Genomic DNA, 1,148,218 nt, shown 5'->3' with positions numbered 1-1,148,218 from the left:
ACTTCTTTAGCGTAAAACTCACTCGCCTTTCTTTAATTCCCTGTCTTTTTCCCCACCTTGTTTTCATCCACTTTTGTTCCTTTATTTTTAGATCCAACTGAACTAGACTGAAAAGGGATACAGAAAACTCTAATGTCTAAAGTTTTGCAGTCATTCTGTTTCTTTTTTTGTTGTTTCGCCTTGTTTCCCCATTCCAAACCTAGATATCGCTACACAGGTAGTCCTCAACTTACAACAGTTCATTTAGTGACTGAGCAGCACTGAAAAAAGTGACTTGTGATCGTTTTTCACTCTTATGACTGTTGTAGCAGCCTCATGGTCCTTTTGATTTACACATGCTTGCCCATTGATCACGTGGCCCAGTTTCAAAGTGGCCGCTGCGCTCCAGTACTGGGACACAGTCTGGGGTTAGAGATCCCTGACTTCACTGTATTTTCTTAATAAGGTTGTAAAATCGGGTGTGGCTCACTCAACAACCGCCTTGCTTAGCGACAGAAATTCTGATCCCAATTGTGGGCATAAGTTGAGTATTACCATAAGTAACGAGGAGTTCTTCATTCAATTAATGATTTTTGGCGTGTGGCTTCAGGCAGGCACATATTTGCACACACACCAGTGTGACAAAGGCACATGTTCAGGGCTCGTTTATGAGCTGTTGTGGCGCAGCGGTTAGAATGCAGTATTCCGGGCTAATTCTGCTGACTGCCGGCTGTCAGCAGTTCGATCCTGACCGGCTTAAGGTTGACTCGGCCTTGCATCCTTCCGAGGTCAAGTAAAATGAGGACCCAGATTGTTGGAGGCAATTTGGTGACTGTAAAATGCTTAGAGGGGGCTGCAAACAGGGATGGGCTTCAAAATTTTTAGCAAAGGGTTCTCTGCCCATTTGCTGGGTGGCTGTGGCCATGGTGGGCGTGGCCTAGTCAGCCTCCTGCACCATGGTGGGGGGGGCATTTTTGCCCTCCAGGGCTCAGGAGGCTTTCCTCGAGCCTCTGGGAGGATGAAAATGGCCTCCTCAGGCTCTGGAGGTTTTCTTGAAGCCAGAAAGGGGCCCATTTCCAGACTTCCTGAGGCCCGTTTTTCACCCTCCCCAAGCCTCTGTGCACGCCCTGCACTTACCTGCATCCAAAACGGGCCATGTGGGGACTCCTGGGGAGGACAGGGTGGGTATGGCCAGCCGGGAGTGGGATTTAGGGGTTCTCCGAACTGCACACAATCTTAGCTGGGAGTTATCCTGAACCCCTGCGAACCCGTAGCAGCCCAACCCTGGCTGCAAAGCAGAGGTGGTATTCAGCAGGTTCTGACCAGTTCTGGGGAACCGGTAGTGGAAATGTTGAGTAGTTCGGAGAACCGGCCAATACCACCTCTGACTGGCCCTGCCCCCCCATCTATTCTTCGCCTCCTGAGTTCCAGCTGATTGGCTGGGTCTTCTTTCATTGCCCTGCACAGGAGAATGGAGCTGGAAAGCAGGTTAGTGGGGTGGGGAGGGAATGGGGATTTTGCAGTATCCTTCCCTTGCCATGCCCACCAAGCCACACCCACCAAACCAAGCCAAGCCAACCAAGCCACACCCACAGAAACGGTAGTAAAAATTTTTTGAATCCCACCACTGCTGCAAAGCACTATGAAGCGGTATATAAGTCTAAGTGCTATTGCTATTGTTTCAGCTGGGGTTGAACCCAACATTGATCAGGTGAGAAAACTGGGCATTGCACAGGAATTTTCCCAGCATTCTAAACGTGGGATGAGGTGTAATTATCATTTTAATTGCACACCATCACGAACCTCTTGAAGATAAAGGCTTTTTTCCCACCCACCTTTTACTCTCAAACATGCTATGTGGGAGGGTAGCCATGGAAACAGCCCATGGCTATCCAAGGATTAAGTTCTTGGCCGACTATATTTAAGTACTACGCTGAGCTACCGGCTAACTAACCCAGCTATGTTTTAGTCTAGCAGTCTGTACGGACCCAGTCCACAAAGTTAAGTTATAGTTCAATGTATCATGGGAATCTAGAAAATATAGGCAGCCCTCGATTTATAAACATTCATTTAGGGACCATTGGAAGTTCCAACGGCACTGAAAAAAGTGACTTATGACTGTTTTTCACACAACCATTGCAGCATTCCCCAGGGTCATGTGATCAAAATTCACACACTTGGCAACTGTCTTGTATTTATGACGATTGCACAGTCCTGGGGCCATGTGATCATCACCTTTTGTGAACTTCTGACCAAGCAAAGTCAATGGGGATTCGTCTAACAACCACGTTCCTAACTTAACAATTGCAGTGATTCACTTAAGCACTGTGGCAAGAAAGGTTGCAAAATTGGGCAAAACTCACTTAACAACCGTCTCGCTTTGCAACGGAAAATTTTGGCTCAATTGTGGTCATAAGTGGAGGATTACCTGTAGAGCTGGATTAAACCACAATTCACCTCTTCCCACAATTAAGTAAATGCCTTCTACAAATACAGGTCTGGGCGAAGTTTTGATATTTAGCCTCTTATATTCTAGCTATACACTTAACTGTTCTACTGGCTTTTCATAACGTTCTTGTTTGATTGGTAACACAGCGTTGTGTACACATCTAACTGTAATCCTTTCGTTAACTTTGTAAGGAACATAGAACATAGAATAATAGGGCTGGAAGGGGCCTTGGAGGTCTTCTAGTCCATCCTCCTGCCCGTAGGAGTAGGAGATCCTAAACCATACTGGACAAATAGCTGTCTCAGTGTTATTGGCCCCAGATTACAGGAGTGAGGAATAAATGTGAGGGGCATTATGGGAGTTCAGATTAACAGGGTTGGAAGGGACCTTGTAGGTCATCTAGTCCAACCCCCTGCCCAAGCAGGAGACCCTACATCATTTCTGACAAATGACAGTCCAATCTCTTCTTGAAAGCCTCCAGTGATGAAGGTCCCACAACTTCTGAAGGCAACTTCTGTTCCATGGGTTGATTGTTCTCATTGTGAGAAAATTCCTTCTTATTTCTAGGCTGAATCTCTCCTTGTTCAGTTTCCATCCATTATTTCTTGTCTGGCCTTCAGGTGCTTTAGAAAATAGCTTGACATCCCCCCTCCTCTCTGTGGCAGCCCCATAGATATTGGAAGACTGCTATCATGTTTCCCCTGGTCCTTCTCTTCACTAGACTAGCCATGCCCAGTTCCTGTAACTGTTCTTGATATGTTTTAGTCTCCAGTCCCCTAATCATCTTTGTTGCTCTTCTCTGCACATTGTCTAGAGTCTCATTCATTCTAGAGTTGGAAATTGGAGGTCATTGGCTACAGAAATCTGGTGTATTCATATCCGAGGCGATAACTGGTGTGTTGCTAATCTACACCTTTTTTTTTTAACTTTGGTAGGCTAAGGAATTTCAGGGTTAAATGCTAAATAAAGTAATACTCCAGTGATAAGACTCTTCCCTGACACTCTAGTCTTCTACACATAAGAATGTTAATATTATGGGTTTTACTTTGGCACAGTCAATATTTTAATTATCTTGTCTGTTGTTTGGATGGACAGTGTATAAATAATGTGTAGGCCAGTATTGTAAGACATTCAACATAGCCTGTAAGTTGACAAGAATTGAGCTGGACTGTTGTTTTTTCTACTTGTATTCTGAAGAAAGGAAAGTAGATAATGTGCTTTTTTAGTTTGTAAGCAGGAAAGAGAAACCATGTTTTGACATACGGATGCAAGTTTAAATTATCTGGGAAAACTGGCCGTGTGAGTTGTAGATCTTTCCTCAAAGAGAAAACTCAGAAGTTGGTTAACCTTTTTTGTACCAAACGATTATTCCCCGAACTGTAGTTTACACAAGAATAAAATTGCACAGAATGGAAAACCATAACAAACTAAGATGGCTAGGTCTGCATACACCCAAGTCAAATTGAATTATAATTTGTGTGAATCTCTGTCCTAAAAATGTATTTTTTTTGTCTGTATGAAGAATACAATTGCCTTTATGAAGAATACAAATTTCTCTATCTCTCTGCTGCCCTCAAGCGGTGGACTCGATTTAACAGCCTCCACCCAAAAGAAGACACACCCCAACTTGAGGCTCCCAGATATGCTGGAAGTCCCATGATCCTCCCCCTGCTAAAAGGCCCTAGATGGGATGATTAGCCACCTCCTCTGCCCTTCTAGCACTTAGCGTATCTATGATATCGAAGGCGAGGGTTACAGTACGCGACACTGTACAGTACTGTATAGCTAACAGCAAGTGTCGGGCATCCTTGAGCTGCGCAGGCGCGGTTGTTCCTTTGGCGCTCGGGCTCCACATTGGCGGAAAGAAGAGGAAGGTACCATAGAGACGGCGCGATGGGGACGCCGGCCAGAGAAGAATTAGGTACCGTACTTGGCAAAGGGATTCTCGCGAGTGGGGGCGGGTGGGGGGACGCTGGACGTGGAGGTGGGGAGCGGTCGGTGGGTCCAGAAGAAAAACGAGGAGAGCTTTATTTGTTTTTTTTTAATTTATTTTTCACTCCCTTATCGGGGGTTTGGGGGTTCCCCCGTGAGGTTATTGCAGCCCAGGGTTTGCAAAAAAAAAAAAAAAAAAAAAGCATCCTGGGGGACGAATCGGGCTTGCAAAGATGGTTTGCAGATCTATCTTTGCAAAGTGCGCCCGGTGCAAAACTTTGGGCACCGCTTTCAGACGAGGCTCTCCGTGCAATGGAGAAGAGCAACCAAGATGATGAGTGGACGGGAGCCTAAAACATATGAAGAACGGTTACAGGAACTGGCCTGGCTAGTCTAGTAAAGAGAAGGACTAATTTGAGGGGCTGCCACAGAGAGGAAGGGCTCAAGCTATTTTCTAAAGCACCCGAAGGCCAGACCAGGAATAATGGATGGAAACAAGATGGATGGAACAAGGAGAGATTTAACCTGGAAAAAAGGAGAAATTTTCTGACCGTGAGATCAATCAACCTATGGAACAGCTTGCCTTTGGAAGTTGTGAGAGCTTCATTCCGGAGGCTTTCAAGAAGGGACTGGACTGCTATCTGTCAGAAATAATAAGGTCTCCTGCTTGGGTGGTGGGGTTGGACTAGATGACTTACAAGGCCCTTTCCAACTCTGTTAGTCTGTTAAACTCTATCGATTCTCCTATCTTTTACAATCCCGGAAAAGATTGAAGGAAGTGACTTAATATTCCTCCCCCTTCCTTAGTTTTTTCTTCTTCTTGTAGCATATCCTAAATTAAGGGTATTTACACGGGCAAAATGTGATCTCTTGAAAAGGAGGGAGAGTGCCCCAATAAAGGTTTTTGTAGGACGGTGTACAGGCAAAATATTGTGTGAGTGGTGTCGTTAGAAACAAGTTTGCGGTACTCCTCTGCCCCTTCCCTCCCGCAACTGTGGCTTTTTTCCCTGGTTATTTATTTTATTGGCTCATGAAGGATTCAGTGGAAAAATACAAGCATTTAATGGAAAGATGTCATCACCCAGAGGTATGGAAAATTTTGTAAAAGAGGCAGCTGAAAAGTAAAAGTATTTTCCTTGGTAGCCAACCCACAAAGTCCAGCTATGTAGTGCTTTTTGATAGTGCTAAATCCCCTTTCTTTAGTAATCATTGTCTGGGTATGTATTTTAAAAAGCAAAGGCTGAGTTGAGCAGGATTCCTTGCAACTTCATGAACTGGGTTTTTTATTTTTTGGCATCAAGGCAAAAACTGTTTGCCATTGCTTCCTACTATTCACCATGTGTCTCCTTTCTTTTTCCATTTCAAAGTACAGTAGTCCTCGTCTTATGACCACTGTTGAGCCCAAAATTTCTGTTGTTAAATGAGACAATTTGTTTAAGTGAGTTTTGCTCCGTTTTATCTTGTCACCATTGTTAAGTGAATCACTGCAGTTGATAAGTTAGGAGTCTGGTTGTCCAGTGAACCTGACTTCCCCATTGACTTTGTTTGCCAGAAGGTCACGAAAAGAGATCACATAATCCTGGGACACTGCGACCGTCATAAATATGAATCAGTTGCCAAACCTCTGAATATCGGCCACATGATCATGTGGATGCTACAAAGGTGGTAACTGTGAAAACGGTCATAAGTCACATTTTTCAGGGCCATTGTGACTTTGAATGGTCACTAAATGAACTGTTGTAAGTTGAGGACTACTGTCCTTGTTTTCAATAGAGAATAGGGCCTCTCTGTCTTCCAAGTGGCCAAGTTTGGGAAACCCTGATCTAGAATAGGGAGTGGAAGAGATGCTTATCATAGTTATACCAGACTAGAGGAATTGGCTTTCACTGTAGAGATCAGGATTCAGAATGACCTCACATTGGGTCTATATCCAACAGGATAAAGTTCCGTGATGACAATGTGACAGTTCCTATACCTGAGTAAATAGAATTAAACATATAAGTAGTTTGAGAGCATTGGGATTGTGCATGTGAGAAGAATCTGGAAACATTAGCTGTCAGCTAACTCAGAAAGCCCAAGGAGCTGCTGATACAGTTCTATAGAGGAATTATTGAGTCTGTCATCTGCACCTCTATAACTGTCTGTTTGGCTCTGCAACCCAACAGGACAGACACAGACTTCAGAGGATAATTAGGACTGCAGAAAAAACAATTGCTACCTACCTGCCTTCAATCGAGGACCTGTATACTGCATGAGTCAAAAAGAGGGCTGTGAAAATATTTACAGACCCTTCACATCCCGGACATAAACAGTTTGAATTCCTTCCCTCAAAACGGCGCTATAGAGCACTGCACACCAGAACAACTAGACACAAGAACATTTTTCCCCCGAAAGCCATCACTCTGCTAAACAAATAATTCCCTCAACACTGTTCAACTATTTACTAAGTCTGCACTACTATTACTGTTAATCTTCTCATCACTCCTTATCACCCATCCCCTCCCACTTGTGATTGTAGGACTGTAACTTTGTCGCTTGTATACTTACGATTTATATTGACTGTTTCCTAGTATGATTTGATTGCTTATTGTATCCTATGACTATCGTTAAGTATTGTACATTATGATTTTTTATTCTTAACGAGTGTATCTTTTCTTTTATGTATACTGAGAGTATTTACACCAAGACAAATTCCTTGTGTGTCAATCACACTTGGCCAATAAAGAATTCTATTCTACTCCTTTGGTCTTTTTAGTTGCCAGAAAAAGGGAGTGGGGGAAAACAAGGCATTCTTGAAATGCCTAATCACTCCGGTAGCCCAAAATTGTCGGAGCATAAGAAGGTTATTGGAGAGCATGATGGATGACTCCTGGAGATGGATGTGTCCCATTGGAGAAATCACATCCAGGGGGTAGGGGAAAGACCAGGGTCAAGGGGGAAATGTATGATGTAATTTAGTATTGGCTGCATCCAGCTTAGGTCAACATGGCCACTCCTAATAAATCAATTTACTTTTCTCTGAGGTGCTGCTAGATTTGAATGAAGGTGGATTTGTTGAAGCCCTCACACTAGAGATCCAACCAACTGCAGGATCCCTTGATCCAGCATCTTAATGTGATCTTGGGCTGCACTCACAGAAGCCCAGTGCAAAATAATTGTTCCATTTTCTCTGTGCTGATTACTCCCGTTTTCACAGAGTACAGGGAGTCCTTGACATATGGCCACAGCTGAGCCCAAAATTTCTGTTACTAACGTGAGAAACAGACTCAACAGTCAGAAATTTGACAGAGTCATAAAGTGAAGCAGCAGGCAGCTTATTGCATGTAAAATACATTCTTGCAAGAGTGGGTGGCTGATAGGTGGACACACCGAGGAATACATTTCTCCAACTTTTTATTCCTTCCGCCCAAACCACAAATCCCTCCCTGCAGCCCCCTTTGACAAAAACCACAGGGTTGCAATCTTATCGGAACGCCTGTTTCTCCATGAATTTCCCCATTCTTAATCTGTTTCCCCACCTTTTGCACAGTTCCCCTTTTTTCATACTACCTTTTGTCCCTTTTTAAAAACAATTTCTTAACCTATATTTCTTGTTTCCTTACAATCCTTGCAGCATAAGCATCATAAGTCGAGGCAAGCGATTCATTCATATCTCCACTATATTATTAGACTGTGTGGTTAAAACTGTTAACTAATCTGCTTGACCAAACTGACTCACTTAACGGAATAACTGTTTTTTCCTGTTTTCCAGTCTTGAACTTTTTACTGTTAATATCCCAATGTCCTACTGAACTTTTATATACCCACAACTCTTAAAAATGGCTTTCTTTGCAAAAACAACATTATCTCCATCAGTTTCTTACACTAAGTGAGACCCTTTTTAAGGGAGTTTTGCCCCCATTTTTATGACCTTGTTAAATGAACAACTGCAGTTGTTAGTAACATGGTTGTGAAGTCAGTCTGGCTTTCCCATTGACTTGGCTTGTCAGTGTTGTGGTTCTCCGGCAGCCTGCGCAGATGGCAGCGGAATCGGACAGTGGGGAAGAACGAGGACCAGTCCGGGAGTCTGGAAAGGACTCAGATGAGGGTCCTGCGTCCGATGTAGAGATGGGGCCAGGACTATCTGCGAGTGGTGTGCTGACTCCGGAGCCTCCGGAGTCGGGCAGCAGTGAGGCAGATGAACAAGGGGAGCCTGTTCCCAGTGCGCGTGTGCGCAGAGCTGCTAGAAGGCAAGAGCAGCTGAGACAAAAAGGGCAACTCAGGAGTAAGGCTTGGAGGTGATTGCCCCTCCCATATGGTATAAAGGAGGTGCAAAGGTAGAGAAACCTTTGCAGGAAGTAGTCGTTCACTCTGTTTGGATTAAACCTTGAAGCTCTGTATGGACTTTGTACTTCATTTGGTTTTTTATAGTTCATTTGGCACTTTTGTTGTTGGTAGCAATTCAAAGGAGAGAAAGGTGGGTGCTTATCTCGAGGGACTGTTTGGAACTCATTGCAGGCTGGGAATGAACATAATTCCCAGCGTTGAAATAAAACAAGAGTTGTTTTAACTAAATGTGTGCTTAATTATGGGCTCAGGAAGCCTTGGTCAGAACAATCAGAAGGTTGCAAAAAATGATTGCATGATCCCAGGACACTGCAACCGTCATAAATATGAGTCAGTTGCCAAGCATCTGCAATGTGCTGACTCTGTAAACCGCTTAGAGAGGGCTGTAAAGCACTATAAAGCGGTATATAAGTCTAAGTGCTGTTGCCATTGTTATCTGACTTTTGTTTCATGTGACCATGGGGATGCTGCAACTGTCATAAGTGTGAAAAACGGTCATAAGTCACTTTTTTCAGTGCCATTGTAACGTTTGATAAATGAACTGTTGTAAGTCAAGGACTACCTACCTATATTGTGTTTAGTTCTTCAAATGAGATACGGAGAAGCTAGAGTGACAGCTGTAAAGTATCCGGAAGCCAGTTTCTTACATTGTTCAATGAAGTGGACATTTTTCACTTGCAAAAGAGAAGCCTTGAGGGCAAGGATCTTCAAACATGGCAAGTTTAAGACCTGTGGACTTCAACTCCCAGAATTCCTGAGCTAACATGACTGTTAACTTAAAGCTGTCAAGTTTGAAGACCCTTGCCTCAGGGGCAAAATGACAGCAGATTACCGATACCTCAAAAATTGGCAGGGGAATTCTGGGTATTGAAATCCACATGTCTTAAAGTTGCCAAGGCCAAGAAGCCCTACTCTAGGTCATCTATTAAGATGCAAAATGGCATTGGACTGAGGAAGGAATCAGGATAAATCCACTCAGTGTTTCCCTCCAGATTAATGCATAACCGTTTTATCAGCTCCTTTTGGCTGCAGTTCAGCGAATTCAAATCCAGGAGGCTTTAGCATCCTCAAACCCACAGTTATCTGTCTTGTCCACTATGGTATCATAGAAGGCCTTGTTAAATACGTTAATGAGATTAGATAACACATCCACAGAATTCCCTTGGTCTACTAAAATAGGCATTCTGTCATGGAAAGATAAGAAGTTAGTCTCACACGATTTATTTTTGGCAAACTCGTTCTACTTCCTTGTATTGGCTTGCTTCTGAACAATTACGTGGTTGAATTTTAATTACTAACAAATTAAGCATAAATTATTTACTTGAAAAGCACTGTAATAATAAACACCCCTGTAATTTAAAGGAGAAAAATAGCTGGAAAATTCTCAACGCTTTTTCAACAAATAATGAATATGCAGTTAGTAAAATCAATTTAATATAGGCCTTCAAGTCAGCATCAACCCTTAGAAACCACATAGATAGTTAACATAGATAACTCCAGAATGAAGTTAGTAAAGCAGCAATGGTTAATTCTTCCCAAACAAGCCAAGATCATAAGCTAGTTTTAAACTAAGGGTTATTAACATGCAGATCCTGATTTATAATCACGAGTGCAGATGCTTTATGAAAACTGCTGTTCTTAGTTTGCTACCTGCTGATGTGACCAAAGCAACAGAATAGAAATAAATCGGATATGCATGCCAATTGCTTCTTCACAAACATTGACCAACAGTGTTTCACTTCATTTTGTTCTCTCTCATCTAGTTCATCATATCATTTAGGCAACATTTGAGAATCCCGATAGCTGCTTTGGAGCTGGATGCTTTAAAAAAATCCAGAAGACCAGAAGATATTCAGCATAATGACAGCATCTCACTCAAAGCCTCCGAATGAAAATCCTCAAATATTTTACGTAGCTGCTGAACAGCATGGGAGAATAGTATGGTACAGGTAGTTCTTGGTTTATGACAATCGGGTCCAGAATTTCCTTTGCTAAGCAAGGATCTTGTTTCTCCTATTAGTTTCTCCTGCTCATTGTTAAGTGAGCCACACCCAATTTTACAACTTGTTTTGCCATTATCGTTAAGCAAATCACTGCCCTTATCAAATGAATCACAGAATACTGAAGCGAATCTAGGCCACAAGGGTTGATCCCACGACCCCAGGACACTGCAACTATTGTTAAACAGTAATAGCACTTAGACTTATATACCGCTTTACAGTGCATTATAGCCCTCTCAAAGTGGTTTACAGAGTCAGCCTATTGCCCCCAACAATTTTGGGTGCTCATTTTACCCACCTCGGAAGGATGGAAGGCTGAGTCATACTTGAGCCTAGTAGGATTCAATCTGCCAAATTGCAGTAGGTGTAGCTTGCAGTACTGCACTCTAACCACTGGGCCAGTTGCCAAGTGCCCAAATTTTTATCAGATCACTTGAGGATCCTGCAACAGTCATAAGTGCAAGGACCAGTTATAAATCACTGTTTTCAATGCCTTTGTAACTTCGAACAGTCATGAAATGAATATCTTATCTAGACAAGTCAGCATCCCAAGTCTTCAGTACCACCAGGAGTAATAGCAAACCGGGTAGAGGGCAGAACTGGAAATCACATATATTCGATCAAATAATTATCAGTGTTGATTTCTGCAATTATCAGGTGTTCCTTTCAGAACCTGTCTTTAGAAGTGTTTGGTTTCTGTTAAGTATGCGATGTTAAACGTACAGATTGTGATGACTAAGGATCAGTACCTGATCACTGGTTTAGTAACTGCATTTACTTGTTGAACCAGTTGGGGAATTTGTATAAATGACACGTATGTGTAATCTTCCGTCCTTCCAGATTTTTCCACTGCTATCTCTGTGGTCATCCTTCTCTACTGGAAATTTCATCTGTTTTGGTTTTTCATGCCTTTGTGTAATTGCTACCAATATACTCCTTTACAACCTCTGTGGAGATATCTGGTCCAGCTGGAGAGATAAGAAGGGTTCTTTTGTTTTTGTTTTTAATGACTCAGTTTTGGAGATTACCAGTTTTCAAGCTCTGCATTTCCTGAACAGTTTTATCCCTACTGGCCTATTTTCAAAACTTACAATTAAATTACTACTCTCAGGAGTAGCTTTCTGTCCTGACACCCAGGTTACATATTTTTGTTTTTATGTACCTTTTTTTAGGTTTTAAGTTGGAGCGCACTGTTTTATTATGTTGCCACAAGAACAACAAGAAATTGGTCAAATTGAAGTTTTCATGGAATACACACACACACACACAAACACACACACACTGCCACAAGACTTTTTTTTTTTTTTTAAACAGCCCAGGTAACTTTCCAGAGAACATGAGTAAGCTAAGGGTGCTTTTGAGTTCCTGAATCTTAGCAGCTTGCAATTGTGTTGACCAGAGAAGTCAATGTTCTTCCACAGTGTTAAGCCGTAGTTTGCTTGAATGTGATTTATTAAACCATAGTTGGCTACCTTTGCACAATACATTGAGCCACAAATCGTGATTTATATTCTAGGCCCCACAAAATTGGCTACGCCAGTGTTTTAAGATGTATAGACTTCGGTTGATAGAATTCCAGGGAATTCTGGGAGTTGAAGTCCATACATCTTTAAAAAATGCCGGGGTTGAGAAACACTGGTTTAAGCCATCCCAAAGATGCTTTTTCCAAAAGGCAATGTGAGTTTCTTAGTGTTTTCTTTTTCCTTTGAAAATGTTTCGCTCCTCATCCAAGAAGCTTCTTCAGAACTCAAGAACTGAAGAAGCTTCTTGGATGAGAAGTGAAACATTTTCAAAGGAAAAAAAAAAACCAAGAAACTTCAGTTGTATTTTGGAAAAAGTACCTTTAAGACAACCATGACCTGGATCAGGGGTCCACAACCCCCAGGCCGTGGCCCACTACTGGGCCGTGGCCCCGTGGCCCTTTCAGAACCAGGCCGCAGAAGCACTTCTGCACACAGCGAGTGGGCAAGCATGCATGTCACTTGTGCAAATAGCGCTGCATGCACATGTGTGCTTGCCTGCCACTCACTTGGAACCATTCCCTCTCTCCCCCACCGCCAGTCCGCAAAGCTGGAAAGTTTGGAAACCGCTGACCTGGATGATTGAGAATCTCCATAGAAACTGGTTTAAGCCAAACTGTCATGTCCCCCGTTGGAGCCTGAAACTGCAGGGGAAGATGAGCTGGAACAGGAGCCGACAGAGATCTAGGGGGCAGCAGCTCTCTTGGCTTTGGAGGAAACTGGGGAAGGGCAGGGCCAGTCCGGGCAAGACTTTTCAGGATTAGGAAGGCTTGCAGACAGGGAGGAGCAGGAGAGACAGAGCTCAGGCGATGAGCATGGACCACCCCCCTCCTGATCCCAGAGCACGGAGAGAAGAGAGGAGGTGAGAACAACGCAGACTGATCCTGCTCCCCTTCATAAGGCACACCTGGGGCCTGAGATGTAAGGAGTTGCCAGTGGGAGGGGCATTTGTCAGGAACAAGTGTTGAATCTGTGGAGCCTCATGTGCAACTTGCCATCGCCTGGAGATTACTGTGCTCTGTCTTGGGCTTGCCTGGTTTGCCTTCTTCGCTGAACCTCTTGCTCTGGTTACTGTTTTGCTCACCTTACTTACTGGACTTCTGGCCTTGGTTACTGCTTTGCTCACCTTGCTTACTGGACTACTCGCAGTCAGAGGCTGTTGAAGGGGCACGTGAGAGCTTTGCTCCAGGACTTGTAGTAAGCGTTGGGACATTTGGGGGGCAAAGTTGAAGCAATAAAGGGGAGTTAGATCTGTCCTTTGGCTGCGTTACTTTTGTGCCACGCCCCGGGTCCCCACATAAACACACAAGAAATTCTACATTATGGCTTAGCTTGTTGAATGAATCCAGGGATGTGGGATGAGTCTCCCTTCTACATACTCCATTGCTTGAGTATATCCGTTTTTTGTATTTTACAGGCTTGGTCTTCTGGAGCAGAGCAGCTCAGTTGCCAACCAATAAAAACTCTCCTTTCAGGATTGTGGCCAGTAAACAGAAGATTCCATCAAGCTCCACCCCCTTGTCTGCCATGTTCCATCAAGCCCCGCCCCCTGTCTAGAGTGGGTGAGGACTTTTTGCATTCAGAGCTGGTAACCATAGAAGCACCACTGTGTGACCAAGTCCTATTGTATGTAGGGGTCTGGCTTCTCCTTATGGCGAGGAGATGTCCACTCAACATGTGATGTTCACAGGTGCTGATGAGAAATACTCTACCGAGTTTATGTGTTTAAGTCTAGAACAAGGGTGTCAAACTGGATTTCCTTGAGGGCTGGATCAGCATTGTAGTTCTCCGTGGGTCGGCCGTGGGAGGGACGGGATAGATGCCTCCTGTAGCACCCTACTGGCCAAAATGGGCCACGGAGAGGTGCGTGAAGCCCCTCCACCCCATTTTCAACCTCAACGGTCTTCTGCAACACTTTGCTGGCCAAAACGGGGCATGGGGGGGGCGTATGTGGCAGCGCCGTGCCCCATTTTGGCTGGCAGAGTGCTTCAGGAGGCCACCCAGGCCGAATACAGGGCACCGCGGGCTGCTCCTTTGCTATTTCCAGGATGGCCCCACAGGCCTAGATTTAAAGCACCCCCTGGGCCGTATGTGGCCAACGGGCCTTGAGTTTGACACCCCTGGTCTAGAAGGAAATGAACTAGAAGGATGATGTGGGGTGAAGAAAACATAGGGTAAACTTATGTACGCTATATTAATTTAGTTTTGAGGGAAATAACTTGGGAAAATAACAGGGAGATCTGAAGGAGATGTTGGCACCATCATCCATAGGGGGCTTAAAAGAGACAAGGTGGTACTTTAGGTTGTTGTAATATTCAATGTATATAAAAGGAACAGGCCTTCCATTGCAATATAACAACTACCATTGTGTCCTTTTTTTTTTTTAACCCTCTCACAGATGCCTCTGAATATCGAGATGTATAAAGGGCAAAGGATAAGGAGTATATGGCTAGGAGTAGGATCTGAGAAACAGCTGGGGTTGAACTGTTTTGAATTCAAAATATCCTGCTTCTGGTGTGTGTGAAACTCTATTTCGGATGCAAAACGGTATTTTCAATGTAGATGCTTTGGTCTTGAAACCTGTTTCACACTCAAATGGTTCATACCCTCAAAACGAGATGTTTCAGAATCGAAATGCATGATCTTTTTCACCTTAATAATTAGGAGTTTTTTCTAATCTTTTCATTTAAGATCATTTTCTTTCTTAATTCCACACAATCAAATACCTGAAAGAATGCTAAATAAGGTTCTTATACAAAAATCCTAGTTTCCCGCAGGTTATATAGTCATGATTTTGTGAGGTAAAGAAATTGGGTAAGCTTTTTTTTTTTAATGAGATTTTTTAAAAAATCATGATTTTTGCAGAGCCAAAGAAAAAGAACTCAAAGCTAATAAACAATTAAAAGGGAAAGAATCAAGGCAAAACAAAAAGCTTTCTTTAAAAAGGTAAGCTAGTTGCAAACTGCGATATGCATGCACAAATGTGAACATTTTATGCATCTTTTTCCATAGTTCTGTCCAAAAGTAAGGGGGATTTGTTTTTTTTTAAAAAGCCACTTTCTTACGGTGTTAAGAAATTACATGGAAATGTCTATAAGTTATCAAGAATTGAATGTCACTTGAGGGAGACTTTCTTTTTTAAATGGGCATTATCTACAAAGAGGTTAATATATATAAAAGTATATACTACACTTCTCTCCCCAACAGATTCTACAAATGTTACAAGTGGCTTTTTTATTTTAGTGAACTGTTTTGAGGTAAATTCTTGACAATTACTGAAACAGATTCAGAGCAGATATCTGCCATGAAAGGTCCTAACTAGATCTATATTCTTTAAAACTGTGAAGAATATGGGAAAATATTTGTATTTTTTTTAAAAAAACTACAAATATATGTAGGTCATTGGCTCGTAGCAGTGGCTAAATCTTCCTAGGAAGAGCACTGCAGAGTTGGAGAACTATGAGGAAGAAAAGGCTTTCTTTTAGAAGGACATCTCCTGCATGTGTGTGGTAATTGATGCTGAAACCCTAAATACAGGTAGTCCTTGACTTACGACAGCTGAGCCCCAAGTTTTTGTCGCTAAGTGAGACAGTGAAGTGAATTTTGCCCCGTTTTACAACCTTCCTTGTCACAGCTGTTAAGTGAATCCGTGCAATTGTGAAGATAGCAACACGGTTGTTAAGTGAATCAGGACTCCCCATTGACTGCTCGTCAGAAGGTCACAAAGTGGGAATCGCATGACCCCTGGGGACACTGCAGCTGTCATAAATATGAGTCATTTGTCAAGGGTTTGACTATTAAATCAAGTGACCCTAGGGAGGCTGCAACGGTTGTAAACGGCCATGTTGCTTTTTTTCAGTGCCATTGTAACTTTGAACGGTCGCTAAATGAACCGTTGTAACTCGAGGACTACCTGTAGTCTCAGCTGATAGTGAATCAGCTGAGATTACAGGTATGCATTCCGTTTATCTAATTGGAGTTAATTTTTTTTAGAGTGCCACATTTGAAGATTCACAGAATGATGGGAGTCTTGTGTTGTCACAAAGTTTGGCGCTGGGACACGTATGTGGTATAGCAAAGCACATATTAGGAAAAGGGTGGGGCTTGCAACACATTAAAATGCTACTCTGAAGTTCCTTTGAACCTCCTTCTCCACCAGATGCTGCTGTTTCTAGGATTTTTTTAATCCCCTAAAAATACAGGTAGTCCTTGCTTAACGGCTGCTCTGCTTAGCAACGATTTGAAATTAGGACAGTGCCAGAAAGATAAAAGTTGTGGCCATTCCTTGCACTTAACGTCACATGATCATCATTTGGGTCCTTTGCATCTGGTGGGGGTTTTATGAAGACCTTGGCACCCCATGTTCACACAATCCCCATTTTTGAACTTCGCCGCTGGCTTCCAACAAGAGGAGTCAGTGGAGAAACTGGCAGTAAAATCACAAGCTGCAGTCACAGGATGCCTTGCTTAACGACTGCAGGTGACTTGTTTAATAACTGCAGCAGACATGAGGCCTTAAGTTCATCATCATCGTGTGATATCTCACTTTTTGACGACGTCGCTTAGTGATGGTCCCAATTTTGCTCGCTAGGCAAGGACTACCTATATGAATTAAAAGCATTTGTAATATTTTTGCTTGGGGGGGAAAAAGTGTTGTTTTTAACTGCTTCTGATGTTGATTATATTGCTTGCAATCATCGTATTTCTCCTGCATTAATAATTTATCTTCCATATCTGATTTTGGAGGGAATCTTTGATTTAAAAAAATACCCCTCATATATAATCCATGGATATTTCTCTTGTTTCTTCCCCTCTTTCCTATCTCATAAGTCAGGGGTGTCAAACTCAAGGCCCACAGGCCAGATACGGCCTGCAGGGTGCTTAAATTTGGCCCGCAGGGCCGGTCTGGAAATAGCAAAGGACCAGCCCATTGTGCCTCAAAAACGGGGGGAGGGAATGGTGCAGCCAAAATGGGGCGGGGGGCTGTGTGTGGTCCCCCACCCCATTTCTGGCCTCCTGCAGCACTTTGCCAGCCAAAGCAGGACACAGGGGCCCCTTGTGCTCTGTTTTGGCTGGCAAAGTGCTGCATGAGGGTGCCCTATTTTGGCCGGCAGGGTGCTGCAGGAGGCATCCATCCCATATTCCCCCCACCAGAAGTGGTATTCAGCAGGTTCTGACCAGTTCTGGAGAACCGGTAGCGGAAATTTTGAGTAGTTAAGAGAACCGGCAAATACCACTTCAGACTGGCCCCGCCCCCATCTATTCTCTTCCTCCCAAGTCCCAGCTGATCGGCTGGGTCTTCTTTTGTTGCCCTGCACAGGAGAACGGAGCTGGAAAGCAGGTTAGTGGGGTGGGGAGGGAATGGAGATTTTACAGTATCCTTCCCTTGCCACGCCCACCAAGCCACGCCACGCTCACAGAACTGGTACTAAATTTTTTTTGAATACCACCACTGCTCCCCACCCCACCCTGGCCGGCCGGTGGAGGAGAACTACAATGCTGATCTGGCCCCTCGAAGAAATCCAGTTTGACACCCCTGCCATAAGTGAAGATGCCTGAAGAGGTGGAGAAAGGCTCCATATAATGGATTTTCCACCCCTTCCCCCAAAACTGCATTTCTGTAAAGAATCACCATCACTTTGAACTGCAAAATAAAAGTTTTTTTAAAAAAATGAAGCAATTCTGCATTTTCATCAATTACGTGCTTCTTTTTTGATGGCAGCAGCTATGTTATGGAATAAACTTAATTGGAAATTAGAAAATGAGTTAATTTGGAGGGTTAAGGGGAATGAAGGATTGTTTATTGTGATTATTATTATTATTTTGGTATTACTGATTTTGCTAGTTTTACCTGCGACTGCTCCAATTCACACGCTTTGCTTCATGTTGCTCTTCTTATAAACTGCAAAGAATCTGTTTTGATTATAGTGGGTGTAAAATAATTAATACAGATAGTCCTTGATTTACGACCCTAATGGGGCCTGTTTGTTTTGGTCCTAAGTCGTGAAGTGGGTCACCCATGTGAATGACCCAATTTTACTAGCTTTGTTGCAGTGGTTGTTAAGAGCGGCGTGGTGGCCTAGCGATGAAGCTAATCGCCTCCCGTTCAGAAGGTTGAGAGTTCAATCTTAGGTAGCGGCAGATGTTTCTCTCTCCTCAAGCACAAATAAAAAAAATATCTGCTGTGAACTCCATGTGGTGTTAGGAAGGGCATTCGGCCAGTAAACGCTCAGCTCCATCCATTCGCCCCAACTCTACTCCGAATTACTGAAGGGTTGAAAGTCGTAAAAGGGGAGCTACATTGGTTGTTAAGTGAACACCACAGTTGTTTAATGAACCCCTTGTTCGCTTTGGGAAATTTTTGCTGAAAACTGGAAGTAAACGTTAGTTTGTAAGCTAAAATCTTGTAAATTGTGATCATGTGACCACAGGATGTGGCAAACAATTGTAAATGCGGACTGATTGCCTGAAATGTGATCATGTGACCAGGGGGAGGGGCTGGCTACCAGAACTTCCGAACCAAGTTGTAACTAGCCCTGGGAAGGTCCATCATAACTTTGAACCGTCGTTAAGCAACCAGTCATAAGTCAAGGACTACCTGGATGTGCAAATCTTGACAAATAATTCTGGCTAAACCTTTCCTTAATGTTAGTTTGGTGTAACAGTTAAAGGCACCAGAATAGAAAATGGAATAAGAAAACTGTGGGAGCCATCTTCCCACACTGCCCTGGAATCAAGGCTGGTTCAAAGGCATAACCAACCCCTCCCCAAACCCAAACTCTATTCCTCAATAAGGAATCATGTTACTATTCCTTAAGGAGTCCCCAAATTTGGCAACTTTAAGACTGGTGGACTTCAACTCCCAGAATTCTCCAGCCAGCTATGCTGTTTGGAGACCTCTGCCTTAAACTATCGTTTAACAGTTAGGGAATCTCAAATCAATTGGATTTATGTTGTAAATCCCGCAAACGATAGATGTTTCCCACTTCATCTGTTACTCTACGAACCAAAATCAACTGCTTCGTTGACTTTAGGGGAACATAAAAAAAGGAAAGCCCACAGCACTCATACAAAAGGAATTAAACTTGATTGGGAATCAGCACTTCAAAGCAGAATTAACCAGGGAAGTGATTTTATAATGATGACTTATATTAATGTTCTCATAAGAAAACTGAAGGTGAGCTGAAGATATTCTTAGGTACTATATTCAGTAATACAGAATGTTTTGTTTTAAAGTAGACCTGGAAGTAATGAAGCCTTTAATAGAAGACCAGAGTTCAGACGATGAATTTGAGAATGAAACAGATTTACTGCCGCCCGAGAAGAAATATCACCTTGATCAGGAGGGCATTACGTACGTACTCCATTCCCACGTATTTACAATAACCTCTTTGCCTTTTCAAGACTTCTTTAAGACTAGATGATTCACACACACACATATACACACACACACACACACACCCCTGATATTTTGTGTTTTTCTTTACATTTTCAGATTCGTTCAAACGCTCACTCACATCCTTAAAGGAAACATTGGGACAGGACTTCTGGGCCTTCCTCTTGCAATAAAACACGCAGGCATTCTGGTAAGTTTTAGTCATATCCCAGCTATGGAGGACAATAAGCTGTTAAGAGTTGACTGTTGAAGCCTGCCACAAAATGGCCGAGTTTGCATAACAAGTGAGGCAAATGGTGGGAGATTCAGCATATTAAGAGCTGTGGTGGTGCAGTGGTTAGAATGCAGTACTGCAGGCTACTTCTGCTGACTGCCGGCTGCTTAACAGGTCAGCAATTTGATTCCCACCGGCTCAAGGTTGACTCAGCCTTCCATTCCTTCCAAGGTTGGTAAAATGAGGACCCAGATTGTTGGGGGCAATAGGCTGACTCAAACCACTTAATGAGGGCTGTAAAGCACTATGAAGTGGTATATAAGTTTAAGTGCTATTGCTATATTGTAAGAACCCAGCTTTCTATATTCTGTGAACTGGGCCATTATATGAAATCAGAATATGGTTTTATTTATTTCATTGGGGGTAGATCATTAGGAAAAAAATATTTATTTATTAAATGAATATTTATTCATAAGTGAAACTCTGAATGGTGAAAACAGAGCACATACCATAATCCTAAGCAATTAAAAATCTAAGTTGAGCCTTGTAAAGATTCTCATTGTCACCATATCACCCACCCACACCCAATGGTGATTTGTAAGTTGAGGAGTACCTGTGTTGCAGGCTAATTCTGCCCACAGTCTGGAGTTCAATCTTGACAAGCTCGAGGTTGACTCAGCCTTCCATCCCCCCGAGGTCAGTAAAATGAGGATCCAGATTGTTGGAGCCAATATGCTGATATTGTAAACCACCTAGAGAGTGCTGTAAAGCATTATGAGACAATATGTAAGTCTAAATGCTAATTGCAAAATGCTAACATGCAAATGACATAAATCACTGTTGATCTGTTGTGTGCAAAGTCCTTTATATTGAGGTCCAGAACCTGTCATTTGAGATGCCACATCGCGGTCAAGCTTGAAACTTGTTTTCTTGAATGTATTTTACACTGGAACTGCAAAATACATCAAATGTTACAGTCACTCAGTAAGACAGTGGTAGAATTGGGGACAAGATTTATAGTTTTCCTATCCCATACTGAATTGGAACACCATGCAAACTGTCATGCCCCTGTTGGAGTCTGAATCTGAGGAGGAAGCCGGACAGCTGACAGGGAATAGGAGTGCGGCTTCTTTGGATGTAGAGGAGGCTGGAGAAGGGCAAAGTCCGGCTGGGCAGAGCAGGGGAGAGATAGAACAAGGGAGAGGGAGTTCAGAGGAAGACCCAGGCCCACCCCCCTCTTCATCCTAGGGCACGCAGGGAGGAACAGAGAAGAGAGCAATGTGGGTTGTATGGCTTATGGGGGAAGAAAGGGACCTGATTCCCTTCATTAGGCACAGCTGGGAAGACAGTTGATAAGAAAGGCAGGCTGCGTGCGGCAGGCTGCTGGGAGCAAACGTGACTTTATCCTGTGTTGTCGTGACTTATCTGTGTTCCTGGCGTCTTCCCAACCATGTGAGTTTTGCCGTGCCTTCAAGTCTGAAATTCTTGCTCCTGCCCTGCCAAACTAATTACTTCAGTTTGGCTTGTTTGGACTTTAAGTTACAGTTTGTGTTGCTCATGTTTTGGACTTACTTTTCTGCAGTCAAAGGCTGTTCCTGGGAGAGTTTTTCTCCAGCCAGAAGGTAACCTGAACATTGGGGGCAAAATTGGAGATAATAAAGGGACTCTTATTACTTAGCTGACTGTGTTGCCTTTGTGCCACGCCCCAAGTCTTCACACAAACATTTAAATCCAGAGCTTTTGTATTTTTAGGAGCCTACAAAGATGACAAAGGCATTGAGAGCTGGATACTTTGCAAATCTTCCAGATCTGTTTTCTCTCATCACTGCAGAAAGGGGACGCACATTAATTACCCTTTGTAAATTTGTTGCTAAATTTGTTGTAAATTTGTTCCTTCTCCCATGCAGCTTGGACCAATCAGTCTTCTCTTCATTGGAATTATATCAATTCACTGCATGCACATTTTGGTACGATGCAGCCAGTATCTATCTGTCAGGTTAGTATGTAGCTATCTTATTTTGTCGATGTCGCTTCTGCCGTGGAAATTAACCCGCCAAATATTACCGGCCTATATTTCTATGTGGGATATCAAGCTTTAGGGATAGACCTTTTCTTTGCAGCCTCTATGAAAAAATAAGCTACTGGCAGGTTGGATTTATGGGTTTGTTTTGTTTTATACTGTTTTGCTTTGCTCTGTATCGTGTGGATTAATGGACTCAAAGTGCCCGCCATATTTCTGTGCTGGCTTGTAGAAGAGGAAATATTTTTCCCTCTGGGATTTGCTCATACAGAAGCCAAGCAGGCTGGCAGAAGGAGTTCAGAAGTCTGTCCCCTTCCCTCCAGTTCACTTGTATGGAATTCCTGATTACCAGCTTGTTAAATTAGAGAATTACACCTGTTATGTTTTTCTGGACTTTGTTTTTTTCTTTTTCTATCAAGCTATGTCTACTCTTGGGAGGATACTTGCATTTTCTTGAGCGCTTTAGTAATGGCTTAACTTTGTCCAGCTTCCACCTCTCTCTTTCTCTTAATGGATTGGAAGAGGTCATCTGACAGCCTGGAGTGAGGTATCATCAATATGCTAATGATACCTGTTTATATAACTCCATCCATTGCATGGAGATCTGAATGGGGAGAAACAGGCTTAGGCCGAATTTTACCAGGTAATTATGGATTCAGAAGCTAGTTGCGCCCAAAGATAGGTACGTAAGTAGGTAGGTAGATATAGATAGATACATAGATACATAGGTAATTATATATATATATATATATATATATATATATATATATATATATATATATATAGCGTATATATATATATTGTGTATATATATATATTATTGTGTTCGTCTGTGAGTCAGTTCGTCCAGCTGTGAAAGTCTGACTCACAGACGAACACAATACAGAAGCCTGATGATGGCAGATGAGATTCTGCCTTAAGCAAACGTTGCAAGCTACAACTTATAGTTGTGGAAAATCAATCTAATCTATCACCTAGTGTGTTTTATAGGCATGTGTATCAATCCTATCTGTCATCTTTTGTTGCATCTATCTCTCTCGTGACCGATCTGCCAAGCTGAGTCAACATCGCGTCGCCTGCCAAAGATGCAAGGATCACCAAAGATGGCTAGCATCTCCTTATCTATCTATCTATCTATCTATCTATCTATCTACCTATCATCTATCTATCTATCTATCCATCCATCCATCCATCCATCCATCTACAGTATCTACCTACCTACCTACCCCATCCATCCATCGATCCACCCATCTATCTAATAATCTATGCTATCCAGAATAATAATCATTCCCTTTTTGAGGGAAATGAATAATTCAAAAATGTGCTCAATTATAGATTCTCTCTCTATTCCATCCATCCATCCATCCATCCATCCATCCATCCATCCATCCATCCATCCATCTATCTATCTATCTATCTATCTAACTATCTATCTATCTATCTCCTACCCAAACCTATCTGTCTGTCTCTCCTCTCTTCTCCTATTTTTGAATTGTCCATCTCCCTCAAAGAGGGAGGAGCAATTATCCTTCTGGATGGCATAGTTCTTCTCCACGTAGAGCTGACCTGCAACCTGGAGGTCCTTCTGCACTTAAGGCTCCTGCAAAACAGCAGATGGAAAGCCACAGCCAAGAGACCCTTCGTGTCCTTTCCACCTTGTGTGCCAGTACCAGACATCCTTGGATCAAGAGACTTTACTCATAGTTTGTAACCTTACATCTGGATGACTGAAACTTGGTAAACAAGGGGCAGCCCTTGAAAACTATCTGCAACCTATTTCTGGGACTATCTGCTCTGCCTTGAATAAAGTCTGGGAGGGATCTTGCTGGATAATATTCTGTTCAGAGATTTTCCCAATGATGTCTCTCCCCTATTGGTACTAGCCAGACTTCTCCCTCTTACTACGTACATTTTTGTTTTTAGTCTTTTTATATCAATCCTGTGAGCTGCTCAGAGTCTCTGAAAAATTGCAGCAGCAAACAAACAACTCAGTCTTTTCCCACCCACCCCAATTGGAAGAGAAATAATTCCTTTTCTTGTTCTTGATAGATCGAAAATACCTTTCTTAGGGTATAGTGACACCATTAGCCATGCGATGGAAACGTGTCCCTTTCACTTTTTACAGAAACGATCACCCTGGGGGAGGTAAGAATTGTTTTTGCATGAACTCAAGTTATTTTATTTTTTAAATTTTAATTATAAGAATACAACACGGCTCACCCATTCTACCATTACAATTGTTAATACATATATAAATTTTACTTCACCATTTACAATCCTCTTGTCTGATACATTGCTTACTAATTATTCTAATCATCATAGCTGCTTATGTTCCGACCTTGCCTTCTTCTATGCAACCACTGATTGAATTTATTCCACATTTCATAGTACTCGGATTCCCCCTTGTTTTTTAATTTTAGAGTTAACCTGTCCGATTCTGCACAGGCCATAATTTTCTTTATTATCTCTGTTGCTGGCGGTATGCTTTCCTTCTTCCAGTATTGCACATATATTATTCTAGCCCCTGTCAACACATATACTATTAGATAAATTAAATCCTTCCTGTATCCTTCGGGTATTATTCCTAGGAGAAAAAAATCCAGCTTAAATGGAATACACTCTCCCACCATTTGTTCCACCGATGTCTGGATCAGTCTCCAATACTTTTTTTTGCAGCATTGCAGGTCCACCACATGTGAAAAAGTGTGCCTGACACATCTTTGCACTTCCAACAATTTGGAGACAGACTTTCGAACATTTTGGAAAGCCTTGCTGGTGGAAGATGCCACCTGTAAAACATCTTGTAAAGGTTTTCCTTGTATGCTGTGGCCAAAGTTATTTTCTTATTGATGGTCCAAAGCTTTTGCCATTTAGCCAATTCAATATTATAACTGAATTTTTTTGCCCATGCCACCATTGTTTCTTTTACATGTTGTTCCTCAAGTTTGTATTCTAATAAATTGCCGCATACTAATATAACTCCCATTCAGGCAAGCCAAATCCTCCTTTTTCTCTAGTGTCTTGCAGAAACTCAAGTTATTTGTTTAATGCGGAGAATTCTGCAGCCTTCAGGTTCTGCAATATCAGAGCAGAATGGGTCGGCCTGGCCTGAAAAATCCCCCAGTCTCTGTCCGAAAAGAAAAATTCCTGCCAGGTTGCCACAATCAGAACGATCTCTCTCTCTCCACGCCCCCACCACATCCCCGGAGGCCTAAGAGCTGCAGTTCTTACACAACCGGACAATGTCATGTTGGGAAGTTAGACCATATATATCCTCCTTTCCCTACCCCTGTTCTGTAGCTTTCCTCTGTTACCAAACAACCTCTCTGCAGCCCTTGAGACTAGACATATACACACAAAATGCCACCTGAAGACAGTTGCTATGTTCTGGATGTGTAGTGGCTGGATAAACTTGATTTATTCAGCCAAGTATGTGTTGTGGTTCACCGGCAGCCTGTGCAAGACAGCAGTGGAATAGGACAGTGGGAAAGAACGGGGGCTAGTCTGGGAGTCTGGAGAGGACTCAGACAAGGGTCCTGCGTCCGATGCAGAAATGGGGCCAGGGCCATCTGGGAGTGGGGTGCTGCCTTCGGAGCCTTTGAAGTCTGGCAGCAGTGAGGCAGCAGAACAAAGGGAGCCTGTTCCCAGTGCGCACATGCGCAGAGCTGCTAGAAGGCAAGAGCAGCTGAGACAAAAGGGGCGACTCAGGAGTAAGGCTTGGAGGTGATTGCCCCTCCCCTAAGGTATAAAGCTGGTGCAAAGGTAGAGAAACCTTTGCAGGAAGCAAGGTCGTTCATTCTGTTTGGATTAAACCTTGAAGTTCTGTGTGGACTTTGTACTTTAGTTGGTTTTTTTATAGTTCATTTGGCACTTTTGTTGTTGGCAGCAATTCAAATGAGATAAAGGTGGGTGCTTATCTCGAGGGACTGTTTGAGACTCATTACGGGCTGGGAATGAACATAATTCTCAGCGTTGAAATAAAACAAGAGTTGTTTGGACTAAGCGTGTGCTTAATTACGGTCCCAGGAAGCCTTGATCAGAACAGTACGGCCTATGGCTGTATATAAACCCAATCAGTAAGTTATGAATTCAAACTGATTAAGAACCAGCAGAAGTGATGTGATCCTCAGAAGCATTGCCAGTTGGATATATTTAAGCTGCCTTAATCATTACATGGTGGAATGCAAGGGAAAGGGGAAACCAGACACTTTTTTTGGCTTAGTTTAATCCTTGGCTTTTTGTTTAAGTTTGTTGATTAAGGAAAGCACAAATCTCATCACTTCTGTACTCATAGTTCACAAATTTAAAATTACATATCATGGCGAGCCAAAGTTGATTATATGCATGATGGCTTAGCTTAGAGTTGGCAACCCACAAACCATGTTCAGCATCCCAGTGCCCCATTGCACCTCTCAAGAATTTTGCCAAGGATGCAGATCTGTTCTGCTACTTAAATCATCTCAACCCTGCAAAGTTTTGGCTCTTCCACCCTAGTGAAATTATGGTGGACAACCAATTAAATGTGAGCCAACAGTGTGCGGTGGCAGCAATGCAATTCTAAGTTGCATTAACAGAGGGATACAACCAAGATCAAGTGAGGTAGTAATACCACTCTGTAAAGCTTTAGTAAGACCACACCTAGAATACTGCTCCCAGTTTTGGTCTCTATATTATAAACAAGATATTGAGACTCTGGAAAAACGTGCAGAGAAGTGTAGAGTCTCCTGCTTGGGCAGGGGGTTGGACTAGAAGACCAACAAAGTCCCTTCCAATTCTGTTAATCTGTTAAATCTGTATGGTGCCATCCGCCAATCCCCTCCTCCATTCAACAGTTCTTGAGTAGGATTTTTTTTAAGTGTAATCCTCAGTCACAAGAAAGTGCTATTCTGGTTCAGGCAAGATGTGACCAAATAATTCTAGTTTTGATACCCTGTTGAATGCTATAAGTTCAAGATGGTTTATAACCTGCTTACCAAGAAAAGGAGATGCAGGTAGTCCTCACCTTACAACCACTCATAGTTAAGATAGACCTACTTGGGGGCTACTTAATGACCTGGATTTGAAGTTCATGTGACTGATACATTTTACGACCATGATGGGCAGGTTCCATTACATTTGTAAGTTGAGGACTATCAGTATATCATCATGTTCATTTAACGATCCCATAATCCTTTGCGGGGCGGAGTCTGGACAACTGAATTGAGCAAGCAGAATGTTTTAATGGCCAGATGCCCTTCCTGTCGCCAGTGCGGAGTTTTGTTCAGCAGATATATTCTCAGTGTTTCCCAAAGAGAGAAATATCTGCCTCTACCTAGGATCGAACTCACAGCCTCCTAATTGTGAGGTGAGAGCTCCACCTCTAGGCAACCACACCGCTCCCGAGGACTATCAGTATATCCCTATCTGGAAAAAATATTCAGAAGATGACTGCTAATAATTTTGAGAGAAGGTTAATCATAACCAGCATGTTACACTGAACATTCAACCAATCCTGGTTACTTGCTTGTCAAGATTTTAAAGGTCTTTGAAGAGCATATAGTTGGAAAATACAATTACCCCCATATTTCTCTTTATTTAATCTAGTAGGATATATCCAAAATCTGAGAAAAAAAAGCAATTGCATTCCTTCTACATAAAGGAATAGACAGGCTAAAAATGTTCTGAAAACACTCCAGTGCCATTAGCGGCAGAAAACCAAAATGCCAATTAAAATACTGCCTTCAAAATACAAACCATTTCAATTTGGGTAGAATAGCTTGCACGAATCTGCTAATCCAAGGCAGGGTGAAATGAGGCCATTTAAAAAAGAGCATTAGCTAATCCACTGGAGATAGAAACCAGTAGATGGCATTAAAGCAAATTAGTGAGCACTGTTTCACAGAATTATCTTTGCAGGGCACCCCTTTCTGATGCATCTGATGTATTTTCATGATTGTCGCCTTTCTGCATTGCCAAGGCCATAACTAACTTAAAAACTTATTTTTCCTCTCATTATGTTCCCTAGATATGTCGTTGACTTCTTCCTTGTGGTTACCCAGTTGGGCTTCTGTAGTGTTTATTTCGTATTCTTAGCTGAAAACATGAAACAAGTAAGTGCAACAACAAATATTGTTTGGATGTGTGTTGTGTTCTTGCTCATTTCCTCTTCATACTGCATTCCCCTTTAAATGTCCCTGCTTTGTTAGAAAGGAGTAGCCCAAATTTCTAAAAGATCCATCATGGTTCTAATTGGCTCCCTTAGTTAGAATAGAATAACAGAGTTGGAAGGGACCTTGGAGATCCTCTAGTCCAACCCCCTGCTTAGGAGGAAAACTTATACATTTCAGACAAATGATTATCCAGTTTTTTCTTTAAAACTTCCAGTATTGGAACTTCTGGAGGCAAATTGATTCACTGATTCATTGTTCTAACTGTCAGGCAGTTTCTCCTTAGTTCTAAGTTGCTTCTCTCCTTGATTATTTTCCACCCATTGCTTCTTGTCCTGCCTTCTGGTGCTTTGGAGAATAGCTTGACTCCCTCTTCTTTGTGGCAGCCCCTGAGATATTGGAACACTGCTATCATGTCCCTCCGAGTCCTTCTTTTCATCAAACTAGACCAGGGGTGGGCAAACTACGGCCCACGGGCCACATCCGGCCCGTTGGTCTGTCCAATCCGGCCCGCCCCTGAAAAAAAATCGCTGCGCGTGGCGTATTGCCCTGTGCCGTGTGGCCCCCAAAGCTGCAAAACAGTGCGGAGCGATCTAGGGGTAGGAAAGAAAAGAAATTTGCAAAGGCCTCGGCTGGGAGTTCGAAATCACCTTCGAGTGCGACCTCTCCCGCCGATCCCCCTTTTTTTTCCAGGGCTTCCAGGGCTTTGCAAAGGCAAAGTTTGCAGGCGGGAGCGTCTTCCCGCCGAGGAGCGGGAAGGGTTCCGCCCGCCGGGCGGGCGGGCTGCTTGGAGCAGGCTGCCGTGCGGCTCGGGCCAGACGCTCCAGCCTGCAAACTTTGCCTTTGCAAAGCCCTGAAGCCCGGAAACCTGAGCAACTTCCCAGCAATTTCGGCTTCCTTTTAACTCGCGGGCGCTCACGCCTGGCCCCGAGCCGTGCGGCAGAGGGAAACCCGGAGCACCGCCGGTCGCCTCCTCCAAGCAGCCCACCCGCCCACCGGGCGGAACCTTCCGCTCCTCGGCGGGAAGACGCTCCCGCCTGCAAACTTTGCCTATGCAAAGTTTAAGCCTGAAGCCCCGGAAACCCGAGCAACTTCCCAGCAACTTTCGGCTTCCTTTTAACTCGCGGGCGCCGCGCCTGTCCCCGAGCCGCGGCGGAGGGGAAGCCCGGCGGGCGGGAGGGCTGCTTGGAGGAGGCGACCCGGCAGTGCTCCGGCAGCAGCAACAGGCAGTTCCGCCCGGGCTCCGCTCAGGTGTCCGGCTGGGGCTGTCAGGAGTTGCTACCACCGGCGCAGCTCCGCGCGGCTCCAGTCCTGCGTTGCCTTGGGAAGGAAAAGGCAAAACCAGGAGCCACTGAGCCTGAGCCTCCGGTGCCGCTGCTGCCGTTGCAAAGCACCGCCGCGGCTCTTCCTTTTTGCCTTTCCCTTCCCGAGGCAACGCGGGACTGGAGCCGCGCGAGCGCGCCGGCGGTAGCAACTCCTGACTCAGGGGCCTCCGAGGGGGAGGAGGAGAAAAGGGGGAAAGGGTGGGGGGCGATTCCCAAAAAATCTTGTGCTGACCTGGCCCGTCTGTCAAATTTTAAAAGTCAATGCGGCCCCTGAGCCAAAAAGTTTGCCCACCCCTGAACTAGACAGATCCAATTCCAGCAACTGTTCTTTATATGTTTTAGTCTCGAGTCCCCTAATCATCTTTGTTAATTGGTTTCCTTACTTCAACCATACTTTATGTGTATTTCTGGGCATCCCATTTCCAGAAGGACACTTGACCGAAGCAGTTCAAAAGAGGTAACAAAGGCAATTCAGGGACTTGAGGACATGGCCTACGAAGGACCTGCTGGAAGAATTTTGGAATGTTTTAATTCGAAAGGAGCTACGGGCAGACATGGATAGTTGTGCTTAGGTAGATAAAGATAAGCTCTGGACAAGACAGCCAAGAACTGTTCTGCATGGCTACAGAAACTGGACCCAGAAATAATGAGCGCAGGCTGCAGCTGCCTATATTGTGTTTAAATATAAGGAAAAACTTTCTGGGGACATGAAGGTGAATATACGTGTCACAATAATATTTCAGGATCCAATCTAGATTGGTCACCGGGACTAGAGGTTGTCTTCCAAGCTTTCGGATTCGTGGTGGAGTCCATCCTCAGGGAACTTCTCTCTAGCAGAGTGTGTACTTTGGGCTATTCTCTGAGTGGCATTTATATGGTGCCTGGTTGCTTTTGTTCTGACCCACGCCCTTTCCCAACAAATCAAACACAATTCAAAAGGAACAGAAACCTTGTAGTGCTTTTACAAATAATTAGCTGTGATAAGCACAAGCCTTGCCAAACTGTGCGAGACTGCCAAAAGATAACAGACAAGAAATAATTTGCAATACAAGAATCTTCAAATACAAACTCAGGATACCGGAATGTCCACGAGGCTGGAGTTTTAAAACATCTTTGCCTTCTGCAAAGTACGTTCGTTTCACAGCTGGCTTTTATCTTCTTGAAGGAGGGGCCATTACCTTGCAGGCTTACTCCCAAGTCGCCCATGCTGTTGCAGCTGCTCTTTCCTACGAGCAATCCTGTGTACTTGGCATAGGCTCCTCGGGAACCACCTCATCGCTGCGGCCAGCCCCCACAATCTGTGAAGGCAGCAGTCCACTCCCTAATGGTCCTGGCCCCTCATCTGAGTCCTCGCTCTCCTCAGCCGTCCACACCTGCTGCTGGCTAACCACAACAACTTTTTAGTTGTTGATTGGGGTGTGATTAAGTTGTTACCTTAACAATTTTTGCGGGATGGTCAGGTTATGGAGGTTGTGGGTTCTTGATCTGTTGGAGTATTTTAGTAGAGTCTGAACAGCCACCTCTCATGGATGGTATAATTGGTTTCCTGTGCATTATAGAGTGTTGTACTACATCAGTGTTTCTCAATCTTGCAACTTTAAGATGCGTGGACTTCAACTCCCAGAATTCCCTAGCCAGAATGGGTTGCCAAAATTGAAAAACACTGGATTAGATGATACTTGTAGTTCCTCCAACTCTGGTTAGTCCTTCACTGTTTCCAGGGTGGCCCCATGGGCCAGATCTAAGCACCCCATGGGCTGGATCCAGCCCATGGGCCTTGAGTTTGACACCCCTAATCTATGTTCCCTCAAGTATAATTTCAATGGCTTTTATTGACAAGTTTTTTATTTTTATTTTTTTTAATTGTTCTCCTAACATGGAACCACAGAATAGAGTTTCATCCATAGCCTTTTATATTGGTATCCAGAAGGCACCACTTCTCCAGCAGCCTTTTTATACATCTAAGCTTTTGTCTCCTTTCTGTCTATTTTCCAGTTTGTAATCCGTCATGTTTGTTTGTTTTTTGCTTATTTACTTACTATTTACTAAATGTATACACCACCTGACTCTCGGTGATTCTGGGCAATTTGCAAATGGTTAAAAAGCATTAAAAATATCTTTGAAAAATCAGTCGGGTGGGGCCTGTTCAAATCTTGGTTTGGAAAACTTCAAACCCGGCCGAAACTTTTTTCCCCTCCCAATTACTGTTTCTCTTTTCCTGAGTTACTGGCCTGTCATAATGAAATAGTGCGCTGAGAGATTTATTTTTTTAACATTAAAAAAATCTACTTGGTGAAAAAGTAGATAGTCTGGAGTGTTTATAGCCATAGCAACTGTAGGTCCTTTAGTTTTTGTTTTTTTTAAAAAAAAAACTTTTGTCTCTTTATTTTGGTCGCTTAACTTTTACCATACAAGTGGTACTGCTACCTGGTCCGATGCATTAATCTTTGTTAATACATGCTTCTGATAAAAGTGGCAATATAAATTTTCTATATAAATAAAATAAAATAATAAAATAAAATAATAAAATACGGCTCTCCTTGCTGGTATGTTGGCTTTTACCCTGACCTTCTGTTTCAGTCTAATAATGCAAAATCCTGGCTAATAATGTTTACTATTCCATTGTAATGAAAAACAGTGGGACCTGCGAAGAGCATTGATAGCATACAGTGCCTGCCAAATGATACCAGATGTTTAGGCAATAAAATATTTCCCACGCTCAAACAGTTGTTCAGATTACCTCAGGTAATTATTAGGGAGACCCTGTGGAGCAACCCTATTATCCCTGTGGGGTTTAATAGAGAATAGATTGAATGGTCCAAAATGTTTTTTTTTCTTTTTTTTTTTGAGGGGTGATTAACATTGGACAAAACTGCAGGAGACTTTGAATTGGATGTCTTATTCCTAGCAATCATCTCTCTTCTTGTAGGCTAGTTAGTACCGTAGTATTCTTTTTTTTTTCTAGATTGGAGGGAGCTCTTAAAGGAAATTGCAATTCGAAGCCAACCCCACCTTCCTTTTTAAAAAAATGAAATGTACCGTATTTGCCGGTGTATAAGATGACTTTTTTGCCCTGAAAAACATGCCTCCAAGTGGGGGGGTCGTCTTATACGCCCAGTCATCTTATACGCCGGCAAATACGGTAAGACAGTTTAAACAGGGGTGTCAAACTCGTGTCGTGACGTTGGTGTCACGTGACGGTGGTGTCACGTGACGTATCAGGACTTTTCCCCCCTTCGCTAAACTGGGCGGGGGGGGGGGGAGCACGTTATACATTCGGCTCTCCTGGCCACAACAAGATGTCTCCCGCCAAGAAGAATGTAGGAAAATGGAGACTAGCTCTTTCCTTCTTGAGGTGCATTAGGAATAAGGAAAATGAAAACAGGATACGGGTAGTCCTTGACTTACAACCGTTTGTTTAGTGGCCATTCGAAGCTACAGCGGCACTGGAGGGGGAAAAAAAAGTGAGTTATGATTGTCCCAAAGGTGCTTTTTTCCAAGAGGCAAGTGGACTCTCTGGTTTTTCTTTGAAGACATTTCGCTTCTCATCCAAGAAGCTTCTTCAGCTCTTGCAGCCTCACTTCCTCTGTGGTCAAGTCACGTGACCATGACTTGCGATTTTACCTCGACCTTTTCTGTTCATCAGTTCTATTCATTCTTCTTGCTGCAAGCCAGTTGCGAAGCACACCAGCGGCGAGACAAGGATAAATGTAAACATGGCTGCAAAACTTTTTTTTTTTACACCATCATCACTCCATATGGTTGTTAAGCGAGTCAGTCATACGAGGAGGACTTCCTGTAATGCTTGCAATGCTAAAGGTGCTAATCTCTCTCTCTCTCTCTTTTTGCTTAATTTACGGCAGGTTTGTGAAGGATACGCTCAAACGAAATCATATGCCACAAATACTACGGGAACCACCAGCCCCTCAGACAGAAGGACCATGGATTTGAGATTATACATGCTGTGTTTCCTTCCAGTTGTAATCCTCATGGTTTTCATTCGAGATCTTAGACCTCTCTCTGTGTTCTCATTCCTGGCAAATGTAGCCATGGCTGTCAGCTTGATCATTATTTATCATTATGTTATAGAGGTGAGTAGCAACAGCACTGGGACTTATATACCGCTTCATAGTGCTTTACAACCTTGTCTAAGCGGTTTCCAGAGTCAGCCTTTTGCCCCCAACAATCTGGATCCCCATTTTACTGTCTTTGGCAGTGGTGGGATTCAAATGTTTTTACTACTAGTCCTATGGGTGTGACTTGGAGGGCGTGGCAGGGGAAGGATATTGCAAAATCCCCATTCCCTCCCCACTCCTGGGGGAAGGATACTCCAAAATCCCATTCCCTCCCCACCCCACTAACCTGCTTTCCAGCTCTGTTCTCCTGTGCAGGGCAACCAAAGGAGACCCAGCCGATCAGCTGGGACTCAGGAGGCAGAGAATAGATGGGGGTGGGGCCAGTCAGAGGTGGTATTTGCCGGTTCTCTGAACTACTCAAAATTTCCACTACCGGTTCTCCAGAAGTGGTCAGAACCTGCTGAACCAGAGGTCTTCTGAAGACCTCTGGTCTTCAGAAGGATGGAGTCAACCTTGAGCCGGTCAGAATCGAACTCCAGACTGATTTGTTTGTCCGTGTCACGTTTGGTTGTGTTCTTCCCTGATCCTTTATACTGTGAATTTGATCCTGTGTTTCTATGCCTTCCCGCAAGCGCTAAGGGTGGTTGAAACCAACTCACTGGAGAAGAAAGCAAGGACAAACAACTCCCATAAAGGTAGTCCTTGACCTACGACCACAGTTGAGCCCAAAATTTAAATTGCTAAGTGAGGCCTCTGTTAAGTGAATTACGCTTGTTCAGTGGATCACTGCAGGTGTTAAATTAGTACTTACTTTACTTTATTGTCATTGCACCTCGTACAACGAAATCAAACACCATCTTCAGTGCACATCATGACCATGAGCATGAAAATAAACACAAACACACATCCTTCACCCCCCACACATTAAACCAAAACCCCCCAACACCGCACCAATACTGCACTATACAGCAGAATTCAAAAGAGCTACTGCCCTGGGATAGAAGCTATTTTTCAGCCTGTTTGTCCTTGTTTTTATTATTCTGTACCGTCTGCCAGATGGTAATAATAATAACCCCGTTGTTAAGTGAATGCTGGCTTCCCCATGGTCTTTGCTGGTCAGGAGGTCGCAAAAGGAGATCACATGACCCCAGGACACTGCAGCGGTCACAAACGCGAGTCAGTTCCCAAGCGTTTGAATTTTGATCATATGACTAGGGGGGATGTTGCAATGGTTGTGAGTGTGAAAAGCGGTCATAAGTCACTTTGATCAGTGCTGTTGCAACTTCGAACAGCCACTAAAGGAACGGTTGTAAGTCAAGGACTACCTGTAGGGATTTTTTTTTTTTTTAAGGAAACTGATTTGAGCCTTTCTGATTTAGCAGCTGCATCAGCAGAATTTTTTTTCCCCAAAGAAAACAACTTGACTCTGATCTTGAAATCATGAGGAATTGAACTAGACTTGAGGCCTTAGGATCTTCTCTCACCCTACCTACTGATGATTGCGCAGAACGCAGAGGTGGTGTTCAGAAGGTTCTGACCAGTTCTGGAGAACCGGTAGTGGAAATTTTGAGTAGTTTGGAGAACCGGCCAATCCCACCTCTGACTGGCCCTGCCCCCATTTCTATTCTCTGCCTCCCATTGAGTCCCAGCTGATCGGCTGGGCCTGTGGTGACCCAGGGTGGGATACAAAAGCAACAAAGTCACAAAAATAGGTGGAGTCCCTTTAATTCCTTCAACTTGGCCTCCGAGGTCCAATTATCATTGACTGAAGAAAAAACTCCCCCACCACGAAAACAGTTGCGAAAGGGAAGAAATTCCATTCAAAGTCAAAATACATATAAATTATCAATAAAAAAAAACCACACAAACCACACTGAAGCAATTAATGAGACAAGGCAGGATAAGGGCTTGGAGACGTCCACAGACATCGAAAGACACACACTGGGAAGGATGCCAGACCTCAGATAAGAACTGTCAGACCAGAATTATTTCACGCTTTGCTTCCAGCATGTGGCCATGCGCAGTTTGTCCTTTTAAACAGCCCTCCCAACGGCAGCCCATGAAGGGGATCAGGCCCTTTCCTCCCTCGTAGACCACGCCATTCACGTTTCTCCCTTGTCCGCTCCTCCCTGTGTGCCCTAGGATGAAGAGGGGATGGCCTGGGTCTTCCTCTGAATGCCCAGCCGGCCTGCGCCCTTCCCCAGTTTCCTCCACAACCTCCTGAACCACCTCCCTCTCGGCTGTTCCTCCTCTCCCTCGGAGTCAGATTCTAACAGGGGCATGACAAGGTCTTCTTTGGTTGCCCTGCCTAGGAGAATGGAGCTGGAAAGCAGGTTAGCGGGGTGGGAAGGGAATGGAGATTTTACAGTAACCTTGCCCTGCCACGCTCACCAAGACACACCCATGAAGACATGCCACACCCACCAAGACACCGCCCACAGAATCGGTAGTAAAAAATTTTTGAATCCCACCATTGGTAGAATGCCACTTTGCTTTTGACAATTGTAAAAAAATGAGATATGCGACTAATATCATCAATCAATCAGAATAGAGATGGAAGGGACTTTTGAGGTCTTCTAGTCCAACCCCCTGCTCAAGCAGGAGACTATATCACTTCAGACAAGTGACTGTCCGGTCTCTTCTTAAAAAGCCTCAGTGGTGAAGCACCCACAAATTCTGAAGGCAAACCATACCACTGGTTAATTGTCCCGCACTGTCTGGAAATTTATAACCATCTCCTTTGGAACAACCCCATAATCCCTTGTGGGAGTGGAGTTTGGGCAACTGAACAGAGCTGAGTGTTTACTGGACGGATGCCCTTCCTGTTACCAATGCGGAGTTATCTTCCACAGATATATTCTCAACATGAATATATCTGTCTCTACCTAGGATCGAACTCACAGCCTCCCGATTGTGAGGCGAGAGCTCCACCTCTAGGCCATGGCAACCACTCATCACGAAGTTCACTCATCGTGAATGAAGAATATCCTTCATTGGGTATGATTTTGGTCATGTCAGTGGGCATTAGGTGGCCTACCTTTGCTTCTTTGGAAAAGAAAAAAAACTGCTGCTCTTGAAACTGTAGTAAAATTTGGTGTAGCTACAGATCCACTCTTTGATTGCTCTCCCCAGGGTTTATCTGAACCTCGAAAATTGAACCTGGTGGCTGATTGGAGTAGATATCCCCTTTTCTTCGGCACAGCTATTTTTGCATTTGAAGGAATAGGAGTGGTGAGTATTTATGTTGGAATTAAAGAATCTGCCGGAGTCCTCTCAAATTCAAACACGTTTTTCTCTTCCCTTTATTGCTCTACTCTGCAATAAAAATGCATTCTATAAACAGAATAGAATAGAATAGAATAGAATAGAATAGAATAGAATAGAATAGAATAGAATAGAATAGAATAGAATAGAATAGAAAACTTTATTGGCCAAGTGTGGTTGGACACGCAAGGAATTTGTCTTGGTGCAAATACTCTCATATATAAAAGAAAAGATACATTCTTCAAGAATCATAAGGTACAACACTTAATGAGAGTCATAGGGTACAATAAGCAATCAAATCATATTAGGAAACAGTCAATATAAATCGTAAGGATACAAGCGACAAAGTTACAGTCATACAGTCACAAGTGGGAGGGGATGGGTGTTAAGGAATGATGGGAAGATTAACAGTAATAGTGCAGACTATAAACATGCAATTCCCAGTTTTAGGGCTATCGTGAGGAAAGTGATTGGGCCATCATGTCTCTCTGTTGTGCCTGAAGGGCAGAGAAACGTTGAGCTGGGTGTGCTGTGCACAAAGATTGTTTTGTGTGTGAGAGAAAGAGAACAGAAGAAGGGGTATTAGTGTCCCTACTTGCTGTCTCAAAGGATGTCCATGAGAAATGGTTAAAAAAAAGTTTGAGATGGTAGCTGCCACAATAAGATCAAAGTTTTGCTTTTTTCGATATGTATCTTGAGAACGAGTGGATAGAAATCTCCGCAGCTTGCAGCTAAGAGTCAGCTTGCTTGTAGCTCTCCCTTTCCAAAGACTAGCAAAATCATCATGAGCTGTCTTAAGTAGTAGATGATGATCCAATCATTGCAAAAATTGCTGCTATTTATATGTAGGACTTTCATGGTTAGCTTGATTGCGTTTATTTTTAATTTCATTACTGTAAATTGCTAAAGTTGTTTGAGCTCGGCAACAGTAAATATTTGTGGAAGCAAATTGATGAAATAAAGAGAAGTTTTACCCACTTGTGTTTTTGCGTATAAATCACAGACAACATTTTTTTTTCTTTAGTTCAGGACATAACAGCCCGGCTTATGCAACAGTGACTACAAATTTTGCTGTGGGAACTTGTGGAAGGGCAAGTCAGATAGGTAATCTTTGACTTGGTCTGTCTGTGGAGATTCATCCAGATCGTCTTTGTCCCAAAGGTTCTGTTTTTCAAGAGGCAATTGGATTTTCTGGTTTTTCTTTGAAGACGTTTTGCTTTTCCTCCAAGAAGCTTCTTCAGCTCTGACTGGATGGTGGGGAATAGAAGGTTTTATACTCCTTGCAGACAGCTGGTCATTTGCATCCTTTTAGAGACTTGTTGAGGTCACCTGGAGGTTTATCTATGTCCCGAGGGTCACCTGAAGTAGACTGAAGATAGACAGTCCTACAACACAGTCCTTTCAACAGTTCCAAGAAGGGTCTACACCCATTTGTACTACTCTAGTGACCCTGACAACACAGATAAACCTCCAGGTGGCTTTCCAGTATGAGCTTTCCAGTATGAAGAACCATTTCCCTTCTCTGCTTTGGCAGTGACCACAGCAAAGAAAGCGGGGAAGTTTATTTATACAGGACTAGCCGATAATCTGGCGTTGCCCGGGTATTTATATATCCCAATCCTGTATTAGACAGGAAAATCCAGTAGTCGGGGCTCACACTGTTGTACTGTCTCTCGCGCAGCATCGCAAGTCTTGTATTCCTCTCCTTGGGAGTTTCTTGTCTGTGTTGATGTTTCATTTTTTTGACTGGACTTGGCCAATCAGCTGACGTTTCCTTGGAGGGCTGAGAGGGAGCCCCCTTGTGGAGTACTGTGAAGCCGTTACCATGGCAAGTGCACTGTGCTGTACAGTAGAAGCCATTTTAAGGCACACACAACCCTGAGGGGGTGTTATGGGTGTCTTATCCCCACAGTATTTGTTTCCAGAGAGTAAGTCATCTGTGTACCAGGTTTGGTTGAAATTGCTCGAGGCATTCCAGAGTTATGCTGGTATCTATCTATCTATCTATCTATCTATCTATCTATCTATCTATCTATCTATCTATCTATCTATCTATCTATCTATCCATCCATCCATCCATCCATCCATCCATCCATCTATCTATCTAGAGAAAGAGAGAGAAAGATAAATAGATAGATACCGTGTTTCTCATATAATAAGGCTGGGTCTTATTTTTTTTTGAGCCCCGAAAAAATGGCTAGGCCGCCTTTTCGGGTGACTTAATTCTCTCCCCCTTGCATCTTCGAGCGGGCAGCGACGGCTTGGATGTTGACCTCGGCGTTGGTGGGGCACTTCGCATCGAGGTCAACGCAGGCAGCACCATATCCGGTGTGCAACAAAAGTACTTCCTAATGGCAAGCCCCCTACCATTCCCCCCTTTCGCATGTTTTAATATAGGCCTTAATTTGGGGGAGGGGCTTAATTTCATTTCATGCCTACAAAACATGCTGGGACTTCCTATTGGGGGAGGCCGTATTGTTGGAGAAATAGGGTGGATATAGATATAGATACACACACACACACATTTTTATATATATAGAAAAAGAAGATTGATTGATAATCCAGCAAGCGCTTTCCCTGCAGCTTCTCTCTGTTGTCCTCTGGCATCTCCCTCAAGATTCTTCTCAAATCCCACCAAACCTGCTTTTTTCTTCAGAACTCCTTTAGACTTAGCAAGTACCGAGTCTGCGGGCAATTATGGAACCATGGTTTTTATTCACGGAGGCTTTTTCCTTCACCACAAATTCATTGGCAATTGAAGACCTGATGCTTGCGTGAGATTATCCTCGGCATTTGAAGTGGTTCGGAATTGTTAAACTGGTGCAATTACATGCGGGATTTGGCTGTAACAGTGCAATTTCACACGGCAGCTCTCCAAAAGCTAATATAATTTAATACGTTCAGTTCTTGAAGCGTTTGTTTATTTGGTAGGTTTTCCTCCTAGGGTTTGGACTCTGTTTAGAGAAAGTGCTAGCCTCAATTTAAAATTTGCCCTCATGAAACTGTCCTAGTTTTGGCACAGCAGTTTTGGTCAGCCTTTTTAGGCAGTGGTTAACACTGGCATCTTTTCAGTATCATTATACTGTAGATCAGGGGTGTCAAACTCAAGACCCGCGGGCTGGATACGGTCTATGAGGTGCTTAGATCTGGCCCACGGGGTCAGCCTGGAAATATCAAAGGACTGGCCTGCGGTGCAAATGCCGGCTGAAAACAGGCTGTGGGAGTCCTTTTGCAGACCATTTTCGGCCTCCATGGGCTCCTGCAGCAATCTGCTGGCCAGAAATGGGCCGTAGGGGGCCCCGTGAGGCATCTATCCTGTCCCGTCCCGTCCCCGATGTCCCATGGAGGAGAACTACAATGCTGAGCCCTCAAAGAAATCCAGTTTGACACCTCTGCTGTAGATAGTCCTTGACTTACGACCACAACAGCACAAATTTTCTGTTCTCAAGCAAAACAAAGTTTTACCCCATTTTGCAATTTTTTTGCCATAGTTGTTTAAGCGAATCACTGCAGTCGTTAAGTGAATCGTGCAATCTTTAAGCGAATCTGACTCCGCCCCATTGATTTTGCTTGTTGAAAGCTGTCGGTGTTCTTTTTCACAATCTCTTTGGCTGTGGGGGAGCAATCCATGGTTTAATCAGTTGCAATTAATCTATAGGTCCACGCCTTCAACATAGCACTGACTGTATCCCAGGGGTTCCTCAACCCCCGATCCACAGCATGCCAGAAACTGGGGTGTGCAAACAAGCAAAGCCCCATCCGTGGGATGCAGGCAGCATGCAAAACCATGCCTGCTTCGGTCTGCGGAAAAACCTCTATCCATGGAATTGGTCCCTGGTGCCCAAAAGGTTGTGAGCTACTTCTAGTCAATTGACTCTTGGATACTTTGTAAATAAAAGTAAAAGGTAAAGGTTTTCCTGTCCAAACTCCTTGGTCTGGTGCTCATCTCCATTTCTTGTTGAGGGAGCCAGCATTGTCAAAAGATGCTTCCATGGTCATTTGGGCAGCGTGGCTATATGATAAAGGCACACAGAAGGCTATTACCTTCCCACCAAAGTGGTACCTATTAACCTACTCATATTTGCATGCTTTCAGACTGCTAGATGGGCAGGAGCTGAGACAAGGAACGGGAGCTCACCCCATCACACGGCGCGCGGGTTTCAAACCTGGGCTGTCAGCTTTCCAACTGACCAGCTCGGCATCTTTAACCACTGAGCCATCATGCCCCTGTACTTTGGAAGTCGTTTACTGTTCTGACCCATGTCCTTTTCCAACAAATCAAACACAATCCAAAAGGAACAAAAACCTTGTAATGTTTTTACAAAATAATTAGCTGTGATAGGCACAAGTCTTGCCAAACTGTGCAAGACTTGCCCAAAGATAACAGACAGGAAATAATTTGCAATACAAGAATCTTCAAATACAAACTCAGGATACTGGAATGTCCACGAGGCTGGAGTTTCAAAACGTCTTTGCCTTTGGCAAAGTATGTTCGTTTCACAGCTGGCTTTTATCTTCTCGAAGGAGGGGCCATTACCTTGCAGCCTTACTCCCGAGTCGCCCATGCTGTTGTAGCTGCTCTTTCCTACGAGCAATCCTACGCGCATGCGCACTTGGCACAGGCTCCTCGGGAACGTCCTCATCACTGCTGCCAGCCCCCACAATCCCGAAGGCAGAAGTCTACTCCCTAATGGTCCTGGCCCCTCATCTGAGTCCTTGCTCTCTTCAGCTGGCCGCACCTGCTGCTGGCTAACTATAACACTTACATAATTCTCATACACTCAGGTTGTATTATGGCTGCAATTTTTCCAAAGCATGCAGCTGCGAAATGGGGAAAAATGTTGATTTTAATCATGCGGGAAACTTTCAGGAAGAAACTATTCAGACATGAAATTCTCCTTTGAGCATTTCAATAGGGAGGCAGGTGGCATATAAATTTAATCAATCAGTAAATTAAAATCTCTTATCATCATCTTGCATATCCGTGTCCTCTCTTTTTCAGGTGCTCCCCATCCAGAATAGGATGAAAGAAGTTGACCGCTTCCCATTGGCGCTCAATGTTGGCATGGCAATTGTGATGGCCTTGTATATTTCATTAGCCACCCTGGGATACATACGCTTCGGAGACGAAATCAAAGCCAGCATTACTCTCAACCTGCCACAAGATCGATGGTCAGTTGAAGCATGTTCAGATTGGATTGATTGATTTTATTTTTATTTTATTTGTTTGTCAAACATGTACAAGATAGCAAGTATAGGTATGAACATAAACAATGACTCTTATCTGTCAGAAGTTCACGAAGAGCGACCACGTGACCCTGGGACAGTGCAATTGTCATAAATACGAGTCAGTTGCTAAGCATCTGAATTTTTGGCCACTTGACCATGGGGATGCTGCAATGCTTCGAATAGTCACTAAACAAATGGTTTTAAGTTGAGTCCTACATAAGCCTTGCTTAGTTGCTCTTTATGACTTTTACCCATTTGTCTTGGTTGAAACCTCAGTCACCCTAAATTATCTGGGTTTGTCTCTAGAAGCCCGATTCACTTAACAACTGTGTCACTAACTTAACAATTGCAGTGATTCCCCTTAATAACAGTGGCAAGAAAAGTCGTAAAAATGGGGCAAAACTCACTGAACCTATTTCTCACTTTCCAACCTAAATGTTGGGCTCAGTTGTGGTTATAAGTCGAGGACTATCTGCACATCCCTATGGTGAACTGAAGGAGCAAATTATTTGACAGTAAAATAGCAATTTTAAAATTGTTATTTTAAAACTACGACGTTATTGGGCACTGCACACCAGAACAACAAGACACAAGGACAGTTTTTTTCCTGAATGCCATCACTCTGCTAAACAACTAATTCCCACAACACTGTCAACTTATTTATTAAGACTATATTACTATTATTCCTCTCATCCTTCCTAATACCTATTTCTTCCCACTTATGACTATAACCAGGTTGCTTGTATCTTTACAATTTATACTGTTTTATTTATTCCCTAGTATGATTTGATTGCTTATTGGTAACTTATGACTCACTAAGTGTTGTATCTTATGATTCTTGATGAATGTATTTTTTTAATGTACACTGAGAGCTTATGCACCAAAGACAAATTCCTTGCGTGTCCAATTACACTTGGCGAATAAAGGATTCTATTCTGTTCTGTTCTATTATATTCTATTCGCAACAGTTCCTTTTCTTCGTAGCAGACTGTCTTTGTGATTCATAGGTTTTGTTTAATTACAGGGTGTACCAAATGGTCAAGATCCTTTATTCCTTTGGGATTTTTGTGACCTATTCGATTCAGTTCTACGTTCCTGCGGAGATCCTCATTCCTATTGTAGCAACCAGAGTGCAGCAGAAGCTGAAGCTGATCTCTGAGTTGGTTGTGCGAATTCTTCTGGTCTGCTCAACCTGTAAGTACAAAGAGTTAATATGGGTTTTTTTTTTCCGGGTGTGATGAGCAAAAAGAAGAAAAAAATCTTATTAAATTTAGAGCTCACGTCTTCTCCCTTTCTCCATATGTGTGAATACACCTAACAAACCAGCCATGTGAACTTGGTTTTCTTGAGAAAGATTCATTAAAGTTTGTCCCAAAGGTGCTATTTTTCAAGAGGCAATTAGACTTTCTGGTTCTTCTTTGAAGACATTTCATTTCTCATTCTTTCTCTGACTGGATGGTGGGGAATGGAAGAATTTATACTTCTTGTGGACAGCTGGTCATTTGCATTCATTTAAGGAGTTGTTGAGGCCACTTGGAGGTTTATCTGTGTCCTCAGGGTCACTCTTCCATCAAAAAGCAAGCAAACAAACAAACAAAAACCCCTAGATCTGAGGTATGATCACTGTCATGTGTTGGATGATTTGGATTTTAAAAAGCCTTAGGAAATGCTGTTTTAGAAGTTTGATCCTCAAACCAGATCATTTATCACTTTGTTGTTTGTATCTTATGATTTTACGATTGTATCTTATGAATTATGATTTATCTCTTTGTTGTTTGTATGTATACTGAGTGTTTATGGACTGGAGACAAATTCCTTGTGTGTTCAATCACACTTGGCCAATAAAGAATTCTGTTCTATTCTATTCTATTCTATTCTATTCTATTCTATTCTATTCTATTCTATTCTATTCTATTCTATTCTATTCTATCCTATCCTATCCTATCCTATCCTATCCTATTCCATTCCATTCCATTCCACTCTATCCACATCCACATCCTTGCCAAGCAGTTAAGTGTGTTTACAACTTCTGAAACCACCTCAAGGTGTCCCAGAGTCAGACAGTCTAGGAATTCTATCAATAAGCAACATTTTCCAACATGCACGTATATGAGCATACATACAGTCCCTTTCCCTTACTTTCATTTTAACATTCTGAAGCATACACAGTTATTTAAAAATAGAACAACCATGTTAATGCTTGTTTAAGCTGATGGGTGTTTAAGAAATGGAAGTTTTGCAGATCAAAAAAAAATTTGGGGGGAAGGAATGCAAGTAGCAATAGCAATAGCGCTTAAACTTATATACCGCTTCATAGTGCTTTACAGCCCTTTCTAAGCGGTTTACAGAGTCAGCCTTTTGCCCCCAACAATCTGGGTCCTCATTTTACCCATCTCAGAAGGATGGAAGGCTGAGTCAACCTTCAGCCTGGTAGGATTTGAACTGCCAAATTGCAGGCAGCCAACAGTCAGCAGAAGTGGCTTGCAGTACTGCACTCTAATCACTACGCCACCGAGGCTCTTTTTAATATTTGAGAATTAGCTTTCATTCTATAACCTAAACCTGAATATTGTTCATGTTAAAAGACGTTTGTGAGATTTATTTTTAAAGGTGAAACCAGTATAAACAAATTGTATTGCACAAGATCACCTAAGGAAAGAGGAAACTGAAATAGTTTGCTTCTCTTGCAACTGTGTGACTTGTGCAGAATTACCCAGGTTGTGAAAGTCGTTCAATATTGCTTTTCTCTTGGCAAAATTTTTAATACTAAATTTATTTTTGGCATTCTTTCATTTCCAGTTAGCAAACTGCACAGTCGATGCTGCTAGGGGAAAATGATATTCAAATCCTGTTTAATAGGATTATGCAGTATCTACAGTATGTGTATGTAAACCAGCATGTACTAATTAAAGAAACAAAGGAGCCTTTTCCAGAGAATGGATAATAATTTGATTTACTAAAAATTGGAATAAGAAGAATAGATGGGGGGGGGGGGGTCATTTCTGGAATTCTTGGAAAAACACCATAGGTGTTAGTCACTCAACTGTTCTCCAAGTGGTAGTTCTGCAATAAAGGCCATCCTTGGTTTGGAGCATCCCAAAACCATGAAATTAAATGTTTTTTTAATGTTACGATCCATCACCTTTCTAAAGATTGAACTTTGTGCACAGTGAAAATCCAAAGGGGACCATAGAGAAACTCACACTCCAATGAAGCTATCCAACTTTGATTTGTATGTAATCCAAATGTTGTGATGTAACTGAAGAGCGTGCATTTGGAATGTGCAGTGAAAAATTCATATAGTTCTCACACTGGTAAGCATGTCTGCTTTTGCACAAAAGAGCATTCTTTGTGAGATCATAGTCAACTAACGTGGCAGATGATCTTGAATGACCTGGATTCTTGAGTTATACGGATTACAGTTTACATTAGGAAGATTTAGGAACTACATTACATTCGTTACTCATACCTCTTTTATGCTCCCAGAGCTTTATTATGCCTTTCCCCCATTCTAATGGCTTCTTTTGCTGCATAGTTCTATTTCGTAGTTCTGTTTCAGGTTATCTAAGGTCAGAAATTCTGGATGAGTTATTCATTCGGACGCAGATGGAACTATGTGACTCTGAATGTAGATTGTTTTTATTTGTGGTCAATGTGAAATAATACTGTATATAAGAAATATACTCGATTTGCATTCAACCTATAAACATGTACATTACATCCACAAGCAATTCTTGCCTTGTAATATGTGACTTCCTAGTTTATAATATCCCCCTCTGTTAGATTTGACTTAAACTATATTAACTTTTTCATCCCTTGGTAAAAGGTTTCTGACTTAGGAATAGATTGGTAAGAATTTACCCCATGTGCTATTATAAGCTTCTGGAATGGAAGCAAAATCCATTTTGGTAAATCAACCTTGCTAACTTATGTCCCTTCATGAAGTAAAGGAAGATCATGGATGATTCATACCTTTGTGCAGTTATTTAGTCTCTTTAGATCAACCACACAGAACCCTACCCAAGTCACAAATTCCACGTTCACACTAGATCTAGCCTAAAGTTACAATTCGTAGTTTGTGGTTCAGTATACTTTGATTTATTAGATTGATAGATAAAGGTAAAGATCTCCCTTGTCCAGTCATGTCCAACTTGAGAGGGTGGGGATTATCTCCGTTTCTTAGATGAGGGAGCCAGCATTGTCTGAAGACACTTCTGTGGTCATGTAACCAGCATGGCTATACACCGAGGTGCACGGAATGCTGTTATCTTCCCACCAAAGTGGTACCTATTTATCTACTCGCGTTTGCATGCTTTCAAAACTGCTAGGTGGGTAGGAGCTAGGGCAAGCAATGGGAGCTCAGCCCATCACATGGCACTCAGGTCTCGAACCTCGGCTGACAGATTTCTAGCTGACAAACTCAGCTTCTTAGCCAACTGAGCCATCAAGCTGCCATTAAATTTATATTCAGTCCTTTTTGGATGGGTCAGCTCACATGAGGCTCTATCTTCCTTGTCCTCCCTGGAACAGCGATCCTGTGAATTTGGTTGGATAGCCCAGGGTCACCCAGGAAACCCAGCCTTTGTCTTAAGTGTGGTTTTATAAACTGGGATATCCTGTTCTAGCTCTAATAATGTTTTGCTGAGCGTAGCCTATTATGGGCTTTCCACAGAAGCTTTGTGCATAGTTACTAATGCTGCATATCACAATCCACATTCAAAAGGGGTGAAGCTGCGAAAGGAAGGTGCAATAGAAGTACTCTTGTTGTGGATATTGGTAGGACACAATCTGTTATGTGACCACAGCAAACCATTTGTTAACTTGGGTTTAGTGATTAACCTGTTAACAAGGACTCCTAGTGGACAATCACTTAAATAGGAGCCAGCAGTGTGCTGCAGCTGCCAAAAAAGCCAGTAACAGTACGAGCTTGCATTAACAGAGGTATGGAATCAGGATCCCACAAAGTGTTAATACCACTATATAATGCCTTGGTAAAACCTCACACTTGGAATGTTGCATCCAGTTTTGGTCATTACAATATAAAAAAGATGTTGAGACTTGTGGTGGGATTCAAAATTTTTTACTACCGGTTCTGTGGCTTAGTGGGCGTGGCTTAGTGGGCGTGGCATGGTGGACGTTGCTTGATGGACGTGTCAGGGAAAAGATACTGCAAAATCCCCATTCCCTCCCCACCCAACTAACCTGCTTTCCAGTTCTGTTCTTCTGTGCAGGGCAACGAAAGAAGAGACCCAGCCGATCAGCTGGGATTCGGGAGGCAGATGGAGGGTGGGGCCAGTCAGAGGTGGTTTTGGCCGGTTCTTCAAACTACTCAAAATTTCTGCTACCGGTTCTCCAGAACGGGTCAGAACCTGCTGAAGACCACCTCTGGTTGAGACTCTAGAACAGGGCTTTCACACTCCCGGTCCACAGGCCGAATCGTCATGCACTGGCCACAGCCACACCTGGTTTAACAAAGGGGGGAAAAGTTCCGATATGTCACTTGACACTGCCGTGACGATGTGAGATTGACACCCCTGCTTTAGAAAAAGTGCAGAGAAAAGCAACAATTCTTAGGGGACTGGAGGCTAAAATTTGTGAAGAACAGTTGCAGGAATTGAGTATGTCTAGTTGAATGAAAAGGACTAGGGGTGACACGATAGCAGGATTCCAATAATTGAGGGTTTGTCCCAGAGAAGGAGCTGCTGTCAATCTATTCCCCAAAGCCACCTGAAGGCAGGATGAGAAGCAATGAATGGAAACTAATCCAGAAGAGAAGCAACCTCCCTGCGTGCCCCACGATGAAGAGGGGGTGAGCCTGGGTCTTCCTCTGAATTCCCTCTGCCTTGCTCTACCTCTCCCCTGCTCTGCCCAGCCGACTTTGCCCTTCCCCAGTCTCTTCCACAGCCAACCAAGCCACAGTCACACTCCCTGTCGGCTGTTTGGCTTCCTCCTCCGAGTCAGATTCCAACAGGGGCATGACAGATTCTCTCTCTCTTTTTCCAGGTGCTATAGCGATATCCATCCCCCGCCTGGACATTGTGATCTCGCTGGTCGGCGCCGTAAGCAGCAGCACGTTGGCTTTGATCCTGCCTCCGCTGATTGAAATCCTCACCTTTTACAAGGAGAAGCTAAGCGGATGGATGATCTTCAAGGATCTTTCCATAGCCTCCCTTGGCGTGATCGGTTTCATAGCTGGCACTTACGTGAGTGTGAAGGAGATTATCTGCCCCACAACGTTGCTATTTGAGAATGCCACAGTTGGTTCAACCTGCTTCAACACTTCCCACTTGGCCAGGGGAGCCAATTAATCTCAGAAGATTATGGGCCTCTTGCATTTCGTAATAGATGCGTGTTTGCAAACCAAAGAGATTCCAGATGGACAGGTTTTGAAAGAGAAAATGGTTGGAGGAGGGATTTTTTTTCTTCTTCCCCCTCCACCGAAATATGCTCCTGTGGAGGATACAACATATTCAAGGTTTTTTCCTCCCTTCCGTTCAAGCATCATGGACTGCTACGTATTTCTCTGCAAACGGGACCAGAAATCAAAGAACCCTTCTTGATATCATGTTTGGACATCTCACATTGAGAGAATAATCCCTGCCAACTTCTTTATTTAAAGTTAAGTCAGTCTTTTGAGAGCCTCTTCGCGTCACTTCAGAGATTAACAAGATTTATGCAAAAACGTGGATATTGTCTCTCTCTGGGTGTGTATTGTATAAATCCTCTTTTATGTTTTCAATTTTATGTATCTACTTGAAACACAAGTAGAAATGCTTTCTGGTGGATCTGCTGTCCAAGTGGCCAAGGACTTAAGCCTGTACCATCACTGCAGTTTTTTCCACTGTGAGATTAGACCTCATGTCCCTTAATTAACAGCCTCCATGGTTTATCTTGGAAGAGCAAGATAAAATCATGATATTAGTGTCTATGGAGATTCTCAGCTATCCAGGTCATGGTTTTCCCAAAGGTGGATTTTCAGGTGGACTTTCTGGTTTTTCTTAGAAGACGTTTCACTTCTCATCCAAGAAGTTTCTTCAGCTCTGATTGGATGGTGGGGAATGGAAGGATTTATAGTCCTTGCAGACAGCTGGTTATTTGCATTCTTTTAGAGAGTCGTTGAGGCCACTTGGAGGTATATTTGTGTTCTCAAAGTCACCTGAGTGGTGCAAATCAGTGTGGAGCTTTCTTGGAACTAATGAGAGAACGGTGTTGTAGACGGAAGATAGACAGTCCTTTCAACAGTTCCAATAAAGCTCCACCCCCATTTGCACTACTCAAGTCACCCTGAGCAGGGGTGGACACAGATAAACCTCCAAGTGCTTCAATGACCCTCTAAAAAGATGCAAATGACCAGCTGTCTGCAAGGACTACAAATCCTTTCATTCCCCACTATCCTAGTCAGAGCTGAAGAAGCTTCTTGGAGGAGAAGTGAAACATCTTCAAAGAAAAACAAGAAAGTCCAGTTGTCTCTTGAAAAAGCACCTTTGGATCATCATATTAGTAATTTCTCTTAAGGTCTGCAAAGAAATACGTCTTCAGACTTAGGTCTTGATCATGCAAATTCTTTACATAATGTGAAGGAACAAGGATGATGCAATTTTGGAGACGCAGTACCTTGCTTGGGTCTTGGTAACAGAGTTCGAGCCAGAACAGTGGGTTATCACAGACAGCTGTCCCCAGCACGCGTAAGAGTAATATTACAGTTTCACAGAAAGCTGTATTTTTCTATTTATTTCTAACTACATAGAGCACTTCTATATTTGTATGTTAGCACTGTTTGGTTGCAAATGAGATTTCTCTGCAGAATTTCATATTCTATGGAAACCATGCGTCCGTATCCTTTATGCTTTAATCTGTATTTTTTTTCTCCCCAAAGGAAAAGAGTTTTGATAATATGGGGATGCGTTAAACCTTGCGACTCAATCACGTTCAAACCAGTTAGACTTAATAATAGCCACAATTTGAACGTAGACATTTCTAAACTTGACAAAATCTGGTCTTAATCCAACAGTTTGAATCCACTAAAATCCATTGGACCTCACATATTAAGGGGTTCATGTCTTGGGGGTGACCTATTCTTCCTAAATCTTCCTCACTCAATTTTCTAGGGACCCGAATAAGAAGAAAGAGAATATATCTTCTGTTTTGCTTGCTTTTGGCCATAATAGTATACCCTGAAATTGTCACGGGCTGTTATTATCAGGTTCTCTTTGTTGCCATGAAATTTCACAATCCAAAGCATTCAGAGGGGCAGATCTACCCAATCTTATGATGTGATGGATTCCAGAAAATAGGAAATTTTCCTTGGCATTTTGTATTTATTTGCATTTTGAGAGTCTGTTACAGTGGTAGCATTCATCCGGTTTGCACCGGTTTGGGCGGATGGGTAGCAAGGATTTGGCGTAGGTCGCCAAACTGATACTAACTTCTGGCTGGCCATGCCCCAGACCAGTTGGCAGTCGCTCACTTGCCCCACCCACCTGATGCTCGCCCCGCCCAGTCACTCCTTAAGGTATTTCTTTTTTCCCCCTCTCCCGACAATCAGCTGTTCTGATGATCAGCTGTGCTGGGATTCCCTTCGCTTACTGACTGCTTCACCCAGAAGGCTTCCCTGAGGCCCAGGAAGACAGAAAATGGGTAAGGGGGCACACACCCACGCCCAGCCCTCACACACCCGATTTTTTCCTTGCTAAAGATCCTTCTTGAACCTCTTCTTTTTTTTTCCTTTGCCACCCGGGGGGCCCCCCCCCTACTTCTTCCAGTTGGAAGCGGCCGTTTCTTGGGAGCCAAACTATTTTTTCTTTGTCGAAAAGACCAAGCCCCCCATGAGCATCCCTGAGGCACAATGAGGCCCCCAAAATGGGGTACATGGGCTCATTTAAAACCGCAAAAATGAGCCAATCCCATCCAGTCACATGGACACGCCCATCAAGCCACGCCCACAAAACCGGTAGTAATTTTTTTTTTAAATTCCACCAGTGGTCTGTATTACTGTATTACAGAACTTTTGTGTTTTCGTTCATCTATATACAGGTAGTCCTTGACTTACCCCAATTCCTTTCCTGACCATTCGAAGTTACGACGGCACTGAAAAAAGTGACTTATGATTCATTTTTCAAATGGGATCCCCGTGGTCACGTGATTTACGTTTGGACCTTTGATAACTGGTTTCATATTTTATGACGGTTGCAGTGTCCTAGGTCACGTGGTCTAGGATGTACCTTTTGTGAGACAAATGGGAGGACTGTTTCCCCCAAAGTGGACACAGATTTTACACGTCATTGCCATTGGGGAGGGCATTGAAATCCTGTCCTCTGAAGAACATGTAACTTCCCTCAACCTTACTATCATGTTCAGCTACTCTTATCTGGCCTGCCTAGCAACCATCCATATTTGTTGCTATGCTTCCCCTGCGTACAAAGGCATATCTCCTTCCCCAATTGCTGTAATTGATGGGACTCGAAGCATTATAAAACCAGGTGTTTCCCATGTAGATTCCTTTTCCCCCTCCAGTCTTTTCCTACCATGTAGGAGCTTGTGACTTCAAAGTGGCTGATCCAGCACATTGTACCAATAGAATGCCTTCGCCTCCGTAGCACTTACTCAAGGAGTTGGAATAGAGTCGTGACACTACATATTTTTGTGTCTATTATGTAAAAAGTAATAATAATAATAATAACAAGGAAGAAAATTCCCTAGGACAAAAGCATACCTCTCAGGATCTGAATCAGAACAGATGCGCTGTAGGAAACCAAGTTCCAAAGAGTGCTTGCCAAAGGTCTTTAAAAAAGAATTTAAAAAGCACAATAATAAACACAACGGTTTGGAAGATAGAGAGAGCAATAAGATGGGAAGGCTCTGGTGAAGAACAGCTGGAGAAAGCGAAAGACTGCAGAGTTTAAAACAATGCCCGTTTAAAGAGGCAATCGACAGCGAATTGAAGGAAAGGAATTCCCGTGGATGTTTTTAAGTTTACAGAGCAAAAGTATTATGTTTGTGTTCATTACATGAATTTATGGTGGGCAGCTCTAATGCAAGGTATACATGAGCTGCATTAAAAAGTGTGCCACTTACTCATTACTAGCTTTCCGTAGGCACGGGCTCGTATAAAAATAAAATAAAATCCACTGTGTTCGTTCCCATGCGTTCAGTTTCCTATGGAGTTTTTAACTTAATAAAAAACATTGCAATCTAATTACTCCGCATTTTTCTTCTAACGTTCAACAACATGTTTTAATGGATTTTCAGGCCTGGTGGGGTGTGCAGTGGGCAGGTGTGATGGGGAGATATGGGCAGCTAGATTTATAAGCTGGTCTAAACTTCACTGTTTGTGCATGTATCTTTTTATCCTCTTCTCATCTAACTCTTGGGAAATAATTCCTGCTGCCACAAATTAATCACAGCAGCATATTTTCTGCCGTGAAAGTCGTGTGTGGCTTGCAGAGGGAAAAAAAACAGCAAGCTTTGTGCTTTTCTCCAAGTGTGTTTTTTTCCCCCCTCCTAAAACTATACAGAACCGAGTGCTGGATGGTGTTCTGACCCAGGCTTCGTCAAACTTAATAAAACACAAACTGAATTTAAAAGTAAAACCTTTTTTAATGCGACGCTAGCAGAGGTGGGTATTCAGCAGGTTCTGACCAGTTCTGGAGAACCGGTAGCGGAAATTTTGAGTAGTTCAGAGGACCGGCAAATACCACCTCTGACTGGAGATTTTACAGTATCCTTCCCCTGCCATGCCCACAGAACCGGTAGTAAAAAAAAAATTGAATCCCACCACTGGATTGCTAGGAATTACTTGCATTCCCAGCCAAAACTCATTAGACACAGTTCCTTCAGATAGGAGCACGCTTTTCAGTGCTGTCGAATGCTGCCAAGAAGCAGAAGTCCAATTAAGGCTAACATAAATCAACCCAAAAGCCTAGAAAAAAACGACCAGAGTACAGAGCTTCACGAAGTACTTGGAGATGACTAAACTGCTTTGGTTCCTGCAAGGCTCTTCGTCATTGAGGGCTGACTTTTATCCCTTATGGGAGGGGCAATCACCTCCCAGCCTTACTACCGAGTCGGCCCTTGTGCTTCAGCTGTTCTTGCCTTCGGGTCCTCTGCTTCGCTGCTGCCAGACTCCGAAAGCTCCGTAGATAGCACCCCACTCTCAGATGGTCCTGGCCCCCCATCTCTGCGTCGGACGCAGGGCCCTCATCCAAGTCCTCTCCAGACTCCCTGACTGGTTCCCTTTCGTCCTCACTGTCCGATGCCTCTGCCATCCGCACCGGCTGCCGGTGAACCGCAACAGATAGGCTAAGCGGAGGAAATATATGTAGATGGGATGAACTGCACTCCTGCTTAAAACAGGGATTCTTATTTTATACCATCTAAAATAATAAATGAACTGGGTTGATTCCTACAGTGACTAAAATCACTCTACAGATAGTCCTTGACTTATGATCATCGTTAAGCCCCAAATCTCTGTGGCCAAAGCGAGACACTTCTTAAATGAGTTTTGCCCCATTTTAACGACCTTTCTTGACACAGTTGTTAAGTAAAGCACTGCAGTTGTTAAATTAATCTGGCTTCCCCATTGACTTTGCTTGTTAGAAGGTCGCAAAAGATGATCATATGACCCCAGGCCACTGCAAACATCATAAATACATGCCAGTTGCCAAACATTGCCAAGATTATTACATAGAACATATAGTCGAATCATGTTGGAAGGGATTGTGGAGGTTTTCTAGTCTAACCCGGGGTGGGCTGCTGGGGGCTTGCAGGGGCCTAGCTAAGACTGCGGGGCTCGGAGAGCCCCCAATAACTTCAGAAAGACAAGCAGCAGGGGAAAGCTCTTAATAGGCTTAATTGAACTTCTGGGCATTCAGCCAAGAGCATTTCACACCTCATAATAGTGTTGCAAGCTAGATAAACAATCCACTCAGCTCTTGTGAGAGAGAGCCATTGAGAAAACCAGATAACATAGCCACTAGCTTCCGAGGGGATTATTTCCCAAATCATAAGAATCACGTAACTTACCAGAAACTCCACCAAGGCTCCAAGATCCCTCTCGCAGTCATTGCTATTAAGCCTCATTTCACCCAGTCTTTTTTTTTTTTTTTTTGAACAAATTTTATTAATTTTTAAAAACATACAAAACAAACACACAGAAACACAAAACATAAAAACATAAAAAACCTCTTTTCTGAAAGTTGCTTAGTCCTGGGTTAAAACTCTTGGTACAGACACAAATTCAAATTCATATTCATTTTGCATACCATTCCATATCTTATTAGCATTTTCAATTTTCTATATAGCTTCTCCTCTCTTTTAAATTTTCTTAATTTTATTTATCTCATCTCAATTCGAATCATAATATTTATTATTCTTTGTCTGTTCTATTTCCAGCTATCCATTTATCTTTCTTCTTTAAAGAAAACTTCTCCTGTACACTTATTGGAGTATGATGCCTTTATCTCTTTCCCCTATATTTATAATACTTAATATAGAATGCATAGCTTACATTGGGATTCTGTCTGGTACATTCTAAAATTATACAATATTATCAATACCAATACAAATCTATTCATTAATATTAATATTCATTTATATCTTAAACATTTAACACATTACTTTTCAGTTAAATCACATACTTCTATGGGAGCACCTATTTTCCATAATTATTCCCCCCCCACACATCACATATTATAAATCATTATTTCATTAAAATGTTCCCCCTTCTCCTACTTCAAATCTCTCATTTCACAAAAAATTTCACTAGGATAACATAGTCTGATCATTAATATTAACAATTATTTATATCTTAAGCATTTTACCCATTTCAATTAAATATCATGCCTTTATGGGAACACTTATGCTTTCCAAAATTATTCCCCCCCACATCACATATCTTAAATCATTGTTTCATTGAAGTGCTCCCCTTTTCTTAACAAAAATTTCACTAAATTATACTAAATATTTTATCACATTTTAAATTGCATATTATTTCCAATTTTCTAAGGTTATTTCTAAGTACAAATGTAAAAATACAATCTTATGTACCTTTCTAGAATCCTTTTTCAATAAAATTTACCCATTATCTCTAAAAAACTTGTTTCTTTGCATCTTGCTCCCCACCATTAAGGCTTCTCATCCCTTCCTTTCTCCCTTGCTTATTCTTCTCCTTGTCCTCTTTAATCCCTTGTCTCTCCACCTCCCTTTTATTCTGCTTTCCTCCTTTCTGTTGTTTTCTAACATAATATCCCCTTTTCACCTTATTCTTCTCTTTTTTGGTTGTTTTCCCAAGTCTTAAAGTCTTCTTTTCCGTTTTCTCTTTCTCCTTTCCTTCCCCGACCAAAGTCACTTGTTCATCAAAAATGGCTTCTTCTTTGTCCCAGTCATCCTGTTGCTCATTCAGCTTTACATAAGTGCAAACCGCCATTTCTAAAAATTGAAAAAGAGTGCCAAGAACACCCTTCCCTTCTTGCTTTTCTTTTTCATATTTTTGGTATACAAGTTTCAATCCATCCACAAGTGATGCCATTGTGTAGAGAAAAAGTTTTTCCAAACAACCACCCAAGTGCTTTTAATCAGAAATAATTCTCAGAAGTTCCAAAATCACCAAACAATCCAAACAAGCTGTTTCTTTTAAATACTTTCTCCTTCTTCACTTTCTCTTTCTGGGGTTAAAGTTTAGTCACAAAGTTCCCTTTAAAATATATCTTTTAGAAGTCTTATTGATGTTTAGTAACTCTTTAGAATTCTAGGCAATCTTTTCCTTATTTTCAAATTTTGCTCCAATTTTTTTTTCCTCTCCCTTCCCACTCACAGCCAAAAAGATTTTTTTTCCTTTAAATGTTCAGAAATCCTTATCCCTTCAGCATTCAATTACCTCCAATGCAGGTTTTCGGATTTCTCTTATGATTCCATCTGCTGTCACGTTAGGAAGGAGAGTGAAATGAAAAAAAAAAAAAACTTTCCCTTTTAGGATATTCGCCGCTTGTAACTCTCTCTGGAAACAATGTATCCTTAGCAGCCTTCAAGATTCCAGGGCACTCTCTCTTACTTTGTCCCGGTCAGAAACAACTCTCACAACTCTTCCCGCTTTCTTCCTCCTGCACGATCTTGTCCGGTTGCAGAATCGCGAATCCCTGCCACTGCCAAAACCTTGCAAACCGGAAGACCTCCCAGTCTTTAAGTATTACATTCACGAAATAATAAAACACATTTTTGGTATATATCTTTTTTTTAGGTAATTAGGGCAAAGAAGCGATGTCAAGTTGGCCACACCCACTGAGTCACATGATCACCCAGCCACACCCAGCCAGCCAGTCTTTAGGGCAGAGAGCTCCTTGCTAAAAAATTTGAAGGAGACCTTATACACTCCAGTCAAATGGTTGTCCAGTCTATTTTTGAAAGCCTCCAGTGATGGAGCACCCAAAACTCTAGGAGACAAGTTATTCCATTGGTTAATTATTGTCAATGTCAGAAAATTTGTCCTTCTAGGTTGGATCTCTCTTCAACAAGCTTCTACCCATTATTTCTTGTCCTGTCCTCTGGTGTTTTGGAGAATCAGTTGATCCCTTCTTCTCTGTGACATCCCCTCAAATAGAGGAAGTAGTAGGAAGACCGTTACCATGCCCCCCACTTCTTCTTTTCAATAGGCTAGAGCTATTGACCTAGCTCCTTCAACCCTTCATTGCACAGTTTAGCCTCCACCTCCTTGAACACCTTACCAATGAATGCAATCATGATGAAATGAGAATTGTTCTCCTATAAAGAACCAACTTAGATTAGTTTCTATGATTCATCCAGCTGAATCATGAAGTGATAATCGTGTTTATGGCACAGGGAAGAATTGCACTGAAAATGGAAATGTTGCTAAGTTCAAATATATACAAGTTCAATACTTGTCCTTTTCTAAACATATACTTTTGAGTTGGCCTTGCATAACACGATTTTTGCCTCCCCCATAAGAGGTAGTTGCAGGTGGGCTCCTTCCTTAGTGCAAAATCGAAATAAATCTGTGCTGTATCATAGTTTATTTACTTTGAAAGCATCCAACGTAACTAATGTTTTGAGGGTGGTACAGCAATTAAGGACTGACAAGGTGGTAGCTAATATGTTGTGCTACTATAATTTGCACATCATTGGTTTCACAGTTAAAAACAAAATGCTTAATGTTCCTTTTACCTTACTTGAATGCAGAAGTTCAGAAGTTCATCTTAAAAATGATTTGGAAGAGTTTCTGGTTTGTTTAAAATGTTTTTTTTTCCTGAGAAAAATAGGCAAATCCATTAGGGATGAGAAGGTTGGGTAAGAGTCTGAGAGGGGACCAGAGAAATCTCTCCATCATTTTTGAGCAGTTGGGACGTGAGCCTAGCCCCACACTGGGACAGATGCTGCAGTTTCATATTTGTGTCAGCTACCTGAGCAGTTTCAATGCAATGCTACTTCAGAGCTATTGTGGGAAATTAAAATGGTCCTGACCAGAACATTGTTGTGGGATAAGCCAAGAAGAGACCACTGATGAAGGTAGATGTCCACCCATGAGCCTTTTCCTTGGCTGGCTTAATAAGAGCCATGGTGGCACAGTGGCTCGAATGCAGCATTGCAGGCTAATTCTACTGACTGCCAGCAGTTGGATCCTGAACAGCTCAAGGTTGACTCAGCCTTCTATCCTTCTGAGGTTGGTAAAACGAGGACCCAGTTTGTTGAGAGCAATAGGCTGACTGTGTAAACTTAAACAGGGCTGTAAAGCACTATAAAGCAGTATATCAATCTAAGTGTCATTGCTAAATGCTGGCTAAACTTTAGGGTGTGTATGTATCTAGCTCAATGTTTCTCAACCTTGACCATTTTAAGATGGGTAGATTTCAATTCCTAGAATTCCCCAGTCAGCCTGGTTGGAGAAGTTGATAGAAACTGGACTGGCAACTTGTGGACCTGAATACGATAGCACTATACAGCGAGTCCCTGATCAACAATTTTGTATTACAGATAAACATTGAAGCTCTCAAGGTGTTAATCATGGGGGAAATAGTTATAAATAAAAGCAGCAATCAGATATGAGAGCCTAGTTTTGAAAATCTCAAAGAGAGAAATGAACAATGTGAAGAACAAGTAAAACATGAATTAGTACATGGGTATGGCAAAGAAGAAGGTGCAAGCAAAGAACACGTTGACATGATAACATCAAATCTGATAAAAAGTTGAACATACAACATACAAAGTTGCAGATACAACAGCTGAAAGAAGCTGTGCTTGACCAGGGTAGCATGGAGAGCACTTGACAATAAAATTACCAAGAGTCGGACACGACTAAGTGGTTAAAAACACACATATGAGTATGATAAAAGCAAGGAAGTTGTCAAGGCTAGAAAAGTATGGAGGGGTCTAATGAATGAATCTGGTATAAACTAGATTTAATAGGAGAAAATACAGTATATGTACTCAGGATTGAGTTGTGGAGTTCTCTGAGCTTCGATATTTGCTTGCAGATGTTTCCTTACCCAACTATGTAACGTAGAATCATAGGGATGGCAGGGATAGGTCATCTAGACCAACCCCCCCCCCCGCCCAAGCGGGAGACCATACACCATTTTTGACAGATGGGAGTCCAGTCTCTTCTTGAAAGCTTCCAGGGATGAAGCTCCCATAACTTCCGAAGGCAACTTCTGTTCCATTGGTTGATTGTTCTCACTGTCAGAAAATTTCTCCTTATTTCCAGAATGAATCTCTCCTTGTTCAGTTTCCACCCATTATTCCTTGTCTGGTCTTCGGGTGCTTTAGAAAATAGCTTGACCCCTTCCTCTCTGTGGCAGCCCCTCAAATACTGGAACACTGCTATCATGTCTCTTGGAGGTCTTCTAGTCCAAATGGTTGCCTAATCTCTTGAAAACCTCCAGCAGTGGTGCACCCACAACTCTAGGAGAGCATTTTCTCCCATCAGTGTCATACTGAATCCAGGAATCAAAGTCCATACATCTTAAAGTTGCTAAGATTCAGAAACACTGCCATAAGGGCAACATTGCCTTAGGACAGGGGTGTCAAAATCAATTTCATTGAGGGCCGCGTCAGGGCTGTGTTTGACCTTGGGGGACCATGGGGGCCATGGCCTGGGTAGTTGTGGCCAGGGTGGACATGGCCAGCTTGACGTCACTCATGTTGGGGGACACCTGTGGTGGCCAAGTGCTAAGGCAGGACTTCCCTCAGACCCTCCCTCCCTCCCTCTCATTATAATCTTCCTCCCTCCCTCCATCTCTCCCTCCCTTTTCTTCTTTTTCCTTCCTCTTCATTCTCCTATCTTCTTCCTTCCCCTCTTTCCTTCTCTTTCCTTCCTTGCTCTCATCCCATCTTTCCTTCTTTGTCCTTCCTCTTCCCCTTTCTTCTTTCCTGTCCCTTCTTGCATGCTCAAATGCAAAAGGGGAAACATTTCTCCTGTTGTTTTGTTTTTAGTTCGATTTGCTAGCTCTCTGTCACCGAAAACAGAGCCCGGTGGAGGCCCCTGTGCACATTCTCCACCAGGCCCCATTTTCCCTGGTGAAGGCACCACGGGCCGGTCCTTTGCTGTTTCCAGGGTGGCCCCATGGTCCAGATCTAAGCACCTCTTGGGTCACATGCAGCCCGCAGGCCTTAAGTTTAACACCCCTGCCTTAGGGCATTAGTTTGTCTTCATCTGGCTCTGTGAATTATTGCTTTATTCACCTATCTGTCTGGAGTTTTCAGTACCTCTTTGTATATGTTCAGAAGACTTGAAAGCGTCGTGCTGAATCTTTCAATGGCTACAGCTGCTACTTACCTTTGAGGGGTGATCATTTGCTCCTTTACAAAAGGCCTGATCTGTACAAGCTAACAAGCAATGGCTTCAAGTTAATTTGCAAAAATGACTGTGGCAACTGAGAAAGCAGGCTCAACAACTAGGAAACAGGACAACTGAGAAACTTCTGAGGGTGTCTCCTAGAGCAGTGATCCCCAACCTTTTTGATGCCGCGGCCCGGTACCGGCATCAGCTGGGCGCTGACCCGGTACCGGCATCAGCTGGCGCCGCCATCTTTTGATGAAAAGTGCTCGTGACCTCACGAAGCATGTTTCATCAAAAAGATGGCGGCGCCATGAGCTTTTGATGGTAGAAATGGCTTTACCCGGAAAGCTCATCGAGCACCCATCTTTTTGATGAAAAGCTTCGTCTCTACCCGGAAAAGCTCACCGGAAGCACTTTTTCATGAAAAAGATGGCGGCGCCCAGCAAGCCGCGCCTGGTAGGAGTTGTTCCGCGGACCGAGACCGGTCCGCGGACCGGTGGTTGGGGACCCCTGTCCTAGAGTTTGATCTAAAAAAACTAAGAAGGGTTGGATCAGGTTAATATGTAGATGGGAGTGTAGGCATCTCAGGAGCTTCTGTTCATACATACATCATGACAGCTTGTATAGCAACACTACTTCCATTGAGTGGTGGGATTCAAATTGTTTTACCACCAGTTCGATGGCCGTAGCTTGGTGGAAGTACTTTGTGCATGCATGGCAAATGCATGTTTCGCGCGCACACAGAGACTTTCCTATTAACCTACTCCTGCACTCCTGCCCTCTCCCTGTGTCTTCAACAGCTGACAAGCAGCAATTCGCTGTGCTGCGCGATGCAGCTGAGCTTCAAAAGCAGGAAATAAAGGCCAGTACAGAGACAGGGCGAGCCCAGCAGCTGATTGTCGGAGCAAACCAGTTCATTCCCAGATGATCTTCAGAGCTACTGGTACAGCTGAACCGGGCCGAGCCGGTAGAATACACCACTGCTTCCGTTGTTCTTCTCCCCTTGCTGCAGCTGATGGGAGGCTAGCTGGAAACATCAAGGCTAGGACATGGGAAAATACCCTGGAAGAAAGCAAGCCAATTCTGGTTCCATTTTTCAAGAAAAAACAAGTTTAACTTGGGGAGTCTTTATTATTTGTGCCGTCAACTGTATATAGATTTCATTCATAGTCTTGATAGGCGTTCTCTGCAGATCTCCTCTTTTAAGGAGGTACATCTAGGAGGACCCAAAAGAAGGGCTTTCTCCATGGTGGCTCTCTCTCTTTGGAACATTGTCCCCGTGGAGATTAGACTGGCTCCCATTTTGACACTTTTCACAAGGCCCTGAAGAGCTGGTTTTGCTAATGGGCCTAGGGAGCCCCTCAAACTCCTTGTTTGATTGCTTGTTGTTGCCAGGGGGTGGGGGGGTTATTATTTTTATTTATTTTATTTTTTTGTGAGACAGCTAAATTGACTGAAAGTGAGTAGACGGCCATATTAATTCTCAAACCGGGAATGCTGTGCCATCTCCCTAAGGCAGGCAAACCCATTTCAAACATCCATTCTGGGATCCTTCTGGGATGATTACAACACGACATTTTAATAACAGAAGGAAGAATAATTTTCAAGTAAATGGTTGTGAAATGCAATACGTTGAGGGCAAAAATCACAGCTGCATGCTGCGTCTGAAAATTATAGGCTGTGTTTGGAATATACAATCATTCTCTCCCTCCCACTCTCCCTCCTTCTCCCTCTTTCTCTCCCTCTCTCCTTCTCTCTCTACCTCTCCCTCTCTCCCCTCCTTCCCTCCCTCCCTCTCTCAGTATGAAACTGGTTAAAAAAAGACCACTTTTGCCTGGCCATTCACTTTCCTTCTTTAATCCTTTTGAAAAGCAATCCATGACCAGCCAACCTAAATGTAAAGAGAGGCATGATTAAGCTATTCATAATCTGCCTATCTAGTAATGGGCTTTCAGCTGGAATGATCAGGGTTGGTTTTCATTGCTAAATCAGCAGAAATTCGAATTCCTCCAAAAATGGATCACAGCAATTTCAGAACCAGACCCAATTTGGGCTGCATCACAAATTTCTTTGCATCTCGATCAACCAAGAATACAGGTCGTCCTCAACTTACAACCATTCATTTAGTTGCAACAGCATTGGAAGTTGCAACAGCATTGGAAAAAAAGGTGACTTACGACCGGAGGTGGTACTCAGCAGGTTCTGACCAATTCTGGAGAACTGGTAGTGGAAATTTTGAGTAGTTTGGAGAACCGGCAAATACCACCTCTGACTGGCCCTGCCCCCATCTATTCTCCGCCTCCCAAGTCCCAGCTGATTGGCTGGGTCTTCTTTTGTTGCCCTGCACAGGAGAACAGAGCTGGAAAGCAGGTTAGTGGGGTGGGGAGGGAATGGGATTCTGCAGTATCCTTCCCCTGCTGTGCCCATCAAGCCACGCCCATGGAACCTGTAGTAAAAAATTGAATCCCACCACTGCTTACAACTGTTTTTCACACTTAAACAACTGTTGCCGCATCCGTGTGGCCACCTGATCAAAATTCTAATTCTAATAAGCTACACTTATTAATACCTAGACAAATTACCATCTGCTTGCAAAACCTTTTGTGGGTAATAACAGCTGAATGTTCATACAAGCTCCATGGGGTTCTGATTGAAATTATGTTCAATGTTGGTATTGCAAACTAGATGATTCAGGGGCATCCCTAGATGTAGTGTAAAGAGCTGGCCTTTCTCCTATTAAGAGTCCAAAGTTAGGGTTTTAAGAGCCCAGAGAGGCATCATCCTAATGTTCAGCTATTTTATCATATTAATTATAATAGATATGATTCCCACATATTACAAAAAATGTATATTCATTTTAATCATTTTTATATTCATGGTTTTATACTGTCAAGGCAGGGGCCTCCAAGCCATGGACCACAGACTAGTACCAACCCATGGTCCATTGGGTAGCTCTCAATTTACAACAGTTTATTTAGTGACCGTTCAAAAGTTGTAACACCATTGGAAAAAGTGACTTATGACCAGGGGTGGTTTTCAAAAACCCCAACAACCAGTTGTCTGAGTGGGCATGGCCTACCAGAATTTCCAGGAGGTCTGTTTTTCACCTTCCCCAGAGTCTGGAGGCTTCCCTCGGGCCTCTGGGAGGGTGAAAATGGCCTCCCCCGGGCTCCAGAGGGCCCCCGGAAGCCGGAAACAGGCCCATTGAGGGCCTTCTGGACTTCTGGAACTTCGCATTTGGCCCATTTTTCACCCTCCCAGAGCTTCCGTGTGGAAGGTGTCCTTACCTGCGTCTAAAATGGGCTGCGTAGAGACTCCTGGGAGGGGAGGGGTGGGCCGGGCCAGACAGTCGGTTCAACTACTGGATCGGTGAATCAGATGTAAATTTAACATCCGGTTCGTCCGAACCAGTCCGAACAGGTAGAATTCCAGCCCTGCTTATGACCATTTTTCACACAATTGTTATAGCATCCCCACAGTCATGCAATCAAAGTTCAGATGCTTGGCCACTCTCGTATTTATGACCATTACAGTGTCCCATCTGATCACCTCTTTGGACTTTCTGACAAGCAAAGCCAATGATGAAGTCAATTAACGACCGCAATACTAATTTAAATAGGGCAGTGATTCACTTGACAACGATGGCAAGAAAGGACATAAAATGGAGCAAAATTCACTTAACAAATGTCTCACTTAACTCACTGATCGCATGTCCTGCTTAGCCATAGAAATCTGAGGCTCAATTTTGGTCTTAAGTCAAGGACGACCTTTGTACCTGTCTTCAAAGAAAAACCAGAAAGTCCAGTTGCCCCTTGAAAAAAAGCAAATCGTGACCTGGCTGAGGGAGACAAGGGAAGAGAAGTGACAAGTGGAATATTGTAATGTGACGCAAATCCCAAGCTTTTTTTGCTTGGCTTACAATGGACACAATTGGGGGAGCTTGTGCTGTCATGTCCCAGGGCCCATGTCACCATTTGGCTTGCTGTGGATGCCTCCGCTTTAAATATAGACTGTTTTGGAAAACTTGGAAGCTGCTGTAGTCAAGGAAAACAATAATTAGATGTTCCTGTAAAGCAGGGGGGTCAAACTAAGGCCCGGGGCCCAGATGCAGCCTGTGGGATGCTTAGATCTGGCCTGGGGACGCGCCCTGGAAATAATAAAGGACTGATCCACGGTGCCTTTGTCAGCAAAAACAGGCTCCCGGGCTCCATTTTTGGCTGCGATGACCTCCTGCACAACCCTCTGCCAGAGAAAACGGAGCTCGGGAGCCTGTTTTTACTGGCAGAGCACTTGGGCCACCACAGGCACCCCTGACACGAGTGACGTCAACCTGGCCATGCCCCTTGGCCACACACCACTGCCCCCCCCCGAGGTCAAACACAACCCTGATGTGGCCCTCAATGAAATTGAGTTTGACACCCCTGTGGTAAAGGAAGCAGCTTTGCAACACCCCCGTCTTCTCCTGCATTATCGAGAAGGTAAAACACGATTGCTACATGATTTCTTAAATGAAGCGATGCAAGAAAAAAGGGGTGGTTTTTAATGTGTTCTGTTGACAGTTGAGCCAAAACTATTTCTTGTGCAATGCTCTCTCTTCTGATGTACTGATTTAGATCCAGCCTATGCATCTGCCTACATTGTTCTGTACGTAGAATATGAAGTGTTTATTTATTTGAAATTAAGCCTTGGTGAATAGGTCAGGGGTGGGATTCAAATTATGGAACAACCAGTTCTGTGGGCGTGGCTAGGTGGGCGTGGCTAGGTGGGCGTGGCCATGTGACTGGGTGGGCGTGCCTTCTTCTTTTTTTTGCAGCAACACCCCTACCCCTGTTTTTTTGGGTCGTCTGGGCCTCAGGAAAGCCTCCTGGGGGAGCATTTTTGCTCACAGAAGGCTTCCCTGGGGCTCAGGAAGGAAAAAAAACCTGAACATTGGGGGCTTCTGGGCCTCAGGGAAGCCTCCTGAGGTGAAGCAGTAAGACAGCGAGGGGAATCCCGACACAGCCGATCATAGCAACGGCTGATCGTCGGGTGGGGGAAAAAAGAAATACCTTGGTGACTGGAGGGGAAGAACACAGCAGCAATGTCGTGCATGTGTGCAATGTTGCGCATGCGCGATAAGGATTGACTGGGCGGGGCAGGTAGTGGCAGGCGGAGAGCGGCTGGGCCAGCCGGGGGCACGATTTTCCGGTTCTCTGAACTGCGCAGAATCATAACAACCAGTTCTATAAAATTGGTCCAAACTGGTAGAATCCCACCTCTGGAATAGGTAGTTAAGAAATAAAAGTTTCACTCTGGGCTGGCAATACCCTAAGATATGCCAAGCTTTGTAGCAGCTACTACCTTCTGCATATAGTTGGTCCTCAATTTATGACAATTTCACTCATCTTCTGTATTTTTTTTCCTATCCACACTGCTGCTTTCTTATTCCCTTGTTCCTACTCAGATTTCTGGATTCTCATTGGCTATCGACTTGTCATCATTTTAATCCATATGGGTAGTGTTGTCAAATTCTTTCCCCCTCCCGAATATTTATATTTATGGCACTTTGCCCAGAACGAATGGAAAATAGTACAAATGAAATGCATCTGCCTTTTGTCTTTAGGTAGATCCATCTGTTTGGACAAACTTCTGGTGGTGCAAAAATTTGTCTTCATTTGAAATGCTTTCTGTCAACTGCCAAGAGCAACAATAAATCACAGACTTTGAGAAGGGGGGAAAAAAGGATGCCAATATGTTGTTTTACAGAAATGACTCTATAAACTTAACTATTGTGTTTGGAATCTCTGTTCTGTAAAATTGTGGAGTGGAACCATGAATAACAGAATAAAATAAATAGAAGGGACCATGGGGGACTTCTAGTTCAATTCCCTGTTCAGGCACAAAACCCTATACCAGTGGTGGCAAACCTTTTTCGGCTCCCATGCCGATAATTGCATGTGCACTTGCACGCTTGTGTTTGTGTGCCAGCACCCAGAAGGCAATGCGTGCTGCCCTCCGCACACCCCTTGCACATGTGCACGAGATTCCCCTTGCTGCGTGCCGCACATCTGCGCCTGCGTGCGAGATTCCCTTGCCATGCACTGTGTGCCTGCACCTGCGTGCGAGATTCCCCTTGTCGTGCGCTGCACATCTGTGCATATGCATGCGATTTTTCTTGCGCGCCATGCATTGTGCCCTTGCGCTGCGTGCGTGATTCCCCTTGCTGCGTGCTGTGCATCTGCACTTGCATGCATGATCATCCCCCCTGTGTGCCATCCATCTGTGCATGCATGTGCAATTCCTCCGTGCATTGCACTTCTCTACGCATGTACCCAAGACCCCTCAGCATGCGCTGCGCATCTCTGTGATTGCGCGCATGTCTCCTGTGTGCACCCCCCCGCATGCATGGCAGATACCCAACAATCAGCTGTCGGGTGGAGGCAGTGCACCCACATGTGCAGTAGGACTCTTCCTGGCGAGCTCTCACGTGCTGGGGGAAATCGCTCTTGCATGGCACTTCCGGCATGCGTGGCATAGGTTCGCCATCACGGCCCTATACCATTTCAGACAAATGGTTGTCCGATCTCTTTTTAAAAACCTTCAGTGTTTTTTAAACAGAGGAACAGAGTTAGAAGGGACCTTGGAGGTCATCTAGTCCAGCCGCCTGCCCAAGCAGGAGACCCTACACCATTTATGACAGATGGCAGTCCAGTCTCTTCTTGAAAGCTTCCAGGGATGAAGCTCCCACAACAAGGGTGGGATTCTACCTGTTCGCACCTATTCGCTAGAACAGGTTGTTAACATTCTAAGCAGTTCAGAGAACTGGTTGTTAGAAGAAATTACTGGCCTAATCCTGTAAAAAAGGGCAGGAAGGAAACATTCTGGTGTTGCTTACAGAAACTGCCTCTTGTTAACCCTTATTACATTCTTGGCAGGACCAGACTTCCTGTCTCAGGAACTTCTCTGGAGTTTTTTCCCCCTCCTTTGTTGGTACTTTGCTTGTGTGGAGTGACCATTCAAAGTTAAAATGGAACTGAAAAAAGTGACTTATGATCATTTTTCACACTTACGACTGTTGCAGCATCCCCACAGTCATGAGAGGCCAGGCGAGGAGATGCGTGCCTCGATGTGAGTGATAATGAGTTGGCCACGCCCAGCCAATAACATGACCACCAAGCCACAGCCACCAACTAAGCCACGCCTACAGAACCGGTTGTTAAAAAAAATTGAATCCTACCCCTGTCCCACAACTTCTGGAGGCAGGTTGTGAGGAGTCCAAAAAATTCTTTTTACAAGTAAAGGGGGGTGGGATAATAGGAAAAAATTTTTTACCAGCAGCCCTGGTCCCGAAAAACGGTTAGCTCGCTCGCCTTTTCGGGGGCGACCTAATTCCCCTATCGCTATTTTTCAAACGCCAAGTGGCAGCTCGCCAACACGCGGTGGGTTATCTAATTCTTCCTTGCTGCAGGTCTCACGGCCGGGCCAGCCAGCTCGTCTTCTGCCCCTTACGAAGTCACGCTTGAGATTGCAGGCCGTCACCATTTGGAGCCCAAACGTGGCGGAAGTCGCAGTCAACATGATACGGTGGCTTATCTCTTTTGGACCCAGAGCGAGGAGGAGATTGCGCACGGCCAGTGCGCCCACCATTTGCAGGGGATACAGAGGGTGACCCAGCGAGGAGAGGGAGAGCACAAGGTTTTTGGGCCGAGTAGACCACCGGGAGCAAGGGCACCCCCCGGAGCCGAAGCGGTAGCCCAGAGACGCGCCCGGAAGAGGCGCAGATGCTGCCTGTAGTCCCCAAGCCAACTGCGCAGTGCCGCTTTAGTTATGTGCGCTCCGCGCTTTGGACATCTCCCGTGTGATCGCGACCCTGTCCTTTCCACCTGGCGCCCTTGCTGCTTTCTGGCTCTTTAGCAAGGCATCGCGGTCTCCCTCTCATGCTCGCTCTGAACTTTGCGCAGACCAAAATAAAAAGATCGCCCACCGTCATGTTTGGAGCTTCCGCATTTGGAGCTTCCGCCACCGCTTGGAGCTCCAAACAGCGGCAGTGCTCCAAACACGAAGCCGGTTGCTAAAGAGCCAGAAAGCAGCAAGGGCGCCAGGTGGAAAGGACAGGGTCGCGATCACACAGAGATGTCCAAAGTGCAGAGCGCACATAACTAAAGGCGGCGCACGCAGTTGGCTTGGGGACTACAAGGCAGCATCTGCGCCTCTTCCCGGGCGCGTCTCTAGGCTGCTTCCGGAGCTACGGACGCTCTCCGTTGCCTACCAGCCCTTCTTCCTTGGGCTCCCTGCCGTGGGCACACCCACTTCCTCCTGCAAATTACGCCGCAACTCTTCTCTCCCTTTCCTCTCGCTCCAAAAAGATCGCCATCGTATCCCGCCGATTCGGGCTTCCAGCCACGTTGTGATCCACTAGTGAGGTTGCCATCTCGGATGGAGGCATCGCAGTCTCCTCTCTTGCTCGCTTTGAACTTCGCTACGACCAAAATAAAGATCGCCGTCGGCCATGTTTGAGCTGCCACTTCGCGCTTGGAGCTCCAAATGGCGACGGCACCCAAACACGGAAGCGGCAGCTCCAAACGTGGCGGCGTAATGGGCAGAAGGGAAAGCAACAGCGGCGGGTGCCAAAGGTGTCTGCAGCAAAGGTGGGAGTAAGGAGCTCTCTGTGCTTGGCCATGATCGCCTGTTAGGAGCGGCTGGTGGCGAGGAATTCGCCCGCCGGGCGCTCCTAACGGCAAGTCTCCCGCCTCTTCCCCTTATTTTGCATATTTTAAAATAGGCCTAAATTTGGGGAGGGGCTTAATTTGATTTTATGCCCAAAAAACATGCTGGGCCTTCCTATTGGTGGAGGCCGTATTGTTGGAGAAACACGGTAGTTTGAATCTCTCCTTGATTTTAGTTTCCATCCATTGCTTTTTGTCCTGCCTTCAGGTGCTTTGGAGGATAAGTTGGCTCCCTCTTCTTTGTGGCAGCTATTACCAGAATGTTAAATTTTCCTTTGTGATCAGTCTTTGTCAGTTCTGTATTTAAGGGGTAAAATAAATCACATCGTTTTGCTCATGCAGAGAAACTCTTAGGCTTGTGTCCAGTGACTTCTTCAGGGTCTCTTGAAACCCTAGGAAGGGTCTTCAAAAAGACTTGTGGACTGGCTAACATGGCTGGGGGAATTCTGCTGAAGTCCACAAGTCTTAAAGCTGTCCATTTGGGACTGCCCTCAGGGAGCCTCCTGAGGTGAAGCAGTGACAGCGAGGAATCGACACAGCTGATCATAGCAACAGCTGATCGTCGGGTGGGGAAAAAAAGAAATACCTTGGTGACTGGGAGGGGAAGAACGCAGTCAGCAATGTCGTGCATGTATGCAATGTTGCGCATGCACGATAAGGATTGACTGGGCGGGCGCGTAGTGGCAGGCGGAGAGGGGCTGGGACAGCTGGGGGCATGATTTTCCAGTTCTCTGAACTGCGCAGAATCATAACAACCAGTTCTATAAAATTGGTCCAAACTGGTAGAATCCCACCTCTGGAATAGGTAATTAAGAAAGAAAAGTTTCACTCTGGGCTGGCAATACCCTAAGATATGCCAAGCTTTGTAGCAGCTACTACCTTCTGCATATAGTTGGTCCTCAATTTATGACAATTTCACTCATCTTCTGTATTTTTTTTCCTATCCACACTGCTGCTTTCTTATTCCCTGGTTCCTACTCAGATTTCTGGATCCCCATTGGCTATCGACTTGTCATCATTTTAATCCATATGGGTAGTGTTGTCAAATTCTTTCCCCCTCCCGAATATTTATATTTATGGCACTTTGCCCAGAACGAATGGAAAATAGTACAAATGAAATGCATCTGCCTTTTGTCTTTAGGTAGATCCATCTGTTTGGACAAACTTCTGGTGGTGCAAAAATTTGTCTTCATTTGAAATGCTTTCTGTCAACTGCCAAGAGCAACAATAAATCACAGACTTTGAGAAGGGGGGGAAAAAAGGATGCCAATATGTTGTTTTACAGAAATGACTCTATAAACTTAACTATTGTGTTTGGAATCTCTGTTCTGTAAAATTGTGGAGTGGAACCATGAATAACAGAATAAAATAAATAGAAGGGACCACGGGGGACTTCTAGTTCAATTCCCTGTTCAGGCACAAAACCCTATACCAGTGGTATGGCAAACCTTTTTCGGCTCCCATGCCGATAATTGCATGTGCACTTGCACGCTTGTGTTTGTGTGCCAGCACCCAGAAGGCAATGCGTGCTGCCCTCCACACACCCTGCACATGTGCACGGGATTCCCCTTGCTGCGTGCCGCACATCTGCGCCTGCGTGCGAGATTCCCTTGCCATGCGCTGTGTGCCTGCACCTGCATGCGAGATTCCCCTTGTCGTGCGCTGCGCATCTGTGCATACGCATGCGATTTTTCTTGCGTGCCATGCATTGTGCCCTTGCGCTGCGTGCGTTATTCCCCTTGCTGCGTGCTGTGCATCTGCACTTGCATGCATGATCATCCCCCATGTGTGCCATCCATCTGTGCATGCATGCGCGATCCCTCCGTGCATTGCACTTCTCTACGCATGTACCCAAGACCCCTCAGCATGCACTGCGCATCTCTGTGATTGCGCGCATGTCTCCTGTGTGCACCCCCCCGCATGCATGGCAGATACCCAACAATCAGCTGTCGGGTGGAGGCAGTGCACACACATGTGCAGTAGGACTCTTCCCGGCGAGCTCTCACGTGCTGGGGGAAATCGCTCTTGCATGGCACTTCCGGCATGCGTGGCATAGGTTCGCCATCACGGCCCTATACCGTTTCAGACAAATCGTTGTCCGATCTCTTTTTAAAAACCTTCAGTGTTTTTTAAACAGAATAACAGAGTTAGAAGGGACCTTGGAGGTCATCTAGTCCAGCCGCCTGCCCAAGCAGGAGACCCTACACCATTTCTGACAGATGCCAGTCTAGTCTCTTCTTGAAAGCTTCCAGGGATGAAGCTCCCACAACAGGGGTGGGATTCTACCACTTCGCACCTATTCGCTAGAACCGGTTGTTAACATTCTAAGCAGTTCGGAGAACCGGTTATTAGAAGAAATTACTGGCCTAATCCTGTAAGGAAGGCAGGAAGGAAACATTCTGGTGTTGCTTACAGAAACGGCCTCTCCGTTAACCCTTATTACATTCTTGGCAGGACTAGACTTCCTGTCTCTGGAACTTCTCTGGAGTTTTTCCCCCCTCCTTTGTTGGTACTTTGCTTGTGTGGAGTGACCATTCAAAGTTAAAATGGCACTGAAAAAAGTGACTTATGATCTTTTTTTCACACTTACGACTGTTGCAGCATCCCCACAGTCATGAGAGGCCAGGCGAGGAGATGCGTGCCTTGATGTGAGTGATATTGAGTTGGCCACGCCCAGCCAATAACATGACCACCAAGCCACAGCCACCAACTAAGCCACGCCTACAGAACCGGTTGTTAAAAAAAATTGAATCCTACCCCTGTCCCACAACTTCTGGAGGCAGGTTGTTCGATTGTTCGATTGTTCTCCTTGTCAGGAAATTTCTCCTTATTTCTAGTTTGAATCTCTCCTTGATTTTAGTTTCCATCCATTGCTTTTTGTCCTGCCTTCAGGTGCTTTGGAGGATAAGTTGGCTCCCTCTTCTTTGTGGCAGCTATTACCAGAACATTAAATTTTCCTTTGTGATCAGTATTTGTCAGTTCTGTATTTAAGGGGTAAAATAAATCACATCCTCGATACAACTACAACTGATTCTGTCATGCATCCTGAGAAACTCTTAGCTTGAGTTTGGACCTCACTGTGTCAGGACAGTTACTTCTTCAGCTTCTGGTCTCTTGAAACCCTACAGCAAGGATCTTCAAACTTGGCAAGTTTAAGACTTGTGGACTTCCAGAATCCCCAAGCTAACATGGCTGAAGGAGGAATTCTGGGAGCTGAAGTCCAAGTCCACAGGTCTTAAAGCTGTCAAGTTTGAAGACCCTAACTGCCTTAGATTTCTGACAAACAGCCAACCAAACACGGCAGCTTTAAGGCTTGTGGACTTCAACCTCCAGAATTCCTGAGCTAACATGACTGGAGGAGGAATTCTGGGAGCTGAAGTCCACAAGTCTTAAAGCTGTCAAGTTTGAAGACTCCTGCCTTACAGCATGAAACCTCATTGCTTCACATATAGAGCTGTTGATTTACTGCTGGTTCCCCACTTTCTACAAAGCTCTTTTGTAGGCTCATTAAAACTCCTGGGGCTCTCTGAGACTGGATCAGCAGTCGGACTCTACCTGTCCCACTACTGGTTTGGTGATTGCGTGGGCGCATAAGGGCGCACACCTAACGCACACACACAGCTTTCCACACACTAGCTGAAAGGATCAAGAAGAGAAAAATGCAGGGGCTGGTGAGAGGGCCAGTCCTGCACTTTTCTCTTCTTTCTCCTCTCAGTTGATCATGGGAGGCTTTTTTTTTACTACCGGTTTGGCCAAACCGGGCCGAACCAATAGCATACCACCACTGGACTGGAAGTTTTCTTGCAGACGTTTCATTACCCAAACTAGATAACATCATCAGAGCTAGCATCGATGATGTTACTTAGCTTGGGTAATGAAACACTTGCAAGAAAACAACCAACTAGCACTGATGATGTTACCTAGTTTGGTAATGAAACGTCTGCAAGAAAACAACCAACCTCAGAGAGCACTGGGGACCCCACAGGACAAGCCCCCCCGAACTACAAATATTCTCCTTTATCGATAGCATCCTATCATCTTGACCAAATAATCATTTAGTGGTATCTTGTACAAAAATTTTGGGGGAGGTTTATTGATGCTATAAACTGAGGTGTATCTTCTATATATTTTAAGGCCATCTTTGATGTTTCATATTGATAATATTGAAATATAGCAGGGGTGTAATTGGTAAGATCTTCAATGAAGTCAAATAAATGCTCCATTTTTATTTTTATTTTGCCTTCTTGGGCCTCAGGGAAGCCACCTGGGTGAAGCAGTAAGACAGTGAGGGGAATCCCAGCATAGCTGATCGTCAGAACAGCTGATCCTTGGGAGGAAGGCAAAAAAAAGAAATACCGGTTTGGCCGAACAGTAGCATTTTTTACTACCGGTTTGCCTGAACCAGCCCGAACCGGTAGAATCCCACCGGGATTATCCCTGGGACAATGCAACCATCATAAATATGAATCAGTGTCAAGCACCTGAATTTTGATCACATGACCATGGGGATGCTGCAACGGTCGTAAGTGTGAAAAATGGTCACGGGTCATTTTTTCCAGTGCTGATGTAAGCTCAAACAAACTTGTAAGTCAAAGACTACATAGGATTAAGCCTCTTGAAGGACACTTGATCATTCCAGGAAGTCCTGCAAAGTAAAAGAGACCTCAGGAGAGATCCGTCCTGCTGGGATCGTGTGGGATTCTTGCTGTTTAGACAGAAGAACTAAGAGGCATAGCCACATCATATTTTGGATAATTGGCAAAACTCTTTGCCTCCATGAAAGAGACCAGCGTGTTTTATGTCTGAAATGACCATGTATCTGCAGGAAGATAAATCCCTAGACATAATTCTGGAGAGAAACCTGTGGGAGTGGAAATCTGCATTAGAAAACCTGAAAGTATAAGTAATGTGCATGTCTCTAATTTTGGATGGGACAAAGCTCCCCCTCCCCCTTGAGAGATAGAACCACAACAGAAAGATAAAGCTGTGGGTCTGTGCCTAGTTTGTCTTCATTTTGTACCCACTAAGGGTTTGATTTGGATTAATTTATCTCATCAGTGCAAAATAGCACATTTTTCCCACTGGGAAACCCTCCAGATGGTGTGAAGAGAGAGAGAAAAAAGGAACATTTTGTGTGGGAAGGTTTGGTGGAAATTTGACATCAGCCAGACGGCGCATCTGTGCGAGACAGAGCTAAAGCAGATTGAATTAGCAAGATTCCTAAAGAATCAAATAAAATTAAATTAAGAAGCAGTTTCTCGTATAATTAAGAATCTCAGACACTCCGTGCAGCATGGAGTTTAATCTGTCTCTATTATACTTCAATAAGCCAAGCTGCAACAGAATGATTAACGAAAACAAAGTGGCTGTATTTCTTGCATCTTAACAGGGAATGGCTGGGTAACTGGGTAAGATTGAAGAAAATCCAAAAGAATGTGGATAGGATCTCAATTGTTGAGATCCAGAACATCATTGCCTGCCTCTTTTATGGCAGGGTCATCTTCTGGATTCTGTATAATGTATTAATACCAGGGGTGGGATTCTCTAAGCAGTTTACAGAGTCAGCATCTTGCCCCCAACAATTTGGGTCCTCATTTTACCGACCTCAGAAGGATGGAAGGCTCAGTCAACCTTGAGCCTGGTGAGATTTGAACTGCCAAATTTCAGGCAGCCAGCAGTCAGCAGAAATAGCCTGCAATACTGCACTCTAACCACTGTGCCACCACAGATCATAATAGCTTATTGCCCTCCATATAGTGAAGAGCATTGCTCCATTGTTAAAATGGAATAAAGCATAATGGTTTTTAATGTATAAATATCTGAGCGGCATGGTAGCCTAGTGGTGAACATGCTTGCCTCCCACTCAGAAGGTTGAGAGTTCAATCCTAAGTAGCGGCAGATGTTTCTCTCCTCGGGTGCAAAGGGAAAAAAATATCTGCTGCGAACTCCATGTGGCATCAGGAAGGATATCCGGCCAGTAAACGCTCAGCTCCATCCAGTCACCCTAACTCTACCCATAATTAAAGGATTATAGGGCCGTTAAAAGGGAGTTTTATCAGGGGTGCGATTCTACCGGTTCACACCTATTCTCTAGAACCGGTTGTTAACATTCTAAGCAGTTTGGAGAACCGGTTGTTAGAAGAAATTACTGGCCTAATCCTGTAAGGAAGGCAGGAAGGAAACATTCTGGTGTTGCTTACAGAAACTGCCTCTCCGTTAACCCTTATTACATTCTTGGCAGGACTAGACTTTCTGTCTCAGGAACTTCTCTGGAGTTTTTTTTTTACCCTCCTTTGTTGGTACTTTGCTTGTGTGGAGTGACCATTCAAAGTTACAATGGCACTGAAAAAAGTGACTTATGACCATTTTTCACACTAACAACTGTTGCAGCATCCCCACAGTCTTGAGAGGCCAGGGAAAGAGATGCGTGCCTCAATGTGAGTGATATTGAGTTGGCCATGCCCAGCCAGTCACATGACCACCAAGCCACACCCACCAACTAAGCCACGCCCACAGAACCGGTTGTTAAAAAATTTGAATCCCACCCCTGAGTTTTATGTGTAAATACATGTGGAGTTTTGTCCTATTTCTCAGATGGTAGAACATCTTGAAGTTTTATATAATCAGCTTAACAAAGGGGTTCCGTTTAATTGAGCATTTGGGAGTTTCCTCAAATGAATCGATAGACTTGAGCTAAGTGTGCTTCTGGAATGAAACCAATCATTCCCCTGTTCCAATATTTTATTGATTTATTTATTTATTTATTTTAGTTTGTCAAGCATGTATAAGAAAACAAGTATAAGTATGAACATAACATATAAATATATAAATATAAACAGGTACAAGTATATTACATACTAAATGAGTATGAATAAATGGGAACAGTAGGACAGCAGAGGTGGTATTCAGCCAGTTCTGACAGGTTCTGGAGAACCAGTAGTGGAAATTTTGAGTAGTTCGGAGAACCGGTAAATGCCACCTCTGACTGGCCCTGCCCCATCTATTCTCTGCCTCCCGAGTCCCAGCTGATCGGTTGAGTCTTCTTTGGTTGCCCTGCACAGGAGAACAGAGCTAGAAAGCAGGTTAGTGGGGTGGGGTGGGAATGGAGATTTTACAGTATCCTTCCCCTGCCATGCCCACCAAGCCATACTATGCCCACCAAGCTACGCCCACAGAACCGGTAGTAAAAAAAATTTTTTAATACCACCAATGTAGGACAGGGACAGTAGGCACTCTGGTGCGCTTATGCACGCTCCCTTACAGGCCTCTTATGAATGGAGTGAGGTCCACGGTAGACAGTTTAAGGTTAAAGTTTTGGGGTTTTGAGGATGTAACAATAGAATCAGGTACTGAGTTCCAGGCATTGATCACTCTGTTTCTGAAGTCGTTTTTTTTCTGCAATTGAGTTTGGAGCGGTTTACTTTGACTTTGTATCTATTGTTTGCCTGTGTGTTATTGTGGTTGAAGCTGAAGTAGTCATTGACAGGTAGGACATTGTAAGAGACAATTTTGTGTAGTAAGCTTAGGTCAGATTGTAGGCAGCATAGTTCTAAGTTGTTTAGGTCCAAAATTCTAAGCCTGGTAGCATAAGGTATTCTATTGAGAGCTGAGGAGTGGCATACTGTTCTCGTGAAATTACCTCTGGACTTGTTCAATATTGATTTCAATATTGAAATAAATATTGATTTCAGGGGCTGAAGAGCTTCTTCCCACTTAGACAAAAATAAAGCTTTGAAAAGTCAAAAGTTTCCCCCCCCCCCCCATATGATGAATTGCATCTAATAAAGTAATCCATGCAACCTACGTATATATTATTTATTGGAAATAAATGGCTTTTCAAAAATATGTAGGATAAGAAGGAAGGAAATCACGTAGGATAAGAAGGAAGGAAATCATTTTCTTTGCTAGCATTTGAAATATTAAGGCATCAATATTTTAAATGCTTGTAATCAGTTTTATTTGAAACTGGCTTGCTAATTTCCTTGACGATACATATAGGATTCTACCACTGTTCACACCCTTTTTGAATTTGTTTGAAAGTTGCTAAAAACAGCTAACTAGTAAAGGCTAGTAAAATTGACTGCCTTTATTCTATCACAAATAATTGTCTCTTGCAATTATAATTTCTTCACAAAGGAAGATAAAGTAGAAATTTCCTGGTTTGAAAAGGGATGCTTGAAGAACACAATCTTTCTCGATTTTGATATGAATTGAACTTGCTATTTTACAGATCAGAATGCAGAATGGGTGAAATAATCCTTTTTATAAAAAAATAGTGTTGTTCTGGATGTCGTGATTTAGTTTTGTTTTAAAAATTTCAACCTGTGCATAAGCTAAAATATGTTTTGAAATATCTTCTTCCATTTTTTTTCTAAAAATGTATTAAAATAGGCCTATATATTTATCTATCTAGGATTGTTCTTTAAAAGGAACTCATCAATTAACGAGAAAACAAGATGACACTGATTCATTAATGAACACCTAACAAATGGCATAGACTAGAAATAAGCTGGGGTAGAAAGACAAATGATAGAAAGAACAAAGCGACCTAAGATTAAAAACTGAACAGATTCACTCTTCTGTAACCAAAGAGGAATGCCCAACTTTGGCTGTTCCTGTTCCCTCCCCAGTAGCCTTAAGATTAATGGTTTTGTTCCTTTTATTAGCTTACTAGCTCGGTACCTGTGCTTTGCTACGAAACTATGTGGTCGGGCTTAGTTTTTTGGGAGGAAAATAAGGCGGGTGGGTGGGTGGGTGGGAATTCTGCCTCTGCCCACCAGCATCCATTGGTATTCATCTGGCTAGCATCCTGTCAGTGTCTGAGAGAGTTGAGGGTTGTTTGGAAACTGAAATGGTATTTGCTGTGTGAACAAGGAGATAGCAAGGAGCCTGGGTGTGGCTTAGCTCAACTGTTCTGTACTAAAGCTGCTTGGTCTTCTGAAACTGAAACTCCTCTCCTCTGCTTGTGTTTTGCATTTGGAACAGATTTCAGGTGGGAATTGGCAGTAGTACTCCTTAGCATCAGAGTGTGTTGATAATAATATACGAAATACTAATGCTCTGATGGTCATTTCAAAAAACTTAGTAAGCACCTAGAAGCCAATGAAATTTGACATACGTGCCAAATTTCAAGTTTGCAGGCTTAGCTCAACTGTTCTGTACTAAAGCTGATTGCTGCTGTGAAACTAAAACCGAAACTGAACCTCCTCTCCTCTGCTTGTGTTTTGCATTTGGAACAGAGTTCTTTTCAGGTGGGGAGGGGGAGTAGAACTCCTTAGCATCAGAGCATGTTAATAATAATAATAAAGGAAATGCTAATGCTCTGGTGGTCATTTCGAAAAATCCTTTCTTAGTGAGCACCTAGAAACCAAGAGGAACATATGTGCCTATTTTCAAGTCTGTAGGCTTTACAGTTCTGGAAATTTTGTGATGAAGGATGTGGATCAAAGAAATATTATTTTGAATTCTTTTAAATAATTTATATTATGTATAACAAGGGGGGATTGGATTGGATGACCAGGAGAGTTCCTTCTTTGCTAAAATGCTTGCTCATAACAGTTATGTTTAAACACTTGCTTAAGCTGAAAAACATGTAACCACAAATATTTCCTACCTGGCTGCTTGCTGTAAGGTTTCTTGTTTCGATAGAATATTTGAACCGCAAGTTCAAAAGGACATGCACTATAAACTGTATTGAAAAAGGAAGTGCCTTGCTCTTCTGACTCCAACCGACCAGAGAGGGATTCAGAATTGCCTGCTTTTGCAAAAGTATAACAAAATTCTTGTTTGCTGACTTTATCTCGTTGTCCTGAAAATTTGTTCAGAATTTGGGGTCACCTAAACCTGACAGTGATATTTTGCTTTTATATATATGGATTTAATCTAATTCCCAGTATTGACTTGAACAATGATACAATGAGGACTGGAGAGGAGGTCATTGCTTGTTGTTGTTATCGTTATTATTGATCATCACATAGTCAGCCGAATGTTCAGACTGGGTTTGGCAATTTTGTCTACCTGTTGAGTCCTTACCAAGGATCTGGGATAGGCAAATCTGGATGTTTGACGGTGTTACAGATATTGTCGCAGGATGGAAGCCGTCCCAAGTAAAGCTGCCTTCTGCAATTGATTAATAGCGACTTTGTCAATGCCAATGGTGTTCAAGTGGTGCTCCAGTTGTTTTGGGTTTGCACCTGGCACCTATTACTATTGGTACTACCCTGGCTTGCCTTTGTCATGTTGTTGTTGTTATTTGGCATTGTTACAGTAGCCAGGTAGACCACAATGCTATTGCAGAGTAGTAGTGTGACTTGCCAAGTTACCAGTCCTCTTATAGGAGATGCTTGCACGCTTCCCAAGCATGCCACAGGAGGGCAATCTGGCTTCACATCGGAGGGAAAAATGAGCAGCTCTTCTTGCACCGTCCCCCAAGGCTCCGTCCCTTCCCAGAACTGCCTCGCAAGTGGGTGTCGTAACCAGGAAGGTTCAGAGCCATGAGGAATCTGACCACCTGCACAGAGCACAGCTCATCTTCCCTACAGAAGTGGTACCTATCCATCTACTTACATAAAACGTACTTTCGAACTGCAAAGTGGGCAGAAGCTGAGGCAAGTGACAGGGACACACCCTGCCAGGCAGTGCTAGGGTTCGAACGCTGGAGTTAAGACCATCTCCAGGGACATTAAGCCACTGAGTCACTACGTCTTTGGAGAGAGGGTGAAATGGGAATAGCAAAAGATGGTCAATTATGTTCTATATTCCTAGTAGTGACTCACCCCCTCAAAGAGCAATCACATTGACAAGCCCTCAAACAGGTAGTCCTAGAGTTACAGCCGTTCATTTAGTGACAGTTTAAAGTTATACCGGCACTGGAAAAAGTGACTCACAACCAGTTTTCACACTTATGTCGGTCCCAGCATCCCAATGGTCACATGATCAAATTTGAGATGCTTGGCAATTGACATGTACTTATGACTGTTGCAGTGTCCTGGAGTCATGTGATCACCTTTTGTGACCTACTGAGAACCAAAGTCATTGGGAAGCCAGGTTTGCTTAACAACTGTGTTACTAACTTAATGACTGCAGTGATTCACTTAATGACCATGACAAGAAAGGTCATAAAATGGGACAAATCTTATTTAAGCCTTGGTTAACAATGTAAGTTTGGGGCTCAATTGTGGTCGTATGTCGAGGACTACCTGAATAATGATTTCTTGCCTATTGATTCCAAGGGGAAATAGAATTAGATGGTGAAAATAATCCAGGAAGAAGAGCTGAAAGAAATTGGCAGAATGAAATACGTTGCAGCATTAAGTGCCTTGATAAAAAACATAACGCAGTCCACATTTCAGTTTCTGCTGATATTGTATGATTTATGGCTTATTTTAGTTACGCTTTTATCTATATATTTCAACTCTTTGCGTTAGCCATTTGGAGAACTGGCTTGGGTGGAAATGGAGAATATCAATAACAGTAATAATGGCATTGACTTTGATGCTTTATTTATCCTGAAAGAGATAATGCCAACAAGGGAAATATTCATTGTGGGAGGAAAAAACAATCCACCCAAACATATAGGCCCTTATAGAATTGTAAATGTCTTTATTAAAAAACAAAGAGCTCTCTGGCTATTGTCTTTAGAACTACAATAGTTAAATGCATTAACAAAAGCTACAATCTATCATATCCCATACAAAATCTAATTGAATTCAGTGGAGTTTATTGTTGAATAGGCATGAACAATAATGGTGTTTGAGCCAAGCTACACTGAATGAAGAAAAGAAAAGGGGTCCTATTTGAACTTTTAAAGTAGTACGGTGTTTCTCAACTACGGGGACTTCCAGGAATATGGACTTCAACTCCCAGAATTCTCATGGATGGCGATGTTGGCTGTGGAATTCTGGGATTTGAAGTTCCATACTCACACCTAGAAATTGCTAAAATTGGGAAATACTGATGTAGTAAGTCAGGGGTGTCAAACTGGCAGTCTGTGGGCTGGATGCGTCACACTCAGGCCATGCCCATCCCAGCTCCGTGACGGGAAAAACCATCGAGAAACGTCACGTGATGGCAGCGTCATGTGACCAGTTTGACGCCCGCATAGTAGGTGGTTTTTCTCTTCTTAGATAAGAAGAGATCTGTACAGGATCATTATACCTCCAATGGGTGTGAGACTGTTTTGACCAAGGCTTCCTAGACCTAGTTGTTACACATACACTTATTTTAAAAACAAGTCTTGTTTAATTGCAATGCTGGGAATTATTTTCATTCCCAGCTGGTAATGAATCTCAAACAGTCCCTCGAGATAAGCACCCACCTTTCTTTTCTGTGAAGTGCTGGCAATAACAGAAGTGTCAAATGAACAAAACAAAAAAACCAACCGTACAAAGAGCTTCAAGAATGAATCGGAACCAAACGAACTACTTTGCTTCCTGCAAAGGTTTCATCATCTTTGCCTGTCCTTTATACCTTATGGGAGGGGCAATCACCTCCCAGACTTACTCCTGAGTCACCCCTTTTGTTTCAGCTTCTCTGGCCTTCTAGCAGCTCTGTGCACATGCGCACTGGGAACAAGCTCCCCTTGTTCCTCTGCCTTGCTGCTGCCAGACTCTGGAGGCTCCGGAGTCAGCACCCCACTCCCAGATGGTCCTGGCTCCATCTCTGCATCGAATGCAGGACCCTCATCCGAGTCCTCTCCAGACTCTTGAACTGGTCCACGTTCTTCCCCACTGTCCGATTCAGCTGCTGTCTGCACAGGCTGCCAGCAAACCACAACAGAGACTTCTAAAAAATTTCCCCTTGAACAATATGGGAAAAAGACTATTTTCATCCTAATTCTTGTTGGAGCAAGGAGATACAAACTTCTTCTCATCCATTAAAGAAGAAAGTGAGGTAAATATGCACCCAATACATTAAGATATAGCATGTCCCCACATCCGGGTGTTACAGCTGAGCTGGAGAAAAAGGAACATGCTTAATACAGTGGATATTCATTACCTAACCTGAGCAAAAACACACTCTGATTTTGTTGTAAGAACAAGGACACATTTCATTTATGACATTTTAATCTTTCAGTTCTTTTATATCCTTTTAATGAGCACAGACATTACATTTGATTCCAACAGCTGGAAGGCACCGAGCCTCCTGATGCGGAAAAACACATTCTCATATATAAAATACACTAAAACTCCTTTTTACAGCCCTGTAATCCCTTAATCATGTATAAAAATATACTATCTACAGGTAAGTCCTTGACTTAACAAGCACAATTGAGCCCAAAATTTACTTATCCTGTTTTACGACTTTTCTTGCCATGTTCATTAACTGATTTGCTGCAGTTGTTAAATTAGTAACACGGTTGTTAAGTAAATCTTTAACTTTGCTTGTCAGAAGGTTGCAAAAGGTGATCACATGACTGCGGGACCTTGCAACCATCATAAATGTGAGTCAGTTGTCAAGCGTCTGAATATAAATCACATGATTATGGGGAGGCTGCAACGGTCATATGTGTGCAAAAGTCCATTTTTCAGTGCCGTTGTAATTTCAAATGGTTGTTCTGACCTAGGCTTCCCCCAAAAGCACCAAGCAGACTCTTTGTCCCGGCAAAACCTCTTTTATTAAATGAAGGTGAATTTCTGGCATTCACTTTCAGCCAAAGGCCCGGCAAACAGTCTTTCAAGGGTGTAATTAGGAGCATAGACCTTATCTAGCTTGGAGAGCTGCCAAGTAAATATTTTCAAACGCAGTGCTGACAAGGAAGGACTTGGCACAGAATCTCCGAAATGCACAGACAGATCTTCACACTGCTGCAATGAACTTCAAAAAAAAAAAACCCTTCCCTTTTGCTCCTCTTTTAATCCCTATTTCTTTTGGCAGCTGTGTACATGCGCAGGCTGGAAACCGGCTCCAGCTTCTCTCCGCCTCACTGCTGTCCAACTTCGAAGCTGACAACTGCCAGACTGCCCTGACCCCATCTCTGCCTCTAACGCAGAACCCTTGTCTGAGCCTTCCTTCCTCAGCCTCCAGCACTGGCCCATGTTCCTCCCAACCTCCTCACTGTCCGACACTGCTGTCAGCTCTGCTAGCTGGTGGCGGGGCACAACAATGGTCACTAAATGAACTTTTGTAAGTCTAGGATTACCTATATTTTAAATACAATATGTATTTTATTTTTAAGTCTTCCCTTTGTCTGCCATGATTACTGGTTTAAGATAACTTAAGATAACCATGGGAACATTTAAGCACATCCATTAGGAAGGGGGATAATGTTTCTATGGATATGTCTGTAGAAACTCGGCAAGTATTTTCAAGAGTGGTGCTTATCATTTCTTTAGAGTTCCCATCACAGCAAGATTATAATAATTCTGGAATGGGACTTGTTGGGATAGAGAGGAAATCCCTTGACTGATTTGTGAGAGGGCTGGGATTTTATAGGACACCAGGGAAGCCCACTGCTCAACTCATTTATTGGTGATTATGTACAGAGTAACCAGATTTTCCTAAAGGAAACCAACCCTGACTGTCCTTTGGAAGGACAGATGCCGAAGCCTAAGTTTAAATACTCTGACCACCAAATGAGAAGTGGGGACTCACTGGAAAAGACCCTGGTGTTGGGAAAGACGGAAGGCCAAAGGAGAAGGGGGTGGCAGAGGATGAGATGGCTAGACTGATTGGCATTGATGCAATGGCCATAGGTTTGGGCAAACTCAGGGAGACAATGGAGGACAGGGAAGCCTGGCATGCTATGGTCCATGGGGTTTCAAGAAGTTGGGCATGACTTAGCAATAGAACAACAACAATGAACCAGGTTTTGAGAAGAAGAGGTGTGAAAAGGTCTCTCTGAACTTGATTTCAGTGGAATCTTTCTTCATGGCTGGAGACCCACCACATGGATTATAATTCTGACAATATTCAAAACAACAATGAAGCTATCATGAGCTGACAATTTCATTAATTTAATTGGCTCCAGCCTTCTGGAATGTCAAGCTTCTTGAGTTGAGAGCCATCTTCCACCTTTTGGGCCTTCCGTAACACTGATGGGGGCATTCCATGTTGGAGGTGGTTAGTGGTCAAGGAGGAAGATCCCAACTCCACCCCCCCATGGTATTCTGGTTTTATTTTATTTCTGTTTATTGAAAACTTCATGGTTTAATGTGTGTAGCTCATCTTTTATGAAGTCTGGGTAAGCCACCCAGAGTCATTTGACAATGAGATGGGTGGAACATACATTTAATGAATAAATAATAAACAATAATTAAGTCAACTCTGAGGAATAGACATTGCTATTCCCATTTTACTCTTTTAATACTATATAAGACTGAACCAGCATTCAGCTGAAGGAGGTTTAAATAAACACCACAACCATCATTAAAGAAGAAGAAGAAAATAATGTCATTAAACTACATTCATTCCTCTTTCCTAAGAGACACATTCTGGTTTTTGAGAGTCATATTTTGGACAAACTCAACGAAGATCGTGATTGTTTCTGTCCATATAATCAAAATCCCACATAGGTTTTTGAACTTAAAGCAAGCAAACAAACAAAAAATTTGAGTTTACTTTCCAAATCCCAAAGCCATTTTAAAAATTGTTCCTAGTGAATAAAAATGTAAACAGAATCTTTTTTGTCAGGAACTCAATTCCATATGATCACGATGAAGTGGCAGAATAAGATTTAGGCATACAAATGTACAAACAACTCAGTTCAATTCCATGCGATGGGACACATTTATAATTCACATTCATCTATTGACAACGTACTGGTATGAATTTGGTCATTATTATTTAAAGCAGGAGAAAGTTTGCTCTTCCGTATTTCTGTCTCCCCCTTTGGAAGGGTTCTGATGAAACAGTGTGGGAATCCACAGGGACATTAGAATTCGTTTGTATTCCTTCCGAAAATTTTGGTTCAGCAACCCATAGATTATTGCATTAAGGCAACTGTTGAAGTAGGCCATGAAGTAACTCACAACAAACAACCACTCAGGAATTTTAGGTGCTACTTCTGAAGGATTAATGGCCACAGCCAGACCTATTAAGTTCAACGGAGCCCAGCAAAAGGCAAAGATCACAAAGACAACAAACATGGTGAGAAAGTTTCGGAAGTCACTTGGTTTGATCTTCAGCTTCAATTCTGATTTGACTTTCCTCCTTACCCGTATCACCAGAATCCAAATCCTCAAGTAGCAGAAGGTCACAATGGTGATCGGAAGAATGAAGTGGATGATGACAACGGCAATGGTGTAACAGGAGCTGGTTGTTTGGGCGAAGGTGCACGAATAGATCCTTTGATCGTACTTGAGAGAGCCAACGAAAAAGTTTGGCACAGTCGCAACCACGGTGAGAACCCAGACAAGGCAGACATAAAACATCGTGTTTGACCAACTGTACACTTTATTGTATACAAAACTGTGGCAAATGTAGCAGTACCTGTTGATGGCAATGGCGGTGATGTTGAAGATGGAACCTATCACGCTTAATCCCATCACAAAGCCACTTGCTTTGCAGTGTGTTTCTCCCAAGGACCAGCCGTTGTGAAAAAGGGCAACGAGGACTAAAGGATAAGGGTACAAGGCCACCACTAAGTCCGCCAAGGCCAAGCTAACCACAAACACATTGCCTGAAAAAGAAAAAGAGAGAGGAACAAAGTCAAAACTTTGGATCAATGTTGGGATTCAATTTTTTTTACTACCAGTTCTGTGGCTGTGGCTTGGTGGGCATTGTGTGGCTTGGTGGGCATGGCAGGGAAAGGTTACTGCAAAATCCCCATTCCCTCCCCACCCCACTAACCTGCTTTCCAGCTCCGTTCTCCTGTGCAGGGCAACAAAAGAAGACCCAGCCAATCAGCTGGGACTTGGGAGGTGGAGAATAGATGGGGGTGGGGCCAGTCAGAGTGGTGTTTGCTGGTTCTCCAAATTACTCAAAATTTCTGCTACCGGTTCTCCAGAACTGGTCAGAACCTTCTGAATACCACCTCTGCTTTGGATATCCAAAATGAAAAACTTTTTCAGATGTAAAGGACACATTTCAAGACTATATGCACCCTTCAATTTGAAAAAGAAATCATTCTAGAACTGGGCACCGGTTTTGGACTGGCATGTATACTTTTTGTTTCTCTTGATTTAAAACATGCGGTGGGTTCAAAGTTCTCAGTAAAGAACATTCATCTCAAGCTTTCCTGGTTTTATGTCAGTATTCTACTGAAAAATCCTTCAGGTGACTCTGAAGATAATTTAGGCCAGGGGTCGCCAGGTGATGGGATGAGCTCCCATTCCTGCCCCAGCCTCCTCCTACCCACCTAGCAGTTTGAAAGCATGCAAAAATGAGCGGATTAAAAGGTGCCACTTTCGTGGCAAGGTAACAGCCTTCCATGTACCTTGGCATATAGAGTCATACTGGCCACATGACCATGGAAGCATCTTTGGACAACGCTGGCTCCTTTGGCTATGAAACTGAGATGAGCAATGCCCCCTAGAGTTGGACATGACTGGACAGGGGAAACCTTTACCATTTTTTTCTCTGTTTTTGTTTTAAAAACAGGTTAAGACTAGCCTCTTCCACCAAACTTTGGAATGGAGAATATGAATTCTGCATTGCTATGTTTTTCGATTCTCTCTCTCTCTCTCTTCTATCTATCTATCTATCTATCTATCTATCTATCTATCTATCTATCTATCTATCTATCTATCTATCATCTAGCAATAGCAATAGCACTTAGACTTATATGCCACTTCATAGTGCTTTACAGCCCTCTCTAAGCGGCTTTACAGAGTCAGCCTTTTGCCCCCAACAATCTGGGTCCTCATTTTACCCACCTCAGAAGGATGAAAGGCTGAGTCAACCTTGATCCTGGTGAGATTCGAACTTTTGAATTGCAGGCAGCTGGCAGTCAGTAGAAGTAGCCTGCAGTAGTGCACTCTAACCACTGCACCACCGAGGCTCTTATCTATCTATCATCTAATGTCTGCATAATTTTACAGGATTGTTTACATATCCACTACTCCATACTTTGCAGGTCTCATCTGTAATCTACTCCATGCTTTGCAGGTCTCACTACTGCTCTTGAGTCAAAGGCCCTACAAATGCTATTTCCTTAACCTTCCAAACATTGTAACCTATGTCAAGCTATGGCAATGGTTCTTTTCAGTTAATAACTCACTTGGTAACTGTTGAGGTAATTCCCCGTTAGGAGAATGAGCGCATACAGGGAGACGTATAGAGAGTATTGTTGGAATAATACACACAGAGCACACAGATACACTGTACAGTAAATGTAGGTTTTTACTTCCAGAAAGGTTTAAGCAAAGTCCAAAATAAGCAGTCCAAAAGTCATTCACAGGTAAATCAGTCAGTTTTTCAATCCAGGGATAATCCAAATATCAAATTCCAGTGTCAAAAACAGTTCAGTATCAGACTTACACTAAATCCAGTAATATCAGTCAATTAGAAGAAATGGAGGAACGGCAATATTTTCCAACAGAAGGAAACAGAGACTCAGAAGCTGTGTCTTCTGAGACTCAGACTAAAACTAAACAACCCAGGTTTCTGGCTCCATCGTATGGCTGTTTGAGAAACCACACCCAATTGCATGCTCTTGCATTCCCTTAAAGATATAGTACTAAAATGTTTATCCTGGTTTATATATTTCTAACCCAAATACCTGTTAGGTGACTTATATTCCTAACAGTAACCATAGGCAACGTGGATCTCATAAGATCAATAAAGATGAGGCAGAGTATTCTGACCCCTTCCTGGGTTTTTTTGTGAGGTTGAGGTGGATGGCTCTGCCCATTTCAGGGGACATAAACGAAAATGAAACAGTGAAGGGACCATTTGTTTCTACCAACTTCCTGTTGGTATTGCTCCGAAGTCTATTGCTGTGGGGAATGATGGCTTTGTTTGTTTGTTTGTTCGTTCATTTATTTCCTACTTTTATTTTTATAAATAATTTAAGGTGGAGAACCTACCTTCCTACCTCCTCCTATTTTCCCCACAACAATCCCTCCGTGAGGTGAGGTGAGGTGAGCTGAAAGAGAGTGACTAGGCCAAAGTCACCTAGCTGGCTTTCGTGCCTAAGAAGGAACTAGAACTCGCAATCTCCTGGCGTCTAGTCTGGTGCCTTAACCATTAGATCAAACTTCCTTGCAATATGTTAAGTTCCATTTTGTACCAGGTCAGAGTGGAGACTAAACTATTCTTATTAGGCCCAGCCCAGGTAACCTGCTCAGTTTTAAAGTTAAATTGTAAAGATTAGATCCTGGTCTCAAGAAAAGATTTCTCTGCCCTATCTAACACAGGATCTGGATTACGAGACTCTCGGGAGGCTTTATAATGTCTGTTGGCTTATTTACAAGGCTGCAAAAGATTATTTTTATCTTATTCATTTTTAAATGAATTATATAGCTGTCCCTGTTGTAACCACAGCCTGGGCAGCTCACAAAACAATAAAAATTCCACCTCCAACAATCAAATAAAAGCTCAATAAAAACTCAATAAAAACCCCTCATGGATCCTTGGGGTAGCACTCTCTCTCACACACACACATACCATCTTGCTCAACATATCCAAAGAAACTCTATTTGTACAGAATAATTTTGAGATTGTTGAATCCAGCCAATACATTAATTTGGCCTTACCCAGTGTGGTACCCTTAGTTGTGCTGGATTGTGTGGTTGTGGTTCTAACTGTTCTGGAGGCTTGGGGCAGCCCCAGTGGTGGGATTAAAAATTTTTTAACTACCGGTTCTGTGGCCGTAGCTTGGTGGGCGTGGCAGGGAAGGTTACTGCAAAATCTCCATTCCCTCCCCACCCCACTAACCTGCTTTCCAGCTCTGTTCTCCTGTGCAGGGCAACAAAAGAAGACCCAGCCAATCAGCTGGGCCTTGGGAGACAGAGAATAGATGGGGGCGGGGCCAGTCAGAGGTGGTATTGGCCGGTTCTCCGAACTACTCACAATTTCTGCTATTGGTTCTCCAGAACTGGTCAGAATCTGCTGAGTAACACTTCTGGTCAGCCCTCTGTAATGATGACACTTCCCTATCCATAAATCCTTCAAATTTCCTGCAGATCAGAGAATGCTTTTTTTCTTCCTTCATTCTTCCCCTTCTCTTGATAGAGAAATATAATATTATGGCCTCCACACATAAAGTTCTCAGTTACTGTCTTCTTAGCAAGTCTTTCCATTCTGTATTATTAATACAGATTAAAATGACCCTCAGTTGCCATCTTGTGCTCATTGAAATAGAACAAACAGTAACACCAGGGGTTGTTTCATCCCTCTTTGTTAACTATCTGGATAACTTCCACAATCCTTTTTTGTTGTTGTTGTTGTTGAAAGTTTTATTTGGGTTTTCACAAAAACAAAATATAAATAAAACATCTTTTTTGAAAATAGCATGGTCCCAGGTTATCACTTCTTCATACAGACACCAAACTCAATTTCATGCTCATTTTTATATTCTATTCCATATCTTATTACCATTTTATATTTTCTACATAGTTTTTCCCCTCTTTTAATTTTCTCAACTTTATTTTAATTATCTCATCTCAATCAAATCATGATATTTATACTTTATATTTATATTTATACAGACATAGGAATTTGGGGGAAAAAAGATCTTAAAAGTCTGGATTTGACAGACTTAGATATGTTTAGACACACTTAAAGAAGGCTTACTCCCACCCATTAAACAATGCCTTATTATTAACTGTAAGGTGATAGTAGCACTCCAATATCTCAGGGGCTTCCACAAAGAAGAAGGAGTCAACCTCCAAGCTCCAGAAGACAGAATAAGAAGCAATAAGGTAAAGGTTCTCCTCGCACATACGTGCTAGTCGTTTCCGGCTCTAGGGGACGGTGCTCATCTCTGTTACAAAGCCAAAGAGCCAGCAATGTCTGAAGACGTCACCGTGGTCATGTGGCCAGCATGACTAAATGCCGAAGGCACATGGAACTCTGTTACCTTCCCACCAAAGTGGCCCCTATTTTTCTATTTGCATTTTTACATGCTTTTGAACCGCTAGGTTGGCAGAAGCTGGGACAAGTAACGGGAGCTCACTCCATTACACAGTGCTAGGGATTCGAACCGCCGGACTGCCGACCTTTCTGATCGACATGCTCAGCGTCTTAGCCACTGAGCCACCACGTTCCTTAAGAAGCAATGGATAGAACAGTGGTGGCTAACCTTTTTGGGCTCCTGTGCCAAAAATTGCGCACGCACTGGCGCATGCGCTCTCGCGTGCCAGCATCCAGAAGGCAATGTGCCCCACCCCCCTGAACATGTATGCACAACACCCCCATGCCTCTTTACTTGCACTGTGCATGCCCCAGCCAAACTTACCTGCACTGTGCATGTGCGTGCCTCCTAGCTGATTTTCGGCTCGTTTGAGACAGTTTTTGCCCTCCCGGAGGCTCAAGGGAAGCCTCTGCAGCTTTTGGAGGCTGAAATACTGCAAGTGCTGAAACAGGCCCATTTTTCAGCCTCCAAAGGTTGCAGAGGCTTTCCTCGAACTCCCGGGAGGGTGAAAACAGCCTCCAGAGGCCCTCCGGAGGCTGAAAATGGGCACTTCCTGCATTTCCGGAAGGCCCATTTTTCAGCCTCCTGAGGCTGCAGAGGCTTCCCTAGAGCCTCAGGGAGGCCAAAAAAGGCCTCAAACGGGCCCAAAATCAGTTGTGAGGCATGTGCATGCACAGTGCAGGCAAGTTTGGCTGGGGCTCGCATGCCCGCATAAATGACTCCACGTTCGCCATCATGGGGATAGAAGCTAATCAAGGAAAGAGTCAACCTAGAACTAAGGAGAAATTGCCTGACAGAACAATTAATCAGTGGAACGACTTGCCTCTGGAAGTTGTGAATGCTCCAACACTGGAGATTTTTAGGAAGAGACTGGACAGCCCTTTGACTGAAATGGTATAGGGTTTCTTGCTTGAGCAGGGGTTGGACTAGAAGATCTCCAAGGTCCCTTCTAACTCTGTTATTCTGTATAACATGCATGTGTCACACAGTTCTCATCATGCTATGAATTTAGAATTTGATCTGAGCAGACAGGATTACGTTCAGTTCATTTTTTTATTAAACTTAGCCAACATCTGAGACTGAATTTATAGAAAGTAAGTAATTTAGTTTCGTTGTCTAAAACATCTGACTTTGGAACAAAACAGAGCAAAAACTCCATAATTCATATTTTGTTCTGTAAGATATTCTCCATCTTTCCTCCTTTCTCCTCACTAATATGCTTCTATTTTATACAAAATATACTTTACAACTTGAATTTTATAAATCTATATTTAAAACTATATAGGGGGAAATATATTTACATGATAGATATAGATATAGATAGATGATAGACATAGGTGTGTGTGTGTGTGTGTGTGTGTGTGTGTGTGCGTGTATACGCTATACCCGTGCTTCACTACAAAACTATGTGATCGGGCTTAGTTTTTGAGGAGGAAAGTAAGGGGGAAAAATTGTGCCTCGGCCTACCACCATCCATCTGTATTCATATGGCTAGCATCCTGTCAGTATGTGAGAGAATTGAGGGCTGTTTGGAAACTGAAATACGGAAAGTGAAACAGTATTTGCTGTGTGAGCAAGGAGACAGCAAGGAGCCTGGGCATGGCTTAGCTCAACTGTTCTGTACTAAAGCTGCTTGGTGCTGTGAAACAAAAACTGAAATTGAAACTCCTCTTCTCTGCTTGTGTTTTGCATTTGGAACAGATTTTCTTTCAGGTGGGGAGGAGGAGTAGAACTCCTTAGCATCAGAGCGTGTTAATAATAATATATGAAATACAAATGCTCTGATGGTCATTTATATATATAAAGCTTTCGGCTTCGTGCTTGTGCGAGCCTGAAGATGGCGAGTGGGACCTTGTTGCCAAGATACTCTCAATCTTACATGGGAAAAGACCCGAACATATATATCAATACATACATAAGGATGCAAATACATATACATATACATATAAATGTACATATTCTCTCTCTCTCTCTCTCTCTCTCTCTCTCTGTGTGTGTGTGTTTTTTCGTGGGTATTTATATGTATGGTATTCAGCTTTGTTCAGGTATTTTCCCACATCTTTATGTTGTGCTTTTAAAGCTGAAGCGTTGCTACAACTTTAAAAGCACAACTATAAAGACGTGGGAAAATACCTGAACAAAGCTGAATACCACACACACACACACACACACACACACACATACATATGCAGAGAGAGAGAGAGAGAGAGAGAGAGAGAGAGAGAGAGAGAGAGAATATGTACATTATTTTGCAACCCTTTGCTTCAAAGAATGATATAGTCTTCCCTAGATTGGTCCTTCCAGCCTTGAGATATGTCAAATGTAGTACTTTCCAGGTGTGTTAATTATATTTCTCATAGTTTCCGGTAAAACAATAAAGTTGGCCAGGAATTATGGGAAATGGACTTCAACTCATCTGGAGAGCATTAGGCTGGGAAATGATAATGGACAATGGAGATAAGATAACTAACTTCTTTCTTTTCCATTTTTGCTCCTCTGAATCAGTCCTGATTCCTGGCAAGCGCTGGGAGGAGCCCCTGCAGTTGTCTTGGCAATGTTTACAAAAGTGGTTTGTCACTGTACTATTTCTAAAGCAGACAGAGAATGAATGGCCCAAGGTCCTAAAGCGAGCTTCCTGCCTAAGGCAGGACTAGGATTCACAGTCTCCCAATTTCTAGCCTGGTGCCTTAACTACTACACCAAACAGGTTTTCAAGATAGAAGACTGGAAAGAAATTCTGGAATGTGCAGAGATGGATAAGTTAACTCTAAAAATTAAAGGAAAAGAAGATTTGGACTATTTCATAACAGGGGAACTATTCTATAAATGGTTAAATGACAGATATTGAGATTAGAGGACTGGAATCAGGTGAAATATGGTTTATAGGAGAAATAAAAGAGAAGAGAAGAGCAACAAAGATGATCAGGGGGCTGAAAGCTAAAACATGTGAACAACGGTTGCAAGAATTGGGTATGGCTAGTCTAGTGAAAAGAAGGACTGGGGTGACACGATAGCAGTGTTCCAGTATCTGAGGGGCTGCCACAAAGAAGAGGGAATCAATCTATTTTTCAAAGAACCAGAAGGAAAGCAATGGATGTAAACTAATCAAGAGAAGCAACCTAGAACTAAGGAGAAATTTCCTGACAGCTAGAACAATAAGCAAGTGGAACAGCTTGCCTTCAGAAATTGTGGGTGCTCCATCACTGGAGGCTTTTAAAAAGAGACTGGACAACCATTTATATGAAACGGTACAGTCTCCTACTTGAGCAGGAAGTTGGACTAGAAGACCTCCAAGGTTCCTTCCAACTCTGTTGTTCTAATTTTAAGTTCTCTGAACTTTTGGCTTGCTGGAAAATAAAAATAAAAATAAGGGTTGAATGAAATTTAATAATGCATATAATTTTAGGAGTGTAAGATTCTCATTGGTAGTCAAGCCCAGTATTTTCCAACCTTGACAAATTCCAGATGGATGGATTTCAGCTCACAGAATTTCCCAGCCAAAATAGCCTCTACTGAATATTCTGGAGATTTGAAATCTACCCGTCCTTAACTTGCCAGAATTGGGAAGCATTGATCTGGTTCCTAGAAGAGATAGACTACTATGCATCATTGAATGGATGGTTTCTGAAAGCCTATGGCTTCTTGGTTGCATATTTCATTTCTCCTGCTTTGCTTCTCCCCGCTCTGGCTTATGGTACTGACTTGTGTTCCATCCCAGTGAAGTTTTCCAGACTCAGATTTCATTTCTGGATTGCCAGATGGGACCATAGCAACCAAAATGGAGCTTTGAAAGCTTTTGAAACTCTAGACCTTTCTCCAACTAGTAAATACAGGATGCATGGATTCAGCCACTATGTGCTTGTAGGGTCAAGTGTCTGTATAAGCCATTGCTGGTCTTCACCATCTGTTCCTATTACAAAGAGAAATTAGAGCCTGCTAGATTCATCAACGTTATCACAATACACGAAGGTTTTGTAGCCAGCAAGAAAACAGAGGGATTAATAGTATGGTGGGACAGCCTTTACCTAAAGCTCGGATGGATCTCTTGAATGAAGAAGTCTAGCAGAATGGTGGAATTCTAGACTCACCAGTCTAGATACCTACATTCCTTTGTGTCTTCATTACAGACAGCATGATCTTTCTCATGATATGCATAGGATCCGGTAATCCTATGGCTTACAATATTTTATACTTATACTGATTCATATCTTGTATGCTGCACCATTTCTGGATCTTCACAGAGGTGTGTAAGATATACAAAACAGAACAGCAAAAAGAATTAATCATCACCTGGGCTTAAATTGATTGTATTCAAAGATTTCCCCTCTCTTATCCCAATTCTTAAAACTAATCATGTATTTTGAGTTGAATTCATGTTCCATAGTCACTAGAATCATGTGCTCTGTAAGAAGCTGTGATGATGTCAACATGACACTTGCATTATAAGATGATCACTGCACACAGGGCGTGATTACATAAAGACATCCAAAACACATTGTAAGTCCCATTGCTTGCCTGATGATGTCATCACAGACATCTCCTCATTTCCTCCACCTCAGCTTGAAGGAGTTTTTACTGGATGTTAAACATGGAGGGCCAGGTTAAACCTTGACGTTAGGAGCAGATGGTGAAGACCAGCAATGGCTTATACCAGGGATGTCAAACTCAAGGCCTGCGGGTTGCATCTGGCCTACGGGGTGCTTAAATTTGGCCCATGGGGCTGGCCTGGAAATAGCAAAGGACCAGCCCATGGTGCCTCTGGCAGCCAAAATGGAGAGTGGGGGAGCCTCACAGAGTCCCCCTCCATGCCAGGATTTGGGGTTTCTCTGAACTGCACAGAATCTTAGCTAGAGGTTTTCCTGAACCCCTGCAAACCCCCAGCGGCCCACCCCTGCATTCAATATAGCACAATTTCTGACTAAAATCAAGGGAATATATGGGCCTTCATATATGGGCCTGCTTGGGGTAGATTGTAGGGGTGATACAGAAATAGAATTTTGATGTTATTTTATTCTATTTTACATATGTATGTATTACATTATTGTATTTTATCTAGAGGTGGTATTCAGCAGGTTCTGACCAGTTCTGGAGAACCAGTAGCGGATTTTTTTGTGAGTAGTTCGGAGAACCGGCAAATCCCACCTCTGACTGGAGATTTTACAGTATCCTTCCCCTGCCACGCCCACCAAGCTACGCCCACAGAACCGGTAGTAAAAAAATTGAATCCCACCACTGATTTTATCCCCTAATTATTGTATTTTAACCTATTCTTATTTTAAATTGTTTTAATAGGATTTTATTGGTAATTTTATTGTATTTTGATACAGTCTATAGGCTAATCAATAAAGCTAAACTAATCTAATCTATTTGCCTGAAGAGAAAACTCTCTGTGCAACCAATATCACCCCCACCCCTATTCAAAAAGCAGTTGGAGGAACCCCAATTCAGCTCAGGAGTGCATTGCATAACAAAAGATTAAAGACTCTTGAAAATTTCCGAATATTTCTGGCATCTGTTATTTCTCATTAAAATCCATTCATGCAACCACTAATTGATTTAATACTACCCTTTTGAGCTCTGGGCCTTTTTTCCCCCTCCTCTATGCTTAAAAGAAATGCACACAATTGCTAATTGCTAATCCATTTTGGCCCAGCCTTTTAGACTCATAGATGCTAGTAGAGGTAATCTCCCAAGTGCGATTTCCATTATGTGTTTTTAATTTCACAGAATTATTTCATCATTTTTGTAGGCTGATGGTCTATCTCCTTCATTGTGTTCACAGAACACACTGGCCCTGTTACAGGCTTAGCATCTGCATTTGCCCAATATCCTATGCTCATCCGAATGGTCTTCTTGGAATGCTTTCCATCACTTTCAGTGCAACCTAACATAAGTAGGGAGCAAGAATTACAGTCATCTGAAATCCTCCTAGAAAACCATCTCTTATTTCATCATTAAAAACCATGTATTACTTCTAGATGGTTGAGTTTACTTCCACCCCCCCGCCCCAACTGTCTTCTGCATCTTTGAAAGAGATGGTTCAGAAGATTATTCATTGCTCGTCCATTTCAGTCCAGGATTTCTGTCTTAGAGACTTCTAGCAGAGCTAATGCATCAATTGTAGTTTTCGTAATATGTTTGAATTGAATTAAGTATTCATATGTTCAAGCTTATCTCAGTTTCTCCTTTTTAGGTCTACAGCATCCTTCCCCTGGACTGGGGTGGAATGGGGATTTTACAGCATCCTTCCCCTGGACTGGGGTGGAATGGAGATTTTACAGCATCCTTCCCCTGGAGTGGGGTGGGAATGGAGATTTTACAGCATCCTTCCCCTGCCATGCCCACCAAGCCACGCCCACAGAACCAGTAGTAAAATTTTTTGAATCCTACCACTGGAATTAGCCCAGGGAATTTTGAACGTATGAATGTTCAGTCCATTCTAGTTACAGTAGTCAGATGGAGCACTGACACCGATGGAGCAGTGGTACAGTAACCAGGACACAGGAAGAAATACACCCAAGTGTTTCCTCTTCCCTCTGTTCCAAAGGAGCATTTGCAAGACTGAGAACTGCATTGGTTCAAGAAGACTTTTCAACATACATAATGCACCTCCTGCTTGTATTTCCTCCTGTCTATCATTTCCCCTGCATCAACCAATGATAACATCCATTCTTGGAAGAGACTTTCAGAATGATGTCAAAGTGATGGTCACAGAAGGAGATCCTTCCCAGGCAGGAATGGTGGAACGGAATAGAATATGGAATATGGACTACAGAATATAGAATAGAATAGCTTTATTGGCCAAGTGTAATTGGACAGACAAGGAATTTGTCTCCGGTGCAGAAGTTCTCAATGTACACGCAAAGCAACAGAGTAGTAATAATCATAATAATCATACTAATAAGAGCAGGTAGTAGGGAAGGTGAGAATAATAAGAGCAACATTACAGCCATACAACTTGGGTAAATAGACATAAGACAATACCGTGAGGATTAGATGTTCAGCAGAGTGATTGCACAGGGAAGAAGCTGCCCTGTGCCTAGTTATTGTGATATGCAGTGGACTATAGCACCATCCCAAGGGGAGGAATTGAAACAGTTTATGTTCAGAATGTGAGGGATCCGTAGATGTTTTCTTGTCCCTTCTTCTGACCCACACAATATACAGACCCTCAATGGAAAGCAAGCTGGTGGCAATTGTTTTTTTTTTCTTCCTGTAATTCTAACTATCCTTTGGAGTCCATGAAGATGTCAAGATGTCTCTGTGGAAGTAGAGCCAATTAATGCAGTGAAGAATGAAAAGCTGGTAATAAACCTCCAATACAGAAACGGGATGTTCATAATAATAATTGCACAACAGTGGAACTGTTCCCTACTGTTGCAGGATAATGCCTTTCCCTAGAGGTTCTCAAAAAAAAATCTAGTGAATCCACTTCTCACCTGAAAGCAGTGTCTAAAAAGTGCCGCATACCAGCCTTTTCAAAAACAAATTTCATTACAGAGAAATATAATGAAATGAAAACCAGCAGTGTAATCCACCAAGGCTGATTGCTGGGTGCAGGAGCTAATTCCGGAAAAGTCATTAAAGTAGAATTTAATTCTGTAGCAAAGAGTTCTGAAGTGTTCTTGCAAACCCTGATTTCATGCAGGAAACTTGGCAGCTCGCTTGCTTTTCAGTGCTCCTCACTTAAATGTTCAATTAGGTCTTATCTCGAAGAAAATTATTCCTTCTTCAAAATTAGACACAGTTCAGTGAGACACCAAATATCTTCTCAGTAACCATTATTTCTGAAGATCCGGTGTTACTCCATACATTAGATCAGGGGTGTCAAACTCAAGGCCCGAGGGCCAGATCCAGCCAATGGGGTGCATAGATCTGACCCATGGGGCCACCCTAAAAACAGTAAAGGACTGGCCTGCGGTGCCTCTGCCAGTGAAAATGGAACTCGGGAGGACCACCTGAGCTCCATTTTTGCTGGCAGAAGGTTGCAGGAGGCTGTTGCAGCAAAAAATGAAGCTTGGGAGGCCATTTTCTTTGGTAGAGCGCTCGGGCCACCACAGGTGGCCTCAACATGAGTGATGTCAAGCTGGCCCCACCCATCCTGGCTACACTCACTCCGGTCCCCCAAGGTCAAACACAACCCTGATGTGGCCCTCAATGAAATCGAGTTTGAAACACTTGCCTTAGATACACTTAAGGAACTAGGAATGCTGCCAATTCATAATAATTTTTGTCTGGAAAGCTGAGACTTAAAGCTTTAATTCTCTACTAGCTGGATACCTCCGCTCTGAGACGAAACTTTGTGATCGGACTATGCAGCTCCCACCACCTTGAGTCTGGAAGCAGTTCCATAGGTGGAAGGTGTAGACATTTTGGTGAGGTATCGACGTTTAGTACTATAAGGAGCCCCAGACCACTCCTGAGTGAAGGAGTGGAATGTCTGCCATCTTGAACTGAGGTAACAAACTGTGAAGCAACTGGCAGATGGAACAGAGTTCTTTTCAGGTAGGGAGGGGGAGTATAACTCCTTAGCATCAGAGGGTGTTAATTACTGTATAAGAAATAGTAATGAAATACTAATGATGATGGTCATTTCGAAAAGTTCTTTCTTAGCGAGCACCTAGCAGCCAAGTGGAACATGTTTTAAGTTTGTAGGCTTTATGGTTCTGGAGATTTCATGATGAGTGAGAGGTACTTGGCTTTTTTTATTTATATTTATATATATAATAATTCTATTATATATATATATATAATATATCCAATAAACAATTTGGTTTCAGAAAAAAACTATCCTGCAATCTGCAACTCTTACACTGCAAAAACATATGGACGACACAACTCGACCAGGGCAAAGCAATAGACGCAATCTACATAGACTTCTGTAAAGCCTTTGATTCAGTGGTACACGACAAACTACTCCTAAAAATAAAATCCTATGGTATCTCTGGACAACTGAATAACTGGATAGAAGCATTCCTGTCAAACAGACAACAAATGGTCAAAATCGGGAGCGTCCTATCAAATCCAGTACCTGTCAATAGTGGTGTCCTCCAAGGCAGTGTTCTAGGACCAACTCTCTTCATACTCTACATAAACGACCTCTGTGATCATATTAAGAGTAATAGCGTTCTCTTCGCTGATGATGTAAAGCTGTTCAATACCACAGACAATACTGCTACCCTACAAAAAGATCTTGACTATGTATCAGAATGGTCAAACAAATGGCAACTTCAAATCTCAACAAATAAATGCTCTGTCTTACATATTGGCAAAAAAAATCAGAAAATAAAATACAGGCTGAATAGTCAAGAACTTGTTGATGATCCAAACTCTGTAAAGGACCTTGGAATACTCACCTCTAATGATCTAAGTGCTAGAGCCCACTGCAACTACATAGCCAAAAAGGCATTAAGAGTTGTTAACCTAATCCTACGTAGCTTTTTCTCTGGTAATATCACACTACTAACCAGAGCATACAAAACATTTGCTAGACCAATACTCGAATACAGTTCATCAGTCTGGAACCCTCATTACGTATCTGATATTAGCACAATTGAGAAAGTCCAGAAATATTTCACAAGAAGAGTTCTCCACTCTTCTACTCGTTGTAGAATACCTTATGCCACCAGACTTGAAATTCTAGAACTAGAAAACCTTGAATTACGCCTCCTTCGGTCTGACTTAAGCATGGTATATAAAATCATACATTGCAATGTCCTACCTGTCAATGAATACTTCAGCTTCAACCATAACAACACAAGAGCACACAATAGATACAAACTCAAAGTAAACCGCACCAAACTTGATTGCAGGAAATACGACTTCAGCAATAGAGTGGTCAATGTCTGGAATACTCTACCCGACTCTGTAGTCTCTTCCCAAACCCCAAAAACTTTAACCTTAGACTGTCTACTATTGACCTCACCCCTTTCCTAAGAGGTCTGTAGGGGGCGTGCATAAGCGCACCAACGTGCCTACCGTCCCTGTCCTATTGTTTCTCTTATTCTTTTATTTTTCTTATATGTACCCATTTCATGTATTCACAACTATGTATACACTTATACTTATTATCTTGTAAACAATTGGCAAATCAAATAAATAAATAAATAAAATAAAGAGAGAGAGAGAGAGGAGGGAGGGAGGGAGAGAGAGAGATTAGTCTGAATCTAAACACTTTGCTTTCTTAACTCTCTTTCACAAACAGACTTCAATTGTGATGCACACGCAAGGCAAAAAAGTAAGGATTCTGGTATACTATACCGAATGCCACAAGCTACACATCTGACAAACATAAAAAAACCCCAGCTGAGCCCTGGATCACATGATATCCAACAGCTGTATTCTCAAGGACAATTCCTATGAAGCCACAAATATAATTTATTGCATAAACCGACACTGTTCCAACGTTATAATAGATTTGGCAGTATCTAGTTAAAGGCATTAACTGAATACCCCTTGTGTCCAGGTATGGCATTAGGCCCAAATCATTATGTTTTTTTTTCCCCCAAAAGCAACTTAGGTAGAAAATCCCAGAAAGAAAAATGTAATTTTTAGAGTATGGAACATCTCCAATGTGCCTTTGTGATACCAAGTTCTGATATCCCAACTTGGAATCCTTGCATCTACGAATGGATGAACAACGTACTGACAATGCCATTTTTAAAACAGTGCCACTGAACTCAGGAAGCGTTGCAGAAAAGAAATTCCCGGAAGTTCACAAGCATCAGAATTAAGCAAATAAGCAATCAGGTTCTCAAGCACACGTGTGCAAACTTAATTTGAAAGGCTTGGTGGGCAAATTTGTTTGATGCCTAAGGCCAGGAAAAAAATAGAATGGAATTGAATGGAATTTTGGTATCACTGTCTAGGAGAGCCTGACCACTGTGTTCACCCCATACCTTTGGCAATGGAGACACCCAAACGTCTGAAAGATATCATCCTTCTCTTTTTCTTACGGTGAAACTGTAGACCAATCTTTTTGAATCGGATACCCTTCATCGGGGGTGGAATTAAAAGATCCCAGCAACCGGTTCGCTGCCCAGTTGCTGGATGGGCGTGGCCTACCGGAACTTCCGGGAGGGCCATTTTTCGCCTTCCCAAGGGTCCAGAGGCTTCCCTCAGGCCTCTGGGAGGGTGAAAATGGCCTCCCCTGGGCTCTGGAGGCCCTCCGGAAGCAGGAAGCAGGCCCGTTTGCAGACTGCCAGTACTTCTGGGAGGGCTGGTTTCCCCTCTCGCCTGCCATTCATACATACTAGACAAAAACTTCTATCATTCCAAAGAAAAACAACAGCAGTTCCCATAATTCCCACTTTCTTTCCACTCTGCTGGGAAAAATAGAGTTTTCCTGAGATTGATCCCTTTTCCCTATCTTTTTCTCCAATGTGACCCACAGAAGATGGAATGGAAGAAAGAAAAATTCTTCTTTTATTTTTCTTATATGTACCCATTTCATGTATTCACAACTATGTATACACTTATATTTATTATCTTGTAAACAATTGGCAAATCAAATAAATAAATAAATAAAGCAACTTATGGGGATGCCCTTCCGCGTTGGAAAATTGGGTCTCTTGTGTGCCTCATTTTCCCATGGCTGCTCGCTTCTGGAGATACTTTTAGTATGTGCACTGGTTAAAATAGGCTGGGGAAATCTTGCATTCTAAACCAGAAATAATCTGGGAATAGAGTAGTTATCCAGGGTGAGTCAGGTTAAAAATAAAACCTCCTCAGATTTGTTTTTCCATTTATATTTTAACTTGAATTTCAAAAATCAAAGGTAATTAAAATGATTACTCTCTGACCAGGTATCCCAGGAAACAGAACCGGACAGTGTTCTTAATCCTTTCGGTCTTTTGAATATCCTTGTTCAGACAACTGCTGGACTATTGAAGGTTGACCATCTTATAACTTCCTACAATCATCATCCTTTTTTGAAAACCCCATAATCCCTTGTGGGGTGGAGTCTTGGCAACTGAATGGAGCTGAGTGTTTACTGGCCAGATGCTCTTCCTGTTGCCGATGAGGAGGTTTTTTTTTCCAGCAGATATATTCCCAATGTGCCCAGAGAGAGAAATATCTGCCTAGGATTGAACTCACAGCCTCCTGATTGTTAGGCATCTCTAGGCCACCCCATCACTCTTATAACTTCCTACAATAAGTTCTTCAAATTCCTAACCGTACATGGTTTTCGCTCCAACTCTGGGAAAATATTGGCTGGGGGAAACCCAGGAGTTGAAATCCATACATCTTCAAGGATGCCAAGATTGGGAAATACTGCCTTAAGGTATGATGAGGGAACAGGGCTCTTGCTCCAAAGATATGTTAACTGCTGAGCCAAAACCATTTTCCCACAACCCGCCATTTTCAGATTCCAGTTCCTAGTGTCAGTCTCAGGGACAAAGATAAAGATGATCTCGGTGCACCATCATCCATCATGTTCTTCAACAGCATAACTTTCGGAGTTGATGGATGCAGCCCTGGAATAGGACTTAAGGGCTGCCTTGTCTGGTATGATTAATTTAACAGACTTTTTTCAAAAGTTAATCAGATAGAAGACACAGAATGTGAAATGGAAACTTGCAACAGGAATCCCCTATGTACCATTTTCCTATCAGTTTCCCTTCATCATTTGTTGTTGTTGTTGTTGTTAGTTGCAAAGTCATGTCCGACCCATCGCAACACCATGAACAACATTCCTCCAGGCCTTCCTATCCTCTACCAACTTCTGGAGTTCATTTAAGCTCACGCCGACTGCTTCACTGACTCCATCCTTCTCTGTCATCCCCTTCTTCTTCTATTGCCCTCAATCTTTCCCAGCATTAATTAGGCTCTTCTCCAGGGAGTCCTTCCGTCTCATTAGGTGGCCAAAGTATGTATCCTACTATTATTATTTTTAAATAAAGACACATGGGAGCAGGGATGGTCTTCAAAAGTTTTAGCAACAGGTTCTCTGCCCGGTTGCTGGGTGGGCGTGGTCATGGTGTGCGTGGCCTAGTCAGTCTCCTGGCACCACGGCGGGGTGGGGGGCATTTTTGCCCTCCTGGGCTCCAGAGGCTTTCCTTGAGCCCTCTGGGAGGGGGAAACGGCCTCCCCGGGCTCCGGAGGCTCTCTGGAAGCCAGAAAGGGGCCCATTTCCAGCCTTCCCAAACTTCCAGGAGGCCCATTTTTTGCCCTTCCTGAGCCTGTGGGTGCGCCCTGCACTTACCTGCATCCAAAACAGGCCGGGTGGGGTGGGCAGGGCCAGACAGGAAGTGGGATTTGGGGGTTCTCTGAACTGTGCAGAATCTTAGCAAGAGGTTCTCCCGAACCCCTGTGAATCCCCAGCGGCCCACCCTTGCATGGGAGTTTTAGGAAAGAATGGATAGGGTGGGGAAATTAACTTATAAAAAAACAGCGCAAACATTTTTTTTTTTTGTACTGAGATTGTTGCTATGGGCATAGTTCTTTTATGTTCTAATCTTATTTACCTTCTCTTTATCTCATGAATTGCAGTCTCCGATACCATACTTACAACAATATTCACATGTGAGAGCATATGCACCATGGTGGGAATCATAATTTTTTACTACCCCTTCTGTGGGCATGGCTTGGTGGGCGTGGCAGGGGAAGGATACTGTAAAATCTCCATTCCTTCCCAACACCTGGGAGAAGGTTACTGCAAAATCTCCATTCCCTCCCCACCCCATTGACCTGCTTTCCAGTTCCGTTCTCCTGTGCAGGGCAACCAAAGGAGACCCAGCCAATCAGCTGGGACTCAATGGGAGGCAGACAATAGATGGGGGTGGGGCCAGTCAGAGGTAGTATTTGCTGGTTCTCCAAACTACTCAAAATTTCCGCTACTGGTTCTCCAGAACTGGTCAGAACTTGCTGAATACCATCTCTGATATGCACCAAAGACAAATTTCTTGTGTGTCCAATCACACTTGGCCAATAAAGAATTCTATTCTATTCTATTATTATGTGGTTCTTGTTTCCCAAGGGAAACTAACAGAATATATCACTCAGAGAGCCATGGGATGAAAATGGACAGGGTGTGTGCGCCGTGTGTGTCTATTTCCAGGCCTTTTGTTATAACGATGAAAGTAAAAATGAAGCAATATTTAAGGTTCTTCAAAGCTGCCTAAATGTGTTCCAGCTCAGTGAAGTTGCGACTGCATTACCCCCCACCCCGTTGAAGCAGATTTGTGAATCAAACAATAAAACTGCTCTGAATTCTTATATCAAAAGGCTTCGCTGGTTCAGTGGTTTGCCTGTAGCTTCTGGGGTTATATATTTGTATAAATAGCTGGCCAATGAGCTTCATGCCTATCAAAGTTCTGTAATCATGCTCTGGATGTCATTCCTTTTCACCAAGCTTTCAAGTAGTTCAGCAAACAGGGTTCAGAAGGATCCATTCTCATTTCAAGCCTCCGATTCAACAGCTGTGCCCTTGAAACCACTTAAGGCCTACACTCACCAATAACTTAACTTGGAGAAAGGAATGATATACATTCGCTGCCAACAGAAGGGAGAACTTCAGCTCAGTTTTCAGTACTCTGATCGCAGGATCAAAACTGATGAGTCCAGGATCTCCTCTTGGGCAGCGGTGGGCTTCAAATTTTTTTTAGCAAAGGGTTCTCTGCCCGGTTGCTGGGTGGTGGGCGTGGCCATGGTGGGCGTGGCCTAGTCGGCCTCCTGCACCAGGGCGTTGGGGGTGTTTTTGCCCTCCCCGGACTCCAGAGGCTTTCCTCGAGCCTTTGGAGGGGTGAAAAGAGCCTCCCCGGGCTCCAGAGGCCCATTTCCAGCCTTCCTGAACTTTTGCGCGGTTCGGAAAACTGGCAAATCATGCCCCTGGCTGGCCGCACCCCCCCTCCCCACCCAGTCAGTCATCGTGCATGCATGACATCGCGCACATGCCCGACATAGCTGACAGCATTCTCCCCAGCCCAGTCACTCCTGTTGGAAGTTACGATTCTCCTCTCTTCTAGGAAAACAGCCCGCATCCTTTGTCAAGTAGGGCTATTAAAAGAGCTGGCGCCAGCTTACTTTTCACAACAAAGGAAGGAGAAAATTACAGGCATGAGATACAGAGAGAAAAAACCCTACAAACTAGCTAAGATCCTTTCCCATACAAATCAAGTAGATGGCAAGCTATATAAAAAAAAAACTTGTGAAAAGCAAACCAAAAGGCACGGCAGGAAGGAACCATGATAGCAAACAAGCAACTACAAAGGATCGGGACCATAAAACCAAGATCCCAGGAAAAGATCCCAATCTCAAAGAGGCAGGAATTCAACACACACAAATCAAAGACTTCACTTCCAAATCAAAGGACCTGAAAAAGTATAAGAAAGGGGTTTTCTTATCCACTTATTAGATTAATCCTAGGAACGCTGTGAGATTTCTTTTTACCTGCCTTCCTATTAATAAACTGATTCTGACTTTCAATGCAGCTGACCAAATCATTTTGCATTTCTCCCAGCCGGGAAATTTCAATCTACAAAAGGAAAGAACTTGCCTATTCCTTAAAGGGCAAGGCTTCTTTTTTTCCTTTCCTCACTCCTTAAGGTATTTCTTTCCCCCCCACCTCCCGACTATCAGTTGTTCTGATGATCAGCTGTGCCGGGATCCCCCTTGCTGTCTTGCTGCTTCACCCAGGAGTCTTCCCTGAGGCCCAGGAGGCAAAAAGTGAGGGAGTGCAGGGGGGTGCATCCCCCTGCTCCATTTTTTGCCTTCCTGGGCCCCAGGGAAGCTTCCTGGCATCATAAATACACACCCAGGAGGCTTCCCTGAGGCCCAGAAGAACCCAAAAATGGGAGGGGTGCTGCAAAAGAAAAAGAAGAAGCCACACCCACCCGGTCACATGGCCAAGACCACCTAGCCATGCCCACAGAACCGGTTGTTAAAAAATTTGAATCCCGCCCCTGGCTGGATCCGATCACATCGCGGGCCAGATCTGGCCTGCGGGCCTTGTGTTTGACAGCCCTAGGTTAGGACATAAACAGTTCTTGATTATCTTAATGGATGGTGTACATCCAATAACTCAAAGGAGAATTGTGTCATTCTCTGTTCTCCTGGATCCCTTAACTGCTTTCAGTCCTGTCAATCATAGTACTGTATATTTCAGGCTCACTACCTAGGTAGAAGTGAGAGGCAGTAAAATAATAGAATAGAATAGAATAGAATAGAATAGAATAGAATAGGGAATAGAATAGAATAGAATAGAATAGAATAGAATAGAATAGAATAGAATAGGGAATAGGGAATAGGGAATAGGGAATAGGAATAGGGAATAGAATAGAATAGAATAGAATAGAATAGAATAGAATAGAATAGAATAGAATAGAATAGAATAGAATTCTTTATTGGCCAAGTGTGATTGGACACACAAGGAATTTGTCTTGGTGTAAATACGCTCATACAAAAGAAAAGATACATTCGTTAAGAATCAAGAATCATAACCTACAACACTTAATGATACTCATAGGGTACAATAAGCAATCAAATCATACTAGGAAACTAGTGGGATTCAAAAAATTTTACCACCGGTTTGGTGGGTGTGGCTTGGTGGGCATGGCTTGGTGGGCTTTGCATGCGTGCACACACTTTGCATGCGCGTGCACACTGAACATGCACTTTGTGCAGGCGCAGAGGTGTTCCAACTCACCTCCTGCAAGCCTGCACTCTCCCGGTCGCTTCAGCAGCTGCCGCTCGGCCCTCTTCTGTGCCGCGCAAAACAGCTGTGCTTCAAAAGCAGAGGATAAAGGTGAGTATGGGAGCCTGGGTGGGTTAAGACAAAAGGGGCAACTCGGGAGTAAGGCTTGGAGATGATTGGCCCCTCCCATAAGACATAAAGGAGGAGCAAAGGGATATGAGCCTTTGCAGGAAGCAACTTTGTTCGTTCTGGTTGGTTTAAACTCTGAAGCTCCGCATTGATTTTATACTCCGTTTGGCCTTGAACAGCTAATTGGCAATTTAGTCATTGGCAGCATTTCAAGGGAGATAAAGGTGGATGCTTATCAGCCTTATCCCGAATGACTGTGGCAAACTTCTGTTGGACTATTCAGAAACTGTTTGGGACTCATTATGGGCTGTGAATGCATATAATTCACAGCCGTTGAAATAAAAACAAGTTTTTGGGAACAGCATGTGATTGTTACTGTCTCAGGAAGCCTTGGTCAGAACATGGAGAATTCCCCCTCCCTGTAAGGAGGGGAGGGGAAATACCTTGATGCATTGGAAGAATTGACCTCCAATCCAATGTCCCTTTGCTCACAACCTTCCCAGCTAGCTTTCTCATTGATTTTCGAGGGAAGCCAACCAAAATAGATTGCAAATGGAGATTGCAGGGCCCTTGCCAACCAGTTGTAAATGTGAACAGATTGCTAAGTGTCTGCAATGCAGTCATGTGACTGGCATAAAGTTTTACAATGGGGTTTAAAGCTTTTATCGGCCATTAAAGAACCTGCTCCAAGAGATCACTGAGACTGCAAACAGTCATGACATGACCAGTCATAAGTCAAGGACGAGCATGCACACCCTTAAACCATTTACCAAATTTAAGACTAAAATATTGATCAGAGAAACAGCTTTGAGATTTTGAAAGTATTTTATTGAGTGTTATGGATGGACAGTGATCTCTTGTATATTTGCTTATGTACTTATCTAACTATAGAGAAGTAATTAGGATTGCTCCCAGATACTGTAAATGAAATAAAGAATTGCAGTCGAAAGTTTAAATTCACACAGGCTTTGTCAATTTTGATGCAATTCACTTATAATTAAATAAAAATGAAGCCAATGAAAAAAATAAAGCAAAATGATATGGTAGTAAAACATCAAGGAAGGAAGGAGGGAGGGAGGAAGGGAAGGAAGGAAGGAAGGAAGGAAGGAAGGAAGGAAGGAAGGAAGGAAGGAAGGAAGGAAGGGGGTCAAGAAGAAGGAAGATAAAAAGAAAGTCTCCATTATGTCTCAGTGTGTTTTTGTGGATGGAGACCTAGAAGATGAACAGACCTATGGAACAGCTGTCCTGTCCTACATAAGAGGTACTACAGACAAAATCAGTAAGATACTACACAGGCGTCACATCAAGACTGCCTTCAAAACAGACAGAAAAATAGCAGCCATCCTAAGAAACCCCAAAGATAAAATTGACCTGGAAAACCAAGGCATATATGAAGTCCAGGAGATTACAGCACAAGACCCAGGATGTCACAACAATAGAATTCAGAAGGTCATCACACAGCCCATTACCCAGGTCGTTACAACACAGGAGGCTGATAGACACACAGCCAATACCTCAGCCACACATGTTCTTACGAAAAAGCCAGCCAATCTGCAAACATCAACTCCATCAACCAATCAAGAAATGACAACACAGCCAACCTCCCCACCAGTATATATAGGGAGACGGCAGCTCTGATCACACTTTGCTCGCACAAGCACAAAGCTGAAAGCACCAGCCTGAAGATGGCGAGTGGGACCTCATCGAAACATTGCCAAGATGCTCTCAATCTTACATGGGAAAAGACCCTTCCCATGTTCACAGGCAAAATTTCAGCTACTAACCACAGCTGTCTTTGTGCACTAAGAGTCATCTGGTGGAGCTTTGCTTGCTATCACTGCTTCAATTCCCTGAATATACTGACAATCAGCAGATGGGATCCCTTTTCTCATCTCCTCTCTGTCTGATTGTATTTCCTGAAAGTTTGATGAAAGGCCACCCACTGCTCCAATTCTGTTTCCCTGGGCTCCCTAGAGCAGTGATCCCCAACCTTTCTTATGCCGCGGCCGGTATCCCCAACCTTTTTTATGGCGCCCGGTACGGCATTAGCTGGCGCCGCCATCTTTTGATGAAAAAGTGCTTCCAGTGACCTCACCGGAAGCACTTTTCATCAAAAAAGATGAGTGCACCAGCGCTTCGATTAGCTTTTCCGGTAGAAATGGCTTTCTGCCCGGAAAAGCTCACTGAAAGCTGGCGCCGCATTTTTTGATGAAAAGTGCTTCTGGTGAGCTTTCTACCCGGAAAAGCTCACTGGAAGCACTTTTCATCAAAAAGATGGCGGCGCCAGCAAACCAGAGGCCCGGTAGGACTTGTTCCACGGACCGGTCCCAGTCCGCGGACCGGTGGTTGGGGACCCCTGCCCTAGAGTGTTCAGCTAGATGGCTGAATGACAAAGCCATAAGATTTCCTTAGGAAAAGAGGAATGTGCTAATTAACCATTGTGGCACAATTCCCCCCAAGAAAAGGGAAGATAATTGCAATGTTCTTGAAGATAAGCCTGGTGCCAGCATTCCAAGGAACCTCCATTCCAATCAGTAAATCGGAGACAGGAATAATCTCAAAAGTACCTTTATTAGAATAGCACCTGACACATCTATGGAATCTCGAAACTAGAAGTTTCCCGGACTTCCCACAATGTCCCAAAGTACAAACCATCCCCTTTTCTCTCATCATCACATCACATGAACCAATCCCAAAGTAAGTTCCTTTTTGTTCCTGCGCCATGCTCTAGAACCTTGCACTAACAAAAGAATTCTATTTTGTCTACTAAGAGCTACTCAATTAAAATCACCCTCTCCCACTTTCTCAAGCTATGTGGCAGTGTTGAATAAGGTTTCCAAAGCTGACACTTGGATCTAGGAAAGCTGTCTATCTATCTATCTATCATCTATCTATCTATCATCTATCTATCTATCTATCTATCTATCTATCTATCTCTATCTATCTATCTATCTATCTATCTATCTATCTATCTATCTATCTATCTATCTATCTATCTATCCGATATCTATCTGTCTGTCTGTCTGTCTATCTATCAATGTATCTATCTATCTATGGGATGCGGTGGCTTAGTGGCTAAGGTACTACGCTTGTCGATCAGAAAGGTTGGCAGTTCGATGGTTCGAATCCCTAGCGCCACGTAACGGAGTGAGCTCCTGTTACTTGTTCCAGCTTCTGCTAACCTAGCAGTTCGAAAGCATGTAAAAATGCAAGTAGAAAAATAGGGATCACTTGACTCAGCCTTCCATCCTTCTGAGGTGGGTAAAATGAGGACTCAGATTGTTGGAGGCAATATGCTGAGTCTGTAAACCACTTAGAGAGGGCTGTAAAAGCACTGTGAAGCGGTATATAAGTCTTAGTGCTATTGCTATTGGGCAAGATGCAAATTCAGGGATGAGGATAACTGCTAAAAGTTAAAAAAATCTCCCCTTTCTTGAAGAAAATGCAATTGGTGGAGGTCCATCTGGATGTCTTCTGGAATGAGGTAGAAAGCTGGACAATCTAAAACAAGTAGACTCAATAGTTATCAAATGTACCATACAATTTGTTTGTGGTCGGTTGCCAGACAAAACCTTGGTAGAGGAGCCCCAGAGATTAATAACTTTCTGCAACCTTTTTTCCTTCCTTCCTTCCTTCCTTCCTTCCTTCCTTCCTTCCTTCCTTCCTTCCTTCCTTCCTTCCTTCCACCCATCCCCCTTCTTTCCTTCCATCCATCCTCCTTCCTTCCTTGCTCCCTCCCCCTCTCCTTCCTCCAGCCATTCATCCCCTTCTTTTCCTTCCATCCATCCATTCTTTCTTCCATCCATCCATCCCCTTCTTTCCTCCCTCCCTCCCTCCCTCCCTCCCTCCCTCCTCCTTCCTTCCTTCCTTCCTTCCTTCCTTCCTTCCTTCCTTCCTTCCTTCCTTCCTTCCTCCAGCCATCCGTCCCTTCTTTCTTTCCTCCCTCCCTCCCTCCTTCCCATTAATGAGGATTTGACCTACGAACGATGTCACAAGATCTCTGGAACAGGATCAAGTTTCATGCCTCTTCTTTCCCCCAAACATCATTGAAATCAGAGTATTTGGCAGGTACTGGGTGGGGAGGGATGAAGTGTCCTTCTGATCCACAAGGAGAACTGTCAGGTCGAGCCAGTATTTAATTTGACACCCTGAAAGTCAAAATGTAACGGCCTCTCCATTTTCATGGCTATGTGGATTGTGGACCTGAACACAGAACATCCTGAATATTACAGGGACAATTATTACCGATGAGAAGATAAACAGAATTCTGAGGCCTCTTGACCATCAGAAATTGTGAGATAAAGAGAAGGCTGTATGTTCAGGAATTGGCCTCACGTGGGAAATTCTGCCATCGGTCGTTTCCACTGTCACCAGTGTCAGCGTTCCAGCAAATCTCCACTCCAACCAATAACTCCGAGACAGACATCTTCTCAAAAGTTTATTCTGGATAGTAAACTGACACAATTGGGGAATCCCGAATCTGAAAGTTCTGGGTTTCCTTGCAATAAGTAAAAACTACAAATCCATCCCCTGCACCCACCATCACATCACATGCCCCAATCACCATCCGTCCCAACTTGAGATGTCCTCTCAACCAGGTGCAGAAATAACATGACCTTGAATTAGAAAAAGAATGTTATTGTATCTAACTACATACACTCCAATAAATTCCCCCCTCCCACTTTCCCAGGCTCAAATGGGAGCATCCTGTCTCAATATGGCTTCCAAAGCTGACAACTTAACAAACATGTTACTAGTTTAACTACTGCAGTGATTCAACTAACAACAGTGACAATCATGATCTTCATTTAATGACCCCATAATCCTTGTGGGGTGGAGTCTGGGCAACTGAATGGAGCTAGCAGAGTGCTTACTGGCCGGATGCTCTTCCTGTTGCCAATGCGGAGTTTTGTTCAGCAGATATATTCTCAGTGTACCCAGAGAGAGAAATATCTGCCTCAACCTAGGATCGAACTCACAGCCTCCTGATTGTGAAGCGAGAGCTTCACCTCTAGGCCACCGTACCTCAACTGGCTGAGCAGGCAAACCATACTGCATGCATGCAGCTGTAGATTTTCCAAAAACTGTTACTAGCTCAGAATCTGTCAGGGTCAGAAGGGGCATAACTGAACCAGTCTTGAGTGCAAAGGTTAATAGGAAAGATCAAATGCTGACCTGAACATCATCTGAAAGAGCTCTGTGTAATCACCAAATGCCTTCCTGTCTAAAACCCCTGAAGGGCTGAATCCCTTCCTCATAAACCAAACTTGGGAGCATTTAAGGCAACTGCTCTTCCGTAAATGTGTGCAGCACTTAGCTATTGACTCACTGTAAGAACCCCAGCAGGCAGCCTTGTGCAGAACTCCTTGACATCTCACAATATAAACAGAGATCATGTGAATGGCAGTGTTGCTTTTCTGCAGCAACCATGGCGCATTGCTTGCTGCAAATGGCATAGTGGCAAAGAACAGGCACAATGGCTTTGATAAACGAACCAGGAAAGACTTACGGAGGGTTGTTTTGCCCATGGTTAACTGCAGCAAGAATGTTGCATGCCCAAAGATGGAAAGACTCTGAGACAAAGATACACAACTCTGTCCCTTGATTGCAATGCATTGTCCCCTGTGTGGGACAATCCCCTATTTTAGGTCCCATGAGGTAATTCTTTCAAGCTGAGTTTCTTTTTTAAATTGTTTTACACCTATAGTTCTGCACACCAGAACAACTAGGCACAAGAACAGTTTTTTCCTGAATGCCATCACTCTGCTAAACAAATAATTCCCTCAACACTGTCCAACTATTTACTATGTCTGCATTATTATTACTATTAACCCTCCCAACCTTCCTTTCACCCATCTCCTCCCACTAATGACTGTATGACTGTAACTTTATTGCTTGTATCCTAATGGTTTTTATTGACTATTTCCTAGTATGATTTGATTGCTTATTGTACCCTATGACTATTATTAAGTGTTGTACTTTATGCTTCTTGACTCTTGACGAATGTATCTTTTCTTTTGTGTACACTGAGAGCTTATGCACCAAGACAAATTCCTTGTGTATATTATCACACTTGGCCAATAAAGATTCTCTTCTCTTCTCTTCTCTTCTCTTCTCTTCTCTTCTCTTCTCTTCTCTTCTATTCTATTCTATTCTATTCTATTCTATTCTATTCTATTCTATTCTATTCTATTCTATTCTATTGAAATGTGTGGCTGAAATTTATCACTCAGAGTATATGACTTTCCTAGAGCAGACCATGACCTTGTGCATAAAATTACTTTCAGATTTTGGCCTCAGCTACTTTAATTTCCAATGTACCTGCCAATAAAGAATTCTATTCTATTCTATTCTATTCTATTCTATTCTATTCTATTCTATTCTATTCTATTCTATTCTATTCTATTCTATTCTATATTCTATGTCTATTCTATAGACAATATCATGTCAGGGTAACCACCCTACTACCTGCATCTACAATATACTCTGTCAATTGTTAAGGAGGGACTGTCTTCACCCCCTTTCTCTCACATATGATATCTGGGTCAAGGTGCCTCTTACTCCTGCAGCCCCTCCCTCCTGGAGATCCACCTGTCAACCCTGAAGCTGACCTAGCTGTAGCCATTTTGGGGCACCAATGCGGCCACAACTGGAGCCGTGGGAAAGGGATGGGGAAGTAAAGATAGCTGGCATGCTGTAGCCAAAATAAAATACTTTCTCTTGGGAACCAAGGACATTCCCACCAGGTGTCCAGAAGGAGGGGACTGGAGTCATCGAGCAACTGGACTGTATCCTGATTGGATCATGTGATAGATTGTTTGGAGAAAGTGAAAGAATTTTTATTTTTAATTAGGTGAAAACTGCAGGAACATTTAGAGTCAGTTTTCAGTAGCTTGTGCCAATATGACATCTATATATATATATATAAAAGCGAAATACCACTCAAGTATCATCACAAAATCTCCAGAACTGTAAAGTCTGCAAACTTGAAATTTGGCATATATGCTCCTCTTGGCTTCTAGGTGCTCACTAAGAAAGGAGTTTTCAAAATGACCATCAGAGCATTAGTATTTTGTATATTGTTATTAACACGCTCTGATGCTAAGGAGTTCTACTCTCCCTCCCCACCTGAAAAGAAATCTGTTCCAAATGCAAAACACAAGCAGAGGAGAAGAGTTTCAGTTTCGGTTTTAGCTTCACAGCACCAAGCAGCTTTAGTGCTGAACAGTTGAGTTAAACCATGCCCAGGCTCCTTGCTGTCTCCTTCTTGCTCACACAGCAAATACTGTTTCACTTTCCAAACATTCCTCAACTCTCTCACACACTGACAGGATGCTAGCCAGATGAATATTGATGGATGCTGGTAGGCAGAGGCAGAATTTTCCTCTCTTATTTTCCTCCCCAAAAACTAAGCCCGACCACATAGTTTTGTAGTGAAGCACGGGTATCGAGCTAGTATCCAATAAATCTATTCTTGACATCTTTTAATGATTTTTTAAAATGGATTTTTAAGCCTTTGTTTTTAGAACTGCCTTGGAGTTTTGATTCTTATGGGTGTGTTACTTGCAATCCTGACACTATCCTCATTCCAGGTCCCACCTTCCATCACAGGTCTGTTGCAATGGGAAGAGTCTAGTTTGGCTTTAGCTCTTTCTAACTTTGCCAAAACTTTCAAATGCAGTTACTTTTCCTAAGAAATTATGGGAAGATAATTCATTTCAAAGTAAAAAAAAAAAAAAAGGGGGGGGTGGGGAGATCCAAATAAATCTTTATAGGATGAGATCGCAATCACTCTTCTCTTTTCTTGTCTGTCCTTTTCCGCCCCAATTCAATCAGTGCGCATGGGAAGACTAAGAAATAGAAGCTGTTCTTTTATGACTATTTTGAAAAGGGTTCCTCATAAATGTTTATTTATATCCATGCTTACACAAATCTAAAAATGCCCAGTTGCTGTTGTTGTTTTACTCAAACCAGTGATGAGAATCCATCAGTCTAATGCATTATAAATGAATGAAGATGGATGTGATTTAAAGACCACGTGTTTAGCAAACTGTTCCAACTTAGGAAAGTGCTGGACAAAGGGGACTTATGACAGGTCCTTCTACTTGTGGCCTTCGCAGTGTCCCCACAACGATGCGATCACAAGGAGTGCTTGGCAACAAGCTCACAATTATGACATTGCAGTTTCCTGCAGTAATGTGATTCCCATTTGTAGTCTTTGTTGCTACCTTCCAACAAGCAAAGTCAATGAAGAAGCTGGCAAGAGTTTCCAAATAGCTGCAGGATGCTGGGACTGCATGGGATTTGCCTAACAATGACAACTGGGACTGCCACAACTCTAAGTTGGCACAGTCATGTGATGTCACATTGTATGATTGTGTTGCATAGCAACAAAGTTGCTGGTCCCAATTACCATTCTTAAGTGAGGACTAACTGTACTAAGGCTTACTGTACGGACACTAAAATTGCAGATAGGCAAGAAGGAAAATCTTTAGGGGAGATTGTGAATGATGGGATATCAATCTCATTCGTCAGCAGGAAAACTTTTTGGGGGCCCACCTCAAATGCTCTTCATTTCAGAATCTATGTTGAGCCCTAGGTAGGGACCAGGCATGGTTTTATGCCCAAAACAAGAATTATCCCCAGGAAAATGTTTTCAGTTAACTGAGTGCCACAAAGACATACATTGAAGTGGTTTGGCTGTGTACAGAGAAGGAACGAGAAGCGAATTGCAAAATAAATATTTGAAGAAGAACAGATGAGTGAGAGAAAAGGAAAATCAAGGTAGCCACATATCAGCTTTGTGAGGTAGTCCAGACAAGAAGCTTCTCCAGAAGGAACTAGTTCTAACCTTATTGTAAGGTAACTTTAACCCAATGTTGCAAGTCCAATTAACTAGCAAGCGTCCCTTCTGAAATGATTGCCACATGCGCATTCCTTCTGTGAGCTAAATATGCTGCTTATCTGACCGTGGTTTAGTCTGAAGTTCTTCCACCTGTCTCCTCGCGGGAAAGATGCCCCGGAGTTTCCGTGCCCAACCTTAACCCCTCCAACTCTCTGAGCCTCCGTTTCCCCTTGGGTAGGGGACCGACCTCTTGCAACCAGTAGGCGAGCCACCCAGCCAAGGAAGAGACTTGGCATCTTCTTTTCCCACTCCCACTCCCCTCCTCCAGACACTTCTTGTCCCGGGGTGGGGGTGGGGGTGGGGGTGGGGGAACTCACGGACACATGATTCGTCCTCCGGGGTGGGAATGAGCGTGTGCCGGGCTGCCTCTCCCTTTACCTGCGTTCCTGAGCTTGGGGTTCTTGAAAACCGAGACGACGACCAGCAGGCTCCCCACCACGTCGACGACGGTGGTGAAGATCAGCACGCTGGACAGCACCGGCACCACCCAGCGCGGTCTCGGGTCTGCAGCCGCCTCGCCGTCGTCTCCCCAGCGCTGGGCCGAAGGGAAGGCGGAGGGGGCTCGTCCCGCCAGCCCGCTGCAGTTCCTCAGGGAGCCATTCTCCAGCATTTCGGAGCAGACCCTCTGCGCTTCCACAGCCGCCCTCCGCCTGCCGTCCAGCCGCCGCTGCCTCCTTTTCGCATTGGAAGGAGCGGCCAGCTCTCCCCCCCCGTTTCTCTTTTCCTTCGCTCTCTCCGCTCCAAAGCGCTACTCCGCCGCTATTCCGCCCCGCGAGGGTTTTTTTTTTTAATAGGCTGTTGCTTCTCCCCTTACCCAGCGCCGCCTTCCCTTCCCACCCCTCCAAACAAGGGGCGCGAAAGGAGGAGGAGGAGGAGGAAGAGGAGGAGGAAGAGGAGGAGGAGGACGATGGGGAAAAAGAAGGAGGAGCCTTCTCATACATTTCATTGCCCACGATATATAAGTCATTAAGAGTTAGCTGGGATATAGGATTAGATTAACAGAGTTGGAAGGGATCTTGTAGATCATCTAGTCCAACCCCCTGCACAAGCAGGAAACTCTACATTATTTCTGACAAATGGTAGTCCAGTCTCTTCTTGAAAGCTTCCAGTGAAAGCTCCCACAACTTCTGAAGGCAATTTTCGGGTTGAATCTCTCCGTGTTCAGATTCCATCCATTGTTCCTTGTCTGGACTTTGGATTCTTTGGAAAATAAGCTTGACACCCCCCTCCTCTCTGTGGCAGCCCCTTAAATATTGGAAGACTGCTATCATGTCTCCCTTAGTCCTTCTCTTCACTAGACTAGCCATGCCCAGTTCCTGCAACCATTCATCATATGTTTTAGCCTCTAGTCCCCTAATCATCTTTGTTGCTATTCTCTGTACTCTTTCTAGAGTCTCAACATCTTTTTTATAGTGTGGCGACCAAAACTGGATGCTGTATTCCAGGGGTGACCTTACTAAGAATTTATAGCAAGGGCCTTCAAACTTGGCAAGTTTAAGACTTGTGGACTTCAACTCTCAGAATTCCTGAGCTAACATGACTGGAGGAGGAATTCTGGGAGTTGAAGTCCACAAATCTCTGCTTTATAGAGTGGTATTAGTACCTCACTTGATCTTGTTTGTATCCCTCTGTTCATGCAACTTAGGATTGCGTTTGCTTTTCTGGCTACTGCCGTGCACTACTGGCTCATATTTAACTGGTTGTCCACTAAGACTCCAACATCCCTCTCACATCTCCGAAATTCCTCTAAGACTCTGAGATCCCTCTCACATAATTTATTAAAAATAAATTATTATTATTATTATTATTACTATTATTATCCTCCCCAAGTAGTTAATTCCGTTCACACATATCAAACGAAAAGAAAACCACACTGAAGTGAAAGACATGTTTTCGATTAGAGTAGATAATATTGAATTATGTAAGTGGTACCTAAACAAGAATGGACAGTTTTGGGAGGGTGTGTGTATTTAGGTGTGTGAATTAATGGGTACAACAGCCATCCTGCTGCATTTATTTATTTAGACTTAAGTTAGAAGGCCAAATGACTCTGGTGGAGGTGTCCTCAGGGTCACCTGAGTGGTACAAATGAGTGTGGAGCCTTCTTGGAACTGTTGAAAGGACAGTGTTGTAGGCTTGGATATTGTTGTGGTTCAGTGGCAGCAGGTGTGGATGGCTGAGGTCTCGGAAAGCGAGGACTCAGATGAGGGGCCTGCGGGCGATGCAGGGATGGGACCAGGACCATCAGGGAGTGGAATGCTGCCTTTGGAGACTGTGGAGGCTGGCAGCAATGATGATGAAGAGGTCCCCGAGGAGCCTGTGCCCAATGCGTGTGCGCGCAGGGCTGCTCAAAGGTAAGAGCAGCTGCAGCAGCAGGGGCGACTCGGGAGTAAGGTTGCAAAGTAATGGCCGCTCCCTCAAGAGATAAAAGCCAGCTGAGAAACCAGAGTTCTTTGCAGGAAGCAAATAAGTTTTTGCGCTCAAGCCTATGGACGTTCAGAGTATCTTGGTTGGTGTTTGGAGATTCTTTGTGTTTGAAATATTTCTTAGTAACTTTATCTAGTGTTCTTGGCAGCCTTGAACAACCTTGGCAAGGCTTGTTCTTATCAGAGACACTTAGTTTGAAACAGCCTTTTAACTGTGAAGGAATGGAATTTATAAAGAATCATTAAAAGGTTTTGCTGTTACCTCTGTTTCGTGTTTGTTTCCTTGGAACAAGGTTTGGGTCAGAACAGGTATGGATGATGTCGTATCACTTCCTTTCTGTTGAGAGAGGGCTGTTCAATTTTGACACAGTTGGCCTCTTTCACCCCTCTTACAAACCACCGGTCCTCTCTGTCCAAAATGCAGACTTGACTGACTTCAAAAGAGTGGCATTTTGTCTTTTAAATGCAGACGGACAGCTGAATCTTATCCTGATGGGTTTGTTCTCCTATGTTGTGCCATGCATTTATGAAGTGGTTGTTTTGTTTCCTCCAATGACCTGGATGACGGAGAATCTCCACAGACACCCTCTGATATGGCTGTGGTCAAAGCCCTTGGCTATCTGCTCCAGTGGCATTCATAGCACGTGGAAAAAGTAACCACTCTTCTCTCTTAAGGCAGGAAGTTAAAGCATCATTTTGGCTCAGAGTCAAAGGACGGGAATTTTCCAGCTTTTTCAGGCTGTGAAACAATGGTGGGATTCAAATTTTGTTACTACCGGTTCTGTGGACATGGCTTGATGGGCATGGTTTGGTGGGCATGGCAGGGGAAGGATACTGTAAAATCCAATCAGTAACTCCGAGACAAGCATAATCTTAAAAGTACCTTTAATTAGAATAGCACCTGGTACATCTGTGAAATCTCGAAACGAAAGTTTCCTCAACTTCCCACAATGTCCCAAACTACAATCCATCCCCTTTTCTCCCATCATTACTGTTAAGCCTGGATTCCCCAACGGGTGTTAAGGAAAACAAACTAAACAGAACGTGCAGCGAAGTCAGATAGGAAGACAGGTAAATGTGTGAGATAAGTTTTTGTTAACACGCAGTAAAAATACAGATACGCTTGTGCTATCAAAAATATAGTTTATTCCATTTAAGAATTATAGCATAGTCAAAATAAACGGTCCATTAGTCATATATCAATTTCAGTCAAGTCTTGTCAGGGATACTCTATTTGCAAAGTCCGTGTTGAATAGCCAATGTCAGTACACTTACAATAAATCTTTCCAATCTTTATTTTCTCTCCGTTGAGAAAATATCAACACTCCTTCTTCTCTCCCGTTTCAGCAAGAACGCAGTCATCAATCCATCAAGTAATTAGGGATCAGTAAGCCAGAGAGAGAGAGCTGCAATTGCCTCGCTTCTTATATAGTGCTTTTACAACCACTCCCTTAATTACATTCTTGCAGTTAAAGTTACACACACTTTAACTAACAAACCATGATACCATATTTATTATTTTTACCCAAACCAGTTAGGGTAAACAATGTTATCCCTAATAATTACATCACATGGACCAATCATGATCTTTCTCAGTGTAAGATCCTTTTCCTCTACTGCGCCACACTTAATAACCTTGAACTAAGAAAATAATTTTATTTTGTCTACTTAGAACCACTCAAATGAAATCATCCCTCTCCCAACTCCTCAGGCTATGTGGCAGCGTGGAATATGGTTTCCAAAGCTGACAGTTACTGCAAAATCCCCATTCCCTCCACACCCCACTAACCTGCTTTCCAGCTCCGTTCTCCTGTGCAGGGCAACACAAAAAAAGACCCAGCCGATCAGCTGGGACTCAATGGGAGGCAGAGAATAGATGGGGGCAGGGCCAGTCAGAGGTAGTATTTGCTGGTTCTCCGGACTACTCAAAATTTCTGCTACCAGTTCTCCAGAACTGGTCAGAACCTGCTGAAGACCACTTCTGCTGTGAAACCTCTTCGTTAAAAACAACAACAGAATCCATGAATAGCAGGCACAACTCTAATGGTAGAAAATTGTCTGCTTTCAAGTGAATTTTTGTTTTTCTCTCATCTCCCCCTTGAATTTCATCAAGTTCTTGCAGACCATACAGGTTTCTGTGGAGCACAGTTTGAAAAAGCTCTATAAAGATTCTTCATACTTATCCATTTCCCACATTTTTTTCAGGACAATCCAAGATGACATTACACGAGTTCCTTTAACAAATCTCCCATCCGGGCATTAGAAGCGATGCCTCTGATGGAGACCTGGCAATGTATACAGCTTACCAGAAACCCTTTACACAGTACGCAGTAATTTTGCATCGGGCACAAGTTTGCAAAAAAAGAAAAAGGGAGCCAAGGAGATACGGAAGCAATTCTTCTTTTCATGTATTGGCTTTTCCAAGGCTGAATCAAGCTTTTTTCATCATTGTTTGTTTCTCATCCACAACAGCTCGATGGAGGGAGGATGCAAAATGATGGGAGCTATTTTTGGATGTCACGTTCCTATTTTCATGCCAATATGCCCTAATGTACCCAGCAATCACTGAGATTATTTAAAACTGTTTCTCATAGTGCTTTCCAAGAGAATGCCAATATTGCTTCCGTGCACCAGTAGGCCCACCAAATAGGCCATTTCATTTATATCACTTAAGTCCAAATGTAAGACTTCCAGCAGAAACCACCTAAGGAAAGTTGCCCATCTGAACAACTGATATAAGCAATAGCAACAGCACTTAGACTTATATGTTACTTTACAACCTTCTCTCTAAGCCAGGGGTGTCAAATTCAATTGCACTGAAGGCTGCATCAGGGTTGTTGGAAGGGAGGTGGGCATGGTTGGGGTGAGCATGGCCAGCTCAATGTCACTCGTGTCAGGGGCGCCGGTGGTGGCCTGAGTGCTTGGCCAGTGAAAACAGGCTCCCAATCTCTGTTTTCAGCCACAACAGCCTCCTGTAGCCCTCTATAGCGAAAATGGAGCTCTGTTTTCACTGGCAGTGCAGAGCATCATGGCTGAAACGGGCCTGGGAGGGCTGCCCTCCTGAGCTCCATTTTCACTGGCAGAGGGCTGCAGGAAGCCATCATGGCTGAAAACAGGGCCTGGGAGGGCCGTGCACAGCCCTCCTGAGCTCCATTTTCGCTGGCAGATGCACTGCGGGCCAGTCCTTCACTGTTTCCAGGACAGCCCCACGGGCCAGTTCTAAGCACCCCATGGGGCAAATCTGGCTCCTGGGCCTTGAGTTTGACACCCCTGCTCTAGGCGATTTACAGAGTCAACATAACGCGCCCAAAATCTAGGTCCTCATTTTACCGACCTCAGAAGGATGGACGGCTGAGTCAACCTTGAGCCTGGTGAGATTCGAACTGCCAAATTGCAGTCAGCCGGCAGTCAGCAGAAGTCTCCTGCAGTACTGCACTCTAACCACTGCGCCATCGTGGCTCCATAAGTGGAGTTGTTTGCAAATGAAATCTCGGGGAGGGGAGCAGACACATGGATAACCTTTGCTCAACCAACATCTATGGAGATTCTCAATCCTCCAGGTTGTCCCAAAGGTGCGTTTCCAAAAGGCCATTGGATATTCTCGATAAGGCAGGTACATAGTCCAGCTGCAATTTCTATTTTCTTCCTCTCTCTCTCTCTCAAAAAAAGGCTCAGGATGGATTTCACTTTCACAGAACATCATCATCATCCAGAACCATTGGCTTGGTCTTGCCCTGTCATTCGTCTTTCTGGAAGAACACCATGTTTCTAGCCCTCGGGATTCCAAGAAACTGCTTGAGAACGTATAGTTGATGGCAAGCCGGAGGCTCAGAAGTCAGTGAGGGCTGCCAAAGCAGAGAACAAAGGCTTCCAGCTTGGACTGAAGATTATTCTTTCTCATTTTAAGGAGGCTTATATCCCGTCACAGTCATTAACCTTGAAAGGAGCGTGTATGATAGAAGGAATGAAAATTGCTCTCTGGACAGCTTGTTTTCCTTTTCCTCACCTTGGGTAGAATCAAAACCTTTGACTGCCATTTATCAGAGATGGTGTAGGGTTTCCTGCTTAGGCAGGGGGGGGTTGGGCTAGATGACCTACAAGGTCCCTTCCAACTCTGTTAATCTGTTAAATCTGAGGACAATTAACCAGTGGAACAGCATGCTTTGGGTTGCCGTGGGTGCTTCATCACTCAAGATTTTTAAGAAGAGACTGGATAGTCCCTTATCTGAATTAGTATAGGATCTCCTGCTTGAGCTAGGGGCTGGACTAGAAGACCTCCATGGTCCCTTTCAGCTCTATTCTGATTCTGATTCTGACTTTCAAGAGAGCAGAAAATCTACATTTGAACAAGAGAGCCTTCTGCCACTCCTGTCGTACGGTTGGTGATTGTGGAAGCAGAGAGAATTGAATTACTTCTTATATTGGAGGAGGGGGAAAACTAGGAAATTCCAGACCTTTTTAACTAGACATAGGCTGGGTGTGTTGCAAAATATTCAAATTAATGGTACAAAGCAGTGGTGGTATTCCACCGGTTCAGCCCAGTTCACATGAACCGGTAGTAAAAAATGTTACTGTTTTAAGAAAACAGCTACTAGCTGAACTAGTATTTCTTTTTTTTTTCCTCCCGATGATCAGCTGTTCCGATGATCAGCTGTGCCAGGATCCCCCTTGCTGTTTTATTGCTTTGCCCAGGAGGCTTCCCTGAGGCCCAGGGGGCAAAAAGGGGCATGTGGGTGTGCGTGGGAGTGTGTGCTGCGCAGGCCCCCTGCGCTCTTTTTTTCTTTGCCTCCTGGGCCTCAGGGAAGCCTCCTGGGAGCAAAAATGGCCTCCCTTGGAAGCTTCCCTGAGGCCCAGGAGTCAAGAAACAGGGGAGGTGTTGCAAAAATAGAAGAAACCATCCCACCCAGTCACATGGCCACACCCACCTAGCCTTGCCCACAGAACCAGTAGTAAAAATATTTGCGTCCCACTCCTGGTACAAAGAAGTTTCATTCCTGACAGTTACATTCCGGCAGCTGTTTTCATCATGAGAATGTATTACCTAAAAGCAAAATCCTGGATAACAGATCTCTTAAGAGGAATGAATTTTCCCACTCATCTATGGAGAGGGCTCTTCTATGGAAAATGAGGAAGTCATTTGATGAATGGGCTGCGTTTTTCCTTTGATTGCCTTAAGTAGCACATGCAAGCACTTCAAAGCTCCTTCATCCTTCGATTGTTCAACGAATAATAAAAAAGTGCAGCTCTGGATTGTTTATGTGAGGATGAAGTTGTGGTTTAAAGTGCAATGAAGTCGAGAGTCAGTTTAACATAGTAGTGGCATTAAAGATACTGCAAATATAGATAAGGAGATGTTGTTTTTGATTTGCCTCAGGCGCACATGCCAGCTGGGTGACTTTGGACCAGTCGCTCTCTCTCAGTCCTGGGAAGAAGAAAGGACAAACTGCTTCTGAAAATCTTGCCAAGAAAACTGCAGGGATTTGTCTAGGTAGCCCTCAGGCGTCAACACTGACTTGAAGGCCCCCCAAAAAACGAAAGATGGAGAAGGAAGAAGGGAGGGCTGGATCAATGACATGAAAAGATCTGTCCCAAGGGTGTCAAACTCAAAGCCTGTGGGCCGGATCCTGCAGGGTACTTAAATGTGGCTCGCAGGGCTGCCCTGGAAACAGTGAAGGACCAGCCCACAGTGCCTCTGCCAGCAAAAATACAGCTCATTGAAGACCACATCAGGGTTGTGTTTGACCTTGAGGTGGGGTGGAAGCAGGTGGGTGTGGCCAGGATGGGCACAGCCAGCTCAACGTCACTTGTGACGGAGGCGCCAGTGGCAGCCCGAGCACTCAGCCAGTGAAAACAGGCTCCCGATCTACGTTTTCAACCGCAACGGCCTCCTGCAGCTCTCTGTAGTGAAAACGGAGCTCTGTTTTTGCTGGCAGAGGGCAGCAGGAGGACATCTTGGCTGAAAACGGAGCTCGGGAGCCCATTTTCATTGGCAGAGTATTTGGGCCACCACAAGTGCCCCCCCCAACATGAATGACACCAAAATGGCCACGCCCACCATGGCCATACCCCCCCCCCAATGTCAAACATAACCCTGATGTAGGCCTCAATGACATTGAGTTTGACACCTCTGATCTATCTTATACTGATTTTAGCAGTTTATTTGTGCTTCATTCCCTACCCACATAGCAAACCACATAGCACTCGTTCTAATACTTGGTTTCCCCCCAATGTGGGCTGCCTAAGTTATAAACCATGATTTTTTTTAGGAGCATGGCCACCCAATAAACCAAACAGCAGGTCCACTGCTCTGTATCAGTGATGAGAACAAACCTTTCATACTTTTACAGCTAACATCTGGAATCCTCTGAAGCTCATGAGTTGAAACAAGTTGCAAAATATCATTTTCTGATTAAATCCCCCAGTCCATTAGTACTGTTATGTCAGCTTTAATGGCTGTATATTTTTCTCATTGTACATGCCTGTTAGTGTACTCATTTCTTGGGAAGTGATTCATCACTAGAAATTATAATGAAGTTCACTAACTTGACCCCACGTTGTGGACAAAGAGCCTCTCCCGACAGGCTTTGAGAACTTTGAAAGGTCTCTCTGCTTCTTCAGAGGCAGAGAAATTAAGATGTTTGGTGTCAAGAAGATGAGCCTAGAGGAAAGGCTTTTGCTGCAGTTGTGTTAGTCATACACTAACTCAAGATCATTTTGCCATCTTAACTCTTATGTAAGAGTCATCACAGAACTGAAGAAATAAGGAAATCGCTGGTCTGTCCTTAGTTATGCACTTAGGATGAACTGCTAAGCAAGACTTAAAAACCAAAACAAAATGAAACGGTGAAAGTTTTCCTGCCCAGTCATGGCCAGTTCTGGGGAGTGGTGCCAGGGACCACTGGTGGTCGATGAGAAAATTTTGGTGGTCCGCAGAGAAATGTCACCCCAAAGCACCCTCCAAAGCAATTAATCCAGGCTGTGCAGGAACACAAGGCTGCACCACCCACATGGCCCATGGGAACACAAGGCTTGCGTCGCTTGCATTGCGAACAACACAAGGTAGTGAGGGAAGAGGGGGAAAGGCAGAGGGGGGGGGACTTGCCCCACTCACCTCACGCGCCTGACCTGGCCTGGCCACCGGGCTGTTTCTTTCCACTTCTTTCTTCTTCTGCTTTTGGCTGCATGCTAGGAAAGCAGCAAAAGTCTTTCTTTCTCTCCCCAAACTCCTCCAGAAATGAGTCTTTGGGACCCTGCAAGGCCTCCTGCTCCAAGAGGCTGCACCGGCGCAATAGGTCTCACAAAGACTCATTTCTGGCGGAGTTTGGGGGAGAGAAAGAAAGACTTCTGCTGCTTCTGCTGCTTTCCTTGCATGAAGCCAAAAGTCTCTCTCTCTCTCCCTCTCCCCCTGAGAACAGAGCTGGAGACGGTATCCTGCGATCCCAAATAAAGAATGATCAATTGGTAGGAAAACGGGGTGGGGAATTTTCCTGCAGAGTTTTTTTGGGGGGGATTTTCCCAGGGTCTCTGGTCCACGGGATTTAAAATTATGAGTTTGGTGGTCCCTGAGGTCCAAAAGGTTGGCGACCCCTACTCTAGTACATAAATATTGTTTATGTGCCTTAGGAGATATGCATTAGGAGATCTCATGTTTGAGAACTTCATTCTTGATTCTGCCAGCTCAAGAATTCGGCATTTGGGGCTTTCTCAGGAATAATAGATAATAGATAAAGCCTAGATGTGTTTTGAAGAGGCCAGATCAACTCTTACAGTGAAGATTGCTTGATTACATGCACCAGAAGGCAAGAAAAGAAACAATGGATGGAGACTAATCAAGGAGAGAAGCAACCTAGAACTAAGGAGAAATTTCCTAATGGTGAGAGCAATCAACCAATGGAAGAGCTTGCTTTCAGAAGTTGAAGGTGCCCCTTATTCTAGGCTTTCTAGAAGAGACTGGACAGCCACTTGTCTAAAATAGTATAGGGTTTCCTGCTTGAGCAGGAGGTTGAACTAGAAGACCTCTAAGGTCCCTTCCAAGTCTGTTATTCTATGTCTGTATACCATTAAATCATGGTTGACTCTTAGAAGACCACATAGATGGATTTTCTCCATGATGATCTGTCTCTAACCTGGTCTTTCAGGTCTTCCAATGGTGTATCATCACAACTGTAACTGAATCAATCCATCTTGCTGCTTGGTCATCGTTTCTCCTTCCTTCCTTCCTTCCTTCCTTCCTTCCTTCCTTCCTTCCTTCCTTCCTTCCTTCCTTCCTTCCTTCCTTCCTTCCTTCCTCTTTTCCCAGCATTGGAGCCTTCTCCCAGGAGCTAAGACTTCACACAATGTGTCAGAAGTAGAATATGTTGATGAACTTTCAACATGTAAACTATTTCAAACCCTTCTGCCACAATTCCCATCTAGTCCTTAGCTAAGCCAAGCCTAACCTTGTATTTCTCCCAGCTAGGTTGTAGAATCTAGGCAAACCTATGGCGCGTGTGCCACAAGTGGCATGCACAGCCATTTGTGCTGGCACGCGAGCTGCAGGCAAACTTACCTCACTGCGCATGCGCGTACCTCACAGCTGATTTCCCCCCGGTTGGTTTGAGGTCTTTTTCAGGCCTCCCAGAGGCTTGGAAAAAGCCTCTGCAGGGCTTTTCAGGAAGAATTATAGGCCTGTTTCATCACTTCCTGTAATACCGGAAGTGACAAAATGGGCCTATAATTCGGCCTGAAAAGCCTTGCAGAGGCTTTTTCCAAGCCTCTGGGAGGCTAAAAAAGGCTTCAAACCAGCTGAAAAATCAGCTGTGAGGCGCAATGGAGGTAAGGGGGTGGTGGTGGTGGGATTGACTGTGCATGTGCAGGGGGCATGGGGGGGGTGCATTGCATTCTGGGTGCTGGCATGCAAGTGCGTGCATGCTGGAGCCCCAGAATGTTAGCCACCACTGATCTAGGCATTCTCCACATTTCATCTCACACGTCTTCACTTAAGTAACTTATTTCCCTGCCCTCCAGGACCTGACAACTAGTTATTCTAATGTCAGCCCTTTCCAAGCGGTAACTATTTTATCCATGTGTTGCGATTGCGATTTCATCGAATAAAAAAGAGACAGTCCTTTGTCGTTGTTAGTTGCAAAGTTGTGTCCAACCCATCGCGACCCCATGGACAACGTTCCTCCAGGCCCTCCTATCCTCTACCATCCTCCAGAGTCCATTTAAGCTCACGCCGACTGCTTGAGGAACTCCGTCATTCTCTGCCGTGCCCTTCTTGTTTTGCCCTCAATTGTTCCCAGCATTAGGCTCTTCTCATTATTCTTAACAAGAATGGCTGAAGTGGTTATTCATTGATTCCTGGTGGGTGGAAGAGCCTGCTGGCAGACAACAGCATCCTTAACCAACCACGGCAATATGAAAATGACAATACGCGTGTGGGATGATATCATTCCACAAGTGGCGCAATGGAGCCCTAAAAACAAGAATAGGAGTTTGCCAAACAACATAGAAAAGAGAGGCATTCCATTTATATTTCATAAATAATGAGCCAGCCGCTCCTTAAATAAAGTGGAGTTTAAAAGAAGAGGAACTCAAGTGGGGCTGTTTTAAGATACCTGCTAATAGAAGTGGAGCTAAACAGGGGTGGGCTTCAAAAATATCAGCAACCGGTTGTCTGCCTGGTTGCTGAGTGGGTGTGGTCATGGTGGGTGTGGCCTAGTTGGCCTCCTGAACAATGGCAGGGGGGATGACGTTTTCACCCTCCCCGGCCTCCCAGAGAGCTTGGAAAAAGCCTCTGCAGGGCTTCGGGCCGAATTATAGGCCTGTTTTGTCACTTCCTGTAATACCGGAAGTGACAAAACGGGCCTATAATTCGGCCTGAAAAGCCTTGCAGAGGCTTTTTCCAAGCCTCTGCAAGGCTTGGGAAAGGGTGAAAACAGCCTCCCTGGGCTCCAGAGGGCCTCCAGAGGTGGGAAACAGGCCCATTTCTGGCCTTCCAGAACTTCCAGAAGACCTGTTTTTCACCCTCCCCATGTCTCTACATGGGCCCTGCACTTACCTGGCATCCAAACGGGCCATGTGGGAACTCCTGGGAGGGGCAGGGTGGGGTGGGTGGCACCAGCCATGGGTGGAATTTGTCAGTTCACCAAACCAGCCATAAAACTAGCTACGGGTTTGGCTGAACTGGGGTGAACCGGTTGCAACCCACCCCTGGAGCTAAGTACAGGTAGTCCTTGTTGGAATAAAAATCCAGTCTGGTTCCAAGCCAGGAGAAGGATCCTGGAAATAAAATGGAGTCTGGCTGCAGGAAAGGAAGCCTCTGTTTATTTGGATGCCAGAAACTTCAGTGACAGCAGCATGTTTCTGGAGTGGCTGACAAAATGGGGTTGAGATAGGTGAGCTTTTTTATATTCTTTGGGGCTTTCTGATTAGAGATGCCTGTTGGTTGTGAAATATATTTTGATCTGTGCTTGAATGTGCCCTTTTAGTATTCTAATGATTGTTGCCTGACTCCCATTATGACTGGAAGGTCATGCCCTGTCCTTGGAGCTGGGTGGGGAATGTAGATTTTAGGAGTCTTTGTTTTTCTACTTTTTAATCCCATCAGCCCCAGCCTTCTGTGGGAGCTGTGGCCCAAGGCATTTTGTTTATGAATAGGGTCAGTGGTGGGATTCAAATTTTTTTACTACTAGTTCTGTGGGCGTGACTTGGTGGGCGTGGCAGGGGAAGGGTACTGTAAAATCTCCAGTCAGAGGTGGTATTTGCCTGTTCTCCGAACTACTCAAAATTTCTGCTACTGGTTCTCCAGGACTGGTCAGAATCTGCGGAATACCACCTCTGAATAGGGTGGCCTGGCTATCTTAATGGATACAAAATATCCATCTCTAAAGCATTCAGGCTTCCGCTTGAGGTTGTTTTGCTGTAGCAGGAAGACTGGGGTTGCTTTCTGCCTTTAAGAACATGTTTCTCCTATTGACCTTTAGGAGAATATTCTGGCTCTTTTAGTATTCCACAAAATATTTCATTCTGTAGGAGGGGAGGGGGGTTTCTCATATCCTCAACTTATAACAGTTCATATAGTGACCATTCCAAGTTACAATGACACTGAAAAAAAGTGACTTATGACCGTTTTTCACACAACCATTGTAGTATCCTCACAGTCACATCATCACAATTCAGATGCTTGGCAACTTACTGATATTCATGACGGTTGCAGTATCCTGAGCTCACGTAATCATCTTTTATGACCTTCTGACAAGCAACGGGAGGAAGCCAAAATCACTTAACCACTGTGTTACTAACTTAACTGTAGTGATTCACTTAACAACTGTGGTAAGCAAAGATTGTAAAATGGGGCAAAACTCACTGAACAATTGTCTCGCTTAGGAACAGAACATTTGGGCTCAATTGTGGTCATAAGTCAAGAACTACCTGTTTAAAATCAAACACAGCATTAATATACAATGGACACTCCAAACATCTGGCGCAACTCTATTTTTTTTTTACAGTAGATTTTCTTAACTCAGTGAATGTGATGATCTGGGGCATGGCAAAAAAGCAACACAGTCAGATAATCAGTAGGAGTCTCTTTATTAGCTCCAACTTTGCCCCCAATGTTCTGATTACCTTCTGGCCATGAGAAAAACTCTCCAGGAACAACTTTTGCCTGCAGAGAATCAAGTCTAAAACGTCGTCAACAAAAATTGTAACTATAAGTCCAATCAAAGCAAAATGAGATAATTAATTCGGGCAGGGCAGAACCAAGAATTTCAGACATGAAGGCACGGCAATAACTCAACATGGTTGGGAAGACATCAGGAACACAGACAACTACAGTCAACACAAGATAAACTCATGTTTGTTCCCAGTAGCTGCCACTCTCAACATGCATCTCTTTTAAAGTCTCATTCTTAGATGTGACCAATGAAGGGAATCAGGGCCCTTTCCTCCCCATAAGCCACGCAACCCACGTTGCTCTCTTCTCATTCCTCCCTGCATGCCCTAGAATGAAGAAGGGGTGCGCCTGAATTCCCTCTCCCTTGTTCTATCTCTTTCCTGCTCTGCCCAGCCGGACTTTGCTCTTCCCCAGTTTCCTTCACCGCTAACGGAGCTACACTCCCACTCCCTGTCAGCTGTTTATCTTCCTCCTCAGATTCAGACTCCGACAGAGGCATGACAGTAAACCTAGAATGATACATCAGGAGGGTGTTAATAGTTCAAATCTCTATGCATTTTTCCCTTTCACAAGCAGTATCTTGTCAACGGTAGTAAGACACAATCCTTTGTGTCTTAACTGAGGATTTCTTTCAGGGGTGCATTAAAAAGGAAAATCACAGGAATGGGCCACTCCTGTGCCCTTGGCAAAGGATGTGGTGAGATGATGGATTCAGGTAGATATACTACAGGTAATCCTCAACTTACGACCAGTTCCATTAGCAACAATTCCATCAGTTTTTAATTTTTTATTTATTGATTCAATTTATATTAATGGCTACATGTTGGTTCCTTTGTGTCCATCCATCATGCAGCAAACAAAATTGACACCAGTCGATAGCAAACAAATGAAGTTGAGAAAGAATTTTCTCTACATGGAGAAGGACTTCTGTTTCCTGCTTGCTATGAATCTGCTAATGATGAAAAACTCTAAAGGGAAAAGCGAACATGAGATATATCCCTACTTCTGTAATTTCCCTGGCCCCAAAGGTATATGTGGGTGTGGGTTTGGAAGATTGCATTGCCTAAAACATTTTATAATGGAAGTTTATTCACTTTTTTTTTTAACTTACAAGGAATATTTTTATTGAAATATAATTTGAGTAGAATAGCTTTTGCAAATCGCAGGTTGCTATAGTTCCCTCACCAGCTAATATCCTGTTTTGAATGACATGACTCACTCAGCCTCCAAATTGTGTATTAAAAAGACTGACATATGCCTGCTATTCCCTACCCGTATAGTAGAATCTGCTGAGCTGGAAGGCGGAGTTATATGTGTCATCAGTTTGGAGCCACTGTGTTGCCACAAGAGACCCAAATCCAGCTTCCCGTTAATTCCATTTCAACCAATCAGAGCTAGAAGGGACTTTCCAGGTCTTCTAGCCCAACCCTCTGCTCAAGCAGGAGACTTTATACCATTTCAGACAGGTGGCTGTCTAGTCTCTTCTTAAAAACCTCCAGTGACAAAGCACCTACAACGTCTGAAGGCAAGCTGTTCCACTGATTAGTTGTCCTCACTGTTAGGAAGTTTCTCCTTAATTCCAGGCTGTTTCTCTCCTGGATTAATTTCCATCCTTTGTTTCTTGTCCTTTGAGCCAATTTAACTTAGACTGTTAGTTGACTAGATTCTTGTATTAGAGCCAGCGGCAATATACTCTCCTGTGCTTTGAACTCAATAAATGCTTCTGGTTATTTGCGGCTGGGATTAATTCTTGCTCTGCTCCCACAGCTTCCACTTTCAATAATCAGCTTGGTAATTAGAAGGTAGTCAATTTATTAAGATAGTAAGATAGTCTGAAGAGGAAATTATAATAGAATAGAGTAGAATTCTTTATTGGCCAAGTGTGAGTGGACCCCCAAGGAATTTGTCTTGGTGTAAATACTCTCAGTATACATAAAAGAAAAGATACATTCGTCAGGAGTCGAGAATCATATGGTATGACACTTAATGATAGTCATAGGGTACAATAAGCAATCAATCATACTAGGAAACAATCAGTATAAATCATAAGGACATAAGCGACAAGGTTACAGTCATACAGTCACAAGTGGGAGGGGATGGGTGATAAGGAACGATGACAAGATTTAACAGTAACAGTAGTGCAGATTTTGTAATAGTTGAACAGGGTTGAGGGAATTATTTGTTTAGCAGAGTGATGGCTTTCAGGAAAAAAACTGTTCTTGTGCCTAGGTGTTCTGGTGTGCATGCTCTATAGCGTCGTTTTGAGGGAAGGAGTTGAAACAGTTTATGTCCGGGATGTGAGGGATCTGTTAATATTTTCACAGCCCTCTTTTTGACTCATGCAGTATACAAGTCCTCGATTGTATACAGGTACACGTTCCATATAGTCCAAATTATTTTTAAATAAACAAATAAATAAATAAAACCAGTTCAAGAACTAGAAAGTTTCTTTGAAATATTCCTAATTAGTTTCACCAGTAATAACTTCCCCTTAATAAAAAATAAAGGAACTTGGGAGATTTTAAAGAGTAATGATCTTATTTGTTCCTAAGCTTTCATGGATCACAATACATTTTTCATGGGATGAAGAGCTTATGACCCCTAAAGCCTCTGCAGCGATGAATACATAATTAGCTCATTATTTTTCTCATAATATATCAACAAACCTATTATTCTATCGATTTCTTTGTCTGCTTATTTTTTAGAGTACTCATAACATCTAGCTTGGATAGAAATCTGATAGGATACAATAAACGTTGAAAATTACCGTGTGGTGAAATGCACGCCACGCACCTATCACCTATATCGGGGTCTTCAAACTTGACAGCTTTAAAACTTGTGGATTTCAACTCCCAGAATTCCTCCTCCTGTCATGTTAGCTCAGGAATTCTGGCAGTTGAGGTCCACAAATCTGTTGTGGTTCACCAGGAGCAGGTGTGGATGGCTGAGGGCTCGGAGAACGAAGACTCAGATGAGGGGCCTGCGTGTGATGCATGGATGGAGCCAGGACCATCCAGGGCGTGGAATGCTGCCTTTGGAGATTGTGGAGGCTGGCAGCAGTGATGATGAAGAGGTCCCTGAGGAGCCCTTGCCCAGCACGTGTGCATGCAGGGCTGCTCGAAGGAAAGAGCAGCTGCAGCAGCACGGGCGACTTGGGAATAAGGCTGCAAGGTAATGGCCCCTCCCTGAGGAGATAAAAGCCAGCTGAGAAATCGCAGTTCTTTGCAGAAGGCAAAGAAGTTTTACTCGAGCCTGGTGGATGTTAGGAATATGTGAGTTGGTGTTTGGAGACTCTTTCTGTTTGAATTGTTGTTTAGTAACTTTATCTGGTGTTCTTGGCAGCCTTGCAAAACCTTGGCAAGGCTCTTTCTTATCGGAGCTAATTGGTTTGAAGCAGACTTTTATCCGTGAAGGAACAGGATTCATAAAGAAACATTGAAAGGTTGTGCTGTTACCTTTGTCTTGTGTTTGCTTCCTTGGAACCAGGTTTGGGTCAGAACAAAGTCTTAAAGCTGTCAAGTTTGAAGATCCACTGAATATCTTCAGTGGTTTGGTTAAAAGATGGTTTGATTATTTCCACTTGCTTCTAGAAAATTAATAGATGTGTTATTAATAACAGGACAAGTATTCCTCAGCTTATGACCCACGATTGAGCCCAAAATTTCTGTTGCTAAGGAAAACAATTCTTAAGTGACTTCTGTGCCATTGTATGACCTTTGTTACCCGAGCTGTTAAGTGAATCACTGGAGTTCTTAAGTTAGTAACATGGTTCTTAAGCGAATCTGGCTTCCTCATTGACTTTGCTTGTCAGAAGGTCTCAAAAGGGCATCACGTGATCCCCAGGACACTGCAACCGTCATAAATATGAGTCAGTTGCTAAGCGTCCGAATCCTGATCATGTGACCATGGGGATGTTGCAACGGTCGTACGTGTGATACATAGTCATAAGTCCCTTTTTTCATTGGTTGTGACTTCGAACGGTCACTAAATAAAGTGTTGTAAGTTGAGGACTACGTGCAGTTTTGGCTGCTGGAGAGGCTGACAACTGACAAGCCATGACAAGCAGGTTTATAACTATAAAAGAAAGGAGATATCTGGAAATACTTGCCGAGCAGAGGTGGGATTCATTTTTTTATTACTGGTTCTGTGGGTGTGGCTTAGTGGGCGTGGCTTTTGTGGGCATGGCAGGGGAAGGATACTGTAAAATCTCCATTCTCTCCCCACCCCACCAACCTGCTTTCCAGCTCCGTTCTCCTGTGCAGGGCAACAAAAGAAAATCCAGCCAATCAGCTGGGACTCGAGAGGCAGGGAATAGATGGGGGCAGGGCCAGTCAGAAGTGGCATTTGCCGGTTCTCTGAACTACTCAAAATTTCTGCTGCTGGTTCTCCAGAACTGGTCAGAACCTGCTGAATTCCACCTCTGGTGCTGAGGCCTTATATCTATGTACAATGACTGCATCCTACCAGAAGGCAAATCGCAGAGAAATGTAGGTAGGCCTTGGGGGAGAAAAGCAGACAGAAGTGAACCAATGTTAGCTCATAGAGGAAGAGGAGGCAGAATAACAAAGAGGAGACTCAGAGAAAATCCTCCATTTTCAACCTGCTCTTCACTGTCCCTTATGGTTGCTAGGTCATGCAGGATGAAAAGCCATCACCACTCAAGACCTGCTTCCAACAAGACGTTCTACATGCAATCACACACCGCATCATCGTCATGCTATATTCATTTCTCTCATCAATGTGTCCACTGTTAAACTATAGTTAAACTGTAAACTATAAAATCATTCGTAATCATCATTTCCTAGGGCAAACCTATTTTGTTATAATTTACATCAACTTTTGGGTGACTGGTGATCAGCCCTCAAAGGAAGTTCAATTTTATTTGACTTGGAGGCATTATTGGAAGGTTTTCCTGAAGGAACAGATGGTGTTATGCATTTATGACCAATAAATCGGAAGTCGGTGGCTCTGCTTTTTATAACCAATAAAGCAAACAATTAGAATCCTTTTAAACTGTTGACTTTGGGAGGTCCTGAAATTTAAAAAAGGCTCATAAAGTCCATTGAATAAAACAAATCAGTACGTCTTTTTTAAATTATCAACATCTTCCAGATACTATTCAAAGATATTGGCTACTTTTTTAATGGAAGCAAAAAATATTCCACTTAAGGTAAAGCTTAAGACCCAAAGTTGCTTTTTCAAAAGGCAACTGGATTTAGTTTTTACTTGAAGACATTTCGCTTCTCATCCAAGAAACTTCTTCAGTTTTAACTGAATGGTGGAGGATGGAAGGATTTATTTTCCTTACAATCATCTGATCATTAGCTCTCTTTCTGAGAGTCATTGAGGCCACTTGGAGGTTTGTCTGTTCCCTCGGAGTCACCTGAATAGTGAAAATGAGTGTGGAAGCTTCTTGGAACTGCTGAAAGGACTGTGTTATAAACAGGAGGTAGGTGGTGTCATACCCTTCTGTTGAGAGAGGGCTGTTCAATTTTAATATGGATGGCCTCTTTGACCCCTCTTTCAAACTGGCAGTCTTCTCTGAATAGATAAACCTCTGCACATATAAACAAATAAACCTCCAAGTGGCCTCAATGATTCTCAGAAAGAGTGCTAACAACCAGATGACTGCAAAGAATATAAATCCTTCCATCCTCCACCATTCAGTCAGAACTGAAGAAGCTTCTTGGATGGGAAGCAAAACATCTTCAAGGAAAACCATAAATCAGTTGCCTTTTGAAAAAGCACCTTTGGGATAATCATGATCTGGATGACTAAGAATCTCCATCAGTGATGGAATTCAATTATTTTTACTGGTTCTGTGGGCATGGCTTGGTGGGTATGATGGGTGTGGCTTGGTGGGCATGGCAGGGGAAGGATACTGTAAAATCTCCATTCCCTCCCCACTCCTGGGGGAAGGTTACTGCCAAATCCCATTCCCTCCCCACCCCACTAACCTGCTTTCCAGCTCCGTTCTCTGTTCTCCGTTCAGCCCTTGCTTATCAATGGAGACCGAGTAGAGCAAGTGGCCAGTTTTAAGTTTCTGGGTGTTACCCTAAAAGAGGACGTGACCCGGGGTCCTCACATTGCAGCACTGGCCAAAAGGGCCTAGCAGAGATTATACTATCTGAGACTTCTCAGAAAACAACAACTGAATGAAAAACTGCTGGTGACCTTCTATCACTGCACCATACAGAGTATTTTAACTTACTGCACCTCTGTATGGTTTGCCAATTGCACAGTGGCAGATAGGAAAGCACTCCAGAAGGTTAACGTCATTGCCCAGAAGATCATTGGTTGCCCTCTCCCCTCTTTGGAAGAGCTTTATAACTCCCGCTGCCTTAAGAAAGTTCAAAACATTCTCAAAGATCCATCTCATCCTGGGTACCCTTTTTCTGAACTATTATCATCTGGCAGATGGTACAGAATAATAAAAACAAGGACAAATAGGCTGAAAAACTGCTTCTATCCCAGGGCAGTAGCTCTTTTGAATTCTGCTGTATAGTGCAGTTTTGGTGCAGTGTCGGAGGTGTTCGGTTCTATGTGTGGAGGGTGAAGGATGTGTGTTTGTGTTTATTTCATGGTCATGATGTGCACAGAAGATGTTGTTTAATTTCGTTGTACAAGGTGCAATGACAATAAACTAAACTAAACTGAACTAAACTATGCAGGGCAAACTAAACTAAACTAAACTAAGAACTAAACTATGCAGGGCAACAAAAAGAACCAGCTGATCAGCTGGCACTCAGGAGGCAGAGAATAGATGGGGTCAGGGCCAGTCAGAGGTGATATTTGCTGGTTCTCTGAACTACTCAAAATTTCCGCTACTTGTTCTACAGAATTGGTCAAAACCTGCTGAACACCACCTCTGATCTCCATAGATATAAAGCTTGAGAATCCTTTGACTCAATTCCAGTTGGCAAAACTGCATTCCATTCCATTCTTAATTGATATGATTCAATTAATTCCAGGGAAACTCCATCTACTAATGATGTGAAACATCTTTTAGAAACTTCCAACCATTTCTGTGTCAACATAACACTAAGAAGATAATTATAACGGAGTAATATTATAAAATGCTATAAGGGACTAAGGGAGAAATTACCTCAGTCTAAATTCAGATAAAATGACTCACCAAGTTAAGCCACTGAGTACTTGGAGATCCCATTACCTCTGGATGGTATTATCAATAAAGAGTGTCCATTTCATTATTCATTTATATATTACTAAAATCGTGACAATTCATCCATTGTCTAAATATGCACATTATTCCCAAAAATGACATCTCAAAGAAGCCTGATCTATGATCTCGATAGCCATTGGATCAAATGCAGAAGGGTAGTTAATGCTCTATTTATACTTTTATGCATTTTAAAAAGCATGTAAAGGGTTTTTTTTTTGGCTGCAATCTAATATTTCTCTGGATTTTTGCAGCCCAGGCTTGGAAAATCTAGTTCTTTTTTTCTTTTCTTCGTTGAGTAAAACAAAATTAAAGAAAAAAAATCTGAGGTGCATAAAGATTTGATGGGCTTAGAAAGTCACGAAGTTGGGCATGGTTTAAGTTTTATAGTACTATAAATAGGATAGAAGATCTCATCTCTATAGGTTGAGAGTATATTTTTAATATCCCAATTTTCTCCCCCCCCCCACATTTGCTATTTTTGTATTATGTCTGACTATTTTTGTCCTGATCCCTTTTCCAGTTTTCACTACAATTTTGTGGCTTAAGGAAAATGTTTAGAATCTGGGAAAAATAATCCAGAACATAGGATGGGATCACTTCCATGAGCATATCACCCCATTCCCATAGAAACTTCAGATGGTAACCCCTGTGAGGGATCCTTGGGGCTCTTTGAGTTTGGTTGTTTTCTTTACCAAATTAGGTAATGTCATCAGTGCTGTGCAAGTGTTGTGCGGTGCACTGGTGATGTTACCTACTGTGGGAAGAGGTGGGTATTCAGCAGGTTCTGACCAGTTCTGGAGAACCAGTAGTGGAAATTTTGAATAGTTTGGAGAACTGGCAAATACCACCTCTGACTGGAGATTTTACAGTATTCTTCCCCTGCCACACCGACCAAGCCACGCCCACGGAACCAGTAGTAAAAAAAATTGAATCCCATCACTGACTGTGGGTAATAAAACGTCTGCAAGAAAACAACCAAACTCAGAGAGCACCCATTTCAATCCTGAGCTACAAATTCTCCTTTGTTGACAATCCCTGTGTTGGGTAAAAATCACTAGCTCTTGTTGTGTTTCTAGCCTCATTCAAGATGCTCACAGTGGTATATAATCTTTCCCTGATTTAAGATCAAGTTACATGTGAAACTGCTTATTCCTCCATAGTCTACTGTAGCTCATCCATGGATCATGCTTTGGAGGTCCTATCATAGATATATGTGATGTTTCCCTTGGATGACTCTTCAGATTCTTCCTTGGAGGTCAGCTCATACCTGGCATGTCAGGAACTGGGTTAATTGACGACTCTGAACAGCCAGCCGAAATAAATTTATGGGAGGCTTTGGTTGGGGGGGGAGGGATGGTCAGTGAAGAGGAGGAGGAGGAGCTGCCTTTCGGGGTGGATCCAAGAGCACGCAGGGCAGAGAAAAAACAAGAGCAACAGAGATCTGCCAGATGACTCGGGCAAAAGCCCCGCCTATCTTGATGAGCTGCACTGGAAAGCTATTTCTCACAGCAAGTAGAGGGAACATTGGGTTTCTGGCTGCGTGTTGTAGAACAAACTGAAGTGCTTTTCTTATAGCAACGGGGCCACTTGGAATGGACCTGTTTACTGTTAATCAAGTGAGAAGCATATATACATTCTAAGTTAATAAAATAAATAAATACTCCATTGGCCACAAAAGAAGTAAGCACATGAGACATTCACTCAAAGATTCCACTTTCGATTAATTATTGGGGAATTTTTCCCCCTGCCATCTGCAAGTCATAGCCACTGTATATTTGTCATCATAATTTGCTCGTCTCTTTACAAATTAAAGCATCTCATTAGTATTCCTTTCCCTTAGTTTCAGCATTAGATCTGAAGCTTTGTGTGCTTTTCTGCTTGATCCAACATGATATTCCTAAAATGCAATTATCTGTTCCTATAAAACATGCACAACCCATAAACTTCACACTTTAATTATCTTTGCCAACACTTGCTGTTCTGGTGTCACCCAAGCCAGTCAATTTTGGCATAAAACTGTCCCTTGTCCCCTTCATCAAGCATATGTTTTTTCTCTCTGCATTTTTACTTCTTCTAACCATGATATCTACATAAGGTATTTTTAGTCATCCAAAGATCTCTAATGAAAATATTTTGTTTGTATTGGTCACTTTTATTCTCGATCACATACTATACCTTGCGCAGTAAAACCTCAGGGTTACAGGCTTCCTATTTAAGGGACTTTGGATGCCACAGACAACATTTTAGCTTCATCTTGAGTCATCGACCAAGCAGTCCAGACTATTGGAGTGTGATTTACAATATTTGTGTCACTGTGTATCAATTGATATAAAGAAAAGTACATTATTTACATCCCAAAGGTGTTTTTGTTTTTCTTCTAGAGCCAACTGGACTTTCTAGTTTTTCTTCGAAGACATTTCGCTTCTCATCCAAGAAGCTTCTTCAGCTCTGACTGGATGGTGGGAAATTGAAGGACCATTCTGTCAGAGCTGAAGAAGCTTCTTGACTGAGAAGTGAAATGTCTTCAAAGTAAAACTAGAAAGTCCAGTTGCCTCCTGAAAAAGAACATTTGGGACAACCATGACCTGGATGACTGAGAATCTCCATAGACACTTACATTATTTATTGTTTATTTAATTGTTGTAATTTTAGTTTTCCCAATATTTATAGTTTATAATTGTTTTTATACAGGTAATCCCTGAGTTATGGAGATTCCCTTAGTGAATGTTCCAAGTTATGCAATAAGCTCCCCTTAGCGTTTACAAACAAGTCCCGAAATTACAAACGTTGTAGCACCACGGCAGTTGTTCGCCCTTACAAATGACCACAGAGGCACTGCAACAGTACTACAAGCATCATGTTAAACTGCTGAGCTGCCAAGCAATATCTCCTTACTCCTAGGTTGCTTCTCTCTTTGATTCAGAGGTGGTATTCAGCAGGTTCTGACCAATTTTGGAGAACCGGTAGTGGAAATTTTGAGTAGTTCAGAGAACTGGCAAATCCCACCTCTGACGGGCCCAGCTCCCATCTATTCTCTGCCTCCCGTTGAGTTCCAGCTGATCGGCTGGCTCTTCTTTGGTTGCCTTGCACAGGAGAAATGGATCTGGAAAGCAGGTTAGTGGGGTGGGGAGGGAATGGGAGTTTGCAGTAACCTTCCCCCAGGAGTGGGGAGGGAATGAAAATTTTACAGTATCCTTCCCCTGCCACGCCCACCAAGCAATGCCCACAGAACTGCTCGTAAATTTTTTTTAATCCCACCACTGCTTTGATTAGATTTTATCCATGTTTCTTATTGAGCTTTCAGGTGCTTTGGAGAATAGGTTGACTTCTCCTTTTTTTGTGTCAGCCCCTCAAATAATTGAAGATTACTATCATGTCACCCCTCGTCCTTCTTTTCATCAAGCCGTGATGGTGCAGTGGTTAGAGTGCAGTACTGCAGGCTACTTCTGCTGACTTCCGGCTGCCTGCAATTTGGCAGTTCGAATCTCAACAGGCTGAAGGTTGACTCAGCCTTCCCTCCTTCCGAGGTGGGTAAAATGAGGACCCAGATCGTTGGGGGCAATAGGCTGACTCTGTAATCCGCTTAGAGAGAGCTATAAAAGCACTGCAAAGTGGTATGTAAGTCTAAGTGCTATTGCTATTGCTATTAAACTAGGACATACCCAGTTCCTGCAACCGTTCTTCATATGTTTTAGCCTCCAGGCCCCTAATCATCTGTGTTGCCCTTCTCTGCACTCTTTCTAGATGAGACCCAAACAAATTCTATCCAGGATTATTAGCCTCAAGCTCTGTTCATTCACCCTTGGAAGATAAATCACACACGTTAATTATCAGCTTCTAAGGAACAACAGTAAGAGAGGGATGGTGTAGCAGCAAAGGTGTTGGGTTGGCACTGGCACAAGTTGTAGGTTAAACTCAGCCACAAAAGAAAACAGGAAGTGTGTACTGATTCATAAATAATTGGATTTCCCTGCCTGTTCAAATGTCCAGATGCTAAACCCTAATTATAGAACTTTCATTTATCCCACGTAACAAATTGGTCTTTAAGGATTGTACTGCACTGCTGCTAGTACCCCTGTAATTAATTGTTGATAAATAAAGTGTGGCTTAGTAATGCCGACTATTACAGATCATTATCCCAATGTGTTGTCTGAAATCGTGAGAATGTGCTAATTAAGATGTTAATTAGAATCCCAAGATTAAAAAGTTTGGTCTGGTGAATCGCAGCTCAGCCTCTTTTTAGTTTTCAACAATAGAGAGGAAAGAGATTTCAAGCGGTTACAATTTGGTGAAAAAGTATACCGTAGTCCAAATTTACAACCTCTTATTTAGTGACTATTCAAAATTACAACATCACTGAAAAAAGTGACTTATGACCATTTTTTTTTTACACTTACAATCCTTGCACGTCCGATGGTCATGCGGTCAAAATTCAGATTGTTGGCAACGGACTCATATTTATGTCCCAGGATCATGTGAACCCCTTTTGCGACCTTCTGACAAAGTCAACGGGGAAGCCAGATTCACTTAACAACCAAGCTACTAATTTAACAACTGCAGCGATTCACTTAACCATGGTGGCAAGAAAGGTAAAACGAAAGGGCAAAACTCACTTAACAAATCTTTCATTTAACAACATAAATTTTGGGCTCAATGGTGGTCGTTGTGATGCCCCTGTTGGAATCTGATTCCAAGGGAGAGGTGGAACAACTGACAGGGAGTGGGAGTGAGGCTCCGGTGGTTGTGGAGGAAACTGGGGAAGGGCACAGTCCGGCTGGGCATTCAGAGGAAGACCCAGGCCCACCCCCTCTTCATCCTAGGGCATGCAAGGAGGAACGGATAAGGGAGCAATATGAGTTGCGTGGTTGATGGGGGAGGAAAAGGCCCTGATCCCCTTCATTGGCTGCAGCTGGGACGACTGTTTAAAAGGACAAACTGTGCATGGCAAAGTTGCTGGAAGAAAAGCGTGAAATTATTCTGGTTTGTCAAGTCTAATCTGAGTTCTGGCATCTTTCCAAGTGTGTGTGGTTCATTATCTTTTGATGTCTTCAATCCCTTATCCTGCCCTGTCTCATAAATTGCTGCAGCATGGTTTGTGTTGGTTTTATTTATAGTTTATATGTACTTTGAGTTTGGACAGAATTTCTTCCCTTTAAAAACTGTATCATTTTCCCTTTAAAAACTGTATTATTGGCTGGAGAGTATTTTCTCCAGCCAATGATAACTGGACATTGGAGGCCAAGTTGGAGGAATTAAAGGGACTTTACCTATTTTTGTGACTTTGTTGCTTTTGTGCCATGCCCTGAGTCATCACAAGTCATAAGTCGAGGACTACCTGTATGTGGATTTTATGAATGTCTCCAGCTTTGCCATACAAGTTATCAAAACTTCACACGGTGAAACAGATGTATAAAGGTAATCAGAGTGAACAAATAACACCAGGTTTGGTGCTTGATCACATGTATCACAAGGACACTCATCATGTGATGTGTCTGTGTGAAAAAATATTCAGTTCATTAGTTGATAGTATGCACTTCATGCTTTACTAATGACATTTTTCTACTACCCAGAACCTCCAATGACATTTGAACTGATCCATAATTATTTTTCCTTCTGCTAACACTAGTTGGAACAGAACCTGAAGATATCATTCTGGATCAATTAGTGCTTCTTTCAACCTTTACCAAAATATTGGTGAGTTTCCTGATTTCCCTCATTGGTCATGGAATAAAAAACAAAGAGAGAGAAAGAAACAACTCACAATAACAGCAATCAATTAACAGAGTTGGAAGGGACCTTGTAGGTCATCTAGTCCAACCCCCCATGCAAGCAGGAGACCCTATACTCTTTCTGACAAATGGTAGTCCAGTCTCTTCTTGAAAGCTTCTAGTGATGAAACTCCCACAACCTCTGAAGGCAACTTCTGTTCCATTGGTTGATTGTGCTCACTGTCAGAAAATTTCTCCTTATTTCTAGGTTGAATCTCTCCGTGTTCAGTTTCCATCCATTATTCCTTGTCTGGCGTTCAGGTGATTGGAAAATAGCTTGACCTCCTTCCTCTCTGTGGCAGCCCCATAAGTATTGAAACACTGCTATCATGTCTCCCCTGGTCCTTTTCTTCACTAGATTAGCCATGTCCAGTTTATGCAATCGTTCTTCATATGTTTTAACCTCCAGTCCCCTAATCATCCTGGTTGCTCCTCTGCACTCTTTCTAGAGTCTCAACATCTTTCTTATAGTGTGGTGACCAAAACTGGATACAGTACTCTAGGTCTGGTCTTACTAAGGCTTTATAGAGTGGTATTAGTACCTCACTTGATTTTGATTGTAACCCTCTGTTAATGCAACTTAGGATTGCATTGGCTTTTTCGGCTGCTGCCACACACTGTTGGCTCAAACAGCTTGTCAGGTGTGAAGGCTCATGACCATGTTAAATTTGAGTTAAGCTAATTTATGGCTCATGCCTATACACAAGAGTCTAGTCAACTAACAGTCAGCACTGAACTGGTGCTAGATAAGAGTCAACAGAATTCAAGAGGGATTGGACTGTTTGTTGGGACGTAACAATTCTAGGCTGATTACTCGCTTGACTCTGCCTCCAAGCTCTGCCTTTCTTTCTGCTATACAACTCTCGCTACATTTAAAATGCCATTTTTAGTTACAATGAAATATTGGCTTTCAATATCATGAAATTTGGGACATGTGGTATAATTGGCTGAAATATAGGAAATAAAGAAGGTTGAGATAAGGAAACTGTAGATAAATGTACATAATTGTATAATATTGTATATTAATGTAAATATCTACAGGAGATGGATATATATGATAATAATGCTACAGTGCTGTTAATATCATGATCAATTTTGTTTCTTAAAATGTAAAAAAACAATAAAATTTATTTTAAAAAAAGAAATATTGGCTCTCTATCAACCAAGTAGGGTAGCAGCAAAAGCTGAGTACAGAATGTAGTAAAAAAATGGAAATTTTTATTCCTCCACAGTAACCAGAAAGAGACCACACCAGAGGTATTCAGCAGGTTCTGACCAGTTCTGGAGAACCGGTAGCAGAAATTTTGAGTAGTTCAGAGAACTGGCAAATCCCACCTCTGGCTGGCTCCTCCCCCATCTATTCTCTGTCTCCTGAGTCCCAGCTGATTGGCTGGGTCTCCTTTCGTTGCCCTGCACAGGAGAACAGAGTTGGAAAGCAGGTTAATGGGGTGGGAAGGGAATGGGGGATTTTGCAATAATCTTCCCCCAGGAGTGGGGAGAGAATGGGGATTTTGCAGTATCCTTCCTCTGGAGTGGGGTAGGAATGAGGATTTTGCAGTATCCTTCCCCTGCCATGCCCACCAAGCCATGCCATGCCCACCAAGCCACACCCACAGAACCGGTAGTAAAAAAAATTGAATCCCACCACTGGACCACACATCTGTTTTCTTTCCAGTAAGGAGTTTACCACCCTAGATAGGCCACTGGACAGCAGTCATCCAATGCTTGTTTAATAGGGAAAGTTGATATTTTCTCCACACTTAACCTAACTCATGAGTTGTTGTTTTTTGTCTGGAACTTATGCAGAGGTTTTGAAGCATTGGTGCTGGGCTATTCATTACTCGGTGATCCTCTGTGTTTGGTGGAAAGGACTAAATAGTTAGAAGTCTGTTTTAATATGAGGATTATATTGCGATTGACAAATGATGTGGAGATTTAAATCCAACCCTTTTTCTATTAAATCTTCCAGTAATGGCAGGATGTCAGGTGTCAATATATTTATTCCTCAGAGCTCAAACATACAAGAGCAGAGTTATTAAAGTAATTTGGACGAGGAGGCAAAGGAAATATTTATGTAATTTGGAGGTGGCACAAAATTGGATGGGATGGGTAATACCACAGGAGACAGAAACATATCCGTTCAAAATTATCTTGCTAGGTTAGAAAAAATTGAAATTTGAAAGCAACAGGACAAAAGCCCAAGACTTTCACTTAAGAAACTAATCAAATAAACAGGAATAAATACTGATTACCCGGTTTGGTAACAGTGCTTGTAAAATGTTCTTGGAATATTCCTTTTTTTGTGTGTGTGCTTCTTTCACCTTTTAAAACAGCAAACCTTGAAGACATCTCTGCCATTTTCATTTCTACAGAAGAAGGGAAGAGGAACATCACTGGTGAGGAGTGCAGACTTCTCTGAACTGTTGGCCCCTGCCCGTCTCTTCAAAAATATCTATATTTGAGTGAAAAGTGGACAAGTAGAGCTAGAAAGGATCGTATTCCATTTGAGCTCTCAGAATGACAGAATGACGAAGTCGGAAGGACCTTGGAGGTCTTCTAATCCAACCCTCTGTTAATGGTATAAGGCAGGGGTCTCCAACCTTGACAACTTGAAGACTTGTGGACTTCAATTCCCAGAATTCCTCAGCCAGCTTTGCTGGCTGAGGAACTCTGGGAGTTGAAGTCCACAAGTCTTCAAGTTGCCAAGGTTGGAGACCCCTGGTATAAGGAGTTTCCCTAAACAGGAGTAGGGAAACTTGGCTCTTTTATCACTTATGGACTTCAACTCCCAGAATTCCTGAGTGAGCCATAAAAGGTTCCCCATCCCCGGCCTACTGGTTTTTCAGTTGTGGGGGAAATCAATTTTTGACTTGAATGGGACTGTTCAATATACAAATGAGGGACATAAAGCCTCCAATGATGAGACTACCCACCCACAATGTCTGGAAGCAAGTCCTTCCACTGATTAATTGTTCTCACTGTCAGTTCTACAGCAGGTTGCTTCTCTCCTTGATTAGTTTCCATCCATTGCTTCTTGTCCTGCCCTCAAATGCTTTGGGAGAATAGCTTCTTGGTGGCAGCCCCTTAAGATATTAGAACATGGCTATCATGTCACCCTTCGTCCTTCTTTTCATGAAACTATGCTATGATATGGCCTATGGGCTAATCAAGAAACCAAACTAAACATTAAACTAGACATATCCAATCCCCACAACCATTCTTTGCATGTTTTAGCCTCCAGTCCCCTAATTGTTTTTATTCCTCTTCTCTGCACTCTTTTTTTAGAATCTCAACACCGTTTCTATAATATGGTGACCAAAACTGGATACAATATGCTAAGAGTGGTTGTACTAAGAGCCTTTATAAAGCAGTACTAATACTTCATATAATCTTGATTCTATGCCTTGGTCATGCTGTCCCTGATGAGTGTTCTGACAGTATCATGCATCAGCACCCCAAGGCTACCTGACCTGGTTCGTCAACTATCCATCTTTTGGTCCTCATCCATTTTCTGTTTGCAAAACTCTTTTCACGTCACTTGTGCTGAAAAGGCTAGGAGAAAGTTGTGCATGTCTCCAGTTTAATCTTTAATACGTTATTCCCTCCTACTCAACTCTGTCAAGATATGAAGAACATGAAGTACTCCAACCAATCTTGGTTTTACCCAATACTTTTATTCATCATTATGAGATAGACACTGTTTTAGCTGCAGTTGATCTAAGTACTATAAAAGTAGAACACCCAATTCTCTCTCCCACCTAAAAAATTTTTTTGGCTACACTCTTTTTGAAGGGCATCAAAAATGCATCTTTGGGGGTGGAAAAACACTTACTCTAAGGCATAACATTCAGAACATTTGGCTGTAATTTTTATATGGGTTATCCAATAAAAGTGAAATAAAGCTGATCATTATTTGGCACAGTTCTCTGACATAACAAAATTGTTTGGAGCAGCCCTATACTTTAATGTCTTTTCTAGTTTGGCTATAAAATCTCAGACCTACATGATATACACACATTTACAGTCTCAGAGAAATCACCTCAAATGACTTCTGTTGCTTCCCTTCCCTTCCCTTCTATTCCCTGCTTCCCTTTATCTCTCTCCTTCCTTCCTTCCTTCCTTCCTTCCTTCCTTCCTTCCTTCCTTCCTTCCTTCCTTCCTTCCTTCCTTCCTTCCTTCCTTCCCCACATTCTTTCTTTCTGCTAAAACCCAAAGCATCATCTTGATTTCCTAGAACGACTCTGGATTCCAGGAGTATTTTTAGAAATTGCTGGGAAGCAGAACACAATTCTACCCATCAGGAGACTCAACCCCATCTGCTTTTGAAATATGACACTCAAAACACATATTGTACCACTAAGCCAATGGAAGCTGCACATTCTCACCGTAAGAAAGAAGTGAGTCCAGAGAACATTGTTTTTGATCTAGAGTGTGCTAGAGGAGACTTCTTTCTGAATAGTTTTTCATTTAGTAGGACACAGAAGCCTGCAACTTATACAGAGATGTAATACAATGTCTTTCCTGTCAACGACTTTTTCAGGTTTAACCACAATAATACACTGGGTAAACAACATATACAAACTCAAGGTAAACTGCTCCAAACTCAATTGCAGAAAATACGACTTCAGCAACAGAGTGGTCAACGCCTGGAACGCCCTTCCCAACTCCGTTACAGCCTCAACCCCTCACAGCTTCAACCTCAAACTGTCTACCGTGGATCTCGCCCCATTCCTAAGAGGTCCTTAAAGGGGGCGTGCATAAGTGCACCAGCGTGCCTACCATCCCTGTCTTATTGCCCCCATTTATCTGTATTTACTCCCTTCATTCTTGTTTATGTTCATACTTACACTTGCTATCTTGTACATGCTTGACAAACAAACAAACAAACAAATATAAAACATCTTCATAAATAGGCCCATCAATAAGGAGTTTTATGTGATTTATGATTTATGAGGATTGTATTTTATGATTACAATCATGATTGATCACTTATTGCTTGTATGTTCACTGAGAGCTTATGCACCAGAGACAAATTCCTTGTGTATAATCACACTTGGAGAATAAAGAATACTATCTTCTCTTCTCTTCTCTTCTCTTCTCTTCTCTTCTCTTCTCTTCTCTTCTCTTCTCTTCTCTCTATTCTATTCTATTCTATTCTATTCTATTCTATTCTATTCTATTCTATTCTATTCTATTCTATTCTATTCTATTCTACCCTACCCTACCCTACCGTACCCTACCCTACCCTACCCTACCCTACCCTACCCTACTCTAATATACTCTACTCTATTCTGTTGAAATGGGTGGCTGATATTTATCACTCACAATGTATGACTTTCCTAGAGCAGACCATGACCTTGTGCATAAAATTACTTTCAGATTTTGGCCTCAGCTACTTTAATTTCCAATGTACCTGCCAGCCCATCTAATAAAATAGTTGTGGTAATATATCCCTGTCATGGTTTGTATGTTTGTGTATTTCAGTACTCTTGATTAAAGTAGAGAGTGCAACTACTGCAAAGATTACATTTTTCTAGCGGAGAAGGTCTCATTTTCTCCAACGAGAACGTCTGGAATATTTATTTGGAAGTGCCGGCTGAAGCATTATAAAAGAGTTTGGTGAATAATGTTTTTTTTTTTCCATCTTGAGGCAAGGGTGGGCAGACCTCAGGCTCGCAAAGACAACTTTGTTATCATGGTACAGTAGATTCCCAAGGGCCAACCAAGTCTAGATTCAAAATAATAGCTCAGACTGTCAAACACATCTGTAGGCAAAAAATGGGATTTCTCATCAGCCCAGGAATTTATAATTGGTATTAGACCTTAAAGCTTCTTATTTTGGTTCTCCCCACATCCCCAGTTATTTTCCAGCATCCCATTTAGAGGGGAAAGTATTTAGTCGTTGCTTTTCTTTGATCACGAGGAGTCAGCATATTAGAAAGGTTTTAATTAGACTTTTATTTAAACCGATGAAGCTATAAACCAAGAGAGAGAAAAAGGAGTTTTCTGGGAAAGGGGAAAAGAAAGAAAAAGCAAAGACAATAATCCCAGAAAGAAAATTCCAGACAAAATCAGTGCAATAAACCTTAGCTTAATTATTTATTTATTACCATTTGAATACACCTGAGCTTCCTGCATGGATGTTGTTCGGCAGATATAAAAAAAAGATGTTGGGACTCTAGAAAGAGTGCAGAGAAGAGCAACCAAGATGATCAGGGGACTGGAGGCTATGATGAATGGTTGCAGGAATTGGGTATGAGTTTAGTGAAAAGAAGGACTAGGGGTGACATGATAGCACTTTCCCAATATCTCAGGGGCTGCCACAAAGAAGAGGAAGTCAACAAAGCACCTGAAGGCAAGCAATGGAGGGAAACTAATCAAGGAAAGAAACAACCTAGAGCTAAGGAGAAATTTCTGAGTACGGATGACTCCCTGAGAGTAGAATCTAGGACAATATCAGATATAATGTCAATGGAAGTTCCCTCATCTGCTACCAGCTGCTTCTTTGGTGATTTCTGAGTCTAACGTCAGTCTAATCTCAGTTTAGGGACAAATTACAGCATCAATAAATCCATTATTAGCCTTCTGACCCTTACAGAGCAAGGCAAATAAAATACACATTTTAGAAATATGTCACCAGGGAACATTTGCAGACAAATCCTGTGCATTGAGGAAATTGTTTTTATTCTCAAACAATCAAATTACGTCATCCAGTTTTAAAATGGAGAGAGAGAGTGAGATGGAGGTTCGAACACAGAATCCAGAACTGTTGTAGTTTGTCAAAATCATAACTAAATTTCCTAACCACCTGGAGAAGAAAGGGCTGCTACGCCTTCTGATTAATAACCTACAGTATATGTAGAAGAGTTTAGAACAGTTTCAGTTTAGTAATATTCAAGCACTCCTAGTTATTTGCCCATGTGAATCACTCTAGCCTCAGGCTTGTGGTTTCCTTCTTGCTAAATCGTATTATTGAAGGTTAACCCAAAGGTGTTTTTGTGAAGAGGCCACTGGACTTTCTGGTTTTTCTTTGAAGATGATTTGCTTCTCATCAAGAAGCTTCTTCAGCTGAGGACGCAGATTCAGAAACAGATGAACAGAGTTAGAAAGGACCTTGTAGGTCAGGGGTGTCCAACCTTGGCAACTTTAAGACTTGTGGACTTCAACTCCCAGAATTCCTCAGCCAGCCAAGGTTGGACACCCCTGTTGTAGGTCATCTAGGAGTTGTCATCTAGTTGGGTATTTCCGCCACGAAAACCATTTAAGTACTACACTGGGAAAATATATCTGAGCAGATTCCAAAAATTTACTCTTAAAATTGTTCTGAAATGATGCAATTTCCTCATGATTTCAATTCATGATCTTAGAAATCCCTTTTGCAGTTTCCTCAAGAAGAGCCCAGGAATGCTATCATGTTCTCACTTTGCTGTTTAAAGGATATAAAATTAATCTCTGGTGTCTATGGAGATCCTCAGTCATCCAGGTCATGGTTCTTCCAAAGGTGCTTTTTCAAAAGGCAGCTGGGCTTTGTTTTTCCTTGAAGGTGTTTCACTTCTCCTCCAAGAAGCTTCCTCGGTTCTTTTTTTTTTTTAATAAAGTTTTTTATTTTTTTAAAGACAAACACTAACAAACACAAACATAAAACATCAACATAAAACCATCTTCCAAAATACAGCGTGTCATTTGGTACATTTCTTTTGTGCAATGTCATAATATCAACACTCTTACCCTTCCAAACATACATTCATATTACATAAGTCAACTAGACATATTATATTGTATTATTATTATAATATCATTCTTAGACTCAACTACAAATTCACATAACTCTTATCGAGCAAATCTCAGTTTTAGTAAATCTGAGAACATACAATTCATTTCATTATATTCAATTGTATAATATCATTACATTATATTATCTTGCATATTATGCCATTCCTTTTTTATAACACATTTTACTTCTCTATTTTCTTATCTAACCATTGAGAAAATAGATCCCAGAATTTGTAATATACTTTATCTTCTTGCTCTCTAATTGCTAATGTCAATTTACTCATTTCTGCACATTTCATCATTTTCTTAATCACTTCTTGGAATTTTTTCACTTTTCCAATTTCTAGCAAATACAATTCTAGCCGCTGTTAACACATTTATAATCAAATACATCGATTCTTTACTGTATCCTTCAGGCAAGATACCCAATAAAAATATCTCTGACTTCAAGTCTATATGCTGTTTTGTCATTTTTTCAAGCCACGTATGAATTTTAGTCCAGCATCTCTTGGCTTCCACACACATCCACCACATATGGTAATATGATTCAGGTATCTGATGACATTTCCAAGATTTCTTTGATTTATTCTTGAACATCCTTCTATTCGTGCTGGGGGTAAATGCCACCTGTGAGCTTCCTCAGTTCTGACTGTCAGAACTGAAGAAGCTTCTTCGACGAGAAGTGAAACATCTTCAAGGAAAAACAAAGTCCAGTTGCCTTTTGAAGAAGCACCTCCATCTCTGATGCTAAACTAGATGCCAGTAAGGTAAGAGCATAGGGAAAAATCAAATTAATTTGTGTAGTTAATATAATTGTGGAGAAATGCAAAAGCAACAGACCTTAAATTAAAGTAATAGACTCTTGTGGTGTTTGCATCCTCTGTCTTGTAATGTTAGCATCCGTCTCTCAGCATGAAAAATCTGTGCAATTGTGTTGTGCAATCAATGAAATAAACTTAAACTGTGCACCAAAAGATTGTCAGCATCAGTAGTTTGATAGCCCACTTAGCCACTGCATTACAGGTATTGGATTCGTTCTTTCATTTAATATGGCATAAAGCATAAATGAAATGTGGCAAGAACAACATGTACTCAAAGCGGTAATGCAAGTTACCCTTCAGTGTGACCCAAAGTGAGTTCATACCATTTCAGGCAATGCACCAGAAAGTATATTCAGTGGGGTAACTTCCAGCTGGGTCAGCCTAACCTATGTTTGTGATGGTTACTGCAGTGATGGAAGAAACCTACTTAGAAAACTGTCAGTGTGGATTCAACGTTGTATTATGGGCATTATAAAATAAGGGGTTTGACAGCAGTTCCTTCCAACCTGGTACCCCTCAGCATTATAGGTTAGAAAATATAGGTACCATGTTGGAAATAGTTATAGAGAATTTTGATAGAATGACTTCTACATAATGGTTAGGAAGCCAGAAGTTCTTAACTTTACATAAGGCCATTGTTGTTGTTGTTCAGCCACGAAGTTGTGTCCGACTCTTTGTGATCCCAAGGACCATAGCACCCCAAGCTGCCCTGACCTGCTCAGTCTCTCTGTGTCTATCCAAATTCATGTTCATTGCATCATTGGTATCTAATCATCTCCTCCTTTGCTGTCCACTTCTCCTTTTGCTTTCAGTCTTTCCTAACATCAGGATCCTTTCCATTAAGTCCTCTTTTCTCACTTGGTGGACAAAGTATTTGAACTTCAGCTTCAGTATCTGTACTTCCAAAGGACAATCAGGGTTGATTTTCTTTAGGATTGGCTGATTTGATCTCCTTGAAGTCCAAGGCACTCTCAAAAGTCTTCTCCAGCACCACAATTCGAAAGCATCAATTCTTCAGCGTTCAGCCTTCCTTATGCCCCAATTTTCACAGCCACACATAGAAATCTGGCAGATGAAACTAACACAACTTCCAGGTCAGGAAGAATAGAATAGAATAGCAGAGTTGGAAGGGACCTTGGAGGTCTTCTAGTCCAACCCCTTGCCTAGGCAGGAAACCCTACACCACTTCAGACAAATGGTTATCCAACATCTTTTTTAAAAATTCCAACTTCTGGAGGCAAGTTGTTCCACTGATTAATTGTTCACTCAGGAAATTTCTCCTTAGTTCTAAGTTGCTTCTCTCCTTGATTAGTTTCCACCCATTGCTTCTTGTCCTGCCTTCTGGTGCTTTGGAGAATAGCTTGACTCCCTCTTCTTTGGGGCAGCCCCTGAGATATTGGAACCCTGCTATCATGTCACCCCTAGTCCTTCTTTTCATTAAACTAGACATACACAGTTCCTGCAACTGTTCTTCATATGTTTTAGCCTCCAGTCCCCTAATCATCTTTGTTGCTCTTCTCTGCACTCTTTCTAGAGTCTCAACATCTTTTTTACATCGTGGCATCCAAAAGTGAATGCAGTATTCCAAGTGTGGCCTTACCAAGGCATTAAAAGTGATATTAACACTTCATGTGATCTTGATTCTATCGCTCTGTTTATGCACCCTAGAACTGTGTTGGCTTTTTTGGCTGCTGCTGCACACTGCTGGCTCATATTTAAATGGTTGTCCACTAGGATTCCGAGATTCCTCTCATAGTTACTACTATTGAGCAAGGAAGGTAGGAGATGAAGTTGGAGTTATTTTGTGTTCCTACTTAATCTCCCAGAAGAATTTAATTCCGACTGGACCATCTTCTACCAGCCATGCAGGACAGAAGACCATGCAGCAAAGTGAAGCAAAACTGCTATAGGTCAAATCCAAAATATGGGATAATAATATAACCTAGCAAATAACCTAGCAAATTATAGTGGGGAAAAAGGTATATAACTGATACAACTCCGGAAGCTTCTTTGATTTAATCATTGTTTAAACCAGATGTCAATAATATTATGCTCATAACATCACTAGGCAGTATGCTTTGTATTATCTATGAGATTTTGGCATTTTCATGAGATTCGGTGGTTCACAAAATTCCTGTCATGGAATTTTGTGAACCACAAAATCTTGTGAAAATGCTACAATCTTATGCACTCTCTCGCATTCCCTCATGAGATCTTGAGCTTGAAATCTCAAAGGGGAATTAGATTGTTGAAATCTCATGAGGCTCATTGCATGCTATATAATTAAGCACTTAAGGAGCCGTATGGCACAGTGGTTAGAAGGCAGTATTGCAGGCTAACGCTGCCCAGAGCCTGGAGTTCAATCCTGACTTAGGTTGACTTAGCCCTTCCATCCTTTTGAGGTTGGTAAAATGAGGATCTAAATTATTGGGGACAATAGGCTGACTCTGTAAACTGCTTAGAGAGGGCTGTAAAGCACTGTGAAGCAGTATATAAACCTAAGTGCTATTGCTAAACAGGACAATAATTTAATTTTTATCCCCATGTTTAAATAATTAACATCAAATATAATGGGTTTTATTTTAGGGGCAGAAGGCCATTTCAATGCAAAAGCAACTTTTTCTTGCCTTCATCCTCTCAGGAAAATAGTCCAAGGTGGAAGTAATTTGGGACTCTTCTGAGGTAGGACTGTAGCTAAAATGGAAATAATAGTAGTGAATTATCTGAACTGCCACACATCCTTTCCTTGTGATTTGATAAGGTCAAACCACAACTGAGCACCTATTTAGAGGCACACAAAAGAGTTCTGACAGGAATTATTGAAATAAAACAAGTTGATTTTTGCTTACCTGCTGACATCATCTTTTTTTCTGCTCCATGGAAGACTATTATATGATTTCAAGACAACGAAGAGAAACAGGCGCAGTGAATTAAAATTGATCTCCGAGCAGGTTAAATACCAATTAACCTCACTCTTGTGATTTAGAAAGCCTAATTTGATTGTGATTATATTTCAAGCTTTTGGGAACTGGGTGGGGGGGGGGTGAGTTAGAGTCTGTGAAATACCCAAGGGGATCACAATGCAAGTTCAGAATTACTAGCTTGGTATCTCCTTCAGCTTTACGCACTGGTGTATGGTAAAGGAATAGGAAACAGAATTTCCCCTCTCTTTCCTACTGCTGTTTCCATCACCAATTGCTTCTAAGACTCTCCTTGAGATGATTATTATGGAATGTGGACAGTAATGACATGATGTCATTGAAATGAGCATCGTTAAATTTGGGAAACTTTTTGGCATGATGGGTGCAATAAGGACCTTAAACCTTAATGTACCCTCTTTATCCCTTAAGATTGTCCACAGCAGAAAGAATCATCTTGATTTTGGTATTATTATTATTATACACAAAAATGTGTAATCACATCTGCCAGTTTTGTAGCTGGGGTTGGTCTTCACACTTATTGGATTCTTGTCAAGAACCTAGGATGTCATAATTTACCTGTGTAGCAGTGGTGGGATTCAATTTTTTTTTTCTATCGGTTTTGTGGGCGAGCTGGTGAGATTCGAACTGCCAAATTGCAGGCAGCTGCCAGTCAGCAGAAGTAGCCTGCAGTACTGCATTCTAACCACTGCACCATTGCAGCTCTTGATGGACATAAAGAGGCAGTATTCTGTCCTCTATAGTTGCTGACTGAATGCATAAAGGCAGATAGATAACTCCACAAAGCATCCATACAAAGTCTTTTTATTGGTTCATCAGGCATCTTCAAGATAACTCAAGTTTATGTCAAGATTCATCTCAATGTCCAACTCTTTGCATAGTTGACTTTCTGGTGTAAAAGGATAGTTCTTTCACTCCCAAAATGAAGGAGCAAGGGCTCGAAGCAGCGGCATGTTGCTGGGTTCCACGCAAGAGTGGAGAAACCTCCCCCAACCCACCAAGGGTCAATTCAGTGGCCAATCAGGATTACAGATGTGGCCACATGACATGGACTACATTTCCCAGGATACCTTAACTACATTTACCATGATGCATTCCCTTAAGGGGACAGCTCCCAATTCCTAACTAACTATCCCACTTCCATTAACTATAAACTGGCTGGACAGCACAGGCAGTGCTCTGATTGTATCATTGTGGCTGCCATTTGACTTTTTTTGGACATTCTCTCTGTGGACGTCTTCAATCTTTTCTGTGAAGCCAATACACAATGACCATATCTTTGCTTGGCACTTTTAAGTTTCAACTTTTGAGTTGAACTCAGACCCTATAGCTAGATGGACACATTTACTGGTAAGTCCCCCATCCAAGAAAAAACCAGGCCAAACCCTGCTTAGCCCCCCCCTTTTTTTCTTCTTCTTTTGATTAGTCAAACTTACCTCATACTCCCACGAGGCCAGGCCTTTAATTGTCATTCAAATCCCATGAAAGGTTTCATTTTAGGCAGGGAGCCCTTGAAGACAACCAATACATCCAGGCCTTGTATATGGAGAAACTGGCTTCTAATGGACTTAATTATAATTACAGAGTCTGAATGATGCTGACTTCAATTCCCCTTCCAGGCTACATTTCCTACCTGATTTGAATGCCTGCCACCTCATTACTGGCCTCTGTAGTGTGGATTCAGCAAATCGATGTTAATTACAAATAAAGATATCAAAGGTTTGGAGGCTGCGAATGAAATGTGCCAGCGGATATTCCGTAAGCTGAAGGTTATTTTTTTTACCTCATTAGAAATTCGACTGGCACCTAGAGTTTGCATGGGCAGCCTTGTCATCATCTAGCGTTCAAATAAAAAAAGAATTATTATTCAGGTAAGAAGTCAGGAAAAGTTACAGTAATGTTTCTCAATCTTAGCAACTTTAAGATGTGTAAACTTCACCAACTCCCAGAATTCCCCAGCCAGCATGCTGGGCATAAGGAGAAGGTGAAGGAGAAGGAGAAAAGGAGAAGGAGAAAAGGAGGAGAAAAGAAGGACTAAACCATTTCCTCGAGTTCTTTCTTTCTTTAACAGAATGTTACAGGCCCAGCTCTGCAGAAGACTACACAAGTTTACTTAGCCCTGAATCTAATCCACATTTTTGAACAGGAATCCAAGTTAAAATAACCTAGTGAGGCGGAGCCTGTTTGGTGTAGTGGTGAAAGCACCAGGCTAGAAACCAGGAGACTGTGAGTTCTAGTTCTGCCTTAGGCACAAAGGTAGCTGGGCAACCTTGGGCCAGTCTCTCTGTCTCAGAGGTGGGGGAGTGGGATGACTAAAATCAATCCCTATTCCTCTATACATTTGGAGCTGCAATTGTGCCACCTGATGTTCTATCGCCAGGACAAAGCAGACTTGAAGACCGGAGTTGAATTCAGCTCTTTATTAGCATTCAGTAACTTCAGCTGAAGTCGAACCGCGGCAGCCCTTTTTATAGTGGCTGCTCGCGGCTCGCAACCAATGGCATTTATTCAAACTTCCCGCCGCTCAGGCGGCCAATCCGAAACTGTCGTTATTAACCAATCGTTAAGCTATATTAACTAACCAATAGAAATGCGGTATTAGAAGTATGTATATGAGTACACTACACCTGACTTGATCCTTTTGGCTTCCCACTGTGGGAAGGGGATGTAGTTAAGTTGATAAAAAGTGACATGGATGGGAAGTAAGATGAATAAGTCTTTATTTTTGTGTTCAGTGCCTCTTTTGCTTCATTGCATAGCTTCTCCCAAATGGAACAATTTACTCTGAGTCACCGTCATAATAGATAGTTGAATGGTAATGAGGTGTGATTTACTCTAGTTACCACCGATTAAGAAAATGAGACTGTTAGGCAAGGAAATCTGACTTAGATCATCTTATCTATCCATCAGATTGCAGAAAGCTTTATGTTACTTTTCTCCCCTCCCCCGCTTTCCTCTTCCCATCAGCCATTCAATGTGTGGATTTAAGATTATTTATAATGACTAATAGCTTAAAAAGCTCTGTGTTCAGGAATGCAGCAGTGATATATATCTATATCTATACATCATCTATATCTATATATGGTAAAATCTGGGGAGACCAGAAAGTAGATTTCGCCAAAGCCCTGAGTAGAATTGGGTATGAATGATTGTCTGTTAATAACTGGGAATCTTAGTATAAAAATAAAAAAGTAGCAAAATAATGTCCATTCATAGAATAAAGGATTCCACTGAACAGAAGAGTAAAGTGTTTCTATTATGGAATATGATCTGCTAGCAGCTAGCCCATTCTTCTCTAATCTGTTGTGATCCAGGTGGGTTTATATTTAATAGAATAACAGAATTGGAAGAGACCTTGGAGGTCTTCTAGTCCAACCCCCTGCCCAAGCAGGAAACCCTATACCAGTTCAGATAAGTGGTTGTCCAATCTCTTCTTAAAAACTTCCAGTGTTGGAGCATTCATAACTACTGGAGGCAAATTGTTCCACTAATTAATTGTTCTAAGTCTTAGGAAATTTCTCCTTAGTTCTAAGTTGCTTCTCTCCTTGTTTAGTTTCCACCCATTGCTTCTTGTCCTGCCTTCAGGTTCTTTGGAGAATAGTTTGACCCCGCTCTTCTTTGAGGCAGTCATGTCATGTTATCTCTTTCTTTTCATTAAACTAGACATACCCAATTCCCACAACGTTCTTCAATTTGAAATATTCCTGTCAGCATATTTTGAAGTCTACCATCTGGAGGATGCTATAAATTGTGAAAGACTGAGCTCTTTGTTGTACACACAGGGAGTCTAACTCAAACATCATTAATCTACCCAGGTAATTAGATCTGAGTGGCCTCTTTCTAAAGGAGAAATTATGAATTTGAAATGGGAAGCTACTGTATATCAATTGAATGAATGAATGAATGCATGAATGAATGAATAAATAAAAGAAACCAACCAACCAACCAATCAAACAAACAAACAAACAATATTTCATAGCCCCTTTCTCATTTATTCCTTTCTTCCTAAGGTTAGGTTTTGTATTCTTTTTTTTTTCATTTACTCACCTATCATTCTTGTTTAAACAAAAGGTGAGCCTGTCAGGGATATCAAGCAGACCAGAAATGATAGAGCCCCTTCTCATCCACATTTCCTATTAATTAGATGCAGGCCTAATATCGAATTCTTCCAAAGAAATCCAATTTTTTCAAGGAAGTCAATGATCCTGTAAAGCTGGATCCCATATTTTGTTAACTGTGATTGATGGACCTGTTTTTATTCTGGCAGCTGTTTCGAATTGTGTTACTTTTTCGTTTTAGGCCTTTCCATTTTTTTTAACACTGTGAGCCACCCAGAGTCGTGAATATGAGTGAATGAACTAATTAACGAATGTTTCAGCATTCCTATTCCCTACTTTTCCCTCTCTTCTTACATTTAGGCTTCGTATTTCTGCAAATCTTGGTGTGCCTCCCACCCTTTTAATTTATCCTCCTTTAAAAAAATGGAATAAGCTTTGAGAGCATGAGATCACCCAAAGTATAAAGACAGATTTTTCACTACTGATAGAAAATACGCAGTACAAGAGGAATTATAGGGCCAAAAGAGAACATCAATCAATATTTCTTCTATCCCTCTTTTTCTTCCTCTGTTTAAAACTGTTGGAAGTTAGCACCCACCCCTCTCCTAGGAGAATGAAATATTTTAGGATATATTAAAAAGGCAGAATATTTCCCATAAAAAAGAAGTAGAAACTCAAGAGAGGCAGAAGCTCAGTGCCCCCTACCTTTGTTAATGGGTCATTAAAGTCTGGGCCGGTCTATTCTACATAACAAAGATCTACCTCCTTCAGGCAGAGCCATTCAATTGCCCTTCATTGCACCACCCACCAAGTTTCAACCAAACTTAGCACACAGATAACCCACAAAGCTAGCTATGACCTCTGACAGCAACCAATCGGGATACTCTTCCTGTGCCCCAGGAAGTTCAAAGCCAGAGAGGGTATAAAATCCAGGGACTCTCATAATCTCTTCCCCTTTTCTTCGCCCAAGAACAGCAAGGCATGTGGTTCTGTCCACCATTAAACCATCTTTACAAACAGCCTCCATGTTTCCAGTCTTTTTCCCCACTTGGAACTGAAGACAGAAGGATTTTTCTTCCAACAAAACAAAAATATTTTTTTTGGGGGGGGGAGAAGTTCCAGCGTTCCAGGGGTTTTAAAACTAAAAATCCAGAACTGTGAAAATTGGCAGTGATTTTTCTATCTGTCAGACACACACATTTATCTAAGAAATGACAAAGCATCTTTTTGGAGCTATAATTTTGAAAGCCCGCTTTTCAACTACCACTGCTTTGGGTGTACAATATCATGATGGCTCTATCTAGCCCATTTGGAGCTGCCTTCCAAATCCATCTCAGTAACTCTCTGCCAAGATTGCACCTGAAATTTTATTGCAGCATCGCATGGAATCATAGCGGAACCATTTTCTTTGTGTGATTTGTTTTGTCTACAGAAAAACGGCAAAGAGGTGCATTAAGTTGCCAATAAGTATAACAAGCACTGAATTCTTTCCCTCTGCTAAATGGCTGTTACCCTCTGCTAAATGGGGTTAGCTGTTAGCTTGGGTTATATTGTGAGCCAGAGAATACATCAGAAAGAAAATTACAGTTTCCAGCTCTAAAAGGATTGCTCACCTGTTATTTTAAGCAATAAGGATGTATGTGTGAAGAGAGACATTGTCTGGATGGGAAGTGAAGGGCTGGGATATCTTTATTAGAAGACAAAGGATATTCATTCATTTGTTCATTCATTTTTTCTTTCGTTCGTTCCATTTCTACAGCTGTCCATCTGAGATTGACTCTGGGTGGCCAAAAATCATAAACATCCATTTAAGCCAAGTACAAAACATAATACAAAAATGAAACATCTGAGAAGAATTATAACCTTAAATATCAATATAATCAAGAAACAGGGCCCCAATGTAACGTACTTGGGGCGCTAGGCCCAGGCACATAACCAGAACTTCAAGGGAGCCACTGGGGCAGTTGAAACACTTTGGAGTAAAGTCTGAGTGAATGCAAATCTTTTACAATATGTTCTGTTGCTGAAATGCTTTTGTAAATTGGAAGATTGTTTAAAATTGGTATATAAATATGTGATTTAATGGTAAGCCCTAAGACATTGTGCTGCTGTTGCCAGTTCAAGAATTTAGTAGGTAATATGCATACATTTGTGACCATCAATGTATGAACATTGCCATATCTTTAAAGAGGCAGAGATCACACACACACACACACACACCTGTTTATCAGTCTATTATCACACACACACACACTCTTTCAAACACACACACACCTATCATCTATCTATAGCTATCATCTATCATCTATTTCTATCTCTCTCTATTTGTCTATCATCCATCTAATCCCTTTTCTATCTATCCTCTTATCCCTATCCATATATCTATCTATCTGTGTCTATTATCTATCTATCATCTATCTATCTATCTATCTATCTATCTATCTATCTATCTATCTATCTATCTATCTATCTATCTATCTATCTATCTATCATCTCTCTATCATCTCTCTCTCATCTCTCTCATCTCTCTCTCTCTCTCTCTCTCTCTCTCTATCTATCTATCTATCATCTCTCTCTCTATCTCTCTCTCATCTCTCTCTATCTATCTATCTATCTATCTATCTATCTATCTATCTATCTATCTATATCTATCTATCTATCTATCATCTATCAATCATCTCTCTCTCTCATCTCTCACTATTTCTCTCTATATATATCTATCTCTCTATATCTATCTATCTATCTATCTATCTATCTATCTATCTATCTATCTATCTATATCTATCATCTCTCTCTCTCTCTCTCTCTCTCTCTCTCTCTCTCTCTCTCTCTCTCTCTCTCTCATCTCTCTCTATCTCTCTATCTATCTATCTATCTATCTATCTATCTATCTATCTATCTATCTATCTATCTATACCTACCAATCACCTATATCTATCTATCTATCTATCTATCTATCTATCTATCTATCTATCTATCTATCTATCATCTATCCATCTATTCATCTATCTATCTATCTATCTATCTATCTATCTATCTATCTATCTATCTATCTATCTATCTCTATCTATCATCTATTTATCTATCTATCTATCACTATCTATCATCTATTTATCTATCTATCTATCATCATCATCTCTATCTTCTATCATCAGAACAAGGTAAAGGCAATCACAGAGGTGCTAAGAGGTGAAAATATAGGAAGCAGCCCTGCATTATTAGGGCTCTTCCTCTTTTGTAAAGAAGTCACATGCACCTATGAAAAAGGTGGACCTAGTGCTGTTGCAATGTTGCTTTCATCGTGTGGATGAAAACATTGGCTCCTGCAGACAAGGGTGGACTTGCATCTGCTTGGCTTTCCCGCTTCCATTGACCAAGCAATACTGTTTCACAGGACCCAAGAAGCCGACCTTCTGAATTGTAACACCTCTGGAACAGCATCCCTTGGAGATTTGCATTAAAGTCATGATCCTTTCTCCAGATGTTGGATTTTTATGAACTGGGTGCATTTTTAACTGCCTTAGTCAGGTGGAGGGCAGAATTAGTTGTTCCCTCTAGGTGATGTTAACCTTTTTTATCTCTGGTTGTTGCCTTCCAATTCCTTGTGATCTTGATGGACTGTTACTCTATGTCCATGACAGTGAGGATCTTTGTAGCTCCTATCTAGACCTGGTCTAATGGCCCCCTTGTTTTTCATCCTCCTTTGCATATTCACATTTTTTTTCCTTGGGGGTCCTATTCTGTTCACCTCTCTCGCCCAATATCTTATTTTTGTTTGCAACAATGGACTATTGATTTCACTCTCCATCTAAGGCAGCATCTTCTGAAAAAATGTCAGTTCCAAGTAGGCATAACAATCATTTAGTGCACGGGTATCCAAACTTGGCAACTTTAAGACCGATGGACTTCAACTCCCAGAAATCCCCAGCCAGTCATGACTGGCTGGAGAATTCTAGGAGTTGAAGTCCATCGGTCTTAAAGTTGCTAAGGTTGGACGCCTCTGATTTAGTGGGTTTCTACAATACTCAAAAACGTTGTATCAAAACCAGCATTTTCTGACTTCTGTTGCTCCCCTGGAGAACGGTGGCCCACCAAGAACCAAGCTTCAGTCAAACTGGTGTTTTCATTTCTTCAGAAAGCTTCTCAACATTCTTACACAAGACTTTGTACAGGCCTTTTTGGGGGGGAACCCCCCCCCCCCACAGGATGATTAGAGCTATTAAAGCTTTGTGGTACAGTTTTGGGAAAGGAGGAAGAGGAGCAGTAGTGGACTGCAACCGGTTTAACAACTGGTTCTGTGAGTGCGAACTTTGCTCTACAGCTTACTTTCTAGGGCGGCCCCGGTAAGTAAACCAGCTGAGGCGCAGTAATCCACCGTGCCACGCGAATCAGTTGAGCTGAAAAAGATGGAAATATAGGACAGGATAGGGCAGGTGGGGCCAGCTGATTGTTGGAACAACCGGTTCATGAGAACCGGTCTGAACCAGCATCAGGAGGGAAGAGGAAAGCCTTCGCTCTGCTTTCCTTCTTCTCGACAGGCCCTTTTATTACAATACATAATTTGCTTTGGAAAAGTTGTCCTCCTAAACTGCTAAATAAATGTCAAGTATAGAACAAATGCTGTGAGAGAGGAAAGAAGGGAGAAAATAAAAGAGGCAGAAGACAATAGATTTTTTTTTGTTCGTAAAGTAGTAAAGAGTCTCCAGAGTTGAGGGGAAAAAATGAACATGCCTCAGGTAGAAACATCTACTTTCAATGTTTTCCATTCTTAAAGGTTTGGAGCGTCTAAGGTGGCATTTGTAGAGTTTACACGCTGACTCATTCATTCAAGTTATTCGTGTTTTGCTCTTAAAGTTCATCTTCTCCCCACAACATAGGCTCTCTGGAGAAGAAAAAATAAGAATCAAAGAGCATCTTAGTCATTGTTCTATTATTGACTGACAACATGGACAATTTTCTGTCAATGGAAATTTCTTTATGCAGTCGTTGCATGATATGGAATGCCTAAATAAAAAATATATCTAAAAACCCTGCAGTCAATTTCTAATAATAATATCAGACTTGGTCAAATCTATCTAGGTTGCAACATAAATATGGCTAAGAGAAGTAAACAAGAATAGCAATAGCACTTAAACTGTCATACCGCTTCACAATGCTTTACAGCCCTCTCTAAGCAGTTTACAGAGTCCCCAAACAATTACTACTACTACTACTACTACTACTACTACTACTACTACTACTACTATTATTATTATTATTATTATTATTATTATTATTATTATTATTATTATTATTATTATTATTATTATTATTTTCTTGGCTTTATTCTCGAGTTTTCCTATAGAATAAATTGAAATTGAAAGTAGAACCCGGAAAGGTGGTGAATCTCCTTTGTTGGATATTTTCAACTAGAGTTTGAATGGTCATTTGAGGGAGGAGATTGGATTTGGGTTCCTGCACTAAGCAGAAGGTTCGCCTTGAGAGGCCAACTCTCCTCTTCCAACTGTATGATTTTTGTTTTAAAAACAACTCCAATATTTTACTGCAAAATGTAAGCAATATAATTTAAAAATAAAAAAAGATTCTGTGGCTGATAGCTGTATATATTTTTTTTAAAAAGTCCTTTTCAGTGTCTGCTTCAGTTTAGTGGTTCTTAAATGCTTTGCTCTAAGGATCTATTTACATTCTTAAAAATGATAGAGGACCCAAAGAAACTTTGGATTTTGTGGGTCACAGTCAGAGGTGGTATTCAGCCAGTTCTGACAGGTTCTGGAGAACCGGTAGCGGAAATTTTGAGTAGTTCAGAGAACCAGCAAGTACCACCTCTGACTGGCCCTGCCCAAATCTATTCTCTGCCTCTGGAGTCCTGGCTGATTGGCTGGGTCTTCTTTGGTTGTCCTGCACAGGAGAACGGAGCTGGAAAGCAGGTTAGTGGGGTGGGGAGGGAATGGGATTTTTCAGTAACCTTCCATGCCCACCAAGTCATGCCCACCAAGCCACACCACAACCACCAAGCCACATCCCTAGAACTGGTAGTAAAAAAAATGTGAATACCATCACTGGTGACAGTATATTATAAGCTGGGAAATGTCAACATATTAATTTGACTTTGAGAACCCTCTGAAAGAGTCCCAGGGGTCCACAGATCACATTTACAGAACCACTGAGTTAAACCATTTGCTTCTGCACTCATGTCAGAAGCACCAAGGTGCTTCTGGGTTGAAAGGCTTAGACCAGAGGTGGTATTCAGCAGATTCTGACCAATTCTGGAGAACCAGTAGTGGAAATTTTGAGCAGTTCAGACAACCGGCAAATACCACCTCTGACTGGAGATTTTACAATATCGTTTCCTGCCACGCCCACCAAGCCACGCCCACAGAACCGGTAGTAAAAAAAGTTGAATCCCACCACTGGCTTAGACATTAACATCACTGTCGCCTTGGGGATGTCCAGCTGGGGGCTCCCTTTCATGTCCCCAGCAGGAGCTGGAGTGAAGGATGAGAACTCAGCCTTGCCCCACGGCAACTCTTGGGTCTCGAACGTGGGGGTGCTAACCTCTGCCTGGGGTTCCAACCACAGGAGCCATTGTTGCTCCTGACCATTTGCTTTACAGATTAGATAAAGATTTAATTTAAGTTTATCAACAAATGCTCCTTGATATCTTTTGGTGTCATTTCACACAGGATTACCTTTAGAAGTTTCCCTTTTTCATTCTTTTTAACCTAAGAAAATGTTGGAAAGTACATAAAGGTTTTTGTGACATTATCTTGTCCACAGCATAACATTCCGAAAAGTAAACAAAATGGCATCGTTTTTGGTATACGAAGACAAACTGTCAAAAGAAATATCAAGTGAAAAAATGGGTCAGATCTGGCTTGGGGCTGTTTAAATAAATTAAAAAACACCCCTGTCTCCTCCAGTCTGGCTCTCTTTCTCTTATTTATTTTATTTATTTTATTTATTTATTTGATTTGCCAATTGTTTACAAGATAATATAAGTGTATACATAGTTGTGAATACATGAAATGGGTACATATAAGAAAAATAAAAGAAGAATAAGAGAAACAATAGGACAGGGACGGTAGGCACGTTGGTGCGCTTTATGCACGCCCCCTACAGACCTCTTAGGAAAGGGGTGAGGTCAATAGTAGACAGTCTAAGGTTAAAGTTTTTGGGGTTTGGGAAGAAACTACAGAGTCGGGTAGAGTATTCCAGACATTGACCACTCTATTGCTGAAGTCGTATTTCCTGCAATCAAGTTTGGTGCGGTTAACTTTGAGTTTGTATCTATTGTATGCTCTTGTGTTGTTATGGTTGAAGCTGAAGTATTCATTGACAGGTAGGACATTGCAATGTATGATTTTATATACCATGCTTAAATCAGACCGAAGACGCAGCGTAATTCAAGGTTTTCTAGTTCTAGAATTTCAAGTCTGGTGGCATAAGGTATTCTACAACGAGTAGAGGAGTGGAGAACTCTTCTTGTGAAATATTTCTGGACTTTCTCAATTGTGCTAATATCAGATACGTAATGTGGGTTCCAGACTGATGAACTGTATTCGAGTATTGGTCTAGCAAATGTTTTGTATGCTCTGGTTAGTAGTGTGATATTACCAGAGAAAAAGCTACGTAGGATTAGGTTAACAACTCTTAATGCCTTTTTGGCTATGTAGTTGCAGTGGGCTCTAGCACTTAGATCATTAGAGGTGAGTATTCCAAGGTCCTTTACAGAGCTTGGGTCATCAACAAGATCTTGACTATTCAGCTTGTATTTTATTTTCTGATTTTTTTGCCAATATGTAAGACAGAGCATTTATTTGTTGAGATTTGAAGTTGCCATTTGTTTGACCATTCTGATACATAGTCAAGATCTTTTTGTAGGGTAACAGTATTGTGGTATTGAACAGCTTTACATCATCAGCGAAAAGAACGCAATTGCTCTTAATATGATCACAGAGGTCATTTATGTAGAGTATGAAGAGAGTTGGTCCTAGAACACTGCCTTGGGGACACCACTATTGACAGGTACAGAATTTGATAGAACGCTCCCAATTTTGACCATTTGTTGTCTGTTTGCCAGGAATGCTTCTATCCAGTTATTCAGTTGTCCAGAGATACCATAGGATTTTATTTTTAGGAGTAGTTTGTCGTGTACCACTGAATCAAAGGCTTTACAGAAGTCTATGTAGATTGCGTCTATTGCTTTGCCCTGGTCGAGTTGTGTCGTCCATATGTTTTTGCAGTGTAAGAGTTGCAGATTACAGGATAGTTTTTTTCTGAAACCAAATTGTTTATTGGAGAGTAGGTTGTTTGTCTCTAAGTGGAGGATGATGGATTGGTTAATAATTGATTCCATGACTTTACAGGTGACGCAGCATAAGGAGATTGGTCTGTAATTTTCAACTAGGCTTGGGTCTCCTTTTGAAGATGGGGATGACTGTGGCTTGTGACCATAGGTTAGGCAAGGAACTGGTCCTGAAAGATTTTTCAAAGATTATGCTTAGAGGTTTGGCTATGGCAATGGATAGCTTTTTAAGAAGTAGGCACATATTCCATCTGGTCCAATAGATAGAGATGGTTTTAGATTGCGTAATGCTTTTTCAACATTGTCTTCTGTAAATTCGATATGTATTAGATCATTGTTGTTATCTGTGGTACGGCTAGGAAATACTGGGCATGATCCATTGCTGTTTACAAATACTGAGCTGAAGAATGTGTTAAAGATGTTGGCTTTAATGGTGTCGTCATTGCAGTCTTTACCATCAGGTCCTATCAAGGGTGGGATAGACCTTGAGTCTTTTAGTTTGTTGTTTACAAAATTGTAAAAAGCACGGGTGGAATTGGTGCTTAGAAGGTTTTCCTCTTGTTTAATGTGATAATTGATGCATTCGGTCTTTATCTGGTGGCATAAATTTTTGTATCGGCTTTTGAAATTGGCAACGTGACCAGATTTGTTTGTCCGCCAGAGTGATCTCTTTTGGATTGAAGTTTCCTTATTGTTATGGGTAATCTGCTTTTTTGTTTTGTTTTGGGAGTTGTTGTTGGTACATATAGTTTGATGACTCTTTTGACTTCAAGTAAAAATATGTTGTAATGGTCTTCAACAGTATTGCATCCAGTGAATAGAGATTGCCAATCAAGGGATGAGAGATCGTTGTCTATAAGATCATAGTTGCCTTTTTGAAGTTACAATTGGGGATTACATCATTGTGGTGATTTTTGTGTGGGCGTATGTTGAGACAAAAGTCAATCATATTGTGGTCACTGCTGGAAAAGGGTTCTTTAGTTTGTATTCCGTAAATTAAATTCAAACTATTGCAGAAGATGAGATCGAGGCAGTTGTTTAGTCTAGTGTTGTTGGTTACTAGTTGTTCCAGTCCCAGATTTGTAATAGCATTGTAGAAGGTTGTGTGTATGATTTCAGTTGTACATTCATTTAGGGTCTCTTCTGAGCTACAATGTGATAGTTTATCACTGAGTTTACAAATTCTTTATATTTTCAACTATTTGGGTTGTATCATCAATGTAGTGCATGATATGTTTCTTCCTCTGGTTTTAAATCCACACTCATCTTCTTCCAATCCACTATCCTTGCTTATAGCCTCCTGATATCCAGATAGCTCTGTAAGGAGATTTGAAAATAATCAAAACTACAAGTAAAGAGTTCAGAGAGTTGGAAGGGACCTCTGGGGTTTTCTAGTCCACCTCTCTGGTTTTTCTATCAAAAACCCTCCCTAACCCTTTTCTGTGTCTACTTAGTTGGCTGGCTGCAGCTTATGTCCCAGAACTATGAGAGTCAAGAGCATTCAACACCCACTTGGGACTTCTAGGTGTATTTCAAGATATACAGATACAGATTAACAGAGTTGGAAGGGACCTTGTTGTAGGTCATCTAGTCCAACCCCCACCCAAGTAGGAGACCCTACACCATTTCTGACAGATGGGAGTCCAATCTCTTCTTGAAAGCCTCCAGTGATGAAGCTCTCATAACTTCCAAAGGCAAGCTGTTCCATTGGTTGTTCTCACTGTCAAAAAATTTATCCTTACTTCTAGGTTGAATCTCTCCTTGATTAGCTTCCATCCGTTATGCCTTGTCTGGCCTTTGGGTGCCTTGGAAAATAAGTTGACCACCCTCCTCTCTGTGACAGCCCCTCAAATACTGGAAGACTGCTATCATGTCTCCCCTGGTCCTTCTCTTCACTAGACTAGCCATGCCCAGTTCCTACACCCATTCTTCATGTGTTTTAACCTCCAGTCCCCTAATCATCCTGGTTGCTCTTCTCTGCACTTTTTCTAGAGTGTCAACATCTTTTTTATAGTGTGATGATCAAGACTGGATGCAGTATTCTAGGTGTGGTCTTACTAAGGCTTTATGGCATTAGTATCTCATTAGTCCCTGATCTTGATTGTATCCCTCTGGTAATGCAATTTAGGATTGCACTGCCTTTTTTGGCTGCTGCCCCGCATTGTTGGCTCATATTTAATTAGGTTGTCCACTAAGACTCCAAGATCCCTCTCTTTATATATTTTATATCCACCTTCATGTCACTAAAAGAGTAGTAAATTATCATCTGGTTTCGACCATCTGAAACTCCTAGGTTATACCGTATTAAGTTACCTTCTGAACTTGACTTCCAAAAAGCAGAACTATAATGTACAATAATGAATAAGCAAGAACTGATGGCTATTTCTGGGGACATAACATGCTTGGAGAAATAACACCATGAAGCAGCTAATAGTATTATGTCAGATGTAACTAGGTCAAAAATGAAGGCAAATAGATGCATCCCAGGATAATGTTGCAGGATCCAATGACTGAAGTGATTGAAAAACTGGGAAACTGGCCCCTTGTCAGTCAACAGAGTGCTGATTTACCACCAGCTTATCATGTACATAGGAGCTGAGGACTTGGCAGCAGAAGAAAACAACAGCCAACGACTTAGTGGTTGGCCATCAATACCCCAATCAACAGCTAGGGGGAGCCACAGAGAACCAGGCACCACATAAGTACTACACATGGAATAGCCCAAAGCACACTTTCCGATACAGAGAAATTCTCTGAGGATGGACTCCAGCACTAGTCTGAAAGCTCAGAAGACTAAAGCTCTGGTTTGGTGATGGCCCAGATTGGATTCTAGAACTAGGTCAGATCAATTGTAGGTGGATTCAGAAAAGCTGGAAGAAGATTGGCTGGCATTGTACCCAGGGGTGGGATTCAAATTTTTAACAACCAGTTATGTGGGCGTGGCTTAAGTGGTGGGCGTGGCTTGGTGGTCATGTGACTGGGTGGACATGGCTTAGTGGTCATGTTATTGGCTGGGTGTGGCCAACTCAATATCACTCACATCGAGGCACGCATCTCCTCACCTGGACTCTCATGACTGTGGGGATGATGCAACAGTTCGTAAGTGTGAAAAATGGTCATACCATATTTTTTTTCAGTGCCATTGTAACTTTGAATGGTCATTCCACACAAGCAAAGTACCAGCAAAGGAGGGGGAAAAAATCTCCAGAGAAGTTCCTGAGACAGGAAGTCTAGTCCTGCCAAGAATGTAATAAGGGTTATTGGAGAGGCAGTTTCTGTAAGCAACACCAGAATGTTTCCTTCCTGTCTTCCTTACAGGATTAGGCCAGTAATTTCTTCTAACAACCAGTTCTCGGAACTGCTTAAAATGTTAACAACCGGTTCTAGCGAATAAGTGCGAACAGGTAGAATCCCACCCTTGATTGTACCCATACATTGTACCCATTGTACCCAGCCCATGTACCCATACGAGGCATCCAATAGTATCTCAGAAGTCCAAATGATGTTTCATTATGGGTCAAGTGCATAATTCTTCTCGGTGTATTTGAGGCCAACCTCAGGACCTGAGGCTTTAAATAGCATTTCCTGTTGAGTCATTCGGCTGACAATCCACATCTGTGTTTTTGAACAAAGAAAATTTGGTGGTAAATAAAAATACTTCAAAGTAAAGGATATTCTGTTCCATCCTAGATGGAACCTATTATAGGCCTAGCCTCCGGACAATAAAAAGAGGGGAAGGATATCTTTTGTGTTTTGATCAAGTATATTGTAGTATGTGGCAAACAGACTGAGCCTCAGGGCTACCCCTGCCTCTGAATTATATTACGTTGCAGTTATTTCAGTTACTATTTATCACCAAAAAAAAAAAAAAAAAAAAAACCCCAAAAACCCAAGAGTTCTTTGATAGTGAACAGAGGAAATGGATATTGCCTTTCTGGAGGAGGAAATACTATTCTGTATCTTTTGTGAATGGGGCAGATCCTGAACCCCAGGCAAATCTTTGGTCTGAAATTGTAAGTCAGACATAACTGGAGTCAGGTGCAAAGGATCAAAGCAACACCATGAACTAATCAGAGTTGCTTCTTTACTGTTGCTTGCCTATTTACAAGAATTTTGCCAAATTGGCTGACTTGGAGGAACCCTCACATTATGGTAATCACCAGGATAAAGTCCAGGGGTGGGATTCTACCAGTTCACACCTATTTGCTAGAACAGGTTGTTAATATTCTAAGCAGTTTGGAGAACCAGTTGTTAGAAGAAATTACTGGCCTAATCCTGTAAGGAAGGCAGGAAGGAAACATTCTGGTGTTGCTTACAGAAACTGCCTCTCCGTTAACCCTTATTACATTCTTGGCAGGACTAGACTTCCTGTCTCAGGAACTTCTCTGGAGTTTTTTCCCCACTCCTTTGCTGATACTTTGCTTGTGTGGAATGACCATTCAAAGTTACAACGGCACTGAAAAAAGTGACTTATGACCATTTTTCACACTTACGACTGTTGCAGCATCCCCACAATCATGAGAAGCCAGGCGAGGAGATGCATGCCTCGATGTGAGTGATGTTGAGTTGGCCACGCCCACCCAATAACATGACCATTAAGCCATGTCCACCCAGTCACATGATGACCAAGCCACGCCCACCACCTAAGCCACGCCCACAGAACCGGTTGTTAAAAAATTTGAATCCCACTCCTGATAAAGTCTGCATTTAAAGCTTAACAGAATAATAGAGTTGGAAGGGACCTTGGAGGTCTTCTATTCCAACCTCCTGCTCAAGCAGGAAGCCATATACCATTTCAAACCAATGGTTATTTACCCTCAGATCACGTGAACAGTGGTGGTATGATGCCAGTTCGCACCGGTTCAGTGATCTGGTAGCATGGGTCAGCAGTTGGCCCCAGCCTCGCCCTTTCCTGTCCTATATTTCCTTTGTTTGTAGCTCAGCTGATAGGTGTGGCAGAGTGGATTCCCATGCCTCAGCTGTTTCACTCACCAGCAGTGATGGTAAGGAAAGTTTTCATGCTTAAAATTGCCTGTTTTAGAATGCTCCACACACACCCCCAGGACTGGTAGTAAAATATTTTGAACTCCACTACTGCATGTGAAGTACTAGTACCATTTTATACAACCCTAGTAAGACCACACCTGGAATACTGGAACCAATTTTGGTCACCATACTACAAAAAGGTGGTGAGACTTTTGAAAAAGTTCAGAGAAGAGCAACTAAGATGATCAAAGGCCTGGAGACTAAAACATATTTTTTTTTTTTTATTTATTTATTTGATTTGCCAATTGTTTACAAGATAATAAGTATAAGTGTATACATAGTTGTGAATACATGAAATGGGTACATATAAGAAAAATAAAAGAAGAATAAGAGAAACAATAGGACGGACGGTAGGCACGTTGGTGCGCTTATGCACGCCCCCTACAGACCTCTTAGGAAAGGGGTGAGGTCAACAGTAGACAGTCTAAGGTTAAAGTTTTTGGGGTTTGGGGAAGAAACTACAGAGTCGGGTAGAGTATTCCAGACATTGACCACTCTATTGCTGAAGTCGTATTTCCTGCAATCAAGTTTGGTGCGGTTAACTTTGAGTTTGTATCTATTGTGTGCTCTTGTGTTGTTATGGTTGAAGCTGAAGTATTCATTGAAGTATTCATTGAAGTATTCATTGACATATGAACAACGGCTGCAGGATTTGGGTATATCTAGTTTGATGAAAAGAAGGACTGGGGTGATATGATAGCAGTCTTCCACTATCTCAGGGGCTGCCCCAAAGAAGAGGGAGTCAAGCTCCCAAAGCACCTGAAGGCAGGACAAGGAGCAATGGGTGGAAACTAATCAAGGAAAGAAGCAACTCAGAACTAAGGAGAAATTTCCTGACAGTGAGAACAATCAATCAGTGGAACAACTTGCCTCCAGAAGTTGTGAATGCTCCAACACTGGAAGTTTTTAAAAAAGATGTTGGATAACCATTTGTCTGAAGTGGTGTAGGGTTTCCTGCCTAGACAGGGGGTTGGACTAGACGACCTCCAAGGTCCCTTCCAACTCTGTTTTTCTAATTCTATATTGTTGACGGGGGAAGATATTTGGATTGTGAGCATTGTCAAGATTTGTCTTTCCACCTACATTTCTCATATCCTTTCCCTCCAGTTCCTTCCTTCTCCTGCAATGAAACCTGGGAGGAGGAGCCTTGGATTACCACATTTTGATGGGCAGTTCCACCATCCAGTCGGAGCCACTTAATGTGTTTTGCCCGGAAGCCTACAGAATCAGAACTTCTGTCTCAAGTATTTCTAACACCTTCAATATATATTGAACCTTGGACACAGAGACAAGTACTTTCATCATCAGTGAAGAAAATAAAATCTTATTTTTTAATAAATTGGAGTATTCCATTCTGCCTTTTAAAATTATATTTTCCCTAAGTCTTATATTCTAAAACAGTGGGTCAACCTTCCGATATCTCTGACATATTTCTAATCTGACATTGCCATCCTGTGGTGTAAATTTTCTTTTCTTCATTTTTGCAGATCTTTATGTGTTTTTCCTCCCCAGTGTTCATTATTAGGATTTGGATGCTAATCAAGTTTGAAATTTTTTCAGTTATGTAGGGATAACTCCCCCATTTCTCTGGCTAGCTGCAGTGAAAAAGGGCTTATTGTTTACATTGAAATTAAAAGGCATTTGGCATTCCTATTGTTCCTATATTGCACATTTATTAGATGGTAGTATGAAATCAGTTCTGGACGTTCTTGAAAACACAAGCAAGTTGCTAGTTGTTAGTTGCCGGTTCCCCATTGTTGGAAGAAAAATCGATCTGGTTTAGTTCCAACCTGGGAGGAAGATGCTGGAAATAACATGGAGGCTGATTGGAAAGAAAGATTCTGTTTATTGAAGTAGAACCACCAGCAGCATGTGGTTCTGGGAAAAACTGACCAAATGGCTGAATAAGTGGATGGATCTTTATAGTTTCTGTTTGAAGTTTGGGATTTGCGCCATATGGGCTTTGTATTTCTAAAAGGGTGTTGGGCAATTCCTATCGTGGCTAATGGCTTTCGTCTTGTGTTGGATCTTAGGTGAGTGGCTGCTTGTTCTAATCCTACCACTCTGCTTTTGTTAGCTGTCAAATTTGGCTGCAAGGAGCTTCAAAATATCCTGTCTTGAATGGACTTCTGCCTGCAGTATTCGCTTTGCTTATGAATGGAGCCATCTAAATAGTTGGTATCCTCTTTCAATAAGCTCTTTATCTCCTTAAGTGCTGGCATCTGCTGTGGCCTATTAAGAAAGACTGGGGGCTGCTTTCTGCCTCTAAATGCGTGTTTCTCCATTTCTCCTTTGGGGAAATATAATATTCTGCCTTGTAATAGTCCCCCAAAATATTTCATTCTTCTAGGAGGGGAGGGCTTCCCACACCATGGACCTTTGCACACCAGTTTCCTCCACCCAGGTGCACTGGCCTGCCATGAACTGGAACAGCTGCTCCGGGATGACCAAAGGGCCAGTCCTGCGGCTACTGCAGCTCTGGAACATGGGACTGACTTTCCCACCAACGTCAGCAAGCGACTCCGGGGCAGATTTCCCTCCCCTGCTGTTGGTCTTACCTTCCAGTTCCAGCTCGCGTGGTTCTACTCAAGGTAAGGTTTGCGCTCGGCTGAAGGGTGGGGGCCAGCGGGTAGGCGAGCCATGTGGATAGCGAAGCCTTGTGTTCCCGTGCAGCCTGGATTAATTGCTTTGGGGGTGACATTTCTCTGTGGACCACCAAAATTTTCTCGCAGACCACCAATGGTGTCCGGCCCACTGGTGAGCAACCACTGATTTAAATCCAACCTAGCTGAGCTTTTCTGAAAGCAGCCAAAACGCAAAAATTGAGAAGTCACCGCAAGACTTGACGTTGCCGAACCATTCCATATTGTCACCAAGAAAGTAACATGGACGTTATTATCCATGCAGTTGAAACATGAAGGAATGCATATATGATGGCCGCAAGTTAGCTATACTTTGTTGATTTTGAAAGCAGACCTGGAGAAAGACTTGGAAAGAAAAGACGAATTTACCTTTTGTGTGGAAAAGAGAAGGCCGCCATTTTGTTTTCCTCTTCGGGCAGCCAAGCGGTTTGGCCTCACTAGGGTGCTAGATTAGACTTAAAAAAACATGTCCGCTAATTTTGAATACTTTGAATATTTCGCGAATACTTTAAAGCAGAGAGTAGGAAGCGGTGACTTGGGGCAGGGGGAGGCAATGACAGCAGGGTTGCCCCCATGAAATGCAAGCTGAGACTCTTGTATGTGCGTTGTGATGTTGCTCACGCTTACAAAAGGGACAGCAGGCTGATGTTGTGATGGCACGGTGTTGTTTTTGTCATGTTCAGCGGTGGGGATCAGCAATATTTGAAGTTTGCTGGGGGTTGTTTTATCTTAAATTCTACTGCTAGGCATGACACTACTGAAAAATCAGAATTTGCAAGGCCGATTCTTAACGGAAGCCTGGGAAATATTCTTTTATATATTTCGATATATAAATATGCTTCTCTATACATTTCGTACTTAAAAGAAGATTCAGCTCTTTTGCAAAATAGTTAAGGAGAAAATATCTGTGCCTCCGAGGAAGAGTTTAGTCCATATGCATTTTGTTTGGATTATGATACAGTGTGGATTTTCAAATTAGCAATGTTTACCATTTTTATTCTTTTGTTGGCAAGATGCTTTCATTCAAATACATTTTCATGGACGTAGGTCTATTCGGCCCCATGCACCATTGTTTGCAAAAGATATATTTTTTATTTGCTTTGGCCTGTTGAGCCTGAATAACAAAAAACCACATACATCCTAAATAACAAAACAACATCCTGAAAAACAACTACGCACACCAATAGTGCTATTTTATTGACGAAAATTATTCTGATTGATGGTAGTGTATTGACTGCATACATAGCCAGAAATAATAGAATGCCACTATTTTGCAACAGAAAGACTATTTAAATTGGGTATTAGCAACCTGTTTATGTAATACTAGCTCTATACCCGTTCTTCGCTATGAAACTGTGACCAGGCTTAAGTTTTGGGGAGGAAAATAAGGAAAAAATATTTTTGCCTCAGCCTACCAGCACCCATCAGTATTTCTCTGGATAGCATCCTATCAGTGTGTGAGAGAGCTGAGGGCTGTTTTGAAACTGAAACAGTATTTGCTATGTGAGCAAGAAGGAGCAAGGAGCCTGGGCATGGCTTAGGTCAACTGTTCTGTATTAAAGCTGATTGCTGCTGTGAAACTAAAAGTGAAACTGAAACTCCTCTGCTTGTGTTTTGCATTTGGAAGAGATTTCTTTTCAGGTGGGGAGGGGGAGTAGAACTTAGTATCAGAATGTGTTGATAATAATATAGGAAATACTAATGCTCTGATGGTCATTTCGAAAAACCCTTTCTTAGTGAGCACCTAAAAGCCAAGAGGAACATGTGTGCCAACTTTCAAATTTGTAGGCTTTACAGTTCTGGAGATTTTGTGATGATGTGTGAGTGGTATTTCACATATGTGTGTGTGTGTGTGTGCGCGCACGCATATGCATATGTATGTATGTAGGTAGATATAGTACAATCTTTTTTTGTGCCAATGAATTTAAAACGGGGTGTCAAACTCAAGGCCCGGGGGCCGGATCCAGCCTGGAGGGTGCTTAGATCTGGCACACAGGACTGCTCTGGAAACAGCAAACGGACGGCCCGTGGTGCCTCTGCCCACAAAAATTAAGTTTAGGAGGGCTGTGTGAGAACTTTCTGACCTCCATTTTTGCTGGCAGAGGGTTGCAGGAGGCCGTCCCAGCTAAAAACGAAGCTCGTGAGCCCGTTTTCGCTGGCAAAGCGCTTGGGCCACCACAGGCACCCACGACACAAGTGATGTCAAGCTGGCCACGCCCACTGTGCCTCCCCCCCCAAGGTCAAACACAACCCTGATGTGGCCCTCAATGAAATAGAGTTTGACACCCCTGGTTTAAATGGACTTATTTGCTATAAAAGGAGACAGAACTTAGAAGTGAGGAGTATAGAATCTGTAGTTCTCAAGATACAATCAAATTCTAAATATTTTTAAAAACTAAAAATGGGGCTGAAAATGAGAACAGGTAGTGCTCAATTTACAACAATTGGGACCAGAATGTCTGTTGCTCAGCAAGGATGGTTATTAGGTAAGTTGTGCCTAATTCTATGATGGTCTTTTTTGCTAACGTTGTTAAGTGAATCCGGCAGACGTTAAGTGAAGCAGGCTTGTTAAGCAAATCCAGCTTCTACCATTGACTTTGCTTCTTGGAAGCCAGCTGGGAAAATCTCCAATGGTGATCACATGACCCCAGGACACGCTAACCATCATATATGCTGGTTGCCAAGTGCTCAATTTTTGATCACATGACAGTGGAGATGTTGAAATAGTCGTAAATGCGAGGATTGATTGGAAGTCACTTTCTTCAATGCCGTTATAGCTTTAAACAGTCACTAAATGAATGCTTAGGACTAGCTGTAGGGTTTATATTACTGCTTCCTATTTTTCTTTATGCAGAATTCTGAAATAAATATTTCCTCATCAATCTTGGTTCCTGAAGATTGTTCCCTTGTATTTTTGCGTATAAGTGTTATTGAAATTGTTTCCTGCTAGCTTCTACCAAGATGTGAATTTCTGAGTTCTGCTAACAGCCTTGGGATTCAAAAGTAATTTCCCATCCAAGTACAGAACAGGATTGAACTTAATGAGTTTTCAACAAGCCTTGAAGCCTTTTCCACCAACATCCTTGTCCAAAACATTTTAGGATTACCATATAATTTGAGCTTACATTGCCCACATGGATTAAATGGTATCTTTAAATGAGATGTCATCATCACCATCTTCTTTTAATGACCTCATAATCCCTTGTGGGGTGGAGTCTGGGCAACTGAATGGAGCTAGCAGAGTATTTTAATGGTCGGATGCCCTTCCTGTCGCCAATGCGGAGTTTTGTTCAGCAGATAAATTCTCAGTGTGCCCAGAGAGAGAAATATCTGCCTCTACCTAGGATCGAACTCATAACCTCCTGATTGTGAGGCGAGAGCTCCACCTCTAGGCCATCACACCACTCCTTTAAATAAGGTGTGATGATCTCAAAATACCTTAAGATCGTCAAATCTCAAGAGCTCTATTTTTTTTCTTCCCATTCATCAACAGGAGCATGAGTGAAAAACTGAGAGCGCTGAAGAGACCCCCAGAAACGTGGAAACTAAAATGACAAGTAACAAACGTCAACTTTTCCACTCTTTTACAGGTAGTCCTTGACTTACAACCATTTGTCTGGTGACCGTTCAACGTTACAGCTGTTGAGTCATAAAATATGTCTATGGTCTTTTTAGAGTTACCAACAGAAAAGGAGGGAGCAGTGGGCAACTTGCATTCCATAAATGTTTTCAAAGATAGTAACTAGGTGACCGAAGTTTCTGCCGCGCAAAATTCTAACTGGGGAACATGATTGATGACTCTTGGCTATGGATGTGTCCCATTGGAGAATATGAATTACAATACATCCAGGGGGTGGGGGAAAACCAGGGTCAAGGGTGACAATGAATGATGTGTCTCAGAGTCGGCTACACCCAGGCAGCGCCGGCATGTTTACTCCTAATAAATCTTCTTTAAGTTTTGAAAATCTAGCTAGAGACTCATGATTTAAATGGGGGTAACTACGGGAGCCCTGACAGCAGCACTGAAAAACAGGACTTATGACCGCTTTTCACACTTATGACCGTTGCAGCATCCCCATGGTCAAAATTAGGATGCTTGGCAACTGGCATGTATTTATGACGGTTCACAAGTATCCTGGGGTCATATGATTTTCATTTGCGACTTTTTGACAAAGTCAACGGGGAAGCCAGATTCCCTGAACAACACTTACTAACTTAACTGTGGTGATTCGCTTAACAACTTTGCAAGAAAGGTCGTAAAATGGGGGCCAAACTCACTCAACTGTTTTGCTTAGCGATGGAAATGTTGGACTCAGTTGTAGTTGAGACCTCTACTATAAAAGTAGAAACGTATCTCCAAGAAAGAAAGGAAGGATGGATCAGCAAAAACCATGAGTTTTTAATTGAAAACTGGTTTTTAACGACCAACTTAGCAAATTTGGGCAGTTACAAACCTGTACACAATTTTTTTTCCTTTTTTTTTCTTTTTTAATAGCAAAATAACAAGACAATACTGCCAACAGGAAAATGAACAACTGATATGTTAGGCAACAGGGGACAAGATCCATTTCATTTCCGGAGATCATCTTCCCTTTTGCATAAGTTTGTTACAGGGTGAAATAATGAGAGAAACCTTTTTTTAATGCCAACAGAAATGTCATTAGAAAACGTGATTGCATTTGCACACACACACAAAAAAACCATTAAAAAAAACAACAACCAGGAAGCAGTTTCATAGAAACAGAAGTTAACAGATAACAGCTGATCCAAATGAAAATTGAAGTCTCCTTTAGCAACTAAGAAGTGTTTCATATCATTAACCTGATACGGATGACTTTACACAAATGAAAAGTAACAAAAATGAAAAGCGACCTGATTGGCATTGAATATCTACAAAAGCCCAGTAATTTCAAAATTATTATATACATTATTTTATAAACTTTTAAACACCAAAAACGTACATCTTTTACAAACCAGCCTGCTTGCAACAGGTAAAATTTACACACAATTATCTTTTCTTATACAGTGCTTCAAGGAGAACTTAAGATTTTTTCCCCCCCAAAAATAAACTTCCTGAAAAAGCAGTTATCCTGGGTTTGAAAAATTGTTCTGGCAAGAATTCAATGATATGCTTATGTTAAGTGAGGCCTTGAATTCCCATGATCCAGTTCAATTATTCTCTTAACACTGCCAATGGTGAAGTTTGGATATGGCCTGTAATACATTTGTAAATTATTGCTCTTTAAAAAAAAAGATGAAACAAAGGTACTTACATCCCACTACCTCTCCTTTTTTTCTCTAACTTAAAAAAAATCCATTGCTCTTCTGTTTGGTGCATAGCCTTGAAATAATGATCTTTCCTGGACAAACTAACTATGGATTTTACTACTGGAGAGATGCAATGAGCAAAGAAAGGAAATGCCAAAATCCAATTTTTGCATAATCGCAAACAAATCTTTTTCCACTCCCAATTATATGGAATGAATTTAGAAGATGCAGTTCAGCTAGAACGCCCCATCAAAATTTTGGGAAGATTTCTGTTCTCTGTGGCAATATTGAAATTATTTATCTTTAGCTTGTGAAAGACTCTCTAATAAAAGCAGTAAATTAATATTAAATCGCTTTGCTATCAACATTATAATGTGGAAGTCACAGTTTTCCTCATTTTGTATGCAACTGTGATGACAGGTCCAACCTGCGTACCAAGTATTTACATAACTAATAAATACTGCCTCTCGGCAGTACTACTTCAAGTGCGATATGGCTCACATGATATAGACATTCTTATACCATCTCGTAAATAGGAAACAAAGAGAAAATCCTGAATTTAGATTTTTTTGGCTCGAGATGCAGCTTTATCATGTGGGATTAATATTATTTTTAGGAAAACACTTATTCCTGTGAGCTTCAGGCTGCCATTTTGTGTAATAGGAGGAATAAGACTCTTGCATAGAACAAAACCTGAGTCATATCAAAAGCAATGGAGCTGCCCATGGCTGCTAGGGGACCAGGAGAGCATAAGGACATCAAGAAAATTCAAAATGGCGGACGCCATTTGAGACTTGAAGCTGCCATCTTTAATTTCCTGATCCTCCTCCCCCCACATCTGCTTAACTCACCAACGGCTATGCATTATTTGTAGTTAGATAGTTCTGAAATGTCCCATTTCTGCTTGTTGGTGGGGAGGAGATATTTTTCTTAAATCTCTTCCAAATTAAACCAAATATGTATTCCCCCCCAAAAAAATCCTACTGAAAAAAAATACATTGGCCGTACATCTCTTTTCAAACTGTCCCACTTTATGATATGCTGCGCTGGTTTATGTATAGGAGCAATCAGAAATACGAATTTCCCCATTTTTGAATCACTGAATTGGTTGTTAATTATCTATGCGTAGAGCGGCTGAGCAAAGACTGTCTGACGCCCCAGTTGGCTTCAATGCCATTTAATCATCTACGGCTTACTTACTACTAATCTTTTACCCCATGTCATCAACGCCAATTGACAGACGAGTTGCTGTTGGGATAAAGACAGGAAAAATCAGAGTGATTTACTGTAAAAGAAAGTAAGAGAGAGAGGGAAAAAATACCACGCCGGCAGAGAAAGTGTGTATGCCTATTAATTGTGCTGAACTGCAGGTGCTTACAAACATCTGGAGTCTGGCCAATGCATTTAGCTCGCTTGTCTAGGATGCTTTTACCTATGCGAAGCTAAAATTGAATAGCAAGATTACAAGAGGATCTGAAAGTAAACACAGTGGAATGTATAAATGGGCAATGCATTCTGGGATTAGCAATGCAGATTATGCTGTGGAATAAGTGGGACAACTATTGAGGGGGGCAGTGAGCAGCCAGCTGCTGGAAGAGAGGTGGGGAAAGGAAGGAGGAGGAAGTGCATAGGAATTGGTAAGACAAGAAGAGCTTAACATTTAGAGGGTTCTAGAATACGCATGCAAGTTATCCAGGAGAAGAGTGGAAAATGCCCCTTACTTTGAACTATCAAAGGTTTTCAGTTTATTCTTTTTTATGGAAGACTACTAGAAAGTAGGAGGAAAAAGGTATCTCACTTAATTTCAGGTATAGTAATAAATGTCCCCCCCCAAAAAAGCATTATTTGAAAATTCCTTTTAAAACTCAGGAAGAATTACTTCATAATAACTTTGCGTATGTGCGTGTGCCTGTGTGAGGACAAATAAGTGCAACCAAATAATAGTCCAGAATTCAAATGTGTAGCAACTTTGGTATCCATTCAAAACAACCCCAAGGTATATAATAGCTATGAACATAATCAATTGGAGATGCTGATTATGTCAACTCTTCTGTGGGTCTATGTATGTGTGTGTGCACAGATGCACACACACACACACATTCATGGTCATGAGAAGGTAGGTCAACCCACACATCAGCTAGTTCCTCTGTTGACTAAGCTTATTCAATTCCATACATTAGCATCCTTACCATACACAAAGTTCAAATACCATGTTTCCCTCATCCCCAAATATTTCGAAAGGGGTTCATAAAAAGCTCAGAAGGGTTAACAAAAACCATCATTTTATAGATGCATTATAAAAGAAGACTACCATATTTGGAAGCGAAGCCCAAGAGAGGGAAAAAAATCACTGGACAGGAAGCACTAATAGTTTGTACTATTTAGAATATTCATACCGGCAGTGTATTGTCTTGGCTTGAAAAATAATTTTTTACACACGTTTTTCCAACCAGACCATTTCTTATACATAACCCTTAGTTACAATATTCTTATAGCCTGAAACGGGAGTCATAATCAACAGATTCATTCAACTTCCAACATAAAATTTAGATAACCTTTGTAAAATAAAGCTGCTCCCTTGCTTATTGCATGGCACTTAATTGAACCACTTGGCTTGATATGATCTATTAACCGGTGTCCTCCGAGGCTGAAATAAGTGCCGATTAGTGTGAGGACACCAGAAATATTTAATTTATCAAGCCAAGTAAAAACAAAATTTGTCACTTGGTGTAGAGAATTTTTAGAAAACCTCTTTCTGTTGGGATGGAAGCACTCATTCAAAAAACAAAAAACAAGATACAATTGAGAAATGGGCATTTGCAAAGGGGACATGTGGTTTACGAAAGTCAAGAAGGCAACCTATTGTGTGGTGATCAAAGCTACATCTTCATGTGTCATATGTATGCAACACACACATGAAAAATGAATGAGCCTTAAGTTACATGGTTGCAGCCCCCATCTTGACTTTTTCTGACCGCCCCTGCAGATGAATCCCACAAAAGACCTGCGGGGACATCCGAAAACCATAATTCCCTTCCATCAGTAATCATTTATTTTTTTTCCTTTCAGTTGCTAGTAGGCTGGATTCTCCCGTTACCTTCTTCCATGCAAGATGGAAGTTTGAATTCCAGTGAGACAAGGAATGTGGCAACAGTGTTCAAAACATGTGGAAAAGATCATCTGGCTGGGGTTTCTTTTTTCTTTTTCCTCATCACTCCTAAAATACATGGTGGTAATGGAGTCAACAGCTACAATGGCACTCTTTTGAGGTAAAAGGATAAAGGACTCCCTGTGGATATTACTTGGCTAGTCATTACAGACTGTAGGGTAAATGGTATCTAAAGATGAATGAAAAGAAATGCTGTTGATGTATCCTAAGAATTGAGGCTCAGGAGAAGACAGGGAATCCAACAAATAAATAAATAAACAAACAAATAACCCATCCACCAGGGCCATTCCATTTTTCTACTCCTGACTGCAGGGTCAGCCCTGAATCAAGGTCAGGGTATATGGTATTTAAAGATGAATGAAATCTCTAGGTATTAAATTCCACGTTGACACACTGTTGTTTATATGAGCCAGGACTGATGGCTCAATTTTTGGACTAAGGGGGCCGTCTTAATACCCACCATTTGACTCATCAAGATGGCCAAATAATTCTGAATTCCCTGTTTCTTTTAGAGTTAGAGCAGTAGGCATGAGTTAGAACCACTCCTGATTGGACGTCCTCTTGGTGTCTTGGATTATAACTCCCATTATTCATAGACTGAATGACCAAGAAGCATGCTGATTAGCAATTATGGGAAGTGCAGCTTAACCCTCTGGGAAAGTATCAAGCTGAGGAAGATTGGCTTGTGTTGTGTTTATGAGTGAGTGCATTCAACGCAATCAGCCAACATATGGGGCAATGTAGAAATACTTCATTTAATGGACCAGCCGTTGTGAATGAACTGATTTAGAAAGGTTTTAGGGAGGGAAATGACCAGCTATCCTTTCCTTTATTGATTAACTGGTCTAGGGTTTAAAATGGTATAGAATGCAATGCTGCGAAGTGGAAGGGTCAGTCTGCCATCAAACCATTTTCCGCCAGGAAATCTTTCTTTTGGCAATAAGCAGGAAATGCTAACTCCAAAGACTAATCAATGGATGACCTTGGGTATGGATTTTCTGAGACAACCTGCAGTTTTCACCCTGTAATGTCCATGTGTAACATCAATCTCCTTGGCAGGCTGAAAATGGTTGGATTTCAACCCTGCACCAGATGTAGAACACTTATGAAGCAAAAGAGAAGAGCTATGGAGTTATGCTATGAACAGGACCAAATGACAGCAACGAAGTCCAGGAAGAGAGCTCCTTCACACTTGAGTCTGCTGATGGATCTCCACAAAAGGAATGTGAATCTGATGGTGATCCAGACAGAAGTCCTCAATGCTTTCATAGTCGCTCATGGCAATCTCAGAGTCATCGAAACCACAGCCCATCGAAACATCGGACGAGGATGCGTCTAGAGAATTGTGTAAAGACAAGGGTTTCTTGGCCACGCTGTTGCCTGTATTTGGTCCAGGGCCAACGCCAAAAGTACTAAATTCGTTCCCAGTCTGAGACCCACCGTTGTCCATCTCGTTGGGGAACTGGTGAGGAGGGAGGTATTGGCTCGGGTGAAACTGTGGCCGCCTCTGGCAATCTGGGCTCAGTGTGCCGGCCATGGAGATTGGCTGGGAGGGCGGGAGGGCTTCGTAGTGGTCTGGGTAATCCTCTGGGAGGGGAGGGGGCAATTGGTCTTGGTTTAAAAACTCCTCCTCATGCGGTGGAGGATAGTCACTATCAATATCATAACCACCAAGGTAGTAATCCGTCTCGAGCTCCCTGGTGCTCCCATGATGAGCTGAGCTGCCATCGGCGGCCTCGTAGTGGGGCACCTCCTCAATGTCAGATAAACGCGCACTCGGCATCCAGTCAGAAGTGTCCCAGTGATAAGCTATAGAGGGAAACAAAGACAACGTTGGAACAAAAAACCCACAACATAATCTCTAAGGGAAATGCAACAAGTCCCACATGCATAGAAGACCTTTTGCCAGGGGTGTCAAACTTGATTTCACTGAGGGGCGCATCAGGGTTGTGTTTGACCTTGGGGGGGGGAGTAGGGGGGCGTGGCCAGCTTGTGTCAGGGCCTGTGGTGGCCAGAGCGCTCTGCCAGCGAAAACATGCTCCCAAACTCTGTTTTTGGTTGTGATGGCCTCCTGAAACCCTCTGCCAGCGAAAACGGAGTTGGAAGGGCCGCAAGGTCTATTTTCCCTGGCAGAGGCACCGTGGACCAATCCTTCACTGTTTTCAGGATGGTCCTGCGGGCCAGATCTAAGTACCTCGTGGCTAGATCCGGCTAGCAGGCCTTGAGTTTGACACCCCTGCCTTATGCAATGAAGTTGCTTAAGCAAATAATCAGCATGCATTTTAATTTCTTTTTTCTTTTGTGGTTTCTGTGAGACAGCAGCCAAGCATGCTTTGGCCCAAGTGAAGAGAAGCAACCTCACAGCAGTAACCGACACCACGCCGCCATCTCTAAAGTAAAGAAAAAGTTTAAAAAACAAAATCAAAGCAAAGGAAGTAAGAAATCAAACTTGCTGAAAGTCTAAAACTGCTCACGGAAATGCAGGCAATTGGTGATTTAGGTAGAAAAGCGTATAAAAAAACCAGACATTAGAAAACTCAACATGCTCTTGCAGATGTGTTCATTTCCAAGTTGTTGGGAAAAGGGGGGAAAAATTATACAGGCAAACGAAGTAACAGGCAGAAATGTCAAATAATAATTTTAAAAAAGGGCTAGCAAAACCCTGAAATAAAAAGGAAAGGTTTTCTGCAGGACCAAATATATACCTCATAACATGCTATAACATGCACAATCTAGATTAAAAAAATAAAGCCCAAGTCACTGAGGCCACATAAAGTGGATTAGTAGCATTCTGAAGCTCCCATCAAAGCCACCCTTTTCCAACCATTATGGCAGGCAGATGCAAAATCACCTCTGTTGCAGTTCTGTCCTTCATCCATACCAGAGACTGTTAAATATAAAGTGAAGAAAAGAAAAGAAAAAACAATACTGGAAATTCTCAAGTCTGCAACCAGCAGTGTTAAAACAGAGCACCGCAAAACGCCTTAACACCATGCTATATGCTTCTTAAATGCGTCTGATGTAAAATATGATTAAAAAGTACTTTTAAGCCATGCGTCAATGAAAGGTTAAAACGTTATTCCGCTTTTTCGCTTAATCAAACCTACAGAGGCACAAATGGAAACAGCATTTTACACCAATGGATAGAATGGATGACTTTTAATTATCTGAAGCAGACATGCAAAACTGACTTTGGAATTTTAACACAAAAGTCAATACACTTTTCTTTTTTCTTTTTGTTTAAAAAAAAAAAAGACTATGATGCATTTCTTTCTTGCTCGCTGTGAAACAGAAAGAAAAAAAAAATTAAGAATCTACCATGTTCAGGGCCGGTTCAAACAAATCTGGGCCCAAGTACGTTCAGATACCACGGTGAGGGGCACGGTATAACAACCTGAACAGAACAGAATAAAAAAGCAGTCAATTGGGCCACTAAAACCACATAGCACAGAATCCGTCTCTATCTTTCCATCTGCGAAATGGGAAACTGGCTAAGAGGGGACAAGGAAAACTTCCTCGCTTCTTACTTTAGTTCCCCATTTCAAGTCATCTCCTTAATCCTTCCCACTTGGTACTGAGAACACCAAACTTAGGGAAATATTTGAGAGTTGGAAGCTGGTTCTTCAGGAGGCTAAAGGTTACCACCATGGGGCGGGGGGTGATGATGCAAAATTAATGGACAATCTCCTCTGTGTGGATGGATGCAGGATCTTCTGTTGCAACGATTTGGGACTGACACACCAATTTTCAGATGCCTTTTAAGGTCAAAACAATGGACAATTTGGTTGGTGAACCACAGGAGGGGCTGCAGGCGGCCACAAGTTGTGTGTTCCCTGGCTGATAGGAATATGTGGTCTCTAACACGGGTGGGATTCGGCTGGTTCGGACCAGTTCGGGAGAACCGGATGTTAATTTTGCATGTGGTTCAGCGAACCGGTAGTTCTGACGACCGGCTGGGCCCTACCCCACCCTGCCTCTCCCAGGAGTCCTCACGTGGCCCGTTTTGGATGCCAGGAAGTACAGGGCCCGCATGGAAGCTTGGGGATGGTGAAAAATGGGCCTCCTGGAGGCTCTGGATAGCAGGAAACAGGCCCATTTCCGGCCTCTGGAGCCTGGGGGGAGGCCATTTTTGTCCTCCCGGAGGCTCAGAGAAAGCTTTTGGAACTTGGGGAGGGGGAAAAAACGGGCTTCCCAGAAGTCCGGAAACGAGCTTGTTTCCGGCCTCCAGAGCCCGGGGGAGGCTGTTTTTGCCCTCTCAGAGGCTCGAGGAAAGCCTCCGGAGCCCAGGGAGGGCAAAAATTCCCTCCGGTTGTGGTGCAGGAGGCCAACTAGGCCATGCCCTCCGTGGCCACGCCCACCCAGCAGCTGGATAGAGAAGTGGTTGCTAACCTTTTTGAATCCCATCCCTGGTCTCTAAACTTTCAAGGTTGACCTATTCCAAGGCACAATAAGAAATGGTGAAATGTTCTATACTGTATGGATTATCTGATCTACAGCCTACCCTGCACACGTTTAGCAGCCTGTGTTGCAGGAATGTTAAGTGTATTCTACTACCCAGCTGTTAAGGTGCCATTAAAGGAACAGAAGAAGTGGCGGGTAATAACAGACACTGAAAATTCAAGCGAGGAAAATAATTTATCTAAAAGGGTCCTGGTTATTCTGATGAAAGAGGGCTTGCCTGCTTTTAAGTATAAGCATTAGAAACACGTTACAGATACATCAGGTTAACATTGAGAAAGAGTGCAGTCTTTCTCTCTGAAATGCAAATCGCGTCATTGCTGTGCCATGAGTTAGTGAAACACAAAATCTCGGTGGGCTTTTGCGAGACCTTGCGGTTTTTATGATGCATTTTGTAATGACTTTAATTAACAGACGAGCAAAACTGACTTTGGATTTAACACTAAAGTCTACACAAGTATGTTGTTATTGGGGTTTTGTTTTTTAATAGGGCTGCTATCAGGTTTTGCTTCAATCAAAAAAAAGCAGAACTTGAACATATGAAAACTGGTACCAGATAGGGCTTAGTCCCCTTCCAGATTCCGATACTATTCTCTATGTATAGGTAAATGTCATTTTCGATTCTAAAGGACGTGGTGCTGATCTTTGTTTCTTAGCCGAGGGAGCCAGTATTGTCCTTTGACATAGTTATTTGCACGATTATGTGGCCAGCATGGCTATACACCGAGACACAGAGAACGCTGTTACCACATCACTGAAGTGGAACCTATTTATCTACTCTCATTTGCATGCTTTCGAACTGCTGGTGAGCAGGAGCTGGAGCAAGTAATGGGAACTTGCCCTGTCGTGCAGCACTTGGGTCCTGAACCCAGTTTGTCAGCTTTCCAGCTGAAAATCTCAGAATCATATTGTCTATGGCCGTGCCTGAAATTGTGCAAGAATGTACTCAGTGTAGCAAGTTGGGTCGCTATAGTGGACGAGTTGCAAGTAGTATGGCAAGTGTTGAAAACTTGCAAGACCATAGCAGGACTTATTATTTTTTGAGCCTGCAGGATCTGGGTTGGATTGGATAAATGTGATTTTTCCGAGTGTTTCCTGAACACACTGTATGTTTTATGGGGATAAACAAACTAGGCTAGCAGAAGGAAGAGACTTTCTCTCCTACCAGTGGTTGCAGCTCAGGTAACACTGTCTGAACCGGCCCTGACTATACAAAAACAAAACAAAAGCACATATTCAAACGTTCTCTTGATCAGGTGCAAGGAGCTTTTGTGTGTCACTCGTTGCAGTGTGGTTCTCCCCAACCTGGTACTCTCTAGATGTGTAGGAAGACTAATTTTTCTTTAGTTTGAGGTCATGCCAACATGGACTTTGGAGGGTTTTAGAGGCTCACACCATCTGAAAGATGCCAGGTTGGGCAAGGCACAGTTATCTTTACACAACACAGCAGAACTCCACTAACCTCTTAACTTGCCTGCTCTGCAAGATACAACAACTCTTTCTCCCTTCCTAGGTTGAAGCAACAATGCCACAAGTAAGGTAATATACATTTCTGAATGTAAATATTTTTTGTTTGGTTACTTTGGCTGCTTCCAAGAATTGTAAAACTTTTCATATCGATGCCACTAAAGTGTAGTGGCCTGTCGGCCCCTCCAGCAGCCAAATGAGATAAGGTTGAGTTATGGGAGCCAGCATCAAGGCAACTTGAGAGCTCTGAGGGGGAAGAGGGAATGGAGCTGTCAGAGATAGAGACAGAGGTGGAGCCTGGGCCACCCGTCAGCCCTCAGATGGAGAGTCAACAGCACCCAGGTCTGGAGGTGGCTGATGAGGAACAGGAAGAACAGCTGGGTCCCATGCCTGATGGATGTGCAGGAGGCAGAGGAAAGGAGAGCAGTGGAAATCTATGGGCTGGTTCTTGGGATGGAGGAGCCACCACTACAAGTGAAGCCCCACCCTAGCTCTGGGGATAAAAAGCAGGGAAGGGAAATGAACAGGTGTGGCAGGCAACTATTCATCTCCCAGGCGGACAGACTTGTTAGCCTGCTGTGGCACTCCTAATAAAGGAATCCTTGATTTAACTACAGAGGGTTTGTCACGTTTGGGAGCCAAGTCACAACATAAAGTCATTCCAAACAATAGCCTTTTCTGGAAGCATCTGGGTAGAGATTTGCCAATTGTTTCTCAGGTTTACTAATATGAGAGATGTTTGGAATTACAGTTCTCTCATTCCCTGATTCTGGGGATGATGGTTAGGAATTGACAGTTTCCAAATATTAAGGAAGGCACCCGGCTGGAAAAGGCTTCTCTTCACTTCAGTTTTTTTTCTGACTTCTTATGTTCCCTGAACTAAAAACGGTGAAAGAGAAAATAAAAGTAGGCAGGTTCTATAGACAATAGGTTTTATAAATCTGATTAACTAGATCAACTCAGTGGGTTTTACAGATTTTATGTCTATAATTTTGTACTATCTTAAATCTACTATATTGATCCATTCATTCATACGTACATCAATATTTTGCTGATTTCTCTCTCCCTCCATTTTCTTGCCCTGATCACTCACTGTAATAAAGTTCTGTTCTGCTTTATTGTAATTCTTCCAGTTGGTATGATGGCAATTAGGAATCAAAGATGCAGAAAGAATAGGCAAAGTGGGATCCATAAAAATCAATGGGTCGGAAAAGATAATTTACGTCATCAAGGCAACCCTTGCTCAATGTGTAAACTTAAATCGAAGCATCCCCAAACCTATCTGGCTATAATTCTCTATTTTAACATAATCAATGATAAAGAGCAAACCTGGGTATTTTAGGGCTCTGGGGCCACATCCAGTTTTTTGGCTGCCCCTGTCAACTATAGGAGATGACAAAGTGGAGCCCGTTGGAGGAGGAGTCAAAGATGTCATTAGTCTTGAGTCCTTTTGTGCCCACAAGAGATCGAAGTCCCGCCCACCTTGAATTCCACTGACTCTTATCTACTGCCAATTTGTTTTGACTATGAGTAGTTCAGATTCTTATAGAGAGCTTTAGCGTACGATACCCTATATATTCATTTGAACTGCCTGGACTCCTGGTTTCCTGTACCGGTTCACATGAGGTCAATAGGAAATTAGAAATCAAATGTAAATAAGTGTACACCATGCAGGCAATACAACTGTCTTGCTTTTATGTTCAAGGCAGCTCCTAGTTTTCCATTTACATATGTTTGTCCATGCATGCCTATACGCCTCACAGTAATCTGAACCATAAATTTATTGCTTTTTATATAGCAATAAAATTAATATTGAGTAGAATTCAGTTTTGCCTATCAGTTCAGCCCTCCACAACAGTCCCCATGTGGCCCGTGGGAGAATTAATTGCTGATTCCAACATAGAGTCTATTATGCTCTCAATTGTCTACAACTGGGTCTCCAACCTTGTCAAGTTTAAGACTTGTAGACTTTGCTCAGTTAGCGCAAATCATTTTTAAGTTTCTTTCTCTGCCCATTATTCAGCTATGGGCTACTTCCGCTTTTATCAGATGGTTCTCTAGGCAGAACCTCTTCCCCTGTCTTACAAGGCCATTCTCACATTCCATTTAGAGGAGGGGAAGTTGAAGGGAAGAGGAATCAAAGGGAGTGTCAGCTTCGAAATTCAGGTGCCACATTTTATTGGAAGGGGGTTGGAGGAGTTTGAAAAGTTCAAGGTTATTCTGTATGTCGTATTAAGAAATTCCAGTTGCAGTTAATTGGTTCTCGTGATTTATGAAGTGTGAAAGTGGGAGGAGAGAAGGTGGATTCTGTGTAACGTGCGAAAATATTTTCACTTTGGGAAATTGCTTTAGACATACCAGATCTGTTTCTAAATAAATCAATTGGAGAGAAAATGTCTCGGAGTGATTGATATCATGGATACTTTCTGGATGCCTTACAGGGAGAAGCCTCTGAGTCAGGGGTAAAGATGTTCTAGCTTACGCTACAACACCCAGAACAAAAGAGAGCGTTGAACTGAAAGAATGAGAAGTGTGAAATTTAGAAGGGTGATTGCTTGTAAGAATTTAAAGAGATATTAGTGGTTCCTTTGCTAGTCCTCGGCTTACCATCACAATTGAGCCCAAATTTTCCATTGCTAAGCAAGATGGTTGTTAAGTTACTTGCACCCCATTTTATGACTTTTTGGCACAGATGTTAAGCGAATCACTGCAGTTGTGAAGGAAATCACGTTGTTAAGAGAATCTGGTTGCCTGCATTGACTTTGCTTGTTGGAAGGTTACAAACGGTGATTACAAGACCCCAGGACACTGCAACCATCATAAACACTTTCCGGTTGCTTAAATTCTGGTCATGTGACCACGAGGGATGCTGCAATGGTTGTAAGTGTGAAAAACAGTCATGTCACTTTTTTCAGTGCTATTGTAACTTCAAACCGTCACTAAATGAACAGTTGTAAGTCGAGGACTACCTGCACGAGAGTAAGATTTTCTTCTCCACCTTGTGGGAAGAGCCTGAGGATATTAAACCCCCAATTAGCAAAAGGAGAATAATACAGAATCCTTCTGTTTACAACATTTGGCAGCCACAGGAGCATGGGTAAAACAAAATGGACTCCCGTCAGCATTGGGCCTTACAGGAACAAAGTGAAGAAGATAATCTTACGGCGATACAATGGAACAAAATATACATGCAAGCAGACATTTAGGGAATGTAGCTCAGGAAAGAATCTAGAATTGTGGGCTTAACTAACAGACCTAGATAATACATGATTACGACTAGAGAAAAGAGTTAGGAGGAAATGGCAGTACGGGTTAAAAAGGTTCCCAAGACATCTGTATGTTCTGGTTAGAAAAGCATCATTCAGAAAGAAGCAATTGTGCAGTAGAATTATTTGAGGATTATTTAGCTACCTGCAGATAGATGATGCAAGTAAAAACTGGTTAGCTATTAGAAAAGGGCCAGGGAAAGGAGAAGCTAAGATGAAAAAGGAGATTGAGGAACATAAGAAGACTAAATTAGAAGGTCAATAAGATAAAAATAATAGCAAAAGGCCAAGATGGGGATATAAGTAGGAACAAGAGGTTATATATGCAATAAGTTTGGTTGCAGAGCCAAAACCTGCCCAAATGTGATCCAGAAAATTTTATTGTTCGTTAATCTCCCAAGTTCATTTAAGTTGAAAAGGAAAAAAAAACACACAAAAGCAAAACAAATAAGGGTCAATGGAAGAAATATGCTTGGTTTAATGATGCAACTGGTCTTAACTAGTGTTAAAAGCAATAAAAATAAATAATTAAATAGAACAAAACACCGATGTTCACCATTATTTTGTTAGAGGTTCTCCAAGAATGGGCATGCTAGAGTTCACACAGTTTTCGGGAAGACGCTTTCAGAAAAGACTCAGCAAAATATATTATTGGAGGATTTTAGCTCATCTACCTTGCAATGTGATGGTGGGCACCCATATCTCAGTATGTCATCATTTAATAATCAAAGGGGATTAGAAGGGACCTAGCAGGTATGGTTAAGAAAGCCAAATGAAAGGAATTAGGAGGGAGTAAGCCTAAATCCCAAGAAGTGAGATTGGGTGAGGAAGGGGAAAGGGTAAATAGTAACCAGAGGTTAAGGTACATCAGAAATGAGAAAGGGCTGTTGTAGCAGACTGAAGTTAGTTTGCAAACCATTCTATATTTGTTTGAGGGGAAAAGCTCAAGAAAAGAAAGATGTAGAGTTGAAATGAGGACACGGCTTTGGGAATGAGCGAGGAACCACAAAGGAGACAAGACAAAGAATACAACAAAGAGCATTTGAGACTCGAGTAAATCTCCCGGCCCTTATTTATAGAGGAATTTAGCTTTGGCCTTGAGAAAGAAGAGGAGAAATAGGAAACTATCTTCAATCTTGAGAAAGCGCTAGTCCTTAAAAAATGGGCACTGAAGGGGTTGAACACACTTTCCAGATTTTGTTAATATAACCTACAACAGGGGTGTCAAACACAAGGCCTGTGGGCCGGAACCGGCCCGCAATGTGGTCAGATCCAGCCCGTGGGGACGACCTGGAAAATGTAAGAGGTTGGCCTGCATCGCTTTGGCCCGATCTACCCAGTGTGAAGAGGAAACATGCCAGCAGTTTGGGGACTGGCGTCAAGCAGGCCAGGCCCATCAAGTTGGCTACACCCAGTGAATGGCGTCCAATTGGCCACGCCCACCCAGTTGGCCACATCCAACCAGTTGGCCACGCCTACCCGGACCCCCCCGAGGTCAACCCCAGCCCTGATGCGACCTCAATGCAATTGTGCCAGGGTTCCAACGGATGCCCTAATTAATTCATGAGTTTGAACACCCCTGACCTACAAGAATAAAGAAGCATTCCTGGAAATCCCAGTTTGGTCTAGTGCAGGAATGGACCATTAATTTTCCCAAGGGGCCACATGAGAAACTGGAACTGTGGTGGAGGGCTGAACCAATAAGGTTGTGAAGGTGGATAGGCATTTACGCAGGCACATATGTAAATTAAAAAAGAAAAGAAAAAGTTGTCTTCTAAATAAAAGCAATCCACACGAGGCATATAGGGATAGTCAAAGGGTCAGTTGTGGCTCGGGGAGGTCTTAAAATGCCCAGGTCTGGTCTAGTGTTTAAAGTACCCTGCTAGAAACCAGGAAGCTGTGAATTCTAGTCCTGCCTTAGGCAGCGAAACTGGCTGGGTGACTTTGGCTCAACCACTCTATCTCAGCCCAATTCACCCCAAGGGCTGTTATTGTAGAAATAGGAGGAGGAAGGAATATTAGGTTTCTCGGTTGCCTTGAGTTATTTATAACAGAAAGGTGAGATTAAAAAAAAAACAACCTTTAAAAATCCACGAGTGTCTGTTTCTTGACCTGGCCTACTTAGAAAAGCTGACATTATCTTAAGGAAGATAGGTGTATGGCAGAATGAATTTGCTCTGATGGATTTGGATTTCAAAGTTAAAGGGGTTTTTTCAATCTCCTCCATGGACCTGGGCTTTGTGCCATGGAGAGACCAAGAAGCTTTGTGCCTACCTAGTTAAATCACCTGCCTTCTAGCTCTAAATATATAAAAGGACAGAAGCGTTCAGCAATGGACGAGGAGGAGATTCTCGGACTTGTGTTTGTAAGCGTGGACCAACACTATTGTTATATCAAGGAGGAGAAATCTGCACTCGGAGCCCAAGTGCACCTGAGGGAAAGAATGACCTGCCTGGGGGCAAAGGACTACAGGGTTTGGATAGTGGGACAGATGTCAGTGAAGACAAAGATGCTGGAATCCAAAAATCCTAGAAGAGCATTTTTCTTTCTTTCTAGTCTCCCTAACATACAGGTAAGTCCTCGACTTAGGAGCGGTTGCTTAGTGACTGTTCAAAGTTATGATGGACTCCCCTCCTCAAAACGTACCTTGTTTCCCCCTGAAAATAAGACCCTGTTATATATATATATATTTGCCACCAAAAAAGGCACCAGGTCTTATTTTTTTGAGGGGGAAGTCATCTACTGACTACCCTCACTTGTACGCATCACTCCTGGCCTCCTTTTCACTGTCAGAGGCCTTCAGGAAGTTCTGAAGACCTCTGGAGCTGATAACAGAGCATGATCTGGAGCTTTGTTCTCAGCTACAGAGGCCTTCAGGAAAGTCTTGCCAGCCTTGCCGGCTGCAGAAGAAACGGGACAGCAAGGCAGATGTTGGGGTGTGAGAGGCCTGGCTACAACTGTCCAAAGATAAGTAGTAGGGCAGCTCCACCCCTCCTATCCCCACCTAGCTTAATGTTTACCCGTTTATTCTGGAATGGGCAGGATCTGAAATAGGACTTATTTTTTTGGGGGGGATAGGACTTATATTAGGTGCACGTGTAAAAATCAAGCTAGGGCTTACTTTCAGGGTAGGTTGTATTTTCAGGGAAACAGGGTATTTGCAACCTCATTCCAAAGTGATGGTGCCCCCTTGTGGTCATACGACTGCATTTTTGGTACTTTGCAATTGGCTAGCATTGACAGCCATTTGCAGCATCCCTTGGTCACGTGCCCATGATTTATGACATGTGTTTATTTCTGGTTTTCAGGGGGCCCCCAATAGTGAACAATGGGTTCACATAAGGACTGCCGTGTTTGCTTTACCACCACCGCAAAAAAAGTTGTAAAATCGGGTCTGGTCACATGACGATTTGCTTTATGACCATTGGAACTGTAATTGGCAGGCTCCATTATGGTCATAAGTCAGGGACCACCTGTAGGTGTGAGCCCAGTGCACGGAAGGAAGTTGAATGAGGGTTAACAGATAAGACACCGTAAAAATGGTTTATATGGACCTGTATATGGATACTGCAGTGTTTGTCTAATGATGGATTTAGTCCAGTATTTCTCAGCCCTGGGAACTCTAAGAGATATGGACTTCAACCCTCACAATTCCCCAGCTAACATGTCAGCCTGGGGAATTCTGGAGTTGAAATCCACATTATCTTAAAGTTCCCCAAATTGAGAAACACTGACACAGTGTGTTAAGCTAAGGACACTGTCCGGATACTGTTCTGTTAAATACCCTTATAAGCAGAGAATAACTGTAAATATATGTTTCCCTACCTTTGACACAGCTCCTTTGTATTCAGTTAGATGCATTTGGTTCAGTTTTGAAGGATATCACTTATTTGGGAACTCTCTTCCCGCCCCAGACAAATCTGATTAGAAACAAAGCCTTCAGTTCTCTAAGGTCTGCAATCCATAATAAGCAAAGTATGCTAATTTATTTTAGTTGCTATCTTTCAAAATCTTTGCAAAAGAATTGTTTGCGGAGTCCCGGCTAGTCAGTGTGAGTTAACAAAGTTCTGCTGTGATCTTTTTATATTATAGAGGAACAAAACCAGACAAAACAATTGACAAACAATAGACAACAGTGCGGGAGGAGGAGGTCGTATACATACATACACACATACATACATACATACATACATACATACATACATACAGCATATATATTTAAAATATTAAATACCTTCATTTTCTATTGTGTCAACTACATTGTTGACAAGCTGTATGACAGTCACAATGGAAGCTTGCGGGAGGAGGAAAGCAGAAATAAAGGAAGGACAGTCTCAAGTTAGTATTTATTTATTTCACACAAAGGTTACCAACGACACAATCTCAGATTAGCTGTGAGAGCAACTACAGAAGGGTAGATGGTTACGAATGAATTATGGAATGATTTGAGAACATTTTGACATCTGGTAACTCCATAGGCACATTTGGGTCTCCCCCGCCCCCCAACAGGGCAGCAAATGGGGGAAAAACACTCAAAAAAGCAATGAGATGACTACCACCAGTCCATCAATCCAACCTGGAAGATTCAATGAATCTGAAGATGTCCCCTAGTTGGATAACAAAACGTCTGCAAGAAAACAACCAAGTTCAGAGACCACCAAGGATTCCATCATTCAATGAATCTACCTGACACTCATATCTAAATGGCAATTGCTTAAAACCCCTTGAGATTAAGTGCTGCCTTTTAAGTGCCTCTTATCTTCCAGGCAGCCAGAATGATTCAAGGTGGTTTTAAAAGTCTTTGGCTAATTTTTTTTTGTCCCCATTAGGATTACTAATGAACACAAAGCCTTGGTGGGAAAATTACAAATTCTGCTTGGGAAATATTTAAAGGCAGGTAGAAGGGTAGATTAAACATTAAATAGCTTCCATTTAAAGGCTACTTATTCCTTAATTATTTTAAACATCCCTTTAAGCCACTTATTCAATGCTGGATTTATCAGCAGTGTCAAAATAGAGAATTTCACATTAACAACAGTCACAATACAGCCAGTAGACTAATGTTAGAAGAAGACTCCTTGTGGACCATTGGTTTAGCTAGATGAGAATTATTTATTTGGATGAGCATTTATTCCAGGATCACCAACAGGTTTCATTATCAAGTGTAGCTTGGACCTTTAACTCAAAAGCAACCGTTATTGGAATAAAGCCTTTTTAAAAAATTAATATGGGATTTAGACAAGAAGGGAGAGAAAAGCCAGGACAAAGAAGTCCTGTATGCAGGGGGCCAGGAGAAAAACAAAATAATTTAAATAAAACAAGTTTTAAATAATTTAAAGTCAACTTGTTATTTGCATATTTAATCGGTTTCCTCTTCCATTATTGTGTCATGATTTTAAAAAATGTTGTTTGGTGACATTGTTTGAAGGAGTTCTTAGGGGCACGCGCAAAGCTTTGATAGGTCCACAGATATCCTTGAATCTGTAGCTCTTCTACTCTGGAATTGGATATTGAACCCAACACCTTTGACATGCAGCAGAACTGCACATTGCTGAGATCCATGATTCTATCCCCTTCATGGTTCACCATCCCCCAACACCAGAGGTGGTATTCAGCAGGTTCTGACCAGTTCTGGAGAACCGGTAGCAGAAATTTTGAGGAGTTCGGAGAACCGGCAAATACCACCTCTGACTGGGGATTTTACAGTATCCTTCCCCTGCCACGCCCACCAAGCCACGCCCACAGAACCGGTAGGAAAAAAACTGAATCCCACCACTGCCCTACACCAGAAACGGGCTGCATCAGTATTGCATTCCCACGGTCATCACATTCTACGTCCTCTCTTCTTGGACAGCAGTTAAATTGGAGACTTTGTGAAAAGTGCCCCAAATTCTTATACATCCTGTTTTATTGCTTTTCCTAATTTCTGGGGACCCTTACAATCCCCAAAATTTCCACCTAATATGACCTCGAGTTGCTGTCCAACAAATCTAAAGGCTGAGATCCCTTCCGAGATCTGCTAGTGGGATTAATATCTCCACTCAGGCACAGCCCTTAAAAAAGTCTCTTCCATATCATTAAAATAAAGGTAAAGGCTTCCCGTGTCCAGTTGTGTCCAACTCTAGGGGTGGTGTTGGTCTCTGTTTCTTAACCGAGGGAGCTAGCATTGTCCAAAGACACTTCTGTGGTCATGTGGCCAGCATGACTACAGGCTAAAGTGCACAGAACGCTGTTACCTTCCTACTGAAGTGGTATCTATTTATCTACTTGCATTTGCATGCTTTTGAATGTTAGGTGGGCATGAGCCCGAGCAAGGAACGGGAGCTCACCCCGTTGTATAGAGCTTGAGTCTCAAACCCAGGCTGTCAGCTTTCTATCTGACAAAATCAGCATCATTAACCACTGACTCATCGCTTTCCCCCTACCATTAAAATAGGATCGGGAGTATATACGATGTAATGCTTATTCAATGAACAAATTGGATCTGATCATCTGACTTTAGAAATCACCTGTTTATCAATGCACTGGGATGAGGTTGCTTTTCAACCTTGCCCCAATAACTACAATCTCAGGAGGCATTTCCTGTTTCTGATCAAACACTCTACAAATATTACCAGGAACTGCATATTTGTTTTGTTAAATAGTTTTTGAAAAGCCAGTGGGTAGTGCTTTATAAAGCATTTGTGATGAATTTTTCTGAGCCATAAAAGGGTCCCAGTGAGTCTTAGAGAATTGGAGGACATTGCTTTCCTTTGAAGTATTTCCAACTCCCCAGGAAAAAAAAAAAGAAGAAGAAAGAAATGAAAAAAAATGGGGAAGAAATTTGTTGCCAATGAGTGCATGGAAAGATTTTGAGAGAAGAGCATGGTTGATGGATGTGACTGACCGAATGAGGAAAGAAAACAGTGGACAAACTCAAGAGGCTCTAACCCATAATAGAAGGATGAGAAACAAGGAAATAGGATCTGAGCAGGTATTGGCAAAAGGTCTGATAGAAACAGAAAAGCTGAAAGATGAGCCAGTGTGCTTAGGGTGTTGGTGTGAGAGAATATTTGGGGATGGGTTAATTCAGAATGAGAAAGAAAAACGACAGATGAGATGATCTGAAGTTTTGTGTGAGAACATGAGAAAGAGATGATGGAGACAGTCCTGGGTGTGAATGATCTACAATGAAAGAGAAGAGATTGTTTGAACAGGGCCCAAAACCCCGTCGCCCACCGACCACGGCAACCCCCCCCAAAAAATACCCCCCCCCCGGTTGGGAGGAGGCCCCCAAAATAAAAAAAAGAGAGGAGCTTTACAAACACCCCACAAAAAAAAACAAACACAAAAAAAAAAAAACCCACCCCCCCCCCACCCCCCCCCCACCACCAAAAAAAACCACCACACCCAAACCCCCACCCCCCCCCCCCCCCCCCCCCCCCCCCCCCCCCCCCCCCCCCCACACAACCCCCCCCCCCCCCCCCCCCCCCCCCACCCCCCCCCCCCCCCCCCCCCCCCCCCCCCCCCCCCCCCCTGGTTTGAAGGATAGATCCAATTCAGGTTTGGCAACAAATCTTGGGGATGTTTTTTTGTTTTTGTTTTTTAAAATAAATATTGGGTGAATGATTTCAAACTCCACTCAGCCGTTTTATGAATGAGTGCGCCTCCCACAGCAATCATTTTATGAATGGGAGCTTTAACGCAATCCTAAGTCCTAGCAACCTTGGCAATTTCTCAGCATTTCCAAATGTGTCCAATAAGCTCCATAGAAGTTTGGAAGTCCTAGCAGGGGGAGACCAAGAATGATGAAGTGGGTTGGAGCAATTATGACCATCTTCTTTGGATTAGCCTCGTGAACCACATGCATTACTAGAGCACGTGAAGAATGGATCAGAGAAGATGGACATCAAGATGAGTAAATGCCGTGGAACCCAATGCAACATTAACTAGATGACAAAAAGGAATAGTAATTTTATCATGCCTGAACCACTTTGTTGAGGTCATAGACACCAAGATTATGCCAAGATGTATTTCCTGCTGGAAGCAGCTTAATGAATGGTGTCCTTTCAGGACCAGTAAAGGTTCCCCTCGCACATACGTGCTAGTTGTTTCTGGCTCTAGGGGGCAGTGCTCATCTCTGTTCCAAAGCTGAAAAGCCAGCACTGTCCGAAGACGTCTCCCTGGTCATGGGACTGGCATGACTAAATGCCGAAGGTGCGTGCAATGCTGTTACCTTCCCACCAAAGTGGTCCCTATATTTCTACTTGCATTTTTTTTTTTGCATGCTTTCGAACTGCTAGGTTGGCAGAAGCTTGGACAAGTAACGGGAGCTCACTCTGGCGCTAGGGATTCGAACCGCCGACCTGCCGACCTTTCTGATCGACAAGCTCAGCGTCTTAACCACTGAGCCGTCACGCCCCCCCAGTCATGCTATCATTTTAAAAACCCTATTCAGTGATTTTGGCATCAGAGAAATAAAATTCCATAAGAAGTAAAAAATATGGGAGTCAATGAAGTAACTAAGAAGAAGTAAGTCCCAAAGGTGCTTTTTTCAAGAGGCAACTGGACTTTCTGTTTTTTTTTTCCTTTGAAGATGTTTTGCTTCTCATCCAAGAAACTTCTTCAGCTTTGAAGCCCCTTGGATGAGAAGCGAAACGTCTTCAAAAAAAAACAAAGATAAAAAAACAACAGAAAGTCAGTTGCCTCTTGAAAAAAGCACCTTTGGGACAACCATGACCTGGATGACTGACAATCTCCATAGACACTGAGTATGTAAGAAGTAACTTTTCTTGGTGTTGAAGGCAAAAGGAGAGGGGGACGGCAGAGGAAGAGATGGTTAAATAGTGTCGCTGACACAATAAACATGAATTTGGGTAAACTCTAAGAGACAGTGGAGGGCAGGTGGGCTTGGCATGCTCTGGTCCATGGGATTGTGAAGAGTTGGACACAATTTAGCAATTGAACACCACCACCAACTTTTTTGGCAGCACAGAATTTTTCCAACACATAATGATTGGGATGACTATGTCAGGCCCTAGATAGGTGCATGTCATGGCCCTGTCGGAATCTGAATCCGAGGAGAAAGACGAGCAGCTGACAGGGAGCACGACTGTGGCTCCACTGGCCGTGGAGGAAACTGGGGAAGGGCAAAGTCTCGCTGGGCAGAGCAGGGAAGAGGTAGAACAAGGGAGAGGAGTTCAGAGGAAGACCCAGGCCCACCCCCTTTTCATCCTAAGGCATGGAGAGAGGAACATGAGTTGCATGACTTACGGGGGGAGGAAAGGGCCCTGATTCCCTTCATTAGTTACAGCTGGGAAATGAGTTTAAAAGAGATGCAAGCTGAGAGCAGCGGCTGCTAGAACAAACGTGAATGTATGTTGTGTTGACTTCGGTTATCTGCGTTCCTGGCATCCTCCCAACTGGGTTGATTTACTGCCGTTCCTTCACATCTGGAATTCCTTCTCTTGCCCTGCCGGATTAATTACCTCCTCTTGCCTTGATTGGACTTATAGTTAAAGTTTTTGTTGACCACGTTTTGGACTTGAATCTCTGCAGCCAAAGGCTGTTCCTGGGAAAGTTTTTCTCCAGACCAGAAGGTAACCAGGACATTGGGGTCAAAGTTGGAGCGAATAAAGGGACTCGTATTTATTATTTGACTGTGTTGCCTTTGTGCCACACACAGGGTCATCATAATGCCACCCCGTGCGCCTCCAAGCAGAGGAGCAAATAAAATATGTCTAGCATACTTCTATTGACTTCTCCATACATGATATACTACGCATGCCAACATCTAAACTTTAATCATTTCCAAATCTCATGGAAGAAGCCTCACGTTGTATTTGGTTGAAGCTATCGACATTTTGCAACACTCATGATAGTTGGGCAATCTTGGCGTGAAGCATCTCCAGCTGATTCAAGAGTTAACTAAAACTCGCTTAACTGAGTTTAATGTGACGGTTTCTCAATTTTTTAGGTTAGGGTTGATGGGTTTATGCCCAAGCCATTGTGCTTGGCTCCAGAAATGATGATTCTGTTAGGCATCTTCCCTCCTATTCACAAATCCCTCTGTGGAGGTTATTCCTTATTTGGAAAACATTATTTTGCCAATACTCTATTAAGCTGTGTTTGGAAGAGGAAATATCTACCCCATCCTTGTCTGTATCATAGCAACGGCATGATTTATTCTTCGTTCAATGATCTTGTATATCTTTGGAGAATAGAAAGTTTTAGATTCTTTTCCTAGAAATTTTACCTGCCATGTCAAATGCATTATCACTCCGTAGGCGGGAATACTCTTTGCCTACCTTTAAGCTTAGCACAAAGCTGGTTACAAGTAGTCCTCGACTTACAACAGTTCATTTAGTGACCGTTCAAAGTTACAACGGTGCTGAAAAAAGTGACTTATGACCTGACACGTTCAGGACCGTTACAAATCCCCATGATCGTGTGATCAAAATTCAGACGCTTGGCAACTGGTTCATAATTATGACCGCTGCTGAGTCCCGGGGTCATGCAATCCCCTTTTGCGACCTTCTGACAAGCAAAGTCAATGAGGGAAGCCAGATTCGCTTAACAACCGGGTTGCTAACTTATCAACTGCAGCGATTCACTTAACAATTGGGGCAAAAAAAGTCGTAAAACGGGGCAAAGCTCACTTCACAAACGTCTCGCTTAGCACCAGAAATTTTGGGCTCGGTTGTGTCGTAAGTTGAGGACTACCCGTCACAGTTAACAGTTGATTTCCGTGTTCTGACTACCTGTAGAAATGAATGGTGTAGCATCAATATTATGTAGTAATCATCACACTATGCTATTGAACGTTTCACCCAGAAGAGAAAAGATTTGCTAGAATCCTAGTACCCAAGACCTTTTCGGCGATAACTTCAAAATTATTCCAAGCAGATGGGAGGAGAAAAACTAGCTATATTCTTACCGTTATCATCACCGGAATCCGACTGGTAGGAGCTGAGGGACTGGACTTCTGAATTGCTGCCTTTATTGCTTCCTGACAAACAGGTCACCTCTTCCATATCGTCAAGTTCTTTGCCTATACATGGAGAAACGAAGAGAACGGGTTGTGTGCAGTGGTGGCATTCAAATTTTTTTTACTACCGGTTCTGTGGGTGTGGCTTGGTGGGCATGGTGTAGCTTTGTGGGCAGGCAGGGGAAGGATACTGTAAAATCCCCATTCCCTCACCACTCCTGGGGGAAGGTTACTGCAAAATCCCATTCCCTCCCCATTCCACCAACCTGCTTTCCAGCTCCGTTCTCCTGTGCAGGGCAACAAAAGAAGACCCAGCCAATCAGCTGGGACTTGGGAGGCGGAGAATAGATGGGGGCGGGGCCAGTCAGAGGTGGTGTTTGCCAGTTCTCTGAATTACTCAAAGTTTCCGCTACTGGTTCTCCAGAAGCTGTCAGAACTGGCTGAATACCACCTCTGGTTGTGTGGATATCCAGACCTCGGCTTTAGAGCCCATGACATCCAAGGAGACTTGACATGGCTCATCATTAAGGGGAGTCCTCAACTTACGACCAACTGCCTAGCCAATGAGGAAGCCAGTGGGGCCTTAGCCACCGTGATACTAACTTTAACAACTGCAGCGATTCACTTAGCAAGCGTGGCAAGAAAGGTTGTAAAATGGGGCCAAACTCACTTAACCTACGTCTCACTTAGCAACAGAAATTTTGGGCTCCGTTGTGGTCATAAATGAGGACCACCTGTACTTTCTTATCCCTTTCCTTTCATTTCTGAGCATCAACTTCTAAGAAGACTTGTAAACGTAAGCTTTACATTTTTGCTCTCAGTAGCTCTGGCAAATTGAACGGAATTCTGCTAGTTTCCTATAAAAGACAAACAACTAGTGGTAGCATAGCGCTTAGATCGGTCACAGGGCTTTTACAGCCCGCTCTAAGCAATTTACAGAGTCAGCATATTCGCCCCAACAATCTGGCTCCTCATTTTACCGACCTTGGAAGGATGGAAGGCTGAGTCAACATTGAGCCTGGTGAGATTCGAACTGGCAGATTGTAGGCAGCCGGCAGTCAGCACAAGTAGGCTGCAGTACTGCACTCTAACCACTGCACCACCACATCTCTTTATACGTGCTATTTATCCAACCCCTTAAAGGCGGCTTTTTCAATGTGGTGTTTTCGAGATATCCTGAGACTTCGGGTCACAGAATGCCGGTTGGAGAAATCTGAAAGTCGACTGATGTATCATCGGAAGACGGTTCCAAAGGTGTGTCAGTGCGACACCTATTTATTTACATTGCTTTCATGATAAGGCAAGGCATGCTATTTGGAAGGACAATAAAATATTCCAAATGGCTAATTTTACCACGACTGAGAACCGTATAATTCAATACAATATCATTACTTGAATTAATAACTTTGTACATATGCTCGGTATCTCAGGGCTTGTCATATCATTATTCTGTTAATCTTGTGGCAGATAGTTTGCTGATTAAATGTCTACTTTTACAGCAGAAGTTGATACGGTTTGTGTACCAAAGAAGTAGTAGGTTTATTTTGGGTATGTGCCATTGCATGACATGTGATACAATGCCCATATATTTAGAGAAGCTTTGGCTGTTGGATTTTAAGCAGGAATATTTCCAAGCTTACCTGAAGAGGTTAAGAACTGAGCCTCGGATCTTCTAATCCAGGGGTGTCAAACTCGATTTCATTGAGGGCTGCATCGGGGTTGATGTTAGAGGGGGGGAAGTGGGCGTGGCTGGCTTGACGTCCTGCAGCCCTCTGCATAGAAAATGGAGCCCGGAAGAGCCACACGCGGCCCTCACGGGCTGTGCTTTCAGCTGCAATGGCCTCCTGCAGTCCTCTGCTAGTGAAAATGGAGCTTGGGAGGGCCGCATGTGAGCTCCATTTTTGCTGGCAGAGGCACCACGGGCCGGTCCTTCACTGTTTCCAGGGAGACCCTGCAGGCCGGATCTAAGCACCCAGCAGGCTGGATCCGGCCTGTGAGCCTTGAGTTTGACACCCCCCGTTCTACTCTATGGTAACTTGTACTTATAAGCAGATCAGTTAGAACCCTTGTTAAACAAGGTTGTTAGAAGGCCATTAAACGAGATTGTTAGAAGGCCAAAACGGCAACGAGGAAAGAAATGTGAACAATAATAATAATAATAAAAAATCTAGAAAGTTGAAGGGACGTTACTCACTTTCAGTGCCATTTTCCCAAGTCTTCCGGATGGAGTCACAATCAGAACGGCATGGAGATACTGTGGGCAAGTTGGGGGCCACACTGCACACTACAACACCCCTCCTTGCTGTCAAGATCCGGGGAGATTCCGGATGGAAGGTTGTCATCTCTTGATGTTCCACCCCATGTCCGTCAACTATCTTGTCCAAATTGTTCCTAGAATCACTCTGGAAGCAAGGGGTGTAGGCCATTGGCCTCACTGGGACCTGAGGAGGTCCTACTTCCTGATAGATATTGCGGCTGTCGCCACTGGTCCTCATGTTCTTGAACTGAATGCCGTTGCTTTTGTGGAGCAGAGCAGCCGTGGCTGGGTCTTGGACTAAAGTAATGTTGTTCCGAGAGTAATTCTTCCGGAAAACTTTCTTGCGGAAGACAATGAAGAGGACTACCAACAAAAAGATGATGAAAAGAACAATGGCAATGCCGATCAATTCTTCTTTACCCACGTAAGAATGGCCAGCTTGGATATTAGGAACCACCACGGGTCTTAGTCCACAATGCTGGCCCACGTACCCGGGAGTGCAGTTGCACAGAAAGGAGCCGAAGACATTGACGCAAGAGCCGCCATTCTCGCATTCCTCTCTTTCACATTCATTGATGTCTTCATCGCATCTGCAAGGAAGAGAATCGAAGTGGATGAGGGATTCCAGCACTTACATTCTTTGACTTTACTTTCCATACCTTTTATTCAGCTAAGTCTTAGATTTATACATTGCTTTTTCCTCTAAAAACTCAAGCGCTCGTTCTGCCATTTTCTTCACAACCATACCCTGTTGAATGAAGATGCTGAGGTTGGTCAGCTGGAAAGAGTCAGGCATGACAGGGCAAGGGGAATTTCCTGTTGAATAGGTTGGACTTCAAGAAAGTGGCAAGCCTGAATGTTATTCAACCAGCTTCCATAACTGAAGATGGACCTGAACTTGGGTCAGCTATTCTTGAGTCCAACCTCAGTCACTACTACATGCTTATCTTTGTTAAATGCAACCCGATCAATCAGAAATGTCAAACTTGTGTCATCACGGCATTGTCATGTGGCGTATCACAACTTCCCCCCCGCTTCGCTAAACTGGGTGTAGGCGTGGCCAGCATGTGACACATCCGGCCCGCAGGCCACGAGTTTGACAGCCCTGCAATAAATCAAGTGTAGGCTAAGAATGGAGGGATAACATTTAAACAGCTCCATATTGCATTAAGGAACAAAACACCCAGGAACTATGATCCTGTTCATTTACCGCCTATCTGCTGTGTGAAATTGCTAATACAGGATGGCCCGTCAATCATTGAAAGGTTACATATATAGATGAAAAATAATTAGAGGCATTGAATTATATCCGACGTCAGAAAGATCTTTCTTAAGCGAGGCGCAACTAGGGGGAAAAAATGCTCATCTAGTCTTGGTAGGACCAGCAGTCGATGGTTATCTAAGAGTATCTCATTAAAAGATATAATTCAGCAAAGAGCTGCAAGGTGTGGCTATCTCCATACACAAGGATGAAGAACTATCAGAATCGCTCAAGATGGTCTTCAGTTACATGTCCAAGAACTGAGTGCGAAGGTCACTGAAGAGATTTGTCTTATCGGGGATGGTTGACTGCCAATCCTAGGCTTGCTACCTTGATTTCGGCATGAAGAAAGTAAGAAGACAGGTGTAAAACATATGATGTTTCTCATCAATCATCTCCTCCTCCTTCTTTTAATGACCCCATAATCCCTTGCGGGGTGGAGTCTGGGCAACTGAATGGAGCTGAGTGTTTACTGGCTGGATGCCCTTCCTGTCACCAATGCGGAGTCCCGTCCCGCCCAGCAGATGTATTCTCATTATCCCCAGAGAAATATCTGTTTCTACCTAGAATCAAACTCACACCCTCCTGATTGTAAGGTGAGAGCTCTACCTCTAGGCCACCGCACCACTCAGATGTTTCTCATCAATGCTTTGAAAAAATAACCCATTTAACTTTGGTAGCGCTGTGTGTTGTCTGATTATTATTGTATAACCACATAAGGACCATCACTTTGTATCATCCATGGAATTAGCTTTCCAAAAGTATTTTTCTCGTGACATCATACTACAAATTTGTGATGCTAAAACCTTCCAGGAGCCCTTGCACCCTCTAGCTGCAACCATCTTCTCTGGGATGGCTTTACTTACGTCACGCCAGTTAATCCACTCTTGCAGGTGCAAATGAAGGCACTGCCTATGGGATCACAGGATCCTCCATTGTGGCAAGGATTTGGAAAGCAGGCGGTGACCTCCGATTCACAGTTTCGTCCAGTGAACTGGGAAAGGCAACTGCACTGGTAACCTAAGTCAGGGGGAAGTAGAGGAGCAGAAAGGGGAAGAAGGGTAAGTATACATTTCGGGCGATAAGTGAAACTCTTAATTCTCCAAATAGGGTATGTTGCCCTGGGAAAAGTTAACAGAAATAAAAGTGGTGTTTTATCCCCCTCTGGTGGTCACTTTGGAGATATTCCTCAATTAGAAACTACACCAGGAACAAAATCACACACGGATTGGGAGCGTACATTCCTTTGGTTGGTTTATCGAAAAGCCTGAAAGGGTATTTTACTTTAATGAAGAAGAAAAGCAAAGCTATAATAGCAGAGGAATTTAGATACATTGTGATATTTATGAATAAGGACCTTCAGGTTAGCTCAGTTGCAGTGTTCCAGGGCATATGATCCCCTTTTGAGAGCTTCGGACAAGCAAAATCCATGGGGAAGCCAGATTCGCTTAGTATTACTAACTTAAGTGCAGTGATTCGCTTAACAATTGGAGCAAGAAAGTGTGATAACCAAGTCACCAAAGTAGATAAATTTCCCTTTAATGCCTCCAACTTGGCCCCCCAATGTCCAGTTATCCTCGGCTGGAGGATCAAACTCTTCCAAAAACAGTCTACGAAGGAAAGAAATGCAGTCCAAACCCAAAGTAAAGATAATTAGAAATAAAAAAAAAACAACAACAAACCACGCTGAAGTAATTAACATGACAGGCCAGGATGATAAATTGCAGACTTTCAAAGGATAACGCAGCACCCATAGTTGGGAGAATGCCAAAACCCAGATAAGCCTCGACAAAGATAATGCACACTTTGTTTCCAGCAACTCTGCCCTTTTAAACAGTCTTCCCAGCTGCAGCCCATGAAGGGGATCAAGGCCCTTTCCTCTCCTGTAAGCCATGTTGCTCCCTTTTCCGTTCTTCCCTGTGTACCCTAGGATGAAGAGGGGATGGCCCTGGGTCTTCCTCTGAATACCCAGCCAGACTGTGCCCCTTCCCCGTTTCTTCCACCAGATCCACACTTCCACTCCCTGTCAGCTGCTCAATCTCCCCCTCCAATAAGGGCATGACAGAAAGGTTGTAAAATGGGGCAAAACTCATGTAACAACTGCCTTGCTCAGCCACATAATTTTGGGGCTCAATTGAGGTCGTAAGTTGAGGACTATCGAGTGAGGCACACTTTGAGGAAAAACTAGGTTTGGAAATGCGTACTGAAAGGCGCGTTTTCACATGGATTTTAGTTGTGAAGTGCAAACCTGGAAATAGCCTCTTGGGCCCGCAGTTATCTTTGTGCCTTGTCTAAAGCACTCTTCTTTACCTGTTGATCTACTCCAGGGGTGTCAAACTCAAGGCCTGCAGGCTGGATCTGGCCAGCAGGGTGCTTAGATCCAGCCTGCAGAGCCACCCTGGAAACAGCCAAGGACTGGCCCGTGGTGCCCACCAGTGAAAACGAAGCTGTTTTCAGCCACAATAGCCTCCTGCAGCCCTCTGTCAGCGAAAACGAATCTCAGTGGGGCGTATATGGTCCCACCGAGCTCAGTTTTTGTATGGTGGAGGTCACTGTGGCTGAAAGCGGGGTCCAGGGAGGCGGCGTGTGCCCCCTGCTCCATTTTTACTGGCAGAGGGCTAGCAAAACTAACTGAAAGCAAAACAAAAGGAGAAATGTTTCCTTTCCTCTTGTTTTGCTTTTAGTTAGTTAGAGAGGTAATAAAGAAAATACTGATTTGTGCAGAAATGGATAGATTGACGTTGGGGCTAAAGAGTAAAGGAAAGACAGAATATCATGATATATGGAATAAATTTTATCAGTGTTTGAAACTGAAAGGAGGGACCCAAAATAAAAAATAAGTAGGATTTGTAGAATGGAAACTTGAGGTGATGTATGTAAATATAACTGACTATAATAGATAAGACAAATGTATAAAATTAGTAATACAGAAGATGTTATGCTGTCTTTATAAATGTATATACAGGATAGGATAATTGTATAAAAGTAGCAATGTATATAAGTTATCTGTTCTATACCTTAGTATGTATGGCAAAGATAATGCTAGGATGATCGCACTGTGTTCAATATTTTAATGTGTAATTAATAAAAATTTCTAAATTAAAAAAAAAGAGAAATGTTTCCCCTTTTGCATTTGAGCCTCCAAGAAGGGACAGGAAAGGAGAAAGGGAAAGAAGGAAAGTTAGGAAGAGAGCAAGGAAGGAGAGGGGAAGGAGGAAGAAAGGAGAATGAAGCGAGAAGGAAAAAGAAGAAAAGGAAAGAAGGAAGAAAAAAAAGAAGGAAGACAATGGTTTCTCAGCATCGCCTGGGCCACCACAAGAGCTGGCCACACCCACCACGGCCACAAAAAACCCCGGTCAAACACAACCCTGATGTGGCCCTCAATGAAATCGAGTTTGACACCCCTGATCTGTTTGACAGTCACCAAAAGTGTGAAAAGACTTCTTCTAACCATGGCCCGTTCTTTTAGCCAACATGTCGACTGATGACCTGATAGAATAGGGGGCCTTCTGCTGAACTCAGTTTAATTATATGTACACTTTTTATGTACAGCGGATTGCTTGGGCTAATAAATTATTTTGCTTGGGAGGGAAGGAGGAACAGAAAGGAAGTTTCCTACTGGTGCAGCAGCTGACTGTCTTATAGACTGTCTGATATATCGCTAAAGGCTGCTGCTTTAGAATTATGGCACCATTACAGTCCTTTATTTACATACACTGCTGAGAGCGTGAAAGAAAAGCCCAAGGAAATAAATTTCTTCACAAGAGACAACGGAGAGAAACAGGGTGCAAGACAGAGAGGAGACTATGAGTAAGGAAGCTGAGCTACCCCCCTCAAGGCACTTGCTCTCCGACAGCAGCAGTAACGCATGGCGGCCTAACTAGTTTTAGAACATAAAACACAGCAGCAAAACACACCCGAATGTGAGTTGCTTGTCTATCTCGCCTAATAAAACATTTCTTCCTAATAAAATGGACCTTTCATTTGAAGACATTTTTCCCTTCCAGCCGCCGATGTAAATGCAAAGCATTCAATCCGCCGAGGGACGAAGCAGAAAGGGAATTATATTAAAATGATTTGGTATACAAAAGTTTAAGTTCGAACAGGAGGCTATTTTCTGAGTCCAGCAAATTCGATTGCCAAAGATGAGCCATCGTTGCTTATTTATGGGAGGGAGATACTTGATCTAATTTATAATATGCCGAGTGAAAGTTCGGCATGGGTTTTATCTTTATTGCTCAGAAACATAAATAAATGCATTTAGCTATTTTCCTTAAAAGCTTCTGCATCTTTGGAATGCTTTCCTTGCAAGAGGCACTCAGCTTCCCAGATTTCATATTTGCAAATGGAGAACTTTTTACCGGTACAACTTTGCATGAACACATGTCCTGATGTTTCATATTAAATGTGCTAATGTTTTCATGTTCAGGTCTCTGGACATTGCTGTTTCCGCCCCCCCCCCCCAAGCATTATCCTTGAGTTCGTTTCCCATAAGATTGAAGTAACTAACAGAATAACAGAGTTGGAAGAGACCTTGTAGCTCATCTAGTCCAACCCTCCTGCCAGTGGTGGGATTCAGCCGATTCGCACCGGTTCAATTGAACCGGTAGCTAACATCATTGCCTGTCCCTGCTCCCTCTCCTTCCAGCCACTTCTTGCGTGGCTGGCTCCTTGCCTAGGTTTGTCCAGCTGTCAGGGGGGAAAATGGATGGGGGCCTGGGGAGGAGGCACCTCGCCTGCCATGGCTGCCAGCACGCGGGGGGCGGCGGCTAGGGACCACAAGGCTGTACCACCTGTATCAGCAAGCTGTTCTAGGAGATGGCCAGTATTAATATGAAGCTATAAAGGTGTCGAGCCCGAAATTGACATATGCGTAGCCATTTTATTTAGCCTTATGATATATTCCTTTTCTTTCTTTCTCTTTGCTGGTTATGGGGGGGAAGGGTTTCGGGCTTGCCACATTCCTAAGGTGGGAAGAATGGAGATAGAGAGAGTTGTTTTGGCTAGGCGGTTCTTCTTCCTGTGGGAACAAAAGCTGACTCTGCTGAGACCTGGAGGTTGATGACACCAGGAAATGTTGATTTACTTCTACAGGGGAATGTGACTTTTGGGGGCTGTTTCTAACTTCCAATATTATGTGGTGTAATTCCGGGTTGTGTCAGATCTGGAATTACAACAGATTTTGCCAATTTGATGCTTTCCTAAATAAAAGAAATTGTTTTGGAAGATGAATTTTGCTCTTTTTTTAAAAAAATGGATTTCATCCCTTGGAAACCTGACAAAAGGCAGGACTGGACTGGTGCAGGATAGCCAAAGATATTGTATTTGTTGGTACAAGTAGTAGATCTTGACATACAACAGTTCATTTAGCGACCGTTCAGAGTTACAACGGCATTGAAAAAAGTGACCTTATGACCATTTTTCACACCTATGGCTGTTGCAGCATCTCCATGGCCATGTGATCAAAATTCAGGCGCTTGGCAACTGATTCATGATTATGACCAGTGTTGTGTACTGGGGTTATATGATGACCTTTTGTTGACAGCAAAGTCAATCACAGAAGCCAGATTCGCTCAACAACCGTGGTACTAACTTAACAACTGCACGGGTTCACTTAAAAGCGTGGCAAGAAAGGTTGTAAAATGGGGCAAAATTCACTTATTATGGTTGTTAAGTTGAGGACAACCTGTATTGAGTAGGAAAGAAATGGTAGAATATACAATATATTCACCGGTGTGATAGGCATGCTCACAAGTACATACATATTAGATTATCTGTGTGGAGAGCTCGTCAATATCATAGAAAATCATATTCCATGGAGAATTTATTTCTAGCAGGTGGGATTAGCCACAAAAGAAATGTATGCATTAGAAAAACATTTTCTTATTTCCCCAAGGAGAAAGTTGTTTCAGTAGGATTAGATGCAAAATTATTGCCATGGAGCTTCAAGTATAAGCAGAGACACACGCTTTCAGTAAAGACCCAGTTAAACATTGGGCTGTGCTTCTATGTTCCATGTTGGTATACTGATGGGGATGTGGTACAAATCCATATAAAAATTCCAGTACTAAGATGGCATGGAGTAAATAAATAATAGACTATAATGTACCCTACGAGGAATGGATGCCTCGAAAATCTGTCCTAATACAAATCAAATCCCTCCTCAAAGCTCATAAAAAGGATATGTGGGACTTTGAAAAACCATAAAACCATAAATCGGAAAAGGGCCATTCAAAGTCCTGCCTACTGTAATAAACCACATCCTTAAAGATGTCCCTCTAAATGTCCATCTCCACTTGAAGGAATCCAATGAAGAACTCAGCCACCAAAGTGGATAATTGTTTTTCCCGTTGAACTGTTTTCTAGGATTCAACTCCAACCTTTGCTGGTGGAGGACAGAATTAGTTGTTGTTCCCTCCAGGTAATGTTCACTTTCTTATATCTGGTTGTTGCCTTCCAATTCCTGTGTGGTCTTGATGGATTGTTACCCTTTGTCCTGCTCCACAGCAATCAGCATCTCTGTAGTTCCTATCTAGACCTGGTCTAGTGGTCCCCTTGTTTTTCATCCTCTTCTGCATGTTCACATTTTTTCTTGGGAGGTCCTATTTTGCTCACCTCTCTCTCCCAATATCTTAATTGTTTTGCAACAATAGGCTATTGATTTCACTCTCTATCTAAGGCAGCACGCCTTCTGAAAATGTCAGTTCCAAGTAGGCATAACAATCATTTAGTAGAGGGGTATCCAACCATGGCAACTTTAAGTCCTATGGACTACAACTCCTAGAATTCCCCAGTTGGCATGGGAAAGCTCCATTTGTGTGAGTGCCAGTTGTTTGCGGTTACATGGGAAGCTCCATTTGCATGTGCACCTGCCACTTGCGTAAATGCTACACACCTGAGCACCTGTTGCTTGTAGGGGATCACCCCTCTCCCCCACCCCCATCTGTCGGTCTGCAAAGCTGGAAAGGTCAGACCCCTACTCTATAGGATTGACTATATCAGCAGAAGAAGGACATGGTGGCTCAGTGGCTAAGAGGCTGAGCTTGTTGATCGAAAGGTCGGAAGTTCAGCGGTTCAAATCCCCAGCACCGGGTAATGGAGTGAGCTCCTGTTACTTGTCCCAACTTAGCCAACCTAGCAGTTCAAAAGCATGTAAAAATGCAAGTAAAAATATAGGGACCACTTTGGTGGGAAAGTAACAGCATTCCGTGCGCCTTCGGCATTTAGTCATGCCGGCCAGATGACCATGGAGACGTCTTCGGACAGCGCTGGCTCTTCGGCTTTGCAACGGAGATGAGCACTGCCCCCTAGAGTCGGGAACAACTAGTACATAAGTGCGAGGGGAACCTTTACCTTTACCTATATCAGCAGAATCTTGCTATAATCTCATAACCTAAGCAAAGTCTGATTATGTTATTCCTCCTCCTTATAACACTAGCAATAGCACTTAGACTTATATACCGCTTCACAGTGCTTTACAGCCCTTTCTAGCAATAGCACTTAGACTTATATACCGCTTCACAGTGCTTTACAGCCCTTTCTAGCAATAGCACTTAGACTTATATACCGCTTCACAGTGCTTTACAGCCCTTTCTAGCAATAGCACTTAGACTTATATATCGCTTCACAGTGCTTAACAGCCCTTTCTAGCAATAGCACTTAGACTTATATATCGCTTCACAGTGCTTTACAGCCCTTTCTAGCAATAGAACTTAGACTTATATACCGCTTCACAGTGCTTTACAGTCCTTTCTAGCAATAGAACTTACACTTATATACCGCTTCACAGTGCTTTACAACCCTTTTTAGCAATAGCACTTAAGACTTATATACCGCTTCACAGTGCTTTACAGCCCTTTCTAGCAATAGCCCTTAGACTTATATACCGCTTCACAGTGCTTTACAGCCCTTTCTAGCAATAGAACTTACACTTATATACCGCTTCACAGTGCTTTACAACCCTTTTTAGCAATGGCACTTAAGACTTATATACCGCTTCACAGTGCTTTACAGCCCTTTCTAGCAATAGCACTTAAGACTTATATACCGCTTCACAGTGCTTTACAGCCCTTTCTAGCAATAGAACTTAGACTTATATACCGCTTCACAGTGCTTTACAACCCTTTTAGCAATAGCACTTAAGACTTATATACCGCTTCACAGTGCTTTACAGCCCTTTCTAGCAATAGCACTTAGACTTATATATACGCTTCACAGTGCTTTACAGCCCTTTCTAGCAATAGAACTTACACTTATATACCGCTTCACAGTGCTTTACAGCCCTTTCTAGCAATAGAACTTACACTTATATACCGCTTCACAGTGCTTTACAACCCTTTTTAGCAATGGCATAAGACTTATATACCGCTTCACAGTGCTTTGCCCTTTCTAGCAATAGCACTTAAGACTTATATACCGCTTCACAGTGCTTTACAGCCCTTTCTAGCAATAGAACTTAGACTTATATACCGCTTCACAGTGCTTTACAACCCTTTTAGCAATAGCACTTAAGACTTATATACTGCTTCACAGTGCTTTACAGCCCTTTCTAGCAATAGAACTTAGACTTATATACCGCTTCACAGTGCTTTACAACCCTTTTAGCAATGGCACTTAAGACTTATATACCGCTTCACAGTGCTTTACAACCCTTTTAGCAATAGCACTTAAGACTTATATACTGCTTCACAGTGCTTTACAGCCCTTTCTAGCAATAGCACTTAAGACTTATATACCACTTCACAGTGCTTTACAGCCCTTTCTAGCAATAGCACTTAGACTTATATACCACTTCAGTGCTTTACAGCCCTTTCTAGCAATAGAACTTAGACTTATATACTGCTTCACAGTGCTTTACAGCCCTTTCTAGCAATAGCACTTAAGACTTATATACCGCTTCACAGTGCTTTACAGCCCTTTCTAAGCAGTTTACAGAGTCAGCATATTGTCCCCCCCAAAAATCTGGGTCCTCATTTTACCGACCTCGGAAGGATGGAAGGCTGAGTCAACCTTGAGCTGCTCAGAATCGAACTCCTGGAATGAGCAGTGAGTTAGCCCTGCAGTACCACATTCTAACTACTGCGCCACCACGGCTCTTATACTCCATTTAGTACAAGGAATCTGCCTGAATCCTTTCTGAACGCTATCTGCTCACTCTGGACTTAAAAAATATTTCAACTTTCCCTTAGGAAAACATTCTTTCATTTTTCCAGCAAGTAAAATTTTTATCTTCCTTACTCCCTGCAGTGCCATACTCGCCATCAAAGTTCTCTTCTTCAGGCTAAATATTTAATTTCTCTTCATGGCACGTTATTCATGATGGGGGTCTGAATGACAGCACAGGTTCAAAATAAAGGGAAATTATTATACTCAGGGTTCACAGAGGAACAGGAGACATAGCAATAGGAAGAGGGTTAGACTCTGTGATCAATAGATGCGTTGCCATGTCAAACAACAAATCATTATCACTGTGATGATCACCATTGCCAAAGTTGGATGGGTCCAGAGCCCAGCATCTTGGATGGGTTAGGAGATCATTGGAATGATTGATTGCAGCACAGAGCCCCAATCAATCATGTACAGAAAGAGTGAGTTAGGGACACTCAGACCAATTAAGAGTGCAAAGAATTATTATGAGTAGGGGGATGCTGCCCAACACACGGTAAGTCAATATGTCTGATCGAAGACAAATGGAATATATTATACCATTGACGGCGCTGTGAATTAATGCTACGCAGAAAGAAGTGTAGGATGTTTCCAATTTCTCTCCGCAGCTGAAAATCAATCGACAAATGGACGGAGGGTTGGCATGAAAAGCAGATGGCACAGTACCAATATCACTGAGAGTTACATCCCATCCCATAGTGCTTTACAGCACTCTCTGGGCAGTCAAAATCTAAGCATTATTTGCATATTGTTTCCCCCATACCCAAATCTGGCTCCTCATTTTATCAATCTTGGAAGGATGGATGGAAGCATGAATTAATAGCAATAGCACTTAGACTTATATTACCGCCCCATAGTGTTTACTGTACTCTCTAAGCAGTTTACAATATCAGCATGTTGCCCCCAACAATCTGGGTCCTCATTTTACTCACCTTGGATGGATAGAAGGGCTGAGTCAACCTTGAGCTGGTCAAGATCGAACCCTGGCAGGGAGCAGGGAGTTAGCCTGCATTATTGCATTCCAACTACTGCGCCACTTCTATGAGCCAGTCAGGATCGAACTCTAAACTGTGGGCAGAGTTTGCCTGCAATACTGCACTTATGCCACCAGGAGTCCACTAAGCTCACCCCTCCCTCTGAAAATTTCCAAGGACAAGGGGAGAATACTCACCCCCAGATGGCACACTGATACAGGTTCCTCCGTTCTGACAAGGGTTACGTTCACAGGGGTCAGGATACAGCACACAGCCGAGCTTCAGTTCGGTTAGTCCCACCACTTCCGCAAAGCTGCTGCGTTTGTTCTGGAGGGGCAACTCGTTGTTATTGAGGATGATGGAATCCAAACAGCCTTGGAAGCCGCTCAAGACCTGGGTGGACCTCTTGTCTGTTAAGCTTCGGATATTGTCCACCTGGACCTGGGCTCCGAAATAAACGGAGCTATCGGTGCTCAGGGTCTGGAAATAAAGGGGAGCTTTGCGCCTCTCCACGTAGCTATCGTCGAGCGAGAGGCTGGTGAAGTTCCGGTTCAACTCAAGGAACACAGAATGCCAACTCCCATCATTCACAGTCCTGCCTGAAATTCCCAGGATGCCCGGGCCACCACCACAGTCCAGCTGGAACCACAGTTTACCGTCCACAACCTGCAAATGGAAAGTGAAATGCAAGGAAAACAGAGCTTGTAACAGTGGAGATATCACTGTCCCATCATGGTTTTCTGAGCCAGCTAATTTAAGTTCTTATTTTGCCAAGCTGAAGTCACATACAACATATTGCAAAACAACTGACAATGTAAGCTTTCCTCCCTGGTTTACTTCTGAGCCAAAGGAGTGTTTTGTTTTCCAAGCACTAAATGAAGTGCTGCCTTTCACATGGTTTTCCGTGCTTCTCAGATCATGGATACATGGACTGTTTCCAGGGGTGGGATTCTACCAGTTTGCACCTATTCACTAGAACCAGTTGTTAACATTCTAAGCAGTTCGGAGAACCAGTTGTTAGAAGAAATGACTGGTCTAATCCTGTAAGGAAGGCAAGAAGGAAGCATTCTGGCGTTGCTTACAGAAACTGCCTCTCCATTAACCCTTATTAAATTCTTGGCAGGACTAGACTTCCTGTCTCAGGAACTTCTCTGGAATTTTTTCCCCTCCTTTGCTGGTACTTTGCTTGTGTTGAGTGACCATTCAAAGTTACAACGGCACTGAAAAAAGTGACTTATCACCATTTTTCACACTTACGACTCTTGCAGCATCCCCACAGTCATGAAAGACTAGGTGAGGAGATGCGTGCCTCGATGTGAGTGATATTGAGTTGGCCACGCGCAGCCACTAACATGACCACCAAGCCATGTCCACCCAGTCACATGACCACCAAGGCACGCCCACCAACTAAGCCATGCCCACAGAACTGGTTGTTAAAAAATTTGAATCCCACCCCTGACTACAAGGACTGACAGGCCACTGACAAGCCTATTGTAACAAAACCTCTCTGGATAAAGGAGGAGAGATTGACCACTTGTGCTTTAGAAAGCAGCTCCTTGCGAGGAGATTGCAGGACAACAATTTCCCACAGGTCTGAACATCAGGACATGATGGAAGTCGTAACGGCCATCAAGCTTTCAATTGTGATAAAGCCTCTTATGGATACTGAGTTGATTAAGCCTCACTTTCTAAACTTCTTTGAATTCTTTCAAACTTAAAAGAGATCTTCAATGCAACGAGGTTGAAAAACCACCCGGTGAGTTAATCTTTGTTCAAGTACAAAAGTACAAAATTAACTGATGGCCTAAAGAATTTAAAGAAATTGAAGTAAGTGGCAACATGCTGAACAAGTTAGTCTAAATGGACCTTCTCATAAATTAAGCACAGGCTTTCTAGAATATCAGAATAGACCACTGGGGGGAGGGGAGCTAAGATTGTCTGTTAAATATGAAAGGTCATTGAGAAAATGTATGTCATTTGAAGATGTTATGCAAATGATATCAATTACACGATTTGCCTGATCATTGTGCAAATGATGTAAATGGATACGAGGTTTACTTTGTATCACCAAGCGCAACACATTTTTTATGCAATGAAGTCATCTTGTACACTGCCTGAAAATTTAGTTCATTGCTTATGAAGACCCTTGCATTGAGATCAGATAAATTTGAGGTTTCATTTAATATTTTTAAAGCAGTTTTTAAAATGAAATATAATAACACAAATAGTGTGCCCTGCGACTTCGTTAAAAGAGGGAATATTTCCCTTCCCCATGTCCAAGAGACAAAAAATAGCTTTGAAGAAGAAACAGAGAGAACAATAAATTGTGGAATACAACGAGAGCAACAGAGATCAGGATTTTAGCATCAATATCACCTCCCAGGTATGCTTTAGACAGAAAATGTACAGAAAGTCGATTCTGTGCTGAAAGTTTCCCTTGAAATGAGCTTGATTCTTGATTACTGCATAGCCATATTGTTTTCTTGGCAACTACAACATCTTTGCATTGTTTTATTCCAAAATGTTCATTCAGCTTCTCAATCTAATACATAGCCAGAGGATTTCCTTCTGGCCTCCCCAACCAATTACAAACTAGGTATAATCTTTCCAAATCAGTCAATATTGACTAAGTGCATTGTGTATATCACTATACATTTCATACACTTTTAAATCTACTGAAATGAAATGCCAAGGATGCACGTACAAATATAGGTTATCTGTCACAGACATTTCTCCAATAATCCTTCTGTTTTGAGTGCAAAATAGGATACATATTTCTGATTTTTATGCTTAGGGACAGAGGGGGAGAGAGAGAAAGAGAAAACAAACACAAAGCTAGTGGTTTTCCCATGCTGATTCCTCTTTACATTTCCTTTTCCAGAATTTCTCTGATAATTCCATTAATTTTTTTCCATTAAATTTTTTACTATTGCAAAGTTAAAATGGTTACTGGATACGGCATTTTGTTATTTTGCTACATAATACACGGTGAATCTAGAGTTCCTTTGCAATGATGTAATATAACACCAGGTGGAGTCTGTCCTAAAATCGGCACAAGAAGTTGATTATTAATGATTGCTGAACAAAAAGGGGCTATTCCCCCAAATTAGATTTCCCCCCCTTAATTTCCACACTGACCCAGTACTCCTTAATTCGTTCTTAACTCTCGGGTGACAATGTCTACACACCATGCATTTTAAAATAGGGATTTCTTGTTGCGAAACTGATATTTTGGGGAGCCTGTGCTTGATTTATAAGAAGGCATTTTTCTCCAGCTTGAATTTGAATCTGAGTTGGAGAAGAGACGTCTACACTTGACAACGTTGGCTTCTTTGGGGACCGATACAAAAAGCCAGGTAGTGAAGGGACAACAAAACTGGATCAAAGTGGGTCACCCATTCCAGTTCATTCTCAACCATACAGGTTCATGCACTAAATCATGCACCCCCAATGAGCTCCTGAAGGAATGGAGATACAGAAGTGACAAGACAACAAACAAATAATCTGGAAATTTATCTGACTTGAACTGCAAAGACTGTCTTCAAATGCTCCTGTTCTAGCTACAGATAGTCCTCAACTTACAACAGTTTACTTTAGTGGCCGTTCGAAGTTACAACGGCACTTAAAAAAAAGTGACTTATGGCCATTTTTCAGCCTTATGACGATTGCAGCATCCCCACCAGAGGTGGTATTCAGCAGGTTTTGGCCAGTTCTGGAGAACCGGTAGCAGAAATTTTGAGTGGTTCGGAGAACCGGCAAATACCACCTCTGGCCAGCCCTGCCCCTATTTCTATTCTCTGCCTCCTGAGTCCCAACTGATGGGCTGGGTCTTGTTTTGTTGCCCTGCACAGGAGAACGGAGCTGGAAAGCAGGTTAATGGGGTGGAGAAGGAAATGGAGATTTTACAGTACCCTTCCCCTGCCACGCCCACCAAGTCACGCCCACAGAAGCAGTAGTAAAATGTTTTGAATCACACCACTGATCCCCACGGTTGCGTGATTTACATTCAAATGCTTGACAACGGACTCACATTTATGATGGTTGTAGCACTGGGACCACAGGATCAACTTTTGTGTCCTTCTGACAAGCAGGAGGAAGCCAGATTCGCTTAACCCTGTCGCTAATTTAACAACGGCAGAGATTCGCTTAAGAAACGTGGCAAGAAAAGTCGTAAAATGAGGCAAAACTCACTTAACAAATTTCTCACTTAGCAACATAAACTTGGAGCTCGTACATTGAGGACTACCTGCAGTATGGCAAAAAATCCCGAGCATGTTGAGATTACAAGAAGAAATCTCCTTCCTTCCTCTCCTCTCTTCCCTTCCTCCCTCCTTCCTCCCTCCCTTTTTCCTCCCTCCTCCTCCTCCTTCCTCTCTGTCCCTCCCTCCTTCCCCCCCTCCTTTCTTCCCCCTCCCTCCCTCTCTCCTCCTCCCCCTCCCTCCCTCCCCTTGATCACTATCTGTTAGCCAACTGCAAAGCAGGGATCTCCAACCTTGGGCCCTTGAAGCCTGGCGGACTTCGACTCCCAGAATTCCCCAGCCAGCTTCTGCAGGATCTCAACCTTGGCTGAAGCCTGGCGGATTGACTCCCAGAATTCCAGCCAGCAAGGCGGGATCTCAACCTGGGCGAAGCCTGGGGACTTGACTCCCAGAATTCCCCAGCCAGCAAGCTGTCTGTTAACGGATCTCACCTGGGCCGAAGCCTGGGACTTGCTCAGAGCCAGCAAGCTGGCTGGATTCTAAGTCCTGTTAAAGGGCTGGTGAATCAGATCCATCTTTTTAGATGTTCTAAAAAGGAAGAGAGTAGCAGGGTCCCTGGAGAGGGGAGTGCATCCAAAATGCCGAGATGTCAGTCATGACTGGGTGACTGGAGCTCCGTCACCTCTTTTATCTGCATCCCATTTGCATTTTACCTGCATATAAAAAAGGGTAAATAGGCTTTGACTGTGTGCCAACTTCTCACAATGGGAACATCTTTAGAAACCTGCAGGAGACAGTCTCTCAAAAATGAAATCCGGAACGAAATCATTTAGAACTTTAAAGGTTAAACAAACACTTGAAGTGCAGAAAACAGCTGGGAACCATTGTAGGATTGCCAGCAGAAGCAGCGTACAATCCTTCTATTTTGCGTGGGCCAAATTTCTACACCTTGTAGCAATTGCACTGTCCAATGGTCAGACTACTGAAAGATATTCTACATCAGGGGTGTCAAAACTCAAGCCACATACAAGCCCGCAGGGTGTTTAGCTCTGCCCTACGGGGCCACCCTGGAAACAGCGAATGATGGCCCACGGTGCTTCTGCCAGCAAAAACAGAGCCCGGAAGGGCCACATGTGCCCCTCCTCCATCTCCGCTTTCGCTGGCAGAGAGTTGCAGGAGGCTGTCACAGCCGAAACGGAGCTTGGGAGCCCGTTTTCACTGGCAGAGCTCTCGGGCCGCCACAGGTGCCCCAATACAAGTGACATTGAGCTGGCCACGCCCCTCTGGCCTCCCCGAGGTCAAACAGAACCCTGATGTGGCCCTCAATGAAATCGAGTTTGACACCCCTCTTTTACATCATGCGTGGAAGCTTCAACTGGTCCAGAATGCGGTGAGCATGCGTGATGGCATGCCTCGGTGTATCCATGTCACAACTCTGCTCTCCAAGGCTGGACTTGGTTACTATTATGCTTTTCAGATGCAATTCAAGGTATTGGTTATGACTTATATAGAGCCCTGCATGGTCTAGGGCCTGGCAACTTGAGGGACCTCCCATAGTTATCAACCCCTCGAACAAGGTTGGTGCACTCCAGGTTCCTTCAATTAAGCAGTGACTCAAGTGCTTCAAAAAGGATGCAAATGACCAGTTGTCTGCAAGGAATAATAAACCCTTCCATTCCCCACCACCCAGTCAGAGCTGAAGAAGCTTCTTGGATGATGAGAAGCAAAACATCTTCCAAGAAAAGCAAGAAAGTCCAGTTGCCTCCTGAAAAAGCACCAAACTGTTGGTGCTGCTGAAAAAGCAACAACAGCTGATCATTGGAGCGAACTGGTTCGCTCACAGCTGATCTTTGGAGATAGCGGTTCATCGGAACCAGGCTGAATTGGTAGAATCCACCCGTTTATCTGTATGTCCTCAAGGTCACCTGAGTGATGTTCCTGGTTCCTGTAGTCTGCAATTTCTCTCTAGAAATCCATTCAAAGGGCGTTCATCTCAAATTGTATAGCTAAAAGTCTATAGAGATTCTCAGCCATTCAGGTCCCAAAGGTGCTTTTTCAGGAGGCAACTGGACTGTCCTGTTTTTTCCTTTGAAGGTGTTTCGCTTCTCATGCAAGAAGCTTCTTCAGCTCTGGGCCGTTGTCCGAGGGACTGAGAGGGGAGGCGTGCTAGCGGGTGGGGAGGGCCATTTGTGTAACCATTCCCAAGAGAAATAAAGAACTCTTTGGAGGCCTACCTCACCGTGACCCCCTGAGTCATAACACAGTTTATAAACACAGAAGGAGTGGGATCATACTACAACTTTGTCTTCTGTCTTTTGCCTCAATGGACGTTTTCTGCTTCTGTGTTGCTTCTCCTTGAACCAAGTTCCATATCCCTGGATTTTAGCCTAAGGTTTTCAGAACGACATGTGCAGTAAATCCAAACCATAAATTTAAACCCCCGCAAATCAATAATTCATACAGATGTACATGCACCTACGCAGACCTACACAGGCAGTCATTAAATTGGAAGGCAGGAAGGAAGGAACTTTTAATACACAAATTGGTGCCCCTTTCATTGCCTCACCAAATAGGCGGAATGAGATGAATGGCCCTAATAAATCATTTTTTTTGGAATATTAGCCTAGCAAAGGTGGCTTGGATGTCAACCATATCTGCGTATCAGCATTAGTAATAAAACCATCAAATGATCCTTCGGGGATTTTTCCTAGACTTGCAGTCACAGTTCCTGAATGCAAATGACTTGCCTCACCCCATCCCATCCAGGGGGAACATTTAGTTAGCAGGATTACATTTCAGGATCATTTGAGCAAAAGGGTAGATTTATTAAAATATTACTTCCTACAGCTCCCGTCACACTGGGATCACTTCCAAGGGTTTTCGCTGTTTCAGAAATGAATGTTTCAGGCAAGGCTTGATCGGTCTTACAGATGACAACAACAAAGTCATCTGAATTGAATTCTACTCAGTGTATGTAAAAGTATTTATTATCTGACCAGATATACTTACATAGTGTATATGCTGATCAATATAGTTACTTTTAAATTAAACCTGATGAACAGAAACATCTTAGGTTGTTGTATATATGACAGATAACAGATAATTGGAGTTGGAAGGGACCTTGTAGGTCATCTAGTCCAACCCCCTGCCCAAGAAGGGGACCCTATGCCATTTCTGACAGATGGGAGTCCAATCTCTTCTTGAAAGTCTCAAGTGATGGTGCTCCCACAACTTCCGGAGGCAATTTCTGTTCCTTTGGTTGATTGTTCTCACTGTCAGAAAGTTTCTCCTTATTTCCAGGCTGAATCTCTCCTTGTTCAGTTTCCATCCATTATTCCTTGTCTGGCCTTCGGGTGCTTTAGAAAATAGCTTGACCCCTTCCTCCCTGTGGCAGCCCCTCAAATATTGGAAGACTGCTATCATGTCTCCCCTGGTCCTTCTCTTCCCTAGACTAGCCAAGCCCAGTTCCTGTAACCATTCTTCATATGTTTTAGCCTCTAGTCCCCTAATCATCCTGGTTGCTCTTCTCTGTACTTTTTCCAGAGTCTCAACATCTTTTTTATAATGTGGTGACCAAAACTGGATGCAGTACTCTAGGTGTAGTCTCACTAAGGCTTTATAGAGTAGTATTAGTATCTCCCTTGATCTCGATTGTATCTCTCTGTTAATGCAACTTAGGGTTGCATTGGCTTTTGTGGCTGCTGATATATTTTTTGGCTGCTAATATATTTATTACAGATAGTCCTTGACTTGCAACAGTTCATTCAAAGTTACGACGACCCTGGAAAAAGTGACCGATAACTGTTTTTCACACTTAACAACTGTTGCAGCCTCCCCATGGTGGCATGATCAATATTCAGATGCTTGGCAACTGGTTTCGCATGTATGACAGTCGCAGTGTCCTGGGAGGGGGGAGGTTTCATGAAATCCGCTTTGGCACCCTTCTGACAAGCAAAGTCAATGGGGAAGGCCAGATTCACTTAATAACCATGTTACTAACTGAATAAATGCAACGATTTACTTAACAGTTGTGGCAAGAAAGGTCGTAAAATGTTGGGCAACGTTCACTTAACAGCTGTCTTGCTCAACAGCCGAAATTTTGAGCTCAATTGTGGTCGTAAGCTGAGGACTATCTGTTCCACACTTAATACAGGAGGAGGAGGAGGAGAAGCAGAAGCAGAAGAAATTCAGTGTATTGCAATAGCTTGATTGTAAAAGTTAGAATACATGAGCAGAGACCTGAAAGGGCCATGACCCACATAATAAGAGGTTGCTGAAAATTACTCTTTGGGTGTATTGCTCCAAAGGCTTTTCTCTAGAAATGAGAGAAAGGAAGAAGAATGTCTGGAGCAAAGGGAGTGAGAATTAGGAGCCTGCTCTGTATTTTGCAATAGGTGCTCTTATGGTTTTGGCTTTGCTTACGGCTTCAGCAACTAGGTGTAAATTGAACTAAACCGTAAGCTGGAGGAACTCGGACCCCTTATGTGTTAGTAAATTAGCACTTCCCCCAGGTAAGACTCTACCATGTGGCTTGAAGAGTGTTTGAATCAGCTCCTGCCAAAACAGTTTCAAGAAAAGCTCTTAATTGGGGAAAGTTTTTAGCAGCCAGGAAATGTCAATACTTCTTTTCCAGGAATGTACATATTTTATATGCATGTATTTGGCCAAAATGTTTAATTAGCTTTGGTTATCATTGGTCCCTGATATACTGTTTTATAGTGCTTTTACAGCCCTCTCTAAGCGGTTTACAGAGTCAGCATATTGCTTCCAACAATCTGGGTCCTCATTTTACCCACCTCGGAAGGATGGAAGGCTGAGTCAACCTTGAGCCTGGTGAGATTCGAACTGCCAAATTGCAGGCAGCCGGCAGTCAGCAGAAGTAGCCTGCAGTACTGTACTCTAACCGCTGCACCACCTTGGCTCATACAGCTGACAGGATTAGCAATAAGACATTCAACTTCAGCACAGACTGACTCTGAATTAACCCAAACCAGGAATTTTAATTATGGGTTTGATCACAATTTATTATACAAGCCATACTAGTATAATTGACCCATCACACTAAGCCACAATGGTGGTTTCAAATATCATACCCAGGCATAAACAAATCAACCACATTAACATTGGTGGCATTTGCGAATTAGGACACATGATGTTATTGGGTTGCATATGCAAATTGTTATCCATATTGCATGATCCACAAATTGCTATTTTTTTAAATAAACCCTTGTAAATTTCTGCTTTCCAAAACCCTCAAAGGAGCTTAGCATCAGAGCATACCAAATTCCTTTACCGTAGTCCTCAACTTACAAAAATGACTCAGCCCAAAATTTCCTTGGCTAACAAACAAAACAGTTGGTCAGTGAGTTTTGCCCCATGTTATGACCTTCCTTGCCACAGGTCTTAAGTGAATTGTTAAGTGAATCTGGCTTCCCCTCTGCTTGTCAGAAAGTGATCACATGACCCTGGGATACAGCAACCGTCATAAATATGAACTGGTTGCTAAGCATCTGACTTTTGATCATGTGACCAGGGGTATCCTGCAATGGTCGTAAAACAGTTATAAGTCACTTTTTTTCAGTGCCGTTGTAACTTTGAACAGTCACTACATGAATTGTTGTAAGTCGAGAACTACCTATGTACCAAACTGTATATTGTCCCTTTAGCACAGTATAGGAAAACTGGGGAGTCCTATTAGTCTACCTCAATTGGTCTATACCAGGCTTGTCAAAATGGCGGCCTGTGGGCCGGATGCGCAGGCCACGCCCACCCTGGCTCCGCAAAGGCAAAAAAAAAAGTTGTGATATGTCACAAGATGCGATTGAGTTTCACACCCGTGACCTACACCTTTCACAGCGTATATATCTGCTCTTTATGAAACTGCACAGATCAAGGCCTTAAGCTCAGATTTTCTGCATAAGAGGCGCGTTCTCCACCGTAGTTTTAAAATACTTACTGCAATAGCTGTTACAAAGCTACTTTAGTTTACCTCACACAGAATACTCTACTCTCCACCCCATTTTAGACAGATTAACAGAGTTGGAAGGGACCTTGTAGGTCATCCAGTCCAACCCCCCCACCCCACCCAAGCAGGAGACCCTACACCATTTCTGACAAATGGCAGTCCAATCTATTCCTGAAAGCCTCCAGTGATGAAGCTCTCACAACTTCCGAAGGCAAATTCTGTTCCATTGGCTGATTTTTCTTACTGTCAAAAAAATCTTCCTTATTTCCAGGTTGAATCTCCTTGTTCAGTTACCATCCATTATTCCTTGTCTGGCCTTCAGGTTCCTTGGAAAATAGCTGGACCCTCTCCTTTCTGTGGCAGCCCCTCAAATATTGGAAGACTGCTCTCATGTCTCCCCTGGTCCTTCTCTTCACTAGACTAGCCATGCCCATTCATCGTATGTTTTAGTCTCCAGTCCCCTAATCATCCTGGTTGCTCTTCTCTGCACTTTTTCTAGAGTCTCAACCTTCGTCCTTTTGGGGTCTCCAATTCTTAAAAGTGGGGCTTAAGACAGTAGGGTCACTTTGACATATCTTGCATATCAAAAGGGACAAGATCCAAATTAGACACAGCTCTGGGTAACTTTCTATCTTTTTTTTTTGGGGGGGGGGGGGTAGAACCCCACCTTCTGCACCCTCCTAGCAATGCAGTATTTTCTAGAAGCTGTTTCTACACTGCAGCCATTCCTGAACTGACCTGGCCACTATACATGTTAAATAATTACATGATTATTACACAAATCTGCCTCCAATGAAATCCTAGTGTTGCTAGGGTATTTTGGTTACGAAAAGAAAGAAAAAGAAATCTGGCCATCTCATACTTCTCCTAAAGTAAGATGGATGTTTTTTTTCCTCTGGGAAATATAAAAGGCAACCTTCATTTTTGCTGTTACTCATTGGATCACAGGTCCATTAGAAGGAAAAGCCTAAATCTTATCCATAGCTAAATCTATTGTAAGAATTCTTTTCTAGCCTTAGTACAGGAGTGTCAAACTCAATTTCACTGAGGGCTACATCAAGGTGGTGTTTGACCTTGAAGGGCCGGGGTGGGGATGGCCTGTGACCGGGGTGGCCATGGCTAGCTCAACTTAATGTCGAGAGCGCCGGTGGTGGCCCGAGCATTCTGCCAGCAAAAATGGGCTCCTGAGCTCCGCTTTCAGCTGCAACTGCCTCCTGCAATCCACTGCCAGTGAAAATGGAGCTTCGGAGGGCTGCATGTGCCCCTCCCGAGCTCCGTTTTTACGGGCAGAGGCACTGCGGGCCGGTCCTTCGCTGTTTCCAGTGTGGCCCCATAGGCCAGGTCTAAGCACCCTGTGAGCCAGATTTGGCCCACGGGCCCTAAGTTTGACACTCCTGCCTTAGCAGATACCATAGTGAGGTAGAAAATAAGTTACTCTGTCTTACTGTTTCCCTTTTACTCATCCTGGAGTTTATTTTAATAAAAAAGCAGTTCATAGAAACAAGACATTTCCATTATGGTGGCTAAAACTGTGGTTTCTTTCTTTGCCACTCTCAAAATTGGAATGGTTGGATTTTTCTTGTTGACACAAGAACATTTCCAATTGAGCCTAAAAAGAGAGAAACCTATAATCCAGAAAAAGAAAGAAAGAAAAGAAACCCAACCTGGGGGAGAAGATAAAAACTGATTTTAATTACCTTCAGAATTATACAGGGATTTGCTCTGGTGTACATTATAATTCCGTTGCTTTGCAGAGTCCTCAGACGGAGACCCAATTTGAATTCTTCATTCTTGCTATTTTCAGAAACCCGGTATTTGATGTAACTATTCCCAGCAAAGCTCAGGGAAGTGTGTCCTGAAATAACCATTTAGAAAACAGATTACAGAGTTTTATTTTGTGCCTACTGAAATCAAACATTGGATATTATCCAATCCTTTACACCAAGGGGGAAAAGAAAGTTAATTAAGGAAGATGCTCGGTTATTAACAAGGCAGATAAGGAAGAATCTTAAAAAATAACAAACCACAGCTTTGACAGTTTAAAAAAAACTGCCCCTGTAGTATGCACACCCTATGCCAGGGGTGTCAAACTTGATTTCACTGAGGGCCACATCAGGGTTGTGTTTGACCTCAGGGGGGAGGGAGGGCATGACCAGAGGGAGGCGTGGCCAGATTGATGTCACTCATGTTGGGGCACCTGTGGTGGCCCGAGCACTCTGCCTGCGAAAATGGACTCCCAAGCTCTGTTTCTGGCTGCGATGGCCTCCTGCAACCTTCTGCCAGAGAAAATGGAACCCGCAAAGCCAATGTGCACCCCTTCTGAGTTGTGTTTTTGCTGGCAGAGGCCCTGTGGGCTGGTTCTTCACTGTTTCCAGGGCAGTCACACAGGCCATCCACGGGCCTTGAGTTTGATACCTCTGTCCTATGCTGATAAAGATTGATGCACTAATAAAGCAGGATCTGTTCTTTCTTAGTAAGAATGATTGCTGTGCATAAAACAATATTAATCTGCTGGTAGTGAATGAACAAGACCGTAAGTCAAATATTGTGGGGTAGGATAGGTTTTTTTTTTGTTATTTTTATTATAATGACAAAAGCAATGTTCGACCGCAAGCTCCACCCTTTTTGATGTGCTTGTGACGTTGTGATGCACGTCAAAATGGACAGGGCTTGCATCGCAACACATGAAATGGGACAACTCGCTACAGCCAACTCATTGCAGCCAACTTGCCATGGCCAATTCGTTGTGAGATTACTCGCTGCGTGACAATTCAACAAATAGGAAAGTTAAATTAATTTTGATGGAACCGTGGCCAATAATAATAATAATAAAATAAAGAAAGTCAATCCAGAAATACAAGAGTTATGATAATTTTGAAGAAAACATGGTTACCAATAATAAAAGTAGTTCAATAAAACAATTAATTCATGTTGAGTTGGCTGTGGCGAGTTGTCCTGTGGCGAGTTGGCCACGGTGAGCTGTCCTAGATCTGCAATACATTGTGATCCTGCTTCACCCCCACTCCTGGAGGATAACATTGTGGTAGTCTGGTAAACCTTGTGGCCTATTAAACCAGACACAGATTGTTGCCCACATGCTATGTCCTTCCAAAACTTCCCTAACACAACTGGGCTTTGCCATTCCAAACACTAAGGAAATTGGGATATTTTGGGAAGTCTTGTGTAAGAAATTGAAAGTCCTCACCCAAAGACTATGGAGTGATTTTAGAATTACTTTTGTTGACTTTGCTATAAATGGTCTAGGATTATTGTACACAATAGATGTCATATAAGTTTTATATATTGAGGTGTCCAAACTTGGCAGCCTTAAGGCTTGTGGACCTCAACTCCCAGAATTCCCCAGCCAGAATGGCTGACTGAGGAATTCTAAGAGTTGAAGTTCATAAGTCTTAAAATTGCCAAGTTTGGACATCCCATTTTAGAAAAATGGGTTATTGTGGTGGAATGTAGTCTGGATTCCCAATAGGGAGATGCTACATTCTGGAGGGCAAAGAGACAATGAAGTTTCAATAGTCTGGTTGGGGAAGAACAGTTAAAATTGCTTCTCTCTAGCAATTCTCAGAGTATATCTTTAATTACGAAAGTAGCTGCTTTAGTTTGGCAACACTGATGTAAAGCGCCAAGAATCAAGAAAGACATCTTGAGTTACTTCTAAGCAGTTTCAGTTTAAGTTAAGTGTAAGTTAAAGGGCATGCATAAGTGTACAATCGTGCCTACTGTCCCTGTCCTATTGTCCCCATTTATTCGTACCTATTTCCTGTATTCTTTCTCATGTTTATACTGATACCTATTATCTTGTAAGCAATTGACAAATCAAATAAATAAATAAAATAAATAAATAAAGTTTCCTCAACAAAAATCTTCCCAAATGAAAAAAACCCCTACTTGCATCATTAAAGATATACTCTCAGAACTGCTAGGGAGGAGCTGTCTTAACTCTCGTTCTCCCAACCAAACTATCTAAACTTCACTAAACTTCAACCAGGAGATTGTGTCTCTTGGTTCTTTGGAAGGCAGCCCTTCCTCCTGGGAATCCAGACTACATTCCACCACAGTCTTTCTGTCATGTTGAACTCAAGAGGGTTCAGAAGAAAAGACTGACAGGACTTAAAGGCTGTTCTTTGGAATGCAGCCCTTCCTCCTGGGAATCCAGACTACATTCCACCACAGTCTTTCTGTCATGTTGAACTCAAGAGGGTTCAGAAGAAAAGACTGACAGGACTTAAAGGCTGTTCTGTGGAATGCAGCCCTTCCTCCTGGGAATCCAGACTACATTCCACCACAGTCTTTCTGTCATGTTGAACTCAAGAGGGTTCAGAAGAAAAGACTGTCAGGACTTAAAGACTTAACCAAGAAGCAAACGGTGTACCTGAGCATTCTCCAAGTTTTCCAGGTGGACATTGACAGATGAATAGTCTCTGGTTGATTTCGTAGCCTACACACTGCATATCTCCTGGGCAAGGCTTTTCTGTGCAAGGATCATTAGAGCCTGGACACAATCCTCCTGTTATACACGTGAGAAGGTAAGAAACAGACTCACTTTATCCACATTCAAATTCATCATCCTCATCATCTTCTTTTAATGACTCCATAATCCCTTGCGAGGTGGAGTCTGGGCAACTGAATGGAGAGCTGAGTGTTTACTGGCTGGATGCCCTTCCTGTTGCCAATGCGGAGTTTTTTTAGAGCAGATATATTCTCATTTGTGCCCAGAGAGAAAAATATCTGCCTCTACCTAAGATCAAACTCACAGCATCCTGATTGTGAGACCAGAGCTCCACTTCTAGGCCACCGCACCACTCATCGCATTCCAAGGCAAGAAGTTCTTAATGTCCATTAACTTTTCACTTATATGATCCTCAGACCAAACAAAATTATAATTTGATTCCTCTGAAGACAGGAACATTTCTAAAGGCAGCAAAGGCTGAAAGAGTGGAAAAGCTGTAAAATGATTGCTTTTCTCCTGATCAACATTCCTCTCAGCTGACTCCGCATTATCAATATAAATCAAACCTGAAATCTAAGCTGCTTTGGAGATCAGGAAAACATACAGCAAAAAGTAACATGCAATCAAAATGCAATTAAAATAACAGAACCCGAATCTAAATAAAAGAACCAATACATAGTTAAATGAGCCTGAAAATGCAGCTAGAATCTGTAAGATTGAATGGAAGATGCCAGGTAAATAAATTAATGAAAAAAGGTTGAATGAATTGCAAATTACAACAGTACTGGGATAATAAGTCTGGTTTACTTTGGCCATGTCATGCATGCAAATTTATTGGAGAAGTCAACGATGCTAGGAATGAACAAGGAATGTGAGTATCTCAGAACAGAACAACAGAGCTGGAAAGGACCTTAAAGGTCATGTAGTCCAACCTTCTGTTCAAGCAGGAGACCCAATACCATTCCATACAAGTGGCTGTCCAGGCTCTTCTTAAAAGTCTCCATTGACCCACAACTTCTGAAGGCAACTTGTTGTTCCCATTGTTAGGAAATTTCTCCTTCGTTCTAGGTTGCTTCTGTTCCATTGGTGGATTAGTTTATTCCATTTGCCCATTTGGTTAGTGGAACAAGAAGAAGGGACACCAATATAGGGCTTGATAACATCAACACTAATACCAAGATGAATATCTAAACAACTGAAAGAAGCTGTGCTTGACAGTGTAGCATGGAGAGGACTTGCCTATAAAGTTGCCGAGAGTAGGACATGACTGAACGGTTAAAACAACAACACACAGCAACACAATACTGGGAACTATCTGCCTAATCTAAGAAGGTGGATTTGGCTAGAAAAAGGCCTCTGAAGGAAAATAAAACTAAAGTGATTGGCTGGTTTATGGCAGTTTTTCCGCACTTACATCCATTGTAGCATCTCCAATCATGGTCACGTGAATCAAAATCCAGACATTTGGCAACTGGTTCATTTATTGAGTTGCAATATCTCAAGGGTCATATCATCACCTTTTAAAACCCTCTGACAAGCGAAGTCAATTGGGAAGCCACTTAACAACCATGTTACTAACTTAACGAGTGCAGCGATTCACTTCACATCTGTGACAAGAAAAGTCACAAGATGGGGGCTAAACTCATTTAACAACTGTCTTGCTTAGCAACAGAAATTTTGGGCTCAACTGCAGTTGTAAGTCAAAGACTACTTGTATAGACCTGCCAAGGTCTTAAATGTGAGGATTGTTCATAAAATTGCTTTCCCATCATTGCTACAACTGTTGCTAAACAAGGCGGTCGCCAAATGAAAATTACCTCAAAACATTATAATTTCATAGAAGGCAAATAGTCTGCCACAACTATATGATGTAAAGGTTAATATTTTAGCCCAGATGAGCCTGACTTGATTATCAAATTTTTCTTTTCAGGGAAACTATATATATATAGTTTCCTTGAAAATAAGACTGGGTCTTACTGTATATTAAATTTTGCTCCAAAAGACGCATTAGAGCAGGGGTGTCCAACCTTGGCAAAGCTGGCTGGGGAATTCTGGGAGTTGAAGTCCTCCAGGCTTAAAGTTGCCAAGGTTGGACACCCCTGCATTAGAGCTTATTTTACGGTTAGTTCTTATTTTGGGGAGAATATGGTACTAAATGTGTCTGTCCGGCTGACGATCTTAACTGAGGCTTATTTTTGGAGTAGTGCTTATATTACGAACATCCTGAAAAATCATGCTAGGGCTTATTTTCTGATTGGATCTTATTTTTGGGGAAACACGGTACATAGGAATATCAAGTAAAGTCTCTGAATGAAAGTACTTTCCTGGACAATTTTATATTTATGGAATTAATTTGCCAGTGTATCATTTTTTTTGGGGGGGGGAGGATTTCCCAATTTAGACAATAAGCCTGATCTTTTCTAGTATCTTCCACCCAAGCACAAAACAAAATCAACCCTATTTGGCTTTTTGAGATCAGATCAGTTTGGTGCTACCATTTAATGGGTGTAGAAATCTAATAACCAGTCAATAAACAGATTTTAGCCTCATTATCAAGGTTGTTTTCTCCCTTGCAAATATTATCAAGAGGATAAACATTACGGAATCAGTCCTTATTTTCACCATGTGTTTCTGAAATAATCTCAGAGAATTAAATAGCAGGGTTATAACGTATTTGCTCCCCAAACCAACAATGAATACTTAAAACAGTCTCTTTAGAAATTTCTGATTATCCAGCTGATTATGCTGACATGTTTCATGTATCATGATATCACATCAATACTGCCTACAGATCTGTACACACAGGATATTTGTTTTCAGAACACAATTAAATTTTATGTCACGTCAGGCAATTAATTCTCAACAAGTTTCTTTGTGGCTGACAGAGAAACAAGTTAGGTAGACAAAAAAAAAAAAAAAAAAGCCACAAATATACAGTTGGCTTGTGGGAAGTCACCCCTGCTGAGATTTTGGAACAGAGCACCACATATTTTCACAATCTTTTAACCTTTGGTAAAATCTTGACACAAAGCAGTGAAGTCGAGATGCAGCCTTGTAATCAATCATTGTCATGTTTTAGTTGTTTCCTACTTGAGACATGAGTGAGTTCCTATGAGGCCAAGAGGTATATAGGAAGAAGCTAATAATTCAATATGACAGCTCTGTATGACACAACATTCCAAGACAACTATCACCATGCCCTGGCACCTCCCAAGTGTCTGATAATGCCAATCTTTCCATCATTTCAGGCAGAAGGCAGAAATGGAGATGGTGTGTGAAGAAAAATGCTGTCAAGACTTCTGTGGGCCTTGAATGGAAGAATTCATGGGCTCTGTTGAGGCAGAAATGTCCACAGATCTGAAGTACATTGGCCGCAGAGCAAAACAGTTGTTAGGCAAACGTCTCTATGATGGTAGAATCCCTTGGAACCCAAAGGTGCTTTTTCAGAAGGCAACTGGACTTTCTTGTTTCTTCTTTCACCAATCCTTTGGGACTCATAGCAACCAGATCCTATGTGAATTAAAAAAAAAAAACCACGCTAGCCCCAAATATATTAATATAAGAAGCTTCTTGGATGAGAAGCAAAACATCTTCAAGGGGAAAAAAAAACCCAAGAAAGTCCAGTTGTCTTTTGAGCACCACCCTTTGGGACAACCGTGGCCTGGAAGACTGACAACCTCCATAGACAGGTAAATAGTTTAGGTAAATAATTATTCCTTAAAGATTTAGTTCGACTTAATGATTATCAAAACACTCCTCTGGTTATTTCATGAAGGGCTGTGAAATGTGGTTGGTTAAAGTGTTGAAGGAAAAAAATCCAGCTGTTCCGACACCTCTGTGTTGCATGTGTTTAAGTTTTTTGAGTAAGTCACACCATTCTACCGAGTAGTAGTAGCAACTTTTTTGAGATGGACGCTTTTATGTGATTTTGAGCAATGGCGCATGAGGGAAAAGCTTCAATTTTTCAAAGACTCTGGTCCTATTGTAAGGATATCTTGGGGGAGTATGAAAGAGATCTGCTGGCCATGTTATAGATCATGGGTGTCAAAGCCCCATGGGGTATAAATGGGTCCCGAGGGGCCCCCCTGAAAAAGTCCCCCCTTTTTTCCTCCCAAAAACCCCCCTCCAACCAGGCCCCCCCCCCAAAAAACCCCCCCCCCCCCCCCCCCCCCCCCCCCCCCCCCCCCCACAAAATAAATTTCTTTTTTATAAAGTATCCAGATCACAATAAAGTGGATCCTCTGGTCACAAACTTGATTACAGCCAAATCAGGTTCTGACCAAAAAATCCACAACATTTTTGAATCAGGTCACAATTAAAAAATTGGGTGGTGATCAAACACAGCAGCGGTTGATTCCCTTTCCGCGCCGTTGTTTTTTCTAGGCGCATGCATAGTCAGTCTCACTTCCAGCCATGACCAAATTGGATTGCGACCGAAGTTACGGAATGAATTACGGTCGTGGCCGGAGCTTCCACTGTAGATGGATGTATGAAAAAAAAATAGCTTCCCTTGAATAAAATTGAATTTATTTTAGCTCAGGGTTCAAATGAATCAAAAAACACAGACTAACACCAAGATCAACAGCAGACCAACAATCAAGAAGTAAATAATATCCCACTCAAGGAACTGCCAAACAACCTAACAGTAAACAGCCCAATCACTCCCACCAACAATCATAGGGAAAAGCCACTAGAATATGAACTGAGAGCAAACCCTTCTGCCTATTAGCACTGATGATGTTACCTAGTACGGGTAATGGAACCTCTGCAAGAAAACAACCAACCTCAGACCTCTGAATTCATTTTGCTTACATGCACCTGAGTATGTTATGTTTTTATGGAAAAAAAAAACTAGAAATGATTTGCCACTGTTATAATTTGAGGCTTCTACATTCATGGGTTTCCCATTCAAGTGCTAACCAAGTCTGCCCCTGCTTAGCTTTTTTGAGATAGTCAAGATTGGTTCGGTTTGGCCATCTTTTCAACTCAGCCACCAATACTAAGTGGCTGATATAAGCTTAACATGACCTTTGTGGTAATAAAAGGAGGAGCAAGGAAGACCTTTCTATGTGTGATGGAATGTCAGGAGATTGTAGAACTGTCATGGAAAAGATTTCTTAGTCATGAGGAAGTAGGAAGTGTAAGAAAGAAACTCAAAATAACCATGCCTTGATTCTGTAAGTTGGAGTAGAGAGGAAGAACTTTGACAAGTTCTTAAGATTCTGTTGACAATGTCCTGACTGCAACCAAGCACATTAGGAACTCCCAATGACGCCTTGTTTCTTGATTTTTGCCTTGAAGGATCGTTTTGAGAGAAATGCACACAATTCGTTTTTCAAAAGAAGAAAGGTTTGTGCACGCCTTGCGGTTTTTGTTTGCCAATCTTAGTGATGCCACTAAGCTGACGTTAGGATGCAAAATTTAGAGTTAGAATCTCTGAAATTATTAGCAAGAATGCAGAATAGGCACGTTGAAGGAAAGAAGGCATGGAATCAAGTTTCCTTCTTTGAGCAATTAGAAAAGCTCGGGAGCTAAGATAATATAATTATGTGTCCCCTCTTCACTTCTGTCCTACTTCTAAAAACTCCCTTTTTTATGACCCTGTAATCCCTTAATTTGGATTAGAGTGGGGCGATTGAATGGAATGAGAGTTTGCCAGCTGGATGCCCTGCCTGATGCCTATGTGGAGTACACAGCAGATATATTTTTTTTCTTCGTGCCCTTGGAGAGAAGCATCTTCTGCTACCTAGGATCGAGCTCTCAATCTTCCCAGTGGTAGATGAGCGTCTTCACCACTCAGCCACCATGCTGCTGTCTTCTGTCCTACTTCTATATCCTCAAACGGGGTTCTTTGAGGCAACTGGAATTTTATCCGTAGATTTACCTCATTTGGCCCAAAATGTGATGTTGCTTTTGCTAACCAACTCATTCTTTGCACAAAGTCACTGTTCAGTACTCTTCTCAAGGTATGAAAAGTAGTCCAGACAGAGAATCAATGGAAGTATTTTTACTACTTCTTTTTTTTTTTACTCAGGCTCCTGTAGGTTGAATTTTACAGCTATCACAAAAAAACTTTTAAAATATTAAAGCTTCAGGAAGTGTATTTTATGTCTGTCTTTGTGGGCCTCAAGCTACAAATCTTATGCTACTGCACGGCTCCCTGCTAACCTGCATTTTCAGGATGATTTCACAGTGGCACCGACTAGAAAACCACTAAAGCACTCAGAAGGATGTTATCCATCTTTGGGGATTTATAGCCAAAGCTTGAGTACCTACTTTGAAGTTCAGTGGTTTTTTTTTTGCTGGTCTTTATTTCACTAAGCAAAGTTCATTATTGGAATGGAGGTAGGATTACTCTTGCTAGACCAGTCTGGACAAAAAAAAATAATTATGGCATTTCTCTGGGACCTGGGTAAAAGGAGTAGGAATCCAATCCAAGGATTCTTTACTTGGGAGTAAATCTTCCTAAAATGAAATGGATCATGACTAACTTGTAAGTTAAATGATGTTACACGAATGTGTCGTTATTTGGAACCAGAGCAAAAAGGCAGTGAAAATAAGCCAACAAATCAAACGTCCAAACATGGTAAAATTGATCCAGAACAAACAGGACAGGAAATTTCCTGACAAAAGAATTAATCAGTGGAAAGTCTTGCTTCCAGAAATTGGGGGTGCTCCAATACTGGAGGTTTTAAAGAAGAGATTGGACAACAATATGTCTAAAACGGTGTGGCCACGGATCCCCAAGACTTAATTCAAGATTAAATCATCACATTTCTTCAATCCTTCGTTGGGGGGGCTGTGATGACACTGTGTCCTCCCGGGGGTCCATAGACCACAGGTTGAAAACCACTGATACAGAGTTTCCTGCTTGAGCAGGGGGCTGGACTAGAAGACCTCCAAGGTCCCTTCCCACTCTGTTATTCTGTTCTGTTGTGGCAACACAGTACTATTCTTTGAGACTTCACTTAGTTGGGTTTATTATATGGATTGTGCTCTTACACCATGTTCTAATGACAATAAAAGAATACAATCCTGTTGGGTTAGTCGGGTTGGCCAAATAATATATCCACACTTTTCTTAATTTCACACACACACACACACACACACACACACACACATAAATAAAATGTCTATTTATATGCTTTACATTTAAAAAAAAATACAGTATTACTTCAGTGTTTCATGTTCTATTTTCAAAATTTTTTAAAAAAAACCCAACAGTTACTTGGAGAACATAAGAAAATAGAGGCATCCTATCTTGGCTAAAAGAGAAGAGCTGAGGAAAATACACGATCTCCTCGTGATGTAGGAGAAATGCATTAGGCAGGTATTAAGATGTATAAGAATGTTTGCTCTCCTCAGTAAAATAGGCAAAATCTGAAATGGCAGGTGTAGTGTATGTGCACTGCTGTGTTCCCACTTTTAAACATGTACAAAATGTGCACATAAATGTACAGGTGGACCGCAAGGCGATCCAACCAGTCAGTCCTAAAGGAGATCAACCCTGACTGCTCTTTAGAAGGCCAGATCCTGAAGATGAAACTCAAAGACTTTGGCCACCTCATGAGAAGGAAGGACTCACTGGAGAAGAGCCTCATGCTGGGAATGATTGAGGGCAAAAGAAGAAGGGAACAACAGAGAATGAGGTAGCTGAATAGAGTCACTGAATCAGTCGGTGTGAGCTTAAATGGACTCCAGAAGATGGTAGAGGACAGGAAGGCCTGGAGGAACATTGTCCATGGCGTTGCGATGGGTTGGACATGACTTCGCAACTAACAACAACAAAGTCCTTGATTTACGACCACAATTGTTAGGAATGATAGTCACCTAACAGTTGGGTTGGCAATATATAAACCAGGATAGTCATTTAAAACTGTTGTATCTTTAAGAGAATGCTGTAATTGTGATTGGCTGAGGTTCCTCCAACGGCCATAAGATGGAGCCAGAAACCTGGTTTGTTTCCCTTTTGCCTGATCGACATTTTGCTTGAACTGCTGTGAGTCTTGCAACTGTTAGCAAACTCTGTTTACTGAACTTTGTAAACATAAAAAGTTAAAATCAGACATTAAAACCAAGGATACATAGGGAGGGCGAGGGGCAGGGGAGTGTTGGGGAAGTAGACGGGTGGGAATATACCGGTTCAGGCAAATCCAGTGAGCATTTGGCCCCACCCACTTACACCTGCTCTTTCCTGTGCTTTATTTCCTGAGGGTTTTTTTTGCATAGCTGATTCGCGTGGCAGAGTGGTTTTGCTGCACCTCAGCTGTTTTATTCAGCGGGGCTGCAGTAGAAGGTAAATAATTGAGTTGAAAATTGGCTTTTTTTAATGTAGAGCATGCGCACGCACAAAGCGCGCACTCACCAAACCGGTTTTCACATCGGTTGAATTTCACCACAGGAGGTAGGATCTTTTTACTCAATCAACCACCTCCATTTTGCTGTTCCCCCACTGGCGCCAAGCTGAATGGCATAGTCACATCTTTAGGCCCTTACAAAAAGATAGGAGGGTTGTTAAGTTAGTAACACAGTTGTTAAGTGAATCTGGCTTCCCCTTTGACTTTGCTTGTCAGAAGGTCCCAATAGGGAATTATGGGATCCTGGGACATTGCAATCGTCATAAATATATTCCAGTTGCCAAGCATTCAAATTTTGATCATGAGACCATGAGGATGCCGCAACGGTCATAAGTGTGAAAAATGGACATAAGTCACTTTTAGTAGTGCTGTTGTAACTTTGAACTGTCATTAAATGAACTGTAAGTCGAGGATTACCTGTATCTGTGTTAAATTTAGTTATTTACTTCCTAGTTAGTATATTCACCTGAACATATGTACCTTTACACATAAAATTGCAATTTGCTATGGAAAAATGTTTGCACGCCGCTCATATGCACATGGGAACTCGTGCATGCAATCTGTGCATATGAAAAACACGTATGTGCAGGGATGTAGGGATATTTGTAATTACTTCGTGGGTTATTGTCATAAACTGTAGTCAAGTTATTTGGATTCGACTCGGGCTGCTAATAAATTGAAACAAATAAATTCAAACAAACAAATGAATAAAAGCAGTTGTAGATATTAAAATCAGTATTTTATCACATCCAAAATAAAGGTTTATACTGCTCATCCCTAATTTATTTTGGTCTAAAGATACCCAAGATCAGTTTAGCATTTAACAGCTGCAGTCACGTTTTTTTTTAAAGCCGTCATTTCCTCCCCTGTGGTGACACAATTATCAGCCCTGATTATTGAACTGTAAAACCCCTATCTATGCCATTCATCTTGGGCTGATTCTCTGTTGCCACTACAGGTAAGATCACATGCAGAACAAGAAAAAAGATGACATTAATTGCTTTCCAGAACGTGCCCTGGCTTCTGATAGGAATGATTTAGCATGACGAGAATGTGAAAAAAAGCTACATGCAAGAAGCATCATAAATGGCAGTAGAAAATCAATGTGCAAATGGATTGCTCCAGAGGTGGTATTCAGCAGTTTCTGACCAGTTCTGGAGAATCGGTAGCGGAAATTTTGAGTAGTTCAGAGAACCAACAAATCCCACCTCTGACTGGCCCTGCCCCCATCTATTCTCTGCCTCCCATTGAGTCCCAGCTGATTGGCTGGATCTTCTTTTGTTGCCCTGCACAGGAGAATGGAGCTGGAAAGCAGGTTAGTGGGGTGGGGGAGAGAATGGGAATTTTGTAGTAACCTTCTCCTGCCACGCTCACCAAGCCATGCCATGCCCACCAAGCCACGCCCACAGAACTGGTACTAAAAATTTGCATCCCACCACTGGATTGCTCCTTGCAATATTTCCAAGATATATAAAACACAAAAGCCCCAATAAATGCAACACTGAAGTAGAACTGGAGGGACTTCTGAAAATGTTTTCGAACTAAGGGTAGATTCCAAATGATCCTGGATGGATTACTTCCCTCAGATGAATCAAGAGAATTATTCTCCCCTGCCCCCAAAGCAAACGCTTAACATTTGTACCAAGAAGAGAATATGTGAAGCTCAGGGTTGTCTTGTGGAGTCCTTGGAACCTGGGTCATTTTCTTGCAGATGCTTCATTACTCAACAACCTAATATCATCAGTGCTAGAAGGGAAGGGTCTCCACTCCCTTCTAACACTGATGATGTTACCTAGTTGGGTAATGAGACATCTACAAATAAACAGCCAAGCTCAGAGAGCACCAAGAACCCCACATTTTAGATTTGTTTCGTTGGGAGCGTTGGAGACATTCAATAATCCTGTTCTCTGATATCTCAGCTGCAGAAATTAATAGACATTTCCACTCAACATTGAAATTCCTTCTTGTACAAACCCAAAGGCAACTGGACTTTCTGGTTTTTCTTTGAAGATGTTTCACTTCTTATCCAGGAAGCTTATTTAGCTCTGAAGAAGCTGCTTGGAATAAGAAGTGAAACGTCTTCAAAGAAAAACCAGAAAGTCCAGTTGCTTCTTGAAAAAGCACCTTTGGGATAACCATGACCTGGATGACTGACAATCTCCACAGACTTCTTGTACAATATTGCAAAATCACAATTATGGTTTTGGATTGAGATTGAGGAGATAAAGATTCAAATCTTCACTGAATGGTTGAACCTATGAAGTCATTCAGGGTCACCAGCTTTTTCAGTCTAACCTATCAAGCAGCTGAGTGGTTGAATTATTTTCATTTAATTATTTAATTGCGTTCCTCCTGGTCCACTCGCTTCTTTGTCCTAACTGACTTGGATGATAGGATAACTGACAGGTGGATTACTACTTCAGGAGGAGTTCAATATCTGAAAGGTTTATTTGTTATTAGGGAGATGATCTATCTCCCTAGTGGTGACTTTGAATGGCATGTGACGCTAAAAACGGTAGAAAACAATACAATAAAATAGAAAGAACAGTAAGGTCTGGATGGAGCAACGAAATATGCCACCTAACATGTCCTCCATGAATGTTCAGAATGAGCAAGGTTTAAATCACAATATTCCACTTCCTGATTTTGATACTATTTCATGGACACCACTAACCATGGACACGTCATTCCAAATTGTGACCACAACCTCAAAAAGCTACGATGATTCATATGGTCCCAGAAAGAACAGGCTGCATACATCACCCCAAAGGTTACTGCTTTGGTTCAAAAGATCCTTCACTGCTCTCTTGTTTTGCAGGACCATTACTACGTCTGTGCTCTATCAAACCCATATTCTATTTTAACTCAACTCTAAACACATTCTCCTAAAGGATATCAGCTCTGGCTGTTGTTTGGAAGGACAGGAGCTGAAGCTCAAATACTTTGGCCATCAAATGAGAAGAGAGGACTTACAGACCCTGATGTTGGGAAAGATGGGAGACAAAAGGAGAAGGGGGTGGCAGAGGGTGAGATAATTTAGATAATATTATTGATGCAATGAATATGAATTTGGGCAAACTCTAGGAGACAGTATCTATGGAGATTCTCAGTCAACCGGATCATGGTTGTCCCAAAGATGCTTTTTCAAAAGACGATGGACTTACTTTTTTCCTTGAAGACATTTTGCTTCTCATCCAAGAAACTTTTTTCAGTTCTGGAAAAGAAATGAAGAGAACTAAGGAAGTTTCTTCAATGAGAAGCAAAATGTCTTCAAAGAAAACAAACAAACAAACGAAAGTCCAGTTGTCTTTTGAAAAAGCACCTTTGGGACATCTGGGAGACAGTGGTCTCAAAAGTGGTTTTTCAAAAGGCAACTGGACTTTGTTTTTTCTTGAAAATGTTTTGCTTCTCATCCAAGAAGCTTCTTCAGCTCTCTTCAGTTCTTCTCCAGAGCTAAAGAAGCTTCTTGGATAAGAAGCGAAACGTCTTAAAAAAAACAAACCCAAGAAAGTCCAGTTGCCCTTTGAAAAAGCACTTTTGGAACAACCATGACCTGGATAGCTGAGAATCTCCATAGGCATCTGGGAAACAGGAGGCCCTGGGCATGACTCAGAGACTGAAGAACAATCAAACATATTTAGCTGGTTCCGAGCTGCTCATTTTCATTCTTGGTCCATGGTGGCACGCAGAGCCATTTGTGCTGTCACGCAAGCTGCAGCCAAACTTACCTCATTGCGCATGCGCACGCCTCACAGCTGATTTTCGGCCAGTTTGAGGCCTTTTTCGACTTCCCAGAGGCTTGAAAAAAGCCTCTGCAGGCCGAATAGGCCCGTTTCGTCACTTCCTGTAATAACCGGAAGTGATGAAACAGGTCTTTTATTCGTCCAGCAAAGCCTGCAGAAGCTTGTTTTCCAAGCCTCTGGGAGGCCAAAAAAGGCCTCATACTGGCCAAAAATCAGCTATGAGGCGCAGTGCAGGTAAGGGGGTGGCGGGGGGATTGCGCATGCATGCACAGGGGTATGGGGGGCGCATTGCCTTCTAGGTGGTGGCATGTGAGCATGCGCATGCCAGCACGCCCATAATTTTTGGCATAGGAGCCAAAAAAGGTTAGCCACCAGTGCACTAAACTATTTGTTTATACTGTGGGTGGACTATTCCAAGGAGCCGAGAGCTGTGCTTTTTTCCCCTCAGTTAATTGCAAAAAAAAAAAAAAAAAGCCAACTAGAGGAGAGAGAATTCTCAAAACATGATGCTTATTGCTGGATTACTGGTGTGGCGCTAAAGGCTTGAATTCAAGTCAGATCTTTTTTTAGACGTGTCATGCTAGAGAATGAGAGCAAAACCCCAAAGCACAGAGTCTGCTCTCTTCTCTCCTCAATTTCCCCACCCTACCAATTATATCTTCTGTTATTTTCCAGTAAAACCAACTGCTGTCATGCTAGAAAATGGTGCTCTGTCAGAGTTAGCGCTGACTTATGACAACCAGTATTTAAACTATATTGTATCCTATGCAGCGGTGTCAGCAAATTTCCTGAACAGTTAAATCACTGTCACATTCTGCCACTCCCAAATTCCCATTACCATGAAAATTCACCACAAACTGCGGTTCTCCGAAGTATCTCTAGGAGATGGAAATGGCCATAACCACAAGGCTCTTCATGTTCTTGCAGTGGTGTAGAAAATTACTAGAGAACGGTTTTAAAAAGCTTACCCAGCACTTTGTGGGAGTCATAATTCACGCTCACAGAAAATGTTAAGCTATGATGTGAGGACACTGAAGGATGAGGTGGGGATGAACTTGCAAAGAAGACACAACTGCTGTGTGCATATACGTATGGGAGCTACACATTTTTCCCTCTTACTCCTTTGGTATAAAAGTTGAAGAAGTTGAAGCTTCTCTTTGTCTTTAACGATGAATAAAGCCTATTATAAATATTATAATTCCAACATAACAGTTGTTTTGGTTTGAGTGGAACTTCTCATTTCTATGGACATCTATGGAAAGCAGTATTTAATTCATTTATTCAACTTTACGATTATTTAACCACTATGACAAATGAACCACAAACAAACCAAAAAGGAAAACAATTCATAACAAAACAGCAGGCAATTTTGCAATGGAAGATGCTAACCAAAATAGTTGCTTCCCAAAGGTGAACTCGCCCAAAAGTCTGATCCAGTGCCCAATAAAGTTTCTAAGAGCCTTAGAAAATACAACTTGGTTTGGCAGATGGGCTCATAAAACTCCTCCTGATAAGTCAAGACCCTGACATTTTGGGATAGACAATTCTGCAACTACAAAACTGCAGCTTTGGGATCACATGCACATCCGCATCCCACAAAGGATGAACTGGCTTGAGTCAAGATATGCCAACACCCAACACATCACATCATGGTTTAGCATTATGTGTGAACCAGAATTAACGGTGATTCTGGAAACCATCACTTGCAAATGGAGAGCCAATGCAGGAATCACATGACCACAATTCTCCCTTATTATCAGTTTCAGCCATATTTTATCAGTCATCTGTTCTCTCAGTTAAGTATATTTCATCCTTTGTTATTAAGCAATATTGTAAAATTAAATGGAAATGTGTCAGCTGAACCCATATTGGCCAGAGGTCTCTGTGTAGTCTATTTGTATATCCACCCAACTTGCAAAATATAACCTTACGGAGCTAGCATTGGATTTGAAATAAAGAAATAAACAATAAACCTAACAGCACTATGACAACATACTATAAAATACAAGTAAAGTAAAAGTAAATAAACAAGCAAAACAACAACACAGCATGCTCAAAATCTTAAACCAATTTCCCAGACGGGCTCATTCAATACCTTAACCCAGTACTCTTAAAAATTAAGTTTTTAAGCCTTACCGAAGGTCACAACTACCAATCTTCATAGCTAAACAGGATTAGACTCATATTCTCCATCACGTTGATCTTATCTGGCTTGGAAACTAGGTAGGTCAGTGCTTAGAAAAGAAATTTCTCCTTAATTCTAGCCTGGATCTTTCCTTGATAACCTTCCATCTGTTACTTCTTGTCCTGCCTTCAGGTGGTTTGGAAAATAGGTTGACCCCTTCTCTTCTCTACAAGCATCGGAATACTGCTATCATGTCCTTCTCTTCGTTAGACTAAACCCGTGATGGCATGGAACTGGTGGCATGCAGAGCCCTCTCCGTGGGCATGCGAGCTGTCGCCCCAGCTCAGCTCTGCTGCGCATGTGTGCGCGCGCCTCCCGCCAGCCAGCTGGTCTTTGGGTCTCTGCCATGGATGCACAGGGATGGGGCGCATGCACAGGGAATGGGACGCATGCACGGGGGGAACAGACGGACACACACGTGTATTGCATTTTGGGGATGTCCAGACCTATCCAGGTCCCAGCAACCAGGAAATTTGATTTAATTTAATTTCCTTAAAGTTTCTGAGATGAACTTAAGCATTTTGAAACTTAAACTTTACCGACTGAAGTAAAAGGAATCTGGACTGTTTCGTCTACTTTTCCTGACTACTATTCAAACCAACACAAAGGTTCAAAACCCTTGAGAGGACCAAGCCTTTTTTTTTTGCATCTTGCAACTTATTTTGTGTTTTGGTAACTATCCCAGCTAATCAAGGTAAACTAAGTGAAATTGCTCCACAGCTGGCATGCATAAACAATGAATGCCCACGACATCTGTCTGCGGGAATAAGCTGTGGAATAAGATGCATATTTTAAGAATGAACATCCCTCATTTGTTTCGGCCTTTGTTACGCCGTGTAAAATTTGGTTGGCATTCTCTTTGGTGGGTTTATTTCAGCTCCGAGGTATTTTTTCTGCCAATATTTCCTTCTTAAGGGCGCGAATTCTAGGAAAGGGGCATACCAAAAAATATAGCCTGTATTTAACAGACCACAGAGATGATTCTTTAGGCTAATTCAACAAGGCCCTTCAATTTTTTACAGCCCCTAATGTGGGTTAAAAAAAAAGCAAACGTCACAGTTGTGCCACCTTCAAAACAGTACAGAAGTTTCCGATCTTATTTTTTTTTTCACAGAATATTAAAACAACAAAAATATACGAGGGGGCCATATTATAAGGAGTATGCTCTGGGAAAGGTCAAGAACTTTCCCTTTAGTCTCAATTATTTAATGACATGCTTTGTTGGTTTTCATTACTCTGGCAAAATAGAAAATGAGTCAACGTCTTTTTAAACTTTATCGCTCAGGTCAGATGCCCCGATCGGTCTGAAAAACACTGCAGACCTTCTGGGATTGTTCTTACACAACCACTGCTTTCCAAGCCCCCAGTGTGCTCCCTCTCCTAACCCACAACCTTTTCCATGGCACAGCTGACCTCTTTCATTAGGCCATGTCCTGAAAGTTTGGCTGCCTTTGTCCCAAGAGGTCAAAGTTGGCTAGCTTTCTTTGACCTCGATCTAGATCAGATTTTCCCCATTTGAGCCTGAGAATTAAAAGTCTCAGCCTTCTGGGTTTACAAAGGTACCAGATCTTTTTTTAGGCATGTGACCTGAGCTCCCTATGAGCTCCCTATGTTGGCTGCGTCATCCCAGAAATAAAAAGTAGCTTTGAATGGGGAGGAGGAGGAGAATTAATACCACTTTATAATGCCTTGGTAAGGCCACACTTGGAATACTGCATTCAGTTTTGGTCGCCACGATGTAAAAAAGATGTTGAGACTCTAGAAAGAGTGCAGAGAAGAGCAACAAAGAGGATTAGGGGACCGGAGGCTAAAACATATGAAGAACGGTTGCAGGAACTGAGTATGTCTAGTCTAATGAAAAGAAGATATGATAGCAGTGTTCCAATATCTAAGGGGCTGCCGCAAAGAAGAGGGAATCAAGCTATTCTCCAGAGCACCTGAGGGCAGGACAAGAAGCAATGGGTAAAAAACTAATCAAGGAGAGAAGCAACTAGAACCTTAGAAATGTCTCCTTAGAGAAATTTCCTGACCGAACAATTAATCAGTGGAACAACTTGCCTCCAGAAGTTGTGAACGCTCCAACACTGGAAGTTTTTAAGAAGAGATTGGACAATCATTTGTCTGAAGTGGTGTAAGGGTTTCCTGCCTAGGCAGGGAGTTGGACTAGAAGACCTCCAAGGTCCCTTCCAACTCTGTTATACTATTCTATTCTAGAACAAGAGTGGTGGAGAGATGGGAAGTGGCACTCACCATTGCAAGAGCAGCGGACGTTTCGGTAGAACCGAGGGCACACGAAACTAATCCGGGCCGTGCTGTAAGTCATCAGGGAATGGGAATCGATGGAGAGGTTTTGCTCGCAATGCTGCTCCTGACAATCCAGCCCGGAGCAATTCTTCTCAAGGATGGCAGCGATGCGAATCACATTTTCCAAGTGTCGCCTTGCATTGGTAAGCTTCTGAATCAAGTAGGCTGGCTTGTAGAAGCCACCCGTGTGCATCTGAACCGCAAAGAGCATGTCAAGCTGATTGCTGCCAGCCACGGGCTGAATACTGATGATGTGCAGGCTGTCTTGATTTTGGGTGAGGACAGCATTGCGCAGGGTGCGCCGGAAGCCGTGCATGTGAAGGCCCACAAAATCCTCCGGGGAGATGTTCTCAAAACGGATGGTGACGGTGTTCTGCAACATCTCCTGGGCCAACTGCTCGACGTTGACTGTCACGTCCATGGGGACCTGGAACCGCCCATCGCTGACAGATACATTCAGGATATACTTCCCGCTGTCCAACCCTCCGAGGGCAATGATCTTTCCGTCGTGGTTGTTGACCTTGAACAAACTTTTCTGCTCCGGCTTCAGGCCGTAGGTGAGGACATCGTAGACATCTTGGTCTGTCGCATGGATCTTTCCGATGACACCTCCTGGGAAGTCGTCTTCCATGGTCACGATAAAAATCTCCAGGGGAATGGCTGTGGGCTTGTGGATGCTTTCTTCGATCACCCGGATCTGAATGAAGGTATGGGAAACCTGCTGAGGCTTCCCTGAATCCTTGGCCTAAGTCAAGAAAGGAGAAACTGAAAACCCAATGATGCAACACACACATATACACACACACAAAAAACAACAACCCTTTTAAAATGCTTCCCAGTATGGGTATCTGTGATGACCCAGGGTGGGAAACAAAATAAACACAGTCACAAAAAACAGGTGAAGCCCCTTTTATTCCTTCACTTTGCTTCCAAGCTCCAAATATCCTTGACTGGAGACAAAAAACTCCCACACAAATAGTTACAAGAAGGAGGAAATGCCGTTTAAATTATAAAGAGTAAAAAAACAACACAGACCAGGCAAGGTAAGGGCTGGAGGACGTCCACCGATAACAGAACACACACTGGGAAGGACGCCAAACTCAGAGAGGAACCATAAACTAGAGATATTTCCATGCTTTGTTTCCAGCACTCGCCAGTATGCATGTCTGTCCTCTTATCCAGTTGTCACAGCTGCAGCCCATGAAGAGGATCAAGGCCCTCTCCTCCCAAGTAGACCATGTCTCTCCCTTATCCTCTCCTCCCTGTGTGCCCTGGGATGGAGAGGGGATGGGCCTGGGTCCTCCTCTGACTGCCCAGCTGGCCTCTGCCCTTCCCCAGCCTCCTCCACAACCTCCAGAGCCACACTTCCACTCCCTGGCTGTTCCTCCTCTCCCTCAGAGTCAGTCTCCACCAGGAGCATGACAGTATCTAAAAATATCTGGGCAGCTCTTTCATCCTCTTTTAATGACCCCATAATCTTTTGCGGGGTGTAGTCTGGGCAACTGAATGGAGCTGAGTGTTTACTGGCCGGTTGCCTTTCCTGTCGCCAATGCGGAGTTTTCCCCCCAGCAGATATATTCCCAGTGCCCAGAGAGACAAACATCTGCCTCTACCTAGGATCGAACTCACCGCCTCCTGATTGTGAGGCGAGAGCTCCACCTCTAGGCTACCACACCACTTGTCTGGGCAGCTCTTTCTTCAGAGGGATTTCAGAGTCTCAAAAGCAAAAACTCCGATGCCAGATCTACAGCAGAACAAATAAATAAGCCCCTCAAGGCCTAGCGAAGCACATCTGCAAACTGCATGTTACCATTGCCTTATAATAGTCAATGGGCATTGAAAAGGAAAATTGAGATTGCAATTACATTCCAGGCCAATGTAACCAAAGACAAGGACTTCTGTGTTCAATGAACAGCCAAGTCCAGGGGTGTCAAACTCAAGGCCTGCGGCCCACAGGGTGCTTAGAACTGGCCCACAGTGCCACCCTGGGCACAGTAAAGGACGTGCCTCTGCCAGCGAAAATGGAGTCCAGTTGCCTCCTGAAAAAGCACCTTTGGGACACCGTGCTTTCAAGTTATTCTTTCCTCCCACATCCAACTTCTGGAATGAAGAATTGAGATTGGGTTTATAAACCTGAACATCACTCAAAGATGCCATTCATCATTTCCAAGGCTGTGCCTTAAGAATATAATAAAAATAATTGAAAAAATACTTTAAAAAAAAGCATTTTAGACTTTCAACGGTGTAAGAATTCAGCTGCAAGAATGCCAGCTTGCTTGTGTTGAATTGGAAAGAACATCACATTTCTAGTTATTTCTTAGTAAAAATGCAACACCCAGTTATAACAGGTGGCCTGCGCATAATTTGGAGGTACAGAACAGCTGGGGTAATCTTTTTCTTGCAAGAGAAAAATCTTCTCTTTGGGAGTGATTTCCCAAATGGAAAAAAGCTGCAGGCAGGGTTTGCAAGTTGAAATGTGTTTGAATATTTTGGAACTTGCAGAGTTTGGAGCGCTCCAAAATGGGATATAGTTTATGGATTTGATTGGCATCTATAATATTTTTTTATGTACGCAGATCATGGAATGCTCACAAAACTTAAATTTGGATTACAATCAGAATGTTGAGTTTTTGCTTATACGGTAAAATGATATTTTGTGTGCAGGGGTGGGATTCAAATTTTTTAACAACCGGTTCTGTGGGCATGGCTTAGTTGGTTGGCATGGCTTGGTGGTCATGTGACTGGTGGACGTGGCTTGGTGGTCATGTTATTGGCTGGGCATGGCCAACTCAATATCACTCACATTGAGGCACGCATCTCCTCGCCTGTCCTGTCATGACTGTGGGGATGCTGCAACAGTCGTAAGTATGAAAAATGGTATAAGTCACTTTTTTCAGTGCCATTGTAACTTTGAATGGCCACTCCACACAAGCAGGAGGGGAAAAAAACTCCAGGGAAGTTCCTGAGACAGGAAGTCTAGTCCTGCTAAGAATATAATAAGGGTTAATGGAGAGGCAGTTTCTGTAAGCAACACCAGAATGTTTCCTTCCTGCCTTCCTTACAGGATTAGGCCAGGAATTTCTTCTAACAACTGGTACTCCAAACTGCTTAGAATGTTAACAACCGGTTCTAGTGAATAGGTGTGAACTAGTAGAATCCCACCCCTGCGTGTGTGGGTTCTAAGAAAAACAATGAGAAAAAAAAATAGAAAAAAGGAGAAAAATATAAAAATCTAAACATATAAAGAAATAGCTTCTGACATTCTTCAAAGCAGTTATATGGACAATAGCATTTAATCTCTCTCCCTCAAGTTACATCAAGACTGCCTTCTTTCTATAAACTATTGCAGAGGGGGACAATTAATTTTTCCAAGGGGCATATGAGAAACTGGGACTGTTGTGGAGGGCAGCCCTCCCCACCCCCAAATCAGATCTATCCTGTTTAATCATCAAAATCATAAATCACACATTCATTTTCTTCATTTTTACACGAAAAGTCTTATTGCACTTTAGCTCTCTGACATTTTTCCTCTTTTTCATTTTCTAATTTAATTTGCATTTGCCTTGTATTATTTTTAGAGAACCAATCGCTCTTCCAACATGTTGTGGTGTTCTTCAAACTTTTAATAGATAGGTAGATAGAGATTTCTATATCACCCTCCCTCCCTCCATCTATCCTGCCTATCATCCATCCATCCATCCATCCATCCAGTCTATCTATCTGTCTGTTTTACTGTCTGTCTATCTATCCATCCATCTATCTAGTCTATCTCTCTCCCCTCCGTCTGCCTGCCTGCCTGCCTACCTCCCCCTCCTTCCTGTCTGTCTGTCTGTCTGTCTGTCTGTCTGTCTGTCTGTCTGTCTGTCTGTCTATCTATCTATCTATCTATCTATCTATCTATCTATCTATCTATCTATCATCTATCTATCTATCTATCTATCTATCTATCTATCTATCTATCTATCTATCTATCTATTCTATCGAAAAAAAGCAACGACAGCCTTAAAATGATCAACCGCAAAAATTTCATTTCGTGCAAAGTATTTTACTCCTGGGTTCCATAAAAATTTAAACATGTGCCGAAAGGTCTATTTCAAGGAAGTTTGCTAAAAACATCGTGTGTAGGTGATCACAGTTACATTGACAGGAAAACGCTCTGAAGGCCTTTTAAGAACGATGTTTGACCATTTTCTGTAGGGATGAACAAACGAACTTAGTACCTGAATACACAGCACGTATTCCGTGGCTACCATGCGTTTGAAGATGACAGCGGATCGCAAGATGCCTTGCTGGTCAAGCATGAATTCTTTCTCTGTGTTTCCAGCCAGGATGGCGAAGGTGAAAGGTGGGCCATTATGCAGGGAGTCTTTATCCGTTACCACCAGTTGCAGAATACTGGTTCCCACTGGCTTGTTTTCCTTTGCGCATCATCGTCGAATGTAGCGTTAAAAAGAGAGGCAGAGAAAACGAGAGACAGGATCTTTAATTACAGAGCTTGGCACACTGAGGAGCAAGGTGTGAGAATACGGCATTTTGATAGCACACATAGATGTTTCTTTCCTATCTGCCATCTGTTATAAAATGTGCATTTGACTCCCGCTTTGGTACTGCTAGGATAACCTATAGATTGGTTAGAGATGACAACTTAGAGCAAGGGTGTCAAACTCGATTTCATTGCGGATCACATCAGGGTTGGGTTTGACCACCTTGGTGGGCGTGGCCACGGTGGGCACAGCCAGCTTGATGTCACTCATGTCAGGGGCGCCAGAGTTTCTTTCTGCCAGCAAAAACGGGCTCTCGAGTTCCGTTTCCAGCTGCGATGGCCTCCTGCAAACTTCTGCCAGTGAAAACGGAGCTCGGGAGGAACAGACACAGCCCTCACAAGCTCTTCTGGCCCAGGGGCCTTGAGTTTGACACCCCTGACTTAGAGCAAGAATCATAGTCTTTAATTAGGGATGCATTTCCACTTTCGTCTCTAGTAAAAGGTAAAGGTTTCCTGACTCTACAGGCCAGTACTCATCTCCGTTTCCTGGCCGAGGGAGCCAGTGTTGTCCAAAGGTACTTCATGTGGTGTTCATTTGGCCAAGATGCTTGGAATGCTGTTACCTTCCCACCTGTGGTACCCATTTATCTATTTACATTGGCATGCTTTTGAATTTCTAGGTGGGCAGGAGCTGGAGCAAGGAACGGGAGCTCACCCTATCGCACGGTGCTTGGGTCTCGAACTGCCAATCTCCCAGTTGACAGCCTAGCACAAAGGTCTTCAAACTTGTAAAGTTTAAGACTTATGGACTTCAAACTCCCACAATTCCTGAGTTAACATGACTGGAGGAGGAATTCTGGGAGTTGAAGTCCACAAGTCTTAAAGCTGTCAAGATGGAAGACCCCTGGCCTAGCATCTTTAAATGCTAGGCCGCTGCACTCCTCCACCTCCAGTAGCCTGTTCTATTTAATAAACTCAACTCTAGGTTACTACATTTTATCCGCAAGAAACAGGAGGGGTATCCTGCCTTGGTTTCAATCATCTTTGCCAACTTTCTGAAATAGTGTATTCCATTTCCTTTCCTGCTATCAATATCAGTACTTTTCAACCTTACAACCATTATAAGAAGTATAAACTTCAACTTCCAGCCAGCTGGAATCCATACATCTGAAAATGGCTGAGGTTGAGAAACACTGACATAGATATGTTGTACACCATTAAAATGTGAGCAGTTGGTAGCACTGGCGAGTGGTGCAGTGGCGAGTGGTGGCCTAAAGTGGAGCTCTCGCCTCACCATCAAGAGGCTCTGGGAGTTCGATCCTAGGTAGAGACAGATATTTCTCTCTCTAGGCACATTGAGAATATACCTGCTGAATGTAACTCCGCATTGGCGACAGGAAGGGCAGCCGGCCAGTAAACACTCAGCTCCATTCAGTTGCCCAGTCTCCGCCCCGCAAAGGATTATGGAGTCATTAAAAGAGGATGATGATGATGAAGAGAGAAATGGTGTAGGGTTTCCCGCTTGGGCCGGGGTTGGACTAGATGACCTACAAGGTCCCTTCCAACTCTGATTATCTGTATGATGATGATGAGTTGGTAGCATAGGTAGGGCCAGTTTTATTACTATTTGAGGATGTAGGTGAGAATGTACGGTAGGTAAAGGAATGAGTATGAAAAGGCAGGCTTACACTAATTTCTCCTTCCCCACATCTTATTCTATGGCCAATAGATTAGAAAACTCAACTCTGCAATTCAATAAAACAACCCCATCCAAATTCTCCGAGACTTGGAATCCTTGCAGAGACCTCCTAAGCAAACAAGAACATTTGAGTCTCATTCCCATTGATGAACCAGCTTATGGCAACTGCAGCTTCCTTTCCTTGTAAAGAAAGGTATGATACCATGCCCTGCAAGCTGATAAATCAACAACTGGGATCGAAACTGCATGCGGACATCTTTGTATCTTAAAGGGCCCTTTGGGAATGGTTTGGATCAGCTTACCTGAATCACAGCTGTATAATTGGCAGGTGTAAACACAGGACTGTTATCGTTCACATCAGAAATGTCAACATTGACCGTCACTGTGGCTGTCAAAGGAGGGTTACCACTGTCTTGAGCCTGCACGACTAATGAATATCCTGAAACCTGCACAAACGTTAAAGAAAAACATTAGTCTAGAAAAGGGTCCACAGTTTTTCCTTCTTTCTCTCTCTCTCTCCCCCCCCTTTTTTTTTACAATCACTATAGAGAGCCAGTTTGGTCTAGTGGTTAAGGGAACAGGCTAGAAAGCAGGAGACCGTGAGTTCAAGTCCTGCCTTAGCCATGAAAACTTTGAGCCAGTAATCTTCTCTCAGCCCAACCCACCTCACAGGGTTGCTGTTGTGGGGACACTGCCTCGGGTTATTTGCAAAAGTAATAAAGGTGGGATTCAAATAAATAAATATATGAAAGTTGTAGAAATTCTCAAGTAGCAGAACGGATTTACCATTTTCAATTGTAAACAAAGGCTCAAGTGTTTTTTTAACTGGTGCAGCAAGAGTAAACAAACAAATAAATGCATGACCAAAAAAGAAGAGAAAAATAATCTCTCTCTATAAAAACGAAATACCACTCATGCATCATCACAAAATCTCCAGAACCGTAAAGCCTACAAACTTGAAATTTGACATGTATGTTCCTGTTGGCTTCTAGGTGCTCACTAAGAAAGGATTTTTCAAAATGACCATCAGAGCATTAGTATTTTGTATATTATTATTAACAGGCTCTGATGCTAAGGAGTTCTACTCCCCCTCCCCACCTGAAAAGAAATCTCTTCCAAATGCAAAACACAAGCAGAGGAGAGGAGTTTCAGTTTTACTTTCACAGCAGCAAGCAGCTTTAGTACAGAACAGTTGAGCTAAGCCACGCCCAGGTTCCTTGCTGTCTCCTTGCTCACACAGCAAATACTGTTTCAGTTTCCAAACAGCACTCAACTCTCTCACACACTGACAGGACGCTAGCCAGATGAATACCGATGGGTGCTGGTAGTCAGAGGCGCAATTCCCCCCCCCTTATTTTCCTCCCCCAAAACTAAGCCCAACCACAATGTTTCATAGCGAAGCACGGATATCGAGTTAGTAATAATAATAAAACTTCAGTCAGTTTGTAAAAGCACAGTCTTCTTCACTGCTGTTTTGGCAGCTGGGGGAGGGGTGGGGAGTTTCAAAACAGGGATGTAAGAATTCTGGCCCTGAATTAGTTCGTACATTTTTCCAATAGTGTCTAAGAGGCTCTTTTGTTGAGCTCATGTTTAATTCCACATTTCATGGAACATTTCTAAGAAGAGAAGGATGCAGGTGTATTTTTCAAATAACGACAAAGCACTGCTGAATAGAAAAGAATCAATCTTGTAACAGCTCACAAATAAGAGGAACTCGGAAGAAATCTGGAACAAGAATGGATTGTCGGAAACAGTTTTCCTATCAAGAGCTTCGGACATCTTAATTCATCCGGTCTTCAATCTCCATCCTTAGACTGGTCAAAACACTTGTTTAATAGTTGATGTTTGCTTTATTTTTCCTTCAGTTCCTTGTCTGTCTGTCTCTGTCTCTCCTTCAATTCCTTGTCTGTCTGTCTCTGTCTCTCTTTCAATTTCTTGTCTGTCTGCCTGCCTATCTGTCTGTCTCTCCCTCCCTCTTTCTTTTTTAACCAGAGGAAGCATTCTAGACATTCTGTTAAGATAAGAGTTGTCCCATTTTTGAAGTAGTTTACTGATATCTGTGGAGCCTTTTGGAGCCATGCAAACAGAAAGGACTGGCGATTAGTGGGATACCACAGCCCATAAATACTTGTGCATCTGCATAATTGCATGTACATCCGCTGCTCCATGCTGTTCTCATTCTCACACGGCAGATCGGTGGGTGGGAAGATTCAAATCTTCCAGAGTTCTGAGCAAAGACAGCTGTTTCCCCCAAAGAAATGACAACACTATTTGCTTGCATAGACAGGTCAGGTAGTCCTCAACTTACAACCTTTTGTTTAGTGACTGTTTGAAGTTGCATGAAAAAAGTTGACGTGACCGTTTTTCACACTTACGACCACTGAAGCATCCTGTGGTCATGTAATCGAAATTCAGTTGCCTGGCAACTGGCATGTAGTCAAGCCCGAAATTGACATATGTGTAGCTATTTTAGTTAGACTTAGTATATATTCTTTTTCTTACTTTCTCTGTGGCAGTCATGGGGGGAAGGGTTTCGGGCTTGCCACATTCCTAAGGGGGGAAGAGTGGAGATAGGGAGAGTTGTTTTGGCTAGGTGGTACTTCTTCCTGTGGGAAAACGAGCTGACCATGATCAGGCCCCTGGAGGTGGAGATTTATGACATCAAGCAATGTTGAATTACTTCTATTGGAGAATGTGACTTTTAGAGGTGGTTTCTAACTTCTGATATTGTGGGATAATTCCAGGTTGTGTCAGATCCGGAATTACCACGGACTTTGCCAATTTGATGCTTTCCTAAATAAAAGAAATTGTTTTGGAAGATGGACTTTGCTCTTTTCTTTTTAAATGGATCTCATCTCTTGTTAGGGATATACACCCTAGCAGAACCTGCACGGCAGTCAGGCAGGCAAGCAAATATGTGAGATAAACGTTGTTGTAGTTTACACTCAGTAAAACAGATACAATGTGCTAGTTAAATAGTTTATTCCAGTAAGATTTATAGCATAGTCAAACAGTCCATATATCATACACTAGTTCAGTCCGTCCGGGGATTAATCAGTTGCAAAGTCCAGTGTCGAAAAAGAGAGTTCAGTAAACTTACAATATCAGTCCAGTAATATATCTCTTCACAGTAGAGATATGAAGAAGTAAAACCTCTTTTCTTCCTTCAGCAACAGCAGGGAAACACGCAGTTATCAAACCATCAATCCATTATCGTCAGCAAGCAATCCAGTAAGCCAGCAATCAATCAGGTTCTCTTGCTCCCTCTTATGGCGATTTACAGCCGCACCCAAAATTACATGCTTTGCAGTTAAAGTGACACACACTTAAATTCACAATCATAGTCTATATATATTATTTTACCCAAACTACGTTAGGTAACCATGTTATTCCTAACAGAAACTGACACATGTATTTATGGCAGTTCCAGTGTCCTGGGTGGTCACTGTGATCCCCTTTTGTGCCCTTCTGACAAGCAAAGTCAATGGGGAAGCCAGATGGACTTAACAACCGTGTGACTAGTTTAACAACTACAGTGATTCACTTAACAACAGCGGCAAGAAAGATCATACAATTCACTTAGAAACTGTCTGGTTTAGCAATGGAAATTTGGGGCTCAATTGTAGTCGTAAGTTAAGGATTTACTTGTAGCCCTTGATTTATGACTGGAATGGAGCCCGTCCATCATAGTCGTAACTCGTGATGGTTGTAAGATGACCTGATGGGACCTACCTATTTTGTGTTGGTCGTTAAGGAAGTTCTCAGCAAAACTGTAGTAAAACGTGGTCACATATCCACAAGCACACTGTAAAAAGGTCATAAACGTGGCCTAAGTCCAGTCATGTGACCATGATAAAGGAGGAATTGTGAGCATGGTAACTGAAATCCAGGTTATAACTAGTCTCAAGGTAAGTCCATCATAAATTTGAACAGTTGATAAGCGACTGGTCGTAAGTTAAGGACCACCTGTATTTGTTTCTCATCTTCCCAGCCACACAGTTATGATGTTTGAAAGAACATGGTTTTGTCAACTAGATCAGGGGTGTCAAACTCAAGGCCCAGGGGTTGAATCTGGCCTGCAGGGTGCTTAGATCTGGCTCGCGGGGCTGCCCCGGAAACAATGAAGGACCAGTGAAAACGGAGCTTGGGAGGGCTGTTTTCGCTGGCAGAGGGTTGCAGGAGGCCGCCACAGCCAAAAATGGAGCCCAGGAGACCATTTTTGCTGGCAGAGAGCTCGGGCCACAACAGGCGCCCCTGACACGAGTGATGTCAAGCTGGCCACACCCACCATGCCACGCCCATCCAGACCCCCCCCCCAGGTCAAACACAACCCTGATGCAACCTTCAATGAAATTGAATTTGACACCCCTAAACTAGATAATCAGTGAGGTAATAGGAAAAACTGAAATATTTCAGAACATGTAGACCCTGACTCAGTGGTGGCATTCTACCGGTTCGGCCCAGTTGTGCCGAAGATCAGCTGGCAGAGAACCTTTTCGCTCCGAGTCTCTGCAGTTGGGCCCACCTGCCCCTGCTCCAAGGTCCTTTTTAACCTCTCAGCTGTTTGGCGCAGTAGAGCGGATTGCTGTGCTAAACAGCTGAGAGGCACAGTAGCTTAATTTTGACTGTTTTAACGTGTGCGCAAAGCGATCGCATGAGTCGCGCGATTCCCATCCCTTCAGCCACGCCCAACAAGCCACGCCCACAGAAGCAGTGGTGGGAACTTTCGAATCCAAACACTGCACTGACTGACTGACCGAAGGATACAATTCAGAGGACCCCTTCCATAGACTGAAGGAGCATAATCTGCTTTCTTCCTCTAGAATTCTATCAGATAAAAATTCATACAGTGAAAGAGAATTTGATGCCCTCAAAGTGTTTTGGGTTCAACTCCCACCATCCTCAATCGAAGTTGTGACATCCATTAGTGTTCAACAAGGACTACCAGGTGGTCTAATACAAGTGCCTGGACTAAACGATCTGGCAGTTTTGAGTATTGGCATTTCTGCATTTTCAGCTGCAATGTGACTCAAGTACTTTTTTTAGCAAAAACAATCCATAAACATAATGATTCTGGTCCATTAAAATTGTGCCTAGAGATGATGGAAACCACACATAATGGAGTACTTAAAAAAATAAATATCTAAGCATCTTACATAAGAAATTTAATATCAGCTATTATAGTTTTGAGAAGCGATCTGTCCACAAAAATGCTTTTAAACCCCCGCAGAGATCAAATATAAACTGAGGCAGGCCAATCAATCGTGTTACAAGAACGGATTCCAAAATTTATTTCTAAAAATCCACACCATGGCTACAGTGCTTCCTGTGATAGCTGGAGGCTTAAGCCAGCCCTGTGAATTACTGTGCCTAAGAACTATCTCATGCCAATAGAATACTTAGTTTCCTAGACTTAAAATATGTAAATATTCAGGGAAAATATTGCAGAAGTAAGATGTTGTGGGTGCTACTATGTTTCGCCAACAATACGGCCTCCCCCAATAGGAAGTCCCAGCATGTTTTATAGGCATAAAATCAAATTAAGCCCCTCCCCCCAAATTAAGGCCTATATTAAACACGTGAAATGGGGGGGAATGGCGGGGGGGGGCTTGCCGTTAGGAAATACTTTTGTTGCATACCCGGATATGGTGCTGCCTGTGGGGCACTTCCCGAGGCAGTGATAGCGCCCACCCGTCCACGGACAGGAAGGCGAGGTGATGGCAGCGCTGCTTCCCTGGCCAGCAGGTCTGGAGGAGAGCCCGAAGCTGCCTGTCCTTTCCACCCATTGCCCATCCAATCCCCATGCAGCTCCAAATGCGCCGGCAGCTCCAAACACTGCAGCGGCACGGGCATCGGCGCTCACTCGGCGGGACTCAGCCGTCGCCTTGCCTCCCTGTCCACGGATGGGTGGGCGCTATCACTGCCTCGGGCGGCCTCTCCCGGTGGCCCCTTCGGGTTCGGGCTGGAGGGACTTGGGAAGGAAGCCAAGGTCGGGTCAGCCTGGCTCTTTCGCTTGGCAGGCGGGCGCGCACCCGCGGCTCGCTTTCCTGGCTCTGCCCAGCCTGCATGGCTCTGGCACGGCCCTGGCGGGATGAGCGGAGGGCCTGGCGGGGAGGCGCTCGTTGCCTTGGCGAGAGCTCCGCTGCCGGGCAGGAGGGCCCGCCTGTCAGCTGCGCTGGGTGCCCCAGGCGAAGCTCTTCATGCTCTGCCCGGGGCCAGGCAGGGATGGCGGCTTGGTGCTTCTCCTGGGGTGGGCCGATCCTGCGCTGCGGCCCCGGGAGATTCGCCTCCCCACGTGGGGTTGGGCTGCCCTGTTGGGCAGAGGAGGCCTTGTCGTACCGGTAGTAGGGTGTCGTTTTTAAAAGAATTGGCTTTGCCTTCGAAGGTGAAGGGAAGGCGGCAACAGGAGTGCCTGAAGCCGAGTGTCTCCGCTGGGCTCCAATTGCAGGGAGGAGCCCTGGCTGGCCGCGTTTGGCTGTGCCAAATGCCGCGGCGTTGCTCTAAACGCCGTGGCAGCACAGGGAGAAGGGAAAGCAACAGTGGCGGAAGGTCTCCCGATACGAAGTGCCCCACCAACACCGAGGTCAACATCCAAGCCGTCGCTGCCTGCCTGCCTGAGGATGCAAGGGGGGAATTAAGTCACCCCGAAAAGACGGCCTAGCTGTTTTTTCAGGGGTCAAAAAAAAAAAAAGGCCCGGCCTTATTTTGTGAGAAACACGGTATTTTTTTTTTTTTTTTTTAAAAAACACACTTATATTTAATGATACTAATTAGATGTATAGAATGAAAGGTTGGTTGTAGCGGTTAGGGCATCAGGCTAGAAATCAGAAGACCGTGAATTCTAGTCCCATGAATTAGGCACAGCTGAGTGACTTTGGGCCAGCCACTCTCTCTCAAACCCAGGAAGGAGGCAATGGCAAATTACTTCTGAAAAATCTTGCCGAAAAATCTTGCCAAAAAATCTGACTTCTGTGCTGGAGGGGTTTTACTGACATCCCACCTAAAATTCCAATGCAACTGCCTAATTCCTCCTCAAGATTTTTCCCCACAGTCCGCAGATGGTAGCAGATCCACCCACCCATTCTGCTTTGCCTGCATTTTCTGCCGGCAAACTATTTATAATGGTGCTTCAAATATTGATAACTCCAGGTGGCTGTGCTACTAATATGGGAAGTATGTTTTTTTTACTCTTGCATTAAGCAGCCTTGAGGCAAATAGAGCATTTTTTCCCTCAAGTGGAGATATTTTTTTCCCCTTTTCCCAAGAAAACGAAGCCTCTGGCTAATCTTGGTGGAACTCCGAAATGTTAAATAGGGATGGCCTGGATTAGTACATGGACATGCCAGGAAATGCCAGGACTGCAGAGTAAATTGATAAATCACCACCATCACCGTGTGTGTGTGTGTGTGCGCGCTCTAACACACCACTAAGAGCAGTGGTGGGATTCCACATTTCCCCCCCTACCGGTTCTATAAGAGTGTGCTTTGTGTGCCTAATGCATGCAGCATTCAAAAATTGCCTTCTTTGTCAGTGCTAGTGAGTTGAGCTGTTTTTAAGCTCAGCTGAGGCATGGCAATGCGCTCTGCCGTGCGAATCAGCTGAGGTAAAAAGCAAGGGAATATAGAACAGGAAAGAGCAGGTGGGGCCAGCCAGAGGTGGTATTTGCAGGTTCTCCGAACTACTAAAAATTTCCACTACCGGTATGCCAGAACCGTTCTGAACGGGCTGAATACCACCTCTGACTAAGAGGTACTTTTTGGTCTTCTTAAATTTCCTACCTGTACGCAGACAAATTACAGTGTTACACTGATTTAGAGTGGAGCTTTAACTTATTGGTGGCTAGCACATTGTCTTGAATCATCTGACAGTTTGGCCAGCAGATGGGCAGTGAAGATATCTGATGGCAGGTGTTGGTTAGGTGTAAATCAAAATTATTCAGCCTTTCATCCTTCCTCCTGTTTCTCTGCTTTTGCCACATCGTTCTCTGGCTTGCTACTGAGTAGGCTGCCAAATTGAACAGACATCATACTTAAAAGTATGAACAGCTCACTTTTGGAGGCCAAAAAGGCATAGAACTTTGATTCCTGGTTTACAGTCCTGGGTTGTTTCCCTAAACGTAGAAACAAACCTTAATTTTGTAGTTAAAATTACACGCTTTAGAGATATGACTGGATGATTGAAGACTGCAGGGAATAGGAAAACAACATAATAGGCTCATATTTGTAATCGTTGTAGTGCTCTGGGGACACATGGTCCCTTTTTGCCACCTTCTGACAAGCAAAGTCAATGCGGTAGTCAGATTCACTTAATTTTGGAAATTTGGGCTTAATTACAGTTCTACAACGAGGACTACCTGCACATTCTGGAATTTAAGGGACTTAGAAGTCTTAGGGATCCTGTCTTCTCTAATGTCAACCCCTAACAAAAATACTACCCATGTTTTAACAAAAATACTACCCGTGTTTTCTGAAAAATAAGACCAGGTCTTTTGGGCCCAAAATAAGCACTAGGGCTTATTTTCAAGGGGTGTATTAGGTTTTTCCATGTATGGGAGGCCCGCTTATTCTACTTGCTCATGGCAGGACAGGAGGTCACACAATGCACCAGTGCTGCCACCGCAAAGTGTGGGGAGTGGATGGAGCTACCCCATACCGGCTTACCCAGGGCCCCCGCAGCCAGGCCATCCACACCCCGACACCTGCCTTGCCTTGCAGGCACAGCGCCAACATGCCACTCAGCCTCCTCTTTGAGCAAGCGGAAGTGGGCTGGCGGCCACATAGGCTCCTGCTGCACAGGGCTGCTGCCACTATGAGGCAGGTGTCAGGGTGTGGATGGCCCATGTTCTGACCCAACCTCACGAACCCCACTCAACAGCCTACTCGTAAGGAGAAACCCCTTTTTATTTAGAAAGGCAGGAATTCACAGCATTCACTGACAAAGCTCCAGGTCATACATCCGTAGGTCATTCACAAGCCGTAACAGTCCCTGAGTTCCCCACAGGGATCCTCAATTAGCACTTCAATCCCAACACGAAGAGACCACTGGAGGAAACTCTTCTGGAGCATGAATGATGTCTCCGACACCCATTCCCCCCCCCCGCCCTTATAACCCAGGCAGGGAGGGGCTTGTTAACGTTTCCTTTTTTTTCCTGGACAGGTGGCGCTCAGTCCTGCATTGCTCTCCTCTCTGAACTTCTCTGCACATACGCGCATCTGGGACAGGGCCCAGCTGTTCCCACCCCCTCATTAATCTCAGGCTCCGAAAACAGCTGTCCCTCTGCCTGAACATGAGTAGATGGGCCCTGCTCTGCATCTGGCTCTGAGACCTCCTGCTCCTCAGAGCCGTCCGCCGGCTACGATGGTAACCCAGGCACCCCCTCCATCTCTGACTCATCTGACTTGACTGTCATCTCTGCTGTCGGTCGATGAACCACAATAGCCTGGCTGCCAGGCCCCTGAAGTAAGCCAGTGCAAGAAGTAAGCCAGTGCAAGGCAGTCCCACCAGCCTCCCACACCTCACCTCGACCGGTTCTTAAGTAGGGCTTATTGGGGGGGGGGGGGTAGGGATTATCTTAGGTGCATGCATAAAAACATGTTAGGGCTTATTTTCAGGATAGGACTTATTTTGGGGGGGAACAGAATACTATGGACTACTGCTATGGTATCCATTACGATGATTTTACGGTTTGGATTTGTCTTCCAAAAATCTTGGTTTCAGGCCCTTCTATAGTTACTGCAATTTCCCAGCTATCCAGGTCTCAAATATCAGCTAATGAGCTCTTTCAATCTAAAACGAGCAGCACTTTGGATTGGAGCAGAGGAATTACTGGCTTTTTAGCTTTATTAAAGTCTTAGGAGGAGCTTAGCTGAGTGCTGGGAGGAAAGTCAGTTCGGGTTGAGTGGACAGTTAACCAAGCCGGCATTCCATGCACTGAGCTCTCCAAGGTCCTGATTATCTTTGCTGGCCTGCCTCATCCATTCGCTGTATTTATTATCCTCAGCAAATTTCCTTGACGTCCTAAGTACACATTTTATTTATTTTATTTTTATTTATTTATTTTTGTCAATTGCTTACAAGATAATAGGTATAAGTAAAAACATAGTTAGCAATATGTGGATACATATAAGAAAAATAAAAAAAATTAAAGAAACAATAGGACAGGGACGGTTGGCACGTTGGTGTGCTTAGGCACGTCCCCTACAGACCTCTTAGGAAAGGGGTGAGGTCAATAGTAGACAGTCTAAGGTTAAAGTTTTTGGGGTTTGGGGAAGAAACCACAGAGTCAGGATAGAGTATTCCAGACATTGACCATTCTGTTGCTGAAGTCGTATTTCCTGCAATCAAGTTTGGTGCGATTAACCTTGAGTTTGTATCTATTGTTTGCTCTTGTGTTGTTATGGTTGAAGCCACATGCAAAGCCATTCACAAAGCAAGCATGAAACATACAATAACTAAGGTTGCAGAAACTCAAATTATAGTGAAAATGGGTTATATTGATAGAACTTGCATTTCCAAAATATTTTAAATAATTTATTTATATCTTGTGATATGTTTATACCACACTTGTGATATTATATGACATTTTCCAATAAATAATATTCTATTCTATTCTATTCTATTCTATTCTATTCTATTCTATTCTATTCTATTCTATTCTATTCTACCCTATCTTACATCTATGTTCCACCTATTGCTCAGAAGTTCAAGATAGTTTACATATTCCTATATTTTATCCTCACAAAAATTGTGCAAGGTAGATTGAACTAGGATACATTGGCCTACAATCACAGTGAATTTTTGTAGTTAGCTTGAACCTGGAGCATCTCAGTTCTGGTTCAACACACCTTTACCCTATATCATATCAACTGTACTAATTCTCGAGGAAGCACTTCCCAGAAAGCTGCAAGTTTAATTTTGTCTGGTCTGTAGATATATCTTTTTCTTATTTAATTTGTATTTTTCCAGAAAAACAGGAACTCCAAGCTTCTACAATCAGGATGTCAGAAATGTAGCAAATACTACAAAATGGGATTGGGATACTGGGAAAGGAGGGTGTTTAAACAGAAAAGCAATGGGAAAATGCTAGAGAATCTTCTCCCTAACGTTATTCCCCCACTATGACAGGGTCCGCTTGGGAAAATGCCAACAAATAATTCCGTGAAATAAATTTTTACTTCTGTAACATAAATCTGTAAGTATTTATCAATTATTAACACTAGCTGCATGAAGAAAGCAATGGAGAAGCAATGAAATTGGTTGACCTTACCTGTTCTCGGTCCAATCTCTTTTTAACTTTAATCAGTCCCAAGCCAGGATCAATTGAAAATTCATTGTTTTGATCTCCGCTGATAATGGAGAAAGAAATCTGCCCATTGGGAGAACTGTCCACATCTTCGGCTATCAACTTTGGAAAAACGAGGAATTATAAATAAATGGGAGAATGATGACAGTGAATGGATAAATTCCACTGTATATGAAATCATCACAAATGTATATATGGTTAAATGCTATTATATGATACACTTAAAACACATCAAATTGGCATTTATGATTTATCGACGGAACCGTTTAAAACAGGCAGGATATAACTATGTACTTTTCCCTTGCAATGTACCAGGAGAACTACTTTGACCAATCAGTGTCTCACCCAAATAAAGTTCCATGATTAACTGCAGACTAGACCAGAAATGTCTAAATCGGAAGGAAACCCCCCCCGATTGGGGAGTTATTCTCAAGTTTGGGAAATTAATTCAACCATCGTCCTATAATATGAAAACGTGCTTCATACATCCATGCCTTGCTTTATCATGATTTATAATTGGCTTGATTATGTAAGCACAGCATGCTGCAGCAAACTAAACAAACTATATTATGGTTTAGCATAGTAATGAATTGGGTTGATGTAATCTGCATTTTAACAAAACTTTAAAAAATATATATTGTTCCTGTAAACATTTCCTGAATACACATTTAATTTTAAATTTGCCAGTCAAGAAATTTCTCTCCCAACTTATCCATCTACTCACCTACCTACCTAACCTTCTTTCTTTCTTTCTTTTCTTTCTTTCTTTTCTTTCTTTCTTTCTTTCTTTCTTTCTTTCTTTCTTTCTTTCTTTCTTTCTTTCTTTCTTTCTTTCTTTCTTTCTTTCTTTTTCTTTCTTTCTTTCTTTCTTTCTTTCTTTCCTTCTTTCTTTCTTTTTCTTTCTTTCTTTCTTTCCTTTCTTTCTCTACCTACTTACCTACCTACCTACCTACCTACCTACCATCTATCTCCATCCATCCATCCATCCATCTTTATCTAGTTAGCTAGCCAGATAGTTAGCTATCTTTCTAGCTCTGCATTAGGCTGTACTAGACCATAATGAAGCCCTAGATTTTGTTCACATTTCTGCTGTGTTATCTGCATAATCCTTTCCTAGACTTACAGCATTTTGAAAGGTATCAATATCTATTATCACTAAGAAAGTGCATCTTGTATTCACTTATAATTACCCATTTATTCTGGTGATATGGGCAGAAAAACTCAGAACTCACCATTACTAATGAGTCACCAACTGATGCGTCTTCACTGATGACTGCACTATAGACATCTTGGCTAAATCTTGGTGGGTTATCATTCACGTCTGTCACATTTATATTCACTGTTGTGACAGCGCTCAGAGCTGGGCTGCCCCCATCTTTAGCTTCAATGACCAGGAAGAAGTCCTTACACATTTCATAGTCCAAAGCTTCAATTACAGATATGGACCCTTGGAGACAGAAGACAAGAATAGGGACATCATATGCATTCCTAAAGTCATAAACTTTATAAGCAACCTCAGTGACTGTAGAAAAACACAAAGCAAGCAATGACAACCCAGATTATACAGTATAGTAAAGCCACTTCTGACATACTTTTCATGTTGGAAGGAGCCAAGCAGGTCAGAAGGTAAGAAAGGATCTGTATCAATGCAAAAGTCACTGCATTCCTTTTATTAAAGCAGAGAAATATTTGAATTGGAAATTCAATTATCACAGAAGCATAATTCAATAACATCCATATGGCATTTGATCCATATGTTTTCAATGTAAGATTAAACAAATAATTATGAAATTCTGTAGTGTTCTCAGAGTTTGGTTGTTTTCTTGCAGATGTTTCATTACCAAACTAGGCTAACATCATCAGTGTTAGTAGGATGTGGGGTTGGCTCTCGCTTTATAGACTAATGGTTTGTCCTGTCACTGTTGGTCGGAGTAGTCTTGATGGTTCCTTGATAGACTGTTGTTTACTCTTAGATTGCTTGTCTGAATTGGTAACTCCTTAATTGGGGTATTGTTTGTTTCTTGATAGTTGATCTAAAGTTGGTCTTGGTGTTAGACTCTATTCATCTGGGTGCTGATTGGCTTGATTTCAGACTGTTGGCCGAAAGTCTTATTTCTCTCCATTTGCCCTGGGAAACTTAGTTTATCTTTTTGTTTCCTTTTTGATTATCTCTTTGAATGCTATGTAGATGTTGTTTATCTCTGTGTGCCTATTGACGGCTGATCTGTCTGACTACCAAGCTTCCAGGAATTCTCATCATTTTTTTGACCTGGCTTGGACTACGATGCTCACAGTTTCCCAGTTGAAATTATGGATAAGTCTGTCCATATTTATTTTATTTATTTATGTATTTATTTTATTTATTTGATTTGCCAATTGTTTACAAGATAATAAGTATAAGTGTATACATAGTTGTGAATACATGAAATGGGTACATATAAGAAAAATAAAAGAATAAGAGAAACAATAGGACAGGGACGGTAGGCACGTTGGTGCGCTTATGCACGCCCCCTACAGACCTCTTAGGAAAGGGGTGAGGTCAATAGTAGACAGTCTAAGGTTAAAGTTTTTGGGGTTTGGGGAAGAGACTACAGAGTCGGGTAGAGTATTCCAGACATTGACCACTCTATTGCTGAAGTCGTATTTCCTGCAATCAAGTTTGGTGCGGTTTACTTTGAGTTTGTATCTATTGTGTGCTCTTGTGTTGTTATGGTTGAAGCTGAAGTATTCATTGACAGGTAGGACATTGCAATGTATGATTTTATATACCATGCTTAAGTCAGACCGAAGACGGCGTAATTCAAGGTTTTCTAGTTCTAGAATTTCAAGTCTGGTGGCATAAGGTATTCTACAACGAGTAGAAGAGTGGAGAACTCTTCTTGTGAAATATATTCTTCTTGTGAAACTCTTCTTGTGAAATATATGTTGTGAACACTCTCTCACCTGACATTTTTTTTTTTAAAAAAACAACAACATTATTTTAATTGAAAATTAAAAACTGGAAGTTGACATACGGCAAAGTACAAGTCTCTAGCTTCAACTTTACTTCCAAGATGTATACTTGTGCTGGAAGTTAAAACCCACCCCTCTCCTAGAAAAAATGAAATATTTTAGGATATATTAAAAAGGCAGAATATTTCCCCTAAAAGAGAAGAAGAAACTCAGAGAGGTAGAAACCAGGCCCCCATCTTTGTTAATGGGCCATTAAGGCCTGGGGCAGTCTATTCTACATAACAAAGATCTACCTCCTTCAGCAGAGCCATTCAATTGCCCTTCATTGCACCACCCACCAAGCTTCAACCAAACTTAGCACACAAACAACCTACAAAGCTAGCTATGACCTCTGACAGCAACCAATCAGAATACTCTTCCTGTGCCCTGGGAAGTTCGAAGCCAGAGAGGGTATAAAACCCAGGGACCCTCAGCATCTCTTCCCTTTTTCTTCACCCAAGAGCTCCAAGGCGTGTGATCCTGTCCACCATTAAACCATCTTTCCAAACAACCTCCATGTTTCCAGTGTCTTTTTCCCCACTTGGAACTGAACCAAGAAAGAGGGCATTTCTTCCAACACTTGAGAAATAAAAATGACTGCTTTCCAAAACTCTAATATATTTTTAGGAGAGGGCATTTTTTTTTAAAAAAAGACAAAGATAAGCTGAGCTGGCAGACAGTATCTTTGGGGAGCTAAGCGGTTTGGAATAGAATAATCTCAATACAGTAGTAGTGTATTTCTGGTGTGTGGTTAGTTTGCGAACCGGCTACTCCTTTCGAAGCAGACATTTGGTGAGAGCATCACCTTCCAAATATGTTCCCAAAAGTGATAGATTAATTTAAAAAATCAGAAAGGCCTCCAAAGCCTATCTAGTCCAGCCATCCACTATCTCCTATCTTCTTATCAACCACTGAAGGTTGGCCTTGATTTTAGACTGTTGAGCAAAATTCCTATTTTTCTCCAATCATTTTGCCCTGTGAAACTTAGGTGCCTTTCTTTTCAACTTCAGGGGAAGATATACTGTACATTTGCCGGCATGGACAAGCATTGGCATAAAACATCCATCACTACTAGGTTGGGGGATAAGATTTTTTTTTTTAAATAACAATAATAAATTCATCAGATATTCTACATAATTACAGGATTGCTTTGAGTGTTTAGTGCCTACTACTGATTTGTTGAGAGGGAAGCTGTTATTCATTAACACATAATAAATACCTCATTGGTAATTAAATGTCACTATTTTTAATTGATTTACCTTCTTGCCTTCCTTTGAAATAGAGCTTTAACTATTGCTTTTGTTCCAATACCAAGGAGACCTAATATGCTAACACCACTCCAGCTCTCTCAAATATTAAAACTTTAAAGTGCCCTTGAGTGGTATCTCTAAATCTCTATTGACTAAAAAAAAGAGAGAGAGAGAGATTTCAGGATCTGGCGGGGAAAAAAAGGGAGTAGGAAAACAAAACAAAGGAAGCAAACACACACAAAAATACTGCACAGAAGCTTGAATGAAGATTAACTCAATGAACCTATTTCTCCTTTTCATTGATAGCAATGGAAAAATTTAGAAGAGACTTTTTTGTGGTTATTGTTCAGTTGACTTGATGTCCGTGAGAAAAAGCCCTTGCAAAAATAGAAATGATGTATGAATCTAAAGGGAACGAAAGACCGAAATTATAGGTAGTCCTCGACTTACGATCACAGTTGGGCCCAAAATTTCTGTTGCAGTTTTTAAATGTCAGACCTCAAGGACGAATGTTTTGCAGGAAGCAAAGTAGTTCAATTAGATTCCGAGTCCTTCCTTTGCAGCTCTGGGAACTCTCGTCGGTTTTTTTATGGTACTTCGGGTTGGTTTCTGTTATCATTAATCATTGGATGCTTCTGTTTTTTTGGCAGCCTTCTACAGCACTGAAAGGTGTGCTCTTATCTTGAGGAACTGTTTATAATTAGTCTGGCTGGGAATGCAAGTAAGTCCCAGCGTTGCGTAAAAATAAGGTTTTACTTTTAAAATCAGTTTGTGTTTCATTAAGTTTGACGAAGCTTGGGTCAGAACAGTTTGCTTGTTTTCCAGCAAACATTACATAATCCTAACTAGGATGCTACCTAGTTAGGGTAACGAAATGTTTTCAAGAAAACAAGCAAGGTCAGGGAGCACCAAGGACCCCCTCATTTCAACCCTGAGCTACAAATTTATTGACAATGGAAGTTCTTCAGGATTTTTGTAACATTGTTCTGTTGCTCCTGGATTGAAGCATAAATTAGTAACAATGGAACCCAAGTTAAATATAAGCAGTGATGTGTGTGGGGCAAATAACAACAAAGACAACAACAACACACTCTGTTATTTCTTACCCAACTATAAAATGAAAGGATTATTTTTAAACCTGCTTGATAAGCCTTCTCCTTATTTTGGTTAACGTACCTGTTTTAGAATCGATGTGGAATTTTCCTTTTTCGTTACCCGATCTGATGAGGTAGGTGATCTCTGCATTTGTACCAATGTCTTTGCTGGTCGCAAACACGAAAAGTATCTCGGTGTCTGGGAAGGTGTCCTCGGGCACCTCAACCAGGTAATCTCTCCTCTCAAAGATAGGGGGGTTATCATTAATGTCCAGGACAGTAATTGTAACGGTGGCAAACGAGGACAGAGTCTGCACAATGCCCTGGTCAGACGCTTTAATGGTGACGTTATAGGAAGACTGAAGTTCCCGGTCCAGAGGATGCTCCAAAATGATGATGCCCGAGGACATGTCCACAGAGAAGAAACCTTCTGAAGAATCGGCCAGGGAATACACAATCTTTCTGTTCACCCCTGAAGAAAAGAGAAGAGGAAGAGAACAGCCACTCTTCTTAGTTATGTGAGGCAGAAAAGACCAAGATACCAACATAGCACAACCAGAGGTGGTATTCAGCAGGTTCTCACCGGTTCTGGAGAACCGGTAGCGGACATTTTGAGTAGTTTGGAGAACCGGCAAACACCACCTCTGACTGGCCCCACCTCCATCTATTCTCTGCCTCCCGAGTCCCAGCTGATTGGCTGGGTCTTCTTTTGTTGCCCTGCACAGGAGAACAGAACTGGAAAGCAGGTGTAGTGGGGTGGGGAGAGAGTGGGGATTTTGTAGTAACCTTCCCCCAGGAGTGGGGAGGGAATGGGATTTTGGAGTATCCTTCCTCTGCCCTGCCCACCAAGCCACACCACGCCCACCAAGCCATGCCCACAGAACTTGTAGTAAAATTTTTTGAATCCCACCACTGGGCCCAACACTTTAACTATGCATAGTTCAGTGTTATCAGCAGCGGAACCATGAGATACAGATAGTCCTCGACTTACGACCACAATTGAGCCCCAAATTTCTTTTGCCAAGGGAGACATTTGTTAAGTGAACTTTGCTTCCATTTTAACGACCTGTCTTGCCCCAGTTGTTAAGTGAATTGCTGCAGTTCTTAAGTTAGCAACACGCTTGTTAAGGGGATCTGCTTTCTCCCACTGACTTTTGTCAGCAAGTGGCAAAAGGGGATTGCAAGACTCTGGGACACTGTAAGCGTCATAAATAAGAGTCAGTCACCAGGCACCTGCATCTTGATCACGGGACAGTGGGGATGCTGTAATGCACGGCCATAAGTCACTTTTTTCAGTGCTGTTGTAACTTCGGACAGTCACTAAATGAACTATTGTAAGTCGGGGATCCCTTTTCCTTCCTTTGTCAGCATTCCAAGTACATCTAGCACATCTGGGGGAAAACCGAAATCTGAATTCCTGCATTTCCCTCCCCCCTCCACACTAAAACTCACACCCTGCCTCATTTAGGGACTCTCAATCACATTGCCTAATCAATCTCCTGTCTCAACTGTCACCAAATTCCAGTCACTCCCCACTTCCAGGTGCCAGCAGCTTCCTTGACCACAGGCGAAAGAATGTCGTTGTGGCTATACCCCCTTCACTACTCTCCCGTTCCCACAGCTTGCCCATCCCCCGCTGTGGCAGCCCGGAATCTGTCTCAAGATGGATCCAGGGCTGACATCCTTTTCCATTTGTCAACCCTGAAGTTGGCCTCACCGAGGCCATTTTTCAGGCTTCAGTGTTGCCACACTGGAGCTGACGGATAAGGAGGAGGGAATAGAGATAGCTGGGGTTTTGTAACCAAAACAAAATAGTTTCTCCTGGGAACCAAGGACATTCCAACAGCTGGCTGGAGAGAGGAGGAGGAGGAGGAGGAGAAGGAGGAGGAGGAGGAGAGATGTAACTAGGCAACCAACTAGCACCTAGATTGGACCATGTGACTTATTGTTTGGGGAAAAGGAAAACGTTTACTTTTTAATTAGGTGAAAACCGCGGGAACTCTCCGAATCGGTTTTCAACAGTCTGTGCCAATACGACATCTCCAAATAAAACTGTTCTTTGAGGAATCTACTTGTCTCGGAGTTCTGTTTGCTGTGGGTGTATTACTTGGAACACTGACACCATTTCTTTCTAGCTCAACCCAACCACCATTAGCTGCTCTTTGGAATTGCCATGGTTTCAAAGACAGTTGTCCCTGGTAATTGTCCTGAAAAACAGTCTGCGATCATCTGATCCAGGTCCAGTGTGTTGGAATTGCATCCAATTCTAACCCATAGCTGTGGGAATGGAAGTACCACAATGCCAGCAGACTGTCACGTTGGGAAAGGCTGGAGCAGAGCAGCAACAAGTAGACTCCGTAGGCAAATGCCTCTTACGTGGGTGAGACCGGGAATTTCTATTTCTTCTTATTTTGGGGAAGGGAGAGGAGCTCAGTTTGTCTCTCTTCCAAAAAAAGACAAGCATTATCACGACACTATTTTAAACCTTCTACAGCAGGGGTGTCAAACTCGCTTTCATTGAAGGCCACATCAGGGTTGTATTTGACCTCAGAGGTCCGGGGTGGGCATGGCCAGAGTGGGTATGGCCAGTTTGACATCCCTTGGGTCAGCCTGTGGTAGCCCAAGCGCTCCCGAGCTCTGTTTTCGGCTTTGATGGCCTCCTGCAACCTTCTGCCAACACAAATGGAGCTTGGGAGGGCCGTGCACGGCCCTCATGATCTCCATTTTTGGCTGGGATGGCATCCCGCAACCCTCTGCCAGCTAAAACAGAGCTCGGGAGGGTCGCACGCATCCTTCCCGAGCTCCATTTTCGCTGGCAGAGGCAATGTGGCAGTGGTGCATTTCAAACATTTTTACCACCGGTTTGGTGGGTGCACTTTGCAGCGCGCACACACACACTTTGCATGTGTGCGCCAAACATGCACTTTGCGCAGGTGCAGTGGCTTTCCGACTCACCTCCTGCAATCCTGCGCTCTCCCCTGTCGCTTCGGCAGCTGCTGCATGGCAATCTGCTGTGCCGCGCCAAGTGGTTGCACTTCAAAAGCGGGGAATAAAGGTTAGTATGGGAGGCCGGGCGGGCAGGCCCAACAGCAGAGCGTTGGCGAGAATCGGTTTGGTCTCTGCTGCTCATCGGTGCTACCGGCTCAGTAGAACTGGGCTGAACCGGTAGAATACCACCACTGCACCGTGGGCCAGTCCTTTGCTGTTTCCTGGGTGGCAGTGTGGGCCAGATCTAAGCATCCTGCAGACTAGGTCCTGCCCGTGGGCCTTGAGTTTGACACCCTTGTTCTACAGAATAATGGAGAGCACAATGGCTTAGAGGTAAAAATGCTGAGCTTATCAGCTGAAAGACAGGGTTAGAGACCCAAGCGCCGCATGACTGATGAGCTCCCGTTATTTGCTCCAGCTCCTGCCCACCTAGCAATTTGAAAGCATGCAAATGCAAGTAGATTAATAGGTGCCACTTAGGTGGGAAGGTAACAGCAGTCCGTGCACCTTGGCATATAGTCATGCTTAATTACATAAGCATCTACAGGTGAGGCTGGGTCCCTTGGCTAAGAAATGGACATGAGCCCCTAGAGTTGGACACAACTGGATAGGGGAAAGCTTTACCTTTACAGAACGATAAGGAACCTTTCCACTAATTTTCAGGAAAAGTAACTACAGAATATTTAAAAGGAGATAGATTCAGAGGTCATGTGTGAACTGCTGGGTTATTCATCCCCCCCAGGGAAATATCTGCTGACTAAGAGAGCCAACTTGAACCAACTTCAGAATGACAGAGATCTGTATGCTAAAAGTGAAATCAGGGCACCACTTTTTACGATGCAGCAAGGGATTGCTTTCAGCCTAATTGAACACAAATGCAAAAACTAAGTTCTGCACATTTCCATTTTGTTGTTGCCTTAACTTAACAACTTAGCAGGGAAACAAACAAAGAACACAACAGTTTTTCAAAGTCAGCATTCCCTTTCCTTTGAAGCCAACAGAAATAGGAAGACATTTGTTTTCGAGCCAGAATTATTTACCTGACATCAATCACTTACGAACACAAACTACACATCCTGCTTCTAGTTATACTTCATTGATTCAAGATTGGGTGACATTACTTTAGTGGTACTTGAAAGATAAAGCTTCCTTTAAGCTTCTGATGATTTCATGGCTGCCCATATATTTTAGCATCAGTACAAAAACGATTCCCCAATGCTTTCTTCTGGGAATTATTTTTAACTTTCCATTTCACCTTGGAATTTCCTGGGAGTCTTTCACTCACACGCTAATCGAGAAGGGTTACCACATAAAACATGCAACAATGCAGGCAGCCATTAGATGGCAACGAAGAGAATCACTATTATTTTTATACGTTTGCTGCCATCTAGTGGTCATACAGATTTTGCAGTGAAAACTCAGAAGATTAAACCTCTAAACCTAACCAACTTTACCAGCTCAGTCAAGATCAAATAGCTTCAGACATCAAACTGGGCAATTCTTTTTTTGTAATGACAGAAATGTTATTGTGTAAAACCAATTAACATGGATTGGAACGTAACATACATTTATTTTCCGCTCTACATGTCAAGAGCACAATTGCTTAGAAAGGCCTGGGGAAGGATGCCCTGTTGTCTAGGCATATTCATAAAATGCAATCATAAGAACAATATATGAACACTTGTTTAAATTATATTACCAAAGATTAGATGACACTCTACAAGGAACAGGGATATTTAAAAAAAATAACCATTTTTGATTTATCCAAAGGTGATGACATGAAACCTTGAAAAAGTCATTAGGAAGAAATGGTACTTCAATTATAATTTAAAATCTACATGTCGATACACACAGGATTTATCCCCTAACATTATACAGTTATTAAACGTAAGTAGTATTTAAATTATGATTTTATTATATGCCTACTTGATTCATTGGCATTTTAAAGTCTTTACAGATTCAAGCCATATCATGAATAGGTTGCTCATCCATCATTACTATTATTTATTCCTATTGCATGAATTACCCTGACCACAATGTCAGGTAAGTTATTGATGAATTACATAAAACAGAATAACAAATAGCTACAATTATTATTTATAAGTGAGCATTTATAAAATTTTATTTATTCTTCTAGTTTTACTCTAAGGAGAAAATGCTATTTTTATTCTTTTATGAAAATGAATAAACAAACTAGGACTTTTGTTTTTCATTAATTGCAAATTTCCATTTCTTGATTAAGAGAAGTGGAAGAAACCACAATTAAGAATCCTTACTGAAGTCAAAATTGATCCATAAGGATCCATATGAAATCAGCCTGTCTTAAATCCATCACCTTTATTTATAGTGTCCTAACACTTTAAATTCAGGTTAGGCCAGGACTAACCACATTCTCTCCCTAAATATGTGCACAGACAAAGGAGAGTTAGAAGAGATCTAGCTGGTATCTAAATGGCTTCAGGAATCATGAATTCTCCAGTTACTGATAGATGCCCAACTAATCTAACTGGCTAAATTCCTAATTTTATAAGGCTTGGTTATAATCGATCAAATTCAGCGCTCTAAAACTGAACCCAAAAACCTACTGTCAAACAAAGAAGAGGAAGGTCAACTTATTTTCCAAACCAGCAGAAGGCAAGACAAGAAACAATGGATGGAAACTAATCAAAGAGATATATTGGATTGATTGAAACGATTATATAAGTCTGAATGATTATCTTGAATATCTTGAACCAAGATGATTATGGGACTGGAGGCTAAAACCTACGACGAACGGTTGCAGGAACTGGGCATGGCTAGTCTAGTGAAGAGAAGGACCAGGGGAGACATGATAGCAGTGTTCCAGTATTTGAGGGGCTGTCACAGAGAGGAGGGTGGTCAACTTATTTTCCAACGCACCCAAAGGCCAGAGAAGGAATAATGGATGGAAGCTAATCAAGGAGAGATTCAACCTAGATAGAAGTAAGGATAAATTTTCTGACAGTGAGAACAATCAATGGAACAGCTTGCCTTTGGACGTTATGGGAGCTTCATCACTGGAGGCTTTCAAGAAGAGACCAGACTGCCACCTGTCAGAGATAGTGTAGTAGAGTCTGTTTGGGCGGTGGGTTAGACTAGATGACCTACAAAGTCCCTTCCAACTCTGTTAATCTGTATCTGAAGTCAAATGCATCAGTTTTGGACTTGTGTTAATAGTGAGACTAAAAAACCCCCATGATTTCTTCAATTAAAACCGAACTATAAACTGTTCATAGTATTCGGGGCTTGATAGGCTTGGAAACATCCTCGGAGCAAGCATAAAACAAAATTGTGCAGAGAGTAACTGCCCCCCTGCCCTCATTCTGGTCCCCTCCTATGGTCTTCCTGTGAAAATATACTTTTAAACCAGGTATCACTGTGCAAATGGCATGTTCTCAAAAGATGACCAAGCATGGAGAGAGGCTCGCATGTCTTCAGTACAGAAGGATTTAGAGCTGTATTAACAGACTGCTGAATCAAGAGATCTTTCTTTTCATATTCACATATCAATACTGTCATGTTTTATTACTGGCATCCTGTGTTTGCATTTGACCTTAATAGCTAACTACAAGTCAAAAGTTGGGAAATGAAATCTGCGCTATTCATCATTAACTATAAAATCTGCTGGCTCTTTTGTTTCTCTTTCTCCTTGCTCTGCTCTCTTATTTCTGACATTAAGTAGCGACAAAAAGGAAGAATGGCAAATTTATACAGCTCCTGTTTGCCTTCAAATTTTGATCTGCATTTTAAGATTCAAATGCATTATGCAGATTCCAACATTTTTTTAAAATAAATTTTATTGATTTTACAATTAAAACAAACCAACAACACATACATAAATGAAAGAGAGAAAGGGAGAAGAAAATAGATAGAAAAAAATAGAAAACAATTAAAAACATTCTCATCTTCAACAGTTTGTAAGACCTCTTTTTTATCCTTATTTTATGCCATATACACACACCTAATCCTTTCATATATCTGTGTATCACTACTATGGATTTATCCTATCCTCTTTTGCCTTTTAGTATGAAGTCTATCCATTTGTACCAGCAGTTCCAGCTGTTGTAGTATATTGAAGTGTCTTTATTTTTTAATGCCAAAGTTAATTTGTCCATTTCTGCACAACTTTAAATTTTTTGAATGATCATCTCCTCTGATGGAACATGAGGCTGCTTCCAACATTGTGCAAAAGCCAATCTGGCCGCTGTCAAAATGTGTTCCAACATTTTTAGCAGCACTTTCTTCCTAGTATGAGCAGTTAAGAGGTTCTAGAATTCCCACATTTTGTTTTCAAACATCCAAAGACAGATAAGATTCCAAGGTTGAATCCTATTTTTATTTAGGAAAGTTTGTGAATTATGTGGCAAATTTAATGGCAATGAACTTGGGACATCTGGTAATAACTAGACTTTGCAATGGGATGAACTTCTGCATTAATTCAATTCTGCCTAGAGTTTGTCTTTTGGTAACAAAAATCCTCTAGAGACAGGTGAACTGCATTTACCTTACAAAGTTTATAAGATGACCAAACTGCAATCGACTGATATTTTATCTGAGAGGGTACCAAAATCACAGCCAGAGCACACTAATAAAAACTTCCCCTGATGCCTGCCCTGCAACTTGTACAATCGTATTGTTAAGGAAATCAGGAGATTTAGGCAATTCCAATGACTATAAAGATTTATTGCAAGGTTAAGCTCTCTACAAGAATCTGACCAACTAACGGTCAAGGGAAACGAGCGGGAGATAAGAAAGGCATTCAAGGTGGGCTTGACCTAGATCTCTTGTGTCGCACGGACCCGTGACTTATGACACGTTTGACCCCTCCATCATGGCCAGCCTGGTCATCTCTTACCCATATAAGGATGCCAGAAAATGTTGGCAAAAATGTATCTCTTACAACATTTCTATGCCTGGTAAGTTTTGAGTGCAATCCATCTATGAGCTAATTTAGTCCCATGGACTTTCTTCGATTTTGATTCCCCCCCACCCTTCAGTTGTATCTAATTCTTAGAGGCCGCTTGGATGAGTCCTTGCAGCTTATTAGGCAAGATTTTTCGGAAGTGATTTGCCATTGGCTGCTTCCTAGAGCTGAGAGAAAGAGACTGGCCCACCATCACCCAACTGGCTTTGTGCCTAAGGTGAAATTGTAACTCACATTCTTCCAGTTTCTAGTCTGATGCTTCAACCACAAAACCAAATGAAACCTCATTTAAAAAAAAAATCTTTAATTTATTGATATCCCACCATTATTGTTTCTATAAATAACTCAAGGTTTGAACATACACAACATTCCTTCTTCCTATTTTCCTCACAATAATAAACCTGTGAGATGGGTAAGACAGAGAGATAATGACTGGCCCTAAACCATTCAACTTGCTTTCATGCTGAAGTAGGATTACAATGTCTCCTGGTCATTTGCGCAAAATCACCTGCCAGCTTTCATGCTTAAAGCAGAACTAGAACTCACCGTCTCCTGGTGATTGGCCCAAAGTCACCAAGCTGGTTTTCACATGCTCAAGGTGGCACTAGAACTCACAGACTTCTGGTTTCTAGCCTGGTGACTTCACCACTACACCTAACTGGGCTAAGACGCTATTTAACCGACAAACGTGAGCTTTGGATTTGGGGACCAAATCCAGATGTGAGAACTTTAATTTCTTGTGCTACTTATGAATTTAATAATTGTTGTTAAAAGATAATGCATAAATTACAAAGAAAGGCTACCCCTTCCCTTACCAAGTTCTACTTACGCGCTTCTAATCAAGTGTTCCTTTTAGCGTCCTATACTCACCTACGTCAGGGTCATTGGCTTGCACTCGTGTTAGCAAGGCTTTGGTGGCAGTGTTCTCATAGACACAGGCAGTGTAGTGGTCAGAAGAAAACAGTGGAGGATTATCATTGACATCTTCCAATATTAGATGGAGTTTTGATTGACAGAATTTCCCTCCCCCATCAGTTGCCCGGGCGATGAGATTGTAGACAGGGGTCTTTTCACGGTCTAACGGAGCTAACGTTTTGAGCTCCCCTAAAACAAATTCAAGGGCGGGTGGGGAAAAAAAGGAAAACAGGGAAAAATAAGTGGATTGTCATGACAACATCATTATTTTATTACCAACACTACTATTTCTTTTTACAAAGTAATGTGTAAATATGATAATACGCAGTGTACAATTGGAAGTGATGATCCTTTGAAAGCTTTATGCAATGAAATTTTAATTTTTAAAATATGCTGATTAGCGTACATTCAAAATGACAATAAAGCTATTCTATTCTATTCTGTTCTGTTCTATTCCTATTTTATTCCTATTCTATTCTATTCTTATTCTATTCTTATTCCTATTCTATTATCGTATCCTATTCCTATTCCATTCCATCCTATTCCTACTCCTATCCTATCCTATCCTATCCTATCCTATCCTATCCTATCCTATCCTATCCTATCCTATCCTATCCTATCCCTGTTCTATTCCTATTCTATTTCTATTCTTATTCCTATTCCATTAATTTATCTTAAAATTACAATCCAATCTTATCTTAAAATGGCTTGGATCCTCAGCCACTGTGTTGTGTGAACAGGACAGCTTGTTAAGCCAGTGTTTCTCATCTAGGGCAACTTGAAGAGGTGTGGATTCTTATAACCTCTCTGCTCGTCATTAACCAGGGACAAAAAAATAATTCTGCCTAATATTTTATGAGAGAGAATCTGGGAATGTGACTCTTTCTCAATGAATTTGCAGTGGACATACACCAGGGAAGTCTGACCTGCATTCAATACCTAGTCCACTCTCCGGGGGTGTCAAACTCAAGGCCGGGGCCCCAGATTCGGCTTGCAGGGTACTTAGATCTGGCCCACGGGGCTGCCCTGGGAACAGGGAAGGACTGGCCCACGATGCTTCTGCCAGCAAAAACGGGCTCCTGAGCTCCGTTTTCAGCTATCACGGACTCCGGCAACTCTCTGCCAGGGAAAATGGTGCTGAATTTTCAGTGGCAGAGGGTTGCAGGAGGTCGTGGCAGCTGAAAACAGAGCTCGGGAGCCCAGAGCACTCAGGCTCCCCCCAGGCGCCCTTGACACAAGTGAGCTGGCCACACCCTCCATCTCCCCCGAGGTCAAACACAACCCTGATGCGGCCCTCAATGAAATCGAGTCTGACACCCCTGATTTATGACATTATGATTTTTAAGGTCTTACTTTTTTTAAAAAAAAAATCAACGAGGTAAAATGTTCATCGATGCTTGATGTCCTTTAGCAAAATGATGTCTCCCTTACACCCCTCCCTGGATCTCTGAATGCCAAACGATGTGGAGCAACCTTTCCTAATCAGCACATTTCTATCACTGACATAAACCAATTGCTGTTGCTAAATTATTATAACCTCTTCCTTTTCACTGCAACCTCTCCCCCTATCTCCTCCCAAACTGTTAAAAAAAAATGCACAGCATTGATAAGCAGCTTGGAATGGAGGAAAAGTGTAGTGCAAGAGAGGGGCTGAAGTATCAGGAGGCGGAATAGTGGTAGCTGAAGAGATGATTGTGTAGTGGAAGATTAGACACTCAAGAGAACAGTTGGCCACTTCATCACTAAGTAAGTGCCAAGGCACTACGCTCCTGCGAGAAAAATGCTCTCTTCCTTTCAAAGCAACGTTGCAAGCTATATTTCTTCCATTAAACTGAAAGAGACCTCATAGGGAAAAAAAACACCGCATTTTTAATGCACGGCTCTAATGGTTAGGCATACAGACTGGCTCTAAGACTGGAAGTAACACACGGGCTTCACACGGGCAGAAGAATAATAGGAGATAGCGGTTAGTCATGCATTTGGCCACTCACACCAGCAAACAGGTGAGTAACAATGGCCGCTGGCTCATTTCTGGGTTAAGATCCTTAAAACAGATAAAGAAGCTTCATATAGGAAACAGAAGGGGAAGGTTCATCTTAAGAAGCATCTGAGAGCTTTTGCACCGGAGACAAATTCTTTGTGCGTCTAATCATATTTGGCCAAATGAAGTTAAGTGTTCTGATCCCTCCCCTGCCCTCCATTCCATTCCTAAATAGTTTGAGGGGCGTCACACTATTTTCCATAGCTCAAAGGCAAGACAAGAAGCAAGGGATGTAAACTAAACAAGGAGAGAAGCAACCTAGAACTAAGGAGAAATTTCCTAACAGTGGCAAACAATCAACCAGTGGGAATAGCTTGTCTTCAGATGTTTTGGGGGCTCCATCACTGGAGGCTTTCAAGAAGAGATTGGACAGCCATTTGTCTGAAATGGTATAGGGTCTGCTGCTTGAGCAAGGGGTTGGACTGGATGGCCTCCAAGTTCCCTTCCGTTATTTTCTGTTCTGTTCTGTTGGACAAATGCTGGTTTCCTCTGTAAGATCTATTTTTAGAACTACCAAGCAACTTCTAAATGAGTAAAACGTTGGAAGCAGCCAGCAAATTTTGGCAGCAATGTGAAGGAGGTACCTAGGGGCTGAGGGAGAGAAATCGGCAGTAGCTGTAATTTTAACATTAATCAAACAGAGAAATCATCCGTGTAAAAATTCATCATCGTCTTACCACTTTCAGGGTCCAAAAGAAACTTGCCGTTTCCTGAGCCATATAAAGAATAGTGAATTTCACCGTTGGATCCAATGTCTACATCTCGTGCACCCATTTTAAGGATAATTTTGTTGGGAGGGATGTCCTCAGGGAATATTGCCATGTATGTAACCTTGAGATGAAAAAAAAAGAAAAAAGAAAAAAAGAAGAGTTATTCCAATTTAGACTGACAAATGATGGTCAATTTAGAAATCCCAACGTTCTCGTTGGTTTGGAAGTACTGCTCAGCACTGGCGCTCCATTCGTTATCCATTTTTTAGATCATACTGACCCATCTCTAGAAACGTGATACATAATATGATAAAAAATTCTTCTATTAGACTAAAAAGTCTATCATCTGCGGCTCTATAACTGCCTGGTTTGCTTCTGAAACCCAACAGGACGGACACAGACTTCAGAGGATAATTAGGACTGCAGAAAAAACAATTGCTACCAACCTGCCTTCCATCAAGGACCTGTATATTGCACGAGTCAAAAAGAGGGCTGTGAAAATATTTACAGACCTCTCACATCCTGGACATAAACTGTTTCAACTCCTTCCCTCAAAACGACGCTATAGAGCACTGCACATCAGAACAACTAGACACAAGGACAGTTTTCCCCCGAATGCCATCACTCTGCTAAACAAATAACTCCCTCAACACTGTCCAACTATTTACAAAGTCTGCATTACTATCACTATTAACCTTCTCATCATTCCTTATCACCCATCCCCTCCCACTTGTGACTGTATGACTCTAACTTTGTCGCTTGTATCCTTACGATTTATATTGACTGTTTCCTAATATGATTTGATTGCTTTTTGTACCCTATGACTATTATTAAGTGTTGGCCAATAAAGAATTCTATTCTATTCTATTCTATTCTATTCTATTCTATTCTATTCTATTCTATTCTATTCTATTCTATTCTATTCTATTCTATTCTATTCTATTCTATTCTATTCTATTCTATTCTATTCTATTCCATTCCATTCCATTCCATTCCATTCTTCAGTTTTATCTATCTGTTTATCTTATCTAATCTTAATTTCCATCCTGTTGTGGCCTGTTGACCGCTGGCCCCTACAGCAGCTGAATCAGAGGAGGAGGAGATGTAGGAATCAGGGTCAGCATCAGGGCAACCTGGGAATTCTGAGGGGGAAGAGGGAATGGAGCTGGCAGAGAGAGAGAGAGAGAGAGGGAGACAGAGGCGGAGCCTGGGCCGTCTGTCAGCCCTCAGATGGAGAGTCAACAGCCCCCAGGTCTGGAGGTGGCTGATGAGGAAGAAGAGGAACACCTGAGTCCAGTGCCTGACACGCAGCTGTGCAGAAGGCAGAGGAGAGGAGAGCAGTGGAAATCCATGGGCCGGTCCGCGGGACAGAATAGCCACTGCTGCTAGTGAGGCCCCACCCTAGCTCTGGGGATAAAAGGCAGGGGATGGAGATGAATAAATGTGGCAGGCAGCTATTCATCTTCCGGCAGGATGGACTTGTTAGCCTGCGAGGGCTTCTGCCAGCATTCCTAATAAAGGAATCTTTTGAGTTCATGTCAGAGGGCTTGTCGTGTTTGGGGAGCTGGGTCAGAACACAACCATTGAAAAAGTTGCCAACCAACCTGATCACAGACAGGACTGTTGTCATTAACATCCATGACGGTCACTTCCACCGCACTCTGGGTTACGAACAGTCCATCCGTGGCTGTAATGTTCAGCAGGTAGACATCCTGCTCTTCTCGATCCAGAGGTCTCTTGACATACACCTTCCATTCATTCTGAACCAGGCCAAGAGCAAACTTCCCTTTGGGGTTTCCTCCTGTGGCAAAGAAGAAGAGAAAAAGAAAACATGGCTGCAGGCAGGATATGAAGAAGTCCTAAAGGTTTCTCACCAATGATCTCTGCTCGCACCAAAGAGTTAACACTGATCCTTGTTAGTTCTGTGATCTGTCAAGGAATCGAGGGAGCTGTAACAGAGAAATAGGGATGAAGAAAAGAGGAAGTAGTAGTAAAAAAGTATTTTGGGGAAAGGAAGAGTAGGAGAGAAGGTGGTTGAAAATTAAAAATCAGATTTGAAAAACAAAATCCAAGCATTTTAAAGGACGGTCATATTTAAAGCAGGAGGATGGGATGGCATAGCAATTAAAGACCCAGGTTCGAGACCCCAGCGCTGCATGATGGGGTGAGCCCCTGTTACTTGCCTCAGCTCCTGATGATGTTTCCTAGTTGGGTAATGAAATGCCTGCAAAAAAGCAACCAAGCTCAGAGAGCACCGAGGACTGCACAAATATTCTCTTCTATTGAAACTACTGAAGAAGTAAGAACATTGCCTTGGTGGTGCAATGGTTAGAGTCAGGGGTAAGATTCAAATTTTTAACAACCGGTTCTGTGGGCATGGCTTAGGTGGTGGGTGTGGCTTGGTGGTCATGTGACTGGGTGGACATGGCTTGGTGGCCATGTTATTGGCTGGGTGTGGCCAACTCAATATCACTCACATCGAGGCACGCATCTCCTCACATGGCCTCTCGTGACTGTGCGGATGCTGCAACAGTCATAAGTGTGAAAAATGGTCATAAGTCACTTTTTTCAGTGCCACTATAACTTTGAATGGTCACTCCACACAAGCAAAGTACCAGCAAAGGAGGGGAAAAAAACTCCAGAGACGTTCCTGAGACAGGAAGTCTAGTCCTGCCAAGAATGTAATAAGGGTTAACGGAGAGGCAGTTTCAGTAAGCAACACCATAATGTTTCCTTCCTGCCTTCCTTACAGGATTAGGCCAGTAATTTCTTCTAACAACCAGTTCTCCAAACTGCTTAGAATGTTAGCAACCGGCTCTAGCAAATAGGTGCAAACTGGTAGAATCCCACCCCTGGTTAGAGTTCAGTATGCAGTGGTTAGAGTGTAGTACTGCAGGCTACTTCTGCTGACTGCCGGCTGCCTGCAATTTGGCAGTTCAAATCTCACCAGGCTCAAGGTTGACTCAGCCTTCCATCCTGTGGATAAAATGAGGGTCCAAATTGTTCGAAGGCAATAGGCTGACTCTGTAAACCGCTTAGAGAGGGCTGTAAAGCACTGTCAAGCGGTATATAAGTCTTAAGTGCTAGTGCTATTGTTCTCTTCTTGCAGCTTATTTTCCCGATGCTTCTCAAGTTCCTTCAGAGTTTTGAAGAACATTTCTATGACCAGCAAAGACAACAGGCCACCCCATTGACAACCTTACCCTAACCCACTGAGAATAAGCTAGCTAATTATAGTCCGCATCCTCCTGACCTCATCTTGACAACATGTTGAGATGGCTTGCGTTTCTCACCGTGAATCCCAACGGCAACTTTCCATGCAAACGACAACCACGTGAGCCAAGTTGGGAGATGGCATCCTTGTTTTATTCCTCTTAGGGGTAATCAGATTCAAACAGTGAACAATCAATAGGCTTCATGTGGCACAATTCTCTTTCCACTTCAATCTCAAGGGGATGTGCTTCAACCCCCTCATTCCCGGTTACTAGGACAATTTCATTAGCTGTTGATTATGCAATCAAGGGAGTGCAGTGGGATGTGTTAATGGAGGTCTCTTCTCCCTCCCCCTCCTCCCTATACTGCTGGTGTTGTTTCTGTATTCGTTACAATGCTTGTTTGGGGGTGTGTACGTGTGTGAGTTGAGTGCTGATTTCCAGAGCCTGCCAAATGCACAAAGGCACATGATCTTTAAGTAGACCTAACAAGAGGTCGTTTAAAGAGCCATTTCAAGATAAGGCTGGCAATTAAAGTAAATTTATACAAGAGGAAAAAGCCAGCGAGGAAGAGAAAGGATGAAGCTAATCAGCTCGCTATTACCCTAGAAGTGGGACTCTGAACACAGGGACATTACTTTTTCCACATCATTAAATTGCATGGTACAAAATCAAGTCAGAACACTTGTCTTCACCATCTTCTACAAGGGAAATAGAGCTATTTCAAATATCGGTGTATACAAGGAATAAAAAGGAGGGGGTAATGATTTTGATCCATGTTCCTTAATATTCCCAGTGTTTCTTTATGCCTTGACGTTAAAATGCCAGCTTCAACCACAATAATACACGGGCAAACAATCGATACAAACTCAAGGTAAACCGCTTCAAACTCAATTGCAGAAAATATGACTTCAGCAACAGAGTGGTCAATGCTTGGAAGGACTCCGTTGTTACTCCCTCAAACCCTCACAGCTTCAACCTCAAACTGTCTACCGTAGACCTCACCCCATTCCTAAGACGTCCTTAAAGGGGACATGCATAAGTTCACAAGTGTGCCTACTGTCCCTGTCTTACTGTCCCCATTTCTCTGTATTTACTTCCTTTGTTCATGTTTATGTTCGTACCTATACTTGATATCTTGTACATGTTTGACAAGCATAAAATAAAATAAAAGTCTATAGAGATTCTCAATCACTCAGGTCATGATTGTCCAAAAGGTACTTTTTCCAAAAGGCAACTGGATTTTCTTGGGGTGGGGTGTCTATGTTAATTCCCCATGGTCAACTTGCCATGGCCAACTCATTGCGGAACCACCTGTCATGGCCAACTCATTGCGGAACCACTTGCCATGGCCAACTCATTGCGGAACCACTTGCCATGGCCAACTCACTATGGGACAATTTGTTGTGGGACAAGAGTTACACTAATATCAAAGCGATGGTGGAATAGAGTCGTTAGAAAAAGGGATGCAGGAGGAAGGGAAGAATGAAACGTGAAGGTCAAAAATTTGAATCATTTTTTTATTTATTTTAAATAACTGAATTGTTAAATTGTCCTGCGGCAAGTTGTCCCTTTTGGTTTCTTGTTTTTTTTTTCGCTTTTGAAAATGTTTTGCTTTTATAGAAGGAGAAGTTCTTCTTGGATGAGAAGCAAAATGTTTTCAAAGGAAAACAAAAAACAGAACCAAGAAAGTCCAGTTGCCTTTTGAAAAAAGCACCTTTGGGACCATGGGAAAAGTGACATTTCCCTATGAGCAGAGATTAATGCCAAGACACCAGATCAACAATCAAGTGAACAATACCCCAATCAAGGAACAACCAATGCAGACAAACAAGTTAAAAGTAAACAATAGCCTAATTAAGGAACCACCAAGAACACTCCTACCAACACTGACAGGACAAGCCAGTAGTATATAAAAATAAGGGCAAACCACCCCCCCCCCAAGAACTAAAGAAGTTACTAATTAAAAAATAAAACCCCAAAAAAAAACCCACCCCAAACAAAAACCCCCCACCCCCCCCCCCCCCCCCCAACCCCCCCTCTATAGATGGTGGGATTCAAATAATTTAACAACCGGCTCTCTGCCCTAATTATTTCTTACAACAACCAGTTCACCAAACTGCTCAGAAAATTAACAACCGGTTCTCCCAAACTGGCATGAACTGGTTGAATCCCACCACTGTGTGATGACCTGGGGCATGGCACAAAAGCAACAAAGTCTCAAAAGTAGGTAAAGTCCCTTTAATACCTCCAACTTGGCCCCCAATGTCCAGTTATCATTGGCTGGAGAAAAAACTCTCCCAAGAACAGTTTTTAAAAGGAAGAAATTCAGTCCGAACCCAAAGTACATATAAATTATAAATAAAAACCAACACAAACCACGTTGCAGCAGTTAACAAGACAGGGAAGGATAAGGAATTGCAGACTTCAAAAGATAACAAAACACACACAGTTGGGAGGACGCCAGAACCCAGATAAGACTCGACAAACCAAAATAATTCACGCTTTGCTTCCAGCAAGGTGCTCTGCGCAAACACCCTTTTTAAATCTTGTTTTCCTAGCTGCAGCTAATGAAGGGAATCAGGACCCTTTTCTCCCCTGTAACCCATGTTGCTCCCTTCTCCGTTCCTCCCTGCGTGCCTTAGGATGAAGAGGGAGTGGGCCTGGATCTTCCTCTAAATGCCCAGCCGGACTGTGCCCTTCCCCAGTTTCTTCCCCAGCCACCGGAGCCACACTCCCACTCCCTGTCAGCTGCTTGACCTCCCCCTTGGACTCAGATTCCAACAGGGGCATGACACACTGGATGTTTTGGTTTGACTTTACTATAGGCATCTCAAAGAAAGCTTGTTCAGCCTTCTACTTGGTCCTTTGGCCACAATGATGGCCTCAAATTTGGCTTTTGCATGCCATAACGTAAATAAACCATAAGCAGAATTCAAGATTTCTTATGTTATTTAGTTAGTTATGTGAGTTACTGGCTCAACACTTCTCAAATATAATGGTTTAGGAAATGTTGTTCTAAGTAATCACCTGTTTGGGCAATGTGCTTTAAATTTTTTAAGGTTAAAAGAAGTGTGTGTGATTGTGTTATGTATGTGTTGTGCATGTGCACAGCAATCTGTGACTCTGGTCTTTTATTTCCCCTATATATGCTTGCTTGCAAATCCAGTTCTCTGGTGATTAATTAACTTTTCTGCTAACATAATAAGCAGCACCGGTGTCTTAAGAGCGTTCTAATTAATCAAATTTTCTGTTCATTTTTAAAAATAGAAGAATCCTGACTGCAAACATGAACATATTTTATGTTAAAAAAAAATCTACTAGTGATTTTCTTCTTACATTCTGCTTACATTACAACATACAAGGACTATTTTTTTTAAAAAAAGTCTGCCTTTTTCAAAGGCTTTAAAGCTTAAACAATCAGCATTATACCCTCTCAAATCTCTCATTCTTGTTTACTTCAAGTCTGACTACCCCTTCACCCCAAATTAGTGCATCTTACAAAAGTTAGACATAAAAGGAACGTGCAAACCCCCAGAAAAATAAACTTTTCGAAACATGGGAATAAACCACACACAGAAAGTTTAGAAGGTCAAAATACTGCAGTTTTGAAAATCTGCTATAAAATGTTCTGAGAATTCCTACAGTTAATAGATGAACAAAGCGCTAGTCTTTTCCCCTTGGCATTATGAACGCCCGCTGCTATCTCTGCTGATCATCTGTACATCATACATTTTGGGGGATTTTTTTTTCTTGCATGGAAAGTTTTCATGATGTGAAGTGCTGGATTGACCTAGGATTCACACCTGGGTGCAAGAAACTATTACAACAATAACAATATTGAAATGGAAATTGGCCATCTAACCACAAATATCCGATAAGTACGTATAAACCGGGAAGACCCAGATTTAAATCTAGGTTCAGACATGAAATTAACTGAGGGAGGCTCTTTAGAAGCATCTTGTCTTCTTAGCCTAAGCAGTTCTAAATTTCCAGGTGAGTAAAGGACCCAAAATCAAAATAGCAGGAGGAAGGAATATTATGCATGTCACTTGCATCACTTATAAAGTAATAAAGATGGAATAAACATCTAATAAATGGATAATAAATAAAACACCTGCATTTGTACATACCTAACAGGGTTATTTTGTTTGAACTTTGCTTTGTTTCTTTGTGGCTTAGCACACTACCCATTGGCTAGTTTACAATTCAAGGGTGTTGTTTGCACCCAGAAATTGGGTTAAGAAATAACAGAGTTGGAAGAGGCCTTGGAGATCTCCTAGTCCAGGGGTGTCAAACTCGATTTAACTGAGGGCTGCATATTTAAGCTCAGGAGGTTGGGGTAGGCGTGGCCAAGGTGGGCATGGCCAGCTCAACATCACTTGTGTCAAGGGCACCTGTGGTGGCCCAAGTGCCTGTAGGCTCCCGAGCCCATTTTTGGCTGTGACTCCTGCAAGCCTCTGCCAGAGAAAATAGGGCCCTCCCAAGCTCCGTTTTCGCTGGCAGAGGCAATGCATAATGGTCCTTCTCTGTTTTAAGGGACCCCCCCTGGGCCAGATCTAAGCACCCTGCAGGCCGCTTCTGGCCCCCGGGCCTTGAGTTTGACACCCCTGTTCTAGTCCAATTCCCTGCTCAAACAGGACACCTTATACCATAGAGGAGAATATTTGTAGCTCAGGGTTGACATGAGGAGTCCATGGTGCTCTCTGAGCTTGCTTGATTTCTTGCAGACATTTCATGAGCCACGGTGGCACAATGATTAGAGTGCAGTACTGCAGGCTACGTCCGCTGACTGCTGGTTGCCTGCAATTTGGCAATTCAAATCTCACCAGGCTCAAGGTTGACTCAGCCTTCCCTCCTTCCGAGGTGGGTAAAATGAAAACTTGATTGCAGGAAATATGACTTCAGCAACAGATTGGTCAATGTCTGGAATACTCTACCTGACTCTGTGGTTTCTTCCCCAAACCCCAAAAACTTTAACCTTAGACTGTTTACTGTTGACCTCACCCCTTTCCCTAGAGGCCTGTAGGGGGCGTGCATAAGCACACCAATGTGCCTACCGTCCCTGTCCTATTGTTTCTTTTTTTATTTTTCTTATACATATCCATTTCATGTATTCATAACTACGTTTACACTTATACCAATTATTATCTTGTAAGCAATTGACAAACCAAATAAAATAAAATAAAAATAAATAAATAAAATGAGGACCCAAATTGTTGGGGACTATATGCTGACTCTGTAAACTGCTTAGAGAGGGCTGTAAAGCACTATAAAGCAGTATATAAGTCTAAGTGCTTAGTGCTATTGCTATTACCCAAACCAGGTAACATCATGGGTGCTAGTCAGTGCTAGCACTGATGATAGTTTGGGTAAAGAAACGTCTGCCAGAAAACAAGCAAACACAGAGAACACCAAGGACACCTTATGCCAGGGGTGTCCAACCTTGGCAACTTTAAGACTTGTGGACTTCAACTCCCAGAATTCCTCAGCCAGCTTTGCTGGCTGAGGAATTCTGGGAGTTGAAGTCCACAAGTCTTAAAGTTGCCAAGGTTGGACACCCCTGCCTTATACCATTTCAGACAAATGATTGTCCAGTCTCTTTTGAAAGCCTCCAGTGTTGGAGCCCGCCACCTCTAAAGGCAAGCCATTCCATCTATTGCTTGTTCTGTCTGGACCTTTCTCCTTAATGCTCGGCTGCTTCTCTCCTTGATGAGTTTCCACCGATTGCTTCTTGTCCTGCCTTCAGGTACTTTGGAATAACAGGCCGACACCCATTTATTTGTTGGCAGCCCCTGAGATATTGGAACACTGTTAGCAGGTCACCCCTATTGATTCAAATACCAGGTTCAGTTTCCCGAGCAAAATGAGAAAGTTGTTGAAAGAATCAGAAGGGGGCGGAAGCGGGAGAAGAGAATGAGGAAGGCTACATTATTGTTGGAATTGCTTTGGAGAATGGATGGATCATAAACGGAATTTACAACAGTATTAAATGTGGAGCCGGTCAAAGATCTCATGGTGAACGGAGGCTACGAATATGTAACAGAAAAGGCACTTCCTTCTTGCCAGAATCTGACCCGTTATTAATCCCAGTGATGGGAACATGCTGATTTACTGATTCATTAGCATTAAGGATTCCACGGATTTTAGGAACACCTGTGAAAAGAGGGAATCATTCTTTTGCTATGAAGGCAGAAGAGAATGGGAAACTTCTAATAAAACGCTGAGGAGAGTGAAAACATACTACCCCCATTCCACATTTAAGCTTTCCCAAGGGCCCAGTAAGCAGTTGTGTACGATTTTACGTCTCTTGTTCGAGATGGATTTTCCACATTTCGTGCAGGGCCACCACCTTTCCTTAGAGGTAAACCTAATAAGTGTTCGGAGTGCACTACGCACCATTCTCATTCATTATCCTCCCCCCCTTCCTTTTAATTCAGTGGTCTACTTACTCAACTCACAAGTTCATTAAGTAAATGGTTCATGCATGATTGTATTTACAGAGCAGGCTTTTGAGCCTTGAAAATGACAGAATGGCTTTGGCAATGAAAAACCAACACACACAAATGGATCCCAGTGGAATGTTGCAGCTTACACAATGTGCTCATTGTGGGGCAGGCTTAGGATCCCAACGCTCGGGCCAGTAGAAAAATTCATACTTTAGAAATCCTCAAGCTGCGAAAGGTTTTAAATAACGTAGGGCTTCTGATCTCGGAAGTCGATGTAGTAGTATGCCCACATAATAATTTACTAGAATTTCTATCTCAATAACCAAAATGAAAGCAGTAGGTCCGGGTTCAGGCTAAGCACATCTTAGCTTTCACCCTGGCGAGCTTTTTCTAAAACAAATGCCGCTTGGTAACATTTGATATTTTAATATTAATGTTGACTGCAGACCACGATGAACGTCAGCAACAGACGGCTATGTATATACAAAGGCTTGGCAATGTATAAATACTTGCTCTACGCTCTCCAAATAATTTACTCAAGAGACTTGTTTGCCAGACTCATATCAGAGAAGCCTTAAGTAGAAGCTATTCCATTTCAAACTGATAATATTATTTGCTGTTGTGAACCTCAGATTTATAAAAGATAAACAGAATCCCCAACTCCAACCACTGCTAAATGCTATGTAATTTCATGGGAAAAGAGATACAAACATATGAAGCTGTATTTTTTGGTCACCTTGGTTTGACTGCAAGAAGACCTCCAAGATCCCTTCCGACTCTTTGTTATTCTGCATCTGTTATTCTGTTATTCTGCATCTGACTGGCTACTGTCAGACTAAGGGTATTTTATTTATCATATTTCATTAAAACGAACTTGTTATGTTAATTCATACCCAATCTTTCTCATTCCGGGTCTAGATATTATTTCTCTGATCACAGCCACTCTCTGAAAATAACTCCTGCAAGCTACTTAAGATCACACGCATCCTTCAGCCCAAACACGCATGCCCAAATATTTCCTGCCAGTTTTCTCCATTTGAGCCACGGTGGTGCGGTGCGGTATTGCAGGCTACTTCTGCTGACTGCCTGCAATTTGGTAGTTGAAAACTCACCAGGCTCAAGGTTGACTCAGCCTTCCATCCTTCCGAGGTGGGTAAAATGAGGAGTCAGATTGTTGGGGACCATAGACTGACTCCGTAAAACCGCTTAGAGAGGGCTGTGAAGCACTGTAAAGCGGTATATGAATCTAAGTGCTATTGCTATTTTTCCTAAAGGGGGCAGAAAAATAACAACACCACATCTATGCCTGTAGAAAGAGGCAGAGTAAGCGGTGAGAGAGAATTCTTTTCCGGGCAAAAAGGCTTTAATGATGCTCCAAAGAAAGTTCTCCTTTCCCTGCCACCAGAAAATAAAGCATTTTTTTTTCCATACGTCGGTCTGAGTGGGTTGAAAAGCAGCAAGGCAATGAGGTGAATCCCTTATCAAGCTGAGCGCCAGATCTTAAATGGCAAGAAAAAGGTTAAGCCCCCTGCTTGTCTATGCTTGTACATGCAGATCTGTTCAGCAGAAACAACAGAGCCATACTGTGAGCTTTTTGGATAATGCGCTTCTTTCCCAAGGCATTCTTAATTCTGTGCATTTTGCTTGTGCCAGGGTCACATCAGCGGAGTAAGAAGTATACCTTTGGGATGAGCCCAAGACGATGGCCCTGTTTTTGCAAAAAGGAACTGTGCAGCTACACCGGAGAGCGAATTTGTTAAGCGTGACATTCTTTGTTTTTTGTTTCTCTCTCTCTCTCTCTCTCTCTCTCTCTCCCTCCCTCTCCCCCTCTCCCTCTCTCTCTTGCTTGCCGTTCAGTGACTGTCCTTACATCTAGGCTTAAAATAAATTGTTCCCTATGTGCAAACCACAGCAAGAACAGCAGACAGAGAGAGAGCAAACTTTGGAAGCCTGGAAAGATCTCACTTTCACATTGAGTAAGGTTCTCCTTTGCCGAGGAGAACAACAAAAATAGACCTGAATGAATCAATGCCCTTGAGGAAGGCAGTATCCTGAATGTGCGTTGTTGTTCGGAGTTCCTCCTCTAATCGCTTTAACAACTGTAACACCGTCAGTGTAAATCTGAATTAGCAGCAATGAAAGGAGTTAGACTAGAAGCCCTAACAAGCTGTTTAAATTAGATTTGTCCTCAAATTAAAACATATGAAGAACGGTTGCTGGAATTGGGTATGTCTAGTTTGATGAAAAGAAGGACTAAGGATGACATGATAATAATGTTCCAATACCTCAGGGGCTACCACAAAGAAGAGGGAATCAAGCTATTCTCCAAAGCACCTAAGGGCAAGACAAGAAGAGATGGATCGAAACTAATCAAGGAGAGAAGCAACTTAGAACTAAGGAGAAATTTCCTGACAGTTAGAACAGTTAACCAGTGGAACAACTTGCCTCCAGAAGTTGTAAATGCTCCAACACTGGAAGTTTTTAAGAAGAGATTAGACAACCATTTGTCTGAAATGGTGTAGGGTTTCCTGCCTAAGCAGGGGGTTGGACTAGAAGACCTCCAAGGTCCCTTTCCAACTCTGTTATTCTATTCTAATTCTCTGCCTCTTTACTCAGAAGGAAAATATCTTTAGACTCTATAGGACTTCTGAGAGCTCCAGATATTTAGAGCAGCCACTTTTTGGGCACCAGGGACCGGTTCTGTGGACAGAGGTTTTTCCATGGACAAGAGGGGGGGTGTAGTTTCGTGTGCTGCCTGCATCCCGCAGATGGGGCTTCGCTTGTTTGCATGGCCCAGTTTCTGGCATGCCGCAGACTGGTGCCAGTCCATGGAGTTGGGGACCCCTGATCTAGAGTACTGAGAAGCCCTACTTGTGTGCTTTCAAGAGTTGGTTTGTTCACAGAAGGGTACAGGCGGTCCTCAATTTACAACACTTCACTGATTGACCATCCGAAGTTACAACAGAACTGAAAAAGTGACTTATGACTGTTATTTCAGACTTCATGACTGTTCCAGAATCCCCATGGATTCACTTGGTCGAACTTTGGATGCTTGCCAATTGGTTCATATTTATGACGGTGGTAGAAACCTTCTGCGACCTTCTGACAAGCAAACTCAAGGGGGAAGCCAGATTTACTCAAGAACCGTATGTCAGGGTTCTGGCAGTTACTATAATTAAATCATGAGCCTTGAGCCATACTCCCAAAACTAAAGAGGATTTATTTGAAGGTAACATTCTCCGTCCAGCACTAACCTGGGCGTAGCCAACTCTGAGATACGTAATTCACTGCCACCCTTGACCCTGCTTTTCCACCCCACCCCTTTGGGTGTATCATCCAATGAAACACATCCATAGCCAAGAGTCATCAATCATGCTCTCCAATTAGATTTTTTTCACGGTAGAAGCTTCAGCCATCTAATCAGTCTTCGAAGAAAATATGAATGGAATGTACTTTCGATTTCACCCTGTTGCCTGCTATTTGAAACTCCCCCCCTTCTTTCTGTTGTCAACTATAAAACGGGTGTACAAAATGTTTTATGAGTTGACACCGTGTGAAACACGTCTGCAAGTGATTCACTTGATAACGGTGGCAAGACAGGTCATAAAATGGGGCAAAACTCACTGAACAACTGTCTCGCTTAACCAACAGGAATTTGAGGCTGCATTGTGGTCGTAAGCCGAGGATCACCTACCCACACATTTATTGCTTCATGCATTTGCTACGTGCGTGGAATGGAAATCAATGCACTTTTTAAAAATTGCAACTGGGAGTAAAGGAGGGCAGGCTTACTACTCCCTAGTAAGAAAAACATGTCATGAGGTTTGCATCTAAATGCACCGCATGGCTCAAGCTTGGCATGAAATGGTCCCTGTTTAATGAGGGCAAGCAGATGTTTCAGTGGGATAGGGATGTTTTCCATCCATCTTGGAAAAGCTGTATGACACAGCCTTTATTATCCTTTGCTCTGGGTGCACAAACACTGCTGAATTTTGGAAACAGCATCTTTAGAATAAACAGGAAACGCCAGTCTGACAACTCCTATTTATCTTCTTCCCGGCTGTGGAAGTGAAGCCATCCCATTCACTTCAATGGCCATCTGTAAGGGGAATCCTGTTCCACTGGAAAAGAGTTAGCTGAATGGCACCTGTCATTTTTTTTTCTTCCTTTCCCCCTTTCTATTAATTCAGTTGGACGGGCAAAGGCCAACGAATTCTCAAGGGATTTAGTAATAGCTGGCCCTCCTTTTTTTCCCCCTCTCCCCCCCCTTATAAATGTCATAAGGCAGGTGGTGGGTGGTGGGAAAGATAATACTGTATCTGGTGTTAAGAAGAAATTGGCTGAACGCAAAACAAAGAACTGGAAGGTGCCTGGTTATCTACAGGATTAAAAAGCGACAAGAAATGTTTAGGAAGCATGAGATAGGAAAATGGCTTGACTTTTGGGAACTGCTGATGAAGAAGATTATATTGTGCTTAGGAGGAAGAAAGCAGCAAGCTAAGGTCTTTGGTGTCCAATTTATTATTATTTTTTTGGAAGCCCACAGGTGAAGCTCCAACTGAATTTAATGAGCAGGAAATTTTTGGCAAGACATTTACTGATGGGGAGAAGGAGTGGTATGGTGGCCTAGAGGTGGAGATCTCACCTCACAGTCAAGAGGCTGTGAGTTTGATTCTAGGTAGAGACAGATATTTCTCTCTCTGGGTACAATGAGAATATATCTGTTGAACAAAACTCCACATTGGCAACAGGAAGGGCATCCAGCCATTAAACACTATGTAGCTCCGTTCAGTTGCCTAGACTCCACCCTGCAAGGGATTATGGGATCATTAAAAAAGATGATGATTTACTGATTGGGAGAAGGAAGATACATGAAAAGAAACAGGTCTTAATACAGATTTTTAACAAGGCAAGAAAATGCCTGGAAAAAAGTTTTGCCTTGATTCAACTGTCTGAAAAATATCATATGCCCGCTACTCCACATCATTTACCCCTGAAATATTTTGTTCAATCCTCAGCCATCAAAAGGTTGATGAAAAACCCTGGGTCACACAAATCAGAAGTTCATCACAGATTTCTAGTTTGAAGGGTTAATACTCAACTTTTCCAAAAACTGCAGGAAGAAACCTCGGTTGAAAGTCTGATGGAACAGGTCAGCTTTACTTACTCAAGGTCACACAGTGAGGTTGGGGCTGAGCAAGTAACAGCAATGGCACATAGACTTATATACCACTTCACAGCCCTCTCTAAGTAGTTTGCAGAATCAGCATATTGCTCCCAACAATTTGGCTTGTCATTTTACTGACTTCGGAAGGATGGAAAGCTGACTCAACCTTGAGCCAGTGAGAATCGAACTTCCAAACTGCTGGCAGCTGGCAGCCAGCATAAGTAGCCTGCAGTACTGCATTCTAACCACTGCGCCACCATGGCAAGCATGCACACACAGGTCTTCCAAAGCAGGAGGGTGCATAAGGGTGTCCAAAAACACCTGCATCAAAGACCTGGATGACAAAGCTAAACATAGATATATGTCTCTGGCTAAAGCTGCCACACTGACAAAATGATGCTGTGTGCCTGGGTGTGTAGTCTGCAAAATTTGCATGACAACATCATGATGCATCTGATATTACTTGCTGCCCTGTCATACTTCCCACAGACACACAGTAAAAATTCTTATCTAGGTTGCATGTCTTGGTTACAAAAGACTACCGACACCTGGAGGCCAGATAACACAAATTCTGGTTTGCAATCAACTTGGTATATCACGAAGTGTGTATATTAAATTACAAATAAGAGAAGCAATCCTGCGATAATTCTCCAGCAAAAGGAGAATGAAGGATGGGAGTGTCCACCATTTCTGTGTAGCCACAATCTTGATCAAAGTCAGCTTATTTTGCAGAGCAACTACCTCTATTATTGTCTACGGAGACTCTCAATCATCCAGGTCATGGTTGTCCCAAAGGTGCTTTTTGAAAAGGCAACTGGACTTTGTTTTTTCCTTGATGTCTTCAAGGAAAAAATAAAGCCCAGTTGCTTTTTGAAACAGCACCTTTGGGTCATCTGCAGGTAAAGATTAAGCTGCCCCATCATGCTCCCTTCTTACAACACTAGCTTTGAAAGGAACCTTACCTGTAATATGGTAGCTAATTTGATGGTTGATGTCAGACGTATCTTCATCCCAAGTGCTAAGGACAGCCACGACTTCTCCTGGAGGGTCACTCTCTTTCACAGACCCCCTGTACATCTCCTGCTGGAATACGGGAGCGTTGTCGTTGATGTCCGTCACGGTGACGGAGATTAAGGTGGTGGAGGAAAGGGAGAGGGCTTCTCCCAGGTCAGAAGAAACCACCGTGAAGGCAAAAGTGGGATCTGTCTCATGGTCTAAATCTTTCAAGGTGCTGATCCAGCCACTGTTGCTGTCAATGGTGAACACCTCCGAGATCCGGTCAATATCCAGTTCTGTTAAGAGAGAATAGGTGACTTGTCCATTGGCCCCCGAATCTGCATCGGTTGCTTTGACTTGTACAAGTTTAGTCCCTATTGGCATTCCCTCCATTACGATTGTGTCATACTTGGCTGCCTCAAAAATTGGCTTGTTGTCGTTAATGTCTAGAACTTTAACATCCACGTCCACGATTACCACAATGTCCACCTTTTCAAGCTGCAGGGTTGCAGCCACTTTAAAATGAAATGCAGGGTCTGCCTCATGGTCAAGCCTCTTGTCCAGTTTTATAATGCCCGTGTCTTGCTCTATAATGAAAACTCCATCCTTGTTGTTTCCGGTCAATTCGCCGTTGACTGTGCTATAGACGACGCCTTGGTTAGGCAACACATGAAGTGCATCGATTGTGCTCCCTATGAGGGCATCTTCTGATACTGTAAAGGAATACTGAGGTTGAGAAAACGAAGGCAAGATGGTTTCTGGAGGTAAAACATGTATGTACACAGGGATAAGGGAATGCCGCACAGGAATGCCACCGTCAACCGCTTTGACAAAAAAAGATAGCACCGTATTTTTCAGCTGGTTGAAGTTCCCCTTGGTTACCATCCACCCATTGTCTGGGTCAATTTCCAGGAGATCCGCAACAGAAACAGAGGCTTCGCTATACAGCGAGTAGACAATCCTAGCATTGGCACCATCATCAGGATCAAGAGCTTGGACCTGGGTGACTAAGTGACCTTTCCCAACATCTGCTTTGACACTTGCTCTATACTCCACAGTCATGAACTGTGGGGCGTTGTCATTCTCATCCACCACTATGACTCGGACCGTGCAGAACGTGCTCCTCCCTCCACCATCGAGAGCTCTTAAAAATATAGTGATGTCACCTTCTAAAGGGAGTTCCCTATCGAGTTTCTCTGTGGTGAGGATCTGACCTTTGTTGTCAATGACAAATCTGTCTTTGGCAAAATCATTGATGATGGAGTAACTGATCTGACCATAGATGCCCAAATCTCCATCGGTTGCTTTTATGTGGATCACCCTGGTTCCCGGGACAGCGTTTTCTCTGACTTCTGCCACATAAATACTTTGTGTGAATACGGGGCTGTACAAATTAGCTCCAAGAATCTGGATATGCACTTGAGCAGTGCTGGTAAACAAACCATCAGAAACAGAAACGTTCAAGCTGTACATTGACTCCATTCTCTGCTTCCGATGATTTGACAGTGTGATGACGCCACTCTTGGTATCCATCACGAAACTGGTACGGTCATTTCCAGACAAGATGCTGTACTCCAATCGGTCAAAATCGGAGCTGTCTGCATCAGAAGCCTGGACGCAGGTCACAAAATGGCCCCGAGGAGCTAATTCACTGACGTAGGATTCATATATCAACTGATTAAAAATAGGAGGGTTGTCATTCATATCGGTCACGTAGATGTTAACAAGAACTTCACTGCTTAGAGGTGGGAATCCATTATCGGTGGCCCGTACTTTTAAGCTGCACTGCTGCATCACTTCATGGTCCAACAAGCGGGCAGTTAGGATCAGTCCACTTGTCCCATCGATATGGAAATAATCTGTGCTATTGAAAGTGTCCTGGACTATCTGATACTGGATGATTTTGTTATTGTCGGAATCTGCATCAGTAGCAATGACCTGCAAGACTGGAGTCCCAATCAAGGAGGCTTCGGTTAAGGTGGCGTTATAAGCAAAGTGGTCAAACACTGGAGCATTGTCATTGACATCCTTGATAATTAAGTCCACTGTAACTTCAGCTCGGGCGCCGGTAAGAGCATCACTGGCTCTCACCGTCAACTTAAAAATGGGATTGAGTTCATAGTCTAATGGACTGATGACACTGAGGACTCCTGTGTCAAAGTCAATGTTGAACTGATTATAAGGATCCCCGTCTACTATTATGTAAATGATGCCTTGACCTTCTGGGCTGGTAGCATTGATACTCAGGATTGGCGTGTTCATTTCTATGTCTTCATTGACAGACGCTGTGTAGAAGGGCTTGTCAAAGATGGGCATGGCCTTATTAACAATGGTGATGGGCACTTCCACAGAAGCAGACAGCGATGGGTTACCTCCATCTTTAGCTATGACTATAATTAAATATTCTATATTGGATAAGTCGGAGTTAAAGGGTGCTTTCAAGGTGATACTCCCACTATGACTGTCGATTTCAAAGTGGCCATAGTCCTCCTTCAGTAGGTAAGATACATCTCCATTTGCACCCTTGTCTTTATCAATGGCCCTCACTCGGTATATCAGAGTACCAGGGTCAGCCTCAACCTGAACAGCAGCATAGTATGGAAGTCCAACAAATACTGGAGCATTGTCATTGATGTCTTCAATGAGAACTCGGACAACCACTCTGGCCACCCGCAGATGGTCCAACTCACGACTAGCCTCTACCACCAACTCATATAATTCCTGTTCTTCTCTGTCAAATGGGAGGCCAACAGTTTGAATAAGGCCTAAAGTAGGTTTGATCTTGAATTTGTTCCCTGGGTTTAATATGCTATACTTCAAGGGCTCGTTGAGACGGTTTCCAATCGCGTTGACCACTGCTACCTTGGTGACGTTGGTGCTGTTCTCCAAGATTGATGTGGAATAATGGCCTTGAGTGAAGTGGAGACCGCTATCCATGGCTTCCTTGACCATTATTGTCACTATAGCACTACTATAAAATTTCCCATCGGATACTTTAACGATCAGCATGTAATGGTCTTTGGAAAGGCTGTTGTTTTTTATGGTTAACACCCCAGAAATTGAATCAACGAGAAAATATTCTGTGTTCCCTTCAATCAGGCTGTAAGTCAGTTCAGATGGGACTTCTAAATCTGGGTCCATGGCCTTGACTTGAAGAACCTCCACTCCCACGTAAGTTGGTAAAAGCAAGATGGTTTCAAACATTGTCTGGCTGAACACTGGAGGATTATCATTGACATCTGTTACATCAATGGTAACTTCCACGGGATTTTCTGCAGTAAGCTGGGGATTGCCACTATCTCGAACGTGAACATGGAAGTAGAAATGCGCGATGGTTTCGTGATCCAAATCAGCAATTGTTCTAATTGCACCTGTACTGGAGTCTACTGTAAAATAATTCTTGGCAGTTGACTCAACAATCTGGTAGACGAGCAGTGCATTTTGATTGCTATCTGTATCTGTGGCTCGTATCACAAGTGGATTGTTTCCCACGCTCCGGACAATGCTATTTACAGGGGCGGCTTCACTGATGCTGCCTAAGTATTGAGAAAAAAGAAAAACAGGTGGGTTGTCATTTTCATCAACTATCTGGATGTTTACAGTGGCATTTGAGGCCATCCCTGCCATGTTTGTGGCTTGCACTGTGAGCTGGTAAGAGGAAGTGTGTTCATAATCAAGAGACTTCTGGCTCGTGATGACTCCAGAATAAGGGTTGATCACGAAGGCTCCATCTATATTGCCATCTTTGAGTTCGTACACTAATGTAGACTGACTGATTGCCGAGACTTGGATAACCGAAGTCCCAAAATCAACATTTTCATTTATTTCAGCTTGCCATTCCTTGTGTGTGAATTTGGGGTGGGAGTTGTCCGACATCGTCACAGATATGCGGACAATGGCAGTCGCTGACAATGGGGGAGAACCCTGGTCGGCCGCTTTAACCGATAGCACAAACTGGTTCATGGTGGTCAGGTCCGGTTCTTTCAGCACGGTGATGATGCCTAGAATTGGTTCAATTCTGAAGGTGTTTCCGGTATTCCCTGAAAGAATGAAATAGGAAAAATAAATGAAATGTGAAATTTAAACATGACAAAAATAATAATCAAACTATGATATTGGAGGCTGAAGAACATTCAATGGGCGCCTACTGACGTCACATTAGGAGAATAATATGTGTGATCCATAAAACCAAACCAAACCAAACCAATCCTTAAATTTATAAGCTACCAATTCACAACCCTATTTCTTTTCTTTGAATTTTCTGCACATCTTTTATATAATGGCCTTTGTTCTGAAAGCAACTGAGCTTTTGACGTTTATCAGAAGTTTATCAATCAGAGAACACACATACAAAGTTATTTTTTTAAAAAAAATAGGGAAGAGATGTAGAAAAAGTCCTACAAGTCCATTGCCGAATACAGGAATTAACTTATTTTTTAAATGAAAAGGATTTGGGGCAGGAAATAGAACAGTATGGGCCTCTACACTATTTTGTAGAGAACAGCTGATTTGGAGGAGTTTTACACAAGCCAATTAAAAAGCCAGTCATGCCTAACTAGGAGAGAGTGAGTTCTAGTCCTGCCTTAGGCATGTAATCCAGCTGGGTGACTTTGAGCTGGCCACTCTTTCTCAGCCCAACTTACATCACAGGGTTGTGGTGGAGAAAATAGGAGGAAGGAATATTGTTATAGGCATATTCACCATAAAATTCTAACAAATAAATAGATGGATGGATAAATGAATGTATGTATGCACCCACAATTTCTAGAGGCAAAGTGTTCCACTGATTAATTGTTCTAACTATCAGGAAATTTCTTCTGACTTCTAGGCTGCTTCTCTCCTTGATAAGTTTCCACCCATTACTTCTTGTCCTGCCCTCAAGTGCTTTGGAGAATAGCTTGACTCCCTCTTCTTTGGGGCAGCCCCTGAGATATTGGAACGCTGCTATCATGTCTCCCCTAGTCCTTCTTTTCATTAGACTAGACATACCCAATTCCAGCAACTCTTTATATGTTTTAGCCTCCAATTCCCTAATCATACTTATTGTTTTGTTGCTACTGAGATTCAGGATGCTTCCCATATGCACTGACCATGTCCATCTTCAAAGGCACTTTGAAAGCTTCTCAATCAATAGAACAAAGAATCCAGAGTCACAGTTAACTCAGCAACCCCTCATAAAAACACAGTACTATTATTGGCAGTTCTTTTCCCTTTCAAAGATTTTCTACTTGGCCTGTTCTGATTTGGGCTAGTTGTAGAGTTATTTATTTTGTTCATTCCTTTGGTTTGGTTTTTAGAATTATTTCCTTTATCTTGCATTCTCTGGACTACCTTATCTTGTCCCTTTTTTAAAAAAATGGAGACTTGAGTGTCATTTTGTCAAGTTGCTGGCTAGACCTGAACCTTGTGTTTTTTCTGTCTCTTTATCAAATTCAAGTATAGAAAGAAGCTTTGCTGAAAAAAGACATTTGATTCATTATAACTCTTTTGTTCTCTCTGATACTAAATATAAATACAATTCATATTTAGGATTTAGGATACAAGTACTGACATGTGAGCAGGGAGGGTTTTTCCTTCCTTCCTTCCTTCCTTCCTTCCTTCCTTCCTTCCTTCCTTCCTTCCTTCCTTCCTTCCTTCCTTCCTTCCTTCCTTCCTTCCTTCCTTCCTTCCCCTCTTGTCTCTCATTTTCACTCCTGAAAACTAGAGAGTCCCCTCCTTCTGGGAAACTTTTACCACCCATCCTCTTTTCAACTATTTTTTTTTAACTGAAATGAAATTCAATGTAGAGAAAAGTTAACATTTTAAACTTAGGCAAGAAAAATCGAATGTAAAGGTACAGATGAGGTGAAACCTGGCTCAACAGCAGTTAACTGTGAGAGGGATCTTGGAGTCCTAGTGGACAATCACTTAATTATGAGCCAGCAGTATGTGGCAGCAGCCAAAAAAAACCCAGCGTAGTCCTAGGGTGCTTTAACAGAGGGCCAGAATCAAGATCACACGAAGTGTTAATACTGCTTTATAAAGCCTTAATAAAATCACCCTTAGAATATTGCATCCAATTTTGATCACCATATTAAAAAAAATGTAGAGACTCTGTAAATAATGCAGAAAAGAGCCACAAAGACGACTAGGGGACTGGAGGCTAAAACATACGAAGAATGTTTTAGGAATTGGGCTTATCTGGTCTAGTAAAAAGAAGGACCTTGGCAGTTTTCCAATATTTGAGGGGCTGCCACAAAGAACAGAAGACCAACCTATTTTCCAAAGCACCAGAAAGCAAGACAAGAAACAATGGATGGAAACTAATCAAGGAGAGAGGCAACCTAGAACTAAGGAGAAATTCCCTAACAGTGGGAAGACTAACCCAGAGGAACAGCTTGCCTTCAGAAGCTGTGGGTGGTTCATCACAGAGGCTTTTAAGAGGAGACTGTAAGGCCACTTGCCCGGAATGGTATTAGGGTCTCCTGGGTGATCAAGGGGTTGGACTAGAAGACCTTCAAGGTCCCTTCCAACTCTGTAATTCTGAACTAACATATTATCAATACATTGTCTCTGCTGCAGCTCTTCCTCCTGTCCTCTACAACAGTGGCCCCCAACCTTTTTGTGCCACGGCCCGTACCGGCATCACAAAATGATCCGCGGCCCGGTACCGGCATCAGCACGCATGACAAGGCAAGGCGAGCCGAGCGACTGGCCAGCCAGCCGTCCCCGCTTCTCCCGCCACCTTCAACTCCTCCTTTCCTTTGTACCTTTTTGTGCTTTCTTAATCTCCTCTGTCATCGGGACGGCTCTTCGTTCAAGCCCCCCTTCGATGAAACTAAGGTGCGAGGATTCCTTCAGGACCCAAACGCCACTTTCCAACCGGAAAAGCTCACCTGGAAGCACTTTCTGTCGAAACAAGATGGCGGCGCCCAGCAAACCGGCATCCCGGTAGAAAATGATCCATGGACCGGTACCGGTCCGGGGCCCGGTGGTTGGGGACCCCTGCTCTACAATCATTCCCAGATGCCATTACAACAAATTAGTCCTCTATATTCCCCTCAAAGGCATTTACTTTTGGATTATAAATTAAAAAGCGTTAACAATGGACTCTGTTAAAAGGGAGAATGTACGATCCACCTAGTCAATGGGACTAGTGTGCCGAGTGTATAGTATTTCTCAGATAAGACGTTTGAGCTTCCCCACAGAATCTGGTGTTTATAAAAGATGGGGCCTCTCAGAGGTTATTAAGTGTGAAATTATTGGTTTCTATTATCCAGTGCAGTGTTCATGTTAACTGAATGCCCTGGGAAGTAAAAATAAAATATATATATATAAAAAGCCATGTCTATAGCCTGAACACATCTGTTAAAATTAACATCCCCTCTGCAGATTCTTTCATGGATCAGAGAAATGGCGGCCTGAAAAAGCTATATTACAGCGCATCCAGGAGCATCTGTGGATAATGAAACAGTGGGACTTCACATTTTTATCTGAAACAGAGGCTTGAAGCTTCAAATTGCTGGCAGAGAGAGGGATGAAAAAAAGAACCAGCGATAGTCATGGAGAGATAAAGTCTCATTAAAAGGTTTTCAAGCTTCGGCACAAATGTGCTGCAGGAAAGCTTCACACCATCCCACTTTCCTGGCTGCCGTCCTAGGCCTCCCCTCCTTCGTTATTAGAAGCGTTTTATTCTTTCTTTCTATCCTGCTGAACCGATGCTACGGCATCGCTCTGTCCATTCACCACGGAGACGAGCCAGTCGTTTGGCTACAAAGCGCTCAGCTGCCAAGCAGCAGGGTTGGGGTTAGGGTGGGGTGGGTGGGGAGACCCCTTTCAAGAGATAAGAGGGCAGAGGAATTGTGAGTTTAAATGTCTGTAATTCCAACCTCCTGGGAATTATGGAGCAAGGTAGGGGCTGCTCTAGTTCTTTGCTTCCTTTTGAAAGAAATGTCTAAACCATGCAAACATTCCTTAGAATAGAATAGAAAATAGAATAGAAAATAGAATAGAAAATAGAATAGAAAATAGAATAGAAAATAGAATAGAAAATAGAATAACAGAGTTGGAAGGGACCTTGGAGGTCTTCTAGTCCAAAACCCTGCCTGGGCAGGAAACCCTACACCACTTCAGACAAATGGTTATCCAACATCTTTTTAAAAACTTCCAGTGTTGGAGCATTCACAACTTCTGGAGGCAAATTGTTCCACTGCTTAATTGTTCTAACTATCAGGAAATTTCTCCTTAGTTCTAGGTTGCTTCTCTCCTTGATTAGTTTCCACCCGTTGCTTCTTGTCCTGCCTTCTGGTGCTTTGGAGAATAGCTTGACTCCCTCTTCTTTGTGGCAGCTCCTGAGATATTGGAACACTGCTATCATGTCTCCCCTAGTTCTTCTTTTCATTAGACTAGACATACCCAATTCCTGCAACCATTCTTCATATGTTTTAGCCTCCAGTCCCCTAATCATCTTTGTTGCTTTTCTCTGCACTCTTTCTAGGGCAGGCGTCTTCAAACTTGACAACTTTAAGAGTTGTGGACTTCAACTCCCCAAATTCCTCCTCCAGTCATGTTAGCTCAGGAATTCTGGGAGTTGAAGTCCATAAGTCTTAAACTTGCCAAGTTTGAAGACCCTTGTTCTAGAGTCTCAACATCTTTTTTACATCGTGGCGACCAAAACTGAATGCAGTATTCCAAGTGCCTTACCAAGGTATTATAAAATGGTATTAATACTTCACATGATCTTGATTTTATCCCTCTGTTTATGTAGCCAAGAACTGAATTCCTACAGAACAGGGAATTTTTCTATCAGATGCCTGCAATCAACCGGGAAAGCCTCTTCAATCTCACCAGCTCTTCCAACTCATGATTCTGCAGATCATGAACCATGATTCTGTAAATCGTGGTCCAATTATATTGGACACTTGGCCCTTCCTGGGAATTCTAGACCAGGAGTGTCCAACCTTGGCAACTTTAAGATTTGTAGACTTCAACTCCCAGAATTCCCCAGTCAACATGAAGTCTACAAGTCTTGAAGTTGCCAAGGTTGGACACACCTGATCTAGACAACGATATCTCAGCACTTCAAGTAACATGATAGCATTACAGGATTTGTTTTGGTTTTTTTAATTAAGAACAGAGTTCTCTCCATTTTGTACAATTGTACACTCTGTTTTTCAGCCTGTCTTTCCAATTCATCAAAACGGTGTTTTCATTTTTTTTTGTCTTTTGGAATTGTAGATACCCTATTCAAATCATCTCATCATCAAAGTCATTCATGAAGTTCTTTTAGCTGGATAAATCTTTGGTGAGTGCTGGTTTTGAAGCCAGCGATGGGTTTACTTAATAACTGTCCCATGAAGATTACTTAGCTACTTTTAGCTCATAAGAGCAAAGTCTTCACATGTTTGTTTCAAGAAATCCCCAGGAAACAAGTCTCTATTTTTCAGAGAGCCCAGAGTAATATCACTGTAGCACACCAAACTTTTAAAAAGTTAATAAAAACAAAATAGATCCCCTTGGACACCACATTTACCGAGAAAAGAAAACATAACCATTGCATTTTTTTTTTCCAAGTGAGAAAGTTAAGATACACTTAATTCATCACCATGGAACCACTAGCAAATACCCAAATCACCCCCAGGAGTATATTTAGGGAAATTCTCTTTCATCTGTTGTCCACCCATACTGATCCTTTTCTCCAAACTGCCTGGGAAATATATACAACACAGGACCAATTGCTTGGAGGAAGAAACTGAAAGATGGAAGTACCCAGGTAGGAAATGATAAAACAGCCCTTGCTAAGCTTAGCTCCCGTCTTCTATGCCTTGTAAACCGATCTTAAAAATGCCTTTAAATGAAATTCGGAATGTAATAGCAGCTCAACCTGGGATCATCTAATACAGGGGTCGCCCACCTTGGCAACTTTAAGCCTGGAGGACTTCAACTCCCAGAATGCCCCAGCCAGCAAAGCTGGCTGGGGCATTCTGGGAGTTGAAGTCCTCCAGGCTTAAAGTTGCCAAGGTTGGAGACCCCTGATCTAATACAGGGGGGTCAAACTGGATTTCTTTGAGGGCTGGATCAGCATTGTAGTTCTCCTTTGCAGGCTGGCCGGGGGTTGAGGGGGAGACGGGACGGACGCCTCCTGCAACACTTGCTGGTGAAAATGTGGGCCCTGTGTGTGATCATGTCATTTTGGCTGGCAAAGTGCTGCAGGGGGCTGTCCAGTTCAAAAACCGTCCGCAAGGGTGCCATGCACACCCCCCCACCCCATTTGGGCTGCCAGAGGCACCGTGGGCCAGTCCTTTGCTATTTCCAGGTCGGTCCCACGGGTCAGATTTAAGCACCCCGCGGGCCGGATGTGGCCCGTGGGCCTTGGGGTTTGACACCCCTGATCTAATATAAGCAGTCTTCGACTTACAACCAAAATTGAGCCCAAATTTTCTGTTGCTAACTGAGACAGTTGTTAAGTGAGTTTTGCCCCCCTCTCATTCTACGAACTTTGTTGCTGCAGTTTTTTAGTGACTCACTGCAGTGGTTAAGTCAGGAACACGGTCGTTAAGTGAATCTGGCTTCCTCATTGACTTTGCTTGTCAGAAGGTCACAAAAGGGGATCACTGCAATTGTCATAAAATATGAGTCAGATGCCGGGGGTCTGAATTTTAATCACATGAACATGGAAAAGCTGCAATGGTTGTAAGTGTGAAAAATGGTCATAAGTCACTTTTCAGTGCTGTTGTTAACTTTGAACGGTCACTAAATGAGCCGTTTTAAGTCAAGGACTCCCTGTAGTATCAAATAATAAGAATTCCATGCCACCTGATCATACCGTATTTCCCCGAAAATACAACTTACTCCGAAAGTAAGTCCTAGCTTGATTTTTACACGTGCACCCAATATAAGCCCTACCCCCCAAAATAAGCCCTAATTAAGACTCCATCCACTCCAGGGTACACAAGTAAAAATTAAGCTAAGGTGGGGCTGAGGAGGAGTGGAGCTGCCTTACTACTTACCTTCGGACAGCTGCAGCCAGGCCTTGCACACCTCAGCCCATTTCTTCTGCAGCCAGCAGGGCTTATCTGAAGGCCTCTGGAGCTGATAACAGAGCTCCGGATCGATTTGGAGCTCTGTTATCAGTTGCAGAGGCCTTCAGGAAAGGCCGAAGAAGTTCCTGAAGGCCTCTGACAGTGAAAAGAAGGCCAGGGGCAACACACGCAAGTGAGGTGAGTCAGTGGACAACTACTCCCCCCAAAAAAAAAATAAGACCAGGTGCCTTTTTTTGGTTGCAAAATAATGTAAGACAGGGTTTTATTTTCAGGGAAACACAGTAGTTCGAAGTCTATTCTCCTGTGACGATTCCCTCTAAGACCCCAAGTTACCAAAACAGCCATAAAATTTCCGAGGAATCACCACAGTCCTGCACAGTATATATGTCTGTCTGTCTGTCCATTCAATGTAGATGGGCTTAGGAATCAAAAGGGCCGAGAAGACTGTCCATTGGTTTCAAGATTTCAAAAATAAATAAAAGCCTTGAATCTATGCCGGCCATTTCTTTATCTGCTGCTTTTAGAAGCAAGTTGGGATCTATCACCTCTTAAGTGACTCGTAAAATAGTTTAATCTGAAATCCCATTGCATTCCAGATGGTGTCTTTCTTAGCAAATGAGCTTTAGAAAGGCAACCACATCCACAACAAAAATAACACGAACAATTTTTAGAAGGATAATATGCATCACAAGCCAAATAAAGGCAGCTGCTTAATAAAGCTTCCTGTCTTGAGGGCAAAATAGATAAAAGCCAATGAGCTCGTTATTAGGACTAATTAATTTTTATTGCAACCCATTGATTTCTATGGGAACTGACCACACCTACCTTCTTTTGAGGTTACATTTCTCCAAACTTTAAACTGCAGTTAAAACAATTGCATTGCATCACGTACATTGAACGTTTGAGCAGGGGTGTCAAACTCGATTTCATTGAGGGCCGCATCAAGGTTGTGATTGACCGTGAGGGTCCTTGGTGGTTGTGGCTAACTCGATGTCACTTGTGTCGGGGGTGCCTGTGGTGGCCCGATTGCTCTGCCAGCAAAAATGGGCTCCCGAGCTCTGTTTCTGGCTGCAACGGCCTCCTGAAACCCTCTGCCAGAAAAAATGGAGCTCATGATGGCCGCACACAGCCCTCCATTTTCGCCGCCAGAGGCACCATGGGGCACTTCTTCTCTGTTATCAGGGTGGCGCCACGGGTCAGATCTAAGCACCCTGTAGGCCTTGAGTTTGACACCCCTGCTATTGAGCATTAAAAAGTCTTAGAGGTTATTTAATTCTCGGCTTTGCTAACCTGCTTCTATGGTATACATCAACTCTGCGTTCTCTCCTTTATCTTTGTCCAGGGCAGTGACCTGCAAAACTGCAGATCCGATGGCAGCTGATTCGAACACAGAGGCTTCGTACAGAGGACTAGTGAAGTAAGGGCTGTGATCATTGGAATCCTCCACATTTACAATGATCCTCGCCAAGTTACGCCGATAGGGAAACTCCTGGTCTCGAACCTGGAAAAAAGAGGAAATAATCTCTTCAGCATGACAAGTGAGAAATATTTGTCACTCTTATGCCCAGTTGGAAGATGGGAGTAGTTTTTAAGTTTGCTTCTCTTGTTTTTCTTAAAAGTTCCTGATGCGCTCCAGGGCATTTGTAAATATAGGACTCTTGTGGTTAGAATGTAATACTGCAAGCTACTTCTGCTGACTGCCAGGTTCTAGCAATTTGGTAGTTCAAATCCCACCAAGCTCAAGGTTGACTCAGCCTTCCATCCTTCCACGGTCGGTAAAATGAGGACCCAGATTGTTGGGGGCAATAGGCTGACTCTGTAAACTGCTTAGAGAGGCCTGTAAAGCCCTGTGAAGTGGTATATAAGTCTAAGTGCTATTCCTATTTTATACTTTATAATGCCTTGGTATAAACACCACACTTGGAATACTGCATCTAGTAAACAATGTAAAAAAGATGTTGAGACTCCGGAAAGAGTGCAGAGAAGAGCAACAAAGATGATTAGGAGACTGGAGGCTAAAACATATAAAGAACCATTGCAGGAACTGGGTACATCCAGTCTAGTGGAAAGAAGGACTAGGGGTGACATGATAGCAGTGTTTCAATATCTGAGGGGCTGCCCCAAAGAAGAGGGAGTCAAGCTATTACCCAAAGCACCAGAAGGCAGGACAAGAAGCAATGGGTGGAAACCAATCAAGGAGAGAGCTAACTTAAAATTAAGGAGAAATTTCCTGATAGTTAGAACAATTAATCAGTGGAACACCTCTAGAAGTTGTGGGTGCTCCAACACTGGATGGTTTTGAGAAGAGATTGGACAACTTTTTGTCTGAAATGGTATAGGGTTTCCTGCCTGAGCAGGACTAGAAGATCTCCAAGATCCCCTCCAACTCTGTTATTCTGTTAAAGATGTCTGTTGCAGCCTGAAGAGCTCCTGTGATCTGGCCTCCTAGTTTGAGAAGTGTTGTATGATTGTGCCCAGAAAGACTATTATTACTCCTCATCCTACCAAGCAAGTCATGGTGGACAACAGTTGCAGCATCTAATAGTTACCCACTTCAAGGTGCTCAACTTGTTCAATTTCTGAGAATGACTTCTGTTCTGACTCACGCCCTTTTCCAACAAATCAAACACAATCCAAAAGAAACAGAAAACCTTGCAATGTTTTTACAAAATAATTAGCTGTGATAAGTGCAAGCCTGGCCAAACTGTGCGAGTCTTGCCAAAAGATAACAGACAAGAAAGAATTTGCAATACAAGAATCTTCAAATACAAACTCAGGATACTGGAATGTCCACGAGGCTGGAGTTTCAAAACGTCTGTGCCTTCTGCAAAGTACGTTCGTTTCACAGCTTTATCCTCTTGAGGGAGGGACCATTACCTTGCAGCCTTACTCCCGAGTTGCCCGAGCTGTTGTAGCTGCTCTTTCCTCCGAGCAATCCTGCGCGCACGCGCACTTGGCACAGGCTCCTCGGGAACTTCCTCATCACTGCTGCCAGCCCCCACAATCTCTGAAGGCAGCAGTCCACTCCCTAATGTTCCTGGCCTCTCATGAGTCCTCGCTCTCCTCAGCTGTCTGCACCTGCTGCCGGCTAACCACAACAATTTCACACTTCACCACCCCCGGATATTACAAGTAGTCCTTGACTACAATTGAGCCCAAAATTTCTATTGCTAAGGGAGACAGTTGCTGAGTGAGTTTTGCCCTATTTTAGCATCTTTCTTGCTTGTTCAGTGAATCACACTGCAGTTGTTAAGTGAATCTGGCTTCCCCAGACTTTGCTTGCCAGAAAAATCACAAAAGGTGATCCCATGACCCTGGGACACATCAACCATCATTAATATGAACCAGCTGCCAAGCATCCAAATCTTGATTATGTGACTTTGGGGATAGTCGTAAGTGTGAAAAATGGTCATAAGTCCCTTTTTTCAGGGCCACTGTTAACTTCAAACGATCACTAAGCCACTGGTTGTACGTTGAGGACTGTCTGTATGGGAAATTGTAATTGGCAGGTGTCTTTTAGTCACTACAGTGAATCCAGAGGTGGTCTTCAGCAGGTTCTAACCAGTTCTGGAAAACTGGTAGCGGAAATTTTGAGTAGTTTGGAGAATCGGCAAATACCAGCTCTGACTGGCCCCACCCCCATCTATTCTCTGCCTCCCATTGAGTCCCAGCTGATCGCTGGGTCTTCTTTTGTTGCCCTGCACAAGAGAACAGAGCTGGAAAGCAGGTTAATGCGGTGGGGAGGAAATGGGGATTTTGCAATAACCTTCCCCCAGGAGTGGGGAGAGAATGGAGATTTTTCAGTATCCTTCCTCTGCCATGCCCACCATGCCACACCCACCAAGGCAGAACCAGTAGTAAAAAAATTTGAATCCCACCACTGAGTGAATCCAATTTCAATAATGCTAATAACATTTCTTAGGGCTTTTGGCACCTGAGATGGAGTTCAACGTGAGTGTGGAAATTCTTAAAAACCATCTTTTGGGGTGGTGGTGGTGGAGGGGGAGAAAGGTTATTGTTCCATTAACACTCTGCACGCACTTCACAGTGGGACAATTTCTACCGTGTAATTTAGGCCCCTGCAAATCAGTTATCTTCTGCCTTTCGAAGACCCGGCAGAAATCTGCAACAAAGCGGACCGTCTGGCTTTTAAGAGCTGAGCACAGCAAGAAAAAGTGATAATCGCTTTGTTAACAGCTTCCCAAAGAAGGTTTAAGATTCTGAAGAAAACACTTTAAAAAAAAAAGTTACCTCTGATAAAAGGGCCCTGACACTGGGAGATGATGATGACGTTCCCACTATGTTCGGCTTCAAGATGGTACAAGCATTTTGCAAGATAAAAATCCTCCGTTTGTATTAAACCTCACAAAGCCTCCATGGCAAATAAATGCATTGCCATGGAAGGCAGGGGAAAAGAAAATAAACCCTAATTATTGCCTCCTTAACCAAATCTAAAGCCGTTTTGCTTATCGGAAAGACTATAGCACTGCGCCTATTAAAGCTGGCAATTGTGTTGGAGAGAGCGAGAGCGCACAGCTTAATATTCTCCGCTTACCATTATGTTCAGGATGTGCTTATCTTGGGCTTCGTGGTCTAAACGCTCAGCGGTATACAGCACGCCTGTGTTGGGATCCATCCTGAATTTTCTCATGCTGATCGAATCCAGGCTGCTGTGAATGATGTAGCTGAGCTTGTGCTTCTCATCTCTGTCCATGGCTTCTACTTGAAGGATCTCGGTGTCAGGCATGATGTCCTCAGAAATCATCACGTCGTAGTGTGGGTGGGAAAATTCTGGACCATTATCGTTGTTGTCCAAAACTTTGATTAATACCTTTAGTTAAGTATAAAATGGGGGGGAGGGGGGGGAGAGAAGAAAGAACAAGATTTATACATCCACCTTTTGCCAAAAAGGCGTATGATTATTTGGACATATAGGACATACATTAAATTTCGCAGCTACTCAAGATTGTTGGCCGGGCAAGTACAAAAATAGCCAGGGAAATGATTGCAGCCTGGGGAACGGGGCTCTTCCCAGTCAATAGGAATGCTGATTTACCACCACCTTATTGGGTACTTAGGTGCCGAGGGCTTGGCAGCACAAGGAAATAATAGCCCATTGACAGCCTTCAACACACCAATCAACCAATTGGAAGGCATCACATAAATACAACTCATAGAACAGCACAAAGCATGTATTCCAGTAGAGGGAAGTTCCCTGAAGATGGGCTGCAGCATGAGTCCAAAAGCTTGGAAGAAAAACCTTTGGTCCTTATAACCAACCCAGATGGGATCTTGGAGCTACGATTGCATAAGAATAGAAGATAATTATTAGATTTAATGCTTTGGATGCAGGTGTGAAACTCATTTCATACTTACCTAAAACCAAAACTGAACGTAACTGTCCACTCCCAAAGGTGCTTTTCCAAAAGGCAACTGGACTTTCTTTGTTTTTCCTTGAAGACGTTTTGGATGAGAAGCAAAATGTCTTCAAGCAAAACGAAGAAAGTCCAATTGCCTTTTGCAAAAGCACTTTTCGGACAACCATGACCTGGATGACTAAGAATCTCCATAGACCTAACTGTCCATTGAACCCCTCACTGTCCACATCTTCTATTTCTTCTTCCAAAGAAAAGTCTTGCATTGCTCGTATGGAAAGATGTGTATGTTTACAGCCCAAAGAAAAGACAACTGCTGATGGATGTGGTATGATTCTTCAAAATATCTGAAAGGGGATTAGTCAATCAGAAAAAGGGAAAGACTTGAGAGCAAGACTCAATTTTATAGTCTAACATTAGGTTAAGATTTATGTCAAATGTTAATCCTATTTGGAGGGTGTTTGGTTACCCTATGATTTTGTATCTAAAAATAGCAGGAAGACATGGAATTGTTTTAGACATGTCAAACGCACGGCGTCACATTGCCGTCACGTGACATATCGCAACTTTTTTTCTCTTCGTGGGGCGGGCGTGGGCGTGGCCTGTGCGTGACACATCCGGCCCGCGGGCTGCCAGTTTGACACCCCTGTTTTGGACCATGGTCGACAGTGCTTTAAAAGGTAGAAAATAAAAATTAAAGTACGCATGAACTTGAGAGGCATTTGCTGAGCCATTTCTGAGTCAACCCTGAAGCTGACTTGACCGAGGCCATTTTGAGGCTTCAGTGTTGCCACACTGGAGCTGAGGGATAAGGAGGAGGGAATGGAAATAGAGGGGTTTCGTAACCAAAACAAAATACTTTCTCCTGGGAACCAAGGACATTACCACAGGTGGCCGGGGAGAGGAGGAGCAATGTCGCCTGACAACTGGATGGGACCTTGGTTGGACCATATGACTGACTGTTTGGGAAAAGGGGGAAACTTTTACTTTTAATTAGGGCAAAACGGCAGGAATATTCAGAGTCCGTTATCACCAGCTTGTGCCAATATATGACAAATAAAACTATTCTTTGAGGAACCTACTTGCTTCGGAGCTCTGATTATTATGGATGCATTACTTGGGACCCTGACATTCTGACTTAGAGGGGTAGGGATTTCTCCTTTTTTTCCTGAGTGGAAACCTTCATAAAAAGGCTGAACAAGGATCTGTTGAAGATGCTGTAGTCTCATATTTCATTAATTAAACAGAATGGTTAAACCAAACAGACCATTTTTCAATCCTTTTGGCTCAATAAGTCATAGGTCAGATCATCATTTCGGACATTTTCTGGATAAAACCAGATTTTAAAAAGCCCACAAAGGCCTGGCTTTTAACATTCTCTATCTAACTGTGAACAAAGAAAGCAGATGGATGAATAAATTCCTATGAAGTAGAAATTCCCTCAACGATTCTGAGGAGTAGGACTTAATGGTGACTGGAGTATCTCCACGGGACCAGTTTTCTGCTAGTGTTTTCTGCTGGGATTTAACTTAAAGAATAAAAATCAAGAAGCAGACAGATAATTGGAAAAATCGATGTATAACACATGATAGGAGAGACATTCATACCCTTAAACTATACAATTGGAACAGCATCACAGTCAACCCACAAACATTTCTTCAATTTTCCCCACCCTCCCCGTCTTTTGAAAAGTTTCTAGGGCATTTTCTCTCTTATTGAATTATTATTAAGGAAACATGAAGAATTTCTCTAGTTTAGAACAAACTAGCTGATGGTCAGAGGTATGTAGTCAATTCCACACAAAATGGACATGTATAAAGAAAAGCAGGATTGCTATTTAAGAAACTACATACAGGTAGTTCTTGACTTAACAATTGCAATTGAGCCCAAAATTTCTGTTGCTGAACAAGAAAGTTGTTAAATGAGTTTTGACCCATTTTATGACCTTTCTTGCCCTAGTTGTTAAGTGAATCACTGCAGTTGTTAAGTTAGTAATTGTGACAGCCAGCTATGACCCCTACAACAGCCAATAGAATACATGTTCTCGCACAGGAACAGGAAGCTCAAGTTCAAAGCCCAAGAGAAGGTATAAATACCCCTCACTCTCAACTCCACGTGGTCAGTTGCCCAGGACTTCAAACCCATGCGGTTCTGCTTCATCATTAAACCATCTTTCCAAGATCAGCCTCCATGTTTCCAGTGTCTTCCTCCTGGCCTGGAACTGAGCCAGATGGATATTTCTCCCAACATAAGGTTGGGGGAATGTAGATCTGTTAAATCCTGCAAAATCTATAATGCTCAAACTGACCTTCTTTGCTTATGACTGCTTACGAAGTGAAATAATTGAAGTGTTGTTTTATACCCTGAAATTGAGAACCATGTTAAGATATTTCAGCTCGTGTTTCCACAATAAGTTATCTTCCCCTCTGCGTTTTCAAGGAGATAAAAATTCCCACCCACCCAAAGAAATCCGAAGCGGAGTAAGATGGAGTTAAACACTGAATTCAACCCCTTTCTGTATGTAGAGGGCTTTGCTTTTAGTTGGTACCTTGCCATGGACACACGTGTCACCAATATACCAGCAGCTGCAGACTATAAGTTGTTGAAGGATTTGTCAGCCCAAATATCATGGTTTATGCAAAAAAAGAAAGAAAGAATGAGTAGCAGCTGCTGAGGCTATGGCATAGACTACTTAAAATCACAGGGGAGTGGGAGAAAAACGCCTCCCTGAGAACAGAAAGTAACTTTCAGCAGAAAGAAAGAGGAAATATTTAATATTTACACGTGAAGCTTACAACAGAAATCATTGCAACCAAACTTTCATGTCTCTTTTGCCTTTTTTGAGTGGCGTTTCTCACATCCTTTTGGATTTTCTTCTTGTGTTTTACAAAACAAAACAAAACTCATTTACAATTATCAATGTAAAGGAAGAGAAAACCTCCAATGTATGTTTGGATTGTTTGTTGTCCAGATATTAGATAAAATTCCAGTGCTTGTCAACTGGCATGAATTTATGATGGTTACAACGTCCCAGAGGTCATGTGACTGCCATTTGTGACCTTCTCGGCCAAATACCAACCAGTAAAATCAATAGGGAAGCCAGATTTGTGTAACAACCACATGATTCAGTTAAGAACTGCAGAAAATTCATTTAATAGCTATAAAAATCAGGTACAATTCACTTAACAACTGTCTTTGGTTAGCAACTGAAATTCTCATGAAATGTGGTTGTAAATTGAGGATTACCAGTTTATAATGAAAGGAGGAGAAGTAGAAGGAAGAAAGAAGAAGTAAAAGAATTAGAGGAAGAAGGAGGAGGAAGAAGAGGAAGTAGAAGGAGAAGGAGGAGAAGAAGTAGAGGAAGAAGGAGGAGGAGGAGGAGGAAGAAGAAGTAGAAGAATTAGAGGAAGAAGAAGGAGGAGAAAGGAGAAGGAGGAGGAGTGGGGGAGGAGGAGGAGGAAAAGAGAACCTGGTTCCTCTTCCCTTATGTTAGGTCTTTTTTTTTTGCAAAAAATGTTGACACCAACCCATGTTTTAGGAGAGGAAAAGATGCGAACAAAACCCCTTTCCTGAAAATGTCTTTCCCTCCCATTCTCCTCACTGGAAAAAATAATAATTGTTTCTCCTTGGGTTTTTGAAATACGTAGGAGGAAAATGCTGAGAACACCATTTACACAAACCATATGCAGGAACAAATCCTCCTTTACCGCTGAATTTTGTTGCCCAAGGAAAACTAGGGGACAGGACAACCAAAGCTAATGACCTTGACAATTCAAGCCAACCACGTTTCCAGCAATTTTTTTCCATTGTTTTCTCCCCCGCCCTCTAGGTCCTAATAATATAACTTATCCTAAGGCTATTTTTCTGCAGAAGGGAATTGCTGTTCCTAGCAATAAAGTCTGTTATGTGTTCGTTAGGTTTATATAGGTACGCACTTGTTAGATGATCCTTTCGTTTGAATAACTGAAACTTTGGAAACCTTCTCTGTTTGGGTCAGGAGGTGGATTCAGACATAAAGTCAGCGACATCTCAGTTATGTTTTTAATCTGATGGCATATTGCTGTAAATGGCTCGACAATCTATAGGGGAAAGAGTAAGGGACTGCAAGTATATTTTTGCTGCTGCTTTTGTCCTACTTGTCACATCACACAAATCTTAAGGGAGGACTGCCCTGTAAACCTTCAGAGATAGGCCAGTAGCAGCAAAAGAGCCACAATGATCAATGAGACAGTTGGATCTGACTTTTAAGAAGCCTAGAAAAGAAATCCCAGCCAGGCAGCCTGGCTCTAGGCAAAGCCAATTTATTTTTGATAATACTTTTATAATTCTATTCATATTAACAAGTGCTCTGTGAATGTGAGACCCACGTCAAGTTTTCATGCTTGAGAAAAGCTGGTAATAAATCAAGTAATCAAAAATAACTGTATCTGGCACATCTATTTTATGGGAGAATTGCAAGGTGGTTAAGATCAGACTGTACTAAAATGGTAGCTCATAAGCAGTGAGTTGTTTAGATAATGAATTCATTTGCCTGCAGTTTAATATTTTGTGACTCTGAGGTTCTGCCATACGATTAGAAATGATACAAAAGGTACTTTTTTTAAAAAAATAAAAATAAAGAGGCAACTGGACTTTCTGGTTTTTCTTTGAAGACGTTTTGCTTCTCATCCAAGAAGCCTTTTCACTGTACATTCCAGTTAGATCAGGGGTGTCAAACTCAAGGCTGAGATCTGGCCTGTGGGGCCACGTTAGAAACAGCAAAGGAGCAGCCTACGGTGACTCTACCAGCGAAAACTGAGCTCGGGAAGGCCACGCATCCCCCAAGCTCCATTTTCACTGGTAGAGCGCTGCAGGAGGCCCTCACGACTGAAAATAGGGCCGGGGGGGGGATGAGCCCCCGAGCTCCGTTTTCACTGGCAGAGGGTTGCAGGAGGCCCTCACGACTGAAAATAGGGTCCAGGGGGCGCGCATGGGCAGCCAAGCTCTGTTTTCGCTGGCATAGGGCTAGCAAAACAAACTAAAACCAAAACAAAAGGAGAAACGTTTCTCCTTTTGCATTTGAGCATGCAAGAAGGGACAGGAAAGGAGAAAGGGAAAGAGGAAAGGCAAAGAAAAAAGAAGGAAAGATGGGAAGAGAGCAAGGAAGGAAAAATAAGGAAAGAGGGGAAGGAAGAAGGAAGGAGAAGGAAAAAAAGAAAAGGAAGGAGATTATAATGAGAATGAGGGAGGGTCTGAGGGAAGTCCTGCCTTAGCACTTGGCCACCACTGGTGCCCCCGACATGAGGGATGTTGAGCTGCCCAACCTTACCCGGGCCACCCCTACCCCAGCCATGCCCACGCTGGCTCCCTGGGGTCAAACACCCCTGAGCTAGATTATGTATGTTTATCACAGATATCTAATGAGCCCTGAAGTAAGCATATTTCTTTTTTCTCTCTTGCAAAAATGGCCGAAAAAAAACACCACACAAGCTTTTTACTGTTCGCTGTGATTTGTTCGCGAATTCAAACTGCAGAGTCTGATCAGTCAAAAATGGGCCAATTTCAAACAGCAGTTTGTAAAGACGGCCTGTATAAGCCGCGGTTTGTGTTAACCGCAGTTCAAGGCTGAGACACGTTATATAACAAGTGGCTTCTGAAGGAAGAAGGAGACTGTTATGAGGCTGGGAAGAGGCATCATTTAAATATCCGCCGTGTTCACAATCCGTGAGTTAATTTAAGTGGAAGAGCTGCTCCACTTCCCAAATTTTCAGATGGGGAAAAGATTAATACAAACAAATTGCAAACTGCCAGATGACTACAAGAAGGGAAGAATTAAGCAGAGGATGCAGGCAAAGCCTCTTCTTCTTGGCGTGGTCTCTCTCTCTCTTTGGCTCAACCTTTGTTGAGGTTAATCAACCTGACAGGTTCCTTCATCCTCATTCTCAAGACAATCAATTAATGTTCTCCCCATGACGGCCACTACCACTGTTCGGCTTCAAGTCTTTGCAAAGAGGCATTCAAAGGGAACTTGGCCAGCATGAAAGCCTGATTAGTAGCTTTCCGTTCTCCAAGAGATTGAGAGGCAATCAGGACAAATCATGCACACTGAGAATACTGCATCCAGTTTTAGTCACCACACTATAAAAACGTTGTTGAGACTCTGGATAAAATACATACAAGAGCAACCAAGATGATTAGGGGACTGGAGACTAAAACATAGGAAGAACAGCTACAGGAATTAGGCATGGCTAGTCTAGTGAACAGAAGGACCAGGGGAGACATGATAGCAGTCTTCCAATATTTGAGGGGCTGCCACAGAGAGGAAAGGGTCAAGCTATTTTCTAAAGCACCCAAAGGCCAGACAAGGAATAATGGATGGAAACGGAACAAGGAGAGATTCAACCTAGAAATAAGGAGAAATTTTCTGACAGGGAGAACAATCAGCCAATGGAACAAAAGTTGCCTTTGGAAGTTGTGGGAGCGCCATCAGTTGAGACTTTCAAGAAGAGATTGGACTGCCATTTGGTAGAAATGGTGTAGGGACTCCTGCTTGGGTGGGGGGTTGGACTAGATGACCTACAAGGTCCCTTCCAACTCTATTAATCTGTTAAAGCGGTTGCTTTGGGGGAGTCCACTTGGATCTGTGTTTTTAATCCCACATTTACCTAGCCCCAAATGACTGTGAATTTACCGAGCTCTGAACTGACGAAGCCCATTCAGATCCCTTAAGTTCTTTTGGTTAGCTGCCATCGAAGCTAATACACAAGTAACTTAACCCTTGTGTGAATTGTAAAGCACCATTATTGGGCTCCCTTTATACTACAGCTGTAATGGAGCATATGCAGAGGACTCAGGAGGGAAAAGGAGATTGGTTGCAGTTTTTAAGCAGGAAAGAAAACCCAAACCTGTAATTGAGTGGCAGCCATCTCATTACAGAAACTGAAACGGTTTCCCAGATCCACCTCATTGACCACATAACGGTAGGAAAACATTTCTGGCATTTTGACAAACATCTTTTGCCTCCTTTGACAGCAGAGCAAACACACTGCCAGGGCAGAAAAGAAAAGCACCAGCAAGTGCTATCCAATTATACATATATATGTAGTTTCAATTCTACAAATTGGAGCTCAGTGGCTCAGTGGCTCGTATTCAGAAGGGGAATTTATGACTTTACAAACCTACTGAATTATTGGATCTCTCTCTCTCTCTCTCTCTTTCTTAACTGCTACCCATTTCCCTCCCCCCAGATTTATCCTCCTTCCTCCTCCTCCTTCCATTTGGCAAGTATCACCAAAAACATAAAATAAAATAAAATTGCAGGTGCATTTGAGCATAAACGGCAAAAGACTACGTTGCTGGGATGGGAAAGGAGATAATTGTTCAGGGTCATCAGGAAATGACTAATCCCTTCACTGGCATGGTTTCTAATCCACTGGAGGGGAAAACCAACAAAACAATGTTTTCGGTCACAGCTACAAATTCTATGGAATTCACAGATGCTATGAGGATCATCTTCATAAAGTTAAATACAGGTCCACGATCAACTGGCCAAAAAGTAGGTATTTTTAACTGGATGTGAGTGGAGAAATACAGGATCGTGGGGTGCTTGGCGTTCCCTGAGCTTGGTTGTTTTCTTGGAGACGTTTCATTACCCAACTAGGTAACCTCATCAGTACCCTGATGCTACCTAGCTGGGTAATGAAACGTCTGTAAGAAAACAACCAAGCTCAGAGTGCACCAAGGACCCCACATTTGAATCCTGAGCTATAAATATACACCTTTATTGGTACAATCATCATCATCCTCTTTTAACAACCCCCATAATCCCTTGCAGGGTGGAATCTGGGCAACTGAATAGAGCGGAGTGTTTACTGGCCGGATGCCCTTCCTGTTGCCAATGCGGAGTTTTTCCCCCCCAGCAGATATATTCCCATTGGGTCCAGAGAGAGAAATATCTGCCTCTACTTAGGATTGAAATCACAGTCTCTTTGATTGTGAGGTGAGAGCTCCGCTCTAGGCCATCACCCCACTTGATCGCCCCACTTGAATATATACATGTAATAACTGCATGCAAGAAGCAAACACATGATTTAGCCAATTAAGAGATTCCCTTCACTAGAACAAGAGCAAAGTATTCATGAACGAGAGGTGCATTTTAATAACTTTTATGCGCGCATTGGGACAGACGTGATAATAGAAGCTACCTGAGTGCTGGCTACATTGGTTCCATCGGTGACTTCCACTGTCATGTTGTACATCGACCTCTGCTCCGCGTCCAAGGGTTTTGCGACGACAATCGTCCCCACACCTTTGTCCGCTTCAAAAGAGCTCTCGAAATTCCCCCCTAGTTGTCGTTACAACAGAAAGTACAATTACATTCCCAGAATGTTTTTGGTTCAAGACAATAAAACACCCAAAGCAACAGGCACAGACCAGGATGTGCTGATTGACAAAGAGGCACTGCATAAAACGTGCCCTTATCATCTTTGTTCCGTGCTAATTTTTCTCTTTTCAGGCATCATTTCTATATTTTGAAACAGATATTGCAACCAGGGACAGGAGGGGGGGGGGAGAAGAAAAATAACAACCAATATCATGGACAAAAGATTCAGCAATGCATCCATGCAGAGTGTAGATGTACACTTTTGTTATTACGAAAGCCCCGTCTTCGTTGTATATGCCTTTGGGATCAAGATTTGAGCATCGTTTTCATGTCACACGATCCGTCTAGCACCAGAAGGGCCACAGACATGTTTTTAACAAGAGTTGACTGCTTTAATTAACAGTCCTCTTTATGAAAGAAATATTTTCTCCTAGAAAGCTGCTTTAAACCAGGTTGGCTAATGATCCCAAATGTCTAGATTAACAGGACTGGCTACTCAGTCAAGAACTTTCACACTTCCACTTCCTCCCCGTTACATGTCAAATTTACCTAGGGCGACGACTTAGCACTAAACCCAAGACTTTCCGTTTAGCGTGCGTTAGGATCACTGAAAACACAAAAGAAGTCTAATGCACACAACCCCCACTGTCTTCGTGGCAGTCTATCTGAAAGCAAATCTTGGTTTTCTTTCAATTAGTAGGCACGTAAGTGCTTCCCATGTGTTAAAGAAAAAGCCGCCATTGATCTGAGATAAGAGTGTGATTCTTCTGATTGGCAAAAAGAGCTTTCTTCTGGAGATAAGGGAGAGAAAAATCTTTAGAGAGATGTCTCAGACTCTTAGAAAAGAGGGAAGAGTGAACATCACATCTGTTTGTCGAAGGAGAAGTGCTGACGGCCGTCCTTAGCTTATTTCTTGTACATGATTGGAAACATAAAACAACCGATAGCACAAAAAGACCAAGCCGCCCACTGAATCTGCCCTTTGAGCTTGTTATTTATTTTTATATTTTATTTATATTTATTTTAATTTTTATCCCTGGATGATGGGGACATGTGCTTATCCCAAGCACGTTTAAAACTCCATTATTGATGATTGACCCACTACCTCTGCTGGAAATTGGTTCCGAGCTTCCACTACCTCTGTCTGTGAAATTATACCTTTTAACGTGACTTTTGACCATCCCTCCTAAGAGCCGTGGTGGCGCAGTACTGCAGGCTGCTTCTCCTGACTGCCAGCTGCCAGCAATTTGGCAATTCAAGTCTCATCGGCTCAAGGTTGACTGAGCCTTTCCGAGGTTGATAAAATAAGAAGCCAGATTGTGGAGGGAAATATGCAGCTCTGTAAACCACTTAGAGAGGGCTGTAAAGTATTGTGAAGCGGTATATAAGGCTAAGTGCTATAGCTATCAGTTTGAGGTTATGCCCCTGTTCTTGATCTTTTTTAACATTGAAAATATTGCCTTCTTGAACCTTACTCACACCTTTAACATACTTAAAGGTTTCAATCATGTCACCCCTTCTCCTTCTGTCCTCCAGGCTGTACATATTCAGTGACTAATATGTTTCATCTTAATAACACAAAAGGGAAGTATGATGTTTTCTAATAATGTCCTAGAAGCTATAACCCTTTTCTGATTATCAACTACTCGTACCAAGGATATCTGATTTATTTGGTTAGTTCTACTTACACCATTGCAGGTAGACAACGCAAAGATTTCTCTTGCCCTTGCACAAACAGAAATGATCTAACTCATGGTCAGGAACAAATTATTGGTGGATTGTTGTGGTCCACCAGTACCCCAAAACTCTATTTCAAATGGGTTCCATCTTGGTTTAGAGGTAGAGTAGAGGTTTAAGAGTTGGAACAGAAATGATTTGCCTTCTACCCTTTACCCCACTTCAAAACCACCTATGACCCTTAAGTGAGTCATTAGATGGCCTTCTGTGATCATCCAAAAGTCATGAGCCTCTGACTTCTTGGGAGATTGTCTACCAGCAGTCTAACTAATGAAAGCTATTTGGAAAACAGAACTTGTCTTGCATTTATGGTTGGCAGGGATTCCTAAGAGCGACACAGTGATTCTCTTTGGGCAGGAATCAAAAGATTTACACAACTGAACATTGCAAATTTCCAAATCTCATTTGTGCAACACCACCATAGTGACAACACTGTTGCTACTGGTAGTTATCTATACTGAACCAGAAAATTCAAAATAAAAACTCTTAGGATCACTACTGTCTCCCATTATTTATGTTTCAAATTATTTGTATCTGAGTAAAAATCTATTTCATATGTTACCATTCACCTCATGTCAATGCAAAGGATCAGGGCTATAGTTAAATTGCAGCCTGAAGAATTATTGCTCAAGCCCATACACAAGAATTTAATCAACTAAAGTTCAACACTAAACTGGCGCCAGATAAAGGTCAATGGAATTCAGGGCGGGTTGGACTTGCATTGTTTGTGGGAATGTAATGATTCTAAGCTGATGATGTGCTTAACTCTGCCCTCCCAACTCTCTGCCTGTTTTTCACCTCAGTTGCTTTCCACCTATCCTAAATGAAACATTTCTTCAACATGATGACTCTCTTCAGTAACTACTTTATTAAAAAGTACAAGTTTGGTAAGACTAGGAATGCCTCTCCCCAGAGGTGGTATTCAGCAGGTTCTGACCAGTTCTGGAGAACCAGTAGCAGAAATTTTGAGTAGTTCGGAGAACCGGCAAATACCACCTCTGACTAGCCCCGCCCGCATCTATTCTCTGCCTCCTGAGTCCCAGCTGATCGGCTGGGTCCTCTTTTGTTGCCCTGCACAGGAGAACGGAGCTGGAAAGCAGGTTAGTGGAAGGGGGAGGGAATGGGATTTTGCTTACTCCCTCTCCCAGGAGAGGAGAGGGAGTGGGGATTTTGCAGTATCCTTCTCCTTCCACGCCCACCAAGCCATGCCACACCCACAGAGCCAGTAATAAAAAAAATTGAATACCGCCACTGCCTCTCCCTCTCCTCCCCAGAGAAGAGTCACAAATAATTTATGATTAAATAAATTGGTCATTATGTTCAGAAATGCCATTGATCAAAAGCAACCATGCTTCCTCTCACCTTGTCCCTTTCTGCCTTCCCACCAAGTAAATGCATTTTAACTGGAATTTACAGAAAATCTTTCCGGAGAGGGGAAAAGAAAGAGGTCCGAGGCAGCTAAAGGTTTCTGTCCCATTTCAACTGAAGGAGTCAGGAAGATTAATGAGTGAGCCAAGGTACCTACGGTTGTCACAGAAGGTGGTGTGCCAGGATGTTTACAACGTTGTCAAGAATGAGCATTTTTTAATGATTAATTTTAGTGCCTCCTCCTCGTCTGCCGCTCCCCAAACAATTATCCTGAACAATTTTAGGGCATGGGAAAGAAAATAACCTGATTGATTTTAAATCTTCTTGCTACAATGAGGAAATGGCAGAATGGCTTCAATCCCAGGAGATCTAGCATATACCAATTGTCTTTCAACTTCCAGATATCCTGTAATTATACTGCGTAATTCCTTTCTTCTATATAAGCAAAAAAGTATAATTTTAAAGACCTTGGTTCAACACTGTGAGCAGTCACACTGAGGCAAGATTTTGAATGTTTCTCAGGGGGATGTACTTTCTCCCTCTCCCTTTTGGTAGAAATTTTAAATTTGGGAGTGAGGGTGGGGACAGCTGGCTACTGCTAGGCTCTATATAGGGGTCACCAACCTTTTGAACCTCAGGGACCATCAAACTCATAATTTTGAATCCCGCGGACCACTAATATGAATTTTGACCGATGGTGGCTTGCTGACGTTTTCCCAGGGTCTCTGCAGAAAGCAGCAGAGACCCTGGGAAAATCCCCCCCAAAAAAAGTCTGCAGGGAAATTCCCCACCCCATTTTCCTATATTTATTTGGGATCGCAGGATACCGTTTCCAGCTCCATTCTCAGTGGGAGAGAGAGAGAGAGAGACTGACTTTTGGTTTCATGCAAGAAAGCAGCAGAAGTCTTTCTCTCCCAAAAACTCTGCCAGAAATGAGTCTTTGTGAGACTTCTTGTGCTGGCGCAGCCTCTTGGAGCAGGATCCCAAAGACTCATTTCTGGTGGAGTTTGGGGGAGAGAAAGAAAGACTTTTGCTGCTTTCCTTGCTGCAGCCAAAAGCAGAAGAAGAAGCTGAAAGAAGCAGCCCGGTGGCCAGGCCAGGCACCTAGGGTGAGTGGGGTAAGTTCCCCCCCTCTGTCCTTTCCCCCCTCCTCTCACTACCTCGTGTTGTTCGCAACGCAAGCAATGCAAGCCGTGTGTTCCTGCAGGCCATGTGGGCAACATAGCCTTGTGTTTCCATGCAGCCTGGATTAATTGCTTTGGAGGGTGCTTTGGGGGTGACATTTCTCTGCGGACCACCAAAATTTTCTCATGGACCACCAGTGGTCCCCATCCTACTGGTTGGCAACCATTGATATAGGGTGCAGAATATCCCATTCCTTTAACTATAGGGATGGGTATTTTAAAGAACTAAGCCTTTTCCTTTTGATGATCAGTAGATGGCAGCCAAGAGTTAGAGAGGTTTTTTTTTGTCTCTCCATGGCCATCTAGTGGTCCTCACAGAACCCTGTAGTTTCCAGTTTGCTAAATCTGCATTTGCTCCAGATTCTAAATTGACACTGCTTGGAATAGGAGAATCCTTATGGATCCTGCTCTGTCTAATATCTATATCCATATCCATATATATCTATATCTATATACTGTATAAATAGACAAGCAGAATTTGCACACTACTACTATGGTAAAGTGACCATATATTGCTTCCAGTGAAGAAACCAATATAGTGAATAGCCAGGGGCTATTTCTCCGTTCAAAATATGACACAGAGCTCTTCAAAATTTGAGATCTTAGACACATAGAAAAAGATCACAAGTGCTTCAAAAGATGACTGTAAATGGAAGTGGTACTGTTCATTACTAAACAGTTACCATTTTGGGTGTAACCAGGAGATTACCAATTTACCAAAAAGCAAATTGGGATAACTGTTCTCTGAAATCTTTTCTAGTCCTCTAAAGTACTCACTATCTAATCCAGAGTTTTATCATTTCTCCTTCCTCCTTCTCTGGGCAGGCTTCAAGCAAAAACTAAATGAAGATTAAACTTCTCTGTTTCCATAAACTAGAGACCAGGAGCCGAAACTGGGGTCAGCAACATGAGATATGGGGGGAAAAAACAAACAAACAGCCAACCGATGGGGGGAAAGTCCCTCAATTCATCCCGTAACAGGATCAGGTTCCATGTGACATCTGGCTTTCCATGATTAAAAATTATTCCTACCGGGGAAAAATAAAATAAAAGAAAAATATGTTTAATTAAATAAAGACAGCCAACTTTGGCCTCAACTGTATTTCCAGGAATGACTCCAGGTCTCACAAGGGTCCTCTAAGCTTTCTTACAAAATAAAAATCAAGACATTTGCAAAAAGGATAGCATCAGCTTTTTCCCCCAAAGTGGTGATTTGTTCTATACAAAAAGGTCCTTTCCCCCCTCCTTTATCCAGGCAGATTGTATATTCAGGGGAGCATTCAATAATGTGTTTTCCTTCATCTGCAGATTGATGTTACAGTCTCTGCCACCACTTCTTTGCACGGCACAATTTGATTTGTTTCAAGCAGTGAGGTGCGGGTTTGAATGTAGATGGCTAAGAAAGCAAACAGATGTTTGAACGAAGAGAGCCACCTCCCCTCCATTGGTCTAAGAAGAACAAGTGGACACGTTGTGCTAAGGCCCAGTTCTTCCCAAAGATCCGCGCCTCCGCCTTCAAAAGAATATGGCCCTTTGAACCTGAGGCTAATTTGATTTTATGCCAAAAATATACCTATTTCCCCCTGCAACTTTCCACGCATGTCTTAGCAACTTATCTCTTTTTTTGAGCTGCTACACGCGCACTCTGTAGCATTCAACCGTAAGCAGTGGCGTAACCGTTCTTGACATTTAATTAAACCCATAATGGCATTAATGCATTAAAATATTTCTATTGGATTATACGCTTTTCATTATTGCCTTTTTTCTTCTTCTCCAAAGCAGCCCTCGCTCTTTGCTTTCTGTGGTAAAAAGGAAAATCATCTCACACTGATTTCGGCTCAGCAAAAGCTTTCTAGTTGGGTTGTTTCTTATGCAGAAATCTGTGATAAAGCCCGCTTAGCTTCAGGACAGGGCTTGCTTTCTTGCAGATAATGTTTTAATTGATAAACCTGAGAGGCAAAAGAGGAGGAGGAGGAGGAGGCAATAATTGAAGGTGCTTCATTGGAATAATAATAATAATAATAATAATTGAAGGTGCTTCATTGGGGGCGTGCATAAGCGCACCAACGTGCCTACCGTCCCTGTCCTATTGTTTCTCTTATTCTTTTATTTTTCTTATATGTACCCATTTCATGTATTCACAACTATGTATACATTTATACTTATTATCTTGTAAACAATTGGCAAATCAAACAAATAAATAAATAAATAAATAAATAAATAAATAAATAAATAAATAAATAAATAAATCAATCAATCAATCATACTGAGAAATCAGAAGACCAATAGATTATTAGCGTATCCTTGGCTGAATAGTAAAAACAGCCGCATTGAAAGTTCTGCATTGCATTTTAAAAGTTAGAAGCAATGAAAAGTTAGAAGGAATTAAACAAGGAAGCGGGTGCTTTTAAAATGCAACTTTTTGTAGTAATGAAAGCATATATTAGCTGAACTTAAACCCAAGGATCCTTTTTAAATCATTTCCAAGGGCAAGCCATTTGCAAGAAACGCTTTGCAGAGGATGTTGGCCGGTATGGAATCTCTCTCTTGAGAATATTAAAATAGCCGCATCCTCCTGAAGGTTCGGTCAAAGGCTGTCCCTGGTTATCTGCAGGTGTGTGTCCATGAATAGCGGCTCTGCTTCAGGATAGCCCAACAGCAATAGTGCCTTTGCATCAGTGGTGGGATTCAAATTTTTTTACTACCGGTTCCATGGGCGTTGTTTGGTGGGCATGGGTAGCTTGGTGGGCGTGGCAGGGGAAGGATACTGTACAATCTCAATTCCCTCCCTACCCCACTAACCTGCTTTCCAGCTCCATTCTCCTGGAGATGGCAACAAAAGAAGACCCAGCCGATCAGCTGGGACTCAGGAGGCAGAGAATAGATGCGGGCGGGGCCAGTCAGAGATGGGATTGGCTGGTTCTCCGAACTGCTCCAAATTTCTGCTACCAATTCTCCAGAACTGGTCAGAACCTGCTGAATGCCACCTCTGCTTTGAAAGCATATAAAGAAATAAATAACCGGGGAAAGGATTTTGGAACAGCTATAGGGAGTCTTTCCAAGGATGTGGCTGCCTTAATAATGCTCAAGGACAAATGCTTCAATCATAGGCCAACAGGCTTCACTAAGTGCCGTGTTTTAGGTCAAATTTTTACGAGCTACTGCATTAGCTGCTTTTGGTTCATCTCAACGTGTCTTCCCCCTCGCCCTGCTGATGAGGCATACCCAGCTAAAGCAGCTACGGGTCCTTTGTGACATCTCCCCATGAAAGACCTCCATGCAGCCTTGCAAAGGGCCAACAGTCACTTGGCATTAGTACTTGGGTTGGAGATAACTAGGAAATCAAGGCATGCAGAATAGACTGGGAAATTAAAAATAAAATCTTTTTCTTGGAAAAATGCATTGACAAACGACTCCTTTCTTCTTGCCTAGAAAAATATATTATCGTGTCTGTAGGAGAAAGCAGGCAAAGGCTGAGGGCAGAGTCAAGAGAGGACTCAGCCTAGAATCATTATATGGCCACATATGATTCAAATCTCCCCGCCTCCCCCCCGAATTCCATTAACTACATTAATGTAGTTAACTACATTCTTGTATAGAGGCTTGAAAAATAAATCTTCTGAACTGGAACTTATGTGTGAGCCTGATTCTTTGCGCCTGACGTATCTATGCCATCTCCACGTGTTCTTTTTAAAATTTATTTAATTTATGAAATCTATTTATAACCTGCTCCCAGTCCTGAGTGTCTTCAGAGTTGTAAGATTACAATAAAAAACTAAACATACAAGTATCTAGTAACCAGAGTAGATATCATTCCTCAAGTCATTTGGGATGGAAAGCTGGCTGAAACAAAGCTTGTCTGAAGGGTATCTGTAGCTTTTGAGACTTTATCAGGATTCATTTACTACGGCTAGCCAGACATGCAAGATTTTCTTTTTCCCTCTTTTTGCTTTTTGGCAGAATTTTATTAGTGTATCTCTGCACAATGTAGTTGCAGGCACTTCAAATGAAATCAAAGATGTAGCAAACTGCTCCCACGCAGGATTTTAAAAACAAAAAGAGCAGCAACCAACTTCTGAAATACCAGAGTGAATAAACGGAAGTTAATCGTTCAAAAACACAACATTTGCAAGGGGGGAGGGGAGAAGAGGAAGATGAATTTTGCATGGATCTCCTCAATCCACTGTTGTTAGCATGCCATACTTGGAAGGAGCAGGAGTGGTTTGGAATTTCTCACAGCTTGCAAGGGTGGAATGAACCTCAAAGATGGTGGAAGCCAGTGGTGTTATTCATCTGGTTCGCACCGGTTTGAATGAACCGGTAGCAAGGATTTGGTATGGGTCGCCAAACTGGTAGTAACTTCTGGATGGCCACGCCCCCAACTCAGTCGCTGCTCGCTCGCTTGCCCCACCTGCCCGATGCCCGCTCACCCCGTCCGTCCAATGCTCGTCTGCCCAGTCCCTCCTTAAGGTATTTCTTCTTTTTTAATCTCCCAACAATCAGCTGTTCCTACGAACAGCAGTGCCGGGATTCCCCTTGCTTCTAACTGCTTTGCTCAGGAGGCTTCCCTGAGGCCCAGGAAGGCAAAAAATGGGGGGAGGAAGCACAACCTCCCCTCAATTTTTTTGCCTTCAAGGAAGCTTCCTGGGACCAAAAACACATCTCCTAGAGGCTCCTCTGAGGCCAGGAAAGCCCCAAAATGGAGCATGGAGGGGTGCTGAGTGCTCCTCCTATGCTCTGTTTTTTTCTTCCTGAGCCCCAGGGGAGCCTCAAAAACAGGGTGGGGGTGTTGCAAAAAAACCCCAAACAAATACCCACGCCCACCCAATCACATGGCCATGCCCACCTAGCCATGCCCACCTAGCCACATCCACAGAACCGGTAGTAAAAAAATTTGAATCCCACCACTGGTGGAAGCCACTGTTAAGATGCTTTCTTAAATACTTCTAAACACAGGGGTAGAGAGGGTTCTACCTTTGCATGATGTCCAAAATATTTAAGCTTTAGCTTCATGGTTTTTATATCCAGTGAGAAGTCTGGTTTTATTTCACCTGGAACTGAATGACCTTTTCTTTGTGCAGTAGATTCAAGCTAATTTTCTCCAACGTAACTTTTGATGGTCCCAGTTTTCAAAGTCCTATGTTACAACTGGCAAAAACACACACACGTGGTATTGACCATATGTATGTACCTTCTCCAAAGGGAGCAAGCATCACTTTAATTCATGTCTACTATGGTCAAAAATCCTTGTTGAATTTTAAAGACCAGGCCTACCACTACTTCAGCTTCTTCTCAATCTTTTTGCATTAGGCTGGCATTGCCCTTAAAAAATCATCTCATTAGAAAAAACAACTGACTTTTGGATTTCTTCTTTCATGTCCAGTCAGATTCCTTAGTGTTCCTTGATTTAGCCATCAAAATGGTATCAACAGCATATCTGAGATCATTGATTCCTCCATCAATTTTAATATCAATTTCTATTTCTACTAGTCCAAGTATTTCTCATACGATGTGCATTCAAGTTAAATGAACGAAGTAACGGTCCTTACCCTTGGAATACTCCTTTCTCCATTTTAAACGATGTAATTGTACCATCTTCCTTCCTGTTGCTTCGTGATCTTCCTACAAATTCTTCAGTAAGGTGGAGGAGATTGCCTGATACATCTATCACTCTAATACCTCTCTATGGTTTATTGTGGTTTGTGCAGTCAAAAGCCTTAGCGTAATCAATAAAACAAAGGTATATATCCTTTTGGAACTTCACTGCTTTTTCCATCATCTGATGGAAGTTAACAATGTGAACCAGGGCTCCTCTGCCTCTTCTGAATCCAGCCTGCACATCTGGCAATTCTTGTACTGTGCATTGCTGAAGTCTGAATTACAAAATCTTCAGTATTATTTTACTAACATATGGGGTACGTGCAAGCATTTGATAGTTGAATAGGGTGCCATAAGCAAACTGAAAACATGCCAGGGAAACACTCTGCGGCTTGTTCTCTCCAGAAGTGGCTGATGTATGAGGTTTGCACAGTATGAACTATTAGTACTGTCAAGGGTGTGTGTGTGTGTGTGTGTGTGTGTGTGTGTGAATCCTGTTTTTTTTAAAATTCTGCAATTTCTCACTCAATTTGTTGAAAGAGAATTTGCCTTCAATATTTCCTTTAAAGGAAGAGAGAACTACTGAGATATTCCCACGAGACTAGTGTGGTATTCTTATACTTACTGAATTTAAAAAGCTCTCTTTGTCTCTGTGTGCATGTATATGCGTGCACATGCGTTTGCGTGTATGAACAGACTGATGTCCACGGTGAAATCATTTCTCACTTTGAAAGCCTTCCTTCCATCAAATCTTTTTGTTTCTTTCTTTTTTTCCCTAGACTGGACAATGGGAGGAACTCACGAGTGATGTGCAGGAGGAAACAGGACCATATTAACTGCTACTTCCAACAATCTCAGCTTGAAAAAAATCACCAAGATAAATTTTAAAAGACAAATGTCTCTCTCTCTATCTTATTCTCTCTCTTCCCTTACATATCTCCCTTCCTCTCTTTCTTTCCCTACACATCTCCCTCCCTCTCTTTCTTTCACTACACATCTCCCTTTCCCTCTCTTTTTCTTCCCCTACACATCTTCCTTTCTCTCTCTTTCTCTTCCCTTACACATCTCCCTTTCTCTCTCTTTCTCTTCCCCTATATCTCTCCCTTTCTCTTCCCCTACATCTCTACCTTTCTCTCTCTCTCTCTCCCTATCTATCTCAAGCTTCCTGAGAATGTTAGAAAAAGGGAATCCTGTTTCGCAGATAAAAACTTTTGAGAAATTGCAAGGCAAATGTTGATACGCCCTTAACAATAGGGTGCAATAGTTGTTTCCAAGTTGTGCATCAAGGCAGTTGCAGAAACTGGTCAATGTAGACATGTCTGCTGTTGAGGAAAGACCTGGTACACAGTGAGTAACCTGATCTGAAGTGCTGACCCAGCTTTACAGATCCAAATGAATCATTCCCAGGCACTTATCAATAGCCGGTGAAGCTGACTAAGTCATTACTTAAAATGGTGAGGCTGTTTTAAAACATGACTCATATTGACTCCTGGAAAATGTCTGATGACCTTGTTTGGGATCTAAAGCTGAATAGAATAGAATAACAGAGTTGGAAGGGACCTTGGAGGTCTTCTAGTCCAACCCCCTGCCCAGGCAGGAAACACTATACCATTTCAGACAAATGGTTGTCCAATCTCTTCTTAAAAACTTCCAGTATTGGAGCATTTACAACTTCTGAAGGCAAGTTGTTCCACTGATTAATTGTTCTAACTGTCAGGAAATTTCTCCTTAGTTTTAAGTTGCTTCTCTCCTTGGTTAATTTCCACCCATTGCTTCTTGTCCTGCATTCAGGTACTCTGGAGAATAGCTTGACTCCCTCTTCTTTGTGGCAGCCCCTGAGATATTGGAACATTGCTATCATGTCTCCCCTAGTCCTTCTTTACATCAAACTAGACATACCCAATTTCAGCAATGGTTCTTTATATGTTTTAGCCCCCAATCCTTTGTTGCTCTTCTTTGCACTCTTTCCAGAGTCTCCACATCTTTTTTACATCGTGCCGATGAAAACTGGATGCAGTATTCCAAGTGTGGCCTTACCAAGGCATTATGAAGTGGTATTAACACTTCATGTGATCTAGATTCTATCCTTCTGTTTATGCAGTCTAGGACTGTGTTGGTTTTTTTGGCAGCTGAAAACATAAAAATCAGGATGAGGGAATCCATGCGCCTCCGCGTGCAAAACAGAATTGTTAAACCTAAACTCTTAGCATCCATGATTAATATAACCAAGCGGTGAAAGATGCTAGAAGTAAACTTCAGTAAAACTTATAGGAGCAAATATTCAATCTCGGATCTTCTACACTGAAGATGCTCTGCTCCTGAGTTATGGTTCATGTAGAGATGGACTCAGTGGTGCGATTCAACTAGTATAACAACCGGTTCGGTGAGCGTGCACTTTACCCGAACCGGTCCAAAAGAATCCCACCACCAAATGGACTGCAAAAGAAGGAAAGATTTATAAGAAGCTACCGATTGCTGTTCTCTGATCTGGCATGCTTGTCTCATCTTGGCTGGCTCTGCATTCAGTAGATAGAAAGCTGAGATACTCCTGCTTGGTTCTCGGATGTTGCATCCATTCAAAAGAAGGCAATTTAGCAATTATCTGCTACTCTTCTCAGTGCATTTGAGTGCTTCTGAGACACACAGCAGCCAAGGAAGATTCATGGGTATACAAATCGTTCCAACGGATAGACTCCATCATCGGTAACACATCTGCCAATCTGGCATACAATGTGATTCCTCTCCCATAATTTTCCTTCTTTGTATCTTTTTAAAAAACAAAAAACAAAAAAACATCCCTGTGGTTTTCATTTTGCCTATTAAAAGAACCTGTCTTGATGGTTGGGGCTGTCAGAATTTATTTAAGCTGAATTCCAGGCAGCCAAAGGAATTCTGTTCACATAAAAATTTAATTCAGTTCTACCTATAGTACAATCTGGTGACAGATGCATATAACTCTTTAGGATTTGTGTATATAAATTGCCTATCAACCAGTTAATTCTAAGATGGCTAGCAAGACATACCAAAATAATTACATCTCATAAAACATTCCAAATTAAGCATTGTAGGTACACTGATTATCAGTAAAGAGGAATAATAACTTGGAAGGGAGTCTAACTAGAATAATATAAACCCTGTTCAGAAGAATTCTACCTTTGTTTTGCAACTCCAAAGTAGTAAGGAAGAAGCAAGACAAACTCTTTTGGAGAGGAATTCTAAGGAGTAGGTGCTTCTACAGAGAAGGTCCTGTCTTGTTAAATCACAAACCAGATCAATAGACCTCAACACACAGAACTGATACAAGTCCAGAAGATCTTGAGAGAAACTCTTCAGTTTTTCCAACTGGTTATCTTCTAACAATTTTGGAATGACAACTCCCTGAATTTCCAGTCAGCATGAAGCTCTTGTGGTTGCAGTTCCAATGCTTTTGGAGTACGGTCAAGTTGGAGCTTTAAGTCAAAGACAGCAGTGGGAACCAAGTCGCATAAGAGCTGTGATGTAACCCAACAGGCCTGGAATACGTAAACATTCAAATTCAGTGTTTTTCAACCTTTAAGATGTGTGGACTTCAACTCCCAGAATTCCACTGGCTAGCTGTAGAATTCTGGGAATTGAAGTCAGCACATCTTAAAGTTGAGAAACTGTTCTAATTGGTCCACCTTGAATCGTATGCCATTTCTGAGCACACTGCAAAGACTACCACCACGTGGAGCACATAATACTGTATTTCCAAATTGACAGTTTCTGGATATTTAGCAAGGCCATTCCAAATCACCTGAAAGCTAATCTGGAGGACAAAACACTGAAGATCACAAAGGAAGATTGAAATTAGGCCCAAGTACAGGTAGTCCTTGACTTACAACAGTTCGTTTAGGGACTGTTTGAAGTCACAATGGTACCGAAAATAGTGACTTACCACCATTTTTCACGTGACTATTCCAGCCTCCCTCATAAATATGAGTTAGTTGCCAGACACTTAGCATTACTTGCAACTTTCTCACAAGCAAATCAGTGAGGAAAGCCAGATTAACTTGACAACTGTGTTATTACCGTATTTGCCGGCGTATAAGGCGACTGGGCGTATAAGACGAGCCCCCAACATTTCCACTCAAAATATAGTTTTTGTTATATACTCGCCGTATAAGACGACCCCCCAACTTGGAGGCATGCTTTTCAAGGCAAAAAAGTCGTCTCATACGCCGGCAAATACGGTAAGTTGTAACACTTGGGGTATTCTGGATATAATTCTTGATTGACACCCCAACCCCTTTCCCCCAAACTTACAAAGCCACCAAAATGCTTTAGAGAGGCAGCTTCGCCTTTCTCAGGCTGGCACTCAATTCCTCTCCCTTTCTTTGTGACAGCCCCGCGTGCGTGCCATCGGGACTCCAAGGGTGGGGGATGGACAGCTGCCAACTCACTCACTCACTCTCTCTCTCTCTCTCTCTCTCTGTGTGTGTGTGTGTGTGTGTGGTGTGGAGGGTAATTCCGGCTATCTCTGGCCTCCGCTCGGTTTTAAAGTCGCTTGGCCGGTTCCCAAGTCGCATGCGCGCGCTGGCCGGGAGAGCGCGGCGCCGGGTGGAAGCTCGGTGCAGGGGAGGCAGATCTTTCTCTCTTAAGTGGGGAGGGGAGGAGGGACAAGAGGAGGGACGGGACGGGACAGGGGCGGGAGGAGGGCCGCCGCCTTCTTCCACCGCCCACCGGACCCTTTTCTTCCCAAGGGGACCCTGGAAAGCAGCTCGGGAGCCGGGTGGCCCTGCCCAGCGGGGTCCCATCAGGAACTTCCTGAGGACATTCCCCCCGCCCCAAGCACAGCCCTCCCGGTCTTTCAAAGAGGGAGGGAGAAGCGGGAGGAGCAAATTGCCGCCCCCGCCCCGCTGCCCAGAAGGAGGGCGCCACAGTCCACCCCACCACCTTCTCCCCCCACTCCTGGGCCATTACGCGGCTCGGGGCTGGCTGGGCGGCGGCCCCGCTAGAGACCCTCCCGCTCCACCCCCACCCCACCTTCAGATTGGCCTCCATAGCGCCCGAGCCGGGCGGAGGGTGGGTGGGAGGAGGAGGAAGAGAGACTCCGGCTGGGCTTGAAGGGGCTTCGCAGTTGCGGAGCTCCGCCCCGTCGCTCTTGCACCGAGTGACAATGTATTTACCGGCGTATAAGACGACCCCCCACTTGGAGGCATGTTTTTAGGGCAAAAAGTCATCTTATACGCCGGCAAATACGGTAACTTTATACTACATTACTAGACTATTATAAAATGGTGTTAACACTTCACGTGATCTTGATTCTATCCTTCGGTTAATGTTAGAACTGTGCTGGCTTTTTTTGGCATCTGCAGCAGACTGCTGGCTCATATTTAAATGATTGTCCACTAGGACTTCAAGATCCCTCTCACAGTTATTACTATTGAGTGAAGTACCACCTACGTTGCGTGTTTGGTTTTTCTTGCCTAAAATGTAGAACCTTACTTTTTTCACCACTGAATCTCATTTTGTTAGATAGACAGGGGTGGGAGGCTACTGGTTCTGCCCGGTTCTATAGAACCGGTAGCTCTGAAGAGCAGCAGACAACGAAACAGTTCTCTGTTTGCTGCTGTTTTGCCCACTTGCCTGCCCGGGCTCTTACCTGTCCTTTATTTCCTGCTTTTTCAACCTCAGCTGCTATGCGCAGCATAGCTGAGGTTGAAAAAACAGGAAAAAAGAGGCTTTTCAAACACTCCGTACATCTGCGCAGCACTTTTCAGCTGTCCGGGCGGCAGAGTTGATTTTTTTTTTACATGCGCGTGTAGTGCACAAAACGTAGTCACCAAACCAATAGTAACACCGGTTTAATCCCACTTCTGTAAATAGCGCCCAATGTTCAAGTCTGCCAGGATCCTTCCTGTATCTTAAGCCTATCTTCTGGAGCGTGAATCTCTTTTTAAAATAATAAAACGATCACCGAGAAAGGCAGTTGATAAAAGGCAGTAGCAAATGTATTTCCAGTGAAGGTACCTTCAGTTGAGCAGTTCTGCCCACAAGCTGTCTGTAGGATATAGAACATCTCTCGGGCATGCTTGCCACCTTGAAGCAGAGCGGTCGGAAGCAGAAAAACAACAACAACAAAAACAACCAAGGTAACAGAATGCAAAAGAAAATAAAAAGCACCGGGAGAAAAAAGAGAAAGAGAAAGAGAGAAATGAGGGACAGCTGATTACAGTCGCCATCAAAATACATTTAGAAATGAGATTAGCAAATTACGGCCAGAGAATTTAAACGACAGACAACATTAGGATCGCAAGTTGGGTCACATATTATGGAAGAGGAGAGGGGGAGAAAAAACCAAAACAATCCAGCCATATAGCTTAGCTAAGGCATCAAAAACCAAAGCGTGAAAAAGATAGTTATATTAAAATTAGCCACATTCAGTACAGCACTGTTACAGCAGTTTCAATGCCAGACAAGTCAATCCCTTGTTAGTTTTCTCTAACCCAAAATCTATGCAGTGCTACTTTCCATTCTGGGCAAGACTGCCTACAGGGTTCAACGTACCAACGATGTCAAACCACAAGGGGATGTTAGCAGGTTGGACGGAGACCACGCCGACGATTTCAGTCACTCGGTCGCTTTCCATGATGGTGAAGTTATAGAAGGGCTCATCAAAAGTCAGAGGAACGAGGGATGGAGGTGGTTTCTTAATCCATTCAATGTGGAGGCGTGCTGTAGAAGACTTCTGGGGCCGACCGTTGTCAACTGCTTTGATCTGTTAGACATTGGAAGACAGAGAGGATACTTCAGCACACTTCTTGGCAAAGCATTCACCACTGTTTTGCTTTCAAAGTGGTCCCTGGTTCTGAATTCCCATAATCCTGCGATGAATGGGGTTTTTCTGCATTACACTGCAAACAAGACTAGGGGTGACATGACAGTAGTGCTTCAATATCTAAAGGGGCCATCACAAAGAAGAGGCAGTCAACCTACCCTGTTTCCCTGAAAATACGACCTACCCCGAAAGTAAGTCCTAGCTTGATTTTTTACACATGCGCCCAAAATAAGCCCTACCCACAAAATAAGCCCTAATTAATTAATTAATTAATACCCCACCCACTCCAGAATGAATGGGTAAAAATTAAGTTAGTGTGGGGATGGGGGGTGGGGTGGAGCTGCCGTACTACTTACCTTTGGACAGTTGTAACCAAGCCTTGCACACTCCGACACCTGCCTTGCCAGCCCATTTCTTCTGCAGCCGGCAAGGCTTTCCTGAAGGCCTCTCTAGCTGATAACAAAGCTCCGGATCAATCCGGAGCTCTGTTATCGGTTGCAGAGGCCTTCAAGAAAGCCTTTCTGGCCGTAGAAGAAGAAGTTCCTGAAGGCCTCTGACAGCGAAAAGGAGGCCGGGGCCAACGTGCACAAGTGAGGTTAGTCAGTGGATGACATCCCCTGAAAATAAGACCTGGTGCCTTTTTTGGTGGCAAAAAATATAAGACAGGGTCTTATTTTTGGGGAAACATGGTATTCTCCAAAGCACCTGGAGGCAGGACAAGAAGGAATGGATGGAAACTAATCAAGGAGAAAGGCAACCTAGAGCTAAGGAGAAATTTCCTGACAGTGGGAATAAATAACCAGTGGAACAACCTGCCTCCAGAAATTGCGGGTGCTCCAACACTGGAGGTTTTTAAAGAAGAGACTGGAACCATTTGTCTGAAATGGTATAGGGTTTTCTGGCTGAGCAGTGGGTTGGATTAGAGGGCCTCTAAGGTCCCTTCCAACTCTATTATTCTGTTATTTTGTTATGACATTTTGGTTTTTTGGTGAACACATTTAAGGTAGTGGGGGGGGGTGACCAGTGGGTGGTGAAGGAGGGGGAGAATATGGAATTTCTCCTTAATTTTTTTTTTCAAAGAAACAAGGACCAGAATGAAGTGACAAATGTTGACAAGGTTCCAAAGTGTGTAGAATCAGGGCTTTCAGGGCAAGTCATTTTGATGGATGTGCTTGGTATTTAAATCTAATCAAAGATCACTAGTTTGTGTTATTTTCCTATTAAAAGGAGGGAAAGGGTATATGTCTAGAAAAGATTTCTGAACAACATGTTGTTCTTCCAATCAATTCATGTTGTTACCTTGAGACTGGGCCCAACCAAAGTTAAAGAGTTGGCAAGTGCAAACTTTGCTTTCTTTTTCTTTGTTGGTCAGGAAGTCCTCAACTTACAACCACTTGTTTAGTGGCCATTTGAAGTTATGACAGCACTGACAATAGTGTCTTTGGTCCTTGCACTTGATTGCTGTAGTGTCCCTGCTGTCATAGGATCAAAATTCAAGTGCTTGGGAGTCAGTTTCACTTAATGATCATAGCAAAATGGCGGTTAAGATCAGGCATGATTCACTTAATGAGAGCGTTGCTTAGTGATGGAAGTTCCAGTGACAACTGTGGTTGTAAGTCAAGGATTACATGTATTAAAAAGAACTGTGGTGGCACAGTTGTTAGAATGCAGTACTGCAGGCTAACTCTGCTCACAGCCAAGAGTTCGATCCTGACCTGCTCAAGGTTGACTCAGCCTTCCATCCTTCTGAGGTTGGTAAAACAAGGACTCAGATTGTTGGGGGCAATATGTAAACTGCCCAGAGAGTGCTGTAAAGCACTATGGATGAGGGATATAAGTCTATTGCTATTCTTTTTAACAAGCTTTCTAAGTCACAACAAATATAATTCTGAATAAAGCAGAGCAGGAAGACTGAGTTAAACCAAAAACCTGATTAAAGGTTGAATCTTTATAGCAGGCGTGTCAAACCCATATCCAGCCCATAGGCCTCCACTCTGACAGGCCTGCTTTATAGAAATCAAGCTTGAGGACGGACCTCATTAAACTTCTTTAAAGGTAAAGGTAAAAGTTCCCCTCACACATACGTGCTAGTCGTTTCTGGCTCTAGGGGGCGGTGCTCATCTCCGTTACAAAGCTGAAGAGCCAGCGCTGTCCGAAGACGTCTCCGTGGTCATGTGGCCGGCATGATTAAACGCCGAAGGTTCAAGAAACACTGTTCCCTTCCCACCAAAGTGGTCCCTATTTTTCTACTTGCATTTTTACATTGCTTTCAAACTGCTAGGTTGGCAGAAGCTGGGACAAGTAATAGGAGCTCACTCCGTTATGTGGCGCTAGGGATTCGAACCGCCAATCTGCCGACCTTTCTGATCGACAAGCTCCGCGTCTTAGCCACTGAGCCACTGTGTCCTGTGTTAAATTTCTTTACATCACATTTAACACTGAAATAACCTATTTTGGGGGCTGATATAACACACTCAATCTTAAACCCATAAATAGGCTCGTTCTAGGTCTGTCATAATTTCAAACAGTCATTAAGCGACCAGTTGAAAGCCTAGGATTACCTCTTTGTAAAATTTACTAATTTAGAAAAAAAAAAAAAAACCCCGCAAACTCTAATCAAGGTCAACCCTAGCCACACTTCACATCTTGTATGAAGCAGCAACTAAATATTCATCAAACCTGATTAAGCACTTTGATCAAACAGTTTTGCTTGCCATTGAACTGGTTCCCCAGTTCATTTGTTGCACAGAGTGAGTTGTGAAATGCCACCTGCTTAGACTGTAATTTGCTGCCACCATGCAACCAATGTTATGGCTTTTAAATCAGATGCACCAGAGGAGGCATGCTGTTGACCTGCGTGACACACCAGCAAACACCTGTGCCCACTTAAATCCTTCACCACTTGCCATCCAATTAAGTTCCTGTGAATTCCTTCCAATAATGAAGAAGGTGGATTCCAATTAATCTCTCACGTATAGGCCATTTTGCCAAGTCAACTATTTTTCATATTCAGTAAGAGTGAGACAATACTGAGTTTTAAGGTGAGTTCAAATTGAATGGAGATACATGAATTCAACTTACTTGAAAATTCAGGTCAAAAATTGAAAATCTAGAATTGTATTTGCTCAGAACTGGAAAAGTGATAAGATGCTGATAGAGGGAAACATAATTTGAGAAAATATTTGAATATGCAGAGATGAACAGGTTAACACTGGTTATGAAAGAGAAAGAAGAAACAGAATATTACATGGTATGGGTCTTATTTTTTCAATGGTTGGGAAATAAAGCAAATTAAAATGGATTAGATGAATATACAGAGAAATAAGCTAAGACTGTTAAAAATAATAGATATATTAATAATAGTTATAAGAAAATGAGATTATAGTTATATTGGTAAGAAAAGTATTAATTATAATTGTTAGCACAAGACATATGTACCCAGTCGACACATGGTTGAAATGAAAGATGGAATTACTGTAAATATAAAATTAAAAAAAATATTTTTAAAAGATTGAAAATCTATCAGGGGCGCGATGGCTCAGCAATTTAAAGATACTGAGCTTGTTAGATGGAAAGCTGATAGCCCAGGTTTGAGACCTGAGTGTGGCATGATGGGGTGAGCTCCTGTCCCTTGCTCTATATCCTGCCCATTTAGCAGTTCAAAGGAATGCAAATGCGAGTAGATAAATAGGTACCGTTACAGTGGGAAGGTAACAGTGTTCCGTGCACCTCAGTACATAGACATGCTGGCCCTATGACCACAGAAATATCTTCAGACAACGCTGGCTCCCTCAGCTAAGAAATGGAGATGAGCACCACCCCATAGTCAGACATGGCTGGACAGGGGAAACCTTTACCTTTACCTAAATTCAACTTACTTGAAAATCCAGTTCTTACCTTGACAGTTCAAGACAAGCAAACTGTTGCTAATGAAAACATGTACTACAGGTAGTCCTCAGCTTACGACCAAAATTGGGCCTGGATCTCTGGTTGTAAGTTACTATGCACCCATGTGACCTGATCTGATCATACAATATTTTTTTGCAGTGGTTACGTGAATCCGCATAGTCATTAAGCAAATACTGTAGTTGTTAAACAAATACCATATTCCTTAATGTAGCTCTCTTCTACTGAATTGGTGATTTTTTGCCAAAAATTGACAAAAAATGCTGGATGACCACAAAAAATAAAAAAATAATAATCCACAAATTGTAGTCACATAACCAGGAAATGCGCAGCTAATTGGAAAGATGTGTCAATTGAAATGAACACAATATATATATGTAGGCAATATATGTATGTATGTATAATATATACGTGCATGTGTGTGGGTATATGAGCTCACATTTTAAGAAGTGCTTTATGGGCTGTAAAACATTCATTATAGGCCCATCCTCATTAGTTGTTGTTTAAGTGACCTGTCATAAGTTGAGGACTGTGTGTGTGTGTTTGTGTGTGTGAAGCATGATATTTTAAGATGGTCAGAAGCGTTTTATGGATTGTAAAACATTTGCTCTAGGCCCATCCTAATTTCATGTTAAGTGATCAGTTGTAAATTGAGGATTATATATAAGTATGTGTGTTTGTATAATATATATGTGGTTGTGTGTGTGTGTGGGGGGGGTCATGATATTTTAAGACGATGACTAGAAGTGCTTTATGGGCTGTGAAATGTTTGTCCTAGGCCCATCGTAATTTGTTGTTGTTATGTGGCCAGTCGTAAGTCGAAGATTTCTTGTTAAAGCCACTTAAAAACAGTAAAACCTGCTCTTAAATCAAAGAAGGGCTTATTCCACCACTGAAGTCTTACCGTTAAGATATCATAGTTGCCCGCAGTGAACTGCTTTCGCGAAGAAACCATTCCAGTCTTGGGGTCAATGAAGAACTTGGCGTCTTCGTTTCCATCCACAATGCTGTAGGAAATCTCTGCGTTGGGGCCTTCATCCTTGTCGAAGGCAAAGGCTCGGTATATGGGCTCCCCTCTCTTCTTTCGGTCCCTTTCGGGCAACTTGACCTGATAGACTTTCTCTGGGAACTGAGGCTTGTTATCGTTTTCATCCAAAACCTGGACCACCAGCCATACCGTAGACTGCTTGGGAGACACCCCTCCATCCGTTACTGTGACCTGAAGAGGAAAGAGTTACAATAGCAAAAAAAAAAAGTTAGAAGTACACAAAGCTAGTAAAAAATACAAATAAATACGAACAAAACAGTCATCATTTACTTTTAATGACCCCATAATCCCTTGTGGGGTGGAGTCTGGGCAACTGAATGGAGAGCTGAGTGTTTTACTGGCTCATTGCCCTTCCTGTCGCCAATGCAGAGTTATATTCAACAGATATATTCTCACTGTGCCCAGAGAGAGAAATATCTGCCTCTACCTAGGATCAAACTCCCAGTCTTCTGATTGTGAGGCGACAGCTCCACCTCTAGGCCACCACACCCACTGAAATATGAACAAACACAGTGAACCGCCTCAAACGTCCTGTTTGGAATTTGAGACGAAAGCTTTGAGCCCCCAAAGTGGAGAAATCTGAACTCAAAGCCTAACGGTTCCAATCTGAGGATACGACCTTCCTTGCCACAGTTCCTAAGCGGATCACTGCAGTTAAGTTAGTAACACGGTTGTTAAGTGAATCTGGTTTTGCTTGTCAGAAGGCCCCAAAAGGTGATCACTACAACTGTCCTAAATACATGCCTGTTGCCAAGTGTCTGAATTTTGATCACATGACCCTGGAGATGCTGCAACAGTCACACGTGTGAAAAATGGTCATGTTACAAAGTCAAAGTTGTAACTTTGAATGTTCCCTAAACCAATGGTTGTAAGTTGAGGATTACTTGTACCATGTATTAGGCTGCAAGGGATGAATCAAATGTTTGCTGCCCAATACAGTTCAACGCTTTCTTAAGATAGCTGAACTTTTTCTATATTTATTCCTTTCTCTAGAATTTACTCCCTGAGTGAAACTGGTCCCTTCACTAGCATTCAAAAAGGTTTTAAAGACACCTTTCCCCCAAAACAGCTTTTAAGGTTGACTTAGAACTTAATTTTCAACTGTTATTTTAATATGTTTTATTAATTTTGGTGGTAGGTTATTACAGCAAACCACTCGGAGACTACAATAAGCTGTGAAATAACATTTTAATTATTATTCTTTAAGGGAATGTAGGCTTGCTTTGTAGATTTCCCTGAATGGAAATAATATCCCGGTAAAAAAAGTACCCACCTAGGAGGTTTAATCGGTTTTATTTTGTGGAAAAGCAAGAAGGGAATAAATTAATGGAGATGTGGAGTGGCAGGACAGGGAGCGTTCACAGTTTACAGTTGTCAATGTCCCTCTTAAAATAATGATATCTCACTTTCGCTTAAGTCTTTCTGGAACTTGCATAAGGAAATAACAGTTAACTATATAGTTTCCAAGATCGAATTGGTTTGGTCACCGGGACCAGATATATTTATTCTTCCAAGCTTTCAAACTCATGCTGGACCCCATCTTCAGGGAATTTCTCTCTACCGGAATATGTGCTTTGGGCTGTTCTGTGAGTTGTGTTTAGGTGGTGTCTTCCTAGAGGCTGACTGGTGTGTTGTTGGCTGGCGATTGGCTGCCATTTCCTTGTGCTGCCAAGCCTTCGGCTCCTACGTATTTCATAGGCTGATGGTAATTCAGCACTCCTGTTGACTGACAAGAGGCCCGTTTCCCAGGCTTCAATCATTTCTCTGGCTACTTTTGTACCTGCTCAGCCGACAATCTTAGTAGCTGTGAAACTGAATGTATGTCCTGTATTCCAAATAACCGTGTGTCCTTTTGACAAGAGTTGGTAAATGTATAAATCTTGTTCTCTTGTCTCTTTTTTCCCCTTTTGATACTTAAAAAAGGTATTAATCAAAGTTTTGGACAACAACAATAAATGGTCCAGAATTTTCCCACCCAAGCTATGATATAATGATTTTTGAGGACATCATGCCCAACACCTTCAAGTAAAAACCATGGACAGAGCTGAAAAGCAGAAGCTTTCACAGCAGTCTTGATTCTATCAGCAAGAGAAAATTCAGGATGGATCCCAATACGGGCATGTTCTATAGTTTGTACTGCACAGTTGACAGTGGGAAGGGGAGAGAAATTAGGTTAGCCCCAAACTAACCTGGAACCCTTCGGGGTTAAAATTAACCATCTCTAATAATGGGAGAGGGGGTATACAGTGATTGGGTTGGGAGTTTCACATACCCCAAACCAGATATGTGAGCCTTGCCAACAAGGTCATTGTTCATGACTTTATTTGTTTAAATGTCGAGTCATGGACCAAAAATAAAATTAAAATACATGCATGCTGGCTGGGGAATTCTGGAAGTTGAAGTCCACAGGTCTTAAAGTCACCAAGGTTAAGAAATCCTGATATAGTCACTCAAAAACAAACAAACCCCAAGACTTTATTCATTACATTTATAGCCTGCACAGATTCTCAGTGACTCCCAATAAATCAACAAAGCACGATAATAGTGCAATAACTTCTTATAAACCTCTTATAACCTCTTATAAAGGCATTAAATTTCCCCAAAACAAATAGGATTTCAGTCCCCAAAGCCCTCCAGAAAAACTCTTGTTTTTAATTTCTTCCAGAAGTCTAATAATGCTGAAGCCAAGCAGAGCCAGAGGTGGTATTCAGCAGGTTCTGACCAGTTCTGGAGAACCAGTAGTGGAAATTTTGAGTAGTTTGGAGAACCACCAAATACCACCTCTGACTGGCTTCACCCCCATCTATTCTCTGCCTCCCAAGTCCCAGCTGATCTGCTGAGTCCTTTTGTTGCTTTGCACAGGAAAACGGAGCTGGAAAGCAGGTTAGTGGGGCGGGGAGGGAATGGGGATTTTACAGTATCCTTCCCCTGCCACGCCCACCAAGCCACGGCCACAGAAACAGTAGTAAAAAAATTTGAATCCCACCACTGAAGCAGACTTTCAGTGGTGGCCATTTAGGTGAAGTGGTCATTCTGCTTTGCAAAGTTAGGGAGCAAGCTTCCTCAAATCTCTGGGATCAGTCAAAATGAATATATGTCTAAAGATGTTCTCTGTGTCTCTCTTAAGTTTTGTGATGATTCAGAATTATCAGTTTCATTTTTTTTTTTACAAGAGTGAATAGAAAACAAGTGGGAAGTAGTGACTAAATAAAACAACAGAGCAGTTAACCACAAAACAATCAATATGAAATGGGAGGTCAACAGAGTTAGACAGAACAAAATAGAAGAGAGCTTGACTTGCAACCGTCAAACACCGTCATTGTGGGAATTGGTATATTAGCAGCTTTTTGCAAAAGCAGAACCTAAGCTACTTTCAAGCTAGTAAAAATCCATACCTGCCTCTCCTCTGTAATGATTATCGCGTTTGGTTGAAATAAGAAAGAAAAACGTTGAAAAATATATGGATTTATTATTTCTTTCCTCATCTTGCATTATTTATTTCCATCCACAGTGAAATGATCAGCAATTCCACGTTAAGCTGCAGCTCAGTTATTAATTTAACTTATTCAGCTCTCTGAACTTACTCAGCTCTATTCAAATTATTTGTTCTGGTCTATACCCATTATTTTTCTCCCTTTTCTTTCGTTTTCTGTTTTGATTAATGTATGTCATGTAATGTAGGTCATGAAAGCTGAAAAGCAATTTTACAATTAATGGTTTGTCAGGCCCCAAGTGTAATTACAGGGAACTTTTCCAAATATGTGAAATACTGTGTTGAGTTCTCATGTATGAAGACAGTAGGGAAAAAAGAAAACTGATTACTAATTGATAACTGGAGTTTTCTAATTGCTCTTTGGAATTTTGTAAGTTTTGGAGAAATGATAATCTCTCCTTGTATCCCATAAAATCATGACACTGCATCTTACTTACTTTGGGCATGTCACGTGATGGAATTCACTGGTAAAAGCAATTATGTTTGGGAGACTTAGTGATAAGAGAAAAGAAAGACATCAAAGAATATGGTGGTTAGACACCATCAAAGGTGACATAGTCAGAGTACAGAACAACTCAAAGAAGTAACCGAAGATTGGAAGATGTGGAGGCACCTGCCCATAGAATCGCCAAGAGTTGGACCCAACTGAATGAGTCTTTCTTCTTCTTCTTCTTCTTCTTCTTCTTCTTCTTCTTCTTCTTCTTCTTCTTCTTCTTCTTCTTCTTCTTCTTCTTCTTCTTCTTCTTCTTCTTCTTCTTCTTCTTCTTCTTCTTCTTCTTCTTCTTCTTCTTCTTCTTCTTCTTCTTCTTCCTCCTCTTCCTCTTCCTCTTCATCTCCCATGTATGATCAGGCTTAGCTTCTATTGGATATCTCTGTTGCTGAGACTAGTACACCAAGTGGACTAAAGAAATAATGTTGAGGTTCCTGACATCAAACAAAAGGAACTGACCCAAATGATACAGGATGGTCCACATCAGTCAACTGAGCAACATGGAACCAATGATACCACAGAAGGCAACAACTAGTGTGGAGAAGGACTCACAAGGGGCAGAGTTGGTAGTAGAGAGATTATGGTATTTATCTCTTTATGCCTTCCTTAGATAGGCCTTTTAGAAGGCTATTAAGTGACTTCTGCTGTTTTCTGGAGCTGGCCTGCCCCAGCTTGCAAGAGCCAATTGTTAGATTTTCAGGAATTTTGCAAGCCAGTTGACAGCAGAGATGACCCTTGATGTCTGGCACACCAATCAGCTGTTCTACAATGAGTGACATGATAGTAGCAATGGAGCTGGCTGTGCCAGTTCTTAAACATTTAGCAGCACACCACTGAGTGATTTCCCTTGATACTCGTTGCAGATTTCCCATCGGAGGCTTGGAACCTAAAGGCACTTGAGAAGACACGAGAATTCCCACAAAGCTTTCGAAGATGACAAAGGACCTATAATAGCTTCAGAGTCTGTATCTGTAAGATGTATGCCACCAATTTAGGAGAGTCTTGGAAGTGTTTTTAAGAGATATACCTTTAGACAAGAGAAAAAGCAAAGATTATGCCCATTCAAGAAAGGAATTTTGCTTCCTGGTGCTGGCATTTACAGAATGGAGCCATTAAAGCAGAAAGGCCAAGACCGAAAAGCTTACAAAGAAATGGAACAGCAAGACCTTATTCAAACCTTTTTGATGGGGAGACCAAAACTGAATGATTAAAGGTAAAATAAAGTTTCCCCTTGTCCAGTCATGTCTGACTCTAGGAAGTGATGATTATCTCCATTTCTTAGCCAAGAGAGCCAGAGTTGCCTGAAGACACTTCGGTGGCCAGGTGCCAGCATGACTATATGCCGAAGTGAATGGAATGCTGTTACTTTCCCACTGAAGTGGTACCTATTTATCTACTTGCACCTGCATGCTTTTGAACTACTAGGTGGGCAAGAGCCAAGACAAATATTGGGAGCTCACCTCGTTGTGTGGCTCTTGGGTCTCAAACCCGGGCTGTCAAGCTTTCCAGCTGAGAAGCTCAGCAATTAATTAATAAATCAGATAATGGAAAGCAAGCACATATTTTAAGGCAAATGGACGAAGGAAAAAGAAGAAATACGTTAAGGTCTTTGTGTTATGGCACCCAAAAATGAACTGAGGTGGTTTAGCATTGATCTGTGAGAGTAAATTCTCACAGGGTCAGTGAATAACAATCTGATAACCCATCAGACTTTCTTTTTAACAAGGTCCAGATGGAAACAGGACCTCCCCCATTGCATAAGTGGAGGCCAAGTGGTGTCTTATATAGGCTGGCCAAAAGGAAAAAAAAGAGAGAAACTGAATAGCTTAGCAACATAGGTTTTGTACTTAAACACTTCAATTGTTTGAATTCTTTCATTATGGCTTTATGACTTTTCTACAATATAAACTACTTAGCAGGAGTTCTTGGGTTCTCATGTGTCGATCTGAATGCAGTTGTGTTTTGCCAGCCAAAACCTGTCACAATGATGCCATGGTATTCATAGAAGGCAGGAGTCCTGCCAAGAATTGGGTAAATCCTGGAGAATTTTTGAATCGTGGAAAGTAATAGTTCTACCCAATTCTCCTTTGTTCGAAACCCAGTTAAAGTACAATGTCCAGTTTCAGACACAACAGTTTAAGAAAGAAACGGAGATGGGAACAAACCCAGGGAAAGTCAATGAAGATGACCAAGGAACTAAAAAAATAACTCTTGTAAAAGGAGATAGGAGGAACTGAGCTTCCAGAAGAGAAAATGGAAAATGACCACGGTTTTCAAATATCTGAAATTATGTCTCAGATAAGATAAGAACTTGTCCCTTTTGCACAGGAGTTCATGACATGAAATAATAAATCTAACTAACAGGAAGGATTCAGATGAATATTAGGCAACGTTTCCTAAAAGTGAAAGCCATTCATTTTAGGGCTTTGGAAGTGGAATAAATTAACAATCAGCGTGGTCTCTTCTTTACGGGATGTGCTCAAACCAAAGCTAGACAGCCAACTGTCCAGGATGCTTAAGTTTAGATTCTTGAACTGACTACAGAGTTGAAGGCGGTGGCCACAAAAACCCTTCTAACTTTTTCATTCTGATCTGTGAAGGTGCAAAATTCGAACATGAAACAGGAGAAACCACGGATAATACTACTTCTTGAGTATTTTGATTTTTATCTTGCTTTCATTATTTTTTATAAATAGACTTTTTCCTCCTCCTCTTTAGTACACCCTCCTCCTATTTCCCCCCCAACCACAACTCCTATTTCCCCCCAACCCCAACACAACTGAGTTGTGTTTGCTGGTTTGTGTGTGGGCTGAGAGAGAGTGATTGGCCCAAAGTCACCCAGTCAGCTTTCATGCCTAAGACGAAACTAGAACTCACAGTCTCCTGGTCATAGACCCAAAGACACCCAGTTGGCTTTTATGCCTAAGATGGGACAAGAACTCACCATGTCCTGGTCATAGACCCAAAGTCACCCAGCTGGCTTTTATGCTTAAAGTGGAACTAGAACTCATAGTGTTTGGCTGAAAGTCCCCAAGCAGTTTTCATGCTAAAGGCAGGACTAGAACTCACATGTTCCTAGGCCAGTGCTTTAACCGCTATACCTGTTGTGGCCTGTCGGCTGCCGGCCCCTCCAGCAGCTGATGGGAGTCTGGGTCAGCATCATGGCAACTTGAGAGCTCTAAGCAGGAAGAGGGAGTGGAGCTGTCAGAGGGGGGGGGCGGAGCCTGAGCTGTCCATCAGCCCTCAGATGGAGAGTCAACACCCCCCAAATCTGGAGGGGGCTGATGAGGAAGAGGAGGAACAGCTGGGTCCAGTGCCTGATCTGCGGATGAACAGAAGGCAGAGGAGAGGAGTGGAATCCATGGGCTGATCCTTGGGAAGGAAGAGCGACCATTGCTAGCGAAGCCCACCCCACCAGCTCTGGGGATAAAAGGCAGGGGGTGGAGATAAATAGATGTGGCAGACAGCTATTCATTTTCCGGCCGGCAGGACTTGTTATCCTGCAGTGAGAAAGAAACTTTTTTCCCGGGGCTGCCGGAACTCCTAATTAAAGGAATCTTTTGAGTTAACTTCAGAGGGCTTGTTGTGTTTGGAGGGCTGGGTCAGAACAATACCAAACTGGCTATTTGCCAAAATTTATTATGTACTGATACTTTATTAAATAAACATTATTAATAACGTTAAAATAAAGTGAACTTTATTAAGTATTTGCCAAAGTTTATTATGCATACCGAGAGAAAGAGATGCTATTTATTTTTTAAAAACCAAAACAAAACTTATCTGGTCTAGATTTAATTGAGGTAGAAAAAAATTATCTTTTTAATTTGCAGGTGAGAATTTCCTACAAACACGTCCTCTGCATATAAAAGACTAGAGATTAAGCTGAAGGATTCTGCCCGAGCCAAAAACAGAAGGTAGCATTTTTTTAAAAATTTGATAAATTTCTGATAGGGTAGGAGTGTTCATGCCAATGAATCAACAGACCAAGGAATATTATGCTTTTAGTGTACACAGAAAGTCTAACATATTTCTTTTTAAGGACTTGGAATCTGACAGTTCATTAATTGCAAAATGTGTATCACTGCAGGAAGCATGATGAGGTGTAATATTTGTGTCCATATGTGCGTATATAAGGATCATTATAATGCACGGTGCTTATCAAGAGATAAGTTTCTTGAGCTTGGTTTCCATTTCCAAACTTGGGTGTATTCCATGTTGCTCAACTCAAGGTCAAACGAAATAAAAATTTACACAGTAATAGTTTAGGAAGGTGTCTTCTTCTTTTTTTAAAAAAAATGTATCTGTGCCAGAAAAGGGAAGCAACAACATTTCAGTTTTTCTCTCAATATCAGGGATGAAGAATTTTTGATTTCCTGCTTTTTAATCAGTGGTTGAGGATGGTCTACAAGTCAAAGGGAAGGCGGCCTTGGAGGATAGGATGAAGAGCTACTCCCGAGGTAATAATCAGATCAGCAGGGTTTGAGTCCAGGCCAAGAAAACAACTTGAGGAAACAAGACCCTCTCTCACTCACATAAAGATATAGTGAGGGAAGGGAAAGCACATTCAGACATTCAAGATTCTCTGAGTACAACTATTACAAGACTAGGTTTCTAAGCCTAGTATATCTTGTAAGGCTCACAATGACAAGATGCAAGGCAGTGAAACCCATGGATTAGAGTTGGATTTTTTTTTTCATATTTTTGAATTTTATTTTTTATTTTTTAAGAAAAAAAATTAAAAGACGAAAAATGTACTTCCATAATTCAATGGTCTACTGATGAATGAATCTTAGGAAATAGGAGACACACATAGGAGATTCAAAAACAGGGGCTAGTGATTGGGTGAGGTTAGGGTTCAGCTTCTCCCAAACCACAAAAGACTTATTTATTTACTGGAAAAATAAAATGAAAGAAAGGTTATAATTCCATTGCTAATTTTTTCTCTTTCTAGCCAATATGTGAGTGATGACCCTTGTCTAATAAGATATATATAGAACTATCAAACAAGGGTTGGGAAAAGTCTTAAGAATTAACATAAGAGTATTTCAGACTATTTTCTGCAACTTGATGCTTTCAAACATGCTGGGTCTAGAATTCCAGAATTCCCACTAAAATGGAGTCAGATCATTTCTGGAAAGCACCAAGTTGAGGATTGGCATGACATTTAGGAACATTCAGGGGCTGCCACAAAGAAGAGGGGGTCAAGCTATTCTCCAAAGCACCTGAGGGCAGGACAAGAAGCAATGGGTGGAAACTAATCAAGGAGAGAAGCAACTTAGAACTAAGGAGAAATTTCCTGACAGTTAGAACAATTAATCAATGGACAATTTCCTTCCAGAAGTTGTAAATGCTCCAACATTGGAAGTTTTAAAGAAGAGATTGAATAACCATTTGTCTGAAATGCTATAGGGTTTCCTGCCTAAGTAGGGGGTTGGACTAGAAGACCTCCAAGGTCCCTTCCAACTCTGTTATTCTATGTGGAAGTCTGCAGATTGTCCACCATTGATCTAGGCTGCTATTACAGTATAATGAGTCTCTACACATTTCCCCACCCAAGAAAGTCAAGTTGCCTTTTGGAAAAGCATCTTTGGGACAACCATGGCCTGGATGATTGAGAATCTCCATAAACATTCTGCCACGTTTAATATTTCAACAATCCCCTCCCTGAGTGGGCAGCTACTGGCATCCTGACCAGCATGCGATCTGGCAAAACTATTAGCTGAGCAGACTTTTCTTTTTAATGAAAAGCAAAACCTATAAAAGATCACAAGGCCTTTTGTACCACCGGGAACGTCTGTAAATTTAAATGACTTTTACAGGAAGTCAATTCCCAAAGCTTTTCAGGTGAGGATTTTCAATTAGCCCTACATCCTCCATAAACTTTCATACAGACTATCTACCCATCCATCCTGGATCCATTCTGTCTATATACACGAGCACACAAAAGAAGGTTTTTTTTAAAATTGATAAGGACATTTCTTGCTGTTCTCATGTCTCTAACCAAGAGAAAACTGAGGTGACCATATCTTTAAAGGCCGACAACATTGAATAATTTGAAGGATATAGTATGGCAAAAATAAACAAGGAATATGCCACAGTTATTTTATAATTCAAGTTCAAAATAAAGCTGCTGAACGAAACTGTAGCACAAATTAAAATATTCTTATTTAATCAGGATGCTTCAAATTTATCTAAACTTTCATCTGTGTGTGAAACTGCTGTCGATTCTATTACATTCCTTATTATTAATGGCAGTTATCCTGCTATATTCCATTCCAAGGACAGAAAATATTGCATACTAAATTCAGATTTGCATTTTCTATAGTATCTGTAAAACATCCCCCAAAAATTCAGTTGTTGTCTATAAGTCCCAAAACAGTTGGGACTCACACTTTTGATGCTATATTTTCACATGGTTTTTGGAAACTAAAAAAAATAAAAATGGAATGGAGATCCCTTGTAAAATGGAGATTGCTAGAAAAAAGGAAAGTTTAGACAAATGTCCCAAATATGAGCATCCGTGAGCTAGATGGACAGGTGATCCGATGTGACATAACCCAGCTTCCTATGATGTCCGAGAAATATTTTGTGTTCAACTGTCATCACTTCAAGAGTTCCTTTATTTCTGGAACATTCTCTCTGCTTTTTTGACAGCTTTCCATGCTTTTCACAACGACTATAGTTCTGGAATGCTTTATTTCAAGTATTGATATGAGGGAGACATTCCTCTCTAACTCGGACTGACTCTACTTTGGTGGATAATAGTTCTTCAAAAACCTCTTGTCTGCTCACTTCAGGGGATAAAGTATCTCGCATTCTCACTCCTCTTAGAATCCTCATGCCTGCTGAGAGAAAAGCTCCGGCTACAAAGCTCATCACATTACCATCTTTTCACAGGCCTGGTCCGCCATTTATTTTCTATTCACGCAACTTGCTTGATTCCAATCTCCCCAGCCAGCGGGAACTAAACACCTTTCCTTCAACGTTTTTTAAAAAATTGCAATGATTGCTACAGAATTCTAATTGTCTCTTTTGTAAGCTGTCGGGGTGACATCTAGAGAAGCGGAGAGGGGATCTTATTGCAGCTTGTCTTGCATGAGGAAAGACAGTTACTAGTTCGTACATTAAAAAAAACCGTGGATTTTTATCTCCCTTTCTATTTTCTGCATATTTGTTAAGAGGGTGGTATGATGCAGGCTGGCAAACATTTAACCAAATGTCCAAGGATTTGAGAATCTGTCTTTAATTGTGGCTCCATTTTGAAAATTTAAGTGCATTTACTCAGTTTGATAGATTTAAGCACAAGTTGTTTTATAATTCAAGTTCACATAAAGCTGTTGAATGAAACCGTAGCACGAATTAAAATAGTCTATACAGTCAGGCTGCTCCAAATTCATCTAAACATTTATCTTTGTACGAAGTCTGCTGTCAATTCTATTACATTCCTTATTATTAATGGCATTTATATCCTGCTTTGTTCCATTATAGGACATGTGATACAGGTGTTCCTCGATGCACGGCCCTAATTGAGCCCAAAATTTCTGTTCTTAAGTGAGACATTTGTTAAATGAATTCTGCCCCATTATACAACCTTTCCTGTCGCAATTGTTAAGTAAATCACTGCTGTTGTTAAGTTAGTAACAAGGTCATTAAGTTATTGACTTTGCTTGTCAGAAGATTGCAAAAGATGATCACACATGACCCCGGGACGCTGCAACCGTCATAAATATGAGTCAGTTGCCAAGCTTTTGAATTTTGATCATATGACCATGGGAACGCTGCAACGGTTGTAAGTCTGAAAGCAGTTACTTTTTTCAATATGGTTATTGTTAACTTCAAACAATCACTAAACAAACTGTTGAACGTTGAGAACTACCCATACAACAAACTCATATTTCAAAAGTTTGTCTAATATTAACAAGGGAGGTAATCCACAACTTTTCAAGCTGACATTTATGAGGTGTTTTTTTTTTTTGTATACCTTCTGCAATTCTTCCTTTGGGCAGAACTTATTTACTTATCCCAAGTTTCATTTGTGCACCTATGAAATTCAGGTTGACATAATGAGACATCTTCTTCCCATGACACATTCAAAAGAAATCTGGGATGTTGGCTAGGCTGAGAGATAGTGATTGAATCTAGAAGTATGGAATGGCCTTCAGAGAGAACCAGGTCATCTCTTCCTTCTAACTTTACCTCCCAGCTGGACCTCTAAGTCACAACCCTTCTAACAGCGGTTGAATTCAGTGGGAGCTGCTTCTTGATCTCTAGCATTGGTATTTTTTGTATTTCTGTCTTCCTTTCAATGTGGTGAAATAGTGATATATAGAAAAATAATGATGGGTATCATGTGGGAAAGGGCAGACAGGTTAGGAATAATGAGATCTGAAATGTCACGGACTAGAAAATACGTTATGTGCTCGTGAACCATTGTATATTGTTAGAATAAACTTTTTTCCCCTGGTGTTCAAAAAGAGGGATTTGTAATATAATTGCAGCTAAAGAAGAACGTGTTTATTTGGTTATACTGATTGTGAAATAAATCTCTAGCATAGGGGAAAAACTGGAAATACATGAGCTAGAAAATAATGGTGCTACAACACACAGGTGAGATAAGCAAAACCAAATAAGCTCCTCTTGAAAACGGAGAGGAAGAATGATTAAAGCTAAATAACCGCTGTACCTCCAGGCAGGGAACAAAGCTAGGTTTTACAAGAAGAACTGGAGGATGGGAGCCACCCTGATCCCTGGAGGATGCTTTCCAGAGAGAGATGTAGATTTGAGTTGAATCCTCTCGTCTTCTCCCTTTTATTAACAACTCGGCTCATAAAACAAGACACTCAATTCAAGAAAATTTCTAAAAAACAAATAAAAGCATTCTCGGTGTTTGCAATGAATTAGCATGCATAGTTAGTGTAGAAAAATAATAATTTAAAAACATTTGTGCTTTTCACAACGTAAGATTTGGAACAGGGATGCAATGGCTTATGATTTATGGTAAAATTGGTGTCTAATGGATCCAGGCTTTTTGTATCTGTTCCTAGAACCCCATGTTGTGAGGTGCAATAGCTCAAGTGGCTTAAAGGGGTGGAGATGGTTTTTGTGCCAGTGGTTTGAGACCTAGAATCACATGGTGGAGTGAGCTCCTGTCACTTGCCTCAGCTTCTGCCCATCTAGCACACCAAAAGCATGCTATACCAAGTAGTAAATAAGTACCACTTTGGTGGGAAAGGGGGCATTATTTCATGCAGACGGTCGGACCCCTGCCTGGATGTGACGCCCGACTATGTACATCGGTGGCGAGAGAAGGCAGTGGATGACTCTGTAGAACTAGCTTCTGCTGTAAAGCTAATTCACCCCACCCTCCCGTGGCGCACAGTGGATAACACGCAAGTGTGAACTAAACAGACTAGCACTCTTCAGCCGCCAAATAACTACTTTGTAATGACACTGCGGCTTCCTGGCTAACTGTACCACTGCCCCAGGCTAAATAAATAAGTCACCAGATATTGGGGATCAAAATGGGGGACATTGGTGATTTCTTTGTTTGCACTCTACCTGGAGTTTCCTGTAAGCCACCGGAAGGTCATATGTGGAATCGTAATGCAAATTCCATATATTCTGATCTGATTCTTCTTATGTTCTTATTTCCAAGAGGTTGTAAGAAAAGAAATTCTGGTTTAACTAAAAGCCAGATGAAAAGTGGGTAGTGAATGTACAATATTAACAATAGCATGAATATAGGCTGCTTTCAGATGGTAGTACTGTATTACTTACACACACACACACACACACAGATGGGGGGATTATCTTTGTAAAAGAAAAAAAAAGAAAAAAAAAAGCTTAGACTAAATATAAAGGAAAGTTATAAGCACATAAGATGAAGTAAACCCAAGTATAAACTACCAGAACATTGCTAATTTTATTCTTTGTATTTGATGACCTTTCTAACATTTTAAAACTACAGATCATTATTCAAATAAAGTCACTATACGAGTCTCAATCACAATAATTAGTACAGTGTGAAATGCGTGTTAAAGTGAAAAATTACAGCCTTATCTAGTCAGTAAGAAATCCATCCCCATTTAACAAATCATCCATGGCTTACTGACTAGATACGGCTGCTACTCTCAAAACTTCTCATTAGAAAATAGGCTTCATGCATGAAGGCTTGATCCTTACAATAACCTTCTGTTTAAAAAAACAAATCTGATACAAAATTGAATTTAATATGGAGACTCTAGTTGTACCTGTGGGCTTGTATCTCATCTGACACTCAAGTCTTTCTTAGTTAACACTAATGAGAAGTTTTGAATATCCTAGCAGCTCTTAACATAGGTAAATGTACTCAGTATACCTTGTAGAATATAAAGTTTAGTAAAATGTAGTAAAAAGCTGACAACCGGGAAAGGGAATTCAGTTTTTGGAATTTATTCCATTGCATCAATTCTTGTTACAATTGAGATCAATGGATGGATCAACATTTGAAAAAAGTGGAACCTGCACTTGTTGGAAGAAAAAAAATTATAAATTATTTTCCACAATCATTCAGCTTTGGAATTAGCAGAGTGGTACAGTGGCCTAGAGGTGGAGCTCTCACCTCACAATCAGGAAGCTGTGAGTTCGATCCTAGATAGAGGCAGATATTTCTCTCTCTGGGCACAATGAGAATATATCCACTGAACAAAGCTCCACATTGCTGACAGGAAGGGCATCCGGCCATTAAAAGGCTCCGCTAGCTCCATTCAGTTGCCTAGACTCCACCCCACAAGGGATTATGGGGTCACTAAATGATGATGATGATGATGATGATGATGATGATTCAGCTTTGGAACTACTATTAAATGATACAGAACACATCTAATATTAACTCGTATGGATGAACTACAGATTTAGTTATTTCTGTTCAAAATGATATCCCGGTTGTCATTAGAACTGTTTAGTTGGATACTGTAGCACCTTGAATGGTTTATATCGGCGTGAAGAATCAGGGCCATACATGTAGTACCAGTTAAGAAGATTTACTGTTCAAGGCTATACACAAAAATCTAATCAACTAACAAATGGTAGGCACTAAATTGGGGCTACTTAAGTGTTAATGGAATTCAAGAGGGGTTAGATTTGGATGGTTTGTGGGAATGTTCCGACTCCAGACTGATTCCTATCTTGACTCCGCCTCCAGGCTCTGCCTCTTCTTCTCCTACAGTTTCTTTGTTTTGCAATAGTACTTCAATAAAAAGTAAAATCAAAGAAACCGAAGAATAAAGGAAGATATAGAAAGCATAGGCCAGAAAATAGATAAAACTTTTATGGTTGATGCTGGTAGTGACGGGAGGCATGCCTCAATGAGGAAGAGGGCATTTGATAGCTGCAACAGGCAGACTAATGAAGAAAATGGGACTGAACCATACAAACAAGATAAAACATTTTGTAAGGCACCCAGAGTCATCTTAAGTGATGACCTGGTGCATGGCTCAAAGGCAACACAGTCAGATAATCAGTAAGAGTCCCTTTATTAGCTCCAACTTTGCCCCCAATGTCCTGGTTACCTTTTGGCTGGAGAAAAAACTCTCCCAGGAACAGCCTTTGGCTGCAGAGAATCAAGTCCAAAACATGGTCAACCAAAACTGTAAGTATGAGTCCAATCAAGGCAAGATGAGGTAATTAGTTCAGCAGGGCAGGAGCAAGAATTTCAGACATGAAGGCAAGGCAATAACTCAACATGGTTGGGAAGACGCCAGGAACACAGATAGCTAAAGTCAACACAAGATAAACTCACGTTTGCTCCCAGCAGCTGCCACACTCAGCATGCAGCTGTTTTAAACTCTCTTCCCAGCTGTGGCTAATAAAGGTAATCAGGGCCCTTTCCTCCCCCATAAGCCACGCAACCCACGTTGCTCTCTTCTCCGTTCCTCCCTGCGTGCCCTAGGGTAAAGAGGGGGTGGGCCTGGGCCTTCCTTCCTCTGAACTCCCTCTCCCTTGTTCTACCTCTCTCCTGCTTTGGCCAGCTGGACTTTGTCCTTCCCCAGTTTCCTCCAGAGCCAATGGAGCCACACTCCCATTCCCTGTCAGCTGTTCATCTTCCTCCTTGGATTTAGACTCCAACAGGGGCATGACATCTTATCAGGGAAGTGGGTGACATATAAAACAAACAAACAAACAAACAAACTTATGAGGTTTATCCTTCTTGGTATTGGTAGGGAATTTTATTTATGTATTCATTTATTGACTGATTTATATATTTATTCACTCACCAGACTTAAAGTTTCCCTATCCACTAAGAACGATTCTTAAGCTAAAGGTAATTACAAATGTTTATAGAGCAATTTCTAATTGCTTGTTTGTGAGACCAGCTGCTATGATCTTTGTGTAAAAGAGCAAAGTTTGTGGAGATGATGACATTATTTGAGATTAGGAAAAGGGGTAATTGGATCAAACAATTTAGGAATCACTGCACTAGAACCTCAGGACAACATATATAGTTCTGTCTACCCTAATTTAACCTTATGTCCAAGGCTTGTTGGTGAAGGGGGATAAAACAGTTAAGATGACAATCATAATTGCACAGAGCTCTGTTCCCTCAACTGTTTTTAACTTCCTTCCTTCCTTCCTTCCTTCCTTCCTTCCTTCCTTCCTTCCTTCCTTCCTTCCTTCCTTCCTTCCTTCCTTCCCTCCCTCCCTCACTTACTTTTATACACACACACATCTTCTAACCAACACTGTGCAGCTCCCAATCAAGAATGGATAGAGCTTTGATCGTACAGTTGTGGCCTTCACTGTGACTCTTTTTGCCTGCACGTCACATAGTCACCTCTATCAACCCCAACAATCCTGCAAGGTATGTTCAGCTGAGAGAAGGTGATTGGCCTAGGGTCAACCCATTACAATTCAATGGAAGATGAGAATAGCCCCACTGATTCTTACTAAGGATATCCTTGGCAAAGATCTCAAGGGCAGAGAGAGTTGAGGGCCCTGGTGCGGAAAGTTGTCTATTCCAGTCACAAAATTAGGATTCTCCAAGTCTTTTTCTTTCTAATTCAAAAACAGGTCTGATCTTAAAAGAGGGAGAGGATTTAAAGATACCGATGATAACTTGAAACCTGACTATCTTACAAATGTCCCTGCGTTATTATTCTCCCGAGTTATTCAGAAGGAAGAGAGTAATTCAACAGTGACATTTTGATTCTTGATATCTTCATCATGGATTTCCTACAGGGATATTCAGAATAAGCACATTTCTCAAACAAGGGAAGCGCTGATGGGAGAAGAAGCAACACACTACCTTACAAATTATCTCTCTAATGTGACAGGTTAGAAAATGATATTATAGTTCATACTATCTCTCCATTTCTTGGTATCGAAAATTCCTCAGGCCACAAAAAAGAAATTGCTTTTGGAGGCCAGAACTTGATGCTTTAGAGATTTGGGATCCTTTCTTCCTAGAAAAAGATGTCCTGATTAAGACTTGCAGTGTTTGGTCTACAATAATAAATTAAATTCTAAATCACAATGCCAGCTGACTGCAGCCAGGACTTAAAATATAAAGGTGTTGCAGCCTGCCAAATATTACAAAACTAAGCTGCAGCAACTGAGTATTATTATTAGTTTGTTGCACAGTCAGCCAGACAGATGTTCAGATTGGGTTTGGCATTTTTGTTGACCTATCGAGTCCTTTCTAAGGACCTGGGATAGGCAGATCCAGATATTTCACATTATTACAGATATCGTTGCAGGATAAAAGCTGTTCTAAATAAAGCCGCCTTTTGCAATTGACAGGTGGTGAATCTGTCAATGCCAATAGTGTACAAGTGGTGCTCCAGTTGTTTTGGAATCACCCTCAAGGCCCCTATTGCTATTGATACTACCTTTGCTTACTTCTGATTACTACTACTACTTCTACTACTACTACCGCCACGACCACCACTACTACTATTATTTAAAATTTAATCTTCAAGTCAATTCACAGTTTGGGAGTGATTAAAAACTTAGGTCCAAACAAGGTGTCAAGATTCTAAGTAACACCTCCAACGGAATCAAAACTCCAAGGCAGGCATTTTTCTCAAAGTTTGAATTTATTAGAGATGTCATATTGGCACAATCTGGGAAAACCCAAATCTGAAAGTCCCCGGGTTTTCCCCACCCAAAGTAAAGTCAAAATTCCTTTCCCTGCATCCACAGGGGCATCACATGGTCCATTCAGGTCACTGTCCCAACTGTAGTTAACTCCCAGTCACGCTTCCCCAGGTGCAGGCTGAACGTCCTTGACTCCCAAGGGAAAAATGGCTATACATCCCACACTGTCTCTATCTACCCAACCCTCCTGTTCCCACAGCTTGCCCATCTACCACTTGTGGCAGCCCTTAAGATCCAAATTTAAAGATGGCCTCCAGGGCTGACACAAGGACCTTAGAGCTGTTAAGGTAACGTCTGAGCATAGAGGCAGTTCAAAGTTAGAATATTCAGGTCTAATAAGTTCAAAATTTCCATGTATCTAGGCAGCCCTTTGGGTATTGCTCCAAGGGCATTTATTACTATAATTGATATTTTTTTTCCATAATCACTCAACTTGAATTTGCAAATCATGATATTTTTTATTTTTTTCTAGCTGTTTCTCTTCAATTTGTGCATCACCTGGTATTAATGAACCAGACTAATAATAATAATAATAATAATAATAATAATAATAATAATAATAAAAAGAACTCTCACAAAAGATACCTCTCCATGTCATTTTATTGTGAAATCTGTCCATTTTTTAATGGATACTTCTGGTGCAGAATAGAGCATGAAGAATTATGCATGTCTCCATCAACAATGGAATGAAAAATATTTTTGGCAAGTATTTTATTCATTTTCAGCAGAGCATGGGGAAGATTACGGAAAAAAAATAGGTTGCCTTTTGCATTTGTTTTGCTTTTAATACCCTGGAAAACAGAAAGGTGAAAAGAATGCCCATTAGCGGAACAATCCAAACAGGTAAAACCAAGTCTGTTTTATTGTAGAATGAACTTATTTATTTATTTGCTCTTAGATTAAAAAAATGAGTGGCCTTCAAAGGGTGACTACAGAGGAAAGGAGAAGCAACAAATATTATAATGAAAAAGAAAGGAGACGTTTCGTGTTGGGCCTCATGGCAGAAGTTCATTTTATTTATTTTTATTTATTTATTTAGATCCTGCTTTTATTATTATTTAATAAAATATGGGCCTTTTATTTTATTTTTTTATTTGCTTGTTTTTAGCAGAAGTAGTTGACAGAACTGTAGAGAGGCAGCCAGGGGTGTGCTTATGTCGGTTTGCACCGGTTTGAATGAACTAGTAGTTAAGGTTCTGTGCCTTTGGTGAACTGGCAAATCCCACCACTGGCTGGCCCTGCCCCCGCTTGTTCTTCGGCCTGTTTTCTGGGCCATTCCCGGCTGTTTTGGGGGACAAAAATGGCCCCCAAAACAGGCTGAAAAAACAGGCCGAAAAACGGGCAGGGGCGGGGCCAGCCAGTGGTGGGATTAGCCTCAACAGGCTGAATACTACTGCTGCCTTTGAGGCTAGTGGCCGGGAGGCAGGGCTGGATGTGATGAGTGACGTCACCCACACAGTCACATGACCAATCGGCCACGCCTACCCAGCCAGAGAATTGGTTGTTAAGTTATTCAAATTCCACCACTGCCTGCAGCATGCCAATTTTATTCTGCAGTTCTATGGATGGTTTTCAAGAGAGCCACTCTTTCAAATTCATTAGAAATATTTTAAAGACACTTTGAAAGCTACTTTATATTTTATATGTAATCTTTTGAGTAATTGGTATACACACACACACACACACACACACACACACTGTTTTAACAAAGGAGTTCAAATACAATTTTCTTTCCTGACAGACACTTTCTATTTAGGGTGTGCAGAAATTGGTGGGCAAAACATTTTACCTTTAATGTAGGACTTCTTGTTTTGATGATCAGTTCCAGCTTGGTTGAAACAAAGTTGGAACCCTCACAGAAAACCAGGAACAAGTATTCTGAACTTGAAATATTGTGATTTCAAAATGTTTGGATACTGTTTGAAAGTCCACAGGGGGCATCAATCCAGAACTGTGGAAATCACCCAATCTAGTCTTATGTTGCTCTAGAAGATGGATGTCAAACTCGCCACCTCACATTGTCATCATGTGACATTTCATGACATTTTTTCCCCTTCGCGGAGCTGGGGTTGATATGGCCTGCACATCCGGCCCACAGACCACCAGTTTGACATTCCTGCTCTAGAATAAATCAGGTAGACTCACTGTCTGGCTATAGAACAAGCCTTCAGATCAAGGAATTCCATTCTCTATAGCTTCTCTGTAACTAATTGTAATGTTTTCCTTAGTATGAAATTTGCGGACAAGTTATGCCTCATGAAATGATTGGATCCAGAAGATATGAAGGTAAAGGAGTCCCTGTGGATTTTACTCTGCTAGTCAATGCCCATTATAGGGGGGCAGTGTCATCTCCGTTTCAACACCGTTGAGCTAATGCTATCCTAGGACATTTCCGTGGTCATGTGGCCAGCATGATGTCACAAAGCACTGTTACCTTCCCACCAAAGTGGTACCTATTTATCTACTCGCATTTGATGGACTTGTCGGCTGGAAAGCTGGCAGCTCAGGTTCGAGACCCGAGCGCCATATGATGGGGTGAGCTCCCATCCTCGCCTCAGCTTCTGCCAACATAGGTAGGGGTGGTGTGAAAGTTTAATTGCCTTGCTAGTCCCTTAACGAAACTTTAATGGAAGCCATTTCTCCTCATAAAAATGGAGGCGAGGTTGAATGATACAACATAATGTGTATATCTAAATATCAGATCTGGAAGTGGAAGAAATGCTCATGAGACTAGAGTGGCTCTTACCACACAATTCCTTCCTTAGAAGGCTGCCAATATTTATGTGTCTGCAACAAAAAACTGAAACAATACAGCAAGAATAAAATAGATGCCTTGGCAATGCTTACGGGGCTTAAATGTCATTAACAAAATAATGCAATGTTCAAGATACACTTCAAGTAACAGGAAAAGCTTGCAAACGGAAACTGTGAAGGCACCCTACAGCTCATGAATCTTTTGGAAACTGCAATGTTTAAGGGAAACAGTTGGGAGGATCATAAGCTCGTTTATTAAGTATGAATTGTCCTTCTGGAATTTGTTGGCAAATACTTAATTTTCTATTTTCTTTTTGCTCAATGAGTGGGCACCAAGTTGGAGATCAAGCAATATTAGGCAACGCAAAAGAAAAATACCCATGGACTGTCTAGGGGAATGAAATCAATACCCTCCAAATTCATAAGTCAAGGGGAAAAAGTATGGAAAAAGAGATTTAAAAAAATTCCAAGTATTTCTGTTCTTTATCTACTGGAAACGTCTTATAAATTTATCGAAAGGATTAGAAAAAAAACTTCTGCATGTGTGCTAAAGGATTATTTGAATCCGTTTCATCTTTCATGAGCTGTTATTCTTTGAATAAATTCAATCCTCTTAACATCATAAGAGCTGCGAAGCTGCAATAATCAGTTTTTCAGAGTTTTCCATGCTGATGCCCAATTGTCTAATCAGTGATCATTGAAAGAAATATCTATATGGTTTGCAGTGGCCACCTTTTAATTAGGTTTGCAGTGAAAGATTTTTATTCTGACATCGCTGTTATTATTATTTATCTCTGTCTTCCTCTAAGCCTTCATCGGCTTACCAAGTCTGCACACAAGTGAATAGAAGTTGTGATATCTATCTATCTATCTATCTATCTATCTATCTATCTATCTATCTATCTATCTCCCAGGAACAAACTATCTGTCCAATCCAAAAATGTCCCATGTTTAAATTCAGAAAAGGATTTATTTAAGCCAGCTTCAATTTTAGTAGGAGACAAGCAGCTTAAGGCTGATATATGAAGGAATCCTGCCTATAGCAAAAGAATGGCTTTTAAATTAATTAATTAATTAAACTTCAAGGTTTCCAAAAGCACTCTTGAAGTCACTTTTCACTGAGCTCATTTTTCTGCCAAATGGATTTTCAGAATTCAAGACGAAGATGGCGAAACACTGAAATAGGCTGAATTTTACATCAATTCTAAAACATTCAACGTATCTCAATCTTGATACTGAAAGGAGTCACACATTCTATTAACACTTCTAATTAATTTATGAAATATAAAGGAGATAAGAGAATTATTAAAAGGTGTTTGATGTCTTCCCTGTCTATTTTTAAAGGAGGAACAGATAGAGCTGGTCATTTGTTTCTTTCTAGTTTTAATAAGTTTAGGAAACGGTGGTCTAATAGCACGCCAATGCAGTGCTGTTAAATATTTGAAAGGTTTCATTGTACAGACTACATGTAAAGGAAGCTACTGAGCCTGAAAATTGAAACACAGTTAACTCAGCAATGTAACTGACAATTTTTCATTTCTTTTGATCCTTTCAATTAGAACTCAAGATAACTGTGTCAGCTGGTAGTGTTTTTCTCTCTGGAGAGCAAAATGCTTTCTTTTGCTTGGAGTACAGAGATGTAAGTACAATGAAACAAGTCAAAAAGCATATTCTAGTTTTATGTCATGTGCAAGAAGGAACTAGGATAGAGTTTGAAAGTACTACAAGTTTATTTCATGCTACCCATACACAAGAATCTGAACTACTAATGGTCAAGGTGAATTGACGCCAGATAAGAGACAACTGACTTCAAAGAGGGCTGGACTTAGGTCTCTTATGGGAGCACGGAGATTCCAAATTGATGATGCATTTGACCCTGCCTTCGGGCTCAGCCTGGTCAACTCCTATATTTATTTCTAGTTCTACAGGATCCAATCTGGGTCAGTCACCGGGACCAGATATTTTGTCTTCCAAGCTTTCCCACTCATGTTGGAGCCCATCTTCTGGGAATTTTTCCTCTAGCAGAGCATGTACAGTATTTATAGTGCCCATTGTAAGTGGCTTTTTAGATGTTGATTGGGGTGTGTTAATGGATGGCTTTTAAGTCATTAGCTGTTGTTTGCTTGTGCTGCCCAGTCCTCACCCTCTAAGTACTTGATAGGCTGGTGGTAGATTAGCACTCCTGTTGACTGACAAGGGACCTGTTTCCTAGGCTTCAATCACTTCCCTGGCTGTTTTTGTGCCTGCTCGTCCAACAATCTTAGTAGCTGCAAAATTGAATATGTGTTCTTGTTCATTGCAGTGGGGGGCTACCAATGAGTTCTAGCTCTCCATGAACTTTTTTGGAACTATGATGCAATTCTGATAGAAATTGCTATGAGGTGTATCTAAAATTCAAGAGAGAGCAGTAACTAAGACGCTAGTTCTGACAAGCAAAGTCAATGGGGAAGCCAGATTCACTTCACAACTGTGTTACTAATTTAACACATGCAGTGATTCACTTAACCACTGTGGCAAGAAAGGTCGTAAAATGGGGCAAAACTCACTTAACAAGCATCTCACTTAACAACAGAAATTGTGGGCTCAGTTGTGGTTGTAATTTGAGGACTACCTGTAATTGTGTTCACTTTGGTCTCCTCCAAATATGCATACTTGCATGAATGCTGAAAATTATTGTCCAGAATCTGTCTGTCTATCTATCTATCTATCTATCTATCTATCTATCTATCTATCTATCTATCTATCTATCTATCTATCTATCTATCATCTATCTATCTAGCTTCCACCCGGCGCCGCGCTCTCCGGCCAGCGCGCTGCGACTTGGGAACCGCCAAGCGACTTTAAAACCGAGCGGAGGCCAGAGATAGCCGGAATTACCCTCCACACCACACACACACACACACACACACAGAGAGAGAGAGAGAGAGAGAGAGAGAGAGAGTTGGCAGCTGTCCATCCCCCACCCTTGGAGTCCCGATGGCACGCACGCGGGGCTGTCACAAAGAAAGGGAGAGGAATTGAGTGCCAGCCTGAGAAAGGCGAAGCTGCCTCTCTAAAGCATTTTGGTGGCTTTGTAAGTTTGGGGGAAAGGGGTTGGGGGTGTCAATCAAGAATTATATCCAGAATACCCCAAGTGTTACAACTTACCGTATTTGCCGGCGTATGAGACGACTTTTTTGCCTTGAAAAGCATGCCTCCAAGTGGGGGGTCGTCTTATACTGCGAGTATATAACAAAACTATATTTTGAGTGGAAATGTTGGTGGCTCGTCTTATACGCCAGTCGCCTTATACGCCGGCAAATACGGTACTTGCATGAATGCTGAAAATTATTGTCCAGAATCAGAAACTGCTGATTTGTTGGGCCGATATGGCATATGGTGGATGACATGATGACAAAGAATGAAATTCTGAACCTCATAATCATTTTTGTAACGGTGTGAGGCTTTCATTCTTTGTTCAACTGTCCTTTATGGTCCTTATTTGGCCCGTCGAGATTACATAGTTTGGATGTAGCTTTAATGACCCATCTGTTTCCTCCCTGGAAAACATAGGGTCTATCATAGGGAATGCAGAGCTAGTATGTGAGACGCAGGTTCCTTTTCAGCAGACATACATCTGGGAAAATCATAAGCCTTCTTCCCAGCTACCCCAACCCGCAACCATTTACATATGTATGGAACACAAAACCCAGATAGCATGTTATTTGGGGATTTTTCCAAGTTTTTGCCACATTCATCTTGACGGTGTCTCATTGTGTAGGTGTAATCTAAAGTAAAGTTCAAATAAATTCCATTCTCAATGCATTCTGGGAATAATGTTTTTTTTTTAAAAAAGCTTCTTATATTGGCATCTTCCAAGTATATTGGGGCAATTTCAAAATTATTGGCCGTTACACACAACTGTGACCAGAGTGTTGGGAAGGAAAGGGAGGGGAGGAGAGGAGAGCAAAGCAAAGTATTATTGTACGTTTTAGCATCACATCAAATTGTCTAACAATCCAAGCTTTTAAACTATGTACCTGCTAAATATTGCTCTTAAAAACATGGACATGCAAAAAAGTTGTTTAAGAAGATTAAGGTTAGGAAGGGGTCCCAATGAAAAGTTGAACATGCAGACTGAAAGCTTTCTTCCATTAATATTAGGTATTCTTGTGAAGAGCTTTTGAAGACAAAAGAGTTTAAAAAAAAAACACCAGCCCTAAACTCAGTGAGAGTTCATTTTAGAACTGCCTGCTTGTCTAAGAAGATATGAATGGCTCCACATTTGCTTAACCTCATTCCAAAATTGCTCAATACTGGAACTGAAAATAACAGTTTGGATCTATTTTCTTTTTTCTTTTTCTTTTTTTCTTTAAGCATCAGTGTGCAAGTCAATGAGCTGTAACTGGATTAAACATTTCATTTCCATCAAACGGCACGTGCAGACTGGCAGAGCAGAACAGCTATAATTTATATTTTCTCAAGCTCAGAGTAAGCGGATGGGGGAAGAAAAAAAAAAGAAATAATCTGGGAATATACCTATCTGAGGATATTCTGGTGTGCATATCAGGCAGCTGTCATTTCTTTTGCTATCTGAATGAAAGCAGGCAACTGATTGTCTAACCCATGGCAGGCAGGAAAACTTCTTCAATAAAGGTACCCTATAATATGCTTACAATGATATTGCTGCCGTGGATCTATTCTGAGGCATATCTCAACCCTGCAGAGTAAGGTAGGGCGGCTGCCGAAAAGAAGAGAGGGAGGGAGATCATCCCCAACAAAAGGTGGAAAACAAAATCCGTCATGGATCTGAGCATTGTCAGAGCTACCAAAATAGGTCTAACCATGGAACCAAGAACACAGAATGAACAGAGTCAAATAATATCTCCTTGAATAGAATCAAATAGTATAATAAAATAATAACAACTTCTTCTTCTTCTTCTTCTTCTTCTTCTTCTTCTTCTTCTTCTTCTTCTTCTTCTTCTTCTTCTTCTTCTTCTTCTTCTTCTTCTTCTTTCTTTCTTTCTTTCTTTCTTTCTTTCTTTCTTTCTTTCTTTCTTTCTTTCTTTCTTTCTTTCTTTCTTTCTCTTTCTTTCTTTCTTTTATAAAACAGTTGTGTGTGTGTTTGTTCCAGCATAACTCTGGAACGCCTTGAGCAATTTCGACCAAACTTGGTACACAGATGACTTACCCTCTGGAAACAAATACTGTGGTGGTAAGACACCCCTAACACCCCTCTCGGGTGTGCGCACGCCTTAAAATGGCTTCTACTGTATAGCACAGTGGACTTGTCATGGTAACAGACTTGCCATGGTAATGGCTTCACAGTACTCCACAAGGGGGCTCCTTCACAGCCCTCCAAGGAAATGTCAGCTGATTGGCCAAGTGCAATCAAACGCTACAAAAATGAAACACCAGTGTAGACAAGAAACTCCTGAGGAGAAGAATTGTAATGCTGTGCAAGAGACAGTACAACAGCGTGAGTCCCGACTACAGGATTTTCCTGTCTAATACAGGATTGGGATAAATAAATACCTGGGCAACGCCGGGTTATTGGCTAGTATCTCCTAAATGTGCTGTGCTTGATGAGAAATGAAAAAAAAAAAGAGAGAAAAGAAAAATATGGTTATGAAAGTAGTGTATAAATTAACCCCCTCATTTCTGATATGTATCACTCAGTGTTGTACTGCGTTTTCCAAAGAACAGTGGAGGGAAGCAACCACCATTTTCTCTTTTTGTCATTTGAGTTGGAATAGGGCATTTTGAAGAGTTCTTGTTAATTTCACTGGGTAACATAAAAACCAAAGTCCAACCACCTCCATCCCATTTCTGCCACAGATTGTCCATGAGTGTGATCAATGACATTTCACTCCCATATCCGGGCCTCAAACTTATTATCAAATCATCACACAAATGGCATGGATTTCATTACTTGTATAACGCCAAGATGCAAGGGATGTCACGGTGGCTTGCATAGGACATTTAGGGTGGGACAACTCAGTCTTCTTCCCAAGAGATGAGCCATACTGAAGGGGAATGCCTATCATAGGACCATTCCTAGATTCTCCCTATCTTGCAAATTCTCCATTTTTAGAGAAATGTTTTTCCACCCCACCAACTTTAAGATGTGAGGACTTCAACCCCAGAATTCCTCCAACCAATATTGTAGGAGTTGACGCTTACACAACTTAAAAGTTTCTGAGGTTGAGGAACACTGTTCTACACCAACTGGGTACAAATATCAGAACATTACATCCATCATTGTAAGTTTTTAATAAGGCGTCTGTGAGATATAAAATTGATGCTGATTGCTCTCACTTGCTGGGTTCACACACGTTTGCATATGGCACCTGTCAGGGAAATAGTTGCATTCTGCCTGACTTATACCTCTTAAATAAATGTACATGTCAATTTAGAATATCCTACAAGGAATTATGGATGCATTATTTTTTTCCTGACAAGCACTAAAATATTCTATCTGTAATAGGGAATTGTTTTTGAATACTTATCTAGTTCTACTAATCTATCAGAAGAATGTCTTGGCATGCAGGTTACCAAACTATTTAGGGTCTAACAATTCTGATAGCATTATCTGCTTATTAATTGTAAACAAGACAACCCGTGACCCCTTGGTTCATCTTTTCAGATATATGTCTTTGCCAGATTCTTTAATGCTTTCAACAATGGTAAAACTTACAACGTACTGGAGAAGTTTTTAAAAAATTCAAGGAGATATTCAGAGAAGTATGTGCCTAGAAAGTAACCCATATTAGCTGCAAGAAATCAGGAACTGGGGTTGTTCAAATGAATACGGTTTATTCCATGCTATCCCTAAAAATAATCTGAATTACTAATAAAAAGATAAAGATAAAGGTTCCCCTTGCACATACATGCTAGTCATTTCTGGCTCTAGGGGGCAGTGCTCATCTCCATTACAAAGCTGAAGAGCCAGCAATGTCTGAAGACGTCTCTGTGGTCATGTGGCCAGCATGACTAAATGCTGAAGGTGCATGAACACTATTTACCTTCCCACCAAAGTGGTCCCTATTTTTCTACTTGCATTTTCACATGCTTTCGAACTGCTAGGTTGGCAGAAGCTGGGACAAGGAACGGGCACTCACTCCGTTACCCGGTGCTAGGGATTAAAACTGTGCCGAACCGCTGGCCTTTCTGATCGACAAGCTCAGCATCTTAGCCACTGAGACACGTCCTTAGAACTACTAATAGTAGTTACTAATTACTTAGTATTAGTATTAAATTAGTAGTAACTACTAATAAGTAGTTCTAACTTAGAACTACTAATAGTGAAGGCAAATTGGCTTTGGCAAATTAGATAAGAACCAACAGAATTCAAGGAGGGCTAGGCTTAAATCTCTTGTGGGCATGGAGGAACTCTGAACTGATGACACATTTAACCTCTCCCTCAAGCCCAGCCTGGTCATCTCCTACAGCCCATGCTGAACTGTACAGCACAATCAAACATCAAGAGTTGACAACAGGAAATGTTCATTTTATAAAATTTGCCAAATTTCAATTCCACCAGAGTCGTGGGTCCTGGATTTTGCACGCATTCTGTAAATTAGTCTATTTGAGGTACTTTAGTTCAAAAAAATGTTGCCCTATGATGCACCAGTGTGCCCAATTAAATGTTATGACAAGTAGCATATAGATAAGTACAGAGATGATATACAGTATATTGGAACATAAAGAAGAAATATATACACTGGAGCATCAAACAACAACACAGGTATAGTTAGCAGCTCCTACAACTCAGACAAATTTATCTTGAATACTCTTTCCCATCGCCATAATGAACTATAAAACCAAAAATGCAAATCTCACCAAATTAATATGTTTATTCTTTTTAGAGAGCTCAAATTTGCTTTCAGTTCTTTCCATTTATTTTGGCTTCAGGCAAATTTTTATGAACAGACATTTAAAAGTATTACATCACTGTCATATTTAGAACAAGTCGAAACAATTTAAGTTTCTGTCCACATTAGGGCCCATCAACACCCGTACATTCTCACACCATGTGAACAGGGAAGGGAAGCTTTTAAGACCATCAGCAATTAAATATCTTTTCAAAAGGAGCCAATTTTATTTTCTTTCATTGCCAATCAGGGAGGAAGAATATGAAAAAACAAAACAAAATCCGGAAAGATTTAACGGTAAAACAGGGAGACCATGGTAATACTGACAATTAAAATCTCCCTCAGGAGGTTAATTAAACATGGTATGAGCCAAACATTTCGGAAACTACTTTGCAAATGTCATAAAAAAAAGCCTAGTCCTTCAAACAATGTAGGGCTAAACTGTTAACAGTTTTGTTGTTTGGTGGAAAAAAAGTGTTGAATGTTTTAAGAGGGACTGCCTGGGCAAGGGGAAGAAATGAAATTAACCTGGGCCTCCATATTTGTATCTATGCCTCTGTCCCTCTTTTGACTCCTATTAATCTCAAAAGACGTGAAGCGATAGCAAGAAAGAGAATTGTAGAGTTGGGCAAATATGCTATTTTGAAATTCTTCAGCAAATTTGTGGAAAAAAGAAATTAGATAAACGGTGTCCTTAATTTCATGTACTGAAGGTACAATTCTCCAAAAATTGTTGAAGGACACCTACTGAAAAAGCCTAAGGAGATCTATTCTCTAATGGCTTCCTTCCTTGGGATTTAAGTCAGGAAAAGTGCAAACAGTTGGAAAGACAGGATGTTAATTCAACATGTGGTCACCATATCATTAAGTAATATTCTACCAATAATGACGGGGTGGGTCAACCTCTCCAGGTCCCTTCAAGGGAGGAGGATCCTTAAGAATTTCCCCCATAATGGCCACTGTTGCCTCCTCCAAGGCACCTGAGGACAACCTGCTTTCTAGTTTACCGCCTTTGCTCCTAAGGAAATTCCTTACTCTTGACTCCAGAAGAAAAGTGGAAAAACTTGTGCTTTTGGTTTTCTTGCCCTTGATGTATCTCAGTAGAGTGGCCAGGATATAGCTAGGTTTTTAAGCTAAGTTTTTTTGTCTGAACAACGAAAGGGTTCCAGAAAAAGATAAAATATATATATATAATATAACTGGGACTTGAAGACAATGGGAAAAAAGGCTTTACTTAGTGGCAATGCTTTCATGTAGGAGTATACCACCTCTCTCTCTTTCTTTCTCTCTCCCTTCCCACCCTCTCTCCAGGTAGAACGAAAGAGGACTCAGGATACCAAGCTGAGATCAATCCATAAAGCAAGGGCCTTCAAACTTGGCAAGTTTAAGACTTGTGGACATCAACTCCCAGAATTCCTGAGCTAACATGACTGGAGGAGGAGGAATTCTTGGAGTTGAAGTCCACAGGTCTTAAAACTGTCAAGTTTGAAGACCTCATCATAAAGTAACTCAATGAACAGATCCTAATCTGTGTCTAGCTCTGTTTGATAGCCATTTTCTAGTAATTAATCCTTTGTCTGATTTGGAACGCTTAATTGCCTGGCTGAAGCAAGACTGAATTGAAATACAATCTCCACCTATGACGGCAAAAGAACAATAGGGGGAAAAAAAATAGAGATTTCCCATGATGCTAGTTTCTCCTAAGATATGAAGGAACAATAGGATCTCCTGAAGCGTGACATAGTTCTTTTGCTCAGAAGTTCTCAACTGAACACAAGTATGCTTAAGGAATTGAAGAAGGATGGTAAACAGAAGGAAAATCACATTTGTCCCAATGGGGCTTTTTCAAAAAGCAACTGGACTTCATTTTTCCTTGAAGACGCTTTGCTTCTCATCCAAGAAGCTTCTTCAGTTCTGACTAAATGATGGAGGATGGAAGGGTTTGTATTCCTTGCGGTCCCTGGTCAGATGCTAGGAATTCAAATCCTTCCATTCTCCATCATTCAGTCAGAACTGAAGAAGCTTCTTGGATGAGAAGCAAAACATCTTCAAGGAAAAACAAAGCCCAGTTGCCTTTTGAAAAAGGGACAACCATAACCTGAGAATTTCCACAGACGAATGGAGAATCTCCATAGACGAACGGCTCATTTGTTCAAAATCTATGAGCAAGATTGTCCCTTTACCATCTAAATCTTACCTCAAGAAAGTGTTCTGGCTGCTGTTCACGATCTAGCTTTCTTGAAGTTGTGGTTATGAGCCCTGTAAAGGGAAAAAAAAACAGAAATATTTTCAGTAAACGTGAGGCCTAGCATAGAGCATATCTAGCTCAAATAGCAAACGCTTCTGCTTCATCTGATTGTGATTATTGTCAAAGCTTGGGCTGTGAACTAACTGGAACTGTAATAAAAAAATCACATGATGTAGACCAAATTTGTTTATCAGTTATTTATTTATCAATTGATTTCAATACTGCCCATCTCACTGTAAGTGACCCTGGGAGGCTGACAATAAAAACAGAAAGTAACTGTATAAACAAGAACGAAGTTAAAAACAGAATGAAAAGACAGGGGTACAGCATTAAAATGTAAAAAGTTAAAAAGGTGAAGAGGACACCCTCACAATACCAACCATCTGCAGGGCTAATAGAATTAACAGAGTTAGAAGGGACTTGGGAGGTCTTCTAGTCCAACCCCCTGTTCAAGCAGGAGACCCTTTACCATTTCAGATAAACAGCTATCCAATATCTTCTTGAAAACATCCAGTGATGCAGCACTGATAACTGCAGCCAAGATGGCGCCGATGACGGCTGCCTCAGTGAAATGCTCTCTAATGGTTTCTTTATTCCTTATTATTATCTGCAATTGACTACGTTATGATTCTTGATTCTTAACAAATGTATTTTTTCTTTTATGTATACTGAGAGTATTTACACCGAGACAAATTCCTTGTGTGTCCAATCACACTTGGCCAATAAAGTATTCTATTCTATTCTATTCTATTCTATTCTATTCTATTCTATTCTATTCTATTCTATTCTATTCTATTCTATTCTATTCTATTCTATTCTATTCTATTCTATTCTACTCTATTCTGAAAGCACTCATTCCATTGTTCTAACTGTCGGGAAATTTCTCCTTATTTTTAGATTGGATCTCTTTTTGATAAGCTTCTACTTGTTACTTCTTCTCCTGCCCTCAGGTGCTTTGGAGAATAAACTTCTTTGTGGCGTGCTCATATTTAAATGATCAATCAAATAAACCATCTTTATATTCCTTCCTTACTTTGGAAAAAACTTAAGTCTTTAATTCCTTAAAATACTGTTGTAGGATTTACTTTCTCTTCAAGTCTTCTGTCTTATCGCCTATACCTCTTCTTTTCTAAATCTAATAAAAATACATTATCCAGGTCATTCTCTTGGTTTATCATCTGTAATTCCCCTAAATTTTTAAAACTCCAGCCAGCTTCTTTTGTATATCTAGGAAAGAATCCTTATCTGGGTAATTCTCTTGGCCTGCCCTGTGTATTTTCACTTTAAATGCCTTCTCTGTCTGGTAATCTGCACTTCTTTGAATCCAATATTTTTGATTTTGCTATTTATGCACCAAGCAAAATCGGTTTCACAAAGCCCACACAAGGGTAGTGCTGCAGAGAACTTGCTCTCAACCTTGTAGCTAATCCCTGAGAAATAGAGCGTGAATTGGTGATCCAAAATCTAGGATGAAATTCTATGCACAGTTAAATTGAACGAGCTCCATTGATCAGAATTACTTATGAAAGTGCAGGTGTACAATTGCGCTGTCTTCTAATGAATCTCTACAAAAACAATTTGTTGCCTAAATAGTCAGTAGCATCTCCAGAACTGCTGATGAAGAATGACTGGGCTTCAACAATACAGCAGAATGGAAGAGTGTGCATTTGTAATAAACCAGAGGGCTACACACATCACTGACTTCTCCTGCCCACAACCTCTAGAAGCTGTAGTTCTGAAAGAAGAAATACTTGGAATGGCAAATAAAGAAATGTTGGGTATGCTCTCCGAAATGCAACTCCCAGGATATTTACGAAGAAGCCATGAGAATTATAGTGATATAAAAACCTATAAAAACTCATAGCGCAGACAGGGCTATTTGCCATCCAAGTCACAACCTGCCATGGTTGGGAGTGTGGATGAGCGTTCACTTATCTGTCCTGATTTGGATGTGGTCTACTCCCATTGAGCACCTCTTGAGCATTAAGCACCTCTTGAGAGTTGAAAAGAGCATAAATTATCTTATTTGCAAATTTTGCTATGCACAACCACCAACAACTGAACTGCCAGTGAAGGCTAAAGATATATTTTGTTCTTCCCCAAAGAATAGTAAAAATGAAACAATACCAGCTCTTTATTTTTCTAATGCAGCCAAGTGCCTTGTGTTGAATACATTAAGATAGGCTATAAATCAAACATCACTGTATAATTGCCTATCCCAGATGCACCATATGCAGCCGAAAAGCTTAGTTATGTCAGTGTTATAATGAGCCGGAGATGTAACGGTGGCTAACCATAAATAAAAAAGCAATTCTATCTTGGATTATGGCGGATAATACAAGACCAATGGAGAATGAAGGGTTAGGAGGTAAGGAAGTGAGATATACAGGTGCTCAATCATGGGTGACATCTGGACATATGTGGAGTAGAGTTTGTGGCATAACTGAACAAGGAAGGGAAGATGGTTGAACTTTCTTTTGTACAATGGTGAGGTTGGGAGTCTCTACTACGGCATTTCTTTTTCATTTTTTAATAAATTTCATTAATTTTCTATTTATTATATTTCTTAGTGCTTGATGTCTCAGTATTTAATTTGCTTAGCAATACAGATTCCATTCTTACTCTCCTCCCCTTTTTTTTCCAACCATTGGTAAAATAAGTTCTATGTTTGATAATATTCTATGTCTTCTTTCTGGTTGATTTTCAATCTAAGTCTATCCATTTCTGCACAATCTAATATCTTCTTGCGTCTTGCGGTGTTTCTTCATTTTTTCCAATATTGTGCGAAGATAATCCTCACTGCTGTTAAAACATGTAATGTTAAATACATACTTTTCTTATCCAATTTTTCTGATATCATCCCTAATAAAAACAGTTCAGGTTTGAAATCTACATGTTTCCCTATTATATTTTCTATCATCCATCTGTGTATTTTTGCTCAAAATTATTTTTGCTTTAACACAAATCCACCACATATGACAAAATGTGCCTATTTTTTAAAATTACATTTCCAACATTTGCTAGACATATTTTTAAATATTTTAGCTAACCTAGCAGGTGGTGAATGCCATCTATAAAACATTTTTTTGTACAATGGTGAGGTTGGTCTTTTCTAATACAGTATTTCTTCATGGAGAGAACATATGTTAACCTAGAGACTATTGACTATATAGCTAGTTCCTACAATAGTCTTTGTAGTCACAATTGGGACCACAATTTCCATCGCTAAGCAAGGAGGTTGTTCAATGAGTTGTGCCTGATTTTATGACCTTTTTAGTCACAGTTGTTAAGTGAATGATGCAGTCGTTAAGCAAATCTGGCTTCCCCCATCGACTTTGCTTCTTGGAAGTCAGCTGGGAAATTGCAAAATGTGATCGTATGACCCCACTGCAACTGTTGACAATACATGCCAGCTGTTATGTAAGTGCCTGAATTTTGATCATGTGACTGTAGGAATTCAAGTCGTAAGTGTGAAGACCAGTCGTAAGTTGCTTTTTTCAGTGTTGCTGTAACTTCGAAAGGTTGCTAAATGAATGGTTGTGAGCACTACCTATAAACACCTTTCAGGCCAACTCATCTTTGCAATTTCAGAATTTACTGGAGACTGGGACGCTGCAATTATGTAATAAAATGGCAATTTCGGACAGTGAGATGATCGGCTTTTAGAATTGTTAGCATTAACTTCCCCTCCTGCCCAAATATGCAACAGGCAGGAATAGCTAACACCCAAGAAGATAGGCTCAACATCCAGATGGATCTTGACAGACTAGAACACTGGGCCATATCTCACAAAATGAAATTCAATGTAGAGATAAGTAAAGTCCTACACTTAGGCAAGAAAAACCAAAAGTATACATATAAACTGGGTGAAACCAGGCTCAACAGCAGTAACTGTGACAGGGATCTTGGAGTCTTAGTGGACAACCAGCTAAATATGAGCCAGCAGTGTGCAGCAGCCGCCAAAAAAGCTAATGCAATCCTAAGTTGCATTAACAGAGGGATACAATCGAGATCAAGCGAGGTACTAATATCACTCTATGAAGCCTTAGTAAGACCACACACCTAGAGTACTGCATCCAGTTTGGTTCACCACATTATAAAAAAGATATTGAGACTCTGGAAAAAGTACAGAGAAGAGCAACCAGGATGATTAGGGGACTGGAGACTAAAACATATGAAGAACAGTTATAGGAACTGGGCTTGGCTAGTCTAGTAAACAGAAGGACCAGGGGAGACATGATAGCAGTCTTCCAATATTTGAGGGGCTGCCACAGAGAGGAAGGGGTCAAGCTATTTTCTAAAGCGCCTGTAGGCCAGACAAGGAATAATGGATGGAAACTGAACAAGGAGAGATTTAACATGGAAATAAGGAGAAACTTTCTGACAGTGAGAACAATCAGCCAATGGAACAGCTTGCCCTCGGAAGTTGTGGGAGCGCCATCCCTTGAGACTTTCAAGAAGAGACTGGTCTGCCATTTGTCAGAAATGGTGTAAGGTCTCCTGCTTGGGCAGGGGGGTTGGACTAGATGACCTACAAGGTCCCTTCCAACTCTGATTGTCTGTTATCTGGGTGCTCCATCACTGGAGGTTTTTAAACAGATACTGGACAGGCCACAATTCAGTTTGCCTTTAGGAAAACTGTGAAGATTGGCTTTCCCTCCTGGCATTCCCTACAGGTGGAATCTCTTTTTGGTTCTTTTTAGTACAGTGGATAGACACCATTTTATATTCTGCATTTCATAATTACATTCAGAGCTTGTTTTATGGTGATGTGGGTTCCTTCAGTTTATTGTGTATTTTTTTTGTTACTGTATGCTACCAAAAGTTACACTGTTTGAATTGGGCAGCTTTAAGAAAGAAAGAAAGAAAGAAAGAAAGAAAGAAAGAAAGAAAGAAAGAAAGAAAGAAAGAAAGAAAGAAAGAAAGAAAGAAAGAAAGTGGGTGGGTGGGAGGGAAGATTAATCATTACTTTGCAAGGTTATTAACACCCTGTTTCAACTGCCCTTATTCTCCATTAAAGTGCTGTCAGATGCAAGTAACTAAGATCAGGAGTGAATTCAAATATTATTACATGGTACCTATACAAAATAATCTGTTCTATTGACGGTCAAGCCAAAGTGGCAGTAGGTAAAGCTCAACAGAATTCATGAGGGCAGGGGGTCTGGACGTGGGTTTCATGTGGCTGCGCAGCAATTCCAAGCTGATAACATGCTTAACCCTACCCTTAGGCTCAGCCTACTCATCTCCTACAAGTGCCCAGAAAGCAGAGGACCCATTGATTGAGATTGACATCCTCAACAAGCCTTAAATACCAAAACTGGACGGAAATTGATAGTCTCCACAACATGAAGGTTCAATTTTTTTTTGAGAGAGTAGGGAAATGATGTGCAAATATCCCAGTCACCCAGCCATTAATGTAGAATCTCATCAGCACACCAATACATGATGTGTTTGTATGAAAATACTGAGGTTGCAGATAGGAGTTTCAAATTCACAGAAAATGACATATCCAAGGACTTTAATCAGAATCTCCTGGATCCCAGCTCAGTATTGTTGCCACTATAATACAGTATAAATATGGTCCAGCCGACATCAGTTTAACAGACTTTGCAGACAACGGGCAAAATCGTCATTTGGATTTTAACTTATTTAATGGACTGGTGTCACTGTGGAAAGATTTCCTTATTAAATCAGTAGATTATCCTTTAAAAGGAGGTTTCCTGAAAATGATGCCACTTATCTCAATTATGTAATTATGCAATGACATAAATGAATATAAATGAAATGAATATGCATTTAACAGTCACTTGGAAGTAATAGACATCATTTCCTCTGAAAAGACTCTTAAAATCCAGGTCTATACAAGTTCTCATGATGTATTACTACTGTAATTTTTTGTCAACTATGTCAAACAACTCTCCTGAAGATTTATCAAGACAAAATTTAAAGCAGACACGACACAACTTCTTGTTTTCCAGTCCTCTAAAACAGACCATTGAGATTTTATGTTATTGCCTTATTCTGAGAATTAGTTACATGTTAACACCCCTGGCAACTTCTGCATTGAATATTCATAGTACATTTTTACCGACAAAGAAAAGGCTGTTCAGAAAAGCAGGATGGGAATTATCTGTGAATATATTTATGCTGAAGGTTATTTTGTGCTTCATTTGGAGACAAATCTCAAATCTGCTGAGAATCACACCAATGTCACTCCACCAATTTAATGTTGGTCATCCACCGGGAACGGATTTCCTCAAATTCTCTCTTATGCCAAAAATCTGTGATCTGAAAAGGTCAAAATCCTTGGAAAAATCTAGGAACGGTAGCAAGGCTGTTGGCAGTGAAACACCCCCCCCAAAAAAATTTGCACCATATTAAATAAAAGAGAATAACATTTTAAAAAAAAGAAGACTATATGCCTCTTGTTCATTTATTTATTTATTTATTTGTTTGATTTGTCAATTGCTTACAAGATAACAGGTATAAGTATATACATAGTCATGAATACATGAAATGGGTACGTATAAGAAAAATAAAAGAAACAATAGGACAGGTAGGCACATTGGTGCGCTTATGCACGCCCCCTACAGACCTCTTAGGAAAGGGTTGAAGCTGAAGTATTCATTGACAGGTAGGACATTGCAATGTATGATTTTATATACTATACTTAGATCAGACCGAAGGCGGCGTAGTTCTAGATTTTCTAGGTCTAGAATTTCAAGTCTGGTGGCATAAGGTCTTCTGCAACGAGTAGAGGAGTGGAGAACTCTTCTTGTGAAATATTTCTGGACTTTCTCAATTGTGCTAATATCAGATACGTAATGTGGGTTCCAGACTGATGAACTGTATTCAAGTATTGATCTAGCAAATGTTTTGTATGCTCTAGTTAATAATGTGATATTACCGGAGAAAAAGCTACGTAAGATTAGGTGAACAACTCTTAATGCCTTTTTGGCTCTGTAGTTATTTTTGGCTCTTGTTCATTTAAAGGGAAAGTTTTGACTGGTTACCAAAAGAATGCAACAACAGTTTCCAGGGTGAGGAATCAGTTTCAGAAATCTTTTAGTAGCTGAAGCAATGTTTAACAAATTGAGGTTTGGGGCAAACAAACCATAAACCAAATGGAATTACTATAAATTGGTAGAATCGTACAACCATGAAGTTGGAAGACTTCAACCCCTGCTCTGCACAATTTAGAGCACCCCTGACAGATGGCCATCCAGCATCTGTTTGAACACATCCAGAAAACAGGAGCTTACTATTCTCCTTACTAATTGGTAATCTTTTTTGGTAAGCTTGAGATATAGCAGATGCTTACAATTAAGGCTCTGTGGAATTCCCAAATGGTGAGCTGTGGATAATAACACAGAGCAAAAACCTGCAAGCTTTGCGGTAGCTAGCCTTCGATTTTGGGGGTTGCTTCATCCTCCTCCCACCGAGAGCCCACAAACAAGTCCCACTTGAAAAAGGAACTAGGAATGAAAAGGCAATCTTAGTGCAGTTTTAAATCTTAGCCCAGTCTCGGTGCCTTTCAGTGATTTTTTAAAAAAACTATTTTCATGTCATACATTGTGACTTATATGCATTTTTCAGAGGATGCTTAAATTAATCCTTTCTTTCTTCCCACTTTTTCTACCCTTGTTTTGCTTTTTTTTTTTTAAAAAAAGATCTTTTCTCTAAAACCTCCTGTGTTTCCTCTAATAAGAACCATCACACGGGCTTTGGATTTCATGACTGACAAAATTTGCTGACAGCTTCAAGTTGCGTGGGAACTCCCCTGAATATTTCCGAACCACGATGCAAGTCGCTCTCCACATCTCTAATTTGTATTTTGAAGCATTCTGGCCTGAAGAGAGAGACTCTTAAAAACGGCTTTGAATATCTCCTTCAGCAGAATGTCTTAATAGCATCACTTGTGTGTTGTGAAGCGTGGGCAGACAGTACTTTTGTATTAAGCTCATATTAAGAAGATAATGTATTACTATTACTGCATGGCAGAGGATGAACAAACCTGGGGCCTACAGATTTCCTTCCGTAGGCCTGACTTGTCCTAAAATAGAAAGCATGTGAGAATCTGCATTATGTCTTCAGTTTTCCTTTCTAGGGAAATTGGGAATTGAGATGAGCTATACAGCTGGGGAGAAAGAAATGTGCATCCTCTCATGGGACAAAGGCCTAAACCTAGAATTATGCCGCCTTTGGTTTGATCTAAGTATAGTATATAAAATCATACATTGCAATGTCCTACCTGTCAATGAATACTTCAGCTTCAACCATTACAACACAAAAGCGAACAATAGTTTGCAAGGTTAATTGCACCAAACTTGATTGCAGGAAATATGACTTCAGCAACAGATTGGTCAATGTCTGGAATACTCTACCTGACTCTGTGGTTTCTTTCCCAAATCCCAAAAAACTTTAACCTTAGACTGTCTACTATTGACCTCACCCCTTTCCTAAGAGGTCTGTAGGAGGTGTGCATAAGTGCACCAATGTGCCTACCGTTCCTGTCCTATTGTTTCTTTTATTTTTTATTTTTCTTATATGTACCCATGTATTCATAACTATGTTTTTACTTATGCCTATTATCTTGTAAGCAATTGACAAAAATAAATGAAATAAATAAATCTGATTTTTAGAGAGACCTCTGCAAACTTCTTGCAGCTTCTTCTCAATAACTGTAATTCGGTTCTCTTAAAATGCCAATGCTTTTGCAGGAGAAAACAGATAAAGAAGAGAGACTGAAATTTTCCATGCATAATCATTGTGCTGTTTTCTATGCATGGAGCAAGTACAAGTATAGAGATTTACTATGATAATCTCCAAAGGATTCATCTCTTACTCACATGCTCCAGGAATAAATGCAGGAAGGGATGCTTGTATAATAATCAAAACAATGGCTTTTCTCTTTGACATTGGGTATGTCTAGTTTGATGAAAAGAAGGACTAGGGGTGACATGATAGCCAATGTCTCAGGGGCTGCCACAAAGAAGAGGGAGTCAAACTATTCTCCAAAGCACCTGAGGGCAGGACAAGAAGCAGTGGGTGGAAACTAATCAAGGAGAGAAGCAACCTAGAACTAAGGAGAAATTTCCTGACAATTAACCAGTGGAACAACTTGCTTCCAGAAGATGTAAATGCTCCAACGCTGGAGGTTTATAGAAGAGATTGGATAACCACATGTCCAAAGGGTTGGACTAGAAGACCTCCAAGGTCCCTTCCAACTATTCCATTCCATTCCATTCCATTCCATTCCATACAGTGAAATATGTTCTGGAGAATTAGAGCTTTCAGCATCCATGGTGAATCTCAGAAGGAACAAGAATATGCTAGGTAAAAAGTCACAGACTGCAATATTAGCCTACTTTATATCAAAGAAGGAACTTGCTTAGCTAAAGTCTGAGATTCACTGCATGGCAGGCTCCCAAAACCAAGACAGACACATGAGATTCTTCAAGCATTTTTCTTTATTCTTCCACACCGATTGAAAGAAATCTTGCCAAACGAAATTACTTGAACCATAGATAAACCATTTACCCAGGGAACAATTCATAAGAAGGAACTGTCTTCACCCTCTTTCTCTCACACAAACTAACTCTGATTGTTTCTTGCTCCTCCGGAATGCACCTCCTCCCTACTGGGAATCAAGACAATATTCCATTACATTGCAAAGTTACTTGGCCCATGAAAGTTGTTTAACGAATAAGAGGAATTTAGCTGACTTTGACTTATTTTGAAAGCCTAAGCAAGTTTGGGTTGGGTTAATACTGACAGAGACCATCAGGACTATACACTAGACTGGGAAGTCAAACCATTATCCTGAAGGATAATATCAAACCAAGCCCACGCCAGCGTGGCTATCATAATGAAGAGATTATGTCAGTTGTATGAGAAAAAAACTCCCTTGACATAAGGCAGACTCTATTTAAAATCACCATCACCATCATCATGATATCACTACCACCATATTAATATTGGAGATTTATATTGTGCCTCAGGGTGCTTTAAACTATATTATTAATACACACGAGGAATGGAGAAAATTCATTTGGGTTGCATTTTAATGCAAATGTAGCTAATTTCACACATTTCAAGCCAATTAATGAACTGAAACTCAGTTATATTTCAAATGTTGTCACTTCTCTGAATTTTGTAGATTAATTCATTAAGTTAGAAAAACAGTACAGATGTTAGGGAGAAAATCGTATTGAGAAAAAATCGCCTGCAAAAGCGGGAATCCTTTGGCAAAGTTCAGAATAAAAATATGAATTCAAAATGCATACAAAATTTAGTACAAACTTTTTAAAAACAAAACCCCATCAAATTAACTATGGAAGGAAAATGAACCAACTCAAAGACTAGAAAAAGGAGAAATTTATACAAACCAGAGTTGTTTACCCCTAACATGTTTTTATTGATGTTGCTTGTGAGCTGTTCAGAGTTATGGTGTATAAGATGGTGTGGCTAGAGGTTATACATTTCCTAATATAAATATTTAGTTTTTTGGGCTATGTAGATATCTGGAGCGTAGTTCCTCAACCTTCCTGGGTTTGTGGCCTAGCCAGAAGTGGGGGAGGGGGAAGAAAGAGGGGATGGTTTCATGTGAGTGACTAGCAAACGCATGCAGCTCCATTTGCACGAGCGGTGGACATGTGCCCCCCCCCGCTCACGCAAATGAAACGTGTGAGCTCACTTGCTGCTTCCGCGGCCCAATTCTGAATGGCTCATCGCCCAGTAGAGGGATGCTGCCCAGAGGTTGGGGACCCCTGATATAGGGAACAAGAAAACTAAGTTCTAAATCAGGGGTCCTCAGACTTTTTAAACAGGGGGACAATTCACGGTCCCGCAGACTGTTGGGGGGGGCTGGACAAGCTGGTGGGTGTGGCTAGGCGGTCATATGAATGGGTCGGCGTGGCCAATTTAGCAGTCCATTAAATAATGCACACAAATTTAATTTGTTATGCTCCTGGGGGATGGAAAGTAGGTTAGTGAAGGGATGTGGCTGCCTTGGGTGTGTAAGGGACTTCTGTGTGTGTGTGTGTGTGTGTGTGTGTGTGTGTGTGTGTGTGTTTCTCTCTCTCCCTCCTTCCCTCCCTGGCTCCCTTTCTCTCTGGAGGTCAGGGAGGGCAAAAAATGGGCCCATTTTTAGCCTCCTGAAGCCTCTGCGCGTCCTGTTTTGGGCCTCCCCAGCCTCCAGAAGCTGGGTGGGGGCCGGCGGATAGGTGGGATGATGTGGGCGGGGCAGCTTCATGGTCTCACGTGGGCCGGATTAATGGCTTTGGCGGGCTGTATCCGGCCCGCGGGCCACAGTTTGAGGACCCCTGTTCTAAATGATTGATTAGCCCAAGCTGCCTCCTATTCAAGGAAAAACAACACGAAATGTAATTACAGATTATACTTGATACAGATTATAAAGAAATTATCCATAAAATGTAAATAAATACAGAAATCCATTACAATATCTGTTTTATATCTTCCCTCATCAGGCTGAACTTCTTGCAATGAGGCTGTTCTAGTAACTCAGTTATGCTCACTTCAAAGCCTACAGCCTGTTCTTCTGTATGGGTACAAAAGTCCCCAAGGATAATAGCCCAGAAACTTAGCAATGGAACAACTATTTTTGAAAATGGAGATAAAATTGAAACCTGAAGCTTTTATTTTAGGGATAGCATATAAACAGTTGGAGAGAAAACACGGGGGCTTTGTTTTTAAATGGGACATCTGCAAGCTTGTTAAATGCCCATTGCTGACCAAAGATGGAAAAAGGATTATATACCCATGATGGAAAAATGGACTTTGAAATGAATGGAACTAGCTGAGACGGTGAAATTGGCTACTTTGCTTAGAGACAATAATCTGATTAAATGTCTTGCAGCTTGGAGACCACTGTTAGATTTCTCACAAGATAAGGAGAAAAATCAACTTTTGGGATTCGAGGAATCAAAGCTGATTTGAGAAGAGAAATATGGTGGTTTCTTACATTCACAGTTGATGATTTATTTAGATAAAAATTAAGAGAAGAATATTATATGAATATTGATATTTCAGAATGTTTATTATTAGTATGTTACGATAGTTTAAAGGTTGATTATTAATTTAAGTTCAAGCAGTTATTTGTATTATTACTTTGCTGAAAAAAGATGAAGGTTACTCTAAAATTTGGACCATTTCAGACTTTCTCCCTAGGGCAACATCACACAATCATCACCCGGTTTTCTGTTGTCCTTGAAAACAATTTTTAGTTAATTTTTAAAAGTATAGCCCTTGATTGCAAAAGGGCACCCTGTCCCTTTAAGGCAGGGGTGTCAAACTTGATTTCATTGAGGACCACTTTAGGGTTGTGTTTGACCTTGTGGGGCCGGGGTTAGAGTGGCCAGCTCAATGCCATTCATGCTGGAGGTGCCTGTGTTGGCCCAAGTGCTCTGCCAGTGAAAACGGAGCTCAGGAAGGCCGTTTGTGCTGGCAGAGGGTTGCAGGAGGCTGTTGCAAGCCAAAAATGGAGCTCATAGAGCCCTCCCAGGCTCCGTTTTTGCTGGCAGAGGCACCGCGGGCTGCTCCTTTGCTGTTTCTAGGGTGGCCCCTGGGCCTTGAGTTTGACCCTTCTGTTTTAGGAATTTTGATCTCCTGGCTGAGGTCATTTCAGAAGATCTGGGATATAAGAGAATTGTGATGCCAAGCTTCAGTCTAGAATAGAATTAGAATAGAAGTAAAATAGAATACTTTATTGATTAAATATGATTGGACACATAAAGAATTTGTCTCCGGTGCATAAACCCTCAAGTGTACATACAAATTACAACAAAGTAATATAATCATAATAATGATACCAAGTAAGAGAAGGTAGTAAAAAGGATGAGAAGGATACGTGAACAATCCCAAAATACATTCAGTCCGTAAGTCAACAATCCCAAAATAGAGACACTCTAACTGCAATGAATGGGACCACTGGCATGAATGATGAGGACAACTGAGCAATGGGTTGTTTCCCTTTTCTAATGATATCAAAAAGTGTTCTTTTAAAAAAAAAAAAAAATTACGCATTGGAAAATAAATGAAACCCAGATGGACCTACAACAAAATTTGGGTCCTTTTTTGTCTGCCTCTTCAGAGAAAATTTGGTGTCTCCAAAACAGCTAATTGCTAATATGGAGCCTTCACAGTTGTTTTAAACAACTGTGTCACTCTCTCATTTTCCACGAAAATTATGGCATTCTAGTCTGCTTGCAATTAGCATATAATTAGTACTTCCAGCAGTTGCTATAAATACTTATCTAACTACTGGCTAGCTTGGTATCCAGCAAGCACAGTCATGATATAATTTCCGTCAGTTTATTTTATTTTTTTTCATGTATCAATGCCAGGGGAAACTGAGTAAAGATTGGGTAACTGATCAGTGTAAATTATGCTAATTGGTTTGGGCTTCAGTAGAACTCAAACAGATCTATGATGTCTACAAGGTGGGTGTGGCACTCACAGGCATGATATTCCCCTCTGAAAAAAAAATCGGGGCCGGCCAAGAGACCCCCACCGCGCGCCAAGAAATCGCTCGCCCGCCGCGCTCACCCGCCGCTCGCCCCGCCCGCCGCTCACCCCGCCCGCCCGCCTCGCCCGCTGCTCGCCCGCCCCACCTGCCGCTTGCCCGCCCGCCCGCCGCTCGCCCCGCCTGCCGCTCGCCCGCCCGCCGCTCGCCCGGGCTCCGCTCGCACCGCCCGGGCGATTCCCAAAAAAATCGGAATTCCAATTTTAATCGGAAAAATATCATGCCTGCACTCAGGATGTGACAAATTTTCATCACAGCTAAGGACTGAACTCTTCAGTTTTCTCCAAACCAAACCATTAATATTTTTAATAATCAAATCTAGAGCTAAGGAGAAATTTTTTGACCGTTAGAACAATCAATCAGTGGAACGACTTGACTCCAGAAGTTGTGGGTGCTCCATCATTGGAGGTTTTTAAGAAGAAACTGGACAGTCACTTGTCCGAAAAGGTATAAGGCAGGGGTGTCAAACTCAATTTCATTGAGGACCACATTAGGGTTGTGTTTGACCTCGGAGGGGCCGGGGGGGGCGTGGTCAGGGTGGGTGTGGCCAGCATGACATCACTTGTGTTGCAGGGGGGCTGTGGCAGCCCAAGTACTCTGCCAGTGAAAATGGGCACTTCAGTTCTGTTTTTGGCTGGGATGACCCTCCTGCAACCCTCTGCCAGCGAAAACAGAGCTTGGGGAGGCCATGCACAGCCCTCGCAAGCTCCGTTTCTGCTGGTAGAGACACCACGGGCCAATCATTCGCTATTTCTAGGGCGGCCCCGCAGGCCAGATCTAAGCACCCCGTGGGGCTAGATTCCCCTTGAGTTTGACACCCCTGGTATAGGGTTTTGTGATTGAGCAGGGGATTGGACTAGAAGAAGGGCGTTAGTACTTACCTGATACGCCCACTACTGGATGCTCTGAACAGCTCATTGGAGAACATTCAAGGTTCTTTCCAACTCCGTTATTCTGTTATTTGTATAGAATGTGAAGGATGTTTGTTTGTGTTTTATTTTTATAGTTATAATGGACACTGAAGATGGCATTTATTTTCGTTGTACAAGGTGCAATGACAATAAGCTAAACTAAACTAATTGTCAATTAACAAGCGTAAGCATTATGTTTCTATAAACATTAGGACATTCAAAAAGGAAGTGATGTCTTTTTTTTTAAAAGGTACATGGTGCACCAATGTCAGTATGGTAGTGCATGGCTATTTACTTGATAAACTTGGGGGAAGAGGAAAGGAAGGAAGGAAGAGAAAGGGGGAAAAAAAATCCTCCATCCCTAATTTACAACATCTGCAGTTGCTGCTTAAGAAAGAATCCAAAAACTTCGTTTGCCAGTCTTTCAATAGAATATTTTACACAAAAGTTACAGCTGGCAAAATCAAAGCAACCATCTTCCCTTCTTGTGTAAATGAAGAAGCTCATTTTCTAGTCATGTCAAGCTTCCAGGCCAGCTTTTTCCAAACTGGTGCTTCCACAGATTTCAGGACTATAAATCCGAAAATTCCAAAACAACACGAAAATTCATCTGGAAGGCTTTGTGTTGCAAAGGTTCCAACTTAGATTTTAGGTGTTTTTTTTGAAATCCTGCCTTTCTTATTTTGATAAACAACTCAATGTGATGAACCTATCTAATACTCTTCCCTTCTCCTATTTTCCCCACAACAATATCCCTATGAGGTGAGTTGGGCTGAGAAAGAAGGACTGTCCCAAAGTCATCCAGCCAGTTTTCATGCCTAAGGCAGGAGTAGAATTCACAGTCTCCTGGTGATTGGTCCAAAATCACCTTGCCATCTTTCCTGCTCAAAGCGTGATAGAAACTCACAGCCTCCTGGTGATTGGCCCAAAATCACCCAGCTAGTTTTCATGCCTAAAGTGGAACTAGAATTCAGTCTCCTGGTTTCTAGCTTGGAGCTTTAACCACTAGACCAAATTGGGTCACATTTGTCCAACTAATTAGAGAAAGAATCCAATAGTAAGCACCATTATCTCAACTTTTGATAACTTCCCATGGTATGAACGATCAACGGCATTTCTGAAAGAGAATTCTTTTTTTTTTTTTTAAAACAAGTTTTATTAATTTTTAAAACACACAAATTGTCATTATTCATTACATGTTTAAACCTTTTTTCATTGTCAATTTAACAAGTCAGATAAATTATAATTCTGTTTTAAACCATTTCCATACAACATACCAAAACCTCTTATTCAATTTCTCTTTACTTCTCTTTACTCTTATTCAATATCATTATTATTATTTCATCTGTTTCTTTCTGACTTAGTTACCATTATTCTCAATCTATATTTCTACAATTTTTAACTAATTCTCCCCCAAAAAGACATATACACACAACACACAAAACATAAAAAAATCTTTTTGGAAAGTAACTTGGACCCAGGTGTCTCTCTCTTCATGGACTTCAATTATATTCATGCTCATCTTACATATCATTACTTATTTTATTTACCATTCTAAGCCTTCTATATTAACTTCCCACATATTTCACACTTCTTACTTCTATCTTAATTAATCATCTTAATTTGAATCATTATATTTATATCTTTTGTCCATTTTTTATCATCCCTTTGTCTCATTCCTTATAAAAAAAAAAGAAAATAAGTTTCTCCTGAAATCATTAATCAGAGTATGATACCTTTCTATCTCCCCTAAGTTAATCAAATTAATCTTTAAAATAATATCTAATACCCAATCCGATTTTGCTTGGTACATTCTATCTAACTAATACATCCAACATAATTAAGTACATAATTAGACAATAAATCCAAATATTAAAAAAAGATACTATAATAAAAATTTTATAATAACATCAATACCATAGTCTTATTAAACTCTTTAATTAAAACAATATTCTAAACCTCCCCTATTATTAAGTTTTAAAGCCAATCATTTTTAAACATTTTAACATTTTAATCTCTTATCAACTCTTAAATCATTACAATACTACCATCTCATCTTATGTACCTTGCAAAATCTTTTTTTTTTTAAAAAAAATTATACTTTATCCATTATCCAAAAAAAATTTCTTTTTTTCATTTAATTTCAAAACATTGTAGCTTTTCTCCACCTTTTCCCTTTCTTTCTTCTCCCAACAAACCTTTCTACCCCCCCTTCTTCTAGCCTCTGCCTTGCCAGCTTCCCTTCTCTGTCGTATTCCTTTTTCCCTTTTGTTTACTATCATCATATTGGTTTTGCACCTTATTTTTCCCTTTCTTAAATGTTTTTTTAGATCTTAAGTCCTTAAGTCCTTTAATTTTCTTCTTTTCTCTTCTTTTCTTTTCTTTCTCTCTTCCTTCTTTCTGGATCAAGTTCTGAGATTCATTAAAAATGGCTCCTTTCTTTCTTTCTTGTTCCTCTGCTGTCTTCATCTGTTGTAATGTTTGTTGATAATTAATAAGCGCCATTTCTAAGAAAAGGAAAGCTTCTTCCACACCATCTTTACCATTTTTTTTTGCTTGTTCATATTCTTTTCTTAGTTCCTCAACAGAAAGAGCCATTATAAATCTTTTCTTTTCTTTTCCCCTTCTTTCTTCTTACAACAACCAGAATATTCAAAAGAAAATAAAAAAAATAAAACAGTCCCAAAGTTATCAGTCAGTCCAAACCAAGGCAGAGTTCTCACTTTCTCCTTCTGGGGTAATATCAATCCAAGAGAAAGAAAGTCCAAATCTGTTTAAAATCTTATTGCAATATATTCTAGTCTTCAAATCCTTAAGGCATCTGCTCCAACAAAGTCTTAGCATACAAATGTTTTCTTTTTAATCCTCTCTCTTCCCACTCATCGCTTAAAACCAATTTTCACCTAAAAGAAATAGGTTTCTTAATATCCAGTTATTTATTCCGTAGGAAAAGAGGGAAAGCTATCCTTTCAGCACCTTCAAACAGCCGCTTTTTTCCTCTTCTGGCAGGTATTATTCAGAAAGTCATACTTTTCAGGAATTTTATTAGATATGTCTTAGAGTCCTAGGAGCCAAGAAAAACTTTCTCCTCTCAATCACTTTCTCCACTTCCTCCTGCGCATTCTTACCCGGCTGCCAGCTTCTTTGTGGCGGCCATTACAGACCGCCGCTGCACCATCCTGGGAAAAGGGAGTTCTGCCGGCCAGGAGGGAGTCTGCAGCACCCCAACTAGAATTCAGTCTCCTGGTTTCTAGCTTGGAGCTTTAACCACTAGACCAAATTGGGTCACATTTGTCCAACTAATTAGAGAAAGAATCCAATAGTAAGCACCATTATCTCAACTTTTGATAACTTCCCATGGTATGAACGATCAACGGCATTTCTGAAAGAGAATTCTTGTTTTCTGTACTTGTCCAGCAAGTACCTGGGTGCTGTATACTTGCTCTTATATATATGGAAACATGACATACTATCCTGCAAAAAAGGTATGAGAATCAAATCAACTTGGTTGTTCTGACCCAAGCCTTGTTCAAATTAAACAAACATAAACTATGTATAAAAGCAAACCTTTTTTAATGTGGCGCTGGGAATTCTTTGCATTCCCAGCCAAGAGTCATTTAAACCTAATTATCTGAGATGAAAGCAAGCCCTTTCAAGGTTGTAAAAGGCTGCCAAGAACAGAAGTCTAATTACTGATAAATATCAACTGACAGAAGTTTCAAAAACAAACCTGAGTTCGCAGGGTTTCAACAAGGACTCAGAGTCTAAATAACCTCTTTGCTTCCTGCAAAGATCACATCCCCGAGGGCTGGTTTTTATCCCTTATGGGAGGGCCAATCACCTCCCAGCCTTATTCCCGAGTCACCCTTGCTGCTTCAGCAGGTCTCTCCTTCGAGCAGCCCTGCACACACACAGACTGGGCACAGGCTCCCCAAGTTCCTCTGCTTCACTGCTGCCAGACTCCAAAAGCTCTGAAGGCAGCACCCCACTCTCCGATAGTTCTGGCCCCATCCCTGCATCAGACAGGAACCTCGTCCAAGTCTTCGCCAGACTCCCAGACTGGTTCCCTTTCATCCTTGCTGTCAGAGACCTCTGCAATCCGCACCAGCTGCCTGCGAACCACAACATTGGTAATTTCTGTTACCGTATTTGCCGGCGTATAAGACGACTTTTTTGCCCTGAAAAACATGCCTCCAAGTGGGGGGGTCGTCTTATATGCCGGTATATCCACTGCCGGCTATCGGATGCTTGTGGGACGCAGCGAAGGCGCCTCTGGCTTCCTGGATCCCCCACGTCACTTCCGCCAAGAGCCTCCCCGCGTCTCTGAGTGAGGTTCGAATCCCGCTCCTGTCGCCCCAGGCAGGGCTATGTGAAGGCTGCCCGCCTTCCTGCTCCTCCCACGGCCCCTGGCACTCCGCCCTGCCGCTGCAGCCCCGGGGAGGGCGTTTCCGGTGACCCCGCTGGGATCGTTTGGCTGACCAACACAGAATAACATATACACTGTGTAAATATTGGATGATTAGTTACCGGGTGGGGGGGGGCGTCTTATACGCCGGGTTGTCTTATATGCCGGCAAATACGGTACTTCAATCACTTCTACATTTTACAATTACGTGCAACAATTTTGCAGCCATAGGCACGAAAGTAAGCAACATGATGCATAATGAGAGAATAAATATGAAAATAAATACACGAAAAATGCTTATAGACAGCTAATATAAAATCTTCTGAACTGCTTCGGGGAACACAATTTTTCACGCTGGGTTTGTTGAAGGAGAGATAAAATTCCCAGAATAGAAAATTCCAGTCATATTTAAGCCTGTTTAGGTCAACTATTATTATTTAGAAAAGACTTAAATTATCTTCAACACAATCACACATCAGTCTAGTCAATGATGTCACAGATCACTGGGAAAATGGTAGGCGCTTCAAAGGGACAAGAAAGTATTGAGTGTGGCATCATAAAGTGTGAATATTGACAGTCACACCTGAGATCTCTGGATTGTGGGATCTCTGGTCTCTGTGATCCTGTGAGATCCCCCAGAGGAAACCCCCTGGTGGAATCTCTGGACAATGGTAGGAAAAAGTGTTTCAATTCTTTCCCCCATATCTTCAAGATTACATTGTTGAATTTTACAAAGAGCCTAATTAGAACACATTTTTGTGATTTTTTTAAAACAATGAATAAAGTAGAAGTGTAATTCTTCAAACAGGTTTAACAGGCCTAGTTTACTATAAACAATAATCCACATCCCTGTGTCCGAGTCACAAAATCTTCACCTAAGGCCATATTATAATTCACACTTGCCATCCATCACTTTCACTGGAATGAAAAACCACAATGCATACAAAGTGTGCATATTTAGTGAACCATGTAGTAATCAGAAGAGGGTTAAACCTCCTATTCCTGAAGAGGTTTGTCAGCTGAGCAACCTTACAAACAAAGCTGCATCAGATTTTCAGTAAAAGTTCTCTCTTATCGTGTCCTTTTTATAACTTCCAAGAATTCCTAAACTAAGCAGGGTTAGGTACTATTATCCACTCAGTCCCAAAATAAGAATCGCTTCCACTAATATTTCATTATTCCTCTCGTTAGAGCACCATATGAGGTAGTAGTACTTAGTTCAAGTGTTATTTTTTTCTTATGAATTGCCTAACTAGATTTTGTTGTGGTACAGTTGTCTAAAAATAAAAGCACTTGTTAGTTCCATGAAAAGGGTGGTAAGAATTGTTAAAATTGAAGGCCTTTGAATCATTCTAAAAACAGAATTGGGCAAAAGTTTTGTTGGATTTAATTTGCGTTAAATATAAACAGCAATACAATTAAAGGTACTTACATGCGGTGAATGAGTTTATTTGCCATGAATTAAAACACATTTCCCCTTTTTATTAGAAGCAATTTGCGCAGGGGTGGGATTCAAATTTCTTAACCGATTCTGTGGGTGTGGCCTAATTTATGGGTGCGACTTGGTGGTCATGTGACTGGGTGGGTGTGGCTTGCTGACTGGGCGTGGCTTGTATGTAAATATTGTAAATATTTGTGTAAATACTGAATTTTTTATTAAAAAAAACAAGTTTGGGAGAAGTCTACCATAGACCAGTTTGTCTTCTCTTAAAGGTTTTCCTGTTGTTTTTTTAAACCCAATTGGTCCACCACAATAGCCATTATATGAAAAGCGCCCATAAGGTCCCTATAAAATGCTCAAATGTGCTCAATGGACAACATGAATCTGATTTATTTGTCTATTTGTATTCATTTGTATTCATTTTCCTAATTGATTTTTAAGGTTACCCACATAGAAATCACTTTGAGGAGCTTACAGACGGCTTCCTAAAAGTCCCTTTTCAAGCTACTGACAGCAGTTAATGCTGAAACGAGATGGACTGAGCTTGAGAAAAGGGGTCAAACCACGTTATGACTTTGAGCTCATTCATCAAAAAGTAACCGCAGACCTTTCGACTGGATTCTGACTTCCAGGAAGCAAGAAAAAGAGAACGTGGTAAAAATCTTATTTTATCACAGGCTTCAAACTTCTAATGTTTTTGGTGCAATTGAGAACTTTTTTCTTAGAGGAAATCCCAACCTTAGTTCTCCACATCACAGATTATACCTGATCCCTTGTATGAGAAAACAGCAACTATTATCATTAATAATAGATTCATCTCACAGGGTTGTTGTTATGGAGAAAATAGGAGGAAGAAGTATTAGGAATGTTCACTACCTTGAATTATTTATAAAATAATATGGTATTTTGCCACCAAAAATGCACCAGGTCTTATTTTTGGGGGGGAGGGGGATATTGTCCACTGCCTCCCCTCACTTACAGACATTGCCACCAGCCCCCTTTTCACTGTCAGAGGCCTTCAGGCTTTAGACCAATGTGTGTGCAACCCCAACTCATTACAGGTGCCATATTTCAATTAGCAGGCTATTTGCCGAGATCATCGTTATGAAACCTCCCCTTCCACACACACCTTTCCTTAAAGGAACATATCATAACAATTTTAAATTACTGATATTTTTTTTTAAACAGAAAGAACGAATGACCCATCACAATTCTATTATTGTGCTCTCAAAAAAAAAAAAATAAATCTCAATAATGCAACTTTAACTGCTCTTGACACGGGAGCAATAAACTTTGTTGGTGGGACATTCACGTCTCCTATTCACGCACTCTTTATTTTTTATGTCCTTATCCTCAAAAGAGTTAGAAGTTACTTGCAACCGCTTGTACGGAGCTGAAGAGCCAGCCCAAGAAAGAAATCGAGAAAAAGGAAGAAAAGAAAAGAAACAGGCAGGCGAAGCAAACACGTAATTCAGCAAATGATGTTTCCATGGAGAAAATGCTGAGACAGCACAAAAGGCCCGGATAAAGCAGTGCTTAACCCGGTGGTAGCCTAATTGTCACATGATTTCACAAACACTGACACTCCAGAAATGCTAGCAGAGAAAAGGCTCTTGGGCATCTGTTGCTAGGGATGACATCACCCTTCTGTATCTTTGGCCTTTCTCTATTTGGATGATTAATCAGGACAGACCCATTCAGCAGCCTCTCTCAAATGGCCAACAATAGAGAGACCAGGAGCTCAAACGAAACCAGGATGCAGGCCACTCTCTCTTGTGCTTTAAAGTGACTTGGACAGGAAGGCCTCCTTGAAGGCAAACACGGTCTTAAATGGTGGTGGGAGGGAATCAATGGAAGAAACAGGGGGAGTAACTTAGTGCATTGCACTGAGCTCCAAGGTGATTCAAACTGGACTCAATGGGCTGTGAATCTGGCTTTGGAATTCATAAGGGCAGTGGTGGGATTCAAAATTGTTTACTACCGGTTCTATGGGCATGGCTTGGTGGGTGTGGTGTGGCTTGGTGGGTGTGGCAGGGGAAGGATACTGCAAAATCCCCATTCCCTCCCCACCCCACTAACCTGCTTTTCATCTCCGTTCTCCTGTGCAGGGCAACAAAAGAAAACCCAGCCAATCAGCTGGGACTCAATGGGAGGCAGAGAATAGATGCGGGCGGGGCCAGTCAGAGGTGGTACTTGCCGGTTCTCCAAACTACTCAAAATTTTTGCTACTGGTTCTCCAGAATTGGTCAGAACCTGCTGAATACCACCTCTGCCAGGAAGGGACCTTGGAGGTCTTCTCGTCCAGCTCCCTGCTCAAAGCAGGAGTCTTATACACATCCCAGCCAAATGGTTGTAGAGTCTATTTTTGAAAACCTCCAGTGATGAAACACCCACATGTTCTGCAGCCAAACTGTTTCACTGATTAACTGTCCTCACTGTCAGAAAATTTCTCCTTACTTCTAGATTGTATCTCTCTTTGACAAACTTCCATCCATTACTTCTTCTGCCCTCTGGTGTGCTAGAGAGTAAGTCAATCCTCTCTTCCCTGCCACAGGTCTTCAAGTACTGGAAGACAGTCATCATGTGCCTCATTCTTCTTTTTGATAGGCTAGGCATACCTAGATCCCTCAACAATTTCTCGTACGATTTATTTGCTAGTTGGCAAACTATACTTTATGGCCTAAGGTGTGCTGCATTGAAACCAAGAATGGATTATTCAAGCCGTCGCAGCGAAATAAACTATAGCTTGGTGAGATGCGTGAACCTGTGCCATTTTGGTGGTTACATGGAAATGAGGGCTTTTCGTGCTTTTTTGGTGAAAAAAAGAGCTGAACTAAGATACTACTGGAAAGTTGGTTATTCAGTGGCATGACCTCCTGGCTGTATGCTCCGTACATCGACCTGCAAATTCTACTCATATAAACAATTACCTTCACCAGAAAATAAGAAATCAGCTAGAGAACTCAGAAGTTTGTAGAACTCAACTTGTGAGGAAAAAGAAGTTTAAGAAAATAGTAAAAGGACATTTCAATATATGTATTGAAGGAAGGAAGGGAGGAAAATAAGGGGAAAAAAAACCCGTGCCTCTGCCTACCAGCATCCATCGGTATTCATATGGCTAGCATACTGTCACTGTGTGAGAGAGTTGAGGGCTGTTTGAAAACTGAAGCAGTATTTGCTGTGTGAGCAAGAAGGAGACAGCAAGGAGCCTGGGCGTGGCTTAGCTCAACTGTTCTGTACTAAAGCTGCTTGCTGCTGTGAAACTAAACTGAAACTCCTCTCCTCTGCTTGTGTTTTGCATTTGGAAGAGATTTCTTTTCAGGTGGGGAGGGGGAGTAGAACTCTTTAGCATCAGAGCATGTTAATAATAATATAGGAAATACTAATGTTCTGATGGTAATTTTGAAAAATCCTTTCTTAATGAACACCTAGAAGCCAAGAGGAACATGCCAAATTTCAAGTTTGTAGGCTTTACAGTTCTGGAGATTTTGTGATGATGCATGAGTGGTATTTTGCTTTTATATATAGATATATCTATGTATGTATATATGTATGTATATGTATAAAACAAAGGAAATGTTCTTCCTTTGCTTAAGAGACAGTGACTGATGCATGGTTAAATGGGGCTTAAATGTGTGTTTTCCCAATCCTCTTTGCTTGTTTTATCTGCTATATCCACCAGTTCAGGATTAGTTATCCCAATTCGTAACACTGTAGGTTTTCATAGTGATTTTTTTTCAGCAGAGCGAATTAATCTATGCACACATATGTCCCTGTGTGAAAAAGCTCCATAAAACTGCTAGATTATGAGATCTATAAAACCAGCTTTACCTGAAAGACCAAACAGAAGTAAGATGCTGTGCCAAACATCAAATTCTAAGGAGGATTGTATACACGTAGAGTCTCGGAGAATGTGTAGCTTTTCCTTTCAAAAGGTAGGAAAGCTAAGGCATCTTTACAATCCCCAGTATAATGCTGACCTTTATCTGCTAGCTGGGAAAAAAAATAGCAGAGTCCATTTGGCACAATAAAAGCATTAAAAATTCAGACAGATGAAATGAAACATGACAAATTTCTCAGCAAATCCACAAACCTGTACAGACCAGAACACACTGGGGCCCTTGTGATTCATCTACTTTCTACTCCAGTTAAGGGTGAAAAAAAGAAGAACAGTCCACATTAATCTGGCAAGTAGACTTTTCAGTTCTGATTTAGTCCATGTGATTTTTAACCAGGGCTGGCATATTTATGAAAGGACAGACACACTAGTTTTAATTAAGCTTTGCAAGATACTTTCAGATCTAGAATGAAATAAAACCAAATCCCAAACTTAACTTCTATTTTCCAATATTTCTTAGTATCCTGCAAGATATTGTTAGTTTTATGTCACTGAAAACAATGTTGTTGTAATGTTGTTAAGTCGCCAAGTTGTGTAACTCTTTGTGACCCCCATGGATCGTAGCACACCAGGTCCCACTATCTTCCAATGTCTCCCAAAGTTTGTCCAGATTCATGTTCATTGCGTCAACGACACTATCTAATCAACCCATCCTCTGTCATTCATTTCCTTTTGCCTTCAGTCTTTCCCAGAATTCATGATGTTAACCTAATTTGGGTAATGAAACATCTGCAGGGAAAACAACCGAGCTCAGAGAGCACCAAGGACCTCTCATTTCAACACTGAGCTACAAATACTCACTTCATTTATTGGTAGAGCAGAAGTTATTTTTTTAGAGAAGGAAACTCAACGAGCAGGAGAGAAGAAGATGGGAGATCTGGGACATAGGAAGGCTATGGATTATAGATTTATTGCCATCCGACCTGTGATGGGCCAACCAATTTAGAAGCCTAGAGAAATTTATGAGAAATTGGGTTGGAAACAGCTATAAATTTGGGTGGCTGGATATTACTCCTTAGCCAGAGACTGAACCTTAAGGAACAATTTATGGGAAACAACTGTGACTGTCCATCTTTCTTGAATTATCCAGGTTGGCTGCATGATGTAGAATGCTGAACCAATGAACCTTGGACTTAGCCAGGTAAAAATATCCCCTTTTCTGGGATATTCTATGGAAATGTTTTCCAACAATGGCAAGTTCTGGATCTGTAGACTTCAACTCCCAGAATTCCCAAGTCAGGATGATCATTGTTGAGAAATGGGGTTACGAAATACTTTTTCTCCTTGATCAGATTTTCTGATTTTTTTTCCACCTTCTTTTTTATGTGCCCCTCAACTGTAACTCAGCATTTTGGAGACCTTGAGGAAAATCTAATCTTCACTGGGCTGTTAGTTTGATTTCAAAGACAGATCCATGTACAACACAAAGATCTTCTAACAGACTGACATACTTTTGGATATTAAGATAGCTGATATACCTTGAGCCAAGGTTAATGAGGGAAGTCCTTGACTTATGGCCACAATTGAGCCAAAATTTTCTGATGCTGATCGAGACACTGGTTGAATGAATTTTGTCCTATTTTACGACCTTTCTTGCCACAGTTAAGTAAATCACCGCAGCCGTTAAATTACTAACAAGGTTGTTGAGTGAATCTGGCTTCCTCATTGACTTCGCTTGTCAGAAGGCCATAAAAAGGATCACGTGACCCTGGGACACTGCAACCATCATAAATATGAGCCAGTTGCCAAGTGCCTAAATTTTAATCATGTGACCATGGGAATGCTGCAACAGTCGTGAGAAAAATGGTCGTAAGCCACTTTTTTCAATGCTGGTGTAACTTTGAATGGTCACACAGCAAATGGTTGTAAGTCAAGGACTATGCGATGACCTGGAGCATGGCACAAAGGCAACAGTCAGATAAGCAACAAGAGTCCCTTTATTATCTCCAACTTTGCCCCCAACGTCCAAGTTACCTTTGGGCTGAAGAAAAACTCTCCCAGGAACAGCCTTTGACTACAGAAAATTCAGTCCAAAACAAGGTACACACAAACTGTAACTTAAAATCCAAACAAACCAAACTGAAATGATTAGTTTGGCAGGGCAGGAGCAGGAATTTCAAACTTGAAAGCACAGCAAAACTCACACAATTGGGAAGATACCAAGTCACGACGATTCAAGATAAAGTCACATTTGCTCCCAACAGCTTGCTGCACACAGCTTGCCTTTTTTATACATTGTGTTCCTAGCTACAGCTAATGAAAGGAATCAGGGCCCTTTCCTCCCCAATAAGCCACGCAACCCACATTGCTCTCTTCTCCGTTCCTCCCTGCGTGCCCTAGGATGAAGAGGGAGTGGGCCTGGGTCTTCCTCTGAATTGCCTCTCCCTTGTTCTACCTCTTCCCTGCTCTGTCCAGCCAGACTTTGCCCTTCCCCAGTTTCTTCCACAGCCAACGGAGCCACACTCCCATTCCCTGTCAGTTGTTCGGCTTCCTCTTCTGAGTCAGATTCCGACAGGGGCATGACAGACTACTTGTAAAAGCTTGTTTAAAAGAAAGTTCCACTGACTACTATTAGAAAGATTTCGAAGAATTGTTCTTGGGTTAATCATTTTGCTTAATTAATCAAACATTTTGAATTTGGATAAATGAGCAAAATAGGGCTTATGCTGCAAAACAGCCTATATCTCTGGATATTTTGGATTAATCCCTCTGGCAGTCTTAATAACAACCACACTGTAGAGCAGGGGTATCAAACTCAAGGTCCTGTGAGGCCACCCTAGAAACAATGAAGGACCGATCCGCGGTGTCTCTGGCAGTGAAAATGGAGTTTGGGAGGGCTGTGTCCGGCGACCTCAATTTTCACTGGCAGGGGGCTGCAGGAGGCCACCGTGGCCAAAAACGGAGCCCAGGTGGGCCACATGCTGCCTCCCTGAACTCCATTTTCGCTGCCAGAGGGCTGTAGTGGCTGAAAATAGAGCCTCGAAGAATGACGTCAAGCTCGCCACACCCACACTGGCCACACCCATCCCAGAAACACCCCTGCCCTCCCCGAGGTCAAACATAAACCTGATGTGGCCCTCAATTACATCGAGTTTTACACCCCTGCTGCAGTCTACAGGAAATCAGATATAAAGTCATAAGTTAAGCACTAAGTGAATAGTCTAAAAAACAAATGAGTCTGGAACCTCAGATTAAAGGTTATTCTTTTTAATTTTGTAATAAAAAGGTATTAGGAATTATTTCACCTTCTCCCTGAATTTATCAACATACTCAAACTCAACTGTGATCACCCTCATTAAGATTCAACAGAAGATTGCCCAACCCAGGCAAATTAGAAAATATCTGTTTCACCTCTGATTAAAAAAAAACACATTGGCTCTTGACACATAGTGAGAAAAAAATGTGCATATATGTATGTTTAAAAGTACCAAAGACCTCTCAACCCCATGTCAGGGCAGGTTATTCCTTTACCGAAGCCCCAAGTATTGGCGCATCAAATGTCAACATCAAAACAATATAGAAAAAAAAATAATTACAGACAGGGTTAGTGTTGTAAGCTGATAAGAACCAGATGGTCTTTTGTATTTATAGTTTGCTTTGTGCATACAAATGTGTTGGGGATCTAATTAGCCTTCTCCAAAACTCAAACTGGGTAATTACTATCATTATCTCCTTTTCAAATAAATCTAAAGTCTAAACTGCAATTAAGTTTTAAAAAAAATATTTTATTTTACAATTTAACGATTCTTCACCGGAATCTTTTTCCAAGGGAAAAATTGGATGGGAACAGAAGTTCAGCTTCATTTTAGAAAGAAGACGGGGAAGATGATGAGGACAATAACTCAGCGAAAAGGAAATAGCATGTCATGTTTTAAAATGAATTCCATGCAAGCACTGAGCCTTTGCAAGATTATTACCCCTTGTTTCTAAAATAATGTCTAAAACGGTGTCAGATTTCACCTTGCAGTTCCCTAACAAAACAGATTTAAAAACAATCCATATTGAAGTAGATGCTATGACCTATGGCACCAAAACCCTAGCCACTATAGAAAACCCCAGCTACAGAATTATCAGAGAAGCCATAGAGATTGAAAAAAGACCTGAAAGCATGAACAGAAGAGATGACTCCACCAGACTATCAATTATCTGGAAGCCTGCACTCACAAACAAAAAAAGCTCCACACCACAAGTCAGGCAAACACCTGGGCACAAACAGATTCCCCCCGCCATACCTCCAGCTCAAACACACCCCAACCAGGCACCCAGATGAAACCTAGCTTCCTAATAAATGACAGCCGTCCGTTTACCCGAAGCCAAGCTGCACTAAAAGCCTCCAATACAGGAAACACAATGTTGCCAGCCAATCAAGACAAAAAAAGCTACAAAACAGTCAGAAGATATTAGAAACACCAATCAAGCAGAACACAGCAAACTCCAAGACCAATAAACACAGACCAAGATTCCCAACCAATCAGGATGAAGAAAAAACCAGTCTGGCACAGCATAGGCTAGCACCAAAATTTAAAACAGAAACGGCTGTGAAAGTCTGACTCACAGACAAACACAATACAGAAGCCTGATGAGGGCAGATGAGATTCTGCCGAAAAGTTGCTACAATTTTAAAAGCACAACTACAATGACGTGGGAAAATACCTGAACAAAGCTGAATACCATACATATAAATACTCGCGAAAACTTAAGAATCTCTCTCTCTCTCTCTCTCTCTCTCTCTCTATCTATCTATCTATCTATCTATCGAGAGAATATTAGTTCTTCCTTGTTGTACTATTCATTTATATACATACATACATACATACATACATATATACATACATACATACATACATACATATAAAAATATATAGGACAACAAGTAATAACTAATATACAATTTTCTGACTCTGTTAAAAAAGCTGTTCTATGCAACTTTCTTAACCTGCTGCTGTCTCAGCTGTGCTGAGACTGCAGTTTACAGAATTTCCACCCAGAGGAATCTTTGGAAAACGCTTGTTAGAAATTCTAGATGTTAACATTTCAAAAAATATTCAGAGGGTGTGAAAAGACAATGTAACTAGAGAGGACTATAGATAATCCTCGACTTACGACCACAATTATGCCGTTGTTAAATGAGACATTTGTTAAGTGAGTTTTGCCTTATTTTATGGCCTTCCTTGCCACAGTTGTTAAGTGAATCACTGCCGTTTGATAGGTTAGTAACCAGGTCGTTAAGTGAACCTGGCTTCCCCATTGACTTTGCTTGTCAGAAGGTTGCACATGGGGAACACGTGACCTTGAGACACAGCAATGGTCATAAGTATGAACCAGTTGCCAAGCATCTGAGTTTTGATCACATGGGGCTGCTTCAAAGAGTGTAAGCGGTCATAAGTCACTTTTTTTCAGTGCCGTTGTAACTTTGAATGGTCACTAAATGAACCATTGTAAAAGTCAAAGACTACCTGTACATGGATGAAAGAGAGGTACAAGCAAAGACAATTAGCAGTCAAAGCAGATTATTTAGTTCTGCAGCTTGAAGTAATGAACACCATTCTGAAAGAAAAACTGCATTTTAGCAAAAGTTGCTGGAAAGTTCTTGCTGTGACATGCTTGAGTACAGAATTCTCTTAGTTTCGTGGAGCAGGAGACTACCCATCCCAAAATCCCCAGAAACTATAACTGAATTGTGGACCAACAGACGAGAATATTGTTAGCCCAAGGTTGAACTTTGGAAGTCTTGATGCCTTTTGAGCTTGGCTGTTTTTCATTAGTGAACTAGGTAACATTTTCACTGAAGATGTTGGCTAATGAAACGTCTGCAAGAAAACTAAGAGGCTTAGTGAATTAAGGACTTCAGATAATGGTTTGTCTTCTACTGGAAGCATTGGTTAAGTGAAGAATCTGAACTTCAAATATAACAATAGCGCTTGGGATTCACAGCCGTTCATTAATCCTTAGGATATGGAGAGGAAATCAGGGGAGTTCAAATTTTAAAACTAAAAATAAAATTATCAATTAATACCCTATTTACCTGAAAATAAGACCTATCCTGAAAATAAGCCCTAGCATAAGCTCTACCCCCCCCCAAAGTAAGCCCTACTTAAGAGCCTGCACAGCCGGCCACTCACCCATTCTGTCTGGTTGTTCACAGTGCCACAGTAGCTATGAAAGATATCTGGGGGCATGGTTTTAACCCAAACCCAGATCTCATGTGTCTCATGCTTCAGAGTTGCTTGAACTGTAAAAAGAGTCATAAAATAAATGTGATAAATGTTATCTTAGCTGAGAAAGTGTAATGTTTTGGCAATTTGGAAACCCAGCTGATAAGTCTCATCCATTTTTGCAGTCCACTGAAGTAGACCAGAAAGGGGGGAGAGGGAAATACCAAAAAAATGATTGGCTACAAAAGTGCTATCAACTATAGTGTTTGTTAGGTATAACATTGATACCAAATATGGTTTGGGTGAATAAATATATAAAACTTAGATATCATGGTTTAAGTGCTTATCACTTTAAGCACAATGCAGCACAATGCAACCAATTAAGGGTGCGGTTAGAAGTTACAATATAAGGAAGCATTAGAAGCTGGAAAGCTTACTGTAACTGTGTGCTGCTGCGACTTACTGTGTCTTGCTGTGACTAACTGAGATTACTGACTGTGAGTGCCTGTGACTGAACTGTTATTGTTTGCTACTGTTTGCTGATTTACTGCGTAATTCTACTGAATATCCAGCGTTTGTTTCTCTGGAGAGTGAAACCGGAGGAGGAGAAGATATCTTTATCGGCTGATAAAGATATTGCAAGACTCTTAACTTGGACTATACTAGTGAGTCTTACTGGATGGAAATACTGTGAATGACTTAATGGACTGAATGACAATGCTTTGAACTCTAACTGGATTAAAAACTATTTAAACTACAAACAGTGTTTGTGTTCAGTGTGTGTATACTCTGGGGCCCTTCCGCTCTTCTTTGGCTTCCTGGCTTGACTACTGCTGCAATACTCTTCTAGGGTTAATCCCCAAACCCTAACATTGGTTATGGGCCCAGCAGCATAGTCTAACTAACCAGGATATAGCAGAGAGAGTTGGTGTGAGTTGCACATTACTGTAAAAACAAACTGTTTTAATTAGTTTAAAATAGTCAAAATATCTGAAGAGTAATGGCACAAGTAAATTTGTCACAACTGTCCATGATATCCAGGCTGGATGGAACAAACTATGTTTCATGGTCAATGAAATGTAGTTTACTTCTACGCAGAGAAGGTTTGTGGGACATTATAGCAAACCCACCAGATGTGAGTAGCTGGGATCCTGCTAATGATGATGATAACGAAAAGTTACAAGACTTTAAACTGAAGAATGAGCAGGCTTTATGCATCATAGGACTGACTCTCTGTGATCAGCAGCTTGTCCATATTCGTGGAGAAGAAAATGCTGCAAACTGCTGGGAGAACCTCAGGAAGATTTATGTTCGGGACAGTGTAGGAGCACATATAAATCTTACGGAAGCTTTTTCGAGCATCTTCAGAGGAATGGAGATATGTTAGTTCATTTAAACTGTATGAAGAGCATTTTTCAAGATTTGCAAGAAAAAGAGCTTATATTTAATGAACTGCAACAAGTCTACATAATATTATCTTCATTAGATCAAAGCTATGATGACTATGTGACTTCGTTAGAGGTATTGCCAAAAGAAAGCCTCTCATTAACCGAGATTACAGGCAGGCTACTAGAAGAAGCCAGAAGAAGGCGTGAGCGTGACGAGCTGAGAGAAGATAAGAAAGAAGAGAAATTATCTTCAAAGCTTGAAAGAAACCAGCAAAGCAAAGTAAAGCACCTGGAAGAAGAGAATTTATCTTCGACAGCATACACAATTAAAAATGTTTTAATTGTGGAGGCAGAGACATTTGGCAAGATTCTGCAAAAGAAAAAGCCAGAATGTAAAAAAGCCAAAGAAAGCATTTGAACTAGCCCGTTTAGCAACTCTGATGTGAAGAATAATTTATGGGTGGTTGACAGTGGCGCATCCCACTGCATCACAAGAGATAAGACAAAATTTATAAAAATGTCTACAAGCTCTCAACATATATCACTTGCCAATGGCTGGAACCTGAAAGCGAAAGGTCAAGGTTTTGCACGTTGTCCGTACATAAACCAGGATATAAAAATGTTGTATGTACCGCAACTAAAGTTTAATTTGCTTTCAGTAAGGGTATTAGATAAATTAGGTTATGTAATTACTTTTAAGGATAATAATTGCATAATTGAAAAAAGATAACAAAAGGGTAACTGCAGCTTTAAATGGAACATTATATGTCTTAGATAATAGTAAGAAAGGGAGGCTCAAACTGTATTTAATAATATAAAGCCTCATGATGAATGTATCCATTTATTGCATAGGCGTTTGGGGCATGTAAATTTTAAAATGCTAAAACGTACAGTTGAGTTATCTGAAGGAATAAGGTTAAAATCTTGTGATAAATATTTGCGTTGTAATGTTTGCTGTGAAGATAAGAGCAAAGTATTGCCTGCAAATAGACTAAATGGTTTCAAAACAAAAGAACCTTTAGAAGTGGTATTTGCAGACATCATAGGTCCAAAGAAACCCAGTATGGGGGTGCTAGATATATACTGAGCATTATGGACCATTATTCTAGATATGGGTTTTGCTATTTAATGAAAAGCAAAACTGAAACATATCAACATTTTTTTCAATTGGCTTAGGTTTGCTGAAAGAAAGTCTAAACGACAACTGATAACCCTGGTGACAGATAATGGTGCGAATTTATTAATAACAAATTCCAGAACAGACTTAAAGTAGCTGGAATAGAGCATAAGAAGTCTGCTCCATACAGGCCAGAACATAATGCTTTTATTGAAAGAAGAGGCCAAACACTACAGGCAATGGTTAGAACAATGTTAAATGATTCTGGGTTACCTGATTCTTTGTGGGGAGGCTACAATGTGTGCTAATAACATATTGAACAACGTTGTTAATACAACAACAGGTGAAATACCATTTACCAGGTGGCATGGCAGGAAACCTGATCTAAGTTACCTGCACACATTTGGTGCACCAGCATGGGTGCATATTCCTGCACAACTCAGAAAAAAAGGGCAACATAGAGCTAAAAGATTTTCTTCGTTGGTTATCAGGCAAACCATAGGGCATATAGATTTTGGGAGAAAGGCACATCTAAAGTGTTATGTAGTGCTAGTGCCCAATTTCTAGAACATGAAGGATGGGAGAAATTAGAACAGGATGCCAATAAAGATGTAATTATTGAATCCTATAGAAATCCCATTAGTTATCCCTGTAACTTTAAAAATAAAGTAAAGAAAAATACAGGATGAAATAGTGCCCATAAAGGAAGAAACAGATTCAATAGCTGAACAGGATGAGGAAGATGAACAGGTAGTAGTTCGACAAAGTCCTCCTGTAAGCCCTGTAATTCCCAGAAGAACTACACGTGTATCTAGACCGCCTGATAGGTACCAGGCTAACACAGTGTGCCAGATTAATCAAGTTCCTAATTCTGTTGAAGAAATTAAAAGTATCCTACTAAGGAAAAAGAAAAATGGTATGCAGCAATGAATAAGGAACTGAATTCATTAAGTGATATGAAGGTGTATGAAAATGCCAAATTACCTGCAGAAAAGAAATCCATAGGCTGCAAATGGATTTTTAAGGTAAAAACAGATAAAGATGGTAATTTAATCCATAAGGCAAGGTTAGTAGCCCAAGGTTTTAGGCAGAATGCTAATGACTACGATGAGGTGTTTGCACCTAGTCTTAAGGCAGCAACCTTGAGGGGGCAGCTTTAGTGTGGGCAGCTAGTAAAAACTATATAGTTAACCATCTAGATGTGGAAACTGCTTACTTGCACGCCCCATTAAAACATATTATTTATATGAAAAAACCTGTTGGTATTAAAAGTGAAAATAATAATAATAATGATTGTTGGTTGTTAAAGAAAAGTCTCTATGGTCTTAAACAATCAGGCTATGAATGGAACCAGTATATTGTAAAGGAACTAGACAATATAGGATTTAAAGCTGGTTTAGCCGATCCATGTCTGTTTAAGAGGGAGACAAATGGGAAAGTATCATTATTATTACTATTCACAGATGACATTGCATTGATAACTGAAACTAATGATGAAGCAAATAAAATAATAGCATCATTAGGAAAGAGAATAAAGATCAAGCAATTAGGGGAGATAAAGAAGTATCTCGGTTTGAATATAAAGAAAACACGGAAAGGTTTTAAGATATCTCAGGAAGATAAGATAAGCAAATTGCTAAAAGATTACAAGATGGAGCTTTGTAAGCCAGCTAAGACTCCAATGAGTCAGGAGTTTAGCAACACTGATGTACAAAGCCCGGAGTTTGATAAGGTGATTTATCAATCTTTAATTGGTAGTTTGAGTTATATTAGTAATTGGTCTAGACCAGATATATCGTACTGCGTGAATCAGTTGGCTAGATTCAATTCTGCACCATGTGAAAGACACTGGAATGCAGCTAAGAGGATATTAAGATATCTTAAAAAGACAATGAATTATTCATTGTATTTAGAACCAAAGGGTGATTTAATTTTGAGTGCTTATGCAGATGCTAGCTTTGCATCAGAAAGAGACACTAGAAAGTCGACTTCAGGAACAGCCATAATGCTGGGTAAGACATTAATAGGCTGGAAGTCAATAAGACAACAGCATATAAGTTTGTCTACTATGGAGGCAGAATTCTCCTGTTTATCATTGTTATGTACAGAATTAATAATGTATAAACAAATGTTAATTGATATAGGTATAACTGTAGATTATCCTATAATTATACATGAAGATAATCAGGCAGCAATTCAAATGGCCACAAATATTGGAGTAAAAACAAGGAGCAAGCATACAGATCTAAGATACCTAAACGTGAGACAATCTGTAAGTAAGATGATTCAGCTAGAGTACTGTATGTCGGAGGACAATTTAGCTGATAATTTTACTAAAGCTCAAGGTGCCAGTAAGCACCAGGAGAGTTGTGAAAAATATGGGATAAGATTGTAAAGGTATTATATATTTATTTCACCCAAAGGGAGTATGTTAGGTATAACATTGATATCAAATATGGTTTGGGTGAATAAATATATAAAACTTAGATATCATGGTTTAAGTGCTTATCACTTTAAGCACAATGCAGCACAATGCAACCAATTAAGGGTGCGGTTAGAAGTTACAATATAAGGAAGCATTAGAAGCTGGAAAGCTTACTGTAACTGTGTGCTGCTGCGACTTACTGTGTCTTGCTGTGACTAACTGAGATTACTGACTGTGAGTGCCTGTGACTGAACTGTTATTGTTTGCTACTGTTTGCTGATTTACTGCGTAATTCTACTGAATATCCAGCGTTTGTTTCTCTGGAGAGTGAAACCGGAGGAGGAGAAGATATCTTTATCGGCTGATAAAGATATTGCAGAACTCTTAACTTGGACTATACTAGTGAGTCTTACTGGATGGAAATACTGTGAATGACTTAATGGACTGAATGACAATGCTTTGAACTCTAACTGGATTAAAAACTATTTAAACTACAAACAGTGTTTGTGTTCAGTGTGTGTATACTCTGGGGCCCTTCGCTCTTCTTTGGCTTCCTGGCTTGACTACTGCTGCAATACTCTTCTAGGGGTTAATCCCCAAACCCTAACAGTGTTTATTTCTTGGACCATGTTTTGAGTTATCTACAGGATGGGCCTATTGGCAAGAGATGATTTGCATCCCGAGAATTATTTTTAAAAAATGTATTGGCAAACATGATTGTGATGGCTTTAAACTGAATTGTTGACATGGTCCTTGTTACGGCCTAATATCAAATTTAAACACTAAAAAGGCAAAATGTCTCCAATGCTATTTCAGATAGCTTTTCTCCTGCAAGGAAGTATGCATTATAATCAGGCAAAAGTGAGAAACTTCTGATTAAGCTAGACATTCCAAAAAAAAACCCACCCCAAACTCTTTTGATTTCCAATGAACTAATCACTCCAGGGACAAATGAAATGCAGCCTGAATCCTATCTCCATCTCTGCTATCTATGGGAGGATGTAGCCCATATAGATGAACAGAATAATGGAGTTGGAAGGGATCTTGGAGGTCTTCTAGTTCAACCTGTCACAATCAAGGCCTGTGGGCCGGATATGGTCCACGAGGTGCTTCGATCTGGCCTGCGGGGGCCACCCTGGAAACAATGAAGGACCAGCCCATGGGGCTTCTCCCAATGAAAACGGAGCTCAGGAGGGCCTCACAAGGCCCTTCTGAGCTCCGTTTTCACTGGCAGAGGGTTACAGGAGGCCATCACAGACAAAAAGGGAGCTTGGGAGCCCGTTTTCACTGGCAGAGCGCTCTGGCCACCACAGGCGCCCCCAACACAAGTGATGTCAAGCTGACCACGCCCATCCTGGCCATGTTCTCCCCTCCAAGGTCATACACAATCCTGCTCGGCCCTCAATGAAATCAAGTTTGACACCCCTGCCCAGTACCACTCCAGATAAGTGTGTCAACTCGCAAAGCATCCCCGAACTGCTTTCCAGTTGCCAGGAGCAAGAGAGATAGGAGAGCGAACTTCACCGCTGCATCAAGGAGCTGGTATCTCAGTCAAAGCAAGGCACATTCCAACTGATACGCCAAGGTCTCCACGGGAACTCACAGTGGCCACAGGGAGTGACTTTTACAACCTGCAAAATTGCTTCATTGGGGAATGTGACTGACAACACACATTGGGGGGAGGGGAAAACAGGTTCAGAGGCAATGCGTGAATTAAGAGATCAGAGTTGGATCAACCTGGTCCGTGTCAGCATGAAGCTCCTAATAAATAACTGGATTTCTTTTGAAGCTTCGCTTGAGGCTCATGATTTAATTAGGGCATCTGTCAGAACGCTGACAAAATGGCTGTCCTCTTAATGTTTGAGTCTTCCTTCTTCCCTGATCTCAAGGTTACCTCTATTCTCCTTCACAAACCCCAAGAAGTCTGAAGAGGCACATCATTGTGCTCTTCAAGTAAATGAAAGGAGATTGCATATTCAGACTCTAAGACTCTGAACAAGAAGGACAATTCATAGCAAAGTAGATTTATTACAGTTATTAGGAGAACATTCCTAACAGACCAATTGGACCCAGAATCCTATAACCTAGAGAAAGGGTAGCTACCTTTCATTGGATAAGTTCAAACCAAAGCTGGAGAGCCGTTAGTTCAGAATGCTTCCATTTTGATTAGTATACTGAACAGGGGGCCGGACTCAATAGCCTTCAAGGTCCTTTCTACCACTATTATACTAGGATTATCGGGGTAGAAACCTAACTTTTGTTGCATCTCAGTATTGACCTTCACTTTATGTAGACTCTCTTTTTATCCCGTAAATCTAAATGTAGTAGTAATGGCTCAGGATAGACTATCACACTAGTAATAGTGTGAAAATTGAGAAATTGTCACACTATTAATATTGACAAATGTAAATTTGCAGACAAATTCCTTGTGTATCTAATCATATTTGGCCAAAGAAAGCTCTTCTTTTCTCTCCCCTATCCTACCCTACTGTATCCTACCCTATCCTACACCCAACCCTACCCTACTCGCACACAGATTTGTCTGTTGTTGTGGTACATCCTTAAATTTCCTAAATCTAGTCGCAAGTTGGAAAAATCCAAAGATATGGGAAACTTTTAGGGAAGGATGTTAGGTTATTTATCATCCAGTCCATCTGGATTTTAATTCACAAGGTACCTAGAGTTGTTTTCCTATCTAACTAAAAAATTGGCATGCTGCCTATAATGTAAATTATCCTACAGTATGCTCAAAGTAGTAATTGCCTATGAGATAAGGAGCGGCTGGCAATTTCTTTTAATGAGATAAGAAACACACTCATTCTAATTAACTTTTAAATCCATCCCAATAGGTAACATGTATCCCACAAAGGGGGTATAAAAGTACAGAGGGGTAAATAATTAAGCAAATCACATCAGTCTTTCTTAGTTTTAGGCCTTTAATGTGTAATATCACATGACCAAACTTGCCACATGAAAGCACCATACTGAACTCAATTAATGGGGTAAATTAATCAAAATCTGTCCAAAACCTAAATGGAGGTGATAAAATTAGAACTTAATTTTTGTTGTTGTGGGGCGGGGGGGGAGGAGGAAACACATTTTAAGCAATATAAATTTTGCTTTCGAAAACTGGGTTTCTTTCAACACAAAAACAATTTTAAAAGCCCTACTGTCTTGAGGCACTCAGGGGAGTCAAATTCTCTAAGATGACAGGTGTGGTGTAATAATTAAAGCTCTGCCTCTTCTATACAAAATCTTCCAGATTTTGACCCACTCATACCTGGCAGAAACCAGGCCTTGTCTCGAATCAAGCAGACTATGCATCAGAACTATAATACGTTCTTAATTTCATTACAGGTAGTCCTCGTTTAAAAACCAAAATTGTGGCTGGCAACTCTATTGTTAAGTGAAGTGGGAAATCACATGACAGCAACTGTTCTTTCCTTTTTTTCTGCTTCCCTGTTTCCCCAGGCGCTGGGATTATTAACAAAAAGGGAATTAAGAGTTAATATTTACATTCATGGGAAAAGAACAGATTCCAGGAGAGTAAGCAGGAACACAATGGAGAATGCATTGTTGAATGGCAGCGTACTATACAAACCGCCCAGTGTATTTCCCATTGGGTGTCTGTTTACTCTCTTACAATCCCTTCATCTCCAGTCTTTCTACCCTGCAATGGGAGAAGAACAACAAAGCAAGCATTATCTGTAGGCAATTTCTCATGTCTGATGTATTACCTCCTCCCGCCCCCACCCAGAATAGTGAGATTGGAGAGGAAGAGATTACAGGAGATTAAGAATACAAGAGATTACATAATGGAGGATATACTGGGCTGATTGCATAATGGACTCATGGCTGCCAGTATCAGTGCACTGCTGACCAGTTATGTGTCTACTTACTCTCCTACAATCTCTTCTTTTTCAATCTCACTACAGTGCAAAGGGATGGAAAAATAACAGGCCAGTCGCTAGACACAGGACAATGAGTACTGATTGGAATGGTGGTCAACTGATTGAAGGAATCTGTTAAGGTCGTTAAGTGGGAATTGGTCACAAAGCTACTTTTTCAGCATTGTCATAAGCTGAATGATGCCGTTAGTAAGTGAGGATTATCTGCAAGCTAATTTAATAAGAGAAAATACAAGCAGTACTAACTTTAGATAGGAATCTTGTATTCCCTGGGAATCAACCTTACAAAGCTTAAAGAGATCATTACTTGTGAACACCCAAAACAGCTCTTTTATTGAAGAAGATGCCATTGAAATTAAGAGAATAAAATGCATACAAAATATTTGAGGGTAGAAGAATGAGCAGTGTAAACACAAGTCCCAATTTCTGGAAAGCCAGTTTACCGTTCCAAAATAATTCTACCACTTTCTACTATCAAACCCGCAAAAAATACATACTTCTCTGGGAACTGTAGGAGTTGGAAACCCGTTTCAAAACCTTAAAAACAAAATATGCAAGTTAAATCTTGTGGAATGTTGCCTTTACAAATGTGTTTTGATCCAGAATGAACCCAGGAGAATTACAGCCTAAATCTCAGACTTGAGAATATGAAAACCGGTTCCTACCGTTTGGCTCAGGCTAGAGCCATGAAATAAACAACAGTAAGTTTCATTTCATTTCTACTTCCTTCCCATGCACCATTCACTTCAACAAAGCCATGACCGAGAAGCCTAGCAAAATTACCCCCCTGCTCCAAAATGCCTTCAAATTAAGCAAATCTGGAAACTTGGAATGTTCCAAATTAAATAAAAGCACACTCCCACCTATTTTCTTCTTGAAAGCAATAGGTCCACCCGTCGTAAAAACCACATGGAGATATATAATGTTGTCTTAGATTGTTTCCATTGAAGGAATAGAATAAACCTGGTGCTTTCCAGCTGGGTTTGATTTTAACTAGCAGAATTCCCACCTGTATCAGCTAATATATTAATAATATATAAAGATTTTAAAAGTTGGGAACCTTTTGTCGCTGCGTTGAAAATTGGTGTTCCTGACCTCCCTAAAAACATTGTTGGCTTACCGATTAAACCGCAAAAGAAGTGCCTGGCCTCATCCAATGGCGACCCTCCCTTCCTCACTCCAGGGAGATAAATACATGTTTGGTTTACATGTAGAGAGATTGTGTAGCAAATCCTCAATTAAGAAAACACAGCATGTCAAAATTCAGCATCAATCCGCTCCTTGTTTAGCTACAAGAAGATGCTTTGTTTGGATTAAAAAGAGCAACAATGAATTTTCAATAGAGAGCAAGTGGCAGATTGAACAGACACATACACACACAAAAATGTGATTATTGGGATGACTAGATGAGAAGCCCCTTACTCTTTGTCTTATTTTTGGCACCCGACCACGGAAAGCGCTGCTCTCATTTCACAAGGACAAAGTCTATTCAACATGATATGACAGCAAGGCCAAATCTGTGACAAGTGATTATTTGATAGGAAATTGCAAATCCTAGACCTTCAGTAAAGTATATTGATTGATAGGGTAACACGGCCTTTTAAATGGCTTTGATTGTTCACTGTTACAAAAGCTCTCACCTCAACTGAAGCTGGCACTCAAACCCCACTGTGGCATTAGTTCTCCGTGTCACGATCACACCTAGTGAGTAGAGGTGTACAAAATTTTCCGAAGTGTTTTGATGTGCTGGGATCAGAAGGAAAAATGGGTCACAAACCCGATCATATTGACTATAAAACTGAAGCCAGAAATGTCTGTTTAAAGGTTGGACCACTTCCAGTTAACATCTGAACAGTCTGTTCTAGTGTTGAGGTTGGAATACAATGATTTTGGGGTTAGGACTTGTCAACATGGGGTTGACCCCTAAAGCTGTATAAAAACCATAACTGGTTTGAAGACAAGAGATTGGCTGGACAACACCCAGCACCAAGGGATAGAGATGGGCCAGTCTTCCTTTCTTTTTTGTCTTCCTCAAAAAAATTATTTGGAAAAGAAAAAAGAAGAAAAAAGAAAAGACTTTTACACAATAAAAATATATATTTATATATGCCTTTTTCCTAACTTACTTATTTCCATACATATTTTCCTGGTATGTGCAGTTCAACCATCAACTGCAGCTTCCACATTATATTTATTTATATATATTAAATTTCTTGAATTGTGATCCATGGCATCACTCTGAAAAATGTGCATTTTGCTCTGTGCATCCCTTTCATACATATTCAGAAGGTATATACACACATATAAATATACACACACATGTATGTATATATACATATATATACATGTGTACATATACATATATGTATATATATACATATATACATGTATGTATGTATGTATGTATGTATGTATGTATGTCAGCGTCCCAGTAACACACCCATTGAAAGAAGACTTCTGAGGCACGTAGATTCCTCAAAGAACAAAAGAGAACATGTTTATTGGATATATCATATTGGCACAGCTGATAAAAACCAACTCTAAAGGTTCCCACTGTTTTCACTTAATTAAAAGAGTAAAAGCCCCCTCCCCCGGTGTCATCAGTCTCATTGTCCAATGAAGATAGCGGGCCGGCTCCTCTCCTCCTTCACCAGCCACCTGTTATGATGACCTTGGTTCCCACAGGAAAACTTTTTGTTTTGATTGTTAGCTGGGCTATCTACGTCCCCCCTCCCTTCCCTCTCAGGCTTTGGGGCAACTATGGGGCACCACAAGATGGCTTTAGCCAGATTCAGAGTTGACACATATAACACACACACACACACAACCGAATTCTGTCAGTACTATCAGAACATATTTCCAGAGAACCACTGAGTCCATTTTTTTTTTTTTTTGCTTTGGTTTTTCCTCACCTTTTCTCGGAGCAGAGCATTTTCTACAAAGACCAAGTAGTTTTCAGCTGGAACATCTGCAGAACTCAGCTCTAAACAGCGCCGGCCAAATTCTTCCACTGTCTTGCCCCTAAAGATCTTTAATTATGACATATAGTTCCTCTCTTCATCAGATGCCCTATCTAAGCAGATGGTTTGTAATGTGCCCGGATCAGTCTATGTTTTGGAAATGGACTGTAGAGTATCTGTACTACTTAATTGTTTTAACATTTTCCAGTTTTGCACTTTCCACTAAGAGTCTGGATGGAAAACATATTAGTTGGAATACAGAGTACTGCCAATAACTATTTTTGTCTTTCATGTTACGTTAAAAATAATAGCCAAGCTCTATTTTGGAAGAAACATATCTGGCTGAAAAAGCAGAGGAAATGTTCTTTCTTCTCAGACTGCTATTGGGTGGTTTGCTAGTGTCTCACTTTTAGTTTTAAGGCAAGAAGGAACTGCAATCTATAATTATCAGTCATTTCTTGAAATATAGATTTTGTGGGGCATGACACACAATAATTATTGTTCTCAACCCTTTGGGGGAAAATATTCAACTTCAGTCATTTTAGTCCTCTTTCCATCCTACCACCAGAAGAGAATATTTATAGATCAGGATTGAAACTGTAATATATTTGGTGCTTCGCTGAGCTTTGTGGTGATCTTGTAGACATTTCATCACCCAACTACATAACATCATCAGTGTTAGAAGGGAGTGGGGTTTGCTCTTATTTTTATATACAGTAGTAGTAGTCTGTCTGGTCAGTTGAGGATGACAAGCACGAAGATCATGATGATGATGATTGGGGGAGAAAGACGATGGACATTTTGGGGTTTCAGAGGTGCACTTTGGCATGGGATGTCTTATGTCTGTTAAGGGGAGAAAGGGAAGGAAATATGGAAAAGGGCTGACTGAAACTTTGAACGAAGAAATTTCACTCTTTGTATTTTTGTTGCAGGTCTTAACGGCCAAAACAAAATCTAATGGTGTAATCTGAGAATAGCAATAGCACTTAAAACTTATATACCGCTTCAAAGTGCTTTACAGCCTTATCTAAGTGGTCTGAAGAGTCAAACTATTGCCGCCAACAATCTGGGTCCCCATTTTACCAACCTCGGTAGGACGGAAAGCTGAGCAAAGTTTGAGCGGGTCAGGATCAAACTCCCGGCTGTGGGCAGAATTTGCCTGCAATACTGTATTCTAACCACTGGACACCGGGAGGCAGGAGGAAGAATTGCAGCCAGGGCACTGATCAGGTAAGAGATATTCAGTCCATAGAAGAAACAGACTTGGGGAAAGCATCTCGGAACAGCAATAGCCCTTAGACTTATATACCGCTTCACAGCATTTTACAGCCTTCTTTAAGCGGTTTACAGAGTCAGCATATTGTCCGTAACAATCACGGTTCCCATTTTACCGATCTCGGAAGGTAACAGATAACAGATAATCAGAGTTGGAAGGGACTTGTAGGTCATCTAGTCCAACCCCCGGCCCAAGTGGGAGACCCTACACCATTTCTGACAAATGGCAGTCCAATCTCTTCTTGAAAGTCTCAAGTGATGGCGGTCCCACAACTTCCGAGGGCAAGCTGTTCCATTGTTTGATTGTTCTCACTGTCAGAAAGTTTCTCCTTATTTCCAGGTTAAATCTCCCCTTCTTCAGTTTCCATCCATTGTCTGGCCTACAAGCGCTTTAGAAAATAGATTGACCCCTTCCTCCCTGTGGCAGCCCATCAAATATTGGAAGACCGCTATCATGTCTCCCCTGGTCCTTCTCTTTACTAGACTAGCCAAGCCCAGTTCCTGCAACCGTTCATTGTATGTTTTAGCCTCCAGTCCCCTAATAATCCTGGTTGCTCTTCTCTGCACTTTTTCTAGAATCTCAACATCTTTTTTATAACGTTGTAAACAAAACTGGATGCAGTACTCTAGGTGTGGTCTTACTCAGGCTTTATAGAGTGGTATTATATTTCCTTTGAAGGATGGAAAGCTGAGTCAACCTTGAGCTGGTGAGAACTGCAGGCAGCCGGCAGTCACCAGAAGTAGCCTGCAATGCTGCATTCTAACCACTGCATCGCCACAGCTCTTATGCATGGGGTGGGATTCTCCAGGTTTAACAACCGGTTTGGTGATCACATGCTTTGCTTTGCGCGCTGTGCGTGCATGCGCAACACTCTAGTCATCCGCTGTGCTGCGCTAATCAGCCGAGATGATATAGGTAGATAAAGTGCAAGGGCGGGTGGGCAGGCCCACATGATAGTCACAGCGAACTAGTTCTCTGCCAACTGATTTTCGGAGCAAGTGGTTCTTCCGAACCAGGCTGAACCAGTAGAATCCCACTCCTACTCTTATGGACCCTTCCTAGTTCTCTGAGAAGGGCAAAGACGACGGAGGAAAGAAGCGTTTTAAGATTTGCAAGATTCTGTTAAAGTGAAGATGGTGTTAGCACTGAGCGTTTCCTGCCTAGACTACTTTACAGGGCTACACAGGGGCTTCCTTTGCCGTTCCACTCTCCCGCCCCGAGTCTATTCTAAGTGATTTGCCATCTGAGTGATTTCCCCCCTCCCGCCCTCCCCAAGGAGGAACAAGGTGGCTTTCATTTAACACACTCGCGCTTTTGAACAGTAATGATATACGGCGCTGGAACTTCGTTTTCCAAATGGGTAATGTGCTAAATATAATGAAATATTTAATGCTGCAGGTGATGTGCCGGCCACATTTTTCAAAGGAAAGAGACGCACGCCGAGAGAAGGGAGTAAATCTTGGCGGGAGCAGTGAGCAGCAGACGCTCAGAAATTCTGCTGAGGGATTACATTTTCTGGCTTTTCGTCATCCTTTTTCACCTATGGCACTATTTCCCCTTACTAACGTAAGAAAAATTGATTATTGCTGCTTAGGAAGTCTTTTCTCCTTTTCTGTTTTCATATTCAACCATAGTTTGTGAGAATGCCCTTGGGAACTCCAATTTATCCCCAGCAGCAGTTCATTATGATGTTAGAAGCGGTGGGTGCGAAGTTTCAATGTGGAGTTGGAAATACATGAACTCAGAAGGAAAAATATAATTATTTTTTCACAGCTTGCCGTGCTGAAAGGCAAACTCATATTTATTTATTTTATTTACAGCCAGTTTGGTACAATGGTTAAGATGTTGGAAACCAGAAGACTATGAGTTCTAGTCCCGCCTTAGGCATGAAAGCTGGCTGGGTGACTTTGGGCCAATCATTAGGAGACGATGAGTTCTAGCCCCGCCTTAGGCATGAAAGCCAGCTGGTGACTTTGCACCAATCACTAGGAGACTGGAAGTTCTAGTCCCACCTTAGGCATGAAAGCTGGTTGGGTGACTTTGGGCCAATCATTAGGAGACTATGAGTTCTAGTCCCGCCTTAGGCATGAAAGCTGGTTGGGTGACTTTGGGCCAATCATTAGGAGACTATGAGTTCTAGTCCCGCCTTAGGCATGAAAGCTGGTTGGGTGACTTTGGGCCAATCATTAGGAGACTATGAGTTCTAGTCCTGCCTTAGGCATGAAAGCTGGTTGGGTGACTTTGGGCCAATCATTAGGAGACTATGAGTTCTAGTCCCGCCTTAGGCATGAAAGCTGGTTGGGTCCTCTCTCAGCACAACCAGAGTCTAAGTCCCCTTTATTGCTCCAATTGTGCCCCCAAACACTGTCCCACATTCACTACAAGTCCTGGAGCAAAGCTCTCACATGCACCTTCAGAAGCCTCTGGCTGCGAGTAGTTCAGTAAGCCAGGTTAACCAAACAGCAACCAGGGCCAGGGTGGGATTGTTTCATTTTATTTTATTTCAATAGGAACAGAAAGCTTTTACCGTGAAATGTGATCATTCTCTATCAAAAGTATTGTATGAAAGCAGAACACAATATAATTTTTGTTGCCTTGCTTTCTTCTTTTTTTCTTTTTGTGCCTGTGATTTTTACATTCCTTTTTGCACTTGATTCTATTTTGTTAAGTAAAAGAAATGTTTGATATTCAGGGATCAATGCAGTCCTTTACATGGCCAAGCAACGCCAACCATGCATCAGAGAGCAATATTTCAGAAAAAGAAATCTAAAATATACAAAAGCCTTTCCTCCTTGCCCCCATGATCTGGCAAATTAGGGAATGACACTTTTCCGCAGCAAGAGCAGGATAAGGTATTATGAAATCCTGATTCTTGTTCAGGAATGTGGGGGGAGAGAGAAAGAAAGAGAAAAAAGACAGATTTTTTTAAAAAAAGGATATATATACTGTAGCCTTAATTTAGTTATTGGTCAGTACTGCCCATGGAGCTACAACACAAGACTAAAAAAAAGATATATATATAAATATATATATAGACGAACACAATACAGAAGCCTGATGATGGCAGATGAGATTCTGCTGAAACGTTGCTACAACTTTAAAAGCACAACTACAATGGCGTGGGAAAATACCGAACAAAGCTGAATACCATACATGTAAGTACCCATGCGAAAACTTAAGAAATATATATATATATATATATATATATATGGATCTTTAGTTATTCGGGTTTTCTCCCGCGTAAGATTCAAACCCGAATAACCAAAGATCCACATACAAATACCCTTGAGAACCTCAGAAAACATATATATATATATATATATATATATATATATATATATATATATATATATATATACACACACACACACACACACACACACACACACACACACACACACACACACACACACACACACACACACCCCTTGCCATTTAAATTTGTATGACTTGAACCTGAATACAAATCACATAGGAGCATGCTTGGCTCTGCACTTCTTAGAAATAGGCAACCAAGTTTGCAAATAAAAAGGCGTGCACAAAAATCTGTATATTATGGAAAATTATGCTTAAAAAGTACTTGTATTTGGAAAAAATATTATCAAAATCCATTACATTAGAGGACAGGACAATTACTTGGGGGGGAAAAGTGCAGGCTGAGGAAAAAGCAAGCACAGAACTTTGCATCATTAGAAGAAATGAACTGAAAAATGTGTGCAAATTGTTTAATTTGCGTACATTTTTGGGCAGCAGAAATGGAGATACCTACCTAATTCCTTGCATCCAGTCTCTACACCGGGGGGGGGGGGCAAAATCAAGGCCCACGGGCTGGATCCAACCCATGGGTTGCTTAGATCTGGCCTGCGTGGTCGCCCTGGAAGCAACAAAAGACCAGCCCATGGTGCCTCTCCCAGTGAAAACGGAGCCCTCCTGAGCTCCATTTTCGCTGGCAGAGGGTTGCCGGAGGCCGTCGCAGCTGAAAATGGGGCTCGGGAGCCTGTTTTCGCTGGCAGAGTACTCAGGCCATCACAGACCTCCCCCTCCCAACATGAGTGACATCGAGCTGGCCACCCCCCTGAGGTCAAACACAACCCTGATGCAGCCCTCAATGTTGTTGTTGTTGTTAGTTGTGAAGTCATACCCAACCCATCACAACCCCATGGACAACGTTCCTTCAGGCCTTCCTCTCCTCTACCATCCCCCGGAGTCCATTTAAGATCAAGCCGACTGCTGCAGTGAAGAAATGGAGGCATTGACAGATTTTATTTTCCTGGGCTCCAAGATCACTGCAGATGGGGACGACAGCCAAGAAATTAAAAGACGCTTGCTCCTGGGAGGAAAGCTATGGCAAATCTAGACAGCATACTAAAAAGCAGAGACATCACCCTGCCAACAAAAGTGCATATAGTCAAGGCTATGGTTTTCCCAGTTGCAATGTATGGCTGGGAAAATTGGACCACAAGGAAAGCTGAGCACCAAAGAATGGAGGCCTTTGAACTCTGGTGCTGGAGAAGACTCCTGCGAGTCCCTTGGACTGCAAGGCGATCAAACACGTCAGTCCTAGAGGAGATCAACCCTGGCTGCTCTTCAGAAGGCCAGATCCCGAAGATCGATTTTTTAGTTGAATCCAAATGCCCAGTCTTCTGATTCATCCTGCCTCTTCTCATAAATGGTTGATTAATTTGGGCATCACACATTGGGATGTGTGCTTGGTAACTCAGATCTAAGGTTTAGTTTGTTATAAACTAAAGCAGGAGTCTCCAAACATGGCAATTGTAAGACTTGTGGACTAACTCCCAGAATTCCCCAGCTAGCGTAGCTGGGGAATTCTGGGAGTTGAATATAGCATTCTGGGAGTTGAAGTCCACAAATCTTAAAAGTTTTGGCCAAGTTTGGAGACCCCTGTAACTTCAGGAACATCCAACATATTGGAAGTAACAAGGCAAGTTAGCTTTCTTGCACCGGTTCCAGTATAATGGGTTTTCCATACAAAGGGATCATCAGTCTGAGAAGCTTTCTTTCAGCACTAGAAGTATGCTGGGTGCCTTGTTCCTGAACTGCACAGTTCCTTATGAAAGTACAATTGAATAGAAAATGCAGAAATTTTATGAAACTTATTAAATCAAAAGTGCTGATTTATATTTTGCTCTCCTAGGCCAAAAAACCCAAAACTTGTTTGACAACTCAGAGGATAGGGCAGCCAACGACAGAACTATCTGAAGTACTGGAGTTGACTTCAATGAGGTGGATTTGACCCATTGTTATTCCCAGCACCTTTTCCCCACAGAAGGAAAAAGAAAATTGTTCAATGCTAGGTCAATTACAAAGAAGGTGATGATATACACCAATAAAAAGGCCCAGCACACAGAAGTGACATCACATACAATATATGAGGAGGAAAAGAATGGTATTTAATAGTTGATGTTACCCAGGGAGAAGAATAAATCTAGAATGACAGGAACATTAATAGCATGTCACCCAGTCCCTATATTTTATTAACTCTTTGTGGGAAGAGAAGAGCTCAGCACTCTTTGAAATATAACCTTTCTTTAACAAATTAACACAACAAACAGTGATGACCACTTTCATTGTACCATATTAAAAACAAGAGAGCTATATCTTTTGCCTGGGAAGGATGGATGAGTGGATGGATGGAGGAAAGGAAGGAAGGAAAGAAGGAAAGAAGGAAGGAAGGATGGATGGATGGAAAAAAGGAAGAAAGGAAGGAAGGAAGGAAGGAAGGAAGGAAGGAAGGAAGGAAGGAAGGAAGGAAGGAAGGAAGGAAAGGAAGGAAGGAAGGAAGGAAGGAAGGAAGGAAGGAAGGAAGGAAGATAGGAAGATGCCATTTCATGCTTAATTCAGTCTATCTTGTCTACAAATGAAGGGATCTCAGAACCTCTAATAGATGCAGACCCAGATGGAAAAAGTTGCTTAAAAATCCTGCATTTGGCCACTTAGCCCAAAAGTATTAACCCAAAATAATTTTTCAGGTTAAAATCATAACATAAACACAGTCTTTCAGCCTAATGTGTCACTAGGTTATGGTGAAAAAAAATAAAGGTAAGAATATAGTTTGGAGGAAGAATAATGTAGAAGTCACATCACCTACACTTGATTTGATAACGGAGGTGAGTGGGTAGAAGGGTTACAGGCATATCCTAAGTTCTTGATGGACAAGACTGGGGAAAGGAAGCAGCTCTCTTCCATTTGTATTTCCACTGTATTTCCAAATTCCTATTAGACCAACCGTATGGCACGGATTGTGTCATACGATATTGTTCACAGGGAAGAGGTGGGACTGCTTTCATCATCTCATTTTGTCCCTTCCTTTTGGCCTTCACCTGAGCAGCAATGTGTTCTGACCCATGCCCTTTTCCAACAAATCGAACACAATCCAAATAAAACAGAAACCTTGTAATGCTTTTGCAAAATAATTAGCTGTGATAAGCACAAGTCTTGCCAAACTGTGCGAGTCTTGCCAAAAGATAACAGACAAGAAATAATTTGCAATACAAGAATCTTCAAATACAAACTCAGGATACTGGAATGTCCACGAGGCTGGAGTTTCAAAACGTCTTTGCCTTCTGCAAAGTACATTCGTTTCACAGCTGGCTTTTATCTTCTTGAAGGAGGGGGCCATTACCTTGCTGCCTTACTCCCGAGTCGTCCATGCTGTTGTAGCTGCTCTTTCCTCCGAGCAATCCTGCACGCACGCGCACTTGGCACAGGCTCCTCAGGAACCTCCTTTTCACTGCTGCCAGCCCCCACAATCTCTGAAGGCAGCAGTCCACTCCCTAATGGTCCTGGCCCCTCATCTGAGTCCTCGCTCTGTTCAGCCGTCCGCACCTGCTGCCGGCTAACCACAACAAATGTTAGCACACAATCAGAGAGCACATGCCAGATGTGCTTCCTTATATATACTGCCTTGGTGAGTTCACACTGAATACTGCACCCAGTTCTGGTCACAATACAAAAAAGATGTTGAGAGTGGAAAGAGTGCAGAGAAGAGCAACAAGGATGATTTGGGGTCTGGGAGCTGAAACATGATGAATGGTTGCAGGAACTGGGTATGCATGGTCTACTGAAGAGAAGGGCTAGGGATGACATGATAGCAATCACCCAACATTTAAGGGGCTGTCACAAAAAATGGGACAACTATTCCCCAAAATACCTGAAAGGAGGAAAAGAAGCAATGGATGAAAACATAATGAAAGACTGTTCCAATCTAGAAATAGGGAGTGAATCAGTGGGACAGCTTCCCTTCTGAAGCTGGAGGTGCTCCATCACTTGAAGTTTTCAAGAAGAGATTACACAACCATTTGTCTGAAATGGTACTAATAGGATCTCCTACATGAGCTCAGTGTTGGACTAGAAGACCTCCAAGGTCCCTTCCAATTCTGTTATTCTGTATTCTTGTGTCCACAAAATTGCTTGGTATCCAACTTGTTCTTTTACTGGACAGAGTAGGAGATGCTTCCTTCCAGATCATCACCATCATCATCATCTTTTAACGACCCCATAATCCCTTGAAGGGTGGTGTCTGGGCAACCGAACAGAGCTAGCAGAATGTTTCAATGGCCGGATGCCCTTCCTTTGGCCAACACGGAGTTTTGTTCAGCAGATATATCCCCAGTGTGCCTAGAGAGAGAAATATCTGCCTCTACCAAGGATCAAACTCACAGCCTCCTGATTGTGAGGTGAGAGCTCCACCTTCTAGGCCACTGCACCACTCCATGCTTCCTTCTAGATGTCCTCAAACTATTCCAAGCCAAATCTTCGGCTCCTTTCAGCTATGGAGTACAGGTTAGATCATTCCTCAGCTTTGCCCTCTGGGTTCCGTCCAGTCCAAATTCTTCAGGATATTTCAGATACCTTGTTATGTCCCCAAAGTAACCTTATATCTTGAATCAGGAACAATGAAGGCAGAAGAGAGAATCTGGGCTTAATTTCTACCTACTGGTTTCAAATGGTCTTCTTACTTGAGGACTTCCCCCCAACAGTGGCAGATAAGTCTTTCTGGATGAATTCTCTGTTAAGCAAATGAAAGACATATGGTTTTTCTCCACAAGGAATAATAAAAAAGGGGTTATGTCCAGGCAACGTTGCTCATTAAACAATGTGTTATGGCTGCAGAGTGCTAAACTGATCTAGGCAGAGCTCCGATCTTGCTAATGGCCGGTGGATAAGATGGCTTTTAAAGCCTACCTAATACCTCACAAAATGGGTTCATGCCAGCATAGAAGCACCTTTACCTTGACAAGGTGCCCTTCCTTCAGCCGTGCCAGAGAGGAGATACAAAAAACAAAAGTCTCCTATTCAGAATGATAATTTTGTAATAGTTCTAGTTTCTTCTTGATTTATCTCTCTTCAGGATTAGTTTGCCTATCGTATAAACTTTTTGCTATGCCTTTTTATTACATCGGTTTTTAGTTCTTAATGTGACAGTTGTGATTAATTTTGTAAGTTCCTCCTTTATTGTGTGTGTGTGGGGTTTTATATTAAAAATTATATTGCACTGCTCCAGGAGGGTATTTAGCCATAACTAAGTTTTAAAGTTTCAAGTTAAAGCTAGGTAGAAAATTCTCCATCAAATTTCTCCACGTTCCTGGAGGGAAAGGAGAAATTCTCCAATAGTTTGTGAAAGGATGTTCTTCTTTGACAGATTTCTTTAGGATATATAATGAAATGTGGAAAGTCTGAGGTTCTACAAACTGAAGAATGAAAACAGTGTGGCCAAATCATGTTTTTCAACCCTTCCTTCCTTCCTTCCTTCCTTCCTTCCTTCCTTCCTTCCTTCCTTCCTTCCTTCCTTCCTTCCTTCCTTCCTTCCTTCCCTTCCCTTCCCTTCCCTTCCCTTCCCTTCCTTCCTGAATACCAATGATATCTCTTTGGATTTCTTGTCTTGTGATTCCATACCATACTGTCATGACCCAGGGTGGGATACAAAACAAACACAGTCACAGAAAACAGGTGAAGCCCCTTTTATTCCCTCACTTTGCTTCCAAGCTCCGAATATTCTTGATGGAAGCAAAAAAAAACTCCCACACAAACAGTTACAAGAAGAAGGAAATAAGCAACACAAACCAGGCAAGATAAGGGCTGGAGGATGTCCAGAGATAACACACACTGGGAAGGACGCCAAACTCAGAGAGGAACCATAAACCAGAGATATTTCCACGCTTTGTTTCCAGTGTTCGCCTGTACACATGCCCAACCTCTTATTCAGTTGTCACAGCTGCAGCCCATGAAGAGCATCAAGGCCCTCTCCTCCCGAGTAGACCACGTCTGTCCCTTATCCTCTCCTCCCTGCGTGCCTTAGGATGGAGAGGGGACGGGCCTGGGTCCTCCTCTGACTGCTCAGCTGGCCTCTGCCCTTCCCCAGCCTCCTCAACAACCTCCGGAGCCACACTTCCACTCCCTGTCGGTTGTTGCTCCTCTCCTCCAGAGTCAGTCTCCACCAGGGGCATGACACATACAATGCATATGCAAAAAGAGGAGAAGGTCAAAGAACATGAGGTAAACCCAGAAGAAGATGAAGAGACAACATGAAAGGGACACTATAACAGCATCAAATAACAACGTTTGAGGCAACCAGAAGATCAAGAACCAGAATATGACCACAACTGAGCTGAAAATTTATGTTGCTAAGTGAAACATCTGTTAAATGAGGTTTCCCCCATTTTACAATCTTTCTTGCCACAGTTAAGTGAATTGTTAGTTATTAAGTTAGTTACAGTTATTAAGTTAGTTACAGTTATTAAGTTAGTAACCCGGTTGTAAGTGAATCTGGCTTCCCCATGGACTTTGCTTGTCAGAAGTTCGCAAAAGAGGATCACGTGACCCCAGGACACTGCAACCGTCATAAATATGAGTCAGTTCCCAAGCATCTAAATTTTGATCATGTGACCGTGGGGAATGCTGCAACGGTCATGAGTGTGAAAAACGGCCATAGGTCACATTTTTTCAGTGTTGTTCTAACTTTGAACGGTCACTAAATGAACTGTCGTAAGTCAAAGATTACCCGTACAAAAAAGGCTGCAGCACAAAGCTCCAATTTAGTTAAACACGGCTGAACATTTATGGGAGGCTCAGAAGCTCTGCAGCTATAAATAATATCACAAAGCCATTATGAGTATCACTGTCAGCGGCTGCTTTTGATGGCCTTATTTTAAAACGATGGAAATGATTTTGTCCTTTACTTTGTCAGTATCTTTCTAATGAGCAGACACAATGGATACTCCTTTTGCCCTTTGATGTGAACATTAAAGAGACTTTTTTTTTGGCTAAAGGTGACCTACAGGGAAGCTTGAATGAAACTTCTCACGGTTCCAGGTATGCAGAAACAGAAATATGAGATGCATCTTCATTCAGTAAGAAGGTGCAATCAGGTGTGATCGTATTTATTCTGTAGTAGTAATGGTTAAGGAATAAAGCCCATTTACTATCCTGTTTCCCTGAAAATGCGACCTACCCTGAAAGTAAGTTCTAGCGTGATTATGACGCATGCACCCAATATAAGCCGTGCCCCCTGAAATAAGCCCTAATTAAAATCCTGCCCACTCCAGAGTGCATGGGTAAAAATTAAGCTAGGATAGGGATGGTGGTAGTTATGGTGTATCATGATTTTGCAGTATTTGCAAAGAATTCTCTAGCCAGCATGATCATTGGAAAAGATTCTGGGAACTGAAGCCCAAAACTCTGTAAAGAACCCAAGTTGGGGAAAGTAATATTGGTAACTAAATCTGTAGCCATTTGCGAAGAGTATATTTTGCTCTCCTTATCCAATCAGCTTCTCATACGGAATAAGGACAAGTTGGTTGCTTCCATATTCCTGCCTGCCTGCCTTTATTATAATTACAAATAACTCAAGATAGTGAACATATCCAACCACACCTTCTTTTTCCTGTTTTCCCCACAATAACAACTCTATGAGGTTATTTGGGCTGTGACAGAGTGATTCACCCAAGTTCATTGAGCTGGCTTTCATGGCTAAGGTGGGATTAGAATTCATGGTCTCCTGGTTTCTGGCTTGATGTTTTGACCACTAAATCAAACTCCCTCTATTCCTTCCTTCCTTCCTTCCTTCCTTCCTTCCTTCCTTCCTTCCTTCCTTCCTTCCTTCCCTCCCTCCCTCCCTCCCTCCCTCCCTCCCTCCCTCCCTTCAAAAAATGGACTTAAGGACTACTTACAAAAGCAATAAAATATATGAACTAAGTGCTTACAAAAGCAATAAAATAGAACTAAGAGGCTTTAAGAATTTTGACATTTTGCCACCTGGTACTATGCTGAAATTCTTGGTCTTCTACCAAATTACTGTGCTGTCTTATCTTAGAATGGTAGGTTAATTTTGCTATCTTTTTATTTAATACTTGCTGGATAAACTCTGGAGTTGGAAAACTGTAAGTAGTTATTTGGGAATAAGCCCCACTGAATCCAGTGACATCTACTTTGAGCTATATACATTATCTGAAGAGCATCAATTTGCATGTATGTATGTAGTGGTGTATGGGGGTGTACATACATACATGCCCCTTTCACTCTTCATTTTAACATGAGAAAATGCCTTCACAGTGCAAGTTTGAAAGACTACAGAATGGACTAATAGGCTCTTTAAATACCTTTTCTATCAAGCTCTTAATTTTAAATTTTAATTTTAATCCACACTTTAGGAAGAAGTCAGAATCAGAATAACAGAATTGGAAGGGCGCTTTGAGGTCTTCTAGTCCAACCCTCTCCTCAAGCAGAAGACCCTGTATACCATTTCACACAAATGGTCGTCCAACTTGAAGACTACAAAAAGCTTGATACAGATTCACACCGAAGTACGTATTTAGTCAACAAAAAACACTGAAAGAAAATGTCATCAGTTATGGAAAAATAAGTAGGGGTTGGCAAGTGCATCCTCAATGATGATTTTTTTTTTTTAGAAGAAAAATTCTGCTTAAGAAGATAAAAATAAATCAGGTATCGGGACTTCCGGTTTGAGCTTCTTCAGCGACAGACCGAAACCTCGTCTCTGCGAGGCTTCGATCTGTGCTCGCCGCTGGAGTGCCCCGAGCCGGCTGGTTTTGGGGCTAAGCCACCCCGTAGAGGTGGTGAAGAGGGGGGAGACTGCCAGCAGGGTTGAGGAGAGCGCATCTCTCCTCCCCAGCTGGCCATTACTCCCTTTCCCGAAGCGGTTGCAGCGGTGGTCAGAAATGGCCACCACAAAGAAGAACTCGACCGGAAAAGAATGTGCAGGAGGAAGATAAGAAGAGAAAGTTTTGGTTGACCGGGTCAAACAGCAAAAGCAACAAACAAGGTACCCTGGAATTGAAACTGTTAAAAAATAACATTGTTCCCTAAGATTTTTAAGCTGCAAAGGAGAGAGAAAAGGGAAAAGATTTGGTTTTCTCCTTTTCCTATACTGACAGCTAAGAGACTTAAGCAAGAAATTGGGAAAAAATCCACTTTGACATTAATAGGCATTTAATGCTGAAAATAAAAAGTCAAAGGGATAATAAAGATTTCTGGATAATTAAAAGCTTTTGAAAACAGGAAAGGAGAGAAAAAGAATTAAAGGGTAGGATCTGGAAGGGAGGAGACTGTCTGGAATTTAAAAAGAACTTACAGCAAAATCTCAACAAGACTTCCAAAAGATACATTCCAACTGAAATATCGCAACAAAAACCCCAGAAAGAGAAAGTCGAAAAAGAAATAAGAAGATATAACTCGGGACTATCTGGATTACTTGATGATTTCTGGATTCTTGGTTATTGTTTTGAATGACTAAAATCAATCGGGTGGTTGTTTAAAACTATTTAAAATGGCTCCACTTTTAGAAGAACTGAAAATGGAACTTAAAAAGTATAAAGAAGATGCACAAGAAGGGAGAGGTTCTTTTGGCTTCGTATTTCAGTTTTTAGAAATGGAGATTTGGAATTATGAGAAATAACAAGAAATGCCTGCAGAACAAGAAGATTGCGACAAAGAAGAAGCCATCTTTAATGAACAAGTAATCTTAGATGGGGGAAAAAAAGGAAAGGGGGGAAAGAGAATGGAAAGTTTAAGATTGGGAAAAACAACTCCCCCTCCCAAAAATAGAGTGAAAAATAAGTATAAAATCAGAAAGCAACAGAAGAGGGAAATGCAGAAGAGGTAATTAGAACTAGAGAGACAAGGGGAGGGAGAAGATGAGAGGGAAGAAAGAAAGGAAAAGAAGTTATAAAGGACAGAAGCAAAATATAGAGAAACAGGGCCTATTTAGAGATAATGGGTGAAAACTTAATGAAAAAAGGGATTCTGCAAAGGTACATGATAGTATGGTTATATTAGAAACAGAAATAATTTTAGAAAATATGAAACAATGTATGATTAAAATGTCTGATAAAATAGCTATCATAATTCAGTGGAATGCTTGTCAATAAATAAATGCAACAAAAGGTATATTTAATGATTTATAAAACATATGTGAAGAGAAATAAGGGAAAAATTAATTATGGAGATTATATGTGTTTTTAAGGAAGTATGATATTTAATTGAAAATAAGTGTTAAAGATGTTAAGATTTTAATGATTATTAATGATAGAACTGAACTGGAATGGAATGAGGGTTTATAATTACATATATTTACAATCTTTCTTTCTTTCTTTTTTAAAGAATATAGTGTGTATTATAAGAATGTACCAAGCAGAATTCGATTGGAAGTTATGTATTATGTATTATATTGAAGGTCATAAACTTAAGGTATATATTGAAGTTTAAATAAGAGTTGAATGGATGTAATTAAACGATATAAAGGTGTCATACTCCAATTAGTAACTACAGGAGAAAATTTGTTTAATGAGAAAAGATAATATGAAATTGAAACAGAACAGACAAAACTATAAATATAATGATTTGAATTGAGATGAGATAATCAAAATAAAATTGAGAAAATTAAAAGAGGGGAAAAACTATCTAGAAAATGTAAAATAGTATAAGATATGGAATAGAATACAAAAAGGAGTATGAAATTGAGTTTTGTGTCTGTATAAAGAAGTTCAACCCGGGATCATGCTATTTTCAAAAAAGATGTTTTACTTGTATTTTGTATGTGTGAAAACCCAAATAAAACTTTATTAAAAAAAAATCAGGTATCAGCACTCCTAACATTTGTAACTTTTCATCATATCCATTCTGGTCCAATGATGCCTGATTTTTTTTAAGCATCCATTAATTGCCTGGTTTTAATTAGCATCATGGGTCACTAAACTTTGCTTCAGCAATCCACTTTTCAAATGATTATATGACCTTGAATAGATACACACACACACACACACACACACACACACACCAGTTCTGGAGAACCGGTAGTGGAAATTTTGAGTAGTTCAGAGAACCGGCAAATACCACCTCTGACTGGCCCCGCCCCCATCTATTCTCTGTCTCCCGAGTCCCAGCTGATCGGCTGGGTCTTCTTTTGTTGCCCTGCACAGAAGAACGGAGCTGGAAAGCAGGTTAGTGGGGTGGGGAGGGAATGGGGATTTTGCAGTATCCTTCCCCTGCCACACCCACCAAGCCACGGCCACCAAACCATGCCCATCGAACCATTAGTAAAAAAAAAATTTATCCCACCAATATACATTGCACAAAAAGCGATGATTAAAAAAATACAGTCTTTCACAAAGATTCAGGGGAGCTCTCTTTTTTAAAAAAAAGGCAAGATAAATCATCACTGGATAATGACAGATAAATAAACCATGTCAACAAGAAACATTTCAAAACACTCAGTGAACAATTTTTACTGTTTTTCCCCGGGACAAAATCATGTATTTTTCAAGATATGGCATTTCAACAGCACAAAGATCAGCAAATGTTCATCATCAATAACTCGATACTTAATTTTGAAGAATTGGAGAAAAGATTAAAAAAAATAATTTATCTGAAGAAAATCTAAGAATCCTACCCAACCCCAGAACCCAGTTTTAATGCCTTACTTTCAGTGCCTATGATTTTAATGTTCTCAACCTTTTAATTGCTTTGTAGTGTTATTTGGGGAATTGTAAACTGCCCAGAGTAGCTAAACAGTGAGATGTGAGTCATCTTTTTTTTCTGATAAAAAATTATCTGATTCAGAGTAATAAAAAAACCCTTCCAAATATGACACCAAAAAATACATGTATTTTGTGCATCTTTTCTCAATAACTAAAGTTTCTATCTTCACTTAAAATGCAATAGTGGAAGGAATTCTTGCTTCAGAGGGAAAAAATGCAGAAAAATATAACATGTTAGCTACTTAGATGTGCTGACTTTGGTATTTGCATGGAATTGATTTCCTGTATTTCTGCATCCGTGCATGACAAATTATTTTTTAAATGGAACTCGACAGAGATGTCAGTGACCCCAGTTAGCCTGCATTTGCTGATGTCTAATCCTTGCTGGCAAAGAAAGAGTTACAGAGGGATTGAAAACGAAAAACAAGACTGTCTTTGGACCAGTTTCCTCAAAATGTAGTATACTACAGTCGAGTTAAACAATACAAGAAGCCATATACATAGTCCCCAAATTATGACAGCATGTTTAATGATGGTTTGAACTTACAACGGCCTAGAAAAAAAGTCTGTTATGACCTGAATTCGCACTTACAACCATCATAAACTACAGGTAGTCCTTGACTTATGATGACAATTGAGCCCAAAGGCTGTTTCTCTTGTTAAGTGAGACATTTGTTAAGTGAGTTTTGCCCCATTTCATGACTTTTCTTGCCACAGTTGCTAAGTAAATGAACTTAAGGATCACCACCAGTGAGCTGTTAGACAGTATTACTTGGTCTGTTGGGTGACGCTTGTGTGTTTGTAGGAGGCGGGAAATTTTGGCAGGTGGGGTGTGTGTTTGGGGATTGTCAAGTGTGTGCACGTATTGGGTCTGGTCTCTGGGTGTTATGTGAATTTCGTTGTATGGGTATACTGTGTATATACGTACAATGACAATAAAGAATTCAAATTCAAATTCAAGTGAATCACTGCCGTTGATAAGATAGCAATCTGGTTGTTAAGTGAATCTGGCTTGCCCTTGGTCTCCACTGGTCAGAAGGTCACAAAAGGGGATCACATGACCCCAGGACACTGCATAGGGATGAACTGGAGAGAGCGGTGGTGGTAGAGAATGACGGTATATATAGCTCTTCCTGCCCCAATTTGTATGAAGAGAATTCATACATCCTAGAGATAGGTAGATTAATCATTTTTTCTCCATCATTCACACAATAGATATATACTCTATACCCATGTTGGCAAACCTATGCCACACGTGCCAGAAGTGGCACACAGAGCCATTTCCCCGGCATGCGAGAGGTCGCCCAGAAGAGCCCCACTGCGCATGCGTGTTTGCGCCGCCACCTGACAGCTGATTATTGGGTATCTGGCGCGCATGCGCAGGGGGCGGAGGAGGGTGCGCGGGAGGCGTGCGGACATGCGCTGCACACGAGAGGAATTGCACGCAGATGCACAGATGCGCAAGGGGGCCATTCATAGATGCGCATGGGGGACAGCATACATTGCCTTCTGGGTGTTGGCATGCAGCGCTAGCGCCGCACGCGCAGTGCCGCACGGGGGCTGAAAAGGTTGGCCCGGGACGGCCCGGGACAGTAGGAGTTTAGGCCAGCGACCTGTATAACACCAGAGGGCAGGCGCTCTCTGGCTTGTGCGCGGGGGGTCGCGGCGGGGGTTGTTTCTTCACTGCCTGCAAAAAATTCACTGGACTGTTGATTGTAGTTTACGAACCCGCACCGGACTTTGCAACGATAGCCCCGGACGCTGAACTTAGTGTCTGGACTGTTTTGCCACCGCGAAACCCGGACCGCCCCGCCCCGCTGTCGTCTGGTGTTCCTAAGCCACCACTGCTCTATACTAGTGTAGAGGTAGTCCTCAACCTATAACAGTTCATTTAGTGACCGTGTCAGTGTTCCAAGTAATACACCCACAGCACACAGAACTCCTCAAATGACAGTTTTTATCAGATATATCATATTGGCACAGATTGGTGAGAACCTACTCGAAAGATTCCTGCGGTTTTCACCGAATTAAAAGTAAATGTTTTCCCTTTTTTTCCCCAAATGGTCACATGGTCCAATCAGAGTGCTGTCCAGTTGCTTGGTAACATCACCCCTCCTCTCTTTAGCCACCTGTTGGAATGTCCTTGGTTCCCAGGGGAAAGTATTCTGTTTTGGCTACAAACTCCCAGCTATCTCTATTTCCCCTTACCTAACCCTCATCTCCATTGTGGCAACCCTGATCAGGCCAGCTTCAGAGTTGACAGACTGTTCAAAATTATAACGGCATTGAAAAATGTGACTTATGACCATTTTTCACACTTACAACCTTTGCAGCATCCCCACAGTCACATGATTTACATACAAATGCTCGACATCTGCTTCACATTTATGACGGTTGCAGTGTCCCAGGCTCATGTGATCCCCTTTTGCAACCTTCCGACAAGCAAAGTCACCGGGGAAAGCCAGATTCGCTTAACGACCATGTTACTAATTTAACAACTGCAACTGTAACAACTATAGCAAGAAAGGTTGTAAAATGGGGCAAAGCTCACTTAACGAATTTCTCACTCAGCAACATAAATTGTGGGCTCAATTGTAGTCAAGGACTACCTGCACATAATATTTGTATTAATATCATCCTCATCCTCAACATCATTGTCCTGATTTGCATCCTTTCCCATGTGGCACTGATGAAAATATACCGACTTGTCTCTGTGTAGACACCTCTGCCCAGCTCTGTTGTGTTGACTCATTGTTGCTTTGATGATGTTTAACACTCTTCTCACGTTAGCGTCCTGATGAACAGTCAGGCACTTTTCTTCTACTGCTGATAGCCCATTTTATCATCTAAACTAGCTGACCTCTACACACTCAGGGGTGGAAGGTGCAATACCAGTCTTGCATTTGAAATGTAACTTTGGCAAATATGTCACATGCACACTGGCAAGGGAGGAAATCTCTAGAATGGGTTTCACTGGGAGTTGGTATAATTTGTGATTGTCAAACAATGAAAGGTAGAGTTTCTATACTGGTTTTTGATCCTTGCCTTTTGGGGAAGGATAATTTTAAATTGAAAAGGGCATGCCGTTTAATACAGGTAGTCTGTTGTGGTTAGCCGGCAGCAGGTGCAGATGGCTGAGGGAGTAAGGACTCAGATGAGGGGGCCAGGACCATTAGGGAGTGGACTGCTGCCTTCAGAGATTGTGGGGGCTGGCAGCAGTGATGAGGAGGTTCCCAAGGAGCCTGTGCCAAGTGCGCGTACGTGCAGGGTTGCTCACAGGAAAGAGCCGTTGCAGCAACAAGGGCGACTCGGGAGTAAGGCTGCAAGGTAATGGCCCCTCCTTCAAGAAGATAAAAGCCAGCTGTGAAGTGATTGTTCTTTGCAGGAAGCAAAGACGTTTTGAAACTCAGCCTCGTGGACCTTACAGTATCTTAAGTTGGTATTTGAAGACTCTTGTGTTGTGAAATATTTCTTATGTGTTATTCCTGGCCGTCTCACACAGTTTTGGCGAAGCTTGTGCTTATCAAAGTTAATTAGTTTGCAGCAGCCTTTTAACCGGGGATTCATAAGACTCATTAAAAGGTTTCTGTTCCCTTTGGTTCATGTTTGTTTTATTGGAAAAGGGTTTGGGTCAGAACATAGTCCTAGATTTACAACAATTCAGTTAGTGACCGTTCCAAGGTACAGTGCGCTGAAAAAAGTGACATATAACCGGTTTTCACACTTATGATTGTTGCAGCATCCCCAGGGTCACATGATCATAATTAATATGCTTGGCAATTGACTCATATTTACGACGGTTACAGTGTCCCAGGGTTATGTGATCCCCTTTTGCGACCTTCTGACAAGCAAAGGCAATGGGGAAGCCAGATTCTCTTAACAACCGGGTTACTGACTTAACTACCGCAGTGGTTCACTTAACAACTGGGATAAGAAAGGTTGTAAAAGGGGGCAAAACTCACTTAACAGCTGTCACGTTTATCAACAGAAATTTTGGGCTCAATTGTGGTCATAAGTTGAGAACCACCTTATGAGGTCTAGTATATCACTATTTTTTTCCCCCAGGATTATTAACAGAGTTTGAGAACACCTATGAAAACTGTGTCTGTTTCTTCTGTAGTAATGAAAATAGTAATGTAGCCCTTAAATGGCAAAAAGATTGAATGGGACAAAATCTTTAAATGCTCGAGTTTTTCTCTAAAACAGTCCTAAAGTGCACAGTGTGTTCTACCATTTTTTTTTTCTATTTTAACTGCAATATGGAACTGTTCTGATTGTTGCTTTGAAGTCAATATTATTTACTCACACAGTTTAAACCTTTCTGATGCTAATTGCACTTCCTTGAAGAATTCATTGTTTTGGAAGTGAATCTGTCATGCCCCTGGTGGAGAGTGACTCTGAGGGAGAGAAGGAACAGCCAGGGAGTGGAAGTGTGGCTCTGGAGGTTGTGGAGGAGGCTGGGGAAGGGCAGAGGCCAGCTGAGCAGTCAGAGGAGGACCCAGACCCATCCCCTCTCCATCCTAGGGCACACAGGAGGATAGAGGATAAGGGAGGAGAGGATAAGGGAGGAGAGGATAAGGAAGAGATGGGTCTACTCGGGAGGAGAGGGCCTTGATCCTCTTCATGGGCTGCAGCTGTGACAACTGAATAAGAGGTTGGACATGCGTACGGGCGAACGCTGGAAACAAAGCATGGAAATATCTCTAGTTTATGGTTCCTCTCTGAGTTTGGCGTCCTTCCCAGTGTGTGTTATCTGTAGACGTCCTCCAGCCCTTATCTTGCCTGGTTGGTGTTGCTTTTTTCCTTCTTCTTGTAACTGTTTGTGTGGGAGTTTTTTGTCTTCCGTCAAGAATATTTGGAGCTTGGAAGCAAAGTGAAGGAATAAAAGGGGCTTCGCGTGTTTCTGTGGCTGTGGTTGTTTTGTATCCCACCCTGGGCCATCACAGAATCTTGCAACATCAAGTGTGCCCTAACGGCAAGCCACCATTCCTTCTAAGTAAGAATACATAATGGCTGAAATGGCACCCAAAGTCATCAATCGGATGGCTGAAATCTCTCTGGAGTTAACAAAAGATTGTCAGATACATACATGTGCTCCACACACTTAGGTGTTGTTGTTTTTTGTCAACAGATAGCAAGAACTGGTTTTTTTTTTAATATGTCAGCTTGTGATGGCTGGGAATCACAGGGAATCACATAGTCACTAATGGTGTAGGTCCAGATTATCTGAGGAACCTTCTCACCCCAATGGATTTGGCCTGTCCCACCTGTCCTGGCAGAAGGGACCGCGACGATTCTCACTTTCCCTGGAAAAGACCTTTCCTGTGGCCCCACCTGTGGAACTGCCGGCCCTCGACAAACTTCCCTTTTGGTCTTATGGAAGGGCCTGTCATACCAGAGTTGGCTAGAAAGAATTCATATTTTGTGTAATAGATACAGTTTGCAGTACCTACGTAGTTATTTCTCCTACACTCTGTTACATCCTCAAACCCCCAAAACTTTAACTTTAAACTATCTACCATGGACCTCACTCCATTCCTAAGAGGTCTATAAGGGAGGGGTGTGCATAAGCGCACCAGCATGCCTACCATCCCGGCCCTACTGTTCCCATTTATTCATACTCATTTATTATGTATATACTTACACCCGTTTATACTTACATGTTTATATGTTATGTTCATACTTGTTTTCTCATACATGCTTGACAAACTAAACTAAATAAACGAAATAAAATAAATAACCATTACTAGACTTTCACTGTTTAATAGGGGAAGATGAGAGTTTTGAGGTGGATTTCTAGAAACTGGTTTGAGATATGGAATGAAGAGATGCTTGATTTGATTTTAAGAGATAGCCATACATTCTTAAGGTGGATTATACTTGATAGGACTTAAGGGGATGGGTGAAGGGAATGGATTTTATTTTTTCTATTTTTACCTTTTTCCTTTAAAAAAAAAAAACTCGTTTCTTTATTTTGCAGTTATATACCTTTCACTTTTGCAATAATTGATTACGGAAAAAAAGCTAATATTGAAAAAGGAGCTGAATATTCTGCTATACAAATGCTAAACATGGAGCTATCCAAGGTTCTGCAACATCAATTCAATTTTGTCTGCCAATGTAACATGACTGATTGACTGAAAAACAACACTGATGATGGATGGATGAATGGTGGTAGCCATTTATATGCTACTTAATACAGATGCTGTGATCAGCGATGGCACTGCTAGTATATACATTTATTTATTTATTGAATTTATATTGCTGCCTATTCGCCCATGGCGACTTTTTTTTAAAAGTAGCTTTGGTTGAGATAAAAACTAGACTGAGAAGCCTAAAAGGAAGACAGCGACAAAGCTTTTCTATACCATTGTTAAGAAGGCAACATTCCGCCAGGAATTCTGGGAGTTGAAGTCCACAAGTCATAAAGTCGCCATTATTCTCTACCTCTGATGTAAACAGTCAGCTGCAATTTTTCCCCCTTAGGTAATGCAGCAGAAATATATGCTACTCTAAGCAACATAACAGAAAACCGATTTACTGGTTATTTCCCATTATTCCAGATGTCATAGCTCTCTCTACACACAAACACAAACTTTACTCCCACAGCGTTCTCATAATTGAGAAAATCTTTTTTTGTTTAATGTTCCTCTTGAATCACTGAGTTCATCAGAAACTGACACTTGCCACAAACTACTTCATTCATCCATCGATCCATCCATCTACTGTCTATAGCTGTTCAACTCAACCAAGTGAATCTGGGTGGCTTAAAATTCTAAAACAATTTCAAAGCATTAAAACAGCAAGAACACCCACCAAATAAATAAATACAAACAGCGGACAAGATGATTAATCAATTAACAGAAAAGCCAAACAACGAGGCCTTTAACACAATCCAAGCCCCAGGCCCAGGGAACATAACCATGTTTTTAAAGTCTTCCAAAAGGTCAACAGGGTTGGGGCCTTTGCTGGAAGCACCACACAGAATATACACTATATAAAAATGGAGAAATTCCGCCCTCCCCCTCAAGGAGGAGGGTGGAAGTTATATAAAAGCCTGCACACTGAGGTGTGATATAGGGTTAACATTTGGATTTCTTTACTCCCAACAGCTGAAGTGGTGAACTATATATACTGTTCTGGCAGAGACAAACTCAACTCAGTTCAACTGTTCTGAGGCTGCCACAGTTGTCTGGATTTCTTTCCCTGCAGAGTTGAGAGGCCTAAATTCTTAACCTTAAATAGCCCGCAAAACACAACTTTTAATTGCTGGCTTTTAATTGTTAGCTTAATAGTTGATTTTAATTGCTTTTGCTTTCAACTGACTTAAATATGTCCGCATCGAATGCTGGTTTTATGGTTTATTTTAAATTGTGGAAAGACTTTGGTGGTTGGCAATATAACTTTGATAAATTAAAACAGAATTCCCCCCCCAAAAGCTAACACTTAAAGCTAAAGTAACGTTTTGAAAATGCTAGGCTCTTTTCAGACAGCAGCTGTGATCAAATGCCCCATCTTCTTTTAAGATGGCAGCATGAAAAATGCTATCAAGTCATATGACTCACTATTCAGACTATGCAAAGCAACTGCTTCTGTTCAATGAGTCTTTGAAGGACAAGCAGAAAATATGCACGGCTTTATTCAAAGCAAACTTTGTCTACTACATGCTTCTACACACATAACACAAACATGACATGTGGGATCTCTTGTGCTCTGAGTTTGGCTGGTTTTTTTTGCAGATGTTTCATTACCCAACTAGGTAACATCAACAGTGGTAGGAGAAATAGGGGGAATATTAGCAGATGTAATCTTTATACAATAGAATATAAGTAATAATTTGATGGAAAAGATTGGAGGTTGAAAGATGGTATTATTATGTATGCTTATAACATCATGGCATTAAAATGGAATATAATATTGAATAACTACTTTAAAAAAACATGTATATTACTACTAGAATTGTATAAACTTTGTTAATGTAATAATCATTATGAATGTTGTTATTGATGTTTGTATTCAAATGAATTATGCCCAGGGACAACACTGTTCACGTAGTGATATTGATATTCATTTAAAAATAAAAATCTAATAAAACTTGGGGGGAAAAACCAGTGCTAGAAGGGAGTGTTTTTATCTGTTTATATAGAAGTGGCTTACCCTGACAGTGTTCTTGGTGGTTCCTAAATTAGGGTAATATCTACTGCTTGATTGTTGGTCTGGTATTAATCTTGGTGTTAATCTCTGCTTATCCAGATGTTGACAGCTGACAAGAAAGTGCTTTGGTCTTTTTGTTTCTTTTCTTTACTGTCTCTTTTAATGGTATGTAGATGTTGGGGTAAAGGTCCGTTCTCCAAGTTTGTGCGCTGGTTTCCAAATGTTTCATTACCAGGCTAGTTACATCTTCAGCGGAGATGAAAAATTTTAGCAACGGGTTCTCTGCCCGGTTTACTGAGTGGGAGTGGCCATGGTGGATGTGGCCTAGTTAGCCTCCTGCACCACGGCAGGGGATGGGGGGTTCGCCTTCCCTGGACTCGGGAGGCTTTCATAGAGTCTCTGGGAGGTCAAAAACGGCCTCCCTGGGCTCCGGAGGCTCTCTGGAAGTAGGAAACAAGCCCGTTTCCAGCCTTCCTGAACTTCCAGGAGGCCTGTTTTTCACCCTCCCCGAGCCTCCGTGCGCGCCCTGCACTTACCTGCATCCAAAACGGGCTGCTTGGGGACTCCTGGGAGGAGCGGGGTGGGGTGGGTGGCCAGAAGTGGGGGTTCTCTGAACTGATCAGAATCTTAGCTAGAGGATCTCGTGAACCCCCAGCAAGCCACCCCTGAATTTAGGGGGTGTCAGTGTTCTGTTTATAAAAACTTCAGGTGTGGCTGTGAAAAGTGAGGGTCTTTTGATGGGTGAGCTGTGAGTCATCAGTGAGTCTTGGGATGGGTCTTATGATAAAGGGATTATCCCAGGTCAGTGTTGTTGGCAGGTGAACTGCTGGTGTCGGGGGGATTGCGTGGGCTGGCTGAGGGTCGTTGCTGTCTCTGGTGTGGTTGATTCAGATTCTAAGGGGTTCGTAGGCTGGTTGTAGGTCAATGTGCCTGTTGACGGAATTGCTTCTGGAGTGCCAGCCTTCGATAAACTCACGAGCATGGACAATGATTTTTGTATTGCTCCAATTGAGCTGCTGCAAATGAGTATTATTGTAAGCTTAAGCACTCTACAAAAATCTGAGCTACTAACATTCAAGGGAAATGAGCAGGAATTAACTAGGCATTCAAGGTGGGCTGGACTTAGATCTCTTATGGCCACGTAAGGACTCATGACTTATAATGTATTTGACCCCACCCTCAGGCTCAGCCTGGTCATCTCCTACACTCCTACTGCATTACTTTTGGTCTCATTAACTGCTCCTGCTAAAACTCACCATTGAACTGGGTCGGGTAGGGTGGTCATAACATACTGACAAGAAGTAGAAGAAGAGAAAGTGGCAAGGGTGAATAAAGACAAACAGTTGAAACAAATATCTTTAGTGATCAAGGATGACAATTAGAATTATGGTGTTTAAATAACCTGGGTCCAGATAATCACAGCATCTGGACAGTGAGCATGAAACAATCATAAAACTAACAGAGATTTATGCCACTGAGCCCTCCACCCGATCATGTAGGAATCAAAATTAAAGCACCCATGACACCTCCAGTTTCTGTTTGAGCACATCTGGCAAAGGGTAATTTATCATTTCTCTTAATAATTGGTTCCACTGTTCAATGGCTTCCATTATTAAAAAAACAGAGAGGTTTTTTCCCCCCTAACATTCAAAAGTAATCTGACTTCCTATAACTGGAATCAATTATTCCACGTTCCATTCTCTAGAGTGATGAGGTATTGGTCTTCAATGTGAAACATCCTTTCATATATCATTCAGAATTGGACAAAATGCCTCCAGAGTGATATTTCCCAACCTTAACAATTTTCAAGGCGTGTGGATTAAAAATCCCAGAATCCCACATCCAACATGGCCATCGATAAGAATACTGATAGTTGGAGTTCGCACACCTGGAAACTGCAATAGTTAGAAAACACTGCTCTAGCCATCTATTCCTATTCCCTCCTCAACATTTTATTTTGTCCTTTTCAGTCGTACCACATCACTGTCCTGAAAAATTCTTCTATCTTTTTCGCTTTGAAATTCCGAGAATATTTTCTTATCCATTTTCACATTTGAATAAGGCATTGAATCTCATAGTTCCTCAAATCCCCTTTCACATATGGTATGTAGACAGGATACATCCCTTGCAGTAATTTTAAGGATTGATCAAAGATCAATCACGTTTACTTTCTTTAATTTTCCAAGTTTACTCTGTACAATTGATACAGATGATTTATCGTCTTGTTCTACAATCTGTGCCTGGAAATGTCCTAGCTGAATGAATTACAATTCCTCATTTTCCATTAATATGTTACCAATTTGAATTTGATGTTGTCCATCCAGTAAAGTTCAGGTGTACAGCAGGTGGTTCTGTTGTTTGAAACAGGTGTGGCCACTCAACAAAAAAACTAAGTTGTGCAATGTTGTTGTTGATCAGACACCATTAATTCTGACAAAGCTGTCATTTATTGGGTTAATAAACCCAATTAACAGGATTAATCAGATATTGAACTTCTCCTTTTTACATATTGTTGTATTTTATTTCTTTCATATGGTCTCACTGTTATGAACACTTGATTTATACCAGCCCACTTTGATCCAATTAAATTCACTTGTCATGCCCCAGCATATAACTTTTATATACTGTTGCTGCTCTCTATCCCCATCTAGTGGCCGGAGGAACAAATATGACCCAACGTACGATCTTTTTATACTGTTTTTGTGCTCTCATCCCATCTAGTGGCTGGAAAGACAAATACCAAGTGTATTGTGTGAAGCTGACACAACCCATTTTACCTATCAGCCCGCACTCCCAAACAAATGCACACTGGGAAGCCACACTCCATTTCATTAAGCATTTGGAGAAGGCAGAAGCAAAGAAGAATCCATCTTAATCTGTGGCACATGGTCATCCAAGGACAAACCCACATCCCCACCACACAGAGCATCGTTCTGTGTGATTTAAATTACTTGTATTTATTAACTGTTATGTTTAGCAGTAATTCAATACTACCTCTCTTGTATTTGGTTCTCATTGTGTGTCTCCCTATTTTCCTCAGTTTCACCATATCCTGTTCTTTCAATAAAGCATCCAGATCTACACACATGGTCTGTTTTATTGGAGGATAGGTGGATTTAGCTGCATGTTGAGCTGCACACAGAGTAACGTGTAGTGAGGATAGAACATCACTTATTCCGAAAACGTATAATTTAGTACATTTAATTTATGCCTTGATAGTGGCAAGGTTTCTTAGTTCATGACCCCCCAGATTCTAGTACCAATTGGATGAGCACCTCTTTTTATAATAACATACATCACCAGATCTCTTTACAGCTTGGACTGACCATATCATCAAATTCAGATCTGCTTGGGAATATGTCAGTGGTCTTCTCAATAACCAGAGGAGCATCTTCTGACTTCAGATCGTCTCACTTTGTGACAAAAAACTTATCTAAACATCACAAGTAAGCTATCTCCAATTTTTCTTGGCAACCCCAAAGATGTGAGTTTCTCAAATGCCTTCATCTGGGTTTAATTACTGAGTTTCTTGTTTTACTTGGTTAACCTACAATCTTAGCTTCACCTTTCTTTCTTTTTTTATCATTACGGCAAGGGTGACTCTAGTAGAAGGTCATGCTCCCATTGGATCATTCTTAGGATTACTGAAACTCTAGCAATTTGTTTAAAGTGAAAATTGTATTTTAAAATTATGCTCAGTGACAGACGTTCAGATGGTTTCTTATTTATTTTATTATTGGGGAATCATTTATTTCAATCAAGATGGTTTTTAATCCCCCCCCCCCAATATAAAGGGAGTTGACTATTTAAACTTACAGAAAACAGTATCAAGGGTTATTTCTAATTACATGCACAACTGCTAATCCATCTGTTTACCCAGTTTCTGTAGATTTTTGTATTTAGGCATGCTTGAATGATGATGAAAAATTAAAGTATACCAAGAAGTCAAGGGAATATCTCAGAGTATATGAAATCATACAAAATGCCATGTAAAAAATGAAGTTCTCCTCCTGCTCTTGAAAAGAAATATATACCATAGGTATTTTCTACAGATAGACGTCAACTTACAACCATTCCTTTAATGACTGAATTTACAACAGCGCTAAAAAAAACCTTGACTGACAACTGGTCCTCAGATTTATTACTGTTGCAGCCTCCTTGTGGTCATGTGATCAAAATTTTGACCCTTGGCAAATGGCATGCATTTACAAGATTTGCAACGTCTTGGGTCATGTGGTTGCTGTATGCAACTCTGTGAGGGTTTCAGATAAGCAAAGTCAATAGGCTAAGTTGGATTTGCTCAACAGCCAGGTGAGTTCTTTGACTACAATGATTTGCTTAAAAATCGTGGCAAAAAAAAGATTGCAAAACCATACGTAATGACTGATCGCTTTGTGATGGAACTTGAAAAAGCAAGACTACGTGTCTTTCACTGCCAATGGAATATTATTCCCCACAGAGATTAGACTGGCCCCCATTTTTACAGCCTTTCGTAAGGCCTTGTAGACCTAGTGCTTCGATGGGCCTGGGGAACCCAGAGTGAGATGGAGCCCATCAAGTGGCTCGTTTGATTGTGTGTTGTTGCCGGGGGGGGGGGATATTGTTGTTTTAAAATTCTTTTATCTTGGGTTTTTATTGTTTGCAAGCCACCCAGAGTCATTGAATTGGGAGAGATAGATAGATAGATGTAGATATTGATAGAGATAGATAGATAGATAGATAGATAGATAGATAGATAGATAGATAGATAGATAGATAGATAGATAGATAGATAGATAGATAGATAGATAGATAGATAGATAGATGATAGATAGATAGACAGACAGACAAGCAAATGAATGAATGAGTGAATAAGGAGAATGAATGACTGAATAACTGACTGAATGAATAAATAAACAACTCTCTAAGTATATAAGCTCTTCAGGATTCCCATGCTCTCGGTCCCACCTACTTAACAATTCCATTTCATGGATCTGCGAGGTACATTTTCTCTCAACTAACCCTGCCCTATAACAGCATTCTGCCCCCCTTCCAGCCCAGTTAGGTAGCCTTGCTACTTTTTAGGGGGGGAAAAAATCAGAATTTTGCGTCTTCTGGCAGACCCTAAACTAAGAGCATGTAAAAAAGACTGCTTACCAATTTATTTTATGTCTTCTATTTTCCAACATGCTTTGGTTGTACTGATTGGTTGGTTTTACAATGTATTTTATGATGTATTTTAATTTTCGGTACATTGAATGCAGTCCCCTGATTAAATTGCCTATAACAGGGAATTACAATAAAATAAGGTAAAACGGTGTCTTCAGTGCGGTCCCTAATCTTGGTGCGCTATAGATTCCATATTCTACCCGATGCTTTTTTTTTTCCAATTTGAAACAGACCATGGCACCATAACCTCTACTCTCCCACTACCAGCTGCAGCAGCAGGTTTCGCACAAGTGGCGGGTGCTCATGGAACTCCATTTGACCTAGCAGTGAGTGCACTAGGAAACCCTGCCCCTGAAGCTACACCTGTGAGTGTGGGTTTCTGCCATTCACGGAAGTGGAGCTGTGTGTATGCTTGCCCACCACTTGCATGGTCCAGTATTGGGCCACACAACCCAAGGGTTGGGGATCCCTGAGCTAGAGTACTCTCAACCCCTCTAAAAATTTCTAATGTTGTGTTTTTGTCTATTTTGCCTGATCTTAAAATAACTACCCCGTTCCCTGAAAATACGGCCTACCCTGAAAGTAAGTCCTAGTTTGATTTTTACACATGTGCCCAATATAAGCCCTACCCCCCAAAATAAGCCCTAATTAAGATCCCACCCACTCCAGAGTGCACAGGTAAAAATTAAGCTAGGGTGGGGATGAGGGTGGTAGAGCTGCCCTACTACCTACCTTTGGACAGTTGTAGCCAGGCCTCGCACACCCCAACCCCTGCCTTGCTGGCCCATTTCTTCTGCATCTGGCAAGGTTGGCAAGGCTTTCTTGAAGGCCTCTGTAGCTGAGAACAAAGCTCTGGACCAATCCGGAGCTCTGTTATCTGCTGCAGATGCCTTCAGGAAAGCCTTGCTGGTCGCAGATGAAGAAGTTCCTGAAGGACTCTGACAATGAAAAGGAGGCCAGAGGTGATGCATGCAAGTGAGGTTAGTCAGTGGATCACTTCCCTTGAAAATAAGACCTGGTGCCTTTTTTGGTGGCAAAAAAAAAAAAGTAAGACAGGGTCTTATTTTCGAGGAAACACATTTTTGCAACATTTTATGGATATCTGAGTTATGGCCTACTTTCCTTCTCTCCTCCTTGCCTTCCTCACATCTCTTAAAAGTTAAAACTCCCTAGTGTTGACAAATTGTCTAGCCCAGTTTTCTTGTAGGAAAGTCAAAAACCACAATTGGACAAAGAACCTTCTATACAGTTACAATGGAAAAGACTTCTTGAAAATTCCAAGTATTCAGGATAAATGATTTTTATGTACAGAATTTTAGTTTGGGACATTTTGCAAAATCCTGTGTTCCTTTCCACAGCGCAATTTGAGGAAAGAGTGAATAGTAATTAGAGGGAAGAATACAATTTAGAGAATTCCACTCAAGTCTTCCACCTAAATTCATTTGTGCACCTATTACTGAAGAGTAAGTGTAAAATCTGCAACAAAATATTGCAGTGTAACTTGTTTCTGTACAACAAGGGTGTCAAACTCAAGGCCCAGGGGCTGGATCCGGCCTGTGGGATACTTAGAACTGGTCCATGGGGCCGCCCTGGAAACAGAGAAGATCTGGCCCGTAGTGCCTCTTGCCAGTAAAAATGGAGCTCAGGAGGGCTGCGCACGTCCCTCACGAGCTCTGTTTTCGCTGGCAGAGCCCTGGGGCCACCATAGGTGCCCCTGACATGAGTGAGCTGGCCACGCCCAACCTGGGACCCTGCCTCCTGAGGTCAAACACAATCCTGATGTGGCCCTTAATGTAATTGAGTTTGATACCCCTGTTGTACAAGGACATAGCTAGCCTTCCTTAACACTTAGGGTTTTCCTTAACCTGCAGAATTTTTCCTTTTCAGTGGTAAATGTTTAACGGTAGAAGTTCATCAGGATGGTCACTTTAATTCCTCCATAATTCTATGCCTAGGAATTAAATACACCAATAGAAACAAACACTCAGATTTATCCGCCACCATTCAGACGTCAAAAGCTCTTCACCAAATGACAAAATTAAGTCTATCAGCACAAAAGCTACTTTACAAATTCTTTCACGCCTCCCTGAACACAGCAGTATTTATTTTAAGTTGGCTGGTTTGACTAAATAAAAGACCCTTAAGACCAGTGACCTGCAACAACAGTTAGTTCTAAGAAATGTAAAATGCTTGAAAAGAAACGTTAGCATTTATACCGACAGCATGAAGTAGAAATAAAGCTGCACGATGAGGAGAAAGAAAGTGCCCAGTTTCTACTTTATTATTTTCTGTCTTTTGCTGCACTAAATTGCCATAAATCATATTTGAAAGCTTCATTATTTTCTCATTCGCTTGCCAGAACAAAAAGGATTATTTTAATTTTATCTTGGCATTCTGGCTAAAGGTTCACCTCCAGTGGTGGGATACCAAATTTTTTCCTACCAGTTCTATGAGAGAGCGCTTGGTGTGCGTATGCGCCTAATGTGCGCAGCAATCAAAACCCGCCTTCTGTCAGCGCTGGTGAGGTGAGCTGTTTTTTAGCTCAGCTGAGGCGTGGCAATCCGCTCTGCCGTGTGAATAAGCTGAGGTAAAAAAACAAGGGAATATAGAATAGGATAGGGCGGGGGTAGGTGGGCGGGGCCAGCCAGAGGTAGTATTTGCCAGGTCTTCGAACTACTCAAAATTTCTGCTACCAGTACACCAGAACTGGTCTGAACTGGCTGAATACCACCTCTGTTCACCTCCCCACTCTGGGAAAAGAATGTTAACAGTGAAGTCACTCTTCCTTCTACTTATGACCACAGTTTGAGCCCAAAAATTTCTGTTGCTAAGCGAGGCAGTTATTAAGTGGCAAGCTGCCACCTTTCCATTACCAATTGAAAGTGTTGCCGTTTTACCAGTTTATAGGAAAACTATTAGAAAGAAAATCAGAAAATCTCTAGCCCTGTTTCATGTTAATGAAAGTACGTTCAGTACATAAAACTGAAAATTGTTCCATGGAACAATTCTGGAAACTTGAAATGAATCAAGATGAAGGGAGTGAGCTTTTCATCTCAATAAATCTTGTTAAAGAAAAGTCTGTGAGAATTGTTACCGGAAATGAATCACTTTTGGTTTTGGCAGCTGCCAAAAAGCCCGGTAAATTTTTTTCTCAGTCTCTCTAGGTACTACTGTATAACCTTCTGTGGACAGATAACATAATTTTCAAAGAGGTGTAACACAAGCCTAGGGACACCAAATAACTTTATAAACAGAAAGAGCGTGACCTTTTTATGTTACACAGCCCTAACTGATAAGTTAATTCCAGGAGAAAAGGCTTTTGCGGGGAAGAAAGAGTGTGTCTTATAGACGCCTAAGCTAATAGACTGAAGCCATATCAGACACAGATATCAAAATGTGTAAGTGATCTACTTCCAAAAACATATTTCTTGTGAGGGATTGAGGAAACCCAGAGTTTTCACTAGAATTCATCTTTTAGATGTTTTGGGACTGCAATTCCAGAAGTTCCAGAAAGCACAAATGACACAAAATAGAGTAATGCTGAATTACAAAAAAACCAAACTATTCTGATCTATCTATCCTTTATTTATCCTTCTATCTATCCCTCCTTCTCTCCATCCATTCATATATCTTTCTTCCTATTTTCTTTTTTCTTTCTTTTTTCCTTTTTCTTTTTCTCTCTCTCTTCCTTTTATCTGTCTATCCATCCATCCATCCATCTATGCATACATACATAGAATGCTTCCTTTCTTAAATTGTGTTTAGACAATACAATTAAATATGCAAAGAAGAAAGAAATGAAATAAAACACATTGCTATAAATACCAATCTACACCATATCTAGGCTGAGCCCCTGTGTTCAAAGCATTTTGTTTGATAATTGATTACATTGTCTTTATTATCTTTACATTATCTTGCTTTTATTACTTTTTAAGTAACTCAAGGCTGCGAATATATATTCACACCCTTTTCTCTTCCAATTTTCCCACAACTACCCAGTGAGGTTGGTCAGGCTAAGGGAGAATGACTGGCTCAAAAATCACTAACTACTTTCATGGTTAAGGCGGGACTAGAATTCCAGTCTCCTAAATTCTTGGCCAGTTTGTTTAACCACTAGACCAAACTGTGGTCAATTTGACAATAATAATGAGAAAACAAACCTCCCTTATTTGTAGCCTTCCTTGACTATCTGTACAAAAAAAATGGGTGATCTGGCTCACTGAGGATAACCAAATTACATTGGTTGGAATTAGTTCTTCTAGTTTTTTTTTTAAATCAAGCAATATCAGAAGATTCTTACATTCATTCTGGTTTTTTTTTAAAAAAAATCCATTTTTTAAAAAACCCTACCAGCTAACAAATGGAGAACTTTGTTTGATCTGCCTTTTTAAACAGACATTCTGCACACTTTGCAGAGTGTTAGGTAGAGTCAAAAAGAAAAAAAGAAAATAATGGGCTGTTAGCCACTATATGATTCGAAACACGCATCTCCCGCTCACCTGGCAAATATTGGAACAATCTTCTGGTCATTTAAAGAATGAATCAATTTTCTTCACCCCATTACAATCTTGAATTTCTGGTTTTAACATGATATGGAAAACTGTAGTGCTGGTGTGAAATGAGAGTGGATATTATAACATTACAGCCCACAGGTATCTCTGGCAGCTCATGGTTTTTCAAACTGATGGAATGACCATTGCATTTTGTATGTGCATCGCAACGGCACAACACTTAGTTTATCATTTGTGGTCCCTTTGGTCTACTTTTCGACACCTTTGTTACAGAAATCTTCAGGCTGAATGGGGAGAATCAGCACACTTAAGTATCTGTAGCCGAGTCTTGCAAGTACATTATTTTGTTTATAGATCACATTTAGAAGCTGCCAATTTCCTTCACAGAGAGATTCTGGGAGGTATAAGAGTAAGACATAAAAACATAAAAGCTATAGATAAAAATTACCTATAGATGAAACTTATAGACAAAAGTTCTTAGGTGGTAATTAAAACAAGAGTTAGAATACAAGTAGTCATTACAACAGTTCATTCAGTGACTGTTCAAAATTACAACGGCACTAAAAATGTGTGTTATTCATTGAGAAATTTGTTACGTGAGGTTTGCTCCATTTTACGTCTTTTCTTGTCACGATTGTTAAGCGAATCCCTGCAGTTGTTAAATTAGTGACACGGTGGTTAAGTGAATCTGGCTTCCCCAATGATTTTACTTAGTTCATTGTCAAGCATCCAGATGTAAATCACACAACCATGGGGATGTTGCAATGGTCGTGCTAAGGTCTTGGGATTTAAGAGCCAACCAGCAGTGAATAGCTGTCAGATGTGGCTGATGCAGTAAGAGGTGATTCAGCATAGCATGGGTATTTCCCTTTAAGACTGGGGATTAAAGATCCCTTTAAGAGGTGTTTATATAAGAGGCAGCCATTAGAGGGTATGGTTTTCTCTTGTGACTGGTATTCATTGCAGAAGTTTCTCCATGTGGAGTTAAGAAGAAGTTTGCATACTAGTCAGGTATTTGCCTACCACGTATATGTTTGTATATAACTGTCTTGTAGATAAACCACTGTTAAATGTCTAATAATTGTCTCATAATAGCAATCACTCTGCAAAACCTCTGACAGGTCGTAAGTGTGAAAAATGGTCACAAGTCACTTTTTTCAGTGCCACTGTAACTTTGAAGAGTCGCTAAGCAAACTGTTATAAGCTGAGGACTACCTGAATATATTTATGTTTTCATATTTTATTTTTACTCCACTCAGAATCCCCGCTCTGAGGCAGAGGAGTGGTTCCAAAACTCAAAATAAATAAATACACTATGGCTCTCTTGATTCATTATACACACAACTACACTGAGGAAGCTTTGAGCATCTACATACGTTCATTGTGTCCAAGGAACTCAATATCTTCCATATGCAGTTTACTCAGATGCTTGCATTATGCGGGTATTAAATGTGTGGAAATGAACATGTTGCAGCAATTAAAAAGTTCTCTTTTTCAGAAATCAAAAAGCAGGGGGAATATCTGTTACATCTTAGGGAGTAAATAAATGATATTTCTGTCAGTGAAACTGCCTGCTGTATTCCCAATGCTTTGAGACACAGTAGAAATTGATTGAAAGTCAACAGGAAGAAGATGCCTGACCATCAGCAAAGAGTGCACCTATAAAAATAAATATTTGTATCCCCAATTGGAGAAATATTCCCTTGTCCTTGTATCTGAATTTTGTACTACTTAACCGCTCCTCTGCATACCAGAATTGTAATGATCTGATACTGTAAACAGATTTATATAAGCTTTCCTACTACATCCCTTTGTAAAAAGGGGTTGAAGAGTGACAGTTAGGGTATCATTCATCATCATTTCTACTCAAATCATATATCAGTTTAAGGAGTAGAAATAAGATTATAAAATTATTTTTCCCAGGGGGAGGCGAGAGACCCTGGGGGGAAAAACCGCACTTTTTTTTTCTTTTGCTATAACACATATACATATAGATTCCTAATATGACCAAATGTTAAATATCTAATACTAGCTGATTACCCGACATTGCCCGGGTATTTATTTATCCCGGTCCTGTATTAGACAGGAAAATCCTGGAATCAGGATTCACGCTGTTGTACTATCTGTGAAGCTCTAGATATAGTAGCTCTATCTCTCTTATTCTTTAGCTGGGCCTCATGCTGTTGTACTGTTTCTGAAGTTCTAGATGTAGTAGCTCTCTTGCGCAGCGTCGCAAGTCAGAGGGAGCCTCCTTGTGGAATACTGTGAAGTCGTTTCCATGGCAACTCCACTGTACTGTACAGTAGAAGCCGTTTTAAGGCACACATACCCTGAGGGGTGTTAGGAGTGTCTTACCCCTACAATATTTTTTTCCAGAGGGTAAGTCAGATGTCTACCACGTTTGGTTGAAATTGCTCGAAGCGTTCCAGAGTTATGCTTATGCTGGAACATACACACACACACACACACACACACACACACACTTTTATATATATAGATTAAAGGACAGCAAGCTACTCAATGATGTACGTACAATACAGATTGTTGTACATCTACATAAAATTGTTGCCACCATTGTTCTCATGATTGTGGAAACTGTGGTCTACCACACTCTCCTGCAGGAGAAGGCATAAACTGGAAGGTGCAAATTCCAAATTCTTAAAGGTAAAAAGGTTGAGGCTCAGAACATTGATTTACTTTGAAGCCAATTGTTATTGTTAAATCAGAGATTTTGAAAAGGATCCAAGCTTGGTAAGATGTCACCTATAGGTGTGGCAAATATCACAGTGCACATTCTGAATCAGGTTGAGTATCCCACATTAACAGCTTATTGTAAGTGGTAGTACCTGATCAACCTTGCCTGGACCTGGTTAAGTTGTGGATGAGGGACATTCAGGAAATTATAGGACTATAAAGTAGATTGGGGAGTAGAAAAAATATTCTAAAAAGAAGTAATTGTGGGTCTGTCTCTGAAGTTATCAGAAGTTGAGCTTTATTCAAAGGAGAATTTACACTCTATTATTGTATAAAGTCTAATCTATTTAGTTTTAGCGCAACTTGTAACAGTTTGTTTCTGCACTCCAAACGATTTGAAACTGTATCAAGAATATCTTGCTGACAAGCCAAATATTCAACTGCACCACCTTTTCTGGCTAGCTGACTTCCTTCCTTCCTCCCTCCCTCCCTTCGAAATCCTCTAGTGGAGAAACTGCTTCAGTTTCCCAATTTCAGCCTTTAAAGTTCACCAAAAACGCAACGAGCTGCTTTCAATCACCTATTTTAGGGGCAATTTTAGTGTATGTTGTTCACCTGGGGAGGATTTAAGTGCGGACATGAGAGGAAGTGCCAAATTCCCTCCCCACCTTAAAATCCAGAAAATAAGAGGTTTGGGCTTTCCAAGAAAATTGTCTGCTTACATTCCTATTTAATGTTAGATATGCTTGAAAGGGGGACGTGGTGGCTTAGTAGCTAAGACACTGAGCTTGTCAATCAGAAAGGTTGGCAGTTTGGTGGTTCAAATCCCTAGTGCCGCATAACAGAGTGAGCTCCCGTTACTTGTCCAGGCTTAAGCCAACCTAGCAGTTCGAAAGCATGTAAAAAATGAAAGTAGAAAAATTGGTGCCACTTTGGTGGGAAGGTAATAGAGTTCCGTGCACCTTCAGCCTTTAGCCATGCCGGCCACATGACCATGGAGACGTCTTTGGACAGTGCTGGCTCTTCAGCTTTGTAACGGAGATGAGCACCGCCCCCTAGAGCCAGAAACAACTAGCACATATGTGCAAGGGGAATCTTTACTTTTACTTTATGCTTGAAAGACATTGATGGTTCTCCAATGATGCTTAGAAGTTGGATGACTGGTAGTCAAATTAAGCCAAGGGGATACCAAGAGATATAATCATTGACCCCATCTTGACTTTTTTGAACTTCTTCTGGCAGATGTTGTCCTAAGTAGAGGGAGCGGTCATTAAATAGGAATGGCATTTAAGCGAGTAGCCTTTGGCAGCTCCAGGTTTTCTGTTCTTGATGTTCATCAACAGTGATGGTGCCTCCTTTTCAAGAAGCAATTGGACTTTTTTTGCTTTTCCTTGAAGATGTTTCGGCTTCTCATCCAAGAAGTTTCTTCAGAAGTTTCTTGGATGAGAAGCGAAATGTCTTCAAGGAAAAACAAAGGAAGTCCAGTTGCCTCTTGAAAAAGCACCTTTGGGACAACTATGACTGAGAATCTCCATAGACATTTCTCACGTTTATGTTATGGTTTTTAACCTCCTTTTTAAGGACTCTACACCGTTAATAATTTGAAAGCGGTAATGCCAAACAGAATAAAGGTTTCTACATACAAAGAACCTTTGGATGTATCACTCTGCTAAACAAATAATTCCCTCAACACTGTCAAATTATTTACTGTCTGCATTACTATTACTATTAATCCTCCCATCCTTCCTTTCATCCATCTGCTCACACTTATGACTGTAACCTTGTTGCTTGTATCCTAAAGATTTATATTGACTGTTTCCTAATATGATTAAATTGCTTATTGTACCCTATGACTATTATTAAGTGTTGTACCTTATGATTCTTGACTCTTGACGAATGTATATTTTCTTTTATGTACACTGAGAGCATATGCACCGGAGACAAATTCCTTGTGTGTCCAATCACACTTGGCCAATAAAGTATTCTATTCTATTCTATTCTATTCTATTCTATTCTATTCTATTCTATTCTATTCTATTCCTATTCCTATTCCTATTCCTATTCCTATTCTATCAACATCATTCCAGAACATAATTGTTAGCTCTTCCGTTAGCAGTTTGTCCTTTTTTTTTAATTTTGAAGAGCATAATGGTCGGAATTAAAATTCATCTCTTCCCTCCGACCACACAAAAATGTCATAAATTGAGGCAATAAATTATCGCTATGGGTTGCTGTGAAATTAACACTTATATATGGGAAATAAAACTGAAAATTTATAGCGGCAATCAATCTGCTTTAATGTATGTAACTTCATCATCTGTTTTATTTACTTTCTTTCCTTCTCTCCCCTTCCCTAACCAAAAAAACCCCTCCGCTTTTTCAGGAACAGCAAAATTGAAAAGCAAATGGCTTGTTATGAATGATATTCTAGCCATTGCAAAAATGTCACGTTACAAGAACTATTAAGGGATGTAAGGCTATTGATTAATGAAGACTGCACGAAGGTGGAAAAAATATCATTGCCATGCGAGTAACCGCTGGGGGCATAAAACATTGAAGCTTAAGATCTGCAATATATCAATAAGATAATTAAGGGCACCTTTTCTAAACTTGCACTTTCCAGTGATACTGAAAATGTTCAATTTCCACAGCTGGAAGGCACAACATTTGGACAAATGTATGGAATTTACATGACCAGAATTTCAGTACAAATGGAATCCACATACCCAACATATAAAGATTAAAAACAGTGCCGGAACTATCTAAATGTTAGCAAATATAATAAAATCTATTTTGATGAGAAATAGAACACATTTAAAACGTATATTTAGTTCCAATTGAAAATTGTATTTATATCACTGATTTTTGTGAATATTTCTTGCTTTGTGCTCTGTATGAAGCTTTTTCTGGATCTTCTATAAATATACATCATTAAATACTTATTAAAGCATTTTAAACCTTTGTAGGCAAATATTTGGTTTCAGAAAATTACTGACCTTCACATTTCTGTTCTGAATTATGGTTTATTTGACCTAAAAGTAAAATAGGATTTCTTTTACATATTTACATAGTACAAATAACAAACTTGCTAAAGACTGTACGTGATATAAATGAGCAAAATAGGCTTCTGTTTTCAGACACTGAAATCCAGATTATAACCACAGGCAAACTGGCAGGCCTGAATTCAGTTTTTATCTAAAGGCAATTTATTTTTTACTTTGGTATCGAAACTGAAAAGCAATGACATTTGAGTTAAGAAATGTTTTTAATGTTAGAAAGGATATTTTATAGCACATCCCAGGATTATGCCGTTAGAAACTTCACCACAATCTGGTTTTAAGTTGAAGGAGTTTGCATGTTATCTATACAAGAAAGTACTTTTTTTGTTGTTGTTCAAATCTGAATAAAAGCTCCAGACAGTTTTAAATAAAAAAGCTGTGGGTTGGAAGTATAGAAGAAAACCATGGGAAAGAAAGCAGAATTGGCAAAAGATTTGTTATGGCCAGTGCTTTATCTAAGAGATGTTACCACACGAAGAATGAAAATATGAGGTACAGGGGTTCAAAGCCACAGTATGTGCATACTAGTTGGGAAATTCCAACCACAATTTTGATCATTTTAAATCATAATGAGAAAATGATTGTTTGCTCAGGATGTCTACAATGAACCAAAAGAAGGGGAATGAAGACCAAGATAGAGCGATGAAAAAGGATGGCAAGAGATACTGAATAGTTTTTAAATGTTGTCCATCTCTATGTATGGAAATGGCTCAAGTGAATAATATAAACAATATGTATAATAGCTGTCCAATTAAAAAAAAATCCAGAGGCTTCCAATCATAATTAATTGGAAGATTTAATTTAACAGTGACAAAATAGGCACTAAATATCACCCAATATTTTATAGGTGACTATTCTGTAAATGACAATCATTCCCATTAAAGCAAAATATTTGAATTAGTGTTATTCTTTCCTCAACACAAACAACAAATAGCACTATGACAAATTCAACTACCGTTTGAATAATAGAAACGGCAACATTTGTATGTGCAAAAACCTAATGCTAGATTGAATTGTTAAATTAGGAAATCTCTATTTATGGACTGGAAAAAAATGACAAATCTTCTCAAGTTAGAATTGATGGGAAAATCTGAACTGTTTACATAATAACAATTAATTGTTAACCAATGAATCTTAGATACAAACAACAAATACTACTGGAACTGCATCTATTTTGAAAATTATTAAAAGCCAGTTGATATATTTTACATGGAAAATATCTATGTTATGGTTTGCAAACCAAGCTTCAGAAACATAGCAATAGGAATAGCACTTAGACTTATATATCGCTTCCCAGTGCTTTTACAGGCCTCTCTAAGCAGTTTATAGAGTAGCCTATTGCCCCCAACAATCTGGGTCCTCATTTTACCCACCTCGGAAGGATGGAAGGCTGAGTCAACCTTGAACCTGGTGAGATTTGAACTGCCAAACTGCAGGCAGCCGGCAGTCAGCAGAAGTAGCCTGAAGTACTGCACTCTAACCACTGTGCCACCACAGCTCATATGTGTTAATCTGGCACATATTTCTGTGTCATCTTGTTTCAGTGTTCCAGCTTCCTGAAAACTAACCACCAATAACTGTGAACATTCTCTGAAGCAGAAGAACAAAAGACAGTTGAACGAAAAACAATATATGCAAAGAAAACCTTCCACAACATTTATCCAACTGTTCTTGATAGCATGAAAAACAAGGAAGTATCTCTTACCCGTTTTGGTGTTGATGGCAAAAAAGTTTTGGGGGTTTCCACTTGTAATCCTGTACGTCATCCTTTCAGTAGTGCTGGAATCAGGATCTTGTGCCTGTATCTGAATGACTGAAACATCCTTCGGGGAATTTTCCAAAACAGACGGATAATAAATGGGTTCGGAAGTCAAGGGCGCATTGTCATTTACGTCTTCCACTTCAATGTAGACCTCAATGGTGGTATAAAGAGGAACAACTCCACGGTCTGCGGCATACACGGTTAGCCAGTAGGACTGAGTTGTCTCTCGATCAAGGATGTCGCCTGTGTATATAACTCCTGCAGAACAAAAGGAGAAAAAAAAATACATGGAATTGCAGAAAACAGCAATGAATCCATATTGTTTCTTGTCTTGTCTACAGGTGCTTTGGTAAATAAGTTGATACCCTCCTCTTTGTGGTAGCCCCTCAGATACTGGCAGACTGCTAGCATGTTACTCCTAGTCCTTCTTTTCTCTAGACTGGGGTGTCAAAGATGTGGCGTGCAGGCTGGATCCAGCCCGCGATAGGCCACGTAGTTGGTCCACGAGCTGTCCTGGAAACAAGGGACAGGGCTCTGATGCCCTAGGCCTGGCCTGGCCCACCCAGTTGGTCGCGACGACCAGGCCATGCCCAACCTGTCCCAGAGGGCAAACAAAATGCCGATGCGGCCCTTGACGGGATCGAGTGTGACACTCCTGTTCTAGACAAGCCAACCCAAATCCTGCCATCGTTCTTCGTATATTTTTGCCTCCAGGCCTTTAATCATCTTAGTTGCTTTTCTTTGCAAATTTTCCAAAATCTCAACATCTTTTTTGTAACATGGTGACCAAAACTGTAATTTGTAAGTGTTTTCTGGGTAGTCTATTTAGAAAGGGTGAGAACATCAGTTGCAAAAACCTGCTTCTGATAACCACAGTAATATTTCCATAACTGAAATCCTTTCCCAAAGAGCGAATTTGCTTTCCAATAAGACACACATATTTTAGCAGGCCACATCACCTTCTCACTTGAATATTCTCATCCACCCACCCATAATGCTCATTACTTCCATTCCCATCTACTGCACAGACTGTCTCCTTCCCATCCACCACATGTGCTTGTAATCCCACCCCCTCACCAACATACTTTTGGCTTCTTCTCTTTCTCACCATGTGTCCTCTTTTTCTTTTATCCCCCCACCCCAATTCCCTGTCTTTTGTTTCAAAAACTCTATATCAGGGAACAGTGCAAACACATTCCGATTTGGGGTTTTTATGGGTCTCAAAAAAACCTCCAGTTTTTAAAAAAAATAATATAATTGTCCAGAATATTCCTGTACATCCCCAGTTAAAGTTAAATTGGAAAGTGGACCAAAATTTTTAATTTTCCCATATTTTCTGTATCTCATCCCTTCCTCTGGAAAAACTGTACCAAGTTGATGTGCTTAACAAATACTCCGCATGTGAAAAACAACAGAGTACACTTGTACTTGATTCAAACACAATGTGTCCCTATTCACAAGTTCAAAATATTCTTAAGACTTTTGACCACATGCCAATGTAGCTCTTATGTGTGATAGGAAATTAAAATCTGTGATCTGTTCCCAGTTTTCTATAAATAGTTTCTTCCAAGCTTCCACTACAGATTGGTTTCAGCATATTAAGGATGCCACAAAAGAATTTTTCTAGCAGATTTAGTTATCTGTATTCCCTCCTGATAAAGGTTTGAAATTATAGTAATCTTTGGCTTACAAGCCCAATTTCCTTTGCTAAGCAAGATGGTTGTTAAGCGAGTTGAGCCCAATTTTGCAGCCTTTTTTTGCCATGGTTGTTAAGTGAATCATGCAGTTGTTAAGTGAATGTGGCTTTGCTTGCCAGAAGGTTAGGTTAGGAAGGTTGCAACTGGAGATGATATAACCCCGGAGTGCTGCAACTTTTGTAAATACATGCTGGTTGCCAAGCAGATGGATTTTAATGACATGACTATGGATAAGTGCAAGGACTGGTCATAGTCCTTTTTCAGTGCCATTGTAATATCGAACAGTCACTAAATGAATGGTTGTAACTTGAGAACTATCTTTATAGGGCAACACCGGTAGTGAGGGCTGAAGGCAAAATTTAGGTCAAAAGCCCAAAACAGGAAGCATTTAATAAGCTGGATGACCTATTAAAGTACATCAGGATCTTAAATATGTGAATATTTTCATTAGCCAAAAAGTCCTTTTTTAAGAAACATTTTCCTTTTTCACTGGGAAGAAAAAGTGGAGATTGAACCGAGCGATTTAAGCCAAAGTTGAGACACAATGCCTACCAATAATTCAGAATGGCATTCAAACTGGCAAGGTTTTGAATAGCAAATGACAAATAGTTGAAAACTTGGAGAATCCAGGTCAGTTATGCAGCAATAATTTTGCTTTGTGTTCTCCTGCTTTGAAGATTGTTTCTGAACTGGCATTTTTATTGCATAACAAAAGGAGCTCAAAATGCACAATGCTATCACTGTAGCATGTTGGCGGATGAAGCGATTCAGACAGGCAATAACAAAACAAAAGCTTTCACACAGCCCTAATCAAAATAGCTGATTGCCAGTACATAAATATATCTCCAGCTGCCTGAAGGTTTTAGTGGGAAGGAGACAATGGACATAGGCAAGAGAGAAGCAGGAAGATCCCAGGGAAAAAAAAAAACCTCAATCAATGCAACTATATCAGCCCTGAGTTGGTGAATAAGGCTCATTCCTGAGAATAGTTTATTAGTCCTTGGAGATTTTTTTGATGTGTGTCCGTATATGTCTCTCTGTGTGTCATGGTATCTTCTAGATGTATGTGAGATGTTATCTTCTATTCTTTGGTGTGTGTGTGTGTGTGTGTGTGTGTGTGTGTGTGTGTGGAGCAGGGGTGTCAAACTCACGTCACCATGGCATCGCCATGTGACTTATCGCAACTTCCCCCTCCCCCTTTGCTAAACTGGGCATGGGTGTGGCCAGCGTGTGACGCATCCAGCCCATGGGCCGTGAGTTTGATAACCCCGTTCTAGAGAAAAGAAGGATTGGGGTGACAGAATAGCAGTATTCCAGTAATTGAGGGGCTGCCACAAAGAAGAGGGCATCAACCTATTCTCCAAAGCACCAGAACGAAAGACAAGGAACAATGGATGGAAACTAATCAAGGAGAGAAGCAACCTGGAATTAAGAAGAGACTTCCTAACAGCACCAGAATGAAAGACAAGATACAATGGATGGAAACTAATCAAGGAGAGAAGCGACCTGGAATTAAGAAGAGACTTCCTAACAGCACCAGAACGAAAGACAAGATACAATGGATGGAGACTAATCAAGGAGAGAAGCAACCTGGAATTAAGAAGAGACTTCCTAACAGTGAGGGACAATTAACCAGTGGAACGATCTGCCCTCAGAAGTTGTGGGCGTTTCATCACTGGAGATTTTTAAGAACAGACTGGACCGCCATTTGTCTGAAATGGGATAGGGTCACCTGCCTTCAGCATGGGGTTGGACTAGAAGACCTCCAAGTTCCTTTCCAGCTTTATTCTGATTCTGATCCTTGAAGGATCAACAGCTTCACAAGCCTGAGGGACTGGCTCACGTTACAGCACAGCTTTTCTCTTAAAACTGGGGGAAACTTTGGGTTACCTCCAAATTATTTCCAAATGAACCGGAACGCCATCATAACACCAATGCACCTGTTTGGTACTTTTATTCCCTTATTTGCAAAAAGCTAAACCGGAAGATAATCCAAGGATTGCCATGTTTTCTTTACATATGGGAAAATCATTATAAGCCTTAAATAAATGCTTGCTGGGGGCGGGGGAGACATTTTCAACCAAAAACGGATGAGAAGAACTTAACTCATTAACTTATATTCTGTGAAAGGATTCAAGGACACCGAGTAAATTGCCAGTATCAACTGCTATTTATTATTTTCTCTCTGGCTTTTAAATAAAGCTTCCTTTGAGTTAAGCTTAGTTCCTGATGACTGTTGACACTTCCACATGATTTTCTTCTGAACGATACGGAAACAAATAGAAGAATATTTGCAGCTCAAGGTTGAAATGTGAGGAGGTTGGAGCTCTCTGAGCTTTGTTGTTTTCTTCAGACATTTCTTTACCAAACTGGGTAACATCCTCGGTCTTAGTCACTAGCACTGATGATGTTACCTAGTTTGGTAATAAAATGTCTGTGAGAAAACAACCAAGCTCAGAGAGCTCCAAGGACCCTGCAATATAGAAACCGTTTGAGCAGGGGTGGGATTCAAAAATTTTAACAACCGGTTCTGTGGGCGTGGCTTATGTGGTGGGCGTGGCTGGGTGGTCATGTGACTGGGTGGTCATGTTATTGGCTGGGTGTGGCCAACTCAATATCACTTACATCGAGGCATGCATCCCCTCGCCTGGCCTCTCATGACTGTGGGGATGCTGCAACAGTCGTAAGTGTGAAAAATGGTCATAAGTCACTTTTTTCAGTGCCATTGTAACTTTGAATGGTCACTCCACACAAGCAAAGTACCAGCAAAGGAGGGGGGAAAAACTCCAGAGAAGTTCCTGAGACAGGAAGTCTAGTCCTGCCAAGAATGTAATAAGGGTTAATGGAGAGACAGTTTCTGTAAGCAACACCAGAATGTTTCCTTCCTGCCTTCCTTACAGGATTAGCCCAGTAATTTCTTCTAACAACCGGTTCTCCGAACTGCTTAGGGTGTTAACAACCGGTTCTAGTGAATAGGTACGAACTGGTAGAATCCCACACCTGCGTTTGAGCTTCATTTATAGGATTTCTTTAAGTTTAGCTTATAGCCCTAGGAGTTTTTGGGTGGCCTCCCCTCCCAATACGATCCAGGCTTCACCTTTTTGAGATCAGTCAAGATTGACTAGATGGATATTCATAAATATGAATAATGAACTTAATGAAAGAAGTTAAAGTCAGGTTGATGATCAGAAAATATATTACAACTACTGCTGATGAACTATAATTTTGCAATGTGGACTTGGCCATATATTTTAACACGGTCCATCTGGACCTATCTCTACAGGTAGTCCTCGACTTACAATAGTTCCTTTAGTGACTGTTCAAAGTTACAACAGCACTGAAAAGAAGTGACTTATGACCAGGGATGGGATTCAAAAATTTCAGCAACTGATTCTCTGCCCAGTTGCTGGGTGGGCGTGGCCATGGTGGGCATGACCTACAGGAACTTTCGGAAGGCCTGTTTTTCGCCCTCCCCAGGCTCCGGAGGCTTTCCTCGAGCCTCCAGGAAGGCAAAAATGGCCTCCCCCAGGCTCTGGAGGCCTTCTGGAGGCTAGAAACAGATCCGTTTTCAGACTTCTGGAACTTCCGGGAGGCCAGTTTTTCACCATCCCAGAGCCTCCATGCGGACCCTGCACCTACCTGCATCCAAAACAGGCCACCTGGAGACTCCTGGGAGGGGAGGGCCAGGATGGGCGGGGCCTTGCAACTACTGGTTCGGTGAACCAGATGTAAAATTAACATCCGGTTTGCCCAAACCAGTCCGAATTGGCTGAATCCCACCCCTGCTTACTTATCACCACTTTTCACACTTAGGACCGATGCAGCATCCCCCTGGTCATGTGATCAAAATTCAGATGCTTGGCAACCGATACATATTTAAGATTCTTGCAGTGTCCTGGGGTCATGTGATCCCCCTTTTGCGACCTTCTGAGGAGAAATTCAATGGGGAAGCCAGATTCACTTAACAACCATGTTACTAACTTAACAACTGCAGTGATTCACTTAACACAGGTGGCAAGAAAGGTGGTAAAACAGGACAAAACTCACCTAACAAATGGTTCACTCAGCAACAGAACTTGTGCTCGTAATTTGAGGGCTAGCTGAATTCTCTAAAAATAACTTAAAAGCTGTTTTTTAAAAAAATCTTTTACAGGATCTTGTTCAACTTATCGGGGGTTGTGTATTGATTATGGTTTTTTTTCAAACACCTTCAGAAAAATAATAAGACAGTCTAATAATACAAGATCACAGATATTTTCCATTATATAGGGGGAAGGTACAATATCATGTCAGGTGGCATAAAGGCATTCTGGATTCGAGTTTCCATAAGCTTCTGTCAGAGAGGCCGATTATTAGAAATTATCGCAGCTGGAATCCAAAATAACCTAAAGGCATCAGATTCCTTGGCCTTTATTAGATATTGTATCAGAAAGAGCATAATATAAAGCTGCAATTTTCAGTTCACCAAGTCTTTTAATCAGATTTCCCCTCTTTCTCATTTCTAAGGTTTGCGGGATAACTCTCAAGTTTCTAATTTTAGACTCTATGAAAGAATATCATACTATGAACCCCATTACTGAGTTAATATTTATCCTTTCTCCTAATTGAGGTACAGTATGCCTTCTTGTCCAGTACTGAGTGCCTACAGGTAGCTGACTAATTAAAATGCATTCAAATTAGGGAAGGAAGGAAGAAAGAACCATATAGATTTCTCTCCCCTCCTCTCTCCCACTTTTCTTTTCTCCTTGTTCTTCTCTCTTCAACAAAGAGATTTTTTTCCCTCCAAGGACAGAGCATTTCATTCCAAGGAAGGGAATATGAGCATAAATAGACTCTTATTTCCGATTAATACTGTGAATTAATTCTGTATTAACTGTTAAAGAATAGGCGACTTTTAATAGCTAATGTCTTCCTCCTGTGAGAATTTTTCTCTCTCTAACACAAAGAGAAGATATTCATACGACCCTTCTTCCTTTCACAAAAAAAGAGACAACTATGTTCATTTCATAGTTCTAACCAAAGCACTGTTTATTTTTATTCCACCAGCCTTTTGTGAAAACATCAAAAAAAGTATGTTTAACACTAGTTTGCAAGAATGCAATATAACTTCCTGTTGTGTCTGAATGGAAAAAAAATAGTTTTTTTCCCCCCTCAAAAAAGAAAAGGAACAATAGCAGGCTGGAGCTCATAAATCCAAGTCTAAATCACACTGTTATTTGATTTACTGTGTTATCCATACTCGTATCTTGGTTTAGGCTGTGGCTGAGGAGGAACATCTTCCTCACAGCCTGTAGCTATGGTTTACTGTCTTAGCCACAATACAAAAAGTCGGAGAAACCCAGATGGCAAGAGGAGTCCCTGGTAATATGGATTCAGGAACAACTGCAAAGCAGGGTTGTGTGGGGTCCTTGGTACTCTAAGATTGGTTGTTTTCTTGCATTACCTAAGTAAGTAACACCATCAGTGTTAGAAGGGAGTGGGGCTGGCTGGCTGGCTGGCTTATTTATTTATTTTGTCAAATAAAAATTACAATTTCAAATGAGCAAAATAAAAAAAAAACTAAAATGTGATAGGGATGATAGACACACACCCTTAGGAACCTCTTAAATATGAAGTTAACCAAAATAATAGAATAGCAGAGTTGGAAGGTCTTCTAGTCCAGGGGTCTCCAACCTCGGCAACTTTAACACTTGTGGACTTCAACACCAAGAATTCCTCAGATAGCTTTGCTGGCTGAGCAATTCTGGGAGTTGAAGTCCACAAGTCTTAAAGTTGCTGAGGTTGGAGACCCCTGTTCTAGTCCAACCCCCTGCTTAAGCAGGAGTCTCTCTACCATTTCAGACAAACGGTTATCCAGAGGTCCACAGAAGTTAAAATTAAAAGTTGCTAAGCCACCGAGTTTAGAGAGCACCAAGGACTCCATAGCTCAACTCTAAGCTACAAATATTCTTTTCTATCAGTAAACAGAGCTGTTCCTGCACGCTTGTGGAGATGTTCCCATCTAGAAGAGAACCCGTTATGTCAAGCACAGATAAGGTGCCTCTTCAGGCTACTAAAGAATGACCAAATGATGGTTGACTTTAAACAAGGGTGGGGGGAAAACAGAATCTAAGTCGAGGCTTGCAGATAGTGGACTGAAAGTGCTGTGATTTCTGCATACTGTGGTAGACAGATCTTCTGTGAGTAAATGGCTTCATTACTACCTGAAATATGGAAAATAATCCATGGTGGGATTCAATTTTTTTTTTACTACCAGTTCTGTGGGTGTGGCTTTGTGGGTGTGACATGGTTTTGTGGGCTTGGCAGAGGAAAGATACTGTAAAATCTCCATTCCCACCCCACTCCAGGGGGGAAGGATATTGCAAAATCCCATTCCCTCCCCACCCCACTAACCTGCTTTTCAGCTCCGTTCTCCTGTGCAGGGCAACAAAAGAAGACCCAGTTGATCAGCTGGGACTTGGGAGGCAGAGAATAGATGGGGGCGGGCCAGAGGTGGCCCGTCAGAGGTGGTATTTGCCGGTTCTCCGAACTACTCAAAATGTCCGCTACCGGTTCTCCAGAACTGGTGAGAACCTGCTGAATACCACCTCTGAAAATAATCCTGCTCATTGAGCTAATTCCTAAATTAAGAGTTAAATATTAGAAGAGCTGACATTTATAGCGATGTCTCTGTGAAGCCTAACAGATATATCCTTTTATAATTGCATCATTACAGGAAGAGATCTTTTCTCCGGTGAACAAGAATTAAGACTACGGATTCACCTGTTCTGGCAAAACTCAAGACCACCATCAAATTCTCAATATTATGCTCCAGGATTGGAAGCAACTGTTGACCCCAGTTAGCTTAGACAATGAACCATGTAGATCAGCAGGAGACTGAATCCACCATAATTAATAGATCTATAACAATTCCACTCCCCAAAGAACGGAGATATAGAAGACAAAGGTGAAGAACTTGCAGCTTTCCAAAACTGAGTAATACTATCCTTCCCCGACAAATATGACTGGAATCCCAGCAAATTTCCATAAATTAGACATCTCTCTCCAAGACCTGAAGATTTTCCCTACAATAATAGCCATGTAGAATTTTTAATTGCCATAAAAACAAAGGGAGCTACAATCTTTTTCCATTCAAAACAGTTCAGACATGGACAGTTGTGCTAATTTTGTGACATGCCTAACAGCTGAAGTTGATGTTCTGGATAAGCGCACGATGGCTAAAAATGAAATCCGTTGCTCCCAACACGGAAAGTCACTGTATGCAGCTGAGTTTCAGCTGTTAACTCAGGATGTGGGCTGAAATGAAAAGGGGCTTAATTGACATCGCTACACAAATTCCGTGAATTATGTCATCTGCATCAATTTACTTCATTGGTGTAATGTCCTTACACCAATTATGTAAATCAAGGCGAATGATGTAATTTAATATTTTATTGGTATCTGGGATGACGAACCCCGCACACAAATGGTCAGGTAAATCAAAATTATGCTTAATTAAAGTTCTCTGCAAATGGAAGTGATTGCAGGAAAGAGATTCTTAGAAAAATCTTGCCAGACACCATCCTGGTGTATACAATTCTTTATTGTGAAAATTCTACCTACCAGTTGTTGCTTTTTACAAGTGTACACTTTGTTGCTTTTTATCTCTCTCCCTCCCTTCCTCCCTCCCTCTTCCTTTATTGTTTTTATATCCTCCTTCCTCCTCCTATTTTCTTTTCCCCACAATAACCCTGTGAGGTAAGTTGGGCTGAGAGAGAGTGATTGGTCCAGTTACCCAGTTAACTTCCATGCTTAAGGTAGGACTAGAACTCATAGTCTCCTGGTAACTGGTCCAAAGTTACCCAACTGGCTTTCATGCCTAAGGAGCGACTAAAATTCACTGTCTCCTTGGTGATTGGTCCAAATTAACCTAGCTGGCTGTCATGCCTAAAGCAGGATTAAAACTCACAGCCTCCTGACTTCTAGCCTGGTGCCTTAACCACTAGACCCAACTGGCTTTATGTGATTAGTGGCTTTGTCATTTTACTAAGACTCAGTTTGGAATTTTAGGCCTTACAAGATGCCTTGTTTTCACTTTGCCATCCAAAGCTTCTCCGATAAATGAGCAGGTGTATACACTGGATTAATGCATAAATAATACATGAAATGAATTAATGTTTCTACACACCATTGTCCCCTAACCTGATTTTAGACCTGCATTCACACCGTCTATAATGTGCCTAGTCAGTGATCAAGGATAAAAAGCTTTCTAGTCTAAAACTTCCAGATGGTATTATATTGGATAAGGATGTTTTACCCTGATTAATGACGGTTCCTGGGTTTTGACAAATGGCTATCTATCTCTGTTTGGACATGCAAAGGCTGCTTGCTTGCATACCAGACATATGCTGTCCCATCAAATAACAACCCCTTACTTGCTGTGAGTGCCATAGGCCTCTAAAGAACAGTGGAATTCCTGGCAAGGATTTTAAAGCATGTGTTACCCTGCAAACATCTGATGCCAGGCAATTAAAGGGCTAGTTCCACTGGGTGGCATGGAGCACCATGAATCAAGCCGAAACATCTGCTAATTCGTGCAGCTAGCAAGAGAAAAGAAGAAAACACACAGAAAAAGATATCTTATAGCCTTAACCAGCACTTAATTCATTTGTGACATAAGCAAACCCTACCGCCGTCGGTGTAAAACCTGGCACAATCAATAACCAGGAATATGGCTGTCCAAACAAGCCTAAACAATAACACAGAATTCCTGGCGCCAAATAGGATGACACAATTTGCTATATTATAGATAAGTGGTTGCCTCAGAATGATGCCACGTATGGAAGGAATTGCCGAGCAGATCAATTTCTCTCGCTGGTTTATGTTTTAACAAGCAAAGAAAAGCATAATTATTTCTACAGATGTATAATATAAAAATAGCAGCAGTGTGTGTGTGTGTGTGTGTGTGTGTGTGTGTGTGTGTGTGTGTGTGTGTAAACTGAAATATCTACTTATAAGTGGTCTGGATTTTTTTTAAAAAAAATCAGTGACGTAATATTTAACCATTAAAAAAAAGATACTTAAAAAATCTGCAATAAATAGTTGAGTGTTGATCTTCAGGAAAGAACAATTAAGCATTTAACTTGAGATATTAATCTACTAAGGTAAAACCCACTGGAAAAAACCTAGTATCTGCAATTTGATATTTTTCGCTAATGTATCTGTCAGTCAGCTAGGCATCTATGTTGGACTACAGAAAATAAGGTCAATTTTTGAAGAGACATGGCATTTTTAGATAAAACAAAGAGCAGCTACAGAAAGCTTCATTTTGGGAATAGAACAGAATAACAGAGTTAGAAGGGAGGTCTTCTAGTCCATCCTCCTGCTCTGGCAGGAAACCTTATACTATTTTAGACAAATGGTTGTTCAGTGTCTTCTTAAAAACTTCTAGTGTTGGAGCATTTACAACTTCTGGAGGCAAGTTGTTCCACTGGTTAATTGTTCGAGCCATCAAGATATTCCTCCTTAGTTCTAGGTAGCTTCTCTCCTTGATTAGTTTCCATCTGTTGTTTCTTATCCTGGTTTGGGGAATAGGTTGGCCCCCTCTTCTTTGTGGCAACCCATGAGATATTGGAACCCTGCTATCATGTCACCCAGTTGCCAAGTTTAGGGACCCCTACTCTAGAAAGAGTGCAGAGAAGAGCAACCAAGTTGATTAGGGGACTGGGGGCTAAAACATATAAAGCATGGTTCCTGGAATTGGCGATGTCTAGTTTAAATGAAAAGAAAAATCAGGGAGTCCTTCCTTCTCACTAGGTGGCCAAAGTATTTGTGTTTCATCTTCAGGATCTGGCCTTCTAAAGAGCAGTCAGGGCTGATCTCCTCTAGGATTGACCAGTTTGATCGCCTTGCAGTCCAAGGGACTCGCAGGAGTCTCCTCCAGCACCAGAGTTCAAAGGCCTCCATTCTTTGGCGCCCAGCCTTCCTTATGGTCCAACTTTCACAGCCATATATTGCAACTGGGAAAACCATAGCCTTGACTATACCTACTTTTGTTGGCAGGGTGATGTCTCTGCTTTTTAGCTGACATCAAAAAGCACTAGTAAAAGTTTTTGAAAAAAAATATGGATGGGTGGCTTCGGCCGAATGCTTTACTTGGAAATGTCCTCATCTTTCCAGTAAAGACAAAGACACACACACACACACACACACACACACACAGAGGTTAATAAGGAGCATCCTGGGAGGTTAAAGGAGATGGCTTTCAGGTAAATTAAAATGTTCTGACTCACCATCCCATTACACAGTAGAAATTGACATGCCTCACCATGGCAACTGCTTGTTAGAGCATCTATTGCATGTTAAAGGTAGCAATATTGCAAGGACAGGTAAGTTGTATTACATATTACAATTAGTTGAAGGGAAGGGAGGCAAACACATAGTTTTTCTTTTTTAAAAAAATGTTCCATAATTTGGTGTTTTTTTTTTCAGCATTTCATGCCCGCATTAACTTGCCAAAAAAGAAAAAAAAAACCTCACAGAATTTGGGATAAGTATTTCACCATATACCACGCTATCTATCTCAAGTAGCTGTTTGGGCTAGTACTCTATTCCGATGTTATTTAAGGGAGATAGATCTACTGTAGACTGAAAGTGAAGGAACTTGGACGTATTCCTGATACAAATTCATAGGAAGAAAAATTAAGTGAGAAAGTCTATCTAACATACAGACAAGAAAAAATCAATTAAGTTTGTTGAATTAATACATTCAACAAACAATGGCTTGCAAGTCAAAACTGGAGAAATCTGTTACTTTCCATTTCTTTTACAAATATGTAGATATTTGCAAATACGTATAAAGGATCTAACAAGATATGAAAAATGTATTTCAGTCAATTCTTCCTTTGGGAAAATAAATTCGGTTCCAAATTTAAAAACAAGACTATGAGACTTACGGTAAAATTTCCAACCAACCAAACAGCTGACTCAGCAATACTGGATCTGTCACTCTTTTGATCTAAACCATCTTACATAATGCAAGGAGATAATGCTAGGAGAGATAGCAATAGCACTTAGACTTATATACCACTTTACAGTGTTTTACAGGCATCTCTAAGCAGTTTACAGAGTCAGCCTATGGCCTCCAACAATCTGGGCCCTAATTTTACCGACCTTGGAAGGATGAGTCAACCTTGAGCCCACCAGGATTGAACTCCAGGCTGTTGGGCAGAAGTCATCCTGCAATACTACATTCTAACCACTGCACCACAGGGTTTTCATTATAGGAGGTAAGAATGAAACATATTCTGAAGCTGGGAAAAAACAGGCTTGAGACATATTAAATTTGGTGCCCGGTTCTATTAAAAAAGAAGGAAAGATTTCAACCTAGAGACAACCCAAACATTCCACCAAGTTCACTTTGCAAAATGCTAGGAGAGACGGACATGTATAAGGAACCCTTGCTTAACAACTGGTAGTTGTGGTCCAGGTTTGAAGTTCAGAGGGCTGCACACGCACATACACATAGTGTATGATCACATGATCACATTGTGGGCACTTGAGAAATAGCTTGCATTTATAGTTGTTTGCAGCATTCCGTGGTCAATGGGATGTGTTTTTCAGTTGTTGTTTTTTAGTTTCCAGCATTTGCTTCCAATTTTCACCAAAACTGTACATTTGATAGAATGGATTCACATTTATTATGGTTACGTCTTAATTTAATATTTTATCTCCTGTATTGTATTATTCACGTATTATTTATACATATACATACACACATATCTATCATCTATCTATACATACACATATAGATACACACGTGTGCGCGCACACACACACACACACATGCTTTATTTAAACTAAATTTGTATATCAGTGATTTCATAACCTCTGTAGATGTCATATGCTAACTAAAATAATAAATGGATTCACATAATGCCCACAGTGTTTGCTTAATGACCCTGGCATTTGGCTAATGATTACCACAAAAATGGTCATAAAATTGGGCATAATCACCTGGGGACCCATTTAATGATTGCAACTACTTATGACTGTAGTTCCAGGCTCGATTACAGTTGTAAATCGAAGATTACCTGTAACCCTGGCCGGAGGTTTCACCAAAAAGAGTGAGCCATCGAAGCAAAAATAAACACACTGTTTATGAGGTTATTTTTCAAAACATTATCATTGTGTTGGGACTCACATACTCTGTAAACATTCTATGGTCACCTCAGTCCAGGTAATATTAAAAAATTCAGGATCTCGTATTTATTTTAAGTATAAAGCAACTGATTCCTTAGTCGAACTACCTTGCGACAGACAGTTATAACATAAGGAGGCAGTCTAATCCTTCACCGATGGTATCAGCTGTCTCTTTTGCAACAGAATTAATTAATTCAAGGGTTCATGCAACGCCATCCTAATTTACCCTAATCATATAGGGAAAAAAATGGCCCTTCAAGAGCAAATGATTCCGTGCAATTAAAACAAAAATTCCACTTTCAGATCTCATCAATGAAAGAGAGACACTGTTAAGAAAGCCACATGCTGATTAAGCCTTATCTTTCCCACTTCATTGCTAAGGGCATCAATTCCAGAAGAATGATTACTAAAAAAAAAAAAAAAAAGGGGGGCAAACACAGTAATATCTTTATCATCACCACTACCACCACCATCTATTCTCAATAATACATTCAGTCAAGTTGTTGACCAGCCAAAATTCCCATTTTTATCCAACAAAGCTAGCCAATCCAGAAGTTTCATATAGAATAGAACAGAATAGAATAGAACAGAATAGAACAGAATAGAACAGAATAGAAATAGAATTCTTTATTGGCCAAGTGTGATTTAGACACATAAGAAACTTGTCTCCAGTGAATAAACTCCCAGTGTCTCCCATTTTCCCAAAAATAAGACCTATCCAAAAAATAAGCCCTAGCATGTTTTACACATGTGCCTAATATAAGCCCTAACACCCCCCCCCAAAAAAAAATAAGCCCTACTTAAGCACCTGTGCAGCTGGCTGCCCACCCATTCCGTCTGATTGCTTACGGTGCTGTCGACACAAGGTGAGGCAATGGTGTGTGTGGTGCTGCCCCACACGTCCCAGAACGCCTTACCTCAGGGCTCCCACAACCAGGCCATCCACACCCTGACAACTATCTCATGGCCATGGCATTTTGGTGTGTCCCTTGGCCTCCTGCTCCACTGCAGCCACGAGCAAGCAGAAGAAGTGGGCTGACAGCCACACGGGGTCCTGCTGGATGGGGATGTCGGAGCTGCCACCATAAGGCAAGGCAAGTGTTGGGGCATGGGTGGCCTGCCTCCTGAGGTAAGCTGGTGTGGGGCGTGTGGGGCAGCTCCACCACTCCTGCCTCACGGCAGCAGCACTGCCATGTCACACAGCCTCCTGCTCCACCACAAACAACCAGAAGTCGTGGACCTCCCATACATGGAAAAAAATAAGACATCCCTCGAAAATAAGCCCTAGAGCTTATTTCAGAGCCCAAAAGAAAATAAGACTGGGTTTTATTTTCAAGGAAACATAGGTACATACAACAATAGTGATAGATCATTATCATAGTCGTTGTAAAAATACATTCACCATAAAACATCAGATACAACACTTAGAGATAGTCATGGATACTAAATAAGCAATCTACATAAATCATACTAAGATACTAATTAAACAATTCAAATCGTAAGATACAAGCAAAAAGTTACAGTCATAACAAAATAAGTTGATATTCAACGTCTATGGAGATCCTCAGTCATCCAGGTCATGGTTGTCCGAAAGGTGATTTATTCAAGAGACAAACTGGACTTCCTGTTTTTTTCTTTGAAGACGTTTTGCTTCACATCCAAGAAGCTTCCTCAGCTTTCATATTCAACACGAGTGGAATTCTCTTGAAGACCTAGTGAGGGTTCTAAAGTCTGAACATGCTATCTAAGGATTTTATTTGGGTTTGCCTGCCTAGACAGACAACAAAAGGCGGAACAGACAGCATCTCCTCCAAAGGTTCTCTCTCTGTGTGCTTCTGCGCCTCTTTTAATAGTCTCCTTGGGTGGAAAAACTGCCTGCAAAAACAGCTACAGGTAGTCCTGGATTTATAACCACAACTGAGCCCAGAATTTACATTCCTAATAAGAAATTTGTTCCGTGAGTTTTGTCCCCATTTTACGATATTTCTTGCCACATTTGTTAAGTGAATCATTGCAGTTGTTAAATTAGTAACACGGTTGTTAAGTGAATCCTGGCTTCCCCACTGACTTTGCTTGTCAGAAGGTCGCGAAAGAGACACTGCAAACCATCATAAATATAAACAAGTTGTCGAGCATCCGAGTGTAAATCACATGACCACATGGGGATGTTGCAATGGTCATAAGCATGAAAAATGATCACAGGTCACTTCTTTCAGTGCCGTTGTAACTTCGAATGGTCACTAAGTGAACTGTTTTAAGCTGAGGACTACCTTTAGTAACATAATAGACATATAACTATGGCAATCACATTTTCCATTTCTTTGCAATCTGACTCTTAATTTCCTTTTACTTGCGTGGAATTATTTTTCCACAGGGGAGCATTCACGGAGAGTGAGCCATGATATTCTCTAGTCCACCACCTCAGGAATTTTATCCTTCCTTTTATGCAATTAATTTCCTGTCTTTCAGGTCCCTTCCAACTCATGTTATTCTGGTCTTCTCCATTAAACCAGCCCAGCTGAAATTCAGTTGGTTCCAGAAGTTTTGTATTTCTGGACATGATAAAAAAAGACAATTGTTCTGGAGGGCCTTTGATGATACATGATTCTAATTATAATTTTATGATCATGATTATGTACTTTCCTTTTTTTATTAAGGACATTTTATTTTTGTTTTCCTGTGGTGAGCAAAAAATGGAACAAATACAAAAATCAATAGCTAGATAAATAAATACATTCCAGAGACTAAACTGTCAAGCTAAAAGATGCAAGTAAGATATTATTCATCACTTCTCGTATCCCCTTGCTTGATATTCAAAGCAGATCTTTCAAATACACATGTTTTATATCTGATTGGGATACAGCCAAGTTTAAATAAACTACCATTTGTTATTTGGAGCCCAAGACTTCTCAATTACTTTCCTTGACCATAATGGAATAGAATAGAATAGAATTCTTTATTGGCCAAGTGTGGTTGGACACACAAGGAATTTGTCTTGGTGCAAATACTCTCAGTATATAATACTCTCAGTATAAAGAAAAGATACATTCGTCAAGAATCATAAGGAACAACACTTAATGATAGTCATAGGGTACAATAAGCAATCAAAATATACTAGGAAACAGTCGATATAAATTGTAATGATACAAGCGACAAAGTTATAGTCATACAGTCACAAGTGGAAGGGGATGGGTGATAAGGAGGGATGAGAAGATTAACAGTAATAGTACTGCAGACTTTGTAATAGTTGAACAGTGTTGAGGAAATTATTTGTTTAGCAGAGTGATGGCTTTTGGGGAAAAAACTGTGCTTGTGTCTAGTTGTTCTGGTGTGCAGTGCTCTATAGCGTCATTTTGAGGGAAAGAGTTGAAACAGTTTATGTCCAGGATGTGAGGGGTCTGTAAATATTTTCACAGGCCTCATATACAGTACACATATTGTATACTGTATAAGTATACATATACACATATATATTATGCAGTATACAGGTCCTCGATTGAAGGCAGGATAAAGAATAAAACTTCCCAACGTATTTCTGATTTTAATTTACTAATACGAGAGTCTACATTTGCTTGTTGTTAAGATCAAGTCTTTGGTATTGGCTGTGTTATTAGAGCGACGCTACACAGAAGGTGTCAAACACAACTCCCCCCCCCTTCTCCACTCCTGAATTACCCTGGGGTAAATTAACATGATTTTTTTTCTCCCTTGCACCACTGGCTACTCAAGTTGCATCTGGCAATTCACAGTAACAGTTGGTGTAGTTCTGTTCAACATCACACCTGAATCCTGATGTCTCTGTTGTGGAACATATGGTTTCCTTTAATTACTTCGTTCATTCATTCAGAGATCTGCTTTCACAAAGGCTAGTATTCTCTTCAAAGAAGCAAGGAAGCAAACAACTTTCCGACCCGGCTATCAGAAATATCACGGAGAAGGCATGACCAACGTTTTATGGCCTTGACGGTGATCTAAGGAGAAGACAGATGAACAGGGAACTCCAAGATAATTATTGTGAAATAATTGGGGGGTTGTAGCCCAGAGGCTATAACAAAGCAATAAAAGTCAGTGGGCATAGTTCTGATCTGAAGCCAATAATGGTGAAGAGCGGATATACAACATTTTCATCTCTGTATAGAAGCCAGCGTACAAGACTGCAATCTTTCTATGGCTGAAGTCCCTCATAAATCAACTGGACAGCTCCAATGGAAAATCAAGTTGTGCTGCAAGTGGAGTTGCCTGCATGTACAATTGTATTTCTCGATTGTTTTCACACTGACCAAACTGAAATTTCAAGTGCCTCTGAGCAAATACTTCTCTTACCCTTAAAGTATATACCTGTGATGGCGAACCTGTAGCACGTGTGGCACGCAGGAGCCATTTGTGCGGGTATATAAGCCCCAGCCAAACTTACCTGCACTGCGCATGCGCGCATCTCCCAGCTGATTTTCGGCCCATTTGAGGCCATTTTTGCCCTCCCGGAGGCTCGAGGGAAGCCTCTGCAGCCTCGGGAGGCCGAAAAAATGGACCTTCTGGAAATACTGGAAGTGCTGAAACGGGCCCGTTTTTCGGCCTCCCCTGTGCTCCAGAGGCCCTCTGGAGGCTGAAAATGGGCACTTCTGGTATTTCCAGAAGGCCTGTTTTTCAGCCTCCTGAGACTGCTGAGGTACATGGGCAGTTCAGTTAAGGGGGCGAGGTGGGGGTGTTGCTCACGCATGCACAGGGGGTGAGGCGCATTGCAGGAGGCAGTCGCAGGTGAAAACGGAGCTAGTGAGGGCCCATTTTGGCTGGCAGAGTCCTTGGGCCACCACAATCACCCCCAACATGAGTGACATAACGTGGCCACGCACACCCTGTTCTCCCGCAGGTCAAACAGAACCCTGATGCGGCCCTCAGTGAAATCGATTTTGACACCCTTGACATGTGATTTGATTGCTTATTGTACCCTATGACTTATTATTAAGTGTTGTACCTTATGATTCTTGACTCCTGACGATTGTATCTTTTCTTTTATGTACACTGAGAGCATTTGCACCAAGACAAATTCCTTGTGTATCCAATCATACTTGGCCAATAAAGAATTCAATTCAGTTCAGTTCAGTTCAGTTCAGTTCAGTTCAGTTCAGTTCAGTTCTATTAATTCTCCCATTCTATTCTATTCTATTCTATTCTATTCTATTATCTATTCTATTCTATTCTATTCTAATAAATCTACCAGCTAATTCCCAACTAATGTGTTTCAATGCATTTTCAATATGGTAAGGATTCTCCGCCAATTTTATTTTGTAAATCAGCCACTGTATATCCAATATGATTTTGCAAAAATTCATTGGAACTGCTGTGGATGATAGAATGGTTCTTTCATTAGTTGTCATGTGGTTAGTGTACAAAAAATGAACAATAGCGTTCATTGTTCTTTGCATTAATGTTGGCTTCTATGTATATACCTAAATATTCTGGGCATCTCATTTAAGGAAGTGTTACAGCAAATTTCCCAGCCAATCAAAGTGTCTCTGTATATATATTATATACATGGAAGCAATTTTCCAAACAGAAAAAAACAAGATTTATCTGGATTTACCATAACACTATTATTATTTTTAAGTACCCAGACATATTCAACAGTCTCCTTCTCTCAGCTGGCTTAACCATTGTGATAAATAGGTCAGTAATATTATATTTCATCAGTCCTATTGTCAACACCTGAAAAGTTCAGGATGAATATGCGAACTATTGAACTACAAAGCATTCTCTTGGATCGAGTTCCCATAAATCACAAGCATTTTATGTATGGTGATGCTGTTATAATGACTCTTTCACAGAGAGAAGTAATTGCTAGATCTTTCTGATCATCATTGCATTTCCAGCAGTTGGACACCAATAGCATAGGAAAAATTTGCAGTTTCCAGACAGAGGACTAGGTAGAAAAATAAAAGACGTATTTTTGTATTTTTCGTATCTGGTATTTAGTGCCCACCTCAAGACTTGTCCTTCATTGAGACCAACAAAATGAGCATTCTGTTGGATAATTTGCAAAATGCCACTAGTATATGATTCAGGGGAAAAGTCTGGGAGGAGGCTAAGAAAAATAAAAAATAAAAACAGAAGGAACTCTAGATATAAACAGCCGCTGGAGAACTAAATTCACCAATGGCTTATTTCACAAATGTTCTTCTTATAGAACATCTGGGAAGGTCTTCAAAATTTTCAAAGCAAGCCTATCTTAATAAAGTAACTAATAAAAAAGAATAGGAGGATCCTAAATGATTTCCAAGATTCTATGCCTTACCCCTAATTATTAATTAAAAAGTTCCTTCAGATTAACAGATCATCAGAGTTGGAAGGGACCTTGTAGGTCATCTAGTCCAACCCCTTGTCGAAGCAGGAGACCCTATACCATTTCTGACAAATGGCAGTCCAATCTCTTCTTGAAAGCCTCCAGTGATGAAGCTGCCACAGCTTCTGAAGGCAACTTCTGTTCCATTGGTTGATTGTTCTCACTGTCAGAAAATTTCTTACTTCTAGGTTGAATTTCTTCTTGATCAGCTTCCACCCATTATTCCTTGTCTGGCCTTCAGGTGCTTTTGGAAAATAGCTTGACCCCATCCTCTCTGTGGCAGCCCCTCAAATATTGGAACACTGCTATCATGTATGCCCTGGTCCTTCTCTTCACTAGGCTAGCCATACCAACTTTTTGCGACTGTTCAACCATATGTTTTAGCCTCCAGTCCCCTAGTCATCCTTTGTTACTCTTCTCTGCACTTTTTCTAGAGTTTTAATATATTTTTTATAGTGTGGTGACCAAAAATGGATGCAGTACTCTAGGTGTGGTCTTACTAGGTGTGGCCTTCTTAAAGCTTGGATGAGTCTGCTTTCCTTAGCCATGCCCTGTTGCACAAGAAAGACTTAATCCCCAAGAATAGCTGGCCATATATATTTGGGGTGAAAAGCACTTTAAAAAGCATCTGTTGAAATATGTACAATTCTTAGAAAGTAGCAGAAATTTTGAGTAGTACGGAGAACCGGCAAATACCACCTCTGAATGGTCCCGCCCCCATCTATTCTCCGCCTCCCGAGTCCCAGCTGATTGGCTGGGTCTTCTTTTATTGCCTTGCACAGGAGTATGGAGCTGGAAAGCAGGTTAGTGGGGTGGGGTAGGGAAGGAATGAAGATTTTACAGTATCCTTCCCCTGCCCACCAAGCAACGCCACACCACGCCCACCAAGCAATGCCCCGCCCACCAAGCAACGCCCACAGAACTGGTAGTAAAGCAATTTGAATCCCACCACTGATCAGGATGCTGCAACAGTCGTAAAAATGGTCATAAGTCTCTTTTTTTCCAGTGCTTAGGTAACTTCAAACGGTCATCAAACAATTGGTGGTAAGTCTACCTGTATCAAATTTGTATTGTTTTCTTTTTTTAAATTTCCAAAATAAGAAAACCTTTTCATGCTACTTCAAGCTGATGTGACAAAAGTCATAAAGTGTACTGATCATCAAAACCGTTTGGTTTCTAAATTCTGCCTATGCAAATAACCACAATGATTCAGAACAAGTTCACTCCTAACAGAATGGCTGCCCACACTTACAAAATTAACCCAGACATTTTGGCTCAATAAACTATAGTTTAAACAAATTGCACGCTCTTTCACCCCAGCGAGTAAACTACTAAGAAAACAGATACCTTCGACTATGTTGCCAGGTTACACTAACTAAACTTATCTTTAATGGTTAACGTATGTAATTATATGTTAAGAGACTCATCCCACTGACCTATGTGGTTTGAAAGCAGACGCATCTGTACTTTATACGATTTTCTTTTTGTGGTCTTCTAACAACTTCCGCTGCTACTAAACAGAAAACAAACTGAAGATAATCCATGCGGTGTTTGTTTCTTTGGTTTGCAAAGAACAGTAATCATGGACAGAGACAATGAGTCTTGAATAACTCCATTGTGGCTATTTTCATATTTTGGAAGTTGAGAAGAATAACTGCCTGACACGACAGTAAAGTTAACTATGGAAATATGTCACATAAATGTACCCAGGCTGAATGAGACAAACCTGGAATTAAACCTACACAAAGAAACAAGAATAGTCAACCTGAGTTTAGTCAGGCTTTATTACAGACTGATATTTTTCATGCTGCTGCTTCTTGCTTGGAATTGCTTGTGAGGTCCAGCAGCCAGAACGATAAGAAATGATCTACATATCTGGCCATAGGTTTAGTCACTCCAGTAAACAGCTCATGCCTAACTTAATTATAATTTTCTTCATCACTCGTACTGTGTGTTTTTAAAATAATTAACTGTTCTGATGTTTTATACTTTTGATATGCATTTTATATGTTGTTTCTGTCAATTTTAAACACTATGCTGTATTTTGCTATGCTGTATGAAATAAAATAAAACAGATTTATAAAGCATAAACCCAACTTGGGATATCATGTGATAAAAATCCAAAAAAAGCTGTGCAGAGATAACTAATGAAAAGATTACAGCACATGTATTTTTTTAACAAGGATCTGGCCTACACTTTTTAACAGGATAACAGAGTTGGAAGGGACCTTGAAGGTTTTCTAGTCCAACCCCGTATCATTTCTGACAAATGGTTGTCCAATCACTTCTTTAAAATCTTCAGTGTTGGAGCGCCTACAACTTCCAGAGACAAGTCGTTCCGCTGGTTAATTGTTCTTCCTGTTAGGAAACTTCTTAGTTCTAGGTGGCTTCTCTCCTTGATTAGTTTCCATCCATTGTTTCTTGTCTTGCTTTCTGGTGCTTTTGAAAATAAGTTGCCCCCCCGCTCCTATGTGGCAACCCCTCAAATATTGGAACACTGTTTTCATGGTACTCGTCTTTGATATGAGCGTGTATGAAAACTTACACAAATACTATACACACAAACACAGAGAGAGTCTTCGGCCAAAAGTAGCTGCAAACAGATGCCACCGACAACTTTTGCAATTACAGTAAGGCCAGAGTCATAAAACTCCTTCTGAAAAGTCTTCAGCTCAATCCTATGCTCCTTTGCACAAAAACATTTCGATTTCAATGTAGATTATTTTCCCCAAATTAATAAATAGGATCACAGCCTTTCTTCAATAAAACGATGACTGCCTGCTGTTTCTTTATGGACTCAGATACGCAGATATGATTTTAATATTCCACCTTTTGGTGGCATAGTATTCATTACAACTGGTAAGCCGAAGAATCCCCTAATGTTTCTTTCAAGGTATTTAAATGTACACGTAAGTGCAAAACAAGCTGCACCATATTAGCATTGTATTAGTTTACATGACCCCAGAGTTGCTGGGTATCTCCCCTAGGCAAAATTCACGTTCTTATGAATTGCTATTAAACAGGAACATATGGTGACTTTGGGCATCCTGAGCTGTCATTTTTCTCAGAAGGTGAACATGCTACAGATTAATTGTCTTTCTAAGCCTAGCAAAACAGCTTCTTTCCAAGAAGCAATAAGCGCAGCTATTTCCCACATGAAAGGAGGGGCTAGTGATCTTCTAATTGGTGAAAGATGTTCTCTATTTCCTTCTGGTTTGAGAAGAGGAAGGTTTCCTGTGTATTTTTGTTACTCTCCGAGAAGTCTTCCAAAATACAAGGTTCCTTGGTTGCTAAAGTCATTTTTTGGTGAGTTGCGTAGAAATACAAAGTTGACTAATAAATAAAACGAGTAAGTAAATTAGTGGCAGAAGAAGTGTTAAACTTCATCACTAAAAAAACTATGAGTCTATGACCCAATAATAAGAGACAATTCTCCAATGTTTTAATGTTTTTTTATTAGCTTGGATATGCTTTTATCAGAGGTAAAGATGTAACGTTTAGGTTTCTTACTTCAAAAATTAAATTAAGCTACTTATGCTTCTTGAGGAAGAAAGGAATAAAATTTGAGAGGAAAAAAATGAAATAAAGTATTTTGTAAATTATCCCAAAGGTGCTTTTTCAAGAGGCAACGGACTTTCTGATGTTTCTTTAAAGACATTTTGCTTCTCATCCAGGATCTTCAGCTCTATTTTAGAAACTGTACTATATATAACCTAGCTTGTGCATCAAAATCATCGAACTAGAGAAATTCACCATCTTGTATTCCTTATTTTACTACCTTCCTTTATTGTGTTTTATTGGGTTTAGTTTCATGATGCATTTATTTTGTATTTGTTTTAAACTTAGCAGGGATGACAGATTGCGGCAGGGGAGAAACGTGACAAATAAATATTTGCTACATAAGTTGAGTATCGTTAAGCTTGTAGATCAGGGCTGTCAAACTCCCGGCCCATGGGCTGGATGCGTTACGCACTGGCCACGCTGATGCCTGGTTTAGCAAAGGGGGAATAAGACCCGATACGCCACGTGATGCCACCATGACGACGTGAGTTTGATACCCCTGTTGTCGATGATTTTTAATTACAGGTAGTTTTCAACTGATAACCATTCAGTTACACAATTACAACAGCAGTGACTGAAAAAAAGTTATTTCACACTTATGACCGTTGCAGCATTCCCAGGGTCATGGGATCAAAATTTGAGTACTTGGCAACTGGCATGTATTTAGGACAATAGCACTATTCTGGGGTCACGCGATAACCACCTGTAATGTTCACAGCTGGCTTCCAAAAAGCAAAGTCAGTGGGAAAAGGCAGATTCGCTTAATGACTGCATGATTCATTTAACATCTGCAGTGATTCACTTAACAACTGTGGCAGAAAAGGTCATAAAACTCACTTAATAACTTCCTTGCTTATGAACAAAAATTTTGTCCTCAACTCTGGTTGTAATTCAAGGACTATCTATATACACAAAATACTCTAAGTTGAAATATTTAAGCTCTGGGATATTTTATTTTTCTCACATGTGTCAATCCAGGTCATTTTCTTGGGTGGGGCAGGGGCACGGGGGCACGTCCCATTTCTTGAAATTTGCAGTCCAACCCAAAAAGCTCAGATTAGGACATACATGGAGGAAAATGAGCTATTCTAGAGCAGAGTCACACTATCATGGAATATTTCACATCTAATTAGTGAGTCTGTTGCAAAATATCAGAGAAATAAAAATTCAGTAATTTTGCACCGTTGGTATATTAAAATATACTACTGGAATATAATGTCTTGAATTCAGAACCTTCATGCTGACACGCATTTTGCTTTATTAAACAAGAAAAAAATAACAACAATACTGAATAAGGATACAAACGAGAAAATGGTAATATTAAATTCATCTTTCAACCTGATACTAACCCAGATAAATGATATAGTCCAAGTTAACAATTTACATGATAAACGTCTAAAAGTTTCCTAAAGACAATAAAAGTAATTTTTCTAGGATGCTTCTTTGTAAGTAAAGCGTTCAAGTCCTCCTTTCTGAAATTCTAGTCCTTTTTTCGACTCTCAAGGGCATCTTTATTGGGCCAAGAGAAGGAGTTTCAACTCCTAGGACAAACAATCAATAAACAACATCCTAATCGGTGGTGGGTTTCAAAAAAATTATCCTACCGGTTCAGTGTGAGTGCGTGTTATGCATATGCGCAGTGTTTGCAACTCATCTTCTGCTGCAAGCCGTATGATGACCCAGGTGGGATATAAAATAAACCCAGTCACAGAAAACAGGTAAAGCCCCTTTTATTCCTTCACTTTGCTTCCAACCTCCAAATATCCTTGACTGGAGACAAAAAACTCCCACACAAGCCGTTACAAGAAGGAGGAAATGCCGTTTAAATTATAAAGAGTAAAAAACAACACAGACCAGGCAAGGTAAGGGCTGGAGGACGTCCACCGATAACAGAACACACACTGGGAAGGACGCCAAACTCAGAGAGGAACCATAAACTAGAGATATTTCCACGCTTTGTTTCCAGCGTTCACCCATATGCAGGTCCGTACTCTTATTAGGTTGTCACAGCTGAAGCCCATGAAGAGGATCAAGGCCCTCTCCTCCCAAGTAGACCATGTCTCTCTCTTATTCTTTCCTCCCTGCGTGCCCTAGGATGGATAGGGGATGGGCCCGGGTCTTCCTCTGACTGTTCAGCTGACCTCTGTCCTTCCCCAGACTCCTCCACAACCTCCGGAGCCACACTTCCACTCCCTGTCAGCTGTTCCTCCACTCCCTCAGAGTCAGTCTCCACTAGGGGCATGACAAGCCGTGTTTAAAATAGCTGACAGCAGCTGAGGTTGAAAATCGGGAAATAAAGGTCAGTATAGAGCTGAAGCAGGTGGGAGGGCCCAGCAGCTGATCATTGGAGCTACCAGTTCGGCCAAACCAGGCCGAACCAGTAAAATACCACCACTGATCCTAATCAAGACACTACACCAAGGAAAAAAATAACACCTTCACCAATGCTGCCAGGACAAGCCACGGTATATAAACAAGGAATCCCTTCCAGCACACACGTTTACTTAGTCAGAAAGTAAAATATCATCAACCTCAGGGAGCACCAAGAAATTCACAGTTCAACCCTGAGCTACCTATATTTTCCTCTGTTACTATTTTCTTCCCTTCCTGAAGAGCCCTGTTGGTACAGGGGTTAGAATGCAGTGTTGCAGGCCAACTTTGCCCACAGCCTGGAGTTCGATCCTGATGGGGTTCAATAAGCACTAGCAATAGCGCTTAGACTTACATACCTTTTAACAGTGCTTTACAGCCCTCTCCAAGCGGATTACAGAGTCAGCCTATTGCCCCCAACAATCTGGGTCCTCATTTTACCGACCTCGGAAGGATGGGAGGCTGAGTCAACCTTGAGCCTGGTGAGATTCGAACTGCCAAATTGAAGGCAGCCAGCAATCAGCAGAAGTAGCCTGCAGTACTGCACTCTAATTACTGTGCCACCATTGCCTAATCTTTCCATCCTTCTGAGGTCAGAAAAATGGGGACCCAGATTGTTGGGGGCAATAGACTGACATCGTAAATTGCCCAGAGAGTGGCGTAAAGTAGCGGCCTCCAACCTTTTGGATACCGGGGACTGGTTCCATGGAGAAAGGTTTCTTCACAGACTGGAGGGGGAGTGATTTTGCATGCTGCCTGCATCCCATGGATGGGGCTTTACTTCTTTGTGTGGTCAGGTTTGCTGGCATGCCATGGATGGGTGCCGGTCCACGGACCAGGGGTTCAGGACCCCTGGTGTAAAGCATTGTGGGGCAGTATTTAAGTCTAAATGCCACTGCTATTGCTATTCCTGGAAAGTAGCCGTCCATTTTGGAAGGATGACCCCTGTCCTCCCTTCCATGATTCTGTGTACAAAGGGTTTTTTGATGGATTTTTTATAAAGAGATCATTTGGGGGAACCAAAATATTTCAGAAACGGAATATTTACCTTAAACATTGTGTTCAGTGTTCTATAATGTTCTACATCTGAAGGGTGAGCTTCAAAATTTTTAGCAAAGAATTTCTCTGCCCAGTTGCTGAATGGGCACGGCCATGGTGGGCGTGGCCTAGTCAGCCACCTGCACAGGGCTCTGGAGGCTTTCTTCGAGCCTCCACGAGGGGCAAAAACTGCCTCCCCGAGCTCCGGAGGCTTTCTGGAAGCCTGAAATGGGTCCATTCCCAGCCTTCCCGAATTTCTGGGAGGCCTGTTTTTCGCCCTTCCTGAACCTCTGCATGCGCCCTGCACTTACCTGGATCCAAAACAGGCTGTGTGGGGACTTCTGGGAGGGGTGGGGTGGGTGGGGCCAGCTGGGAGTGGGATTTGGGGGTTCTCCGAACTACACAGAATCTTAGCTAGGGGCCTCTCCCAAACCCCTGCGAACCACCAATCCATAGAAGACATTTCACAGGGTTTCCCATGGATAAGGCAAAAAGAACAATCAAAGCTGTACATTAAGCTAAACTTCCACGAAACTGCACTTATACCATATTGTTTATTTGCTTTATTTTGGGGTGGGGGGTAGGAGGAAACAGTCAGACTTGCATAGTCAATTTTTACCGTTTAGAGAACATGAAAACCTACGCAAGTCCATCTGCAACCGCAATAGCAGATTCATTACATCAATTCTGACATACTCCAACAACCTTGGATGTTGACGAATTAAAATCAACAGATAATTGAACAGTGTGCACATATGTCTGGCCACACCCATTCATATGCTAAAGTCCAAAATGTGCACCGTTTTCAAGATTGACTTGCCAAAGAAAGAAATTATGGCAAAGATAAAACAAACACCATGACTTAGAAATAGGTACTCATGGCAGTCTTCCTGAGACATAAGTTAATTTTTTGTGTGTTTGTACTTCCCAGGACCTTGAGGAAGTTATACTTCCTGATAATTTATTCCAATAGCAGACTCGCACCCTTTGCATTTGTCTACCTTTAATTTGGTTGTTGCAGCAAATGTTGACCAATGTAGGATTGAAAGGACTGCAAGCTGCGCAAAACTAAATCTTGGTGGCAGAAGAGATGGCTATTGTTCTGACCAAGGCTTCCTGAGACCATAATTAAGCACCCGCTTGGTTCAAATAACTCTTGTTTTATTTCAGTGCTGGGAATTATGTTCATTCCCAGCCTGTAATGAGTCCCAAACAGTCTCTCGAGATAAGCACCCACCTTTCTCTCCTTTGAATTGCTGCCAACAATTAAAGTGCCAAATTAACTGTAAAAAACCAACCGAAGTACAAAGTCGAAGGTTTAATCTGAACAGATTGAACGACTTTGCTTCCTGCAAAGGTTTCTCTACCTTTGCACTTCCTTTATACCTTAAGGGAGGGGCAATCACCTCCAAGCCTTACTCCCGAGTCATTTTTGTCTTAGGTGCTCTTGCCTTCTAGCAGCTCTGCCCATACATGCACTGGGAACAGGCTCCCCTTGTTCCTCTGCCTCACTGTTGCCAGACTCTGGAAGCTCCAGAGTCAGCACACCACTCCCAGATGGTCCTGGACCCATCTCTGCATCAGACGCAGGACCCTCATCCGAGTCCTCCTCAGACTCCCGGACTGGTCCCCGTTCTTCTCCACTGTCCAATTCCACTGCCGTCTGCACAAGCTGCTGGTGAATCACAACAGCTATGTCTATCCTGATACCCCTTGATCTCTCACAAGTTGATCATAGTATCTTTTTGGACCAGGTTGGAAATGGGAGGCAGTGTTTTACAATGGTTTTCCTCCTTTCCATAGCCAGTTTCATTTGGCGTTGATGGTGGTATAAGAGGCTACGCCTGCAGCCTTTTACTTGTGGGTTGCTACAGGACTGGACACTTACCTCCCGTTTTGTTTAATGTCTATATGAAACTGCTGGATGAGATCTTGTCAGTTTAAGTTCAAATATCATCGTGATGACACTGGTAGACTTATGATCAAAATTGAGCCCAAACTTTCTGTTGCTAAGCGAGACACTTGTTCAGTGAGTTTTGCCCCATTTTATGACCTTTCTTGGCACAGTTTATGAAGTGAATCACTGCAGTTGCTAAGTTAGTGACACAGTTGTTACGTGAACCTGGCTTCCTCATTGACTTTGCTTGTCAGGCGGTCATACAACCCTGGGACACTGCGACCGTCATAAATATGAAACAGTTGCCAAGCATCTGAATTTTGATTACATGACCATGGGGGTGCTGCAATGGTCATAAGTGCTGTTTTAAGTTTGAACTGTCACTAAGTGAAGTGTTATCAGTCAAGGCCTATCTATACCTAAATTATTCATCTTAACCTTGGGCCAACAAAGTGATGCTGTTGAAGTCTTAAATCCGTTAGAGACTGTGCCAGCCCATATGAGGAGGAACAGACTCAAGACTCAATCCTGACAAAACAAGTGGCTTTATCTGTCTGACGCCCTGGTTCTGAGGAGATCCCATCTTTATCTTTTAATGGGGTTGCTCTACCTCTTGACTCTCAATCTCCTGCTCAAAGACCAGGTGTCCACTGTGATTTATTTGATGTTTTTTCATGCTTTTCCCGCACTGAAAGACTTTTAGATACTCATTCAGGTCTTGGTCACCTCTTGAGTGTGTTTCTGTAATGTGCTTTACATGGGGCTTCCCTTGAATGCCAACTTAGAAGCTTCCACTAGTCAAGTACGCATAATAGGTGCAATCAGTGATTGGTGTGTCACACTAGCCACTGAAGTATCAACAATTGCTCTGTCTACCAGTTAGTTCAGGGTGCAATTCAAGGTGCTGCTTGTCACTTATAAAGTCGTTCATGGCGTAGGGCCTAGTTTACTTGAGAAATTAACATGTCCATATGTTTTCAGCCCTTTATGAAGTCAACTCGAAAGGGAACCTTCTTTTGCATCCTCATCATATAACAAGTCCATAATCCCTTGAAAGGTGGAATCTGGGCAACTGAATGGAGGTAGAAGAGCATTTAATGGCCAGATGCCCTTCTTGTCACCAATGCGAAGTTTTGTTCAGCGGATATATTCTCCTTGTGCCCAGAGAGAGAAATATCTGCCTCTACCTAGGATCGAACTCATAGCCTTCTGATCGTGAGGCGAGAGCTCCACCTCTAGGCTACCACAACACTCTGCAGAATGGGAACTTTCATGGTCCTGTTAATTTTAAGCAGTATGAGGGACCAAGTAGCCTGGCTGCTTAGTGATGGTGCCTGCCCTATGGAGATCCACATTGCTCCCATCTTTAGATTTTTCACGAATTGTCAAAGACCTGGTTGTTCTCCCAGGCCTTGATTTAGAATGATGGTTGAGCAACATTTATTTTTGATTCTTTCTCCTGGTTGCCCGTATTCTTTTTGTTTGATGTATGTAGTTTGCTTCTCCATTTTTTTTTTTTTAAAATCATAAGCTGCCCAAAGTTGCTGTGGAGTCAGGAGGTCTCAAAATGGAAGTAATATAATCAAAAATAATTTCCCTTTGAACTTAGTAATTATAGCCAGCGCACAACTTTTCCATAGGTGGGGAATATGATTGGAAGACATTGTGGTTCTATTGGGTTTTTTTTTTTTCTCGATTTCTTGGTGGCTTTTGATAGCGTTGGCCCTCTGGATTGCCTTGAGAGATTTAGGAATTTATTTTGTTGTTTATTGCATCATCAAATATAAATTGACTTGTAGCCAGCAGGGAATTCTTGGGAATTTCCCTATTGGCAATCGGCCAATCTTGGGAATAGGGGACACAGGTTTGTAGTCATTCCATTCATATCTCTAGGGTGTATTTTACTCGGTGTTGCTTGGAGATAGTTGCTGCTTGAAGCAGAAACTATTATGCAGTCTCCCCTCAAGGGCTCTGGTCTATTCTCCAGTATATTTCAATATGCAGATGAAACCACTGAGAGAGATCTTCAAAACATTTTGAGTTGGTTGCGAGATCTATTTCTCGGTGACATCTTTAAGAGATGGTGTGGCTCTCCTGAGTGTGTCCTGCCAATGAGCCTGGACAAAGAATAGTAAATTGAAACTGAACCCAGACAAGATTCATTGCAAGGAGCCATATTTCCAGAAAGCTGATAGATACACCTGTGGTGCATGTGATTAGGTTCTCCTAGAGCAGGGGTGTCAAATTCAATTTCATTGAGGGCTCCATCAGGGTTGTGGTTGATCTGGGGGAAGGCAGGGAGGCATGGCTGGGATGGTTGTAGCCAGGTGGTTGCAGCCAACTGGGTGGTCATGGCCAGCTCAACGTTGCTCATGTTGGGGGGCATCTGTGGTGGCCCTGGTGGTGTTGAGGGGATCCATTGTCTCCAGCGCGTGCCAAGGGGGGAGCAGCGGACCCTCGCTGACTCCTGGGCCACTCCTCAGATCTAAGGCTGACTGCGTTCTGGCCCAGAAGGCTGCCCTCAAGTTTTAGATCAGTGCCTAGCTAACCTGGGCCAGGGCTGAGGTGCCAGAGGCCTTCACTGTTTCCAGGGAAGTCTCGTGGGCCAGATCTAACCACATCGTGGGCCGGATCTGGCCTCCGGGCCTTGAATTTGACACATCTGTCCTAGAGGAACATGTGCGCACTTGGGAGAAGACTATATCTGAATTTCTCGTTTCTCACATTGAAGTCCTGTGGCACACTGGTTAAAGTACAGTATTGAAGGCAAACTCTGTCTACAACCTGAAGTTTGATCCTGACAGGGCTCAAAGCTGACTCAGCCTTCCATCCTTTCCAAGGTGGGTAAAATGAGGATCCAAGTTGTTGGGGGCAATATACAAAAAATGCTTACGCTGTAAACGGCTCAGAGTGCTGTAAGCACTATGAGGTAGTATATAAGCCTTATTGCCATTGGAGCAACAGCCAGGAACATCTTTTATGAGCTGAGAAGTTCCACTTACATTTGCCACAAGTGTATCTGAAAGTGGGAGTTACCTCTTTCATTGATAAAACGACTAGCAGTTACCAAAACAATCAAACTTTATCCTGCACCGGTAAGATCACACTGGGAATAACGTGTTCATTTAGTCTAAGTCTAAGATAGGTAGGTAGGTAGGTAGATGGAGAGGGAAAAAGCATTAGGGAGATGAGAGATGAGAGAGAGAGAGAGAGAGAGAGAGAGAGAGGGAGGGAGGGAGGGAGAGAGGGAAGTTAATATATTAACTTTGGATAGTGAGTTGGGCAGCACAGAAATTAAATTAATAAATAGGCCAATTTAATTTTTTTAAATCACGAATCACTGAAAAACTTTTGTAAGTTTGTGGTCCACCAAGCTGAGGCAATGAATAAATAAATAACATGGGAGTCTCCAGTATACACACAGAACAGATGGTATATTGCCATATACTTCCCCTAAGCTCATTCTGACTTTATTTCAGTGGGAACAGTTCACATATTCAGCGATAATGCTGGAATGGTTGGTTGAACAGTCTTTGAATTTATTGGCTTTTAATTATGCAACATTCAGCTCGCTAAGGTCTGAACAAAAAAACCCACTAAACCAAACATGATGATTCCAATGAACAATCTGTTATTTTTAGTAGATCAATAGCCAGAGAAAATTTACCTTTCTTTTCTGAACTATATTAGTTATTTTGAGCAGAGAATGTCTGATGCTTTAAACCAATTATGTCAAACTCAAGACCCGGGGGCCAGATCTGGAGTGCGGCATGCTTAGATCTCATCCGTGGGGCTACCCAAAAATAGCAAAGGACCAGCCTGCAGTGCCTCTGCCAGCAAAAATGGAGCTCGTGAGGGCCTCCCAAGCTCAACTTTCACTGGCAGAGGGTTGCAGGAGGCTGCTGCAGCCAAAAACAGAGCTTGGGAGCCAAATGGCTGGCAGAGCTCTTGGACCACCACAGGGCCCCCCAACATGAGTGATGTCGAGCTGGCCACGCTCAACATCACTCATGCCCATCCTGGTCCCCGAGATCAAACGCAACCCTGATGTGGCCCTCAATGAAATCGAGTTTGATATCCCTGCTTTAAGCGTAACTATTTCCCAATACAAGTATCCTCATTTGGCTGTTCAAAATTACAACGGTATTGAAGAAAGTGACTTACGCAGGATCCTCGCACTTACAACCATCATGTCAAGTGTAGCCATTTTAGTTTGTTTTAGTATATATTCTTTTTCTTATTTTCTCTGTGGTAGTCATGGGGGGAAGGGTTGCGGCCTTGCCACATTCCTAAGGGAGGAGGAGTGGAGATAGGGAGAGTTGTTTAGGCTAGGTGATTCTTCTTCCCGTGGGAAAACGAGCTGACCGTGTTCAGGCCCCTGGAGGTGGATATTTATGACATCAAGCAACGTTGTATTACTTCTATTGGAGAATGTGACTTTTGGGGGTTGTTTCTAACTTCTAATATTGTCGGGTAATTCTGGGTTGGGTCAAATCCGGAATTACCACGGACTTTGCCAATTTGATGCTTTCCTAAATAAAAGAAATCTTTTTGAAGATGGACTTTGTAATTTTTCTTTTAACATGGATTTCATTACTTGGAAACCTGACACATCAAAGCACCCCCACCATCATAAAACTTGGCCCCTTAGGAACAGGCATGTATTTGTGAAGGTGCAACATCCTGGGATCATGTGATTGCATTTGCGTATTTTCTTGCCGGGTTCTGACAAGCAAAGTTAATGAGGGAAGACAGATTCATTATTAAATGAATCACTTAGCAACTGCCTTGCTTAGCAATGGAGATTCTGGTCCAAAATTTAGTCTCACCTTCTTTCCAAGCAGCCTTTGAGTGCAACACTTAAAACCCCTTTAAAACCCTTGTTCCAAACGGCCAAGGTCTGGGAAAAATTGACCCACAGACCAGTGGTGGAATTCACATTTTTTTTTTTTTACTACAGGTTCTGTTGGTGTGGCTTGGTGGGCGTGGAAGGGGAAGGATGCTGTAAAATCTCTAGTCAGAGGTGGTATTTGCCGGTTCTCCAAAACTGATCTGAACCTGCTGAATATCACTTCTGCCACAAACTCAATGGGTCCGTGCTGGCAAGGGAGGCTTACCCAGGCCAGGTCCATTGGTCCAGTTAGCTTGGAGTCCCAACTTTGGGTGCCAAATTGTTGGAAGAAATATCCATCTGGTTCAGTTCCAAGCAGGGAGAAAGACACTGGAAACATGGAGGCTGTTTGGAAAAATGGTTTATTGATGGATAGGACCACATGGGTTTTAGGTCCTGGGCAGCTGGCTACATGGAATGGAGAGTGAGGGTTATTTATACCCTCTCTTGGGCCTTGCCCTTGAGCTTCCTGTTCCTGTGCAAGAAATATATTTTATTGGTTGTTGTCAGACTCCCAGGGGGACTATGCAGGGGCCATAGCTAACTTTGTAGGCTGTCTGTGTCCCAAGCTTGGTTGAAGCTTGCTGCTGCAATGAAGGGGGCTTGTTGGGTAATTCCTATTGTGGCTGAATGGCTTTGCCCTGAAGGATAATCCCATCATCCTGGAGCTGAAGGTCTTTTGTCTTGTAGATAGGCTGGACCAGTCTTTCTTAATAGGCACCAAAATATCTGCTGGAGGTAGGGAGCTGGAGATCTGAGTTTCTGTCTTTAGAAACATGTTATTCCTTTGGAGAAAATATAATATTCTGCCTTTTTAATATTTCCTAAAGTATTTCATTTGTCTTAGAGAGGGCTGGGTGCTAACTTTCTTCCCTTCCAAGCAAGCACAACGACAGTGGCAATCCAGATTCTCTTTCATCCTATCTTGAGTTTAACTGCAACCCTTTCTTCATTTTACAACTCTGAGCAGGAAAACCAAAAACCACAATTCCCTCCTTCTGTTGCCATTGCATTTCAAGATGCAAACTTACTATATAAACAGGGCAAACTTTCAAACTTTCAACTTGAGTTCCAACCCTCCGAGGGGACCTGTGAGCGGAGGCAGACCAAAGGATTCCATTTTTCTTCCACCTGTGTAGAGGACAATTATTTCCATAGAAAACTCCGCTTGTCTTTCCTCACAGCTTTGTTTTGCTAAAAGAAGACAGATGACTACTTGGGCAACAAAATAATTCTAATAGGCAAATAAGGGTAAAGTGGCCTGCTTTCTAAACAAGGGCTATAAAGAGCTCTCATTTTTTACTGTGGTTAATGTGAAGCAATTTTTCCCTAATTACCTTTGTAAACAATAAATGGCAATAATTTAGCAACTCGTTCATTCCATTAGCTAAAAACCAAGTGGGTGTTATCTTAGTCTCTCTCTGTCTCTCTCTGTCTCTCTCTCTCTTCATGTATCATTCTCCTTCAGAATATGTTTTACGGCTTCTCAATTTAAATCACATTATTGGCTAAAAGCATATAATGCTAGCATTTGAGCTGATGTGTCTTTTTTAAAGTGCCCAAACCATAAAAAGAAGTTAAACCAGCAATTATTATTTATGTAATAAGAACTGTGTTTCATATGCATAATTATATGCAAGAGTTTTATTTAAGCACTTCTAATCCTTAAGCCCCACTCAGTCTGTTGCAGCCCGTTGGCCTCTTACTGACAAGCCAAATGTTACAACCGTTATGAAGAAATACGAACTTTAGAATTAATCTACTTTCAAGCTGATCTTAAAATTGGCAATAAAGACCAATGGCTGACCTAAAATATACTAGATTTAAATTAACTCTCACACAGTAGACAATAAAGCGAAAATGAGTGGAGAAAGAGTTGAATACTTAATTCTTTGAAACAGTGATCTTGTTTAAATAAAAATTTCGTACCATTTCGCATCATTTTCAAAAGGAATAAGAAATAAAATGGCCATCATGGTATTGTCTTTATTGTGTTAAACACCTGGGAATAATTACTACGAGAAAAACGTTCCCGTTTTGTAGAAATGAGTGTGTCAAATTCTGTAACTCTGGTTATTTTTTTTTCTTTAAGCAAAGTGTATTAAAGTATTTACAAGTCTCTGGCAAAAAAGAAACATGAAAATAAATGTGGCTTCAAGGCTCATACACACATTGAGAGTTCTATTTATGGGCCGAGGACTTAGGTATCTTAATTATACTGTCAAGAAAGTGGTAAAATATCTATGAAATCATCAAACACCTAATTGAATAGACTCTGACCTTAAAGAGGTGCTCTGGATCTATTTCAGTCAAGATTCAGACCTGAGTATGGGACAGAGATGCATTACTCATGGTTTTAGATAGAAAAGGTAGATGCATGTTTTATGGCCTCCTTGATCTCTCAGTGGCTTTTGATACAATTGACCATGGTATCAAAGATTGAAGGTGTGTAGCACTGTGTGTGCTGTCCCCCCCCCTCTCTCACACACACACATACTGGCAGTTTAGTGGGTTTATTAGTATCCCCCAGCAATTCCATTCACCAAAAAACCCAGCCGAAAGCAGACCAATGCTACTCCACAGAGCAATGCCCAAAGAATCCACAAAGCCCTTGTAGGTTTCCCAAACAAGACAAACCCACCAGGCCATATTAAATCCATAATACAAGAGAGTTCACGAAGCAAGACAAGTCCACAGATTCAGAAGGCACAATTCAATTCAAGTCACGGCGTCAATCCAAAGCGAGGCAGGAATCACAACAACCAGAAAAAAAATGCAGCTAGCAAAGGAACACGTTAGTTCTAAGCATCGTCTCCATCAGGGGTGGGATGCAAGTATTTTTACCGGTTCTGTGGGAGTGGCTAGGTGGGCGTGGCCATGTGACTGAGTGGGTGTGGGTTTTTTTGCAGCAGCACTCCCCCCCCCCTGCCCCTTTTTGCATTCTGGTCTCAGGAAAGCTTCCTGGGCAAAGCAGTAAGCCACCGAGGGGGATCCTGGCACAGCTGATTGTCGGAACGGCTGATGGTCAGGAGAAAACAGAAAAAAGAAAGATTGGTTTTTACTACCGGTTCAGCAGAACAGTAGCATTTTTTTACTACCGGTTAGCCCAAACCTGTAGAATACCACTACTGGTCTCCATCTGTCTGCTAAATAGCCACTTTGTGGTGCAGCATCAAGAGGAGTGAGAATGCATCCTTGCGAGTAATCTGGCTGACCTTCTCTGCTCCTCCTACCATTTCTCTGTCCTACGTGTTCTTGGATCAGGTGCAGAAGGCAATTCCTCCTCTTCATCACTAGCTGGCTGCAGCCTCATGTTTTCACCACCTGAAGCCTCAGAATGCCATGCTGCAGCTGTGCTTCAGCCAAATCGCTCTCAGATGAATGCTCAGAGCCATTGACCAACTCTCCCCTCCAGGCATGTCTGGAACTGGTTCATCCTTCTATGAGCTGACATCTGGAGAGGTATGTGTGGAAACGTCTGAGGGAGTCATCACACTGTGTTATCCTCGCTCCAGGAGTTCGATCCTGACTGACTTAAGGTTAACTCAGCTTTCCATCCTTTTGAGGTCGGTAAAATGAGGACCCAGATCGTTGGGGGTGATAGGCTAACTCTATAAACCGCTTGGAGAGGGCTGTAAAGCACTCTGAAGCAGTATATAAGCATCATTGCTATAGATACAGATGATATATAGATATAGATATGTGTGTGCGTGCATCGTTTGTATATGTGGTTGTGTGTATATCTGTGATACACACAGACACACTCATGGACAGATCCACACACACGGTCAGTTCCAGTGTTGTCTTTTAAGCAGATGACACTATGTCTGTAGTTCCTGCTGGAAGGATAAGAAACAGCAATGTCCAGAGAGGCCTTTTGCCCAGCTACAATCTTTTGTGGGGTTGAAAGATAGCAATAGCAATAGTACATTGATGTATCATGTTTCCCCGAAAATAAGACCCTGCCTTATATTTTTTGGCACCAAAAAAGGCAGCAGGTCTTATTTTCAGGGGGTAATGTTGTCCACTGACTCACCTCACTTGTGCACGTCGCCCCCGGCCTCCTTTTCGTCTTGTCAGAAGCCTTCAGGAATTTCTTCGGCTTCAGATAGTTGCAGCCAGGCCTCACACATCTCAGTCCATTTCTTCTGCAGCCAGCAAGGCTTTCCTGAAGGCCTCTGTAGCTGATAACGAATCTGGATCAATCAAGAGCTCTGTTATCGGCTATAGAGGCCTTCAGGAAAGACTTGCTGGCTGCAGCAGAAATGAACTGAGGTGTGTGAGGCCTGGCTGCAAATATTGGAAGGTAAGTAGTGGGGCAGCTCATCCCGCCGACCCCCACCCTAGCTTAATTTTTACACGTGCACCTTGGAGTGTGTGTGTGGGTTTCTTAATTAAGGCTTATTTTGGAGATAGGACTTATATTGGGAGCACATGTAAAAATCAAGCAAGAACTTACTTTCTGAATAGGTTATGTTTTTGGGGAAACACGGTATATATTGCTTTACAGCACTAAATGGAGTACAGAGTCAGCATATTGCCCCCAACGATCTGGGTCCTCATTTTACCCACCACGGAAGGAAGGAAGGAAGGAAGGCTGAGTCAACCATGAGCCTGGCGAGATTTGAACTGCCAAATTGGAGGCAGCCAGCATTCAGCAGAAGTAGCCTGCAGTACTGCACTCCAACGCACTGCGCCACCGTGGGTCGTGATCTTTCAACAATGATTCTTGCCATATCAGCCTGGATAATTGCAATGGGGCTTCACACTGCTTGCATATAACATTTTTCCATTCTTTTTAAAGTTAAGTAGTTAAAGTAATTCCAAAAAGATTTGATTAATGCAAAGCATACTTAAAAAGCTATTATATATTCTATTTTGGAAACCATGGCTGCTATTTTTGCCACTTAAAGCTGCCTTAATCATGATTGGCATAAACTATGGGATTCATACCTAGGTGAAAATTGTCTTGCATTTATAATATCAATAGTGAAGATACGCTGGAAATGAAAACGAACCCCCCAAAAATGATTGCATATCCTTAAGAAAAGGTACGTATTGATTGCAGAAAGTATGACTTCAGCAACAGAGTGGTCAATGCCTGGAATGCACTCCCTGACTCTGTTGTTACATCCTCTAACCCAGGGGTCCCCAACCACCGGTACCTGGACCGGTACCGGTCCGTGGATCATTTTTTACCGGGCTGCAAAGCTTGGACGCCGCCATCTTGTTTCAACGGCACTTCCGGGTTTTCGGTTGCTTCCGGGTTTTTGGTTGAAAAGTGGCGTTTGGGTGCTCGCGCCTTAGTTTCGTTGAAGGGGGGGGGCGGCTTCGAGCGAAGAGCCGTCCCGGTGGCGGTGGAGTCTCGCTTTACTCAGGTACCAGTCCGTGGAAGAATAAATAATCGTGAAACCGGTCCCTGGCTCAAAAAAGGTTGGGGGCCACTGCTCTAACCCCCACTCCTTTAAACTTAAACTATCTACTATTGACTTTACACCCTTCTTAAGAGGTCTGTAAAGGGCGTGCATAAGTGCCCAATCATGCCTACCATCCCTATTCTATTGTCCCCATTTATCTGTACCTATTTCCTGTATTCTTACTCATGTTTATACATACCTATTATCTTGTAAGTGATTGACAAATAAACAAACAAATAAATAAATAAATACATATATACATACATATTCCTGGAGCTTGAACTGCTCACATTTCAAGACGGATTGACACGAACATATTGGGGGAGGGGGGTTTGGTGGGGGAAAGGGGACTTAATTTACATTGCATTGCCAAACGAGGGCCAAATAAAAGCAGCCAATCAAAAAAAGCTTTCCCCTCAAATATCATCAAAACATTATTTTTATTGTATGAGTTAAACTTTTCCCCCATCTGTTTTTTGCTGTTTTATCTATTCCATCTGCTTTTGTTTCGTATACAGTAATGGGGCTTCTGTGCAATGAAATAGAAGAGTCATTTGCATTGAGGAGTGGGTAAAGAAGAGATGGAGAAAGGTAGACAGAGAGACATAAAGACTCCAATCTTCTTCCATTATTGGATGCGCTTGAACTTTCCAGAAAACCAAATGAACGGCAGTCCCTGAAGGATTTTCAGCATCCAGGACGGATACCCACAGATTTCAGTTAGCGACTCACATGCAAGCCAGACAAAATAAATTGATTTAGCATCTCATTCCTTTACAACCCAAATCTCAACGAAGGATCCCTCCTTTCCCTTTCACCTCCTCAACGGCGTGTCACCCGACAAATATAAGTTGCCATCATGGACTATCACGTAAATCAAATAATAGCTTCTCCACTGTAATCACATCGGGCCACTGCAATAGCATGTTTCAATGGTTATCCTCTGGAACTCATTAAGGGAGCATTATGTAAAGTAAATTAAAACGCGGGAGTCTACGATCCGCGGACAAAGGGATGGCAAGGCTTATCGTAGGTATGCCATGGGCTTCTTGTTAGCTGAGCTTGCAAAAGGCATTGTGCCTTTTGGAACAGGTCCCAAAGCTCTAAGAATATTTCGGTTTTCCTAATGAGAGCCGGAGATACTGGTTTGGCTATGCAAGCAGGGCAGAAGAAGCTACCACAAGGCATTGGTGAACAAAATACGAACGTAGGCAGGCAGCCTGGAAAGATAAAAGGAGAATATTTGTGGCTCGAGGTTGATGGGGGAGTCCTTGGTCCTTTTCTTGCAGACGTTTTATTACCTAAGTAGGTAACATCATCAGTTATGCTAGCGCGGGTGATGAAACACCTGCAAGAAAACAGCCGCGCTTTAGAGAGCACCAAGGAGCCCTCAGTTTGGGAAGAGTTATTTAAATGACTCCTGCGCTGTCCATGTTATACAGGTAGTCCTCACTTACGACCCAAAATTTCCACTGCTAAGTGAGACAAATGTTGAGTGATTTCCCCCCCCCTCCCAATTTTATGACCTTTCTTGCCACCGTTGTTAAGTAAATCTCCGCAGTTATTAGGTTAGTAACATGGCTGTTAACGAAATCTTGGCTTCCGCATTGACTTTGCTTGTCAGAAGGTTGTAATAGGTCAGGGATGTCAAACTTAAGGCCCGGGGATTGGATCTCGCCCATGGGGTGGTTAGATCTGGCCTTCGGGCTGGCCCTGGGAATAGTAAAGTACCGGCCTGTGGTGCCTCTGCCAGTGAAAACGGAGTTTGGGGAAGCCACGCCCAGCACTCCCGAGCTCTGTTTTTGCTAGCAGAGGGCTGCAGGAGGCCGTCGCGGCTGAAATGGAGCCCGTTGGGGGCCATCACAGCTGAAAACGGAGCCTTCATGAGTGACATCGAACTGGCCACGCCCATCCTGGCCACACCTGGGCCCCCCTGAGGTCAAACACAACTCTGATGCAGCTCTCAATGAAATCGAGTTTGACACCCCTGGAATAGGAGAACACATAACACCGGAACACGGCAACCGTCATAAATATGAGTCAGTTGCGAAGTGTCTGAAATTTGATCACGTGACCACAGGGATGCTGCAACAGTCCTCAGTGTTTAAAAAAAAAAAGGTCACAAACAGAGGTGGTCATTCAGCAGGTTCTGACCAGTTCTGGAGAACCAGTAGCGGAAATTTTGAGTAGTTTGGAGAACCAGCAAATACCACCTCTGACTGGCCCCGCCTCCATCTGGTCTCTGCCTCCCATTGAGTCCCAGCTGATTGGCTGGGTCTTCTTTGGTTGCCCTGCACAGGAGAACAGAACTGGAAAGCAGGTTAGTGGGATGGGGAGCGAATGGGAATTTTGCCGTATCCTTCCCCTGCCACACCCACCAAGCCACACCCACCAAGTGATGCCCACCAAGCAACACCGTGTCCATCAAGCCACGCCCACAGAGCCAGTAGTAAAAAAAATTTGAATCCCACCACTGGTCACAAATCACTTTTTTCAGTGCCGTTGTGACTTTGAATGGGTCACTAAACAAACTGTTGTAAGTCAAGGACCACCTGCACGGTGGAAAAACCTATCTAGTACTCTTGGTTACTTTCCTCCATTTCAAAGTGTTAAATTTAAAGGATTAAATTCTTAACATAACACTGCATAAGGAATTCAGGAACCATATTCAAAGGACTGGCACCATCAGAGGCACATGGCTGGGTTTTTTCTGCTTCCTGTTTTTGAGTAGTGTTCCTCCTAAGATTAGGCTGGCACCAATCCTGATGGGTTTAGACCCCATTTCTTCCAGAAATCCTTTATAACCTGCTACAATTGGGTTTCTCCTGCGGTAAAGGGTTATGGCTGCATGGATATTTATTCCCGGGTGTGTTCTGCCCTACAACACAGAACAACATCTACCGTTTTAATATTCTACTGTAAGTGGGAAATGAGAGGTGCTTAGGATTGATTGAACAGCCTAAGTAAGTAAATAAATAAGTACATTCCCACAAAAAAATGTCTCCAGTTTTAATGCCGGACAACTGGATCAGTTTAAGCTTCTAAAATTACCACAGTAATGTCTCTGCAAACACTTTCCCCTCTAATTGACTGACATTCCTTTACGGGCAGTGCCACTGCCAAGAATATCTTCCCAGCAAAACTCAAATTTTCAATCATCCAACTCATTGCCCATATGCCACAATGTGACCTCCTAAATAGACTTGTATTCCACCACATCTGCCTTCGCCAAGCTGCCAACTTATAAATATCCCATGTTCACTTTGCTTACCGAACAAAAAAGCCACAATCATCCATTTGCACATTCACTTTTTTGTGGGGGGCTTCAGATACCGGAAAAAGAACCAATCTCCTTCCCAAAGTTCTTGGCTTCTGCATTGGTCATTTCATTTGAAAGGAGGAAGCATCAATAAATCCGATTTTTCTCTTATTGAAAGCAGTATCTTTTAATGGTGAAGACAAGCGTTTAGAAGTTCACACAACAAGAAAAGCTCTAGGCCCAAGTTAACAATACACAATTGCTGTATAGGAACGGTAGTCCTTGACATACCACCACAATTGGCCTGAAAAATTCCTGTTGCTAAGCAAGGCAATTTGTCCCATTTCATGACCTTTCTTACCACAGTTGTTAAATGAACCACTGCAATTGTTAAAGTTAGTAACACAATTGTTAAGTGCACCTGGTTTTATCGCTGACTTTGCTTGTCAGAAGGTTGCAAAAATGAATCACAAGACCCCAGGACACTGCAACTATCATAAATATAAACCTGTTGCCAACAACCATGGGGATGTTGCAGTGGTCATCAGTATGAAAAACGATCATGTGTCCCTTTTTCCAGTGCCGTTGTAATTTCTAAATTAATGGTTGTAAGTTGAGGAATGTAGTTGAGGAACAGTTGTAAGTTGAGGAATGTAAGGATTGTGGTTGATGAATGGTTGAAAATTGAGGAATGTAAGTTGAGGAATGGTCATTAAATGAATGGTTGTAAGTTGAGGAGTGCAGTTGAGGAATGGTTGTAAGTTGAGGGATGTAAGCTGAGGAATGGTCATTAAATGAATGGATGTAAATTGAGGATTGTGGTTGATGAATGGCTGTAAGTTGAGGAATGTAAGTTGAGGAATGGTCATTAAATGAATGGTTGTAAGTTGAGGAATGCAGTTGAGGAATGGTTGTAAGTTGAGGAATGGTCATTAAATGAATGGATGTAAGCTGAGGATCGTGGCTGGTGAATGGTTGTAAGTTGAGGAATGTAAGTTGAGGAATGGTCATTAAATGAATGGCTGTAAGTTGAGGAATGCAGTTGAGGAATGGTTGTAAGTTGAGGAGTGCAGTTGAGGAATGGTTGTAAGTTGAGGGATGTAAGCTGAGGAATGGTCATTAAATGAATGGATGTAAATTGAGGATTGTGGTTGATGAATGGTTGTAAGTTGAGGAATGTAAGTTGAGGAATGGTCATTAAATGAATGGTTGTAAGTTGAGGAATGCAGTTGAGGAATGGTTGTAAGTTGAGGAATGGTCATTAAATGAATGGATGTAAGTTGAGGATCGTGGTTGGTGAATGGTTGTAAGTTGAGGAATGTAAGTTGAGGAATGGTCACTAAATGAATGGTTGTAAGTTAAGGAATGTAGTTGACAAATGGTTGTAAATTGAGGAATGTAGGTTGTGGAATGGTCACTAAATGAATGCTTGTAAGTTGACGATTGTAGTTCTCAACATCTGGTTGAAAGTTATGATGGATGACTTACGAATGGGATTTGAAGTTCTAACATCTGCCACACCTGTGATCACATGACCACATTTGGCAGCTTAGCAACCAGCTGGTTCTAACTGTGGTCATAAATTGAGGAAAACCTGCAGCATAGGTCTCCAAAAGATGGATGTCGCCTTCGCTTAAAGGCTTTCGGTGAGCGAGAATCTATCATTTGCTCAGTCCACGTCTTCTATTGCTCAACATTTCTTGTTGGGAAGAAAACACACTTCAGGTGCCCATTTGGTAATTTATGTGGTTCTGTGGGCAGTGGGGACTGACAAGGCCCTTTGACTGATAGGCTTGCTCTACTCCATGGAGCCAGAGGGGACAAAATGTAAGGCTTTGTTGCTCCTTCCCTGTATACATTTTTTTTTTTATAAAAAATCTCATACTGTCAAGGCGAAATGCCACATATGAAACCCCTCGGACAAGGAGAACATGCTTTTCCCACCGACAATCACAATATTAACTCTGCCCAGCAGCGCTTCTGTATTAGCTTTGGACCTGCTTTGAACATGGCAACACAAGGGATCATTGCCACGGTTCAGCAAGTCTTTGATTTCCCCCGGTGACAGGTTTTTTGAAGGCCATCGCTCATTCCGGGCTAAAATGAAAACACATCGAGAAGCTAGCTTGGAGGTGGTGGTCATCACTTTAATTATCTGCACCCCCTTTTTAACAAAACCTGATGCCACCACTGCTTGGTGCCTTTCCCTCACCTCTGGAAGGGAGGGGAGGGCGGAAAGGAGGAGAAAGAGACGAAAAATCCATCTTCCAAGAGTCATTTGAAGCTGTCACCTAATATATAATCTGGGCCCATAAAGTCTGCCAAGCAGGGAAAATTTAGACGAGGGCTTGAAGTCAAGGCAAGAAAGGTTAAGGGCTGCTCTTTAAAAACACGAGGAAAACATGAAAGGAGAACATAACGAGCCAAGGAAAAGGAGCATTCCACTCATCCTACACAGCACTAGTTGATGTATCCACTGGAGATATATGCAGTGGTGGGTTTCAGCCAGTTCGCACCACTTCGGGAGAACCAGTTGGTTAACTTTCTGAGCAGTTTGGTGAACTGGTTGTTGGAAGAAATCATTAGGGCAGAGTTGTTAAATTATTTGAATCCCACCACTGGATATATGGATGTATTTGGGGGCAGGACAAGAACAACAGGTAGAAGCTCATCAAAGGTAGAACCAACCTAGAAGTCAGGAGAAATTTCCTGACAATGAAAAGAAATTAACCAGTGGAATGTCTTGCAGTAAAGTTCTGGGAGCTCCATCCAGTGGTGGGATTCAAAAATTTTTTTACGACTGGTTCGGTAGGCATGCCTTGGTGGGCATGGCAGGGGAAAGATTACTGCAAAATCCCCATTTCCTCCCCACCCCACTAACCTGCTTTCCAGCTCCGTTCTCCTGTGCAGGGCAACCAAAGAAGACCCAGCTGATCAGCTGGGACTCGGGAGGCAGAGAATAGATGGGGGTGGGGCCAGTCAGAGGTGGTATTGGCCGGTTCTCCAAACGACTCAAAATTTCCGCTACCGGTTCTCCAGAACTGGTCAGAACCTGCTGAATACCACCTCTGGCTCCATCACTGGAGTTTTCAAGAAGAGATTGGATAGCCATTTGTCCAGAAGGATATAGGGCAGGGGTGCCAAACTCAAGGCCCACAGGCCGCATCTGGCCCGCTGCGTGCTTAGATCTGGCCTGTGGGCCTGGCCGGGAAACAGCAAAGGACTGGTCTTCAGTACCTCTGCTAGCGAAAACAGAGGGCTCCGTTTTTAACTGGCAGAGGGCTACAGGAGGCTATCCAGGCCGAAAACAGAACATGGGGGGGGCCATGCGCAGCCCCCCTGGGCTCTGTTTTTGTTGGCAGAGGGCTATCAAAATGAACTAAAAATGAAACACAAGGAGAAATGTTTCCCTTTTTGCGTTTGTGCATGCAAGAAGGGACAGGAGAGGAGAACAGGAAAGAGGAAAGACAAAGAAAAAGATGGGAAGATGGGAAGAGAGCAAGAAAGGAGAAATAAGGAAAGTGAGGAAGGGAGAAGAAAGGAGAATGAAGAGAAAGAAATGGAGGGAGGGAGGGAGGGAGGAAGGAAGGAAGGATGGAAGGAAGGAAGGAAGGAGATAATGAGAGTGAGAGAAGGTCTCAGGGAAGTTCTGCCTTAGCACCTGGCTACCACAGATGTCCCCGACATGAGTCCCATGTCACACCCACCATGGCCATGACCACCATCCAGTCACGCCCACCATGGCCATGACCACCATCCAGTCACGCCCACCATGGCCATGAGCACCATCCAGTCATGCCTACCATGGCCATGACCACCATCCAGTCACGCCCACCATGGCCATGAGCACCATCCAGTCATGCCTACCATGGCCATGACCACCATCCAGTCACGCCCACCATGGCAACGCCCCCAGGCCCTCTGAGGTCAAACACAACCCCGATGCAGCCCGCAATGAAATCAAATTTGGCGCCCCTGATATAGGGTCTCCTACTTGAGTAGAGGACTGGACTAGAAAACCTCCAAGGTCCTTTCCAACTCTGTTATTCTATATTCCATATTCTGATTTGTCTTGTTTGGTCTTAAATTCTCTTGGGAAGACTAATCCAGAAAACAACCATGGAAAATATTCACTAAGACAGGATACTTGGAATCCCGGCTTCACACAGAGGATCAGGTACAAAGCCAGAAAAAAAAAGGACATTCCATTAGTGTCCCACAGATCTCTCTGCTGAAAGAGGTTGAGGTAACAATTAGATTAGATTAACAGAGTTGGAAGGGATCTTGTAGGTCATCTAGTCCAACCCCCCGCTCAAGCAGGAGACCCTACACCATTTCTGACAAATGGCAGTTCAATCTCTTCTTGGAAGTCTCAAGTGATGAAGCTCCCACAACTTCTGAACGCAACTTCTGTTCCATCGGTGGATTGTTCTCACTGTCAGAAAATGTCTCCTTATTTCTAGGTTGAATCTCTCCTTGATCAGTTTCCATCCATTATTCCTTGTCTGGCCTTCGGGTGGTTTGGAAAATAACTTGACTCCTTCCTCTCTGTGGCAGCCCCTCAAATATTGGAAGACTGCTATCATGTCTCCCCTGGTCCTTCTCTTCACTAGACTAGCCAAGCCCAGTTCCTGCAACCGTTCTTCATAAGTTTTAGTCTTCAGTCCCCTAATCATCTCAGTTGCTCTTCTCTGCACTCTTTCTAGTCTCAACATCTTTTCTATAGTGTGGTGACCAAAACTGGATGCAGTACTCTAGATGTACTCTTACTAAGGCTTTATAAAATAGTATTAGGACTGAAGTAAACTTATATTTCAATAATTTTTATGAAAAGAACAAAAAGCTTTGTTTTGCAACGGATGGCAATGGCTGCCATCCTTGGCTAAACACAAAGCAGGGTTGAATGCTGTTAACATTTTGAAAGGAGGCTACTAAGAAACATATCTGATTGAAAACTGAAAAAAAAATCCTTTAAAAAAAGCAATGCCAGCAATCTCCATATTGTTGCTGTGAAAAAAAACAACTGAATGCTATCTTCCTTGAAATCCCAAGGAGACCTCGTCTTGAACAAATGTATTAAAAAGTATTTTATTATCACCAACTTCAAAATTGATGGGAAATTACAACTTTAGATTTTGGGCAATTGTAGTCGGGAGGCTCTGGGAGACTCAAAAAATGTTTTAGAAAAGTATGCAATCCTAAAGCCTCAAATGTCCCCATAGGCCAGAAAAAATAATTAGGCAAAAGCCAGGAGTAACTAATTACAGATCGGGTACCCTGCATGTCTGCATACTGTTTGTAGTTCTGGCAACTGATTTTATGGTTTGATAAAATTTTAAAAAGGAAGGTAAATTAAAGATATAAAAGAAGCTAACAGTCATAAAATTATAAAAGAATAAAATGGATTGAGAGATTATCTGTCTGTCTGTCTGTCTGTCTGTCTGTCTGTCTGTCTATCATCATACTTTCCAGGAATAAGCAGGTTATAAAAATGACAGGTCAATCTATTATTAAAAACTATAGCTGTCTTTCATTTTAACCTGGTTCAAGATTAAGTCTCAGTACTACAGATAGGAAAGCAAATTGGACATAAATTGGTAATATCGGAGAGGTGCTACAAGTATAGAACCTACTCAGTTTAAAGACACTATTTAGGCCACTGAACCCAGCTCTAAGTCAAATTCAAGCATCCCCAGCAGATGGCTGTCCAGTGTCTACCTAAACACAACTAATATCAAAACAAGATCCCTTCCTTCCTTCCTTCCTTCCTTCCTTCCTTCCTTCCTTCCTTCCTTCCTTCCTTCCTTCCTTCCTTCCTTCTCCCTCTTTCAGATTCCTTTCCTTTCTCCTTCCTTCCCTCTCCCTTCCTTTCCCCTTCTTCTGTTTCCTTCTATCCTTCCTCTCCCTTCCTTTCCCCCTCTTTCTGTTTCCTTCCTTCCTTCCTTCCTTCTTTCCTTCCATCCCCTCTCTCCCTCCCTCTTTCAGCTTCCTTCCCTCCCTCCTTTTCTCTCTGGTTTAATTAGAAGCTATGAAATCTCTGAAGGATATAATGAAGAAGAGGACCACAAAAAGTGAGAGGAAAAAAATTCAGTGCCCACCACACCATTGTCTGATTTTACTGTATTTGCTTTATAAACAAAAATTATTATTTTCCTTCCAGATTTTGTGAAGCTCCAAGTCACGGTAGCCAAAACTCTGAATACTGTCAAGGTTTTATATATATATTAAAAAGTCTTCTAGAAAACAGTAATAGTTTTAACAGATAGTTTCCAGCCTGTCTGAAAGGTAAAGTATTCTAAGTCAAATCATATTGGCTGTTTAAATTATGAAAAGGTACTCTGTATAATTTTTTTTCTCCTAAACTTTGGACAGCTGCCTTCCTCAGCCATACTTCCTCTTTGGAAGTTGAATCAAAACTGTAAAAATTGCTGTAACTTTATTCTTATAAAAGTACAAAGTACAATTGGTTCTCTTTTCTGCCGGGCCCAGTAATAGAATCGGCATTATATAAAAGCACCAATTATTTGACTATAAACACCTCATCTCACTGAAGACAAGGAATATAACAAAATGTTCTTTAGCAAACTAGATCATCCTCCAAAATGATTTTATTCACTGAATGTGATACAAAAACAAAAAACATTAGAAATAAGCCTAAGAAAATGAAATCTCACATGGAAAAGCTGTTGTAAGACTATAAGGTAAAGGTTCCTCTCGCATGTATGTACTAGTCATTTCTGGCTCTAGGGGGCGGTGTTCATCTCCGTTACAAAGCCGAAGAGCCAGCGCTGTCCGAAGACGTCTCCTTGGTCATGTGGCCGGCATGACTAAACGCCAAAGGCGCACGGAACGCTGTTATCTTCCCACCAAAGGTGGTCCCCATTTTTCTACTTTCATTTTTTACGTGCTTTCGAACTGCTAGGTTGACAGAAGCTGGGACAAGTAACGGGAGCTCACTTTGTTACCCAGCACTAGGGATTCAAACTGCCGACTGTTGACCTTTCTGATCGACAAGCTTAGCATCTTAGCCACCGCGTCTATACTCACTTTTAAATCTGTTGTACTATTTCTATTAAATTATTACATGATTTTGTTCCATTGTAGATATCCTGCAACATTTCGATTAAAAATATGAACCATGAATGAAAAGTGACACACACTTCACATGGGGCAAGCCAGGTAATTTACTGCATTGTAACAAAACAATAAGGATGTGAGTGCAATGACATTACCACACACATATATGCCACAAATACAGGTAATCCTCAACTTACAACCACAATTGAGCCCAAAATTTCCAATTGCTAAGCAAGGCAGTTGTTAAGTAAATTTTGCCTCATTTTACGACCTTTCCTAGCATGGTGAATCACTGCAGTTGGGGATATAGCAACTGTCATAAATACATGACAGTTGGCAAACATCTGAATTTTAATTACATCAACATGGGGATGCTGCAACAGATGTGAAAAAATGGTCATATGTCTCTTTTTTCAGTGCTATTGTGATTTTAAAGGGTGATTAAATTAATAATTGTAAGTCAACAACTACTTATACATCCTGGAGTCATCTGCTAAAAGTATCTAATTCCCAACATTTGCCTGAAAAAAGGCAAAATTTGCCTGAAAAAAGGCAAAATTTGCCTGAAAAAAGGCAAAAAAGCTAGAAATACCCATGAGATAGGAAGAAAGCTAAATTGAAATCTTCCCTAATACATTAATATAAACTGCAATCCTACAGGTACACATTAATGTTCAGCAGGGGTCTCTAAACATGGCAACTTCATGACTTGTGGACTCCCAGAATTCCTCAGCCAGCCATGCATGTCTCACCGAGGAATGCTGGGAATTGAAGTCCATAGTCTTAAAAATTTGGAGACCCCTGATCTACAGTAGGAGGCAGCACTGGGACAGTTTTGGGTAATTTTTAGAACAGGGGTGTCAAACTCAATTTCATTGAGGGTTGTGTTTGACCTTGAGAGGCCAGGGTGGGCGTGACCAGCTCGATGTCACTCATGTCAAAAATACTTGTGGTGGCCCAAGTGCTCTTGCCAGCCAAAACAGGCTCCCAAGCTCAATTTTCAGCTGTGACGGCCTCCTGCAACCCTCTGCCAGCCAAAACAGAGCTTGGGGGGGGCCTGTATGGCTCTCGCAAGCTCCGTTTTCAGCTGTGACAGCCTTCTGCAAGCAAAAATGGATCTCGTCAAAGGCATTTCAGAGCTGTCCTTCACTGGTTCCAAATCTAGGCTAGATCTAAGCTCCCCACAGACCGGATGCAGCCCGCAGGCCTTGAGTTTAAAGGGATTAAAAAAGAGTCTGACCTGGATGGAAATTTCCAGGATATTTCAGGGCTGTAGGCTAGATAAGATTAAGAGAAAAGAAGCTAAAAGCCTAGCCTTATGAGGACGAACAGTGGTCACAATCACTGAAAGCCCAAGGGGCTTACTATATAAAAATCAGATCAATTCTCCAGCACACCAAAGTCTTACTGCATTTATGCTAGCTGGCTAAAACTGAAATGCTGTTTGTTTTGCTCAATAAAATGAAAGGCAATTTGAACTTTTCAAAGCAGCAGAGGTAGTTTGGTCAAAGAAGAGAGACATTTACTTTCTGTAACTCTAAAATAAAAGGGACTTATATACCTAGATATACGTGTGTAAGTTTTCCCTGTGATACTCAATAAAAGCAAAAAATGGGACTCTGGAGAAACCGGATAGGAATATTATTAATGCTTTTGAACTGGGGTATTTGCAGGGGTGGAGGTGGAGAAACCTCCTGTGTTAATATATTGGAGATTTAATAGCTGATCAGCTGTTGTAAGGCTGATGCAATGAGGATGAGTCAGCAGAGTTATTGCCACTTTAAGAAGTTAAAAAGTTATAAAGGCAGCCATGAGAGGGCCTCTCTCTCTCTCTCTCTCTCTCTCTCTCTCTCTCTCTATCTATCTATCTATCTATCTCTATCTCCTCATGTTCTATCTTCATTGTAGTTCTCTGTGCAGAGTAATGAAGACTGACTGCTTGCCTGGTATGTGCCTAACAGATATATATATATATATATATATATATATATATATATATATATATATATATATATATATATATATATATATATATATATATATATATGTATATAGTAGTCTTGTATAGAAACCACTGTTAAAAGATAAAAGTCTTTGTATGCTGTGTTGTGCTTCTGGGTTGTCTCACAATAGTAGTCACGCTGCAAACACTCTGACATCCTGAAAATAGCATGGATAGTCAAAACAAACGAACAAAAAAAAAATGGGTCATATAAGAAATCAATCCAGAATTCTTACTTGAGGCACAAATGGCCAAGTTTAAATTATCATCATCCTTCTAGCCTTTGTCTAACCACTGAGGATGAAGGTCTTTCCAACATATATGGTCCTTTCTTTTGCCAACTGGGCCTGCCATACTGGCTGATGTCGTCGCTCCATCTTGTTTTAAGTCTCTTTCATGGACGCTTCTTAATCAAGTGGAATCCATTCTATGACTGCCTTGGTCCACCTGCCATCAATTCTTCTTACTATGTGACCAGCCCATTGCCATTTCAATTCTTTTATTCTCTTGATGATATCGTATACTTTCATATGTATTATTATATTTTGGGCACATTATGTGAACATTGAGACTCTATAATTCTGAGAAGGTAGGAGAAAGAGAAGAATAGCAATAGCATTTAGGCTTACCATCTCATAGCACTTTATAGTACTCTCTGCATGGTTGACAATGTAAGCATTATTTGCATATTGCCCCCAACAATCTGGGTCCTCATTTTACCAATCTCGGAAGGATGGATGTCTGAATCAACTTTGAGCTCCGTCAAGATCGAATTCCAGGCTGTGGACAGAGTTTTCCTGCAATACTCCACTTAACACTGTGGGCAGAGTTTTCCTGCAATACGCCAAAAGAGGATAATCTGAGGCTACCAGGCAGCAAGGTAGATGGACTTCTTTACAATGGCAATGGGTAAATGAACGGAGAATCTGAAGGCCCAGACTGGGGATAGATCATCTTGGAGAACATCTCTTTACGTGGTTGCTAACAGTCAAGAACATCTTGATGGCATGTGATCAATACTCGTGCATATACATAGGTGTGCCTTTGAGAAGAAAGCTGAGTTTTGACAGAGTATTGCCAGCTCAATAAGAGTATCACTTAATAGGTGCGTTTTGGTAGCAGAAAGCAATCAATGGCAGTTAACGTTATAGCCCAGAAATTTGCCCACTCAGACCCATCTGCCAGTTCTACAAATCTGCTTCCAATTCACAAATCTCCCACCTCCATTTTTGTCTTTTGGGACACATGGTCCTGAACGCCCACTCCTTGCAAACTGTTACTATGTCTGGTGGGTTAATATTTTACAACATTATGACAAATCGGCTTTATATTTGCTGTGGTTGCATTGCTAAGTGTGGCATGCATGTGTTTTGCAAACATATTCTTACTCATTTCCCTATTTATGTTGGTCAGTGTCTGTTTCCAGAAACACTATGCCGCATGACCAGCAAAGAGTAGGTTAAAAAAGAGTCTAGCTTTCCACTCCAAAGTGGAAGTCGGTCTCAGTGGAGTGTCCAAGGTTCTGACAATATAACAATAGCACTTATATGCCACTTTACAGTGCTTTTACTGCCCTATCCAAGCTGTTTACAGAGTCAGCATTTTGCTCCCAACCCTCTGGGCCCTCATTTTACCCACCTCGGAAGGATGGAAGGCTGAGTCAATCTTGAGCCTAGTGAGATCTGAACTGCCAAATTGCAGGCAGCCGGTAGTCAGCAGAAGTAGTCTGCAGTACTACATTCTGATCACTGCGGCTCAATATTGTATTGAGTGGCTTCCAGCAGAGAAACAAATCCTTATTTGTGCATGAACATGATGAGAGCACACACCTGTACCTATGAACATGCAATTAAACTGGAAGAAGAAACAAATAGCAAGGACTTAATTAGAGAAAAGGAGAAAAGGAGAAACACCATAGATTTCCAGAAACACCGGAAGAACTTTGATCAGATCTCATTAAGTCCCGTTTTGGTCGCCACAATATAAAAAAGATGTTGTGACTCTAGAAAGAGTGCAGAGAAGAGCAACAAAAATTATTAGGGGATTGGAGGCTAAAATATATAAAGAACGGTTGCTGGAATTGGGCATGTCTCATTTAATGAAAAGAAGGACTAGGGGTGACATGATAGCAGTGTTCCAATATTTGAGGGGTTGCCACAAAGAAGAGGGAGTCAAGCTATTCTCCAAAGCACCTGAAGGCAGGATAAGAAGCAATGGATGGAAACTAATCAAGGAGAGAAGCAACCTAGAATTCAGGAGAAATTTCCTGACCGTTAGAACAATTAATCAATGGAATGACATACCTCCAGAAGTTGTGGGTGCTATAACACTGGAGGTTTTTAAGAAGAGATTGGTTGTCCATTTTCCTGAAATGATATAGGGTTAACTGCCTGAGCAGGGGGGTGGACTAGAAGACCTCCAAGGTCTCTTCCAACTCTGTTATTCTGTGTCTAATTCCAAGCACCAAAATTAAAACAAAAACAAAAACAGCAACATGCGAGTTCAGAGGACAACTGCCACGGTCTGGAAACTCGAGTCATATGAGCAGCAACTAAAGGAAGATCAAAATATATTTAGTTTACAAAATAAAGATAGCCAAGGGGAGATGTTTTTATTGATTGATTGATTGATTTGATTTGTCAATTGCTTGCAAGATAATAGGTATAAGTATAAACATAGTTATGAATACATGAAATGGATACATACAAGAAAAATAAAAGAAACAATAGGACAGGGACAGTAGGCACATTGGTGTGCTTATGCACACCCCCTACAGATCTCTTAGGAAAGGGGTGAGGTCAATAGTAGACAGTCTAAGGTTAAAGTTTTTGGGGTTTGGGGAAGAAACCACAGAATCAGGTAGAGTATTCCAGACAATGGCCACTCTGTTGCTTGAAGTCGTATTTCCTGCAATCAAGTTTGGTGCGGTTAACCTTGAGTTTGTATCTATTGTGTGCTCTTGTATTGTTATGGTTGAAGCTGAAGTATTCATTGACAGGTAGGACAGCCAGGTAGCAGTCTTCATATATCTGAAAATATTTGAAAATATTCAAATACCATCAGAGCAAAGAGTCAGCTGAATTATCTTCTATATCTCAATGTCTCCAGGAATAGAAAGCAACTTGATGTCACATCATCGTTCCCAAAGGCAAGGCCAGAACCAACAAGCAAGAAATGTGTTTCAGGTTAGACACTGGGAGGAATTTCCTTCTAATATGAGTTTTCAACCAACACAACAGGCTGCCCCATCATCTGCCGAGTTTTCCTTTTCTAGAGATTTTTCAAACAGAAGCTCCATTGTCATTTGTCAGAGCTGCTCTGCTGGATTTGTCCATTGATCAAAGATGGTCTCTTCTAATTCAGCGATGCTATGATTTTATGAACTCTAGTCCTGGAACAGAATGCGTTGTCAAAGCCTTCCAACTACTTGTACCCCGCATCCGTGCTTGGATGGTTGCAAATAAATAAAATATGTACCGTAAAGAAACCCTCTCTATGTTTCCAATTAAATGGGAAGTAAAATCTGTGCAACTTGTCTTTAGAACGTCTCACAGAGGGAAGCATAATCAGTTATCAATTATATCCACTTTTGATATTAGGGGCACTGCATTCATTTGCTGGTTTAAAAAGAGCTCCAGCTTTCTGTTTATTTTTCAATAGCCAGGATTAAAAAAGAAAACAGAGAACGAGGAAAACAAAGGTGCACTTGTTGGAAAGTTGGCAAAACAAACCCGGTGGTTTTGCTGTTGTAAACATTAGAAAGGAGGGATGACCTATTACATCAGCTAGTGACAGTGGCCTTGCCAAGAACTTTCGGAGGAAAAAAAGCATTGGTTGAATTAAAAAAAAAACAGAAAACAAAATAGTTCTAAGCCAGTTAAACTGACTTTACAGATTCCAAATTATAAACGGTTCTTAGATGGTTGGCAGTGCCAAGAGCAATGGCACACAGACACAAAAAAGCCAAGAACATTTAAGTGAACATATTCTTCAATCTGCTATTATTTTATTGTCTACTTTATGCAGGATGCAGGGAATTAAAACATACAGGCACAGATTAATTTGCAAAACGTAACATTTTGTACAAATTAAAGAATAGGTAATTGATTGTAATACAGATGTGGTATTCAGCAGCACTACCGGTATTCTGGAGAACCAGTACTGGAAATTTTGAGTAGTTCGGAGAACCGGCAAATACCACCTCTAACTGGCCCCGCCCCCATCTATTCTCTGCCTCCCATTGAGTCCCAGCTGATTGGCTGGGTCTTCTTTTGTTGCCCTGCACAGGAGAACAGAGCTGGAAAGCAGGTTAGTGCGGTGGGGAGGGAATGGGGATTTTGCAGTAACCTTCCCACAGGAGTGGGGTGAGAATGGAAATTTTATCCTTCCCCTGCCACATCCACCAAGCCAAGCCAAGCCACACCCACAGAACTGGTAATAAAAAAATTTGAATCCCACCACTGCTGTAATAGTATTCTTTTCCCAAACATTTTGAGTTGACCAGTTGACATAGGGTTAAGCAATATGCCACACCGCAAGTGACAGTATTATCATACAAAGTTCTGAGATTTGTGATTGTTGGTGTAATTACAGAGGAAACTAAGGTGGCTTGCATTCTGTAATTTTGAAGGAACTTTCAAGCCATAAGTTAAAGCTTCTATGTGTTATGTGTTAAATGTGTTAAATATGATACATTATTTTTGCATGCACACCATCACTGAGACTTCCCCAACTCCGTGATGGTTTTATCACTGTTTTATCTGAAGAGGGATTAAAATTTCAATATTAAAAATAAGTAGGAGAGCCTACTTTGATGTAGGACATAAAGGCACCAGATTAGAAAACAGGAAACATACAGTGCTAGTCCTGCCTTAGGCACAGACCTCGCTGGGTGACCTTGGGCCCTGCACCCAATACAGCCAAGGACCTCAGAATAACAGAGTTAGAAGGGAGTTTGGAGGTCTTCTAATCCAAGGGTCTCCAACCTTGGCAACTTTAAGACTTGTGGAATTCAACTCCCAGAATTCCTCCTCCAGTCATGTTAGCTCAGGAATTCTGGGAGTTGAAATCCACAGGTCTTAAACATGCCAAGTTTGAAGACCCTTGGTTTAGTGCAGCAGTAATGCAATATCAGAGGTGTTCAATGCAATTGTATATAGAATGTGAAGGATGTCTGTTTTTCTTTTATTTTTATAGGTTTTCTTTTAATGTATAATGTACAGTGAAGATGGCATTTAACTTCGTTGTATGAGGTGCAATGACAATAAATAAATTCAAATTCAAATCCAACCGGTGTTCTGTCTCTGCAATGACATTTGGAGTACCAAACCAGCGAAGGAAGGGCTTTCAGCTTGGCCCAATGTCATGCCTTCCCCTCTGCTGTCCTTGAAGCAGATATAGGAAGAAGATCCTTACAGAGAGAAACAATATCCCTGTGATTATGGACATACGGAAACTAACAGACCATGTGCTTGTCCGGGGCCTGTATTGCAGGGGCATTTGTTCTAGTCTCATCTCACCAGTATTAAGTAAATATCCAGGGTGCATAGGACATTTCTACACCTTCCTGCTGCTCTCAGAGGCTAACCCCGCTATAATGTATAAGGCTAACAAGTTTTGTACAGCTGTGCTTAAAATCCATCAGATGGTGACCTGTGCCATAAACTCATCTTAATAAGCATGAGGTTCATCATAGTTGAGTGCTTTGAATTGTGATGGGTTTAGTCTGCCACATACTAACTTTTATACTTCCCTGAACTTATCTAATGATCCTACCCTTCCTTTTAGACTTTTGTTTTTTTATATATATACATTTTCTCCTTTAATATCTTTCAGCCTCTTGATGTATTTTCTATCTTTTTTTAACTGACTGCACCTTGTCTTCCTTACGCTGGTCTTTGACTGTAATCAAGATTTGATTTGATTTGACCTCGGGCTACTCGATGACCTTCAAGCTTTAGGAAGAAATCACTTCTGAAAATCTTGCAAGAAAACTCCAGGGGCTAATCCCAGACAGTCATCAAGATTAAAAAAAAGAAAAGAAAATTAAATTAAAGATAAATGATGTATTTCTTGCTCACCCTATACTCCAATGAAAACATGTGCTACAGAGATATGCGGTGTCAGGGAGGGTTGAGATCTCCCATTTTGATGAAAAATAGTAACAATAAAAATAATACCAGGAGCAAGTTTCTGGTGACTTCAGGAAATTAACTCTTTGCCAATAATATCAGTTCAGCATCATTGTCCAATTATTCCTATATCTCCTACTGAAAGGAAGGCTAACACAACTCAGAAAATACATTTTCTATTGAAAAATATAGGAAATTTTGTCTAAAAACATCTGAAGGGCATATTTTCCCCTCTCTAAAATATTTACTTACAGCAAAAATAAAGTTATATTCATTAATTTTCATTTGACATTTTAGGAACATCAGCTGGAATCTTGAATGCAGAATTCAGTAGTTTCTTCCCCACTTCATTCCATCCACCTCTTCTTGCTTTAGATACACATAATTAGGAATTCGTGAAATCTCCATTTCCTTCAATTCCTATTTAATTCTATTCCCATTTCCACATCAACTCTGATTTGGACTTGGTGCTGTGGCACCAGCACAGCAACTTCAATCAGAATCATGATTTGGGATCCAGTATGTGACAAAGTCTTTGTGCAGGGACAAGGCACGAAGGTCACACAGCCAGCTGAGAGTTCAAACTCCCCTTTAATGCTCCAAATTTCCCCTCAAACGCTCCCATGTTCTTGGCAAGTCCCAGAGCAAAGCATGCACGTATGCATGTGTACACACACACACACACACACACACACACACAGAGCAGCCTCTGGCTGCACTCAGTCCAGAAAAACAAAGGAACAGGGAAATGAGTCCACAAAACAAAGAACAAACAATGAGTCCACAAAGTACAGAACAAGATACTGAGCCCACGACATCAGGAACAAGGCACTCAGTCCACGAAGCAAGGAAGAAGCAAGCAAACTCCAAATGTCTGTACTGGCACACCAAACTCTACCAATTCAGCGTTTGTTCCCGACAAATGCTCCTCCCCATAGCATCTCCTTAAATCTCAGTCCTCTGGTGTGCCTTGTGAAGAGGGGCAAGGCGTTCTCCTCCTGAGTCAGAGGGTCAGCCTGCGCTGTTCCCGCCTTCTCTCTACTCTCCGTGCTCAGGGATCAGGAGGGGGTGGTCCTTGCACATCTCCGAAGCTCCCTTGCTCCTCATGTCCACTGCTTGTCCTCTCTCAGTCATCCTGCCCCCATTCCTCCCTGCTAACAAGCTGTCCCAATCCTTAGGGGGCCTGGGGTGCCTCGGCCTGCTCCTCCCCACATTCCTTCAAAGCCAATGAAGCCACCCCCTCGATCTCCACTGGCTCCGGCTCTTCCTCCAACACATATTCAGGCTCCGATGGAGCATGATACAGCAGATACCTGTTTCTCCTTCATTGCGCCTATCATAACTATAAGTGCAACACTAACTTGTGTTTTAAGTCTCATATTTGCAGTTGGCTGCACTTCCGTCAATATGGTCACTCCCAGTTACTTGAAACCAATACCCAAATAGTAATTCAAAATTATCTTTCCATGGTACGGTCCAAAACGATTCCTTTTTCCAGGGCCAATTCATCCTGTTCCTTTTTTCCATTTACAACAACCCGAAGTTCCAGCAAAGTTTAGCATCACCTTGAGATATTAAAGTCAGAGTCATCGCCAACTTCTCTGCCATCCTTTACCTGCACAGAGCTAAATGTAGATTTTGTAGCAAAGTACTCCTATAGAAGGACCTCAGTCCTCGCAAAAACATTTCTGGAAGAAAGTCTTATTAGAAGAAACCGTTTATGAGTTACTTTGACAGATAGCTCTTGGAGAGCCATCTGCCAGCATATTATTTCTAATTGCTTATCCTTGGCTTCATTTTTCTCAGGGCCTAAATGTTTGAAAGAGAAAACACCAGGCCCCTGTGCTTACTAATTGTTTCCAGGTTCAGGGAGTTTGGGATGGCCCTCTGCTGAAAAAAAAAGCTTCCTGTTGTTTATCTAGATCTGCCTGTCAACCCGAATTTTCCATCCACCAAGAATCTCGCTCATGGGAATTAAGTCTGCAAAACATCCAAGCTGCCCACGGTGAAATATTCTCCGGGGTTTTGAAAGCAGGAATAAAATTGAAGATTGACACAGAACAATGGAGGACAATATGCGGTGCCAGCATCTTTCTTCATCCAGTGTTATTTGAAAGGCATAAATAGGAGTCTCAAAATTATAAGGGCACCTGGTGTTCCCAAAATTATGCAGGATCGTGAAAAGAACAGTGGTAACATCAGATAAACCTCTGTCCCTGTGCCATGTTATTTTCTTTAAAAACCACATTTAATGGAGTATGTGTAACCCAAAACACTTAACAGCAGAAGAACATTTTCAGGAGAGTTTTAACAACCATCTCAAATAGGGAAATTTAACCTTGAGAAATCATTGGAAGTTTTCTTTTTTCCATTGGAGAAATTTGAAGAAATGGTTCATCCAATTTCTCTGCCTCCAGATATTGCTTGGAGAATGACAACAGTCTGTGTTGACAAACCTAGCTGCAAGAGCATTAAATTAAGTCCGAGATGATGGACAGGAATTTGGAAATTCTTGATAAATTCATGTAAGACTCATTTATTGGAAGGTAGCTTTCTTAGTTTCTCTATCTGTGTCTTTTTTCCTCAGATGGTTCATCGCTAGACCATACAGACTTCACGCTGTGACAAAACATTGACGTAATATGGTGCAAAACCACTAAACATGTCTATCAAACAAAATGTAGCACACACACACAAAAAAAAATTAAGAGAGCAGCAGCAACATTGAAAAACGAGGAGTTTATGTTATAGCCACAAGAGGACTCCTGATCTTTCCACAAGCAACATTCTCAACCCACCAGGCCTCTCAAAGTGAAGTGGGCTGCAGGAGACGAGAGCACTTGAGCGCTATTCATACTTGTGCATTGTTATTTATGGGAACCACATTACTTCACTGCTCCAATTGACTTTACAGGATCAAAAAAAACAAAAAAACCCTGTGCTTAATGCAAACTGAAAACACAACTGCTGGCCCTGATTATTTTAATAACTCTGCCACAGGTTACAAATGGCTTTTAGATGACTGGGGAGGAAGAAGCTACAAATATCACATTTGCAAGGAGCTAAGATTTTGCAGTCCAGGCAGGTTAATTTTACAAAAGCAATGAGATTCAGGAACTATATGCATGATGGTGAACCTGTTCTGGGTTTCTGGTGCGCATGCGCACGTGATCAGCTGCCCTTCGTGTGTGCGGCACTGACGGAAACTGGAAGAGCTGGCCTTCCAGTTTCCATTGTGTGCATGCGCACAGGCCAACTGATCGTCACTTCCGCATGCGTGCCAGTAACCGGAAGATCAGCTGGCCGGTGCGCATGTGCACGCCAGAAACTGGAAGTTAATTTCCCAGTGCACACATGCCCACTGGGCAGCTTCTCTTCCAGGTCACGTTCCTGACGTGTGTTTTGCACTCCTTTTTCGGCATTCAATGCCGAAAAGGTTTGCCATCATTGATCTATACTGTATGGGTTCTTGGAATTCAGGTTAAATTTTACTGTCTGTGTTAATAAGGCAACTGACCAGTGGCATAGATTTTTTCTTTCCTTCCTTCCTTCCTTCCTTCCTTCCTTCCTTCCTTCCTTCCTTCCTTCCTTCCTTCTTTTCCTCACTTCCTCCCTCCCTGTTGTTTATCATTTAAAATTCCCTGATACTGACTTAAAAACAAAATACAGGTAGTTCTCAACTTACAAAAGTTCGTTTAGTGACCTTTCAAAGTTACAACGGCACTGAAAAAAGTGACGTATGCCTTCCACCCATTACTTCTTGTCCTGCTCTCTGGTGCTCTGCATAATAAGTTAATCCCCTCTTCTCCCTGACAGCCCCTCAAGTATCAGACAATAATTATCATGTGTCCCTCCCCAAACATACCTAGCTCCCTCAACCATTTGTCCTATGATTTAGCCTCCTTTAACCATCTTTCTTGCTCTTCTCTGCATGATTTCTAGGGTTTTTCAACATAAATTTCCTCTGATGTAAAAAAATAAAAAATAAAAATAGAGCCTTGCAGCCAAAGTTCGGAATGAAAACAGCCATTCTAACTAGGATTGCCTGTTACAAATTAAGCAATTATCAAACTTAATGAAGTTGGTTTGGCATGTAAATGCACAGCTGACCCCCTCCCCCCTTTGCAAATGATTCAGTGGTTCCCACCATGACTGCCGATTTCCCGTGACACTTTTTAATGTCTATGTATTGGCAGAAGCGTTGCCACATTTCAGACTTTTGAAGAATGCCTGTCAAGAGTTGTGTGGTCTCCAGTCCTAGTGTAGTTAATTTGACAGAGAAGGACCGCATGAATTCTGATTTGCAAATCTATTCTCCTTCCACCAATTTTTCATTGCATCAGCTGTTTTCGGTGGAAACTAATCAACAAATTTAGCGAAAGAGGGATTTTATTTTCCATTTATGTAAACTCCCCCCCTCCCCCGCAACCATCCAGGAATGACACCAAAAATACAACTCATTATTCGGGTTACTTCTCACTCAAGGCTATTGGGGGAGGTGATTGTACACAGGTAGTCCTCATTTAGTGACCACAACTGGTAACAACAACTTGGTCATTAATTGAACTGTGAAACTGTAATTGTCCTCGTGAGTAATTTTTTTCATCGGTGTCATAACTGTGAATGGCCATTAAACGAGGACTATCTGTTCCACGACATAAAATAGCACAACTTCCATAGCTGTCCTGAAACTGAGATGGAAGTACAGACAGCCCTCGAGTTACATCAATTCATTTAGTGACCATTCAAAGTTACAACGTCATTGAAAAAAGGGACTTATGACCGTTTTTCACACTTGCGACCACTGCAGCATACCCAGGGTCATGTGATCAAAATTCAGCTTCTTGGCAGTTGACTCATATTGATGACGGTTGCAATGTCTCAGGATCCCCTTTTGCGAGCTTCCCCAAGTCAATGGGGAAACCAGATTCACTTAGCAAACTAACTTAATGTTAAGTTTGTTAACTTAGTGTTGCTAACTTAACAACTGCAGAGATTCATTTAACAACTGTGTCAAGAAAGGTCATACAATGGGGAAATAAATGTCTCACTTAGGAACTTAAATATGGGGCTCAAATGTGGTCTTAAGTCGAGGACTACCTGTGCATAACGACAAGATTTTGCATTGTGATACAGACATCTGCATTTTTGCACCATGGCGACATATCACCAAGGTCCTTCCCACCAGACTGTATCGTCAATACAACATTATTAAAAGTTTTAAACCCAAAGCTTTTCTTTCAATTTAGTTTGCATCTCCAAATACCGGTAGTTCAGCCTACAAATGTTAAATCCAGTGGTGGTATGCTTACGGTTTGCACCGGTTCTATCGATCTGGTAGTGCCAGTCAGCAGTTGTTTCCCCTTTTTCTGTCCTATATTTCCTTTGTAGCTCAGCTGATAGGCACGACAGAGCAGACTGTCATACCTCAACTGCTTTACTCACTAGCGCTGATGGTAAGGTAAGTTTTCATGCTTAAAATTGCCCATTTTAGAATGATCCATGCATGTGCAACTGTACACCGACAGAACCAATAGTAAAATATTTTGAATTCCACCACTGTTTAAATCATGCATATATAGTAACAAACTTATCATGGCTGGATAAGTTAGATTTTGAGACCTTCAGCACCTCAATTCCAGTGAAAGGTGGGCAGTGGTTCTGATTGTGAACGATACTTTTATGTATGACCAAGAATTCTGTTTCTGAAATATACTGTGATGACCTGGGTGTGGCACAAAGGCAACACAGTCAGATAATCAGTAGGAGTCCCTTTATTAGCTCCAACTTGCCCCAGTGTCCTAGTTACCTTCTGGGCTGGAGAAAAACTCTCCCAGGAACAGCCTTTGCTGCAGAGAATCAAGTCCAAAACGTGGTAAAAAACAAAAACAAACTGTAACTAGAAGTTCAATCAAGGCAAAATGAGATAATTAGTCTGGCAGGGCAGGAGCAAGAATTTCTGTCTTGAAGGCATGGCAAAACTCACATGGTTGGGAAGACGCCAGGAACAGATAAGCCACGACAACACAGGATAAAGTCACGTTTGCTCCCAGGAGCTGCCACATTCAGCATGCATTTCTTTTCAACTCTCATTCCCAGCTGTGGATAATGAAGGGAATCAGGCCCTTTCCTCCCCGTAAGCCATGCAACCCACGTTGTTCTCTTCTCCGTTCCTCCCTGCGTGCCCTAGGATGAAGAGAGGGTGGGCCTGGGTCTTCCTCTGAACTCCCTCTCCCTTGTTCTACCTCTTTCCTGCTCTGCCCAGCCGGACTTTGCCCTTCCCCAGTTTCCTCCACAGCCAACGGAGCTATACTCCCACTCTCTATCAGCTGAATCCTCCTCAGATTCAGACTCCGACAGGGGCATGACATACACAGGTATGAATTATCAGTAGAGTAGACCTGAGTATCCATGTAGTCCTCAAATTTCAACCATTCATTTAGTGACTGTTCAATGTTACAACAGCACTGAAAAAAGTGACTTATGATCTTTTTTCACACTTGCAGCATCCTCATGGTCATACGATTTATATTCAGATGCTTGACAACTGACTCACATTTATGAACCAGAGTTGTGTCATCTCCTATTGTGACCTTCTGACAAGCAAAGTCAATGGGGAAACCAGATTCATTTAACAAACATGTTACATGTTTAACAACTGCAGTGATTCGATTAACAAATGTGGCGAGAAATTTGTAAAATGGGGCAAAACTCGCTAAACAAATTTCTCACTTAATAACATAAATTTTGGGCTCAATTGTGGTCATAACTTGAGGACTACCTGCACTGTATTTTCCACCTATCCAAAAAAAACAACACCCCAAATTCCCCATTCTAGAATGAAATTACTGCACTAAATTGTATTCTGTACTAAATTCCACAAATGTGCAAAGTTAGCCTTCTTAGTTTTTCTTTTCTCCTGTTGCTTTACATATTTACATCTTAGAATTAGAATTCCTTATTGGCCAAGTATAATTGGACACACAAGGAATGTATCTTGGTGCAAATGCTCTCAGTATACATAAAAAAAGATATTCATCAAGAGTCAAGAATCATAAGGTACAACACTTAATAATAGTCATAGGGTACAATAAGCAATCAAATACTAGGAAACAGTCAATATAAATCATAAGGATACAAGCGACAAAGTTGCAGTCATAGTCACAAATGGGAGGGGATGGGTGATAAGAAGATTAATAGTAACAGTGCAGACTTTGTAAATAGTTGGACAGTGTTGAGGGAATTATTTGTTTAGCAGAGTGATGGCATTTGGGGAAAAACTGTCCTTGTGTCTAGTTGTTCTGATGTGCAGTGCTCGATAGCATCGTTTTGAGGGAAGGAGCTGAAACAGTTTATGTCCAGTATGTGAGGGGTCTGTAAATACCTTCACAGGCCTCTTTTTGACTAGGGCAGTATACAGGTTCTCGACTGAAGGCAGGTTGGTAGTAATTGTTTTTTCTGCAGTCCTAATTACTCTCTGAAGTCTGTGTCTGTCCTGCTGGGTTGCAGAACCAAAACAGACAGTTATAGAGGTGCAGATGACAGACTCAATAATTCCTCTGTAGAACTGGATCAGCAACTCCTTGGGCAGTTTGAGCTTTCTGAGTTGGCACAGAAAGAACATTCTTTGTTGTCCTTTTTTGATGACGTTTTTGATGTTAGTGTCCATTTTAAGTCATGTGATATAATAGAAATTTGAAGGTCTCTACTTTACGACTGTTAAAGAGCATCTTCATGGTCACATGAGCAAAATCCAGACTCTTGGCAATTGACTCATATTTATGACGGTTCCATTGCGATCCCCTTTTTGCCACCTTCTGACAAGCAAAGTCAGTGGGGAAGCCAGATTCACTTAACAACCATGTTACTAACTTAATCGTAGTGATTCACTTAACAATTATGGCAAGAAATGGGGCAAATCTCACTTAAGAAGTGTCTTATTTGGAGCAGAAATATTATTTGTATTGTACATTATTTATAGTGTCTTATTTGGAGCGGTTAATTGTAGTTGAGGTCTACCTGTATACAAAAGCTGCAACTCTAGACTGGTGGTGGAAAATTCCCAATTCTTGATATTGGGGAATTTCAACCTCCAGGTTGGGAAAGCTGGTTGTGATAAAGCCCAGAATTTCATGACTAAGGCTTGTCTCAATTCCTGGCCTGACACGTTAGACGTTGGGGGTTGTTTTTTTTGTTCCCAAACAGATATTATGTGATCTGAATATGGAAAAGATTTGCCTTACCCCTTTGCTGTGGTCAGATCATATCTTGATCCAAATGTAATTTCACCCATGATCTCCACTGGATAATAACTCCATCCATGAAAATCCATACCAGGTGCCTAATGAATCCATATCATTTCCAAAAGGCTATTTTGGATTTTCCCAGCATTCTAGCAAGCAATTCAATTTAGTGCCTAACACAGTTTCTGGCAATAGGAAGTAAGAAGAACATTTCAGTGACTTCCTTGTGATGGATGATCCCTAGCTTTTCCCAGACCTCAAAACAGAAACCACTCATCCTATACCAATGGAAGAAGACCAAATGTGAATTCAACCAAGCACAGATACGTGATCATACGCAGACTTATTATAGCATGGCCATAAAAGGAAGGTGACCAGCATTTATTTAATTTATTCATTACATTTACATGCCACTCTTGTGACCAATAAGGCATGTTTGGGCAGTTTACAAACCATCAAAAAATATTTTATTATTTTTATTTTATGGTTCAAGTCAGCCGGATGTTCGGATTTGGCATTTTTGTCTACCTGTCGAGTCCTTTCCAAGGACCTAGGATAGGCAGGTGTAGATGTTTGATTTTTATTTTACTTATTTATAACCCGTCATTATTTTTATAAGAAACTCAAGGCAGCAAAGATAGCCTGCACTATGTTCCTCCTCCTATTTTCCCCATAACAACCTTATTTTGCAAAGCGTCTTCTACGGTGACAATGAAGTGTTAACTAGGGCATACAGAACCTTTGCCAGGCCAATTCTTGAATACAGCTCATCCGCCTGGGACCCACACTGGGACATTAACACAATTGAGTGGGTTCAGAGGTATTTCTCAAGAAAACCACTCCTCCACTCACAATAGAATTCCCTATGCCTCCAGGCTCGAAATTTTGAGCTTGGACAATCTAGAACTATGCCGGCTGTGGTCCAATCTAAGCATAGTACACAAAATTGTCTGCTACAATGCCTTGCCTGTCAATGATTTCTTCAGCTTCAACCACAATAATACACGGGCAAACAATCGATACGAACTCAAGGTAAACCGCTTGCAGAAAATACGACTTCAGCAACAGACTGGTCAATGCTTGGAACGCCCTACCCGACTCCGTTGTTACAGCCTCAAACCCTCACAGCTTCAACCTCAAACTGTCCACCGTGGACCTCACCCCATTCTTAAGAGGTCCTTAAAGGGGACGTGCATAAGCACACCAGCGTGCCTACTGTCCCTGTCTTACTGTCCCCGTCTTACTGTCCCCATTCATCTCTATTTACTTCCTTTGTTCATGTTTATGTTCATACCTACACTTGTTAACTTGTACATGTTTGACAAACAAACAAACAAATAAATAAAATAAACCCTGTGAGGTAGAGGTTGGGCTGAAAGAGAGACTTGACTGGCCCAAAGTTACCCAGCTGCCTTTCAGGCAGGACTTTGAACTTACGATTTCCCCTTTTCTAACCGCTAGACTAAACTGCCTAATTAAAATTGCAATTACAACGCTATATCAAAACTAAGACCAAGGAGATGGACAGCTAATGGGATGAGATCTTCTTATCCTGTTAACCATTTTCAGCGGTGAGCACTACCTCAGGGCCCCAAACCAATTGATAAAATGAGGGTTTTGATATTCTTGCGTAAGTCTGGAAGCAATTGTCACTTCTGGATCCACAGAATGATCCACAGGGCAGGGGGCCACAGCAGAAAAGGCCTTGACCCGCCAGCCAAAATTTCTTAACTGATGGGGTCTGCAGTAGGTCCTTTGCACTGGAGCAAGTGGGGCAAGCTACTTGCATTGGGATGAAACAGCTCTTCCTCTGATAGCTATTACTCCTTCTCCTCTATTGCATTTGTCAGCTGTCATTCTGCAGCCTTACAACAATGACCACCAAGCCATGCCTTGCCCACAGAACCAGTAGTAAAATTTTTTGATCCCACCACTAGCTCAATTGTGGTCGTAAGTCGAGGACTACCTGTAATTCCCTTTCAGGGACACGCTACCCACTTTGTCCAGCATTTTGGTACTGACAGCTCTACACTGAATTTGATTTTCCAAATCTTTTGGCCATCAGCTCCTTATATTTCTTGGCTGTCTTCGTGATGCAGGCAACATATAATTTCTAGAGATAGAGCTGTAAGCATAATTATGATCCCGTGAGCCAGGCATTGTGCCAAACCATAATTGATTTTTCCTTTAGTTTGATTTAGCATTGTATTGGAATTAAGTCATAGAAAGTGATGAGGACCTACAAAATGGTGACTGAATTTTCATAAATTTCTTCATGGTCTCCTTCAAGGCAGACAAGTTTGCTGGCATTCAATTAGGAATAATTTCTCTTATTTATTTATTTTTTAATATTCATTATTGTTATGGCATTGTATGAACATCCTGATAAAATAAAAATTTAAATGCCTGGCATATGTTTGTGCTTAAAAAATGTGGTGTCAAATTGGCTGCTATTTAACTGAAATGTATTCCCAATTACATTCTTTTTGTACAAAAGAATGAAGATATTATTGGCTGTGCTATATTTATCCCTATATTCCTTATTAACATTGCTGATTTACTGCTGGCAGAATTCTTTTACTGCATATTAAATTTTTCTACTAAGAATGGAGGCTTTAAAATACATCCCTAATAAATGGCACTTACCACTTCATAATTGTAGCATTTACATGAAATTAATATATATTTATTTATTCGCTGCCAACCAGATTCATATGGGTATCATCATGGACAATAACTCTACAATAGTTTTATTAATGATATAAGCATGCATTTAGCATATATGGTTGGATTCTTATCACATTTTCATTTCACTCTGTTACTGCTGTGCTCAAATAACACAAAAACCTATAAACTTTCATTCAGGAATTTCTACATTTTTTACATACTTCCACTAACAGCAATTTATCTATCATTCAAGTCAAAATAACAGTATGTGTGTATAATAATAATTATACAAGCAGTCCTCAAATTATGACTCTAATAGAGCCTGCCCGTCATGGTTGTAACTTGTGACAGTCATAAAACAGGTTTGTCAGATGACTGATCTGACTTTATGCCATTTTTGAAGTGGTTATTAAGCGAACACTGTGGTCCTAAAGTGAGCAACCCAGTCATGAAGCAAATGTGGCAGCCATTGAGCGAATTTGTTTTATCCAATGGGCATTTTTTGCTGGAAAGTGGAACAAAATGCCCCCAAAAGGCAAAAAAAAAAAACCAAAACCAAAACTGATCCAGGACAGTGGTCATGTGACTGCGGGATACTGCAAAAGGCCATAAAGGTTAAAAAAAAAAAAAGGCAGCGAACATATCTAATACTCCTTCCTCTTCCAATTTTCCTCACAACAACAACACTGTGAGATGGGCTGGGATGAGAGAGAGTGACTGTCAACAAGGCTTTCATGCCTAAACACAAATAGCACTTAGACTTCTATATCGCTTCACGGTGCTTTACAGCCCTCTCTAAGCAGTTTACAGAGTCAGCATATTGCCCCCAACAATTTGGGTCCTCATTTTACCCATCTTGGAAGGATGAAAGGCTGAGTCAACCTTGGTCAGGATCGAACTCCTGGAGTGAGCAGTGAGTTAGCTCTGCAGTACTGCACTCTAACCACTGCACCACCATGCCTAAAGTGACAGCTCCCAAAATGTGATTACGTATTCATAGTGTGTTACTGTGTGTGTGTGTGTGTGTGTATGTATGCCTGCTAAGCAACTGGTTGTACGTCAACAAACTGCCTGTAACAGTGCTGATTGGAGGCACTTTTGGAAGACCTACAAGGGTCAGGTTGGGGAGGGATCATCCTGGAGAAGGCTTATGTACAGCATGCGGTCCCTAAGCATTAACATCAAATAATTGCACTTGCTTATTTTACTTATTTATTTTTATATCCTGCCTTTATTTATTTTTATAAACAACTCAAGGCGGCAAACCAATCTAATACTCCTTCCTCCTCCAATTTTCCCCAAAACAACAATTTGAGGTGGGTTGGACTGAGAGAGTGACTGGCCCAAAGTCACTCAGCTGACTTTCATGCCTAAGGCGGGACTAGAATTGACAGTCTCCTGGCAACTAGTCCAAAAACACCCAGCCCTCTTTCATGATTAAGGTGGGACTAGAACTCCTAGTCTTCCTGTGATTGGCTCAAAGTCACTCAGCTGTCTTTCATGTATGAGGAGGGACTAGAACTCACATTCTTCTTGTGATTGGCTCAAAGTCACCCAGCCGTTTTTCATGACTAAGGTGGGATTAGAACTCACAGTTTCCTACCTTATAGCCTAATGCCTTTACCACTAGACCAAACTGGCTAGGATGTGGCCAGGATTATGATTAGGATGTGAGCAGAAGAAGAAAGGCACACAGTTGTGTCAAAATGGGGATGGGAATTCCACCATATCATACATCCCCTGCCAAGTTGAACGTTTTACGCCTTGAATAAATGGGAAGATGGAATGGTGCCGAGCAAAATCCTAGCCACCAGCGTGTAAATTTTTTAGAGAAGAGACACAATCCACAAGCACAGCCCAGTGTTCTGTTTGGAAGCATTTCCACTTGATGGAAATAAAATACAAAAATAGACTGGAGAGCATAATCCCAGGGGGACAGATGGGAAGGCAGGAAGATGCTATGCTGGTAATTGGTGCTGTGCAGCTACTTCTCTTCCTTCTTTGCTACCCTTTTCTGAGAACACCCTCAATGTCCCAAAGACCACATAAACTGCAACAGAAGGCACAGAGAAAACCTAATTCAAGCCTCCTGAAAACCTACTACATCAGTAGAGCATTAGTGGGGGAACATGATGACTCAGTGGTTCAGATGCTGGGCTTGTAACTGGAGAGCTGACAGTCCTGGTTGAGACCCAAGCGCCGCGGGATAGGGTGAGCTTCTGTTTCTTGCTCCAGCTCCTGCCAACCTAGCAGTTTGAAAACATGCAACTGAGAGTAGATAAATGGGTACCACTTCAGCGGGAAGGTAACAGTGTTCTATGCACCTTGGCGTATAATCATGCTGGCCATATGACCACAGAAGCATCTTCGGATAATGTTGGTGCCCTCAGCTAAGAAACAGAGATGAGCTCTACTGCCTAGAGTCGGACATGATTGGACAGGGGAAACCTTAATCTTTATCTTTAGTTGTGTAAGGCTGAAAACTGGTTTTTATATATGTACAGATATCTTCTATATACAGTATATAAAAGTGAAATACCACTCATGCATCATCACAAAATCTCCAGAACCATAAAGTCTACAAACTTGAAATTTGGCACATTCCTCTTGGCTTCTAGGTGCTCACTAAGAAAGGATTTTTTGAAATGACCATTGGAGCATTAGCACTTCGTATATTATTATTATTAACACACTCTGATGCTAAGGGGTTCTACTCCTCCTCCCCACCTGAAAAGAAATCTGTTCCAAATGCAAAACAGAAGCAGAGGAGAGGAGTGTCACAGTTTCACAGCACCAAGTTTCACAGCACCAAGCAGCTTTAGTACAGAACAGTTGAGCTAAGCCATGCCCAGGCTCCTTGCTGTCTCCTTCTTGCTCACACAGCAAATACTGTTTGAGTTTCCAAACAGTCCTCAACTTTCTCACACACTGACAGGATGCTAGCCAGATGAATACCAATGGATGCTGGTAGGCAGAAGCAGAATTTCATTTTCCTTATTTTTCTCCCCCAAAACTAAGCCCGACCACATAGTTTGGGAGTGAAGCATGGGTATCGAGCTAGTATATCACTATGGACCAAGAGAGACAGACATGTTGGGACAAGTTTCAAAGTAGTATAGTCAACCATTTTGTCCATACATATTTTTTGTTCTTAATGATGTTAATATTTATTGGTTGAAAAGTGCCTTTAAAAGAAAAACAATCTATTAATCCACCTTTCAGGATGACAAAGACTGGCAGGCAGATTACAGGCAGACCATTTGCTGTTCTTCTGAGCTTTGAACTGCATCATTAATTTTAAACAGAAATAAACTAGATGCACTTAAAGAATACTCCAGGGTATCCACGACATACACATCTTGCTAAGAGAAAATAAGGAAGATTAAATATATATTGAAAAGACCAAATCTCTTAATGAAATGGAATATGAAAATCTTTTGGAATATCTATCTATCTATCTAGTGCTATTAATTATTATTACTATAAAAAGCACATTCAGCACCTTAGGTAGCAATAGCAGTATCTGAAGCTGTGATGATACCCTGTGAAACTAAAATGCGCAATATAGTAGTATTTTTTTCTTTAAAAAAAAAAAAAACCAGAACAGTGTCAGAGATACAAAAGAGGCACAGGTTGGTGCAAATTCCATCTTGCCTTTTGCATTTGCAAAGAAGCAAAATTCTTCATTGGGTTTGAGATAAATATTGTAATAAAATATAAATTTGCAGTTACATTTTGAAATGGGTCTTTTTATTGTTTTTTATTTATTTATTTATTTAAGCTTGAACCCTTAAAACTCCCAACTCTTTAAGAGCCAATATTATCCCCTATGTTTTCACAGCAATCGAAGATTTTCCTTGGAAATAGTCCTTCTATGATGTTGGCACCTACGTTATCTTGGAGAAACTGTGACTTTAAAAAAAGGAGGAAGAGGAAGAGGAGGAGGAAGAAATACTACAGGTGGTCTTTGAACGCAATTACAAACATAATTGAGCCCAAAATTTCTTTTCTTTTTTTTAATTTTATTGGTTTTTAAAAACAAACATAAACAAACAAAACATAAAAACATCAAGCTATCTTCCATAGGTGTACATACAGTGTGCCGGTTGGTTTACAAATTGTTTTGTGCTTCCATTTCATAGTCTTCAATTACAATTACATTACATATAATCTCATATTGTCAATCAAAAATTAAATACCTTAGTATCATTATTAATCAATCATTTGACTATACTTTTATTCATTCATGTTTTACAAGATAACCATAATTTACTTAGTTTATTTTATAACAGTTCATATTATCATCCCAAATCTATCCTAAAATCATTTTGTAGATATAACAAGAAGTACATCTTTATATATTTATTATTTTCTAAAAGTCTACATATTTCATTACTGTATTGTCTAACCATTGATAGAAAAGTTCCCAAATTTTATAAAATTGTTTATCCTCTTGTTCTCTAATTTCAAATGTCAATCTACTCATTTCAGCACATTCCAATATTTTCTTAATGATTTCCTCCTGTGATGGTATTTTCTCATTTTTCCAGTTTTTAGCAAATACAATCCTAGCCGCTGTTAATACATTTACAATCAGGTATTTCAAGTCTTTACTATATATTTCAGGTAAAATTCCCAATAAAAATGGTTTCAAGTCTATATGTTTTTTTGTCATTTTTTCCAACCACATGTGGATTTTAGTCCAGTATTTTTAAGCATCCGCACAAGTCCACCACATATGGTAATATGAGCCAGGTGTCTGATGACATTTCCAACATTTTTCGGATTTATTCTTGAACATTCTTGCTATTCTTGTCGGGGGGAAAATGCCACCTGTAAAACATCTTATACAAATTTTCTTTATATGCTGTTGACATTGTCATTTTATAATTTTGAGACCACAATTTTTGCCATTTCTCTAAATCAATCCCATATCCAAAATTCTTCCCCCAAGCAATCATAGTTTCTTTAACTTGTTCTTCTTCTAGTTTAATTTCTAGTTTAATAAATATCCATACAATATTTTAATCACCTTTTCATCAGTACCTGTCAAAATCTTATCTAAGTCAGTCAGTTTATCATAGAAACCTTCTGTTTTAGAATCTTTATCATACCTTGAATGTATTTGCGCATATGAAAACCAATTCATCTTTATACCTTGTTCCTCTAGTTTTTGCATAGATTTAAGTTCACCCTTTTCATTCAGTATTTCACCATATCTAACTGTTTGTTCCTTTTTATATATTATAGGATACGAAAATGCTTCAATAGTCGATAACCAGACTGGAATTTTCAAATAACATTGTCTTTTAATCTTCTCCCAGTTTAACGACAGAAACTCCTGTATATAATGTCTTCTAAAATACCCGTGTTTTAGTTCCTTTGTACCATAAAAAAGCATGCCACCCCAACAACAAATCATGTCCTTCTAATGTCAACAATCTAGTATTTCTTAGTGTTATCCATTCCTTAACCCACATCAGATTTGTAGCTTGGTAGTACAACTCCCAATTAGGCAAACCAAATCCTCCTCTAATTCTAGCATCTTGCAAAAGTTTTAACTTTATTCTCACTTTCTTACCTTGCCATATATATTTCAACACGATTTTATTTAAATCTTCAAAGTAGTCTTTTCCAAGCCTAATTGGAATTGTTTGAAACAAATATAAAATTCTGGGTAATATATTCATCTTGATTGTTGAAATTCTCCCTATTAGTGACAGTTGTAAGTTTTCCCATTTCGCCAAATCTAGCGCTATCTGCTGTTTAAGTTTAATATAATTATTCCCTTTTAATGTACTACATCTTGCTGTCAAATATATCCCCAAGTACTTAATCTTATTCATGACCTGAATTTTCAATAGATCTGCCAGTTCTTCCTTCTGTCTTAATAGCATATTCTTTGTCAAAATCTTTGTCTTCCATAGTTATATTTTATAGTTAGGTTTAGCAGCTCTTGTAGATCTTAGTTCACGTTGTTCTTTGGCTTCCACCTTTCCACCTACTGCACCTTCTTCTTTTTCAGTCGCCATTTGGCAGTCCTCTTGAAATTCAGTTAGTGAGATCTCTTTTTCTGCCTCTTCCTCTTCTCTTCTCATCTCTCTACTCTTCAGGGTATTTGTTTCAAGGCCACAATCTCCTTGTCTTTGTATTTCAATGTTTTCTGTTTTCTTTTTGCCACTTGCAATATTTGCATTTTAATGGCTTTCTTTGTAAATCTAATGTGAACTTCTCTTGGTAAGCTATTTCTCATCGCATATCTTGTGAAAACTCGATAAACCTCATCTATTCCATCCATCATCTTCTCTTGAGTTATTTCCAAAGCTTCAGCCAGTATTTCTATCATTATCTCAGCTAGGTTTTGTCCTTTTTCTTCCTCTACGTTTTGGAATCTAAGATATAATTCTGATCTATCCATCTGCCATCTCAACATATCACTTTTATCTTGTTCAACCACCGTTATCTCCAATCTTCTTGTCTTTTTATCTTCTTCTTCAATTTTTTGGAATCTCTCATCATACTTCAACATCATTTGTTGGATGTTCTCCACTTTTTCATCGGTTTTCCCTGTTCTTTGTTTAATGTTCTCTGTTCTTTGTTCAATGTTCTCTGTTCTTTGTTCGATGTTCTCTATTCTCTTTTCAATATTCTCTGATCTTGCCTGAATATTTTGAATTCCTTGCATAATCATCTGCAGAGTCACTTTTTCTTGTTCTTTTTCTTGCTTTAACGTTGTCTGTATTGAATGTTGTCCTCCAGATAGTGGAGAGGAAGAAGTAGAAGTTGAAGAATCAGGAGCTGTAAATTTCCTACTCATTTTAAGCAATTCAAAATCTTCAGGTTCTTCTAAACCTTAATCCAATTGTGAAGTAACCAATTATAGTTCAAAATAAAAATAGTAGAAAAAAGAAGCCCAACAATAATAATAATAATAAAAAAAAGGGAGGACAAAATTTCTTCAGGTTCTTGTATACCTTAATCCAATCAATAGTTAGATAAAGAAAAAGACTTAAGAAAAAAAAAGGAAAAGGAAAAATTCTTCAGGTTCTTCAACACCTTAATCCAATTGAAAGGTCTCAAATAGAAAAAAGTGCATAAAAATAAAGCAGAAAGGTAGATGTAAAAACAAAAATATCAGGAAAGGAAAAAAAGGCTTTTAAGGCTTTCCCTTTAAAATAAAAAGCAAACGTAGAGATTGAATTCCCCAAAAAAAAACAAAAAAAAACAAAGACAAGCTCCAACAAAGCCAAAAAACCAAATAGTTATTACAAAAAAAAAAAGATTAAAAAAACAATAAAGCTGGTGAGGAGGGATAGCACAACTTAGGAAAAGTAAAAAGGGCACACTGCACTTTGTTTGATTATCCAAGGCTTTTATTATAACTCTCTTCTCCAAAAAACTTATCACCTTTCCCCCCCTACGTTTCAACACCAGACTCCAGCTGTTGATAGAAACCCAGAAGAGCACCTGCAATAATACTCTCCCATGCTCTTCCCTCTATCTTATCAAATAGCAATGTCCTTGAAAAAGAGTCTCAGTTCTTTCTTGCTCAGCTTTGTCTGGTCACAGAGAAATAGAATATTTTCAAGCCTCTAGTTGGCAGTGTTACAAAGTTTCTTTGCTCTCACTTTCCCCCTCCTTTTCCGAGCAGGATATAATAAGAATTAATTAAAAATAAAAAAAAGATATTTTTTAAAAATGAAATAACTAAAGGGAGCCTCTAGCCTAAAATATTACAAAATCAAAAAGGAGAAGAAAAAATAGATATAAACGAAAAAACCAGTCCAGTTTCAAAATACAAGATCATATATAGAAAATCCAGCAATGAGAAAAAACAAAACAAAACATTACTTTGACATTCCTGTTTAAAATCGCCGCTTAATCACTTCTTTCAAAACTTTTACAGATTCTTTCTTTTCCTTAGGGTATCCTTTCAGATCTTAGAATAAAAAAAAGTTCTCACCAAACTGGCACACTCTCTCCTTCTGTTCTCTTCCGTTGCGGAGCTGTCCCAACTTCAGCAGCTTTAATGGCTGCCTCTTTGCCGCTGGCAAGAAGAGCTTCTCCTGGATCTACCAGGGACTTTGTGGTATCCCTGGGATCGACAGGATGCACTCTTCACTTTCACCGTCTCTTTGGGACGGTTTAGATCCGATAGGACCGTCCAGGAGCAAAGATATTGGCAGCGATCTCAGACCTCCAAGATCGCATGCCGTATCGTCGCGACGCCAGCTCCACCCTCCCAATTGAGCCCAAAATTTCTGTAGCTAAACAAGACAATTGTTACATAAGTTTTGCCCCATTTTATGATCTTCCTTGCCATAGTTAAACAAATCACTGCAGTTAATACATGGTTGTTAAGTGAATCTGGCTTTTCTATTGACTTTGCTCATCAGAAGGTCACAAAAGATGATCACATGACCCTGGGACACTGCAACCATCATAAATATGAGGAAGTTGCCAAGAGTCTGAATTTCCACCATGTGACAAGTGAGATGCCGCAATGGTCACAAAAGTAAAAAAAGAACCTCAAAAGACACTTTTTCTTAGTGTCGTCGTAATTTTGAACAGTCACTAAACGAATTGTTGTAAGTTGAAGCCAACCTGTAGTAGCATTAGCCCTTTTCAAACTTTCTGAACTTTTGCATATCTTTGTCAGTGAATGATGCCAGGGTTTCACCTGGATTATATACAAAACTCACAAAAAGGAGCCAAGTTTGGTCTGTGTTTGGTTCATTTCATTAAAAAAAGTCATCATCCAAACTGCAATGTGCTGATATGAAAAAAAAGCAATCATCTCCCTTGATCCATCAATCAATTACACTGCAACTACTTGTGGTGGGAGTACTTTATTAAAATATGTCAGGGCCTCAAAGTGTTGATCCTGGTGAAATATGACTTTTGGCATTATTCCTTCCTCTGAAAATCCCACCCCTGCATTCCATACTGTTTGTCTTATTTTCACCGCAAAGCCTAGGCTATGACTAAGCCACTTTTTTGGACCAGTGACACATGTACTGTTTTGATACCATGACTGTCCAGGTTGGTCATGGCAGCCATGAGGCACTTGTTTACCTCAGCTACCACCTCAGTTGTGGCCTGTTGGTCACCGGCCCCTCCAGCAGCTGAATCAGGTGAGGAGGAGGAGGAGGAGGCCTGGGAGTCAGCATCAGCATTAAAGCAACCTGAGAGCTCTGAGGGGGAAGAGGGAATGGAGCTGGCAAAGAGAGAGACAGAGGCAGACAGAGCTTGAGCCATCCGTCAGCCCTCAGATGGAGCGTCAATAGCCCCGAGGACTGGAGGTGGCTGATGAGGAAGAGGAGGAACAGCTGGGTCCAGTCCCTGACGCACAGATGCGCAGTAGGCAGAGGAGAGGAGAGCAGTGGAAATCCATGGGCCGATCCTTGGGACAGAACAGCCACTGCGACTAGCGAAGCCCCACTTTAGTTCTGGGGATAAAAGGCTGAAGGTGGAGGTGAATAGATGTGGCAGACAATTCATCTCCCGGCCAGATGGACTTGTTAGCCTGCTTTGAGAAAGAGACTTTTTGCCGGAGCTGCTGGCGCACCTAATAAAGGAATCAGTGATTAAGTACAGAGGGTTTGTTGTGTTTGGGGAGCTGGGTCAGGACACTCACGATCTAAGATGGTTGACAGAGATGGTGGAAGGTGAAGAAAGGTTTTGGAAACAAAGCTGATGACAGAAGTGGGTTACTTGCCAGATTACCATTAGTTAATTAATAGAATGAAATTAAATAAATATATCTTCTTTTTTTTAAAAAAAAAAAAAAAGGAGGAAGGGAACACTTTTAAAAGAGGGACTTCCAACAGAAGTATCTATCCATAAATATAACTCTATGTTTGGGTATCTGGGTCATCCCAAGAGTCAGCCAGGCACAATTATTTATGGGTTCATTATTAAAATCTATATTCTGCTTTTCTGTTTGGAGGTGACAGCTCACTTTCTCCAGTTTTAACTCGCCCTGTGTACCAGTCTTGTAAATGTGATGTTACTTTCTTCTTTTTCCTTTCCTTCTCCTTTTAGTTCCAATGGAATTGTAATTGATTAATTTTAATTAGTTTTCATGATTCCAGCATTCCCCCAAACCTTGAAAATCATAAAGGCAGGCCTCATTATATAGGAAGTACAAAACAGTGCTGCTTTTAAGGTTTGGCCTGTCATAATTTATTCCAAATTTAGGCTATCCCGTTTCTTTCCAGCTACTTGCACCTAATCTAAATTTTAAAATCCCATAAAGTTTTGGGTCAGTCATTTTCAACTACTTTATCTGTGACTGCACTTTTCCAGGAACAGGCAATTTATTTAAAACTTACTGCAATTTGCTTATTTAACTGTGAATCTGTATTTTTTATATAAATGCCAGAGTACTCTCTCCTTAACTTTAGTATGCCTTCTTAGTATTAGTCTGGTCAATTTTGCTGCTTCCAATAATTATATTCCATCCTTATCACAGCACATTTATTATCCAAATTGGGTTTTTTTCCCCTACAAAAAGAAAAATATTGATTATATTCTATCAGGTCAATGTCAACTCTTAGCATATAGATAGATTTTTCTCCAGGATGAAGGGAGGCATATATTTATTTGTAATTGACATTATTACGGTCCATCACACAATCAGCCAGATGTTTAGACTGGATATGACATTTTTATGTACCTATCGAGTCTTTCCCAAGGATCTGGGGTAAGTAAATGTTGTTTAATAATACTAAGCGTATTGTTGTAGGATGTAGGCTATTCCACTTAAAGTTATCTTTTGCAATTGATTGGTAGTGATTCTGTTAATGCAGATTGTGTTCAAGTGATACTTCAGATATTATGGAATTGCACCCAAGGCATCTATTACTATTGGTAGTTTCTCTGCATTTTTCCTCCAAGTCATTATATTTCTATTTGCAAGTCTTTATAGTTTGTGATTTTTTTTCTTGTTCTTTCTCTTCTATTCTGTTTTCTCCAGGTATCGCAATGTCCATTTCCCGACTTTTTTTGTCTTTCATATCTATAGTTGTTAAGTATGGGGTGATCTGTAGCAGATACCTGTCTATTTGAAGTCTAAAGTCCCAGAGCAGTTTAGCTTTTCACCGCTTTCTCTTATTTTATGTTCCCAACAGTTCTTGTTTAGAGGCAAGTGATATTTCTTGCAGATCTTTCAATGCCCCATTGTTGCTACTTTGCTTGGCCGTTGTCTGTAGTCAGTCTGTGCAATCTTCTTACAGTAGCTCACCAGGTGATCCACTGTTTCTTCAGCTTCTTTGCAGAGGTAACATTTGCTATTTGATGTGGCTTTATATGCATTTTTTTCTTGAGGCTTGGTCATGTGCAGCCAGAATTAGTCCTCTGTCTCTTTCTTCAATTTTCCTACTCTTAGCGATTGCCAGGTATTGTTATCTGCTTTCTCTGCAATACATTTTAGAATGTATTGTCCAGGTAATACTTTAGTCATATCACTTTTCTGTTCCTTATTTGGTCATTCTTGTAAGCCACTGAAATCTCCCCAGTACTCAGTAAGCCTTGATCATATGTACTAGCTTCAGTACATCTTCTTCAAGGTCTTTCCGATATTCTTTCAATGCCCCCTTTTTCTTCTTTAACCAACTGGTGTGCCGTTTCCCCAAAAATATGACCTACTGAAAGTAAGTCCTAGCTTGAATTTTACATGTGTGACCACTATAAGCCCTACCCCCAAAATAAGCCCTAAATTAAGATCCTTCCCACTCCAGGGTGCACGGGTAAAAATTAAGCTACGATGGGGATGGAGTGTGTGGAGGTGCCCTACTATTTACCTTCAGACAGTTGTAGCCAGGCCTCACATACCACAACACCTGCCTCGTCAGCCCATTTCTTCTGCAGCCAGCAAGGCTTTCCTGAAGGCCTCTGTAGCCGATAACAAAGCTCTGGATCGATCCGGAGCTCTGTTATCCACTGCAGAGGCCTTCAGGAAAGCCTTGCTGGCCACAGAAGAAGTTCCTGAAGCTCTCTGACAGCATGCAAGTGAGGTTAGTCAATGGATGACTTCCCCTGAAAATAAGACCTGGCGGCTTTTTTGGTGGCAAAAACAAAAATACAAGGCAGGGTCTTATTTTCAGCGAAACACAATACTAGCAACATTCCATGACCACTTATTTCTTGCTAAGCAGTCTTTCAACATTGCTGTATGGATAAAGGGCATGATTCACTGTCATTATTTTTCTGGTCTTCTTATCCAGGGCTTTTAGTTCTGCTTGAGTCCAGTTCACTCTTACCGCTGTCTATCTAATGACTGAAACTGTTTAGGTGTTTAATTGTCTTGATGGTTTTTCTTCCACTTAGTTTGGACCTTAATATCTTGCTTGTTCTGGATATATTCATTTCTAACCATCTTCTTGACTTTGGTGGGTGCTTGACATTGTCAGCTTCAAAGATGCCCAGGTATTTATAGAGAGTTCATCCAGACTTTTGATGTGCCATTGAACTTTGCTTCTGCTATTTTTACTGATTCCTTTCACTTCTAGGCACTTGCTTATCCAATCATTTGGCTTTGTACTATTGTGATTTCTAGGCTTTTTTTTTAAAAAAATTGAGTCTTGAGAGAATTGGAAATTGGGGATATTTAAGATTCGCTGTTTAAAAAGATGCATAAATGTCTATTTTTGAAAATAATGTGTATTACACATTATTTCGATAGCAGGGAAGATAAAGCAGGAATGGTTAAATTGAGTATTTAAAGAAGAAAATGTGTTCTTATTTGGATATCACTTCTGGAATTTGTGCTTGTGAAGAAAAAAATGAAACTTTGATCTTGGTTTTGTTGATTAGAAAGATTTGATATTACAGAAATGGCTAGTTATATATTAATGTGTAAAAGCAAAAAGTTGAGGCTGGGGTGTATCTTGTACTATGCTAGGAAAAGTTGGAAGTTAATGCCTCCTTTTCTTTCTTTTTCTCTTCCCCCTTGTAATTCACACCCCATGTTCTCCATTTCCTTTCCCTCCCTTAATTTCCTATTTTGTTTTCCTTTTTCGTATTTTATATAATAAAAATAAAAAATGATAAAAGAAAAAAAGATGCATAAATCTCTTCCCTTTTAAAATCAACAGATTTGCAAAGCTATCTGACTTTGCTGGACCATTCCAACACAAAATACACACAGATCACCCAAAGCATCACAAGAAGGCAAGATTTCAACCCAGCTCAAATGCTTTCTGCTCTGCACTCAGCAAATCACATGAGAATGTAGAATGAAAATATTTTTTTAAAAGTGGCCACGCTGAAAATGCAAACAGATAATTCCTATCAAAACCACTTTCATGTCAAAAAAAAAAAAGAAAGAACAAACGAATTCTAGCTTCCCTGTCCTTTTTTTAAAAAAAATGGTTGAAGCTTTTAAAACCTCTCCCTCCACTCGCCTCCTCCACCTCCCTAATACCCATATACTTCTAGCCCATTTTTCTGACCTCACAATAATAATAAACCATAAGATTAAAGGGAAATTCCACCAGCCTATTTACCCCAAGCTATCTGCGGAATTTAGAACTTTAATTTACAGAAAGAGAAATTATGCTGTCTTTGTAGTCAGAAAGGATGAATTTATCCACAAAAGAATCTAGACTTCTGCTTCTGAACAGGGAGATTAAGGGAGTGCAAGGGAGGCAGGGTTAGATTCCTGGGCCAGCTTCTACCATTCCTGGTTGAAGTATTTTTATTCTTCTGAAATAAGAAGCTGTCAGTTGCATTTTGCTGGCTGGTTTTAAGTGTGCCAAGCACCTAAATGTTCTCCCGCTAAAACAAAAAAAACCTGAAGACAGCTCAGAATAACATACTAACAGAGTTGAAAGCAGTGGTGGGATTCAATGCTTTTTACTACCAGTTCTATGGGCATGGCAGGGGAAGGATGCTGTAAAATCTCCAGTCAGAGGTGGTAAATTTCCACTACCGGTTCTCCAGAGCTGGTCAGAACCTACTGAATACCACCTCTGGTTGACCCCCTCTTCTTTGTGGCAATCCTTGAGATATTGGAACCCTGCTATCATGTCACCCCCGGTTCTTCTTTACATTTAAACTAGACATACTCACTTCCTGCAACCGTCTTTTATATGTTTTATCCTCGAGTCCTCTAATCATCTTTGTTGCTCTTCTCTGCACTCTTTCTAGAGTCTCAACATCTTTTTTACATCGTGGCAACCAAAACTGGATGCAGTATTCCAAGTGTGGCCTTACCAAGGCATTATAAAGTGGTATTGACACGTCACATGATCTTGATTCCATCTCTCTATTGGTGCAGCCTAGGACTGTGTTGGCTTTTTCTTTGGCCAAAAACATGCAAGAAAACCTCCATGGATAAATGACTGGCCACCCATAAAAACACACTCCCAGATGCTGCTCTTGAGTGGTAAACTCAGAACAGTGACTTCCGCAGTAACAAGAGATAGACAATATTCCTTTCTTCAAAGTGATCTTGGAAAAAAACCCAAAGAGGCCAGCTCACCCGGCAAGATGGCTTAATGTTTGAAAACAGAATCTATCCTTGCATAAATGGGCACATAATGATCCAAGTTAATTAGCTACTCTGCAATGCAATTAACAAACTCAAAAAAATTACATAGGAAAAGCTGCACGCCAAATTGAAAGTTGCTTACAAAAGGTCGAAAGATTTGACTGTATGCCAAATAAATACACATTAGCAATGGAACGTGCTTAAAAATTTGCGAACCTTTTTTGAATTTTCAACATGTTCCCGTACATAGGGTCTAAAACATGATTTCTTCTCCCCCCCCCAGTCCTAAAATTAGACAGAGAACCCAATTAAACAAATAAGCCAAATAAAAGAAAATATATATAACTCAGGCTTGATTTTTTATTTCTTTGGGCTGCATTTCCCCCCTATATTTACAACAGTAAGTTGTTTCGTCCTTGAGTTTGAAGACACAAAGAGATGGGGTGAAAAAAACAGTTTCCAGTTAGCATTTGTGTTTATGCATGTTTAAAGCAGGCACTCTTTATAGAGTAGTATAGAATAGAATAGAATAATAGAGGATTTGCCCCAAAATGGTTGAGAATTGTTCTTTTTTTAAAATCCTGTTCTATTCCTTCATTGAACATGTCACATCTGAAAAATCTGAGCCTTTTTTTAAAGGTTCTTAATAATAGAGTACCATTTTGGAATATTTGAGACGAGAAGAAGGCAGATGGAGCAGAATATTGCATTGAATGTTCTCAATGAGTCCATCCGAAAAGAGAATTTGTCTATTTTTAAAGGGTTGGCAATAAAATGTCTAAGTCAGAACCTGTCATTTGTCCCAATCGGTGCCAACTTTGTCTCTAGTCACCAACTTTTTCTACAACTTGGCTGAAGTAGCTGGTCATCTGTGCAAAACCTGAAGGAAAATCACCGTGGGTGGAGAGAGGGCAAGGAGCGATACGAAATAAAACAGTGTGAAGCTTCAACCGGAATCAGAAAGACAAACTGAACTGTCAAAATTGAATTGGACGCCTCTGAATCAATTTGGCACTTTGGATGACATGTTCGCGTGCTCTTTTTTCCCTTCCAAATCATTTGGATTTGATTTTCTGAAACAGACTTGATTTACTGAATTGTCTTGAATTATATTCCATCAACGGTCCAAGCTGATGATTTGCTGGAGATGTTCCATATATATTCTCCCATTTAGATACCTTTTACTTCTTGTACAAGAATCAAGAAACAGGCTATGGTATAATCCAGACCAGCGGTGGTAGTCACACTTTTTAATTGGTGGGCGTGGTGTGGCTTGGTGGGTGTGGCAGGGGAAGGATTCTGTAAAATCCCCATTTCCTCCCCACCCCACTAACCTACTTACCAGCTCCGTTCTCCTGTGCAGGGCAATCAAAGAAGATGCAGCTGATCAGCTGGGACTCGGGAGACAGCGAACAGATGGGGCCGGGGCCAACAGAGGTAGTATTTACCGGTTCTCCGAACTCCTCAAAATTTCCACTACCGGTCCTCCAGAACCTGTCAGAACTGGCTGAATACCACCTCTGATCCAGATATCTGTAAACTTAGCAACTTGAAGACTGGTGGACTTCAACTAGGGAATTCTGGGAGTTGAAGTGCACACGTCTTCAAGTTTCCAGGCGTTTGGTTTAATCAATCCATTTGTTCCTTAAAATCATATCAACATCCCCGCTCTCCTTGCTCCCCGCCCTCTCCCCAAAAAAAGTTTCAAAATGTTAAGACTATCAATTCTGGAGACAGAAAAATTGCTTTTTGTACTCATGCAATAAAGTATGTGAAACATTATGCTAATATTCTTCATTATTTGCCCCCAAATTTCCAGAGCCCTATTTGCAAAGCCATCCCTGCTCAATTTTACTCTTCTCCTCTTTTGGAATTAGCAATTGTATTGATAACGCAAGCCGACAATGGGGCTAATATCAAAATATTCAGATGGCTGACCAAAATGACAGACCCATTGGTAATAAAGCTATTGAGAACTACAGATACAAGTCGGTGTCAGAAAGTGAATTATGAAAAATAGATCCAGATTCAAACTACGGCTTTATTCAGCCAACAACAAATTGGTTGGGCCAACTGTTTTCTCAACTTCATTCCAATTTCTCCAAATGCGACTCATAAAAAAACATACCACTCTCCATAATATGTTATTTTTTAAAGCTAACAGTGCCATCTTTTTTAAAAAAAAAATTCCCCAAAATAGCCAATTTGGGTAGCAAACGCCAACAGAAAATAAGAGTGAAAACAGATCACTGGGAAACTAAGAAGAAACTGTTAACAAGGTCAGAAAAACTCTGAAGTTCACAGAAGTGCAAATGTATTTTAGGAGTCAAAAAAAAAAAAAAAAAACCAAATGGGTAAAAAGATGAAACTGAAGGTGGCTAAAGCCAGTGCGCCCCCAAAAAAAAAAAACTTTTGGATACCAGGGACCGGTTCCACTGAGAGAGGTTTTTCCGCTGACCGGAAAGGGTGTGGTTTCGTGCGCTGCCTGCATCCCACCAATGGGGCTTTGCTTGTTTGAGCTGAGGTATTGCTTGCTGCTTCTGCTGCCTGCCGCTGCCTGCAATTTGGCAGTTCGAATCCCACCAGGCTCAAGGTTGACTCAGCCTTCCATCCATCTGAGGTGGGTAAAATGAGGACCCAGATTGTTGGGGGCAACAGGCTGACTCCGTAAACCGCTTAGAGAGGGCTAGGAAGCAGTATAGAAGTCTCAGTGCTCTTGCTATTTTTAAAAGTTGGGGCTTCCATACACGGCAGGATATATTCAAGAACCTTTTATTTTCTACCCCTCTTTAAACAATAATGTTTGTTATAGTCCAGTGATGTCTAACTTTTTCATTGTTGCGTGCCGAAAGTGTGCGCGCCTGCGTGCCTGCACCCATAATGCAATGTACACATGACCCCGCCGCCCCGAGCATGCATATAACCCCCCTGCACATACCACGCACCTCTGCGCACCCCCCTATATGCACCACACGCCTTTGCACAAGCACATGTATCTCTCTCGCCCTCGCGTATGCGGGGCAGATGTCCGACAATCAACTGGCTGTTGGGAGGCGTGCGTGCAAGCGCAGTGCATCTCTTCCAGACGACGGCTCATGTGCTGGCAGAAATGGCTCTGCGTGCCACTTCTGGCACATGTGCCATAGGTTCGCCATCACGATTATAGTCTATGTGACTGTATCATCATTGAGAGATCCAATTACAGGTTACAATCTTGACTTACAACCATTTGTTGATGGATCATTGTATCAAGTATTGCCTTCATATTCTAAAGCGTGAGTAAGTCTCTACACAGGTAGTCTCGACTTACAACCATTTGCTTAGCGACTGCTTGAAGTTACAACGGCACTGGAAAAAAGTGACTTATGGCCGTTGCAGTATCCCCGTGGTCACGTGATCAAAATTTGGACATCTTGACTCATATTTATGACGGTTGCATTTTCCGGGGGGGGGGGTCACGTGATCCCCTTTTGTGACCTTCTGACAAGCAAAGTCAGTGAGGAAACCAGATTCACTTAACAACCGTATTACTCATTTAACAACTGCAGTGATTCACTTAACAACTGTGGCAAGAAAGGTCATAAAATGGGACAAAGCTCACTTAACAATTCTCTTGCTAAGCAATGGAAATTTTAAGCTCAGTTTTGGCTGTAGGTCGAGGACTATTTGTATACTAAAAAAACCATTTTTAGGTATCAGCTATTTTCATCCTGATGCTACCAACTGATTTTAGTAATTCTATTTCATGTTTCATGAGAGTTTTCTGGTGAAACGGTTCAAATATTCTTCCTTTCCTCATTGCATGCTGTGGTTCCAGCTTGATATTTCCCAAAAAAGGTTCAACAAAACTTTTGTGCCTATTTTTGTAAATACACAATGTTCCCTCTTCCAATTCCAGCATCTTCTTCCGAATGCAAGTACTGCATTTTTTGGTTCTGTCTATTCAAGAGTAGCAAGTTCATGAACAGCATTTATTAAGAGGCTGGAACAGAGAGATTGTGAAGGAAGATTATTCATGAGCCTTTCTCTTACTGCAGATATCTGCGTCTGATCTGAAACCTTCCTTCATCCCAAAGGATTTTAATCTTACAGTGGTAGTGAATTAGCATCACTCAGGAGTGGAGTGAAAGGCTGATGAAGTTCTCTGAATTGAGTGCTTCATTTGGGTGGTCTCATTCCCTACCTAGATAACATCTTCAGGGTGATGACCTTGGAGATTTTAACTTTCCTATTTTTGCTTTATTCTTCAAAGGAGCCTTGCAATACAGCATTTAGTGGTAGGTTGGAATTCTTACTCCCATTGCTACCATCCTCATCCTATACTAGATTCATCCATCCTTCCATCTATCCATCCATCCAAATTCTGGGGCTGCACTGCTCGTTCAATATCATGCAAATTTTGATCTACTATTGATTTTTTTTAAAGAAAGAAAAAATCATTATGTTAAACAACATAACCCAATCGCATCTGGTTTTTAACCGTTACTCTTCTCTTTGTTTTCTGCAATAGAATGCTGGAATAAATAAATAAATAAAGTTTTAAATAAATAAGTTTATTTAGAGTCCTGATAACCTTTAACAGCTCACGCACCCCCTCATACACAGATGTAAGTAAGAGAGAGAGACTTTTGGCTTCATGCAAGGAAAGCATCAGAAGCAGCAGAAGTCTTTCTTTCTCTCTCCCAAACTCCGCCAGAAATGAGTCTTTGTGAGATTTGTCGTGCCATCGCAGCCTCTTGGAGCAGGAAGCCTTGCAGAGTCCCAAAGACTCATTTCTGGTGGAGTTTCGGGGAGAGAAAGAAAGACTTTTGCTGCTTTCCTTGTGTGCAGCCAAAAGCAGAAAAAGAAAGAAGTGGAAAGAAGCAACCCGGTGTCCAGGCGAGGTACGTGGAGCGAGTGGGGCAAGTTCTCCCCCTACGCCCTTCCCCCCTCCCCTCACTACCTTGTGTTGTTCGCAATGCAAGCGACGTAAGCCTTGTGTTCCCATGGGCCATGTGGGCAACGCAGCCTTGTGTTCCCGCGCAGCCTGGATTAATTGCTTTGGGAGTGACATTACTTTGCGGACCACCAAAATTTTCTCACGGGACCACCAGCGGTCCCCGGCCCACTGGTTGGCAACCACTGGCCTAGAGCTCAAAATGAGATGAGGGGCTATATAAATGTTTGAAATAAGTAAAATAAAATCATGTCAGCAACACAATAATTTTTTTTTTAAATTAAAAGCATATTAACAATGCAAGAGAATGAGGCTCTGCTGGGCTTATCAAAGCCTATAAGTCAGGGGTATTAAACTCGATTGCATTGAGGGCCACATCAGGGTTGTGTTTGACCTTGGGGTGGGGAGGCAGTTCGACATCACTGGTGTAGGGGGCACCTGTGGTGGGCCTGGGGGTATCCTTCTGCAGCCCTCTTCCAACTGGCAGAGGTACCACAGGCCGGTCCTTCGCTATTTCTAGGTTGGCCCTTCCAGCCAGATCTAAGCACTAGTTTAGTTTGAAGCTTGGTTATCAATACCCTGTTTCTCCAACAATATGGCCTCCCCCAATAGGAAGTCCCAGCATGTTTTATAGGCATGAAATGAAATTAAGCCCCTCCCCCCAAATTAAGGCCTATATTAAAACATGCGAAATGGGGGGAATGGGGGGGGGCTTGCCGTTAGGAAGTACTTTTGTTGCACACCTGGATATGGTGCTGCCTGCATTGACCCTGATACGAAGGGCCCCACCAACGCCGAGGTCAACATCCAAGCCATCGCCGCCCGCCTGCCCGAAGATGCAAGGGGGGGGGGAAATTAAGTCACCCCCGAAAAGACGGCCTAGCCATTTTTGGGGGGCTCAAAAAAACAACAACAACAACCCGGCCTTACTATATGAGAAACACGGTAGCAACCCAAAAGTTCAAAGCTTAGTCTGAATCAAAGCAACTCAAAAGTTCTTTCTCTATTATCACTCATTGCTAGTTATCAATTTTCCTTCATTGGCTTCTGACCTCCACCAAGCGAAGGGTGGTTGGGTAAGCTTAATGTAGACTCAAGCTTTTGTTCTACCACCATGCTGGCAAAAAAGAAAAGAAAAAAAAAGCCTGGAACTTCATTGAGTTATACAAGTTGTCAAACAGAGAGAGTAAAAATTAACTAGCTCATTAGGCAAAAGAAACAAAGCTCAGTATAGTATATACACAAAGAGATAAACAGGCTTCATCGGAGAGACTGAGGCTTCAATGAAAAATACATCTCGGGGAATTGCTATAAACATTATAATTAACCTTTTTTTCCCCCTTTCTGGCAATTGGCTGACCAGTGTGTATGTGTATGAGAGAAAGAAAGAGTGTGTGCATGCAGAGAAAGAAAACGTACTAGAACACAGCTTTTAAATTAGTTTTGGTCTCTTGCGGCCCTGCCACTCCCCCAAATGCACATAACCATCACTGCACAATTAAAAAATAGATGGGAAAGGCCAGTGTGTCAATAACACAGATTTTCAAGAAAACTTGTAGAATAACTCTGAAGGTTTTTTTTTAAAAAAAGGAGAATCGGGAGCTTAAGAGGTTTAACAGAATTATGGAAGGGACTTTGGAGGTCTTCTAGTCCAACCCACCGCTCAAGCAGGTGACCTTATTCTAGGGGTGTCAAACTTGATTTCATTGGGGGGCCGCATCAGGGAATGTGTTTAACCTCAGGGGTGTGTGGTCAGGGGGCATGACCAGCTCAACCTTACTCATGTTGGGGGGCGCCTGTGGCGGTCCAAGTGCTCTGCCAGCAAAACCGGAGATTCACAAGCTCCATTTTCACTGGCCAAGGGTTGTAGGAGGCTGTCGCAGCCGAAAATGGTGCTCGGTGGGTTGCATGTGGCTCTCCTGAGCTCTGTTTTCACTGACAGAGGCATCATGGGATGGTCCTTTGCTGTTTCCAGGGTCTAAGCACCCCATGGGCCGGATCCAGCCCGCTGTCCTTGAGTTTGACACCCCTGCCTTATACCATTTCAGACAAATGGTTGTATAATCTCTTCTTAAAAACCTCCAGTGTCCAACTTCATTCTACTGATGAATTGTTCTGCTAGGAAATTTCTCCTTATTTCTCTTCATTAAATGTCAGAGTTCCAAACTGGACTATATAATGTTCATTGTGAATCACCTATAGCGATATTCTCAAAAGAAAAGAATTTTGTCTGGCGGGGCCTAAGAGAATGCTGCTGCCCCCATAATTATGGAATATCCTCTCCTAGGTAAGACAGCCCCCCACTCTCCTGGCTTCCCGTAAAGGGGTCAAAACCTGGCTCAGCGAACTTGTGAAGGATGGGGGCACAAAGAACCATACAATTCAAGGCTTGCTAGCACGAGAGCCCTCCCTCCGCATTTATTAACCAATGTTAAACGGCCATCTTGGATTTTTTTAAAAAATATATTTGAAATTGTATATTATAATCTTATAATTTTTAATATTCAACTTTTAAATTTAATACTCCAAGGTTACTTTCACAGGCTGGTTTATATGTCGATTATACTGTACCCTATTCAGAGCCCCTCACCGAGGGAGATGAGTGGTCTAGAAACATGAAATATAAGGATAGATTAACAAAGTTATTGAAAAATAAAGAAGAAGGAGAATATTATAAAATATGGGATGTTTGGTACGAATGGATAAGGAAAAGGAGTTGAATGATAATTTTATAACATCATAAAACAATAAGATTTACATGAAAATAAATGTAAATAAAAATGTATGTATGTATATATGTATGTATGTTGCTCAAAATGACAAAAATATTTTTAACTGATGAAACATTGAGTAAACAAATTAAAAAAGAAACATGAAATAGAAATAAATAAATAAATAAATAAATAAATAAATAAACAAACAAACAAATAAACAAACAAACAAATAAATAAATAAATATTGGTTTGTCGATTTTTCCTTCCTTTGACTTTGTATTACCGTAAGTTATCCAAAGGAGCCAAGACAATAAGCCAATTAGTGCAATCAACACCTGGTGTGTAAAACATCCAGGGAAGTGGGGGGGTATTTGGAGTCCATACCTGCAAGAATCAGCACCCCTATTGTTCGCTTGACAAGTTCAGCCAGGGATATGAATATATCTCGTTGTTTCCTAGTTACGTACGTCTTATTTTTTGTTTGCGTCTGCAAAGAAGTGAAAATGAGGGAACGAAGGGAATACTGAGAAGAGAACAAGGACATGAAATGGCCCGTAACACCCACAAGTCTGAAAGAATAGGCTACAAAGTGTTTACTACGTGGGTGTGTTTCCCCAGTTTCAACTTAAAGCAAAGTGCAGAATGGATTCAGGGATTCTAAAGCACATCGCTGCTTCAAAGGGAATCTATTCATCTGTTGGCTATTTTCTTGAACTCATTCCCTTCTTCTTCCTTTTCTCTGCAGGGCTGAGCGTTTAATGCTGCACGATTGAAATTAACATATATGTACAGGTAGTCTTCAACGTACAACTGTTCATTCAGTGACCGTTCAATGGCAAGTCGAACATTTCCATGGAAAAAAAGTGACTTATCAGCACCTAAGTCGTGCACGCAGCTCTCCGCACACCAGCTGAGAGCCTGCAGCACCAATCAGCCGAGAGATGAAGAGAAAAGTGCAGGGGTGGGTAAAGGATCGATCCTGTGTTTTTCTCTTCTTTCTCCTCTCAGGTGATGGTGGAGGTTTTTTTCCCCCTCCTCTCAGCTGGTTCTTGGGAGGCTTTTTTAAACTACCGGTTTGGTGAAACTGGGCCGAACCGGTAGCATTCCACCACTGCGTTGCAGCATCCCTGTGGTCACGTGTCCAAAATTCAGATGCTTGGCATTTGGCTCATATTTATGATGGTTACAGTGTCCTGGGATCGTGTGATCCCCTTTTGCGACCTTCTGATGAACCAATTCAATGGGGAAGCCAGATTCATTTAACCAGGCTTTCCTCGAGCCTCCGGGAGGACAAAAATGGCCTCCCCAGGCTCCAGAGGCTCTCTGGAAGCCAGAAACAGGCGCATCTCTGGCCTTCCCGAACTTCCGGAAGGCCCATTTTTTCCTCCTCGACCCTCCGCGCGTACCTGCATCCAAAACGGACTACGTGGGGACTCCTGCGATGGGAGGGGCGAGGTGGGCATGGCCAGCCAGGAGTGGGATTTGGGGGTTCTCCAAACTGCATAGAATCTTAGCTAGGGGGTTCTCCCGAACTCCTGCGAACCCCCAGCAGCCCACCCCTGCAGGTAGTCCTTGACTTACAACCCCATTGGTTTAGTGACTGTCCAAATTTACAGCGGCCCTGAAAAAAAGTGGCGACTAATTTTTACACTTACGGCTGTTGCATCACCTCCGTGGTCTTGGGATCAAGCAAAGGCAATGGGGAAGCCAGATTCATTTATCCTTTACAACCGTGTTACTAACTTAAGAACTGCAATGATTCACTTAACAACCATAGCCAGAAAGGTTGTAAAATGGGGCAAAATTCACTCAATAACTGTCTCGCTTAGCAATGGACATTTCGGGCTCAACCGTTTTTGTAAGTCGGGGACTATCTGTAAGGCAGGGATTAAAATCCCTAGTCAAGCCGGAGAGAGAGGGAGATGCATTACATATTTTTCCTAGCCTCAGTGAGCCCATTGGAGACATTCGGCTAACATCCTATATGGGGTTTTGTTGGAAAGAAAATTTGAGGACAAAGAAGGTAAGGTGAAAGTCGGATCAAAGGGCAGTGATGAGGGGGAGATAGGTGACTGGTGAGATTTGGAGCAGTGGTGGTATTCAAAAAATTTCTGCCACTGGTTCTGTGGGCATGGCTTGGTGAGCATGCTATGCGCACATGCAGAGTGTTTGCTATTGGCCTTCTCCTGCAATCCTGCGCTCGCCTTGTGTGTTAAACAGCTGGTGCGCAATCCGCTATGCTGCGCGAAGCAGCTGAGCTTGAAAACCAGGAAATAAGGATAGAGAATAGCGACTGATCGTCGGAGCAAACCAGTTTGCTCACAGATGATCCTCGGAGCTACCAGTTCAGCCAAACCGGGCCAAACCAGTAGACTACCACTACTGATTTAGAGGCTGTCATTTAAGGCTTGGGGGTGGGAGGGATTCAGCCCTGAATGGCTTGGACTGGTGGGTTCTTGGTTAATAATAGCAATCGCTCTTAGACTTATATACCACTTCATAATGTTTTACAGCCCTCTCTAAGCTGTTTACAGAGTCAGCCTATTGCCCCCAACAGTCTGGGTCCTCATTTTACCCACCTCGGAAGGATGGAAGGCTGAGTCAACCTTCAGCTGGTCATCGAATTCCTGACAGTGAGCATTGAGTTAGCCCTCGACTTACAACATACAGGTAGCCCTCAACTTACAACATTCATTGAGCCTGTTGTAAAGCAAAACATTTAAGTGAATTTGCCCCATTTTGGGATCACATTACCACGGGGCAGCAGTTGTTTAGTGTGAAAAATGGTCGTAAGTCACTTCTTTCAGTGCTGTTGTAACTTCAAATGGTCACTAAGTGAACTGTTGTAAGTTGAGGGCGACCTGTCCTGCATTTTAACCACTGGTCCGCCACAGCTTTCATGTAATTCAACCAACGAAGATAACAGAAGCGCTGGGATTACCACCGCAAAGCAAAACAGCCCTATGACATCATACTTACAACCACATTGTACAACCTCATCATACTTACAACCACATACTGAGCCACAGTGCCACAGTGGTTAACGTGCAGTACTGCAGGCTGCTTCTGCTGCCGGTGGCCTTCAATTTGGCAGCTCGAATCTCACCAGGCTCAAGGTTGACTCAGTCTGCCATCCTTCTGAGGTGGGTAAAATGAGGAACCCAGATTGTTGGGAGCAATAGGCTGACTCTGTAAAGTGCTTAGAGAGGGCTGCAAAGCACTGTGAAGCATATGAGTCTTAGTGCTACTGCTATTGCTATTGCTTAGGAATGGAGATTCCGGCCTCAATTAGTCTGTCATCTGCACCTCTATAATGGTCGGGTTTGGCTCTGCAACCAAAAAAGACAGACCCAGACTTCAGAGAATAATTAGAACTGCAGAAAGAATAATTGCTACCAACCTGCCTTCCATTGAGGACCTGTATAGTGCACGAGTCAAAAAAGAGGGCTGTGAAAATATCTACAGACCCCTCACATCCTGGACATAAATTGTTTCAACTTCTATCCTCAAAACGACGCTATAGGGCACTCCACACCAGAACAACTAGACACAAGGACAGTGTTCCCCAAATGCTAAACAACTAATTCCCATAACACTGTCAAACTATTTAGTAAGCCTGTATTACTATTATTCTTCTCATCCTTCCTATTACCTATCCCTTCCAACTTATAACTAGAACCATGTTGCTTGTATCTTTACAATTTATATTGTTTTATTTGTCCCCTAGTATGATTTGATTGCTTATTAGTAACCTCTAATTATCACTAAGTGTTGTATCTTATGATTCTTAATTAATGTATTTTATTTTTTCTTTATGTACACTGAGAGCTTATGCACCAAAGACAAGTTCCTTGTGTGTCCAATCACATTTGGCCAATAAAGAATTCTATTCTATTCTATTCTATTCTATTCTATTCTATTCTATTCTATTCTATTCTATTCTATTCTACTCTACTCTACTCTACTCTACTCTACTCTACTCTTGTTTTTAGCACAAGGATTATCTGTATAGAATCTTTCAGAATGCTATCCACAACCCATCTTCATTAACACTCTCTGAACTCTGGAGTTATATTGTGCCAAGTCCCAAATAGGGTGAAACTGATCACATACCTGCTTCCTAGTGGACAAGGTAACTGAAACACCACCCAATGGTGGTGGTGAAAGTCACATAAAATCTCACAAGGAAGCATAACAATGCAAAGTATCTCTCTGCTCTGAGACTCCAGGACAAAAAAAACCTGTATATCCAATTCTGAAGAGCGCCTTCACCATTTCCTCCTTCAAAGATTGGTGCAGTTTCGAAACAAGGAAGATAAACCATACCCATCAACTGTTGGTACCAACAAGCAAACCACTATGAAATCTGCCCTAGTCTTTTCTAATTTCCTCACCCTGGAAGATATTAGGGATGGCTTTATTTCCACGACAAAGGAATTGTTCGATTAAAAAGCAAGAAAACCCACAATTCTCTCTTTCTCTTCCCTCTCCTGGTTTTCTTTTGTCCCTCCCCCTCTTCTTTCTGGAAACAGCAGGCAGAAGAACGATCTGATCAGATGCATAGCTAATGCAGCGCACAAGGGAGGCTAATCAATGCAGGTCCAACCAAGATTGTTGCGAGTCAGAGCTGGGGGGGAGGAGAAGGGGGGGGCGAGAGAAACCAACACAATTCATGCAAGCCCAATTGTGCTTCTCACCCCTAAATATAATAAAGCAATTGCTTAGCGTACAGACCACAAGCTATGGAAATCATCTTAAATCAAGAGAGTGGCTGTTTCTTAGCAATTGGAAAGAAAGGAGAAACAGTGTAATTGGCAATCAAGAGGTCCTTTGGGAGCTTCTGAACAGCCAGCTCAATTTGTCTGCACGTGGTTAATGTGTCTGGGGCAGATTCTGCAGCAGCATAAGCCGAAAAGGCAGCTTTGCGTGTGGCTTAAGTCAGTTGGAAGGAATGTGCGCGAACAAAGAGTGCACCGTTTGGAAATGTAAACATACTCGGGGTGTCCAAAACCTGGCCAAGACACCAACTATTTTGTTTAATGAAGACGAAGCCAAATTGCTCACCTCTTCTTCCCTGGCAGAAGTCCATATTTAACTTAGGCTCAAGCTGAAAATGCCATGCATATTAAACAACATGGGACATTTCCATTCTTCCCATAGTTCAGGAGACTCACTGCCTTTCTGGGTTCATTTTTTGGCATTCCATACCAGCCCCTTTCTCTGACCTACAATATTCCTTTCCACTTACTTATCTTCATAAGGAATTTCCATATTCATCCAATTCAGTGACAATCCTGAATTGGACATCCCCCCCCCCCCAAAAAAAAAATGAGATGGAAAATCTGGTCAGCCTCTATTTATGTTATATACAAAGTATTTTATTCTAAATGTAAAAATATTTGAATGTGGCGGGAAATTAAGTCTTCTGCATCACTGTTTGGTTTGGTGGTAGCAATGCCTCAGATAGAAAGTTCCTACAGAGAGTGGTAAGGACAGCCAAGAAGATTCTAGGAAGCTCACTTCCCAGTTATTCAGGATACTGCTTATAAGTGCTATGTGCTTACAGCTCACCCACTTTATGGTCTGTTTCTGTTGCTCCTCTCTGGGAGGAGGTTTCAAAGTATTTCTAGCAGGACTGCTACATTCTGTAACAGCTCTGTTCCTTATACCATCCATCTTGTTAAATTCGAAAGGTACTTTTTTTTCTGCCTTGTACACGTATACATTCAAACTAGACTGTGATGTTTCTCTGTGTCATATATATATATGCATATGTAGATATATGTATAATGGTTATCCTCTGAGAGCTGAGTGCGATGAAATTTCATTTTAATATATGCTGATTAGCATATATTTAAAGTGACAAAGTTTCTATTCTATTCTATTCTAAATATAGAAGACTGGCAGAATTAGTTTGGTATAGTGGTTAAGGTGTCAGGCTAGAAAGTGGGAGAACTAGTGAATTCTAGTTCTACCTTGAGCACAAAACCAGCTGTGCGACCTTTTGGCTAGTTACTTTTCTCTCAGCTCTAAGAAGAGTACAGTGGTAAACCACTTCTAAAAAACTCTGCCAACAAAGTGCAGGAACTAGTCCGGGTAATCTCCAAGAATTGAACATGATTGAATGGAAGGGGAGGAACAAGCAGTCTAGCAATAGAGACAATCTTCCTAATGGATTTATAAAACTATAGAATTCGTTGTGCAGTCTTTTCCTCTCCGTCTTCCCCCCCTTTGAATTAAAGCACCAAGTACAGGGAACTGCAGAATGGAAATCCAGACTAGCGTTTCTGTTTCCAGAGTTTGCATTTTATTGCTCACTTACACAGCTAGACAGCTGTGAATAATCACACCATCATTTCATTGTTATTATTATTATATTATGTCTAAGCCTGCATTCTCGTAAATGTGTGTGGGCAGTCACTGGACTTCAAACAAACACAGCGCAACCTGAAATTATAGTACTAATAGTAAGGCAACCAAAACCAGGGACCCACTGGGGAGAGAAAACTAACACCGAACTAATTACACTCCGCTAAAAGCTACTTGCGTGTGGAGTAATCAACCATGCCACAATTCACAATTGTCAAAACTTTAGGGTTTTCAGTGCAAGCATTAAATAATAAAACAAAGTCGATGTTTTAAGTTTTCCCACTTCTCCTTCAATTAGCACATTATTCACTGGTTGAAGAATTAAGCTCAAACGTACGAGATCCAGAAGGAACAGCATCTCCAGTCCTATGGATTAGGGAACGCCATCTTGTGGGACCCACAAAGTACATCTTTTGTGTCACCATGCATTTCCTTTGGAACACCGTGCAAGTACTCCCTGACTCACGACAAGTCCCTTGCCGAGTATTTGAAGTTACAACAGACAACCCGAGCGCTACTTATGACACAGTTTCAAAGTTCTGACAACCTTCCACTTCCACTTGATCAAATGATTGCATTTTATGTACTTGGCAACTGACCCGCCTTTATGGCCATTTGTGGCATCTGGTGGTCATGTGACTGTGATTCACAATATCCCCCCTGCCCCCCAGAAACTGGCATTTAATTCCCGTTTCTGGCAAACAAAAAACAAGAAATCTGGCCCTTGGATACAATGGGTTTCGCTTAACAACTATTTTGTTCATTTAATGACCACAGCATTTGCTTAGTGACTGTGTTCATTTAATGATTGCCCCCCAAAATTAGGGGGGATAGTCATGCGGTGACCTGCTTAAAGACTCTGGCATGACTTATCATGGTAATTCCAGGCTCACGATTGTAACTTGAAGAGTAGCTATGCTTTTCCCTCACCGTTCACCACCAAGATCTGACTGGACCTTATGTTGCTGGTCTTTTAAAAAATAACAAAAAACTTTGAAGACATCGATTGGATATCTTTTGGGGCTTGGGTGTTTGCCCATGGTTGAATTTACTACAAAATAAGTTTTTAACTTGGATGCTTTCGTAGTTCTTTTTAATGTCAATATGGAAATGGATTCTGTTTTTTATAGTAGGTATAAATAGAAATACGAATACCAACTTAAATCAAATAAATTAATTAAATATTCGATTCTCCACATTAAACATGGGGGTAATAGTGTTACTTTGTTAGAAAACTCTCTCAGATACAAACACTTTGCATTTATTCATGTGTTTATGTTCGGCTTGGTTCCAGCTGAGGGGTTTCCAGCAGGGGTGGGATTCAAATTTTTTAACAACCGGTTTTGTGGGCGTGGCTAGGTGGGCGTGGCTAGATGGGCTTGGCCATGTGACTGGGTGGGCGTGGTTCATTTTTGCAGCAGCACCCTTCCCATTGTTTTTTTTTTTTGCCTCCTGGGCCTCAGAGAAACCTCCGGGGGCGTTTTTGCTCCCAGGAAGCTTCCTTGGGGCCTAGGAAAGCAAAAAAACAGAGCACAGCACACACACACACACACACACACACACACTGTGAGTCCCTTTTTGCCTCCTGGGCCTTAGGGAAGCCTCCTGGGTGAAGCAGTAAGACAGCTAAGGGGATCCCGGCAGTTGATCATCAGAACAGCTGATCGTTGGGAGGGGGGAAAAAGAAATACCTTCAGGAGTGACTGGGCAGGGGAGAATGCAGTCAGCGATGTCAGGGATGCATGCAATGTCGGACATGCACGCGATGTCACGCGTGCGCCATAAAAACTGACTGGGAGGGGAGGGGAGGGGCGGGCGGAGAGGGGCAGGCCCAGCCAGGGGCACGATTTGCCGGTTCTCCAAACTGCGCAGAATCGTAACAACCAGTTCTATAGAACCGGTGCGAACCGATAGAACCCCGCCCCTGGTTTCCAGAATCTGGGGATGGACTTAGCCATTATGCCTTGCTAATGGTTCTGCTTTAAAAAAAAATAATCCTGATTTTCACAGAATGCCACTCACAGCTATTTGAAGAGCAGCAGCCTAGAAATGTCAGGAATACATAAATAATAAACAAGTTTTAATTTACGTGTTCCTCAAAAAGTCAACATAATAATAATTTTTTAAAAAATGATTCAGTTTATCTAAGAGTCAAGCTATGGGATAAAAAGAGCTGCTATTTCTTTCTCTTACAACAATATCTAATCAAAGCTGAGATACAGGAAGAAAACATAGTAATTGTCTTTGAACGGTGATCTAATTTTCCCCTGAAATGCCCTCAAATGAAAGGTTTCCTTTAGTATATAATACAGGAACCATGAAGTAAAAAAAAAAAGTGGCAATTTGATAGGACGCAGAACTGTGGATGCTTTTTATTTCCGCTGATCGCATTACACTCCAAATCATTTCAGCCCTACACAATGGAAGGATGCAATCTCACTTCCCTGCTATGAAAAAATGCAGAGATATAATGCAGTTGGAAACTGGGGTGACACTCATCAGATTGCCCAGGAGTAGAAGCTCATTAACTGAATATTTAACCACAAGCTACATATCCTGTTTGAGGAGAGATAGCCATGCTGTGATGTCGAATTTTCTTCTCGATATGGGGAAAGAAAGTAAAAAGGCCCGAAATGGGAAATACGTTTTCTTCAAAGCTCCAAAGCTCTAAAAATGAATCTCGGGAGATTAAACTGTATTTAAGGAATATTTTAAAGCTAATAAGGAATTCCACCACTGCATAACCCCTCCCTCTCCGTCTCTCTTTCTCTCTCTCCTCTCTCCTCTCTCTGTGTGTATGTGTCTGGGTGTGTGTGTTTCTAACTAAACCACAGAACTGTGGGTAGCAACACTTGATTTAAAACATGTAAAGTCTCAATGGATGAGGATAGGAAAGGAGATGGAAAAGGTGAGGGTGCCTAATGAGGAAAAAAACACCCTACCTTCTAGAAGATTATAAAATACTAAATCTGGGGAGGGGGGGGGACCCTAGGAGCTTGACTATTCCCGCCTTTTTATAACTGGATTTGAGAAAAGAAGAGCATCAGGGACCGTTCTTCTCTCACCTTATTTTTACCCACATCTTGAAAGGTCTTAAAAGGTTTTCCATGAATAATTCATGATGCGAGCTACATAATTTCATGTGACTTTGGAAGTATTTGAAATACATCGTGAAAGGATAATGAATATACTAATGAACCCTCAGTCACATAAGCAAATGGGTTAGTTGAAAACTGTGGGAAGGAAATAATGGGCTTTTGTGACTGGACCTTCCCAAGTTGACGCTGTATCTTTTCCCTCCTTTTCCTGTTTTTCTCCAGCATCTGAAATATATATGTATGTATGTATGTATGTATGTATGTATGTATGTATATGTATATGTATATGTATATGTATATGTATATGTATATGTATATGTATATGTATATGTATATTTTAATCCGATGATGGGTAGATGAATTCTTCCGGCTTTTTCCCTACCAATTCCCATTCGGTCTGATAAGTACACTAGAATAGAATACCAGAGTTGGAATGTCTTCTAGTCTAGAAGTAGAAGACTGCTCACGTAGAAGATCTTACACTAATCCAGACAAGGGGCTGTCCACTCTCTTCTTAAAAGCCTGCAGTGATGGAGAACCCACAACTTTTGAACACAACCCGTTCCACTGGTTAATTGTTCTCACTGTCAGGAAATTTCTTAGTTCCAGGTTGGTTCTCTCTTTGATTAATTTCCATCCATTACTTTTTGTGTCTTGCCTTTGGGTGCTTTGGCAAAATAGGTTGACCCCCTCTTCTTCGGAGCAACCCCTCAAAGAAGGAAACACTGTTATTATGTCACCCCTGGTTCTTCTTTTCACTAGACAAAGCCAATTCCTTCAACCGTTCTTCATCATGAGCCTCTGTGGCGCAGTGGTTAAAGTGCAGTATTGCAAGCTACTTCTGCTGCAGCCAGCTGCCTACAATTTGGCAGTTCCAATCCCACCAGGCTCAAGGTTGACTCAGCCTTTCATCCTTCTGAGGTGGGTAAAATGAGGAGCCAGATTGTTGGGGGCAATAGGCTGACTCCGTAAACCTCTTAGAGAGGGCTGTAAAGCACTATAAAGCAGTATATAAGTGCTATTACTATGGCTATATGTTTTAGCCTCTAGCCCCCTGATCATCTTTGTTGCTCTTTTCTGCATTCTTTCCAGAGTTCAGGGGAAAAAATATAAATCTGTTTTCAAAATCACCTTCAAAGGAGACAAACATTCACATGAAATTATCATGGAGAAAGGATGGACTTAACAATTATAAAGTGAGCAATAGCTGCACTGCATTCAATTGTACAATCCTTTATTTTATTGTATAGTTGCACACAACGTTATAGTGTTGGCTTTCTTCCCTGTCATCCCATACTTCTACAGAAGTCCAAAAGAAGATCTCTTCCCATGAGACATTCTTGGTATGGTACTAGCATCATTGTTCAGGTAAGCTCAAATCTTTGATTGTGGAATCCCTTTATTTCATTGTAGAGTTGTACACAATATTATAGAGTTGTGTTGGTTTGCTTCCCTGTCTTCCCACACTTCTACAGAGGTCCAAGACAAACTATCAAGAAGATTTTTTTGGTATGACACAACCATCATTGCTCAGGGAAGCTCAAATCTTGATTCTTTATTTCATTGTAGAGCTGTACGCATCATTATAGTGCTGGTCTGCTTAAAGTTCAAAAATTGAGAAACTATTATGGAATTTCTCCTTTCTTTAGACACCTGTGGAAAAACACTCACCCAATTTGTCTGTCCACAAAATAGGAGGAGGATTTTCTGAAATGGTTTCTGTCCAGCTTTATTTGAAGCACTTAACTGAAATTCTAATTCAGTGCTAATTTATCATTTTTCTTTCATTTCTCATTGACCCTTCATTTAAATTTGAGGAAACAATGGTCAAAATTATATGTGGAAGAGGCTTGACTTTATAATTCCAACCGCTGAAGCCAAGGACTTTTAAAAATAAGAAATTATTTTATTTTATTTTTCTTTCGAAAAGAGAAACAGGGAAGAATATGGCCTTTTCCACTTGAATAATAAGCTCTCTCCACTTTTTCTTCAGGAATTAGTAAAAAAGTTAATGAAGAAATTTAATAAAAAGTCAGGATTGTCTCATGAATCTAATTACATTCATTAAAGTCAATATGAAGCAATAATCCTTGGTCCGATTAATCAAGAAATGGAATATTAATAGTAGGCATTTAAGCCTGTTTATAAATATCTTTTAAACATTAACATTTTGAGGTAAAGGTCATCATGATTTCCTTACAGGCAATACTGGACTTCCCAGGAAATATCCAGTTACTATATATGATGTTTTTTATTCAAGGGTCTGCTCAACAATTCACTTTTTTAAAAAATAAAATCACTAATATAATTATAAAAGGATCAGCTGCCGTTGGCTTAGGTCTGCAGAGGTACCACATGAAAATTTATTAAGATTTTCAACCAGCTGACATGCAAAACTTTGAATTAAAATCAATTTTAGGTTTCAACATACTATTAAAGTTTGAATCTGACTCAAGAAAATAAATATGGACTTGATACTTTTTTATGCTAAACGTCTCAAATGTTTGTAAAATTTGTAATCTTTGTTAACCCTTCACTAGTTTGCCCAAATAAACAGGATATAACTGTTCTGTCCTTCCAATAAAATTGTCTTATCACAGTCATTCTGTAATCAGTTCTCACTAAGATTTAAATGCCTTGCATTCTCCTTTCAAAATTTCATATGGAAGAGATGGAAATATTGTACAATTTACCCAACTTTCAGCATACAGATAATCCTTGACCTGAAACTGTAATGGAGCCGGCATATTATGACCATAAGTTGTGATAGTCACAAAGCAGTAATCACATGACCAACCTGATTTCTATGACCTTTTTTGAGGTGGTTGTTAAGCAAATCACCACAAATCATTAAGTGAATCAGTGATTGTTTAAAGCGACGTGACATGATGTATCGTGACTCTTTTCCCCTTCGCTAAGCCGGGTGTGGGCATGGCCAGCGCGTGACATATCTGGCCAGCAGGCTGCGAGTTTAACAGCCCTGACTATGGCAATTTTGCAAAAAAACTAACTAAATGCTGGTTTTTGGCAAAAAGTTTTAAATCACAACCATGTGACTGCAGGACACTGCAAACAGTGAAAATACGGTCACATTACTGAAGGAAAGGGGGTCACCACTGAAACTTTGGAACCAGGTCATAAATACCTTTTGGGGGTCCATTTTAATTTCAAATGGTAGCTAAACAACTACAGTGGAACCTCGGGTCATGACCGTAATCCGTTCCAGGACTTCAGTCGCAACCCGATTTGGTTGTGACCAGAAGCATGACTGACTGCGCATGCGCGGACAAAAAAAAATGATTATGCACAAGAGATCTATACCAACTGACACACTGTATATAACTGAAAGATGGTTTTATGTTTTGTTTGTATATGTTTACGTAAAAATAAAAAAAATCTAAAAAAATAAAAAAGGGGGGGAAGCAATTTCAAATTATAACATGGATAGACAAGAAAGTGAGCCTATATAACATTGAATTTCTCTCTCTGTTTTAATGATACTGTGTGCAATAGACATTCCTTTTTAATGGGGCTCTATAATTTTTCAAAAAAAAAAAACCACCTATTGTTCAATACCATATTACAACTTCGCAAAATAGACTTTTTAAAACCTGTTCATTGCCATAAAAATTAATTCATCGGGCCTCCATAACAATCCTGTAAGAATTAATATCCATTTAATATAAAACATCATCAACTTCTACTGCTTAATAGACAGCTAGAACTGGGTATTAATTGATGTCATTCTGAACATGTGGAAGAAATCCATTTGTGACCCCACGTGCCATGAAATGTGGCATAATTACACACTTTCTCATTTGGGTGATTTTTTTTTTTCATTAAATCGGTTCTTAGCGTGGTTATATTTTTCCCCCACTCATTTTTCCCCCCACTCATTGTTTTATTACATTTACCTTATGGTGGGTGAGCAGCTTTTCTTTCCAATCCAGGCTTGGAAAGATGAAATTCGGGTAGGCAAAAGAAGCTTGCTCACAAGTAGAGCGCATGACTGATTCCCTGGAACCACTCATTAAAATAAGGAACAGGGAGCAGTTAATGAGAAATGGCTACTGTCTCAGCAAACCAGGGCAACACAATCTGCAAGAGAACTGCAACGGCAGCAATACTTGACGGGTTGCGTTACAATCCTAACTTATTATCATAACTTATTACGTGTGTGTTCCTGAGAGGAGCGGATACACAGAAGGAGGCGTTATGTTTAATGGACAGCTTACATTTTATCTGTAGAGAAGAGCAACTAAGGGAGTTAAAGGCCTGCAGACAAAAACGTATGAAGAATGGTTGCAGGAATTGGGTATGGCTAGTCTAGAGAAGAGAAGGACTAGGGGTGACATGATACAGTGGTGGGACTCAACCGGTATAACAACCAGTTTTGTTGGTTCCCCACCTAGACTTCTGCGTGACATGGGACTAGAACTCACAGCCTCCTAGTTTTTAGCCTGATGCCTTAACCACTACACCAAACTGGCTCTTTCAGTTTCAGAGCAGAGTAGATCAGTCAATCAGAATAGAGCTGGAAGGGACCTTGGAGGTCGTCTAGTCCAACCTCCTGCTCTGTCAGGAAACCCTATACCATTTCAAACAAGTGGCTGTCCAGTCTTTTCTTTAAAACACCTCCAGTGATGAAGCACCCACAACTTATTTAAAACAAACAAACAAACAAAAACGTATTGATTATACAACCAAAATGTCAAACAAACACATACACAACACACACACAAAAGGAAAAAGGGAAAAAAATGATTAAAAACTGGCAATTCTATTATCAACAGTCTATGGTTCCTTGTTTGTTATCAATATTGGTGATATATTTACAAATACATCTTATTGCGAGTATGTAATTACTACCTCTTTTACATTTTATGTTATTTACTAATATATTTTCTATTTTTGTTCTATCCAGTCATACCAGCATTCCCAGCTTCTATAATATTCTGATGTTTCTTTTTCCTTAAGTGCTCAGGTTAACTTATCCATCTCTGCACAGGCTGTTATCTTCTGAATGACCATTTCCTCTGTTGGAATATCTGCTTGTTTCCAACACTGTACAAAGGTTATTCTGGCTGCAGTAAGAATGTGCAGTATTATATATTTGACTTTTTTAGAAATTTGTCTATTAAATATCCCCAATAAGAAGAATTCTGGTTTTAATTCAATTTTAATTCAATTCTAAAGGCAAGTTGTTCCACTGGTTAATTGTTCTAACTGTTAGGAAATTTCTCCTTAGTTCTAAGTTGCTTCTCTCCATGATTAGTTTCCACCCATTGCTCTTCTTGTCCTGCCCTCAGGTGCTTTGGAGAATAGCTTGACTCCTTCTTCTTTGTGGCAGATGATGCCACATGTGTTGGTTCAACACATTTCATGAATGAGATTTGAGAAGTACAAGTAGTCTTCAACTTACTAGGGACCAAAGTTATAACAGCACTGTAAAAAGCGATTTGTGAGCATTTTTCACACTTACGACCACTGCAGCATCTCCCCCTGGTGACATGATCAAAATTTGGATGGTTGGCACAACTGACTCATATTTATGACGGTTGCAGGGTCCTGGGGTCATTGGATCCTCTTTTGCAACCTTCTGATGGGGAAGTCAATGGGGAAGCCAGATTCACTTTACAACCATGTTACTAATTTAACAACTGCAGGGATTCACTTAACAACTATGGTAAGAAAGGTCATAAAGTGGGGCAAAGCTCACCTAACAAATGTTTCACCTAGCAAAAGAAATGTTGGGCTCAATTTTGGTCGTAAGACGAGGATTATCTGTACTTGCAAAAAAAATATTTTTGCAAGCTTCCCCAACCAGAGTGTTTTTTCAACTGTGTAACTATTCTCAACAGTGGCTGGGGGATTCTGGGATTTAAAGTGCCTAGTTGGGCAACACAGCATTATTATATATTTCCACCCATCACTTTTTAAATTTGCATTCAATTGAAATAGTTATAACATTGCTGAATAGTCCCAGCGTAACATCCAATTTTTTGATTGCAAAAATTTTGTGTTTCATGTCCCATTATCTCCCTAACAACCAGCATACTGATAGCATAATTGCTAAGTAAGATGATTTTCTGGAGATGAAGAAAATTGTCTGAATAGCTTAATCTTTTTTTATCTGACAACACCAAGGTTTTAATGAATGTCAGCAAGGAAAGTATCGGGTTTTTTTATGATTAAATATCAAAAAATGAAGTTTTGTTCAGTAGAGCAAAAGCCCGCAATGAATCCGCCCAATGGACATAGGAAAATGGTATGTTGGCTTGGCATCTGTCAAAGAAATTGTAAATCTGATTTTTGTAGATATATCCTGCTAAGATGAACTTTCAGCCAAGTTCATATCAGACTAAAACAAAATAGAAGCTTTGAATCTTACAAATAAGCTTTATTGTGGCAATTTGGATTAAGAGAAGTCAATTTTGCTAGTTATCTCCCAATCATTCAACCAACCAACCAACCAACCAACCAACCAACCAACCAACCACTTTACATATTTCTGTAATTTATATCCTATTTCTCTTGGAGATTCCCATCAAATTAAAACATTCTCAAAAACAATAAACTAGCCAATAATTAACTGTACTTTTTAAGAGCCATGGTGGTGCAGTGATTAGATTGCATTATTACAGGCTAACTCTGCCCTCTGCCCGGAAATTTGATCCTGACCAGGTTGACTCAGACTTCCATCCATCTGAGGATGGTAAAACGAGGATCCAAATTGTTGAGAGCAATAGGCTGACTCTGTAAACTGCTTAGAGAGGGTTGTAAAGCACTGTGAAGCGGTATACAAGTCTAAGTGCTATTGCTATTAAAATCAAAAATAGAAATAGAAAATTGAAACTTAAATTAAGATAGCCATCCAGATCTTAGGGCATAGTGTGTTTCAAAGAACTGGGATACTTTCCATCAAACATTAATGGGAGGTCACTTTTTAGGTGCTAATACCATTCATGTTTTAAGGAAAGCATACCAGAAGAATCTCTTATTTTGGTCAGACATAATCCATAATTTCGTCCCGGAGATGGTTCCATCATAAACTGCACTCAAATTCTATAGGGCTTTGTAGGTCTGCACTAGAACCTTAAATTTTACTTAGAAGCATAGTGGTAGCCAAATGTAGCACCAAGAATTGGGGAATATATTTACTAAAGCTGTTCTGAAGCTGGTGTTCTGACCAAGGCTTCCTGAGACTGTAATTAAGCACAACGCTTAGTCCAAACAAGTCTTGTTTTATTTCAACGCTGGGAATTATGTTCATTCCCAGCCTGCAATGAGTCCCAGCCTCTTAAGATAAGCACCCACCTTTATCTCCTTTAAATTGCTGCCAACAACTAAAGTGCCAAATTAACTGTCAAAAACCAACCAAAGTACAAAGTCCACAGAGCTTCAAGGTTTAATCCGAACAGAGTGAACGACTTTGCTTCCTGCAAAGGTTTCTCTAGCTTTGCACCTCCTTTATACCTTATGGGAGGGGAAATCACCTCCAAGCCTTACTCCCAAGTCACCCCTTTTGTCTTAGCTGCTCTTGCCTTCTGGCAGCTCTGCGCATACACGCGGTGGGAACAGGCTCCCCTTGTTCCTCTGCCTCGCTGCTGCCAGATTCTGGAGGCTCCAGAGTCAGCACATAACTCCAGATGGTCCTGGCCCCATCTCTGTATCGGAAACAGGACCCTTGTCCGAGTCCTTCCCAGACTCCCGGACTGGTCCCTGTTCTTCCCCACTGTCCGATTCTGCTGCTATCTGCACAGGCTGCTGGTGAACCACAACAGCTGGGTCTTGCCAGGTGACATTGCCCTACTAATAGGACTTGCATCCAGGGGTGGAATGTTACCGGTTCTGCCCGGTTCTATAGAACCAGTAGCTCTGAAGAGCAGCAGACACCAAACTGGTTCTGTGTTTGCTGCTGTTTGGCCCACCCTCCCGCCTGGGCTCTTACCTGTCTTTTAGTTCCTGCTTGTTCAACCTCAGCTGCTTTGTGCGGCACAGCTGAGGTTGAAAAAGCAAGTAAAAAGAGGCTTTTCAAATGCTGTGCACCCACCCACAGTGCTTTTCAGCTGTCCGGGTGGCACAGCCTAAGGTTTTTTTTACACATGTGCACAAAACATAGTCACGGAACTAGTAGTAACACCGGCTGAATCCCACCCCTGCTTGCAACATGCTTCTCCCATTGGACCTGATGTGGCATAGAGTAGTATACACAAAAGGGGCTCCTCCTGAACCAGTGAACTGCTGAGCTGCGACTGGAAGCCATGAAGTGGCTCAGGAGGAAATGGTCCAGAACCCCTCTTGTATATACTACTCAGGTATTGATGTAACCAGGAAGAGACATTCCCTCAAATATTCCTCAAGGCTGGCTTGATGATCCACATTATTTAACATAGAATTTGAAGTACTCTGAAAATGCTGAAGTGCCACCCAGCGATAGATTATGGATTTTGAATTCCTCCACATCAAATACAGTCGGTTCTTGAGTCTACAGCCATTTGAACACTGCTTTCTCACTGTCTTGATGTGCAGTTCTGCTCTGATAATTTATTCAGCTGCCAGTCTACTTCACAGAGCCAAGTTCACACACTGAGTGCTCATGTAGAAAAGCTAGCTTAAAGCAAACCCTCCCCCCAATGGCAATTCTGCAGACCAGTGGCAGGCTGCAGGCACGGTTCCAAAATTACTCTACTTCTAAACAATGTTTGAGCTTTTGAAATCCCTGAAGCTTCGAATAGCTGATTATGGAAACAGATATAGCTGTTGAAACAAGTCACAGATGCTGTGCACACCTGTGTATTTTGACACATTTTTTTCCAAAATGAATCCAAAGCACTGCCCCCTTGTAATGTCTGTATTTGAATAGGTCATATGTTGCTCTCCAGGTGTTGCACTATAATTCCTATAAGCCTTAGCTTGTTAGCATGGGAAGTCATAAGGGATACTGAGAGCGGCAATCTAGTAACAACTGAACAACCACATGTTGTACCAATAAACGGAATATTTGTAGTTTGTAGAAAGTTAGCACTTACCCCTCTCCTAGAAGAATGAAATATTTTGGGAAATATTATAAAAGGGAGAATATTGTATTTCCCAAAAGGAGAAACGTGCTCTTGGAAAGCACCACACACACACCTTTCTTAATAGACCCAGCAGAACTGGGTGATCCTATCAACAAGACAAAAGTCCTTCGGCTCCAGGATGATGGGATTCTCCTTCAGGGCAAAGCCATTCAGCCACAATAGGATCTGCATTGCATCAATTCAAGTTTCAACCAAGCCTGACTCAGAAAACCTACTAAGTTAGCTATGACCTGTGCATAGCCACATGGGAGCCTGACAGCAACCAATAGAATACATGCCATTGCCACAGGAACAGGAAACTCAAGGGCAAGGCCCAGGAGAAGGTATAAACAACACTCTCTCTTCACTCCATGTGGTCAGCTGCCCAGGATTTCAAACCCATGTGGTCCTGTTCACCAATAAATCATCTTTCCAATCAGGCTCCATGTTTTCAGTGTCTTTCTCCCCACTTGAAACTGAACCAGATGGACATTCCTTCCAACAAGCTTAAGGTTGAAGTGCTCTCTGAGCTTGGTTGCTTTCTTGCAGATGTTTCATTACCCAAACTAGGTAACATCATCAGTAATAGTTCTAAAGATGTTACCAGGAAACATCTTCAAGAAAACAACCAAGCTGAAAGAGCACAAAAGACCCATCATAACCAGATGTTGGTGTTAAAGATATTCTATCAGACATTATAACACAGGACAGAATCTTCCAATGAAATAAGGATCGGAACCACATGTACATCAAATTGGAACTTATGTGGCTTATACACAATACTAATTTTCATGTAATGAAGTCTTGGTTCCAAGTAATACACCCATAACAAAAAAAACTCTGAGGCACACAATTTCCTCAAAGAATAGGTTTTATTGGATAGGTCATATTGGCATGGCTGGTGAAAACTGACTCTGAATAATCCCGTGATTTTCACCTAATTAAAAGTGGAAGTTTGTCACTTTCTCAAAACAATCAGTTACAGGGTCCAAATCCATGGATTTTTTCCAGTGTGGATACTGTCCAGTTGCTAGGTGACTCCAGTCCCCCTCTTCCAAACACTTGCAGGAATGCCCTTGGTTCCCAAGGGAAAATATTTTGTTTTGACTACAACACCCCAACTATCTCGATTCCCCTCTCCCTGTCCCTCTTCTCCAATATTTCAGCACTGAAGTCTCAAAATGGACTCAGTCAGGCCAGCTTCAGGGTTGACACAGTGTTTTTCAACCTTAATCACTTTAAGCAGTGTGGACTTTAACTCTCAGAATTCCCCTCCCAGCACAGAATTCTGGGAGTTGAAATCCACACCGCTTACAGTGGCCAAGGCGGAGAAACACTGCTCTGTGCTATGCACAAGGAGAAATGTGCAGTTTTGGGGACTGTTACATGCTGAACTGTGTAGTTTAAGAAAATGTACATATTACAAAAAGACTTATTAACTGAAAATGTCTGAAAAGTGCTAGGAAATGGGATAGGTTGAAGAATGCAGCATATGCAGTAAATGAATATTGATTTTCTCGTGCATGTAATTTTTAATTTTGCAGATGAAATGCAACACTGACCGAGTAAATTAATGGCTGAGTACCAGAGATGCTGAATTGGGTTAGATAAAGACAATTCAGCAGTTATCTGCATGTGGAGCACAACAATTTAAATCTTACACTGCAGAAACCTTCAGAAAAGTGTAAATATATATTCAAATAAGCTGCTTTATGAAAATAATATTATAGCCACTTGAGTAAATAATGCTCAGCCAAATTGATGGTGCCCATGTACCACTGCAAGCATGCAAAGGAAGAGGTGAATACAAAGTGCAGAGGATAAATTAAAGGGATGACAAGATATTCCTTTTTATGACCCTATAATCCCCTAAATCAGAGTTGGGGCGATTGGATGGAGCTGAGCATTTACTGGCCAGATGCCCTTCCTGACACCATGCAGAGTTCACAGCAGATTTTTTTTTTTTTTGCGCCTTAGGACAGAAATATCTGCTGTTACCTAGGATTGAACTCTCAACCTTCTGAGTGGGAGGCAACTGTCTTCACCACTAGGTCACCACGTAGCTCAGAGATGATGAGATATCAGTGGCTAAAACACTTTTTTGAGAGAAATGGAGTAAGAGAAGAAGTCAAGATTAAGGAAATCTGACTGTTAACCAAGAGGGGAAAAAAGCATAACAACTGTACAATGCACTGAATACTTGTAACAGAAGGGAAGATATTACCAAATATATTTACTGAATTAAATTAATTCCTTCGAAGCTTTGTTATAAACACTGTAAACAAGATTATTTTATGTGCTGGAATTTGTATGATGCTCGGCTAAAGAGATTGGTTAATTTCAGAATATTGGAAAATCCAGTTGGGCTTGTTTATTTAGTTAAGCACAAAGCCAAACAGAATATAATTTCCTAAATTGTTCTGACATTCAAAAGATCAGACCCTCAATCCACTGAAGCGGAAAAATAAGAAGAGGATGGTGGGGAGAAAGCTTGAAAACAAAATTGTTATTAAGTGTAAATATATACACTAATATTATGCATGTAATTGAGAATAAACATGAGATTAACCTTTACATAATAATGAAGAGAAACTAAAGCTTATACCAGTCAGACACTGTCATCTGGAAGAATGCCAACTTTATTGGAAACAGAAAAATAGGAGTGTACCAAGTCCAGAATAATATAGCAACAGAAAGTTACTGTGTATAAATAGGGACAATCCCACAGTCACTAGCACTACTGATGTAACTCAGTTGGGTAATGAAATGTCTGCAAGCAAATAACCAAGCTCAGAGAGCATCAAGGATTTCACAATAAAAAGTATTCTACATGATTGCAATTAATATTATAATCTATCATAAAGTCACTGGCATTTCCATATATCTTTGACTAGAGATTCTTACAGTACAGTTCTTCCATCTGGAATAGTCCATCCCTTCCATTGAGTCTGCTCCTTCAAGAGAGACATGAATGAACAGGACAGACACTGCGTCAGTCAGATCAGCTGAAAACAAACCAGTCAATCAATGAATGACAGATGCTGCTGTCAAGCACAAGAAATCAGGACTCCAAGGCAGTTCAAAGCAATGTAGATTTATTGTATGCGAAAGCTGTCTACAAGAATCTGAACTACTAACTGTCAAAAGCACATAGGCAGTGGATAAGAGTCCACAGAATTCAAGGAGGGCTGGACTTAGAACTCTTGCGGGCACGAAAGAATTCAAAACTGATGACACGTGTGACCCCTCCCTCGAGTTCATCCCCTACAGCTGTAATCAGACCACCCTCCCCCCTTCTTATGAAAATCCCAAAAATTTAACTGCTATTTGAGAAATTACATAGTCTAAAAGAAACAGAGTTATATATACCATCAATCCTATGAAGATGGACCCAAGGTCACTTGATTATGTCTATAAACTAGTAAAAGTGAAATTTCAATCAGGTTCTATTCCTATCGTGGCATATGCAGTTTTTTGAATAGAGTTATTGTAATGCTCCAAGATGATTTTACATTTATTTATAGTCCCTTCTTCTTTCTGGGCCCATGCCAGTGAAAGGAGACTAGACTTCCTTTTCTAATTGCTGATTAAGATATCAAGAGAGTTGGCCTTGCTAGTCCAACTTTTCTAATGTCATTATTTGTTTCTAATAACGGGTAAGGAAGGGGTTAGAAGGGAGAGAGAATTGGCTTGAAGCTCTGAAACAGGAAATTGGTTACTTGTGTTAATTCTCACCAGTATGGGAGAACACAGGCAGTCCTCGAGTTACAACACTTCATTTAGTGGCTGTTCAAAGTTACAACGGCACTGCAAAAGAGACTTATAACCATTTTTCACATTTATGATAGTTGCAGCATCCCACGGTCACATGCAGGCATGATATTCCCCTCTGAAAAAAAAAATCGGGGCCGGCCAAAGAGACCCCCCCACCGCGCGCCAACAAATCACTGCCCAGCTCCCTTTTCCTGCCACTCAGCGGGCTCCGCTCGCACCGCTCGGGTATCCGGCTGAGGCTGTCAGGAGTTGCTACCGCCGGCGCGACTCCGTGCGGCTCCAGTCCCGCGTTGCCTCGGGAAGGGAAAGGCAAAACCAGGAGCCGCTGCTGCCGTTGCAAAGCGCCGCCGTGGCTCTTCCTTTTGCCTTTCCTTCCTGAGGCAACGCGGACTGGAGCCACGCAGAGCCGCGCCAGCGTAGCAACTCCTGACTCGGGCCTCCGAGGGGAGGGGAAGGAGGAGAAGAAGGGGGGGAAAGGGGGGCGATTCCCAAAAAAATCAGAATTCCGATTTTAATCGGAAGAATATCATGTCTGCACATGATCAAAATTTGGATGCTTCAGATCAGTGGTGCATTTCAAACATTTTCACCACTGGTTCGGTGGGTGTGGCTTGATGGGCACGCTTTGTGCATGCACACACACTTTGCACACATGCACGCACCAAACATACACTTTGCGCAGACACAAAAGCGTTTTGACTCACCTCCTGCAATCCTGCACTCTTCAGCAGCTGCCGTGTAGCAATCTGCTGTACCGCGCAAAGCAGATGCGCTCCAAAAGCAGGACATGAAGGCTAGTATGGGAGCCTGGGCAGGCAAGTGGGCCCAACAGCGGATCATCAGAGAGAAACGGTTTGGTCTCTACCGCTCATTGGCGCTACCGGCTTGGCAGAACCGGGCCAAACCGGTAGAATACCACCATTGCTTCAGATGCTGACTCCTATTTATGATGATTTCAGTGTCCCAGGGTCATATGGTAACCTTTTGCGACCCATTGATGAGTAAAGTCAATGGGGAAGTGAGATTCACTTAATAACCATGTTACTAACTTAACAACTGCAGTGATTCACTTAACAACTGTGGCAAGAAAGGTTGTAAAATGGGACAAAATTCACTTTACATATCTCTTGCTTGGCAACAGAAATTTTGGGATTCAATTGTGGTCATGTCAAGGACTACCTGTATGTGTATGTACAGTGTATACATATGCATATGCATATACATTAGATAGATAGATAGATAGATAGATAGATAGATAGATAGATAGATAGATAGATAGATAGATAGATAGATAGATAGATAGATAGATAGATAGATGGATGGATAGATAAAAGATAGATAGATAGATAGATAGATAGATAGATAGATAGATAGATAGATAGATAGATAGATAGATAGATAGATAGATAGATAGATAGATATAAATAAATAGATAGATAGATAGATAGATAGATAGATAGATAGATAGATAGATAGATAGATAAAAAAGATAGATAGATAGATAGATAGATAGATAGATATGGATGGATAGATAGACAGACAGACAGACAGACAGACAGATAGATATAGATAAAAAGATAGATAGATAGATAGATAGATAGATAGATATAGATAAAAAGATAGATAGATAGATAGATAGATAGATAGATAGATAGATAGATAGATAGATAGATAGAGATAAAAAGATAGATAGATAGATAGATAGATAGATAGATAGATAGATAGATAGATAGATAGATATGGATGGATAGATAGATAGATAAATAAATAGATAAATACATATAGAGAGATATACTGTATACATATAATACATACATGCACACACTGGAAAAAAACTTCAAAGAAAGAATCAGATTTTGATTGATCAAAGACCGACTTTAATGAAATCAATCTTTCATTTAAAATAGAAGTAGTAAAAACAGCATTTAAACAGGATCCAACATTCCCAGACCTGGCGTGTGCTCAGACATTCAAATCCAGAAAGTATTTGTTGATACAAGGGAAATCGCAAGTCAACCTAGACATCTTTTTTGTAATGCTTGCAAGAGGAATTAGGTGATGACAAGAGCCTGACAAGAAGCCTTCCTCTACTCCATGGGAGAATATGAACATTTCATCGAATTACCATGGCGCTGAATTCAGAGTGGGCGTAAAGCCCTCCGAGGCCACAGAGGAGAGTTAAATAAGACTTAAGGAAGCTCCTGTAATTTCCAACACTTCTCATTCTCAGCTTTTTAATTATCAGATCTACATCCTTCCTGGCCTATTAGAAGCTCTTGGGAGGTATCAAAACAAGTGTTCTCCAGACATTTACTTGCAAAGCCCACAGTGTACAGAATATTCATGCCCAAACTACCACAGACATTAAATGTGTCTTTACTTTCCAACATGCTGAGGATGGAGACAATTAAATTTGCAGGGAATGGGGAAGGAGATATTAACTGGAGCAGAAAATTACATGGAGCTTTTCTTCTAGTGTTCTATCACCCTGAGGTAAAAACATTCTACTGAATGGGTACATGCATCCTGGAGGCTAGGAAGGAGAAAGAAGAAAACAAAGTGAATTTCCTCTCCATGTTTTACTCTGATCCCATTAAATATCTACGACGACTCACCATGGCCAACTTGCCATGGCCATCTTCCCCACAGGCAACTTGCTGCGACCAATTCACCGCAGCCCACTCGCCGAGTGACAACTTGCCATGGGCAACTCACTACAGGACAAGAGTTACACTAATATCAAAGGACTAGTCTGATAGAATCATTAAAGAAAAGGATGCCAAAATCAAATGTGAATGACAAAAATTAAAAATATTTTTAAAATGATTTGAAATAATTAAATTGTATTGTTGAATTGTCCCTCAAGTGAGTTGTCCCATGGCAAGTTGGCCATGGCGAGTTGTCTCACGGCAAGTTGGCCACAGCGATATGACTGTGGCAAATTGATCGTGGCAAGTTGGCAGTGGCAAATTGTCCCATTCCATCTCCAATCCCCGTATTATGGTTTATTAGCATTCAGTACCAATAGCATTCATGTGAATGTTGCTCGCCTTGGCAAGGAGGAAGTCAAAAGAGACACAGAGCATTGTTTCTCCTTTCCTTGACTGGTAAAATATCACTGGAAAATGTTGTAGGGCACACATGGATGCAAACTCTGGTTCAGCTGTCTCAGTTATCTCTAACTCACTGCAAGCTTGGATTGATTGGTGGGGCTGATTTTGTTAGGTTTAGATTGGGAAGGAGTTAGAAAGGCTCTTACTCAACATTCACACACACACACAAAATCTCCTTGAGGTAAAACCATTCCCCAACGCCCAAAGAGAGCTAGAAACAGTAAGCCGCTTGATCCAACCTAGCCAATTAGTGCAAAAAAAACTTTCCTGATGGTTTAAATCTGATTCTCTACGTATTGGTGGCAGAAACCTTAAGACTTCTTCCTTCCTCTCTTGAGGAGCCAAATTGGAATTCACTGAAGTTCAACTGAGGTTTTTGAACAGTGTTAGATATGAATTGAAATGACTCACTGCCAAAGATTCTACCATGCATAATGAATCCTTTGACCAGATATAGTTGAGTATATGCGTAGCCCTTGACTTTCAACTACAGTTGGAAACAGAATTTCCATTGGTAAGCAAGATGATTGTTAAGTGATTCCTGCCCAATTTAACAACTTTTTTGCCATGTTTCTTAAGTAAATCACTGCAGTTGTTAAGTGAATTGGGATTCTTTAAAAAGAAGAAGACATGTAAGTGACCCCACAAAAACGGTGCCGGGCTTTGAAATACCACATCGGCAATGGACAATTCTGAATAGGATTCGCATTTCATATGGTGTCTGCTGGGAAGTGGAGCATAGTATTCTCCCCTCTGTCTGATTGCGGGATCCCATGTCAAACTGTAAATCACATTGTAACCAGCTGTAAGATAAAGGCATAAACCAGTCCAGTATCTGATTTTTTTAAAATATAAACAATGCTGTGCTTCAATGGTTAGATGGCTTAGACATTGCTATCTGAACTCTGATCTTTTCAACATTTATATTATATTGTGTTTTACTAATGTACGGGAAATGTTAATATAAATTGATAGTCTATGTATGATATGCCGTGTGCTAAATAATTAAATAAACTTAAAAAGAGAATTCAATGATATGCTAATTTGACTGGAGATTAAGCTGTCCTCTAGTTGTTAGATTTATGATCCAACTTTCTCCAAAGTCCCCCCTCTAGTTCTGCTAGTGTTGCCACTCTTAAAATTTGCAGCCAGCAAACCCAATTACAATACAGAGGATTCTGGGATCAACAGTACATGCAAATTTGGAGTTTATAAAGTTGCAGAAATTTCATTTATGGCGGCCTTCCCAGACTCTAGGAAAAACTTGTATGTGCCCAGCTGATTTTTAAGAGAAGCCACCAAGGATGATAATACATTCACTAACATGTGAACCATTTCTTTTCATACAATTTCAGGAACAGAATCAATCTGATTTTATCCTTCCCCTATTTCATCACATTTACACCTTCAAAATATCCCTTTTTTTAAAAAAGTTGTATTGTAATAATCAAGTCGGCGTGTTGACTCATAAAACAGTGACTTATAGCCAGGTATATTAAAAGCACACAAAAGCAGGGAAAAATAGGTGTGTAAGCACGCATTTGCTTTGGGCTTCAGGCACCCAAGGTAAAACGTGAGCTGAGCAGATTCGTTTTGAAGGAAGTCACGTCGGCTAAGTATGCAAGGACATTTGCAAGAATCCAACAAGTGAAGTCAGAATAGGTCACACAAGAGTATGTCAGTTCCAGACAAATGAACCAGGTTAGATAGGCAGATTCAGTTGCAACAATACATACAACAAGACAGGTGAAGACAGTTTAAGCAGCATAGAAACAGGGAAAATTAAATCAGCACCATGGATAGCTCCAGGTTCATTCGGAATGCTGAGCCTCTAAAAAAAACCTTGTCACTGAAAGTAGGTAATTTAATGATTTGCGAAAGGTTTGGAGTAGAAAGGGAATAGGTGCTTCAGGCAGATGTGACACTCACTTTCCACCTGTTGTCAACTAAAGCTGCATGTTCCTGAGCTTGCGTAGCTGCCTTCTGCAGTACAATTTCTCAGGCCTTTGGTAGCTGCCGGAATGGAATGTGATTCCACTCCTGCCCCAATTCTCATTATCAAGCTTTTACTAAAAGGGGTGTTGGTATAATTACCTGGGAACGCCCTTTCTTGTTTGACTGCAAGAGTCTAGGGTGGGATGTCCTCGTCTCCTACACTAGACTCTTGGAGCAGTCTAAACAGAGAATGAAAGCAGTTGTGATACAATAATTCCACCCAGTGTAGGGCAACAATTTAGAGCAGGGGTGTCAAGGCTCACAGGCCACATGTGGCCTGCGGGATGCTTAAATCTGACATACGGGGCCGGCCTGAAAATAGCAAAGGACCAACCCATAGTGCCTCTACTAGCAAAAATGGGGCAAAAACTCACATGTTTTTGGCCTGGATGGCCTCCTGCAGCATCCTGCTGGCCAAAATGGGGTGTGAGGGCACACCGTTTTGGCCAGCAAGGTGATGCAGGAGGCGTCCATCCCATCTTCCTCCCCCCACCCCATAGCCGGCCCGTGGAGAATTACAATGCTCATCTGGCCCTCAAAGAAATCCACTTTGACACCCCTAATTTAGAGCCAACATTAGGTGTAAAGAGGGGAATGTTTTTATTTTATTTTATTATTTCCATGCTGCTCCAATCATAAATGACTCTAAGCAGGCTACACACCTAAGTACAATAAATGAAAGAACTAATTTTCGGAGGCCGTTTTTTCTACAACCTTGTGGTACTTTGGAGAGAAGGCAGATCTTTTCTTTGGAAAAAAAAAAAAGAGGGAGAGACTGCTGCTGTTAATTATTTCCACAGCAGTTGCTTAAGTAGTTGTCAAGCTGAAAAGCCACCTCATGCAATCCCAAGATGACTGGGCTGTATCTAACAAAATGAAATTCAATGTAGAGAAAAGTAAAGTCCTACACTTAGGCAAGAAAAACCAAAAGTACACATATAGACTGGGTGAAACCAGGCTCAATAGCAGTAACTGTGAAAGGGATCTTGGAGTCTTAGTGGACAACCAGCTAAATATAAGCCAGCAGTGTGCAGCAGCAGCCAAAAAAGCTAATGCAATCCTAAATTGCATTAACAAGAGGGATACAATCTAGATCAAGGGAGGTACTAATACCACTCTATAAAGCCTTAGTAAGACCACACCTAGAGTACTGCATCCAGTTTTGGTCACCACACTATAAAAAAGATGTTGAGACTCTAGAAAAAGTACAGAGAAGAGCAACCAGGATGATTAGGGGACTGGAGACTAAAACATATGAAGAACAGTTATAGGAACTGGGCTTGGCTAGTCTATTAAAGAGAAGGACCAGGGGAGACATGATAGCGGTCTTCCAATATTTGAGGGGCTGCCACAGGGAGGAAGGGGTCAAGCTATTTTCTAAAGCTCCTGTAGGCCAGACAAGGAATAATGGATGGAAACTGAACAAGGAGAGATTTAACCTGGAAATAAGGAGAGACTTTCTGACAGTGAGAACAATCAACCAATGGAACAGCTTGGCCTCAGAAGTTGTGGGAGAGCCATCACTTGAGACTTTCAAGAAGAGATTGGACTGCCATTTGTCAGAAATGGTGTAGGGTCTCCCGCTTGGGCGGGGGGGTGGGGTGGTTGGACTAGATGACCTATAAGGTCCCTTCCAACTCTGATTATCTGTATCTGTATCAAGAAAAGAAGCATCTGCTTTAAAGGGGTGTTGACGGGTGTTTTAAGGGCACCCAGAGAGAGTCCAGGTTAATTGTTCCCTTTGCGTTTGGACTGCCACATAGCCCTAGTAAGATCAGTTGGACTTGACATTCAAGTAGCTTATCTCCTTTAAAAAAAACTGTTGAAATATTAAAGGTCTTACACAGATTCTTCAGCTTTGGGTTCACCTGTGGCAATAAAACAGGAAAGGCTCTTTAAGGAATTATGTGTTGAATTGGAAAAAGTAACAGGAGCTTCTTAAGGGGATGTCACACAGTTCCTCAAGTGCTTTCGTTGCAATTTTTTTATTTATTTTTGTATAAATTATACCTTTATAACTTTTATAAACAACTCAAGGAGGCAAGCATATCTAACGATCCTTCTTCCTCCTATTTTCCCCACAACACCACCCCTGTGACATGAGTTGGGCTGAGAGAGGGAAAGTGACTAAAGTCACCCAGCTTTCTTTCATGGCTAAAGCATTACTAGAACTCACCATCTCCCGGTGATTGGCCCAGTGGTGGGTTTCAATTTGTTTTTTTTTACCACCGGTTCCGTGGGCATGGCTTGGTGGGCGTGCTTTGCATGGGGGCAGAGGGTTTGCTACTAACATTCTCCTGCAATCCTGCATTCTCCCTGTGCCTTCAACAGCTGACCTGCGGCATTCCACTGTGCCGTGCAAAGCCGCTGAGGTTGAAAAGCAGGAAACAGAGCCAAGGCGAGTGGGAGGACCCAGCAGCTGATCGTTGGAGCAAACCGATTCACTCACAGATAATCGTCGGAGCTACCAGTTCACGAGGCCGAACCGGTAGAATACCACCACTGGATTGGCCCAAAGTCACCCAGTTGGTTTTCATGGCTAAGAAAGGAGTTGAATTCATCACCTGCTGTGTTCTGCCCTGGTGCCTTAACCACTACACCCAACTGGCTAATTAAAATAGATCGCACTTGGAACAACGTTTAGAAATATATGCAGGGAATAGATTGTATTGTAGTGCTGAAAAATCATCCTATATTTTACAAGAACTCCAGAAAAAATGTCTGTTCTTTCCCAATCTGGGAAGATTTCAGGGTTGTGAATAATTATCTGCATATCTTAGTTGTTTGGGCTCTTTATTTATTCAAGATGCCCTAACTAGTCTTACTATTCCTGTTAATACAATTGGAAAACTTCATGACAAGAATCTAACAACGCATGTATTTCGTTTCTTACTCCTCTGCATTTTAACCTCACTCACATTATTCACTATTTCTACAAGAATGGAAACAAACAAGTTTTCCTTAGAGCAAAAAAGACTGCAAGGTGAATGCTGTTAAAGAAGGAAGACAGAGAAAAGTAGGGAAATAATCAGAATAAAGCCAGAAGGGACCTTGGCGGTCTTCTAGTCCAGTCCTCAAGCAGGAGATCCTATACCATATCAGACAAGTGAAGTGCAGCAATCAACCATCATCTCGTCTACTAAACGTATCTTTTCTGTTAGGGCTGGATACAGCGCTGATCAATGTGTTTGTGTGAACATCCCATCAAATTAAAATATTTAAAAGAATTTCCATAGAAAAACTAGATTTACCTTCTTAAAGGTGGTCCAGGACGGGTTGTAGAATAGGAATAGGAATAGGAATAGGAATAGGAATAGGAATAGGAACGGAACGGAACGGAACGGAACGGAACGGAACAGAACAGAATAGAATAGAATAGAATAGAATAGAATAGAATAGAACAGAATAGAATAAAACAGAACAGTTGGAAGGGACCTTGGATGTCTTCTAATCCAGGGCTCTCCAACCTTGGCAACTCTAAGACTTGTGGACTTCAATTCCCAGAATTCCTCAGCCAGCAAAGCTGGCTGAGGAATTCTGGGAGTTGAAGTCCACAAGTCTTAGAGTTGCCAAGGTTGGAGAGCCCTGTTCTAGTCTAACCTCCTGCTTAAGGCAGTAAACCAACCTGATTTTAGGACCTTTTTTTGTGAGAGTCATTAAATGAATGCTGTGGTCATTAAATGGTTCACTATGGGCTGATTTGCCAAAACAGGAACTTAACGTTGGTTTGGGGGCAAAAATGTTTCAAAATGTGGTCACTGATCCCAGGACACTACAAAAACGCTACAATGCAGGCCACCTGAAGCATGGAGGTGGGGGGCAGTTATCAGAACTTTGGAACTGGGTCATAAGTACCTCCAGGGAGGGCTATCCTAAGGTTAAATGGTTGCTAAGAGACTGGCCCTAAGATGAGGACAACCTATTCTGAGGATATACAGTGGTACCACAATATTCGACTGCTTCAAAACACCTCAAATTTAATACTCAACAAATTTTGATGCAGAAATGCTGTCCAAGTACTCGTAGTTTCTTCGGTATTTGGCACATTGCTGAAAAGGAGAAAGGGGGACAGCCGCAGAAGACAAACAGAAAGTTTGCTGGGACGGTCACTGAAATCGGAAAAAGGAAAGAAAATTCTTTCCAAATGGATAATCATTTGTCTGAAGTGGTGTAGGGCAGTGGCCCCAAACCTTTTTCGAACCAGGGACCGGTTTCACGATTATTTATTCTTCCACCGACCGGTACCTGAGTAACGTGAGACTCCACCGCCATCGGGACGGCTCTTCGTTCGAAGCCGCCCCCCCCCCTTCGACGAAACTAAGGCGCGAGCACCCAAATGCCGTTTTCCAACTGAAAAACCAGAGGCACTTTCCAACCCAAAACCCGGAAGCAACCGAAAACCTGGAAGCACTGTCGAAACAAGATGCTTTGCGGCCTGGTAAAAAATGATCCACGGACCGGTGGTTGGGGACCCCGGTGTAGGGTATCCGACCTAAGCAGGGGGTTGGACTAGAAGACCTCCAAGGTCCCTTTCAATGATTCTATTTCTATTTCTATTCTACTTTCTTCCCAGCCGGAACTAAAGGTCACATGCAGTGGTGGTATGCTACCGGTTCAGCCTGGTTCCTCCGATGATTAGCTGAGAGGATAAAAGAAGCGACAAGCGCGTGGGTGGGAGGGTCACTCCTAGCTTTTCATTTCTTCATCCACTCAGCTAATTGGCACGTTAGTGGTGCCACGTGCATGTGCATTAGGGGCGCGCATGTGCATTAGGGGCACGTATGTGCACGCGCAATCACCCACCGAACCAGTAGCGACCAAGGTAGGAAAACCCACTGCTGGTCACATGTAAGGCATCTGGCTTGTTTGATACTCGTCGTTTTTAGAACTTGGCGTGCCTCCCAGAACCAATTAACATCAAATACCAAAGTACCACTGTAGCTTATCACTTTTTAGAAACTGGTAATAATAAATATTTTGCTTCTTCAGTATGTAAAAGACATTAGGACGCAGCTTCCCGCAAGTTTTATTTACGATCCTTTAAAACTACTTTCCTGCCTTCAGTCAACACACAGGATCCTGTGACTGACAGACAGATAAATAGAAAAATACAAAATACTAGTGATGAAACATGTGTACCTAAAAACAAATAACAAGAATGGTTAATTATGAAGTAACATTCACTTCTGATTATAGTATCAGTCATCTGCCAGCACAAACAATTTGCTAAATAAAATATTTTCATCCCGTTTCCAAAAGCCAACTCCAACAATACAAAATCCAAGCTGACTTCTCCAAGGGAAATAATTTTATAGGGCGAGTGTCGCAAAAAGAATAAACAGACATTTTTAAATGCATGCCATTAGCATCTAAGCTTTGATGTCACCTTTCAAGTAGGTTAAGAAAGGGGGCTGCTAATTAACAAATAGCTGACGTTTTTTGAACCTGACGCTTTTTGCCAATTATTTAAATGTCCCATATTCAACTAGATTAAAGGTCTGGAAAAAACCTGAACTAATTTCGAGCATTTCATGCCTAATATATTCTCTATAATGCAAGCTAAAAAAAAATGGGGATTCAATGCTCCATTGGCAGTATGGTTTTAGAATAGGAACAATATATTTGTTTCTATATCCATATTTAGTATCTACATCTGTTGAACAGACTTAACCAGTTTTGAAAAACAAAGAATATCTTGACAAGTGGAAGAGAGAGAGAAAAATGGAAAAGACTATGAGAGTTGAAGTCCTGCCTTACCCATAAAAACCAGCTAGGTAACCTTGGTCCAGATACTCTCTCTCAGCCCAACCCACCAGTGGTGGGATTAAAAAAATTTTTTTACTACCAGTTCTGTGGGCGTGGCAGGGGAAGGATACTGTAAAATCTCCAGTCAGAGGTGGTATTTGCTGGTTCTCTAAACTACTCAAAATTTCCACTACCGGTTCTCCAGAACTGGTCAGAACCTACTGAAGGCCACCTCTGCAACCCACCTCACAGGGTTGTTGTTATGAGGAAAATAGGAGGAAAGTGTAGAGAGAGAGAGAGAGAGAGACAGAGAGAGAGAGAGAGAGACAGAGAGAGAGAGAGAGACAGAGAGAGAGAGAGAGACAGAGAGAGAGAGACAGAGACAGAGAGAGAGACAGAGAGAGAGAGAGACAGAGACAGAGAGAGAGACAGACAGAGACAGACACAGAGAGAGAGACAGAGACAGACAGAGAGACAGAGAGACAGAGACAGAGAGAGAGACAGAGAGAGAGACAGAGACAGAGACAGACAGAGAAGCAATAAAATTACAGGCATACAGTCACAAGTGGGAGGAGATGAGTGAAAGGAACGATGAGAAGATTAATAGTAATAGTAATGCAGACTTAGTAAATAGTTGAACAGCGTTGAGGAAATTATTTGTTTAGCAGAGTGATGACGTTCAGGAAAAAACTGTCCTTGTGTCTAGTTGTCCTGGTGCGCAGTGCTATCTATAGCATCGTTTTGAGAGTAGGAGTTGAAACAGTTTAGGTCCAGGATGTGAGGGGTCTGTAAATATTTTCACAGCCCTCTTTTTGACTTGTTCAGTATACGGGTCCTTCAATGGAAGGCAGGTTGGTAGTAATTGTTTTTTCTGCAGTTCTAATTATCTTCTGGAGTCTGTGTCTGTCCTGCTGGGTTGCAGAACCAAACCAGACAGTTATAGAGGTGCAGATGACAGAGTCAATCATTCCTCTGTACTTTTTACTTATTCATAAAAACAATAAAGACGGGTTACAAATTAGGAGATAAAAATCTAACCCTCAGCTACAGGTAGTCCTCAACATACAACAGTTCATTTCGTGACTGTTCGAAGTTACCACAGCCCTGAAAAATGTGACTTATGACCATTTTTCACACTTATGACCGATGCAGCATCCCCATGGTCACGTGATTTATCTTCGGGTGTTTGATAACTGGTTCATATTTATGACGGTTGCAGTATCCCAGGGTCACGTGATCCTCTTTTGCGACCTTCTGGCAAGCACTGGGAAGCCAGATTCACTTAACAATCGTGTTATTCATTTAACAACTGCAGTGATTCAGTTTAATAACTGCGGCAAGAATGGGGGGAAATCACTTAAAATTTCTCACTTAGCAACATAAATTCTGAGCTCAATTGTGGTCGTACGTTGAGGAATACCTTATTATATGATGCAGATCTTCCATTTTATAGGATTATCACACCTATCGTGGCCCTCGTTTCTTCCCAGGGTTAAATAGAATAGAATAACAGAGTTAGAATAGAATAACAGAGTTGGAAGGGACCTTGGAGGTCTTCTAGTCCAACCCCCTGCCCAGGCAAGAAACCCTACACCGCTTCAGACAAATGGTTATCCAATATCTTTTTTAAAACTTCCAGTGTTGGAGCATCCACAACTTCTGGAGGCAAGTTGTTCCACTGATTAATTGTTCTAACTGTCAGGAAATTTCTCCTTAGTTCTATTTTGCTTCTCTCCTTGATTAGTTTCCATCTATTGCTTCCTGTCCTGCCCTCAGGTGCTTTGGAGAATAGATTGATTCCCTCTTCTTTGTGGCAGCCCGAGATATCAGAACACTGCTATCCTGTCTCCCCTAGTCCTTCTTTTCATTTAAACTAGACATACCCAGTTCCTGCAACCGTTCTTCATATGTTTCAGCCTCCAGTCTGCTAATCATCTCTGTTGCTCTTTTCTGCACTCTTTCTAGAGTCTCAACATCTTTTTTACATCGTGACGACCAAAACTGAATGCAGTATTCCAAGTGTGGCCTTATCAAGTTCCAGTGACTAAGTTCCAGTTACTAAATGGTTCCAGTTACCAAGCATAAACAGCCATAACCAGCAACAACAATATAATACAATGCCTTGTCTTCAAAATAAATCAAAACCTATAATCACGGATGTTTCTTTCTCTCTGAACAGCCTTTAAAAAAGAAGAAGAAGATAGACCGACCGTATCTTTATAAGTCATGCATTTCCTTAATTCTATCATTTCCGCAGGTTTGTTCCCTTCATCTTGCAAAAGGGCAGGCAACTTAATCACACGCTAAATCAAGCATCTTCTTCTCAAGGTATCAGAGTTTTCCTAAAAGGCCTGACAAGCAAGTTACGTTCTCTGATTTATGTGGCAATGAGGTAGGTTAATGGAAAGACTAGACACACACACACACACATACACACACAAATCAAAGCCAGCACTTTCATAAAGTTAAATTTTCCGTTTCTCCTCCTTTGGTTCCAAAGAGAGATGTAGACAACTTTTTACAAGGAATGTGACTTATGACCAAAAGTGACTTATGACTGTTGCGGCATTCCCGTAGTTACGTGATTTACCTTTGGGTGCTTGATAACTGCTTCATATTTATGACGGTTACAGTGTCCTGAAGTTATTTGATCCCCTTTTGAGACCTTCTGGCAAGCAATGGGGAAGCCGCTCGTGTACGTTTTACGAGTAAAAAGACAACTTTTTACAAGTAATCCTCAACTTAACAACCGGGTCACTTGGCAACCACTCTGTCTGTTACAACAGACAGTCAGAAGATACTTATGGACCCAGTTCCAAAGTTCTGACAGATGCCGCACCCCACCATGGGTCATGTGACTGCATTCTGGTGCTCGGCAACCCGGCCTGCTTTTATGGCCATTTGCCATGTCCCATGGTCACGTGACAATTTATGACAATTTTGCTTAAAACTAGTGTTTATATGTGATTTCTGGCAGAAATGCCCCAAAGCAAGCAATAAGTTCACGTAATGAACATCGTATTCACTTAAGAGAAGAGCAACAAAGATGATTAGGGGACTGGAAGCTAAAACATATGAAGAACGGTTGCAGGAACTGGGTATGTCTAGTCTAATGAAAAGAAGGACTAGGGGAGACAGGATAGCAGGGTTCCAGTATCTCAGGGGCTGCCACAAAGAAGAAGGAGTCAAGCTATTCTCCAAAGCACCTGAGGGCAGGACAAGAAGCCATGGATGGAAACTAATCAAGGAGAGAAGCAACTTAGAACTAAGGAGAAATTTCCTGAAAGTTAGAACAATTAATCAGTGGAACAACTTGCCTCCAGAAGTTGTGGATGCTCCAAAACTGGAAGTTTTTAAGAAGAGTTTGGATAACCATTTGTCTGAAGTGATGTAGGGTTTCCTGACTGAGCAGGGGGTTGGATTAGAAGACCTCCAAGGTCCCTTCCAACTCTGTTATTCTATTCTATTCTATTCTATTCTATTCTATTCTATTCTATTCTATTCTACTCTACTCTACTCTACTCTACTCTACTCTACCCTACCCTACTAACAACCGCAATAAAGTATTAAAATATTTTGCTAAGGCTTTTAGGGCACTGCCTTCTCCAGCTAGTAGTGCCAGCCTAAAATAATTTATATTTAACAATGAGAAGAAAAAGTGTGTATGCGTGCGTGTGCACGCACACACATACACACACAAACACACCCATTCAGGACTGTAACTTATGCAGATGGCCCTTAACTTATGACCATTTGCTTAATGATGGTTCAGAGTTACAACAGCCTTGGAGAAAGTAACCAATGACGTGTGCTCACACGTGCATCACACCACGCCACAATCACATGATCACAATTCACCATGATCACATGATCGCACTTTATGGCCGTTGCAGCATCCTGTGGTCAACGCAATTGTGATTTGTGACTTGCAAAAAATGCCCTTTGAGGAACCTGGGTCTCCTTAATTTTCTTCAGAGTCCAACAAATTATTTTGTAAATTTCTTTCCAATGTAACCTTGAAAGCAGAAAAAATTGTTTATTTTTATTAAGCATCTTAATGAACCATTTTAATTAATTATCAAATCCTGCATGGTCTCAAATGAATTAATCCTTCCCAATTGCATCTAAAGCCCGATTTCCCTTAAAGGAATGTCCACCAGTTTATTAGAAAAGAAGGAGGCATCATTATTTAAAGCTAGAAGGTAATCAATGATTAAACAATCAGGATGAAATACTTTTACATCAACCTGAACAATCCCAGCACAGCTGACTGAAGTTTTCCTTGCAAACGAAGGAGATAAATTCTGATCTAAATCTACTGACTTTTTTTCCCCTAAGAAACATTAGCAGATTGTCAGTGGATAGGCCCTTTGCTAGGAGCCTGTCATGAACTTCAGCAACAAAAGCTTCAACTGGTTGTCCATGAATAACAATGCTGGGAACGGAAAACTCCAAAGAAATAAAATGTAGATTTTCTTCCAAGTAGCATCACAACCTTTGAACATTGAGACAGGAAAGAAGAACAAGAGCCAATGCAAGAAATTCCCTGGAATCTCACAAAAGCTGTGACAGCTTCTAGAATTTAGCCAAGGTAGTTTAGTTGTCCACAGGCTGCTTGCTATGCAAAATACAGGTAGTTGTTCTGACCCGGCTCCCAAACACGACAAACCATCTGTAGTTAAATCAATGATTCCTTTATTAGGACAGCCAGCAGCTCCAGAAAAAAGTTTCCCTCTTACAGCAGGCTAACAAGTCTGTCCGGCAGGGAGATGAATAGCTTTCTGCCACAATTATTCATCTCTTCCCCCTGACTTTTAACCACAGAGCTAGGGTCAGGCTTCACTAGCAGCGGTGGCCCTTCCGTCCCGAGGAACAGCCCATAGATTTCCACTGCTCTCCTCTCCTCTGCCTTCTGCGCATCCATGCGTCCAGCACTGAACCCAGCTCTTCCTCCTCTTCCTCATCAGCCACTGGGGGCTGTTGACTCTCCATCTGAGGGATGATGGATGGTCCACGCTCTACCTCTGTCTCTCTCTCTGACAGCCCCATTCCCTCTTCCCCCTTGGAGCTCTCAGGTTGCCTGAATGCTGGCCCTGACTCCCACATTGCCTCCTCATCTGATTTGGCTGCTGGAGGGGCCGGCGGCCAATAGGCCACAACAGTAGTCCTTGACTTACAACCACAGTTGAGCCCAAAATTTATGTTGCAAAAGGAAACATTTGTTAAATGAATTTTGCCCCATTTTACAACCTTTCTGGCCACAGATAGATAGATAGAATACTTGATTGGCCAAGTGTGATTGGACACACAAGGAATTTGTCTGGGTGCAAATGCTCTCAGTGTACATAAAAGAAAAGATACATTCGTCAAGAGTCAAGAATCATAAGGTACAACACTTAATGATAAATGAATGTAGTAAAATAAAACTACAGTGTTAACTTAGTAACATGGTTGTTAAGTGAATCTGGCTCCCCCATTACTTGTCAGAAGGTCATAAAAGGCTATCACACAACCCTGGGATACTGCAACCATCCTGAATATGAACCACTTGCCAAGCATCTGAATTTTGATCATGTGACCATGGGGATGCCATAAAGCAGGGGTGTCAAACTCAAGGCCCACGGGCCGGATACGTCACGTGCTGACCACGCCCACGCCCCATTTAGCGAAGGGGAAAAAAGTCACGACATGTCACGTGATGACGTGAGTTTGACAGCCCTGCCACAAAGGCTGCAAGTGTGAAAACGGTCACTTTTTTCACTGCCATTGTAACTGTGAGTGGTCATTAAATGAACTGTTGTTAGTCGAGGACTACCAAAATAACAGAAAATCTGGCAATGACTTTTGGGGGGGAAAAACACTCTCCCTTAACTCCTTGGGACTTAGATTTCTAGTGAAAAATATTCTTCACCAGCTGGTTTTTACTAAGAATTGTCATTATTAAAATCAAGATGGCACAAAACTAGTTCAAGTGATAATATGAAGAGTCAATTTGGAATTTAAAACTATGGGGACAAAGTTATTTTTCAAAAGTCTTTAACAATAGAAGGGGGGAGTCAGAAAGATCACCCAGCTATAATCATTTAACCTATGTGCCAAAAAACTAAACTGCTAGATTCTTAAGGATGAAAAAAAAGGAAAGGGAACATATGCTTAAGTAAGTGGCCCTGGCAATTTTCTGAACATTTAGCGCTTCACAAGGATTGAGAGGGAAAACCATTATTTCCAAACAGCTGTAGAGATTATGACAGTTGACTTCCTATCTGGATGATAGCAGGCTTCAGAAGAATGATATAACATGTGACAGGATTAAGATGGATGGGTGCATACACACCTGCCAATACAAAATATTGTATGGCTTTATGCAACCAGCATATTAAAGCAGTCCTCATTATGGGCTAATATGTTTAACAGAAATGATTATTGCAGCCCTTGGTCTTTAATAGCAAGAACGGTAAAAGATTGCTTTTCCTTTTTTTATTTATTTATTTCCTCTTCCCATTTTTGCTTAGCTGCACAAGTTTCCAGGAATCTTATAAACATGCCAGAGTCAAGGTCAGTTCTAAAGAGTTTCACAGAGCCACACATAAAACACATAGATCTCTCTTCTTAACAATTAATCCGAGCCAGTGACTTTTACAGCTGATTTGTTGCCCAATTGGGTTTTCAATCTGCCACTATCTTAAAAGAGGTTCTCCCATCATTTCTGACCATTAAGCGCAGTTACATCTTCTCTTGGAATGAATGTGCAATTACTGGAGTGGTAGATATATTCCAGAATCCACTCTCAATTTGCTCAAGTAATGTGTGAAAACGTAGGCGGTACCTCACCTGAAGGAAACATTGTCCAGAATCCTAGGTAATACACAAAACGTTTCAAAACCAACTTTTCCAAGATGGATTTTTTAAAAATTTCAGTCTTCAAACAAATGCCCCGGAAACCTTGTCAAAACTATGAGTCCTGTAGTTTAGAACCAAGGGACAATGTTTCTCCAGGATTTTATTTTGAGCTATCAGAAAGTGTCACGAGAGTAAACTTGAGAATTGTTGAGTCTAAACACTGAGTTACAGATGTTGGATGGGCGACAAATGAGAAAAAAGGCATCTCTGGTTGATAATCAGTAAATGGGCAGGATTGTACTTGAAGAAATATTTTGTAATGCAGCGTTTCTCAACCTTGGCAACTTTTAAGATGTGTGGACTTCAACTCCCAGAATGCATGCTGGCAGGGGTGTTCTGGGAGTTGAAGTCCACACATCTTAAAACTTGCCAGAGATGAGTAACACTGCTCTAATGGACGGGTGTCAAACTCAAGGCCTGGCGCCCAGATGAGGCCTGCAGGGTGCTTAGATCTGACTTGCAGGGCCACCCTGGAAACAATGAAGGACCAGCCTGCAGTGCCTCTGCCAGTGAAAACGGATCTGGGGAGGGCCATGGGCAGCCCTCCCGAGTGCAGTTTTTTCTGGCAGAGGGTTGCAGGAGGCCTCACAGCCGAAAATGGAGCTCGGGAGCCCGTTTTTGCTGGCAGAGCGCTTGGGTCACCACAGGCGCCCCCGACACAAGTTATGTTTGTTTGTTTGTTTGTTTGTTTGTTTGTTTGTTTGTTTGTTTGTTTATTTATTTATTAATTAATTTATTTATTTATTTAATTTTTTTTTTTTATTTTTGTCAATTGCTTACAAGATAATAGGTATAAGTAAAAGCATAGTTATGAATACATGGATACATATCAGAAAAATAAAAAAATAAAAAAAGAAACAATAGGACAGGGACGGTAGGCACGTTGGTGCGCTTATGCACACCCCCTACAGACCTCTTAGGAAAGGGGTGAGGTCAATAGTAGACAGTCTAAGGTTAAAGTTTTTGGGGTTTGGGGCAGAAACCACAGAGTCAGGTAGAGTATTCCAGACATTGACCCCTCTGTTGCTGAAGTCGTATTTCCTGCAATCAAGTTTGGTGCGATTAACCTTGAGTTTGTATCTATTGTTTGCTCTTGTGTTGTTATGGTTGAAGCTGAAGTATTCATTGACAGGTAGGTATGTTGAGCTAGCCACGCCCACCTCAGCACCCCGAAATCCAACACAACCCTGATGCGGCCCTCAATGAAATCGAGTTTGACACCCCTGTTCTAATGCAATCCTGTTTAATCTCCAATCCTATTTCCTATTTTATGTAAAGCTATCTCCTATCTGAGACCCTCTTCATTAAAACATGAAATGGGAAAGGGTATTCACTTGTAAGACTGATGTCAACTCCACTTAAATATGGACCAGACCAGGAAATCAACTCCATAGAAAGGTTAATAGAACTTTTACATGGTTAGAGGAGTTAACAAAACAAAAGATCAAATTCAAACCAGAAATCTTTCTGTTAGGTATGTTAGAACCGTCATGGGGTAAGAAACACCAACACCTAATACTACACATTATAACCGCTGCAAGAATCTCTGTAGCTCGAAACTGGAAACTGACCATGACACCCACAGATCTAGCGGTGATTAATAAGATATATCAACGTGCAGAAATGATTAGACTGTGTTATTAAAAAACGGAAGAAGAAGAATATTTTACAATATGGAATATATGGTATAACTGGCTAAAAAAGAAGTGGAGTAAAACGTTTTGTAAAAATGACCAATGAAATCGCAAAGAAGAATGTGATATATGACCTATGTGTATATATGTAAAGTGATGTAGATAGATAAGTATTGCACTTCAACAGCAGTATAACAAGTAAGAAATTAGTAAATTAGCTATAGATATATTTCTGGTAAATGAACTTAATTGTTATTAAAGGATATGTACACTGCTGTGATATCGCTGTAAAATGTGAGAACATGTTTCTCTTTTTTAAATTTTTTGAAACTTTGAATAAATAATTTTTTTTAAAAAAGGACTTTTTGAAATTGGATACAATCACCGAAATTTTCAAGTCTGCTTGTTTTGTACCTAAAAATATGGAGAAATTCCCTGAGCGTAAAACCATCAGAAGCATTGCCTTCAGAAGTTGAGGTTTTTAAGAAGAGATTGGACAACCACTTGTCAGAAATAGTATAGGGCAGTATTGGCTAAACCGAGTGGCCAAAGCACGCATGCACATCCCCCAAATACAATGCGAGCATGTCCGCTGCGCATGTGCCCCGCTCCCCCATGCATGTGAACTTGTCGTAAGTCAAGGACCACCTGTACTGCATTATGAAAATGTAAACACTTCTTGAAAGCGTTCTCAATATGACATGTACATTTCCATTCTAACCATTGCTGGGTTTCAAAAGCAGAAGCCTTTGAAAGGTTTTCATCATCCCAAAGCTAAATTCTTGGATGGTGCAGTTTCAAACTGCTGCCGTTACAGAATTCAAGCTCTCAAAGAAGATTTATATGTTTTTAACGCTTTATTTAAATAAACCAAACCCCAGAGTATGTACAACTGTCTGGCTTTCATAATCAGCTTTGAATGCTAGTGTCGGATTGAGATGGCCAAAACAGATACTTTCTCATGTTTGAGAAAATTGAGATGGCCCAAACAGAGACTTCTTGTACTTTCCAGCCAAAGAGAAAAATTATAGCCCTTCAGAGAACCAAATGCATCTCCACCACCAACCATTCTGACCTCATAATCTACTTCTCTATTTAAGAAATACGTTCTAAGCCATATTAACCCCTGTGTTAAGAAACACAGGACCTTTTCTAATAGTGTAATTCCTGATTTTAATGTTTGTTCCATGTTGCTTTAAAATAGTTCTCCATGAAAAACATAATAAGAATTCAGCAACTTCCTCCTTGCCAAAACCCATCAGTTTAGAGGCTATATATAACCTGAGATATCAGCTTGCCTAATGGCTGTAGAAAAGGATAGGACATTAAAATGTGGCTGAATGTTTTGGCTATGTAGATTTCTTAACACAACCACAAAGGATGAAAGATGCTAGACTCAAAGGCAACTGGACTTACTTATTTTGCTAGATGTTTTGCTGCTGATCCAAGAAGCTTCTTTAATTCTGAATGAACGTGGAGAACGGAACGATTTATATTCCTTGCTCTCATCTGGTTGTTAGCACTCAATGACTCCACTGGTCTACATGGAGAAAGCCTCTGAAATGAAAGTACCTTAATTTTACCAGAATTGGGTCACTAATGAAGAAAAAATAAGTCCTGAGTATTAATTGGCTCCAGTTTCCAAGATACAGCTTCAGGTCAAAACTGCATAATTCAATAATTCAAAATGACAAGTGGGATGTGTGTTTACGCTCCATAACTTTTTTTTGCCAAATGTGATATAGCAATGAGAATGGTGTCATACCAATCGTTATAAATTCACCTTTGTATCGATACCAATACCATAACTTTCCATTCATTGATTGGTTTTTCATTTAACATTTTCATGCTTTTTGCAGGAAAAACTGATGCGCTCTAACATCAGATTAAATGACAAGATTTCATCTTTATTCAGTATCTAAACTGCGCTTTTTGGCTTTTCTCTTGTGAACTGCAATAGGATCGTCCCTGGGGAAGATTCCAGAAGAAATCGGCAAGCATGGACGGACTCCCATTTCCCTTAGTATCTTTATTCCATGCCTGTAATATCCTGGTGGAATCTCTCCCCATGCTCATCCCTCACTGCCCCACAGTTTAAAGGGTCTAAATGCCAGGGTAAGAAGTGAATTTTCAGTGACATTTTTGCACCAAGTGCTTTATAGGACCTAAGCAAATTTTCTACCTGTTTTTCATAGTCATCTGCCTTGCTGTTCTCAAAGCGAAGGTAAATTTATACACTTCATGTGGTACCATTTTCATTGTTCCATTGTATTTTGTCGAGAAGTTACAAGGCATCATGATTGTTAGACACCTCCTTCCCTTGCAGGCAAATATACTCGGCTGTGCATAAGTCTATATTGTGAAATATCCTGAAAACTTTAGCCAACCAGCACCTTTATCGCCCTGTTTTCTAATCCATCTAATCAAAATATGTAAAATGAACACATTTTATCTCGGAGGTCGATGATTTCCCAAAATTTGTAAAGCAGTGCTCCCAAAAAGAGTACTAACAACCAGATGACTGCAAGGAATATAAATCCTTCCATTCTCCGCCATTCAGTCAGAACTGAAGAAGGGAAACGTCTTCTAGCAAAATGTCCAGCTGTCTTTTGAAAGAAAAGACAAAAGCACTTTTGGAACAACCCTGACCTGGACAACTGAGAATCTCCATAAAACATAAAGGATGGTAGAGTTCCACAATATCAGATCACTCCTAAAAGCTAATCAGTAAGATTCTAGTAGTTGTGAAGATGGATATTGGTCAGAAGTGGGAATGTCAAAATTATAGACAAAGCATCACAATCCAAACCTTGCCTTTTTGTAGCTGAAAATCACAACACTAGAAATGCTTTTCTTCTTGGGGTCTGGGGAAAGTGTGGGCCTGTGAATCTTCCCAGTTCCCAAGAGACATAACTGAACTTCCCAGTGAGAACCGACATGTGGAAAGTCTTCCTGCTTTTAAAAGCTTTCAATCATTTCTTTGGCATCAAAGAAGACAGTAAGAGCAAAGAGATATAATGAATCTGTGCCCTCTGTTCTCTTCTAGACTTAGGGCAGAGCTTAATGCAAAGCTAGCCCTTAATGAAATTTCTTCGAAATGCAAAGTAATGACTTCTCATTTCCTCACTTAATCTAATGTTACAGCTACTCCATTAATGTCACCACCTATTAGATACTTAACAACCAGCTTGTTTAGCTGCGATTTTATCGTACGGATGCATATTCTGCTTTTCCCTTTCCTGATTTGGATAATGTTCAGTAATGGCAGTGGGGAACAGCCGTAATTTAAATATCTGAAAGCCTTCAGACCCTTAATCCCCTCTGGAAAATGAGAATGTTTAATAGTCTTTTGCATTAAAAAAAACACACCCTGAAACAAGCATAAAGTTCATACGCCTAGCTTGTTTCTACACTTAATTCTAGATTAATCAGTGCCGACTCTGAATTACCATATTCCCATCCTGTATATTTTATTGGTTATTTTAAAAAAAATGCCCTCCAGTAACATAATAAAGAACAATGCGCCCACCAAGGTAATCATCTTTTCTCCATCCATCTGACAATCTGACAATCCACTTTGCACTTCTAATTTTGCTGTATCAGAATTCATGTTTCTGATGGGGTCAAGAGTGTACAGACGGTCTAACAGGCTGGGCGGCATAATTTACAGTTGTGATCCCATAACACCCCGTAGTAATGAAGTCACACACAGAGGCACCATTTGCTTCCTACTCCCAGCAGAGCAATAGCAAAGGGGACGCTTGCAATTTTGTGGCTCTACTGGGGCAGATGTAACTGAACAGTCAATCACTGCCGTTACGATTGGAAAATATATGTGGTCAGAAAACTTAACTGATGCTTCCATCAACCAACACCTAGCTTGCGTGATATAACCCAAAAAGAGAGACATGTTTGCAAATATGCATCTATGCAATGGTTCCATACATGCAATCTATATTCAAACATATACTAGCCCCCTAGAGATATTTCCAATTCAGTCATCAATCCATTAATCAGAGTAGAGCTGGAAGGGACCTTGGAGGTCTTCTAGTCCAACCCCCTGTTCTGCTCATATCGAGGGGCCCCTGTATTATCTGCCAATTTAAGGGTGACAATGCCACTTCATAGTCCTTGACTTATAATCATTCGTTTAGTGACTGTTCAATGTTATAACAGCACTGAAAAAGTGACTTAGGACAATTTTTCACACTTAAGACTGTTACACCATCCACACGGTTAGGTGACAAAAATTCAGACTCTTGGCAACTGACATGTACTTATGTATGTACAGTTGTCCTGGTATCATGTGATCCTTTTCTCCGACCTTCTGACAAGGAAGGTCAATAGGGAAGCCAATTCATTTAACAACCGTGTTCCTAACTTAATAACTGCAGTCATTCATTAACAACTGTGCCAAGAAAGATCGTAAAATGGGGCAAATCTCCCTTAACAAATATCTCGCTTAGCAACAGAAAATTTGGGCTCGACTGTGGTTGTAAGTCAAGGACTATTTATAGTTGTCCCTTAGAGATATTTCCAATTCGGTCATATCAAGGGTCTCTTTTATTAACTCCCAATTAAGGGTGACAATGCCACTTCAGTCATTATGCAGGGCGGTCAGAACTCTTGGCTCTGATGGAGCACCCTTAGATAACAGATAATAATAATAACAGATAATCAGAGTTGGAAGGGATCTTGTAGGTCATCTAGCCCAACCCCCCACCCAAGTGGGAGATATGCATTGCAGACAGAGAAGGAGGATCCACCTACCCGTTTCTTCATCTATGTTGAAACGTCCAAGTCCACTGCCGTCACGGATGGAATACTGGATCTCGCCATCCCTGCCGGTGTCGTCATCCCTTGCATTGACTTGCAAAACACTTGTGCCGATGCGGGAGTTTTCCTTCACGGAGCCAATGACCACAAAGTCAGAAAAATAAGGTGTGTAGAGATTTTCATTCACATCCACCACTTCGATTTCCACAAAGGACACTGAGGATAAGGAAACGGGGCGCCCCTTATCCTTGGCTCGTACGGTCAAATTGTAGAACTGCTGCTTCTCGTAATCGAGTTCTTTGCTGAGCCGGATAGCACCGCTAGACTTGTCGATTTCAAATCTTCCATTGTAATCATTCACCAAAGAGTAACGCACTTGTCCCCCAAGACCAAGATCTGGATCTTGGGTTTCAAGCCAAGCGATGACAGTACCAACAGGTAAATCTTCCAAGACTTTCACACTATAGCTGGGTGGGATAAAAACCGGAGCGCAATCATTGACGTCGTCCAAAAAAACCTTTAAGGGAACCACAGAAAACTGCTGGTGCCCATTCTCTGCTCTGTCTCTTGCTTCTATCTTTAATGTAAAATTTGCCTTGGCTTCTCTGTCCAAATGATCGCCCACGTAAACGATCCCCGTGGAGCTATTGATTACAAATTGCCGTGTGTCTGTCAAGATAGAGTAAACCACTTCTCCATTTATTCCCAGATCTCGGTCCCTGGCCTCTACTTGGATAATTTCCACACCGATACTTGTACTTTCCAAAATATTAACAGTGTAACTTTCCTGCAAAAATACTGGTTTGTTATCGTTAGCATCTTCAACGGTGATGGTAAGTAATCTCCATGCGGCTTTCTGGGGGTTCCCCAGGTCGTAGATGGTAATATTAAGAAGATACAGTTCTGTCTTCTCGCGATCCAGAGCCATAAGGACCTTCAGCAGACCCGTCTCCATTTCAAGGTTGAAACAGCTGTCAGTGTTACCAGCTGATATGGTGTACAGGACCTTCCCGTTAAAGCCAGAATCAGCATCGTAGGCCTTGATTCGATGTATGGTAGCACCAACAGGGAGATCTTCTCTGACTGACAGGTCCGAGGGAAAGGATTTATCAAAATGTGGGGCCTGCCTGTTCACAGAATAAAAATCAAGAAAGCCATCTTCTGAATTAAGTTTGACATTGGCCTTGGCCTTTTTCAGCAGCTTCTCTGCCAACCTCTGAGCAACCCTGGTCTCTCTGCAGCTAAATGTTTTGGAAGAGACCTTTCCATGAACTACTGAAATATTGACAAACATAGAGTCTGCAAAATATTCCCCATCGGTTGCCGTGATCCGAAGTCCAAAATTACTGGCCTTCATTCCAGCACCACCAAGAGACTTTTTAAGCTGTAGAACTCCCGAGTCTGGATTCAGATAAAAAAAACCCAATTCGTTACCTGAAATAATTTTGTATTTCACCAGCTCCAGCTCATCGATGTCTATAGCAGAGACAGCTGTGATGTGCCCACCAACAGGAAAATCTGACGAGATGACTCCTTGACAAGCCACCTTCTCAAAGAGCGGCTTGTTGTCGTTCACGTTGCCTATGACGATAGTGACATTTACCTCACTTTCGTGGCGGTAAGGGGACCCCCAATCCGAAGCCCTCACAATAAAGCGGTAACTCTCTGGGGAGGACTCAAAATCCAGTTCTTCGGACGTGCTAATAACCCCAGTAAACTGGTTGATGGAAAAGGGGAGGGAATTTAAACTAGCGATGCTGTACGTGATGTAGCCATTTTCCCCACGATCTTTGTCAAAGGCAGAAATTGTTAGGATATCAGTTCCCACGGGAATGCTTTCATTGATATAGGTGCTGTACAAAGGCTGGGTGAACTCTGGAATATGATCGTTGGCATCTTCAATCCTCACAGCCACATGTGCTTTTAAGTCCCCTTCTTTATTTGTGACTTCCAAGTCGTACAATTCCTTGTCCACAATTTTTAAAAGAAGCGCTGTGGTAAGCAGCCCTGTTTTGGGATTTATCTTAAAATATTGTGCATCTTCGCTGAGAGTTAATTTGTATTCTTCTCCCTGGGTTTCTGGGGTTAATTTAACAATGGCAACAACTACTCCAGGAGGAGAGAATTCGCTGATCGCAACATCGTAGGTTTCCTTTTCAAATTTGACCGGATTGTTCTCCTTCTTAGGGCTGGCAATATGGACCAGTTTCATAGCTGAGAACTTTTGAGGAGACCCCTTGTCTTTGGCTTGCAAAGTGAGATTGTAACCATATGGGAAAGTGTCCCAATCAAAGGCCTTTTTTTCTTTGATTTTGTACTCGTTCAACCATCTCCCCTCCTTGACCAACTGAAAGTACTCCAAGGGATCTCCAGCAACGATAGAAAGGGATTCAATTTCACCGTTGGCACCTTCATCTAGATCATCAATGTTAACTACAGCATATGTAGACTCCTTATCCAAAGGGAAGGGGGCATGCGTCACAACATTAATAGTTGGAGCATGCTCATTTATACGTTCAATATGAATGTAAAGTTTGGCAGTGCTGCTTACTCCGTTGTTGCCATACAGCTTCATCCCTCGGTCCACAGCCAGAACTTCAAGGTCATAGCGGTTCTTCTCGTCATAGTTTAGCCTGCCGCTTAAGGAGATAACCCCGCTGGTGGGATGGACTGAGAACAGATCAACTTTATTTTTAAAGTAATAATAGAATTCGCCATTCGAACCAATATCAGCATCTGTTGCGGTGACCTGCGCGATACTAGTCCTCAAAGGTGTGCTTTCAGGTATCGTTACAGAATAGGTGGTGGGTGAAAATAAAGGTCGTAAATCATTCATGTCCAACACCTGTATGTTCACTTTTGTCCAAGCTTCCAAGTCTTCTCCCCGGACAGAACCTTTTATTACCAATAAATAATTGTCCTGGATTTCTCGATTGAGTATGGCGGAATTCCCCCCTTTAGTTCTTATCCTAAGGAAACAAAAATCAGCTATTGCCACTTCCTCTGCTTTGAAGAAACCTTCATCATCGCCAGACACAATCCTATATTTGATGTCCCAAGAGAAGTCAGCCATCGCGATGCCCATTCTGCTTTGGCTGTTCAAGTAAGTCCGTGCCGCTGAGTTTTCATACACCGTGGTGTTGTAAAGGGAATGTGTGAAGTGGAAGCCCAGTGGTAAACTCCCTTGAAGGCCATGACAGATGTTACCCAAAAGCTGCACAAGCAGGAAGACAAGGCCGGAAGCAGGCGCCAAAGGATATGACCAGTGGCCCATCTTCTTCTCCATCACATCATTCCTTCATCCTTTAAAAATAAACAAAAAGATGACACTGATTAGCAAGAAACACAGTGGTGTATGTCATACATATACACGTAGACATGGAATCAGTCTGTCTTTTCAAATTGTCCACCAAATTCTAATAATCTATAACTACCAAGCTGAAAGTTACCCATTAGCCAGAAAGGAGTTTTACAATTCTCAAATTACAATTGTTTCTAAACAGACCAGTCATACATAAGAGTTAGGCAGTTATTAAAAAGTGGATGGATGGATGGATGGATGGATGGATGGATGGATGGATGGATGGATAAAGAAAAGAATCAATGTGTTTTATAGCCTCAGACCAGTGGTAAAAATACATGAGAATGCCTTATAGGTGGACAAATACAACTGATAAGCTATAATCAGTAATCTGTTTTAGCATTTCACCAAGTTCTAGAGCAGTATTAAAAAGCTATTGGTTGCCTGCTAATGGTATAAAATGGATAATATTAGAAAGGTCTCTAAGAATTTGACCAACCAATACATTATGCACCAAATGCAACCTTTAAAGCACCCCGTTATAAATAAAATTTCTATTAGGAACTTCAAGTTCACCTCAAGTTAAAACCCTCAGTGCAGCTTTCAGAGGCAGTTGGAGCCATGTGGCATCCCCACTGAATAATTGAAACCTTATAAATTAAACACACACACACCCTATACAGGTGTACATCTGTAAACATACAAAATATGGTAAATGTACATATTGCAACATTGTGCTTTTCAGGTGCATCCTTCAGCGTATAGCCACTAGTTAAGAATCCATCATAAATACATGCATGCCACATGCTAGAGCCCAGTAAACACCCTAGTATCAGAATAAGCTCACACATTAGATATGCCCAAGGAAAATTGCTGAAAATATATTTCTTTCTTTCTCTTTCTTTCTTTCTTTCCTTTCTTCCTTCCTTCCTTTCTCTCTTTCTATTCATTCATTCATTCATTTACTCGTATAGTCACCCATCTCACTCCATTACTCTGAGTGGCTTACAATTCCTTACCTTTACAATGTCCTATAAATCTATTTGTTTTTGTTTGTTTTGCCACAACCTTTCCTGAAGTTTGTAACGATATGAATTGGGAAAATGAAATTTCACAATACGATAGCCTTCCAATTATTACCAAATTACTATTAACACCATTGTGGTTGATCATCTGCTGTAGGAACAACCTTTCCTAGGGGGAAAAGCGAGTTCAAAGCAGGGGAAGAAAAAAAATAAATCAGGAACCAGCCAAACATTAGCACAACATTCCACAAGATAATCTAAATCTTAAAAACAACTTTAAGATTAAACACTGTTCTTGGATAGCCTTCTCCTTCTCCTCCCCTCCCCAACTCTGAATTCTTGGCTTGCAAACTGGTCAACTTGGATTCCTGGATGTAACGTGAGTCAGCTTTGTGTTTTCCTGCTTAGCTGATAGGATATTTAATGAGATTAGAGGTAAATAGAGCCATAAAAGGACTGAGTGAAAATGAACCAAATTCACTCAGTAAATATGCCTCCCTTTGGAAACAAAGAACTCAAACGAATGTGATGGTTTCCAGTGGAAGATTAAGTGTGTGATTACTTGTGTGTGGTTTGGACACACCTAAGAAGGAAAACTGCACAGAACTGCAGTGATTGGCTTACAGAAGCAGGAGGGGTAATGAGGAGAGAAAGAAGATTTGTTCCGAGCAGCCCCACATCAACTGAAAAATGGAACTAGTCAAGGTGACTTTTAATTATATGTAGCGATTACCCGACAATAGCTACTTACTAACACTCCCAGAGAATTAAGTAAACTCTGTCATTCACCTTGTAAATGCAAATTTCCTGAGCTCAAGACAAATACCTCATTACCATATTGATGAAATGCAGGATTTTCTGCTGTGTCTTGGCAGAGCAGTGGCATGCAACTGGACCAACAGTTACGAGAAATGCACAGAGACAAAAGAGGAAAGAAATCAAGAAGCAGTTGGACACGTAGTACGTAGTAAACACCAGCCAGTTTTCAGAAGCTGAAATGGACCTTCCTGTCCAAAATCGATCGATTGTCTCAATTAGTGTGTAATGGCTTGAGAAGCAACATGTATCAAAGAAATGGGTCCCTTTCTCTGCTTCCCCCCCCCCCTCTTTTTAAATTATTTTTTGTAGCAGACCAAGAGTTTACCAAATCATGCACCAGGAAGTCTAAATTTGTACAGTACAGGCCGGTTCTTTTTAGGGGGATTCTGTTTGCCTGTCCGTTACATTGCAAATGATGTCACTTTTGGTGGCTTATCTCACTTGTGTAGACCCGTCATAGCGCAAATGCCATAAATGATGTTATTTACAGCCATTTGCATCATTTGCAAGTGACACGTAAGCATGCTGCATACCCAAGCAATGCAAATTGTCACAAAGGTTGAATTAGCATTCTTTACATAATGGCATCGTTACGTGAATGGCTCAAATCAATGCAAACTTCAAAAAATGTAATTTAAATGTAATAGACTCATGCATATTCTTTCAGATACAGGAGAACTGTCTACAATTTTAGGAGGCTCTCCAGGCATCCATCTGATTCCATTGCATCTCTCCTTCCCTAAACAGGGAAATTAAGGTTTTCACTTCATTGGCCAACTATTGGTTTCTGAATCATTGAGTCACGGCTTCCTTCACAGCATATCTTTTAAAAACCTCCATGGGAAATATGACCTTCAAAATAGGCCTGGTCAAGAAAAAGACATCAAAAATAAAACTTCAAACTCTGTTTGACTGGCACAGGCTATAACAGAGATCCCCAACCTTTCCAGTTTGGTGGCCTGGAGCGGGGGGAGGGGAGGAAAGAAGGGATGGTTTTGTGGGAGGGGCAGGCATATTCCTTGTACAACTGGGGCTGAGAGTACCGATGTACACAAGTTGGGCCGTGAATGCCCATGTGAGGCCCTGAGCGCTTGTGCAAGTGGGGCTGTGAGCCCCACAACACTTGCCTGAGTAGCACCCTGAGCACCCACAATGCTTGTGTGAGGCCCCGAGCACTCACCACCCTCATGTGAATGGAGCCCCGAGTGTCCGCAACACTTGTGTGAGTGGCACCATGTGCCTCTGCGACGCTCACGCAAGTGACACTGGCTGGCAAGTGACCAGCCAACCACTCACATGGCCCAGTTACAAACAGGCCATGGACTGGTAACGGGTTGCAGCCCACAGTTTGGAGGCCCCTGAGCTATAATACCAAAACATTGGAAGTTGACAATATTTTCATACCCTTCTTCTTAAACAAATGAGAATTACGGTGGAGCCACTTAACGTTCTTTCTTATGTTCTCTTCCTTTTTCCTTCTTTAAACTCATGTTTTCTTACCACTGCATTTCTTCCCAAAGTTTGTATTTGTGATTCTGTCTATGTAGCAATGCCAATACAGTGGGCAGCGGTGGCATTTTCAGCTCCTTGTTTAATTCTGGAGTGTAGCAAGGTTAACAGAGAAAATGTATGCTGCAAAATTATTTTAAGCCTCAATTTGCTAAGTAAAAAGGGGGGAAGCGGGGCTAGCAAAAATGGCTGCTTTGTTGCCACCAAGTTTTATGAGCACAACCTGAGAGGTGGAAGAATTTGGAGACCAAATGGCAGCCTACAATTCGGAGAGGGTAACTGCTACTCAGATCAAGTCCTACTGGGCAAGACAGTCTTCATTAACTATAAAAGCTTATTCTTAGAAAAATAGTTTTAACAACTCTTACTTGCAACAAATGAGAAGGGGGGAACTCACTGGAAAAGACCTTACAACAGGGATGGCGAACCTTTTCGGCACTGAATGCCCAAAGCACGCATGTGTGCGTGCACCCCCAAAATGCAATAAGTGCATGTTCCCCATGCATGCATGCACATTCCCCATGCATGCGCTCTGCTTCCTATGCATGCACCCCACCCGTGCATGCGCTTGTGGCTCTGCACATGTGCCCCCTCGTGCATGCACACATGTCCCCTGCACATGCACCCGGCGCCCCACCCATACACAGCAGAGACCCAAAGACCAGCTGGTCGGTGGCACGGGTGCATGCACAGGCACGGGCGCATGCACAGCACAGCTGAGCTGAGGCAGTGGCTCATGTGCCCACAGAGAGGGCTCTGCATGCCACCTCTGGCACACGTGCCATAGGTTCGCCATTACGGCCCTAGACGTTGGGAAAGGTTGAAAGCAAAAGGAGATGGGGACGGCAGAGGATGAGGTAATCAGATGGTATCACTGACACTGTGAACATGGGTTTGAGCTAACTCCGAGAGACAGCGGAGGATGTGGGGAGGAACTGGCACGTTGTGGTCCATAGAATCACAGGAGTCGGCGGTGACTTAGCAACCGAACAACAACAACAAAAACGTTCAACAAGATTCCTAAAGTATGTAGATATCCCCATGAGTTGGGGTGAATATATTGAGTATCTGTCTTTGCAGAAAACCTTATTATTTCGCCATTAGGATTCCAAGGCACTCATTCTACACTCATTAACATTCTCAAAGTGGCCTTTTAACTTCTGAGGCCAGGCTCTCACCATCAATAATTTAAAGCAGAACACCTGGGAACTTAGCTTTACTGTCCTACAAAGTTTAGCCAGAGAATAGAAAATCTGTAGAATTTTAAATCCTGCCCCACTGTTATAGCATTAAAAAAACTCAAAGGAAGATGAAGGCCCCACAGAATAGAGAAGGATCGTTGATGTTCTTAATTCCGCATGTCTAGGCACTAATCTTATAAAACGTCCTAACACAGGTATAAGTCACCATTTCCTTCCCCCCCAAAAGTATATATTTTCTATCACATCTGCAATTGGCTTCATCACGCATATCATAAAGATATTTACGAGTTTGCTACCTCTTTGAAAACGTATCTCAACAAATAGGGTATGGTTCAGGTATCATGACTATTTCCTACCACGTATCGTGGCTCAAGCTAGTTTGTTCTAGCGGTTAAGGCACCAGGCTAGAAGCTGGGAGCCTGTTGAGTTGTAATTCCATTTTGAAAGCTGACTAGGTGACTTTGAGCTAGTCACTCCCTCAGCCCAGCCCACCTCGCAGGATTGTACGGAAAACAGAAGGAAGAAAGAATATTAGGAAAGTTCGCTGTCTTGAGTTACTTATAAAAATAAAATAAAAGTAGAATTTAAATAAATAAATGAAATTTCCCATGTCAATGCATAAAAGAAAGTTTAGTTTGGTTTACTACATTGTCATTGCACCTCGTACAATGAAATCAAACACCACCTTCAGTGCACATCATGACCATGAAAATAAACACAAACACACATCCTTCACACTCCACACATTGAACCGAAAACGTTCAGCCGAAACAGTAGCTGTTTTTTTTACTCCCGGTTCGCCCAAACCAGGTTGAACCAGTAGAATACCACCACTGAGTCACAGGACTGTGGATGACAAGGGAGGGGAACCATCAGAAATGGGTCTTAAAATTCCTGAGGTTGTCTGTCGTAATTTTGAATGGTCACTAAGCCACCAGTTATAAGTTGAGGACTACCTGTATTACATTTCAGGATTATATAACCACATGCACATCTTATTTTATTCAGTGCTCTAGAAACTTGGGCAAAAGCTTATTGAGCAGTATTTGCAAAACTTACCATTCCAGAGGAAAAGCATTATGGTGTTTCTAGGAATTGTCTGGTTTTCTTCTGGAATGCACTGATCGGATTTTTCATTGGGGGCTTGGTAACTTTCCATAAATCACTTCCTTTTCTGGAAGATTTACTTCCAGAAAACCACTGAGGGAACAGATGAATTGGGATATTCTGGAATAAAAATACCGATCCACAAAAAGAAATGAGTTTTGCACACAATTAACGTGTCCATGTTTCTCCTTTCTCTGGGAGAACTTGCTTCCCCCTCAAAGCAATAGCCATAGCACCTGGACTAACATACCGCTTCACGGTGTTTTACAGCCCTCTCTAAGCGGTTTTTACAGAGTCAGCCTATTGCCCCCAACAATTTGGGTCCTCATTTTACTGACCTTGGAAGGATGGAAGGCTGAGTCAGTCAACCTTGAGACTGGTGAGATTTGAACTGCCAAATTACAGGCAGCCAGCAGAAGTAGCCTGCAGTGCTAAACTCTAACCACTGCACCACCGTAGCTCAGTAGGTCCTGGTCTTTCTGAAACTCAAAAAACTAGCTTATTCCAGAAGACCTTTGGGACTTGAATACATTATAGCTCCAGTGCCAGGAATATTAATTGCAATAATTATAATTTTATTGCAGGTTGTCATATAACAACAGCAATAGCACTTATATACCACCCCACAGTGTTTTACAGCAGTGATCCCCAACCTTTTGGGCATCAGGGACCGGAGGGAGAGTGGTTTTGCGGGGTACCTAAATCCCATGCATGAGTAGATGAAGCTTCACTGACTGGCGTGGCCTTGTGCGGTACCAATCCAAGGTCCATGGGTTTGGGGACCTCTGCTTTACAGAACTCTCTAGGCAGTTTATAATGTCAGCATATTACCCCCCAACAATATGGGCCATCATTTTATGGACCTCAGAAAGATGGAAGGTTGAGTCAACCTTGAGCCCCATCAGGATCGAACTCCAGGCTGTGGGCAGAGTTTGCTTGTAGTATGGCATTACATTGGCTCAAAGTGTTGTTTTGTGTGCTTCTGAAAGTAGCATTGACTACTACTGCTGCTACTTCTTTCTCTTTCTCTTCCTCCTCCTCACGTATTCATTCCTGCAAGTGATGGGTCCACTTTCCAGATCATGGAACGCCACTTTGCATGGTCAGTTGCGTCTCCAGGGAGCAGGCCCACGGCTTGCATATCTTTGTTGATGGCATCTTGTCACCTCTGTTTTGGACAACCACGAGGTCACCGGCCATTGCCTTCTAGTTAGTAGGCAGTGTTGGCTGTGGTGGAAGGCGCTGCTCTCTGGACATGTAAATACTAATGAAGCCGGCCTCCTCTCATCTTCTCTATAATCAGTGCCAAAGTAAAGTAACATTGACTGAAGTGGCTTATATACTCATAAATACATAATAACAGCAATCAAAAAATAATATGATGGCAAGGATGGCCATTTGGGCAAATAGCAAGTTTGAGAACATCCAATGGACTTCAACAAAAAGAGATGCACCAACCATATATATCTCCTTTTTGCAGCATCTTGAGCCTTGTCATCTTCAAATATGTAGTTCCTACTGGGAAGCTATATTTGTCACTGAAACAGAAACACTTGCCTTTTTTAAAAAGAAAATATGAAGTTGGTCATATTACGCCTCCACCAAGTGTCACTGACTCCTTACAAAGGTCTTCTTCTGCCTGAAATGAATAAATGCTGTGGGCACAATGCAGTTCTATATGTCATTTTTTTAAAAGAAAAAAGAGAGAGAGAAAGAGAGAGAGAGAGAGCTTGAAACAGATCTCAGCATCCCAAAACTCAAATGAACAGAATTTCAATAAAGGCACTGCTCCATTTTGCACCTGTTCCAGGAATTTATGAAAGTATTATCTGTGGTTTGTGTGTCTCTGAGCCATAGACTTTATTTTAGTAAATGAACTGAGTGTTATATTACTTGTGCTGTATGGATAAAAGGAAACACAAGACTTTCTACGCATTAAAAAAATGCAATGCACACACAGACACACACATGTATATGCTATGTATGCTGGATATACTGTATGTATGCACCCAAAAACACACAGACTGAGTGTGTGTGTGTGTGTTTGTGTACAGACAGTAATTAGGGTGTGTCAATTTTTTCATCTTTCAATTTTCAAATATTAGGGTTTAGAAATCATCTATTGAATAAATATAATTGTCACAAAATTATAATTTTGTAAGAACATCTGGAGATATCTAGGATTCTAGAAGCCTCTCTTCTACTCTGTTTCTTTAATATCTTTCCTTACCGTTTCATGAATATTCTACGGTGGCTAGGTTTACAGCTAATCATCATCATCATCTTCTGTTAACAACCCCATAATCCCTTGTGGGGTGGAGTCTGAGCAACTGAATGGAGCTAGCAGAATGTTTTAATGGCCGGATGCCCTTCCTGTCACCAATGCAGAGTTTTGTTCAGCAGATATATTCTCATTGTGCCCAGAGAGAGCTAGGTTTATAGCTAATGTTCATCCATAGATCAGGTTTCACAGTCCATCCATTGTGCTAAGCAAAAACAAGCACATATTAGCGGGATGTCTGACCTCAGCCTCTGAATTCAGAAGCCAAGGCAGAAAATTATGCTTCGGCCCAATTGCTAAGGAAAAGTATCAAAGTCGTAAGGAATGAAAGTAGTTCAGTGATCACTAATTGATCTTATTTCCAAACCGAGCTCAAAAACAATCCTCTCTAAAAACCCTGAGATCTACAGCCAATTAGAGGAAAAACTTTGCTCAATGGTAATGGTTTGGTACACATTTAATGCTTAACCATAAACCAGTATAGTAGAAGAATCCAAGGTAAATGCAAAGAAAGTCAGACTAGAGAAGGTCATTACAGTGATACTGTAATGCCCAGATATCAACCATCCCACTTATTGCAAAATTGTCAGCTCTCAGGCCCTGCAGTGCAAAGTTGTTGGGTGCATAGGATCAGGCCCATACATTAAATTGCAGTTCGGAAAGTTTATTGTTAAAGTCTGTAAACAAAAATCTAGTCAACTAAAGTTCAATACTAAACTGGCACCTGATAATAGTAGACGGAATTCAAGAAAGGTTGGACTGGCACCATTTGTGGCAGCATAAGGACTCCATGCTGATGACATGCTTAACTCTGCCCCCACCTCTGCCTGCTCTTCTACAAAAGTGTCAGAAAAAAAAACGTAAGACTCAAACCTGGGGACTGTCTTAGTATTCACAGTTGCTGGTTTTCAGCTTTAATGATAAATTTTCTATTAGTAAGATGGCTAGCTTACCTAAGATCTGGGTCTTCAATTCTCTACCTGAGCTTTCAAATATGAGTAAAAGTCTGGGTGACACTTCATATATGATGTTCAAGCAATAATGGCTTAATTTTCATACCTCATTAAGCCGTAACGAAAGATATTACAAATGAGCACAAAGGATGAATTAAAAAAATTAAAACAGCAAATATTTCTCAGAAGCTTCTGAACAGCCATTTTCCAATCTAGTTTGCATGTTATTTCACCTAATTACAAATGTTTAACTTGTTAAAAACAAATAAGCAACAAATAGAGGTCGAAGCCAAGACTTTGAAAAATAACCAACACTGACTGCATCAACGTCGATCCAGTAACGTTAATCAGGACATGTGGATTCTTCCAACCAATGGCAACACTTCCACAGTTGAAGCCTGCTCTCAATTTAAAGCAAATTGTACATGTTAATTGATGAAGTTAAAATGCTCTTTCTCTTGTTACTCTCTGCAGTAATGAATATAACAAAGAATTTATCAGCCTTTGCTCCCAAGTTTTCCTCTTGTAAACCCTAAATTACCAGAATAATTACAGCAAGAAAGCATCTTATGTTCCAGTATGCAAAAATGTTCTGTAGCCAAGGAAACTGGAATGGTGAAATTAGAAAGCGTGATATTCCCTGTAACTCTTAGATTGCTACCATGGATTTCTAAAGTCTCTAGACCATTTATCACTCGGAAAACTGTCAGGGCTGCTGCTGATACTGTGATAGCTTAAACATGTTAGAGACTACGAAAGTAGAAGGTGCATCCTCTAAAGGAAATAGCAATAGCATTTAGACTTATATAGTGCTTCACAGTGCTTTACAGCCCTCTCTAAGCGGTTTACAGAGTCAGCATATTGTCCCCAACAATCTGGGTCCTCATTTTACCGACCTCGGAAGTATGGAAGGCTGAGTCCACCTTGAACCTGGTGAGATTCGAACTGCCAAATTGCAGGCAATCAGCAGAAGTAGCCTGCAGTACTGCACACTAACCACTGCACCACTGTGGCTCATATAATAACAAGGTGCCTTGCAAAGCTTATCCTATGGTTTATAATGCAAAAGTGTCCCCTCTTAATATCTTGTTATGGAGGAAAGAGATACAGGCAGTCCTTGACTTATGACCACAATTGGTGGTAGAACATGTTGAGATGTTGAGACTCTAGAAAGAGTGCAGAGAAGAACAACAAAGATGGTTAGGGGACTGGAGGCTAAAACATATAAAGAACGGTTGCTGGAATTGGGTCTGTCTAGTTTGATGAAAAGAAGGACAGGGATGACATGACACCAGGTTCCAATATCTCAGACGTTGCCACAAAGAAGAGATAGTCAAGCTATTCTCCAACACACCTGAGGGCAGGACAAGAAGCAATGAGTGGAAACTAATCAAGGAGAGAAGCAACCTAGAGCTAAGGAGTAATTTCCTGACAGTTGGAACAATTAACCAGTGGAACACCTGCCTCTAGAAATTGTGAATTCTCCAAGGCTGGGAGTTTTTAAGAAGAGAGTGGACAACTATTTGTCTGAAATGATATAGGGTTTCCTTCCTAAGCAGGGGGTTGGACTAGAAGACCTCCAAGGTCCCTTCCAACTCTATTCTAGTCTATTCTAGTCTAGTCTAGTCTAGTCTAGTCTAGTCTAGTCTAGTCTAGTCTAGTCTAGTCTAGTCTAAACATCAAACTATCATAACTTCATTGACTTGCCTCTTTGAAGTCCCTGGGAAGCCAAAACATTGATGTAGTCCCTGAACACAAGAAAGTCCTTCACAATGGGTTGAATAATCTTCAGCAGATGCCTACCAAGGCAGACTTTACTATGTTATCTGAACTAATTGACTGTTTTCATAACCTCTTAGGCTTAGATTGCATCTCCCTTCAATGTAAACCACTGAAATATTTCTTGCAACAAAAACAACTGTGAAAGCAGAATCTATTAAGACTTAAGAGAGGGGGCATTCTTTCTCCCCAAAATGGATCTATTAGATACGTATGGTATTGTTAATGATCTGTGGCATGCTACACTATCAATAATAATTTATTACATTAGCATGTCACCTAACTCCCAACAACTCTTGGCAGCTCACAACAATCAGATTACAGAAATCACAATAAAATCAATAAAAGATACAAGAAGGCAAGCACAATAGACCAGATGGAATGAAAGAAGGGGTCTCAATTTACGCCCCCAAAAAAAAAAAAGGCCTGGTTAAAAAGCCAGCTTATAATAAGCTCAACAATTGCAAACAATTATAAAATTACATGTTCGGTCTTGGACCATGAATACATTTAGATTGATTTCAAAACTACATATGATACAAAGTTCAGTGGTTCAAGAGTTCACTGAACTTTTGGCTCAGCTAATAGATTGAGACTCCATGCTAAAAGCAAACAATTCGCCCAAAAAAGATCTAATTTAGCTGCTGCTATAAAGAGGTCACTTAAACTAAACTTTTTGTGTTTGAAATAAACAATCAACCAGTTTTGCATTCTTTGCATTATTTCTTCTACAAAATTCTGGTTCAACAATAGACTCCAAGAACTTGCTTGTTTTTTTCAGGGTGACCTTGTGCATTTAACTTTTTTTCCTACTGAATTTTATAAGCTCTTGCAATATTCTTTCAGTACACATGAAGTTAAAAAAAAAACTGATTTAAAATTCAGTTTCAAAAAGATGGCTTCCAGCACCAGACCACGAAAACACAGCCTGTTTGGAACTTTTTTAAAGCACAGTGTCAGCACTACTATAGCTTTTGACAAGCAAAGCCAATGGGAAAATCCAGATTCACTTAATGGCCGCATTATTCACTTAACCACTGTAGCAAAAAAAAAAGGGGGGTCATAAAATGGGGGCAAAACTTACAATACCACTGCTTTGCTTAGCAACAGAAATTTTGGGCTCAGTTTGTGTTTGTTAAGTCAAGGACTGCCTGGATTTTAAAATCAAGCTAAATACAGGTGAAACTCGAAAAATTAGAATATCATAGAATATTTATATATTTCAGTAATGCAACTTAAAAGGTGAAACTAATATATGAGATAGACTCATTACATGCAAAGCAAGATAGTTCAAGCCGTGATTTGTCATAATTGAGAGGATTATGGCTTACAGCTCATGAAAACCCCAAATCCACAATCTCAGAAAATTAGAATATTGTTAAAAGGTTCAATATTCTAGGCCAGTGGCCCCCAACCTTTTCTGAACCAGGGACCGGTTTCACGATTATTTATTCTTCCACGGACAGGTACCTGAGTAACGCGAGACTCCACCGCCATCGGGACGGCTCTTCGTTCGCCGCCCCCTTCGACGAAACTAAGGCGCGAGCACCCAAACACCGCTTTCCAACTGAAAACCGGAAGCACTTTCCAACCGAAAACCCAGAAGCAACCGAAAACCCGGAAGCACCGTCGAAACAAGATGGCAGCGCCCAAGCTTTGCGGCCCGGTAAAAAATGATCCACGGACCGGTACTGGTCCGGGGACCGGTGGTAAGGGACCCTGTTCTAGGCTCAAAGTGTCCCAACTCTAATCAGCTAATTAAGCCATAACACCTGCAAAGGGTTCCTGAGCCATTAAATGGTCTCTCAGTCTGGTTCAGTAGGAATCACAATCATGGGAAAGACTGCTGACCTGACACTTGTGCAGAAAACCATCATTGACACCCTCCATAAGGAGGGAAAGCCTCAAAAGGTAATTGCAAAAGAAGTTGGATGTTCCCAAAGTGCTGTATCAAAGCACATTAATAGAAAGTTATGTGGAAGGGAAAAGTGTGGGATGACCGCAGCCTGGAGAGGATTGTCAGGAAAAGGCCATTCAAAAATGTTGGGGACTTTCACAAGGAGTGGATTGAGGCTGGAGTCAGTGCCTCAAGAGCCACCACACACAGATGGATTCTGGGCATGGGCTTCAAATGTCGTATTCCTCTTGTCAAGCCACTCCTGAACAACAAACAACATCAGAAGTGTCTTACCTGGGCTAAAGAAAAACAGAACTGGTCTGTTGCTCAGTGGTCCAAAGTCCTCTTTTCTGATGAGAGCAACTTTTGCATCTCATTTGGAAACCAAGGACCTAGAGTCTGGAGGAAGAATGGAGAAGCACACACTGCAAGATGCTTGACGTCCAGTGTGAAGTTTCCACACTCTGCGATGATTTGGGGAGCCATGTCATCTGCTGGTGATGGTCCACTGTGTTTCATTAAGTCCAGGGTCAACACAGCCATCTACCAGGAGATTTTGGAGCACTTCATGCTTCCTTCCGCAGACAAGCTTTATGGGGATGCTGATTTCATTTTCCAGCAGGACTTGGCACCTGCCCACACTGCCAAAAGCACCAAAACCTGTTTCAATAACCGTGGGATTACTGTGCTTGATTGGCCAGCAAACTTGCCTGACCTGAACCCCATAGAGAATCTATGGGGCATTCCCAAGAGAAAGATGAGAGACATGAGACCGAACAATGCAGAAGAGCTGAAAGGCTGCTATTGAAGCATCCTGGTCTTCCAGAACACCTCAGCAGTGCCACAGGCTGATAGCTTCCATGCCACGCCGCATTGAGGCAGTAATTGCTGCAAAAGGGGCCCAAACCAAGTACTGAGCACATATACATGCTTATACTTTTCAGAGGTCCGATATTGTTCTATGTATGATCCTTGTTTTATTGATTGCATGTAATATTCTAATTTTCTGATATTGTGGATTTGGGGTTTTCATGAGCTGTAAGCCATAATCATCACAATTTTGACAAATCACGGCTTGAACTATCTTGCTTTGCATGCAATGAGTCTATCTCATATATTAGTTTCACCTTGTAAGTTGCATTACTGAAATAAATAAGCTTTTGCACGATATTCTAATTTTTCGAGTTTCACCTGTATGTCTTTGACTTGATATGTTGGTTTGATCGCAGCAACACAAAATTTAGTTTCTGCAAAGGTAAAATCAATGATTTTTGATCCTGAAAGAGAAAGGATCTAAGCTGATCAGATTTATCTGGCTTTTCAGGTAATCTATCTATTAGGGTTACAATGTAGATTGACCAAACTCTTTTTAAGATTTAAAGAGTAGTAATACCTCAAAGGGAATGATGTTCCATTGGGTGGGAGGGCATGGCTGAAAGGGTCTCCTCTCAGCTCCTGACTCATCAAACTCCCCAAGGTGGTCCCTGAAATACAGGCAGTCCTTGACTTACAACAGTTCATACAGTGACCCTTTGAAGTTACAATGGCATTAAAGAAGTGACTTACGGATGTTTCTTCACACAACCATTGCTGAATCCCTATAGTCGTGATCAAAATCAGGATGCTTTGGCAACTGGCATGTACTTATGATGGTTGCAATGTCTGAAGATCATGTGATCAACTTTTCCAACCTTCTGACTGTAGAAAGTTAGCACCCACCCCTCTCCTAGGAAAATAAAATGCTTTAGGATATTCTGCCTAAAAAGGCAGAATATTTCCCCTAAAAGAGAAGTAGAAACCCAGAGAGGCAGAAACTCAGCCCCACCCACACCTTTGTTAATGGGGCCATTATTCTGGCCTGGGCCAGTCTATTCTACAAAACAAAGATCTACTCCAGGTAGAACCATAATAGGAATTGCCCAAAGCCCTTTCATTACCATCATCATCCAGCAAAGCTCAACCAACCCTGGAACTGAGGATGGACTACAGAGTTGACCCTGCATAGCCCCATGGGAGTCTGACAAACAATCAGAATACAAGCTCAAATGAAAACCCAGGGACTTCTCAGCATCTCTGCCCTTTTTCGCTTAGGAACTCCGAGGCATGTGATCCTGTTCACCATCAAACCATCTTTCCACACAGCCTCCATGTTTCCAGTGTCTTTTTCCCCACTTGGAACTGAACTCAGAAGGATATTTCTTCCAACGTGACAAAGGGGGAAGGCTAACTAAACAAATACAGTGAATCACTTAACAACTGCAGCAAAAAAGGTGGTAACCCGAGGCAAAACTCACTTAACGACTGTCCACTTAACGACAGTGCTTTTTCAGGAGGCAACTGGACTTTTTTTGTTTTTCTTTTTGAAGACAGTTTGCTTCTCATCCAAGAAGCTTCTTCAGCTCTGACAGGATGGGGGGGATATGGAAGGATTTAAATTCCTTGCAGGCAGCTGGACATTTGCATCCTTTTAGAAAAAGTACAGACTACAGGAACCAGGAGTACTTACTCAGGTGACCCTGAGGACACAGATAAACCTCCCAAATGCTTCCAGTGACCCTCTAAAAGGATGCAAATGACCAGCTGTCTGCAAGGAATATAAATCCTTCCATTCCCCACCATCCAAGACAGAGCTGCCTCCTGAAAAAGGCACCTTTGGGACAACCACGACCTGGAGGGCTGAGAATCTCTACAGACACTTAACAACTGTTGTTGCTCAGCAACAGAAATGTTGGAACTCAATTGTGGTGGTAAATTGAGAACTAGCTGGACAGCAGAGAGGTACATCAGAGAGGTACCTTACAGCAGTGGCCCCCAACCTTTTTTGTGCCACGGCCCGGTACCGGCATCACAAAATGATCCGCGGCCCGGTACCGGCATCAGCACGCATGACAAGGCAAGGTGAGCCGAGCGACCGGCCAGCCAGCTGTCCCCCGCTTCTCCCCGCCACCTTCAACTCCTCCTTTGTACCTTTGTCGATGGGCTTCGGGACGGCTTCGGGACGGTCGCTCGGCTTGCTTTGCCTTGGGTGCTGAAAGAATCCTCGCGCCTTAGTTTTGTTCGAAGCCGCCCCCCCCTTCGATGAAACTAAGGCGCGAGGATTCCTTCAGGACCCAAACGCCGCTTTCCAACCGGAAAAGCTCACCCGGAAGCACTTTCTCATTGAAACAAGATGGCGGCGCCCAGCAAACCGGCGGCCCAGTAGAAAATGTTCCACGGACCGGGACCGGTCCGGGGCCCGGTGGTTGGGGACCCCTGCCCTACAGTTTTAGATATGGCTGATTCTACCAATTCAGCCTATTCTGGGATTAGAACTCCCTTTTTGCAGAGTTTGCCAGCCAACTGTTTTTTTTGTTTTTGTTTTTGTTTTTGTTTTGTTTTTGCTTTGCTTTGCCAACTTACTGTCTCAGCTTCTGAGCTTCCTAGGTCCATGACAGGAAACTCTTATGAGAAGAATGGCAGGAGTTCACGCTTCCCATATGATAGATTAACTGCTATACAGTTCATTTGCTCTTGGGGGACTAAGCTGGGTGAGAAGTATTCACTATAACTGACATTTTGCAAGGAAGGGGGTGGGGGAACGAAGTGCCTGAGAATATAGGCACGCAGGGTTCACACTAGGTAGCTATTGTGTAGATGTCTCTCTCCTCTACAAGCCGCTACTTTAGAAGGCAGAGGAAACGGCTTATAGCTTCCCTGTGCAAATCTGCAAGGGAAGAAAAATATGTGTGTATGCTCGGAAGCTACACTAGCTGCAATTTGCAGGAAAAAAACGGTATATATGCCCATGTTGGAGCCTCAATGCCCTGCAAACTTTGCAAAGAATTGACTGTCCCAGGCTCCCTTCCCCCCACCCTCCTCTCCTCCTTGCTCTGCATGGCCACCTTAACCAACACATCATGTGGGGGACTTCATTCAAATGCTAATCACTTTCAAACAAGTGAGCCCTGTATTTTTCTCTCCTTTGGGTGGTAAGCCTGGTTTTTTTTTGTTTTTTTTTAAAGAATCACTTCTCCTCCTCTTTGTCATTTCCATGGTGGTGGTACTGAATCCTGATTTATTCATTTATTTGGGGACGGGAAGGGTGGGGGAGAGATGGGAACAGAAAAAAATAGAATGAAAGCAAAGGGAGGGAAAGAAGAGGCAGTCACAAAATTATAATCGATTTCCTAAAGACTTTCATGCACTACTGCTGTTGGCTATTACTCCCATCGTCCATCTAGTTTCCAGCCAATTTTTCTCAATAATTATTTTTTTTGGGGGGGGGTTCATGGATTTAACTCCCCTGGATGGGAACAGAGATGACCAGTTAAGTTAAACCCTGCTTTAAATTCCCAGGAATGTCACAAACAGAGAAGGGCTGGATTCAATTATTCAAGATGCATCACAGTTACCGGTCAACAAACCATGATGATGCTTTTAAATTTCTTCTGGGAGTATTTTTAAACATGTTTTTTTTTCCTGCTGGGAAAAGTGCTCCATTAGTGTTCTTCTGTCCCAACTGTACTCAATCAGCTCAGCTTGCACTCCTTTCTGGCCTGGCCTGTTCACTATCTGAAAAAAAAGTCTTTTGATTCGATTTTCCTCGGGTTTAATTTCCCTTTGAATTAATCTTAAGTCAGGAAGTCAGGCAGAGTACTAGTGAGGCAGATGTACAGTGAAAAAGTCCTTGCATTACAACAATTCGTTTAGTGACTGTTCAAAGTTACAACGACACTGGAAAAAAAATTGACTAATGGCCTTTTTCATACTTACGACCATTGTAGCGTCCCCATGGGCATGTAATCAAAATTCAGGCACTTGGCACCTGCTTCATGTTTATGACATTACTCAAACTAGTGTAGAAAGTTAGCATCCACCCCTCTCCTAGAAGAATGAAATATTTTGAGAAATATTAAAAAGGCAGAATATTATATTTCCCTGGTTGAGAAATGGAGAAACACGCTCTTGGAAAGCAGCCCCCACCTTTCTTAATAGCCCTCAGCGGATGTCAGCACTTCAGAGATAAGAGATAGCTAGCTCTATTAATAATCAAATTCCCTGCAGCAAGGTCTGAACAAAGGTAGGATTAGCCCTCAGCCACAATAGGAATTGTCCAACAAGCCCCTTCATTGCATCAGTCTAAACTTCAACCAAACTTAGCTCAGAGAAACTCCTAGGATTTGCACATGGCCCTATGGGAGTCTGACAACAGCCAATAGAATACATGTTCTTGCACAGGAACAGGAAGTTCAAGTGCAAAGCCCAAGAGAAGGTATAAATAACCCTCCACCCTCAACTCCAGTTGGTCAACTGCCCAGAACCCATGTGCCTCTGCTTCATCATTAAACCATCTTTCCAATCAGCCTGCATGTTTCCAGTGTCTTTCTCCCAGCTTGGAACTGAACTAGATGGATATTTCTTCTCACGCTGCTTTGATAAGAAAATTGCATTGTCGGTGGGGATTCGTTCTCTAAGGCTGTTGGGTTGGTTTCTGAAAGTTTTGTTACCAGGCTAGGTAACATCTTGAGCATTGAAGATGTTACCTAGCCTGGTATCAAAACATTTGGAAACCAACCCATAAGCTCAGAGGACCAACTTCGACCCTCATCCTACACCTGAGCTACAGGTATCTGCGGCTATCGCAAATTAAATTGTCTCTGTGTATTTCAAAGCCTTTGCCAAGATAAAGCACAATCACCCAGCACACCTTCTAATAACACAAATCGGTGCTTCCTAGATGAGACACTGCTGGATCCATTTTTCAACTCATGCTTTTATCTTTCATCCATCACTTTTTCTATTGCCATTGTTAACTTCACATACAGTCACTAAACCAAGGGTTGTAAGTAAAGGAAATGATGCATGAACCTGTACCTTCCCAAATGCATCACCCATTGCAAAATGTAATCTTCAGATACAAATTTAAACAAGTTGTGGAAAGGATGATAGCTCTGTGTTTATGGAGATTCTCAGTCATTCAGGTCACAGTTGTCGCAAATGTAGTTTCCCCCCTCTCCCCCTTTTTTTTTGTAAAGGAAACTGGACTGGTTTTTTTGGAGAAGGGGGAAGAGGGGGAAGAGGAAGGGAGGAGGAGGAGGAGGAGGAGGAGGAGGAGGAGGAGGAGGAGGAGGAGGAGGAGGAGGAGGAGGAGGAGGAGGAGGAGGAGGAGGAGAAGGAGAAGGAGAAGGAGAAGGAGAAGGAGAAGAAGAAGAAGAAGAAGAAGAAGAAGAAGAAGAAGAAGAAGAAGAAGAAGAAGAAGAAGAAGAAGAAGAAGAAGAAGAAGAAGAAGAAGAAGAAGAAGAAGAAGAAAAAACAACTATTGGATGGATCGAGTCATAACTGATGAAGGTCTTCTTCCTCAAATAAAAAACAAGAAAGAATCTTTGAAAACTCTGGTTTTCAGAATTCCACTTCCTTAAAAGTAACTCCATGTGAATCACATGACAGAAAAAGAAAAGCACGGAGATCTCAAACAGGAAGAGTCAGCAATTTCCAAGCACTGCCTAAATGCTCCTCTCACAGAGATGTACTGAGGAAATTATTCTGGATTTTTTCTTTCTTTCTCTCTGTAAGCCTTATCTGTATGCACCTCAATTTTGAATTAAATCTTTCCTGGGCAGAATTCTTCTGCCACACCAAATTTGCTCCTGACTTATTTTGGTTTGGGAGAATTATTCTGTTGATGGACAGAATCCCAGTGTGTGTGTGTGGGACAGGAAAGGGCAGGGGCTGGTGGGCAGGGCCAGCCAGAGGTGGTATTTGACGGTTCTCCGAACTACTCAACATTTCCGCTACCGGTACGCGAGAAGCGGTCCGAACTGGCTGAATACCACCTCTGGATACTACCTCTACGGTATGAAGAAACACAGGTCCACGTGGCTTGAGATTGTGGTCAAACAGAGACACTTCTCCTTTACTGTAAGGAGGAGGAAAGCCACCTATGATCCTCTTTGACTTAGTTAAGGACAACTTCCATCCATGGAATGGCTTAATCAAACTCGGTTGTTTAACCTGATCAGAATCCAAGGCCCCTATATATGCATTATCTACTCCACCCTCGGCATACTTTCTCTTTCTCTCCCGAGCAAATCCACAACAAGCAAACGCCAGCCACAGAACAATGCCCATAGACTTTTGCAAGAGAGGAACAGTAAATCTGGACAAACTCTCTCTCACCTCGGAGCTCACGTAAGTCACACGTAAGCAAAAGCCTTCTAAACTCAGCCGGTTCCCCTTGCCATGAGGCCGATCTCCCGAGACTCTTCCCTCTCGTCATCTCAAAAGCAACAGCCAGAAACAGAAACTGCTCCTACTTTCCTTCATTCCTCGGCAAGCAAAGAGATGTGCACGCTGCCACGGTAACCAGGGAAAGCAAAAAAACGGAATGGCCCGGCCTCAGTTTCTCCTCCCTCCTTGCAAAGCGTTGGGTTATAAATAGAGAAGGAGGGAGAGACGAGAAAAGCAAGGAAAAGGGCTGAGATGAAGCAATAATCACAAAGTAAGCTCTCTCTCTCTCTTCCCTCCCCCCCCCTCCCCGCAATATGCAAGACAACCTAGGGAGTTCATCAAGTTTGGCGCTGTTGGTCTCCGGTATTCCCGCCAAGGAAAAGTTGGGAAAGAGAACCATCTTGGGTGAGGAGGGGGGGATTGTGGACCAATGGACAGAAGAGTGGATCGGGGGGGGGGAGCAAGGGGAGAGTATTGCAAGGATCGTTCTGATCCTGATTGTGTACTTTCCTTTCTCCCCCTCTTCTCGCCCTCCCAATTCCACCTTTACGTGGAGGATCCAATTCAAACCCCCGAGGAAAGTCAAACCCCAGGGTAGGAGTTTGCAAGAAAGAGTCACCTTGAAGCCGGCACTGTGCAAATTTCCAAGGGTTCTTTTGTTTGCGTCTTCCTTTTGATGATTAAAAATCGCTCCTCGTGTTGGAATAAACGCTTGGGAAAAAAAAAAGGATAAAGGGTTTTACTGACTTGCACGGGAGGAAAGGAGGGGCAGAAACATCGCCTTCCTTCATTTCAGCTCATTATCACCCACTGAAGCTTTCCCGTTAACATGCACTTCGGGTTCAGGCTTCTTCCTTTGGCATGCGTTTGCTTTCCACTCTTTTGCCTGCATCTCCTAATCTGGTTGCTCGGTTCAATGAAAGGCCCGCGAGCCCAGGGGGACGGGAATTCCACTGGACCCAATTAGTGCTCTGCTTTGCTGACTGCTCAGTGCAACGGTTGATTTAAAAATAAACTGTGCTTTAGCATCCCTGAATTAAGCAAAAACACACACATGGACAGACACATGCGCACACACATCACAGCTGCAATAAAACAATCTCCAACTGCGAAGAGCACTGCCTCAGTTTCCACTGCGGGGAAAGGGGAGATGGATGATTCAACAATAGTAATTGCAGCAAACAGAACAGAAACAATACCGGTTAGTCCTCGGCTTACAACCATTTGTCTAGGGAACGTTCGAAGTTACAACAGCACTGAAAAAAAGTGACTTATGGCCTTTTTCACACTTATGACCATTGCAGCCTCCCCATGCTCGTGGGATCAGAATATGGATGCTCAGCAACTGTTTCATATTTATGACAGCTGCAATTACCTTTTGCGACCTTCTGACAAGCAGAGTTACTAACTTAACAACTGCTGTGATTCACTTAACACCTGTGGCAAGAAATGTCGTAAAATGGGGCAAAACTCACTTAACAATTGTCTTGCTTAGCAACAGAAATGTGCTAAGTCGAGGACCACCTGTATTATCAGGTGTAAGGAACTGGGAGCAAGTGTTTGGTCTAAAACGAATACCAGTATATTTCATGCTACCGCTAAACAAGAATCTGAACTACCAGTGGTCAACACAAATTGGAGGTAGATAAATCGATGGAATTCAAGATGGGCTGGATTTAGATCTTTTGTGGGTGCCAAGGAACTCAAAACTGATGACATGTTTGACCCCTCCTTCGGGCTCAGACTGGTTATCTCTCAATTCATCTTGCTGATCAGTTCTACACAATCCAATTCTAAGTACTCATTGTTTATGCTAATGGTGCTGGCCTTGATGAAATAGACCAGGATGTCAAACTCAAGCCCCAGGGGCCGAATCTGGCCCACGGGGTACTTAGATCTGGCCCGTGGGGTCACCCTGGAAGCAGCAAAGGACCGGCCCGCGATGCCTATGCCAGTGAAAACTGAGTTCTAAAGCAGAGGGTTGCAGGAGGCAGTTGCAACCAAAAACGGAGCTCAGAAGCCCGTTTTCGCTGGCAGAGTGCTCGGGCCACCACAGGCGCACCCGACATGAGTGATGTTGAGCTGGCCACACACACATTGCACCCCCCCCAACGTCAAACACAACTTTGATGCGGTCCTCAATGAAATCGAGTTTGAGACCCCTGTAATAGACTATTTAGAGATTGTTTGAACTCCTCCAGGTCCCTTTGGGCAAACTCTACTCACACGGTCACTGTTTGTAAGGGATGGCATCTTCTTCTGAACTGCAACTGCAGGTAGTCATCAAACTTAACAACAGTACATTTAGTGATAGTTTGAAGTTACAATTGGCCACTGAAAAAAGAGTGTTATGATCGGTCTTGATGCTTATGACCGTTGCAGCATCCCCACGCTAACATGATCAAAATTTGGGCGTTTGGCAATTCATGACGGTGGCATTCTCCCGATGACCACATGTGATCAACATTTGAAACCTTCCCAATTGGTTTCCACCAAGCAAAGTCAATCAGGGAAGCCAGATTCACTTAACAGCCACATGAATCATTTAACAAGTGCAATGATTCATTTAACAACAGCGGCAAAACAAAAAGGTTGTAAAATGGGGCACAGCTTAACCAATGCCTTATTTAAGAACAGAAAATGTTGGTTCAATTGTAATTGTAAGTCAACAAACTTGATTTACAATTCTAATTGAATTCAATTCTAATTGTAAGTCAACAACTTGCAGCAGGCTCCAAGTGAAAACAAGTCATCACAGACCCAGAATATGTAAAAGTTGAGATTTAGAGCCTCTGAAGACAAACCCAAATATCTTAACCAACATATTGGGAAGCATGTGCTCGGAGACCTGATTTGGTGCCAAGGAAAGAAATTCTCTTTTAATTTTTCCCCCCTACTAGTTCTTTAATTTCACGAAACAGTAGTTCCTTTAGAAAACTGCCTCCTGTGGGAATTTTTCAGAAATGTTGTTTCTGTTGAGTGCTAACAGCAAGTCTTGCTCTTAGAAACTGTGAGAGAATTTTTTTTCTCCTGATAACATTTGGAGAAATGTCCCCTGCCCCATATATCTCTGGCTAGAAATTCGGCAGAAAATTTCAGTGGAAATGGACTCAGTTTTGAATCATAAATGCTCAAAATAATCTCACACCATCCCAGAATCCTACTCTCTCTATATCAGCTCACAAATTAAAAATCTTACTAGAGGCTTTTAGAAGAATATTACAAAACCGATTCACCTTTTCTTCTTTTCTGTACTGATACATGCATCTATAAACAACTCGTTCCCTCATGTTTAATTTTGCCTGCTCTCAAGTTCTTTTGATCTTTTCGGAAGTTTTTATCAAAACATACAATGTTGTCAACAAACTGCATTGGCCCCCTTCAAGAGACACAATTATTTCTTGGATGAAGGAAGGCTATGTCTTCACTGATCAGTCCACCCAGAGCTTCAGGGGAGAAATAATGAGATAGTCACAACTACGCACTAGTAGATACTACTTCCAAAAATTTATCCAAAGCCAAATTATGGAGTAAAAGACGTGGGTTGGACAGACAACCTCCAAAATACCTTCCAACTTATTTCACTTGACTTTGTTTTACCTTACTTAACTTTAGTTATGCTGAACTAAAAACTAAAACTCAAATGATTCAGATAAAGGTCAAGATATCTAGAGACACAGTTAAAGTTCCAAGCAGTAATGCACAAATTAAGAGGTTACAGTGGAGAATATAAGCAGCTCGGGGTTGAACTGCTGTGGCTTTTGATGTTCTCTGAGCTTGACTTTCTTCTCACAAATATTGGTGTTACTTGAACTCCAAGGGCCCAAGATAAGACAGAATGAAAAATTGCCTCCAGTAATTGTCTTGGCCTCTGATACCATCTTATGAACTTCTCAAGGGCTAATCTCTTCCAGGAACTGTGTGCTTTATGAATCTGACTCCCAAGGAAATTATCTTTCCAGGGAACTCAAACTAGTAATCTGACCTCAATTTATTTCTGTATTTACTCACTTATTTGCTCACTCACTCACTGTCAGGCTGGAACAACCAGACTCACACTTGGAAAGCTCAAACAAGCCAACTTTATTGTTCTGTGCCTATTTCACAGGAATCTCTCCAGACTAAAAGCTTTCTAAGGATCAACATCATTCAGGGGATGGTGAGACCTTGCCTTCCTTTGTTTACATAATGATTCCAGACTAATTTCCCACTTGACTCCTCCTCTAGATTGGAACAATTGGTCTCCAACGTTTAGATATAATGGCTTGCATGCTATTAACTTCCAAACCACCCTGAAGGACTTATATCAAGAAAAAATATATATCCCAAAACACTAAAACCAACAACAACAACATCAAAACAACAATATCTTAATGGTGACACCAAATAGAGACAGGGCAATCTCATTGCCCTCAAATGCTTTCTTGAAGAACCATGTCTTCAAGAATGTTTGGAAGCCTACCAAGGGTTTAGGATTAGAACTTCAGCTTTCTATGTCTCTATTCAATGTCATTGATTTTGTTCACACTCAGAAGCTATGGAATGGGATCGGAGACTGGAGCTGCAAAGAAAGACTGTAGATACTGTATAACTTGGATCTGTTTCAGACTTTACTCGTAATGTAAGCTCTTAATCAAATCCCTAAATCTAGGCTCTAGACACCCAAAAACATCTCCCATTAAGGATGGACACCATGACAGATGTAAAATTCTTTAATGTTACTCTATGATTTAAAAGTTGGACCATAAGGAAGGCTGAGTGCCAAAGAACTGAGGCCTTTAAGGTGCTGGAGAAAACTCCTACAAGTCCCTTGGACTGCAAGGCGATCAAACCGGTCAGTCCTAGAGGAGATCAACCCTGACTGCTTTTTAGAAGGCCAAATCCTGAAAATAAAACTCAAAGACTTTGGCCACCTAATGAGAAGGAGTCACTGGAGAAGAGCCTAATGCTAGGAACGATTGAGGGCAAAAGAAAAAGGGACGGCAGAGAATGATGTGGCTGGATGGAGTCACTGAAGCAGTTGACATGAGCTTAAATAGACCCCAGGGGATGGTAGACAGGAAGGCCTGGAGGAACATTGCCCATGGGGTCACGATGGGTCAGATACGACTTCGTGACTAACAACAACAACAAATTACCTAAAATGTACTCTTGCATATCCATTCTACCTACCCCCATGAATCTCTCAAAAGAGCTGGTTTATATGGACTTACAATATTAAAGAATTCATACTTCTTTCCCCATTTAACAGGCCATGTTTTGTGGTCATCTGAGATTCCAGGACACTCCTGGAAGCATTTTTTTTTAACATTGGAATTTTTTTAAAGAATTCCAAGATTTGAAAATGCAATGGGCTTTTGAAGATGATTTCTTAAAAAATAAAGAGATCTGTCAACCTACATATAGAACTGATAAAACTCTACCTAGAGCCATGGTGGCATAGTGGTTACAAGGCAATATTTCAGGCTAACTCTGCTCTCATTGCCAGGAGTTTGGTTCTTTGAATCCTGACCGGCTCAAGGTTGACCTCATCCTTCTGAGGTCAATAAAATGGGAACCCAGATTGTTGGAGACAATGTGCGGACACTGTAAACCGCTTAGAGAATGCTGTAAACTAAGCACTGTGGAGCTGTATATAAGTCTAAACGCTATTGCTATCTCCATCTTCCTCAGGATCTCACTGACATGTTTAATAAGATATTGGAATGGAACCTCATTATAGACTTCGAATTTGTTCTCCAAATCTAACAATTAACAGAAATGCAAGCATCCTGATCCTAAAACCCTTTCTCCTCCCTTGTGTCACCAACTGGCATGTCCAAAAGGACCCAAGAAGAGAAAGCAGACAAATAATATGAGTTCTGTTCTTTAAATTGGAACCATTGCTTTTTTTATTTTTATCATATGGTTGGCTTTGATGACATTTTGATGATGTTGGGTGAAAAGCAGAATTGAAGTTCATGACATAAAATACACTCGCACACATACATAAATGTATGAAGCTGTTTCAAAATCAAACATTAAAAGGCATGCATACACACAGACAGTCTCTTTGAAGCACAGGGGATCAGCAAATCCGGTCATTCAATCTGTACTTGGTTTTCCCAAATGCACACTTTGTTGTGCAAACTGGGTTCACACCACGGGCCAACAATCCCACTGCGTCTTTTCATGTAATGGAAAAGCCATAACAGTCTGTAACATTATCACCTAGGTGTCAACCTTAAGTACCTCTTCTCTGCCCAGAATGGAAGATTTTATGAACATTTAATCTTATCCTTCTTATTTTAGGAGTATTAAAACAAAAAGTACCGTCCAGACCAGGGGTGTCAAACTAACGGCCCGGGGGCTGAATTTGGCCTGTGGGGTACTTAGATCTGAACTGCAGTGTTGCCCTGGAAACAGTAAGGGACCAGTCCGTGGTGCTTCTGCCAGCGAAAATGGAACTCGGAGGGACAGCTCACAGCCGAAAATGGAGGTCATAACATCTCACGACAGCTATGGGTGACCCTCCCCAACTCTGTTTTCGCTGGCAGAGGGTTGCAGAAGGCCGCCCCAGCCGAAAACGGAGCTCGGGAGTCCTTTTTCACTGGCAGAGCATTCAAGCCACCACAGGCGCCCCTGACACAAGTGACATCAAGCTGGCCACGCCCCCCCCAGCCCCCCCCCCAAGGTCAAACACAAACCTGATGAGTCCCTCAATGAAATTGAGTTTCACACCCCTGGTCCAGAGGGTTGGGAGAAACACCTTTTAAATTGCTGGTGTACAACTGAGGAAAAAGAACGTCCTACATGGAAAAAAAAATATTTCTTTCCTATTGCATTCTTTTAGCACTGTAAGAGATGGGGGAGGAGGGCATACAATTTGACCCATCAGCAATAAAATAAAAATAGAAACCATTCAGCAAATTCATTGACAGAACAGCTGAGTTTACACCAGACTCCAATCTATCTTCTTGGATTAATGGGAGATCACATTTCCGTAAGAAAAAAGTCAATTTAAAACGCTCATCTGGAGGAAGACGCCATTAATGGATGAAAGCTACGGAAGGCACACAGGGGTTAAATTAATGAATATTAACCATCTATGTTTAAATTATTTTCAGGGCAATGATACTAAACCGGGGTGGGTGGGTGGGAAACCTGAACAAATGAAAAGGCTACGTGGCGTGAGTCTGCTGGCTTTGATAACAAATTCATATGATTTTTAAAATAATTCAGGTAGTCCTTGACTTACAACCAAAATTTATGTTACTAAGCCAGACAGTTGTTAATTTTTTTCCCTTTGTACAACCATGCTTGCCACAGCTTTTACGTTAATCACTGCAGTTGCTAAGTTAATGACATGGTTGTTAAGTGATTCTGGATTCCCCATCGGTTTTGCTTGTCAGAAGGTTGCAAAAGATTATCACATGATCCTGAGACACAGCAACCGTCATAAATTTGAACCCGTTGCCAAGCATCCTAATTTTGATCCTATGCGGATGCTGCAGTGGTCTTAAGCAGAAGTCTCCAAACTTGGCAACTTTAAGACTTGTGGACTTCAACTCCCAGAATTCTCCAGCCAGAGAATTCAGGGAGTTGAAGTCCACAAGTCTTTTGCCAAGTTTGGAGACCTCTGGTCTTAAGTGTGAAAAACAGTCACAGGTCATTTTTTTCAGTACCATTGTAACTTTGAATGGTCATTAAATCAACTGTTGTAAGTTGAGGACTACCTGTATTTACTCTTTTGCATGGAATAGCCAGGCATTCTAAACCAGGGGTCCCCAACCACCGGGCCCCAGACTGGTACCGGTCCATGGATTATTTTGTACCGGGCCGCCTACTTTGCTTGGGCGCCGCCATCTTGTTTCGACGGCGCTTGAGAAAGTGCTTCCGGGTGAGCTTGTCGGTCGTCGGTTGGATGGAAAGCGGCGTTTGGGTGCTGAAGGAATCCTCGCGCCTTAGTTTCATCGAGGGGGGGGGGCGGCTTTGAACAAAGAGCCATCCCGATGGCGGTGGAGTCTCGCGTTACTCAGGAGGAGATTAAGAAAGAGCCCGAAAAGCCCATCGACCACGAGAAGATACAAAGGAGGAGTTGAAGGTGGCGGGGAGAAGCGGGGGATGGCTGGCTGGCCGGTTGCTCGGCTCGCCTTGCCTTGGTCATGCGTACTGATGCCGGTACCAGTCCATGGATCATTTTGTGATGCCGGTACTGGGCCGTGGTACAAAAAAGGTTGGGGACCACTGTTCTAAACCTTCAATCTCTGAACGGCCCTTTACGTTCTGGTGCCTTTAACAACAAACACAGTTTGGCCACCTTACAAGTATCCCTTGAGTTACAAGTCATGATGACTGTAAACATGGTTATCACATCACCAAACTCGGTTTTACAACCTTTTTGGCAGTGGTCTTTAAGTGAATGTGTCCGGGTGTAAAGTCAGCATGTTGGTCCTAAGACAAATGCAAAATGTCATAGTTTTGAATCTCATTAGGCTCAAGGTTGACTTAGCCTTCTGCCTTCTATCCTACAGAGGTTGGTAAAATGAGGACTCAGATTGTTGGGGGCAATAGGCTGACTCTGTAAACCGCTTAGAGAGGGCTATAAAGCAGTATATAAGTGTAAGTGTTACTGCTATTAATCAATCACCTGATTGTGGGGTGCTGCAAACAGCCATAAATATAGTCAGCCACTGAACGTCCAAAATTCAGTCATGTGACCAGTGGGGGAACAGACAATGAATTTTGAAACTGGATCTTAAGGGTTTTTTTGTTTTTTTTTCGGGGTCTATCAGGACTTTGGTCACTAAACAACCGGATTATAAATTCAGGCCTCTGTGTATTTCCCAACAGGAGTGAATCAATGTGCCAGACTGAACAACTAATAAGAGCTGTTTCAGTCTTCTTCATTTATATTCCGTTTTTCTTTCAGAAAATCAAGGTACTTTACATATTATTTTAGTAAAAACATTAGGCCAAGATGAAGACAAGCTTTGAACATTGCAATATGGTGTGCTGGTTTCAATATGCTTCGGTGAATTTTTCACAGTCCATGCATAATTCTCTGGTACAATACAGTAAGCTATAAAGCTATAAGTAAGGTTTCACAATATTATGTCAGCAGGAATGTAACAGGTTATGTCTCATAGGGCAGGGGTGTCAAACTGGATTTCTTCGAGGGCTAGTATTGTACTACTCCTTTGAGGGCTGGCCAACGAGGGGGAGGGCAAAGGAGATGGGATGGATGCCTCCTGCAGCATCTGCCGACCAAAACACCGCATAGGGAGGTGCGTGCAACCCCCACTCCCGGTTTTGGTTGGCAGAGTGCTGCAGGAGACTGTCCAGGCTGAAAACGGGGCACAGGGGGCCGGACACAGTCCCCCCCACACCCCATTTTGGCTGCCAGAGGCACCGCGGGAAGGGCTGTTGCCTTGAGTTTGACAGCCCTGTCATAGGGTATGTATAGTTCATACATACAGGTTACAAATGAACACAGCCAAAATAACTAACCCACATTTCAAAGGAGGCTTGAGGAGAATATATATTTAAGCTTTTTTAACTTTAGAACAGGGATAGGCAATCCCTGGTGGCAAACAGTCATTTGGAAGATGGCGATGTAAACCTCAAATTGAGTGGGATATACTTACAATGGTACATGATCATAATAAAAAATCAATTTGAACTGATTTGATATGAATGGAATTGGGTTTCACACCCTTATGTAGAATTAAGTATAGAAGAATTCTTTTTTAAAAAAAAAATACTACAACCTTCCTCTTTTGTAAATGATAACATAGTTTTCTTCTATTTCCAATTTCAAAATGGCGGAAACTATTCGTGGTTGTTAGCCAATTAAAGCCAATGGTTGTTAGCCAATAGTTGTTAGACAATTAAAGTTATATATGAAAGACAGTTCAGTTAGTGCTTAAGACACTAGGCTAGAAACTGGGCAACCATGGGTTTTAGTTCCGCGTTAGCCATGAAAGCTGGCTGGGTGACTTTCTCACCTCACAGGGTTGATGTTGTGAGAAAAATAGGTGGAAGCAATATTAGGTAGGTTCACAGTCTTCAGCTGTTTACAACAAAATTAATATACAGTTAATCCTTGATGTACAACTGACATCAAATTTATGTTGTTTTAGTCTCCAACGGTCACTAAACAAATGGTTGTAAGTCGAGGACAACCTACAAATAAATAAACAAATAAACAAATAATGAAATCTTTATGATCAGAGGAAAGAATAAGAGAAAACGGAGGTAAATAAGACATTAAGGCTGTTGCTTTTCCACTAGCTCATGGGTTTCCCAAAACATGATGTCAACCACTGGATTTAGAAACATCTTTTCCCCCCCAGATGTGTTGTATTATACCCCAATTTCTAATGAGCACACCTGGAGAGCACCAGCCTGGAGTAGACTGGACAAGACAGAATGATGGACAGGTTCTGTGTTTGGCTCAGCATGTTGTATGAACCCAACGGTGTTCATATGTTTTGTTCAGTGAACCTTAGTCAAACAAACCATGAGTGTGATGGATAACCCAACCATGGTGCCAGTTGGCAGGGCGCTGATCTTCTGAAAAATTGTTCAAGTGATTAATGACGTTGACAACATGTGCTGTCATATATGTACAATATTAATCCTACTACTTGAGACAGCGTAGTTTTCAGTAGTTTGAGTTTTGTGAAGATAAATAAATAAATCTTCATCTCCAAAAAGAAAACAGGCGGTGAAAAAGAGAGGTGTGTAACTTTAATTTATTGGGCAGTTTAGAAACTATTACCGTACTATACGGAAAATTGTAATGATAGAGAATAATAGTTAACTGTTACTAATAAATGCTAGCATTGCTGTTGTTTTTAGTATCCTCCTTATGGTCCCCACTATTTACCCAATGAATAAACAAAGGTTGCAGATAATTTGCAATGCCATGTTAATTCCCATCCTCCAGTTTTCTATTTGCCAAGGGGGAAAAACTGAATTCTAAATGAGAAAGATGCCTCTATCCCGTGGAATGTTCCTAACATAATTGTTCAGAGTTTTTGCAGAATAAATTTAGCACCAGAAAAATAAACACAAGTGGCTTCATTTAACGTCTTTATAAACATATTAAGTAAATTTTACAAACCAGTTGTAGATTTCTCCAACATGGAGCAAACTCAAAACAGAAATAGACATGTTACAAGTTCAGAGCTTCAGCAGCAACTCAGGAGCTCAGAAACAGACATCAGTTTCACTTTAGTTCAGCAGGGAAGCAAAATACACAGCAAAGGAAAGAAGCAGTTTCATTTTCAATAGACAGACTCTGAGCTCAACATAGAGTTGCAGAGCTGCAAACTTAAAATAGAGCCACGCCTAGGCTACTTCTAGTTTCAGTTTCCAGCCTAGGCTACTTTTAGTTTCAGTTTCCAATCAGTCCTCATTGGCTGACTTAGTTGCTATGCCTATTCATTGGCTGACCTTGTTACCATGCTCTATTCCAGTTCATGAATATACCCAGACAATAATACAGATAGTCCTCAACTCACGACCACAATTGAGCCCAGAACTTCTGTTGCTAAGCAAGACAGTTAAGTGAGTGTTACGCCATTTTATGACCATTCACACCACAGCTGTTAAATTAATAGCATAGTTTGTTAAGTGAATCTGGCTTCCCTATTGACCTTGCTGGTCAGAAGGTCGCAAATGGTGGTCACGTGACCCTGGGACATTGCAACCATCACAAATATCGTATTTTTCAGACTATAAGATGTACTCCCCCCCCCCAAAAAAAAAGTGGGTGGAAATGTCTGCGTGTCTTACAGAGAAAATATAAGTCCCATTTTTATCCTCCCCAGTGTCCAGAAGCACTCTGCAGGGGAAAAACGGGCCTGTTCTTGGCCTCCGGAGGCCTCCACGGGTCCTGTTTTTGCCCTCCCCGACATCGGGGAGGCCGAAAAAGGGACACACTGAGGCAAAAAATTATATTTTTTCTTGTTTTCCTCCTCTAAACCCTAGGGGCATATTATGGTCAGGTGCGTCTTATAGTCCAAAAATACGGTACTTGCCAAGCACCCAAATTTTGATCATGTGACCCCGGAAATGCTGCAATGGTCATAAGAGTGGAAAACGGTCATAAGTGACTTTTTTTCAGTGCTGTTGTTAACTCGGAACGGTGACTAAACGAATGGTTTTAAGTGAAGGACCACTTGTAGATTCCAAATTCTAAGTCACGTGAAGGAGTTTATCGGCCAAGCATACATTTTAATGATCCAGCTACCCATTTCAAGATTCGAAATAACGGGGGGGAAAGACCAAGTCTTATTCAGCAATTATTTGATTCGATTTCACTATGACAAAATTCCAGAGATAAATACTCTGAAAACTGTTTTTGTTTCTGTTCATGCATTAAAAAACCTCCATAAAAAAAGCATGCAACTCAGGGAAAAAAAATACTGATTAAAAAAAGTCCTTGTTCTCATTTTTATAACTAGGAATAAATCAACACGGATGTTCCAGTTTTACTACTTTGAAGTGTCACTTGCCTTGAAGTACTATGGTTTATGCTATGTTAAGTTCCCTCCCTTCCCTTTTTCTTCTGATATGGGGTGAGGGAGGGAAATAAACTTCACAGCTCCCCAGGGTTCCCTAAGAAGGAAAACCAAGCCTTCCCTTTCCCCGTTTCTTTAAGACCCTCAAAAATAAATATCAAACTTACAAGGTTAACTAAGCACCATTTGCCAAAGGCCATAAACCTTAAAAGCACTGAAGGATTGCTAGTGAAAAGGTTTAGATAATGAGGTGTGTTGATGTCGGCTAGACTAAATTGGATTAATTGCTACATGGGGTTAAGACAATTTGTACTTCCTCTATTTTCCCCTCTAATCTAGAACATTTGCTATCTGGGTCAAAGGTTCAGTGGGAGCATGTGCACAAATTGCAACTTTGGGCGTTTATTTCCAGTGCTGGCATTTATTCTCCCCCACCCCCTTTTCAAATGCCATTCGTCTCGGAAGAGTAGCATACCGAGAAATCTCCCACAGGGTTTATCTTGCCAGTTGCGGCATGTACGACAGTGTGGCTCCAATACGGATGGTCGTTAATTCTTGCCCTAAAGCAGTAAACACTAATTGTCCTTTCCTTTTTCCTCCTTTTGACAAATCCTTCCAGCTCCGGAACCTTATACAGCACTTGTTAAAGTTGTGATAGCATATATAGACATCCAGATAACTGCAAAATGTTAGGAAATGAAATTTATCATGGGCTCCTGGCATACAGTTCCCTCCCTGAACGGCGCTGAAACAGACATTAAAATCTTCCAATATCGATGGTGACCAACTCCAAATAACCTCCTGTCACTTTGTGGCTACATGCAGATGTTACACAACACAAGGGAAAACCCCCAAATTGTTTAGTATCTATAGGACAGGGGTGCCAAGCTCCATTTCATTGAGGGCCGCCTCAGGATTGGGCGGGGAGACATGGCCAGGGTGGGTGTGGCCAACTCGACATCACTCATGTCAGGGGCACCTGTGATGGACGGAGCGCTCCACCAGCGAAAGCAGAGCTCCGTTTTCGCTGGCAGAGGGCTGCAGAAGGCCGTCGCAGCTGAAAACGGAGTTCCATTTTTGCTGACCAAGGCACCGCGGATTGGTCTTTTGCTGTTTCAAGGGCGACCCCACGGGCCAGATATATGCACCTTGAATTTGACACCTCTCCTATAAGACAAACATAATTCTGTAATATAAATTTCTCAGAACTAAATCCTGGCTTCAAATCTGACTGGAATGGATTACAGATACAGATAATCAGAGTTGGAAGGGACCTTGTAGGTCATCTAGTCCACCACCACCCCGCCCAAGCGGGAGATCCTACACCATTTCTGACAAATGGCAGACCAATCTCTTCTTGAAAGTCTCAACTGATGGCGCTCCCACAACTTCCGAGGGCAAGCTGTTCCATTGGTTGATTGTTCTCACTGTCAGTTTCTCCTTGTTTCCAGGTTAAATTTCTCCTTGTTCAGTTTCCATCCATTATTCCTTGTCTGGCCTACAGAAGCTTTAGAAAATAGCCTCCCTATGGCAGCCCCTCAAATATTCAGACAGTCCGTTCTTTCCACAAATGTCTAGGAGTGACTGACCACCATTTTCCCCAAAGGGGAAAACCCTTTGCCCCAAAGGGAAAACTGCAATAAATTTAACTAAAAGGGCTAAAGTAGGAGTGCCCAAACTTAGCAACTTTTAAGAACTGTGGACTTCAACTCCCAGAATTCCCCAACCAGCTATGCTGGCTGAGGAATCTGGAGAACTGAAGTCCATAAGTCTTAAAAGATGCCAAGGTTGGACATCCCTAGGCTAAACCACAAAATATTATATCACTATTCTGCATTACGCATAAAATAAGATGTCAGTCAAATGTGTCATTTCTATCTTCCAGGTGAAGAAAAAGAAAAAAAATCTCCCTTTTAATCATATATACTTTTTCCATATCCTGAACTTTGGTGGGACCATCCATGGCAGATTAAATCACTAGAAATGTTACTTCTAGCTCAGGATCTTTCCTCGTGGGTTACAACAGGAGGAGATCAAAGCAGAATCAAATCCCATATGAGAAAGCTGCAATTTCTTGCAAATGTCTCCTGATTAATGAGGACTGCAATTATCTCCTGGAAGTGACACAACATAAGCCAGCTTCATCTGCCCACTTAGTCCTTAGGGTGTTTTCTCTCTCTCTCTCTCTCTCTCTCTCTCTCTCTCTCTCTCTCCCTCCCTCCCTCCCTCCCTCCCTCCCTCCCTCTCATTTCTCTTGTGTTTTTTTCTTTCAAACTCTAGGAAGCAACCAGACACTTAAAATCTTTTAAATCAATAAACCTGGCTGGGATCATTGGAGGATAAAAATGTTGTACAGATGTAAGCCAGGGCAGTTATGAAAGGCAGTTATTGTGTGAGGGTTATACAGGCAATGCGGATTACCCACAGTGCCAAAGAAACTTTTACAAAAAGAAAGAGAAAATAAAATCTCAGGGCTCATGACAGGTCAACCTAAGAGATGCTAAAATATTTTCTAAAAGTAGGGCAATACAGTCAGCATTAATTTGGTTGATTTGATACATGGAAGAGAAGTCATGAGAACACTGTTGTATACTCCTGCACAGACATCATCTGGGAACACAAGTCACAGGAACAGATACATATATCTGCTGAACACCAGCATTAAAAAATAACTTTTATTAAAATTCCATTTAGTTCCACTAATTTTCAGGAGCTGGATGAGAGCACCCCATTAATTAAACTATTCCCCTGCATTAATTATACACCAGATCACAAGATCCGCCCATTCCAATTTGTTTTCTAGTGATGATTGAACTTCCATTTAGCTTTCTTTTCAAGCTTTTGATTTAAACACACACGGGAGCATCAAGTACTCACCCGAGTACCTTTATCGGGTGGCAAATGTCCTCCAAAAGCAAGCAAAACGATAAAACTCATGGATGATGGATGGAACTGCCTTGCAAAAATTAAAACGGGAGCAATGAAATTTATTTAAATAAATAAATAAATAAATAAATAAATAAATGAATGAATGAATGAATGAATGAATGAATGAATGAATGAATGAATGAATGCCTTTGGCAACAGCAGTTGAATTTTTTTTCTACCTTTACAGAACCCCTCCGCATAAACATGATAGCCAAGGTACACTAGAAGGTCACTGGGAATTCTGGAGAAGTGCCATTCATTGGTTCTTCCCTGCATTCGTAACAAAAAAAACTCCTGATTTATAACGTATAAGCTGAAAGATTCCTGGAATAGTAAACCCAGTCCATCTGCAAATTTAACAGAAGGAGAGTATAGCTCAGAGTTGAATAGCGGAGTTCTTGGTGCTCTTTGACCTTGGTTGTTGGCTTGCAGTTGTTTCATTCTCCAACTAGGTAACAGGACAGTTTTGGTGGAAGTGTGGTTTCCTTCCACCAAAGAAACACACACACCCCAGAGGAAATGGGGATTTTGCAGTATCCCTTCCCCCAGGAGTAGGGAGGGAATGGAGATTTTACGGTATCCTTCCCCTGTCACGCCCACCAAGCCACGCCACACCCAACAAGCCATGCCCGCAGAACCGGTAGTAAAAAAAATGTGAATCCCACCAATGGTGGTGCGTCTGAACCTTTTCTTCACCAAGATTTCACTCAAGATTTCAATCGTAACATTTCTTCAAGTCTTTGTGGAACACCCCTGCCGTGATGACATCGTGGGCACAGACCACAGGTTGAGAACCACTGACCTATGGACACTTATTCCTGTTATCAATTCTACCATTACAGAACCTGAAAGACTGGGTTAGGCACAGATCTACATGGAGAAGTATAGATGCATCACTAAGAGTTGATCCCAGTTTAATGGCAGATAATTTAATCCAGGCAATGTTCCGCATTATACTTGAGGGAAGCACAAAGAGATGTTCAAAATAATCTCAGTTTATCATCTTTTCTTTTTTTCAAATTTTGTTGTGGTCACAGTGGACATTCTTGGAAAGTTTTATTAGGAGATTTTCAGAGAGTGGAGGAATCTACCCTGATCAATCCTTCCAGACATTAGAGTAGACATCATGTATTGCACACTGACTTTTTGGTCCATCATCTGTGCTGGCCACAGCTTAGAAATTTCCCCCAAAGTGACATCTACAGATGCAAAGTTCTTGGTGCAGACATTTCATTACCCAACCAAGTGACATCATCAATATGGGTGAATGTGGGATTTACTATTTTCTTATATGCAGTATGTCTATGGAGATTCCTAAGTCATCCAGATCATGGTTGTCCCAAAGGTGCTTTTTTCAAGAGGCAACTTGACCAGAAAGTCCAGTTGCCTCTTGAAAAAAGCACCTTTGGGACTTACGTGCAGTAATTTGCCCTGCCAGTTTTAATATGGGTGTAGTTCCCTCCCCACCTCACTAACCTGCTTTCCAGCTCCATTCTCCTGTGCAGGGCAACAAAAGAAGACCCAGCCGATCAGCTGGGACTTGGGAGGCAGAGAATAGATGGGGGCGGGGTTAGTTAGAGGTGGTATTTGCTGGTTCTCTGAACAACACAAAATATCCGCTACTGGTTCTCCAGAACTGGTCAGAACCTGCTGAATACCATCTCTGCCCAACACCAAGTGTCATATGCAACCTTCAGCTCTTTTATTATTACTTTTTTTTTGTCTCAGAGATGCCCAAAGATTTAAATTTTGGACTACAACTGCAATTTTCTCGAAACACTTTTTTTAACCATCACTAGGGTATGAAGAAAACAAAGCAAACTGAAGAATAAATATACTGCCACTGCCTCTTATGGTTAATGTAGGTTATTTGGACTAATCATTAATCAAGCTCCCTAAAGGCCCCAAAACGTCATCATTTCAATGAAATTCGGTAATTGCAATGGAAGCCTTCCTACCATTATGAGATTGGGGAGGGTGGGGAGATGACAAAATTGGAACGTAAGCTAAAACAGACACAGTGTGGTTGAATTGTCAGTTCTCACTAGGCCCATGTGTTTGGTACTTCATAACCTGGTTCGTGTCTTCACACCACTAACCTCATGTCATCACTGTGGCCTTTTGTTCTTAGAAAACATCCCTGGGAATATCTTGAGTGGCATGCCAGATGCCAGAATTATTCCCTTTTACAGAACGGAAGGGATTGAGAAACACAATATATCAATTAATTAAAAAAAAAAAACAGGAAATCAAAGTGCTAAAGTCAAAACCAATCCAGGAATATAATGTTGGAGATTTAACAGATCATCAGAGTTGGAAGGGATCTTGTAGGTCATCTAGTCCAACCCCCTCCCCCCGCCCAAGTGGGAGAGCCTACACAATTTCTGACGAATGGCAGTCCAATTTCTTCTTGAAGGTCTCAAGTGATGGCGCTTGCACAACTTCCGAGGGCAACTTCTGTTCCATTGGTTGATTGGTTTTCACTGTCAGAAAGTTTCTCCTTATTTCCAGGTTAAATCTCTCCTTGTTCAGTTTCCATCCATTGTTCCTTGTCTGGCCTTCGGGTGCTTTAGAAAATAGCTTAACCCCCTCCTCTCTGTGGCAGCCCTTCAAATACTGGAACACTGCTATCATGTCTCCCCTGGTCCTTCTCTTTACTAGACTAGCCATGCCCAGTTCCTGTAACCGTTCTTCATGTTTTAAACTCCAGTCCCCTAATCATCTTGGTTGCTCTTCTCTGTACTTTTTCTAGGGTCTCCATCTTTTTTATAGTGTGGTGACCAAAACTGGATGCAGTACTCTAGGTGTGGTCTTACTAAGGCTTTATAGAGTGGTATTAGTACCTCACTTGATCTCGATTGCATCACTCTGTTAATGCAACTTAGGATTGCATTGGCTTTTTTGACTGCTGCTGCACACTACTGGCTCATATTTAGCTGTTGTCCACTAAGACTCCAAGATCCTTCTCACAGTTACTGCTATTGAGCCTGGTTTCACCCAGTCTATATGTGTATTTTTGGTTTTTCTTGCCCAGGTGCAGGACTTGCCTAAGTGTAGGAGAAAAGGATTGGTCTAGTCAAATGCTGAGCTATTCAAAGAAAGAGTTCACAATCTCAGATTCCACTGGGCAGCTCAAAAATGGGGCTGACTGAAGTTGTATTCCAATCATTACTTTTATACGGATGTATAAAGCCCCTCACAAGCTCAGCAGATTTGCATTATGATTCTTCCAAGGAGGCTATTTCTTCCAGAAGTTCTATTTTGCAAGCTGACCCTCCATTATTAAATCATCTTCTCTACTCAATAGTAGCAGAGTTGTTTTAGAGATCAGAGATCAAGATCCAGAGATTGGACAGATCGCAACCACAAATGGCTGGTTCTACCTCAACCTCATTCCCTGACCCAAACCCAGTCAGACACTTTGGGATCCTCATTCAATCTTGACATCTCTTTCTCTTCCAAAGAAGAACCCTTCACCTATCTTGGGCACCTCTAAAGTCCTTGACTTACAACCATTCAAAGTTACAACAGCACTGCAAAAAGTCACTTATGACCATTTTTCATACAGTTACACAAGCATCCCCACGGTCACGTGATTGAAATTCGAATGCTTGGCAGCCAGCTCATATTTATGATGGTTGCATGTCCTTGGGGCCGTATGATCACCTTTTGCGACATTCTGATGAGCAAAGGTCAATGGGGAAGTCAGATTTACTTAACAATTGTGTTACTAATTGATCAACTGCTTGTCCCGAAACAAAATGGCTTCACAAGCTTACTAAAATGCAGCCTATAAATGTATACATGTGGTGTTCTTTGTACTTTCTGAGCTTGGTTGTTTTCTTGTAGACATTTCATTATCCATCTAGGTAACGTAATCAGGGCACAGTTCAACCCTGAAGCACAGATATTCTCTTCTACTGAACAAGTGTGTCAAGAAAGGTTGTAAAATGGGGCAAAACTCACTAACAATTATCTCACTTAGCAACAGAAATTTGGTGCTCAATTGTGGACCTAAGTCGAGGTCTATCTGTACTGTGTATTTTTGCTCAGATATCTGACCCTTTCAAGAAAGAGTGAGCAAGACAATCTTCCAAGGAAAACAGATGAAGAGGAACTATTCTTTTTTACCTAGCATGACATGGACTTACAGAATTTATAGCAGAGCAGATAGAAATTCTCCAGAAAGCTCTACAAAAGAGAATTATTTAAACTGTGGCTCTACTTGTGTCTTGAAATCTAGATGTTAATCAGATTTAAAAATCGAGTTTCTTGACAAGGCAAATAAAGAACAGGACTGGTATTTAGTACTTTTAAAATAATCCTTTTGTATATAAGGCCATACATAGTGACTCTCTGGAATAAAATAAGTTTCCCCACTCCTGTTGACATGGTAACTCAAAATGTCATTTCCTATCACTTCTTCTTTGTTAATAATGTGATGGGAGAAAGACAATGTACAATATTCACCGTAATATTAAATTAAATTCAGATTAGGGAGAGAATGCATTGTGCAGTGCTCAGAAAGAGTTAAATGCTTCAAAGCTTAGATGCGTCTCCTAGTAAGGATAGAAGATTTATGCACAATGAATTTCCAATCACTGATCTTCACCAGCTGAGCTGTCACTCAAATTCTATGTATTTTGTACAGTTTTATCTCTCTGACTCCTTTCTTGTTGTGAACATATTCAAATAAAAAGCACATTCTTCTATCTATGGCAACTTTGAAAAATCAACTAAACTAAATATAGCCATGTATGACACGAAATAAGAATGTTTGCACTGAAGATTTGAGGTTCTTCTCTGCTTTTGTTTTCCCTCATTCTCCTACATGTGGTGGGAAAGATTATCTTCTTGGGAGGAAATAGAAGTAGAGAATATGGTAGTTAAATTCTGTGAATCATTCCGTGTTCCAAGTATCACATTCCTAGATTTATCACACAGAAGTTGATTCAGCTGCTGCAAAATGATAAGGGAAGTCTATGGAATTGGACACTATAAAGTAGACCACTCAAATTAGGCTTAAATGTTTTTATTTTGTATTCTCACTGCTTTAAATCTATGAAAAATGATTCATAGGCTAAAACATATGTAAAAGGCTAAATTCACAGGCTAAAACATATGAAAAATGGTTGCAGGAATTAGAAAGGTTTATCTAATGAAAAAAAAAGGGCCACAGGTGACATGATAGCAGTGGTCCAATATCTAAGGGGCTGCCACTAAGAAGAGAGGGTCAACCTATTCTCCAAAGCACCTGAAGGCAGGACAAGAAACAATGGATGGAAACTAATCAAGGAGAGAAGCAATCTGGAATTAAGGAGAGTGAAAACAATCAACCAATGGAACAGCTTTCCTTCAGAAGCTGTGGTGGTCCATCACTGGAGGCTTTTAAGAAGAGACTGGACAGCGACTTGTCTGAAATGGTATAGTGTCTCCTCCTTAAGCACAGGAGGGTTGGACTAGAAGACCTCCAAGGTCCCTTCCAACTCCGATGTTCTATGAGTGTGATGGAAATTAAGCCACTTTGTTTTTCTTATTTTATTGGGGTCTATCTCACAAGCAGTGATTCTGCCTGATACCAAATTAAATAACAGTAACTATAAAAACTATAAAAAGTAACTATAAAAATCATGAGATGCGGTGGCTCAGTGGCTAAGATGCTGAGCTTATCAATCAGAAAGGTCGGCAGTTCGGCGGTTTGAATCCCTAGCAACGCGTAACAGAGGGAGGTCCCGTTACTTGTCCCAGCTTCTGCAAACCTAGCAGTTCGAAAGCACGTAAAAAATGCAAGCAGAAAAATAGGGACTGCTTTGGTGGTAAGGGAACAATGTTTCATGAACCTTCAGCGTTTAATCATGCCGGCCACATGACCACGGAGACGTCTTCGGACAGTGCTGGCTCTTCTGCTTTGTAACGGAGATGAGCACTGCCCCCTAGAGCCAGAAACGACTAGCGTGTATGTGCGAGGGGAACCTTTATCTTTATCTTAACTATAAAAACAATCATAATAAAAAAATATTTAAAAAGCAGAAGGCACAAGAAAGGATGAACTTGAACCACAACAAAGGAGTTACCTCAAAATCTCACCGGTCAGTCCCCTGGGACCCATCTTGTTGATGTAGTCAGATTTTTGAGGTATATCCAGTATATTAGCAGGGATGGAGCTAACCTCACTTTTGGGATGGAGAAGATTCCATAAGGTGGGCACCATAGCAGAGAAAGTCCACCTCCTGTGACTCACTAATAATTCTCTAACAGGTAAGTATGCCTCTTCTGCGAGATCTGATGGAATATAATTATGAAACTCTTGAACTTACCTAAAGCGCCCATGTATGTGGAGAATCCATTTCATTCAGCACTCGTCCATCTTTCTGATTTCTCATTAAATGCCAAGATCATTGGAAGGGAATTATTCCCGTAAGATTTTTTTTCAGGCCTAAGAAGCAGAGACAGCTAAGCAAGGTTGTAGGATGGACAGAGAAAAATAAAGAACATATTCCACCATCTTGAAATGGTAACAGGACTCCAAAATCCTAATGACAGAAAATTTACACAATTTCTAAAGCACCCTAAGAATCATGAAGAACATCAAAAGATTCTTTTGCTTTTTCATAACTTTTAGGAAATCGGGGGGTTTTTTTGGCATAAAATCAGCTGAATTCGCATCATCTCTGTCAAAAGGATCACCAAGATCAGGCCTGGGAAGAGACCTCCAGATGGTTTTTGAGTAGCTGAAGATCTACTTCCTGTCACAAATTAAGACCATTTTGGAAAAGGTGCAACGTTATACCAGAATAGCATTCCAGAAATAACAGATATCTGGACTACTGCCTCCTCATAGTGACCAATTTCAATCCAATAGAGCATCCGGTCTTCACACAATGTTCCAAGAGCTTTTAGAAAGAAAAAGCTGGATTTCAAACTGAGATGGCCTTGAAAAAGCCCAGAGGCTGCCAAACAGGGGGGAAAAAACATAAACCAAATTTGAAGAGTACAAAAACAAGAATTAAAGGAAGAATGTGGGAAAGGAAGACCTTTTACCAGGAGAAAAGAGTACAAATAACTAAGGTAGGTATTTATATTCTGTCTAATTATTCTGAACAACCAAAAAAAGTCCTTGGTGCTTTCTGAGCTTGTCTGTTTGCTTGCAGAGGATTCATTTCCTACCTAACTAGGTAACAACATCAGTGCCATTGAATATGGGGTTGGCTCTCTTATATACAGTAGCTTACCTGCCAGTATTTGTTTATTATATTATTTTTATAGCCTTCCATCTCTGATAAGTGGCTCTGGGTGACAAACAGCCATTAAATTTGAGGAGGATGTGTTTTTCTTTTGGATAGTTCTTTCATTTGTGTATTTTTCTGCTTGATTGTTTGTCTGGTATTAATCCCTGTTTATCTATGTGTTGGCTACTGGAAAGGATACATTATAGTCTATTTTATTTCTTCTGAGCTTTTTTATTGTCTCTTTTGAATGATGTGTAAATGGGGTTTAACCCTACATCAGAGGTGGTATTCAGCAGGTGCTGACCAGTTCTGGAGAACCGGTAGCGGAAATTTTGAGTACCGTATTTGCCGGCGTATAAGACGACTGGGCGTATAAGACGAGCCCCAACATTTCCACTCAAAATATAGTTTTTGTTATATACTCGCAGTATAAGACGACCCCCCACTTGGAGGCATGCTTTTCAAGGCAAAAAGTCGTCTCATACGCCGGCAAATACGGTAAGTTGTAACACTTGGGGTATTCTGGATATAATTCTTGATTGACACCCCAACCCCTTTCCCCCAAACTTACAAAGCCACCAAAATGCTTTAGAGAGGCAGCTTCGCCTTTCTCAGGCTGGCACTCACCTCTCCCTTTCTTTGTGACAGCCCCGCGTGCGTGCCATCGGGACTCCAAGGGTGGGGATGGACAGCTGCCAACTCTCTCTCTCTGTGTGTGTGTGTGTGTGTGTGTGTGTGTGGTGTGGAGGGTAATTCCGCTATCTCTGGCCTCCGCCGGTTTTAAAGTCGCTTGGCCGGTTCCTGAGCCATGGCGCGCGCTGGCCGGGAGACGCGGCGCCGGGTGGAAGCTCGGTGCAGGGGAGGCAGATCTTTCTCTCTAAGCGGGGGGGAGGAGGGGACAAGAGGAGGGACGGGACGGGACAGGGGGCGGGAGGAGGGTGCTCGCCTTCTTCCACCGCCCACCGGACCCTTTTCTTCCCAAGGGGACCCTGGAAAGCAGCTCGGGAGCCGGGTGGCCCTGCCCAGCGGGGTCCCATCAGGAACTTCCTGAGGACACCCCCGCCCCAAGCACAGCCCTCCCGGTCTTTCAAAGAGGGAGGGAGAAGCGGAGGAGCAAATTGCCGCCCCGCCCGCTGCCCAGAAGGAGGGGCGCCACAGTCCACCCCCACCACCTTCTCCCCCCCTCCCTCCCGGGCCATTACGCGGCTCGGGGCTGGCTGGGCGAAGCGGCCCGCCAGAGACCCTCCCGCTTCCACCCCCACCCCACCTCCAGATTGGCCTGCGCAAGCGCCCGAGCCGGGCGGAGGGTGGGTGGGTGGGTGGGAGGAGGAGGAAGAGACTTCGCTGGGCTTGAAGGGGCTTCAGTTGCGGAGCTCCGCCCCCGTCGCTCTTGCACCGAGTGACAATGTATTTACCGGCGTATAAGACGACCCCCCACTTGGAGGCATGTTTTTAGGGCAAAAAGTCGCCTTATACGCCGGCAATACGGTAGTTCGGAGAACCAGCAAATACCATCTCTGACTGGCCCTGACCCCATCTATTGTCTGCCTCTCAAGTCCCAGCTGGGTCTTCTTTTGTTGCCTTGCACAGGAGAACAGAGCTGGAAAGCAGGTTAGTGGGATGGGGAGGGAATGGAGATTTTACAGTATCCTTCCCTTGCCATTCCCACCAAGCCACACCCACCAAGCCACACCCACAGAACTGGTAGTAAAAAATTTTGAATACCACTACTGCCCTACATGTCTGATGGCTGATCTGTCATCTACAACTTCCAATGTTAAGGACACTATAACAGCCACAAACGACGACAGACAGGAAGAAGTAGAATGCGTTCATGAACACCACAGACCTGACCATAGTTTCAACTGGGCAACAACTGTGATCATCCGAGACAAAGCTAAGTTGAAAAATGCTTTGGGATTCCTAGAAGCCTGGCATTCAGACAATTATATTCCCCAGCATGCCAGCTAGGAATTCTGGGAGTTGAAGTTGACACATCTTCAAGTGTTCTAATATCAAAATGGCAGCCCGAGCTGCACTGAATTTTCCTACACAGAACCCATGCCATCTAGGGCAAACTGAATTGCTCAAAAATATTTAATGCAATTATTTCAGGTTTTCCTTGGGCACATTACTAGGTCCCACCTTCCTCATCAAAACAAATTGCCAGGCTAGAACTCCCAGCATTCAACTTAGCCAAACGAAAGCAAAGATTGATAGCGAGCTATGGTTTTGGAAGAAAAGCATTTCTTGACCTAAAAGAACATCAACATTAATAAAACATAACTTATGCCTGCTGTCCCAAAGCAGTAGCAAAATATAAAATAGCAAAATCAGGCTACAGCTAGTCCCCGACTTACAACCATTCGTTTAGTGACCTTTCAAAGTTATAATGGCACTGAAAAAAGTGACTTATGACCGTTTATCACACTTATAACCATTGCAGCCTATCCACAGTCACGTGATTAAAATTTGGATGCTTTGGCAACTGGTTCATATTTATGACCATTAGAGTCCTGAAATCACGTGATCACATTTTGCAAACTTCTGACAAGCAAAGTAACTGGGAAAGACAAATTCACTTAACAACTGTGTTAGTAACTTCACAACTGAAGCGAATCACTTAACAACTATAGCAGAAAAGATCATAAAATGGTGCAAAATTCACATAACAACTATTTCTCTTAGCAACAGAAATTTTGGGCCCAGTTGTGGTAATAGTATTATCTTGATTTGCCCTTACTGGAAATCCAGGACTGATCTTAAAATAGAAAGATTCTACAGTTGCTTACCACATGGGGGCATTGAAAACATATGAGTTATTTAGCTTTTTTAAAGGCGTATTACATGATGTTGCTGTGGAAGGTTATTTATTTTATCCCATTTTATCTATGGAAAACGTGAACGATGTCAAATGAGGAGAGAAAAATGATATGGGGAAAGAGCTGAAGAAAACCTATCGAGATATTAGTCCTGCACAATGCAAATAAATCATTTAATTCACACACTAAAAAGACACAGATGCAACAAAGCTGCCATGATAAACTTCAAAATTCGAAGAGGGACTTGCTTGAACTTTCCATCTTTCAAATATATTAAGCTATACTACAAGTCCTACGATGCCTAGAAATTCTGGGAGTTATAGTCCATTCTGGGAATTATAATCCAACACATTTGGAAGGCATCAGGATGGGAAAAATTGCTCTGTGACGGCTAATATTCTAAGAAACAAGAAAAAACACAAGCATTTCCAACAATTAAATGAGGAAAAATAAGGATGTGAGAAAAATGACAAAATTGTAAAGACTCTCATAAAACAGAAGATGGGCAAAGAAAGAAAATGGGAATTATGAGTAAGGGAATTAAATCTAATAAAGGAAGTCTAATGTTCAGTGCTGAAAAAGATTGAAAAGACCCATGACAGGACTCTTCGTATAAAGAATGGATGTCAATGAAGATTAACAATCTCTACCATCCTATCATACTTTAGAATTGTCTTAAAATATAGGGAGTCAGATTTCAGTTGAATGTTAACGTACTGTAAATCTAGAAGAAGAAAAACTAATGAGAAAATTAGTTTGACAGAGATGGGATTCTTTTCAAAAAGGCCAGAGAGCTATTGGTCAAGAATGGGTCACATCAATTCCTGCACTGAGCAAATATTTGGTTTTTAATCTTCTTTTTTCAATGTTAGGATATAGAACACGAACACTACAACTGCAATTTTCTCTATAAAAATGATGGAAAAGAAATCCCAAAGGCATAAGTGACTTTCAGCCAACCCATTTTTAACTAAGTTCTTTACAAGGATAATCTTAGGTAATCAATTTTACATCCAGCCTCTGCTACGAAATAATTCTGAGATTATTGATAACAGGGGGAAAAAATCCATTGAAAGGTCATCCGGTATCTTATTCCTCTTAACTAAAGTTTGTCCTTTATTTCATTCTAACTTTAATTAGTTTACAAGGAATGCACGAATCAACACAGGTCTCCTGGTTACCAGTACAGGATGTCAGTTTAGGAAAGCAGCCTAGGTACATAAAAAAAAACCCTACCGATGATCAATTTCAATGATTTAGAATTTTTTTTCCAGAAACAGCAAAAAAAAAAAAAAATCCCTCATAAAACATGATCATATGACTGCAGGATGCTGCACTTGGTTGTAAATGTGCCAAACACCCCATATTATTATGGGGTTGCTACAGCGACCCTGAGGATGTGCAAAAGCCCTAAATGTGAAAACTAGTCATAAGTCACTGTTTTCAGTACTATTGTAACTTCCAACAGTCACTGAACGAATGATTGTAAGTCAAAGAATACCCATAATAACTGAACTTAAAAAATCCTAGCTTTAAAATTGCGGTCAACTTTCGACCTCAATTGAGCCTAAAATTTCGGTTGCTCAAAAACAGGGGTCTCCAACCTTGGCAACTTTACGACTTGTGGACTTCAACTCCCAGAATTCCTCATGCTGGCTGAGGAATTCTGGGAGTTGAAGTCCACAAGTCGGAAATTTGCCAAGGTTGGAGACCCCTGCTCAAAAAGACAGTTGTCAGGTGATTTTTATGCCATTTTACGACCTTTCCTTGCCATTGTTGTTATGTGAATCGCTGCAGTTGTCAAGTTAGTAACACAGTTGTTAAGTAAATCTGGCTACCCCATTGACATTGTCTGTGGGAAGTTTGGCAAAAGGTATCTCATAACACTAGAAATACATGCCGGTTGCCAAGTGTCTAAATTTTGATCACGTGACCCTGGGGATGCTGCAGTGGTTGGATTTGTTGGATTTGTAAAATATTTATTTATTTATTTGATTTATATTGCCACCTATTCGCACATGGTGACTCAAGGTGGCTTACAAGAATATAAAAACATCATATAAAAAAACAATAAAACTAATAAAAGAGAGAATCAGATGTAATAAAATAATAAAATAAACCCCCATCCTCCCACCCTGGCGACAACACACCATACAAACCATTTAATGGGCTCCATCCCGCTCTGGGATCCCCAGTCCCGCTGGCAGAACCAGGTCTTCAGCGTCTTCCGGAAGAGTGTCAGAGTGGGGGCCATTCTAATCTCTGTGGGAAATGATGTTCCAGAGAGAGGGAGCCACCAAGGAGAAGGCCCTTCTTCTGGGTCCCACCAGGTTTATCTCCGTAGGGCAAGGGTCTTCAAACTTGGCAAGTTTACAACTTGTGGACTTCAACTCCCAGAAATCCTGAGCTAACATGACTGGAGGAGGAATTCTGGGAGTTGAAGTCCACAAGTCTTAAAGCTGTCAAGTTTGAAGACTCCTGCCTTAGATTTCTGACAGCAGCCAACCAAACATGGCAGCTTTAAGACTTGTGGACTTCAACTCCCAGAATTCCTGAGCTAACATGACTGGAGGAGGAATTCTGGGAGTTGAAGTCCACAAGTCTTAAAGCTGTCAAGTTGAAAGACTCCTGCCCTAGGGGATGGGACCCGCAACATTCCTTGCCTCCTTGCTCTGGTGGGTTGGGTAGATGTGATCGGCAAGAGACATTATGAAAATGATCATAAATCGCTTATTTTTCCAGTGCCGTTGAAACTTTGACCGTTGGACTCAATGAATGATTGTTAAGTCAAGGCCTACCTGAGCCTTGGAACTGTTCTTTGCCAAACGTTAAAAGATAAATGCACACTACTGACACATCCTCAACTGTTCAGCTGCTCTTTTCTGTTATCTCCTCCAACCCCGCAGCTTCTGAAGAAAAGAGAAGGTGGGGTAGGGTGGGGGGAACGGAAAGAGCTCCGGTTCCTTGCACATGTGCCCTTCTGACCTCCGACTGTGTAGATCATCAGCAGTCAAAGTACCAGGACGGCTGATGTGGAATGACAGGGGTCCCTCGCGGATTCGAGCTGAATTGAAACATCACCCTTCCAATGGCAGAACGGTGAGGGCTTGTGATGTGAAAAGTGGGTCAAGGACAAATATGACAAGACAAGACCACACACACACACACACACACACACACACACACACACACACACACACACACACAGTCAGAGCAGGAGAAAGAGACAAGAGCAAGTAGCAAGTCGGTCCTTGACTTTAAATCCCAGGTTGTCAAGAAACAGATAACAGATAAGAGATAATCAGAGTTGGAAGGGACCTTGTAGGTCATCTAGTCCAACCCCCCACCCAAGTGGAAGACCCTACACAATTTCTGACAAATGGCAGTCCAATTTCTTCTTAAAAGTCTCAAGTGATGGCGCTTCCGCAACTTCCGAGGGCAAGCTGTTCCATTGGTTGATTGTTCTCACTGTCAGAAAATTTGTCATTTCCAGATAGAATCTCTCCTTGTTCAGTTTCCATCCATTATTCCTTGTCTGGCCTTCAGGTGCTTTAGAAAATAGCTTGACCCCTTCCTCCCTGTGGCAGCCCCTCAAATATTGGAAGACTGCTATCATGACTCCCCTGGTTCTTCTCTTTACTAGACTAGCCAAGCCCAGTTCCTATAACCGTTCTTCATGTTTTAAACTCCAGTCCCCTAATCATCCTGGTTGCTCTTCTCTGCACTTTTTCTAAAGTCTCAACATCTTTTTTATAGTGTGGTGACCAAAACTGGATGCAGTATTCCAGGCGTGGTCTTACTAAGGGTTTATAGAATGGTATCAGTACCTCACTTGATCTTGATTGTATCCCTCTGTTAATGCAACTTAGGATTGCATTAGCTTTTTTGGTGGTGGCTGCACACTGCTGGCTCATATTTAGAAAGGTCCACATTCTGAGAAAAGGTGCCTTCCTCCTGCTGACAAGGAATTGCTAATACAGCCTTGCAAATTAAGTCTGTAAATTATTCCAGCCTTCATTAGACAATCACGTAAAAACTTCAATGCTTTTGAAGAGTATTTTTCCCCCATGGCTGGCAAGTTGCACATAATGAAACATTTAGAAAATGGTGCATGTTGGCTTCCTCTAACTACACTGAGGAACATGAAAACCATTACTGGGAATTACAGGTGATCCTCCAGTTATGACTGTAAGGGAGCTTCTGTCCATCCCCTAACTTATGTGATGGTCACTTGAATTGACCAGATTTTATGGTTTTGCTATGGGCCAGGTTTTGCAAAAACTGGAAGTAAATCTCATTCCCCCCTCTAAAAACGGTTGCCAAAAAAATAGTCATATGATAAACCAGACCTGGTTGCTGAATGCCCAAAGTGCAGTCATGTGACCACTGGGGGGGGAGACCTTTGCAACTTTGAATCCAAGTTACAAGTGCCCCCCCCTCATGTAGATCTGTTGGAATGTTCAATAGTTGCTAAGCAACCGGAACTAAATCCAGGCCTACCTCTATTTGCTGCCACAAAACTAGAAGCAGAAGAAAACCAATCAAAAGCAAAGAAAATCCAGATTCTGGTCTACCAATTGCAATGGAAGAACCATATCATTTCTTGAGTAATACAAAAGAAAGTTGTATGTATGGCTACGTTTTTCAACACCACTGAAGTTTTATGGAATGCTGATATATGGTTATTCCCGTGCTCCTACCAAGCTCCTTTCTTGTAAGATGTGAAGATTGTAGATGTATTTCCACAAAGAGCAATCTTTGGGGGGAAAAAAATCATGGATATCTAAGTTTGATCAGCACATCTCAAACTCAATTGCCATTGTCCTTATTCAAATCCTGCAAGACAATTATTTCTAGTTGAAGTACTGGAATATGGCTTGGGGTATTTCAAACAAATCTTGAAAGGCCATGTTCAGGGAAAACAGTTAAGGGAACATTAATGTTGAAGATGAACGGAAATGCACTCGAAGAGAAAAGGGAAGTTAAATGCATATCGAAATAAGTTTTAATATGCAAACGCATGAATAATAATTTCTAAGGTAGAAGATGTAATACAGGGTTACAAAGAACGAAAAACCACTCAACTGATGAAAACTAGAAATAGACAGCATGCTAAGTCAAAAACAAACCTGCCAAACTACCTTTGGATGGATGGACCCGGCCCATGTCAAACATCCCAATTTGTCCTTACTTACAATGGCACTGAAAAAAGTGAACTATGGCTGTTTTTCACACACACAATTGTTGCAGCATCCCCGAGGTGAAGGATGAACATATGATAAACATTCAGATGCTTGGAAACTGACTCATATTTATGATGGTTGCACGGTCAGCTTTTTGCGACCTTCTACCAAGCAAAGTCAATGGGGAAGCCAGATTCACTTCACAACTGAACAACTGAATGTTATTAACTGAACAACTGCAGCGATTCGCTTTAACAACTTTGGCAAGAAAAGGCCGTAAAATGGGGCAAAACTGACTTTAAAAAGAGGGCTGTTAAAATATTTACAGACTACTCACATCCTGGACATAAACTGTTTCAACTCCTTCCCTCAAAACGACGCTAAAGAGCCCTGCACACCAGAACAACTAGACACAAGGACAGTTTTTTCCCCGAGTGCCATCACTCTGCTAAACAAATAATTCCCTCAGTACTGTCCAACTATTTACAAAGTCTGCACTACTATTACTGTTAATCTTCTCATCTTTCTGTATCGCCCATCCCCTCCCACTTGTGACTGTAGGACTGTAAACTTTGTCGCTTGTATCCTTACAATTTATATTGACTGTTTCCTAACATGATTTGATTGCTTATTGCACCCCATGGCTATTATTAAGTGTTGTACCTTCTGAATCTTGACTCTTAATGAATGTATCTTTTCATCTTGTACACCGAGAGCATTGACACCAAGACAAATTCCTTGTGTGTACAATCACACTTGGCCAATAAAAGAATTCTATTCTATCTTAACAAAACTGTCTCAGTTAGCAACATAAATTTTATGCTCAATTGTGATCCTAAGTCAAGGATAACCTGTACTATTTGAACAGATAAATTATAATGTGCTTTGTTTAAAAATTATGTCCAGTCAAACCTGATTTGGCTTCTATTTTAATTTGACTTTTTTTTTTCCAAACCATGATTGAGAATCCAGATATCTGGAGTGGCAACAGATCGAGAGAAAGTTGTCCATAAAACAGGAGCATCTTAGGCTGTTCAGGTTTAAGATTGTTCCATTGTTCAACAGAAAAGGTTGGGTGGTCTCTCTTGTTGGGAGGGGGGGGTGTATGCCAGACAACTCTTAACTGCCCATGCAGAAGAAAAACAGCAACTGCTGTCTTGCAGTTGGTAATGTATTGGCCAATCAATCTGTCACACGCTGGCAGGACAAGCCAGAGCAGAGGATTGTGGGACCAAGAGAATGAGGCAAAGTTCATCACCCCCCAGTGAACCGTGAAGCCCCCCCCCCCCATGGACTATGTGCCAGGAAGGCCAGTGAACTAAAGCAGGTGGCACTTAATGTTGCATACCAACATTCAAAGGCACTCAATTCTTGGCACCTATCTTCCACTGCAGATTTAATGGGATTCTCATCCTTTTAGACTCAAGTTGTTGTTTTTTTGCAATATTCAGAAATGGCTCTTAAATGGTTCCTTATCCCACAAGAACGAGATCTTCATTCACGCCCTGCATCTATCTTATTAAAAAGGCATACACAAATTTGGTCTTTTGCTACCATTTGGTCTTTTGCAAACCTAATGGGGGAGATAAAACTTTTTGACCCAAACTGCTCCAATCTTTCGCAGTTTCCCAGTTGTCTCTCGTTAAAATTAAAAATGCCAGCAGTTTCTCAAGACGGGAAAGTTACTGAAATGCTAATATAAGCAAGATGGGAAATATAAGCCACTTTACCTGTGAATCAGGATTTGTGATTTGGAAGCCAACTTCCTGGACACATGCACATAATAGCTCCGTTTTGGCCATCTGGCAAGCAGCCTCTGAAATGACTCCACTCAACATTTCATGGCATGCAATTCAGTTTACTCTCTGCAAAATGTATATAGAGTCAAAGTTGTGGTTAAAATTATAGATGGCTCAGCCAATTGTAGAATAGCAACCAGTTAGTTGCTTAGCGACTGTCCAAAGTTATGATGGACTTTGAAAAAGGTACTTACAATCCAGATTCAACGGCCTGTCTCCACAAAGGTCAGGTGACTGTGTTTTGGGCACTCAGCAACCTAACCTGTATTTACAGGTATTTTCAACACCTGGCAGTTTGTCAATTTATGACATTTTTGTTTTTGCTGGAAACTGGCATTTATTTCCAGTTTCCGGAAGAAAAAAAAAAGACCCATAGCAAACAATGGCTCTGCTTAATGACCACAGAATTTGCTTAACAACCACACTGCTAACTTAACAACTGCAGTGAGTCGCTTAAAAACGGTGGCAAGAAAGGTCATAAAATAAAGCAAAAGTCACAACAACTGTCTTGTTTAGCAATTTGGGGTTAATTGTGGTTGCAATTTGAGAACTACCTGTAATTAATTTGTGAATAGTGGTAAGACTCTTACTAATTTTCCTAATTATACCAAAATTAGGGGTCCTTGGTGTTTTCAAAGCTTGCTCGTTTTTTTGCAAACGTTTCATTCTAGGTAGCATCATCAGTCTAGATTGCACTGATGATGTTACCAAAAGCTTGGGTAGTGAAACATCTGTAAGAAAAAAAGCAAGTTCTGAGAGCATCAAGGATCCCTCGTGTCAACCCTGAGCTACAAATTATTGGTATCCCAAAATTGCCTCCATTTGACCTGTCATGTGTGTGCCGATGTTCACTATGATGCTCGAGTATTTATTGTTGTGGTTACAGGTTATAGTGACAAAATTATGCTCATTTGGAAAGTATTGTATAACTGGTGCATATGATGTGGAATCAAAACCTCAGTGATGTAATCCTAAGAGAGGCAAAACAAGCAGCAAATATTTCTTTATCTTAAATTAAGAAAAGTACCAAGCTGTAATTGATTTTTATTTTTGCCCTTCCTAGAGCTAAATAGCTGAACTGATTCCCTGAAATCAATGTCACTGCAAATGATTAGAAATGTCATGACGGATGGGAAATTCAGGGCATCAGAATTTTTATACGTATAAACAGTTTTCTACCAAGATAATCTGTGATTCAATTTCAATCTAGACCAAATGATTTGGATCTGGCATGAAGTCAGCATCTCTCTGCTCTTCATTAAATAAGCACATTTTTTTTTTTACCCCATGCTTTAAAGTTTCAAGTAAAATTTAAGTGAATTATGTCCACACCTATTTTTCCAAATTACCTGGAACCCTGAAAAATGCCGTGATGCATTGTCTTCCCAGGACACAAAGCACTTGAACTAATTTTAAAACATCTGCAGCCACACTTAAAGGCAACTGAAATAAAAGCCAAAATGCCCACGAAGCAATTTAAAAATGGGTCTCGTCCTCGCGTTATTTACCACTGAAACTGATGAAAGAAAATGCAAAATTGACAAAGCTTTGTCACCAGTTTGTGGATGAAACATGGCTCGACTTCTTTTTTCTCATCTATCATAACAGATAAATTTGCTGAAGAGATAGTTCTGCTGATGTTCCAAATCAATGCCTAGAGGTACAATCGGACAGAGAGGCTGAAACTTAAATCAGAAAGGCAGAGAGAGCCCTGCTGAAGAAGCAGAATTAATTCAATTCAATTAATTCAATGTAATATAGCTGCCCGCTCCTGCACACAATCCATTAAAGAAAAGTAAACAACTAAACACAGGCAGTCTGGATTAAAATAACTACAGATAGTCCTCGACGTACGACCACAACAGAGCCCAAAATTTCTGTTGCTGAGTGAGACACTTCTTAAGCGAGTTTTGTTCCATGTTACAATTTTTTTTCTTGCCACGTGAATCACTGTAGGTGTTAAGATAGCAACACTGTAGCAGTAATGGCTAAACTTTTCATCATCACGTGCCAAAAGTGTGCACATGCTTGCCTGTACCCATAATGCAATGCGCGCGCAACCCCCCTGCGCATGCATGCATGACGCTCTGCACGCGCACCATGCACCTCTCGCATGCACTTGCAACCCCCTGACAATCAGCTGGCTGGCTGCACTTGCAACCCCCTGACAATCAGCTGGCTGACAATCAGCTGGCAATGCGCAGTGGATCGGTTCCAGGCGACGGCTCACATGCCGGCAGAAATGGCTCTGCGTTGCATTTGTTAAGTTAGTAACACGGCTGTTAAGTGTACTCCCCATTGAGTTTCCTTGTCAGGAGGTCAACAAAGGCTGATCACATGACCCCGGGACTTACAATCGTCATAAATATGAGTCAGTTACCAAGCATCTGAATTTTGATCGTGTGAACCTGTGTATGTGTGCACGCAGCACTCATGTGAATGGAGCTGCACATGTGCTGGCTCACCTCTCATGCAGCCCAGTTCCAAATAGGCCATGACCCAGTAGCGGGCTGTGGGTTGGGGGAACCCTCAGGGGTGGGATTCTACCGGTTCTGTGCAGTTCGGAGAACCGGCAAATCGTGCCCCTGGCTGGCCCTGGCCCTCTCCGCCTGCCCCTCCCCTCCCAGTCTGTCCTTATCGCGCATGCGCGACATCGTGCGCGACTGCGTTGTCCCCCACTCAGTCACTCCTTAAGGTATTTCTTTTCCCCCCTCCCAACGATCAGCTGTTCCGATGATCAGCTGTGCTGGGATCCCGCTTGCTGTCTTACTGCTTCGCCGCCCAGGAGGCTTCCCTGAGGCCCAGGAGGCCCAAAAATGGAGTGGGGGGGGGTGCTGCAAAAAAAAGAAGCCATGCCCACCCAGTCACATGGCCATGCCAACCTAGCCAAGCCCACAGAACCAAATTTGAATACCACCCCTGGGACCCCTGCCCTAGATGCATCTTGTGGGCCCTTTTAGCGAAGTAGCCAAGATTCAAGGCGGAGGGGGGAATTCAGTCTGGATCGCAGCCACTATATAAGTTCTAAAGATACCCCAAACAATAACTGTTCTTCCTTTGGGAAAAACATGATCCAATCCATAACACCATTTCCCAGTTAGCCCACCCACCAACTTGCTAATGTCATGCACACTGTTTGGTCTGGACTGAGTCTTCAACTTCTTAGAGCCCATTGCATATTATGGAAATTCGTTTAGATGAGCAATACCAGATTTGGAATACATAAAGAAGAAGAAATCAATTCATCCTAATTGCTCGCATTTAGGGCCGTGCAGATTAATCCAAGTCCATGCATTCGCATATTTGTTTCATGAAAAGCAACGATCTTCATCAAGATTGCCAACACATCCCAGGAATATAACATTCTTAAGCTTCTCTCTGTGTTATTTCTCCTCAACATACCCACACTGGCAGGCAAACGCTCATTGTTGTATGCAACGATTCTATATATGGAATTTCAATAAAAATTTTCCAACATAACTTGCTAAACTATGCATATCTACTCAAATATATGCATTCTGAATTCCGATTCAAAAAAAATACTGTATTTGGGTATGTGAGTTGTTTGAATAAATTGTACATAAATTTCATGTTGGTGGTCGCATCATTTTGCCTAGGGGGAAAAAAAAAACACCAAACCAAACTCACCCAGCTGGCTGTCATGACTAAGGTAGAACTAGAACTCACAATCTCCTGGTAATTGGCCTCAAATCACCTACCCAGCTTTCATGTCTAAAGCAGAAGTAGAATTTATGGTTTTCCGATCTCTAGCCTGGTAACTTAACCACTACACCAGTAGTCTCAATGCCTGGTTTCTGGAGCGGCACTATCAGGGTTCCGGCAGTTACTCCAATTAAACCCAGGCCACAGTATCAGGGGTGGGCTTCAAAAATTTTAGTGACCAGTACTCTGCCCGGCTGCTGGGTGGGCGTGGTCATGGCCTAGTCGACCTCCTACACCATTGGGGGGCGGTATTTTACCCTGCCTGAGCTCTGAAGGTTTTCCTCAAGGCTCAGGGAGGGTGAACAACAGGCCTCCCCAGGCTCCGGAGGCCCTCTGGAGACTGGAAACGGACCCATTTCCGGCCTCCAGAGGGCCTCCGGGAGGCCCATTTTTCATCCTCCCCGAGCCTCCGTGTGGGCCCTATACTTACCTGGGATCCAAAACGGGCCACGTGGGGACTCCTGGGAGGGGCGGGGCAGGTGGGGGCAGCCAAGGGTTTGCCGAACCAGCCATAAAATTAGTTACCGGTTCAGTACAGGTTTGCCCGAACTGCACGGCATGCCAGAAACTGGGCTGCACAAACAAGCGAAGCCCCCATCTGTGGGATGCAGACAGCATTTGAAACCACCAACTACCCTCCGGTCCGTGGAAAAAACCTCTCTCCGTGGAACCAGTCCCTGGTGCTCAAAAAGGCTACGGCACTAGATCACAGTGGCTCCCATGTTGTGACACCATCAGGCAAATGACACAAATGTACAAATGGTACGATTTACATACTTTACCAAAGTTCGCAATGACGGCCCTGCAGATACCTATGGATGTTTTATTTGAAAGTTAGAACTGATGAATCCAAGTCAAATTTTGTTCTAACAGAGCACAGACCACGGCAAAGTTCCAACAGAAAGTTCTGTGTGAGGCTGTTTTCTTCAGAGTTCAAAACAAATTATTCATTATAATCATATGAATATAATTATGACTGTCTATCATCTTTAAAATTATAGGCAATGTGTCTTAGAATACCAGCTGTTTAGAAACAACCATGATAGAAAGACAGTGTTTACGTGCTCTGTTGATTTTCAACAGGGATCTGAATGGGCGTGGTAAAAACTAAAGCATTAAGGCAGGGATGGCTAACCTTTTCGGCCCCGAGTGCCCAAAGTGCATGCGTGCGCACCCTCAAAATGCAATGCACATGTTCCCATACATATGTGTGTGTCCCGCGCATGTGCATTCCCCATGCATGCACCCCCCCACTCATCCGCACATGTTCTGTTCATGCACCCTGCTCCCATGCATGCGTGTGCATCCTTTGCACATGGCTCATGCCCCCTGCGCATACGCGGCAGAGACCCAAAGACCAGCTATCCAGAGGGAAGCATGCACACATGTGTGGAGGAGTTGAGCTGGGTGATGGCTTGTGTGCCTACAGAGGGTTCTGCGTTCCACCTCTGGCTCGCTTGCCATAGGTTTGCCATCACGATATTAAGGTCTTTTACCTCATCTAGAAGAACTCTTATTTTCCAATACCTGGGCAAAACAGGTAACTTAGGCAAATAACCCAAGCATGATGACGACGGTAAAGCTTTCTAAGGATTAGCAATCAAAGCAAATGTGAATTCCACATTCTATTTTCTGAAAGGTCACTGCAATTTTACCTTACCTAACTACAAAACTATTTTATTATATGTAATTTGCAAACTCCTTTATCACAGGACTTCATACCAATAAGTCATCAAAATGGAATAAGAAAAGAAAAACAGAAACTCTACAGACAAAAATCAGAAATTGAAATGGAAAATGGAAAATGCAAAAACCAAGAGACTTTTTATTAGAAGAAATATTTAGGCAGGGTATTTGGAAGAAAACTGAGAGTTAAAATTCACTATATTAAATACGTAGCATACAGCTGCTTTCTTTCTTTTTTTTGCATGACTTCTTTCTTTGCTTTACACTATATTATTTAATTTGCAATTACATTTACAGTTCATGGCAGTGTTCGTGAAAGCTTCACCAATTGCAAAGCCACAACCATGGAAAATAGGATGAGAGGGGGATAGACACGTAATAATAACCACTCCAAGTCCAACATTTTACTTTAGGTAGTCCTTGACTTACAACAGTTCATTTAATGACTGTTCAAAGTTACAGCGACACAGAAAACAGTGACTTATGACCGTTTTTCACACTTACAACCACTGTAGCATTCCCATGATCCCATGATCAAAATTGGGACGCTTGGCAATTGGTTCATATTTAAGGTGTTTGCTATGTCCTGGGGTCGTGTGATCAGCCTTTGCGACCTTCTGACGGTTAAAGTCAATGGAGAATCCAGATTCACTTAACAAATGCAATGATTCACTTAACAACTGTGGCAAGAAAAGTCGTAAATGGGGCAAAACTCACGTAACGAATGTTTCACTTAACAACATAAAGTTACAAGGGCACTGAAAAAAAAGTGATTTATGACTATTACAGCATCCCCAGTCATGTGATCAAAGTTTTTGGCAACTGGTGTGGCAAAAGTTTTTGGCAAAATTTGTGATGTTTGTGGCATCCTGGGATCCCATGATCACTTTTTGTGACCTTCTGAGAAGCAAAGTCAACAGGGAAACCAGATCCACTTAACAACGGTGTTACTAACCTAACAACCGCAGTGATTCGCTCAACAACTGTGGCAAGTAAGGTTGTGAAACGGGCATGAAGTTCACTTAACAACCGTCTTGCTTAAGAGCAGAACTTTCGAGCTCAATTGTGTGTGTAAGTCAAGGACTATCCGGATGCTAAAATGCTGCAGATTTGTGTAGGAAACATTGAAGGCATTGAAAGGAATCATTTCAAAGAGCCCTACAGAAAAGAAAATATCTATCAATGGGGTTGCAGAACTATAACAATAAGGTAAGGAGGAGCCGTTACTTTAGACAGCTCATTGTTAAGAGACAAACAGCAACAAAAGCAATTCGTCTCTGCTTCAAAGTGGATATGAGCTATTAATGGACAAAGTAGGGTGAGTGTGCATTTACTATCCTCATAAAGTCCACACATTCAGCGTGAGATAAAACCCAGGAGGCATCCTTTTCCCCTCTGCAAGGAACCGTCTCCTCTTTGCATTTAAAGAAAGCTGAACAGCACTGGGTTCATTATTTCTTAGCATCAGAGAGAAACCAGCTAAAAGAATTTAATTTAAAGAGCAGAGGGAAGAGAGAGAGTGAGGGACAGAGAGAGACAGACAGACAGAGAGAAAGAGGGAGGGAGAGAAGTGGAGGAAGTGAGATTAAAACAATCATCTTACTGCTGAAAAATGGAGAAAGGAAAAAAAACAGGAAAAAAAATTCTTTTCACGATCTCCTTTTGTACTGTGCGAAATATATTCTGGACAATGAAGTTTAAGAAAGCACTAAGAGAAAGAAACTTGAATTCAATATCCATCCAAAAAAGCTTAATTCCCACTATTTGCAACTACACACACATCCACATTAAGTATAAATAAATATTAATTTATAAGAATATTTCAATGGCAAGCGGGCACTTTTTTAAAGTGTGCAAACTGAGGGACCTCATGGGCTCAAGGTGTAAAATAGAACCATCCAAACCGCACAGCTTGGTGCGACACAATTGCGTGCAAAAAAATACTGGTTTTTTTGAAAAGTTATGAGGTATGGGATGTGATCTGAATAAGCAATAGAAACAGTGACCTCAATAGGTGCTCTATTTTATATATATTTATTCCTTTATCGCATGTACATACATTCACCACAGTTGAAGAAACCCTCAGGGGTAGGTTCAATTCGCCAAAACAGAAACATAGAAGTGAAGAAGAAATCCACAGTAGAGTTATTGAAATATGAACTTCATATTTCATAAACCAGGGATCCCCAACCCGCAGTCTGTGGACTGATAGTGGTCAGCGGCATGCCAGAAACGCCGCGCAAACAAGGGTAGCCTCATCTACGGGATGCAGGCAGCACACAAAACTATGTCCCCTCCAGTCCACAGAAAAACCTCTCCATGGAACTGTTGGAGACGGGTGGATTCTACCGGTTCGGACCAGTTTGGGCAAACCAGTAGTTCTGGTGATCATTTGGCCCCATCCACCCGCCCTTTTCCTTTTCCTGTGCTTTATTTCCTTGTTTTTGAGCGCAGCTGATTCACACGGCAGAGTGTTTTGCTGTGCATCAGCTGTTCTATTAACTGGGGCTGCAGCAGAAGGTAAGTATTACAGCTAAAAATGGTCTTTTCTAAATGCTGTGCATGCACGCAAAGCACGCGCTCACTGAACCGGTTGTTACACCGGTTGAATCGCACTACTGGTTGGAGACCATTGTCATACAGCAAGTGTTTCAGCATTCTCAACAACAAACAATGACTTAGGGAATCAAAAACGCTATGTTTCACTTGAAGGACAATGGGAGGAACTGAATTTGGGTTATTTCTATCAGTACTACGAGTTTTTTAGTTCAAAGTTCATAGAGGACAAGAATCACCCACTTGGAGCTACAACTTAATGGACTCTGCCATTTTTTGTGGGTATAATCTCCAAAGTGTAGGAAATGACGAGGCTGGGCCTGAAGGAGAGGTCAAACACACCATCAGTCTCGAGTCCCTTTGCAAGAGATCTAAGCCCAGCCCACCTTTAATTCTGCTGACTCTTATCTACACCTATTCGCTTTGACCATTAATAGTTCAGATTCTTGTAGAGAGTTTCAGCTTGCAATAAACCTTTATGTTCATTTGAACTGCCTGGACCTCCTGATTTTCCCATGCTTGACACAAAGCTGGCCTTCACCAGTTCACTGTCAAACTAGCAAAATGGAAGCTTAGATATTGCCCAGAGATTTCTTTGGTGCTCCAAAATCTTATGGCATTTTATAAGATCTCAGCCACAGATTTTCCAAGCTCATTTTTAGGTACTTATTTAGAACCCACCTGACCCTTAACTTCAAATGGCCGTCATAAAGGTTAAAACCATAACAATGACTGAAAGGAAGATGTAATTCCACCTGCATAGTTGAAATGTCTAACAAGGAAAATGAGAATTCTCCACTGGATTCTAAGTGAACAATCATACCTCCTCATTTACAAGACTGGGCACTAATTCATCTCATCTTCAGTTTGATAGGTGAGAAATAAATATACCCAGGGAAACAAAAACAGAGCAGAGGAAGGTAGTGAAAACACTGTACCTTCCCCTCAGGGTACCAGATATAGTTTAGTTCTCTTAGTTGGGAAAATATGAGTTCCCCAAACGTTTCAGCTTTGCGGACAGGTGAGAGGGGATGGTTCTGCGCATGCAGTGGGCAAGTGTGCACCCGCATGCAGCTCCATACGCAAAAGCGGCAAGCAAACATGCCCGATGTAAGTGCTTGCCCATGCATGCATTCACCTGCCACTTCCGCGGCCTAGTTCAGGCATGATATTCCCCTCTGAAAAAAAAAAATCGGGGCCGGCCATGAGACCCCCCCACCGCGTGCCAAGAAATCGCTGCCCAGCTCCCTTTTCCTGCCGCTCAGCGGCCTCCGCTCACACCGCCCGCCTGGGCTCCGCTCGCACCACCCGGGCTCCGCTCGCACCGCCCGCCCGCCCGGGCTCCGCTCAGGTATCCGGCTGGGGCTGTCAGGAGTTGCTACCGCTGGCGCGGCTCCGCGCAGCTCCAGTCCCGCGTTGCCTCGGGAAGGGAAAGGCAAAACCAGGAGCCACTGCTGCCGTTGCAAAGCGCCCGCGACTCTTCCTTTTCCCCATTTTGCCTTTCCCTTCCTGAGGCAACGCGGGACTGGAGCCACGCAGAGCCGCGCCAGCGGTAGCAACTCCTGACTCGGGCCTCCGAGGGAGGAAGGAGGAGAAGAAGGGGGGAAAGGGGGGCGATTCCCAAAAAAATCGGAATTCCGATTTTAATCGGAAGAATATCATGTCTGCTAGTTCCGAATGGCTCAAGGCCCAGTAGTGGGCTGTGGCCCGGGGTTGGCGATCCTTGCCCTATACCAGAGGTGTCAAACTTGATTTCATTGAGGGCCACATCAGGGTTGTGTTTGACCTCGGGGGGTCAGGGTGTGTGTGGCCAGCTTGACATCACTTGCGTTGGGGGCGCCTATCATGGCCCGAGTGCTCTGCCAGCAAAAACGGGCTCCCAAACTTCGCTTTCATCTGGGATGGCCTCCTGCAATCCTCTGCGATCGAAAACACGATCCTCCCGAGCTCCATTTTCACTGGCAGAGGCACCACGAGCCGGTCCTTTGCTGTTTGCAGAGTGGCACCGTGGGCCTGATCTAAGCATCCCGTGGTCTGGATTCGGCCCACAGGTCTGGAGTTTGACACCCTTGTCCTGTATCATTTTGGACAAATGGCTGTCCAATCTCTTCTTAAAAACCTCCAGTGTTGGAGCATTCACAACTTCTGGAGGCCAGTTGTTCCACTGATTAATTATTCTAACTGGAAGGAAATTTCTCCTTAGTTCTTGCTTGTTTCTCTCCTTGATTAGTTTCCATCCATTGTTTCTTATCCTGCCTTCAGGTGGTTTGAAGAATAGGTTGAGCCCCTTGTGGCAGCCCCTTAGATATTGGAAGACTGTTATCATGTCACCCTTAATCTTTGATTAGGAGCCACCCATGTAAGAGTTGTTTGAAAAATGGGCAATTATATAAATATTTTAAATAAAGAAAATAAAAATGCTTATTTTAATTTGGTTATGGACTACCTGCAAACAGCTGCTCTCTGTACATGGAGTGGTTCCTAGACAAAATATATTGTTAATAACAGAAATTATTAACAATAGGAGGTTTTTTTGAAGCTTTCAAACAAACTTGGGGAAGAAACAAAAAGATTCTGGTGTCCTTTCAAGAAACACATTTATTAAATGTAAAGCAATCTCTCTCTCTCTCTTTTTTTTTTTTTTTTGCAGACTTGTTCCAATATCTAAAAAAAAAATATTGCATCTTTAATGAACAGCAGAAAAAGGCTGACCTCCCACAAAGTTTAAAGCAACACTTCCAACTCGTGATCAAAGTATGTGCATCCCTAATAAGTCAAGGCATTCCCTCTCTTCTTATATGGGTTATGAGAACTGAACATGCTTTCAAATTCAAAATTAAAAGCCATGCTTTTACAAATACTTGTGCTGCAGCATTCTCCTCTTATTCCTTATAGCCGATTTCCTGCGGGTGTGTTCAATCAACTATACATAAGGATCTTTTTCCAATTATTAAAAAAATACAAAAATATTACAACATTGTTGTCACTGTCTTGACGGCTATGAAAGTATTGCTAAATTAATATCGCAGCCCCTTATTAAATGGCTGAACAGCAGGTCCCAAATCTTCCTTTATCTAATACAAATCCGAAAATATCTGGATGACTTTATGACTTAAAATAATTGCTACATATGTTTGCACAAGAATTTCCATGCCTAGAAACAGAGAAATCATGGTGTGCTGAGCACCGGCTAAAAGTGAAATCCAGCTGGCATGACTCCATCCTTCGATATCATGTGATCATTCATTCCAGGAAGTGCTGGAGAAATCTCTTAGTACCAAAAAGAAAAAGAAAAAAGAAAAGAAAAGAAAAACCACAGAACTGGTCTAAGTGCATCAGACTTTAATAGGTTTTAACAAAACCAAGACATCCCCTTATCCGCTCTGTCAAAAAAGAAATAGTGCAATCCCTATCAAGTGTGGCATTTTCAATGCATTTTAAAAACAGACCTTACAAAAGGTATTAGACTGGGGGGAAAAAAAGACTTGGCAAAGCAGGTGTAGAATGAAGAAGACTTTCAAAGGAGTTCTTCCATTGTAGCAATGATTCACTCAGATCCTCTACCAATGGGGTGAATTATTAACAGTCTTACATATGGCAGTTATTAATAAAAGACTGAGGCCATAATTTCACCCCACCCTCCTCCAAACCCACTAAAGAATTCTCTGGTATATTAAAATTATCATAGTTTGGACACATTATTTGGAAACCCACCATCCTTGAGTAGCCTAGAGCGCTGGGAATGATGGAAAGAAACATGATTATAGTGGCGATGGGTATATTTTTAGGAGACCTGAAGGGCCAGGTTGGAGGGTCACATCAGAACAATAGAGTTTGAAGGGGCTTTGGAAGTCTTCTAATCTTGCCCCCTGCTCAAACAGGAAACGCTATACTATTTCAGACAAATGGTTGTCCATTTGTCTTCTTAAAAACCTCCAGTGTTGAAGCACCCACAACTTCAAGTACAGAGAAGAGCAACCAGGATGATTAGGGGACTGGAGGCTAAAACGTACAGTGAATGGTTGCAGGAACTGGGCTTGGCTAGTCTAGTAAAGAGAAGGACCAGGGGAGACATGATAGCAGTCTTCCAATATTTGAGGGGCTGCCACAGGGAGGAAGGGGTCAAGCTATTTTCCAAAGCACCTATAGGCCAGACAAGGAATAATGGATGGAAACTGAACAAGGAGAGATTTAACCTGGAAACAAGGAGAAACTTTCTGACAGTGAGAACAATCAACCAATGGAACAGCTTGCCCTCGGAAGTTGTGGGAGCGTCATCACTTGAGACTTTCAAGAAGAGATTGGATTGCCATTTGTCAGAAATGGTGTAGGGTCTCCCGCTTGGGTGGGGGTTGGGCGAGATGACCTACAAGGTCCCTTCCAACTCTGATTATCTGTTATCTGTTCTGGAGGCAAGCCGTCCCACTGATTAATTGTTCTAGCTGTCAGGAAATGTCTCCTTAGCTCTAGGTTGCTGCTTCTCCTCATTCTGGAGAAGGACTGTCTACGTGGTCCAAAAGAGTTAACACTAACTTAAAGGAACATAGTCAACCCACCCATTCATCAACACCCACCCATTCAGTCAATCCACCCATTCATTAAGTGTTATGAACACTTAAGCGTTTCTCAAGTTCATCACACCCGAGTTAAGTCCTTTTGTCAGGTACCACCAAGACTCCTTGTCCACAGGAAGATTGGTTTTCAAAATAACTTGAATAAGAGAGCCACTTTAGACTAGTGGTTAAGGCACTGAGAAGAATGTGAGTTCTAGTCCTTCTTTAGCCATGAAGGTTATGGGATGAGCTTGGACCAGTCACTCTCTCTCTGTCCAATTCACCTCACATGGTTATTACTATGGGGAGAATAGGAGCAGGACGATGTGTTGGATATGTCCGCTGCCTTGGCTTATTCGTAAAAACAATAAAGGTGGGATATAAATAAATAAAATAATTTTGTTTAAATAATATTTTTCTTCAATCAAGACTTCTATAAACTGGTTTAAACAAAATGCTACGTTATTTAAAGGAAGACCTCAACCCACAACTCTCTCTTAGCTATTCTGATATCAGTTAAAAATAGAGAGCAAGACTCAGCCCAGGAATGACTAGGACAATCTCCAACAAGCACAGGAAAAAGAGTAGCGTTAACATTGACGCAAACCACTACATGGAAAAGTACATGAGGGCCATGATTGCCTAAACACATCGGACAAAACCTATAGAACAGGGGTGTCAAACTCGATTTCATTGAGGGCCGCATCAAGGTTGTTTTTGGTCTTGGGGGCCCAGGGTGGGCGTGGCCAGCTCAATGTCATTTGTGTCTGGAGCGCCTGTGATGGCCTGAGCGTTCTGCTAGCAAAAACGGGTTCCCAAACTCCGTTTCGGCTGCAACGACCTCTTGCAACCATCTGTCAATGAAAACGGAACTGGGGAATGCTACCCGCAGCCCTCCCCAGCTCCATTTTCACTGGCAGAGGCACCACGGGCTGGTCCTTCGCTGTTTCCAGAGTGGCCCCATGGGCCAGGTCTAAGTACCTCACGGGGCGCATCTGGCCCCCGGGCCTTGAGTTTGACACCCCCGCTATAGAAGGACTCTTAAAGGAGAGGATTCCATTTTCAGTGCTCATTTTTTTGGGGGGGGGAGATTAGATGGAGATCTTACTCATCCATGCATTCTGTTGCATTTTGTTTCAACTCTACAATCTTTATATTGTGATTTCAAATACCGCTCAGCCTGCCTGAACCTTTTATCTATGCTGAAATGAAGGAGGAAGCAGTTTATTGTATTGAGACTATTAAACACGTTCTTGATAGCAGTTAAACGTCCAACAGCATCTCCTTTAAATTAGTTCCATCCATATATATCTCCCTCACACATGGAACCATAATGCGGAGTTTCCTTTTTTGCTTTAGCACAAAGTATGAACACAGCCACTGTAATTTGTTAAACGTGTTTTCTGTACATATCAGTTTTTATTGGTTTTTCAAAATATAAAATATAAAAAAAAAAAAAACGAAGAAGAGGGGGAGGGAAAAGAGAAGAAATATATGGTAAAGGGTGAAAAGGAAAGAGAAAGGCACTAATTTCCGACTCTCTTTAGCACAGAAGGTAACAACATTACAACTGAAACTGTTTGCTTTTACACAACGGTATGTACAAGCCATTTCTAAAATTACGATCTAAAAATGAAAATCATTTTGTATTAACCTCACCAGGTAGTCCTAGACTTACAACTAATCACTTAGCAAGCATTCAAATTTGCTTGACCAGGGGACTGGATTAGAAGAAGATCTCCACGTTCCCTTCCAGCTCTTGATTGATTGATTGATTGATTGATTGATTGATTGATTGATTGGAGAGTTGGGGAGCATCGTCGGATGTCTTCAAGAAGAGACTGAACAACCATTTGACCCGGATGGTATGAGGTCTCCTCCCTTGGGTAAGTGTTAGACTACCTGAAGACTTCCAAGGTCCCTTCCAGCCCTTTGATTTTATGTTGTTTTTTTTTTTAAATGATCAAAGTTCTTGGCAACTGGTTCATATTTACGATGGTTGCAGCGTCCCGGGGTCATGTGATCCACCCTTTGTGACCTTCTGACAAGCAAAGTCAATGGGGAAGCCAGATTCACTTAACAACCGTGTTACTGCAGTGATTCACTCAACGATGGTGGAAAGAAAGATGGTAAAATCAGGCAAAATTCACTTAACAACTCTCTCGCTTAGCAACAGAAATTTTGGGCTCAGTTATGGCTGTGAATCAAGGACTACTACTATGACTTAAATTAGAGGTGGGATTCGGTAGGTTCTGACCAGTTCTGGAGAACCGGTAGCGGAAATTTTGAGTAGTTCGGAGAACCGGCAAATACTACCTCTGACTGGCCCCGCCCCCATCTATTCTCTGCCTCCTGAGTCCCAGCTGATCGCTGGGTCTCCTTTTGTTGCCCTGCACAGGAGAATGGAGCTGGAAAGCAGGTTAGTGGGATGGGGAGGGAGTGGGATTTTGCAGTAACCTTCCCCTGCCGCGCCCACCCAAGCCACACCATGTCCACCAAGCCACACCCACAGAACTGGTAGTAAAACAATTTGAATCCCACCACTGACTTAAATCTATTACCTGCTGATTCCATTCACTAATATTGAATTTCTTCCCACTGTTTTGCACAATTCACGGCTTCGTGGTTGACCAAACTGAGATTCTATAATAAGGTAAAGGTAAAGGTTCCCTTCATACATATGTGCTAATCGTTTCCGGCTCTAGGGGGCGGTGCTCATCTCCGTTACAAAGCCGAAGAGCCAGCGCTGTCCGAAGACGTCTCCATGGTCATGTGGCCGGCATGACTAAACACCCAAGGTGCATGGAACGCTCTTATCTTCCCACCAAAGTGGTCCCTATTTTTCTACTTGCATTTTTACATGTTTTTGATCGGCTAGGTTGGCAGAAGCTGGGACAAGTTACGGGAGCTCACTCCATTACACAGTGCTAGGGATTCGAACCACCGAACAATCAGATCTCTGTCTCACAGATCCCTAAAAGGCATACATCGCTCTTGCTTCATCATGCAACTGGGTTCTTTAAAAAAAAAACATAATGCCCATGTTATCTTTTGAGATATTTTGGTCATGTCTGCCATAATTCTTCTCTAGCGCAATTGGTAGTTAATGCTTTTGTTGCATTAAGAAAGCTTTAGTGTGATCTCAAATGTCTTTGCTCCACAGTGTAGTTATATACATTATCCCCCAAATTGTCTTTTTTCATTCTGCCTTGCTACAGTTATCCAGATGTCTGGAAGAGATACTGCAGCGAGAACGTACAATTTATTTGTCTTATCGGCTTGCGATAACTTGGCAGCTGTCCCTCAATAATGGGTCAATTTTGCTTGCATGAATGGAATGTTCCCATGTTAGGCATGCATATTCAAAGCGGGACAGAAGAACAAGAGTTTTTGGTGGCTACCCAGTGTTTTCCTTCAAGAATTTTGGAATAATGACATTATGGGCACGGACCTTATTTCTCAATTACTCTGTATGCATTTTAAATAAAGGCGTGGAATGATGCTCTGGTGTATACCCAGTTTCTGCCACATTGTGCACCAACCATGTCCTATTCCAGTCAATATTCCACTATTTGTCTTAAGGTAAAGGTTCCCCTCACATATATGTGCCAGTCGTTTCTAGCTCTAGGAGGCAGTGCTCATCTCCGTTACAAAGCCGAAGAGCCACTACTGTCCGAAGACGTCTCTGTGGTCCTGTGGCCGCCATGTCTAAATGCCAAAAGCACACAGAACGCTGTTAGCTTCCCACCAAAGTGCTCGCTATTTTTCTACTTGCATTTTCACATGCTTTCGAACTGCTAGGTTGGCAGAAGTTGGGACAGGTAACAGGAGTTCACTCCGCTACGCAGTACTAGGGATTTGAACTGGCGACCTTTCTGATCGACGAGCTCAGCGTCTTAGCCACTGAGCCACCACGTCACTAGATAGATAGATGAATAGATAGATAGATAGATAATCTCATTCTTTCCCTATTCATAAAGGCTGATCCATATTCTTTCATATGATGAAAACCATTGAATGCAATACTTGATTGCCTTATTCTGAGCTACTTGGGCACAGAAATGCCCAAGCTTGAATTCAAGCAAAGGCCATGGCCAGGAACCACAACTTGCATATGGTAGGGCCGTATGAGTAGCGGGCCGTACTCGCACACACAGCCCTTGTGTGAATGGTGGGCCGGCGCACATACAAGATGAGCTCCACACGCGCACACACTAACCGGCTACTCTAGCGGCCCAATTCCAAATAGGCCACATCCCATAGTGGGCTGCGGTCCAGAGTTCTGGACCCCTGTATTGAAGCAGTCACATGCTTTGACTTCTTGTAAGACCAGGAAGGCAAGCTGTGCCATGATGTCAATTGCAAAGTTTCCCCTTTAGGCGGGGAGAGGACAAAACGTCTCGCAAGTGAATCAGTTTCGCAGTCTTTCTTTAATTGTTTCTTTCATACACTTCTCATACATTTTAATGGCCAAGAGGAAATCAATGGTATTTATTTTTCGAGAATCCGCTTTCTTCCTACTCCCTCCTTCCTTCTCTCTCTCTCTCTCCCCTCCCTCCTGCTTTCATTACCACCCTGTGCCCCAATCTCTATTAACATTATGCCAAGGAACATCACAACTATTTGTAGATCAAGCAAACGAGCAAGGGGAAAAAATAATAATAACGCTGGTCCTTTCCTTAGAGGGAAATGAAGCTCAGACAGTCTTTATGTCAGAGATCTGGGAGACGGGAAGGCAAGAGGCAGGGGTGAGGGTTGAGAATAAAACATTTTCTTGGAGGCACGTAAAGGAAAAGTCTCTTTTTTTTCCCAGGGACCACTAAAAAGCACTGCCCTCCCAGTGCCAATTTTATTTTATGCGCATTTCTATGCCTTGGTCAAATGTCAATGTGCAGGGAGAAAAGTAATTAGAATTCAGGTCACTAAACTACGGTGGAAGGGGGGGAGGGACAGAGAGAGAGAGAGAGAGAGAGAGAGAGAGAGAGAGAGAGAGAGAGAGAGAGAGAGAGAGATGAGCCTTCTAACTATGCATTAGTGAATTAACCAACTGTTTGTGGGTGTGTGGGCTCTCTCAATATTGTGAATCATTCTGTAGCGCCATCACATTTTAACTGCTGACCCCCCACCTCCCCGAGTCTAGCATGAATCTCTTCTAATTCACCTACTTCAAAGTTCTGAATTATTCAGCTAATGTGCTCCGAGCCGGGGCCCTATTTAAGAAGGGGCTATTTTCCCACTTCAGAGAATGTAAAGGGTGGGGGGGGGAGCAGGGGCACCACATTTTGCATTCCATTCCAGGGGCCTTACATAAAAGACTCTACATAATCAACATCTTCGAGCCTTAATCTTGTTCAGGAGAGAAGGGGGAGAAATTAAGAGAGAGGGAGAGAGGAGAGAGACAGGAGCAGACACACACACACACACACAGAGAGAGAGAGAGAGAGAGAGAGAGACTGTACAAAAGGAGAGGAGGCAGCTGGAGGGGATAAACCAATTCCTAAGCTACCTCGATGGCGCAGTAATGAAGAGTCCTCTTGTGAGGCAGAAAGCATCTCTTTCTTCGAAGAGTGAAATTATAGGTCAGACGTGCTGACAACCAGGCTAGTTTTCCCGGGGTTTCCAAAACGGGTAATCGTTGCAATTCCTGAGACCTGCAGCTACTTGGCTTCTAAGCATGCTTTAGCAAATATGCAAAGGGAAAAGAAATAGACTCTACAAGTGCTATATACACTTAGACGCATCTCAGCACAGGCGACAGCATAAAAATAAGGACAGTGGTAATTCCCATGGTAGGGAATGACAGGGGGAGGAGAAGGAACATCCATGGCAACTCCTACAAGGTAGATGATTGCTTTGGGGCAGACCAACCTACCAATCTGGTACCTACCACAAGGAGTAAGGTTTCAGGAGTAACGCAATTGTGCCATTTCATCTCAACGATGTTTTTTCCAAGAGACAACTGGATTTTCTTGTTTTTTTCTGTGGAGACATTTCACTTCTCATCCAAGAAGCTTTTTCAGCTCTGTGCGGTGGTTCACTTAACAAATGCCATGAAAAAAATTCATAAAATTGGGCACAATCAGGTGGTGACTCTTTGAACTGCCCTTTGTCAGAAATGGTGTAGGGTCTCCCGCTTGGGAGGGGGGTTGGACTAGATGACCTACAAGGTCCCTTCCAACTCTTGTTATCTGAACTGCCCAGCATGACTTGAGACCCAAATTCTGGGCTCAATATAAAGTCATAAACACAAGGACTGCCTGTAGAAGGTAACCAAGGAAAAGTTATTTCACAAAGCAAACTATCTGTTTTTTAAAGCATGTTCCATATCCAGCTCTCCAATTTTTATCAGCTGGTTCCGAAGCGTGTGGCTGAAAAATATCATTTTGCTTCCCAACTTTTAGATATTTCCAGAAGCTGTGTCACTCCAACTTCGCAAATGCAAATTCTCTTCACCAAAGCAGCATGTTGCTGCTTCTTTTCTTTCCTTCCAGTTGTGCATTTTGCGTTTTAATAGCACGGCACAGTCTCTGGGAAAGAAAAAAATAATAAACTCACAGAGACATCCTTTTATAGACACAAGGACAGCTGCTGCGTAATTCGAAATATGCTGTAACACATACATAGAGTTCCAGGCTGCTGTTTTCACCCAGCAGAAGCATTAGTTCTGAATCACTTTATATAGATTTTACATATGTGAACGCAGGCCTTGGGGTGGGGGCTCTGTGAGCAAAACTGTATTATAAAGAAGCATCAGATAGTATTGAAATATTTGGGGAGGGAGGGGTAGAGAAGGAGATCAGTTTTAAGATCCAGGTTTTCTCTTCATCTTCTGCAAAATGAAAAAAGGGGTTTTCCCCTTCTAAAACAGTCCTTTTCCAGTGGTGGGATTCAAAAATTTTTTTACTACCAGTTTTGTGGGAGTGGCGCTTGGTGGCTTTGTGGGTGTGGCAGGGGAAGGATACTGCAAAATCCCCATTCCCTCCCCACCCCACTAACCTGCTTTCCAGCTCCGTTCTCCTGTGCAGGGCAACAAAAGAAAACCCAGCCGATCAGCTGGGACTCGGGAGGCAGAGAACAGATGGAGGCAGGGCCAATCAGAGGTGGTGTTTGCCAGTTCTCCGAACTACTCAAAATTTCCGCTGCCGGTTCTCCAGAACTGGTCAGAACCTGCTGAATGCCACCTCTGTTCCTTTCCCCATACATACATAGGGTTTTGCAACTACAGGTTCTTGACTTACAACATTTACTGACTGTTGGAAGTTACAACGGCACTCAAAAAAAAAAAAGACTTATGACCATTTTTCACTCTTATGACCGTTGCAGAATCCCCAGGGTCACGTGATTTGCATTGGGAGGCTTGACAACTGACTCACATTTATGACAGTTGAAGGGTCCTAGGGTCACGTGACCTTCTGCTTTTGCGGCCTTCTGACAAGCGACGTCAACGGGGAAACCAGTTTCACTTAACAACTGTAACAACCGTTACTAATCTAACAACTGCAGTGATTCACTTAAGCTGAAATCCTGAAACAGGAAGGGGAAAATACTGGAGACACTGTATTTGTGTAGTCATGCCAAACAGCACTAGCAATAACACTTAGACTTATATACCACTTCACAGCGCTTTACAGCACCTCTCTAAGTGATTTACAGAGTCAGCCTATTGCCCCCCCAACAATCTGGGTCCTCATTTTACCCACCTTGGAAGGATGGAAGGCTCAGCCAACCTTAAGCCGATCAGGATCGAACTACGGGCAGTGGGCAGAATTATCCTGCAATACTGCCTTCTAACCACTGCGCCACCATGGTTCATACGCTTCACCAGGATAGCAAAAGCAGCTATAATCACACGAGCTCTTATGTTTAGCTCTAATCCGGGTTTTCCCTTTGGCAAATTAATTTATGATTCAAGTATTATGCAAATCCAGGAATTGGTTAAGCAAATCAAGCATACTGAATCTGGCAGATGTCTGTCAATGTTTTGTACCGGTGTCAACGTAGATATGGCCATAGACAATTTAGAAGCTTTACATTTGAACACTCTTTCAATGAAATGATTCCACTCAAAGGGAGAAGTCCTACATTATCTGCCAAGCGCAACGGACAGTTGATTGAACACATCGTATTGGGATGGGTTAGCTCTCCAAAATGCCTGCTAAAATGAAAACTGCATGGCTGCATAGGTTGGGGTGATTTTATGTCACTTGCCTAACGATGTCCTTCACTTCAATTTGCACCGTTCGCCTCGTGATGCCGTTATGGAAATGAAGTAAACTGATATAACTGATGTAATTAGTGTCCCTTGTGCGATGACATACCATACCATAAATCAATGTAAATTGAATGGCGTTGTCCAGATTAATACGGTTACTTTGGAAGCAAATGGACCTGTCCATTATTTGAGAGGATATCTGGATGGAAATTTAACAGAGTAAAAATCATAACAGAGTTGGAAGGGACCTTGGAGGTCTTCTAGTCCACTCCCTGCTTAAGCAAGAAACCCTATACCATTTCAGACAAACAGTTGTCCAATCTTCTTCTTAAAAACCTCCAGTGTTGGAGCATCCACAACTTCTGGAGGCAAGTAGTTCCACTGATTAATTGTTCTCACTGTCAAGAAATTTCTCCTTAGTTCTAGGTTGCTTCTCTCCTTGATTAGTTTCCATCCATTACTTCTTGTCTTCATGTGCTTTGGAGAATAGGTTGGCCCCCTCTTCTTTGGGGCAGCCCCTTAGATATTGGAACACTGTTATCACATCTCCCCTAGTCCTTCTTTTCATTAAACTAGACATACCCAATTCCTGCAACAGTTCTTCACATGCTTAAGCCTTCAGCCCCCCTAATCACATTTATTGCTCTTCTCTGTACTCTTTTCTTGAGTCTCAACCTCTTTTTTACATAGTGGTGACCAAAACTGGATGCAGTATTTCAAATACGGTTTTACCAAGGCATTATAAAGTGGTATTAACGCTATAAAGTGGCATTCACGTGATCTTGATTCTATCCCATTTGGTTCAATACATTCAAAGTCTACATCCCGGACATAAGCTGTTTCAACTCCTACCCTCAAAACGACATTATGGAGCACTACACACCAGAACAATTAGACACAAGGACAGTTTTCCCCCGAACGCCATCACTCTGCTAAACAAATAATTCCCCCAACACTGTCCAACTATTTACAAAGTCTGCATTGCTATTACTATTAATCTTCTCATCACTCCTTATCACCCATTCCCTCCCAGTTGTGACTGTATGACTGTAACTTTGTCGCTTGTATCCTTACGATTTATATGGACTGTTTCCCAGTATGATTTGATTGCTTATTGTACCCTATGACTATCATTAAGTGTTGTACCTTATGATTCTTGACGAATATATCTTTTCTTTTATGTACACTGACAGCTTATGCACCGAAGACAAATTCCTTGTGTGTCCAATCACACTTGGCCAATAAAGAATTCCTGTTCTATTCTATTCTATTCTAATTCTTATTCTTATTCTTCTTATAAGCAAAGATAATGGGGAAAACAGATTCACTTATCCGTGTTATTACTTAACTACTGCAGTGATTCACTTAACAACTGTGGCAAACAAAATGTGATAAAATGGGGCAAATTCACTTAACAAATGTTTCACTTAGCAGTAGAAATGTTGGGCTCAATTATGGCCATAAGTCAAGGACTATCAGTACCTATTTTACTGCTGTTAGACATTTCCAGCAGTTTTATTTTCCAAAGCACCAGAAGGCAGGACTAGAAGACCTCCAATGTCCCTTCCAGCTCTATTCTGATTCTGGTTCCTCAGAAAGGGCTGGAAATTTAAACCCCTTCCTTATCATGAACTCTGTTGACAAGCCTATTGTTGGATAATCTTGGGTTTGGCTTGCTAAGCATATTCCCTCCCGTTCTGCAAGAGATCGTGGTCAATAAATGTGATACAACATCTTACAAAACACAAGTGGGGTCTGCTATATGTTGGTTTCAAACTGATTTTAATACGCTGCACCTTCCAGGGTTGCCATGGATTCGGGCAGTCTTGCAAATTCGATAAACTAATGAGAAATAAATCAGTAAATAAGTATTCCTCAAGGAAACGGAGAGCATACAACAGCAAACCACGTGCGTTGATTGCATAAGCTTTTAAGAATTTCCATTTTCACCTGAATTTCTGCTTAGACAGAGAAATTAGGTTTCTGTCCCCAAATGACCATTGATTTATTTCTCACTCGTCCTAGCTGCCATTATTAAATGCAAGACTTCATTTTGATTATTTTAATGACCGCAGCGGAAGAAATATTATTTTTGCAATTAATGCCATCATTGCAACTTGAGCAAAAATAAGTGAGAAAATGGTTAGCTTCTATAATCTGTTCTGAGATATCCATCTCTTTCCCAGTACAAAAAAATATAGGCCTGTCTTTTTATGACACACAAAAAGTTTGGTCACTTCCTTCTAGTGCGATATTGGCATATTATCAGAATATTTTATTTTGTCCACCATCTAAAAAATGTCCCAAAGTTCGACTTACAACCACGATTGACCCTCACATTTCTGTTGCTTAATTAGACATTTGTTAAGTGAGTTTTGCCCCATTCTTGCTACAGTCGTTAAGTGAATCACTGCAGCTGTTAAGTTAGGAACATGGTTGTTAAGTGAATCTGGATTTCCCCATCGACTTTGCTTGTCAGGTCGCAAAAGTTGATCACATGACCCCAGGAGTCAGATGCTAAGCATTTGAACTTTGATCACATGACCATGTAGATGCTGCAACGGTTTTAAGTGGGAAAAACTATCACAAGTCACTTTTTTCAGTGCCGGCGTAACTTTGAACAGTCGCAAAACAAATTGTTGTATGTTGAGGACTAACGGTACAACTATAAAAATGCTGTTTCAGAAACATTATGCAGCTTAAATGTATTAGTGATGCTTGACATTTGGGGGTTAACTTAAATGTATTAGTGAAGTTTGACATTTGGGGGTTTTGGTCTTTGGGAGGTGATGGTGGACTGATGATATGGAAAATAAAATTTAGGTATAGGTAAGTGTACTATTATCTATCACAACATTTTATGTGCCCCGTATTTGAGTCCCACATTAACAACTTCCTCAAATGGCTTTGGCTGCTGGCCCATTAAAATCCAAAACTCTCTTGCCCAATTAAAGAAAATGCACTTGATTAAAGTTGTTCAATTAAACAAATCTTGGTCAGTGAAACCATTAAAATGAAGTGCCCTAATGGAATTTATTTACATTTGCACATGGTTACAAAGCAATTGCTTTTTGAAGGAAAGGGTTTTTCATTTTGAGATATTGAATTCCTGCCCTGCAATGACCGCAGTCTTAGGAAAAGATAAAGGTTAGGTTCTCCTTCCCCAACTGGTCACGTCCATCTCTAGGGCTGCGGTGATCATCTAGGGCCGTTGATGGAGAATCTATGGCATGCATGCCAGAAGTGGCACACAGAGCCATTACTGCCGGCATGCGAGCCCTCGCCCAGAGCAGGTTTACTGCACATGCGGGCTCTGCCCGCATGACAGCTGATTGCCAGGTGTCTGGCGTGCATGCACGGGGGCAGGGGCGTGCGGGAGAGGCGCACGCATGCGCAGATGCACGGTGCAAGCAGGGGGTTTCTTCGTGCATGCGCAGACACGTGGCACACGGGGATCACACATGCATGTGTAGGGGACATGGGGGGACCTGCACGCATTGCCTTCTGGGTGTTAGCACGCGAGCATGAGCATGCACAGAATTATCGGCATAGGAGCCCAAAAAGGTTAGCCACCACTGATCTAAGGGATGGTGGCCATCTCTACTTCTTTGCCGAGGGACCGGCAGTATCCAAAGATGTCATGTGGCCAGCAAAGACATCCTACTGCAGTACAGAGCATGCAATATTAACACAGAAAGCTGTTACCTTCCCACTGAAGTGGTATCTATTTATCTACTCACATTTTCATGCTTTCAAATTGCTAGGTGAGCAGGAGCTGGAGCAAGGAACAAGAGCTCTTCCTTCCTTCCTCCTTCCCTCCCTCGTCGCAGTATCCTACTGTCATGTGATTACCAACTGCAACTTTCTTTGCTAGTGTCCTACAGGTAAAATCAAGCCAGCGGGACATGATATCCTCGTTTAATGACTTGCAAGGATTCCCTTCATGATGGCAACTGAAAGGGCCAGAATATCCGTCCCTAAAAGCAGTATGTTGGCCTTCCTAATGGCCTTCAGTTAATTAACAGAAATTACGATTTTGATTCTGATCGCTATCATTAAGGGAGGGCGACCTACAACGCTTGTCTGGTTGAAAAGTTGAGAACTGCAGTATCTTTATACATCACCTTCACAAGGGAAGCTTTGTAAATCACAGATTCAAGATGAGATATCATCAACGTATAGGTAGTCCTCAACTTGCAACAGTTCATTTAGTGACCGTTCAAGGTTACAACGGCACTGAAAAAAGTGACTTATGACCGTTTTTCACACTTATGACTGTTGCAGCATCCCAACAGTCACATGACTTACATTCGGATATTTGACACCTGGTTCATATTTATGATGGTTGCAACATAACATGCGGTCATGGGATCCCCTTTTGCGACCTCCTGACAAGCAAAGTCAAGGGGGAAGCCAGGTTCACTTAACAACCATATTACTAGTTTAACAACTGCAGGGATTCACTTAACGAATGTGGTAAGAAAAGTCGTAAAATGGGGCCTAACTCGCTTAATAAATTTCTCATTTAGCAACTAAAATTTTGGACTCAATTATGGTCATAAGTTGAGAACTACCTGTATTTATTTGGGCTCATCTGTTTCAGCCTAAATCTTCTCAGGCTTTAATGCATCACAAACGCAAACCAGGCCCATCCTGAAAAAAAAATCCATGGATTTGACAACCAAAGTATAATAGCGCTCTTTTTTTTTTTTTAAGTACCGTATTTGCCGGCATATAAGACGACCCCCCCCCCACCCGGTAACTAATCATCCAATATTTACACAGTGTGTATGCTATTCTGTGTTGGTCAGCCAAACGATCCCAGCGGGGTCACCGGAAACGCCCTCCAGAAATCCCCGGGGCTGCAGCGGCAGGGCGGAGTGCCAGGGGCTGTGGGAGGAGCAGGAAGGCGGGCAGCCTTCACATGGCCCTGCCTGGGGCGACAGGAGTGACCCACGCTCTCGCTCCCCCCAGTCGCTGCAGCCTCGGGCGGAGCGAGGCGAGCGGGATTCGAACCTCATTCAGAGACGCTCTTGGCGGAAGTGACGCGGGGGATCCAGGAAGCCAGAGGCGCCTTCGCTGCGTCCCACAAGCATCTGATAGCCGGCAGTGGATATACCGGCGTATAAGACGACCCCCCCACTTGGAGGCATGTTTTCAGGGCAAAAAGTCATCTTATACGCCGGCAAATACGGTAGAACAGGATAGTGAAAGAATCATCCAAGATATTCCTAGCAATCTTTCTCCTTTTGTTTGTTCATGCAGACATACTTCCATGGGAAGTTTTTTTTAAAAAAAAAAATATTTATTGTTTAATTAACACCATTGCTCCTGAAAATATATTTTCAATCCTCCTGGGCATGTTTTATAGGATTTCATTAGCGCTGGGTAAAACAAGCAATGACGCTTTGCCGTGTGTGCTTTGAATGCAGGACCCGGTCTTGTAAATCGGAAATGCAAATGTTTCTCAGCTTGCGTGAAGTAATATGCCAGCAGATGCAAGAGCTCACACAATGCTTATGGGAAGCTTATCACTGTACCATTTCTGATTTCTTCCTCCACATCTCTTAGAATATATTATATTATATTATTATTAGTGTATTGGCGTGGTTACAGTAGCCAAGGGACCACACAATGCTATTGCAGGGTAGTAGTATGGTTTGCCAAGGTATCAGGCCTGTTATAGAAAACTCTTGCACACTTCCCAAGGTACACCAGGAAGACACCAGAGAGAAAAATGAGCAGCTTTTCCTGCATGGTCCCCACAAGGCCTCCCCTTTCTGGAGCTGCCTTGCAAGCGGGAGCCACAACCAGGAAAATTGAAGGCCATCAGGAACCTGACTGCCTACAGAGAGCACAGCTCGTTTCCCCACTAAAATGGTACCTATTTATCTATTCGCATAGAACAAGCTTTCGAACTGCAAGGGAAGCAGAAGTTGAGGCAAAGTATGGGAGCTCACCCCTTCATGCAGAGCTAGGGCTCGAACCGACAGACTGACATCATCTCCAGCGTCATTAAGCACTAAGCCACCACTTCTCTCATCTTAGAAAATATCATTCATTCTACCTGTACTTAAGCTGTCCCAAATCTTTTTGACGGTAGGGATCAGTTTTAACGGAAGACAATTTTTCCATGGACCAAGAGAAGGAGGAGCACGCAACCTAGATCTCACGCATGTGCAGTTTTGCTCAAGGTAAACTGGATTTAGAATTCTTGTGGGCTTGAAGGGACTCAAGACTAATGACACATTTGACCCTTCCCTCGGACTAAGACTGGACATCTTTTACAGCTTATCTTAAATTGAGAGTGAAAGTGGAGTGGGAAAGTACTTGCCCCAGTCCCCAAGAAGGGAAACCAGCGGGGAATGGCGCCTGTAATATTTTGGCGCGAACTTGAAGCCAGCCATTTTAAAAGGCGGGAAGGCAGAAACTCCGATGTTAAATGCCTGAGCAGTTTAACGAACCGCTGCTGCTGACTCTCCAAAATGTCAGAGAAATGATCCTGTAAGGAGAAGTGAGCCGCGGCTGCGAGCGTTCTGGCAAGATCGCAAAGATAAGACGATCGGGGAATTAGATAGGCTAATTGCCTGAAGCGGCCGTCTCAGACTGCCTGAGAAGTGGCAGGCTCCGCCAGTCACAAAGAGCTGCTCTCAACTGATCGGGGTGATAACCTAATAGAGCCACAAGCCTTGAAATCACCAGATTAATAGGGGGGGAAATTTGCAAGCTGAATTAACCCAAGAGCAAACCTGAATCTTGACTAGCTGAATCAGAAACCGTTCCAGTCAGGGAGTGCACAACCTCTTACCACGAAGGCTGAGCTAAAACTGGGGGATGCTGAGGAGGTGTCCCGTGGAGGAGGAGCGTCCCAGAGTTTTAAGCCCAGCCTTTCCAGAACAGACTGAAGCACCTCCCACTTCTGGATGCTCTGAACAGCTCATGGGAGAATGGAATGGAATGGAATGGAATGGAATGGAATGGAATGGAATGGAATGGAATAGAATAGAATAGAATAGAATAGAATAGAATAGAATAGAATAGAATAGAATAGAATAGAATAGAATAGAATAGAATAGAATAGAATAGAATACTTTATTGGCCAAGTGTGACTGGACACACAAGGAATTTGTCTTGGTGCAAATGCTCTCAGTATACATAAAAAAAAGATACATTTGTCAAGAGTCAAGAATCATAAAGTACAACACTTAATAATAGTCACAGGGTACAATAAGCAATCAAATCATACTAGGAAACAGTCAAAAAAAATTGTAAGGAAACAAGTGACAAAGTGACAGTCATACAGTCACAAGTGGGAGGGAAGGGGTGATAGGAGTGATGAGAAGATTAATAGTAATGCAGACTTAGTAAATAGTTGGACAGTGTTGAGGGAATTATTTGTTTAGCAGAGTGATGGTGTTTGGGGAAAAAACTGTCCTTGTGTCTAGTTGTTCTGGTGTGCAGTGCTTAGTACCCTGTCACCCTTAAGACGTGTCAAAGGAAGCAAAGTACAGCAACCACAATTGGTTCTGGCAACTCAGTTGCTAAACACAGTGAAAATAAAGTGACCCTAAATAACGGTGCTTATAATTTTACTACCGTTTTCTTTTGTTTGAACTGGGGCTGTTATGTTCTCTCTCTCTTTTTTAAGATATCTTGTTACATGGTGAGGTAAATAAGTGAATGAGGTAAATAAGCGAGTGAAAATAAGAGCAGAAAAACATTATAAATGCAAGGATGTTGCTAAGTTTTTTTTTTTCTTAAAGCACCATTGTAACTCTGAAAGTCATTAAACGAGGCAGTGGTGGCTAAGCGAGGACTACCGTACTCAAAAGGTGCAGAAGAAACGAGACACCACTATTCTTTTCTCTCTAGCTCCTGCTTTAGAGAAAGATGGATTCTGTAATGAAAAAAGGAGATGGACCGTACGACCAGTTTCTTGATTATGCTCCTAGGTAACATAAAGGCTATTTTTAGTGACAAATGGGTAGTTTCCAGGTTTGTTTGTTTACAACAACTGCTTTGGGAAATACAGTTTTGGGAAGAGAAAAGGGGAAACCGGAATTACGCTATTTGCTCAGTTTACTTTCCCCCAAAGAGATTTAAAACTGATCCCAAGTGGTAAGCTGGCAAAGAGGTTCAAGAGTAGAAAGAATCCTCCACTTACGACCACAACGGAACCCAAAATTTACGTTGCTAAGTGGGAAAGTTGTTAAGTGGGCTTTGTCGCACTTTTTTTAATGACTTTTCTTGCCACATTTATTAAGCGAATCACACTGCAGTCGTTAAATTAGTAACCAGGTTGTTAAGTAAATCAGGTTTCCCCCGTTGACTTTGCTTGTCAGAAGGTCGCAAAAGGGGATCATGTGACCCCAGGACACGGGCATCTGTCATAAATGTGAGTCAGTTGCCTAGCATCCAAATGTAAATCATGTGACCACAAGGATGCTGCAACAGTCATAAGCCTGAAAAATGGTTATAAGTCACTTTTTCAGTGCTGTTGTAACTTGGAATGGTCACTAAGTGAATTGTTGTAAGTCGAGGACTACCTGTACACAAATTCATGTCCCCAGCCTCAGAATTAAAAACAAAACAAAGTCATTTTACTGTTTTGTTCAACACTTTCCTGCAATCTTCGAAAAAGCAAAAAAGGAGGGAACTAATTGCAACTATAGCGATGAGAAAGCAATTTATTATTCAGAAATCTTGATTAATTGAGCTTTTCCTATCTCTACTGCCCATTCTTATATTTGTAGCCTAGCTATAGTAGCCTAAATTCACAGTTTACACCAGAGTTACTTCATGTTTGGAGAATATGGAATTAATATATTCACAAAATGGCTGCATATTGTTTTTTTGTTCACAAAATGGATATCATGGAGCAGTGGGTTGGACTAGGAGACCTCCAAGGTCCCTTCCAACTCCGTTATTTATTTAAACATGTAATAAACTGATAAAACTGCCTTCTTCCATGTACTTTTACCCTTCGGGGTTCTCTTAAGCACTATAACTGCCTGCAAACATAAACATTTCATCCTCGGCCTACGATCGTAATGGGGCCTACCCATTACTATCATCAGTCCTGACAGTCGTATAACAGGTCACCACCATGACCAACCTGATCCGGCTTTTTTTTTTTGGCAGTGGTTGTTAAAATGAATCGGTGCAGTGATTAAGCAAATCCACAGTGATCGCCAGTCATTAACTGAACCGATTGTTTGCTATGGAGGCAGTTTGTCCGAATGTCAAGAAAACTCCAGGGATTAATCCAAGCAGAGATTTGGACAGGACTGAACGCAAGAAAAGAATATAGCCATCTAAAATGCTGAAGGTGCGAATGAATCCATCATCGAAGATGCTGAAGAACAACTCCATTTTCAAATTTTCCAAAGATCTGGAAAGACTGCAGGGCTCCTACTGCTATAAGTTCCAGCCGCAGATGATATACATATAGTATGCACTAAGTTTCTTGTAGGACAGTGGTGGCTAACCTTTTTGGACTCCTGTGCCAAAAATTGTGCACGCACTTGCACACTCGCACTCATGTGCCAGCACCCAGAAGGCTATGTGTACCCCTCCATGCCCCCTATGCATGCGTGCCCAATCCCCACCCACACCCATGCCGCCCCCTTAACTGCACTCCACCTCACAGCTGACTTGCGGCCAGTTTGAGGCCTTTTTTGGCATCCAGAGGCTTGAGGAAGGCTTCTGCAGGCTTCCGCAGGCCAAAAACTAGCCCCGTTTCGTTACTTCCGGTATTTTTGGAAAAACAGAAAGTGATGAAACGGGGCTAGTTTTTGGCCTGCAAAGGCTGCAGAAGCCTTCCTCAAGCCTTTGGGAGGCCGAAAAAGGCCTCAAACCCATTGGAAAATCAGCTGTGAGGTGCGCACATGCGCAATGAGGTAAGTTTGCCTGCAGCTCGCGTGCCAGCACAAATGGCTCTAGGACAAACAAGCAGATCAATTCCAATGGGAGAGGAAGCAGTCCTGAAACTATTTTGGTGCTATAATAGAATTCAACAATATAAACTACTTCCCAAATGTGAGTTGGTGTGATTTAAAACTATATACATCAACATCTGCTAATATAAAAAGCCTTGTCATGTAGATTGATGAGATCTCCCCCCTCCCCCCCCCTTTTTTTAAAGAAAAAGTGACCTGATAAAGTAACACAATTCTCTGCTAAGCTTTTACAGTGTCTGTTGCATGTCCTTTCCAAGCTGTTCTTGCTTCAACATTTGCACCGTCTTGATGTTCAAGATAAAACATCTCTGATCTAAGTACAGATTAATCATTTTGACTCTTCTTCAAACTGGGCAGGCAGCTGTGAACGATCTCTCTTTTAAATTCCTCTCGGCTGCTACTACCGTCCACATGTGTTTTGATGAACAGCAAGAGAAAAAGAACTGAATTTATAAGACAGAACACGTCAAGGACATGGGCTCATGGTCAGCATCCATATTGTGACATCACTTTTCTCAATGTCCAAAACAGCTTCCTCAAAGTATTACAAAATAGGATCCAATCTGGGTCAGTCATTGGGACCAGAGGTCTAGTCTTCCGAGCTTTTGGAGTCGCACTGAAGCCCAACCTCAAGGAATTTCTCTCACACGAAATGTCATTCTGGTGAGAATGTCATTCTGATGAGAGAGAGAAAAGGTCTGTAGAGCAGTGGCCCCCAACCTTTTTTGTGCCACGGCCCGGTACCGGCATCACAAAATGATCCACGACCCGGTACCAGCATCAGCACGCATGGCAAGGCGAGCCGAGCGACCGGCCAGCCAGCCAGCCGTCCCCCGCTTCTCCCCGCCACCTTCAACTCCTCCTTTGTACCTTTGTCGATGGGCTTCGGGATGGCTTCAGGACAGTCGCTCGGCTCGCCTTGCCTTGGGTGCTGAAAGAATCCTCGCACCTTAGTTTTGTTCGAAGCCACCCCCCCTTCGATGAAACTAAGGCGCAAGGATTCCTTCAGGACCCAAACGCCACTTTCCAACCGGAAAAGCTCACCAGAAGCACTTTCTCATCAAAACAAGATGGCGGCGCCCAGCAAACTGGCAGCCTGGTAGAAAATGTTCCACAGACCGGTACCGGTCCGGGGCCCGGTGGTTGGGGACCCCTGCTATAGAGAGTCTCAGTCATCCAAGTCATCATTCTCCCAAAGGTGCTTTTTCAGGAGGCAACTGGACTTTCTTATTTTTTCCTTGAAGGCATTTCACTTCTCATCCAAGAAGCTTCTTCTGTTCTGACAGGATAGTGGGGAATGGAAAGATGTACATTCCTTGCAGACAGATGGTCATTTGCATCCTTTTAGAGGGTCACTGAGGCCACTTGGAGGTTTATCTCTGTCCTCAAGGTCATCTGCCTTAGTGCTCCTGGTTCCAGTTGTCTGTAATTTTTTCCCCTCTAGAAATCCATTCCTACTCCCACACCATTCAAAGGGTGTTCATCCCAAATTGTATAGCTAAAAGTCTGCAGAGTCTCAGTCATCCAAGTCATCATTCTCCCAAAGGTGCTTTTTCAGGAGGCAACTGGACTTTCTTATTTTTTCTTTGAAGACATTTCACTTCTCATCCAAGAAGATTCTTCAGCTCTGACAGGATAGTGGGGAATGGTGAGAGGGAAGTTCCCTCAGGATGGGCTCCAGCACGAGTCCAAAAGCTCAGAAGACTAGGTGACCGAACCAGATTGGATCCTACAATATTATCCTGGGACATGTATATTTGCCTTCATTTGTTTTACAAAAGAATTCCAAATGGCAAATGGGCAGAATATTGGATACATCCAAGCCCTATTTTGGTCAACCACAAGTGTTGTGGCCTATGAGATAAAGAATTGCCACAGAGGTCCCTGCTGAAGGAGCCATTAGTTGAGGATGTCAATCCCTTATTTTGGATTGAGCAAGTCCATTTCATTACAGTGGTCCCTATCTTTATTTGGTGAGAATTTGGTCAGCTGCTTAACTACAGAGTTAAGAGCCTGCTCTTACTGGTAGCCTTCAACTTTCCATCATTTGTTTAATGACAACTCAAAATTACGACATGACTGGAAAAAGTGACTTACAGAGAGTCCTTGCGCTTATTATTGTAGCGTCCTTGCAACTGCATGATTATGATCAAAGTGCTTGGCAAGCATCACACATCTATCGCAGTCACAACACCTTGTGGTCGCGAATGGCATTTGTGACCTTCCCAATCAGTGTTCGATAAGCAAAGTCAACGGAGAAGCTCAGCAGAGAAGACCGTGGTCATGTGATGTCTCGCTTAACAACTGCAGTGTTTCACTTAATGACCACAGCAAAAACAGTTGTAAAACTGGGTGCAGTCATGAATATAGAATAACAGAGTTGGAAGGGACCTTGGAAGTCTTCTAGTCCAACTCACTGCTTAGGAAGGAAACCCTACATCACTTCAGACAAATGGTTATCCAGCCTCTTCTTAAAAACTTCCAGTGTTGGAGCATTCACAACTTCTGGAGGCAAGAAGTTCCACTGATTAATTGTTCTGTCAGGAAATTTCTCTTTAGTTCTAAGTTGCTTCTCTCCTTGATTAGTTTCCATCTGTTGCTTCTTGTCCTGCCCTCAGGTGCTTTGGAGGATAGCTTGACCCCAGGTGATCACCTGTCCACGTGATCACCATGAGTCAATGGTAACTCAAATCCACATACCCATCCACTCAAAATGAAGATAAAAATAATAATACAATGTCCCAATCCCAAAATCAACACCATTAGTTCTTAGTCATGTCCCCAGTCACTCAATGAATTGGATCAATGGCTATTTACCAACAAGGGCCACCATAAGCCACCTTAATTCTATTTTATTCAAGCCAAAAACGGTGGGTGAGCCCAGCCAACGTGTTTAAATCTCTCGGAGGATGGCATTAAAATGGAATTGGAGAAATTGCTTGGATGGGGGAGACAATTCAATCTGTTCAAGTCCAATGATCTCAGCAGAACAATGAGCTAACTTCCTTCCTTCCTTTTCTCCGAAATCAGATGGAACTGAGAATTTCTAATGTCTTCTCATAATCTGCAGCATCAAAATTTGTGTTGGGAGTTCCTCAGCTATTTTACATTCCAATACTGGTAAGTCCTCAACTTAGGACCACGGCAGAGGTCAATATTTGTATTGCTAAGCAAGTTAGGTTGTTAAGTGAGTTAACATGGTTGTGAAATGGTATCTGGCTTGCCCCATCGACCTTTGTTTGTCCAAAGGTCACATGAACCTGGGACACTGCAATCGTCATAAACATGAGTCAATGGCCAAGCATCCTAATTGTGATCATGTAACCACGGGGATGCTGAAATGGTATTAAAGTGTGAAAAACGGTCGTAAGTCACTTTTTAGCACTAGCAGTTGGACTTATATATCACTTCATAGTGCTTAACAGCCCTCTCTAAGTGATTTACAGAGTTAGCCTATAATAATCTGGGTCCTCATTTTACCCACCTTGGAAGGCTGGAAGGCTGAATCAACCTTGAGCCTGGGGAAATTTGAACTGCCAAATTGCAGGCAGCCGGCAGTTAGCAGTAGCAGCCTGCAGTACTGTACTCTAGCCACTGCGCCATCACGGCTCATATACGCAATAATGAGTATAACATTGTTAAGAAAATCTTGCAAATTTGAAAGTTCCCTTTGTTTTTACTCTCTAAACACTAAGGAGGGTCACTTCTGAGATACTTTTTCCACTTCACTTTATCAAACCATGGTCTAGGTCAGGGGTGTCAAACTTGCGACCTGTGGGCCAGATGTGCTGGCCCTGCCCCCACCCGGTTTAGCGAAGGGGAAAAAATCCTGATACATCACATGACGCCGCTATGATGACGCGAGTTTGACACCCCTGGTCTAGGTTGCTTCTCTTCCTCCTGTCTCCCAAGGTCATCCTCACATACCACCCTCCTACACCCCCATTTGCAATACTCAGGTGACCCTAAGGACACTAATGAACGTCCAAGTGGCCTCAACAACTCTCTAAAAAGAATGTAAATGGCCAGCTGTCCGCAAGGAGTATGAATTCTTCCATTGCCCACCATCCAGTCAGAGCTGAAGAAGCTTCTTGGATAAGAAGAGAAATGTCTTCAAAGAAAAACAAGGCAAGTTCAGTTGCTGTGTCCTGGATGAATGAGAATCTCCATAGACCCAACCATTACATTAACCAACCATGGAATGGAACATTTCATTATGTGTATCTTGTGGAACTGGCCCTTGAATTCGACAGGTATGGGTGCCTGGATCCTGGCCTAGCCAGATGCAAATCTAGGAGGACTGTAGTCCCTTTTTAAATAAGTGGAAGATGTTATTGCTTGAGTTTTCTTTTTGACGATGGGTAAAGAAATAAAGCTAATCTCCAATGACAAATAGCCAGTTCAGTGACAGTGACAAAAGCTCTCAAAAAAAGGAACACACAAATAGAAGAAATCAAATGCCCAAATTCCCTTGAGGAAAACACAACTACATATTTAAACATGCTGAATTTTTCCATATATGGCTTTCTCCTCAAAGCAACATTTAGCATATGAAAAACCAAAAGAAAAACTTGTGTGGTATTAATATACAACGGATTTTATTTCTTTCTTATTCACCATTTTTATTTTCTTTGCTTCTCCTCTAATAATTATATTGTTTTTGTTAAACATCAATTAATGTTATATTTTTTAAAAGTCCTCAGTTTTGGGGAAAGTAAAAGTACAGATAAGTTCTCACTTAATAATTTCCATATTTAGCAACCATTCAAAATTACAACATTAAAAAAAGTAAGATTTATGACCAGTCTTCACAGTTATGTGAAGTCATAAATGTGACTGCAATTTGCCTGCTTTCAACAAGCAGAGTGAATGGAGAAGCCAGCAGTAAAATCACAATTCAGTCACATAGTACCTTGCTTAATGACTGTAGGTGGTTCACTTAATGACTGCAGCAGAATTAAGGTCATATGCCCATCATGGGCAAATGATGTCCTTTTTAATTACCAGGTCATTTAGTGACATACAAGTACTCCTCAATTTACAACCACTTGTTTTGTGACTGAAGTTACAACAGCACTGAAAAATGTGACCTATGATCGCTTTCGTACTTATGGTCACATGATCCAAATTCAGAAGCTTGGCAACTGGCATGTATTTATGACAGTTGCAGTGTCCCAGGGTCACATGACCACCTTCTGACAAGCAAAGCCAATGGGGATGGCTAGATTCACATAACAACCGTGTTACTAACTTAACAACTGCAGTGATTCACTTAACAATTGTAGTAGCAAGGAAGGCCATAAAAATGAAGCAATCATGCTTAAAAACAGAAATTTTGGGCTCCATTGCAGCTCTAAATTTTGGTCACGTTCCCCCAAAAAGTTGTTGAGACTTTGGAAAAAAATTACAAATAAGAGCAACTAAGATGATTAAAGGCCTGGAAGCTAAAACATATGAAGAACAGTTGCAGGAATTGGGTATGGCCAGTCTAGAGAAAAGAAGGCCTAGGGGTGACATGATAGCAGTATTCCAATATTTGAGGGGCTGCCTCAAAGAGGAGGGTGTCAATTTATTTTCTAAAGCACCAAAAGGCAAGACAAAAACAATGGATGGAAACTACTCAAGGAGAGAAGCAACCTGGAATTAAGGAGAAACTTCCTAACAGTGAGAGCAATTAACCAGTGAATCGCCTTTCCTCCAGAAGTTGTGGGTACTTCATCACTGGAGATTTTTAGAGACTGAACAGCCACCCATCTGAAATGGTATAGGGCTGTGATGGTGAAGCTACGACATGCACGCCACAGATGGCACGCAGAGTCATTTGTGCGGGCACACGAGCCCCAGCCAAACTTACCTGCACTGTGCATGCATGCGCCTCCAAACTGGTTTTCGGCCCGTTTGAGGCCTTTTTCAGCCTCCCAGAAGCTCGAGGGGAGCCTCTGCAGCCTTTGGAGGCCGAAAAACCGGGCCCATTTCATCACTTCCACTTTCGTCACTTCCTGTATTTGGAGGCTGAAAAACGGGCCCATTTTTCAGCCTCCAAAAGCAGCAGAGGCTTCCCTCAAGCCTCAGGGAGGCTGAAAAAGGCCTCAAATGGGTCAAAAATCAGCTGGGAGCCGCGTACACGCGCAGTGCAGGTGAGGGGGCGCAGGGGGTGTTGCACACGCATGAGAAGGGGAGGCAGGGTGCATTGCATTGTGGGTGCTGGCATGCATGCACGCGCACTTTTGGCACACCACAACAAAAAAGATTCACCATCACTGGTATAGGTCTCTTGCTTGAGGAGGGGGCTGCACTAGAAGACCTCAAAGGTCCCTTCCAGCTCTGTTCTGACTTACTTTAGCTGTGGCTGCCAGTCCCTATGTGGTCATTAAGCAAGGGCTACCTGTAAAAGGTGGGAAATGTGCTTTCAGATTTGCAAGATTCTGCTACTGTAATTTTACGACCAAGGTAGCGTTAATACTCAAGGTTTGTGCTTCTTGTCTGGGTTACCTTGAAGGGCTGACAGTATTTGACCTTATGCATTTTCACTCACTTGCACTTAAAATAATATCAAGACTCTGCCTGGGGCTTCTGGCAGGTTCGATTCCATCGCATCTACAGAATGGGATATGCTGAGCTAAACTGACTAAAGGCTGCATATACATACCTTTGTTCTTCTAATGCTGCCGGCCTTAGGTAGGGTGGGGTTTTTTTTCATTTCACCTGTAAAATGCTTCCCCTCTTTTCTACGGCCTATTTTTCACCAATCTCAAAGCTCGTAGGCATTTCTAAGAAAACAAACTCTCCCACGAGTATTTCAAGCCCACCAATCATAAGAAAGTTAATTCTCCTTCGGCATTAATTCCTTTCAGAAAGAACTAAAATCAAAAAATTTCTTTTTTTCCTCCTCCACTGAGAGTAAAGACTTCATTTCCAAAATCCCATGATGATATATCATACCAAGTAGAGGTTCTGAAAATCAGAACTGCTATATATTTTTTTACAGCACGCTACGTGCCTTTTTTCAAGCTAAGGACCCCAATATGATAAATTGTCTTAGTGGACAGTCACTTAAATATGAGCCAGCAGTGTGCTGCAGTTGCCAAAAAAGCCAACCTGATCCTAGGCTGCGTTAACAGAGGGATAGAATCAAGATCACATGAAGTGTTAAAACCCTTTCAAGTATGGTAAGACCACACTTGGAATACTGCATCCAGTTTTGGTCGCCATGTAAAAAAAGATGTTGAGACTCTAGAAAGAATGTAGAGAAGGGCAACAAAGATGATTAGGGGACTGGAGGCTAAAACATATGAAGAACGGTTACAGGAACTGGGTATGTCTAGTATAATGAAAAGAAGGACTAGGGGAGACATGAAAGCAGTGTTCCAATATCTTAGGGGCTGCCACAAAGAAGAGGGAGTCAAGCTATTCTCCAAAGCACCTGAGGGCAGGATAGGAAGCAATAGATGGAAACTAATCAAGGAGAGAAGCAACTTAGAACCAAGGAGAAATTTCCTGACAGTTAGAACAATCAATCAGTGGAACAACTTGTCCCCAGAAGTTGTGGATGCTCCAACACTGGCAGTTTTTAAGAAGAGATTGGACACCGATTTGTCTCAAATGGAACAGGGTTTCCTGCCTGAGCAGTAGGTTGTATTAGAAGACCTCCAAGGTCCCTTCCAACTCTGTTATTCTGTTAAAGTCACTTGCACAAAGGTGGAAGGCAGTGGAGAAATTGAAAGTAGAAAAGTGGATTTTGTCCTTTGAGATCAGCCACCACAAAAATAGTGCATAGAAGTTCCAAATCAAATACATGCACTTCTACGTAGAGGGTATGCGCCATATTTTTATTTTTGCCTTTGTACAGCTGATCAATTAGATTTATTCAAGTAGGGTAGGACATGAGTCATGAAGCATTTCCAAAACAATTTATCAATGAAATGGGCTGGTTTCATACTCAGGAAATAATATACGCAATGACCTTAAACTCTCTTCTTGCTTAGGCTGATATATAATTTGTCTTGTTGGAAGCGAGAAAAGATGAAGTACTATGTTCTTAGTTACAGCACTGTTAAGTTGTAACCCACTATTCTCAAAACAACCTCTTCCATCTCCACATTTATTAGAAGAGATACTAATCTATCTTGGAAGGTTACTGAGAACACACTGGGTGGATTTAAATTGCCCATCGATGCAAATTGTGGTGGAAGGCAAGCGAGCGGCGCAGAGAATGAACTCAAAACCACGCAGAACTCAAAAACCCATAGTAGCAGACAGGGTGGGTTTGAGTTAAATCAAGTCAATGAAATCATGATTTAAATCACTAGGAAAAAGGCTAGATTTAAATCAACTCGATTTAAATCTTAATTTTTTAAACAGCAACTATCATCCCTGTCCCACAGCGGCTCCTCCTCCGACCCGCTGTTGACTCAGCCAACAATCCCATTCACTTTAATGGAACAGCTGGTGATGCAGCAATGATACAACAAGGTGAGGGATGTGGCAGTCAGCAGGTGAGGGGATGCCCACGAATAGGAGATGCCAGATGGATCTGAAATGACAGGTGCTCTTTAAACATAAGGACTCATTCTTGCTGGTAGTTAGAATCAATAATGTTATTATTTGCAAACAAAAGGAAGTTTTCCTATTTAGGGTGCATGTTTATTTTTGTTTATTTATTTATTTATTTGTCAATCGCTTACAAGATAATAGGTATAAGTATAAACATGAGTAAGAATACAGGAAATAGGTACGAATAAATGGGGACAATAGGACAGGGACGGTAGGCACGATTGTGCACTTATGCACGCCCTTTACAGACCTCTTAGGAATGGGGTGAGGTCAATAATGGATAGTTTGAGGGTTTTTTAAAATTTTTATTTATTTATTTATTTTTGTCAATTGCTTACAAGATAATAAGTATAAGTAAAAACATAGTTATGAATACTTGGATACATATGAGAAAAATAAAAAATAAAAGAAACGATAGGACAGGGACGGTAGGCACGTTGGTGCGCTTATGCACGCCCCCTACAGACCTCTTAGGAAAGGGGTGAGGTCAATAGTAGACAGTCTAAGGTTAACGTTTTTGGGGTTTGGGGAAGAAACCACAGAGTCAGGTAGAGTATTCCAGACACTGACCATTCTGTTGCTGAAGTCGTATTTCCTGCAATCAAGTTTGGAGCGATTAATCTTGAGTTTGTATCTATTGTTTGCTCTTGTGTTGTTATGGTTGAAGCTGAAGTATTCATTGACTGGTAGGACATTGCTTAGAGGATGTAACAACAGAGTCAGGTAGTGCATTCCAGGCATTGACCACTCTGTTGCTGAAGTCATACTTTCTGCAATCAAGTTTGGAATGGTTTACATTGAGTTTGTATCTGTTGTGTGCTCTTGCATTGTTGCAGTTGAAGCTGAAGTAGTCATTGACTGGTAGGACATTGTAGCAGATAATTTTGTGTACTATGCCAACCGTACTGTGTCCAACCGTAGGCAGCGTTGTTCAAGGTTGTCCAAGCCCAAAATTTCAAGCCTGGTGATGTAGGGTATTCTGTTGCGAGCAGAGGAGTGTAGTACTCTTCTTGTGAAATACTTCTGGACTTGCTCAATTGTATTAATGTCCGATATACAGTGCGGATTCCAGACAGATTAGCTGTATTCGAATATTGGTCTAGCAAAGGTTTTGTATGCCCTAGTAAGCAATTTTATCTTTTAGGACAGGGATCCCCAACCTTTACGCCGGCCCAGTTCGGCGTCAGCTGGGCGCGCCGGTTCGGCGTCAGCTGCGCCGCCATCTTTTGAATCACTTCCAGTCGTCACGGAAGTGATTTCATAGCGCTAGCGCTTCGGTGAGCTTTTCAGGTAGAAATGGCTTTCTCCGGAAAAGCTCACGGCGCGCGCCCCATCTTTTGCAAAAATTGCTTTTCAAAAAGATGGCGCCCAGCAACAGCCGGTAAGGCTTGTTCCGCGTCGTCGCGGACGCGTTGGGGACCCCTGTTTTAGGAGAAGCTTCGTAAGATTAGATTTACAACTCTTAATTCCTTTTTGGCAATGCTGTTACAGTGAGCTCAGGCGCTTAGGTCGTTTGACATGAGTACTCCAAGATCCTTGACAGAGTGAGGGTCATCAATGAGGTCATATCCGCCTAGCTTGTATTTGGTGTACTGATTTTTTTCACCAATGTGTAGGACAGAGCATTTGTTATCTCAGGTTGCAGAGCTTGGATTCATTGAATGGGTTTACCAAAAATGTAAATATTGCAGAATATACAGCCTCATGCGACATAACTAAGTTCCATTTCATGCTGAATAAACTAAATTATTAATGTATCTTAAATAGTAAACTGTCTCTAGATAGATATTTACTCCAAAAGCATTTTATTAAAATAAACTGGATAAAAATAGAAAAAAATCAGATTTAAAATTTTAAAACATCAAATTTAAATAAATAAACCTGATTTTTTTTAAAAAAAAATCATTGATTTTTAATCCACGCTGGTAGTAGACTGGCAATGAGTTAGTTGGGAAGAGTACAAAACAAAACAGGTGAATGTGACTTATCTACAGGTAGTCCTTAACATACGACCAAAATGGACCCTGCTCATTATGGTCAGGACAGTGATAAAGCAGATCACCTATGTGACCGAGCAGATGTTATAACCTTTTTGGCCATTATGTGGTCATTCAGCAAACTGCCATGGTCAATAAGCAAATTTGTAGTCATGGTGGTTGTTAAATGAACCTATTTGCTCACTATGGAGCATTTTTTTCCTGAGAACAGGAAGTAAATACCAGTTTTCAGAAAAACACTGGAAATCACATGACTAAGGCAGTACAAGGGTAATTGCCAGCTACCAAATGTAGTTGCCAAGAACTCATTTGTAAGTGCCTTTGGGGGAACAGTCCACAGTAATTTCAACCAGTTGTTAAGTGATCGGTTTTAAGTCAAGGAGTATCTGTAATTAAAACTCCCTCTCAAATATGCATGTCATACACACCTCCCCTTTGCAGATGTCCTTACAATTACCCTTAATATAGAGGACAAACTCAAGACAGGTCTACAAGTACTCCTCAAATTACGACCACAATTGAGCCAAAAAATTATGTAGTTTAGTGAAAAATGTAAGTGAATTTGTCGCATTTTACATTTCTTGCCACATCACTGCAGTTGTTAGATTAGCAACACGGTTGTGAAATGAATCTGGGTTCTCCATTGGTTTGCTTGTTAGAAAGTCACACAATGACTCCTGAACATATTTCATAAACAGGAGTCAGTTGTCAATCATGACTGTAAATTTCGTGACCCTTGGCTTGCTGCAATGGTCGTGTGAAAAATGGCCACGAGTCACTATTTTCAGTGCCATTGTAACTTCGGTCAATAAACGAACTGCTGTTAAGTTGAGGCCTATCTGTATTGCCACTCTTTGTCAATTCTCATCCTTCATTAAACCTCAGAAGAACAAACACCTTCCCCAGTTCTTCGCAGAACCTTTTTAATGAAATTAAGGGCTTTAAGGCACTTTAAGCAGAGGTAGGATTCTGCCAGTTCAGACTGGTTCGGGTGAACCCCAAGCTCCGATGATCAGCTGGGAGTAAACCTGTTCACTCCGACGATCATGTGGGCCCACCCGCCTGCCCATGCACCGTACTGACCTTTATCGTCCCAGCTGATCAGCGAGGAAGAGCAGAATGCCGCTCCTCGGTGTGTTACTCCCCCAAAGTAACATAACAGGTAAGGATTTTTGTATTGTTGTTCACAAAGCGCGCATCCGCACACAAAGCGCACGATCAACGAACCGGTTGATGTATCGGCAGTATTCCACCCCTGTCTCTAAGGTTAAAACCTATGTTTCTGAGACCAGATTTCTTATGATTTAACTGAATGGCGGAGAACGCACGACCAGGGACACCGTGGTTACAATTATCACTTAACGCATTCCAAAGTTGTAATAGCCAAAGCTGTGGCATTTCGGGGGGGAAAAAATCTGAGATCTGCACGCTGAACCAAAGGAAGGCAAGGATTTTCTCAACTCTCCTGAGAAATCACTTTCCACAGCTTTGCTGCTTCAAAAGTCATTCCATCAAGCTATGGCAGAGGAGGACAGGAAGAAGAGACACCATGACCGGAATGAAAATTAAACTTTTTTTTTAGTTCTTTCTCCCATTCAGCCATTTCTGTTCCATCCAGTTGAAATACAAATATTAACAACCACCGTAATGCTACAGCCACTGCATTATTTCTGCATTACGAGTACTTGGTATGAGATCCATGTCAAATTAAGAAGCAGCGTTTGAATAGTCTAACCCTCCTCTCCTCTTTCCTTTTATGATGTGTCTTTTTCAATTACAAGTCAAAGAGTATAATAACCAAGAGCCTTTCAAGTTGAAAAGCAGGGTATAAATGCTTTACATTCCAAATTCAGACTCAAATCCTCCTGTATTCAAAATGGGTTCAAAGTGATCTTTTAATATCCACAGCATTTATCCACTTCCTTTTCCCATAGAGTGTGGGAAAGACGTCAAAAGCAACAACTTCAGCACACCATCCAATTTTATTCCCAGTAGATCATGGCGTTCAACATATGACTTCATGGGTATGTCTAGTTTGATGAAAAGAAGGACTAGGGGTGACATGATACCAGTGTTCCAATATCTAAGGGGCTTCCACAAAGAAGATGGAGTCAAGCTATTCTCCAAAGAGAAGAAGGCAGGACAAGAAGCAACGGATGGAAACTAATCAAGGAGAGAACCAACCTAGAACTAAGGAGAAATTCCCTAATAGTGAGAACAATTAACCAATGGAACGACTAGCCTCCAGAAGCTATGGGCATTGCATCACTGGAGGCTTTTAAGAAGAGTCTGAACAGCCATTTGTCTGGAATGGTGTAGGGCAGCAGCCCCCAACCTTTTTGGTACCAGGGACCTGCTTCTTGGAAGACAAGTTTTCCACAGACTGAGGAGGGGAGGAAGAGTGTGGAACATAGGTTCCTCACAGTTTACAGTAAGTTTTGCACTTCTATGAGAATCTAATGCCTGATGATCTGAGGTGGAGCTGAGGTGGTGATGCTAGCACCATGGAGAAGGTAGAAGTACAAATGAAGCCTTGCTTACATGCCCGCTGCTCACCTCCAGCTGTGAGGCCTAGTTTCTAACAGGCCACGGACCAGTACCAGTCCATGAACCAGAGTTTGGGAACCCCTGGTATTGGATCTCCTGCCTGAGAAGGGGGTTGTAGAGCGGCAGAATAACCTGAGGCAAACACGGAGTGAACTTCAGCTTTTACTTTATTGTAACAATAAAGGGTTGCCGCGGCTGCCGCGCTAACAAGGCAGCCAGCTGGCGGACAACAGCTGATGCTGTTTGACAGCTCCCTTTTATAGCCGGCATCAGCCAATAGGAACGGTCCGTGTTCCCGCTGGAAACACGGACCGGAGTGAAGACTTCATCTCAGTCTTTTCCGAAAGCCACAAAGGGGGTTGGACTAAGAATACAGACCAGTAGGATGAGGCACATGTTAATTTTCCCATTTAAATTCCACTGTTAGGGAAAGGACCATATATCTTGTGTCATTACTGTGAACATGGTATGTGGAACATAGTTCAGGAACGTCAAGTTGTTTGAGTCAACTGGATTTCAAATTAAGTTAAATTGATTCCAAATTAAGGGCTGGGTGAGGCTGCCCAATGGTGGCCAATCGTTTTCCTGTAGTTGGCTGGGTGAAAGATCTATACCACACAAAAGCTGGCACGTAAAAACCAATTTTAAATTACCAAAAAATATGTGCTTGTAAAAAAAAAAAACAGACACCCCTATAAAATCTACATGGCTTACCTCAGATCATACACTGACTCTGGCTTTTAAAAACTAAGTGCAGTTTTACTTAACTTTTATAGGCATCCATTTATTGCAGTAGTAATATTTATGGTTAGAACCCATATGCCTTATGATCTAAGGCAGAGGTGAATCTCATTATGAGAATGCACTGTTTCATGTATCCATGATTTAGTATCTCAAGAGCTCAGAACAGTGTCCATTTACAATGATGGTCACTGTCTAAATTCCAGGTTAAGAAAGTCACACTTATTCAAATCCAATCGCCAAATGTGTGGCCAACAGAATTGTACATTTTCTAAATACTATACTCCCAAATTTCAAATCAGGGTCAGTAAAAATATAAGGAAGTCAATCTTGCATGCCTTCAAGACAGAAGTCCTGACTGCAAATATAGCCACATGTGCTTATATCAAGTTTCTTTAACATCTATCAACTAATCCATTTAATTTGTTTCAATTTGGGGTTTATTTGTGATGTCTATGGAGATTCTCAGTCATCCAGGTCATGGTTGTCCCAAAGGGGCTTTTTCAAGAGGCAACTGGACTTTACTTATTTGTGATGGTTCCACTTTGTCTGTTTGGTTATTATAGGGCTCCGTATACAGATCCCAAAGGAAATCAACCTTGACTGTTTTTTGCAAGGACAGATACTGAAGCTGAAGCTTAAATACTTTGGCCACCTGATGAGAAGAGAGGACTCCTTGGAAAAGGCCCTGATGTTGGGAAAGATTGAAGGCAAATGGAGAAGGGGACAGCTGAGGATGAGATGGTTAGATAGTGTCATCAACGCAATGAACATGAATTTGGGCAGACTCTGGGAGACACAGGAGGACAGAGGAGCCTGATGTACTATGGGTTCACAAAGAGTCACATGACTTAGCGACTGAAGAACAACAGCAACAGTATACAGTATTGTACAACAAGAACCAATGTGACAGTGCATTATCAAAATGGTAGATGGCTTCTGGCCTTCTGAATCAACCATCAATAATAAAGGAACAAGCAGTCAAGAATATGCCACGGGTTAGTACTTGGTAGAGCAGCCCATGGTATCTGAACAATACCATGCATGTGTATGTATCCATACCTAAAAAGGCATGCTATTCCCTGTGGCACTCTACAGAAAATGGGCGTTGGTTCTTACCTGATACGCCTCTTCTCGTGGAACTGCGTAGAGCATCCAGAGAGTGGGAGGTGCTTCAGTCCTTCCTTCTCACAGGCTGAGTTATAATTGAAGAACGCTCCTCCTTCCTCCACGTGGCTCCTCCATGCGTTCTCCCAGTTTCACGAAGACGAGAGGACAACCACAATCCTCTAACTGAACTAGTAAACAACTCAAGTATATACAATAACGATCATTGGCCGAAAAACAGAATTCCCTACCAGACGGACCAAGAAGGGTGGGGCTGGATGTCACGCAGTTCCACGAGAAGAGGCGTATCAGGTAAGAACCAACGCCCATTCTCCGTAGAACTGCTGCGAGCATCCAGAGAGTGGGACATACCAAAGCATGTTTGTCCTACGGGCGGGACTCCGTCTGGATCGGAATCTCCTTAGGATCCCCAACCACTTGCTGTAGGACTCGCCTGCAAAGGACGCTTCAGCCGAAGCGAAAGTGTCAATCTTATAGTGGCGTATGAAAGGTGACGGAGAGGCCCAAGTGGCCGCCCGGCAAATGTCAAGAAGCGAGGCTTGAGTAGCCCAAGCTATTGATGTAGCTGCGCTCCTGGTGGAATGAGCCGTTATCCCACTGGGGATTGGAAGAGCTTGAACTGAATAGGCCTTGGAAATGGTCGCCCTAATCCACCGGCCTACCGTGGATGGTGGTACCTTTTGACCCAGCGTTTTAGGCTGAAATGACAAAAACAGGGACTCCGATCTCCTGATGGATTGCGTGCGACATATGTAAATACGCAACGCCTTCGAACATCGAGGTGTGCCATTGCCTCTCCCTATCATGCAGAGGCTTTGGACAAAAATTAGGTAGGACCAACTCCTGCGCCCTGTGAAAAGCAGAATTGATTTTTGGTAAAAAGGAGGGGTCTGGTCTCAAGACAACTCGATCAGAATGAAAAATGCACAAGTCCTTCCTCACGGATAGAGCTGCAATTTCAGATATCCTTCTAGCTGAGGTGATCGCTACAAGAAAGACCACCTTAAAGGTGAGAAACTGGAGTGGTACCTCCCTGAGAGGTTCAAAGGGAGGCCTAGTCAAGGCCAGGAGAACTTTGTTAAGGTCCCATGTTGGATATCTATGCACTACGGCGGGCGCAAATTAGAAGCCCCTTTTAAAAAGGCCTTAATGCGAGGGTGGTGGGAAAGAGAGCTGAAGGAGCCGCCAGCCACCACCGTTGAGAGGGCGCGACCTGTCTTCTCAACGTGTTGGGAGAGAGACCTTCATTTAGGCCATCCTGTAAAAGGCTAGAATTTGTGCTATAGAAGGAGAGCGAGGATTGACAGAGGATTTTCGGCACCACTTACAGAAGCTGTTCCAAGTTGAATCATAAATTCGAGTAGTGGAAGGCCTCCTGGCAGCAGAATGGTATCTATGACCTGGGTAGACAAGCCTTCTTCAATCATCGCTTTCCGCTCAACCTCCAGACGGCTAGCTGCAGCCACTGTGGTTCTGGATGAAGCAGAGGTCCCTGTGACAGGGAGATCTGGTCCAGCGGGATCCTCCACGGCGGAACCACCGATAGATCGTGAAGATCCGCAAACCACGGCCTCCTGGGCCAATATGGGGCCACTAGTAGGATCTCCGCCCTCTCGAACAGCAACTTCCGAATTACCCTGGGGATCAGCGGAAGCGGAGGGAAGGCGTACAGGAGGCCGGGAGGCCACGGGCAACGCAGGGCGTCGTGGTTCTCTGCCCCGTGGGAAGGGAACCGAGAGAAGAACCTTGGTGTCTGCGTGTTGAGCGGCGAGGCAAAGAGGTCTACCAGAGGAGACCCGAACCTGTCTGCTGCTTCCCTGAACAACCGCGGATGCAGACGCCACTCTGCTGGGTCCAACGTGGCCCTGCTCAGCCAGTCTGCCTGGATGTTGAGACCCCGGAAATGTGCTCTGCCCTGATGGAGGAAAGATGCGTCTCTGCCCACCGACAGAGTCGTTCGGCTTCTCTCATGAGGATGATGGAGTGGGTGCCTCCCTGACGGTTGATATGGGCTTTGGTGGTGGTGTTGTCCGTAAGGACCAGAATGTGGTGCCTTCTCACCTGAGGAGCGAAAGCTCGCAGGGCTAGGTATACCGCATGAAGCTCCAACCAGTTGATGTTGTGTCGTCGTTCCGAAGGAGACCAAACTCCCTGGGCTGACAGAGACTGCAGATGGGCCCCCATCCGGAAAGGCTTGCGTCTGTCGTAAGAGTGACCCTTTGGGGCTCCTTGAATAGATGACCTCTGTTGGTAGAAGGTCGAGTCCACCAAAGAAGGGATGAGAGAACCCTTGGAGGTATCCTTACCACTCGACTTGATGTGCTCCTTCCCGAGCGCTGGTACGGCAGAAGGAACCACTGCAAGGATCTGGAATGCAAACGAGCCCATGGGATAATAGAAATGCAGGAAACAAGTTTCCCCAGAAGCTTGGATAAACTGAGCAAGGACGCTTTACCAGTTCGCCTGATAGTCCGGATAGCAGTATGAATACTATGAAGCCTCTCCTGGGAAAGGAAGACCTTACCCTTAACAGAGTCAATTACAGCTCCTAGGTGAGCTATGCGGGTGGAAGGGCTAAGTTGGCTCTTCTCCCAATTCACTAAAAACCCGTGATCTTGTAGCACTGAAAGGGTAACACTAGTATCCCTCTCGGCCTGCTGTCGGGAAGGGGATACGATAAGGATATCGTCGAGGTAACAATGGATGCGGATGGGAACCTGTCTAAGATGGGCCGCCAGAGCTGCCAGCACCTTCGTGAAAGACCTCGGGCTGAAACAAGGCCGAAAGGAGGGCCACATACTGGAAATGTTGGTTATTATAACAGAATCTCAAATACTTTGAGTATGAGGGATGAATGGGAATATGGAGGTATGCTTCCGACAGGTCAACTGATGTGAGCCAGTCCCTTCCCTGATACCCTGTAAAATAGACTGTAGAGTCTGCATCTTGAACTTCTGGCGCCTGACAAAGCGATTAAGTCGCTTGAGATCTAAAATAGGTCTCCAACCCCTGAATGTTTAGGCACCAAGAACAAGAGAGAATAAAAACCTCTTCCTCGTTGAGAGGATGGGACAGGTTGGATGGCCCTAATGTCAGCCAGATGTTTAATGGCGGAATCCATAAGAGCCCGCTTTGTAGGATCCCTAGAGACAGGTGAAATCCTGAAATGTTCAGGGGGGAGAGGTTGTAGAACGAGTCCAAAACGCACGGAACTCCTCACCCAGGCATCCGAAGTGGACCTCTCCCAGAGGTCTGCAAAATGCCTGAGACGACCGCCTATGGGGAGAAGGTCTGAGGCCCTATCTGGGCCGGCGGGAGGCCCCTGTGACCGGAGCCTCTAAAGGGTCTCCTAAAGCTGCCTCCTCTTCGGCTCCTGTCTCCTGTATCACTTCGGTCGTGGTAGGATGACCGAAACGACGGGGAACCCTGGAATCTAGGGGAGAATGACGACTGGTATGGGGGCGAAAGGAGCCCCTCCGAAAGGGCTGGGACCCTCTAGACTCCTGCCTGCGAAAAAGCGAAGGAAGAAACTTCTTCTTATTTCAAGTTTCCAAAGCAAGGGTTCAAGGGCAGGCCCGAACAGCTTCCCTTCTGCCAAGGGGGCTGAAGCCAACTTGATTTATTTTTAACATCGGCCTGCCAATGCCGAAGCCAAAGTAATCTCCTAGCTGTAACATGGGAGGAGATGGCCCGTGAAGCGAACTTAACCGAATGAAAGGTGGCATCAGCCGCGAACTCCGCCGCTGCTGTGATTTTTGCAATATCCTGATGGGCCCTGGTATTAGTCGGGGATATGCTGCTTGAGCTGCCTGAGCCACTTGATGGAGGAACGGGTGAAAAAGGAGGCGGCCGTGGCCGACCTGATGGCCCAGGCATCGGACTGGTGAGCTCGCCAAGAGCCATCTCCGCCCGCTTGTCCTCTGGCTTCAGCGCCTCCAACGCATCCGTAGGGTTGGAAGAGGAGGTCAGCCTCACAATTGGATCGTCTACCTCCGGGGTGTCTAACATAGAAGAGAGAATGCTGGGTCCAGATTAAACATCCTCTTATCCAGACTAGAGGGGGTGGGTGTAGGACCCACCGAGGCCAACTGCCTCGCAACCAAGTCTGAGAAGATTGGGGGCCGGAATAACTTCTGCTTCCACAATCGGTTGCCTGAACATGAGGTCATCTGGATCCTCCGAAGTCGATGGCGGTGGATCAGAAGGAGATTGAGAGGCCAGGCCTGAGCTATTCTTAGCCTTAAATAATAAGGACTTAAATAACTGGGGTTTAAAGAGGCCCACAACCGTCGGTTGTTCGGGAGAAATGCCCTCGTCCTCTGACATTTCCCCCTCCATAGGGTCCCCCGAGAAGGAAATCAGAATACTGCGAGGACCCCCTCTCAGAGCCTTCCTCCTCCCCGAAGGGCTCAAAGCCCATTTCCTCCTGTTCCTCGAGACCTCCTGAGGCTCCTCCCCTCCTGGGGATGGGGCATCCGTGAGAAGGTACCTGACCCTGCTGGGGCGCCTGCCCGGAGAGAGATCGACCAGATAAAGATTCAACGTCGGAACTCCTCCTCGAGAACCAGGTCTGGATAGCTGCTGCATTCCATCAGCTATACCCTGACGGATAGCAATTGCATCCATTCCCTGATACTATCAGGGATGATGGTTGACGGCGGCTCCTCAGGGCGAAGACCTGCAGCGGTTGGCGTGAAGGTCGCCTCTGGAGTACGGGATGGCTGGCGGCTCCGGGTGGATGTACTGCACCTGGAGGGGGAAGAACGACTGGCAGGGGAGGGGATGGGCAGAGGTAGAAGGTGGGGTAGTTATAGTGTGCAGTTCTTTAGATCGCTTACTGAACTCCTTTTCCAGAGCTTTGTGACGCCTTAAGCGTCCTTTTGGGAAGCACTGGAGGAGTCCTTGTCCCTCTTACGAAGATAGTGCGTCTTCGATTTGGCCTTCAGGGGAAGAGCCAGTTGGATTGTTCTCTGCCATGGTATCAAGGAAAAAAACCTTACAACAAATATGGCGGTTGGCACGCCTAGGAGTTCGGCTTACAAACGCAAACCGGTTTTCCCAAATCAGATCACGTCCCCCTTTGAATAAAAATTTTTTTTATTATTTTTATTTTTATTTTATTTATTTATTTATTTATTTGAATTTGTTTTTAAAACACCAAGTACTAAAAACACAAGGAGAAAACTATCCAAAAATATCTACACAAAGCTTGCTGGAATATATTATAAAATAACTAATAATAATAATTTCTTTTCTCCTTTTTTTTTTTTTTTTAAGGCGGGCCCAAGGACAGGGCCAAAGAGGCACAAGGAGAAAATAATAATAAAATTTATTAAATACAAATCCAAATGAGCCGAATGAACGCAGAGGCCAAAAAATAAGGGAAGCAAAATAAGTATAATAGGTAGGCCTCTTTAGGCAGCCTCCCAACACAATGGGAAGTACGTGCCCGCGCCTCTGAACAAGCTGATTGATACAGACAGAAAAAAAGCCAACAAGAAAAACACCTCTAAAGGAAAGACAGCAGGGCCGGAACCACAGTGTCCTCCAATTAAAAAAAGGGCTCCACGCGGCCTGACGGTCCCGCTTAGGCCTCAATCCACACAGCTTAAATCCAAAAACAAAAATTACACACAGCCAGGAAAAATATTATTTAAAATAAAACAAAATGGCGCCGGCCACGAGGCGGTTCCAAAATGGCCGCCCGGCACGACGCGAGGCAATCAGAGCGCACCAGCCCTATTCGCTACCAGGCAATCAGGAACAAAAAGCCAGGGCTGGGAGAGGAAGCGTTGCTTCCTCTAAAGCGTTCTAGGGGGAATGATAATAGTGCAATAAATCAAGGCACGGAGACAAGCGGCTGGATAAAGGCACGCTCGGAAATGCAGAGAAAGAGAAGAGGGGTGGGGGGCGCGAAGTAAAGCTCCGAGCCCTTAAACCCCTTCCTACAGGCAAAAAACTCCTCACCAATTAAATTTAAGAGCACACTATCAACGCAGGGACAAGGAGGAAAGGAATAAAGGCAAACCTGAACACTTAGAAGCAAAAAAACTCTGAAAAACGGCCAAGGAACAAGAGATCGCTGCCTGCTTTCTCGAAGGCTGAGTGAAAACTGGGAGAACGCATGGAGGAGCCACGTGGAGGAAGGAGGAGCGTTCTTCAATTATAACTCAGCCTGTGAGAAGGAAGGACTGAAGCACCTCCCACTCTCTGGATGCTCGCAGCAGTTCTACGGAGAACCACCTCACCCCAAAAGGATTGGTCTGCCCCATAAGGGGCATGCCGTCTGCATTCCGTCAGCCAAGGAATTCAAACAAGTAGATTAGTAAAATATTCCATGTTCATTCCAACCAACCATTTGCTTTTGTGATCTGCTTTAATGTTACTTTCAATGTTTTTACCTTTTAACATCTGAAAGGTAAGCTTTTAATTCTGTCCTTGTTTTATCCAATTATTTATGGTGTTGTGAGCTGCCCAGAGCCACTTGGTAGAAAGATAGGTGGCAAATAAAAGTAATAAATAAATAAATAAGGATGCATGGGAGTGGGGTGTGCGTGTGCAACCATGTGGCTGTGCACACTATCAGATCTGCCATCAAACCGCTTCAGCCCTGCTTCGCTTCGTTATGATGGCAGCCTGCCATAAGTGTGAAGAGCGGGAACGGGAAGATAGGGAGGGGGAATGATAGGAACCAGAGGTGCCATCCAGAGAGAAAGTTTGAAAGATCCAAGGACACAAGTCCGGGAAAGGAATGTGAAATACTCATTCAAAGCGCCAAAATGTGGAACTGTTACCAAAACATCTAATTTGAATCTTACTGGACACCACTAAGATGACCAAGAAGGGAGGGCCTAGGAGAAGGGAAAATTACTGGGATTATGTGGGAAATTCTCAGATCTAGCTTTACTATGCTGTAACCACTTGGCTTCTGTAAAAGTACACCTTCACTACAAATGGAGTCAACGGTCTTTCTTTCCTGAATGTCCAAGCTGGGACAGGCCTGACACATGTATCTGAACCTCTGGATCCATTCAATTTGTAAAAGCCATAGGACTGAAGAAATTTCTCAGTCTTGTTCTAACTGGAAAAGCCAGAGTCTGAATTTAAGAATTTTTTACAGTCCCTGGATTGGCTCAATAGCAATAAATAATCTCTTCCTATGAATGATACCCAGCTCACATGCCTTAATAAACAGCAACCGCTTAAGACAGCTGCCCTCTCCTGTCTCCCATTAAAGCTGAGCCAATGAATATCATCCCAGGCGCTTTTACCCCTGAAGAACCAAATTGCTTTTAAATGTGCACCGACATTTGTCTTCCATATCGGCATACTGTCTTCCTCCATCAGAATTCTCATTTAAACTGATCAAAGGCATCCCAGTTTGCACCAAAGACACCAGGAAAGCAGCACAAGGCACACAAAGAGCTTGTTGAAGGGTGTTCTTGATTAACTCCTGTTCCGGTTTCTCTTTTTAAGACAGATCCAAATCAGCCAGCATGGGACACAACCAATAGATCGGTTCTGTACTGTTCCCGTAGTCTCCTCTTGGCAGACAGAGAAGATAGAGTGCCAGTAGTTGCTTTTCTAAAAAGGCATTTAGCGATAAGAAAATTGTATTTGGAGAGCAGCAGAATGATCAGGAAGGAAGAAGGGGAGGAAAAGACGGGAAGGATTTTGCTGATAAAAGCAAAGGAGCTCACCTTGACAATACGCCATTTATAAGGGGGATTCTTGTTTGTGTGTTTGTGTGTGTGGTGGGAGGGCTAAATTCCTGTCCCAAAGGTACTTCCTCAAAAGGCAACTGGACTTTCTTTTCTTTTTTCCGTACACATCCTTTCGCTTCTCATCCAAGAAGCTTCTTCCAAACTGAAGAAGCTTCTTGAATGAGAAGCGAAACATCTTCAAGGAAAAAAAGAAAGCAAGTCCAGTTGCCTTTTGTAAAAGCACCTTTGGGACAACCGTGACCTGGATGACAGAGAATCTCCATAGAGCAGGGGTGGCAAACTCAAGGCGCGTGGGCCGCATCTGGCTCGCGGGGTAGCCTTGAAATAGCGAAGGATTGACCCACGGGGCCTCTGCCAGTGAAAACGGAGCTTGGGAGGGCTGCACGCGGCCCTCCCAGGCTCTATTTTCGCTGGCAGAAGGCTGCAGGAGGATCCCCCAGCCCCGCCCAGGCCACCACAGGTGCCCCGACACGAATGATGTCAAGCTGGCCATGCCCACCCTGGCCACGCCCACCCTGACCATGCCCATCTGCCCCCCGAAGTCAAACACAACCATGATGTGGCCCTCAATGAAATTGAGTTTGACATCCCTGCCATAGAGGAATTGCCTGGTTGAATCATTACTGAAATTATGCCTAGCTTTGGAGTGGAATTTCTTCAAAGAGTTCAGACAGGGTGCCTTCCATGCTTTCAGAATACTGAAAGGAAGAGACGGCAAAGGTAATGATAGAGGGAGAACTGACAGATTCTATCGATATAAGAAAAGGAACAAGACAAGGGTGCCCACTATCACCTTTGTTGTTTGTGTTAACTTTGGAAGTGCTAAATAGAAATATTAGAGATGAAAAGAATATAAAAGGGATGAAAATTAAAAAGGAAGAATTTAAGTTGCAAGCATTTGCAGATGATCTGGTTTTTATCTCAGAAGACCCACTAGAAACAGCATCAAAATTGATAGAAAAGATAGAGACATATGGAAAGGTGGCTGGTTTGAAAATAAATAAAGATAAGACAAAGATCTTGACAAAGAATATGCTATCAAGACAAAAGGAAGAACTGGCAGATCTATTGAAAATTCAGGTCACGAATAAGATCAAGTACTTGGGGATATACTTGACAGCAAGATGCACACTAAAAGAGAATAATTATATTAAACTTAAACAGCAGATAGCACTAGATTTGGTGAAATGGGAAAATTTACAACTGTCATTAATAGGGAGAATATCAACAATCAAGATGAATATATTACCCAGAATTCAAACAATTCCAATTAGGCTTGGGAAAGACTACTTTGAAGATTTAAATAAAATTGTGTTGAAATATATATGGCAAGGTAAGAAAGCGAGAATAAAGTTAAAACTTTTGCAAGATGCTAGAATAAGAGGAGGATTTGGTTTGCCTAATTAGGAGTTGTATTATCAAGCTACAAATTTGATGTGGGTTAAGGAATGGATAACATTAAGAAATACTAGATTGTTGACATTAGAAGGACATGATTTGTTGTTGAGGTGGCATGCTTTTTTATGGTATAAAGAAACTGAAACACAGGGGTACTTTAGAAGACATTATATACGGGAGTCTCTGTGGTTAAACTGGGAGAAGACTAAAAAGCAATGTTATTTGAAAATTCCAGTCTGGCTATCAACTATTGAAGCATTTTCTTATCCTATAATATACAAAAAGGAACAAACAGTTAGATATGGTGAAATATTGAATGAAAAGGGTGAACTTAAATCTATACAAAAACTAGAGGAACAAGGTATAAAGATGAACTGGTTTTCATATGCGCAAATACATTCAAGCTATGATAAAGATTCTAAAACAGAAGGTTTCTATGATAAACTGACTGACTTAGATAAGATTTTGACAGGTAGTGATGAAAAGGTGATTAAAAAATTGTATGGATATTTATTAGAAATTAAACTAGAAGAAGAACAAGTTAAAGAAACTATGATTGTTTGGGGGAAGAATTTTGGATATGGGATTGAGCTAGAGAAATGGCAAAAATCGTGGTCTCAAAATTATAAAATGACAATGTCAACAGCATATAAAGAAAATTTGTATAAGATGTTTTACGGGTGACATTTTCCCCCGACAAGAATAGCAAGAATGTTCAAGAATAAATCCGAAAAATGTTGGAAATGTCATCAGACACCTGACTCATATTACCAAATGTGGTGGACTTGTGCGGATGCTAAAAAATACTGGACTAAAATCCACACGTGGTTGGAAAAAATGACAAAAAAAACATAGATTTGACACCAGAGATATTTTTATTGGGAATCTTACCTGAAATATATAGTAAAGACTTGAAATATCTGATTGTAAATGTATTAACAGCGGCTAGGATTGTATTTGCTAAAAACTGGAAAAATGAGAAAATACCATCACAGGAGGAAATCATTAAGATAATGTTGGAATGTGCTGAAATGAGTAGATTGACATTTGAAATTAGAGAACAAGATGATAAACAATTTTATAAAATTTGGGATCTATTGTATCAATGGTTAGACAATAAAACATAGTAATGGAATATGTAGACTTTTAGAAAATAATAAATATATAAAGATGTATTCTTTTCTTATTATATCTACAAAATGACTCTAGGATACATCTGGGATGATAATATGAATTGACATAAAACAAATTAAGTAAAATATGATCTTTTTGTAAAACATGAATGAATAAAAGTATAGTCAAATGATTAATAATGATATTAATGTATTTAATATTTGATTGAATATACGAGATTATATACAATGTAATTATAATTGAAGACTATGAAATGGAAGCACAAAACAATTTGTAAACCAACCGGCACACTGTATGTACATATATGCAAGATGACTTGATGTTTTTATGTTTTGTTTGTTTGTGTTTGTTTTAAAAACCAATAAAAATTTTTAAAAAAGAAAGAAAGAGAACACAGGTAGTTCTGACTTTCCACCATTCGTTTAGTAACTGTCTGAAGTTACAATGGCACTGAAAAGTAACTTTATGATCGTTTCCCCCACAACCGTTGCACCATCCCCATGGTCAAGCAATCAAAACTCAAACTCTTGGCAACTGACATGTGTTTACTATGACAGTTGCGGTGTCCCGGAGGCACTCCACTCCATGAATTCAGCATTTGTTCCTGACAAATGCCCCTCCCTACAGCATCCCCTTAAGTCTCAGTCCCCAGGTATGTCTTGTGAAGAGGGACGGGGGCGTTCTCCTGTGTCGTTGGGTCAGTCTGTGCTGTTCTTGCCTTCTCTCCACTCTCCTTGCTCAAGGATCAGGAGGGGGCGGTCCCTGCTCATCGCCTGAGCTCTGTCTCTCATGTTCACTGCTTAGCTTCTCTTGGTCATCCTGCCCCCACTTCCTCCCTGCCTACAAGCCATCCCAATCCTGAAAGACCCTGGCCTGATTCGGCCTGTTCCTCCCCACATTCCTCCAAAGCCAACAAAGCTGCCCACTTGATCTCCACTGGCTCCAGTTCCGGCTCCTCTTTCTCCACAGATTCAGGCTCCAACAAAAGAAGGGAGGGCATGACAATTGGTTTGGTAAAAGCAATCGTTGGCTGAATGCAGATAGTCCAAGAACATCATTTTTCTGAACTTTTAAAGCAGGAGGCAAAAAATCATCCATATGCCTGACCTGCTGATGGTAGAATTTGGAAGATCTGCAACCATCTGTCCCTTCTCAAGTGTTTCTGAATGTTCATTCCCCCTTGATTCTAACTTTCCGCAGCGCATAAAGCCAGCCAATAAAATATTGGACAGGCAAATCCAATCACTGCATCAGAGATACAGGAAAAACAGCAAGAGGAATGGATGAGGCTGAAGGATGCAAGCACAGACAGGAGCATCTCCAGGAATGGGTACTTGAAACTCTAGGAACCTTTATTAATCATTGATTGATTTTTTTTATGTGTTGCACACAGACTGGAAATTACTGTAAAGAAGATTCTGAGAATAATTCTACTTTCTTGTAAAAATCTTGGGGGTGGGGAGGAAGGCAGTCCTGCATATTCCTGCAATTCTGCTTCTCTTTTTATGCTGTACAGAGAATCCTCAACTTACCAACGGAATGGAGCCCAAAATTTCAATTGCTAAGCTTGGCTATATTTTACGAACTTTCTTGCCACAGTTGTTAAGAGGGGAATTATTGCAAGATACAAAATCAGGAAGAAAATTAAAAATGGAGTCATCAGTCAAGAACGCTGGCACAAACATAAAGTGTCCAGAATTAATTAATTAATCACTGTAGTTATCACTCTGAAGCCACTCATTAGGCAAAACTAATGACTTCTCTGCTTAGCCAAGACTGAAGAAACACACGATTGGTTTGCATATTGCACTAAACCATGGTTTGCATAATTATGGTATATTGAATAAATTCTAATTACTGCTTAGAATCGGGCACCATGACAAGCCGTAAATCATGATTATCAAACCGTAGCAGCTGGGTTCTTGCAACACAATAAAGGGGAAAAAAACCCACATTCTGGCACAAACATGTAACTTCAGGTGCAGACTGCACACCTGTAAAACCTGCTGTTTTCAAATATTAGAGGAAATGAATATTTTACAGATACACTTCCTGATCATACCAGTTTTAAAAAAGAAAGAAAGAATACCCAGAGGAAGAATAAAAGAAACAAGACACCAATGAGCTTATGCCTAGGTGGCATTGATCCATACGTTCAAGGAAGTGTTTGATTTAATTTTACTTATTATGTAATTTATTTCGCGCCCCATTCTATAACCTCTGGTTTACACTCTTGGTCGCTTTAAAGATATGTCCAGTCTTCCTGAGATAGGAGCGAAGGACATGCAACAACCAGGAAAGCAAATTGCTTGGACATCACAAACATTAAGAAGAGCAGGAGTATTGTACGGTCAACCCTCCAAATATTATAAAAATATGACAAGAACCCATAAATCCATGTTCAGGGCTCACAAACATGTTGGCAAAACTGAGAACAGGGAGGTTCAACAGGGAGGTTTTGAAATACAGGCTGAGTAAACTACGCAATGAGGAAGCTGCACAGTTTCAAGATTAAACAAACCGGCATCAGGCTAAATCATGGCTAAGGAAGCCGAACGGAATAGCTCATCTAGAGCTTACTAGAAAGATCTGTCAGCATGATGAAGTTCTAACAGCTAGGTAATAATGGTCTGAAACTACTGGGCCCATTTTCAATTTATCACCCAAATTAAGTATGTATGTATCTGGCCAGGTACCAGAAAAGTCATCTTGGGTTAGGGTTGGAGATAGCACTGAAATGTATTCCTGTATTTCTGTGCTTCTCTAAACGCAACCATTGGTGTGTCTTCATCCAAACACATCTGCAGAGATCCAAGCCCAATCTGAAACCTTCTCAACCTTGGGCACGGGTTCAAATTCAGCTCTTTTTCTTGACTTCCTTCCAAGCACAACTTCCCAAGGACGACAACCTAGTTTCTGGGACAGGATATTTGCAAAAAATACTACAGGTAATTGTTGACTTATGATCACAACTGAACCCCAAATCTCCACTGCTAAGCAATGGAGTTGCTAAGTGAATTTTGCACCATTTTATGGCCTCACTAGCAGCGGTGGCTCTTCCGCCCAAGGATCAGCCCACAGATTTCCACTACTCTCCTCTGCCTTCTGTACATCCATGCATCAGACACTGGACCCATCTGTTCCTCCTCTTCCTCATCAGCCACCTCCAGTCTCTCCATCTAAGGGCTGACAGATGGCCCAGGATCCACCTCTGTCTCTGTCTCTCTCTGACAGCTCCATTCCCTCTTCCCCCTCGGAGCTCACAGGTTATCTTGATGCTGACCCTGACTCTCATGCCTCCTCCTCCTTTGATTCGGCTGCTAGAAGGTCCAATAGGCCAGGGGTCCCCAACCACTGGGCCCTGGACCGGTACTGGTCTGTGGATCATTTTCTACCGGGCCGCCGGTTTGCTGGGCGCCGCCATCTTGTTTCGACAAGAAAGTGCTTCCGGGTGAGCTTTTCCGGTTGGAAAGCGGCGTTTGGGTCTTGAAGGAATCCTCGCGCCTTAGTTTCATCGAAGGGGGGGGAGCGGCTTCGAACAAAGAGCCGTCCCGATGGCGGAGGAGATTAAGAAAGCACAAAAAAGGTACAAAGGAGGAGTTGAAGGTGGCGGGGAGAAGCAGGGGACGGCTGGCTGGCCGGTCGCTCCGCTCGCCTTCCCTTGTCATGCGTGCTGATGCCGGTACCGGGCCGCGGATCATTTTGTGATGCCGGTACCGGGCCATGGCACAAAAAAGGTTGGGGGCCACTGCAATAGGCCACAACACGGTGTTGGTCCATGGACCACGAGTTGGGGACCTCTATTCTAGATAATGGAGCAACATGAGGAAGGCTTCCTTTATCTCCCGATTGTGAACTTCCTAGATGCTTTTCCTGGCCTACCAGGAAACCCAGAATGCTGACTGGAATGGATAGGCCTAATCTGGCAGGATGGTTTCCCTGACTTATGACCACAACTGGACCACAGATTTTCTGTTACTATGCAAGGCAATTGTTAAGTGAATCTTGCCTGATTTTTCTTGCCACCGCTGTTAAATGAATCGCTGCAGTTGATAAGTTGGTTATATGGCTGTTAAGTGAATCTGGTTCCCCACTGACTTTGCTGGTCAGAAGGTGGTAGAAGTTGATCACATGACAGCAACCATCATAAATATGAGCTAGTTGCCAAGCATCAGAATTTTGATCACGTGACCAAAGGGATGTGGCAATGGTCGTAAGTCACTTTTTTCAGTGCTGTTGTAACTTTGAGCAGTCAGTAAATGAACTGTTGTAAAACCTGTAAAAGAAAATAAAGCTAGTGATGTTTAAAATGCCACAAAACTACCTCATTGATACATGCCAGGTTGCCAAGTGCCTGAATTTTTATTACATGACCATGGGGATGCTGCAGTGGTCGTTAAGTGTGACAAATGGCCATAAGCCACTGTAAGTTCCAACAGTCACTAAACAAATAGTTGTAAGTTGAGGACTATCTGCATTCTTGTGACGGAAATCACATCTGAAACCAGAAGATTCCTAACTAAATTCCTAAATTCCTATTATTAGCATGCACACAAGCAGAGCAGCTAAGAATCTAAAAATAATCCACTAGAGGTTGAAAAGATCCTTGCAGGTTTCATCATAAATAAAGAGGATTCCAAATGTCCCTCATCTTCGAATCTCCAGTTTCAAAATCGTCTGTCCATACATGTTCAGGCAAAGCTGTATCAAGCAACACATTATTTCCATTTTAAAAAGCACATAAATACCCCTTTGTTTTCCAGAAAAGTTACAGAAGAATTTCCAGCAGCAGTCAAAAAGATTGCAGCCAGCCGTTAACTGATAAAACTGCCAAAGTTATTATTTATGCAACAAGTTCAACGAACAGACCCACAGACACATTTCATTGATAGGGTTCATTCATTCTGGCCAAGCTACAGTCCAACTAGCACAGCTGATATGGAGGCCAACTGATAGAGAAAGTACTTAGGGAAGAAATTGAACGTTGTATTAAGAAAAAAAGCTATTGTGTGAAAAATTTGCTGGTCTGGGTCTTAATAAGTGGAATAGATTTCACAGTGATCCAATAATATGAGTTTATGCATCAGGAGAGGCTAGGGAAATTAATGATGTATCACAACATGGATGCACAAGATATTAAAGAAAATAGAAACACTTAAAAGAATTATAAAAATACAGGTAGTCCACAATTGAGCCCAGAATTTCTGTTCCTAAGTAAAACATTTGTTAAGTTAAGAGCCATGGTGTCGCAGAGTTTATAGAATGCAGTATTGCAGGCTAATTCTGCCGACAGCCCGCAGTTCGATCAGTGGTGGGATTCAATAATTTTACTACCGGTTCTGTGAGAGCGGCTTGGTGGGCGTGGCAGGGGAAGGATACCGTAAAATCTCCAGTCAGAAGTGGTATTTGCCGGTTCTCCAAACTACTCAAAATGTCCACTACCGGTTCTCCAGAACTGGTCAGAACCTGCTGAATACCACCTCTGAGTTCGATCCTGACCGGCTCAAGGTTGACTCAGCCTTCCATCTTTCCGAGGTCGGTAAAATGAGGACTCAGATTAATGGGAGGCAATATGCTGACTCTGTAAACCGCTTAAGAGAAGGCTGTAAAGCACTAGGAAGCTGTATATAAGTCCAAATCCTAGTGCTATTGCTATATGAATTTTATCCATTTTATGAACTTTCTTGCCACAGCTGTTAAGTGAATCACGGCAGTTTTTAAGGTAGTATCACGGTTATTAACTGAATGTGGCTTCCCCACTGACCCCATGACACTGCAACCATCATAAGTATGAGTCAGTTGCCAAAAGCATCTGAATTTTGATCGCGTGACCACAGGGATGTGGGCAATGGTCATGAGTCACTTTTTTCAGCGCCACTGTAACTTTGAGCAGTCAGTAAGGGGATTGTTGTAAGTCGAGGACTACCTGTAAAAGAAAATAAATCCAGGGACATTTAAAATGCCAGAAAACTCTTGTAAAAGAATAAAAAGAATGAATTTACTCTGAGAATTTCCATACACATATTCCAGGAAGTGAGCAGAAAGTAGTAACAAACAACAGGGAAAGTTAGACTGCAGCTCATCAGCTCAAACAAGGTGCTCAGGGAATATAAAAAAATACCCAAAATCTAACCAACTTATGAGCTTCCTCCCTTTTTTGTTATTCAGCATGTAGGACAATAGTCCGTTGTTGCTGTTTCTGGGGTTTTGGTTTTGGTTTGCCAAGAAGAATCCACACAAGGTGTTAAGACATAGGATAGCCTATGTTTGCAGTTGGCTTCAGGAAACACAGAGAGAGAGAGAGAGAACAAGGAAACACAAGACAGGTGTTATGCTTGAATTTCTGCCTGAGGAAGATTTTAACACCTGCGAGGAGTAGAAACTCACTGCATTGCTGGAGGAGAAAGGAGATAGTCTGGAGGCACACTGGCCACACTGAGACTCATTAGGGAAGACAAGGTATTTCTGGAGAAGGAAGACAAGATACCACCCCCCCAAAAGAACAATAGAAAGGAAAAGGCTATGGCAAAGAAAGCAGGAGCCCTTGTAATGGTATGGGGAAATGACCTTGGGAGACAGAGAAAACAGACATAGCCAAGGGAACGGCCACATAAAAGACAAGTGACTGGGCAGCAGAAATGTGGGTAGGGGAAGAGACTCACCCTAGATGAAAAGGGGATAGGGCACTGAAGTACTTTCAGAGTTGTAAGATTCTGTTGTGTAGCTTTACAATAAAGTAGTACAAGTAATACTCAACTTACAACCACAATTGAGCCCAAAATTTCTGTTACTTACCTTCAGGAAGATATGCTCTAGTCCAGGGATGGTGAACCTTTCCATCCTCGAGTGCCAAAAGTGTGCGCGTGCACATGTGCCAGCACCCTTAAGGCAATCCATGCCCACGCCCCCTGCATATGTGAGCACGAACCCCCTGTGCACGCCGCACGTCTCTGCACATCCACATGCGACCCCCCCCAATGTGCGACCCATGTTTCTGCACATGCGACCCCCATGGTCAATGGTTCTACGCATGCGCATGCATCTCATGCGCGCGCCCCCCACGTGCGGCAGTTATACAACAATCAGCTGGCGGGTGGGCGGGGCGCGCACCTGCGCAGTGGACCTGCTCTAGGGTAACAGCTCACATGCCAGCAAAGATGGCTCTGAATGCCACTTCCGGCATGCATGCCATAGGTTCGCCATCATGGCTCTATTCTATACTATCTATATACTCTCTAAACTACCTTCAGGAAGGACTTCTAATACGGGGTAGGCTCTGCTTCACAAAGTCTGAGAAGAGTCAATTTCTTCTAGGATTCAGTCTTGAGTCCAGTGCTCTTCCGCATAAATGGCTTAGAACCATGATGGCGAACCTATGCCACACATGCCGGAAGTGGCATGCAGAGCCATCTCTTCAGGCACGCCAGCCATCAGCTGTTGCTCTAATGGGTTCCAGCGCGCGCATGTGTGCTGACCAGTTCATCTTCGTGTGCGGAGCACCGGAAACTAGAAGAGCAGCTCCCCAGAGCGCATGCACATGCCAGCCAGCTGGTCTTCATGCGCACATGCATGCTAGAAACCGGAAGATCAGGTGGCAGGCGCATGGAAGCTAAGCTTCTGGTTTCCGGCTCTCCCACGTGCGTGTCAGGGAGCTGCTCTGCACGCATGCACGCTCCTGTTTCAGCCCTCACTGATTGAAAAGGCTAGTCGTCACTGATTTAGAACAGTGGTCGCCAACCGGTGGGCCATGAGAAAATTTTGGTGGTCCGCAGAAAAATCTCACCCCCAGAGCACCCTCCCAAAGCAATTAATCCAGGCTGCGCAGAAACACAAGGCTACGCCGCTCACATGGCCCGCGGGAACCCTCCCCGCCCACTCACTCCTTACCCGGCAAACTTGCCTGCTAAATTGCTATTTTTCCTTTTTCCGACCATCATCTGTTCAGCTGTGCCGGGAGATTTAGATTAGCTAGGAAGCAGGAAATGGTTGGATTTCTTGCTTCCTACTAGTCTTTAGATCTTCTTTTAGGTACAGCCAAACTTCCCTTAGGACTGAAGTTTTGCTTGCAAGCAAATTCAGTGCAGACTCACGGCAAGCAAATTTGAGAGACTGAGCTAGCCGATGGCAGATAGATAGATCACTGAATGATTCTGTGAGCAACTCAATCTGCCTGCTTTGCCTGATTTTGGGTAAAAGTTGCTCTTTTTTTATAAAAAATTCAATATTTATATACATGGTGTGTTGTGAGTTAATTTTGTGAGTTTGCTTGCTAGCAAATTTTATGAGTTTGCTTGCAAGCAAATTTTATGTGACAGACTGAGCTAGCCAATGGCAAATAGATAGATATCTGAATGAATCTGTGATTCTGTGAGCAACTCCATCTGCCTACCTGCTTTGCCTGATTTTGGGTAAAAGTTGCTCTTTTTTAATTAAAAAAAAAAATCAATATTCATATAAATATTTATAATATTTACCTACAAGCCATGCTCAGCCAGTCACATGACTGCCAAACCACATCACAAATTAGGCCATGCCCACAGAACCGGTTAGTGGTCCCTGGGATTTAAAATTATGAGTTTGGTGGTCCCTGAGGTCCAAAAGGTTGGTGACCCCGGCTTAGAACAAGGGTCTCCAAACTTGGCAGCTTTAAGACCTGTGGACTGCAACTTCTAGAATTCCCCAGCCAGCATGGTTGGTTGAGGAATTCTGGGAGTTGAAGTGCACAAGTATTAAAGTTGGCAAGTTTCGAGACCCTTGACTTCGAAGGACAAAAGGGGCACTCAGCAGATGAAGAAGAGCCAGGGAGGGGGGCATTCTATCATCAGAGAAAGAAAGAACAAAGGGATCTTGATAGATCTGAATCCTGGCTCCTACACAACGATATGGAATTCAGTGTTGAGGCAGCCAAGATTCTGGACTCAGGTTGGAAAACCTGGAACATACAAAAAACACTGCGCATGCACTCGTGCTTCCCACCAGTCACCTGATTTTCGGGTATCTGCCACACATGCACGGGGGTGGGATGCATGTGGGAGATGCATGCGCATGCACAGGAGGGCAGGGAGAGCGTGGGAGGGCCGCCCACCTCAGCCCCCTGAGGTCAAACACAACCCTGATGCATCCCTCATTAAAATCGAGTTTAACACCCTGTGTTAGGTGAACATCAACGATATACAATGCTTTGCATCCAAAAGTACACTGGAAGTAACACTAGAAGTTAACTTTCCTACAATATGATAAACCTTAAAATACTCTCTGATACATCCTAAACAGAAGTTACTAAAAATTAAAGCTGCACAAGGATTCTATAAACACCATTTACGTACATCCTCTGAACAGTTTCCATGAAGCAATAATCAGAAATAGATGCTCTGCTTAAAATAACTGGGGGGGAAACATGTACGACATGTCAAATGCCAGAAAAAGAAGCAAAATTCTGCTTCAGAATTTTTGTTCTCAGAAATGATTAAAACTGCAGCATTTGACTATAAACTGCTTGCGTTCCCAATTAATTTTGGTTTATAGTTGTATTTTCTTCCACTCTCAGTTGTTTTAATTTCTACTCATGAGCAAATGGCAAATACCGTTTATTCAATCGCTTTATTGCATCTCTTCTTTGATCTTCCTTTGCTATCTTCTGCCTGACCTGCTTAAACTCTACTGTAACTTTGGGAATGCAAATATGATATTGAACAAGCACTGCCGCTGCTGTTCCATTTATTTACTAGCGTGATCTGTCAACAAATTCAGAAGAAACAATGCTCCATGGGAAGGTTTGGGATATACACTTGAAAGCAGTGTCAGTTTTTTCATTAGATAATGAACACTTTTTTCTGATTTTCCCATTGAGAAGTTCCTTTGAAGGGAATCTTGAAAAGCACATTCACCAGCAATTCAGACAGAGGAAAATGTTTTATTTAACACGAGAGCAATCTCATAACAAATAAAAGACACATGCCCTATAAACTATAATACCAGTTTTAAAAAAAGTATGAAATTGTGGAGTTGCAAAATATAGTATTTCTGATGTAAATGCAATGCAGGCAGTACCAAAGTGGATACCAAACTATTTAGGAAAAATAGTATTTTTGTATGGCAATGAAAGGATATAACAAGAAATGGGTGTTTGCTAATGAAGCGTCAAAGGAGATCATGGTTTGCTATCTGCAAATTGGCTACAACCTGGTCTGTTGTCCCTTTTAAGACCTCTCCCTAGCCAGCAGAGCATCGTTGAAAAGCTGAATAAAGAGGCAGTTGGGTGTGGTAGTCATGTGGAGAAGGAAGGTAATTGTGTTTGTTTATGGAAATAAAAGCCTGAAACAGCCTAAAGCTAACAGACAGATACTGTTCTCCAGCAGTGAGACTCACAAGGAGTAACATTGGAAGAGCAGTATTAGGAGCTATAGTAGAAATAGGGAAGAGTGGAGTAGTGTGCATTAAGTACTAGCCTTTGGACCTGTATACTACACGAGTCAAAAAGAGGGATGGGAAAATCTCTACAGACCCCTTACATCCTGGACATAAATTGTTTCAACTCCTACCCTCAAAACAATGCTATAGAGCAGGGGTCCCCAACCACGGTCCACGGACCGGTACCGGTCCCGTGGAACAAGTCCTACCGGGCGCTGGTTTTTGCTGGCGCCACCATCTTTTTTGATGAAAAAGCCGGTGCTTCGGTGAGCTTTTCCGGTAGAAAGCTCACGGAAGCCTTTTCATCAAAAAAGATGCGGCACCAGCTAATGCTCGGTACTGGGCCGCCCCATAAAAGGTTGGGGATACCGGGCTGCGGCATAGAAAGGTTGGGGATCACTGCTATAGAGCACTGCACACCAGAACAACTAGACACAAGGATAGTTTTTTCCCCAAACACCATCACTCTGCTAAACAAATAACTCCCTCAACACTGTCCAACTATTTACTAAGTCTGCACTACTATTAGCTGACAAGGTTCCAAGCCTCATCGTTCCTATCACCCATCTCCTCCCACTTATGACTGTAACCTTGTTGCTTGTATCCTTATGATTTATAGTGATTGTTTCCTAGTATGATTTGATGGCTCAAAAGGGTACCCTATGACTATCATTAAGTATTGTACCTTATGATTCTTGACAAATGTATCTTTTCTTTTTATGTACACTGAGGGCATAGACAAATTCCTTGTGTGTCCAATCACACTTGGCCAAAAAGCATTCAATTCAATTCAATTCTATTCTATTGAACACTGGTGTGGATGTTGCCTACAGACCCATGTGGTTGTGTTGGCACTCTTGGGCTTTGGAACACACTGACCTGGGATATACTAAAAAGAACCTGCAACATTTCTCAAAAGAGTTAAACATCAGGTAGCACAGATCAGCTATCCTTATTTCAGCAATAATTCGGTACACAGCCTAATTAAATTCTACTAACATCAGCTGGATTTCAGGAGTTGAAGATAGTCTTTAACTTGTATTCATTTAAGCAACAGTTTGAACTTACAACAGCACTGGGGAAAAAAGTGACTTATGACCTTTTTTTCACACTTACAAGTTGCAGCAATCCCCGTGATCAAAATTCAGACACTTGCTAACTGGTTCCTATTTGACCATTGCCATTTCCATGAGTCACATGATCCCCTTTTGCGACCTTCTGACAAGCAGTCAATGGGGAATCCAGATCCACTTAACCGTGTTACTAATTTAATAACTGCAGTGATTTAATAACTGCAGTGACTTAACAAATGTGGCAAGAAAGGTTGTAAAACGGGGCAAAACTCAACAAACGTCTTGCTGTAGCAACAGAAATTTTGCACTCAGTGATCGTAAGTAAAGGAATATCTGTGCAAGATTGTACTTTTCACCAATGAAAACTAATTACTTAGGAAATCAACCAGGATTTAAAGGAGAAATATAGTTCCTTTTTCAAGTCGGAACAGAAACCATAGTAAGAGACCACTGAGTCTTTTCATAAAAGTTTCTGGACTTATTCTCTATAAGGATAGTGCTGGAAATTTGTTTGAAAAACCTGAAATACATCCAGAAGATAGTCCCATCCAAGCTACACAATTCTTGATTTTCAGTCTTAATGTGAAAGATCAATTCATTCCTTTCACTGAAGTCAATTCAAGTCCTTAAGATGTTCAACAGTGGTGGAATTTTGCCCTTACTCATCTGAAGTCTGGCACTGATCCTCCAAAGTCAATGTTTCTTTGCCCATATGGACTTTTGAGGAATCAGTGTGATCCAATGTAGCCAGTAATATGAGAGATCTAGAAGCTTGGCAATTTTAAGCCTTTGGACTTCAATTTCAAGAATTCCACAGGCAACATGGCTGGGGAATTCTGGAAATTGAAGTCTTAAAGTAGCCAGGGTTGGAAACTCCTGGTTGGACCACCACTTAAATATGAGTTAGCAATCTGCTACAACTGTGATCACCATTTGTAACCTTCCCAGCTGGCTTCCAACAAGCAAAGTTGGAGCTAATAAAGGGACTCCTACTGATTATGGCTGTGTTGCCTTTGTGCCATGCCCCGGGTCATCACATCAACTGTCTTACTTAGTGACAGAAATTTTGGGCTCAGCTGTCATCATAAATTCAACCTCCTCTAAATGTCTATGGAGATTCTCAGTCATCCAACTCATGGTTGTCCCAAAGCTGTTTTTTCAAGAGGCAGCTAGACTTTCTGGTTTTTCTTTGAAGGCTTTTTGAAGGCTTCTGGTTTTTCTTTGAAGGCTTTCTTTGAATGCTTCTCATCCAAGAAGACTTCTTCAGAAAGTCCAGTTGCCTCTTGAAAAAGCACCTTTGGTTCAATCTCCTCCATTAAATAGTTTATGATGGTTCCAGCAGCCATCTATGCAAGCTTAGTGTGTTCTTGTGTTATGCTGTGAAAATAAACAAAATTAACATTAGGAAGAAGGGTGATTAGCAAGTCCAGAGAAGAGAGAGACAAAGATGCATTTTGAATAGTATCCAAAATCCCCAGCTTAAATCACTGAAAAGTTTTACCCTGAGCATAACATCCTCTTCATTTTTTTTAAGAGTAACTAAATACTATTAATAATTCATGTTTTAAAAAGCAAGGTTGTATTTACTGAAAGTCTACAGTTGCACAGCCATCATATTCCATGGCAAAATTGGCTTTTATCCTCTCATTATATGCACTTCCAGTTCTACATTTAATCCATATTATGCTCCTAAGGGCTCGGGCAGTTAGAAGACCAGATACAATGTTAATTTAGAACTTAATATACTGTAAAACCACTTATTGTTTTTTTTTAAAGTACCGAATGCTAATTAACAGCTTGGCAAAAGAAATCATATTTAACCCGGTAATAATATTCAAGTAGATTTTTTTTTTATCAGCTTGTTTGCAATTCAATTCTCCCTTGATCTTTGTGTTAAAATTAAACTGTGCAGTTTTACTATCCAAACTCCTCACCTTCAATAACTGAAATTATCTTTCAAAGATAGAAGAGGGGGGATTGGATATCTGATCAAAAATGGCTGAAAAGGTTTTTAAGCAGTTTACGCTCGGCACGTAATTAGCAAGCTTTATGACATATTTTTAGCACTAATATTTCAAAATAATCCCCCAAATAACTTCTTGAAATGAATAAACTCTGGGGCAAAATGTGTGCTCATATGGCTAGCTATTCCTAAATCAATGGAGCTCAGCTGCACATGGATTCTCTCTGTAAAAGATGCTTCAAAGCATGAGGGGCTACGAAGACAGCACCTGTCTTCAACTCATTAAAGCAGCTATATATTTCCCTAAGAATGCATGCAACAAAAAGAACAGCTGTTTAAGTTGTTGCAGACCAGATGTTGCTATTATATTCCTAGGCATGCCAAAATATTTTTTGAAGATCAAGTCTGAAGCACTACCCAACTGTTCAAATCAGTCTGATAGGACGATTCGTATTTCACTAATGTACATTTTCAAAAATAAAGAACACACACCGGTATTCTCATTTTGTTCTCTCGCAATATTTTTTTTTTGCTATTGAAACAAGGAAGGGCAAAAGTTAACTCTCAAGAAATGGACATGGGGCTGTGCTAAAGAACCCATGAAGTCAACATTAATTAGAATGGCTATTTTAATTTTATTTCAGTTACTTCAAATGTCGCTGCCCTGATCCTGCGCATGTTTCTGGTCCAGACCTCCCAACACACAAGGCAAAGAAACACAAGTTTTCACTCACACACAGACAATAGCAGCATGTTCCTAAACTAGATATTCAGATATGTATTAAGGCAATAAAGGACTAGGGTACAATAAACATGATAGAGGTAGTCCTGACTTGAGACCACAATTGAGCACCAAAGTTTCCGTTGTTAAGCAAGGAAGTTCTTAGGTGGGTTTTGCGCCATTTTAGCAATTGTTTTGCCACAGTAAATGGTTAAGCCAGTCACTGAAGTTAAGTGAAACATGCAGTCATGTTTTCCCCATTGACTTTGCTTGTCAGAAGCGGGTGGGAAGTCCGAGTCACTTAATGACCATATGATTCATTTAACAACTGCAGTGATTGGCACTGTGATTGAGCACTGTGGCAAAAAGGCCTAAATCTGGTCTGGCCTGATCCATTTAACAACCACTTGGCTTAGCAACAGAAATTCTGGTCTGAATTGTAATCGTAAATTGAGGACTGCCTGTATGAAAAGAACTAATCTGTCCTCACAGTAACCTACCATAGTTTTTCACTGTGGTCTCCTTATTTATTAATTATTATTCATTCATTAGATTTATATGCCACCCGTCTCACTATCAAGTTCTGAATCCAATTCCTACACCAGACATAAAATTGGAGAGGTGAGCGGGCTAAAAGCAGAACAATGGAACGAATGAATGCTCTGCACAAAACCCGCCTTACTTCGTTCGAGCACGTCCTTCAGAGTGGAAAACTCAACGCAATTGTTTGCTTTATGGCCAACATGCAAATGAAGCAAGAAACCTGACTCATCACATCAGGAGTGAACTCAAGGTAGTGGCCAGTGTCACATCTCACTGCAGTTAATAGCCCGCTGTGCGAAGAACGACTTTGCTTTTGTCATAAATCTGCTGTCCATCGATTTTGCTGACTGGGCCCAAATCCCAACGTAATATCAAGACGGGCAAAATATTAACTGGAAAGGACACCATGCAGTTGAGGAGAAGGGCTGGATTACTCCAAAGGCATTGGGGGGGGGGAGAGAAAGAGGTGGGGGGGAGAGAGAACTAGGAATTGTAGATTTGGCAAAGAGACAAAAAAACCTTGGCTTATGTTAATAAGTTTGGCTTCCATTAACCTTCATGACACCTTCATAGATTGCCTCAGTAGCCAGAGTGTTTGATTCCTACGATAAGGCAGGCCTGTTCCCCCCACACACACACACATCCAATTCTACTTGTGAGGCATGAAATATTAGAATATGTCACTGGGCCAAAGTTTCTAACTGTTTTTATGAATAGAGACACCGAGGCCAAGGTGAAGGCATTATTTAGCAGAGGTGGGGGGGGGGGGTTGTGTGTGTGAGACAAGTAGATTTGCTTCAAACTACTGGCGGGCAGATGGTATTCATTTGGTTTCACTGTGCTAAAATCAAATAATTTTGTAACCGAAAGTCATGCACATCACGCCGATCAGAGCGGTCCTATTTAGAGACTTTGCAGCTTTGCGTTCGCTCGCAGCAGTCTCGTGGGATATGCGTACCCCTCACTCTGCTTGGCCAAGTGCCCGATTTGACATTTCTATTTTCTGCTCCCCCTGTAAAGCTGGAGGATTTTGGATGTCTTCCAAAGCTTGACACAGAAAGAGAAAGAAGCCTAATGTGACAAGACAAGGATGGGGTGGGTTGTTGTTTTTTTTGCATATGCAAGTTAGACCCTCACAGCAACGAACTCATGATAATGAAGTTGCCTCTAGCCCCCCAAAAGGAAAAAAAAATAAGAAGACATAAAGCATCCGAAAGTATTTGTTTTTCTGACTTGGGTTTCACCCTAAATCTTTTAAAAACAAACTTTTCCAATCTGCTTTCACAGCCAATTATCTGATGCGTCTCCCAAAACTACCAGAAGAAATTGCAGGTCGTTTTCAACTTAGAATAGAATAGAATAACAGAGTTGGAAGGGACCTTGGAGGTCTTCTAGTCCAACCCCCTGCTTAGGCAGGAAACCCTTACACCATTTCAGACAAATGGTTATCCAACATCTTGTTAAAAACTTCATTTAGTGACCGTTCAAAGTTACAATGGCTCTGGAAAAAGCAACTTATGGCCGCTTTTTCACACTTATGACCCATGCAACTTTCCCCATGGCCATGTGATCAAAATGCAGATGCTTGGCGACTGACTCGTAGTTATGACGGTTGCAGTGTCTCGGGGTCATGGGATCCCCTTTTGCAACCTTCCGACAAGCAAAATCAACGGGGCAAGCTAGGTAGGCACTTAAGCGCAACGTTGCTAACTTAACTGCAACGATTCACTAACCATGGTAGCAAGAAAGATTGTAAAATGGGGCAAAACTCACTGAAATAATGTCTACAACTGAGCAACATAGATTTTGGGCTCAATTGCGGTCGCAATTTTGTTTTAAATCAAACACGGCATTGATGTACAACGGAGACTCCGGGTTTTTTTTTTTTAAGAGAATGTTTTCTCAATTCAGTGAACCTGGAATGGCACACCAGGAGACCCTGGGGATGATGCAACGGTCGTAAACGGGGTGGGCTGCTGGGGGTTCGGGAGAGGCCCTAGCTAAGATTCTGTGCAGTTCAGAGAATCCCCAAATCCCACTCCTGGCTGGCCACACCCACCCCTCCCCGGAGTCCCCATGCAGCCTATTTTGGATACAGGTAAGCGCAGGGCACACACAGAGGCTCAGGGAGGGTGAAAAACGGGACTCCCAGAGGCTCTGGAAGGCTGGAAACGGGCCTGTTTCCGGCCTCCAGAGAGCCTCCGGAGCCCGGGGAGGGGGGAAACAGGCCTCCCGGAGGCTGGAGGAAAACATCCAGAGCCCAGGGAGGGCAAAAATGTCCCCCCGCTCCGTGGTACAGGAGGCCGACTAGGCCACACCCACCATGGCCACGCCCACTCAGCAACCAGATAGAGAACCCTTTACTAAAAATTTTGAAGGCCACACCACTGGTCGTAAGTGTGGAAAAAGGGTCACAAATCACACCTTTTAGTGCCATTTTTACTTTCAACAGCTACTAAATTAACTGTTGTAAGTCAAGGACTACCTGTGCAACAAACAAACAAACAAATAAGCATCTCCTCTCTATAGAAACATCCTTCTTTCAAAAAAAGACACTTTGGAAGGACCCACTCCACTTGAGAGAGTAAGTGGTGGGGCAGGGAACTCAGTGAGACGTTGAGAAAGGCTGCTCTCAAGGAACAGACCGACATAAAGGATGCTACTTTAATTATCCAGTTCACCATACCTCACATAATTCAGCAATCTGGACCCCTTGAGATAATACAAGCTGCCAAGTCCAAAGACAACATGCTTAATGAAATTCCCAAGTTGCTTTCAGGTATTAATGCAGCCATACTTCACAATAGAACTGCTGGCAGAGAGCAAACGTCTTCCAAAGCATAATTTCTCCAAGTTTTCTGACTTGGTGGACTGGTGAGTGGGAGGCAAGTAGAGGTAGGGAATGGTTCCTTGCGAGCAGCAGGCAAGGGTGCCCATCGCTCGCACAAATGGTGAGTGTACTGCACACGCTCGCCCGCTGCTTGTGCGAGTGGAGATGCCCACACACGCACACGCTTTCCCACCACTTCCGGGGCCCTGGTTCCGAACGGCTCGAGACCCAGTTAGTGGGGCCACGCCCGAGCATTGGGGACCCATTCTAAAGCAACCTTTCTCATGCAGAGAAGTATTCCTACAAAATGTAGGTCCAATGCCCCTCAACAATTCTGCACAGTAGAACGATGCCCTCTTTTCTGTGTGTTGCTATCCCAAATGCAAGGATTCTGAACGTCCGTATCCAAGTTTTCATGCATATCCCTATCGATTTTAACCCAAGGTATTGGATGGGCTGCTTATAAGAGTCCTAGGGGCGTCAAACTCAATTTCACTGAGGATTGCATCAGGGTTGTGTTTGACCTTGGGGGGGGGGGGGCAGGGGTGTGTGCCCGGGTTGGCCAGCTCAACGTCACTTTGGTTAGGGGTGCCTGTGGTGGCCTCAGTGCTCTGCCAGCGAAAATGAGCTCCCAAACTCCATTTCCAGCTGCAGTGGCCTCCTTCAACCTTCTGCCAATGAAAATGGACTTCTGTTTTCGCTGGCAGAGGCACCATGGGCTGGTCCTTCTCTGTTTCCAGGGCAGCCCCGTGGGACAAATCTAAGCATCCCGTGGGCCAGATCTGGCCCACGGGCCTTGAATTTGACACCCCTGTCCTAGAATAAGAGATGAGTCTGAGGTGGAAAACAGCAACCAAGCAATGAAAGGAAAAACAATTGAAGTTAAAACCCAACAGCTGATCCTTGGAGCTACCAGTTCGGCTGAACCAGGCCGAACTGGTACAATACCACAATTGTTCATAAATATGAGTCAGTTTGCCAAGCATCTGAATGTTGATCCTGTGATCATGGGGACGCTACACAAGTAAGCGTGACAAAGCATCATAAGTTTTTTCAGCACCATTGTAAATTTGAACAGTCACTAAATGAACTGTTGTAAGTCAAGGACTACCCAATTACTTCTTTCAATTTATAACCAACCTCTCCTCTAAGTATACATTGTTCCCTCTCCACCAATTTACGCACAACACCAATCTTGAATGGCTTATGTTGAAGGACCAACATACGACTCATTTAAATAAATACTGAGAATTTATTTTTGCAATACAATATACCATCATTATCTAATTCATTATCCAAAGTACATTTCCCATTACGGGTTATTTCTATCAGAAACTGCAGCCAAAACCAGCATTATTTTAAGCAAGATCAGGTCAAACCAACCCTAGAATTTGTAGAAATCCATCCTGCTGAAAAACAGAGATTTGGGGGAAGTTTTAAGGCTATTTTTAGCACGGGTGGAAGAAAAACATGAAATTGAGATAAATTTTGGTAGGGTTGAGGCTGAACCTTGGGCTGCTTTGCAAAAATAGCAGACGGTAAAAAAAAATACAGGCCGAGATATTTTTTTCCCCTTTTTAAATCTTAAAACACATTTATACACACCGAGCTTCACTGTTTCTCAAAAGGCCGTGCAGAAAATATTACATCATGATATTCTCTCACAGGTATTCTTAGGAGCACAGCTGGCTCAGCAGCGAAAATGGCAAGAGACTTGCCTTTCAAGCATTTAAGCTAACTGGTTTTCCTGGTTCTCTTAGCAGATTACAATTTATCAAGCCCTTCATCCAATCCATCCTGTCTCTTTACGGCAAATCCACCAGGGACTCCAAGAAAAAACTCTTTAGTTTAAAACCATTTGGTAGCTTTCAGTTATCATCCATCATAATTTTCTTTTAACCACCTGGCAGGTATAGGTGTGTGGGTGTGGGGGGTTGTGCGCGCGCACAGACATACCACACCTTGGGTCAGGGATGTCAAACTCAATTTCATTGAGGGCAACTTCAGGGTTGTGTTTGACCTCGGGGGGGGCAGGGTGTGTGTGGCCAGTTCGACGTCACTCATGTCGGGGGCACCTGTGGTGGCTCGAGCACTCTACCAGCAAAAACGGGCTCCAAAGCTCCATTTTCGGTTGCCATGGCTACCTGCAACCCTCTGCCAGCGAAAATGGAGCGTGGAGGGGCCCCACACGTGGCCCTCTCAAGCTCTGTTTTTGCTGGCAGAAGTACCGCAAGCCAGTCCTTCGCTGTTTCCAGGGTGCCCCCCCCCGGGCCTTGAGTTTGTCACCCCTGCCTTGGGGATACCATGTATCAACTTACAATCATTTGTTTTATGCCTGTTCAAAGTTACAACAATACTGAAAATGTGGCTTATGATTGTTTTTCATACTTACAACTCAGAAACCATCAACATGGACAAAATTTGGATGCTTGGCAACTGGTACGTATTTATGATGGTTACAGGGTCCCACGGTCATATGGTCATCTTTTGTCACCTTCTGTGTGGGGAAGGTAGCTTCACTTAACAACCGTGTTACTAACTTAACAACTGCAGCAAAGAGGAAGGTCATAAAATGGGGTGAAACTCCCTTAACAACTGTCTCACTTAGCAACAGAAATTTTGGGCTCAATTGTGGTCATAGAGATAGTCCTTGATTCACAACCACAAATAGGCCCAGAAAATTTATTAAGAGACAGTCATTAAGCGAAGCATCAAGTGACCACACCTGATTTTACCCCGTTTTAACAGAGACATTCAGCGAATTCCCACAGTTGTTAAGTAAGATATAATTCTCCCAGTTTCACCACTGACTTACTTTGTCGAAAGCTGGCTGGGAAGTTCGCAAATACCAATTGTGTGACTCTGCGGTGCTGCATGACAAATGAGCTGAGTGCCAAGCGCCCAGATTGCAATCACATGACTGTGGCGACACTACAACAGCTGTACGTGCAAGGATGGTGTATGTCACGTTTTCCAGCGCTGTCATATTGTTTTGATCATAAATCAAGGAATACTTGTATTAGTTGTTCTGTAATTCCTGTTAATCTTGCAACCAGGTTAATAATACAGTGGAGCCTCGAGTCGCAACCGTAATCCGTTCCCGGACTCCGGTCGTGACCTGATTTGGTTGTGTCCGGTAGCACAACCAACTGCGCATGCATGTAGTAAAAAAATGGCAGTGAAGGGGAAATCGGCACAGCAAGGGAATCGTTCCGCACCGATTTTGTTCGCCACCCGATCCAAAAAATCGAGTGGATTTCTTGTTTGCCATCCGATTTGGTCCTGAACAGGAGCATTCCACTGTATTTGGCACTTAAGCTCTCTAGCCTATAGACACCACCTTTTCCTCTGTTTATCTATTCCTATCACTTTTGCGTAGATATTAATCTGGAACTCTTGAGGATGCCACCAGGAAGCTGATGACTTCTGGCTTAACTATTTTCAGTGATCAAATTCCAAGAAAGCAATTCTCTTCACTGGTCCCTAAAGTCAACAATGGGTTGGATAAGACTGAAGAACCTGAAATTAAATTCCAACCTAAAGTCCCCTTGATTTAAAAATAAAAATAAAAAGACTGGAGGATTGGGGTTTAGCCTGTTTGGATGGAGTTGTACTCCATCTGAATAACCAAACCCACAATTCAAAAGCAACTCCTGCTGTCTCTTTCGTTTCCTAGGTAGCACACAACCAAGAATGTATTTGGACAGTGACATGGTCAAAAGAACCAGTATGGTCTAGTGGTCAAGGCACCAGGCTACAAGCCAGGAGACTTTTGAGTTCTAGCCCTTCCTTAGGCATGAAAGTCAACTGCTGACTTTGGGCCAATCACCAGGAGACTGTGAGTTCTAATTGTCTATGGAGATTCTTAGTTATCCATGTTATGGTTGTCCCAAAGGTGCTTTTTCAAGAGACAACTGGACTTTCTGGTTTAGTTCTAGTTTCATCTTTGAGCTAAACACCAAGAGACGGTGAATTCTATTCTCACCTAGGAATGAATCCTGGCTGAGTACAGAGACTTAGATACCGCTTTACAGTGCTCTACAGCCCTCTCTTAAGCGGTTTACAGAGTCAGCTTATTGCTCCCAACAATCTGGATCCTCATTTTACCCACCTCGGAAGGATGGAAGGCTGAGTCAACCATGAGCCTGGTGAGATTTGAACTGCCAAATTGGAGGCAGCCGGCAGTCAGCAAAAGTAGCCTGCAGTACTATACTCTAACCACTGCGCTACCAAGGCTCATCTCTCTCAGTCCATCACACCTCACGGGGTTGCTATTGTGGGGAAAATAAAAGGAGAAAGTATTGTGTGTGTTCGCCACCTTGAGTTATTTATAAAGGGCAGCATAGAAATAAATACATAAATCTGTGCCACCAATGAGCTCAGGGTTTTCCTGAGGAATCTGGAAGCTTCTACCCAACGCAACCTCCAGGATGCTATCCAATGCATGATGCCAAGAACATGTTATGCCCGCACAGAAAGATATGCACTAATTATCAACGGCTTCAGCACACGATCAATAGCTTCAATTTGACCATTAAAAACTTACATAATTTAAGGCCATATGATCTCAGGGACTGTCTATTTCAATATGCTCAACCTTTTCCTTTTAGGAAAGGAGTCTAGATTTCCTTCTTTAGCCTAACATTTTCCAGTGGCCAGCATGACTATATGCCAAGGCACCCAGAATGCTGTGTTATCTTCCCACCGAAGTGGTACCTATGCATCTACTCGCATTTGCATGCTTTCAAACCTCAACTATTTTTAACTATTTGTTTCCATCAGCAGAATGTAACGATGGGCCACTCTTTTGAATGAAATGCAAAATATAATGGATACTAATTGGATACTAATTGCATCAATAAGGCAGAGGCTTAGCCGGATTTATTTAAACCTTAAATCCTGTTGATCAGTGGTGGGATTCAATTTTTTTTATTACCGGTTCTGTGGGCGTGGCTTGGTAGGCAAGGCAGGGGAAGGTTACTGCAAAATCCCATTCCCTCCCCACCCCACTAACCTACTTTCCAGCTCCATTCTCCTGTGGGCAACAAAAGAAGACCCAGCCAATCAGCTGGGACTCAGGAGGCAGAGAAGAGATGAGGGCGGGGCCAGTCAGAGGCGGTATTTGCCGGTTCTCTGAACTATTCAAACATTCCCCTACCGGTTCTCCAGAACTGGTCAGAACCTACTGAATACCACCTCTGCTGTTGATCAGTTTGTGCACGATTCCACCATGTTCGAACTGGCATTTACCCATCACCCCCTTGGACCCAGAAAAAGTTAACAGGTACAAAAAAAAATGCCTTAAATTTCAGCTGAGGCCACATATCAGACATGGCTACCATTTATTTTACAGCATTAACCTCAATCAATGAGCTCTAATGCAGATATTTTACTAGATTGAGAACCCTGCAGGTATGTGTCCTCTTACCTTAAGGCATTAGTGTGCTCCACAGGGTCCTTTTGAGAGCTGCTAGGAAAATGTCTTGGCGCAGGATTGACATGAAAATTAGATGGCAACTGTCTTTCTAGTCAGTGTTTAAATGCTTGGGAATTAGCAGATTTCAAAAAAGGAAGGTGTTTTTTTGTGTTTTCCATGGTGCCACTTCATTTGTCGAAATGGCAGACAAAGCACAGCCCTTCACTTAAAAAGAACAATGTCCTATCTCTTGTACAAATCTACTTGTTGTCCCAAGGCCACACGAGCAAGAAAGCCTGGCTGTGTTCAAGAAGGAACCACGCACGCTTCCTTAGCGTTTTAATTTGGAACAGGGTAACAAGGAACAACTTTTGCTTATCCGTGTTTGCAAACTACTGGAGAAGTTCTGGAGCCTCAACCAGGCGGGTATCCATTTTGAATATGGGCCGCGGTGGCGCAGTGGTTAGAGTGCAGCATTGCAGGCTACTTCTGCTGACTGCCGGGCTGCCTGCGATTTGGCAGTTCGAATCCCACCAGGCTCAAGGTTGACTCAGCCTCCCATCCTTCCGAGGTCGGTAAAATGAGGACCCAGATTGCTGGGGGAAATATGCAACTCTGTAAACCACTTAGAGAGGGCTGTAAAGCATTGTGAAGCGGTATATAAGGCTAAGTGCTATTGCAAAGGAAGGAAGGAAGGAAGATGAACGGGTAGGGAAGGGAGGAAGATGAATGGGTATGGAAGGGAGGGAGGGAGGAAGGAAGGAAGATGAATGGGAAGGGAAGGGAGGAAAGAAGGAAGATGAATGGGAAGGGAAGGGAAGGGAAGGGAGTTGTGGTGTGGCAATGGTTAGAATGCAGTATTGCAGGCAAATTCTTCCAACTGTCAGCTGTTCGATCCTGACTGGCTCTAGGTTGACTCAGCCCTTCCATCCTTCCAAGGTCGGTAAAATGAGGACCCAGATTATTGGGGGCAAGAGGCTGACTCTAAACCACTTAGAGAGGGCTGTAAAGCACTATATAAGTTTAAGTGCTATTTCTATTGAAAGAGTGGGCTATTTTTAAGCCATATCAACAAGACTCTGTTAAAGATTTGGCCCTGAGAGAGGCATAGATAACCTGGCGAAATTCAGTGGAAGACAAATGAGCCTGTTAATCTCTCTGGCTGTCTTTGATCCCAACAATCACGTTATCTTCCCTGATCGATGTTTCTGACATTCTGTAGAAGAAAAAAGCATGGTAATACAATGATTGTGTTTCCACCACATACAGGCCTGGAATCTTAAAAGTGATTTTACACATCATCAACTCTACGCAGTTTATATTTGGTTCTCCATACTTGTACAAAGCTTCACAGGTCAAGTTAGCAACTGTTCAAAGTTACAATGGCACCGAAGAAAACTGTAATTTATGACCAGTTCTCACACAATCTCTCCATGGTCATGTGGCCAAAATTCGGGTGCCAGCATATATTTGTGATAGTTGCAGTGTCCCAGGGTCATGTGATCACCACTTGCAAACCTTCCCAACCAATTCTGACCAGCAAAGTCAATGGGAGGGGCTGGATTCACTTAACAACCATGTGATTCATTTAACAACTGCAGTGACTTAACAACCGTGAAACGAAGATCATAAAATTGGGCACAATTCACTTAATAACCACCATGCTTAACAAAGGAAATTGGCCCAAATAAGTTGAGGACTACCTATAGAGCATTACGCAAATGAAGTTCTACAAGAGTTTGAATATGATCTGGAAGGGGATGATAGTCTTAATAAAAAAGAAGCAATGTAAGTAAACAATTTTGATTTTCAGGTGATAATTTACTCTAGGGGACATTCGTTCCTCTTCAAAAGAAATAGCTTGTGAATATTTGTATATCCTTAACAATCACAGGCTGTGTTACACGAACCTTCTACTCTTTGGAATAGATTATTATGACAGTGTACACAGCAAACGAGATAACTATGCTAGGTTTCATATCACAAATCACTAGTTGAACACTTCCCAAGCATTCAGGACTGCGTGATGTATCATCGGGATTATGCGAGCAGTTCCCAGTAAGGCGGCCTTCTGCAGCTGACCAACTGTGATTTTGTCAGCACCAATTGTTTTTAAGTGCTTGCCTGGGTCTTTAGGCACAGCAACCAGTGTGCCAAGTACCACTGGAACCACCTGCACTGGTTTATGCCAGAATCTCTGCAGATCGATTTTAAAGTCCTGATATCTGGTGATTTTTTTTTCAAGTTGTTTCTTGTCGATTCTGCTGTCACCAGGTATGGCAATGTCGATGATCCACACTCTTTTCTTCTTCACAATCGTGATATCCGGTGTATTGTGTTCCAAAACTTTGTCAGTCTGTATTTGGAAGTCCCATAGTAGTTTTACATGCTCATTTTCGACCACTTTTTCAGGCTTATGACCTTTTTCAGAATTATTATTAATATTATTATAAACTTTTATTCATTAAACATGAAACTTAGTCAACTGGCCATTTAAACATGTATCAGAAATATCATTAGCTGGCTGCGATGGTTAATATGGGTTGCTGCCAGCATCCTAGATATCAACCAAGTATCTTCTTATTTATTTATTTTATTTATTTATTTGATTTGCCAATTGTTTACAAGATAATAAGTATAATGTATATGTGTAATACGAAATTTATAAAAAAAAAAAAAAAAAAAAACTAGGACAGGGAAAAAAAAAAAAAAAAAAAACCGCCTTACTGCGCATCTTAAATATACGATGTTCCAAGTAGCACTTTTTTTTTTTTTTTTTTTTTTGCAGTTCCGCTGGTGTTATTGCAGGAAACTGCAATTTCTCGATGTATTTTGTAAAATTCTTGGGCACGGTGCCAAGTGCCCCGATGACAATGCGTATCACTGTCACATGTTTCACCCATAATCGTGTAGTTTTGATGGCCAGGTTGCGATATTTTGTGATTTTTTTTTCCAGGCCTTTTTCTTCGACTCTGGCATCTCCTGCTACAGCGATATCCATACTGTAAATGATACGCTTCGGTTTTTGACGACTGCAATATTTTGACATGTTGTGGTCTAAATGAAGTCCTGTATTTGGAAGCCCCACAAAATCTTCACCTTCTCATTTTCGATGACTTTTTCCACTTTAACGTTCCCATGACTTTTCGGATACAGGCAAGTCTTTTCTTTTTTTCTTTTTAAATAATGACCAGTGGATTAATTTAGCAGCACGATCATGTCTAGCTGTCAACTCATAAAATATTTCTATGGTCTTTTTAGAGTTATCAACAGAAAGGGAGGGGGGAAAGGGGTCTGAAAGAGCAGTGTGGCAGCTTGGAAAGCGAAAGTGCATTCCATAAATAGTTTTCAAAGATAGTAACTAGGTGACTGAAGTTTCTGGTGTGCAAAATTCTAACTGGAGAACATGACTGATGACTCTTGGCTATGGATGTGTCCCATTGAATATGAATTATGATACACACAGGGGGTGGGGGAAAACCAGGGTCAAGGGTGACAATAAATTATGTGTCTCAGAGTCATCTACACCCAGGCAGTGCCGGACATGTTAACTCCCAATAAATCCTTTTGAAGTTTTGGAAGTTTGGCTCGAGACTCATGATTTAATTGGGGGTTACTGCCGGATATACTGATACTAATTTTGAAATCAGTTTGCACAAACCAGTTGCCAAGCACCCGCCTGGAAATCACATGACCATGCGGATGCTGCAACAGTTACAAGTGTGAGAAATGGGTCATAAGTCACTTTTTTTCAGTGACGTTGTAACTTTGCACAGTCGCTAAACGACACATTGTTAAGTTGAGGACTACCTGTACATGCTGGTAGCCAATAGCCCGAATTTTTTTGATCCCATGACCATGGGAAGCCTGTGACAATTCTAAGTGTGAGGACTGGCTGCCAGTGCCGTTGCAACTTTGGACCGTAACAAAATGAAGCTGTTGTAAGTCGAGGACTACCTGTCCCTGGGGATCTCATTTAGCCATAAATCCACACAACGGCTGATGTGCAAAATAGCCAAGCTCAGCAACTGATGCATCTGTTTCTTTTCTGGACTTGAAGACAAGGCTGGCTTTTATTTTTATTTTTACAGAAACCGTTGCAATCAGCTATTTTTTGAATGCTTAGGTATGTCTCCCCTGCTAAATTTGGTCAAACCGTCTTTACAACCGTTGGAAGGCTCTGCCAGAAGCCATGTGAGTCATCATTCATAAAGTCAGAGGCGGGCAAAAGGGGAGAGAATAGGGAAGCCCTAAAGGAAGTCGGATGCTTTGCAACGGCCAGCAAGAAGAAGCAGCCGAAATTGAAGCTGGCTTAAATGTTTTGACAGCATACACCCCTCCCTACACACACACACACACACAGACACACACACAAAAAGACAGTTTTGGCAAATGAGCCAGCAAGTGGAGAGAGAAGAAAGGATGGGGACTTCCTTCCAGTGTCTCCCCCCCCCCTCTTTATTTTTTAAAGCAGTGAGTTTGCTTTAGTTGGGGGTAGCTTTCTGGTGCTTTCCTGCCCCCCTTGCATTTGCATTCATTTTAATTGGATTGGGAACCAAGGATACCAACCGCTGGGGATGCCCTGGACCATAAAACAAAGACACAAAGAAACCTTTGGAGGGGGGAGGTGAGGAGGCAGTGGAGAAAGAACAGGATAGTGGGGGAATAGCAAACCATCCACAAAACAAGCACACTCCATACTTAAAATCTGCAACCCCTGGAAACATCGGATCACAGCTGCCATTATCCAGCCTAAAGTAACTGTTTTGCTTCAGACAACCTTTGTGGATGGAGTTTTATCCCCCAGCATGCATGCATCCATCCGTCCATCCATCCTCTCTGTCTAGTCTGTCTCTGTCTGTCTGTGTCTCTGTGTGTGTGTGTTTGTCTCCCTCGCTCTCTCTAAGTTGCCTGAACCTCAGGACGGTAGACATCCAAAGAGAAAACTGGACTGTAGCTTTACAGGAGTCTGAGTCCCTTTTTAAGCCAAAATTTACCCAGATCGCTGCCATCTGGAAAGCTAGTTATTTTAGGGGAGGGGGGCTGGATGGAGGGGAGGGGGAAGAGAGATGCTCTCTTTCTCTTTTCTGATAGGGAATTTTATCCAAGTTGGAAGGGGATGGAAGCGGAGGAGGGCTCTGGAGACGCTTTCTGCTAAAACCATTAACCGGAGGAAACGCTATACTGTACTGTGTATGGTATTTTACCTTGTGCCTACACCAAGCAGTGCTGAAAGAGCAGGGAAGCCGCAGAGTTTAGGCAGCCCCCTCCCTGGTTCTTCATAGCTCTCCTGCAGAGGAATCCAGCTTACTTACCCCCTACTCTTGGAGGGATGATGTTGATGTATTCACATGTTACATGACATTACATGCCCAAGCATCATTTCGAGATTTGACAGTCTACACGCAGTATTTAGGGGCACTCTTAGGAGTGCGTTCACACAACGCGCTCTTGACCTGATTACAGCAGGAACAGCCAGCCTGCTGAGCGTGAAGCTACTAAATCCAAGCAAGGTGAGTGATGGAAGCCAGGTAAGCCCAACCAAGGAGAATAACTGCAAACCACCTTAAGCCCAACCAAAGAGAACAATCCCAAACAACAGTTAAGTCCAACCAAGGAAAACAACCCAAGCCACAGTACTCCCAAAGCCAGTTAAACCAAGATGAACACCTCCTGGGGCTTGTAAGTATTGAACATCACCCATCCCTAGTTCTTTCTGTGACTTGGGTAAGCCAACTAAGATGAAGCCCTCCCAGTGTCACGTTTACTTAAAGAGTTCAAATATACCCAATGTGACCGATGCCAAGGGATGGGGGAATAGAAAGCATTCTTAACTCTGCAGAAGCTGCCTCGACCTGCATCTAAACCACCACCTCACTCGGCTGTTCGGCGGAAGGATGGCAGCAACTCTGCACCTGCTCAGACACCCTGCGGTCTAGCTGGGGTTACGTCCTATGGGCTTGGAAGTCTTCCGTTTCAAATCATGCCTGATCCCGGAGCCTTTTCCTTCCGACCTCGCCCTCCTCCCCAAATCTAATCATTCCCCCCCACACACACACACACACACTGCCGACAGGACCCTGGAGGCACCGGATCCTAATTATCAACGGCGGGAAGGGAGTAAAAAAAGAAAGGGAAAAAAAATTCAGAATTGTTAATCAAGGGAGCTCCGGTTCCAGTCGTCGCTCCAAGCTCTTTTTTTTTTTTTTTTTCCCTCCGCGCGACTTCCCGCAGGGGAATTTTCCGGTAAATGAACATTGCTTTCGCTCTCCGGAGGGAGCTGCAGCCGTCTAGCTCTTTCCACACCTCCACATCCCCGGGAAACCTCTCTCCCCACCCTCGCCCCATGCCACCCCCGTCTTCTTCCCTTCTCCCGCCTTCCCCTGCCTCGCAAGGTAGGTAGCCAAGCCACTGTTCGGCTGGTCCGCTTGCCAAGCCAGCTAGCCCGCCGCAGGGATGATTTGCCACCGTGGGAATCGGCTACCTCTCCAGCTCGACTCCCTCCCAACAATTCGGCCATGCATTTTCTTTTTTTTTTTCTCATGCCTTGAGAAACACAACTTCCTTCTCCCACCCACCCAAAAAGAAGATGATGATGACAGCGGGAGGCAGGAGTCACTCTCTCCCTTGCAAGCCCCCCCCCAGCGCCTGGGGCTGGCGAAAAAAGCAAGAGCCGTTCTTACGATCTCTTCTCTCTTACAGGAATACAGTCAAGCCCTTTCCAGCACGCGCGATCCTCCTCTACCGCTGCTTTGCACCTTGCAAATGCAAAAACCATGGAGGGCTCCGGGATTTTGGTTTTTTTTTGTTTTTGCAAAGAGCAGCGGGAGCAAACAAGAGCAGCCAGCCAGCAACCTGCTACCGGTCGTCCAAACTAACAGCGCTGCTTATTGAGTCGGAGGGGGGGAGGTAGGAATTAGGGGGAGAGGGGACAGAGGGGGTGAGGAACAGGAGAGGAGACGCCTTGGAAACCGTGCAAGAACTTTTCTGCTTCCGATTACCCCCCAGGCTTACAAGTTGCAAAGGAAACACGGAACTCAAAACAGCCCAGCTCGGTTCGGGTCTTCCTCCCCACCACTTAAAAACGCGGAGTTCCTGCGCTTCCCACGCTTGCAAGTAGAGAGAACCGGCTGGCTTTTTTCCACCGACCAGTGGCAACTTTGCAAAAAAAAAAGCATAATAATAATGATGATGATGATTGATGATGATGATAACAATAATAATAATATAGAAGAAAAAGAAAGGGAAAGAGGCAAAACTTTGCAACGAGGTTCGCTTCCTTCCCGCATTCGCTCCCGCGTCTCCACCGCCCGCCCCGCTCGCGCTCTTTTGGGGCCGGCCAAAAGAGACCCCGCGCCGCGCAACAAGAAATCGCACACACACACAACACCCAACACATACACGTACCCTTCCTTTTCCAGCCGGTGTGGTGTGAATCAGCTCCGGAGCTGGGCAGCCGCTTCCCTGCATAAAGTATCCATGGACCGAAAGGTGCCAGGAGGAGGAGGAGGAAGAAGAAGAAACCCGGGAGCCGCTGCGCCTCCTCCGGTGCCGGTGCCGCTGCTGCTGCTGCGTTGCAAAGCAGCGCCGCCGCGGCTCTTCCTTCTTTTGCCTTTCCTTCCCGAGGCAACGCGGGACTGGAGCCGCGCGGAGCCGCGCCGGCGGTAGCAACTCAGCCTGACTCAGGGGGCCTCCGAGGGGAGGGGAAGGAGGAGAAGAAGGGGGGAAGAGGTTGGGGGGCGATTCCCAACCGGCAAAGCTGAGCACAGCGCAGCCTACCGGGAGGCGGAGGCAGCCAAGCGGCGGCAGTAGCAGCCAGCAGCCCCAAGCAAGCCGGGCTCGGCGCCGAGGTTTCCGAGCGGGAGGAGGAAAAAAAGAGCCGGAGGAAAACCCGCGTGGCTCTCGCTGCTGGCAGCCTCCTGATGCCCCGCACAGCTCCTCACCGAACGGACGATTCCCCCCTGCGCCCTTATCCGAAAGGTGGATTCCTTGGCTCCAACCTGCCGCCGGAGGGATCCTCTCTCTTTTTTGTTGCCCCGGGCTTGCTTGCTTGCTCCTTGGTTGGAAGAGCCGCGTTGAAAGAGATGGGGGGGGGAGTTTCTCACGTGCAAGCGGCCGCCTGTAGTTCCGCTGGCCGGGCTGGTGCGGCGCAGCGAGCCCGGGTTCAACGGGGAGAGAGAGGGATGGCGGTGGAGCGAGGCGCGCGGGGATTGCGGGCTGCGAGCCTCGCGCGCTGTTCAGGGTGGAGAGGCGCGCGGTGGTCTTGAATAGGTCGTTGCTGGTGTGTGTGTGTTTTTGTGTTGGAGGCTGGTTGTGGGTTAAACCAATCGGGGCTGGTCATTGGCCCGGGAAAAGTGGGTAAAGGGAGGGTGGGAGATAATGCCAAGTGGAGGGGGGGCAGGGAGTAGAGGCTTGGGGAAGAAGGGCGAGCCGGAGTTTTCTCCATTCCCCCTGGTAAACTTTTTCCTTTGCTTTTAACCAGTTCAGTCTTAACGAGCTTTTTCTTCTAAAAAAACAAAAAGAGTAATTTTCTCACTTTTGCTCTTCGAAACCGCAGGAAAATTGCTACTGATTTCCCGCTGTCGTTGTCGTAAGGTCTGATTAAACGCAAAACAGGGAGCTGCAATGGGACAAGTATTTAATTGGTTATTATTGATTTATATCCTACCGTTATTGTTTGTATTTATTCATGAAAGTTTATTTGTATTTTTTTTGTTTATTACATTTCGTTATTTATTTATTACATTGTATTGATTTTTATTTTTGTTTATTAAATTTTATTGGTTTTTTCTTTTTTATTAATTAAATTGTATTTGTTTTTTCTTTTTGTTTATTAATTTTTTTGTTTTTTATTTTTGTTCATTTAAATCTTATTTGTTTTTTATTTTTGTTTATTAAATTCTATGGATTTTTTTTATTTTTGTTTATCAATTAAATTTTACTTGTTTTTTGTTTTTATTTATTTATTAAACTTGCCTGCCACCCATCTCACAGGAAAGCGACATTGTTATGTACGTTTCAAGGCACCATACATAATCGCTTGCCTTTTCCACAACAGCCCTGCGAGGTGGGTTGGGCTAAGAGAGAGGAACGGGCCCAAAGTCACCCATGTGTTATTATCACCTTATTGTCAGAGTACAACATGTGTACAATGAGATTGGCTGAACCTCCCTTCGTGCATACCCCCTCATCACAACTGACAGTCAGGACAGAAGTCCCTAACCCAGTCTCAATCTTATTACACTTATTACCCAGCCACTTTTCGTGCTAAGGGAGGATTAGAACACCCCATTTTCCAGTTTCTTAACTGCTACATCACTCTCATCAAGACCCCCCCATTCTTATATACTATGTTATATATATAGGTACAGGTTCAGTGACCTGAGTTGCCATAGTTCTGAACAAGAGGACTTATGACCATGTTTCATAGCTGTGGCCATCACATCGCCATTGACACATGAACATGAAATCCATGTATTTTCCTTTAGCTGAAGCGCAGGGTGTAACATAAGGTCCACCTCTCGATGTAAGTTTTGTAAGCAATTTAATTTATATCTCATTGTACCTGACAGAGCAGAAAATCAAACCTGTGGTTTGGAGAGCTGGCCAGCAATCCAAATACCTCATTTTTCTACACCTTCATTGCCTTGAAACCTTATGATAACTTATCTGTGGTTTAATATCTTCCAGTCCCATATTGGAGAATAGGGTAACACTGGAATCTCCAAGTTTGGTAATTTTTAAGACTTGTGGACTTCAACACCCAGAATACATGGTGGCCTGAGGAATTCTGGGAATTGAAGTCCCCACAAGTCCTAAACTTGCTACCTTTGCCACATTACCTATCCCCAGTGGCTTCTGCCTGCCTGTTAAGAGGGAGAAGATATTCCTCTGGGCCTCTACCTCTAGGCAGCTCATCTGCAGGGTCTACAGCAGGGATGTCAAACTCAAGGCCTGCGGGCCAGATGTGGCCCGCAAGGTGGTCAGATGTGGCCTGTGGGGCTGCCCAAGAAACAGCGAAGGACAGGCCTGTGGGGCCTTGGCCTGGCTCAGGCCGACCAGGCGCTAATCTGCAACCTGGTGGTGTCTATCTGGGCCGGGCCACAGCCAGCCTTAGATTCCACTCCACCCGCCAGAGACCCCTGGATTCCTTCCATAACCTCGCCTGGCCCCCCACAGGCACCTCCCACACGAGGGACATTGAGCTGGCCATGCCCTGTCAGCCGCGACCCCCCCCCAGCCCTTGGAGGACAACCGCAATACTGATCCGGCCTTCAGTGAAACCGAGTTTGATACCCCTGGTCTACAGGATTAGTCCTCCTACATTGCTGACTCCTAGAATAAATTTCCCTTAAGATCAAGTTTGTCCTAAACCTTTGGAATTTTAGAAAAGCAATTAAATTCTCAATTAGCCAGTAAGTCTTTACAGATTGGTAGCGTGAAAAAACAGAATTCACCTCTTCCTCCTCTAAGCATCTAAGGAGTCAGGAATGGTCTAATCTAATTTCAAACTCCTTCTGGAGTTTGAAATTAGATTAGACCATTCCTGGCTTCTTAGAGGGTTATTTTAAAACATAATAATGCAGGTTTATTTTGATTTATGTGTTCCCTGCTCCAGATATTTATTTTAATATGTTTGTATGGCTGCCCATCTACCAAGGGACTCTGGATGGTGTAAACAACATCACAATCCATGACATTTTAAAAAAGCATAAACAAAATAGCAATTGAGGTCTCTTAAGATATCTCTATAGTGACGTAACAATTGTACCTGCACGCACATCAAAGCTCCATTAACGGCCTGGCCCCAGTGATTGGAGGCATAGCCAGATATCTTTATGGCCTTGTGGAAGACTAATAGGATTAAAAAAGGTAAAGGTTCCCCTTGCACATACGTGCTAGTCGTTTCCGGCTCTAGGGGTAATCTCCGTTACAAAGCCAAAGAGCCAGCGCTGTCTGAAGACATCTCCATGGTCATGTGACCGGTATGACTAAATGCCTAAGGCACATGGAACGCTGTTACCTTCCCACCAAAGTGGTCCCTATTTTTCTACTTACATTTTTTACGTGCTTTCAAACTGCTAGGTTGGCAGAAGCTGGGACAAGTAACGGGAGTTCGCTCCGTTAAGCAGTGCTAGGGATTCGAACTGTCAACCTTTCTGATCGACAAGCTCAGTGTCTTAGTCACTGAGCCACCGCGTTCATCTGTTTCTCAGGGGTGAGTAGAGACTATTACAGCAGCAAGACCCCCAAAACAAATTACGCCAATTTCCGAGGCTCTTTATCGACTGGGCCTGGACTATGTCCACCCTGCCAGATGAACAGAAGCTATCGGAGGTGGGAGTAACCTCACCCAAGGCCATATAGGACAAGTGGAATCCTGTAGTTGTACCCAGAAGCTTACTGGGAGCCATTGCAGTTCACAAAACATGGTGTCATTATGGGACACCCAATACTCCATGGGCTGCTGCATTCTGGTCTTTAGAGACAAAAGCTTTTTTGCTCACCTTAATGCAGGAGGAGTGTCAAACTCAAGGCCCATGGGCCAGATCTGGCCCATAGGGTACTTAAATCTGGCCCATGAGGCCACCCTGGAAATAGCGAAGGACTGGCCTGCTGTGGTGCCCCGGAATGTAACACAAACGTAACAAAATCCAAAACGTAAATAAATGTCCTTTAGTGCCTCCAACTTGGCCCCACGGTTCAATAATTCTCAGTTGGACATAAAACATATTCAAAAATAGTCTTCAAAAGAAAGCAATACTGTCCAAACTTAATGAGCAGATAGAGGTGAAATAAAAAACTAAAACAAACTACAATGAAGGAATTTCCGCAATGGACCAGGATAAGTAATTACCAACTTCAAGGAGATAACAAGGCACAGCCTGTTGGAAGGATGCCAACCAAGATAACTTCAGCCCAAAATAACACATGCTTTGCTTCTGGCAATGCTGTGCTTTAACTGTCTCTCTTATATAGTATTCTCTCCAGCTGCAACCGATGAGGGGGATCATGGCCGCTTCCTCTCTCGTAAGCCAAGTTGTTGCCCTCTCCATTCCTCCCTGCGTGTCCTAGGATGAAGAGGGGATAGGCCTGGTTCTTCCTCTGACTGCCCAGCTGGCCTCTGCCCTTCCCCAGCCTCCTCCACAACCTCCGGAGCCACACCTCCACTCCCTGTCGGCTGTTCCTCCTCTCCCCCAGAGTCTGACTTTAACACTTGTGGTGCCTCTGCCAGCGAAAACGGAGCTCTGGTTTTACTGGCAGAGTATTGCAAGAAGCTGTTGCACTGAAAATGGAGCTCGGAAGTCCGTTTTCGCTGGCAAGTGTTTGGGCCACCACAGGTGCCCCCGAGCGGGGCCCGGCCTTCCCCCCATGAGGTCAAACACAATCCTGATGCGTCCCTCAATGAAATTGAGTTTGACACTGCTGCCTTAATGTAAGCGACATGCCTGTTGTGGAATTCTGGGAGTTGAAGTCCACAGGTCTTAAAATCACCAAACTTGGAGAGCCTTGTTCTGAACTACTAAGGTAAGACTTTTTAAAGGGATCTCTTCCTTCTCTATGAACCTTACCTGGACATTAGGGTGAGTAGAAAAAATTCTCTTGAATACAGGTAGTCCTCTACTTACAATAATTCATTTAGTGATCACTAGAAGTTACAATGGCACTGGGAAAAAGTGACTTATGACAATTACAACCATTGCATCATCCCTGTGGTCACATGATCAAAATTCATCTGCTTAGCAACTCATTCGTATTTATGATGTTTGCAGTGTCCAGGGATCATTGGGGTCACGTTTTGTGACCTGATAAGCAAAAGACAATGGGGAAGCCAGATTCACTTAACAACCGGGTTACTAACTTGTCAACTGAAGCAATTCGCTTAACAGCTGCGGCCAGAAAAGTCGTAAAATGGGGCGAAGCTCGTTTAGCAAATGTCTCACTTAGCAGTGGAAAGGTTGGTCTCAATTGTGGCTGTATGTCGAGGATTACTATTGTATTTCCTTACTTTCCAAGGCCCATCTGGTAGCTATTGAAGAAGTGGATTTCTCCTGTTTGGCACCTGAGCAATAAAACTGATTTATTTGGCTTATCTTCAGATACAATCACAGCTAGTCTGCCTTATTCACCTCTTTGCTAAATTCTTGCAATGTGCTCTACATGGGTCTGTCTGACTTTGAAGAACATTCAAAAACCGGACCAGCCATGCTGGCTGAGGAAAGGTGGGGGTAGAAGTCCACAAATCTTTAAAGTTTGGAGAGCCCTGGTTTAGAATGTTAAAGATCAACACAAATAACCTTAAACAGGTATTGGAAAACAATTTAAAAATGAATGAATGAATGAATTCTTTATTGGCCCAAGTGTGATTAGACACACAAGGAATTTGTGTTGGTGCATTTATGCTCTCAGCATACATAAAAAGAAAAGGTAAGTTTGTCAAGAATCATAACATACAACACTAAATGAGAGTCATAGGGTACAAATAAGCAATCAAATCATATTAGGAAACAGTCAATATAAATCGTAAGGATACAAGTGAAAGTTATAGTCATACAGTCACAAGTGGAAGGGGAGGTGATAGGAGTGATGAGAAGACTAATAGTAATGCAGACTTAGCAAATAGTTGGACAGTGTTGAGGGAATTATTTGTTTAGCAGAGTGATGGTGTTCGGGGGGAAAAGCTGTCCTTGTGTCTAGTTGTTCTGGTGTGCAGTGCTCTATAGCATCATTTTGAGGGTAGGAGTTGAAACAGTTTATGTCCCGGCTGTGAGGGGTCTGTAAATATTTTCACAGCCCTCTTTTGACTCGTGCAGTATACAGGTCCTCCATGGAAGGCAGGTTGGTAGCAATTGTCAGTCATAAAGGTAGGCCCATATACAACAATGCAGTAGTCAAGTCAGGATGCTACGTTGCCATTGTCAAATCTGACTAGTGTAGGTGTAATTAATAGAGAGCCAATTTGATGTAGCGGTTAAGGCAGCAGGCAAGAAAGTAGGAGGCTGTGAGTTCAAGTCCTGGCTTAAACCTGAAAGCCAGCTGGGTGACTTTGGGCCAGTCACTCTCTCTCTCAGCCCAACCCACCTCACAGGGTTGTTGTTATGGGAGAAAATAGGAGGAGGAACATGTGTTAAATATGTTTGCTACTTGAGTTATTTGTAAATTTTTAAAGGTGAAATAAATAAATAAATGCTATGGAAATTATCCTGTGGTAAGTTATCCTGTGGTAAGATGGGCAGATGAGTTATCCTGAGGTAAGATATTTGTTTATAAATAAATGATTTGCTACTGGGAACTCCATAGGAGTAAGATTTTTCAGAAATGTGACTCCTTTTTTGAATTTGTGTTGTTTTTTAATTCAGCAGAGACATTTCTTCAGAGGCTTGCCCTACTTACCCATAGTTCCTCTCTAATGCAGTCAGGAAACCTGGAATAATCTTTAAATAAATAAAAAATATAGCTCAAATGGGGAAATAAACCTGTGGAGACTATGACCTTTGCAGTAAATGATGAAAAATTTGGTGAATGTCGATACTCAACTATTAACGGTTTTTAGGAGGTCCATTGGAAAACATAACAGAAACAAAATATGTCCCAAGGCTTATTTTTTTATATTGAAGGCCAATGATGTAGAAAATGTCACTTACTGGTAAATACGGACTCCAGATATGGTATCTGAGCATTTATTGTTATTTTATAATTCACAGTGGAATATTCTGACATTTCCTTCCATGTGTCTTCAAAACCAGTAAAGCCCTGTGAAGCATCATAGAAACTAAATTATGAGAAATGTTTAAAACAGCACGGGTTACATTCAGCAGGTTATAGTTAAGAGGAAACATGACAGTGGTCTTCCAAAACAACAGTGGCTGTTCACAAGAAGACAGAACTGGGTTACTTTAACACCAGTCCAGGGAACAGACGTATGGATGGAAATAGCAAGGTACAGGATATTAAAGCAACTTCCATCAAGAGAAAGAAATTGCAAGGAAAGGAGATTTTGGTCAAACTCTGGAGAAACATCTAAAGCACAAATTTAGAAAACTCGGCAACTTTAAGATCTGTGGACTTTAACTTCCAGAATTCCCCAGCCAGCCATGGGAATTGAAGTCCACAGGTCTTAAAGTTGCCAAGGTTGGACACCCCTGATCTAAATGTTGAGAGCTATTTGACAAATCACCTCAAGATTATAGGTATCTGTCTTCCAATGAACACTTGGTTTGAGGGCTATACAAGCTACATCAGGTGAATTGGACTATATCCAAAGAAACAACTTCCGTGACCAGGTTTTTTTATGCATACATAAAATGACAGGGACCCGATTGTGCATGAACTAAAAATTGCCATTAACACATGTGCAGAAATGGCAACCAACTGTTTGCATAAAATCCTGCAAGTTAGGATTGCTTGTAAGTAAGCAAAGGTGGCCCACCATTGGTCAGGAGTACTACAACTGCAAACATTATATAACAAGGATTAGATGACATGATTGAGAGCTCCCCAGAATCGGTTAGAAGATGGGTGGCTATATAAATGTTTTAAATAAATAAATATGAAGCCCAAAATCACTCTTTCAAAAAAACAACTGGTCTTTATTTTTCCTTGAAGACGTTTCATTTCTCATCCAAGAAGCTTCTTCAGTTCTGGTCTGGAAAACTGAAGAAGCTTCTTGGATGAGAAGCGAAACATCTTCAAGGAAAAACAAAGTCCAGTTGCCTTTTGAAAAAGCACCTTTGGGACAACTATTACTGAGAATTGCCATAGACAAATAGAATTTAAGAACCTTCCCATCCCTTCAGTTTTATGAAGTACCAACATATGCCACATTTCCAACACTTATTAAAAAGTAAGTACCCTTAGATTGGTAACGTGCGTGTGGATTTACTGTACTTCAGTCTTCCCTCTTCTAAGTAGGATAGTGTAGTGCAGGGATGTCAAACTCAAGGCCCGCGGGCCGAATCTGGCCTGCAGGGTGCTTAGATTTGCCTCGCCAGGCTGCCCTGGAAAGAGTGAAGGACCGGCCCTTGTGCCTCTGCCAGCTACAACCGAGCTTGGAGAGGACATGTGCGGTGACCCTTTTCATCAGCAGAGGGCTGCAGGAGGCCGTCACAGCTGGGGGGGGGGCATTTTTTGCTGGAAAAGTGCTAGTAAAAAAAAACTACTCCAGCCCCTCCCAGGCCACCATAGGTGCCGGCGATACGAGTGATGTCAAGCTGGCCATGCCTACCTGGACACGGCCCCTGCCCCCCCAGGTCAAACACAACCCTGATGTGGTCCTCAATGAAAATAAGTTGGTACCTTTGGTGTAGTTGGCCAACACTTGGCCAATAAAAGAATTCTATTCCATTCCATTCCATTCCATTCCATTCTATTCTATTCTATTCTATTCTATTCTATTCTATTCTATTCTATTCTATTGGTATTTGACAAACGAAGAAACCCAGATTCAAATCTCTGATCACTAGTGGAAATCAGTGGAGACTCTAAGCTGTTGTTTTGCAGCACAGCCTACTTCCACAAGGTTGTGTGATGGACATAAAAACAGATTCTGTACATCATTTGGAACTTTCAGATAAAAGGCAGGATTTAAATGCAATCAATTAAGTGGCTCAAGAAAGCTCACTCTTAATAGAGATGTCTCCTGGGAAAGCAAGGGGACTAAATGACAACAAGTTGTGGCCTGCCAATGACCAGCGGAGCTGGCGGCAGACTCAGACAGTGAGGAGGTTGGGGAGGAACATGGGCCAGTCCTGGAGTCTAGAGAAGGCTCTGACAAGTGATCTGCGTCAGAGGCAGAGATGGGGCCAGGGACAACTGACAGTTATCAGCTGCCTTTGGAGTCGGGGGGGCAGAAAAACAGCTGGAGCCTGTTCCCGATGTGTGCATGCACAGAGCTGCCAGAAGAAGGGAACAGTTAAGGAACAAGGGACGACTTGGCAGTAAAGGCACAGGTGGACGGTAAATGGCCCCTCCTGTAGGGAATAAATAGGAGTGAAAGGGGAGTGGTGTTTGTGGGAGACAATTAGTTTGTCTAATTAGTGTGAAGATTTATTCACCTGAGTTCCTGACTCACAGAGACTGCTTGCCAAGTATTTCCTTCTTTGAAAGACTGTTTGCTGGGACTTTGCTGGATGTGAATGCTAGGAGTTCACATTAGCCAAATAAAAAGGGGTTTTGTCGGGACAAGGAGTCTGTTTCATGATTTTGTGAGGCCTACGTGAGTTGCATTATCACCATACAAACAGCTCTCCTTTTGCAGTTGTTTCACAGCAGTGCATGAAAGCACCGGAGCTTGTGTGGTGACATTGCAACCAATGATACTTTGGTGTCGTCGAAGCTAAGATCAGGCACCTCTGGAAAAATGTGTATAAAAGGGATCCTGTCTTTGGATTGCTGCCATAATCTCCATACTGTTATCCTATTGGCATCAAAAAGAATCTTTGTCTGTGTTTCCATGTTTTTTTTTTTTCATCTTGGATTCTTAACATTAATCTTCAGCTGCTTTAAGATGGACAGATCTGGATAAATGGGACAAGCTTTAATGTATTTTTTTTTCTATTTTTACGTGACATTAAGCTTTTTATATTTACATTGTTCTTATTGTTTGCTTCAAGATAGACTGTGTCTCCAGGCTGTTTATAAACCATTTCAATCGGTCAAAAAAGAAATACGTGTCATTTCTCTGTTTAAGAGACAATATAGAGAAGACTGGGCAAGAGGGAGCGTTTTTGGCCTGTTACAGCTGGACTGTTTCTCTTGAAAGGAATATTTTCTTTGGAAAAAGGATGACAAAATGGCAAATGCTATCCCCGCATCCCGCGTTCTTCATAAGAGTGATATATTGCAACGAAACATCGATTTGACTGTTACGACATGATGTTGGGTTCCGTTCAATGTTTCATACCTCTGCCAATAGATCTTCTGCCTCAAATCTTAATATTGGTAAAAAATAGAAAATAAAATACAACTGATAGTCAAGATCTTTCTCAAGCTTGTAAAGACCTGGAATACTCATCTAAGATCTAGTGGAGCTCACGCGCAAGCCAAAAGGCATTAGGTTGTTAACCTAATCTCGTTGCTTTTCTCTTCATATATTCACAATATGTATACACTTGTACTTATTATCTTGTAAACAATTGACAAATCAAATAAATAAAATAAATAAAAAAAAAAAAAATCCGTTCCAGAGAATGAAGAGGCTGTCTATCAGGGGTGGGCTTCAAAAATTTCAGCAACCAGTTCTCTGCTTGGTTCCTGGGTGGGTGTAGCCATGGTGGGCGTGGCCTAGTCGGCCTCCTGCACTACGGTTTGGGGGGGGCGTTTTTGTCCTCCCTGGGCTCCGGAGGCTTTCCTCCAGAAACCTTCCCTGAGCCTCTGCGCTCACCTGGCATCCCAAATGAGCCGTGCGGAGACTCCTGGGAGGGGCAGAGTGGGGTTGGGCAGAGCCAGCAAGGGATGGGGTTTACCGGTTCACCGAACCGGTAATTAAAAATGATAAAATTAGATGCTGGTTCGCACGTGGCCCTCCTGTGCCTCCATTTTCGCTGGCAGAGGATTGCAGGAGGCCATCCCACCCCAAAACGGAGATTGGGAGCCCATTTTCATTGGCAGAGCACTTCGGGCCACCCCAGGCTGCCCTGACATGAGTGACGTCAAGCTGGCCGTGCCCCTGAGCCCCCTCCCCCCAAGGTCAAACAGAACCCTTATGCGTCCCTCAATGAAATCGAATTTGACACCCCTGAAATAGATAGTTCCAACCCCATTTCACTTTTTTAAAAAATTACAGATTACAGATAACATAATCAGAGTTGGAAGCGACCTTGTAGGTCATCAAGTCCAACCCCCCGCCCAAGCTGGAGACCCTACACCATTTCTGACAAATGGCAGTCCAATCTCTTCTTGAAAGTCTCAAGTGATGGCACTCCCACAACTTCAGAGTGCAAGCTATTCTATTGATTGATTGTTTTCCCTGTCAGAAAATTTATCCTTATTTCTACGCTGAATCTCTCCTTGTTCAGTTTCCGTCCATTGTTCCTTGTCTGGCCTTCGGGTGCTTTGGAGAATAGCTTGACCCCTTCCTCTCTGTGGCAGCCCCTCAAATATTGGAAGACTGCTATCTTGTCTCCCCTGGTCCTTCTCTTCACTAGACTAGCCAAGCCCAGTTCCTGCAACCGTTCATTGTATGTTTTAGCCTCCAGTCCCCTAATCATCCTGGTTGCTTTTCTCTGTACTTTTTCTAGAGTCTCAACATTTTTTTTATAATGTGGTGAACAAAACTGGATGCAGTCCTCTAGGTGTGGTCTTGCTAAGATTTTAGAGAGTGGTATTAGTAGTTCCCTTGATCTTGATTGTATCCCTCTGTTAATACAACAGGATTGCATTAGCTTTTTTGGCTGCTGCTGCACACTGCTGACTCATTTTTAGCTGGTTGTCCACTAAGACTCCAAGACCCCTCTCACAGTTACTGCTATTGAGCCTGGTTTCACCCAGTCTATATGTGTACTTTTGGTTTTTCTTGCCTAAGTGTAGGACTTTACTTTTCTCTACATTGAATTTCATTTTATTAGATACAGCCCAGTGTTCTAGTCTGTCAAGATCCATCTGGATCTTGAGCCTATCTTCTTGGATTTAGCTATTCCTGCTAGCTTAGTATCATCTGCAAATTTGGTAAGTTCCCCAAGGGTTCTTATGTGTAGCCACCTGTTGTGACACTACACAACCATATAGTTTTTCTGGCAACAAGGTGGAAGTCCCTGACTTCATCCAAGATGTTTTTTTTTTCAGTTTTCCTAGCCTGCAACCCAACGTCTCCCACTCAAGTACTCTCTAGCTTCCAAGCTTAAGTCAGTTGTAGCCTGCTGAGACCACCATAGTCATAAATTGAGATTTAAACCCCTTGCTGTCGTTTCCTTCCTGTATCTCATTTTATAGCAGCTCCATAATTTATTCTGGCAGGTGGCATCACCTGTCTTCTGGAAAAAAAAATCCCCTTGAAAGCTGCTACTTATGCTGTCCCAATGAAAAGTTACTAAGGATTCCTATCCAAAATCACTCATTGCTAAAAAAAAAAAAAACACCAAAAAAACCCCCACTTGACTATTTCTTATACTGTAGTGGTTTACTATAGACACAATTACTATACTGTAGTCTAAAACAGGATTTGCTGACTTGGAGTAGGCAGAGGTCTATGAAAATATCTCATAGGCTTACAGATTGTTGCTCCTGACCAAGACAGCTTTCTGCTGGATCGAGTTCAGAGAACAATTAAGGAAAAAAATGTTGCAGGGTCTTGATTAATGAGGAAAATGGAATTAATTACTCCTACTAATAGCAATGATACACTGTACATCTCTTAAGTACACTTCAGGCAAAGCTGAAACGGAGGGAGAAGTACTTGTTTCAAAGGCCAGATTGGAATTTTGGTGTCTTCCATATGTGTGAAGAATGACAGTGTTGGAAGATAAAACCTACCCCTCTCCTAGGAAAATGAAATATTTTAGGATATACTAAAAAGGCAGAGTATTTCCTCTAAAAGAGAAGTAGAAATTCAGAGTGGCAGAAACTCAGCCCCCCTTCCTTTGTCAATGGGCCATTAAGGCCTGAGCCAGTCTATTTTACATAACAAAGATCTACCTCCTTCAGGCAGACCCATAATAGGAATTCCAAAGCCCTTTCATGACATCATCATACAGCAAGGCTCAACCAAGCCTGGGGCTCAGGGCAGCCTACAGAGTTGTCCCTGCATGGCCCCATGGGAGTCTGACAACCAATCAGAATACAAGCTCAAATTCAAATCCCTACAGAGGGCGTAAAACCCGGGGACTCTTTTCCCTTTTTCACCCAGGGGCTCCAAGCCATGTGGTCCTGTTCACCATTAAATCATCTTTCCAAACAGTCTCCATGTTTCCAGTGTCTTTTTCCCTACTTGGAACTGAACCCAGAAGGATAGTTCTTCTAACAACAATCGTAGAACTGCTAGGAAATAAAGGATGGGTTGCTTAAAATTACTTAATAGCCTTTTGATTTAAAGATATGCAACTGAGAAAGGGGGCAGGATTATTTTTAAAAGTAAATGTTTAGGAGCTTATTTTCACAGCAACTGTGGATTCATCAGCAAAATCAAAATTATTACTTGGTAACTGAGTACAATTGAACGCTGTTCTGAGTAGTTCCTTGGCCATAAGGTCAACATTCAGAAAGGCAACCTCCCTTAAAAATTGCTACCCTGGAAGTCATTTCCCTCCAGGTATGTCTCCGGTAAGCTTTCTATTAAGAAAAAGAAGATATCAACCTTTTCCCTGTACACTAGAGACTCAGTATAGTAGAGTAGTTAATATGTCAGACTAAGAAGGTTAAACAGTTTATTCAAGTCTACTTTGTACCGAGAAAATGTACTGGCTGAATGAGTCAGACAACTGTTCAACTAAACCTACATGACAAAGCTGTAGTGCATTCCAGTAGTTTAATCCAGGACTTTCCAAAACTGACAACTTTTGAGACTTGTGGACTTCAACTCCCAGAATTTCCCAGCCAGCCATGGAGAACGTGTCTCTAGTCAATATTTCCCCAACCGTGGCAACTTTAAGAGACGTGGGCTTCCACTACCCGATTTCCTTCAACCACCCATGGGGAACATGCTCTAATCCAGTGGTCGCCAACCAGTGGGCTGGGGACCACTGGTGGTCCGTGAGAAAATTTTGGTGGTCCGCAGAGAAATATCACCCTCAAAGCACACACACCCCAAAGCAATTAATCCAGGCTGAGCGGGAACACAAGTCTTGTGTCACTTGCATTGTGAACAACACAAGGTAGTGAGGGGAGCGGGGAAACGACACGGGAGGGAACTTGCCCCTGACAATCGCGCCGGCCACCTGGCTGCTTCTTTCCACTTCTTTCTTTCTTCTACTTTTGGCTGCGTGCAAGGAAAGCAGCAAAAGTCTTTCTTTCTCTCCCCCAAGCTCTGCCAGAAATGAGTCTTTGGGACCCTGCAAGGCATCCTGCTCCAAGAGGCTATGCAGGCAAAGACTCATTTCTGGCAGAATTTGGGGGAAAGAAAGAAAGACTTCTGCTGCTTCTGCTGCTTTCCTTGCATGAAGCCAAAAGTCTCTTTCTTTCTCTCTCTACCCCTGAGAACAGAGCTGGAGACGGTATCCTGCAATCAATCCCAAATAAAGAATGACCTACTATTGGTAGGAAAATGGGGTGGGGTATTTTCCTGCAGACATTTTTGGGGGATTTTCCCAGGGTCTCTGGTCTGCCAGATTTAAAATTATGAGCTTGGTGGTCCCTGAGATCCAAAAGATTGGTGACCCCTTCTCTAATCAATGTCTCTCAACCGTGGCAACTTTCAGAGATGTGGACTTCAACTCCCATAATTCCCCCCCCTCAACCATGGGGAACATGTGCTGGCTGGGGAATTCTGGGAGTTGAAGTCCACAAGTCTTCAAGTTGCCAAGTTTGGAGATCTCTGGTCTAATGCAACGGTCACAAAGGACTTGAGTTAGGAATTCTAGACTGGGAAGCGGAAGGAAAAATTCTGAAGAAGGCAGTGACATGCCGTTTTAATACTGATGCCAAGAAAAATACGGTAATCTTCAGAAGTTGAGCTCAACTTGAAAGTATAAAAAGTGGGGATCAGCTGTAATTTTGTCACATGCTAATGTCAGATTAAGATAAAACATCTGGAAACACTTAGTCAAAATATAACTCCAGAAATTAAAATGCGAGACAGAGAGAAGCGACTGTCAGGCAATCCAGGAAAGAATTGGTTGTCTTCATTTCAGAGGCAGTCCTGGTCAGACCTTCAGCAGCGCAGCTCAGAGTAGATCTTAGCAGGTTATCATTAATTATGAAGAACTGACCTTTCACTTTGAATTACTGCACAGGCCTCTTTAAAGGGATGTGGTGGGGTGTGGGGCTTCCATGACAGGCCAAATGTTAGATACCCTGCTATTTTTCAGAACAGAGAAAAGTATTTGCATAATGAAAATGATCTATTAATTCAAATCCTTCCTCTGGGAGCCACGTGTAAAAATGATGCTGCAAAGATAATTGGTTTCCCACAAATTGGCCTTGCATTTGATTCAAGAATGATAATCATCTGCCTACATTTTTCTCCTATTAAGAATATGTGTTTGTGTGTGTGTGTGTGTGTGTACATTACGTATCTGATATTAACACAGTTGAGAAAGTCCAGAAATATTTCACAAGAAGAGTTCTCCATTCTTCTACTCGTTGCAGAATACCTTATGCCACCAGATTCGAAATTCTAGACCTAGAAAACCTAGAACTACGCCACCTTCGGTCCAATCTAAATATAGTATATAAAATCATACATTGCAATGTCCTACCTGTCAATGAATACTTCAGCTTCAACCATAACAACACTAGAGCAAACAATAGATACAAACTCAAGGTTAATTGCACCAAACTTGGTTGCAGGAAAAAGGACTTCAGCAACAGAGTGGTCAATGTCTGGAATACTCTACCTGACTGTGGTTTTTTTCCCCAAACCCCAAAAACTTTAATCTTAGACTGTCTACTATTGACCTCACCCCTTTCCTAAGAGGTCTGTAGGGGGCGTGCATAAGCGCACCAACGTGCCTACCGTCCCTGTCCTATTGTTTCTTTTATATATTTTTTCTTATATGTATCCATGTATTCATAACTATGTTTTTACTTATACCTATTCTCTTGTAAGCAATTGACAAATAAAAATAAATAAATAAAATACTCACACATACATTATTTGGATGCACTTATTATTATAGAGGTGCTTTAAAACTGAGCTCCTGTGCATTCTTTCATGGGACTTTTCTGAATACAAAATGGGGAAATCAGATTCAGTTAACAATGGGTTACTAACTTAACAATTGCAGTGCGGTGGTGGTATGCTATCAGTTTCAGGGGTGGGATACTACCGGTTCAGCCCGGTTCTATAGAACCGGTAGCTCCACAGAGCAGCTGACACTGAACCGGTTCGCTGCTATGACCGTCTGGTTGTCTGTTTGGCCTGCCTGGGCTCTAGACTGTCCTTTATCCTATGTTTTTACCTCCTCCGCTGCTTTGCGCGGCACAGCTGAGTGCCCCTCATCAGCTGGAGAAGGTAAATCCTTGCCGGTAGCATGCACACGCAGGCAGCCAGTAGTGTGCACTCCCCAAACTGGTTGTTATGCCGGTAGGATCCCACCCTTAACCCGTTTGGACCGGTTCAACCAAACCGGTAGTAACAAAAAAAAGCTTCCAATGATCAGCTGAGAAGAGACAGAAGAGAAAAGCGCAGGATCGGCCCTCCCACCCACCCCTGCGCTTTTCTCTTCTTTAACCTCTCAGTTGATTGGCGCTGCGGGTCTCAGCTGGTGTTTGGAAAGCTGCGCGCGCACGTTAGGCAAAGCACGCCCGCCAAGCCACGCCCACTGAACCGGTGGTAAAACAATTTGAATCCCACCACTGCTGCAGTGATTCCCTTAATGTGTCAAAAGAAGTCAAGGAATGGGTCAAAACTCACTTAACAACTATCTTGGTTAGCGACAGAAACATTGGGCTCGATTGTGGTTATAAGTGGAGGACTACCTGAAATCAGGTTTTCGTAAGGATGGCTTCCGTTTCAAAGGCTTTCAGCAGCTGCAGATATTCAGAGTATCTTTTTTTCCCCTTCCCGCTCCCAAATTCATATAAATAATGTATTTTAAAATGGCAATGTTGGCATTCGCTTTGTAGCTGCCATCTCAGATTAGAAGAAGCATCTCACAGCAAGGGACTAAAGGAAGTCTCTCCTTGCCTTAGATTTTCTTCTTCAAAGAGACTCGGAACAGAAATCTAGAATTGGATAATTTGCCGAAACCATTTTGATGCTGAATATATTTATTTCGATATATTTCAATCTTGCTCTCTTCAGAGTTTCTGTTTCTGAACAAGTGACAGTTTGACAGTGAAAGCTACATTATTTATTTGTTTTTCACTCACCTCCATCTGGTTCCAGATGTGTCATTCTTAAGAACACCTTATGTCCATATGGTTGTGCCTGTGTGTCTGCATCTCCCTGTAATTGCACAGTGCAACAACTGAGAAGAGACAGGAGGAGGGGGAAAAGCAGAGCGAATATTATAAAGTAGAGAATAAGACAAGCCATGATCAAACAACTTGGATAGGCACAAACCAGCAGTTAGTATTGTTTATTATTCCACCCAGAGCAGGTCAATCTTGCTGTTACCTTAGCAATACATTTTTATCTGTTAAACACTGATCTGTTTTATTTTTCTTTCAACTAGAATAGAATAGAATGGAATGGAATACATAGAATAGAATAGAATAGAATAGAATAGAATAGAATAGAATAGAATAGAATAGAATAGAATAGAATAGAATAGAAAATCTGAGAATAGAAAATAGAATAGACTAACAGAGTTATAAGGGACCTTGGAGGTCTTCTAGTCCAACCCCTGCTTAGGCAGAAAACCCTGTACTCGTGGTGGCGAACCTATGGCCCGTGTGCCACAGGTGGTGCACTGAGCCCTCTGGGGGCACACATAGTTGCCCCAGCTCAGCTCCACTGTGTTTGCATGCATGCCTCCCACCAGCCAGCTGGCCTTCAGGTCTCTGCATGGGGGGGCACATGCAGGGGGCATGCACACACATGTCCAGGAGGTACACCTTGCATTTTGGGTATGCGCACACGTTCATGCGCTTTGGGCACTCAGGGCCCAAAAAGTTTGCCATCACTGCCCTATACCATTTCAGACAAATGATTGTCCAATCTCTTCTTAAAAACTTCCAGTGTTGCAGCATTTACAACTTCTGGAGGCAAATCGTTCCGCTGATTAATTGTTCTAACTGTCAGAAAATTTCTCCTTAGTTCTAGGTTGCTTCTCTCCTTGATTAGTTTCCACCCGTTGCTTCTTGTCCTGCCCTCAGGTGCTTTGGAGAATAGCTTGACTCCCTCTTCTTTGTGGCAGCCCCTGCGTGCCTTTCTCCTCTGAGGTAGACATGGAACTCTTATTTCTTCCTTGTTCATCGTATGATCACTGGCATGGGATATGTTATGAATAAGAAAGACATCTGGCTAGCCCAGTAAATTGTTCAGCCACCCACTAGCTACTCTGAGAAACAGGCCTTTCAGAAAAAGGGGGGAAATGATATACATTCATGTTTAACGGGGCGTACCTGTTTACATTCAGATTCTGAAGTCCAGCCAGCACTGCTGAAGTATGTTGATGCTTTAAACGGTCTTCCGTTTCTACCTGAAAGATGGTTTGTTGGTGTGCCACAGGGGTGGAGAAGGATATTTGCTTCTGACAGCTGTATCAATAGCCACCACCTCCACAACTCGGAAAAGCATATCATTGTATCAGATTCCACCCGCTAAACAAATTGCAATTGGAAAGGGTTCCATGTCCACATTCTGGAAACTAAATCGAGACTTTCAGCAAACATTGCCCCATTGCTTTCCAAACGGCAGATATTTGCTTTGCATCTCGTTTTAAGCCTGCTCCTTTGCTGTGTTAAGACACCAAGCCTTTTTCCTACCTCAGAAGTTAAGATTTCAATTGTGGCTCAATCTCTCCTTACAAACGATCCTCACAGGTATAACCTTTGCAGCATCTCCACCATCACATGATCAAAATTTGGGGCACTTGGCCACTGGCAAGCTGCTATTTCTGACCTTAAAACTGGTATTTGTTTCTGCCAGGTGAAGGCAGCGGGGGAAACTGGATTCAGTGAATGACCTTAATAACTTAATTCACTTAATAACTGCACTGGTTTCCTTAACAATCGTGGTTATAAAAAGTTTGTAAAATTTGGTGCGGCTCAGTTCACAGCCCAGAGGTGAATTGCTTTCGGTTCATGCCGGTTCGCCCAAACTGGTAGTAAAAAATGCTACTGGTTCGGGCAAACTGGTATTTCCGATGAGCAGCTAGGTGACGATCAGCTGTGCCGCGTGATTTAGATTAGCTAGAAAGTGGGAAATTGTTGGATTTCTTGCTTTCTAGCTAATCTAAATCACGCGGCACGGTCGATCCCTCCCCTCGCTGTTGCACTTACTTTGGAAGGCTTCAAAATGCTTATTTTTTCAGTGCCCAGGAGGTTTCCCTGAGGTCTTGTAGGCCAAATATGGGGCACAGGGGGTGGTGCTGCGAAAGAAAAAAAAGACCCCTCCAATCACATGACCACATAGCTATGCACACCCAGTCACATGACCATCTGGCCACACCCACTAGCCACACCCACATAACCGGTAGTAAAAAAATTTGAAACCCACCACTGTCACAACCATCTTGCTTAGCAACAGAAATCGTGGTGGTTGTAAGTTGAAGATTACCCGGACCATGCGAGATTTGGGGAAAGTCCATAACTCAGCATCCAAAACATTAAGTGCCCATATAAAGTCTCATGTTCATTTCTTGTAAGTGCAGGCTAGGAAAACTGTGTAACCCCTTAATTTTTTTTGAATCTGAATTGTTTTTCTTGGTGTGCTTGTGTGTGTTTGTGTGTGTGTGTGTGTGTGTGTGTGTTTTACAGGTAGTCCTCGACTTACAACAGTTCATTTAATGGCCGTTCAAAGTTACAATGGCACTGAACAAAGAGACTTATGGCCACACTTACGACCATTGTAGCATTCCCACGCGATTTACATTCAGATGTTTGACAAAATGACTCCCATGTACGACCATGGCAGTGTCCCAGGGTCATGAAATCCCCTTTTGTGACGTTCTGATGAGCAAAGTCAATGAGGAAACCAGATTCACTTGACCACAATGTTACTCACTTAACAATTGCAAGGATCCACTTAATGGATGTGGTAAGAGAAGTCGTAAAATGGGGCAAAACTCATCTAACAAATTTCTCATAAAGTTTGGGCTTTATGGTTGTAAGTTGAGGACTTACTTGTACTTTCTGCTGGCTATTAATTCTGTACCAACTGCTTTCATCTGTGTGTGTGTGTATGTGTGTGTGTGTGTGTGTGTGTGTGTTTCTTGCCAAGCCAACCACCATAAGTATTTTCTCAAGTAAGGCCAAGATATATGTCTACTTCAAATAAATAAACGATGGGTGGGGACAAATACACTAACCAGAAAGAAAATATTTGCGCATTGACAAGGAAGAGTCTTGTAAATTCTGCTTTGCTAACTGTTAAACAGAGACGGTGGTTTGTTCTGTTTCCTTTCCCTCCGCATACACACACTTTAGAAGGAGTCTGTGTCTTCAGGTATGTGAGCAGCTACAGTTAAAAAAGCTAACGACATGTCCAGACAAACATTCAAACTTCCATTTCTGTGCTACTGCAAATTTATTGGTTTTAAACCTTGAGTTTTAGCAAGGGCTACTCTCTGCGGTCATAAACCCTTCCTGAAAAGTTGCAGGAGATTAAAAGCTCTTAATGAGCTGTAAATATTAATCAGGGTGGACCAGTAATCAGCAAATCTTTTTCTCTTTCTTTTTTCTTCTCTTCTCTCGCTCTTTCCGGCAATCATATCAAATCACACCCTGCTAAACAAACAGCAGTCGGAAATCGTTCCACGACTACATTCTTTAAACAAAATTGAAACTGTCAGATTGCTTTTCAAAAGAGGTAAATCCATTCGTATCTCATTTTAAAACAGTCCTTTTGTCTTGTAATGACTTTCCTGTAGTGGGCATTACATTTTATTTTGAGCTTCACTCCATTTTTTGGGGGGGGCAACCATTGAGAAAAAAAAATCCACCCTGATTTAATTACAAATTCGCTTCCATTCTTGAGGGATGATTTTTATATAAACTACAAGGCTGCATGTGTCTGCATGTGTATTTCAATGAGAGAACTAAACAAAGCCCTCCTTTTTCCCCCTAATAATTTTTATTATTCTTTTTCACCTTTTACACATCTTAACCTTAATATTAACAGTACTGTGCCATCATTATTATATAAACCAATCTCATATAAATATCTACATTTATATACATTCATATACATTCATATATGTTTATCTATCATTTTTTTTATCTCCGTTATCCTTAAGTCTATTGTTCAACCATTTGTACCAATTGTCCCAAATTTCGTAATACTCTTCTTTATCTTTTAATTTTAACATCAGTTTATCCATTTCAGCACAATCTAAAAAAATTTTGAATTACTAATTCCTCTGGGGCATATTATTTTGTTTCCAACATTGTGCGAATGCTATCCTTGTTGCTGTCAATATATGTAATAAAATATATTTAATCTTTTTCCTATATTTCTCTTTAATTATTCCCAACAAGAACAATTCCGGTTCAAACTCTATCTGATCTTTCCACTATTTCTTGTATCCAACTCCATATTTTAGTCCAGTATTTTTGGGCTTCTGAGCATAAAATGACAAGAATTTGTGAAACGGCTGCAAACACAGGGAGTCCTCACCTTACAACGACAATTGAGCCCAATGTTTCTGTTGTTAAGTGAGACATTTATTAAGCAAGTTTCACCCCGTTTTACAACCTGTCTTGTTGTTAAGTTAGGAACAGGATTTTTAACTGAATCTGGTTTCCCCATGGATGTTGCTTGGCAGAATGTCGCAAAAGGTGAACACGTGATCTGGGATACTGCAACCGTCATAAATGTGAACCAATTGCCAAGTGTCTGAATTTTGATCACATAACCGTGGAGGTGCTGCAACAGTCATAAGTATGAAAAATGGTGATAAATCAATTTTTTCAGTGCCGTTGTAACTTTGAATGATCACTAAATGAATGGTTGTAAGTCAGGATTACCTGTATATGTATATAATCTGTTTACCTATATACAGAAAGCTTTCTTTTGCCCTGAGGTCCTAGAATGGAGCTCAATCTTTAAAGTTTGATTAGTTATTCTCTGCTGTGATACCTAGTGGGCAACCACTTAAATATGAGCCAGCCCTGTGCAGAAGCTGCCAAAAAAGCCAACACAGTCCTTAGACTGCATTAACAGAGGGATAGAATCAAGATCCCAGGAAGTGTTAATACCACTGTTATAATGCCTTGGTAAGGCCACACTTGGAATACTGCATCCAGTTTTGGTTGCCACAATATAAAAATGATGTTCAGATTCTAGAAAGAGTGCAGAGTAGAGCAACAAAGATGATTAGAGGACTGGGGGGGGGGGCAAAATATATAAAGAATGGTTGCTGGAACTGGGAATGTCTAGTCTGATGAAAAGAAGGACTAGGGGTGACATGATAGCAGTATTCCAATATCTCAGGGGTTGCCACAAAGAAGAAAGGGAGTCAAGCTATTCCCCAAAGCAGTTGAGGGCAGAACAAGTAGCAATGGATGGAAACTAGTCAAGGAGAGAAGCAACCTAGAACTAAGAAGAAATTTCCTGACAGTTAGAACAATTAATCAGTGGAGCAACTTGCCTCCAGAAGTTGTGGATGCTCCAACACTGGAAGTTTTAAAGAAGAGATTGGACAACCATTTGTCTGAAATGGTATAGGGCTTCCTCCCTGAGAAGGGGGTTGGACTAGAAGACCCCCAAGGTCCCTTCCAACTCTGTTATTCTATTCTATTCTATTCTATTCTATTCTACTCTACTCTACTCTACTCTACTCTAGTTGAAAGACCAATGAAACAGACCAGTGTTTAAACAGATAAAAATGTATTGCTAAGGTTGCAAACAAGCAAAGTCCCATCTGTGGGATGCAGGCAGCATGCAAACCACAACCCCTCTAGTTCATGGAAAAACCTTTCTCCATGGAACTAGTCCCTGGTGCCCAAAAGGTTGAGGGCCACTGACCTACAGTAAGAGATTTGCAGGGACCTTGACTGTGAGTGAAAAATGTGCCTTCCACTCCTTAAAATAGCCCTTTGTAGCTCAAGTAGAAAGCTTTTTACAGCCTCAGCTCAGGTCTGATTTATTTACAGAAACCTCTACCTGGTAATTCCATTAATTATGTGCCAGTAAGACAGGGAAAGGAAAATAATTTCAGCAGGAAGATACCATGAAGGAGGGACGGCTGGAATATTTCTGTTATAAAGTTCACTTGGTCAAGTGGTTCCTATATCTGACTTTGTTTTATTGGTTTCCTCTTCCTGTTTTTTTTTTATTTTCTGTCAGTTCCAGTGGTTCTGAAATTGCAGTTCTTTGAATTTCCAAGGGGAAAAAAATGGTAATGGGTTTGTAATTAAAAACGTAGGAAGAGCAAACGAAGTGCCCAAAACGCAGCTTGTTAAACAAGTTTTCCTCTGCCCCGTGCAAAATTTTATTTGTTCTTCATTTATTCTTTCAAATGTGCCTCCTGGACTCCAAGGCAACTTAATGATTTAAAAGTGTAAGCACCTTCTAACATTTTTAAAGCAGTAGCAGAACAAGTCAAATTGAGAATCTTGGGAGAATATTCTTTTTTTAAAAAGAGAGATTGAGAGAGAAAACAAGACCTACTATATTTATAATCATTCAGCAGTTGGGCTTACCAGCCAATCTCTTCATTCTGGACATCCGAACGTCTTAGGAAAAGAGTTAGCAGCTGAAGTGAACCTTATATTCATTATCCTTTTCCTTTAAACCCCCTTGCTAATGGACTATACAAAAAAAAGTTATGAATCACATTTCAAAGTAAAAGAAGACTTATCTCCAAGGATAGGTTGTATATAAAGTTCTAAATCTTTATCTAAAGCTTTATAAATCTTTCAATCTTAAATGCTTTAAGCATCAACACTTAAACTTTTGCTTGAAAGCTTCTACATTTTGGAGAACATTTAAACTTTTATAAGCATAGTATCACACTAGGACTGTCATCTCTTTTTCCCATAGAAACTGAGGCGTGAATGGATGTCATTAAATCTTTCCACCTCGGCTCCTCTTCTAGTCCAAAGATGTTGAGACTCTAGGAAGAACGAAAAGAAGAGCAACAAAAAATGATAAACTGTATGATGAACGATTGAGGGAACTAGGGGTGTCTGGTCTAACGAAGAGAAGAACTAGGGGTGATATCATGGCTGTCTTCCAATACAAGAAGAGCTGTCACAGAGAAGAGGAGTCGATGTATTACCCAAAGCATCTGAGGGCAGGACAAGAAATAATGGGTGGAAGATCTGTTCTGACCCACGCCCTTTCCCAACAAATCAAACACAATCCAAAGGGGACAGAAACCTTGTAATGCTTCTGCAAAATAATTAGCTGTGATAAGCACAAGCCTTGCCAAACTGTGCGAGACTGCCAAAAGATAACAGACAAGAAATAATTTGCAATACAAGAATCTTCAAATACAAACTCAGGATACTGGAATGTCCACAAGGCTGGAGTTTTAAAACATCTTTGCCTTCTGCAAAGAACGTTCATTTCACAGCTGGCTTTTATCTTCTTGAAGGAGGGGCCATTACCTTGCAGCCTTACTCCCGAGTCACCCTTGCTGTTGTAGCTGTTCTTTCCTGCAAGCAATCCTGCGCGCATGTGCACTTGGCACAGGCTCCTCGGCAACCTCCTCATCACTGCTGCCAACCCCCACAATCTCTGAAGGCAGCAGTCCACTCCCTAATGGTCCTGGCCCCTCATCTGAGTCCTCACTCTCCTCAGCCATCCACACCTGCTGCCAGCTAACCACAACAAGTTCATTTTAAAAAGATCCAATCTAGAATGAAGAACATTTCCAGACAGAACAATAAATCAGTGGAACAGCTTGCCACCAGAAGTTCTGGGTGCTGTTCCATTACTGGAAGTTTTTAAGAAGAGATTGGACAACCATTTGTCTGAAATGGTCTCGTACTTGACCAGGGGGTTGGACTAGAAGGCCTCCAAGATCACTCCCACCTCTGTTATTCTGTGGGGTTTCAGCACATGACTGCTGGCACATTTTCAAGGAAGTGGTAGTAGCAGATTGGTGTGGTGGTAACAGTCGCCAGGAATAAGGGCTGTTTAGCTCCTAAACACTTCCCACAACAATTCCTCAGGATTTCATAAAGCAACAATTCTTGGGGTGATTATGAAGGAATTCCAGTTAGATACCATGTTTGTACTTTTTTGCCTTTAAATCCCAAACCCTGCATCATCCAATCACTATTCTGATCTTGGACGAAAAAGCTGTAAATTTGATGCTCATATGAATAAGCCAGCAATGTGCAGAGAACATCATTAGCTTCTTTTGATGGACCATCTCAAGCTTATCGATTACTGGGTCCTCGGAGAAAATGCTGGCCTTAAGTAAATCTTAAAAATGCTTCAGCAATATACTTTCCAGTTCCCGTAGCTTTAAGTAACAGCATGATCTCAAGATCATTTTGGAGCAGTGGCAATGAAAAATAGGAGCTCTTGATTCGCTATATTAAAGGACAAGTGGATTCAGCACTCAGAACGTTGCAGGTAGAATATTTAGAATAGAATAGAAAAACAGAGTTGGAAGGGACCTTAGAGGTCTTCTAGTCCAGTGATCCCCAACCTTTTTGACGCCGCGGCCCGGTACTGGCATCAGCTGGGCGCCGCGGCCCGGTACCGGCATCAACTGGGCGCCGCCATCTTTTTGATGAAAAAGTGCTTCCGGTGACCTCACGGAAGCACTTTTCGTCAAAAAGATGGCGGCGCGCTCGGTGAGCTTTTTCGGGTAGAAATGGCTTTCTACCCGGAAAAGCTCACGAGCGCTAAGCGCCGCCATCTTTTTGATGAAAAAGTGCTTCCGGTGAGCTTTCTACCCGGAAAAGCTCACCGGAAGCACTTTTTTACCAAAAAAAGATGGCGGCGCCCAGCAACCAGCGGCCCGGTAAGACTTGTTCCGCGGCCCGGTACCGGTCCGCGGCCCGGCGGTTGGGGACCCCTGTTCTAGTCCAACCCCCTGCTTAGGCAGGAAAACCTACACCATTTCAGACAAAGGGTTATTCAATCTCTTCTTAAAAACTTCCAGTGTTGGAACATTCACAACTTCTGAGGGCAAGTTGTTTCCACTGATTAATTGTTCTAACTGTCAGGAAATTTCTCCTAGGTTGCTTCTCTCCTTGTTTAGTTTCCACCCATTGCTTCTTGTCCTGCCTTCAGGTGCTTTGGAGAATAGCTTGACTCCCTCTTCTTTGTGGCAACCCTTGAGATATTGGAACATTGCTATCATGTCTCCCCTAATCCTTCTTTTCATTAAACTAGACCTACCCAATTCCAGCAACCTTTCTTTCTATGTTTTAGCCTCCAGTCCCCTAATCATCTTTGTTGCTCTTCTTTGCACTCTTTTTAGAGTCTCAACATCTTGTTTACATCGTGGTGACCAAAACTTGATGCAGTATTCCAAGTGAGGCCTTACCAAGACATTATAAAGTGGTATTAACACTTCCTGTGATCTTGATTCTATGTTTATGCAGCCTAGAACTGTATTGGCTCTTTTGGCAGCTGCAGCATACTGCTGACTTATCTTTAAATGATTTCAGTTGATATTTTACTTCCCATTTGGATTTCACTTAATACAGTATATTGTTAAGGTTCCTTCTCCGTTCTTTATGGATTCTTTTCTTCTTCTTCTTCTTCTTCTTCTTCTTCTTTTTACTAATGTGTGATACATCTGCAAACTTGGGGTTTCCAAGCTCACGTCCTTCATGTATATAGATTGGGCAATGGCCCTTGAAGTTTGAACATTTGAAAGAGACGGAAGGGTGTCGGCGAACTTTGCAGATAAGAAGACTGTACAAAAAGAGTTAGGCCACCCCAGGAAGAGACCACACTGGAGAGCATTTATTTACACACCGAGTTCAATCTGAGTTCATGATGGGTCATCAAGCAAAAAGGAAAGAAAAAAAAAGGAATTCCTTGTATGTTTTTCTAAGTTAGAACTAGTGTAGTTGAGGTTTGGTCCTGTATAGTTTGATGGGATTGTTTCTGTAAAATTCCATGATGGGCTGCTTGGGGTTCGCAGCAGGGGTGGGATTCAAATTTTTTAACAACCGATTCTGTGGGTGTGGCTAAGTTGTTGGGCGGTCATGTGATTGGCTGGGCGTGGCCCAACTCAATATCACTCACATCGAGGCACGCATCTCCTCGCCTGGCCTCTCATGACTGTGGGGATGCTGCAACAGTCGTAAGTGTGAAAAATGGTCATAAGTCACTTTTTTCAGTGCCATTGTAACTTTGAATGGTCACTCCACACAAGCAAAGTGCCAGCAAAGGAGGGGAAAAAAACTCCAGAGAAGTTCCTGAGACAGGAAGTCTAGTCCTGCCAAGAATGTAATAAGGGTTAACGGAGAGGCAGTTTCTGTAAGCAACACCAGAATGTTTCCTTCCTGCCTTCCTTACAGGATTAGTCCAGTAATTTCTTGTAACAACTGGTTCTCCAAACTGCTTAGAATGTTAACAACCGGTTCTAGCAAATAGGGGCGAACTGGTAGAATCCCACCCCTGGTTTGCAGGATTTCAGGAGTGCCCCTAGCTAAGATTCTGTGCAGTTTGGAGAACCCCAAATCCTACTCCTGGCTGGCTCTGCCCCACCCCACCTCACCTCACTTCACTCCTCCCAGGAGTCCCCACCCAGCCCATTTTGGATGCAGGTAAATGCAGGGCGCATGTGCAGAAGCTCAGGGGCAGCAAAAAGCGGGCCTCCCAGAAGTTCAGGAAGGCCGGAAATGGGCCTGTTTCCAGCTGCCAGAGAGCCTCCGGAGCCCAGGGAGAGCAAAAATGCCCCCCTTGCTGTGGTGCAGGAGGCCGACTAGGCCACGCCCACCATAGCCACACCCACCCAGCAACCGGGCAGAGAACCCTTTGCTAAAATTTTTGAAGTCCACCCCTGACCATGAAGTCATTCCTATGTGTTTGGTTACCATTTTGTTTCTTGATGGGAATCCCACACTGGACAGGCATCTCAAGGGCAACATATTTGACAACCAAGCACCGGTTGAAGTATTCACATGTAGAACTACTTCCTGGATAGAAATGTCTACCTTGATTTTGGTGTCCTTGTATAGGACTACATTATATTACTTCTCATCGATTCAGGAATGGTATGAACCTTGGCAGGATATAGGTCAATTCCTGTTTGGAGAAAGAATGTTTATTACGAAACAGTTTTACACAAACAGTTTATTTCTTAAACTGTTTCTATTTATTTCTTAAAATAATGGCATGATTTCTTTGATTCTCTATTTGTAAGTTTTACTTATCTTGCATTCTTCTCTATTATTGCCATAACTTACAATATCTCTAGCCTTTTTTCACCTTTTCAAGATCTCATTCCTTCTACTACAGTGCTCTCTTTCTGTATAATCATGTTATAGACTAAACATACATCTTGCTTTACATATATATTTCTATATTTTCCCCTATACTTGCCTTTATCTGAAGTATTTTCTCCAACTTCACTTGTCCTAAAACTACTCTATTGCATGCTCAGCCTCATCCAGCCCAGAGCTGACCAACATCTCTCTTGGTTGCTGAATTCAGGAATTTAATAGCTACTCATTAATGCTTGCTGCTGTCCAGGATTATTGGTCTCCTGGGCTCCTAGGCCACGCTGTCTCTTCTGCCAGCATCCAATGATTCAGCTCATGTTCTTGAGCCCTAATCCACCAGCTGTCAATATTTTAGATATTTTTCTTAATGCCACCTAGTGCTCTGAGATGTTCAACTTCTCCCTGATTGCCAGTCTGGTCTGCCAGCACCTGGAATACTTGCCAATATCCAGGCCATCTCTCCATCCCTTACCTGGTTTGTTTTTAAGGCTCTGCTGATGCTTTGTTCAGTGTAAGGGCCACCTTACAAGAAGTCACTCCACCTTCTTTTGGAAGTCTTTGGAGTTCTGTTAGCATTTCTGGGATTTTAGCTACCTCAGCAAACCTACTTTTTTTTTTTTCTTCTTCTTCTTCTTCTTCTTCTTCTTCTTCTTCTTCTTCTTCTTCTTCTTCTTCTTCTTCTTCTTCTTCTTCTTCTTCTTCTTCTTCTTCTTCTTCTTCTTCTTCTTCTTCTTCTTCTCCTCCTCCTCCTCTCCTCCTCCTCCTCCTCCTTCTTCTCCTTCTCTCCTCCTCCTCCTCCCCTCTTCCCACCCCCATCCCTTCCTGTCCCCTCCCCTTCCTGTCCCCTTCTCTTCCCACTTTCTCCCTCCCCCTCACTGCGCCTTTCAAAGAACGATTTGGCTGTTCTCCCATGCAACAGCAAGCAGAATTAAAAGCTAAAACAATAGTATAAATGTCTGTAAACACAACATATGATCAAAGAAAAAGAAACAAAAAATGGTAGCTGAGAATAAACTTCAAAATAATCAAGGGTCAATGCTCCAAATAACACATGGAGCTGAAAGAGAAGGACAGGATCAGTTCCATATCCATCCTCACACAAACTTAATTCTGGGAATAAACATAGATTCTGCTTGCTCCAGAAAAAAAATTCACAAATGCAATGTGGTTATTTATTTATCTATCCATAGTAGTAAACTATAACCATTCGGTTATCTGAGAGAAAATGAAGGGCCACCTTGGGACAAAAGCAGAGGGGATATTCAGCAGGTTCTGACCAGTTCTGGTAGCAGAAATTTTGAGTAGTTCGGAGAACTGGCAAATGCAACCTCTGATTGGCCCCACCCCCATTTATTCTCTTCCTCCTGAGTCCCAGCTGATTGGCTGGGTCTTCTTTTGTTGCCCTGCACAGGAGAACAGAGCTGGAAAGCAGGTTAGTGGGGTGGGGAGGGAATGGGGATTTTACAGTGTCCTTCCCCTGGAGTGGGTTTGGGGATGGAGATTTTGCAGTATCCTTCCCCTGCCATGTTCACCAAGCCATGCCCACAGAACCAGTAGTAAAAAAAAATAAATCCCACCACTGGACAAAAAGTATGGAATCTTCTAACCTGTTACCTGGGACTGTCTGCTCACCAAGCAGAAAGTGTTCTGCCACTGAAGAATAGGGAATTCTCAGTGAGAGCTCCACCTTTCTGGGTTATTTTACCAAGGGCAAGGACAGCTCCCAGTCTTTTAACTTTCCAGATTGCAAAAATGTGGTTCTCCTAAAGGCTTTTGCCTTATAGGGTTCCTGGTGCTAAGCATATTATATTAACTGTATTTTTCACTGTAATTATATATTGCATTTCTGTCACTGTATGGTTAGTGTTTGCTTTGAATTGCAGTTCACTCAAATGGGAGTGATATGCCAGCCAGAGGGGGTTGATTGGAGTAGCCTATAAGCCCTGTCTTATTTATAAATAAATACATTATTGTTCGTTTTGCACAGACTGTATCTTTTTTTTTAGCACTGCTTAGAGTCGCTTGGTTGAAGCAATACTTAAACAAGCTCCTTTTATCAAAAAGATTGTGGCCAATCAGCTCCTCACTTTCCCAAGTGATCCCAGTTTGAATGGGAATCACCCTTACTCCTACCTTCATCCTTTTAGCTCCTTACCCCAAACGAGTTTCTGTGTTTTGGTCAACCTTGAGTATGATGGAATTTTGCAAAACTGCTGCAATGGAAAGTTGGGGAAATAGAATGGAATGTTGAGGAAACAGAATGGAATGTTGGGGAAATAGAACAGAATATTGGGAAAATAGAATGGAATTTTGGGAAAATAAAGTGGAATGTTGGGAGAATAGAACGGAATATTGGAGAAATAGAATGGAATGTTGAAAAAATAGAATGGAATATTGGGAAAATAGAATGGGATGTTGGGAGAATAGAATGGGATGTTGGAAAATAAAGTAGAATGTTGGGAGAATAGAATGGAATGTAGGGAAAACAAAGTGGAATGTTGGGAGAATAGAATGGAATACAGGGAAAATAAAGTGGAATGTTGGGAGAATAGAATGGAGTGTTGCAGAAACAGAATGAAATGTTGGAAAATGGCTGCTTTAACAGATCCACTAATGCTAGATTGAAACTGGCAAGCCAGTTTACTTTTTATTGAATTTTTTTTTATTGCCAGCCACCTTTTCATCAGAAACTGCTCCTCATCAGATTCTGAAAAAAAAAGGAGAATGAACCGTTGACCTCCAATAGAAGAAAGAGCTCAGATTTTTTGTCATATCTCTACACTGTACAAGATCTAGGGGGAAAAAGAGCACATCACTCAATTGAAGAAGGGAGCGGAGGATGGTGTTAGAATTTCAAATAGCTGGTAACAGAGTGAAAAATAGGTTAGAACTTTCTGTTCCAGAATAAGTCATGCCATCAAGATATCTTCTTGGCCAACAGATTCACCAAGTGCCCAAAATGAGGCAGCCTGCATTGTACTTTCTCTCATTAGCATGGATTGTCAGAGAAGAACATGATGTTGATATCTGACCCAGAAGAAAAGAAAATAAGTATCATTATGTGCTACAGTAGAACAAAGACAGTGCCCTCTTTGAGGTTCAGCCAGAAAGAGAAGGACAATCTATTTTCCAAAGCAGCCAAAGGCCAGAAAAGGAATAATGGATGGAAAGTGATCAAGAAGAGATTCAACCTAGAAATAAGGAGAAATTTTCTGACAGTGAGAACAATGAACCAATGGAACAGAAGTTGCCTTCAGAAGCTGTGGGTGCCTTTAAGAAGAGACTGGACAGCCACTTGTCTGAAATGGTATAGGCTCTCCTGTTTGAGCAGGGGGTTGGACTAGATGACCTACAAGGTCCCTTCCAATTCTGTTATTCCATATTCTTTTTGAGTAAAATGGGCAATTTAGCAACCACATGATGTTCTAAATGTGCTTTTTTAATACAATAAATAAGAATGTTGCCAAAAATGTTTTAGTAGAAATTGAAAAGGCGGGCAAACACACCTCTCTCTTTCTCCCTTAAAAACAAATAGTAAAATACGTGGCCCTTGTACAACCTAGATATTTATAGACCAGGCTTTGGAATTTATCCCAATATCAGAGTGTTAAAGCGTGTGTAGGTGTGGGCCACATGCACGGCCTTTTGAATGCCAACTGCGTAATGCACAGACACATAATTTAAACAATAGATGCATGCAAAGCCCGGAGTGGGAAACATGTTTAATCATTCTGCTGCTGGCATTCTAAAATAGGCCTGATCAATTAGCTATTGAAACACAAGGAACACTTTAATCAGAACCTGGTCCTTGCAGACTGAAAATCTTAGCACTGAATCTGGATGGCTGCAGATTTAATTGGTTGGGTGGATAAAGAACAGTCTAATTACAAGTGTTGCATGTGCCCAGCTGAAGAGAGAGGACCTGTCATGGAACATCTTTTATTTCCTTTTCTGAGCTGTTAAATTTGCATGTACAATCTCTCTTTCTCTCTCTCTCTCTCTCTCTCTCTTTTTTTTTTTGGTGTGTGCTTTGGTTCTATTAAGAATCGTCTTCCCAGCAATGCCATGAGACTTCTTATCATAAATGTTAATCACACTTGTTTAGGAAGAAACAGCTTTGTTGGTGGTCAGGGGGTTGGTTGCTCTTAGTTCAATATGTGTGGCCAAGCCACACGGCAGGAAGGATAATGATGGAAATTAGGTGTGTTGTGAAGCAGGGAAGATGTATGGTTGCAGTCTGGAACCATCCTGGTTATCTTGGATTTTCTCAAAGTGAAGAACAATGTTGTCCTTTTTTTTTTTTTTTTGGTGGGGAAGATGAACTTCTAGCCCCATAATCCTTCAGTTGCCCTTTGCAAGAGCACCTCTCTCCCTCATCTATTTTTCTGGGTGGACAGAAATCTGAGAAAACCATCCATTCCTTCCTACCCAAAAAGTTCATGTCAGACAACCTGTATTCTTCATTTCTGGGAGGTGGGGGAATAATTTCATTAAACAATGTAATTAATAAACAGAAAGGGGTGGCTATTTGTATAATGGAAAGTAGAACTCTCAGTTCTTTAGAAAGAGAATAATTTCCCTCTAGAAAATAATTGTTCCACACTAGAAATGCTAAATTTGATTAATTGTATCTATTAAATATTGATGGAAAAATAATTACATATTAGTCCTGCATTCTGATTACCAATGAAAGGTTCCACTTCTAATATAATTAAGAGCAGCTCCATAAGAATGGATAGCTAGATGGCTGGGGAATATACAATGTCCCCTGATGCTAGAAGATGAGATATGAAAGGAGAAGGCTAACATCTGATTCTTTTGGAGTTTAGACCTAGATCATTTTTGTGCTCAAAGTCTTACACCCCTTGTTATTATTGGAATAACTCCATTGTTCATATTTTCCCTGAATGAGTGGGCCCCAAACTTTGAGAATATTACTGTGTTTGGTCAGAGCTCAGAGTCCAGTGGTGGGATGCAAAATGTTTTACTACCAATTCTGTGGGTGTAGCTTGGTGGACATGGCTTGATGGCCGTGGCTTGATGGGTGTGGCAGGGGAAGGATACTGCAAAATCCCCATTCCCTCCCCACCCCACTAACCTGCTTTCCAGCTCTGGTCTCATGTGGAGGGCAACAAAAGAAGAGCCAGCCAATCAGCTGGGACTTGGGAGGCAGAGAATAGATGGGGCCAGTCAGAGGTGGTATTGGCCGGTTCTCCAAACTACTCAAAATGGCCGCTACCGGTTCTCCAGAACTTGTCAGAACCTGCTGAATACCACCTCTGCAATTGTCCTTCTTACCTGTTTTACTTCTTAAATCTCTGTTTTACTGCTTTAAACTCTTTAATTTCACAACATATGGACAGACTTAACCATACTTGAGATTGGGAAACTGTGACCAATCCTAGACCAAGTCAAATAAAAACAAAAACTTTTAGAGAATTCCTAGAAGCCTGGCACTTTGACAAATTAGCCATCCTTAGATACATAGATGTAAACAATATCTACATACTATACAAAAGAAACAATCAACAAACCAAAAATGGAATAAAAAGACCAAAAACACCTCCCCCACCAGTGTGGCATGGCTTGATGGGCATGACTTGGTGGGCATGGCAGGGAAGGGAAGGTTAGTAAAATCCCCATTCCCTCCTCATCCCGCTAACCTACTTTTCAGCTCTGTTCTCCTGTACAGGGCAACCAAAGAAGACCCAGCCAATCAGCTGGGACTCGGGAGGCAGAGAATAGATGGGGGAGGGGCCAGTCAGAGGTGGTATTTGCCGGTTCTCCAAACTACTCAAAATTTCCATTACCGGTTCTCCAGAACTGGTCAGAACCTGCTGAATACCACCTCTGGTTCCCATCCAACCTACCAAAGGCTCCCAACAAAACTTCAGTAGCATCTCTAACCCCAGCCAAGAAAATATACAGCTATGTATCATCAGCATATTAATGATACCTCATCCCCAAACGATGGATGGTCTCTGCCAATGCTTTCGTACATATGTTAAACAACGTAAGGGAAAGAAACAAACTTAGTGTCCCCCAAGGGAACACCTACTCATCCCCAACCAACACCATGTGGACCTATAAGTAAGCTAGTTTATTGTTGCAACCACAGGCCATAACAATCGAGCGTGGTATAAAATGCCATAAAACAAAATAACAATAAAATAAAGTAATAAAAAAAGAGTGTTGCAAAGAGGTCAAAACATAATAAAGCAGGGCCGTGGTTAAGAACTTAAATATTTCATTCTAAGTTTGTACAGCAATAAAGTAAAAGTGGCAACCTGACTATTAGCAGTTGCAAATGCATTTGGAAGAAGATAATTCGATCACACATGGTCGAAGCCCTTCAATTCATCTACCACGAATAGCTTGGCGCTGATGTCATTGTAAATGGAAGACATAATGAACGATGTCCTCAACTGGATGTTGTTCAACAGGACATTTATAAAAATCTCCCTTTAAGATATGCTGAAGAGATGGTCTACAAGTGAAGGAAGCAGAAACTTTTCCCACTGGGACACATGATGGGAGAGACTTTCATGCTTGTTCATAATGAAAATAGGAACATTTGGATGTTGGCAGTGCAGTAGCATCCTTGCTAGCATCCCTTTCAAATATATCTCTAGTATTTTCTCTGTAAAAGGTAAAGGTTTCCCTGTCAATTGTGTCCAACTCTAGGACATTGTGCTCATCACTGTTTCTTGGCTGAGGGAGCCAGCATTGTTCAAAGATATTTCCATGGTCATGTGGCCAACATCATGAACAATCATGAGGCTGTGAGTTTGATCCTAGGTAGCGGCAGATATTTCTCTCTCTGGGCACAATGAGTAATTACCTGCTGTGTGAACTCTGCATTGGCGACAGGAAAGGCATCTGGCCAATGAACACTCAGCTCCATTCAGTTGTCCCAACTCCACCCTGATTTAAAGGATTGCAGGGTTATTAAAGAAGACATATATGCCGGGGTGTACAGAGGTTTTTTTTAAATCTATTTGCATTTGCATGCTTTTGAGCCGCTAGGAGGACAGGATCTGGGGCAAGTAACTGGAGCTCATCACAATTGTGTGGAATTTAGGTCTCGGGTCTCTTCAGCTGACAAGCACAGTGTCTTTAACCACTGAGATATCGCGCCCCTATGTTTTCTTGTACCAAGACTTAAATTCCCCACCAAAGGATAAGAGACATATTTGCAGAACAAGTACAATGAAGGAAAGAAAGTATAGCAAAGTGGATTTTTAAAAATAATTTATTTTATTTTTTTAATTTTAATTATATGAATACAACATGGTGCAGCCGATCCGGCATTACAATTGTTATACATATATGCATTTTACTTCATCATTTACAATCTCCTTGTTTGCTATATTATTTACTAATTATTTTAATCATCATAGCTACTTATGTTCCAACCTTGCCTTCTTCTATGCAAACGTTGATAGAATTTATTTCATGTTTCATAGTACTTAGATTCTCCCTTGTTTTTTTTAATTCTAGAGTTAACCTATTTGATTCTACACATGCCATAATTTTTCTTATTATCTCTGTTTCTGGAGGTATGTTTTCATTTTTCCAGTATTGCGCATGTATTATTCTAGCCACTGTCAACACATGTACTATTAGATAAATTAAATCCTTCCTGTATTCTTCGGGTATTATTCCTAGGAGAAAACATTCCGGCTTAAATGGAATATACTCTCCCAACATTTGTTCCACCCATGTCTGGATCAGTCTCCAATACTTTTTTTTTTGCAGCATTGCAAATACACCACATGGGGGGAAAAATGTGCCTGATACATCTTTGCACTTCCAACAATTTGGAGATAGACTTTTGAACATTTTGGAAAGCCTTGCTGGTGGAAGATGCCACCTGTAAAATATTTTATAAAGATTTTCCTTGTATGCCGTGGCCAATGTTATTTTCTTACTGGTGGTCCAAAGTTTTTGTCATTTAGCCAGTTCAATATTATAACTGACATTTTTTGCCCATGCCACCATTGTTTCTTTAACATGTTTTTCCTCAGATTTGTATTCTAATAAATATCTATACAATATTTTTATTAATTTATCATCACTCCCTAACAGTGGAATTCTTGAAAGCTTTAGAATTTCCTATAGTGCCCCAACAATGCATAGTGTAACAGTCATAGAAGATAACCTGCTAACCATCTTTAGATAATTACCTGATATGCTACTTAGGGAATAAAGGAATGTTCTGCAGAATGGTGCCTCCTAAATCTCAATCATTGAATGCAATCCAAGATGGACATCATGGAACCATGGAGAGAACCAAAATGCTCTAGAAGGGACATATTCCCCCACTGAGGTCTTAGCAAAATTCATCCATCTGTGTGACCAATGTAATTTTTGTCCAGCCCTGAAGTATGACTGAAAAGGCCTATGAAAATTGAGCAGGCCTGTGAAATGCAAAAAAAAAAAAAGTATATGAAATGTCAAACCCATGAGCCAAGACAAACTTGTTAGAGCTGAAATGTCAAGACCAAATCTGACATTCTGGAAATTACTACGTTGGAATGGGTCACTTCATATCAGAGAAGCATCAGAACCCCTGCTACGGACAAGGAAATTGCGGAAGAAATATGATAGCCATCATTATTAACAAAAGGGTATGAAAGTCAGTACTTGGGCAGAACTTACCTAAATGTGTGTCCAAGGCAAGCAATTCAACACTACAATAGTTCAAATCTATTCTCCAAACACAAATGCAGAGGAAGTAAGAGTTGAACAAGGCCATGCAGCTTCTCTCACAAAGGACATCACACTCATTACGGGAGATTAAAATCTAAAGTTTGAAGTAAAATAGCATTTGGAATAATGGGAAAATGGCCTTGATGAAGCAGGAAACAGATTAAATGGAGTTCTGCCACGAGAAGTATAGGTTTATAGCAAACAACTTATTTTGACAGCCTAAAAAAGGGGTGTCAAACTCGATTTCATTGAGGGCCGCGTCAGGGTTGTGTTTCACCTCAGAGGACCGGGTTGGGTGTGGGGAGGGTGGGTATGGGCAGCTTGATGTCACTCGTGCTGGGGATGTCTGTGGTGGCCTCAGTGTTCTGCTAGCGAAAATGGGCTCCCGAGCTCCGTTTTCAGCTGTGACGGCCTCCTGCAACCCTCTGCCAGTGCAAACTGTCTTACATATTGGCAAAAAAAATCAGAAAATAAAATACAAGCTGAATAATCAAGAACTTGTTGATGACCCAAGCTCTGTAAAGGACCTTTCGAATACTCACCTCTAATGATCTAAGTGCTAGAGCCCACTGCAACTACATAGCCAAAAGGCATTAAGAGTTGTTAACCTAATCCTACGTAGCTTTTTCTCTGGTAATATCACACTACTAACCAGAGCATACAAAACATTTGCTAGACCAATACTCGAATACAGTTCATCAGTCTGGAACCCACATTACGTATCTGATATTAGCACAATTGAGAAAGTCCAGAAATATTTCACAAGAAGAGTTCTCCACTCCTCTACTCGTTGTAGAATACCTTATGCCACCAGACTTGAAATTCTAGAACTAGAAAACCTTGAATTACGCCGTCTTCGGTCTGACTTAAGCATGGTATATAAAATCATACATTGCAATGTCCTACCTGTCAGTGAATACTTCAGCTTCAACCATAACAACACAAGAGCACACAATAGATACAAACTCAAAGTAAACCGCACCAAACTTGATTGCAGGAAATACGACTTCAGCAATAGAGTGGTCAATGTCTGGAATACTCTACCTGACTCTGTAGTTTCTTCCCCAAACCCCAAAAACTTTAACCTTAGACTGTCTACTATTGACCTCACCCCTTACCTAAGAGGTCTGTAGGGGCGTGCATAAGCGCACCAACGTGCCTACCGTCCCTGTCCTATTGTTTCTCTTATTCTTTTATTTTTCATATATGTACCCATTTCATGTATTCACAACTATGTATACTCTTATACTTATTATCTTGTAAACAATTGGCAAATCAAATAAATAAATAAATAAAACGGAGCTTGGGAGGGCCATTCTGAGTTCTGTTTTCCTTGGCAGAGGCACTGCAGGCCAGTTCTTCTTTGTTCCCAGGGTGGCCCTGTGGGCCAGATCTAAGCACCATGTGGGCTGGGGCCAGTCCCAGGGCCTTGAGTTTAATACCCCTGACCTAAATGATGCTCTATACATGGACATCACCAGTTCGAGCATGCCAAAATCAAACTGTGTATACTATCTGCAAAGGAAGACGGACAATTTCTATTTATTCAGTGCAAAAAAAAAAAGAATGGAATGGAATGGAATGGAATGGAATAGAATAGAATAGAATAGAATAGAATAGAATAGAATAGAATAGAATAGAATAGAATAGAATAGAATAGAATAGAATAGAATAGAATAGAATAGAATAGAATAGAATATTATTTATCGGCCAAGTGTGATTGGACACACAAGGAATTTGTCTCTGGTGCAGAGGCTCTAAGTGTACAAACAAACAACAAAGTAATACACATAGTCCTTGACTTACCACAGTCTATTTAGTGACCGTTCAAAGTTACAACGGCACTGCAAAATGTGACTGATGACCATTTTTCACAGTTACGACCTTTGTAGCATCCGCATCGTTAGATTTTGCGGCAGAAATCAAATCCAGAGAGCACACACAGACGACTGATTCAGCAAGATTCATTAACTTCTTTATATACACAATAATATGAGTCAGTGGTGGTATTCTTCTGGTTTGGCCCGGTTCTGCTGGGCCGGTAGCACTGCTGAGCAGTGGAGACCGAACCGGTTCTCTCCACCACTCTGTTGTTGGGCCCGCCTGCTTGCCCGGGCTCCCATATTCAGCTTTATCCGCTGAATTTGAAGTGCAGCTGCTTTGCGCGGCACAGAAGAGTGCCGCACGGCAGCTGCTGAAGCGACCTGGATCATGCAGGCTTGAGGGAGGTGAGTTAGAATGCCTCCGTGCCTGCGCAAACGCCTCTGCGCCTGCACAAAGTGCGCATTTGGTGCACGAGTGCACGCAAAGTGTATGCATGCACGCAAAGTACGCCCACCAAGCCACGCCCACCGAACCGGTGGCAAAAATATTTGAATCCCACCACTGATATGAATAAAATGTACAATACCAATGGTAGATTCTTCCAGTGTAACACAAGCAAAAACCCAAGCAGCAGCTTTAGAGCTTAGAGCAGAGAGGTTACATTTTAACTTTAAATAGCTCAGATAAGTTTAGTTTCTTCAGAGCTGAGCACGCAGCTAAGCCAACCCCAGACTCCTTAAGTTTCCAAGTCAGTTCCCATTGGCTGATCTGTTTCCATGTCTCTGCCAGTTCATGAATATACTGACACCCATGATCATGTGATCAAAAATCCAGATGCTTGGCAACTGAGCCATCTTTGTGACTTGGTGACCCATGTGATCTAACCCTTTTGCGATCTTTTGAGAAGCAAAGTCAATGGGGGAAGACCAGGTTACAAACTTATCAACTGCAGTGATTCATTTAACAACGGTAGCAAGAAAAGTAGTAAAAACTCAGTTAACAAATCTATCACTTACGTTGGGCTCCATTGCGGTCATAAGCCGAGGACCATCTGTATAAACACAACACCCCAATAGGAGTAGATAGTAGAAAAGATGAGGAGGATAATCGTAATACAACCCTACTAAATAAACAAGGAAACAAACGCAAACATCAGTGCTGAGTTTTGGTTCAAAAATTCTTTGCAAAATTATAATTTGCACTAAAGAGAAGAAATACAATTTATTAATTATTTTATTGATTAATCACATTTACGTAGCTGTCCACCTCTGGGCTCTGGGTGGCATGCCACAATCAAATAAAACCCCAAATACATTTTTTAAAAAAATCATTACAAAAATAGAAAACGTCCTCATTAATAATAATCAGACCAAGAAGATACGATCTCAGCAGTGTTCCATTTGATTTACTGGTTAGGATAAAGAATGTATTTATTGGCTTAATGGATTGAAATTAGCGATATAATTACAGAGAAAGCAAACAAACACATTCCATAATGCTAAATGCAAAACAAGATGAAATGTCTGCCTAAGTTGTGAATAGCTGACGAAAAGCCGAAAGTGAGAGTAAAAGACAGAAATATTTGCACAATGCAATGCTGTGTTCCAGAGAAGAGGTGACAAGTAGTTACATCTAAATAAGCAATGGGCATAAATTAAACATTACAATCCATTGGGGAGAGCATGAGATTTAAGAAAAGTACAGAAATCAGGACAAACATTGAGATAAACACAACAAAAGAGAAAGAAGACATAAAATTACTGAAGAATTAAGTTGTAAAGACTAAATGATGTAAAGAGGCTACACAACTGTACCAAAATATTCCAGAATTGATGATAACTATAAAGGTTTGAGTGCTGAACTAGAGAGAGACATTTTCAGAAAGTGAAGTTAAATGAGCCTTAGAAAATATTGCTAACAAGAAAGCTACAGGAGTTGATGAATTACTGGCCAAACTTTTTTTTAAAACTAGTAGATGATATTGGTGATGAACAGCTATTTGTGGATTGTAAACAGGTGTGGAAAGCACAATAGGGGCCAAGGACTGGAAAATATCTTATTGAATTATTTATTTGATTGATTGATTGAGCAGCGTGGTGGCCTAGAGGGGGAAGACACTCACTTCCCACTCGGAAGGTTGAGAGTTCAAGCCTAGGCAGTGACAGATATTTCTCTGTCAGGGCACAAAGAGAACTGTGAACTCCACATAGGCACCAGGAAAAGCATCTGGCCAGTAAACACAACACCATTCAATTGTCCTGACTCCACCCTGAAAACAAGGGAGTACAGTGTCGTAAAAAGAAAAAAAAAGATTGACTGATACATGGAAGGCATGCTTGAAGTCCTACCCTTTGTCTACATGGGTTGGTGTTGCACTCAACTACAAAGAAGAGGGGTTTTGACCACACTCTGCTGGGACCTCCTTGACTTTCCCCCCACCCTCTGCAGATGCTGCTGCTTCCGCCGGAAGTTAGATTAGTTCCTTCTTTAGGAGTCTTCCAGTAACTAATCAAATCAGAATTGTTCCACAGGGCAGTTTGGAAATTAGCTGGATGCTGGGGCACATGGTTAGTATGGAGCTGGATAAGGGGCAACCAGTGTTACAGATTAACAGAGTTGGAAGGGACCTTGTAGGTCATCTAGTCCAGCCCTCTGCCCAAGTAGACCCTACACCATTTCTGACAGATGGCAGTCCAATCTCTTCTTGAAAGCCTCCGGTGATGAAGCTCCCACAACTTCAGAAGTCAGGCTGTTCCATGTGGGATAGGGAGACAGGAATAGCTGTGGTTTTGTAGCCAAAACAAAATAGTTTCTCCTGGGAACCAAGGACATTTCCACAGATGGTTGGAGAGAGGAGGAGTGATGTTACCAAGCAACTGGACAGCACCCTGATTGGACTATGTGACTGTTTGGGAAATGAAGGAAAACTTTACTTTTAATTAGGTGAAAATTATGGGAAACTTTAGAGTTTTTCACCAGCCTGTGCCAATATAATATCTCCAAATAAAACTTTCTTTGAAGAATCTATCTGTCTCAGAGTTTTGTTTGCTATAGGTGTATTACTTGGAACGCTGACAACATAATCAATGAATCAACCCTTAAGACATAGCCTTCCAATTTAATCTTCTTTTGGAGTCTTGATTTAATGCTAGAGATGCTGACCAATTTTTTTGTTAACACAAAAAAAATGTCCATTGGTCTCTGTTCTGCAATAGTTTGGAAATGTCCCTTTTCATTTTTAAAGCCAGAGAATTCCTTCAGGCCACCTGTAAGATGAATTTGTTCTTCTTCTTTTTTTAATGTCTGGATTCTATTTTTATAATTGCTTTGTTTACAGTGGACGTTTTAACTGACATTGTTAATTTCTGGAGGTATTCTGCATTTGGCAGTGCCCTTAGTCAATAAATAATTGAATAAATTAGGAACAGCAGGAAGTTGCTATGCTTAGGAAACTCTGAAAGCATCGATTCTGAATCCTTTTCAAAGCATACATAGTTCTACATTCATTAAATTATTGATTCTAGTGTCATATATCATGAAATATTTAGTACAGGGAAAGATAATTTGAATTTACAAATCTATGCTTTCTTTCTTTATTTGACGATGATTTTTTTAATATCTCCTATCCAGGGGTGGGATTCTACCAGTTCACACCTATTTGCTAGAACCGGTTGTTAACATTCTAAGCAGTTTGGAGAACCGGTTGTTAGAAGAAATTACTGGGCTAATCCTGTAAGGAAGGCAGGAAGGAAACATTCTGGTGTTGCTTACAGAAACTGCCTCTCCGTTAACCCTTATTACATTCTTGGCAGGACTAGACTTTCTGTCTCAGGAACTTCTCTGGAGTTTCCCCCCCCTCCTTTGCTGGTACTTTGCTTGTGTGGAGTGACCATTCAAAGTTACAATGGCACTAAAAAAAGTGACTTATGACCATTTTTCACACTTATGACTGTTGCAGCATCCCCACAGTCATGAGAGGCCAGGCGAGGAGATGCGTGCTTTGATGCGAGTGATATTGAGTTGGCCATGCCCAGCCAATAACATGACCACCAAGCCATGCCCACCAACTAAGCTACGCCCACAGAACCAGTTGTTAAAAAATTTGAATCCCACCCCTGCTCCTATCTATGATTAAACTATACATTCAATATTTAATAAATATATGATAATATGATATATGAATGCATATATATGAGTGAAGTTAAAGGCAGGTGACATTTGGAAGAAAAATTGCATTTTTCTTTTTGTAAGTAAATAACATAATTGCGAAAGCTGCATGGTGTAGACATTTCATGGCAAACCAAGCAGACATATTTATTTTATCTTATTAAATGGCAATTGATGTTGAAGAATAACGTGAAGGAAGTCTGTGGGCAGACTTCCGGTTTGTCGGCTTCGCGAGCGGCAGGGATTTGCGAGCTGCGCGATCCCTGCCGCGCTAGCCGTTTTTGGGGCTCCGACCCACACGGGTGCGGAGCTAGGCTGCCCTGCAGGGGCAGCTGAAGGTAGGGGGATCCGGAGAAGAGACTGGGGGTGTTGCAGACCCCCTCCTGGCCGGCAGAACCCCCTTTTCCCAGGACGTGCAGCGGCGGTCCGTAATGGCCGCCACAAAGAAGCTGGCAGCCGGGTAAGAATGCGCAGGAGGAAGTGGAGAAAGTGATTGAGAGGAGAAAGTTTTTCTTGGCTCCTAGGACTCTAAAACATATTTAATAAAATTCCTGAAAAGTATGACTTTCTGAATAATACCTGCCAGAAGAGGAAAAAAGCGGCTGTTTGAAGGTGCTGAAAGGATAGCTTTCCCTCTTTTCCTACGGAATAAATAACTGGATATTAAGAAACCTATTTTTAGGTGGAAATTGGTTTTAAGCGATGAGTGGGAAGAGAGAGGATTAAAAAGAAAATATTTGTATGCTAAGACTTTGTTGGAGCAGATGCCTTAAGGATTTGAAGACTAGAATATATTGTAATAAGATTTTAAACAGATTTGGACTTTCTTTCTCTTTGATTGATATTACCCCAGAAGGAGAAAGTGAGAACTCTGCCTTGGTTTGGACTGATTGATAACTTTGGGACTGTTTTATCTTTTTTATTTTCTTTTGAATATTCTGGTTGTTGTAAGAAGAAAGAAGGAGAAAAGAAAAGAAAAGATTTATAATGGCTCTTTCTGTTGAGGAACTAAGAAAGAATATGAACAAGCAAAAAAAATGGTAAAGATGGTGTGGAAGAAGCTTTCCTTTTCTTAGAAATGGCGCTTACTAATTATCAACAAACATTACAACAGATGAAGACAGCAGAGGAACAAGAAAGAAAGGAAGGAGCCATCTTTAATGAATCTCAGAATTTGATCCAGAAAGAAGGAAGAGAGAAAGAAAAGAAAAGAAGAGAAAGAAGAAAACTAAAGGACTTAAGGACTTAAGATCTAAAAAAACATTTAAGAAAGGGAAAAATAAAGTGCAAAACCAATATGATGATAGTAAACAAAGGGGAAAAGGAATACGACAGAGAAGGGAAGCCGGTAAGGCAGAGGCTAGAAGAAGGGGGGTAGAAAGGTTTGTTGGGAGAAGAAAGAAAGGGAAAAGGTGGAGAAAAGCTACAATGTTTTGAAATTAAATGAAAAAAGGAATTTTTATGGATAATGGATAAAGTATAATTTTTTTTAAAAAAAAGATTTTGCAAGGTACATAAGATGAGATGGTAGTATTGCAATGGTTTAAGAGTTGATAAGAGATTAAAATGTTAAAATGTTTAAAAATGATTGGCTTTAAAACTTAATAATAGGAGAGGTTTAGAATATTGTTTTAATTAAAGAGTTTAATAAAATTATGGTATTGATGTTATTATAAAATTTTTATTATAGTATTTTTTTTTAATATTTGGATTTATTGTCTAATTATGCACTTAATTGTGTTGGATGTATTAGTTAGATAGAATGTACCAAGCAAAATCTGATTGGGTATTAGATATTATTTTAAAGATTAATTTGATTAACTTAGGGGGAGATAGAAAGGCATCATACTCTGATTAATGATTTCAGGAGAAACTGATTTTCTTTTTTTCATAAGGAATGAGACAAAGGGATGATAAAAAATGGACAAAAGATACAAATATAATGATTCAAACTAAGATGATTAATTAAGGTAGAATTAAGAAGTGTGAAATATGTGGAGAAGTTAATATAGAAGGCTTAGAATGGTAAATAAAATAAGTAATGATATGTAAGATGAGCATGAATATAATTGAAGTCCATGAAGAGAGAGACACCTGGGTCCAAGTTACTTTCCAAAAGATTTTTTTATGTTTTGTGTGTTGTGTGTATATGTCTTTTTGGGGGAGAATTAGTAAAAACTTGTAGAAATATAGAATGAGAATAATGGTAACTAAGTCAGAAAGAAACAGATGAAATAATAATAATGATATTGAATAAGAGTAAAGAGAAGTAAAGAGAAATTGAATAAGAGGTTTTGGTATGTTATATGGAAATGGTTTAAAACAGAATCATAATTTATCTGACTTGTTAAATTTACAATGGAAAAAGGTTTAAACATGTAATGAATAATGATAATTTGTGTGTTTTAAAAATTAATAAAACTTGTTTAAAAAAAAAAAAAGGCAGCAAAGTTTAATAGACTACTAAGTACTAACAGGCAAAAAAAGAGAGAGAGAGAAACAAATAAGCTAGTTACGGATAAACAGGGACAGCTGGACCATTGCATACAGTATGTAAAGAATCAAGATTTTTTTAAAATATATTTTCCCATTTTTTAAATTTGAGCACTAACCATGTGCTGAGTGAACAGATTGCAGTGCCAAATTATTTCAATATAATCTCAAATTGTTTATGCAAATGTCTCTTTTAAGCATTCCAGTTTTGAGCAGGTAAATATCAAGCCATTTGGAGTGCTAATGTGTTTAACTTTCAAATAGATCTTCCTTCCTTCCTTCCTTCCTTCCTTCCTTCCTTCCTTCCTTCCTTCCTTCCTTCCTTCCTTCCTTCCTTCCTTCCTTCCTTCCTTCCTTCTCTTTCGTTCCATCTTTCTTCCTTTCTTTTTCTCCCTCTCCCTCTCCTTTCTCCCCTCCTCCCTCCCTCCCTCCCTTCTTTTCTGGAATGCCAGGCTATCAGGTATGTGCCATTAAAAATCACAAGTTAAATTGTCTTTCAACAATGTGATGCAGCAGCAGAATGTCTATGGAGATTCTCAGTCATCCATCATGGCTGTCCCAAAGGTGCTTTTTCGGGAGGCAACTGGACTTTCTTGTTTTTCTTTGTAGATATTTCTTGGACGAGAAGCGAAAGGTCTTCAAAGAAAAAGCACCTTTGGCACTTGCCTTCAGAAGTTGTGGGTGTCCCATCACTGGAGGTTTTTATGAAGAGACTGGACAGCCAATCATCTCAAATTGTACAGGGTCTCCTGCTTGACCAGGGGATTAGACCAGAAGACCTCCAGCTCTATGCTGATTGATTGAAATATCATGCATCTGAGATCGTGCTGCTTGGGATGGCAAGGATGATGTCTGGGTTGCTGTCGCATTTTTGGGGAAGATAATTAATACAACAATTGGGCTAATTAGGTCAAACTGCCCAAGGAGCTGCTGATTCAGTTCTACAGAGGAATTATTAAGTCTGTCATCTGCACCTCTATAACTGCCTCGTTCGGTTCTGCAACCCAACAGGACAGACACAGATTTCAGAGGATAATTAGGAATGCAGAAAAAAACAATTACTACCAACCTGCCTTCCATGGAGGATCTGTATCCTGCAGGAGTCAAAAAGAGGGCTGGGAAAATATTTACAGATCCCTCACATCCCGGACATAAACTGTTTCAACTCTTTCCCTCAAAACGACGCTATAGAGCCCTGCACACCAGAACAACTAGACACAAGAATAGTTTTCCCCCGAAAGCCATCACTCTGCTAAACAAATAATTCCCTCAACACTGTTCAACTATTTACAAAGTCTGCACTACTATTACTGTTGATCTTCTCATCACTCCTTATCACCCATCCCTTCCCATTTGTGACTGTATGACTGTAACTTTGTTGCTTGTATCCTTACGATTTATATTGACTGTTTCCTAGTACGATTTGATTGCTTATTGTACCCTATGACTATTATTAAGTGTTGTACCTTATGATTCTTGATGAATGTATCTTTTCTTTTATGTACACTGAGAGCTTATTGGCTTATGGACAATAAAGAATTCTATTCTGTTCTGTTCTGTTCTACTCTACTCTACTCTACTCATAATGAATTTTGATCTATGTGATCACATCACATGGTGGTGTTTTGTTTTTTTTTTGCCAGATCTAGAACTAGGTCCATCTCTTGACAGCTCAGCTGAGGTAAATCCAAAAATTTGTAGCAAAACTGGTCTTTTCATGCAGAGAGGCATTCAGGTTTATTAGTCCTTGATGTTAATCCCTGGAAATATAAATACACTCTGGAACACCATCACCCCCCCCCCCCGAGGTTTCCTGCTGTGAAGGAAGATGGTAAGTGAATAGCAGACAAGCTGTCATTCTGAAGGAACTTTGCCAACCATTTCCGAACTTCTCCTTAAGGAATCCCTGCTAAGATACCAAAGATTTTTTTTTCCTGGAGCACAGCTTGAAAATGAACGCTGCGTCACATATTCTGAGGGTCCAGCTGAGTTGGGTTTACACCCTCCCCCCCGTAATCCCAGTGGAGACAGATTGTGAGGAGAAAAACGTTGGGCCTTGTTTGAGAGAATGCGCTCAAAGGAATTGCTTGCCTGACATAAGAGGCTGAACACTCGATGTGAAAAGTTAGACAGTGACATGGAGGCTGGTGGTATGTGTGTGTGTGGAGAAATTGTAAAAATCCTGTTAGTGTTATTATTCATGTTAATAAGGCAGCATTTTTAATTGTGTGTGTGTGTGTGTGTGTGTGTGTGTGTGTGTGTGTGTGTACTGAGGAAATAGATTTTTAAAAAATCTACAACATTTCCCAAGCATTTAATTAGCAACATCTAATAATGTCATTATTATAGTATCATTAATATTAATAATAATATATAATTAATCTCCGAGGGAGATGGGCGGTTAAAAATATGACGATAGGTGGATGGATAGATAGATAGATAGATAGATAGATAGATAGATAGATAGATAGATAGATAGATAGATAGACAGACACAGACAGACAGACAGGGATAGATAGATAGATAGATAGATAGATAGATAGATAGATAGATAGATAGATAGATAGATAGATAGATAGATAGATAGATAGATAGATAGATAGATAGATAGATAGATAGATAGATAGATAGATAGATAGATAGATAGAGCAGGCAGACAGGCAGACAGACAATAAGGATAGAGATAGAGATGCTGTAGATAGGATAGACAGACAGACAGAAACCATTAAAAATATTACAGTTACACATATCAGCCCAGGAGTGAAGAACACAACAGGGGCTTCACAAACGCACTAATCCCAGGGAACTCACACATAAGCTTCTAATGCATCTTCCCCTGATTTAAAGCAAGTTCAAAAACGCAAACATTATCCTACTTTTGTTCTTTATTGTGTTCATCTCTTTGATACAGCCTTTTAAATTTAATATTATAATGCACCCCACTCAAAAGTTTGGCACCAATAACACTTATAATTAAAACACCGCACAATGTTTGCCTTCAATGTCTCCATGACCATCGAAACTCAAAGGTGTTGATTGTATTACAGATGACCTTCACTTAAATTTGTCATTTTGTGATTGACAAAATGTTTTTTTTTAAAAAAAGGAAAATCTATTTCATAGAAATTGGGAAATTGAGAACTAGGGTATCCTATATTAATATATGCCATCAGGTTTTAATGACTGTTAGAAATGTTTCTTATGATCTAAAAGTGAATTTAGTTCAGCAAGAAATTATTCTCGGAGCTCTCAAAAACAAATTGCAATAGTGTCAAAGATTATACATATATTTTAAACATTGCGATAATGGTGGACATTTCTACACAGGTAGTCCTTAACTTATGAGCACAATTGAGCCCAAAATTTCTGCTGTTAAGTGTTCCATTTTATGATCTTCCTTGCCACAGTTGTTAAGTGAATCACTGCAGTTGATAAGTCAGTAACCCAGTTGTTAAGTGAATCTGGCTTCCCCATTGACTTTGCCTGTCAGAAGGTCATCAAAAGAGATCACATGACCCTGGGACACTGCAACCATCATAAATACAAATTAGTTGCCAAGTATCTGAATTTTGATCACATGGTCATAGCAATAACAATAGCACTTAGACTTATATGACCACTTTACAGTGCTTTACAGTCTTCTCTAAGCAGTTTACAGAATCAACATATTGCCCCCAACTATTTGGGTCCTCATTTTACCCACCTCGGAAGGATGGAAGGCTGAGTCAACCTTGAGCCTGGTGAGATTCGATCTGCCAAATTGCAGTCAGCCGGCAGTCAGCAGAAGTAGCCTGCAGTACTGCACCCTGACCACTGTGCCACTGTGGCTCATAGGGATGCTGCGAAGATTGTAACCGTGAAAAATGTTCATAAGTTGCTTTTTTTCAGTGCGATTGTAATTGGTCACTAAACAAACTATTGTAAGTATAAGACTACCTGAACAATCAACATAATTATGCATTACAGAGCATAATCAGTGCTATGATGTCACATTTAATGTTTTTTGAAATAAAATTAGGAGGAACCTCTGCACCTCCAAATATGGAAATTAGACACCATTTCTGCAGCCAGTTTCCTTAAAAAAAACCCCCAACCCTCACACTTTTAATTTGCTTGGTTTCTATTTATTACTCCTCCCCACCCCCCACATTTCTCATCATGCTGCTTACCCCATAAGAGGATAGCATAACCCATGTGTGGCTAAATACACAGTAACTTAAAAGAGCTAAAAAGTTGGCAAAAGCCTTCTAGTTTTCATTGGCATCTTTATTATTACTCACACAACGTTTGCCGTGTGCTGAGGTTTGCATGGGTGCCAATCTTTATAGGAGAGAAATGATTGAAAATAGTTCCACCAGAAAGCTCGAGGTTTTAAATCGGCACTATCTTTTCAACCTCATTTATTGAATTAATGGCTGTAAATTCCGATCGGTTAGGTTATCTCAGCCCTAAAAGTTTCATATTCTGAACATTCCAGAGACTTTTGGCACCTGAAGATTGTACAGCTTATGAATTTGAGAACGTGACTTTAGGAATTGATCCAGGGTTGGGATGGAAATATTTTTTACTACCGGTTCTGTGGGTATGGCTAGGTGGGAGTGGCTAGGTGGGCATGGCCATGTGACTGGGTGGGCATGGCTTCTTCTTTTTTGGGTCAGCACTCCCCTCCCTGCGGTCCATTTTTTTGCTTCCTGGGCCTCAGGGAAGCCTCCTGGGTGAAGCAGTAAGACCGCTGGGGGATCCCGGCACAGCTGATCATCGCAACAGCTGATGGTCAGGAGGAAAAGAAGAAGAAGAAATGCCGGTTTGGCTGAACCGGTAACTGTTTTTTTTTAACTACCGGTTCGGCCGAACAGTAGCACTTTTTACTACTGGTTCACCCAAACCGGGCCAAACCACTGGATTGATCAAACATGGGGATTTTGATCAGCCCCAAATATGTCTGCTGATCGTTTTCTAGATCTCTCTGAAGGAAGGTTGGTCTTGAAGAGGTCATTGTTTGAATGTTATTTTTTCTTAAAAGACAGGGAAGAAAGAATACATTTATTTCCATATGGAAAAATCGTTGCTTTAGGGCAGGGGTGTCAAACTCAAGGCCCATGGGGTACTTAAATCTGGCCACGGGGTGGGCTGCTGCGGGTTCACATGGGTTTGCTAAGATTCTGCACAGTTTGGTGGACCTGCAAATCCACCCCTGGCTGGCCCCGCCCACCCTGCCCTGCCCCTCCCAGGAATCCCCATGTGGCCCGTAACCAGATAACTACAGGGCCCACGTGGAGGCTCAGGGAGGGCGAAAAACAGGCCTCCTGAAAGTTCCGGAAGGCCAGAAAAGGGCCCATTTCTGGCCTCCAGAGGATCTCTGGAGGTTGTGGGAGGCCATTTTTGTCCTCCCAAAGGCTCAAGGAAAGCCTCTGGAGTCTAGGGAGGGTGAAAAATGGGCCTCCTGGAAGTTCTGAAAGGACAGAAACGGACCCTTTCCTGGCCTCTGGAATTTGTGGGGAGGCCGTTTTCACCCTCCTAGAGGCTCAAGGAAAGGCTCCGGAGTTGGGGGAGGGTGAAAATGCCTCCCCCACTGCCATGTTGCAGGAGGCCGACTAGGCCATGTCCACACCCACCCAGCAACCAGGCAGAGAACCAATTGCTAAAATTTTTGAAGCCCACCCCTGAATCTGGCCCAAGTGGCTGGCCTGGAGATAACAAAGGACCAGCCCATGTTGCCTCTGCTAGCAAAAATAGGATGCGGGGCCCCCACGCACAGCCCCCCCCCATTCCCCGTTTTGACCAGCAGGGTGCTGCAGGAGGCCATCCAGGCTGTAAACTATCCAGTGCTGTAGGTGGCGTCTGTCCCATCTCCCCAACCACCCACCCGGCCAGCCCATGGAGGAGAACTACAATGCTCATCCAGCCCTCAAAGAAATCCAGTTTGACACCTCTACTTTAGGGGAAAAGTTAACAAGGTCCTTTTTTTTTCCCTCTCCTGATGAATTTGCAGCATGCAAGGAGTTTTTCTAGGTGGGAAAAAGATCTCAGCATTATAAAGTGATATAGCCCCAAAATAGAAGCTAAACTGTGATGTTGCACACATTTCAGTCCTTAGTGCAAACTAGGTGATATGTAGATACATCAAATTATATTAGTTCTGTTACAATTATAATTTATTTATTTATTTTATTTTGTCAAGCTAAGATAACAGGTATACGTATAAACATAGTTATGAATACATGAAATGTCTACATAAAAGAAAAAAAAACTAGGACAGGGACGGTAGGCACTTTGGTGCGCTTATGCACGCCCCCTACAGACCTCTTAGGAAAGAAACTAGGAGATTGTGAGTTCTAGTCCTGCCTCAGGCATGAAAGCCAGATGGGTGACTTTGGGCCAGTCCCTCTCTCTCTCAGATCAGCTCACCTCATGGGGTTGTTGTTGTGAGGAAAATAGAATTAGAATAACAGAGTTGGAAGGGACCTTGGAGGTCTTCTAGTCCAACATCCTGCTCAGGCAGGAAACCCTGTTCCATTTGAGACAAATGGTTGTCCAATCTTTTCTTAAAATAGGAAGAGGAAGGTGTGCTGGATGTGATTGCTGCCTTGAGTTATTTATAAAGAAAATAAACGAACAAACAAAAATCAAATCAAATCAAAATACACTGAGGAGCAGCATTAGATCCTTTAATCCAGAACTGAAGAGAAAGTGACATTTATCTCTTTGCCATTCAAGCAATTCCTGAGTTACAAAGGAGATCCATTGCTAAATCTCTCTTTAAATTGAATTTGTAGGTAAGTTGGAACAGGTACATAAGATTCTTATTTAGCATCAGATGAAGTGTCAAACTGGTGGTCCACAGGCTGGATGCGTCACCCACAGGCCACGCCGACTCCAGATCCACGAAGGGAAAAAACGTCGCGATACGTCACATGACAGCAATGTGACACTGCATGTTTGACATAGAATAGAATAGAATTCTTTATTGGCCAAGTGTGATTGGACACACAAGGAATTTGTCTTGGTGCAAATACTCTCAGTGTACATAAAAGAAAAGATACATTCGTCAGGAGTCAAGAATCATCAGGTACAACACTTAATAATAGTCATAGGGTACAATCAGCAATCAAATCATACTAGGAAACAGTCAATATAAATTGTAAGGATACAAGCGACAAAGTTACAGTCATATAGCCCCAAGTGGGAGGGGATGGGCAATAAGGAGTGAAGAGAAGATTAATAGTAATAGTAGTGCAGAATTTGTAAATAGTTGGACAGTGTTGAGGGAATTATTTGTTTAGCAGAGTGATGGCATTCGGGGAAAAACTGTCCTTGTGTCTACTTGTTCTGGTGTGCAGGGCTCTATAATATCGCTTTGAGGGTATAAGTTGAAACAGTTTATGTCCGGGATGTGAGGGGTCTGTAAATATTTTCACAGCCCTCTTTTTGACTCATGCAGTATTGACATCCGTGAGGTAGACAAATGTTTCTCTTATTATGTAATATATATATTACCTTCTAGTAGGTATAAAAAGACGTTTGTACAGAGATTCTCTTTTTCTCATCCTAAACAGCCTCGGTTGAATTCCTTGGTAACTGTACGGTAGGCTCTGGTGAAGTTCTTCATTTTAGGATCTTGCTTCTTTAACTTTGCCATCCCTGTTTCAATATTATAAAGAGCTTTGGCTAACTGTCAAAAAAAAAAAAGTTTTAATTTTTAAGTCCCAAGCTTCTTCTTCAAATGCTATCATCTGTTGCATCTTTTCATTACTTCCACTTTATTTTTAGTCGTGATCCTTTTCCTTAACAATCACTGAATCAGCAAGATGGGCAGCATAGAACTTAGTACAGATTAAAACAATCAATCAATCAGCTATCAATCACCAGCACTTGCATCAAATTTATGCTTCAGAAAGGTAAAGGTTCCCCTTGCACATACGTGCTAGTCGTTTCTGGCTCTAGGGGGCAGTGCTCATCTCTGTTACAAAGCCGAAGAGCCAGCGCTGTCCGAAGACGTCTCTGTGGTCATGTGGCCAGCATGACTAAACGCCAAAGGTGCATGGAACGCTGTTACTTTCTCACCAAAGTGGCCCCTATTTTTCTACATGCATATTTTACATGCTTTTGAACTGCTAGGTTGGCAGAAGCTGGGACAAGTAATAGGAGCTCACTCTGTTACGCGGCGCTAGGGATTTGAACCACTGAACCGAGCCACTGCGTCTCTTAGAACAGTGATCCCCAACCTTTTCTATGCCGCGGCCCGGTACCAGCATCAGCTGGGCGCCACCATCTTTTTGATGAAAAAGTGCTTCCGGTGACCTCACCGAAGCACTTTTCATCAAAAAGATGCGCGCGCTCAGCGCTCGGTGAGCTTTTCGGGTAGAAATGGCTTTCTATCCGGAAAAGCTCACCGAGCGCTAGCGCCGCCATCTTTTGATGAAAACATGCTTCCGGTGAGCTTTCTACCGGAAAAGCTCACCGGAAGCACTTTTCATCAAAAAGATGGCGGCGCCCAGCAAGCCAGCGCCCAGTAGGAGTTGTTCCGCGGACCGGTACCGGTCCGCGGACCGGTGGTTGGGGACCTCTGTCTTAGAAGCATGATTACAAGGGTGAAAAAGAGAAAAATTATAACCAAGTGCAAACTTACAGACTCAACACTGAGTTACTGGCAATGTGATATGGTGGATGACGTTCTCCTTCATGCATATAAAAAAGAAAATAACACAAGAGAGAGTGTTCAGCCCAAAATCTCCCAGCTGGTTTTCATGTTTAAGGTAGGGCTGAAACTCACCCTCTTCCAGTTTCTAGCCTGGCTCTCATCCTTAATTAATACATCCTTAATGTATTTAATATATATTGCATCTTCTGACTAATACCAAAAAAAGATAAAAGAATAAGGTGGTTAATTGGACTTTTCCATATTTTTTATTCTAAACAATTACCTGGCTAGTTAGCATTAATTACTTAGCTTAAGGCTGCCTCTTAAACAGTAGAGGAGAATATGTCTCGCTCAGGGTTGAAATGGGGGGTTCTGGATGCCCTTTGAGGTTGGTTGTTTTCTTGCAGATGCTTCATTACTTAAACTAGGTAAAATAATCAGTGCAGTGATGAAGTTACCTAGTTGTATTTGTTAGGTATAACATTGATACCAAATATGGTTTGGGTGAATAAATATATAAAACTTAGATATCATGGTTTAAGTGCTTATCACTTTAAGCACAATGTTGCAGGCAATTAGCCAATTAAGGGTGCGATTAGAAGTTACAATATAAGGAAGCATTAGAAGCTGGAAAGTCTCTCTGCGACTAACTGTGTCTTACTGTGACTGTAACTGTGCCTGTGACTGATATGTTCCTGTCTGCTACTGTTTGCTGATTTACTGCGTAATTCTACTGTTCTACTGTTTGAACTTCTTGCTGAATATCCAGCGTTTGTTCCTCTGGAGAGAGGCACCGGAGGAGGAGAAGATATCTTTATCGGCTGATAAAGATATTGTAAGGACTCTTAACTTGGACTGTAATAGTGAGTCTTACTGGATGGAAATACTGTGAATGACTTAATGGACTGAATGACAATGCTTTAAACTCTAAATGGATTAAAAACTATTTAAACTACAAACAGTGTTTGTGTTCAGTGTGTGTATACTCTGGGCCCTTCCACTCTCGTTTGGCTGCCTGGTTTGACTACTGCTGCAATACTCTGCTAGGGGTTAATCCCCAAACACTAACATTGGTTATGGGCCCAGCAGCATAGTCTAACTAACCAGGATATAGCAGAGAGAGTTGGTGTGAGTTGCACATTACTGTAAAAAACAAACTGTTTTAATTAGTTTAAAATAGTCAAAATATCTGAAGAGTAATGGCACAAGTAAATTTGTCACAACTGTCCATGATATCCAGGCTGGATGGAACAAACTATGTTTCATGGTCAATGAAATGTAGTTTACTTCACGTAAAGAAGGTTTGTGGGACATTATAGCAAACCCACCAGATGTGAGTAGCTGGGATCCTGCTGATGATGATGATAACGAAAAGTTACAAGACTTTAAACTAAAGAATGAGCAGGCTTTATGCATCATAGGACTGACTCTCTGTGATCAGCAGCTTGTCCATATTCGTGGAGAAGAAAATGCTGCAAACTGCTGGGAGAACCTCAGGAAGATTTATGTTCGGGACAGTGTAGGAGCACATATAAATCTTACACGGAAGCTTTTTCGAACGCATCTTCAGAGGAATGGAGATATGTTAGTTCATTTAAACTGTATGAAGAGCATTTTTCAAGAATTGCAAGAAAAAGAGCTTATATTTAATGAACTGCAACAAGTCTACATAATATTATCTTCATTAGATCAAAGCTATGATGACTATGTGACTTCGTTGGAAGTATTGCCTAAGGATAGCCTCTCATTAACCGAGATTACAGGCAGGCTACTAGAAGAAGCCAGAAGAAGGCGTGAGCATGACGAGCTGAGAGAAGATAAGAAAGAAGAGAAATTATCTTCAAAGCTTGAAAGAAACCAGATTAGCAAAATAAAGCACCCGGAAGAAGAGAATTTATCTTCGACGGCATACACAATTAAAAAGTGTTTTAATTGTGGAAGCAGAGGACATCTGGCAAAGTTTTGCAAAAAGAGAAAAAGCCAGAATATAAAAAAGCCAAAGAAAGCATTTGAACTAGCCACGTTTAGCAACTCTGATGTGAAGAATGATATATGGGTGGTTGACAGTGGCGCATCCCACTGCATCACAAGAGATAAGACAAAATTTATAAAAATGTCTAAAAGCTCTCAACATATATCACTTGCAAACGGTTGGAATCTGAAAGCGAAAGGTGAAGGTCTTGCACATTGTCCGTGCATAAACCAGGATATAAAAATGTTGTATGTACCGCAACTAAAGTTTAATTTGCTTTCAGTAAGGGTATTAGGTTATGTAATTACTTTTAAAGATAATAATTGCATAATTGAAAAAGATAACAAAAGGGTAACTGCAGCTTTAAATGGAACATTATATGTCTTAGAGAATAGTAAGAAAGGGGAGGCACAAACTGTATTTAATAATATAAAGCCTCATAATGAATGTATCCATTTATTGCATAGGCGTTTGGGGCATGTAAATTTTAAAATGCTAAAACGTATAGTTGAGTTATCTGAAGGAATAAGGTTAAAACCTTGTGATAAATATTTGCGTTGTAATGTTTGCTGTGAAGATAAGAGCAAAGTATTGCCTGCAAATAGGCTAAATGGTTTCAAAACAAAAGAACCTTTAGAAATAGTATTTGCAGACATCATAGGTCCAAAGAAACCCAGTATGGGGGGTGCTAAATATATACTGAGCATTATGGACCATTATTCTAGATATGGGTTTTGCTATTTAATGAAAAGCAAAACTGAAACATATCAACATTTTTTCAATTGGCTTAGGTTTGCTGAAAGAAAAACTAAAAGGCAACTGATAACCCTGGTGACAGATAATGGTACGGAATTTATTAATAACAAATTCCAGAACAGACTTAAGGTAGCTGGAATAGAGCATAAGAAGTCTGCTCCATACAGGCCAGAACATAACGCTTTTATTGAAAGAAGAGGCCAAACACTACAGGCAATGGTTAGAACAATGTTAAATGATTCTGGGTTACCTGATTCTTTGTGGGGGGAGGCTACAATGTGTGCTAATAACATATTGAACAACGTTGTTAATACAACAACAGGTGAAATACCATTCACCAGGTGGCATGGCAGGAAACCTGACCTAAGTTACCTGCACACATTTGGTGCACCAGCATGGGTGCATATTCCTGCACAACTCAGAAAAAAAGGGCAACATAGAGCTAAAAGATTTTTCTTCGTTGGTTATCAGGCAAACCATAGGGCATATAGATTTTGGGAGAAAGGCACATCTAAAGTGTTATGTAGTGCTAGTGCCCAATTTCTAGAACATGAAGGATGGGAGAAATTAGAACAGGATGCCAATAAAGATGTAATTATTGAATCCTATAGAAATCCCATTAGTTATCCCTGTAACTTTAAAAATAAAGTAAAGAGACAAATACAGGATGAAATAGTGCCCATAAAGGAAGAAACAGATTCAATAGCTGAACAGGATGAGGAAGATGAACAGGTAGTAGTTCAACAAAGTCCTCCTGTAAGCCCTGTAATTCCCAGAAGAACTACACGTATATCTAGACCGCCTGATAGGTACCAGGCTAACACAGTGTTCCAGATTAATCAAGTTCCTAATTCTGTTGAAGAAATTAAAAAGTATCCTACTAAGGAAAAAGAAAGATGGTATGCAGCAATGAATAAGGAACTGAATTCATTAAGAGATATGAAAGTGTATGAGAATGCCAAATTACCTGTAGGTATGAAATCCATTGGCTGCAAATGGATATTTAAGGTAAAAACAGATAAAGATGGTAATTTAATCCATAAGGCAAGGTTAGTAGCCCAAGGTTTTAGGCAGAATGCTAATGACTACGATGAGGTGTTTGCACCTAGTCTTAAGGCAGCAACCTTGAGGGCAGCTTTAGTGTGGGCAGCTAGTAAAAACTATATAGTTAACCATCTAGATGTGGAAACTGCTTACTTGCACGCCCCATTAAAACATACTATTTATATGAAAAAACCTGTTAGTATTAAAAGTGAAAATAAGGATAATAATGATTGTTGGTTGTTAAAGAAAAGCCTCTATGGTCTTAAACAATCAGGCTATGAATGGAACCAGTATATTGTAAAGGAACTAGACAATATAGGATTTAAAGCTGGTTTAGCTGATCCATGTCTGTTTAAGAGGGAGACAAATGGGAAAGTATCATTATTATTACTATTCACAGATGACATTGCATTGATAACTGAAACTAATGATGAAGCTAATAAAATAATGGCATCATTAGGAAAGAGAATAAAGATCAAGCAATTAGGGGAGATAAAGAAGTATCTCGGTTTGAATATAAAGAAAACACAGAAAGGTTTTAAGATATCTCAAGAAGATAAGATAAGCAAATTGCTAAAAGATTACAAGATGGAGCTTTGTAAGCCAGCTAAGACTCCAATGAGTCAGGAGTTTAGCAACACTGATGAACAAAGCCCGGAGTTTGATAAGGTGATTTATCAATCTTTAATTGGTAGTTTGTCTTATATTAGCAATTGGTCTAGACCAGATATTTCGTACTGTGTGAATCAGTTGGCTAGATTCAATTCTGCACCATGTGAAAGACACTGGATTGCAGCTAAGAGGATATTAAGATATCTTAAAAGACAATGAATTATTCATTGTATTTAGAACCAAAGGGTGATTTAATTCTGAGTGCTTATGCAGATGCTAGCTTTGCATCAGAAAGAGACACTAGAAAGTCGACTTCAGGAACAGCCATAATGCTGGGTAAGACATTAATAGGCTGGAAGTCAATAAGACAACAGCATATAAGTTTGTCTACTATGGAGGCAGAATTCTCCTGTTTATCTCTGTTATGTACAGAATTAATAATGTATAAACAAATGTTAATTGATATAGGTATAACTGTGGATTATCCTATAATTATACATGAAGATAATCAGGCAGCAATTCAAATGGCCACAAATATTGGAGTAAAAACAAGGAGCAAGCATACAGATCTAAGATACCTAAACGTGAGACAATCTGTAAGAAGTAAGATGATTCAGCTAGAGTACTGTATGTCGGAGGACAATTTAGCTGATAATTTTACTAAAGCCCAAGGTGCCAGTAAGCACCAGGAGAGTTGTGAAAAATATGGGATTAGATTGTAAAGGTATTATATATTTATTTCACCCAAAAGGGGAGTATGTTAGGTATAACATTGATACCAAATATGGTTTGGGTGAATAAATATATAAAACTTAGATATCATGGTTTAAGTGCTTATCACTTTAAGCACAATGTTGCAGGCAATTAGCCAATTAAGGGTGCAATTAGAAGTTACAATATAAGGAAGCATTAGAAGCTGGAAAGTCTCTCTGCGACTAACTGTGTCTTACTGTGACTGTAACTGTGCCTGTGACTGATATGTTCCTGTCTGCTACTGTTTGCTGATTTACTGCGTAATTCTACTGTTCTACTGTTTGAACTTCTTGCTGAATATCCAGCGTTTGTTCCTCTGGAGAGAGGCACCGGAGGAGGAGAAGATATCTTTATCGGCTGATAAAGATATTGTAAGGACTCTTAACTTGGACTGTAATAGTGAGTCTTACTGGATGGAAATACTGTGAATGACTTAATGGACTGAATGACAATGCTTTAAACTCTAAATGGATTAAAAACTATTTAAACTACAAACAGTGTTTGTGTTCAGTGTGTGTATACTCTGGGCCCTTCCACTCTCGTTTGGCTGCCTGGTTTGACTACTGCTGCAATACTCTGCTAGGGGTTAATCCCCAAACACTAACAGTATTGATCATCATCCACTGATTATGATGTTACTTACTTTGGGTAATGAAACATCTGCAAGGAAAAAAAACAAGTCAAGCTCAGAGAGCACCAAGGATGCCTCAGTGTCTCTTAAAAGATGTAATAAAGCAGGAATGGGCAAAACCTTTGGCAGGCAAGGTGTAACACAAAGAGTATGGCCCTCGGTTGGGTTTCAGACATGGCTTTGAGGTGACATTTGTTCTTGTGGTCTTTGATAGCTTCATTTGAGGGTTGATACTCAGGGGTGGGCTTCAAAAATTTTAGCAATGAGTTCTTTGCCCAGTTGCTGGGTGGGCATGGCCTAGTCAGCCTCCTCCACCACAACAGGGGGTGTTTTTTTTCCCCCTCCCTGGGCTCTGGAGGCATTCCTTGAGCCTCCAGGCGGGCGAAAACAGCCTCCCCAGGCTCCGGAGGCTCTTTGGAAGCCAGAAACTGTTTCTGGACTTCCTGAACTTGCGGGAGGCCCATTTTTCCCCCCTCCCTGAGCCTCTGCATGTGCCTCGCATCCAAAACGGGCAACGTGGGGACCAGTGGTGGGATTCAAAAAATTTTACTACCAGTTCTGTGGGTGTGGCTTAGTGGGCATGGCTTGGTGGGCATGGCAGGGGAAGGATAATGTAAAATCTCCATTCCCTCCCCACTCCTGGGGGAAGGTTACTGCAAAATCCCACTCCTCCCCACCCGACTAACCTGATTTCCAGCTCTGTTCTCCTGTGCAGGGCAACCAAAGAAGACCCAGCCAATCAGCTGGGACTCAGGAGGCAGAGAATAGATGAGGGCGGGGCCAGTCAGAGGTGGTATTTGCCAGTTCTCTGAACTACTCAAAATTTCTGCTACCAGTTCTCCAGAACTGGTCAGAACCTGCTTGGATTCCTGGGAGGGGCGGAGCAGGGTGGGGTGGGCAGAGCCAGTCAAGAGTCGGATTTGAGGGTGTGCAGAATCTGTGCAGAATCTTAGCTAGAGGATCTCCCGAATCCCTGTGAACCCCCAGCAGCCCACCCCTGTTTATACTACAACTTCACTCTGGTCTCTACTCACCATGGTGCTGTTGCACACCAGTGGCCCAGGTCAGAGAGGTTTTCAGAGGCTACCAAGAAGATGTAGGGTTCCATGCAAACAGTTCCATTATTTGGTAGTAAGTTTCTTTGTAGCAGATTTGAAACTAGCAGAAGATACCTGTACAGTGCTTGCGTTCAGTGGACCAGAATACCCCTAGGCAATTGCTCACAGCCTCATAGATAACAGCTGATGTCATTCATTCCTGAATTATTTGGATGTTGATGGATTCCTGTTACTTCTTTAACAATTCTGGAGAAACCCTGTTATATCACATCAGAATGCTAATCGTCTATTTTGTTATCTGGCCTTGTAATGAGTGTTCAATCAGCGATGTCTGTCTGGACATTTTTCAGTTTCAGATTGGTTCAGAAGTAACTTGCATCAAAACATCCACACATATTCATCGTCTCACAGAGTATTACCCAGAGGTCTAGTCGATGTGAAAATCTACATTTTGCAATTCCAAGCTTCATTGGTATGGGTATTAGAAGTTGTGGCAGAATGCCTTTCGACTGGCTACCAGATAAATTTTATGAGTTGGGTTAAAAATACGGATTTAGTAATCAAGGCAAGATTTCTGTGGGTGGCTACCCAGAGTGAGAGATTGGAAGTAACTGATATAAGAGATACTCCAGTGTTGATATTTGTACACAGTGTTGAGATCAGTGGTGGGATTCAATTTTTTTTATTACCGGTTCTGTGGGCGTGGCTTGGTGGGCGTGGCGGGGGAAGGATACTGTAAAATCTCCAGTCAGATGTAGTATTTGCTGGTTGTCCGAACTACTCAAAATTTCCACTAGTATTACTGTTAATCTTCTCATCACTCCTTATCACCCATCCCCTCCCACTTGTGACTGTATGACTGTAACTTTGTCACTTGTATCCTTACAATTTATATTGACTGTTTCCTAGTATGATTGATTGCTTATTGTACCCTATGACTATCATTAAGTATTGTACCTTATGATTCTTGACTCCTGATGAATGTATCTTTTCTTTTATGTATTTACACGAAGACAAATTCCTTGGGGGTCCAATCACACTTGGCCAATAAAGTATTCTATTCCAGGGGTCCCCAACCACCGGTCCGTGGACCGGTACCGGTCCGTGGAACAAGTCCTACCGGGCCGCTGGCTTGCTGGGCGCCGCCATCTTGTTTTGATGAAAAAGTGCTTCCGGTGAGCTTTTCCGGGTAGAAAGCTCACCGGAAGCACTTTTTCATCAAAACAAGATGGCGGTGCCCAGCTGATGTCGGTACCGGGCCGCGCCATAAAAAAGGTTGGGGATACCGGGCCGCGGCATAAAAAAGGTTGGGGATCACTGTTCTATTCCATTCCATTCCATTCCATTCCATTTCTATTCTATTCTATTCTATTCTATTCTATTCTATTCTATTCTATTCTATTCTATTCTATTCTATTCCATTCCATTCCATTCCATTTCAATTCTATTCTATTCTATTCTATTCTATTCTATTCTATTCTATTCTATTCTATTCCTTTCTATTTCTATTTCTATTTCTATTCTATTCTATTCTATTCTATTCTATTCTATTCTATTCTATTCTATTCTATTCTATTCTATTCTATTCTATTCCATTCTTTTTCTATTTCTATTCTATTCTATTATTTCTATTCCATTTCTATTCCATTTCTATTCCAATTCTATTCCAATTCTATCTATTCTATTCTATTCTATTCTATTCTATTCTATTCTATTCTATTCTATTCTATTCTATTCTATTCTATTCCATTCCATTCCATTCCATTCTATTTCTATTTCTATTTCTATTCTATTCTATTATTTCTATTCCATTTCTATTCCATTTCTATTCCAATTCTATTCCAATTCTATTCCAATTCTATTCTATTATTCTATTCTATTCTATTCTATTCTATTCTATTCTATTCTATTCATTCCATTCCATTCCATTCCATTCCATTCCATTCTATTCTGGTTCTCCAGGACTGGTCAGAACCTGCTGAATACCACCTCTTGTTGAGATGTATATTTATATAAGAATTCTATGATATGAAAATTCTACACAGTGTTGATATAAGAATAATGACTAATCAGAATAACACAATAACAGAGTTGGAAGGAACTTTGGAGGTCTTCTAATCCAACCAACTGTTCAAACAGGAAATGCTATACCATTTCAGACAAATAGTTGTCCAATATCTTCTTAAAAGCCTCCAGCGTTGGAGCATCCAGAACTTCTGGAGGCATGTCATTCCTGATTAGTTGCTCTAACTATCAGGAAATTTCTTCTTAGTTCTAGGTTGGTTCTCTCCTTGATTAATTCCCATGCATTGCTTCTTGTCCGGCCATCAGGTGCTTTGGGTAATAGGTTGACCTTCCCTTCTTTTGTGGGAGCTCCTCAAGAAGACAGCTTCTCCTCCAATTAATGAATAACACTTGAACTGAAGACTTCCTGGTTCCTGCGCTGACTTACCCAGAGAACTGAGTGTGCTATATTTTTCACGAGATATTCACAAAGTATATTTGTGCCAATAGATGTTTAACAGGCCTGTGCAAATCTGCTCTGACTACCAGTTTAGACTGCCAAGTTAATTTGATTCAAGCTGCTGCTTAATTTTTTTTTAAAAAAAATATTGATTAAAAATCAGATTCTTATGACTGGAGGAGCATATGAATGCTGTAATAGGCATAAATAAATAATCAATCTGGTTCAATACAAATCCTAAAAGACCAGCGGGCAGGGTATCTGAGAATCTAATCAGTTTGGAAATTAGATTAGATTCTCTCATCTTAAATTTCTGAGAAGAGATTGGACAACCATTTGTCTGAATTGGTATATGGTTTCCTGCTTGAGAAGCAGGTTGGACTAGACATCCAAGGTCTCTTCCAAAATGCCTGTTTCCAGTTGATCATCAGAATCAAATTCCTGCATTAGTGCAAGAATCCTATTCAAAGCAAATCACTCTCAGATCGAATCTCCGGATGGAATGTTTGCAGAGCCTTATTCTTTAACCTTTGACCCTTAAACCCTGTTATTTGCCTGCACTGCCAACTCCTCTAGCAACCAGACACTTCCCATGGAAACTGAACAAGCAGAGATTCAACCTGGAAATAAGGAGAAACTTTATGACAGTGAGAACAATCAACCAATGGAACAGCTTGACCTTCAGAAGTTCTGTGAGCTTCATCACTGGAAGCTTTCAAAAAGAGACTGGGCTGCCATCTGTCAGAAATGGTGTAGGGCAGTGGTGGGATTCAATTATTTTTAACTATCGGTTCTATGGGCATGGCAGGGGAAGGATACTGTAAAATCTTCAGTCAGAGATGGTGTCTGCCGGTTCTCTGAACTACTCAAAATTTCTGCTACCGGTTCTCCAGAACTGGTCAGAACCTGCTGAAGACCACCTCTGGTGTAGGGTCTCCTGCTTGGCAGGGAGTGGGACTAGATGATTTACGAGGCCTTTTCTCACTTTGTTCTATTCTATTCTATTCTATTCTATTCTATTCTATTCTATTCTATTCTTCATTCTATTCTATTCTATTCTATTCTATTCTATTCTCCACAGTGGCGCAGTGGTCAGAGTGCAGTACTGCAAGCTGCCTCTGCTGACCTCCTGGCTGCCTGCAATTTAGGAGTTCAAATCTCATCAGGCTCAAGGTTGACTCAGCCTTCCATCCTTCCGAGGTGGGTAAAACAAGGACCCAAAATTGTTGGGGGCAATATGCTGACTCTGTAAAAATTGTTGGGGGCAATATGCTGACCCTCTCTGCTTAGAGAGGGCTGTAAAGCACTGTAAAGTGGTATATAAAGTGTAAATTCTATTCCACTCCATTCCATTCCACTCCACATTCCCTATTGTGTTCTATTCTATTCTGTTCTCTTCCATTCCACATTCTACATTCTACATTCTACATTCTACATTCTACATTCCACATCCCCTCTTCTCTTCTCTTCTCTTCTCTTCTCTTCTCTTCTCTTCTCTTTCTCTTCTCTTCTCTTCTCTTCTCTTCTTCTTCTCTCTTCTCTTCCTTCCCTTCCCTTCCTTCTTCCATTCCATTCCATTCCATTCCATTCCATTCCACTCCATTCCATTGAATATCTCAGTTAAAGTCTGCCTTGAAAATCCCAGTGGGAAAGAACCTGTGCACGGATTGTCAGAAGGCATCTGGTAAGCTGCTGGCAGACAAATCTCTGAGATCTTTCCCAGGCAAGCGCATTTTTGTTCCGATTGCAGGATAGGGAAAAAAAAAAAAAGGAATCTGCATGCAGCTTGGAGAGAGAAACACACACGCACACTCTCCCCCCCTCCCCCCCCCCCCCGCTCCCCTTCAAAGTGAGGGCAAGCTCGACATCTTGTATTCGGTTCCAGTTAACAAATGGTATTCTAAAAATGGAAAACACAGAACAGAAGGCAACCAGTTTGATAAAGAGAGAGAAAGGAAGGGCGGGGGGGGGGGGGGGGAATACTTGTTTCTTCAAGAAGAAGAAGAATGGTGGCAAGCTGGGGTGTGGGGGGGGGATGGAAAGGGAAAGGATGCTTTGAAAATCAAGAGCCGAACAGAGTGCCTCATTAAAGTAAACACAATTTCATAAGGGGAGCAGGAAAGATAAATGCCACCGGGGTTATTCTTAGCTCACGTCAGCCGTGAGAGCAGCAGGAACCCACAAACACTTCAGATAGGGAGCAAGGCCTTCGAGTGGAATTCCTTACACACGTGGCGCAGGAAATACGTGGAATGTGGCATGGCAGGAGGAGAGGGGATCAGCCTCGGTAGCCTGCCGAGGAATTTGGAGGTGAAATGTGCCTCAACCGCCTTCGATTCAGACCTGGGCCTATTTGCTCATAAACTGGTTTTGCCACTTTCGGGAAGACTCCCTTCCAAAAAGCACTGGAGACTGCAGAAATAATAATAATAAAAAATCAATAGAGGTAGCCTTCTACTTACAGCAATTCATTTAGTGACCGTTCAAAGTTACCTAAGGTGTTTCTTCAAGAGGCAACTGGACTTTTTGGTTTTTCTTTGAAGACGTTTTGCTTCTCATCCAAGAAGCTTCTTCAGCTCTCATAGGATGGTGGGGAATGGAAGGATTTATATTCCTTTCAGAGAGCTGGTCATTTGTATTCTTTTACTTTATAGGTCATTTGCCTCAATGACTCTCTAAAAGGATGCAAATGACCAGCTGCCTACAAGGACTATAAATCCTTTCACTCCCCACCATCCAGTCAGAACTGAAGAAGCTTCTTGGATGAGAAGCGAAACATCTTCAAAGAAAAACAAAGAAGTCTAGTTGCCTCAAGAAACTCCATAGACATTAAAAGAAGTGACTTATCAAAACTTATTTATTTTTTCATCATAAGCACAAAGTCCGAAAGCAACTTCCAAAGAGAAACAAAATTGAATAAATAGTCTTCTTGGGATAAAATAATTGATTTAACACTCTACGTTTTGCCTTGCTGTGGGAAATAATATGTATTTCTGTTTGCTTATTCATATTTATAGAGTATCAGTCTATAAATGAATGTAATTTTATAATAATAACATTCTGTATATTCTTTCAAACTTTTTAAACCCAAAGGAAAAAAAAATACTTTTTCTAAATTTTAAAACTTTAAACTTTTCTTTAAAAACATTTCTAAAATCAATAACTAATTTTGCTTTTGTTGGTTAGACAGGTTTGTTGTGATAGAAATGGCTAGTATATACTATTGTATAAAAGTAAAAAATTGAGGTTGTAATGTTCTTATCTTCTATTGTGCCAAAGAAAATTGGAAGTCAACACCATTTGTCACTTGCCGTTTGTCAGAAATGGTGTAGGGTCTCCCGCTTGGGTGGGTGGGGAATTGGACTAGATGACCTACAAGGTCCCTTCCAATTCTGATTATCCATTAAAAAGGACCTTTATTTTTCTTTTTCTCTTTCCACCCCACATGTTCTCTTTTTCCCTTTCTCCTTCCCCTAGTAAGTTTTCCATTACTTTCTATTTTCCTTTGTTTCTTATATTTTCATAACCATTAATAAAATTTGATATATAAAAAAGAGTGACTTATGACCATTTTTCACACTTATGACCATTGCAGGCCCTATTATCAAAATTCAGATTCTTGGCAACTCACTCATACTTATGACTGGGGACATGGGATCCCCTTTTGTAACCTTCTAACAAGCAAAGTCAATAGGGAAGCCAGATTCACTTAACAACCATGTTGCTAACTTAACAAGTACAGTGATTCACTGAACAACTGTGGCAAGAAAGGTCATAAAATGGGGCAAAACTCACTTAACAATTGTCTCACTTAGCAACAGAAATGTTGGGCTCCATTGTGCCATGTTTCCCCAAAAATAAGACCCTGCCTTATATATATTTTTTTTGCCACCAAAAAAAGGCACCAGGTCTTATTTTGGGGTGATGTCATCCACTGATTCACCTCACTTGTGCACATCACCCCCAGCCTCCTTTTCGCTGTGAGAGGCCTCCAGGAACACCTGCAGTCAACAAGGCTTCCCTGAAGGATCAATCCAGAGCTCTGTTATCGGCTGCAGAGGCCTTCAGGAAAGCCTTGCCGGCTGCAGAAGAAATAGGCTGGCAAGGCAGGTGTCGGGGTGTGCGAGGCCTGGCTGCAAACTGTCCGAAAGGAAGAAGTAGGGCAGCTCCACCACCACCCCAATTCCCATCCTAGCTTAATTTTTACCAGTGCACCCTGGAGTGACAGTGGTCTTAATTAGGGCTTATTTGGGGGATAGGGCTTATATTGGGTGCACATGTAAAAAATCAAGCTAGGTCTTAGTTTCAGGGTAGGTTGTATTTTGGGGGAAACATGGTAGTCGTAAGTCGAGGAGTACTTGTACTGAAAAAAAGTAGCTGTAGAATTATGGACTGGTAATTTGTCTTTTAAATGTGCAATGCCCTGAAATGGCTTACAAAATAAAGTCACTGTTCAAAACAGTGCTTTGTGTGAGTCAAGGCAATTTCTATATAATTTTCCCACTCCATAGTGTTTCTCCTAGAACAGCGTGAGGCACTTTTGTATCGTTTCAGCCAAGCATTTTGCATCGCCTTCTTGTTTCCTAGGATTATTTGTTGCTTTGCAAAGACAGTTGCTGCAAATGTGTTGCACGGATACTGTGAATGTCCCAACCATTGCAAATGCCAGGAGACGTCCTATAAATGAGAGGATCATGAGGACTCTAGAGAGGACTGCAGAAAAGAGCGTGCCAAAACAACTAGAAACAGAGACAGTTTTTTCCTTGTCCCATCATTCTGCTGAACACCTAATCTTCACCGTGCTGTCTCATGTCTATGTATATTTACGCATGTTGTATGGCTATAGTATTATTACAATCCTTCTCATCTTCTCTATTATCCCTATTATTGGTATCATTATTATGATTATTATTACACTGTTGCTTTGCATGCATGCTAAGAGCTTCTGCATTGGAGATAAATTCCTTCCATGTCTAATCACACTTGCCAAATCTATTCTATTCTATCCTATCCTGTCCTATCCTATCCTATCCTATCCTATCCTATCCTATCCTATCCTATCCTATCCTATCTTATCCTGTCCTGTCCTGTCCTTAACTTTCCTATCCTATCCTATCCCATCCTATCCTATCCTATCCTATCCTATCCTATCCCTACCCTACCCTACCCTACCCTACCCTACCCTACCTTCTATTCTATTCTATTCTATTCTATTCTATTCTATTCTATTCTATTCTATTCTATTCTATTCTATTCTATTCTATTCTATGCTATGCTATGCTATGCTATGCTATGCTATTCTATTCTATTCTATTCTATTCTATTCTATTCTATTCTATTCTATTCTATTCTATTCTATTCTATTCTATTCTATTCTATTCTTGAAGTTACATCAATATTCTTTATTGAAAGGTATCTCCCCCCCCCCAAAGATCTTTGAAGATCTACTTTCTATTTTAATCCATGAGGTTTTAAAAAATCAGCCTCCATATTGCACTTAAATATTCAGTTGGAAGCATCTTTCCGCTGAAAATCTATTAATTTATTTTGAAACTAAGCATTTCAGCATGGTGCTGGAAAACCAATGGGTACCTAAGTATGTTCTTTGTGTTAATTATTCTGGCATGTCCAATCATATAACCCAGAAAATATGGCAAATGATAAACTGTTGAAAAGTGGAAGCTATGAAAATCAATCGGTTCAAATCCAGAGCCAAGTAAAAGTGCTAGACAAGAAGGACATCTCTATTGCCTGATCGGTTGGCAATGAGTTGGTGAGAGGAGCTCTGACAGAATGGAGTTCCAAGAATGTGCAGTCACTATTAATAATGGTCCTTTCCAGAAGAATCTGCCATAATCTCAAACATCAGAAACAATGACCGGGAGGGAGATCATACAGCATTACTGGAGGCTAAAACTTCTGAAGAATGGCTGCAGGAATTGAGTATGTCAAGTCTAGTGAAAAGAAGGACTAAGGGGGTGACCTGATGGCAGTAGTCCAATATCTAAGGGGTTCCTACAGAGAAGAGGGGGTCAACCCATTTTCCAAAGCACCTGAAAGCAGGACAAGAAGCAATGGATGGAAACTCATCAAGGAGAGAAGCAACCTAGAAATAAGGAGAAATTTCCTGACAGTTAGAACAATTAACCAATGGAACAGAAGTTGCCTTCAGAAGCTGTGGGAGCTTCATCACTGGAGGCTTTCAAGAAGAGACCGGACAGCCACTTGTCTGAAATAGTATAGGCTCTCCTGTTTGAGCAGGGGTTGGACTAGATGACCTACAAGGTCCCTTCCTGCTTGAGCAGAGGGACTAGAAGACCTACAAGGCCCCTCCCAACTCTGTTATTCTGTTAAAACAAGGAGGACATCACTATTGCCTGAAAGGTAGGCAATGAATGGGCGAGAAGAGCTTTTAGAGAATGGAGTTCCAAGGATGTGCAGTCACTGCTAATGATGGTCTTTTCAGAACAACCTGCTGTAATCTCAAACATTGCCACCGCCTTCAAAAGGACTCATCAAACAATCTCACAGGGAAGGAGATCATACACCATTCCTTTGGACGGTCGGTATCCAAAGTTTCCTGTGATTTTCAGAATTAAGTAAGTATCCTGAATTGTGTCTAGCTATTCCCAAGTAATGTTTTTGTTCCAATATAATATGGTCATTCTATTTAATGTGGCTGTTATGTGTTCAGGGAATCCTTGCCTAATGATTGCCCTGTCTAATGACTGTTCAAAGATATGATGGTGTTGAAAAAGTAACTTTACAACTGGGTCCTCATACTTAGAATCACTGCAACCCCCCTCACAACTACATCAAGAGATGTGGTGGCGCCGTGGTTAGAATGCAGTATTGCAGGCTACTTCTGCAGACTGCCGGCTGCCAGCAGTTCAGCAGTTCAATCCTGACTGGCTCAAGGTTGACTCAGCCTTCCATCTTTCCAAGATAAGTAAAATGATGAGGACATCCATCCATCCATCCGATTGTTGGAGCCAATATACTGATTGTGTAAACTGCTTAGAGAGGACTATGAACTCTGGTGGTGCAATGGTTAGAGTGCAGTACTGCAGGATATTTATGCTGACTGTCGGCTGCTGGCAATTTGGCAGTTCAAATCTCACTGACTCAAGGTTGACTCAGACTTTCAGACTTTCCAAGATGGGTAAAATGAAGGCCCAGATTGTCGGGGGGCAAGATACTGACTCTGTAAACAGCTTAGAGAGGGCTGTAAAGCATTGTAAATCAGTATATAAGTCTAAGTACTATTGCTATAAAACACTGTGAAGCAGTATATAGGTGCTATTGCTATTTGGGTGCTTTGCAACCCAAACTGGGGCATTCATGGCCATCACATCAACCCACATCATATGCTTGACATTTGCTGACTGCACAAGCAATAGAGGAGTCAGATGAAAAATTGCAAATCATGATCACATGATGTTTTGCTTAATGACCGCAGGTGATTTGCTTAATGACCATGGCAGAAATGAGCTGGTTCGTCTGTCATGATCACATCATACTATGGTTGATGACCGCATTGCTTAGCAATGGAACTACTGTTCCTCATTGTTGATGTTGAGCAAGGACCACCTGTATATGATATAAATTCATTCATATATTGTGTATATTTATGTGCAAGACAATGTTTCTTGAGTCAGTGTTGAAATGTTGTGCAATAATTCAAAAGTTTACTTTATCTGAGAAAAAAGTTCAAAACATTATTATAATTTTTATTAGAACTCTTTTAATACAGAAAAGATATAGAAAAAATATATGGAAATCCCATTTTTTTTTAAAAAAAAAGATACAATAAGAAAAGAGAAGGAAAAGAAATACTTAAAAGAAACATCCTCTGATCTTCTTTACAGCAGTTATAACTTACTTATTGTCATTTTTCTTCCATTGAGGTTACATCACATAATTCACATCATCCCATAGTCAACCATTTTCAATTACTAAATCCAGAAACCAAGTCATTTTTATCCATTTTCAGCAAAGAAGTTTATGAAAGGTTTCCAGTCTTTTCAAAAAAGTACTTATTGTTCTGTCCCTCATCAAATTGACATTTCTACTAATTCAGTCATCTTCACTGCCCACGCCTCCATTACATTTTTCAACTTTGTGAATATTGTATAATAGTGTCAGTACAGTTACCATATAGAGAACCAATCAAACATTTCAAAACAACTGAAGGTTCCAGAAAACTTTCAGAAAAGTTGAAAAATCTTGGACCCTGATTAAAATAATGAGTTTTACTTAAAGGTTTAAGTGGGTGGACAAGAAACAGATAAACCAGATTCTTGAGAGCTAGACTCTATTACTGTTGTGTGATCATCCATCTGATTTTTAAAAAAAGATACAATATTGATTTTTTTAAAAGCAATCACTTCTTATATCATTCTTACTCTTGGCCAGGTCTTCCAAATGTTTTGTTTAAGCTATGTCTTGAAACTAGTTTATTGATAACTACAGATAATAAGGGCATTCAGATGCTAGCCACCATGGTTTTGAAAGCTGATCTCTCACCCGTGAGGCCCCAAGAACCAAGAACGACATGTGAAGTTACTTAAGAGTAGTTTCCTTTATTCTTCTTCATCCGTAGACAGAATCTTGCCAGACTAAAGCAACTATTTGCATAACTGTGGGTATACTCCCTACCACACAGAACCACTTTCAATAGTGAGATGGGCAGCATATAAATTTCATACGTACATATGGTCCATACATACATCACCTGGAGAAAGTTAGGGAGGAGCTGTTTTAGCTGTCAACTTGTAAACCATTTCTGGACTGCTCTTGAGTTGCCATAGGCAGGAGGGTGGGAAGAACTGATGGAGAAACTTGGTTGCTATGACCAGAAGCACATTCCCTACATACTTTCTGTTGTGACTCGGAGGTTTGAGCCTGCTCTGTTAGAAGACACAGGCTCGAGTAATGAGGAAGAGGAGGATTTGGCCTTGAGGTTTGAGCCTGCTTTGCTGGGAGACACAGACGTGAGTCAGGAGGAAGAGGAGGATTTGGCTCTGAGGTTTGAGCCTGCTTTGCTGGAAGATTCGGAATCATCTTCCTCCCCAGGACCTTCCTCCCTGGTTGTGCCTCAGGTGTCGGCAGATAATCAGGAGAGAGTGTCGGGGTCCTTGGCTGAGGATCAAGCTGAGGAATGCTGGTTTGATGCAAGGCAAAGACGCAGGCAGAAGCGTGAAATACAACGTAAAAGGAAATGTCAAATCAGGGACTGACTTGAGAGACTGACACACCCCTCAGGAAATAAAAGAGGGCGTGTTAGCTCTGAATCCTCGTTCGGGACAATTTGTTTATTTGGAATAGAAGCTTTGACAAATTCTCTGTGCGGCGTTTGCCTTTGATTTATGGTCTTGTCTTGTTATCGGACTTGGCAGGCAGCTTTTGGAAGACTGCCAAGGACTTCTCCAGCCAAAGGAATTTAACTCTGTTGTTCCTGGTCCTGTCTGTTATTTATATTCCTTTGGAAATTTGGACTCTCACCTCGTGGTCACAGGTGAGACAGAACGCCTTTCTCTAGATTGTATCCCAGGTTACTAGAGAAAGCTGGATAGGCATGTTTCCTACAGCCACAAAAGTGCTCCCTTGGACAATGTGATTTATGACACACCCTGGGAGGAGGGGGGAAATAGGGTCATAGGTGGGCAGTAAATTATGTGGGGCAGAGCCGACTGCACTTGGAAAATAAATCATTGGATTTCTTTTGAAACTTGGCTCAAGGCTCATGAATTAATTAGGGCATCCACCGGAACCCTGACATTAGTCCTCTTTCTGCCAACCAGACTTTCCAAGCTCTGATATATCTTTGCCCTCTGGAAAGCAACCCCTCCCTCCTGGGAATCCAGGCTACATTCCACTGTACCATCCTACCAAGAATTAAATAGAGACAAAATATCTCATCTATTTTCTTAGATGAGAAAGAGGAGATCCTACCAGTGACTCTGTCTGTCTTAGCTTGTGCCTTTATAAGCACTCACCAAGCAACAAGCCATCACTTTCAGTTAATTTGCAAGCCAAGGTCATTATTCAGTCTGTATTGATGAGCATAGGTATCAATGAATCCAGCATTGGTGTGTGAAAAAAAAAACCCGAGCAGTAAGGATTTCCAGAGCCAAACATCCTATAGCAACAAGCTTTAAAGGGAAAGACAGAGATCAGAACAAAGCAGAAATGTTCCAACGTTGAAATGCAACTTTAATTGAGCCACGTGGAAATGGGAAATATAGATCCAGCACCTAAGTTGCCCTTGGATAATGCTTTATCACACAGCTTCCGTGCCTCCACCACAATAGAGCACAAATGAAATGACTGGAGCTTTTCAATCCTAGTCATAGATCCTGATATTTAAAGACCATATCTGCGCCTTTTTATTTTGAACCATTTGGCTCTCTAGCTGAGACCGACCACATCGGTGACCTTGTGTTTAATTTTTAATCAGAGTTGTGGGAGTAAATGATTTGCAGGTTTTCACTGGGCCCAAAGGCAGGCCTATATCAGTTTGTCTAGAGATCTATTCTTATTCTCTTCCCGGTTGAAGAAATAATCACAAGTCAAGAGCAGGGCAATGTAATTTAATTCCTGTACTTGAAGTTCTGGTAACTTGAAGAATGGAAGACAAGGGTTGGAATATCATGGCAGCATCAGAAGAGAACCAACTGACCTAATGAACATGTCAGCCCTATCAGCAGGGGTGGGCTTCAAAAATTGCAGCAACGGGTTCTCTGTCCCGTTGCTGGGTGGGGTGTGGCCATGGTGGGCGTGGCCTAGTCAGCCTCCTGCACCATGGCAGGGTGTTTTCGCCTTCCTCAGGCTTCAGAGGGTTTCCTTGAACTTCTGGGAGGGCAAACACTGCTTCCCCTGGGCTCTGGAGGCTCTCTGGAGACTGGAAATGGGCCCATTTCTGGACTTCCAGAACTTCTGGAGGCCGTTTTTCCCTTTCTCCAAGCCTCCGCATGGACCCTGCACTTACCTCGCATCCAAAACGGGCTGTGTGGAGACTCCTAGGAGGGGAGGAGCAGGGTGGGGCCAGCCAGCCACGCTAATCTCTCTCTCTCTCTCCCCCCACCCCTCCCATCAACCCTTAATTTCGAGTTGAGAGTCGAGGTGACTGGATGGAGATGAGAGTTTACTGGCCGGATGCCCTTCCTGACATCATGTGGAGTTCGCAGCAGATATTTTTTCTTTAGGAGAGAAACTTTAGGCTTTAGGAGAGAAACTTCTAGGACTGAACTCTCAACCTTCTCAACCTTCTGAGCAAGTCAAGTGTCTTTACCACTAGGCTATCACACTGCTCATTTCTCTCTCTCTCTCTCATCTATCTATCTATCTATCTATCTATCTATCTATCTATCTATCTATCTATCATCTATCATCTATCATCTATCTACTATTTATCATCTATCTATCTATCTATCTATCTATCTATCTATCTATCTATCTATCTATCTATCTATCATCATCTATCTATCTATCTATCTATCTATCTATCTATCTATCTATCTATCTATCTACTATTTATCTATCTATCTATCTATCTATCTATCTATCTATCTATCTATCTATCTATATCATCTATCTATCATCTATGGGGTATCTATCTATCTATCTATCTATCTATCTATCTATCTATCTATCTATCCACCTATCTATTTATTTATCTATCTCAATTTGAAATTGTGCAATTGTTGATTTTTTGGGGGTGGGGGCAGGATTTGGAAATGATGATACAGTGATGTATCATCTATCTATCTATCTATCTATCTATCATCTATCATCTATCATCTATCTACTATTTATCATCTATCTATCTATCTATCTATCTATCTATCTATCTATCTATCTATCTACTATTTATCATCTATCTATCTATCTATCTATCTATCTATCTATCTATCTATCTACTATTTATCATCTATCTATCTATCTATCTATCTATCTATCTATCTATCTATCTATCTATATCATCTATCTATCATCTATGGGGTATCTATCTATCTATCTATCTATCTATCTATCTATCTATCTATCTATCCACCTATCTATTTATTTATCTATCTCAATTTGAAATTGTGCAATTGTTGATTTTTTGGGGGTGGGGGCAGGATTTGGAAATGATGATACAGTGATGACTTTATCTTTGAGTGGTTGAAAATTCCTAGGAAGTAAAAAGGCAGCCCATCAGTAAAAATGAAAATAATAAAGTAGATCCTGATGAATACTCCCATGAATAGCTCAGTGCCTATTGAAGTTTAACTCTTCTAAAAAATGCCAGCTAAAACCATTTTGGGGACCTCTATCTACCAGCTGTTGCCCATATCTCATAATGAAAGGCAAAGAGATCTCAGTTGATATTTACTGGAATTTTAATGGTCAGGGCTCATTTCTTAAGTCAGTCCCTTCTACACCTGTGGCTGAATGTCATGCTGCCAGGCACATTGCCAGCTGTTTCCTCTTTTTATTGCCATGGGTTATTATTAAGTCTCCAGCCCTCATGGCTGTAGAGAAAACTATGAAGATGTAAGAACTGTTCCTGCTGTGGCCATACAGTCCAAAATTTTCTTACAGCTGATATATAATACCGTTATTCTTTACTTGTATAATCTCTTCGTTTTGTTCTCTGTACCCTCCTGTTATAATCTCTTTGAATCCTACTATGCTTCCGTAAGTATCCTTCTATTACTAATTGACCCCAAAAAGGGAAATAGAAGGAGGTAAGAAAACTGGAAGTCTAAACTTTCAACTGGCACTATTTAGAATTTAGAAATGAAATGAAAATAATATAATGATCTAATAAACAAGTTTTTCCCTTGAGAAGAGAAATGCTCTAAAAAAAAGAAAGGAAGGAAGGAAGAAAGAAAGAAAGACAGAAAGAAGGAAAAGGAGGAAGGAAGATAAGAATGAAGGAAGAAAGAGAAAAAAGGAAGGTAAACAAAGAAAGAGAGAGAGAAAGAGAGGAAGGAAAAAATGGAAGGAAGAAAGGGAGAGAAAGAAGAAGGAAGAAGGAGGGAAGAAGACAAAGAAAAAAGGAAGGAAGGAAGGAAGAAGAAGGAAAAGGAAGGGAAGGAAGGAAATAAGGAAGGAAGGAAGAGAAAGAAAGAACAAAAAGGAAGGGAAGGAATGAGGGAAAAGAAAGAAAGAAAAAAGAAAGAAAGAAAAAAGAAAGAAGAATAAGGAAGGAAGGAAGACAAAGAATGAAAGAAAGAAAGAAAAAAGAAAGAAAAAGAAAGAAGGAAGGAAGGAAAGGGAAGGAAGAAAAGAAGGAAGGAGTGAGGTTAAAACATAGTGTGAAAACTTCTGAGCCCAACATAGACACCATAACCTGTGTACTGGGAGGGAGTGGAGCTCCTTGGTGTTCTCTGAGCTTGGTGGTTTTCTTGCAGATGTTCCATTACCTGGACTATGTAACACCATCAGTGCTAGAACTGATGAGGTTACCTAATTTGGGTAATGAAACAGCTGCAAGAAAAACAACCAAGCTCAGAGAGCACCAAGGAGGCTACCCCCCACTCCCCAAATTTCAACCCTGAGCTACAAATATTGCCCTTTATTGGAACTGGTGTACTGTTTTAAAGAAAGAAGCATGGAATCGAAAAAGCATAGATTCGTCTACAAAGAACTATCTGGAATCTCTTTCACTTTCTAGGCCACTGGTAGACTTTCCACCTCTCTTCTTTCATTCTTTTTTGATATGTATATTGTCTGTGCATGCACGTACGATCCTATATGTGTTTCCCACACGACCTGTAGTGGGATCCTACCTTAGTCGCTACCAGTTCGGTGGGTGATCGTGTGTGCGTGCGTGCGTGCTCCTAACACACGTGCACCTAACAAGCCAAACAGCTGAGAGGATGAAGAAATGAAAAGCTAGGAGTGACCCTCCCATCCTCCCATGCGCTTTTTGGTCTTTTATCCTCTCAGCTGATTTTCGGAGGCTTTTTTTTTTTTTTTTACTACCGATTCTGGTAGTGGTTTTTACTACCGGTTCGCGTGAACCGGGCCAAACCAGTAGCACCCCACCACTCAGGGGTGGGATCCGACAGGGTTAACTACTGGTTCGGTGATTTACGAGGTTCAGTGATTTATGATGTGCTTCCCTGCACGCTGCACGTGCGCCCCTGTAAATCATCATCAGCTGGCTGCCTGGACAGCTGAGCAGCGCTGAGTGCAGAGAAGCAGCGTTTGAAAAAGCACTTTTCCCCTGCTTTTTTAACTGCACTTGTGCCTTGCACGGCAGCTGAAGTTGAAAAAGCAGGAAATAAAGGTCAGGTAAGAGTCCGGCCGGGCAAAAACATCAGCAGACATAGAACCGGTTCTATGTCTGCTGCTCTTCAGAGCTTCCGGTTCTACAGAGGTGGACAGAACCAGTAGAAACCCACCCCTGACATCACTGCCACAAGGAATAATAGGAAAAGCAATCTGAAGAAGAAGGACTAGGAGTAAGAGAATGGCAGAGATTCCTTCCTATCAAATTTTGAATCAATCTTTGAGCAAAGAGCTCTCTGGTGAAGGACAGTTTGCTGAAGAAGAAGGAAATAGCTTTAAATTTAAGTTGACACCACCATTTCTCTGGGTGGAAAGTAAGAGAAACAAGGAAACCGCCTGAGGGCATTTAACAAGTTCCCAAACTCTGACAGTGCGACAGGAGGAGAAAATTGCATTTGGTGGCTCATTGGTTCCTAGGCAGGCAACATAGCCTAGTTTGTAAGCCAGGGTTTTCCATTTAAAGGCATCATATTGTGGGAAGCCTCCCCCACTCAAGAATGAAATATTTTGGGAAATATTAAAAAAAAGGCAGGATAGAATATTTCCCCTAAATGGGGGGGGGGGGACTTAAGGGATGCAGAAACCAGCACCAGTCCCCCTGCCCACAAGCAGAAACTGAGGAGGCCAGCTTATAGAAATGCAGATTTGGTCATCCATTCAAGACAAGATATTTTGAAACTCCTTGGCAGAATGTAGGATTAGAAAGCAGCCCCTCACCCAAGATCCAACACCAGATGAAAGCCATTAGCCACAAAAGGAATTGCACAATACCCTTTCAGAACACAAGCCCTGGGGTGCGATTCAGCCGGTTTGCACCGGTTCGGGTGAACCAGATGTTAATTTTATGTCTGGTTCAGCGAACCGGTAGTTCCGACAACCGTCTGGGTCCACTCCACCACACCCCTCCCAGGAGTTCCCATGAGGCCCATTTTGGATCCCAGATAAGGGCAGGGTGGAGTCCAGGGAGGTGGAAAACGAGCCTCCAAGAGGCCCATGGAGCGTGAAAACAGGCCTGTTTCTGGCCTCCAGAGAGCCTCCAGAGCCCGGGAAGGTGGAAAACGGGCCCTCCACAGCCTGTTTTTGCTCCCAGGATGGTGCAGGAGGCCGACTAGGCCATGCCCACCATGGCCACGCCCACCCAGCAACCAGACAACCTGTTGTTAAATTATTTGAAGCCCACCATTGTACAAACCCCTCCATTGCACCAGCCCCAGAACAGTTCAAACTTCAAAGTCACAGAAAAACCCACCTACTCTCAACTCCATTTTGTCAGCTGCCCAGAATCACATGTGGTTGGTGCTTCTGCTTCATCAATAAAGGGAACCTTTATTTCCAAACAGCCTCCAGCCTCCATTTTGTTTCCAGTGCCCTTCTCCCAGCTTGGAACTGAACCTGGATATTTCTTCCAACGATATGTTCCTGCCTTTCCCAACCTGGTACAGGTAGTCCTTGACTTATAACCATAACTGAGCACAACATTTCTATTGCTAAGCAAGACAGTTGTTAAGTGAGCCTTGCCCCAATTTACCACTTTCTTGCCACAGTTGTTAAGTGAACCACAGCAGTTGTTAAGTCAGTAACATGGTTGTTAAGTGAATCTTGCTTCCACATTAACCTTGCTTGTCAGAAGGTGGCAAAAGGTGATCATGTGATAACTACTCCCCCCCCCCAGGACACTGCACCCAGTTGCCAAGCATCCAAATTTTGATCACATGACCATGGGGATGCTGCAACAGTCATAAGTGTGAAAAATGGTCACCAGTCACTTTTTAGTGCCATTGTAATGTCAAATGGTCACTAAACAAATGATTTAAGTTGAGGATTACATATATCTTCCTGAGAAGATGGGACTTTAGCTTGAAAATACAAGGGCACTAGACTGGGGTGGCCTGGGTGAATGGAGCTGTCTGATGCTAACATAAAGAATCCTAAAAAGAGAGAAGGAAAATGGCCTATGAAAGGTAATTATTGTGATGGAGTGTGGTCTGGATTCCCAGGAGGGAGAGAGTGCATTCCAAAGGAGCAAGAGGCAACTCAGTTCAGATAGATTGTGTGAGAGAAAGAGGATCAAGACAGATCCTCCCTAACAGTTCTCGGAGCATATACTTTATATGGCTAATTGCTTTAGTTTGGCAAGATTCTGTCTATAGGTGTGGAACAGTAAAGAAATTTGCTTGGAAGAATCTCAACGTGACTTTCTTTATTTTTGGAGCCTGACAATTATTAAGCATTAGCAGTAGAGTGAGCAAACACACAGGCCATAAGCAAAAGCTTCTCTGTGGTAAGATGCACTGCAGCTCCATTTATATTCCCGGCACCTTTGTAGCAATATTAGCATATGCTAAATGTATGAAAATTGCTGACCTCCTTCTCTATCACTCAGCAGACTTCTCCATCAGCATATGACCCTGTCCTCCCCAAATATGGAAAGACCTTAGAATGCCTCTTTCTAAATGCAATAATGACCAATTTTAATATTCAGTTCATTCAAAAACAAATGCAAGATAATCCTTCTTCTCCTTCTCACTCTCCCCTCTTTCTCCTCCTCCCCGTTCCTCTCCTCCGCTCCCTTCACTCTCCTCCTCTGCCTTCTCCCTCTCCCCCTCCTCCCCTTTGCCCCTGCCCCTCCTTCTCCTTCTCCTCCTCCCCATTCCCTCCTCCTCCCCTCCCTTCTCTCTCTTCCTCCGCCTTCTCCCTCTCCCCTCCCCCTCCTTCTCCTTCTCCCCCTCCCCCTCCTTCTCCTTTCCATTATTCTGATGCTGATAGGGCTATCATCCAGATCCATTGATCTCCCGAAGAGTGTTATTTTTATGTACTAAAACCGAGCTGCTTTCACTACTTCCTTGGCCAGCATCTACAGGGAGATTCAACAGTCATGGGGAAATCAAATTTTTGAGTCATAGAGCATCTTTTAGAGAGTAAAAGAACTTAAAGGTGAAACAGGAAAAATGCCAGATAGTGTAAGGAAACTTAAATCCTTGCCGGCATGAAACAGAAGAGAGACTGGAAGAAGAGGAACATGAAGAGAATGTATCCCGAAAAAGAGAGAGCTGGGAGTTTGGATATCCTTAAAACCACCCACTCCAAATAAAACCTGTCTTTCCAAGGTGCCCTTCTTGAAGATGCTTGCTAGGAAACTCCAGCATGAATGAGGTTTAAGGAAAAGAGACTTAGAGTTGAGTTTTCCCTGTAGGTCAGGGGTGTCAAACTCAAGGCCCACAGGCCGGATCTGGCCCATGGGCTGCTTAGATCCGGCCCATGGGATGGACCTGGAAACAGTGAAAGACTGGCGCGCAGTGCCTCTGCCAGCAAAAACAGAGCTCAGGAAGGCCGTGTGCTGCCCTCCCAAGCTCCATTTTCATCAACAGAGGGTTGCAGGATACCGTCGTAGCCAAAAACGGACCTCGTGAGGGCCGGGTAGAGCCCTCCGGAACTCTGTTTCTGCTGGCAGAGGGTCACAGCTGAAAATGGAGATTGGGAGCCTATTTTCACTTGGACCACCGCCACAGACACCCCCGACAGGAGTGACATCAAGCTGACCACACCCACCCTGGCCACGCCCACCCCGGCTCCCCAAGGTCAAACACAACCCTGAAGCGGCCCTCAATGAAATTGAGTTTCACATCCCTGCTGTAGGCTCTCCCCTCTTGCGAACATCTCTCCCTCCTTACCAAATGTAAGAACCGCAACCTCATTCCTAATAGGCAGGAAGGTTTTAAAAACCCGGGCATTTGGGAACTGAAACAAGAATGAGAGATGGATTTGAACCGAGCAGAGTTTAATCTAGCTGCGTTGATACTATCTCACGATTCGTAGATCATGTTGAATGTATGCCATTAGTGTTTTTTTTCTTATTATGGGTTAGGGCTGAATATGGTTACATAAATTTGATAAATGCAGATGTGTGATATATACTGCACGCTTTGCTGTAAGCTGCTTAGCATCACATGATTGAAAAAGCAAAGGAGCATTTATAATGCGTAAATGACTTTAACCCAGCAATAGCAGATGCCAGTTTCACTGTCTGGTTTGGTACAGTAACCAAACAGGACAGTTACAGACTCTAATGGACAATTAGGACTGCAGAAAGAACAATTGCAACCAGTCTGCTTTCTATAGAAGACATTATGGGGGTCAGAAGGAGGGTTGAGAAAATATCTACAGACCCCTCACATCCTGGATATAAATGGTTTCAACTCGTCCCTGTTGTGGCCCACCGGTGGCTGATGGAGATGGCAGCAGAGGTGGACAGTAGTGAGGAGGTTGGGGAGGAACCTGGGCCAGCCTTGGAGGCTTGGACGAGGGGTCTGCATCCGAGTCAGAGTTGGGGCCAGGGCAGGCTGGCAGTCATCAGCTGCCTTCAGACTCAGACAGCAGTGAGGTGGGGGAGTTTCTGGAACCGGTTCTTAGCCTGCGCATGCACAGGGCTACCAGAAGACAAGAACAATTGAGAAATCAGGGTCGACTCAGAAGTAAGGCGACACCTTGGAGGTGATTGGCCCCTCCCATAAAAGAGGAGTGAAGGGGACGTGAGCTTTTGCAGGAAGCAATTCGTTCATCTGGTCGATTCAAGCTTTGAAAAGTTCTGTTTGACTCTATGTCAAGTTTGGCCTTGCCCTCCCTGTGTTTGGCAATTAGTTCTCTGGCAGCATTCCCAGTGCGATAAGGTGGGTGTTTATAAACATTCCCCTGAAAGACTGTTTGTGAAGTCTTGCAGGCTGTGAATGAACGTAATTCACAGCCATGGAAATAAAAGAGGTTTTGCCGGGACTAAGATTGTGTTTTATGCTTTCTAAGGAAGCCTAGGTCAGAACACTCCCATCAGGATGGCACTATAGGACAGGGGGTGTCAAACTCAATTTCATTGAGGACTGCATCAGGGCTGTGGTTGACCTTGGGAGGGGCCAGGTGGGAGTGACTGACTGGGCGGGTGTTGCCAACTGGGTGAGTGTGGCCGATTGGGTGGGGTGTGGTTAGTTTGACACCACTCCCCAAACGTCTGGCATGTTTCCTCTTCACATTGGGTAGACCAGGATGGCCCTGTGGGCTGGATCTGCTTACATTGTGGGCTGGATCCAGCCCGTGGATCTTGAGTTTGACACCCCTGCTATAAGGCATTACATGCCAAAACTACTAGACACAGTTTTTTCCCTTGTGCCATCTTTCTACTGAATCTTCATAGTACTGTCTAATGTCTATGTATATTTACCCATAGTGTGGCTGTGGTATTATTATTATTATGCTTCTTATTATCTTCTTTCCTCTTATTGATATTATTGTTGTTGTTATTATTATTATGTTGCATTGCATATACAATGAGAACTTCTATACCGGAGACAAATTCGTTATGTGTCTAATCACACTTGGCCAAATAAAGTATTTTATTCTACAACACTTGTTAGGGACAATATGAAACATTGCGCAGATCTCGGTGTGCACATGTGTCAGATCTCCTGCAGGAGCTGCATTGGTTGCCAATTTGCTTCTGGGTACAATTCAAAGTGAAGGTTGTCACCCTAAAAGCCCTTTATGGCTTGGGACCAGGTTATCTGAGAGGCCATCTTTTGCTGGTCACATCCACCGTCAAGGAATATTGCGAGTCCCATCCCCTAAGGAGGTTCATCTGGCAGGACCCAGAAGAAGGGCCTTCTCCATGGTGGCTCCCTCAATTTGCAATATCATCCCTGGAGAAATGTGACAGGCTCGCACTTTGGCAGTCTTTCAATAGGGCCTGAAGACATGGCTTTGCTAGTGAGCCTGAAGAACACAGAGTGTGATGGAGCCCATTAAATGGCTTATTTTATCCTGTGCTGTTGCTGGGTGGGTTATTGGTTTTTTTCTAATCTTTTTTATGTTTATTCTTTTTCTATTTTGTGTTTTTATTGTTTGTTTGTTTTTTTTTAAAACAAGTTTTATTAAAAGTTTCAACAACAAACAAATCATTACATATTAAATCTTTCCCTGTCTTTCTACAATAATTTCCCCAATATTCTCATAAAACACAAACAAACACAAACAAACATAAAAAAAATCTTTTCTTTTGGAAGGTCTAGCCCTTCCAAATTGGGAATTATATTATTCGGCAGCTATCTTATTATGGATAAAAGACTGGGTGAACTTACTTAACATTTTAATTTCTTATTAAATCTTAAACCATTCTAATTTACTATTTCACATATAAATGTTACAATACCATCTTCTGTACCTTAGCAGAATCTTTCTTACAGAAGTTTATATTTCATCCTTTGTCTCTAAAAAAAATCCTCTTCTCCCATCCAATTTTAAAGCTTTGAGGCTTTTCTCTGCCTTTCCCCTTTCTTTCTTCCCCACCAAATCTTCCTACCCCCTTCTTCTTCTAACCTCTGCCTTGCTGGGATCCCTTCTCTGTTGTGTTCCCTTTTTCTCTTGTTTGCTATCATTATATTTACTTTGCATCATATTTTTCTCTTTCTCAAATGTTTTTTAGATCTTAAGTCCTTCATTTTCCTTGCTCTCTTCCTTCCTTCTTCCTTAGATAAGTTTTGGGATTCAATGAAGATGGCGTCTTCGCTCTTCCTTGTTGTTCTTCTTCCATTTCCATCTGTTCCATTGTCTGTTGGTAATTGACCAGCGCCATTTCTAGAAATAGAAAAGCTTTTTCCATGCCATCTTTGCAGGCTGCTTTTGTTTGCTCATATTCATCCCTCAGGTCTTCAAAAGGAAAGCCATTATAAATAAATCTTTTCTTTTCTTTATTCCTCTTTCTTCTTACACCAACCAAATATTCCGAGAGAAAGGTAAAACAATCCCAAAATCCACAATCCTCAATAAATCCAAGCAAGCCAAAATTCCCCTTCCTCTTCCAGGGTGGTATCAAACAAATAAAAAAAAAAGAGTCCAAATCTATATTTTAAAGCCTTATTAAAATTATATTTCTGTCCTCAAATCTTCAAGGCATCTCCTCCAACAAGATCCAAATTTATATATTTTCTTTATCCTCTCCCTTCCGGCTTAATTCCGTCGGGAGGGAGAGTAAACTTTCCTTTCAGCACCTCAAAATAGCCGCTTTTTTTTTCTCTTGTGGAAATAATCATCAAAAACCATCTTTTCCAGGAATTAAATTAGATAAATCTCAAAGCCCTGGGTCGACCAAGAAGAACTTTCACTTTCAATAACTTTCTCTTCTTCCTCCTGCGCATACTTGCCCGGCTGTCGACTTCTTTGTGGCGGCCATTGCGGACCGCCGCTGCACCGCCCTGGTAAAGGGGTTCTGCCGGCCAGGGAGGGGGTCTGCAACACCCCCAAACCCTTCCTCCGGATCCCCTTACCTTCAGCTACCCCTGCAGGGCAGCCTTGCTCCGCACCCGTCCGGTCGGAGCCCCAAAACGGCTAGCGCGGCAGGGATCGCGCAGCTCGCGAATCCCTACCGCCGCGAAGCCGACAAACCGGAAACTCCGTTTTTATTGTTTGTAAGCTGCCTGGAGTTGCCTGTGAGTGAGTGGGTAGCTATATAGGAATAGCACTTAGACTTAATATACCGCTTCACAGTGCTTTACAGCCCTCTCTAAGCGGTTTACAGAGTCAGCCTATTGCCCCCAACAATCTGGGTCCTCATTTTACCCACCTCGGAAGGATGGAAGGCTGAGTCAACCTTGACTATAATTGTTCTATATAAAAGTAAATAAATGTGATCGGAACTTCTGATCGGCTTGCCAGACACACGGATCTATTTCGGGAGTGACTTTTAAAATGGGAATCATAGACCATCCGCTGCATCCTTCGTATTTTCTGAAATATCTTCAATAATGTCCTGAAAGGATTTCTGGCATTGGGCATGGGAAAAAAATTGCTTTCCCAACCTCTTCTTTCCAATATTTACTAGAGGAATAATAGAGTCATTTGCTATTGTGTGCAACAGTGGCCAAAAAAGCTAATGCAATCCTCAGTTGTATAAACGGAGGCATAGAATCAAGATCACACAAAGTCTTAGTACCACTTTATAAAGCCTTAGTAAGACCACATCTGGAATACTGCATCCAGTTCTGGTCACCACATTACAGAAAAGATGTTGAGACTTGAAAAAAAGTGCAAAGAAGAGCAACTAAGATGATTAAGGGCCTGGAGAAAAATAACATATGAAGAACGGTTGCAGGAATTGGGTATGGCCAGTCTAAAGAAAAGAAGGACTAGGGGTAACATGATAGTAGTATTTTAATATTTGAGGGGCTGACACCCTTTTATATGATATGGGATTTATTTTATCAATGGTTAATAAAAAGACATGGTAAAGAAATAGATTAGTAAGCCTTACAATAAAAGTTAATAGATTGATATAGAATACAATATAAAATATATAACCATTGCATGAATGTATAAGATTAAATCATAATAAAATTTCAAATATCTCGTATAAAATGATGGAAAAATAGTTTAGTCAAATGAATGTTTAATAATTGATATTATATAAGCACAAGCTAGATTGATAAGGTGACAATTTATATAACTTGTGAGTAATGGTTAAAAAAAGGATAGCACAAAAGATTGTAACCAACTGACACACTGTATGTATATAATTGAAAGAGGGTTTTATGTTTTTATGTTTTGTTTGTATGTTTATTGTAAAAAATAAAAACTTTGATAAAAAATATTTGAGGGGCTGCCACAAAGAAAAGGGGGTCAGTTTATTTTCCAAAGCACCAGAAGGCAAGACAAGAGATAATGGATGGAAAATAATCAAGGAGAGAAGCAACCTAGAATTAAGGAGAAGCTTCCTAACAGTGAGAACAATTAACCAGCGGAACAGCTTGCCTTCAGAAGTTGTGGGTGCTTCATCACTGGAGGTTTTTAAGAAGAGACTGGAGGGGTTGGACTAGAAGACCTCCAAGATCCCTTGCAGCTCCGTGCTGATTGATTGATTGATTGAATAATAGTGTTATTTGCTATGGGTATTATCCTGTGCTTCTTCTGGTCTTTGAAAATTCAGTAGATTCCCCTCCTCCACGTCCATGGTATGCTGATTCCATGATTGTAATAAGGACCAAACACTGAAGAAATATTGGGATGAACAATTGATTTTAAGCTGATGCTAATGTTGATGCTAGCATTGATTTTCCTGATGCTGGAATCTATTTTCCTGTTTAGTGAAGACTGAATTTACAATATGCATGCATCCACAGTTCTGAAACACATGAATCATCCAGCTTTGGAAATGTATTCATTTTAGCTTACTTCTCAAAATGTAGCAGAAGATAAGAGAATTACTCTAAAGTGGTTGCTGCGTTATTATTATTTTAAATATCACGGGGATATGGCATACAGAGAAATTCCTGAAGTGGCATGGAAGACAAACCAAAATGAATAAGGATTAAAATAGGATCATGATCTATTAGAATTGGGTTGTTTAAATCAGTGGACTGAGGGCACGACCTAGAGCAAACAGGGATAATAAATGAAAAATCAGTCACAATATGGATTAAAACAAAACAAAATTTTTAAAAAACTTGTGGACTTGTTTGGAGAAGATGGTTTTGGGCTTCAGTGAAATCAAAATGGACAAATTTGCCTATTGCTAATCACTTTCCAATTGTGTCTCACTTAGCTTGATGAGTAAATCAAAATGGACAATTTTTAATGAGAGAAAGAAAGATGTAAGAATTGAACTTGTTTGAGGGTGGGGTGTCTGTCATTGTACAATCATCTCATCCATGGTTTGTCTATTGTGGTTTGCCATGCTTCTGGTCAATCCCGTGAATTGAGAGGTAGAAGGGACAGTCATTTTGAGATTTTGAAAGGGGTGCTCTTGTTGGAGGTAGTTGGTAGATTAACAAGAAAGATTCCATCACTAAATCAATCTCATTTGTTTGTTCTTATCTTTGCACCTAATGTTTTTAATGTTTTCAGTATTTACGATTTTAATTAAAAATTGCCCAGAGCTGCTTTGCCAAGTGAAATGAAGGGCATATGAAAGGAAAGAAAGAAATTAAAAGAAAGAAAGAAAGAACAAAAGGAGAAAGAAAAAGAAAAAGAGGAAGGTAGGAAGAAAATATAACACAAGAATGCAGAAAATGTCTTCATTCTTACACAAAGCTTCACAAATATCAATCTTGCAAAATCTGATCCAGGAAATTGCTGAAAACTTATGAATTATTTTTACCCCCATCATATAAGATTTCAGAAAATGTTTTTTGGGTAGTGGGGTGGATAGTTTGGGAGAGTGTTTGTTGGAGGTTCTGGAAAGCATGGGACTGATCAAACCTTCAATTATATTTCATAATTCTTAATTCTTCCCCAAACCCCAAAAACTTTAACCTTAGACTATCTACTATTGACCTCACCCCTTTCCTAAGAGGTCTGTAGGGGGCGTGCATAAGCACACCAACGTGCCTACTGTCCCTGTCCTATTGTTTCTTTTATTTTTCTTATATGTATCCATGTATTCATAACTACGTTTATACTCATACCTATTATCTTGTAAGCAATTGACAAATCAAATCAAATAAATAAAAATAAAATATATTATATGGAATATGACATACCGTATATAATGTGGTGGTGAAGTCAATACAGCTACCATATTCACCCGTTTGATTCTCTTTGATTCTCTGTTCTATTTTTCTGAGCTTTTGCTTTCTCAGCTGACATTTCCTCTGTTCTCATAAAACCAGGGTATTCCTAGAGGAATTCCATTGGGGATGTTTGCCACATCTGTCTCAAGTAACTGAAATGCAGATGAGATAAGAAAGATAAGCCAGTTGGGAAGAACAACCCCTTCCCTGCTGCGGGGAGGGCGGCTCTCCTGTAAACCCTAAACCAAACTCATTAGTACTTTGTTGGGACTGCAAGACTAAGGTTACAGTATTCTTAGTGCTGGAGATGCCAATCTGTTTCCCAGATAATGAGAGCTTGGAAGCAAGGGGAAAAGTAGTCTGAACTGTTGCTTGAAACATTGAGAATCTCTTAACTTCTTACAGTCTTCCCTTTTGGGGGGAAGGAAAAGGAAGTTTTGGAGCCATTGCAAAAGGCAGTTAAGAATAACAGAGTTCTGTAGCCTGTCAGGTCTCCAAGGACATTTGACACATACGGAGTTTCAAGGGGAATTGTCAACGGAAGCTTGCAATGCGTAGAAATCCTTTACAGTATTTTGATTTGTAACGCCTGTGCAGAAGATCACAGGTAAGCAGAGGACGTTTCTCTCCCCCTTTTTGACTTTGGCTTGATGAAAACTAATCGGTTGTAAGGTGGCTTCAAATAGACAGGTGTAACATATAGAGTGAGAGTCGTTTTCCAGTACGAAGCTGATGGGATTCAGTGGGGCTTTTTGAGAAGATGGGGACGCAAATGGCTCAGCAGGTTAAAGATGCTGAGTGTGTCAACTGGAAAGCTGACAGTCTGGGTTGGAGACCCAAACACCATACAACGGGGTGAGCACCTGTTCCTTGCCTTAGCTCCTAGCAGTTCGAAAGCATGCAAATGTGAGTAGATTAACAAGAACAACTTCGGTGAGAATGTGCACCTTTGGCAAATACCCATGCTAGCCACATGACCATGGAAAATGTCATTTGGACAACACTGGCTCCCTCTGCCAAGAAACTGAAATAAGCCCCACCCTAGAGTCAGACAAGGAGGAGGAGGAGGAGAAGGAGAAGGAGAAGGAGAAGAGGAGAGGAAGAGGAAGGAGAAGGAGAAGACAAAGAAGAAAAAGAAAAAAGAAAAGAAACACAGAAATGTTATGTTTGGAGAATAATGGAGACCAGACATCTGACCAGTGACTTCAACTCTTTAATAACAATAATAGAATAGAACAGAGCAAAAACTATGGGCAGCAGTAGCCCCTTTTATAGGGTTGGCTGCTACTCTCTTAACCAATACCAAGTGCATCAAGTTCAAACTAATAACCAATAGGAAGTGTCCCAAGCTTGGCTAATCAGAGGCTTGTTATGAACCAATCAAATGTGCAGGCTTCCAAAACCTGCTTTGCATTTAGGTTTAGTAATTTTTATTCATTCACAACAAGAAAGATGACCCATATTTCTTAATCTTATTTTTCTGTAATCAGACTGCAAACCTCTCTCCAAATTTATCATTTTTTTTTGCTAGCTAACCTCCAAACCTCCTTGAATCCATCTGGATTTGTGGGGCTACAAAACCAGCAATCATGTTCAGCCCCGAAAGAAAGGAGACAGGGGTGAGGTGGGGATAAGAAGCAGTTCTTATTTTTGTGGTTCATTTCCTTGGGTCAGCTGGAGATACCGCCTGGCGGATAAACCTTTTTCTTCCATCTCCAGGGCCATTTGCCTTGATGCTCTTGATGGATGATTTATAGCTTCTGTCTCTCCTGTGACTTTGGCGGGGGGTGCTGAGGGTGGGGGTGAGGGTGGGGGGATGACAGTGGAGGTTAGGAGATTTCATTGTTCGCAACCGGCTTCACCTCTGTAGGTGCACCAGAATTTTAAATGTGAGTGCAATTAAATCGGAAGGGGAATGCCAGGCAGCAGCAGGAATCTCCCAGTAATGAAAGGGATGAGTGGAAGCGTCGGCAGTATTGATCGGATGAGGTTTCAGGATGAGGGCACTTCAAAGTGTGTCTCTGTATAATAGCATAGGACTGTGGGAAGATGTGCATGCACACATGCACACAAACACACATGCAAACATCGAAAAACAAACACATATTTGCTGTGGCTGCTGAAACACTTCCTTTGCAACAATGCCCTGGGCCAACACCTCTATGGCGGGAATTAGATCAGATGTACACCATAAGCCAAAGATAAGCATTTCCTTGCTTGTTGGTTAAGTGTTGTAGAGATCTTCCTTCTGGTCTCTTTGATAGATTCTGCGTATTCTGCTGTGGAGCTTGGATCTCGCAAAGGGCAGCCTCTTAAAAACAATTAAGAATTTACAGGGCCTGGGGAGGGAAAGAGAGTTGAATTAAGAATCCTAAAAAAAGAAGTTTTTTTTAAAAAATGATTTTTAAAAAGACAGAGAGACAAGGCTTCCTGCCAAGAATTCTGCTGGCCAAGCAGTGCCATTCCTAGTTCGGTTGTCTATATAAAGGCACACACACGGTTTGCAATATTACAAGTTGCAACATTTGCGAGATTTATTGTTAAGCGTTTGGCAAAACTGATGAAGCAGGGAATATAACACACACCTAGTCAGCATAAATCACAGCTGGGGACATGAGACGCTGCACTCGCATGTTATTATCCAGATTGCTTTTAATTATTTTATTCTGTGCCTTCGAGAAGCAGATAGGTGGAAATGCTGCATCCTATAAAAAAAAAAAACACCCAGTGAGCTTCATCCTTTTTGCCTGTTTCTATCCAGGACGCTGAAACAACTCAACTGATCCATAAACAAATGGGGGTCTTGACAAGGCCTGTAAGAATCGTGGCAATTTGCTACCTTTTGCAAAGATTGGGCTGTGTGCTGTGTCTGTACAATCTGATGGTTCTGTGACATCATTGCCATGAAAATGCAAGCTTGGGTGAATATTAGAAAAGGACGAAGAGAAAACTTTATCCCTCTTTTATAGAAAATGCTATCACTATTATAGCAATAGCACTTAGACTTATATACCACTTCACAGTGCTTTTTCAGCCCTCTCTAAGCTGTTTACAGAGTCAGCATCTGGCCCCGACAATCTGGGTCCTCATTTTACCAACCTCAGAAGGAGTGAAGGCTGAGTCAACCTTGAGCCTGGTGAGATTCGATTTGCCAAATTGCAGGCAGCTGGCAGTCAGCAGAAATAACCTGCAGTACTGCATTCTAACCACTGCGCCACCACGGCTCATTGCACAGTTATATTTTCACAAGTATAGTTGGTTGCACAGTCCTCCAGATGTCCCAAAGGTCTTTTCAAGGTCGTTTTTGAGCTGAGGTGGTGCAGTAGTTAGGATGCAGTATAGCAGGCTAATTCTGCCTACTGCCAGCAGTTCGATTACACCTGCCAGCTCAAGGTTGACTCGGCCTTCCATCCTTCCGAGGTCGGTAAAACAAGGACCCAGATTGTTGGGGCCAATCTGCTTAGAGAGGGCTACAAAGCACTGTATATAAGTGTTATATAAGTCTAAGCGCTATTGCTGTTGCTACATGTTCTTCTTTCCTTTTGATGTGCTGTTTGTGGTGACTCTTCAACATTGCTTTAGTTTAAAGAAACCCTGAAAGAATCTCAAAGTTCTGTGGAATGTGGTTTGAGCTGTAGCTTCTTGGATCACATAGCAAATAACCAAAGACTGCCTCTTTCATGCCTTTGGAATTTGGGAATAGCTACATGTCTGGGTCAAAGGATAAGAGTTTCGGTTGGGCCTAAGCCTTAGCTTCTGTCATATCATAAACAAGACACCGAGAAGACAGTTTGCAGGCCTCTCTTGCTTTGGCCTGTTTTAACGAACAGACATGAACAGGCCGTCTAAGGCAATTATCTCTGAACCCGGCTTCGATTTTGCAGCAAGACTGTAATTTGAACAAGGACATGTTTTGATAGACCCAACGCTTGTTTGTATAGCAATGCTCCTAATTAAGAAGAAATGTCACCGCATTTGTATAGCTGTGCATCAGTTTCACGGAGATGAATTCTAAAGGTCTTCACTCACAAGAGGCAAACTGATTTGAAGGTTGCCAGAAAGGTCTTTGAAGGGCATTGATCCAAAAAAATACCCAGGAATCTTTGGGAAAGATTATCTCTTGGAGCAGTTGATGGATTCTCCTGGCGTTCTGGTCTTTACCCATGCTTAGAACTTGAAACAAAGCAGATTGTTTTTCCCCTCAATAATAGCCCTGTCCATGTGATGGTCATGAAGGCTTGGAATTAATGATCGTTTTATTTAATACAAGGCTGTTGGGACCTTAAATATGAGCCAGCAGTGTGCTGCAGCTGGCAAAACAGCCAGCCAACACAGTTCTCCGCTGCATTAACAGAGGGATAGAATCAAGATCATGTGAAGTGTTAATACCACTTTATAATGCCTTGGTAAGGCCACACTTGGAATACTGCATCCAGTTTTGGTCACCACTATGTAAAAAAGTTGTTGCGACTCTAAGAAAGAGTGCAGAGAAGAGCAATAAAGAGGATTAGGGGACTGGAGGCTAAAAACATATGAAGAACGGTTGCTGGAACTGGGTATGTCTAGTCTGATGAAAAGAAGGACTAGGGGTGACATGATAGCAGTCTTCCAAGATCTCAGGAGCTACCACAAAGAAGAGGAAATCAAGCTATTCTCCAAAGCACCTGAGAGCAGGACAAGAAGAAATGGATGGAAACTAATCAAGGAGAGAAGCAACCTAGAATTAAGGAGAAATTTCCTGACAGTTAGAACAATTAACTAGTGGAACATCTTGCCTCCAGAAGTTGTGACTTCTCCAATACTGGAGGTTTTTAAGAAGAGATTAGACAACAATTTGTCTGAAATGGTATAGGGCTTCCTGCTTAAGCAGGGGGTTGGACTAGAAGACCTCCAAGGTCCCTTCCAACTCTGTTATTCTCTTCTCTTCTCTTCTCTTCTCTTCTCTTCTCTTCTCTTCTCTTCTCTTCTCTTCTCTTCTCTTCTCTGTAATCTTAAAATCTTACTCTAGGTTACTACCTGGATTCTGGCTTACTTTAAGCTGCTGGGTTATCTTGTGTAATAACAGCATGCATTGACAAATGTCCTTTCTGCAAATGTGGGCTGCCCCCATTCAGTTTAAAATCTATTATTTTTTTGTATGACCACCCAATTCTGTAGCCTAAGAAATATTTTTAGTATTATTTTTGTTGTTTGAATCTAGCTTTAAAAAAAATGATGAAGGGAAAAAGCTAAAGGTTTGATTAAAAGCCAGCAATTTCCTTTGCCTTTTGCAATTCCCCTTTCAAAAATCATATTGTATTACATTTTATCTGATTTTATTTTGTTTTATTTCATTTTATTATTTGTTAAATTTATTTGCTGGCTACTCTAGGTGGTTTACAGTAATAAAAAAGAAGAAAAATGAAAAGGCATCTAAACGGAAGTAAAATAATAGAACAATTACATGAACAATGGCAAAGGAACCCAAGAGGAATAACTACATCAATATGATAGCTAGAAAGATGGACAGCTGAGAGCAGAGAGCAAAGTGCTTGTCACTTCCCCTTTGTCATTATGATTTCCTAGAGTTTGTTCTGCAGAAGATACCAGATTGAAAATCGTCCATCCTTCACTTTCCTGACTCTGATCAGGCTTCATACTGACGTCAAATCAGAGGGAAGTCAGGAAGTGGAAATTTTTAGGGAGAAAAGGTTGAGGAAGTAGCCATGCAGTACTTAAGAGCCATGGTGGTGCAGTGGTTAGAATGCAGCATTGCAGGCTAATTCTGCAGACTGCCAGGAGTTCGATTCTCAAGGTTGACTCAGCCTTCCATCCTTTCGAGGTCGGTAAAACAAGGACCCAGATTTTGGGGGGCAATAGGCTGACTGTCTAAACTGCTTAAAGAGTGCTGTAAAGCACTGTGAAACTGTATGTATATATATATATATATATATATATATATATATATATATATATATATATATATATATATATGATATATATATATATATCTTTGGTGTGTGTGTGTGTGTGTGTGTGTGTGTGTGTGTGTGTGGCACGTGAAGTCTCATTCATCATCTTCAGGCTTGGTGTTTGATGGATCTGTGCTTCTCAGGTGAAGCACTCACAGAAGCACTCTGAGAAGCATCGAGCCAACGACACAAGCCTGAAGATCTGAATGAGACTTCTTCAGGCTTGTGTCTTCAGCTCTGTGCTTAACAAGATAGAGTATATATATATATATATATATAGCATATATATATATATATATATATATATATATATATATATATATATATATATATATTTTTCTTAAGTTTTGGTATTACATGTGTGGGTGTTTTCTAGTTGTTCTTTAAGTTAGCTTTCCAGACTCATTATGCTTCTGAGACGCCAGACCTGACATAACAGAAGCCTGATGATGGCATACATACATACATACATACATACATAATATATATATATATATATATATATATATATATATATATATATATATATATATGCTATTGCTCTAGACTGTGTGTAAATGATCAGAAACCCCCCACAAATTGATTGATCGATTGATTATGTGTCACTAAGTTGTTTTGTACTCCTAGCAGCCAGAAAGAGGATAGATAGAGAAAGATAAAGACAATAGAGAAAGATTTTCTCCATGCAGATCTGTCCCTAAACTGGTCTTCTTGTAACTCATTGCTACTGAACCTGAAACCATCTTATTGCTGGTCAATCTCTTTTTTTCTACCATTCCCAGCATCAGAGTATTCTCCAGAGAGCTGGGTTTTCACATCATGTGTCCAAAGTAGAATAATTTGAAGTTGGCCATTTGTGCCTTGAGGTGAGAATCCTGGATTGACCTCAAATTCATAACCTGCACGTATCGGAATACAGAAATCAAAATATGTATTAGCAAAATATGGCAGTCGATTAGTGTTCAATGAATTAAATATGATGCAGAATGAACTGCCTGTCTGTTTTCATTCACAATTTCCCAAAACATGGTGAGGTGTGTTTTTTTTCCAAAAGAGAGTTTGAGAAAAAAAAGGTCTGTGTGAGTGTGTGCGTTTATTTGTTTGTGTGCTATGCTCATTTCTCTCTCTCTTTCTGTGTGTGTCTCTCTGTGTGTGTGTGTGTGTGTTTGTGTATGTGTGTGTATGTGTGTGCTGTGTCCACATCCGTCGGTCTATGTATGTGCCAGTAGTGGGATTCAATTTTTTTTACTACCAGTTCTGTGGGCGTGGCTAGGGGGCGTGGCTAGGGGGTGTGGCCATGTGACTAGGTGGGTGTGGGTTTTTTTCTTTTTGCAGCACCCCCCCCCATTTTTGGGGCCTTCTGGGCCTCAGGGAAGCCTCCTGGGGGGGGGGCATTTATGCTCCCAGAAGGTTTTCCTGGGGCTCAGGAAGGAAACAATGGAGCATGGGGGGGCTGAGGGGTTGGTTTGTTTTGCTTTCCTGGGCCTCAGGGAATCCTCCTGGGTAAAGCAGTAAGACAGCGAGGGGGATCCTAGCACAGCTGATCATAGGAACAGCTGATTTGTCAGGAGGGGAAGAAAAAAGAAATACCTTAAGGAGTGACGGGGCAGGCTAGCATCAGGCAGGCGAGGTGAGTGAGCATCGGGCAAGTGGGGCAAGCCAGCAAGTGGCAACTGGGTGACCGGGTCGGGAGCATGGCCAGACAGAAGTTAGTAACAGTTCGGCAACCCATGTCAAATCCTTTGCTACCGGTTCGCGTGAACCGGTGAGAACCGGCTGAATACCATCACTGGTGTATGCTTATGTGGGAGACAGTATGAGAGTGAGAGTGAGAGTGAGAGAGTGAGTGAGAGAGAGAGAGAGAGAGAGAGAGAGGGAGGGAGGGAGGGAGAGAGAGAATGATGGAGAAAGAGAGAGAGAATGAAAGAGGGGGAGAAAAAGAGAGAGAGAGAGAGGGCAGAATAACACAAAAATGATAGGAATGTACCTTAGTAGTGTGCAAATGTGGCACAGTGTAGACTTCCAGAAAGTCTTAGTGTGCAAATGTGGCACACAGTGTAGACTTCCAGAAAGACTTCCATTTTAGTGATGGTGGGAGAAACAAATAGAGCATTTAAGGCATTTCGGTTTTGCAGTTTGCCCAGATGTAATCCTCTGGAATATAACATATTCAAATAGGCAATTTTAAAAACTCTGCTCTCCCACTCCAAAAAAGCTGGGCTGTGTGTCAATATGCCTGAAAAAAAAGCTACGTTAGTAGACTGAAGAATCTAATAACATTTTTTTTCCATTTGCTCAACGGCACATACGTGGAAACAGCTCCTTTGAATAAACGTTAGAAACAGAAATTGGCAAGAAAAGGAATCCGTGGTGAGTTCCTAAGAAGGTCTGCCTGGCATTTGGTGAGCCATTGTCCTGAGTAACGTATTTATATCTGAATCATGAAGTCAGAGCTTCAGAGGAGAAATTCTGCTTCCAGAGTGTAAACACAGCTCCCTTAAAAGCAAGAGGATGTGTCTTTTTCGGTAGGCTTCTTCCTGACTTCATCTATTTGAGGAGAAAAATATGCTCTCTGCAAAGCTATGTAAAGAATGCCTTCTAGCTAGGACAAGCTTAACAGAGATTGCGATCACAGATTTTTTTTTAACCCTTTCTCATGGTGTGAGAATTGTCCTATTTGACTTAAATGGGATTAGCCCTATGACATTCATGCAATCTAAAAATGAATATACCCCGTGTTTCCCCGAAAATAAGACCCTGTCTTATATTTTTTTTGCCACCAAAAGAGGCACCAGGTCTTATTTTCGGAGGATGTCATTCACTGACTAACTTTACTTGCACGTGTCACCCCCGGCCTCCTTTTCACTGTCAGAGACCTTCAGAAACTTCTTCGGCTTTGGATAGTTGCAGCCAGGCATCACACACCTCGGGCCCATTTCTTCTGCACCCAGCAAGGTTTACCTGAAGGCCGCTGTAGCTAATAACAGAGCTCCAGATTGATCCACAGCAATTTTACCTGCAGCAAGATGGCCGTGGCGAGTTGGCCGTAATGAGTTGGCTGTGGTGAGTTGGCCCATGGTGAGTTGGCCGTGGTGAGTTGGCTGTGGCAAGCTGACCGTGGTGAGTTGGCCGTGACGAGTTGGCCATGGCAAATTGGCTGTGGTGAGTTGGCTGTGGCGAGTTGGCTGTGGCGAGTTAGCCATGGTGAGTTGGCCATGGTGAGTTGGCCATGGTGAGTTGGCCATGGTGAGTTGGCCATGGTAAGTTGGCCGTGGCGAGTTGGCCCGTGGTGAGTTGGCCATGGTGAGTTGACCATGGTGAGTTGGCCGTGGTGAGTTTGCTGTGACGAGTTGGTCATGGTGAGTTGGCCATGGTGAGTTGGCTGTGGCAAGCTGACCATGGTGAGTTGGCTGTGGTGAGTTGGCCACAGTAAGTTGGCCGTGGTGAGTTGGTCAGTGCAAGTTGGCTGCTGCAAGTTTGCCACAGCAAGTTGGCTGTGGCAAGTTGTTCCCTTCCCTCCCCAAACCTTCAAAAAAAATCACACCTGAACAGGTTGTGCTTTCTCCAGTGTTCAGAGGCTGCAGAGACTATGGTAGAGCATTCTGTGAAACTGCTTCAAGAATGAAGGTGTTTAGATGCTGTCCCTGTTGTTTTGGCATTACACCCAATGTGCCTCTTAGTATGGATACTATTTTTTTTAAATATTCTCCTGTTGGTAAAACCATAGAATTTTCTTGGCTGAGTATTTTTGTGTAGTAAATCGCCAGGTCTTTCCCCAACTCTGTAAACTCACTTTTTGGCAGCTGCCCAGGGACAGCAAACAACACACACACACAGACACACACAGACACACACACACATACACACACACACAAAAGGGATAGCATCGTCATCATTGGTAAAACAATTCTAGACCTTGGCCAGAATGTGCTCTGTGAGGTGGGAAAACCAGAAACCTGAGCAATTTCCACTTTTGTTTGCACCCAGCAGATGATTCCCAGTCGATCTTGACCTCCAGATCAAAGCAGAGCTGGCACAACACTCAGTTCCACCGGTAAAAAAAGAGTAGAGATTGAGGTTTATTTATTTAACATCTGCAAAGATCAATACCAATTAACTGGCGGAAAGGGCTGAAGAAACAGGCCAAAGCAAGGGCAGGGACAGACATGAAGAAGCAAGAATGCGCATTAGTTATTTAGTTGTATCACAGCACAAAACTTTCCAAAGCAAATGAATCCAGCTTTATCGGCAGTTGGTGTAGAGAGTCCTAAAGGGAGTGGCAGGTTTGCGAGAAATATATTTTTTCCCCATTGGAAATAACGATAGGGAATATATTTATTTTAAATTCATTTGATGTTTGGTACCATGAGCTATCTGCAAAATCTTTTGAGATGTATACAGATAGAGATACAGTTAATGCAAATCCTTGCCTGTTTTCTGTCTCTCTCTCCCTCTACCTGCTTTTCTGTGACTTTTTGCCAGTTCACAGTTCTGATATTTGCTGATGTTGAATGAACAAACATCAAGGTGTATTTTGTTAGCTGAACGGAGAGCTTGTTCTTATCTAGGGATTGATTGGCAGGGAGGCTGGGAGGTCGACTGGATATTACCCACTATAATTTTCTACTGCCCCCTCCAATCAAAATTGGACTTTCCTGTAAACTCATCTGATTTCATCTTGGGTGATTTGTATTTAAAATAAGGATTAAAAAAAAATAATACCTGAAATTCAATAGAAAAAAAGAAATTGCTGGATTTTTCTCTTCTTTTCTGGTAGGATTGCATTCTATATGATATCGGCATAGTTGTTCTGCATATTGAATGGCCAAACATTGATGTAATGTTATCTTTTCTTTTGGAATTTTGCCTTGAAATAATCCAAATCTATAATTTCCTAAAGGGGAAAGAAAAGAAACTGACGATTAGAGCTTGCAAAGATCAACAATGAAATCAATAGGATTTATTTCTTCTTAAATGCAATTTGGACTGTAGCCTATTTGCTTCATTTTCTTTTTCTTCTGATTATATACTTGCAGGAAAATACTGATGAAGGCTTCCAAAAATAAAATAAAATAAAATAAAATAAAATAAAATAAAATAAAACGATCTGCATATTGAAAGAGTTGCTAAACACGTTTAAGCAGGAATTTTTTCCCCTTTGGGAAAGATTATTCAGATGCAACTGTGCCTGGATAAGCGGACAATTGTTAGAGAAAGCAAACTGAATAAATGAAACAATTTATTTTGTGCTGGGTTTGATCAGAAATAATGCTAATCTCAAACTTTCAAGCACAGGAAGCATGTATATTGCAGGAATTATGATGAATGGCTGAAACAAATATTAGGAGTCTCAAAGTGAGAGTGTGAAGTGGCCTAGTGGTGAAGACATTTGCCTCCCACTTGGAAGGTTGGGAGTTTAATCCTGGGTAGTGGCAGGTGTTTCTTTCCTAGGGCCAAAAGAGAAAGTAAACACTTAGCTTCTCCATCCAGTCACTATACCTCTGCCCTGAGTAGGGTCTTTAAAAAAGGATTTTATTAGGAGTCTCAAAATCTTGAGTTTGCAATAGAGACTGATGAATCGTTACCTTTGGTCAGTACCACAGCACCCATATTAATCCACATTTTAAAAATATGCTTTTAAACAACTTCTGGAACAAGATTTTAAATAATACTGTATGGGTATGATTATGATATGATATGATTCCTTCCATATTGTGATTCCGTGATACTATTATCATGCTAATATTACAGTTTAATGTACATTATTTCCTTTCCAACCATTACATACATTCTGTATTTGTATTTGTATACATGTACATATGGGTGGTATGTATCTATCAGAGGCTTGGGAGTTTGAAGATTCTGTGTAGGGTCTTAACTTCTCCTAACCCTGCATTCTTCTGGATATAGAGCTCTGATATTGTTCCTGGGATCTGTTGGAGCCCCTCTGTCAGCCTAGGAGTCACAGTTCCAAGTACTCATATCACCACTGGGATCACTTTGGCCTTGACTTTCGACACCCTCTCCAGTTCCTCCCTCTGACCCTGCTACTTCTCCAGTGACTCATTGTCCTTCTTCCTCACGTTGATGTCACTTGGCACCAATACATCTATCATCAATGCTGTCTTTTGGTCCTCGTCTATCACCACGATGTCGGCTTGATTGACTCCTTGTCAGTGGTGGGATTCAATTTTTTTTTTTACTATCGGTTCTGTGAGCGTGGTGTGGCTTGGTGGGCATGGCGTGGCTTGGTGGGTGTGGCTTGGTGGCCGTGGCAGGGGAAGGATACTGTAAAATCTCCATTCCCTCCCCACCCCACTAACCTGCTTTCCAGTTCCGTTCTCCTGTGCAGGGCAACAAAAGGAGACCCAGCCAATCAGCTGGGACTCGGGAGGCAGAGAATAGATGGCGACAGGGCCAGTCGGAGGTGGTATTTGCTGGTTCTCCAAACTACTCAAAATTTCTGCTACTGGTTCTCCAGAACCGGTCAGAAGCTGCTGAAGACCACCTCTGTTCCCTGTCTGTCTGGATCTGGAAATCCCACAAGATCTTAGCTCTTTTGTTCTTGTGACCTTTTGTGGGATTTCCTGTATGAACTTGAGAGGATCTAGCCCAGGAGTGTCAAACTCAATTTCACTGAGGGCCTTATCAGGGTTGTGTTTGACCTCAGAGGGGTGGAGGTGAGGCATGGCCAAGGTGGGTGTGGCCAGCTCAACATCACTTGTGTCATGCGCAGCCCCCCCGAGCTCCGTTTTTGCTGCCAGAGGCACCGTGAGCCGGTCCTTCGCTGTTTCCAGGTTGGCCACTTGGGCCAGATCCAAGCACCTCATGGGCTGAATCTAGCCTGTGGGCCTTGAGTTTGACACCCCTGGTGCAGCCCATACACAATCCAGATCTGCCTGTACACAATGCCATCTACTTTACTTGGTTGTGCCACTCAACCAAGTAAACTTTACTTGCTATTCATTTTACTTGCTATTCCCGCCACTGTATATCTGTCTCTGAGATCTCTTTGCAGAGCCTGCACCTTGAGTCCTGTCTAGTATAATAGATTCCTGTTTGTTTGTTTGTTTGTTTATTGTCTGGAAAGGATGGAATTTGCTGGCTAGTTGTATTTCAACCAGCATATTAGAATGAGATAGATGGGGCATTTTTTTTTTTGCACATATGTTTCCATAACTGATTTCCTCAAACATTCTTTACTTCAATTTAACCAGATCTGGGGGGAAAATATATTCAGTTTCTTTTCCTTTCTTTTCATCTTTCTTTACACCAAACATCCAAATAGGAGATGCATAAATCTCCAGTGTTTGTTTCTCTTTCTATTTATCACAATGCTAATGGTTTTGTTTCAGCCTAGCTCTACATTAATTTATATATTTTTTCCTTTCAGTCTTTATAAGTGTATCTGAGTGCACTTTTTCTAATCCAGATGCCTTATGACATTAATGGTTGCCTAATATTAAGTTCTTGGGCATGCTCTGTCTTAATGCTTAATGTGTGTTCTTGCATTTCCCCTTACAAATAAGTTTACAACAGGCATTCTTGGAGATGCAAACTTTATTGCGCACTTCTGAAAAGATTTGGGTACCCTGACTTAAATGCAGCAGAAATTGCCAGGTTGACTTAAACAATGACAGGATTGATATTGTCACACAAAAACATTTTCTCTGATGACATTACATCCTAATTTGTAAACATAAGAACCCTGCGCTTGTGGCCTATCCAAGAAGCCTTTTATGGCAGCTATCACCTGTACTATACTCTTGTCATAATAATTGTGATAAATGGCCTGCCACAGCTGTTAAGGGCAACACTTTGCAGTGATGTGGATCGTAAAGCACTTCTCCTTTTGCTGGGCCAGTCAAGATGCTGTAGGTTCCCTTATTTAGCTGAAGCATTTTTGAAAAAAAGTCCAAACTATTTTCTTTTTTTTAAAAAAAAGTTACTCCAGAGACTTTAAAGTTTCTTTCCTTCTTTCTTTCCCTCTTTCCCTCTTTCCTTCCTTCCTTCCTTCCTTCCTCCCTTCCTTCTTTCCTTCCTTCCTCCCTTCCTTCTTTCCTTCCTTCTCTCCCACCCTCCATCTCTATCTCCCCTTCTTCTCCTTCCTCCTTTGATCCTTTGAATCAAACAGTACATTTGTGATTTAGTTCTATATAAAAAGTGGCATTTTTAAACTATCTAACTTAATATATGTTTTAAATAGGTTTTAGACTAGGTTTATTATTATTATTATTATTATTATTATTATTATTATTATTATTATTATTATTGTTGTTGTTATTGTTATTGTTATTGTTATTGTTATTGTTATTGTTATTATTGTTATTGTTTTACTTTTTAAATACTGTGTAGTGTGATTGTGATGTGGTGTTTGGGGCATCATGCTGGAGTAGCTTTCAAATTTCATTGTATTTTGAATGCAATGGCAACAAAGATTATTCTATTCTATTCTATTCTATTCTATTCTATTCTATTCTATTCTATTCTATTCCATTCCATTCCATTCCATTCCATTCCATTCCATTCTATTCTCCTACTCCCTCTCTATCATCTATCACAGGGGTGTCAAACTCACGGCCTGCAGGCTGGATGTGCCATATGCTGACCCCTCCCCAGTTTAGAAAAAAGTCCCAATACGTCAAGTGATGATGCCATGACGATGCGAGTTTGACGCCCCTGATCTATCATCTCTCCATCTCTATATCTGCCTATCTGCCTGCCTATCTACTGTATCTATCTATCTATCTATCTATCTATCTCTCTATCTATCTATCTATCTATCTATCTATCTATCTATCTATCCATCCATCCATCCATCCATCCATCCATCCATCCATCTGTCCATCCATCCATAGACGTTGAGGCTGGCCCAAGATATTTGCTGCCTATTCAAACATAGTTTAACGCTTTAGCTCCCTTTTCCCAAGTCATCCTCTGAATTTAATGGTTCAAGCAGCTGGGTCTTATTTTAGCAAATCTGTGAGATTGCCCCACAAGTTTAGGCAGCATGGAACATAGAATAGCAGAGTTGGAAGGGACCTTGGAGGTCATTTAGTCCAACTCCCTGCACAAGCAGGAGAATCTATACCTGTGATGGGGAACCTATGGCTTGCATGCCACAGGTGGCACACAGAGCCATTTGTGCAGGCACATGATCCCCAGCCAAACTTACCTGCATTACGCATGCGCGTGCCTCCTGGAGGCTTGAGGGAAGCCTCTGCAGCCTTGGGAGGCCGAAAAATGGGCCTTCCAGAAATACCGGAAGTGCCAAAACGGGCCCGTTTTTCAGCCTCCCAAGGCTGCAGGGGCTTCCCTCGAGCCTCCGGGCCGAAAATCAGCTGGGAGGCATGCGCATGCGTAGTGCAGGTGGGGGGGGGGGTTGCATGTGCATGTACAGGGGGGTGGGGCACATTGCATTGTGGGTGCTGGCACGCATGTGCGTGCTTTTGGCACGCCACAACAAAAAGGTTTACCATCACTGGTCTATATTATTTCAGACAAGTGGCTGTTCAGTCTCTTCCTGAAAAGCCTCCAGTGATTGAGTACCCACAACTCCTGAAAGTGAGGCATTCCACTCACTGTTTGTTTTCACCATGAGGAAATTTCTCGTCAGTTCCAGGTTGCTTCACTCCTTGGTTAGTTTCCACCCATTGCTTCTTGTTCTGCCCTCGGATGCTTTGGAGAATAGCTTGACTCCCTCTTCCTTGGGGCAGCCTCTCAAATACTGGAACACTACTATCATATCAGAATGGCATGTGTTTGGGGAAAAGAGCAGGGGTGGGATTCAATTTTTTAAACAACCGGTTCTGTGGGCGTGGCTTAGTTGGTGGGCGTGGCCTGGTGGTCATGTGACTGGGTGGACATGGCTTGGTGGTCATGTTATTGGCTGGGTGTGGCCCAACTCAATATCATTCACATCGAGGCACGCATCTCCTCGCCTGGCCTCTCGTGACTGTGGGGATGCTGCAACAGTCGTAAGTGTGAAAAATGGTCATAAGTCACTTTTTTCAGTGCCATTGTAACTTTGAATGGTCACTCCACACAAGCAAAGTACCAGCAAAGGAGGGGAAAAAAACTCCAGAGAAGTTCCTGAGACAGGAAGTCTAGTCCTGCCAAGAATGTAATAAGGGTTAATGGAGAGGCAGTTTCTGTAAGCAACACCAGAATGTTTCCTTCCTGCCTTCCTTACAGGATTAGGCCAGTAATTTCTTCTAACAACCGGTTCTCCGAACTGCTTAGAATGTTAACAACCAGTTCTAGCGAATAGGCGAGAACTGGTAGAATCCCACCCCTGGAAAAGAGTAGGTTGTGTGATATACTCAGTTCTGACTTTTAACAGAGAGGAACACTACTGCCACTGTGTCCTAGATTCACCAATGGAAGAACGTTGTCTGGGTTACTGCCATAATAAATTTTTCAAGCTCATCTAGCGGCCATAAAGTTCAGAGCACAAAAACAAGCTAAGTCCATGTTCAGAGTGCAAAAGCAGGCATACTGGGAGTACAGGGTACAAAGGAATAAATGAATCGGGAAATCAGGAGTTGAGCCAAAGTCAAATGTCAGTGATGTTTTTGTAAGTTGAGGCCTTCAAGAACTGATGACGTACCCGCCTTTGCTCTATCCAGGTTGCTCACAACGTACCAAATGTTTCTGATCCTGCCTGACCACAGTTTAGGGTCAGACTTTGTTTTCTACAACAAAAGAGCATAGATTTGTTTGTGCTCTTAGATGCTCTTCTGTCTTTTCTCTGTCTGATAGTTTTCTTGAAAGCTGAGTAGAGGAAGTATTGTAGGGTTGGAAGGGACCTCTGAGGTACAGATATAGATTTACAGAGTTGAAAGGGACCTTGTAGGTCATCTAGTCCAAGCAGGGGATCATACACCATTTCTGACAAATGGCAGCCCAATTTCTTCTTGAAAGCTTCCAATGATGAAGCTCCCACAACTTCTCAAGGTAACTTCTGTTCTGTTTTTTGATTGTTCTCACTGTCAGAAAATTTCTCCTTACTTCTAGGTTGAATCTTCCTTGATCAGTTTCCATCCATTATTCCTTGTCCGGCCTTCAGGAGCCTTGGAAAATAGCTTGACCCCACCTCCTCTCTGTGGCAACCCCTCAAATACTGGAAGACTGCTATCATGTCTCCCCTGGTCCTTCTCTTCACTAGACTAGCCATGCCCTGTTCTTGTAACCGTTCTTCATGTTTTAGCCTCCAGTCCCCTGAACATCTTGGTTGCTCTTCTCTGCACTCTTTCTAGTGTCTCAAAATCTTTTTTTTATAGTGTGGTGACCAAAACGGGATGCAGTACTCTAGGTGTGGTCTTACTTTTCTTGAAGGTTGGGTAGAGAAAGTATTTGCCCAGGGTCAGGATCTTTTGGGCCTAGAAGTACAGAGTTTGGTTCTTTGGATGTCTTCTCCTGATCCTGTCCTTTGCTGCCTAGATCAGGGGTGTCCAACCTTGGCAATTTTAAGACTTGTGGACTTCAACTCCCAGAGTTCCTCAGCCAGCTGAGGAACTCTGGGAGTTGAAGTCCACAAGTCTTAAAATTGCCAAGGTTGGACACCCCTGGCCTAGATCAACAGGCACAGACCGTAACCATTGATTTTTTTTTTCCAGAAACAGGCCACCTGAGACAATTGTGTCACTTCGTTTAATGCAGGGATGTGTAATCCAACCCCAGGATTTCATTTATTCCAAGCCCGTTTTGGTAGCTACCAAAGGACACACGGCAGCAGCAGAAAATTCAGGAAACCATTCCCTATTATTCTGAAATCAGAGGTGGTATTCAGCAGGTTCTGACCAGTTCTGGAGAACCGGTCGCAGAAATCTTGAGTAGTTTGGAGCCCAACAGCAAATACCACCTCTGACTGGCCCCGCCCCCATCTCTTCTCTGCCACCTGATCGGCTGGGTCTTCTTTTGTTGCCCTGCAGAGGAGAACGGAACTGAAAAGTAGGTTAGTGGGGCGGGGAGCGAATGGGGATTTTGCAGTATCCTTCCCCTGCCACGCCCACCAAGCCACGCCCACCAAGCCACGCCCACCAAGCCATGCCCACAGAACTGGTAGTAAAAAAGTTTTGAATCCCACCACTGTCGAAAATGTAATCCATAATGATAAAAAAAGTTGAGAAGAAACACAGAAATTCTCTCAAATCATTGCTAAAACAACAGTAGAAAGTTAACAATCCTAATGTTATTCCAGCAAATAATGTGGTTTTAACCAAGTAGTGGGATTCAAACAATTTTACTACAGGTTCTGTGGGTGCGGCTTGGTGGGCGGGGCAGGGGAAGGATACTGCAAAATCCCTATTCCCTCCCCACCCCACTAACCTGCTTTCCAGCTCTGTTCTCCTCTGCAGGGCAACTAAAGAAGACCCAGCCAATCAGCTGACTCGGGAGGCAGAGAATAGATGGGGTTGGCGGGGCCAGTCTCTGTGGGATTTGCCGGTTCTCTGAACTACTCAAAATGTCCGCTACCGGTTCTCCAGAACTGGTCAGATCCTGCTGAATACCCCCTCTGCTTTAACCCCCTTTCTATCACAGCCCAACTCTGTGGCTCTTAGCTCTTTCTAAGCTAAATAAAAAAACAATTAGCTAAATAAAAATATTGCTTAGGTGAAGTCGAAAGATAGGTGGATATGGGATCCTAGTCAACTCCTGATGACTATTGAGTGCTGAGAATGTTTATTTATTTACTTAAATGTCTGAAATTTTCTCTGCCCGGTTGCTGGGTGGGCGTGGCCATGGTGGGTGTGGCCTAGTCAGCCTCCTGCATCAGGGCATGGGAGGGTGTTTTTTGCTCTCCCCGGGCTCCAGAGGCTTTTCGCGAGCCTCCGGGATGGCTAAAAGAGCCTGCCTGGGCTCTAGAGGCCAGAAACAGGCCCATTCCTGGACTTCTGGGAGGCCTGTTTTCCCCCCTCCCCGAGCCTCTGCATAGGCCCTGCACTTACCTCGCAACCAAAATGGGCCACAGGGAGACTCTTGGGAGGGGCAGGATGGGGTGGGAGGGGCAGGTCGGGGTGGGCAGGGCCACCAAGGGGTGGGATTTGGTATTTTTTCCAAAGCAGCCATAATGTTAGCAATGGGTTCCAACGAACCTGGGCAAACCCATAGCGGCCCACCCCTGGGTCCAGCCCTCCTTGAATAGCAATAGCAACAGCACTTAGACTTATATACCGCTTCACAGTGCTTTACAGCCCTCTCTAAGCAGTTTACAGAGTCAGCCTATTGTCCCCAACAATTTGGGTCCTCATTTTACCCACCTCGGAAGGATGGAAGACTGAGTCAACCTTGAGCCGGTGAGACAGAGGTGGCATTCAGCAGGTTCTGACCAGTTCTGGAGAACCAGTAGTGGAAATTTTGAGTAGTTCAGAGAACCTGCAAATACCACTTCTGGCTGGCCCCGCCCCCATCTCTTCTCTGCCTCCCGAGTCCCAGCTGATTGGCTGGATCTTCTTTGGTTGCCCTGCACAGGAGAACAGAGCTGGAAAGCAGGTTAGTGAGGTGGAGAGGGAATGGGATTTTGCAGTAACTTTCTCCCAGGAGTGGGGAGGGAATGGAGATTTTTACAGTATCCTTCCCCTGCCACGCCCCACCAAGCCACACCGACAGAACAGGTAGTAAAAAAAATGGAATCCCGCCATTGTGGTGAGACCCAAACTGCCAAACTGCTGGCAGCCGGTGATCAGCAGAAGTAGCCTGCAGTACTGCATTCTAACCACTGCACCACCGTGGCTCCTTAATGCCTTTTAATTCCCACTCGTTTCCTTTGATCAGATTCTTCTAGAGAGCTTAAACTTGCAATAAATCTTTATACTCGTTTGAACGGCCTGCATCTCCTGATTTCCCCAGCGCTCGACAACTGACTTCAGAAAGGATGGAAGGCTGAGTCAACTTTGAGCAGGACAGGATCAAACTCTTGGCAGTGGGCAGAGTTAGCCTGCAATACACCATTCTAACCACTGCTCCACCACGGCCCCTCATGGAATATGTCCAACGGTGTTGCAGATAGTTTCTTCAGTCTGTCTACAGATGAACAGCAATAAAATAAAAAAAAACACTACCGTGAAGTAACTCCTTGTTCATTCTTAACTGCTTGGGTCTGACAGAATGGCATTAACTATGCGATGGACAAAAGGAAAACGGCTTGCTTGAAAACTGGAGGAAGTAACAAAATCAAGGACTGAGATTGGGGGGCAAAAAAAAGAGAGAGAAGCAGCTGTTCTCTTGAAGGATGCTTCCATACCCTACTGCAATTAGTCTAATGGATTTCATCTCATTTAGATAATGAGCTCCTCAAAATGCTTAAGGTGGTCTTTTTTTGGCTCTGAGCCCTGCCTCTGTCCCCCTCCTCTCCTTTTCTTACCTTACAAGTGGAAAAAAAAAAAGACAGGTGGTTTTATAGAATGGATTCCTTCCGATCAGGGGATTTTCATATTTTCTTTACAAGAGATTTCCTTTCTCCCACCATTTGTCAACCACCCCAAAAGAAAAAGAAAAAAAAAAGAAAAGGAATTATTTTGCCGGTTTGAACTTGACTTCCCATCCTTAAAGATTTAATGACAGGTTTTTGCTCCCTGCTAATCTGTGACATCTTTTTAATTGCTTGCATGATGTTTTCCTCTCCGAACTGGAATAATGCAGTGGTGTGACTAAAGTTTTTTTTTTTCATTACTTTTTTTTTAAAAAAATAAGTTCCTTAGAGGGACACTGCCAAAAGTTGTTGCTTGGCTGTGTTCCCAGTGAATGTAATTTAATGGGTGAGAAGACAAATGCAGGTATGATAATGGTGTGATAGTCTAAATTTAAATGAGATTGGACAGCTGTAGAATGTGTGTGTGTGTGTGTGTGTGTGTGTGTGTGTGTGTTTGTATGTGTGTGAGATATTAGTTAGGGACTGGGCTTGCTTTATAATTCCTTAATAATTTCTGTTTGGGGGGAGGTTTTGTTTTGTACTTGAGTGCATAAGTATTTTTTATTTTTAAAAAATCCTCATTCGAGTACAACTCTAGTGTCCTAAAAGAATGCTACAGATTTATTAGAAAAAACAATGTCTTTAGACATTTATTCCATTGCTTCCTTCTTAGGGCTGAGAGACTGGCTGGCCCGAGGTCATCCAGCTGTCCCGAAGATAGGACTAGAACTTAGTTGCCTAGTTTCTAAGACTGGAATTGAAGTGCCTTAATTGGACAATTAACCAGTGGAACAGCTTGCCTTCAGAAGTTGTGGGTGCTTCATCAGTGGAGGTTTGAAGAGTCTGGACAGACACTTGTCTAAACAGTTTTGGGTCTCCTGCTTCAGCAGGGGGTTCGACTGGATGACCTCCAAGGTCCTTTCCAGCTCTATTCTGACTTATTACCATACCAGATTGGTTCTTAAGCAGGTAATGCAACTCATATCATAGGACCATAGAATCTGAGGACTGGAAGAGACCTGGAGACCCCTTGCCAAAGCAGAAATCCAAATATCACTTACTAGTTAGATACCTGTGCTTCTTTATGAAACTATGTGACTGGGCTTAGTTTTTGGGGAGGAAAGTAAAGGGGAAAAATTCTGCCTCTGCCTACCAGCATCCACTGATATTCATCTGGCTAGCGTCCTGTCAGAGTATGAGAGGGTTGAGGGCTGTTTGGAAAGTGAAAGAATATTTGTTGTGCAAGCAAGCAAGAGACAGCAAGGAACCTGGGCGTGGCTTAGCTCAACTGTTCTGTACTAAAGCTGCTTGCTGCTGTGAAAGTAAAACTGAAACTCCTCTCCTCTGCTTGTGTTTTGCATTTAGAACAGATTTCTTTTCAGATGGGGAGGGGGAGTAGAACTCCTTAGCATCAGAGCGTGTTAATAATAATATACAAAATACTAATGCTCTGATGGTCATTTTGAAAAATCCTTTCTTAGTGACTATGCACCTAGAAGATATATATATATATAATATATATATATATATATATGGCTCAAATAGAACCTGAGAAAAGACAAATTTGCTTTAATAAGTAGCAAGAGTTGCGGTGGACATACTCCTGCAAGTTTTGAAGCCCTTCCAAATTATTTTCAAATCATAAACACATAATATATCTGTACAGACTTCCAGTCACTATTTCATTCCTCCCCTCCTTTCCGACTAGTTTTCACCTGTTATTTATGAAGCTCAGATGTAACATGTCCTTATTTTATATTATATATTTTATTTATTTTAATCTATTTTATTGTAAGTCACCCACTGATTTATTGCTGGTCATGTCTATACACAGGAATATCCTTAATGAAAGGTTAGCATCTGGTAGGAGTTAGATAAGGGACTATGGAATTCAAGGGAAATTTGATTTAGCTTGCTTGTGGCGACATAGGGATTCTAGGCTGATTCCTCTTTTTACTCCACTCCCAGGTTTTCTAACACTTTCTCCTGCTTTAGTTTTGTTCCCTCGCCCCAGGTTCTTCTTTGTAAATATTTTTATTTTTGTATCGCTGTACGTATTATAGCCTTCTTTTTGTTCTCCAGTAGCCCAGTTCTGTTTTCAAATTTTTTAGGGCTCAGTTGCTCTTTTAAGCCAAATTAATCTTGATTCTCTCTTCATTTCTCATCCAATATTTATAACTGAAAATACATTGCCATTTGGTTATTTTATTGAATTTGTATAGCAATGAGTACCGTATAGACATATATTTACAATTTTATAACTAGAAATATATTGGAATTTTTCTTTAAAGTGTAAGTTTAAAGGATCAAAATATTTGTATTGATGCTTAAAAATAGAACTAGTAGTCTACAGGTTTTTTTCCCCCTTCTGTATAATTTACAGTATGCAATAAAGGATTAGATTTGTAGATTGTATTTGTTAAGTAAAATAATACAATCAGAAGGGATATATCCCTGAGATAAGATTGTCACATAAGCACAATTCATAGGGAAATTTATCTATACTGTTGCCCTAATTTCCTCTTGAATGTTGCCAAACTTTTCCTCATGAATTATTTTAGCTGAAATTCTAAAGGGTGGATCAATTCTCCAAAATGATTTAATGTCACGTTGGGAAAGGGCTTAAGAAGTATTAATGATCAGAGAATAAGCAATACTTTGTAAGTGTTAATTAAAACAATTGATAAAAAGGAAAGAGCAACTCTGTACTTCTGTTAGGAATATTGTTTGAAATCTGACTGCCCTAACATGGCAGTTAGACACCCCCTAACATGGAGAATGTTGGCTGATCCTAGCTATGATTAATTTTTTTTTGTTACTGGAATTTCCATGCCAGAAAGATGGGTAAGGAAAAAAAAATATTACGGGATTTTTTGCCCTCAGGTCTTCATGTTCTGGCAATTTTCAGCCAATTTATATGCATCACATATACTTAGTCTTTATATCTTAATTTTGTGTCACATTTTACATATTTAGCCCTCAGTGCAAAAATTCAATCGTGATTTGGCCAGTGTATGTTAGATATAAACAACACAGTGCTTTGAGAACAAAAGAGGCCTTCTGGATCAGGTGAGAAGTAGTCCACCTAATTCATATTCTGGACCATATCATGGTCCAATACATTCAGAAGGATCTCAAACAAGGACAAATATAGTCCATTTCCAGAGATGGTATTTAGCAGGTTCTGACCAGTTCTGAAGAACTGGTAGCGGAACTTTTGAGTAGTTTGGAGAATCGGCAAATACCACCTCTGACTGCCCCTGCCCCTTCTAAGAGATAACAGATAATCAGAGTTGGAAAGGATCTTGTAGGTCATCTAGTCCAACCCCCTACCCAAGCAGGAGACCCTACACCATTTCTGACAGATGGGAGTCCAATCTCTTCTCGAAAGTCTCAAGTGATGGTGCTCCCACAACTTCCGAAGGCAACATCTGTTCCATTGGTTGATTGTTCTCACTGTCAGAAAGTTTCTCCTTATTTCCAGATTAAATCTCTCCTTGTTCAGTTTCCATCCATTATTCCTTGTCTGGCCTACAGGTGCTTTAGAAAATAGATTGACCCCCTCCTCTCTGTGGCAGCCCCTCAAATATCGGAAGACTGCTATCTTGTCTCCCCTGGTCCTTCTCTTTCCGAGACTAGCCATGCCAAGTTCCTGTAACTGTTCTTCATATGTTTTAGCCTCCAGTCCCCTAATCATCCTGGTTGCTCTTTTCTGTACTTTTTCTAAAGTCTCAAAATCTTTTTTTATAGTGTGGTGACCAAAACTGGATCCAGTATTCTAGGTGTGGTCTTACTAAGGCTTTATAGAATGGTATTAGTACCTCACTTGATCTTTATCTATTCTCTGCCTCCCAAGTCCCAGCTGATTGGCTGAGTCTTCTTTTGTTGTCCAGCACAGGAGAATGGAGCTGGAAAGCAGGTTAGTGGGGTGGGGAGGGAATGGAGATTTTGCAGTATTTTCCCCCTGCCATGCTCACCAAGCCAAGCCCACAGAACCGGTAGTAAATTTATTTGAATCCCAGCACTGTGCACTGTTTGCACCCTAGAGACTAAGAGTATACATTTCAAGACATACCTCTTTTGTGAATTCAGAAGTAGATAACAGTGATCGAGTCTTGATAATCACTGATCATAGAATCCTTCATCACTTTGTTTGGTTCTATTTCACAATCATCTAAACTGAGTTGTGGTAAATTATGGGTTGCCAGGATGTTGCCTTAATTAGCTTTTGTCTGCTTGCTGCAAAAACTGAACAGGAGCTGGGCCAACTAGGTCTCCCAGATTGATGATGCTTTTACATAAAGCCAGAAAGAGAAAAATCATAATGTGGGATAAGAAATGCATAAAGTCACTGTCAGTGGATACCTCAGCTGCTTTCAGCACTGTGGTGTAGGGTAAATGGAACCTGTTGATGTTTAACTTTGAAGAGGAACCAATGTTAGAGAGTAGTGAGGGACATATTTTGAGGTGACACAGTATGAAGGAACCGGAAGGGAGGAGTTAAGAAAAATAAAGCAGTTTGTGTGCAGAGAACTCACGTGTTAGGAGTATTATTACAAAGTACAACATGTGTCAGAAGTTCTGTAACACGGTAACTGAACAACGAGATCTACCCAAAAGAGGAAAATGAGCGGCGGTGGGGGATGAGCAGAATGAGGAAGGAGTTAGCAGAATGGCTAGCACACCCAGCGCTACTTTTAACATCCAACCACCAGAACCCTTTGATTTTTCCAAACCAAATGAGTGGACAAAATGGAAATGGCGATTCGAGAGATTTAGGCAAGCAAGCAATGTCGTAATAAGCTCTGAAGAAAATCAGGGGAACACTTTGATTTACTGTATGGGAGATGAAGCAGATGACGTTCTGCGTGGCCTGAAACTCAGTGAAGCTGATCAGGATCAGTATACTAAAGTAAGAGACGGCTTTCAGTCATTCTTTGTAGTAAAAAAGAACATTGTGTATGAGCGTGCAAGATTTAATATGCGCAAACAAGAAGCAAATGAGACAGTTGATGCATTTGTCACAGCGCTGTATGAATTGGCAGAACACTGTAACTATGGAGCACTACATGACGAGCTCATCAGAGACAGGATTGTAGTAGGCTTGGTCGATACATGGCTATCAGAACCATGCAAATGGAAAAAGACCTAGACCTGGATGAAGCTATTAATATGGCAAGACAATCAGAGGAGATTAAAAAAACAGCAAACCACATTGAGAAATGATGCTAGTGCTGTAAACCTAAAGGATGTGAACTCTTTGGACATACTGATTAAAGGCAGGCATCAGAAAGAAAAGCAAAAATTCAGCAGATCAAAGAATGATGGAGCAAAGCCTCTAAGCAGGCAGAACAAAAACAATAAAGATCCCCAGTGTCACAAATGCGGTGGCATGCTTCACCCTAGTCAGGAATGTCCTGCTAAGGGTGCTAAATGCCATACATGTGGGAAAAAGGGTCACTATCAACGTGTATGTTTTGCAAGCAAGGCTGTGCATGGCATTGAGGAAGAGGAGAGAAGCTTCTTTCTTGGCTCTGTGACATCACATGCTGATCCATGGACTGTGGAAATCAGACTGATGGATAAAGACATCACGTTCAAGTTGGATACTGGAGCAGATGTCACTATTGTTTCACAGAAGAATTTCGCCAACATTTTTCACAACACACAGGTGCCGGTGCTGCAAAAAGCAGAGAGACCTCTACTGGGTCCAGGGAGAATTCCACTGGAAGTGATGGGGTTTGCCAAACTACAGCTAAAGAAAGGAGCAAAACAAATTACAGAGAAGGTGTATGTGGTCAAAAACCTGAGTATGCCTTTGCTGGGACTGCCAGCTATTGTAGCTCTTGGTCTGTTGGTTCGTGTGGACACTATTGACATGGAAAACCTGAAGTCAAGCTACCCTAAGTTATGCAGCGGCCTAGGGGAGGTTTGACAACCTTATTGTATTAAGCTCAAGCCCGATGCTGTGCCTTTCTCTTTGAAAACCCCAAGGAGGATTCCCCTACCATTGATGGGGAAAGTCAAAGATGAGCTTCAATGCATGGAAAACTTGGGAGTAATCACTCGTGTGGAAGAGCCTACAGACTGGTGCGCAGGCATGGTAGTAGTGCCCAAGAAGGGCAGCAAAAAGTTGCGTTTGTGTGTGGACCTGACTGGCTTGAACAAGCATGTGTGTCGTGAAAAATTCATTTTACCATCAGTAGAACAGAGTCTTGGAACACTGGCTGGTGCTAAAATGTTCAGTAAATAGACGCCAACATGGGGTTTTGGTAGATACCCCTCACCGAGGATTCAGCAAAGTATACCACATTCATTACACCCTTCAGGCGGTTCCACTTTAACCGTCTTCCATTTGGCATTGCCTCAGCACCCGAACATTTCTAATGTATGATGGTGGAAGTTACACAGGGGCTGTAAGGTATAGTTTGCCACATTGATGATCTACTGGTGTGGGGACAGGACCAGGAAGAGCATGACAATCAACTCCATGCAGTGCTAAAAAACCTGGAAAAGGCGGGAATCTCTCTGAACGTGGATAAGTGTGAACTCTCCAGGAGTGAGGTGGTCTTTTTGGGTCACATCATCCCTGATGCAGGGATATGACCTGACCCAAGGAAAACAGAGGCTATCAGAGCTATTAAGGAGCCCTCAAGTGTGAACGAACTGAGGAGTTTTCTTGGCATGGTAAACAAGCTGGGGAAGTTCATCCCTCAGTTGGCAGAAAAAGACAAGCCACTTCGTGATCTCCTTTCTAAGAAAAACTGTTGGGTTTGGGATGTGGAATAGGTCAGGGCTTTTAAGACATTGAAAGATGCTTTGTCTTCCCCTCCGGTGCTGGCCATGTATGATCCGAACAAAGTGATGAAAGTGTCAGCAGATGCATCGTTCTATGGCTTGGGCACCATTCTTCTTCAAGAGTGGGGAGATAAATGGAAGCCTGTGGCTTACGTGTCGCTTTCACTCACTCCAACTGAACAATGCTATGCACAGGTGGAAAAAGAAGGCCTGGCTCTAACCTGGGCATGTGAAAGATTTCGGGATTTCCTCCTAGGAAAGCATTTCTGCCTGGAGACTGACCACAAACCACTTGTCAGTTTGTTTGGAGACCAAGCACTAGATCTTCTACTCTTGAGAATTCAGCAATTCAGGATGAGGCTCATGCGTTACTCTTACTACATTGTGCATGTGCCTGGAAAATCACTTTGGACAGCAGACACATTGTCATGTTTGCCTATGGACTCTCACATGTCCAAAGCAGAACTGGAGCTGATGGAAAGCACTAACATATATGTGGACTGTGTAGTAGACACCTTGCCTGTTAGCCACACATATATGGAAATCATAAAAGAGCAGTTGCAAGCTGATAGTATTTGCTCTCCAGTCATGAAATTGTGTGCAGATGGATGGCCAGTGCATGCAAAACAGGAACCTGCACTGAGAGGATACACTCATTGTACAAGATGCTACACTCACTGTACAAGATGGATTACTACTGAAAGACACTAGGCTTGTGATCCCATCCACTCTGAGGAATGAGGTGTTGGAGAGGCTGCATGAAGGACACCCAGGGGTGGTGAAATGCAAAGAATGTGCTCATCAGTCTGTGTGGTGGCCAGGACTCAGTCAGCAGGTCAGTGAAATGGTGCTCAAATGCAAGACATGTGTTCAAGAGCGTCAGAATCCTAAAGAGCCACTCATGACATCTGAGTGCCCTGAAAGACCATGGCAAAAGATAGGGACTGACATGTTTGGAAGGAAAACATACTTAGTTGTGATAGACTATTTCTCCAGATATGTTGAGATTGCACTGCTATCGAACACTAAGTCAACTGATGTCATTGTCCATCTGAAGTCAATCTTTGCCCAGCATGGGATTCCAGAAGGAGTTGATGTCAGACAATGGACCACAGTTTTCTGGCCAAGATTTCTCTCATTTTGCATCCGCATATGGGTTCAAACACGTTACCAGCAGTCCAAAGTTTCCACAAAGTAACGGAGAAACTGAACGTGCAGTTCAGACAGTGAAAAGTCTCCCAAAAAAGGCTAGCGACCCTTATCTGGCCCTGCTTGCCTACAGAGCTACCCCTCTCCAGAGTGGGTTCAGTCCGGCTCAGCTGCTTATGGGGCGATGCCTTTGTACCACTGTGCTGACTGTTCCCTCTCAGCTAGACCCAGCATTGCCAGATGTTGACCATTTTGCTCGTAAAGAGAGAGAGAAGAGGAAAATGAATACTGAATACTACAACAGGAGACATCGTGCAAAACCTCTTAGTGATTTGGTACCAGGAGAGCATGTATGGGTCACTGATACAAAAGAATCTGGGACTGTGCTGCAGAATCACACGAGTCCAAGGTCATATCTGGTGGATGTACCTAAAGGTGTGGTGAGACGCAGTCGTCAGCACTTGATACCCTTACATGCAAGTGAAGGAGGAGCGGTGGAGCAGCAGGAGTTGCCAGAGACAAACAGTGAACAAGTTTCTACATCACCTGGGAAAATACTTAAAAACTTTCCTAGTGTGACAGCTACCCCAAGGACAAGGTCTGGGAGAGCTATAGTTAAATCAGAGAGACTGAATCTGTGAACTGAGAAAGTGAAAAAGAGTTAATGTTGATGTGTAGTTCAGTAAGAAATCTGAGGTGCAGAATAGTTTAAACACAGGTGTATTGGATTAGTAAATAGTTATATGATAACATTTTCTTCCCTACAGGATTTAGATAGGAACAGACCTTCAACAAAAGAGGCAGAATAATCCTCTAAGGTCTGGTGAGACAAAGGTAGTCTACCTTTTGCTCTCTCAAAAAGGGAGATGTGGTGTAGGGTAAATGGAACCTGTTGATGTTTAACTGTGAAGAGGAACTAATGTTAGACAGAGAGTAGTGAGGGACATATTTTGAGGTGACACAGTATGAAGGAACCGGAAGGGAGGAGTTAAGAAAAATAAAGCAGTTTGTGTGCAGAGAACTTACGTGTTAGGAGTATTATTACAAAATACGACAAGCACCATTAATCATAGGGCTGTGCCTTGGCAGTTTCCCTTTGATTTGGAGGATCTTTGTCACTTTAATATATTTCTCTCTCTTTCTCCCCCAGCCCTCTCCTCTCTCTCCCTCCCTCTCTCCCTTCCCTTTCCTCCTTCCCTCTTTTTCTCTCCCTCCCTCCCTTCCCTCCTTCCCTCCTTCCCCCCTCTCTCCTCCCTCTTTTCCCTTTCTCTCTTCTTTCTTTCCTGCCTCCCACACTTTGTCCCTCTTCCATTCCCTCCCTCTTCCTCTTCATCTCTCTCCCTTTCTCCCTCTCCATCCTTCTCTCCCTTCAGTGGTGGGATTCAATTTTTTTTACTACTGGTCCTGTGGACATGGCTTGGTGGGCGTGGCTTGGTTGGCGTGGCGGGGGAAGGATTCCCCTCCCTCCATCTCCATTCCCTCCCCTCTTCTGGGGGAAGATTACTGCAAAATCCCATTCCCTCCCCATCCCACTAACCTGCTTTCCAGCTCCGTTCTCCTCTGCAGGGCAACAAAAGAAGATCCAGCCGATCAGCTGGGACTCAGGAGGCAGAGACTAGATGGGGGCGGGGCCAGTCAGAGGTGGGATTTGCCGGTTCTCCGAACTACTCAAAATTTTCACTACCGGTTCTCCAGAACTGATCAGAACCTGCTGAATACCACCTCTGCCTCCCTTCCCCTCTTCCCTTCCCTCTCCCTCTCCCCTCCCTCCTCTCAAAAATGTTTTGAAGAGGGACATGTCACCCCTTGGCTATTTGCCAGTCAGATTAAAAACAAGAGACTTTGAAGTGGATTGTTAGCCATGGAGCAAATGTTTGGAATCAAGTTGATGGAATAGTTCAGCAATTGTATGGATTGAGCAATTTGATCTGGGCTGCTTAGAAGCTTTGTCTCATTTCAATAATTCTTTTTCTCCTTACAGAATAGAAATAGTTCTAAAACTGCAACAGCAGCTTTGTAGACAGACAGGCAGAAAATTAGCAGAGCACATCCATGAACACCAAGTAGCAGCCAGAAAGCAAGATGAGAATGCCTTAATCTCACAACACATGGACAGATTCAACCATCGTTTCCACTATGAGCATCCAGGACTGAGCTAAATCGAAAAAAACTTCTAGGGAATTCCTAGAAGCTTGGCATTCATGCAAATCTGCCATCAATAAATACATAGAAATAAATTATATCTACATACCATAAAAAAGCTAAAAAGGAAACAGAAAGAGCAGAACACATCATCTTGAGCAGCCCATATCCAGGGATTAACATCAGACAAACAAACAGAGAACAATATCCTAATAAAGGAACCACCAAGAAAGAAACCATATCCCCAGCAAAACTGGCAGGGCATACATACATACATACATACATACATACATGCACAGGAGCAAACCTCACACTCACTCACACTGATAATGATACCTAGTTGGGTGATGAAATGTTTGCAAACAAACAAACAACTTCAGAAAGCATCAAAGACTCCATAGCAAAACCCTGAGCTACATATATTCTCTTCTATTCAAAAATTTGAAGCCTAGAAGCCAACACTGGCTTATCTTCACAAGTTAAGCAGGATTGGACTTCGTTAGCGCTTGGATGGGATGCCACCCCCCAAAAAAATTCAAGGCTGTAAACTAGTTTGACAAATTGTATAAGTGTGCATAAGCACACAATCGTACCTGCCGTCCCTGTCCTATGGTCCCCATTTATTAGTACCTGTTTCCTGTATTCATACTCATGTTTATTATTATATCTATTATCTTGTAAGCGATTGACAAGTCAAATCAATCAATAAAAATAAATTGAGAAAAGAAAAAAAATTGCTAAAGGAGAGTGTGTCTGAGTGTGTCCACGAACTCACTGAGACCGAGTTTGATTCAGAGCAGATTTTGAAGCAGAATGAGCTGCAGGTAGATAAATGGATTTGGAATATTGCTCCAGATAATGCTCCAGATGAAGAGGAGGGGAAAAAAAAAACACTTCGGGGGGGAGGGGGGAATCCATGTCTTTCCTCCCATGTGAATTTTTAAACATTCTTTGCAGAAAGCTCAGTGCAAATAACATTTTGCCACTCAGAAACCTGGAACATCCGCCATATGTTCCTTAAATTGTGTCAGTTTTAAGTCCATCTCCTTCAGTCGATTTCTTTAAGTCATATTTTTAATTGGATGGATGTGTATTTGTATTTTTTTTGTTCTCTCGTTTGTTTCAGCTAGGGTAGCCTTTTCTCATGAAAAGAAGGGAGTTCTCGGGGAAAGAGTATCAAAATCAGCAAGATGGTAGCGCAGCTTTATAATTGACAGCTCTCTCGCTCTCACTTTTTGTGCCATCATTTGTCATTTGGAAAGCCCCTGTAAGCACTTTTTTTTTTTTTTTTTGGTGAAGACTCCTGAGATTTCCACTGACAGCCTAGAAAACAAGCAAATGGATAACAGAATAAATCAACACAGAGCTCTGACTTGAATGACAGGCTCAGATTACCATGTTTGAAGGCACGAGAGGACCTAGTAGCTTTCAGGAGAGGTCTGTAATGTTGGAAAAGAAAAAAAGAGGACAAACAAGAGCAAGGGAGAAGAACTTGGGCAAAGGGGGTGCCATTGGAGGACCCGAAATACCAGGCTGGGAATAATTCATCCTGGAGAAAAATCTCTCACTGTGGTCATTAAGAATCAACGCAAACCTGGTGGACATAATCCATCTATGAGCAATGTTAAATTTTATTTCAGGGTATGAACAGCAGAAGGATCTTATGAAGCATAAATAAAACACCAAATTTCCTCAATACTCAAATCTCAGTAGGTACAGATCTATAGACATGAACTATTTTCTCCTAGATCATTAAATATTTGGGGGAGTGATGATAAGGGGCTCTCAGACAAAAGGAAATCCTGTTTTTCAATGTGGTATTATTACCTGAAGATTCTAATGATTATGTCTATCTATAATCTATCTATCTATCTATCTATCTATCTATCTATCTATCTATCTATCTATCTATCTATCTATCTATCTATCTATCTATCTATCATCTACCTACCTACCTACCTATACCTATCATCTATCTATGTATAATCTATGTATCTATCTATGTATCTATCTATGTATCTATCTATGTATCTATGTATCTATTATCTCTCTCTCTCCCCCCCATCCAAGATCTATCTATCTATCTATCTATCTATCTATCTATCTATCTATCTATCTATCTCATCTATCCATCCATCCATCCATCCATCCATCTATCTATCATCTACCTACCTACCTACCTATCATCTATGTATAATCTATGTATCTATCTATGTATCTATCTATGTGTCTATCTATGTGTCTATTCTCTCTCTCTCTCTCTCTCTCCCCCATCCAGGATCTATCTATCTCATCTATGTATCAATATATATAGCTACCCATCTCACCAGACTCTCGGCAGCAAACCAAAGAATTAAAGAAAACCAAAATGTCCTCGTTAATTATTAAAAAAAAACCTGTAAAAACAAAACAAACAACGAATGGAGGGATATTCATAATAATGGAGCCACCTCACAAATAATTACTTTGCCCTCAAACATACATTCCAGTTTCAAACAATTTGTGCTCTTGGCTTTGGGGTTGGTGACCATGACAGCAGTGGTGGGATTCAATTTTTTTTACTATCGGTTCTGAGGACGTGGCTTGGTCGGCGTGGCTTGGTCGGCGTGGCGGGGGAAGGATACTATAAAATCTCCATTCCCTCCCCACCCCACTAACCTGCTTTCCAGCTCCCTTCTCCTGTGCAGGGCAACAAAGGAAGATCCAGCCAATCAGCTGGGACTCGGGAGGCAGAGAAGAGATGGGGGCGGGACCACTCAGGCGGTATTTGCTATTTCTATCAACAGCCACATGAAAAAGTGATGTTGAGTTTTGTACAAATTAATGTTCCTTAATGTTAGCTACTGTTAGGAATAACATAGGTTACCCAACTTAGTTTGGGTAAAACAATATATATAAACTATGATTGTAAGTTAAAGTGTGTGTCACTTTAAACAGCAAAGCATGTAATTTTGGGTGCGGTGGTAAAACCGCCATAAGTGGGAGCAAGAGAACCTGCTAGCTTACTGTATTGCTGGCTTACTGGATTGCTTGCAAACGATGATAGATTGATGGTGTGTTAACTGCGTGTTCTTTGCTGTTGCTGAAGGAAGAAAGGAGGTTTGACTTCTTCATATCTCTACTGTGAAGAGATTTATTACTGGACTGATATTAGTAAGTTTAATGACCTCTTTTTCGACACTGGACTTTGCAACTGATTAATCCCCTGACGGACTGAACTAGTGTATGATATATGGACTGTTTGACTATGCTATAAATCTTACTGGAATAAACTATTTAACTAGCACATTGTATCTGTTTTACTGAGTGTAAGCTACAAAAACGTTTGTCTCACATATTTGCCTGCCTGCCTGACTGCCGTGCAGGTTCTGCTAGGGTGTATATCCCTAACAGCTACATTACAATATTTGAGGGGCTGCCACAAAGAAGAGAGGGTCAACTTATTCTGTCGAAAAATATCCAGGGATTAGAAGAAGAAGTCACAAAAGAAATAGCTGTCCTTGATCTGACGTTAATTAATGGGGAAGTAGCAGGAACATTGTGGCCATGGAATATTCTGAAATTCTTCATTAGAAGGGAAACTAAATTGAAATATGGTCAAATGTATTATCATAGACTTCAAAAGAAGCAGCTTTTTAATAAATTCTAAAAGGATAATGGCCAGAAATTTAATCCAATATCTAAGGGGCTGCCACAAAGAAGAGGGAGTCAAGCTATTCTCCAAAGCACCTGAGGGCAGGACAAGAAACAATGGATGGAAACTAATCAAGGAGAGAAGCAGCCTAGAACTAAGGAGAAATTTCCTAAGACTTGGAACAATTAATTAGTGGAACAACTTGCCTCCAGAAATTGTGGATGCTCCATCACTGGAAGTTTTTAAGAAGAGATTGGACATAACCCTGAAATAAGGAGAAACTTTCTGACAGTGAGAACAATCAACCAATGGAACAGAAGTTGACCTCGGAAGCTGTGGAAGCGCCATCACTTGAGATTTTCAAGAAGAGATTGGACTGCCATCTGTCAGAAATGGTGTAGGGCAGTGGTTCCCAAAGTGGGCGGTACTGCCCGCTGGGGGGCAGTGGGATGCCTTAGGGGGCCGCTGAGAGGCAAGAGGGCTCTAAAAGGCAGCAGGGGGGCACTGGAGGTGAGTGGCAGGGCACAATTCAGGGGTGAAAAAAAATCCTGCCGCCGCCACGTTCGAGGCAAGGCCCCGCAGGATAATCCCATTGACTTGCACGCTCTGGTGCAAGGAGCTCCGCCCAGAATGCAGCGTTGGGAAAGGAGAACAAAGCCAGAGTGGCAGTTTGATTGCATTTCTTTTATCCTTCTTATCTGTTCCACTACCTTTTCTTATTGGTATCATCAGTCAATTTCAATCAGAATAGAGCTGGAAGGGACTGCCCCACTGCGCGCCTCTGCGCATGCATGCATGAAGCCCTGCTTGCGCCCTGCAACCCTGCGCATGTCTCCTACACGTGTCTCCCTTGCACATGTGTGGCAGATACCCAACAATCAGCTGGCTGGCAGGGGGGGCGTGTGTCCATGCGCAGTGGGTCAGTTCCAGACGACGGCTCGCATGCTGGCAGAAATGGCTCAGTGTGGGACTTCCAGCACACGTGCCGTAGGTTCCCCATCACAGCCCTATACCATTTCAGACAAGTGACTGTCCAGTCTCTTCTTAAAAACCTCTAGTGATGAAACACCTACAACTTCTGAAGGCAAGCTATTCCATTGGTTAATTGTCCTCACTGTAAGAAAGTTTCTCCTTAATTCCAGGTTGCTTCTCTCCTTGATTAGTTTCCATCCATTGTTTCCTGTCTCGCCTTCTGGTGCTCTGGAAAATAAGTTGATCCCCGCTTCTTTGTGGCAGCCCCACAAATACTGGAACACTGCTATCATTTCCCCCCGTAGTCTTTCTTTTCTCTAAACTAGCCAAACCCAAATCCTGCAACTGTTCTTTATGTATTTTTGTCTCCAGGTCATTGATCATCTTAGTTGCTCTTCTTTGTACTTTTTCCAAAGTCTCAACATCTTGTTTTGTAATGTGGTGACCAAACCTGGATGCAGTATTCCAGGTGTGGGCTTATTAAAATTTCATAAAGCACTACTAATACTTCACGTGGTTTTGATTCTATGCCTATATTCATTATTATGATTACTATTACTTTGATATCATGATTGTTATTACTTTGTTCTTTTGCACATACACTGAGAGCTTATGCACCAGAGACAAATTCCTTTTGTGTCTATCATGCTTGGCCAATAAAGTATTCTTTCTTTCTTTCTTTCTTTCTTTCTTTCTTTCTTTCTTTCTTTCTTTCTTTCTTTCTTTCTTTCTTTCTTTCTTTCTTTCTTTCTTTCTTTCTTTCTTTCTTTCTATCATTCATCTATCTATCTATCTATCTATCTATCTATCTATCTATCTATCTATCTATCTATCTATCTATCTATCTGTTAAGTTTGGGGAATAATGGAGACCAGACATCTGACAGTGACTTCAACTCTTTAATAATCGTAAATAGAACAGAACAGAGCAAGGCTATGGGCAACAGCAACCCTTTTATAGGTTATCTGCTACCCTATTAACCAATGACATGTGCAACCAGTTCAAACTTATAACCAATGAGAAGTGTCAAAATAGTGGCCAATCAGGGACTACTTATGGACCAATCCCTAGTTGTTGTATAAGGGCCAATCAGGTGTGCAGGTTTCCAAACCCTGATTTGCATTTATGCTAGTAACTTTTATTGATTCACAACACCCCTCCCCCTTGGGTTCCGTTTGAGGGGAGCTGTAATAAAATCCTCAAGATAGACAGGCCGCTTGGTCTGTCTGGATGATTCCGTGGCTCCACCGGTTTTGGTCTAAGGTCCGGTTCCGGTGGAGCGTTTGGATGATCTTTATTAACTTCAGTTTCGCTGCATGGTGATTCCGTGTTGCTTTCACTGTGGTTGTCTCTGCTACTCCGTGTTTCTTCGGGTTTTGCAGTTCGGTTTCCCCGTATTAAAGTTCCCTGAAAAATTCAACTCCTCCCCGCTTCAAGTTCCGTGTTTCGCTGGGCCGTAGGGTTTCCGTTGGCCTGCTATTTGTCATATCAAAGTCAATTTCTCGATATTTCCTCCCCCTTGAGTTGGTGAACTCGGGAGTCATGGGTGCTGGGTGGTAATCTCGATCGGAGTTGGTCTATGTGGCGTTTCCACACCCTCCCATCATCCGTTAGCAGGCGGTAAGATCTAGGCCCGGTAAGGTGGGTAACGGCTATGCGGTATCCATAATGGGTCGCCGGAAAAGTTTTTGGCAAAGATTAAATCGCCACCTTAAATTCCCGGCATTTGCTGCTGGAGCCGAAAGGCTTTTCCGGTGCGAATGCGGGTGGAGCCGGTCAAGGTGCGATCGTAGTTTCCGCCCCATAAGAAGTTCAGCGGGCGTTTTGTTGGTCACGCTGTGGGCGTGATGTGCTGCAACAAGAGAATTCAATTGATTTTCTCTGTCGATGTTGCCAAATTCCATTTTGTGAAGGGTCTTTTTACAAATTGTACCATGCGTTTGCACGTCCATTCGCCGCAGGGTGCGCGGGCGAGGTTAGCGCATGGCGGATGCCCGATCAGCAAGATATTGTTCAAAGGGTAATGCAGTAAACTGTGGGCGTTGTCCGAGACCAACACGTCCGGAAACCCGTGTGTGGCAAATAGTCTGTTTAATTTATTGATAACTGAGTCCGTTGTAGTTGTGTTCATTCGATGAATCTCGAGCCAGTTTGAATAGGCGTCGACAGTAATAAGGAAAGTGTGTCCTTTGGTAGGCCCCGCAAAGTCAATATGAATACGGGACCAAGGTCCCTCGGAGTTTCCCATTCGGTTGGGCTTGCTTTAGGCAGGGCGTTGCTGACGCCCTGGCAACGTTGACAAGTAGCGACCCAGGCCTCGATTCTTTTGTCGATTCCCGCCACCAAGCGTAGCTGCGTGCGAGTGCTTTCATCCTCACGATACCCGGATGTCCTTCATGCAATACCGCCAAAACAGTTTGTTGCAATTTGCCAGGGGATTACGACTCGATCGCCCCACAAGATACAGCCTTTTTGGGAAAACAGTTCGGTTTGGCGGGCTTTGAAAGGCGCCCATTCTGGTGCTATTTGGTCCATCGGTCACTCCCGTTCAACCCAGCGTAGGATGTGTTGCAGAACTGGGTCACGTTTCGCTTTCAAAGGCAATGTCTCTAGCCGTCAAGGGTGGTGCGTGTAGAGCTTCGATCTGTAGTGTTGAGATGGTTGGGGCTGGATCTACAACAGAGTCTGGGAGCGGTGTTCTGCTCAATGCATCAGCGTGGAGAATTGATTTCCCGGGCGATGTTGCAAGGTGTAGTTGTAGGCTGCCAAGAATTCAGACCAACGGGTCATTCTGGGGACAATATATACGGGTTGGTTTATTACCCGCAATGATCCCCAGTAGCGGTTTATGATCGGTAATTATCGTAAACGCACGGCCATAAACATATTCATGAAATCTTTTAACTGCAGCCACAATAGCTAAAGCTTCTTTGTCCAGCTGACTATAATTTCTTTCAGCTTTAGCTAAGGTTCGCGAAAAAAACGCGATGGGGGCTTCCGCTCCATTTGGTAATACGTGGGCCAGAATTGCCCCAACCCCAAAAGGTGATGCGTCACACGTGATAGTGAGCGGAAGAGTCTCGTTGTACTGCATAAGTACAGAATCAGAAGTTAGCAATTTCTTTACTTGTTGGAAAGCACATTGTTCCTGTTGTCCCCAAACCCACGTTGCTTTTTTGTCTAATAGTCTATGCAATGGTTCTGCTACCGTTGCTTTGTGGGGTAAAAGACATTATAGAAATTGATAAGTCCAAGGAACGCCTGTAGTCTGCCTTGTTCCTTGGAGTGGGGGCCTTTTAATCGCCCTTAATTTGTCTTCGGTGGGATGGATTCCTTGGCTGTCCAGGAGGTATCCCCAAAATTCTACTTTTTCGGTACATAAGTGACATTTATCTTTTTTAACTCTGAGGCCTGCGTTTTGGAATCTTCAGTAAAACCTCTCTGAGTCGTTTTTCTAGGATGTCTTTGTTAGGGGCGGCGATGAGTACATCGTCGAAATATGGTACGACCCCTCTGATCCCTTGTAACAACCTTTCCATTAAGCTCTGAAAGATTCCGGGGCAACGCTTACCCCGAACTGGAGCCGGTTGCTTTTAAATGCGCCCTATGCGTTACGATGGTTTGCGCCTCTGCTGTGGTCGGATCTACAGGCAATTGCTGATACGCCTGGGCTAGATCTAGTTTAGCGAAAACTTTCCCGCCACCCAGGGAATGGAGCAAGTGTTGCACTACCGGCACTGGATATGCACTTTGCTGTAGTGCGTGGTTTAAAGTGGCCCGGTAGTCTCCGCAAATTCTTAGTGACCCATCAGGCTTGATAGGCGTCACTATAGGGGTTTCCCAGCGGGTGTGGTCGGTGGGTTCCAGCACGCCCTGCGCTATTAGTTTATCGAGTTGTTCGTCGATTTTAGGCTTCAAGGCGAATGGCACCCGACGTGGCTTAAGGCGGATGGGTGCTATCTCAGGGTTCAAGTTAAACGAGATCGGGGTCCCTTGTACTTGCCTAGTCCGTTCGCGAAACGCCTTGGAATTCTTGCACGAGTGCCTCCTCCCAATCATTGCTCTCGGCTCGGTGGACTCCGCCACAGTAATTCCGGCGGCCTGAACCATTGAAGGCCTAAAGACTAGACCTGTCGCGGTCCACGACAGTCAGTGGTAGAGCGATGGTACGGTCCTTGAAAGAGATCTGGAATCTGTGGGACCCGGACGACGGGAATTGCCCTGATAGTCTTTGAGTATAACCCTTTGAGGGTTAAGGTCTTGGCGGCGAATCGTTGGAATGAGCTGTTGAGCGTTTTCCATGACACCATCGAGAGGGAAGATCCCGAGTCTACCTCCATCACGCAAGGTTTGTTTTCGATGGCGACCTTTACTCGGATTTTCCCGGCATCAAGGGATGTAGCGTGGCCTATGGTGATTGTTTGGTGGGTTTCTTCCCGCCTGGTTTCTTCATGCCTGGTGGAAGTGGTGGACGGCTTGTTTCTGTAGGAGTGGTTTCCATTGGTGGTTCAGTTTTTCTCGGTGTGTGCCGAAGAATCCTGAAGATTGGCATTCGCCTGTCGGGTTTGGAGTTTTGTTTGCTTCTGCAAACCTTTGCGATGTGACCTCATCTCCCGCAATTGCGGCAGAGTGCGTCGAGGAATTTGCAGCTGGATCGTGGGTGAGTCGCCCCATCCTGCACACGGTCGGAATGAGGGTTGTGTGAACTGGTCTCGTTCCGCTCGGAGTCGGTTGACCTCTTCCTCATCGCTTTCTGATGGGGATTCTAGGTCTTCATGGTGAGTCGATACCGGGTGTCTCTCTGAGTGAGGCGAGGTATCATTGGCGAGTTTACGTAGCGGTGCGTTGGTGCGGCGCATTCGGGCTGCCGACTTCTTGGTCGCCTCCGCTGCCGAGGCTTCTTTAAGGGCATCGGTGAGGCTGATGTCCCCTTAGCCATAATTTTGCTCTGGATCGTGCCGTCTTCTAGGCCCAGAACCAGGCGGTCCCGGAGGGCTTCTTCTAAGTCGGCGAATCCGCAGAGGCCTCCAAGGTTGCGGAGGTCCGCGATGTAATTGGCAAGGCTTTCGCCCTTCCGTTGGTCCCTCTGGTAATATTCGTGTCTTCTGACTAAGGTTGGCACGGTGGGCGCGTAGTGAGCCCGTAGTAAAGGCTCGAGGACGTCCCAGTCCATCTCTTTTACCTCTGCTGGCTTGGCAAGTGATTTTGCCATTTTAAACACGGTAGGCCCGCAGTGAGTTAGAAAGATAGCTCTTTTTTTGCCGGTTGTTGCATCTTTCAAATTGTTGGTCTCCAGAAACATCTGGAACCGATCCATGTATGCCTCCCAGTCTTCGGTTTCTGGGTTGAATGGAGCGGGTGGTATGGCACCGCTGGCCATGTTGCCGTTGATGGTGCGTGTTCGACCACGTGCTCTGTTAGTTGCTCTGTAATTCAGTCAGCTCTTTGGTCTCCGTATCCCATCCTCGTCGCCAGTGTTAAGTTTGGGGAATAATGGAGACCAGACATCTGACAGTGACTTCAACTCTTTAATAATCGTAAATAGAACAGAACAGAGCAAGGCTATGGGCAACAGCAACCCTTTTATAGGTTATCTGCTACCCTATTAACCAATGACATGTGCAACCAGTTCAAACTTATAACCAATAAGAAGTGTCAAAATAGTGGCCAATCAGGGACTACTTATGGACCAATCCCTAGTTGTTGTATAAGGGCCAATCAGGTGTGCAGGTTTTCCAAACCCTGATTTGCATTTATGCTAGTAACTTTTATTGATTCACAACACTATCTATCTATCTATCTATCTATCTATCTATCTATCTATCTATCTATCTATCTATCTATCTATCTATCTATCTATCTATCTATCTATCTATCTACCGTGTTTCTCATATAATAAGGCCGGGTCTTATTTTTTTTTGAGCCCTGAAAAAATGGCTAGGTCGTCTTTTCGGGGGTGACTAAATTCTCCCCCCCTTGCATCTTTGGGCAGATGGGCGGCAACAGCTTGGATGTTGACCTCGGCATTGGTGGGGCACTTCGTATCAGGGTCAACGCAGGCAGCATCATATCCGGGTGTGCAACAAAAGTACTTCCTAACGGCAAGCCCCCCACCATTCCCCCCCATTTTGCATGTTTTAATGTAGGGCTTAATTTGGGGGAGGGGCTTAATTTCATTTCATGCCTATAAAACATGCTGGGACTTCCTATTGGGGAGGCCGTATTGTTGGAGAAACAGGGTATCTATCTATCTATCTATCTATCTATCTATCTATCTATCTATCTATCTATCTATCTATCTATCTATCTATATCTGTTTTCACAAAGACCATATACTGTATAGCATATTATATCCTAAAATGGACATGCTAGCTTTTTTTCTACACATACATTATTCAAAAAACTCTATGTAATAACTACATTATTCCTAATTGCTTGGGGTCCTAATTAGGTTTATATTTTGAATGAATTCCCGGGATATCTTTTTTAATAGAGAACTCGTCTTTCATTGCTGTCCTGATAGCAGACACAGCTGCGGTGGGCATCTTCACAAGCGAACCCTACAGAATTCACTCTGTAACATCTACTGTTTTGTTTTTTTAAATTTCCCAGCCTTGACTTGTATTCACATATCTAGATGATTATGAGACATTAAAATAATAGAATTGTGGAATTGGAAGGAACCACAAGGAGTATCAATTTCAATCCTCTTCCTTGTGCCAATTATATAATCATTGAGAGATGGTTTTCTTAAAAATCCGAGAAAACTTCCTAAGTACCCTGTTCTATATTTGTACAGATTTTACTGCACAGGAATGTTTTTTCCTTCTAAATCTAGATAGCTTTAACTCATGCCCATTATTTTATGTGGCAGTGGCAGTGGAAAATAGCTCCTGATTATCATCCATACAGCATCGTTGATCAACCTGAACTTGTTGATAACTTGTCACTTTTCAGCTTTTGTTTCCTCCAGGCTGAACATAGAACATATGATAATAGGGTTGGAATATCACAATACAGTACATGTAACTACAAATCAAATGCCAATAATTATTCTTAGGTCATAATCTTATGTTGAAGGGTAGACTCCCAATCAAACCAGATTTGAGAAGGAGTGATCAGCACAAATAGCTGAAGGAAGCCAACATCTTCTCACACTGAAACATAACACTTCTCCACTGGACTAACTATGATCAAGAGAAGGAAGCTGCAAGTGGACAAAAGCCGAGAAAGAACTAGACATCTTTTGTAGACATCACTATGACCAGCTGAGGAGAACAGAGATAAAAAAAAAAGAAGCAACTACTTCTGACTTAGTTGGAAATGCAACTATAATTGCCAAATTACTGCTTAACAAAGTTTCAATATATCAAGTTAAATCAGGTTTGTTTAAGGTTTGGAAGGGACCTTGGAGGTCTTTTAGTCCAACCCTCTGCTGGAGCAGGAGATCTTATACTATTTTGGACAAATGATTGTCCAATTTCTTTTTAAAAACCTCCAGTGATGGAGCACACACAATTTCAGAAGGCAAACCATTCTACTGATTAATTGTTCTCACTGTTAGGAAATTTATCCTTAGTTCTAGCTTGGATCTCTCTTTAATGTTCTTCCATCCATTATTTTTTGTCCTGCCCTCAGGTGCTTTGGAGAATAGTTGACCCTCTCTTCTCTTTGACAACTTCTCAAGTACTGGAAGACCGCTATCATATCACCCCTAGTCCTTCTCTTAGTTAGACAAGACATACCTTCAACTGTTCATTGTATGGTTTAGCCTCCAGATCCCTTATCATCTTTCCTTCTCTTCTCTGTCCTTTTTCTAGAGTCTCAGCATCTTTTTTTGTACCTCATCTCAACATCTCAAGTTCCTCATTCCTGACCCCATAGCAGCTGTCCTCAAGTTTTTTTTTCGTTGCCTTCCTTGGAATCTCTTTCAATATCCTTTCAATACCCTTCAGTATCTTTCAATCATGATGTCCTAAACTGCGCACAATAATATTCCAGTATGGAGTAGAGGGAAATAAGGACTTCATTGAGTTTGTTGAGACAATGTGGCATTTAATAATGCTCAGAAGTTTTTAGCCCTTCTATCACTCACACTGCTGGTTCATGTTCATCTTTTTTTGTCATGTTTTTTAAATTTTATACATATCATTTTCATTGTTTCATATTGTTTGAACATATCTAATACTACCGCCATTCAATTTCCAAACCTTTCTCTTATTATTACATATGTCTTACATATATATATTGGGATGATGGCTCTGAGTTTGAGGTCTGGCTATGTATTCATGGCGTGTGTCAGTTTGCTTGGTTTGGGGGTCGGGGTGTGTGGCAGCTGGTGATGCAGCCGTGGTCTGGTTTCTGGACAGTGGTTGCCTTTCATCTATGGGATGGGTTTGGGTTTGAGTCTGGTGAGGGCCCTTATCAACAAACTAGCCCTTATCAACAAACGAGTCGCAGCCATGAAAACCAACACTGGACCCATAACAACACATGACGCCACCACCAATCTCCCTCACCAGACTCAAACCCAAACCCATCCCATAGACAAAAGGCAACCACCATCCAGAAACTAGACCACAGCTGCATCACCAGATGCCACACCCCCTGACTCCCAAACCAAGCAAACTGACACACGCCATGAACACATAGCCAGACCTCAAACTCGGAGCCAAACCAAAACCCGGAATGTTACATCATAGCCACCCACTCAGGATATCACATCATGGAACTCAGGAGGTTATATCACAAAACCTCAGGATGTTACAACACAGCCAACGACCCAGGAGATTACAGCATAAGACCCAGGAGGTCACAACAATAGAACTCAGAAGGTCATCACACAGCCCATTACCCAGGTCATTACAACACAGGAGGCTGATAGACACACAGCCAGCACCTCAGCCACACAGGTTCTTATGAAAAAGCCAACCAATCTGCAAACATCAACTCCATCAACCAATCAAGAAATAACAACACAGCCAACCAGCCCACTTATAACAGAGCCAGCACACCACACCTCCACACCAGTATTTATAGAGAGATGGCAGCTCCGATCATGCTTTGCTCACACAAGCACAAAGCCGAAAGCACCAGCCTGAAGATGGCGAGTGGGACCTCATCAAAACGTCACCAAGATACTCTCAATCTTACACGGGAAAAGACCCGCCTGGATGAACACAAAAATGCAGTAAAAAAGCTGGAATACACTTCCTCACTAGTCCAACACATGAAAGCCAGAGGTCATAGCATCGACTTCAATGGTATCAAAATCCTAGCCACTACAGAAAATCCCAGCTACAGAATTATCAGAGAAGCCATAGAGATTGAAAAAAGACCTGAAAGCATGAATAGAAGAGATGATTCCACCAGACTGTCAATTATCTGGAAACCTGCACTCACAAACAAAAAAATCTCCACACCATAAGCCAAGCAAACACCTGGGCACAAACAGACCCCCCCAATACCTCCAGCTCAAACACACCCCAGCCAGGCACCCAGATGAAACCTAGCTTCCTAATAAATGATAGCCGTCCATTTACTCGGAGCCAAGCTGCACTAAAAGCCTTCAATACAGGAAACACAATGTTGCCAGCCAATCAAGACAAAAAAAATGCTACAAAACAGACAGAAGATATTAGAAACACCAATCAAGCAGAACACAGCAAACTCCAAGACCAATAAACACAGACCAAGACTCCCAACCAATCAGGATGAAGAAAAAACCATTCTAACACAGCAGTAGGCTAGCATCAAATTTAAAACAGAAACAGCTGTGAAAGTCTGACTCACAGACGAACACAATACAGAAGCCTGATGATGGCAGATGAGATTCTGCCAAAACGTCACTACAACTTTAAAAGCACAACTACAATGACGTGGGAAAATACCCGAACAAAACTGAATATCATACATATAAATACCCGCGAAAACTTAAGAAAACACACATACACACACACACACACACACACACAGTTTCCCCCCTCTTATTTCTATTTCTATTCTAACTTTTATTCATGTCATCATAGCATTCAAAGACATTTCTTTTCTGTCTTCCATCTTTCACCTCTTTATGATTCATATTTCCCTTTTTTAACTCTTCACATCTGTATATATTAAAATTTCATTGTTCAGTGTTTCAATATACAATTCTAATACCAAATCACAATATCATTTAAACATATAAGGTAAATCTATTCGTATTCCTTCCATTCATCCAATCCATGTAATTGTACTATTAATACACATGCTTATATTAAAATATATTCTTTCATTGTTTAATTACTCATTGTTTAATTTTATTATTAAGATTTATATTATTATTAATGGTTCATGTTCATCATGTTGTTAATGATTAACCCAAATTTGATGTACTGCTTCCTAGCCATAAAATCCCACATCTGAAATGTATTGTAATACTTTACATTATGTATATGTACATTATGTATAGAGCCTATAGATAGTCCTCAAATTTGCAACTGTTTGTTTAACGACTGCCCAAAGTTATGCAGCATTGAAAAAGGTGACTTACAACCAGTCCTCTCACTTATAACCACTGCAGTATCCCTCACAGTCATATGATCAAAGTTGGGGCACATGGCAACGGGAAATATTTACAATGGTTCTAGCATCCCAAGGTAAATTGATCACAATTTAAGACTTTCCCAGCCAGCTACTGATAAGCAAGCTCAATGGGAAAAGCCAGATTTGCTTAATGACCACATTATTCACATAACAACTGCAGTGATTTGCTTAACAACCATGGCAAAAAAGGGTCACAGAATCGGGTTTGACTCACCTAACAGCTGCCTTGCTTAGCAACTGAAATTCCTGTACTGAATACAGTGGAACCTCGGGTCATGAATGCACCTGTTTGCAACCAAATCGGGTGGCGAACAAAAAATCAACCCAATTTTTGAATTGGATCACGATTCAAAAATCGGGTGGTGAACAAAATCGGCACTGAAAGATTCCCTTTCTGTGCCGATTTCCCCTTCGCCATTTTTGGGGGTCCATGCATGCACAGATGGTCGTGCTTCTGGTCACGACCAAATTAGGTTGCGACCATAGACCTGGAATGGATTACGGTTGCGATGCGAGGCCTCATTGTATGGTCCTTCGTTGAGGAATGTCATGGTGGTGCAGTGGTTAGAATGCAATATTGCAGGCTACGTCTGCTGACTGACAGCAGTTCGATCCTGAGTGGCTCAAGGTTGATTCAGCCTTCCATCCTTCCGAGGTGGGTAAAATGAGGACTCAGATGGTTGGGAGGCAATATGCTGACTCTGGAAACCACTTAGAGAAGACTGTAAAGCACTGTGAAGCGATATATAAGTAAGTGCTATTGCTATGGCTATATAGGAAAGATTCATATATTTGGCAGTGCTACAGATAATTGGACGCTATATATAGAAATACTTAAATAATATCTTGGGTCAAATGAGAGGGTTTCTGGGGGAAAAAGAGATTGTTGTCCTGAGAATTATATAAAGCAAAACATGAAACTTATTATGAAGTTTAGTTGCCCCACAAAAACCCTTGCGATGTATTGTAGCTTTGCAGAGCTAGTGAAAGGAAAAATGCAGGGATATTTTATTGACACTATTTGTCATCTTGTATGCTGCCTCAGAGCCACTGCAGGTTAAAAAACAACGAGAAAATAACAAACACACAGGAACAGTGAAATGTAGGGCACACCTCAGGAATAAGAATGACACAATTTTATCCTCCACCTAATATCAATAGCAGACTCCCTATCATCTCTTAGGGCCAGATGAAAGAGATAGGATTTTACAGATTTTATGGAAACCTAAGAGGGACCATAGGGGGACCTCACAGGACAAAGGAAGTTGCTGAGAAGATACATCTTTGAGTATGAGGACCCAGATTGTTGGGGGCAAGAGGCTGATTCTGTAAACCGCTTAGAGAGGGCTGTAAAAGCACCGTGAAGCAGCATACAAGTCTAAGTGTTATTGCTATTGCTATCTGCTAGATGAGGGGTCCCTAAGACATGATCCACGGCCCGGGATCGGTCCACGGCTGTCATGCCCATGTTGGAGCCTGAATCTGTGGAGCCAGAGCTGGATCCTATGGAGATTGAGGGGGCAACTTCATTAGCTTTAGAAGAAGCTTTAGAAGGAGCAGGCTGAGTCAGGCCAGGGCATTTCAGGATTGGGATGGCTTGTAGGCAGGGAGGAACAGGAGGCAGGATGACCAAGAGAGGGCAAGCAGGGACCATTTGCTAGACCAATACTTGAATATAGTTCATCAGTCTGGAACCCGCATGACGTATCTGATATTAACACAGTTGAGCAGAAATATTTCACAAGAAGAGTTCTCCACTCCTCTACTGGTTGCAGAATACCTTATGCCACCAGACTTGAAATTCTAGACCTAGAAAATCTAGAACTATGCCGCCTTCGGTCCGATCTAAGTATAGTATATAAAATCATACATTGCAATGTCCTACCTGTCAATGAATACTTCAGCTTCAACCATAACAATACAAGAGCACACAATAGATACAAACTCAAGGTTAACCTCACCAAACTTGATTGCAGGAAATACGACTTCAGCAACAGAGTGGTCAATGTCTGGAATATTCTAGCTGATTCTGTGATTTCTTCCCCAAACCCCAAAAACTTTAACCTTAGACTGTCTACTATTGACCTCACGCCTTTCCTAAGAGGTCTGTAGGGGGCGTGCATAAGCGCACCAACATGCCTACCGTCCTTGTCCTATTGTTTCTTTTTATTTTTCTTATATGAATCCATTTCATGGATTCATAACTATGTTTATACCTGTTATCTTACAATCGCTTGACAAAATAGATAAATAAAATAAAATAAAAATAAATAAATGAGGAGTGACAGAGCTCAGGTGATGAGCAAGGATCACCCACTCCTGATTCCTGAGCACGGAGAGTGGAGAGAAGGAGGGAACAGCACAGGCTGACCCGACGACTTGGGAGGAGAGCATCCCTCCCCTCTTTACAAGGCATATATGGGGACTGAGCTTTAAGAAGACACTGTGGGGAGGAGCATTTGTTGGGAACAAACTCTGAATTCATGGAGTGTTGTGTGCCATTGCTAGTGTTTGGAGTTTCCTGGATTTCTTGCTTGATATCTTGCTTCCTAGATTTATTGCCTTGTCCCTTTGCTTCCTGGACTCATTGACTTAACTCCCTTGCCTGCTGAATTTCTTGCTTTGCAACCATTGTACTCACAGTGTTGTGCTGGACTACTTGCAGTCAGAGGTTGCTGGAGGGGTGTGTGTGTGTGTGTGTGTGTGTGTGTGTGTTATCACTTTGCTCTGGGACTTGCCATCAATGTGGGAGTGTTTGGGGGAATGTTGGAGCAATCAAAGGGGGTTTTGAACTATCAGCTGACTGTGTTGCCACTGTGTCTTGCCCCGGGTCATCACAGGGGTCCATTAGGAACCAGTCCATGCAAGTGAGTGAACCTTTATCTGCACATGCATGGGGATCTAGGTAGTGCACAACACACACACATATAAATCTGTGGATTCCACCGCCCCCCCATGGAACTGGTCTCTGGTGCCCAAAAATTTGTGGGCTGGGGGTTGGGCTAGATCCAGGGGAAGGATACTGTAGGATCTCAAGTCAGAGGTGGTACTTGCTGGTTCTCCGAACTACTCAAAATTTCCGCTACCGGTTATCCAGAACTGGTCAGAACCTGCTGAAGACCACCTCTGATTAGATCTCAGAAGGTGATCATGAAACTCTTCCAGAGTTCACCAGATAGGCAGAAGCAACATGAGAACAAAAGAAAGACCCCCTTAAGTAACCAGGGTTCAGGTCATTAAGATCTTTATAGGTAACAACCAGCCTGTTGAATTGCACTCATTGGTAACCCATACAGCTCGCAGAGCAGTGCTGTTACATGAAATACCAATAACTGTTTGAACAAGAGCAAAACTGTAACGGATTGTTCTCTCCTTGGAAATTGCTACTAGAGCTACCATCAGAGGCAAATGCAAATGTGAATAAGCATTCAATAGCATACAAATGCAGCAAAATGGGTGAAATGAATTATTATCATGGCTGAGGCTTACTCACATTAACTCAGTATAGATTTAAAGGAGGAACCTGCAGAAAATGCAATAAGAGGGAGAAAACAGAGAGGCTGTTTGTTGCCCAGAGAAAAGCAAACCTTTTGCTAAAAAAGAACAATGAAACCAATTCCTTTAAAAGTGGAAGACAGTCATGCATGCTACAGATTAAGAATTTGATAATGACACTGCTGATGAGAAACTTATTAAGAAGGTATATACTTTTTGCTAAATTTAAAAATGGAGGATGAATAAATAAAAGACACAGTGGTACAAAGGGAAAAAACTTTGGCTATAACATAGAATTAGAGAAATGGCAAAATTTATGGGAAAGGAACTATAGATTAACAATGGCAACTTCTTATAAAGAACATTTATATAAAATGTTTTATAAATGGCATTTACCACCTGCTAGGTTAGCTAAAATGTTTAAAAATATGTCTAGCAAATGCTGGATATGTAATCAAAAGATGGGCACATTTTATCATATGTGGTGGACTTGTGCTAAACCAAAAAAAAAAAAAAAAAAGGACAAAGATACACAAATGGCTAGAAAAGATGATAGGGAAACATGCAGATTTTAAACCTGAACTGTTTTTATAGGAATGATACCAGAAAAATTAGATAAGAAACGTATGTATTTAATACCGTGTTTCTCATATAATAAGGCCGGGTCTTATTTTTTTGAGCCCTGAAAAAATGGCTAGGCCGTTTTTCGAGGGTGACTTAATTTTCCCCCCTTGCATCTTCAGGTGGGCGGCAACGGCTTGGATGTTGACCTCGGCGTTGGTGGGGCACTTCGTATCGGGGTCAACGCAGGCAGCACCATATCCGGGTGTGCAACAAAAGTACTTCCTAACGGCAAGCCCCCCACCATGCTCCCCATTTTGCATGTTTTAATATAGGCCTTAATTTGGGGGAGGGGCTTAATTTCATTTCATGCCTATAAAACATGCTGGGACTTCCTATTGGGGGAGGCCGTATTGTTGGAGAAACAGGGTATTACATGTAACAATAATGAGGACTATATTCGCACAACATTGGAAAAATGAAGAAGCACTGCGAGATGAAGAGATAATTAAGAAGATACTATCCAGAAATGGATAGACTGACATTGAAAATAAAGCAGGAAGAAGACACAGAATATTATCAAATAGGGAATCTATTTTACCAGTGGTTGGAAAAAAGGGGTGGAGATTATGAATACAATTAGTATTGTTAAGCAAATTAAATACCCAGACAATGTTTATTAAGCACTAAGAAATGTAATTAATAAAAAAAATCAATTAAAAAAAAGAATTTGATAATGAAAGTGAAACTGGGAAACTTGGAAAAATAGATTGTCCCCAATTTACGATCAGTCACTTATCAATGAATTCACTATGGCCATTCCTAAAATGGTGTCTGTGTCAGGATTCCAGAGTTACCCCAATTAAATCATGAGTCTCGAGCCAAACTTCCAAAACTTTAAAAGGATTTATTGGGAGTAAACATGTCCGGCACTGCCTGGGTGTAGCCGACTCTGAGAAACATGACCCTGGTTTTTCACCATCCCTCTGGGTGTATCATAATTCATATTCTCCAATGAGACACATCCATAGCCAAGAGTCATCAGTCATGCTCTTCAGTTAGATATTTGCACGGCAGAAACTTCAGTCACCTAGTTACTATCTTTGAAAAACTATTTATGGTATGCACTTTCGATTTCCCAGCCGCCGCACTGCTCTTTCAAATCCCTTTCCCCCCTCCCTTTCTGTTGGCAACTATAAAAAGACCATAGAAATATTTTCTTGGATAGAGTCAAATGATCTATAGGGAGACCGGGGTGGAGTGGGGCAGAGTGATTGGCTCTCCTTCTCCAAGATGACTCAGCACCCTTAAGCAAATCAAAGATAAACAGCACCACATGAAAATGCCTCAAGCCATGTTTCGCAAAACCTATGCAATTCCACATATTGTATGCCATGAGGTAAAAGCTGGATAGAAGCTGGGGGAATTCTTTTAAAAGCTGATTGGAATCCTTTGGTCCCAGTTCCTTCACTGGAATTGTCAGCTATTTCATGTTACCATTAACAATAGTACTTAGACATATATACCACCCCATAGAGCTTTACAATACTCTGAGCATTTTACAGTGTCAGCATATTGTCCCCAACTATCTGGGTCCTCATTTTACCGACTTCAGAAAGATGGAAGGCTGAGTCAACCCATCAAACTCCAGGCTGTGGGCAGAGTTTGCCTGCAATGCTGCATTCTAACCACTGAGCCACCTGGACTTAATTCACTATTACAAACTAAGCAGTATCCTTGGCCTAGAATTGAGGCTATTTCTACTAATACTGCTGGGGCTGTTTGTTTCAGCAAAATAGACCATGTGTGTACATGGTCATCTGTTTTTGATGATCAGGTCAGCTTTGATTTCTGTTGACTACATTGTGCAGTTTTCTTGGCAATGCATTTCAGAAGTAGTTTGCCATTGTTTTCTTCCTAGGGCTAGAGAGAGAGTGACTGGCCAAAGCTGGCCTAAATGGCTTAGTTCCTAAGGCAGAACTTATAGTGTCCCAGTTTCTAGTTTGGAGCCTTTAAGCACTATACCAAATTGGCTCTCTCAAAATACTGTTAGTCCTAGCAGAGATTTCTTGGCAGATGGAAGATTCTCAGGTGTTTCTCAAAATAAATATACACAAAAATGTATATCATCTCAACATGATTGTTGGATTAGCATCACCAATGCATTTTGGCAGCAAGCCATGGACTAAGAGTCCAAGCATCCAAAGATATTGAAATAAACCAGTATCACTAGAGAATACGATGAGTTGCTTCTGCAAAATATCAGTGTAGTAGAGACTGGGAAGATGAAGGTTTTTAGAGCACATTGCAACAAACATGTTAACCTAGCATTACATTTTGTGATTATACAAGGTAGCAAAATAATACAGCTGGAATGGGCCTTGGTGGTGTTCTAGTCCAATTTCCTGCTCAAGCAGGAAAGTCTATATCATTTCAGGCAAATGGTTGTCCAGTCTCAGATCACAAAATGTGTCACAGTTGCAATTCCCCTTAAGATTCATTAATTATTATAAAAAATTGTTCTTCACAAATTTAGTGACATGAACATTTTATTAGCAATGCAGAGGACACAGCAATGAACAAAATCATGTGAACAAACTTTCACAGAAACAAACAAACAAACAAAAAGTCATTTGATGTAGTTACAATCCATACCTCTCCGTAAAATTGGCTCAGTTGCCAATTTCATAATATGGCATATGGCGTTCTTAGGTTACACATTTTGAAAGATGGTCAAGACCAGTCAATAGCTTTGGCATCATCCCTACTTAGATCTGCAGAGAAGAATGATACATAAATAAGACAATGAAGAGTGCAGTGAAGAGCAACAAAGATGATTAGGGGACTGGCGGCTAAAACATATAAAGAACGGTTGCTGGAATTGGGTATGTCTAGTTTGATGAAAAGAAGGACTAGGGGTGATGTGATAGCAGTGTTCTGCCCTAAAGAAGAGGGAGTCAAGCTATTCTCCAAAACTGAGGGCAGGACAAGAAGCAATGGATGGAACTAATCAAGGAGAGAAGCAGCTTAGAACTCATGACAGTTAGAACAATTAACCAATGGAACAACTTGCCTCCAGAAGTTGTGAATGCTCCAACATTGGAAGTTTTTAAAAAGAGATTGGACAACCATTTGTCTGAAATGATATGGGTTTCCTGCCTAAGCAGGGGATTGGACTAGAAGACCTCCAAGGTCCCTTCCAACTCTGTTATTCTATTCTATTCTATTCTATTCTATTCTATTCTATTCTATTCTATTCTATTCTATTCTATTCTATTCTACTCTACTCTACTCTACTCTACTTACTCTACTCTACTCTACTTACTCTACTACTCTATTTTACATGATTTATGGTGGTAGATATTTCAACCAATACTTGAAAATTTAGTGAGTGAGTTTTTTAGGGAGTTTATCAATCTCCAATCCACACAAAAAAGAGGGATTCATCTACTGCAGCTAATCACATGCATTGTTGGAACAGAGTTCAAAAGGACATGCAATCATGCAAATGTCAATGACTGATTGACGCATTTCTTCTGGGTGGTTAACAGTGTGAAAAGCCCATATCAGATGAGATTTCTTTTCAGTGTTTTCCCTCCCATACAAATCAAAAGTCCTCACTTCACAGCTGAGATGTTTCGAAGAGAAATTTGAATACACTCAAGATTGTCTCAAGTGTGCGCAGCAATTAAGAATGGCTAGAATGCATGGCAGAAATATCAGTTTAAGAAATGTACACTTGGAAATGGTGGGGTTGCAGTATACAGAGGTTTAGAAACATCAAACTGTCCATGATTGATTGTTGGAGGAGCTATCTGATGCACTGGTGGGATTCAAAAATTTTTACTACCGGTTCTGTGGGTGTGGCTTAGTGGGCATGGTGCGCTTGGTAGGCATGGCAGGGGAAAGGTTACTGCAGAATCCCCATTCCCTCCCCACTCCACTAACCTGCTTTCCAGCTCTGTTCTCCTGTGCAGGGCAACCAAAGAATACCCAGCCAATCAGCTGGGACTCGGGAGGCAGAGAATAGATGGGGGTTAGGCCAGACAGAGGTGGTATTTGCTGGTTCTCCAAACAACTCAAAATTTCCACTACCGGTTCTCCAGAACTGGTCAGGACCTGCTGAACACCACCTCTGATCTGATGGCATCTTGGAGTAATAAGCTAATTCATAATTATGCTTGATGCTGGAAATAGCAGATTGCTTTACAGTGGTTTACAGCCCTCTCTGAGTGGTTTACAGTGTCAGCATATTGTCCCCCACAATCTGGGTCCTTATTTCACCGATCTTGGAGGAATGGAAGGCTGAGTCAACCTTGAGCCGGTCACGACTGAACTCCTGGCTGTGGACAGAATTAGTCTGCAATACTGCATTATAACCACTACACCATCTATAAAGTCAAATAGCTTGCAGTGAGTTGCTCATATTACAGATAGACCACAACTGAGCCCAACATTTCTGTTGTGAAGAGAGACATTTGTTCAATGAGTTTTGCCCCACTTTATGACCTTTCTGGCCAGAGTTGTTAAGTGAATCACTGCAGTTGATAAGTTAGTAACACGCCTGATAAGTGAATCCAGCTTCCCCTTTGAGGTTGCTTGTCTGAAGGTCGCAAAAGGGGATCCTGTGACCTTGGGACACAGCAACAGTCATAACTATGAACCACTTGTCAAGTATCTGAGGTTCCATCACAGGATCATGGAGATACTTCAAAGGCTGTAACTGTGAAAAATCATTGTAAGTCACTTTTTTCAGCGCCGTTGCAACTTTGAACAGTCACTAAATGAACTGTTGTAAGTTGAGGGCTACCTGTGTTAACAGGAGTATCACTTCACTCTTTAGAATGTCCCTCTTTTGCCATGGCCAAGACGTCCTATAGCAGGGGTGTCAAACTTTATTTCATTGAGGGCCGCATCACGGTTGTGTTTGACCTCGGGGTGGGGTGGGGTGGGGCGTGGCCAGGATGGGTGTGGCCAGCTCGACTTCACTCGTGTCAGGGGTGTCTGTGGTGGCACGAGTGCTCTGCCAGCGAAAACGGGCTCCTGAGGGTATTTTTGGCTGCGACTGCCTCCTGCAACCCTCTGCCAGCGAAAATGGAGCTCAGGAGGGCCGCCCACAGGCCTCGTTATCTGAATTTTCGGCTGTGACGGCCTCCTGCAACTTTCGATCAGTGAAAATGGCCTCCTGCAACCCTCCTGCCAGTGACAACAGCCTCCTGCAACCCTCTGCCAGCAAAAATGGAGCTTGGGAGGGCCACATACCCTTTTCACTGGCAGAGACACCCTGGGCTGGTCCTTTGCGTTTCCAAGGAGGCCCTGTGCACCCTACGGGGCGGATCTGGCCCCCAAACCTTGAGTTTGACACCCCTGTCCTATATGGGGACATTTATGGCCTCAACCTTTTTAATTGTGGGAGAAGCATATTCAGATAGGCTGGAGGTGTTTCAGTTGATTTCAACCATAGTTGAAACTGCAAACTACAGTTGTACGGAGGAAATGTTTTTGAGACATTGGTGTTTACGAAGCATTAGTGAGTAACAGTGCACCACAATTTTGGCTTGGAAAAATTTCAAGGCATTTTTGAAAAAAAGGAAGAAGACTAGAATAAGACATAAAACATCAGTAGCATGTAATGAATTGAGTGGAAAGTTTTCTCACTGTCTCTAGAGTGCTTAATGAAGCACTGTGTCTGGAATGTCTGGAAAAAAACCAGCTTATTGAATGCAAAGCTTTAAAATATTGTACTCTCATATCACAATACAATACATGCAGCTACAAATCAAATGCCAATAATTGTTCTTCGGTCATATGTTACATTTAAAGATGGACTTTTCCAAATCTGATTTGAGAAGGAGTGATCAGGAAAAAACAGTTGAAGGAAGCCAGACAATTTTTCATGCTGAAATGTAACACTCCTCCGCTGGACTAACTATTAGCCAGAGGAGAAAGCTGCAAGTGGACAACTGGAAAATCAGAGAAAGAACTGGATATCTTTTGTAGACATCACTATGACCAGTTGAAGAGAACACAGGAAGAAAAAGAAGATGATTGCATCTGACTTAGTTGGAAACTCAACTGTAATTGTCGAATTACTGCTTAACAAAGGTTTCAACATGTCAAGTTAAGCCAGGTTTGTTTAAGAGGATATGTTGTGGCCTGCCAGTGGCCATCAGAGCTGGCAGCAGATTCAGACAGTGAGGAGGTTGGGGAGGAACATGGATCAGTCCTGGAATCTGGGGAAGGCTCTGATGAGTGCTTTGCAGAGATGGGGCCATGGCCATCTGACTGTTATCAGCTGCCTCGGGAGTCAGACATCAATGAGGTAGATGAACAGCTGGAGCCTGTTCTCAGCATGCACAGAGTTGCCAGACAAAGGGAACAGCTAAAGAACAAGGGCCGACTTGGGAATAAAGCCACAGATGGACGTTGAATGGCCCCTCCCATAGGGAATAAAAGAGGAGCGAATGGGAAGGGATGTTTGCAGATTTGGAAGGGACTTTGGAAGCATTCTAGTCCACTCTACTCAAGTAGGAAACTTTATACCATTTCAGACAAATGGTTGTGCAATCTCTTCTTAAATACAATCAGTTCTTCCACTGATTGATTGTTCAGTCAGGAAATTTCTCCTTCATTCTAAGTTGCTTCTCTCCTTGATTAGTTTCCACCCATTGCTTCTTGTCCTACTTTCAGGTGCTTTAGAGAATAGATTGACTGCCAGTAGTACCTTTGCCCAAAGCGGGGGCATAAAACAATGATTATTCCATAGTCACCAGCATTATTGGATACAATGAATCTTCCTGTCTAGGCTACAGAGACTATCCCATTTGCAAAATAACACTATTACAGCAGCTAGATATGTAAATATAATAAGATTTGTATCTTGGTGCAAAAGTTATTATTCATACTTATTGGTTAGGCATGCGTAAAAGTAAAATTAATTCGTTCTACAGAGGAATTATTGAGTCTGTCATCTGCACCTCTATAACTGTCTGGTTCGGTTCTGCAACCCAACAGGACAGACACAAACTTCAGAGGATAATTAGGACTGAAGGAAAAATAATCACTACCAACCTGCCTTCCATTGAGGACCTGTATAGTGCACGAGTCAAAAAGAGGGCTGTGAAAATATCTACAGACCCCTCACATCCTGGACATAAATTGTTTCAACTTCTATCCTCAAAACAATGCTATAGGGCACTCCACACCAGAACAACTAGACACAAGGACAGTTTTTTCCTGAAAGCCATCACTCTGCTAAACAAATAATTCCCTCAACACTGTCCAACTATTTATTAAGTCTGCACTACTATTACTGTTAATCTTCTCATCACTTCTTATCGCCCATCCTCCTCTCACCTGTGACTGTATGACTGTAACTTTGTCGCTTGTATCCTTACAATCTATATTGACTGTTTTCTAGTATGATTTGATTGCTTATTGTACCCTATGACTATCATTAAGTGTTGTACCTGATGATTCTTGACTCTTGACAAATGTATCTTTTCTTTTATGTACACTGAGAGGATTTGCACCAAGACAAATTCCTTGTGTGTCCAATCACACTTGGCCAATAAAGAATTCTATCTATCTATCTATAAAGGTTTCCCCTGTCCAATTGTGTCTGACTCTAGGGGCTCATTTCTGTCTCTTATCTGAGTTAGCCAGCGTTGTCCGAAGACATTTCTGTGGTCGTATGACCAGAACGACTATATGCCAAGGTCAGGGGTGGGATTCTCCCGGTTTGGACCGGTTTAGGTAAACCCCTTGTTCCGATGATCAGCTGGCTCCAAACCAGTTCGCTCCAATGAGCATGTGGGTCTTCCCACCTGTCCCTGCTCTTTTCTGTGTTTTATGTCTTTTTGTTAGAGCACAGCTGATTCACGCGGCAGCTGTTTGCTTCAGCTGCAGTTGAAGGTAAGTATTAGCTTTTTAAAACATGGAGCATGCGTGCAGAGCGTGTGTTTGGCATGCATATGCACTCACCAAACCGGTTGTTATACCGGTTGAGTTGCACCCCTGGCCAAGGTGCATGAAATGCTGTTACCTTCCCACCGAAGTGGTACCTATTTATCTACTCATACTTGCATGCTTTCAAACTGCTAGGTTGACAGGAGCTGGAGCAAGTAACGGGAGCTCACCCCATCACACGGTGCACAGGTCTCGAACCTCGGCAGTCAACTTTCAGGCTGACAAGCTCAGTATCTTAACCCCTGAGCCCTCACACCCTTCTTAGCAATGCCTATGAATTTGTACTATTCTTGATTACTTTGGACTGCCTGTGTTAATTCTTGAAGATTCATCATTTTTGGATGTTTCAATAAAGCAAGGAATGGAAAAAGGTATTCCTTACTTTTGCAATTTGTTGGTGAGTAGAAAGGACCCAACAATCCTCAGCCACCAACAGTAATCTGTACTTATCCAACCAGCCATCAACATCCATTAAGAAATTTTCATTAGCGGCTTATGAAATCATGAATGTTTATTACTCCTCTTGAGACCAAACATTTAAGAGTGCCTCCCTGTTCCATTTAAAACAGCCGTTTTAGAATGATTCATATCTGTTATTTCTTTCCTATCCTTGTGATATATTGCATATGGCTCTTGCAGTGTTCATTTATTCCCTTGGAAGACTAAGATGTCAGAAAATGCCAGTGATGTACATATTGTGCAAAGTTCCAGTGAGGCAACAGAAAAGAAATTCTCCAACGTCTAGTAGATAGCTCGAGTCAGCTTCCAAAACGAACAAGCAGTAAATGGTCAGCTGACATGGATAAACAATCAATCTCACTTATATGGGCCATACATACTTATGCTGTCCTGTCTTCAACTATCTGGATCGCCTGATGGAAAATGCAAGACCAGATGAGAACTTTGACAATAAATGAAGTGATAAAAAGGATAGAGAAATGCCATTATAGTTCTCCAATGCATTGTTAATGTCAGACAGCTCAGAGCTTCAACTGACAGCTTACCTCCAATTTTGGCTGTTGCTGATGGCTCAGCAAAGGCGGAGGAGACACAACGCTTTGCTGAAACAGCATCTTATCATAACATACAGATTGATGTACAGCCAATTCTAACATAAGCCCTTGTCATTCTCGCCATGTATCCCATCCTTGGTGACAATGCTTCAAGTTAAGTGAGATATCTTTTATTTTCCCATAGATATTCTTGCATGGTCAAGCAGTTATACTGATTCTGCCCACATGCACCCTAAGTCATAAGTGCTATTCAAGAGGTTCTGACCAGTTCTGGAGAATTGGTAGAGGAAATTTTGTGTAGTTTGGAGAACTAGCAAATACCACCTCTGACTGGCCCCGCCCCCATCTATTCTCTGCCTCCTGTGTCCCAGATGATTGGCTGGGTCTTCTTTTGGTGCCCTGCACAGGAGAATGGAGCTGGAAAGCAGGTTAGTGGGGTGGGGAGGGACTGGGATTTTGCAGTAATCTTCCTCCAGGAGTGGGGAGGATATACTTAAAATATATCCTTCCCCTGCAGTGGGGTGGGAATGGAGATTTTGCAGTAACCTTTCCCTGCCACGCCCACCAAGACACACCCACCAAGCCATGCCAGGCCCACGAAGCCATACCCATAGAACCAGTAGTAAAAAAAATTGAATCCCACCACTATATGGGAGCATTCTTCGGAGCTATGTTTGAAACACCAGATGATTTAATTGTGTTGTACATTGCAAAGCTTAGACTAATTACAGAACATGTTTGTGAAAGAAATATAGGTTGCAAACCTCTTGAAAGCATCTCTGGGACTTCCGGTTTGCAGGGCTTCGGCGACAGTAGAAATCCGTGATCGTGCGCGGTTTCTGCTTGCGCTCCCTGCTGGAGTGCCCCGAGCCACCCGGCTTCGGGACTAAGTCACCCCGTAGAGGTGACTGAAGACAGGGGAGACCCGGCAGGGCTTGAGGGGAGCTGCACCTCCCCTCCTCAGCTGGCTTAACTCCCTTTTCCGAAGGCGGTAGAGCAGCGGTCAGAAATGGCCGCCACAAAGAAGCACTCATCTGGAAAAGAATGTGCAGGAGGAAGCTAAGAAGTGAAAGTTTTGGCTGACTGGGATAAGAAGCAACATTCAAGATACCCTGGAATTTAAATTTTAAAAAAGGATACATCGCTCCCAAAGAAGATCCGGAAGCAGTGAATGAAAGTGAAAAGGGAAAGTTTGTTTTTTCTCACTCTCCTTCCTTACGGTGACAGCAGATGAATGAGAAATCGGAAAAACCCGCTTTGGCATCAGCAGGTAATTAAACTGGAAAATTAAAGCCAAGGGGACAATAAAGATTTCTGATCACTGAAAAAACTTTTTTTTGCTGTAAGTGGGAAGGGAGAGGAAAAGAATAAGAGTAAGATTTGGCCGGAGGAGACTGCTTGGAATTTAAAAGAATCTAAAGTTAAATTGTAACAAGACTTCTAAAAGATACATTTTAATTGGAACTTTGTAACTGAATTGTAGCCTCAGGAAGAGAATGTGAAAAAAGAAGAAAGTGTTAAATGAAACTGCTTGTGTGTATTTGGACTGCTTGGTGACTCTGGGACTTTTGGAAATTATATTTCAATGATTAAAAACACTTGGGTGGTTGTTTAAATTTTTTTTCACAATGGCATCACTTGTGGATGAACTGAAAATGGAATTTAAAAAATATAAAGAAGAGGAACAAGAAGAGAAGGGCTCTTTTGGCTCCGTTTTTCATTTTTTAGAAATGGCGATTTCTACATATGAGAAATTACAAGAACAAGAAGATTGGGACAAAGAAGAAGCCATCTTTAATGAACAAGTAACTTTATCTGGGGAAGAAAGGGGAAAGGGGGAAAAGAGAATGGAGAATTTAAGACCTAAAAAAAAACCAAAGAAGGGAAAAATAAGGTGAAAAGTGGATATAATGTCAGAAAGCAACAGAAAAGAGGAATACAGAAGAGGGAAATGGAGATGGAGAGACAAGGGGGTAAAAAGGGCAGAGTGAAGAAGCAAGGGAGGAAGGAAGGGAAGAGAAGCTACAAAGGTTTGAAACAAGATGTAAAAAAACAGGATTTATTTAGAGATAATGGGTAAAATATAACTGAAAAATAGATTCTGCAAAGGTACATAAAACTGTATTGTTGTATTTGTATTAGAAATAATGTTAGAAAATTGGAATAACATATGATTATAAAATGGGATAAAATATTTAATGTAATTCAGTGAAACTTTTTTTTCTTGAATAAAATAAATGAAATGAAATATGAGAGAATTGAATTAAGAAGGAATGGGAACATTTTAATTACATAATGTTTTAAAATATAAGTGAAATGGGGGGAAGTAACTACACAAAATTTATAACTGTTCCCATAGAAGCATGATACCTATTTGAAAAGGAATGTGTAAAATGTTTAAGATTTAAATGAATATTAATTTTAATGATAGAGTTCAATTGGTATGGATTGTTGTTTTAATTATATTATATATTTATATTTTTTTCTTTTCTTAAAATAGCTTTAGAATGTACTAAGCAGAATCTGAATGAAAGTTATGTATTATATTAAGTGTTAAATTTAGGGGAAAGATATAAAGGCGTCATACTCCAATCCGTGATAATAGGAGAAATTTTGTGTTAATGAGAAAAGATAATAGACAGCTGAAACAGGACAGACAAAGGATATAAGTATAATGATTTAAATTAAGATGAAATAAATAAAATAGAATTAAGAGAGTGAAAAGTGGGGAGAAGCTATATAAAAAATATAGAATGGTAATAAGATATGGAATGGTATATAAAAGTGAGCATGAACTTGAATTTATGTCTGTACGAAGAGATGTAACCCGGGATCAAGCTGCTTTCAAAAAAGATGTTTTATATTTTTCATGTTTTGTGTTTTGTTTGTATATGTTTGTTTTTTAAAAATTAATAAAATTTTTGGGAAAAAAAGAAAAAGAAAGCATCTCTGATACCTTTAACCTCGGCTTGATATGGTTCCCAAAAGACGCTGGGAACATGTAGGATAAGTTCCACAGGACATCTCAATGGATAACTTTTGTTCCTGTGATTTGTGCTACCACGATGATGTTACCTAGTTTGGTAATGAAATGTCTGAAAGAAAACCACCAAGCTCAGAGAGCACCAAGGACCCCACATGTATGGTTTTCTTTGAAATGAGTTCTACGGTTTGAAGTCAGGGGATGGAAAGGTTTGCCAATTCTTACATTTGCTTATAGTAGCCAGTAAAGCTAACATACCTCATCAACCTGGCAAGAGGTAAGGCACAGTAGGGTTGCAAAATGTTCAGTCCTGGATACTTTCTTTACTTTTTAGTATTGTCTTTTTCTAATGTCTTGGATGAAGAGATGGGAGGAATGCTCATCAAATTTATAGCTGACATAAAATTGGATGGAATAGCTAAAATCTTAGAAGACAGAAATAAAACGGAAAAAGATGGGATAGTTAAGAAAATTGGGCTGAAGTAACAGAAGAAAATTTGGCAGGGACAAATACATTTTTTTTAACTTATGAAATAAACATCAAATGCCCAGGTATAGCATAAGGGACAATTGGCTTGGGGAAAAAAACACCTTGAAATTGTAACTGATTGCAAGATGATTATGGTGCAGCTACAAAAAAAAAATGACAAAGGCAAACTTTGGTGGCATAACAGAAATATAATCTGAAATTACACGAAGACTAATATCATTCTACTTCACTGTGTTTTGATCAGGCTTCATCTTGGGCATTAGTTCAGAATGCTATACTTTAAATAAGATTTCAAAGAAGGTGGAGCAGACTCAGAAAAGGGCAACACCATTGATCAGGGGAGAGAAAGTAAGTCCTGTAAAGAGAGCTTGAAGGTGATGGATTTGTTTAACTTAGAGAAGGAACATGATAGCCATCTCAAACACCCCGTTGAATGTTAAATGGAAAGATAGCTATAGCGCACACGGCACCCCCGACTTTCGCCCCTCAATGGTTTCAAAGCAATATGCCCCACTTTGTCCTCATTTGTCAGAGTATATTCATACGGCAGAGGCTGGTTAACAAAGCAGAGGAGTCGAGGCACGACCAGCCAGGGCGGCGGGGTGTGGTTGGCCCTGCTGAGAGACGACGTTCGAGCCCCGCGCTTGTTTTTGCCATAATGAAGACTACTAATGGTTTGTAACAGTACCATATTAAATAAAAAGAGTGGACCCTGAGCATCGTGGTTTTCTGACTTGAATTTCGCGACTCACATCTTTTACGACCTTGGAAAGATGGAGGAGTCATCTTGAGCTGATCAGGAATGAACTGGCAGGACGAGTCACCGCACTGACACCACTGCACTAGCAAACCAAATAGGTTCTAGGTTAACAGAACAGCTGATTTCAAATCATAGGGCTGGAAGGGACCTTGGAAGTCTTCTAGTCCAGTGGTCGTCAACTGGTGGGCTGGGGACCACTGGTGGTCCATGGGAAAATTTTGGTGGTCCACAGAGAAATGTCCCCCCCCAAAGCACTCCTCCCAAAGCAATTAATCCAGGCTGCGAGGGAACACAAGGCTGCGCCGCCCACATGGCCCACCCACCTGCTGGCCCCCACCCTTTGGCCGAGCACAAACCTTACCTTGAGTAGAGCCACGTGAACTGGAATTGGAAGGTAAGACCAACAGTGAGGGAGGGAAATCCACCCTGGGGTGGCTTGCTGACGTTGGTGGGAAAGTTGGTCCCATATTCCAGAGCTGCAGTAGTCACAGGTCTGGCCCTTTGGTCATCCCAGAGCAAATCCAGCTGGGATTTTGGAGAAACCATGGAGAAGGTTATCTTATTGCTCTTGTAGAATATCCTGTGGGATGTAAATCTAGAGAATAAAACAATAAAAGAGCGAAGAGGAAGAATAACTCCAGAAGAAGTAGAAGGCATATTAAAAGCCTAGTAGATACCTTGCAACTTATAGTGATCTGAATTTTATTATCTCCCATTCACTTGGCTTTCTTTCCCACACTTATTTATTCATTGATTTCTATACTGTTAAATTATATGACTTGTGACAGTTCTCAGCAGTCAACTAGAATTGAATGTATAGTATACATCTACATTGTGAATTCCTATTGTCAAAGTTTTATTTTTCATTTGATCACAACTCTACAGTTTCATTACTATAAAATTGTAAAATTCCTTCCTTCCTTCCTTCCTTCCTTCCTTCCTTCCTTCCTTCCTTCCTTCCTTCCTTCCTTCCTTCCTTCCTTCCTTCCTCCCTCCCTCCCTCCCTCCCTCCCTCCCTCCCTCCCTCCCTGATTAATTTCATATCTGGCTAAAACCTTATTTCACCTCTACTTGAACACCTTAATACATAGTGTATGTTAGCATATATTTTTTTTCTAAATAGCAATCTTTTCCTGGCCTCTGTGCAGAATGAAGATCTGTTTTTCCTTTGTCCCTCTTCCCTCCCAGCTATGTTCTATTCCTCCTTGATGTCAAAAACAGTTTTGGCTGCCTCAGCCCCTCCATGCATCTAGATCCAGAAATCATTCTTGCAGGCAAAAATTATAGCACTGCAATCTTGGACAATATTGTGCTCAACCCTAGATGAATGTGAGGCTCCTTTGCTCTCCAAGGACTGGACCCAACACAGTGAAACAAATCTGTGCACAATACTTTATTGTAGTACATACCTTACCCAACAATAGGCTATTGATCTGGCCACTTCTACCCTTGAAGAACAAGGGTCTCCAAACTTGGAAAATTTAAGACTTGTGAACTTCACCTCCTAGAACTCCCAAGCCAGCTGGCTGAGGAATTCTTGGAGATGAAGTCCACAAGTCTTAAAGTCAGATCTAAAACTTTGTAAGGTGATGTTCCCACATAAAGTTGTCTTCAAAACTCAGTCTTTTATACTCAGTCTGTTAATATTCAGTTTATGCAAAAGTCTCAAAAGTCTATTAAAATAAGCATTGCTTCTCCTCACCCCCCAAAAGTCTTGCACTAGTTGGAAGGAGGAGCTGTTTCCATGTGGTTGCTCCTTTCCTAGGTGCAACACTGATGGGGCAAGCCACTAGTATATAAAAAGAGAGCAAATCCTACTCCTTTCTAGCACTGATGATGTTACCTAGTTGGGTAATGAAACATCTGCAAGAAAACAACCAAGATCAGAGAGTACAAAGGACCCCACAGTTGAGCTTTGAGTTACAAATATTTTCTTCTTATGAAAAGGAGCAAAGTTCCAAGGTAGACTTCTCATACCTCCAAACCTCTTTCAGACTTCCATACTCCGTTCAGACTTTGCCAGACTATGAAAAGTGAAGTCTAAAGATAATATTTTTCTCATTTATATGAATGAAAAAAGAGAAACAGTTGAAGCCCCATCTTTATCTACACCTCTGACTGAGAAGGATCATGAATTTGGTAAGTACATGGCAAGATAAACCAAAGAGGGGAAAAATAATAACATGAATAGGAGCTATTTGCTAATTTCTGATATCTGAAACCTGACCTTTTCCTTCTTAAGACAGAAAGTCCTCAGCATAATTAGGTCATCCTATCTGTGGTTTAATATTTGTTCAACAGTAATTTTTGTTGAGAGTTTAATTGAATTTTCATATGGATGAAAAGGAGACAATAATCTTCCTCCCATACAGAGTGTAAAGCAGTGACTCATTCGGACTTATACTATAGAAGCACTTTATATATTAATTTATGTAGTTCCCACATTTGTCTGTGGTTTGTGAGCCTGAATTTCCACCCTCCCCCCACCATTGTCTCATTTAATTATAAGCCTTGACACTAGCTAGAGGATTTATGCATTTAATTACGTGATGTCCAAATAATACATGGTGGTATATTTTCATGTAATAATATGATTTTCTATTACTTATTTTAATCAAGAGGTTTTGTTTTCCATAATCAAGAAAAAAGCCTTAAAAATCAACCACAGAAACTAATTAAGGATTCTTCCTTAATGCTTCAGTCTGAAGGTTAGTTTGCTGAAAGATTAACTTTTTCTTTTATCTTTCTTATAATGGAAACATGGGTGCTTCAGCTTTTGGTCTCAAACACCATCAAGACAGATAACAATCAGTTTAGGAACGAGTGAGCAATCTGAAACATTACAAACAATTAAAAATAAATGCCAGCAAAGGAGAAGTAGAACCCACGCAGTAATGGAACAATTACATAGGAATAATTTTCAGAAGCAATTAAGAACTTCTTCTCAATTTTTCAGAGTGGGTGAGGTTTAATGGCACATTAAGGTTTTTTTTTAGCCATTCTCCATTATTCTTCCAGCTCCATCCTTGAAGGACATAACTTCTGTGTTTTCCCTTTAGCTTTCTTGACTGAACAGATCTAGTGTGAACTAGAAAATGCTGAATATAGTTAATTATTAACTACTTTAAATTATTTAGCTTTTCATTTTCAAGTTATTTTTTTTAAAAAAACAACACTTAAATTGAATCTGATATTTTTAAAAACAGGCTGTCCAGAATAAATTTCGGGCAAAGACAGTGGCTTTGGAAAAAATTCTGATAATTGTCACTAGAGAACAAAGGATGAGAGAACGAATTTTATATTTAAAGTTCTGTTTTTACATCAATATTTTTGGGGGGAGGGGGAGAAAAGTGCGTGTATCTTCTCATGCTTTTGAAGTGTGACTCTTCAGCACTTCCTGACCAGCTCATACATAAGAGTTAAGTAGGGTTTAGGTAAAAAGTTAAGGATTTACTTGTATCCTGTCTTTGTCTGTCATTCTTCCTCCTCTTTGTCAAAAACAGTTTTCTTAAAACCACTTTCAACACCCCTTGCCATTTTAAAAATCAAGGAGGACCTTTCAATTTTTCTTTATTGGGTTAGATATTCCAAGTGCAGGTAAGACCATACCCGAAACATTGCATCCAATTTTGGGGCCCACAATATAAAAAAAAAGATGTTGAGACTCTAGAAAGAGTGCAGAGAAGAGCAACAAAGATGATTAGGGGACTGGAGGCTAAAACATATGAAGAACAGTTGCAGGAACTGGGTATGTCTAGTTTAATGAAAAGAAGGACTAGGGGAGACAGGATAGCAGTGTTCCAGTATCTCAGGGGCTGCCACAAAGAAGAGGGAGTCAAGCTATTCTCCAAAGCACCTGAGGGCAGGACAAGAAGCAATGGGTGGAAACTCATCAAGGAGAGAAGAAACCTAGAACTAAGGAGAAATTTCCTGACAGTTAGAACAATTAATCAGTGGAACAGCTTGTCTTCAGAAGTTGTGAATGCTCCAACACTGGAAGTTTTTAAAAAGATGTTGGATAACCATTTGTCTGAAATGGTATAAATTCTCCTGTTTGAGCAGGGAGTTGTACCAGGACACCTTCAAGATCCCTTCCAACTCTGTTATTCTTTTATTGAAGATTTCTGTCAAAATGATGAAACTATATGGCGATAGCATGATGATGCCCCTTTCATCTGTGTCTTGTGCGCATGCGAATGCATGGACAGAAAAGTTGACTGAAGTCAGAACTGTGTGACCCTGATTTGGTGATTTGTTTTCCTCACATCTGCTCTCCCCCATGAAGATTTGTCAAATAAATTTGGGATGTGTAGCATTTGGTCTTCAAATTGGGCAGGAGGTCCTTTTCCTCAGCTGTGATTCTAGGAAAACACAGAACAGTTTTTCAGATTTTGTGGCCCACCGCTACATTTGTGCTCCAAAGCAACTTTTGAAGACCAAAGTCTAAATCCAGCACAGCCCTATTGCAAACAGCCTGTGGGCTTGTTTATACAACTGCTGTGCAAGCATTTTCAGATGCCAGTGTAATTGGTCTGCAGACAGCAAGGAAACAGATTGAGCGGTAGAGTTGGTCATTGTTCCTTGAATGTGAAAAGAAAAAGCAGCTAGCAGGATGGATCTTAAAGAAGGTAACTTCATGGTTAAAAAAACAAAACCCTGATGTCACCCCAAATACAAAATGGGAAGGAAGAACTTGTGTAACTGAACATCTGTAGATTTCCCTGGAAGAGTCATTGTGCTAGAATTTGTTTGTGTTTCTGTAGCTACTGGTGGAGATGTTTCATATGTTTCATCACAGCACATCAAAAATATTTTGATTTTAGTTGCAACCTATTGTCTGAAACTCTACAGGTTACAAGGGAATGAAGGCACAACTTTGAAGAACATCATTAACTTAGGTTTATTGAGCTAGCTAGCTCATCTTAGTCTGTCCTCCAAGGTATCTGCTGCTGTGGTCTTTCCTAGACCAGGGGTATCAAACTCAATTTCATTGAGGGCCACATCAAGGCTGTGGTTGACCTTGGGGAGATGGGTGGGTGTGGCTGACTGGGTGGGCATGACCAAGTGGGTGGGCATGGTTAGTTTGATGCCACTCCCCAAACTGCTGGCATGTTTCCTCTTCCCATTGGGTAGACCGAGCTGAAACCACGCCGGCCCGATCTTTCCTCTTCACATTGGGCAAACCAGGACGGCTCTGTGGGATGGATCAGACCACATTGCGGACTGAATGTGGCCTGTGGGTCTTGAGTTTGACAACCCTGTCCTAGACCAAATATAATACAAATGGCTGTCCAATCTCTTCTTAAAAACTTCCAGTTGTTTCTATCCATTGTTTCTTGTCTTGCCTTCTGGTGCTTTGGAAAATGAATTGACCCCTCTCTTCTTTGTGGCAGCCCCTCAAATATTGGAACACTGCTATCATGTCACTTTCTAGTCCTTCTTTTCACAATATCCAATTCCTGCAACTGTATTTCATATGTTTTGACCTCCAGCCCCCTAATCATCTTTGTTGCTCTGCACTTTTTCTAGAGTCTCAACACTTGTTTTACATCATGGAGACCAAAACTGGATGCAGTATTCCAAGTGTGGCCTTACCAAGGCATTATAAAGTGGCATTAACACTTCACGTGATCTTGATTTTATTTCTCTGTTTATGCAGCTTAGGATTGTGCTGCCTTTCTGGCAGCTGCAGCACAGAAAAGCCTATGCAGTCCTAAGCTGTATTAACAGACGGATAGAATTTATTGTATTATTTTTATAAACAACCCAAAAAAGCAAACATGGAAGCGAGCACGGATTCACCCCAATTGTCACCATATTGCCTTTTCATTATATTTTCATTATATTTTTCCAGATTGGGAAATAATTAGAAGACGCAAGCATCATAATCATAATCAAAAATCAACCATCAGATTTTCTTCCCTGACACTGGAGCTCCTTTTTCTGACTTGAAAAGAATTTCCAACCAACATAAAGCTTCCTGGAACAATATTAAATCTCCTTTTTCCCCCTCATAATGAGGACAAATAAGAATAATTAAGCTAGCTACTTTCATTGAGGAAAGTTACAATTTACCTTCTGTTTTATCCATTCAAATTATTTTTTAAAACATATTGTTCATGATTTAAACACCAGTTTTTTTTTGTCTTTGTCTAATTCATGCTATTTCCTATCAAGCCCTTCTAGCTGTAAGTAACATTAAAATTTAATTTGGCATATTTGTTGTCTCTGTATCATTTTCATATGTTAATAAAAATATTAATGGATGCTATTGATGATGTGTCCTGCTGCTTTCCTTATTACTCCAGACACAACCCCGTATTTCATAACCCCTGTGTACAATATTTGTTTGAGCCTTAATCAGTCTCGTGATATGGTTGGTATGGCTTCTGGGTTTCACTATTATTTTGTGAATGATCGGAATTTAATTTCTTTAAGTTGAAATTACTTAGCTCTCTAGACCAGCAAAATTTCATTTATCTACTATAGGTACTAATTTCCTCCTGAACTATGTTTATATTTTAAATGATTTTGGCATCCATATTGAGCGTGCTGCTTTGATAAAGAATGAGAATCATATTGCAGTTTTCCTTAGAAATGAAATATGTTGACATTTAAATGTTTATGGATGTATCATTCCATGATATATGCTGCATGTTGATTTATAGGGTGTCTCGGGAGATTAAAGTATAACATGCTGCATCTTGTTTTTATTTTGAATTATGAAATTGTACTGCTCAGAGTTATTTTACTAAGTAGGATGGTGTGTTGACTTTTTATGCTGTTGCAAGCCACTGGGAATTTGACAGATCTGGTGGCATAAAAATATGGTAAGTAAGCATGTAAATCTCCTTCCTTCCTTCCTTCCTTCCTTCCTTCCTTCCTTCCTTCCTTCCTTCCTTCCTTCCTTCCTTCCTTCCTCCTTCCTTCCTTCCTCCTTCCTCATATTTTTCCCAATTCCCTAATTCCCATTATAGATTTGATAATATCTTTAATTCACATTTTAATACAAATTGATCTCAATTTGTATTAGCTTTCCTATACTAACTAACATGTAAACTGGGGTTCAATTATTCCAGATTGTTCTCTGTTTTCCAATTTATAATTAATACTGAAAAGAATACCCTTTGAAAAAAAAATAGAAATATATATATATAAGTCCATAGATTGAAGGAAAATTACATAGCCAAGATTAGGGCTCCAACTCTTGCATCAACACAGCTGGTTCTATGTTCCCTGATGACTTTACCACTAAATACTAATTTTGAAAAGAATTATTAAATACAAGAGGAACAACCATGCTAATTGTATCTAATAAATTCATGTTAACAGTATTCAATTTCTTTCTTTAATTTGAATTATATCCATTAGGACTATGCAGGCTTTGAAAATTATTGCAAAGCAGTGTTTTATATATTACAGAACCACAAAATCTCTCCAATATTCATTAAAGTAGTCCAATTGGTTTTCAAGGATTCACAGCCCTCCAATGTATTTTTAAATTAAATTGAAGCCAATTAAATTATTGCCCTTGTTTATTTTAATGCTTCAATTCCCACAATCAGCTTAACTGAGTCAATGGACAGAACTGCCAAAAAGGAATTGACAGATTCATTGCATTAACAATAACAAGGGTAGACTTATTTCAAAATAGTCTGAGTCTTATACAACGGAACTGGATTCAGCTTCTTTATTTAGTTATCTACCATGTGTTCCCCAGAGCCTGTGCAATAAATACAGGCAGTCCTCAACGTACGACCACAAATTGAACCCAAAGTTTATGTTGCTAAGTGAGACATTGGTTAGCTGACTTTTCCCCATTTTAATGATCTTTCTTACCAGTTACCACAGTTGTTAAGTGAATCATTGCAGTTATTAAGTTAGTAGCGGGATTGTTAGGTGAACCTGGCTTCCTTATTGATATTGCTTGCCGGAGAGTCGCAAAAGTTTGTCAGGGTTCCCACAATTGCCCTAATTAAATCATGAGCCTTGAGCCAAACCTCAAATGAATTCAAAAGGTTTATTAGGAGGAACATGTCCAGCACTAACCCATATGAAGCCAAGTCTGGGATATGTAATTTACTATCACCTATGACCCTGTTTTCCCGCAACCCCACCCCGCTGGGTGTGTCATAAATCAGATTCTCCAATGAAACACGTTCATGGACTGGGTATCATCAATCACACTCTCCAATGAAGAGTGCGGAAGATCCAGTAGCCTAAGCTACAATCTCCGCAAGATAAGTGTCATGCCCTTGTTAGAGTCAGACTCTGAGGGAGAGGAGGAACAGCCAACAGGGAGTGGGGGTGTGGCTCCAAAGGTTGTGGAGGAGGCTGGGGGAAGAGCAGAGGCTGGCTGGGCAGTCAGAGGAAGAACCAGGCCCATCCCCTCTTCATTCTCGGACATACAGGAAGGAACAGAGAAGGAAACAACTTGGCTTATGAGAAAGGAAGTGGCCATGATCCCCCTCATTGGTTGCAGCTGGGGAGAATAGTATATAAGAGAGACGGTTAAAACACAACGTTGCCAGAAGCAAAGCGTGTTTTATTTTGGGCTGACTTTATCTTGGTTGGTGTCCTTCCAACAGACCGTGTCTTGTCTCCTTGAAGTTGGTAATTACTTATCCTAGTCCGTTGTGGAATTTCCTTCATTGTAATTTGTTTTGGGTTTTTTATTTCACATGTATCTGCTCATTAAGTTTGGACTGTATTGCTTTCTTTTGAAGACTATTTTTGAATAAGTTTTCTCTCCAACTGAAAATTATTGAACAGTGGGGCCAAGTTGGAGGCATTAAAGGACATTTATTTAGATTTTGGATTTTATTATGTTTGTGTTACATTCCGGGTCATCACAATAAGCATGGAACGTGCTTCTGGCCTTCATCTGCTGCACTGCTCCCTCAGGCCTTTCCCCCCCACCTCAAATTGACAAAGGTAATCACTTGATCCCTGCAACCACCACAAATGTGAATCAGTTGCCAACTGACTGAATTTTGACAGGCACCTGCTACACTACATAAAGAAAATCTCTAGACCAGGGGTCCCCAACCACCGGTCCGTGGACCGGTACCGGTCCGCGGAACAAGTCCTACCGGGCCGCTGGCTTGCTGGGCGGCGCCATCTTTTTTTGATGAAAAAGTGCTTCCGGTGAGCTTTTCCGGGTAGAAAGCTCACCGGAAGCACTTTTTCATCAAAAAGATGGCGGCGCCAGCGCTCGGTGAGCTTTTCCGGTAGAAAGCCATTTCTACCCAGAAAGCTCACTGGAAGCTGCATGCGCCGCCATATCTTTGATGAAAAGTGCTTCCGTGAGGTCACCGGAAGCACTTTTTCATCAAAAAAGATGGCGCCGCCCAGCTGATGCCGGTACCGGGCCGCGGCGCCCAGCTGATGCCGGTACCGGGCCGCAGCGTAAAAAAGGTTGGGGATCACTGCTCTAGACCATCCATCTTAGTTATTAGCTTTTCTATTTAATTCTTCTAATTTTAATTGTTTGCAGTACTTAAGAAAAACTTTTTATCATATTGGTTTGGTACAGCAACTAAACAGGACAGGTACAGAATTCAAACATATGGAAAGTTAGCACCCACCCCACTCTTAGAAGAATGAAATATTTTAGGAAATATTAAAAAGGCAGAATATTGTATTTCCCTGAATGAGAAATTGAGAAACATGCTCTTGGAGACAGAAACTCAGCCCCAGTTTCCTGCCCCCAGTAGATATTTTGGTGCTAGCTTATCTACTAGGCAAAAGACTAGGCCAGCCTATCTATAAGACAAAAGGCCTTCAGCTCCAGGATGAAGAGATTATTCTTCAGGGCAAAGGCATTCAGCCAAAATAGGAACTACATCACATCAGCCCAAGATTCCACCAAACATGATTCAGACAAATATGACTCCACATGGGAGTCTGACTACAGCAACCAATAGAATACATGCCCTTGCCACAGGAACAGGAATCTCAAGTTCAAAGCTCAAAAGACAGTATAAATCAGGGTTCGCCAACCTTTTGGACCTCAGGGACTACCAAACGCATAATTTTAAATCCCACAGACCACTAATATGAATTTTGACTGACGGTGGCTTGCTGACGTTGGTGGGAAAGTCAGTCCTATATTCCAGAGGTGGAGTAACAGGACTGGCCCTTTGGTCATCCCGGAGCAGGTCCTCCAGTCCATGGCAAGCCAGTGCACTCGGATGGAGGAGCAGCTGCTCCAGGATGACCAAAGGGCCAGTCCTGGAGTTGGAATATGGGACCGACTTTCCCACCAATGTCAGCAAGCCACCCCGGGGCGGATTTCCCTCACCTGCCATTGGTCTTATCTTCCAGTTCCAGCTCATATGGCTCTACTCAAGGTAAGGTTTGTGCTTGGCCGAAGGGTGGGGACCAGCAGTGTGTGGTTCAGCCTTGTGTTCCTGCACAGCCTGGATTGATTGCTTTGGGGAGGACATTTCTCTGTGGACCACCAAAATTATCTCGCAGACCACCAGTGATCCCTGACCCACTGGCTGGTGACCACTGGTATAAGTAACTTTCACTCTCCATTCCATGTGGTCAGCTACCCAGGACTTCAAACCCATGTGGCCCTGTTTACCAATAAACCATCTTTCTGCATGTTTCCAGTGTTTTTCTCCCCACTTGGAACTGAACCCAGATGGACATTTCTTCCAACAAACAAATACTTGTGACTTCAGAAAAAAACAATTGCAACCAGCCTGCCTTCCATTGAGGACTTGTGTTTATCTTATTGTGTGGAATGTGAATCAGAAAGAGGGCTGAGAAAATATCCACAGACCCCTCATATCCTGGACATAAACTGTTTCAGTGTCTCCCCTCTGGACGCTGCTCTAGGGCATTGCACACCAAATCAACTAGACGCAGCTTTTTCCCTCATGCCATCACTCTGCTGAACAAGTTATTATCACAATACTGTCTTATGCCTAAGGATATTTAGCCTTGGTAGTATGGCTATATTATTATTATTGTTATTGTTATTATTATTATTATTATTATTATTATTATTATTATTATTATTATTATTATTATTATTATTATTCCCATATTTTCTATTACCTTCTCCCATTGGTATTTTAGGATTATATTATCTTATTGTTTGTATGTACACTTGTTGCTTGTGTAGACATGTTGTTTGTATATACACTGATTCTATTGTCTTCTTGCTTGCATGCACACCAAGAGCTTCTACACCAGAGACAATTCCTTGTGTCCAATCACTCTTGTCCAATAAAGTATTCTATTCCGTTCCTTTCCATTCCATGCCACTCCACTCCACTCCATTCTATCCCATCCCATGCCATCCCAGAAAGTCCGGCTGCCTCTTGAAAAAGCACCTTTGAGATGGTCAATTCCTTCAACCAAGTTGTGAAGACACCAATGTCTATAATCACTTGCATTGTTTTATCTCCTCAGTCCTCCAAGGAAAGGATCTGAAGAAAAAGAACATTTTGAATCCATGTCCCAGACATAATTTTTAATTCTGCTACTAGAATCTTGATGGCTGCTTAAATGCTTTTTTGTTGCTGCCTGAGAAGTTTTTAGATGAAGACAGGATGCAAATATCATAAAAACCAGGTCAAACAATCTGTCTACGTACCTATAAATATGTGGCTAGAATGATTCCATTTTGTTTCTCTCCTTTATGTCCTAGTGCTTGTGTTGATCTAAGAATTGGTTCCCTGAGTAATAAAAACTCAAGTGAAGGTTACATGAGAGCTATCGGAAAGCTCCCCATTTTAATCAGTCAAGAGTCTCTCAGAAAAATCATAGGAAGGCTGTTAGAAAACCAGCCCCCATCATAATATTCACAGGGATCCATTAGTTCTAAATCAGGGGTGTCAAACTGAATTTCTTCAAGGGCTGGATTAGCATTGTAGTTCTCTACGTGGGCTGGCCGGCACAGAAGAGGAGGAAGACAGGAAGGACAGCTCCTGCAACACCCTGCTGGCCAAAATGGGGCTTGGGAGGGCACGTGGCCCCCCTGTACCCCATTTTTGGCCAGCAGAGTGCTGCAGGAGGCCATCCAGGCTGAAAATAGGGTACGGGGGCTGCGTGTGGGCTCCCAGCACCCCATTTTGGCTACAAGAGGCACTGCTGGCCAGTCCTTGCCCGCGGGCCAGATTTAAGCACCCCATGAATTCCATCCAGCCCGCGAGCCTTGAGTTTGACACCCCTGTTCTAAATTGATATTATTTAGTGTCTAGAATTCTTATAACCTCACACTTCTTTCTAAGCTTTCTGATTTTGGCAGGGGGCAGAGACTTGGCCAACTGGGATGAATTTTAGGGAAGACTGTGTAGAGAAGCATATCATTTATTTGTTTAATTATTTGCTATATTTCTAGACATACATATACTGTAAGGCCCCCATGCCATTCAATATGCACTAAAGTCAACTGGAACACAAACAACACAGTTAAAATCAAAATTCACAACACCAGAAAGCATTAATTGCTGCCTGTCCCTTTAGTGATTATCTTAACAACTAAAACCACTTTGGAGCAGCTTGTTCTAAACTTAAAAGGTTAGAAGAGACCATTAGACAGACCTAAAGGGGAGACCGTTCCAGGGAATAGATCCATAACTGTTTTCTGACACCCCTTCCCGTCTAAAATGTAAGCCTCAAAATCTCTATTCAGGACATGCAGACCAGACCGAAGAGATGATCCTGGGGGAACCTGAGTGCCAAGCCATGTGTGACCTTATTGTTTGGACACATCACTTTGAATTGTACTCAGAAGCCTATTAGTAACCAATGTAGAATTTGCAACACCCATGTGACATGCTTATAACAGCCATCAGTGGCCAAAACACCAGCTGCTTTATTTTATACCAACTGCACTTTGTGGGTAGCCTTCAAAGGAAGCCCTATTTAATTAATTGATTGATCCATATAGCTGTCCAATCAGATACAACTCAGCGCAGTCGACTAATAAAGGGAAAAAAATTACAATTCATGGGTACAATAAGAACAGAATAATAATCATGCTTTGCTGCTTTTGTCACTACTGTGTAATCTTTAATCAAAGTTCTTACCTCTGTTTGGTCCATTTTGTGCTTTGCTGTATGGAGAACAGATTATAATAGCCTATCTTTGATAGGACTGCTGATGGGATTTAAATACATATCTCCTAAAACTGGGAATTAAGTAATGTACGAATGTCTTTTCCCATTGCCTGGAAACAGTGGATGAAGTTCAAGAGGCTGCAGCTGAACTCTGGTAAGACTGAGTGGCTTTGGATTTCATGGCCTTCAAGATCTGGAACCTTACCATCTTTGGTACTGGATGGGGTGATGCCATCCCAACAGATTCAGCGCACAGTCTTGGAGTCCTTCTAGATGACTCCTGTTCAAGAAGTAGAGGGGAGTAGCAGGGGCGGGATTCAAATTTTTTAACAACTGGTTCTGTGGGCGTGGCTTAGGTAGTGGACATGGCTTGGTGGTCATGTTATTGGCTGGGTGTGGCCAACTCAATATCACTCACATCGAGGCACGCATCTCCTCGCCTGGCCTCTCATGACTGTGGGGATGCAGCAACAGTCATAAGTGTGAAAAATGGTCATAAGTCACTTTTTTCAGTGCCATTGTAACTTTGAATGGTCACTCCACACAAGCAAAGTACCAGCAAAGGAGGGAGAAAAACTCCAGAGAAGTTCCTGAGACAGGAAGTCTAGTCCTGCCAAGAATGTAATAAGGGTTAATGGAGAGGCAGTTTCTGTAAGCAACACCAGAATGTTTCCTTCCTGCCTTCCTTACAGGATTAGCCCAGTAATTTCTTCTAACAACTGGTTCTCTGAACTGCTTAGAATGTTAACAACCGGTTTTAGAGAATAGGCGCAAACTGGTAGAATCCCACCCCTGGGTAGTAGTGGCTAGGAGGACAACTTCATGTTATGTGCCATGCCCCTGTTAGAATCTGACTCCGAGGGAGAGGAGGAACAGCCGACAGGGAGTGGAAGTGTGGCTCTGGAGGTTGTGAAGGAAACTGGGGAAGGGCACAGGCCAGCTGGGCATTCAGAGGAAGACCCAGGCCCATCCCCTCTTCATCCTCAGACACACAGGGAGGAACAGAGAAGGAAACAACTTGGCTCTTCATTTTAGGGCATGCAGGGAGGAGCGGATAAGGGAGAATCCCCTTCATGGGCTGCAGCTGTGAGGACTGTTTAAAAGGACAGTGCTGGAAGCAAAGCATGAAAATATTTCTAGTCTGTCAGTTCTTATCTGAGTTCTGGCATCCTTCCCAGTGTATGTATTTCGATATCTGTGGATGTCTTCAAGCCCTTATCCTGCCTTGTCTCATTAATTCTTCAGTGTGGTTTGTGTTTTTTTTTTCTATTTATAATTTACATGTATTTTGAGTTTGAGCGGAAGTTTTTCCTTTTTGCAACTGTTTGTGGGGGAGTTTTTTTTTCCTCTAGTCAATGATAATTGGACCTTTAAAGCCAAGTTGAAGGAATTAAAGAAATTCACCTGTTTTTGTGACTTTGTTGCTTTTGTATCCCACCCTGGGTCATCACAGTTATGTACCAGTTGTGCCCTTTCCCGAACCATGAGATCTCTCAGTTACTCATGCTCTGGACACCTCCAGAGTGAATTACTGTAAGGTTCTGTATGTGGGGTTGATGCTGAAGAGCATCTGGAATCTTCAAGAGGTGCAGAGGGTGACTGTGTAGACAGTTATGAGTACTCCCAGGATCACACATGTTACACTTCTGTTGCACCAGCTGTATCAGGTTATGGTTTGCTTTTGGGTGCAATTCAAGGTCCTGTTTTTGACCTTTAAAGCCCTATGTGGCAAGGAACCAAGTTATTAGAGAGACCACCTCTTCTTGATTACATCTATCCATCCTAACAGATCTAGCAGGAGGGGTATGTTGCAGGTGCAATCTGCTAAGGAGTTCAACCTGACAGGATCCAGAAGATGGGCATTTTCAGCTGTGACTCATTTGGAACCTCATTCTCTCCAAGGTGAATTTAGCCTCACCTGCTAGTCCTTAAAATGTGTTGCTCTGAAATTTTGGTTATTCCACGGAGACTGTCAGGTGCAGAATCAGGATTGTTTGGAAAGTTGCAGCACAGAAGATTTATTCAAGGCTATACACAAGAATCTGGTAAACTAAAGTTCAACACTAAATTGATGCCAGATAAGGATCAGGAGGGGTTGGACACGGGTTGAATTCAGGAGAGGTTGGGCTTATGGGAGTGCAGCAGCTCTAATCTGACGGCGCATTTAACTCCACCTCCTTTCTGCCATCAGTTTTCTATATTTGTATTATACGGTACTTACTACTGAACAGCATTTAAGACCTAAGAGTGGAAACCAAGCAATAGTCCCATGAAGAAACAGCCAGAACAGAATGAAAAGTGAAAATAATTTTCATTTTCTCTCCCTGCTATACACAAAACCCCCACATTCCAGAAGGCGTCTACTTGCATGTTCCTAAACTTTGCTTTTATCAATGTCAACTTTTCCACCTGTTTAGAGACATTCTTTTCGGAAACCAGAAGTATATTGAATCTCCCTATGAAAAAGGGCATTCAGGGATTTGGTTTCACTATCTGGAAATGTTTACATTCAGCTATCAACAGTATTTAGCTGCAATGCCTAATTGTGGAAGTCTGAAGTCAGCTTCTCCATTCAAAATATCTTATGTAAAAAAAAGAGGAAGAAACCAGTTTCAATTGATCAAAATTTTTTTTTAATGAATGCTACTCTCCACAATTCTCCTAAAGACAAGAAGTGTGCTTTTTACCTTGCACTTTCTAAGAGAAATTCACAAAGAGCTTTTATGTCACAAGGGGCTACTGATAATTGCCTTGACATCAAAAGAATGTTAGAAGTTGAAGCATTGTGTATGTGTACTTAGGACCATTGCTCAGAGAGCAATCGAGCCTGAACAACGATTGTTGAAGCAGGTTTCATGACTACAATAGAAAGGATATATATTTATAGATCCACGGATTTTTACCTATTATTATTGTAGGTATTTATGTACATTACAGAGATTAGCAGAACCTAACACCTAGCTAGCTAGATATCCACCAGGAGGCAGCTATTCCACCCTTGGGTTTTTGAAAAGAAATGTGCAAAAGAAAGAGACCTCAAATTAGCAATTGCTTAGATAAAGAGCAGGCAGAGTGATAGACAAGAAGGAGACAGATATCCTTAACACTCTGTATATTCCACTGCTCCCTTGTGGTTAATAGGTCATGAGATTTTACAGAATAACAGAGTTGGAAGGGACCTTAGAGGTCTTCTAGTCCAACCCCCTGCTCAGACAGGAAACCTTATACCATTTCAGACAAATGGTTGTCCAATCTCTTCTTAAAAACCGCCAATGTTGGAGCGCTCACAATTTCTGGAGGCACGTCATTCCATTGATTAATTGTTCTGTCAGGAAATGTCTCCTTACCCCAATCCCACATCCCAATCAACATCTAAAAAGCAGGGGTGGGATTCAATTTTTTTAACAACCAGTTCCGTGGGTGTGGCTTAGTTGGTGGGCATAGCTTGGTGGTCATGTGACTGGCTGGGCATGTCCAACTCAACATCACTCACATCGAGGCATGCATCTCCTCGCCTGGACTCTCATGACTGTGGGGATGCTGCAACAGTGAAAAACGGTCATAAGTCACTTTTTTCAGTCCCATTGTAACTTTGAATGGTCACTCCACACAAGCAAAGTACCAGCAAAGGAGGGGGAAAAAAACTCCAGAGAAGTTCCTGAGACAGGAAGTCTAGTCCTGCCAAGAATGTAATAAGGGTTAACGGAGAGGCAGTTTCTTCTGGAGCAGAACGGAGTTAACGGAGAGGCAGTTTCTTCTGGAGAGGCAGTTTCTTGAGGAGCGAGACCGCGTGGTAGACCTAAGCAACGCTGGATGGACACGATCAAGGCCGATCTAGAGATCGCGAAGGCAGACCCGACATACGTGGCAGACAGAGAGGCGTGGAAGCAGTACTCAAGGACATTAGCGGACCTCGCCAGAGCGCGAGACAAACGCTGAAGAAAAAGAAGAAGAAGAAAAAGGAGAGGCAGTTTCTGTAAGCAACACCAGAATGTTTCCTTCCTGCCTTCCTTATAGGATTAGCCCAGTAATTTCTTCTAACAACCGGTTCTCCAAACTGCTTAGAATGTTAACAACTGGTTCTAGTGAATAGGTGCGAACTGGTAGAATCCCACTCCTGCTAAAAAGCCACTTACAATAGACACTGTAAGTACCACACACAGAACAGCACACACTCTACTAGAGAGAAGTTCCCTGAAGATGGACTCCAGCATGAGTCCGAAAGCTCGGAAGACAATCTGGTTCCAGTGACTGACCCAGACTGGATCCTTCAACATTATCTTGAGAGTTGTATATTCGCCTTCATTCTTGAATTTCTCCTTAGTTCTAGGTTCCCGCTTTGATTAGTTTCCATCTATTGCTTCTTGTCCTGCCTTCAAGTGATTTGGTGCATAGATTGACCCCTCTCTTCTTTGTGGCAGCCCATTAGATATTGGAACACTGCTATTATGTCACCACAACTCCTTCTCTTCATTAAACTAGATGTACCCCATTCCAGAAACCGTTCTTCATATGTTTTAGCCTCCGGTCCCCTAATTATCTTTGTTGCTCTTTTCTGCATTCTTTCTAGAATCTCAACATCTTTCTTATATATCGTGGCAACCAAAACTGGAGCCACTATTTCAAGGGTGGTCTTACCCAGTGGTGGGATTCAAATAGTTTTACCGCCAGTTCGGTGGGTGTGGCTTCATGGGAGTGCTCTGTGCATGGACGGAGCAAACACATGCTTTGCGTGCACGTAAAGGCTTTCCTACTGACCTTCTCCTGAACTCGTGAATCTCTGAACTCTCCCTATCTCTTCAACAGCCGACAAGCAGCAATCTGCTGTGCCACACGATGCAGCTGAGCATCAAAAGCAGGAAATAAAGGTCAGTATGGAGCCAGGGCAGGTGAGTAGGCTCAGCATTGATTGTCGGAATGAACATGTTCACTCCCAGATTATCTTCGAAGTTACCGGTTCAGCCGAACTGGGCCGAACTGGTAGAATCCCACCTCTGGTCTTACCAAGTCATTATAAAGTAGTACTAAACATCACATAATTTTGAAAAATCGATGCCATTGGATTTGGACCTGCACAAAGAATAAATGGGTCCTTCCCAGCTGCAGGAGAGTGGTCTGTAAATTTGGGTGCTTGGCAACTGATTCATATTTATGATAGTTGTACATGTCTCATGTCCCAGGGTCACATGTTTTAGGTAACATGTTTTATGTTAACCTAATCTTACGTAGCTTTTTCTCTGGTAATATTACACTACTAACTAGAGCATACAAAGCATTTGCTAGACCAATACTCGAATACAGCTCATCAGTCTGGAACCCACATTACGTATCTGATATTAAGACAGTTGAGAAAGTCCAGAAATATTTCACAAGAAGAGTTCTCCACTCCTCTACTCGTTGTAGAATACTTTATGCCACCAGGCTTGAAAATCTGGGCCTAGAAAACCTAGAACTACGCCGCCTTCGGTCCGATCTAAGTATAGTATATAAAATCATACATTGCAATGTCCTACCTGTCAATGAATACTTCAGCTTCAACCATAACAACACAAGAGCAAACAATAGATACAAACTCAAGGTTAACCGCACCAAACTTGATTGCAGGAAATACGACTTCAGCAACAGAGCGGTCAATGTCTGCAATACTCTACCTGACTCTGTGGTTTCTTCCCCAAACCCCAAAAACTTTAACCTTAGACTTTCTACTATTGACCTCACCCCTTTCCTAAGAGGTCTGTAGGGGGCGTGCATAAGCGCACCAACGTGCCTACCGTCCCTGTCCTATTGTTTCTTTTATTTTTCTTATATGTATCCATGTATTCATAACTATGTTTTTACTTATACCTATTATCTTGTAAGCAATTGACAAACCAAATAAAATAAATAAATAAAAATAAATGATCCCCTTTTGCATCCTTCGGACAAGCAACGCCAACAGGATTCACTTAACAACTGTGGCAGGAAAGGTCCTAAAATGGGCCAAAGTTCACTTAATAAATGTCTCACTTAGATAGCAACAGAAATTTTGGGGTCAATTATGGTTGTATGTCAAGGACTCTCTGTATTAATGGTACATTTTAGACACCAATATTTTTGAAACTCTTTTCTTGTACTTTTAGGAAGGGTTAAAGGTTTATAGAAACACATATAGTGGACTGTATAAGTTAGCTTCTTTCTTGCTATTACATTACTTTTATGAATCTCTACCTTCTTTTTTATGTTTCTACACTGATGGACCCAGGCTGCAAAGTTTTAAAAAAATAAAATGTGACCAGCATGCATTTTTCCATTGTACTGATTTTGTACATGCTGTAATTATAATGAGTATTCTTTTTTTAAAAAAAAGTCCTAGGCAACTTGCTGATGAGAAATGCTTCAGAAATGCTGACTATAAATTGGAACAGATAAGCCCATGGTATTACTACTCTGATGGCTTTAATTGTGTTTTAATTATGCTTTAATATGATGGTTTTCATTAACATTCTAAACTGCCTTGAGTGTTCTAGCTGGAAAATCAGATTGGAAATTTGAAAGACAAGTCAAGATTTTTAATTGCTGGTATAAACAACTACCATCACTTTCAGACAATTCACATGCTGTAAAAAAATGAATACATATGTCTATGCAGAAGGAAGTTTCACTGAGATAAACGACTTAGATGATAAATAAATGACTTAGATGGGACAATAGAAGGGGAACCCATCAAATTTGCAGATGAAATTTGCAGCTGGATCTCGACAGACTTGAAGACTGGGCCCTATCTAACAAAATGAAATTCACACCTAGGCAAGAAAAACCAAAAGTATAGGTACAGACAGGGTTGGGCTTCAAAAATTTTAGCAACAGGTTCTCTACCCAGTTGCTGGGTGGGTATGGCCATGGTGGGCGTGGCCTAGTTGGCCTCCTGAACCATGGTGGGGATGTGTGTGTTTTTGCCCTCCCCAGGTTCTGGATGCTCTCTCGAAGCTGGAAACGGGCCCATTTCTGGCATTCCCAAACTTCTGGGAGGCCCATTTTTCGCCCTCCCTTAGCCTCTGCACACGCCCTGCACTTACCTGCATCCAAAATGGGCCACGTGGGGACTCCTGGGAGGGGAGGTGTAGGCGTGGCCAGACAGGAGTGGGATTTGAGAGTTCTCCGAACTGCACAGAATCTTACCTAGGGGCGCTCCCAAACCAGGGGTGGGATTTTATTTATTTATTTATTTATTTATTTATTTATTTGATTTGCCAATTGTTTACAAGATAATAAGTATAAGTGTATACATAGTTGTGAATACATGAGATGGGTACATATAAGAAAAATAAAAGAATAGAGAAACAATAGGACAGGGACGGTAGGCACGTTGGTGCGCTTATGCACGCCCCCTACAGACCTCTTAGGAAAGGGGTGAGGTCAATAGTAGACAGTCTAAGGTTAAAGTTTTTGGGGTTTGGGGAAGAGACTACAGAGTCGGGTAGAGTATTCCAGACATTGACCACTCTGTTGTTGAAGTCGTATTTCCTGCAATCAAGTTTGGTGCGGTTTACTTTGAGTTTGTATCTATTGTGTGCTCTTGTGTTGTTATGGTTGAAGCTGAAGTATTCATTGACAGATAGGACATTGCAATGTATGATTTTATATACCATACTTAAATCAGACCGAAGACGGCGTAATTCAAGGTTTTCTAGTTCTAGAATTTCAAGTTTGGTGGCATAAGGTATTCTACAACGAGTAGAAGAGTGGAGAACTCTTCTTGTGAAATATTTCTGGACTTTCTCAATTGTGCTAATATCAGATACGTAATGAAGGTTCCAGACTGATGAACTGTATTCGAGTATTGGTCTAGCAAATGTTTTGTATGCTCTGGTTAGTAGTGTGATATTACCAGAGAAAAAACTACGTAGGATTAGGTTAACAACTCTTAATGCCTTTTTGGCTATGTAGTTGCAGTGGGCTCTAGCACTTAGATCATTAGAGGTGAGTATTCCAAGGTCCTTTACAGAGCTTGGGTCATCAACAAGATCTTGACTATTCAGCTTGTATTTTATTTTCTGATTTTTTTTGCCAATATGTAAGACAGAGCATTTATTTGTTGAGATTTGAAGTTGCCATTTGTTTGACCATTCAGATACATAGTCAAGATCTTTTTGTAGGGTAGCAGTATTGTCTGTGGTATTGAACAGCTTTACATCATCAGCGAAGAGAACGCAATTGCTCTTAATATGATCACAGAGGTCGTTTATGTAGAGTATGAAGAGAGTTGGTCCTAGAACACTGCCTTGGGGGACACCACTATTGACAGGTACTGGATTTGATAGGACGCTCCCGATTTTGACCATTTGTTGTCTGTTTGACAGGAATGCTTCTATCCAGTTATTCAGTTGTCCAGAGATACCATAGGATTTTATTTTTAGGAGTAGTTTGTCGTGTACCACTGAATCAAAGGCTTTACAGAAGTCTATGTAGATTGCGTCTATTGCTTTGCCCTGGTCGAGTTGTGTCGTCCATATGTTTTTGCAGTGTAAGAGTTGCAGATTACAGGATAGATTACAGGATTCTACCAGAACGCACCTACTTGCTAGAACTGGTTGTTAACATTCTAAGCAGTTTGGAGAACTGGTTGTTAGAAGAAATTACTGGGCTAATCCTATAAGGAAGGCAGGAAGGAAACATTCTGGTGTTGCTTACAGAAACTGCCTGTCCATTAACCCTTATTACATTCTTGGCAGGACTAGACTTCCTGTCTCTGGAACTTCTCTGGAGTCTTTTCTCCTTCCTTTGCTGGTACTTTGCTTGTGTGGAGTGACCATTCAAAGTTACAATGGCACTGAAAAAAGTGACTTATGACCATTTTTCACACTTACGACTGTTGCAGCATCCCCACAGTCATGAGAGGCCAGGTGAGGAGATGCGTGCCTCGAAGTGAGTGATATTGAGTTGGCCACACCCAGCCAATAACATGACCACCAAGCCATGTCCACCCAGTCACATGACTACCAGGCCATGCCCACCACCTAAGCCATGCCCACAGAACCAGTTGTTTAAAAATTTGAATCCCACCCCTTTCCCAAACCCCTGTGAACCCCCAGCAGCCCATCCCTGGGTACAGAGTAGGCGAAACCTGGCTCAACAGCAGCAACAGTGAGAGGGACCTTGGAGTCCTAGTGGACAATCACTTAAACATGAGCTAGCTATGTGCAGCAGCATCCAGAGAAGCTAATACAATCCTGGGTTGTACAAACAGAGGCATAGAATTAAAATCAGGTGCAGCATACTAGTACTGCTTCGTAAAATCCACCTGTTGGTCACATTACAAAACAGATGTTGAGACTTTGGAAAAAGTGCAAGAAACAGCAACTAAGATGATTAAAGGCCAGGAGACTAAAACCTATGAAGAACGGTTGCAGGTAGTGGGTATGGCTAGTCCAGTGAAAAGAAGGGCTAGGGCTAGAAGGACGTGATAGCAGTATTCCAGTATTTGAGGGGCTGCCACAAAGAAGAGGGGGTCAACTTATTTTCCAAAGCACCAGAAGGCAAGAAAAAGAACAATGGATGGAAACTAATCAAGGAGAGAAGCAACCTGGAATTAAGAAGAGACTTCCTAACAGTGAGGGACAATTAACCAGTGGAACAGCTTGTCTCCAGAAGTTGTGGGTGCTCCATCACAGGAGGCTTTTAAGAAGAGACTAGATAGCCACTTGTCTGGAATGGCATAGGCTTGAGTAGGGGGTTGGACTAGAAAATTTTCCGTCAAATTTTGGGAGTTGGATTATAGGGGTCAGTGGCGGGGGGTGGGGGGCATAAAAAAAGAGGTGTATATGCAGCATATAGAGTTGCTTCCTCGTTCCAGCCTCCAGAATATGAACTTTAACTTGCCCTAATAAAAATACTATTTTAAAATGGGTTTTGGATTCTCTCCCCTCCCTTTCTAATCATCAGAGATGCATTTGCTTTTCGTGTGTTTTAGCATAAACCCTGGAATACACAACCGCAACATAAAGAAAAGGTTTGAAGCACACTCTCTCTTGAGGGTACCCGATGAAAGCTATTGATCTGTTTTGGGATTCCAGGATTCTTAAATGCTGAATGTGCAAAGAACGGTTGACATTGACTTCAAGTAAAAACACCATCATTTAAATTTAGATAATGGAGTAATATTTCACAAGGATATTGGTGAAGAAAAATTGCATTGTGGATAATACTAGACTATTGAATATGATTTTTGATGCCTTCAAGTCGGTGCTAAGCCCTGGTGCTAACTGCTTGCTTGGATCAGTTCCTGCAGATTTCTTGTGTAAAACGGCATAGGGTCTCCTGCTTGAGCAGAAGGCTGGACTAGAAGACCTCCAAGGCCCCTTCCAGCCCTTCTGTTCTGTTCTGTTCTGTTGCAATTCAATTTCAGTGAGAGTCTCTTAAAGCACAAAACGGGCAGCAAATAAATTTGAATAAACAAACAAACAAGTAAGTAAGTAAGTAAGAAGTGATTTGCCATTGCCTGCTTTTAGGGTTGAGAGTAAGTGACTGGCAAGGCCACACCATTGGCTTCCTGCCTAAGGCAGGGCTAGAACTCATGGACATCCAGTTACTAGCATCGTGCCTTAACTACTTACGCCAAACTGGCCCTGTTGAATATGATGCATAAGAAATATTGCAGTTCTTCTGGATTCTTCTGCATTGAGCACAATTTTTGAAGTCTCCAATGCCTTCATTAAGAATCTGGCCAAGTACACAAAAGATCCCACTTGACAATGTTTCCTAGGGCAAAACCTCAAACATATTACCAAGCAAGCTTACATAGATGATTCAGATTCAAGGAAATGCAGGAAAAATAAATTGCATTGGCTTTCATGAGCATTTACTTATTTTCATTCTTCTGTGCATTACTAATAATAAAAAAAAAATCAGAAACTCTCCTGTTTGTGGTTAGGGTAGCTGTCACTTAGCTTTTGAAGAATTCTTCCACTTGCAAACATAATGCCTACTATTTGGCGCCAGTGTTAGCAACCTTCAATGGTACCCTAATTTTCTGCAAGAAACTAAGTAACTTCCCTGTTTGGACAGAAAATGAGGTTAGTATCGCTAAGTAGAATCCAGTCCAGGGGTGGGCTGCTGGGGGTTTGCGGGGATTCGGGTGATCCCCTAGCTAAGATTCTGTGCAGTTCAGAGAACCCCCAAATTCCACTCCTGGCTGGCCCTGCCCACCTCTTCCCTTCTCTCCCAGGAGTCCCCATGTGGCCCATTTTAGATGCAGGTAAGTGCAGGGCATGCACGGAGGCTCAGGGAGAGTGAAAAATGGGCCTCCTGGAGGTTTGGAAAGGCTGGAAATTGGCCCGTTTCCAGCTTCCGGAGTGGCTCCGGAGCCTGGGGAGGACAAACACTGATATCCCCTAAACTCCGTTGAAGAGATATTACCTCACCTGATAATGAAACATTCAGAAACCAACCCAGAAGTTCGGAGAATGAACCTGCACACTCATTAATGCATTTTTTGTCTATGTTGTTGATCTATATGCACCATATTTTTATAACTTTAAAGGGAGCCATTGTTTGACCAGATGGGGAGACAGGAGAGACTGCAGAAACCTAAAGATTTCTCTGATGGGGTCAAATCAGACACAACATATGTTAAGGTCTTGGGATTTAAGAGCCGATCAGCAGTGAAGCTGATGCAATATAGGGCTGATGCAAGTGAAGATGAGTCAGTATTGGTACTGCCCCTTTAAGACTGGGGATGGGTTCTACCCCTTTAAGAGGTGTTTATATAAAGACAGCCATTAGAGGGCATGTCCTCTCTCCTTGTGTCTAGTATTCATTGCAGAGTTCTCCATGCAGAGTTAAGAAGAAGAAAGATTGCTTATAAGGTATTTTGCCTACCGTGTATATGTCTGTATATAATTGTTGTATATAAACCACTGTTAAATGTCTAAGTCTCTGTATGCTATGTTTTGCTCCTGGGTTGTCTCATAATAGTAGTCATGCTGCAAATGCTCTGACAACATAATGCTAAAACAAAACAAAAAAGCAATCCTAGACAGTCATGCTAACACTGGCTGCTGATCCAAAAAGTTCATTTAAATTTGATTGGATCATATCTACTGTCCCCCCCCAACCCCCAATGCTTAAAATAAGTCAGCTTGTTTCTTCAGTGGACAAATAGTTTCAGGATATGTAGTATGTGGATAATGGAAAGAGTAGCAAACTCAATTTGACAAAATATTAAATGCATTGCAAGTCCATGATAGATGTACGGGAAAGTACAGCCAAGAGCTAAGGAACATGATCTGGTTGTGAAACACATGATAGCAAAATCTCACAGAGATTTAGTGCAGATTTAATGAGAGATAATGAGAGACTTTAGATATAATTATCCATCGGCAATTAATCATGAAGGTTTTCAACCTTGAATTTGAATATGTACTGACCATGTTCAGTGGGTTTCGATTTCGGAATCAGATAAGCACTTAAATGTTTGGGAAGATGATTCCTAAAAATTGCTTAGCTGAGATTTTTTTTAGCAGGGAACTGACCTTTCATCAATTATGTTGTGAAGTTATAATTACCCAATGGTAAATATGAAATTGACCCAACTGTAGTATCCATCTACATTATAGTTCTCATACTGTTTACTCATTTGTTTTTCTATAATCCAAGTTCTGGCAACACACTTGGAATGCTAACTTCTCCATAGCATTGGTGCCAGGTAAAACTATTCAGAGAAAACTATACAACCCAGTGAGATATGAAGCATTTTGCAACTCTCTTGCATGCTCATTGACACTGTCATGATGAAATTATTCACCGCTAAGCTGTTTTCAATTTATTTTTATACCTATATGTGTTGGAAGAATTCAATAGCATGACTCCAACCCTGTCTTAATTTGAGAAGAATCAGACCTTATCTCGATCAAATCATGAGCCACAGAAGAACAGTGGATTATTACTTTTCCTCTGAAAATAATGGAAATCCTCTAAAGTTAAAAAGGTGAAGGTTTTCCTTATCCAGTTATGTCTGACTTTAGGGGGCAGTATGGATCTCTATTTCCTAGCCAAAAAAGCCAGCATTGTCCGAAGACGCTTCCATAGTCATGTGATCAGCCTGACTATACGTCATGGCACATGGAATGCTATTACCTTCCTACCAAAGTGGTACTTATTTATCTACTCACATTTGCATGCTTTCAAATTGCTAGGTGGGCAAGAGATGAGGCAAGTAATGGGAGCTCACCCCGTTGCACAGTGACAATGACAGTGATCGGTGTCTTTAAAGGCTGAGCCCTTGTGCTTTTTCCTCCAAAGTTAATAGGCTCCAATAGATGATTGGGAACCTGAACACATTAAATGAAGTTTAAAAATGTCAACAATGCATCCCTCATGCCAAGTGATCATTTTATTTAATGCAAGGCTGTTGTGACCTTAAATAGGAACCAGCAGTCTGCTGCAGCTGGCAAAACAGACAACACAATCATAGGCTGCATTAACAGAGGGATAGAATCAAGATCAGGTGAAGCTTTATAATGCCTTGGTAAGGCCACACTTGGAATACTGCATCCAGTTTTGGTTGCCAGGATATAAAAAAGTTGTTGAGACCCTAGAAAGAGTGCAGAGAAGAGCAACAAAGATGATTAGGGAGCTGAAGGCTAAAACATATGAAGAATGGTTGCAGGAATTAGGTATGTCTAGTTTAATGAAAAGAAGGACTAGGGTTGACATAACAGCAGTGTTCCAATATCTAAGGGGTTTCCAGAAAGTAGAGCGGGTCTCAGAAATTTCCTGAGAGTTAGAACAATTAATCAGTGGAACAGAATCTGTGAATGCTCCAACACTGGAAGTTTTAAAGAAGGGATTGGGCAACCATTTGTCTGAAATGGTATAAGGTTTCCTGCTTGAACAGGTGGTTGGACTTGAAGACCTCAAAGGTAACCTTCCAACTCAGTTATTCTATTTTGTTCTGACATCATTCACTCATCCCTCTGCGAGAGGGAAATATTTTCTAGCAAAGTATTCTATCTGGGAACTGACCTTTCATCAATTATGTTGTGAAGTTATAATTACCCAATGGTAAATATGAAATTGACCCTGGAATTTCAATTTAGGAACAAAATACACTAGCCATTGATAGGTCAAAAACCACATACTCTCAACCCATAATTTCCAAAATTTGCCCCAAACTGCTGTGACATGTACAGTAGAAATGGAGAAGAGAGAGGGGGGGAGAGGGGAGGGGACGGGAGGGAGAGGGAGAAGGAAGGAGGGAGGGGGAGAGGGAGAGGGAGAGGAAGAGAGACAGGGAGAGGGAGAGAAGGGGAGGGGGAGGGAGGGAGGGAGGGAGGGAGGGAGAGAGAGAGAGAGAGAGAGAGAGAGAGAGAGAGAGAGAGAGAGAGAGAGGAAGAAACCCAGGTCATATTTAAAAGATGGATAAAATTGTAACTTGATAAAATTCCTTATCTTGTTGAAAAACATCCTGTAGCTTTGTTCTTTCAACTTGTCTAATTACCACCCAACATACAAGAGAAGATTCTAGTGTGGGTGGCTGACCTATAATAAAACATTTAATTTGAACAGAAAAACTCTCCAGTAAATAATTAATTTCAGTCTACTGTTCCTTGCATAGCAATTCTGTTAATTTCATTTTTGCTGAATTTCAAATCTTACCAGCTATAGGTTATAAACAACTTTACTATTTATAAAGTTGGCATGAAAGGTCAACCTGAATATTCATTATCTTTTCTAACTTGTGTTTTTCCTAAAGTGCACACCTTTTGCAAATAATTTTTTTTTCCTTTGGAAATATATTTTGGGTAGCCTTCACATTTTAATGTGTAATTTGTTTAATGTATGTATTTATATGTATTTGTTCTCACATTTATACACCACCAGAATCCAAAACTTATCTGAACCATTTTTAAAGAATGTTTATAAAATTCTTGACCAGATTCATCAGTATTTTGAAAAAGGCTATTTCTTCCTGAACATTTAAACACATAGTCTGGTATTTCTGCACCATTTCACTCTCTGGTCCTCAGTGATCTTCAAGGATGCTTCAGTGATGTCCTTGTGGATTCAGAGGTTGTAGTAGAGCTATTTTAGGTTTGGAATAACATTATTTGGAAGTAGAACGGGCTGACTTCTCTCCATGCTTCAGGCTAACCCTCAGGTCATTAGGCAAGGTGAGATCCATAGATGCAACAGTTTCATTTCCCAATACTTAAAAATATAAGAACATTTCTTCTAGATCTGACCAAAGTTCATTTTAGGTCAGCATTTTGCTTCTAACAATGGTCTAACAGATGCTTTTGGGATGTTTGCAAGAAGGGTACGGTAAGTTGCTCTCAATCCTATGGCATTGTGATATTGACATTGATATCTTCAGGATCCTTACTGTTTCATAGCCTTCACCCAACAGGGCTCATTCTGAACAGCCATGACTATAGCAATACATACATTAATGAAAGCCTTTAAAGTCCTACATGCTCAGGGTCAGGTTATAACAGAATAACAGAGTTGGAAGGGACCTTGGAAACCTTCTAGTCCAACCCCCTGCTCAAGCAGGAGACCCTATACCATTTTCAACAAATCATTCTCTTCGCTGATGATGTAAAGCTATTCAACACCACAGATAATTCTGCTACCCTTCAAAAAGACCTCAACTATGTATCAGAATGGTCAAACAAATGGCAACTTCAAATCTCAACAAATAAATGCTCTGTCTTACATATTGGCAAAAAAAAATCAGAAAATAAAATACAGGCTGAATAGTCAAGACCTTGTTGATGATCCAAACTCTGTCAAGGACCTTTGAGCACTCATCTCTAATGATCTAAGTGCTAGAGCCCACTGTAACTACATAGCCAAAAAGGCGTTAAGAGTTGTTAACCTTATCCTGCATAGCTTTTTCTCTGGTAATATCACACTACTAACTAGAGCATACAAAACATTTGCTAGACCAATACTCGAATACAGCTCATCAGTCTGGAACCCACACTACATATCTGATATTAACACAGTAGAGAAAGTCCAGAAATATTTCACAAGAAGAGTTTTCCACTCCTCTACTCGTTGTAGAATAACTTATGCCACCAAACTTGAAATTCTAGACCTAGAAAACCTAGAACTATGCCGCCTTCGGTTTGATCTAAGTATAGTATATAAAATCATACATTGCAATGTCCTACCTGTCAATGAATACTTCAGCTTGAACCATAACAATACAAGAGTACGCAATAGATACAAACTCATGGTCAACCGCACCAAACTTGATTGCAGGAAATATGACTTCAGCAACAGAGTGGTCACTGTCTGGAATACTTTACCTGACTGTGGTTTCTTCCTCAAACCCCAAAAACTTTAACCTTAGACTTTCTACTATTGACCTCACCCCTTTCCTAAGAGGTCTGTAGGGGGTGTGCATAAGCACACCAATGTGCCTACCGTCCCTGTCCTATTTTTTCTTTTACTTTTCTTATATGTATCCATTTCATGTATTCATAACTATGTTTATACTTATACCTATTATCTTGTAAGCAATTGACAAATCAAATCAAATCAAATCAAATCAAAAAAATAAAAATAAATAAATTGTCCACCCCTTTCTTAAAATCCTCTAGTGTTGGAGTACCCACAATTTCTGAATGCAAATTGTTCCACTGGTTGATTGTTCTTACTGTCAGGAAATTTCTCCTTAGTTCTACGTTGCTTCTCTCTTTGTTCAGTGTCCACCCATTGCTTCCTGTCCTGCCTTCAGGTGCTTTGGAGAATAGCTTGACTCCCTCTTCTTTGTGGCAACCCCTGAAATATTGGAAGACTGCTATCATGTCACCCCGAGTACTACTTTTCATCAAACTAGACATACCCAATTCCTGCAACCGTTCTTTATATGTTTTAGCCTTCAGCCCCTCAAATCATCTTCGTCACTCTTTTCTGCATGCTTGCTATGGGAAATATTTATGCACTCTTATCTATGGGGCCAACTCTCCCATTCTACTAGATTAAGTAGAATGGTTGTGCTCCACGTTCCCTCCATTATATGTTGTTATCTGAGTGGACCTCAGGGGTGTGACATTTTGGAGGCTGCGCTATCATTTGGAGTTGCTTCCTACCTGAGGTCCAATGGATTCCTACCTTTTGACTTCTTGGAAAACCACAAAGATCTGACTCTTCTTGCAAGCATTGGGCTAGGATTGGGGATGAGCTGGGTCTGGTGCCTGGGTGAAGGGTATTTCTGCTTGTATCCTTTTTTCCTGCTTGTTGCATGTAATGCGATATCAATTGTGTAAATAGATAAATAATGGGTTAATCCAATTCCTTGTCCACCTCTACCGTGTGCACATTTTTACCCAGATCAGCCAGAGAGAATAATTATTGTGTAAAAGTGTCTTGCTTCAAAATGCTTGGTTTCTCTCTATTCTTTTGGGGATGCTGAATGTTCATGCTTTTGAAGAAAATATATGTTCTTCCCTTAGGACTGTTTGCTTACTTACTATTGCTATACTGGTTGCTATTCTATTGCAACCAAAAGGTAATAGATCAAACATTGTGTGGATTGCGTTATCGGATACTTCAGTCCCACTCATCAAATTGTTTCTTCAAGGTGCAGAATAGAAGCATCAACTAGTGTCTTCTTTTCCATTTCTATTCTGCTGCACATATAGTCCGTCCATCTGTCTATCTCTATCTCTATCTCTATCTCTATCTCTCTATCTCTCTATCTCTCTATCTCTCTATCTCTCTATCTGTATCATCTCTCTCTATAATTTTTATCTCTGTCTCTGTATTTATCTCTAGCATCTATATTTACATTTATATCACCTTTCCTAATCATTCATCTATTGATATAGATAGACAGAGATATTTAGAGATAGTTAAAGGCAGGCAAGAATTAGAGATATATAGATACACACCCTCGCACACATACACACATGTACACACATACATACATAAAGGCTTAAGCTTGATCTGTTTAGAAGAAATGATCTTTGCTTATTCCAGGATTAAAAGTTTTAGAGTAAACCCACTATAATCAATGGGGTTTTAATTACATGAAACTAATTCTTCCCATTTCTTAACTGATCTGCTAAGCCTGAAATAAAGATTATTTTGGGGGGGAGGAATTGTCCTTTCTGATTAACCACAGAAGTGTTTCCAATGGTTCTGGAAAGTCCTATGCCTTTTCAGACAGATGATGATAGATAGACAGACAGATAGAGTAAATTCTTGCCTGCCTTTAACTAGTTTTGCCTGTTAACCATTTTGGTGTTTCCTGAAGCTTAAGAATAAGCAATAACCTCTATTTTTGCTTTCAGAAATGAGTGGGGTGTATGTGATGCTCTGATTTGATCTGAATGTAAGAATTGACTGGGAATGTGCTGGTTATAAACTGAACTGGAAATTAGCCACAGGAATTTTCCAATAGCTGTAACTAGATTAGACATTGTATTTATTTATATACTATGTATTTGTTTATTTGTTCATATATATACATGCACACACAAACACACACCATTTATATGTCCGCCCATTTCACCGCCGTGACTCTAAGCAGGAAAATATACAATCATATATATTTTACCCGATTTTAAGAATCTAAATGAAGTGGAGGATTCTGCATATTTATGTAGAATTTGCTAGAAATTACTCAACCCTTTTTCTGCTGCTCTTAAATTTTGCCTCAGATTTTTCCATTCGTTCAAGGTGGAGTTTGATTCCTGACCACACCATAATAAAAACTCTGGAGATGTCATGCCAAAATTAGTTTGCTTTTGATGCTTTCTGGATTTTGTGTTTTAAACTCCCCAATCAAACACTGGAATTACATTGTGATCTCCCAAGTCCTAGACGAGGGGTCTTCAAACTTGACAGCTTTAAGACTGTGGGCTTCAACTCCCATAATTCCTCCTCCAGTCATGTTAGTTCAGGAATTCTGGGAGTTGAAGTCCACAAGTCTTAAACTTGCCAAGTTTGAAGACCCTTGTCCTAGACGGTTCCAAACTTGCACATTTTTTCTGAAAGCAGCCAAAGTTCTTTGGCCTTTAGAGCTATGTATCAGTGGTGTCCAACTTTGGCAATTTTAAGCTGTGGACTTCAACTCCCAGAATTCCCCATTCAGCCATTACTGGGAGTTGAAGTCAACAGCTCTTTTTTTCCCCTATACATTCAACTATGAATGATGCAGAATTTCAATTCTAATCCATTGTATCACATTGCAGAGAAGAGCCACAAAGATTATTAGGGGGCTGCAGGCTAAAACATATGAAGAACAATTTCAGAAACTTGAGTATAACTAGTGTAGTGAAAAGAAGGATTGGGGTGACATGATGGCAGTGTTCCAATATTTGAGGGGCTGTGACAAAGAAGAGGAGGTTGATTCATTTTCCAAAGCATCTGAAGGCAGGACAAGAAACAATTAAGGAGAGAAGTAAGCTCGAGCTAAAGAGAAATTTCCTGACAGTGGGAACAATTAATCAGTGGAAGGGGTTGCCTTCAGAAGTTGTGGGTGCTCCCATCACTGGAGGTTTTTAAGAAGAGATTGGACAACCATTTGTCCAGAATAGTATGGGGTGTCCTGCTTGTGCAAGGGGTTAGTCTAGAAGACCTCCAAGGTTCCTTCCAGCTCTGTTATTCTATTTCAATAAGAATAAGATTTCATGAAAAATTTCTATTTAACTATACGTTAAAATAAGCAAGTTTAAAGATATGGTATGGATTTATCAGGTTTCAGATAGCAGAGGTGGTATTCAGCAGGTTCTGACCTGTTCTGGAGAACCGGAAGCAGAAATTTGGAGTAGTTCGGGGAACCGGAAAATACCACCTCTGATTGGCCCCACTCCCATTGATTCTCTGCCTCCCGAATCCCAGCTGATCGGCTGGGTCTTCTTTTGTTGCCCTGCACAGGAAAATGGAGCTGGAAAGCAGGTTAGTGGGGTGGGGAGGGAGTGGGATTTTGCAGAAACCTTCCCCCAGGAGTGGGCAGGGAATGGAGATTTTACAGTATCCTTCCCCTGCCATGCCCAGTTACTCCAATTAAATCATGAGCCTTGAGCCACACTCCCAAAACTAAAGAGGATTTATTTGAAGTTAACATTCTATACCCAGCACTAACCTGGGTGTAGCCAACTCTGAGATACGTAATTTACTGTCACCCTTAAACCTGCTTTCCCCCCTCAACCAGGGGTGGGATACGACAGGGTTAACTACAAGTTCAGGATTTATGAGCTTCCCTGCACGCTGCGAGCCGCGTGCCTGTAAATCGTCATCAGCACGCTGTGTGCAGAGAAGCAGCCTTTGAAACAGCCCTGTTTTCCTGCTTTTTAAACTGCAGCTGTGCCTCATTCAGCAGCTGAAGTTGAAAAATCAGGAAATAAAGATCAGGTAAGAGCCCGGGTGGGCGGGTGGGCAAAAACATCAGCAGACATAGAACCGGTTCTATGTCTGCTGCTCTTCAGAGCTACCAGTTCTACAGAGGTGGACAGAACCGGTAGAAACCCACCCCTGCCCTCAACCCTCTGGGTGTATCATCCAATGAAAAATGTCTATAGTCAGAAGTCATCAATCATGCTGTTCAATTAGATTTTTTGGGGGCAGAAACTTCAGCCATCTAATCAGTCCTGAAGAAAATATGAATGGAATGTACTTTTGATTCCACACTGTTTCCTACTCTTTGAAACTCCCCCCTTTTTTCTGTTGTCAACTGTAAAATGTGTATACAAAATGTTTTATGAGTTGACACCCACCAAGCCACACCCCCAAGTCACACCCACAGAACTGGTAGTAAATTTTTTTTGAATCCCACCACTGTCAAATAGGCTTCTTGGAAACAGTGGGATAAATTAGTCTTGGGAATTAAAATCTCATTGATTACAGTGGGCTTTCTCTAAAACACGGCTAGATCTGTCTCCAATCTTTTTACATGTAAAATACATATATTTTCCAAAAAACAGTTGTTCCAAAATACACATGTCGAATAAGTAATTCGAGTAGGTTTTAAGCCAAGGCTGCATCAGAACAGTCAGAAAATATATAAATGGTTGAATAATTACATCGCTGCCAATGAGTTAATCCAGAAATGACAGTGTTAGGAATATAAGTCACCTAATAGATATTTGGGTTAGAAATATATAAAGCAGGATAAACTTTTAAAAACTGTATCTTTAAGAAAATGCAAAACTGTAATTAGGTGTGGTTTCTCAAGCGCCCATATGATGGATCCAGAAACCTGGGTTGTTTCAGTCTGAGTTTCAGAAGAGAGCGTGAGTGTATCTCTGTTTCCTTCTGTTGGAAAGTATTGCCATTCCTCCATTTCTTCTAATTGACTGATATTACTGGATTTAATGTAAGTCTGTTACTGAACTGTTTTTTGACACTGGACTTTGATATTTGGATTATCCCTGGATTGAAAACTGACTGATTTAATTTGTGAATGATTTTGGATTGCTTGTTTGGACTTTGCTTAACGTTTCTGGAAGTAAAAACCTACATTTACTGTACAGTGTATTTGTGTGCTGTATGTGTATTATTCAAACACTACTCTCAAATACGTCTCCCTGTATGCGCTCATTCTCCTAACGGGGAATTACCAAACAGACAGATCAGGTCATTTCATATCAGAATTCATGAAAACCAATTTTTCTCAAGATCAAGCCCCTCAGTACAGGAATCTACATAGGTAGATATAATTATCTTTTAAATTCTTAAGCAGGGTAGAGGTCTTGATGGAATAATGCTCTTGTTCATTTCTTATTTTAAATCTATATTCTATAGAACTTTTTAAATATTCTTTTTCCAGACTGAATGTTCTCCGCATTGTTGTATTGACATTATTTCAATCCTGCCTATGAAAAAAAGGGGGGAGAAGGGGTCTATTATGGGATTTGTATTCAGATCCAATACTTTGTGAAAGCTTGGATAGAAGTTTAGAGTGAAAAAAAATATGACACAGAGAGAGAGACAGAGACAGAGACAGAGACCCTCAATGCCATGCTAAAAAAGATGAAAATAGTAGCTTCTGTGTTGATTCTGTCAATGAACACAAGATACATTAGATTTACTTAAAAAGGCCAGCAGTAGAAATGTTCTTCAAGAAGAACGTGTGTTTTACTGTATCTCAATGGAATAAAAGATGGGCTCATTGTGTATTTTCCTTTTTCAAGTTTCAAGTTTCAGTACTCCAAATCTCTCTGGGATAATGAATTCCTTCATGACAGTCTGCTGAACAGCTAAGGCTACTGTGAATTATGAGAAGACACTAGGTTTTCTACAGCTGTCCATAACCTTAGGCCTCCTATCTATCTTAAAGACACATGTATCCAATGTCCTGTAATGTCTAAACTGTTCAGCCATTATAAAACATTGCCCTTCTCTTCCTTGGTGCCATCTCCAAGGAATGGTGTAACCTTAGGACGTTGCAACACAGCCAACGACCCAAGAGATTACAGCACAAGACCCAGGATGTCACAACAATAGAACTCAGAAGGTCATCACACAGCCCATTACCCAGGTTGCTACAACACAGGAGGCTGATAGACACACAGCCAGTACCCCAGCTACACAGGTTCTTATGAAAAAGCCAACCAATCTGCAAACATCGACTCCATCAACCAATCAAGAAATAACAACACAGCCAACCAACCCACTTACAACAGAGCCAGCACACCACACCTCCCCACCAGTATTTCTAGAGAGACGGCAGCTCCAATCACACTTTGCTTGCACAAGCACGAAGCTGAAAGCACCAGTCTGAAGATGGCGAGTGGGACCTCGTCAAAACGTCGCCAAGATACTTTCAATCTTACACGGGAAAAGACCCGAACACAGCAAAACCTGCATACCTACACCCATGAAAATCTATGAAAACAAATATATATATATATATCCAGTGGTGCAATTCAACCAGTGTAACAACTGCTTTGCATGTGTGTGCGGCACACATGGACTGTGCATGCATGCACAGCATTAAGAAAAGACCATTTTTTAGCTATAATACTTACCTTCTGCTGCAGCCCCGGTGAGTAAAACAGCTGATGTGTGACAAACTACTCTGCCATGCGAATCAATTGTGCTCAAAAACAAGGAGATAAAGCACAGGAAAAGGGCAGGGGTGGGTGGGCGGGGCCAAATGATCACCGGAACTACCGGTTCGCCCAAACGGGTCTGAACCAATAGAATCCCATCTCTCTCTCTCTCTCTCTCTCTCTACCTCTCCTCTCTCTCTCTCTCTCTCTCTCTCTCTCTCTCTTCCACCTAACTACCCAACTACCTAACTACCTAACTACCTAACTATCTACCTACCAGGATTAGCAGGATTAGCCTGGACTGACCATAAAACTTAATGTGCCTGAAATATCCATGTCTTCTGACCGACTTGATCCAAAGAAAATGTTTGGGGAAAAAGATATTCTTTATGATCACTGACTGCAACCATTTCCAAAATTGCTCAAGGGTGAAGTGGCTGAGGAATTAAGAATTTCATCCAATCTCTTTTGGCCAGCTTTCTCAATTCTCCAAGGCTGAGTTCTCTACGGTCTTTGTTTGCATGTCATTAATCTTCAAGGTCCTCTGTGATTTCATATCTCTATATTTTCTATACGCAGTTCCTAGCACAATAATAAGTGCTATTACTATTGCTATTAACAGCAGTTGAAGACTTTAAATTGCTTTATCTTAATCTTTAAATTAATCTATAGGCATGTGACCAGGGGAAGACTTATAAAGAGGCTTCAGCAGAGGCATCTCCAGCAATATTGTGTCAAAAAATCAAAACAATGGGCACATCCATGAATTTAAAGTCCTGCTCCCTTTTCACATGTCTGAAACACTTGCAGAAAAAGAGAGTTGGCCTTCAATCATTCAGAAGATGTCCATCATCTTGACTATTTTTGACATTCCTATGGACAACTCTAGTCTTCAGATAGGCCTTAACTTACCAAGGTTGGCTAGCTTGTCCATGGTAGGGAATGGCCTTTGGACATCGCTGGGATGACTTAATTCTGAAGCCTTAAAGATGAGCATCTTTCAAGTTTTAAGATTTGGATGAAATATACACAAAGAGCATGAAGCAGTCGACAATGTGTATATCTGTTCTCCCACATTACGTATCACGTTATAAACTTGATCGTGGTTTTCCTCGCTTATTTATTGTGTTGTGCAAACTTAAAAGCTCCAAGCCCTCTGAGTGCTTGTCATATGGAAGAGATCTTGTGGCTTTTTTGGTGTCATTTTGATCAGTTTTCTCTGTAGTTCTTCTACAGTGAGGGCTGATCAAATTTTGAATTTTTTTCAGCAAATTTGTGGGCAGAGACACTGGGAGATGGAAGGATCATTTCCCCATATTTTTTGACCAGATTTTCCCTAGGACAGAATGTTTTTCCCCTCAGGGTGTGGTGGGATGGGCTTACCATGCATCACAGGCCACCATTTTGGACCACCATCTCTGTTTACTTGCATGCCAAACACACTTTTTTTTGCTTGAAAAAGACTTGTTTTAAATGATTAGTTTCTAGACAGGGTTTCTTCAAGAAAGTCGAGGAGATCCTTCTTTTATTTACACACACACACACACACACACACACACGAAAAATCTAACTAAGCAATATATACTAAGCAATCTTAGTTAGATTTTTATTTAAAAAAAAAACTAGATGAATTTGCAAACAGAAATACCTCCAGGTTGTAAAACATCTTGTTCTGCCATTTGTAACAAGTTTCTGTGACAAGTTGCAATAAGAAACAGCTTGGCACATAGATGTTACAAGGAATTAGATGTCAGTTAAAGATAGGTTAGGACAAGTTCAGGGGAAAAAATCATACTTATTTATACACTTAATTTTTTTTAAAATGTCAAAATGTCTGGCTCAGAAATATGGAGCAAATGTAATTAAATTGTGGAGAAGAAAGCAAAAAACTAAAAAAGTTTTCTAAAAAATAAAAAAGCCTTCCCCAGCTCTTTGGCATATTACAGGGAACGGTACACAAAACCAAAAAATTGGGATGCTTAACCTTGTCTACTAGTGATGTAAAGTGAAATAAATCTGCATCTTTGACAGGAGGACCAACTAGTGTAGTGCTGGCAATCCTTCTGTATTGTTTTTCCACCTGTTCTCATTTAGTTTACTTTAGGAATTCTGTTTTAAAAGCATAGAATATCCAAGATATTCCATGTGAGGTTTTGTGATTATAGCAATAGCAATAGCACTTAGACTTATATACTGATTTACAGTAGTGTTTAACAGCCCTCTCTAAGTGGTTTACAGAGTCAGCACATTGCCCCCAACAATCTGGGTCCTCATTTTTTCGACCTTGGAAGGATGGAAGGCTGAGTCAGCCTTGAGCCAGTGGGAATTGAACTGCTGACTTGCAAGCAGCCTGCAGTCAGCAGAAGTAGCCTGCAGTACTGCATTCTAACCACTGCGCCACCACTGTCTATTCTCAAAGAAGCTGTGGATAAGTTATTTAGTTATTTAGTTAAGAAAACAATATGTTCTCCTATGGCTTCCATTCCAGAATGAATCATTTGTGGGCTGGAAACTCCCTAGTTTCTCACACTTTCATTAATCCCATGGGAAAACCCAATCAATCAGAATAGAGCTGGAAGGGACCTTGGAGATCTTCTGGTCCAACCCATTGCTCAAGCAGGAGATCCTATATAATTTCAGACAAGTGACTGTCCAGTCTCTTCTTAAAAACCTCCTCTGGAGGCAAGCTGTTCCACTGATGAATTGTCTTCACTGTTAGGAAGTTTCTCCTTAATACTAGATTGCTTCTCTCCTTGATTAGTTTCCATCCATTGTTTCTTTTCCTGCCTTCAGATGCTTTGGAAAATAAATTGACCCCCTTCTCTTTGTGGCAACCTCTCAAATGCTAGAATACGGCTATCATGTCACCACTAGTTCTTCTTTTCTCTAGACTACCCAAACCCCAGAGGGACCTCTTAAACTTCTCCACTATACTACTGTTGTTGCTTATAAAAATAAATCCAGTCTTTAAGAAAATCTCATTTTCTTTTGGGGAAGTTCAGAAAAACCATCCAACCAATACATTTGGCAGAAAGTGTTAAAAAGCAGTTTGTGTCCAGTTCCATGAGCATGCTGTAACATAGTAGGAGAAGTTTGAGATGATCATTTGGACCAACTCATAATTCAACTGAAGCGCACATTGATTTATTTTAGTACCAGAACCAAAACACGTTCAAAGTGTAACTCTCTATGGAGACAACCATAACCCTAACCCCAATCCTCTTCATAGACTTTAATTACAATATATAATTTAAAACATATAAAGAATGGTTGCTGGAACTGGGTATGTTTAATCTGGTGAAAAGAAGGACTAGAGGTGACATTATAGCAGTGTTCCAATAGCTCAGGGGCTTCCACAAAGAAGATGGAGTGAAGCTATTCTCCAAAGCACCTGAAGAAGTGGTGGGATTCAATTTTCTGTCAGAGCTCCAACAAATCCACCCTCATTCAAATCAACAGTCTCTAGCCGCATCTCAGAGAAAAGTAAATTGGTTTATTAGAAGTTGTCATGTTGGCGTGTGGCCGGGTACAGCCGATGCTAAATTACATCATACGTTTCCCCCTTGATCCTGGCCTTTCCCCCACTCCCTGGATGTGACTTCTCCAATGGGACACATCCATCTCCAAGAGTCATCCATCATGCTCTCCAATAACCTTCTTATGCTCCGATAGCTTTGAGCTGCTGAGGTGATTATCTAGGCATTTCAAGAAGGCCTTGTTTTCCCCCACTCCCTTTTTCTTGCAGCTAAAAAGACCAAAGGAGTATCTTTTTAGTTGACATTCAGCTCCCCTCACTTCCTGAAGGTGACCTGTAGGGTGGATTTGTTGGAGCCCTGACAGCCAGCCGATACTAAATTACATCATACACTCCCTTTTTCTGGCAGCTAAAAAAACCAAAGGAGTATCTTTTTAGTTGACAGATCTTCTGCAATCCTGCACTCTCCTTGTGTCTTCAACAGCTGATGTGTGGCAATCCTCTGTGCTCCGTGAAGCAGCTGAGCTTCAAAACCAGGAAATAAAAGTCAGTATAGAGCCAGGGCAGGTGGGAGGTTCCAGTAGCTGATCATTGGAGCAAACCAGTTCACTCACAGATGATCCTTGGAGCTACTGGTTCAGCTGAACTGGGCTGAACTAGTAGAATACCACCACTGACCTGACAAGAAGTAATGGATGGAAACTAATCAAGGAGAGAAGCAACTTAGAACTAAGGAGAAATTTTCTGACAGTTAGAACAATTAATCAGTGGAACAACTTGCCTCCAGAAAAAGAGATTGGACAACTTTTTGTCTGAAACGTTTCCTGCCTAAGCATGGGGTTAGACTAGAAGACCTCCAAGGTCCCTTCCAACTTTGTTATTCTGTTCTGTTATATATTTAACCAAGACAGCATACGGTTTTGATAGGAGGATTATGGCAAAAGTCTCTCCTGAATGAAATAAAGGTGATCTAGGAATGTCATAGAGTCATTTCCTTTTCCTAGGTGTTTTCAAATGTCCTTGCTTTCTAGCATTTCCTGAATCAGCATTCCTTTAAGTGTTTTATGGCTGAGTTTATCGTTTATTTTCTTTGATGAAGTGCATATGGGGACAGGGGTGATTTACTTGCCTATTCTAATGCTATTTTTTCCCCTTCAGCATCCATTCTAGTCATCCCTCTTGTTCTTACTGCTGAAACTCTTCCTCCTGGGGAGGGGAGAATAGGTGACTTATGATATCTCTTTGGAGGCCTTTTATGCCAGGGGTCCCCAACCACTGGTCCGCGGACCGGTACCGGTCCGTGGAAGAAGTCCTACCGGGCCGCTGGCTTGCTGGGCGCCGCCATCTTTTTTTGATGAAAAAGTGCTTCCGGTGAGGTCACCGGAAGCACTTTTTCATCAAAAAAAGATGGCGGCGCCCAGCTAATGCTGGTACCGGGCCGCGCCATAAAAAAGGTTGGGGATCACTGTTTTATGCAGTAGTGGGTTTCTACCTTGGTCGCTACTGGTTCGGTGGGTGATTGCGCGTGTGGGTGCACCTCTAATGCACCAATCAGCTGAAAGGATGAAGGAATGGAAAGCTAGGAGTGACTCTCCCATCCACCCTTGCGCTTCTTGCTTCTTTTATCCTCTCAGCTGGTCAACGGAGAAATTGGTTTGGCCCTATCGGTAGGTTTTCTTTACTACCAGTTTGGCTGAACTGGTAGTTATTTTTTAGTACCGGTTCAGTTGAAATGGGTCGAACCAGTAGCATACCACCCATTGCTTTTATGCTTAGTTCAATACCATCATTACATGCTGAGTGGCCAGTGAAATGACATCTAAATAATTTGATCAACCAGCCTCTTCTATATAAGGGACATATAATTAGATATGAAGAAATTCTAAATGAAAAGGGTGAACTCAAAACAAAGCAAGAATTAGACTTACAAGGGATAAATATAAATTGGTATTTGTATTTGCAAATACATACAAGGTATGAAAAAGACATTAAGATGACTGAGTTTTATAAGGAATTGACTGAATTGGTTAAAATCCTAACAGGCACCGAAGAGAAGTTGATTAAAAAACTATATGGTTATTTATTAGGAGTGAAATCAGAGGATTAACAAGTAAAAGAAACAATGATTGCGTGCGGGAAAATTTTTGGATATGGAATAGATTTAGATAAATGGCAGATATTATGGTCTAGAAATTATAAATTAACTATGTCAATGGTCTATAAAGAGAATTTGTATAAGATGTTTTACAGGTGGCATTTATCCCCAATGAGAATTGCTAAGATGTTTAAAGACAAGTTGTCGAAGTGCTGGAAATTTATTTATTTATTTTTTATTTTATTTATTTATTTATTTGATTTGCCAATTGTTTACAAGATAATAAGTATAAGTGTATACATAGTTGTGAATACATGAAATGGGTACATATAAGAAAAATAAAAGAAGAATAAGAGAAACAATAGGACAGGGACGGTAGGCACGTTGGTGCGCTTATGCACGCCCCCTACAGACCTCTTAGGAAAGGGGTGAGGTCAATAGTAGACAGTCTAAGGTTAAAGTTTTTGGGGTTTGGGGAAGAAACTACAGAGTCGGGTAGAGTATTCCAGACATTGACCACTCTATTGCTGAAGTCGTATTTCCTGCAATCAAGTTTGGTGCGGTTAACTTTGAGTTTGTATCTATTGTGTGCTCTTGTGTTGTTATGGTTGAAGCTGAAGTATTCATTGACAGGTAGGACATTGCAATGTATGATTTTATATACCATGCTTAAATCAGACCGAAGACGGCGTAATTCAAGGTTTTCTAGTTCTAGAATTTCAAGTCTGGTGGCATAAGGTATTCTACAACGAGTAGAGGAGTGGAGAACTCTTCTTGTGAAATATTTCTGGACTTTCTCAATTGTGCTAATATCAGATACGTAATGTGGGTTCCAGACTGATGAACTGTATTCGAGTATTGGTCTAGCAAATGTTTTGTATGCTCTGGTTAGTAGTGTGATATTACCAGAGAAAAAGCTACGTAGGATTAGGTTAACAACTCTTAATGCCTTTTTGGTTATGTAGTTGCAGTGGGCTCTAGCACTTAGATCATTAGAGGTGAGTATTCCAAGGTCCTTTACAGAGCTTGGGTCATCAACAAGATCTTGACTATTCAGCTTGTATTTTATTTTCTGATTTTTTTTGCCAATATGTAAGACAGAGCATTTATTTGTTGAGATTTGAAGTTGCCATTTGTTTGACCATTCTGATACATAGTCAAGATCTTTTTGTAGGGTAGCAGTATTGTCTGTGGTATTGAACAGCTTTACATCATCAGCGAAAAGAACGCAATTGCTCTTAATATGTCAGAAATATCAGAAGTCACCAGGATCATACTACCACATGTGGTGGACATGCACAGAGGCTAAAAAGTATTGGACTAGAATACACATGTGTCTGGAGAAGATGATAAAACAACCGATAGACTTAAAACCAGAGACATTTTTATTGGGAATTTTGCCTGAGGGTTATAACAAAGAGTTAATGTATTTGATTATCAATATATTAACAGCAGCTAGGATTGTATTTGCACAAAATTGGAGAAATGAGAAAATTCCGACAGAGGAGAAAATAATTAAGAAAATAATGGAATGTGCAGAAATGAGTAGATTGACAATGGCGATTAGAGAACAAGAAGAAAAAGACTATTATAAAATTTGGAATTTATTTTATGAATGGCTGGATAGAAGAATAAAGAACTGAATTATATAAGTATAGTACAGTATAATATATTGTTATTGATAACTGGATGAGTTAGATAGAGTAAGAAAATGAATTTGAAATATATTATTGAAAGTCAACAATAATAAAGCTAAGGATAATAGAATAAGTGATATATGCGATCTAAAATACTGATTAGAATGATTATAAACATATACAAGTTAAATATGTGTGATAACATTATTTTATGCACAAAGAAATATGTACCCAACTGACACACTGCGCATGCATGCGCAATCTCCACACACACACACACACACACACACACACACACACACCTGCCTCCCGCTTACCTGCACTGCACCTCCCAGCTGATTTTCGGCCTGTTTGAGGCCTTTTTCGGCCTCCCAGAGGCTTGAGGAAAACTTCTGCACCCTTTGCAGGCCAAAAAATGGGCCCGTTTCATCACTTCTGGTATTTCTGGAAATACAGGAAGTAACGAAACGGGCTTATTTTTCGGCCTGCAAAGGCTTTCCTTAAGCCTCTGGGAGGCCAAAAAAGGCCTCAAACAGGCCGAAAATCAGCTGGGAGGCTCAGTGAGGTAAGTTTGCCTGCGGCTTGTGTGCCAGCACAAATGGCACATGTGCCATAGGTTTGCCATCATGGCTCTAGACTAAAATGAGCTTCTGGCATGTCTGTCTGGCTCATGGACCATCATTTCCCCATACAGTTGATAACCCATATATAATAAAAACATTATTATAATTTGTATGTTTCTAAAGCAGTGGGAGGCCATGCCATTGGGTTTTAGAAAGGGCATAAAAATGACTTTCCCTCATAAATTCATTACGCCTCCACACCTTGACCTTATTTAGAGGAGCTCTTAAGTTCTGGATCATTTCCAGAGCTTTAGCTAAAATGGCTGAAGGGGGAGGAGGGTTGCTTGATTTGTGAGACGTTAGTTGTTTTTCTCCAGAAATTATTTTTTTGTGTGTTGTGTGGGGTTGTTTAAATTTTTTATGTATCACTTCTGAGTCTCAATGGAGTCAGGTGGCTTAATAAATAAGTAAGTTTGGGGTTGCAGCTTGTAGGCCTTAGGTTATTCATCTTACGTTGCCAAACCGAGGGGTATTTTTGTGTTAAGATTTCTTTTGGGGACCTCCTGACATAAAACCTTTCCTCCCTCCCAGTCTTCCCTTCTTTATGTGCTCATAAAAAAAACAAATCCTTTTTTCCCCCTCACATTTTTACAGAATGTTATCTTGATCCTGGGTCTTACATATAACATTGATTTATGGCTGTTCCGATAGCTGGGATGGAGTCCTTGCAAAGCTCTGAAGATGTTGGGTGACCTCAGACCAACCGCAACCTCGCATCTGATTTCATGCGAGACATCGCCAAGTGAATTTGCAGCGCCTGATAACAAGAAAGACTTACATGTCGCAGAAACCTGATTCGAGCTAAATGTTTATAACCAAAGTGTGGAGAGGGGTTTTCTCCCCCCATCCCTGTGGGGGGAGAGTAATAGAACAACAACCCATCTTCCTCAGTCCAAGAGAGATCTGGGAAGTGATTGCAAAGAGACCATGGGCAGATGGGTAATTTATGAAGGAATACAGCAAATTACGTTTCCACAGGAGACTTAACAACACTGACGGTATCAGATCGCCTCATTATTCTGCAGTTAATAAGAGTTGGTAACAGTTGCACAATATTCCATTCTATTAATATATCCGGAGTGTTAAGCTTGATTCATTTATTGGCTTGTACCCTTTTTATCACTCTATGAACAACAACAAAGATCTATGCATAAATAGAAACTCATTAAAATGTCTGTCACCATGCAATATAATCTCATCTATCTAAAGGGCCCCCTAAGCATTCGAGTTAGTTACAGAGTCTCTCACATAGGAATCTTAGCCATGGTGCATTGCATTGACTCTCGGTTACTGGGAGGAAAGGAAGACAGGGTCAAAAGTCCAGATACAGATTGAAAAACGCTAGATGCTCAATAGATGGAAGCAAATTTGGAGATCTGCAACTCAGATCGAGTAGCCCTTTCCCTGAATTATCTATAATTTCGATGAATTGGGCATATAAATATGTATGTTGTGAGACATGCACACTCACACCCAGGAAAAATACAGAATCTTTAGGGGTGTAATGGAATGGGAGAGTGATTTTGGAAGATGGGGAAAAGATAGGCTGCCTAGGGTATGATCATATAAAATGATCATATGACTGAATAATGGGCAGAAAAAGAAACTTTGAAAGGATCCATTCTAACTTATTAGGAGGTAAAAATGGTCTGACCTAAGCTTAGTACACAAAATTGTCTGCTATAACATCCTACCTGTCAATGACTACTTCAGCTTCTACCACAATAACAGGTAGATATAAACTCAGAGTAAACCGCTCCAAACTCGATTGCAGAAAATACGACTTCAGCAACAGAGTGCCAATGCCTGGAATTCACTACCTGACTCTGTTGTTACAGCCTCAAACCCCCAAAACTTTAACCTTAAACTGTCTACCGTGGACCTCACTCCATTCCTAAGAGGTCTGTAAGGTGTGTGTGTGTGTGTGTGTGTGTGTGTGTGTGTGTGTGTGTGTGTGTGCATAAATGCACCAGCGTGCCTACCGTCCCTGTCCTACTGTTCCCATGTATTTGTACTCATGTATTATGTATATACTTATACCTGTTTATACTTATATGTTTATATGTTATGTTCATACTTATACTTGTTTTTTCATACATGCTTGACAAACTAACCTAAATAAATAAAATAAAAAGAGACAGGAGGTGATTTGTGCTTTCAGACTTGTAAGATCCTGTCAATACAGTCTTACAATATAGTAGCATTAGTTAATCTGGTCTGGCTGTGTTTGCTGTTTTGGGAAACTGTCCAACTTGGGATGCTGACAAAAGGAGTAAGACACCCATTATAACACATGATGCAATGAAAGAAGTCAGCTAAAGAATATTGTCAGCCTTACTATGTAAATTTGATAGGAAACACAGCCAGATAAGCTAATATTATTCTATTGTAAGACTAAGTTAATAGAATCTTGCAAGTCTAAAAATAAAATTTTACCACTGCCCCTTTACAGCTGAGGAAACTAGACAGTGTCATTTCTGATCCTCTTGCCCTTTCCACTATCCAGCTTATTTAACTAGGCAGCATCTCTTCATTCCATCTCCCAAGGTTTTTCCCACATATCACCACACAAGGAATAATGGATGGAAAGTGATCAAGGAGAGATTCAACGTAGAAATAAGGAGAAATTTTCTGACAGTGAGAACAAAATCAGTGGAACAGCTTTTGCCTTCAGAGGTTGTAGAAGCTTCTTCTTGGTGTAGGCCGTGTCTCCTGCTTGGGTGGGGAATTGGACTAGATGACCTACAAGGTCCCTTCCAACTCTTTTAATCTGTAACTTATTTATTTTATTTATTGAATTTATTTGCCGCCCGGCTCATAACAAAATGACTCTGGATGGCTTAGAGCATTAAAACATGAAAATCCTAACAAATGTTTCTTAAACGATAAAAATAGAAATCCCTATCAAGATAAAATTAGAATTGAAAGATGGGGATGAAGGGAACAGGATATGTGGGTGGGAGGAGTTGGGATTGTCTCTTAATTCATCAACCATCTCCAGTGTGATGCTCCCAGGTCTTCAGGCTCCTGTGGAAAGTCAAAAGATTGGTAGCCAATCTGACTTCAGAGGGTAAGATGTTCCAAAGGTCAGGAGCCACTACAAAGAAGGCCCTTCTCCTGGGCCTGCCATCTGGAATTCCTTGATTGACAGGGCATGTAGCATGCCTCCTCTGGTGGCACAGGTGGGCAGAGCAGGCCCAGTGGGCTGAGGTGGTACTTCAAGTAATCTAGACATTGACTTCAAGTATTGACCTAATAGAAAAAAAAATTGCAGCTCAGGGTTGAATTATGGAGTCCTTGGTGCTCTCTGAGCTTGGTTGTTTGGTTGCAGACATTACCAACTAAAATCATCACTATCAGCCTTATTCTGATCATCATCACCACCACCAAGGAACTGATGATGTTACCCAGTTGGGTAATGAAATGTCTCCAAACAAAACCTAAACTCAGAGAACATGAAGACTCCACAACTTTTTCGGGACTGTTTGAAACAGATACAATAAACTTGGTAATATATTCATTTTAATTGTGGCTATCCTTGTTAACAATAGTTGCAAACCTTTTCATTTTTCCAAGTCTGTCTTAATTTGTTGTAACAATTTATAATAACTGTCTTCCTTAATGGTTACGCATCTTGCTGTTAATTGGATCCCTAAATATTTTATTTTCTTGGTAAACTGAATACCTAATCTCTTCATTAGCTTTTTTTTTTTTTTTTGCTTATCTGTGATATTCTTCATTAAAATCTTGATTTTTTTCCCCTCTGTTTATTTTCAGTCCTGCCACATCCCTATACACTTCTATTTTTTCCATTAGTTTCAACCTTGTTTCTTGCGGATCTTCTAAAATAAAAACTAAGTCGTCTGCAAATGCCTGTAATTTATTAAATTAAATTCCTTTTTAATTTCCATACCTTTTATCTTCCTATCTTGTCTAATGTTTCTATTCAATACTTCCAAAGTCAATACAAATAGTAATGGTGACAAGGGACATCCTTGTCTTGTACCCTTCTTAATATAAACTTTTTCAAGGCTCCACAACATTCACTTACTACATTACGATTCTCAATAACAGCAATACAGCAAAGAAGGTGATTTTGAGTTGTGTAATGACAGTCTGCTTAACAATGGCAGAGAGGGCATTTTGACAGAGTGGTATCTGAAGGCCTGGTCTGCAAGCTACTTTTGAAACTATCTTGTGATACAGGAAAACCATATTGAATGCATACAATTCCATACAATGTTTTAAGCCCAGCATCTGTAATGAGAATATAGGCAAACAGGTATCATTAGTGATAATAGTAGCAGGACCCACAAGTTTTCCAGATGTTCTAAAATACTTATTGTGATAAATGTATACACTTTTTAAAAAATATTTGATTTTCCTGGCTTGCCTTGAGTCTGTGAATTCAAGATTTTCCTAATTGTGATGCACCAGAGTAGAACTTGGCTGTTTGATACCAGGATGGGTGTTCCAAAGTCATATGTGTTTATGTGCCAACAGCTTTTTCAGAATGTCCTTGAACAATTTCTTTTCTTGCTATAGCATAGACTGTATAATTTACAGAGCATATAGTCTATGCTAATGAGGTACTGGAAATATCAACAGTGTTTGCAAATTTAGCATTAGAAACAAGTTCTATCAATGAGCCCCCTGAACGGAATATATATTTGCAAGCACAAGCAGAGAAGTTTCCTGCCAGCTGTTGATAACAAATATTCCTCTTTACGCTATAGATTTATTTAACAGCCATTTATTTTCTTCCTTAAAAGGCAATTGTTGTTATGTGTTATCTTTACGGCAGTTTTCATCTGAGGAGATGTAGCTTATTGAAAAGCAAATGTGTTCGAACACTTTTTTGAAACCAGTTGCGAGTCATTCAGGCAACACGAAGAACACAGGAAGGAAAAAGCTGGAGAGAACTAGAACATCTGCGATTTAGTGTACAGAACTAAACCTAAATGCCTGGGACTACAGGCATTAGTGTATTTCCCCATGGATGTAAAGAGATGGTTGTAAAATTGATCACACAGAGCTTTTTGGAAATTCTCCATCCAATCATTTGGGCAGAGAAATTGGTTGGGAAGGGGTTTTTCCCCCTGAGTTTTTAGGGAAAGGAAGAGTGGTGGGATTCAAAATATTTTACTACCGGTTCTCTGGGCATGGCTTGGTGGGCGTGGCAGGGGAAGGATACTGCACATTCCCCATTCTCTCCCCACCCCACTAACCTGTTTTCCATCTCCGTTCTCCTGTGCAGGGCAACAAAAGAAGACCCAGCCGATCAGCTGGGACTCGGGAGGCAGAGAATAGATGGGGGTGGGGCCAATCAGAGATGGTATTTGCCATTTCTCCGAACTACTCAAAATTTCTGCTACTGGTTCTCCAGAACTGGTCAGAACCCACTGAATACCACCTCTGGAAAGAAGACATTTTCTAACATTTTTTCAAGCAGCATTCATCTTCGGTAACAGTTGGAGGTATTGATTGATTGGGTGTCACCAAGTTGATGTTGACTTTTAGAGACCACCGAGGCAGATCTTCTCTGGTATGAGCTGTCCCTAACATAACTCTTCTGGTCTTCCAACATCACACCCCTTGTTGCTGTAACTGAATCCATCCATCATGCTGCTCGTCTTTACCTCTCTCCTTCTGACTTTTCCAGCCTTGTAGAGTTCTCAAGGTAAGCATCTTAGTAGAAAGTTTTCTCTTGATATTTTTTTCCTTGGGATTTAATGGAAACATTAGACAAGGAAAGCCAGTGGGGTTGCAGGCATCACAGAGAGAAAAATGCACAAAGGAAGACAATTCTTTAGAAGACAATTCAGAGAAGTCAATGTTCTACCTGTCAATGACTACTTCAGCTTCAACCACAATAATACATGGGCAAACAATAGATACAAACTCAAAGTAAACCGCTCCAAACTTGATTGCAGAAAATACAACTTCAACAACAGAGTGGAAAACACTAGATGACCTATAGATGGCAGCAAAGTGATACAACCCACCCCTCCCCAATAACCTGACATCCAGTGGTCATCTGGAGATCTGCAACTCAGATCAGGTAGCCCTTTCCCTGAATTATCTATAATTTCGATGAATTGGGCATATAAATATGTATATTGTGAGATATGCACACTCACACCAAAAGGAAAAATACAGAATCTTTAAGGGTGTAATGGAATGGGAGAGTGGTTTTGGAAGATGGGGGAAAGATAGGCTGCCTAGGGTATGATCATATAAAATGATCATATGATTGAATAATGGGCAGACAAAGAAACTTCAAAAAGGTCCATTCTAACTTATTAGGAGGTAAAAATGGTCTGACCTAAATTTAGTACACAAAATTGTCTGCTACAACATCCTACCTGTCAATGGCTACTTCAGCTTCAACCACAATAACAGACGGGCAAACAATAGATACAAACTAAAGTAAACCGCTCCAAACTCGATTGCAGAAAACACGACTTCAGCAACAGAGTGAACAATGCCTGGAACTCACTACCTGACTCTGTTGTTACATCCTCAACCCCCCAAAACTTTAACCTTAAATTGTCTACCGTGGACCTCACTCCATTCCTAAGAGGTCTCTAAGGATGTGTGTGTGCATAAGCTCTTATACCTGTTTATACTTCTATGTTTATGTTATGTTCATATTTATACTTCTTTTCTCATACATGCTTGCCAAACAAACAAATAAAAATAAAATAAATAAAAAATTCATTATCGCTCATTATCCAACTTATAAAAAGAAAAGAAGCAAATTTGCTTTCTGCAGACTGAATAAGAACTTGCATAAAAACATGCATGCAAATTTTCTAATCAAAACAAATAACAAAATCATAGAGTTGGAAAGGACAGTTTAAACTACCCAACTTTTGCTTAAGCACATCCATACTTGCAACAAATATGTGGATCATATGAAGTATTAGCAGCCTTTATAACACCTTGGTAAGACCACACTTGGAATATTGCATCCAGTTTTGGTTGCTATGATATAAAAAAAGATGTTGAGAGTATAGAAAGTGTGCAGAAAAGAGCAACAAAGAGGATTAGGGGACTTGAGGATTAAACATACGAGGAATGTTTGCAGAAATTGGGTAGGTCTAGTTTAATGAAAAGAAGGACTGGGGTGACATGATAGCAATGTTCCAATATTTGAGGGGTTGCCATAAAAAACAGGGGGTCAACTTATTCTCCAAAGCACCTGAAAGCAGGACAAGAAGCATCAGACAGAAACTAATCAAGGAGAGAAGCAATCTAGAACTAAGGAGAAATTTCCTGACAGAACAATTAATCAGTGGAACAACTTGCCTCCAGAAGTTGTGGATGCTCCAACACTGGAAGTTTTAAAGAAGAGATTGGACAACCATTTGTCTGAAATAGTGTAGGGTTTCCTGCCTGAGCAGAGGGTTGGACTAAAAGATCTCCAAGGTCCCTTCCAACTCCATTATTCTGTTATTCTGAAATGTGTTAACCACACTCCATATATCTTGAGGAGGAGGACGAGGACAAGGACGAGGAGGAGGAGGAGAGGAAGAGGAAGAATTAATACTAAATCCCCTTTATATATATTAGTTCTTTGCAGGATTGCAAATATCAGTCATTTGGGACATTTTGATGGTATGGGAAACATACTGTAGTTGCCAAGCATTTTAGCAGTGAGCGGAGAGATTATAAATGAGTGAGAAATGTCAGCGCTAATTTACCTGATATTATTTCGAGACTTGTTGCAGGATACGACTTCAACATTGCAGTTAATAAATAATGGCTTGCAATTGATTCCAAAAGTAATTATGCCTTAATGTGAACTGGAACAAATGTTACATAGATTTTTAGATATTGTATTCTAGGTGGGTGACAAGAAAGATGAGGAAGATGGGACTGGTGCATATAAACCAAGCAAGATAATTATATTTTTCTTCACAGTACTACTACCTCAATTATTGAAACATTGTGCTGTATTACAAGCATACACGTTCCCCAAGACTGAGACAAATGAAAACAATTCAAGGGAAGAATTGGAAATATCTGATTGGAAATTATTGGAGGACCCTTATACAGAAAATGCAGTCAAGCTTTAGGACTTGCTGGAAGTGCATATAGCTGTTATATGACCAGACATAAAAAACTGTCTTGAGTTAATCATGACTTGTGACAAGTCCTGAATCAACTGGGTCAGACAGAACAATAATAAGACAGAGCAATAAAGTGTTAGTATTGCTTTACAATGCCTTGGTAAGACCACACTTGGAATACTGCATCCAGTTTTGGTCACCACACTATTAAAAAGATGTTGAAACTCTAGAAAGAGTGCAGAGAAGAGCAACCAAGATGATTAGGGGACTGGAGGCTGAAACATATGAAGAACGATTGCAGGAACTGGGTATGTCAAGTTTAATGAAAAGAAAGACTAGGGGTGACAGTGACATAATAGCAGTGTTCTAAGGGGTTGCCACAAAGAAGAGGGGGTCAGCCTATGCTCCAAGGCACCTGAAGGTGGGACAAGAAACAATGGATGGAAACTATTCAAAGAGAGATCCAACCTAGAATTTAAGGAGAAATCTCCTGACTGTTAGAACAATTAACCAGTGGAACAACTTGCTTCCAGAAGTTATGGATGCTCCAATGCTCCAACGTTTTTAAAGAAGAGATTGGACAACCATTTGTCTGAAATGGTATAGGTTTTCCTGCCTGAGCAGGAGGTTGATCCTCCAAGGTCCCTTTCAACTCCGTTATTCTGTAATTCTGTTCTCGTGAGCTGAAATGGACTCCGGAGGATGGTAGAGGATAGGCAAGCCTGGAGGAATGTTATCCATTGGGTTGCGATGGGTTGGACACGACTTCGCGACTCACAACAACAATTCTGTTCTGTTAATTCTCTGAGACATGAGGGGTCCATGGTGCTTTCTGAGCTTGGTTATATCCTTGCAGACATTTCATTACGCAAACTAGGTAATATCATCAGTGCTCACAAGAAACTAGCAAGCAATGCCTGCCAGAAAATAACCAAGCTCAGAGAGCACCAGGGACCCTTTATTTTCAACTGTGAGCTACAAATATCCCCCTTTATTAGTCTCTGAGATATGAATTCCCCGCCCTGCCTTATGTGAGGTCGCTGGACATTATTTATCTAGGGTCTTTGATTATGGAACACCGTGAGGCCCACCAGAGCTTGGCTATAAAAATTTGGATAATCTTTAGATCAGGGTGTCCAACCTTGGCAACTTTAAGACTTGTGGACTTCAACTCCCAGAATTCCTCAGCCAGCTTTGCTGGCTGAGAATCTGGGAGTTGAAGTCCACAAGTCTTAAAGTTGCCAAGGTTGGACACCCCTGCTTTAGATCTTTATCCAAAAATAATATCTAATGATATTGATAGACCAAAGGTAACATATGTTCTTGAGTATGAGTAGTCCTGGCAATGTAATACTTTACAATGAATGCCAGTGATTGGTAATATAAAACAACAACAACTAAGCGATAGCTTTTTCTTCTTCCTTATTTTCTGTTGCTCAGACTGTGCCTAGTGTAGAAGACCTCCAAGGTCCCTTCCAACTCTTCTCTTCTCTTCTCTTCTCTTCTCTTCTCTTCTCTTCTCTTCTCTTCTCTTCTCTTCTCTTCTCTTCTCTTCTCTTCTCTTCCGCATACAGTTCTGAAAAGAAGCATTGTGAAAGGAGATTATCAGATAAACTGAGTTGGAAGTGACCATGGAGGACTTCTAGTCCAGGGGTCACCAACTTTTTGGACCTCACCAAATTCATAATTTTAAATCCCACGAACCACTAATATGAATTTTGACTGATTGTGGCTGCAGGAAAAAAAGTCTTCAGAAAAATTCCCCACCCCATTTTCCTACCGATCGGTTATTCTTTATTTGGGATCTCAGGATACGGTCTCCAGGTCTCTTCTTGGGGTGGGGTGGGGGAGAGAGACTTTTGGCTTCATGCAAGGAAAGCAGCAGAAGCAACAGAAGTCTTTCTTTCTCTCCCCCAAACTCTGCCAGAAATGAGTCTTTGCCAGTGCAGCCTCTTGCAGCAGGAGGCCTTGCAGGGTCCCAAAGACTCATTTCTGGTGGAGTTTGGGGGAGAGAAAGAAAGACTTCTGCTGCTTTCCTTGCATGCAGCAAACAGCAGCAGAAGAAAGAAGTGGAAAGAAGCAACCGGGTGACCAGGCGAGGCACATGGGGCAAATTCCCCCCATCTGCCCTTTCCACCCTCTCCTCACTACCTAGTGTTGTTCACAATGCAAGTGATGCAAGCCTTGTGTTCCCACAAGCCATGTGGGTGGCGCAGCCTTGTGTTCCTGCGCAGCCTGGATTAATTGCTTTGGTGGGTGCTTTGGGGTGACGTTTTTCTGCGGACCACCAAAATTTTCTCGTGGAGCACCAGTGGGCCCCGGCCCACTAGTTGGCAACCACTGTTCTAGTGCAACCCCCTGCACAAGAAGAAACCGCATACCATTTCAGACAAATTGTAGCAGGTCCATTGGTACTAAATAACTTTTTTTCAAGTGCAACATAACTTGAATGGTAGTTAAGCATTTGCTCATAAGTCAAGGATTGGCTGTATCATAAAATTCTGGTCAGTACCTTATTTGACCTAAAGAAACATCCCATGACCAATTTCAGGCATATGTTTGCCTCCAAAGCCTCATATTATCACAGGTTAAAAAAAAAAGACAGATGAAAAAGAGTTTCAGCTTTCCTGAGGCTGAGCAAAGTTTTAACTCTAGCTACACAATAAGAGGTGTCAGCTTCCTCCTCCCTGACTGTATTTAGAAAAGTTAAGTGCAGTGGTGGGAAAATTTTTTTATTACTGGTTCTGTAGGTGTGGCTTGGTGGGTATGGCAGGGAAAGGATACTGCAAAATCTCCATTCCCACCCCACTCCTGGGGGAAGGTTATTGCAAAATCCCCATTCCCTCCCCACCCCACTAACCTGCTTTCCAGTTTGGCGGCTCGATTCCCGTGAGCGAAAAAACTGTGGAGGGACAAGAAAGGAGCCTTTCCCGACTGCCTACTAGCATTCAGGTGTCCTGCAGGTAAAGATAAAACCATCCCCAAAAAAGTCCTTTCACAGAGGCAGCCAGCCACCTCAGTGATCCCTGGCTAACACGTGCCATATGCTAAATGTATGTATGAATGAATGAATGAATGAATGAATGGATGGATGGATGGATGGATGGAAAATAAATAGTTCTCACAGTCAGGAAATTCCTCCTATGTTCTAGGTTGGATCTCTCTTTAATTGTCTTCCACCCATTACTTCTTTCCTTGCCCTCAAGTGCTTTGAAGAATAGGTCGATTCCCTCTTCTCTGTGACAGCCCCTCAAGTATTCAAGTTATAGTTAGACATACCTCGTTCCTTCAATCATTCATCATATCCAGAACCCGTGTTGTGGCTCTTCTCTACACTCTTTCTAGGATCCCAACATCTTTTTTATTTTGTGGTAACCAGAACTGGATGCAGCAATCCAAGTGTGCTCTTGCCAGAGCAGTATATAGTGGTACTAGCCCTTCATGTGATCGTGATTCTATCCCTCCGTTAATGCAATCTAGGATTGCATTAGCTTTTTTGGCTGCTACTGCATACTGCTGGCTCATATTTAAGTCATTGTCCACTAGGACTCCAAGAAACTTCTCACAGTTACTGTTATTGAGCCAAGTTCCACTTAGCCTGTACCTGTACATTTGGTTTTCCTCGCCTAAATGTAAGACCTCACTTTTCTCACCCCTGAATTTCATTTTGTTGGATGGTTTCCAGTATTCAAGTCTGTCACACACCTTCTGAATCTTGAGTATATCTTTTAAAGTGTTGACATTTTCCCCAGCTTGGGGGAACGACATGATATGACAGATATCATCAGAACTACCCTAGCAGATAATATTGAAAAAGAAAGAAAGAAAGAAAGAAAGAAAGAAAGAAAGAAAGAAAGAAAGAAAGAAAGAGAGAGAGAGAGAGAGAGAGAGAAAGAAAGAAAGAAAGAAAGAAAGAAAGAAAGAAAGAAAGAAAGAAAGAAAGAAAGAAAGAAAGAAAGAAAGAAAGAAAGAGGATGGGAACTCCATCTATCATGCTACACAAAGCCCGGGTGATTTTTGATAAATAAGAGTAATGTTCCTTAAATCCTTAAATTTTTTATTTATTTTGCAGTACTGAAATGTGCCATCACTTAAGAAGTAATGGCCAAGATTCCTGGAAGAAGTTAAGGAGTTTATGGGTCTGTGAAGCCTAAAATAGTTCTTGCGTATCATTTTTCTTTGATTGGAAAACAAAGGCTGATATATTTCAGCCAGAATTGATAACACTTATATACTGTGAAGCCAATGCCAGACAAGAGAGCGGGAAGCATCAGGATACCCTGTCCTGTAGGAAATGCTTTTTTTAAAGTTCTGCATTTTTAAACATCCTGTGAATACTCAAAGCACAGCGTCACACTTTTTATTGTTTGATCGTGTGATGCAAAGTGAATTTTGCGGCATTCGTGCACCCTTCCTCTTTAGAAGACCATATGGAATGTCGAGACTCTATGCTGCGAAATCAACACCACCCTACACGCTATACAGCTCAGTGTTTAAGCTCAGGGCTGGTTTGTACTACCTCCAATTGACAATGGAATCACTCTGCTCACATCTGCATCCCTTTCTCCAAGCCAGAAAAGGCAAGTAGAAGTTAGCATTCCTTGCACGTAATCAAGTAATGTAGCAGAGAGAAGTGGAGAAGAGCATTCAGGAATCCTTCAGGCTTATCTAATTGACACCCCGATTGCCTAAAAGCAAAGAGATTAAGACATTCAGTGGCCATCCTGGGTATTTTTTTTTTTTTTTTTGCATGGCAGGACGGTGCAGAAAACAGGGGTGGGGGAGAAATCCTGGCAGAAATAATGGGGCAGAAATAATTGGCTCGCCCTTAAATTCATGATGCGTCCTTTTTTCGGATAAAGAAGAAACGGTACGTTAAGAATACCCATCGCCTGGGCTCAATAGCATGAAATGTCAAAGCGATGGATGCATTCTCAAAGCGTAGAAAGAGCAAAGAGAAGGCTATAAATCTCTACATGGGAGCTGCTTGATCTCCAAGAGAAAATTTGAACAGCCCTCCGAGAGAAATATGTATAGACAGAGCAACACACACACACACACACACACATTCAACTGTCCATCCAAACATAGAAACATCTAATTTCCCTGGATGGCATTCTTTCATGCATTTCTATCCTCCTGCATCAGGCACTCCTTCGTTAACACCAGTAAATGAACCCCAAAGCCAAAGGCTGGCCTGGTTCAGTGGCACAGAAAATGCCACCGACCTCCCACTCGCTTTTCTGCAAAGTCTGAGCTCCGGAGGGACTGCAGAGTGGAGAAATGGTCAGGGGTCGGATGTGACAGGGCACAGCAAGCGGCTTCACCTCTGAGCCCCATCTTCTGTGGTGATCTTTCCCTCTCTGAACTTTTAGCTAAGCAAATAGGATGTATGGCGGAGTGGCAAAGGGGAGCGGGTGTGGGGGGGAGGAACAGCTGAGTAATCCAGTTTGTCAGCCAACTAGGCTAGGTCTGCAAAGAGCACATGAGATTTTCACAATAAACCCTTGAGGGCTGGAGAGAGGACATTTTCTCTATTCAATCAGAATCAGAATAGAGATGGAAAGGACCTTGGAGGTCTTCTAGTCCAACCCCGTGCTGAAGCAGGAGACCCTATAGTACCATTTCAGGTAAGTGGCTGTGTCCAGTCTCTTCTTAAAAACCTCCAGTGATGAAGCATCTACAGCAGGGGTCTTCAAACTTGACAGCTTTAAGACTTGTGGACTTCAGCTCCCAGAATTCCTCCTCCAGTCATGTTAGCTAAGGATGTTTGGGAGTTGAAGTCCACAAGTCTTAAATTTACCAAGTTTGAAGACTCTTGATCTACAGCTTCTGAAGGCAAGCTGTTCCACTGATTAATTGTCCTCACCATTAGGAAGTTTCTCCTCAATTTCACGTTGCTTCTCTCCTTGATTAGTTTCCATCCATTGTTTCTTGTCCTGCCCTCTCTGGTGCTTTGGAAAATAAGTTGACTCCCTTCTCTTTGTGTCAGCCCCTCAAATACTGGAATTCTGCTATCATGACACACCCCTAAGTCTCTCTTTTCTCTGGACTAGCCATACACAATTCCTGCAATTATTCTTCATATATTTTAGCCTCCAGACCTTTAATCATCTTAGCTACCCTTCCCTGCATTTTTTCCAAAGCATTTTTTGTCATGTGGTGACCAAAACTGGACGCAGTATTCCAGGTGTGGTCTAACTAAGGATTAATAAAACTGTATGTATACTTCATGTAATTTTGTTTCTGTGCCTGTGTTATTATAACCATCTATTCTGCCATCCTGGTGGTTTTATAACTACTGTAAGGCAGGTGGTGCATTTATAGACAGATCTCTGAGCTTTTAATTTCAAAATATGGACGCAAGATCCAAATGAAATGTGATAGGATAGGATACTTGATATTGGTGCAGTCTTGCTAGTCTTCCATTTAAAATAAAAAGCATTTTATTGATAGAGGAGAATATTGATAGCTCAGGCTTGAAATGAGGGTGCCTTGGTGATCTCTGAGCTTGATCGTTTTCTTGCTGACGTCTCATTATCAAACTAGGTAAAGTCATCAGTGCACTGATGTTCTCTAGTTTGGTAATGAAACATCATTCAAGAAAATAATCAAGCTCAGAGAGCACCAAGGACCCCTCAAAAAGTTTAGTTTAATTTACTTTATCGTCATTGCACATCGTACAATGAAATCAAACACCATCTTCAGCGCACATCATGACCATGAAAATAAACACAAACACACATCCTTCATACTCCACACATTGAATTGAAAGCCCCCGACACCACACCAACACTGCACTATACAGCAGAATTCAAAAGAGCTACTGCCCTGGGATAGAAGCTGTTTTTCAGCCTATTTGTCCTTGTTTTTATTATTCTGTACCGTCTGCCAGATGGTAATAGTTCAAAAAAAGGGTTCCTAGGATGAGATGGATCTTTGAGAATGTTTTGAACTTTCTTAAGGCAGCGGGAGCTATAAAGCTCTTTCAAAGAGGGGAGAGGGCAACCAGTGATCTTCTGGGCAATGACATTAACCCTCTGGAGTGCTGTCCTATCTGCCACTGTGCAATTGGCAAACCATACAGAGGTGCAGTAAGTTAAGATACTCATCTTTAAAGTAAAAATGTGACTAGTATTCCATGTCACTTACTAGATGCATTGAAGAAACTCACAATCATAGATCCCAAAGGTGCTTTTTCAAAAGGCAACTGGACTTTGTTTTTCGTTAAAGATGTTTCACTTCTCATCCAAGAAGCTTCTTCAGTTCTGACTGAATGGTAGAATGGAACCGAAGAAGCTTCTTGGATGAGAAGTGAAACATCTTCAGTGAAAAACAAAGTCTAGTTGCCTTTTGAAAAAACACCTTTAGGACAAACCATGACCTAGAGCAGGGGTGCTTAAATCCAGCCCACAGGGCCGGCCTGGAAATACCAAAAGACTGGCCCACAGTGCCTCTGGTGGCTAAAACAGGCCGTGTGCACCCCCCACGCCTCGTTTTCACCCTCCATGGCCTCCTGCAGTACTCTGCCGCCTGAAACTGGGCCAAAAACCAGGCTGAAAACAGGCCAAAAACAGGCCAGAAAGCAGGCCAAAAATGGGCCCCAAACAGCCAAAAATGGCCTGAGAAACAGGCCCCAAATGGCCATAAACAGGCCAAAAATGGGTCCAAAACAGGCCCAAAACAGCCCGCAAAATAGGCTGAAAAATGGGCTCAAAACAACCTGAAAATAGTCTGAAAAACAGGCCAAAAAGGGACCAAAAATGGGCCAAAATAGGCCAAAAATGGCCGAACAACAGGGCAAAAATGGGCTGAATAATGCACTGAAAGCGGCTGGAAAAAGGACCCAAAATGGGCCAAAAATGGGCTGTAAAACATGTCCAAAACAGGTTGAAATTAGTCTGAAAAACGGGCCCAAATCAGGCTGAAAATCAGGCCCCAAACGGGCCCAAAACTGGGCCCAAAATGGCCCAAAAACGTTCGGCCAGCAAAGTGCCGCAGAAGGCCATGGAGAGTGAAAACAAGGCACGGGGGGGCTGCGCACGGACCCCCATACTCCATTTTGGCTGGCAGGGTGCTGCAGGAGGCATCCATCCCACCACCCTGCCACTGGCCCACAGACGAGAACTACAATACTGATGCGGCCCTCGAAGAAATCCAGTTGGACACCCCTGACCTAGCAGACTGAGAACCTCCATAGTCACAATCATAAGCATAGGTTCTCCAACACTACAATTTGAAAGCATCAATTCTTGTGCCCAGTCTTCCATATGGTTCAACTCTCACAGCCATATATTACTCCTGGGAAAACCATAGCTTTGACTCTACAGACTTTTGTTGGCAAGGGCTCCGCTTTTTAATATACTGTTTAGGTTTGCCATAGCTTTCCTCCCAAGGAGCAAGTGTCTTTTAATTTCATGGATGCAGTCACCCACCGTCTGTAGTGATCTTGAAGTGCAAAAAAATAAAATCTGTCACCGCTTCCATTTTTTCTCCTTCTATTTGCCAGGAAATGATAGGACCGGATGCCATGATCTTAGTTTTTTTTAATGTTTCAAGCCAATTTTTACAGTCTCCTCTTTCACTCTCATTAAGATGCTCCGTAGTTTCTCTTCACTTTCACTATTAAATCTTTTGTTATGCCCTGTGTTAATTGCGGTCTGTTCTTGGCCTGGCCAACTCTAAAGCACTGACATTTCCCTTCATTAGATTTGAGTATCTAAGATACTAACTTCCCCATATTCTTTTTGAATGATTATATGTCATCAAGTTCATGATTCACTTAATGACCTAGGCAAAAAGGTTATAAAACTAGACACGACTCACTTAATGACCATCCTGCTTCCAGTTCCAAATGGGGTTGTAAGTTGAGGACTACCTGTATAGCCTGTATTATTGACAGGTAATAAATACTTTGTTCCTCCTTTTCCTCATTGTTATCATTATCATCATCATCATCGGTAAAATGTTTAAAGTTTCCCCAGAGATAAATGACATAAATTTCCGTTGAGTCAGTGCTGTCTGAAGACATTTCTGTGGTCATGTGGCCTGCATGATGTCAAGGAGCACTGTTACCTTCCCACTAAAGTGACACCTATTTATCTATTCATATTTGCATGATTTTGAACTGCTAGGTTGGCAGGAGCTGAGGCAAGGATGGGAACTCCTTCTTCTTCTTCTTCTTCTTCTTCTTCTTCTTCTTCTTCTTCTTCTTCTTCTTCTTCTTCTTCTTCTTCTTCTTCTTCTTCTTCTTCTTCTTCTTCTTCTTCTTCTTCTTCTTCTCCTTCTCCTCCTCCTCCTCCTCCTCCTCCTCCTCCTCCTCCTCCTCCTCCTCCTCCTCCTCCTCCTCCTCCTCCTCCTCCTCCTCATACCTAGAAGGCAGCAGTTGCCTGGTGTTTGGGTCTCAAACCTGTGCTGCTGGTATCTTAAGTATCTTAACCGCTAAGCCCCCACACTGCCCTAACTATAAGAATACGAGTATAGAAAAACCAGGAGGAATAATCTTACTACACTCATGTACAAAACTGGGGAAAGCATCTTCCCCACTGCCATCAAAGTAAGGTTGCATTTTAATTGGTAGTATAAACATTTAGATTTCCCACTGGAAACATTTGGAAGGAAACTGGAAGTTGGGGGCTGAAATGGGAACTCTACAAGTACCGGGCTATTGGATATCCATTCAGAAGTTCCCCTTCATTTCACCAAGGAAATAAAAATTGTACAGCTGAAGAAATGTGCTCCTTTCCAAATTCCTTTCCTCAGCCTAAAATCAAACGACAGACAGCTCATTTCGAGAATTTAAATAGGGAAGAAAGTCCAATATGCTGTGGTGAACTGGATGCCAGCCAAGGAATTAATAGAAACAGTTTAGATGCTGCCTTATTTTCGTCTCTCTAATTAATATTTATATCCCGGTTCTAGCGAGATGGTTGTTTACGTAGCAGCAATTGTGTAGTTCTTTATACAGCTGGATTCTAGTGAGGGAATTATAACAACAACAACAACAACAATAATCTTCACTCTGTTTATGGCACTGAATTGTTTGAAATGAGTTTTTGGAACAAAGTGCTAAAGTGGCTTGTGTATACCATTTTTTCCCCTCATGTCATTGACATTGCTACTACTTCTTTTCATCAGCCAGCATGAACTTCCCGCTATGGAAGAGTGCCCATAGGAAGCTCAGGTCATATAAAGAAAGTGCTGCATTTATGGTGCAAAAAATATTGCTTTAAAGTTAATGCATTTTTCCCTAGGATGGAGGCTGCAGCTGCAGAGGGCAGCTGAGTGATCTGGGAGAAGAAGTACAGCTGCATTAAACAGTCTCAAAGAAGTTCTCTGTTCCTCTCTCCATGCTCTGAAGCAATGAATCTCAAACTTGTCTACTTTAAGATGCGTAGACTTCAACTCCCAGAATTCCCCAGCCAGCAATGCTGGGAGGTCTTCTTTCTTTCTTTCTTTCTTTCTTTCTTTCTTTCTTTCTTTCTTTCTTTCTTTCTTTCTTTCTTTCTTTCTTTCTTTCTTTCTTTCTTCCTTCCTTCCTTCCTTCCTTCCTTCCTTCCTTCCTTCCTTCCTTCTTTCTTTCTTTCTTTCTTTCTTTCTTTCTTTCTTTCTTTCTTTCTTTCTTTCTTTCTTTCTTTCTTTCTTTCTTTCTTTCTTTTAAAAATGATTTTCTATTAAATACATTTCTTAGTGCTTTATAAACACCATGTTGTCTGGGTATTTAATTTGCTTAAAATTATGTCCACCCAGGGAATGTCTGCTACTGGTTCGCCCCAGTTCATAGGAAACGGTAGCTAATTTTATCATTTTTAATTACTGGTTCAGCAAATTGGTAAATCCCACCCCTGGCTGGCCCCGTCTACCCTGCCCCTCCCAGAAGTCTCTGTGTGGCCTGTTTTGGATGTCAGGTAAGTACAGGGCCCACATGGAGGCTCAGGGAGGGCGAAAAACAGGCCTCCTGGAGGCTCTGGAAGGCCTGTGTTTCCAGCCTCCAAAGGGCCTCTGGAGCCTGGGGGAGGCCATTTTTGCCTTCCCGGAGACGTGAGGAAAGCTGGAGGCTGTGAAAGGCTGGAAAGGGGCTTGTTTCCAGCCTCTGGAGTGCCTCCAGAGCCCGGGGGAAGCTGTTTTCACTCTCCCGGAGGCTCAAGAAAAGCCTCTGGAGCCCAAGGAGGGCGAAAATACCCCCCACCGTGGTGCAGGAGGCCAAGTAAGCCACACCCACCATGGCCACACCCACCCAGCCACCAGGCAGAGAACTGGTTGCTAAAATTTTCTGTAGCCCATCCCTGTCTCCACCCCTTTTTTCCAACCATTGGTAAAATAAATTCCATGTTTGATGATATTCTACCTCCTCCTTCTGCTTAATTTTCAATGTCAATCTATCCATTTCTGCACAATCTAATATCTTCTTAACTATTTCTTCATCTCACAGTATTTCTTCATTTTTCTGGTATTGTGCAAAATTAATCCTCCCTGCTGTTAAGACATGTAATATTAAATACATACTTTTCTTATCAAGTTTTCTAATAGCAGAGAGATTGAATTTTTTTTTCATAGAATTCATCCACCCATATCTAAACGGCTTCTTACTGAAAAAACAAATAAAGCACAATTTAAGGATTATTTTGGACACATTAGAATACTATGAACCACATCCAGGAAAGCAATGCTGGGAGTTGAAGTCCACACATCTTAAAGTTGCCAAGGTTGGGAAAAAAAAAAACTGCCCTAAAGATCTGCATTGATTTATTGATTCCACTGAACAAGGCTTCCATCAGACATAAGAACTTATTAATTGTTCTGGGATTGCACCATTTTCTTGGCAGTGCAGTACCGTTATGTTATACTGAAAAATAAAAATTAAACATCTAGTTTTTCAAGCAAAACATTTACCCGCAGCTTTTGTCTGCAATGGTATAGTTCAAAAGTTCCAACCAAAGCAATGTAATTATAATGTTTGGGTTACCTGATGGTTCTGTTGAAAAATATATGCTAAAAACAAACCAAAACACAACAAAAAACTTTTAAAGTATGAAAAGGCTGGGAATGTTTGTGGCTCTGATCTACACTTCCAGTTTAATGTGGATTTTAATTTAGTGATCTATTGACCTTTACAAATTCAGCTTATTTTTTTAAAAAAAGTTTTTGTATATGTTGTATTTCAAGCATGCACAAGATTGCCTGTTTCTCACTGTATAAGGCTGCATTAAAAGAGACATGAAATGTTAGTACCACTTTATAATGCCTTAGTAAGGCCACACTTGGAATACTGCATCCAGTTTTGGTTGCCACAATATAAAAAAGATGTTGAAACTCTGAAAAGAATGCAAAAAAGAGCAACAAAGATGATTAGGGGACTGGAGGCTAAAACATATGAAGAACGGTTGCAGAAACTGGGCATGTCTAGTCTGATGTAAAGAAGGATTAGGAATGACAGGATAGCAGTATTCCAATATTTGGGGGACTGTCACAAAGAAGAGGGAGTCAAACTATTTTCCAAAGCACCAGAAGGCAGGACAAGAAGCAATCGTTGGAAACTAATCATGCAACCTAGAACGAAGGAGAAATTTGGGAAGCACTTACTCATAGTGTTTTATGTCTCTCTTTTTATCAATACAACAACAAAACAACACAATGTAGGATATATCCCATGGACTCTTTTATTACTGAAAGTTTTGTCTTTCTCCTTGTTCTCAACCTGTCTTGTGCAAAGAATCCTAAGCCAGTCCACAGCAAAGCATAATTCTGAAGAATTGCATGTGTAAAAAGAAATAAATATTAAAAAAGAAAAGTTTAGGGCTAAAGGTCAAGCAGCTTGGATGGCATTTTAATTTTATTTCTGCCACTGTGCTCTCTTTGGATTCGTATATAAAAAATATTAGAGACAAACTTCGCCTTTGACATTTTTGATTTCCAACACAGAAGAATCCTGCAAGATACAGATATACTTTATGCTCGACTAAAATTGCCATCTCTGTTTCCCTCATGGTCTCAGGTCAGATAAGAGAGGAGTCTGTGCAATTCGCTGTTTAGGAGATTATCTGTCTCTGGCGTTCCTTTTCTGAACTCTGTCTGCAAAAGCTTGGGAATCATGGATCACTGAGCCAAAGAGCACAAGAAGGTCAAATGTTGGAATAATAGAATAATGAAGCATTTGATAGTGTGTGCCAACTCAGTATGTGAAATGATAGGTGCCATTTATTTTAACCGATCAAACCTGTCCTTGTGGGATTTGGGGAAAGTTCTTCTCAGAATATAGGATGTTGGTATTGCAATTCGTCATTTCGTTCAATGTATCCTGTGTTTATACCAACACTTCAAACTCTACAACACTCTGGGATGTTGCAACTTGAACATGTCAGAAATTTGATTTTTGCAATGTAAATTAAGCTACAGAGCTTCAATGAAGAGAAGAATTTGGTTGGATTTAGCTTGGATCATCTTTTTAAAGGTAAGGTAAAAATTCCCCTCACACAAACGTGCTAGCTGTTTCCGGCTCTAGGGGACGGTGCTCATCTCCATTACAAAGCCAAAGAGTCAGCGCTGTCCAAAGACGTCTCCGTGGTCATGTGGCCGGCATGACTAAAGGCCGAAGGCGCACGGAACGCTGTTACCTTCCCACCAAAGGGGTCCCTATTTTTCTACTTGCATTTTTACATGCTTTCAAACTGCTAGGTTGGCTTAAGCTGGGACAAATAACGGGAGCTCACTCCATTACGCGGCACTAGGGATTCGAACCGTCGAACTGCCAACCTTTCTGATTGACAAACTCAGCGTCTTAGCCACTGAGCCAGCTGGACCATTTCTTTATTTCCATGCAATTTGAAATAATCACTGACAGAAGCTACACATTTACTATTTTTGAGTGCAGCTTCCTTGGACTACGAAACTCCTAATCTAAGCTTTCATTTATTTGCTGGACAAGAACCTTGGATATTGGTGCATGTTATGGATTTACAACTGTTTTAGAAATATTTTATATCACCATGATACAAAAAAGATGTTAAGACTCTAGAAAGAGTGCAGAGAAGAGCAACAAAGATGATTAGGGGACTGGAGGCTAAAATATATGAAGAACAGTTGGGTATGGGTATGTTTAGTGGGCATGTTTTGGGTATGACTTGGGTATGAATTGGGTATGTTTAGTGAAAAGAAAGTCTAGGGGTGACATGGTGTCAGTCTTCTTATATTTGAGGGGCTGCCACAAGGAAGAAAGTGTCAATCTATTTTTAACAGCACCTGAAGGTCATAACATCAGGCAAAATAGTGAGCAAGTGGCCACCGGGAAAAAAAAAATCTCCTTGAGACATTTAAATGATTGATGGCTTTATGTTTCTCATGTCATGACCAGCCTATTTCATTTAGACTCACTTTGTTTTCTACAAATCATTGGCCATTTGGTCTCAGGCCTGCCTGGGGTTAATGCATCAGTGTATTGCAGTATTTCCACAGGACCTATCCAATTTGTGTTGTTTATTTTTATTTACTTGTTAATTAAATTTATAGGCCTCCCATCTCTCTGTCAAGGGAAAATGTATGAATTGTTTTCATCTGGACTGTCTGTTTGGTTTGATGTTTATCTGTTTTTATGGGTTTCCCAGTTTTGTGTGAGGTACAGAGAGTTTTGTGTGAGGTACAAAGGAGTTGGGTGGCTAATAAAATTCAATAAATACACACATAACTTCCATTTGGACAAGAAGCTTGACATTCTCCCACTGTTTTGCTATGGCTAAACTGTGGGAAAAACTGGAATGAGACAAGGATAAGTAGATTCCTAAGGAAAAGCATAAATCCAGAGCCCGCTACATGTTGACAGAAAAAATTAAAAAAAATAATAACTTGGAAATAAATTGAATAGGATGTAGCTCATGGTATAAAGCATGAATATTAGAAAGGAACAGGTGAAGAAGGTCTATTTTCCTCTCAAGATGCGGTTAGGTAAGGAAATCTCTTCTAGTTGGCTCTCCATCCATGATTGTTATTGGCTGTTTTAATCATGGAGGGACTGAATATAGAGTTTTAAAGAGAAGCTGTCAGGATTCTGGCAATTACCCCAATTAAATCATGAGTCTCGAGCCAAACTTCCAAAACTTCAAAAGGATTTATTGGAAGTTAACAACTGGGTGTAGCCGACTGAGACGCATAATTCATTTTCACTTTGATCCTGGTTTTCCCACAACCCCTGGCTGTATCATAATTCATATTCTCCAATGAGACACATCCATAGCAAGAGTCATCAATCATGTTCTCTAGTTAGATATTTGTGCGGCAGAAACTTCCATCGCCTAGTTACTATCTTTGAAAAACTATTTATGGAATGCACTTTCTTTTTATTTTCCCCCCCAAAATTTATTTTAACAACAAACTTTAACAAATACAAACATAAAACATACAAATAAAACCATCTTTCCATTTCATCCAGTGTGTCGGTTGGTACATATCTTTTTGTGCACAATATCAACAGTCCTATCTCTTTTAGTTCAAATTGAATTTCATATTATATAATCATATCACATTGTTATTATTATTATCATTATTATTGTCTCCCTATTGGACTATAATTATAAATCACATCCTCCTTTGCAAGCAAAGACTTAACTTTTACAAATCCTAATTTATGATATCATACATTCCATTATAGTTATTATGATCAATAATAATATATCATTACATTATCTTATCCTTACTATTATGTTATATATTACAATATATTATTTCATTATTTTCTTATCCAGCCATTGATAAAATAAATCCCATATTTCATAATATTGTTTATCTTCTTGCTCTCTGATTTCTAATGTCAATTTACCCATTTCTGCACAATGGAATGCACTTTCAATTTCCAAGCTGCCGCACTTTCAAACCACTTTCAAACCCTCTTTCTGTTGGCAACTCTAAAAAGACAATAGAAATATTTTATGAGTTGACAGAAGCTTCTGCCTTGTGCCAGGAGAGATCCAACTAAGGATGAAAGTAGATTATTTGGGTATAGGAGGCTGGGGAAGAAGAAATTCCAGAAGGCATGGAGGAGCAGAGAACAGAGTGAGTTCTAAATACACAGTGATATAAGACGGAGATTGTAGACTTTGTTCCACTCATTCCACCTACATTGTGATTATCTGGTGCATAATTACTCCTTGCTTGATAAAGAAGATTCTGGTTACAGTGAGTCACATTCTCCTTACCGTCCAGATAGATTATTGCAATACTAGCAAGATTGATACTAAACTAAATGATACGATGAGGGTCATGAGTAGCCGCATAAAATCTACTCCTGCTTGGTGGCTCCCCATCTTGAGCCACATTGCACCACCAGCTCTACAACGGCTGGAAGCCTTAGTGAAAGATTACAACAAAATTATGAGAAACCCACTTCTTCCCATGCACGCTGATCTTCCTCATCTATCAATTGGCAGGCTTAAATCCGGGAAGCCCTCTCTGGCAATCACTCAACAGCTGTCTGACAACTTTGACATCAACACACAGTGGAAAACCAAATGGACTTCTGAAGGCCCAGATACAAGAAGTTACATAGACGTCCCTTCACAAAAGGTGCCAGGTTTTGACCTTCCTCACCAGTATGGGTCAACTCTGAACGGGATCTGTACCTAACATGGTGTCTGCCAAGACTCATTGTTTAAACGGAGTCTTGTCTCTACCCCTCATTGTGACTGTTGTCCTCCTCAACAAAATATCCATCACATTGAGCCCAAATGTCCATCAAGAGCTTACACTGGCCCAATGTCTGATTTTTTTTCAACATAGACCACCTTGTTCTTGAATGGCTGGGTGGACTGGACATTAATATTTGAACCACTATCAGTCCATGTATTTGCCATACGCTAAATAAATTGCAATACAATGCATTTCACATGGGGCTGCCTTTGACTTGGAAATCAAAAACTACTCCAGAATGCAGTCTCTTGTGTGTTGATAAATTCTGGAAATATACAACTCCAAATGCTAGTTGCTGATTCAGTTCTGCGTACAAATTAAAGCAGGGGTGGGATTCTACCAGTTCGCACCTATTCGCTAGAACCGGTTGTTAACATTCTAAGCAGTTCGGAGAACCGGTTGTTAGAAGAAATGACTGGCCTAATCCTGTAAGGAAGGCAGGAAGGAAACATTCTGGTGTTGCTTACAGAAACTGCCTCTCCGTTAACCCTTATTACATTCTTGGCAGGACTAGACTTCCTGTCTCAGGAACTTCTCAGGAGTTTTTTCCCCCTCCTTTGCTGTACTTTGCTTGTGTGGAGTGACCATTCAAAGTTACAATGGCACTGAAAAAAGTGACTCATGGCCATTTTTCATATTTACGACTGTTGCAGCATCCCCACAAGTCATGAGAGGCCAGGCAAGGAGATGCGTGCTTCGATGTGAGTGATATTGAGTTGGCCATGCCCAGCCAATAACATGACCACCAAGCCACGTCCACCAATTAAGCCAAGCCCACAGAACCGGTTATTAAAAATTTTGAATCCCACCCCTGAATTAAAGTACTGGTTTTATCTTGTATAATGTTTTATGGCTTGGCCTCTGAGGGCCTGCAGACCTGCCTACTCCAACCTATAGCTGTCCAAACCGAATAGACACTGAAAGAAAAACTTGTAATTCCAAACTTCTGGAAATTAGACTAGAAGGTCTTGTTTTGCAATGGTAGTATCCAAGTTGTAGGAAGATTTACCCGTAGAGATTCCGCTAGCCCTCTTTTTGATGGCTTTCAGAAGGTTATTTGCTCTTCCTGGGCTCTTTATGGGCTCTTCCTGATTCTCACCTTCCATGCCACCTTTTACTTCTCTAATTTTTGCTATTGTGATTGGTATTATTAATGCATTTTGTTAGTGTTTTAATCTTATGATGCAGTTTTAATCTTATGATGCAGAGGCAGTTTGTGTTTTAATCTTATGATGCATTTCTTTTCACATCTTCTGCATCTCTGAGACTCGTGAGACCATGGAAAGATATACATTCAGGATCCAATCTGGATTTTGGTCACAGAAACCAGAGGTTTAGTTTTTTGAGCTTTCCTACTCATGCTGGAGCCCATCCTCAGGAAACTTCTCTCTAGCCCAAGGTCTTCAAACTTGGCAAGTTTAAGACTTTTGGACTTCAACTCCCAGAATTCCTGAGCTAACATGACTGGAGGAATTCTGGGAGTTGAAGTCCACAAGTCTTAAAGCTGTCAAGTTGGAAGACTCCTGCCTTAGATTTCTGACAGCAGCCAACCAAACATGGCAGCTTTAAGACTTTTGGACTTCAACTCCCAGAATTCCTGAGCTAACATGACTGGAGGAGGAATTCTGGGAGTTGAAGTCCACAAGTCTTAAAGCTGTCAAGCTTGAAGACCCCTGATCTAGCAGAATGTGACACATTCTGCTAGAGAGACGTTCCCTGAGGATGAGTGGGAAAGCTGGGAAGACTAAGCCTCTGGTTCCCGTGACCAACCCAGTTTGAATCCTGTAACGCTATCCTGACACACATATATTTGCCTGCATTAATGATATAAATTCAATAAATAAATGAAATAAGTGAGGTTACCCCTGGGTAGGTAGGAATGTGGAAAAACAAACCTATTGAAGTGGAATGAGGTTTCACACATGGGTTTATAATGTGAACAAAACTGGATGCAGTACTCTAGGTGTGGTCTTACTAAGGTTTTATAGAGTGGTATTAGTATCTCACTTGATCTTGATTGTATCCCACTGTTAATACAGCTTAGGATTGCATTAGCTTTTTTGGCGGCTGCTGCACACTGCTGGCTGATATTTAGTTGGTTGTCCACTAAAACTCCAAGATCCCTCTCACAATTACTGCTATTGAGCCTGGTTTCTCCCAGTCTATATGTGTCCTTTTGGTTTTTCTTGCCTAAGTGTAGGACTTTACTTTTCTCTACACTGAAATTCATTTTGTTAGATACGGCCCAGTGTTCTAGTCTGTCAAGATCCATCTATCTTCTTGGGTGTTAGCTATTCCTGCCAGCTTCGTGTCATCTGCAAATTTGGTAAGTTCCCCTTCTGTTCCCTCATCTAAGTCGTTAATGAAGATATTGAAGAGTACTGGGCCTAAGACGGAACCTTGTGGCACCCCACTGCTGACTTCCCTCCACGTAGAATGATGGAGAGGCCCTTTAGTGAAATAGGAATGGCTTTGAAATGGGAGTGACAAATAAGAATCAGCAGTCTCTAAATATATAAAGGGTGGGAAAGTGAATGGAGCAGGAGAAGGAATTGGGCATTTATGGCTGGAAAGGTGTCAAACACCATTAGGGAATACTGTAGAGAATCAGAGATGACCTTGAGGGAGATAGGCAAGAACTATGATATAAGCAGAAAGGACTGAAACATCCCTTGAGTCTTAGGAAGCAAGTTAATATTCAGAAGAGGGCCAAAGGGTCAATGGTCAAAGAGGCCATCTACTTTAAGACTGAATACCCTCTCTCAACAGAGGAGGAAGGATAGGACACAATCCTGTTCACAACATAGTCCTTTCAGCAGTTCCAAGAAGGTTCCACCCCCATTTGCACTATTCATGTGACCTGAGGGTACAGATAAACCTCCAAGTGGCCTCAGCGATTCTCAGAAAGAGAGCTAATGACCAAATGACTGCAAGGGATATAAATCCTTCCATTCTCCATCGTTCAGTCAGAGCTGAAGAAGCTTCTTGGATGAGAAGTGAAATGTATTCAAGGAAAAACAAAGTTAAGTCCAGTTGCCATTTGAAAAAGCATCTTTGGGACAACCGTGACCCGGATGACTGAGAATCTCCATAGACATTTCATAGTCAGAAGACACTGAAGCAGACTCATTGTAGTAGAAGGAGGAGGGGAGGAGATGCACAATCAAGATGCTGATATTATAGCTTCTTTTAATAAAGCTCTAGTCCCATGTTGGCGAACCTATGCCATGCGTGCCAGAAGTGGCACGCAAAGCCATTTCCCCCGGGCGCGCGGGAGGTCACCCGAAGAGCCCCACTGCGCATGCGTGCATGCCGCCGCCCAACAGCTGATTGTCGGGTATCTGGCACGCATGCACAGGGGGCGAAGGGGGAGGTGTGTGGGAGACACATGTGCATGCGGAGAGATATGCTGTGCATGAGGGGATTGCATGTGCATGCACAGACGTGCGGTGCGCGAGGGGGAATCGCGCACATATGTGCAGAGACATGCAACGCATGGGGGAATCGCACACACATGTGCAGAGGCGTGGCGCGCAAGGGGGGATCGTGCACACATGAACAGGGGGCCCCAGCACGCATTGCCTTCTGGGTGCTGGAATGCAAGCACACGCAAGTGAGCACATGGGCAATTATCAGCACAGGAGCCGAAAAAGGTTAGCCACTACTGCTCTAGTCTTTCTATCAGGTCCATTTCCTGATCTGATCTACCCCAAAGTTGACAGATGCTAGATTTTCTTACTGGCAAATAATAGAAGTGTAATTTGGCATGTTTAAGTGTTCCTCTGGTAATAATATTCTGTGTCTTCTTTCTGATTCATTTTCAATGTCAGTCTATCCACTTCTGCACAGTCTATTATCAAACATGGAATCTATTTTATCAGTGGTTGGAAAAGGGGGTGGAGATTAAGAATGTAAAGGTGTATTGTTAAGCAAACTAAATGCTCAGACAACATGTTTATGAAGCACTAAGAAATGTAATTAATAGAAAATTAATAAAATTTAATAAAGCTTATTAAAAAAAACATTCCCTAAGTCTGTTTCTGGGAATGAAAAATTAGCTACTCTGAATATAATAAAAAATAAAAATATAATTTATTATACTGACTACTCTGGTCAGTCCCCAAACTCAACTGTACTTAAATACTACTTTTACATAAAAAGTCCTCACTGTTGTCTCCCAGAAATCAGGCAATGACTCTGCAGGTGAAAAAGCTTCTCTGGGGATATCTGTGGAATTTCAGCCATGGGAAACACAAAAGGAAGAATCCCATGGGGTTGAAATACAGCACCACGTGAGCATCTGGGGAAGTCAGGTGATGGGGTAAGAATTCCAAGTCCCAGCACCCATCAAGGAGAGAGGAGAGCTGAGCATAAACATTTTATAAGGCTTCTTACCAAGCAAGGGAATAAATCCCTTGATGAGTGACAGCTGGCAAGTAGCCCTGACTCATGACCCCTCATTGGAAGGAAATGTTTGATATGAGGTTCTTATGTGCCATTTGGACTCTGCTTGTGAAATTCTGACCTCTAGACTGGCTGGCAACCCTAACCCAGCTCTTGGAAACTTGGACTGGATTTTGACTATTCTTTTGCATGGTCCTATTAAAAGCAACCATTCAAGCAAACTGTTTTCAGGGACTCTGTTTAGGTTTGCATTTCTTGTCTGCTATTAGTTCCTTGACCTTGAGTAAACTATTACCATAGCAACTGAGTATGTATGTTTTTTGCGTGTGTGTATTTGAAACCAGAAACAGGGCACACATTCTCCATAAATCCCTAAGGGTATCTCTGGTTTTGGATCCTTGCAAGAATAAAATTATTAATGTGTAGAAACTCCTATATTCCCATGTGGGCAATGAGATAGAGCAGAATGCTGTAGAAAACAAAGGAGACAATAAAGTAAATAACCTCTACCATAAAGCTGATTAAATTTTAGGGAACTGTTGCTGAGTTGTCATTTTAAATTTTAATCTGAATACAAGCTTTGCATGCTGCTAAGAAATGTGTCTGCTTTATAATTTGTCTTCTAACTGCATCTTCATTCTCCTTTTTACACTTGTTTGGAAATAGCAAAAGTGAAAATTAAGTGGTAATTAGGAGAAACAATATCCACCACTCTGCAGCGTTTCAAATCCTTCAAATTCAGGCCAACAGAAACAATGTCATGATTTTTTTTTTCTTTTAAGGCAAAACACTGTAAAACATTAGACATCTTTAATTTCAGAAATGTTATGTTCTCTCCAAACAACTAAAAAGTCTTGTATTCTAGTTATCTGCCAAGCTCTGTTGAAGATGGCCTATTTGCCAATTTTACATTCCTGAGATGAAAGCCCAGAGCGCCAATAAATGACAAATAGTTTAATTTTCTTCCTTGCAGATAAAGAGTTTCCTACGTAATAGAGTAGATTAATTTGGCCAGTGAACACTTAAAATATGAAAAGATGTGGAAGTCATGAAGCATAATTCTCTTTGAAGGGGGACCCTTGAAAAATAAGTATCTTCTCTCACCAAACATGCATTTGATCCATAAAAAAGTTTTCATCTTAGTTCCTAAAATGTACTCCATAAATCACTTGTAAAGATAAGCAAGATTTTGTGGATAAAAACATAATAGGATACATCCTGTCTGGCAGCCAGAGGACAGGAGGGGAAAAAAAACCCCTTTAGATATATAATCTAAAGAAATAACTCAATTTACCAAGATTTGCGCCAAGATCTTCCACATGCTCTGATGGAATGAGAGATCCAGAAAACAAATTGTTGGACTTCTGCAGAATGAGACATGTTAATAGAAGACAGAATTGATTTCCAAGTCTCCTTGTTTTGGAGAGAAACAAAAAGGGCTTCAGGAAGAAAAACTAAACATAATTATTTCTTTCCAACATGCATTCTCTTGGATGTTCTTTTGTTCCTCCTGACAAGAGAGGTTTTCCAGAATGCTAGGTCTTTGGAAATATATTGCTAAAGATTAAATAGGACTACCTTTTTACACCTAGAGTGTCCTTATCTGAACAGAAATGAAAGGTTTTTTAATCTCCAACCATAACTAAAATTCTTTGGTAGAGTTTTAAACTGGAAAAAAAAATTGTCAAGGAAATGTGGGAAGTATCAGGTTTCATTTCCAGACTGGATAATATTTTTTTTTTTAATTTTGAGGTGTCCACCACCCTAAAATCTAGATAAGGTGAAAGATAAGTGATATATATATATTGATCAGTGAAGTTGATTTATGGCAGAATTATATCTAGTTGATACTAGTTGATTTAGTAGATCCCAGTAGGTTTTAAAGAAGAGATTAGACAGCCATTTGTCTGGAATGGTAGAAGGTCTCTTGCTTGAGCAGGGGGTTGGACTAAATGACCTTCAAGATTCCTTCCAACTCTGTTATTCTGTTGTGACTTACTTCTTTACTAACTCTCTCTCTCTCTGTTTCTCCCTCCCTCCCCTCCCTCCCTCCATTCCTCCCTTCCTTTGTAAAAAGGAAGAAAAAATGTCCTTCTGTTACTTAAATGTATTGCTTGGCACTAATTTTATTGAAGTAACGCTTCATTGAGTCAGATCCAAGCATATAACAATAATTTTGCATGGCTGAAACTGCTTGATATGATTGGTCTACTTTTCCTCAATTTCCTTTTTTTTTTTTTTTACATCTAACCTCTACAAAAGTATTATTTTTGTCTCTCTTGGGCAACTTATTACCATTCTAGGAAGGAATTACAAAGCTAATTTCCAAAGTTGCTATGCTCAAAATGCAAATGCTGGTTTCTATTATATGATCTTGTCTTATAGGGACTCTGTTTTAATGAGAGGTTATTTCACAAAACACATTTTGATTTGCAAGAACTTATTTTTGTGGATGCTCCTGTTCTTCTGAACTATATCCCATGGGGATAGAAATTAACAAGAGGACAAATAGGTTGGATGCTTTTGTTACATTAAATAGGTTGGTATTAGAAAAAAAATAAAGAAATTCAATTGACTTTTCTTTCCATATTTGAAAAAAAAAAGTTTTTCAGCAGAAAACTTTCCTAGAAAATGATTTAGAACTGTGGACTGTGTGTATCCTGTTATTGTTAAATCACCCATCTATGTCTGCTTCTTTTTTAAAGTTACAGTCAGTATCACACAATATAGGGGCACTCATAATAAGAATAACTGAATTATCTATGAGTGATGAATATTCATATAGATTCTCCTTCATGCCTGCCTGCCCTCTGTCTTCAAAAATATTTTTACAAAAGTAATTTATTCCTATTTATCAGCTTGCATTTAAAAAAAAAACAACCCTTGCGAACACTCACACACATTTTTGCTAGCACATTTTCCCAATATCCTCATTTTTCTGCACATATGTTTACATTGCCAACTCTATCCCAAGAGTCGTAAAAGATATTTTATCTTCTGACTTCTATATAAGTTCAGGGAACACAAATCTGGGGACTATTGCATTAAAATGCAAATGGAACAAGTTTCTTCTCCATCCCAGCTCACAAGAATAACATTTAGCTAGCACAGTCAACTAACAAGAAATGTAAGTTTACAACTTCATGGTCAGTGAATGAATTATGACAATTCTCGAGCGGGTGAGAAAAATAGCCATAATTTCCTTCCTTCTTATATTCTCTTGGTATCCTTCAAGATGCATGGCTGCACGACCCTGCAAGGCTAATATATCAATGTTCATTTCCTTGGGGTTGGCAACTATTGCATTTGGTTAATTGAAACAATTTTTATCCAGCATGATGTTTTGCTGACTAAATTATAAAATCGAGGTCAGGGAAACCAAGTTTTTTTTTTTTTTAAAGTACAAAACGACAATGCTACACAAATGTTACATTTAGCTATAGTCATGGAGCCTGCTTCTTCCTCTGAAATCAGACACATCCTTGGTGAGGGAGTCAAAGGGTGAAGGTGGCTGGTGTGATGGAATGTAGTCTGGATTCCCAAGAGAGAGGGAAGGAGTGCATTCCAGAGGGACAAGAGGCAACTCAGTTCAGATAGCTTATGGGAGAGAAAGAGGGTGAGCTCCTTTCTAATACTTCCCCGAATATATGCTACATATGCTAATATATGCAGAGCTTACATGTCTGGTAGTTTACTTCGGTTTGACAACATTCTCTCTATAAGAGAGAATCAATAAAAAAAATCTGCTTGGAAGAATCTTAATGTGTCTTTCTGGACAGCTGCCCAAACTATATGATAGAAGCCCGACTCTTTCTTATATATATATCATGATGCAAAGTAAAGAGTGTTTCCATTCAATAAATCATGGCTGCCCATCTTCATTTTTAAAAATGTTCTGCAGAGCTACCAGACTGAAATGAAAGGGAACCAGCTAAGAACTGGGTAAGTATCCTACTTCTAATGTTTGTAAGGCACTGATGGGCTTGAGGGGGCCTGTGATTATTTTTCAACATTGAGCTATTGCTGTAGCCAGTTGGCCACTGGTCCCTCCAGCAGCTGAATCAGAGGAGGAGAGAGAGGTGTAGGAAGCAGGGTCAGCATCAGGGCAACCAGGGAGCTCCAAGGGGGAAGAGAGAATGGAACTGGCAGAGAAAGAGAGAGAGAGAGACAGAGGCGGAGCCTGGGCCGTCCGTCAGCCCTCAGATGGAGACTCAACAGCCCCCAGGTCTGGAAGTGGTTGATGAAGAAGAGGAGGAAATGCTGGGTCCAGTGCGTGATGTGCAGATGAGCAGAAGGCAGAGGAGAGGAGAGCAGTGGAAATCCGTGGGCTGATCCTAGGGAAGGAAGAGCCACCACTGCTAGTGAGGCCCCACCCTAGCTGTGGGGATAAAAGGCAGGGGGTGGAGATGAATAAGTGTATCAGACAACTATTTATCTTCTGGACGGATGGACTTGTTAGCCTGCAAGAGAAACTTTTTGCTGGGGCTGTTGGCATTCCTAATAAAGGAATCTTTTGAGTTCACGTCAGAGGGTTTGTCATGTTGAAAGAAAGCTGGGTCAGAACAGATATGTTGGGAAGTACCCATCCTGGCAGGGAGGAGTGATCAAGTGTGGAGCTAGCCTAGGGTCACTGCACAACTGCCAAAGGGTTAGGGTTGGAGCCTTATCTAATTGTTCCTTGGAGCCTTATCTAATTGTTTCCAGGAACAGGTTGCCAGACTGGGGAAGATTCCTGTATTATAGGCAGAACATAATAAAGCAATTAGCTTGAACTTTGCACGTGTGGGTTTTGTTTGTGCCTAGCGACATACAGTCATTTTTTTTCCCACTCTTGCAGTAGAGTAACTCTGGATCAAATGAGAAATTGGGATCCTCCAGTTCAGAATGCTTTCCTGTTGTGAAGTTCAGAAAGTGATCTGAGTGTACTGTTAGAAAACTGTTGCAGGCATACATAGAGCATTGCAAAAAGAGTTAAACAACAGTCAAGGAAGATGAGCTTGTAAAAGTACTAAATAAAATTATTTATTTGCAAGTGCATTCTTGCTTTCTTATTATGCTAAATGCATTCTGAAGAGAACATGCTGCTTGCTGGAGCCTGCAAAACATTTTGAAATTAATGCACCAAAAATGTATCATAAAATTTAGCACAACAAGATTAAGTACAACAGTGTTTTCGACTATATTTTTAGCTGCCCTTAACACGTCTGTACATTTCTGATCTTTTCTGGAAAGGAATAGCCACATGCAAAGCATCTACACTGCTGCTGAGCTAAGACCAAGATGTACTTGACTTATTTCATTTAATTAGGTGGCACATTAATTAATTAAATAATGCTGATGATTGCCACTGGTGATGCCACTGTGCCTCCTTCACAGGAGCTGAAATCAGTGATTAGTGAAACTGATTGGTTAAATTTGTATTGGACTGAAGAATGGAAGTCAATACACTGGAGTCTCATTCAACAGTCAGAGGATTAAAATCTACTAGAAGGCTGCGTCATTCATTCATTCCAAATTGGAAATCCCATCAGATAGAGAAGGAGTAGACTGGAGAATAGAAGGATGGAAAACCTTCCTTCAATCTGTTATTGAAGGACTAAAGGGCCACCAGCTCATGTTCAATCAAGCATCTCATCTGATCAAAGGAAGATAAAAAGAAATTCCATCAGGATCTCTCTCTCTCTCTCTCTCTCTCTCTCTCTCCCTCCCTCCCTCCCTCCCTCCCTCCCTCCTCTCTCTCTCTCTCTCTCTCTCTCTCTCCATAAAGAACAACTCTGGAGTTGTTGTGGATGAAGCACAATTCTGGGGAGGAAGATCACACTGCACTGATACAATGACCATTGAGTTCTGTCTAACAAAGGAAGAGGAACAGAGAATACAAGTAGTCCTCAACTTGGAAGGGACTTTGGAGGTCTTCTAGTCCAACCCCCTGCTCAGGCAGGAAACCCTATACCATTTCAGACAAACGGTTGTCCAATCTCTTCTTAAAAACCTTCAGTGTTGGAAAGCACCCACAAGTTCTGGAGGCAAGCAGTTCCACTGGTTAATGGTTCTAACTGTCAGGAAAAAGAAAGAGAAGGGGAAAAAAAAAGGATGACTATTCTAACCCTATGTCCAGCTGCAACACTTGACTGGCTCCCTGCAATGATGACCCATCATAGGTGTGGTCCTATTTTTATGCTTTAAGCAGGCAGGACACTACAGTCCTTGTGGTCCTATTTTTATGCTTTAAGCAGGCAGGACACTACAGTCCTTGTTAAGGCATTGCAAATTGACTTTATGTCCTCAATTCCTGCTACTGTCTCCTCCTTTGAACCTCTCTTTATGCCTTCTTTATGTGAGTTGGGCCCTTTCTCTTTGCACATGCCCGCTGCTGACCCCCGTGAGAGCCTTTTAAGACAAACAAAGCTTGTTTTCTTCTTTGGGATGAAGAAGGATTGTTGAGTGATTGCTTTGCTATAATTGGCTGGCTTGTATTGAAGGTTGCCAAAACCAATGGATTAATTTGTTTCTTCTTTATTCTGCAAAATGTGGAGTTGTATATAGGGTAGGATTTGGGGGTAGTGATTGGTAGTTCCATCCCTTCTTCCCACCCCCTCATCTTTCAGCTCTTTCTTCCTTAGACACACAAGGACCATCGTGAAGTTCAAGCAATTATGGCATGGATTGCCTCCAGTGGTGCACTTAAATGGTTCTAAATTCAAAGCCACGGTGGCTCTTAAGGGAAAGATCGCATGCTTAAATGCCAACGTTTAAAAATATCCAGCAAAGCAAAGACTGCATTTGTGACATTGTGTTACCTCTGCTATTCTTCTCAGCTTGGGGAAGATGTACCCCAGCTTGTGACATGTCCTTAGAGAAGGCGAATTGATGTTAAAGGAGAGCCAGAGACAAACTATTAACAACCTCAATTAGGTAGGAGAATTGCAGAGTCAAAAAGAACTCGCAGAATTTGCAGCAAACCTTGTTAGAAAGCTTTGAATATAAAAGAACTGATGAGAGGACTCCAGATGTATGAAGGATTTGTGGTCTGGTATTTAAGTACCAGTACTTAGTACTTACCTAATATGGGTATGATGTGATGGCTCAGAGGTTAATGATGCTGAGCTTGTCAGCTAGAAAGTTGACAGCCAGGGTTCAAGACCCAAGCAAGGCAGGACAGAGTGAGCTCCCGTTCCTTGCTCCAGCTCCTGGCCACCTAGCAATTTGAAAGCATGCAAACTTGAGTTGAACTTCAATGTAGATTCTTGGAGGTTCTATGCAGATTGGCTCAAGCTGTGTGCATTCTTGCATTTTGTCTTCTTTTAATATTTAATTAAGATTATGGCACTAATGGAAATTTGGAGTTTATTCCTAAAATGCTGCCTTTCTATCCATGCTTCTTGATTGATCAAATTTTTCCTCCTATTTCTCTTTGTATAAAATTCTATTTTTTCTTAAATTGACAAGAGATGGCTTTGGATCAAGGTCTTAGAGAGCTTAGTTTTTAAGCAAGGGGAACAAGAGATAGTAATTGAGATAATAGAATAGAATAGAAAAATAGAATAGAACAGAGCTGGAAGGGACCTTGGAGGTCTTCTAGTCCAGCCTCCTGCTCAAGCAGGAGAACCTATACCATCTCAGACAAGCGACCGTCCAGGCTCTTCTTAAAAACTTCCAGTGGTGAAGCACCCACAATTTCTGAAGGCAAGCCGTTCCACTGGTTGATTGTCCTTTCTGTTAGAAAGTTTCTCCTTAATTCCAGGTTGCTTCTCTCCTTGATTAGTTTCCATCCATTGTTTCTTTTCTTGCCCTCTGGTGCTTTGGAGAATAATTTGACCCTCTTTCTTGTAGCAGTCCCTCAAATACTAGAATGCTGCTATCAGGCCACCCTTAATCCTTCTTTCCTCTAGACTAGCCAGACCCAAAACCTGCACCCGTTCTTCATATGCTTTAGTCTCCAGGCCTTGGATCACCTTAGTTGCTCTTCTCTGAAACCCCCTTTTCCAAAGTCTCAGCATCTTTTTTGTAGTATGGTGATCAAAATGGGTTGCAACATTCCAGGTGTGGTCTTACCAGGGTTCTGTAAAGTGGCTCTAATATGATATGACAGGATAGTCCCTGCCATACTGATAGGACTAGTCCATGGTGTTGTATATAGATATTTACATACTCGTAATACTACGTTCCGATTGGACAACCACTACTGCCTAACGATTGGTAGATAACAACGTATTATGATTGGCCGCCTAAATGGCGGGAGTTTTAAAATGATGCCATTGGTTGCGAGCTGCGAGCAGCCGCTATAAAAGAGGCTGCCGTGGCTCGAGTTTAGTTGAAGTTACTGACAGTTAAATAAAGAGCTGATTTCAACTCCGGTCTCCAGTCTACTTTGTTCTGGCGATAGAACACATGTCCTTTCAGAAGTGGATGCAACTAATTGGTCAGCAAGGTCCTTCTTACTGGGATCATGGATGTTATTCCAACCTTCTGTGAAAAGAAGTTTTATCTCCTACAGCCTTGCCCATCCATGCAGAAGAAACGAGGTGCTATGTGATTAGGAGCAGCTTCCACACTTCTTCATAAGTGAAGCAAGGCTTATTAACATCTCTTCTCTACAAGGATATTATGGCCCAGTGGGGAGAGAGGCAGAACACATTGAATTTAATTAATGTAAATACTTGGGTGATTTGCAGCCTAGAGGGGGACTTAGATTAAAAAAGCAGAGTCAAATTGTGGGAGATAAACAAAAAGACCAAGATCAGAGAGTAAATCAATCGATACATCAAAACCCAACCAGTTCACTAAAATAGCATTTTCCTAAGAAGAACAACAATAATAAATAGAGTAAGCTGTTGTGTGATATCATTGCTATTATCTACAAATAGCATTTCACTATCATGACAACTGAAACCAGCTAGTTAAAAAGACATCATTCTATGCATAAGAAGCACATAACATAGCTTCACCTAGGAAACTTTATGTTTTTAGAAGTGGTTGTTATCCCTTCTCCTTCTCCTTTTCCTGCTGCTTCTTGCTTCCTCCTCCTGCTGCTTCTCCTTCTTCTCCTTCTTCCCTTGAAGGCAGCAGTTGAAGTCAAAGACTACCTGTATATCAGGTGGGAAGGAGGGAAGGAAACAAATCTTTTAAATAGATACATCTTTCCCATAATGTGTCTTCAGTGAAATGATGGCAGCTGATTGTTACCCAGTTCCTGGATGCACTTAGAATGGACAAAGCTGAGATATTAGCTTCATTTAGTAAGTTCAGACAGGTGCTACCTGAAGCTACAAGGCTGGATTCAGGGCTGAAGGCCTTAAACGCAACCATTAGAGACCTCCCAAAATCAAGTTGTAACTTATAATATGATGCAAGGGGAAAACTATTCAATGCATGACTAGAGAATAATATTAATTTTAAAATGAAACACAGTTGTGTAATGGATTGTAAACATAAACGGAATATATTTAACTACTAAGTTAAACATAGTCATGTAATTAAATGGAAATAGAACTGAAATGGAAACCAAATGTTTCTGTTCTGGATTCACTGACTAGTTTTAGGAGTTTGTCTCTCTCCCTTGAAACATGTTTCAATGATGTGCTCATTTCAACCCTGAGCTACAAATATACTCCTTACTTGGTACATTGTTCCAAGGCCAAAAGAGACTCTGGATTCAGGAAAAGTTACCCATCTCATCTTCGCCTTTTTTTTTCACCTACACCAGAGGTGTCAAACTCAATCTCGTTGAGGGATGCATCAGGGTTGTGTTTGACCTCGGAGGGAGGGGGGGGGAACAGGGTGGGCATGGCCGGATCGACATCACTCATGTCGGGGGTGCCTCTGGTGGCCCGATTGCTCTGCTAGTGAAAACGGGCTCTTGAGTTCCATTTTTGGCTGCAACAGCCTCCTGAAACCCCATGCCAGCAAAAATGGAGCTCAATTTTTGTTGGCAGAGGCACTGCAGGCCAGACCTTTGCTGTTTCCAGGGCAGTCCCAAATCTAAGTGCCTTGCAGGCTGGATCCAGCCCCTGGGTCTTGAGTTTGACACCCCTGGCTTACACTATTCTATATTTGTATTTGTTTCTGAACACAATTCTCCAGTTCTGACTCTCAGCAGCGTCTCAGTAGTGGAGCAGAATTAACAGGATAGGTCAACCTTGACAATTCCAAGATGTATGGACTTCAGTTCCCAGAATTCCTCAGCCAACCACGCTGGGCTAAGGCTAAGTCAGAAGTCTTCTCTATATGGCCAGCTATTCATAAACCCTACTGTGATGCCTTCCAGTCATCAACTTCTTCCTCTGAAGAAGAGTGGAATAACTGTGCCGTAAACAAGAACACTGCTATCGTAAAATAGCAATGGGAAGAGAAGACAGTTGCCTTTTCTTACTTAGATAAACCATTTTTAGCAGCAGTACCTGGGGGCCAGAAGATCAGCTTGGAAGTAGATACATCATGCCCTGGAGCTAGAGGATGTCCATCTCTGATCCAGACACATGGAACATGTCTGCTTCTCCATGCATAGTTTTCGGTTATGATGACATGCCAAAACATGTCATCAAGTGAACACATCTTGTTTCCACTCTGTGGGTCCCCGATTGTCAAACTATCAAATTCTATTAGTTAAATTGGATCAGAGGCACTGATGTCTGTTAAGCTTTCCTGGGAACCTTATTTTTAACTGCCAATTGCCACAGCCCACATTTTTCTAGGGCAGTGTTTTCCAGCGTTGGAGAGCAGAGACGCACAATGATTTGAAGCGGAATTAGAAGCGCACAATGAAGATGATTTCCAGAGCATACAGGTGCCAAGCTAAGGAGAATTGTCGAAGGTTAAAGTTGTGTCAAGTTTTAATTTGTGATCAGAATGCTTATGCGACTTTACAGTATCTTTTTTGACACGTGGCAAGCAAAATTATACACAGGACAGGAAGATTCTATTAGTTGCTGGGTAGAGCTTCATATAGAACCAGGATGTCAAAACCACAGATAATGACACATTGAGCCTGTACAAATTAGGAAGTTATGTATGGAGCTTCGGAACAAAGAAAAATTCACCGTCCTCCACTATACCAAAAAAATAAAGGGTAAAATTTGATATATAGAATCAAAATAAGAAATCTTCTTTCTTCCTCCTCCTCCTCCTCCTCCTCCTCCTCCTCCTCCTCCTCCTCCTCCTCCTCCTCTCCTCCTCCTCCTCCTCCTCCCTCCTCCTCCTCCTCCTCCTCCTCTTCCTCCTCCTCTCCTTCTCTCCTCTTCCTCCTGACAGCTAGAACAATTAATTAGGGAACAACTTACCTCCAGAAGTTGTGAATGCTCCAACACTGGAAGTTTTAAAGAAGAGATTGGATAACCATTTATCTGAAATTGTATAGTATTTCCTGCCTAAGCAAGGGGTTAGACTAGAAAGCCTCCATGTTCCCTTCCAGCTCCGTTGTTCTATTTCTATTATTTGTATTTGTATTTCTATTCCTTATTCTATTCCTTATTCTATTCCTTATTTTATTTTATTCCATTCCTATCCTATCCTATCCTATCCCATTCCATTCCACTCCATATTCTATTCTATTCTATTCTATTCTATTCTATTCTATTCTATTCTATTCTATTCTATTCTATTCTATTCCATTCTATTCATATTCTATTCTATTCTATTCTGTTCTGTTCTGTTCTGTTCTGTTCTATTCTATTCTATTCTATTCCATTCTATTCTATTCTATTCCATTCCATTCCATATTCTATTCTGTTCTGTTCTGTTCTGTTCTGTTCTATTCTATTCTATTCTGTCCTATCCTATCCTATCCTATCCTATCCTATCCTATCCTATCCTATCCTATTCCATTCCATCCCACTCCATTCTATTCTTCCTCCTTCTCTCCCACCCGCGTGGGAAGCATTGAGATCATTGCTGGATGCAACTTTGCTGGATATGAACTGTAAAAAATATATGTGTTTGCTAGAGCTATAGTTGTCTCTCTTTGGGCTTACACCAATACATATTCTATACACCACATTTATACAAACTAGGCATACCTAGTTCCCTCAATCGTTCATCATATGGTGATGGAGATTCTCAGTCATCCAGATCATGGTTGTCCCAAAGGTGCTTTTTCAAAAGATAACTGGACTTTGTTTTTCCTTGAAGATGTTTTGCTTCTCACCCAAGAAGCTTGGACACATAAAGACACACCAGAACGATCATATCCATCCTAGTCCTCCTCTTCTTTAGACCAGACCTACTATCAACCATTCATCATTTGGTTTAGCCTACAGACCCCTTATCAGTTCAACTTGTAATTCAACCTGGAAAGAAGGCAATCAAACCTCGGCATGTGGATTGCCCAGTTCTGAAGGTTCTCAGTCCCATCCCCTCTGCCCAACAGCCTACTTCCCATTTGCCAACTGAGCCTCCCCCATCAACAGTGAATCTCCACAGAGGGTCCTTTGTGAAAATAAGCACCACGATATAGCAGTGATAATAGCACTTATATACTGCCTCATCTGATACGTAGGATGCAAGGACTTTACATCTGTTGATTCATTTAACTGTATCCTCCAGCTCTGCCTGTTCTTCTCCTATAGATCTTGAATGCCCAACAGTCGGCCCTCTTGAAACCAGGTAAAGGAAGACATGGAGGTGAACTTTTTATCTCAAGCTTCTGAAAGTCCAGATGGCTTTTTCACAGATCCATTGGATTCACACGTGTTGTCACTTTCAAGAACTCTAAAAGCTTAGTTAAACTGTATTGGAGTCGGAACTCATGCTGATGCTTCTGTGATGGTTGATTCATCAACAGAAAAAAAAAAAGATTCAAGGTGGAGTTTTAGAAACTACTACGTGCTACCTCCTCCATAATCAGTAAAAATAATCACAATTTTGTCTATTTATAATAACTCTATTGGAAGGGAATTGAAAAAAAAAGGATCCAGTCTTATCTATGTGGGAAGAAATGGTTCTAAATTGGAAATAACTCACTTGCAGGAATGACTGCAAAAGCCATCTCTTTCATCTCAGTGCATCCTATTGAAGAAACATTTAATTCTGTAAAATAATTAATTTACGTGAAGAGGTTGCATCTCCACTAAGTTTTTTTTTTTTTTGCTAAGTCCCTAAATACATTTAGTATTTGATTATGTGAGGTTCCTATACCAGCACTGTCCAACCTTGAAACTTTAAGACCTGTGGACTTCAACTCCAAGAATTCCCCAGCCAATCTACATTCTGATACACACAAACCTTTGCAGAGTGGACCTCAGATTAGCAGAATGACATAAGGATGAAGGCAAGGTGGACAATAATTTTTTGATACCTAACATTTTTCTGTCTCTATCGCCCTCCAACCTTGGAACTTAGTTAAAAAGGGTTAGCTTGTTTTTTGCCATTCACTTTTGCAGAGGACTTTTAAAAAAAACCCAAAGTTTTGAGTTAGAATAGAATAGAATAGAATAGAATAGAATAGAATAACAGAGTTGGAAGGGACCTTGGAGGTCATCTAGTCCAACCCCCTGACAAGGCAGGAAACCCTACACCACTTCAGGCAAATGGTTATCCAACATCTTTTTTAAAAATTCCAACTTCTGGAGGCAAGTTGTTCCACTGATTAATTGTTCAGTCAGGAAATTTCTCCTTAGTTCTAAGTTGCTTCTCTTCTTGATTAGCTTCCACCCATTGCTTCTTGTCCTGCCTTCTGGTGCTTTGGAGAATAGCTTGACTCCCTCTTCTTTGTGGCAGCTCCTGAGATATTAGAGCACTCCTATCATATCTCCCCTAGTCCTTTTTTTCATTCAGTTGAGTTGCATGTGATTATGAAGTGGAAATTTGCTCAGTTCTCTCTATCCCTTTAGGCTTCTTGGATTAACAGAACATATTTTACCGGAATTACATGCTCCACTGCTTTGAAGTTTCATCAACAGGAAAACTAGAGGCATAAGATAATATAATATCTGAAGACTCTTCCCTGGATGTTATCGTATTATGTATATGTTGGACTATGCAGCCTTTCATCCAGACTGAGTTCTCCAATCCTTCTTATCTCTAGATTTCAAATTTAGCTAGAAGAAAACAAAGCATAAATACAAAGTTAAAAGAACTACAGTAGTGACTGAGTTTGTTGAGCCAAATCAAGCTTTCTTATCATTGTTGGATAGATTGTGGTTAAGTCTGTTGGGTAACAGATTATGTAAGGCTGGAATTTGACAGCCAGAGTAGGTAGGGCGTGTGTGTTAAACCTATTCTGACAGCTCTTACACATGTGAGAACTGAATTTAAGAGGGGTTGGTAAGAAAGTAGAACTAGCTTTGAATCCAAAGGAGTAGGAGGAAAACAAGGAGTCAAAATTACCTAACTTTGCCTGGCTTATATCAAAGTAACACATACTGAAGAGGAAGAAACTTGTCCAATGGCTCTTAGGCTGCTCGATAAAACTCCAAACAAGATTTGTTTTTTCTTCTGATCCAAAAAGCAAAGGAACATTTCCAACAGCTGACTGTCTGGTTTTTTTCTTTGCTACTTTAAATTTGATACCCCCGATGTTTTATTAAGTGACTTGTAATATCCTTTTACCTAGAAAAGTAAAACATCAGGTGGTGATGTAATGGGAAGCTGGGCATTTTATATTCCTCCATCTCTCTTTTTTGGCTTTTATTCCTTTAAATGCATCAACAGGTGTTTTGAATAAGACAGACACACTGTCGCTTTTTATGCACTTTGAATCTCACATTCCTTGTTGCAAAGTTTATCCAAGCTGCATATTAATGGAGTTGACACATCTAACAAAAAATGTCCACAAAGAAAAGTGGGTCAACTTATTTTCCAAAGCACCAGAAGGCAAGACAAGAAGCAATGGATGGAAACTAACCAGGGGAGAAGCAACCTGGAATTAAGGAGAAAGTTCCCAGCAGTGAGGACAATCAACCAGTGGAATAACTTGCCTTCAGAAATTGTGGGGGCTCCATCACCGGCGGGTTTTAAAAAGAGACTGGGAAACCATTTATATGAAACGATGTAGGGTAGTGATGGCTAACTGTCATGCCCTTGTTAGAGACACACTCTGAGGGAGAGGAGGAACAGCCGACAGGGAGAGGGAGTGTGGCTCCAGAGGTTGTGGAAGAGGCTGGGGAAGGGCAGAGGCTGGCTGGGCAGTCAGAGGAGGACCCAGGCCCATCCCTTCTTCATCCTAGGACATGCAGGGAGGAACAGAGAAGGAAACAACTTGGGTTATGAGAGAGGAAGCGGCCATGATCCCCCTCATTGGTTGCAGCTGGGGAGAATAGTATATAAGAGAGACAGTTATAACACAGCGTTGCCATAAGCAAAGCGTGTGTTATTTTTGGGCTGAGATTATCTTGGTTGGCGTCCTTCCAACAGACTGTGCCTTGTTATCTCCTTGAAGTAATTACTTATCCTGATCCATTGTGGAAATTCCCTCATTGTAGTTTGTTTTGGTTTTTTATTTCACCTCCATCTGCTCATTAAGTTTGGACTGTATTGCTTTCTTTTGAAGACTATTTTTGAATAAGTTTTATCTCCAACTGAGAATTATTGAACAGTGGGGTCAAGTTGGAAGCATTAAAGGACATTTATTTACATTTTAGATTATGTTACATTTGTGTTACTCTCCGGGCCATCACACTAACCTTTTTGTCATTGCGTGCCAAGCGTGTGCATGCATGTATGTCTGCACCCATAATGCAATGCTTGCGTGACCCCCCCACATTCCCCCTGTCCCCATGTGCATGCGCACATGCCCCCTGCACTCCCCATTCCCCCTGCACATGAACGCATGCCCCCTGCGCTCCCCCACCCCCCTGTGCATGTATGCGCTCCTCCCGCATGCGCCCTGCCCCCCTGCACACACACATGCATCTCCCGCATATGTCCTGCCTCCTGCACATGCAGGGCAGATACCGGAAAATCAGCTGGCTGGCGGGAGGCATGCATGCATGCACAGTGGAACTGAGCTGGGGCGACAGCTCATGTGTCAGTAGAGATGGCTCTGCATGCCACTTCCGGAATGTGTGCCATTGGTTCGCCATCATGGGTGTGGAGTCTTCTGCTTCCAACTCTATTATTCTATGTCCTGTGTAAGTGATGGCTAACCATTTTGGCACCGAGTGCCCAAAGCGTGCACACAGCCCCCCCCAAAATGCAATACATGTGCATCCCCCATGCATACACCCTGCCCCATGTGTGCATGTGTGTCCCCCACACATACACTCCTCTCCCGTGCATGTGCATGCAACCCCTCCTCCCACATGCGCGCCCCTTCCTGTGCATGCATGGCAGAGACCTGGACCAACTGGCCGGTAGGAGGCACATGTGCACATGCACAGCAGAGCTGAGCTGAACTTGGGCAAGAGCTTGCATGCCCACAGAGAGGGCTCTGAATCAGGGGTGGGATTCAATTTTTTTAACAACCGGTTCTGTGGGCGTGGCTTAATTGGTGGGCATGGCTTGGTGGTCATGTGACTGGCTGGGTGTGGCCAACTCAATATCACTCACATCGAGGCACGCATCTCCTTGCCTGGCCTCTTATGACTTTGGGGATGTTGCAACAGTCGTAAGTGTGAAAAACGGTCATAAGTCACTTTTTTCAGTGCCATTGTAACTTTGAGTGGTCACTCCACACAAGCAAAGTACCAGCAAAGGAGGGGAAAGAAACTCCGGAGAAGTTCCTGAGACAGGAAGTCTAGTCCTGCCAAGAATGTAATAAGGGTTTAACGGAGAGGCAGTTTCTGTAAGCAACACCAGAATGTTTCCTTCCTGCCTTTCTGACAGGATTAGGCCAGTAATTTCTTCTAACAACCGGTTCTCTGAACTGCTTAGAATGTTAACAACCGGTTCTAGGGAATAGGTGCGAACCTGTAGAATCCCACCCCTGCTCTGAATTCCACCTCCGGCACACGTGCCATAGGTTTGCCATCACAGTCCTCTGCTCTATCTAAGTCTAAGTGCTATTGCTAGTGCTAATTCTTCCATCCCTTTCTGTGTAGTGGCAAAGACTGCCTGGGAGAAGGCACATTCAGCTTCTCTTCTGGGTGGCCCTCTGTGTTGATTCATTTTAGTATCTTCTGCTTGATGGTGCCCGTTTCATATATTGTTGAATTATACCAGGGAATTGGGCAGGCACTGTCATTGTTCTGTGTCAGCAAATCCAAACAAATTTCTGCTATGCATAGCCTTATTTTCACCTTTCTTTTAAGGGTGGCATTTAGCCAGACCACCCTGCTAAGAAATGAAGCAGATTTTGAGTCTCTCTAGACAAACCTCTGAAGGGTGGCTATTAACCCACGCATTTAAGACTCAATTTCAGGGGTGTTAACTCTCCAGATTTTTATAGCCTCAGTTTGTTAGAAAAATGCTGCAACTTGGAACTGCTCAACACTGGCAGTTTTTTTTTAAATAGACATTTTAATCTGACAAGCCAGACTGTGGCTATTTTGGATAGGCTCTTCTCAGAATCTCTAATTCAGGCACCAACAATTATGTTAAATCCATTCTGGCTGGAATTCATCCATTTGACTGGCTTCCATTTCAACCAAGGTTTGAAATCCATTGGTTGTGAGCTTAGCTGACGATTTGCTAATCGAACAATGGTATTTCAGAAAGTAAGCAATCCTCACAATTAATATAAATAATGTTATAAATAAATATAATTAATATAAATAATAAAAATCAATCCTCACAATTAATATAAATAATAAAAAAGCGATTTGCTTTTTCAACAGGGTTTTGTGTGAATAGAAGTAAACCGGTGGTGGTATGCTACTGGTTTGGACCGGTTCAGGATCGGCCCTTTCATCTGCCCCTGTGCTTTTCTCTTCTTTATCCCCTCAGCTGATGTGCAGGCCTCAGCTGGTGTGGGGAAAGCTGTGTGCTGGCGTTAGGCAAAGCACGCCCACCAAACCTGTGGTAAAACAATTTGAATCCCACCACTGAAACAAACTTGTTAAGGCTACCTAGAGACAGATGATTAATGTCCAAAGGGTTGTGGAAATTATGACGTTAGGCATTTTGAGAGAAACTCTGTACCTACAGCTTTCCTAATTCTCAGAGAGGAAGAATAGAAAAGGAAGTACCAATCGAAGAGAATACTTATAGTTCACAGTTGAACGGTGAGGTCTTTGATGCTCTCTGAGCTTGGTTGTTTTCTTGCAGTTGCACTGATGATATGACCTAGTTTGGTAATGAAATGTCTGCAAGAAAATAACCAAGCTCAGAAAGCACCAAGAAACTCACAGAAAATAAAGCATTTCGACCTTCCTTAAGAAGTACCCACATTACGTATCTGATATTAACACAGTTGAGAAAGTCCAGAAATATTTCACAAGAAGAGTTCTCCACTCCTCTACTCGTTGCAGAATACCTTATGCCACCAGACTCGAAATTCTAGACCTAGAAAACCTAGAACTACGCCGCCTTCGGTCTGATCTAAGTATAGTATATAAAAACATACATTGCAATGTCCTACCTGTCAATGAATACTTCAGCTTCAACCATAACAACACAAGAGCACACAATAGATACAAACTCAAGGTAAACTGCACCAGACTTGATTGCAGGAAATACAACTTCAGCAACAGAGTGGTGTGGTTTCTTCCCCAAACCCCAAAAACTTTAACCTTAGACTGTCTACTATTGACCTCACCCTTTTCCTAAAAGGTCTGTAGGGGGCGTGCATAAGCGCACCAACGTGCCTACCGACCCTGTCCTATTGTTTCTTTTATATTTTTTTTAAATTTTTCTCATATGTATCCATGTATTCATAACTATGTTTTTACTTATACCTATTATCTTGTAAGCAATTGACAAATAAATAAATAAATAAATAAATAAATAAATAAATAAATAAATAAAGTAGGCTAAGGGGGAGATGCTAAGATTATTCATTATCCAATGAAGGAAAGTTAGAGCAGAAACTGTTGAAAAATCCCAGTGGATGTTTTTCAATTTAATTTGCCCCCAGTCCATTCCCTGTCAATCCCAACATCTGGATCAGACCAAGCACACCTGTTATTCAGTTCAGCTCACCAAAAAATAGAGCTTCATGTTTATATGTTAAAACATCAGCAAACATCAAAACAGTTAAGCGAGGATTTATCTTATCTGGGTCTATATATCTATATCAAAAAGGGAGAACTTCCCAGAGCCTCTGGAAACACGACTGTAGCTAATTAGCATGGAAAATCCCAGTTTTATCTATTTACATATGACTGCACAATTGAGTTGAAAAGGAGGACACCAGGTGATCCCTCTTTCTGCATAATAAAAAGCAGTACCCAACAGGACAAAATGGGAAGGTCCCTTGTTTGTTAATGCTATTCCTAATATTCCTAGTGATGAATAAGGTGAACATTGTTATAAATCCAATCTTCTGGAGTGGCCACTTGCAGTTTCATTTGAACTCTAATAAAGCTATTAGAGAAAACACAGATGTCTCAAAGAACTGCATTATAACCCTCATCTGAATCAGTGGAGTTTATTTTTATTTTAAATTCAGGTTGATATCTTGCCCTTTTGGCTAAGCCTTACAGGGAATTAGTACAATACAAGAATGACATTCTACTGCAGAACAGTTTATTAAAACTAGAGAAACGCCAACCATAGACTGAAGTAAAATCCAGGTTTTAGTTGCAAAACCATTTTTTTTCCTTGTTCTGCAGGCAAAATGGAGGGTGAATAAAAATGCATGAACGTGAAATGTGAAGTTTAAAATAAAAGTGGTAAAAAATATAGCTTGTAATGGTCTAGTCTGTTTCGCATGATTCAGACTTTCCCTTTTTTCTTTTTAAAATCTTATTACTTTCTGTCTGTTTAAGAGTGTTACTTTATTCTGTAGGAACATCCTGTTTCTGGACTCAGCCATATATAATTGGAAAAAGATATACTGCAAAACAAAGAATGACAATAGAATGTTCGCTGGTGCAAAACCAGTCTAAGCCAATCATTTATCCCCAAACTTATTTCCCTATAAGGCTTAACCACAAGGACATGTTCTCACATGTTTAAATATACATTGTGAAACTGCACAATAGTGTTTCCATGCCAATTGACATCTGAAGGTAATGGCCACCAATCCGTCTGATGATTTGCTCTATGCCTATTATAATTCAGCAAAGCAATCTTTCCCTGCTTAAATATGAATAACTGGGAATGAAGGTTAGTTATTTCATTTGCATCTCAATGCAGTTTGAGACCTTGTGGAAGGAAATTTGAATCTTCCTTCCCCCACCCCTGCAAATAAGGGCATAACAGCAAATACTTTTATTCTATATTACACCAACCTGGAGACATTTCCTAGCAATCCCCAAGGTGCTTTTTCAAAAGGCAACTGGACTTTCTTTGTTTTTCCTTGAAGATGTTTCTCTTCTCATCCAAGAAACTTCTTCAATTCTGAATGGATAGTGGAGAATGGAAGGGTTTATATTCCTTGAAGTCATTTGGTTGTTAGCAGTCTTTCTGAGAGACGTTACAGAGTTTCTGTCCAGACTTTGCTATTATCAAAAAAAAAAAAAAAAACACTCAGAAAGATTGGACAGCCATTTATCTGAGGTGGTGTGGGGGATCTCCTGCTTACGTACGGGTTTGGACGGGAGCAGGAGTGGACTGCTGGGAGTTCGCAGGGGTTCAGGAGATTCTGTGCAGTTCGGAAAACCCCCAAATCTCGCTCCTGGCTGGCCCTGGTCCTCCCAGGAGTCCCCACATGGCCCATTTTGGATGCAGGTAAGTGCAGGGCATGGAGGCTCAGGGAGGGTAAAAAAATGGGCCTCCCGGAAGTTCGGGAAGGCTGGAAATGGGCCCATTTCTGGCTTCCAGAGAGCCTCCGGAGCCCAGGAAGCCTGTTTTCACCCTCCCGGAGGCTCAAGGGAAGCCTCCGGAGCCCGGGGAGAGCAAAAACAACCCCCTTCGCTGTGGTGCAGGAGGCTGACTAGGCCATGCCCACCATGGCCACACCCACCCAGCAACTGGGCAGAGAACGCTATGCTAAAATTTTGAAGCCCACCCCTGGATTAGAAGATCTCTGGGTTCTCTTCCAACTCTATTATTCTGTTCTGTTATTCTTTCTATGATCATGTGTGTTGGATCACGGGGAAAAAGAGACCGGAGACCAGTGTGACTTTTCAGCTCTTTATTTAATGTATAGATCTGTGCTGGACCTGCGAGCCGCGGCAACTTTTCTTATAGGGTTTGCTAGCGGCTCGCAACCAATGACAGCTCTTTGAATCTCCCGCGATCGGCCGGGCCAATCGCGGGCGATCCTTAGCGAGCCAATCTGGGCCGGCTATTCGACCCAATCACTGTGCAGTGTCTCTGAGCCAATCAGAAGAGGGTATTCCAAGTATGTTAATATGGAACAATGTGTATCCATCCCACCAAGTCCAAAGAAAATCCAGAATGGTGTAGGATTTCCTGCCATGGAGGAAGACCTCCAAGATCTCTTACAACCTTGTTCTATGTTCTAAGATTACTGTCAGCTTTGGAAGCCATATTGAGATCCGATGCTCGCACGCTGCCACAATTGAGCCTGGGAAAGTGGGAGGGGGGAATTCATTTCAGTATATCTAGTTAGACAAAATAAAATTCTTTTGCTGTTTCAAGTTCACCTAGTGTTGCGCAGAGTGAAAAGGAAATCTTTGGGATGGATGGTGATTGGGCCATGTGATGTGGTGATGGGTATAAGGGAAGGATTTGTAGTTTTTTACATTTGCAAGGAAGCCCAAAACTTTCAGATTCCACAGATGTACCAGTTACTATTCAAATAAAAGGAACCTTTGAGAGATGTCTGTCTTGGAATGGAGGTTTACTGGAATGCTGACAATTACTTTCTTGCTCCTTTTTAAGTGTGATCAGGACTCCTCTTTGTCTCGATAACAGCTTTGTATCTGGAACTTTTTTTATCAACAGTAAGCCCTAAAGGACAATTTTTCCAAAAAGCGATTTAAACTTTTGATAAGAAAGGTGTTAGTTAAATTATCCAGCATTGCTCTGGGCTGTTTTTCAAGAGATGAAACAGTTCTGAATAAATAAAAAAGATTCCCTTTTAATCAAAATGAAAGAAAAAGGAATTCATGACACATGATATATTGATTAGTTAGACAATGACAATTCCATACAATTCTCTGAATCATACATCAGAGTAAAACAAGGAATGAACACATGATACCCTTTATAGAAAGACGGCTCTCTGAATTCAAAGGATTTATTTTTAAGGAGCAACATAGAAGATGCCGAATTGACCTCAACTCTTAATTCTAACTCCCAATTTTTATTGTAGCAATTTAATAGATGGTTTAACGAAGTATTTTTCTTTGAAACTTAAATTAGGCTTTCTGCATTTTCTTGGGGGGGAAAAAATCACATCGATCTGCAAAATTTGTGTTTCTTCTCTGCTCCTTAAATACTAATGATCAATTTCACATACTGTGAACAATTTCACATGAAACAGCCTCCCCACCTTTTTAGAATTGCTTCAACAAGGTCATCCTAATTTGTATTTAGATGGGATGAATAAACATTCTGAAAAGGGTAAAGATAAACCATTGTTTCTAGGATATGTCCTTATGCTCACAATTAGTTGAGCTCAATTATTTTTTGTATTACCAAAGAAAGATCAAAGGCAGCCCTTAGCCTGAAAGAAACTGGATAGTGTATGTGTAAGCAGGATATACTGTATGCATGTGACGTATATACTTGTTTGTGTATGTATGTATGTATGTATGTATGTATGTATGTATGTATGTAGCCGTGCCAAGTGACAGCAAATCAAGAAGAAGGAGTAGAAGATGCTGGAGAAGTACCAGAACCTGAAGAAGGAACTAGACAGGAGGTGGAAAGTCCAGGCCAAAATGGCCCTAGTGATGGTAGGAATACTTGAGGCTGTGACTCCTAAGTTGGGAGAGAGGCTCCAACAGATCCCAGGAACAACTTCAAAGCTCTGAGGCCAGAACAGTGCAGAACCAGGAACAGTAAGATAGTATGTAGAACCCTCAAACTCCCTGGTTTTTGGGAGAGGACCCAAGACTGAGGAAGACACAAACCTCTCATATGGCTGAGAAGGGAGATCTCTCTCTCTCTCTCTCTCTCTCATCTTCTGTCTGTCTGTCTGTGTCTGTTTCTCTCTCTCTCTCTCATCTATCTTCTCTATCCATCATCTTCTTTCTATCTTTCTATTTTTCTCTCTCTCTCATCTCTCATATATCTTCTCTGTCCATAATCTTCTATCTATCTATCTATCTATCTATCTATCTATCTATCTATCTATCTATCTATCTATCTATCTATCTATCTATCTATCATCTATCTATCTATCTATCTATCTATCTATCTATCTATCTATCTATCTATCTATCATCTATCTATCTATCTCTATCATCTATCTACTCTATCCATAATCTTTCTTTCTATCTCTCTCTCTCTTTCATCTTTCATCTATCTTCTTATCCATAATCTTTCTCTATCCATAATCTTCTATCTGTCTGTCTGTCTGTCTGTCTGTCTGTCTGTCTGTCTGTCTGTCTGTCTGTCTGTCTGTCTGTCTGTCTCTCTGTCTATCTGTCTATCTATCTATCTATCTATCTATCTATCTATCTATCTATCTATCTATCTATCTATCTATCATCTATCACCTGTCTATCACCTACCATTTAGCTATCATCCATCCACCCATCTATTCATCCATCCATCTATCAACAATATGATTTATTAACACTAGATACATCACACAATTGAGTATTTGGAACCATATATAATTTAAAAATAGCTGTCTTCTTTCTTTAGTTTTAACTCTGTACCCTTTGAAAATGATTTGGAAGAAATGTCTTGGAATTCATATGAACATGGTACCTTTCAGCTACTACTTAAAGCAGCCTTGTCTTTTTCAGTTCAAAGTAGAATTGCTTTGAGGAAAAATAGAAGTTACTTTGAAGAATATGTACAAGATCCAAAGTACCCCTTTCTGATTATCTCCAAACAGCACATGTCCTGAAAACAGGAGTGCTGAGAGTAAGGGAAAGCTTATCCAGATTTGTTTTAAAATTGTAGATAGGCCTATCTATTCATTCTCTTCTTTTTGACATATCCCTTATCTCTACTTTTCTCTTTCTCACTCTTTCTGATACTCTGGTGCTATAATCTTTCTGTCCACCACCACCAAAAAAAAAGACCCCTTGTGTTTCCTGGAATATATGAACTGACTGATTGCAAAGGGAGAGCTTCCTGGAAAGTGGGATGAGGGCCACAGGTTTCCTACACCTTGATTAGAATAGGAGCCATATTCTTCCAAATACCTGAGATCTTCATGTGGCTACCATCCAGTGGTAGGATCCAGCTGGTTCACATTGGTTTGGTAGATCCGGTAGCTAACTTTTTTCAGTTCGGCGAACTGGCTGAAGCCTCGCCCCTCCCCTCCCCAGCCACTTCTCCCCTCTCCTGGGCTCTCCTCATTGGGCAGCTCACCCCAACTTACTAGGGCTGCTTCACACTATGATGTCACCTGAGGGGAGCGGGAGCAGGCAAGTTCACTTGAACCCTTTCTTTGTGCCTGCACCATTCGGCCTTTCCTTTTCCTTTTCAGCATCTTAGCCACGAGCAGCTGTACTGGAGCCACCCCAGGAAGTTTGGGCTTGCACTCCTGGTAGGTCCCTGGCTTTCCTAGACTCCCTCTTTTATGTGAGTGACATCGAGTTGGCCACACCCACCCAGTCACATAACCGTCCAGCCATGCCTACCCAGCCGGTCATTAGAGTGAGAACCGGTTGTTCAATTATTTGAATCTTGCCACTGGTTAGATCTCCATGTAAGTGGATCTCTTGCATGGAGAAAGCCTGGTCTGTTCCAGGAAATGGTTGTGGTTGTTAACAATTTCAGAGGCATTGTTTGGTGGTTTGCTTCCTCCTGAGAAAACAGGCTGCACAGGACATCTCAATTAAAATAGCAGGCAGGTTGAAAACTCAGGGGACCCAGATTCATGCCGCTAGATGTACCTTGTAAATAAGGATCCGTTTAGCGGCCTACCTTGATTTTCCCTGGCTGTTATTTTACATTCCTGTTCTAATCCAATTAAATTAGCCAAACCAGATGGTCAGCTGCCGTGAATAGCAAAGCTGATTGAAATCAGTGGGTTTGCATGATTTCCACCATTGGGGGATCTAATTCCATTGAGTGTTGACAGTAAGGCATATTTGAAAAAAGGTACTGTTTCCAAACTCAAACTTATCTTGGTGTTATATCTGTGGCCTCAATTCCCCCACACTCCAAAAGAAAACCATTTTACATTTCAGAAATATGATTATGGCTGTTAAGCTTGCTTGTTCTAAAAATGAAAGAAGATGAGGTTTGTTGCTCTAAGTATGTTAGACTATATTATCTGTAATGTCCAAATTATATTATCCATAATTATCCAAATCTGTGGTAGCTTATGCATCAGAACACATGATATTTCCCATTGTAATCAAATAATATCTTATTAGTTTTATGATAGCTATTAATTTTGCATCAAAATCTGTTTCCTGACTTTTCAAAGCTTTTCTTCCCCCTGAGAAAAAAGGCTTCGGATTTTTTCTCTCTCTGCCAGATTCTCAGCCATGTTTAAATTTGTGCTTAGGATCAGGTCACAGATGTTGTTTGAATTTAATGTGGGGCACTGTGCAAAAATCATCCCTGCCAAAATATTATGGGGCCATTGTACAAAGAAAAAAAAAGTAGTTGTCTTAAAGAAGAAGAGAAAGAAAGCTGGATGGAAGCCGTAACTTAAAAAAAATAAAAGAAAACAATGACTGGTAGTCTGGTAGATAGTCCAACATATTATGATAGAAAACAGGGGCAGGTAAACTGTACAATCAGGTAAATCATCTGGTTCAAGTCAAGAATTTAGATAGCCATGCAATTCCTGTTTGAAAACCTCCAGGGATGTAGTTAATTTTATTGGAAGACGAGTGAAGGGGCCACATGTTTGACTACTATAATTATTATTTTTCTTCTTTTCCTCCACCATCATTTGACTGGAGTAACTGCTACTCATGGTGTGACTGAATGGCTTTTTGCCAAAAATCAATCGAATCCCTGGAATTCTCCTAACATAAACTATAAGAGAGAGATTGCTGAGAATCAGTTTGGTCTAGTGATGAAAGCATCAGGTTACAAACTGGGAGACTGGGAGATCTATTTTATTATGAAAGCCAGGTGGATGACATTTTAGGGCATTCATCAGGAGATAGTTCTAGTCCTGCTAGAAAGCTGGCTGGGTGATGTTGGGTCAATCATCAGGAGATGGTGAGTTCTAGTCCCACTTTAGGCATGAAAGCTGGCTTGGTGACTTTGGGTCAGTCACCAGGAGACTGTGAGTTCTAGTCCCGCTCTAGATAAGAAAGCCAGCTGGGTGACGTTGGGTCAATCATCAGGAGATGGTGAGTTCTAGTCCCACTTTAGGCATGAAAGCTGGCTTGGTGACTTTGGCTCACCAGGAGACTGTGAGTTCTAGTTCCGCTCTAGACAAGAAAGCTGGCTGTGTTATTTTGGGTCAATCATCAGGAGAGAGTGAGTTCTAGTCCCACTTTAGACGTTGGGTCAATCATCAGGAGATGGTGAGTTCTAGTCCCACTTTAGGCATGAAAGCTGGCTTGGTGACTTTGGCTCACCAGGAGACTGTGAGTTCTACTCCCGCTCTAGATAAAAAGCCGACTCGGTGATGTTGGGTCAATCATCAGGAGATGGTGAGTTCTAGTCCCACTTTAGGCATGAAAGCTGGCTTGGTGACTTTGGGTCAGTCACCAGGAGACTGTGAGTTCTAGTCCCTCTCTAGATAAGAAAGCCAGCTGGGTGACTGACTTTGAGTCAATCATCAGGAGGTGGTGAGTTCTAGTCCCACTTTAGGCTTGGTGACTTTGGGCCAATCACTCTCTCTTAGCCCAACTCACCTCACAAGTGTGGGGAAAACAGGAGGAAGAAGGCACATTAGATATGTGTTCAATCTTGAGTTATTTTATAAAAAATAATAAAGGACACACACACACACACACACACACACAGCCTATATCCCTGTGTGTGTGGGGGGCAATTAATTGCTGTTTTTGAAAGTTTCAAGAGGATTGTGTCTTGAACAGCCACTGAAGTGATTAGCTTTGTTTCTCAAATTATTCCAAAGGCAGATTTGTGTTTTCAGTGTGTAGTCATATCCGAATGGTGTTGAGTTGATGTTTTTTTTTTTTTTTAGCAGTTTTGCTGGAAAAAAAAAAAAAGAGAGAATTAAACTAGGTGTGTTAAATCTGATTTTTCTACCAAAGGAGATGGGAGCTAAACTTGCTCTCCTCTCATTTAACCATCTACCAACAATCCGACACTTTTATGCTGCAGGAGCTAAAAAAAAAAAAAAAGCAGGAAAAAATCTCAAGGAAAAATGTAGCTTGTTGCTTTGACAGAGTCCAGGTAACTGCAGCTTGGCAGCGAGAAAAATGTGCTCTTGGCTACAGTTAATTCTAATCTATAGATCAGCATTTTTTCAAGCATAGCAACTTTAAGATATGTGGACTTCAGCTCTCAGAATCCACTGTTGCCCCCTGTATATAAAGGGAGTCAACCTATTTTCCAAAGCACCAGAAGGCAGGACAAGAAGCAATGGGTGGAAGCTAATCTAGGAGAGAAGCAACCTAAACTAAAGAGAAATTTCCTGACAGTTAGAACAATTCATCAGTGGAATGACTTGTCTCCAGAAGTCGTGGGTGTTCCAACACTGGATGTTTTAAAGAAAAGATCGGACAACCACTTGTCTGAAATGGTATCGGGTCTCCTGCCCGAGCAGGAGGTTGGACTAGAAGACCTTCATGGCTCCTTCCAATTCTGTTATTTTGTTACTCCGTTATTATTAAGAATCCCCCACCCAGCAACCATTGGTGTAGATCAGGGTTGCCAACCTTTCGGACCTCAGGGACCACCAAACTCATAATTTTAAATCCCAGGGACCACTAACCGGTTCTGTGGGCGTGGCCTAATTTGTGGGTGTGGCTTGGTGGTCATGTGACTGGCTAGGCATGGCTTGTATATAAATATTATAAATGGGTGTAAATATTATAAATATTTGTATAAATATTGATTTTTTTTATAAAAAAGAGCAACTTTTACCCAAAATCAGGCAAAGCAGGCAGACAGATGGAGTTGCCCACAGAATCACAGATTCATTCAGAAATCTACCTATCTGCCATTGACTAGCTCAGTCTGTCACATAAAATTTGCTTGCAAGCAAATTCATAAAATTTGCTAGAAAGCAAACTCACAAAATTAACTCACAACACACCATGTATGTAAATATTGAATTTTTTATAAAAAAAGGAGCAAATTTTACCCCAAATCAGGCAAAACAGGCAGGCAAATTGAGTTGCTCACAGAATCATTCAGTGATCTATCTATCTGCCATCAGCTTACTCAGTCTCTCAAATTTGCTTACAGTGAGTCTGCACTGAATAATAGAACCTTCAGTCCTAAGGGAGGTTCGGCTGTGCTTAAAAGCAGAGCCGAAGATCTAAAGATTAGCTAGAAAGCAAGAAATCCAAGGATTTCCTGCTTTCTAGCTAATCTAAATCTTTGGGCAAAACAGAACAGCTGATGGTCGGAAAAAGGAAAAATAGCAATTTAGCAGGCAAGTTTGCAGGGTAAGGAGTGAGTGGGTGGGGAGGGTTCCCGCAGGCCATGTGGGCGGCGCAGCCTTGTGTTTCTGCGCAGCCTGGATTAATTGCTTTGGAGGGGGGGTGCTCTGGGGGTGAGATTTCTCTGCGGCCCACCAAATTTTTCTCGCGGCCCACCAGTTGGTGACCGCTGGTGTAGATGAAGCCCAGGTAGAATATCTTCTTCAGTAGTGCAGTGTTCCTTTTGTCAAGACTCAACTCCAGTTTATTAGTCTCCATCCATTCTGTTACAGAATTAGCTTGTGTTACCATCAATAATAACATGTCATATTCTCCTTGGTTAGCTCAATTATTTGTTTCTCACAAAGCACACGTTTTCAGGAGCCTCCTCATGATTAACTGTTTACCCTGAACTGTCCTTCCACTGAGAACAAGAAAGAAAGAAAAAAACAGGGGGAGGGAAAGATGAAAGAAGAAATTGTTTTGTGGTATTTATTGTCAGAAGACAGCTTCTGCATTCTCTTAGGGAATTTATGTATCCTATACAATGCTGCTTTCCTGATAGCCTAATGCACAGGCGTCAAACTTGAATCCATTGAGGGCAGTATCAGGGTTGTGTTTGACCTTGGGTGGGCCAGGTTGGGGATGGCCAGAGTGCATGTAGCCAGTTGGACATCACTCATGTTGGGAGCACCTGAGGTGTCCCAAGCACTCTGCCAGCCAAAACAGGCTCCCGAGCTTCATTTTTGGCTACAATGGCCTCCTGAAATCCTCTGCCAGTGAAAGCGGAGTTGGGAATACCACCTGTGGAGCTCCTAAGCTCTGTTTCAGCTGCAATGGCCTCCTAAAACCCTCTGCCAGCAAAAGCAGAGCTCAAGAGGGCCGCATGCAGCCCTCCTGAGCTCCGTTTTCGCTGGCAGAGGCACCATGGGCCAATCCTTTGTTGTTTCCAGGTTGGCCCCACCAGCCAAATGGACTAGATCTGGGCCCCCAGCCTTGAGGTTGACACTCCTGGCCTAATGTATAGCTGCAAATGCAGATCTTTTCAGTTATTATATAGGCATAGCATTGACTACTTGAGTTGGTCAATAAGAATTACTCTTACATCACATTATCTAAACTCTTTCTGACCTTCTTATTTTCCCAAGCTCTGGAATACAGTTCCTTGGGAGATGCATGGGACCCCACTTCATCACTGTGTAGGAAATCTGTAAATACGATTTTTTTAAAAAAATAAACAGATGTTTAATTGTTGAGTTATTCAAGCGATTTTATTGTTATTTTAATCCGTATTTTTAATTTTCATATTCTCTCCTGTGGTTGTGAATCTTTGAATGCTCATCGGAGATGAAAAATGGAATGTCAATAACTAAAAACACAAGGCTGGTTGAAGGCTTATTCTGTTTGGTATGAATGAGCTACAGATCAATTCTTAGTAATAGGATCCAGGAAATAAGACAATACTTAGCTTGACACTTGTTGTGGATAAACTGGCAGAAAGTATTGTTAAAATTATCAAGTATAAAGAAAAAGGACATATCTGAACTGACTGCAAATTCTCACTGTGTTGACTGAACATGATGAGAATTCAACAATTGCAAAGTAACAACTCTCAGTTTTATGGATACAAGTAGCCCTCGGCTTATGAATACAACTGAGCTCCAAATCTGTGTTGCTAAGAGAGACATCTGTTCAGTGAATTTTGCCCCATATTTCGACCATTCTGGTCATAGTTGTTAAGTGAATCACACAGTTGTTAAGCTAGTGACACAGTTGTTAAGAAATTTCCTCATTAACTTAGCTTGTCAGAAGGTCACAAAAAGTAATCACATGACCCTGGGACCCTGCAACTGTCATAAATGTGAACCAGTGGCCAAGCATCTGAATTTTGATCATGTGACCACAGAGATGCTGCAACGGTCATTAGAATGAAAAACGGTTACTTTTTCAGTGGCATTGTAACTTTAAACAGTCACTAAATGAACTGTTGTAAGTTGAGGTCTACCTGTAGCCCACCTATATCTTTTTTCTCAGTATGATATGGAAGTGGTTCATCATTGCTTTCTTCTCATATGGTCTTTCAACTTACTAGTCCTGGTTTTAGTGTTAGAATTTTCTTGGCTGTTCACACACACCAGGCCACACCAGGGTCAGTCCCACTTAGCTTTGGGAAACCCGACTAGCCAGGCTAAATATAAAGTTAAAGGTTCTCCTCGCACATACGTGCTAGTCATTTCCAGCTCTAGGGGGCGCTGCTTATCTCCGTTACAAAGCCGAAGAGCCAGCACTGTCCGAAGATGTCTCCATGGTCATGTGGTCAACATGATTAAACGCCAAAGGCGCACGGAACGCTGTTACCTTCCCACCAAAGGTGGTCCCTATTTTTCTACTTGCATTTTTACATGATTTCAAACTGCTAGGTTGGCAGAAGCTGGGACAAGTAATGGGAGTTCACTCCATTATGCGGTGCTAGGGATTTGAACGGCCAAATGACCGACCTTTCTGATTGACAAGCTCAGCGTCTTAGCCACTGAGCTAAATATTTAGCATCCTGCGCTAATTATAGCCACTTTTAAATCATTATTTAGATTTCTCCTGGTTATCAAGGCAAAAGGTGGTCGCAATTCACATTAGTTTTTCCTAACTTTCTTGAAATTTAACAAGGGCAAGAAAGTTAGTTCTGAAAATAGAATCAGACAACGCTTTACAGAGAAATGTTTCAGCCCCAGTAAAGTGAGGAATTCCCACCCACATAGACCTTGACATCAAAGCTATGTCAAAATGAGCATTCATTTAATAGGAAGTTTGAGATCATTTTTCCCCCTGATTGCCAAGGGGGGAAAAGGTTGAGAGGAAACAATTGTTCCTCCAACATTTCTTAGCAGAAATCCGTGCTGCATTTTTTTTTTGTTACAACACAAAAACAAGACTAACAAATGGCAGCCTTTCAATGTCTCTATAGAAATCAAAAGAAGGTATAACAGGATCTATTAAGAAGGCAGGAATGTCAGGGTAAAACTGGAGCAGCTATTCATTATTTGAGCAGCAAAAAAAGAGAAATGTTTCATAACACCATAGCTTTGCCTTTATATCTATTGAATTCAGTGGGCATATCAAAGCTGCCTTCTTCCTCAGAAGGTAGAGAAGATGTTCCAGGTTGAGCTTCAGAATAAGGGCTCTCCATTGACAATGGGAATATGAATAGATCAAACTATTTCTGAATCTTTAAAAAAGCATATTATCAGCGTCAAGTTCTACTACGCTCTGTGGGAGATTGGAGAACACACCAGAGGTTGCATTGTCCAGAAGATCAAATAACAAAATAACAGAATAACAGAGTTGAAAGTGATCTTGGAGGTCTTCTAGTCCAACCCCCTGCTCAGGCAGGAAACGCTATACCATTTCAGACAAATGGTTGTCCAATCTCTTCTTAAGAACCTCCAGTGTTGGAACAGCCACAACTTCTGGAGGCAAGTTGTTTCACAATTAATTGTTCTGTCAGGAAATTTTTCCTTAGTTCTGGGTTGGTTCTCTCCTTGATTAGTTTCCATCCATTGCTTCTTGTCCTGCCTTCAGGTGCTGTGGAGAATAGATTGACCCCCTCTTCTTTATGACAGTCCTTCAAATATTGGAACACTGCTATCATGTCACCCCTAGTCCTTGTTTTCACTAGACTAGACATATCCAATTCCTGCAAATTCCTTCATATGTTTTCGCCTCCAGTCCCTTAATAACCTTTGTTCTTCTTCTGTGCATTCTTTCCAGAGTCTGAACATATTTTTATATCAAGGAGACCAAAAATGGATGCATTATTGGTGGTCTTACCAAGGCATTATAGCAATAGCACGTAGACTTATATACTGCTTTACAGCACTTTACGGCCCTCTCTAGGTGATTTACAGAGTCAGCTTATTGCCTCCAACAATTTGGATCCTCATTTTAGCCACCTTGGAAGGATGGAAGGCTGATTCAACCTTCAGCCTGGTGAGATTTGAACTGCCAAATTGCAGTTAGCTGGCAGTCAACAGAAGTAGCCTGCAGTACTGCATTCTAACCACTGTGCCACTGTGGCTCGTGATAAAGTGGTATTAATACTTCACATGATGGTGTATCAAGCGATGATAGCCTTTGTGGCATCTTCCCAACCTTTGCTGTAGTCCCAGCTCTCTTCTTGATGGGAATTCTTATTCTACTTTTTTTATTTGCCTCACTCATATCAGAATGCTTCAGAGGTTATCATCTGGTCTGCGATTAATGTACATTTATCTAAATGAAACTAATGCTATCTGCATTTCATTACCACTACCTTTTTAAGGAGCCTGAAAAGAAGGAGTTATATTTCAGGTTGAAAATAGGAAATTAATTCTGGTTCCCACTCTGCTTTCATGCATATTTACCTGAGAATAAACTTAACATGGTGTTAAACTGAATGTGGTGGCTCAATGGCTAAGACATTGAGCTTGTCAATCAGAAAGGTCAGCAGTTTGGTGGTTCGAATCCCTAGGATCGCGTAATGGAGTGAGCTCCCGTTACTTGTCCCAGCTTCTGCCAACCTAGCAGTTCAAATACAGGTAAAAATGCAAGTAGAAAAATAGGGATCAATTTGGTGGGAAGGTAACAGCGTTCCGTGCACCTTCGGCCTTTAGTCATGCCGGCCACATGACCATGGAGACATCTTTGGACAGCACTGGCTCTTTGGCTTTGTAACAGAGATGAGTACCACCCCCTAGAGCAGGAAACAATTAGCACGTAAGTGTGAGGGGAACCTGTACCTTTATCTTTAAACTTAAAGCACTGAGAGTCTTACTTCTAAACAAACAACCTTAGGCTTGGATCATAAACCATAATGCCAAGTTGAAATCACAAGTTTTGGATACTTGCTTTTCCTTGTGTGGCATGTAAATGATTACAACCACTCTTATCTCAATGAGACACTTAATTAAGGAATAAAAGAGATGGATGGCAAGTAAATTGCAGCACACTCTAAAATTTGTCTGTGTGAAAAGAGATAATGGCCACAAAATGTTACAAGAGTTAGAGTAGGTAAACACCTCAGGGACCTGAAGCTTGTGACAAACTTAACTTTTCTGCCTCTTTGGCATATCTGTTCAGTCAATAAATTAAGGAAGTCAATGAGATAACCCATAAAAAATGCTAGAGACTATGTGTCTTAGACAGCATTTGGACATCACCTATAATTAATTATTTCTAGGCTGTTGTTATCTACTCCCTTCTGCCAAGCTGCAGAGAAAATAATCTCTCACTCTTTGTCTCCATTCTTCGGCAGCTTGAGTGATTTAAGCACAACAACTGGATATATATATATATATATATATATATATATATATATATATATATATATATATATATATATATATATATGATGAAAAAGTTGGTATTCAGTTTGAAAGCTCTCATTCTGTTGAATGCTGATTTATTACTGAACGTTTTTGAAGGTAGATTTCATGTGAGCAGAGGTTGAAGAAGAACCAGGATTGAACTGCAAAGGCGGGATAAAAAAGATAGATGATAGATAGATACATAGATAGATACCGTGTTTCTCACAAGATTCTGCCTTCAAGGGAGCGTTCGTCTGCCGATAGAAGCGGCCTCGCGGCGAGGGGAGTGTGTGTGCATGTATGTGCTCGCCCCGAGGCTGCTTCTACTGGCCGATCGAAGTGGCTGGCGACTGCACTTGGGGAGCTTCCATCACCCGAAAGAGACTGCCTAAAGGCGAGGGGACACGGGCGGCCACGCCACGCCCGGAAGCAGCTGGGGACTCTGTCTTTGGGGAGCTTTCGTCGACCGATAGAAGTGGCCTCGCGGCGAGGTACGTGCGTATGGGCTGCTCTAGGTGGGGGAGGAAATTAAGTCACCCCGAAAAGATGGCCTACCCATTTTTTCAGGGGTCAAAAAAAAATAAGACCCGGCCCGTGTCCCCTCGCCTTTAGGCAGTCTTTTTCGGGCGATGGAAGCTCCCCAAATGCAGTCACCAGCCACTTCAATCGGCCGGTAGAAGCGGCCTCGGGGCGAGCACGCGCGCGCGCACACACACCCACACACACACACACTCCCCTCGCCACGAGGCTGCTTCTATCAGCAGACGAAAGCTCCCTTGAAAGCAGAGTCCCCAGCCACTTCAGGACGTGGCATGCCTACCCGTGTCCCCTCGCCTTTAGGCTGCAGAGGCCTTCAGGAAAGCCTTGCTGGCTGTAGAAGAAGTTCCTGAAGGTCTCTGACAGCAAAAAGGAGGCGGGGGTGGGTGGAACGTGCACAAGTGAGGTTAGTCAGTGGGTGATATCCCCCGAAAATAAGACCTGGTGCCTTTTTTGGTGGCAAAAAATATAAGACAGGGTCTTATTTTCGGGGAAACATGATAGATAGATAGATAGATAGATAGATAGATAGATAGATAGATAGATAGATAGATAGATAGATAGATAGATAGATAGATAGATGGATGGACGGATGGACAGACAGACAGACAGACAAATATACAGTATATAACTTCAACACTTTTGTTTGGTTGAGTTAGATCAGACTTGTGGTATGTAGAGATGCCATGTGATGAGCAAAAGTAAGAGGAAGAGAAGGCTTGGAGAAAGTTTGCAATAGCTGAGAAACCATCAGCTCTCTATCGATGCCTCTTATGGAGATACCAGAGATCTAAGAATTCCTCTCCATTAAGAAGTTGGCAATCTGACACAAAATGCATTTTCGAGAATTTCTGGGTTGCAATCCATCCCCTGATTTCCCACAGGTTGCCTTCCCCTGTGAAAAGAGTTTCTCTTCTGCTTCGTTTTCAGGCAAATTGAAAATTACTTGATAATGTTTTTGAGGCAACTTCGTTGTGGTAATGTGCTGGGACACTGGGATTTTTCCTTTCTTCCACATTACTCCCATCAGCCAGAAGATTGGTGGCTGCAATGTTTCCATCTGAAGAGGACTTGGGTCTTCTCTTGAGTTTTTAAAACAAATAAGGGAATCCCGAGAAGCTGCAAACTATGAAAGATGGGGTGCTGTTTTTTTTTCTTCCTTGTGGCTATTTGATAAGAGCCAAGACCATACACTCCAATAAAGAAGAATATTTGTAGCTCAGGGTTGAAATGAGAGAACCTTGTTGCTCTCTGAGGTTGGTTGTTTTCTGTTCTGACCCAACTCTGTTACCAGCAAGAAAATCTCAAACAAACACAGCAACTCAAACCTTCATAGCTTTAATCTACATGGAGTCTCTACACACAATGCTGGGTCCTTAGAGCGTTTTTGCCTTCTGCAAAGGCAAAAACCTTTTGAAACCAGGCTTATATTCCCTGGAGGGAGGAGCCATTACGTTGCATCCTTACTCCCAAGTCACCTGTGCTGCTCCAGCTGTTCTCTGGAGATCATCATGATTCATCCTATGAATCATCCTGCGCTCAAGCGCACTTGGCACAGGCTCTTCAGGAACCTTCTCCTTGCTGCTGCCAGCCCCCACAATCCCTGAAGGCAGAAGTCCACTCCCTGATGGTCTCAGCCCCTCATCCAAGTCCTCGCTCTCCTCCACCGTCTGCACCTGCTGCTGGCTAACCACAACATTTTCTTACAGACATTACATTACCCAAACTAACATATGAACTAGTTCACTGTGCACTCCACTTTTGACATGTTCACCCCAATCTTTTTCGCCCTGAAAAAAAAGAACACCTTCAAAAGTGGTTCCCATTCTAGTGATTTCGATGAAAACATCTTCAGAGAGATTGCAGAAAAAGTGTTTATCCAGCCTAGAGTTCAGAGCAGTGCTTGGAAATTCAGTTCAATGCCACTTGCAAGGGCAAAACTTGGATAAATAAATCCAGGTCTTCTGAGAAAAGCAACCGGGATTCCTTGCCAATAAGAAAAACAGCAGATTCCCTGAATCAAGTTTTTTTCTTGCTAGCCAAGAACTTTTCAATTATGAAAGATGATAATGCAACGTTACCAATCTTTTAGCAAGTTACAGAATATTGCCTCATTACATGCTTCCTCCAAGGACATAGCCAAATAGGAAAGCTAAGAGGAAGAAGCAGTAATGTGGCGTGTCCATTAGTCCAGGGGTCCCCAACCGCCGGTCCGCGGACCGGTACCGGGCCGCGGAACAAGCCTTACCGGGCCGCTGGTTGCTGGGCGCCGCCATCTTTTTGGTAAAAAAGCGCTCCGGTGAGCTTTTCCGGGTAGAAAGCTCACCGGAAGCGCTTTCATATAAAAGATGGTGGCGCGTGTGAGCTTTTTCCGGTAGAAAGCCATTTCTACCGAAAAGCTCACCGAAGCGCTGGCGCCGCCATCTTTTGACGAAACAGCGCCCGGTGACGCCACCGGAAGCGCCTTTTCGTCATAAAAGATGGCGGCGCCCAGTTGACGCTGGGACTGGGCGCGCGCCCAGCTGATGCCGGAACCGGGCCGGTGTCGAAAAGGTTGGGGATCCCTGCATTAGTCCACTCCTAGCATTTGAGTGGTCAAAGAGCAGAGAATGGACCACATTAAAGGCATTTAAGAGCAATAGAAATAGCAATAGCACTTAGATTTAATAACCATCTCATAAGGTTTTGTAGCACCTTCTGCACGGTTTTCAGATTTGTCCTTCTCATCCAAGAAGCTTGGACACACCAGAACTGAAGAAGCTTCTTGAATGAGAAGCGAAATGTCTTCAAGGAAAAACAAAAGTCCAGTTGACCTTTAAAAAAGTACCTTTGGGATATTCATTGTAAGGTTTAGCTTCCAGACTCCTTATCAGTTCAGCCTGAAATTCAACCTGGAAAGAAGGCAGCCAATTCCGAAATGTCTCATTTCCATTCTCTTTGACCAACAGCTTGACTTCCTGTTTCCTTTCTGAGCCTCCCCTATTGAGTCTCCACAGATAGCCGTTAATGAAAGTAAACACCACAATAGCAATAAGAATAGCACTTAGACTTATATATTGCTCCGCAGTGCTTTATAGCAGGGGTATCCAACCTTGGCAACTTTAAGACTTGTAGACTTCAATTCCCAGAATTCTGGGTCCACAAGTCTTAAAGTTGCCAAGATTGGGGACCCCTGCTTTACAGCATTCTCTGGGCAGTTTAACAATATCAGCATATTTTGCCCAACCATCTGATTCTTTGTCTTACCAACTTAGGAAGGATGGAAGGCTCCATCAGGATCGAACTCCAGATTGTGGGCAGAGTTTGCCTATAATACTGTATTTCAAAGAGCTTTCATCTTCTTTTACTTGAAACGCACAATCTTAGCAATCTACTTTACAATGAATGGCTCCCCGCTGCCTTATTTCAGGCCCATTAAAAGAGAAGGGGGAAAAAAAACCAGCATTATTACTCAGACGGGAAGGACAGACATTGAATTTTCTCTTGATTTTTCTGCTTCAAGACGTAGACATGTGTGCAAGTCTTCAGGGAGATTATTTTGACAATAACGTTTTATAGTCATGTGGCGCTGTCTCATCGTCAGAATTTTCTGTTATGCTGATGCTGTTTTTAGCAACCTGTGGGTTTAAATGGATGTTACCGTTATTAACGGAAGACGTTTAGAAGCTACAGAAGTGCTAGGAAAGCAAGAGACGAAGTTACTGTATTACTGTGGATAATTTTTTTTCTGGATTATTTTTTTTAACTGTCTGGGATCCTAACATATTTACTTGAAGAGGACAATGCAAGATGGGTAGAATGGATGCTTGGGAAAGGTAGATGGAAATATGGAAAATATATCTTCTATGAACTTCCTTAATGGTGCCAAGCATTTATATTTAAACGTGTGTTAATTGTCTTTAATTCAAGAGAAAATGCTATTAGGTTTCAACCTAAGCATACTGTCCAGTGGTGGGATTCAAATTTTTTTTACTACCAGTTTTGTGGGCGTGGCTTGGCGGGTGTGGCAGGGGAAGGATACCGTAAAATCTCCAGTCAGAAATGGTATTTCCTGGTTCTCCAAACTACTGAAAAATTATGCTACCGGTTCTCCAGAACTGGTCAGAACCTGCTGAATACCACCACTGATACTGCCCCACAGTTCTCTGAGCAACTCTGAGGGCCATTGAACTGGATCTTCCTTACTCATTCCCTATTATGTCCTTTGGATCTCCCCAATCGGAGTAGCTTTATAGCAATAGCACTTAGACTTATATACTGCTTCATAGAGCTTTATAGGCCTCTCTAAGTAGTTTACAGAGTCAATGTGTCTCTGCCCCCAAAACCTGGGCCCTCAATTTACTGATCTTGGAAGGATGGAAAGCTGAATCAACCTTGAGCCAGTTGGAATCGAACTCCTGGCAGTGAGCAGTGAGTTAGCCTGCAATACTGCATTCAAACCACTGTGCCAAATAGGGGACAAAGATTTAACTTTAATAGCAGAGATTCAGAATTCTAGAAATGGTTGTATCAGAATAGACCCAATCAAACCACAATAAACTCAATTCATATAACCTGGTTTTATTTTATTATTATTTTATTTTTATTTTTAATTTAATTTAATTATTGTTTTGTTTTCTTTATTATTTCATTTCATTTTACTTTATTTTATTATTATTTTATTTTATCCTGTCTTTATTACTTTGTAAGTAACTCAAGGGCGTGAACCTTGTGAGATAGATTGGGCTGAGAAAGGGACTGGCTTCAAATCACCCAGCTGGCTTTCATAACTAAAGCGAGACTAGAACTCTCAGTCTCTTGGTATCTAGTTTTAACCTCCCATGAATAAAACAAATTTATTTATTTGGTTATTCACAAGCGATTCCATTCCATCCATTTTCCCCCAGTGAGGCAGCAAACCTTCCCCAAATTCTACAGTTATTCTTCTATAGATCAGGGGTCCCCAGCCCTCAGGCTGTGGCCTATGACTGGGCTGTGGCCCGTTCAGAACAGGGCCACTGAAGTGGCAGGCAAATGCGCATATTGTGTGCAGCTCCACTTGCGTGAATGGCAGGCGGGCATGTCCACAGCTTGTGCAAATGGAGCTGTGCCATCAGGTGATTCCTGTTGGTGGCCTGTCGGCTGCCAGCAGAGCTAGTGGCAGAGTCTGATGAGGTTGAGGGAGGGCCTGGGCCAGCTTCAGAGTCTTTGGAAGGCTCTGATAAGGAAACAGCATCAGAGACAGTTGCAGAGTCGGGGCCTTCCGTCCTTCCCCAGGTGGAGAGGCAGCTGTCTTCAGGGCCTGAGCTGAGTGATGGGGCAGAACAGGTGGGGCCCATCCCAGATGCAAATATGCACAGAGAGGAAAAGAGAGGAGAACAAAGGAAAACAATAAGTCGGCTCTCAGGGAGAGGCAGACTTGGACGCTAGCCAGCTCCTCCCTGGCTGGGAAATAAATAGTAGGGGTTTGGGACAGAGGTGGGTATTCAGCAGGTTCTGACCAGTTCTGGAGAACCGGTAGCGGAAATTTTGAGTCGTTCGGAGAACCAGAATATACCACCTCCGACTGGAGATTTTACAGTATCCTTTCCCTGCCATGCCCACCAAACCACGCCCATAGAACCGGTAGTAAAATATTTGAATCCCACCATTGGTTTGGGAATGGCCAGTTGTCGCAAACAACCATTCATTTTCTAGCATACAGCAAGCAATTCGGATTCCTTGGCCAAACCCAGGTTTGTTGGGACTTTGGGTTTTTTGTTTATCCTCCTGAATAAAAGCCTGTTCCTACCCTGTTTGAAAAGGGGTTTGTTTTTACTTGTGAGTAAGCGGCTTATCATTACTTGCTAAGGCTGGGTCAGAACAGTTCCCTGTTTGGACTGTTTACTCTTAGCTTGTTGGCCAGTTCCTGGATTGTTTGCATCTTGATTGTTGGTCTAATGTTAATCACCCAGACCAATGCCACCAACACTGACAGGGCAAGTCTCTAGAATCTCCTCTCATATTTACCATTTCCTCAGAAAAGGGAAGATTCCTTACAGACTTTTCTCAATTCCTTATTGAGGAATTATTACATTTATTAATGAATTATTGAGTTAAAGCAATCTTATCTAGCTTTTGCAAACTCTGAATCTGAAGTTTTATGAAAAGTTGTTCATAGTTAAATATATTTTATTACTGCCACAATGACAGATGACTTAACAGTAATAACCTAGTCAGACCAATGCATTTTAATCTAGTTTATAAGTAATAACCAAAAAGCAAGAATTCCTAGAGACATAAATGAAGCATAAAAGTTTATTAGGATTTTGGCAAAAATGCCACCAAAGGAAGTATCTGAAATGTAGCCAGTTATTAAATGTTGGCATCCAAGATAAATAGATAGAATATATGAAATCAATCATTAATTATACAATGACTTCAAAATAAAACCATGATTAACATTTTCTCAGCATTTTTTCCCCACTGGGAAAAACTAGCTCAGCTTCTGTAACATATGGACACATAGCCAAAGAACATAAATATAATCATTGAAGATTTCAATTAAAGTAGTAGAACAACATATTTTTCTATTACCTTGATTAATATCTGTATTTTACAGGTTATAAATGTACGGTTATTGATCATGATTCTCAAGCTTCATGATTTGTCTTGGAGATGAAGAAAATTCTTGCTATTTTCTGTGGGTAGTCTTGTACTTCATTTTACCAATAAAGGAGAGAATTATTTGTAGCTTGGGGTTAAAATGAGGGATCCGTGGTGTTTTCTGAACTTGCTTATTTTCTTGCAGACGTTTCATTACCCAAACTAGGTAACATCATCAGTGTAGTTTCTCTCAGTTTATATTCCAGTGGCTTACACTGGAGTGGTTTTAGAAGGTCTTTGGTTGAGCTGTTTACTATTGGCTTCTTTGGCAATTTCTTGATTGGGATATTGTTTTCTTGATTGTTGGTCTGATGGTAAACAATACCCCAATCAAGAAACTGCCACACAATAAACAGCCCAACCAAACAACCATCCCAGTGTAAGCCAGTAGAATATAAACTGAGAGTAAACCCCACTCCTTTCTAGCACTGATGATGCTACCTAGTTTGCAAAATGAAATGTCTGCAAATAACAACAACCAAGATCAGAGAGCACCAGGGACCCCTCAGCTCATTTTAACATCATAGTTTGTAGGCAACAATTCTTTGAAAAATTTTCACAATGCAGATCCTCCCTCCTTCCCCTCCTCCCTCCCTCCCTTTGTAGTGACATTGAGGAAGATTGGTGAGTAGACAGTGGAATTGATTCCCCTCCCCTTTGCACATAGCAATAGCACTTATATATTGTTTCATACTGCTTTACAGCCCTGTCTAAGAAGTTTACAAAGTTAGTCTTTTGCCCCCAACAATCTGGATCCTCATTTTACCCACTTTGGAAGGATGGAAGGCTGAGTCAACGTTGAGCCAGTGGGAATCAAACTGCTGGCAGTTGACAGAATTAGCCTGCAATACTGCATTCTAACCACTCTGCCACCACAAAAATGTGTGACATATTTGTGTAGGAAGTAGGACATACTTAGCTACCTTAGAGAACCTGTGTGTTGTATCTGAGCAAACTTCGTGTTTTCAATTCCTCCACACTCGCTCAGAAATAAAATGTCTTAGCAAGTTTTGTGGATTGCATCACTGTCTTGTAAATTGCTGTTGCTTCTGAGTCTTTTATCTATAATCCGGCTTGTAACAACAATTAAGATAAAGTGGACATGATGAGTTGTCTAATCTGGTACCTGCTGGGAAGGAGAGTTGTAAATGCATACTAGAATAAATGTTTCCCACCAGAATATTCTTAGCAAAGGGCAAATAGTCTGACTTCTCACATTATTGACAAGAATGACATCAGATGACCCCCCAGTGTTGCCTGTTAGACACAACACCTTATATAAAATATCATTAGCAGAAGGTCAATTAACCAAGTTTCCCTGTGATGACCCAGGGTGGGATACAAAAACAACACTGGCACAAAAACAGGTGAAGTCTCTTTAATTCCTTCAACTTGGCTTCAAAGCTCCATATCCTTGACTGGAGACAAAAAAAACCTCCCCCACAAACAGTTGCAAAAAGAAGAACATACCGTTTAGACTAAAAATACCTATAAATTATAACTAGAAAAAACAACACAAACCACACTGAAGCAATTAAGGGAACCAAGGCAAGATAAGGGCTTGAAGACATCCACAGATATCAGAATGCACACTGGGAAGGATGCCAAACTCAGGCAAGAATGGACAGACTAGAAATATTTTCACACTTTGTTTCCAGCACTTGGCTCATGTGCAGTCCATCCTCTTAACCAGTTCTCACAGCTGCAGCCCATGAAGGGGATCAAGGCCCTTTCCTCCCCTGTAGACCACACCATTCATGTTTCTCCCGTATCCTCTCCTCCCTGCCTGCCCTAGGATGGAGAGGGGATGGGCCTGGGTCCTCCTCTGACTGCCCAGCCGGCCTATGCCCTTCCCCAGCTTCCTCCACAACCTCCGGAGCCATACTTCCACTCCCTGTCGGCTGTTCCTCCTCTCCCTCGGAATCAGTCTCCAACAGAGACATGATATTCTCAGTTGCTGACAATACATCTAACCAACCCCAGGTGTTGTCTGCTAGAGATGACACCTTAAAATAAGATGGAATTCAATGGCCTGAAGTGATGGCAAGTGACTGATAAGAAATTCCATCAATTCATTTACAGGTGTTAATTGTTTATACTCTCAGTCTCTTAAGAAAAGCATAAAAGGGTGGCAAACACCTCCAGATGCTTTAAATCTCAGTGTAGATCTAAACTCCAGGAGAGAAAGGGTCTTCTGAGATGACCAGCTGACTACACTGCCATTATTGATGTTTCTGATGAGAAGAGGAACATAGATGGATAGATTTCACTCCAATTCTTCCAACATTTATTATGGGGTGGTTTTTGTTTTTTTTTTGGTGTCATTTCACTCTAGTTGGAACCTATTGTCACCAACTCCTAGTTTAACATTCTATTGAGTTATAAAATATTGTAAAATACAAAAGTAAATAGAAAAGCAGTAGGGAGGAAAAGGGGGAAGAGAAGTGAGGAAGGATAAGGACACGTCAATTCCTACGATGGATGAATGGTTGCAGAAGTTGATGGAGTAGGCTGAAATGGCAAAATTGACGACTTTGATGAAAGAAAAGAACATAAGTACTTTTGTTTCCACTTGGAGTTTGCTTCTGCCTGAAGTGGAAAAGAATGAAACTCTGATTTTGGATTTTACTGAGTAGATTGATAGAAGATTTGCAGAAATGGCTTGTTCATATCATTATGAAAAAGTTGTAATTTGATGTTAATGCCTTGTTTTACTGCAACAGAGAGAGTTGAAAACAGTGTTTCTTTTTCTTTTTCTTACCCTTCCTCACCAACTCCTAAAGAACCTATTGACTTTTAGCTGGCTACATGAGAGGAAAACAGTGTTCCTTTATGGAAAATCTTGTATTTAAAATGAGTGTAAAAGCTCTATAGAACATTGTAAATGAAAACAGGTCTAATATTTTTATTGGAGTAGCTTCCTAACTTTTCCTTTATGAACATAAAATCTCTTTGACGTAAGCTCAGCCGATAAAGACTATATCAACATGTCCATGCAACTTGCTTGGCAATGGCAACCGTATGGAAGCTGTTTAGCATTAACTTCTTCAGATAAGTATCTCAGAAGCTTTTGAAAGCTGTCACACAAGCAAGCTATTTTAAACATATTCCACAATCTCTAACTGACAGCAGCTATCTTCATTTAAATAGAATAACTCGCAAGCAAACTGAATTGCAGATAAGAACGATGTTGTGTTGAATGTTACACAAAAAATAAAAGCTCTTTTGAGTGAAACTCAACGCTTGATGCTTACCTAGACAAATCCATGCGGTTTCCTTGCAAGACTGTCTTTTTCCAAGGTATTTTGACAATTTCTTAGTCTTGTATGTCTCTGAGATTCCCTGGGGTGGTCTCTTATCCAAGAACTAAATCAAGACTGACCCTGTTTGGCTTTTGAAATAAATTAAGGTCAGTCGATCTTGGACCTAAAGGGTACATAGATGCACAGTATTATCATCTTTCCCTCTGCAGTTACATATCACTTGTTGTGAGTCACTGAAAGCTTCCATCTCGTCATCATTGCCACCTTCCAATTTCTCACAAAACTAACTGCAACCATCCTCTGTATTTACAACTACACTAGCATGAAAACTTATTGAATATTATCACAGTCAACCAATGCTCATCATCTTTTTCTCTACCTGGTCACTAGAAGAATTAAGAACAAACAAACCCTTTACAATCAAGCTTTATCCTTTTAGCTCTATCAAATTGTCCCTGTGTAAGATTATCTGTTATCAGGGACATGGTGGCTCATTGGCTAAGACGCTGAGCTTGTTGATCAGAAAGATCAGCAGTTTGGTGGTTCGAATCCCTAGCACCGTGTAATGGAGTGAGCTCCCGTTACTTGTCCCAGCTTCTGCCAACCTAGCAGTTTGAAAGCATGTAAAAATGCAAGTAGAAAAATAGGGACCACTTTGCTGGGAAGGTAACGGTGTTCCGTGTGCCTTCTGGTGTTTAGTCATGCCGGACAGCGCTGGCTCTTTGACTTTGTAATGGAGATGAGCATCGCCCCCTAGAGCCGGAAATGACTAGCACATATGTGTGAGGGGAATCTTTATCGTTACCTTTAAGATTATCTGATTTATGGACAACCCATACTTACAGATGCACTGCCTATTAGTAAACATAGTGGATAGCATTCTTCTTCCTTGATCTGATGAAGCACCGAAGCCTCACAATTTTAATATACAGCCTGTTTTCAGTGGTTCTGGAAAACACTGCATAGTTTCAGCAATTTGTGTGAGGAAGGAGAATAGCATCTACCATTTTTAATAGCAGGCAGCCCATTCATAAGTACGAGTTCCACCAACCCATAAATTTGAGTTAAAGATAAAATTAGGGATGGAGTCTGCCTGTAGCAAATATGTCCTCATTGCTATTCCACTCATAAAATAAATAAATGGCCAATGCCCAATTCATATTTTCACTATGTATATTTTCTTTGATCACTTGCAAAACAAATTTGATCCTTTGCCAAATATCTTTGTTAGGAGGGAAAACTGTAAGGGGACAATGGCGGCCCACACAATATAACCAAGCATTTTTAAGTACGGTAGTCCTCGACTTAGAACAGTTCATTTAGTGACCGTTCAAAGTTACAATGGCACTGAAAAAAGGGTGACTTATGGCCAAGTTTTCAGACTTATGACCATTGCAGCATCCCCATGGTCGATCAAAATTCTAACACTTGGCAACTGACTCATATTTATGACAGTTGCAGTATCCCAGAGTCATGTGATCACTTTTTGCAACCTTCTGACAAGCAGCCAATGGGGGAGCCAGATTGACTTAACAACAGCTTGATTAATTTAACAACTACAGTGATTGACTTACCAACGGTGGCAAGAAAGGTTCTAAAACGTAGTCACAGAACCGGTAGTCATACCGGTTGAATCCCACCCCTGGCCTAGACATTGGTATTTGAACGTTTTTAATGTTTACATCTCACTGTGTTTACAAATCTTGGTGAAATGTTACCCTGTTTCTCCAACAATATGGCCTCCCCCAATAGGAAGTCCCAGCATGTTTTATAGGCATGAAATTAAATTAAGCCCCTCCCCCCAAATTAAGGGCTATATTAAAACATGCAAAATGGGGGGAATGGTGGGGGGGCTTGCTGTTAGGAAGTACTTTTGTTGCACACCCGGATATGATGCTGCTTGCGTTGACCACGATACGAAGTGCCCCACCAACGCCGAGGTCAACATCCAAGCCATCGCCGCCTGCCCGCCCGAAGATGCAAGGGGGAGAATTAAGTCACCCCTGAAAAGACGGCCTAGCCATTTTTTCAGGGCTCCAAAAAAATAAGACCCGGCCTTATTATATGAGAAACACGGTAACATATATTGCTAGTCCATGTATGATATGCCGTATATTAAATAAACAAATCAACGTGATTGCCTTTTGCGACTTGTAACAAATAAAGTGAATGGGGTAAGCCAGTTTTGCTTAACAACTATGGAAAAAGGGTGGTAAACGTTGTCTGTGTTACATGTAGCAATTGCCTTGCTTTACAACAGAACTTCTGGTTTTAGTTGTGGTCATAAGCTGAGGACTATCTGTAATTCACTCTCTGTCTGTGTGGAGAAAAGGTGTGTTTAGACTTGTATAGATGAAGGAGTAAACAAAATTTCCCTGAACAATTAGAGAGCCGAGCAAAAACCTAAAATTGCTTTGCAGGTGTAATTCAATTGGTTCTTCTTCAGTTTAATGAGAAAGCGATGTGAACTATGAACTTTGAGATCCATTTATTTCCATGAACTTAGAGAACCCAACAGTTGAACTCATGGGTATCTTCATCCATTCCTGCAAATAGCTTTTTAAACCATAACAGATGGTGTCTGAGATTGCTCAGGTGAAAGTGTTGACATTGGTGCCTCATTTCCATTCTTCTTCCTTAGCATCTCCCAAAACTTTCTCACCTGGGGCCACCGTTTTATTTCAGTAATTTATGGATTAAATTTAGGGACACTTTTAAAATAGGCAGCCATCCATTTTGCAATTCTGAAATTACTCTGGGTGAACTAACCATCCAGAATTCTGTCTTTTTCATGGTTTAGCACCTATCCATGTCTGCTTTATTATCCCCCCCTCTTCTTCATTCTTTAAAACGGACTTCTGCTAATTCCTTGCTAAGGCCTTGGTAAGGCCACACTTGGAATACCACATCCAGTTTTGGTCGCCATAATGTAAAAAAGATGTTGAGACTCTAGAAAGAGTGCAGAGAAGAGCAACAAAGAAGATTAGGGGACTGGAGTCTAAAACATATGAAGAACGGTTGCAGGAACTGTGTATGTCTAGTTTAATGAAAAGAAGGACTAGGGGAGACACGATAGCAGTGTTCCAATATCTCAGGGGCTGCCACAAAAAAGAGGGAGTCAAGCTATTCCCCAAAGCACCTGAGGGCAGGACAAGAAGTAATGGGTGGAAACTAATCAAGGAGAGAAGCAACTTAGAACTAAGGAGAAATTTCCTGACAGAACAATTAATCAGTGGAACAACTTGCCTTCAGAAGTTGTGAGTTCTTCAACACTGGAAATTTTTAAAAAGGTGTTAGATAACCATTTGTCTGAAGTGGTGTAGGGTTTCCTGCCTAGGCAGGGGGTTGGACTAGAAGACCTCCAAGGTCCCTTCCAACTATTCTATTCTATTCTATTCTATTCTATTCTATTCTATTCTATTCTATTCTATTCTATTCTATTCTATTCTATTCTACTCTTTCATCTTTATTAGTGAATCGGCCTGATTTACTATTCAGTACTAGAGATGTTCTTCAGAAGACAAAAACTTGGAGATTTGGAAATATACCTGAAGGTACCACCACACCATATAGTTTCTTGTCCGAAACTTATAAATATTATCAGTTCTGTAGAGTTAGTAAATCATTGAAAACATACAGGGAACCCTATGAGCCAATCAATCTTCCCTTCTTTCACAATGAGACAGGTTTTTTTTTTTAACTGGAGGTGTATTGTCATTTGGGCTGTTGGTTAAGGCATCAGGCTAATCCTGAACTTGCTTTGCAAATCTTTTCTCATTCCTTCTTCTTTTTAAATAAAATAAAAAAATAAAAATCCTGTTTAGTTCATTAACTTCAGGTCTTCAATTAGGAACAGATTTCCAAAGAAGAATGCTGGTTAGCAGCCCCACGTAACTCTTTTAAGCTCATATCAGAAGCACAGTTGTAAAAACTGTGAAGGCAGCCTTTGATATCCAAATGACAAAAAGATGTTTGTTACAGAACATTGGATCCACCAGACGCTATCTAAGGCAATCAAATTGCAAGATGAAAAAAAAAAAAAGACTCTACAGTTTTATTTCTCTTTGGAGGGCTTTAATAATTAATTGCTGCCAAACCCACCCACCCCAAACCATGTAAAATCAAGGCAATCAGACTCATTTTTCATAAGTAAAATATAGAAATAGGGATAGTTGGAAATTTTCTGGTATGTGCCAATGTGGTACACGGACTGGGAATTGGAGTAGGAGGCAATCTATGAGTTTCTAGATATAGAAAGTGGAAGTTGCAGTTCTTGCTTGTTGATCATGAGCTTTACTGGTGAAGTTAGGAGTCTGGTTCAACTGCTGTTTTTTTTTTTTTAAACTTTAGGCTAGTCAAATTCAAGGAGGAGGAAGAGGAGCAAGAGAAAGAGAAAGAGAAAGAGAAAGAGGAGGAGGAGGAGGAGGAGGAGGAGGAGGAAGAGGAAGAGGAAGAGGAAGAGGAAGAAGAAGAAGAAGAAGAAGAAGAAGAAGAAGAAGAAGAAGAAGAAGAAGAAGAAGAAGAAGAAGAAGAAGAAGAAGAAGAAGAAGAAGAAGAAGAAGAAGAAGAAGAAGCCATCCACTAACTCTTTCAAGATCCTTGGATGTAATTGTTCTTATTCAGGTGCTCCCTATGTATCTCTATACCAGAATTTTTCAATCTCTATATCAGTGCTTTTCAACCTTATCAGATTTAAGATGTAGATTTCAAGTCCCAGAATACCCATGCTGTCTGGAGAATTCTGGGAGTTGAAGGTCCACACGTCTTAAAGTAGCTGAGGTTTGAGAAACATTGCCCTACGTTTATGCAGATTACTTTATTTTATTTATTTATTTATTTGATTTGCCAATTGTTTACAAGATAATAAGTATAAGTGTATACATAGTTGTGAATACATGAAATGGGTACATATAAGAAAAATAAAAGAATAAGAGAAACAATAGGACAGGGACGGTAGGCACGTTGGTGCGCTTATGCATGCCCCCTACAGACCTCTTAGGAAAGGGGTGAGGTCAATAGTAGACAGTCTAAGGTTAAAGTTTTTGGGGTTTGGGGAAGAAACTACAGAGTCGGGTAGAGTATTCCAGACATTACCATTCCTTCTGTCACTCATTTGGCTGAAGTCTGAATATATATATATATTTTTCCTAAGAAGACTAAAGAAAAGAAGTTGAAATGTTCTTCCTTTCCCCCCAGCAACTTTTACCTTCCTACCTTCCTGTCTTTTCCAAGTTGTACGTTCCCCCTTTCCTTTCCTTTTTCTTACCACTCTATATTCACCATATCTTACTTTACTGATTATATTTCCAATCTATCCCTTTTTGTCACTTGCAAGCTTAAATTCCCTCGTGAGTTTTGGATGTGTTGACCTTCTTGTTTTTACATATATATATATATGTACACACACATACACAAGGTACCAATTTGGTATTATGTATTCATCCAGACACACTTTAAGTATCAGCAGGGCTCACTCAATCAACTTCTGCAGCAAGTGCAAAGAATACGCATCCAGAATGAGGGGAGGCTTCTGATGCATGAAATTTGAGACCCTTCTCTTGAAATGCATTCATACCCCACTGCCTAAAACAATGCAGGAATTGTAATGATAAGTTGTTATAAAGCCAGTAGCTTCCCATTATTTCCACGTATACAAATCCAAGGGTCTTATCTGCCATCCATCCAGCCAGTTATTAATGAGAAATATTTGACTATATAATCCAACCTGGACTTTAGGTTCATTGAACTGACAACTAAATTTGACAGCCCCGTGGAAGAAACAAAGGAGGAAAGGAAGGCGGATAAGGAAGCAAACGGATATTGTGTTGCATTATTCATTCCAGCCTGCTACCAGAATCATTCAGGAATTTTATTAACGTCCATGGCTGTATTAGAGCCCAGATGTGCCTGCATAAGATTTAGGAGAAAGATACAGCCATTAATAGTATGGGTATAATTACATCAGTACAATGTGAAAGTATTTTTCCCATTGTTATCTATGGACGGAGTGATGAAGGACGTCTGTCGGGATGGAACAAACATGAATATATAATAAGGGTCCAATGCCATCAAGAATGAGCCACACAGGAAGCAAGGCAAAAGAAGAAGAAGGGAGAATTAAACATTCTGTGAGGTCAGGATATCCCTTTTTCCCTTAAAGCAAAGATTTTTTTTTCCAAATTAGAAAAGAGGATCTAGATGTAGTTCGGCTTCTCAACTTTGGCAACAGACTGATGATGAGCAAAGGCAAGCATTTCATCTTAATAATCTTTCCAGTGACAGTGGAATAGATCACTTCCACCACATTAATATTCAGAATGAATACAGTAGTTGTGGAATTGAGAAAGGATGCCACGAGGCCTTTGGGGCCACGTGCAGAACATGCTATATGGTCTATATGGCGAGCCGTGTGGGCGCAGTTGGTTAGAGCGCAAGTACTGCAGGCTACTTCTGCTGACTGCTGGCTGCCTGCAATTTGGCAGTTCAAATCTTACCAGGCTCAAAGTTGACTCAGCCTTCCATCCTTCCAAGGTAGGTAAAATGAGGACCCCGATAGTTGGGGGCAATAGGCTGACTCTGTAAACTGCTTAGAGAGAGCTATAAAGCACTGTGAAGCGGTATATAAGTGTGCTATTGTTATTGCTAAGTCTCCTCTTCCTTCTCAGGGCCACTAATGCAAGGCATTCAAAACATTGTACTACAGAGAATCATGAGATAAAGAAACAGCTGCAAGAAGATCTACCGGTCCAGACTTAACCTCCAAAGAGATTAGCTACATGTAAGCTCCTAAATCCTTAGAAGAAGACACTAAACAAGAGTGAAAGAAATGGGAATAATTCTTTAAAGATCCATACAGGCAGTTCTTAACTTATGTCCAGACTTACCTTGGGTCTGATTGTGACCTGGATTCAAAGTAAATGGTTGTCCAATCTCTTCTGAAAAATCTCCAGTGATGGAGCACAACTTCTGAAGGCAAGCTGTCCCACCGATTAAGGAAATTCTTCCTTAGTTCTAGGTCTCCTAGATTAGTCTCCTTGACTAATTTCCACCCACTTCTTCTTGATCTGCCTTCAGTGCTTCTGAGAACAGGTTGGCCTCCTCTTCTTTGTGGCAGTCCTTTAGGTCAGAGGTGGTATTCAGCCAGTTCTGACAGGTTCTGGAGAACCGGTAGTGAAAATTTTGAGTAGTTTGGAGAACCGGCAAATACCACTTCTGACTGGCCCCTGCCCCCATCTATTCTCTGCCTCCCGAGCCCCAGCTGATCAGATGGGTCTTCTTTTGTTGCCCTGCACAGGAGAACGGAGCTGGAAAGCAGGTTAGTGGGTTGCTGAGGGAATGGGATTAATCTTCCCCCAGGAGTGGGGTGGGAATGGAGATTTTATAGTACCCTCTCCCTCCATGCTTGCCAAGCCATGTCACGCCCACCAAGCCACGCCCACAGAATTGGTAGAAATTTTTTGAATCCCACCACTGCTTTAGGTATTGGGACACTGCTACCATGATGGCTGCTTTATGTCCATTTGCAGTGGCCTACTGTCATGTGATTGCATTTTACAATAGTTTTTTTTATCAAAACCCAACACTTTCTTTTAGTTTTTGACAAAACCACGAACCATTGGTTCATTTACCAATCTGCTATTTGCTTAACACCCTCTGCAGATAAAGTTCTAAAACTGTCACAACTTATAATCGTGATGTGTAGGTTCCATTATGGCCAGAGTCTGCAACTCTGAATCAAAACTGAAACTGTTCTCTGCTGTTCTCTTCTCTCCTTGTGTTTTTGCCTGTAACTGCTACCACGTTGGAAGAATCTGCTGTTGGTATTGTAAATTTACTTCATATGTTATTATGTACATAAAGAAGTTAATGAATCCTACTGAATCAGTTATCTGTGTGTGCTTTCTGGATTTGATTTTCTGCAACAAACACTGATAAGTTATGACTGCACTTGAGCCACGAATTAATTATCTGAAGTCATAATATCATCATGCTGATAAATTAAGTGGGTTATCATGTGACTGACTGGATTTTATGACTTTTTTTGTGGTAGTCATTAACCAAATTACTATGGTTGTTGAACAAATCTGTGGTTATTAGCTATAGCAAGAGCACTTATATACTGCTTCACAGTGCTTTACAGCCCTTTCTAAGTGGTTTACAGAGTCAGCATATTGCCCTCAACAATCAGGGACCTCATTTTACCGACCTTGGAAGGATGGAAGGCCGAGTCAACCTTGAGCTGTTGAGAATCGAACTGCCAAACTGCAGGCAGCTGGCACTCAGCAGAATTAGCCTGCAGTACTGCATTATAACCACTGCACCATCGTGGCTCATTAACAAACCTATCATCTGTAATGGGTGGTTTTTTTTCTGGAAGGAAACACCAGTTTCTGGGGGTGGGGGGGAAGAGTTGTAAATCATGGTCATGAGACCATTTGATGCTGCAACTGGCCATAGATACCAGGTTGGTTAGTGAGCACCCAAAATGTGATCATGTGACCATGAGGAAGTGGAGGCTGTTGGAATTTTGAATTCAGGTTGTAAGTACTTTTTTTGAGGTCTGTCAAATGGTCACTAACAGAGGTGGTATTCAGCAGGTTCTGACCAGTTCTGGAGAACCAGTAGCGGACATTTTGAGTAGTTCAAGAATCGGCATGTACCACCTCTGACTGGCCCCGCCCCCATCTATTCTCTGCCTCCCGAGTCCCAGCTAATTGGCTGGGTCTTCTTTTGTTGCCCTGCATAGGAGAAAGGAGCTGGAAAGCAGGTTAGTGGGGTGGGGAGGGAATGGAGATTTTACAGTATCCTTCCCCTAGAGTTGGGTAGGAATTGAGATTTTACAGTATCCTTCCCCTGCCACGCCCACCAAGCCACACCACACCCACCAAGCCATGCCCACAGAACTGGTAGTAAAAAATTTTTGAATCCTGGTACTAAGGATTGGTACTAAGTGGTACTAAGTGACAAGTTGTAGGTCGAGGATTACTTTTATCAGTGACTAATGAAAAATAGGGGCAGTTTGTGGTTCCTTGTATTAAACAGAGCATGCAAAGAACTTCATAGATGTGGATCAGATCTCGAACAAGCTTGGAGTAAAAGTGGAAAATTCATATTTCTTGTTCATGAAATCCAGCTCTCTCTTTTAAAGGTTTTTGCAAATGTCCAGATTTTAACTATAGAAACGTTCACTATATTAACAGAACGATTGTTCGATAAGAGATACGGGAAGAAAGTATGGCATTTTTGAATGTAAAAGTAGCAATAAAATTTTTATTCAGTTAAGCTTTTCTCTGGGTAGAGTTTTTTTTGAAGTTATAGAAACCTCTTCTCTGTTATTTACTTCTCAGAAATGCAAAGAAAATAGCTCATGTAGTATTATAGTTAAAATACTAGACTAAGATCAAGACAATACAGAATCATTTAGAGAGTTCTTTTCCTTTCATTACTTCACAGGATTGATTTGATGGATAATTTTTGCCACACAGAATTCTTAAAGGAAATACATATAATAAACACCTGGACAATTTGCAATGGAGAAAAATGTCCATGTTTGTGAAATTGGATGACACTATTTTTTTTAAAGTTTGTTGAAGCACACACCTGATATCTAAAGCTGAATACATTTTTACATTCCCAATAAAGCGTTCTGAGTTAGTAAAAAGAATACTGTACATACCAGAAGGCTAACTGTGAAGGCTGTTGTAATTTATTTATTTATCATATTTATATCCTGAATCCTAAGCAAACCCTTGGTGGCTTTTATGCATGTCCTCATTTTTTTCCACATTTGGGGTTTGAACTTCTAACTTTTTCTCCATCTTTTTAAGCAGTTTTTATTTGGGTGGGAGAGAAAATGGATGTTTGAGAATAATTGAAATTTACTCATTTGTCGCTATGTGGTCAAGACATTTTAAAGAGATGTCCAACTGTTCAGCACAGCATTGGAAAGTTCCCTTCTATCTTTAGCACCATAATTTCATTTGTAATACTTCTTGTTGAGTTGGCAGGAAATGACCTGTTTCTTAATTCTGAACTGTTTTTTTCTAGCTCTGAACTGATGACATGGTTTGGTGAGATTTTAATTTTTCTTCCTTGAGTTGGTAACTTCGCAGCAATTATTTGAATTTACCTCCCCCTCAATCTTCACACAAAAAAAACCCAGCTACAGTACCCTTTTTGTTCATTTATGCTCTACGTAACCAAGACCTTTGTGTGATTTATATCTGGCTTATCCAAAGATAGATCAAAGGAAGGTGCTAAATTTTAATTGAACAAAATGATTTCTCCCTCTTCTCTATATTTAGCTTCATTTTCATGATGGAAATAAATCTGCTTCTTGTCTGAACACAACCATGGATCAAGAAAGATGGGACTTACATAATTAAGTTTTTTCAAAAAAAATTCAATGCATTCTAAATAGAGGTAGTCCACAGCTTACAAAAGTTCATTTAGCGACCATTCAAAGTTACAACAGTATTGAAAAAAAAGATTTATGACTGTTTTTTTCATTCCTATGTCCATTACATGGTCTTGTGATCAAAATTCAGATGTTTGGCTTATATTTATGTCAGTTGCAGTGTCCCAGGTCATGTGATCCAGTGGTGGTATTCAAACATTTTTACTACTAGTTCTGTGGGTGTGGCTTGGTGGGCGTGGTGTGGCTTGGTGGGTGTGGCATGGTTTGGTGGGCATGGCTTGGTGGACGTGGCAGGGGAAGGATCCTATAAAATCCCCATTTCCACCCCACTCCAGGGGAAAGATACTGTAAAATCCCCATTCCCTCCTCACTCCGCTAACTTGCTTTCCAGCTCCGTTCTCCTGTTCAGGGCAACCAAAGAAGACCCAGCCGATCAGCTGGGACTTGGGAGGCAGAGAATAGATGGGGGCGGGGCCAGTCAGAGGTGGGATTTGCTGGTTCTCAGAACTACTCAAAATTTCTGCTACTGGTTCTCCAGAACCTGTTAGAACCAGCTGAATACCACCTCTGATGTGATCGTCTTTTGCAACCTTCTGACAAGCAAAGTCAATGGAGAAGCCAGACTCACTTAACAACTGAGTGAATCTGGCTTCTCCATTGAGAAGCCAAGGATTAACTTAACAACTGTGGCAAGAAAAGTCATACAATGGGGCAAAACTCCCTTACCAACTGTCTCATTTAGCAACAGAAATGTTGGGTTCTATGGTCGTAAGTTGAGGGCCACCTGTGTTCTATGGAAAATATACATACAGAGAAGGTCAAGATAGGAGGGTTTGTTTTTTGTGTGTGTCAGGCAATTTCCTGTCTGCAGGATCCATTAATCAAATGAAAACATGACTGAAGAATAAACTTTGCTGACCTTTTGGAAGAAAAGAAGTGTGATGGCTCTCAGTCCTTTCCTTTCATGCACCATCAGGTAAGACTTGTGTCTCTTAGCCACAAAGTTGTGAACATCTTGTTCACAAGAGGATAACAGAAATGGGCTTTGCTCACTCAAATGTGTAGAATGGTTTCATTCTGTTGCACCTGTAACCAGGTGGGGAGATAGCGATCCATCATCTTCAGATACGGTTTAAGATCAGTGTTGCCACATTTCGTGCTCTTCTAGGTTGCTCAGCACCTGTGAAGTGATGATATTAATCAGACAATCTTCAGACAGGAAAAAAAAGGCATGCATTGAGCTACTGCAATAAAGATATTTCGCGTGATCAGACTGTTCCTCTAAATGTCAGGGGCTATCCCGATGAATATTCTGGGTGATAACTGCCTCAGTTATAATAATACTGCAAGAAGATGGCACAGAACGACTACAAACCATGGCATGACAAACTAGCAATGAATTGGAAGATCCGCAAGAAATATCACTTGTCTGCGAGCAAGAAGTGGTGGAGCCAAAAACAGACCACGTAATAGAATGAAGGGAAATATATGTGTCCCAGGATAATGTTGAAGGATCCAATCTGGGTTGATCATCAAGACCACCTGTCTTACTAAGCTTTTGGATTCATGCTAGAGTCCATCTTCAGGGAACTTTTCTCCCACCAGAATGTGTGCTTTAGGCTATTCTATGGCACCACATGGTCTGGATACTGGACATTACAGTACCTGGGTAGAATAGGATAGAATAGGATAGAATAGTATACAATAGCAATAGAATTGCAATGGAATACAATAGCAATAGCATTTAGACTTATATACTGCTTCACAGTGCTTTACAGCCCTCTCTATCTCTTAGTGGTTTTACAGAGTCAGACCACATATTGCCCCCAACAATCTGGGTCCCCATTTTACCCACTTCGGAAGGATGGAAGTCTGCCTCCCTTGAGCCTGGTGAGATTCGAACTGCCAAATTGCAGGCAGCTGACAGTCGGCAGAAGTAGCCTGCAGTACTGCATTCTAACCACTGCACCACCTAGCTTATAATAGGTCAAAATAGAGTAGAGTAGAGTAGAGTAGAGTAGAAGAGAACAGAATATAATCACAAAATACAAAGACCTATAAATATAAGTAGAACAACTGTGGCATATTACCAATAGTAATAAGTTCCTTTCTGCAATCCCAAAACATCTGCAATCCAACTCGAACACCACCAGCATTGACAAAAATCACCATTAGTCAATTGTAAAAGGCAGCTTTACTTCAAACAGCTTACATCTTGTGATGATACCTTTAACACCATCAAACAGCAACTTCTGTCTATCCCAGGGTCCTTGGGGAGGACTCAACAGATGGATGAAAGTGCCAAATCCAGTCTAAACACCTGGCTGACTGTGTGATGAATCATAATAATTTATTAAATACATATGCCATCTGACTCCCAGTGACTATTAAAAATGGTATAATTTTTCTGAAGATCCTATTGCGATAGGATGATAATTGGATGCTTCTTCTATTTTTAAACTCCTGCCTCATATCTTCCTTGCTACTTCCTAGAACAGAAGACAATAACAATAATCCCAATTGGATGAACACTAAAGGTAAACTGAATTTGTGAAATATAATTATGTATGACGCTACTAAAGAGGTGTACTAGTAACAAAATGAGATTAACAGGCTCTAGCTAGAGTGAGGGACTAACAATCAAATAACTTGAGAATTAGAAAAGAAAATAACTCAATGTAGTGCTCAGGGAGTAAACTATATCAGGTAGCTGTGGATCCTAATTGGTTAAGATTCTCCATGCGGCGGAGAGTAGAGAAAGCAATTTAGTTTCTCATTATGATTTATTCCTGTAATTGTCACATAGCCCAAAATGACAGTACATACATAAGAAATGCAAAAGGGAATTTTAGGATAACTTTAAAATTTTTAGAAATACAAAGAGAGAGAGAGAGAGAGAGACAGACAGACAGACAGAGACAGAGACAGAGAAAGACACACACAGAGAGACACAGAGAAAGAGAGAGAGAGAGAGACAGAGACAAAGAGACAGAGAAAGACACACAGAGAGACACACAGAGAGACACACACAGAGAGACAGAGAGACAGAGAAAGACACACAGAGAGAGACACACAGAGAGACACACAGAGGGACAGAGACAGAGAGACAGAGACAGAGAAAGACACACAGAGAGAGACACACACAGAGACAGAGAGACAGAGAAAGACACACAGAGAGAGACACACAGAGAGACAGAGACAGAGAGACAGAGACAGAGAAAGACACACAGAGAGAGACAGAGAGAGACACACAGAGACAGAGACAGAGAGACAGAGAAAGACACACAGAGAGAGAGAGACACAGAGAGACACAAAGAGAGACAGAGACAGAGACACAGAGAAAGACAGAGAGAGAGACAAGAGACAGAAACAGAGACACAGAGAGAAGCAATCTTAGTGAGTGCAGTTCTGTTAAATACCCAATTGTTGACTAAATAAATGTCTACAGGTTGTTACTTGCTATCTAAATGGCTAAATATCTTAAGTGGCTCGTGTGATCTGCTGTTGCCGGGGCAAAGGAATGGGAGTTTGGGGGTGATTTTGTTATATTGTACTATATTAATTTATTTGCTTCTTTTTGTTAGTTTTAATTGTTTTAATTGTGGCTTTATATTCTCTAAGCCTCCTTGAGTCACCATGGGTGAATAGGCAGCAATATAAATTCAATAAATAAACCTAGGTGGGAAGCACCCCTTTTAAATATTACATAATATTTAATTATTAAAATATTTAAATTTAATAGCTGGGGCAGTGGGGTTGTGCAGTGAGCCATAATACACAGTTGTGGTGTATTATGAGTGTTGGCTCCTGCATGAAGCAATCTACGCTGTGATTGGTTGTAATGGGTGTGGAGGGGGAGTTGCCCTTGTTTCCCCACCTTTTTCTTCAGTACGCCCCGTGTTTAAAATTTACTGGATGACGTTCCTGCTGTGTTGATTTACTTGACGATTCTTCCGTTTGCCTATCCAGTTTACAATAAATATATTTATTTATATAAAACTGCAAGCTTGTGTCAGCGTCTCTAAGTGCTTTTGGACACCTGCTGCGCAATTCCCTGACACAATAGGATGATAAAATGAAGAGAACTGAATATCCGAAAAGAAATGAGAGACAAATGGATCTAATGCTGCATTTTATCATTATGAATTTTTTTTTTTTGACGTTTCCATTTTAAATTTGTATTTTTTTAAAAGATTGGCTTGGAGACTTTGATTGTCTGCAGTGTTTTAGACCAAAGAATTAAAGAAAGAAAGTGAATAATGAGATTCCATTAATCACATATTCCTGTGTCCCTTATTCCATTATCCAAACACACCGCTTAATTTTGCAGGCGTGATTGCTCCAAGTCAGCAGTATAGATTCCTTTCCTTTTCAAGAGGGAACCATAAAGAAACAGAGCAAGTGCTAAATGCAGGCTCCGTGTGGAGACTCTGAGAGGGTGAACAACGGCCCTCCTGGAAGGTCCATAAGTCCAGAAATGGGCCTGTTTCCGCCTTCTGGAGGGCCTCCAGAGCCTGGGGGAGGCCATCTTCTCCATCACAGAGGCCCAAGGGAAGTCTCCGGACTCTGGGGAAGGTGAAAACGGCCTCCTGGAAGGTCCCTAAGTCCAGAAATGGGCCTGTTTCCGCCTTCCGGAGGGCCTCCAGGAGCCTGGGAGCCATCTCCATCGCGGAAGCTCCAAGGAGCCATCTTCCATCACAGAGGCCAAGGAAGCTCCGGACTCTGGGGAAGGTGAAAACGGCCCTCCTGGAAGGTCCCTAAGTCCAGAAATGGGCCTGTTTCCGCCTCCGGAGGGCCTCCAGAGCCTGGGGAGGCCATCTTCTCCATCACAGAGGCCCAAGGGAAGTCTCCGGACTCTGGGAAGGTGAAAACGGCCCTCCTGGAAGGTCCCTAAGTCCAGAAATGGGCCTGTTTCCGCCTTCCGGAGGGCCTCCAGAGCCTGGGGGAGGCCATCTTCTCCATCACAGAGGCCCAAGGGAAGTCTCCGGACTCTGGGGAAGGTGAAAAACGGCCCTCCTGGAAGGTCCCTAAGTCCAGAAATGGGCCTGTTTCCGCCTTCCGGAGGGCCTCCAGAGCCTGGGGAGGCCATCTTCTCCATCACAGAGGCCCAAGGGAAGTCTCCGGACTCTGGGGAAGGTGAAAACGGCCCTCCTGGAAGGTCCCTAAGTCCAGAAATGGGCCTGTTTCCGCCTTCCGGAGGGCCTCCAGAGCCTGGGGGAGGCCATCTTCTCCATCACAGAGGCCCAAGGGAAGTCTCCGGACTCTGGGGAAGGTGAAAAATGGCCCTCCTGGAAGGTCCCTAAGTCCAGAAATGGGCCTGTTTCCGCCTTCCGGAGGGCCTCCAGAGCCTGGGGGAGGCCATCTTCTCCATCACAGAGGCCCAAGGGAAGTCTCCGGACTCTGGGGAAGGTGAAAACGGCCCTCCTGGAAGGTCCCTAAGTCCAGAAATGGGCCTGTTTCCGCCTTCCGGAGGGCCTCCAGAGCCTGGGGAGGCCATCTTCTCCATCACAGAGGCCCAAGGGAAGTCTCCGGACTCTGGGGAAGGTGAAAACGGCCCTCCTGGAAGGTCCCTAAGTCCAGAAATGGGCCTGTTTCCGCCTTCCGGAGGGCCTCCAGAGCCTGGGGAGGCCATCTTCTCCATCACAGAGGCCCAAGGGAAGTCTCCGGACTCTGGGGAAGGTGAAAAGGCCCTCCTGGAAGGTCCCTAAGTCCAGAAATGGGCCTGTTTCCGCCTTCCGGAGGGCCTCCAGAGCCTGGGGAGGCCATCTTCTCCATCACAGAGGCCCAAGGGAAGTCTCCGGACTCTGGGGAAGGTGAAAAGGCCCTCCTGGAAGGTCCCTAAGTCCAGAAATGGGCCTGTTTCTGCCTTCCGGAGGGCCTCCAGAGCCTGGGGAGGCCATCTCTCCATCACAGAGGCCCAAGGAAGTCTCCGGACTCTGGGGAAGGTGAAAATGGCCCTCCTGGAAGGTCCCTAAGTCCAGAAATGGGCCTGTTTCTGGAGGGCCTCCAGAGCCTGGGGGAGGCCATCTTCTCCATCACAGAGGCCCAAGGGAAGTCTCCGGACTCTGGGGAAGGTGAAAACGGCCCTCCTGGAAGGTCCCTAAGTCCAGAAATGGGCCTGTTTCCGCCTTCCGGAGGGCCTCCAGAGCCTGGGGAGGCCATCTTCTCCATCACAGAGGCCCAAGGAAGTCTCCGGACTCTGGGGAAGGTGAAAACGGCCCTCCTGGAAGGTCCCTAAGTCCAGAAATGGGCCTGTTTCCGCCTTCCGGAGGGCCTCCAGAGCCTGGGGAGGCCATCTTCTCCATCACAGAGGCCCAAGGAAGTCTGGACTCTGGGGAAGGTGAAAACGGCCCTCCTGGAAGGTCCCTAAGTCCAGAAATGGGCCTGCCCTTCCGGAGGGCCTCCAGAGCCTGGGGAGGCCATCTTCTCCATCACAGAGGCCCAAGGAAGTCTCCGGACTCTGGGGAAGGTGAAAACGGCCCTCCTGGAAGGTCCCTAAGTCCAGAAATGGGCCTGTTTCCCTTCCGGAGGGCCTCCAGAGCCTGGGGAGGCCATCTTCTCCATCACAGAGGCCCAAGGGAAGTCTCCGGACTCTGGGGAAGGTGAAAAATGGCCCTCCTGGAAGGTCCCTAAGTCCAGAAATGGGCCTGTTTCTGCCTTCCGGAGGGCCTCCAGAGCCTGGGGAGGCCATCTTCTCCATCACAGAGGCCCAAGGGAAGTCTCCGGACTCTGGGGAAGGTGAAAACGGCCCTCCTGGAAGGTCCCTAAGTCCAGAAATGGGCCTGTTTCTGCCTTCCGGAGGGCCTCCAGAGCCTGGGGAGGCCATCTTCTCCATCACAGAGGCCCAAGGGAAGTCTCCGGACTCTGGGGAAGGTGAAAACGGCCCTCCTGGAAGGTCCCTAAGTCCAGAAATGGGCCTGTTTCCGCCTTCCGGAGGGCCTCCAGAGCCTGGGGAGGCCATCTTCTCCATCACAGAGGCCCAAGGGAAGTCTCCGGACTCTGGGGAAGGTGAAAAATGGCCCTCCTGGAAGGTCCCTAAGTCCAGAAATGGGCCTGTTTCCGCCTTCCGGAGGGCCTCCAGGGGGAGGCCATCTTCATCACAGAGGCCCAAGGGAAGTCCCGGACTCTGGGGAAGGTGAAAACGGCCAAGGTCCCTTCCAGAAATGGGCCTGTTTCGCTCCGGAGGGCCTCCAGAGCCTGGGGAGGCCATCTTCTCCATCACAGAGGCCCAAGGGAAGTCTCCGGACTCTGGGGAAGGTGAAAACGGCCCTCCTGGAAGGTCCCTAAGTCCAGAAATGGGCCTGTTTCCGCCTTCCGGAGGGCCTCCAGAGCCTGGGGAGGCCATCTTCTCCATCACAGAGGCCCAAGGGAAGTCTCCGGACTCTGGGGAAGGTGAAAAATGGCCCTCCTGGAAGGTCCCTAAGTCCAGAAATGGGCCTGTTTCCGCCTTCCGGAGGGCCTCCAGAGCCTGGGGAGGCCATCTTCCCATCACAGAGGCCCAAGGAAGTCTCCGGACTCTGGGGAAGGTGAAAACCCTCCTGGAAAGGAGTCCCTAGTCCAGAATGGGCCGTTCTCAGCCTCTCAGAGCCTCCAGAGCCTGGGGAGGCCATCTTCTCCATCACAGAGGCCCAAGGGAAGTCTCCGGACTCTGGGGAAGGTGAAAAACGGCCCTCCTGGAAGGTCCCTAAGTCCAGAAATGGGCCTGTTTCTGCCTTCCGGAGGGCCTCCAGAGCCTGGGGGAGGCCATCTTCTCCATCACAGAGGCCCAAGGGAAGTCTCCGGACTCTGGGGAAGGTGAAAACGGCCCTCCTGGAAGGTCCCTAAGTCCAGAAATGGGCCTGTTTCCGCCTTCCGGAGGGCCTCCAGAGCCTGGGGAGGCCATCTTCTCCATCACAGAGGCCCAAGGGAAGTCTCCGGACTCTGGGGAAGGTGAAAAACGGCCCTCCTGGAAGGTCCCTAAGTCCAGAAATGGGCCTGTTTCCGCCTTCCGGAGGGCCTCCAGAGCCTGGGGAGGCCATCTTCTCCATCACAGAGGCCCAAGGGAAGTCTCCGGACTCTGGGAAGGTGAAAAACGGCCCTCCTGGAAGGTCCCTAAGTCCAGAAATGGGCCTGTTTCCGCCTCCGGAGGGCCTCCAGAGCCTGGGGAGGCCATCTTCTCCATCACAGAGGCCCAAGGGAAGTCTCCGGACTCTGGGGAAGGTGAAAATGGCCCTCCTGGAAGGTCCCTGTTTCCGCTTCCGGAGGGCCTCCAGAGCGGGAGGCCATCCTCATCACAGAGGCCCAAGGAGTCTCCGGACTCTGGGCGCCCTCCGAGAAGGGCCTCATGAGGCCCAAGGGAAGTCTCCGGACTCTGGGAAGGTGAAAATGGCCCTCCTGGAAGGTCCCTAAGTCCAGAAATGGGCCTGTTTCTGCCTTCCGGAGGGCCTCCAGAGCCTGGGGGAGGCCATCTTCTCCATCTCAGAGGCCCAAGGGAAGTCTCCGGACTCTGGGGAAGGTGAAAAATGGCCCTCCTGGAAGGTCCCTAAGTCCAGAAATGGGCCTGTTTCTGCCTTCCGGAGGGCCTCCAGAGCCTGGGGGAGGCCATCTTCTCCATCACAGAGGCCCAAGGGAAGTCTCCGGACTCTGGGAAGGTGAAAAATGGCCCTCCTGGAAGTTCTGGAAACCTGCCTGTTTCCACCTTCTGGAGGGCCTCCGGAGCCTGGGGGAGGCTGTTTTCGCCTCCCAGAGGCCCAAGGGAAACATCCGGACTCCATGGAAGGCAAAAATGGCCTCCTGGAAGTTCTGGTAGGCCACGCCCACCCAGCAACCAGGCAGAGAACCAGTAGTTGGGATTTTTGAATCCCACCCCAGCCCACCCTGTATGAAAAATCTACATTTATGGAACCTACTAACCTTTATTCTGAAATATTTCTGAGTTTGATGCTTCTATACAAAATTTGGAGCAGGTTGTAGGACATGTTGGAGGTTCCAACTGCTGGTATTGTTGTTTTCTGTCATGTGTCATCCATCTGAAGTCATGCTATATGCCTATATGTTCCAATTTATAAAAGGCCCACATAGAAATAGCCCTCAACTTGCCACCATTTGTTTAGTGACCGTTCAAAGTTATAACAATACTGAAAAAAGGTGACTTATGACTATTTTTCGTACTTACAATCGGTGTGGCATCCCCAAGGTTGTGTGATTAAAATTCAGACACTTGGCAACTGACTTGTAACTATGATGGTTGCACTGTCGTGATCGCCATTTGTGACCTTCTGACAAGCAAAGTTAAAGGGGAAGCCAAATTCATTTAACAACCACAATATTAACTTAACAGCTGCAGTGATTCAGTTTACTGTAAAAGGAAAGGTTGTAAAATGTGGCAAAACTCACTTAACAACATAATTTTTGGCTCAAATGTAGTCATCAGTCGAGGACTGTATTGGCATTATTGTTTTACCTTTTTAATGGTTACTGGTTTAATGTTTTGGAAGCCTCCCAGTGTTGTCTGTAGATGAGATGGGCAGCAATAAAATTAAATAAAATCAGATCAGATCTTATCTTCCCTTTTCCTCCCCTCCCCTCCCCTCCTCCTCTGCCCTCCCCTCCCCTCCCCTCCCCTCATCTCCTCTTCTCTTCCCTTCCCTTCCGCTCCCCCTCTTAGCTCACCTCCTCTTCTCTTTCCTTCCCCTCCTCCTCTCCCTCACCTCACCTCACCTTCTCTTCTCTTCTCTCTCTTCTCTTCTCTTCTCTTCTCTCTCTTCTCTTCTCTTCTCTTCTCTTCTCTTCTCTTCTCTTCTCTTCTCTTCTCTTCCTTCCTTCCTTCCCTTCCTTCCCTTCCCTTCCCTTCCCTTCCCTTCCCTTTGTCTCCCCTCCCTTCCCCTCCTCCTCTCCCCTCCCTTCCCCTCCTCTTCTCTTGTCATCTCATTTTGCAGTGTTCTAATTTTCTTTTTATGATGTAGGGCACCCAGGGGCACTTGTTGGGATAAGTAGCTATAGAAATCAAATCAAATCAATCAGTAAATTTGATCCCTAGTTCTGAATTGGGGACAGATGGCTATTATTATTGATCATCATCCGGCTTCTGATTCTGAATGCTAGAATGTCTTCTGATACACAAGGGATTCTGGAATTCAGAAAGGTTGACCTTCTCAAGGCAGAATGGAGAAAAGCTTCTCTGATTAGATTGTGTATATGTGTGGGGTTTTTTTTTTTAACAAATGGGGGGGAAATCAATGGTAAAGAGGGGCATTACATGCCTGTGTGTCTGTGTGTCTATGTGTCTGGAAGACCATTTAATTTCTGAGGTCTCAAAGGGGCAATCAATTTATTTTAAACTGCATGGGGAGAGGTGGAAGAGAATTAATTAATTTTAAAGGTGTCAATGTATGGATTGAAGGGGGAAGGAGGATCAATACATGCCATGAACAATTGTTGCTGGTTGATTATTGCATTGTATTACTTTTTTGTGATTCTTTTTGGGCTGTGTTTACTACAGTTCTTGTTTTTCAGTTTTTAAAACTGGATCTACATAAACGTAAGCTACCTAGAATGAATTGCCGTTTAGGTTGCAAAGTTTCTTAAATAAATTAAATGCAGGTAAATAGAGAGAGCCAAAAATAATATTTAGAAACTCGAATTCCCACAGACTCGAGGGCCTCCATAGGTCAGCTCTATTTCTACCACAGCCCAGCAGGCCTCCTTGATAATATTTCAAGAAAAGCAGACTTGAGAGTGGTCTATGCCAATGTAATTTCTCATATAAAACCTTCCTAGCTATGGGGGTTTTCAACAGCCAAAACTTTCCAAGTAGGGGAGGGTGAACTAGTTAAATGATCTTGGCAGGATCTGTATACCAGCAGATTAGATAGATAGATAGATAGATAGATAGATAGATAGATAGATAGATAGATAGATAGATAGAATTCGTTATTTGCCAAGTGTGATTGGACACACAAGGAATTTGTCTTGGTGCAAATACTCTCAATGTACATAAAAAGAAAAGATAAATTTGTCAAGAGTCAAGAATCATAAGGTACAACACTTAATGATAGTCAGAGGGTACAATAAGCAATCAAAGCATACTAGGAAACAGTCAATATAAATCGTAAGGATACAAGTGACAAAGTTACTGTCATACAGTCACAAGTGGGAGGGGATGGGTGATAAGGAGTGATGAGAAGGTTAATAGTAATAGTAGTGCAGTTGGACGGTGTTGAGGGAATTATTTGTTCAGCAGAGTGATGACATTCAGGAAAAAACTCTCTTTGTGTCTAGTTATTCTGGTGTGCAGTGCTCTATAGCGTCGTTTTGAGGGAAGGAGTTGAAACAGTTTATGTCCGGGATGTGAGGGGTCTGTAAATATTTTCACAGCCCTCTTTTTGACTCGTGCAGTATACAGGTCCTCAATGGAAGGCAGGTTGGCAGTAATTGTTTTTTCTGCACTCCTAATTGCTCTCTGAAGTCTGTGTCTGTCCTGTTGGGTTGCAGAACCAAACCAGACAGTTATAGAGGTGCAGATGATAGACTCAATAATTCCTCTGTAGAACAGAATCAGCAGCTGGTAGGGCAGTTTGAGCTTTCTGAGTTGGCGCAGAAAGAACATTCTTTGTTTTGCTTTTTTGATGACATTTTTGATGTTAGGTGTCCATTTTAGGTCTTGAGATATGATGGAACCTAGAAATTTGAAGGTCTCTACTGTTGATACTGTGTTGTCTAGTATTGTAAGAGGTGGTAGTATGGGAGGATTTCTTCTAAAGTCTACCACCATTTCTACAGTTTTGAGTGTGTTCAGTTCCAGGTTGTTCCGGTCATACCACAAGGCAAGTTGAACAACCTCCTGTCTGTATACAGATTCGTCGTTGTCTCGAATGAGACCAATCACTGTTGTATCATCTGCAACAAACTTCAGTATTTTAACAGATGGATCATTTGAGATGCAGTCATTGGTATATAGGGAGAAGAGAAGTGGAGAAAGCACACAGCCTTGGGAGCCCCCTGTGCTAACTGTATAGGTATCAGATGTGTTTCTGCCTAGCTTCACCTGCTGCTTCCTGTCTGTTAGGAAGCTTATGTTACACTTACAAATGTGTTCAGGTACCTCTACTATCTACAGTACTCAGGATAACTGCTTCAATGCCCTACAATTGCAGAGAAGAGCAACAAAGATGATTAGGGCTGGATGCTAACACATATAAAGAACAGTTGCTGGAACTGGGTATGTCTCGTTTAATGAAAATAAGGAGGGACATGATAGCAATGTTCCAATATCTAAGGGCTGCCACAAACAAGAGGGAGTCAAGCTATTCTCCAAAGCACCAGAAAGCAAGACAAGAAATAATGAATGGAAACCAATCAAGGAGAGGAGCAGCTTAGAACTAAGGAGAAATTTCCTAACTGTGAGAACAATGAACCGGTGGAATGACTTGCTTTCAGAAGTTGTGGGTGCTTCATCACTGGAGGTTTTTAAGAAGAGTTTGCACAACCATTTGTCTGAAATAGTATAGGGTCTCCTGTTTGAGCAGCGGGGCTGGACTAGAAGACCTCCAAGGTTTCTTCCTGCTCTATTCTGATTGAAAATTCAGGCACTTGGCAACTGGCATTATGACAGTTGCAGTGTCCTGAGTTCATTGGTAAAATGATTGGTAAAATGAGGATCCAGATTGTTGGGGCCAAGATGCTGACTCTGTAAACCACTTAGAAAGTGCTGTAAAGTGCTGTGAAGTGATATAAAAGTCTAAGTGCTATTGCTAAGTGCTGTTGCTATCATCATCATCATCATCATCATCATCCACAGATCGATAGACTTGGAAGGAAGGCCATGCTGTAATTGGCTTCAGAATTTGCCAAAAGTTATCTTCTCTTAAAATGAAAGCTTCTTTGTTTCTGCTTTATTCTCTGTGTACCTGAGAATTATTTCTGAACTTCTCTTCAGGGTGTTTTTTGAGTTTATTTTTGGTGTTTTTACTGGTGTTTTTCTGAGGCATCTCTTTCCATCATCCTGAAACCTTCTTGGCTGCCCATAATTCCCAGGATAAAAATCCCAGTCTCAACAATTTCTTCCAAATTTCTTCCATTGGGCTTTGCCAGAATTGTGGGAAACCAGAAAAGTTACAATTGTTGAGAATTCAATGGCATAACAAAAGAAATAACATTTCTATGTCTCTTTTGATTAAAATAACTCCAGAAACACGATTCCCAACTCTTGGGAATTTCACCAGAAATCATTTATCTTTTCAGAAAAAAAAGAAGAAGCAAATTTTCCATCTCATCAATTGAAAACTGGTGGGAAAATTTCAGGAGAAATTTCTATGCTCTATTGACTAACAGAATAATAGAGTTGGAAGGGACTTTGGAGGTCATCTAGTCCAACCCACTGCTCAAGCAGGTGACCCTGTACTATTCCAGACTAGAAGTGCAGCTGAAGGCTTAATCCCAAACTTGGTACAGAACTTAAAACTGAGGTTATAGCTACTTCTTACCTGACCAATTTCCATCTACATTTCTTCTTAACTCCTATCAGCCTTCCTTTCCCAAGGAAACGTATGTTACTAGAATGTCTGATGCTGTATAATTAATAGGCCAGAGAGACTTTCGATAGGAAACACACTGTGCAAGCTGTTACGCTGTTTTAACTACAACAGTTATTGCTGTGCAGGCTTTTCACAGAAAGAAAACACAACCAAGGCGGTAGACTTGGAAGACTACCATGAATCCATATTTACGAGAGACCTTAGCGGCACAGTTTCCAGAGCTCTAAGGAAGCATCCAGTTTGCCTGGCATGTGAAAACAACACTCAGAAAGTGGTAATGGGGGTGGGGGAGAACAAGGTCTATTTTGAGGGGTGGTTTCAGAAGAACCTTCTGTGGCCCTCAGGATGAAATTTTGATTCCTTTACATTCTTTGGTGTAGTGGTTAAAGCAACAGGCTAGAAACCGGGAGATTGTGAGTTTAAGTTCCCCCTTAGGACAAAGCTAATTGGGTGACCCCTGCACCAAGAGACAATTAGAAAGAAGATCAGAAGAATCAAAGAGACCTCACATTAATATGCTTACTATTCAATAGGACGCTGACGTACACATATCCAATGTTTTTTATCAGGGCAACCTGGACTACCCAAATGCGGGATGGAGCCTACTGCTTCCACTTCAGCCCCATACTGCTTCAGCCCCAATCCAGGAGCCTTCGCCTGTAGTCACTTTTGCGACAAACTATTTTTGTATTAAATTTATATTTAGCAATTTAGAGATTAAATACACCTACCTAATATGTAAAAAGTCTGGGTTTGAATCCCAGAAGGGGAATGGCTAGCTGACGAGAGCTAAACAGCTTGAAATAGATCTGTACTAGTCTCTCTTTGTTTCTTTGTCGGTAAATACAAATTTAATACACATATCCAGGTTCCAAGATTCATTTTAATAAATCTAAGAAGATTGTGTTAGGATCTTGCTTTCTTGACTGTAGGCAACACTTAGGGGCTGGACAATAGGGCTGGTCACTTGTGGCGTGCTCAAGAAAAAATAACAGGAGAAGGACACAAAGAGCTTTCCTATGCAATAGTGTCATAGCCACCTCTGCGGTCAGGAACCCTCTTAAATATGTTTGCATATTAATAGTAAACTATCTTCCCCATGGATTTTCTCGGGGTCTTAACCAAACTTCACTTAGTCATCCTTATTATTTATCCATAATAAACATAACATTAATGGTGAATCTATAGGACAATGGATATGTTTACTGAAGTTCTCATCAGGAAATGTTCCAATGATTCCTTACAGCCAAACCTTTGTGGGCTTTATAGGATAAAATCAGCATCTTGATTTAAGACCAGAATAGCCAGTGAAAGCATAAAGGATTTAAAAGGACAATATGCCCATGTGATTAATGCCTGCCTGCATATATGTATAAATAGTCCTCATCTTATGACCACAACTGGGCCCCAAAGTTCTGTTTCCAAACAAGGCAGTTTTAAAGTTAGTTTTCATTTCACGACCTTACTTACCACCGTTGTCAAGTGAATCACTCCAGCTGTTAAATTAGTAACACATCTGGTAATTAAATCTGGCTTCTCCATTGACTTTTATTATCAGAAGGTCACAAAAGGGGATCAAATGATCCCTGGACATTGCAACCATCATAAATACATGTCAGTTGCCAAGCATGGGAAGACTAATCTGAATCCTGTACAGGAGTCAATATCCATTTGCAGTTAGAATCTTCACTATTTCTTCAAATGGGCATCTGAAGGCCATTGCAGAGATGGGAAGTGATAGATAGATGAGGACAGAAACTTTGACTTCATTTTGGGGGCATTGCATAAATTTTACAGTATGCAACAGAAGCTAAACACACCCATCCTTTCCCCTTCTTTCATCCTCCAAGTGTCATCTTAAAGCTGTCAAGTTTGAAGACCCCTGTTCTATAGAGATTCTCAGTCATCCAGGTCATGGTTGTCCCAAAGGTGCTTTTTCAGGAGGCAACTGGACTTTCTTGTTTTTTTCTTTTGAAGATGTTTCGCTTCTCATCCAAGAAGCTTCTTCAGCTCTGAGAATCTCTACAGACTTTTAGCGACACAATTTGCGATGAATGGTGTGGGAGTAGGAATGGATTTCCAGAGGAGAAAAAAAATTCAGACTATAGGAACTGGGAGTACTAACTCAGGTGACCCTGAGGACACAGATAAACCTCCAAGTCAAGGGTCTTCAAACTTGGCAAGTTTAAGACTCGTGGACTTCAACTCCCAGACTTCCTGAGCTAACATGACTAGAGGAGGAATTCTGGGAGTTGAAGTCCACAAGTCTTAAAACTGTCAAGTTTGAGGACCCCTGCTCCAAGTGGTTCAAGGACCCTCTAAAAGGATGCAAATGACCAGCTGTCTGCAAGGAATATAAATCCTTCCATTCCCCACTATCCTGTCAGAGCTAAAGGAGCTTCTTGGATGAAAAGCGAAATGTCTTCAAAAGAAAAAACAAGAAAGTCCACTTGCCTCCAGAAAAAGCAGCTTTGGGATATATTTTGAAGAATTTGCACAACATAAATCTGCCTGGAGTTTCCTAGAAAGCACACATTCTCATAATTCATGCATTGTCTCATCTTTTTCTTCTTTATTCATTTTTCCTGGACATGTTTTGCCCAGGCCACCCTAACTGCCAAAACTGACAATTAAAAAGAAATCACATCTACATTCTTAGCTATTCCCTGCTTCTGTTAAAAACAAAGAACTATCAAATAATATCTGTTCTTCAGGAAATCACAAAGAGGACAATTGTCAGAATTTAATAAAGGCAATTCTGAAAGATTGTTTTGTGTTATTCCAATGGTCTCTGTAGTTTGGCCATTTTTTTAAAAAAATGTTGCTGTACACAGATAAAATTCTTCTTTTTTTTTTGCAATATTTTTTTATTTTTTGTTACAACAAAAAATCAATGTGTGAACAGTATGGTTTGGAAGTGTCTTACGTTTTGATACAAATATGACAACATTCCTCTTACTTAATATAGTTGACATTTTTCCAAATTGATATTAATACAAATAATTATTAAATTGTCAATCTTAATTATTCAATATTACAGTATGTTATTTTTATGTCAATCTCTATATTCTTAACCTCACTCCTTTTACTACCAATTATATATTAATAATCATATTTGCAGTGTTTATCTAATTATATAATTCTAATAGCATTTCACAAATGTATATGAAGAACGGTTACAGGAACTGGGCATGGCTAGTTTAGTGAAGAGAAGGACCAGGGGAGACAGGATAGCAGTCTTCCAATATTTGAGGGGCTGCCACAGAGAGGAATGGGGGGTCAAGCTATTTTCTAAAGCATCTGTAGGTCAGACAAGGAATAATGGATGGAAACTGAACAAGGAGAGATTCAACCTGGAAATAAAGAGAAATTTTCTGACAGTGAGAACAATCAGCCAATGGAACAGCTTTGCCTTCAAAAGATGTGGGAGCTTCATCCCTGGAAGCTTTCCAGAAGAGACTGGTCTCCCACCTGTCAGAACTGGGAGGGTCTCCTGCTTGGGCAGGGGGTTGGACTAGATGACCTACAAAGTCCCTTTGATTATCAAAGTACTCTGATTATCTGTTATCTGTTACATTTATATTAAATTATAAATTTCTATTATCTATCCCCTTATTAATTTCTGAGTATGCCACTACTATATTCAAAAAAGAAAAATTCCCCTTTCTAGTCACATTTTAATACAAATGCAAGAACATTAATCATTCTTACATTTAGCAATTTATACAATTCTAATAGTATACACAGTTAAAATTCTTGCTTGAACGTGACTTATCTCTGAATTGAATGTTTATGTAAGTTCAACTTTCTATAATTCGGAATCTTCCAAATATATTGAGATTACAGCTACCAAATTTACAAGCTAAAAGTTTGAACAGGGAATAGATGATGTCCCAGTTTACAGCTGAGGCTCTACTAGTTCAATTATAAATCCATTCCATACAATTTCCACCATAGTCTGTAGATCCAAATTTCTTGCAAATATGTATTCCTTTTCTTTTTTAAAAGCACTTTGATATCCGGATCTGAAAGGTGCGTTGCATCATTCAGGAAATTCAAAAGGTCATGTTCTGATTAAATTCTGATTGCATTTCGAACCCCAAGAGGCATGGAACAAATTACTTTATGTCAACATTTGCAGGAATAAAATTTTGCACTCTTACAAAATATGCTTATGTGAACATAACATTTCAATAAGTTGAACATATACATGAGAGGGTCTTCGCATGCTGAATTCTAGGTGATGAGGAAAACCTGATACCCAGTGGCTAAGAAAGGCAAAGGCCTTGAAAAGAATGATTTGTATGCTGAAAATGAATAAAAGACTATTACCGTATTTTTTGGTGTATAAGAAGCACTCCCCCTCAAAAAAGTGGGTGGAAATGTCTGTGCGTCTTATATAGCGAATGTTGCTGAAGTCCCGCCCATCCACCGGCTCCCTTCGGCTTCTGCCTCCCAGCAATTTGCCTCCTTGCAGCAAACAGCCTGGTTAGCTTCATCACAGCCTGATTAGCACAAGCTAATTGTCGGTTGGATTGGCGTCCCAATGATCAGCTGTTTGCCACCTCTGCGTGCCCCATTTTTGGCCTCCACATCCCATTTTCCACCTCCACGCACCCTGTTTTCAGCCCATTATGGACAGCGGGGATCGGAATGGGCCAAAAACGGGGTGCAGAGGCCAAAAATGGGGGCGCGGAGGCGGCAATAGGTGATGGCAAAACCTACAGCCTGAAACAGCTGATCATCGGGAGGCCGACCCAACCAACAATCAGCTGCTCATGCTAATCAAGCTGTGCTAAAGCTGACCAGGCTGTTTGCTGTTTGCTGCAATGAGGCAAATTTCTGGGAGGCAGATTTTTTTTCTTGCTTTCCTCCCCAAAATCTAGGTGCGTCTTATACTTCAGAGCATCTTATATTCCGAAAAATACGGCAAGTCATTTGGCAAGGGATTGTATGGATACATGAAAAATGCTTAAAGCCTAGGTGATTAAAAGAAATATTTATAATCTGTAAGCAGGGAAAAAAAAGTACATACAGATATACAGACGCACATGCCTAGACATACACAGAGAGACACACACAAATGGACACGAATATTGTGGGGTCTTTGGTACTCTCTGAACTTGGTTGCTTACTTTGTGCACTGATAATATTACCCAGTTGAGTAATGAAATGTCTGCAAGAAAACAACCAAGTTCAAAGAGCACCAAGGACCCCACAGTTCAACTCTGAGTTACAAATATACTTTTTGTTTGGTATGCACATTGTAGGAGGAGCAACATTAGGAAGGAGTATGAGAAGCTGGAGAAGGAACAGGGCCTGAAGGAGGAACTGGAGAGGATGTGGAAAGTCAAGGCCAAAGTGGTAGAAACACTTGGGGCTATGATTCCTAAGCTGGGAAAATGGTTCCAACAGATCCCAGGAACAACATCAGAGCTCTCTGTCAAGAAGAGATCAGGATTACGAACAGGTAAGATTTGACATAGACCTCTCAAACTCCCAGGCCTCTGCTACAGGATTCAAAATTGAGGAAGACACATACCTTCCCAGGGGTGGGATGCAAATTTATTTGAACAAATACAACAATTGCATTTTAACACCAGCAAAAGTTAGAAGTACTTTGTAACATCATTAAGAATTTTTGTTCTTGTTTTGAATGTCACCTGTGGAGTGTTAGCCAAGATAACCCTTCAACCCCTCACAGCTTCAACCTCAAACTGTCTACCATGGACCTCACCCCATTCTTAAGAGGTCCTTAAGGGGGGCGTGCATAAGCACATCAGTGTGCTTACCATCCTTGTCTTACTGTCCCCATTTATCTGTATTTACCTCTTTCGTTCACGTTCATGTTCATGCCTACACTTATTATCTTGTACATGTTTGGCAAATAAATAAATAAAGGTAAGCCCAATAATTACTCATGTTCAAAGAATGATATATTGAGGGAAAACAGGATTTACAAGTCAAATGAAGGCTATATATTATTATTTTTCCTACCTTCTATATCACCCAGTTCTTTGACTTTTCCATTTCCTACCTGCCTTTCCTTAAGACAACTTATAAATAAAGCTTGTTGACCCTATGGCAGGATCCAGAAGGAACGAAGGCTAATATACGTGTCCCAGGATTATGTTGCAGGATCCAATCTGGGTTGGTTACCGGGACCAGAGGTTTAGTCCTCCAAGCTTTCGGACTTTGCTTGTTGCAAACTAGTTGGGAAGATTGCAAATGCTGATCACGTGACCGCAGGATGTTATATTGGTCTTAAGTCTTGAGGTCTTGAGGACTGGTTGCAAAGCTTTTTTTAACATTGTCACTAAATAAGTCGATTGGTGAGCGAGGACTACCTGTAGGCATTCAAAGCTGTTGGTAATCGGCAATACATGGAATTTATAAATAAATGAATTGATTTTTAAAAAAGATTTAATGTCTGACACATATCCAGCAACTTGCAAAGAGGAAGAAAAGTTGGCTAACATGTGGATAGATGTTCCGTTTAACACCAACATCTTCAGACGTTTCAGAAGCAATGTAGCCTTAATGCCTTTATCTTATGGAGGATGCACACCTTTGCTTTGATTTTCTTCAATAAACATTTTGTGCTCAACTTTGAAGAAGTATTGTATTGGGCTTTTTCTCCCCTCCTTTTATTTTGAATGGTTACAAATAAAGAGCTATTTTTGGGGGTTCCAACCAAGTTTTCCACAAACTTTCCTTCCCTTTTCTTTATTTATAGATCCAAGTTGCAGCTCTATCAAACCTCAAAGGCATATTGTCAAGTCTTATTGAAATTGCATGAAACCAGAGTTGGGTTGATCCCTTCCTTTTAGTGTGGGAAAGTGGCCTTTTGCTTTTCCGGGAATAGATCTTCTAGTTCAATGCCACTCTTCTTTTTTTTCCCCAATTTTAAACATTTTATTAGGTTATCAGATAAGATACAAAACTCAAAGTTAATAGGAAAGCAGTGGGGGGATAGTGGGGAGGAGAAGTGAGGAAGGGTTGGGAAAAATGAAAAAAAATGTTCACTTCTGACTTTCTCTGTTGCAGTAACATCAAACCACAACTTTTTGCCTTTTCATAATAATATAAATTAGCCATTTATATCAAACATCTATTGATCTAATCTGTAAAACCCGGAATCAGAGTTTCATTTTTTTCCACCTCAAGCACAAAATGCAGAAGCGGTCTCCCTGTGGCAACAAAGGTACTTATATTCTTTTCTTTCATCAAAATAGCCAATTTAGCCATTTCTGACAACTCCATCAGCTTCTGCAACCGTTCGTCCATAGTGGCAATTGAAGTGTCCTTCCATTTTTGTGCATACAATAGTCTTGCTGCTGTCAACATCTATAGGGTCAAAGTTCCAATTTTTTTTTTCTCTGTCTTTTTCCATTAGACCAAAGGAAAAGTTTCTGGTTTCATCTTTATTTTCATTTTCAGAATTTTCTGTATTAAAATATGAATCTTACTCCAAAATATTTGCAGAAATGACTATTACAATATGGTGGGTGGCAGTGGTGGAATTCAAAATATTTTACTACTGGTTCTGTGGTCACGGGCTTCCTTCTGCTGTGCCTACCAGCTGAGCTAAAAACAAAAGAAATATATTTATTTATTTATTTATTTTATTTATTTATTTGATTTGCCAATTGTTTACAAGATAAGTATAAGTGTATACATAGTTGTGAATACATGAAATGGGTACATATAAGAAAAATAAAAGAAGAATAAGAGAAACAATAGGACAGGGACGGTAGGCACGTTGGTGCGCTTATGCACGCCCCCTACAGACCTCTTAGGAAAGGGGTGAGGTCAATAGTAGACAGTCTAAGGTTAAAGTTTTTGGGGTTTGGGGAAGAAACTACAGAGTTGGGTAGAGTATTCCAGACATTGACCACTCTATTGCTGAAGTCATATTTCCTGCAATCAAGTTTGGTGCGGTTAACATTGAGTTTGTATCTATTGTGTGCTCTTGTGTTGTTATGGTTGAAGCTGAAGTATTCATTGACAGGTAGGACATTGCAATGTATGATTTTATATACCATGCTTAAATCAGACCGAAGACGGCGTAGTTCAAGGTTTTCTAGTTCTAGAATTTCAAGTCTGGTGGCATAAGGTATTCTACAACGAGTAGAGGAGTGGAGAACTCTTCTTGTGAAATATTTCTGGACTTTCTCAATTGTGCTAATATGAGATACGTAATGTGGGTTCCAGACTGATGAACTGTATTCGAGTATTGGTCTAGCAAATGTTTTGTATGCTCTGGTTAGTAGTGTGATATTACCAGAGAAAAAGCTACGTAGAATTAGGTTAACAACTCTTAATGCCTTTTTGGCTATGTAGTTGCAGTGGGCTCTAGCACTTAGATCATTAGAGGTGAGTATTCCAAGGTCCTTTACAGAGCTTGGGTCATCAACAAGATCTTGACTATTCAGCTTGTATTTTATTTTCTGATTTTTTTGCCAATATGTAAGACAGAGCATTTATTTGTTGAGATTTGAAGTTGCCATTTGTTTGACCATTCTGATACATAGTCAAGATCTTTTTGTAGGGTAGCAGTATTGTCTGTGGTATTGAACAGCTTTACATCATCAGCGAAGAGAACGCAATTGCTCTTAAAATGATCACAGAGGTCATTTATGTAGAGTATGAAGAGAGTTGGTCCTAGAACACTGCCTTGGGGGACACCACTATTGACAGGTACAGAATTTGATAGGACGCTCCCAATTTTGACCATTTGTTGTCTGTTTGACCGGAATGCTTCTATCCAGTTATTCAGTTGTCCAGAGATACCATAGGATTTTATTTTTAGGAGTAGTTTGTCGTGTACCACTGAATCAAAGGCTTTACAGAAGTCTATGTAGATTGCGTCTATTGCTTTGCCCTGGTTGAGTTGTGTAGTCCATATGTTTTTGCAGTGTAAGAGTTGCAGATTACAGGATAGTTTTTTTCTGAAACCAAATTGTTTATTGGAGAGTAGGTTATTTGTCTCTAAGTGGAGGATGATGGATTGGTTAATAATTGATTCCATGACTTTACAGGTGACGCAGCATAAGGAGATTGGCCTGTAATTTTCAACTAGGCTTGGGTCTCCCTTTTTGAAGATGGGGATGACTGTGGCTTGTGACCATAGGTTAGGCAAGGAGCTGGTCCTGAAAGATTTTTCAAAGATTATGCTTAGAGGTTTGGCTATGGCAGTGGATAGCTTTTTTAAGAAGTAGGCACATATTCCATCCGGTCCAATAGATAGAGATGGTTTTAGATTGCGTAGTGCTTTTTCAACATATAGGACAGGAAAGGGTGGGGGCTGGTGGGCGGGGCCAACTGCTGACTGGCACTACCGGATCGCTAGAACCGGTGTGAACCAGCAGCATACCGCCTCTGGTGGGTGGTATGTGTATGATAGTGTAATGGTTGTTTTCTAGTTGAGTGTATTTTTCAGTAGAGTTTGGTTTTCATTTTCTCAGCAGACAACAGTGCAAAAGAAAGAGGAAGAAAATCTTGAAGAATGCCTGTCAACTCTTCTTGAAAAGAAAAGTCCCTCTGAAAAGAAATTGGGACAAAATTGTCAAGTTATTTCTCAACAGGAATATAAAAAATCCAGGCACCTGTTTTTCTCCATCTTTTATTAGCAGATCCCAGGGGAATTAAAGAGCTTTTATGAACATTGCTTTTCCACATAAGATGCTGAAGGGTTGAGACCTTTGAAAATGAAGTCAGTAAAGCTGGGGCCACCTGTTCAGCAGTCAAGAAGGGAATAAGTTTCTTCAGAGGAATCCGTGTTACTTGAGGCAACTTGCCTTGAAATTGTGATAGGCCGAGTAGGAATTTGATGCCCTTTTTCTTTTGATGCTCCGAATTCCTTCCTGTATCCTAAAAGGCTGCCTTAACATACAAGAAGAGTCAGGAATAATCAAGTTTTCCAAAAGAGGGAGGCAGGAACAGAAGAGATAGGCAGGTTATATTTTAAATGTGGGTTGATACATTTCATCTATCTCTTTCTTGATGTTATTCAGAAATCAAAATGTTGGCTTGCAAGAGAAGTCCTAGACGACAGATCTTAGCTTGCAATGAGCATCACAAAGATGCCTTGGATAAAACTGGCCTTTGATTATGCTTGCAGTCTGCATCCAGTTTTGGTCACCACACTATAAAAAAGATGTTCAGGCTCTAGAAAAAGTGCAGAGAAGAGCAACCAGGATGATTAGGGGACTGGAGACTAAAACATATGAAGGACGGTTGCAGGAATTAGGCATGGCTAGTCTAGTGAAGAGAAGGACTAGGGGAGACATAATAGCAGTCTTCCAATATTTGAGGGGCTGCCACAGAGAGGAGGGGGTCAAGCTATTTTCCAAAGCACCTCAAGGCCAGACAAGGAATAATGGATGGAAACTGAACAAGGAGAGATTCAACCTAGAAATAAGGAGACATTTTCTGACAACGACAGCAAAAGCCAATAGGACAGCTTGCCCTTGGAAGTTGTGAGAGCTTCATCACTGGAGGCTTTCAAGAAGAGATTATGCTGCCATTTGTCAGAAATGGTGTAGGGTCTCCTGCTTAGGCGGGGGGTTGGACTAGATGACCTACAAGGTCCCTTCCAACTCTGATTATCTGTTATCTGAAATGCAGCATCTAGACTGATACACTATTACTTACACAATACCATGAGTATATTTTAATTGGTATTATAGGCTATGCCTTCTTCTACATACTAAAAAGAATTGTATGAAAGGGTTAGTTGACCACCCATGATCAACTTCAGAGGACTTTGTTCATTTGTTTGTGAAATTTATTTGCTGCCTATCTCACCATGGGGCTAACTCTAGGCAACAATAAAAAGGAAGAAATGAAAAGAATGTCAACAGAACAGAAGTATGATAATAGAACAATCAAATAAGCAATGAAAAAGTAAGCAATGAGATAACAAAAAAGATGGGTGGGTGAATGCCAAAGAAAATGGGATGAAAAGGAAAACGTTGAAAGGCGGAAATTCTTGAGGTATTGAGAGTGTAATGGAGAAATATTAAAACATGAATATGGATTGTACCTGGAGTGTCTTCATAATTGTTTCATGTGTGAGCAAAGAATACTCAGTCTTATTGTTGGTGAATGTAAGGCACAATTTCACCATTCTCAGCTTTATGCCTCAAAGAAATTCATAGGGTTACATACAAGGGCAGAATCAAGATTCCAGGAAATATTGTGAAGAAGAACTTACTACCATGGAAAAGGAGCTTCCGTATCTCCTGAGCAACCTCATTTTTTTCTGGCTAAGATTTGCCTCAAGATAGGATTGTCTTTGGGAATAAGTTGAAGGCAGGCAAAACAAGTTTCCCCCCCCACTTAATACATAAACAACTCATCAATGCAAGATATGATGACTGCTTGGTTAGAATTAAAAGCAAAAGTGATCACAGAGGCAATGGGTTTACCGATGGCCTTGAAAGCAATCCAAGCATTGTTATTGGTACCAATGAAGGAGTATGTTTGTAGCTTAGGATCAAAATAAGGAGTTCCTTGGTGCTCTCCAACTCGGTTGTTTTCAACAAGCCAAAACGGGAACAAAAGACCCAAATACCTCCCCACTAGCAACAAAAACCAACATGAGCATAGATTAACTCCAAGATTAACATCAGACCAACAAACCAGTCAACAATATCCCAATCAAGGAACTGCCAAACAAGTCAATAGTAAATAACCCAACCAAAGCACCTCCAAGATCATTTCCACTAACACTGACAGTACAAGCTACTAGAATAAAAGCCACTAGAGAGCAAACCCCACTCCCTACTAGCACTGATGATGTTACCTTCTTTGGGTAATGAAACGTCTGCAAGAAAACAATCAAGTTCAGAGAACACCAAGGACCCTTCATTGTTATTGATAGCTGGTTTTATTCAATAACTGTTGGACTCTCCAAGGATTTCCTAGGGCATGGGTGTCAAACACAAGGCCTGTGGGCTGGATCTGGCCCATGAGGTGGTTAGATCCAGCCTGTGGGGTTGTTGTGGAAACAGCAAAGGACTAGCCCGTGGCTTCTTGGCCTAGCCCATGCCGACCGGGTGCTGATCTGCAACCTGGTAGCAGCCATTCCTTCCTCAACCCCACCAGGGCCCCACAGGCCCCCACCACATGAGTGATGTCAAGCTGGCCATACCCCCAGGCCATGCCCAGTTGGCCACGTCCCTCCTCCCCTCCCCCTGGCCCCCAGAGGACAACCACAATGCTGATCCGGCCTCAATGAAATTAAGTTTGACACCCTTGTCCTAGGGTGTCAACCCAAAACATTTGCAGCAAAATTCTGCAATTTTCCTAAAGTAGAGTCCTAAAAAAGTAGGGATTTTTTAAATATCACATAGTTTATTTCATTGCCGATTTCCTCCAGTTGTGTTTAAGAGCAATAGGTCTCAGTCTGAATCAGGAAGATCTAATTCATGCTTAAAGCTCCACCTCAAATCGCTTGGCATATCCCAAAATTGAATTAAAAACAGATGGAAGTCATCTACCCAGCAATCCTTACAAATACGAAACTTTTATGTGGCTTTCCACACTACCCTGCCATATTACAGTTGGTCAGGAATTCTACTTTAGCTGCTCCCACCCCCAACATACACAGTGAGTGTGGTATACAATTTCCTTCCATTCTGAAGCAAGTCAGAGTTTCGTTTTAGGTTACACTGGAGGCTGAAACGAATCTCTGACTATGATGTGAGAGATCTCTATTTTAATCCTGTCAGAAATAAAGTATAAAACCAGGGACAAACCAGAAGGGTTTAAATAAGCCTGAGATGGCTTATTTATCTGTTCTGTGTTGGTTTAATCCTGAAATGCTTTATGGTTACATTTTTGCATCCCTCATGTCTGTATTTCAGTTGTACGCTATAAATATTGGAGTAGAGAGGAAGATAAGACTACTTCTCCCCTCCAAACCCAGGTGTTCAGTTTGATTATTTTTGTAATTCTAGTGTGTTGTTATATTTATAATTGTTTTGATAGTGGTATATTCTACCATACTGTAAGCTATACAGGGTTGCCTTGTACCATGAGATATGTGGCAAATAAATTTAATTTAATAACAATAATAAATATTGTAGGAAAAATTGTTGGGGTATAGTAACAGAGCAGAGAGACAAGCATGGAAAATTGATATCTATAACAGTCAGCCACTGAGCCAGCCAATCTTCCCTGTTTCTCTCCCTCTTTTATCCCGGGTAGGCATTTATCCTGTGAAAGATCCATCATGGATTTGTTCAGCTGAATTCACTTCTGCCGTTGTCTGTCATGGAATTCTTTTTAAAATCTACCATAGTTACATTTCTATATCTGAGAGCCAATTTCATCTAGTGCAGGGCTGTCAAACTCTTGGCCCACGGCGGGTTGGATGCATCATGTGCTGGCCACACCGACACCGGGTTTAGCAAAGGAGAAAAAAGTTCCGCTACATTACTTGATGCTGCTATGATGTCATGGGTTTGATACCCCTGGTCTAGTGGTTAAGGCACCAGGCTAGAAAGAGGGAGACGGGGCGTTCTAGTCCTGCCTTAGTCATGAAAGCCAGCTTTGGGACAATCACCAGAAGACTGTGATTTCTAATCCCAACTTAGTCATGAAAGACAGCTGGGTGACTTGGGCCAATCACCAGAAGACTTTGAGTTCTAGTCTCACCTTAGTCATGAAAGACAGCCGGGTGACTTTGGGCCAATCACCAGAAGACTGTGAGTTCTAGTCCCGCCTTAGTCATGAAAGACAGCTGGGTGACTTGGGCCAATCACCAGAAGACTTTGAGTTCTAGTCTCACCTTAGTCATGAAAGACAGCCGGGTGACTTTGGGCCAATCACCAGAAGACTGTGAGTTCTAGTCCCGCCTTAGTCATGAAAGACAGCTAGGTGACTTTGGGCCAATCACCAGAAGACTGTGAGTTCTAATCCCGCCTTAGTAATAAAAGACAGCTGGGTGACTTTGAGCCAGTCACTCACCCTTAGCCCAATCTACCTCACAGGGTGATGATTGTGGGGAAAATAGGAGGTGTGCTGGATATGTTCTCCACCTTGAATTATTCGTAAAAATAATAAATAAGTAACTCTCCAAATAATGGAGCAAATGAAAAGGTAAAAAATATTGTAGGGAGAATGGACATATGTGTGTAGGTGAACATAACTCTCTCTCCCTCCCTCTCTCTCTCCCTCCCTCTCTCTCTCTCTCTCTCTGATTGTTAGAGAAGTAATTCCTTATGTTGCCTGCTTTTTCATATTGGAAGACTAGATTCTCTTTGTCTATTGACAAGAGCAACCTTTCCTTGCCATGTAAGAACCTCCCCCAGGGAAATTACTGGAAGGTGGTTACTGCTGGAAAACTAATAAAAAAGGTAATTTCATGGGAGCAAAGCCCTAATTAATTCCACCCTCTGCGAAAAGGTTTCTGCAATTGTGGCACATTATTAATTCTTCTTAGTTTTTCTTTTCATGATATGGGTTGAAAAGGTCAAAAGATTTTGCTGAAGATCAGCATATTTTGTCAGTCTGCAGTTTGAAGAGCTTTGCTTTCCTTCCTTCAGACCAACAGCCAGGTAATTAGTGGAATGAAGGCTACCCAGAAGCAGATAATTCTTAGTAATGTTGGTGAAGCCAAATTAGATTACTTAGAAACTTGAAGACAAAACTTCTGTGGTAGGAAAGTGGCCAATCTTTACCATGGACATTTCTCTTGCCAGAGGCTCCCGTTGTAATTGTGATCATTCTCCTTATGATTAGAAATGGGTGTGTACTCTAGAATTGGCCGAAGATGCCATAATCTGTAACTTATTAAGGCAGCAAATTTGAATTTATTTGCACATTACGTTTAAAGCTCTTTTTTCCCCATTGTTTCCAAATCTCAAGGGGTGGCACTTTGCCAAGCTTGGCTGATGTCAGAAGCTAAACAAGATCAGTTCTGGTTACTACATAGATTTGGGGTGGGAGAGCTATCTGGGAACTCCAGAGCTTTTAGCTAGATTAACAATTGGAAAACCTTCCCAGAATAAGGCCAACGACTTCTATGAGTCTGCTAAGAAAACAGAATGCAAACATTCGTTCAGAGTTCAGTTTTACGCAAGATCATTTTTAAGTTTTGGGGCCTAAAGAGGTAAAATATGAATGTCCAAAAATGGGCTTTGTAAATATGTGTTCAACCACTTAGTGTAAATCTGCCTTTGTTTTCTGATTTTTTTTTTTTTTTGGGTAGGGGAGCGAAATGGACATTTTTTTATAGTCTTAAACTAACAGTTGAAAGAAAGCATTCTTTATATTCTTGGAAGAAGTCAGAAGTCATTCTTTGTATATATTTGTGTTTTCTCTTTCTTTTCCTTTCTGCTTTTTCACACTTCTATCCCTATTCACTTTTTCCTCCTTATTGTTTATCTCGATTGTTAGTTTATGTTGTTGTTTTTATATCTTTGCTTTGTAAAAGTTTGAATGATACAATGATATAACAGTGGTGGGACTCATCTCCGGTGGGAGTGGGTGGGGAGAGATGAGTCTGCCTACCAAGATGAGGTGGACCGGTTGCTTTCGTGATGTGGAGACCAAAAATTGGTCCTCAACACCAATAAGACCAAGGAACTTATAGTGGATTATAAAAGGAACAGATTAGACATCCAACCCTTGCTTATCAATGGAGACCAAGTGGAGAAAGTGGCCAGTTTTAAGTTTCTGGGTCCTACCCTAAAAGAGGACCTGACCTGGGGCCCTCACATTGCAGCACTGGCCAAAAGGGCCCAGCAGAGATTATACTGCCCGAGACTTCTCAGAAAACAACAACTGAATGAAAAACTGCTAGTGACCTTCTACCGCTGCACCATAGAGAGTACTTTAACTTACTGCACCTCTGTATGGTTTGCCAATTGCACAGTGGCAGATAGGACAGCACTCCAGAGGGTTAATGTTATTGCCCAGAAGATCATTGGTTGTCCTCTCCCCTCTTTGGAAGAGCTTTATAGCTCCCGCTGCCTTAAGAAAGTTCAAAACATTCTCAAAGATCCATCTCATCCTGGGAACCCTTTTTTTAAGTATTACCATCTGACAGACGGCACAGGATAATAACCTTAGACTGTCTACTATTGACCTCACCCCTTTCCTAAGAGGTCTGTAGGGGGCGTGCATAAGCGCACCAACGTGCCTACCGTCCCTGTCCTATTGTTTCTCTTATTCTTCTTTTATTTTTCTTATATGTACCCATTTCATGTATTCACAACTATGTATACACTTATACTTATTATCTTGTAAACAATTGGCAAATCAAATAAATAAATAAATAAAAACAAGGACAAATAGGCTGAAGAACAGCTTCTATCCCAGGGCAGTAGCTCTCTTGAATTCTGCTGTATAGTGCAGTGTTGGTGGGATGTCGGGGGTTTTCAATTCAATGTGTGGAGAGTGAAGGATGTGTGTTTGTGTTTATTTTCATGGTCATGATGTGCACTGAAAATGGTGTTTGATTTCATTGTAGGAGGTGCAATGACAATAAAGTAAACTAAAGAAGAACTAAAAATAAAATTATCTGAAACAGCAATTTTCTACCAAAGAGTATTTTTGCCCTTTAAAAAAAACATTTTATGAGAATGTCTGTGCCTTTCTGTTTTAGATCTGATCTAAGCAAGGAGATGACCAGAGGCATGAGCTGGTCTGTACATATTGGTCAATCATAATTACCATTATATTAATAAAATAAACCTGAGTGAGGTCTTAAATCCATAAATTCTCTCTTGCTTTTCCCCTCCTGCACAATCAGAAAAAATCTCTTCAGTAGATGTTAGGTTCACTTTTCATTGATTCATTCAAACCTATAGGCATTTAGTAAAAGCCCTAAAAGTAAAAGCTCGTGATTTCATTAAGCTAATGATGCAATTTGTGTCAACTGAGTCAAGATGCCATGACATGAATGACACAGAGAATATATTTGGCATCATTTACATAATCTCATACTATGCCTATGACCTTATTTTTACTCTTGCCTCTCCCAGATGGTCATGTCCAAACCCAAAGCTGCACTTCAGAATAAATCCAGTTTAATTCAGCGTGTCAGAATTAAACTGGAGTTGCTTTAAACTAGCTAGACTTGTGGTTTGTGACAAACTAGTTCTGGTGGGTGTTGAAATTCAATTCTCTTGAAAATTGTTTCTAGTCAAATGAGCCAGTGATGTCAAAGGACCAGCGTAGGAATTAGAGCAGAAATGAGCAACTATGGCCTCTTTAGGACCATGGACTTCCAGAATTCCTGAGCCAGGTCATAAAGGGGCCATAATTGCTCAATCTTCAATGCTTTGTTTGCATTTTTTTCCCCAGGCTCAGTGCTGAGCAATGATTTAGCATCTCATGCAAATTAGCTCAAGGTGAATATGGCAGTTTTCTCAATTATCCTGAATGATGAAACATCTGCATTCTATGTCCCTGTCAAGTAAATAAATAATAGAGTGAGAAATAGGTTGCTTTGCTCAAAATCCTTTTTAGAGCTTATGAGATGCAGTCCTGAGTCCAATTTTTAGTGAAAAATTTCCCATAACTCCCCATTAAAAAGCTCAAATGATAAAAGCAATACTGCCATTTTGAATGACTTGTTATCAAATAAGGTAGTGCAACCATATTTGTTACAGATAGTTCTCAACGTATGGCCATAATTGGGATAAGAACTTTTGTTGCTAAGCTAAGCAGTGGTTAAGTGAGTCCTGACAGATTTGATGATCTTCTTTTGCCATAGCTGTTAAGTGAATCACTGCAGTTGTTAAGTGAATCACACAGTTCTTAAGTGAATCTGACTTCCTCCATTGACTTTGCTGGTCAGAAGTCAGCTGGGAAGGACATAAATATCAGTCACATAACCTTGGAATGCTAATGGCTGACTGAATGAAAAGAAAGACTAGTGTTGGAAAAAATATCTGGGTCCAGTTCCAAGCCAGGAGAGAGGCACTGGAGACAAAATGGAGGCTGGAGGCTGATTGGAAATAGGATCCATTTATTGATGAAACAGAACCACTAAGCACGTGTGATTCTGGGCAACTGACCACATGGAGTTCAGAGTGTGTGGGGGAGTTATACCTTCTCTTGGACTTTGAACTTGAACTTCCTGTTCCTGTGCAAGAACATGTATCCTATTGGCTGTTGTAGGGAGTCATAGCTGGTTCTGTAGGTTGTTTTCTAAGCTATGTTTGGTTGAAGTTTGGAGGGTGGTGCAATGTCTTTAGGAGATTGTGCAATGCGGTGAGGCCTGTTGCTAGATGGTAGTGGGTTAATCCTACCTTTGTTCAGACTTTGCTGCAGGGAGTAAAGGATTACTAAATCTGCATTTCTAAAGCTACCCCAGCTCAGGATCTGTTTGGGGGAGCAGGGAGCTGGGGCTCTGACTTTCTGTCTCCCTTAAGATTTTTATTTCTCTTTTAGTGGAAATCTTTTATCCTGCCTTTCAAAATATTTCTCAAAATATTTCCTTCTTCTAGGAGAGGGGTGGGTGCTAACTTTCTACAATAGCATTCTTCCAACATTTGAGGAGAGTTGGTTGACGTATTCTCCAAAGCACCTGAAAGCAGAACAAAAAGCAAAGGATGGGAACTTATCAAGGAAAGATTCAACCTAGAAATAAGGAGAATTTTCCTGACACAATGATTCATCAATGGAACAGCTTGCCTTCAAAAGTTGTGCATGCTCAATTCCTGGAGGTTTTAAGAAGGAACTGTCTGAAATAGAATAGAATTCTTTATTGGCCAAGTGTGATTGGACACACAAGGAATTTGTCTTGGTGCAAATGCTTTCAGTGTAAATAAAAGAAAAGATATATTCGTCAAGAGTCAAGAATCATAAGGAACAACACAATGATAGTCATAGGGTACAATAAGCAATCAAATCATACTAGGAAACAGTCAATATAAATCATGATACAAGCGACAAAGTTACATTCATACAGTCACAAGTGGGAGGGGATGGGTGATAAGGAGTGATGAGAAGGTTAACAGTAATAGTAGTGGAGGCTTTGTAAATAGTTGAACAGTGTTGAGGGAATTATTTGTTTAGTAGAGTGATGGCATACGGGGAAAAACTGTCCTTGTGTCTACTTGTTCTGGTGTAAAGTGCTCTATAGCATCGTTTTGAGGGAAGGAGTTGAAACAGTTTATATCCGGGATGTGAAGGGTCTGTAAATATTTCCACAGTCCTCTTTTTGACTTGTGCAGTATACAGGTCCTTGATTGAAGGCAGGTTGGTAGTAATTGTTTTTTCTGTAGTCCAATTATCCTCTGAAGTCTGTGTCTGTCCTGTTGGGTTGCAGAACCAAACCAGGCAGTTATAGAGGTGCAGATGACAGACTCAATCATTCCTCTGTATGATAACAGGATCTCCTGCTTGAGTAAGGGGTTGGACTAGAGGACCTCCAAGGTCCCTGCCAGCTCTGTTTTAATGTTAAATACATGCTGGTTGCCAAGCCCCCAAATTTTGATCATGTGACCATGGGGATGCTGTGGCAGTTGTAAGTGGAAGAAAAAAATTGCACTTTTTTCAATGCTGTTGTGACTTCATATCAGGGATGTCAGCCTCAAGACCCCTGGGCCGGATCCAGCCTACTGGGTGTTTAGATCTGGCCCATGGGGCTGCCCCAAAGACAGTGAAGGACCAATCTGCAGTGCGTCTTCCAGTGAAAATGGAGCTTGGGAGGACTGTGAGCGGCCCTCCCAGGCTTTGTTTTTGGCTGTGTCGGAGCTCTGTTTTATTTATTTATTTTATTTATTTTTATTTATTTATTTGATTTGTCAATCACTTACAAGTCAATAGGTGTAAGTTTAAACATGAGTATGAATACAGGAAATAGGTATGAATAAATGGGGACAAAAGGACAGGGATGGTAGGCACGATGGTGCACTTATGCACGCCCCTTACAGACCTCTTAGGAATGGGGTGAGGTCAACAATGGATAGTTTGAGGTTAAAGGAGTGGGGGTTAGAGGATGTAACAACAGAGTCAGGTAGTGCATTCCAGGCATTGACCACTCTGTTGCTGAAGTCGTACTTTCTGCAATCGAGTTTGAAGCAGTTTACATTGAGTTTGTATCTGTTGTGTGCTCTTGTATTGTTGCAGTTGAAGCTGAAGTAGTCATTGACTGGTAGGACATTGCAGCAGATAATTTGTGTGCTACACTTAAGTCTAACCGTAGGCAGCATAGTTCAAGGTTGTCTAAGCCCAAAATTTCAAGCCTGGTGATATAGGGTATTCTGTTGCGAGCAGAGGAGTGTAGTACTCTTCTCGTGAAATACTTCTGGACTTGCTCAATTGTATTAATGTCCGATATACAGTGAGGATTTTCACTGGCAGAAGGCGGCAGGAGGCCGTTGCAACTGAAAACAGAGCCCAGGAGATCATTTTCGCTGGCAGACCGCTGAGGCCACTGCAGATTCCACCGACACAGGTGACTTCAAGCTGGCCCCACCCATCCTGGCCCACCTGAGGTCAAACACAACCCTGATGCAGCCCTCAATGAAATTGAGTTTAACACCCCTGCTTTACATGGTCACTAAAAACGGTTGCAAGCCCCTTTATGGGGCTAAAAGAAACAGACTGGCTGTGTCTGACAAATTGAGAATACTACACATTCACTTGGCAATCTTCTATTGATCTCTCTCCAATTATTGATCATACTTACTTTTGGGAAGAGCCTAATGCTGGGAAAGGTTGAGGGCAAAAGAAGAAGAAGACGGCAGAGAATGAGGTGCCTGGATGGAGTCATTGAAGCAGTCGGCGTGAGCTTAAATGGACTCCAGAAGATGGTAGAGGACAGGAAGGCCTGGAGGAACGTTGTACATGGGGTGGCGATGGGTCAGACCAGACTTTGCAACTAACAACAACAACAAGTTTTGGGAAAAATATTTGGAAGCATGTAGAGAATTCCAGGCAAGAATATTTATTCCAGTTGCTTGAAAGCCACCAATTTCTGGACTCCAGCAATTGGCTCTGATTTTAAGAGTGCAGTCCACACAAGAAGCAAAGGGATGTAATGTAGCTTAGTGACTGGCTTAGGCAGGCACAGGTGTCTCTGAGATATTCTGAATGATGAACACTTTAAACTTTTCACCATGAAATACAACAGATGTGGCACTGTAATTGAGAGGCCTCGGGGAAATTCTCTTTTCCCAGAGCTGGCCTCTCTAGTGGATACTAGACAGGGGGTCTGGTTTTAATGCTGGACTAGCTTGAAGGGTGTGGAATTGTTAACTGATTCCCAGCCAGCTGACTTAATAAGTCTTTTCTTCATTGGATTAGTTCCATGTTAAGGAGTGAAGCTTAGAAAGACTCATAGTTCTCCAAGTCAAAGGGAATTAAGGCTCATTTTAATCATTTTAAAAGAGGGGAATCTCTACAGGGTCAAGTGCTTACATTGGTCATTTCAAGTCAGCAACTAAATGGGAGATCCACCTCCCATTTTCAGGGGGAAATTGTATGGATCATCTAAAAGTATATATATATATTCTAACAAGAGGTTGGTCTTTTCTAAACTCCAAGATTGCAACTTTAATTGTATAATACAGTGTTTGTCAACCTCATCAAGTTTAAGGTGGGTAGACGTCATCTCCCACAATTCCTCAGCCAGCAGTGGGAATTCTGGGAGTTGAAGTCCACCCATCTTAAACTTGCTGAGGTCGACAAACCCTGGTATAATAAATATCCAGGCATATTCAAGATGCTTCCTGTACTCTGTGCATGTCTTCCTCGTGTCTTCCAAATGGATTGTTGAGTTTCAAAGGATAATTAGGACTGCAGAAAAAACAATTACCATCAACCTGCTTTCCATTGAGGACCTGTATACTACAGGAGTCAAAAAGAGGGCTGTGAAAATATTTACAGACCCCTCACATCCTGGACATAAACTGTTTCAACTCCTACCCTCAAAATGACGTTATGGAGCACTGCACACCAAAACAGCTACACACAAGGACTGTTTTTTTTCCTGAACACCATCACTCTACTAAACAAATAATTCCCTCAACACTGTTCAACTATTGCAAAGTCTGCACTACTATTATTGTTAATCTTCTCATCACTCCTTATCACCCATCCCTTCCCACTTGTGACTGTATGACTGTAACTTTGTCGCTTGTATCACTATTTATATTGATTGTTTCCTAGTGTAATTTGATTGCTTATTAGTACTCTATGACTATTATTAAGTGTTGTACCTTATGATTCTTGACTCTTGACGAATGTATCTTTTCTTTTATGTACACTTAGTGTATTTGCACCAAGACAAATTTCTTGTGTGTCCAATTACACTTGGCCAATAAAAAAATTCTATTCTATTCTATTCTATTCTATTCTATTCTATTCTATTCTATTCTATTCTATTCTATTCTATTCTATTCTATTCTATTCTAATTCATGGCAATGATACATTTCCTATTTCCAGAATGCATTTTTTTTTAAAATTTCCCCAATGAGCCTACAGTCCTGAGATATCTTGCTGGTCTTCCATCTAAATACCATGTGTGATCCTGCTTAGTTTTTCTTTTTTTTAAGGAGCCAAGGTTGCCAATTAACTTTCATTTATTTAACTGTCCAACATCTTATCTGTTGATATAATCATGGAACTTTATAGTCTACTACAGAAGTTGTTTGTTGCTTGTGTCACTTATGAATATTAAATAGATATCATAAGAATCCCATTAATGTTCAGCACTAACATTACTTATTTATTGTCAGCAAAAATCCCCGCGAAAGTTATTTATCCATGCCAGCTCAGCTGCTGTTGCTGTTTCTGCAGCTTGAAAGAACCCTGAGTAAATCAGCTGGCTTATGCTGCAGAGCCTGTCCACTACTAATGAACTCCACCAGAAATTTGTTTTACTTAAAAGAATTATATAGAATTTTATTCTCCATTGTCTCTGTGATTTATATCCCATTTATCGATGTAAGGGATGAGAAATGCAGACTAGCCGCTACATTCATGTAATGGGCTGTCTTGTTAAATCACTCTCCTTGCCCGCCGTTTAACCAGAGTCATTCCTAAGAGGATGGGGAGAGAATTATGGGATTAGCCAAGGAAGGAGGAAAGGAGGAAGGACAGCAAAAGGAAAAGGACACATTCACTTCATGCATTTGTAACTATGAGGTTGAAACATATGAAGAATAGTTGCAGGAGTTGGGTATGTCTAGTTTAATGAAAGGAAAGTCTAGGGATGACATGATAGCAGTGTTCGAACATCTCAGGGGTCAATCTATTCTCCAAAGCACCTGAAGGCAGGACAAGAAACAATGGATGGAAACTGTTGTGGCCTGCTGGCAGCTAGCGGAGCTGGAGCACAGTCAGACAGTGAGGAGGTTGGGGAGGAACATGGGCCAGTCCTGGAGGCTGAGGAAGACTCAGATGAAGGCTCTGTGTCAGAGGCAGAGATGGGGCCAGGGCCGTCTGGCAGTTGTCAACTGCCTTCAGAGTTGGACAGCAGTATGGCGGGGAAACAGCTGGAGCCGGTTCCCAGCCTGCGCATGTGCACAGCTGCCAAAAGAAAATAGCAATTACCAATTAAGGGTTGACATGGGAGTAAAGCCACAGGTGAACAGTGAATGCCTCCTCCCATAGGAATTAAAAGAGGAGCAAAAGGGGAGGGGACTTTTACAGGAAAAAAATTGTTCATTGCAGCAGTGTAAAGATCTGTCTGTGCATCTCCATGATGACCCGAAGTGTAACTCAAACGTAACAAAATCCAAAATGTAAACAAATGCCCTCTAATGCCTCCAGCTTGGCCCCACTGTTCAATAATTCTCAGTTGGAGATAAAACTTATTCAAAAATAGTCTTTAAAAGAAAGCAATACAGTCCGAACTTAATGAGCAGATAGAGGTGAAATAAAAAACCCAACAAACTACAATGAAGAAATTTCCACAACGGACCAGGATAAGTAATTACCAAATTCAAGGAGATAACAATAGTCTGTTGGAAGGACGCCAACCAAGATAACTTCAGCCCAAAAATAAAACAAGCTTTGCTTCTGGCGACGCTGTGTTTTAACTGTCTCTCTTATATACTATTCTCCCCAGCTGCCACCAATGAGGGGGAACATGGCCGCTTCCTCTCTCGTAAGCCAAGTTGTTTCCTTCTCTGTTCCTCCCTGCGTGTCCTAGGATGCATAGGGGATGGGCCTGGTTCTTCCTCTGACTGCCCAGCCGGCCTCTGTCCTTCCCCAGCCTCCTCCACAACCTCCAGAGTCACACCTCCACTCCCTGTCAGCTGTTCCTCCTCTCGCTCAGAGTCCAACTCTACCAAGGGCATGACAATCTCAGAGACTCTGTGCCAAGTCCTTCCTTGTCATCACTGCATTTGAAAATATTTACTTGGCAGCTCTCCAAGCTAGTTAAGGTCTGTGCTCCTAATTACATCCTTGAAAGACTGTTTGCCAGGCCTTTGGCTGAAAGTGAATGCAAGAAATTCTCCTTCGTTTAATAAAAGGGGTTTTGCCAGGACAAAGAATCTGCTTAGTGCTTTTTGGGGATGCCTAGGTCAGAACAGGAAACTAATCAAGGAGAGAAGCAACCTAGAACTAAGGAGAAATTTCCAGACAGAACAATTAATCAGTAGAACAACTTGTGAGTGTTCTATCATTGGCGGTTTTAAGAATAGATTGGATTTGTCTGAAATAGTATAGGGCAGTGGTCTCCAAATTTTCTGGCTTTGCGGACCAGTGGGTGTGGGGGAGGGGATGGTTCCACACAAAAAGTGTGCGCATGCATGCAGCTCCATTCGTGCAATGAGCGGACACACGGGTCCAACACTCATGCAAATGGAGCTCTGTGCGCATGCTAGCACGACACTTTTGTGACCTGGTTCTGAATGGGCTGCGGTTTGTGGGTTTGGAGCAGTGGTGGGATTCAAATAATTTAACAATCGGTTCTCTGCCCTAATTATTTCTTCCAACAACCAGTTCACTGCTCAGAAAGTTAACAACCGGTTCTCCCAAAGTGGTACGAACTGGCTAAATCCTACCACTGGGTTGGTGACTCCTGGTATAAGGTCTCCTGCTTGAGCCAGGGGTTGGGGTAGAAGATCTCCAAGGTCCCTTCCAACTCTGTTGTTCTGGACTCTTGCAACTGTCTTCTATAACTGCTATGCAATCTTGGGAAAAGACCTCTCTGGTATAAGGAGTTGCCAGTACATACGATATGTGTGTCCCACATGTGCTTTGCATCTTTCCCTTCAAATCCAAAGTGCTAATTACTAATTAAAAGCTGAACTCTGAGAATGCCAGCAAATCAGTGCTCAGTCCTTTTGCTCCTAACTTGCCAGCCGTTGAGCTTACAACTCATCTCTCTTAACCTGAACATTTGATGACTCTCGATCTTCTCCCCTCCTGACCAAGTTACTGCAGTGAGCTTCACTGAGAGCTGTTCTTGAAGCCGATTCGGCTTATTCAGAAACTGCTGCTCAAAATGTAGCAGATTGCTGTTGAACAACCTACATTGAGTCGAAGGTTGTCCATTTGGGTTACCCATAGATTTCCAAAGTTCCGGTTGCTCAAAAATCAACACAACTGAATTTCACCTATGCAGGGATGGGCTTCAAAAATTTTAGTAGAAGGTTCTCTGCCACTCTGTAGCAGACAATACTTGGCAAGAAGTCAGGGACAGATCTTCACCCTAATGAATTGAACTAATTGCAAACACCACTCCCCTTTCACTCCTCTTTATTCACTGTCCATCTGTGGCTTTACTCCCAAGTCAACCCTTGTTCCTTAGCTGTTCCCTTCTCCTGGCAGCTCTTCGCATGCTCACACTAGGAACAGACTCCAGCTATTCTTCTGCCCCACTGATGTCCGATTCCAAAGGAAGCTGATAACTATCAGACAGCCCTGGCCCCATCTCTGCCTCTGATGCAGAGCACTCATGAGAGCCTTTCTCAGACTCCAGGACTGGCCCATGTTCTTCCCCAACTTCCTCACTATCTGAATCTGCTGCCAGGTCCACTGGCTGCTGACGGACCACAACAAGAAGCTACAAAGCTAACCAAAGGATGCTTCTGGATTTGTTTGGATTTGTTGAGACAAGACAGTTGCCCAATTACCAAAAATAATGCAATCTTCGGGGAGCTTCTTTCATGTCCCCTACCCATTGGCTCTAGACCCATGACTTGGCTCAAGGTTCAGTCTTAATTGTCTCACTGGGATGAAGGCTAATTCAGATGGAGTGGATGACATCTCCATCAATTGGCACACCCAATTAGCGCATATCCCCTAACTACTTGCAGAATCCTAGGGCCAGTTTCTGATGAATCCTCATGTAGATGCCATCAATTGTATTAATTGTTTCTTGCCTTTACATATTTCCTCTTCCATGTGCAAGCACCCTACTTTCGTGGGATGTTTTTCCTCTTCACCATTTCCAGACAAAGTCCAGACAGGAAACTTCACAGCAGCCCACAATCTTGCTCAGTTGTCTACACTGACTGAAGACAGTTCTCCAAAATGTTAGCCTGGAGAATTTTGTTGTTGTTGGTGTGTGTGTGTGTGTGTGTGTGTGTGTGTACCTCAGTACAACTTGAACAAGCTGAGGATTGAACGTGGAGCTTTGTTGCGTGCAAGGCAAGTGATCTATTAATGGTAGACCAGACTTTCCCCAATGCTTCATAACTTAACCTGTAAAGCAAAGGTAGCTAGCTCTGTCTTGAGAAATAGCATTCATCGGATAATGATGAAATGACGTGATCAGTTTTGGCAGCACATCTGAAGACCATGGGGCAATTCCTTGGGACGATGGTGTTTTCAGTCATGTGTATCCAGGGAAGCACGTTTCAGCCAGAACATGGAGCCAAACTGTTTCTTAACTCAAATCCACCTTCGCCCTGCACAAACATCCCCCATTCATTAATTTAATCCTCAGTCCTGGAATGTTTTCCAGATGAGCATGAACAGCTGTCTTACACTGCAGATTTTGCTGACAGCATTCAGTTGTTCTCCTTTTTCCCTGCATCGGTCAGAAAAGAGCCTGGCTGCGTCTGCTACTGTCTGATAACTCAACTGACACTCTTCCCAATCCTCAGCTGTCCTTCCATTTCATGCCGTGGACTGCGCTGGCATTAGATTTAAACTCCTCTTAATAGACATGAAAATGAAATAAAAATGTCAATGGGGCTGATCTGTTACCACAGCAACTGATAAAACGAGAGAACACAACAACACAACACAACAAGAGCACACAATAGATACAAACTCAAAGTAAACCGCACCAAACTTGATTGCAGGAAATACGACTTCAGCAATAGAGTGGTCAATGTCTGGAATACTCTACCCGACTCTGTAGTTTCTTCCCAAACCCCAAAAACTTTAACCTTAGACTGTCTACTATTGACCTCACCCCTTTCCTAAGAGGTCTGTAGGGGGCGTGCATAAGCGCACCAACGTGCCTACCGTCCCTGTCCTATTGTTTCTCTTATTCTTTTATTTTTCTTATATGTACCCATTTCATGTATTCACAACTATGTATACATTTATACTTATTATCTTGTAAACAATTGGCAAATCAAATAAATAAATAAATAAAATAAATAAAATCCTAAAGCTGCCAAGAACTTTGATGGAAAAGTTAGGAGTTTTGTGGGGGGGGGAATTGTGCACTTAAATTTACCATCTAGGACAGGATCCCAACTGCAGCTGAAGAGGAGCCACTTTTGAATGTCGAAAGTTTGAAGGGGAGTATAAGAATAAGAGGCTGAACATAGCATTTTACTTCAAGGAACGAGGGACGGAAGGGGTGGAAAAAGGGAAAAAAAGTTATAACAACAGTGTTCTCTGTTTTTTTCCCGCCCTCCCTTTCCATTTCATGCTTGCTTCTTTCCTGGGGACAGATTCACTTTTGGTGTTGCAGTAACAGCATCCATGAAATCACCAGGCGTCAAGCTTGATTTGAAAGACACTTAATCTTTTAACAGGATCACACAGTGCAGGGTTTATCTGCAGGGTTTTTACATATGCTCCCGTGTCACTGTAAGATGACTGGAACATTCATCCAGTAATTACCGAAGTTCTTAAGCATGCGGGGAGGATCCTATGAAGGATGTTACCCCAAAGGTGCTTTCTTCGTGAGGCAACTGGACTTTCTGGTTTTTCTTTGAAGATATTTTGCTTCTTGGAGAGCTTAAGAAGCTTCTTGGATGAGATGTGAAATGTCTTCAAAGTAAAACCAGCACGTCCAGTTGCCACTTGTTCTGTCCTCACTTACACATTAGCCTGTGTGCAGCTCGACATGCAGCTAAACCCACCTATCCTCCAATAAAATAGACCGTGTGCATAAATCTGGAAGCTTTATTGAAAGAACAGGATATGGTGAAACTGGGGAAAATAGGGATACATACAATGGGAACCATAGACAGTATTGTGTTACTCCTGAACATAACAATTAATAAATACAAGCAATTTAAATCTCACCAATGATGCTTTGTGTGGGGGTATGGGGGTTTGTCCTTGGATGACCATGTGCCACAGAGAAGATGGATTCTTCTTTGTGCTTCTGCCTTTTCCAAATGCTAAAGGAAATGGAGTGTGGCTTCCCAGCAGACACTTGTTTTGAGATTGCCGGCTGATGGGGCGGCTTCAAACAATATACTTGGTATTTGTCTCTCTAGCCAGTAGATGGTGCTGTAGAGTAATAACAGTATATAAAAGTTATATGCTGGGGCATGACACCTCTTGAAAAAGCACCTTTGGGAAAACCATGACCTGGATGACTGAGAATCTCCATAGACATATGAAGGATGTTCTTTATATAATACAGGTAATCCCCAATTTATTCAACAGTTCATTTCGTGACCATTCAAAGTTACAACAGCATTGAAAAATATGACTTATGACCATGTTTTTCCACAGTTACAACCTTTTCAGCATCACCATAATCAAAATTCAGATGCTTGACAACTGGTTCATACTTATGACCGTTGCTGTGTCCCAAGATCATAGGATCCCCTTTTGGGACTTTCTGACAAGCAGAGACGATGGGGAAGCCAGATTTACTTAACAACCAGTTTATTAACTTATCGACTTCAGTGATTAACTTAAGAACTCTGGCAAGAAAGGTTGTAAAATGGGGAAAAACTCACTCAACAAATGTTTCACTTAACATCAGAAATTTTGGGCTCAGTTGTTGTTGTTATTTGAGGACTTCCTGCATTTATTCCCTTTTGAAGAAATCAACAGTAATTGCTGTATTTTGCTAATCTATGGTTTGTTGAATAAACCGCAGTGGCCAAATTTAAGCATAATGTTAGCCTATAATGAGTCAGTTCACACATTGTGTTATCACTCAAAGAAGCCACATTATGGCTTAGAACAGGGCTGTCAAATTCCTGGCCCAGGGGAAATGGTGGCATTCAAATTTTTTTACTACTGGTTCTGTGGGTGTGGCTTGGTGGGCATGGCAGGGGAAGGATACTGTAAAATTTCCATTCCCACCCCACTCCTGGGGGAAGGTTACTGCAAAATTCCCATTCCCTCTCCACCCCACTAACCTGCTTTCCAGCTCCATTCTCCAGTGCAGGGCAACAAAAGAAGACCCAGCCAATCAGCTGGGACTCGGAAGGCAGAGAATAGATGGGAGTGGGGTCAGTCAGAGGTGGGATTTGCCGGTTCTCCAAACTACTCAAAATTTCCACTACCAATTCTCCAGAACTGGTCAGAATCTGCTGAATATCACCTCTGCCCAGGGGCCAGATGCCTCATGCATTGACCACACCCACACCTGGTTTACAAAGGGGAAAAAAGTCCCGATATGTCATGTGATGTTGCCGTGATGATGTGAGTTTGACACCCCTGGCTTAGAACAATATGCGAACCAGGCCATGGCAACTTCTGAAACTGCTGATGGGATACCTTAGCCAGTTTGGTTAGTGATTAAGTCATCAGGCTAGAAGATAGGAGACTGTAAGTTCAAGTCCTGGTGTAGCCATGAAAGCCAGCAGAATGACTTTGGACCAGTCGCTCTCCCTCTCAGCCCAATCCACCTCACAGTGTTGTGGAAAAAATAATAGGAGGAAGGTATGTGGGATATGTTTGCTGCCTTGAGGTACTTGTAAAAATAATAGAGGTGGGATATTAATAAATAAATATCCAACTTAGAATGTTGTTCAAAATGGAAAATTGGAACATATGTTCTGTTTAAAAAATTACATATGTTCTTGTTCCAATTATTGATTATGGCTGAATTCAGAAATTGCACTGAATTGAGGAGTTCTTGGTGCTCTCTGAAATTGTTTGTTTGCAGACATTTGATTACCTGATTAGCTAACACCATCAGTGTTATTGAGTGCAGGGTTTGCTCCTGATTTTTATTTTAACGATAGCTTGCCCCTGCCAGTGCTTATTGGAGATGTGGTTTTCTCCTTAGTAGATTGGGATATTGTTTTCTGCTGATTGTTTGTCTGGTGTTAATCTCTGTTTATCTGGGTGTAAGCTACTGAAAAAGATGTTTTTTAAAATCTTTTTGTTTCCTTCTTAGCTTTTTTATTATCTCTTTTAAGTAATATGTAAATGTTATTTATTCCTATCAATCAAACAGAAAACAACACACACTTCTATTTTTTTTTTTTTGGAAACCTCTCCTGCAAACCATGTGCTCAGAACAATAAAAAACAATGTTCCAAAATTCGAATCCTTTATTTTAATGTGTTATATGTCACTAGATGTTAACATCAAATTCATGTTAATAAAGATGTATTTGAACTTTGGGACAGTCGAGGTTGTCTTTTACGATCTGAACTGCCCAGAGGGCAGAAAAAGAGTGACGAACTTTGAACAAAATTCTTCCTTTGTAAACTGAACAAAGTTTACAAGGGAAAAAAAAAACTCTCGATGAAGACTTTGCATTGAGCTAAAACAGCACATGATCCTACTCAAGACAAAAGAGAGAGAAGCCAAAAGAGGATTGCAAACATTTTGGTTGCTGCCTCGTATTTTCTTTTTATATAGATATATAAAATTCCTTTCATATCCTTATGGGTGGTCTGTGTCTTCCTTAACAATGGTGGCACAGTGATTAGAATGCAGTATTGCAGGCTAACTTTGTTCACTTCCAGGAGTTCGATCCTGATGGGCTCCAGGTTGATTCAGCCTTCCATCCTTGCAAAGTTGGTAAAACGAGGACACAGATTGTTGAAGTCAAGTCTACTATTTCTCAGTAGCTGTCTCTTATCTCTTTTTATAGTAGATGATTTCTTGCCCAAGAGATCTGTAGTATGGATTTTTTTTTCCTATGGCTGTAATCACTATAGTAGTATAGGTAATTGCTCAGAAATGCAAGATAGGGTTTCATCACAAGATCATGCCAGATATTAGAGAATGGGAAACTATCTCAAAGGTGTTTTTTTTCAGGAGGCAACTGGACTTTCTTGTTTTTTCTTCCGAAGACATTTCGCTTCTCATCCAAGAAGCTTCTCCAGCTCTGACAGGATAGTGGGGAATTTATATTCCTTGCAGATAGCTGGTCATTTGCATCCTTTTAGAGGGTCATTGAGGCACTTGGAGGTTTATCTGTGTCCTCGGGGTCACCTGAGTGGTGCTTATGGTTCCTGTAGTCTGCAATTTTTCCTCTGGAAATCCATTCCTACTCCCACACCATTCAAAGGGTGTTCATCCCAAATTGTATAGCTAAAATTCTGTAGAGATTCTCAGTCATCTAGATCATGGTAATCCCAAAGGTGCTTTTTCAGGAGGCAACTAGACTTTCTTGTTTTTCTTTGAAGACGTTTTGCTTCTCATCCAAGAAGCTTCAGAGCTGAAGAAGCTTCTTGGATGAGAAGTGAAACATCTTCAAAGAAAAAGAAGAAAGTCCAGTTGCCTCTTGAACAAAGCATCATTGGGATAACCATGACCTGAATGACTGAGAATCTCTACAGACAATGGGAAAATATATTTCTAGGACAGATGGCCTAGTGTCCTCTCTGATTCTTTGGTCTGACTGTAGGCTGTAGCTCTTTCAGCTTTTTACAGCTGTTGTCTTGATGACAGAAAAATAGTAAATAGATCAGGGACAAAAACAACCGATACAAACTCAAGGTAAACTGCTCCAAACTCGATTGCAGAAAATACAACTTCAGCAACATCCTTCTTTCTAAGCATACAACTGTGATGATGGGATCCCATTACCTACAAGAAGACTGGTGCCATTCAAGGGCACCAAGCCAGTACTGTATTGATAGGAAAAGAACCTTAAAAGAAACCTTTATTACTAAGTTTTTTAAATGCCATTTTAATGCAATATAATGTTTCTGTTATGCTTTTATGGCTGTCATTTATTCTGTTTGGTTTATTTAGATTTGGGATGCTTCATTCTTTTTTGCACATTGTCCGGGGAATATAATTGAAGGGCACATACCGATACTTCACATTATGGAGTAAACCTTTCCTTGAAAATTTTTAATAACACCAAGGGGGGAAATTCGATTTGAATCAGGGACTCTTTTCATCCACAGTCAAAGATTTTACAATGGAGCAATGTCACCTCCTCTAAGATCCCTGGGCTCTCTTAAAATATCTCCAGTTAAAAGGATCATGGATTATGATGATAATCCAGAATACTGTCATGGTATATACTGAGCATTTGGTACAAGAAAGTTCCTCTGAAAAGCAGGGAACCTGTAGATATGATGAAGAGCATCCACATAAATGACTCCTGTGAGATAGGATTACCTGGCCTGGGCTACAAGAATCTGGAAAACTAAATAACTGGAAATAGATATAGAAAATTCTATTTTGCTTTCATCTAGTACAGGGGTGTCAAACTCAATTTCACTGAGGGCCACATCAGGGCTGTGGTTGACTTCGGGGGGCCCGAGGGGGCATGGCTAGCTCAATGCCACTCGTTTCAGTTTGACGTCACTCATTTTTTGTCAGAGTATATTCATGAACTGGAATAGAGCTTGGTAACAAGGTCAGTCAATGAATAGGCATAGCAACTAAGTCAGCCAATGACGACTGTTTTGGAAACTGAAACTAGAATTAGCCTAGGCTGGAAACTGAAACTAAAAGTAGTCTAGGCGTGGCTCTATGTTAAGCTCTGCAACTCTGCATCTATGTTAAGCTCTGAGTCTGTCTATTGAAGGTGAAACTAACTTGTTTACTTGCTGAAGACTGGAGCTCTGCTCTGAACTTGCAACATGTTTCTGTTTGAGTTTGCTCCATGTTGGAGAAATCTACAACTGGTTTGTAAAAGCTACTTATGTTTATAAAGATGTTAAATGAAGCATCAGCCATCTGTGTTTATTTTTCTGGCACTGAATTTTCACTGCAAAACTCTCAATATTTTTGGCCTCAACGAAGCCCTCTGCCAGGGAAAATGGAACCCGTGGTGTGTGTGCGTACAAGCTCCCTTTTTGCTGGCAGAGGCACTACGAGATGATCTTCACTATTTCCACGGCAGCCCCATGGGCCAGATTTAAATACCCCATAGGCCGGATGCAGCCTGCGTGACTTGAGTTTGACACCCCTTATCTACTATATACCCTAGTTTTGCAGCTCAGATTTGATAATGTTTGATATTTTTTTGTCACTAGTATGTTGGCATCCTGGATGATTCTCTGTCTGAATAGGGACATAACCCAATTTAGTAAAAAGAGTATCTACAGCATTACAAGACAATGAATCATAGATTAATCAAGTCATCTCTGTTGGCACAAGATACATAATCATAAAAGCTGTGGTGGCACAGTGGTTAGAATAGAGTATTGCAGGCTGGCTCTGCCCACAGACAGGAGTTCAATCCTTATCGGCTCATGGTTAACTCAGCCTTCCATCCTTTTGAGGTCGGTAAATTGAGGACCCAGATTGTTGGGGGCAATATGCTGACTCTGTAAAACTGCTTAGAGAGGGCTGTAAAGCATTATGAAGCAGTATATAAGTCTAAGGGTTATTGCTATCAGGCCAATGAAACACTGAGTATGTGTAAAGCTAGGTGAAGGTTAATATTGGTTAGATTTTGTTTTGTGTTTTGCACTCTAGAGATGGTGTAAAGTTTAGTTAGCTTATATTTCAATATTGGGTGAATCGAGAAAAATGGGCTATTTCACCACCCAAATTAAATGCGGAAAGTCAAAAGATGTTTTCATAAACTCTGAAGGCCTTGTCGAAACCTCTCAGCAGAAATGCCAAAAGTATGCTGCTGAAATTCAGCCATTTTGCTGCCCGTTTGAGGCAGCCATTTTCCAGCTTGGTTTGAGTGGTGTGTGTGTGTGTGTGTGTGTGTGTGTGTGTGTGTGTGTGTGTTTAAAGTTGGAGGGCTTAAGGGTGAAAATGGGAATGGGCTTATTTCCCAGTGCCACCATTTTACTCTCATCCTGATCGGAGATGGGAAGGAAATGAAACTCCTGCTGCGAAAAATTGCTCCTAATTTCAGCAATGCAATATTGGAATGCTTAGGATGGCGGTGGGGCAGGGGAACGACAACAAACAGACTGCTGGGGGTGCGCCTGCAGCTCACAGCTACCCACCTACGTTGTGTGCCCTGGCAGATTTGCAAAAGACCCCCACAGCTGTCATTGCCTGAAAGTCATTTCCTATATAAACCTAAATAATACACAACACCAATTAATATTAATGAGAGCTTCAGTCACCCCATGCTGAGAAGTGAATATATATCACGAGATCCACAAGTCCATGGAGGAAATTACATTGAAGTGAAGCTGAACGTACAAGAGCATAAAGGGTGGCTTTTGTCAGCTCTGCAAACAAATGGAGAAAGTAGCAGAATAGAACAGAATGGAATGGAACGGAATAGAATAGAATAGGATAGGATAGGATAGGATAGGATAGGATAGGATAGGATAGGATAGGATAGGATAGGAATAGGAATAGGAATAGCAATAGGAATAGGAATAGGAATTAGAATAGAATAGAATAGCAGAGTTTGAAGGGACCTTGGAGGTCTTCTAGTCCAACCCCCTGCCTGGGCAGGAAACCCTACACCACTTCAGACAAATGGTTATCCAACATCTTTTTAAAAACTTCCAGTGTTGGAGCTTTCACAATTTTTGGAGGCAAGTTGTTCCACTGATTAATTGTTCTAACTGTCAGGAAATTTTTCCTTAGTTCTTTTAAACACTTCAGTTCTCTAAAACTCTTGTGTGGTTGGGGAGTAGATGCAAGAGCACAAGGTTTCGTCTGAGAAGGTGAAGCAGTTTTTCGACCTGACAGGGGGTGCAAAATGCAGGTTACTCTTACGCTACCTGGCCTCAGGATATATTTTTTTTCCAAAAAAGATAGTCAAGTAATTAACCAACAGAAAAGTCCAAATACATACCGTGCTGCACTGAAAGATCAATAGCACTAGCACTTAGAGCCAAGGGTGTTTTTTTTTTTTCCCGAAGAGGCAACTGGCTTGTCTTTGAAGACATTTCACTTCTCATTTAAGAAGTTTCTTCAGCTCTGACTGGATGGTGTGGAATGGGAGGATTTATATTCCTTGCAGACAGCTGGTCAATTGCATTCTTTTAGCAGGTCTTTAAGGTCACATAGATGGCTTCTTTAACCCCTCTTTCAAACCAGCGATCCTCTCTGTCCAAAATATGGACTTTGTTGTCTTCAAAGAGGACAGCCCTCCCTCAGGGGGAAGGATACAACGTCATCTATCTCCAATTCCACAACACAGTCCTTTCAACAGTTCCAGTAAGGCTCCACACCAATTTGCATCACTCAGATGACCCTGAGGACATAGATAAACCTCCAGGTGACCTTAACTGTTGTATATAGACATTTGCATACTCGTAATACTGCATTCTGATTGGACTACCACTGCCGCCTATTGATTGGTTGTTTAACAACAGTTGCGATTGGTCCGCCTGACGGCGGCACGTTTAAAAAGATGTCATTGGCCGCGAGCCGCGAGCAGCCGCTATAAAAGAGGCTGCCGCGGTTCTGGTTTAGTTGAAGTTACTGAGAGCTAATAAACATCTGAATTCAACCCCAGTCTCCAGTCTGATCTTGTTCCCGCGACAGAACATTAACAAACGGCTAAAAGAATGCAAATGTCCAGCTGTCTGCAAGGAGCACAAATCCTTCCATTCCCCACCATCCAGTCAGAGCTGAAGAAGCTTCTTGAATGAGAAGTGAAACCAGAAAGTCCAGTTGCCTCTTGAAAAAAAGCACCTTTGGGACAACTGTGACCTGGATGACTGAGAATCTCCATAGACAAATAGCACCTAGACTTTTATATTGCTCCACAGTGCTTTACAGCCCTTTGTAAGCTGTTTGCAGAGTCAGCCTATGGCCCCCAATAATCTGGGTCCTCATTTTACTGACCTCGGAAGGATGCAAGGCTGAGTCAACCTGTGCCGGTCAGAATTGAATTCCTGGCTGTAGGCAGCCTGCAGTACTGCATTCTAAACACTGCACCAGCACGGCTTCAAAAAAAGATAAGATAATGGCTTGATTATGTGCCATCAAGCCAATGTGAACTCTTAACAAAATAGGCTGACTCTTAACCACATATAAAGATTTTCTCCAGGGGGTCTGTCCCCAACTTTACTTTTCAGGTGTTCAGGTGTACCTGTTTCTGCTAGTCCTCCTCTTCTTCCCTTTCTCTTGTTTTCTTTTAGAACAATTAATCAGTGGAATAGCTTGCCTCCAGAAGTTGTGGGTGCTTCAACACTGGAGGTTTTTAAGAAGAGATTGGACAACGATTTGTTTGAAATGGTATAGGGTTTCCTGCTTGAGAAGGGGGTTGGACTAGAAGACCTCCAAGGTACCTTCCAACTCGGTTATTTTGTTCTGGATACCAAGCAGTTACCAAGCACCCTTGATCTCATGACCCTGCTGTGACAGTTGTACAAGAAGTGTGGGAACCAGTTGCAAATAACTTTTCTGAGTGGTGGTATAACTTTGAATGACTGCTAAATAAATGATCATTTAGTAAAAGAGTGCTTGTATTCATTTTGTGTATTTAGTCTGGTTATTCTTACATTATTTATAATATGATGACAGATTAAATATAATATGTGAGTCTACCCTTTTAAAATAGCAAAGCACAGAAAATTAGTAATTGTTACTTATAAAGTTTTGGAATGGTAACTGCTTTCTTCTTTTAACTTATAGTTATACATTAGATTATGTGTATGTATTTTTTCTTCTTACATATAATATCTATCTATCTATCTATCTATCTATCTATCTATCTATCTATCTATCTATCTATCTATCTATCTATCACTATTTTTCTCTCTCTCTCTCTCTCTCTCTCACACACACACACACACACATCTCTCTGTCTATCTATCTATCTATCTATCTATCTATCTATCTATCTATCTATCTATCTATCTATCTATCTATCTGTCTCTCTCTCTCTCTCTCTCTCTCTCTCTCTCTCTCTCTCTCTCTCCATCCATCCATCCATCCATCCATCCATCCATCATCTATGGAATGGAAACTTTAGCACCCTAATGAGTGGTGTGCTGAAAGGAAAACATTTAGAAGAAAAACTGCAGCAAAATTCTCCTTACTTCATCCTCAACAATATTTTTAAAGCATCTGGAATGGGCAATACACCTTATCTATCTTCGATAAACATAGAAGCAATTCATTCAATAGACTCTAAAATAACAGCAATCTTAGACGGATTTGTGTGCCTCTTCTCATATTGCTGTTTTCATCTGCTCTTTTATTTCTGTAGCCACCGTGATGCCTTAACATCAAATTGCTTTTTACTGGTAGACATTGCCAAGCATTTGAGAGCAGGTTATAGAGATCGGCAAAATGACTCGGTGCATTACACACACATACCCACAGGTCCCCTTTATCACCTTTCATAACCTTTCATAATTATTGTTCCACATACCCCTGTAGTCATGTGCTACTCCTTTTCAAAGTCAGAAACATTATAAAGAGTGCAAAGAAGGAGTACAACATAGCCAGAGAAAGAGATTCAAGGTGGAAGATGAGAAAAAGAAAAGATATCCAGCCTGCATCAATACCACATCCATGTATCCATTCATGCATCCCTTTTGTTCTTTAAAACTTCACCTCCCTTTTTAAGGAACTTTAGCCAACTAAGATCTTCTCACTCTTTCCATTCTTTTCAATCTATCCATTCTTTCTTTATATATCTCTTGGGCAATTTTTCTTTATTCTGCCTATATGACCAGTACACTAAAATAACCAAGTAACAGAATAACAGAGTTGGAAGAGATCTTGTAGTCCAACCTCCTGCGACAACCTACAGTGATGGAGCACCCACAACTTCTTCTTTTTTTAAAAAAAAAAAGTTTTTTTTTTATTTTTATAACAAAAACAACAAATAAAACCTTTCAATTATACAGTGTGTTGGCTGGGTATATATCTCTGGTGCATATAATAATGTTTGTATACATTTCTTGTTAAGTTTACATTCATGTTATAATCTAATCAACATTATATATCATATTGTATCATTATTGCAATAACGTTAGGTTTCTTATTTCAATTTCCAGCTATCCTTGAAAACAAATAACAATTCTTACTGCATTATATTCATGTTATATCTTATTCAAAATAATCTATTACAGTATATCATTATGACAGTATCCTTTAATTTCTTGCTCTACTATCCAACCATCCATAAAATAAATCCCAAATCTTATAGTACTCCCTTTCTTCTTGTTCTCTAATTGCCAGTGTTAACCTACTCATTTCTGCACATTCCATTATTTTCTTAATCTCCTCTTCCTCCATCGGAATTTTCTCATTTTTCCAATTTTGAGCAAATACAATTTTAGCTGCCGTTAATACATGATCAAATATGTTATTTCTTTACTATAGTCTTCAGGAAAATTCCCGATAAAAATATCTTAGACTTTAAATCTACGTATATATTGTTTTATCATCTTTTCCAACCATGTGTGTATTTTAATCCAGTATCTTTTAGCTTCTGTGCATGCCCACCACATATGGGAGTATGATCCAGATATCTGATGACATTTCCAACATTTTGCTGATTTATCTTTAAACATCTTTGCCAATCTTGCTGGAGGAAGAGCACACACAACTTCTGAAGGCAAGCCATTCCACTGATTAATAGTTCTCACATCAGGAAATTTAAATCTAGATTGGATCTCTCTTTGTAATTCTTTTGTACCGACTTCCCACTTCTGTATGTAATCCATGTTTATTCTAATAGCCCTCCTTATCTAAGAGCTATTAGTTGAAGTTTCAGTGTTACATTAGAGTGGCATTAGCAGCCCCCCCCCCCAATACCAGTTACAAGGGAACAACTATGGAAGAATAGCAATAGCAATTAGACATATACTGCTTCATAGTGCATTAAATTCTCTCTAACCAGTTTGCAGAGTCAGCATCTTGCCCCCAACAATCTGGGTCCTCATCAATGGTGGGATTCAATTTTTTTTACCACCAGTTCTGTGGGCATGGCTTGGTGGGTGTGGCATGGCTTGGTGGGCGTGGCTTGATGGGCAGGGGAAGGATACTGCAAAATCTCCATTCCCTCCCCACTCTTGGGGGAAAGATACTGCAAAATTTCCATTTCCTCCCCATCCCACTAACCTGCTTTCCAGCTCTGTTCTCCAATGCAGGGCAACAAAAGAAGACCCAGCCGATCAGCTGAGACACAGGAGGCAGAGGATAGATGGGGGCGGGGGCCAGTCAGAAGTGGTATTCACCAGTTCTGCAAACTACTCAAAATTTCGGCTACCAAATCTCCAGAACTGCTCAGAACCTGCTGAATACCATCTCTGGTCCTCATTTTATTGACCTTGGAAGACTGAGTCAACCTTGAGCTGGTCAGAATCGAACTGCTGGCAGTCGGCAGAATTAGCCAGCAATACTGCATTCTAACCACTGTGCCACCATGGCTCAGGGTTGATGGAAGATTGTGCCTCAATCTCCTGCTTATGAACACCCCAAAATTATCTGGTTGGTCACTGGGAAAATAAAATCCAGCATCCCTTTCTACGCTTTTTTTTTAAAAAACCAAAACCTTACACAAATACACCACAATTAAATTGTTTGAATGTCTTGGAATATTTTGGTACAGGTTTTGCATGTATTCTCTCTAATATATATATTTGCTAAGACATACATTACATGCATTAGAGAAGGTCAATTGGAGCCTCCATTACGGTCATTTATTTACAAATTGCCACCCATTTATAAAACATTTTAATATTTTTCTGGATCATCCCAGTTTTATGAGTTCTTTTATTATTCTGATTTTTATGCTGTCGATGTTGCTAGTCTTATTGCTGCAATTATTTTTATCTTGCTTATGGTGCTGTTTTTCTTTCGCACTGCCTTCTTTATAACACATATTAATGGATTTGTATATCATTAAGAGGACTGCAGTTAGGGAAGAGGAATAATTAACCAAAAATATGAATACATGTTTTGAGCTAAACTCTGCATTGCAAAATCATTCTAGAAAGGAACTGTTTCCCATCCATAAATTAGTTTACAATGCAAGGAATGAGGGTGGTGTGATTAAGAAAATTCTCCAACATCCTAGTATCTTGATTATTTATCTTGGTTAAATATGAGTGTACACCTGAAGTATCTGAGCTATGAGTTCTGGCATGTTGTGGTCCGGCGGTGGCCTGCAGAGCAGGCAGAAGAATTGGACAGTGGGGAGGAACATGGGCCAGTTCTGGAGTCTGGGGGGGAGGGCTTGGCCGACACAGAAACGGAGCCAGGGCGATCTGAGAGTTATGTGTTGACTCCGGAGCCTCCAGAATCTGACATCAGCAAGGCAGAGGAACAGGGGGAGCCTGTTCCCAGTGCGCGCTTGCACAGAGCTGCCAGAAGGCAAGAACAGATAAGACAACAGGGTTGACTCAAGAGTAAGGCTTGGAGATGATTGGCTCTTCCCATAAGACATAAAGGAGGAGCAAAAGGACACGAGCCTTTGCAGGAAGCAACTTTTTTTCATTCTGATTGGTTTAAAATCTGAAGCTCTGTGTTGACTTTGTGCTCCATTTAGCCTTGTACAGCATAATTGGCAATTTAGTCAATTTAGTTTGCACCAACTCAGAAAGCTCAAACTGTCCAAGGAGCTGCTGATACAGTTCTACAGAGGAATTGTTGAGTCTATCATCTGCACCTCTATAACTGTCTGGTTTGGTTCTGCAACTCAACAGGACAGACACAGACTTCAGAGGATAATTAGGACTGCAGAAAAAACAATTACTACCAACCTGCCTTCAGTCAAGGACCTGTATACTGCACAAGTCAAAAAGAGGGCTGTGAAAATATTTACAGACCCCTCATATCCCAGACATAAACTGTTTTAACTCCTTCCTTCAAAATTATGTTATAGAGCAGAGGTGGTATTCAGCAGGTTCTGACCAGTCCTGGAGAACCGATAGCGGAAATTTTGAGTAGTTTGGAGAACCAGAAAATACCACCTCTGACTGGAGATTTTACAGTATCCTTCCCCTGCCACGCCCACCAAGCCACGCCCACAGAACCGGTAGTAAAAAAATTTGAATCCCACCACTGCTATTGAGCATTGCACACCAGAATAACTAGACACAAGGACAGTTTTTTCCCCCGAAAGCCATCACTCTGCTAAACAAATAATTCCCTCAACACTGTCAAACTATTTACAAAGTCTGCATTATTATTACTATTAATCTTCGCATTCTTCCTTTCACCCATCTCCTCCCACTTATGATTGTATGATTGTAACTTTTTTGCTAGTATCCTAACTATTTTTATTGACTGTTTCCTAGTATGATTTGATTGCTTATTGTACCCTATGACTATTATTGAGTGCTATACCTTATGATTCTTGACTCTTGACAAATGTATTTTTTTATGTACAACTGAGAGCATCTGCACCAAGACAAATTCCTTGTGTGTCCAATCACACTTGGCAAATAAAGAATTCTATTCTATTCTATTCTATTCTATTCTATTCTATTCTATTCTATTCTATTCTATTCTATTCTATTCTATTCTATTATTATTCTATTCTAGTCATTGGCAGCATTTCAAGGGAGATAAAGGTCAGTGCTTATCAGCCTTATCCCGAAAGACTGTGGCAGACTTCTATTGGACTATTCATAAACTGTTTGGGACTCATAACAAACGCATATAACTCACAGCCATTGAAATAATTACAAAATGGTTTTTGGGAACAGCGTGTGATTGTTACTGTTTCAAGAAGCCTTGGTCAGAACATGGCAATGCCTTTCATTGCATTCTTTGAGAGGATGTCAAAGACCCTAGAAGGTATAAATCAGTTGAAATCTATTCTGCTTCTAATGTTATAACATGGCTGGAAATTTTCCATAATCTACAAACGTTCACAATTTTCTTTAACACAGGAGGTCTTCATATTTATAGAGGTTGCTTCCAGCCTAGCAGTGCAGAGAACAAAACTGGATAATGAGACCTTGAAAAGAGTAACTGTAGTCACAAGACCATCTGCCATTTTTCACATGCATGAAATAAATACGCACAATCCTTTCAAAAGTCTTCCTCAAGAAAGAATGGTGTGCCCCCAAATGCAGATCTGTGAAAAGCTTTACTGCAGACAACGGAGTCTAGTTTACATTTTATCAACCCCAGATATGCAAAACTGAGAGTAATGGAAAAGTATAGTCATCTGCATGAAGAATTGCAACTCTCCATAATCAACAACCCAGAACACATTATTTCCCCAAATATATATAATGCATCGTCGGATATATCAGTCTAAAAAAGATGCTTCTTGAATGCGTTTCCGAGCAGAGAATGATAGATGCTAGACTCAGTTTGATAGATGAAGACTCAGTTTGCTACTTGTTTATGCTATAACTGAATCCATTTGAATGAATTGTGCTATTCGGATCCCTTTTTTAAAAAAACCCATGGCAGATACCTTTTAGAGCAGGGGTATCAAACTCCATTTTGGTGAAGGCCGCATCAGGGTATGTTTATACCCAGGGTATGTTTATATCAGGGTCCTGGCCCTTGGGGGGCCAGGATGTACATGGCCAAAGTGGCCATGACCAGCTCAATGTCACTCATGTCGGGGGTACCTGTGGTGGCCCAAGTGTTCTCCCAGTGAAAACGGGCTCCTGAGCTCCATTTTTGGCTCCTGAGCTCCATTTTTGCTGGTAGAGGCACTACGGGCCAGTTCTTTGCTGTTTCCAGGGCAGCCACATTGGCTAAATCTAAGCAACCTGTGGGCCAGATCCGGGCCCCTGGGCCTTGAATTTGACACCCCTGTTTTAAAGCAATATTTGCATCCAAATGCCAGAGGCAGTTTGGCCTAGTGGTTAAAGCAGCAATCTAGAAAACAGGAGGCTGTGTGTTTAAGTCCCGCTTTAGCCATGAAAGCCTGCTGGAATGATTTTGGGCCAGTCACTCTCTCTCTCAGCCCAATCTATCTCACAGGGTTGTTATTGTTGGGGGGAAAATAGGAGGAGGCAGGTGTGTGGGAATTCTTGAATTACTTTAAAGTAAAGGCAGGATGTTGTTGTTAGTTGTGAAGTCGTGTCCAATCCATCACGACCCCATGGTCAATGTTCCTCCAGGCCTTCCTGTCCTCTACTATCCCTTGGACTCCAAAGGCAGGATACAAACAAAGAAATAACTCCTGCAATTCTGTATGTGATCATTGTTCTCACACCCTCCCAATTAAAAGAGTTTTTGCAAAATCACTAAATCTTGTTATTCTTTTTTTTTTTTCCAGAGATCTCACTCCCATAATTTTACATGGTTCATCAAACTTTTATGGGCTTGTGGGATTCTTATCCAAATATGTCATGAGATTGCATGCAAGAATGGTAAAATTGTTGGGCAAGACCCCAACATTTTGTTTAAATTTTATTTTGGGTGGCCTGGTTTTCAAGTTGCTCACCCGTGTTTTAAACACATTCAAGTCCAATTGTCTATTCATAGGTCAGGATTTTTCACTTTGAAGTTCGACGACAAGAAGAAAGTAAAGCAGAGTAAATATGCATATTTATTATTTGCTCAAAACTGCTTGGTGCTGTGAAGGGAGACAACCTGATTTTTTATACAGTTCATCAAAAAGATACATTTTTATGAGATTGTGGTATTCTTATCCAAAATGTCACGAGTCTGTCTGCAAGAATAATGAGATTTTGCCAGCATTTTGCATTGCGTTATTTTGATTATTTTATTTGGGTTGCCTGAATATGTCATTAAGGGTATTGACAAAGCTTTGAGCAAAACAGCCTTTCAAAGCAAATCACCCAGCTGTAGTGATACTTCCCTTCAAAGCATCAGAGCAACCACGTTAATTTCATCTGAACTGAAAGGAGCTTCTGGATAGATGGTGTGCCTATACATGACAGGATCACATAAAATATAGCACCATGTGTAAAGCATTTCGTTTTTTCCTCTTCGTTTTCAGTATAACAAGGTTAAAAAAGACAACACTTTAACTGAATTAACCAGATAATCCAAACAAAGAAATTTACCAAAGAAGTTATCTCTTCTCTTCCAGGCTTCCCATTTCACTACTTGCAAAGAAGTTTGGAATTTAGCAAATTACTTAAGGACTCCATAATTCAGAGTTATCCCTCCCGCTACCAGCAATGATCTGTGTATCAGCCATTCTTCAATGGAAGAAGAAGGAAGGGGTGGGGGAAGTTGTTACAAGTAATCCTTTTTGATGTAACCTGAATGTATTAAATCCTATATTGATTCTGTATAACTTGCATATGATATACAACTGGAGGAGTGGAGCCAGATGTCTAGAAACTTGTCACCTCTTGAAGAGATAACAAGATGAGAAGGGACCATAAAAATTCCAGCTCTGGAAGACACTCCTGGGAACTCTGCTAAGATACGTTCCCAGAGAAGGGGAGGGGGGAATTAACATGTTGGTTCTTTGCTTGACTAAATCCACATTTAAATAAGGGGAGGGATTTTAACTTCCTTTATCTATGACTGTATGCCTGGGGATATCTTAGACTCTGCTTTGCCTAGTGTTGGGATAAAATCCCTTTCAGTAAAGGATTCCTTTTGAATCACCTGGTTTTCAGAAGTTCATTCTTTTTGGTTGAAGGGAAAAATTTCAATACTTACATCTTCTTTATCATCATCATCTGTTAACAACCCCATAATCCCTTGCAGGGTGCAGTCTGGATAACTGAATGGAGCTGAGTGTTTACTGGACGGATGCCTTTCCTGTTACCAATGCGGAGCTGTTCAGCAGACATATTCTCATTGTGCCCAGAGAAAGAAATATTTGCCTCTACTTAGGAATTCATAGCCTCCGGAGTGTGAGGTGAGAGCTCCACCTCTAGGCCACCATACTACTCTCTACCAACAATGGTATTGCTTCTGCTAAAATGACAAGTGTGCTAATTCTAAAATGTCATTGCTACTAATTTTCCCAAAGAGTTAATCAAGGATTTCATCTAACCTTAGCTGGCAACCTGTTCAGAATAGCAACATCTGGATTTTCTTTCTGGATTCCTTCCTTCCTTCCTTCCTTCCTTCCTTCCTTCCTTCCTTCCTTCCTTCCTTCCTTCCTTCCTTCCTTCCTTCCTTGCTGTCAGGATTCCAGCAGTTACCCCAATTAAATCATGAGTCTTGAGCTAAACTTCCAAAACTAAACAGGATTTATTGGGAGTTAACATGTTGGCACTGCCTGGGTGTAGCCGACTCTGAGACACATTATTCACTGTCACCCTTGACCCTGGTTTTCCCCAATCCCTCTGGGTGTATCGTAATTCATATTCTCCAAAGAGACACATTCATAGTCAAGAGTCATCAATCATATTCTCCAGTTAGATTTTTGTGCAGCGGAAACTTCAGTCACCTAGTTACTATCTCTAAAAAAAAACTATGCATGGAATGCACTTTCAATTTCAAGCTATTGCACTGCTCTTTCAAACTCATTTCTGTTGGCAACTATAAAATGGCCATAGAAATGTTTTGTGAATTGACATTTCCTTCCTTCCTTCCTTCCTTCCTTCCTTCCTTCCTTCCTTCCTCCCTCCCTCCTCCTCCCTCCTCCCTCCCTCCCTCCTTCCTTCCTTCCTTCCTTCCTTCCTTCCTTCCTTCCTTCCTTCCTTCCTTCCTTCCTTCCTTCCTTCTCTTCTTCTTCTAGATGTTGGTGCAGATTAAGCAGATCCTATGCCATGTCATCATCCTTGCATAATGATTCTTATCTGAAATCCTGAGTCGTCTTGAATCACTCTGACATCTACCTCTTCGTGGCAGCCTGAAAATGCCTAATTCCATATTTTCTTGCTAGCCATTTTTTCCCCCTTCATTCTCATTCTCTCTCCCCCCACCTCCCCCTCAAGCCAAGGTTATAAACTACAAAGAGTGTGATTGGCCCAAGGTCACCCAGCTAACTTTCATGTGTTGGAAAAAAATATCTATCTGGTTCAGTTCCAAGCTGGGAGAAAGGCACTGAAGACAAAATGGAGGCTGGAGGCTGGTTGGAAAGAGGGTCCATTTATTGATGAAGCAGAACCACCAAGTGTGTGTGATTCTCTGCAGCTGACCACATGGAGTTGAGAGTGAGGGGTTTTTATACCTTCTCTTGGGCTTTGCACTTGAGCTTCCTGTTCCTGTGCAAGAACATTTATTCTATTGGCTATTGTTAGACTCCCATGGGGCCATGGAGGGGTTATGTAGGGGTCATAGCTGGCTCTATAGGTTGTCTGAGCTAAGTTTGGTGGAAGTTTCTGAGGATGATGCAATAATTAATGGCTTTCCCTGTTTTGGTTCTTGGGTGAGGGCTAATCTGCCTTTGTTCAGACTTTGCTGCAGGGAGTAATGAATTACCAAATCTGCATTTCTAAAACTGCCCCAGCTCAGTATCTGCTTGGGGGCAGAGAGCTGGGGCTCTGAGTTTCTGTCTCCCTTAAGATTTTTTTTATTTCTTTTTTAGGGGAAATATTTTATCCTGACTTTTAAAAATATTCCTCAGAATATTTCATTCTTCTATTTATTTATTTATTTATTTATTTGATTTGTCAATTGTTTACAAGATAATAAGTACAAGTGTATACATAGTTGTGAATATATGAAATGGGTACATATAAGAAAATAAAAGAATAAGAGAAACAATAGGACAGGGACGGTAGGCACGTTGGTGCGCTTATGCACGCCCCTACAGACCTCTTAGGAAAGGGGTGAGGTCTAGGAGGTCTAGGAGGGGCGATGATGGCTTCCCACACATAGCTATGGTGGGACTCATGGTCTCTTGCTATCAAGTCTGGCACCATAACACCCGACCAAATTTGTTCCCCTGAGATTGAGACTGAGGTAAATGAAGGATGAACAAAATTACTCAGCACAAGCTTCCTTCTCACTCTAGCTGGGTCTTTCCTCCAGGTTTTTCTTTTTTGCAGACTCTTGAAACAGCAGACAGAAAATATCTAACTACTGTAGGTGGGGGGCAACTCCTGATGTATGCCTGGACAGAACTGCTTCATGTTTACCTTCTTCATAGTCACACCGACTTCTCAAGCTTTACATATTTGCTGACCTTGCTGAAATATGAAATTTATAAATTTCCTTTTAGAAAGTCTATAGGAAGAAAACAATCAGAAGGGGGGGGGTGACTTTCTGAGTTAAAAATAAGAAACATTTACAGGTGCCTTTGTTGCTTTTTTTTTTTTACCAATATACCTGATATACACAGGTTCAAGTCCCCCCTTCAGCCATGGAAGCTTGGGGACATTAGGATGATCCCTGTTCAGAGTGAGGTGGGCAGTGTAAAAAATTAATAAGTAAATGATCACTCTCTCACAGTCTGCCCACCTCACAAAGTTCTTGTAAAGCAAAATGAAAGGTGATGTTCTGACCCAGCTCCCCAAACATGACGAACCCTCTGAAGTTAAATCAATGATTCCTTTATTAGGAGCGCCAGCAGTTCTGGCAGAAAGTTTCTCTCTCATCGCCGGCTAAGAAGTCTGTCTGGCAGGGAGATGAATAGCTGTCTGCCACGCCTATTCATCTCCGCCCCCTGCCTTTTATCCCCAGAGCTAGGATGGGGCTTCGCTAGCAGCGGTGGCTCTTCCATCCCAAGGACCAGCCCATAGATTTCCACTGCTCTCCTCTCCTCTGCCTTCTGTGCAGCCGTGCGTCAGGCAATGGACCCAGCTGTTCCTCCTCTTCCTCATCAGCCATCTCCAGACCTGGGGGCTGTTGACTCTCCATTTAAGGGCTGATGGATGGCTCAGGCTCCGCCTTTCTCTCTCTCTCTCTCTCTCTCTCTCTCTCTCTCTCTCTCTGACAGCTCCATTCCCTCTTCCCCCTCGGAGCTCTTAGCTTGCCTTGATGCTGAGCCTGACTCCAGCCCCCTCTCCTCTGCCTCCTCCTCCTCCTCCTCCTCCTCCTCCTCCTCCTCCTCCTCCTCCTCCCTCCTCCTCCTCCCTCCTCCTCCTCCTCCTCCTCCTCCTCTGATTCAGCTGCTGGAGGAGCTGGTGGTCGAAGGCCACATATATGTTCCTTTCAGCTCTTGATAGTCAGGTATATACATCAAACAGATAAAAAATGGGAGAGCATGTAATACTGATATGCACAGGTAGTCCTCTACTTACAACCATTTGTTTAGTGGCCATTCAAAGTTAATGCTAGGTGGGCAAGAGCTAGGGCAAGTGATGGGAGCTCATCCTGTCACACAGTGCTTGGGTCTCAAACCTGAGCTGTCAGCTTTCCGGCCTGCAAGCCCAGGGTCTTAATTGCTAAACCATCACACCGCTTATGGATGACTTAGGTAGCCATATAAATTTATTTAATAAAATATATAAAGTCAACTACAAAAGTCAATCATGCAGGGAGTGACCAGCAGAGAAAGGAGAAGGGGCCACCCTAGTACTAATTGACCTGACATTATAAAGGATGACACTGGGATGACCATGATGGATCTGAAGGAGGCAGTGTGAAACAGAGGGGCATGGAGAATGGTGATCCATAGAGTGGTTGAGGGTTGGATACAGCTGATGATGACAATGAGTAAGTAAATTGTCAGAGTGTTTGCAGCATGATAACTACTGTGAGACAACCCAGGAGCACAACACAGCACACAAAGGCTTTGTCTTTTAACAGTGGTTTATATACAAGACAGCTATATACAGACATATACGTGTTAGACACATACCAGGCAAGCAATCATTCTTAATCTGCATGGAGAACTACAATGGAGATAGAACATGAGAAGAGAAAGATGTGCCCTCTCGTGGCCTCACTTATATAGACAGTTTCTTAAAGTGGCAATGACCCTGCTGACTCAATCTCAGTCTTAAAGTGGCAATACCTTGCTGACTCATTCTCATTGCATCATTTACAGCAGGCTTACAACAGCTGGTCAGCTCTTAAATCTCCAATACCTTAACATAAATAAATACATGTGTAGGTATGATAAAATCACAACAATCTGCACACTGAGGGTCAAATATTCACCATTATCCATCTTGCAGTTCATTTTCAAAAGTATACCTCAACAAACATCTTAATACTAGTTCCACTTACTATATACATTCCTCAACTGCTGTAAAAAAGTTGTTAAGAGGAGAGTAATTTTTCTAGAGCTTGTCTTCCCCTTTGAATGCACTACAAAAGAAGATCAAAAGGTGTATTCTACTTTCAAATCAAATCCATTTCCTTTAAACATCCTTCCATTTGCGAGCTGGACTTGTGACAGAAGTGCAGAGGCGTGCAAGGACACCCACTCACACCCACACGCATTAACAGTGATGCCACATTCAGGGATATCAACTTCCCGTGGAATAGTACATCATTGTTCAATTGAAGTTAGATGTTGCAAGTGATAATTAACTATCATCTGTCACAATACACCACTTGAAATGTTATAGTTTTGCTAAAATTGGACTGTCACTTCAGCCTCCCGCAATATGCCAGCAGCTGTCTCAGTTACTAAAGTGTTTTGAAGGTCTTCTCACCATCCCCGTTGTGACGAGGTGATCTTGGAGATAACCTCGCCTCAGTATTTACGGTTACATTCGCAAAGGTTGTATCAGATAAGTTTTCACTGAAATATTAATAGCAGCTTTGTATCTGACTGCCTCATTAAAGTGAGTTCTCTTAAGAGCTGTAATTACACATTCTTTTTTGGCATTTTCCCTGTGCCTCAAAATATAAGCTCGCTTTCGTGAGGTGAGCAAATAAGGAGTGAAGCGAATTCTTTTGTAAGTTTTTGCTTTGCCTTAAAGAGAGAGAGAGAGAGGGAAAGGGAGAGGGAGAGAGAGAGAGAGAGAAACACACACAGAGAGAGAAAGTTGGGATTGTCTGCAATTTTGAGGGGAGCTTTGACCTCAGGAATTTCCCTTTAGAAGAAAAACTGTGAAGCCAAGTGGACCCCATATTTCTAACAAGGCCTCTGAGCATGTACAAAATGCATTTATTTGAAAGGAGGCTGCCTTATTTATTGATTTGGGTTTATAAACCATTCCAATCCAGGAAAGAAGTTGAAAAATTCCAAATAAACAATACAGCTAATTACAAAATCAACGCTTAAAAAACCCTGGACACAAAATTAACAATTACAAAACCTTGAAGAATTATCAAGGCACCAAACAAAATGGGGTCTTTATACAGAACTTGCTGCCACATCTAAGATTAACAATAAGGCTTTGATTGCCTTTTTAAAAATTAGATAGAACTCCTAGCTAATCTAAAATTTTGTTTTAATAAGAGTTAAGTAGAACTTTTTTTAAACTTTTTTTTTTAATTTTGGAAGGGCTCAAAAATGTTCTACTATGCACTGCCATTACATCTGGAATGGACACTAATTTTTACAAGGTGATAGACATATTAACAGAGGAGACCAAGCTTAAATATAAAGCTGCCCAAGGAACACTTTGATTGGCTTCATATCAGGATCCTTGGCTTGGGAAGTAGGCCATCTGGAATGACTCTAGAATCTGGAAATTAGATTTCCATTTGTCTGACTGATATTAATAACTTAATGACCCTCCCTCCCTCTCTCCCTGCTTCCTTCCTTCCCTCTCTCCTCCCTTCCTTATCTCTTCCTTCCCTCCCTCATTCAATTTCCTCCTTCCCTCTGTTTCTTTCCTTCCCTCTCCCCTCCCTTCTCCCCTTTCAATTGCCTCCATCCCTGCCTGCCTCCCTCCCTCCCTGTTTCTTTCTTCACTCTCTCCTCCCTTCGCCCTTCCCTCCCTCCCTCCTTCTTTCCCTCTCTTTCAGTTTCCTCTCTTTCCTCTCTCCCTCCCTCTTTCACCTTCCTCCCTTCCCTCTCTCCTTTCTTATCTCTTCCTTCCCTCCCTCATTCAATTTCCTTCCTTCCTTCTTTCCTTTCTTGTAAAATCAGGTGCAATGATGGGTGACCCATTTAATGACCATCAGGACTTACAACCATAAGTGTGGGGTCAATAACAGTTGGAAGTTGATGACTATCTGTATAATTGTTGTTGTTCTACTCAAGGAAAAGAAGTCATTTTGTTATGGCCCAAATTACCTAGGTAGAGCCAGGCTTCAACTGAATCCAATTATGCTAATTCCATAAAAGGTTTTACAATGGCAGGAAAACTCCACCCCAAATTTCCCGGAAGGCAGTCACTCACAGTCCCACAAACAAAATCAGTAATCTCACCTTCCCAGTAATCACTAAAACCAATTTGCAAAGGCCGAGAGGAAGTCCAAAAAGAAAGTGCAAGTCCACAAGGTCCGTAAATTCTACACAAGGTTCAAGATCTACAAGACAAGGTGAAGAGCAGAGGTGGGATTCAAATTTTTAACAGCCAGTTCTATGGCCGTGGCTTGGTGGTCATGTGACTGGGTGGCCATGGCTTGGTGGCCATGTTATTGCCTGGGTGTGGCCAACTCAACATCACTCACATCGAGACACGCATCTCCTCGCCTGGCCTCTCATGACTGTGGGGATGCTGCAACAGTCGTAAGTGTGAAAAATGGTCATAAGTCACTTTTTTTCAGTGCCATTGTAACTTTGAGTGGTCACTCCACACAAGCAAAGTACCAGCATAGGAGGAGGGAAAAACTCCAGAGAAGTTCCAGAGACAGGAAGTCTAGTCCTGCCAAGAATGTAAAAAGGGTTAATGGAGAGGCAGTTTCTGTAAGCAACACCAGAATGTTTCCTTCCTGCCTTCCTTACAGGATTAGGCCAGTAATTTCTTCTAACAACTGGTTCTTCGAACTGCTTAGAATGTTAACAACCGGTTCTAGCGAATAGGTGCGAACTGTTAGAATCCCACCCCTGGTCAAGAGTCCACAACCAGAGATCGTCATAGCCCACAGTCAGAAACACGATTCAAAGCAGAGTGCTTCCAAGCCCGGAGAAGTGAATGCTAAAGCAAAACAATTGTTCCCAACAAAGACACTGGCTTCTGCTTAAGTCAACCTAAACCAGATGTTCCTTGAGAGAAGGATCTGGGCAACCTTCTCCTGGGCAGCCTCCTTTGAACTTGCCTCTGCTCAGGGGTGGCTTTCAAAAATCTTAGCAAAGGGTTCTCTGCCCAGTTGCTGGCTGGGTGTGGCCATGGTGAGTGTGGCCTAGTCGGCCTCCTGCACCATGGCGGCGGCGGAGGGGCATTTTTGCACTTCCCGGGCTCCGGAGGCTTTTCTCGAGCCTCTGGGAGAGTGAAAACGGCCTCCCTGGGTTCCAGAGGCTCTCTGGAAGCTGGAAACAGGCCCATTTCTGGCCTTCCTGAATTTCCAGCATGCCCGTTTTTTTACCCTCCCCGAGCCTCCGTGTGTGCCCTGCCCTTGCCTGCATCCAAAATGGGCTGTGTGGGGACTCCTGGGAGGAGCGGGGTGGGGTGGGTGGTGCCATCCAGGAGTGGCATTTGGGGCTTCTCTGAACTGCACAGAATCTTAGCTGGGGGCTCTCTTGAACCCCTGCAAACCCCCAGCAGGCCTCCATGCATTGGATCGGGTGGGGGAGGCAGCTGTTCTTCATCAGAAGGGATGTAATGCCTATCAGCACAACTGCCTGCCTGTAGCAGATCCTCCCTTGTGTTTGTGAGGGCAGTCTCCTCCCCATCCGGTCAACCACCTCCTCCAATGCTTAAAGGGGCCTGGCTGGGACAGCATCATCCTCAGCCCCTGGACACTCCAGATATTCCAGCGGACATGTGCCATCCCTTTCAGATGGTCCCAATTTCAACTCATCCTCCAAACTGGGATCCAATGGGGCCATGACACATCTCTAAGATGCTTTGTCTTGCAACCTGTGTTGTATCACTATGTTCCTTAAAGAGGGGGGGCTATCTTTATTTGCCATTGATCTCATCTGCATTCCAATTAGTAGTTAAGTAATCTCAGTAGACCATTTACCATTCTCCTGTGCCTTCTAGTCGCTAGCATATATTTAGTTTCTAATGGATTATTGATCCAGTAGACCATAATAGCTTCCATGCCCATGTGTTAATCTAGCTCCAGAGCAAATCTGCTTCTAGTGTACCTTGTTGCATGTAGCACTTATTAACAATAATGGGACGAACGTGCTCACACTAAGAATGGCTGTTCCTATATTGTATGTCACAAATTCTCAACCCCCTAAGTCCAGTGATTAAAGAAAAGTTGAATATTTATGACCATGGCTGGTATTGACAGCTCACTAAATTACGTGCCATTTCCTCACGAGGAAAAGTGAAAACAAATTTATGAAGATTTCATTGGCTTTAATCAAAAGCTGTGCTTCTTGCTATTTTTCCCTCTTGCCTTCATCGTCCTTTTAGTTTTTAGCGCCCTTTCAATAGATGTAAGATTCCTACTAGATCCTTGGCTGCTTATAAGACAAGGAACAAAAGCAAAACAAATATGTGTATCAGAATTTCATTTTTAATGTGTGCAAGTGTGAAAAAGTGATAATAAATAGATTACAGAATAGCAGAGTTGGAAGGGACCTTGGGGGTTTTCTAGTCCAACCCTCTGCCTAATAGGAAAACCCTAAAGCAGGGGCCTTCAAACTTGACAGACTTGTGGCCTTCAACTTCCAGAATTCCTCCTTCATCAAATGCCATCAAACTTGCCTGCATCATGTTAGCTCAGGAATTCTGGGAGTTGAAGGCGACAAGTCTTAAACTTGCCAAGTATGGAGTCCCTTGCCTTATACCATTTCAAACAAATGGTTGTCCAATCTCTTCTTAAAAACTTCCAGCGTTGGAGCATCCACAACTTCTAGAGGCAAGTTGTTCCACTGACTGATTTTTCTCACTGTCCGGAAATTTCTCCTTAGTTCTAAGTTGCTTCTCTCTTTGATTAATTTCCATCCATTGCTTCTTGTCCTACCTTCAGGTGCTTTGGAGAATCTTTCCTTTCCTTTCTTTGCCTTATCGTCTTATCTTACAGTGTATTTTCATTCTAAAAAAACTTAGTGGTCCCCTGTAGAGTACTTTCTTCGATGCCTTCTGAAAAAGTACCATTTCAGATGGCTGAAAGCCCTCCCTAATATTTCTACTGCTTAGAAATACCAACTGGAAGACAGTGAGGCTATTTTCTCTGATACCTTAAATGCTGCTTTCATTTCTTCCTATTTAGAGCAATTTGCTAACTGCCAGGGCTTTACCAGTTGTCAAAGTTCTTAATTTACCAGCTCCCATAAATAGGAATACAGAAAAGAAAAACTCAATTAAGGGAACAGAATGTGGAAAGCTATTCATTCTCGTACCTATTTGAGAACCAGAGAATTGAAAAGAGGCTGAACATGAAGAGGTAGTACGTCCCATTTAGCAAATTGTGAATAAGGGGTCAATTTTTCCTGGAAGTGAGGTCAACCACCTCTTTCAGAAGCAGGGACATCATTCTTATGCCACTTCTAGTCCATCACAAAAAGTCTTGCACTGTTCAGCTACGATCCAAAATTGTGCCAAATCATTTCAAACACTCCAGTCTGATTTAGTTAACAGCACTGGATTTCTTGCTAATCCTCTCCTTTGAAGTTGACCATTGCCCTGTCCAGCCATTTCCTCTTAGGCTGCTCAGCTGTTGAGGTATTTGTTCCCTTTTCTTTACACACAAACACGCAAACACACTAACACAGACACACACACTTAGCACTTAGCAATAGGACCAGGGGTGGGATTCTACCTGGTTGGACTGGTTCTATAGAACTGGTTGTTATGATTCTGCCCAGTCCAGAGAACCAGGAAATCGTGCCACTGGCTGGCCCACCCTCCCCTCCCCACCCACACACCCCTTACCTGGCATGCACGCTATCAAACTTGCCTGCATTTGGTAAGTTGCTGCTCTTTTTCCTTCACCCCTCCAACCATCAGCTGTTCTGCTGTGCCAGGAGATTTAGATTAGCTAGAAAGCAGGAAGTCATTGGATTTCTTGCTTTCTAGCTAATCTAAAAGCAGAGCTGAACCTTCCTTAGGACTGAAGCTTCTATTTTTCAGTGTAGACTCAGGTAGCAGATTGCAGAAGCATAGATCTCTAAGTGAATCTGTGATTCTGTGAGCAACTCAGTCTGCCTGCCTGCTTTGCCTGCTTTTGGGTAAAAGTTGCTCTTTTTTAAAAATATAAAATTCAATATTTACATAAATATTTATAAAATTTACATACAAGCCACGCCCAGCCAGTTACATGACCACCAAGCCATGCCCAGTCAGCAAGCCATGCCCAACCAGTCACATGACCACCAAGCCACACCCAAAAATTAGGCCACACCCACGGAACCAGTTGTTAAGAAATTTGAATCCCACCCCTGAATAGGACTTATTTATATACCCACTCTATAGTGTTTTACAGCCTTCTTTAAGTGGTTTATAGAGTCAAAATATTGTCCAAAACAATCTGGGTCCTCACTGTACTGACCTCAGAAGAATGGAATGCTGAGTCAACTTTGAGCCAGTCAGGATCAAACTGCTGGCAGTGAGTAAAGTCAGCCTGCAATATTGCATTCTAACCATTGCTCCACCACTGCTCTCTCTCATACACAATTACAATTTAAAAGTTATAGACTAAAAAAGTTTTAAACTCTAGCAGTAGTTGGTAATAGGTAAGCTCAATGGTTGATGACTTCTCAGTCTCTGTAAAAGTTTTTTACTACACGCAATCCTCATTATTTCCAATAAGCAACCTAAAAGGCAGGCATAAGGGAGATCCATTCACATCACAGCCACCCAACTTTTGACATCCTAGTATATATGGGATGAACAATCAATCAGATTTGTGCTGGTTAAGAACCAACCCTAACCCTAACCCTAACCCCAACCCCAACCCAACCTCCCTAACCCTAACCCCTAACCCACCTACCTAACCCTACAACCCCACCCCCAACCTAACCCTAACCCCAACCCCAACCCCAACCCCCTAACCCAACCCCAACCCCAACCCCAACCACCCAACCCCAACCCCAACCCCAACCCTACCAACCCTAACCCCAATAACCTAACTAACCCTAACCCCAACCCCCAACCTAACCCAACCCCAACCCTAACCCTAACCCAACCCCAACCCCAACCCCAACCCCAACCTAACCTAACCAACCCAACCAACCTAATCCAACCCTAACCACCACCTAACCAACCAACCCCAACCCCCAACCCAACCCTAAACCCCAACCAACCCCTAACCTAACCCAACCCCAACCCCAACCCTACCAACCCTAACCTAACCCTAACCCCCCAACCCTAACCCTAACCCCTAACCCCTAACCCTAACCCTAACCCTAACCCTAACCCTAACCCAACCCCAACCCCAACCCTAACCCCTAACCCAACCCAACCCCTAACCCTAACCCCAACCCTAACCCTAACCCCAACCACCCTAACCCTAACCCCAACCCACCTAACCCTAACCTAACCCCAACCCTAACCACCTAACCTAACCTAACCCTAACCTACCCTAACCCAATAACCCTAACCTAACCCAATCCAACTGCTAATCCAAGTTGTAATCTGGGCTGAAATTTCTGAATTTTTATTTTTTAAAAAGCTGGGAGCAAAATAGGAAACAGGCAGCTCACTGTAAAAGTCTCCTAAGACAGCTTCAAAAACTTAGAAACTACTCTCCATAACACTTTTTGCAATATGGTATCCTGTAAGTTATAACAAATTCTTACTTATTGATAGTTGCAATGGTTAACAAAGTCAAGGGTCTGGTACTGGGGGAGAGGGGGGAGGCTTAAAATTCTTAGGAAGAGCTGATTGGATAAACCAGGATGTTCTGGGTATGTCAGGCAGGAACAACCAGATCCACACATGTAGCATTCAAGTTAGCTAAGTTATTGTTCTCTGCCTATAGTACAGGAATCTCCCCCAGACTAGCAGCTTTCACCTGGGAAAGAACAGATTCTTAACTCTTGACAAATGTATCTTTCCTTTTATGTATGTTGAGAGCATATGGACCAAAAACAAATTCCTTGTGTATACAATCACACTTGGCCAATAATGATCTATTCTATTCTATTCTATTCTATTCTATTCTATTCTATTCTATTCTGTTCTGTTCTGTTCTGTTCTGTTCTGTTCTGTTCTGTTCTGTTCTGTTCTATTCTATTCTATTCTATTCTATTCTTCCGTCCAACCAACCAACCAACCAACCAACCAACCAACCAACCAACCAATGAGTCCACCCATGGAGAAAATATAGAAACAAACCCTCATAAATACTGCATCGTTCCTAACACATAAAATTCTGTGCTTTCCAACTGACACCAGCTATGCTATGCTTAAAGTAAATAAATAAAATACCCTATTGTACTTGTATTGGTAAACTGTACAAGAGACTACAAAATAAATGGGATGATATTCCACATTTTGTCCCTGGGTTAAAGTTAGAATTCGCAGAAGAAAGCAGACAAGCATGCTAGCATGCAGTTTATTTTAGCTAATACAGGTAATCCTTGACTTACAACTATTCATTTAGTGACCATTCAAAGTTACAATGGCATTGAAAAAAGTGGCTTATGATCAGGGGTGGGATTCAACCTGTGTAACAAACAGTTTAGTGACCGTGCGCTTTGCGCACGTGCATGCTGAACACCTGCTTTGCACATGCGCACAGATTTTGCAACTCACATTCAGCTGCAAGCCCTGGGTGTAAAACAGCTGACGTGCGGCCATCTGCTGTGCTGCGCGAAGCAGCTGAGCTTGAAAACACAGAAATAAAGCACAGACAAGAGCCAGGGCAGGCGGGTAGGCCCAACAGCTGATCATTGGAGCGAACCGGTTTGTTCCCCCTGATCTTCGGAGCTACTGGTTTGAAAGAACCGAGCCGAAGCGGTAGAATCCCACCCCTGGTTATGATCCTTTTTTTTACACTTATGACGGTTGTAGCATCCCTGTGGTCACGTGATCAAAATTCAGACACTTGGCAACTGACTCCTGGGAGTTACAAAGTCCTGGGGGTGTCATGCGACCATTGTTTGCAAACTTCTGACAAGCAAAGTCAATGGGGAAGCCAGATTCACTTAACAGTCATGTTATTAACTTAACAACCGTGGTGATTCGCTTAACACCTGTGGCAAGAAAGGTCATAAAATGGGGGCAAAATTCACTTCACAACTGCCTAGCAACTGAAATTTTGGCCTCAATTGTGGCCATAAGTCTAGGACTGCCTGTATGAATGGACAGAGGCTGGACTTAATTTTTGTTACCACTGACCAAAACTTCTGCATTCCAGTGCTTAACCCCAGAATCTATGAAGTAAAGATAGAATGAACTGCTTCTGAAGAAAGGCAAACATTTATTTTCTAGTCACCCAGTAACTACAATATCTCGGTACATGTTAGAGATTACAGGTTTCGTGATTGTGAGGTGAAAATTCCCAGCCAAACTTAAATGCTTTATTGCCTTAGTTGAAGGTTAGGTTAAAAGTCCATAGTTACCACATACAGGGATTGGTCATTTCTAAAACATAGCCAGTATCATGGAAGACAGCTAAGGATTTAGAAAAAAATTCAGAAGGCCTTCAGTAATTTTGGATTCTTGGGGGCTTAAATTCAATAGAATAGACCAGGGGTGCTCAACTTTGGCAAATTTAAGACGAGTGGACTTAAACTTCCAGAATTCCTCAGCCAACTTGGTTGGCTTGGGAATTCTGGGAGCTGAAGTCCACAGGCCTTAAAGTTTCCCAGCTTGGATACTTCTGGTGTAAATTTGAATGCTGAAGTCAGGATCTGGTCAGATAGCCTTCAACTTTCCCTGACACCAATTCTGCAAACACTTTTAACTGATTAGAACTCTCTCATGCTTTTCCTAGAATGCAGCAAATTCCTTGGTGTTTCACAAAAAAGAGCACATTACAATTTACCCAACATACATATCTTCTGTTAGATACACAGTTTCTGCCTAATTATGAAAAAAAATAACCTGAGGACCAGAAATAATAAACCAATAGTTGATTCCAGAATATGAATTGAAAACATGATATTAGCCATGAACTAAATGTTCCTCTGTGGATTTCCTCCATGGATTTCCTCTGATCAACAATACTAATTATAAAAAAGGATGTTTGTTCCAATGCTATATAAAGATGCCACTGGAGAATGAATCTGAACATGTGTTCGCATAAGCATTTGTGATGTTTGTGAGTTTTATTCATCCCTCAATTTACTAGAGAGAGAGAGATGGTATCCTGTAATCTTTATTTTACATAACTAAATAATTTACGCCGTCTTCGGTCTGATTTAAGCATGGTATATAAAATCATACATTGCAATGTCGTACCTGTCAACGAATACTTCAGCTTCAACCATAACAACACAAGAGCACACAATAGATACAAACTCAAAGTTAACCGCACCAAACTTGATTGCAGGAAATACGACTTCAGCAATAGAGTGGTCAATGTCTGGAATACTCTACCCGACTCTGTAGTTTCTTCCCCAAACCCCAAAAACTTTAACCTTAGACTGTCTACTATTGACCTCACCCCTTTCCTAAGAGGTCTGTAGGGGCGTGCATAAGCGCACCAACGTGCCTACCGTCCCTGTCCTATTGTTTCTCTTATTCTTCTTTTATTTTTCTTATATGTACCCATTTCATGTATTCACAACTATGTATACACTTATACTTATTATCTTGTAAACAATTGGCAAATCAAATAAATAAATAAAATAAATAAAATAACTAGCCCAGGAGTCAAAACATATCAGGAGCTGTTGGCCTGTCATTATCATCATCTTTGCTGGAAATTGCTACTGGTTACTGTGCTATTCCACAGCTGAAAGAAAATGTTTTGTGGCACCTCTCTCTGATGAGATAGATAGGAAGCCAATCAGAACTTCTGACCTTAAACGGACATTTAAATCAGAGGTGGTATTCAGCAGATTCTGACCAGTTCTGGAGAACCAGTAGTGGAAATTTTGAGTAGTTTGGACTTTGGAGAACTGGCAAATACCACATCTGACTGGTCCCGCTCCATCTAATCTCTGCCTCCCGAGTCCCAGCTGATTGGCTGGGTCTTCTTTTGTTGCCCTGCCCAAGAGAATGGGGCTGGAAAGCAGGTTAGTAGGCTGGGGAGGGAGTGGGATTTTGCAGTAACCTTCCCCCAGGAGTGGGGTGGGAATGGAGCTTTTGCAGTATTTTCCCCTGCCACACCCACCAAGCCATGCCATGCCCACCAAGCCATGCCCACAGAACTGGTAGTAAATTTTTTTGAATCCCACCACTGATTTAAACATTTTCCATTTAAGACAAGTCTGGAATAAAAACAGAAGATAGTTGGGATAGGGAAAAAGAATGGTTGATCTATCAGCTTCTGAGAAGACCTAGGAGCAAGTCTTCTAGGAGTCTATGGAGAGTTTCAATCATCTAGGTCGGGGTCTTCAAACTTGACAGCTTTAAGACTTGTGGACTTCAACTCCCATAATTCCTCCTCCAGTCATGTTAGCTCAGGAATTCTGGAGGTTGAAGTCCACAAGCCTTAAAGCTGCCATGTTTGGTTGGCTGTTGTCAGAAATCTAAGGCAGGGGTCTTCAAACTTGACAGCTTTAAGACTTGTGGACTTCAGCTCCCAGAATTCCTCCTCCAGTCATGTTAGCTCAGGAATTCTGGGAGTTGAAGTCCATAAGTCTTAAATTTGCCAAGTTTGAAGACCCTTGATCTAGGTCATGGTTGTCCTAAAGGTGCTTTTTCAAAAGTCAACTGGACTTTCTGACTTCAGAACTGAAGAAGATTCTTGGATGAGAAGCAAAACATCTTCGAGCAAAAATAAAAGAAAGTCCAGTTGCCTTTTGGCAAAGCACCTCTGGGACAATTCTAGGAAAATATTTCCAAAATTACGAAAAAAATGTGTAGCTATTTCAGAAGTTTTGTTGTTTGCTTTGATTTTGTTCCGTTATCCTCAAGGGGGGAAGCAATGATAGATCACATAACAGAGTGGGGGTCTTGTTTATATTAAGAAGAAGGGAAGTTGAGACAGATCTACCTTCACTTTCCCTTTGAGGATAATGAAACAGAATCAAAGCAAACAAAACTTCTGGACCAAATGACATTAGTAACCTTCTGTTCACAATTCTGAAACAGCTAAACATTCTTCAATCCTGGAAATAACTTCCTAGAGGGATTGTCCCAAAGGTGCTTTTTCACTCAGAAGTTTGAACTACTGTAAAGCCCCCCTTTTTTTGCACTCTAGGCTAGGATGATTGTGAAACCAACAAAGGCTATTACTCTTCTAGGAAAAAAAATAGAGACTTTAGAGTTAGAACAGACACTAAACTTTACCTTGAGTGAAATGTTAAGGTGACTTTAGATTAAGAATGTGAAAATAAAGCCTGAAAATTGGTGTCAGACTGTGAAGAAATTGCAGGATTTAAATAGACACAGAAGAAAGCTTTACAGGGTCAACCATAGGGTACTTAAAGCCTCATTTCACTTACTTTACTACTTCCACAATTAGTACATGTCTCATGGGGAAAATGTATAAATTTATAATTTCATCTCAGCAAGACTCAGAAAACTTAAAGATGCTCCGGAGGAAATTTGAGAGACGTATTTCAATTAATTTAGCAAATTTTTGGCAGGATGTTTGAAGATCCACAATCAGTCTATTTGCATTAGTTTGCTTGATTAGATACATATTCCCATGCAGTTAATTTCATCACAAGGCTACAGCTAGGATTATGAAGTCACATCTCTTAACTAAACCTGTGTAGGTAGCTTGAAACAAAAGTCCATTTTCCATTCTTCTACTACAATTTTACATATAGGTTATTTAACTATAGTCAGTAGGTGTTGTGAAAGGTTGCAAATAAACACAATGTACCTTTTTACAACCTGCTACCTTCAACCAGGGGTGGGATTCAAATTTTTAACAACCGGTTCTGTGGGCGTGGCTTAGGTGGTGGGTGTGGCTTGGTGGTCATGTGACTGGGTGGACATGGCTTGGTGGCCATGTTATTGGCTGGGTGTGGCCAACTCAATATCACTCACATCAAGGCACGCATCTCCTCGCCTGACCTCTCGTGACTGTGGGGATGCTGCAACAGTCGTAAGTTTGAAAAATGGTCATAAGTCACTTTTTTCAGTGCCATTGTAACTTTAAATGGTCACTCCACACAAGCAAAGTACCAGCAAAGGAGGGGAAAAAAACCTCCAGAGAAGTTCCTGAGACAGGAAGTCTAGTCCTGCCAAGAATGTAATAATGGTTAACGGAGAGGCAGTTTCTGTAAGCAACACCAGAATGTTTCCTTCCTGCCTTCCTTACAGGATTAGGCCAGTAATTTCTTCTAACAACCGGTTTTCCGAACTGCTTAGAATGTTAACAACCGGTTCTAGCGAAAAGGTGCGAACTGGTAGAATCCCACCCCTGGACCTGTGGTCCAAAGCACCCATCCCTCCAGATGTTGTGGAAGGTTGGTTTAATGTAATGGAGATCAATTGTGAATTCTGGCTTAGGTGAGATTTGAAAGCAACTTGAAGAACTGTAGAATCTTACAAGCTAATGTTTGCTAGTTACTTTTATTTAGTTTATGGTAATGTTACATTCACCAGGAGACTACAACTACTAATACAAAGTAATTGTTTGCTTGCTGACAATTGCTAGTCTATTCAAATCATTCTCATGTACTATCCAGAGTGCACCACAGTGTGCGAATTAACTCCATACTCATAAGACTTGATGGCATTATCTGCAGTATCATCTAGCCACCAATATCACCTCTATCCTTGCATCCTATGGTAGTATGACTCAAGCCAGAGCACAAACCTTCTCCAGCCTAATTAAGCCACTGGGCTACCATGCCTCTACTTTGCTGGAGAAATTGAAGCTTTGGAAGGAGTTTCTATTGATCCTCTTTGGCTTCTTGGTTTTTGCAGCAACCTCTCAAAACTGATGTCTATGGAGATTTTCAGTCATCCATCCAGGTCATGGTGCTTTTCCTTGAAGTCATTTTGCTTCAGCCAATTGAAAAAGTCTCTTGGATGAGAAGTGAAACATCTTCAAGGAAAACCAAAGAAACTCCAGTTGCCTTTTGAAAAAAGCACCTTTGGGACATCTCAAAACTAATGTTGAACTTGGGTGAAGCTGCAGTAGCAGAGAGAGTTCATAATCACAGTAAGATCTGAAAAGAACGTTGACTCCATTCAGTTTGAAGGTTGATACTATATTGTCCAATGACTATTATTTGTATGAAAACATCTGATTCTGATTTAAGAAACATCATGGAGTGTCAGGGTTCCAGCAAACATCCATTCCAATCAAAAACTCCAAGACAGACATATCTTAAAGATACCTTTATTTGGATAGTAAACTGGCACATCTGTGGAATCCTGAATCTGAAAGTTTTCAGGCTTCCTTCAATATTCAAACTACAAATCCATTCCCCCTTGGCTGTCATCACATCACATGGCCCAATCACAATCTGTCCTAAAGTAAGATTATTTTTTCATTCTGCGCCATACTCAATGACCCTGAACTAACAAAAGAATTTTATTTTATCTTTTTAGAGTTACTCAGTTGAAACCCCGCTTCTCCCACTTTCTCAGGCTTGTGGCAGTGTGGGAGGATCGACTATCAAAATGACTTCCAAAGCTGACATGGAGCAGAATCCACCAAGGTCCATTCCACCAGCATATTATAGTGCTTTTGTCAACATATTCTACTTAGATTCCAACTTTTGGTTCCTTGTGGAATAATTAGAATTAGTGAGGAAAAATGCACATATATTCCAATTATTATGACTAATAGGATGATACAAATTTCTGTCTAAATGCAGCCTAGCAGCATTTCTTCACACGTAGGAAGCAGTTACATGTAATTTTATACAAATTAGCTTTTTTTTTTTTTTTTTTTAACAAGACACTGGTATCTTTCACCTACTTACAGAGCTGTTCCTTTAACTTTACTGGAAGGTTTTTCGGTTTCTGGGTCAATGGAAATGAATGCTTTTCCATCAAGATTGACAGATAAAATTCCATCAGGGTTATTTTGAGCTGTCATTTTGCAAACGAGTAGCCAAGGCATTTCTACAAGGCTGCTCAAGTAATTACCAACAGGGAATCTGATCCAACCTCTTTTTCTCAGATATTATGCAGTTAATATGGGAGCATCACCATCAAATGTAGGTATTATATCTAAAGGCACCAACACTGCTTCCATCAGACTGAAGCCCCAGCCTTTGTGTAAGTGTGCCTGATGTCACAATACAACACAAAGGGAGTGGAACTTGTAATAGTGATGCCCTCATTCTCCATTCTTCAGTCTCCCCAATGCTTCTGATTACATCAAAGACAAGCTTAAACATTGCATTCTTTAATTTTTGCAGCAGTGGAACAGACAGAAGGTTTATGTCTCATGCTCGAAAGTTTCTTTTATTCACGTATCAAATTTAGAAACTGCCCATTTCACTCACACAAAGAGACACAAATGTTTTGTGGGGCATTATGGAGAACTGTTTTCATATAGGAGAGCTGGTTTGGTGTAGTAGTTAAGGTACTAGCCTAAAAACTAGGGGACTGTGAGTTATATTCCCACCTTTGGCATGAAAGCCAGCTGGGTGACTTTGAGCCAGTCACTCTCTCTCAGTCCAGCTTAGCTCACAGGATGGTTGTTGTGGGGAAAATAGGAGGAGGAGAAAGTATATATATTGTCGCTGCCTGGAATTATTTATAAAAATAATAAAGGCAGAATAAAAATGTGATAAATAAATAATTTTTTTAAAAATCTTCCTCCTATTTTCCCCATTAAGACAACCCTGTGAGGTGAGTTGGCCTGAGAGAATGACTGGCTCAAAGTCACCCAGCCAGCTTTCATGCTTAAAGCGGGAGTAGAACCCATAGCTGCCTGATGATTGGCTCAAAGTCACCCAGCCAGCTTTCGTGGCAAGGCATGACTAGAACTCACCATCTCCTTGTAATTGGCTTTCATGCCAAAGGTGGGAGTAGAACTCACAAGCCCCTGGTTTCTAGGGTACTACTTTATCTACTACACCAAACTGGCTCTCCTATAGGAAAAAAAAAAAGTTCTCCATAATGTCCCCCAAAGCAGCCAACAATCTTATGCCAAAATCTTATTTGTTCTGAATTCCTCACAGTGGTTATTCCACAGGTGCTTTTTACAGGAGGCAACTGGACTTTCTTGTTCTGTCTTTTGAAGACGTTTCGCTTTTCATCCAAGAAGCTTCTTCAGCTCTGACTGGATGGTGGGGAACCGAAGGATTTATATTCCTTGCAGACAGCTGGTCATTTGCATCCTTTTTGGGAGGGTCCTTGAAGCACTTGGAGGTTTATCTGTGTCCTCAGGGTCACCTGAGTTAGTGCTCCTGGTTCCTGTGGTCTGTAACTTTTTCCCCCCTCTGGAAATGCATTCCTACTCCCACACCATTCAAACGGTGTTCATCCCAAATTGTATAGCTAAAAGTCTGTAGAGATTCTCAGTCATCCGTATCCATTCCTGTCAGAGCTGAAGACACTTCTTGGATGAGAAGCAAAACAACTTCAAAAGAAAAAAACAAGAAAGTCCAGTTGCTTCCTGGAAAAAGTAAGTACCTTTGGAACAATCATGACCTAGATAACTGAGAATCTCTACAGACTCACAATGATTACATTTACTTTGGGAGCGACAGCATATGATGCTACCATTGAGCATTTCCCCCCCTTTTTCATGATCCTGAAACCTCCCTGGTTGATGGTTTCTAATTTGTAAAAGCTTTGAGGGAAGGTCTTCCCCATAGCCTCTCCTTTTGAAAAACCAAGGAGGTTACAGCTCACTGAAGCAGTGATTGTGAAAGGCAGGACATTCGTTACGAACTCCTTTTCTCTGCCTTGTAACTAAGTCCGCTGAAGAGCACTCCAACCCACTCACAAAATTTCACTGAAATGCTCTTCTCCTTGGAAAGGAATGTTGGGAGCAAATTGTCTTTCATCTAATTGAATGTAGTGGCAGGAAAAACCAGCATCATCATACTTGTTAAGGACTGGGGAAAAAAAACATGTTATGTGACTAATGAGTTACATTAGCACCAGTAGAAAGATCACAAGTTTTGTAGGTCAGGCTTCAAGGCACAGCAAAGCCACTTATGTTCTGCGTAATTTTTCAGCTCTGAAGTTATCTTTTTGTGTGCCTCCTTCTCTTCTTCCTCCTCTTTCCTTTTCTTCTCCTCTCCATCAAATGGTACAATGGGAATGATAAGGTGTTATCCTTGCTATGGGAGGAGGTGACCATTCTCTGCCACTTCTTTTCTTAGAGAATCTCTTAAAGAGTATTCAGATTAATTAAGGGCATCACTGAATTCTGGCAATGGAGTCCAGAGTTGCAGATATAAAAACTGAGGGTTCCAAAGGTGCTTTTTCAAAAGGCAACTGGACTTTATTTTTCCTTGAAGACGTTTTGCTTCTCATCCAAGAAGTGGTTCTTCAGTTCTGAAGAAGCTTCAGAAGGCAACTGGACTTTGTTTTTCCTTGAAGACGTTTCGCTTCTCATCCAAGAAGTGGTTCTTCAGTTCTGAAGAAGCTTCAGAAGGCAACTGGACTTTGATTTTCCTTGAAGACGTTTTGCTTCTCATCCAAGAAGTGGTTCTTCAGTTCTGAAGAAGCTTCAGAAGGCAACTGGACTTTGTTCTTCCTTGAAGACGTTTCGCTTCTCATCCAAGAAGTGGTTCTTCAGTTCTGAAGAAGCTTCAGAAGGCAACTGGACTTTGTTTTTCCTTGAAGCGTTATTCTCATCCAAGAAGTGGTTCTTCAGAAGAGTTCAGAAGGCAACTGATTTTGAAGACTTCTTCATCCAAGAAGAGGTTCTTCAGTTCTGAAGAAGCTTCTTGAATAAGATGTAATGTCTTCAAGGAAAAACAAAGTCCAGCTGCCTTTTGAAAAAGCATCTTTGGGACAACCTGGATGACTGAGAATCTCTATAGACATAAAAACTGATGGGCTCATATAGGACTCACAGGCAGTGGGTTGCCTAACTCAGCCTAACAGAAACTCTATGGCAAATATATATGATTGAATTAAGGCAAATATACATGCTTCAGGGTCTAATTGCAGGGTCTAATCTCGGTAGGTGACTGGGACCAGGGGCTTTGCCTTCCAAGTTTTCAGATTCATGCTGAAACCCATCCTCAGGGAACTTCTGGCTAGAGAGTTACTAAAGAAAAGTTTCCTAAAGATGGGCTCCAGCACGTAGATAAAACCTCTAGTCCCAGTGACCAACCCAGATTGAATCCTCCAAAATATATTAAAAATAAATAAATCCTTCCGCGGAACTATATAAGTAACCTTGCTTAATGCAAATAGTCTTTGGCATACGACTGGTCACTTTCTAACTGAGCTCAGCGAACAAACATTGTTATTAAATATTGATCTTTCTAAATTACTGGCTATGATCCTTTGTCACGTTGAAATCATTTGCTTTGCATGCTTTGAATGATTATGTCAGGGCTCCGATAATCCACCCCCATTCAAATCATTAGTCTCTAGCCACATCTCTCAGAGTTAAAAAAGAAATCATTTATTAGGAGTGAACAATGTCAGCATTACCTGGGTGTAGCCAACTCTGAGAAACATCATTCATCTCACCCTTGACCCTGGTCTTCCCCCATCCCCTGGATGCATATTCTCCAATGGGATACATCCATAGCCAGGAGTCATCAAACATGCTCTCCGGTAATAATCTTGCGTGCCAGCAGCTTTGGCCACCTAACAGTTATCTATGAAAATATTTAAGGTATGCATTGCTTCCCCCACTCCCTTTCTGCTGACAACTCTAAAAGATCAGAGAAATATTTTTGAGTTGACAGATTAACAGGGTTTCCCCCCGAAACCAGTTGAAGTTATGATGAACATCTCCAGGGTTAATTATGAACCAGATTCAAAGTTCCAATGGCTGCCCCTTCATGGTCATGTGATTACATTTTGGGCACTTTGTACTTACAGCCATTTGCAGTGTCCCTCAATCACGTCACTGCAATTTATGATATTTTGGGATGGGAGCTGGTGTTTACTTCTGGTTTCCAGCAAAAAATAATAATAAAAAAAAATGCACTGCAGGCAAAGGATTAGCTTAATGACTGTTGTGTTAGTTTAACGACTTTAGTGATTCACTTAATAATTGCAGCAGAAAAGTGCCTGAAATAGGGTGCAGTCACATGGTGACCCGCTTAATGAATTGCTCAACTTACCATATTTTTCCATCTATAAGATGCTCTCATGTAAAAGAAACGCCCCCCCCCACTTTTCTTACCCAAAATTAAAAAACTGTGGGCTGGGCTGGTCTCAGAAAGGATCATTTCACAGGCAGACAGATCTTGGCTCCCCGTCGAAGGAGTTGGGCAGGGACCGCTGGGGCTTGCAAGAGAGTGACAAGGCAAAAAAAATTAATGCAATGGGGAAACAGAACGGCCAATTTCGGGTTATTCCCACCCCTGCCCTCAGCTCCCTCTCAGAGTTGGGACTGCTGCACCCAGCATGAGGGAAGGAGGGGGCTGCTTTCCTTCTTTCTTCTCCCTGATCCTCCTTCCCTCATGCTGGCTGCTCCATTTCCCATTCTCTATTGCAGTGCAGTGCCCAGGAGCTGGAAGATGTGCAAGGTGGGCCCTGTTGAGCCTCCCCCCTCCCCCCCCCCCTCCCCCTCCCCCTTTCTTCCCCCCCCCCCCCCCAATAGGAGAACATTATGTTGAATTCAGACTTCACTATTATAGCTACTGCAGCTTGTTGTCTCCAAGAACTGAAGTGGAGGAAGAGATTCTTTTTATGTCAGGTAGCAAAAAGATTTGTTAGCTGTTGCTATCTGCAAATTGTGCAGAGCTTTTTTGGAGCAACAGCAATAGCAAATGCTGAGTTAGAACAACCAGAAGAAAATGTAAATCTATCTACCAGCTCTAAGTTTTTGGGTGAGAGCTATAATCATTCAGAGCAGGCAAAGCAAATGATTTCCACAAAATGAAGGGTGAGACACAGCCAGTAATTTAAAAAGATCAATATTTAATAACAATATTTGTTCGCTGAGCTCAGTTAGAAGGCCAACAGAGTAGCAAACATATTGGCACAAGCTGGGTTTTTTTTTCCCCACCAGGTATATTAACATTTTAGCACTACTGCAGATGAAGTGTGCAAAACTGGATTTGAAAGTGTGGATGACGATGGAATTAAAATTCAAGGATCTTTTCAAAGTGAAATTCTTGTCCCCTCTTTTCTAGGCTGATAAGCAGAATGAAACTTTTGCTACTTCCTAAATTTAGCATTGCTGAGGTGCCTCGCATGACTCTGGATAAGAACGACTTTTCAATATTGGTTGTGAGGCTGAACGTCGATTGCTGATGCACGGTTTTGATGAATTTATCAGAGTGTACATACTGCCTTTTCTGTTGCACAGAAAATCTTTTTATAAAAGAATGGGGCAAAAGCCATTTAGAAGCTTGGCTTCCAAGACATATCTCTGTGCTCTTGAAAACAGTTTGAATAGCACTATCTTAGACTTTCAAAACAGAGCCATACGTCTGAATGTCAGTAAAGATATATTTCTATTTAATTCTCCTTAGCTCTCAAAACACTGAAATAGGCACATGACTCATTTTCAATAATGAAATGGCTAACAGCTTCCTGAATATATATACACATACATATACTTGTATTTAGAAGAAGAGGCTTAAACATTCATAATTTTATCTTTCAGGGACAATCAAACATTGGAGTCAGATGTATTATGTTGACATTGCTATATGTCTTATTTTGTTAGGTGTATCTCACACAAATTTTCTTCTTGTTTTGTTTTCTGTTATTTTGCTCATTGATAGATTTTGATGGCTTTCACATAATAACTGCCAGTCTTTCAGACATTTTGCCGTGCAAATAGTTGTTCTTTTTCTTGCTACAATAAAATGAAGTAAATTTAGCACAATAATTCAAGACCATCATATGCTGTACTGCATCTGATACTCAGAAATAAGAAAAGCAACAAATATGTACAAGAGAATAGAATTGCACTATATATAGTCTGCATATGCATATCCTTAGGATTCAGTTTATCAAATGCAATAGGATTTACTTCTGAATAAATTTGCAATGAAATTGCTCTATAAAAGTAATCATTTTCTTTCTACTGTTCATGTGTTTGCTGAATAAGCTGAATGGAGGCTAAAGTGTAGCAAAGAAAACATTAATTTCAGAACAATCCTTACCCTCAAGAACAAAAGAGAATATAAAATACAGATTTCTTTACATGATTGTTTTGTTTCTGTTAATTATCTCCCCATATAATGCAATTTTCAATTGCATTTTAACCTGAAAGAGATATTTAACATCACCTGAAATTTGCTTCTTAGTTTCCAGGTACATAGAAATTTTCATGGACACAACACTCCATAGCCAAATAAGTGAAAAGAGGGTTGGATAAAATATGATGGGGCCCCTTCTTTTTTGCATTTTGGGTTGGGTGGAATCAAGGGATAAGAGAATAACAGACTTGGAAGGAACTTTGGAGGTCTTCTAAAATAATCCAACCCCGTGCTCAAGCAGGAAGACCTATACCATTTCAGACAAATGGTTGTCCAATCTCTTGGATAAACTTGGGTTAACTAAGAACTTGGATAAAATTCATCTGCACTTCCTTTACTCCTTTCTGTTTCTAGCATCAGTTGTTATCAATATTGACCTTGGAAGTCCATGAGAACATCTGATAGATTATGGACAAAACAAAATGGACTGTAATAGATTATATCTGAGAAATCATTGTTGGAGTACAATGAGTAAACATGATACCTATTTCTCAAAATGTAATTTCTCCTGCCTTTGAAAAGTTTTTTTTTTTTTTTACCAGGGTAAGGGATGGTCCATTATGACCCCATGCGCCTCTGGACCTCTTAGAACAACATCTATCCTACTTCTGATTTCAAATACTGATTCATACTTTATGGTTATGGAAATTAACAGTTTACTCAAGGTCAAAGAGATAACAATAGACAAAAGATGCAATTCAAAACAGAATATCTGACCCATGTTTGCCTGAATGATTAGTTTTTTAACAGGAGCATACAGAAAAATAATTCTAAACCAGTCCAAGATTCCAAGAGCCAGGTTATGGTTGTTGACCTGTTCCAAGGTCAGAATTTTATTGGCAGAATCTACACAAATTTTCATTCAAGAGCCAAAAATCAGATGGTTGTTTCTAGCAAACATTGTTCACATTTTGTCAATCGATCAATCAATAACCTTGTTTTATGTACTCTGTTTAATTATGTTTCTGCACATTATATTTCTGTTTAAAAGCACATTGGTTGATATATACTTTAGCATAGAGGTGGTATTCAGCAGGTTCTGACCAGTTTTGGAGGACCAGTAGCAGAAATTGTGAGTAGTTCGGAGAACTGGCAAATGCCACTTCTGACTGGATATTTTACAGTATCCTTCCCCTGCCATGCCCACCAAGCCACACCCACAGAACTGGCAGTAAATTTTTTTGAATCCCACCACTTCTTCAGCACAAAAAGTGCCACTAAATAGACTGAAAAGGACATTTGCTTACAGTAAGTTAAAGGAGTCCTTGAAGATTTTACTCTGCCAATCGTTGCTGGCTTTAGGGAGTGGTGCTCATCTCCATTTTAAGGCCATTGACCCAGCACTGTCCAAAGATATTTCTGCAGTCATCTGGCCAGCATGACATAACGGAGTGCTGTTACCTTCCCACCAAAGGGGTACCTATTTATCTACTTGCATTTGTATGTTGGGCAAAGGACGGGCGCTCATACTGTCACCTGGAGCTTGGGTCTTGAACATGGGCCGCTGGCGTTCCAACTGACAAGTCCAGGGTCTTAACCACTGAGCATCGTGCTGCCTTATTTACAGTATGAGAACCAAAAAAGAAGGCAGAGTGTCATCTTGTTCAGCCGGAACGTGTGTGTCATTCTCCTGTCAGAATCTGACAGGAGTGGGAATGTGGCTCTGTTGGCTGTGGAAGAAACGAGGGAAGGGCAAAGTCTGGCTGGGCAGAGCAGGGGAGAGGTAGAGCAAGGCAGAGGGAATTCAGAGGAAGATCCAGGCCTACCCCCTCTTCATCCTAGGGCACACAGGGAGGAACGGAGAAGGGAGCAACGTGAGTTGTGTGGCTTATGGGGGAGGAAAGGGACCTGATTTTCTTCATTAGCTGCAGCTAGGAACACAGTGTTTAAAAAGGGAGATTGCACACAGCAACTTGTTTGAAGCAAATGGTGAGTTCTCTGTTATTGTTATTATCTGGGTTCCTGGCATCTTTCCAACTGTGTGTGTTTTGCTGTGCTTTCAAATCTGCAATTCCTTCTCTTGCCCTGTAAAGTTAATTACTGCAGCGTGGTTTGTGTGGATTTTTCTTTACAGCTTGTATGTACTTCGTTTTCGGATTGAATTTCCTCCACTTAAAGACTGTTCTTGGGAGAGTTTTTTTTCTCCAGCCGAAGGTAACCAGGACGTTGGGGACAAAGTTGGAGGTATTAAAGGGACTCTTCTTACTTGTGTAACTGGGTTGTCTTTGTGCCATGCCCCAGGTCATCACAGTGCGTATCAGATTGCTCAATTTTTTTGCCACTCTGCACTGGTCCATAAATGACCATGAAAGCATTGATTTAAACTGGTTACAAATAAATATTACGAGTAGGCAAATATGCAGATACAGAATCTGTGAATAATGAGGATTGACTATATTTATTATTTGTCAAATGTATATCTCATTTTTTTCCTGAGCTCAACTCTTTCAACATTTTATCTCCAGGGAAACCTTGTGAAGTAAATAAAATTGAGAGGCAATAATTGGCCCAGTCACCCAGTGAGTTCTGTTTAAAAGTGGACTAGATTGTTGATATCCATCCTAGTCTAAGAGAAAAAAAATAGATGAAAAATAAATTCAGTTGACCACGTAAAGGTAGGGACTTAAAAGATAATTAAATAATAGGCCAGAAAGCCACTTCATAACTTTACAGTCATATCTTCATTATCATTGCCAACATCCATTTAAAAGGTGTTTTAGGTATCAAACATCAGGAACAAACTGGTGAAATCTTTTACGAACTGAAGGTAATATTTGTTGTGAAGAGCTTAATCTATCTTTTGTTCACCATAATTTACTCTAAAATTGGGATTTTCTGCAGCTATTAGGAAATGGCATGCCTTCCTGTATCAGGAATAAACCAGACTTTTCATGCAATTTTCTGGCCACAGTGAATTATGCAGTTTATATGAATTCCTCTGATAGAAATGGAAATTTTTTATATAGCTTTCAGACCACTGATGTAGCTCTGCAAAAGTTCTTCTTCAGTGTTTCTAAATAATAATATATTCTACTGGTTTTTTTCTTTGGCATTAACAAATGGGCCACTACTACATATATTTAAAGAAAGTATTATTAACTTCAGCTCATTCATAACACCAAATTATTGAAAGATTGCCTTTGACAATTTGAATTTTTGTTCAAGGTTTTTTTTTTTTTTTTGGAACTCATGGACTTTGGAAAGAATTTTATCCCATGAGTGAAACTGATAATATACTTTTCAAGTGGCACAATTATTGTAAATGGTGAATTAATTAAACCATGTGAAATACAGAAAGGAACTAGACAAGGATGCTTCATTGCTATTGTTCTTTCTGGCGCTTTAAGATTTAAATAGAGATGTAAGACAAAAGGGGACGGCGGTTGAAGATGCTGAGCTTATCAGCTTGTCAGCTGGAAAGCTGACAGTCTGGGTTAATGGAGTAAGCAGTGGTGGCGCATTGGTTAGAATGCAGTTCTGCAGGCTACTTCTGCTGACTGCCGACTGCCGGCAGTTCAGCAGTTTGAGTCTTACTGTCTCAAGGTTCACTCAGCTTTCCATCCTTCTGAGGTTGGTTAAATGAGGATCCAGATTGTTGGGGGCATTATGCTGACTCTGTAAACCACTTAAATAAGCTAGCATAAAATCCAGAACTTCACGGCCCAATTAAAAGATGGGAGTGGGTGGGAGCAGGATGGGTGGGAGGTGGGCTCATTGTTAACCGACCAACTACCTCTATGGCAATACTCCCCCATTGGAGCCCCAAGCTAACTGGCAGAACCAGGTCTTTGGGATTTTCAGAAAGGTCAGAAGGATCAGGGCCAACCTGACAGGGGAGGGGATGTCCCACTTCTTAAATGTGTTTATAATGCTGTAAAGAAAAACAGAAGCTGCTTTCATAGGTATCTTTCTATTTTCTTTTTCTATTTTTTTTCCTTTTTGTATTGCTTTTAACACTTTTTTCCTTTTCACTTTTCTAACTCTTCCTTTATATTTTGCATTTCTCTTTTTAATGTTATAAAAAATAATCTTCAACACACCGTATTAAAAATAAATTTATACCTTACTGCATTTATACCAATTTATACCTGCATTTTGAAATTGATGTTCATGCATTTCAATGCATTTGCTGATATTTTTTTTCTTGAGGTCCATTAGGTTCCTAGCACATTTGATTTTTAAAGATTCCTTTAATTAAAAAAAGGAGGGGTAATCCAGCATGTGATAATGAACAGCTTTGGCCTTAAGAATAACCTTTGTAACCTCAAAGGCATCCCATAACTCAAGGTGACTCCTATTAAGAAAATCAAAAGCAAGGTCAGGTATAAACCATCAGAGAGTATTTTGGGAGAAGAGAAGGGATGCTGGGCGGATATGCTATTCAGTAAACCAGATCGTGAAACAAAAACTGCAGGAAAGCTAAAAGTACTTTGAAATTGGCTATAATAACAGAAACTTGGAAGCCTGATTGTGGTTTGCTGCTGACAATTTTTATATCCCAGTGAAGCAAGAAGATGTCTTTCTGAACTATATCCAAATATTATCTTCTTTCTCAGGGTCTTGTATATTTCTGCAAAGGTCGTCTTTCTTCCTCTCTAACCAGTGGCGGTATTCATTTTTTTACTACCAGTTCTGTGGGCATGGCTTGGTGAATGTGGTGTGGCTTGGTGGGTGTGGTGTGGCTTGATGGGCATGGCTTGGTAGGTGTGGCAGGGGAAGGATACTGCAAAATCTTCATTCCCTCCCCACCCCACTAACCTGCTTTCCAGCTCCATTCTCCTTTGCAGGGCAACAAAAGAAGACCCAGTCAATCTGATCAGCTGGGACTCAAGAGGCAGAGAATAGATGGGGACAGGGCCAGTCAGAGGTGGTATTTACCGGTTCTCTGAACTACTCAAAATTTCTGCTACCAGTTCTCCAGAACCTCTGTCTCTAACATGCCTCCATCGACAAACATTTTAGTGAATGTTCATAATGTGCTCTTAATTATGGCGTTCTTATTATCGATAACTAAAAAGATTATTGCTCAGGGGCAGAAAGATGTGATTAAACTTTCTGTTCAGATATGTCGGTCCTATTAATTAACATGCTTGAAGAGAGTTCTAAAACATATGTTGGTTAAAGAAAAGGAAGGGGTACAGCTTTATTGATAGTACAAGTGATATCTGGCCATCTTTTAAAATAGTCAGACTTCTGAGAAATATCAGAAGATTGGTACTGGAATGTGAGATAGAGATAAAATAAATATAGGGTTGAGCTAGATATATAAATAGCAATATTTATAAATAGCTTGCCTTCAGAAGTTGTGGGTGCTTTATCACGGGAGGTTTTTAAGAAGAGACGGAAGAGTCACTTGTAAGAGTCACTTGTCTGAAATGGTATAGGACCTCTGGCTTAAGCAGGCGGCTGCACTAGAAGACCTGCAAGGCAGGAGTGGGCTTCAAAAATTTAGCAACCAATTCTCTGCCTGGTTGCTGGGTGGCCATGGCCATGGTGCGCATGGCCTAGTCAACTCTTGCACTGCCCTAACCTGGGAGTGAAAATGGGCTGTAGGGGGGGCATTTTTGCTCTCCCTGGGCTCCAGAGGTTTTTCTTGAGCCTCTGGGAGGGTGAAAACAGCTTCCCTGGGCTCTGGCCTTCTGGAACTTCTTGAAGACCCATGTTTCACCCTCCGTGGGCTCTGGATGCTTTCCTTGAGCCTCCAGGAAGGCAAAAACAGTTTCTCCAGGCTCCAGAGGATCTCTGGAGGCCCCAAACAGGCCCATTTCCAGCCTTCCAGAGCCTCCAGGAGGTCTGGTTTTTTGCCCTCCTTGAGCCTCTGTGCAGGCCCTGCACTTACCTGGGATCCAAAATGGGCCATGTGGGGAATCCTGGGTGGAACAGGGTGGGGTGGGTGGGGTTAGCCAGGGATGGGATTTGCCAGTTCGCTGAACCAGCCATAAAATTAACAACCAGGTCTCTCGAACCAGGGTGAACCGGTGGCAGCCCACCCCCACTACTCCAAGGTCCCTTCCAGCTCTATTCAGATTCTAATTTCAATAGCACTTAGACTTATATTCTGCTCCTTAGTGCTTTAAAGCATTCTCTGAACAGTTTATAGAGTCAGCATATTGTCTCCAACAATCCAAGTCCTCATTTTACCAACCTATGAGGAAAATCAAAGGGGAACACAGCAATCATTCCCATTCCTGCTTTTTTGCCTGCCCTTAGTAATTCTGTTTTTCTCTTTCAGTAAGAAATTATCTTTGAAATGATGTTCCAATGAGTTATGTGTTGTTTAATATCAAATAAAAATGCTACATACAAAAATACAATTTCTGGTCATTTTGAGAAGAATGCCTACATGCTTGCTTTTTCCTGGCTACATTTGAAAAACAATATTATCTATTTTTTTAAAAAAAATTACTCAATATTCTCTTTTGTTTTTCCTCCAGGACAGAACAAGAAGCTGAATAGACATCACTATATCATATTAAATTCATCAACTTTCATGGCAAAAGCCTTGAATAACAAAAGCACAACCCACCATGTATACAGCTAAAAATAGGAACATTAAAAATGTGCTTTGTGAGCTGGATAAAGATTGAAAATTCTTGAAGGCAGACCTACAGAAATTTTGATCAGAGATTTCAGTGGGAATCTTTTCTGAACATGATTCATTCAGATTCCTGCCTGAGTTCAGAACCACTGGTTTTTCAAAATGTGTCCTTGAACTAAAGAAAATAATGTGAGTAAGTCACTGAATCTAATTTTTAAACTTTATATTTTAAAGAGTTTTACATAAGGATTATCAACTTGAAACCAATAGGTCCTATACTCCCTGTTTCTTGGGGCATTTTTCTAAGGCAGGGCTGTCAAACTCCCGGCCCAAGGGCCAGATGCATCATGCACTGGCCACGCCCACACCCATTTTAATGAAGGGGAAAAAACTCCCAATATGTCAGGCGACGCTGCCGTGATGCTGTGAGTTTGACACCCCTGTTCTAAGGTAACCATTTTCTTCAGCTCATTAAAGTCACACTATTGAAATTGCACACAAATTGCCAAATTATGGCACTTTTAAAATATAAAATCATCACCAAACGAGCCTACTAAGACTCCATGACATTTCATAATCTTATTTTTCTATACCTCAGAAAGCCTAGGCATTTACCACCATGTTTTCTGAAATCCTTGGATGTCTAAATTTGTCATGCCCCTGTTGGAATCTGATTCTGAGGGGGAGGCCAAGCAGCTGACTGGGAGTGGGAGTGTGGCTCCATTGGCTGTGGAAGAACCTGGGGAAGGGCACAGTCTGGCTGGGCAGAGCAGGGGAGAGGTAGAGCAAGGCAGAGGGAATTCAGAGGAAGATCCAGGCTCACTCCTTCTTCATCCTAGGGCATGCAGGGAGGAATGGAGAAGGGAGCAACATGAGTTGTGTGGCTTATGGAGGAGGAAAGGGCCCTGATTCCCTTCATCAGCTGCAGCTGGGAACACAGTGTTTAAAAAGGGAGTTTGCGCACAGCAACTTGTTGGAAACAAATCATGTATTATCTTGTTTTGTCGAGGTTTATCTGTGTTCCTGGCATCTTCCCAACTCTGTTTTGTTGGCCTTATCGTGCCCTGTCCAGTTAATTGCTGCAGCATGGTTTGTGTGGATTTTTATTTACAGTTTATATGTACTTTATTTTCAGACTAAATTTCCTCCACTTAAAGACTGTTCTTGGGAGAGATTTTTCTCCAGCGGAAGTAACTGGACATTGGGGGCAAAGTTGGAGGTATTAAAGGGACTTTTCTTACTTATGTGACTGTGTTGCCTTTGTGCCACACTCCGGGTCATCACATAATTAATCCATCAATCAATCCATCAATTGATCTTAAAATGTGGAGTCAATAGGGGCAAAACAACAAGTTAATTTAAAGGGGAAAAAAGCTAGTTCGGAGTAAATAAACTGAATACTATCTATAATTTTATTTGGTTTCAAAACAGAGAATGTCTGGAGGCCTTGATATCTTCAGCCAAGCTATCTTCATTACATTCTGCAGCATTTTTTATGACCTCCAAGATGGTGTTTTTATGTCTTATACTCTTCCTGTTCTTTCTATTTTTTTAAATCATATTTTTACTACTAAATCAAGTTCCTCTTTGATCCAGCGTTGCCCTCTTGTTCAACCCCTGGAAGATAAGTGTTTAGTATAAGGGTTTTCAATTTGCTCCTTTTACTCTTGAAGCATCCTTTCGCTTTTAAATCTGAAACAGTGCATAGCCTTGTACTTATTACAGACACTTGTGTGCCTGAAAGCTTTAAAAGATAAACATTTTTTTTTGAAATTAACAAGAAAAAAAGGCCTTCTTGAAATTATTTAAAGTCTCTAGAAATCCCTACAGTCTCAGGTCCTTCACAATTGCTTATTATAACTCTGGACTACATTTTAGGCAATCAAAATAATTCAGTTTCTTTAAAAGGGAGCCAAGTTCGTTTGTTACCTTGGTAAAAATTTGCTGTTGACATAATCACAATCTGATTATAATTTTTAATCTGTTATGCCCAAAAGAGGAACTTCTGAGAGTTCATTGTGACCAACACTGTGCACCATCATATCATTTTGAGTTGATCAAATTACGCTTATGGACATCTTTAGATATTATGTACTAGCTCAATACATGTGCTTCGCTACGAAACTATGTGATCGGGCTTAGTTTTGGGGGAGGAAAATAAGGGGAAAAATTGTGCCTCTGCCTACCAGCATTTGTCGGTATTCATCTGGCTAGCATTCTGTCAGTGTGAGAGAGAGTTGAGGGCTGTTTGGAAACTGAAGCAGTATCTGCTGTGTGAGAAAGAAGGAGACAGCAAGGAGCCTGAGCGTGGCTTAGCTCAACTGTTCTGTACTAAAACTGGTTGCTGCTGTGAAACTAAAACTGAAACTCCTCACCTCTGCTTGTGTTTTGCATTTGGAACAGATTTCTTTTCAGGTAGGGAGGGGGAGTAGAACTCCTTAGCATCAGAGCATGTTAATAATAATATAGGAAATACTAATGCTCTGATAGTCATTTTGAAAAATCCTTTCTTAGTGAGCACCTAGAAGCCAATAGGAACATACGTGCCAAATTTCAAATTTGTAGGCTTTACGGTTCTGGAGATTTTGTGATGATGCATGAGTGGCATTTCACTTTTATGTATAGAAATTATGGGATCTGGTTAGTCAGGGGAGCATCTGGGTGTGGTGGAACTGATTTTGAACTACACATCTCTGACATAAATTCTACTGGATCATACATCATTCCAAGGAAAAGGAAATTATTTTAAACCTTATTACATGAATAATGAGAATATTAAGAGAGCAAAGATAAGTGATATTGTGTAGTGGGCTTCAGTAGGCACAAGTGAAACTGAGCATTGATTGAACAAAACTATTGGGTCTTTCCTGGAAGTTAAAAATGACTCATACTACAGAGAGGAAAAGAAAGCTGTCAGAAAATAAGTTTGAACAAAATGATCAGCTTAGGAGAACAGAGCTCATCATACTTGCATGAGAGAAGGTAATCTTTTTAATTGTTCCCTTGTCTTCAGCATCTGCTACTTCATCCCCTTGAAAGTTGACCTTAGGGAATGAAATGAGCTTTGTCCTTTGCAAGTCAATTCCCTGCACTGCATTTCAAATACCTGACGATCTTTCTTTCTATTTGTCGGAGGAGAAACCAATCCAGGGATTAGGGTCACATACATCTAACTGAAGACCTCTGGTGTTTTCAAGACTAACAAGCATAGAATGAAGCAAGTCAGATTGCCATCCAGCCCCATCACAAGAGGAGGCCAAAACCCCAGTACTTAAAATCATAATGATCCATTCCTAGCCACAATATTTCAGACACAAATGGAAGATCTAGGAAGTTCTAGTCATTAATGGAAAAAGTCCAAGGATGCAACTGGAGTGAATGGGTAATTTAGCTTGGGTTGATGGTTAGTCACAGATTTGGGCTGTGCAGTTCTTCAATATCAGGAAATCTGTGACTCTCATTCAAGAATTCAGTTAACTGTTGGACAGCACAGTTGTTTCTGTTCTCTGTTGTAAACAGTTAATCTTTGGCGTTATGGATTAGCATTGAGGTTTCGATCTCGTGTTTGTAAGCTTACAGAATAATAGAGTTGGAAGGTACCTTAGAGGTCTTCAAAGTAGTTCTTAGTTTACTCAGTGTTGTTTTTTTTAAAAAATATGGTTATAGTCAGCAACTGCCTCAAGAAGCAAGATGGCAGTCCCAGTGATATGAATGAAACCTTGGCTCTTGCATAGGATCTTGGCACATACTAGTACTGCTCTGATGTTACATAATTAGATAATTAAACATCTGCAAGAAAACCACCAAGCTCACAGAGCACCAAGGACTCAAAAGTTCAACTCTGAGCTATAAATATTCTCTTTTTTGGTATCTTAATACATGTAGAAAAAGCAATGCTGTAATCATAACGCTGGGACCGCCATTTTGTTTTCCTCTTCTTCCCCAAGACAATGAAGTTAGCGGAAGCATACTTAATATGCATGTTAAGGAATCTTGCAATATTTTCTTACAACTTTGTGTGATTATAATGATCTTAGCAAATGTTTGGCTAGGATGTATGCTGAATCTGGTTGAAAAGATGTTCTTGGACTTCTTTTATATTTCTTCCCCATAGAAGATGCATGTAATTGCCCTTAGGAACTGGTCTTATTGTGCTTTTGCTCAAAATATTTTTAGATGGGCTCAAATCAGGACCTCTCTAAGTGAAAGGTTTAATTTCAAATGAACTGTTCTGACACTTTTCGTGTGTGTTTGATTAACTCAACATTGCAGATAAGAGTTTGAAAGATAGCGACTTGGCACTAATTTGTATGTAAAATTATATTTAAGCCATTGTCTGGGATCATAGTTTATTCTCTTAACTCGTAGGTAACACCATCTGTTGCTCCAGACGAAAAAGTTCACAATTTTCCTCGACTGAAAAATGTATATATTCCCAATGTGGGGAAACTGTGACCCTCCAGATGTTACTGAAGTATTGTCTAAGCAACATCCTTCAGTATTGGCTAGAACTTCTTGGATTTGTAATGTGTCCACATCTGGAAGGACATCTGTTACACCCCATCAGTGCTGCAGTTTTTTAATTATAATTTGAAACTGAAGCTTCTAGTAAGCTACTAGTCCAAGTCCCAAAGGTGCCTTTTCAGAAGGCCTCACTATCCTGTCAGAGCTGAAAAAGCTACTTGGATGAGAAGCGAAACATCTTGGACTTCCATTTGTCAGAAATGGTGTAGGGTCTCCCGCTTGGGTGGGGGGTTGGACTAGATGACCTACAAGGTCCCTTTCAACTCTGATTATCTGTCTTAAAAGAAAAAACAAGAAAGTCTAGTTGCTTCTGAGAATTTCTACAGACTGAGAATTTCTACAGACTTCTACTAGTCTAAGAGAAAAAAAAGTTTTGTGGCCCTAATAGTGATTGAATGGAGGTCAAAAGTGGTCAGATCTGAGGTCAGAGGAGGCCAATCTCTTGATTTTTTCCTTGTACAAATTTGTTTTAAGCAGCAGAACAAGCTTCATTTTGGGAAGTGTTATATCTAAGTGTTATAGCCCCACCGTCTTCGTAAATTATATAATTTATATGAAAGCAAAAAGGATGATTTGTTTTAAAATTATCCCACATCAAGATTGACATCTTCCTTTCAGCTGAGGCCACTGACTGCAATGGAATTTATTTTCCTCACATTCAATCCTTCACTTGTTTTCCAAAATCAGCAAACTTCCTGTTCAGTTATTTAGCATCTCTCTGGTTTATGGGTCAATTTACCTATGGCTGGAACTTTAGATACAGAAGCTATATTAAAATTTCTGGGGATTTTTTTTGCTGACACTGTATTTTAGAACATATTGCATTTTACCTTTTCTTTTGTGCATTTGGGGTATGCTCCAGTAAGGATTGAGTGCTTAATTTTAAACTGTCAGCTTAACAGGCTCTTTATCTTAGATTGCAATGCAGCCATGGGTGTCCAGGGAGAAGGAAAAAAGAAATATTGTAGAGGACAAAGTGTGCACCACAACATTGTGATGCAAATTCAATCTATTTTTTTTTTTTTTGCATGTGTTGGGACATAGCATATATGTATATGAAGGGCGGGGTTTGCATTGTGAAGTCAGAATGCTCCAGATTTGTGGATGTCATTGTATGTGAGTGCATAAATTGTTCTCACTGTCAGAAAATTTCTCCTTACTTCTAGTAAGGTTGGGTCTCTTTTTTAACAAGCTTCGACTCATTACTTCTTGTCCTACCTTCTGGTGCTTTGGAGACCAAGTTGGACCTCTCTTCTCTGTGACAGCCCCTCAGGTACTAGAAGATAGTTATCATGTTTCCCCTAATTCTTTTCTTTGATACACTAGACCAAGAGTGTCAAACTCAAGGCCCGCAGGTTGAATCCGGCCTGCGGGATGCTTCGATCTGGCCCGTGAAGGACCAGCCCGCAGTGCCTCTGCCAGTGAAAATGGAGCTTGGGAAAGCCATGTGGCCCTCCCAAGTTCCGTTTTTGCTGGCAGAGAGTTGCAGTAGGCTATCATAGCCAAAAACAGAGCTCAGGAGCCCATTTTTGCTGGTAGAGCTCTAGGGCCTCCACAGGCACCCCTGAAACGTGTGACGTCGAGCTGGCCACGCCCACCCTGGCCACGCCCACCCTGGCCATGCTCACCCTGACCACGCCCATCCTGGCCATGCCCACTCTGGGCCCTCGAGGTCAAACATAACCCTGAGGCAGCCCTCAATGAAATTTATTTATTTTATTTTATTTATTTATTTGATTTGCCAATTGTTTACAAGATAATAAGTATAAGTGTATACATAGTTGTGAATACATGAAATGGGTACATATAAGAAATAAAAGAAAAATAAGAGAAACAATAGGACAGGGACGGTAGGCACGTTGGTGCGCTTATGCACGCCCCTACAGACCTCTTAGGAAAGGGGTGAGGTCAAGAGTAGACAGTCTAAGGTTAAAGTTTTTGGGGTTTGGGGAAGAAACTACAGAGTCGGGTAGAGTATTTCAAACATTGACCACTCTATTGCTGAAGTCGTATTTCCTGCAATCAAGTTTGGTGCGGTTAACTTTGAGTTTGTATCTATTGTGTGCTCTTGTGTTGTTATGGTTGAAGCTGAAGTATTCATTGACAGGTAGGACATTGCAATGTATGATTTTATATACCATGCTTAAATCAGACCGAAGACGGTGTAATTCAAGGTTTTCTAGTTCTAGAATTTCAAGTCTGGTGGCATAAGGTATTCTACAACGAGTAGAGGAGTGGAGAACTCTTCTTGTGAAATATTTCTGGACTTTCTCAATTGTGCTAATATCAGATACGTAATGTGGGTTCCAGACTGATGAACTGTATTCGAGTATTGGTCTAGCAAATGTTTTGTATGCTCTGGTTAGTAGTGTGATATTACCAGAGAAAAAGCTACGTAGGATTAGGTTAACAACTCTTAATGCCTTTTTGGCTATGTAGTTGCAGTGGGCTCTAGCACTTAGATCATTAGAGGTGAGTATTCCAAGGTCCTTTACAGAGCTTGGGTCATCAACAAGATCTAATTGAGCTTGACACCCCTGCGCTAGACATACCTATGTCCCTCAACTGTTCATCATATGATTTACTCTCCAGACTGTAGAGTTGTAATTGCAGGAATGTTCCAATCTCGGATGGCAAACCTCAGATAAAGAATGTTTCCAAGCAAATACAACTCAGGTAAACAAAGTCACTAAAGGAGGATTAGAGAGAGGAAGTAAACATATGTTAGACTTTAACTAGAGATAATTAATTGTATGGATTATTGTGCTAAACAATAACAAAAGTTAAGCAGTAACCAAAGTTAACCAATGATGGAGGATAATTAAAAATGTGTATAAATGCAAGACTAGACTCCAATAAAGATCATCATGATTCAGTTGTTCATGATCAAACAACTCGACTGCCTCATCATTACAACACCAAACCCTTTATTAAGAGCCATAGTGGTGCTGTGGTTAGAATACAGTACGTACTTCAAGCTAACTCACTGCTCACTCCAAGAGTTTGATTCTGGTGGCTCAGGGTTGACTCAGCCTTTTATCCTTCTGAGGTCAATAAAATGAGGACCCAGATTGTTGGAGGCAGTATGCTAACATACTGCTTAGGGCTGTAAAACACTATGAAGGTTATATAAGTCTAAGTGCTATTGTTATTATCTTTGTTTCTGTTCTCTGCACACTTTCTAAGGTCTCAGCATGTGTGTGTGTGTGTGTGTGTGTGTGTGTGTGTGTGTGTGTGTGTGTAGGTCTAGGTGTGTTCGGGTCTTTTCCTGTGTAAGATTAAGAGTATCTTGGCGACATTTCGGCGAGGTCCCACTCGCCATCCTCAGGCTGGTGCTTTCGGCTTCGTGCCAGTGTATCATAGTGTGGCCTCGCTATTGCCTTCTAAGGCAGCATTATCACTTGTCATGATCTTGATGTTATCCCTCTGTTGATGCACTCCAAGATTGCATTGGCTTTTTTGGCTGCAGCAGCACATTGCTGGCTTATACTTAAGTGATGGTCCACTAGGACATTTAAATTTCTGTGAGCTGCAGGTTCAGAATCCAAGACTCAATCGAGGTGCCATTTCAGATTGGGCTGGCTCTGAATATTGTAAGGACTGATTTAAAACTTGTCTGATTGCATCTATAGATGGAGATGTGCATGTATTGAAGACCAATTTAAAATCTAAGGTGTGGTGATCCGGGACATGGCACAAAGACAACCCAGCCTGAGAATAAGTAGAGGTCCCTTTATTAGTTCCAACTTTGCCCCAATGTCCTGGTTACCTTCTGGTTTGGAGAAAAACTCTCCCAGAAACCTGCAACAGCCTTTGGCTGCAGATATTCCAGTCCAAAATGCTGTAAACAGAAAACTTTAAATTATAAATCCAACAAACCAAGATAAGGCAATAAATCCGGCAGGGTATGATAAGGAGTTCCAGAAGTGAAGTAACACAGCAGTAAATCAAACCAGTTGGGAGGATCCCAGGAACGCAGATAACAGCAGCCAACATTAGATAAACTCAATGTATGTTCCCGGAAAACGCAGCTTGCAACTGCCTTTCCTTTAAGCTCCCCCCCAGGTGTGCCTTATGAAGGGAATCAGGGCCCTCTCCTCCCTCGTAAGCCATGCAACCTACATTGCTCTCTTCTCCGTTCTTCCCTGCATGCCCTAGGATGAAGAGGGAGTGGGCCTGTGTGTTCCTCTGAACCCACTCTCCCTTGTTCTACCTCTCCCCTGCTTTGCCCAGCCTGACTCTACCCTTCTCCAGTTTCCTCCAACAGAAGCCAACGGAACTACTCCCCCGCTCCCTGCTTCACTAATCAATCTGAAGCTTAGCTCCAGCATTCCAACTTAAGCTCCTTCTTCCAATTGAAGATTGGAAAAATGTAAAGTTGAACAAAATGATATCTTATATTTGGTCATCCCATGGCCTGTGTGTCTCCCTAAGCTAACCTACCTGCTTCCATTTAGCCAATCATGCAAATGTGCAAACTATGAAAGAAACTCTTTCTTTCTAGTAACTATTTACTACTTCTTCAGATCTCTTCAATCTGCGGCCTGCCTCCCCGCACCAAAACCCATACTGTAAACCAAGGATGTCCAACCTAGTCAACATTGAGACCTGTGGGCTTCAATTCCCAGAATTCCATGCTGGCTGGAGAATCCTGGAAGTTGAAGTCCACAGGTCTAAGAGTCCCCAAAGTTGGACACCCCTGCTGTAAATATTTGATTGAATATTCTTTCTTACAGATATACCCCTTTTCATATTTTCTTTCCTTTTTGGTGAATGCAAGCTTATGTCTCCATTATCTATTCTTAACCTGCCTCACTGTAATGTAGATTAAATATATCTTTCTTCAGTTCAGCTCAGGGGTGGTTTGCTACTGGTTCGGACTGGTTCAGCTGAACTGGTAGTAAAAAAAAAAAAGCCTCCGCAGAAAGGCATAGGGTCGGCCCTCCCACCCATCCCTGCATTTTTCTCTTCTTTCTCCACTCAGATGATTGGTGCTGCAGTGTGGAAAGCTGCAGTGTGGAAAGCTGTGTGTGCATTAGGTGCATGTGCATTAGGTGTGTGAGCACAATCACTGAACAGGTAGGATCCCACTGCTGGTTCAGCTCCTGCCTATTTCATGGGACCTGTTCTCTGTCCTTAGATTTGCTAAAAAAATAGCATTTAGAATTTTAGGACTAGGGTGAGTATTTAAGATTAGACAACTACAATGCTCTATCTTTCTGCATGGTTAGCTGAACAGCAAAGATAATAATTTGAACATTCAGTAAGGCTATATGTTGTTATATGAATGCAGTTGGACAGTTTCCAGTATTTCTTTTATAAAGACAATAAAGTATTGATAGAGGTTTTATTTTAGATTCCATGGGTCAAGAGTTACCCTGGAATGAAGTCTAAAATCCATATACAGTAACTGGTGTAGATGAACTAAAATTCATATTGGATATTGAAGGATTGGGATGCATACAGTGCTATTTAGGCACTTTTAAAATTTGACATCAATTTAATAGAGTACATTTTTTTCTTATAATGATCATATCTAATAAGAGAGTACCTCTAATTTGCATGCCATTAGTGTAATATTTCAGTAATCACTGGTAATTATGAGCCTAATCTATTACATTTGAAATACAATTTCATATTTAATATAAGAAATGTTCACTCATGAATGGTTTCTGAATTTAATTTTCTTTGTGTGTTTTATCCGTGTCATTCACTTCTCAGTTTTTGAAAAGACTCTTTGTGTGTCAAAACCAGATTGAGTGGTCTTTTCTATATATGCTTCCTTGATCATTGTCTTACCAAAGCTTTTGAAAGAAATGATACCTTGGCTCTTAAAAAGTTTTCGGTGCTCAGCCTCTTCTTTGAAATTTTAGACTTTTTCTAATAAACTCCTCTGTGGTGAGGAAAAATATGTATATGTTAGGTTACTTCAGTTTAAAATTTCAAAACACTCATACTAAATTGGTGGAAAACAAGGAGAAAGAGAAGAGACATTACAGGTACAGGTTGTCCTTGACTTATGACCACAACTGAGCCCAAAATATATGTTGTTAAGTGAGAATTTATTAAGCGGGTTTTGCCCCATTTTACGACATTTCTTGCCACCATTGTTAAGTGGATCACTGCAGTTGGTAATTAATAACACAGTTGTTAAGTGAACTGTCTTCTCCATTGGCTTTTCTTGTCAGAAGGTTGTAAAAGGGGATGTACATGAGCTGGGAACACAGCAACGGTTATAAATATGAACCAGTTGCCAAGCATTAAATTTTGATCACATGACCACGGGGATGCTGCAAAGTGAAAAATAGTCATAAGTCACTTTTTTCAGTGCTCTTGTCACTTTGAATGGTCACTAAATGAACTTGTCAACTCAAAAATATTTCTCTGGTCTTTTAGAGTTGTCAGCAGAAAGGGAGTGGGGGAAGCAATGCTTACTTTAAATATTTTCATAGATAATTGCTAGGTGGTCGAAGCTTCTGGCATGCAAGATTGTTACTGGAGAGCATAATTGATGAACTCTTGGCTATGGATGTGTCCCATTGGAGAATATGCATCCAGGGGGTGGGGGAAGACCAGGGTCAAGGGTGAGATGAATGATGTGTCTGAGAGTTGGCTGCATCCAGATAACGCTGGCATGTTCACTCCTAATAAATGATTTTTTTAAACTTTGAGAGATGTGGCTAGATGCACCTCTATAACTGCCTGGTTTGGTTCTGCAACCCAACAGGACAGACACAGACTTCAGAGGATAATTAGGACTGCAGAAAAAACAATTACTACCAACCTGCCTTCCATCGGGGACCTGTATACTGCAGGAGTCAAAAAGAGAGCTGTGAAAATATTTACAGACCCCTCACATCCCGGACATAAACCGTTTCAGCTCCTTCCCTCAAAATGATGTCATAGAGCACTGCACACCAGAACAATTAAACACAAGAACAGTTTTTCCCCGAAAGCCATCACTCTGCTAAACAAATAATTGCCTCAACACTGTCCAACTATTTACAACATCTGCACTACTATTACAGTTATTCTTCTCATCACTCCTTATCGCCCATCCCTTCCACATGTAACTGTAACTTTGTCGCTTGTATCCTTACGATTTATATTGACTGTTTCCTAGTATGATTTGATTGCTTATTGTACCCTATGACTATCATTAAGTGTTGTACCTTATGATTCTTGACGAATGTATCTTTTCTTTTATGTATACTGAGAGCATTTGCACCAAGATAAATTCCTTGTGTGTCCAACCAACAGCACAAGTAAACTTGCTGTGATATGAATATATTATCTATCTATCTATCTATCTATCTATCTATCTATCTATCTATCTATCTATCTATCTACCTACCTACCTACCTACCTACCTACCTATCTATCGACTCATGGTTTGAATGGGGGTGGATTGTCAGAGCCCTGACAGAACTGTTGTAAGTCGAGGACTATCTGTATTAGTTTCTAACTTTCTCTACATTATCTAACTAATGTACAATATTTATAAACATTTTTTAAAAATGTTTTCTGATTCCAAGCTGTTATTTTTTTCCTTTGAAAAAAACCATACTTCACCCCCCTAAAAACATCATACTAATTTGCAGAAGTCCCGATTCTGCCAGTTTTTGAATCTGAAGATGTACAACTCTGACCTGCCTCAAATCAGCCACATGCTGTGAAGTAGTCACACTGTTGTTGGCAGGATTGAAGTCTAATAAATGCCGAAATACTATACGGCACTTATACAGTCTTAAACTTCACAGAACCCGTAATTATTATTGCTCATTCATGAAATATTTAACATTTCAATAAGTTCCTAATGAAGGAGAAATCACCTTTTGGGGGGCAGCATGTAGAATCTAGCTATGTACATTGGTTCTTTGATTTCTATCAACTGGAAACTATTCTAAATGCAATAACATGGCAATGATGACAATTACATATTACTTCATTTTAATAAAGCAGCCAATGCTACCCTATACTTGATTTAAGTGAAGCAATACCTTAATAACATTCTTTTTATTTTTCCCCCCCATGGAAGCATTTTTTTAAAGTAAGAGGAAGAGAACATCTAGACAGAAACCGAGCAATGTGGTATATGCAGTACAATGCAGTGAGCCATGTGCAAATCTGTACATTGGAGAAACCAAAAAACCACTTCATAAACGCATGGCACAACATGGGAGAACAAACACATCAGGACTAAATTTGGCGGTCCATCTGAATTTAAAAACACAGGCCATTCTTTTGAAGACAACAAAGTCCATACTTCAGACAAAGATGATTGCTGGTTTGAAAGAGGGGTTAAAGCAGTGATCCCCAACCTTTCTTCTGCCGTGGCCCGGTATCCCCAACCTTTTTTATGGCGCGGTCCGGTACCGGCAGTATGGGCGCCGCCATCTTTTTGATGAAAAAGTGCTTCCGGTGAGCTTTCTACCGGAAAAGCTCACCGGAAGCACTTTTCATCAAAAAGATGGCGGCGCCAGCAAACCAGCGGCCCAGTAGGACTTGTTCCATGGACCGGTACCGGTCCGCGGACCGGTGGTTGGGGACCCCTGGGTTAAAGGAAAGAGAGGCCATCTATGTCAAAACTGAACAGCCCTCTCTCAACAGAAGGGGAGGAATACAACATCATCATCATCATCATCAACAATCCCAAGAAGGCTCCACACCAATTTGCACCACTCAGGTGACCCTGAGAACACAGATAAACCTCCAGATGACCTTAATGACCTGCTAAAAGAACACAAATGGCCAGCTGTCTGCAAGAAGCATAAATGCTTCCATTCCCCACCATCCAGTCAGAGCTGAAGAAGCTTCTTAGATGAGAAGAGAAACGTCTTCAAAGAAAAACCAGAAAGTCCAGTTGCCTCTTGAAAAAAGCACCTTTGGGATAACCATGACCTGGATGACTAAGAATCTCCATAGACATTAAGAGGAAGAAAATTTAAGAAAATAAAAAATGAGTTGAGAATTAGTTTAGGCGTAATCTGAAGCCTATCCACAAACCCATGATTGGTCTACGGGCCATAGGTTAAGAATCCCTGGAGAAGATGCTAAATAAAACGAGAAATGACTGGAGACTTGGAAATCTATTTTAGATTGATGGTCAGATTATAAAGAATATTTGTACTACGTGAGGGTCTTCAGACATGAGGGACTACAGTTCCCATTAGCCATGACCTATAGCCAATGATTGATAATAAGAGACGTTGTGTGAAGGGAAATGGAAGGTACTGAAATGGAGAAAGCTGAGATAGAAAACAGCTTTTCAGAAGCAACATGAAAAATTACAGTCGCCAAATGTTGCCTTAACTATCATGGCCAATGGTGAAAAATGAAGGGAAATTTAGTTCCAATGCAGTGCTAGAAAGATTGCTACGAAACAGCCTTGTGATTCTATCCCAACCAAGGAGAAGTTGTGATTGATTAAATGGTATGTTCATCTTCATCCCAAATGTCTCACAAGCATTGGGGGGGAAATAAATTCAAATCTGCCTTGTAACTTGAAGGAGACTACCTCATGTAAACACAATTATTCTTTCTCTTAGCCGCTCACGAGCACAGTCAGGAAGTGCTCAAGTGGTTGGAACGTTGGGCAAGAGGTTAGCAAGGCCGTGTTTGAGACCTGAGAGCTGCCATCAGGTGGAGTTGAGCTCTTGTCCTTCACTCCAGCTCTTCCAGGTGTCAGCCCTGAAGCCATTTTGGGAGCATCTTCGGGGCTGCCACAGCAAGGCTGGTTGGAGCTGTGGGAACATGAGGGGGAAGACGGGAGTGGGCTTCAAAAATTTTAGCAATGGGTTCTCTGCCCGGTTCCTGGGTGGGCATGGCCATGGTGGGTGTGGCCTAGTCAGCATCCTGCACCATGGTTGGGGGGGCATTTTTTGCCCTCCCTGGGCTCTGAAGGCTTTCCTCGAGCCTCTGGGAAGGCAAAAACAGCCTCCCTGGATTCCAGAGGCTCTCTGGAAGCTGGAAACAGGCCCATTTCTGGCCTTCCCGAACTTCCAGGAGGCCTGTTTTTTGCACTCTCTGAGCCTCTGTGCACGTCCTGTACTTACCTGCATCCAAAACAAACTGTGTGGGGACTTCTGGGAGGGGTGGGGTGGTCAGAGCGGGGCCAGGCAGAAGTGGGATTTGGGGGTTCTCCGAACTGCCCAAAATCTTAGCTAGGGGCTCTCCCGAACCCTTGCGTACCACCAGCAGCCCACCCGGGGAGGTAGAGACAGCTGGGGGGATGTGCAGCCAAAATAAAATGTTTTCCTGTGGGAGCCAAGGATGTTCTACCAGGTGTTGGAGAGTCATGGATCAAAGCCAGCCTGGATGGTGGCTGCGACCTGGTTGGACCACATGACGGGCATGTGGTCTAGGGGCAAGAACTTTGGGTTTTGATTTGGGTGGGGAAAACCTCGGTCCTTCAGAGTTGGGTTTTCACCAGCTGTGCCAGTATGACATTCCTAATAAATTCATGCTTTGAGGAAACTCAAAAATCCTCAGGGTTTTGATGGCATTGGGTCTGTTATTTGGAACCCTGACACTCGGGACCTGAAAGGAGCTCCCAACTGGGCATGCCCAGGGCAGTGCTGATTTCACTGGCTAATCTTTTCAACCCAGAAGAGCTTCGGTGCTTCTGACATGAGTGCCAAAAAAAAAAAAAAATACATAGTCAAAAGCAGAAATGTGTCCAATTAAATATGGTTAAGTATGATTAAATTATAGTCATACTTAACAGCTTCTGAAATAGAGTTTATGGCCTTTGAGAAAGTTTGATAGAGAAGATGAAATCTAAAATTCAGCAGTCACAAAGAAGGCATTCAGAGATTTGGGATGAATCATAAGAGGCTGGAGGAATAAGGAACGTGACACTTCTGATGTTGCTAAAATAAAGTTTCCAGCATCCCTCACCATTGGCCATGCTTTCTAGAGAAATTGGACTCATCGTTCAGTGAAATCTGGAATGCCACAGCTTATCTACTTCTAGGATATATTGCTTCTTCCAAATCCATGATCAGTTTCATGATTGCTTTTGTTCTTTAAGCTTCTCTCTCTCTCTTTTTTTTTTGGAGATCTCATCAGTTTCATCCAATAAAAACGTTCTTGGTTTTTCTCCTCCTCTCAGTCCAAGGCACTCAATACAATAATACTTTATTGAATAATCAGTTGAGCATCTCAAACTATGAGCATGCTTTGAGATGCTCAACTGTAAAATACAATAAAATGAGATTAGCAAAATGAAGCAAAAAAGACTCTGGTGAGATAAAACTGAATAAAATGTAGTAAGGTAAGATAAAGTAAAGACAAATGAGTAAAATAAGATAGTATAAGATAAAATAAAATGCAGGGATGTATAATAGTGTGAGCTGTCCAGAGTCACCTGTGTGTGAGTTGGTTGGCTATATAAATTTGCATAATAAATAATAAAATAAATATTAATGTTCAAAACCAGTGAGTTTTGGGCTGAATTCATTACCTTTACAGGCAATCTCAATGTGTTCTCTAAAATGTGTTCTCTTTTGGACAGACATGGAGTATAAACATAATACTTCTAGTGACTCCATATATTTTTGTGCCTTGAAAGAAATAAGATAATCTTTGGTTAGAGTTCCAGTGCACAATTCCCTCATATAGTGTCTATAAGTATTACGCTCTTGCTGAGGCATATAATTGACAATTGAATATGACATGTCTTCTATCTTGATGCTTCACAAATACATGCTCTCTCAAAAGGTACCACATGTCAGAACATAGAATCAGGGGTGGGCTGCTACAGGTTCGCCCGGGTTCAGGCGGACCCGTAGCTAACATTATGGCTGGTTCGACAAACCACCAAATCCCACCCCTGTTTGGCCCTGCCCCACCCTGCCCATCCCGCCCTTCCCAGGTGTCTCCATACGGCCCGTTTTGGTTGTGAGGTAAATGCAGGGCCCATATGGAGGCTCGGGGAGGGGGGGAAAAATGGGCCTCCTGGAAGTTCAAAAATGGGCCCGTTTCCAGCCTCCGGATGGCCTCTGGAGCCTGGGCGAGGCAGTTTTTGCCCTCCCAGAGGCTCGAGGAAAGCCTCCAGACCCTGGGAAAGGCAAAAACACCCCCCCCCCATGGTGCAGGAGGCCCACTAGGCCACGCCTACCAAGGTCACACTCACCCAGCAACGGGGCAGAGAACCCATTGCTGAAATTTTTGAAGCCTAGAATCCAGCTGCTTGAATCTTGCTCTGGTAAGGCCTATCCTATGATATTGAGTCAAACCCATCGTCAAATAGTTTCCTCCCTTTCTATATTTGTTCCGTCATTGATCCCCATTGATTTTCTATATTGGACCAAACCATCACCATGTTACCAGTAAAGGAGGATATTTGTACCTCAAGGTTAAAATGAGAGCTCCTTGGTGCTCTCTGAACTTGGTTGTGCTAGTCTAGGATCCCTCATTTCAACCCTGATCTACACCTATTTTCTTTTATTGCATCAAATGCTTCAGAAAACAACTAGCCCTGATGATGTTACCTATTTTCGGTAATGAAACATCTGCAAGATAACAAGCCATCTCAGGGAGCACTAAGCAACCTTCATCCCGATGTTATTATGCCGTTATTGGTTGCTGGTCATAATGGACAATTTAGATGACAATATCTAGCTCAATAAACTGTGGAGAAGACACATCAATATTCTCTTATCTTTTTCAGGAGGTTGGGATTACTATCTTTTCATTTTGGAGAAAACCCATGAGGTACTTTCTCCAGGAAATGGTCCCCTTGACTGTTACTTTATTATTGGTATTTTTCCCCTCTTTCCATTTAAGATTGGCCTGTTAGAAGGATACCTGACTTCAGTGAAATAAGATTCATTTTCATCTAGCAATTTCATTAATTAATCATAGATTTTAAATAAAAATCTGTCCCAAGTTCAGGGAATGATTCCTTGCCTTCTTGTGATGACATCATTACTAACTGTGAGATCATTAATTAGCCTGCTTGGGTGTTCATGGGTGAAAGGAAGATATTACTTGTTAACGCTATATATTGATTGAGCAATTTGGTGAAGACACTCATCTGCAATTCAGTAGATTGAGAGTTCAATCCTAGGCAGCAACCGTTGTTTCTCTCTCAGGGGGTAAAGAGAAAATGTCTGCTGTGAACTCTCCATGCCGTTGGGAGGGGCATCCGGCCAGTAAATGCTGAACTCCATCCAGCCACCCCGACTCTACCCAGAATTTAAAAAACAAACAAACATTATACTGTATCTTGATTGAGATGGGAGAATAGTCATACTGTTTATAGTTTGCAACCCCATATATACTTTGATTTTATTTTAGCCAAGTACTCTTTTGCTAATTCAGAGTTTAATGAACAAAACTTTTCTGTTTGTTTTACAGATTTTTTAGGAGATGGTCAGTTCGGATCACATTATCCCGAAAGAACATTTTTGTCCACTGGAGGGCTCCCATATTTCTAATCTCTCTCTCGTTCTTAGATATAAGAATGAAAAGGAAATGTTAATGAACAATTTCTCCTGTATCTGGCTAAAGAGAAAGAATGCCTAATTTATGGTAACTCTTGTTTATTCCTCAAAATGGAAGGGGAAAAACTGAAGGAGAAACTGAAGAGACGGGGAAAATTCCTTTCTGTATGTCTTCAGAGAACACATAGCAGAACACTTTGGAAGCTAATCTGCCCATGGCTGTAATATTTCATTAGAACTTTTATCATGTGCATATTTTAAGGTAAAATATAGCATGAAATCGAGTCATAGAATGCATGTTTCTTGAAAGAAAAAGAGAATAAAATGGATGCGATTTTAAAATTATGTATTAATTCAGAGATGTGGAGGGATAAATTCATGTGAGACAAATTGAAAATAAATGAGTTTGAGGACTGTGGATCAGTCAACATTTGCTTTGCATCATCAAATCAGTCTGGATTGTTGATATGATTTGACTGAGAATTTGAATAAATGTTATTCAATTCAATGCTTCCATCTGAAAGGCTGAACTGGGCTAGTTCAGCTCTTTATCTGCTTTTTCAAACTAGTTCAGGAAAAAGAAACTTTTCCTCATTGGCTCGATTGAACTTTCTTATGGGGTTCAGTAAAGCCAATTCAATCAGAAAATTTATTCAGATGTGCTCTGAGTGGAATCTCTGAATCAATACTTTCCTCGGTCCCAATAAATATCCCACCTTAATTACAACTCAGATACAGATTAATAGAGTTGGAAGGGACCTTGTAGGTCATCTAGTCCAACCCCCCCACCCTAGTAGACCCTGCACCATTTCTGACAGGTGGCAGTGAATCTCTTCTTGAAAGCTTCCAGTAATGAAGCTCCCACAACTTTGGAAGGTAACTTCTGTTTCATTGGTTGATTGCTCTCACCGTCAGAAAATTTCTCCTTATTTCCAGATTGAATCTCTCCTTGAATAGTTTCCACTTTGGTGGGAAAGGAACAGTGTTCTGTGCACCTTGGTATATAATCAGTAATGGGCTGCAAACAGATTAACAACTGGTTTTGTGAGCGCATACTTTGTGTGCACGTGGAACATTCAAAATAAAGCAATTTGAAACTCAACTGCTTACCTTCCAGGGCAGCCCTGGTAAGTGGAACAACTGAGCATGAAATCAGTTGTGCTGCACAAATCAACTGAGCCTGAAAGAAGAAAAGAAAGGACAGGATAGAGCTGGGGCAGGTAGACAGGGCCAGCTGATGGTTGGAACTTCTGGTTCACTAGAACCGGTCCAAACTGGCTGCATCCCACCACTGTGTATGTTGGTCACATGACCTCAGAAGCATCTTCAGACAATGCCAGCTCCCTCCACTAGTTTAGTTTAGTTTAGTTTAGTTTAGTTTAGTTTAGTTTAGTTTAGTGTCATTGCACCTCGTACAACAAAATTAAATACCATCTTTAGTGTACATTATAACTATAAAAATAAAACACAAACACACATCCTCCACATTCTGTACACTGAATTGAAAACCCTTGCTATTGCATTAATATTGTACTATACAGTAGAATTCAAAAGAGCTACTGCCCTGGGATGGAAGCTGTTTTTTCAGCCTAATTGTCCTTGTTTTTGTTATCCTGCACCATCTGGCAGATGGTAATAGTTCAAAAAAAAATAAAGGGGGGTGCCCAGGATGAGATGGATCTTTGAGAATGTTTTGAACTTTCTTAAGGCAGTGGGAGCTATAAAGCTCTTCCAAAGTGGGGAGAGGGCAACCAATGATCTTCTGGGCAATGACATTAACCCTCTGGAGTGCTGTCCTATCAGCCACTGTGCAATTGGCAAACCATACACAGGTGCAGTAAGTTAAGATACTCTCTATGGCGCAGCGGTAGAAGGTCACCAGCAGTTTTTCATTCAGTTGTTTTCTGAGAAGTCTCAGGTAGTATAATCTCTGCTAGGAAATGGAGATGAGCATCATGATTAGACGGGGTAAAATTTCCCTTTACTTTTAAGAAAGAAAGTCTCAAAATCAATCATTAAGTTCTAAGGTTGATTAAATCTTGAGCCAGGAATTCCTTGATTCAAGGTTGACATCTTATTTACCGCATCTATTGTTATTTCTACCTGCGGGAACTTAACATAGCAAAATAGAATGTTTAAAACAATATACATTTTCTCTAAGTTCCTTATTGCTGAATGAAACAGGAGCAGAACCCAGGTTGCATTTGTTATTGTCACTAACAATTTTCTAATGCCAGCTTATCAGTGCCCCTTATTAATACTTACTCTATCATAATTTAGCTCTAGGTGTTCATTTGTTCCCGAAAGCAGCTATTAAAGTATCTTTGTAGACATCTTTGTCTATCAGTCAGTGACAAAGCATAAATGCATTAACATTAGCCGAGTAACTGTGGAATTCAATTAACTTATTAATAAGACATCAAGGTATTTTAGAGCTTGCTGTGGGATATGATCTATTCAGATAAATCTTCAGGAGTATGTAAGTGGCAAGTAGAATAAATCTCCCCGTGACTGACATTGAAAATACAAAATGTTGGCATTGTTAATTAATCCGAGAAGTGATTGGTTTGAAAAGGTGGGAAGCGGTGTAGTACACAAACCAAAACCTGTAAAACAAAACAATGCAGTCAAATATAACAGACTTGTAGAAGGCTATGGAATGCTACAGATAGCCAAGAAGAAAAATGGAGATTAGAACAAACCAATCTGTAACCAATCCAGAATTCTCATTCAAGGCACAAATGACCAGGTTCAAATTATCATATTCTAGATACGTTATGTGATGATCGTAATGCAGGGAAATTCCTGACAGTTACAACAATTGATCACTGGAATGACTTAGCTCCAGAAGTTGTGGGTGCTCCAACACTGAAAGTTTTTATGAAGAGATTGGACAATCATTTGTCTGAAATGGTATAGCAGGGGTCTAGACTAGAAGATCTCCAAGAACCCTTCCAACTCTGTTATTCTGTTAGAGAAGAGGATCGCCAGCAACAAGATAAAGGTAAAGGTTCCCCTTGCACATACGTACTAGTTGTTCCCAACACTAGGCGGCGGTGCTCATCTCCATTACAAAGCCAAAGAGCCAGCACTGTCCGAAGACATCTCCGTGGTCATGTGGCCGGCATGACTAAATGCCGAAGGCACACAGAACACTGTTACCTTCCCACCAAAGTGGTCCCTATTTTTCTACTTGCATTTTTTACATGTTTTCGAACTGCTAGGTTGGCAGAAGCTGGGACAAGTAACGTGACCTCACTCTGTTCTGTGGTGGTAGGGATTCGAACCGCTGAACTGCCGACCTTTCTGATTGACAAGCTCAGTGTCACTGAGCCACTGCGTCCCCTTGCAACAAGGTAGATAGACACAATTATAGTGGGTGGGTGCACTTTTGGAAGACTCACAAAGCCATGCTGGGGAGAAATCCTCCAAGAAGATCTGTTGAAATGTTCACTCAGTTGGCATCAGTTTAATTGTCCATAAACAATCAAAAGTATCTTTATGATATCCCGCCCCCCCCCATATTGTTAGGCAGGGATTACCTGTGGCTCAGTGTGAACAAAGAGGCAGAGTCCAGATTTTTTCTCTCTAGATAACACGTTTATTTGGCCGAACTCCCGTAGGATTGGAAGAACCCCAAAGGCACTTTCAAGCAAGTATATATAAGTTTTGCACTTTTACTTGCATAAGAGTAACCAGGGGTGGGATTCAATTTTTTTAACAACCAGTTCTGTGGGCGTGGCTTAATTGGTGGGTGTGGCTTGGTGGTCATGTGACTGGGTGGATGTGGCTTGGTAGTCATGTTATTGGCTGGGCATGGCCAACTCAATATCACTCACATCAAGGCACGCATCTCCTCGCCTGGCCTCTCATGACTGTAGGGATGCTGCAACGTAAGTGTGAAAAATGGTCATAAGTCACTTTTTCAGTGCCATTGTAACTTTGAATGGTCACTCCACACAAGCAAAGTACCAGCAAAGGAGGGGAAAAAAACTCCAGAGAAGTTCCAGAGACAGGAAGTCTAGTCCTGCCAAGAATGTAATAAGGGTTAATGGAGAGGCAGTTTCTGTAAGCAACACCAGAATGTTTCCTTCCTGCCTTCCTTACAGGATTAGGCCAGGAATTTCTTCTAACAGTTCTCCGAACTGCTTAGAATGTTAACAACTGGTTCTTGCGAATAGGTGCGAATTGGTAGAATCCCACCTCTGAGAATAACTCAGGAACTAATAGATAAAATTTACAGAAATGCTCATGCATGCATTCTGTGATTTTCATCATGTGCTCAACTCATAGGCTTGTGGTTTCTTAGGTAACTTTCCACAACTTCAAAGCTCTGCTAAGGCCTTAGCAGAGTTATAGACTTGTTGTGGTTCACCAGCAGCCTGTGCAGACAGCAGCAGAATCAGATAGTGGGGAAGAACGGGGACCAGTCTGGGAGTCTGGGGAGGCCTCGGACAAGGGCCCTGCATCTGATGCAGAGATGTGGCCAGGACTATCTGGGAGTTGTGTGCTGACTCCGGAGTCTCTGCAGTCTGGCAGCAGCGAGGCAGAGTAACAAAGGGAGCCTGTTCCCAGTGCGTGTATGTGCAGAGCTGCTAGAAGGCAAGATCAGCTAAGACAAAAGAGGCAACTCAGGAGTAAGGCTTGGAGGTGATTGTCCCTCCCCTAAGGTATAAAGGAGGTGCAAAGGTAGAAAAACCTTTGCAGGAAGCAAAGTCATTTGCTCTGTTCATATTAAACCTTGAAGCTCTGTGTGGATTTTGTACTTCGTTTGGCTTTTTAAAATTAATTTAGCACTTTAGTGGTTGGCAGCAATTCAAAGGAGATTAGGTGGGTGCTTATCTTGAGGGACTGTTTGGGACTCATTACGGGCTGGGAATGAACATAATTCCCAGCTTTGAAATAAAAGTTGTTTGGACTACGCAGGTGCTTAATTACGGTTTCAGGAAGCCTTGGTCAGAACAAGAATGAGCATATTTTCCCCAACAATCTGGATTTTAATTTTATCGACCTCAGAAGGATGGAAGTGTTGTGAATCAATAAAAGTGAATAACCTAAATGCAAATTAGGGGTTGAAAACCTGCACATTTGATTGGTCCTTATACAACAACTTGGGATTGGGTCAGAACCAGTCCCTGATTGGCCACTTTTGGGACTGTCCTTATTGGTCAGTAGTTTGAACCTTATGCACATTTCATTGGTTAACAAGGCAGCAGCTAACCCTATAAAAGGATTACTGCTGCCCATAGCATTGCTCTGTTATGTTCTATTACTTTATTAAAGAGTTGAAGTCACTGGTCAGATGTCTGGTCTCCGTTATTCTCCATACTTAACAGGAAGGCTGAGTCAATCAACTGCAGGATCGAACTCCTGGCAGTGATCAATGAATTAGCCTGCAGTACCACATTCTAACCACTGTGCCACCATGGCTCTTTTATACCTTAGTTATGCCTCAGCACCAAACTTTCCCTTGTCTTGACCAGAGGTGGTATTCAGCAGGTTCTGACTAGTTTTAGAGAAATGGTAGTGGAAATTTTGAGTAGTTCGGACCAGCAAATACCACCTCTGACTAGACATTTTACAGTATCCTTCCCTTGCCACGCCCACCAAGCCACGCCCACAGAAGCTGTAGTAAAAAAATTTGAATCCCACCACTGGACTTGACATATGTTATACCTCTGATTTCAGATCAAGTTCAGGAAGTTATTAAGGACAATAAAACTGTATGAACTTTGTATATATTTTCAAGCCCCATTGAGGACCCACAGATGAATTGCAAACTGCTTCAAACTACTGAAGAATTTGAACTGGGAAGATTTTTTTTGTTCTCACAACAACTTGGTATATTTAGTGCTAAAATCCTGCACTTCAGTTAAGGGTTGACATCTTGGAAAATTTACTCTATTTTGCTTTTAATTTCTTTAAATCAATTTCATTTCTTTAAAGTAATTTCTTCCTAGTCATATTAAATATTAATAGTTAGGAAAATGCAGGGAAAAAAATTAACACAGCATTTTTACATGCACATGTTTGAGCACATACAAATACAAATAAAGACACAAATTTCTATCTACAAGTCACAGGAAGATTTTAACCAGTTTGAGAACCAACCTATATATATATTTCTGTCAGTGCAAAAAATGAGATCTTATTGTCTCCCTACAGATATTTTCCATCTCTGATTCTGTTTTGGTCCATTACTTAAGCAATTTCTCTAATAAATAGAATAATTAAGCAACAACAATTATTATCTCTATGTTTCTCTAAAACAACGCACTAAATAAGCAAATAGTAATAACACTGCTGTTGAATGTCACCGGAGTTTTGGAACTGAATTATCTCTGTTTCTCTAAAACAACACACTAAATAAGCAAATAGTAATAACACTGCTGTTGAATGTCACCGGAGTTTTGGAACTGAATTACAGATATGAATAGGTCAACCTGAGAAAAACCAATCTTTTATTCACTGTATAATATAATCTTCTCAGCTGGTTTTCTAGATCTCATATTTTGCATCGTTATTACTTCCACTGTTGATACCAAAAGGAAGAATAAATTATTAATCACATTTTCAGTGCTGATAGGAATTTGAATGATCTCAGATCCCCAACCGAGTTCTAAGAGATCTTTCTAGTGTGGATGACTTATTAATTACTATCATTATTATATAGAGTCACCCCCTTTTTTTAAAGCATGAATTTTCAGCTGCACTAAAATTTGAAACACCCAAGTTTATTAATAAAGTACAGATTGAGAAGAGTTCGGGGAATGACAATGTATAAAGGGAAAACATCTTTTATTTAAAGCAAAGGAAGTTATGTAATTTTAATTTCATTATAAAAGCATGCATTTGACGAAAAACCATGCTCAAATGTATCTCCAGGAGATCATAACATTTCAAATATTAATTCTCATTTTTTTTCTGGCACAACCTAGCAATGAAATAATAATGATAACAAGACTAATAATGCAGCTTCTGTTAATAAAAGTTCCATTAAATAATGCTTTGTTTTGTTTTAAAGAGGAGAAATTAAACCTTAGTATATTCTAAGTAGCTTTCTTTCCCTTTACTCCTGTTTACTTTAAGTGCAATGTGACAGGTATATGAATACAGATTTATATATTTATCATCTGTAAGAAAACAATTATGATAAAAGGATAAATGAAGGCAAGGAGCTGACCATTTTTTACAAGCTGCACAGTAGCAAACTAGCTTTTTTCTTGTGTAATATCTTTAGTCATGATAATGTGTTTCTTGTGGAGTTTTGGTGCTCTCTGAGGTTGGTAGTTTTCTTGCAGTTGTTTCACTATCAGGGCACTGATGATGTTATCTAGTTTGGTAATGAAACGTTGCAAAACCACCAAGCTCAAAGAGTACCAAGGACCCCACAATTCTACCCTGAGTTAAATATTCTCTTCTATCAGTAATATGTTTCTATGTTGCTTGGATTAGAAGAATCCTAATAGTTCAGGTAACTACTGAACACAAACTAATGAGATAGGACAGAGTTGAACATTTTTCTATTCTTTTCCAGGTGAGCCACTAATACCACTAATGTAACCACAATTATGAATAAACCTTGTTCTGAACTCCCAAGAATTCTACAAAGGTGGACCCTCATTCAAAGTTATATTTAATCTTAATAATAATAATGATGATGATAAATGATTCAAATTGCTGACTGTGCAAAGAGGCAGAAGAAATAGTAGATCATACAAGAAGATTGCACAAACTGCTCATAAACAACACCCTCACACAATCACCAAAATGATTTATTGGAATATTTGTAAAATTTATGATGTGCCATTAATGAAAAATTGGTGGGGACATAGAGTTGAAAATCAACTTTGCAGGATTTCTGAATACAAACTGATAAAGTTTGGCTCATAAAACATCAGATTTAAATCTGGTCGAAAAGAAGACAGTCTGGATAATTAATGTGGCAATACAAGAGAGAGTAGAGTGGAAGAGAAAGAATTGGAGAAGATCACAAAACATCAGAATGCGGAATAATGGAGTTTGGAAGGGACCTTGGAGGTCTTCTAGTCCAACCCCCTGCTTAGGCAGGAGACTTTGTCAATCTATACCACTCTAGACAAACGGTTGTCCAATCTCTTTTTAATTTATTGATTATTTATTCCACCTGAAGGCAATGAACATTGCAATAAGCAAACCCCCCTCCTCCCATTCTTGGGATCATGGGAATAGCTTTCAAGGAAGAACATTTAAATTGACCAATACATACTTTGGACAACTTGGGACATGAAGTTTCCAGGTGATTCCTACAATACGTACAGGTAGTCCTCAATTTACAACAGTCCATGTAGTGACTGTTCAAAGTTAAAGTGGCACTGAAATAAGTGACTTATGACCATTTTACACAGTTACGACTTTGAGGATACTTACCTGTATTTAGCATTGATGCTAAGCAAGAATGGTGATTAGATTCACCACATAAGGTAACCTGGTATACAGAGGAAGGGGTTTATGCCGTGGTTCTTCTGTATTCAGTTTTTATAAAGACTCGGCTGCCATAGGTGTCACTCATGTGGCCTAGGTAACAGATGAAAATCATGATCCTGGTTAGCACATCATGAGAACCTTGCAAAAGATAATAGCAACATCACTTAGACTTATATACCACTTTACAGTGCTTTACAGCCCTCCCTAAGTGTTTTACAGAGTCAGCCTATTGACCCTAACAATCTGGGTCCTCATTTTACCCACCTCAGAAAGATGGAAGGCAATGCAAGCAACTACCAGGCACATACTATCATATGTGGTGGACATGTAAACATGCAAGGAAATATTGGCGACAGATTCAGAAATGGTTAGAGCAAATGGTGAGACGTCATATAGAACTTAAGCCAGAATTATTTTTATTAGGAATAATAACAGAAAGGTATAGCAAATATAATACTCCACATCCTGACAACGGCGAGAATGGTTTACGCCCAGCAATGGAAGAATGGAAACATTCCATCAGAAAGAGAGATAATAAGAAAAATACTGGTTTGTGCAGAATTAGATAGATTAACTCTAGAATTGAAAAATGAAGGGGAAACAGAATACCATGATACTTGGAATAAATTTTACCAATGGCTGGAAGCAAGAGGTGGAAATCGGAACATAACATAATTAAGATAAACTGACCTAGAATGTGACACTATAGAGGATCTAAAAGAGCAGGGTAGTCAAAAGAATTGTAAAAAAAAATTCAGTATTGTATAAATAATATGTATGTTGGTTATTTAGCTTTATTCTAGTATGTATGGCAGAGGAATGCCAGGACTGTCACACTGTGCTGGATATCTATATTGGCAAACAATAAAAATATATTCAAAAAAAGAAAAAGATGGAAGGCTGAGTCAACCCTAAGATTTGAACTGCCAAATTCCAGTCAGCCGGCAGTCAGCAGAAGTAGCCTGCAGTACTGCAGTCTAACCACTGCGCTACCCTGGTTTGTAATGTTGACAACACAACAATGGACTCACAACAGTATTTTCTAATTAAGGAAACTCTGAAGCATTGGGCCAAAATATGAAGACCTGTCAAAGTCTCATGCCTGATAATATTCTAAGATCTGGATTTTAGAGGTATTGTAAAGGTCTAACTAGATGCTTGCTAAAGAATAACCTTGAATTTCTTTGTTCATTCTCTCGCTGGGACAGATCATCTCCCATAGCACGTCGGACAGTTTAGTACTTTCATGTCCATCTTCCTTTTGTTCTTTCTTTCTTTTTTAATTGAGTAGTCAACTATACTTATTCAGATCCCTTTTATTTTTTGACATCCCTGCCACTTTTGGTCTGGCTACTTGTCAATATATCAACAGTATGGATTTTTTCCCCTACTTTGAAGTTCAAAAGGTGAAAACTGACATTCTGAAGAACACTTTTGAAATGTCAAGCCTGTCTTGTCATGAGTTTTACAGTAGCATTTCCCCTATTTGCTCCAAATGGATCTTTAAAACTAAATGAATTGCTTTTATTAGCCCTGTGGTGGACCTAACCTTGATAAATTCCATAACTGGAGAACAAACACTTATAATGCTTCTGATTCATGGTGAATTCACACCAGAACAGCTAGACATAAGAATAGTTTTTTCCCAAATGCCATCACTCTGCTAAATAAATAATTCCCTCAACACTGTCCAACTATTTAAAAACTCTGCACTACTATTACTATTAATCTTCTCATCACACCTTATCACCCATCCCTTCCCACTTGTGACAGTATGACTGTAACTTTATTGCTTGTATCCTAACGTTTTTGGGGGCTGTTTCCTAGTATGATTTGATTGCTTATTGTACCCTGTGACTATTATTAAGTGTTGTACCTTATGATTCTCGACTCTTAATGAATTATCTTTTCTTTTATGCATACTGAGAGCATTTGCACCAAGACAAATTCCTTGTGTGTCCAATCACACTTGGCCAATAAAAGAATTCTAATTCTAATAAAAGAAATGGGAAAAATATTTGGTCCACTATGCTACACTTTTTTCCCCATAATATAATAATTTTGGAAGGGACCACTGACTGACCATTCCTCTGAAGAGGAAAATCTAGCTTTTGCTTGAAATGGTTTGAAATCTACTAACTCTTTGACTAATGGTTCTATTATAGAACTGCTCTGATTGTTACCCACTTCTGCTTTGTATTCAGTTGGAATCTGTTTTCTGTAACTCCAAATCCATTTTTGTGCCCTTTACTTTGGAACAAGGGAGAAAAAGGTCTACTGTTTGCCTTTCTTTCAGGTATTCAATGTTTTCTCTTCCAACAGAATCCAAGGCTGGAGTTAGGATCAAAATCAGCAAGCTGATGAATAGAGAGTATGCAAAGCCTGCTCTTTTGTACTAGCTTTGATGTTGTTGTGATACGTGGTGCTGGTTACCAGCTTGTTTGGCTTCAAAAATGGTTGAACCAATTCATGGAGGTCATGGGGATGAATGGCTATTAGCTTTGATGGTAATCTGTAGGGCTTCTGTTGGGAAATTAGTAGGTTTCCTTGTGCAGTTGGTTGGCCACTGTGAGAACTTACTGCTGGACTAGATGGACCGGGCCTCCGATCAAACAGGGCATTGCATATTGTATTGTACTGTACTGTATTGTATTTATTGCATTGCATTGCATTGCATTGCATTGCATTGCATTCCATTGCATTGCATTGCATTGCATTCCATTGCATTCCATTGCATTCCGTTGCATTCCATTGCATTGCGTTGCATTCCATTGCATTGTATTGCATCCCATTGCATTGCATTCCATAGCATTCCATTTCATTGCAGGGTAATTCTGGGTGACCTGCAGTATTAAAAAAGATAATACTATATAAATAAAATGCTGAAAAATATAAATAAATTGCTGAAAAAATATAAATAAACAAAATACAATAGGTAAAAGACAGGGAAGAGGGACGAAGATAAGCAGGGGGCAAGCGGGAGCTGATATTAATCAATCAACCAGCTCCAACTTGAAGTTCCACCTTGGGAGATCCACGCCAATTGGCAGAGCCAGCATCAACTTCAGGTCTGCCACAGCCATCTTTCCATTTCTCAGATTGCTGCACAGAATGGGAGGAAGTATATGTTTAACTTTTGTTCATAAACATTTTGAATACAGTGTATTGTCAGTGTATATCATTTACAAAAAAATAAAAAAGAATACAAACTGAGATATCAACATGTATACTGATAAAAATAATAGTAGTGTAATTTTGTCATTTTAACTAAATTTCTCTTTATTACCTTATTTATAGTTCTATTTTTAAATTTTTATTGGTTTTTAAGACAAACATAGACAAACAAAACATAAAAACATCAAGCCATCTTCCATATATATACATACAGTGTGTCGGTTGGTTTACAAATTGTTTTGTGCTTCCATTTCGTAGTCTTCAATTACGATTACATTGTATATATTCTCATATTTTCAATCAAATATTAAATACATTAATATAATTGTTAATCAATCATTTGACTATACTTTTATTCATTCATGTTTTACAAAATAATCCATATTTTACTTAATTTGTTTTATGACAGTTCATATTATCATCTCAAATCTATCCTACAATCATTTTGTAGATATAATAAGAAAAGAATACATCTTTATATATTTATTATTTCCTAAGAATCTTCATATTTCATTAGCATGTTTTATTATCTAACCATTGATAGAATAGATCCCAAATTTTAAAAAAATTGTTTATCATCTTGTTCTCTGATTTGAAATGTCAATCTACTCATTTCAGCACATTCCAATATCTTCTTAATGATTTCCTCCTGTAATGGTATTTTCTCATTTTTCCAGTTTTTGGCAAATACAATCCTAGCCGCTGTTAATACATTTACAATCAGGTATTTCAATTCTTTACGATATATTTCAGGTAAAATTCCCAATAAAAATATCTCTGGTTTCAAGTCTATATGTTTTTTTGTCATTTTTTCCAACCACATGTGGATTTTAGTCCAATATTTTTTGGCATCTGCACAAGTCCACCACATATTGTAATATGAGCCAGGTATCTGATGACATTTCCAACATTTTTCAGATTTGTTCTTGAACATTCTTGCTATTCTTGTCGGGGGGAAATGCCACCTGTAAAACATCTTATACAAATATTCTTTATATGCTGTTGACATTGTCATTTTATAATTTTGAGACCACAGTTTTTGCCATTTCTCTGGATCAATCCTATATCCAAAATTCTTCCCCCAAGCAATCATAGTTTCTTTAACTTGTTCTTCTTCTAGTTTAATTTCTAATAAATATCCATACAATTTTTTAATCACCTTTTCATCAATACCTGTCAAAATCTTATCTAAGTCAGTCAATTTATCATAAAAACCTTCTGTTTTAGAATCTTTGTCATACCTTGAATGTATTTGCCAGCACCTATTGGAATGGCTTTGGTTTCCATGGGACAGTAGGTTGTTGTTGTCTGGACTGACATTCCAAATCTCTCCCTCCTCCTAGTTTTGCATGTATTGACAACTGCAAGGATTGTATTTGCACAATATTAGAAAAATGTGAACACTCCATCAGGTGAGGACGTAATTCGGAAGATACTAGAGTGTGCAGAGATGGATAGATTGACCATTAAAAATAAAGGATAAAGAAGACACAGAATATCACTTAACATGGAATAAGTTTTCAGAATCACAGTTTTGGAAGGAATCCCCCAGTCTGATCCACAGCAATGTGTAGGAAAACTATTTAAGCCAGGGGAAAAGTTGTCCAGCTTTTCCTTAAAATATTATTCAGAAATGGGGAACTCCTTAGGTAGATTGTTCCACCGTTGTACAGATCTTCCAATCAAGATAAACTTTATCTTACTCTTTTTTTTTAAATCTAGGTACACTTTATACTCATTGTTTATGTCATTTCTGTGATCATAGTTCATGACTATTTGATTTATTTCATTTATAGGCTGACTTCATCCTGACTCTACCTTGCCTGTAACTTTTCTTTATGCACCTAAACTTGCTATCAAATATTTATGTATACTACATCTATGCATCCAATTCTTCTTTTCCACAAAGTGAATATCCAAAGTTTAAATGGCACATCCTTAAGTCGATATATCATCCTCCTTGCCTACTTTGAACCCTCTCTAATTTGTAAATATCATGCTGGCAATGGGGTGTATGCACAGTATGCTAGGTAGGTCTCTGTACTCTGAAGTAGAAATGAATAATGATTTTTCATGTCTTAATAAATACTTTTAATGTGGCTTAAACTTGGCCTCTTCTTCAAATGTCATGCTCAGCACTGGACATAGTACTTTATCTGCTCGATATATAATAAATAATTTAACTATTAAATTTGAACACAGAGACAGTTTAAAGTGATTCTTATTCTCTTACATATTATTTTATTACCAGATTTAAATAAATTAATTATGGGAGGAAAGACCACACCAAAACATTCCTTCTCTCATATACTGTGTATTTCTCTCATATACTGTGTATATATAAAATTCCCTCCCTCGCTCCCTCCTTTCCTTCCTTCCTTCCTTCCTTCCTTCCTTCCTTCCTTCCTCGCGTGCACACACACACACACACACACATGCACACAAACTTCTCAGTCACAGGAAGTAGAAGGAGCATGAGGGTTTCTTGCTGGAAGCAACAGAATTGGGAGGCAAGGAACTAAATATAATTGTATTTGAACCATCAGTGGCCTTCATGAAATTCCTAAGCCACCGGTTATGCATCTAGCTTATGTAAAGAATTGTAATCATTCTTTGGGATTACAAAAACCATGGAAGGTCTTTCCTGTCTTTTTCTGTCTGATTCTTCTGACTTGGAAGGTTTGGCACACACAAAAAATGTTATCTGCCACTAAACTAATACCCTTCTGAGGAAGGAAAAGGGAAAAGGAAGTATCCTTGAAATCACATCAAGACAAGACTTGTGGTCTTTGATCACTATAATAACTCCTAGATCAAGACTAGTTAGAAAGAGTCTGATCTCCAAATCTGGATGGGAAAAAAACAATTTTTTGGTCTATCTTCCAAGTGTTGAACTTTTTTTGGTTGTAGAAAATATTGTTATAGCATCATATGATACTATTCCTCTCTCTCTCTCTCTCTCTCTCTCTCTCTCTTTCTCCTCTACACCCACAATATTGTGCCAGACTCTGTTATCTTACTTCATTGACTTCTCTGGTAGCATCATCCAATTAATCTCCTTAGGACATTGGTTCCATACCAACGAGCCTACAAAGGGAATCTTTCTGCATGGCGAATATCCATTCTGTCTATTCTTTCTGAACAATATAATGATGCTGTATTTCCCACCTCTGCTGACTCAGGCAAAATCCCTCTTGCATGCTGATCAGGAGAAGTAATCATTCAGGTCATTTGATTTTAATGTGCGCTTCACAATATTGTTAACCTCTCAGCATTCATTGACTGCATTCCTTTATTGCAGCTCAAATTGGCTGTACCAGGGTGGCAGAGATGAAGGAGCAGGCATTTTACATAGAAAGAGCCCATATGAAAATAGGCAGATAGAATCTCCTATAGCAGGCGTATCAAACTCAAGGCCTGGATGGATCTGGCCAGCGGGGTGCTTAGATCTGGCCCATGGGACTACCTTGGAAACAGCGAAGGACTGTGGTGCTTCTGCAAGTAAAAATGGCGCTTGGGAAGGCCACAGGATGCTCTTCTCAGCTCTGTTTTCACTGGCAGAGTGTGCAGGCCTACAGGCACCCCTACACAAGTGACATTGAGCTGGCCACACCCACCCCAGACCCCCCAAAGTCAAACACAACCCTGATGCGGCCCTCAATGAAACCATGTTTGACACCACTGTTCTATAGGATTTCTACTTCTGTTTTACAGATACTTAGACAAATCCTTGCTCTGCTCTCCTTTCTATGGCATCTTTCATCAAGGTGGGTTAAAATTGTGCATTTTTGTTACGATGTTGGAGCAGTTAAAAGAAAGACATTGAGCCTATTATACCTTGCTCTACAATGATATGTCATTTAGGACAAAATGACATTGCAAGTAAGGTTATATAGCTAATCAAATCTTTTAAAAGAAAATCACAAAAGTTTTCAATTAAAGACTGGCAATTTTGGATTGATTTTGGATTGATTTTGGATCCATATACATTGCAGATATTTTCCTTTCTAGTCGGGCTTTCTTTTGAAATGAGTAAAACATTAAAGCCCAATTAAGTTGTCTATATATTTTTATATTGTACTATTTTCTTTTTTTTTTTAAAGAAATCATCCTTATTCGTGAATATGTAGGACAGACTGGAGTGAAATTTAAATCAACCAATCCCTTTGCTGTACAGCAAGAGTTGAACCTACAATGTGTCTTTAATTTAAATTAAGTTTCATGATATTAATTTTAATTAATTAAGTTTGATTAATTATTTAAGATTAATCAAATTAACTAATTAAGAAATTTCACTTACCATGGGTAACTTACCATGTGTCCTCATCCACATCTATATGCAAACTCATTAAGCCTCTCAGCGTAAAACAAAATGGAGAAATGGGATGGAGGTCATGGAATGGAGGAGTAGAGAACAGAGAGGAATTGGTTCAAGAAAGACAATCAAGGTTTAATAAAGGAGCTCTGGTCATGCAGTGGTTAAAGTGCAGTATTTCAGGCATATTGTCCCTGCAGTCTGGAGTTTGATCCTGACGGGCTCAAGGTCGACTCAGCTTCCATCCTTCCAAAGTCAGTCAAATGAGGACCCAGAATATTAGGGGCAATATGCTGACTGGGTAAATTGCTTAGAGAAGGGTGTAATGTGCTGTGGGGCGGCATATAAGCCTAAATGCTATTGGTATTTCTTTCATGGAACCGATGAAATCACACTTAATGTTAAGTCGGGGAGCGTGGGTGCAAGAACGGAGACGAGGCATTGAAATAGTGACTCCAACTCTTTATTAGTGACTTCAGAACAGAGCGAAAAGACTTGGGCAGCAGCAGCTCCTTTTATAGAGCTGGCTGCTGTCACAACACCCAATGGTTTGAGTTTGCCGTGCTGGGAGCGACCAATCAGTGGCGACCCGCTGTCAGCCAATCAGATCAGCCAAAAATGACCAATCACAATCAGCTATCAGTGAGCCAATCAGAAGTGCAGGTTTACAAACCTGTCGTGGAAAGAAAACTATTAGAATTGCAAGCCAGCGAGCTTGCTTAGTTCAGAACACCCCTCCCCCCTTGGTTCCGTCTCAAGGGTGGGGTGATGTAATCTCGCAGGTAGGCAGGTCGTCTCACCTGTCTACCTGATCTGCGTTGCTCTACCAGTCTTTGCCCGGACTCTGATTCCGGTGGGCTGTTCGTTGAACTCGGTGGCAATGAGGATCTGCCTTCTCCGCTGGGTGACTCGGGGTTGTCATCTCTACTCTCGTCATAGCTGTCATCCGGATTCTCTGGGTTTGCCGACGCCGCAGTGCTGCTTCGTGGAGAGATGACCATCTGCCCTGGCTCATCTTCGGAAGGTGAATATCCTAGGTTTGGTTGCGCTGATTGCTGGGTTTCGAGTACTGGATCGGATACTAGTTCTTTTCCGGCCCCTTCGATTCCCCTTCCCCCAGGTTTGAAGTTCAGGGCTTGTGACGGGGTAGGTGCCAGTCTGGAGCGTAGTTGGTCGATATGTCGCCCACAGTTTCCCATCAGCAGTTTGTAAACGGTAGGAACGGGCCCCGTAAGTTGAGTTATGGTAGCGGGGACCCACAATGGGTCACCGGAAAGTTTTTGCAAAAACCGGTCGCCTACCTTGAACGTGCGATACTTGCTGCTGGAACCCAGGGGCTTTTCCGGCATGTAGGCAGGGTGTAGGCAGTCAAGGTGTGATCGAAGTTTCCTGCCCATCAGGAGTTCGGCTGGGGTTTTGTTCGTGGTACTATTTGGAGTAATATGTTGGAGGAGAAGCATCCTGGTCACCTTGTCGTGGATGTTCCCTTGCTCCATCTTGTGTAAGGTTTTCTTTGTGAATTGGACCATTCGCTCAGCCCTGCCGTTGGCGCAGGGTGAGCCGGCGATGTTAAAGCGTGGCGTATCCCCGGTCTGCTAGGTACTGTTCAAATGCCAAGGCAGTGAATTGGGTGCCATTGTCTGAGACCAAGACATCTGGCAAGCCGTGTGTAGCAAATAGTCTGTTTAGTTTTTTAATGACTGCCTCTGTGTTGGTGCTCTTCATTTTGTGGACCTCAAGCCAGTTGGAATAGGCATCCACTGTTATGAGAAATGTATGCCCCTTGGTGGCTCCCGCAAAATCGATGTGGATACGTGACCAGGGACCCCGGGGTGCTTCCCATTCTGTCGGTGGTGCTTTTGGTGGAGCAGAGCGAGTTTCCTGGCACTTGTTGCAGGTTGCCACCCAGGTTTCTATTTGTTTATCTATACCTGGCCACCACATGTAGCTCCGTGCCAGTGCCTTCATTCGCACGATGCCCGGATGTCCATCATGCAATAGTTTTAGGACCTTATGTTGTAGTCTCTCTGGGATGATGACTCTGTCTCCCCATAGGACACATCCTTTTTGGGAGAACAGTTCTGTCTGCCTGTGTTTGAAAGGCTTAAAAGTGTCGTTGGGTTCGTTGTCAGGCCAACCTCTTTCCACCCAGCTGAGGACTCGTGCCAAAAAAGGGTCCTTCCTTGTTTCCGAGGCGATGTCTTGTGCAGTCAGCGGTGGTGAAGGAAGTGTCTCGATTTGTAGTGTAGATAAGGTTGGAGCTGGGTCATCTAGGACTTCTGGTAATGGGGAGCGGCTCAAAGCGTCTGCGTGGGGAATGGCTTTTCCCGGTCGGTGTAGCAGTTGGTAATCATATGCGGCTAGAAACTCTGACCAGCGTGTCATTCTTGGCGATAAGATGTGGGGAGTCGGTTTATTTCCCGCCAAAATGCCTAGTAATGGTTTGTGGTCGGTGATGATAGAAAAGGATCTTCCATATACATACTCATGGAATCGTTTGATCGCAGACACAATAGTGAGAGCCTCTTTATCAAGTTGACTATAGTTTCTCTCAGTTTTAGATAAAGTTCTTGAAAAAAACACAATAGGTACCGTTTGGCAGGACGTGGCTCAGGATGGCTCCTACTCCAAACGGTGAGGCGTCACAGGTGACAGTTAAGGGTAAAGTCTCGTTATATTGTATCAATACAGCATCTGATGTTAAAAGGTCTTTTACTTGCTGAAAGGCTCGCTCTTCTTGATGTCCCCAGACCCAGGAAGCCTTCTTGTCGAGGAGCCTATGCAGGGGTTCAGCAACAGTCGCCTTCTGGTGTAGAAAGATGTTATAAAAGTTGATGAGTCCCAGGAAGGCTTGGAGATCTGTTTTGTTTTTAGGTCTCGGGGCGTTTTTTATTGCAGCCAATTTTTTTCTCTGTAGGGTGAATTCCCTGTTTGTCAAGAAGGTACCCAAGGAATTCAACCCTCTCAGTACACAGTTGACACTTGTCCTTCTTGACCTTCAGGCCCGCGTCTTTGAATTTTTGGAGGACCATTCGTAGTTTTTCTAATAAGCTTCCAGTGGGGGCGGCTATCAAGACATCATCGAAGTATGGCACAACCCCTTGTATGCCTTGTAGCAATCTTTCCATCAGACTTTGGAAGATGCCCGGTGCTACACTCACTCCGAATTGGAGTCTATTGCACTTGAATGCACCTCTGTGCGTGACTATAGTTTGGGCTTCTGCAGTCTCTGCATCTACGGGCAACTGCTGGTACGCCTGGGCTAGGTCCAATTTTGCGAATATTTTCCCGCCCCCAAGGGAGTGAAGAAGGTGTTGGACCACAGGCACGGGGTAAGCGCTCTGCTGAAGCGCGTGATTTAGGGTGGCCTTGTAATCCCCACAAATTCTCAAAGATCCGTCAGGTTTTATGGGGGTTACAATTGGGGTCTCCCATCGGGCGTGGTCAATCGGTTCCAACATGCCCTGGGCTATTAATTTGTCCAATTGTTCATCAATCTTTGGTTTTAGTGCAAAGGGCACTCGACGAGGCTTAAGGCGAATGGGTGCAATATCGGGGCTGAGATTAAATGTCCTGGAATTCCTGGATGAGGGCAGCCTCCCAGTCATCGCTTTCGGTTTGATTGATGCCAGCTAGTTCAATTCCTAGTGGTGCGAACCACTACAAGCCTGACAAGCTGGGCCGATCTCTATCAACGATGGTGAGAGGTAGGGTTGCAGTGTGGTCTTTGAAGGAGACTTGGACGTGGCTGGAACCGGCAACTGGAATTCTATTTCCTTGGTAGTCTTTTAATATAACTTTCTGAGTGCTGAGATCCTGGTGACGGATGTCAGGGATCAGCTGTCTGAGGGTTTTCCAGGAGACCATTGATAGGGACGACCCGGAGTCGACTTCCATAACGCATGGTCGATTCTCTATGGTGACCTTCACTCGGATTTTCCTTGCATCAAGGGATGAAGCGTGGCCGATGGTGATGGTTTGGTGCACCTCTTCTCGTCTAGTAGAAGTGGCTGGTGCTCAGTTTCTGTAGTAGTGGTGCCATGGGTTGCTTGGGCGGTCCCAATTCACTGGTGGGGTGCCTGATGTCTGCTGGAAATTATTTTCTCTTCGGTTTGGGCTGGACCCTCTCTTGCTTCTGCAGACCTTTGCAATGTGGCCCCTCTTTCCACAGGAACGGCAGAGGGCGTCTAGGAATTTGCAGTCTGATCGCGGGTGATTTCCCTCGCATCCGGCGCATTGATGCGAGGGCTTACGATTCCGCTGGTCTCGTTGATCGCGTTCTGACCTGAGTCTGTTGACCTCCTCTTCCTCACTTTCTGATGAGGATTCGAGGTCTTCATGGTGGGTGGTCATTGTGTGCCTCTCGGAAAAGGGCGTAGTGTCACTGGCGAGTTGGCGGTGCGGTGCGTTTGCTCAGCGCATTCGAGCTGCTGACTTCCTGGTTGCTTCTGCTGCAGTAGCATCAGCGATGACATCTGCGAGGCCGATGTCCCCCTTCGCCATAATCTTGCTCTGGGTTGTGGGGTCTTTTAGACCCAGGACAATTCGATCTCTCATGGCTTCTTCGAGATTTGTGAAGCCACAGTGTCCTCCCAGGTTTCTGAGGTCCGCGATGAAGTCTCCAACACTTTCGCTTTCCTGTTGGTCCCTCTGGTAAAACTCGTGTCTCCTGATGAGTGTTGGCACCGCTGGGGCATAATGGGCCCGGAGGATTGGGGCGAGGTTGTCCCAGTCCATTGTCTTGACTTCTGCTGGTTTTGCAAGTGCCTTTGCCATCTTAAAAACGGCGGGACCGCAATGGGTCAGGAATACAGCTCGTTTCTTGCCAGGCGTAGCATCCTTTAGATTGTTGGTCTCCAGGAACATCTGGAACCTGTCCATATACGAGTCCCAGTCTTCGTTAGCCGGGTCAAATGGAGCGGGTGGTATAGCGCTGCTAGTCATTCTGCCGCTTATTGGTGCGCTTTCAGCCACGTGCTCTGTTAGCGTTCGGTGATCAGTCAGCTCTATCGTCTCCGCATCCCACCCTCGTTGCCAGTGTTAAGTCAGGGAGCGTGGGCACAAGAACGGAGACGAGGCATTGAAATAGTGACTCCAACTCTTTATTAGTGACAGAGCGAAAAGACTTGGGCAGCAGCAGCTCCTTTTATAGAGCTGGCTGCTGTCACAACACCCAATGGTTTGAGTTTGCCGCGCTGGGAGCGACCAATCAGCATCGACCCGCTGTCAGCCAATCAGATCAGCCAAAAATGACCAATCACGATCAGCTATCAGCGAGCCAATCAGAAGTGCAGGTTTACAAACCTGTCGTGGAAAGAAAACTATTAGAATTGCAAGCCAGAGAGCTTGCTTAGTTCAGAACACTTAATATGATTCCTCCTTTCCTTGAAAGGAAGTGTAAAGCATCTCTTCCCATGAGTCTTTGGTCTCAGCTTTCTGGGGATCCCATTATAAGTTTTATTCTTAATATTTTGGATGGTGTGCTGCTTAACTGTATTAGTTCAATTATATTGTTGCTTACGATGGTTGGAAATTTATCAAGGAGAGAAGCAACCTGGAATTAAGGAGAAACTTCCTAACAGTGAAGACAATTAACCAATGGAACAGCTTGCTGTCAGAAGTCATAGGTGCTTGATCACTGGAGGTTTTTAAGAATAAACTGGACAGCCACTGGTCTGAAATGGTATACAGTCTCCTGTTTGAGAATGGGGCTAGACTAGAAGCAGTGGCAGATTAGACTAGAAGCAGTGGTACCCTAAGCACTGACAAATCTTGGTGGGCCCCTCCTATGTACATACTGTAGAAATGAAGCCATATTCTCAACATTGTGGTGCCCCCTTTGGGCCTGGTGTCCTAAGCATGTGCTTAGTCTGCTTAATGGTTAACACACCACTTCTAGTCTGGAAGGCCTTCAAGCTGCCTTCCAGATTTGCTCTGTTCTATTCTATTCTATTCTATTCTATTCTATTCTATTCTATTCTATTCTATTCTATTCTATTCTATTCTATTCTATTCTATTTCTATTCTATTTTCTATTCTATTTCTATTCTGTTTCTATTCTATTTTCTATTCTATTTCTATTCTATTCTATTCTATTTCTATTTCTATTTCTATTCTATTCTATTCTATTCTATTCTATTCTACTCTACTGTACTCTATTTCTATTCTATTCTATTTTCTATTCTATTTCTATTCTATTCTATTTTCTATTCTATTTCTATTCTATTCTATTCTATCTCTATCTCTATCTCTATTCTATTCTATTCTATTCTATTCTATTCTATTCTATTCTATTCTATTCCATTCCATTCCATTCTATTTCTATTCTATTTCTATTCTATTTTCTATTCTATTCTATTCTATTCTATTCTATTCTATTCTATTCTATTCTATTCTATTCTATTCTATTTCTATTTCTATTTCTATTTCTATTTCTATTTCTATTTCTATTCTACATTCTGTTTTTGCACCTTGCCACCAGAATTCTGATTCTGGAGTACTGAGTACTGAAATACTCTCAAATTAAATTAAGCAAACTGGTAAATTTTAAAAAAAAGGTTCCAGAAAAGAAAACTTGGAGTGATATATTC

General features: G+C 41.7%; 4 protein-coding genes and 2 long non-coding RNA genes across 20 annotated transcripts in view; 2 read left to right on the top strand and 4 right to left on the bottom strand.

Annotated features, from left to right (window-relative positions):
- Window positions 1-12,873, bottom strand: part of DEUP1 (deuterosome assembly protein 1) — a 76,733-nt gene extending 63,860 nt beyond the window's left edge. The window contains exon 1 of the mRNA XM_087966136.1: window positions 12,781-12,873. Within this exon, the coding sequence (XP_087822262.1) occupies window positions 12,781-12,829 (49 nt within the window). The 5' untranslated portion in view covers window positions 12,830-12,873. The remainder of the gene's footprint in view (window positions 1-12,780) is intronic.
- SLC36A4 (solute carrier family 36 member 4) lies at window positions 4,305-50,186 on the top strand. 7 transcript variants are annotated; one of them, XM_087966143.1, is made up of 13 exons: window positions 4,305-4,349; window positions 13,624-13,768; window positions 14,605-14,720; window positions 19,446-19,560; window positions 19,702-19,792; window positions 21,724-21,812; window positions 23,886-23,981; window positions 27,841-27,925; window positions 33,171-33,398; window positions 36,516-36,614; window positions 41,650-41,819; window positions 42,901-43,070; window positions 47,880-50,186. In XM_087966143.1, the coding sequence occupies exons 4-13, from the start codon at window positions 19,457-19,459 to the stop codon at window positions 48,182-48,184; spliced, it is 1,437 nt and encodes a 478-aa protein (XP_087822269.1). In that variant the 5' UTR covers window positions 4,305-4,349; window positions 13,624-13,768; window positions 14,605-14,720; window positions 19,446-19,456; the 3' UTR covers window positions 48,185-50,186. The 7 variants fall into 7 exon arrangements, with proteins under 7 accessions (XP_087822269.1, XP_087822266.1, XP_087822268.1 ...); XM_087966140.1 differs by having other exon boundaries at window positions 14,605-14,753; XM_087966142.1 differs by lacking the exon at window positions 14,605-14,720 and having other exon boundaries at window positions 13,624-13,764.
- On the bottom strand, window positions 5,361-11,138 carry LOC148130362 (uncharacterized). The gene is made up of 2 exons (XR_015749714.1): window positions 10,985-11,138; window positions 5,361-6,335 (listed from the first exon to the last, which is right to left on the bottom strand). It is a non-coding gene; the product is annotated as an uncharacterized LOC148130362 (long non-coding RNA).
- A 33,759-nt stretch (window positions 50,187-83,945) lies between the features above and the next one.
- On the bottom strand, window positions 83,946-115,689 carry MTNR1B (melatonin receptor 1B). Its single transcript, XM_087966144.1, has 2 exons — window positions 115,425-115,689; window positions 83,946-84,984 (listed from the first exon to the last, which is right to left on the bottom strand). The coding sequence occupies exons 1-2, from the start codon at window positions 115,654-115,656 to the stop codon at window positions 84,146-84,148; spliced, it is 1,071 nt and encodes a 356-aa protein (XP_087822270.1). The 5' UTR covers window positions 115,657-115,689; the 3' UTR covers window positions 83,946-84,145.
- Window positions 115,690-173,835: 58,146 nt separating this feature from the next.
- FAT3 (FAT atypical cadherin 3) lies at window positions 173,836-738,177 on the bottom strand. 9 transcript variants are annotated; one of them, XR_015749710.1, is made up of 30 exons: window positions 737,716-738,176; window positions 595,887-599,195; window positions 458,459-458,773; window positions 374,696-374,757; window positions 343,632-343,946; window positions 338,551-338,761; window positions 338,014-338,082; window positions 321,957-322,096; window positions 312,954-313,229; window positions 309,689-309,899; window positions 297,344-301,417; window positions 283,158-283,354; window positions 281,521-281,674; window positions 278,758-278,991; window positions 270,040-270,429; window positions 265,855-266,069; window positions 264,587-264,724; window positions 253,623-253,766; window positions 251,359-251,556; window positions 247,085-247,883; window positions 230,472-230,606; window positions 227,779-227,936; window positions 216,115-216,583; window positions 206,645-206,798; window positions 204,455-205,107; window positions 202,210-202,323; window positions 195,529-195,588; window positions 184,955-184,990; window positions 179,381-183,912; window positions 178,464-179,342 (listed from the first exon to the last, which is right to left on the bottom strand). XR_015749710.1 is itself a non-coding variant. In XM_087966121.1 (30 exons), exons 2-28 carry the CDS (start codon window positions 599,176-599,178, stop codon window positions 185,427-185,429), a joined length of 13,248 nt encoding a protein of 4,415 aa, XP_087822247.1. In that variant the 5' UTR covers window positions 599,179-599,195; window positions 737,716-738,177; the 3' UTR covers window positions 183,839-183,912; window positions 184,955-184,990; window positions 185,422-185,426. The 9 variants fall into 9 exon arrangements, 8 of the variants coding, with proteins under 8 accessions (XP_087822248.1, XP_087822241.1, XP_087822242.1 ...); XM_087966121.1 differs by lacking the exon at window positions 178,464-179,342 and adding an exon at window positions 185,422-185,497 and having other exon boundaries at window positions 183,839-183,912; window positions 737,716-738,177; XM_087966115.1 differs by having other exon boundaries at window positions 178,464-183,912.
- On the top strand, window positions 451,941-456,662 carry LOC148130361 (uncharacterized). The gene is made up of 3 exons (XR_015749713.1): window positions 451,941-452,011; window positions 453,169-453,379; window positions 456,078-456,662. It is a non-coding gene; the product is annotated as an uncharacterized LOC148130361 (long non-coding RNA).
- Window positions 738,178-1,148,218: the final 410,041 nt, after the last annotated feature.

Source organism: Notechis scutatus, chromosome 5 (genome assembly GCF_049901735.1).
Source record: "Notechis scutatus isolate UNSWTSFEM ecotype Mainland chromosome 5, rNotScu1.2, whole genome shotgun sequence".
NCBI classification, from domain to species: Eukaryota; Metazoa; Chordata; class Lepidosauria; order Squamata; family Elapidae; genus Notechis; species Notechis scutatus.
This window is presented reverse-complemented; position numbering and strand designations above follow the sequence as displayed.

Coding starts and splice junctions, on each gene's coding strand:
- SLC36A4 (XM_087966139.1), top strand. CDS start 4,322: ATGGGGACGCCGGCCAGAGAAGAATTAG. Junction 4,350..19,442: donor GCCGGCCAGAGAAGAATTAG/GTACCGTACTTG, acceptor TTTGTTTTAAAG/TAGACCTGGAAGTAATGAAG. Junction 27,926..33,170: donor TAGCTGAAAACATGAAACAA/GTAAGTGCAACA, acceptor AATTTACGGCAG/GTTTGTGAAGGATACGCTCA.
- FAT3 (XM_087966115.1), bottom strand. CDS start 599,178: ATGGAGAAGAAGATGGGCCACTGGTCATATCCTTTGGCGCCTGCTTCC. Junction 343,947..374,695: donor AGCCAGAACACTTTCTTGAG/GTAAGATTTAGA, acceptor TTTCCTCTTCAG/GTCACAGTAACGGATGGAGG. Junction 301,418..309,688: donor GATGTATACCATAGAAGCAG/GTTAGCAAAGCC, acceptor TCATTCTTTCAG/GGAATACCGGAAACACCTTC.
- MTNR1B (XM_087966144.1), bottom strand. CDS start 115,656: ATGCTGGAGAATGGCTCCCTGAGGAACTGCAGCGGGCTGGCGGGACGA. Junction 84,985..115,424: donor CCCCAAGCTCAGGAACGCAG/GTAAAGGGAGAG, acceptor TTTCTTTTTCAG/GCAATGTGTTTGTGGTTAGC.